Source organism: Triturus cristatus, chromosome 8 (genome assembly GCF_964204655.1).
Source record: "Triturus cristatus chromosome 8, aTriCri1.1, whole genome shotgun sequence".
Lineage (NCBI taxonomy): Eukaryota > Metazoa > Chordata > Amphibia > Caudata > Salamandridae > Triturus > Triturus cristatus.
In genome coordinates, this window is record NC_140591.1 from 730,170,228 (window position 1) to 731,323,660 (window position 1,153,433).

Genomic DNA, 1,153,433 nt, shown 5'->3' on the forward strand with positions numbered 1-1,153,433 from the left:
TACTTTACATTGTTTACTAATGCTACCAGTAGAGCATGAGAACACATTGGAATACCACAAGCTATCTGGAGAAGCTTGCTGTGAAGTTTCAAGAGTCCTGAAGAAAATGAAACTTTTCATTATTAATGAGGTGAGCATGGTCTCAAACTTGATGCTTGCCTTTGTGCATTTAAGAATGCAACAAAGTATGACATTTTATTTGGAGGAAAACACCTCATAGTTTTTGGAGATCTACTGCAACTGACTCCGGTAAAAAGACAACCGGTATTTAAAACACTTGCACATGAAGATACCAGAAAGTCTCTTGGTAGTGTTGGTAACGTGAACATTTGGACATATTTTGAATACAAAGAACTGACAACAAATATGCGACAGGCAAATTATGCTGAATATGGAAGTATTCTTCAAGATATAAGAATTGGACTTCTGACAGAACATGGCAAACAAGCTTTTGCAGAGTCGAATACTTTCCAATTTGTTTCCAAATGGAAATGTAGTTCCTGAGAAAGTGTATATGAAAATTGCAGAAAATAAATCAGTGATCTGCTTAATGCCAACACTGCGCAAGTGTTCTATATTCAACGAAGAACTATTGAAACTGGAAAATGAAGAAATTATAAAAATCGAAGCCATTGATAAAAAAGAGCATGAAGGAATCACTATTATTTTGATGGGAAAATTGAAAACAAAACTGGATTCTTTAGAAAAAAAGATATCTAAAACGGCTAGTTTAGAAAAGACTCTATATGCATGTGTAAACTGTCGGGTAATTTTAAGGCGTAATTTGGATGTAGAAAAAGGTTTAGTTAATGGAGCAATGGGTAAAGTGGTGGATTTTGTTAATTATCAGTGAAAAGAAGGAATTGAATTGTTAAAAATTAAATTTGATCAGATTGAAGAAGTTAAAGAAATTGGTCGTTGTTCAGTTCGTTTTTTGCTTGTTAAAGATGTATATGTCCGTAGGAAACAATTTCCATTTTCTCTGGCATATGCAGTGACTATTCATAAATCTCAAGGATTAAGTGTAGACAGTGCATTGGTGAACATTGGATTTATCGTGTTTAAAGAGGGTATGGCATATGTAGCTTTGTTGCGAGTCAGAATATTATCTGGTTTATTTTTGATTGATTTTGATGACACAAAGGTTACTGCAGATGCAAACTGTGTAAAAGAGTATAATAGGTTAAGAAGGGCGTATGCTTCCAATTTAGGTCAATATCCTGTATTTGAAAAACGTGTGGTTGGTCGAAAAAGAAGGTTTGAGAATATCTGTACTGAAGGTGTAGAGAAGGAAAAAGAACAAGATAATGTTGTGATTGCAAGTAAAAAGAAAAAGGACAGTATTGAAGAGATTGTTGGTTATCAGTTTGAAAATAGTTCAGGTGTCAACTGCTATGCAAATGTTGTGGTCAATGTTGTTTTTTATCTTGAAGGTTTGCAAGAACAAATTATGCAGAATCGGCAAATAAGATTTTGTTCTTTGTTGCATTCTGTTTATGGAAAATTGACAACAGATACAAGTACAAACTGTTTCAGATGTCCGTAATCTTTTGGATGTGTTTTCTGGTTCTACACAATTTACGCAAAATATCCAACAAGATGCTCAGGAATTTTTAATGTATATGCTTACCATTTTTGAAAATGAAGGTGTAGAAGTAGAAAATATTTTTGGCCTTTGTTACAAATGGGAAAATTGCATGTATACATCTAGCACTAATGTAGACACTGAAAGATTTCTATATTTAACATTACCGGACTGTAAATCAGTGTCTTTCAATACATTAGTTAAAGGTGCAAATCAAAACATGGAGTGTAGCCAATGTAAATCAGAAATGTTATCCACATTATTTAAAAAAAAATATGGACAATATATAATTTTAATGATGCGACGTTGTACAGCTGATGGAATACTTTAATAAAGCAATTTGTAGCAACACAACTATCAATATCAGGAAGGACTTTTGTAGCAATTGCAATAATTTTCCATGATGGTCCTTCAACAACATCTGGACATTACAAAATGTGACAAAGGCTGGACACTTTGTAATGATGCCCAGTTGGTTTTCAAACAACATGTGCCTAGTGAATTACCAAATTCCTACCTAATATTTTTAAAGCCAAAGTTTTAGGAAGATAATTCACTCTTTGAGGAATGTATTATTATAATTTAATAGGATTACCATTGGACAATTAACATAAAAAGGAGTGCAAAAAAACCATTTGGCCTCAAGGAAAGGTATATGTTTGAATTATGGACTTTTTCGTGCTCAGTGACTCGATGAATATTTTAAAGCGACAACATTTACAGTTTTTATAAGTTAAAGTTATAAAATTTTGTTAGCCATAAGCATTTCATATATGTGTAATTTGTATTTTCTGATATTTTACTGAGAATAGCATGTTGGGTTTTTTTTAAACAATCTTTTTGATTGTTTTTTTTTGCCCGCTGTTATGTGATGAGTACGATAGAAATCACTATTTCTAGTGAAATTCAATATATTCTGAGAACAGCAAAAAAGGCAAACAAATTACTTTGTTTAAATTATGCTGTGTTGTTAAAAATGTTTTATAACTATTTTTCTTTTCTTTCACAGATCCTAAGTCTAAACTAAGCAATTTACCCCAATTTACATTACAAAAAACATCTGAAAAAAATGTGTACCATTTTTTATTTCTATTACTGTGAAGGTAAGTTTAACTAAGTATTAATATGTACATTGGGCAGATCTGCAAGAAGCTACAAAGTTTGAATACGTTTTTTAAAACACCCTGTTTATACCTATGTAGTTTTGGAATCTCCCTGTCATAGGATATCATGTGACCTGCAAAAAAACAGATTTGAGTGGCTCATAATATGTCCCATTGTACCAATCATTTCAATCATTCTTCTTTGAGCATCTTTGCAGACAAAACTTTGTGCTTACCTCCTATCTTTCGCAAGCAATTTTCCAAACAGAAATATGTCACTTTTTGTAACATAGTTATAGCACAAGATACTCTTTCATATTTACAAAGAGAGGAAAAGGCACTCTGTGTACCTTTTCTTCTCCATGTAAATACAACCTCATCATACACACCACTTTGCGTTGAAAGGGCGTTCTATAAGTGTTGTTGTGCGTGATTGCACAGAATACTCATAGAACAAAACACATCTCCAGATTTATCAGAAATCATAAATCTCGACATGTGTGTGAATGCTGCACCATTCTTCAATTGGTGTAGCAAAGCACAACAAGGAGAATTGTTTACATTTCTCCTCATTTTTTAACCTTCAATGCATGCTAAAATGTTCAGCATACATTGAAGGAGAAAAATGCGTTTACTGATTGTTTTTGTGCAGGAAGGTGTGTCTTCCTGCACAAAAACAAACACCACATGACAGATATCCTTGCACCATGGTGCAAGGGTGCCTCTGTTACCATATGACTGCAGTTTAAGCAGCCGTGCAGAGAGAAGCATAGATTTGCAATATATTTATGTACATATGTTGCATCCCTGTGCACCGGAAGTACTACAGCACACTGCAGTTAAAGAGGTTACTGTGTGATGCTGCAGCACTTCCTCATAGCTCTGCACTTATGCATTCACCATACGCTACAAATGCATTCGTTCAGTCAAATACGAACTACACATGCATTCATCTAAACTTTCACACACTAACAAACAAATATAGCTCTTTTTTTCAACCAGGAAATTAGTTCTTAGAATAACTTTTTTTTTCTTCTTTTTTCTTTTACATTTTTTTTTCTTTGTTTTTTGAACAATATAAAAAAAATTGGTCATCAGCAGTGCATTGCTGGGGCATGAGTTATAGTTAGCTGAACTAACTATAACAGGGGAATTTCTAGGGTTTTGTATGATGGAAAATGTCCAGCTAACTATAACACCCCTGAAACCTATGGTTTTTTCAGTGAATTTCTAAGGTTTTTTAAATGCTAATTCTTAACTATAACGTGCATGAAACCTATGTTTTTTTCAGTGAATATATATATATATATATATACATCTATATAAGTATAGATGGAGATATATATGCATTTTATTTTTTCACTGAAAAAAACAAAGGTGAAAGTAATGTTATAGTTAGCTGAAATGTTCAGTTTTAAATTCTGAAAACCACTGAAATTCAAGAGTTATAGCTAGAGTTACCGCAAGTAACAAAAACGTTTGCCCTAATGTAACTATAACTCGCTCCCCCACCATGCACAATAATATTATCAGTAATGTCAATGAAGATGTCATGTGTGATGTAATATGTAGGGTACTCTGCAGTGCATAGTGAGGCAACGAGTTATAGTTACCGTAAGGCATGAGTAATAGTTACTTGAGATAACTCTAACTATGGCGGTGAATTACAGTGTCTTTTAGAGTTTAAAACTGAACATTTCGCCTAACTGTAGCGTTACTTTAACCTAAGGTTTTTTCCATGAATTTCTAGTTTTTGTTTTCATGCAAAGTAACCAATGATTACCGTACATTAATCTAACCCCCCCAGCACATGGCTTCTGGGCATTCATGGCGGGGGGTTGGCTGCAGGGCTAACAGCCAATCTCTCACATGCAGCCAACCCCACACTGCGTACAGACTTTGACTTATGCAGTCGGGGGTTAGCCACAAGTTTTCGCCTACAGACAGGCCCTATGGCCAACCCCCCCAAAGGCAGCCAACCCATCACAGCACACGGCTGTATGGTCCTGGGTGGGTTATTTTTTTTAAAGGGGAGGGGGCCATGTGCCCCCCTACCCAAGCTTTATAAGGCCCTGGGGATCTCATCCACCAAGGCTGTTTTTTTAAATAAAGGGAAGGGGGCATATGGCACTAGTTAATATAAAGGGGAAAAGGGCTGTGTGAACCCCTCCCTGATCCGTTATCGGCTTTGTCCCGCATTACTTAAAAGTGGGGGCCCTTGCACCCAGCCAGGGTGCCCACCATACACTTATTTGGGGCCATGGGGGAGCCATAGGCCCTCGCTGCCCCAGCCTTCTCCCTGCATGCTGCAGGAGCCAGCATTGTTTTCACCTACAGGAAGAATCTACTTATGCATCTCCCTCCAGGAGGTAGCAATCTCTTGATCTGTTTCCCTGCCAGCTTTAATGTGGGCAGGGAAACAGATCAAAAGCTTGCTCCCAGCCACCTGGAGCATTTTTAAAGTTCCTGCCACAGTGGTAGCATGCTTTTTGGTTGCTGCTGCCTGGGGGGAGATTCCAACTTTCTCCTTCCAGGTGGATGCAAACACAGGTTCCCTGACCTCACCGGTGCAGGCAAGGAAACTGCTGTGTCTCGTGGTTGGTTCCCCGGATCATAGCTAGTGAGCTGTCCCGGGGGATGGGGTACCCAGGCCCTTTGGAACTAGAGGTGGGGGCTAAATGGATGCCTCCCTTTAAAAAATGCAGTGGGGGATGAGGTCTGGGGAGGCGAGCCATGCACCCCCTCCCTATAAAACATAATTTGAGCCACAGGCCAGGTAGAAAATGGTCAAGGGAGGGGGTCTGTGGGCCCCTCCCCCTAAAAAATACTACAGGCCCAAGGGGGTGGGATGGGATCTTTGGGGTTGAAAATATCATGCAGAGGGAGGCCACATGTGTCCCCCCCAAGAAAGCATCAACCCACCCCTGCCCTGGCCCACCATGCAGGGTTTGCAAATGAGGTGTGGAAAACACCTCTACCAGGCCTAGGGGCTTAGGGTAGCCCTACCCTTTTTTAGGGCTCAAGACTGAGTCATGAGTACTAATACGGCTGCCACCATTTCCTTTTTGAGGTGGTGAGAGCCAATCAGATCTAGCTTTAAGATCTGTAAACTCTGCGGATCCACCTCGGCATGCAATAAACACATTTTTCTAACCTTAATTTCTCCAAACCTACTGAGCGAATTTACCCAAATCACAAAAAGCACCCTTTCTGGACAACGATCTAGCTTTCTTTGAAATTTGGTGTGAATCCTTTCAGTGTGTTTGTCTGTATCAGTTCCTAAGGAAAAATGAATGGGAAAAATGCATTTTGTTATCTGCGTTTTTCTCTGCCCCCCTTTCGACGTATCACCCTGAACCTTTCAATGCACTAAGTAGTCGAAATGTAGCACCATTTTTTATTATTTTGTGGAGATGTGTCAAATGGGGCAACAGTTATTAGCAACACAAACAATACTTTTCCTATGGAAACATGATCATAACTATAAATACCCACTCAAGACTTCACTGGGTATATATATATATATATTTCTGCATCGTGAACAAGGCGGCGTTAAGCCGTCGAAACGCGTAGATGTAAACATCACTGAAAATAAAGTCGAGTGACCTTTACCTCTTGGAGTGCTGGAAAATCTTTGCTCAACGCGATACTTTTATGTTATTTATATATATATATATTCACTGAAAAAAACAGTGCATTGAAGGGGCGTGAGTTATAGTTAGCTGAACTAACTGAACTAACTACAACAGTGGAATTTCTCTGGTTTTGTACGAGTGAAATGTCCAACTAACTATAACGTCCCTGAAACCTATGGTTTTTTCAGTGAATTTCTAAGGTTTTTTAAATGCTAATTTCTAACTATAACGTGCATGAAACCTATGTTTTTTCAGTGAATTTCAAAGGTTTTATAAATGCTAATTTTTATCTATAACGTTCCTATTAAGTCCCCTTGAATCCTGAGGGTCCCTGGGGGCCAACTAGCCCACCAGGTACCTCCAGTAAACACCACCGAATAGCTGCAACAATTTGCTGCTACACAACTTTTGGTCCTCAAGAAAGCTCAAGATTTCAAAAGGCTGAAACATGTCGACCACCTACAACCACTAACAGTCCGGTAGATTAGGAACTGGATCTACGCACGCACCACTTTGCTTTTAATTTTCCTCACCTCCTTTTCTTTAATAAAGATCCTTAAGGCGGTGTAGGAAATGTTAACTCTCTTTGCCTATAGCACCAATCACTCATCTACTGATCTCTGGACCCTACTGTAACACCAGTTGGTCTAACCTCCGTGTGGAGGTCAGCATAACCAAACCCTATGATGATGCTGTCACTGTACTAAAAGGTGGAGAATCAAGATATACCGCCTCACGCCTGTGTACAGATATGAGGGTTTTTTAAGAAGGATCCATTATAGGATAGACCCTAGTTACACAGGACAAGCGGTCCATTCTTCCCCCCTTGAATTTTTGACATTTCACTCGTACAAAATTTGTGAAATGCAGCTGTGATGTTATCAGTGATGCCATCAGTGATGTCATTGACCATGTCATGAGTGATGTAATATGTGACGTCATCAGCAGTGCATGGCAGGGTCGGGAATTATAGTTAGCTCAGCTACGGCTGAATTTCACAGGTTTTAAATGAGTGAAATGTCAGCCTAACTATAACGTTTCTGTAACCTGTGGTTTTTTCCATGAATTTCTAAGGTTTTGTAAATGCTAATTCCTAACTTTAAGCCTGAAACTTGTGGTTTTTTTCAGTGACTTTCTAAGGTATTTTTAAGTAGTAGTCGCATTTGCAGAGTGGTGGAGAAAGGGGCTGGGCCTCCAACCAGCTCTCAGGATTTCCATTGTGTGGGACTTACAAGAGGTACCAGGAGGGCTTCTTGGCCCCCAAGGTTCCTCAGAGGTAAAGTAGACTTCTTCCCTCAACCAGTAGTGCACCAGGAGGTGCGTTTGAAGAGTGGTGGAGAAAGAGGGCATTGCCCCTGAAGAACTCTTAGCAATCCCACTGTGTGGGAATTACCGGAGGTAACAGGAGGGGTAGTTGGCCCCAAGGATGTCCTTGTGGGCCAAATACCCCTCCTGTTATCGCCAGTAAGTCCCACACAGCAGGATTGCTGGGTTCTGATAGCAGGCCACACCCCTTTCTTCACCAGTCTTCAAAAGCACCTCCTAGCAGGCTCTTGGTTGGGGGATGAAGCACCCTTTACTGCTGGGAGTCTTTAAGGGCGAACTAGCCTACCTGTTACCTCCAGTAAACCCCACACTGTGGGATTGCTGAGAGGTGGTCGCAGACCATGCTCCCTTCCCCCACCACTCTGCAAACCTGCCTCCTGGCACACTCTTGGTTGGGTGATGAAGTCCCCTTGCCTCTCGAGGGTCCCTGGGGGCCAACTAGCTCTACTGTTACCTCTAGTAAGGCCCACACAGCTAGATTGCTGAGACGTGGTCAGAGGTCAACCCCCTTTCTTCACCACTCTGCAAACGTGCCTCCTGGCACACTGCTGCTTGGGGGATGAAGTCTACTTTACTCCTGGGGCCCTCAGGAGGCAAGGGGATCTCATCTCCCCACCAGCAGTGCGCCGAGAGGTGGCTTTGCAGAGTGGTGGGAAAAGGGCGTGGCCTCCATATGATTGTCAAGAGTTGGCTTGTGTGATGCATCAAGGCCCACTGCTCCTGTGATATTTTTGATTTGTTAATGTCATGTTCCCTTGATGCCTGCTTGCTTTGCACTTTTAAGGTTCTCTTTAGATGTTCTATTGTTAATAGTGAGTTTGTTGTACACTCAGAGGTCAGGTTTAATAGAGCACTGGCACTACCAAGGAAATTTGACCAGTTGCCTTTTTTATCCTGAAATATCACATTCAGTGCACCTCTTAAGGATTCTGGACCTGCCCTGACACCTCGATGGTGATACTTAATTGTGTTCTTGTTGCATTCAATGTCCATGTTCACAAGGTCAAACTCAAGGCAAATCAATGTGCGCCTGGTGTTTTTAGGGAGGTTAATCATTTTCCTATATGCTCCTGTATGGCAGAGCTCTAATGGCTCAGTTAGCATCCCAGGGAAATCACGAGGAGTAACTAATCAAAGTAGCAACAATGGAATGTATAATCACGTTATTTGACATGGGTAGGAAAATTTCCCCACAGAAAAAGAACACCAGCGCTCATCTATGAAGAAGCAAAGAATCAGAGCGATCCTCAAATTCTGATACAAGCTCCTACAATCTTGTTGTTAGCTCAAATCCTCTTATTATCAGAAAGGATGAACATTATGGTACACACAGATGCTGTGCGGAAACCTTTAAACACAAACACTGCATGCATTATTTATAACAATGTGAGTGAATGAATCATTGAATCTTTATTTTTTTATAAATAAAAATCATTCCAAAATTGATTGTGATTTACTACACATCTATCGAGAATTACTTCATAATTCGCAAATCCATTTTACATATTAAAAATGCATTACTTCATATAATAGAGAGAAATTATTAAAAGTAACAGTTTGCTTTACTATAAAAAATGGCATCATATTAATATTTGCAATAGTCTATATTAATAAAGAGAGTGAAATGGTTGAAAGTTCTTTAATTGCCAGGTCTATCTATTTCCCTAGCCTGAAGATCAGGTGGAGGTCTGATTTTTTAAAACATGCGGTAGTACCTGTTCAACTGTAAATACTTCCAGCCTTATAAAACATGGCGTATTTGCTACATTCGAAGATCTACCACACAAGGACATATGCAGATGACTTACAGCAATATCTGGACTCGATACCCACATTCCTTACAGCATTTACACTACATACACTGTTTGAATAATTTCCGGAGTTGAGAGATAGGAGTGGGCTCATAAGGGCTCTTAATCTCATAAACTGATCAATAAAGGAAAGAATGTTGGTAATAATAGGTTCCCTCTGCACAACTTTGGTAAGTCCTCTTTGCTCTTGCCAAATTAGATCTCGATTGTGGTGGTTTTAGCCTCCATTTTGAATGAAGAGTAAGTTGTGATATTATACCATTGCTCCTACAGCAACATCTCTTTAAGTATTGTATGGGCATTAGGTGTACTGTTACTTGTGTTTTTCAGGCTGTTCACATACTTCTTTCCATGTACATTTTTTTAGGGAGCGCGGTGCAGCAGTCTTCAATCTAAAGCAGTATTTTATAAATGGAAGAACTGTGACCTTTGCTGGATTCATTAGGCCAAATTCCAGTACCTATTTGGCTAATTTGAGTGCAATTAGGTAGCCTACACACAAACTGCATGGTTATTTATTACAATGTCTTCACAAACAATTCATTTCATTTTATGCAACCTGCGAAATTTGCTGGATTCCTTCCATTAATTTTCTACCGTCCTGCAAAGTATTCTATAAAGAAGAGAAAGAACTATTTCTAGTTCATCAACTGGGTTTACTTAAACATTTTATTTTCATTTTGAGAGTATTCATGAAAATCGCGTGTAACAGTAAGATGAGCATAGATCGAGCCTAGAGTTGCAGCGCATGCGCTGCTCACTTTGCCAGGCATGCAGTATTCAGTATGGCGTGGAAGCTCTGTGGAAGCTCCGCCCACTCTCTGCCCATCTTTTTCATTGGCTTTTGTCTGAAATGCTGCCTTCCGATTGGTATGAGGCTTGTTAGTGCCTCCTCATGACGGCCATGTCGTCATTTGTAGCCTTCCATGGTTACTGGCCCCTTTACTTCCAACACTATTTTCTTTATCTGCCCCCCCACAGTCTGTGACTTCTCAGCCCCCGCATCCCCTGCTGCACTCCCATTCGTGCCTTCTTTCCCACCCGCACTTCCATTTCCAATGCAATAGGTCTCGCGTTAATGCGAGTCCTATGGCATTGCCAATGCTTGGTTATAAAGTCCTTTCTGTGACATACGAGGCAGAGCCTCTGTTCGCACGTACGTTTCGCTGGTGTTTAGGCTGTTCTGGTTACTCCCTGCTGCAGGCCCCTGGCTCGCTGTGTTCCGAGGAGGGTGGGAACGGGTAAGGTGGGAGTGGGCTGGAGTGGAGTTTGGGGATAGGGAAAGGGGTTTCAAGGGGAGCTTGTGATGGAATAATTCCCTAGCGAAGCTTGCTTATGGACGTTCCGAAAATTGTTACTGTTGGAAATGTAATGGTTGGCTGCAAATGCTTGTTTATAAAGTCCTTTCTGTGATGTACGAGGCAGCATTGATATCCCGGCATGCCTCTGTTTGCACTTGCGTCTTGCTGGCGTTTAGACTGTTCTGGTTACTTTCTGATGCAGGCCCGTGGCTCGCTGTGTTCCGAGGAGGGCGGGAACAGGTGAGGTGGGAGTGGGCTGGAGTGGAGTTTGCGGGTAGGGCGAGGGATTTCAAGGGGAGCTCCTGAAGGAATAATTTCCTAGTGAAGTTTGCTTATGGACGTTACGAAAATGGTTACTATTGGAAATCTAATAGTTGGTTGGTTGTAGTGCCATGTTAAAGAGACCTGTCATTTTGCTTTACGTTACCTCGTTCACACTTACCTCAATGGTTCATATTCTGAAAATGTACAAAGTTGCAATTTTCTGGCCCTGCAGTCTCTGTTATTTAGCTATAATTATCAGGTCCTGTCGTAGTCTTAATTTTCAGGGTCCTAAATGTCTCATTAACTTGAACCATTTTTCTTTCTTTTTTTTCTCCCGATAAAACTGCTACGGTTTGATTCACAGCTATCAGACCTCACTCAGGTGAACTCTTACAATACATATTGAGCTCACTGGGATTTTGAGGATGGGTGTGTCTATGTAACCAGAGCTGTGTTGTACTTGAGCTCCAGGATGTGAGACTGCACACTGCTGAGTTAGATTTGAATAGTGTTGACGGTAAATTAGACAGTCAATGACTGTCTGCAAATTGGGGGAAAAAACTTTCTGAATTTACTTTTAACTTGTCAAATGTAAGAGCACTGGCTTTTTCCTCTTGATTTTTCATCATTCTTAATTAATTTCTCACAGCACCTACGGCAGGGTCTGACCACTATAATTTTTCCATCAAAATGTTCAGACCTCTTACCCCTATACTTCCACGTCCACAGATAGAAGTGGAGTTAAATGTATTTTACTGTAAAGTTCTGGATAAATATCTTATATCAAATACTTATTAACGCATTTTTATAAACAGAACTGTGTTTATGGCTTTGTTTACCTATCGATGCTGTATTGGTCTGGTTTACCAAATCGCATCAGCACGCATGGACCCAGTAAACATGGCATGACTGACCAGGCGCCCTTCCTTAACTTTCAGGAGTTCAAACATGCTGGAATTGAACAAGGGGAAATGGCACAGTATTTACAGAGCAATGCAGGTTGTTAGTGAAGTGAACACCAAAATCCGCAGGCTGTATCCATAAAACTTTGAGTATGCAATAATTCACGCATCCAATAAAATCCAATCATCTAGATGCTGTATTTTTATTGAATGTGATAATTATTGGATTCAACTGGGCCAGCTCCTAAATAGGCCCCTTTTGTAATGAATGTATGTTTGTGAAAAGGCTGCTTTAGCATAACAAGTGGTCAAAGGGTATAAAAATACTTAGGAACTGTAATCCAAAGTTCAAGAGAAGATACTGGTGACCGCAGCTGTGGATGTGTGAACCTGGTCAGCGACATTGCTGAAAGGAGTGCAAAATATAAAAACTTTGTTTGACGTTTTCTCTTATAGAAAATTGCATACAAAATATTTGGTCTCTGTACCTTTGAAAGGGCTACCTTACCTTGATTAAAGCCAGTGACATTGAGGTAATACAAGGTCTCTGCAGTAGGTGCTATAGCCCCCTGGTCTGTCTCATAATGGGAACCTGTGACCAGTAACTCACTCAAATCTCTGCGGTAGACACATTAACCCTCAGATATTCTCATTGGGTTTTGCATTTGTGGCCTGCAGGATACACACAGATCTCAATCATCAGTTTTCAGCTAGATTTGAATCTTTCCCCTCCAGGCTACTTCTCCTAATGCTTTCTTTCTCCATGCCCCTTCACTCTGTTGCTTCGCCACCTACGTTCTCTCTCAAAACCAGTATTAGCCGTTCAGGAGTAGTGTGGGAAGTGTTTTTATAAAAAGTAAAAAATAAAAAAAAATGCTTGAGAGAGTTGTTCCCAACACTTCCCACTCACTACCTTCTTTGATTACAAGTGAGCCAAACCGTGTGAGCGAGCTACAACTATAGCACTACACGTTTCACCACAAAACAATGTCAGAGGGAGAGCAACTTTGTCCTTATTCATGCTTTTTAGCTAGTCACTAACCAGCTAGTGTAGAAACCTATCAGGATCGGCTTACCTTAGGCTACCTACAATAAAGCACATAGCATGGATTTCAAAAATGTATTCCTGAATCACACTGCATGGCCCAGTGTGTAGTAATTGCATAGCGCTTCAGTCCAGGATAATGTGCTGCATAGCTAAATGCTTATAAGTTCCCAAAGGCGAGACCTATTGGCTATGCCAATGCTTGTTTTTATTGAGTTCAGCCATTGACAATTATTTATGAAGTCAAAATAGGGAAAATGTGAATTAACATTTATGTATATGATAGATATAGCTTAAACATTTTAACAAATATCAGTGATATCTCCACGGTGGGAAGAGACACATTTGTCGCAGGAGCCTCAGATTTAAAATACAGAACAGTGAAATAAGTTTCTGGAGTGGTGAAGATTGCTAACATCATATTTCACATGAGCACCAAATCAGACCCAGGCTCTGAGTTCAAACTATTTCATTAAGCCACTATTCAGCGGTCCGTGGGTTCGGACTAGTAAACCCAGAATCCAATATCTGAACCGCAGTGCAAATTGTCTCTGATTGACTATGCCGATTGAAATTGATACGGCGATAGAGTGGTATTAAATCACTGTGCTAAAGGAAAGAAAAGTAATTTGGAAAATGCCTGGAGCACATCAGGGTCTAATCATTCGCCCGCATTTTGGCAGATTTTTTGCTGTTGCACATTTTGCGTACAACAGCGCCAATGAAATATGAAGGGGTCTTATTTACTGCCCTTGAACATGACTGTCATTCGTGCAGCCATCTCATACTTTTTATTGTACAATGTGCGAGGGAACAACAGGAAAATGAATTCTATTAGATGTAGGCGGCAAAGGCAGTTTTCCTTATCCGTAGACAGCCACATTATGCCCCTGAGCACCAATTTATGCAAAGGATGATTCCACAATGATAACGGATAACGCCGTAATTGGTCGAAGGGATGACTTTCGGGCCTTCCTTTTTATAGCATCATTGATGCTGCTGAGTCTTTACTGGTTCACTTCGTTTTCTTGCAGTTTTAATCTCATTTGTATTTATCCATTTGTTTTATATCATATACATTTAGGAGATATGCACACATTTGCATGTTGTTTGGGAGCTCTCTTCAGAGTGATTTTCACTGAAGCATGTTGAATGACTTTGTGGAGCACTGCTTGGGTTTCGGTGATGGTCACATGGATGCTCAAGTGGAACAATGTCATCTCATTGTTGACAGCCATCAATCTAGGATTTGATATCCGAAATAGCTCCCATTCGTGCCTCTTAAGAAAAAAATATTTTTTATTGTTCCAGGGAAAAGAGGTAGAACCATATTTGTAATTGATCGAAGACATTTTTTTAAATTCAATATTCTAGTTAATAGGTTCTGCTCCTTTATTCCCTCTGGATTTTTCGCAATTGACCATCTAGGGGCATATCAGCAACAACCGGCGATAATTATCGCTAAGCGCACTTAGCGCTAGGATAATTATCGCCGGCTAGCGTGGATTTTTATCGCTGAGATAGCGTGCTATTAGCAACGCTTATCTCAAAAGCGATAAAAATCCTAGCGCTAACTGCCAAACGTGAGATTATCGCTGGAAACCACATTATGCCCCTGAGCACCAATTTATGCAAAGGATGATTCCACAATGATAACGGATAACGCCGTAATTGGTCGAAGGGATGACTTTCGGGCCTTCCTTTTTATAGCATCATTGATGCTGCTGAGTCTTTACTGGTTTACTTCGTTTTCTTGCAGTTTTAATCTCATTTGTATTTATCCATTTGTTTTATATCATATACATTTAGGAGATATGCACACATTTGCATGTTGTTTGGGAGCTCTCTTCAGAGTGATTTTCACTGAAGCATGTTGAATGACTTTGTAGAGCACTGCTTGGGTTTCGGTGATGGTCACATGGATGCTCAAGGTGAACAATGTCATCTCATTGTTGACAGCCATCAATCTAGGATTTGATATCCGAAATAGCTCCCATTCGTGCCTCTTAAGAAAAAAATATTTTTTATTGTTCCAGGGAAAAGAGGTAGAACCATATTTGTAATTGATCGAAGACATTTTTTAAAATTCAATATTCTAGTTAATAGGTTCTGCTCCTTTATTCCCTCTGGATTTTTCGCAATTGACCATCTAGGGGCATATCAGCAACAACCGGCGATAATTATCGCTAAGCGCACTTAGCGCTAGGATAATTATCGCCGGCTAGCGTGGATTTTTATCGCTGAGATAGCGTGCTATTAGCAACGCTTATCTCAAAAGCGATAAAAATCCTAGCGCTAACTGCCAAACGTGAGATTATCGCTGGAAACCCAGCGATAATCCCACGAAGTTTGGCGATAGCTTGCTGATAGGGCCTCACATACTTAGCCATGATATCCACCTTACATAGGCTTTCATGGCTAAGTCAGTTTCAAAGCAGGCGTAAAGAAAGTAGCAATAACAGAGGTTATCGCTACTTTTCTTGTCGCTATGCTGCTTTGCTTGATAATAGGTGAAATGCCGCTTAGCGACATTTCTCCCGTTATCCTGGGGAGGAACGCCCACTTTGCATCTCATTAGAGATGCAAAGATGGGTGTTAGGAATTCAGGCGCTAAGGCAAGGTTTCACGCGATAGCGTGACCTTTCTGATATAGTGATACAATTCTCACCGCTTTTCGGCCGAAAACGGCCGCAAAAGCGGCGATAATTTTATATCGCCGCCTTGTAGATATGCCCCCTAGTTCTTAGGCGTTTACTGTGAGTGAGTCTCACTACCAGAGTTTGTCTCACTCATGGTAAATTCTCTGTAATTGGACTGATAGTGCTAATCATGCATGTGGGCCTTTTACATTAAGGTTTGCACTGCACCCCTGGGGTAAGAGGCTATGTTCTGGTTACATGCATGCAGGCTGGTTATGTGAGAATATTTTGCAGTTTGGTATCTGCTCACAGTTAGGCTGTCACAGAAGGCTGTCACAGAAGGCATAGAAGGCACTCTTCAGGGTTTAGTACTGAATTGGGTACTACTTAGAATGTTAGTGGACATTCATAGTGTAGGTTTGCAGTACTTACTGAAGGTCTGTGATGCTTACACTTGCTCCTTATAGAGGACATCTGCATTAGAGTATTATTTCACTCCATTTAGGCCTACAGGGTCACACGAGGTACCAATCTGGGGTTTGAAATACAACCAAGTGTAGATCTACAGTCCCTAATCATATCTGTACACTGTATGGCAATTTAAGGTTTGTCAATTATCTTAACAAATTTTATTGGGTTTTTATAGCATCAGAATCCAACAGCCCATAGTATAACATTAGTGTATCATTGAAATTATACCCAGTAATCATTCACCCCTCAACTCCCCAACCCTCAACTTCCCTCCCACCTCACAGAGTCGCACCCCAACGCATGAAGTCCTAGTCCATCTCCACATTACAGTTCCCACACATCGAGTTAGGCTGGTATCGAGCCATCTCATGCAGTATAGGGCCAGAACGCTCAAGCCACATATCAAAAGTGGTAATATCTGACACTCAGGTAGGTCCAAGCAAGGTCCAGAGTCACTGAGGTTCGTAGGCACGCCACATGTGATGGAAGCTCCTGAGTCTCTCATGTATACCACCAACATCTCCCAGTCCCTAGCCACCTCCAGGAAGCCATGACCCCATCTCGCTCCCTGAATGAACACTCCACTTTCATATTCTGCCCCTCTCTCAATTCATCCTATATTCCCTGGCAGCCGTCCAGTTCCGTGTAATTTCTCTTTGCCAAAAGAAAGGCCAAATCTTGGAATTTACTTGTGACCTTGATTTTGGTGGTGTGTGGGAATCAGCTCAGCAAGCAGTGCCCTGGGGAACTGGGGGCCTCCCTCATTGTTATATTAGATACTGTGATTGGGTTCTCTTCCTAGAAATCAGTCATGGATGGGCAGCACAATAACATATGAAATCATTCTGCCCCCTCTGTTCTACATCGTGGGCATGCTGCTCCAACTGTGTAAAAAAGCCTGTTGACTCTCCTTGGGCTAAGGTATATTCTATGCAAAATATAGAAGCTGATCAGCTTGTACAGGACATTTCTAAACACTTTGAAAGACTGTTCCATGATTTTTGCCCAAATGCTCTCAGGAACTAGAATCCGTAAATCCTCCTCCCATCATTCCCATAATTAGTTCATTGGTGTCATCATGTCTGCTCTGATCTCTCTGTATAAGCAGGAGATCGCTTTGAAGGTGCCGGAGCTCATCACCATATATTGACAGCCCTTGTGATTAGGTGGCTCTGATATGCTCACACCCCAGTGCTTCCAAATCGCTGCTGATGCTGCCCTATGGAGCAGAAAGTGCCCCTGGGGCAGAACAAATTCCAAGCTATGGTCCTCAAATGGAATGAGCCGCCAGCTCGAAACAGGTCACCGATGCAAGTTATACCCACAGACGTCCAGTCGGCAGTGCCCCGCCAGTCCCCTTAATGTGGCACCAAATTTGGAATTTACTCAGGCTCTCGGCAACGGGCTGTCTGGCCATCAGGAGCCCCAAGAACAGCTGCTGGATCTCAGGTACAACCTGTCCAACCTCACCCCTCCAGGGTCATTCTACTAGTCAACCACAGGGCAAGCCACTGAACCTGTGCTGCTATATATTTAGTTTCAAACTCTGGGACTGTCCTCCTTCTCCCACAGGATGCTGCAAAGTTGTCAATACCACTCTCCTGTGGCTCATGCCCCAGATAAAGGCGATAATGAGTGAGCCCAGTTCCCTGAATATCACACGGGGAATCCAAACAAGTAAGACTACAAAAAGTATAGCAGCCTGGGGAGCGCCACCATCTTGAGAAGAGCTAGATGTCCCTCTACGGACAGGGGAAGCATCTAACAGAAGTTGGCACTCTCTCAAAGGGATAGGACAGCTGCTCCCACATTCCTATCCAGCAAGTCAGCCTGGTCTTCAAATGCATTCACCCCTAGATACTGCAGGCATCAGGGTTCCCCCTGTAACACCCTTTGTACATCTGGGGGTCTATGGTTTGCAACCACTGGGAAGAACCACAACTTCTGCCAATACACCCCTTATCCAGACAACAAGCCAAATGTATCTAGCAGCCTCAATGTCCCCTTTAGTTCAGCGTCAGTATCTCAAAGAAATAGCCTCGATTTGTCAGCATATAGGGCAATGTGATCGTGTCAACCCCCAACTTCTATTCCCTAATAATGGTCTCCTGACATGGCACTGATGGCTAATGGCAATAGGGGGCAGCCTTGCCTGGTCCTCCGACCTACCACATAACCCTCAGAGATCATGCGGCCAGTTTTAAACTCAGACTGTAGGGTTCAGATATACTAGTCTGGTCCAGCCTATAAATCCGACTCCCGTCTACAATCTCTCCATTACCCCATAGAGAATGTTCCACTCTAAGCTGTCAACAGCTTTATCTATATCAAGCAAGAATATCACTGCTTTTCCAGGGTCAAACATATCCGTCACCATCAATTTTAACAGCCTCCACATATGAAGCACTGTGCTGTGGCCTGGGATAAACTCCGCTTGATATGGGTGCGCTAATTTAATCATATAGGGCAGCAGTCTACTTGCGAAAAACCAGCTGAGGATTTTATCATTGATTTTAAGCATCGACAATGGAGGATATGCTTTACAATCATGCAGAGGTCTCCCAGGTTTTAGTAATGGCACCACCAATGATTCATGGGTGGAAGTTGGCAGATGCCCCATATCCTTTGCTGCCCTATACAATTCCACCAACAAAGGCACTAGCACATTAGCGTATGTGACATAAAATTGGAGGGGGAGCCCACCTGTCCCAGGGGTAAACAGCCATTAGTACGCGGATGTTAGTCCGCGTACCATTACTTCGCAAGCGTTACAATGCATGCGATGTTACACCACGTAGCTTATACTATGCAAGTTGTAACATCGCATGCGTTGTAACACTTGCAAAGCAAACACTATCAACATCGTTGTGTGGAAACGGACGCGCTTCCGTTTCCACACAATGACATGCACAACTGACGCTGGAAGCCCGGGGAAGAGGAACAACGGCTGAAGGAGAAGAGAGGAATCGGGGAGGGAGAGGTAAAAGGGGCTGTGTAGTATTTAAGGGTTAAGGGTAGGGGGAGGGTCATGCAGGGGGTAGTCTTTTTGGTTTTGGGGTAGTGTAGTTTTATTTTGTAGTGTAGAGTAGTGTATTTTGGTATAGGGTAGTGTCGGGGGTTTGTGCAGGGTAGTGTTTGGGAGTAGGGACATGATGTCTTCCACAACACTAATTAATGGTACATTGGTGTAGAACTTGACCTTCATGACATTATGATGTATAATGAGTAATAGTCAGATTTGTTAGATTCTGGGCCTTGATTGATTCTGGGCCTTGATTGAGCATTCTGTAAATCTCGCACTTGGATCCATCCCATTTGGTTATATCTCTTTACAATGCTATACAACAAGTGCCAAAGTATGCAAGGTGATCAACGTTCCTAGTATGGACCTAAGGATGGAGTGTAGAGAATGCCATCAATGTAATGAGCCTGTCTGGGGTTATGACATGAGTGGACCCAACTGTTTCGAGTTCATGTATCATACATGCATGTGCTCATGCTAAATTTGAAGCCTGAGGAGTAAACCATGAAGTTGGTGTGATATGTAGCCTTCTTCAATGTTTTCAGTGGATTTGTTATGATGAGGTGTGGAAACGTAGTTGTAAGAAACCGATGTTCCATGTAATTTCAGATACATCCATGGCAATCGGACGAGAAGTGGGCAACATTGGTGGGGACACATCTGGTCATTGCAGTTCCATACGTGAGGCGTCAGACACGGAGGGACCCAGTGACCAGGAAGGTGTGAGGCATAGGAATGGCCCTGAGGACATCAGCTCAAGCTCAAGCTCATCATCACCCGAGTCATCCTCTGGTGGACACTCCCAAGTGGTGGTGGACCCAGCAGGATTAGTTCCACCTTCATCCTTTCCCACCACTCTCAGGTCCATTGTCACCCTACCTGTTGTCCCCCCACAAGTTGGCTGTTCCTGCTCCCTTCCCCATCCCCACTGCCTCGCTCCAGGCACCTCAACCCCTGCCCCTGTTAGCCCGGCAGCCCTGAGTGAGTAGGCAATTGGACTCCTGAGGAGCATCTCTGTGTGTCATACTGCAGTCCTAAATGCCATTCAGGAGCAAGGCAACAAGCTGACCCTGATGGTTGCCTACCTGAAAGACATTCACACTGCCATGTCTTCCCTACATAATCTTTTCAGGCTCCTCCCTCATGGCAGCCCTCCACCTATCCCACCTATCCCAACCTTCCACCCCCCCTGCCACGTCCGCATCCACATTCCCTCTTGCCACTCCTATCCCAAGTACAAAGATATTTAAGTATTCACACAACTCATCAAACACAAGCACAACACAGAAACACAAGACATCAAAAAAATTGAAACATACCTGCACACAGCAAAACTCACCTCCCTTACCAGCCCCACCACCCCTGGCATACACTCAGGAACCACAGCAACACGTACAGAGCCCTCCATAGACACACACCTCACCTGCAAACACACAACTTATACCCGCAGACCCCTCCACAGCACCCAGCATTCATGCAGACACTACACCAACAGCCACAAACACCTCCAAAAGACCCATATCCAAAGGCACCACAAAAATTGCCACAGGCCCCTTCACAATACCCAGCACATCCATATCACTCCCACCAAAAACCGCAGACACTCACAGTCACCCACACAACAGACACCAACACAACACACAGTGCAGACAGCAGACCCTATTCAAACTTCTACTCCCACTTCCTCCCAAACCAAACTCCATCCCGACCACTCTTCCTGTTTTCCCTGTGAATCTGTCATGTTTGCCCTTACTCCTCTAAAACCCACCCCCTCCCAAAGTCCCCAAAAACCCTACCACACCCAAACCCATCTTTTCCACTTCCCGGTCCACACCTGAAAAACAGCCTCCCCAACCCCTCTGAACCAAGCCCAAAAAAGACACACAGACAACTAAAACCTCCTAAAGCTAAACCTAGTTAAAAACTTCCACACCTAAAAAGTCCCTTCCCAAGGACAAACCCACCCCTTCCTAAACCTGTGCCCCGCTTCCCAAGTACCATCTTCAAGGTGCCTGCTATGCCCAATGGATGCCCCTTCGTCAGGAGGTTCCCTGGCAGTGTCAGTAAGGACAAGTTTGGTGGCACAGCATTGAGTTGTGGCAGATGGACAATGAATGGACTGGCCATTGGCCTTTGTTTTATTTTTGGATTGCTTTAAATCCATTCATTAAACACTTTCACAGTTTAGAAGACATTAGTCCTGGCATTACTAACCAATTTATTTGATGTTATTGTATAGTTAGTGATGCATGTGTATAGTTGTGTTTGTTTGATCTCTGATTGCTGATCCAGTTGAAGTGGTTAGTGTGATGTGACCTTGGAGCCAGTCCTCTAGTTAGACACTACAAGGGAAAATGATGGATGGATGTCTATGTGAGTTGACGTTCAAATGGGGCAGATATTGAATCAGGCAACATGTTATGTGGTAAGTATTTCAGCTTGCCTGCTCTCTGTCAAAGTAATTTAGGCTACACTTCTCCCTATGATGTAGATTGGATATATGTTTGATGTGTTGAAGTTAGATATTTGTGTATTCACACATGGAGGGTGTCAACTTGTCGTACATTTGTGGAGTTCTGCATGGACATGTGCCCATTTGGTAATGTGTTCCTTACAGTTACTTCATCTAGATGTGTAACCCATGCTGCTAGTGCTGTTTTTGCTTTCATACATTGCACTTACCCATTGCCTACACATGCTAGGCACTTGGTTACACTTCTGGTTGTCCCTGGTATACTTTAGTTCCCAGGTCCAGTGCACTTGGAGTTTGTCAGTGATGTTCAGAGTGTAATGTGCCCCAGGACCCCAGCCTTTCAGGATTCCCCCAATAGAGGCATAGCTATCCTGTAGAGAGGGTTTCCATTGTGCCCTTAGAATGCTTTTCACACTGATTCTATGTAATCCCATTCACTGACATTGCCTTTTCATGTGGGGGATGTATAAGAGTTGTAGCTGAGAAGGTATGTTTCATTTTAATGACACATCAATACAGATGTTTCTAAACAGGACCTGGGATATGTGCAATGTGGAGTGTGTCACAGTCACTGTAGCATCTTGGTTGGTGTACCAGTCACAAAGCCTCATGGTTGTTGTAGCCATTTTAATGTCATTGACAACATTTGAGAAATGGTAACCTGTATGACTAGTGAAGATCGGTAGTAACATGGCAGACAGGTGAGAAGGGGCAAAATAAGTCGAGCAGCTTGGTTAGAGTTGGAGTAAAATTGACTCGTGGTAGTTGTAGTCACTGCAGTCTCACTTGAGAAATGGGAAACTGCATGATAAGTGTGGAGCAGTTGTAACATGACAGACAAGTGCGAAGGAACAATAGGTGTCTAGCATCTTAGAGTTCCAGTCACCACACCTCTTCATAGTAGTGGTAGCTGTTCAATCTCACTTTACCAATACTTAACAAATGGTAAGCTGAATGATAAGTGTAGATCAGTTGTAAGATGCCAGACAAGTGAGGAGGGGCAATAGGAGTCTAGCATAGTGGTTAGAGTTCCATTCACAAGACCTCCTGGTAGTTGTAGTCACTTCAATGTCTATTTCCTGAAACTTGGAAAATGGCAAGTTGCATGACTAGTGACGATCAGTAGTAACATGGGAGACTGGTGAGAAGGGGCAAGAGGAGTGTAGCATCTTGGTTAGAGTGCCAGTCACAAGGACTCCTGGTAGTTGCAGTCACTTCAATCTCACTTTCTCAATAATTGAGAAATTGCAAGCTGCATAACTAGTGAAGATCAGAAGGAACATGGCAGACAAGTGAGAAAGGGTAAATGCTGTGTGACAGATATTAATAGGTGTGCTATTGTTGAGGAGGTGCTGTTGTGGAACACACAATAATGTACAAATCACAATCACTGTATATAATTTGCAAACACATGTCCATATGCGCACAGTGTGCCTGTGCAGCACCGATGTTTTGGCCTAATATGGCATCCTACAGATGTATTTTGATTATTGTTTTGAAATAATCCCAGACAGGGTCCCTGCATGTGTGTAAATTACTTAGGGACCCCAACTACCTTGCCTAGTCCATGGCGGAATATTGTTGTGCAGAGCAGTGTATAGCAACAGGTAGTTGTATAACTCACTGCCGATTTCGTCCATGACAGAGTGGGTTTTGAACATGGTCGAGAGGGAAGAGCAGCAGCAGGACATGCCAGATGGACTCCATGATGATAGAAGGTGAGTACAGGCGAATACAGGTGAGTTTAGGCCTTATATCCATCCCTTCCTGCCATCTCAGATGTGGTGGTTGGACCGCCACGGTCACGCTGGCTGTAAAGCAACCCGAACTTTTGGGCAGGCAGTTTCACTGGTGGTCTGAGCCTACCACAGCCTCATAAGCACCTTCCACGGCCTCCGCAGGCAGAGTTGGCTAGCAGTGTCAGAGGTTAAGCCACAGTCTTCACAAAACCAATCCACACAACTCGTAATACCGAAGTCGTACTGCTGAGCTCGCTGCGTACGGACCGCCAACACTGATTCAGCGGTCCATAGGCCACCAAACTCCTAATAAAGGCCATAGTGTTGAAGATTCTTACATGTAAGTTATCTCTTACAGTGATTCATATTTCCTAGAGTCTATCTAAACTGATGATGTATGCCACATTAACCCTTAGGTTGGAAATGGGGGTCTCAAGTTGACCTTGATTTGCACCTTTGTCCAAGTAGGGACCCACCTTCCTACTCAGGGTAAGGGGGTACACTTCTAAAATAACCCCTGCTCACCCCCTTGGTAGCTTGGCACGAGCAGCAGGCTTATCTCAGAGAGTAAAGCATGTCTGCATGCATACAGAAACACAGTGAAAACACTACAAATGGACACCACACCAGTTTAGAAAAATAAGTAATTCTTTATCTAAACCATACAAGACTAGAAAACAACAAAAATCTACAATACAGTTCTTAAAAATATGCAGTTTGCAAGAAATCCTTAAACTTGTAGAAATACCCACAAAACACAGTTCTTCCGAGTTGGTGGCTCAGTCCGGGGCTCCCACGATGCTGAAAACAACAGAGCCTAACAGTTCCAGCCGACTGTATCTTGTGAACAGTAACGTTCTCGTTGCGGCTGACATGTTGGTTCGAGTCAGTCGGGACAACAGTTGCAGTTGCATTGCAAAAATGAAAGCAGTGCAGGGTACGAAACCCTCACAATGTTTTGCAGGCAGTCGCTTGGTGACGATTGCTCAGACAGCTGCTGTGAGACCAAGGCTTACGATACGGCATGAGGTGGTGCTCGATGCACTGCTGGCAGGTTGCGGTGCAGGAGCCGTTCGATGTTTGGTGTTGGTGACGTCCAGGCAGGATGAAGCGAGCCGGTACTGAGTGCGGTGCCCAGAGGACACGGTGCAAGCAACGGCTCGGTGACGATCATCCAGACGGATTCGGTGAGACCAACGATGTGGTGCGAAGTGTGGCAGGGCCATCTTTGGTGCCTTCATGACACAGAAACCAGCGACGGACTCGGTGACAGAGTCAGCTGATCCTTTCTTCTGTGGTGACTGAAACCTGCGGTTCCAGAGATAGTGCCCAGTAGGATGGTGAGGTCTTTGCTGTTCCTGACACCTCTTGAACAGGTGTTAAGCTCCACTTCAAGCCCTTGGACAGTTTACAAGCAGGAAACACACACAGTCTTCTCCTTGGCAAGAAACAGCCACTGCAGGCCAAATTCAGACAGCACACAGCAAAGGGGCAGTACTTATCCTTCAGCTTTTCCCAGCTCTTCTCCTTGGCAGAGGTTCCTCTTGAATTCCAGAAGTATTCTTAAAGTCTGGGGTCTGGGTCCTGCATTTTATAGCACACATTCCTTTGTTCTCTGGAGGCAGAGAAGCTCTTTGCCCCGCCAAAACCAATTCTGCCCTCTCTGGTGCAGCTTCCTGGCAGGAGGTGGAGATAGCATTGTCCAGAGCAGACCAGGCCCACTCAGGTGTGAAAGAAATCTCCTGCCCCGACTCTGAATGCAGCCCAGACCTATTCAACCCAGCCCTGGCTCGCCCTGGAAAGCAGGACACACATCAACCCCCCAAGTGGCCGAATGAACAGAATGCATATCCTTAGCCCCTGTCACTCCAAAGCCGGACAGTCAATGCTCAAACCTAGCAGAGGCACACAGGATGGCTAAGCAAGAAAATACCTCTTTTCTAAAAGTGGTATTTTCAAACACAGGATGTAAAAAATCATCCTTACTAAAAGATGCATCGTTATCTTTTGAGTTCAGCATACTAAACTTTATCTTCCTATCTTGTCCCAATGGGAAGGTATATTTATAAGATGTTATAAATAAACTCCCATTCTATCCTATGAGACAGATAGCCTTTCAATAGCGAAAAACGAAGCTGGCAGTATTTCACTATCAGGACATGCCACACACATCAGGGAATGTCCTACCTTTCACATACTCTGCACCGTGCCCACAGGGGTTCCTTCGGCCTACCTTGGGGGTGACTCACATGTAAGAAAAGGGATGGTTAGGCTCTAGCAAGTGGGTGCACTTGCCAGATCAACATGGCAGTTCCAAACTGCATTCAGACACTGCAGTGGTAGGTCTGAGTTACATTTTCAGGCTGCTCAAATGGGTGGCACAATCAGTGCTGTAGGCCCACTGGCAGCATTTTATTTACAGGCCCTGGGCACACAAAGTGCACTGTACTAGGGACTTACCAATAAATCAACTATGCCCATCATGTAATCACCAATCCATAACAACAATTTACAGAGGGAGCACTTGCACTTTGGCACTGAACAGCAGTTTCAAAGTGCCCCAAGCATCGAGATCAGCAAGAACAAAGTTCAACACACAGCAAAATAACTGGAGGCAAAGGCAAAAATAAAGGCGGAAACCCACGCCAATAATGCCATGTTATTTAGATCTTTTTATTGTGCTTGTTCTTAAAGTTATACTCTCATGTTGCAAGGATTTCTTTAAACTTTCTGTAATCACATGGTTGAATTTTGAATGTGACGAACATATCCTTTATACTAATACTATGTAAAAGATGAAGGGCCTGATTGCGAGTTTGGTGGTCAGACTGCCTGAGAACTGCTTCAGCCAGTAGACCACTTCGCTGGCGGTCTTAAGACCACCACATTACGAGCTGGCCATGGTGCCGGTGGAGTGGATGTGAAGATCTTGTGGCGATGGTGAGTATTTTTTCCTAATTTATACATGCCTGTGTGTTGATTTAGACTGCATATGTGTTGGATGCACACATATGCATAATACATGTGGAAAAATACCACCTCCCCACTACTGGGGTCCAGCCCATATGTGGCCATTCCTGGCGATGTGTATATGGTACGAAAGGGACTCACCTGTATACCTTCACAAACAGGGTTCTTAATCTCTGCTTTGAAGGGAGGACCTGAAGAAAGGAATATATGTCAGACTCTGCCTGGAAAACCAAGAAAGGGGTGAGTACGCACCCAAAATACTTCGAGTCCGCCACCTTGAAGCAGATGGTCTGACTACTGCAGTCACCTCGTGGAAAAGGCAACTAATAATACGGACAGCAAGGCAGATACCCTATAGCGGCTGCCTTTCCATGATTCCGAATCGGGCCGATTTGCTGGTGGTCTCTGCAGTTCAGGCGCAGTCTTCAGAAACTCAATCCGTCTGACTCATAAAATGGTGGTCGGACCACTAAGCTCACCACGGTCAAACCTTCACTGCCATTACGGCAGTCCACAGACCCCCAAACCCGTAATAAGGCTCTAAATCTGATTTATTCTGGCTACCGTTTACTAATTGTTTTCTATTTGCACTCAATTAATTCTTTACCTAGCTTTGTCTAGTTTCTTTTCTGTCTTCTCTCTTTTCTTCTTACTTTTTCCTACTGTCTCTCACAGTCTTCTTTTCTTTCTTTTATATTCTCAAAATCTTCTGCTGTTTCTTTTTTGCAGTGGTTTAATTTTATTGAAGTATACAAATGTAATTATATTCAAAATATTGTTAACTGTGCTTATCAATACAATTAATAAAGAATAAAAATATTTAGCTGATATGTAGAAGTGGCTTTAATGTACTTACTTATTGTGTGCCTTTTTCCAGGTGTTCAATTATTGAAATTTCTTGGTGGGTATTTAAGTTGTAGATAGTGTTGTACGTAGTACCTAAAGTTTCGTAAATAAATAGAAATAGAGAGGTTTGACAGGAGATTTGACCTACTAGGCACACTGATCGTGAAATGTCATGCGTATTGCTATGTGCTTAATTTGAGCTGTATCATCTATAAAATCTAATAAACAAAGTTAAAGAAAAGATACAAATATTGAAATATTATGTTTGGTAAGTTGTATTTTTACAAGTTACTTTCACTTATGTTAAAAAAAAATTGTTCACTTACTTGTGAAGGTAGTGTATCATTTTTGGTTTTCTGTTGACATTCCGGCAGAGTGATGTCTTGCACATTCATGGCCTGATTATGATGCCGGTCGGACATACCGTCCGACCGCTGTCTTCAGAGGCCCTTTCTGACTGTCAAGGTCGGGAAGTTTCCCCCTGCTGTATTATGATGCAACCGCTGCTACAGCGTTGGTCGCCTCTATAGAGGAGCACATATACCCCAAAATGTTGCTGCAAATGCATGCAAAATAAAAGAATACATGTAAATTGTATACACATGTATGACATGACATATGTGGGGATATGCCTTGTTCTATATGAAAACAGTTGGGGCCTCGTCAGGTCCCACATCCCTGGGTGCGCGGCTTAAAGAACATGACCGGTCCAATAAAGTAAAACAGTATTTCCTTATTTTATCCGATTTTATTCCATTGTATTCCAAAGATGACCCAAACTTATTTCCAAAATTTTTGTATGTATTCAGTTCTTTACAAAGCTCTACGAGTGCCAATATCGGCTTTGTACCTAAGCACGAGAGATTCACAGTCAGTATAATTCAATGAAGGGGTGGTAATCCATGTAATTAAATGTAGAGATGCTAATCCCAATGCTTTTCAGGCAGATGCACCCTTTCTCGGGGGTAACTACAATGAAAAACATACATTTGAGAACCACATATCACCAGCCTCATAAAAACTTTACACTGTCATTTGTGCTTCACGTCGACCATAATATATCAACTATGTATATACCAGACAGACCACTCCTCAGTTGTTTCCTCAAATGTATGAACTGATGCCCCTGTGAAGAAAACCAATTTTTTTAATGATATGTAACTTTATGTGACCTAAGTGAAGTGCTCATTCTTGATATTCCAAATCAAATAAACATACTCATTCCAAAAACACCATCACCCTCACCACATGCCCAGCCCTGGGCACTGCCCCAAGCGTAAAGTGCCAGTCAAGGAGCTGTAGATGGTGAACCTACCACTTCTTCAACATGCTTTCACTTTGCAGCGATCAGCTGCCTGCTGCAGCAGAATCACATGTGTTTCCACATGTCAGAGATTCCAAAGTGTACTTTGAAGTACCAGTAGAGAAATCACAATAACAGATCTTTCATGATTTTTCAAGTCAAGATCTGTGCAAAAATGCCATCAGAATGGTGAAAATATCCCAAACAAGGAACTTATATGTTGGTCGGGGTTCATTTTCCTACTCCTCCTCTTCATGGAACCGTTCTTCTCTGTCCTCTACTAGTGATGCCATTTCTAATTGTCAATCCAAATAAAATTTGGAAAAATAAAATCCAGGAGACACAGCTGAGGGTTTAAATCTTCTCCTGTGGTACACCCCAATAAGAGTACGCAGGTGGGCACATCATGTCTATACATCAAACTAATGATATTAGCCAATGAGAGGGTATTTTTGTAGTCTGTCAAATGTACCATGATGCATAACAATGCAGCAATTTCACTAAAACCTTCAAGACACCATTTCTATTAGGACCAGTGAGAAAACCTCTAGGCTCAGTATAAATAAACCCATGCTCCATAGTGAATAGAACTATTTTGTTTAGAAGTTCCAGGTCCTGCGGTACTCCTGTAGGACCCTGTAAGTAAACCCATGGGGGATTTCCACAGGACCCTCTCATTGGTTCTGTGAGGCCCACAGAGTACCAAGGCACCTCTGGGAGGTCAATAAAAAAAAGTTAGCAGCCATATGATTATCCACTAAGGAAACACTACTAAAAAAGGTGTACACCGTTTAGAAACAACCTCAAATGATTTTGATAACCACCATCACTGGATTGCGTTTTAACAGATATACTTTTCAGTACATAAAATCCAAAAGCATTATGGCCTCAAACAGAACTGCAGACCAGAAAACACCAAGTGCATCATCTACTATGCCTATGCAGGGTTCACAATCAGAAGATCTAGATGTCATTGTGCTCCCAAGCACTTCTGCAGCATAATAAAAAGTAAGGCTACCGAAGGACTCGCTAGTATGCAATGTTTGACCTTTCTGCTGATAAAAAAAATGTTACCAACCCTGTGCAGATGTGCAATGCACTGCCAAAGTACATGCATGGATTGTGCTTGGCCTGTACTCAGCCCTAGCATACAGTCAACTAGCTGCCATGCATGGCCTTCAGCTGGGCAAGGTGGGGTGGTTGGCAACACTGCCTGGCCTGTGGCCAGGCCCTACATTCAGTGCCCCTGCAGTCAACCAACCCCCACAGAACCTCCATAGAACAATGTTCATGTTTACAGTACTGTGATACTCCCCAGGTACCGCTGCAAAATTATCTCCTCGCAGCATGTCTGGACCTTGCAAGATTCAATTATTAATGCTTGATTGGCGGCTCAGATGGGATGCCCATAATACCTCATGGGAGCTTCTCTGGGTCCTGCAGGATTACATCAGCACCGCAGCATTAAATGTTTATTTTTGTGTCTAGGGGGGTCAGGGTAACACTAGCCTTCCCTCATATATGTGTTTCTACTTTTACTTCATGGCACAGCGACTGACCCTGCTATTTTCTGTGACAGCAACATTTTTCTTCATATTGGGAGCAGACAATCAGATGACTATCCGCATTACTAGGACTGGCCCCTTAGAACTGAATTGTCTGAAAGGAAAAAAGCCTCCTCAGCCAATCAGATCACTCTATTTTGTAAATGTATGCTGCCCCAAGAGTCGATACCAACCATCCAGATATACCTATTTTTTAACCCCTCATGACCGCCCCAAGCGACTCTTTAAATGCACATTTCTCTAGAATGGCTGAACAGATATACACAAAATAATGAAGGGCACACTTTCAGAGTAAAGTTCTAACTTTTTTCCAAATTTTTTAAAATTCTGTTCAACAGATGTTTCTGTATTGCTTCTCAAACTTTCCTACTGGAATTAACATGGGAAAATTATGATTTGGGACCCCCCCCCCTTTATCTCGGTTCCCGCTTGTCAGATTACCCAAAACTTTCCAGGAAGGAGCTGAGATGGATAAACTTCTTTTGGAAAGATCTGTGAGATTCGCCAAACAGTACCAAAGTCCTTAAAAAAAAAAACATGCTCTTCCTATGGAAACTCTGACCTAACTATAACCTTAATGGACACATTTAAATTTTTTTTGTTTTTAAACATACATTTTTGTATTATTTCAACACCAATTTATAATGACAATTTCTAGTGTTTGTTTAAATTAAAATACCATCTTATTACATTATCTAAATCTAATGTCAGCATAAACTTTGTTTCCAGAGTGAACTGTTGAATTTTTTATGCAAAATAAAATCTTACTAACATAACTATCTAAAATGTCAATTTAACTTTTGTTTTTCTAACGATTAATTTTTTAATGTAAAGTAATATCTTACTATTACACTATAACGATAATGACAATTTAAGTTTTGTTTTTCTCAGTGAATTTCGATAATTTTTTTGTATTCACCTAACTCCCTCAATGAGCACAGCTTTTGGAAGTACACACCAGTGTATTACCTGCTGGGCTTGGCCTCTGGACTGGCCCTGAACAAAACTCTCATGGGAAACTAACACCCACCATGCATTGCCTTTAGTTGAGCACAGTGGGGGTTGGACACACAGGTAGTGGCTTGTGCCAGGCCCTGCACCCAACCTCCAGAAAACAGGAGATCCCTTTCAAAGCACAATCTTTGACCAGGCCCTGCATCTAAACCCCCATTGGCAGACAAGCCCTGCAGTGGGCAGCCCTACTTAGGAGCTCACCCCACATTTTTCATATTTATTTTTTGAAATGTTTTTGCACTACCATGGTACTCCTATGGTCCTTTAGCCCAAGCATTACCTCACTATACCTTTGGGCGTGCAAAATTCAATTTCTGAAATAAAAAAAAAGTGTAGGCTCACATACTAATATTAACACCCTCCAATGGGTACGGTCCCAGGGGTTGCAGCAAAATATTTCTTTTTGGGGAGGGTGTGCCTGACCCCCTTTAGGAGCATCGGGGAGGGCCCTGAGGATCCCATCCCCTTGAACTGTGAAGTAAAATATTGGGATTGAGCACACAGCCTCCCTCCTCAGGTCTTAATATGTCCCGGGGACCCAATCCCCTGAGACTAAATAACATTAATAAGGGTAAGAGGGTGCACAGCCCCTTCTCCAAGCCTGAAAAGGCCACAGGGATGCCATTCCATGGGGCCAGCTAAATGACAGTGTCCAGGAGAACTACCCCTGGGACACAGTAATGTCCCTGCCCACATTAGTGCAAGCAGGCAAACATAAGTTTGCTCCAACCAGGCAGGAGCATTCCTAAACTTTCTGCCAGGAGGGAGCACACATGCCTTTGCTGTCTGCAGGAACACGGGCAGGGAAGGCATATCTGCTCTCGCTCAGCAGGTGCTTTAAAAATGCTTTTGGGAGCAGGAGTTTGATTGCAAGGAAACACAGATTACTCTCACCAGGTGGGTGCAAACAAAAACACGTTCTCCCGCAGCACCCAGGAGGTGTGAATGTCGGGAGTCGGTTGGAGCCTCTGGGGCTGTTGGGATCCCCTATGGCCTGAGCTTGCTGGGTTCCCCAGGTGGGCACCAGGACACCTACCTAGAAGAAAGATAGGTCCTGGGCAATGAGGTTCCCGGGGCCACTATGGGCACATGGAGAGTGTCATGTACCTCTCTCCCCTTTAGGTTAAGTGCAGCCCCAGGGGATGGGTCATCAGGGCCTATTAAAGCTTGTGGAGGAGTGCCATGAGGCCCCTTCCCATTATCATTGGAGGGTCCCCAGGGCCTATTAGGGCTCTGGCAGGGGAGGACACACGTTCACTCCCCATAAAATATATGTTTTATCCCCAGAAGATGGAACCCCCTCCCATTAACATATATATTTTGGTCCTGTGGGAATAGGGTCCCTGGGGCCACTTTTGGCTCTGGGAGGGGTTTGTGTGCACCCTTCCCTTAAAGACCCTAGTGATAGTGACCCAGGGGCCCCTTTTGGATGGTAAAGGTATCCAGGTGCCCCCCTCCTCTTCACAAATACCTTTTGGCCCTGGGTGGGGATCCTGGGGCCACTATAGACCTCAAAAGGAGGGGCATGCACCTCTTCCCTTAATTAAAAAATGGTCTCAGAGGATGGGGTCTCTGGGGCCCAAAGTGGCTCAGGAAGGAGGACCAGGAACCCTCTCCCCATTACCAAAAGCCCCTGGGGATGGGATCCTAGGGGTCTGAAGTGGCTTGGGGAGGTAGGCTGCAATACTGGTTTGGATGCAGGGCCTGCAGGCAATCACATGCTGCAAATTGTCAAAAATTGTGCACAGCATGAGGTTGACTTCTCTTAGAGGTTGGACACACGGCATGGCCACAGGCCAAACGTGCTGCCAATCTCATGCCACACATAGCCAAAGGCGATGGGCAGCGTGATGATAAAATTGTGCATGGAATCTTAATTACCTTAGGGGTTTGACTTATAGTTACCGTGCACCCTCTGACCAAGCCACCAGTGACCCCCAGGACTGAATCCCATGGAGCCTTTTTTAATTAAGTGGAAGGAGGCAAACAGCCCCCTCCCTGAGCCAATTGTGGTTCCGGGGACCCCATCCCTGGGATCAAACATTATGTTTTGAGGAGGGAGGCGCATCACTCCCCTCTCTGAGTCTTAATATGCCCTGGGGACCTCATTCCAAAGGGCCGCAGTTAACCTAAAGTAGAGGGGGCCCCCTCTTCAAACCTCAATTGTCCTCAGGGACACCATCCTCCAAGGCCATGGTTAACTTAAAGGAGAGGCCAGCGGGCGGCCCTCTCACGAGCCTGTTGTGGCCCCCACACCCCTGGGACCTGTTTTATACGTAGATGTTGACCCCAGTGTCAAGTTAGGGCAAAGGACTAAGCAGCAAGTTGGTGGTTGCAGGGGCAGCCCTAGGACTCCAGCACCCCAACAGGCTTTCTGCACAATGCGGGAGTTGGCAGTGCTCCCACCCAGAAGGAGCAGCTCTGTATGAATGCTCTCCCCAGGCGAAAGCAATAATTGCTCCCTGCCAGCATACTGAGGGCAGGAAAAGCTGTTTGTTTCCACCCAGTGGGAGATTTAAAAATGCTCATGCCAGGTGGGAGCAAACATATGTTTCCCTGCCGAAAGTTCTGCAGACAGGGAAAGTACTACGTCCTGGGGTGGGCCTTCAAGGACACAATAATTATTCTGGCCCTGGGGTGCTTGGGGGCTGTCAGGGAACATACCTCTACCGTTAAAAAATACAGTGAGCCTGGAGCGTGGTGTTCCCAGGTCACCATTGGCTCGGGAAGGGGGGTAGAGTGCCCCTCCCCTTAATTAAGGAATTCAAACCTGGGAAATGGGGTTCCCGGGCCCAAAATGGGTTTGTGCAGGGGGGCCTCACTCACACTCCTCCCCAATTAATTTATAAAAATTAGAGGGTGGCCATTTTGTTTTTTTCTGCCATCGGATCACAGCAAACAGAGACACTTTAAAACCAAATTAAACCCAGGAGGGGGCCTCTGGGACAACTCTAAAGGGCCTAGGGAGCAGGGTATACCTGCCCTGCAATTTTATATTATTCTTTTTTTTAAATTGCAGGACAGGGGACTGAGGGCCTGATTTAGATCTTAGCGGATGGGTTGCTTTCTCACAATGGTGATGACTAGGCCTGGGCAGTAAATTCCGTTCCGCTTGTGGAATTTGCGGAATTTGGGTAATTTCGCGTTCCGCGGAGAACGCAAAATTGCTCCAAATTCTGCATTCCGCGACTTCGCGAAATTTTTTGCTTGTTTGCGTTCTAAAAAGGCGTGTTCGCGAGATATTTCTCCCCGAGCACGCAAACAGCAATTGTGGACAGGAAAAAAGCATCGCGAACAAGCAATTCCGCTTGTTCGCGAAATTTCTGCGTGTTCGCGGAGATTTTTTACCGTTTCGCGGAGATTTGCGTAACGCGATTACGCAAATTCCGCCCACCCCTAGTGATGACTATCCCATCCGCCGAAATATATTTCCGCAGAATATAATGGGATTTATATTCCGGCGGATGGGATGTCCATCACCATTGGGACAGAGTAACCAGTCCGCCATGATCTAAATCAGGCTCTAAGTCCCTGATTCCTGTAATGACTGCTAGCAACAGTTTTCTTCATGTTGCTGCCAATCATTCAGAGCCTTGCTCCTGTTGGAGCAGTATGGCCCAAGGGTAAAAAAGCCCCCTAGGCTAATCAGAAGGTTCTATTTTTTTAAATTGGGTTGTGGGACTCTTGGTAGAGTCCCTTGAAGCCATTCTTAAAGACATACAAATATATTTGGTGCTTAATATCTCCAGGAGTTTTTGTAGTAGCGCTTCTTAAAAACCTTTTTCCTGGCCCCCACTTGACAGATAACCCCGAAGCTTTTCATGCACAAATGTAGCAATATTTTTAAACGTTTCCTGAAAATTCGTCAAACAGGTCCAAAGTTATTAGCAAAACAAAAAGCAATTTCTTGTGGAAACACTGACCAAATTAGAACTGCCCAAAAGGGAGTATATATATTCATTGGAAAGACAAAGAATACTGGGACATCATAGTTAGGAAATGCAATTAAAAATAGCCTTCAAAATTTACTCTTTATGAATAGTCTCAGCTTTTATACGCACAAAACTATCGAAATTCAGTTGTTTTAGTTACCTCAGCTGACTATAACTTGATCTCCCCCAATGCACTGCGTTATCACCTCACATATTACATCACTCATTTCTTTTTTAGAGTTTTATATTGCTCGAATTAGACCCGAAGATTTCGGGTATCAGAGCGCTTTACATAGCACCTGTTTTGTTACACAAGGACACATTCATATTTGTTAGGCACGGGTAGATTACGTGATTTGCCCAGAATCACGGGATGTTGAGCGTTGTACCTGAGACTCGAACCCAGTTACCCAGCTTCGAGGTCAACCGCTCTAGCCGTAAGGCTAAATCCACTACCTCATGACATGGTCAGTGATATCACTGATCAAATCACTGATGACAAATCAAATGCCATCACTGATGGCATCCCTGATGAGATAATCCTATGATTGGGAGTATTTCCTTACAAGTATTTGAGTGTTAACTGTATATGATGAGGTACTACAAAAGTCAAATTAGTACATCTTGTGTACTATTAATCAGTGATACTATTTCAAACATATATTATTTGAGTAGCTGTGTGATAAGTGTATCCACGAGTGAGTGGGTGTATGAGTGGCTGTATGGGTGTGTGAGTGGGTGTCTGAGTGGCTATATGGGTAAATAAGTTGGTGTGTGAGTAGCTATATGGGCGAGTGAGTGGCTGTGTGAGTAGCTGTTTTGGTAAGTGAGTGGGTGTGTGAGTGTATTGGTGGGTGAGTGGGTTTTTGAATAGGTGCTTGGTAATTGAATGGATGTATTAGAGAGTGACTTTTGAGAGACTGTAGGGGTGAGTGAGTAGACATGTGAATGCTGGTATGGATGTATGAATGGGTATGTAAGTGGTTGTGTGGTGTGTGAGTGGCTCTGTTGAGGGGCTGTATGGGTGAGAGACTGGGTGTGAAAGTAGCTGTATTGGTGAGTGAGTGGGTGTGTGAGTGACCATGTGGATGAATGATTGGCTATGTAAGTGATTGTATGGGTGAGTGAGTGGCTGTGTGAGTATGTGTTATGTTATGTTATGTTATAACAATTTATTATGCGCACAGCGGCTCCAGCGAAGGAGCATCCCGGCGCAGAGACACGGAGCAGTCATAACACAACATGGAGAAAATGCTACAGAAAAGTACTAAAACAGGGAAGCTAAAATAGGAAGGTTTTTATGGCTCTACGAAACGACAGCAAGTCCTCTATCAGCCGAATTTCAACTGGGAGGGTGTTCCAGATTGACGCCGCTCTCACCCTGAAGGACCGGCCCCCCATCCTGCTGAGCCTAGCTCTGGGGACAATAGCAAGGGCCTGACCTTGAGATCGAAGATTGCGGGTAGGGACATAGAAAGAAATGGAGTTGGCCAGGATCTCAGGGCCTATGCCTCTAAGGATTTTGAAGGTCAGACACAGGACCTTGAAGAGAATACGCTTCCTCACCGGGAGCCAGTGCAGGGAGCGGATGACATGAGACACCGGGCAGAACTTAGGAAGTCCAACAATGGCTCTCGCCGCGGCGTTCTGCACCCGCTGCAGACGGGTTAACTCAGCCTGGTTAGCCCCTGCCAGCAAAGAGCTGGCGTAGTCCAGACGGGAGATGATGGTTGCCTGGACCACAAGCTGCCTAGTAGGGGCGTCGAAGAACTTAAGCACCGGCCTTAACCCTCTTAGGAGACCGAAGCAACAGGCTGCGATTTTTTTGGTGTGCCCTATAAATGTAAGACCAGCGTCTAACCAGACCCCAAGGTTCTTCACCTCCGACACTAAGGTCGGAGTGGGGCCCAACTCCGAAGGCCACCACTGATCGCCCCAGAGCTCCACTCCCTTCCCGACAACCATAACCTCTGTTTTTGTGGCATTAAGCTGGAGACAGTTACCTGTCAACCAGCTGGCCACCGCCTTCAGTCCGGACTGGAACCTGGGGGCATCCTGTTCCGCATCCCCGCTGAGAGTAACCGCCAGCTGTGTGTCATCGGCATATGAGACCATGGTTAGGCCCCACTGCCTTGCGACATCAGCCAGCGGTCTCACATAGAGATTGAACAGCGTGGGACTCAGCGAGGATCCCTGCGGAACCCCCATGGCCAGAGGCTGGAACCTGGACTTGAAGGGAGGGATGGCAACACAGAAGGAGCGGTTGTCTAGGAAGGAGCGGAACCATTGCAGCGCCTGGCCGCCGATACCAATCTCCTCGAGCCGCCTAAGGAGGATGCTGTGCGATACAGTATCGAATGCGGCGCTGAGATCTAACAAAATCAGCGCCGCCGTCTGACCAGCATCCAACCTTGCCCGGAGATGTTCCACCATCACCAGAAGGGCAGTCTCCGTGCTGTGGCCAGCACGGAAGCCATTCTGTGTGGGATCGAGGGCATTGGACCGGGCTAAGTATTCAGACAGGGCCAGATTGACATGGGCCTCTGTCAACTTAGCTGGCCAGGGCAGCAGCGAGATGGGACGGTAGCTTTCCGGCTTAGACGGGTCAAGAGATGTTTTTTTAATGATCGGAGACACCACCGCCTGCTTCCAGCTGATGGGAACGACCCCAGTCTCTAAGGAGAGATTGACAAGAGAGCGTATAGCCACGCGCCCCACAAAGGTCTGGTCTCGAAAGAGGGCAGGCCTCACTGGATCGGATGGGGACCCAGATTTAACTTGCGTAGCAAGTTTGTCAAACCCTTCCAAGGTGAGGGGGGGAAATGAGAGCAGAGCGGGCTGGTGAGGTGTCTCCTTAGGGCTACCCATCGCTATACCAGTGCTCGGGAAAGTCCGATATATAGACTGGACTTTTCCCAAGAAATAGGAAGCGAGGGATTCACAGTGTGTGACAGAATTCTCAGCCGTAGAGATAGACCGCTTAGACATAAGATCTTTCACCGCCTTGAAGATGGCCTTCGACGGGTTAGTGCTATTCCGGAATTCCTCGGCATAAAATGCCGCTCGGGCACGACAGATGGCCCGGTGATAGAGCTTGACGGACGCGACATATGTAGCTTTTAACTCAGCCCCATATGTCTTCCGCCAGGCCCTCTCCGCCCGTCTACAGGCTCCCTTCAGAGCGCGCAAAGCGTCGTCATACCAGGGGCTTGACACTTGAGGGTTGATCTTCGTTGTTACAACAGGTATCAAAGCATCCAGAGCCCTAATGAGCCAAGAGCAGAAGAGATCATACCCCTCCTCTACGTTGTTAAATGGGCCCAGAGGTTCCACTGACAGAAGATGGTAAAAGTCATCCAGCCTGAGGTTACTCCAGGGTCTCCTGGGTACCCGCTTGGCTGAAGAGGTGGAAATGTTGGTAGTCATAGGGCAATAGATGGATACCAAAGAATGGTCAGACCACTCTACAGGAGCCACCGACGTGACTTTAGCCTCGGTCAAGTTGGTAAAAAAAGGGTCAAGAATATGTCCCCCGGAATGAGTAGGCTGGGAGACTGGCTGAAAAAGTTGAAAGGCCTCTAAGTCCATAAGAATACTACGTGCTGTCAGACAGGATGGAGCATCGAAATGCAAATTTAAATCGCCCAGGATGGAAAAATTAGCACAGTCAGTGACCAAGGTGGCGACAGTGTCCGAGAAAACATTCCTGAACGCCACATCACTGCCCGGCGGACGATACACCACCATCCCAGAGAGTGTAAATTCTGGGCTGACAGAGACTTTAAAAGAGGCACTTTCACAGCCAGCGATCTTAAGAATGGTCCACACACAGGAAAAACTAGATCTCACTATCAGAGCTATACCCCCGCCTCTAGATAGCCTATTCGCAATATACATAGAGTAGCCGGGAGGGCAAACAAGATTGGGAATGGCAGTGTCGGCTTCCTGAAGCCATGTTTCGGTTAAGGCTAAAATATCCGGGGCTTCATTTTCAATCAGGTCGTACACATTCTGTTGATGTTTAAGGATCGACCTGACATTAAGATTCAAAATCCGCAGTGAGGGCGGTAGCCCCCTGTTGTGCCGAACGGCAGAGGGACAAAGCCGGGGAAGAAGCTGCGGAGGGTCAAGCGCCAAACCATTACAGGGACAGCGGTAGGGGCCGCATAATGGATGAACGGGCGGTAGAGTGCAATGACCGCTCACCTTGCCGATGGAGTACAAGCGCTCCCTGGAGTATGTAAGCATGGCAACAGTGCTGGGTAGACGAGAGCAGGCCAGAGCCCGCCACGTCCCGCGCGTCCTTAGCGCGGACGGGCGCAGACGGGCAGGACTCTGGCATGACTCCGGCCACGCGAGGACACGCCCGCTGCGCGATCCCGCTGCGCTAGGGGAGGAGCATTAAATACGCATTCCCCCGCTGGCGCATGCGCAATGCAGCGCTGTCCGATGTAATGGGCCACTCACCCCAGAGCAAGATGACCGCCACCCCAGGAACCAACCCGCCAAGCGGCGGTGCGGGACACAATTATTGTGCAGGTAAGGGGCTGAGGTAGAGCAAGGGTCAAGCGACCTAAAATCAATGCAATTTAAACAAAATTAAGCAGTAAAATGTAGCAGAGCAGCAAGCGCCGTCACGCTCCTGTCTGCAATGAGCTCCGTGTCAGGGGAGAGAGAACGGGGACTCGCGTTAAATACGCGTTCCCCCGCTGGCGCATGCGCAATGCAGCGCTGTCCGATGTAATGGGCCACTCACCCCAGAGCAAGATGTCCGCCACCCCAGGAACCAACCCGCCAAGCGGCGGTGCGGGACACAATTATTGTGCAGGTAAGGGGCTGAGGTAGAGCAAGGGTCAAGCGACCTAAAATCAATGCAATTTAAACAAAATTAAGCAGTAAAATGTAGCAGAGCAGCAAGCGCCGTCACGCTCCTGTCTGCAATGAGCTCCGTGAATGGGTAGGTGAGTGGCTGTATGTATGAGCGAGTGGGTGTCTGAGTGGCTCTGTGGATTAATAAGTCGGTGTGTAAGTGGCTGAATGGGTATATGGGTGGGTGTATGAGAATTTGTGTGGGTGTGTGAGTCAGTGTGTGAGTGGTTCTGTGGGTGTCATCAGTGATGTCATTTGAGATGTCATCAGTGATTGTCATCATTGATGCCACTGATCATATGATGAGTGATGTAATATGTGAGGTCATAAGCAGTGAATTGCATAGACATAACATATAGTTCGTTCAGGAAACTATAACTGTTGATTGTCTATGGGATTGTGTGTGTAAAAGCCTAACTATACTGTCTGTGTAACCTTTGGTTTTTTAATGGATTTCTACTTTTTAAAATGTTATTTCCTAACTGTAACTTGTTACCTTTGAGAGTGGGTGTGTGAGTGGCTGTATAGGTTGGTGAGTGTGTGTTTGAGTGGCTGTATGGGTCTGTGAGTAAATGTGTGAGTGGTTTTGTGGGTGTATGAGTGGTTGTGTGGGTCATTGAGTGGGTGTATGACTGGCTGTATGACTGGTTGTATGGATCTGTAAGTGGGTGTGTTAGTGTTTTAGTGTATGTGTGACTGTGTGGGTCTGTGGGTGGGTGTGTAAGCTTCTGTGTGGGTCTGTGAGTGCTTGTGTGAGTCTAAAGGTGTGTCTGTCAGTACCTGTTTGGGTCGCTGAGTGGGTCTGTGAGTGCCTGTGTGGGTCCGGGAGTATATCTGTGAGAGGCTGTGTGGGTCTCTGAGTGGGTCTTAGAGTGGCGCTATGGGTCTGTGAGTGAGTGTGTGAGTGGCAGGATGAGTCTATGAGTGGGTGTGTGAGTGGATATGTGAGTATCTGTACATGTCTGTGAGTGGGTGTGTGAGTGGTGCTATGGGTTTTAGGCATTAACCTACTTAGGGTGTTTAAAAAGGAGAACCATGGACTCTACTCTCACCAGGAGACAAGAAAGAAACCGCTTGTCACAGTCACTACAGATCATATTGCACTCCAATAGATCAACAATGCATTCCCCTTCATTAAGGATTTCATACTGATTTTTAACATGAAAAACTAGAGGAAATATACTTGTTTTGCTTCGTGAAGCCCAAGAAGTTATGATCACTTGTGATTTACTGAAGTGGAGCTTCAACTGGGGCACCTGCTATGTTTTATATTTGTAAGGGCTTCCCATTGAGGCTTATTTTCTGTGAAATGAGCATCAGGGCCAGAATGGAACCCTATTTTTCCAAGAAGAGTCCATAGTTTTGCTGAACATATCTACCCAAATGGAGTACTTTCTACTGGTTAGTTACTAAGTGCTACCTTGTTGGGTAAACAAAAGTACATATTCTAAATTATAGCTGCGTGAAAGACCATGAGGTAATGTCTCCTGTGACCTTGTGTGCATATAATATGGGCAATGTCATTGTTCCTGCGGCATCTTCATCCACAAATCTGTGATAACATGAATCCTCAAGAAGCCAAGATGATGAGACTACAAGAGGGAAAATCTCCAGCAAACAGGGGTGCTTCCTCTTACTATATGAATTAAGTGCTTTTTTGTTTAGTGGTGACGTCCCCGTATTCCTCTGCATCAAGAACGCGTCACCAAAATCGCGGGAAGCAACCCCTGGGCCCTTTTGGTAACCTGTCCATCAACATGGGAAAAGGCAGGAAGACCTTTGCATACTACAAAGGAAAATAGGGCGGGGCAAAATAAGCGAAACGAGCAGAGCTTGTAGTTGATGAAGAATGATGCACTTACCAGATGACAAGAAAGAAACCATTTGTCGCCGTCACCCCAGATCAGATTCACTCCAATAGATCAACAACGCATTCACCTGCATTAAGTATTTCAAGGGGAGTGGTGCCATATCACCCTCCCCCCTCCCCGGGATCATTTCAGTCCGGGGGTACCCATCGCCCCAGGCTTGGCCAAAGCTTAATGGGGGAGAGGGCAGATATCTATTGGCAGGATAACTCATAAGAAAACGTTTAGGTAACGCACTTTATATAGTTATTTTTCTTGCTCTACCTCAACAACCTGTATGTGCTATGTAAATTTGGAATTTGGGTTCCATTTCCCTATTAGTTTTAGCAGTTCTCAACCCCCATTTTATACTCAATCTGATTTACTTTTTTTATTCTGGTCCGCTTAATGTTAATGTAATGACTAGACATTGAATATTGCATTGTATTGTTTAACCTTGAGAGCCAGAAGCACTTTATGCAATTTTTGTAAAGTGTACCATATGCTAGGTACAGAATGAATGTATGTAAACTCATGTGTTCTCAGGTACCCAGTGTTTTATGCTAGATAGGTAGTCTTGTTGTTTCATATTCTTGTTTTACTGTTTTACCTATGTCCTAATTTTTGAATGCCTTCATATGTAAGTCTTGCTGTTTGATGAGTTCATTGTAACCCAAAATTAACTTTTGATGATGAGGATAATGGGAGAGGAAGACAAGCGGCCCACCTCCCCGGGTGACCATATCATCTAGGGCCTGGTCTCTTCATCCTGGGTGCCCTGGAGCCCAACCAGTGCACCCAGTGTGCCACGTGGAGACCACAGGGGGAACCTCAATGACCCTGCGGTTCCTGCCGGCTCTATGCCTCCAGTGGGTTAATAGTTTTGGACCTGTTTGATGAATCTTCAAAAAAACTTTATTTTTTTAAAGGTTTTTCCACCTCAGCTCCTTCCTGCATATTTTCGGGGTGATCTGTCAAGCAGGGGATGAGAAAAAAGGGGACCCTAAAATGTAAAGTCCCCATGCATTTTCCATAGACATTTTTTGGCAGGGCTACAGGAAAAAATGCTGAAATGAAATACACCATCTTTGGCAGGAAAGAGACTTTTTTGTGATATGGTGTAAATCTGTTCAGTATTTTTTGCGATATTAAAGGGAAAACAAAATTGTTTATTTAGAGGCACGGACTCTCCGACAATCCTAACTATCTCAAGCAGAGATCTGGTTGGCTGCCAACACTTCAACGAGGAAGTTTTGGCAGCCATTTTGGTTCTTGGTCTTAGCCAAATCCCAAACAAAAGACAAAAAAAAGGAGAAGGTGACAGGCTACGAGTGTCCTGACCCACTAGCCATAGTGCTGCAAATCGCCAGGGACCCCGCCAGGACAAAAAAGCATTTTTTCATTTCTGCTGTTATTTCTTTCATGCTTGTTTTGCCCACATATGGGCCAATCTTGGGGGCTTACTATTATAAATTATACAGGGAGAGAAGCACACACGGACCCTCTCCCCATAGACAATCTTGGCCCCAGGACTGCTGCCTGCGTGGGACAGGCCTACTGGTATTTTTAATGGAGGGGAGTGTGTGGTCCACCTTCTGTGGCTCTTAAGACCCCCAGGGACCACCACCTTCCCCGGGCTTTATTAATTAATTAGAAGGGGACCTCACATACACCCCTCCATTGCCCTGTAGGGGCCCAGGGACCACCACCTCCCCAGATCCAGACGCACAAAGCAAAAAGGGAGGGGGCTGCACAGCCCCGCTCCCTGGCCATATTTGGCCCCAGGGACCACCACCTCCCTGGGGCAGGCCTTCCAAATTGAAAGGAGGCCATTAATGGCCCCGGGGACCACCCCCCCAGGGCTGACTCCCTTTCTCCTGAGGTGGCCACTCTCAGGAGATGCAGGTTGCTTTTGCTTGGTAGGAGCTTTGACAGCTTCAGCCAAGCAAGAGCAAACTTTAAGTCCACTCTCAGTGGATGGGAGTAGGAAAAACTGCTCCCTATCGCTAGGAGTGGTCTTTTCATCAGCTTTCCTGCCCGCTATAAAGCGGGCAAATAAACAGATATAAGGATTGTTTCAACATGCTGAGAGATGCACTTTTGGCTGCTCCCTGTGTCCCGTTTCAATTCTCAAGAACTTCTGAACTGTTTTATGCTAAATAACAAAAAGCACACTTTCTGTACCAAAAGCTACCACTCAACCCCCCTCCTACTTCAAAAGTAATTTGTGGCCCTGGGGAGGTGGTGGCCCTGGGGCTCTCAAAGGCAATGGAGAGGGGTCCGAGCAACCTCCCTCCACCATTTTAAACAGATAAACAAGCCCCCGGGACCTGGCCTACCCGGGGGTTTCTGTTCAAACAACTTGTATTTTTTTATTTGATCCACCACAGCTGCAGTTTCAAGTACTCCATTAAGCCGGTGGTGGTCCACCTACCATATTTAGATGCTGCAGAAAGAGACAGGCAAACGCTGCAGTTCTGTTTTCTCTGTTGGTTGACAGTACTCTGTTGCCATCATGGTGGTGGGTTGGCACAGGGCAGATTTATATGTTCCCATTGTGCTGGCAGTGTCCTAGCAGCTCTGTCCTTACGGAGTGAGGCCATGGTGGAGCAGAGACAGGTATGTGCTACTCATCATTATCTTACTCCACGTATATGTTGTGAATGTGTCATGTATACGCAGGTGATGTATTATACTTCTTTTTGGTACATATTGCATGCCACACAAACATACACATGACATTGAATGCAAACACACAGGTACCACAACATTTTTTTTAAAGTGTCAATACAGGTGTGTTCATTTTACCTTGATGGGTAGGAAAATGAACACTACTGTATGACACCTAAAAATAATTTAATGCCAGAGAAATACAGAAGTACACAAGGCTACAGCAATTGTCAATGCACGATACATAGGACAATTGTACAAATAGCTTACCATAGATCTCAGGGACAACAGAGTCATTTTTCGTAGCGGGAGAGTCAGTGCAGCAAAGGAGAGACCTGTACGATGGGGTACAAGATAGAAGCGGGAAACAGGAAAAAAAAGTATGTTTCTACATAATTTCCTTCAATTCTGCCAACTCCAAGAGAGAGGGATTCACGCTACAGTTTCCTCGATGGAAAGGCATAATGTAATTGGGACAGCAGAAATCTGGGCTGGAGTCCTGTCGATAGTTGCTTCTGCCTATACCACCATTGATGCAGTTTAGAATTCCTAGTGGAGTTGGCGGGACTCTGGTGGTCATTCGTCTGTGGAGCAGCCAACATCTAAATATGGCGGGAAGACCACCAGGCCGGTGGGTGGGAAGACCATTGAAAAAGTGACGGCGGGACCTGATCCGCTAATATCTTAAACAGGCCCTACAGTCTCTATGGTAAATACCATGAGAAATACACAATTTTTGACCACTTCTTTTTTTGGTCCCTGCTTGACGAATCACTCAAAGAGGTTATTTTTTGTTAAAACATTTTGCGACGATTCGTCAAACGGTGCCAGAGTATAAGCAAATCGAAAAATCACTTTTAATATAATAATATATATTATACAAATACGAACAAAAAAAGAAAAAAAAATGTTAAAAGCACATTGTAGTTAGGCTCAAATTTCACTCATGCAAAACCAGTTACCTAAGATAATTATAATTTACACCCCCAAATTACGTTGCTTTGGACCTCACATATTACATCACTCAAGATATGGTCAATGGCATCACTGATGACATCACTGACAAAATCTCAAATGACATCAGTGATGACATCATCCAGGAAAGTAAACTTCAATATAGTTTATAAAATAACATTCAGAGTTTTTAAAAGTAAGAAGATGACACAGGTGTATGAATAGCTGTATGGGTAAGTGAAGTGAGTGACTGTGTGAGTGGCTGAATGGGTGATTGAGTGGCTGTATGGGTGAGTGAATGGCTGTGTGAGTGACTTTATTGGTGGGTGAGTGGGTGTCTGAGTGACTGTGAGAGTGGATCTATGGGTAGTTGATGGGGAGTGTAAGTAGATGTATGAGAAATAAGTAAGTGACCCTTGAGTTGGGATAGAGGTAAGTGGTGTGTCAATGACTGTATTGCATACTCAGTGGCTGTATAGGTAAGGGAGTAGGCATGTGGGTGCTTGTATCGATGTGTGAATGCATAGTTAAGTGTTGTGTGGGTTAGTGAGTGACTGTGTGAGTATCTGTATTAGTGAGTGAGTGGGTGTGAGAGGGGGTGTATGGGTGAGTAAGTGGTTGTGAGAGTGTGTATGGGTGAGTGATTATTTGTGTGAGTGGCTGCTTGGATCGGTAATGTGAGTGGCTGGGTGGGTGTGTGAGTATCTATATGGGTGACTGGGTGGCTGTATGGGTAAGTGACTGGATGTGTTAGTCACTGGATGTGTAAGTGATGGTATGGGTGAGTGAGTGGCTGTTTGAGTGGGTGTTTGTATAAGTTAGTGGGTGAGTGAGTAGCTGTATTGGAGAGTGTGTGTCTTTATGAGTGGTTGAATGGGTAAGTGAGTGTGTGATTGCTTGAGTGGATGTACAAAGAGGTATGTAAGTAGTTGTGTGGGTGTGTGAGTGGCTGTATGGGTAAGTGAGTAGCTCTGTTTGTAGCTTTATGGGTGAGTAACTGGCTGTGTAAGTGACTTTATAGGTGATTAAGTGGATGTGTGAACAAGTGGGTGAGTGAGTGGGTGAGTGAGTGGGTGTGTGAATGGTTCTATGGATCTGGGGAGGAGTATGTAACTGATTGTGTGGTATGTGAGTGGGTGTATGTGAGGTTGTTTGGGGGGATGATTTGGTGTGTAAATCATTTCTTGGACGATTTTATCATTTATGTTATTTGAGATGTCATCAGTGATGTTATCAATCCTGTCACTAACCATGTCATGAGTGATGTAATATTTGAGGTGATAAGCAGTGCTTTGCGGGGGACATAAGTTATTGTTATCTCAGGTAACTATAACTTCTGAATTTCACTGGTTTTGTATGAGTGAACTCTGAGCCTGATTAAAACATGCTTGTAACTTATTTCTGTGAATTTCTAAGGTTTTAATCATTCTATTTTCTAACTACAATGTCTCTGTAACCTTTATTTTTTAGTGAAATTCTACATTCTTTTAATGTTATTTCCTAACTATAACGTCCCTGTAAACATTGATTTTTTGTGCAATTCAAAGTTTTTTAAATTCTATTTCCTAACTGTAACCTTTAACCTTTGAAAGTAGATATGGGAGGGGATATGTAGGTCAGTGAGCAGGTGTGTGCGTGTCAGTGAGTGGATGTGTCAGTAGCTGTATAGGTCTTTTAGTGGGTATGTGAGTTGTTTTATGGGTTGGTGACTGTGTGTGTTAGTGATTGTATAGATCAGTAAGTGGGTATGTGAGTGGCTGTTTAGAGCTATAAGTTGGTGTGTGAATGGCTATATGGGTGAGTGAATAGTTTTCTGGGTGTGTAAGTGGAAGTATGGCTTTATGAGTTAGTGGTTTTCTGTGTGTGTGACTGGCTGTATGGGTGTGCAAGTGAGTGTGTGAGTGTCTATGTGGGTCTGCAAGTATATGTGAGAGTTGCGGAATGGGTGTGTGAGTGGGTGTCTGGGTCTCTGTGTCGGTATGTCAGTAGCTGTGTGAGTGACTGGGCCAGAACAGAACCTCATCTTCCCTTTTAGACATCAAGAGGCCACAGTTTTGCAATCAAATATCTACCAAACTGGAGTACTTTCTTCTTGTTAATTACTAAGTGCTACCTCCTTGGGTAAATGTCCAGTGTTTATTCTACACCACATCTGAGACATGGACCATGAGGAAATGTCTCCAATGACCATGTATGCATTGAGGCAATGTGTCTTTATCCAGAAATCTGTGATACCATTAATCATCCTATAGAGAAGACAATTAGACTACTAAGAGGTAAATCACCAAACTAGGGATCTTCCTCTTACCTAAATGAAGTAAGTGTTTCTTTGTTTGGTAAAGATGTCACACATTCCTCAGCATCTAGAAATCATCACCGAAATCATCGGGAAACATGCTATGGTCCCTTTTTATAAGCAGTTCAATTTCCTGGCAAAAGGTAGCAAGACTTTTGGATACTACTAAGGTGGACCAGGTAGGGACAAATGGATGAGCTTCCAGGTGATTTTACATATTAGCATACTCATAGTAATTTAAAGTGAAAACTATGGACTCTGCTCCCACCACAAGAGGCAAAGAAAGAACCTACTCATCACAGTCACTACCTGCTCCTTACTACAGAGGGGAGGGAGCCACATGGCTCCTTTCCCCAGGCTGATTTTGGCCACAGAGACACCATCCCCTGGGGCTGGACCTCTTCATTCTGGGTGCCCTGGGGCCCACCAAGGGCACGCAGTGTGCTACGTTGGGGACCGCAGAAGGAGCCTCAATGCCCTTCGGTCCCTGCCAGCTCCATGCCTCTAGTGGAAACCCCGAAACCAGTCGTAGGATGCTTGTTTCCAATCCAGAGGGGACCTGGCCTGGCAGCTCGGGCTGGAGTGCTCTCATTGGACACAGGGTCAAGACTGATTTGCATATGGCTGGGTTCACACTGGAATGGCATGGGGAGGAAAAAAATGATAGATTTAGGCACAGATCTCTGCACTAAGGGGAGAATGTATGACATTCTTCTACATTCTGTTCATCAATTGTTCTTTTTGCTTTGTCACCCTGAGTGGGACGGATATGCCCAGATGTGGGTCCCATGCTCTGGATGCCACTGGGGTCAAGCTATTCTGGCTGATGTGGGGTAAAACTCCAAAACCAGTCCTAGGATGCTTGTTACCAGTCCAGAGAGGACCTGGCCTGGCAGTTCGGGCCGGACTGTTCCCACTGAGCACAGGGTCATGACTGAATTGCATATGGCTGGGTTCAAAATGGAATGGCATCGGGAGCAAACAAAATGATGGATTTAGGCCCAGATCTCTGTACTGGGGTGAATGTATGACAATGTTCTATGTTCTGTCCATTAACTGTTAATTTTGCTCCTGTGGGATCAAGCATTGCTCCCATATATGGAGAGCAGAAAAAAACGCTGCTCCCTGCATGTGGGAGCAACTTAGTCATTTGTTTTCTTGCCCACTTAAATTTAGCAGCAGGAAAACAGATAATACATACTCTCCCAGAAGGTGGGAGCAGTTTTTCTGATCATGCCACCTGGAAGCGGATTTACTGTTTGCTCTCACTTGGCGGGAGCTGTCAAAGTTCCTGCCAAGTGAAAGCAAAATGGTATGTCATGGGGGTGGGCACCCAGGGACACTGCGAGCCAGCCCTGAGGGGTGGTTACCCCCAGGGCCATAAGTGGTTGCCCAAGGGGTGCAGCCCCCCTTCTTCCTTTCTTTATAGCCAGCCCCAGGAGGTGGTGGTCCCCGGGGAAGAGAATGGCCCAGAAGAGGGGCCCTGCAGCCCCCTCCCAAGCATTTAATCATATTCCAGGGTGGTGGTGGTCCCCAAGGCCCTAAATGGCCCTTGTGGGGTGTGGTTAAGGTTTGTCCATGTTTTTTACAATCTTTTCTCTTTTTGCAATGCACACTTTGTCCATTGTTATTGTTTCTCATAGACATAATTTATTTTGCTTTCTTTTGTAATCTTTGCAAATGTGCACATATATTTTTAAGAAATGAGTCGCAAAGTGAGATCGGCCCATTTGCGACCGCAAAAAAGGGTCCTGGCATGTAAAATTGCTATTTTGCGAGTCACTGACTCGGAAAATACCGTTTGCGACTCTTCCTAAAAGCGAGTCTCAATTCAATGTACTGTTGTTTTGCAACCGCATTTGCGGCCGAAAAACACTTGCAATTTACCAACTACTTCAAGTTGGTGGTAAACCACTCACAGATAGGAAGGGGTCCCCAGGGGACCACTGCCTGCCCTTAAAAAATGAAACTGAAAAGTTTCATTATTCTAATTTTTTAAATGTATCCTGTTTTCCTTAAAGGAAAACGGGCTGCAATTAAAAAAAACAACCATTGGCATAGCCAATAGGTCTCGCTTTTGGGACCTTATAAGTATTTAGTTTTGCAGCACAATATACTTGGTGCAACAACATCAGCTGTTGCATGGCTAAACCTTGCAATGGCTATAAGTGTTTAGCCATGCAACAGTTGATGTTGTTGCACCAAGGATATTGTGCTGCAAAACTAAATACTTATAAGGTCCCAAAAGCGAGATCTATTGGCAATGCCAATGCTTGTTTTAAATGGATTGTCTCTCTGCCGGTTTATGTTATGTAGACCTGTATAATGCTCTCTTGTACCCTTAACTGATGGAATGAGCTTTGCATGTGTTGGTTAAACTGTTGCGCTTTCAAACATTTTGATACATGTGGGATAATGGGCTGCAGATCGCTCAATTAATTTTAAGATATTTTAATTTATATACCATTTTATATTTGTTTTAGGTTGGTGTTCTGTGTTTGCTGTATTGATTTAATTAATTGCTATTTATTGTAGATTTATGATATTTGTAGTTGCTTATGTCAATGAATTGAATAATGTGCAATATTTCTCTAAGAATGCATTTCTTGGAAATAAAGAGTCTGATCAGATCATACATGTGTGCATTCATATATAGCAAACATATATTCCTGTTCTTCTGAGACCACCCTCTTCACTGACTATAAAGATGGTTGTATATTTTGAATGAGGCCATACAAATTGCACAGAAAGGTATACTTTGCAAAAGTCTATGAAATTTGTTGCAGCTTCACAAAAGCTTGCAATCTTTGTCACGTCATTATGAAAATCATGAAATGTGGGGAAATATATGTCATCAGCAAGTCCTGTAGTGGTTGCAGGCAGCAAAGAAGACACAGGCACAGACAAGGCTACGTGCAAGTAGCAGATTTATAGGCAGGTAACTGAGTTGCATTACGTTAGGAGTCGTGTGTTAGACAGTGAACGTGAAATATAATGACAGTGCAAACTGATTAACTGTAATTTTGCTGCAGAGCATGACATGCACAGTCACGACAATGCCCCAAATCGTGGATAGATATCCAATGCCGAAACGGGAGAGGGTCGGAGGATGGTGAAAGAAGTAAGGAAATTAGAGTGGCGGCACGGTGGGGGAATAAAAATGTGTAGGAGATGCGTGAACTAGCCTATGTTCGCATTAAAGTCTGACGAGCGTGGGAGCTAAACGCCATGAAGATGGTGAGATGCGAGTGTGATCTCAATGAAAGATAGGGCTTATGGCCTAATCACAGCGCAGTGCTGGTTAAGGGAATCCCATAGGTAAAGCACAGTGGCTTGCATGGACAAGCTGATGCGCAATGTAACCTCACAAACTCGTCCCAACTGTATGTAGTCCAAACGGAGACCCCAACAGTGGACGGGGCAACTAGTGTGAAAACAGCTAAGCAGGGGTGGAGAAAGTTAATACAACTGGACGCTAATTGTAACAAATTAAAGAAATAAATAATTAAATCAAAAACGGGCACTGTGCAACAAGTTACCATATAGTGAAAAAGAGTGCTTAATGGTGTAACGTTATATACAGTGATTATATGCCAAATGCCACGAAAAGAAACACACAACAAGCACCAGAAAATGTCTACTGTCTGAGGCGGCATTGGCTTAGTCGGAAGTGAATTGCTCCTTGAAGAATTCACATCAGATGCTCCCGAAGTTAAGAATAACAAGCTAACGAGGAGGGAAGGGGGAGAAGGGAGGGGGGAGAAGGGAGGGGGTAGTGAGAGCAGACAGCATGGGGGTGGAGGAGGCTTAATGAGCCATGACAGAAAGGCAGATGGTGGCAGCGGGCATGCACGTTGACGTGCACTCAAGCTTTAGGCCACCAAAAGCCTCTGGTGGTACTTTTAAAAGCCACTTACTAAATGTCTCGAAGAGACAGCATGCGCTGTCTCAGGCAAGACCTAAAAATGCTTTATTTAAAAAGCAGTCAAAGACATGGTGGTCTGCTGACCCCAGAAGGCCACATTTCCTGGGAGTGCAAGCCATTCTCCATGGGGTTGCAAATTGCAATTGCCTCATGAATATTAATGCGGCGTGCAATTTGCAACGCCATTGGGAATCGCAAACAGTGTCTGAGACCCTGTTGAACATTCGCTTTTGAAAGTCACAAATTGCGAGTGGCAATTCGACGCAATTTGCATCTTGCAAATGTGAATGGTCGTACATTTGGCCCTATATCCTCTTACCAGTAGCTCTTTTTTCTGTAACCACCTTTTCTGTATTTTGACTCTTTTGTAACTCATTTCTGCAAACATACTGTAGTTGATTCTTTTGCTTTTTCATTTGAGCTTTTGTAGGCATTCTAACTGTGTGTAGTTATAAATATTGTTCTGTAAAAGCAAAAGTATATTTTAATTTTTATCCTAGGCAATCAAGCAACTACTTTACTACTGACTAACACATAATAGAAGAACAGTTTTCATGCTATGTTGCAGTTTTAAATCTACAGAGGAACCTAGAAATATTACTAGATGCACTTACTTCAATGTAACAAACCCAGTGCAAAACACAAAGCTTCATTTATTAGGTACCTTTCAACATTTTAGTATCCTGTCGCACAATACAGCTACAGCAGTGTTTCCCAAACTGGGATCCGAGGACCCCCAGGGGCCCGTGGCACATTCACAGGGGGTCCTCAGCCAGCAATTTTAAAAGCACGTCAAAGTTCTTGGTGAAATTAGCAGTTTTCGAGCAACTATAAAAGTGTCAAGAAAATACCTGTGATTAATGTACCTGCTGGAGAGAGATGAGAGTTTTGTCCAGTGGCAGCTTTGACTTATCTAATGTGACACAGAGAGTTAATATGCCTACTGCAAAGAACTCGTACCATGCATTTTAAAAAACAGTATTTTATGTGCATAGGTCAATGGGTTACTGATTTTGTCACAGAGATTCTTTCGCCACTGTGCAATTCATAAGGGACAATCGTAATCTAGCAGTGTCCTATAAGCTGCCATCAAAGAGCTGCTTGCAAACTGCATGGTAAAAGTTAGCAACATATGTTTATCCCCAGTCTATCATTATCCTGATGCTGCTATGTTCCCACTTCCTGTACATGAACAATTTTGTCATGCTGTTTTGTCACTTCTATGTGTGCTGCCTAATGCAGCACACATGGAAGTTACAAAACTTCATTTTTATTAAAGATTGTTTATGTGCAGGAAGGGTCACCTTCCTGAACATAAACAATCAAAGGTGTTTTGCTTTTTCCGTTGGAAAAAGCAAAAACAAGGAGAAATAAGGCATTTCGCAAAGTTAAGACCAGGCTTTTCATGGTCTTAATTCTGGTGCTGTCTCCTATTTAAGCTGACCTTGTAAATAAAGGGCAGCGTCAAAATCAATGGGTGTCGGAGTGAAACACCCACTGCAACTCCCACTGCCCACCTTTTTCACGCTAAGCATTGCGTGAAAGGGGGCCTTATTTACAAGGCAGCGTTAAGCCACAATAAGTGGCTTAACGCTGCCTTGTAAATAAGGCGAAGCCCCTATTGCCACAGGAACATCGCTAAAAGTGACGTTCCCATGGCGATAGGGACTTGTAAATATGCCCCTGAAAGCATTTGCTTTGTGTGCACACGTGTTTTAATTTTTTTTTAATTACTGTTTTAATGCTTGAAATTTAAATCCTACAAATTGCTTGGGGGTCCCCGGCTTTCAGTGGTGACTCAATGGGGTCCTCAGGAGTCAAAAGTTTGGGAACCACTGAGCTACAGCATATCTCACTTCTCACTTATACATGATAAATGAACAGTTTATCCCTACTGTAGTACATTTTAAAATGAACATCAAGGCAAGGAGGTGTATTTACAAGCCCCATGCACTTTTCAATGTGTCACTTTTATTGACACACAGGAGCTGAAATGTGGTACTCTATATTGATAAGGCCACGTAAAGCTACTCTGTGTAGCATTTCATGGACTTATAAATACAGGCCCTTTTCAGGCAGCACTTCGTGTGAAAGGAGCATGGCATAAGTGTTGCTGTGGGTGTTACCACACAAAACACACATGGATTCTGCCACATACCCAAATTTACAACAGTTCGTAAATTTGGGAATGCATCAGAATCCTAGGGAGACACTTTCCTTTCTCCTTATTTTTTCCTGTGTCTATGGATGCTGCATTTAGCACCACACATAGAAAGAAGAAAATATCTCTTGTGATTGTAAGGTGTCCCTTCCTGCACAAAACAATAATTCCCACCACACAGACACCCTTGAACCATGGTGACAGGATGCCTCTGATGACACATGGCAGCCAGTTGTGCACCAGTACAGGGTGAGAGCATATGAATCCATCATATTGTTGTAAATAAGATCGTCCCTGTGCTTTGAATGTAATGCAGCACTGTGCAGCCAAATGGCTTGCAGCTCTGTACTGTATTACTTCTTGAATATTTAGCCGCAAGTGTACATACAGTGTATCAACACTGTAAATGCGAAAACACAATGTAGGAGCTATTGGAGGCCTCTCCATCATTGTGTTAGTGGTGTATTAAGTATCTCAGCATTGTTCTTGTTAAATGTAACAGATACACATTTTGGGAAACCGTGCATATAGCAATCCGAATGTTAATCTCTATGAAACCCTATATATAGCTCACTAATTCACCAGATGGTTCTAAAAGACTACATATTCCTCAGTAAAACTTGTAAAAACTTGTGTTTGTGAATAAATATACAAATTCTATCTGGATGATTGAATTAGTGCATAGATAGTACCTTGGTGATTCTTTGAGTATATAGGTGTGCATGGATTATTCCCTGTGTATATCAGAACTCCACGGGTCATTCCATATCTGCATAGTTACTGCCTACATGCTTGCATGAGTATATCACTACTATCTGGGTGTTTGGATGAGTGCATGGGGAGTACCTGAATGATTAGATAAGTGCATGACTAATAGCTCAATAATTCAATACTTGCATAGATAGTGGTTGGATGATTAAATGAGTGGAACTTTAGTGCCTGGATGATTGCAGGAGTGCATAGATAGTATATAGGTGGATTTTAGATGCATGGATAGTGCATACATGATTGTTTAAGTATATGCATAGCACCTAGCAGATTGAATGCATGCTTGAGTAGTATTTAAGTGATTGCTTGACTACATGGCAGCTGCCCGCGTGTTTTTGGTTCAGTGAACAAGTATTGCCTGTGTGTTTAGATAACTACATGGGTAGTGACTGGATAATTGAATACGTGCTTCAGTAGTGCCAGGCTGATTAGATAAGTGCTTAACCAGTGTCTAAGTGATTGCATGACACCACTTTTAAAGCTTGAAAGATTGGATGAAAGTAAGTGTGCTGCTGAGGGGATTGTATTAGTGAAATAGTATTCCCTCAGTAATTAAATGAGTGCATAGCTACTGGATGGTAACAGGTTTACTACAACGATACTCTCTACCTAATTAGATGAGTGCATGAGTACCTGAGTATTTGCATGAGTTCATGCCTGTGTTTCAGTTTTAACAATGGCGGCATGGGTTGTAAGTCGGTGTTTAGATGACTGCATGGGAATGCATCAGAATCCTAGGGAGACACTTTCCTTTCTCCTTATTTTTTCCTGTGTCTATGGATGCTGCATTTAGCACCACACATAGAAAGAAGAAAATATCTCTTGTGATTGTAAGGTGTCCCTTCCTGCACAAAACAATAATTCCCACCACACAGACACCCTTGAACCATGGTGACAGGATGCCTCTGATGACACATGGCAGCCAGTTGTGCACCAGTACAGGGTGAGAGCATATGAATCCATCATATTGTTGTAAATAAGATCGTCCCTGTGCTTTGAATGTAATGCAGCACTGTGCAGCCAAATGGCTTGCAGCTCTGTACTGTATTACTTCTTGAATATTTAGCCGCAAGTGTACATACAGTGTATCAACACTGTAAATGCGAAAACACAATGTAGGAGCTATTGGAGGCCTCTCCATCATTGTGTTAGTGGTGTATTAAGTATCTCAGCATTGTTCTTGTTAAATGTAACAGATACACATTTTGGGAAACCGTGCATATAGCAATCCGAATGTTAATCTCTATGAAACCCTATATATAGCTCAATAATTCACCAGATGGTTCTAAAAGACTACATATTCCTCAGTAAAACTTGTAAAAACTTGTGTTTGTGAATAAATATACAAATTCTATCTGGATGATTGAATTAGTGCATAGATAGTACCTTGGTGATTCTTTGAGTATATAGGTGTGCATGGATTATTCCCTGTGTATATCAGAACTCCACGGGTCATTCCATATCTGCATAGTTACTGCCTACATGCTTGCATGAGTATATCACTACTATCTGGGTGTTTGGATGAGTGCATGGGGAGTACCTGAATGATTAGATAAGTGCATGACTAATAGCTCAATAATTCAATACTTGCATAGATAGTGGTTGGATGATTAAATGAGTGGAACTTTAGTGCCTGGATGATTGCAGGAGTGCATAGATAGTATATAGGTGGATTTTAGATGCATGGATAGTGCATACATGATTGTTTAAGTATATGCATAGCACCTAGCAGATTGAATGCATGCTTGAGTAGTATTTAAGTGATTGCTTGACTACATGGCAGCTGCCCGCGTGTTTTTGGTTCAGTGAACAAGTATTGCCTGTGTGTTTAGATAACTACATGGGTAGTGACTGGATAATTGAATACGTGCTTCAGTAGTGCCAGGCTGATTAGATAAGTGCTTAACCAGTGTCTAAGTGATTGCATGACACCACTTTTAAAGCTTGAAAGATTGGATGAAAGTAAGTGTGCTGCTGAGGGGATTGTATTAGTGAAATAGTATTCCCTCAGTAATTAAATGAGTGCATAGCTACTGGATGGTAACAGGTTTACTACAACGATACTCTCTACCTAATTAGATGAGTGCATGAGTACCTGAGTATTTGCATGAGTTCATGCCTGTGTTTCAGTTTTAACAATGGCGGCATGGGTTGTAAGTCGGTGTTTAGATGACTGCATAGCTTCTGCGCACGTGTTACAATGACTGCATAGTTACAGCCTTGTTAATTGCATAAGTAAATGCTTAGTGTCTGGGTGATTATATGAATGTATATTCAGTGCCTCCATAGTTCAATGACTACATAATTTCTGTCTTCCTGATTTGAAGAGTACATGTGTAGTGTCTAGGTAATTGAATAACTCTATGAATACTGAATCAGTGATTTGATGACTGCCTCACTAGTGGTTGGGTAATTGCATGAGTGCCTCAATACTGCCTGACTGACTGTGAAAGTTCCTTCTTTGCTTTTAGATACATATCAGTTGTAACTATATAACTTACTCATTGGCTATCTTCTTCTGTCAGTATCGAACTACCTGTTTTACAGTATATATGCTTTTCTGCTGCGTGTGGTATACAATTGCATACATGGCATCTAGGAGCATACATTTCTTTGTTACTGTAAAATTTTCAAAGCACAAACCCCTTTGTGAATTGTATATCTACATAATTTCTAAAATACTTCTTCTGATTCTAAAAGATATATTCAGCATTTCTCAAATAAAAGTTACACTCCAAATGAAGGTAACACAAGAACTCTTGAGGCATTCTGCACTATTAATCCTCCTCAATTTTAAACAAACCATGTTAAAAGAAAAAACACCATCCTCACCATAAGCATGGAATTTTCATCAACCTTTCTGTACTATACAAAAAAATATGCGTTGGAATAGCCATATAGATCTCTCTGTGCTTAAATATCAACAACAGACTGGCATCCTAATGAAGCGATTTAAAAATTCGCAGTCCCAGCCAATAGAGCCACTTTTAGAGATCTATACGAGGAAGATCCGTAGCTCTTCTCTGTATGGGTCTGAGCTATGGGGGCATGGCAAAAACCTACAAAGACTGAATGTCATGGAGAACGAGTTTATTCGGAAAGTCGTTGGCGTCCCGCAAAGCACTCCTTTGTCACCCCTCTTTTGGGACCTTGGCCTGAAATCTTTACAAGATACAGCCTATTTACGCCCTCTGTTATACTGGTGTAGGATTTGGTCAACTGAGGAGCTTAGCCACTATGCCATGGGTTTAAAGGAAATTATAGAAAAGGATTCATTCCACAAAATAGACTGGTTGAGGTCTGTAAAACTGTTACTTTATCGCATGGGATTGAGAGATCTTTGGGACGACCCTCACAATGCGGGTTTCCCTTCAAAAGAACTTGTGAAAACCAGATACTGGGAGATGATTGGATCGGATCTATTTACCAAGGGGTGTTCATCCCTTATTTCAGGTAGATTTCTGGAATTTAAGATTTGCGCCAGACTGGAATCGTACTGGGGTTTAATTGACGTACCGTCTGATCGTAAACTTTTTTTTCAGTTTAGGATAGGTACCCTCCCGATACGGTCATTCACATCCAAATGGGCGATAGGGCCCCAAGACAAATGCCCAAAGTGTCGTGATAAGAATGAATCCATGAGTCACTTTGTGCTTTTTTGTCCTCTTTATATCATCCCACGTAAAAAATGGGTACTACCCGTTTGTAGATTAATGGGAACCCGAAGATGTGCGGAGGCTATGAGAATCTTGTCTACAGACCCAAGCCCGACAATCTCAATAGCAATGTCAAAATATATAAAGTGGGCCTGGGCAATTCGTTCTAGATTGATCAAGGCTATAGTGACTAGGCACCCGATTAGACTAGCTTAGGTTAGATCAGATTAGGCTTGATTAGTTCGTTTTAAATTCTGGATTGCTTATTGCTTATTGTTGTATTTATGTGAAATGAATGTTTATAATTTTTTTTTTGCAATTTTGTATTGATTATTATATGCTGATGCTTTTGCTTTTATAAACGGCTATTGTACTATATGTCACTTTTACGACGATGGGTGCCGATCACGATCCGGTAAAAAAATTGCCCGTCCGACTCGGATCCGGTCTTTTTACCGTACGAATCGTACAAGTGCCGTACAAACTGGCAATCACGATTCGCATGGTGAAAAGCCTATACGAGTCGCATTGGGAATAATTCCCCACACGTCCTCGGGTCGGAAAATGTGTCCGACACCTCCCCGGACGATTTACCGTACAAACGTGAAAAGTGAAGTCCGACTGCGCAAGTACGATCCATCCCGTGCGTCCGATGTCACAACCGGATGGAAAAAACACCGTCCGCACCGAACTCCCATTGCAACCATGGAGACATGTGCCCGCATATGCACCGAACCACCCCCAAGCCCCCGTGAGCATGCGCCGTACCCCCGTGTATGTACACCCCTGTACGTACGAGTCGTACCCCCGTGTATGTACGGTGCGTACCCCCGTGTATGTACGGTGCGTACCCCCCGTGTACTTACGAGTCATACCCCCGTGTATGTACGGTGCGTACCCCCCGTGTACGTATGAGTCGTACCCCCGTGTATGTACGGTGCTCCATCCATACACGGGGGGTACGCACCGTACATACACGGGGGGTACGCACCGTACATACACGGGGGGGGGTACGCTCCATCCATACACTGGGGGGTACGCACCGTACATACACGGGGGGGTACGCACCGTACATACACAGGGGTATGCACCGTACATACACGGGGGGGGTCGGCGCGTACTCACGGGGGCTGGGGGGGTCGGCGCGTACTCACGGGGGCTGGGGGGGGTCGGCACATACTCACGGGGGCTGGGGGGGTACGGCGCGTACCGGGCCCCCAATTCCACTTGCATCGCGGCGTACTTCGCTTATCCGGCACTTTTTGGGTGCCGTAAAAATATTGCCGTCCGGACCACTGTTGGTTCGAATCGTACTTCCTGGTTCGTGAAACGCTGCCTGAGAGCGTCCCGACGTCACGTCGGCGCTTTCCCCGGATCACATTTGTATGTATATTTTCGTCGGTCGGTGTTTTGTACGACTCGTACGGAAATGGTGTTTCCGTGCGAATCGTACTTGCATGTTTGTAGAGTTTTACAACCGGGTATGAGTCGGACGGAAAAAAGCCTCCGTCCGACGGTTCGTACCCGGTTTTTACAGGATCGTAATTGGCACCTTAATTGTCGAATAAAGTATTTGATGATGGAGTATTACTTCTTTCAAATTCATATACAGACAGACAACATGTTCTTATCTTTTATTTGAGACTACACAACTCCTGTTTAATAGTGTTACTAGAAGTACTACAACTCCCATAATTTAAATAGCAGATTTATCTTTTCTGCACATGATGTTTAGATATTTAAAACATTCTTAATTCCTCATTCCAACTTTGCACAATATTCTACTATTATTTTTCAATAAGGTACACAATGTAATAAAGAGACACTAATTCACATCTCTCACTTCCCAGAAAATTCACCACTAAACACTTAAACACATGCCCTCTAATGGATACAGTTCATCTGGTATGTTTGTTCATATGACTGTGATACTCTTTATTTATCAAACTCCCATATACATCTTCATTTCTAATGTAATTTTTTATAAAGGATTAAAAAACTCTGTACATACCAGGGAATTCAGTTTGTAGATTACATTGTTGATTTAGAAGGGTACACCACTCTCACACAAAGCAACAGTGAAATGGCAAACTCTTCAACTTTGCCCTCTGTGATCATGAGAAAGGCAGCAAATTAAATCATGTCTTTCATTTTAGACTGCACGGTCTGCGAATGGTTATTATCTGTTAACCCTTTCCCTCCCTTTTAGAAAGAGATTGCTATCAATGTATGTTTGTGATGTATTTGCGATGATCGCTTAGAAATAAAAACAGGAGTTCAAACCTATATCTAGTTTCATTTAAAAAAAATTTAAATACTACATAACAGTTTATTACATAGTCCTGAGTTGGAAATTAAAGCTTGCCATTACTTAAATTGTGTCATCATTCCTCAATGTTTTAATAAATGTTCTGTCTCCTTAACACCCTTGCCCCCAATACACTCTCAACTTAGAATACCAAGCAACCCAGTGAACCAGTATGTCACACGTTCATAGCACATTCTAGAAGGAAGATGCTACTTCCCAATAGGATACAGCAGGTGTACTTTACTCCACAGATTCAAAAGCCTATCCATGTCTGTATTACATTATTTTTCTTAAACAACAGCCAATAATAGACTTTTTGCTGATTCAACCCCACACAATACAAAATTGTATTCACTTTCATGCTGACAGCATCCAATAAAATGTATCTCTGTTTTAACTGCTTTCCCTTTGGAAAACTACCTCATTCATCTCCAACCTCCTCCTGACTCCTATTGCTTCTTCACTGTAAAAAACATGCTTAGAGTGTGGATTGTGGGCCACAGCTATATCTATTGGGCTAAAGAGGATGCAAAAAGAGAGGTATTGACAGGGACTTGGGTTTGCCAAATGTGCAGATTACTTAGTTTGGCCAGAGAGGGTTAAAGTGTCATCACTTCTTTGCTTTTCTTAAATCCATTGTGGATTTTCAAACTCATCACCTCATGATTGTGCACTGTGGTGGAAACGACCTAGGCACTTTGACTGGGGTAGGGTTGGAAATCCTAATAAAAGATACCTTTGCAGAACTAATATTACTAATTTGGCGCAGCCACTTGTTTTTTAGAATGATGGCAATGCCTCCGCCACCCTATCTCTACCCTGGTTAGCACACACAATCGGAAATCTAGGGGAGAGAGACAGAGCCAGATCGGATTTGGAGCCTTCCTTCAGCCAGGTTTCTGTAAGAAACAAGATCTCAGAAATTATCCAATAAGGAGAGCCAGATTTTGGCTGCATGTTTGGGAAGAGACCTGCAGTTAATAAGGCCAGCTCTGACACTTTGATATTTTACATTGGTGGGCCGGTGTATTTCTCCCAGCAGGCCCTAAGTGCACATCTAGTTTAAAATCATCACCCTTACAGCGCTCCCTACCCTCAGGGCACGGGTCACATTTCAAAGTCAAGAGTAACTCTTTGGATCACTTACCGGCCTGTTCATTTAAAATTTAAGCAGATGGCTGGCTGCGATTCGGACACGGACGGGGGCAGACAGGATTGGATTTCTTGTACCCTCAGTACACTTGTGGCACGCCCGCTACTCGAGTGCACTGCACATCTGCGTCATTGGTCTCATTAAATGGGAGCTTGAGAGCTTGTCTAGCTACTAGGCAACCAAACAAGATGGTGCCTGTTAATGGCCCCACAGGCTTGGAAAATGGTGAAGTGGGTCAGCGGTTGCGCACACCGCCTCCGTTAAAGCCTCTGAAGAGAAGCATATGGAGCTTCAAAACGCGTCAAGCAAATCCACTACGGAGCGGCTCCTACAAGCGGATCCCCGTCCCTACCTACACATAAACCAAGCTGCTGGTCGAGTGCTACTTAAAGGTGGACAACTTTTGGAGCGGTATATAACACGCGGCCGTCCAGCCGTGGAGTATGCACCACCCCGTAATTCTTGGGGGTCACGCAAGTGAAACAGCAGCCGTATACAGGATCGAGGACGGGCCCACTTGCAGGGTTCATACAGGAATTGATTGTGCGCTCTCCGCACTACACTTCCCATAGTGCACAGTCTCATCTGAGCCTCCCATTGGTGGGTGTGTCATGTGGAAAATGGTGAAGTGGGTCAGTGGTTGCGCACACCGCTTCCGTTAAAGCCTCTGAAGAGAAGCATATGGAGCTTCGAAATGCGTCAGGCAAATCCACTAAGGAGCGGCTCCTACAAGCGGATCCCCGTCCCTACCTACACATAAACCAAGCTGCTGGTCGAGTGCTACTTAAAGGTGGACAACTTTTGGAGCGGTATATAACACGCGGCCGTCCAGCCGCGGAGTATGCACCACCCCATAATTCTTGGGGGTCACGCAAGTGAAACAGCAGCCGTATACAGGATCGAGGACGGGCCCACTTGCAGGGTCCATACAGGACTTGATTGTGCGCTCTCCGCACTACACTTCCCATAGTGCACAGTCTCATCTGAGCCACCCATTGGTGGGTGTGTCATATGGAAAATGGTGAAGTGGGTCAGTGGTTGCGCACACCGCTTCCGTTAAAGCCTCTGAAGAGAAGCATATGGAGCTTCGAAACGCGTCAGGCAAATCCACTAAGGAGCGGCTCCTACAAGCGGATCCCCGTCCCTACCTACACATAAACCAAGCTGCTGGTCGAGTGCTACTTAAAGGTGTACAACTTTTGGAGCGGTATATAACACGCGTCCGTCCAGCCGCGGAGTATGCACCACCCCGTAATTCTTGGGGGTCACGCAAGTGAAACAGCAGCCGTATACAGGATCGAGGACGGGCCCACTTGCAGGGTCCATACAGGACTTGATTGTGCGCTCTCCGCACTACACTTCCCATAGTGCACAGTCTCATCTGAGCCTCCCATTGGTGGGTGTGTCATATGGAAAATGGTGAAGTGGGTCAGTGGTTGCGCACACCGCTTCCGTTAAAGCCTCTGAAGAGAAGCATATGGAGCTTCGAAACGCATCAGGCCATTTCACTAAGGAGTGGCTCCTACAAGCGGATCCCCGTCCCTACCTACACATAAACCAAGCTGCTGGTCGAGTGCTACTTGAAGGTGGACAACTTTTGGAGCGGTATATATATATATATATATATATATATATATATATCCAAACCACAAGTTCCGGTAATAGGATCAGTCTGTCGCGGGCGGTCCGAGCCAGGAAACCGGATTTCCTAATATTTGAAAAGCACCTACTCTCGTTGTGACGAAAATAAACTCGGACTCCAAAGTTGCATGCAGATTCTTTAATATCCAAGTGCAAAACGACGCGTTTCACCTTTACGGCTTGATCACGCTCGAAAATGCAACAAACCACCATGTTTAAATACATTAGTTCATTAAAAGACGGACTTTCACATAACATCTAAAAGAGAATTTATCATCAAAAAGAATCTTACATGTAACACCACTCATTGCGTGTATGTGCTTATTTGCCCATGTGCCAAATGGTAAATTGGCAGTACTAAACATGCAGCAAAAAAACATGTGTTGGAACACCTACGTGCCATACGTAATAACAACAGAGTATACCCTATAGCTAGGCATTTTTTTGACCAACACTTTCAAGATGAAACCAAGATGCGTATGGTGTTAATTGATTCTGTTGATTTGGGAATAAAAGGAGGTAACAGGGAACTACTGTTGAGGAAATTAGAATCTCGTTACATTGTGGATTTTGAAAGCCTCGCACCTAAAGGTCTAAATACGAGCGAGGAATTAGCCATACATCTGCAAGAATAAAAGAAGAATGATGGTCTGTTTAAGCTGTTTTAGACTCATTTTAAATTTTATATTTTGTTTGTATTTCAGACGGTGTCATATTCACTGTAATAATCAGGCGTATTAATTGATTAGTATCTGTATGTATTAATTAGGGCTTTTAATCTAGTAACATGTTTTGTTTTGATTGCAACGTAAGGGGCCTGACAGTATGCCTTTAAGCCCACTTGGGCATTATAGGAGCATGAAACTTTATTGAATTGACAAAGGGAGGTATTCCTATTTGTGGGCCTTCGCACTTGGACACAGGATGGGTTCTAACGTTATGCGTGAAGGGAAGTCCCGTTCTTTTCCAATCAGATGGAGGCACAGAGGTTCCTATTAGGATTTGTGTATTTCTGCAATATGTTAGCAGGGACTGTGTGTTTACGCCCACTTGGGCTATTGGATTAGACACAAGAATGAAATCTCACGCTATCGCTAAATACTTTGCGATATTATGTATAACTTTCTGTCACTATAATGAAACATGTTATTAGGATCTGTGTATTTCCGCTATATGTTAGCAGGGACTGAGTGTTTACGCCCACTTGGGCTATTGGATTAGACACAAGAATGAAAAATTTCACGCTATCGCTTATTATTATGTATAACTTTCTGCAATTGTTGTTATAATGAAACATTATATTTCTTATGATTTCATTATGTATTGGCCTTATACTGTTGCTAGGTACGATACCACTTAAGTGGAATAACTGTATTATGACAACCTTACAAGATGGCCGCTAAAGTGACACCTACCCTGATGTTATGTGAAAGTCCGTCTTTTAATGAACTAATGTATTTAAACATGGTGGTTTGTTGCATTTTCGAGCGTGATCAAGCCGTAAAGGTGAAACGCGTTGTTTTGCACTTGGATATTAAAGAATCTGCATGCAACTTTGGAGTCCGAGTTTATTTTCGTCACGACGAGAGTAGGTGCTTTTCAAATATATATATATATATATATATATCTTTCAAAAGCCGTTCTGCATTAGGGACGCACTCTCACAGTTGGTGAATCACAAATTCATTTATTGGAAGGAAGCTGGCATCCTAGTCCGATTCTCTGAAATCCTGTCACCTTACGCGTTTCAGAGCATTCTTGCTCCTTCGTCAGAGGTATTTGCAGACACATTCATTGTTGGCTCCCACAGTTCCCTGCATGCTTGTCATTTTTATTGGCCTCCGGTGTGCCTTCAAGGTGAGTTCAATGTGATGCACGCCGGAACTTGTGGTTCTCTTTACTGCCATTAATTTAACCCTCCAGTAGGTTATGTGTTCAGTCAAAACTTTTCCAGGACAAATATTACCCTCCAGTGGGCCTCAGATTAGCAGTCCAGTTTCATTTTTAACATACCAACATGTGCCGATTTTCGATTTTGCTCAAGTTCAAAACCACCGGTCTCCTTTCATTTTTCAGGGCGGTGCAATCCCCCACGGTCGAACCCACCGTGCGTTATATCTTTCAAAAGCCGTTCTGCATTAGGGACGCACTCTCACAGTTGGTGAATCACAAATTCATTTATTGGAAGGAAGCTGGCATCCTAGTCCGATTCTCTGAAATCCTGTCACCTTACGCGTTTCAGAGCATTCTTGCTCCTTCGTCAGAGGTATTTGCAGACACATTCATTGTTGGCTCCCACAGTTCCCTGCATGCTTGTCATTTTTATTGGCCTCCGGTGTGCCTTCAAGGTGAGTTCAATGTGATGCACGCCGGAACTTGTGGTTCTCTTTACTGCCATTAATTTAACCCTCCAGTAGGTTATGTGTTCAGTCAAAACTTTTCCAGGACAAATATTACCCTCCAGTGGGCCTCAGATTAGCAGTCCAGTTTCATTTTTAACATACCAACATGTGCCGATTTTCGATTTTGCTCAAGTTCAAAACCACCGGTCTCCTTTCATTTTTCAGGGCGGTGCAATCCCCCACGGTCGAACCCACCGTGCGTTATATCTTTCAAAAGCCGTTCTGCATTAGGGACGCACTCTCACAGTTGGTGAATCACAAATTCATTTATTGGAAGGAAGCTGGCATCCTAGTCCGATTCTCTGAAATCCTGTCACCTTACGCGTTTCAGAGCATTCTTGCTCCTTCGTCAGAGGTATTTGCAGACACATTCATTGTTGGCTCCCACAGTTCCCTGCATGCTTGTCATTTTTATTGGCCTCCGGTGTGCCTTCAAGGTGAGTTCAATGTGATGCACGCTGGAACTTGTGGTTCTCTTTACTGCCATTAATTTAACCCTCCAGTAGGTTATGTGTTCAGTCAAAACTTTTCCAGGACAAATATTACCCTCCAGTGGGCCTCAGATTAGCAGTCCAGTTTCATTTTTAACATACCAACATGTGCCGATTTTCGATTTTGCTCAAGTTCAAAACCACCGGTCTCCTTTCATTTTTCAGGGCGGTGCAATCCCCCACGGTCGAACCCACCGTGCGTTATATCTTTCAAAAGCCGTTCTGCATTAGGGACGCACTCTCACAGTTGGTGAATCACAAATTCATTTATTGGAAGGAAGCTGGCATCCTAGTCCGATTCTCTGAAATCCTGTCACCTTACGCGTTTCAGAGCATTCTTGCTCCTTCGTCAGAGGTATTTGCAGACACATTCATTGTTGGCTCCCACAGTTCCCTGCATGCTTGTCATTTTTATTGGCCTCCGGTGTGCCTTCAAGGTGAGTTCAATGTGATGCACGCCGGAACTTGTGGTTCTCTTTACTGCCATTAATTTAACCCTCCAGTAGGTTATGTGTTCAGTCAAAACTTTTCCAGGACAAATATTACCCTCCAGTGGGCCTCAGATTAGCAGTCCAGTTTCATTTTTAACATACCAACATGTGCCGATTTTCGATTTTGCTCAAGTTCAAAACCACCGGTCTCCTTTCATTTTTCAGGGCGGTGCAATCCCCCACGGTCGAACCCACCGTGCGTTATATCTTTCAAAAGCCGTTCTGCATTAGGGACGCACTCTCACAGTTGGTGAATCACAAATTCATTTATTGGAAGGAAGCTGGCATCCTAGTCCGATTCTCTGAAATCCTGTCACCTTACGCGTTTCAGAGCATTCTTATATATATATATATTCACTGAAAAAACCATAGGTTTCACACATGTTATAGTTAGCGGAAATTTTACTGATAAAAAACCAGTGAAATTGCCCTGTTATAGTTAGTGCTGGCAACTATAACTCACGCGACCGCAATCTTCTGCTGATGACATATGTGTCTTTATGAAAAAAAAATATTTGTAATATATGTATATCTAAAAATGTATGGAAGAAGACATGGGCAAATAAGTGTCTAAATACAGTATTAGCATCAGCAGAGGATTGCGGTCGCGTGAGTTATAGTTGCCAGCACTAACTATAACGGGGCAATTTCACTGGTTTTTTATCCCGTTAAAAGTGGACAGATGCAAGCAGTTCTAAATCCTATGGCATTTGAAAAAGTCATTAGACGAAACGCGTCATGCCTGGAAATGCTGAATAAAGCGCGCCTTGACCTGTTGAACTTGTGTGGCTCGTTCTTTTCTCCTTGAAGGGAACTTGGTTCATATATATATATATATATATATATATATATATATATATATATATATATATATATATATATGTATATATATATATATATTCCAACAAAGATGCCCATGCATTCAGAGGCGCCACTCCTCCAGCCGGTGATTTACAAAACCTTTATTTCAAGGAACAGGCATTTCAACTCCAATTCAGTGATATCTGTTTGCCTGACGCGTTTCAGAGCATCTGTGCTCTTTCTTCAGAGGCAGTTTGTGCACACGACCGTTATTCAGCTCCCATGGTTCCCTGCATGTTCTTCAGTTTAAAAGGCCTCCGGTGTGTCATTGTTAATCAAGATTAATTACGATGCATGCCGGAACTTGTGGTTCTGCTTAATTCATTTTTTACCTCCAGTGGTATGCGTGTGCCACAAAGCATTTCCCAGATTAGTAACAGCCCTCCAGTGAGCCTCAGAGTCTCATTTCTGCTCCATAATTATGAACCAGCTGCGCCATCTCTGGAAACCCGACAGTTCAGGTAAGATGAGCCCTTTCTGATATTTCCAAAGGGCGGTGCGCACTCCCACGGCTGGACCCGCCGTGCTATAGATTCCAACAAAGATGCCCATGCATTCAGAGGCGCCACTCCTCCAGCCGGTGATTTACAAAACCTTTATTTCAAGGAACAGGCATTTCAACTCCAATTCAGTGATATCTGTTTGCCTGACGCGTTTCAGAGCATCTGTGCTCTTTCTTCAGAGGCAGTTTGTGCACACGACCATTATTCAGCTCCCATGGTTCCCTGCATGTTCTTCAGTTTAAAAGGCCTCCGGTGTGCCATTGTTAATCAAGATTAATTACGATGCATGCCGGAACTTGTGGTTCTGCTTAATTCATTTTTTACCTCCAGTGGTATGCGTGTGCCACAAAGCATTTCCCAGATTAGTAACAGCCCTCCAGTGAGCCTCAGAGTCTCATTTCTGCTCCATAATTATGAACCAGCTGCGCCATCTCTGGAAACCCGACAGTTCAGGTAAGATGAGCCCTTTCTGATATTTCCAAAGGGCGGTGCGCACTCCCACGGCTGGACCCGCCGTGCTATAGATTCCAACAAAGATGCCCATGCATTCAGAGGCGCCACTTCTCCAGCCGGTGATTTACAAAACCTTTATTTCAAGGAACAGGCATTTCAACTCCAATTCAGTGATATCTGTTTGCCTGACGCGTTTCAGAGCATCTGTGCTCTTTCTTCAGAGGCAGTTTGTGCACACGACCGTTATTCAGCTCCCATGGTTCCCTGCATGTTCTTCAGTTTAAAAGGCCTCCGGTGTGCCATTGTTAATCAAGATTAATTACGATGCATGCCGGAACTTGTGGTTCTGCTTAATTCATTTTTTACCTCCAGTGGTATGCGTGTGCCACAAAGCATTTCCCAGATTAGTAACAGCCCTCCAGTGAGCCTCAGAGTCTCATTTCTGCTCCATAATTATGAACCAGCTGCGCCATCTCTGGAAACCCGACAGTTCAGGTAAGATGAGCCCTTTCTGATATTTCCACAAGTTCCGGCATGCATCGTAATTAATCTTGATTAACAATGGCACACCGGAGGCCTTTTAAACTGAAGAACATGCAGGGAACCATGGGAGCTGAATAACGGTCGTGTGCACAAACTGCCTCTGAAGAAAGAGCACAGATGCTCTGAAACGCGTCAGGCAAACAGATATCACTGAATTGGAGTTGAAATGCCTGTTCCTTGAAATAAAGGTTTTGTAAATCACCGGCTGGAGGAGTGGCGCCTCTGAATGCATGGGCATCTGTGTTGGAATCTATAGCACGGCGGGTCCAGCCGTGGGAGTGCGCACCGCCCTTTGGAAATATCAGAAAGGGCTCATCTTACCTGAACTGTCGGGTTTCCAGAGATGGCGCAGCTGGTTCATAATTATGGAGCAGAAATGAGACTCTGAGGCTCACTGGAGGGCTGTTACTAATCTGGGAAATGCTTTGTGGCACACGCATACCACTGGAGGTAAAAAATGAATTAAGCAGAACCACAAGTTCCGGCATGCATCGTAATTAATCTTGATTAACAATGGCACACCGGAGGCCTTTTAAACTGAAGAACATGCAGGGAACCATGGGAGCTGAATAACGGTCGTGTGCACAAACTGCCTCTGAAGAAAGAGCACAGATGCTCTGAAACGCGTCAGGCAAACAGATATCACTGAATTGGAGTTGAAATGCCTGTTCCTTGAAATAAAGGTTTTGTAATTCACCGGCTGGAGGAGTGGCGCCTCTGAATGCATGGGCATCTGTGTTGGAATATATATATATATATATATATATTCACTGAAAAAACCATAGGTTTCACACATGTTATAGTTAGCTGGACATTTTACTGATAAAAAACCAATGAAATTCCCCCGTTATAGTTAGTGCAGGCAACTATAACTCACGCGACCGCAATCCTCTGCTGATGCTAATACTGTATTTAGACACTTATTTGCCCATGTCTTCTTCCATTAATTTTTAGCTATACATATATTACAAATATTTTTTTTTCATAAAGACACACATGTCCGACCGCCAGTAGGTAATATATTCTGAGAAATAGCCTTTAAATCAATATATATATCTGAGCCAGCTTACGGTGCGCTTACGGTGCGCTTACCGTACGCATACGGTGGCGTGCACGAGCGCGATTCTGATTGGCTCTTAGATCTTAGTAAACATTCGAATCGACCGAAACCAGGAAGCGGCGGCCGCCATTTTCTCTCTCGCTCCCTGAGTTGGGCAGCAAAAACGAACCCCAAAAATGTGTAAAGAGGCAGTTTCATGAGATCCTAACCACCCATCCTTGATACAGGGGTCCCCAAACCACCCCCAAGGCCCAAAAAAAAAATTTTTTTTTTTCGGAAAATCGCCGTTTACGCTTACCGTACGCGTACGGTAAAAAATTATATAAAAAAAAATTATCCACAATCTCCCCACCCCGTGTGCAAATGTTGCCCGAAGGGCACCATTTGTGCATGGCTTATTACACGTTATGAATTTAACAAACAATACATTTCACAAAGATGCGCATAATATGTCCCCCATGTGCGCACGGTGCGCGAAGCGCATCGTGCGTACATGGCACATCCCGCTTAACGTGGGCACGCGGTGCGCGCAGCGCACCACGTGACCACCGTGCGTGCACGGCACTAACTGCATAAAGTGGGCGCGCGGTGCGCGAAGCGCACCGCGTGCTCACTGTGCGCGCACGGTGCGCGAAGCGCACCGTGTGCGCACGGAATGAACTGCGTTAAGTGGGCGCGCACGCCACGAATGGCGTAAAGTAACTTAGCATTTAAAAAACCATACAAATTCACTGAAAAACCCATAGGTTTCACACACGTTATAGTTAGGAATTAGCATTAAAAAAACCTTGCAAATTCACTGAAAAAACCATAGGTTTCACACATGTTATAGTTAGCGGAAATTTTACTGATAAAAAACCAATGAAATTCCCCGTTATAGTTAGTGCAGGAAACTATAACTCACGCGACCGCAATCTTCTGCTGATGACATATGTGTCTTTATGAAAAAAAAATATTTGTAATATATGTATAGCTAAAAATTTATGGAAGAAGACATGGGCAAATAAGTGTCTAAATACAGTATTAGCATCAGCAGAGGATTGCGGTCGCGTGAGTTATAGTTTCCTGCACTAACTATAACGGGGGAATTTCATTGGTTTTTTATCAGTAAAATTTCCGCTAACTATAACATGTGTGAAACCTATGGTTTTTTCAGTGAATATATATATATATATATTCACTGAAAAAACCATAGGTTTCACACACGTTATAGTTAGGAATTAGCATTTAAAAAACCTTGCAAATTCACATAAAAAACCATACGTTTCACACATGTTATAGTTAGGTGGACATTTCACTCGTAAAAAACCAATGAAATTCCCCCGTTATAGTTAGTTCAGATAACTATAACTCACGCGCCCGCAATCCACTGCTCATGACGTCACATATTACATCACTCATGACATGGTCAGTGGCATCACTCATGACATCACTGATGACATCATCCTTTTGATAGAGTGGCGGTCGCGCGAGTTATAGTTATCTGAACTAACTATAACGGGGGAATTTCATTGTTTTTTTACGAGTGAAATGTCCACCTAACTATAACATGTGTGAAACCTATGGTTTTTTAAGTGAATATATATATATATATACATACATATATATATGTATATAGATATATATATATATTCAGTGAAAAAACCATAGGTTTCACACACGTTATAGTTAGGAATTAGCATTTAAAAAACCTTGCAAATTCAGTGAAAAAACCATAGGTTTCACACACGTTATAGTTAGCTGGACATTTCACTCGTAAAAAACCAATGAAATTTCCCCGTTATAGTTAGTTAAGCTAACTATAACTCGCGCGCCCGCAATGCACTGCTGATGACGTCACATATTACATCACTCATGACATGGTCAGTGACATCACTCATGACATTACTGATGACATCTCAAATGACATCACTGATGACATCACTGATGACATCATCCAGTGAATGTGTGTTTTTTTGAAAATTAAATATGTTTTATATATCTCAAGGTCGATGGAAGAATAAATGAGTATATAAGTGTCTAAATGGATGATTTGTTTTTGAAAAATTGATTGTATTACTGACTGATTAAGTGTATCTTATTGAATACATGGCTAAGTGAGTAATGTTTAAATGTGTAAATACCTGTATCAGTCTCTCACTTTGTGTATAAGTGGCTGCATGGGTTGGTGAGCAGCAACATGAGTGTCTATATAGGTTATTAGTTGGTTTTTTGAGTATCAGTATGAGTGTCTGAGTGTCTGTATGGTTCAGTGGGGGGTATTACGTAGTGCATAAGTGCATGAATGAGTGACTCACTGTTTGTATGTGTTGCAGACAGCATATGTGCACGACTGTATGGGTGGAAGAGTGTGTGTATGGGTGTGTTAGTGAGTGAATGGCTGTCTCAATAGTGTCTCTATGAGTAACTACATATGTTTTAAACTAGAATATGTGACTATTGGTGTATATAAGTGAGTGTATGTGAGAGTGAGAGATTGAAAGAGTACCTGTATGAATAAGTATGTGTTTCTATAAGTGATTGTTTAAAAGACTAAGTATGTGTAAGTTTCCGTAGAAGTAAGTGTGGTGGTGTGTGTATAACTGTATATGCAAGTAAATGGATGTTTGATTCTTTATTAGCATGAGTAACTATGTGTGTGAGTAACTCTATGGATGAGTGGCATTGTGTTACAGGATGTATAGGTGTATGAGTACATATGATGTGTGAGTACACGAATGAGTGACTGTACAGGACTGTTGGTGAATAAGTGGATGTTTATGTGGATCTTAGAATTATTGAAGAGGTTGTTGTAATTGGTATTGGTATGTCCATTTTTTTGAAAATTTCAGTCTCTATTTTTGAATGTGTGTATCAAAGGTTATATTAGGGTGAGAGGAGGTCTGCCACTCTATCACATGGATGATGTCATCAGTGATGTCATCAGTGATGTCATTTGAGATGTCATCAGTGATGTCATGAGTGATGTCACTGACCATGTCATGAGTGATGTAATATGTGACGTCATCAGCAGTGTATTGCGGGCGCGCGAGTTTTTGAAAATTTCAGTCTCTATTTTTGAATGTGTGTATCAAAGGTTATATTAGGGTGAGAGGAGGTCTGCCACTCTATCACATGGATGATGTCATCAGTGATGTCATCAGTGATGTCATTTGAGATGTCATCAGTGATGTCATGAGTGATGTCACTGACCATGTCATGAGTGATGTAATATGTGACGTCATCAGCAGTGTATTGCGGGCGCGCGAGTTATAGTTAGCTTAACTAACTATAACGGGGAAATGTCATTGTTTTTTTACGAGTGAAATGTCCAGCTAACTATAACGTGTGTGAAACCTATGGTTTTTTCACTGAATTTGCAAGGTTTTTTAAATGCTAATTCCTAACTATAACGTGTGTGAAACCTATGGTTTTTTCACTGAATTTGCAAGGTTTTTTAAATGCTAATTCCTAACTATAACATGTGTGAAACCTATGGTTTTTTCAGAGAATTTGCAAGGTTTTTTAAATGCTAATTTCTAACTATAACGTGTGTGAAACCCATGGTTTTTTCAGTGAATTTGTATGGTTTTTTAAATGCTAATTCTTAGCTATAACATATGTGATGCCCATATTTTTTTTTATTGATTTTTTATGATTTTTTTTTTATAAATTCTTATATTAAATGTGTTTTTTTTTTAAAAAAAACAAGTTTTTTTTTTACTTTTTATTCTCTTAAAACACTATGGGTTTTTTCTAAAAAATCTGCAATATTTCAAGTTTTCTCTTTTTTTTTTTTACCAAACAGGTAAGATATATTAGTATAACTTTGAAAATATATATATATTTTTTTTTTTTTAGTGCGCGTACGGTAAACTTACGGTAAGCGTACGGTTTACGCAATGTCCGTAATTTATCTACTCTGTTTGCGTATAGTTACGCAATTTGCGTAGCCGCGCGTACTGCGCGTGGGGCGCGTACGCGTGTACGCTACACGCGCACGTTACGCGGAAGTGTTGGGGAGTGACTGTTATGCGAATGCGCGCGAGCGCGTTTCTTTTTTACGCGCATGCGTACTTTTGCCGTAAGCGCACCGTAAGCGCACCGTAAGCGTAACGTACGCGCACGGTGGGTCATGTGATCATGAAACACAACTTTTGATTGGTTGAAACTACTTTCAGTTCTAGAACTCTCCTACACCACACCCATTCCCCTCATTTCTGCTTGTGATCCCTTAGGAGAAGGAGCTGGGTTGTCTTTGTGATACGATGGCAGAACAGCAGAGCTCTTCTGAGAGTGAGGCTAGCAGCACTACCTTGAGGCAGAGAAGGAGGAAAGAAAAGACCTCTTTCATATGGGAGTATTTTACTTTTCCAGAGGACAAGAAAAAGGTAAATGCACCCTTAGTGACTTGTAAGCTGTGTGGCCGTGTACTTTCAAGAGGGAATCCCAACAAGAAGTATTCCTTCGGGAATCACACCATGTTGAGACACCTTAAAGATGTACACAGAAGGACACATGCTCGGCATACTGAAGGTAACCCTTCAGTAAGTCAACCAAGCACATCCACAGCAGCGCAGCCTGGTCCATCATCTGCAGGTCAGGTGAGCCCTTCATCTGTGGTGGGAGCATCTCCTTTTTCTTCTCCTCTGGAAACAAACCATCGTTTTTTGAGGGTTGAAATACGGTGCGCCACTTGTCATGATCTAATTTGTCATAGGGAGACCAGTGTTTCCCTAGTGAACAATAAAATAGATCAGCACATTTGTCGTACCGACTAATATTCCCATTCTTTCTTTCCTCTGTCCCTGCATGAACACAACGGCTCTTGTAAGAGCCAACCTTACCTTTCATCTATTTTTTATATATGTTTTTAAAACTTTTTTTTGATTTTTTTTTACCGTACGCGTACGGTACGCCTAATTTTTTTTTTTTTTTTTTTAAAAACACTAAAAATCAAGTATCACATTACAAGGTCCTTGAGAGACTACAATGAAAAACTGAAAATGTGATTGTGGAGAAGTGGAAAAAAGGGACCATGAAATTTTTGACTTACCATACCCACTCAAAAAAATATTTATTAATTTAAATTTAATTTTAATTGCTTTAAAAATGGTTCTAGTTTTCGAAAATGTTCTATCTCAGTCTGAAAAAAAAGAAAAAAGTATTAATATTTAATAAAACATTTTATAATACAGTACACATATTTACATATTTTTCAAAAAAAAATGTTGCCTTTTTTTTGCTGTTTTCAGAATATATTGCATTTCACTATAAATTGTGAAAGCAATTGCATTCATCATTTAACAGCAGGCAAAAAAAAATTAACAATCTTAAAGATTGTTTTAAAAAAGCCCACAATCTCTTTTTGCATAAACATAACTTTATAGAAATGCATAATATTCTTAAAAAATATCATCTAATATCAACACTTATTTCTTTAAAATACCGTCTGACATTTTTGTTTCAGAAGTATAATCACAAAAATATATCTCAAATAACTCCACAATACATCTGATTCCATTTCCTTTAGGCCAAATAGTAATTTTAAAATTCTTTTTTGATTAAATTTCCAATGGTAATCCAATAAAAATCTAAAGTTTAAATTGTACAGATCTCACCGATTGTCTGTAACATTTTGGTTTCCGAAAGATTAATTAATAATTAAATAGGTCCACAATAGAATTGTTTACCTTTCCGCATGGCCAAATAGTAATTTTAAAAATCTTTTTGGAATAAATTTCCAATGGCAATCCAATAACATTCCAAAATTTAAATTGTGCAGATGTTACCGATTTTTTTAAAATTTTTGGTTTTCCAAAGTTTCATTAAAAATTGAAAAAGTCCACATTACAATTGGTTACCTTTCCATTAGGCCAAATGATAATTTGTAAAATCATTTTTTTTGAAAATTCCAATGGTAATCCAATAAAATGGTAAAATTGGGAATCATTACACAGTGTCCAGCCTTTTTCACATTTAAGATAAACTGTGTAATGACCAGAAGTTACAGTAGGTCCATCATGGAAAATTATTGCAACTGTTACAAAAGTTTTCCCTGAAATTGATAATTGCTGTCCTGTAAACTTCTTTATTAAAGTATCTAATTTTGAACCATCAGCTTTACAGCGTTGCATCATTAAAATTACATACTGTCCGTATTCTTTTAAAATTAACGTTGAAAACATGTCAGATTGACACTCACTGCATTCCATGCTATGATTAGCATCTTTAACTAATTTAGCAAAAGTGACTGTTTTACTTTCTGGCAATGTTAAATAAATAAACCTTTCAGAATCAACATTAGAGCCACATATATTATAACAGTTTTCACAACTATGTTCCCATTTATAAGAGAGACCAAATACATTTTCAATGGGAACCCCTTCTTCTTCCAGTACCTGAAGAAAAAACATCAAGAATTCCTGTGCGTCTTGCTGTACATTTTGAGAAAACTGTGTTCGTCCTGAACATACATCTAAAAGTTTTCTAATTTCAGTAGCACTTTCTATTTGAGTTTTATCATTACTCAGCTTTTGAAAAAGGAGACTCAACTCAGAACAGAATCTTTTTCCCTGATTTACTATTATCTTCTCTTGCACACTTTCCAGATAAAATGCAACATTCAGCACTACATTAGCGTAGCAGTTGACACCAGAGCTATTTTCAAAATGACATCCTACAACCTGTTCTTCATTTTCCTTTTTCTTTTTGCTTGCAATTCCATCACTCCTCTTTTTTTTCCTCCTCTCTACATCTTCATTACAGATATTCTCATTTCTCCTTTTACGAGAAACTACACGTTTCTCCAACACAGGATACTGACCTAAATGAGGAGCATAGCTTCTTCTTAATCTATTATACTCCTTTACACAATTTGTATCAGCACTAACTTTTGAGTCATCAAAGTCTATCATGAATAAACCTGATAATGTTTTCACTCGTGACAAAGCAACATATGCCATACCTTCTTTGAACAAAGTTGAACCAATGTTCACAAATGCACAATCTACAGTCAATCCTTGAGACTTGTGAATAGTTACAGCATATGCTAGAGAAAACGGAAACTGCTTCCTACGTACATATAAGTCTTTCACAAGCATGAAACGAACTGAACAACGACAAATATCTTTAACTTCTTCTATCTGATCAAATTTTATTTTTAAACATTCAATTCAATCTTTTTTCTGATAATTAATAAAACCCACAACTCTTCCCATAGCTCCATTAACTAAACCTTTTTCAACATCCAAATTTCTCCTTAAAAATACTCTACAGTTCATGCAAACATATAGATTTTTTTCTAATCCAGCTGTTTTGGAAATGTTCTTCTCTAGTGAATCCAATTTATTTTTCAGTGTGCTTGTTAATGTGATAGTAATTCTTCCATCCTCAATTTTGTCCACTGCTTCCAATTTCCTGATATCTTCCTTTTCCAATTTCAAAAGCTCCTCATTGAATATAGAGCATTCACGTAGAGTTGGCATTAAGCAGATGACACTTTTCTTTTCTGCAATGTTCTTGTATATCTTCTCTGCAACTATTTCTTCCTTTGGAAATAAATTATGTAGCAACCGACTCTGTAATGCTTTTGTGCCAGCTTCAGTGAGTAGTCCAATTCTGATATCTTTCAGAATACTTCCATATTCTTCATCGTTTGCTTGTCTCATATTGGTAGTGAGTTCCTTGTACTCAAAGAAGGACCAAATATTTGCATTACCGATGCTTCCCAATGACTTCTTTGTGTCTTCATGTGTCACAGTATTAAACACTGGTTGTCCTTTAACTGGAGTAAGCTGTAGAAGATCCCCAAAAACTATGACATGTTTTCCACCAAATAACACGTCATAGTCTGTCCTTAGAATTTGCTGCATTCTTAAATGCACAAAGGCAAGCATTAAGTTTGATACCATGCTCACCTCATCAATAATGAGAACTTGCATCTTCTTCAATACTCTTGAAACTTCCAAGCATGCTTCTCCAGTTAGCTTGTTGTATTGTATTTTGTTCTCATGCTCCACTGGTAACATTAGCAAACGATGTAAGGTGATTCCTTTTATGTTATATGCTGCTAACCCAGTTGGAGCAGTAACCACACAAGACAAAGTAGAATCCGTTTTTTGCTGTAGGTAGCTTCTGATGACTTTTATTAAGAAACTTTTTCCAGTTCCAGCTTGTCCACTTACATACATCCTGATTGGATGAAATGATGTGCATGAGCACTCTTTTTTTTCATGTAGAAATCCGTGATCAATTTTGTTTCTGATCTCTTCATAAATTTGTTGCTGCTCTTCGTTTAGTTGTCTTTCCAAATTTTGTAAGTCTATAAATTCTTCTTGAGCTTGATTCATAGCCGTTTCCACTTCATTCATGGCTATTGATGCTTCATTTTCAACGATTGGTTGTCCTAGGGGATCTTGACTGAGTGTTCCTGAACTTTGGCTGTCCTGAGAACTGTCTCTAGCTACTTCTGCTGCAATTGTAGTTTCCTGTTCAATTTCTTCATTTAACATTTGCAGATAAGTTGAGAATGTACTGCATTGTATGCTGTCTTTGCAAGCATTAAAAGAATCTTCATACCTTTGAAATTCTCCCAGTAGTTCATCCTCTGTACACCATGGTTTAAACAGCTGTAAAAGAGCCAAGTAGTAAAATTCCTTTTTGTCAGTACTGTCGCAACTCAGCTTCCTGTGATTTATCAAACTTCCTTTTGTTTGCTTCACCAAATATCCTTCCTCACCAATGACTTTATATTTTCCATTGTTGATGTCTTCTGCGGCTTTCCGTGAATAAATGTAGTTCTGCAGCACTTCATAAAGACACATGTTCTCCAGATGATGACTTCTCTTTGGGTAATATGTGTCCAACATGTTTGATTTTCAAAATATCTGTACTTTCTGGGTCATTCTCGGCCAAATATTCAATTTCTCCAACAGATTTCAGTACCCGATTTCTCATTGCTGCAAGGCCTAAACTTGCCCAAATTATTCTTCTTGATTTCGAGTAGAGACTTGCAGAAGATAACCTATCTGAACATTCGTAGGATCCAATTTCTCGATGCGATAACATCTTTAAACTGAAACTGTACAGCTTCTTACTGACAGTCTTCTCATGAGAAATCTCTTCCCACATTTCCTTCAATTCTGTTTTTTCTGATTTCGTAATGTAAGACGTTACATATCGAGCAACAGCAATGGAATTGTCAGCTACATACTGTATATCCATGTTAGCATTCCACATGGATAAAATGACTGGGTTGTAGTCATTTATATTTTTTGATTCTTCTTTTCTTTTAAGGTTGTAGGTATTCTTAGGTGATTTTCTTGTGATAGTATGTCTCACAGATGACATAAAACTGTTTACTCTTCCATTTGAAAGAACAGGTCTAGGAAATCCAAATCGACATTTAGTGTAGTATTTATCTTTGCTCTTGTATTTCCGTCGACAGTATTTTCCACACCGATGACTTTGGAAACGTAAAACTTGCTCCTTTAACTTTTTCTCTTCTGTGCTTGTTGGTATAGCACATGTTGCATATTCTTCAATGTAAGATAACACTGCTTCATCAGCATCTGTTCCAAACTTTGGGGCATCCTTGATCCACAACAGCATATGAATATGAGGAGCACCTCTTGCCTGGTACTCTTTTCTCCAAAAGAAATCCACTACTTCTCCTAGAGGTGGATTTTTTTTATTGCAGATGAAGGACATCATAGCCTCAAATCTATGATTGAAATATCTGCAAACATTAACCGGATCCAATGAGCACAGTTCTCCTGCTGTCTTGTATTCGATGTTTTTAATGTTTGAATTTGCCTCTCGTAGAAAATCCAGTAAATCATCCCAAGCGTACTCAGCACAGCTTAGGGTAACGAACCATGTTGGTGTTCCTAAATTCCGTAACATGCATTTTAATTCACCATGGCGTCGGTACCAATATTCATTTGTCCCACGCTGACAAGCCATCAGATTGATCAGTTGTGTTTCCAAATGATCATCTCGGTGCTGCACTTTCTCCATAAAATCCTTAGCAGACACATTTTGTAAATGTACTCCACTTTTTAAAATGTGATTTACTGCATAAGACAGTGCAGACAAGTCGCTTTCAAATAGAAGATGGAACAAATAAGGAATACTTTGTCGAAATCTGGGATCTTCAGCATATAGTCTTGTAGTCCGATACTCAGAAGCTGGAATCTGTTCTGGACGTTCATCGTATCGTCCTCCTTTTCCTGTAGGAAACAGCTGGGGAAAACATCGAGCTTCCAAGCTCTCCTCCCATACACTCACGGGAGTTCCTTTTGCTTTTTTCATCTGAAACAGATCAATATTGTCTCCCATAACTTCTTTTGAATGTAGAGGATGTATGCTAAAATGTTCATAAATTTCTTCTTCCTTTGACTTGTCCACTTTTTCAATTTGTCCAGTTGGTGTTTCTGTGTCTTCTTGTAAATCTTCTTCTTCTTCTTCTTCTATATAAATTGATTCATACCATTTGTTATTCCTTTTCAAATACAAATTTGCTCTTTGTACTTTCCGTACATCTACCAGCTCCTGCCAAATCTTCTTATTCTTTGTAGGTACACCATTAACCAGAATAACTAATGGTTCAGTTTCCAAAGTATCTGCATCAATAGTTTCCATATTTTTTTTCAAATCCAAGGGCAAATACACCACTCTACCTTTTAAACCTCTCAGTAAATCTGAAGGAGGTAATTTACCAGTTTTGGGCTCCATACGTACTATGGTCTGGAACGGATGAACACATTGAATAAGTATAGACTCATAAGTATTTAATTCAGAAAGTTCGGCAGGAATACCATCCAATTCTAAATTATTATGTACAGCTCTGGTCGGCATTCTATTTTCTTCTAATTTGTTGTAACAGTATTTACAAATACGCTGAACTTCACCCAATTCAAAACAATTTTCAAGAAATATATATGTGGCAAAATCCTTCCACTTATAATTATCTTCATTTTCACTTTTTCTATAGAGATCAACATACCTGGTTTGTTTTCTATAATGAGTTCTGTGGCAACAAATACAAGTAATATTTGGTCTTTCATTAGAGATTTTTTCAAATTTTGTTATGTGATCATTAAATGTCTTACTTACAAATGGTTCTACATTCTCTTCCACTTCTTCCTCATTTACTGTGTCCTTTTCTGCACTGTTTTGTTCAGGACCAAAGTAACAAAACTGAATTTCATCAACAACCTTCTCTACATCTGATACTGACCCACGGAACAGAGCCCTATTCAATTCATCTAACTTTATTGCTGGACTTTTAGCAAAATACAACCGTCTCACAAACTTTCTCATTTCAGTATGATGAACAGCCAGCATTCTAAAATGATGGAAAACACTATTACACACTTTTCTAGATAGACAAGCCAGAGAATGACCCTGCAAACCAGTATTCTCTCTCACTCTGCATGGATCTAGACTTTGAAGCACCTTAATCTTCTGTTTTACACTTTTTTTACTATATTCTCTTAGAAACTCACGAAATTTATCAATAGATTCCTGACGCACAGTGCAAATACTACTACAATTCCAAGTGTACACTGGGGCTTTACGACGTCTCCCCATAGCCTCATCCGCCATCACTTGTACCTCATCTCTTGGAACCATTATCTCCTTCTCCATTATGCAACCATTTTTCACTTCGTAAGCACGACCTCTGGTGTCAACTGCATGCAGCAAACTATTACTTTGAAAATAGCTCTCTTCATTAAAAAAAGGTTCACTACTTGAACTATGCATCCATTTTCCTAAAAACACTTTACAAAAGTTTGTTCTGTTCACTACTCTTTTCCTTTTGCTTTGTGATTTCAGTACATTAACGCATCCTATTCAAAATTAAAATGAATAGTTTCCTTTTTAATTCTAATGCCTTTGCTGCAATGGCTTCAATTTCTTTTTTTCTCTTGTAAAATTTAGCCTTTTGCTTATATTTCTTCACATCCTTTATCAAATTGGACATAACTCTTCTCTGAAACATTTTTCTACGTATCTCTTTAAACGCTGTTTTTCTGTTTAAGTTAATCTTTATAGTTGCAGAAGGTATATTTGCATTAACTAAATTCTCAATTTTTTCCTGTCCTTTTCTATTGAAAACATTCTTTCCAGTACAGACATTTTTTACATTTTTCCTTTTTTTGAATATGTTCTTTAAAAAATCTTTTGTCTGCTTACCAGAAGATTTTTTCTTTTTCCCAACATGAGCATCTCCAACTAACTTAGGTCCTCCAGTTGTCTTCAAATATAGGTTTTTTTTGTGGTCTTTCTTTACTCTGGATTTTGTAGGCATCTTAAATTTTGTTCACTGCTCTTCAGCAATACCTGAAAAAAACTAAACAAAAATTCCTTTATTTTATTTAAATATATTACTACATTTTTTATGTTCTTTAGAAATCTTAAAATACTATAAACCCCTTTCCTATAAATGAAAATCACAATAACACCTTCACAAATTAAATATCTAAAAATAATTCCTGTGTGCACACAAAGTCATGCTTTGAAATTAGTCACAAAACGAAATTTCTTTGCCAATTGCAAAGCATACTTTCTACTACTTTTTAGGCAAGTGAAAAGTACTTTTACAGACTGACACATTATGAATCCACTTTTCAGATTCTGATAAAAGCACATGTCCAAACAGCTTTTTCAGACCAGCACCATGTGTAACCTGGGTGACTGACTACACTCCAGCAAGGGCAACCAGCCTTAGTGATGCTGAATGTTTTTGCATTACTGACTGAAACCTCAAACCCCACTCGCTTGTGAATACTGTGCATGATTCCACAGGGTAAGCAGCTGGGTGTGTGCTAAGAGTCTGCTTCTGCACCAAAAAATGGCTCCCCCTTTCCATCTAATGCAACTGTGAAATCACCAGAGCAATACGCAATAAATCTCTGCCTGTAATTCCTCTTTGCACACAGAGTCATGTTTTCATATTAGTCACAAAACGAAATTGCTTTGCCAATTTGAAAGCACACTTACTACTCTTTTTTTTGGCAAGTGATAAACACTTTTACAGACTGACACATTTTGAATCCACTTTTTAGATTCTTAAAAAAGCACATGTCCAAACTGCTTTTTCAGACCAGCACCATGTGTAACCTGGGTGACTGACTACACTCCAGCAAGGGCAACCAGCCTTAGTGATGCTGAATGTATTTGCATTACTGACTGAAATCTCAAACCCCACTCGCTTGTGAATACTGTGCATGATTCCACAGGGTAAGCAGCTGGGTGTGTGCTAAGAGTATGCTTCTGCACCAAAAAATGGCTCCCCCTTTCCATCTAATGCAACTGTGAAATCACCAGAGCAATATGCAATAAATCTCTGCCTGTAATTCCTCTTTGCACACAGAGTCATGTTTTCATATTAGTCACAAAACGAAATTTCTTTGCCAATTTGAAAGCACACTTACTACTCTTTTTTTTGGCAAGTGATAAACACTTTTACAGACTGACACATTATGAATCCACTTTTCAGATTCTTAAAAAAGCACATGTCCAAACTGCTTTTTCAGACCAGCACCATGTGTAACCTGGGTGACTGACTACACTCCAGCAAGGGCAACCAGCCTTAGTGATGCTGAATGTATTTGCATTACTGACTGAAACCTCAAACCCCACTCGCTTGTCAATACTGTGCATGATTCCACAGGGTAAGCAGCTGGGTGTGTGCTAAGAGTCTGCTTCTGCACCAAAAAATGGCTCCCCCTTTCCATCTAATGCAACTGTGAAATCACCAGAGCAATACGCAATAAATCTCTGCCTGTAATTCCTTTTTGCACACAGAGTCATGTTTTCATATTAGTCACAAAACGAAATTTCTTTGCCAATTTGAAAGCACACTTACTACTCTTTTTTTTGGCAAGTGATAAACACTTTTACAGACTGACACATTTTGAATCCACTTTTCAGATTCTTAAAAAAGCACATGTCCAAACTGCTTTTTCAGACCAGCACCATGTGTAACCTGGGTGACTGACTACACTCCAGCAAGGGCAACCAGCCTTAGTGATGCTGAATGTTTTTGCATTACTGACTGAAACCTCAAACCCCACTCACTTGTGAATACTGTGCATGATTCCACAGGGTAAGCAGCTGGGTGTGTGCTAAGAGTCTGCTTCTGCACAAAAAAATGGCTCCCCCTTTCCATCTAATGCAACTGTGAAATCACCAGAGCAATACGCAATAAATCTCTGCCTGTAATTCCTCTTTGCACACAGAGTCATGTTTTCATATTAGTCACAAAACGAAATTTCTTTGCCAATTTGAAAGCACACTTACTACTCTTTTTTTTGGCAAGTGATAAACACTTTTACAGACTGACACATTATGAATCCACTTTTCAGATTCTTAAAAAAGCACATGTCCAAACTGCTTTTTCAGACCAGCACCATGTGTAACCTGGGTGACTGACTACACTCCAGCAAGGGCAACCAGCCTTAGTGATGCTGAATGTATTTGCATTACTGACTGAAACCTCAAACCCCACTCGCTTGTGAATACTGTGCATGATTCCACAGGGTAAGCAGCTGGGTGTGTGCTAAGAGTCTGCTTCTGCACCAAAAAATGGCTCCCCCTTTCCATCTAATGCAACTGTGAAATCACCAGAGCAATATGCAATAAATCTCTGCCTGTAATTCCTCTTTGCACACAGAGTCATGTTTTCATATTAGTCACAAAACGAAATTTCTTTGCCAATTTGAAAGCACACTTACTACTCTTTTTTTTGGCAAGTGATAAACACTTTTACAGACTGACACATTTTGAATCCACTTTTCAGATTCTTAAAAAAGCACATGTCCAAACTGCTTTTTCAGACCAGCACCATGTGTAACCTGGGTGACTGCCTACACTCCAGCAAGGGCAACCAGCCTTAGTGATGCTGAATGTATTTGCATTACTGACTGAAACCTCAAACCCCACTCGCTTGCGAATACTGTGCATGATTCCACAGGGTAAGCAGCTGGGTGTGTGCTAAGAGTCTGCTTCTGCACAAAAAAATGGCTCCCCCTTTCCATCTAATGCAACTGTGAAATCACCAGAGCAATACGCAATAAATCTCTGCCTGTAATTCCTCTTTGCACACAGAGTCATGTTTTCATATTAGTCACAAAACGAAATTTCTTTGCCAATTTGAAAGCACACTTACTACTCTTTTTTTTGGCAAGTGATAAACACTTTTACAGACTGACACATTTTGAATCCACTTTTTAGATTCTTAAAAAAGCACATGTCCAAACTGCTTTTTCAGACCAGCACCATGTGTAACCTGGGTGACTGCCTACACTCCAGCAAGGGCAACCAGCCTTACTGATGCTGTATGTATTTGCATTACTGAGTGCAACCTCAAACCCTTAAAGTATTCCTTATTTTTACCAGTACACCTTAATTTATCGTGAAAACATAGTCCATATTATTTTACATGTTCCTCACATTTAAATTTCTCCCAAAACAGAAAATGATAAACACAACTTCAACAAAAGGAATTCCATTTCTATTATTCATTTCTTAATTTACCATATACATCCCCTCTCAAACTCTAAACTCACCTTTAAAATTAGTTAGCTGTGAAAGAAATGTGGCACTCAAACAGCAGATTATCAGAGCCAGGATCTCTGTTCTTTACACCTCTCTCCTCTCAGCAGAACCAGATAATGGCAAACTTTCCCTCTCTTTTTCCACACATATACATGTTAATTTCAAATCTCAGTGCTTCCCCCTTTTTTTCAAATGTAATCACACATTTCTATTGGTTGAAAACCAACCCTTTTCCAAAAGTACCCTTCCCCCAACTTGACTTCTGCCTTGTACCCTTCCCCCAACTTGACTTCTGCCTGCTACCATAGCAACAGCTCATGGAACACTGCTTTGTTGAGTTAGGTCAGAAGTTCACCAAACAATGTTTCAATTCCACAGAGCAAGAGTGCTTGACTTTTCAAACCTAACAGCAAATCCATAGTACTGTTCTTTGGTAACACATTTTTCTGTACCAATACAAAACATGCTTCTATTAATTTACACATACAGCCTAGTTTTTATTCTAGAATGGTATGAAACAGCCAATCAGTTCTTTTTTTTAATAAAAAAAATATGTATGCCTCCATTTCCAAACTGTCTTTCATTTCTTTTTACCATTCTACTGAATTACACCTCCTGAGTGCATCCAGTTCTCCTTTGAAGATGTTCACAGTGTGGATTGTAGGGCACAGCTATGTCTTCTGGAGTGAAAAGTATGCAGAGAAAACAGATATGGTGAGAGACCTTGCTTTGCCAAATGTAGACATTAAATGGATTGGTCAGAGAGGGTTAAAGTGGCACCAATTGATGCCATTGGTGAAATCCTTCATGCAAATCCAACACCCTGACCTCATAATAGTGCACTGTGGTGGCAATGACCTAGGCACTTTGACTGGGGTAGGTCTGGAAATGCTTATGAAGGACACCTTTCCACAACTGTTTTCACTTTTCCCTAAAACTACCTTTGTGTTTTCTAACATATGCCAAAGGCAAAAATGGAACTGGTCCAATAATTTCTGTCCGCAGATTGACAAAGCAAGAAAGCACGTCAACAAATCTGTTTCTGCTTTTCTCCGTGACTATGGTATGGGTTCCATTTACCACAACAACTTGCGTTACGACATGCAAGACATTTATAGAGGAGATGGTGTGCACTTCAATGATGAAGGGAACAGAGTCTTCCTCTTGAACCTTAGACTCTGCATCGGTACTTACTTGTAGGTACCACTAAAAAATCACTTCATAAACACAACGGCTCTTTTTAGAGCCCCCTAATATCTAAACTCTTAAATCTGCATTTCATTTCTTTTCTTTTATTTTTTTTCTACCGTACGCGTACGTTGAGCTTACCGTACGCGTACCCCGCGATTTTTTTTTAAATCAATAAATGTTTTCTTTGTACTTTTCTGTCCTTCTTTGACCCCCTTACAAATGTTAGGGGGTCTGTAACTCTCTCCCTTGCCCCCTTTTCAAGATATCACTCTTTTTTTTCTGAGTGAAACACACGAAATGGCGGCCGCCGCTTCCTGGTTTCGACCGATTCGAATGTTTACTAAGATCTAACAACCAATCAGAATCGCGCTCGCGCACGCCACCGTACGCGTACGGTAAGCGCACCGTAAGCGCACCGTACGCTGGCTCAGATATATATATTGATTTAAAGGCTATTTTCTCAGAATCTACTGAACAGATTTACACCAAACCTACAAAAGGCACTTCCTTGACCTGAGGACTACCTCTCTGCCAAATTTCAAGTAATTCTGTTCAGCCGTTCGGGCTGTAGCTGTGTCTAAAGGTCCTATGGAAAAATGCATGGGAAAAACGCGTTTTGGGACCCCCCTTTTATCTCAGCCCCCGCTTGACGAATCCCCCCGAGACTTTCAGGGTAGGAGCGGAGCGTAGCGCCCCACCTATTTTGAAAAATTCGCGAGGATTCGTCAACCGGCGCCAAAGTTATTCAAAATAGAATGTTGCGGATTTCCTATGGAAACGTGGTCCTAACTATAACTACCTACTGGCGATCGCCAGTAGGTAATATATATATATATATATATATATATATATATATATATATATATATATATATATATATATATATATATATATATAAATAATATCTACTGGCGGTCGCCAGTAGATAATTACAGTTAGGACCGAGTTTCCATAGGAAATCTAAAAATTCTATTTTGAATAACTTTGGCGCCGGTTAATGAATCCTCGCGAAATTTTCAAAACTAATGGGGCGCTCCGCTCAGCTCCTACCCTGAAAGTCTCGGGGTAATTCGTCAAGCTGGGGCCGAGAAAAAAGGGGGGTCCCAAAACGCGTTTTCCCCCTGAACAGAATTACTTGAAATTTGGCAAAGAGGTAGTCCTCAGGTCAGGCATGTGCCTTTTGCATATATGGTGTCAATCTGTTCAGTAGTTCCTGAGAAAATTGCAGTTAGAAGTACATAAATATCTATATGCGCGCACCGTGCGGGCACCGTGCACGCACGGTGCCATGCGCGAGCGTAATTCTGATTGGTGGTTAGATGTCAGTCAACATTCGAATCGGTCGAAATCAGGAAGTGTCGGATGCCATTTTCTGTGTCGCAGTGAAAAAGAAAGGTGGAGAACGTGAAAAGGGGGCAGGGTAGAGAGTTCCCGATCCCCTAGCCTTTGTCAGGGGGTCCCTGAAGGACCCCGAAGGGTGAAGAAAACATTTTATTTTTTTTCAAAAAATCGCGGCGTGCGCGCACGGTGGCAAAAAATTCATTAAAAAAATTACAACACAGTATATTAGGAATATAGCTCTTCTTGGAGAAGTGAAGTGAGTTCTGAAAAGAACTGTTGTTTTTTGTCGAGCAGCAAAAAAAAAATGCAGCAAAAAAATAAAAATGAAAAACTGTTCACCAGGAACAAAAAAAAAAGGAAAAAGGGGGTGAAGCATGTGTGCTGCTGTATCTTGTTCTCTATTAGGTTAATGCTGCTCTCACCATAACAGAGAACAGCATTGCACACATTGCACCATACATGCACCTTCTTGAACAGAGGGTGCATATCCAGAGGTCTAGAAGCAGGTGAAGCTGCGGCTGCAGATGATGTGCTCAGCTGAGCTGCGGCTGCAGATGATGTGCTCGGCTGAGCTGCTGGAGGGTTGTCTTTTGCAGCCCGAGCATAAGCCACAGGATGCACTGCTTTAAAGTGCCTTATCATGGAGTAAATACTAAAGGAGTATTTTTTTTAGGGTCTCCTCTAGATAAGACCACTCCACAAACAGTGCAGGTGACGTTAAGAGCATTCACCTTCTTCTGACCCTCTGGAAAAGTAAAAAATTGCCAAATAAATGAGTCCTTTTGTTTCCTCTGCCTTGGGGGCACAAAGGTCTCCTCCTCACTCCCTGAAGAAGTCTCCTGTTCTGCCATTTTCAGGTGCAGGAAAAGCTGTTCAGCTCCTTCTCCCAGGAAATAAGAAGTATTAATGAGGGGAGTGGGTGTGGTGTTGGAAGATTCTGGAACTGAAACTACTTTGAACCAATGAAAAGTGTTGTTTCGTAATCACATGACTTGCCGTGCGCGCACGGTGCACGCACGGAGCACGCGCGCAATACGCGCATGGAGCACGCGCACATGCGTGTACGGAGCACGCGCGCACGGAGCACACACGCATGCGCACACGGAGCACGTACGCATGCGCACACGGAGCACGCACACATGCGCACACGGAAACGGTGCGTGCACGGTGCGCGCACTGTGAAATACTTTAAAAAAAACTGTTTATAAGTTTATGGAAGATATAGGTTTCACACTTAGGAATTAGCAAACCTTGCAAATTCACTGAAAAAACCATAGGTTTCACACACGTTATAGTTAGGAATCAGCATTTAAAAAACCTTGCAAATTCACTGAAAAAACCATAGGTTTCACACATGTTATAGTTAGCTGGACATTTCACTCGTAAAAAACCATTGAAATGCCCCCGTTATAGTTAGTTCAGCTAACTATAACTCGTGCGACCGCAATCCACTGCTGATGACGTCACATAGTTAGAAATTAGCATTTAAAAAACCTTTGAAATTCACAGAAAAGGTTTCAGGCAGTGTATTGCTAGCAATTAGCATTTAAAAAACCTTAGAAATTCACTGAAAAAACCATAGGTTTCAGGGGCGTTCTAGTTAGCTGGACTTTTCACTCGTACAAAACCATTGAAATTCCCCCGTTATAGTTATAGTCATTGGAGATGTCATCAGTGATGTCATGAGTGATGTCACTGACCATGTCATGAGTGATGTAATATGTGACGTCATCAGCAGTGGATTGCAGTCGCGCGAGTTATAGTTAGCTGAACTAACTATAACGGAGGAATTTCAATGGTTTTTTACGAGTGAAATGTCCAGCTAACTATAACTTGTGTGAAACCTATGAATAACTACATACCCACTCACTGATTCTTAGGTCCACACACACATCCACTCACTCACCCGTACAATCACTCATACTTACGGTCACTCAGTACAGGACTATCATATGCACTCATACATCTAAATAGACACTCACACACTGCCACTCATCCATAGAGGTACTCACACACCTAGTCAGTCATGCAAATAATTTATCACACTCCCATTTACTCACCTATACAGTTATACACACACCAGATCACTTACTCATACAAATACTAGCACATTCTTACGCTCTTATACAATCACTGATACAATCACACAATCATCCATACAGCTACTCTCAAAATCACACACTCTCACTTATAGCGATTTATATACTCTAACACATATATATACTGCCTTTCACATATGTAGTTACTCACACATGTATTACCGAGATATACATTCACTCACTCACCCACCCATACCGTCCATCACAGATGCACTCTTGAAACCATGTACCCAGTGAATCACCCACTCACACATCTATGCACAGAGTCACACATACCCCACCCACACAAACACTCAGGCACCGATACAGATAGTCAGACAACCAATCAATAGCTCATATAGACCCACATGTAGCTATTCACAAACCGATGCAGCCGCTTACACACCAACAGACAGACGGATACAGACATTCACACAGTTTAGTCTGTAACCCATGCATTCAGTAAGATACGTTTAATCACTCACTTATAGAGTCAGTCACGCACCTACTGAATCAACCATTCAGACACCTATGCACCCACTCATTCTTCAATACGCCTTTCCCTATATATAATAAACATATTTCAACTTTACAGAAACACACACTCACTGGATGATGTCATCAGTGATGTCATTTGAGATGTCATCAGTGATTGCGGGGGCACGAGTTATAGATAGCTGAACTAACTGTAACAGGGGAATTTCACTGGTTTTCTATGAGTGAAATGTCCAACTAACTATAACTTCATCTAAAACCTATGTTTTTTCAGTGAATTTCTAAGGTTTTTTAAATGCTAATTTCTAACTATAACGTGCCTGAAGCCTATGTTTTTTTTCTGTGAATTTCAAAGGTTTTTTAAATGCTAATTCCTAACTATAACGCCCCTGAAACCTATGGTTTTTTCAGTGTATTTCAAAGGTTTTTTAAATGCTAATTCCTAACTATAACATATCTGAAACCTATGGTTTTTTTAGTGAATTTCAACAGTTTTTTTAAATGATAATTTTTAAATATATTAATTGTTATATTTAGTTTTTTGATACTGTTTTCTACATTTTTTAAACTATTTATTTTTACATATTTTATTTTTTAAATTACATTAGATATTTTTAATATAAATTGAAAAAGAAATATTTTTCAAAATATTGAAACTCTAATATTGTTTTTTTATTTTATATTTTTTTAAATATATTCATAATATTTTTTTATTGTTTTGTTTTTCAATTTTTTTTGGAGTCGCGCACACAACGCGAGAGGAGTCATGCACTCAATGCGTTAGAAGTCATGCACCCAACGGGTAGGAGTCACGCACCCAGCGCATGCACACCAGGGGGCCACGCTGAGCGCCACGCTGGGTGCGCGACTCCTAATTTGCCCATACACATTTTTTTTGCACCTATCACTAATTTCTATTCTCCCCGGGGACCCCATCCCCCAGGGCCCATATACAACGTTGGGGACCGTGGGGGAGCCCCAATGCCCCCACGTCCCAGCCGGCTCCCCTCATCCTTCGGGAGCCGGCATTGCTTTTCCACACGGGGAGCTGCTAACATGCAGCTCCCCATGTGGAAAAGCAATATGGTTTGCATTTTGAAAGAGAGAGCAGATTTCCCTGCTCTCTCTTTCAAAATCCAAACCAAGTTTGCTATGACAGGGCGGGAGCCTCGGCTCCTGCCCTGCCATAGCAAACAGCAGTGTCCCGAAGTGAGCACCCCGAGACACTGCAGAGCCAGGAGCCACGCAGCCACGCGGCCCAACTTCCACAATATAAAAAGCCCCGGGGGTGTTGGTCCCTGAGGCTTGGGGGGGCCTTTGAGCCCCCCACCCATTTTTTTTAAAGCCCCGGGGGTAGCGGTCCCCGGGACTGGGGGGCCCTTGAGCCCCCACCCATTTATTTTGTAGCCCTGGGGGGTTGCGGTCCCCGGAGCTAACAGGGTATAAATTCTGAATGTTGGCACTCTAGTTGCTCATTAGATCACTGTAGTAAAGCTACTGCTCACCACGGAAGTCTGCTGCTGGTATTAAAAGTGCATGTTTCAGTCTGCATGTCAGAATTCTTTTATGAAATAGAAGAGGATTTGAGAAGTCACTCAAAATGGGCCCTAATTTTTCTTTCTTCAGCACTAATCATCATTTCTATGGCAAAATGAACCCCCTCATTGTGTTCCTTTGCAAATTAAATGTTTTAAGTGTTACCACTTTATTCCAATCAAGATGGCTTCAGGTGTGCCATACTTTTGTAATAAGTACGAACGTTAGCGCTCTAGTTGTTCTTTAGAACACTCTGGGACGTTCTGTCATTGGGCTATACTTGGGATACATCTGGGTGATATTTGTGCTACATTTGGGCTCTTTTGTCTCTGGTGGCAATCTTGGGAGACTTATTTGTTATGAAGTTTCCTAATTTCCTCATTTACTACAGTCTCCTCAGTAGGAAATACTTTCAGTTTGTTACTTTGGTTCCAACAAGAAGGCATTCAGATGTGTCACACATTTGCCATAAATTCAGAATGTTAGCACTCTAGTTGCTCATTAGATCACTGCAGTAAAGCTACTGCTCACGAGGGAAGTATGCTGCTTGTTTTGAAAGTGCATGTTTCAGTCTGCATGTCAGAATTGTTTAGTGAAATAGAAGAGGATTTGAGAAGTCACTCAAAATGTGCCCTAATTTTTCTTTCTGCAGCACTAATCATAATTTCTATGGCAAAATAAACCCCCTCATTTTGTTCCTTTTTAAATTAAATGTTTTAAGAGTTACCACTTTATTCAGGTGTACAATACGTTTGTCATAAGTAGGACTGTTTAACGCTCTAGTTGTTCTTTAGAACACTCTGGGAAGCTGCAGTAGAACACAAAGGAATCAACTGACAGTCTCTGCCCTTGTTGGATGTACATGTTTTACTGAGAATGTCAGACTTCATTCTCACATGATAATGTGAATTTACAGAAAATATGCTCTCAGTTTAGCTTATGGATCACCTTCCAAACCTCTGTGGGAAAGCATGAGAAAATAGTTTTGTCTCAAACATGATTCATGATATCCCAGCAGAAGGCTTTTTCACATGGTAAAATCACCTTAGAGCACACCACAATTCCTAAAATGAGTATGGTACCATCAACAAATGATTTATAATGTAACTACAGTCTTAAAACCTTCTATTAACTGCAATGCTTTTTAATGAGGTGCTATCATGTATATTGGTCCCAAGATGGCTGCCAACACTTCTTGGATGAAGTGCTGACAGCCAATCAGATCTCACGATGAGATGTGTGGTTAGGCTCCGCCCAGATATATATGTGAGTTTACTTTTGATTTTCTCAGCAACTACTCAACGGATTTACACCATTTAATGAAAAGGCACAAGTGTGAACCAAGGGCTACCTCTTTGCCAAATTTGGAGTAATTCCGTTCAGCAGTTCGGGCTGTAGCTGCGATTAAAGGTTCCTATGGAAAAATGCATGGGGAAAACACGTTTTGGGACCCCCCTTTTTTCTCAGACCTCGCTTGACAAATCACCCCAAGACTTTCAGGATAGGAGCGGACCGGAGTGCCCAACCAGTTTTGAAGGTTGTGCAAAGATTCGTCAACCGGCGCCAAAGTTATTCCAAATAGACTGTTGCGGATTTCCTATGGACAATAGGTCCTAACTATAACTACCTACTGGTGACCGCCAGCAGGTAATATACATATATACATATATACACATATATATACATATACATAAACATATATGTGGAGAAGTGTGGCTCAATGATTGGAGCGGCAGACCCTGATGCAGAGGTCTGGCCCGGGACCAGGGTTCAATTCCCTGCCTCGGCGGGTCTTGAGCTCAAAAAATTCCACGGACCTGATAATTCTCGCCTCGGTGCCTATTCCAATCATGGAGTCCCACTCTGCAACTCTGGGCAATAGCTTGCTTAATCTCCACAACGGCCCCCACAACGCTAAGGATGCCTGGCCTCCACCTTGGGGGTGCCCAGGAGTGGACGCCTCACAGGGAAAGCCAGGATGGGTTCCACAGCGGTATTCATACAAGCGCCTTGAGACCCTTGTGGGTGAGTAGTGCGCTATACAAGTATCAAATTTACATTTACATTTACATTTACATGATGTCATCAGTGATGTCATTTGAGATGTCATCAGTGATGTCATGAGTGATGTCACTGACCATGTCATGAGTTATGTAATATGTGACGTCATCAGCAGTGCATTGTAATGTAATGTAATGTAAAGGTGAATTTATACCGCGCGGCTACCACTCCAAGGAGTATCTTGGCGCTAAGTCAACCAGATGGAATAGTTGAGGGGGGAAGACATAATTCACGCAGGCACCAAGACTACACCATTGCTAGGCAAGCCGCATCAGTAAGAGAAAAGATCCATGTTTTTAGAGCCTTTCTAAATTGGGCCTCCTGCGACAAGGAGCGCGTGAGTTATAGTTAGCTGAACTAACTATAACGGGGGAATTTCAATGGTTTTGTACGAGTGAAAAGTCCAGCTAACTATAATGCCCCTGAAACCTATGGTTTTTTTCAGTGAATTTCTAAGGTTTTTTAAATGCTAATTCCTAAATATAACGTGCCTGAAACCTATGGTTTTTTCAGTGAATTTCAAAGGTTTTTAAATGCTAATTTCTAACTATGCCTACAGAGATAGGACATGTGAAGAAAGAAGAAAAAACGCACAGAAAGAAAAAAAAGAAATGCAGAAAGAAGCAACAGAAGTCTTGAAAGACGAAGAAAAGCGCAGGAAGAAGGTTCACGTGCAGAAAGAACAAACAGAAGAGCAGTAAGAAGCCTTGTTGCAAAATCATCCTGTACCCTCAACTTTTTCAGACGGATACTGGTGGCTACTGAGTCTGACTAACCAGTCCTAGAGCCAGTGCTATGTTAAAAGACACTCAGAATACAGTGAAAACACCTACATACACTAGGGAACACTATGCGTTGGGGTCCCCCTGTGATTAGCTTGACCTCCTCTGTAAGCCCCTAGTATATAATAGGGCAGGGGATTAAAACTACTTCTTAAAACGCGCCACAGGGCGTGTTTGCACACGTCACTTCAGGCCCCGTCCCCTCCCTTTCCCACTGTGTAAACACGCCCTGTGGCCGTTTTAAGTTGGGAGATTAAGTCCGCTTGAATCCTGAGGGTCCCTAGGGTCCAACTAGCCTACTAGGTACCTCCAGTAAGCGCCACAGAGCTGCGTTGCAGAGGGATGTAAAAAGGGGCACGGCCTAGACCACCTCTCAGCATAGCAGCTCAGTGGTGCTTACTGGAAGCACCTGGTGGGCTAGTTAGCCCCCAGGGGCACACAGGATTGAAGGAGAATTATTTCCCCAACTTAAAATGCGCCATAGGGCGTGTTTGCACACGTCACCTCAGGCCCCGTCTCCTCCCTTCCCCACTGTGTAAACACGCCCTGAGGCCGTTTTTTAAGTTGGGAGATTAAGTCCCCATGAATCCTGAGGGTCCCTAGGGGCAAAATAGCCCACTAGGTACGTCCAGTAAGCGCCATTGCAGAGAGGTGTAAAAAGGGGCACGGCCTGCACCACCTCTCTGCAACGCAGAGCAGTGGCGCTTACTGGAAGCACCTGGTGGGCTAGTTGGCTCCCAGGGTCCCTCAGGATTGAAAGGGAATTATTTCCCCAACTTAAAGTGCGCCACAGGGCGTGTTTGCACACTTCACCTCAGGCCCTGTCCCCTCCCTTAACCACTGTGTAAACGCGCCCTGTGGCCGTTCTAAGTTGAGAGATTAAGTCCCCTTGAATCCTAAGGGTCCCTAGGGTCAAACTAGCCCACTAGTTACCTCCAGTAAGCGCCACAGAGCTGCTTGCATAGAGGTGTAAAAAGGGGCGTGGCCTCAGAACACCTGTCTGCAACGCAGCTCCTGGCGCATACTGGAGATACCTGTTGGGCTAGTTGGCCCTCAGGGACCTTCAGTATTGAAGGGGAATTAATTCCCCAACTTACAACTGGCCAGGGGGCGCGTTTGCAGAGTGCTGCAAGGAGGGGGCGTGGTCTCCGGCGTGATGCCGGTCTTTTATTTATTTGATTTTTTTAAGAAGGAGGGCTGTGTGGCCCCCTTCTTTTTCTAATTTATTGGCCCTGGGGACCCCATCCCCAGGGCCTGCACCCTAATTTGCTTTGTTGAAAAAAATAAATTTGGCCCTCCCAAGGCCTTAATCGGCCCCGGGGACCCCAACCCCTGAGTCATGGCCTTTTTAAAAAAAAAATCTTTAGGAGGGGGACTGCATTGCCCCCCTCCTCATGCCACTTATGGCCCCGGGGATCTCATCCCCCGGGGCCGGCCTCTGTTTCTTATTATTTTGAAAAAATATATATTTATAGAAACACCTAGGACATGCTGGACAAACCGTATGTACCTATCACCATGACGATTTCCATGATATTCATTAAAAGGCGACTATGCATACAATGAATCCACGTGGAATGTACTTACACCGCTAGTGAAGCTCTGACGTGTCTGAAGCCCTACCGTGCCTAATCCCGGCACCCCCACCGGTGGGTACTATCCAAGTAGACACCCTTGTCATTTATTTATACAATCATGGGTAGCTATTGACGGGCACATTTAATACATACGCACACCAAGCCATTCAAAGGGGATTCGACAAAAATTCGACCAAACTATGCAAGAAACCCCCCTCACGGTTAATAAAACACACATCCACCGCCGGATGTGTAATACTTTTTATTTTACTCTCTGGAAAGGAGACAACCCTCACTTGAGAGTCACAGCATGCTCCTGGCTGAGCCCAATGCTGTGTTACACCCACCAGTGCCTGCTGAGTGCCACACACCTCTGTGTTGTATTCCACCAGCTAGTGCGTATGCTATGACACTCTCTATCCCATGTGCACTGTAACACCATCCTGTGAATATGTCATGCCACACTTGCCTTCGCAGGGGTGATATTGCCCCATCTAACGTGCCTTCCTCGATGCCTATGTTATAACGCACAGCGCTATGCCATACATATCACAATCTGGGATCCATATCTTTGTCACAGTGCATATGCAACGTTACACTCCCCAGCACATATTTTATATTACAACTTTAGAGACTAGTTAGGTTACACAACACTGCCCTGTGCATATTACACTCCAAGGCACATATCGCATAGCACGCACTAGTGCCTGTGCTATCTCGCGCTCTCCAATGAATCTGTCATTGCGCACAATGTATTGCATATTATATTTCACGCCCCGGTTCATCTTATATCACACTTTTTGGTGCATAGTTTATACCATATACTATATCTAGTTTTCATTTTCAATCGTGCTCTCAGGACTATGCTCTATATAACACTGCGTCCACCTAGCCTTTTCACAGGCATTACATTTTGCGATGGGGGGTGGAGGGTCAGGGGGTGTTTCTGCCAAGTGAGCCCGGAGTCACAGTCACAAACGTCCTCTTCTTCCTGAATAAAAGTGAGATTATGCTGCATACTTGTTCATATTTTAAGTAGTTCGCACAGACACACATTTTAAAAACAATAAAGTTCCTAATACCCACCTTCTCTGAACAGTTAGCTTGCTGCCCCATCCACCTCCTCCCTATCCTCTGTTGTCTGAATCCATGGACTAGCCTCCTCCCTCCTGCCATGTATGGTCTGATGTGCTGCCACTGCCCTCCATTTAGCATGATGAACCAGTTCACTCCTCCTGCCCTCCATTGCCCAATTCTATGGCCCATCATTGACCTCCTGCTTAGCCTCTGTGCTAAGCTTGCTGCCCCTATTCTTCTTCCCCCTGCCCTCCGATGTCATTGTGCATGCCCCTGCTCCATCCTTTTTGCCCACCATGTTCCATGGACCTGCCACTCCTAACTCCTCTGAGTGTTCTGTTGAGCTGCCACTCCCCTCCCACCTGCCTAGCATTGTCAGATGACTGTAACCTGTCCCTGCCACCTCCACCCTGCCTGTCCACATGCCATGCCCCAATCCCCTTCCTCCTGTCCTCCATGGTCCATTTTACTGCCACACCCTTCTGCCCTCCCTGGTCTGTTGTGCTGCAACTGCTCCTCCTGCCTGCCCCGCGCAGTCTATTGTGAGGCCCCTTCCCCTGAACCCTCTTGTCTGTGCCCAGGTCCTGACCCTCCCTTCTCTCCTCCATGGTCCTTTGTGCATGCCTCTGCACCCTCCTTCTTGCCCTTCATAGCCATTGTGCTGCCACTAACCCTCCCGCTTGCCATGCATGGTCTTCTGTGCTGCCATGGCCCCTCCCACCTTCCCTGTGTGGTCAGCTAGCTGCTCCTGACCCCCTCCCACCTTCCCTCCATGGTCTGTGTGTATGCCATCATAGTCTCATTGTTGCTCTCCATGGTTCGTCTTGTTTCTAGTGCCCATCCTGCCTGACCTCCATGGTCATCTTGCTGCTCCTGCCCTGCCCCCTTGCCCCCAGCCCTCTGTTTCCATGTGCAGACCCCTATTCCCTCCTGGCTTGTCTGTTCCATTGTAATGCCCCTGATCCGTCCCTCCTACCCTTTATGGTCTGTTATGCTGCAGCTTTCTCTCCTGTCTGTCCATTATGGTCAGCTAGCTACCATTGCCTCTTTCCCCTCTGTTCTCTGTTGTCCATGTGCATGGTCCTGTCCCCTCCCTATTGCTTTCTATGGATTGTTGTGCTGCACTCCAGCTCGCATGCCCTGTGTGGTGTATTGTGCTGCTGCAAACTCTGATGCCTGCCCTGTAGGGTCAGTTTGGTGCACCTCTCCATGTCCCTCCTGTCCTCTGTTATCCGAGACCATGTCCCTACCCCAATTCCTCCTGCCTACCATGATTCAATGTACCATACTTGCGAACATTTTGAACTTGGTAAGAGGGAGATTTTGAAAAAAAACTGGGGTATTGATTTTCCCCTTTGAGTTACATTGAAAAAGGGGAGATTGTAGACAGGAGACAGATCAAATAAAGCCCATTTGAGCTTAAAAACATTGGACGTTTCCTGGCTGAAACGGGTCTGTTGGCATGTATGGTTGTACTACCACTGCCTCTTCCTTCTGCCCACAATGGTCTATTATATTGCCACAGCCTCTCTTGCCAGTCCTGTATTGTTGGTTTGTTGCCCCTGCTCCCCTTTCCACTGCCCTCCATAGTCTGTTGTGCTGCCACTGCCCTTCCTGCCTGCCCAGTGTGGTCAAATTGTTGCCTCTGCACTTCAATTTTCAGAGTCTGTGCCCCTGGCCTCTGCCTCTCAACAGTATCCCAATGAACAACTAGATTGCTAACATTCTATATTTATTACAAAAGTGTGGAACGCCTGACGTCATCTTGATGTAATCAAAACTGTAATACCTAGAGCATTTCCTTTAGAAATTACATATATGAGAGGGTCTTATTTGCATCAAAATTATGGTTAGTGCTCTAAAAAACTAAAATGAGGACATATTTTCTGAGTTTTCAAATAGCGACAAAGAACTTTTAAATTATTTGTAATCTTTATGTTTTTTTATCCAGTTGACCACTTGATTAAATGTTGCACCTAGGGGAGAGGATGTGGTGTTACTTCCAGAGCTGCAGACTTTGCAACTGGGGAACCAGGTTGGAGTTTCTGCTTCAGCTCAACATTCTGTGATTCTGGTCAAATCACTTACTCTCCCCATGTCTACAACCAAAATGAATTTGATCTTGTGTGATGTAACCAATGCTCATGTAAAGCACTCCAATACCTGACAAGTCTGCACTATATAAAACTGCAAATACACAAAAAATAAGTGTTTTGCACACTTCTGTCATTGGGCTACATGTGGGCTACATCTGGGTGATATTTGTGCTGCATTTGGGCTCTCTTGTCTCTGGTGGCCATCTTGGGAGATTTATTTGTTATGAAGTTTCCTAATTTCCTCATTTACTGCAGTCTCCTCAGAAGGAAATACTTTCAGTTTTTTATTTGGTTCCATCAAGAAGGCATTCAGATGTGTCACACATTTGCCATACATTCTGAATGTTAGCACTTTAGTTGCTCATTACATCACTGTAGTAAAGCTACTGCTCACCAGGGAAGTCTGCTGCTGGTATTGAAAGCACATGTTTCAGTCTGCATGTCAGAATTTTTTAATGAAATAGAAGGGGATTTGAGAAGTCACTCAAAATGTGCCCTAATTTTTCTTTCTGCAGCACTAATCATACTTTCTATGGCAAAATGAACCCCCTCATTTTGTTCCTTTTTAAATTAAATGTTTTAAGAGTTACCACTTTATTCCAATCAAGATGGCTTCAGGTGTGCAATACGTTTGTCATAAGTAGGACTGTTAGCGCTCTAGTTGTTCTTTAGAACACTCTGGGAAGCTGCAGTAGAACACAAAGGAATCAACTGACAGTCTCTGCCCTTGTTGGATGTACATGTTTTACTGAGAATGTCAGACTTCATTCTCACATGACTGAGAAAGATAATGTGAATTTACAGAAAATATGCTCTCAGTTTAGCTTATAGATCACCTTCCAAACCTCTGTGGGAAAAGCATGAGAAAATAGTTTTCTCTCAAACATGATTCATGATATCACAGCAGAAGGCTTTTTCACATGGTAAAATCACCTTAGAACACACCACAATTCCTAAAATGAGTATGGTACCATCAACAAATGATTTATAATGTAACTAAAGTCTTAAAACCTTCTATTAACTGCAATGCTTTTTAATGAGGTGCTATCATGTGCTCCCCGTCTCGACCCTCGTATGATCCGCTAAATGATCCTGTACTGCTGAGCTGCCCGGTGTTCCTGACGGGGGAGACCCCCTAGATCCTGGCGGTGTGTGCTGTGACCCTCCGCCGAGGGAGCTGCGCGGAGCGCCTGAAGTGAACGGAGGCGGGCGCGCCGAGCTGGGCCGGAATCCCCGAGCTGTGGTGTGTGGCTACCCGGAGAACGTGCGTCGACGTGCGGCTTGACCGGGGGACGCTGTCCCGGTCTCCCGGTGCCTCTGTCGAGGGGGCGGCGGCCTGCATCGGCGGCAGAGAGGACAGCTCCGGGGAGCGCTGGGGGTACTGCAGCCCCCCCACGAGCGGCGGTGTTCCTGTGCTGCCCTGCCCCTGGTCCGGACGGCGACCGCTGGTGAAGGTGACGCCGGCATCGGCCTCAGAGCTTGGGACGGAGAGTGACCCCTGAGAGTTGGGGTACAGCGAGTGGCGTTGCCATCTGTTGTGGGCCCTGGGGCTGCGGAGACAGACGGAGTGCAGCGGAAGCTTGGCCACGCGGGCGGTGCCTGTCGGGGTGCCCCCCAGCGCCTGAAGGGATCTAGAGGAGGTGCCCGGGCGCGCTCAGCCGTGACGTCGCCTGGACGAGTGGATGCAACCCCCCAACTTGGACCGGTGATGCCGGGGAGGCCCGTAAGAGGAGAGAGCGGGGGCTCCGGGTGCAGTCCGGAGCGGCGTGACGCGGGTCCACGGTCCCGCGTTGGAGCCTCGCAGCGCCCCAAATCCGAGCTCGGGAGCGCATTGGGCGGTCGCCCTTGAAAAGAGCTCGGTGACGTTGCCCTGGTGCCTCATTGTCTCCTTGGGACCCCGGGGGTTCTGATACCTACCGCGACATACTGACCGCGACGCGCAGACCTGGCAGTGCGGCGACAGGGAGCCGCCGACATGGGGAAAGGAGACAAAACGCAGCCCAAACTCACCTTCGACCCGCGCAAGCCTAAGGGGACCGCCGGCGTGGGCCAGGAGGCACCCGTTGGCGGCGCGGGCGTGGAGGGTGCGGCAGGAACGGACATCAGGGAAATGCTGGCGGCGATGGAGAAAGGCCTGCAGGGCAGCTTAACTGCAAATGATGCCAAATTGGACGCACTCACATACCGCATGGACCGCATGTCGGCGCGTGTCGATAAGCTGGGGCTGAGGTGCGCTGCTATTTGGCTCGTTGCCAGGTTGTGATTGGAGCAGTGCTTGGTACCTCTGCCCCAGCACTATTGCCTAGTTTGACTCCTGTGGGGTCTGGTTCGGGGTATGTTTGAGGGGTGTGTTTGTGGGTTAGCCGGGTGGGGGGGTGGATGGGGGATCTGTCTGGCCAGGTTGGGGGAGGTCGGCTGTGGGCGGGGGGGTAAGTTGGGGATCGGGGCGGGGGGTTCGCACGCACAGTGGAGTGGTAGGTCGTTTGCTTTGTTGTCCAATGTCTGGATTGGGTCGTCTGCGTACTGTCGGTGGGTGACACTTCTCACTGGGGCGATTGGGACACGCCCGCCGTAAGACAGAGTATGTGTGATGGGAGACCCTAGTGAACTGTCTGGTGATAATGACACAGCGTCCCTTAGGGCGCTGACGCGGAATGTGCGGGGGTTGAATGATTTTCGAAAATTGAGGAAAGTATTGAGCTTCCTGCGTAGGCATCACATCGATCTGGCGCTCCTACAGGAGACGCACCTCCCTCCCACGAGCCACATGCTTAACGCGCGCGGTTTGGCGGGTAATAGTGCCGCGGCGGGGTTCACCTCGCACTCCAGGGGTGTGCTTACCTGGGTAAATCCCCAATCCCATTTGGCGTTGACGGTCCTAGAAGCAGACTCGGCCGGGCGTTATCTGATAGTTCGGTGCGTAGGGAAGAGTCATGATTTAGTAGTAGTCAACGTGTATGGCCCCAACTACGACAACCCTGAGTTCTACGCGTCATTTGCCATCGCTATACCCACGCCCGCATGGTGTGGGGGGGTGATTTTAACTTCACGTTTGACCCAGCTCTGGACCGCTCCTCGGGGCCGGTGCGCCGCCCGGCGGCGGCTGCCTTGTGCATGCAGGCGGAGCTCACCAGACTCGATTTGGTGGACGCCTGGCGACAGGGACACCCAGGGCAGGGAGGATTTACGCACTACTCCGCATACCACGACATCCACACTAGAATAGATTACTGGCTGATGTCGCGGTCGCTGCTGACCCTGGTCAGGGGCTGCACGGTCCTCCCGCGCACGCTCTCGGATGACTCCCCGCTACTATTAATATTGGATACATCGGTTAGACGTATCCCACCGTACACATGGAGATTTCCGCCATACTCCCTCCTAGATGAGGTGTTCCGGGGGGACCTGGCAAAGGACATAGAGACCTTCTTCGACAACAACTTGGGCTCGGTACAGAGTTTCCACACGGTCTGGGACTCGTTCAAAGCTTACATCAGAGGCATGGCCATGGCCAAGCATTCTGGGGTCCTAAAATCTATACGGGGGAGCCTTAAGTCCATAGAGACGCAGCTAGCAACTCTGGAGGAGAGCCAGCGGTCCTCTGAGGACCCTGCAGTGGGGACCCAGATTCAAGCGCTAATTGCGGAATATCACAGGGAGGCGGACAGGGAGGTGCAACATATGGGCAAGTACGCCACGGCCGGAGCATATGGGGAGAGCGAGCGCCCGGGCTCACTGTTGGCAAGAATACTGCGCAACAGCAGGAAGCCCCTGGTCATCGACGAGCTGGTTACGAAGGCCGGTACAGTGGTCACTGGGGAGGAGGCGATATGCGCCGAATTTCGGGACTACTACGCGGGGCTTTACACAGCCAAGTCCGCCCAGATGGAGGAGGAAATAGAGGACTATCTCAGCTATATCAAAATGCCCTTCCTGTCTGACTCTCAGAGAGAGTTCCTGTCGCTCCCCATACAGCAGGAAGAAATCTTGGAGGCACTAGAGGGGATGCGGTCTGGCAGCGCCCCTGGGGCCGATGGATTGACGGTGGCTTTTTATAAAGCATTCAAAGATAAGCTTCTCCCCCATTTGATCACTTTATTTGATGGCATATGCCAGGATGGCTACATGCCTGACACGATGCGCGAAGCGCTTTTAGTCACTATTCTGAAACCAGGGAAGCCCCCTAACGCGTGTGGCTCGTACCGGCCGCTCTCCCTCATCAATGTGGATGCAAAGCTGTACGCTAAGGTGCTGGCCACGCGTCTGGTGCTGCTGTTGCCGGAACACGTAGCCCCGGAACAGGCGGGATTCATACCGGCCAGAAACCTTACATACAATATTCGCACGGTTCTGGGGACCATGCAACATGTGCGCCCTGAAAATAAGGCGCTGGCCATTTTCCTGGACATGGAAAAAGCGTTTGACTCGGTGGAGTGGCCCTTTATGGTACGGGTGCTCCGTAAGATCAGATTGGGGGAGCCCTTTCTGCAGATGCTGGGAGCAATATATCATCGGCCTACAGCCAGGCTACGATTGGGTGACCGGGTCATGGAAGCCTTCCGGATCAGCAGAGGGACCAGGCAGGGCTGCCCTCTCTCCCCTCTCCTCTATGCCCTGGTGGCGGAACCCTTGGCGTGCGCTATTAGAGAGTATCACCGCTATGAGGGCATTAACTTTCCCACCTATCAAATTGGCATCTCCATGTATGCAGACGACACGCTGCTTTACGTCCGGGACCCGGAGACGAACCTCTCGTCCATACTGCGGGAAGTGGTCAGGTTTGGGGCGCTGTCTGGCCTCAAGGTGAACTGGAGCAAGTCACTGGCATTCCCGTTGACGCCGGTTACGGTGCCTTTTCCAATGGACTACCCACTGCAATGGACTACGGACTCGGTTAGGTACCTGGGGATCCGGCTACATAAGGACCCCGAGGTGCTTCTTAGAGAAAATTACGGAGTAGCATACGCTAAGCTGGTCGAGGACGTGGAGAGGTGGAATCGACTGCCCCTATCTCTGTTGGGCAGAATAGCCATTATGAAAATGGTTATCTTACCGAGATTCCTGTTCCTCTTCACCAACATCCCCATCGTGTTGTCCACAGCCTTCTTTAAGCAGTTGACCCAAACCCTAATACGGTTGGCCTGGGGTGGCAAACAGCCTAGAGTACAATGGAAGGTGTTAACTCTTCCGTACGAACTGGGAGGACTGGGGGCTCCGGACATGGAGAAATACTACAGGGTTGCGCAGGCAGCACACCTGCACGCGTGGATACATGCCAGCGCTGACGTCCCACATGTTATCTTGGAGTGTCTGTTCGCGGACCCGCTCCCATTGCCCGCGGTTGTCTTTCAGCCGGTGAGCCACTCGGTGGGGCGCCTGGACTCCCTCCAGGCCACGACTCATGCGTGGCAGGTGTTAATGAGGGCACATGATTGCGCTCTTCTGTATTCCCCTTTGCTGCCGGTGGAATGGGTGCTTTGGCTCCCCCCGCTGCGGGAGAGAAGAGTGGTACAGGCATTGGGCTCCTTGGGCATTACGCGGATGGACGACTTATTCGCGGATGGGGTGGCCAAGACATGGTATCAGCTTGGGCTGGCGCAGTCTGCCCACACGCTTCTGCAGCGTTTTCAGTTCCACAGGGTTCGCAGGGCTTTGGCGGTCGCGCTGGGCCCGGGCATGGCAGAGCCTCCGGAGGTTCCGGAACTCACCTACATTATCAAAACGGTATCGCCGCCTAGATTGCTCTCGAATCTTAAAAGAATGGGGGACCGGCAGACGGCGCGTACACACGCTACAGCGCGGCTCGCCTGGCAGAGTGCCCTGCACTTAGAGTTCACAGACGAGATGTGGAGGTACTGCTGTGTCAGCACCAAGGCGATATCGCTTAACGGCCGGCACAGATTGGTGCATTTCAAGTACCTACAGAGGGTGTATTATAGCCCGGAGCGATTACATCGGTACGGGCTCAGGGCGTCTGCAGAGTGCGAACGTTGCCATGTCCCGGTGGCGGACTTTATGCATATGTCTTGGCGTTGTCCTGGTGTCGCTAAGTTTTGGACCGAGGTGTTCCTTGAGTTGAGCCGGATCCTGGGCACGGAGATTGCCCCAGACCCAGCCCTGGCGCTGTTAGGGTACTCCCGGCCTCTCCCGGTGGCGTTGCGCCGGTTGGTAGACATGGCGTTGCTCATTGCTAGAAGGGTCGTTGCAGCCTGCTGGATGAGGGGGCCCCTTCCCACCAAGAAACGGTGGGCCAGGGATATGCTGTATTGCAGTACACAGGCGGAGACCTATAGTGAACTGCTGCCGCCGAAAAGTCGTCCCAAGAATTTCTGGGGGTTATACAGAACATACCTGTCGACCGCGGCCCCAGAGCCGGCGGCCTGGGAGGCTGCCCAGGGGGAGGAGCTCGATGGAAGTGAGAGTGCTGAGTGTGCCCCGACACCTGATCCAAACTAGGGATGTCTGTGGGGGAGAGTGGCAATGGCTTGCGATATGGCAAGGACGATAGTCGGGGGGTCCGGCATGCAGGACTGTAGCAGCACCCGCAGGGTAGTTGGTGCGGGGGCAACGTGAAGAGTGACAGTGCGGTATGGATTGGGAAACGGTATGATGGGGGCGGAGTGTGGTGACTGGCAGGGGTGGGCTGACGTACCGACGGAAACACACAGATGGGGAAGGATGGCCGGACAGGACAGTGTGCGTGCGAAGGGTGGGTGGGGGGGTGGGGGGAGGGGCTGTGAGTTGAGGGCATGGGAGAGTGGCTGGGTTTGCCAGTTCGGGCTGACAGTCCCTGATTTCCCTGAGATTTCTACAGGCTTTTACATAGGCTGGTGGCGACGGGGCTGCACACAGCGGCCTGTCACTGAAGGACGTATTGCTCCCAAGTCGAGCAACCGAGACGCCGCCGGTCCTCCGGGATGTCGGCTGAATGGCTGTGTTAAGTATTGGTGGGGCGACTCACCCGTGTGGGCAGAGCCTAGTTATTGTCATGTGAACTGTGGGCAGCTGGCCCTGTGTATCTCCTACTTGCAAATAAAGGTTTTGGAAACTTTAATAAAAAAAGAAAAAAAAAAGAAAATAGGTCCTAACTATAACTACCTACTGGCAACTGCCTGTAGGTAATATATATATATATATATATATATATATATATATATATATATATATATATATATATATATATATATATAACCGCAATTATAGAAATTCTGTCCACTGGGACTGTGAGGCGTACCCACTGGGGTGGTGATCGTTTTGAATTTACATTGAATATTTCTATATTGGTAACGGTTCTAACCTCTTTTAAAATTCTGTAATATTGTGAATTACAGCGCATTAATAGATGGTTAACCTTAGGACATGACACTGTATTTACACTGTATTAACTGTTTGTAATTGAAACCGTGAGCGCACATTTTATTTGATTATGTTCCGAAACTACGAGTCTGTTAACACTTTTCATGCTTCAGTAGTTCTTCACTTGTCACGTGATCACTGTTTACTTTAAAATGGCTGAAAACTTTATCTCAATCGTTGGTGAACAAGCCTGCTTCGCAGGCGAAACGCGTTTAACGTTTTGAGCTGATTAAAGATTTTTGCGCAACAGACAAGGCGTCGACTTTCCTTTTTGGCAAAAGGATCCTTTATTCTGATATTTCCGGGCAGTGCTTTGGAGGCCCGTACGTCGACGCGCCCTCCGGTCTGGAGGTGGTGAGCATTCCGGAGCAACTTGGAGGAGTAGTTTGTCAGCCACCACCCCCCCATCCGTGAAGCCGGGACTGTGTGGACACACGCCGTGAACCAAGAGCGACTTGCAGTGGCCCCGAGGTTGAAGCAGTACTCTCCGAGTCGGAGGACCCGAGAAGCCTGACGGAAACTTCGGAGGTAAGCGAGCGCTGAATACGAATGGGATGAGGGAAAGCCAGTAAACAAAGATTAAAGTCCCGTTTATTGTGAGCAGTGGACGCTGGCGGTTCTGTGCGCCGGGTTCAACCCGAAGATACCATTTTATTACACAATGTCAGCCATAGAATTGCAAGAAAGGGAGGAAGCGGCGCTTATGAAATTCAATGACATAACAACTGTCACGCATACGAGCTCTGCATCGGCTGGTAGTGACAAGGCTTCTGATGTGATGGTACGCCTAAGGAGATTGGAGAAATTGAAGCGTGCGGAGCTTTCCGAATGGTGGGAAGCAAAATCGCTACAGCGCTACCTTGAAGTTAAGAGAATACCAAGAGGGCTCAGAATCCTGGTGGCGCCCACGTATGAGGACCCCAACCCCGACATGCTAAGGGAATGGGCGGAAAACAATCAAGACGCCTCCAGCAGAATGTTAACGATTCTTATAAAGTACGCAGAAATTGACCGTACCAAGATATTGGAGGAAATCAATCAGATTATGCAAATGGTGGATAAAGAAACGGACCAGGGCGTAGTCTTGAAATTTATGGTGGGAATGAAAGACCGCCTGGTGAAACTTGAAGGTACTATCAAAGAAAGGAAGGCGCAAAAATTTCGGCACGACAAAATAGACTACGACCGAGGCCAGATTTTCACATTTGCGAAAAAATTCGATAACCTGCGAAAACAAAAACTCAGTGCAGCCGGGGGCAATAGACAGAATCAACAATCTGACTTAAGCAGCCTGCAGAGTTCTGAGCTGGATACCGACTTGGAGGAAGGACCGAGTAGTGGAGTTCAAGTTCCATCAGTCATCGATGAATTCGATTTTTTACGAGAGGAAAGACGGTTCAATCTTCGACCTCGCCCCCTGCCAAATGTAAGGCCTCCAAGAGGAAGAGGCAGAGGCAGCGACGGCGCAAAGGCGCAAAACAATTCCACCGGCAACAGCAAGAAGCTAATGAAATCCAGCAAATAGACCATAACAAGGTTGCGACTGTCGTTAACCTCACGGACATTGTGCTATCCGACAAAGATCAAGACATACTCAAACTGGGTTTATCCTACTGTCCCAAAGCAGATATCAATTATGTTCAAACTAGGGTGGACATTTTCAAGTTCACTAGATCACTTAAATTAAAAAAGTTCTTCGCAGTGGCCCCTAAGCGTCCGACTGGACTAATGAAAGGACCTGCGACTGAGGACCCTGCCAACCTGGCAGTAGAGGATATGAACCTAATGTTGGTAATGGCTGATCTGGACAATGACAATAGCCAAGAGATTTCTACTTCGCAGGAAGTGCCGAATACCTTGCAACAAGCACTGAGCCTAGCGCATAATGAAAACTTGAACATTGAACAAAATGTACTTACTGGGTTCAAGTTAAAGTCAAAATTCACACCAATGACCAATAGAGACTCTGTGGATGTGTATAATGACCTTGTGGTTAATGATGTCAAAAACCTATGTCGCACATTAAATACAAAAAAGCAAGCATTCACCCAACGTGATAAAGAATATCATGCTTTAGTGAGAAAGCTGAAAAAGAATGATGCATGTATTGTGCGTGATGCAGACAAAGGGGGCAATGTGGTCCTATGGGGCAAAGATCAGTACCTCAAAGAAGCATATAAGCAACTCAACAATAAGACACATTATGTGAGAGTTAGCAAAGATGTGATGTCTGCCAGTCATGTTAAGTATAACGAGCTATTGCTGAATTGGTTTAGGCATCGATTGATTAGCAATGATGAATTGTCATTTTTGAAAATCAACTGTCCCACTACACCGGTTCTATACCTGATACCCAAAGTGCACAAAAGCATGGAAAATCCCCCGGGTAGGCCAATAATCTCGGCAATTGCTAGTGCCTTTGAAAACACCTCTAAGTATGTTGATTCGTTTTTTAGCACCCATGGTAAAGAAGCTCCCGTCCTTTATTCAAGACACAGGTGACTTTTTGCGTAAAATTTACGACATCCCATGGGAACCAGACTTTCTATTGATGACAATTGATGCCACAACTCTCTACACAAGCATCAGGCACACAGATGGCCTTAATGCTGTTAAACACTATTTGGGAGAGAGACCTTTCAGTTATGGCATCATACCCAGATGCTGTTGACAATGATCTCCACCTGCCTTAACAATAACTTTTTTCTCTTTAATGGGGAACTATTCCATCAGATCTGCGGGACTGCGATGGGTACCTGCTTCGCCCCCAGCTATGCGAATTTGCATATGGGCTGGTGGGAGGAGCAGGTAGTCCAATCGCAGTTCCCCATGATGTGGCAGGAGAATGTGATGTTTTGGTGTCGTTACATTGACGATCTTTTTGTGGTATGGAAAGGATCCGTTGGGAGTGCAAGGGATTTTGTTAATGGATTACAGGTGAACGACCTAAATTTGAAACTAACACATGAGATCAGTGAGACCAATGTTAATTTTCTGGATGTAACAGTCTACATTGTTAACGGCAAACTGGAGACCAAACTATATCGTAAGGCAACAGATGGTAACACCTTACTACATGCCTCAAGCTTCCATCCAAAAAATCTAGTGAGGAGCATCCCCTATGGTGAATGCCTTAGGGCAATGAGGAATTGCAGTAATGTCCAGGATTTCAACTTAGAACTAGGTTGTCTTAAGGGGCGCTTTGCAGCCAGAGGATATCCTCAATCTTGGGTGAAAACAGCAATTTGGAGAGCACAGAAGACATCTAGGGAGGCAATACTCTTTGACAGGGGTCATAAAACAGGCACCCAAGTGATTACTAATGAAGATCAGTGTAGATTAATTACTAACTTCAATGCACAAGAGGGCAACCTACGTTAGATACTGCATAGACATTGGCACATTATTGCCAATGATCCAGTGCTTGGAAAGCAAGTAGGACGTAAACCTCTGATAACCTTCAGAAAAGCCAAATCATTAAAGCAATCATTGGTATCTAACATGCTGCCAATGTCCAAGGTGCAGACGTCTAGTACTTAGCTTAAGAGGAAGGAAGGATTTGTCAAGTGCATGAAGTGTAAGGCCTGTATCCATGGCAAAAATACTTCGACTTTCACGGGAGGCCTATCATCCCATGAAAGTAGAATCAAGGGGTACTACTCTTGTAAAACTGAGTTCGCTGTCTACGTACTGCGTTGCCCATGTGGCTTGCGGTACGTGGGCAGCACAATCCTCCCTGTACATAAGCGTATCCTCCAGCACCTTAGGGCCATTAAAAATGGGGATAAAACCTACCCCGTGGCTAGGCACTTCGACACATACCATAAAAAAGACATCAAGGGTCTTGAATACTACGTAATTGATGCAGTCCCATTGAGCGCAAGGGGAGGTGATCGAGTGAAAAAATTGAGGCAATTAGAATCAAGTTACATCATTCGCCTCAACTCCAAAATCCCTGAAGGTCTTAATATTGAGGAGGACTTTCACACACATTTATGATCCCACCTTGGCGCACCTCCCTACCTGTATTTTAATTGTCACATTTATAAGCCTTAGAACTTATTTTTAACTAGCACAAGCACTTTATACATACTAGTATAATTCGGTAGTTGATATGATTAATTTGCACATGGGTTTATTACAGTGTCGAGCTTGCCCACTTGGGCTAGATACTTAGAACCGCAATTATAGAAATTATAGAAATTCTGTCCACTGGGACTGTGAGGCGTACCCACTGGGGTGGTGATCGTTTTGAATTTACATTGAATATTTCTATATTGGTAACGGTTCAAACCTCTTTTAAAATTCTGTAATATTGTGAATTACAGCGCATTAATAGATGGTTAACCTTAGGACATGACACTGTATTTACACTGTATTAACTGTTTGTAATTGAAACCGTGAGCGCACATTTTATTTGATTATGTTCCGAAACTACGAGTCTGTTAACACTTTTCATGCTTCAGTAGTTCTTCACTTGTCACGTGATCACTGTTTACTTTAAAATGGCTGAAAACTTTATCTCAATCGTTGGTGAACAAGCAGGCGAAACGCGTTTAACGTTTTGAGCTGATTAAAGATTTTTGCGCAACAGACAAGGCGTCGACTTTCCTTTTTGGCAAAAGGATCCTTTATTCTGATATTTCCGGGCCGTGCTTTGGAGGCCCGTACGTCGACGCGCCCTCTGGTCTGGAGGTGGTGAGCATTCCGGAGCAACTTGGAGGAGTAATATATATATATATATATATATATATATATATATATATATATATATATATATATATATATATATATATATATTCTGCTCCAAGGTGTCCACCTGTAAGTAGCACTCGACCAGCAGCTTGATTTATGTGTAGGTAGGGACGGGGATCCGCTCGCAGGAGCCGCTCCGTAGTGGATTTGCCTGACGCGTTTCGAAGCTCCATATGCTTCTCTTCAGAGGCTTTAACGGAAACGGTGTGCACAACCGCTAACCCACTTCGCCATTTAACATATGACACACCCACCAATGGGAGGCTCAAATGAGACTGTGCATTATGGGAAGTGTAGTGCGGAAAGCACATAATCAAGTCCTATATGGACCCTGCAAGTGGGCCCGTCCTTGATCCTATGTACGGCTGCTGTTCCACTTTCGTGGCCCCCAAGACTTCCGGGGTGGTGCATACTCCGCGGCTGGACGGCCGCGTGTTATATTCTGCTCCAAGGTGTCCACCTGTAAGTAGCACTCGACCAGCAGCTTGATTTATGTGTAGGTAGGGACGGGGATCCGCTCGCAGGAGCCGCTCCGTAGTGGATTTGCCTGACGCGTTTCGAAGCTCCATATGCTTCTCTTCAGAGGCTTTAACGGAAACGGTGTGCACAACCGCTAACCCACTTCGCCATTTAACATATGACACACCCACCAATGGGAGGCTCAAATGAGACTGTGCATTATGGGAAGTGTAGTGCGGAAAGCACATAATCAAGTCCTATATGGACCCTGCAAGTGGGCCCGTCCTTGATCCTATGTACGGCTGCTGTTCCACTTTCGTGGCCCCCAAGACTTCCGGGGTGGTGCATACTCCGCGGCTGGACGGCCGCGTGTTATATTCTGCTCCAAGGTGTCCACCTGTAAGTAGCACTCGACCAGCAGCTTGATTTATGTGTAGGTAGGGACGGGGATCCGCTCGCAGGAGCCGCTCCGTAGTGGATTTGCCTGACGCGTTTCGAAGCTCCATATGCTTCTCTTCAGAGGCTTTAACGGAAACGGTGTGCACAACCGCTAACCCACTTCGCCATTTAACATATGACACACCCACCAATGGGAGGCTCAAATGAGACTGTGCATTATGGGAAGTGTAGTGCGGAAAGCACATAATCAAGTCCTATATGGACCCTGCAAGTGGGCCCGTCCTTGATCCTATGTACGGCTGCTGTTCCACTTTCGTGGCCCCCAAGACTTCCGGGGTGGTGCATACTCCGCGGCTGGACGGCCGCGTGTTATATTCTGCTCCAAGGTGTCCACCTGTAAGTAGCACTCGACCAGCAGCTTGATTTATGTGTAGGTAGGGACGGGGATCCGCTCGCAGGAGCCGCTCCGTAGTGGATTTGCCTGACGCGTTTCGAAGCTCCATATGCTTCTCTTCAGAGGCTTTAACGGAAACGGTGTGCACAACCGCTAACCCACTTCGCCATTTAACATATGACACACCCACCAATGGGAGGCTCAAATGAGACTGTGCATTATGGGAAGTGTAGTGCGGAAAGCACATAATCAAGTCCTATATGGACCCTGCAAGTGGGCCCGTCCTTGATCCTATGTACGGCTGCTGTTCCACTTTCGTGGCCCCCAAGACTTCCGGGGTGGTGCATACTCCGCACTACACTACACTTCCCATAATGCACAGTCTCATTTGAGCCTCCCATTGGTGGGTGTGTCATATGTTAAATGGCGAAGTGGGTTAGCGGTTGTGCACACCGTTTCCGTTAAAGCCTCTGAAGAGAAGCATATGGAGCTTCGAAACGCGTCAGGCAAATCCACTACGGAGCGGCTCCTGCGAGCGGATCCCCGTCCCTACCTACACATAAATCAAGCTGCTGGTCGAGTGCTACTTACAGGTGGACACCTTGGAGCAGAATATAACACGCGGCCGTCCAGCCGCGGAGTATGCACCACCCCGGAAGTCTTGGGGGCCACGAAAGTGGAACAGCAGCCGTACATAGGATCAAGGACGGGCCCACTTGCAGGGTCCATATAGGACTTGATTATGTGCTTTCCGCACTACACTTCCCATTATGCACAGTCTCGTTTGAGCCTCCCATTGGTGGGTGTGTCATATGTTAAATGGCGAAGTGGGTTAGCGGTTGTGCACACCGTTTCCGTTAAAGCCTCTGAAGAGAAGCATATGGAGCTTCGAAACGCGTCAGGCAAATCCACTACGGAGCGGCTCCTGCGAGCGGATCCCCGTCCCTACCTACACATAAATCAAGCTGCTGGTCGAGTGCTACTTACAGGTGGACACCTTGGAGCAGAATATAACACGCGGCCGTCCAGCCGCGGAGTATGCACCACCCCGGAAGTCTTGGGGGCCACGAAAGTGGAACAGCAGCCGTACATAGGATCAAGGACGGGCCCACTTGCAGGGTCCATATAGGACTTGATTATGTGCTTTCCGCACTACACTTCCCATAATGCACAGTCTCATTTGAGCCTCCCATTGGTGGGTGTGTCATATGTTAAATGGCGAAGTGGGTTAGCGGTTGTGCACACCGTTTCCGTTAAAGCCTCTGAAGAGAAGCATATGGAGCTTCGAAACGCGTCAGGCAAATCCACTACGGAGCGGCTCCTGCGAGCGGATCCCCGTCCCTACCTACACATAAATCAAGCTGCTGGTCGAGTGCTACTTACAGGTGGACACCTTGGAGCAGAATATAACACGCGGCCGTCCAGCCGCGGAGTATGCACCACCCCGGAAGTCTTGGGGGCCACGAAAGTGGAACAGCAGCCGTACATAGGATCAAGGACGGGCCCACTTGCAGGGTCCATATAGGACTTGATTATGTGCTTTCCGCACTACACTTCCCATAATGCACAGTCTCATTTGAGCCTCCCATTGGTGGGTGTGTCATATGTTAAATGGCGAAGTGGGTTAGCGGTTGTGCACACCGTTTCCGTTAAAGCCTCTGAAGAGAAGCATATGGAGCTTCGAAACGCGTCAGGCAAATCCACTACGGAGCGGCTCCTGCGAGCGGATCCCCGTCCCTACCTACACATAAATCAAGCTGCTGGTCGAGTGCTACTTACAGGTGGACACCTTGGAGCAGAATATAACACGCGGCCGTCCAGCCGCGGAGTATGCACCACCCCGGAAGTCTTGGGGGCCACGAAAGTGGAACAGCAGCCGTACATAGGATCAAGGACGGGCCCACTTGCAGGGTCCATATAGGACTTGATTATGTGCTTTCCGCACTACACTTCCCATAATGCACAGTCTCATTTGAGCCTCCCATTGGTGGGTGTGTCATATGTTAAATGGCGAAGTGGGTTAGCGGTTGTGCACACCGTTTCCGTTAAAGCCTCTGAAGAGAAGCATATGGAGCTTCGAAACGCGTCAGGCAAATCCACTACGGAGCGGCTCCAGCGAGCGGATCCCCGTCCCTACCTACACATAAATCAAGCTGCTGGTCGAGTGCTACTTACAGGTGGACACCTTGGAGCAGAATATAACACGCGGCCGTCCAGCCGCGGAGTATGCACCACCCCGGAAGTCTTGGGGGCCACGAAAGTGGAACAGCAGCCGTACATAGGATCAAGGACGGGCCCACTTGCAGGGTCCATATAGGACTTGATTATGTGCTTTCCGCACTACACTTCCCATAATGCACAGTCTCATTTGAGCCTCCCATTGGTGGGTGTGTCATATGTTAAATGGCGAAGTGGGTTAGCGGTTGTGCACACCGTTTCCGTTAAAGCCTCTGAAGAGAAGCATATGGAGCTTCGAAACGCGTCAGGCAAATCCACTACGGAGCGGCTCCTGCGAGCGGATCCCCGTCCCTACCTACACATAAATCAAGCTGCTGGTCGAGTGCTACTTACAGGTGGACACCTTGGAGCAGAATATAACACGCGGCCGTCCAGCCGCGGAGTATGCACCACCCCGGAAGTCTTGGGGGCCACGAAAGTGCATACTCCGCGGCTGGACGGCCGCGTGTTATATTCTGCTCCAAGGTGTCCACCTGTAAGTAGCACTCGACCAGCAGCTTGATTTATGTGTAGGTAGGGACGGGGATCCGCTCGCAGGAGCCGCTCCGTAGTGGATTTGCCTGACGCGTTTCGAAGCTCCATATGCTTCTCTTCAGAGGCTTTAACGGAAACGGTGTGCACAACCGCTAACCCACTTCGCCATTTAACATATGACACACCCACCAATGGGAGGCTCAAATGAGACTGTGCATTATGGGAAGTGTAGTGCGGAAAGCACATAATCAAGTCCTATATGGACCCTGCAAGTGGGCCCGTCCTTGATCCTATGTACGGCTGCTGTTCCACTTTCGTGGCCCCCAAGACTTCCGGGGTGGTGCATACTCCGCGGCTGGACGGCCGCGTGTTATATTCTGCTCCAAGGTGTCCACCTGTAAGTAGCACTCGACCAGCAGCTTGATTTATGTGTAGGTAGGGACGGGGATCCGCTCGCAGGAGCCGCTCCGTAGTGGATTTGCCTGACGCGTTTCGAAGCTCCATATGCTTCTCTTCAGAGGCTTTAACGGAAACGGTGTGCACAACCGCTAACCCACTTCGCCATTTAACATATGACACACCCACCAATGGGAGGCTCAAATGAGACTGTGCATTATGGGAAGTGTAGTGCGGAAAGCACATAATCAAGTCCTATATGGACCCTGCAAGTGGGCCCGTCCTTGATCCTATGTACGGCTGCTGTTCCACTTTCGTGGCCCCCAAGACTTCCGGGGTGGTGCATACTCCGCGGCTGGACGGCCGCGTGTTATATTCTGCTCCAAGGTGTCCACCTGTAAGTAGCACTCGACCAGCAGCTTGATTTATGTGTAGGTAGGGACGGGGATCCGCTCGCAGGAGCCGCTCCGTAGTGGATTTGCCTGACGCGTTTCGAAGCTCCATATGCTTCTCTTCAGAGGCTTTAACGGAAACGGTGTGCACAACCGCTAACCCACTTCGCCATTTAACATATGACACACCCACCAATGGGAGGCTCAAATGAGACTGTGCATTATGGGAAGTGTAGTGCGGAAAGCACATAATCAAGTCCTATATGGACCCTGCAAGTGGGCCCGTCCTTGATCCTATGTACGGCTGCTGTTCCACTTTCGTGGCCCCCAAGACTTCCGGGGTGGTGCATACTCCGCACTACACTACACTTCCCATAATGCACAGTCTCATTTGAGCCTCCCATTGGTGGGTGTGTCATATGTTAAATGGCGAAGTGGGTTAGCGGTTGTGCACACCGTTTCCGTTAAAGCCTCTGAAGAGAAGCATATGGAGCTTCGAAACGCGTCAGGCAAATCCACTACGGAGCGGCTCCTGCGAGCGGATCCCCGTCCCTACCTACACATAAATCAAGCTGCTGGTCGAGTGCTACTTACAGGTGGACACCTTGGAGCAGAATATAACACGCGGCCGTCCAGCCGCGGAGTATGCACCACCCCGGAAGTCTTGGGGGCCACGAAAGTGGAACAGCAGCCGTACATAGGATCAAGGACGGGCCCACTTGCAGGGTCCATATAGGACTTGATTATGTGCTTTCCGCACTACACTTCCCATTATGCACAGTCTCGTTTGAGCCTCCCATTGGTGGGTGTGTCATATGTTAAATGGCGAAGTGGGTTAGCGGTTGTGCACACCGTTTCCGTTAAAGCCTCTGAAGAGAAGCATATGGAGCTTCGAAACGCGTCAGGCAAATCCACTACGGAGCGGCTCCTGCGAGCGGATCCCCGTCCCTACCTACACATAAATCAAGCTGCTGGTCGAGTGCTACTTACAGGTGGACACCTTGGAGCAGAATATAACACGCGGCCGTCCAGCCGCGGAGTATGCACCACCCCGGAAGTCTTGGGGGCCACGAAAGTGCATACTCCGCGGCTGGACGGCCGCGTGTTATATTCTGCTCCAAGGTGTCCACCTGTAAGTAGCACTCGACCAGCAGCTTGATTTATGTGTAGGTAGGGACGGGGATCCGCTCGCAGGAGCCGCTCCGTAGTGGATTTGCCTGACGCGTTTCGAAGCTCCATATGCTTCTCTTCAGAGGCTTTAACGGAAACGGTGTGCACAACCGCTAACCCACTTCGCCATTTAACATATGACACACCCACCAATGGGAGGCTCAAATGAGACTGTGCATTATGGGAAGTGTAGTGCGGAAAGCACATAATCAAGTCCTATATGGACCCTGCAAGTGGGCCCGTCCTTGATCCTATGTACGGCTGCTGTTCCACTTTCGTGGCCCCCAAGACTTCCGGGGTGGTGCATACTCCGCGGCTGGACGGCCGCGTGTTATATTCTGCTCCAAGGTGTCCACCTGTAAGTAGCACTCGACCAGCAGCTTGATTTATGTGTAGGTAGGGACGGGGATCCGCTCGCAGGAGCCGCTCCGTAGTGGATTTGCCTGACGCGTTTCGAAGCTCCATATGCTTCTCTTCAGAGGCTTTAACGGAAACGGTGTGCACAACCGCTAACCCACTTCGCCATTTAACATATGACACACCCACCAATGGGAGGCTCAAATGAGACTGTGCATTATGGGAAGTGTAGTGCGGAAAGCACATAATCAAGTCCTATATGGACCCTGCAAGTGGGCCCGTCCTTGATCCTATGTACGGCTGCTGTTCCACTTTCGTGGCCCCCAAGACTTCCGGGGTGGTGCATACTCCGCGGCTGGACGGCCGCGTGTTATATTCTGCTCCAAGGTGTCCACCTGTAAGTAGCACTCGACCAGCAGCTTGATTTATGTGTAGGTAGGGACGGGGATCCGCTCGCAGGAGCCGCTCCGTAGTGGATTTGCCTGACGCGTTTCGAAGCTCCATATGCTTCTCTTCAGAGGCTTTAACGGAAACGGTGTGCACAACCGCTAACCCACTTCGCCATTTAACATATGACACACCCACCAATGGGAGGCTCAAATGAGACTGTGCATTATGGGAAGTGTAGTGCGGAAAGCACATAATCAAGTCCTATATGGACCCTGCAAGTGGGCCCGTCCTTGATCCTATGTACGGCTGCTGTTCCACTTTCGTGGCCCCCAAGACTTCCGGGGTGGTGCATACTCCGCACTACACTACACTTCCCATAATGCACAGTCTCATTTGAGCCTCCCATTGGTGGGTGTGTCATATGTTAAATGGCGAAGTGGGTTAGCGGTTGTGCACACCGTTTCCGTTAAAGCCTCTGAAGAGAAGCATATGGAGCTTCGAAACGCGTCAGGCAAATCCACTACGGAGCGGCTCCTGCGAGCGGATCCCCGTCCCTACCTACACATAAATCAAGCTGCTGGTCGAGTGCTACTTACAGGTGGACACCTTGGAGCAGAATATAACACGCGGCCGTCCAGCCGCGGAGTATGCACCACCCCGGAAGTCTTGGGGGCCACGAAAGTGGAACAGCAGCCGTACATAGGATCAAGGACGGGCCCACTTGCAGGGTCCATATAGGACTTGATTATGTGCTTTCCGCACTACACTTCCCATTATGCACAGTCTCGTTTGAGCCTCCCATTGGTGGGTGTGTCATATGTTAAATGGCGAAGTGGGTTAGCGGTTGTGCACACCGTTTCCGTTAAAGCCTCTGAAGAGAAGCATATGGAGCTTCGAAACGCGTCAGGCAAATCCACTACGGAGCGGCTCCTGCGAGTGGATCCCCGTCCCTACCTACACATAAATCAAGCTGCTGGTCGAGTGCTACTTACAGGTGGACACCTTGGAGCAGAATATAACACGCGGCCGTCCAGCCGCGGAGTATGCACCACCCCGGAAGTCTTGGGGGCCACGAAAGTGGAACAGCAGCCGTACATAGGATCAAGGACGGGCCCACTTGCAGGGTCCATATAGGACTTGATTATGTGCTTTCCGCACTACACTTCCCATAATGCACAGTCTCATTTGAGCCTCCCATTGGTGGGTGTGTCATATGTTAAATGGCGAAGTGGGTTAGCGGTTGTGCACACCGTTTCCGTTAAAGCCTCTGAAGAGAAGCATATGGAGCTTCGAAACGCGTCAGGCAAATCCACTACGGAGCGGCTCCTGCGAGCGGATCCCCGTCCCTACCTACACATAAATCAAGCTGCTGGTCGAGTGCTACTTACAGGTGGACACCTTGGAGCAGAATATAACACGCGGCCGTCCAGCCGCGGAGTATGCACCACCCCGGAAGTCTTGGGGGCCACGAAAGTGGAACAGCAGCCGTACATAGGATCAAGGACGGGCCCACTTGCAGGGTCCATATAGGACTTGATTATGTGCTTTCCGCACTACACTTCCCATAATGCACAGTCTCATTTGAGCCTCCCATTGGTGGGTGTGTCATATGTTAAATGGCGAAGTGGGTTAGCGGTTGTGCACACCGTTTCCGTTAAAGCCTCTGAAGAGAAGCATATGGAGCTTCGAAACGCGTCAGGCAAATCCACTACGGAGCGGCTCCTGCGAGCGGATCCCCGTCCCTACCTACACATAAATCAAGCTGCTGGTCGAGTGCTACTTACAGGTGGACACCTTGGAGCAGAATATAACACGCGGCCGTCCAGCCGCGGAGTATGCACCACCCCGGAAGTCTTGGGGGCCACGAAAGTGGAACAGCAGCCGTACATAGGATCAAGGACGGGCCCACTTGCAGGGTCCATATAGGACTTGATTATGTGCTTTCCGCACTACACTTCCCATAATGCACAGTCTCATTTGAGCCTCCCATTGGTGGGTGTGTCATATGTTAAATGGCGAAGTGGGTTAGCGGTTGTGCACACCGTTTCCGTTAAAGCCTCTGAAGAGAAGCATATGGAGCTTCGAAACGCGTCAGGCAAATCCACTACGGAGCGGCTCCTGCGAGCGGATCCCCGTCCCTACCTACACATAAATCAAGCTGCTGGTCGAGTGCTACTTACAGGTGGACACCTTGGAGCAGAATATAACACGCGGCCGTCCAGCCGCGGAGTATGCACCACCCCGGAAGTCTTGGGGGCCACGAAAGTGGAACAGCAGCCGTACATAGGATCAAGGACGGGCCCACTTGCAGGGTCCATATAGGACTTGATTATGTGCTTTCCGCACTACACTTCCCATAATGCACAGTCTCATTTGAGCCTCCCATTGGTGGGTGTGTCATATGTTAAATGGCGAAGTGGGTTAGCGGTTGTGCACACCGTTTCCGTTAAAGCCTCTGAAGAGAAGCATATGGAGCTTCGAAACGCGTCAGGCAAATCCACTACGGAGCGGCTCCTGCGAGCGGATCCCCGTCCCTACCTACACATAAATCAAGCTGCTGGTCGAGTGCTACTTACAGGTGGACACCTTGGAGCAGAATATAACACGCGGCCGTCCAGCCGCGGAGTATGCACCACCCCGGAAGTCTTGGGGGCCACGAAAGTGGAACAGCAGCCGTACATAGGATCAAGGACGGGCCCACTTGCAGGGTCCATATAGGACTTGATTATGTGCTTTCCGCACTACACTTCCCATTATGCACAGTCTCGTTTGAGCCTCCCATTGGTGGGTGTGTCATATGTTAAATGGCGAAGTGGGTTAGCGGTTGTGCACACCGTTTCCGTTAAAGCCTCTGAAGAGAAGCATATGGAGCTTCGAAACGCGTCAGGCAAATCCACTACGGAGCGGCTCCTGCGAGCGGATCCCCGTCCCTACCTACACATAAATCAAGCTGCTGGTCGAGTGCTACTTACAGGTGGACACCTTGGAGCAGAATATAACACGCGGCCGTCCAGCCGCGGAGTATGCACCACCCCGGAAGTCTTGGGGGCCACGAAAGTGGAACAGCAGCCGTACATAGGATCAAGGACGGGCCCACTTGCAGGGTCCATATAGGACTTGATTATGTGCTTTCCGCACTACACTTCCCATAATGCACAGTCTCATTTGAGCCTCCCATTGGTGGGTGTGTCATATGTTAAATGGCGAAGTGGGTTAGCGGTTGTGCACACCGTTTCCGTTAAAGCCTCTGAAGAGAAGCATATGGAGCTTCGAAACGCGTCAGGCAAATCCACTACGGAGCGGCTCCTGCGAGCGGATCCCCGTCCCTACCTACACATAAATCAAGCTGCTGGTCGAGTGCTACTTACAGGTGGACACCTTGGAGCAGAATATAACACGCGGCCGTCCAGCCGCGGAGTATGCACCACCCCGGAAGTCTTGGGGGCCACGAAAGTGGAACAGCAGCCGTACATAGGATCAAGGACGGGCCCACTTGCAGGGTCCATATAGGACTTGATTATGTGCTTTCCGCACTACACTTCCCATAATGCACAGTCTCATTTGAGCCTCCCATTGGTGGGTGTGTCATATGTTAAATGGCGAAGTGGGTTAGCGGTTGTGCACACCGTTTCCGTTAAAGCCTCTGAAGAGAAGCATATGGAGCTTCGAAACGCGTCAGGCAAATCCACTACGGAGCGGCTCCTGCGAGCGGATCCCCGTCCCTACCTACACATAAATCAAGCTGCTGGTCGAGTGCTACTTACAGGTGGACACCTTGGAGCAGAATATAACACGCGGCCGTCCAGCCGCGGAGTATGCACCACCCCGGAAGTCTTGGGGGCCACGAAAGTGGAACAGCAGCCGTACATAGGATCAAGGACGGGCCCACTTGCAGGGTCCATATAGGACTTGATTATGTGCTTTCCGCACTACACTTCCCATAATGCACAGTCTCATTTGAGCCTCCCATTGGTGGGTGTGTCATATGTTAAATGGCGAAGTGGGTTAGCGGTTGTGCACACCGTTTCCGTTAAAGCCTCTGAAGAGAAGCATATGGAGCTTCGAAACGCGTCAGGCAAATCCACTACGGAGCGGCTCCTGCGAGCGGATCCCCGTCCCTACCTACACATAAATCAAGCTGCTGGTCGAGTGCTACTTACAGGTGGACACCTTGGAGCAGAATATAACACGCGGCCGTCCAGCCGCGGAGTATGCACCACCCCGGAAGTCTTGGGGGCCACGAAAGTGGAACAGCAGCCGTACATAGGATCAAGGACGGGCCCACTTGCAGGGTCCATATAGGACTTGATTATGTGCTTTCCGCACTACACTTCCCATAATGCACAGTCTCATTTGAGCCTCCCATTGGTGGGTGTGTCATATGTTAAATGGCGAAGTGGGTTAGCGGTTGTGCACACCGTTTCCGTTAAAGCCTCTGAAGAGAAGCATATGGAGCTTCGAAACGCGTCAGGCAAATCCACTACGGAGCGGCTCCTGCGAGCGGATCCCCGTCCCTACCTACACATAAATCAAGCTGCTGGTCGAGTGCTACTTACAGGTGGACACCTTGGAGCAGAATATAACACGCGGCCGTCCAGCCGCGGAGTATGCACCACCCCGGAAGTCTTGGGGGCCACGAAAGTGCATACTCCGCGGCTGGACGGCCGCGTGTTATATTCTGCTCCAAGGTGTCCACCTGTAAGTAGCACTCGACCAGCAGCTTGATTTATGTGTAGGTAGGGACGGGGATCCGCTCGCAGGAGCCGCTCCGTAGTGGATTTGCCTGACGCGTTTCGAAGCTCCATATGCTTCTCTTCAGAGGCTTTAACGGAAACGGTGTGCACAACCGCTAACCCACTTCGCCATTTAACATATGACACACCCACCAATGGGAGGCTCAAATGAGACTGTACATTATGGGAAGTGTAGTGCGGAAAGCACATAATCAAGTCCTATATGGACCCTGCAAGTGGGCCCGTCCTTGATCCTATGTACGGCTGCTGTTCCACTTTCGTGGCCCCCAAGACTTCCGGGGTGGTGCATACTCCGCGGCTGGACGGCCGCGTGTTATATTCTGCTCCAAGGTGTCCACCTGTAAGTAGCACTCGACCAGCAGCTTGATTTATGTGTAGGTAGGGACGGGGATCCGCTCGCAGGAGCCGCTCCGTAGTGGATTTGCCTGACGCGTTTCGAAGCTCCATATGCTTCTCTTCAGAGGCTTTAACGGAAACGGTGTGCACAACCGCTAACCCACTTCGCCATTTAACATATGACACACCCACCAATGGGAGGCTCAAATGAGACTGTGCATTATGGGAAGTGTAGTGCGGAAAGCACATAATCAAGTCCTATATGGACCCTGCAAGTGGGCCCGTCCTTGATCCTATGTACGGCTGCTGTTCCACTTTCGTGGCCCCCAAGACTTCCGGGGTGGTGCATACTCCGCGGCTGGACGGCCGCGTGTTATATTCTGCTCCAAGGTGTCCACCTGTAAGTAGCACTCGACCAGCAGCTTGATTTATGTGTAGGTAGGGACGGGGATCCGCTCGCAGGAGCCGCTCCGTAGTGGATTTGCCTGACGCGTTTCGAAGCTCCATATGCTTCTCTTCAGAGGCTTTAACGGAAACGGTGTGCACAACCGCTAACCCACTTCGCCATTTAACATATGACACACCCACCAATGGGAGGCTCAAATGAGACTGTGCATTATGGGAAGTGTAGTGCGGAAAGCACATAATCAAGTCCTATATGGACCCTGCAAGTGGGCCCGTCCTTGATCCTATGTACGGCTGCTGTTCCACTTTCGTGGCCCCCAAGACTTCCGGGGTGGTGCATACTCCGCACTACACTACACTTCCCATAATGCACAGTCTCATTTGAGCCTCCCATTGGTGGGTGTGTCATATGTTAAATGGCGAAGTGGGTTAGCGGTTGTGCACACCGTTTCCGTTAAAGCCTCTGAAGAGAAGCATATGGAGCTTCGAAACGCGTCAGGCAAATCCACTACGGAGCGGCTCCTGCGAGCGGATCCCCGTCCCTACCTACACATAAATCAAGCTGCTGGTCGAGTGCTACTTACAGGTGGACACCTTGGAGCAGAATATAACACGCGGCCGTCCAGCCGCGGAGTATGCACCACCCCGGAAGTCTTGGGGGCCACGAAAGTGGAACAGCAGCCGTACATAGGATCAAGGACGGGCCCACTTGCAGGGTCCATATAGGACTTGATTATGTGCTTTCCGCACTACACTTCCCATTATGCACAGTCTCGTTTGAGCCTCCCATTGGTGGGTGTGTCATATGTTAAATGGCGAAGTGGGTTAGCGGTTGTGCACACCGTTTCCGTTAAAGCCTCTGAAGAGAAGCATATGGAGCTTCGAAACGCGTCAGGCAAATCCACTACGGAGCGGCTCCTGCGAGCGGATCCCCGTCCCTACCTACACATAAATCAAGCTGCTGGTCGAGTGCTACTTACAGGTGGACACCTTGGAGCAGAATATAACACGCGGCCGTCCAGCCGCGGAGTATGCACCACCCCGGAAGTCTTGGGGGCCACGAAAGTGGAACAGCAGCCGTACATAGGATCAAGGACGGGCCCACTTGCAGGGTCCATATAGGACTTGATTATGTGCTTTCCGCACTACACTTCCCATAATGCACAGTCTCATTTGAGCCTCCCATTGGTGGGTGTGTCATATGTTAAATGGCGAAGTGGGTTAGCGGTTGTGCACACCGTTTCCGTTAAAGCCTCTGAAGAGAAGCATATGGAGCTTCGAAACGCGTCAGGCAAATCCACTACGGAGCGGCTCCTGCGAGCGGATCCCCGTCCCTACCTACACATAAATCAAGCTGCTGGTCGAGTGCTACTTACAGGTGGACACCTTGGAGCAGAATATAACACGCGGCCGTCCAGCCGCGGAGTATGCACCACCCCGGAAGTCTTGGGGGCCACGAAAGTGGAACAGCAGCCGTACATAGGATCAAGGACGGGCCCACTTGCAGGGTCCATATAGGACTTGATTATGTGCTTTCCGCACTACACTTCCCATAATGCACAGTCTCATTTGAGCCTCCCATTGGTGGGTGTGTCATATGTTAAATGGCGAAGTGGGTTAGCGGTTGTGCACACCGTTTCCGTTAAAGCCTCTGAAGAGAAGCATATGGAGCTTCGAAACGCGTCAGGCAAATCCACTACGGAGCGGCTCCTGCGAGCGGATCCCCGTCCCTACCTACACATAAATCAAGCTGCTGGTCGAGTGCTACTTACAGGTGGACACCTTGGAGCAGAATATAACACGCGGCCGTCCAGCCGCGGAGTATGCACCACCCCGGAAGTCTTGGGGGCCACGAAAGTGGAACAGCAGCCGTACATAGGATCAAGGACGGGCCCACTTGCAGGGTCCATATAGGACTTGATTATGTGCTTTCCGCACTACACTTCCCATAATGCACAGTCTCATTTGAGCCTCCCATTGGTGGGTGTGTCATATGTTAAATGGCGAAGTGGGTTAGCGGTTGTGCACACCGTTTCCGTTAAAGCCTCTGAAGAGAAGCATATGGAGCTTCGAAACGCGTCAGGCAAATCCACTACGGAGCGGCTCCTGCGAGCGGATCCCCGTCCCTACCTACACATAAATCAAGCTGCTGGTCGAGTGCTACTTACAGGTGGACACCTTGGAGCAGAATATAACACGCGGCCGTCCAGCCGCGGAGTATGCACCACCCCGGAAGTCTTGGGGGCCACGAAAGTGGAACAGCAGCCGTACATAGGATCAAGGACGGGCCCACTTGCAGGGTCCATATAGGACTTGATTATGTGCTTTCCGCACTACACTTCCCATAATGCACAGTCTCATTTGAGCCTCCCATTGGTGGGTGTGTCATATGTTAAATGGCGAAGTGGGTTAGCGGTTGTGCACACCGTTTCCGTTAAAGCCTCTGAAGAGAAGCATATGGAGCTTCGAAACGCGTCAGGCAAATCCACTACGGAGCGGCTCCTGCGAGCGGATCCCCGTCCCTACCTACACATAAATCAAGCTGCTGGTCGAGTGCTACTTACAGGTGGACACCTTGGAGCAGAATATAACACGCGGCCGTCCAGCCGCGGAGTATGCACCACCCCGGAAGTCTTGGGGGCCACGAAAGTGGAACAGCAGCCGTACATAGGATCAAGGACGGGCCCACTTGCAGGGTCCATATAGGACTTGATTATGTGCTTTCCGCACTACACTTCCCATAATGCACAGTCTCATTTGAGCCTCCCATTGGTGGGTGTGTCATATGTTAAATGGCGAAGTGGGTTAGTGGTTGTGCACACCGTTTCCGTTAAAGCCTCTGAAGAGAAGCATATGGAGCTTCGAAACGCGTCAGGCAAATCCACTACGGAGCGGCTCCTGCGAGCGGATCCCCGTCCCTACCTACACATAAATCAAGCTGCTGGTCGAGTGCTACTTACAGGTGGACACCTTGGAGCAGAATATAACACGCGGCCGTCCAGCCGCGGAGTATGCACCACCCCGGAAGTCTTGGGGGCCACGAAAGTGGAACAGCAGCCGTACATAGGATCAAGGACGGGCCCACTTGCAGGGTCCATATAGGACTTGATTATGTGCTTTCCGCACTACACTTCCCATAATGCACAGTCTCATTTGAGCCTCCCATTGGTGGGTGTGTCATATGTTAAATGGCGAAGTGGGTTAGCGGTTGTGCACACCGTTTCCGTTAAAGCCTCTGAAGAGAAGCATATGGAGCTTCGAAACGCGTCAGGCAAATCCACTACGGAGCGGCTCCTGCGAGCGGATCCCCGTCCCTACCTACACATAAATCAAGCTGCTGGTCGAGTGCTACTTACAGGTGGACACCTTGGAGCAGAATATAACACGCGGCCGTCCAGCCGCGGAGTATGCACCACCCCGGAAGTCTTGGGGGCCACGAAAGTGGAACAGCAGCCGTACATAGGATCAAGGACGGGCCCACTTGCAGGGTCCATATAGGACTTGATTATGTGCTTTCCGCACTACACTTCCCATAATGCACAGTCTCATTTGAGCCTCCCATTGGTGGGTGTGTCATATGTTAAATGGCGAAGTGGGTTAGCGGTTGTGCACACCGTTTCCGTTAAAGCCTCTGAAGAGAAGCATATGGAGCTTCGAAACGCGTCAGGCAAATCCACTACGGAGCGGCTCCTGCGAGCGGATCCCCGTCCCTACCTACACATAAATCAAGCTGCTGGTCGAGTGCTACTTACAGGTGGACACCTTGGAGCAGAATATATATATATATATATATATATATATATTGTCCAACAAAATGCCCAAGCATATTAGGGGCGCACTCACGGCAAGCCACACCAGCCGGTTCCTCCCTTGCAGGTCTCACCAACGGCTTCGTTACTTGGGAAATGACCACGCAAAGCTTCTTTAGTTGAACTTCTTTAATGGACCTGACGCGTTTCAAAGCCTGTTGCTTCTTCTTCAGAGGTCGCCATTCAAACAGTCACAGGATACTCTGTGCAGACTCCGCCTTTAGTAGGACGCGCATAATGCGCGCTCTGCATTATGGGATATGTAGTTGTCAGAGCATATTTCACCTTAAGTAGGTCCTGCGAAACTGTTCCTATTAGGTTAATTTTCTCCCTGAGTGGGCTACCAAGAAGTTTTCATGGTCTTGTTATATCCCGGATCGCCGTACCGCATATTAGTTCGAAATTGTTCCGATCAGCGGTCTCCTTTGTTCTGGATGTTGCTGCCCCCCACGGCAGGACTGCCGAGTTTATAGTGTCCAACAAAATGCCCAAGCATATTAGGGGCGCACTCACGGCAAGCCACACCAGCCGGTTCCTCCCTTGCAGGTCTCACCAACGGCTTCGTTACTTGGGAAATGACCACGCAAAGCTTCTTTAGTTGAACTTCTTTAATGGACCTGACGCGTTTCAAAGCCTGTTGCTTCTTCTTCAGAGGTCGCCATTCAAACAGTCACAGGATACTCTGTGCAGACTCCGCCTTTAGTAGGACGCGCATAATGCGCGCTCTGCATTATGGGATATGTAGTTGTCAGAGCATATTTCACCTTAAGTAGGTCCTGCGAAACTGTTCCTATTAGGTTAATTTTCTCCCTGAGTGGGCTACCAAGAAGTTTTCATGGTCTTGTTATATCCCGGATCGCCGTACCGCATATTAGTTCGAAATTGTTCCGATCAGCGGTCTCCTTTGTTCTGGATGTTGCTGCCCCCCACGGCAGGACTGCCGAGTTTATAGTGTCCAACAAAATGCCCAAGCATATTAGGGGCGCACTCACGGCAAGCCACACCAGCCGGTTCCTCCCTTGCAGGTCTCACCAACGGCTTCGTTACTTGGGAAATGACCACGCAAAGCTTCTTTAGTTGAACTTCTTTAATGGACCTGACGCGTTTCAAAGCCTGTTGCTTCTTCTTCAGAGGTCGCCATTCAAACAGTCACAGGATACTCTGTGCAGACTCCGCCTTTAGTAGGACGCGCATAATGCGCGCTCTGCATTATGGGATATGTAGTTGTCAGAGCATATTTCACCTTAAGTAGGTCCTGCGAAACTGTTCCTATTAGGTTAATTTTCTCCCTGAGTGGGCTACCAAGAAGTTTTCATGGTCTTGTTATATCCCGGATCGCCGTACCGCATATTAGTTCGAAATTGTTCCGATCAGCGGTCTCCTTTGTTCTGGATGTTGCTGCCCCCCACGGCAGGACTGCCGAGTTTATAGTGTCCAACAAAATGCCCAAGCATATTAGGGGCGCACTCACGGCAAGCCACACCAGCCGGTTCCTCCCTTGCAGGTCTCACCAACGGCTTCGTTACTTGGGAAATGACCACGCAAAGCTTCTTTAGTTGAACTTCTTTAATGGACCTGACGCGTTTCAAAGCCTGTTGCTTCTTCTTCAGAGGTCGCCATTCAAACAGTCACAGGATACTCTGTGCAGACTCCGCCTTTAGTAGGACGCGCATAATGCGCGCTCTGCATTATGGGATATGTAGTTGTCAGAGCATATTTCACCTTAAGTAGGTCCTGCGAAACTGTTCCTATTAGGTTAATTTTCTCCCTGAGTGGGCTACCAAGAAGTTTTCATGGTCTTGTTATATCCCGGATCGCCGTACCGCATATTAGTTCGAAATTGTTCCGATCAGCGGTCTCCTTTGTTCTGGATGTTGCTGCCCCCCACGGCAGGACTGCCGAGTTTATAGTGTCCAACAAAATGCCCAAGCATATTAGGGGCGCACTCACGGCAAGCCACACCAGCCGGTTCCTCCCTTGCAGGTCTCACCAACGGCTTCGTTACTTGGGAAATGACCACGCAAAGCTTCTTTAGTTAACTTCTTTAATGGACCTGACGCGTTTCAAAGCCTGTTGCTTCTTCTTCAGAGGTCGCCATTCAAACAGTCACAGGATACTCTGTGCAGACTCCGCCTTTAGTAGGACGCGCATAATGCGCGCTCTGCATTATGGGATATGTAGTTGTCAGAGCATATTTCACCTTAAGTAGGTCCTGCGAAACTGTTCCTATTAGGTTAATTTTCTCCCTGAGTGGGCTACCAAGAAGTTTTCATGGTCTTGTTATATCCCGGATCGCCGTACCGCATATTAGTTCGAAATTGTTCCGATCAGCGGTCTCCTTTGTTCTGGATGTTGCTGCCCCCCACGGCAGGACTGCCGAGTTTATAGTGTCCAACAAAATGCCCAAGCATATTAGGGGCGCACTCACGGCAAGCCACACCAGCCGGTTCCTCCCTTGCAGGTCTCACCAACGGCTTCGTTACTTGGGAAATGACCACGCAAAGCTTCTTTAGTTGAACTTCTTTAATGGACCTGACGCGTTTCAAAGCCTGTTGCTTCTTCTTCAGAGGTCGCCATTCAAACAGTCACAGGATACTCTGTGCAGACTCCGCCTTTAGTAGGACGCGCATAATGCGCGCTCTGCATTATGGGATATGTAGTTGTCAGAGCATATTTCACCTTAAGTAGGTCCTGCGAAACTGTTCCTATTAGGTTAATTTTCTCCCTGAGTGGGCTACCAAGAAGTTTTCATGGTCTTGTTATATCCCGGATCGCCGTACCGCATATTAGTTCGAAATTGTTCCGATCAGCGGTCTCCTTTGTTCTGGATGTTGCTGCCCCCCACGGCAGGACTGCCGAGTTTATAGTGTCCAACAAAATGCCCAAGCATATTAGGGGCGCACTCACGGCAAGCCACACCAGCCGGTTCCTCCCTTGCAGGTCTCACCAACGGCTTCGTTACTTGGGAAATGACCACGCAAAGCTTCTTTAGTTGAACTTCTTTAATGGACCTGACGCGTTTCAAAGCCTGTTGCTTCTTCTTCAGAGGTCGCCATTCAAACAGTCACAGGATACTCTGTGCAGACTCCGCCTTTACGTGGTCATTTCCCAAGTAACGAAGCCGTTGGTGAGACCTGCAAGGGAGGAACCGGCTGGTGTGGCTTGCCGTGAGTGCGCCCCTAATATGCTTGGGCATTTTGTTGGACACTATAAACTCGGCAGTCCTGCCGTGGGGGGCAGCAACATCCAGAACAAAGGAGACCGCTGATCGGAACAATTTCGAACTAATATGCGGTACGGCGATCCGGGATATAACAAGACCATGAAAACTTCTTGGTAGCCCACTCAGGGAGAAAATTAACCTAATAGGAACAGTTTCGCAGGACCTACTTAAGGTGAAATATGCTCTGACAACTACATATCCCATAATGCAGAGCGCGCATTATGCGCGTCCTACTAAAGGCGGAGTCTGCACAGAGTATCCTGTGACTGTTTGAATGGCGACCTCTGAAGAAGAAGCAACAGGCTTTGAAACGCGTCAGGTCCATTAAAGAAGTTCAACTAAAGAAGCTTTGCGTGGTCATTTCCCAAGTAACGAAGCCGTTGGTGAGACCTGCAAGGGAGGAACCGGCTGGTGTGGCTTGCCGTGAGTGCGCCCCTAATATGCTTGGGCATTTTGTTGGACACTATAAACTCGGCAGTCCTGCCGTGGGGGGCAGCAACATCCAGAACAAAGGAGACCGCTGATCGGAACAATTTCGAACTAATATGCGGTACGGCGATCCGGGATATAACAAGACCATGAAAACTTCTTGGTAGCCCACTCAGGGAGAAAATTAACCTAATAGGAACAGTTTCGCAGGACCTACTTAAGGTGAAATATGCTCTGACAACTACATATCCCATAATGCAGAGCGCGCATTATGCGCGTCCTACTAAAGGCGGAGTCTGCACAGAGTATCCTGTGACTGTTTGAATGGCGACCTCTGAAGAAGAAGCAACAGGCTTTGAAACGCGTCAGGTCCATTAAAGAAGTTCAACTAAAGAAGCTTTGCGTGGTCATTTCCCAAGTAACGAAGCCGTTGGTGAGACCTGCAAGGGAGGAACCGGCTGGTGTGGCTTGCCGTGAGTGCGCCCCTAATATGCTTGGGCATTTTGTTGGACACTATAAACTCGGCAGTCCTGCCGTGGGGGGCAGCAACATCCAGAACAAAGGAGACCGCTGATCGGAACAATTTCGAACTAATATGCGGTACGGCGATCCGGGATATAACAAGACCATGAAAACTTCTTGGTAGCCCACTCAGGGAGAAAATTAACCTAATAGGAACAGTTTCGCAGGACCTACTTAAGGTGAAATATGCTCTGACAACTACATATCCCATAATGCAGAGCGCGCATTATGCGCGTCCTACTAAAGGCGGAGTCTGCACAGAGTATCCTGTGACTGTTTGAATGGCGACCTCTGAAGAAGAAGCAACAGGCTTTGAAACGCGTCAGGTCCATTAAAGAAGTTCAACTAAAGAAGCTTTGCGTGGTCATTTCCCAAGTAACGAAGCCGTTGGTGAGACCTGCAAGGGAGGAACCGGCTGGTGTGGCTTGCCGTGAGTGCGCCCCTAATATGCTTGGGCATTTTGTTGGACACTATAAACTCGGCAGTCCTGCCGTGGGGGGCAGCAACATCCAGAACAAAGGAGACCGCTGATCGGAACAATTTCGAACTAATATGCGGTACGGCGATCCGGGATATAACAAGACCATGAAAACTTCTTGGTAGCCCACTCAGGGAGAAAATTAACCTAATAGGAACAGTTTCGCAGGACCTACTTAAGGTGAAATATGCTCTGACAACTACATATCCCATAATGCAGAGCGCGCATTATGCGCGTCCTACTAAAGGCGGAGTCTGCACAGAGTATCCTGTGACTGTTTGAATGGCGACCTCTGAAGAAGAAGCAACAGGCTTTGAAACGCGTCAGGTCCATTAAAGAAGTTCAACTAAAGAAGCTTTGCGTGGTCATTTCCCAAGTAACGAAGCCGTTGGTGAGACCTGCAAGGGAGGAACCGGCTGGTGTGGCTTGCCGTGAGTGCGCCCCTAATATGCTTGGGCATTTTGTTGGACACTATAAACTCGGCAGTCCTGCCGTGGGGGGCAGCAACATCCAGAACAAAGGAGACCGCTGATCGGAACAATTTCGAACTAATATGCGGTACGGCGATCCGGGATATAACAAGACCATGAAAACTTCTTGGTAGCCCACTCAGGGAGAAAATTAACCTAATAGGAACAGTTTCGCAGGACCTACTTAAGGTGAAATATGCTCTGACAACTACATATCCCATAATGCAGAGCGCGCATTATGCGCGTCCTACTAAAGGCGGAGTCTGCACAGAGTATCCTGTGACTGTTTGAATGGCGACCTCTGAAGAAGAAGCAACAGGCTTTGAAACGCGTCAGGTCCATTAAAGAAGTTCAACTAAAGAAGCTTTGCGTGGTCATTTCCCAAGTAACGAAGCCGTTGGTGAGACCTGCAAGGGAGGAACCGGCTGGTGTGGCTTGCCGTGAGTGCGCCCCTAATATGCTTGGGCATTTTGTTGGACACTATAAACTCGGCAGTCCTGCCGTGGGGGGCAGCAACATCCAGAACAAAGGAGACCGCTGATCGGAACAATTTCGAACTAATATGCGGTACGGCGATCCGGGATATAACAAGACCATGAAAACTTCTTGGTAGCCCACTCAGGGAGAAAATTAACCTAATAGGAACAGTTTCGCAGGACCTACTTAAGGTGAAATATGCTCTGACAACTACATATCCCATAATGCAGAGCGCGCATTATGCGCGTCCTACTAAAGGCGGAGTCTGCACAGAGTATCCTGTGACTGTTTGAATGGCGACCTCTGAAGAAGAAGCAACAGGCTTTGAAACGCGTCAGGTCCATTAAAGAAGTTCAACTAAAGAAGCTTTGCGTGGTCATTTCCCAAGTAACGAAGCCGTTGGTGAGACCTGCAAGGGAGGAACCGGCTGGTGTGGCTTGCCGTGAGTGCGCCCCTAATATGCTTGGGCATTTTGTTGGACACTATAAACTCGGCAGTCCTGCCGTGGGGGGCAGCAACATCCAGAACAAAGGAGACCGCTGATCGGAACAATTTCGAACTAATATGCGGTACGGCGATCCGGGATATAACAAGACCATGAAAACTTCTTGGTAGCCCACTCAGGGAGAAAATTAACCTAATAGGAACAGTTTCGCAGGACCTACTTAAGGTGAAATATGCTCTGACAACTACATATCCCATAATGCAGAGCGCGCATTATGCGCGTCCTACTAAAGGCGGAGTCTGCACAGAGTATCCTGTGACTGTTTGAATGGCGACCTCTGAAGAAGAAGCAACAGGCTTTGAAACGCGTCAGGTCCATTAAAGAAGTTCAACTAAAGAAGCTTTGCGTGGTCATTTCCCAAGTAACGAAGCCGTTGGTGAGACCTGCAAGGGAGGAACCGGCTGGTGTGGCTTGCCGTGAGTGCGCCCCTAATATGCTTGGGCATTTTGTTGGACACTATAAACTCGGCAGTCCTGCCGTGGGGGGCAGCAACATCCAGAACAAAGGAGACCGCTGATCGGAACAATTTCGAACTAATATGCGGTACGGCGATCCGGGATATAACAAGACCATGAAAACTTCTTGGTAGCCCACTCAGGGAGAAAATTAACCTAATAGGAACAGTTTCGCAGGACCTACTTAAGGTGAAATATGCTCTGACAACTACATATCCCATAATGCAGAGCGCGCATTATGCGCGTCCTACTAAAGGCGGAGTCTGCACAGAGTATCCTGTGACTGTTTGAATGGCGACCTCTGAAGAAGAAGCAACAGGCTTTGAAACGCGTCAGGTCCATTAAAGAAGTTCAACTAAAGAAGCTTTGCGTGGTCATTTCCCAAGTAACGAAGCCATTGGTGAGACCTGCAAGGGAGGAACCGGCTGGTGTGGCTTGCTGTGAGTGCGCCCCTAATATGCTTGGGCATTTTGTTGGACAATATATATATATATATATATATATATATATATATATATATATTCTAATTCTAATGACTGTTTACCCCTTTTTTTTTGGGTTATTGATTCTGTGTTTTTGATCTCAATTGAATTATTACGCTTTCTGTTTGTACCCCATGACCGGATACAAACATGGGTTGTTTAGTGACAGTTTGTTTTTAACATGAACATACACTAACGATTTACTATCCCTTCTCTTTTTCGTTTCTGCAGCTTGGGGCCTATGAATAGATGAATTCATCACCAATAGTCACCGATAGAATGTACTGGCTAAGTCTTTGGTATGCGCACATTGTTCACTTAATGGGACTCGTGTAGAGATTTGGGGTACTATACCTACATTTGTATGCACTTATTTCCAGTTGTGGCCTTCTCCATAAATATTAGGTTTAAGCACTCCCTGGTACTTTACCAGTAGCTTTATATTGACATTGATTTTTGGACATAGATATATGTGACCACAACCTTGTGAATTCTTTCTACCTGCCACTGAGCTTACTAGACTATATCACCCAGCTGCAGGATTTTCGACATAATTTTAATTATCAACAACTAATATGTGAAAACTGAATATTGACTGTCACGAACAACATAAAAATCAAGCAAAATGTAACAATGTTCACAACATTTGTAACTTGGTCGTTTGATATGGGATACATAAGTGTAAGCATTAATGTATCGAATGAAATTTGTTTTCAACCACGAATGTTATTGTGTTATAAGAAAGATTGAATACCTTGAGATCAAGTCTGTTTTCACTTTTGTTTGTGCACGCTGCGACGTGCTCGGAACCAATTATGATATGTACTTCCTGGTTCAGGAGCGAGGTCATGTGACCAAGGCTGCTTGTCAGCCGAAACGCGTCGTCTGGTGTGAATAAACTTTACACCTTCCTGCAGACTACGGAGTGGCTCGTCTTTCTTCCTAGGATATTGGGGAGAACTTCAATGCAATATATATATATATATATAAGTCAATCAGGTTGCCCAAAGGTGAGGAGGCCGCTCGGGGTTCCATTCTGGTATTAGCAGTCCAAATCAGTTGTATTACCTCAGTGGGTTCATAAATAGTGCCATAGTTCAAAATCCCAACTTAAAATCCCAAGTTGGTTAAATGGACGGAGAAAGGTGAGTTAGCTAGGTTATGTACCCCCTCATTTGCGAAGAACTCTGCTCATTTGACGCCTGGAATCACCGGCGCCTGGATCCGCTAGTTAGCGGCGAGCCACCTCGCGACCGAGCCAGGCCGCTAAACATATGTCAATCACGTTGCCCAAAGGTGAGGAGGCCCCTCAGGTTTCCATTCTCATAACCATGAGGGCCCCAGCATCATCCGCTTACGACCATCCACTGTGCGGCTTGACGCGTTTCAGGCCAACCGCCCTTGTTCACAAGCCTCAGGAAATGTAGACACAAGACAACTAAGCTGATCGGGAACACCTGCTTTATTTAAAAAAAGTCCGCCCTCGTGGGCGTGTCTTTAAGCCACTCACTGCAACAACATCGCATTGCCTTCTGGTATTAGCAGTCCAAATCAGTTGTATTACCTCAGTGGGTTCATAAATAGTGCCATAGTTCAAAATCCCAACTTAAAATCCCAAGTGGGTTAAATGGACAGAGTAAGGTGAGTCTGCTAGGTTATGTACCCCCTCGTTTGTGAAGAACTCTGCTCCTTTGACGCCTGGAATCACCGGCGCCTGGATCCGCTAGTTAGCGGCGAGCCACTTCGCGACCAAGCCAGGCCGCTAAACATAAGTCAATCAGGTTGCCCAAAGGTGAGGAGGCCGCTCAGGGTTCCATTCTCATAACCACGTGGGCCCCAGCAACATCAACTTACGACCATCCACTGTGTGGCTTGACGCGTTTCAGGCCAACCGCCCTTGTTCACAAGCCTCAGGAAATGTTGACACAAGACAACTAAGCTGATCGGGAACACCTGCTTTATTTAAAAAAAGCGGTACAAAAGGGGGTGGTGATGGACGGAGCGTCAGAACCAATCAAACACTCACACCCACTCAACAGATCTGGGTTTGATCCATCACCGTTCTTTAGCCCACTCTGCCACCCCAGTTCAGACATGGCCATATGCAAATCAGTCTGCCCCTGTGCCTCATGGGAACAGTCCAGCCCGAACTGCCAAGCCATGACTTCCCTGGACCGGAAACAAGCTTCCTAGGACCGGTTTCTGGCATTTCAGCCGTTTTCAGCCAGGCTTGCTTGAATCCAGTGGCAAAGTGAGCAAGGGACTCACGTCTGAGCATACCCTGCCAACTTATGGCGAACAAAGCGGTACAAAAGGGGGTGGTGATGGACGGAGCATCAGAACCAATCAAACACTCACACCCACTCAACAGATCTGGGTTTGATCCATCACCGTTCTTTAGCCCACTCTGCCACCCCAGTTCAGACATGGCCATATGCAAATCAGTCTGCCCCTGTGCCTCATGGGAACAGTCCAGCCCGAACTGCCAAGCCATGCCTTCCCTGGACCGGAAACAAGCTTCCTAGGACCGGTTTCTGGCATTTCAGCCGTTTTCAGCCAGGCTTGCTTGAATCCAGTGGCAAAGTGAGCAAGGGACTCACGTCTGAGCATACCCTGCCAACTTATGGCGAACAAAGCGGTACAAAAGGGGGTGGTGATGGACGGAGCATCAGAACCAATCAAACACTCACACCCACTCAACAGATCTGGGTTTGATCCATCACCGTTCTTTAGCCCACTCTGCCACCCCAGTTCAGACATGGCCATATGCAAATCAGTCTGCCCCTGTGCCTCACAGGAACAGTCCATCCCGAACTGCCAAGCCATGCCTTCCCTGGACCGGAAACAAGCTTCCTAGGACCGGTTTCTGGCATTTCAGCCGTTATTTAAAAAAAGTCCGCCCTCGTGGGCGTGTCTTTAAGCCACTCACTGCAACAACATCGCATTGCCTTCTGGTATTAGCAGTCCAAATCAGTTGTATTACCTCAGTGGGTTCATAAATAGTGCCATAGTTCAAAATCCCAACTTAAAATATATTATATATATATTCACTGAAAAAAACATAGGTTTCATGCATTTTATAGTTAGGAATTGGCATTTAAAAAACCTCTGAAATTCACTGAAAAAACCATAGGTTTCAGGGGTGTTATAGTTAGCTGGACATTTCCCTCGTACAAAACCCTAGAAATTCCCCTATTATAGTTAGTTCAGCTAACTATAACTCGCGCCCCCTAATGCACTGCTGATGACGTCACATATTACATCACTCATGACATGGTCAGTGACATCACTGATGACATCTCAAATGACATCACTTATGACATCACTGATGACATCATCCAGTGACTGTGTGTTTCTGTACAGTTTAAATATGTTTTATATATTTATAGGGAAAGGCCTATGGAAGAATGACTGACTCTATAAGTGAGTGATTAAATCTCTGTAACTGCGGACTAGTGACTAAACTGTGTGAATGTCTGTATCTGTCTGTCTGTTGGTGTGTAAGCAGCTGCATGGGTCTGTGAACAGCTACATGAGTGTCTATATGGGTTATTTATTGGTTGTCTAAGTATCTGTATGGGTGCCTCAGTGTTTGTGTGGGTGGAGTGTGTGTGACTCTGTGCATAGATGTGTGAGTGGGTGATTCAGTGGGTGCATGGTTTTAAGAGTGCATCTGTGATGGACTGTATGGGTGGGTGAGTGTATGTATGGTTGTGTTAGTGAGTGAATATATATTTCATTAGAACATGTGTAATTTACTACATATGTGAACGGCAGTATATATGTATGTTGGAGTACAGAAATAACTATAACTGAGAGTGTGTGATAGTGTGATTGGCTGTATGGATGAGTGTATGCTTGTATCATTGATTGTATAAGACCATAAGAATTTGCTAGTATTTGTATGAGTAATTGAGCTTGTGCGTGTGTAATTGTATAGGTGAGTAAATGGCAGTGTGATTATTTACTTGCATGACTGAGTATATGTTTGAGTAACTCTATGGTGAGTAGCGGTGTGGGAGTGTCTATATAGGTGTATGAGTGCATATGATAGTCCTGTACTGAGTGACCATAAGTATGAGTGACTGTACTGGTGAGTGAGTGGATGAGTGTTTAGACTTAAGAGTCAGCGATGGGGTATCTACTTATTGGTGTTGGATTGTCTATGGTTTTGAGAGTGGCAGTATGTAATTTAGAGTGGGTGTATCAAAGTTTATATTAGGGTGTGACAAGAAGCATCAAATGATCACATGAATGATATCATCAGTGATGTCATCAGTTTTGTCATTTGAGATGTCATCAGTGATGTCACTGACCATGTCATGAGTGATGTAATATGTGACGTCATCAGCAGTGCATTGCGGGGGCACGAGTTATAGTTAGCTGAACTAACTATAACGGGGTAATTTCTAGGGTTTTGTACGAGGGAAATGTCCAGCTAACTATAACACCCCTGAAACCTATGGTTTTTTCAGTGAATTTCGAAGGTTTTTTAAATGCCAATTCCTACCTAAAACGTGCATGAAAATTATGTTTTTTTCAGTGAATTTCAAAGGTTTTTTAAATGCGAATTCCTATCTATAACTTATCTCTAAAGCTTTGATGTTTAATGATTTTCATTGGATTTAAAAAAAATTCTATTTCAGTGTGTCAATTCCTTTAATTATGTATTTTTAAATATTTTTTTCACCATTTTTTAAACCTATTTTTTCAATTAATTCTTTTAAAAATTAAAAAATATTATTTGTTTTTAATGATTATTTTTTTTAAATTTTTTTTTAAAATATTATTTTATATTTTGTAAAATATTTTTTAACTATATTTTCAATGCTTTCTAAAAAAAAATTCATTTTTTGGGGGATTCGCGCACCCTATGCGCACCTTTCTCGATCCCTGCGCGTAAGCATCTGCGTATGGTGTGCGTTGGGTACGTATTTTTGTGCGCAATTGCAATGCGACCGGTACGCAACTCCAAGCCTATACTAAAGACGTACGATGCACGTTAGGCGATGCTTGCGCGCTTCCGTGATACATCATGTGCGTGTATGACGCGGTGGGTGCGCGAATCCCATGAAATATTTTAAATTTAAAAAAACATATATATATGTATTTCATGTGAATATTAATTGAAGACAAACTCTAAACTACTCATAATAGTAATATATTTTTACTTCTAATCCTATATTCCTTTTAAATTCAATTTCGCGGATTCGCGCTCGGTGCGTGCTGCCTATGCGCACGGTGTGCCGATCCCATGTGACCTGAAAAAAAGAGATTTGATTGGTTCACTAGACTTCCTACTCTAACTATTGAAAGACCCCACCCATTTCAATCATTCTTCTTTGACCTTCTTTGGAGGAGCATCTCTCTGCAGAGCAGGAATTTTTTGAGGAGATTTCCACAGCTGCCATTCTTTTCACTCTAAAGAAAATGGCTTCTGGACAGCAAGCACTATCTGATTCAGAACATTCTTCAGATGATGGGTTTCTTCCAGAACCTCCACGCCCTGAACGATATACTTCAGTGGTATGGAAATTTTTTACCTTTCCTGATGGACAATCAAAAACAAATGCAACTAAGGTGACGTGCAAAATTTGCCAGAGAATCCTATCAAGAGGAGATCAAACTAAAAAATACTCTTGCGGGACCGCAAGTATCAAGAAGCACCTCAGGACTCTCCTCCCCGTCAACCTGGCAAGGAAAGCATGCAGAAGAATGCGTCACAACCCTCCACCAGCAGTGGCAAGTACTTCTACAGCACCGCCAACTGTTGTTCACCCGGACATACGTCCCGAATTTGGACAACTTAAAATTAGTTGCATTAAATGCAACAAACTGCTGTGTTACGGTGAGTAGTCCATTGAGCTTATCTGCAGGGTGCAGCGAAACCATCAGTGTTAATTATTTTTTTTCCTAAAGTTCACTATTTTGTTCATCATGTTCCCTTTTTTTGTTTAAAAAAAAATACATCACAAAATCGTTGAAAAAAGCACCAAAAAAAATCTAAAAGAAAAAAGAACAAAAAAAATTCTTGGCAGCACTAACTTCTCTGTTTAAAAAAGAGCTATATTTGTATGTTAGTGAGTGAAAGCTTAGATGAATGTATGTATAGTTCGTTATTGACTGAACGAATGCGTTAGTAGCATATGATGAATGTATAAGTGCAGAACTATGAGGAAGTGCTACAGCATCACACAGTAACCTCTTTAACTGCAGTGTGCTGTAGTAATTCCGAAGCACAGGGATGCAACATATGTACATAAATATGTTGCAAATCTATGCTTCTCTCTGCACGGCTGCTTAAACTGCAGCCATGTGGTGACACAGGCACCCTTGCACCACGGTGCAAGGATATCTGTGTCATGTGGTGTTTGTTTTTGTGCGGGAAGACACACCTTCCTGCACAAAAACAATCAGAAAACGCATTTTTCTCCTTCAATGTATGCTGAACATTTTAGCATGCATTGAAGATTAAAAAATGAGGAGAAATGAAAACAATTCTCCTTGTTGTGCTTTCCTACACCAAATGGAGAATGGTGCAGCATTCACACACATATCAAGATTTATGATTTATGATAAATCTGGAGATGTGTCTTGTTCTATGAGTATTCAGTGCAATCACCCTTTCAACGCAAAGTGGAGTGTATGATGAGGTTGTATTTACATGGAGTAGAAAAGGTACACAGAGTGCCTTTTCCTCTCTTTGTAAATATGAAAGAGTGTCTTGCGCAATAACTATGTTACAAAAAGTGACATATTTCTCTTTGGAAAATTGCTTGCGAATGATAGAAGGTAAGCACAGAGTTTTGTCTGCAAAGATGCTCAAAGAAGAATGATTGAAATGATTGCGGTCCTTCAATAGGTACAATGGGAAATATTATGAACCACTCAAATCTGTTTTTTGGAGGTCACATGATATCCGATGACAGAGAGATTTCAAAACTATATAGGTATAAACAGAGTGTTTTTAAAAACGTGTTCAAACTTTGTAGCTTCTTGCAGATCTGTCCATTCTGCATATTAATACTTAGTTAAACTTACCTTCACAGTAATACAAATTAAAAATGGTACACATTTTTTCCAGATTTTTTTTGTAATGTAAATTGGGGTAAATTGCTTATTTTAGAATTAGGATCTGTGAAAGAAAAGAAAAAATAGTTATAACATATAATACATTTTTTACAACACAGCATAATTTAAACAAAGTAATTTGTTTGGCTTTTTTGCTGTTCTCAGAATATATTGAATTTCACTAGAAATAGTGATTTCAATCGTACTCATCACTTAACAGCGGGCAAAAAAAAAACAATCAAAAAGATTGTTTAAAAAAAACAACATGCTATTCTCAGTAAATTACCAGAAAATACAATTCACACATATATGAAATGCTTATGGCTAACAAAATTTTATAAATTTAACTTATAAAAACTGTAAATGTTGTTGCTTTAAAATATTCACAGAGTCAATGAGCACGAAAAAGTCCATAATTCAAACATAAACCTTTCCTTTAGGCCAAATGGTATTTTTGCACTTCTTTTTATGTAAATTGTCCAATGGTAATCCTATTAAATTATAATATTAAACTCCTCAGAGAGTGAATTATCTTCCTAAAACTTTGACTTTAAAAATATTAGGTAGGAATTTGGTAATTCCTTAGGCAAACATTGTATGAAAACCAACTGGGAATCATTACAAAGTGTCCAGCCTTTGTAACATTTTAGAAAGGCAGTGTAATGTCTAGATGTTGTGGAAAGACCATCATGGAAAATTATTGCAATTGCTACAAAAGACCTTCCTGATATTGATAGTTGTGTTGCTGCAAATTGCTTTATTAAAGTATCCAATTTTCTTTCATCAGCTGTACAACGTTGCATCATTAAAACTATGTATTGTCCATATTTTGTTAAAAATAATGTGGATAACTTTTCTGATTTACATTGGCTACACTCCATGTTTTGATTTGCACGTTTAAATAATTTATTGAAAGACACTGATTTACAGTCGGGTAATGTTAAATACAGAGATCTTTCAGTGTCTACATTAGTGCTACATGTATACATGCAATTTTCACAATGATGTTCCCATTTGTAAGAAAGGCCAAAAATATTTTCTATTTCTACTCCTTCATTTTCAAAAATGGTAAGCATATACATAAAAAATTCCTGAGCATCGTGTTCCATATTTTGTGTAAATTGTGTAGAACCAGAACACACATCCAAAAGATTACGAACATCTGAAACAGATTGTATTTTACTTGTATCTGTTGTCAATTTTTCATGAACAGAATGCAACAGAGAACAAAATCTTTCTTGCCGATTCTGCATAATTTGTTCTTGCAAACCTTCAAGATAAAAAACAACATTGACCACTACATTAGCATAGCAGTTGAAACCTGAACTATTTTCAAACTGATAACCAACAATCTCTTCATTAGTGTCCTTTTTCTTTTTACTTGCAATCACAACATTATCTTGTTCTTTTCCCTTCTCTACACCTTCAGTACAGATATTCTCAAACCTTCTTTTTCGACCAACCACACGCTTTTCAAATACAGGATATTGACCTAAATTGGGAGCATACGCCCTTCTTAACCTAATATACTCTTTTACACAGTTTGCATCTGCAGTAACCTTTGTCTCATCAAAATCAATCAAAAACAAACCAGATAATGTTCTGACTCGTGACAAAGCAACATATGTCATACCCTCTTTAAATACGGTAGATCCAATGTTCACCAATGCACTGTCTACACTTAATCCTTGCGATTTATGAATAGTCACTGCATATGCCAGAAAAAATGGAAATTGTTTCCTACTGACATATAAATCTTTAACAAGCAAAAAACGAACTGAACCACGACCAATTTCTTTAATTTCTTCAATCTGATCAAATTTAATTTTAAAAAATTAAATTCCTTCTTTTTTCCGATAATTAACAAAATCCACCACTTTACCCATTGCTCCATTAACTAAACCTTTTTCTACATCCAAATTACGCCTTAAAATTACCCGACAGTTTACACATGCATATAGTGTCTTTACTAAACCAGCTGTTATAGATATTTTTTTTTCTAAAGAATCCAGTTTTGTTTTCAACTTTCCTGTCAAAATAATAGTGATCCCTTCATGCTCTATTTTATCGATGGCTTCCATTTTTATAATTTCTTCATTTTCCAGTTTCAATAGTTCTTCGTTGAATATAGAACACTCGCGCAGTGTTGGCATTAAGCAGATCACTGATTTTTTTTCTGCAATTTTCATGTACACTTTCTCAGGAAATATATTTTCATTTGGAAACAAATTGCAAAGTAATCGACTCTCCAAAGCTTGTTTGCCATGTTCTGTCAGAATTCCAATTCTTATATCTTGAAGAATACTTCCATATTCAGCATCATTTGCCTGTCGCATATTTGTTGTCAGTTCTTCGTATTCAAAATAAGTCAAAATGTTCACGTTACCAGCACTACCAAGAAACTTTCTCATATCTTCATGTGCAAGTGTTTTAAATACCAGTTGTCCTTTTACCGGAGTCAGTTGCAGTAGATCTCCAAAAACTATGACGTGTTTTCCTCCAAATAAAACATCATACTCTGTTTTAAGAATTTGCTGCATTCTTAAATGCACAAAGGCAAGCATCAAGTTTGAGACCATGCTTACCTCATCAATAATGATAAGTTTCATTTTCTTCAGGACTCTTGAAACTTCACAACAAGCTTCTCCAGATAGATTGTGGTATTCCAATTTGTTTTCATGCTCTACTGATAGCATTAGTAAATGATGTAAAGTAATTCCTTTAATGTTATGTGCTGCCAACCCAGTTGGGGCAGTGACAACACAAGACAAATGTGACTCAGTTGTTGTCTGCAGGTAACTTGTAATTACTTTAATTAAGAAACTTTTTCCTGTTCCAGCTTGACCACTCACATACATTCGGATAGGTTGAAATGATGTACATGAGGACCCTTTCTTTTCATGAAGTAATCAATGGTCAATCTGCTCTTTCACTTGTTGATATATTTGTTTCTGTTCAGCATTTAGTTGTTCGTCCAAGTTTCCTAACTGTATTACATCTTCTTGAGTGTGATACATTGCTGTTTCCATCTCATTCATGGCAATTGCTGCTTCATTTTCAAAAATTGGTTGTCCTAGTGGATCTGCAGCAGAAATTTGACTGTCCTGAGAACTGTCTCTAGCAATATCAGCGGCAATTGTAGCTTCTTGATCAATTTCATCATTCAACATTTTCACATAATTTGCAAAAGCACTGCATTGTATGGTATCTTTACAAGCAATAAATGAATCTTCATAGCTCTGAAAATCTGCAAGTAATTCCAGTTCTGAACGCCACGGTTTGAACATTTGCAAAATGGCTAAATAGTAAAATTCCCTTTTGTCAGCAGTGTCGCAACTCAGTTTCCTGTGATTAATTAAATTTCCTTTCCTTCGTTTCACCAGACATCCTTCGGAACCAAACACTGCATATTTTCCATCATTGATGTTCTCTGTAGTATTCCGTTTAAAAGTGTAGTTTTGCAGCACTTCATAGAGACACATGTTCTCAAGATGATGACTTCTGTTTGGGCAATATGTGTTCAACATATTCGTTTTCTAAATATCTGTACTTTCTGGTTCTTTTTCTGCTAAATATTCAATTTCTTGAACAGATTTCAGTACCCGATTTCGCATTGCTGCAAGACCTAGACTCACCCAAATGATTCTTTTACTTTTTGAATATAGACTTGCAGATGGTAACCGATCTGAGCATTCATATGCTCTAATTTCACGATGCGATAACATCTTCAAACTGAAATTGTATAATTTCTTACTTAGAGTCTTCTCGTGAGAAATCTCTTCCCACATTTCTTTCAATTCTGTCTTTTCTGATTTAGTAATGTAGGACGTTACATATCGAGCAACAGTAATGGAATTGTCCACAACATACTGAATATCCATGTTAGTGTTCCACATGGATAAAATAACTGGATTGTAGTCATTTATGTATTTTTATTCTTCGCTTCTTCTTAAGTTGTAGGTATTTTTGGGAGACTTTCTTGTGATGGCATGTCGCATAGCTGACATAAAACTGTTCACTCTTCCTTTGGATAATACAGGACGTGGAAATCCAAAACGACATTTGGTATAGAAATTATCCTTTGACTTGTACTTTCGTCAACAGTATTTTCCACACCTATGGCTTTGGAATCGTAAGACTTGTTGTTTTACATTTTTATCTTCTCTGCTATTGGGTACGGCACATGTGGCATAATCTTCAATGAAAGACAAAACAGTTTCATCTGAATCTGTTCCAAATTTGGGGGCGTCCTTGATCCATAACAACATATATATATGAGGAGCACCTCTTGCTTGATACTCCTTTCTCCAAAAGAAATCCACAACTTCTCCAAGAGGAGGATTCTTTCTATTGCAGATGAAAGACATCATAGCTTCAAATCTATGATTGAAATATCTGCATACATTAACAGGATCCAAAGAGCACAATATTCCAGGTGTCTTGTATTCAATATATTTTATATTGGAATTTGCCTCTCGAAAGGAATTCAAGTAAATCATCCCAAGCATACTCAGCACAGCTTAGTGTAACAAACCATGTAGGAGTTCCCAAGTTCCGTAGCATACACTTCAGTTCTCCATGACGACGGTACCAATATTCATTAGTCCCACGCTGACATGCCATCAGATTAATCAACTGAGATTCTAAATGATCATCTCTCTGATGCACTTTATCCATAAAATTCTTTGCAGTTACATTCTGCAGATGCATTCCAGTTTTTAAATTGTGATTTACTGCATATGAAAGTCCAGACAAGTCACTTTCAAACAGAAGATGAAACATATAAGGGATACATTGTCGAAATCTTGGATCTTCTGCATATAATCTTGTTGTCCGATATTCAGATGCAGGAATCTGCACAGGACGTTCATCATATCGTCCACCTTTCGTGTTGGAAACAACTGCGGGAAACAACGAGCTTCCAAGCTCTCTTCCCATACACTCATGGAACTTCCTCTTGCTTTTTTCATTTGGAACAACTCAATCGTATTCCCAATCACCTCTTTGGAATGAAGTGGATGTACGCTGTAATGTTCAGAAATGTCTTCACATCTGGACATGTCCACTTTTTCAATTTGTCCACTTAATGTTTTAGAATCTTCTGTTAAAAATCTATTTCTTCTTTTCCTAAAAACACATTGCTATAGTACTCATTATTTTTTATCAGATACAATGATGTATTTTGCACTTTGCACTTTTCTAACATCCACTAACTCTTGGCAGATTTTCCTATTCTTAGTAGGAACACCATTAACTAGAATGACTAGTGGTTCATTTTCTTCATGGTCTACACCAATAGTTTCAATATTTTTTTTTAAATCTAACGGTAAATACACAACTCCTCCTTTCAATCCTCTTTGTAACTCTGATGGAGGTAATTTACCTGTTTTAGGCTCCATACGAACAATAGCCTGAAACGGGTGCACACATTGAATGAGAATAGACTCATACGTATTTAAATCTATCAGTTCTGGAGGAATAGCAACCAACTCTAGATTATTATGAACAGCTCTAGCAGGCATTTTATTCTCATCTAATTTGTTATAACAATATTTGCAAATACGCTGCTCAGATCCCAAATCAAAACAATCCTCTACCAACAAATAAGTTGCAAATTCCTTCCACTTATCATTATCTTCTATTTCACTTTTTAAATACAGATTGACACCCCGAGTCTGATTTTTATAGTGACTTAATACAAGAAACATTTGGTCTTTCACCTGAAATTACCTTAAACTTTGTGATTTCATCCTCAAATTTTTTTGTAATCACGGGTTCTACATTCTCTTCAACATTTTGTTCTACTAATGTGTCAGTTTCTGCACTCTCTTGCTGAGGACCAAAGTAACAAAACTCAATATCATCACAAACCTTCTTCACATCTGATACTGACCCACACAAAGAGCACTGTTCAACTCATTTAACTTTAGTGCTGGACTTTTTGCATAATACAATCTCCTCACTAACTTCCGCATTTGAGTATGATGTACTGCCAACATCCTGAAATGGTGAAAAACACTTTGACAAACTTTCCTAGAAAGACAAGCCAGAGAATGACCTTGCAAACCAGTATTTTTTCTCACTCTGCAAGGGTCTAGTCCTTGCAACACCTTAATCTTTTGTTTAACACTTTTTTTACTGTATGCTCGTAAAAAATGACATAATTTATCAATAGATTCTTGTCGTACACTACAAATACTACTGCAATCCCAAGTGTACACAGGGTCTTTAGGATGTCTCCCTAGAATTTCATCAGCTATCACTTCTTCTGCATTTCTTTCAACCATTTTCTCTTTGTCAATTGGACAACCATCTCTAACCTCATAACCTCGACCACTGGTGTCAACTGCATACAATAATTGATTGCTCTGTAAATAACTCTCTTCATTAAAGAAAGGCTCTGAACTGGAACTGTGTTTCCATTCTCCCCCAAAAAATCACAAATGTTTTTTCTATTAATTACTCTTTTCCTCCTACTTTTGGCCTTCATTAAATGGATTGGTTTATCTAGTGATCGAATTTTGTTTAATACTAAAATGAATAATTTCCTTTTTACTTCAAAAGCCTTTTCAACAATGGTTTCAATATGCTTCTTCTTTTTATAAAATAGAGCTCTCTTTTTATATTTCTTCACATCTTTCACCAAATTATGTACGGATTTTGCATATTTCCTTATACTGATTTTGCCTTCTTTTACCATACTTCGTCTCCTTTGACTGTCCATTTGCTTTTTTGCTCTTCCTATTATTTTGAAAAATGTTTCTAGTTGAAGCATTCTCAGAGGTTTCAGCATTCTGTACATTCTGTTTAGTCCTACAAACATTTTTAATAAATTGCTTTGTGATCTTACCAGAAGATTTTTTCTTTTTAGCCACATTATGTTGTTCATTCAATACTTGTGGTTGATGTTTCTTCAAGTAATTCTCCTGTCTCTGTTCTTTTCTTTTTCTTTTTTTTCTGGCATGATTTCTCTATTTTAATGGTGAAAAACAGTATCTGTAAAAAATAATCACAAATAAATGTATATTAATAACTTTCAAATGTATGCTATTCTATTACTGTACAAACACATTTTATATAAATACTGACTAAGAAACTATAGCCCTGAAGCACAAGTGTGACGATGGTTAAAACACCACATGCATAGTGCATACTACTTTGAAACAGTTCATACCCTAAAGCCTGCCTCACTAAAAGACTACATGCTAACTGACTGAATGATTACAGTACTATAAGGAGAGACCCTGAGTGAGTGACAGGGTGTTTGCTGGAAGTGTATCGATACTGACTGGGATATTGATGGTGTGAAAGACAAGTGTGTAGGTAATTAGAGACCTACATGCATAGTGGATACATGTTTGAAATCATCCATATGTTAAGGCCTGTCCCAGTCCAGTAGTACTTGGATACTTACTGAATGTTTTGAGAATTGCAAGGAGAGTGCCAGGATGAATTTATAAGTATTTGTATTTTGGTGCAGTAAATACATTAGTAATGGTGCTGAATAAGTTACTGGAGAAGTATAAGGGGAGTGACAGGGTGTTTGCGGGAACTGTATGAATACTGTCTGGGATATTGAAGGTGTGAAAGACAAGTGTGTAGGTGGCTAGAGACCTACATGCATAGTGGATAGATGTTTGAAACAGTCCATAGAGTAACACTTGGATCACTGCAAAACTACCTGAGTACTGACTGAATCATTAGAGTACTACAAACAGAGTGACTGGGTGAATCTTTTTTAGTTTTCGGGTTTTGGTTCAGTGAATAGATTAGTACTTAGTGCCAAATGAGTCAGTGGAGGTGTGCAATTGAAGTGACAGAGTGTTTATTGGAGTTTACAGATACTGACTGGGAAATTGAAGGTCTGAAAGACAATTGTGTTGGTACTTAGAGGCCTCCATGCATAGTGCAAACACGTTTGAATCAATCCATGTGCTAAGGCCTGCCTCACTCCATTAGTACTTAGGTACTGACTGAATGATTAGACTATTGCAAGAAGAGTGCCTGGGTGAATTTATAAGTGTTTCAGTTTTGGCGCAGTGAATGCATTACTACATGGTGCTGAATAAGTCACAGGAAGAGTGCAAGAGGAGTGACAGGGTGTTTGCTGGAAGTACATGTATACTGACTGGGGAATTCAAGCTGTTAAAGACAAGTGTATAGTAGGTTAGAAGCCTGCATGCATACTGGATAGACCTTTGAAGTAGTCCATGTGGTAATGCACAGATCACTGTATGAGTACCTGCGCACTGACTGAATCATTAAACTACTGCTAGGAGACTGCCAGGATGAAACTTTTAATTTTTTCGGTTTTGGCGCAGTGAATAGATTAGTACATGGTACTGGATCAGTCACTGGAGGAGTGCAAGATGAGTGACAGGGTGTTTATTGAAGTGTATAGACACTGACTAGTTAATTAAAGAAGTCAAAGACAAGTGTGTAGATGACTAAAGGCCTGCATGCAAAGTGGATAGACGTTTAAACAGTCCATGAGCTAAGACCTCAGACACTGCATGATTACCTGGGTATTGACTGAATCATTACACTACTGCAAGGAGAGTGCCTGGGTTAATCTTTTAAGTGTTTGTGTTTTGGTGCAGTGAATAGATTACTACATAGTGCCAGATGAGTCAGTAGAGGTGTGGAAGTGGACTGAAAGAGTGTTTACTGGAGTTTATAGATACTGACTAGTTAATTGAAAAAGTGAAAGACAAGTGTGTAGGTGACTAGAGGCCTGCATGCATACTGGACAGACGTTTGAAGCACTCCATGGGCTAAGGCGTGGGTCACTGCATGAGTACCTGGGTACTGAATGAATCATTAGAGTACTGCAAGGAGAGTGCCTGGATAAATCTTTTACGTTTTTGAGTTTTGGCGCAGTGAATAGATTAGTACATGCTGCTGAATTCACTACTCTGGAAGGGGTAAGGGGACTGCACACAATCTACATATTTCAGTACTGTACTTTACTGTCAATGCCTGACTCATTTTATCAATGCATAAGCAAAGACTGGCTTCTAATGCTACTAAAACTTGACAACATGACAGGTTTTAAAACAGTTATCGGCAAGCAAATACATGATGTTACCAAATGCTTCTCTCACAATGCTTACCCAAATACACACAGACTCACAGTGTGATTGTAGACAGCCAACTATCCCTTGTACAAAATACATTTACTAGTCTACAAGATCTAAGGTGACTGCACACATTACAGAAAATGTTCTACTACACATTAGTACCAAAATGTTTCTCTCAAAATGATTCCTAAATGCACACAGATTCACTGTGTGATTCTAGACAAACAACATTATCCCTTGCACTATACCAAAACACATTTCTTAATCTACGAGTACTACATTTTAGTGTAGAAACATGACTCATTTTGCAAATTCATAAACAATGACTGGTTTCTAATTGTACCAAAATATAAGAACAGCACAGTTATCTATCAGCAAACACATGAAAAACACAAATGCTTATCACAGAATGGTTTCAAACATGCACACACACTGTCAATAAGATTGTAGACAAACAAAAGTATTCCCTGCACTTTAGCAGGAGAAATACATTAGTTTGATTAAAATCAAAATAGACCACATACATCCCCTCACAATTAAATAACTCACCTTTCAAGTTGTTTTGTAGATTAAGAAGAATATCAGACACACACCAGATTTTCTTATACAGGATCTCTGCACTGTGCACCTGTCAGCAAAACCAAAGAATGGCAAAGTTTACCTCTCATTTTCCACACATATACATGTAAACATCAAATCACATTCCTTCCCATATTAATTCAAAAGCTAACACACATTTCTATTGGTTAAACATTTCAACTCTTTCCAAATGACATAAATTTGAACCCTACCCCCAATCTGCCTTCTGCATGTTACCATAGAAACAGGTCATGGAACACTGAACTGAGCACACAGGTCACAAGTTCAGCACACAATGTTGCTAATCAAAACAGCAAGTGTGCTTGACTTTTCAACATATCAGCTTATCAGATATAATGTTCCTTTCAATCAGTTTTTGTTAACCAATAAGAATCATGCGTTTAAAAAACAGAAACATGCACCCTACTTTTCAGTGTAGAAGGTTGTCAAACAACCAATGATTTCTTGTCTTTTTTCAAAACTGCATCTGAGCCACCATTTTAGAAATATCTTACTTTTAAAAGTGCAATTTCATTTACAGAGACCATCTGAGTGCATCCAGACCTCCCTTCAAGATGCTTAGAGTGTGGATTGAGGGGCACAGCTATATTTTCTGGAGCCAAATGTATGTAGAAAACTAGGGGTGGGCGGAATTTGCGGAATTAACCTTCGCAAATTATCGCGAGAATGTTTAAAATTATCGCAAACAAGCAGAAATATCGCGAAGATGCGGAAGTTTTTTTCCGGCATGTTCGCGAGATTTTCTGCATGGTTGCGGGTCGCCAACTTACCCATGTGGTTGCTTGCGGGCGCGGCCATCTTGTTTTGAGTTGTTCTCGCGGTGCATGATCGCGAGAAGAAAGACGTGATCGCGCGACGCATGACGTCACTGCGGGCGCGAACTGTCGCGAGACAGCGCAAATGGCTAAAAACAATACAACATCTCATGGAGAACGCGACCGGATCAAGAAAACTTGTCGGCGAACGCAGGGATTCAGGTAAGGCGATCGCGCGCGCGCAAGAATGTATCATTTTACAGCGCGAGCAAGAAACAAATTATCGCCAAGCTGCGGAAACCGGAATTTTTGACATTTTCGCGCTCTCCGCGGAACGCAAAAATGTCAAATTATCGCAATTTCCGCGAACGGAACGAAATTTTTGCCCAGGCCTATAGAAAACAAAGGCATTCACAAAGACCTAGGTTTGCCAAATGTAGACATTAAATGGATTGGACTGAGAGGGTTAAAGTAGCACCAATTGATGCCATTGGTAAAATCCTTTATGCATCTCCAACACCCTAATCTCATAATAGTGCACTGTGGTGGCAATGACCTAGGCACTTTGACTGGGGTAGGTCTGGAAATGCTTATAAAGGACACCTTTGCAGAGTTGATTTCACTCTTTCCCAAAACTGCCTGGTCCAATCATTTTTGTCCACAGATTGAGAAAGCTAGGAAACATGTGAATAAATCTGTTTCTGCTTTTCTCCGAGACTATAGAATGGGGTCCATTTACAATAACAATCTGCGCTTTCATCTGCAAGAGATGTATAGGAGAGATGGAGTAAACTTTACTGATGAAGGAAACAGAGTCTTCCTCAACAACTTTAGACTCTGTATAGGTACTTACTTATAAGTACCAAAAACTCTCAATGAACACAACGGCTCTTTTTAGAGCCACTCAAGAACAAAACACTTAAGCTTGATGTTTAGCTCCCAAAAATGTCAGTTATTTTTTCTTGGAGTCGCGCACCCAACGCGTTAGGAACCGCGCACCCTACGCAAGAGAAATCGTGCACCCAAAGCGTTAAGATGCGCGACTCCTAATTTTACCGTTCACCTTTTGACCTGCTCATATTTTCTAGGGAATACAGAGAATCGGATCTGGGAAGCTGAGGAGGACGACCGGCCAACCGGAACCTGAAGCCGGAATCCAGGAAGTTGAGGAACTCTGAGAAAATCCCATGAAGTCCGAAGAGGAAGAGATCCGGTTGCAGGAAGGAGCTGGAGACAGTTAAGTGGAGGGAAAACGAGGCAAAGTGATGAGCGTGGATGGGAGCGGTTTAAATACCCTCGCTTGTTGCAGTTTATTTGTATACACATTGCTCACACGTGTATGTCGCTTGTCAGTTAACACGTGTCAGCATAATTTGCATCGCACGATGCACATGATTTCTGCAGGTGCTTGTATGTGCTTCAGGAAATTAAAATACACGCTGTATACACGTGGCTGCCATTTGTCAACTAACGTGCACCTGAAATATTCTGACTCACTTGAGAGTTCAGGAAACTTACACTTACACATTTTGCAAAAAGATCATGGTACAAGTTATGATATTTCTTCCAATCAAATTTGTGTACATATTTATCCAATATTAGCAGTGAACAAACCACATAACACATTTGTGAATGGTTGTACATCATGATTATGACATACATGGATGGAGAAGTCCATATCAGATTGGATAATGTTGAGTAAGGCGGGCATGGGTGAGCATACCTGTGACACTAATAACAATATCAGCTATTCCCCCTGCAGCTCTATTAGATTTACCAGGTCTCTCTGGAACAATTCCCATTCCTTTGTTCTAGTGTCTTTTTGATTTATATAGACATTCACAACCATCAATTTATTTTGTTGCAGATCCCCGTCATAAAGATCCAATAGACATACCAAGACCCAATCGCTACTAGTTTCAATTTTGTTTGCCCCCTTACTAGAGTTACTGGATATCAGAGTCATATTCCTTCTTTCGCCCTCCCCGTACCCGATTTGGTTCTGTCTTTCCTAAAGTTCATGAAACCATTCTAACAAAAATCCTCACCAGCCAGCCATATCTCCTGGAAGCAAATTATCTTGTTCCCCTCCCATAACTCTACAAGATCAGCTGTTCTTTATAAATTGTTTAGTCCATGTACATTCGAGGAGACCACCCCCAGGCCGGCGGGTGTGTCTATTCCCTAGTCTATCTCTTCCTCCCCGGAGAGAGTTGACTCCGCATCCACTCCTTGGTGCACTAAATTATTGCGTACTAGGATCGGATCAGAAAAACACTCTCTTTCCTAGAATGAGATAGTAACTTTTAGAGATCCACAGTTTATCCCCACCCTCCGTGGACGGTCCATTTCTCTCCCAGTCACCAGATCTTGCTGTGCTGGGCTTAGGCCCACATGGTTTGACAACACTGGTAGTTTTGAGCTTAACTTTCCACCTCCGCTTGCTGTACTAGTCCTAGGCCTAAGTTGTTTACCTCGTCACTTGCTTTTAGGACCAGGTCAAACAAGCACTGGTGATGTAAAGCAAACTTTTGTTACCTCTCTCTCTGCTTTAGATTGAGTGAATGATATGTATTTTATATCATTTGTTGTTACCGCCTCTAGTACCTTGCAGTGTGAGAATAGTGACAGGATACCTGACCTGTTCAGGGGCTTCCACTTATTTGCTTTTTCCCCCCTGCAGGTCAGTTCCAGATACATATATTTTGTTCATGATGGTCTACACAAAATAAATACCTGTTCTAAATTTTCTACAGTTCTTTGAGCCCTTTGTCCCTCAGGGCTCTCTTTTCTCTTATCCCAGGGTCTATTTTCCTTGGGGCTTTTATTTGGGTGTACACTTCTCTTTGGCCTAATGCCACCTCAACTGTTAACTGGTCTAACTGATTTCAATTGTCCCCCGTCTTGAATTCCCTATAACAATACATCCTCCCCCGCCCCTCTCAAACCTTGATGACGCTTTGGCATGTTGGGCACAGATGGTGTAGCTGGCAAACAATTTTGCTTGTGTCTCTGCTTTTTTAATAGAGAATTTACTTTTAAACTCCGCCTCCATTTCCTCCAATTCGATATATCTAACCACCAGCACCTTGCCCAACCACTACTCCTCCTCCTCACCATCATGGGCCACTTAGACACATAAACTGTTGTTTGTTTTCATTCCTCTTGAGCTAACAGCTGCTCATTAGGTGCTTGTTGGGCAATTATCGGGTATACAAGCATTTATTTATTTTAATTCCGATAAAATGTACTTAAAAACTCCAGCCTCCGCTCTTAGGGGCAGATTTATGTTTCCTGGCGCATCCCTGCAAATCAGCAGGGATGCGCCAGGAAAGATGCGTCACGAAAGCTTACCCTTGCGCCACAATAGATGCGCCGCATTTACAATGCAGCGCAGCGTGGCGCAAGGATAAACAGATGCATGACGCATCTGATGGCGGAAGGGCGGCGCATTGCTGGAGTTGCGTCGCAAGTGCGACGCAGCTCCAGCAAGGCTCGGGGGTGCCCTATCATTGCAATGCTGCGTCAATCCTTACGCCTGCTTCAAGCAGGCGCAGGGTTTTGACGCAGCATGGGCTCAAAAGTGACTGAGTGAAATCTTGTAGCTTTCACTCAGCCACTTTTAGGAGGCGTTCCTGCGACGGATCGCCCCCCCCTGCACAGGTACGCCTACTGCTGGCACAGGGCTTTACAACATGACGCATCTCCCAGATGCATCACGTTGTAAATACCCCGCAGCATGGCGCAGGACTTGCGCCGCCGCTGCGTCAGAAAAGTGACGCAACGGCGGCGTAAATGAGGAGCAAGGGGCTCATAAATCTGCCCCTTAGTGTCTCATTTGTGGCTAGTGATGCTTCCAATAGTCAATACAGTGTTTTCTGCATCAGTAAAAGGACATCCAACATCTGGGAGGGCCCTGAAAATAGAGTCTAAGCATTCTCCGGAGAACCTCTTAGGATCTCCTAGTGGCTCCCTCATCAGACTTCTCAATACAAATATGTAATCAATGGATGGAGTTTGTGCCCCTCCCTGGAGTAGTCAGACGATTACACTCTTCCTCCCCTTAGTATATCATCAGAATAATTAAATCATGTTCTGATAGATATTCATCCAACTCTTCACCTCTAAGTGTCATAGCCCCCAATGTTATTCTTGTAACATGCATGACTATGAGTTACTGAGTTAGCATAAAGCTTAGATTTAAAAAGCCCACAAAATATTATGGAGAACAATTTCCGTCAAGTCTCCTCTTATCTACCAAGCTGGTTATACATCCAAATAGTTGGGCAATATTGCGATTTGGCTGATTGGAAAAATCTTTGTTGTAAAATGTAAGTAGGTTAACTTAGAAATTATACAAACCCCCAAATAAGGTTGATTTGGAATGCTGATCTCCTAGTATTCGCCTCTTCAACCATAATATGTAAGGAGAACTTTAACCAGAAGGATGTGCCCCCTTTTGCCCTGCCTGAATGGGATGAGGTTGCGTATGTCAAATAACAAGAAAAACCCCTAAAAACAAGCCAAGTGATAACATAGATTTCCTGAAAAATATAGATCTTGATCCTCAATAACGGCAGACCAATCGGGAGACTGTAGCTTAGTTTTTGACCCTGCCACACTTGTAGACAAAATTGATATGCCATACATACCATTACATTTATTGCCAGCACACCCAAGATTTCTTAGTCATAACATAGGGAGCCAGGTCATCTCTTGCTTGGATCATGGCATTGGGTTGCTCTGCATTTCAATCATTGGTGGTAAACCCGGAAAGTACTTCGAGCCTATTGGTGAGGGAACATGTGCTCGCAAAGGGTAAAAACAAGCCTCCTGCTCCATAACCTGCTCACAAAGCATCAATTAGTTCACAAATGATTCGACCAAGGGTTTGTAGAGTTAACTTTGTGAAACTGTATTGCTAACCACTGCTTTGCATCCAAACTTTTTGGAAATTATAGCAGATTTCTCACGAAGGCCAAATTCCTAAACATTACCACAACATATTCGCCCTTCTTTTCAGCAAGGACCCGATCTAACTCACCCTATGAAACAGGATAACCTGAATCATAATTTGAATCAAAGCCCCTGTTTTGCACAAGCCAGTTCACAATTTTCTTTAATGTTAGTTCTCCAGATTCAGCCTGGCCTTGTCTGAGTGTGGGAACTCCAATTAGGGCCATTACTTAGAGATGGGAAATAATCTTTACAACCCAGTCATTACAACACAGCCATTACAACGCATGTCACTGCAATGTATGCCATTACAACGCATACCATTACAACGCATAGTTTTTACCCCTACACTATCCAACACTTACCCTACTGTTGCACTCACTGGAGTGTGAATAGTAATTTTAACCCCTACACTATCCAACACTTACCCTACTGTTGCACTCTCTGGAGTGGGAATAGTAATTTTTACCCCTACATTATCCAACACGTGCCCTACTGGTACCCCCAAAAAGTATGTAATGGTATGCGTTGTAATGGTATGCGTTGTAATGTCATGCGTTGTAATGGATGTTGTGATGTGAAAACTGCGCTGCAAAGGCATGCGTTGTAAATGTTTGCATTGTAACGTCGTACATTACTTAGAGACTAGCAGCTAGCAGAATATTTTTAACACTTTTAGTGGGTGCTAACACTGCCCACGATATTTAATCAACTCATTGCTCACCCTCGATATTGGTGCTAGTCTCATTTATCTGCTACAGATTTTCACCCTCTGGTCTAAATGCCCCATATCACTAGGCCATTGCTTGGCATGGTAGTGATAGTTTGCAGATGATTTCCTGACTTGCATTGTTCACTATATTAACACGGGCACTATCGAGTACAGAATCCTCCTGCTGACTAGGCTCATGCAAAAAAACTAGGTGCAGTGAGTGGCTGTGATGGCAAGTTGAGACCCACTTAACTTGAAGCTGTTTCAAAAGATGGAGTTGAGGCAGACAAGCAGTAAGGTTTGATTCAGATACATTTCAGCGAGTTGGGACTCAATGCGTTTCAATCAATCCAAAAAAAGGAGATAACTGGGTTGCAGCAGGATACTTAGCTTTGTACAGTCCTCTGCATCCTGCAGGAATGCTGCATTTAAATAGGCCAAATGATATTTGGTCGCCTCTAACTGTTTACTTATTGACTGTCTCCCAAGATGGTACAGGAGGTCTGATCTCAACAGAGAATGCTAATGCTGTACTGTAAGATAATGTGGGGTAAGGCATGGGACTGATGTACGCAGTTACAATGCGAAATAATGAATCTGTTGTCATATGGGGCGGGGGGTAATGTTGCGTGCTAAAGGCATTAGTTGAATGTCTTTTGGAAATGCAAAAATAAAATAAATCAATAAATTTAAAAAAAGATAGAGGATTGCAGACTCCCCTTTCTTCATGCTGAGGATCAAGGGCCACAGGCAAACTGAAACCCTCATTAATGTCAATGCCCACCTGACTGCTAGATGAAATCAAAGTATGGGCAATAGCAAAAGTAAGTGAACAATTAGACCCTGTAATGGCAGTGAGAGCAGTTTAATCACTGATCACATCAACCTCCCTTTCTAACATTTTATCAATAGGCGTACCTTTATATCCTGAGCTCATACAGTCACCAGCAGTTTTCCTTTTCCCCATCATAAATTGATGCAGTAAAACACTCTTGGCTCCATGCCATTCTTGTTAGGACTATCAGGGCTGAGATGGAAATAGAGTGGGCCCATCACAGGCTCTGTCTTTGCTCGGACACGCCCTGCATGCATCCCGTGCTGCGGAGGCCAGAAAGCATTGTATAAGGCTATCACCTCAGGCCCTGATTTCACCTGGAGGTCTGTACAAGCCGGATTCTGGGTATCAGAGTTAAGCAGTTAGCAGTGTGTCCTCCGCTGTGGGAGACCAGCAAGCAATTTAAACGTGGTCACCCTAAGCCTGGTCTCCTCCTCCTAGAGGACTTTACAAGCAGGATTGTGGGCAACAGACTCCAGCAGTCAGCAGTGCGTGTCAGAAATTAAAATACTTTTATAAAATGCATCATGCCAAAGCTAGCGTGCTAAAACCCACATGTAAAGTGAACATCATATCTGAGGACCAATGTTTTCTACTAGGGATATTTGTTTCATCACTCTCAGGTGGAGATCCGGAACCCAATTATTCACCATCAAACAGTCACACAATCTGGAGTCCTTGATAAATCCTTGTCAAATTCTTATTCCAAGTCCAAGGCCCAGATTCTCAAAGCTGTAACACAACTCAGTGTAGCACCCAAGGAGGCTGCACTGCATTGGGTAACAGGGAGAGAGCAGGTGAGTGCCATATTCACCGAGATCTGGCTTCTCCTCCTCTCTCCCTAGCGCCAGCACTGATTTCAGCTGCAATGCACCGGGCACAGACCTTAGCGCCAAGGTGCTAGGGTGCATGCCTGAGTCTAACATAGGTTTTGTGTAGGAAGGTAGGAAGGGTACCCTTCCTGTAAAAAATACTCAGCCTCATGCATCAACAAAGACTTTTGCGATTCCTTAGTAGCGATTTTTAAGGAATCGCAATTAAGGAATTGCAAAAGCCTATGCATGTAGGAATCGCTATAAAAATAGCGATTCCTTAAAATTCATTAATTGCTAGTCGCAAATAGCGAGTAGCAATTAAGGAAAGCCGTCCCATTCATTCCTATGGGCCTCCAGGCCCATAGGAATGACTTGGAGATTGCATGAGCAAATTGCGAGTACCAGTAGGTACTCGCAAATTGCGAGTACCAGTAGGTACTCGCAAATTGCTCATGCAATTTCAAGGGTGCAAGGGTGTCCAAATGACACCCTATTGCACCCCTGAAATTGTTCTGTGCACAAATGTTGCACACACACATGCTCTAAGGGCATGTGTGTGCGCAACATGAAACTTTGAAAAATGCACAAAAGTGCATTTTTCAAAGTTATTGCAAATTACCATGAAGTTCAACTTCATGGTAATTTGCTCCCCCTATTAGCGAAATCGCTAATTTTTTAACTTTAATGCATTGCATTTAAGGAATCTCAATTTGGGATTCCTTAAATGCAATCGCAATTTAAGGAATCGCTATTTACTGATTCCTTAAATTCCGATTTTTGCATTTGGTTGATGCATTGGGATTCGTTTTTTTTTACTCGTTAACGGGTGTTATTAGCGATTCGGTATTTTACCGACTGGATTTTGGCTTGATGCATGAGGCTGACTATGCTTAGACACACTTTAGAACTTTTCCATCTTTGTATGTGTGCTGCGTAGTGCAGCATGAATGCAAAGTCAGACAAGAAAGGAGAAATTACCACATTTCTCCTTTTAATGCCTGCTTTCCAGCAGCGATAATTTTTGCCAATGTTAGTAGACAGAGTTTAGCTTCCAAAAGCATGGGTGGTTGCATGGGAGTGCCCATGTACCACCAATGTAATGCCCCCTGACGCTAAATAATGCAAAGCAGCGTTTAGTGCAGCTTTGCGTCAGTTTTCATACAAACCAAAGCAAATAACAATTCATAAATAATAATAGCCCTGAATTTGTAAAGCGCAAACTAATCACCACTAAGGGTCTCAAGGCACGGGGGTCATTGGGAAGATTAAGCAAGCTATTGCCCAGAGTCACATGGTGCTGACCTGAGCTGCCAGCAGTGCCTGGGATTGAACCGTGAGCCCATGCTCCGGAGTCAGCTACCCTGGCCACTGCGCCACACCAATGAGTCCTGGTTCATTAAACCCCAAACAGATTTAGCGTCGGGTTTGCATTAAAAAAGTGACACTAACCAGACATTTAACCTTTGAAAATCTGGGGCCAAGTATGGTAGAATTTAATTTTCAACTATGCTAGAAAAATAGCACTGCCCTGCCCATCCTTGTACAAGGAGAAATGGTGTTTGTCAGTGTATGAAATAACTAGGGCGTATGTGAACTTAGTGTAATTTCACTTTTTGTAACTATGTGACATTGTGGGAAAATTACACAAAATTACTTGAGCTGGCAAACCAGCAGTTAGTAATATTTTTATGGTGAAACACATCCTCAAGTCAACGCATTTTGTATTAAAAAAGCGCTAATTTGCACTGACACAAAAAACAGCTGCTTAATATTCTGTTCATTCTTGTTGTCATGGGAGTTTTCCCTGAACGAATGAAAAAATAAGCAACGTGGTGGAATGGCATAATTTAGGTCATACACCTGTCATATTACAAAGGTAATGTGAAATACCGGAAATTAAGCAAGCTTATCTGGAATAATGGGAATTTTGTCAGGACCTACATGAAACTGGGGCAAAAGCAAATATATTAAACTGATGTTGCCTCAGTTGAGAGTATGCCTCTCTTTTGATAGGATTAAGCTAAGCTCTCATTTGATGCCTCCTACTCAGATCAAGTCCCGCAAATTCGTTTACCGGTTTAAATCTGTATTATTCAATTTCAGACCGCTGTTACTCCAAAGCAGTATAGTCATCCACAAAGACTGAATGAATTTATGTTGGATGGCAAGCTTTACAATTCTTTTTTTTGTGGTCTTCATACTCACCTATTAGATATCTTCTTATCAAACTACTCCTACTCTCAGTCAAACCATGTAAACATAGTTTTTGTCTTTTATTTTTGTATTTTCCAGGGAATCCCATCGAAGACCCATTCATTTATTGATGTAAAATATAATCCTATGGAAATTTCCTATGACTGCTTGAAACTTTTCCAGAGACAAATACACCTTAGTATTTCCTCAAAGAATAATGAAATAAGCATCTAGTACAGCTGTGTTTATCTACATTTGGATAACATAAATAAAACATATTTGAAAATATATAGAAACTTAGAAAGAAAAATAAATTGTAACTATGTTTATGTAGTTTGGTGGATGGGATACTTAGTAGAAAACATTACAATTATCTCGTTTGCTATATTGCTGGTGTCGTGGGGGGTGTGTGTGTGTGGGGGGGGGAGTAATGCACTTGTAGTATAGCTGATGGGGCACCCACCACATTTGTGATGGAGGATTCTTCCACCAAGCTCTAAATCAGGCGTTTAGAAGAATGTCAAAATCTGGAGCAAAAGTGTAAAGGTCGGAAGCAATAGAAACTCTCAATTATTTCATTTGATCTATCTGGTTCAGATTGAGATACTCATATTAATTCTTGAATGTGAAGTACAGAGGGCGTCTTGATTTACTCGTTTATCCTATGCTCATCTCATCAGATCTACCTAAAATGTTATCAAGTCAAACAAAGGTGGGAGTGGGTGGACAGGAATCAAGGGCCAGACGTGCTAACATTATGAACAGCGATTTCCTAATTGCAATAATTTCGGAATCACAATTAGCAAATCGTTATTCTTAATGTATTCCATTTTTTTTAATTAGGGTTCCTAGTGGGTCACAAATGGACCTACCTCATGAATATTAATGAGTTAGGTCTTATTTTGTGACCCATTAGGAATGACAGCCATCACAGGGATGGAGTCCTGCTGGGGTCAGCTTTTTAAAGAAGCAATATATATTTTTTTTTAAATGCAGCTCATACTTTCTGAAGGAGATTGCAATGCATTGAAAAAAATAAAAAATGTTCGTATTAGACCACTGTCTGCTCTTAAAAAAATATTTTTTTTACATTCTTAAAGGGAAAGGAGGTCCCATGGGAACCCCTTCCCATTTGTGAAAGATTTGCCACCACTTTTGAATTGGAGGCAATGTTTTCGTGTTTGCAACATGAATTTGGTCCCGAAATTATTGCTACATACTATTCTGAATCAGTATTTGGAAGCGACTCTCTAAACATGGCCCTTCCAAATACTGAATCACAAATCCAAATAGCGATTCTGAAACAAGTTACTGAATTGCAATTTGCCTTTTTTCATTAAAGTAAGCTTTTTCGCTATTGGAAAATGGCTTGATTTGCAGCATTGGGCCATTTGCAACTTCAAAAAGCCTTTGAACATCTGGCCTATATTGTGTTAAAATATTGTCATGCATCTACAATAGTAGTTGTTCTTCCAAATGAGAGATTTTAATGCCTGATTTCTACTGTATTCCTAATGACAGGTAAATAATGTTTACAATGCATTGTTTACAACGCATGCCATTACAGCGCAAGTCGTTACAGAGACGCATTGTTACATCAAAGGACATTCCAGCACAAGTCATTACAACGATTTGCTGTACGGGACAGAAGGTGTTGGATTTGTTGGATTTTCAGTACAACAGCTTCCATATTGTTGCACACATTGGAGTTGGAGTAGTAAATTATACTATTCCATACTCCAGTGCCCCCCTACAGCAAGTCGTTGTAATGGCTTGTGTTGTAATGGCATGCGTTGTAAACTCATGCGTTGTAACAAGTGCTATTCCTAATGACAATATCTAATGTCTTTGCTCATGTAGCAAGAGGGGAGCAACAGAGGAAAGCCTCTACATTTGGTTTTGAAAACCTTGTTGCATCTTAAAGCTGTTTCATAGAACCCCTCCAGTGTTAGCAATATACATCAATTCCAGGACCTCCATAAATACCAATCCGAAGTTCATATACTGCAAGGCGAGACAAATATGTTTCCATGCTCTGCATCCTTACTAAAGAATACATAATGGGAGTCACTCTCTTTGTAGCGAATCACAATGGTTATCAACTATTTTATGATGTTGCTCCAGTATATCTTGCAAATCCAACCAGTTGTTCTTTGTTAATAAGAGGAAGAAACACTTCTTTCAATCTAACTACCCAGATTTTTGTGATGAACCTATAATTAACACTGATAATGGAAGTTGATGGATATGTAGACCATAGCTGAGGATCTTTGTCGAGCTTTTGAATGAGAAACACAATTGCTACTTTAAAGTGATGTGAGGAAAAACCTGCCCTTTAAGTTATTGTTGTGTATTTCTGCCAAATATTTGAATAACTGACAACTACATAAAACAAACAATTGAGGGAGAAGGAGGTCAGGTTCGTAGTGGACTCAGCCTTCTATCTACTGGAAACAACCAACAAAAGTCCACTCATCCTAGAGGAACGGTCTCACCGTGGATCTTACTGCTAGTTTAAGGAAAACAGTGGGATTTCTTAAAATAACCCTCACCCACCAAGATGTCCCATGGTGGCATGCTTCATCTTTGGGTTCTTCCCGCCCGCTAAGGGGCATGCTGCAACCGACGGAGACCTGGGAGCACTTTGTAAGGTACTGACTATTTGGTGGTCAAGTGATTGGTGATAAGACAGTGGGAGGGTCAAAAAACTAGGTGAGTTTGTTAAAAAAAAACATGGCTACGTGGAGTCTAAAGCTTTTTAAATCCTGTAGCTGGTATTATTAAAAAATGGGAAATAGGAGTCTTACACAATGATGGGTGTCTGTCCATCATTGCGCTGATTTTACAGTGCGGGACAAACACCAGGCGCTGAAAATCTACGTGAATGGCGTGACCAAACGCACTCTGCCGCTTGCGAAACTCTACGTAGCGTAGCAGAGTTTTTTGTCACTTTGCGGAGTTCAGCATAGTGGCCTAGTGACTAATTGTTGCATATCCTGGAAGTGTGGTGTGCTAAACTTACCCCCCTCCCCATGGCCCAAGGAACATTATTTCATGAACAATCCTAACAGGCTTCATGGCAATTCACACCAGAAATTCTGAATGTTGTAAAACGTCAAGCTGTGAAATTACCCATTCAAGCTCCATCTCCATTGCTTTTTCTATCTGCCATGACCCAAATATGCAAAAGTTAACCCTGCAAAGCCAGATGCTATTTTTGGTTAGGACAACTGAATAAGTTTGAAACAAACTACAAAAATTTGATTCTTAGTTCTATGTTCATAGCAGGTTTGGTGGAACTGAATTCAGCTGTGTTTTTCTTTAGTTAAAAGCAAATATTCCTAAAGGATTTAGGGGCATATCAACAACAACCGGCGATAATTATCTCTAAGCGCACTTAGTGCTAGGATAATTATCGCCGGCTAGCGTGAATTTTTATTGCTGAGATAGCGTGCTATTAGCAACGCTTATCTCAATAGCGATAAAAATCCTCACGCTAACAGGCTAACGTGAGATTATCGCTGGAAACCCAGCGATAATCTCACGTTACCTTGTTGATAGGGACAGGCAAATTTAGCCATGATATCCTCCTTCCATAGGATATCATGGCTAAGTCTGAAAAATACCAGACGTAAAAAAGCAGCGTCAACTGCGGTTAGCACTGCTTTTTTTGTCTCTAACAGGGTTAGCGACATTATTGATAATAGGAGAAATGTCGCTTAGCGACATTTCTCCTATTATTTTACTCTGGAACGCCCCCTTTGCATCTCATTAGAGTAAAAGGGTGCTAACATGCAAATTTGCATGTTAGCACCCTGTTGTTGATAGGGCGCTAGTTTTATCTCTCCTTTTTTGGATTTTAAATCCAAAAAAGCAGAGATAAAGCCCTTGTTGATATGCCCCTTAGAATGGTAAATGCTACTTTTACATCACTCAATTGCATTTTCCTTTTGACCATTCTTCTCAAGATCATAAATGAACATCCTGAACTGGACGGACCAAATCACTGCCAGGTTTTATGTAGGTTCATCAAATGGTGCTAAAGTTATTTGAACTGAAAATGCCATAGAGCTCCCATTAAATTCATAACTATGGAAGTCACTGTCACGGAAACCGATTTATAACGTGCCACTAGAGCAACCAAAAGGCAGTGACATGAGAAAATAATCTGTGAAGATGAGGCAGCTAATGGAATAGCTGGCAATGAAGAACACTGTATGTCGGTTATTATTTGTCTTATTGCATAACTCCTTCAGATGAAAGTACAATGAGTATCTGTCTGTCCACAATGGAAAGTAAAGCTTTCTCTACAAAGCTAGGACTTTACTGTAAAAGTGAAAACTGCTAAAACACGCACGACCCGAGGACAGATTGGTAAAGACTGATGAACACATGACTATAACTGCACTGAACAGTCATTTTACTCCACAGGAAGCTCTGCAGCACATTGGCTGTACAAAGTCAAATAAATGAATCACGCTGTGACAATGACTTCTGCAGCATCTTCGTCTAGGAGGATAATCTTTGTGTGAAAGTTAAACAAGATCCATCATTTCTTGGTTGCTGTTTTTCAGTAGTTTGCTCTGTTTATTTGCTGCACTCAATTGAACTTTAATTTCAACTCAATAAAAGTACAATTGGTGGCGCTGGAAGGACACTTATGCTGGGGAGATTTCTTAGTGAGTTAAACAGTTAGAGGCATATTTAACAAAAAGTCACTCAGCACAGCAATACACCTTGCAGCGCTGAAGGACCAGGAAAGGGCAGGAATGTACTGTATATAGCATAAAATGGCGCATCCCTGTTTTTTCCCAGCACCGGCGCACAATGTGCTGCTTAGTGCCAATGCAAGCCCACTTGCACCACGTTGCGTTGTAGGTAGGATTTTTTTTGTGCAGGAAGGGTCACCTTCCTGCAAAAAAACAATTATCTGAGGCATATTCCTCTTTCTATGTATGCTGCATAATGCACACACATGAAAATAGGAAGTAATGTAGAGAAATATCCTTGTTATGCCCCCCCTGGGAAGGCGTTCCATTCCCAGGTCACTCAGGATTGGCAAATCTGGGGATGCTTCAGAATCCATGGGGGGCCGCATGGGAACACCCACGCGCCACCCATGAAACGTCTTCCCAGGGCTGAGAAACACAATGTAGTGATTTGCGCTGCTCTGCGTTACTCTGGATTTTTCAAGTCACTCAGGGCCAAGCAATATGGTCTTAGGTGTCTTGATTAATTCAACTTAAGGGTTGTGTCAATTTTGCACCAAGTTGCATGGTGCAAAAGTGACGCAACCCTAGTTTAAGTAAGCCACTTACTGTGGAAACGTAGCGACCAGAGGATTACAAGGTAAAATTCAGGCAAGGCCAGATCATCCTTTCATCCTTCTGAGTTCAATACGAGTATCAGTAAAGTTGATAATAATTATACCTATACTCTGCGCTTCGTAGCCGCACTATTAACAGTGGTAGAAAATGCTATGTAAAACAATTTATTAATAATTGTTCACACGTTGATTCCACTCAGTTTTATGCGTGTGAGTGAATATGCAATGAAGAAATAGGCATACAGTGGAGAACATACAAACAGTGTTTCAGGGCATCAGGAATGTGGTTGCAGTGTTAGGGGTTTGTTAAATTAGTGTAATTTGATTTTACATTACTACAAAAAATATCTGGTAATCATGCAAATTTAAATCCATCAATTAACACATTATTATAGCACAAAATGCAACCTTGCATCATTTTTTTGATGGAAGGACACATTTCATGCAAAACAATTGTGCAAAATACAATTCCGGTGAACGACAGTCACTAGCGTTCTGGTTGTTTACCTTGTTCCCAGGCTCCCATGCCATGATTTTGCTATAAACTGTGACGTAATTATGTGACGTGGTATAATGGTGTGAGTTTTATATAGCGCAAACTTGACCCGAAGGTATCGGGTATCAGAGTGCTTTATGTATTGCTCATAACTGAACACCGAATACATTCCATGTGTACTTTCTTTTTCTGTGACTTCATTTCTGTCGGTGGGCCCATTGACAACAACCACACCCAATTTTTTAACAAAAGTCAGAATTTTATGAGCCATACAACACACAAAGGGGCATATTATCAAGAAAGGCATTAAAATTATCGCCGCTTTAGTGGCAGGAAACGGCCGCTAAAGTGGCGATAATGGGCTTGATAATATGCCCTTGAGAATTCTAATAGAAGCCCATGTTCTGTTGTGAACCTGGCGATAATTTAAACGCCGTTCTTGATAATATGCCCCAAAGTGTGTGAGCATAACACTACACCTGCACATCGCTGGCAGTAGGGTTCTTTGCTGCAAAGTCGGATTGCATCAGTGGTGTAAAGAAAACTTGAGCCCCCCCCCCCCTCTTTGCAAAGTACATGCAGGAGGCCTCCCACGCTCCTGACTCAGTCCAGAGCTCTCAGGTCAGGGACCTGCCAGTGCCAAAGGTGGCCCCTGCAGCTCGGGCCCCTCGCACTGTGAGAGCAGTGGGGGCTTTTGTTATGCCACTAGATTGCAATTGATTAGTGGGGTAAACTCCTCCTTCCCATTCCTTTTACTGACACCTTCAAGTGTGATAGGAAAGTTCATCTGTAGTCCTCTATACTTGCAGAACGCTCCTCATTAAATGTCGGTTTTGATATCAGAACAGTGGTTAACATCAAAACGCTGATATCTTTGAAGCAGTGAACAGTTTGGTCAATGACCCATCATCACACACCTACATTTGCATTGACCCATCCCAAAACTAATTATGCTTATGAAGAATGAAATGACAAAATGAAAAATTGAAACTTTTTTAATGAACACCAATTGTGACTCCAAATAAATTTTTCATTTAAAGGATTTTGGGGTAAATCGGCAGATAAATTAAAAATGGGGCATGGGTTTTGGCAATAATTCAACTGCCTTGGGAAAAGGTGAAAGAAAAAATTGCGAGACCAGGAAGGATGAATCATCTTGGAAGGGAGTACGCAATGCATAAAACTAGTCAGGAACATCAAAGGACAGGCCTATTTACACTGTCCAATGGGGATAGTGATAGAAAGGAAAGAATGTGATAATAAAAACCCTAAATAATGTTTCAAAGTTCATATCCTTAGGAAATATTCAAAGCCAAGCATGAACCTTAAAAGTAAGTCCCCCAATGCAGAATGAGTTTTGAAAATGCTGCTCTGCTCTGTAAAAGTTCTTGACCATCCTCTTGGCTTGGTATGAGGACTGCCTTTAACTTCTTCTGTGGCACAGACATTTTGGGTTGAGGGGTAGGATTGAAAACCTTTTGAGTTTGTGGATTCCCTGGGATACTTCTACTGGGTTTGGAGGGGAGGGTCCATGGATGAAATGAAATGGCTGCAGTCCAGAAAGACAGGGGTAGCCAAACTATTTATGACTGTCAACCTGAGTCTATTGCTGGGCCTTCCCTTTTGATGCCACCTTTTAAAGGTCTCTGGAGAGTTCCTGCTGACCAGCAATTTTCTGCCTCATAGCTTCTTGAAAAGCAAACCTTGTAACATACTGAGGAGTTACATATGATGTCTCCACATTTTGAGGGGAGCATGTTACCCTCAGCCACTGACCTTGAGGGACGACACTTGGAAGAGGAGGAAGAGTAAGAAGGTTGCAACTGCAGTCCCTGTTGTTTTGTGGGCCTCCCGAGTGGTTAAGAGGGGTAGCCACAGGCATCAATGCCCGATGTATCATCTCCCAAGTCACATTGTCAGACTCCTCCTGGCAGTTGGTATACAGCTCAATAACCCCTTGTCTCCATCTCTTCTGCTAAAAGTATCTGTCATTGTGATGGAAGTGCTCTCAGGGTAGGTGCATCCTCCCCTGCTAGTCCTTTGGTGGCGGCCAGCACTCCTCAAGCTTTGTCAGCTGGGTTATAGTCAGCGCATCACTGCATGGAGGGTCACATGCTGCACTCCACGTAGATCAGACTTGCTCCTGCTGACAACACAGTAAGCACATCATGACAAACAGACTGCATGAACTTACCCAGGCAGCAGGTACTGTGATCTTAATCTGTGTGTGAGCTAAAGGGCCTGAATCAGTGCCCTCACTTAGTATCAATGAGATCCAACCTCAAAGGCATTTTACCTTTAAAGACTGTCTCTGTGGGTACCTTTCCCATTAGTACCAGGAAATGCCCTTTATCTGTTATGTGCAATAATTCGAGCTGTGTGTAGGATAGTGTAATAAACTACTTTATCTTTGATAAGCAAAAGTACTGGCTGTACAACAATGTATTAACCGTAATTTGCTGTTTTGAGTTTTGAACCTCTAACCACATACCACAGCCATAGGTAGGTTTTGGATTATTCACATACACTCCACTGAGTGCAAAGATGGTGTACATGGTGCTTAATTTTGTGTTCCATGTGAGGTAATTCAGTTTTAACTCCATTCTGTATTCTGTCGCCATTTTGTTGCCCTCACTCAGGCAGCTTGGTAAACCAAGTGTTTTTGCCCTGTGTACTGCCACGTGTCAAATAACCTTCCCTTCCTTGTTGTGAAGCCAATTCCAGGAACTAGCCAGACTGACTAAATCCCTGCCTATACTGACTAATCCTTGTCCAAACTATTTGTTGGCCTTCAGTATTCTTTCTCCGCATTATCCTATTTTACAAGTTGTCCTTTGAAGCACACAAACATGTCCTGCCATTACTGATTGACCTATAGGTGCTGTCATTGATTGACTTATGGGGTTGGGCAACAACACGACTCAAGGAGGACGTTCTGGTTACATGATGCCTTGTTTTGAATGTTTTCCTATTGGCTAATATTTGGCAGATCTTGTATGTCCATATTGGCATTTTGCATGCTTGCATGAGCCAGGACTGCCCCTTTCTTTTATGCTGAGTATGTAACCCTCACATATATAAGGCCCCAGTGTTCTGCTCTCTTTGGACTGCCTCATTCAGTTGCTTCGGCTTCTGGGTGACGTAGTCACACTCATTTTGAGTTTAATAAAGATGTTCTTTTATATTTCAGTTTCTGTGCCAACTTCTTTTTTTGTTAGTTTAACCCTGAGAAGGAGTTTTGAATTTCTTCAATTGGTGCCCTCTCTGAGGATCATCAGGAGTGGCTATCTGAGGGAGCGATCTTGTCAGGAGACTGACATCTACTGAGGAAGACAGGACAGGACTCTACTAAGGAGGTACTCTGTGCACGGAGATTCTGGGGATTCTTTGTCTCTGCAGCCCAGTATATTTCTGATCTTCCTGATTTTTATCCTCCACATGATATCACTCCTGACTGAGAACTTTTTTTTTGGCGTGAGTATTCTAAAAAAAAGACCGTTAGGTCATTCAGAACTTGGCAGTTAGAATTTGGACAACCTTTTTATTGGTGAGAGTTTTTATGAATTCGTGTTGGCCAACTTTGGATTTGTATTGGATTGATATGAAAATTGCAATTTTTGTAGGCAGGTCATGAGGAGATTTTTCTCTACTTTGTATAAAATTTGAACGGTGCAACGTACGGAGAGTACCTTAAGCACTACTTTGATTATAAATACTTGCATATTCTGCAGTATTTTTTTGGCATGCCTGTTTCAAGCTCACATCGAAGAATGTGTTGCTTTTTTGTTTTTGAAGGTACCATAGTGAGATGTGAATTAAATTAGCCGGCTCCCATGAGAGAATACCTAAATAGGTTTAGGTAAAAAAACATATTTCTTCCTTGGTGTTCTGTATCCCCAGGGAATTAAAATATGGACATAATACATACAAGGATCCTTTGTTCTGAGCAATCATATGAATGGAGTGTATTTTGGCTTCTTGGACATATAGCAGTCTGTTGGGCTGTTTTTTTTGCAGTCTTTTGGAACACTATTAAGAAGCGTTTCTTGTAAATATGACTTCCAACTAGTATTTACAAATGGTTTGGTTTTAGTACAGTCTGTGGGCTGTCCTTTGTTTCTGTCCTAAGTGTTGATCTGTGGGTTAAATGTGTGTTTCTGTGGGTTAAATATATGTGTCCTGAGTGTTTGACCCCTTTCTGTTTATGTCTGAAATGAGCTCAATGTGTGTTTGTGGTTTTTCTTGATGTTTTCAGTCTGTTAAGTAAAATGTCAGTTAATTAATATTAAGTAGAAATTAAATAAAAATCCAGAAATGAACCATGTGATATGCTAAATAGCTATAGTTTGCTATATAATTTATAGAGTAAGCAATTATGCACATGTACAAACTGTTAAATGCTTAAAAAAATAAAATTAAAATTTCCATTCACTAGGAATACAATGACCTCAAAAACAAAATTGTGTGTTTTGTAGAAAAATAAACTTATAGTATTTTTCACATACATACATTGTATTAGATATTAACAGGCAAACACTTCAGCTGAAGTACATTTTTGCTGAACTCAAATGCAACACGCATTGATATGTCTTAGTTTGAAAAAGACTGCCACCGTGCTCATGTTACAACACTGAGAGACAAGCTTTTATTGTTGCTAAGCAAGCAGCTCTAATAGACAGGAATGTTTACTCAGCCAGGACTTCGCCCTCAGTTGAACACGGGTGAAACTTTGCATTTCAAAATGTTGTTTTAAAAAGGTTCCAAAACTAAAGTTCATTATTTTGTATTAAAGGAAGACATTTCAATTAAGGGTTTCCTCTCTTTAAGTATTTTTATAAGAATATTTTTGGTTCTAATGTTAAAATAATTGTTCTGTTAAAAAAAAAAAAAGTGGCGAAGAAAAAACTTTTTTGTCATGTTTTAAGTTAGGCTTCTGTGATAAGGCTTATACATGAATGCATCTAAAATGATAGGCAAGGGATGCAGCTTGCTTTTATATGTGAAATTATCAAAAATGATTGGGTTTATCAAAAATAATTATTAATTATGAAAAATAATTATTAAAAATAAGTGCTTCTAAATTCATTTTTTTACTATTTATAAAGCTTAATACTCATACTGTGACTTCCAAGCATTATAATTTAATTTAAGTTGTATTGTACTGCATAATGAGGACATTTGTATATGGAATTCCACTTGGCGCAGGCTTAAAAAAACTCATTTTTCTAAAGGATTTGCAAGAGATATGTCTAATGTCCAATATCTGCAATCTGTAAAGAACATTCTGAGGATGATTAATATGTAGCACAATTATAGGATATTTATTTTTAAGTGCCCCAAATATCAAAGTCGAAATTGGGTAAAATAGTCTATTTAACAGCATTCTTGCCCTTTACGATAGCTTTAAAGTGCCTTAGGCTTCAGTAAATGCATATATTTAGGTATAATACAAATTTGCAGGTTGTTCCCATTTGGGGTTGCTTTTAATGTCTCAGTGAGCCAATGTGCCCAGTGCAGGGGTTTGGGTTTAATCTCAAGATTGAAGGTTCTAACTCTAGCTAGACCCACTGAGACGTTCATCCTTTTAAGGTTGATGAACTAAGTACCGTTGCATAGGGTAGTAACAAACATTTGTTCTAAAGCTAGTATGTTATGTTATTATGTTCTGTGAGTTATTCACAGTAAATGTTTTAATAATTTAAGAATAGAAATAAATTGTAGCCCCTAAAAGAAGTAATATATATAACATGTGTTTTTAAAAAGGGTTAGTTATTGCAGGTTAGGAAGAGTTAGGAAGGTTTTTTTGTCTGTGACAAGCTTCAGGGTGAGGAGAGAGACAGGGCTGAGGAGCGCAGAACGCAAGGCAGATTTTTACCTTGAGGTCAGTAAGGTGGGAGTTAGGAGTGAGTGTAAACAGAAACCATTGCTTGGAAAAGCTTCTCTGACAAGAAGACATTAATGCTTGCACACTATAGGAACCTTGAAAAGTGGCAGGGACCAGGAATGCTGGCAGAGGCTGGATAGCAGCCCAGAAAGTTCTGCTGAGGTGTTATTCTTAGCTCTTGGAGGACTGTGCAAGGTCGAGAAGTGCATTCCTGCACGGCCTCGCTCAAAGCAGGGCCTCAAAGGGGGTGATACATTCATATTTTTGCTTTTGAAAATACTGTCCATGTAGTTGCCTTAATTTAAGATGGTTGGTTACAATTGATATTTTGTGTGTTATGTGAAGTATCAGCAGTAGGTTGAAACAAGATGATTTTTTTTTGTATGACTTCTTTGAAAACAAAACAAAATGTTTGTGTGATTTCCATGTTTTTGCATTTTGTCCTTCTATGAATTGTTCCTGCTGGTCCTGTGTGTCAGAAGCGACACAGTAAGTTATATTTGACAGCCGGTCACCACTAACTGGTGACCAGCTGTCAAACGGAGGGTTAGGAAAGTAAAAAAGTGTAATTTTCATTTTAAGCCTGACAAATTAAGCAGGCCCGAATATTGGGTTTTGGGCTGCAGGCTCATAGTGCATAAAGTATATGACATGGTGTTGTGAGGAACTGGAACATTAGCTGAGATTACCGTATATGGTGTAGGGGCCAGCGGTAGAGTTAACATTTGTGTACTATTTTGACTTTTGTGTATCACCCATACTCTTGGTATTGTGTCACAAACTTGACTATCACCCGAGTAATTTTTCGTTCTTCCTATAGATTTTTCTTTTGCCGCTTCTCCCCTGATTGATGTTGCATTGTGCCTAGTTATTGGGGATTTTAGCTATGTCCTAGTCCCATTTCGAATTCCTTTCACCAGTCAGCCCTTTTATTATTATTGGTGTATTGTTCAGGTTCACATTTCCAGACTGTAGTAATGTACCAGGGACCCCCATATTATGTATAATTGCCTTTTTGTATGACCAGACTGGTTTTTAAGAATTTTCTTTAGGCCTACTTCAATGTTTTCCAGTCTGACTGTCAGGGTAGTGATGGACTGGTTAACTGACTCAATACTATGTTAAGACAAGTTTTCCACCTCAATAGGAGATACCTTACATTTATTTTTTTGAACATGACAAATTTTCAATGACTATTTTAATTTGGTTTTTTACCCTTTTGTTCCTGCTTCTTTAATTTTCGGTGGGATCAGATGTGTTCTAAATCATGGAAATACCAGGACTCTCTAGTTCTTGTCTTTTGTTTCCACATTTGATTATTAGCCTGTGTATTGCATAGTGCACCTGATGCACAGTTATTAAAGGGAGGTATCTACATGTCCCTGATAATCTGTATCATGTGATTTCTCTTTTGAGGTGTTCTAGATAAGGAATTTAGGAACACCTAGACGTAATCATTGAAAAAAAAAATGTTTACCCCATTAGGCAATGCCACCATGTGATAGAATTCCCATGTAATTATCTACCCTCAGATGGCAGAGGATAATGAAGGGTACCCAAATTGAGGAGACTAGAAGTACTGCCTTTGAGAATGACAGTGTATTCTAGACCAGAGTTGTCCTATGGCGTATGGTCACTCCCTTGCAAATTGTAGGCCACCTGCTTGCAGTCCCATTGTTAAATACAATTAACTGTTTTTATACTAAACTGAGGGAAACTAACAACTGTGTCACATTTCCTACGTCACTAGATTCTGCGGGAATTAAGTCATAATAACCTGCAGAACACTGATTTAAGCCTAATTCCCATCAGTGACAGCTACAGATGAAAGACGGATGTCTTGGCTCTACAGTCCCAGCACCCAGAAAGTAGCAAGGCTGGACAGCGATCGCCAGCGCGCCATCAATGGTATCTCCAAAGCATCGTACTTGCTCCATCAGACGACGTTGGACATCACAAAACCAGAGTTTCAGTGTAAAAGAGCGAAAGAGAAGGATCCCTGTTGTTGATGGCAGAGCTGGTTTGAGGCTTCAGTTTTCTACCTGTCATGTGCTGGTAACCTCTGACAGTGTGCAGTCCCTTGAGCCCCTTTGCCTGAGTTTTGGCCACCCCCCCCCTCTCTTTTCTTTGCTCCAACGGAAGGGCAGTGCACCGGAGGATCTAAGGCACTACATGATGAAAGGAAAATTAAATGAAAGAGCAGCCCAAACATCCTCTGACACTGAATAGCGAGTGTTAGAGCCTGAAAGTGTTGCTGAGCGTGAAAGTCTGTTGCTCTTTACGATTAATAGTACTTGGGTCTGCACGAGATGATCTGTGCCCATGCCAACAAAGAGCACAATATCTGTAGTGCCTGCCGCAGAGGAAATATATTGGTGCACTGCCTTGAGATATTGAGACTTTCGAGTAAGCTGTGAGTGTTTGCCAGGAGGGCACTATTTTCATGAAAGGCCTGAATGAAGAGGCCCAATGCGGAAGAAAACAACAGAAGCAGATTTGATGGACGATAGAAGCCTACCAGAGAGGCTTAGAACGGACTTTGGCATAGTTATGGTTGCACAAGCGGTTTCCGTGCAATTGCATAGAATGGGTGTTAGGAGACTGATTCTTATTGTTTTGCTGGGATTGTTTTAGAGTAGTATTCTGTTTAGTAAAAGCAGAATGAGGTCTATCCTCTGTTGAAGAGTATCCCCATTTCACCTGAGAGCATTGATAAAGATCGCCACTGTTTCACCTGAGTATACAATAGTCACTGAAATGCATAAGAGCCCTGAAAAGGTTCACTAAATAATTTTAGGATTTGCTTTTGCCTAGGGTTGTGAAAAAATTATAATCCTGTTTGTAATAATGGTCATTACTTTCTTCTGCTATCTGAATGTTAATTATGACTCGATGCTTTGTTCTCTTTGTATCCCTGTTGATAGCTTACATATACCTACCTAAATGAAATGTGTAGAATGGAAAATGCTCACCTAGCAATGAATTAGGATTTGCCTGAGTAATGGCAAAAGGAGGGTCTGAGGTAATTCAGTTTTAACTCCATTCTGTATTCTGTCGCCATTTTGTTGCCCTCACTCAGGCAGCTTGGTAAACCAAGCGTTTTTGCCCTTTGTACTGCCACGTGTCAAATAACCTTCCCTTCCTTGTTGTGAAGCCAATTCCAGGAACTAGCCAGACTGACTAAATCCCTGCCTATACTGACTAATCCTTGTCCCAACTATTTGTTGGCCTTCAGTATTCTTTCTCCGCATTATCCTATTTTGCAAGTTGTCCTTTGAAGCACACAAACATGTCCTGCCGTTACTGATTGACCTTTAGGTGCTGTCATTGATTGACTTATGGGGTTGGGAAAAAACACGACTCAAGGGGGACGTTCTGGTTACATGATGCCTTGTTTTGAATGTTTTCCTATTGGCTAATATTTGGCAGATCTTGTATGTCCATATTGGCATTTTGCATGCTTGCATGAGCCAGGACTGCCCCTTTCTTTTATGCTGAGTATGTAACCCTCCCATATATAAGGCCCCAGTGTTCTGCTCTCTTTGGACTGCCTCATTCAGTTGCTGCGGCTTCTGGGTGACGTAGTCACACTCATTTTGAGTTTGAAAAAGATGTTCTTTTATATTTCAGTTTCTGTGCCAACTTCTTTTTTTGTTAGTTTAACCCTGAGAAGGAGGTTTGAATTTCTTCACATGGTACTGTTAAGGCAAGGACACCAGTGGTAACCTGCCCCGTATCTGAAGCTAAGGGCTAAGTAAGCCCTGATTGACCTGGTACTCCTGAAAAAGTTTCCACACTTATTTATACTTTACTCCTGCGTGCGGTGTTCTCTGCATTAATGGTGGAGAGGCCAGCACATAAGAGACAGGATAAGTCCAGACTAAGATCTTTGCTGATATGTTAGTAAATAGCATTTGTACCCATGTATAGTAGTACTACTGGAGTACTACTTTATCTACTAAAAAGTCTTTGGTGACTAGGTCCCTGAGTAACTATAGACAAGCTATTGGCTGAATTTATTAACGTTCTATCAATTAGGTCATGGAAATTCTGCCGATGAGTACTCCAAAAGATCTTTCACTGTAAAAGTAAATTAATATTTGAGGAGGGCAACTCCCCACCTTAAGGAATAATAACACCTCTTGTCAGGGAGAATCCTTAAAGTCAGTAAATTAGCCTGAGTGCAACCGCCTGGTGGCTACAACACACAACAGACAGGCTTAGCTTTGGCCATTACGTAGAGTAGTTATGCAGTAGCAAAACAGTAATTAAGTCAAAATACCAATGACCAAAAACAAAAACGGAATTTGACAAATAGAATGACATTTAATAAAAAAAATTACACTAGAACAAAACAAATCCAATAAGGGGGACGTGAGATATGAATTGTTAACATTTTGTGCAAAATAGCATCCAAAAGCTCTAAGCTCCAATGATGATTTTTGGAAGCGTAGACCAGGGCAAAGTTGCAATTTAAGGACAACCATGAAGGAGTCCCACTTCACAAAAGCCCTACACAGACTTAGACTTTTTAAGAAAATCCTTCCTACCTGAAATTGTAGCCAGCATCAAGGAATCAAAGGATGGGTACCTTTGTTCCTCTGGAGCTTTAGAGATTGCTTACTGATAATTTTCTAGTTCACAATGCAGTTTATTCAGTGGTGCAGATGCCTCTGAGCAGGGCTAAACAGAAATTCAATTTGATGCTGTGTGACTGCCATTGGAAACACTTTCCAGAGGGTCACGCTGGAAGACCGAAGGAAAAAACTTCAAAAGTTTGGAAACTTTCTTCTGGTGCCAAACAATCACAGGATTACATTACTAAGGCACCCAGTACCTCAGCGTAAGGCACTTAGAGACACTCAGGATGTAAAGATGAAGGTCACAGCAAAGTGCAGTCTAGGTCCAAGTGCCATTGGCCAGCTGGGCACATCAATTAAAAGGCCTCTTCAGCTTGTTGTGTCTCTATAGGCACACAGGAAGTCAATCAATTCACTCTTGGAGTCCACTTTTTTGTCCTGGGTGCAAGAGAGAGCAGGTCCAATTGTTCAGGGCTCATCTATGGTCACAGACAGCAGGTTCAGTCCTCTTATGACCTTGAGCAGGTCTAAAAAGTCTTCTGAGGAGGTTCCCTGGGGTACCACATCTATGGTTGGTACTAGCTAGTGGGTCTGTGTTACACCTGGAAACTCCCTAATAAATGAGGTAAAAGTTCCCAGGCCCTGACCTACCACAGTTTTCCGTAGTTCCTATTTGCCCTACTGTAAATAGACCCACATTGAAATGTTTCGGGCCAATTCCAAGATAGCCAAATTCTTCAACCACACTAAACTTGGACTCGGATAAATTGTGGTGCAGGGTAGTGTACTATGGAAATTGCTATTGTCCCCCAACATCTAGCACTAAAATCCTGTTTGAATTAGGCCCAGGATCCGCAACTAAAAGTGGAACAGAAATTTGGTAGACAAGTCAGTAACATTCAGCAACCAGAGAATGAATGCACATGAATTGTGTTCTGGTTCTGTTTGACCTATTTCAAGGGCAGAAAAGTTGTACATGTGCCTCAGATAGGTCTTTCAGGCAGGATTTGACACCAACAGGAGGAGCAGCAGCCCCCACCCTGAAAATTCACTGAGCTTAAGTAAGTCAAACCTACCCATTCAGGTCAACCAGTCAATCAAAGTGGTCTGTTGTGTAGCTCCTGGAAGTAAATTTGCACTTCATTAAGGCTAGGCAACAGCTGTAGAGGTAAAAGCTGCTTTTCCGTAATACATATTAAACATTAAGCTTCACCATTGAATTGAATTTTAATAACTACGTTAATACCTACTTGTTAATAACTATTTTATAGAGTCTTTAAGTTATTTTCTATCTGGCCCTAAAGCCGAGATAGCAATATCAATAGTTTAATTTGCACTCTGGTTTCCTCTATAGGACAACCAAGATAACGACATTGAAAACAGCTTTTTGGCCCTTATCAATGTTGGGACATGGTTTCATTAATTTTCTACATATCCTACCTTTGATTTCCATGCACCCTGCCATGTGGGCTACAAGGCCTCCTCTGAGGTGACATTAATATTTAAAAGAGTGGTCATTGCTTGTAAGAAAGGTTTCACACCATGGCAGTCAGGTTACAATGATTGGCATGAAGTCATGTTTTGCAGGCCCTTTCTATGAATGACACAAAAGGTGCCTCAGTTCACAGGTGGCATTTAGCTTCAAGGCTCTGGGTGCATTTACAATACAAGACACTAAGGACTTGGATTACACCAATTTAACCATGTTTAAAGGAGGAGTAAAGGAACTCAACTTCTGGTTGGCAGGGCTAAAGTGCAAAAGGTTCTGAAGCCAGCAGAGATAGGGCAATAAAAGGGGGCAGCACACAAAAGTTGGTCATTTCCTACATCCATGTTCTCCATAAATTAGTTGATTTCCTTGCCATACAACAACATCTAATCTATCACATAAGAATGGTAACTGTGATAAATTGAAAAATGATGAACAGTAGATGGAACACAACATACATTCAATAACATTGTGTATTTAAATATTTGAATGGAAGTGACACATTTTGTGTCCACAACCATTGAGGTGTGGATCATGTAAGAGACAGTCCCTATGCTGCTGATATACAAGATGCTGGAGTATGACCCACCAGTTAATCAAGTGATCCTGTACCACCACTGAAAGAACCATCCATATCATAGTTATGTGGTAGATCCTTAAACAATGATCAGCACTAGTTCAACTTCCATACCTCAACCATACCTTCCGCCACAGAGCCATCCATTGATAATGTCCAAGGAGCGATATCGTCACCAACTAATATTGGCTGATGAATTAGGCAAGATTTCAAATTCTATATGTGTGAACAGGTGACTATGTAAACAGTATTGCACAGAGCAAATGTAAATTTAACAAACATAATTTGTGAAATTCCTGAAATGTGTGTTATGTAATATTCCTCAAACATTTGTGTTATGCCGTTTCGCATACTATTCTGCGGCAGGAATTTTGTTTGTGCAGAATATCACCAAAAGACATTTCCTGCTCAAGCTAGTGTCCTTCCAGTGTGACCTATTACTTTTTAAGATGGAAATGTCCTTGAGTGAGCCAAACAGATTTCAAACCAAAGCATATTTTTTTCTTTATTTAAAATTGCCATAAGATTTAGCTGAAAAAATATACAATTATGTATGCTCCTAGATTTTATATGTTATATTTTTGTCTAGTTACAGTTAACACCTGGACCTTTATTGCAACATGTTCTTACCATGAATGTTGACTTCAGAGATGGTTGGGGTATTAGTTGTGTGACTTGCACAAGTAATACATCCACAATTCCCTTTACTGGGAACCAAGCACCCCACTGTAGTGCTTGATTCTCTCAGGCTAGCGAAGCAGAGTAGCACAAGGCCTACCCATGTTGTACCAATTATATTCAGTCTACATTTTAGTTCCCATTTCAACGTAGCATCTTTTCCAGACATTGTTGTTCTATAGTCTGCACTGTTATTTCCAGGAACACACATGTTAGAACACAATGCCATTGCTTTATCATGTGCTCATAGGAGACAATTATTTTCTTCCAGACTATTAAAATTCCTTTCTGCTTCTCTAGCAGAATGTGACAAGACCGAAGTTTTACTATTTGAACAATGCCAGTGTTGAAGTTGGTGAGAGCCACTTCACACCAGCGTTACCATGTATGCTGCAGACAGCTGTGAATGAGATTCATGGTGGAGTTCAAACAGAGGTTCGGCTGCTGACCAGTGCTGTTGGTTAAGCGGCTGATTTACTGAGTAGTCTGTACACATTAAGCCACAATGAGGAAACTCTGAAGTGTCTCCGTGTACTTACTTCACATTTGTGGCGGTGATTGACTACACAGTGGAACCTGTGCGCCACGTTCTCCCTGATGGTTGCTGAATACTTTCTCCTTCTCAGATGAAGCATGCTATTATCCTCATCGCAAGGAGATGGATATTCGGCAATTGAGTTGCGACAAATTTAGTCAATTCACTGACGTTCGGGAGCCTTTTTGGAGAAAGACATTGAAAGGACTTTTGCCATTTGTTGCTGCTTGTGTATGACCTACCCTATACAGCTGCTGAGATTACGAGTTGAAAGAAGTTGAATTTTAGAGTATGCTCCGTTAATATCTCCATCTTACACAAACATATAAAGATTTTTAAACACAAGCATTGAGTTACAATTTGATTGTGACATTCCAGCGAATAAAATTTTCTGGTGGAATACTCAGTTATTTATCTGTCCTGATGACGACCATGTACTTATGACAAAGGTCGAAACGCAGTTGACGCAATTGTGGCCAAAATTTATGGAGGACACATTGTTTTGTGTGTTGCAGTTCCAGTGTTGGTTAGGAACTCCGACTTTTCTGTAACCTCTTTTTGTGTATGCCACCTGTCTGGTTGTGTATGTTTATTAATTGTTATATGTACCAGCTTATATGTCTGAGCCTCACGATACTATTTTATTTTTTATAAAGAATGTTTTATATGTTTCTATAATTACAATTTGTTTCTTATATAAGGGCAATATTCTTTATTATCTATTTTCACACTTTTCACTTTTTTTAGGTGTCCAGTATTATGTGATTTAAATATATGTGATCTAAAAATATTTTTGCACTATGAGTATTTTGTGTACACTGTGAACCATTGTTAGGATAAAATAATTATCCTCATCGCACCAGTGTTGCCAGGCCTGCTGGAACCCTCAGTGGTCATGCCTTTGCATATGGAGCCGTACTGCCCTGGTTGAAAACGTGTACAGTGAGTTAAATCTTGCGACTGCAATGCAATCCTGCATGCTTCACCCACTGTAGTCCCTTGCTGACATAGCGCGCCGTCATCTTAGCAGTATTTGCGCTAATGTTTAGCCATACCCAAATGTCACAGCAGGCTGGCTGGACGTTCTACATTCTTCTTTCACACAGATCTTCTGTGATTCTCCTACGGGTGCTGTATCAACACCAGATGTGAGTTTTTTCATTGCTCAGCATTTCAGCGCATGCAGTCTCGACAGCCTCAACCCTGCTGGCTCGAGGATTTTAGGAATTTAGTGCAAACGGTGATTTGCACACCTACATTAACATTGTCTCGCACACATTGTTATTTTTTTTCTGGACATTGTGTTAGTGCACTCACAGTGAGTTGCACCCCGTGTTCAATGTTCACCAGGCTTTAATTTAAGCATTTTCTGTCTACCTGTCTTCTTGGGGGCATGTTCTTAACATATTATAATGTACAGAGCCAGCTTGTTTTAGCTGGATTAGTATTTCTTGACGGTCTGCACATGCTTTATCTTGTGCCCTCTGTGCACATCTCAGTGTTGTTTTCTACTTTTTTCTTCATTTTACTTATCAATATATTTTTCTCCTTTCCTGTTCTTGTTTCTGGTGCAGATTTGTTGCGATTGTGGCTCATCTAACACCTGTGAGCAATTTATGGTGTTTTAGCATTATTCGTAATTTTATTCACACTTATAATTGTGATACCTTTTGGTTCTGAGCAATGTGTACCATGCAAGGGGTAACTGCTCAGCCTGTTCTTTTAGAGCATCAAGGAGAACCACCAGTAAGGTGGGAGATTTGGCATGACGCTTTTGAGACCTACCCAGAAGTAATTGGAGCCCTTAGATTTGGGGCTGAAAGGAAAAAGTGCTTTCTTCTTCATTCCCTTGGATTTGAAGGTCGCTCCATCTTTAAACATCTACCAGACCTACCAGAGCAGGAAGTTGGTGACATGGATGAATGCCATGAGACTGTCCTTAAACTGAAAAATAGATTGGACAAGCAACCCAGTCTAATGGTCATTAGGCATAAGTTTTTCAAATGGAGACAAACTGATGGTGAAGTTGTGGATACCTACATATAAAAACTAAGTAGATTGTTAGCTGATTGTCATTTTGAGGCATTTACTGAACAATTGATCAGAGATCAGTTTGTCTGTCACTGCAAGGACAAGCAGATCAGGCAAAAGTTTTTTAGTATGGGCAATCCCACTCTAGACTAGACTATCAAGGTTACAGTACGCATTGAGACTTCAGTAGTTTCCTTAAAAGAATTAGACAATAAAGCCATAGACAGTGTGAATGTTGTTAATGGGTGCAAGTCTAAATGAAAAACAGTACGCAACTCCATTCCTAATGGTTCTAAACCTGGCAGGTTTGATAATACAGGTCATGGGAGTGGAAACATGTGTTTGCGTTGTGGTACTGTGCCTCACATCAAAGGTGGAAGATGTCCTTCTTTTAATGTTATGTGCAACTACTGTAAATAAATAGGACACTGTGCCAAAGTTTGCCTAAAAAGGAAATAAGACAAAAATAATGTTGCTGGTGTACTTGAGTCTGATGAAGAGTCTTATTCTGTTGTAGTCTTCATAGTGTTGTATGAGAATAGGTGTTCTGGGAACACACCTGTTGAAGATGATCCATCCTGCTGTGGGGATCCTATTATGGAAATCAATGTCGGGGGGAAAGCTTTGAACTTGTTGGTAGACTCAGGAGCCAGGATCAGCATGATAACTCAAAAACATTTTTAGGAAACATGGGGTGCAAGACATCTGTTTCCCCCTGATCGATCCCCTGTGTCATATGAAGGTCGCAGGATAGAATTGTTGTAATAACTTGAGGATGCGTTGGATTCAAGGGCAGGAAAATCAGAGGGAAGGTCTACATAGCTGTAAAGGGCTTTAACATTCTTGGGTGGTTTCACCAAGGTCTCTTTGGAATGAGTTTTCAACCGGGGGCTTGAGAACAGGTCCTCATTGTTGACTGTGATGTTGATAATGGTCAGAGAGGGAGGAGTTAATTTCCTACAGTTTTTGGCAAGGATCTTGGCAAAATTCAGGGTTTCACGCACAACACCTCACGAAAGAGGGTGCTCCCCATCAAACACAAACTCAGAGGGGTGGCTGTAAGTGTGAGAGAGGATTTAGACAACAATTTGAAGAGTTTGTGTACAAAAGGCATAATTGAGCCTATGGAGTCTTCATTGTGGCATTCTCCACGGGTAGTTACACGCAAGAGGAGTGGGTAGTTATGTGTCTGTGTGGATTAAGATCCCTCAACAAAGAAATCTGGGTGGACTCACATCCATTGCCAAAAATAGCTGATTTATTTGCTGGTATCAAGCGGGCAAAAATGTTCATTACGTTGGATTTAGCCAGTGCCTATCACCAGGTTGAGCTTCATCCGGAGTCACAGCAGCTTACTGCGTCACTTCTCCCCTAGGCACATTTCAGTACTGATTCATGCCATTCGGGTTAGCACTGGCAGCTTCAGTTTTCCAAAGAGTAATGTCGAATCTGCTCTAGGATGTGGATGGTGTCCTGGTTTTCCAGGATGACATCTTGGTTTTTGCAAAGGACAGGACGTCACATGATACTGTCTTACAGAAAGTACTTATCATCTTCGAGAAAAAGGGAGTTGTCCTCAAATCAGAGAAGTGCAAGTTTTGTTGTTGTGAGGTGGAATATTTGGGTCACTTGTTGTCTCAAGAGGTCATCAGTCCCAGACCAGGGTTGGTAGATGCTGTTGTTAATGCTCCACAGTAGCGGCCAGTGGTGGAAGTGCCACGGGGCGGTGAGGCGGCGCAGAGGAGTGGCAGGGTAGGGGTAGTAAACTCCGGCTCATGGCCGACCAGAGTAATGTAAGTAAATAAATAAATAAAACAAATTTCATTGCGTGCGCTGAAATGCATTTGGCTCCCCGACCCTGCCCTCCCACGCCCCGCCGCACCGCCCTGCGGCACTGCCTCAACGGGCCGCTACTGATGCTCCACCTCCTATGGACAAAACTGGTGTAAAGTCTCTTTTAGGATTGTGTGAGTACTGCTCTAGGTCTATCACTGACTTTACATCCAAGGTGCGTCCTATTAGCAATTTGCTCAAGAAGTGGATCAAATTTGAGTGGTGCAGTGATGGTAAAGAGGCATTTACCTTAGTTAAGTCTACGTTGGCAAGCAGCAAGTCTCCCAAACCCTTTGATTCCAATTTTCCATGTTGTATTACAGTTAATCCCAGCCAAGTGGAGTTAGGAGCAACTTTGACACAAAAGATTGATAATTTGAGCATACAGTTGTTTTTTTGTCAAGAGTGTTGAGAGTTGCTGAACTGCAATATTCGGTGATCGAAAAATAATTATTGATGTATTTGTGGGCCATTGGTAAATTTTGCCCATATGTTTGGAGTAGGCGTTTTGTTTACAAACTGACCACAAGCCTCTTGTTAGCATTCTGGGTGGGGGTGTGAGTAAGTGCTACACTCCAAGAATATTAAGAATGGTTACGAGGCTCTTACAGTACCAGTTAGATGTGACTCACATTTCAGGGGGAATGAATGTAAGAGCAGACTTTCTGTCTCATCTCACTCTTGGAATCGATGATTATGATGATATTCTCTTGTGTGATTTATTGGATGATGACTGCGAAGATTGTCTGGTTGTGACCTAAGTGATATCAGAACTCAAACTGAGTTCAGAGAAGGATTGGACAACTGCTTTTGAAAGTGACCAGGTTCTACATGATGTGGGTCAGTTAGTCAAGTCTAAATGGCCCTGAGAAAAGGTGTTGTCTCCTTTAATGCAGCCACATTGTGAGGTTAATAGTGAAATTTCCTTGGAAGATGGATTGCTATTACAATCCGATAAACGTATACCACCTCATTGTTTCAGACATGTCATAGTAAAAAAAGCTCATGAAGGCCCTTGGAAGCCACTTTAACCAAACATCAGGACCGTGAGTCTTTCTGGTGGCTGGGCATGGATTCTGAGATTGATGAGGTGGTGACTAATTGTGGTGTATGTTTTTCCTGATGACAAGAGTTTCAAAGTTGTGACTCCACCTCCTTTGCCAATTGTGTGTCCTGAGAAACCGTGGGTTAAACTAGGTTTAGATATGATGGGACCATGTGACCCTCTGCCTGGTGGGTGCAGGTATATTCTTGTTCTCATGGATTACACCTCCAGATGGCCCGAGGTCATGATGGTGAAGGAGCCCAATACTAGTGTTGTAATAAAGTTCCTTAATGAGGTTATCATGAGGGAAGGGTTTCCTGAGGAGATCGTAACTGATAATGGGACATAGTTTGTGAGCAGTGAGATGTGTATGTTTCTGGAGTCATGAGGAATCACCCATCTTAAGAGCTCTCTATATCATCCCCAAAGAAATGGCCTGGTTGAAAGGATGAATAGAGTGGTGGGTGAGTGCACTAAGTGGGCTGAAGCATGCAATCAGGATGTTGTCAGTGCTTTGAGAAGCATGGTTTGGTTCTATAGAACTACACCCCACTTGTCTACCAAGGTGACTCCTTTGAGTCACTGAGGGGGCGTGTAGCAAATCTCTCATTAAGACCTGGGTGGATGTCGAAGTGACTCAAAACAGAGTCTGATGTCAAACAGTTAATGAACATTATGAAGGAGAATATGACTCAGTCACAGGAGAAACAAAAAATGTGGTACTACAAGAAAGTGGGTGCCAAAGTTGTTCCATTGGTTCCTGGAGACATGGCCAGAATTAAGTCTTCTGTCCATGTCAAAAAGGCAAATTCAAGTTTGGAAAACCCGTCAGAGCTTTGCACATCAGAGACAATGCTGTACAGGTAGAAGGAAGTAATTGGTGAAATCTGTCTAAGACGGTCAAAGTTAAATCCAGTTCTGTCTATGTGCTGGTTAGAGACAGTGGTGTGTTAGAACAAGTAAATGAAAAATTAGAGTTCGGTTGCACGCAGTTGTGTGTTTTCCAGAAGGAGTTCCAGGGCTGAGGTTATTTCTAGCCATTTACAAGATTAATACATTTCTTCCTTTTGAGTTAGTTTTTTTTGTTTTGTTTTTTTGAAGAAGGTGAGATATGTAGTAGTTTTGTATTTTTCAGCTCTTGTGTTCTTGTATTGTTTGACTCTCTTATGATGATATGTACTGCATTCTGGAATCTTTTAGAGTGAGGGTGTGAGTATTTGCTGTCTGCCGACTGTGATTGCTGCCGCCTGTTATCACGCGAATTTTGCTGCTACCTGTCTTGCATCTTTGCACATAATCGCTGCTAGGTTCTTAACTCAGTTATTTTTAAATCAATTGACCACACATTGTTTTTACGCCTTACCTGGCCGCTCCCACTCATTAGCTCTTCACCTCGCGCTCGGCCCTGGCGGAACCCGGATGTTAGCGGGTCCGCATCGCACAGGGGTTGATGCTCTAGTTCTTCTCAACTTCGGAAACTATCTAAAACGCGCTGGGGCGGCCGAGCCGAAGGCGCACCAAAGGCAAGCCTGTCTGCGCCCGTCGGCTCCCGGAACGAGACCAGCGCCAGAACCCCTGGTCGTGGGACCCCCGGGATTTATAGTAGACAACAGCTGTTGGTCCTAGATTCAGAGCCACGTAAATCCCATGACATGGCCCTGCACAATAATAATCCAGACGAGCTTGTCTGCCCTAACTGCTCCTTCCGATTGCGATGTTCAATTGCTGAGAGGTTAGGGGCTTTGAAGGACAGAGACACGGGAAATATACTCGGTAATCTGTCCAGGCAAGATGGGGATAGAAATTAGTTCAGGAACAGTATATGCAATGTGTCTTGGTAAACGTGCGATCTCTGGGAAAACATAAATATCAGATGGAAGACCTGATCCAAAGTACGAATATGGATCTAATCTTCCTTACCGAGACATGGACAGACAATGCCTCGAGTCCAGACTGGAATATAGTCCTGCCTAAGGGCTATGCAGTTACTTCTCAGGACAGGGAGGAGGGTAGAGGTGGGGGTATAGCGATCATTCATAGGGAGTACTTAAAATTGCATGTAGATACCATTAGGGATCTGCCAGCAGATCCCTACATTTCACCATTAATATCAATAATACTTTGAATCTTCAGGGACTTTTAATCTGTCGTCCTCCTAGTCCCAAGACCTTGTTTTCACAGAACTTAATGACCCATTTGGAATCCTACACAGATTCCCACCCTTTTGTCATTCTCTGTGACTTTAATTATCACCTGGAAGTTACTGATAACTCAGACACCGGCAGACTATTAGATAACCTGGCAACTTTTGGTTTCACCCAGTTAGTTTTAGAACTCACCCATCAGGCTGGCCATACTTTAGATGGCGTCTTTTCTAATAACACTGAGACGATCTTGTCAAGAGTCGTACCTCTTCCATGGACGGACCACCATGCGATCTACTTCAATATTAGGGTTTCGCTGTTAATTCACCAAACACAAGCAAAACCAACTAAGGTAAAGACCAGACGCTGTAACAAAGTTCAAGCTGAAGATCTGATAGCAGCCCTTGGCCAAGTCCCCCTGTCGCTGGCTAAAAATAATAATGAGGCAGCCTCTGAGTTCATTAAATGGCTCTGGACAGCGGCTGACTATGTGGCTCCAGAAAAATGGTCAACAGTCAGGAGACTTAAGCCCTCGTCTCCTTGGTATAACCCACAATTGAAGGGTTTAAAAGTAAAATGTCGAGCCGCTGAGCATCAGTGGAGGCAAGATTATGGTAACGATAAGAAAATAATCTATAATCTTGCTCTCCAACAGTATAAAGTTGCAATTATTGCCGCAAAAAAATAATTTTATACCACTAAAATTGAGGAAGCTGGTAACTCTTCTAGGGAGCTTTTTAGAATGGTTAGTCTGCTTTCTAAATCTCAGCAAGCAAGCATCTTTCATCCGAGTCAAACTATGTGTAATAAATTAGCTACCTTTTTCCAGAATAAAGTCCAAATAATATATGATAACCTTCTGAAAGTTTGAATGGGCCCAGACAAGCTAGATCTACCACAAACGGAGGCAGATCCATTAGATGTGAAGTTAACTAGTTTCCCAGCAATCACTAAAGAAGAGGTCTGTAAACTCCTCCTCACTATAAAATCTGGATCACCTAAAGATCCTTGCCCTGCTACGGTAATGCATCTGGCCGCTAGCAGAATCGGAGACAAACTGACTCCGTTAATAAACCAAGTTTTGGAGTCAGGTAGCTATCCAGTTTGCTGGAAGAATGCTACGATGAGCCCTATTCTGAAAAAGCCTACTTTAGATCCTATGGAGCCTAAGAACTACCGACCGATTGCCAGTCTGCCCATAGCGGCCAAAATTTTAGAGAAATCAATAATTAAGGTATTGACAGAATATTTGGACACTAATGATTTGCTGGACCCGACTCAGCACGATTTTCGATCTAACCATTCGACCGAATCAGCCTTAATTGTAGCAGCTGAGGAGATTCGGAGAACAGTCGATAGTGGGGGCAAAGCAGTTCTTGTATTACTTGATTTGTCGGCAGCCTTCAGCACCATGAATCACACGGTGTTAGTGCAGCGGCTGCGGGATGTAGGGATTGAGGGTCCAGCTCTGTCCCCCCTATCCTCCTTTTTGGAGGGGAGAGAGCAGAGCCTGTATTGGGAGGGTATGCAGTCAGACAGCTTCCATCTGCCCTGTGGGGTTCCTCAAGGATCAGCATTGTCGCCAACGATGTTTATCATTTATGGGCTACCCCTGGCCAGACTCATTAGGAAGCATGGTTTTGCTTTAGTGTCATATGGAGATGACTTCCAGCTCATAATCTCAATAGCCAAACAGCCTGAATACACAGCCATCAGGTTTTATACTTTCTTGATGAGATTATGACCTGGATGAACCACAGCTTCCTAAAAATCAGTACGGATAAGACGGAGGTCATTGAGTTTGGCCAGGGGCGACCCCAGTGGAATGTTTCCTGGTGGCCAAGGAGAGCAGGAGAATGCCCCAGTCCTGTCTCTAAGGTTAGAAACCTGGGAGTTATTTTTGATTACCAACTAAATTTCTCCACTCAGGTGAATAATCTTACCTCTTCCTGTTTCTTTTTAATTAAAACTCTGAAAAAGATATTTCCCTTCATCGGGAAGGAAATACAAAAGACAGTGGTAGTGGCTCTCCTGCTATCTAAGTTGGATTACTGCAATGGCCTGCTACTGGAGATTAATAAACTCCAGATGAGTAGGTTGCAGTCGTTGCAGAATGCCCCCGTAAGATTACTCTTAAACATACCGAGAGGCCAATCTACTTCAGCTGGAATTAGAGCCCTCCACTGGCTTCCCATTCAGCAGCGGGTGGACTTTAAGGCTTTGTGCCTGGTCCACAAAGCATTCTACGGTGGGGGAGCCAAGGCCATTCAAAAAATGCTCAGACCCTACACCCCGTTTCGTTCATTAAGATCCAGCACGTTGGGTCTTTTCCATATCGATAGCATTAAGAGAGTAAGATGGGGTGAAAGAGCCTTCTCTTACTGTGCAGCGAAGCTGTGGAATAAACTACCAACAGCCATGTGATTTCAAATATTTAGGAAAGAACTAAAGACCTGGCTGTTTGCCGTAACATATGCCTGCGATACAGGCTGCAACACTTTTGCTTACACCAGCGCCAAGACGCCACGGCATTCGAGCGCTTTAAAAACATATATCCTATCCCATCCTTATCTAGGTAGTGTGGAATGGTGGGGTTTAAACAGAGGTTTGGCTGTTGACCAGGGCTGTTGGTTAAGCAGCTGCTTTACCGTATAGTATGTATACAATAAACCATGACGAGGAAACTCTGAAGTATCTCTGTGTCCTTACTTTACATTTTTTGACCTAATACACAGTCCTACTAAATGCGTACGAATCGTACAACACTCAGTGGAGGTGGTGTGGGCTGGTAATCACCATTGGCTGACATAGAATAATAACACTCAATAAATGATTGCCCAGTCAGCACTTTTTCTTTGAAAAAGGAGAAGTACAACTACTAAAGACCAAACATTAATTTATAAATATGTACATTGGCAGATGGAAAATACCATTGATGACATTACATGATCACATCTGACCCCCTAAAGGGGTCTATACAAACACTTAAGGGAAGTCTATTGGCTTGGTCAAAGGTTTAAGAGGAATACATCCCAATTAAAGGCATCATTTTGTACTCCAATACAAAAATCATTAATAATAATGTGTAAATACAATTGTTACTGTTACTAAAGTGTATACACAGTGAGCAACAATTATTGTCAATATTATTACCTCAAAGAACACTTAAAATTAGCAAAACATGTGTCTGCATTTTTTCTATAGACTTTCCAACCATTACAATTCAATAATGTAAGCAGTCCCTAGAGAGCATCACAATTTGATTACATTACACTGCAACCATAGTCTTGGCCCCAGGAGGAAGCTTCAATACATGCACTTTTTAGAACACAGTAATTGTAACCATGCAATCTGTCCCTAGCAAGTGCAGCACTCCCGACAGGACAGCAAAAGCTCAAACCTTGGGAGTGTTTAAAACATTGGGAATATTTCAGAGGGGTCCTGGTTTTCTGACTTCCGTGGACATAGGGTGATTTCTTTAAAAACACTATATAGGGGGAGCTGCTGCACTCCTGCAGCCTCTCACCCTGGCTTGGCTTCATTGGTGTTCCCCCTGCCAATCTGGGGCCACAACGAGAGAAGGAAAGAAAGGGAATGTACATGCACCGCTGGGCATTATAGGCCACTCCTCCGAGAGCAGTGCATATTTTTGTAGTGGCCCTCCCTCTGTGCCCAGAGAGCTGCAGAGCTTTCTCAGTTATTTTTCTGGCATGCAGCCTTGCGCTGTGTACCACTTTTCCCTTTTTGCCAGTACTCAGTCCCTCCTGGACACTGCCTCCACACACACCACCTCCCTGGATGTAGATAAAGAAGATGATCCTTGCACTAACCCCTGGGCCCTGGTCCACCCCGGGGGTAGTTTAAGAAATGGCAGCAGAGCCCGACACACTTCCTCGCCGGTACAAGGTTAAAGATGGCAAAAGTTTAAAATGCCATAACTTGGGCCCGTTGGGCCCCTTTTGATGATATTGGGCTTGTTTTATCCCAGTTGCCACCAACCTGCTCACTTCCAGGTACAGTCCTCCGGGAGCTGGTTTTCCTGGTTCCCTGCTCCAGCCTTCCTCTTGGATCTGGTGTTTGGGTGCAGAAGTCCAGGACTTTCCCTCAACTGGTCCTGAAGAGGTGTAAGGGAGCCAGCCTCACTGGCCCTTGGGGAGACCCACTGGTCCTTCACTCAACTAGGCAGAGTCCTAAGTCCTTTTTGGGCATTCAAGGGTTCCTCTTTCCAGTTCTCTATGGTGGTCCCACATTCCACCAGTGAAGCATAGAAATATCACCAGGCAAGAGACAGTCGTTCCCTTGTATAAGATTTATTGAAGGAGAGAGGAAAGTTCCAGAAGTCGCAACAAAAGGTTTAAAGAGAAGCCCCCCCCTGGATTGGCTCCAGTTGTCTGGGCTTCCTCCTTTGTTCAGTGGGCCTGGGCTGGCCCCTGCACTTGGGGCAGTGTGACAGGTAATTAGAAAATGCAGATTTTCTTTTACCACCCTTTCCTGAATAGGAGCTTAGGGAAGCCCTGTTAAATACTCCTTTTGTGAGGGAAGGCCTTTGTTCCTGCTACTGAAGAGAAATGTAATTAACCTTGCACAGCAGGGTGACAAAATGCCTGGGCTGTGAGGCTGCTCTGAACCAGAGAAATATGACAATTCTGGATGACATATAATTTGTTACAGATACCCTTGCGGAACTTACAGAATTGATTTTCCCACACAGGTTACACCCTAATTCAATACTGGTCTCTGCATGCCAGAGGGAAGCAAAACTGGATTTTAGGAAGTCGTCCTCGTATGTGTATAATGAAGGTTCACTACAGAAAAAACTGAAAATCACAAAGATTTTTCCTTTTGGTACATACTAACATTGGAAGGCCTACCCGGTTCCATATCTAATCCTGCAGTGTTCTCCCTGCACCAGGCTACCTGTGTGAAGGTGCCAGGCTGTGCACAGCAGTAGTCTGACATGGGCAACAGGCACACATGAGTGTGCATGTAACCATCCAAGTGCCCCTTATGTTTGCTGCATCAAACTGCCCTTGTCTTAAAAGGCAGACACTGATGGTAAACCTGCGCAGTCCGTTTGTCATGTTATTACCATGGGTGAGACACATGGAGTGAGGATCATCCACAGGAAAACGTCCAACTCCTAGTGACTCAAAACAAAATCCAGGCGTACTGAATGGGTGGAACTCAATTGCAACACATGCAATTGTGTTTTGGTTGTGATTAGTAGCATCTTTGTATTTATGTTATTCCTGTCTGGATATGTTGTAAGTTTTGGTTAGTTTGACTTATATGGGCACTTTCTTCTAAATGATGTTGGCCTTAACTCCGCCCACACCTTTTGTAGTAGATGCCTGTAGCCCCACTTTCTAACCTCATTTATGGAGTTGATGTTGTGAATATGTGCAGATACACTTATTACATATGTATCCAGGTAAGACAATCATTTCCCAATTGTTTTTCAAAGGTTTCCCCACCTGTGGCCTATGTACCTTAGATACATATTGCGGGAGAGTAGGATCTGCTTCACATGTTTACCCCCACTTTTTGCTGGTGTTTCACTGTTTTTCGACTTTAGTCTGGCTGGGACCCTGGTATTCAGGGCCCCAGCCTAGCTGCTTCCTCTCTAAATTGATTGCATGTACTTTAGGGACAGTTCAGATTGGATCTGATGTGCCCTTATAAGTCCCTAGTATATGGTATACTATGTACCCAGGGCATAGGTACCACAGGGCCTACCAGGGGCTGAAGCATGTATTATGCCACCCCTGGAAAGCCACCCAAAATGACACGACAGGTCTGCTACTGCAGCCTGAGTAAGATGGTGCATGCACCCCTTACTGAGATATAGGTTCACTATATCTCACCATATACTGCACATACAAACCCCTATGGCAGGCCTTATCCATCCTGAAGGCAGGGTGCTTGGTTGTATGTGAGGGGGTGCCCAGGCATGAGCTGAGCCCCTCTGCACCCTTCGGAATCTTTTATCCGGGGTTCTCAGTAGTGCAGCCTGACCATATACTCTTAAGTGCATTATAACCCAACGGTAAATGCTAACTTTGTACTGGCTGCACGGAAACATGATGTGTTTGGTGTTAAACACCTTGGAATCATACTCACACACCAGTAACTGGTGTGGGAGTATGATCCCACCCTTCTAGAGGGAGAGACATGGCAGCACTGGTATACCCAGTAGAAACTTTATAGAACCCTGGCATCCCAAAATGGATGCTGCAGCCACAGACCCACGTCTGGCCCCCTACTGCTGACGTGATGTGTAGTGGGGCTGGTTGGGAGCACTCTCTGAGTGCTTTGAAGTCCTGCACTGGGTGCAAGTTTTGGTGTCCCTGTGCATAGTCCAGCTCAGACCGGTTCAGGGGATTCCAGCCCCTGCTCTGGCGAGAAACTGGACAAAGGAAATGGGTGTAGCCACCCCTCTTTCCATACCCTCCCATAAGTGGGTCCCCAGAGCTAGCCCAACCCCTTCCTTATAAGTAAGGAACCTTTGTATCCAGAACTTTAGATTACCCTGCACGAAACTCTGAAGCCAAATCCTGGACGCTCTGCTCAAGACCAGAGAACTGAAGAAATTTCCCTTGGGTTCAAGGAATGACTCCCCTGCTTGGCAGGCACCAACGAAGCAATTTTCTGGTCTGCATTTCTGAAGCTCCCGCCGGACTCCGAAGTATTTGCAGCCCAGGAAGAGAATTTCCAGACATATCAGAGGCCGCCCCAAGTCCCCAGCAAAGCTGAGACCCGCAGCCCTCGTGAGGAGCGTGGAACCGGAACTCCTAGTCACCGTGCATTTCTGCAAGTGCACTGACTTCTTGACGTCTTTTGAAGTCGTGCTTGGGCTGACTTGTAGCCCCCCACCTCAAGCACTGAATCCACCGAAGATTGTCAGCCTGTTCATTCCGAGTGACCTGTGGGCCGCCATTTTGTGATTTGTCTTGAGGTCACTCCGCGTTCCCTGGTCCGTTGACTGGTGAGTCCCTGAGGGGGTATCTTTGAATTTCCTTGGGCTTCTCTGGTTGCTCCAGATGTGCTCCGACTCCCTACCAAGTGGTGAGTCCCTCAGACCTTGCTGGTCTGCACCGAAGCATCTTTCTCATTTCCGCATCGGTTGCTGTTGCCAAGGCTTGTTGTGTCCAATCCAGGCACCGATACTGCAGCACTCGTTATCCTTTGTGGGACAGCTCGAATCCAGCTGCTGGTCTTCCTCGATGCCTCCTAGTCCTCGTGGCTGAAGAGTCAATCTTCACCTCTTTCACCTGAAATCACCCGACATCGGTGGGCATCTGTCCATCGCCTTCCTGGTCACTGGCTAGTGACCCAGACTCTGTCCCCTCTGCTTTCAGGTTCTTCTCATCTTCGATCCAGGCTTGGATCTCTTCGGACACTTCGCATCTTCACAGCAGCAGCACTTCTTCACCTGCGCCCATTGAAATCGACGACGCAACTCAAAACCAAAATACACTTATGCACCCGACGTCCCTGGGTGAGGTAACGTGAGTACTCTGGTGCTCCCGTGGGTGTTAGTCCTAGAACTTCCTAAGTCCAAAAGGGTTTGGTCCTGACTCATTTCTAAGTGTCCCTAATCTTTAAAAATCTAACCGTGACTTTCCCCATAGAAGCTAACAGGAGCTCGTGGCTGTGTTCATACACTGAACACGGCCCCCATGGGTCCCCTCTGTCACTACCTTGGGTGGTTCCTTGGGGTCCCAGTGATTCTACAGGCTCTAGGCCTTATGTCTAGTTAAGTCGGGGTTCTTATACCACTATTTTAGTATATGCTTTGGCTCGCCCCTAGGGCCTGACGTGTATTTGTGCTATTTTACTGTGATTATTGAAGTGTAACTTATGTGTTTTGACCTCTAATCTCATAAAGAGACTAGGAGGGTGTGTTTAGTAAAAATTACATATATTTTATATATATACCTGGTGTGGATATCTTTCATTCAGGAACTCAAGAGATTATTGACTGGTAAAACAAGCTGCTTTACATTCCTTCAAGACTTAGCCTGAAGTCTGCTCTCCATAGCTACCACTAGGATAGCTTTCAATAAAGGTTGTCTTTAACCTATAACCAATAAGGGGTTGTTTGGACTGATACAAGGTGCCCACTATAACTAGTGGACAGCATATATCAGGCCAACTTCTCACACATATTTTAAACATCTACATATCTAAAATATATTACCCTCATACAGCAGACTGGACACTCGGGCCCTATTCACAAAAGTAAAGCTGGACCAAAGGACTAATTTTACTACTTTGTGGTATGCACAAAGGTAATTTACGTGTAGTATCTTTATGAGTGTAAGGTTTCTGCACTCAGGCGGATTTTCCGCACACAGGCGGAATCTCCGCACTTAGGGTGGAACTTCGCCCGAGTCCAGTTGAACTTTTGGTCTAAACTTAGACCTTTGGTCTTACTTTTCCTTTCTGAATGAGTTTTTAACGTTTATTACAGAAGTGTTGGTTGGCTGTTATGTCTCGTGTGTATATTTTAGCATTTAAACAGTGCTTGGCTTGTATTCATGATTCTCTTATTAGTTTTATGTTTTTTACAAGATGCATGACAAACATGCTTGTTTTGTTCGGATATATGTGTCTGATGGTGCAGCCCCTGCATCAGTTTTGAAAGGAGTTGGAGTGCTATCCTTTGTAAAAATGCCACATTGTGCAGTCATTAGCAATAATGGGGTGACCATGTGTCCCTCAGAACCTGGGTATTTGTAATATATAAAACAAGTGGTTCTGTTGGTAAGATACAATTACTTTGATCAATGCATATAATACAATTTGAATTTTCAATTCCGTGTGGTATACACATGTTTTTTTCACACAAGGAGAGAAAATGAGAACACACCACAAAGACAAGAAAAATTGTCAAAGATTCAATTATTTACTAAATTGTTAATCATAACAAATAATAAATTTGGCTGTCAAAAAGGTTTTTCAGCGATACATTAGTGACTATAGTGCAGGATAAGTGACATTTAGTGATACGTGTGGTCAATGGTGCTATACAGGTATGACAAACATGAGTGACACATTGTACAGTCAGGTTGTGATGTGGTTCAACTGTCATGCTGCCTCCATATATCAATTATGCCATTGCAGGTGTGGTGGAATATTCACCAAGGACCAGTCAAGGAATGTCACATTTTAAATACGAAGACGTGTCCACCACTTTTTTCACTGTCGAACCACCATCTTATGGTGCATCTTCAAAGTAGGGGAGAAGCAACTGTGATCACTGCAGAGGTACCACAGAGCTATGTTGGCTCTGTATACAGATCTGCTAATGATGTCAACGATCTTCACATAGTATCCTGGTGAAGAGCTGCTATCACACAATAAGCACCAAGCAAGTTGGAGCCCCTGCCCTCAGTGGAGTTCCAGCTCATCTTTAGAGGCTCTGCTCAGCCAATATCCATTAGGGGATCTGAAAACACCTGAGGACAAGAAGAGCAGCGGCCTAACCTTCTATTTTTTTCTTGGTGAAGATATTGTTGTTGGGGGAGGGAGCATAAGGGCCTCCCAGGCAGTTCTTGGCATAGATCCCCATCCCTTCCAAATCCACGACCCTCCTCTACCACAGCAACACATTTTTTGAAGTTGGCAGCTCTGTGTCTGCTCTAAATTGCGCTCCTGTACAGCCAGAGAGGTAGTCGGATATTCTCTCTTTTTTTCACTGAAATTATGTGTCCCTGCCCTCTAAATGTGGGCTGACTTTCAAAAGAAAAGAAAGGACTTCGAAAAAATACTAAGGGGCATATCAGCAACAACCGGCGATAATTATCGCTCAGCGTTCTTAGCATGAGGATAATTATCGCCGGTAACGTGGATTTTTATCACTGAGATAGCGTGCTATTAGCAACGCTTATCTCCTCAGCGATAAAAATCCTCTTGCTAACTGCCTAACGTGAGATTATCGCTGGAAACCCAGCGATATTCTCACGTAGTGTGGCGTTAGCTTGCTGATAGGGACTCACAAACTTAGCCATGATATCCACCTTCCAATGGATATCATGGCTAAGTCAGTCCTGAAGCAGGCGTAAGGAAAGTAGCGATAACAGGGGCTATTGCTACATTTCCTGACGCTATGCTTCATAGCGTGGGGCTTGATGATAGGAGAAATGTCGCTTAGCGACATTTCTCCTGTCATGTTAGGTCAGGAACGCCCACTTTGCATCTCATTAGAGATGCAAAGCTGGGCTTAAGGAATCCTGATGCTAAAGCAAGGTTTCACGCGTTAGCGTGGCCTTGCTAATTAGGCGATAAAATTATCGCTGCTTTTCGGCCGAAACGGCCGCAAAAGCGGCGATAAATTTTTATCGCCAGCTTGTAAATATGCCCCTAATTTCTTTCTAATAATATTGGGTTAGGACATGCGGAATGTGATGAATAAATGGTATGGGGAGGATATGAATAAAACTGAAGAAACTAGACATTGAACAATGAGAAAGTAATGCTTTTGGAAACAACTTGATATTCAGCAAACACGTACGTATTTAGATAAACTGTCAGGTAATTATCATTCAGAACGGTGTTATTAACATGTCTGAAAATACATACACAAATTGAAATTATGGCCGGTGGAACGTGAACAAAAGCAGGTGAGGTGCGATGCATGCATAATAAAAAATTCTGTCAATATTAACATGCTGTGGAAATTAACAATAAAGCTGTAACAGTAATTGCTTCTAAGTGTTAGATTATTCTTTTAAAATTTCAGGTATTATTCAATATTATATCCTGAAGGGATAATACCTTTCTTGAAAACAAAACTAAGGTGTCAACAGCAACAGGAATATTGTTTCGCCTGCTACCCAAGTAAATTATGTTTGCTTGAGGGATTCTGACATACTCTGAGATTTCATCCTCAATAATGAGCGGGATTTAACAGTAGCCACAATGGCGACTGCGTAAACCTCACTCAGAAGAAGCATAATGAGCAGCACTGGGAAATCTGGGAAATGCTGTAGCACATAATTGCAGTAGTGTAGTATTGAGCATTTTTTTTATTTCTTACCCGAAAAACTTGAATTGTAGGAAGCTATGAAATAATCTTGCAGAAATGTGGCACCATATGTATTAAAATACTCGCCACAGAAAATGGAGAATTTACTTTTTTCATTATTTGTGTTGCAAAGCTACTTATGTACTAATACTATCCAAAAATGCCTAGTTACAGAGAGTAGCAGAACAGACTGTTTAATGAATATTGATCAGAGAGGCCACTATTTATGACTTCCTTTTGTCTGAAACAAGTACAGTGACGATGGTCTGCAAGGAAGCAAGGAGGACCAAAACCCAATCCCTGTGTCAGCATCCATGATCCCTCCATGGTGCGCGTGTGTGCGAACGCACTCCCTGCTTCTTTGAACTGCCCAGAAGGCCTCCTTTAGAAGGTCGCTGCATAGCCGGAATGTCACTTTTAATGACACTCTGGCGGCGCACATTGCAGAGCCATATCTACAAGCCAACTAAAGCCATCCATTGTGGCTTTTCATGAACTTGTAAGTATGGTGTGAGCCGACGCAGTTCCAGCCGCTGTGCCATGGGCATTGCGGTAGGTGTTCCTATGTAAAACCCATGGCAATTGACACATTTCCAGATTTACAATGATCTGTAAACCAGGGAATGAGTCAAAAGCCTGCACCTCCGCAGGGAAGGCAAAGGGGAGATGCAACAAGGAGAAATAACTTTATTTCTCCTCGTTTCCCCTCTTTCTATGTGAGCTACATTCAGCAGCACACATAGAAGGAGGAAATTGCCTCCATTGATTGTTTTTGTGCAGGATGGTGTAACTTCCTGCACAAAAACAATAATTCCCACAATGCAGGCCCTCTTGCACCATGGTGCAATGGTCCGTGCATTGTCGCATGTCATCCAATTGAGCACCAGCACAGCAAAGAGGACATGAATGTACTGTATGATCTGTTAGATACAGCACATTCCTGCCCTCTTCTTTTGCCTTAGGGCAGCGCAACAGGAAGGCTTGCGGGGCTGTTCTAAGGCAACATATTGTAAATGAGTCCCTCAGTCTGTTGTTGGATGGTACCTCAACAAAGATTAAGGAAATCCACCTGGGAAGTAGGGCAGAAATGTCCTGCACTGTTTTGGGAGCAAGCTGTGCCATTAGCCTGAAGGGGGCAGATGAGTAGCCTTCTGAGAAAAAAGAAAGGTGGCTGTGCCTTTGATTCACAATTAGAAGTGAATGAGGCACTAAATTAAGAACTAGAGCAAAGCCAAGTGTATGGTCTCACTTCATTGCGAGAATCGAGGTTTGAAAATGTTACAGGTAAATGTTAATCATACAACAAATACTGGGTACAAAAGTGATAAAGTCTTTTCAGAATCAAAGAAATTGTATTTCTTTAAAGTGTGGGCTTAGTACATCAGACAGCATTGAGAGATTTTCATTAAAAATTAAAGTTTTTAAAAAAAAATTAACTTAGACACATTCAGGCCTCTCACACTGACAACAAATCGAGAAGCAAGTCAGTTTTCCTGCGCATCCAGTAAATAGCCTAGGCACTTATTATGCATGGAGCAACATTATAGTCTATTAAATCAAAACAAAGAGAATTTTAATCAACACAAAGAACATTTTAAGCAGCTTACATACGGAACTCATGCATTTAATGGTGCTTTCATATATGTGATGATGGAGAAAAAGGAGGTTCAGTGAAATAAAATATTTGTATGGAATACAGTGCTAGAACTGGAAAAATATATCATAGGAACCTATAAATTAAGGGTCAAGATGGGGCAGAGGAAATAGAGTGGAGACATGAGATGCAGAACTTGAAAACAGAGTCTGAAAGCCAATATACTCGTATTCTTTTCTTTAAATTGCTGCAAAGAAATTGCCAACAAGGACATGTAACAGCAAATTTATTCTAGCTTACATTACTGGTAACAAAGAGGCTGCATTTAAAAAAACTGACAGGGTTAAGACACCTGCTGCAAAGATCATTGTGGGCCCAGCAATTCGGAAAAGAATGTAATAGCAGGAAGATATATCAAGCGGTTAGCACAGTTCTGGGAGAGTTCTGTGTTTAGTCCAGTCACAGTTTTGACTCATAATGTAGCAGCCTGCACATCGTATTATATGCAGATCACACATTGGTATTATGTGTAGCGAGTTTAGTGGGCTATTGCTTTTGAAGCTGAGACCAGTTCATAAGTTGCAAGCCTTCTAATATACCACAGTGATCTCTTTGTCAGCATCAAGAAGCTGCATGCAAACTGTATGTCATGGGTTTGGATCCTTATTGATTTTTTTCTCAATCTGTTATTCTAAGATTGGAAAGTGAACTGATACATGCATTGCCCGAGCCCCCACGCTCTCTCTGAGCTACAGGAAGGCCAGTGGTGACCAAACTGCCGAGATCAGGGATCATGTGTGTGGCTTGGGACGCGGCAGCCTATGCTGCTATCTGGGGCCTTGACCTCATGTACCCTGGGCTCAGGAGTGGTCAGATTCCTTCATCTACTTGACTTGGAGGACCTTCAACTGTCACAGCCTATGGGGAGCAAGGGGTGCAGGCGCCCCCTGCCCAGGATTATGACCTAGAGGGGGTAGCCCCCCCCTTGGGCCTTTGAAGTTTGGGGCTGCACTGGGACTGGATTGCTTGCCATATCTTGAACAGGGGGCTGCTGCGTGGGGGACCCCGGGCCTGAGAAGGCACATATTGGAGCTGTGAAATGAGGAGTACATTTCAGCAGGAGGTGGCGAGCCCCGGAGCCGCTCCACTAGTGTCCCATGGCAGAGTATGTTCTGCTCTCTGTGTCCCTTTGTGATACGGAGAAGGCATGCCTGTGAGGGCTGCCTCACCTTTGGCTGCCCTGATGTGGGTGGCACCACAGTGCCATGGTAACATAGCCCTGGCAGGTTCCTGATTTGAGTGTTGTATTGGAGTTGGTTACCTTGCAGGGGACATTCAGGGCACTTGGTTAACCTGGCATGAACACTGACCTAGTGACACGGCCTGGGTCCCTCAATGGTGTCTACTTGAGGAGGGAGCCCTGATCCTACATTGGTCCTTTGGACTATGGCTAAGGAGCTTGAGACTGTGTTCCCCCTTTTGTTACTGCTCCTGGCCCTGTGAGTCTGTGAGAGATGCCGTGAGGTGCTTCCACTCATTGGCCTTCGGTGTACTGTTTCTCCGGTGGCTGCCACATCTCTTTGGTGGTGACTCTGCTGCCGTTTGGTGCACAGTGGTATGGGCCCTTTTCATGGGAGAATGGGGCACTTTACCACGCCGATCCCCTCCTCGCTGCGACAGACTCAGCGGTATGGACCTGGGGAGGAATTGGGGGCTTGCCCATTTGCTAGGGAGCCCTCTAGGACAGAGCTGCTTCCAGCAAAAAATGGTTCTAGGGGGGTGCTTGAGAGGGAAATAGAGACAGTGGCAATTGAGGTTAATTTCCTTCAGGCAGACCTCAGGAAGGTGTTTGATAAGGTGCAGTTTGCGGAGGGCTTCATCTCTGCCTTCCAAACCAAGGTAACCATACTACAGAAGCAGATGTCAGAGGTCATTTATAGAGCGGGAACCCTTGAGGCGAGAGTTGAAGATGCAGAAGGTAGGTCCCACCACAATAATGTTCGCTTACTAGGGTTTCCGGAGCGAGCTGAGGGAAATGCAACAGAGGCATTCGTGAAGCACTTGATCAGGGATGTGCTGATGCCGGCTGGTTTGTCCCTGTTGTTTGTGATTGAAAGGGCACACCGAGCACTGGTGTCTCCCCCTAGGCCTGGGATGCTGTTGCAAGCTACCATCGCTTGAATACGGAACTATAAAGACAGGGATAGTATCCTTCGTGCTGCCTAGGAGATGGACTCTGCTAATTTTGGTAATCACAGGATCTCCATCTAACCAGACTACACCAACAAAGTGCAAGGGTCCAGGAACTGGTTTCTTGGGGTCAAAGCTAAGTTGCAATCTATGGTCCTTCTCTACATGTTGTTATAGCAGGCTCGCCTGAGGGTTCTGTCAAGGGGCAAGTCCCACTTCTTTGATACTCCAGATGATGTCTGGAGTTGGCTAGAGGTCTGGGACAAGGTATTCCAGGAGAGAGCTGGATGTTGGCGGACTGATCCGGAGAGTACTTGTGGGGTCTGTAGTCTGAATTGGAAGTCCTGAGAGGGCGTTGAGCTGGGTGGATCATCGCTGCACAATGACAGGAGACTGCTGAGGGTTGAGGTGCAAGTGAATAGCAGCATGGCGCTAGTACCTCAGGACACTCACCCTGTCTCGATAGGGACTATGCCTACTGTGAGGCTGGGCTCAGTCCTGGATGATTCTGCCACTTGATTATGTGTTCTATCATCTGTTGAATCTATTGTGCCAGCCTTTTTTTCACATGTTCTCCCTCCTCCTCTTTCTTTCTCATGTCTGGAGGCGAAGAGGTGACCATGGAAGGCTGTGTGATCTTCTTCCTTATTGCAAGGTACTATATCTGTTGTGTCACTGCCTATGTTTCAGTGCCTGGTGTGGTTTTTTTTTAACATTGTTTGTGGGGCCATGGGTGCCTTCTCCCACGTATAGTGGTCGGTCATGTTTGTAGATCTTGGGGTTAGGCTGTGGTGTCTGATGGATTTACAGTGTGAGTTGTTACTGTTGTTATACTGTCTGTCCAGGGTGGGAGGTGTTGAGGGAATTACTTATACAGTACTAAACATGACCGGGGTGCCTGGTACTGGTTGCTTAACCTGAAGATGGTAAAATCTATACCGGCTGGGCTAACGACCGATGACTAGACATGAGAGGCTGACCATAAGAATATTTCTGCAAAATATCCCCTCCACCACTGTAAACTTGCTGGGGTATCACTATGCGTACCCAGAACCACTTTGCATAGTTTGTAAGTGCTAGTGTGGTGTACGTCATCATGATATACACTTGTAATCCTTTGGGATGGAAACGATCATGACTGCCAGCTTGGATGCTCTATCTTTCTGACAGAGAGGTGGCTAAGGGAGAATGCCATGCAGAGAGTTATCGGACGTCCTCCTGCATCTCGTCTCATTCTCTGTGACTTTACAACTGAGCTAGCCACAGGGGCTTATGTTACCAGGATCACATTTTCCCTGATCTATATTCTACAACTGCGACGTCCACTGCCTACTCTGCGCACTATTGTCACATGGTACTTACCTGTTTCTATGTCATGTAGGAAGGTCCAAACAAATAGAGTATCAACCTATTTTACTGCAATGGAGGACAGAACAACAATAAGTACTACCTTTCCTTAGGAAGAGACCATGGTGCTGAAGAAGGAAGAACTCCTTTCCTCCCATGGAACATGGAACAGTACTCCTTCAATCTCAATTAAAATCCATCTTCCTTAAATGTGCAGATCTTGAAAAATGATCCTGGCTTGATAATATCAGAGTTTGAGGTCTCGAAGTAGGAAGTGAAGGATGAGATCTTGAAGCCTTCATGGTCGATCTTTTCTCCAATATATTGGGAGAGGAACAGCTGGCAGTGAAGCTGGAACACGTGCACAGGGTGGTCCCCCAGACCCATGGAGAGGGGAGATGACTATGGGATGTTGTTGCCAAATTCAGTTCTTCAGCGTTAAAAAGCTGATCCTCCAGATGACCAGAAAGCATGACCCTACAGCCTTCTAAGGAGCAACATGCTCCCTGAGCCTTCATCGTTAAAGAGCTGGTCCTCCAGTTGACCAGAAAGCGTGACAATATAGCCTTCCAAGGAGCAACATGCTCCCTGTGCCAGGATATTGCCCCAGCCACCCTAGCTCATAGACAACAATTCTGACCTGTTACTGAAGCTTTGTGGACAAGACACATCAAATTCTGATGAATTTACCCTTTCATCATTGCCTATGAATTTAGCAACAATCACTGCCATTTTACAGAGTTTGATAGAGCTGCTTCACTCCTAGGCTTTGCTGGAGAAACACAGTCAGAAGTGACTGAGCGCAGGGACACATCCTCTGTAGAATCCAGCAAAGAATATACCACAAGAACATGGCACTCACTGAAAAAGGGTGTAGATTCAACAAGAAATGGTTGGCGGACTGAACTCCTCTTGTTTGCTATGCCCTTGATCTGGCAAATATCTAGTACTCTTCAAACACTGTTAGTGATATCTGCCTCCTCCCTCAGATATATAATAACTCACATTTGTGGGAAACCATGAGTTGACAGAGAGGAATGCTAGACTCTTACAGGCCTCCCCCATAATCTAGAGGCTTCGAGTAGAGATGTTGTACTTTTTTGGTTGTGTATAATGCGATGTACATCAGAAATATGATATATAGACTCATTCTGCAGGGTGTCTAGGTGGTTTGGGTTCACTACCTACTGATTTCAGTGTAGACGACATGATAAGTTGTTGGGGGAACTCGTTCCTCCAGTTTAAGTAGTTCTGTTCTTTTGCATTATGTTTGCTTTCTGCATGGCAGGGGAGTTGATTCTGTCGATGGGAGGATGGATAGGGTAATTGGGGGTTGATGGGTGTGGTGTGGGGGACAGGGAAATGTCGAGAGTCAATGGGTTTCTTCATTTTGACTTTTGGAGAGGCTTGGCCCTTCCGGGTGCTCCTATAATCTGTTCTTTTGGCACTTAGATACTTGACTTGGAATGTTAATGGTCTAAACTCCCACACTAAGAGACACCAGCTCTGGAAGTATAGTGGGGACCACCATTTGGATATTATTGCCCTCCAGGAAACACATCTTAAATGAAGAAAAGATCAGAGACTACGGCAAAAGCTCTACCTGCTCATATATAGATATTCTGCCACTACCATGCATAAAGGGGTGGCGTCACTATTTCACTCCTCAACAAAATTCCAAACTACGGGCAGACTCCTCAACACAAATCCAAACTAGGGCCGGCAAGACAGACAATGAGAGCAAGGTCTTAATGGTCAAGGGATTCCTTAAAGGCAGTCTATGTACAGAAGCGATGATTTATGCTCCCAACTCTGGCCAGTCAAGGGCGCGGAGCGGCATTCTGGGCGGAGCTGACGAGCGGCGGCCTCTGCCTGCGCGAGCCTGGGGATCCGCGAGGCCCTGTGGGCCCAGATCAAGACACTGACCGTGGCTGACGTCGCTGCCCCCCTGCGGACTGTCTGGGGCTGGACTGGTCCCCCCCCCCTTCGCGCTGCCCCTGCTGGTGGCTACTTGCGACGGTGGACGTGCTGGACCCCCGAGGTGAGATCGCGCTGCCTCGGCGCCTTCAGCGGTAGGCCCGCCTTGCGCTCGCCTGCCCGGCTGACGCGCCTGGGAGCTGCTGCGCGCTCCCCTGGATCTGCCTTCTGCGGGGGAGCTGAGAGCGGGGATCTCCAGCGTTGCCTTCGGGAGCGGCCTGGGATCGGCGGCCATTGCCCTTGATTTGGTGCTGGGGGGCGCCGGTGGAGTGATCTGGGGACCCCGCTCGGCCTGGACCCTGAGACCCCTGGTGCGAGGAGTCGCGGCGCTGGTGCTGAGAAGGCCGCTGAGAGGAGGCAAGCTTTCGTGTGGGGCTGAGCGACGCGTGTAGAGGCCTTGTTGACCTGTGTGCCCCTGGCGGTCTGCGGGGGGCTGGACGACTGGAGGGCCCTGACACGGCTGGACACTTGGAGCGCGCCCTGGGACAGATCGTAGACGCTGCTGTGCGGGCTCGATACTGGGGGACTTGGGCCCTCGCCGGCAGATGCCATGGGCAAGTCAGATGCGAAACAGTCGACGCTCCAATTTAACGCCTCTAAGAAGAAAACTCGGGCGCTGCCGGGGGATGGCGGAGAGCGGGACCCTGGTGAGGAGGAGGAGGAGGAGGTGGACTGGAAGACGATCCTCCTAAGCATGCAGAAGAGCCTCACCCCCATCGACGCCAAAATTGACAATATGAACACGCGACTGGAGGCGGTGGTACACCGGCTGGATCAGCATGGGGAGCGTCTGAAGGAGGCGGAGGGGCGCATTTCGGAACTGGAGGATGGCGCTGTGACTGGCGCGGCCAAACTGTCGCAGATGGACCGGCTGCTTAAGGTCATTGCTGACAAAAATGAAGATCTAGACGCGCGTTCCCGACGCAACAATGTTCGCCTGGTCGGCCTAGCGGAGTCCAGTGGGGGGGGGCCGCATGGAGGACTTCATCGAGCGTCTGCTCATTGACAAATTTGGCCGAGACTCCTTCTCACCGCAGCTTGTGGTGGAGCGCGCCCATCGCTCCTTGGGGCCGCGGCCGGTCCCTGGGGCTCCGCCGCGCCCAGTCATCATCAAATTCCTCAACTACAGGGATCGTGATGTTCTGCTGCGACTCGCCAGGGAGAAGCAACCGATCCTGCATGAGAATGTCACCATTTCCTTTTACCCGGACTTTACCCAGGCGGTGCAGGATGCTCGCCGCAAATTTGCCGGAGTAAAGAAGAAGCTGCAACAACGGGACATCCCTTACGCCATGCAGTACCCTGCCAAACTCAAGATTACTCTTCATGGCAAGCCCCTGTTTTTCGGTAACCCGCAGCAGGTGGAGGACTTCCTGCGGGAGCAGCCCTCTGCGGCATCACAACGTCGTAGCCCTGGGGCGCAGTCGGGCACTGGCTCCCCGCTGGATGCGCCGGAAGGATGAGTACTGCTATCCTGGTTACTTCTGTGTCTCTTTCCCCCTACGACTGTCTCTTCCCCGAGGTGGGCATTGCCTTGCCCCTCATTGCTCCTGTTCCTCTATACTTGCTTGATTGGGTACCGGGCTGTTGCCATGACGTGACTGTATGTATGGGGGGGATCACCTCTGTCCTGGAAGGGACTGCCTCTGCCTTTTGACCTCGTCCTCCGTGACAGGGGAGCTGGCGGATACTACTTTCTGGAACCCTGCTTGGGCCGTTGTCCACTGCCTATGCCGTTTTGGACCGGACATGGTTGACCTGTTTCGCCCTGGCACTCCCCCCCCTGTCCCACGTAGTCTCCTCACCCGCAGGGGTGTTGGTGCGGTGGGTGCAAAGAGGGGATTGGGGAGGGTGGGTCTGGCACCCTAGTGGCTCCTGTTGAGGGTATACCCCACTTCTATTGTTATGTTCGTTGAAAGGGAGGGGAGGGAGTCTAGATTCCGGCAGGATTGGGCTGTTGCGGTGGGTGGGGGTGGGATGGGGCTGGGGGTTGTTTCAGGGGATTGATGTTTGGGGCAGGTTCCCTCCGACGCGTTGGGAGAGCCGGACGGGCTGGGTGGGGGGGGATTTGTATCTGTGACAACACACTTCAATATTGGCACATGCACTGTCCGCTATTTAGGCTACAGCTCAGCTGCTCTGGGTATTGGGGCCTGCGGGTGGGTGTTTGGCATTTTGCCAATACTGGGCGGGCTGATCTGCGGGGCGTGGGGGACAGTCTGCGGGGTCTAACTGGGATTAATAAATGGGGTCCCCACGTGTAACGTTGCTGGGAGAGCGGGGGGAGCAGCAGGATCCGCACAGTAAGATTAATATCTTGACATGGAATATTAGGGGGCTGGGAGACCCGCGCAAGCGCCGCCAGGTCCTAGGTTATCTGGACCGCCACTGCATACATATAGCGTTATTGCAGGAAACCCACACGGACCCCCATAGGGCGCCTACATTCGCGTCACGGTGGGCTGCATTCAGTCTCTTTTCTTCCTACTCCACGTACTCCAGGGGAGTGGCCATCCTTGTCAAAAAACACACCCCGTTTGTACACCTGGGGGATAGACTCGATCCCGAAGGCCGCTTCTGTGTGGTGTGGGGACGGATGGGCAATGCTACTGTTACACTTGTCTCCTCTTATGGGCCTAACGTGGATGGTCCTGCACACTTCATTGCCTTATGGGAAGTCATCTTGGAGATAGGTTCCACACACCTGATTTGGGGAGGGGACCTTAATGTCACACTTGATCCTGCCCTGGACCGCTCTAATGCGGGCGCGGCGCATCATCCTCGCTCCCAGGCTTACACTCTGGACCTCATGGTGCAGCACTCGTTGCTCGATGCATGGCGATACATGCACCCGGGTGCTAGGGAGGGCGCGCACTGGTCGATGTTGCACTCCACTTGGGCTCGGTTGGATTACCTGCTCCTGTCGAGGACACTGGGGACCTCTCTCTTGGGGGTGAGACGCTTACCTCGCACCTACTCCGATCACGCGCCTGTGCTCCTTACCCTGGCCCGGTCCGGCCTGGTGGGGGATCCGCTTCCGTGGCGCATGCAGCCTCACATCCTACTGGATGAACTGTTTAAATTTGAGATGGGCCAGGAGATCACAGAGTTCATCGACCGTAATCGGGGGACGGTGGATAGCGTGGCGACAGTATGGGAGGCCTTTAAGGCCACCATGCGGGGTGTGTGTATTTCTAAGGGCTCGGGCGTGCTGCGCTCGCTTCGCGCGGAGCTGACGGCCTTGGAACAAGCTTTGCAGACGCTGGAAACTGACCCTGCCTTCATGCGAGATCCCGCGATCCAATTTGACTACCGCACTAAGCTGACTGAGTTCAAGACTGCGGCTGAGAGGGAAGTGCGTTTCCGCGGTAAGCACTTTAAAGCGCGTGCGTATGGAGAGGGGGAGCGCCCTGGCAGGTTCTTGGCGGGGGCGGTCCCCGCGGCACTAATCACATATTGGAGGTCAGGGCCCCGGATGGCACCCTGCAGCGCGACACACCCTCCATACTGTCTACCTTCGCGTCTCATTATTCCGCCTTGTATACATCTCAACGGGTAGCGCCCCTGGAGATGACCGAATACCTGTCTGAGCTTACCCTCGGATGGTTGTCGAATGCCCATCATGAGCTACTGGCGGCTCCTATAGGCCTGGATGAGATCAAAGAAGCCATCATGCAGACTGCGTCGGGCAAATCCCCAGGCCTGGACGGCTTCCCAATTGAGTACTATAAAACCTTCATCGACCCGCTCGCGGCGGTTCTGCGGGAGGTGTTTGAAGAAGCTAACGAGACTGGCTCCCTCCCGCCCAGCATGTCGGAGACGCTCATCGTCTCTCTCCTTAAACCGGGAAAGCCCCCGGATAGCTGTGACTCGTACAGACCTCTCTCTCTCATTAACAGTGATGTGAAGGTCCTGGCCATGGTGCTGGTGAACCGGGTCAACCTTCTGATCGGGGGGTTGATACTGCCGGATCAGGCGGGTTTCATTCCGGGCCGCTCCACCTCCCACAATTTGCGGACGCTTTTCTCGGTACTGAACAATGCGGACTCCTCCCTAGCCCTGGTGGCGGTTTTCCTGGACGCCACCAAGGCGTTCGATTCGGTCGAATGGGATTACCTCCACTTGATCCTTCAAAATATGGGTACGCCTGTGGCGTTTTCTAGATGGATTCAGATACTATACTGTAGCCCCAAGGCGAGGGTTCTTATCAATGGCCGAGTCTCAGCTCCATTCCTGGTGACTAGGGGTACTCGACAGGGATGCCCGCTGTCGCCTCTTCTTTTTGCGCTGGCGATGGAGCCCCTGGCGTCCCGTCTCCGGCAGAACTATCTCACGGCCTCCCTGCGATGCCAGCAGCGGCAGGTCCTGCTGTCACTCTATGCAGATGATCTCACACTCTACGTTAAGCATCCGCGGGAGAATCTGAACCCCATCCTTCGAGAGTTTGTTCGCTTTGCGCTCTACTCGGGAATTCACATCAATTGCGGCAAATCCACGGTCTTCCCCCTCACGAATGGTATAGAGAAAATTCCACTTGATTATCCGCTGGAGTGGTGCGACGAGAGCGTGAAATACCTGGGAGTATGGGTCTCCAGGGACCGGCAGGAGGTGCTGCGTATGAACTACGGCAGGGCGCTCGAGGCCATACGCTCGCATGTAGCCCGGTGGCTGACCCTACCCCTGACCATGGCTGGCCGAGTTTCCCTTATAAAGATGGTCGTGCTCCCCAAGCTGCTCTACCTCTTCCTCAATATTCCGGGCGGCTACTTTTTCCGGGAATTAAGATCGGAGCTTATCCGATTGGTGTGGGGGGGGAAGAGACCTCGGCTCAGGTGGTCGGTCCTTACTCGGCCCTATGGGCAGGGCGGCTTCGATATACCGGACTTTACACTTTACTATCACTGCGCTCAGGCGCACTATGCGTACTATTGGTATCGACCTTCGCCCTTCATGCCGCAGATGGCGGTGGAACACTGGTTGGCGGATCCGGTGCCGCTTGAGGGGGCAGTTCTCGCAGAGGTGCCATCGTCCCGTGCGGATCGCAACCCTGTGCAGGCCACGGCGCACGCTTGGGGCGCGATCGCGGATCCTCTGGGGTCGTCGTTTCTCTACTCCCCATTGATGCCCCTGGTGTATCATCCGGCTCTTCCGCTCTTAGGAGAAGAAATGTTCCAGAGAATAAAACTGAAGATGGGGTTTGCGAACTGGGGTGACCTCTTTCATGCAGGTAGATTTCGCGATCTCCCGCTCCTCTACGGGGACGTTGTCCCTACCCCCCTGGAAACTTTTGCCTTCATTTGCCTCCGAAGTGGGCTACAGAAAGTGTTGCCGGCATATCCGGATGAACCTCCAGTTCTGGAGCCGTTTCATAACATGCTTTCTTCCCCTTCGCCTTCACATATGGTCTCTGCACTGTATCGGGGATATAAGACCGGGATGGGGGCCTGGTGCTGCGGTCCCGTACGGGCTGGGAGGCCGAGATTGGCACTGAGCTCACGGATGATCAGTGGGGGTTCTGCTGTTTGCAGACTGAAATGATCTCGTCTAGTAGTAGGTTCCGCATCATCCACTACAAGTTTCTCCATCGCCTCTACTGTACTCCGGCCCAGATGCATAGATTCCGTCTACGCGATGACGATCGCTGCGACAGGTGTCATTCTCCTGGAGCGGACTTCTTGCACCTGGCCTGGACTTGCCCCATCATAGATGAATATTGGGATCAGGTGTATGAGGCCCTGGGGGAGATGCTGGGATCCCCGCTGCCGCCCTCTCCCATACAGGCTCTTCTGGGGTACACTCGGGATGTGCCGAAGCCGGATCGCCGTTTCGTTACCTGCGCACTGCTGCTTGCCAAACGCCGCATAGCGTGCCGATGGGGGCGGGGGAGGCGGCCCAAATTTAAGGAATGGCTGCGGGATATGGTTACTTGTCAGGAGAATGTTCTGTTGTATTCAGAGTTGCTCCCACCCAAGTCCCGTCCCCCCGACATCTGGGGGCCTCTGTCACAGTACCTAGCGGCGCACTGCGCCCAGCGATCGCCGTCTGCTCCCGTGGGGTGGACTCGCCGGCGGGTGGCTCTGGCTAGGGGGGATGCATGTGGTGCGGTTTCCTCTGGGGAGGGTCGTCCAATCTGCGGAGGGGAGGGGTGGACGCTGCTGGCTCTGGGGGTCCCCCTGACGGCTGCCTTGCGATCTTGCTCCCCCGCGACGTGCCGCTACACTGCTGCTATGACCCGTATGGGCACTCCGCTGGGTGGGATGGGGCGGCACGACTATGTGCCTGCGGAGGTGCTCTGTATGACGGGGGCGGATATACAGGTACTCGCTGAGGGGTAGTGGCTCTCTGCAGACTAGGAGGGAAAATTGGGGGAGGCTCTGGAGAGGATGGTGATGGGCTGCCACTTGTAAGTGATTGGAATGTAAAATGTGCTATGATTTGTTAATGCTGCCTTCTCCATTTGCCCATATTGCCAATATCCGGATAAGTGTGTAATGCTGATGCACTGTATGACATGAAAAGTTAAATAAAGAGTTAAAAAAAAAACTCTGGCCAGTCAGCATTTCTCCTATCCTTCTTTTCTCACCTGGGAGGCTTTGTCAAGGGTGACATATTATTGCCGGGGGATTTTAATTTGATCTGGTACTCCACTTTAGATACCACCCCTCCCCATAGATTGCAGACAGGTGTCTTCACTAAAGCTATGAAATTTGCACCCCGTCAATTGGGCTTGATAGTTGTATGGAGAGATCTCAATCTCACTACATGTGACTACACCTTTTTTTGTCACTCCCATAGACCTTACTCTAGTGTCGACCACATTTATTTCAGTCAGCAGTTAGGACACGTTGCCCAACCGGCGACGATTCTCCCCATTATCATCTCAGACACGCCCCCTTAGAGGTCGTTTTTAAGTGGCCCACACCGCAATGCAGGTTGTAGATGGTACTTCCCTAATGTGATCACACATAACTGGCTGTTCTGAGATGAACTTTTGAAAGCAATTAGAGAATTTGTTTCATATGAATGTGCCAGAGGATACCTCACACTCTATCACTTGTGATGCGTTCAAGGCGGTTATACACTGCAAATGCATCTTGTTAATCTCCACACTACAACAGCAGAAAACTAAGAAAAGACAGGCATTGGACAGGGAACTCCTCATAGCTGAGAAGGCCCACAAGTCTGCACCCACAGCTGCATGCAACTTATTCTAATAGAGCTGAAACCGGCTTCATACTTTTGAAGAGAACTTCCTATGAATAGGGTAATAAAATTGGCCACTTATTGGTTAGACAATTATTAATAAAGCAGGAAAATAAATATATCAGCCAAATCAGAAATTAAATGGAAACAATTCACCAATCTGAAGAAGAGAAAGCCCGAGCATTTTGGGATTTCTTCCGACAACTATTTGCTTCTGATCCCTTGGATACAGGAGACAATTTAAACTTCATACATTCAGTTGACTTACCACAAGTTCCTCTGGGAATGTAATGATAGTTTCAATGGCCCTATCACAAGCAAAGAACTGCAATCTGCCATTGACTCCCTCACGCTTCATAAAGTTCCCGGCCCTGACGGTTTCAATGCACAATTTTACAAGACCTTTAGTTCAGATCTCACCCCTCATTTAACTGACCTTTTCAATCATATAACCAACTCCTAAGAGGTGTCTCCATCCATGAGCGAAGCCTCAATCACAGTTATACCAAAGCCAGGAAAATGCCCCCAAAAGTGTGCCTCTTATAGGCCAATTGCCCTGCTTAATCTGGACACTAAACTTTACACTAAAATCATGGCCAACAGATTGGAGGAGAATATGCCTGATTTGAAAAACCCTGAAGAGTCTGAGTTTATCAAAGGCTGCCAAACCCATGTCTATTTAAGAACAGTAACCCACTTAATAGACAAAGCAACCAAGAAACAAATCCCATTGCTCTTGCCGAGAAGGCCTTTGACCAAGTGGACTGGTCCTTGCTGGTGAATATTTTACATCACTTCTGTTTCAGGGAACGGTTTATGGCTATGATAAAGGGCAATTACTTCTGCTCTCGCTCCTGAGTTTTAATAAATGGTAACCTTTCTGAATTCCTTTAATTAACAAGGGGGAGGAGGCTGGGATGCCCCTTTCTCCCTTATTTAATGCTCTCAGCATTGATCCCCTCACTGCAAAGATAAGAGCTAACCCCAAAATGAGGGGACCCTGGAGGTCTGATGCTGCCTGACCTATTAGACTCCTATAGAGCAACACAACTTTGAGTTATATCTGAATGGTCCCTCAGAGACCCAGATAAACACTGGCTACACATGGATAGGGTGATAGTGGGATGCCCTGTGGAAGCCCAAGCAGAACTGGCCACACAACGCGTAGCTAAGCACCCCTATGGCTACTACCCTTAAAGTATGATATACTGTCACTAAATTGCATGGGCTAACTGCTTTCCCTCTCTGTATATGCCTTTTCACTATAATGTAGCCTTCCCTCCATCACTTCCCCCAGGCCCCTTGGATAAATGGTGGGAGTGGGGTTGTTTAACAATTTCTGACTTATTGCATGGGAGGGATATTTTGGATTTCAGAAACTGCTACCGCAATCCTAATCTACCAGCCTCGAAAAGATTCCATTATACTCAATTGAAATACGGTGTACTACAGCAACATATATGACTCACAGCCACCAGAGAATTGCTCCCCATAGAATGAATGGCAATAGATGCTGGAGCAACTTGGGGTTGCATTTCCTTTATCTAGGCACTGCTGTTGTCCACCAATTGCACCCCAGCCCCACAAAAGATATATTTCTGGGAAAATACCTTTGGGATTACAATAGAAGATAAACAATGGCGTACGCTTTATCAGGATATCTCTAAGTTTAATCGATCCTTTACGGGAAGCATATTATAGGCTCCTGTATGATTAGTATCTCTACCCAGTTAAACTTAAAAAAATCTTCATAAATACATTGGATACATGCTGGAGGGAGTGTGGAATGTTGGTAGACTTCCGACATATCTGGTGGGATTGCCCTTCGATTAGGCCCTATTAGAACAAAATATTGTCATTCTTTTAGGCCTCCGAGACCCTGCTCTACAATGCCAAACCCTGGCAGATTAATCAATTCTATGGCTCTTTCTAAGGGTAGCCAGGATGGCCTTAGCTGCGGCATGGGAGAAACCCCAGGCCCCATTCATTTCCCAAAGGCACGCCCGCCTTTGACAGGCCTTTACAATGGAAAGTATGGCTGACATTCTGTCTGGAATGAGGAAAGGCATTGGCTACATTTGGGGACCCTTGGTGCAGTTCCTCTCGGGAGATTTTCCTCTCTTCTCCTGTTCCCCCATATATGGGCACCTCATCTTTCCCAGACATGAACCCTCCCCTCCCTATGCGTTGGCAACAATTAAACTATCCCAAGAAACTAACTCCAACGCATGAGATGCCTCCCAATTGCTGAGACTTCTTGAATTCACTAAACCCTCCTTTTTAAATTTTGTTGGTTCACTCCTTATTATTTTGTGTGTTTCTTAGTATATGTTTTCAGCTTTGATGTTTTATTTGAAAAGAAAGGGTACTTTTATTCTCTAAGTTAGCAACACTGAATGATTGTTAAACTGTCTGACTAGCTATGTATACTTTTCTTGAGATTAGCCAAATATTTTGTGAAAACATGAAACCTTCAGTAGTTTATGGCTGCTTTTGGCTCGATTGAATTTTGACAGTGTAATGTTATGCCTCGATGCCCTTTAACTTAAATAAAAACAACAATTTCAAAAATATTGTGCAACCATATTATTGCAGGCAAAGTATCAAGCACTAAAATATCAAGATGATAAGGGCAAATTGGTAACTATAGATTTGCTATTTTCATCTTCACATCTGAATTAGTATATATGTGTGTGTGTGTATATATATATATATATATATATGTGTAGATATATATGTGTGTGTGTGTGTGTATATATATATATATATTCACTGAAAAAACCATAGGTCTCAGGGACGTTATAGTTAGCTGGACATTTCAGTAATACAAAACCAGAGAAATTCGGCTGTTATAGTTAGTTAAGGTAACCATAACTCATGCCCCTGCAATGCACTGCTGATGACGTCACAGGTTGCATCACTCATGAAATGGTCAGTGACATCACTGATGACATCACTGATGACTTCTCAAATGACATCACTGATGACGTCATCCAGTGACTGAGTGTATATATATATATATGTATATATGTATGTATATATATATATATATATATATATATATATATATATATATATTACCTACTGGCGGTCGCCAGTAGGTAGTTATAGTTAGGACCGTGTTTCCATAGGAAATCTCAAAATTCTATTTTGAATAACTTTGGCGCCGGTTGACGAATCCTCGTGAAATTTTCAAAACTAATGGGGCACTCTGCTCAGCTCCTACCCTGAAAGTTTCGGGGTGATTCGTCAAGCGGGGGCCGAGAAAAAGGGGGGGTCCCAAAACGTGTTTTCCCCATGGATTTTTCCATAGGGACTTTAGTCGCAGCTACAGCCCGAACGGCTGAACAGAATTATGTGAAATTTGGCAGAGAGGTAGCCATAAGGTCCATGAAGTGCGTTTTGCAGGTTTGGTGTAAATCTGTTCAGTATTTCCTGAGAAATTAGCATTTAAATCAATATATATATCTGTAAGCGCGCAGCGTGCGCGCACTGAGCAAGTCCTGTGTGCGCACCCTGCTGTGCGCGAGCGCACTTCTGATTGGTTGTTAGATGTCAGTAAACATTCGAATCGGTGGAAATCAGGAAGCGGCGGCCGCCATTTTGTCTCTCGCATAAAGAGGGGGTGATAAACAAAGGGGGAGAACGTGAAAAGGGGGCAGAGTGGGGAGATATTGACCCACTAGGCATTGTAAGGGGGTCACAGTAGGACCTTGTAGGGCAAAAAAAAAGATTTATATTTTGAAAAAAAATATCGCCGAGTGCGCGCACCCAGCGCGCACCCGAAATTTTTTTAAAAACAAAAAAGAATAAAAAATCGCATTTAAGTGATTAGATATAAGGTGGCTCTAAAAAGAGCCCTTGTGTTTATTGTGTGTTTTTTGGTACCTACAAGTAAGTACCGATGCAGAGTCTAAAGTTCAAGAGGAAGACTCTGTTGCCTTCATCAGTGAAGTGTACACCATCTCCTCTATAAATGTCTTGCATGTTGTAAAGCAAGTTGTTGTGGTATATAGAACCCATACCATAGTCTCTGAGGAAAGCAGAAATAGATTTGTTGACGTGCTTCCTTGCTTTGTCAATCTGTGGACAAAATTGGTTGGACCAGTTCCACTTTTGCCTTTGGCATATATTAGAATATACAAAGGCAGTTTGTGGAAAAAGCGACATCAATTGCACAAAGGTGTCCTTAATAAGCATTTCCAGACCTACCCCAGTTAAAGTGCCTAGGTCATTACCACCACAGTGCAAAAAATTAAGGTTAGGCTGTGGGAGATGTAGAAAGGTTTTCACCAAAGGCATTAATTGGTGCCACTTTAACCCTCTCTGACCAATCCATTTAATGTCTACATTTGGCAAAGCAAGGTCTCTCACCATACCTCTTTTTTCTGCAAACTTTTCACTCCAGAAGACATAGCTGTGACCTACAATCCACACTGTGAACATCTTCCAAGGAGATCTGGAGGTGTCTTTCAGTAGAAAGGCAATATGAAATGAAAGACAGTTGAAAAATGGAGGCACACATAGTTTTTTTATAAAAAGAACTCATTGGCTGTTTCAAACCATTCTACACTAAAAACTAGGCTGTATGTTTAAATTTTTAAAAGCATGTTTTGTATTGGTTCAGAAAAATGTGTTACCACAGAACATTACTATGGATTTGCTGTTAGGTTTGAAAAGTCAAGCACTCTTTCTCTTTGGATATGAAAGATTGTCTGCTGAACTTCTGACCTCTCTCCTCACAGCAGTGTTCCATGACCTGTTGCTATGGTAGCAGGCAGGAGACAAGTTGGGGGAAGGGTACATTTGGAAAGGGGTTGAAGTTTTCAACCAATAGAAATGTGTGATTTCATTTGAAAAAAAGTGGGAAGCACTGAGATTTGAAATTAACATGTATATGTGTGAAAAAAGAGAGGGAAACATTGCCATTTACTGGTTCTGGAGAGAGGAGAGAGGTGTGGAGCTCTGATATTCTGACTCTGATAGTCTGCTGTTTGAGTGGCACATTTATTTCTCAACTAACTATTTTAAAAGGTGATTTATGAGTTTGAGAGGGGATGTATGTGGTGATTTTTGAGATAAATATTAGAATTGTGAATCTTCTTCAAAAGTTATGTTTTACATTTTGAGGTTTGCGAGATATTTAACTGTTTTGAACTTGTAAGATATTATGGAGTATGTTTTCACAATACGTTAATGTGTACTGGTAAGAATGAGGAATACTGTTTTGTGCCTACCATCAAACCATGAGTCTGTGTGCAGAGAAGAATTGTTGACAGAGATTTAATTTGCGTTGCTGTTGAAAAGTAAGACTTGCAGTTGAAAGGAAAGGACAGCTTGTTTTTAATTGTGATGGTTAGGATTTAGCAGAAATCACTTTGAAAGAAAAGAGAGGAAAATGGCAGCACATTTGAAATTAGCATTAGTTCTGTAAGAATTGCAGACCCAGGAAAGGGGCAGCCTGTGTTTTGTGCCTACCAACACAGCATGAGTCTGTGTGCATATTGGAATTGTTGTCTGAGATTTAATTTGTGAAGTTGTTGTTCTGTAAGGATTGCAGACCCAGGAAAGGGGGAGCCTGTGTTTTGTGCCTACCAACACAGCATGAGTCTGTGTGCATATAGGAATTGTGGCCAGAGATGTATTTTGTGTTGCAGTTGTTCTGTAAAACATGCACTTGCAGGAAAGGGACAGCTTGTTTTCTTCAAATGTGGTGGTTAGCAGTCAACAGAAATCACTTAATCTGAAATGAGAGGCAAAAGCTAAAACATTTGAAAACCAATAGGGTAGATTTTCCATTCAAAATAGCAAAGGCACAGGTAGTTGCCATATGTTCAAAACTGAAAATAACCCTTACCACACATGCACTGTTACATACATCCCAGCAGTCTTCATGCAGTTTTGGAAGTCTCTTTGCTCATCTGTCTTGTACCAGACAATACACAGTCTCAAGAAACACACTCTTGGCACACACGCAGCAGCTTCTCCCACACTCCCATGTGTAGTACTCAGGTCTGTGTGGTGTTTCAGATAGCACTGTGTAACGCAAACACATTCAACGTCATCAAGGCACATTTCGTTTGCTCTAGTGTAGTCACTCACCCAGATTTCACATGCTCATGGTGTGATGTAGCTGTTAGGACATGTGGTCTTTTCTGGCTCTGTGATCTAGAAGGAAAATGTGTCAGGCTGTAACAGTAATTATCACTTGCTCTACCACAGTAGTAAATGTGCTTTGAAATTGCAAATCAAATTCTGTTTTCTGCTTAGAAGCACACTATGAGGCTGTGTGCGCACAGGAATTGTGGCCAGAGATGTAATTTGTGTTGCAGTTGTTCTGTAAAACATGCACTTGCAGGAAAGGGACAGCTTGTTTTCTTCAAATGTGGTGGTTAGCAGTCAACAGAAATCACTAAATCGCAAATGAGAGGCAAAAGCTAAAACATTTGAAACCAAAAGGGTAGATTTCCCTTTCAAAATAGCAAAGGCACAGGTAGTTGCCATATGTTTAAAACTGAAAATAACCCTTAGCACACATGCACTGTTACATACATCCCAGCAGTCTTCATGCAGTTTTGGAAGTCTCTTTTCTCATCTGTCTTGCACCAGACAATACACAGTCTCCAGAAACACACTCTTGGCACACACGCAGGAGCTTCTCCCACACTCCCATGTGTAGTACTCAGGTCTGTGTGGTGTTTCAGATAGCACTGTGTAACGCAAACACATTCAACGTCACCAAGGCTCATTTCCTTTGCTCTAGTGTAGTCACTCACCCAGATTGCACATGCTCATGGTCTCAAGGAGCTGTTAGGACATGTGCTCTTTTCTGCCTCTGTGATCTACAAGGAAAATGTGTCAGGCTGTAACACTAATTATCACTTGCTCTACCATAGTAGTAAATGTGCTTTGAAATTGCAAATCAAATTCTGTTTTCTGCTTAGAAGCACACCATGAGAATGTGTGCGCAAAGGAATTGTGACCAGAGATGTAATTTGTGTTGCAGTTGTTCTGTAAAACATGCACTTGCAGGAAAGGGACAGCTTGTTTTCTTCAAATGTGGTGGTTAGCAGTCAACAGAAATCACTAAATCGCAAATGAGAGGCAAAAGCTAAAACATTTGAAACCAACAGGGTAGATTTCCCTTTCTAAATAGCAAAGGCACAGGTAGTTGCCATATGTTCAAAACTGAAACTAACCTTTCGCACACATGCACTGTTACATACATTCCAGCAGTCTTCATGCAGTTTTGAAGTCTCTTTGCTCATCTGTCTTGCACCAGACAATACACAGTCTCCAGAAACACACTCTTGGCACACACGCAGCAGCTTCTCCAACACTCTCTTGCGTAGTACTCAGCTCTGTGTGATGTTTCAGATAGCACTGTGTAACGCAAACACATTCAACGTCACCAAGGCCTCATTTTCTTTGATCTAGTCTAATCACTCACCCTGTAACACATGGTCATGGTCTCAAGGAGCTGTTAGGACATGTGCTGTTTTCTGCCTCTGTAAATGATAAGAAAAATGTGTCAGGCTGTAACAGTAATTTGGTACTATTCAGGAACACTGTTTTGTTCCAAAAAACATAGCATGAGTCTGTGTGTATACAGGAATTGTGGGCAGAGATTTAATTTGTGAAGTTGTTGTTCTGAAAGAAATGCAGTCCCAGGAAAGGGGCAGCCTGTGTTATGTGCCTAAAATGACGATATGAGTCTGTGTGCACACAGGAATTGTGGGCAGAGATTTAATTTATGAAGTTTTTGTTCAGTAAGAATTGCAGTCCCAGGAAAGGGGCAGCCTGTGTTATGTGCCTAAAATGATGGCATGAGTCTGTGTGCGCACAGGAATTGTGGGCAGAGATTTAATTTGTGAAGTTGTTGTTTAGTAAGAATTGCAGTCCCTGGAAAGGGGCAGCCTGTGTTATGTGCCTAAAATGATGGCATGAGTCTGTGTGCGCACAGGAATTGTGGGCAGAGATTGAATTTGTGAAGTTGTTGTTCAGTAAGAATTGCAGTCCCAGGAAAGGGGCAGCCTGTTGTCTTTACATAAATTATCCCTTAGCACACATGCACTGTTACATACATCCCTGCAGTCTTCATGCAGTTCTGGAAGTCTCCTTGCTCATCTCTCTTGCAGCTGACAATACATAGTCTCCAGAAACACACTCTTGGCACACATGCAGCAGCTTCTCCAACACTCCCATGCGTAGTACTTAGCTCTGTGTGATGTTTTAGATAGCAGTGTATAATGCAAACACATAAAAACATCATCAAGGCCTCATTTTCTTTGCTCTAGTCTAATCACTCACCCAGGTTGCAGATGCTTATGGTATGAAGTTGCTGTTAGGAAATGTGCTCTTTTCTGTCTCTGTAAACTATAAGGAAAATGTGTCAGGCTGTAACAGCAATTATCAGTTGCTCTACCACAGTAGTAAATGTGCATTTAAATTGCCAATCAAATATTGTTTTCTGCCTAGAATCACACCTTGAGGCTGTGTGCGCACAGGAATTGTGGGCAGAGATTTAAAGTCTGTTGCAGTTGTTCTGAAAGACTTGCAGTTGCAGGAAAGGGGCAGCTTGTTTTTTTTCAACTGTGGTGGTTAGCACTCTGCAAAATTAGTAAATCACAAATGAGAGGCAAATGGTAAAACATTTGAAATTAATGAAAAGCTTAAAAAATATTTTAATGAATTATAATTACAAAAAAGATTTTTTTTTAAGTTTCTTGCAGGTATTGCTGAGCAACAGTGTAAAATTAAAAAATGCCTTTAAGGACAAGAAAGAGGAAAGAAAAGCAACAACAAGTATATCTGGACAAAACTGGGGAAAAAAATAGGAGGAGAAGCATGTGATGGAAAAAAGAAAAACTCTACTGGTAAGAAAACTAAAGTTTTCTTTAAAAATATCTTAAAAAAAAAAGAAAATGGCAAAAATAAATGTAAAACAAACAGTGTTTTATGTACAAAGCAACAACAGAGTCAACAGCAAAAAACAAAAGCTAATGTACAATCAGAAGTATGTAAAACTGATTTAACAGGAAAATTAGATTTTAAAAACATTCGTCGAAAAATGTTTCAGAGAAGAGTGATGTTAAATTTGCTAAAGGATGTGAAAAAATATAAGAAAAAATCAAAATTTATTAAGAAAAAAAAATTTTTAGAAAATATTGTAAGTAAGGCTTTGGAAATAAAAAGAAAACTTTTTATTCTAATTTTGAATAGGATGCGTAGATTAGATAAATTAGTCAATGCAATGAAGTCACAAAGCAAAAGGAAAAGAGAAGTGAAAAAAAGTAACTTTTGTAAAGTGTTCTTGGGAGAATGGAAACACAGTTCAAGTACTGAACCATTTTTTAATGAAGAGACTTATCTTCAAAGTAATAGTTTGTTGCATGCAGTTGACACCAATGGTAGAGCATATGAAGTTAAGGATGGTTGTGTGATGGAAAAAGAGAAAATGGTCCCAAGAAATGAGGAAGAAGTAATGGCTGCTGAGGCTATGGTGAGACGTCCAAAAGCCCCAGTGTACACTTGGAACTGTAGTAGTATTTGTACTGTGCGTCAGGAATCTATTGATAAATTACGTGACTTTCTAAGAGAATATAGTAAAAAGAGTGTAAAACAGAAGATGAAGGTGCTTCAAACACTAGATCCATGCAGAGTGAGAGAGAATACTGGTTTGCAAAGACATTCTCTGGCTTGTCTATCTAGAAAAGTGTGTAAAAGTGTTTTTCATCATTTTAGGATGCTGGCTGTTCATCATACTGAAATGAGAAAGTTTGTGAGAACATTGTATTTTGATAAAAGTCCAGCAGTAAAGTTAAATGAGTTAAATAATGCTCTGTTCCGTGGATCTGTATCAGATGTAGTGAAGGTTACCGATGAGATTCAGTTTTGTTACTTCGGACCAGAACAAGAAAGTGCAGAAAAGGACACAGTTAATGAGGAAAATGAGGAACAGAATGTAGAACTCATTATTACTAAAAATTTTGAGGATGAAATGACAAAATTTACTATCATCTCTAATGAAAGACCAAATATTACTTGTATTTGTTGCCGCAGAAGCCATTATAAAATTCAAACAAGGAATGTTGATCTGCATAAAAAAAGTGAAAATGAAGATAATTATAAGTGGAAGGATTTTGCAACATATATATTTCTGGAAAATTGTTTTGAATTGGGTGAAGATCAGCGTATTTGTAAATACTGTTATAACAAGTTAGAAGAAAATAGAATGCCGACCAGAGCTGTACATAATAATTTAGAATTGGATGCTATTCCTGCAGAACTTTCTGATTTAAATACATATGAGTCTATACTCATTCAATGTGTTCATCCGTTCCAGACCATAGTACGTATGGAGCCCAAAACTGGTAAATTACCTCCTTCAGATTTACTGAGAGGTTTAAAAGGAAGAGTGGTGTATTTGCCCTTGGATTTGAAAAAAAATATGGAAACTATTGATGCAGATACTTTGGAAACTGAACCATTAGTTATTCTGGTTAATGGTGTACCTACAAAGAATAAGAAGATTTGGCAGGAGCTGGTAGATGTACGGAAGGTACAAAGAGCAAATTTATATTTGAAAAGGAATAATAAATGGTATGAATCAATTTATATAGATGAAGAAGAAGAAGATTTACAAGAAGACACAGAAACACCAACTGGACAAATTGAAAAAGTGGACAAGTCAAAAGAAGAAGAAATTTATCAACATTTTAGCATACATCCTGTTCATTCAAAAGAAGTTATGGGAGACACTATTGATCTGTTTCAGATGAAGAAAGCAAAAGGAACTCCCGTGAGTGTATGGGAGAAGAGCTTGGAAGCTCGATGTTTTCCTCAGCTGTTTCCTACAGGAAAAGGTGGACGATACGATGAACGCCCAGAACAGATTCCAGCTTCTGAGTATCGGACTACAAGACTATATGCTGAAGATTCAAGATTTCGTCAAAGTATTCCTTATTTGTTTCATCTTTTATTTGAAAGTGACTTGTCTGCATTATCTTATGCAGTAAATCACATTTTAAAAAGTGGAGTACATCTACATAATGTGTCTGCTAAGGATTTTATGGAGAAAGTGCAGCACCGAGATGATCATTTGGAAACACAACTGATCAATCTGATGGCTTGTCAGTGTGGGACAAATGAATATTGGTACCGACGCCATGGAGAATTAAAATGCATGTTACGGAATTTAGGAACTCCTACATGGTTTGTAAGCCTAAGCTGTGCCGAGTACGCTTGGGATGATTTATTGGATTTTCTACGAGAGGCAAATTCAAACATTAAAAACATTGAATACAAGACAGCAGGAGAACTGTGCTCATTGGATCCGGTTAATGTTTGCAGATATTTCAATCATAGATTTGAGGCTATGATGTCCTTCATCTGCAATAAAAAAATCCACCTCTTGGAGAAGTAGTGGATTTCTTTTGGAGAAAAGAGTACCAAGCAAGAGGTGCTCCTCATATTCATATGCTGTTGTGGATCAAGGATGCCCCAAAATTTGGAACAGATGCTGATGAAGCAGTGTTATCTTTCATTGAAGAATATGCAACATGTGCTATACCTAATAGCACAGAAGAGAAAAAGTTAAAAGAACAAGTTTTACGTTTCCAAAGTCATCGGTGTGGAAAATACTGTCGACGGAAGTACAAGACCAAAGATAAATTCTACACAAAGTGTCGATTTGGATTTCCTAGACCTGTTCTTTCAAAAGGAAGAGTCAACAGTTTTATGTCAGCTGTGCGACATACTATAACCAGAAAATCTCCCAAAAATACATACAACCTAAGAAGAAAAGAAGAGTCAAAATGTATAAATGACTACAACGCATTTAACAATGCGGAATGCTAACATGGATATTCAGTATGTGGCAGACAATTCTATTGCTGTTGCTCGGTATGTCACATCTTACATCACTAAATCTGAGAAAACAGAATTGAAGGAAATGTGGGAAGAGATTTCTCACGAGAAGACTGTCAGTAAGAAGCTGTACAGTTTCAGTTTAAAGATGTTATCGCATCGAGAAATTGGATCCTACGAATGCTCAGATAGGTTATCATCTGCAAGTCTTTACTCGAAATCCAGAAGAATAATTTGGGTCAGTTTAGGCCTTGCAGGAATGCGAAATCGGGTACTGAAATCTGTTGGAGAAATTGAATATTTGGCCGAGAATGACCCAGAAAGTACAGATATTTTGAAAACAAACATGTTGGACACATATTACCCAAAAAGAAGTCATCATCTTGAGAACATGTGTCTCTATGAAGTGCTGCAGAACTACATTTTTTCACGGAAAGCCACAGAAGACATCAACAATGGAAAATATAAAGTCATTGGTGAGGAAGGAATGTTTAGTGAAGCAAATAAAAGGAAGTTTGATAAATCACAGGAAGCTGAGTTGCGACACTACTGACAAAAAGGAATTTTACTACTTGGCTCTTTTACAGCTGTTTAAACCATGGCGTTCAGAGGACGAACTACCGGGAGAATTTCAAAGCTATGAAGATTCTTTTAATGCTAGCAAAGATAGCATAGAATGCAGTACTTTCACAACTTATGTCCAAATGTTAAATGAAGAAAATGAACAGGAAGCAAAAATTGCAGCTGAAGTAGCTAGAGACAGTTCTCAAGACAGCCAAAGTTCAGGAACACTTAGTCAAGATCCCCTAGGACAACCAATCATAGAAAATGAAGCTGCAGTAGCCATGACTGAAGTAGAAACGGCTATGAATCAAGCACAGGAAGATTCAATCGACTTACTGAATCTGGAACAACAACTGAATGAAGAACAAAAACAAATTTATGAAGAAGTCACAAAAAAAATTGATCATGGATTACTACATGAAAAAAACCAGTGCTCATGCACATCATTTGAATCAATCAGGATGTATGTGAGCGGACAAGCTGGAACTGGTAAAAGTTTTTTAATAAAAGTCATCAGAAGTTACCTACAGCAAAAAACAGCTTCAAATTTGTCTTGTGTGGTAACTGCTCCAACTGGGTTTGCAGCCTATAACATAAAAGGAATTACCTTACATCGCTTGCTAATGTTACCAGGGGAGCATGAGAACAAAATAGAATACCACAAGCTAACTGGAGAAGCATGCTTCGAAGTTTCAAGAGTGTTGAAGAAGATGCAAGTTCTCATTATTGATGAGGTGAGCATGGTTTCAAACTTAATGCTTGCCTTTGTGCATTTAAGAATGCAACAAATTCTTAAGAGAGACTATGACGTGTTATTTGGAGGTAAACACGTCATAGTTTTTGGAGATCTTTTACAGCTCACTCCAGTTAAAGGACAACCAGTGTTTAATACTGTCACACATGAAGATACGAAGAAGTCATTAGGAAGCATTGGTAATGCGAATATTTGGTCGTTCTTTGAGTACAAAGAACTCACTACCAATATGAGACAAGCAAACAATGAAGATTATGCAAGTATTCTGAAAGATATCAGAATTGGACTACTCACAGAAGTTGGCAAAAAAGCATTACAGAGTAGGATGCTACATAATTTATTTCCAAATGAAGAAATAGTTGCAGAGAAAATATACAAGAACATTGCTGAAAAAAATACTGTAATCTGCTTAATGCCAACACTACGTGAGTGCTCAATATTCAATGAGGAACTTTTGAAATTGGAAAAGGAAGAGATTAAGAAAATGGAAGCAGAGGACAAAATTCAGCATGAAAGAATTACTTTTACATTAACAGGCAAACTGAAAAATAAATTGGATTCACTAGAGAAGAACATTTCCAAAACAGCTGGATTAGAAAAAAATCTATATGTTTGCATGAATTGTCGAGTGATTTTAAGGAGAAATTTGGATGTAGAAAAAGGTTTAGTGAATGGAGCTATGGGAAGAGTTGTGGGTTTTATTAATTATCAGAAAAAAGATGGAATTGAATGTTTAAAAATAAAGTTTGATCAGATAGAAGAAGTTAAAGACATTTGTCGTTGTTCAGTTCGTTTCGTGCTTGTGAAAGACTTATATGTGCGTAGAAAGCAGTTTCCATTTTCTCTAGCATATGCTGTAACTATTCACAAGTCTCAAGGATTGACTGTAGATAGTGCTTTTGTAAACATTGGTTCTACTGTGTTCAAAGAAGGTATGGCATATGTTGCTCTGTCACGAGTAAAAACTTTATCTGGTTTATTTATGATAGACTTTGATGACTCAAAAGTTAGTGCTGATACAAACTGTGTAAAGGAGTATAATAGATTAAGAAGAACCTATGCTCCTCATTTAGGACAGAATCCTGTGATTGAAAAACATGTTGTCTCTCGGAAAAGGAGATTTGAAAATATCTGTAATGTGGATGAACAGAACGAAAAAAAAAAAGGACAGTGATGTGATAGCAAGGAAAAAGAAAAAGGACAGTGTTGAAGAGGTTGTTGGTTGCCATTTTGAAAATAGCTCTGGTGTCAACTGCTATGCAAATGTAGTGCTGAATGTTGTATTTTATCTTGAAAAGTTGCTAGAACAGATCATGGAAAAAGATTGTGTTCTCTGCTGAGTCTCCTTTATGAGAAGCTGAGTAATGATAAAACTAAAATAGAAAGTGCTTCTGATGTTAGAAATCTTTTAGATGTATGTTGTGGATCTACACAGTTTAAAGAAAATGTCCAGCAAGATGCACAGGAATTCTTATATATTTTGAGCGTACTTGAAGATGAAGGAGTAGAAGTAGAAAACTTATTTGGTGTCTCTTACAAATGGGAACATTGCTGTGAAAACTGTATGAACACATGTAGTAGTAATGTTGATTCAGAAAGGTTCATATTTTTACCATTACCACAAAGTAAATCAGTGACTTTTAGTAAATTAGTTAAAGATGCGAATCACAACATGGAATGTTCTGAATGTAAATCTGGCATGTTTCCACATTATTTTTACAGAAATATGGTCAGTATGTAATTTTAATGATGCAACGTTGTAGAGCTGATGGTTCAAAATTGGATACTTTAATAAAGAAGTTTATAGGACAACAATTATCAATTTCTGGAAAAACTTTTGTTACAGTTGCAATAATTTTTCATGAAGGACCTACTGTAACTTCTGGACATTACACAGTTTATCTTAAATGTGAAAAAGGCTGGACACTGTGTAATGATTCCCAATTGATTTTCAAGCAACGTTTGCCTTATGATTTACCCAATTCTTACTTAATTTTTCTGAAACCTAAATTTTGAAAACTAAAAACTGCATCTGAAGAAAGCATTTTTTGTAATTTTAAAGGATTATAATTGAAGATATCACTTAAAAAGGATTTTGAAATTACTATTTGGCCTAAAGGAAAAGTAATAAAAACAATTGTGGACTCCTTTGACAGAAATTATTTTGGCATGTGTGCTTTTGCGACAAGGTTTAAAGACGGTTTATCTAGAACATTTTTATTGATCTAGAAAAGTACTTGTAATATATATGTAATATTTCTAACAAGGTATATTTTAGTGAGGATAGTTTTTGGGCTTTTTTTAAACAATCTTTTAGATTGTTTTTTTTTTGCCCGCTGTTAAATGATGAATACAATTGTTTTCACTATTTTAAGTGAAAATTAAAAAATTCTGAAAACAGCAAAAAAAGGGCAAAAAATTGCTTTGTAAAATATGTAAAAACATGTAATGCTTTTTGAAATGTATGATTGAATATTAATACTTTTTTCTTTTTTTGCAGAACTAGAAAGAAAAAATTAAAAACGAAATTCTGTTCCCTTGCAAAATACAAAAAATTTATTTTTTCCAAATAAGTTATTTTTTTAAAAAAATAAGTGAAAAATATTTGTATTTCTCAATCCTCCCTTTTCATGCTTCCATTTCTTCACCTCTTTGTACTTTAAATTTTAAAAAAAAAATAATAAATAAATCCCCAAAAATTTTTTGGGGGTTTAGTTTTTAAGTGGCTCTTAAAAGAGCCCTTGAGTTAATAGAGGGAAACAGGAAGAGAAAAACGAAAAAAAAGAAAAAACATCTATGGCCTACGGCACTCATGCGCATCAAATTTTCTCTGAATGAGATCAAGACTGGTCTCACCCACAGAAATAAGTCGACCGCAATCAGTGCAGCGTGTGGACAACCTCGCCAAACAAGGTGGTCCAAAAAGAGGTGTGGAAGAAGGCAAAGGCACCACTGCAGAAGAAGTGCTCGCCTGAGCTGCCGAAGATGTGCTCGGCTGAGCTGCTGCAGATGTCGTCGGATGAGCAGCTGGAGGGTTTGCTCCAGAAGCTCGACGAAAAGATACTGGATGCATTGCCTCAACTTGCCTCGTCATTGTGTGTATGCTAAAAGAATATTTCTTGTTAGCATTCCCACGTGATAAGACTTTTTGACACAATGTACAAGTAACTTTCGGGGGCATTTACCTTTTTTTGTCCCTCTGGGAAAGTAAAAAACTGCCATATAAAGCTGTCTTTCTGCTTCCTGTTCCTCTGCCTCTCAAGAGTGTCCTGCTCAGTGTCTGAAGATGGTTGCTGTTCAGCCATTGTCTCTCAACAACAGAATAGCTCCTTCTCCAAAGGAATCAGAACTAATAATGAGGGTAGTAGGTGTGGTTTGGGAAGAATCTGGAACTGAAAGTACTTCAAACCAATCAAAAGTGATGATTCATGATCACATGACTTGCCATGAGGGGAGTGGGTGTGGTGTTGAAACAAAACAGAAACTGAAAGTAATGATAACCAATTAGAAGTGTTGTTTTATTAAGCATATAACCCGAGGTGCGCGCACTGCGCAAGCTCCGAGCACGCACCTTGTGATTACGCATGCGCGAACGCGTAGGAGCACATGTGCATACGTCATATGTGCGTACGTAATGCGCATACGTTGCACACGCATATACGCGAACATTAATGCGCGTAATTTAAGCGTATGCGGAAGTGAACCGCGTGGAGCGCGTACGACGCACGCACGCATGCGTACATACGTACGCATACGTACTGGGTGCGCGCTCCCAGCGCGCACTATAACGTATGTATGCGTACGTAAATAACGTACGACGGTATTCATAAAAAACTTACGAAAACGTACTAGGTGCGCGCTCAGAGCGCGCACCCCAAGAATTTATATAAAAAAAAAAGTGGAGAAAAATTAATTGAAAAAATTAAATAAACTGTTCAACTTTTTCCTAATTGAAAGTAAAAAAAAAAGCAAAAACAAATTAAAGGATACAGATAATATATAAATGAATACATAGTAATTTAAAAAAAAATATATATATATATATATATATAATTTAATAATTCAAAAATTAGCATTTAAAAAACCGTACAAATTCACTGAAAAAACCATAGGTTTCACACACGTTATAGTTTGGAATTAGCATTTAAAAAACCTTGCAAATTCACTGAAAAAACCATAGGTTTCACACACGTTATAGTTAGCTGGACATTTCTCATACAAAACCAATGAAATTCCCCCGTTATAGTTAGTACAGCTAACTATAACTCGCGCAACCGCAATCCACTGCTGATGACGTCACATATTACATCACTCATGACATGGTCAGTGACATCACTCATGACATCACTGATGACATCTCAAATGACATCACTGACGATGTCACTGTTCAAGACATCAATGTGATAAATTACCACATCTTCTCACACCCTTATAAAACCATTCATATACCAACTGAAAATTACACAGTTCCATTCTCAAATCCATAAAAAATGCAATACTAATAACTGCATACCTAAAAAAAAACTTTAAGACCTTCGTTCACCTCCACACACTCACCTGTACAGTCACTCATAGTTACATTCAGTCCATAAAAAAGTATCATATAAATTTATACATATATCTATATAGACACTCACACACTAACAATCATCCATAGAGGTACTCTCACACCTAGTCATTCAAACAATTAATCACACTGCCATTTACTCATTAATGCAGTTATACACACTCAAGTTCACTCACTCACAAAAATAGTATCATATTCTTATGCTCAATTAGAATCATTGACACAAGCACACATTCATCCATGCAGACACTGTCACAATTACACACTCTCACATCTAACCTCTTATATACTCTTACACACATATATTATGCCTTTTTCATATTTAGTTAGTCACAAATGTACCACTGAGACATACATTCAAACCATAATACAGCCATACATACACTCACTCAACCATACAGTCCTTCAGAGATGCACTTCTAATAACATCCAGTCATAGAATCACACACTCACTCATCTATGCACACTCACACACACTTTACCCACACAAACACGTAGGAACTCATAAAGATACTGAGACAAGCAATCAAAAACCCATATAGACACTTATATAGCTATTCACAAAACCATGCCACAACTTATACCTCAACACACAGACACATACAAAACATTTATACAGTTTATGCACTAGTCTAAAGTAAGATGTAGTTAAAGGACTCACTTGTCGAGTCAGTTACACAACACAGACGTCATCAGCAGTGGATTGCGGTCGCGCGAGTTATAGTTAGCTGTACTAACTATAACGGGGGAATTTCATTGGTTTCGTATGAGAGAAATGTCCAGCTAACTATAACGTGTGTGAAACCTATGGTTTTTTCAGTTTATATAGATATATATATATATATATATATATATATATATATATATATATATATATATATATATATATATATCAAGTCAAGTAGCTGCATGAGGGTCTATATGGGTTATTGCTTGATTGTCTGAGTATCTGTTTGGGTGCCTGAGTGTCTGTGTGGGTTGGTGGGGGGTATGTAACTTTGCGCATCGATTTGTGAGTGGGTGATTCACTGGGTGTATGGGTTCAAGAGTACATCTGTGAAGGGCTGTATGGGTGGGTAAGTGTGTGTATGGGTGTGTTGGTGAGTGTTTAGAGGTCTCAGTAATACATGTGTGAGTAACTACATATGTGAAAGCCGTATATGGGAGTGTTGGACTATATAAATGACTATATGTGAGAGTGAGTGATTGTGAGAGTAGCTGTATGGATGAGTGTGTGCTTCTGTCAGTGATTGTATAAGAGAGTAAGTATGTATTAGTATCTGTATGAACAAATGAGGTGGCGTGTGAATAATTGTGTATGTGAGTGAATGGGAGTGTGATTGATTCTTTGCATGACTGGCTATGTGTGTGAGTAGCTCTATGGGTGAGTGGTGGTGTCTGAGTGTCTGTATAGGTATATGAGTGCATATGATAGTGCTGTATTGATGAGTGAATGCAAGTATGAGTGACTGTATGGGTGAATGAGTAGATGTGTGTGTAGACCTAGGAATCAGTGAGTGGGTATGTAATAACTGGTATTGGTGTGTCTTTGGTTTTGAAAATGGTAGTGTGTATTTTAGAGTTAGTCTATCAAAGTTTATATTAGGGTGTGAGGGGGTGCACCAGATTATCACATGGATGATGTCATCAGTGATGTCATTTGAGATGTCAAGGAGAAAGGAAGGTACTCTACCTATATTTTTCTAAATGTACAGTGTATCATGTCGTTGGTATACTGACACTTAAGCTAGACCTATAGAGAGCATGAGTTTCAAGGTACTTTCAGCACATAGTCAAAGAAAGATTCGTTTATATTTTTATTTTTTACTTTAGTCAATTTTAGACAAAGGGATTCAAAAAATGAAATTTTCAATAATTTGTAGGAATAACATACAATGTCATGAAACAAAACACAAATAACAATGATAGATAGGTCCCAATCACAATCACGCGCACACAAACACACAAACTTATACCGGTATCATTTCACACCTTAAAAACAAGCATCATGCATCTACTCATAAAAATGCCACTAGCCAAGTGGGGGTCCAAAGCACTGCCTCGTTAATCAATATATAGGCAAAAGCATATGAACATTCAATACTGTGCTAAAGGGTACATGTTCAAAATACTAGAGCTAGGGCTTGAGTGGACCCCGTGGGAGCGCCGACACGCGTTTCGGTGAACGCATCGAAATGCTGGTGCCACCTTCCTCGGGGCGAACAAGGAAATGGTTTTGGCGTTTTTGCTGGGACCTGTGAAAAATCTAGGTGTGGCAAATAAGTCCAAATGAGGACACAGGCGAGAAAGCTCTGATCTCGAGCGAAAAAACGGAGGTCAAAATGTTCACTTGAATAGAGTCTATAGAGGGAGTTGTAGACTCGCCGTCAGAGTTGAATCTTTTTAATCATAGGTTTTCGGCGGCATAATAGTTAGATTTGGATCCCCGATGAGGCTGGGGGAACGGGGATTTATGCCTCGATAGAAAAAAAATAGCAGGAGCAACATCGGGTTGCTGCGGTGTATTTCAGAGAGGCAAAGAATTGAATGCCTGATAGCGCGGACGTCACACGAAAGGGCACACCGTCAGAGCGCGGGACTCTGGCAGAGATGTAGAGTACTCAGGGACGGGAGGATCAAAGTGAACGAACGGTCGGGTGAATCATTTGAGATGTCATCAGTAATGTCAATGACCATGTCATGAGTGATGCAATATGTGACGTCATCAGCAGTGCATTGCGGGGGCGCGAGTTATAGTTACTTCAACTAACTATAACGGCCGAATTACTCTGGTTTAGTGCGACTGAAATGTCCAACTAACTATACCATCCCTGAAACCTGTGGTTTTTTCTGCGAATTTCTAAGGTTTTTCAAATGCTAATTTCTACCTATAACGTCCCTGAAACCTACATTTTTTTCAGTGAATTTCAAAGTTTTTTTATTTGCTAATTTCTAACTATAACATCCCTGAAACCTATCGTTTTTTTCAGTGAATTTCCAGGGGTTTTTAAATGCTAATTTCTAACTATACCTACATAGGTAGGATATATGCAGAAAGAGGAAGAAAGGCGCTGATAGAAGCAAGAGAAATGCAGAAAGAGGCAACAGAAGTCCAGAAAGGTAAATAAAGGTGCAGAAAGATGCCAGAGATATCCAGGAAAGAACCAACAGAGGTGCACAAAGAGGCCGTGCTGCAAAGTAATCCTGTGCCCCTAACTTTTTGCTAACTGGCACTGGTGGTAACTGACTCTGACTAACCAGACCCTGAGCCAGTGTTATGCTAAAAGATACTAATAATACAGTGAAAACACCTACATACACTAGGGTACACTATGGGTTGGGGTACCCCTGTGATTGGCATAACCTCCCCTGTAAGGCCCTATTACATATTAGTGCAGGGGGGTTAAAACTACCTCTAAGTCAGAGGTGCAGAAAGAAGCAAGAGCAGTGCAGAAAGAACCAACAGAGGTGCAGAAAGAGGCAAGAGGGGTACAGAAAGAGGCAACAAAAGTGCAGAAAGAAGCAAAGGAGGTGCAGAAAGAGGCAGGAGAACTGCAGAAAAAGGCAAGAGAGGTGCAGGAAGAGGCAGGAGAGGTACACAAAGAGGCAAACGGGGTACAGAAAGAGACATGAGGGGTGCAGAAAATGGCAAGAGCAGTGCAGAAAGAACCAACAGAAGTGCAAAAAGAGGCAAGTGAGGTGCAGAAATAAGTAGGAGAGGTGCAGAAAGAGGCAAGACAAGTACAGAAGGGAGGCAGGAGGGGTGCAGAAAGAAGGGAGAGAAGTGCAGAAAGAAGCAACAGAGTTGCTGAAAGAGGCGTGAAGGGTGCAGAAAGAGCAAGAGAAGTACAGAAAGAAGCAACAGAGGTACAGAAAGACGCAAGAGAGGTACAGAAACAGGTAGGAAAGGTGCAGAAAGGGAACAAGTGCGCAGAAAGAGGCAAGAGAGGTGCAGAAAGAGGGAAGAGGGGTGCAGAAAGAAGCAAGTGAGCTGCAGAAAGAGACAACAGGGGTGCAGAAAGAGACAACAGGGGTGCAGAAAGAAGCAAAAGAGGTGCAGAAAGAGAGAATAGAGGTGCGGAAAGAGGCAAGTGAGGTGCAATAGGAGACAAGAGAGGTGCAGAAAGAAGCAAGTGAGCTGCAGAAAGAGACAACAGGTGTGCAGACAGAGGCAAAAGAGGTGCAGAAAGAGGGAAGAGGGGTACAGAAAGAGGCAAGAGGGATGCGGAAATTTGCAAAAGAGGTGCAGAAAGAGGCGGGTGGCCCTGCTCATACCTCAGACTAGATCCAGAAGTGCTCTTCAGTGGTTTCTTCTTTTTTGTTTCTCATTGAGTTTATAGTTTAGCTTCCATGGGAACTAGGAAGACTAAACCTGTGGTTACCACTCCACAACACAGACTATAATACCACATAATTACTTTCCAAAACACATAATCCCACTCCACATAATTCCTATACACTAAATACCATATATTTTCTATTCACATAATTTCACTGCACAACATACCACATAATACCACTACACACAATGTACATCAACTCTACACCAAAAAAAATTAGCAAAATGTTTTTACATTTACAACGCCAATAGCTCTAACTCTCAAATGCCAAACCTTTTACATTGCAAATGCTTCCTTAACTAGTAGTTGCGTTTGCAGAGTGGTGGAGTAAGGGTGCTGGGCCTCCGACCAGCACTCAGGAATTCCACTGCGTAGGACTTGCAGGAGGTACCAGGAGGGCTTCTTGGCCCCCAAAGTCACTCAGGAGTAAAGTTGACTTCATCCCCCATCCATTAGTCAGCCAGGAGGCGCGTTTGCAGAGTGGCGGAGTAAGGGGGTGTAGGCTTGTGGAAGGGGTTGGCGTCCCTCAGATCCCTCCCAGTTAGGCAGCAATAGAACGGATGAGCGCTTTTAAGACACTTTATTGCAGGTAGGTTACAGGAGATTACACAGTTCGACTTAAGGATATGTAGCACCACTGTCCCACATAATTCCAGTTTGTCTCCTCTGAGTCTTCGTGGGTGGGGTTCGCTTCTCCCGGTGGGTTGTTTGCGGCGTCAATCGAAAGATGAAGCAATAAGAAAAAAAACACGAGAGAAAAAAAACAAAGATTCGGCCATTGGCCTGTGATGCCACCCAAGGAAAAAAAGGGGGGGGGAGTGCGCAAGCCTTCACCTGTGTCCTGACTGTGAAGTGCCTAGGGTAAGGGAAGAAGGTGGATGTAGTTTTAAGTGCCACTCTTTAGTCCTGTCCACCACCCTTTAAAGGAAAGAAAATGTGCTAATGGCACTTGCCTGAAACCACGACCCTCCAGGGCCGTGGTGGAAGGAGATCCAGCCTCCTCACTTGTCTCTGGAGTGCTGGTCTTGTTCGCGATGCTCTGAAAGCACTCTCCCGGACAGCTACTGGTTTCCTCCTCCTCCTCCTCTCTTGGGGTCGATTGCTCTCCGCCGCCACTGTTATTCCCCCTGCTGCTCCTCTCGCTCTTCGCCTCGCTGCTCCTTTTTGTGTCCTTCGCCCCGCTCCTTCCGTCCTCTGCCTCGTCGCTTTCTCTGTCTTCCACCTCCAATCGCCGAACGCCCGGGTCTTCTCCCGGCGTCTCCTTATGTTTTCTCTCGTTGGACGCGGTGCCGTCGGAGTGCGCGTCAGTCACTAGAACGCTGCCCCCACTTCCGGGTCGATTGAGCACCGCCGGCATCTTGGAAGTCCCAGGCACGGCGGTGATGGCGGTGTCTTCCTCACAGGGGGCATGGCCTCCGAAGACATCTTAGCAATCCCACTGTGTGGGACCTACTAGAGGTAACAAGAGGGGTAGTTGGCCCCCAAGGAAATCCTTGGGGGGTAACTCCCCCTCCTATTACATCCAGTAAGTCCCACAGAGGAGGATTGCTACGTTTTCACAGCAGGCCATGCCCCCTTTGCCCACCACTTTGCAAATGCACTCCCTGGTGTGCTCTAGGATGGGCATTGAAGTTACCTTCACAGCTGGGGGTCCTTTGGGGCCAACTAGCCTACCTCTTGCCTCCAGTAAGCCCCAGAGAGTGGGATTGCTGAGAGGTGGAAACAGGCCACGCCCCCTTTCTCCACCACTCTGCAAACATGCCTCCTGGCGCGCTCTTTGTTAGGGGATGAAGTCCCCTTCCCTCCTGAGGGTCCCTGGGGGCCAACTAGCCCACTAGGTACCTCCAGTAAGCCCCACACAGCTGGATTGCTGAGAGTGTCTGATGCCACGCCCCCTTTTTACAGACCTCTGCAAATGTGCCGCCTGGTTCACTGCTGCTCAAGGGATGAAGTCCACTTGTGTCCTGAGGTCCTCAATGAGTACAAAGCCCTGGGGAGGTGGTGCTCCCCGGGGCTTGAGGGGGCCTGCGAGGCCCCCTCATTTACAAAGAAAGCACCAGGGAGGTGGTGGTCCCTGGGGCTTCGGGGGCCTGCGAGGCCCCCCTAGTAATTAAAAAACCCCAGGGAGGTGGTGGTCCTAGGGGCTTGGGGGCCCACGAGGCCCCCCTCATTAAAGAAGGAAGCCCTGGGGAGGGGGTGGTCCCCGTGGCTTTGGAGAGCCTACGAGGCCCCCAGCTCAAATATATTAAAGCTTTTTTTGTCCTGGGGTCCCTGTGGGACCCCCTAAGCAGCCCTAGGGGGACAGGGTGTTTCTACCCTGCCCCCTTTAATGTTTTTTTAATCCTTTTTTCTTCGACTCGGTACAGATTCACAAGATAGCTGCCAACACTTTCTGGTTTGGAGTGCTGGCAGCCAATAAGAATGAAGCTCGTACTCAGGAGGATTCGCGGCTCCTCCTCGGTGCTCAGATATCAATATTTTTATTTTTTGAATTTCTCAGGAGCTACTAAATGGATTTACAGCATTTAAATAAAAGGTCGCTTTCTAAACCAAGAGCTACTTTTTTGCCAAATTTTGTGTAATTCCGTTCTGCAGTATGGGCTGCTCCAAACTTTCCTATGGAAATTAACATGGAGAAAACACGCTTTGGGACCCCCCTTTATTCTCGCCCCCATTTGATGAATCACCCTCAAACTTTCAGGACAGGAGCTGACCTAAAGATTCGTCAAATGGTGCCAAAGATATTAGCAAATCAAAAAACGCTTTTCCTTTGAATGATAGTTCCCAACTATAACTACCTACTGGCGACTGCCAGTAGGTAATATATATATATATCCAGTTCATGAAGTTTCAGGCACAGCAAAGAGTTCACATACCTCTGGGTACCTCCTATGGAACCAGGGCTTTCAGTTTCCACAGAAGGGGGGAGCAGCCGACTCCGTCACTGACTCCGCTGCTGGCTCCATGTCCTGAAGGCACAGCAGAAGGCACCACCAAACTTTGCACTACAACCCGGGACGCACCGACAATGACCGCTGCTGCCACCTGGCCGATGCTTGCACCGTGACCTGTGGGCACCGCAATCTGCACCGCCTCTCTTCACTCTGACACCCTTTGACTCACCAATGATATCGTTGGCCACTGACCGCAATGCCTGTGACCGCACAGTGGCTTGGGGGGACCACTCGTAAGTCTCTTGACGTATCACCTCATCCCACACCGCAGTCTAGGCTGACCAATGCCACCTCTCATCAACCAGCTCTGCCGCGTGCCTTGCACCATGACCTGTCAGCACTGCAATGAGCACCGCCTCTCTCTTCACCACAGCCCTGATCTCACCGACACCGCTGGATGACCATCACCGAGCTGATGCCTGCACCGCGACTTGACGGCACCGCACCCTGCACCACAAGGCTTCACATCGCAACCGCAATAATTGCCAAGACCCGGCTTGCAGCGACACAGTCATCCAGAACCAAATGTACTGTTTACCAGTCTGTCGACGCTACAGCTGACCAGCACTGACGCAGTCGGCTGGAACTGTTGTAATCTGTTGTTTTCAGCACCGCGGTAGCCCCGGACTGAGCTACAGACTCCCAAGAACTGCATTTTAAAGTCATTCTTGCAAAGTGCATATTTTTAATTACTGTATGGTGCTCTTTTATCGTTTTGGGTCTTGTTTGCACAGATAAATATTAGCTATTTTTCTAAAACTTGTGTGGTGTCCTTTTGTAGTGTTTTCACTGTGTTACTGTTGGTTATGTGCAAAAGCTTTACACACTGCCTCTGAGATAAGCCGGACTGCTCGTGCCAAGCTTCCAAGGGGGTGAGCAGGGGTTATTTTAGAAGTGTATCCCCCTTATCCTGACTAGGAAGAAGGGTTCGTTCTTGGACAAAGGTGCAAACAATTGCCAACTAGAGACCCTTATTTCTAACAAGATATAAATATTTTTGGTTTCATATTTCCACCAATATTGGTGATGTTGCTATGATAGTCACAACGTCCCCATGACGGTTTATGGGGGGGACACTGGCGATCGCAGAGTCATTGTTAATATCACGTGTGATTAAAAGAACACATTTTGGACACATAATATCTGTCACTAACACCCCATTTCTCAAACATGGGGTCAGAGTACCTCCAACTGGCCCATTATGTTAGCTTTCACAGAACTTTTCAGGCCCAGGAACCGTTCCTGTTCGATAAAATGGTGGGCGCAACTTTCTGTTCAGGTTGTGTCCCTCTGGGGCACACATTCACTAATAATCATGAAATTGAGACGAAATATCTGCGGCCAGAGATTTCACCATAGTTTTCAACTTACATTTCTCAAAAACTACTGATCAGATTCTCCCCAAATAACAAAAGTGACAATCTGCATAACAACACCTACCTCTCTGTCAAATTGGTATAATTATATTCAGTGGTTCAGGTTGTAGTCATGTTGACAGGTTCCTATACAAATTAACATTGCAAATGCACCCTTTTTTCGACCCCATTTTTCTCAGCCCCCACTTTATAAATCCCCCCAAAACTTTCCACATGCAACATCCATTCACATAAAAAACTAAAGGTTGTGAGGTCCTAAGCAGTGCATTGTGGGGGCATGAGTTATAGTTAACGGCAGTAACTATAACTGCTGAATTTCACCGGTTTTGCAATCAGAGCCGAACTATAGCATCCCTGTAACCTCTGGTTTGTTCAGTGAATTTTAGAGGTTTTTTAATTCTATTTTCTAACTAGAACGTCTCTATAACATTTGTTTTTTTAAAGTGAATTACTTTGTATTAGCTAGTGGTCACATTTGCAGAGTGTTGAAGAAAGGGGGCATGAATGATGGACACCTTTCAGCAATTCCACTGTGTAGGACTTACTGGAGGTAACAGGAGGGTGTATTGGCCCCCAGGACACTCTACAGTCAAGGGGGCTTCATCCCCCAACCAGCAGTGTGCCAGGAGGTGCATTTGCACAGTGGTGGAGAAAGGGAGTATGGCCTCCAAAGTCCTCTCAGCAATCGAGATCTGTGTGACTTACTGGAGGTAACAGGTTGGTTTTTTGGCCCCCAAGGACCCTATGGGGCCAAGGGACTTTATCCCCCAACTAGTAGTGCACCAGAACGTGCATTTGTAGAGTGGTGGTAAAAGAGGGCAGGGACTCCAGTGACTTGCATTTGTTTTTTTATTTATTCAGGGAGGGAGGCTGCATAGCTCTCCTTCCCTGGTCTTTTTTTGACGCAGGGGACCCCATCCCCTGGGGTCAGCCGTTTTTGGAATGGGGGACCCCATACCCCGGGGACCAACCTCTGTTATAAATTAAAGGGAGGGGGCTGAGCGGCCCTCCTCCGTGGCTGGCTTCATTTGTTGGTGCCCAGTCCTATCCAGGTCACCCATTCTGTTGTGGACTGCGGGGGAAGCCTCAAGGCCCCAGTGGTCCCTGCTGGCTCCCAGCCTCATGAGATAGCCTGCACTACTTTGACAGAAAGGGAGTTGATGAAGATGCAGCTCCCTCTCTGTTGAAGCAACTGTGCTCCACTTCTAGTAAGTGAGAGCATTTTTTTCAGCTCTCGCTTGCTAGAAGTAGAGCACAGTTTGCTATGCCTGGTAAATCTCCCACTAAGTCATAGCAAACAGTTATATCCCGGGGCGATCCCCTCAGGACATAGCAGGAGCCGGCCATGAGGGGTGGCGGTCCCCAGGGCCATGTATGTCTCCAAGAGGGGTAACATGTAATTTTAATTTTCTTCGGGAAGGTGGTGGTCCCGGAGGCTGCATTATTTTATGATTAAGCCCCAGGGATGTGGTTGTCCCTGGGCCTAGCTCAGGGGCAGCAAGGGTGACAATCTGGGCCTCCCCTACATTTTTCTCAATGCAAGCCCTGGGTAGGTGGTGGTGCCTCGGGCATAAATAAGCCCCACAAGGGGGGCATGCACCCACTCCTTTTTAAAACTGCCCCAGAACCTTGTCCACCCAGGGTCTGACTAGAAACCCTTCATTTTTTAGAAAATGTTTGGTGAGTAAATGTTTTTTGGGCACTGAGGGGTCCCGGGGTGGGGGGGGTAAGAGTGCACCTAACCTGCGCACCGTTTTTTATAAATATTTATTCCCTTGACTCGGTTCAACCAAGTCACAAGATGGCTGACATGGTTTTAAGTGTTATACATAGATATATGTATTTATATGGAGAGATGATGAGTTACTTGAAAAGGATGAATTCAAATTTATGAAATGTGATTTTACGAAGTTACCAGTTTTGGATTTTCTACCTAAAATAAATAGAAATAGTAGTAATCCACCTGGGAGACCAATGGTCTCCTCCATGGACAGTACACTAGAGCACACCTCACGGTATGTTGATTATTTTATAAGACCCTTTGTGGAAGGGCTAGCTCTATACATTCGTGACTCAGGAGACTTTTTAAGAATTATTGATGACATTGTTTGGGAAGAAAAATATCTTTTATTGTCACTTGATGTCAATAATTTATACACATGTATACCTCATGAAGTGAAAGGGCTCTATATGGGTGAAATAATGATCTTTATTGCTCCACAACAACATACATTCCAATCTTGGTTTCCTGGTCTTTGGTCTGGCAGTATGAGACCTTGGATCCTTCTTGTTCAATTTCTAAGGAAACGGGGAATCTGGAGCCCTTCTTGTCCAATTCAAAGCAAAACAGGAGTCCCTTTAAAAAAAAAAGAAAAGAGAATACAAGAAGGCTATTTAGGACAACCGTCATAAAATTCAGTGCTTGTTAGAATCCCTGATGTCCTCAGGAAAGAAGAAAAACACACAAGTAGCGCACAGGCAGACTAGCACAATGCTCCAAGGCGGAAGACTTTCATCCCTCAAATATCCTGGAAAAAAGGGGAAACTCATAGTGCAGAATTTGACACAGTAAATAATTAAATATTAAATTTTCTGCAACCGTTCTGGATCGCAAAGGTCAGTCCATGAGGGACATCCACTTATGCCAAGATGTGGTCGTGTCGGCCTCAGTTCAGCCATTTTGTTGGGCTAAGGCAAGGAGCACATGAGTCTGCTCACTGCTTTGCATTGATGATTTCAATAAACTCTGGCTTGAGGGGAGCAGGAGTGAGGGGCGAGCAAACACCCAGTATTACCACAACCAGTGTCGCACAGCAGCAGATAGAAAGATGTAATTCTGACCTCTTCCTAGAAACGGAGAGCCGGCTGCCCTGCCAAGTACCTTTAACACCCTCCCTTATCTGTTACAAAGTTCTCCACGTCATGAGCGCCCCTCTTAAGCCAACCGCGGAGGCGGCCATGTACCTCAATGAGCCACGTTCCTCCAGGAACATGGCTGGGTGTCTTGTGTTGCTGGACCGGGTCCAGCTCCTTTCTTGCTTCTCAGTCGGGTCTCTTTGGTCCTAGGTCCAGAGTAGGAGTCTGCTCTACGTAGCCCTCAAAGTATCCCTCTCTTCAGTTGCTGTCTTTGGCATCTTGTCGGGGCTGAATGCTCTTGCTCCTGCGCTTGTCGGGATTTGCACCTTACTCAGTACTCAAGGGACCCACATTCTGCCGCGGGCAAGAGGATATGAAGTCGTCTTCCGAGTCATCCGAGGTCCCGATTGGACCATGTGACCCTGGCATGTGAGTCTGGTTGTGTTCCAATAAGTCAAACCGATTAAAGGCACCATCGAGGGTATCCACAGCCAGGTCAATGGGAGACTGAAAATAGAGGAGAGGGGAGATGTAAGGGGGGAATACTTCCTCATTTTCTTCTTCATCCTCGTCCTGAGCAGGTAGGTTGTGACAGCAGGCCTGTAGATATTTTTAGAAGTCACAATCATTATCATACTTATTACACACAGAAATAATTTTGGATATGATGGCCTTTTTTTTTAACCAATATTTTTTTCATTTTTGACAAAAAAAATCTACTGTCAGACTCAGGGAAAGGCAATGGGCACCTATTTTACCCCCAGTTATGCAGGTTTATACCCTGGCTGGTGGGAGGAACAGGTGCTCAGATTTAACTGTTTGACTCCCATGTAGTTCTCTGGGTCAGATACATAGATTACATATTTTGCATCTGGAATGGCTCAAAGGAAACTGCTGTGATTTTCGTCAAGGAGTTAAATGAGAATAACCTGAATCTATCTTACACATGTAACCTAAATGAGCAAGAAATTGAATTTTTAGATTTACACTTAGAGGTGAACAAAAATAAGATGGAAACTAAACTATACCATAAAAAGAAAGCAGGCAATAGTTTACTGCATGCATCTAGCAGCCATCCCCACAATCTAATCTCTAGCATTCCCTATGGGGAATTATTAAGAGCGAAACAAAATTGTAGCTCACAAGAAAAATTTGATGAGGAATTAAAATGTATGACAAAAAGATTTCTGGAGAGAGAATATTCTAAGAAAAGAATAGAAATTGCTGGAACCAAGGTAAATACTGTAATGAGACATGATTTACTTCTTCCAAAAACAAAACCCAAGAATGAATGTCCACATATCAAGTATATAACCATACACAACACAGGGTCTCAGGCAATCAGACTTGTCTTTAAAAAACACTGGCATATCTTGCAAACAGACAATATTCTCAATAAATATTTGGATAAATATCCCAAACTAACTTTTAGGAAAAGCAAATCCCTTAAAGATATATTGTGTAGGAATATCCTCACTAACAATACAAGATCAAGTCAGATTAAAGGCTTTTTCTGTTGTCTAAAATGTAAAGCTTGCAAAAACACAGGAAATTAAAAAAAGACCATAGGGAGTTTGAAATTCGTCAACATCTACCATGTTTTTCAGATTCCTGTGTGCATTGTCTGAAATGTTCCTGTAACAAGTACTATATTGGCAGTACTATATATAAGGCCAAACTACGAGTAATGGAACACATGAGAGCTATCATCAATGTGAATAAGCAATACCCGGTAGCAAGACATTTTGAGAAAGAAACATTCTAGAAAGGCAAACCTGTTTAAATTCTATGTCCTTGACAGAGTACCCATTAACGTAAGGGGAGGCAACAGGGTTCAGGAATTAAGACGCCTAGAATCAAAGTACATCATTGAATTCCAAACCATGCAACCCATAGGTCTTAATCATGACGAGGAGCTAGCGGTCCATTTAGGATAATTTTATATAGCATTTCCCAATTCTTGGCGCTTCAGATTTTTGGATTTAAAAATTTTGAATTTTGAATCTGGCAGAACTAGCTATTTATGCATGAGGTCTGTAATACATATTAATTGATTGTATATTCACTTAAGAGGATAGCCACATGTACAGGAAAAATAAATTCAAGAAAATATATAATATAGATATAATTGTACCTGTGAATGATACTCTGGTATGCATCCCTGAATTTTGTATATATATTTTTTAAGATTGTTTTAAATGGGCTATATGGAACATACAAAGATTCTAATTGCATTTATTTGTTTTGTTGTTACAGGTATGAACTGTGGTCTGATTGAAAGTTACAAGAATTGCAAAAGAACATTAAAGTATCTTAATCATTTACAAACAAAGACTTTCACTAAACTGAAGTGGTTCATAATGTTTGGGTTTAGAAAATTGGTGAAAAATTGAAAATAATTTGGCATGAGAGGATATCTTAACAGTCAATATTTTAATAGCAGCTGAAACATGTCAATAAAAAAATAAAAGTCTTTTTTCTGTTTCAAGCATGCACAGTGCATACTAGATGATGCCAAACAATTATGGCGATGTAAAACCAAGACAGTGTGCTTTTCAGTCGCGACTCTCTAGGACGCAGTCCTCCCTCTACCTGTATGCATCTTTTCACTATGGTGTATATCAATTGATAGAATCTTTGCCACACCCATACCCGTGATCAAGGAGACACTGTTCTCTGAAAAATGCATTGGGTCTGATGTACTTTTCGTGTTGCATTTCTTGAATAAACCGTATTTTTGAATCATGCTATGAGGAGACCTGTGGATTCTTTTTGGGGCGTGAAGTGGCACCAAAAAATGTTTTGGGATTATTTTTCGGCATCACACACCATACTGCAGGTCATCATTTAAAGCAGCCGGGGGAAGTGTGAAAATAGCAAATGGCAAATATATATTTTTCCAACCTCCAAACTCCATCAAGCACTTGTAGAACTCTTCCTGGGTGGGTGCTACCACACGGGAGGGTTGAACTCTCGTAATATGTACGCTCCCTCTTTCAAAAGGAAGATGAGCACTCACGGGGTTTCAGGATTCATGAATTTTATTCCAAGAGCAGATGCGTTTCGGCGGCTGCCTTTTTCAATGCTCATACAGATACAAGACATGTTTCCTGCAGACTCTCTTTTAAGTGGTATGCAATCATTATGTAAGTTCTGGTCTAGAGAGAGGAGAGGAGGGTTAGTGATTCACTATGCTATTCCGGGCACAATCTTGCATGTATTATCAAAGTTTTTTCATGTGCCTCTGCCCTGAATGGGCTATCTTCTCTTTCAATCTACAGCTCCACACATTAGTTCATATTATCAGCCTCCTATATATATATATATATATATATATATATATATATATATATAAATATATATATGGCCCCATGAGGAAGAAGCAGGAGCTTTGAAACGCGTCGGGGGAGGCTCTAAGAATCCGGACACAATGTGCAGCTTCTGAAAATAAATAGTTTTGTTAAACTTTCACCAGCGGAGTGGCGTCCTTATGTTCAGAGGCACCTTGGCATGATGTTTGACGCGGCGGCCTCAGCCGCGGAGGATGCACCACCCGGTAGGATTTACCATAACGGGACTGTATGGCGGGGATTGCTCTGCCTGTAATCAGCGCTGGTGATTCATAATTGGGTTGCTGCATATTAAGCCTGGAGCCCACCGGAGGGCTGCAAAATGAGTTTTAAAAGGCATTAATTCATGGCACTTGTACGGACCCCACTGAAGGGTAAAAATCGAACTACAGCTACCAGCATACCTCACCGGAGAGAGTATGCAATCAATGGTTTATAAAGAACAGCTGTGGTTAAATCTGTCACGTGCTGCCTATGGCCCCATGAGGAAGAAGCAGGAGCTTTGAAACGCGTCGGGGGAGGCTCTAAGAATCCGGACACAATGTGCAGCTTCTGAAAATAAATAGTTTTGTTAAACTTTCACCAGCGGAGTGGCGTCCTTATGTTCAGAGGCACCTTGGCATGATATATATATATATATATATTCACTGAAAAAACCATAGGTTTCACACATGTTATAGTTAGCTGGACATTTCACTCGCAAAAAATCATTGAAATTCCCCGTTATAGTTAGTTCAGCTAACTATAACTCGCGCGACCGCCACTCTATCACATGGATGATGTCATCAGTGATGTCATCAGTGATGTCATTTGAGATGTCATCAGTGATGTCACTGACCATGTCATGAGTGATGTAATATGTGACGTCATCAGCAGTGGATTGCGGTCGCGCGAGTTATAGTTAGCTGAACTAACTATAACGGGGGAATTTCAATGGTTTTTTACGAGTGAAATGTCCAGCTAACTATAACATGTGTGAAACCTATGGTTTTTTCAGTGAATTTGCAAGGTTTTTTAAATGGTAATTCCTAACTATAACGTGTGTGAAACCTATGGTTTTTTTAAGTGAATTTGCAAGGTTTTTTAAATGCTAATTTATAAATGTATTTTTATATTTTTTAAATATTTATTTTAAAATAAGCTACCTATATATATAGTTATAGATGAACTTTATCCTTTCATATGGAATGGCTCAGTTTTTTTATTTTTTATTATTTGGATAGAGTTGAACAGCATAGTTAATATCTTCTATAAACTTCTAAACACTAAAAAAAAAAAATGGTGCGCATGCGTACGTGCTCCACGTGCGCATGCGTACGTCATGCATGCTCCGTATGCGCGTGCCCCGTACGCGCAGGGGCGCGTGCTCCGTACGCGCGTGCTCCGTACGCGCATGCGTGCGTGCTCGGTGTGCGTACGTGCATGCGCGCGTGCTCGGTACGCGCATGCATGCGCGCTCCGTGCGCGCACGGCAAGTCATGTGATTGAGAAACAACACTTTTCATTGGTTTATAGTAGTTTCAGTTCCAGAAACTTCCAACACCACACCCACTCCCCTCATTATTACTTCTGATTCCCTGGGAGAAGGAGCTGAGCAGCTTTTCCAGTACTCCAGTACTTGAGAATGGCAGAGCAGCAGTCATCTTCTGGGAGTGAGCAGGAGACCCTTGTGAGACAAAGACAGAGGAAACAGAAAGACTCTTTTATATGGCAATTTTTTACATTTCCACAGGGGCAGAAGAAGGTGAATGCTCCAAAAGTCACCTGCACTCTTTGTGATCGTGTCTTATCAAGAGGAGATCCTAAAAGGAAATACTCTTTTAGTATCTTCACTATGATCAGGCACGTTAGAGATGTACATCCTGTGGCTTATGCTCGTGCTGCTAGAGAAAACCCTCCAGCAGCTCAGCCGTGCACATCCGCAGCAGCTCAGCCGAGCACATCCGCAGCAGCTAAGGGAAGCACTTCATCTGCGGCGGCAGCTTCACCTAGTTCGGTTCCTCTGGATATACTCCCTCTGTTTAAGAGGGTGCATATACGGTGCAATGTGTGCAATGCTCTTCTCTCTTATGGGGACACCAGCATTCCGCTAATAGAGAGCAAGATACAGCAGCACACGTGCGGCACCCTATAATTTTTGCCATGTCTTTTTTTTCCTCTGTCACTCAATTAACACAACGGCTCTTTTTAGAGCCACCTAACATCTAAACACTTGAATTTGATTTTTAGTTAAATTTTTTATTATGATTCCGCCGTGCGCGCACTGTGATCGCACCGTGCGTGCACCCCGCGATTTAAAAAAAAAAAAAAAAAAAAATTCACCCTTCATTGTCCTTCAGGGACCCCCTGACAAAAGCTAGGGGGTCAGGAACTCTGTACCTTGCCCCCTTTTCACGTTCTCCACCTCTCTTTTTCACTGTCACACACAAAATGGCGGTTGACACTTCCTGATTTCGACCGATTCGAATGTTGACTGACATGAATCCACCAATCAGAATTAAGCTCGCGCATGGCACGGTGCGCGTACCGTGCGCGCAAGGTGCGCGCACGGTGCGCGGCTATAGATATTTATGTGCTTTTAACTGCAATTTTCTCAGGAACTACTGAACAGATTGACACCATATATGCAAAAGGCACACGCCTGACCTGAGGACTACCTCTTTGCCAAATTTCAAGTAATTCTGTTCAGCCGTTCGGGCTGTACCTTCGACTAAAGGTCCTATGGGAAAATGCATGGGGGAAACGTGTTTTGGGACCCCCCTTTTTTCTCAGCCCCCGCTTGACGAATCACCCCAAGACTTTCAGGGTAGGAGCTGAGCGGAGCGCCCCATTAGTTTTGCAAATTTCGCGAGGATTCGTCAACCGGCGCCAAAGTTATTCAAAATAGAATTTTCAGATTTTCTATGGAAACACGGGCCTAACTATAACTATCTACTGGCGACTGCCAGTAGATTATATATATATATATATATATATATATATATATATATATATATATATATGAAAAACGAAGAGTTGCCCCAAATGAGGAAGTCACACGCAGACAAGCTTAATCCTTATATTTGCAGAATGCAAGAGCATATCACCTGGCGCTCCAAACACAAGTCACACAGCCAGACGCGTTTCGGGCATTCTCCAGCCCTTGTTCACTGGCAGTAGGGAGCAGCAACGAAGCGGAACCACCTTCGGGTAAGACATTGACATTTTGGTAGCGCGGCAACACCCACTTGGGATGATTATGGCGAAACTACAGTGACCAGCATTCTCAGCGCACACGCCCACATGGGCGGGATATTTAAATGTGTGCAGGTGGTTCCGCTTCGTTGCTGCTCCCTACTGCCAGTGAACAAGGGCTGGAGAATGCCCGAAACGCGTCTGGCTGTGTGACTTGTGTTTGGAGCGCCAGGTGATATGCTCTTGCATTCTGCAAATATAAGGATTAAGCTTGTCTGCGTGTGACTTCCTCATTTGGGGCAACTCTTCGTTTTTCATGTTTGCGGCCAGCCAAGCCGCGAGGAGGTCCCACCGCTTATCGAGCGGGTCTGCAGCGCCAGGAACAAAGAGGCGCTGCGTGAGCTACAAGCCCGCTTTGTGGATGTAACATTGTTGGAGCATGAATCCTGGGTGCCCTAGACATGCCCACTGGGGTAAGACATTGACATTTTGGTAGCGCGGCAACACCCACTTGGGATGATTATGGCGAAACTACAGTGACCAGCATTCTCAGCGCACACGCCCACATGGGCGGGATATTTAAATGTGTGCAGGTGGTCCTGCTTCGTTGCTGCTCCCTACTGCCAGTGAACAAGGGCTGGAGAATGCCCGAAACGCGTCTGGATGTGTGACTTGTGTTTGGAGCGCCAGGTGATATGCTCTTGCATTCTGCAAATATAAGGATTAAGCTTGTCTGCGTGTGACTTCCTCATTTGGGGCAACTCTTCGTTTTTCATATATATATATATATATATATATATATATATATATTTGTATATATATGTGCATGTACATATATATATATATATTCCATTGAAGGGCTCACATTCGTGGCATTCTGTGGCGCTTCGTTTATGCGGTGCAAACACGTCATGGCAGAGCCACACCGCTTTTGTATTATAAATGAATCCTCCCTCTTGGAAAGGACAGATGGGGTGCACTCACAGAAAGATTCCCAAAAGCGTATTTAATTTCAAAGTATAACACGGACAGTCCTTCACAGCAAAATAAACAAACGCATTTCTGTCTCCCTGAAACTTTGGTCACGGTTGAGTTACAGCCATTTACCCGACATACTTATTTTTAAAATTCCAGTCACATGACTTCCTGTTACAAAAAACTCGTGGCATTCTGGTACATGTAGTTTTAGTCAAATTCAGTTTGAATTTAGAACATACAAGATGGTGATCCCGCCTCACTCTATTGTTTGTAGGTTTCTTTAGTATTAAAATAACCCAGTATCAATACATTGGTCATTTTGAGCATGTTAAGGTTATTAGACAAGACACAATTTTTTCATTTGTGTGTTATTCAAAGCTTTTCACACTCCAATGTACACCATGCGGGAATTTCATGAAAAATTTCCCCCTCCAGTGGTGTTATAATCAGAAAAATATCAGTTAACAGTCTTTCATGGCACACATTCACCTTTCCTTGGTTGGTTTTATCATTAGAGGTAAGATCTTACTGCTTTCTTCCCTCCAGTGGGAAATGTTCCTACAACTATGCTTTTTACTCTACAAACTATTACTTACCAATATTGCCAATACATAAATCTACAAAAGAAAGATAAAATGAAATAAAATAAATCCCAATTGTGACATTAAAATGGTTAAAAACCTAATACATGGGGAAGCAAAATGGATAGATTCTCTAATTTATAAATGTACATACAGTTCTTCATCCTGGTTCAAACCATACGGCATATACGTTCATAGTGCTAATATCTGCAGTGATTCCCTCTGTCATAGTTTTCTTTCTCGGTTCCCTCCTCTTACATGTTGCTCCACTGTTTCAATGCCATAGAATTGTAACTGTTGCCAATCACTGTTATTCTCTTGTTCCATATGCTCACCCACAGCATTACTCTGATCTTTGGCTATAGTAGCCCTTACATGTTCAAGAATTCTTTTTTTGAGTTCACAAATCGTACTTCCAACGTACTTCAGGGTACATGGGCACTCTGTGATGTATATTACTACAAACTGTGTTTTGCAAGTGATTCATTTCTGTATTTTCCACACTTTTTTGTTTGTCCAGATGATCTCCTTGGTATTGTGTGCAATTTGACAAACCTTGCAGCCAGTTGTCTGTAGCCATTTAGATGTTTTATTTTTCCTTTGTCTGAAATGGCTTTCGACTAAAGTGTCCTTCAAATTTTTCGTCCTCCTGTAGGTTACATTTGGATGATTTCTGATAAGTGTTGCTACTGTTGGATCCAAACATAGAATTTTCCAATTCCTTTTTAGAATATCCTTAATTTGTTTCGATTCCGGCGAATATGTTGTAATCAATTGCATTGTATTTGATTTTGCCAATGGTAATCTTTCCTTGATGATATCCTCTCTTTCTTTAGTTTCTGCTCTGTTTTGACTTCTCTTTATTGTTTCTTCTTTATATCCTTTACATCTGAACCATTGAGTTGTCCAGTCCCGATGTTTTTGCCATTCTTCCTTCTCTGAACAGATCCTTTTAATTCGTAAAAATTCTCCATAAGGAATATTCTGAATCAATGAGTCTTGATGGAAACTGTGGGCATGCAATACTCCATTCGTATTTTTTAGATGCAGTGTCATGTGTATTCTTCCTTCTTTTAGATAGATGTCAGTATCTAGGAAGGTTACTCTTTCCTGGTTGATTTCATATGTGAACCTTTGGTTTGCTTCTGTGTTGGTAAGAATTTCAAAATATCTTTGGAATTCATTCTCTGTACAGTCCCAAATTATAAAAAGATCGCTAGTGAATCTAAACCAGCTAACAGTCTTGTTGACATATTCATCATGATCTGGATGTCAGGCAAGGTGCTGCTCCCATCAGCCCATTACCAGGCACACGTAGCTGGGACTAAATGAAAAACCCATTGCAGTGCCCTTTGTTTGTATGTATAATTCCTCTCCAAAGAGGAATACATTTTTTGTGAGGCAATTTTCAATCATTTGAAGCAACATTTGATTGTGTTTGTCATATTGGATCTTGCGCTTGCGAAGGAAGTACTTGCATGCTGTTATACAAATTTGATTTTCTATATTAGGGTAGAGTGAAATTACATCCATTTTTATCAGTTTATAAGATTTCTGCCATGGCATGTCTTGCAAATGTCTCAAGAGGTCACTTGTGTCCTTTATATAAGATGTCAAATTTTGAACAAATGGCAACAAAAAGAAATCCACATATTTGCTGCTGGTTCCAACAGTGAGCCATTGGCTGCAATTATTGGTCACCCTGATGGTTTTGTGACATGTTTGTGAATTTTCGGCAGAAAGTAGATTGTTGCCGTTATTGGGAACTCCGTTTTTTAAGTACTTGACCTCATCCTCATCCAAGAGGTTCATATTTAGCCACTTGCTAAGTTGTTCATCCCATTTCTTTTTAAAAATCTGACATTGGATTCTATTTAAGTTTGGCATAATATTCCAAGTTGTTCAATTAGGAATGTGCTTCTTTTATGTAATCCTTTTCATCCCAAACAATAATGCTGCCATCCTTGTCGGCAATCTTTATTACTATTTGGTCATCTTGTGTCAAATCCAGTATATCTTTTCTCTCCTCCTCACTGAGGTTATCTTTATATCTCGAGGGTCTGATTTTGTAGATGTCTTGTATGACCGCCTCATGAAATATGTAAATTGTATTGCCTGGTAGGAGTTGTGGATAACATTTTGACTTGGGTTTCATTCCACTCAGACTTGATCCAATTTGTTCACACACCGTGGCAAGTTCTATTTCCTCTTCATTATTGGTATTGTCCAAACTTATCAGAGTAAGCAAAAGTTCTGCATCATTTACTGTCAAAATTGCAGTTGGTTTTTGTATTGATTTTTTATGTTCCCGCATCCTTTGGTTTTCTGCAAACATTTTCGCCAGTTTAATTTCTCTTATGTGTTGATATATATCAATACATTTCTGGGTAGATCTATTCCTCCCAAAGGGCAGAACTTCAATCCATGCTTTAATACTGCTATTTCAGTTGGTGTCATTATTCGTTTAGACAAATTCACAATTTGTAGTTCATCCACTACAGTTTCTTCTGTCTCATACTCCGTGTTAGAGTCCCCACTTGTTCTTGTTCCTCTGCTCCTTTTTCCTCTCCTTGCTTGTTTCCTCTTTGTATGTGTTGTCCTCATAATTGACCCTTTCTCTTCCTCCGTAGCTTTGCAGTTGGCCGCTCATATGTTGCTCTCACTGCCTTTGTTGAAGTACCAATCGCATGTCCCCTTAAAAAGATCTTTTGGACTTGTCACTCCCACTATGTTCAGGTTCTCCTTCACTTACATCCGTTGAAGTTAAGGAAGATTGGCTAGTTGAAGCCACAGTTATGCCACCTCTTTTTTCCAAATTGGCTCATTATATCAAATTTTCTCACATAGGTGAAAATCCTCCCACTTGAGTTGTTATCTTTATCTCTTTGAAAGTTGGATTGTTTCTGATGTTGCACACTTTCCTCATGTTTATCTATTTGTTGCTCTAGGTCTTCCTTGAATTTTTCCATATCAGGATGCAAATCCATTTTTGTAATTCCCATTTCTAGACTCTTAAGTTGCTCCCTGATTTTTGCTAATGCTATTTCTAGATGTTTGATTAATATTGTCATTACTCCCATAGATGAGTTTAGGATGTATTCACCCTATTCCTGAAGTAGATCATTGCTAGTGTCCTGATGACTTGGCATCAAATTCATTCGCAGGCCTCTCGGCACTCATGGCACTTCCAAATATTTTTTAAGGGGCACGACCTCCCACCACTTATGAATTTCTTTTTTTTTAAACTAAAGAAACCTACGAACAATAGAGTGAGGCGGGATCGCCATCATGTATGTTCTAAATTCAAACTGAATTTGACTAAAACTACATGTACCAGAATGCCGCGAGTTTTTTGTAACAGGAAGTCATGTGACTGGAATTTAAAAAATAAGTATGACGGGTAAATGGATGTAGCTCAACCGTGACCAAGGTCTCAGGTAGACTGAAACTCGTTGGTTTATTTTGCTGTGAAGGACAGCCCGTATTAAACTTTGAAATTAAATACGCTTTTGGATATCTCTCTCCGTGAGTGCGCTCCATCTGTCCTTTCCGGGAGGGAGGATTCATTTATTGTGTGTGTGTATATATATATATATATATATCTACGGACGTAAAGCTACATTTTCTAATAACTGACCTTGATTTTATTAAAATCCCTGACTTTATCTAGTAAAATGTTAGACAAATGATTCAAAGCTCTTTCCAACTATTTCTAAAACACTAAGTCAGTGGTAAAATAGATTTTGATAATAATTTCAGTGGAAATGTCACTTTTAAAAGTGTCCTTTGTGCTGCTTGAGAATAAACAGGACTATAACCAGTTTAAATATCTGTCCCATTTCAGAGACCTAATACAGTCTAGTTTGGGTATTAACAACCCTGCTCCCAGAGGACAATGGCTTGTCTCTAGACCAAGAAAGCAGGGATGTTATCAACAACCAGCCACTTAACAGTATTTAGTCATCGAGAGGGAGAACAGGAAAAGTTGGCAGAACAAAGGACAACCTTAGCACTTCCTTTTTTGATGTGGTGATGGCAGATGGTCTAGCAGGAACTGCTATCATAACTTCCTAGGTCCATCTGGGACCTTCTGTATCCAACACCAGACCGAGGGAAAAATAGTATTGATCTTGAGAGAGGGGATGACAAATCATAAGAATAGCGGAGTGGTTATGGGAGAGACAGACCCCTTCCCGATAGAAGGAAGGATCAGCCAAATTGTAATTAGGGATTCTGGAACTTAAGAAGTAAACTCAAGAGGAAGTGTTGTAAAAGGAAGTAGGGATTGGGCAAAAGATGAAGCAAGATTGTGTGTAGGAAATTCTTTACTCTTTTTTGGATAGTGTTCAGAATAAGACAGGACCTTCATCACCATATACTTAAAGAACTCTTTGAAATGGCAAACAGCATCTGAAGAAAGAAACCCAGCTGAAAGAAACTGAAAGAAACTGAGTCAAATACTCCTTACTACTACTGGACAGATTGCTCGGAAGAGCTCTCCAGTAGACAAGTGACAGCCTCCTGTTTGGTTTATAAAAAGCTGAAAGACTCCTGACTCCAAGAAGGTCAGCTGACCACTGTGGTCAAAGCTGTGCAGACATCCTGGGAGAAGACACATCTGGTTCCTAGAAGGCTGCCTTAAAGACCGGTCGATATGAGTGCTGCAAGAGTGACCAGGGCAAACTTTCCCAACTGTTGAAAAAAAGTGACACAATCAAGTTATCTTTTTCCACCTCTGGAGAACTAGGAAAAGGTGCTGAGGCTTCACCAAAGAGTGCACACCTTTAGCAAACATGAAAACACAGTTCAACCTGCTCTGAGCTTTGAGTCACCTTAAAAAATGGTTCAGCTGCACCTCACAGTAAATGTATATAGCTGTATGGAGCTCTGCCCAACAATGACGAGCAGACTTGTGTCACTGGTGGAGTCTGAGAAAACAAAAAGTGACTTTGGGCCATATGTATCATTCCAAATTGTGATCGCAAGCGCCAAAATTCGCAGAATTTCGTCGTTTGCGATCGCAATTTGGCTCAGTGGTATGTATTAAAGAAAAACTGCCTCGCAAAATAAGGAATCGCAAAATTTGTGATTCCTTATTTTGCGATTGCATTTAAGGAATCACAAATTCCAATTCCTAAAATGCAATGTAAGAAGCACAGAAAAAGTTCAATTTGGCCTTAAGGAATCGCAAATTACCACCAACTTCAAGTTGGTGGTAATTTGTGATTTCTCTGAAAAATTCACTTTTTTGCATTTTTCAAAGTGCACATTTCAGGGCTGCAACAGGGTGTCCTTTTGACACCCTGGCACCCTTGAAATTGCATTCTCAATTTGCGATTCTCTAATTGAGAATCGCAAATTGAGAATGTCTTCCCATTCATTCCTATGGGCCTCTAGGCCCATAGGAATGAATGGGGAGGTATTCTTTAATTGCGAATCGCAATTTGCAATTCGCAATTAAGGAATATGTAGGATTAGCAAAATTATTTGCAAATCCTACATACATAGCGTTTTGCGATTCTCAAATAGCGATTTTTTGCGAATCGCTATTTGAGAATCGCAAAATGCTATGTAAAACCAAACTTTCATACATATGGCCCTAAGTCTGTTGGTTTAAAGTTTGGACAGTTCCAAGTTGGCCAATCTACCCCAGGAGGAAGCAACATCAGCAGCTATAAAATGCAGCTCTGTCCTACTCATTAGCTCTTTTGATGCACGACCAATTGCTTCAAATGAATCTTGATGCATAACTGACTTTTATGAATCTAGCAGCTTCAGCTTTGGGTCTTGCCTCATTGGAAGACTTTGACCTCCAAAATTTCCCAAGGTAGAATCTTTAACTAGTGTGACTGGCTTATTGGATAAAACATCTGCTCTGTCTCTGTTTGCCTAAAATTGCATCTGGGTGCCAGCCAACCGTTAACTAATACTAGACTTTGGAACATTATTTTTTTTCGGCTCTTTTTACCTTGAACATTTTTAAATGTCATTACTTTAACTTCCCCAATCTAATTTTAATTTATTTGTTCTGTTTTTACCTGTTAGATGTTTACCTGTTTTTCTAAACTGGTCTGGCAGTATTATTTTGTTGGTTTGTTATTTTCTTGTCCTTAAAATTGAAGTAATACTTGAACTTAACATTCATTTCTCAGGGAAATCAGCTGCTGTTTGTGTCATATCCACAGTGTTGAACATGAATTCTTTAACCCCTTCCCAAATGAATGACCATATTTCTGACAGAAGGGTTCTATAACTGTGGGTAATAACAGAATACCAAACAATTATAAAAGATTTCTGGAGCTAATTTGTAAACAAACACTCCAAACTTTTAGAGGTAGTCTTTTTATTGTGCTGTATAAAACATTACTGCTAACTCTCTGACTCACAATTGTACATGTGCTTTGACATAGCGTGTATTTGTAAGGCTCTTGGGGCATCTTGGAGCTGAATTTCATGCTCCGTCACCCAATTCAATGGCACTCTTTATCGACCTCTGGAACACGAAAGCGAAAAAAAAAAACCTTCCCCCACAGGAAGCCAACCTGGGGAGGTTATGTTAAACACAGAGTCGTGGAAGGTGCATCATTCTACTAAGCTAACAAAAATCTGTGATATGTGCGTTTTAAAAGTTGATATGATGATTCAGGGAAAGCAAATAAGTGATATTAAAACATAGCTCTCACAGGTTCGTGGACACTATTGTGAGTGAAAATATAAGTATCAAGATAGTTAGTCACGCTTAGTATATAGATGTAAGTCTGTCTATTCGTTAGCATGTTAGGTTTTTGCTATTTTCTTTCTGACGGTGTGTTTTTCTATAGATATTTCCTTCATCCTGTTTGCTGCTGTCTGTGTCTTGGTGTTTATGCTTCTTATTAGTAGGTTTTTCAAGTTTGATAGTTTCCTTATCTCCTGCATGGATTTGTGTGTGTGTGTGCCTGGTGTGTTTGTGTGTGTGTATTTGCATGATTAGCTGTGCCTTAGTGTTTTCTAAAACGTTTGTTTTTTGTGTAACAGCATGTCTTTTCATCACATAAGGGTTACAAGCACTTTGGGGCTTATTTATGAGCCCTTGCGTCACTTTTGCGCTGCCGGTGCGTCACTTTTTGTGTCAAAAAATGTGCCATATTGCGTCATATTTACAAAGTGACGCATCTAGGTAGATGCGTCACTTTGTAAACCCCTGCGCTACATTAAACCTGCGCCAGGTATAATGTATGCAGGGTGGGCATTTTGACACAAGTAAGCCTCGCGGAAGTGACTCAGTGAAATCTATGTGATTTCACTGCGTCATTTCTAGGACGCAAATGTGTCAATATCTTACGCCTGCCTCACAGCAGGTGTAAGACTGACGCAGGCACATTTGAAATGGGACTTGGCCATGTGAAATGACCCATTGATGGAGCTGTGGCACTTTCGTGACACACTCCAGCGACGCGTCATTTTTGCGCCTACAGGTACGTCAGAAATACTGAGGTATCTGTAACTCCGTGCGTCATGATGCATCATACTGTAAATATGACGCATCCAGCATGTCTCAAGGAGGGCGTAATGAAAAGTGACGAATCGCTGTTTTCATAAATGAAGCCCTTTGTGTTTGAGTTCTGGTTTTTTTTGCTGGAGTTTAAGGGTTTGCATATGTCCCCGAATGTTGACTGTTGGACCTGTGTCTGTTTTTGTGTATAAATGCGAATTTAACCAATATTGTGGTTTCAAAAACTTACTATATGCTTCTGTGTGTGATTGTGTGTTTGTTTGTGTTACTGTGTATGGTTTTCTACGTATCCTTTTTGTCTTTCTTCAGTTTATATTTCTTTCAGGTTTTGTTGCATATGCTACATACATTTGTCCATGGGTAGCTGTCAATTTCACGGACTTTCCATCTGGGGGTCAAAATAACATCAAAGACAAGTCATACTTCTCTTATTTCCTACCTGATGTCACATTGAACACTTCAACGGAAACCACCCTCAGTTATTAGCAGGGTAAGCAGGCACCAATATATAATTCTACATTTAAAGATTTCAATCAATCATTTCAAATCCTAAGTGTAAGGTTCACACATGTTACACAACAGCTTCCAGGTTAAAATGTTTTATATTATTTCTGCAATATGCAGGACCAGAGCTAGCACTGGTCAGAATATATTATGAAAACAATTGCTTCCTGATCGTTAGATTATTGAAAAAGAGAGCACACTTTCTAAAGGCTATGTTATCACTGTGTGTGCGACCAGTGTGAAGTAGGGGTGGGCGGAATCTGCGAAATTCACTTTCGCAAATTATCGTGAAAATGTTAAAAATCTCCGCAAACACGCGGAAATATCGCGAAGATGCGGAAGTTTTTTTCCCGCCCGTTCGCGGTATTTTCTGCGTGGTCGCGGCTCGCCTACTTACCCATGCGGTTGCTCGCGGGCGCAGCCATCTTGTTTTCACTTGTCTCGCGGTGCATGATCGCGAGAAGAAAGACGTGATCGCGCGACGAATGACGTTACTGCGGGCGCGAACTGTCGTGAGACAGCGCAAATGGCTACCAACAATCCAACATCTCGTGGAGAACACGACCGGTTCGGGAAAACTTGTTGGCGAACGCGGGGATTCAGGTAAGGCGATCGCGTGCACGCGAGAATGTATTATTTTACAGCGCGAGCAAGCAAAACATTTCCGGCAAAATGCGGATTGCGGAAATTTTGACATTTTTGCGCTCTCCACGGAACGCGAAAATGTCAAATTATCGCAATTTCCGCGAGCGGAACAGAATTTTAGCCCAGGCCTAGTGTGAAGGCAGAACCTGCAGATTGTACATACAACTAACGTGATTGTGTGCCAGAACATGTCATGCAAATATGTAGACTCACATGCGAGTCATATATAGAATAATCAGGAAGTATCACACAAATCCACAATATGTTTTTACCATTTTTGTTGAATAGTCCTTCATTTCTTTTCTGCATAATGAAAACTGAATGACAGAGAGAGCCTGGAGATGAAAACACCTCTGTCCTAAGTGGCTCCCTGTGTTTTCACGGCCAATCATTAAAAGTGCTGTATTTCTCAAACAAGGAATTCGAACAGAAACGAGAAAAACATAACTACATGTTCTCGGAGCGTCAATGCTTTGGGCCAGAATAACGCGCCGCTTGAAATCTACTCTCTGTGCCCTTGACGTGCTGTTCGACCATTTTCCTGGCGCAGACCCGTTCACAATCATCATTAGGTAGATTTGTAACAGTTTGAGGTGGGCGCTTCATTTTCTTGGAGGGATAACATCTGTTTCGAAGTGATACGCCCTGGAAATTTGGTGACAGTCCAAAAATACAGAAGTTTAAATGAAACGGAACCATCTGCTGCAGGGACCATGGGCAGAAGTTTTATGAACAGCGCCATGCTGTACTGCGAGAGCCCAAAATGCTCCTAACGACAAATTCGTATGGCTAATGTTCAGGAGAAGCAATATGTGGTGAACGCGGGTTTTTTCTTGCAAACTCCTTGAGGAAATTTTATGGCAATTAGACAAACTCAATGCGCTTCTTAGGACGTTATCAAGCTTGCATATGCCATCCAGAGTTTTTCTTTTTAATTAAATAAGACTTTACACGTCTTTCGCACAGTTGTAAAAGTGAGGAAAGACATTTTTAGGAGATCTTTAATGCTTCTAATGCCAGTAAAGCGAAAAGAAGGAGCATCAGGGTGAGGAAATAAAAATGTAAGGTGGCAGCATTTGAGGTCCGAGCTCCAGGATGTTGGAAAACTCCCTGCCTCAAATTAAGGGAAGAGGTATACTGTCTCTGCTTTGATACAATATTCACAACATACAGTTTTATAATGTATAATTTATATAGTTCTTGGAGTACTTGTTGGAAAGGATGCTGAGGTATGGAGCCCTATAACAGATGTGCTTTGTAAAGTGAGTAGGGTTTGCAGAACTGATCTAAACTTGTGGCAAAGAGTAAAAGGATGAGGTGTTGGAGAATAATATGGGAATACCTGCACATGCGGATACCTACCTTTTTTAATTCGTTTTTAAGAAAAACAAGGGTACCACAATACGTGAACCTGTGGTGAAATATACGGTAAAAAAACAATGGTTTGGGTGTGGCCAAAAGGTCCAATAATAAAGTGATCCTTAATCACTTTAATTAATTAATAATGTACATAGGGACATAAGTCAGTTCATGTGAAACATTTATTTCCACAAATGTGTAAATAAATGTTTCACATAAACTGACTTATGTCCCTATGTACATTATTTTTTTTTGCTCTTTTAAAATAATTAATCTTCAACTCTCTAACCATAAGTGCTCTCCTTAGGATCACTTTATTATTGGATCATTTGGCCACACCCGAACCATTGTGTTTTTTTCCGCATACCTTTTTTAATTAGGCATTATGTCGACCACAGAATGTGTGTGTGGGAGGAGCCTGGTTTTTAAAGTTCTCTAAAATGTATTCTTATCAGTCATTCATTCAGTCATTCAGAAAGTCTTTATTTATGATTATTCATCTTAAAAGACATGCTATACAAGGCAATTTAAAATAGAACGATCAAGATTAATAACATCATATTTACAATGTAATAAACACAGTTCATTAAGATATAAAATGGTCATAAAATCAGCTTATAAGTAAAATGGAAGGAGACTATGTTGAGCTACGATCCTCCGCTCCTTTCCCTGATAGCCCAGGACCAACTAAGGAATTTGGCTACTCCAATGATGGTTAAGTCTTTGTCAACCATTTTCAACAACCTTTTAGCAATTAGGGCAGAGGCTGTACCCAGTGAGCAGCACAAAGGTTTAAGCCATGTGTTTCTAGGTAATTGATAAGCTGGGCAAACGTAGAGGAGGTGGCTTATATTTTCAGTATGTTCAGGGCAGAACGGACACCTGTCTCCCAAGCCTGTTTTCCATTTTCTGGTAAAATCCCTTAAAGGGAGCGTTTCCACCCTGAACTGGTGAAACAGCTTACGATCCCTAGGCTTGGTAATCAAGTCCCAGTAAGCTTCAAGAGAAGGTTCATCTTTGAAGTCCAAAAAGGCTCTGGTCAAAGGAGAGTCCAGTAGTGTGGTATGCCTTCTTGATTTGACCAAACACCAGAAAGCCACTCTTAAATCTGTTTTTGTTGGAATAACAGTAGATTCCGGGGAAAACCAGAGGTCTCTCATGCCCATGTCAATAAGGAGGTTTTTAATGGTTTTTAGCCATGAAATCTTGTTATAATAATCCAACCCCCTTACTTCAAGAAGGGCCTTGGAAAAGTGGACTAATTCCTGGTTAGACCACAGCCTTCTCCAGAAATACAACATTTTTAGCTTAACGAGATCCTCAATGGGATTACAGCCAAGATCAAACAGTAGGGGAATTCGTGGGGTCGATTGTGGGAGGCCAACTAGTGATCTAAAGAATTTATTCTGGGCCAGTATTAGGTCGGACAAGTTACAATTGCCCCAGATTTCTGCACCGTAAAGAACGGCTGGAGCTATTTTCGTTGTGTACAACTTGATTACTGGGGCTATAGGTTTGCTGAGAGATAACCTGTGTTCTCTTAATAGAGCTCCCGCCAGCTGTGAGTGTTTCAAGGCCAAGAGCTTCATCTGTGGGGCCCAGCTCATTTTTTCGCCAATGGTAATGCCCAGGTATGTAAAGACCTTGGCCTGTTCTAGTGGCTTCCCCCCCATAGAGACTTTAGCCGAAACATCACCTGCCCCATGGAGGATCATAAATTTTGTTTTGTCCACATTAATCTCTAACTCATGTTCGCTGCAAAAAGCCTCAAAACGAGATAACGCCCGTTGTAATCCCTGACGAGTTTTGGATAATATCAGGGTGTCATCAGCGAACATGAGTAGAGGTACCCTTTGGCCATCCAATTTAGGTGCGTCAGTGTGGTGATCCTCAAAGTAGTGTACTACCCCATTGATAAACAACGAAAACAGTGTAGGGGCCAGGACACACCCCTGTCGGACTCCCTTCTCGACCTTAAATCTTTTAGTGACTTCACCTGGTTTCCCCCACCAGACCTGGGCATAATTGGAGCTGTGGAGCTTAACCACAAAGTCAACTAACTCCCTGGGCATCCCTAACCTCAATTAAACTTCCCATAATTTTGGTCTTGGGACAAGATCGAATGCGGATTTTAAGTCCACAAAAGCTGCAAAAATGAGGCCCTTGCCCAACAGGACCTCCTTCCAGTAAATTAAAACAAATTTAAAAACCTGGTCCAATGTCCCCATGCGTGCCCGGAACCCAACTTGGAGAATAGATAAAATCTTGTTATCATCAATCCAGCTATGTATTCTACCTAAAATGACACGAGCAATGATTTTTTGCAATGCGTCAATAAGGCTAATTGGCCTATAATTTCCTGGTGCAGCGCGGTCTCCTTTTTTAAAGATCGGTATTATTTCGGCGCCGGACCAGGATTCGGGGAAAGGAGTTCCCCCAGCCAGAGAATTCATTAGGTTGGTAATGTAGGGGACCCAAAGATCATTATCCTGTCTGAACAGGTCTGCTGGAATGCAGTCTGGACCGGGGGCTTTGCCACTTGGTATGTTTTTCAGAACCGCTTCGATCTCCTTAGTGCTAAATCTTAATGAGACCTCTATATTTATGTGTGGAATAGCGGGACTAGGGGTTCGTACTGGGCCCTGTTGATATTGTGCCTCGAAATGGGCAACCCAGCAATCTGGTTCCACATTGTTGTTTGGGACTAGAGGCCTTTGTCCATCTCCCCGCCTTATTAGGTCCCAAAAGTGGGACATGTTCCTGCCTTTACAGGCTTCCAGCAGGTCCTTCCAGCGACCCTCATCCCACTCTTTTTTTGCTTGTTTTAGGGTGGATTTATACTTTATCCGTGCCTGCTTGATTAATACGTAAGACCTAGATTTAATTGCAGACAAGAGGGCTTTATGGGTGGACCTACAGTGAACGTTATACCATGAAATGGGCTCGTGTTTCTTATTACTCCCCATGGGTTTTGTGTTAATAAAGTAGATCTTAAGCCTATTTATAAGGTCCGAGTGGATCTGTGGCAATTTGTCATTGAGGGACTCTTGTGTGTTACAGGTATTTATTTCACCCAATGCACTTGTTATCAAAGCCCTAACTCCTAGCACCTTGGACTCATCCAGTGCCACCTTATCCCATTTGACCCGCCTAAAGTCATTACCAATTGTTAATGGAGCACCACTTTTTGTTGGATTCTCTCTAATCTGTTGAGCATATCCCTGGATATCCTTATCGTGATGGTGATCAAACTCCTTATCTCACTGTCTAAACTGAAAAAGAGTTACCATCAGTGCAAGGAGTTTTGAAGGAAGGGATGGTAAAGAGTTGGACAAACCTACATTGAAGGGTCCTAGGTTGGCAATAGGTAAGGTTGAAGAGTTAGTAAGAAGTGAGTAACAATATTAATTTTCTTGCAACTGTGTTCTTGTTTCTCCGCATCTTCCACATCGCATGAAGGGAGGCTCCGATGTGAATGCCATTGACATTGTCTAGATGGGTGAGTATTAGGTACTTGCAGGCACATGGATCAAGAAAAGCCTATGCATGTAGGAATCGCTATTAAAATAGCGATTCCTTAACATTCATTAATTGCGACTCACAAATTGCGAGTCGCAATTAATGAATGGCTTCCCATTCATTCCTATGGGTCTCCAGGCCCATAGGAATGCATTGGAGATTGCGGGAGCAATTTGCGAGTACCAGTAGGTACTCGCAAATTGCTCCCGCAATTTCTAGGGTGCAAGGGTGTCAAAATGACACCCTATTGCACCCATGTATTTGAACTCTGCACACATGTTGCATACACACATGCTCTAGGGGCATGTGTGTGCGCAACATGAAACTGCAAACATGCAAATAAGTGCATTTTTCTAAGTTTTAGCAAATTACCATGAAGTCCAGCTTCATGGTAATTTGCTCCCGCCTAGTAGCAAAATCGCTATTTTCTAAACTTTAATGCATTGCATTTAAGGAATCTCAATTAGGGATTCCTTAAATGCAATCGCTATTTAAGGAATCGCTATTTTGAGATTCCTTAAATTGCAATTTTTGCATTTGGGATGATGCATCCCAAATGCAATAATAACGGTCGCAAAGGGGCAGATTCTGAGAATCTGCCCGTTTGCGACCGGTTTTGTGGTTGATGCATGTGCCTGTTGGTGCCTTTAAGCAGCTGCGGTCCGGGCAGGTAACAACAGTGGGGCCGGGTTGGGGGGGATTTCGAGGGATGATGCAGAAGGAAAATTAAATAAATAATAATTTTCCCTCTGCATCGTCCCTCAAAATCCCCCCCAACCCAGCCCCACCCTCCTACCACTGTTACCTGCATGGACCACGGCTGCCTTTCAGTGAAGCCAAGGTAATGTAACGAGTGTGACTGGCATTTCATCATGTAGTGAAAAAGTACACATGTGTAGGAATACACTTTTGACTTAATTCACTTGAAGGAAAACAGCTATGTTATATTGCCTAATCATATTTGAGGTGAGCGAAACGTTTTGGCCAGATGCTGGATGGTGACAGTGGTGCATTTACTGCAAACTGGTATTTATGTGTTTTTTTCTTTGTTTCGCTAAAGGTGGTTCATTAGCATCCAGTGATTAACAGCCATGGAGCACTGGCTGGTGGTATCCGCTTGTAGCCTCCAAAATATCTGGATATTGTATAATGCAACATCTTTTGGCAAAATTGTTTCATGTCTGAATGCATGAGTCCAATATAATATTCGAAGAAAGCTCATAAATCTTCTGTAATATAACTTAACATACCATAAAATACAGTACCATAAAATGTGATTGGGACCAACATGACTAGCACAGAAAACATATTTTCACATAGAATTGGAATTGGGAGACCTCAAACCCCCAAGCGGTTGAGTAGTACTCACATAACAAGCACCCTATTCAGTCAAAAGCCAGTAATAGGGCCGAAGCCAATGATCAAAGGTTAATCTAATACTTCAATTAATGCCACATTGAAAGAAGACCTTTTCCACAGTATGTGCTAAAGGTATCATATATATTTAATGAACAATTTAGGGCTCAAGGAGGAGCTCTGAGGCACATCGTGATTCATTGCTATAGATGCTGAGTAAAAAGGCTACAGATGATCTGACTGCTCTCTATATGATAAGAAGGATTAAGACCACTGAAGTACAATGCCGCCGATTCCCAGGCCAGCTAGTCTAGTTAGTATTATCCAGCCGCGGTTGGTAGTGGGAGTAACTGCGGGGCAGTGATGTGGGGAGGGGGAGGGGGAGGGGCAGGGTGGGGGGTAGTAAACTATGGATTTCGGAGGTTTTCAGGTAAGTACACATATAAATAAATAAAACGAATTTCGTTGCGCGCACTGCATCCCCAAATGCAATACAGTGCATGCAACGAAATTCGTTTTATTTATTTATATGTGTACTTACCTGAAAACCTCCGTAATCCATAGTTTACTACCCCCCACCCTGCCCCTCCCCCTCCCCATGTCACCACCCCGCAGCTACTCCCACTACCAACCGCGGCTGGTATTATCTGATGAGAAATTGTGTCAAACGCCACCAACAGATCTAACAGGATAAGGTCTATATCCAGGCAAAATTTAATTTCATCAGATGTTTCCAATTAGGCTGTTTAGATACTATGGGGCTCATTTATGAGCCCCTGCGTCACTTTTGCGCCACTGGTGCGTCACTTTTTGTGACGCACCAGTGGCGTAAAATATGCGCCATGATGCGCCATATTTACAAAGTGACGCATCTACCTAGATGCGTCACTTTGTAAACCCCTGCGCTACATTATACCTGCGTCAGGTATAATGTATGCAGGGTGGGCGTTCCCACGTAAGTAAGCATCGTAGAAGTGACGCAGTGAAATCTACGAGATTTCACTGCGCCACTTCTAGGGTGAAAATGCGTCAATATCTTGCGCCTGCCTCACAGCAGGCGTAAGACTGACGCAGGCCCTTTCACATGGGGCTTGCCCCATGTGAAAGGACACATTGCGGGAGTTGCGTCACTTTTGTGACACACTCCAGAAATGCGTCACTTTTGCGCCTACAGATACATCAGAAATACTGACGTATCTGTGACTCCTTGCGACATGATGCGTCATACTGTAAATATGACGCATCATTGGAGTCACAGGGAGGGCGCAGTGAAAAGTGATGCATCACTGTTTTCACGCAGTGATGCGTCACTTTTCATAAATGAGGCCCTATGATTTGAGTGGAAACCCGACTTTTAATGGATGCAGGAAATTATTTGTTTCCAAGGAGGCATTAAGTTGACGATTGACCAGCTACTCCAGCACCTTAGCTGCTGCTGGTAGTCGAGAAATAGGCTGGAAATATCCCATTTATTTCGGATTGCCCATAGGTTTTTCAATAAAGGAATAACTGCTGCCTGTTTGCAACCTCTAGGAGCCAACTTTGAGTTAAGTGAAGAATTTAAAACATGATTAAGCCACAGGTTGATCAGTTCGCTAACATGTGAAAGTACATTGGAAGGGAGAAGGATAAAAGGGAGAGCCCGACTTACACTCGAATCGACCAGTGACATTGAATCAAATCTAAATAAGGTGCTAGTAAAGTTACGTCTGGGGGTAATCTCTGTCAAGAAAGGGGGCATCTAAAAATTAGTTAGAGAGCCCTGGATCTTCTCTTTTTATCAACAAAAAATGAGGCAAGCTGATCGCAGAGTTCCTGAGTGGACTGGACCTTAACGTTTCTGGCATTTGGATGAAGAAATTGATTTACAATTTTAAACTTTTCCTGCATTAAATTATCAGCCTATCTAATTCTATCCACAAAAGGTATAGCTTGAGCCATCTTAATATTTTTGCGATGTTCTTTTAACTTTATATATTATTTTGGCTTCTGCAGGAAATCCAGCCCACCAAAGGTGTTCAAGCTGTTCACAGTGTCTCTTTTCTTGTGCAAGAACAGGGGAGAACCAAAGAACAGATGGTCTTCTTTAGTGAGAATTAATAGTTTGAAAGGGTGCAGCATGATTAGCAACACATGTAAGCCATTTATGCACTGATGACCAGGCTTCCTCAGCATGATGCTCAGAAGTAGGTGAAGAGTCCTGCAAGGCCAAAGAAAAAGTGAGCTTAGCACTCGTACTCCAACTACGGGCTATCCTAAGCGGATTGGATGCATCCAATTTTTTACCTTTAATGATGAAGCCAATGAGAATCAGATAGTGGTCCAACCAGACCACAGGGTTGGGGGTCTCCACAACCATCAGAGCTATATTAGAAAACACCAGATCAATAACCTGGCCCACAATGTGAGTGGGAGAGGTAAGAAGTTGACACAGATGTAATGCTGCTAAAGTCTCCATAAGGTGTTTAGCAAAAGTATCATTAGGGTCATCAACATGAAGCCTGAGATCACCTAAACCTGAGAAGTTTAAAAATTTTAAGCATAAAGAAGCCAACACATCTCCTAAGTTGTTGACAAACTCAAAACAGTCTCCAGGAGGGCGATATATCAGCTCACCTGAAAAGAAGAAGTGAGGGGAGGTTCTAAAGGGGAAGCCTAAGCCTTCCACTTGGCTAAATTGCTCCACAGGAAAGGTGTTAGATTGATATGAGGCCTTGAAAATGATGGCAATACCACCACCCCTATAACCGATTCTGTCTTGTTGCACAATTAAATCATTGTTTGGAACAGCAACTACAATAGAAGGATTAGTAGGAGCAGCTGGCCAAGACTCTGTAACAAACAATAGATCAGAAATTAGATTAGTAATCAATCAAAATTGTTCTTGTTCATTTTTAGGGAGAGAGCCCCTGTTGATAAGAAAAGCGCAAACACTTCAAAAATCTGCATTACAATTGCTAGCTTCTCATGCCCCTTGAAAAAAGCTTACTCATGAGAAAAAGGGACAGGTAAGTGGCCGACTGCCAAAGTCGGAAATAGGTCTTGGACAATTGCAGTTCGACTAGTCCAGAGCAAGTAGTTCCTTTGTAGTATAAGAATTTTTATTTATAATAGATTTTCTTTCCAGCAGCATCACTGGCATTGGACACAGGTGGGACGTGGTCAGGCGCAGACGGGCTTGCTGTGGATGCATATGTATACTTTGTTGAACAATTGGTTATCAAGAACTTATGTACTAGAACAAACCATATTAGAAATATTGCAGAAATATGTGGACCAGAATCACTGGTCTCCCTGAGGAACAAAGTGATGGACTAGTTAGCAAGGACTTTGGATGCAGGGACAGTTATGGTAAAAGATCTACCATTTCTCAGTTGAATTTATTTACAAAGAGAGTCCTGTGGCTGAGACATCATTGGTGTGGAAAAACGCAAAGGGCATTTAATAAACATACTTCAGAAAAGAAAATCCTTTTGGCAGAACCTGCTATGCAATTGAAAGCAAAGAGACACTCAATGTCGGAAAAGAAAGGTCCAAAGTCTCAAACAGGTTAGGCCCACAATTTGAAAGAGAACATGAAAAGGTCACTTAAAACCTCCCACTGTTCTACCATAAGTAAAAGCTAATTATATAGCAACCCTCACAGAGTAAATCCAACTGATTATAATCCATTAGCTTAACTTATGGATCAAAAAAATGCTGAGTAGGAAGGAAAAATAAATCAGAACACATACAAATTTGATGGAAGCCCACATCTGCTTGTTAAGTCCAATGTCCATTGAATTTCCACAAGAGAAGATCTCTGACTCTCTGGAGAATAGAGTCAACAGAGACAGCAATTACAAGGGACTCCAGGAAGAGAGATGTGCTGTGCATCCTAGTATAGTTTGACTGCAGACCACTATGTACCATCATTTGCAGCTTGCTAATAAACCACCTAACTAGTATTGAAAGCACAATCCTGAATTGGAACCCTATTAACTCCGTGCTAAAGAATTTCTATTGGAATATAGTTTTGGGGAGAACACTTGAGATCCAAAGGAAAAGAAAATCCTCCTGGAAAGTGACATAGTTTTATTGCAGGAAACATGGTTGCTAACCCTATGAGAATCCCAAATATTTGAAAACATTGGCGAATCCCCACTTAAAAAATAAAGTTGGATTGAACTTAGAAAGTCTTCAGACTAGCTGTGGGGTCAATAAAATGATACCTATAACCCAGGAGACAACCACCATAGCCCACACTTTCTAGACCGGCTGAAACTCTACCAAAGTAGCATTCCGGTCATGCCAACGCTTTATCTCTTCCTGGTTTGCATCTGGGTTCACCTGAGTGAGTTTCCTGAAGGTGGAAGTTTTGTTCCTAAAGGCCAGCATGTAGCTAAATACACCCTGGAGAGTTTTCCTGGGAGCCTTCTTTGACCAAACTGAGAGGTCCTCTCACAGGCTGTCCATACAGAAGCTCAAAGGGATTGAACCCTAATGACTTCAGTGGTACCTCCCTGTATGCAAAGAGAAGGCATGGTAAGATGATGTCCCACTTACGCCTCATGGGTTCTGTTAGACACTTGATCATGCCTTGTAGGGTTTGGTTGAACCTTTCTACCAACTTTTACCTTGCGGGTGCTAAGGAGTGGTGAACATGTAAGTAACAACACACTCCTCCCACAGGGATGTCATATACTTTGTATATGAAATTGGTACCCCGGTCAGATACCACCACTCTGGGAACCCCAGGGGGGAAAGATCTCCCTTAACGACCCGCCCACCACTGGTACAAGACCTACAATGTGCATCTGACTGCCTTCGCATTTGGGGCCAAAAGATCCTGTCAAAGGTCTTGTCCTGCCCCAAATGTCCTGCCAAAGGCACGTCCTGAGCAAGACCCAGTAGGAAGGTCCTGAAGCGCTGGGGTACCATCATCACACGGGCTGACCCAGGCTCAGTGACCTTAGGCTTGCTGAACAGGAGACCATTCTCCCAGTAGAGCCAGTGTAATCCAGAATGATCAGCAGCTGCCTGATTTGCCTCCTGCTGTCGCAAACCCTCTAGAGAAGGGCATTCCTTCTGCTTCCTGCAGAATTCTTCCCTGGTGGAACCATCTTCTTGCTGCCAATAGGTCAGCTCCGATAAGGCCCCCAGTTCAGCTACTGACTCCCCTGTTGGTACCGGGCGTACCCCTCAAGGTCGTCCTCCTTTCGGACCTTAGGAACTCCAGGGGTTGGTTTCCTGTGCCCCTGCCTTTCTTTGCCAAGCACCTGGGCCACTGTTTCAGGCTCCAGATCCTTCTGATCACCCATACTGGCTGCCATGGACCCAGTGGTCACCCTTGCTCACTATGTCAACCCAAGCATCCCAAAGTGAGACCTGAGCTCAACATCCTTCCACAAGAACTGCTCCAGTTTGATACATAGGAGAGAATCTACAGGCATGGTAGAGTTCACAACCACCCTCAAGGGACCTGAGACCCCCCATTTAAAGGGAACCTGTGCCACCCTACACTGGTGCCTCGAGTTGTCCACAGCAACTACTTGGTGGATTGGCCCGGGGACTACTTGCTCCTCAGAGACCAAGTGACACTGGACTGAGGTCACACTGGCTCCCGTATCTCTGAGAGCCTTTACCCTTTTCCCATTGATGGTCACCCAAGCGCTGTTCTTTTTAGTGCTTGCAGGTACCTGGTTTCCTGGGACCATCTCACTGTCTCCTAGTGAGACAAGGGTCATTTCTGAGGGATCTCCACCCTCCTCTGGGTACTTCTCTTCCCCAAGCGCTGCACTAGCCAACACCTTGGATTGCCCACTGGTGTGTGACTGTGCCTTTTATTGGGGAACTTGGGATCCCTATTCAAGTGACCCACCTACTCACAGACATAGCAGTTGCGAGGGCCGTTCTTTGCAGGCTTATCTGAAGAGATCACTGGTTTCTTATCTCCTGGTGGTTGGGAAACTTTACCCTGGGTATTAGTTTGGGGCCCTTTAGAGAACTCCTGTGTTTTACCCATGCCCCCCACTCCAGTCCCATGGCCACTCCCATAAAGTAATATAGTGGTACAGTTGCTGTTTGTCTCCTGATCACAGTGGGCCCGAAGATGCATACTTACCTACCTTCCTGCAGGACCTCAACTTCTCTGCATCTGGGTCCCTGCAGTCTCCATCCTCAATGGGATGCACGGATCCCCGTCTGTGTGCACTCACATTCTACTCCACCAAAAACCCACAGCTGTCAGGATGATGACACCCCTGAAGGGGCAACCTCACGCGCTGCTGAGTTGGATGCTTCTGCTCCAGAGGGCGCAGCAGCCATATTATCAGAATTGAGGGCAGGGTTCAAGTCAGTGGATACCCGCCTTGACATGCTTGTGGCCCGACTTGAGAGCATGCATGAGCAGCTTGATCAGCATGAAACACACATTTCTATCAATGAACAATACATTACTGACATTGAAGATGTTGGCCCTTCTACTACCAAGCATATCGATAAGCTTGAGAAACTCCCCAACAAACTGCAGCGAAAGATGAAGATTTGGAAGCAAGATCGGACAGAAATAATAAAAGCATAGCTGGAATTGCAGAATCCACCTACACCGGTCGCATGAGTTCCTACGTGGAACACCTACTCCTGGATCTCTGGCAGGGAAGATTTTTTGGCCACATTTGCAATCAAAGGGGCTCAAAGAACCCTTGGCCCGTGGCCAGTAGAAGGCACACCCTCCCGGTTGATCATAGCTAAACTTATCAACTATCAGGACCAAGACACTATTCTGTGCCTTGCCCATGAAAAGGTCATACAACAATACCAGGCTAAAAAACTTTCCTTCTTCCCTGGTTTCACTCTGATTGTGCAGGAGCCGTGCCACAAATTCACTGACGCTAAGCAGATTGTTCAGAAGGCTAGTGTAAAATATTCCATGCTATATCCGGAAAGACTGCATATGCAGCTTTTCGGCAAGACCCATAGCGTTGATTCTCCTGCTGAGGCCATGCAGTTCTGCAAGCGGAGCCATGTTGAGTTCAACTTACCGGACCTCTCCTGCCCATTCTTCTTCGGCCTAATGTCATTCTATATTCCTTGTGAGATATCACATTTAGGATCTGAAATGAAGGCTGCCTGTATTTGTGGTGTGTGGACTTTTGCTGGATCTGGCTATGTATCTCTGGGTACTGATGAACTGGCAGCGCCTCAATAGATTCTGCTAATGTTTTTTCAATGAGGCTATCTCCCACACTGGCATGAATATTGACAATAGGCGCTTTCCCTCGAGTGTGGCCTCCCCCACGGATGACTCCTCCAGTTTGTTCTTAGTTTTGTTAGGTGAAATGTTTGTGGGATTCACGGTAAGCAGGATGCTAGCTATCCAATGTGGGTAGGGGCTTCTGGGTGTTACTATGTTAGATTGCTTTACTTTTACCTTTCATCTAATGCAAGGGAATAATCGCATAATGTATGTTGCATTAACCGGTACTCATACCCTAATAATTGTATTTTTTCCTCCACCACTTCGAATGTCTTCCCCTACTGTTACGATTGAGAGAATGGCACAGAAATGCATAACTTGGAATGTACGGGGACTATCTAACCCGCAGAAGGGATACCAAGTACTGTCTTATTTGACTAGGCATGGCGTGCAGATAGCTTTTTTTACAAGAAACCCATTGCGCTCCTGGTTCCCTTTTCCAATTAGCATCCAATTGGGGGGCAAACCACTTTTTTGCTAACTACAGCACATACTGTAGAGGTGTATGTATCCAAGTACACAGGGCGATCCCTTTCAGGACATGTGAAGTAATTGCTGATGCTGAGGGTCGATTCTTGCTGGTCTCTGGCATGCTATGCCCCTTCTATTGGTCAATATTAATGCCCCCAACGTCAGCACTCCTGAATTCTTTGTCAAAATTTCCACACACCTTGCCTTGGTGCAGGCCCACACTGTTCTCATGGGGGGCGACGTTAACCTATCCCCGGATCCCTCTGTGGATTCGATGGGCCCAGGTCATGTCACCAAACCTCATTCCCTACAGGCACGCTCTAAGCTCGTATGGTCCTCTCTTCCAACTGATGACTGGCGTTTCAAACACTCGTTGCCAGAGGTTATACATTTTACTCCTTCCCCACTTGGATCCTGGTCCTGTATTGATCACTGGTACCTCACCCTAGACCTCATACTTACAATCGCCCACATTGAACATCTCCCTAGGGCCTTATCAGATCACTCCCCAATGCTCCTTACTCTCCAGCTTCCCAAGTGATGTTGCCTCGCATGCCCTGGCAACTTCCCCACGAATGCACTGCTCAACGAGGTTTTCGGTACTGAGGTGAGAGATGCAATAATCGAATACTTTCTTCAAAATACAGGAACCTTGCAGCAACACTCCGGGATACTTTTAAGGCATACTTCAGAGGGGCATGTACAGCTAAGCACTCAGGAGTGCTGCACTATATACGTGGTTAACTGGCGACTGTGGGTCGAGTGCTTAGGGTTCTAGACACCAGGATACTGACTGGAGACCATCCTTCGTTACTGTGTCGGCAGGCTTCCCTAATGCAAGAATTCCAAGATCTGGCAGCCCTTGAAGATAAATACCTGGGCAAGTATGCACCAGCTCGGGCATATGGCAAGAGCACACCTTAGCCAGCATACTCCACCCCCCCCCCCATTCCAGGCTGCATTGATTATGTCCCTCTGCCTAGACGATGGCTTCTCCATCACAAAAAATGAAGACATAATTTGCACTTTTCTTGACTATTACACTCATCTATATACATCACGATGTTGATGCTTCAGAGGACAAGGTCACAGACTACTTAGCGGAGGTTGCCATGGTTTGGCTAGAGACAGGGCATCAACAGTTTCTCGCGTCCCCTATCTCCTGCGATGAGATTTCGCAGGCCATTGATGACCTGAGTGGCATGCATGCCCCGAGACACTACGGCTTTACAGGGGCATATTTTAAGGAGTACAAGTTAGTAATGATCCATTACCTTCTCAAAGTCTATGCAGAGTCTCTGTCATGTAGACTCCTCCCCCAACAATGCGTGAGGCGGTCATCACCTTACTGCTGAAGCCCAGCAAACCCCCAGATAGGTGTGCTTTGTACAGACCACTGTCGTTGTTGAACCATGACAAATAAATTCTAGCAAATGTCCTGGCAACCCTCCTCTCCCTCCTTATGGACAGAATAATTTCCCCATTACAATCTAGGTTCGTCCAAGCTAAGGGCTTTTGTGAGCTTGTACACCTTCTGTATGCGGCTCCACTAGCATGCTTAAAAGTCAATGGTACTTTAACTGACCAATTTATATTATCCAGCGGCACTAGAAAGGGGTGCACTCAGTCCCCTCTTCTGTTTATTATTGCCATGAATCACTATACACGGACAATGTAATGCTATTTGTCAGGGATCCCGGGTCCAACCTTTCCCCGCTCCTTCGTGAGGTTGTCTACTTTGGGGCACTTTCTAGCCTTTTGCTCAACTGGAATAAATCCTAAATCTTCCATTTGATGGATGCCACAGTAGGCTCTCCCCTGGAGTTTCCCTTTAAATGGTCTACAGACCCCCCCAGTACCGTAGCATCTATCTTCATCTCCAGAGTGCAGAGGTTATACGCTTAAACTATCTCCCTGCAAACAATTATCATTCCAAATCGATCAATGGATTAAACTTCCTCTGTCCATCACAGGTAGAACATCAATTACAAAGATGGTGGTGCTGCCCCGTTTTTTATACTTATTCTTAAATATTCCTATAGTTTTCAGTAACAATTTCTTCGACACTCTGCGTGGCATGCTCACATGTTTAGTATGGGCCGGCTAACAATCTAAAATCAGCTGGCAATCCTTGATCCTGCCATGTGAGCGCAGTGGGTTCGGTGTCCCCAATTTCTACCTTTACTACTTAGTGGAGTAGGTGCAATTCTCATACCACTGGTTCCATTATGATGAATGCATACAGTTCCTGGAACCTCAGGGTCGCAGGCCCACCCACACCCACTTCCCAAACTCCTGCCATGAGGATTACCTAGAAATGCTTCAGAAATACAGACACTGTCAACGACATGATGGGCTTTGATCAAACTCCAATGGTACCTTGGTTTTAGCCATGTGTACTCTGCTCACATTCCTCTTGCTGATAATCCATGGCTGCCGCTGACCACAGAAACACTCACCAAACAAACTTATCCACTTGCGATTGCATAATCTAGACATTTTCTTTACTGATACTGAACTACGCTCTGTCACGCAGCTGGCAGAAGGGCACAACATGTCACACATGGACAGATTCATGTTTCATTGACCGCACAGTACATGATGCAATACGATCCCTGGCTGAACCTCTTGACCTTCGTCTGTTCTTTCTGGTTATTACAACCCCGGATGGTGCACACTTAGTATCTCAGCTATTTCATGCGGCCCTCTTGCTGAAGCCTGTTGTGGATAGGGGGGCATGCACAGCATGGGAAAGAGATCTAGGTAGCTCAATACCAGACAAGACATGGTACTATTGCTGTGAGCAGACTAGATTGGTCTCCAATGGCACAAAGTACTACGTTTCAAATACTTACACCACGCCTACACTACCCTTCATTTATTAGCTAGATTCGATTCCACTAAATCACACTGCTTCCTTCGATAAGCTGCATACCGAGCAGGCTTCCCACCCCCGGCCTTAACTTGTGCGCCAATACTTGCTTATTTGCAAGAGGTATTCCGCATTTTATCACAGATGATCGAGACCAAGCTTTTTCCTTCTCCCTTAATGGCAGAGCTGGGCTGCGTTTGACTATTTTGTGTGGGTGTTCAGTGTGATGTAGCTATTGCGCTTTTGTTAGCGAAGCGCCAGGTGTCTTTACACTGGGGTAGCACATTAATCCCAACGGTTAAGGGGTGGATTCGAGATCTGGTGAGCTGCGACACCATGAGTGATACCTACACTGCTATATAACGACCCACTTCTAGGCCAAAAATACATATGCCAACCACTGCGTACCTACTTATTACTCTTTCCACTGGATTTGTGGGGGCCTGATCTTGATTGAAGCATGATTCACCCAGGGACAAATACCTATATTCATAAAAAGTAACTGCATGGTTACCCTACAGTATGCACGACTAAAGCCCCAGTTCTAGTCGTCCCTTCAGCTGAGTTCACTTTCCAGATATTTGTCCTTCTTTTTGATATATGACATGCTCCCTATTACATTGATGGCTCTATTACTCTCCTTCCCTCTTTATTGATGCCATGTATCTCCTCTACATCCTCATTACGGTGGACCCTTATTTTACAATTCTTTTGATTTATTTCTACGTATTCAGGAATGCAAATACAGATTGTAAACGTATGTTAGCACTAGACTCCTCCCTTATACTTACATTTACTTATGCTTTTGTTTTTGTACTGTTTGCTTTTTCTTGCAAAACTAAGAAAGAAATATATAATAATAAAAAAAAGACATAAAAATGTTTCTATGGCCCAGGATTTCTTATAAATGTACTATTCAAGAAATATTTTATGTACAATTAGAAAATATTTTTCAATTAATGCATTAATTAATTATTACACATTTAACCTAATGGGGTAATTTGCTGCAACAATTTATTTGTCAAAGGTTTATAATATTATGTTAAGTTTTTACGTTTATATTTTACATTAAATTACCCTCAATATTTTGAAGGATTAATAAACTTTAATACATTTTCCTATTCTTCACCATAGAGAGAGCTTGTCAAGTTGGAGGCATTCTCCACCGACATGTGATAAATTATGAGTAGTAAATTTACACTTGCAAATCATAGTGAAGAGACTCCAAGAGGGGTAGAGACTTGTAATTCTGCACCTATGGTAACTTTACCCTATCCCAGGGTGGTTTCCCCGGTTTAAGCAACGGTACGATAATCGCCTCTCTGGTCAAGACAGGTAAGTGCCCCTCTTGTTTCGCATCATTGTACAGCTTTACCAGTCAAGGAGCTAGTAAGTCAATGAATGTTAGGTAGAATTCAACGGGTAGGCCATCTGTCCCCGGCGTTTTGTTTTGTGACATATATTTAATAGCTCCTCTTACTTCCCTAATTTCTTTGTCCCGTCCCAGGGTCTCCGCAAGATTGTCATCTAGGACTGGTAGTTCCATGCCTCCTATGAACTTGTCTATGCCCTCTCCCACTGGGGATGATCTACTTTTGTATAAATCAGTATAGTAATATAGAAACAGGTTATTGATGCCTTGCTAGTCGTACCACACTTCTCCATTCGGTTCTCTAATCTCCGATATGACCGAGCCCCTCCTGGCTGGGTTGGCCAACCAAGCTAATAACACTCCGCTTATCTCTCTCCATATGGGCTTTGGGTATATATTTTATGTAGTTAAAACAGTGAAGGAATTCCACCTGCACCGCCACACTTTCTCCAGCCACTAAAAGATCCCCCTGCTTATCAATGTTCTCCAATCTTTCCCGTTCGAGCTCTCTGAGGCACTGGTTCTCCCTCTGTATGTCCTCTAGTAAGGTCTTCCACGTTCCTACCATCTCTGATATACAGTGCCCCCTGATGACTGTCTTAAATGCATCCTACTCTATCAAGGAACTCGATGCTGAGTTAGCAGGCTCCTAAAGCGCAACTCAGTCCTGGAAATAGTGTTCAATGCCTGTGCCTATCTCCCCCTGGAACACCTGATCCTTGTGGGCCTCAGGTCTCAGACGCCATGTGAGTATTTTGGGCCTCGCTCGAGACCACTGCAAACTTATCAGCTCTGGGTTGTGGTCAGAGATCATCCGAGTGAGGTATTCACTACTGCGCACTCCTTCATGTACGTCAGAGGAGCACAATATGGCATCCAGTCAGACATGAACTTTATGCGGTGCCGGGAAGAAGGAGTAATCCCAGGCTCCCGGGTGTTGGGCTCTCCAGGAATCTACCAATCCCCACCTCTGTTGCCAGTTCCGCCATGTTTCTGCTATTTTATGTGTGGGGGCATCAGGGAGTGGCGGATGGGAGCGATCCAGGGAAACATCAGAAATGCAATTAAACTCCCCTCCCAATAGTAGGTAAACCTATAAGTATAGAGGACAATTTCCCAGAGAGTTGCGAAAAGAAAGACGGTTGCTCCGAGTTAGGTGCGTATATACTCCCCAGAGTTTTATCCCGACCATCCAACCTCCCAGAGACCACCACATATCTGCCATCGTGGTCAATAATTTGTTTAGTGCGTTGAAAAGGTACCCCCACCCTCACCCAGATCAGGACCCCCATGCAAATGCTGAGTAATTAGTATAGAATTCTTGCCCTCTCCAACAACGCTGCATTGCTGCTTCTTCATTTGCCATAATGCGGGTCTCCTGGAGCATTGCAATCTGGACCACCCTACAGACAAAATATGCCTGCATTTTATGATGTTGTACCATTGAGTGCATCCCCCGTACATTCCACGTAATATATTTTAAATCTAGTGATGATCCCATGGTATGATGTAAATCTCGTCCCTGCCATATTCTGCCAGTGTGACATGCATGATCCCAAATAACATTTTGTTAACCAAATAAACCCCCCCCAACTCCCCCTCCCCAGGACAGTCACCGAAGAACTAGTTCCCATCCAAATGTTACCCAAATTCACAAAGTCCATTAGTGGTTGCAGGGGTGATCTGCTTACAGTTCTGGACTCAGGTCCCCACCCATCGCCCCCCGTACCTGTAGGAGGTTCTTCGCCCAGGCCCAGCCATCAAAGTCTTCCTATTGTTACACATCTAGCAGTGGGCTCCATTATGTGCCCTCTTGGTGCAAGTCCACAGCACCTCTCCTCAGGCTTTAATGCGGGATACTAGAAAATAGTCATCAGACAATGTCGTCCGCCGTCTGGGGAGTGACCTTCGGCAGTTCTGATTCTGAGGAATTGATCCCACTGTGAGCTGGCAAACCTTCCAATCTTTCGATGTTCACTCCACTTCTACTTGAGATGGGGCTGGAACCATGTTGGCTATGTTTTGCTACTTCCTGCAACACTCTCTGACGTTCTAGACTGTGCTCCCTAGGAGACGGAGCTCTAGATCCTGTTTTGTTGCTGCGGGGGCTCTGTTTAGGTGTCTCCGATGGAGAATTGGGATGCTCCGGAGGCCTCCGCCTGTACACTTCTGCATGGAGCCAATATTCCAGGAAATGCACTATGTTCCCGCCCTCCGCCTTTTCCGGCACTCCAATGACATGGATATTATTGCTGCGGGATCTCCCCTCACTAAGTTCGGCCCATACTTCCAGCACTTTAAATTTAGTTTTGAGGTCTGTTAATGACTTCTGCATCGCAGTTACCTTCTCTGGCAAGCCGCCTAGTTCCTTCTCTGAGTTCATCACCCGGTCCTAGAGCTTCCGATGGTCATCCTTTAACAGGCTTAAGTCTGCGGCTATTGCATCTATTTTCTCCTCTAGGGCCTCTATGGATGTTGTGATCACCTGCATAATATCTGTTAGTGTTGGTTTCCTGGGGGCCGAGTTGCTTCCTGTCTCCAGCACCTCTTCACCCTCGTCCGTCTGGGCGCCAGAGGTCTCCACCTTGAGGACTGTATATCCTCTCTTATTTTTCGTTCTCCCCGTCATCACAGGTAGGTTCCACCTGCTTTTCGTTGGCTCCCAGGCAGCTGTTCTGGAATAGAAGACAGTCCCGTTAGATTGCCACAGGAGTCTGGTTCTACCTTGTCTCCAGTGTCTCTGTTGCTGCCGTCCCCGCTGAAGTCGCCGTGACTGTGAGAAGGTGGCTTGGTATATGCTGTCCACTATTTAAAGTGGGCACCTTGTATCAATCCACACAACCCTTATGATGTAGCAGCCTTCAGATTTAATCTTGAAGGAATGTAAAGCAACTTGTTTCACCAGAATATCACCTCCTGAATGACTAAGTGAAGGAGAACCCCACAGTAGTTATATATAAATATGTATTTATTACTATAACACTCTCTACTATCCTCTACACGAGGATAGAACAAAAAGCATACAGTGCGAATTCAATAGAACAATTGTAAGTAGCACAATACACAGTGGGCTCCGGGGGAGACCAAACCATATACTAAAATAGAGGTATAACAGTCACGACTGAGATCAAGACAAAGTCTAGAGTACGTAGAATCGCTGGGACCCCAAGGAACCATCCAAGGTGAGTAGAAAAAGGACCCCACGGGGGCCGGGTGCAATGTGGGAACACGACTGCTGGCTCCGTACAATTCTATGGGAAAGTCTGGGTAACACTTTTAAAGCTTAGGGACACTTCTAGGAGGACGTTGAGCGAACCCTTGGGAACATGAAAGTTTGGACAGCCACCCCATCCATGCATACTGTAGTACCCGAGTTACCTATCCCAGAGGAGCCGGGTGGGTAGGCCTGAAGTGGCGTCAGAAACTCTCATCGTTCTCAATGGAAGGCTGTGAAGAAGTACTGCTGCTGTGAAGGTGAAAAAGGTCCGGTGGAATCCAAGCTTGGATTCTGGAAGGAAAGAACCTAAAAGCAGAGGGAACAGTGCTGGGTCACTTCAGAGTGACCAGGGGCTCAGGAGACGAATGCCCACCGATGTTGGGTACTTCAGGTGCGAAGAAGGAATGCTTGACTCTGCAGCCCCGAGGACCAGGAGACATCGAGGACAACCAGGAGCCGGAGGGGAGCTGTCCCACGAAGGATGTCGAGTGCTGGGGGGTGTCGGTGTCTGGCATGAGCACCAACAAGCATTGGCAAAAGCAACCCATGCTGGAAGGTAAAGCAGGTTACGCATGGAACAGCAAGGTCAGGGGACTCACCAAGCAATGGGGAGTCAGGGCACATCTGGAGCAACCAGGAAAGCCGAAGAACAATCAAGGTGACCCTCAGTGGGACCCACAGGCCAAAGGACCAGGAGCCGCACAGGGACCTCGTGCAAGATTGCAAAGTACCAGCCCACGGAGCACATGATGAGAGGAGGCTGGAGTTCTTTGGTGCAAATACTGCTCAGGGTCAGGACTACATGGAGTCCAATGCACAAACTCAGGAATTGCCAACACACATATGCACGTGCAAATTTATGCGGGGAACGAAGCTCCCATGAGGGATACTGGCCTCAAACTCAGTGAGAGGGCAGATTGACCTCCGGGACCTTCAGGAACCCACCTTCTGTGTTGCTAAAATCTTTGGAGTACGTAGGAGCTCTGGAGCAGCAGACCGGTGAGTTGCGCTTTTGGAGCCTGCGATGCAGGGGGGTGACTCCTTCACTCCAAGGGAGATTCTTCGGTTATCTTAAGTGCACCACAGGTCTTGCACAGAGCCTGTATGGAGCAAAGGCACAAACAAAGCTTCAGACGGAAAGGGAAACGAAGAAGAGGCCAGCCGAGGTCCAGCGAAGTCCAAGGTGTCCAGACGGTCAAAGGTCAGTGTTTTCTTCTTGTAGAATGTTGTCCATGTAAAATCCAATATCCTGTAGCTAGGTAACCCATTTTATAACCACGGGAGAGGGTTGGACAGATTCAGGGGACCCGCCTAGGGGAGGGGCAGGACAGAGGGGTGGCCACACCCATGTCCTGTGTCCAGGTATGCGCCAGAGCAGGAGCCAATGGCTCCCAGAACTGGTTTGAGCTGGACTATGTACAGGGACACCAAATGTGGCCCAAGTGCAGACTTTCAGGCACTCTCAGAGTGCACCCACCCAGCCCTAATACACAAACTCCTGTCTGGGAGGTGGTCACACCTAACTGTGACAGGATGCCTATTGTGCTGCCTTCCTCTGCTCGAGCTTGGCTCAGCAACAGGAGGGCAGAAATGAGTCTCTGGTCAGCAGCATCCATTTTGTGCTGTCTGGGTCGAGAAGGCTGGCACCGGTAAGACCAGTGACCCCACGAAGCTCACTTCAGAAGGGTAGAATCATACCTCCCACACCAGTTACTGGAGTGTGGAGGTATGAATCCAAGGTGTTTGATACCAAACTCGATATGTTTCTATGCAGCTGTTTTCGAGATAGCATTTACCTCGAGGTTATAATGCACCTCTACCTATACGTCCGGCTGAGTCACAGACAACATGGGAGAATGGTCTCCAAAGGCTGCATAGAGGCTCTGCTCATGCAGGGGCACCATTTCACATAAAACCCAGCACCCTGCCTTCAGGATTGTTAAGGCCTGCTATAGGGGTGACCTACAAGTTTTTAAGTCTAGTGACAATTAGATATAGTGAACCTAATGTAATTGATGCAAGCACCATCTTGCACAGGCTGCAGTAGCAGACCTCGGGTTCCATTTTGTAGGGCCTCTCAGGGGTGGCATAATACATGCTTCAGCCCATGTGAGACCTCTGGGGGTTCCTATGCCCTGGGTACATGGTGTACCATATACTAGGGACTGATAAGGGTACCCCAGTATCCAATCTGGAGTGTACCAAAGTACATGTATGTCAATTTAAGGGAAAAGCAGATAGGCTGGGGTCCTGATTAGCAGGTTCCCACTCAGACTAGTCAAAAGAGTGAGACATCAAGCATAAAAATGAGGGTAACCAAAAGAAGCAGATACTGCTTTCCTACACAACCCCCAAATGAAAGAACATGAGCCTAACCTAGACCAGTTGACTCATTTTCTAAGTGGAAACATCTGGAGAGTCCATCTGCATTGGCATGGTTACTCCCAGGTATATGTTGCACTGTATAGTCCATCCCCTGTGGGAAATGGACCACCACAAAAGTTTGGGGTTTTCACCCTTCATCTGTTTAAGCCATAAGAGGGGCTTATGGTCTATCTGAACAATTAAGTGAGTGCCAAACAAGTATGGCCTCAACTTCTTCAGAGCCAAAACCACAGCAAAGGCTTCCCTCTCAATAGCTGACCAACATTTCTCTCTGGGGGCAAGCCTCCTGCTTATAAAAGCTACTGGCTGATCTTGACCCTCTTCATTCAGTTGTGATAACACAGCCCCTACCCCCAACTCAGATGCATCAGTTTGAACAATGAATTGTTTGGAATAGTCAGGACTTTGTGGAATGGGAGCAGCGCACATGACCTGCTTGAGGTCATCAAATGACTTTTGACAGCTAACTGTCCACTGAACTTTCTTGGGCATTCTCTTAGAAGTCAGTTCATTCAAGGGGGTCACTATGGATCCATATCCCTCGACAAACCTCCTGTAGTACCCAGTCAGGCCCAAGAAAGCTCTGACCTGAGTCTGAGTAGTTGGAGCAACACATTCCATTATGGTCTGGATTTTTCTCTGCAATGGTTGAACCTGTCCTCCACCCACAATATGGCGTAAGTACACAACCTTACTCTGCCTTATCTGGCATTTAGTGGCCTTAGTAGTGAGGCCTGCCTTTTGCAGGGCCTCCAAAACAATTCTCAGGTGGACCAGGTGATCCTCCCCGGTGGAGCTTAAGACAACACTATCATCAAGATTAGCTGCACTACAGGTTTCCAGGCCTATGAGAACTTTATTCACCAACCTTTGAAAAGTGGCAGGTCCATTCTTCAAACCAAAGGGCATCACAATAAATTGAGAATGCCCACTAGGTGTTGAGAATGCTGTTTTGGGCTTAAGAATTCTCAGCTAGTCTGATTTGCCAGTAGCCAGCTGTGAGGTCAAATGTACTCAGAAATGTGGCTGAGGCCAAAGTAGGTATAACTTCATTTGCCCTTGGAATAGGATGAGCATCAGTCCTAGTGACTGCATTAAGCCCCCTGTAGTCTACACAAAACCTCATCTCTCTTTTACCACCCTGTGTGTGCGGTTTGGGTACCAGGACTACTGGACTAGCCCAAGGGCTATCTGAGGATTCAATTACTCCCAATTCCAGCTTCTTTTGGACCTCACTCCTGATGCAGTCCCTGACATGGTCAGGTTGCCTGTAAATTTTGTTCTTTACAGGTAAGCTCTCCCCTGTGTCCACTTCATGGGTAAACCAGGTGGTCTGACCGGGATTCAGTGAGAACGCGTGTCTGTACTGATTGAGGACTTTCCTGCAATCAGTCTGTTGCTGCTCAGTGAGGCTGCCTGCCAAGGCTACACCATCTACTGAACCATCATCAGGGTTTTGTGGGAGGAGGTCAGGGAGTAGGTCACTCTCCTCCTCTTGTTCCTCATCAGTAGCAATGAGCAAGCCCATGTCTGCCCTCTCAACATATGGCTTGAGACTGTTCACATGGAGCACCCTGTGGGGGCTCCTGGGAGTTCCAAGGTCCACCAGGTAGGCGACCTCTCTCTTCTGCTCAAGTATGGTATGTGGTCCACTGCATTGGTCTTGGAGAGCTGCTGCGGGCACAGGCTCCAACACCCATACCTTCTGTCCTGGCTGGTACACAGTCAGAACAGCTTTTTGGTCATGCCAAGCTTTCTGTAATTCTCGGCTAGCCTCAAGGTTTTTGGATGCCTTCTTCATGTGCTCAGCCATCTTGGAGCGGAGACCAAGTACATAGTCCACTATATTTTGCTTAGGTGGTTTGAGAGGTAACTCCCATACCTCCTTTACTAGACACAAGGGACCCCTAACTGGATGTCCAAACAGAAGCTCAAAAGAGCTGTAACCAAACCCTTCTGAGGAACCTCTCTGTAGGCAAAGAGAAGGCAGGGCAACAGGACATCCAATTTTCGCCTAAGCTTTTCTGGGAGGCCCATGATCATGCCCTTCAGGGTTTTGTTGAATCTCTTAACTAACCCATTGAATTGTGGTTGATAGGTTGTGGTGAATTTGTAATTCACTCCACATTCCTTCCACATAACAGTTATGTAACTTGACATGAAGTTTGCACCTCTGTCAGTTAAGACTTTCTTAGGGAAACCCACTCTGGAAAAAATTCCCAGGAGGGCCCTGGCCACTAGGGGTGGGCAGAATTTGTGTAGACGTGCTGCGCAAAGCTCTGCGAAACGGTAAAAATTCCCAGCCAGAATGCAGAAGTTCCGCAAACATGCGGAACTGTTTGTAACCGCCTGTTCGCAATGCTTTTTTTCTTGTTCGCGAACGCTGTTTGCGTGCTCTGGGAGAAATATCTCGAAGCCGCGGATTGCAAAATTTTTGGGCAATTCAGAGTTCTCTGCGGAATGCGAAATTCCTCAAATTCCGCGAGTGGAACGGAATTTACCACCCAGATCTACTGGCCACCACAGGAGCTGTATTGGTTCTAAGGGGTATGGCTTCTGAATATCTAGTGACATGGTCCACCACCACTAGTATGAATCTGTGCACAGATGCAGTTGGAGGATCCATGGACCAACAATGTCAATCCCATTCCTCTCAAAGGGAACCCTCACCACAGGTAGTGGTATCAGGGGGCCTTTGTAGTACCACCTGCCTTACCACTTGCTTGACATTTGGAACAGGAGTGACAAAACTCCTTTGTGTACTCTGACATGTGAGGTCAGTGAAAGTGAGGGATAAGCCTGTCCTAAGTCTTACTTTGGCCTAAGTGTTCTGCTAAAGGGATGTCGTGTGCCAGTGTTAGTAGGAAGCTCCTAAGCTTCCAAGGTATAACCAACCTCCTGGTAGCACCAGGCTTTGGGTCTCTTGCCTCTGACTAAGTGAGCCCTTCATCCCAGTAGATCTTGTGGGACCCACTGGCACTCCCAGCAGCCTCAGCAGCAGCTTGCTGTCTGAGAGGTTCAAGAGAGGGGCAGCTGTGCAACTCCTGACTCAGCTTTGCCCTGGAAGGGCCCCCTGTCCCCAAGAACTCAACCTGAGCAGGCTCAAGTTCCTCTGAGACAGTTACTTCAAGGGACAGGGATCATCTTCCTCAGGAGACTGATTCTCACTCTGAGTCTGGGGGGAAGACACTGCCTTACCCCTACTGCTCCTTCTCCTGGAAGGCACCTGGTCTATTTTCCAGGATCTAGGGCCTGTTTAGTGGAAGACATTTTTGCCTGTGACCTGGTCACAGCAAACACATCTGCAGAGATGCCCAACATTGCTGCATGTGTCCTGGGTTCCACCTTAGCCCAGGCTGAAGTTTCCAAATCATTGCCCAACAAGCATTTCACAACCTTCTTAGGGCCAGTTACCCCTCCCCAGCTGAAATTAACAACTGTCTAGGAATGGTCTGTCCTGAAATTGCAAGCATTGGTCACCTGGTACATCTTACCAAGTTTGATCTGGTCAGGGCTCACAAGGTCCTTAGTCACCATTGTGACACTGGCGCGTGTCCCTATATGCCATGGCCTCCTTACCATTGACCAAAGGCTGTTGTCTGTATTTGCCCAGATTACTGGGGCTGACAAATAGGGAGGCAACATCCATGACTCCATCACAGACTAGAACAGCCTGAGCTGGAGTTCTGACTAGGCCATAATCCATCTTAGATCCCAGGGTTAACCCTCCTATACCCTTGTTTCCAGTACAACCACTTGGAACTGAACTAGGGGGAACAGTTGCCTTAGGGGCATTGGTGGTGGTAGGAGGATCATTGGCTCTGGCACAATTGGCATCCCTAGGCCAATGTGTCTTTTTCTTAAACAGGAAACACCAAGGCTTCTTTCTGCATTTTTCCTTGTTGGATTGTGACCCACCCTCAGATGCAGGTTTTTGGGGCCCTGAAGAAGGCTTCTTGTCTTTACCCTTCTCCCCACCCTTATCTGCAGGTTTATCATTAGGCTTCTTTTGGTCACTAGCTTGGTTCTGATTGTTCTGCTTCACCCTGGTTCTGACCCACCTATCTGCCTTCTTTCCCAATTCATGGGGATAAGTCAGATCAGAGTCAACCATGTACTGATGTAACAACTGTTTTTGGCAATTAGTAAGGATCTGCACCCTCATAATCAAAATGTACAATCCCTTGAAATCATTCACTTTGCTGCCAAGCAACCAGCCTTCCAGAGTCTTAGTAGCACAATCTACAAAGTCTACCCAGTCCTGAGTCTGTGCCTTCTGGGAGTCTCTGAACTTAATCCTGTATTGTTCAGTGTTAAACCAAACCCATCAATGAGAGCACTCTTCAAAACTGAATAATTGTCAGCATCCTCTTCTCTAACAGTGAGGAGCTTATCTCTACCTTTGTCAGCAAAGGAGAGCCACAAGATAGCTGTCCACTGCTCTTGAGGGACCTTCTGTACTTTACAGGCCCTCTCTAAATCAGTTATCAGTAGACAATGGTCTAAAATTAACTCGGAGTCTTTTGCATCAGCCTTCACACCTCCTAGGCTCTCTCCGATCAACAACATAGAAGACAATCTTACTCTTTTTAACACCACTGTTTTATCGGCTATTAACTCAATCGCCCCTGTAAAGACTTGTTCGAAAGCCCCCAGGAATAATTTGGCGGTGTGGTTCACCCCGGAATTGCGTTTAACGAAAAGCAAATGCAAAAACCTCGAAAGAAAGTGGCATCGCACCAACCTAGACACTGATAAAGCAAATTTTAGAGCAGCTTTATCACTTTATCATAAAGAAATTAAACTTGCACGCAGACTATATATAGCTACGCAATTGAGACTAGCAGGCAATGCGCCGAAAATTCTTCACCAAATTTTGAAAGACTTCACCTGCCCTAAAGCCTGTGATTTGGACAATATGCACTCCCAAGCTCTCTGCAATAAAATTAGTCTTTTTCTCATCCAAAAAATTGACACTATCTATGATGAATTGGCCAGTACCGGCCCCTCCTCAATGTTGGATGACACTGTTAAACCTTTTACCGTCAATCCCCCACCTTTGATGTCCTTCCCCCTTATCCTACGGGAGGAGACGACTACTTTATTACAGAATGTCACATCGGGCTCCCCCGTAGATGTTATGCCTGCAAGATTGGGGGCTTCTCTTGCGGCCGCACTTGCGGACTCTGCTACCATGCTGTTTAGTTCTTCTCTAAGTTCAGGCCTAGTCCCCCTTTCTTGGAAAGCTGCACAGGTTATACCCCTACGGAAAAATAACAAGCTTCCTATGGACGATCTCGCTAACCTTCGCCCTATCTCCCTTCTCCCATATCTGAGCAAGGTTCTTGAGAAATATGTGAATAAACACATCTCTATCCATATTGAAACAACAGGCTATCTGGATCCGTCACAATCAGGATTCCGTGCAAATTACAGCACTGAGACGGCCTTGGTTGCTGTGACCGACTGTATCAGACACACGTTAGATCAGGGACAGTCTGCCATCTTGGTCCTTTTAGATCTTTCTGCTGCGTTTGATACGGTCAACCATCAGACCCTCCTCAAAAGATTAAGAGAAGCAGGATTAGGAGGTACGGCGCTTAGCTGGATTACCAGTTTTCTTACTGACCGCACACAAACCCTGAACCTCGGTCCCTTTCACTCCGCCACCAAGTGTTTGACCAAGGGTGTGCCACAGGGCTCTTGTTTGAGCCCTACACTGTTTAATATCTACGTGGCCCCCCTTGCCCCTCTTTTAAGATCTCTTGGGTTCATCCCCATTTCTTATGCGGATGACACTCAACTTATCTTTCCTTTTGATAAAACTTCTCCTTCTGCTCAAACCCGTTTTTCCCAAGGCATGCTGATCATCTCGGAATGGATGTGCAGTAACTTCTTACAGCTGAATGCCAATAAAACTGAAATCGTCCTCTTTGGAGATGCCACTATCTTATGGTCTCCAAACTGGTGGCCTATTGAGCTGGGGCCCGTTCCATTACCTAAGGTCACAGTGAAAAATTTGGGCATCCGCCTTGACCAGGCCATGTCCATGAAGGATCATGTCTCTCACACCGTCAGTACATGTTTTTTTACTCTGCGTCTTTTGAAGAAAGCCTTGCCATACCTCCCTGATTTTTTCCGCAGGACACTGATCCAGGCCCTGGTACTAAACAAACCTGATTATTGCAACTCACTAATGGTCGCTTCAAATGAATCTACTCTCAGCCGTCTACAAGTGGTGCAAAATACTGCAGCACGACTGGTTACTAAAGCTCCCAGCAGATCAACATCTACCCCGCTACTACGGCAACTGCATTGGTTACCAGTGAAGAAAAGAGTCAAGTTCAAACTGTGCTGTCTGACCCACAAAGCACTGTGGGGCCCCGGCCCTTCATACCTGACTGAAAGGCTCCATTGGTACATCCCCAAATGGGTCTGGTTCTAAATCGCTGCTAACTGTCCCGAGGATTAAGAGATCGCGTTTGGGCGGTAGATCTTTCTCCTACCAAGCCCCTTCGGTATGGAATCAACTCCCCCTCTCACTCAGACAATGCTCTGACTATCTTGAGTTTAGAAAGTCTCTGAAAACCACTCTCTTCTCGGAACAATAATACCTCAGCACACCAGCTCAGGGTGGCAAGCGCTGAGAGACCCCTTCCGGGGTGATTCATGCGCTTTATAAACTATGTAACATAACATAACATAACATAACATCAATTTGTGGATGTCATCCCCACCATGGTAGGGAGGGACTATCTTGCTCAGGTTCCTATGGTCATAAGTGTATTTCTTTACCCTAGGGACACTGTTGCTGCCACCATGGAACTCTAGTCCCAATCTCCTTCTAGCTCTCTGGAGCTCTAAGGATTCCTTATCTAGTGCCAATTGCTCTTGCTTGGGCCTAAGCTTGACTTACTCAAGCTCTAGAAATTGACATTGTCTATCATAAGAGGTATCCTTCTTATTGGATATGGTAGTCCCTACAGAATTTCTTAAGTGTCGAGATTCTACGGAGGGAGATTTAGATCTCGTAGGTAAACTCTGTACTCTTCCTGGTGGAGTGAAGAGAGGGCCAATAGGGCCTTCTCCCCCACCTAATGGAAGATCTAAGTTGTCCAGGTTAAAATCTTCTTGAGCCCCCTGGTCAGGGTTTGAGTCCAAGTCAAAGAAGGTTTTACATCCTGGCCTTTCTTCAATCACTGCCCCACCTACTCAATCTACCTCATCAGACCCTGGGGTCTTCCTAAGGTCATCTAGGAGTAACACCTTAATGAGACATTGGGTGTTTGCATTCCTCCCTGTCCTCAACTTCCTAGACACACACACGGCTTTCAATTCCTGGAATGAGAGGCCATTGTACCTAGTTGGCAGAGAGCCACTGGCTTCTCCTCTAGAAGACATACTGGTGTTATGTGGTGTAGGCACCTACCTTACCTAGCGGAGACTAAACACTCTTGAGTTGGAGAAAGGGTGTGCTAGAACCTTGACTTACCCAACTCCAAGTTCCGTAGAACTTACTTATTCTAATCTTGAAGTATTATATGTGCCTAATACTTCAGTGGTTTTCAGTTAATCACTCAATGAGATTTATCTGGTAAAACAACCGCAAGCTTGAATCCCAACCGCTGCACACCAATGTGAGAAGGTGGCTTGGTATATGCTGTCCACTAATTAAAGTGGGCACCTTGTACCAATCCATACGACCCTTATGATGTATGATGTCAAAGATACCCTTATTGAAAGCTATCCTAGTGGTAGCTATGGAGAGCAACCTTCAGGCTTAATCTTGAAGGAATGTAAAGCAGCTTGTTTTACCAGAATATCACCTCCTGAATGAATAAGTGAAGGAGAACCACACAGTAATTATATAAAAATATGTATTTATTAATAGAACACTCTCTACTATCCTCTACACGAGGATAGAACACAAAGCACACAATATGAATTCAATAGAACAGTTGTAAGTAGCACAATACACAGTGGGCTCCAGGGGGAGACCAAACCATATACTAAAATAGTGGCATAAAAGTCACGACTGAGATCAAGACAAGGTCTAGAGTACGTAGAATCACTGGGACTCCAAGAAACCACCCAAGGTGAGAAGACATGGAGCCCATGGGAATAGCGTGGTTACACTTTTAAAGTTTAAGGACCCTTATAGGAGGACTTCGAGCGAACCCTTTGGAACTTACGAGTTTGGAGAGCCACCCCGCCCATAGATACTATAGTACCCGAGTTACCTATCCCAGAGGAGCCGGGTGCGTAGGCCTGAAGTGGCATCAGAAACTCTTGTTGTTCTCAATGGAAGGCTGTGAAGAAGTACTGTTGCCGTAAAGATGAAAAAGGTCAGGTGGAATCCAAGCCTGGTTTCTTAAAGGAAGGAACCTGAAAGCAGCATGGACAGAGTCTGTGTCACTTCAGAGTGACCAGGGGCTCAGGAGACGAATGCCCACCAATGTCGGGTGCTTCAGGTGCGAAGAATGAATGCATGACTCTGCAGCCACGAGGACCAGGAGATGTCTAGGATGACCAGGAGCCATAGGGGAGCTGTCCCACAAAGGATGTCGAGTGCTTAGGTGTCGGTGTTCGGCAGGAGCACCAACAAGTCTTGGAAAAAGCAACCCATGCAGGAAGGTCAAGCAGGCTACGGTGTGGACCAGCAAGGTCCAGAGGACTCACCAAGCAATGGGGAGTGAGGGCATGTCTGGAGCAACCAGGAAAGCTCAAGAACAATCAATATGACCCTCATTGGGACCCACAGGCCAAACGGCAAGGAGTCGCGAGGGGACCTCGAGCAAGATTGCAAAGTACCAGCCCACGGAGCACACGGTGCAAGGAGGCCGGAGTTCTTTGGTGGAAATACTGCTCAGGGTCAGGACTACACGGATCCCAATGCACAAACTCGGGAATCGCCAACAAGCATATGCACTTGCAAATGGATGTGGATCACAGTGGTTTGGGTTACCCAGCCCCCACGAGGGATGCTGGCCTCAAACTCAGTGAGAGGGCAGATTGACCTCCGGGACCTTCAGGAACCCACCTCCTATGTTGCTGAAATCTTCGGAGTCTGCAGGAGCTATGGAGCAGCAGACCGGTCAGTTGCGCTTTAGGTGCCTACGATGCACGGGAGTGACTCCTTCACTCCAAAGGAGATTCTTTTATTGTCTTAATTGCACCACAGGTCCTGTATAGAGCCTGTACGGAGCAAAGGCACAAACTAAGCTTCGGACGGAAAGGGGGACAAAATCGAGCCCACTTGAGGTCCTGCGAAGTCCAAGGTGTCCAGACGGTCGAAGATCAGTGGTTTCTTGTTGTAGAATCTTGTCCACATAAAATCTAATATCCTGTAGCCAGGTAACCAATTCTACACCCACGGGAGAGGATTGGAAAGATTCAGGGGACCCTCCTAGAGGAGGGGCAGGACAGAAGGGTGGCTAAACCCATGTCCTGTGTCCAATTTCGCACCAGAGCAGGAGCCAATGGCTCCCAGAACTAGTTTGAGCTGGACTTTGCACATGGACACCAAAAGTGGCCCAAGTGCAGACTTTCAGGCACTCTCAGAGTGCACCCACCCAGCCCCAATACACTAAATCCTGTCTGGGAGGTGGTCACACCTCCGTGTGATAGGATGCTTACTGTGCTGCCTTCCTCTGCTCGAGCATGGCTCAGCAGCAGGAGGGCAGAAATGTGTCTCTGGTCGGCAGCATCCATTTTGTGCTGTCTGTGTAGAGAAGGCTGGCACCGCTAAGACCAGTGACCCCATGAAGCTCGCTTCAGAAGGGTGGAATCATACCTCCCACACCAGTTACTGATGTGGAGGTTTGATTCCAAGGTGTTTGATACCAAAATCGATATGTTTCTATGCTGCCATTTTCAAGATAGCATTTACTGCCAGGTTATAATGCACCTCTACCTATATGTCCGGCTGAGTCACAGACAACACGGGAAAATGGTCTCCAAAGGCTGTATAGAGGCTCTGCTCATGCAGGGGCACCCTCTCATGTAAAACCCAGCACCTTGCCTTCAGGATTGTAAAGTCCTGCTATAGGGGTTACTTATAAGCTTTTAAGTGTTGTGACAATTAGATATAGTGAACCTATATCTAATGTAAGTGATGCAAGCACCATCTTACACAGGCTGCAGTGGCAGACCTCGAGTTCCATAATTTTCCAGGGCCTCTCATGTGTGCCATAATACATGCTTCAGTCCATGGGAGGCCTCTGGGGTACCTATGCCCTGGGTACATGTGTACCATATACTAGGGACTGATAAGGGTACCCCAGTATCCGATCTGGATCGTACAAAAGTACATGTATGTCAATTTAAGGGAGAAAGCAGACAGACTGAGGGCCTGATTAGCAGGATCCCAGTCAGACTAGTCAAAACAGTGAGACAATAAGCAAAAAAAATGGGGGTAACCATAAGAAGCAGATACTACTTTCCTACAGTGATCACTGCGGAAAGCCACTTCTTCGCTGCTGCAGTCTGTGAACTTCGTTAGAAGCACTTAGTTTGCGCTCCGTTGTGCGTACATACGGTTGCTGCTGACTGGGTGAGTCCGGGTACAGGTGGGCCTAGGGCAGTAAGTTTCTTTGGGATGTCAGAAGGGCACTCTTCTTCACAAGCTTTCCTGCTCTGCCTGTGCCCTTATCTCTCGGTATGCCGGCCGCCTACCAGTTACACCCAGGTACCAAAATGCTGTGGTCACTTCCTGCATCCAATTCACGTCACTATGCGTCACCCACCAGGCCTTCCTCTCCCGACTCTAGGCACTCAGTTCGTTTGGGAGCGACACCTAGGGCCTGCTCCGGCAGCTTCAGGTCCGTGCACAGCCGCTGGCCCCAGTGATAAATATCCGGGCTTGTTGTTGCTGGTCACTACTGCCCAGGTATGACTGGCAGGATGACCAACTTCTGTAAGGGCCCGCCCCGTGTGCGAGGCCTCCACACTCACTCCCTGGGGCAAAGCTGCTACTGACCCCCGGGATAGTCTGAGGGTGGCGAGTTGCTCAGCCCAGGTAAGTGCTGGGCTCACCTGGATCTCGATGTGTGTGCTGCTTCTGTGCCCAGTTTCCCTGCCTATGGACTACTGGGACTGATCGCCATCCTTCATGGCGCGGGCACCATCGCCCCACCTCCTCCATCATGCTTCACTGATCTGAGAACAAAGTACTGAGGGCAGCTGGGTTCAGGATATCCCGTCTATTCGGATTTTTTTATTTCCTCGCCGATCAGGGCTCCGCTGTGGGGCAAGCTGCTCTTTTGCACCAGGGGACTGCTGTTCTCCTGACTGTCTGTGCCGGCAACGCTGGGCGGGCTACGTTGAGGGTGCCATCTTTTTGATAGTTCCGTAGAGCCGGTACAAGCCAAATTCAGGACTCTGAAGCTTTTTAAAGAAGAAGTCTGGTCCACCTCACCGTCATCTGTGCTCCCGGACTACTTCCACTCACCGAAGATGCCCAGGCTCCTTCCGTGGAGGGAAGTGCTCTTTTCCACCAGGACTGATACTTTACCGGAAGGCGAAGTCAAAGGCAGAGGGAGCACTTATATTTGTGCGCCATCTTGCAGCCAATTCCACTCTCCCAGCTCGCCCCGATCTCCACTAAATTTACCCCTTCTGAAGGCGGTACGCGGCTCGCCTCCTGGCACTTCAAGTGCTTGAGGGTCTCCGGTCCGCAGATCTGTTGTCATATCTGCGACCAGGGTTCAGGATCTACGATTTGGGGAAAGAGGCAGACGGAGCTCCGTGGTTCGCGTCCACTCACATCGGCTTCAAGCCATGCCTCCTTGTGTGCACTTGAAGCATGTTTGCAACAACATTACACAACTGCCAAGGTACAGAAGCAATATCTCTGTATGACTATGCCACATATATCCTGCACTCAAGCTCACACACAGTTCACAGGAAGTTAACTTGATGATGTACAATTAAGGTGAGTTATTTTGAATGCTGCTAACAATGGAGAACACTGCTCAAAGTAGAAAGAGTTAAACTATCGAATGTACCCTGAATAATCACTGCTGGGAAGAGAACTGTAAACAGGGAGAAGCATGACGCATCATCGAATGCTGATAAATGAAGTCAGTGGGAGTTTTGCCAAGGGCCTTACTGTCTGCACATGTCATGATCGGGTTTTTTGGTGCAGAAAAAATTATCAGTTTCCGTTTTTAGGCATGCCCACCCAAACTGGTCAGTGGAGAGCCAGGTCCCACCCACAAGATTCGACGGTACTCATTCTGTCTTTTCAAGATATGCAAATGATAGCGTTGATGCTAACTGGATGGTTTTACTGTCAGCGGCCAAATTAATAAACAGGTTTGATAGTTAGCTATGCCCTGTTGGACGGAAATGAACTCGGGCGGATGTTTGGGGGCATAAATATTAGGGGAGGGTGGAGCAGAGCGGAATTCCACTGAGTTTTTATGCAACTCTGTGAAATTCTGCCTAGTGCAACTATACGAGCTCCGCCCACCCTTAATCTAGTTTGGTTGGTGCAGGCCCACCTTTTGTCCCACTTCTGTCTCTGATCTTGTGGTGGATACAGCCCCTGCTTTAAACTGGATTTTTAGATGTGAAATGACACTAACATTACCATATTACACTTCCCACTCACACCACAAGCCTCAGACGATAAGATTAGTGTGGCCTAAGACCTTAGTCATCTTAGATATGACATGACACATTGCATTTTCTGCCTGTTTTCAGAAAGTCAAACAGGGAATTATTGCAAACATGGGTAGGTTAGCGCCTGGGAAACTTTATTCTATTGGTCAGAGAGCTGCTAGGGGTGTTTTAGGATTCCCCCCACCCACAGGCTGGTGATCCCTACAAAGCTGGGTCCTCTCCCCGCCTTCCTCTGGACCCTGCTAGATTTGTGAAAAGATACCAGTCAGGCTGAACCTGCTGCCCTGTGAGAAGGATCTGAGGCAGTTGGACCCCTTCCACTCGAAATCAAACAACTGAAAGATCTCCAAGGATCATAAGATTGATTCCCTGGGTGGCTCCAGTAATGTAGAAAGATGAAGAAGGAATTCTGTACAGACTCCCAGCTGACCAGCGGCAACTAGTCCTAGACTAGAGGTTTTTGCTCTTGCCCCCTGTCTGACACCCTGATAGTCTCTGAGTGCTCTCCGTGAGGTGCTGGTGGACTTGGTAATGTACCGCTATGGTGGTTTTTGCACCAAGAGAGGTTTAGGAACTTTTTCAAAACTTCTCCTCTAGAGCTCCAGAGCTTCAAGTGGACCAACCACGAAAAATACCTAACTTGCAGATTCATGGCATCAGAAAAAGGTTTCCTAAAAAACAGAAACAAATTGCCATTTCAGATTGGCGCTTAGAAACATTTTTTAACTTAATTACTTCCCCGGCCTAGAGGAACTAAGCAAGCTGTTGAATCAGACTTGTGCTACATTGTGGTCAAACTCAAATCATGTATTTGTCCCAGTCTATCATGGCCATTGTCTACCATTGGCAGCTTTCGCTTTATGGTGCTTCTTTCACTTAAATATTTAAAACATCACATCGTCAAAACTTCTCAGTGTATGTTTGTTCTTTTGATGTCATTTTGCTAATTGAATGGTTTACGCAATAATAAATTAAAGTGGGATTTTTATTGTGTTGTGTTTTTTATTTTTTAACTGGTTTGGTGCTTCTTAATCCTTTACCCATTTTCCTTTAGCCTGTCTGCTTTGTGACATAGCTCCCAAGGGTTGAGTTTAGGTTTAAAGTACTGAAACGTTTGACTGGACCTAAATATATAGTGACTTTATTGCTCGTGATGGACACTAATGTACCCCCATTTAATTAACCAGTTTCTCATAGGTTTCTAATCACTGGTATACTCCTATTTTTTTGGATAAAGTTATAGGTTTTTTTCCAGCCTGGGCAGAACTCGCGGAGATTTGCTCCGCGGAATTCCACGGAGATCCCCAAAAACTTTGTGAGATTCTGCAGAACTCTGCCAACTGGTGAAAAAGAGCTTAGCCCCCTGTTTGTTCTGCTTTTTCTGCTTATTCTGGCCAGTAGCTCATTCTGCACTGAAATATCTGCATTGCACCACGCAGAATGGAAAGGTGGGCCCATTTTGTTTTACCTGCTTCCTCTGCTGTTCTGTGGATGGTTCTGGGTCTTTCTCTCTATTTTTGCCAATCCTCCCCCATCCAACACATCCACCCCTCATTTACTTATTTTTAATGTGTGTGTATTTTATGTTTTTGTCTTTTTATTTTTTTTACATTGTTCATGACTTGTACTTTTTTGTTTTCCCTTTCTTTCTTGTGTTCCACTTCCTTTAGTTATTTCTTTCTGCTTTTCTGTTTGCTTTTCTCCTACTTATTTTATTTTAGCCATCACCATGGCAGAACAGCCAGAAAGGGGCAGTGCCAGTGCAGCAGCAACTATAAGTCACACACCTTGTGGTCTCAGGCGCCACTTAGGGGTGCAGTACGTCCCATTTTTACAGAGGTGGAGGTGACTGTGCTTGTGTTTTTGTGTGCATGGCCATTTCTCTGGCAGAAGGTGGCAGGCTTGGTAGAGGAAACACCCTGCGGGAGTGTTGGCTACTCTAGGGGAGAGTGTGACAGTGTTTGCACTATAAGACTGGGGTGCAGCGTACGACACCGTAACTTATGCACTCCTGGGTGGATGCTAATAGATCGGGAACAGAACCTGCTCGACCTGGTAGGTGTCGAGGTTGTGGGGCTTGGTAAATAATTATTTACTGTTTTCTGAAAATGCTAAATTTTTTTTCAACTAGCATGCTGTTCAGATTCAGAGGTAAGTAAAGTTTACGTTACAAATAATATCTGAACCAGCTTAAGCTATCCAGGTGGCCAGCGCTACCTACTGGTACTCTTTAGAGCGCACTTGGGCTGAGTATTTAAGAAGTGATGCAGACTCCTCAGTCCTGTTACTAAGATAGTAGTATAGCAGGGAGTTAGCGATGCACTATCTCTGCCTTTCTTTATGTAGAGCACACCGTCCCAATCTCCCAGTGAGGTGAAGTATGTATTGAAAAGGTAGACTGAGTTGGCACATCAAAGGAGTAGAGAAGCAAAGATAATTTGTGGCAATGCCTTTGAAGTTCAAAATGTAGCATACGTTTAAGAGATTAGGAATAGGGTTTAGGTTTATGGTTACGAAGTTAGGAATAGGTCAATAGGCAATCTGATTTAGAAAAGTAGAATGCTACTGTGTCAAAATGTTTTTTCCGAGATTAACTGTGCCACTAATCTATTTTTTTATATTCTTTATTTCTTACATCAGCACACAAGGGCAAGAGGGCATCAAAGCAGGGTGAAGGGGCTGCCACCACCATTGCTGCGGTGGGTGGACTCACCACCACCAATGGCTTTGCTGGCCCCAGTAAGTTCTGTTACTATTATTTCCCTAACTTTTACTTCTCCCGACTAATAGAGTAATTTTCCCATGTTTATTTTTTATACTGCCTCCTCTTCTTCAACTCATCTATCTAATGTTTATTACATTCTTGTAATACTATCCCTGCATTATCCTTTTTTCTATATTTCAAGTTACTGAAGCTGACTTCCTCCTGTCTGTAGCTTTATTCTGCTTTTTAAGTAAGCTTTCCCTCTCTCTGTATATGTCTTTTGGTACTGCAAGACTAAGAGAACATTTTTTGCTATTATGAAGATTGCAGGCTAAAGTAAGCTACTATTCACCACACATGTTTGTTTAGAAGGCTTTGGTGCTCATGGTCAAACAGTCAAGATGAGTGACCATGGTCATGGATTCCCCCAATGTTGTGTTCATTGTAACCAGAATACCAGCAGTTTCTTTGACAGTGGAGCATGGAAGAAATATGTGAGATTCAATTGCATTTGACAACCAAGAACATATGTCCTTCATTGATCATTTCACCCCTTCATTGCGCTTCAATAGCTCAGAGTCATCATAGCTCTACCCTTCCATTACAAAACGTTTTTGGTTGGCTTGACCATCTGGCTTTTCCAACACTGTCAGCCAACAAACCTCATAAAGTGATAGTTTCGATAGAAGATACTGTTAACTGAACTGTATTGAGGTATTGTGGTTGTACTTCTTTAAAAAATAATGATAATTACCTGGAAGGTGAATCTGGAATCTAAAATGTGTAATGTTTTTTGTAGCCGGAGAGCCCAAAAGTGCAAAGGCCGGAAGTGTCAACACCAGTGTCGGCAGAGGCAGCCCAGGATGCAGTTGAAGGTGGAGTCCCGGCTGTGGCAGGGACCGGTGGCAGTAAGCCACATTGCTTGCTTATTAACAAATTAAGTGAACTGTATTTGTTAAGCAAGGCAGATATCCTACCCATCATAATTCATCACCTCCCTACCTCTGGCATTTAACCACCTGTGACCTAACTGCAGCATGGTTCAATTCAGCACGGCAGTGTTGATTGTAAAATGTGCATCTGCTTCAGTTAATGCGGCATTAAAACGTTTTCAATGCATTACAAACAAAAAACAATGTGCGTTTCTGGGTGCCCACTCATTCATCTCCTACTTCACTCCATTTTTCTTTCCCAAGTTATGTCCCAGCCTACCAAAAAATTGAAAACTCATTCTTGGCATGTGCCACATTATTCTGGCCAAGTGATTTATGCATATATATTTTATGGCTTCCATGGCGGAGTCATGCCTGTTCAAGTTTTTCCCTTCCGTCATTTACTAAGTACAGTGACTGACTAAGCAAAAGCTTAGCACATGATGATCAGTGAAACTCCACTATTCAATAGCATAACCTCTACCTAGTCTAATTTCTATAACTTACCTTGCAGTAGAGTCAATTTTCTTATCACACAGCAAAGGTATTTGTTGAAAACTATTTGTGGTGGAGGGCGAGGCCAGGGAGTAAAGTGCCTGATTTCGAGTTTGGCAGATAGGATACTGTGTGTAGGCCTGGGCAGAGTTCACAGAGAATTTAATCCATGGAACTCCACAAAGTGCTGGAAAAACTCAGTCGCACTCTGCATAGTTTCACCTGTGGCAGAGTCTAAGTCACACTGCTCGCACTGCGCCAGGAGTTTGCCCATGCTGAAAAATCAGCAGGAACAGTACTAAGCGTCACACCAGAGGGCGCTGCTGCTTTCTGCCACTCGAGTAGACATTCTACTTGGGTGGCAGCTTCCTCAACGCGAGCAACAGATTCTTTAACGCGAGTGGTCGTGGCCTGCTGTGACTGCCTGCATTGAGAAATCTCGCCTGGAGGTCAAGTGCTTGATTTGTTTCTCACTAGCACTCATAAACTTAACATTGTTGAACTGTTCAAAGGAAAAATGTCCACTCCATGACACATTACAGATTTTTGGGAACTCCACGCTCTGTGCGGAGTGAGAAAAACTGTGAACTTCATCAGTGCAGCTGAATTCTTCTACCCACCCCTAACTCTGGGATGAACCTGCCAAATAAAATCTACATCTTGTTTCTTTCACTGTACTGCAGGCCATCAATTTTTCCACTGTCTGTATGGCAGGCAGGATATCTGCATTATCCGTGATGTGTGTAATGTAGTATTATTATTATTCATCTGACTCTTTGGAGTCAGGGTAGAATTGAAAGGAACATGAAGAAGAGCAAGATCATTGAAATTAAAGTAAGATAATAAATTGTTTATTACAGCTGCCTAAGCTGCTGACTGCAGAGACTAGCAAAGTATCTGACGCTAGCATATCTCCATTAATGTTTCACAACAAGAATACTATTTATGTGTTGCATTATGCCTAACTCATTAATGAGAGGCAATTAATTTTTCTTTTTACACACAAAGGTCCTAATTATGATGTCGGGCACCATGGTGTGGTCGCATACTCCCATTTGTCTATGAGAGCTTGTGCTGCGGCCCTAAACCGGCCGTAGCACAAGCTACCATAGACAAATGGGAGAATCTGTTAATCCCTGCTCTGCGTGGCAAGCACCTCAGGGTGTATGCCACACCATGCAGGGATTAACGCCCCCTCGGGACCCCTACTGGAGGCTGCAGGGTGAAGGGGGCCCAACTAGAGGGCCCTAATGCCACTTTTCAACAGGTTTTCCATGTCAGGCAGCCCGACATGGAAAGCCTGTCGGAAACCAACATCATAATCCCTACATCCGAAACGCCGTCCATAGGGATTACTGGCAGGCCTCCAACTGGCTGACGGACTCCTTAATCCTATCGGGACCCAGCCAGAATGACCATCCGTTTTAAGTTTTGACTGCCTGCATTGTAATGCGGCGGTCAAAACTGAAACCGCAATGAGGCTCGGAAAGCCTCTGGCCTGTGGTCAGAGGCTTTCTGACTCTCATCTTAATGAGGGCCAAAGAGTCTGTTTAGTTGTTTTAGTAGGAAATCCTTTAAAAGGAAACAATCACTTATCTTTAGTCTGGTGGTGTTCTGTCTTAATTCCTTGCAGTCAGTACTTTTTATGTGATGCATGTGTGGGGAAAACTTGGCCCTGTGACTGATAATATCAGAAATTATAATGGCCGTAAGGGGCCAGCAATATTCTACCACTTTGCCTCTATATAAATAAGTGTTTGCACTGAGCATTGTTAACAATTTTTCTTTTTTCTTTCTTGATATAGCTACTCCTGTTGGTCCACCATCTTGGGAGGAGATAACGACTTGGGTGCAGTGCCATCAGATGGAGGCTAGCGAGGCCAAGTATCACTGGCTGGTGGCTATGGAGGATAAGGAGCCGGATACAACTGCCACTGCCCAAGTACCTCCAGCCAACACCTCCATCTCAACCACACCATCAACAGCGCGTCTGGCAGTTGGGATACACCAATCCTGCCCCGCTGTCCTCATCATTATCCACAGACCGCTTCCACTGCCTTCACTGCCGGATTGATGCCCTCTAACACCCTTTCTTTAATATTTTGCTTTGGTGGGCGGGATTTTTGTGGTGGGTGAAGAGGATGGGAACTGGGAAGGGCAGTTGGGACAAGGAGTAATTTGTTGGACATTAGTTTAAGTGTTTCATTTATTTGTTTGGGTAGAGAGATGGACCTGTTGTGGGTGGAGAGCGTGGATTTTATTGTTATCATTTTTTATGGGAATTGTTTTTGATAGAATCTGTCTTTTGTGTTTTAATATGCATTGCTTTTAACACAGCCTGTTTTTTTTTAAATCCACTTGTCAAACTGTATACCAGTTAGTTATACCCTTGTCCTACTAATACCTTCTGTAACAATATTGACCACTAGGGGGGTATGCCTACAATAACATATTACAAAATCTTAATCTTCAGTAGAAGTTAGTTACTAACTAAGCTATTTCACTTCACTCCATGGTTCTCTTACCTGAATAGAGGCTGCTACCTCTCTCAATCTTCCAACACCTTATTGCAGGGGTTCCCAAGATATTATTTTGATGGTGGTGGTAGTAGTAGCAGGCTAGCATGCTAACAGGGAAGACATCTCAAGCGAGGTTGCACTCCCATCTAGGTGTACTCCAATTGTAGGATTAATTAGAAGGATTATCCATCAAAGGCAACTAGATTGAAAGAAAACACAGAGTTGGTGGGTTATGTATTTATATCATAACTTATCAAAGACTGAGAGCAGACTAACACCATAACACAAAGACTTGATATTATAGTAAAAACTAGCAATAGTAACTTTTTCTGATCAATGGGGAGCTAGTATTTAATGCATTAACACAAGTACAACTAAACTTACACTTTCCTCGCGTCAGGACTGAGGACATTGTTAAGCATTTACACAACACAAGGCCTGAATGATGATGTTGATGTATGATGTTATATATGTAAATTAAGGATACCTTTTATGTGTGGGTAGGTAAGTGGGTCTGGTTTGGGCTTTAGCTCAGGTAATAGAAGATCCCTTAGTGAGTTGGTGACACTATCACCACATCCGCCCCACCAAGTGTGTGATCCATTTATGGTGTAAATTCACAAGTCACATCTCAATATATATCATACAGCCTGGGGAAAGAGGGATAGGTGTTTAAAAAAAAGATGGGAATGGATAGTTGGAGAAAGGTGTAACAAAGACAAACATTACACAACAACAATATGGATCAGGTAGATAAATAGCACATTGTCAGGATCAAATCTGTTGTGGAAGGAAACAAATTAATGACAGTTCAATTAAATGCATTGCAAACAGTCCTTCGGTCCAGAGACCCAAGGTATTATCCATCTAAATGTCTGGTCATCTAGGTTTGAAAAATACAAATGAATGGAGTTGTGAACCCACGCAGTTCTGAAAAATGATGCTATATATAAATGCCAAAATGTGCGCTACATCTGCATTCTTCTCAGAATGTCTGTCTTGGGTACTTGGCTGAACCAGTCGGGCAAGGTAAGCAGGGTTGTTATGGCCCTTTCGCCTTTCATGTAGGAGAAGAGAAGGCCTGTGGATTGTAAAAAGTAAACATATTGGATTCAATGAGAAGGACAAAGAAGGTAAACTTCATAATGAGTGGACCAAGAAGAGGCAGAGCGAGAGCATATACTTCTGCAATCATTCATGATGACTCATGTCCGATTCAATGAAAACTGAAAGCAATTTTACAACCAATCCCAGACAAGTACCTGGCTGATCATATGTACTGTCATAACAGTTAGCCAAGTGTTTCAATCATGTGATGATGTGACATGATATCATGTCTGTCTCCAGTTACAGCTCCTCTGACCAAAACCACATAATTGAGAAGTTTGACATTTGAGCCAGTACACTTCTCAGCATTTTCCAAAACAACTCACCTCACTCCAGACAATAGGGATGAGTGGACCTCTTAAAGCCACCATCATGTTGGTTTCACTTTGAAGTAGATAACTTCCTTCTTCTGGCTGTTGAGGTAGTTCCTTCATGAGTCCTAATTCCAGTTAACAATTCAGTCTGACTCCAGACCCAAATAAGAATGAGAGAGATAGACTTGCAGTGAACTGCTGTTGATGAACAAGAAGAGCAAAATAATTTGACCAGTTTGTGTAGATTTGTATTTGTTACCTAAACTGACTGGACCATGCAAGTAAATCTAACTAAGTGTGAAAGGACCAATGACCTTCAGGCAAAATCACCCTTCAACCCCAAACATAGTAAATCATCAAAATATAACTTACAAATTAGTTGAAGACCCTCACTGTCTGCCACCAAATAATCATCATCACTCACACTTACTCAATAATATATCACTCATTGGTGCAATAGGTGCCTGTTCCAATGCAAGCACATTGGTACACACTTGCTGTATTGTTGTCTCTCCTTTTTTCACATGGAGGCAACACATTGTCAGTCTTGTAAAGTAAAGATGATCTTAACTGGGGCAGCCCTGCTAGGGAATGAAAAAAAAAAGGATAGGCATGGGATGGAGGAACGCATTGTCTCCAATGTCCTTAAAGGGAATATGGATGCCTCTTTGCTGCACACTGGTTCAACTCCAATCCAGCTATACATGTGAATAAATGGTGGGGCTGCATAGGTCAGACATAAAATATATAATGTTCCTCTTGCTGGATCCATTTTTATCATTTTTATTTATGTTTTTGGCAAAGTAGTTCAATGATATTTTGAAAGATCTTTGGTGGCTTACTCAGTCAGGAATGTAGAATTCTTCCTCAATCTCAGGTAGTTTGCGCAGAATTTGGTAAGCTAATGAACTTGAAAATGACCAATCGCCCTCATCCTCCTCCTCCTGTGGTGTTTCATGAAAATTCGAATTGAGAGGTATGAAATGTTGATCATCCAGATAGTTTTGGACCATCATCTGAATGGTCATTGGTGCTGTCACTTGCTCGACCACTGTTGCCTTCGCCTCTGCACTCAAATTAAGCCCTTTCACTTGAAACCTGGCCATTGCAGATGTTGGGTCCAAATCTTCTGTTGCTGGTGTTGTTGTTGCTGGCTGTTGTGAGGAATCAGCACTGCCCTCTCTAGACACAAATGTTGAAGGCTGAATGCCAGAACTTTTACCCAGGTCTCTAACCTCCAGCAGTTCTCTTCTTCTGGGTATCTCGCTCAACAATCCACGTCTTGTATAGTGGAACATCCATTTCTGAAAATTTAATGTAAGTGGCCAGTGTTTCTCTGTATCATGGATCAAGTATTGTGGCCCAGATGTACTTTTTGGATGACACAGTGTCTCTTTGTAGCCTTGGATTAACAGCCAAGTGAATGATTAGATTCTGAACTAAGCCATGTGATTCTATATTGGAGTTCACACCTGCAAACCTTTCCAACACTTTTTTTACCTGGTTGTGTGGCAAATGTAACAACAGGATAGCTTGGCTTCTCGTATTATCTAGCCTCCTTGCTGACTTCCCATGTGAAAGCCTCAAAAGGAAGTAGCATCTGTGTCAGGCATTTGACTAGGACCCATTGACCGCCTCCATGATCATGCTTTTCCCAGGTGCATCCCCTCCTCTTCGAATGACATACTCTTAGATTAGTTTGTACTGCTCAAACAGATGTGGCAATATGTAATATATTGTGTTTCAATGTGTTGGCATCTCCTGTATTAGGGCTTTAACTTGTACTCTATTAGCACACTGAATGATCCTCAACTGCTCCTAGGCTTCAAAGAAATGACTTAAATTAGTGCAGATTCTTCTGCAGGTGGGCAGTATGTGGATGATTATGTCTGGATTTTTGAGAAAGTCCTGCAAAATCAGGTTGATGCAATGCGCTAAACACAGGACCCTGAAATAGTCACCATCTGCCATGGCCTTAACTATATTACTGCCATTGTTTGTGGCAACAAATGCAATTCTGAGACATCTGGGTAACCGCCATTCAAACACCTTGCTGTTAAAGTCCTCTGAGAAGTTTGCAGCTAAATGGGATTTCTCCATGGTGAGGATCTGTACTTTTTCATGCAGCAGAACAACCTTAAAACATTGTTCAGTGCTGAGATCTGCGGATAGCTGTTGCCTAACCCCCACAAAAGAGATCCAATGTGCAGTGATACACATGTAATTAGTTGCTTTACAACTGGTCCACATGTCTGTCATCAGGTGGCTAGTGTGAATACCACTCTGCTGCAAAGCTTGTCCAACCATTTGCAGCACATTCTATTTGAGTAATAGATCCAGCTGGGAACTTTCCATTTTGGACAGATGGCCACCACAAATTATAAAAATCCTACTCCTTCCACAAAAGAAAAAGGAAGTTCATTTTTATTTTAGCTATCTTCCAGTTGTACAAACGTGTCGTTGGGTGTTTGCGTTCAAAAGGCTCCTCCTTCCTTAACATGCCTATAATAGTAGCTTGGATTGTTTTTTCATTTGTGGTGCCACAACCTCCTGTTCTGCTCCTATTTCAGGAAGATCTATTGCTGACTGCAGCTCCTGTTGTGCACTTTTCTCATTTTCCTGCGACAATTGGGTACTAGTTTGTAGCTGAGACAAATCCAATTCAGATTCATTGCTCCTCGCCAGGATTGCAGTGGTTACCTCGCTGAAAGACATGGCCTTGGGCTTCAGTTGGGGCGGTGCTGTTGATGTGGAAGTTCTGCTCTCAGTTTCCTGCCTGGAGGCCCGTGCAGCAGGCATACCATGTTTTCAGAAAAAGCTGACGGGCAGCACGCCAATGGTGGCAATGGCAGTCTTCTTCTCCTCCTCACAGGCCACTTTCTTGGCAGGAACACCTTTCTTTGGAGCTATCTTCAAGCTATCTTCAAGTTCAATCAGTTGGCACTTAGCTGCACAAGTGGAAGCAGGCAAGGAGGAGGACTCATGTATTGTGGTCACGCCACTTTGTGCTGGCCTTCTGTCTGGCAATACTGTGGGGTGATACCTTTTGTGCACCTAAAAGCAAACTAGCAAGAAAAACGTTTAGTGAAACATGCCATTTTACCAGTTTGAATTCTTCACAGTACAGACAACATAATTTAGTGAGATTATCCCAAATAATGAATGCCAATACTGTATCCATTCCAAACTCAAACCACACCATCATAACATAGTATTTCAATCAGGATAACTAAATACAGATGAAACTGTTTGCTTTATGGTCTTTTAAGGGCAGACACCTGTGACAGGAAGGGGGTCCAGGGGATAATGTATTAACCGGTAAAAAATAAATGCTTTTCTATGCCTACGGCAGGCAGAGGGCCCAGAGGGAAATGGAATAATCCTGTAAAATAAATACTGGTGTGCACCCATGGCAGGCATGGTGTCCAGGGGAAAATTAAAATGAGTAATGCCAATCCTCCAAAAAGTTATTCTGGTGTATGGCAGATGTCTCTGGATGGCAGGGGTTGGAGTGATTTAAAATTAAATTAAAATAAATGCACAATTAATTAATTAAAAAATAAAGAAAGAAACAAAAGTATTTGCTGGTTTATTGGGAGACAATGAGAAATTCATTGGGTGGCAAGGAGGTGCAGGTGAAAAATTGAATAAAATGAATTTTATAATATTAAACCAGCTGGCTATGGATCCTGTCCCTCCGTACCGCATCTCTCCCAACCTGGAGCTAGCTGGCCAAAATGCTTTCCGTATGCTATATCCCCCTAACTTATCGAAAAATGCAGCAAAAAACTTCAAACACAGTCTTCTCAAAACACATCCAGAAACCCTAATCTCGGGCTCCTTCTTCTCCATCAGAAGGGGTGATACTATAAGTGATCTTATCTTTTACACTAAACGACATGCTCAATGGCGGAAGGCCATATACTCCCTACTCAAGATCTCCACTTCTCTGAAAACTCCACATGGTCTTAGATTGATGGTTGCTCCCTCCTCGGCTTATAGAGCTGAAGCTACCATCTCCCTCTACAAAAATGGAACCATCCTTATCCAAGTCTCAGAATGCAACTTAGTGTTATTTGATAACATCTTCCCTACCATCAAGAATACAGTGGCTAACTTTAATTCCGTCCCTATCGATGGGCCTGGCCCTGGACCCCAAGCAAACACCCAGTCTTTGCAAAGTCCAGCTCCTTCCTCTCCACCACCATCCTCGGACCCTATAGTGGCTAGAAATGGCCCCCTCCTAGATACCTTACTGCTCAGTAATAATTACCCCCTCAGGGCCCATTGTGACTGAGTCAAGACATAACAGTCAGCACCCTAGCCTACCTCCTCCCCCCGTCATTGGTAGCTAGCTCTAGCTCCCCTAACTCCACTGCTCACAGCAGTGCCGTGTCTCCCCCCAGAAGCCCTTCCCCATCTCGATATGCTATCCTGACTTGTTCCCTCATATATCCAGGGACCTCTCTCCATCTGATTCTTCTCCCCCTAGCCGACCCTCCCCTCCATGCACACAGCTCCATTCCCATGAACCCCATCCTGTCGGACACAGTCATTCGTCATCTGCCCGACCTTCCCCTGCACCCTCCAGCTCCCGCCCACTGCAGGGTCCCCCAAACAGACCCACCCATTCCCTTCTTCACACTTCACTGGAAGGTCAACTTGACGAGATAACATGTTGCCTGAAACAACTCAAGGCAGAGGTGCGCAGCCTATTACTTGTCACTGAGGAACTGTCAGCTAACTCCAGGCTAAGCTGCTCCGTGAGGAAATACCACCATCGCCGCTCGGTCCCAGCTAGGGGTTGTGCCGGGCTCCCTTCTCCCCCTTATACTTGGCGGCCTACATCCCGCATCACACATAGTTGGGCTTCCGCTCCTCACCCCAACAACCCTTCTCCACCCTCTAGATGTAGAACCTCCTTTTCTGATAGATCCCTATCTATTACTCTCTTACGATCCGGCTCATCCCTCTCCCTTACGAAATGTGCAACCAATTGAACCCATCCCCACGGACCCCTTCAGAGAACCTAGGCCAAACACCAGAACTCTAAATGAGAACAACCTCAGGAGGATCACCACCACTCTTACTACACCAATGGACACCAACAGAAGTCTCAAACATGTACTCCTAAACTGCCGATCGGCTGTTAAACATGCGGCGGACATTGCCGACATCATACTTGCCCAGGATCTTGACCTTGTAATGTTGACGGAAACCTGGCTAAATGACTCAGCTGTTGTCTCCCTGGACCTTTTAATACCTCCCAACTATGATATCATTAGGTTGGACAGAGCTTGTGGTCAAGGTGGAGGCATAGCATGTTTGCACCACAGCAATCTAATAGTGAAGGTTCTTCATGCCAACCTCCTGCCATCATGTGAATACCTTTGCACTGAAGTGACTGGTGGCAATAATCTCTCTTGTAGGCTACACACATTCCACCACCCCCTGCATGAAAACCTCCCCTTCATAGAACAGATCATGGACATTATCTCTGGTAACGCTGACTTCCATGGTACTCAGATCTTCTTGGGTGATTTCAACCTCCACTGGAATGAAGCCAATGATATGGTGGTTAATAGCCTTAAATTCTTCCTTCTTGACCTCAACCTAACTCAAATTTGTGACAGCCCGACTCATATCAAAGAAGCTACCTTAGATCTTGTCATTGGTAAGCCCAACTTCGTCCTCCTTGCATCACCTTCCTCATCTTCGATTGGGTAAGAGTAAGTAGATCCCAGCCTAACAACCCAAAAGAGCTGAAAAGATGTCTACGGAACATTAATTCACAAGATCTGACTGCTCACTAAGATAACATCCTACCCCCTCCCTTGCACATGTCGGACGTCCACGACCTCACGGACCACTATAAAAACTCAATGCTTAATGTTCTAGACTCGGTTGCTCCACTACAGCTTAAGAGAATGTCCTCTAAACTCTCCAAACCATGGTTCAATGAGAGTCTCAATTCCGAAAGAAGAAACTTAAGGCTTGCAGAAAGGTCATGGCGAGCCTACCCCTCCCTTGAACATCTCGAACATTTGAGATCCCTGCGAAGCCTATACAATAAGCGCAAAAGAGGCTCGAAGGCCACCTTTTTCAGATCTCAACTAGACCAAGCAAAAAAACTTCCAAAAAACTGTTCGAACTCATCAAGTCTCAAGCTAACAGCCATCCTAATCTCTTGTCAGCGGGTCAAGGGCCTCTCCCAAACTGTGAAGAATTTGCGGTCTTCTTCATGGACAAGATTGAGACTGAATTACGCTCTGCCCTTGATCACCGTTCGATTAATCCTCTGATCATCCTCCATCCCCCAGGCCTAGATCTCACTGACCCTGCTCAGCCCTACCTGCCCAAAAATAACACAGTCTGGAGCTTGTTCCAAACCTTGGATGAAGACAATATTCGCAAAATGCTGGGGACGTTGAAACCTTCCAATCACTACAATGACCCTTTGCCTGCGAACCTTTTCTCGGAGGTTAGAGCCTCCATACTAACACTCTGGACTATGATCGTCAATGCTTCACTTCAGCAAGGTGCAATTCCTGATTGCCTTAAATCGGGTCAAGTGACCCCGATTCTAAAGAAACCATCCCCGGATCCCCCTGACCTTCATAACTTTCGCCCAATTTCTAACATCCCCACTTTAGCAAAGCTCCTGGAGAAATGTGTGCTCGCCCAACTCTGTTCCCATATTGAACACTTTCAACTCCTAGACCAATATGAATCTGGTTTCCGCCCGGGTCATGACTCATAGTACAGAGTCCGCATTAACGCACACTGTTGATGATGCGCTAAGAATATTGGATCATAATGAGTCGTGCCTTCTGATCCTTCTGGACCTCTTGTCAGCATTCTGTACTGTCAAATCTGATAACCTAATTGACTTCTTGAAACACAGGATGGGGCTATCTGGGCCTGTACTTAACTGGATCTCTTCGTTCCTTCAGAATACATCCCAAAGCTTCAAGGTGAACCAATCCCTTTTACATCCTGCACTGGTCACACTGGGGGTCCCCCAAAGCTCAGCACTGTCTCCCACGCTCTTCAACCTGTTTATGGAGCCTCTGACAGAAATTCTGAAATCATCCAGCATTCACTATCACATGTACGTGGATGATACCCAACTATACCTGAAAATTGCCTCCCCTGAGGACATTCAGTCCCTCAATTCAATTCCGCTGGAAACACAAAGCTGGCTGACAAGTAACCACTTGAAGCTAAATGCTTTAAAAACGGAATTCCTCCTAATCTCACCCCACAAGCATTCCCTGTTCTTGGAACAATGGTTGAATCAACTTACGGCTCTAAATGGCAGACCTCTCCTCGTTGATTCGGCATCTTCTCTGAGTATCATTCCAGACAAAAGCCTGAACATGCAGAAGCACTTCAGCTCCCTCACCAAAGGAGCTAACTACCAACTCAGTGTCTTGAGGAAACTCAAACCCTATCTACTGGCTCAGGACCTAAAGGTGGCGGTGCAAGCACTAGTGATCTCCAAGTTGGACTATGGTAGCGCAAAGCTTTGCGGATTGCCTACAGTAAAGACAGCTCCTCTTAGGGTTGCCCTCAATTCTGCTGCTAGGCTCATAACGGGCACTAACAGACTCAACCATATCTCACCGGACTTGCTGGCCCTGCACTGGCTTCCCTATGAAGCGCGGATACAGTTAAAAATTGCATCCATGGCTCAAAAAGCCATACACTTCAAGACTCCACTGTACCTCGCTCAGAAACTGGAGCTCTCATGTGGTTCAAGAGCCTCCAGAAGCGCCAGCACCATTTTACCCAAACCACAAAAATGTATGAAAAAAAAAGACATACAATTGAGCCTTCTCAGGTATGGCACCGAGGATCTGGAACTCCCTTCCCCCCGAAGTCAGGGTGAATTCCTCCACGGTCCTCTTCAAAAAAGAGATCAAAGGGATCCTGATGAAGAAATTCTTGCCTCTGATGGGACCCCCCATCTGATTCCAGGCCAGAAACGTAGATTTGTGGCCCAGCTGCTGGGCTCACGAGAATTTGCGGCCATTTTTTTGTCTGTTAATCTATTGCTTTTTGTTGATGCTGTGTTGATTGCTTGTATTCTGCCTGATGTATAAACTGTAAAGCGCTCTGATACCCTCGGTGGTCCTGTTCACGCTATTTAAAACTTTCAAAATAAAATAAATAAACACGTTTCATATATACATATACTACAATGATACTCAAGCACATTACACTTGTATCAGGGAAAAAGTCAAATAAATGGATAAAAACAAAAAGGCATAGCCCTCTTCTATCAATCTCCCTAGAACATGACTTTGAAAACTGGGGAAAAAATGTTTAACACATTAGGGGGCAGCACAAAATGGTCAACAGTCAAATGATAAAACAACAACAATACCAGCATGGAGGCATAGAGTAGAAAGAACTCATGCAGGCCTATGGCAAAAGCACAATGGCTGGTTGCACAAAATGGCAGCTGGACACAAGGTCAAACAGCAAGCAAGGTGTCATGGACAACGAAGAACACGTGCAGGCCTATGAACAGTAAATACAAAAAATGGCATTGAGAACAAAGACAAATGGTTGCCTATGGAAAACACACACACACACTGGCCAGGCCAAGGAGGCATGGTGAACAATAAAGAAAACACTTCCATTAATTTAGCAATGCCAAAAATAAAAATAAGTGAGCTATAAAAACAACACACATCCTCCCGAGGCATCCGATTTAACATTAATATTACCCCATCAAAATACACTCTATGCAGAAAAAAAAAATGTGAAATACAAAAAAAAGAAAACCCACATTTTTCATTTAATCCAGTGCCATCAGTGGCCTAACTGATATTGACCAACATATACCACAAAAACACTTGTTTTGCATACCCAGTGACTAGTACTGGCTGGATGACCCACGGGCCGACTAGGCCACATAGAAAAATAAATAGTGCACATTTACCAAACATGGAGTAAATTTACTGAACTGTGCAACCTTTTTCCGTTACAAAAGATAAAAAATGCAAAAGCATATACAAGGCCCCTACTGCAACTCCAGGCCACCCACCACAACCACAATCAACTTTAAAAATGGAATTAAAGTACAAATAAATACTGATGCATGCCATCTATCAAACAAACAATACCCATATAGAAAGGTTTTGGAACCTACTTGCGATGTCACAAAAACAAAGTCCTTAAGATCCAATGGTATATATGCAGCAGAAATTGAAGACAAAGAGAGTGATCCTTACACCTTGAAATCCACTTGAAAAGTGACCAGGAGATTGACAAAGCACAGGGAGGAGCCTGCTGGACAGGAAGAAGAAATTGGAGTCTCTGGGGCACTCCCCTCTTGTTGATAAAAAAGTAAAATAAAAAAACGCTTTTCGCACTAAAAACAACTTAAATGGGCTGTTGGAGTAAAATGTTCACTCAAAAACATCAATTCAAGCTGATTTAGCTGCCTCTAAAGTAGCAGTAGCTGTGGTCGCTCGCACTTGCCAGCATCACAAAAATGGTGTCCGAAGGTTCCATGGTCAGGCTAGCAGCAGACAAATCTCCCTCACGCTCACTAACAGCCGGCACATCTGCTCACACTTGCCAGCATGCGTTAACACAAGCCTCCCAATCCCCAATGGGATTATCATTTGTCTGCATGTCAGATGGCATAATTTAGTGGGAACTCTACTCTGCAAACAGAATTAAAATTACCCCCGGGCCTAGTTTTTACAATTCTTTAATCAAAATTGAAACATATCTGTTGGACTTGGCCCTTTTTGTAGGGTCATCCCTGAACTTTTTGCTTTCCTCCTGTATTTTCTCTGACCTGTTTTTGTTGATTGTATGACTCTGGACACTTTACAACTGCTGATCAGTGCTAAAGTGCATATGCTCTCCCTATTGTAAATTGATGTATGGATTAGTGACTCCATGATTGGCTGATTTGGTTTACTTGTCAGACCCTAGTACAGTGAATTGCATGTGACCAGTGCTTGTAAATCAAATGCTGCTGGTGGGCTTGCAGCACTGGTTGGGCCGCCCACAGAAGCAGCCTGTAAAAGTGTGTCTCCGGTCTGTCATTGCAGAGCCTGTGTGCAGTCTGGTACTGCCATGTTGACTGGACAAGTGCACCCACTTGCCAGTCCCTAAACTTTCCCTTTTCTTCATATCAGACACCCCTATGGTAGGCTGAAGGGCAGGGTGCATTGTAAGTATAATGTAGGACATGCCCTGGTGTGTGTGGCATGTCCTAATAGTGAATTACAGCCATTTTAGTTTTTTTAACTATTGCAAGGCTACCTGTTCCCCATAGGCCAGAATGGGCAGTTTGATTATTACATCTTATAATCCTAACCGACTCAGGAAACTAGGTAGAAATTCGAGTTTAGTATGCCTGAACTCAGAATGATAAAATACATCTTTTAGTGAAGCTGGTTTTAACATTCTGTGTTTGAAAATCCCACTTTTAGAAAGTAGGTATTTTCTTGCCTAACTATCCAAGCCTGCCTCTGCTAGTTGTGTATTCATTGTCTGGAGTTTGAGTGACAGGGGCTGGGGATTCCAGGAGACAGGGTGAGTCAGCACAGGGCTGAATAGAGAGATCTGCATGTATATGGGTGGGAGGAGTTGCACCTGGGACCTGAATAGGGCTGTGCCTTCCTTCCACAATGCTGGTTCTACCCCCTGCGGTGCGTCTGATGTCCCTGGCCCAAAGGAAAGAAGGAGTCCCGTAAACAAAGTGCTCCAGGACTGACCAGAACTGGTTTGGACTAGGCAAAGGCCTCTCTGCCTTCAGGGAACAAAGAGAATATGAGTATAAAAGGGGGGACCTAGACCCCAGAACTTTAGATCACTTTTGGGAAACAAGAAGAAACCTTTGCTGTGGAGAGGAACCAGAGGAACTGACGAGAGACTATCCCTAACTGAGCACTGTTTGGGGGGTTGGCCTGCAGTGGTTGCCTGACTGCCAAAGAAAGGAGAAAGGAACTTTGTGTGTACTTTATTCAACTTGTGAGGGATCTCCAAGGGCTTGAGAAAGAGCTTGCCTCCTGCTGAAGCCTCAGGGACAACAGATTTCTCCCACCAGCTCCGCAAGAGTTCTTTGGAAGTGCCTGCAGTTGTGCTGGGCTTTCTGAGGGACTGCGTGTCACTAGGAGCTGGAAGCATGATGCACGAAGAAGCGTTTCGCCGAACTGCCGCTGTCGTTTCACAAAGCGGAAGCGCCTCACATCACCGGAGAAGAGGATCGACAACGCATCAGATGCCGCCGCATCATTAGAGAAGCGTGTCGCAGTCACAGTGGCTGTTGTCGCATCGCTGGGAAAGCATGTCGCCACTGCAGTTGTTGCATCGTTGCCGAAGCACCTCGCATCGCCAGAGAAGAGGATCGACGTCGCATCAGACGCCGCCGCATCACCGGGAAGCGTGTCGCAGGGCCTGTCGCAGCTCAGAAGAATCGTTGAGTCGCTGCAAGGCCGTCGGGCATGCATGCATCGTGTCGCATCAAGAAGAAGATGCCATCTTTGTTTCATTGCACCGGATCTTCATCGCATCAGGGCATTGTGGGCCACATTGCCACAGAAGCGCAGTAAGAAACCCGACTCATCACCTCCCCTCGCAGAGAAGAACCGACGCATCCCCTACGCATCAGTAGGGACCCGATGCATCACCGTTCTTGCGTGTAAGGAACCGACGCATCACCTTCCCTGCAACACTTTCATTGTACAGCGTTACGCATCCTAAGGTACATTGAACTCAAAGTGTCACATTTACCATCTTAAGAGAACTAAGCTATTTCTACCATTTTTAATGTCCAGTATTGTGGATTTTTGTCGCTTGTGATCTTGTGTTATGTCTACATAAAAATACTTATTGTTATACTACAACTTGTGTGGTGTCCATCTGTAGTGTTGTCACTGGGTTACTGTATGTGTTCACAAATGCTTTACACACTGCCTCTGAGATAAGCCTGTCTGCTCATGCCAAGCTACCAAGGGGGTGAGCAGGGGTTATTTTAGGAGTGTACCTCCTTACCCTGACCAGACGCAAGGGCCCCTATTTGGTCAAAGGTACCTACCTCTGTCAACTAGAGACCCTCAGTTCTAACAATATCTATATACATTTACAATTTTCCAGCTTTTTTTGTAAAAATAAACATGATTAACAATCTTTGTTAACTTAAAAGTATTTGCAAAGTTTTGTAAGAGCCAGAGAACCAGGTTAGCAAAGCTGCTTTAGAGCCAGAGAACCAGGTCAGCAGAGCTACTCTAGAGCCAGAGAACCAAATCAGCAGAGCTGCTTTAGAGCCATAGAACCAGGTCAACAGAGCTGCTCTAGAGCCAGAGAACCAGGTCAGCAGAGCTGCTGCAGAGCCAGAGAAACCAGGTCAGTAGAGCTGCTTTAGAGGGAGAGAACCAGGTCAGAAGAGCTTCTATAGAGCCAGAGAACCATGTCAGCAGAACTGCTTCAGAGCCATAGAACTGGGTCAACGGAGCTGCTTTAGAGCCAGAGAACCAGGTCTGCAGAGCTGTTGTAGAGCCAGAGAACTAGATCAGCAGAGCTGCTCTGTAGCATAAGAACTAGGTCAGCAAAGCTGCTCTAGAGCCAGAGAACCAGGTCAGCAGACCTGCTGTAGCGACAGAGAAACCAGGTCAGCAGAGCTGCTTTAGAGAGAGAGAACCAGGTCAGCAGAGCTGCTTTAGAGCCAGAGAACCAGGTTAGCAGAGCTGCTCTAGCTGACACTCTCTGACTGACACTGATTGACACTGACTGACACTGATTGACTGACACTGACTGACTGACACTGATTGACTGACACTGACTGACTGACACTGATTGACTGACACTGACAGACTGACTGACACTGACTGACTGACATTGACTGACACTGACTGACTACTCTCTACTACTCTACTACTGACTCTCTACTACTCTCTACTACTCACTCTCTACTACTCACTCTCTACTACTCTACTACTCTCTACTACTCACTCTCTACTACTCACTCTCAACTACTCACTCTCAACTACTCACTCTCTACTACTCTACTACTCTCTCTCTACTACTCACTCGCTACTACTCTCTACTACTCACTCTCTACTACTCACGCTCTACTACTCTCTACTACTCACTGTCTACTACTCTCTACTATTCACTCTCTACTACTCACTCTACTACTTTCTACTACTCTCTACCACTCACTCTCTACTACTCTACTACTCACTCTCTACCACTCTCTACTACTCACTCGCTACTACTCTCTACTACTCACTCTCTACTACACTCTCTACTACTCTCTCTCAAATATGCAGGAAAATCTTTGCAACACTACATATATTAATAGTGTGAAACAAAGCCTAGGCTCCTATTGACAGACGTTACAGAAATTACAGTAATGTTTTAGGCCTAGATTCATCTTGCCACTTGATAGGCAAATTAAGCAAAATGAGTGGATGGAGTACCCAATCAAAACATCTGTGACACAGGATAGAAAGTGACATATTAAATTATGTGCTGAATGTTCACTAGTTCTGTAAATTCAAAGTAGGAAAATAGCTTTAAAAACAAATACAATATATATGTAATATGTTGATTAAATGCATATTAAAGAAGCTTTATAATTTTTTTTATTTTTTCAAATAACAAGTAAGAATTACTATCAGAAACTATTTATTGAAAAACAAACACAAAACTATATTTAAGAATTACACATAGTTTGTGTAATATCTTTTTTCTCTTTTTATTAAAAGATCTACAGTGTCAAAATCCCCCAAAAATTGTTTTTCAATATTTCATTTAATTCCATTAATACATAACTAAACTCTAGATAAAATACAAGTATCAATCCATTGAGTAATCAATCATGGCCCTCCACACCTAAAGACCAAGTTTCCGTTTTCTGTGCCCTTTAACAGAGTACAAACTAAACTCCAAATTTAAAATATTATGGAACTTACCACGCCACATCTCAAAAGATGGCGCTTCCGGCTGAAGCCAATAGGACGCTATACATAGCCGTGCAATCGATGTGGCAATGAAACTTAAATAACGGAATTTATACATTGGCATACCATGACATAAATCCTCCCCAATCCCTAACAGCATCATGGACGCCGTAAGTTTTACTGATACTCCGGTGACCACTGACAAAAACCATTCCATTTGACTTAACAAAAAAGCTAAATTCGGACACAGAAAAAATACATGCATAATATCAGCATTATCTGTACCACACCGAAAACTTTCCCATCATTTTCGCCCCCCCATTTCAACATCACTGCGGAGGTGCGATACAGATTAAATACCGTTTTATAGTGTTGTGACTTTAAGTTTGCCACAGGGAGGATTTTCTCTGCAATCTCTATCGACCTCTCTACAGAGAACGAGTTGTCCCCAAGCCAGTTCCCCCACTTGGTGTTGAATTTATCCAAATTATCTGTCCTAGCTGATAACAATAATTTATAAAGAGACCCCATATTTTTTTTACTTTGCGGCAAATAGCTTCTACAATCTTATAGGGTGTTATAGCAGCTGCATGTTTATCTACAAAATCCCGTATTTGTAAAAACGTAAATAATTGAGTTTTCAGTAAGTGAAATTTATCCGCCAAGCATGAAAAAGAGGAGCAGATCCCCCCTGACTGATAAAAATCCCTGATTTGAATGATACCTTTCAATCTCCAATTAGCTGCAACATTGAAGAGAGTATCTGATCTGCAGAAGTAGGTATATAATAAGATACCCTTGGCATCTGAAAAGTTCTTCGAACTGTGTTCCAAACTTTTAAAACTGATCCCAAGATTTTAAAACGGGTTCTCTTATAAAAATGCCATCAATTCTTTTAAACAGACAGCTATTGGACTCAGAACCAAGAACCATCTGATATATAGAGGGGGCCTCGGCTGGGTTGCTAACTTCTTCTCCTGTCAAAAAAATACCATATTTGCCAACATACATGCTAAATAATAATTTAAAAAATCCAGAACCGACCATCCACCTTTATCCCGAGGGAGAGTCATAAAATGAACAGCTCTGCGCGGGTTCCCTGGGGCCCACAGATATCTAGCATAGAGTGATTGCAAATGTCGAAGTTGGGCTTGAGGTATTACCAGGGGGACTGCTCTAAAAAAGTACATGACCCTGGGTAATATATTCCTTTTGAGAAGGTTAGATCTGCCGCCCAAAGAAAGATGTAAGCTATCCCATTTCTGTAATGATAATTTCACCTTATCGATGATGGTGCCCCAATTGACTTCAACTAGCTCTTTTAAACAAGATCGAATTTTGATACCCAAATACGAAGCTTCTTTGACTACTCTTTGATCGTTAACCAAAGTTTGACTCGTACACAAAATTTGTGTTTTGGATGTATTCAACTTATAACCAGATACGAGACTAAACTGAAATGCTAGATGTTCAATTTCTGGGAGAGCAGTGTCAGGGTCAGAAGTTACTATCGCAATATCGTCAGCATAAGCCAATACAGAATATTGATCCTGATGAACAATAAAAGGTAGAATTTGATCACTCTGTTCTAACATGGTTATAAAATGATTAATATAAAGTGCGAACAAGAGCGTCGAGCAAGGACAGCCCTGCCATGTACCTATGGAAATCTGTACAGTCTCGGAGCTACTACCAATTGAACAGATCTTAGCAGTGGAAGATTGGTATAATACCCTTAGAGCCCGAATAAAACCCTGGCCTAACCCCATTCGCTGCAGGACCCCCCAAAGGAAATCCCAGGCTACGCGTTCAAACACCTTTTCAGCATCGAGCAGGACCAGTCCCAATGCCCTAGACTCAACCTGCGCAAAGTCGAAAAGGGTCACAACTCTGTTAATGTGATTCACTGTTCCCCTTCCCGGAATAAAACTGTGCTGTCGTAACAAGACCAAGGGAGAGATAATTTTCGCCAACCGATTCGCAAGAATCTCAGAATAAGTTTTGCTGTCACAGTTGACGAGTGAAATCGGGCGATAGGACCCTGGGAGGTCAGAAGGTTTATCTTTCTTTTTAACCCCTTCCATGCTCATGACGGAACGGTTCCGTCATGAGCATCGGTTGAGCTGTGCTCATGACGGAACCGTTCCGTCATGGCCCCGCCCGTGCTCGAAACCTTCAGCACCGCGGGGGAATCCGCGCAGCGCTGAAGGGGTTAAATATTATGATGTTAGCCTCATCCCAGGATCGTGGAGCATCCCCCAACCGAGCTACTTGGAAAGTCTCAAACATATCGACCTTAAGATCTTGAAAAAAGGTCTTATACACCTTGACAGGGAGTTTATCCGGGCCAGCGGTCTTCCCTCCTGCCATACTAAATGTAGCTAGCTCCAATTCATCAAGAGTAATAGGGCTGTCCAACATCTCGACTTCCTCCAGACCCAACCATTCCCAAAATGAAGAAGGAAGCCCTAAATCTAAAGAATGGTCCCCTGCGTCCTGTTCAGTATAAAGTTCCATATAAAAGTCATAGAATACTTTAAGGATCTCTTGAGGATTGTATACTGTAATACCCACAGTATTTTTCATGCCCTGAATTCTCTGCAGAGCCTCCTTCGTTCTCAGCTTCTGAGCAAGGCAACAACCCATTGCCTCCCCATATTCATGATACTCTTTTTTATGGATTTGATATTTTTTTGCAATTTCTTTACTGCAGACTAGATTAATATTGGCTTTACATCTAGCCAGCGTTGCTTGAAGATCAGATACATTATTCCCAGAGGTTATACCACCTGCCAGACCTTCTTCTGCTGTCTTAAGTTTGCTATATAGCTCCTGAATTAACACCTTGGTCTGCCTTTGTTTATAGAACCCATAACTCATGACTTCACCTCTGAAGCACGCTTTAAATGTGTCCCAGACTACACCACACGGGGTTGAATGCCGATTAGTTTGAAAAAAGTATTTAATCCAGCCCCTCATGTGCTCAATAAAAGTAGTATCCAAAAGGTGCTTCCTATGAAAAGTGAAAACTTTTGGGGATTTACATGTCACCAACATGGGAATGTTAATTACAACTGGCGCATTATCCGAAGTAATCCTTGGGTAAACTTGTATTTTGGTGTCAGCAAACAATAAAGGGGATACAAAACAATAGTCGAGCCGTACCAGCTTACTATGCGGATAAGAATAGAACGTGTGCCCCGGGTCTTGCAGATGTAAGCTACCCCATACATCCACTAAACCATGATCAATGAGCAGATGGTACAGAGCCTTAAAAACCTTAGGTTTCCTACCATTATAGTTCTGGAACCCGGTATGTAGCTCAATGCCACATAGATTGATATTAAAATCACAGCATAAGACCAGTGGGGTTGGCCATAATGCGAGTTCTCCATTTAAATGTTCCAGAACGAAGGCCTCGTCAGTATTAGAGCCATAAACTGTGCATAATGTGAACCTCATTCCCCCCAGAATACATCCTGGATTGCCCAACGACCTGATTATTAAAAGACTCGCGTCCTGCGATTAATACTGATAGCCAAGCTAGAATCGCAACCCCCTTAGTCATATTTCAATCAATCATAGCATTTATAAAGCGCGCTACATACCCGTGAGGGTCTCAAGGCGCGGGGGGGATGCTGCTGCTGTTCGAAGAGCCAGGTCTTGAGAAGTTTTCTGAAGGTCAGAAGGTCTTCGGTCTGCCGTAAGTGGATGGGGAGGGTGTTCCCATGTCTTGGCGGTGAGGTGGGAGAATGATCTGCCGCTGGTGGTCACTCTTTGGATGCGGGGGATGGTGGCGAGGGCGCAGTCTGCGGATCGGAGCTGGCGGGTGGGGGTGTAGAGGCTGAGTCGGCTGTTGAGATACGCTGGTCCGGTGTTGTGGAGTGCCTTGTGTGCATGGGTGAGGAGCTTGAAGGCTATCCTTTTGTTGATGGGGAGCCAGTGCAGGTCTCTTAGGTGGGGTGTGATGTGGCTGCGGCGAGGGATGTCGAGGATCAGGCATGCGGAGGCGTTCTGGATGCGTTGGAGCCGTTTCAGGAGTTTGGCTGGGGCTCCTGCGTTGAGTGCGTTGCCGTAGTCCAGTCTGCTGCTGACGAGGGCTTGGGTGACCGTCCTTCTGGTTTCAGTGGGGATACACTTGAAGATCCTGCCAAGCATGCAGAGGGTGTTGAAGCAGGAGGAGGAGACGGCATTGACCTGCTTCGTCATGGAGATGGTGGAGTCGAGGATGACCCCTAGGTTGCGTGCGTGGTCGGTGGGTGTAGGGGGTGCTCCAGGAGTCGTCCCAGGCCAAGGAGGTGGGTCCGAGGATGAGGACCTCCATCTTGTCCGAGTTCAGCTTCAGTCGGCTATTTCTCATCCAGTCGGCAACGGCCTTCATTTCTTCGTGGAGGTTGGTTTTGGCGATGTGGGGGTCTTTGGTGAGGGAGAGGATCAGCTGGGTGTCGTCAGCGTATGAGATGATGTTGAGATTGTGCCGTTGTGCGACGTGGGCGAGCGGTGCATGTAGACGTTGAACAACGTTGGGCTGAGGGATGAGCCTTGGGGTACGCCGCAGATGATCTCGGTGGCTTTGGAGCAGAAGGGGGGAGGCGGACACTCTGAGTTCTGCCGGAGAGAAAAGAGGTGGTCCAGTCCAAGGCCTTCTCTTGGATTCCAGCATCGTGGAGGCGTGTTTTTAGTGTGCGGTGGCAGACCGTGTCAAAGGAGGCTGACAGGTCCAGGAGGATGAGGGCCGTGGTTTCTCCATTGTCAAGAAGGGTCCTGATGTCATCGGTGGTGGCGATGAGGGCAGTTTTGGTGCTGTGGTTGCTGCGGAACCCAGACTGGGACGGGTCCAGGATGTTGTTCTCTTCGAGGAAGCTGATCAGTTGTTTATTGACGGCCTTTTCGATAACCTTCACCGGGAACGGGAGCAGGGAGATGGGTAGGAAGTTCTTGAGGTCCTTAGGTCCGCCTTGGGTTTCTTGAGTAAGGCGTTGATCACTGCGTGCTTCCAGCTCTCCGGGAAGGTCGCTGTCTCGAAGGAGATGTTGATGGTTTTCCAGAGATGGGGTGCGATGGTGCTGCTGGCTTTGTTGAAGATGTGGTGTGGGCAGGGGTCTTCCGGGGATCCGGAGTAGATGGTGTTCATGATCTTGATGGTGTTGTCGTAGTTGCTGTTGGTCCAGGCGAGCAGGCGGTTGGTGCGAGTGGTGGTCGTCGTGGGAGCAGGAGTCTTGGTGGTTTCCGGGGGGGTGACGGCATCGAAGCTGTCGTGGATGTCTGCGATCTTGCGATGGAAGAAGGTGGCCAGCGAGTCACACAAGTCTTGTGATGGTGGGATGTCGTTGGTGTTGGAGCTGGGGTTGGAGAGTTCCTTCACGATGCTAAAGAGCTCTTTGCTTGTGTGCATTGTTGTCTAGGCGGTCTTTGAAGGAGGTCCTTTTGGCGGATCTGATGAGGTGGTGGTGTCTGCGGGTGGCGTTCTTGTGGGCTGTGTAGCTTTCCGGTGTTTGTTCACGGATCCAGGTTTTCAGCAGGTTCGCTTGGAGGCCTGGAGGTCTTCGGTGAACCAGCTGGCTCTCTTGCTGATGTGGGTGTTGGGGGGTTTCTTGAGCGGGGCAAGGGTATTGGCACAGTTGTCGATCCATTGTCTGAGGTTGCGGGCTGCGGCGTCGGGGTCGGTCGGGTCTGCGGGTGGGTTCCGGGCAAGGGCGGTGGTTAGCTGGTCCTCGGTGACCTTGCTCCAGCTGCGGCGAGGCATCTGCTGGGTACGGTGGTGTGTGGTGGGTTTCCGGAGGGTGAAGTGGATGCAGCAGTGGTCGGTCCAGTGGAGTTCGGTGGTGCGGATGAAGAAGACATGGGAGCTTGCTGAGAAGATGGGGTCCAGTGTGTGGCCAGCGGAGTGGGTGGGTGTTGTGACGAGTTGTCTGAGTCCGAGGTTGGCGAGGTTGTCGATCAAGGTGGCAGAGTTGGAGTCTTTGTTGTTCTCGAGGTGAAAGTTCAGGGCCCCGAGGAGGATGTAGTCTGTGGAGGCGAGGGCGTGTGTGCTGATGAAGTCGGCGATGGAGTCGCTGAACTGCGGTCGGGGTCCGGGGGGTCTGTAGATGAGGGTGCCTCTGAGGATGGTGTTGGGGTCGGTGTGGATCTGGAAGTGCAGGTGTTCAGTGGTGCTGAGGGTGCCGTCGGAGTCTGTCGAGATTTTGAGAGTGTTTCTGTGGACGATGGCAATTCCTCCTCCAACTCTGTTGGTGCGGTCCTTGCGGGTGATCTTGTAGCCTTCGGGGATGGCTATGGCGATGTCGGGTGCCAAGGAGAGGTTCAGCCAGGTCTCCATCAGGAAGGCGACGTCTGGGGCGTTGGTGTCGAGTAGGCCCCAGAGTTCGACGGCGTGTTTGCAGGCGGAGCGGGTGTTGACCAGGATGCATCTGAGGAAGTTAGGGTCTTTGGTGGGTGGGTTGGCAGGTTGGATGCTGGTGAAGCTGCAGTTCCGGCAGAAGAAGGTTCCTTGGGTGCGCTTTGGGGCGGCCAGGCAGCAGGTGCGTGAATGTCTGGGGTTGAGTGTGTGGAGGGTGCTGGAGCCGTAGTGGAGGTGGGTGTCATGGGGTTCGCGGGGGCCAGGGATCCTGGCCCTGGGCACGGTCCAGGCACGGACGGGTGCAGACGGGCTTGCCCTAGGCGCGCCTTCGGGGGCCAGTGGCCTCCATATGAGGGGCGTGGGAGGGAGGAGCAGCTGGGAGGTGGGAGCGGGGTGGCGAATGGGAGTGCAGGTAGGCGGGGCCGAAGGGGACGCAGCAGCGGGAACCACAGAGGGGGGAGCGGATGGGGGTCACAGAAGGCAATGGGATACAGGAAAAATGGGGTACAGGAGAAAAATGGGGCACAGATGAGACACAAGCAAAAGGGGAAAGGCAGCAGAAGCAAGAAATATACAGAGCAGTCACAAATCAAAACGGTGGCATAAACCTAATTGTTAACAGCAGCAGTAGCGGGCACACAGGGGGGCTGTGTGGCGGTGAGGGGAGCGACCTACCTGGTGGCAGGGTCAAGGGTCGCTCTCTCTACCGTTGCGCGGCCTCCATATGAGGGGTGTGGGAGGGAGGAGCAGATGGGAGGCAGGAGCGGGGTGGCGAATGGGAGGGCAGGTTGGCGGGGACACAGCGGTGGGAACCACGGAGGGGGGAGCGTGTGGGGGTCACAGAAGGCAATGGGACACAGGCAAAATAGGGGACAGGAAAAAAATGGGGCAGAGAGGAGACACAAGCAAAAAGGGGGCAAGGCAGCAGAAGCAAGAAATATACAGAGCAGTCACAAGTCAAAACGGTGGCACAAAGCTAATTGTTAACGGCAGCAGCAGCGGGCACATAGGGGGGCTGTGTGGCGGTGAGGGGAGCGACCTACCTGGTGGCAGGGTCAAGGGTCGCTCTCTCTACTGCTGCGCAGCCTCCATACGGGGGTGTGGGAGGGAGGAGCAGATGGGAGGCGGAAGCGGGATGGCGAATGGGAATGCAGGTGGGCGGGGCCACAGGGGACGCAGCGGCGGGAACCATGGAGGGGGACGCGGGTGAGGGCCACAGAAGGGGGCAAGGCAGCAGAAGCAAGAAATATACAAAGCAGTCACAAATCAAAACGGTGGCACAAACCTAATTGTCAACGGCAGCAGCAGCGGGAACACAGGGGGGCTGTGTGGCGGTGAGGGGAGCGATCTGCCTGGTGGCAGGGTCAAGGGTCACTCTCTCTACCGCTGCGCGGCCTCCATATGAGGGGTGTGATTGTTTGGAGACTACAAAAACAGAGTAACCTAAGTTTAAAAAAATCTGACACTTTCTCCATGGCGTATGTGTGTCCTGCAAACACACAAGATCGGGCTGAATCCCCCTGAGCTCTGCTGCCCCTCTTTGCCTCTTATTATAATTATTAAGGCCACAGACGCTTAATGTGCAAATTCGGAGACCTAACTTGGCCATAAATTAAGTAAATATACCAACATTTGAACTATTCCAAAATCCAACATCCTAGAGATTCTTGAACTTACAATGACACTGTGGATTGTTTTGCTTTTTAACCCCACCTCGCCCCAAACCCCCCTCATCACCACCCCCTGCCTTCCCCACCCACCCCACCCTCCAAAAGTGTCCCCCCCTCAACAAGGCTTTAGGACAGATTGTTCTTAGAGATGACGAGCTCCCACCACCCGGATACACCCGCTCCACGATCCCACCCTATGTGCTCACAAAACACATCTCCTGCACCTGAATAGAAAAAATAATAACATACCCCATTTCTCATAACAGCAACTATAATACAGGTGCAGCAGGATGGTGTTCCAAACAACTGCTATATTAACTCAACCCAGTTAGAAATTGTACATAGAGTGTAGATAAGGTGTAAAAAAAAAAAGGACCCAAGGGAAAGGGTGCGCCCACAAAGCAGGTTGTACATTTTTCTAAAAAAATACAGTAGGTTTATACCCAATACGCTACAGAATAGCCCAATGCCAGCAACTAAATGTGGCAACAATATATTCATAAAGACTGTAGAAAATCTTTAGCTACACCCTCAGAAGTAAAAAAAGTAGTATGTTCTTTATCGAGGACTTTTAACTTTACTGGACTCAGTAAGAAAGCTTGTGCCCCCTTGTCCTGAAAAGGTGCAATTAACGGGCACAACTGCCAACGCTTCTCGACCGTTTGATGGCAAAAGTCTGGTCGGACAAAGAACTCTGTTCCTTTCCCAGTTCTTTTTTTATCCAGTCGAGCTCAATCATATAGGTCCTCGCGAGCAAGAAAGTTGTTGAGGGAGATCAGGATAGCTCTAGGTCTTGTAGGTGCTTGCCCAGATCGAGAGTGCCATGGAACGGAAACCGATGCATCCTCTGAATCACTCTCTGCCAATCCAACCGGGCAAGTTCGGGGAAAGCTTCTGTAAAGAACTCTATAATGAACTTACGCGGATTCTGTCCTTCCATACCTTCTGGAATTTGGAGAACTCTTAGATTGTTACGACAAGCCTTATTTTCTAGGTCAGCCAATTTCCATTAAGTGTCATCTTTTGTAGCCCAAAGAGTCTCACTCAAGGCCTTCTCTGCTGAGAGTTCATCCTCTAAGCCTGAAATACGTGCTTCTGCTTCACTAAATCGTGAGGTAAATTCCGTGCAAGTCTTGGCCATGCTATGTACTGAATACTGGAGCTTACGGTATGAGCTTTGGGCCCTTTGACTCTCAACCCGTGTCTCCTCCCTCTGAGTCATGATGGATTGGTAGATCAGATCCAGTGAAACCTCTTCCAATGGTGTCTCAGCCGTTTTAGTTTTGACCCTGTCCATGTTGTTGCTGGGACCAGAGATCTTATCAGTTCCAGTTGAGAAGGAGGAGTCCCATTGTAGAGCATTAGCGCCATTGTTGCCATCTAGCTTATCAGCTCCTTCCCTATCTTCAGGGCTTTTATGCATTGTATGGGAACAGTCATCCGATGTGTCCCCTCCCGAATCTTCCGGGAGCGTACTATTGTGGTCATTCATATTCCCACCAGATCTGGCTTGCCTCTTAACGCTTGACTCCAGTTGATCGCTAGAGGGGTCTGAGTGATCTGAAAGGGGAAAAAAATAATCCCCGGAATCTATCTCCTTCACAGGATAGCTCTTTTTCAGGACGAGACTGCCAGACGAAATTAATAATGAGCTTGCAAATGCGGTTCCATCAATTGGTTGAACTCTTTCAAAATAACTGGTGGGCCAAGAACAGTATCACCCAAACCAGTAGGCAGATTACTGACATCCTTCTCCCCAGAGTCCAACTGCCTCAAAGGTCCTGTTCCCTTCTTGCCCTCAGCCACAGATGGAGACACATCCACTTTTAAAGGATGCAGCAGTTTTTTTTAATCTTTTCCAGTCGAAAAGACCAGGGGAATGGTGCGCTTACCTAAGCTGTCCTTCCGGGATTTGTCACTGTTTGCTACCGACGAGGTTACAACAGAATATTTCCCCACCGCTTTATTATTACTGTTTGCTACATTCTTACTGTTTGTAGCCGTAGCTCCAACACCAGTGGGGTTGCCCGAGGGACGCAGCTTTCCTTTGTCAACCTTTGGAGGCATCGTCTGCAGCCCATCAGCTTCCCCGCTCAGGCTTGTGTGAAGCACATCTTCCGTTAGGGAGGAACCACACCGACTCCTCACCAGACTCCAATGAACACCGCAGAGCGGCCAAAGTTTCACCGATAAGAAAGCAAAGACGGAACCCAGTATACCAGCAGGACCAAAATTCCAATGAATCGCCCAGCCAGCCTTTCAGTCGGTAAGCGCTTTTCCCCTTCATTCAGCACATTAGATCGTCATGCGGGTGGGGGAATCCAGGAGTAGCCAGCTCACTCGTCCGAGCTAGCGGACGCCATCTTGCCTCCCAGCTAGTTTGTGTAATATTAAATATATCAATAGAACTAAGATTCTAGCATGATAATAATATGTAAACAAAAGAATCCTCTTATGTTGCATTGACATGTATTTAAAAAATATATGTCACATACTTTCTTTTAGCAATCATCATTTAAAAGAGCATTAAGAGCATGGCATAGATTAATAAGTAACATTGAAGGAAAGAGTTGAACAAATATAAATCATAATTATCTTTACTTTTCATTAGGCCTGGATTAAATTATAATTACACTGGCATAATTCACTTAATTTGGGGAATCTTGTGTTGAACTTGTTCTGCAAAACTTCCTCAAATTACGCAAAATGGCACTTTGTGTTGTTATGAGTCATTAGTGATAAACATTCACCACAATGGGGCCATTCACCTTGAAATTTCACTGTGAAGGTACAGGAAAGCAGAACACAAACTGATGGTATTCATAGTGCTTATGTTTTCCGCAATCTTTTTTTTTAGCACAAATTGCTTTGTTTCTTCAAAAATGTACCCAAGGAAGCATTTCACACTAAAATAGAGCGCTAAATAACGGATTTGCATTTTGCATATTTATGTGTTATTTTCCTTAATGTTGTCAACATTTTATGTAATTCCATGAAAGCAAATTACACAAATTTCGCCTGACCCTAGTAACTTATCATACATAAAAAAATAATGTAATATGTATTGATAACAACCCATTGCTTAATATGACAATGTACATTTTACCAAAAAATACGCTTACATAAGCATCTACTTTCTTCTATTAAGATTTTATTTTATTCTTGGCGGGCATATCAAAATGTTTCTTTCATTTTTTGTTTTTTGGTTGTACATTTCATTCTTGATCTGTCAGATGTTGGTGAGTTAGAAATATCTGAGGCAAAATATGCTAAAATAGGAGGAGATAGTGTAGTGGTGCTTAGCTCTGAGTCATGCCTTTTTTGAAGAAAGCTCAACATGTATCAAAGGCACGTGTGTGGACCTGCAGAGATGCATTAATGGCATGATGTCCTTGGACCACTTGTGCTACAAAGTCTTGGACAAGCATCTCGGCCATCTGTTGTGTACCGGCTTTATAACATATGCCTTACAACTTTATGGTTTGCCCAGTCAGCCTCTGTATTGAGCAAACATTATCTTTGTTGCATTCTCATGTCACATCTGACTTGAGTGTGGTGACATTTTCCAGACTGCATTTTGACTCACCACTTCTGGCATATCATATAATGTCTCGCAAATGTTTTTCATGAGGCTTCATATTTCTGAAGAAATTATTTTTGACTTTCCTGTAAAGCACTTAGAGAAGTAACTATGTTTATAATTTGATGTCCCTCAATGCAGGCAGTTTATTATCTCTCAGGTTGCGGTCCAGTTTGTACATTGGCCTTATGTTGACAATTAATAAACCAGCTTTACGGCATTTGTCCATCTGTGCATTTTGAAGCAAAAGATGCTTCTTGGAAACCAGATAATTGTTTTCATGATTAGCACTATAAGTAAAGGTTGACATTGGAGCATTATCAAATGTCATAATCGCAGATGCATTATATGGCCATCATCTTCATTATTTATTACTACAGTAGCGTTTTCTGTTGTTATTGTGTAATTTGTCTAGGCTGGGTAACAACATTTTTTTTTATCAGTAACTTTCTTCTTAGTATGTTTTGTTTGGGGTTCTTAATGACTTATCTAACACCCCCCAGGCAACTCCACCACTTTCACTGAACACCTGTCTGACCTAATTGCCCACTGCTCACTACGGGATGCGAACAGCCTTATTCTGGACGACCTCAACCTACACTGGAACGAAGATAATAATCCACTAATCCAAAACCTGAGCGAGTTACTATGCAATAGCAACCTAACGCAACACTGCATAGAAACAGCCCACAACAAAGGAGCAACCCTAGATGCCATCATGGCCAATCAAGACACTGTGATGATAAACCACACCCTGACCGTGGATTGGTCTGACCACCACCTAATCCTCATCCACCTCACTCAGCCAGCCACTTTACAACCCCCCACCCAAGAACAAACCAAATGGACCAGAAATCTCACTCAGATCAACATGACTGACCTGGAGGAAAAATTCAACTCTCTCCTCACTACCTCCTTGGATGATCTATCCACGACAGAACTCACTGACCACTACAACACATCCCTGACATCCATTCTAGACCAGATAGCCCCTCTGAAACTAAAAAAGACCAGGAACATCCCATCTAGATCCTGGTTCAATACGGACATCAACAACGAAAGGAGACAACTTAGAGCCATAGAAAGACTCTGGAGAAACAACCCCTCCGCTAGCGTTCTCGAACAACTCAAAGCATCGGAGAAAAAAAACAAAAAACATCCACAATGAAAAAAACAACTTCTTCTGCTCCGCCCTGGACAATGCAAAAAACAGGCCCAACGAACTATTTAAAATCATCAAGCAACAAACCACTAAGCCCCCCGTACCCTCCACCCAGGCCTCCAAGGAATTGTGCGAAAACTTTGCCATCTTCTTCGAAGACAAAATCTCCAAGATTGAACACTCGCTAGACACCAGCACTGATCCCACCTTCGAAAGTCTGCTCCCAGCTCCAATAGAAAGCACATGCCTACACCACACAACTACTTGGAAGTCCTTCAACCCCATCACGGAAGCCAAGATTATCAAGCTAATCTCCACCTCCAAACCCGCTTCTCACCTCCTGGACCCTATACCCAGTCAATTAACCAAAAAACTCAAACTCTCCATAGCCCCATTCTGGTGCAAAATCCACAGCTCCCTGAGATCCGGCATCATACCTGAATGCCCTAAAGTCGGCCAAGTAACGCCACTACTAAAAAAAACAGGCCTTGACCGCATGGACCTTAACAACTTCAGACCCGTCTCCAATCTCCCCCTCCTATCCAAAATCCTCAAGAAATACGTCCTCTCACACACATGGACAACATCAACCTTCTTGACCCCCACCAATCGGGATTCAGAAAAGGTTTCAGCACTGGGATGGCGATCCTCAATGTCACAGACGACATCCACAAGTCCCTAGACTCCGGTCTATGCTGCCTTCTCATTCTCCGCGACCTATCAGCAGCATTTGACACAGTATATCACCAACTTCTCATCAAGCCCATACAAGAAAGGGTTGGGGCTTATGAGATGGTCCTCCGCTGGTTCACCTCTTTCCTCCAGAGCTGCTCGCAAAAGATAGAAATCTAAAACTTTTCCTCCGACCTCCAGAGGTGTGCCTCGGGGCTCAGTGCTGTCACCACAACTGTTCAACATATACATGGAACCCCTCACCACCATACTCAAAAAGACAAATGTCCCCTTCCACCTATACACCAATGACACCCTCAGACTTAACAGCATTCTAAAAGAAATTCAACGCTGGCTATCCCAAAATCACCTTAAACTCAATCAGGAAAAAACTGAGATCCTCCTCATCTCCAACAAAGAAGAGAACCCACAAATCGCAGAATGGCTTATGGCTTTGGATGCTCTAAACGGTAATCTCACCTTGGCTAACTCTAAAATCCTTAAGAATCACCCTAGACCCCAAACTGGACATGACTAACCACATCAAAAACTCTGCAAAGACTGCCTTCCTTAACCTAAAGCTTCTCTACAAAATCAAACCATTCATCCCTACTAAAGACCTCAAACAAGCCACCCAATCTCTGGTAATATCCAGACTCGAGTATGGCAACGCAACCTTAACCGGAGCCACAAAATCCCACCTGGCTCCCCTCAAAACAACCCTCAACACAGCAGCCAGAATGGTCACTGGAATCAGGAACTATGACCACATCTCACCAGCACTAAGAGAACTAAAATGGCTCCCAGTTGAACAGCGAGCTAATTTCAGAACGGCATGCCTCATGCACAAAGCCCTCCAAACTGGAAAACCGGACTATCTGGCCGCCAAACTCAAGAGGGCCTGACAGACAAGAAACCTCAGGAGCTCGAACTCCCTCCTTCTCATCCCCTTGAGAACACGCAAACACAAAACAGCTGCGAGGTCATTTGCTGGAATTGCACCAAAAATCTGGAACTCCATCCCAGCAGACATCAGAACTATCCCGTCCTTCACTAAATTAAAAAAACACCTAAAAGCCCTCCTCCTGAATCACGCCCTCCCGAATGGATAGCCACCGCCCTCACGCTATCCCTGACCCCGGTGCTCTTTGACTCTACACCGTTCAGAGATACCTCAGCCCGCTTCAAGAAAAATGTGCAATAAAATTAAGCTGCCTCAAGATTTTCAAAGCATTCAACGAGGCTATCTCAGGAATCAACCACTACCTCAAGAGGCCTCAGTACTCTTGGGCTACCAAACGTTATGTTTTAAGACTGCTCTACTATGTTAACTATCATGAAACACTGTTGTAAAGCGCTCGGTTACACTCGGGTCAGGTTAGCGCTATATAAAACTCCAAAAATAAAAAATAAATAAATAAAATGGCTCATTCACATTTTCCTGGGGATTAGCATCTGAAAAGGTTTTCTTACTGACTTTAATTTTTAGAGGTTTTAAATTAACCAAATAATTTTTAAAAGATTATTCTTAATGAAAATTATGTTTGAATGAAATTGTATCTTTCAGATATGAATGTTCCTAAATTATATATTTCTCTATTGTCTATTCACATCGAATCAGTAAGTGATTGTTTTGAAAACACACTTACTATGATGTCATTCCTGTTGTAGAGTATTTTTGGTGCATGTGTGCTATTACTGGGTGTAGTCTTAAAGAATGCGATTATTGCACTTACATATATATCATTTATACACTTTGTTTACATTCCATATGACAATATTACCTAGGTCCATTATCAGAGAATGTGATTATTACATTTCAAAATATGAAATATTTGCATTGTTTAAATTTGGTATAATGGTATCACTGGGTATGTTGTTACAAACTGTGATTATTGCACTTGCGTACATAAGGTAGACATATTATTTAAATTCCATACACCAATATCATTGGTTATGTTATTACAGAATGGGATCATATATATATAACATATACTTATTGCATAAATTCCATAAAACAATAGTAATGAGTTTTTTAAATAGAGAATACAATTTTTCTCGTAGCTAATAAAATGTGAACCCATATCCAGTAATTATAGGTGGGAAATGTTGGGGTCTGAAATTAACACAAATGTCCAAGAACGACAAAAAAAGGGAAAATAATCCACGTAAAGTCCGAACAGAAGCAAAATCTATACTAAACGGAACATGTTATAAACTAATGTTGCCGGCATGTTATTCAATCTCTTGATTAGAATAAAAGACACAACAAAGTTCTAAATATTTCTGTTTGTTTTCAGTTGTTTTTGCATTGACTGCCATTTTTAAAAAGTTGAATAATTTCAGTCCTTGAAAGATAACAGCCATCCAGCTATTTTTCTTACTAGTGGACAAATATCTGCAGATAGACTCAGAAAGTTTAAACTCAATCACAATGAGCTCCATGTTCTTGAAAAGGAGGTTGTAAAGGAGGAAGCATGCCTAACGTGTCAAATTGTATCCAAAACAAGTGGAAGCACACACACTCAAATTTTGAGTAATATTACGTACAAGGTACATGCTGTAGTGGGTCGGGTTCACGTTCACCAGAGCTTTGCGCTGGTAGTTGTCACTGGCTCCAGAGTCTTTACATGAACTGATCATTAACAGTCACAGAGAGTCCAAAAGTCAAAGATTTCACCTTTTTTCACAGGGAAGTGCACTCTGATACCAGCCAAGGGTCCAGGACATGGGCAGGCACCTATTGGGGATCATCAGGGAGGCACTCTAGCAGAGGCAAGCAAGGCTCATGAACGTTCAGTGGCAGCTACATGCAGGCCTAGATGCAGCAGGTCAACTGGGCAGTTGCAGAGATGCCATCAGATCTTGTTATGGCCCTGTAGTTCAGAACAGTGATGTCAGTCAACTGGCCCTTGGAATCATTCAGATTATCCTGGGATGAAAGGAGCAGGCCCAGTATTCCTTCTAATAGAGCAAGGCAGGCCTCAAGCTGCAGGGCACAAGACAGTCATTCTTCTGTAATGCCCACTGTGCAGTGAAGAGTGGCTCTGGAGGTCCAATATTTATACCAGATGCCAGCCTTTGAAGTGGAGGGGATTCCCTATACTACCCCTGTATCATGTTCTGAAAAATTCTTCCCTTCCCATGAAGTGTGGGATGATAAAAGACTAGTGTAAGACTCCTTTGAGTGTGTGCTGCAGACAGCTCTTTGAAATGTAAGTAGGGCAGGGAACAACTCACCTCCAGAAACCCAAGCAGTATGGCCCATCTTGCCTACACCAGTCCCCTTTGTCCTACTGTCTGGGAGGAATGCACAAACCCCATAATTTAAGCCTTTCACAGTAATGTGACCCAGAACACTGGCAGAGCTACAAAGATGGTTCGGCCAGGTAAGATCCAGGTTTCTTGAAAAGTGACATTTTCCAAATTCTGACTTAAAATCTGACTTTGCCATTAAAAAAGATTTTGAATGAAATTGTATTTGAGTCTTTATGTTACATTCCTAACTTCTCCCAATCAAAGTTAGCCCTTATTAAATGCAATAGATTAAACCAACGTTATTCTAAGAGATATGCAGGCTTTATAGTAGTGGACAACAAACATAGACTTTTTTCAGTACCAGGGCATGTAGTACCGAACAACAGATGTCCTACTTTTAAATAAAATGCACTGTACCCTGTGGTTATTTAGGGCCTATCTTAGGGGCGATTTATATATATTAAAAAGTAAGATTTAGGCTTGGCAACAGGTTTTGTTTGTCAGGTCAAATTGATACGCTAAAAAGGTACTACAGGCTGCAATCACAGTCCTGAGACATGTTTGGGGGAAGCGTACACCAAGGATGACAGGTCTAACAATGGCTGAACAGAATTAAAACTAATTTGGAAAAAGGTTAGACCTTCACTTAGAGAGTGTGCTTATTGTTATTTAGTGTAAATCAGTTTAGCCATTTTCAAGAAATTTGTATGTAAAGAGGTGCTTGGGGTGGTAGTGATGGGGTTAAAAGCTAGTGTTATATAGACTGTTGTTGCCCAGATATGTCTTGACTGGACAATTTAAACGGGCCTAGTTAAACGTTATTGGCTGGCCGTAACCTGAACAATATATAGTGGCAGCCATTACAAGTCTCAGGGACATGCAGGCACATGCATCAACCTTTTTTGCGAGCGCAAACGGTGCAATTCCCAAAAATCGGCCGTTTGCACCCGCAAAAAGGGCCTCTGCGATGCATGAAACTGGAAGGCTCTCACAATTTAAGAAATCACAATTTAGTGTGATTTCTTACATTGCGATTGCATGTAAGGAATCCCAAATTGCGATTCCTTAAATGCAATGCATGATGAAATGGCAAATAGCGATTTTGCTAATCGGGGGCGCAAATTATCCTCAATTTGAATTTGATAATTTGCAAAAACTTTGAAAAATGCACATATATATGTGTGTGTATTAACTACTGGCGGTCGCCAGTAGGTAGATATAGTTAGGACCTATTTTCCATAGGAAATCCTCAGCATTCTATTTGGAATAACTTTGGCGCCAATTGACGAATCTTTGCGAAATGTTCCAACCTTTTCGCCAGTTCCGGTCCGCTCCTATCCTGAAAGTTTCACGGTGATTCATCAAGCGGGGGCTGAGAAAAAATAGGGGGTCCCAAAATGCGTTTTCCCCATGCATTTTCCCATAGGACCTTTAGCCGCAGCTACAGCCCGAACTGCTGAACGGAATTACACCAAATTTGGCAAAGAGATAGTCCTCAGTTCAGACTCATGCCTTTTGCTTAAATGGTGTAAATCCGTTCAGTAGTTACTGAGAAAATTACAGTTAAAAGTACATATATATCTATGGCCTCGTAGGATCCGCGCACCCAGCGCGCACCCTGCCGTGCCATAATGGGCCTGAAAAAGCCAAATGGGAAGTTCAGAATAGTGCAAGACCTGAGAAATGTAAACAAAATCGTTGTACCATGTTGTCCCATTGTACCAAATCTATCAGTGATTTTGTATCAGATTCCCCATGATGCAAAATGGTATACAGTAATTGATTTGTGCCATGCGTTCTTTTCCATTCCATTGCATCACGACAGTCAGCAAATTTTTGCATTTCGGTTTGGAGACCGTATTTTGGCATGGTGCCGAATCCCACAGGGGTATACAGAAAGCCCCTCAATATTTAATCAATTGTTGAAAAAGTCATTAGAAAGTCTGCAAATGCCCGAGAGTTCAGTACTAGTGCAGAATATCGACGACCTCCTTGTGGCGTCGAAAACTCGTGAAGCTTGTGAAGTAGACACTATGGGGCAGATTTATGTTTCCTGGCGCATCCCTGCAAATCAGCAGGGATGCGCCAGGAAAGATGCGTCACGCAAGTTTACCCTTGCGCTACCACAGATGCGGCGCATTAACAATGCAGCGCATCGTGGCGGAAGGATAAACAGATGCGTGACGCATCTGATGGCGTAAGGGCGGTGCATTGCTGGAGTCACGTCGCAAGCATGACGCATTTCCAGCAATGTTGAGGGGCTGCCCATACATAACATGCTGCGTCATGCCTTACGCCTGCTTCAAGCAGGCGCAAGGTTTTGACGCAGCAGCGTCGGAAAAGTGACTGAGTGAAATCTCGTAGATTTCACTGCATCACTTCTCCGAGGCTTTTTCCGATGGAACGCCCACCCTGCATACATTAAACCTGACTCAGGTTTAATGTAGCGCAGGGCTTTACAACGTGACGCATCTCCCTAGATGCGTCACGTTGTAAATAAGGCGCAACATGGCACATGGTTTACACCGCTGCTGCGTCACAAAAGTGACGCAACGGCGGCGTAAAAGTGGCGCAAATGTAACATAAATCTGCCCCAATAGCTTTACTAAATCACCTGGCAGATGGAGGACTAAAAGTGTCCCCAGCCAAACTGCAGTATTGTAAGAAGGAATTACAGTATTTGGGACATAACATTGAAAAAGGATTGAGGAAAATAACAATAGACAGAATAAGAATCATAAAAGGAATGAGAGCCCCCATGACTCAAAGAGAAGTGAGAATGTTTCTGGGAATGGTAGGGTACTGCCGCCAGTGGATCAGCAACTTTTCGCTGATTGCAAAACCTCTGGTACAGCTAACAAGGAGTGATGTAAAAGATCCCCTTGAATTGAACAAGGAAGAATTGGCAGCATTCAAATGATTGAAAGATGGATTGTGTGAAGCCCCAGCATTAGGTATGCCTGATTATGAAAAAGAATTTGAGTTATATTGCAGTGAAAGAAATGGATGTGCACTTTCTGTGTTAATCCAGAAGCATGGAAGATTGAGGAGACCAATTGCATATTATTCATCGAGGCTTGATCCAGTAGCCGTAGGCTTACCTGGTTGTCTGAAAGCAGTAGCTGCAACATGTCGAAGTTTGGAGCAGAGTGAAGGAATTGTGAAGGGATATCCTTTGAAAGTGTTTATACCTCATGATGTGGCGATTCTTTTAACAAGGAGTCGTACTCAGTATATGATACATAGTCGGCTGACTAAGTATGAGAAAGTCATATTAGGTGCAACGAATGTGAGCCTTGCAAGATGTGTGAATGTGAATCCAGCAACGTTGTTACCAGATGGTGAGAATGTGGAAGTGAGAGATGAAGCAGATCATGATTGTTTGGATGTGCTTGAGTATTGTACGAAACCGTGACCAGACATGAAAGATGTACCTTTGGCAGAAAATGATTATGTAATGTTTGTTGATGGGTCATGTTTGAGAACAGAAGAAGGGGTGTTGAGTGCAGCATATGCAGTGTGCACGGTTTCAGCAGCGATGGAAGCATCCTATCTAAAAGGACTGAAATCTTCCCAAGTAGCAGAATTAGTGGCTCTGACTCGAGCATGCAAAATTGGGAAAGGTGTGAGAGTGACTGTGATAACTGACAGCCAGTATGGCTTCGGAGTTGTCCACGATTTTGGCCAGTTGTGGCTGCAAAGAGGTTTCCTAACCTCAAGTGGAACTCCTATAAAGAATGCTGAAGTGGTTGGAAAGTTGATTGAGGCGATACAGCTGCCTAGACAGTTGGCTGTGGTGAAATGTGCTGCCCATAACCAAGGGGAAGATTATGTTACTGTCGGCAACCGTTATGCCAATGACATGGCACAGTACTGTGCCAGAAATCAGTATTCAGTCAATCGGGCAAAGGAGAAAGAAATGACTTCCTATTCCTTAATGTTTACTAACGTTGTAGGGACATGGGAAGAAGTGAGACAATTGCAGGAGGAAGCAGGAGATGAGGAAACAAGGCAGTGGGTAAAAGCAGGATGTGCACCAAGGGAAAAGAATCATGTGTGGGTCTATCGAGATGGAAGACCAGTCATGCCTGATAGCATGTTGTCTACCATGGCACGGATGTATCATGGCCAGGGACACATAGGAAGAGAAGCTATGATCAGGTCGTTTAAACAGACCTGGTACAACCCAAAGTTCAGAATTATATCAGAGAGTCTATGTCAGAGATGTCTAATTTGTCAGCAATACAATCCTGGGAGAAAGACAGTGGTTAGCCTAGGAACCATAGGCCGAGAAGGAGGGCCTTTTACAAGAATGCAGATAGATTTCATTGAGATGCCAACATGTAACAGATTAAGGTACGTTCTGGTCATAGTCTGCCTATTCTCCAGGTGGGTAGAAGCATACCCAACAAGGAGAAATGATGGATTGACAGTAGATTGACAGTAGCAAAGCTGCTTTTGAGAGAATTCATCCCCAGGTTCGGGTTCCCAGTGATCCTTGAATCAGACAGAGGAGGGCATTTCTATAATGAGATTGTAAAATTGGTCAGTGAAGCATTAAATATACAACAGAAACTGCACTGTGCCTACCGACCAGAGGCTTCTGGTGTGGTTGAACAAATGAATGGTACAATCAAAAACAAAATTGGGAAAATGTGTTTAGCCACAGGAATGAAATGGTCTGATGTCTTGCCTCTAGTTTTGATGACCATACGTGCAACCCCAGATAGAACTACAGGGTTAAGTCCTCATGAAATAATCATGGGACGTGCGATGAGGCATGCTTACATACCAGTCAACAAACTGATGACGATTTCTGATGACATGGTGTTGGAGTACTGTAAAGGCCTGGCTGACGCAGTTCATTCTGTGTTTCATCAGGTTGGAGCGGATGCCACCACCCTTGAAAAGAAGCCAGCCCATGATCTAAGCCCAGGAGATTGGGTGAGGATAAAGGTCCACAGAAGAAGAAACTGTTTGGTTCCCAGGTGGGGAAAACCAAGACAAGTCATTCTGACCACGACAACAGCTGTGAAGTGTGCTGGACTGAAAAACTGGATCCATGCCAGCCATACCCTGAGAATACCAAATCCAGTGGATTGTAAGGAGAAAGAGTACTATGACGAATCGGAGTCAAGTACTGAATCAGACCACGAAGAACCAAAAGCAGGAGAAAATCCTGAAAGGGGGGAAAACGAACCAAAACAGATTCTAGTCCCCAGAAGTGTCTCTCTGAGAAGAAGACTGCAGATTTCTGACAGCTCAGATTCTGAAGACGAGCAGAGAAAAAAAGGTCCTAGAAAAGAACCTAAAAAGAAGGAAGGAAAAGACAAAGAAGAAGCAGTAAAAGATAGTCAAAAAAACAAATCCCAGATGAAAAATTGAGAGAAATTCCACCTGAAATAATAGATTTGAATGAAGAAGGGACAGTTACAGAGAGAGAGGGACAGATTGCGGAAGACCCCCGAGGAGGTGTAGGGAACTGCAACATCCAGCTAGGTGAAGGGACAAGTAGTCAGCAGGAAGATTGCGTGTCGGAGATTCGAGGAGGGAAAGAAGTAGGGAAACCAGAACAAGTGGTGGATAAAGAGACAGGTGAAAAGGAAAAGCAAGTTGGGACAGAATCAGAAGAGAGTGAGAACAAAATACCTGAAGGTCGAGTTCTGAGAAAGAGAGCTTGGAGAGAAGAAAAGAATGAAAAGAATGTCAAAGAAAGTAAATTGAAAAGAACTGTAAAACCAGAAGTTTGGCCGAACAAAATAAAGAGACTAAGATATCGATTGTCTCGAGTGAAATCACCAAGAGCTGAACAGGTGAATGAAGTCACGAGTCAGGAAAAATCAAACAAGGAGGAAACAGTAGTAACCAAAGAGTCCAGAAGGACAAGAAAACCTAACCAGAAGTATAAGTCACCGGAATGGTCGTATGTGGCCCTGCCTGAAGAATCCCAAGAGGCAGATAGTCAAGGAAATCCAGAGGAGGCTTTACTGAAAGTGGTTAAAGAAGAAGAAGAATCAGAAATCCTGAGAGTTCTCTTATCCGACATTGGAGAAGAAGAAGTGGAGATTCAGGAAATTCTGTATCCTGATTGGGAGAAGGAGGCAAAGGACGATGAGATGCCAAACTGAATAAACAAAGAAGCTGTTGATGTGGAAAACGATAACAAAAGAAAAGAAGTAGGAAACTAGTGGAACCAAGTAGAAGCTTAGAAGCTTTGGGTTAGAAACTGGTCACAAAGTAGAAGAGGCTAATTCAAAAGACACGGTCTATTTTAGTAAAAAATGGCTAACACAGATGGTAGTAAAAGTAGATGTACATTCATGAAAAGATGGTGTAAAACATGTTGCTGTTGTACAGGATTATTAATGCTTTTATGGAGCAGCCTAGCTCTTGTAATATCATTTAAAGTCACAATAGACACAATAGAAGGACATGATCAAAACAAAACTAATGTAGGTAAAATTTCAAAGGTAGTACCAACTGTAGAAACAAACATTCATTTGCATAAAGATAGGTCTATTAATGATTTCTCTAATAATGTGTTTTCAAAATTATTGTATGAATATGTAAAGACTATGGATGTAAGGGATTGCTACGTCTGCATGCAGTTACCTGCTTCTGTGGCAGAGGGAGTGACTTATCATCACCTTCCAGCTACTTATGGAATAATATGTAGTGTAATAGCTAGCTTATTTTATGAGATAGGGAAATTAGATTATTATTTTTCAGATGTAGATAACATTTTTGCATTAGTGCCTGCTAATAATAAGCTAAATAAGGTAAGACCTGCTAAAGTTTTAGGTGATTTTTTCCTAGAGACTAGTGAACTAACATTAGAAGTTGTGTTCAAATATAATTTGACATGCAGTTTGCAGAAAGAAGAGTAGACATTTTTGAATATGGTTGAGGAAAGAAGGCATAAGATGCAGAAAAAGGCATCAGAAGGAAAGGTTGAGAAAACGGCTTGGGACATAGAAATAAAGAAACATCTGACAAAAGGAGAGTCAACACCAACAATAGCTTTAGATAGGCCTCAGAAAGGAAAATTTTGTATAAGAAGGAATCAAACTGCATATGATAATCTTTTTGTAGGTAATAGTGAGTGCCATGATACATACCGAATCATGGGTGGATGGGGATTCAAAGGTGGAAGAGATACAGTATTTCCTGGAATATATTTTATCTGTGGGAACAGGGCATATTATCGTTTGCCAGACCATTGGTATGGCACATGTTATGTAGGCCTGGTATTTCCAAAAATCTTTCACATGGACAGAGAAGAGGGTGTAAATAGTTTAAATAGTCATTTAGTGCGTAGAAAGAGAGAATCTTGGGCGGAAATTGTGGGTGATATCTTTTGTGCATTAATACCGGCAGTGGGAATAACTCTGAATGCAAATAAAATTAGAAGATTGTCTACAGTAATGGATCTATTGTCAACAAGCACTGCTCATGGGTTCTTATTGGTAAATACTGAAATGGTTGCCATGCGTGCTATGGTGATGCAAAATCGACTTGCCCTTGACATTCTATTGGCAAAAGAGGGTGGAGTCTGTGGAATGCTGAAAGTTCAACATTGTTGCACTTACATTCCAGACGAAAGTAAAGATCTAAAGGTTTACATTAAAAATATTACTGAATTGCACGATGAACTTGTACCACTGGAGGTTGAAGATGTATGGACAAGAATGGGAAAGAAAATAGCTGCTATTAAAAATTTCTTAGTTAAAATAGGTAGTACTGTTATAGGTAAAATTCTGTTTCCATTAACATGTGTGATAGTTGCAGTATTAGTGATAAGATTAGGGTGTATGTGTTGCAGGAAAAAGAAAACAAATAATAAAATAAAAAGAGATAAACTTAAGAGAAAAGGAAAAGATCCAGAAAAGGATTTAGAAGAAATAGCTTTAGATGAGTGGAAAGACAGTATGTATAAGAAAGCAAAAAGAGATGAATATGAAGAAACTGAATTTTGAGCTATGAGTAAGAAGTCATTTCAAATTTCCGTAAAAGGGTACTAAATTTGGGTATTTTGTGGTGATAAAATCACCAAGTGGGGATGGCTGGAGTGAGGTTTTCCCTAAGAATCGTATACCTCCTCCATTTTATCATTCAGAATTAAAACGAATAACTGATTAATATTAATAGTATTAATGGTTTGCTGTGTTTGATTAATCAACATTACTAATTAGAGAATACACGTGGGAATCGCATTTGCATGGCCTGATTGATACGTAAACTAATTTTCGTACGCATACTTATGTCAGATATTTAGAATTTGTATGTTATATGTTGCTTTAGTGATGTGATTTGTGAATCGTGCTTTAAATTGTAAGTATAAACCGCAATGCGTGTTGCTTTTGCTAGATAAATACACACACTTGGAGGGTTTAGTAACGGAATAACATTTTAATAGTCATTTCCATGTATTAATTACATTTTGTGACTCTTTGCTTAAGTTGACCTTTCTGGAGTGGCCACAAAATGGCTGCCATCCCTATTTTGACGGACAGACGAGATACAGAAGTCACTGAGTGAAGTGCGCCTGCGCTAAAAGATGAGCAACAATAACCTCGTCCTGACCCCAGGCAGACTGTACTCGTGAAGGTCGCACCGGGAGGAGTGCCAATCCTAAAACATTGAATTTCCTTAACCTAAGAACTGTTATAATTGATGACACCATGGACACAAACCCGTATGGGAATGAACATGCCCTGAATGGACTTGAAACTGTTGCAGTTTAATATTAAATTGAGAACTACATCTAATGAAACATTGAATGTATGAGAATCAGGAAGAATGATCCTGGTTCCACCAATCGGATTCGTTCTAAAACATGTATTGTAACATTTTGTTGTTGATTTTACTATAAAAGAAGTAGACCAGAGAGGGTAGGTACCTCTTGTCGTGCTTTACCTGATTTCCTGACGTTATGCTGACGGAGAGGACGGTGACACTGCTGGACAGCTGCTTGCCAGAGACTCTGACGAACTGATCAGATGCCCAATTAATTTGTGAACTGATTGATCGATTTATGGGCATAGAGACGAAAGATCTGAATTTGACATAGAGGACACCATTTAGCCAGATTAGGTAAATATGCGAACCAAAATATTGAATGCTTTATGATTTTCTTATGCTTTAATTAGATAAACATTTCAATTCATGTAAGAACTGTGTCGGGTTATTATTTGAAGTGTTTTGATGTATATTGTTTAGAAGAATTAAGTGTCGCTCTACCCAGCAACTAAGCTGATCCATGGCCTATAGTATGGGAGGAACTGCTAGGTTATAAAGGTATTGAGACCCTAGTGAGGTAGGGATGAATAGGTGAACTTGTAGTTACTCATCAGGTGATTGGTGCAATCTTCCTCCCATCTTATCCAGCGCATGGAATAAGAGAAAAGAATTTCCCCTCTCTCTCTCTCTCTCTCTCTCGAGGACCATTGATCTAAAAGTAGAATGAATGATTGGTGTTATGGGCCCCACCAGTGAATGAGTGAATGAATGTGGTTGTTGAAGAAGATCTGTGGTCTGTGACGTAGCGAGGGGATTTTTGGTATTCAGCGCTGGAGCAGAATTTCAAATCTTCCCTTCATCACAGACCAAATATCATACTAACTCATTCACTCAATGCATTCATTGGTGGGGCCCATAACATCAACACTCACACTTCATTGATCTGCTCTTACGAGAGAGATGAGTGTTCCAAATGCTGACATGAAAGGAATACCTTATGACCTAAAGGAAGTTTATTTACATAAACATACATTAAATATCCTTAGTCCAGCACATCTTAAACCTGAACCTCGTGATATTCCTTCCACTTGGTCGATAGATCAAATTAGTTGAGTTGTAGAAGTGATTATAATTCTCTTTAACTTACACTCAAATCATAATCTATTCCCTTTCAATAAATAACCCAATACATTTGCTTGTTAATCAATAATATTGTTTATCTACTTAATGCAAAAAATTTTTAGTGAATCGTTATTCAAAACACAGAACACCATATTTACCTAATCTGGCTATAAGTCGTCCTCTAAGTCAATCAAGTCGTCATGCAGCACGCTACAGTCCCAAAGATTGGGTCGAGACCATAAGCGTGTACGCACCAATCAATGCCCATTAATTCGAACAGTTCTCAGTTCATCTGGAAATTGGGCAGTAGTACAGTCTGTCAAAGTTTCAGGGAAAACAGCTGTCCTGGAAGGTCACCGTCCTCTCCGTCAGCATAATGTCAGGAAAAAGGAAAAGGTTCGCACAACTCACTATTCTACAATCATTTTATAATGAAATTAATGTCAAAATTTAACGAAAGTCAGTTTTGGGCACTTCTGATTGGTTGGTTAAGATCGTCCGTTTCGGTTTCCCAAAGTCTATGATGTCACACCGTCAGGCATGATCCATCCGGTTATTAAAATTGTCCATTGTTAAAGCTCTTGGCAGAAATCCAGTCGCGACCTGGGTCGGGTACAGAGAGTGGAGGTCAACTTGAGGCCACTTGTACAGGAGCCTGGGACATGCGCACTTGGGGCCCGATTCACAGAACTAACTTAAGACAAAATCCTAAACTTACTACCATTTTGGTATTCACAGAAGGCACTTACTCATTTTGGTATTCAGAGAAGGCACTTACTCATTTCGGTATTCACAGAAGTTAGGAGTCCTAACTTTAGGACTCCTAAATGCCTTCTGTGAATACCGAAAGTCTTAAAATTAGGATTTTTCTGAGTTTAGTAGTAGTATAGTTAGGACTCCTAACTTTAGGACTCCTAAATGCCTTCTGTGAATACCGAAAGTCTTAAAATTAGGATTTTTCTCAATTTAGTAGTAGTAAAGTTAGGACTCCTAACTTTAAGACTCCTAAATGCCTTCTGTGAATACCGAAAGCCTTAAAATTAGGATTTTTCTCAGTTTAGTTGTAGTAAAGGTAGGAGTCCTAACTTTAGGACTCCTAAACTGAGAAAAATCCTAATTTTAAGACTTTCGGTATTCACAGAAGGCGTTTAGGAGTCCTAAAGTTAGGACTCCTAACTTCTGTGAATACCGAAGTGAGTAAGTGCCTTCTGTGAATACGAAAATGGTAGTAAGTTTAGGATTTTGTCTTAAGTTAGTTCTGTGAATCGGGCCCTTGGTCTGAAACCTCGTGGAATGGCAGCTGTCTCGTCGTGTGCGTTGGTCGGCCATTTTGTCTTAGGCCCAATCGGTCAACTTAAGCGAAACAAACACAAAAAGTAATTAAAACATGGACATACCGAATAAAATGTTTAACCCTCACTAATCCCCCTATGTGTATGCAATTATCTAGCATAATGGCGACATTTAAAGCGTTTATATTCACCCAATGATGTCATCTGGTGCAACTTACAACTACGTCACATAAGCAACATACATCATGCAATATTCTATTTTTCTAGTATTAGTATGCGTACGTATATTAGTTTACAAAATATTTTAGCCATTCAAAATGCAAATCCCACGTGTAATTTCATACATTAGTAAGGTTGATTAAGTATCACTCAAACAGATTAATATTATTACAATTAATAGATTATTCTAATTTGTATGAACATGCAGAAATGGGGGGTATACAACATTTTGTACTACCCGCTCCATCAACTGAACTTACACATGCTTGGGTCTCCCGGGTTTAGGAACCTAATACTAATGCAATACTTGGTAAAGAATGCTGCAAAGATATCACTGCTGAACATCAAATATGAGCTGCTGTCTTTACTGGGTATCAAGCTCGATTAAACCACTTCACTGCAGTGGAAGTCATTGGACGCCATCCGCATGTACATATTAGTAAATGTGTATTCTGATAACAATAGTAGGCCTGGGAGAACTTTAAAAAACTTACCTGGGAATATCCAGAGGTGGCCCTCTCAAATTTGAACTCATCTACGAATATTTGGTGGTCATTTTTGACTTAAAATGTTCTGGGGAAACATACTCCATGCCAAATGTTTTCACCAAAGTAGTGATTTTTTTAAAAATGCACTTTTCTTAACAAATGTTTCGACATATTTCCAAAGGATATGGTCATTCGTCACATTATAACTGCGTCGGGTATAATGTATGTAGGGTGGGCATTCCTACGCAGGAAAGCCTCGTAGAAGTGACGCAGTGAAATCTACAAGATTTCACTATGCCACTTCTAGGATGCCACTGCTTCAAAACCTTACGCCTGCTCGAAGCAGGCGTAAGGAGTTATGCAGTACCATGAGTATAGGCCTCCACATGCAATGCTGGAGTTGTATCGTGCTTGCAACACAACTCCAGCAATGCGTGACTTTTGGTCCAACAGATGCGTCAGAATTTCTGATGCATCTGTCAATCCTTGGGCCATGGTCCTCTGTATTGTAAATACGCGCATCCATGATGGCGCAAGGGTATCGCAGGCTGGCGCAGGGAAACTGGCGCATCTCTACAAATGTATCCGTTTCTTGTAAATCTGCCCCTAAGTGTTTAGCACACCATATTTAAATGGGATGTAGGTGCTAATTTTACTCTACATTATGACATGTATTGAGTTACTGCCCTAAATTATATTTCTATTCTCCCCAGCTTAACACAATTCCCTTTGAGACCTGTTGTTTATGCTTGCAGTGTTGCATGATGGTACCTGACAGAATGTTGCCTAACAAAGTTGCATTTTTGACATTTATTATATATAGAAATCTAGAAGGGTAACAGTGAATAATGGGGATGTTTGGATTGTGAGTGACATCAAACAGACAACAGGAGTTCAGTTTGAGTTGCCTATCATGTCAACCAAAGACCTGAGGCAAAGAACATTCCCATTGGTCCATTTTTGTTCACTTTTTGTATACTGCTATGTTATAATGTCTCCCAGAATAATCTGGCCTTGTTTGCAGCTACTATGCGGAGGCTAAGGTGTAATGGGGACCCATACAAAATGTGGCTTTTTCTCGGTGCACAAAATGTAAAAGAGGTACCTGGCCTCCAGCCACAGAACCCACCACCCTCTGTGCTATCATGCCTCCTCCCCTCCAGAAGCTATGCTCTCTGCTTTCTATCAGAGCACAAAGTGAGCACTGCACTAACAGGCTCTCAGAAAGCCCTGTCAGAGCATCCAGGAATTCCTTTAAGACACAGCAACGGGGGTAACAACTATTGCTACCCCCTGTTTCTATGTCATAGCATTAAAGAACCAGATTTAGAATCTCTTGTTCGCGATTGTGGCTCTCCACGATATTCATAGGCAGAATGTAGTTTTTGCCGTACATTCAATGCTTCACAAATAAATGTTATGATCTCATTATGGAAATGCCCTCCTCGGTCTGATTCAATTGTTACTGGGAATCCAAATCTAGGGATAACTTCCCTCAAAAGTAATTTTGCCACTGTCATTCCATCATTTCTTCTTGTTGGGAATGCTTCTACCCATCTAGAAAACAGACAGACCATAACTAGAACATACCTCAAGCTGTTACAGGGAGGCATCTCAATGAAATCCACTTGCATTCTGGTAAAAGGCCCTCCTTCTCGACCTATTGTTCCTAGGCTTACTACTGTCTTTCTTCCAGGATTGTACTACTGACATATTAGGCATCTCTGACAAAGACGTTCTGCTACAAGTCTGAATTTTGCATTGTACCAGGTCTGCTTAAATGACCTGATCATTACATCTCTCCCTATGTGTCCCTGACCATGATACATTCGTGCCATGGCAGACATCATGCTATCAGGCATAACTTGTCTTCCATCCCGATAGACCCACACATGATCCTTCTCTCTTGGTGCACATCCTGCTTTTACCCACTGCTTCATTTCTTCTTCTCCTGCTTCTTCCTGTAATTGTCTCACTTCTTCCCAGTTACCCACAATGTAAGTAAACATCAAAGAGCAAGAAATCACTTCCTTCTCCTTGGCCCTGTTTATGGAATTCTTATTACGTGTGCAGTATTGAGCCATGTTGTTGGCATATTTATTGCCAGTGGCGATGTAATCACCACTTTGACTATGGGCAGCACACTTCATAACAGCCAATTGCCTAGGCAGCTGTATCGCCTCAAGCAATTTTCCAACCACTTCAGCATTCTTAATGGGAGTTCCACTTGATGTCAAAAACCCTCTCTGCAGCCATATTTGACCGAAGTCGTGTACGACTCCGAAACCATACTGGCTGTCAGTTATCACAGTCACTCTCACACCTTTCCCAATCTTGCATGCTCTAGTCAAAGCAACAAGTTCAGCTACTTGAGCCGATTTTACTCCTTTCAGGTAGGACGCTTCCACCACTGCTGCAACTGAGCATACCGCATATGCTGCACTCAATACTCCCTCATCTGTTCTCAAACAAGACCCATCTACAAACATGACAAAATCACTTTCTGGTAAAGGTACATCTTTTATGTCAGGTTGTGGTTTTGTACAGAAATCTAGTACATCCAGACAGTTGTGATCTGCTTCATCTCTGACTTCTACATTCTCAACATCAGGCAGCAATGTTGAAGGATTCACATTCAAGCATCTCACAAGACGTACATTCATTGCACCTAATATGACTTTCTCATACTTAGTCAGCCGACTATGTGTCATATACTGAGTGTGACTCCTTGTTAAAATGATTGCCACATCATGAGGTACAAACACTTTCACAGGATATCCCATTACAATTCCTTCACTCTGTTCCAAACTCCGGTAGGTAGCAGCCACTGTTTTCAAACACCCAGGTAGTGCTACAGCTACTGGGTCCAGCATTGATGAGAAATTTGCAATCGGTCTCCTCAGTTTTCCATGCTTCTGCAGTACAACTCAAACTCTTTCTCATAATCAGGCATACCTAATGCAGGTGCTTCACACAAACACAACCCATCTCTCAATCGTTTAAAAGCTGCCAATTCTTCTTTGTTCAAATCAATGTGATCTCTCACATCACTTCTTGTCAATCGTACCAAAGGTTTTGCAATCAACGAAAAATTGCTGATCCATTGACGACAGTATCCAACCATTCCAAGAAACATTCTCACCTCTCTTTGGGTCATGGGTGCTCTCATTCCTTTTATGATCCTGATTCTGTCTATTGTTATCTTTCTCAGTCCCTTTTCGATATTGTGGCCTAAATATTGTACTTCTTTCTTGCAAAATTGTAATTTTGATGATGACACTTTAAGTCCTCCATCTGCCAGATGATTCAGCAAGGCTATGGTATCTGTCTCACAAGCTTCACGTGTTTTCAACGCCACAAGAAGGTCATCGATGTATTGAACTAACACTGAATTTTCAGGCATTTCTAGACTTTCCAAAGACTTCTTCAATAGCTTATTAAATATTGAGGGGATTTCTGTATACCCCTGTGGAATTCGGCACCAAGCCAAAATACGTTCGCCAAAACGAAACGCAAAAATTTGCTGACTGTCATGATGCAATGAGATAGAAAAGAAAGTATGGCATAGATCAATCACTGTACACCATTCTGAATCATGTGGAATCTGATACAAAATCACAGATGGATTTGGTACAATAGGACAGCTAGACACAAAAATTTTGTTTATCTTTCTCAGATCTTGTACTATCCTAAACTTTCCATTAGGCTTTTTCAGTCCCATAATCGGTGAATTACATGGACTACTCATTATTTCTCTCAGAATGCCTTGTTTTATCATTTTTTCAATCACAGGAGTAACTCTTTCAATTATTTCAGGCGTCAATTTATATTGAGGGACATTTGGATAGCTTACTCCTTCCTTCACTGTTATTTTTACTGGATCTACATTTCTCATTAATCCCACATCTTCTCCTGTGAAATCCCAAACCTCTGCTTTTACGTACTGTTTCAATTCTTTAGGTAATTCTTCAGGGTTAAATACAGCATAGGTTTCAGCAACCTAATTTTCCCTGTTTGCCATTGTCATTTTATATAGCACGTCTTCATCAGGGGTCTCAACAGCTATCCCATCAGGGGTACAGAATATAGTGCAATTTATCTTACACAGCAAATCCCTACCTAATAAATTCACAGGACTGGTATCGCACGCGACAAAGCGGTGCATTTCGGAAATTTCCCTATGCTATCTTTCACTTGCTCTGTAAGATAAGTTTTAATCTGTCTGTTGGATACACCAACTACTTGGATTGTTTCATCCGAGAGAGGAAGGTTCTTAACATCAGCTGACCTGACAGTTGATCTAGTAGCACCTGTATCGACTTGGAAAGTAATACTTTCATTATTTATCTTCCCATCTACAAATGGGTCTATCTGGTCTGCTTCTAGAGTTGCGCCTAGTACGCACTCTTCTTCCTCCCTTCCGCACCGTCAATAACCCTCTTCTGAATCACTCTCATCGCGTTCTAGCCAATTCTGCGAAACAGCGCTAGCGAGTGGCAGCTTATTTACCTGTTCTTCGTTGTGGAATCCTGTTTCGTTACTATATTTCTGGGAGTTTTTGCTCTGTGGAAAAGGCTGTTTTGGCACCTTATTCTGTTGTGTTACAACCCGCTGCTGTCGCTGCAGTTGACCACTCACCTCATTCTGTACCTGTGGATTCAATGATGCATTTTCATTGTTAGTACTTGGGGGAAATTTACACTCGGATTTCCAATGTCCTATTCCACCGCAATTATGACACGGGAATTTCTTTTTAGCTTCTTCTATATGAAAATTTCCCTTACCTTTCCCAGGAATTAACTTTTGTCTCGGGCCTGTATTATTCGCTTGTTCCGCTAATTGAGCTTCCTGCTTCTCTGCCACCTTTACCTGTGCCCACATAGCCTTTTCTTTTAATTTTCGCTGTTTTGCTTCAATCTCATCACTGAAATATTTTGCATGTCTCAATACTTCGTCTATTTTCTTATTTTGCCAGTCTACAGTATGTTGTTTTATCATTTCACTAATCTCTGGACGTAGACCATATACAAATCTGTATACAAAATGACTTAAATCCTTTTCACTCAAATTTTCATCACCACTGAACTGTTTAAAGGCCAAAATCAGCCTCTCGTAATATGCATGTACTGACTCTTTACTTTCCTGATGTGTTCTGTCAATTTTCACCCAATCTGTCTCTTTAGGAGGTACTTTGTTTTTCAGAAAGGCAATAACCTGTTCATATTTCTTCATTACCTCGGGATCAGGAGCTCCGGTTTTTGGATCTCTAGGGTATTCCTGAGTTGGCCAATTGATCATTAACTTGCACTCTGTCCATAAATCTGCTGGTACTATTATGTCAACTAGACTATTCAGATCAATCCATAATACTTTAGACAACTTCACAAATCTGTCCACTTGCCTATACCACTCGACAGGCTTTTCGCGTAGTCGAGGGAAATAATTAGTAAAAGACAAAATATCCTGTATTGTCCATGGAACATGTACATATCCTCCTCCTGGAATTTCTCTCATGGGGCATTCTGTTACTACTTTTTCTTTTTCTCTTACAGGAAATGCTGCAAACGTTTTATCTGAGGCATCGTCTCGTTTTCGGTACCACCTGCTTCTCCATTTATCCACATCTCCCCATTTTCTCAACAAGATAATTATTTCCTTAATCTGACTTATCCGTCCTGTGGTGTTCAGATTTCAATATCTTTTTCAGTGAAATCTATTCGATATGGTTTTTGTAAAGCCTTTACCTTTTCAATAACTATACCCATTTCATTTGCTACTTCTTCTAGTCTTTCATGCAGATTTTTCGCTCTCCATGTTACACTTTTGCACAAAAATAGTAATTCTTCATCCTGATAAGTTTTTAATTTCTCTGTGGGGATAGTTCCTACTATTAACTCTTCCAGTACCATTCGTAATTTGGCCATGTCTATTGATTGAGATTATTTGTCTTTTCTCTGCAAGCTTCCCAACCACTCACTTAATTCTTCTGCAGATGGACCTACTGGTTTCTCCACATTACCTCGCTCTGAATCCTTTTGTGTATCTAACATTGACTCCACTGTCATTGTATGTCTTTCTGCTAAATTTTGGCCTATGAAAGAGTTACTCGAAACATTTGGTTCGATCATACTTATTGTCTGTCTCCATGGATTTTCATTTTAGCTCTATTTCGGCTTCTCAGCCTGTTTATTGCTATTATAAGGAACTGTTAAACAATGTTTGCTATCTTTCTGTTTATCAAAAATAGGCATCACAGGGCCTATAGTCACTGGAACAGTCACAGCTTCTAGATTTTTAGTCCATTCTCGTATCTTTTCAGTTAATTCTAAGGTTGTTTTCGCTAATTCTGCCGAATTTTCACCATTTACCTTCCCATCTGACTTTCTCTCTACCTCTCTAATGGAATTACCTTTCTCTAAATCTTGGGACACTGGTTCTGACTTAATGATTCGTAAAGTTTCCCTCATTGGGGCACTTGGTGTCAACATTTCTGGTTCTGGTTGATACGGAGGTGGATTTTTATAAAACATGTCATCAAGAACATCATCCTCCGATTCATTCACTCCATACCCTCTTGATACAACATTATGTCTTTTTTCTGTGCATTTTCTACCTCCAATTTCTTCTGCAGTTCTTACCGGAAATAGACCTTCATTCATACTCGCATTCTGCCACCTTCTCATTCTGTCATCATGATTCTCATGTCCATATGATCTACCAAACATGTACCTATAACTTCCGCCACTCCTCTGTCTCTCTCTGTCATGCATTTCATCTTCCCATTCGGTCAATGCTTCAAACTGTGTCGGTCTCGGTCTCGGTTCTAGATTCATAATTTTCTCTCTCGAATTTCTCAAAACTGCTAAATTAAATGAACCATGCTCTGGAAATGCCAAGACTCCGTCGTTCTTGGTATATTTTACCCAATTGTCTAACCAAATACAAGTATGATATCCATATTTCGCAACCATAAAGGATGCAGGGGTTTTCGGTGGAGGAAGTAATTGTCCTTCCCTAGTCACAATCGGTTTCTCCTTTTTAAACCACTTCTTAATTTTCCCAAACCAGGACTTTTTCTCCTTTTCTGGTGGATCGTAATACATCTTTTCTATCTTCCATGTATTGCTAGTCTCTCCTTACAACTGTACCGCTATTCTGACCAATCGTAGCGCGACTCGCACTAACGCACCAATCCAGAGCGTCTACGACACTTCTGCAATTCTCCAATCTCAGTGCGACTCACACTAACGCACCAATCAGGAACGTTTACGTTTCTAACTGACTGGCCAATCCCAGCGCAGTCTTTCTGATGTCAGCAGCCGCTGCCGCAGCTCTTGCTCCTGATGACCCCTCCTTAACAAAATTCTCTCTGTAAGATTTTTACGTTTTTCAAAATTTACAAATCTGTTAGTAACAACACATAAACGCCACAATTGTCCGCTTCGCTAGCCAAAGAATAGCAAAAGACCTTTTTCACAAGAATTCCGTCTTTCCCGAGAGCAGCGCTTGCCTCTTCCGTACTACGGAATCGTTACTACCGTTGATAAAGTAGCACATCCCTCTACCTTACCCTTCTAGCAAGCATTAGCTAACAGTTTCTCTAGAATTAAGACACCTAGTTGGAGACCTAATGCTCCTGCGAAATAAAAACAGAGTTTCACAATTAACCGGAATGCTTTTTCATTCACGCACTTTCACACATAAAATGTAGCACATTCACACAGAATTCTGTCTTTCCCGAGAGCAGCGAACAGTCTGCCCTACTACAGAATTATAACACTTGTTAACAAAGTAGCACTTCCCTCTACCCTGTCCTTCTAACAAGCTTAGAGAACACCTGCTACCTTTCTAGTGATAAGCGTTATCAGAGTACCTTCTGGCCTCCTGGTACCTAAGACCAAAATTTCACAGGTGACCTTCGCTATCATACACACTTCTCTAATACAGAAAATGTCTCTAATGGCAACACACAACGATGCTACCGAATCGAACCCAGACAATGCCTCATGCAACTTCAATCGTTACACGTTTCCCCTGTGTACCTACAGGGCAACAACAATTCCGTCTTTCTCGAGAGCAGCGCTTACCTCTGTTCTACTACGGAACTGTTACAAACGTCCGACTTCCTACATCCCAGAAGCCGTACAGACAACATAAAACTCGACGCAACTCAACATAAAGTGTTAATACATAAAAGAATATCAATCAATAATCAATATCAATAAGCAATGTCCAAGCAATAATCACCTAAACCAAAACAAAAAAAAACATCATACTGCTACCAGAAAAACTGATGGAGCGTGGAATTTCAAATCTTCCCTTCGTTACAGACCAAATATTATACTAACTCATTCACTCAATGCATTCATTGGTGGGGCCCATAACACCAACACTCACACTTCATTGATCTGCTCTTACGCGAGAGATGAGTGTTCCAAACGCTGACATGAAAGGAATACCTTATGACCTAAAGGAAGTTTATTACATAAACATACATTACATATCCTTAGTCCAGCACATCTTAAACCTGAACCTCGTGATATTCCTTCCACTTGGTCGATAGATCAAATTAGTTGAGTTGGAGAAGTGATTATAATTCTCTTTAACTTACACTCAAATCATAATATATTCCCTTTCAATAAATAACCCAACACATTTGCTTGTTAATCAATAATATTGTTTATCTAATTAATGCACTTTTTTTTTAGTGAATCGTTATTCAAAACACAGAACACCATATTTACCTAATCTGGCTATTAGTCGTCCTCTAAGTCAATCAAGTCGTCATGCAGCATGCTACAGTCCCAAAGATTGGGTCGAGACCATAAGCGTGTACGCATCAATCAATGCCCATTAATTAGAAGAGTTCTCAGTTCATCAGAAAATTGGGCAGTAATTCAGTCTGTCAAAGTTTCAGGGAAAACAGCTGTCCTGGAAGGTCACCGTCCTCTCCGTCAGCATAACGTCAGGAAAAAGGAAAAGGTTCGCACAACTCACTATTCTACAAGCATTTTATAATGAAATTAATGTCAAAATGTAACGAAAGTCAGTTTTGGGCACTTCTGATTGGTTGGTCAAGAGCGTCTGTTTCGGTTTCCCAAAGTCTATGATGTCACACCGTCGGGCATGATCCATCCGGTTATTAAAATTGTCCATTGTTAAAGCTCTTGGCAGAAATCCAGTCGCGACCTTGGTCGGGTACAGAGTGTGGAGGTCAACTTGAGGCCACTTGTACAGGAGCCTGGGACAGGCGCACTTGGTCTGAAACCTCGTGGAATGGTAGCTGTCTCGGCGTGTGCGTTGGTCGGCCATTTTGTCTTAGGCCCAATCGGTCAACTTAAGCGAAACAAACACAAAAAGTAATGAAAACATGGAAATAACGAATAAAATGTTTAACCCTCACTAATCCCCCTATGTGTATGTAAAAATGCCTACCTTAATGTTTGCAGACGACACGCTCATTTTATCTAAGACCCCAAGCGGTCTGCAGCGTGCTTTGTCCATTTTTGACGAATTTTGCGGGGAGTATGGCTTAGAGGTCAACACGGCTAAAACAAAACTTATGACTTTTAATCCTCATCATAGTTTTAAATCCAAAATTACTATGAATGGCCGCCCGCTAGAGGTGGTGAATACCTTCACGTACCTAGGATTACACATATCTAGTGAGAATAGATGGCGTCAGCACATAGATATTGCTACACTTAGACATAGGCAATTGTCCGGTGCCATTAGCTTAGACCATAGAAAATCTTTGACCAAACCAGTAAAACCTGTACTTCAGGTTTATGAAGAGAAAGCTCTAGGCTCTGTACTTTTCCGGGCAATAACCGGTGTCCCTAAAAGTACACCTTTGTTGCCCCTTACATACGATCTGGGTAGAAGAGCAGTCACAGATTTGGCTAGGCTCCGTCCGATTTAGTATTGGCGAAGGCTATGGACGACACCTGTGCTCTCCCATTATGCTGAGGGGTTCCTAGATATTATTAGAATAGATGTATTCCACAAAATTGGGTGGCTTAAATCACTTAAGACAACTTTGACTGAGCTTGGTATGTGCTCGCTTTGGGATGATCCTGTGGGAGCAACCTTCCCATCCAAAAGCACTCTGAAAGAAACTTATTGAGAGATGGTAGCCTCTCGGTATTGGAGCAGTTCTCGCGCTGGATCTATGGCTGGAGGTTTTCTAGAAGCTAAGATGTATCCTTGCCTGGAACCCTATTGGGACATTATTACTAGACCAGGTGATAGAAAGCTTCTTTTTCAATTAAGAGCAGGTGCACTTCCCCTCAGATACCTGGCAGCTAGGTGGGAAGGTGGATCCTGTGATAGCTGCCCTGCATGTGGCACCACTAAAGAAACAATTGGCCATTTTCTATTTTCCTGTAAAGTTTATCTGGTCCCAAGACGCATTTGGTTATCTCTGATGTGCAAAAACTTGGGGACTACTAGTAGTATTGTCACTCTGCGTATTATACGCACCAGCACTATGACATGGATTTCAATAGCTACCGCGAAGTATCTTGGATGGGCGTGGTCGATTAGACAGAGACTGCTCGTCATTTGACTTTTCTCTATTATGATACTTTGTCTATATTTTTAATTTGTATTTTTCTAAAACAAGAATTTTAAACCCAGATAAAAAAAATTATTATTTTTAAATGTTTATTAGGTATAGTACGTGATTTTTAAATTAGAACTGTCAATCAAGCTAGTAATTGTAATAAGTATGTTTTGTATTCTCACAACATTTGGTTGTAAATTTAATTCTATTTTAAATAGGGTCATGTTGTATGAAGTTTAATTCTCCTTTTCTGTTGCATGTATTCTGCTTTTATGATTGAAATTTCGAATAAAGCATACTTGGCGGATCTGTATGTAATTATCTAGCATATTGGCGACATTTAAAGCGTTTATATTCACCCAATGATGTCATCTGGTGCAACTTACAACTACGTCACATAGGCAACATATATCATGCAATATTCTATTTTTCTAGTATTAGTATGCGTACGTATATTAGTTTACAAAATATTTTAGCCATTCAAAATGCAAATCCCACGTGTAATTCATACATTAGTAAGGTTGATTAAGTATCACTCAAACAGATTAATATAATTACAATTAATAGATTATTCTAATTTGTATGAACATGCAGAAATGGGGGGTATACAACATTTTGTACTACCCGCTCCATCAACTGAACTTACACATGCTTGGGTCTCCCGGGTTTAGGAACCTAATACTAATGCAATACTTGGTAAAGAATGCTGCAAGGATATCACTGCTGAACATCAAATATGAGCTGCTGTCTTTACTGGGTATCAAGCTCGATTAAACCACTTCACTGCAGTGGAAGTCATTGGACGCCATCCGCATGTACATATTAGTAAATGTGTATTATGATAGCAGTAGTAGGCCTGGGAAAACTTTTAAAAACTTACCTGGGAATATCCAGAGGCGGCCCTCTCAAACTTGAACTCATCTATGAATATTTGGTAATCATTTTTGACTTAAAATGTTCTGGGGAAACATACTCCATGCCAAATGTTTTCACCAAAGTAGTGATTTTTTTTAAAAATGCACTTTTCTTAGCAAATGTTTCGACATATTTCCAAAGGATATGGTCATTCAGTTCTACTGGTGTATACCTGGCACACACAGAAGCACAGTAATTCTTAGGGATGGCTGATCCAAGCCACTGTATATTAAATCCCAGTCAGGTTTTCAGGGTTTCCAAAACAATTTAATCCACGCACAATTTTCATAAAATTAATTATAGTGAATAATATTTGTTGCTCATTCTGAAAATTCATCTGCATTTTTAATATTTTGAGTTTTAAGGGGCCGATTTACAAGCCCCATGCGACACTTTTGCACCGGTGTTGCGTTACTTTTGTGATGCAGAGGCGGCGTAAAAAATTTAGCCAATTTACAACTTGACGCATCTAGGGAGATGTGTCACGTTGCAAAGTCATGCGTCACATTATACCTGCGTCGGGTATAATGTATGTAGGATGGGCATTCCTACGCAGGAAAGCCTCGTAGAAGTGACGCAGTGAAATCTACAAGATTTCACTATGCCACTTCTAGGATGCCACTGCTTCAAAACCTTACGCCTGCTCGAAGCAGGCGTAAGGAGTTATGCAGTACCATGAGTATAGGCCTCCACATGCAATGCTGGAGTTGTATTGTGCATGCAACACAACTCCAGCAATGCGTGACTTTTGGGCCAACAAATGCGTCAGAATATCTGATGCATCTGTCAATCCTTGGGCCATGGTGCTCCGTATTGTAAATACGGCGCATCCATGATGGCGCAAGGGTATCGCAAGGCTGGCGCAGGGAAACTGGCGCATCTCTACAAATGCATCCGTTTCTTGTGAATCTGCCCCTAAGTGTTTAGCACACCATATTTAAATGGGATGTAGGTGCTCATTTTACTCTACATTATGACATGTATTGAGTTACTGCCCTAAATTATATTTCTATTCTCCCCAGCTTAACACAATTCCCTTTGAGACCTGTTGTTTATGCTTGCAGTGTTGCATGATGGTACCTGACAGAATGTTGCCTAACAAAGTTGCATTTTTGACATTTATTATATATAGAAATATAGAAGGGTAACAGAGAATAATGGGGATGTTTGGATTGTGAGTGACATCAAACAGACAACAGGAGTTCAGTTTGAGTTGCCTATCATGTCAACCAAAGACCTGAGGCAAAGAACATTCCCATTGTTCCATTTTTATTCACTTTTTGTATACTGCTATGTTATAATGTCTCCCGGAATAATCTGGCCTTGCTTGCAGCTGCTATGCGGAGGCTAAGGTGTAATGGGGACCGATACAAAATTTGGCTTTTTCTCGGTGCACAAAATGTAAAAGAGGTACCTGGCCTCCAGCCACAGAACCCACCACCCTCTGTTCTATCACGCCTCCTCCCCTCCAGAAGCTATGCTCTCTGCTTTCTATCAGAGCACAATGTGAGCACTGCACTAACAGGCTCTCAGAAAGCCCTGTCAGAGCATCCAGGAATTCCTTTAAGACACAGCAACGGGGGTAACAACTATTGCTACCCCCTGTTTCTATGTCATAGCATTAAAGAACCAGATTTAGAATCTCTTGTTCGCGATTGTGGCTCTCCATGATATTCATACATAATATATGAATTCAGCTTTAGTAACCAATGAATTATTGATAGCATTATTGGGTCTGTAGGAATGTCTTAGGTGAACTACTGGCCTCTATCAATTTTTCTTGAAAGCCTTCTGTCAATCCTTTTTAGGCCTAGGGTAGTTGGATCTCGTCACGTACTGCACCAATGCATCATCATCTGGTCTGGTAACCATAAACATCTGTTATTTGGTGCCAAGGAGCCCTAAATAGTGAACACGCACTTTAAAAACATATACGATATACAGTTAGTATTCACCTAGGCACTGTTATATCATCGCCACAGGACATTGTCCCTCACATATCAAGTCTTTCGATGACATCTTTGTTGCCCATGGTTCCATTAATATATTGAGGTGAATGGTGGCTATCATTCAAACTTTTTCCATTCAGTTTTTCAACCTATGCAAAACTCAATGTCACTGGCTCAGTTGGTAGGTATGATATTTTGGTAAGTGATATTTGATATTCCAGATTACAATACAGTATATACAAGCATATTAATAAATATCTGTAGAACTCTGCCCCACATTCATCGTAGAAGTTGTTCTCTCAGTGCCTTGTGTGAAATGGCACATTACAAAGGGGTCACGAGTGGCCAATGTTTATGTGGGTGGGGCGGTGGCGCCGCGTGAGGGGGGATTTCGAGGGTCAATGCCGAAGGAAAATTAATTATTTATTAAATTTTTCCTTGGCATCGTCCCTCGAAATCCCTCCCACCCGGCCACACCGCCCCACTGCTGTTACCTGCACGGGACGCGGATGAATTAAGCAGAAGCATTTCATCTGTCGAAAAAATGTACAACATATGCAAATACACCTTAGCGTGCCATTTACACATGCTGCATTTTAAACTTGGTCAAAATTCTACAAACACATCTTTTGCGCCCTGAACCACTCCATGAAACTTATAACTGTCACAGGTTCAATAATAAACTCATGGCATTATTGTAAACCTCTTAAAAAGTATGACATCTACTGCAAACATACAAAGTCCCCAAGGAGAGCAGATTTCTCTATATCCACAAATTGTTAATTGGGCTCATTGTGCACACCTCAGCACTGGTGTGATGAAACTTGAGGGGGCCCCCCTGCAAGGCATGTGGAGGGGCCCCCTCCGGGCTCAATCATGAGCTCTATGGCTGGAGTAATGTGCTGAGGGGGCCCCCTGGAGCTTGGGGGCCCCAGCATTTTGGGGTTGCAGGGGCCTGTGTTACGCCACAGCACGTCAGTGAGATCATAATGTTCTAGAAGGATTAGAATGGTGCACCTTTTTTCTAGAAAAACTACTGATAACTCTTTGATCCGCACACAATCTTAACTGTGAAGTTTCCCTTTTCAACCCTGATTGTCACAGGTCTTATGTTTTGTTCTGAATTTTTTCTTCTCTTTTGTTCCGATATGTCCTTTGATAGACATTTTGAATGTTTGTGCTAATATATCCCAGTCTAGAGCTTCACGTGGGCTTTCACATCTCCTGAGATGTAATTCAACACTCAGATTAAGTCTCAATCAGTCATCACAAGACAAGACATTTAAATAAATGAATAACTGTAAAAAACAAGGTTTTTCTGCAATGTACATGCTCGTATCCAAGCTCTGTCCATTATCTTCATTGCCTGATAAACACTAAACGTATTCAGATGAGAATACATCTGAATCATCAAGTCCTCCCAGACGAATGCTATGAACCTTGAATTAGTAGGAAAATAGTTTGATTTGCCTTTCAATCAGAATATAAAAATCCCAGCCATGAGTAAGGAACATAAACTCATGAGAAGGGATGCTGCAAAGAGGTTGCTCAACCTGCATATATATTTATATACAGATTTTGTTGGTTTGTTTCATAAACATACTTGCAGAACTAAGTTCTATTTAAGTGCAAAAAAAGAGTCATCTGAGCATTAATACCAGGTCCCAACTTTAGAACCATAGTCTGCAGGTATTCTTACTCACAGATCCACAAATAGGGAGGACTTGATCCTCAGTAGTTGTAATTTTAGTGTTAGAGGTGAACAATTGTGTGATCTCTCGGGGGAAGCTCAGTCGGTCATTTGGATTGTGAAGAACACCAACAAACCTGTACCTTTGAAGTTATTCTCAGACAAACCTAATGGTTTTTCAGATCTAACTTTCACTCTTAATTTCAGTGCTCAAAAGGCAGATTGCAGTGCGAAAACAGGTTATGAAAATCCTCCAACTCCCCACCTTTTCACTCGGAGGGATTTAATCACTTTTACGATGTTTAAACACGCTTTGTTTTTTCCTTAATTTCCTGATATGGGAAATCTATGCAAATCAGAAGGAGAATTTGACAATACAAACAAGTTCGCATTTGCTTTGTCAATTAATAAAAAAAAGTGTATTTAAGAAAATGAATGCAAAAAAATCCAAGCCATGTTTAAAAGCCCTTGAAACCAAAATGTTGTGCTATTATGATGCAAAGAGCCACAACTGAGGATGTTATCTGGAACTTACATTTGCTGATAACCTCGTATGTAACTATAATATTAATATTTACAGCAGATGCGGCCTGTGCAGGTAAGAGCTGGGGAATGAGTGGCGGGTATTTCAACAGATGATGACAAGGGAAAATTAAACAAATAATTAACTTTCCCTCGTTGTGGTCTGTCGAAATCCCTCCCAACTGCTCCCACAGCCGCACCGCTTTCACCTGCACGGGTAGCAGCTGATTCATGTTGAAAATCAGGGAATTCACTATGAGAGGTCTGTTATGATCTACCGTTTGCCTTTCCCCTTTGCCTATGTATCTCTTCCCTACTGCTCAGCCAGAATGAGAGTTAGTGTGCTTGGAGATGTCTGGAATGTTGGATGATTGATGATGTCGTGGAATGCATGGGTGCCTGGTGAGGTTGTGAGTGTCAGTTGGAGTGAGCAGGCTGAGCAGCAGGAAGGCTGCTCCTGGTGGGGCATCACCTGAACTTTACATCTTCCAGTAACTTATCTGAACCTGTACCTATGAATAAACCTACAACATACTTATACATCACTTGGCTACAGGAGATCCTTTTATTTACAACACTGGCGACGATTTAAAAGAACCTGCGTCCTGCTGAAGGAATATCCTGCTACTGGAACTAAGGACTTGACTAACCAAAGAAATGTAAACTTATGAACTGGAACCTCAAGAAAAAGAATTCCCAAGAAAAAGGATTACTAGAGATACGCTCTGGTCAGCCACACCAGTGTCCTTTGTCACCAGGACAGCCTGCAGACCGGGGGGTTTGACTTTTGTTTGACTTTCGTTTGATCTGTGGTCTGAAGTGCTGGTTTTTCCTGCCTTGAACGTTGCCTGCCTCACACACCTATGGCTGCTCTGCCCGTGCACTGCTAGTGACTGTCATAACAGTGATCTCACAATTACAAGCTTCAAAGAGATGCAGTTGGCCTGATCACCCTGCTGTGTCCCTCTGCTGTGGTTGGACCCTGAGAGCACGCTTTGGCGGCATCCTCGGTAGGACAGCTATGAACTTTCTGCAGTGTGAGCACGGTTTCTTTCCTATGAGAGCACCTTTTGTTTCTGTGTTCAAGAAGGTGCTCTGAGTGCAGGCAGTGCCCCGTACTTCATGAGAGCCACCATTTAGTGACACTTGGTTTGATGTCACCTGCGCATTTGCAAAAGCGCCCTGGTTTTTAATATGGTGTACGAGTATTGTTCAGTGAGTTGGGGCCAATGTGTATTCTCTCGACTGTCCATACATGACTATTTTGGATGTAAAAGTGGCCTTGCTATCACAAGTAAGTGGTTTTGCCTATATTACAGTTAGAAGAAAACCGCCTTGCAGCAATTCAAAATTTCATACAGGGCGCGCGCGCCTCTCACCTCTTCACACGCATCAACCTGTGAGCCCTCAATGACGTTTCTATTTGTTACTTGCTGCTTTACTGCCTCCAGACGTTTTGGTGTAATAGCGCGCCCAGAGCCACCCGGCAGATGCAAGATCAACGTACCGCCATTTTGCTATGTTTACTCTTTGTCAGGAAAACGTTGTTTGCACTCATCTTTGTTTTCGGTGCTCCGCTGTTGCCTTTCGCGTTTGATGAAGAGTTGGAGTTTCTATGAGGTACGCTCCACCGAAGACTTTTTGAAAATTCAGAGTTATAGTGTTGCGGAGCAATATTTGTGCACAAACAACTTCCAGTTGAACGAGGCAGATTTTTACCACAGGCTCATCGGGGACACTGTGAAGATCAGAATAAATCTTTGGCAACTCACTGAGTTTCAGTGTGGTGAATCAATCTTCCCAAGCTTGGAGTTCACTCGTGTTGCCTACCACCATGTGACCATTTTGTTCTATTGACGGTTGCACAGTGTTCGTGGAAGCTAAAATGCATTTCTTGCAAACCACTGAAGTTCGGGGTGATCAGTTTAAGTTTTCATGCTCTGAAATGCATGGAAGACACTGGACTTTGTACACTGGTTTCACATTGGGTGGAGATCTCGGGTGAGATATCGCTCACTGGTTGCTGTGTCTATTTTACTCACTCGAATGTCTCATTTATGTTTTTGTTATGATGTGAATGTCATTCTTTTGAGTTGTGGTTTGTCTTTGCTTTTGCTATTGTATGGAAAAGGGGAGGTGAGTGTGTAGTGTTCCTGGTTACGTTTTTGTGTGTAGAGTAGTCAATATACTTTGTGTGAGTGTAAGGTCTCTCTCACTATTTGGACCCTGAGTTTAGGGGTAGTCTACCCACCACTAGTTTTCCCTTAACCCTTGGTTTACCACTGATTGTGGTTATTGGTTGACATTAGTGTGTCACTAATGTGAGTGAAAGGATTCTTTCATTGTTTGGACTGCGTTAAGAGAAGACACCTTCTTACGAAGCTTCTCTGTGTTACCTCTGATTTGTGGTAATTGGTTGACATGAGTTTGTCGGTTTCCCTCACTGTTTGGATTGTGTGGGTGAAAGGTTTTTCCCTGTTTGGACTGTGTTAAGATATAGAGAAGACATCTTCTTATGAAGCCTCTCTACATTTACCTTGTTATGAGTCTTACGAGGCTTCTGCGTTTACCTTGATATGAGTCTAACGAAGCTTCTGCGTTTACCTTGATATGAGGCTTCTCTGGTTTTACCTTTGTAATGTTTGATTTGAATATTCTAGTATTGTTTATGCCTGATGCTTTTCTTGAAACTCTTTCATTATGATTTTTTGTGATTTTTGGTGTGTGAATTCTTTGACTTAATGAATTGGCATGCATTTCATTTGTTTGATGTGTCTTTGATTCATTTGCTCATTGTCTTTTCATGCATCTTTTCTAATCTAATGTATTTTCTATCTTGATTGCCTTATGTACTTTCATTTGCTTTTATTGTGTTTTGGTGTCCTTAGGAAGGGGGATATGTTATGAACTACCGTTTGCCTTTCCCCTTTGCCTATGTATCTCTTCCCTACTGCTCAGCCAGAATGAGAGTTAGTGTGCTTGGAGATGTCTGGAATGTTGGATGATTGATGATGTCGTGGAATGCATGGGTGCCTGGTGAGGTTGTGAGTGTCATTTGGAGTGAGCAGGCTGAGCAGCAGGGAGGCTGCTCCTGGTGGGGCATCACCTGGACTTTACATCGTCCAGTAACTCATCTGAACCTGTACCTATGAATAAACCACAACATACTTATACATCACTTGGCTACAGGAGATCCTTTTATTTACAACAAGGTCCATAATGTTTATTAAAACATTGCAACATTGAGAGCTCTGTTTATGACACTGAAGTAGCTCCAGGCTTGTAATGGCTGGTACAAGCTTTCTGCTTGAACATTCCAATGTTTGTTTTTATAATTCTCCCATTTTAATTTAGAGCTTTCTACCCTTATTGGGTGGAATGTTCTAATAGCCCTATAGCCATTCTGCCTCAGGCTATATCAGTTGCTCAAGGCCCTCCCCCATGTAACAGGCCCTAGCCTGCGGATCAGACCTATAACTCTCGTTCAGGGCCTTTAACAACCAGTATAGCCCTCAACAGCGGGCTATAAGACTATAATGGGGCTAGGTTACCTGTTGCTTGCCCAATCTAGAATTATGAAATTTATGGAGTTACAACAGACCTTTTATTTCTCCCCAAAGATTCCTGCTTCTGAAGGCATCTGAAATATTTAGAATGAACTGTGGGGATGGATGAAAAATGACTGGGGGGAAATAGACTCGTTTTACAATTGCCTCCAATAATTATTCCACGTATTCACATGGTTCAGCCTGGAATCTCTGTTAATTCATTAACCCTGGAGTTAATGGGACCCATAGCATCATAGTCCAGTAGGTATGTGAAAACCTACAATGGTCCCATCAACCGGGGACTATTAAGTGGGGGTTGAGAAAAGGTAACCCTTAAAGGCAAGTTAAGGAGACTGGAAGAGGATTCTCCTCAATCTCAACGCACTCCTCCGGGGTCCCTCAGGAGCACCAGTTATACAGTTTTTGTGGTGCCTCTGGATTGAGGGGAATACAAACTCAGGTCAAAGTGAAAATTACATGGATGGATTAGCTGCAGCGAAAGTTCTGAACATTTTTTTACTCTACAATTTATGATCATGATTTTATAAAGGACTTTGCCCAAAATAGACATGCGTACTGACTGCCTGATTTGTTATTCATTCCAGATTCTAATCTTTTCTTATTGTACAGAAAAGATGGATCATATGTCTTCAAAATGAATTCATGATGTAACAAATAATGATGAAATCAATTGCTCAAGTTCTGTTATAGGGGTACGCACACAACAACAACAGGAAGAGCTAACAATTTACACACATTCAAACACTACTGAAACAGATGCACAAAAGAAATCATGCAAACTGGCACACATAAACATCAATAGAGCACTAAAAGGCACACAAGCACAATAGTGCCAAATTATAATGTGTTCTGGGGAGTTTGCTTTTCATAGAAATTGGGGGAGGAGATGTAGCATAAAGGCTAGAGCTGCTAACTTTAGGACATTTGGAACCAGCTTAGAGTCCAGGCAAAATCCAGTGATCCTGGGTAAATCATTTAAACTCCTTGTGCCACACAACGAAAAGCCTGTATAAGGCAGTCAGGTTCTGTTGTACACCACTCCAGTGCCCTTGGGTCAGGTTTGTGCTGTACAATTCTACAAATAAGTAAAGTAGCAAAAACCAAGTAATCTAAAATGTTATTGGCAGTTCATCCCTCACAAACATTAGTACTGCTGAAAAAAGAAACACGGGGTGAACTGATGAAATACCACCAAGTAAATGACATCCATGATAACGGGATTAAGACAAAGATTGTATGTATTCATTGAACATTCACCTACAATTGTCACTTAGAAACTGAGGGGCATGTTTACAAGCCACTATCGCCACAGGAACGTCACTTTTAGTGACGTTCCTGGAAGAGACGTTCCTGTGGCGATATGGGCTTCGGCTTATTTACAAGGCAGCGTTAAGCCACTTAACGTGGCTCAACGCTGCCTTGGAAAAAAGACACCCTTTCACGCTGTACTTAGTGTGAAAGGGGAGGGCAATGGTTGTTGCTGTGGGCTGTCCACCGCAACACCCATTGATTTTGACGCTGCCCCCTATTTACAAGGGTGGCATATATAGGAGGCAGCACCAAAATTAAGACCAGAGAAAACCTGGTTTAAACAGGCAAAACGAGGAGAAATGCTTTATTTCTCCTTGTTCTTGCTGTTTCCATGTGTGTTGCTTTGTGCAGCAAACTGAGACACAGCAAATAGCCATTTATTGTTTAGGTGCAGGAAGGTGACACTTCCTGCACATAAACAATCATTAAAAAAAAAAAATTTGAAACTTCTTAAGCAGCACACATAGAAGTTACAAAACACAATTCAAAGACTGTTTATGTGTAGGAAGGGTCACCTTCCTGCACATAAACAATCTATGGCCTTTTGCTGTTTCTATGTGTGCTGCTAAATTTAGCACTAGCACAGGGGGAATCGCAGGGCTGCACAATATTGTTGTACATATGGTGCAGCCCTGTGTTTCTGCAGTGGCAGAGTGTGGCGTTAAGCCAAGGAGGCTAACACCGCGCTACGCATCGTTGTAAATATGCCCCTCAGTCGCTTGAGGAAATTCCATTATATATTTACTCGGTAGGAAGTATTGAGAAGCTGGATAATCCTAAAGCACAGATTAATTCACTAGGGTTTTTAGCTAATGCTTAGGCATTTGCCTTAGTGTGAGTGGGGAAGATAACTGTGCACCCCAACCATCTGAACTGTGATGCAGCCTTTTCAATCTAAATTAATTCCACTGCTATCATATGGCACATGCTCCAATTTTTCTGGGCCCATTGGTTGACAACATCGATATGCCACTTTGCTTTTTACTCTGCTGTATTTTGTATTTGTCCAATGGAAACTAAATTGGTAGATTGTGGGTAGCCTTGACTAATAATTTAAAATATTAATTTTGAATCAAGGGGTTTTCAGTAGGCAAATCAGATCATGTAGCACTCACTAGACTGTTTAAGCCGCTTGGGAATAAAAAGCAATTGGCATCAGAATAGAGTGAAGTAATTGAGGGAAGTGGTAAACTAGAAAATGATCGTGGGCCTCTTCTATTCTTGCTCTCAAGAATGTCATAGCAAAAAAGAATGTATGTAATCATCCAGAAAAATCTACAAAAACATAAAAAACAAAAAATAGCTTATTCCCTCATCTGCTACACTCAAGGACTGTTTTATTACGCTTTCTTGAGTATTTATTACCAATTAAGCTGATTAAGCTGATCAGGCTACTGCAGTAAAATAAACCTGTGAATAGTGCTAATATGGGTTTCGTAGAGGGCATAAGGCAGCTGCTGTAGACCTATTGTGCATCTGCCAGGGACTGAAACATAAGAGGACCCTCCCTCTTAAACCTAGTATGAGAGTAACCAAAACTTTAGAATGTATGGCATTGTGTTTCTTAGGCAAGGATTGCATGAGTACTGCAGAATGGCCATATTTTGGATGAGGCAAGCACAGTGACCTGTATAATATTCTATAGATTATTGAAACAGCTCTCGACTTTCTTCACTGAAAAGGTAGAAAACATCAAACTCTCCATGAATACATTGTCAATACTATGCATTCATAATACAATAAGATATCCTGGGCTCTATTTGCAAATATTTCTCAAAATAGTCAATAAAACTGTCATTACTAGACTCTCATCTCATTTCTCTGAAGCAATGCCATCCTCTCTACTCAGAGGGGTATATTCACAAGAACGTGTGATAACTACCACAAGAGTAGAGTAACGCAACTTTCAATATCGCAGCCCATCGCGGGAAAATAACCCTGTGTAAACATGGAATTCACAACATGGCAGTACCATGCGATAGTCTGCCGACACCGTGGACAATGTCCGCAATACAACCACCCAGACAGAGATAAAAACACAAACCGCAACACCAGAAAACCTGCGATGAGCCCAACCGCGATGAGGAAAGCAGGGATAAGCCCCGCCAGGACTGCGAAACACCTGGCAGGCGGGAATTAGCACAAGAAAAGCCGGAAAAAGTAAGACAAACCAAACAGAAAACAACGGCCAACCACAATGGAGGCAAGCCGAGCCAGCAGACAACCCCACCAAACCCATTGGCAACAAAATATTGGACATAGCAGGCCAACTAGGAGAAGATGAATGCAGCCTGAGAGCGGAGGAGGACAATGGCAGAAAACCAGAACACCAGCAATCATGCGAAAGGCACAAACAAGCAGAAACACGCCAACAACAAGAAGGCAACAATGTACACCGAAGGTGGGAGTCCAGTGCCACACCAGGAGCTGGATGACATGAAGGAAATGGTCTCCGCCACATCAGTCTGGAGATGGTGGCAGGACTCGGGGACTGGAAACTGCACCAAACAACAGACACAACAGGGAGAGGAACTAGCAGGGACAGTGGGACGGGGGGAGATGGGCACAATGGCACACATGCACAACTAAGCACAGCACTGCCTGAAAGGGAGAAGGATGAGCCAAATCAGAGCTGAGTGGACATCTCACACACAATGCAGCACACACATATAGGAAGCAGAGCACACCAAAATTTAAAACAATGTGGTACAACCACCAACCTGTGCACAACCAAACACAGGACACAAGTGCACCCGTCTGTGGCCGGTAAACGGCCATACGCATTTGGCACAGCACGAAACAGGGACATGATAATGCACAAGTACAAACACACAGTTCTGACGGGGTAGCAATGCACGGATGGCAGGGAGCCAGAGAGTCCGTGATACACACATTGGCAAACAAATCAAGACACAACACAGTTGGAGACTAGTGAAAGTGAGCAAACTTTATCAACAAGTGCGAGTCAGTACGGCCAAGAGAAGTGCCATGATATTCAGATCAATGCAGCAGCATGTCTGAATGAGGAACGTAGGAAAGTGCCCATGTCCACCTCGGGGGAGTCCGTCACCAACAGAAGTCAGTGCCAACCAGCGATGGTTGTCTGCCTCTGGATCATGAGTCCAGGCCAATGCAGCCATTTTCGCTGTCGTTTTGGGACATGTGACCAGATTCCCAACATGCAACCAGGCATCGTGACACGTGCAATGGGTCACATCCAGTCGTGGCTGTAGGTACCTTGTCACTCGTCTATGAACGCTAGTGCAGCTGCGTAGGCAAACATCTCCAATGAGAGATCATTGTCCACCACATCTGACATGTCGTCGATGTAATCCACCAGCTGACCTGGACAGATGTGCTGACTCCAACCACTGGACCCAATGTGCAGCAAAGCCCAATCGGGTAGTGGCTCAATGTGCTCACTGCACACAACGACTAGTGCAATCTCCCAGGCCCAGTTTCCAGCTAGCATGCCAAACATTCATGCATGCCATAAGTGGATGAAATGGCACAGCTCGCTGCAATGAGCAGTGTCTGTGTGCAACGGGTGCAGGCCTTGGGTGGGGTGGGAGTACGTGTGAGCCCCATATCACGCACGCAACCTACGACCATGGACTACTGCGTGTGGGATGTGTACACGTTGGTCTCATGCTGGGCAGTGCGTGGTGTGGGAGTCGCAAGCAAATGCTATCGTACCTGTCAGGGGGTGTTGGGCACATGCAAGTTCCTCCTCGGAGCTGCAGATGTGCTACCGCCTGATAGTACAGTCAAAGGACCTTTCATCCCTACAGTAACTTCACCAGCTGCATGCATACAGGAGATGTACAGAGACCAGTCGTGGATGTGGTGGTACATCTGCGACCCTGGGAATCATGGATGACATGCCCAGCACGATGCACATGGGTGGACTCACTGTGTGTCACGTCACCACACAGCTGCGCCTCCCTGCCACCGGCACCCACACTTGTGTGCGCTGCATGGTTGCTTCACGTACACTCCTACGGAACACCATTCTAATGCCTGTTCGCGCATGTCCAGCGCCATGCCAACGACACCGCGATGCTGACCTTCGAAAGTGTGAGCCCACCTGGGTGTAGGCCAATGGTCTGGACAGGGCGGACACAGATGTTCAGCCCATGGCTCGCTAGGATCGCACTGCGAATGAGGCCAGGCAGCCGACTCATGCATCCGCAAGACTGATACACATCACATCTGGCATGCATGTGCCAAGACCCCAAGCGTCGTAGCACTCCTACATGTCCCCATACCTGTGGGCCCGCCCTCATGGTACATGCCACATCGTGTGCCACCGCTGCACAGCATCGAAATGTAGCTGGGATCTATCATGCCCTGCAGAGCTCCATCATGGCATTGCCGCCACAAGGCGTGGCGCCGATGAATGCTGCTGCCCCCACACCATCCACATCTCCGCCCCCTGGTGTGTCAGTGCCTTACAGTGCGGCAGGCGTATCCACTCAGGCACCTGATGTGTCAGTGGCACACAGTGCAGCAGCCGGTACTGCAACACCCACAAGTGGGACAGGGCACACATCCAGGGAAGAGGACGTGGATGGGTTTGTGATCCAAAGGAGGCACTAGCATTCAATTCCGCCACCTGGCCTGTTTCTGCTTGGTCCCACACATGGCCTCATGACCTTCCACTGACTCCCGATGCACTCACCTTGGACAGCGACATGGACTGCCACATCCTGTTTGACGACCAATGATACGGCGGACAGACTGCGGACTGTACCCTTCTTCTTCCGCAGTACATGTCATCCCCGGATGGACTCTGGCTGGCCCTCCACGGGCCCATATTGTGTAATATGCTCGGCATTGCCCTGTACCGCTCTAGCTGCATAACTGCACTGGATGTGCAAATAAACATCCAGTGATGCACTGCTGTGTCATGTCTTACATCATTCAGGTATGGATGTGTGGTTGAATGTGGGGACAGTGCCTTCCCTTGCGTCAATGACGTACATCCTGTGGGATGCCAGTCAGAGGGTGCAACACTGCATTTTGTGTACCGGGTGGTGCGTGGTGTGCAGGTCACTGGTCTAGTTGTCAGCATGTCACAGCCACTCCCTGAGGGCAGGTTTTCACACACACCACACCCATCAGCACAGGAGTCACAGGCCATGTGACTCTGCCAACGTAAGGGGCCGACGACGTCACATTCCCCTCTTCCAGACGCTCTGAGCTTCTCATTCATAAAGGGCCCATGAGTTTTTGCGCACAGGGTTGGTGGCATCTGAGGTCGGGTGGACGGCACAGGCCTACCACCACGTGGCGCAGACTGGGGTTGCACAGGGTTAGTGGCATCCGAGGCCTTGCGGACGGCACAGGCACCCTGCCACGGGATGATGCCTTTGAGTCAGTGGTACCTTAAGCTGCTGAGTGGCTGTGCAGCCTGTGATGATGCCCCGTCCCGCCGGTCCGGTCGGCTCAGGTTTTTTGTGCCCTGCTGGACTGCAGTGTAAGCCAGAGCTAGCGGGCAGTGCGGGCCTACCGCCCGTGACGTCGCTTCCGGGATCCCAGCGTTAGTGGGACCCATTGGGCTGAGCGAGTGTGCAGCCTGCAATGGTGCCGGGTGCACTGGTATGTCCCATGCCATGGAGTAATCAAGACCCAGCACCAAACGTCAGACCTGGTGGTCTGTGGGGAGTGGCTGCATGGTCTGGAGGGTGCCATGTCCGCGGGCCCCGGGCTTGCGGCTTGCAGCGGCACATGGTGGGACCTCCTGTCTACGCGCCGGTGGATGAATGATGGATTTAACCCAGATCTCTTGACTGTGGGCGAATGTTTTGATTTGTTCGGCATTTCATCCATCAATTGTGTGTCTTTTGGTGTCAGAAGGTGAGCATTGAGGCCTGGGTGTGCATGGGCGGGCATGCTCCGATGGGCGGCGGGAGGGGTTGGGGTGCCTCTGCCTGGGTGTGCATGGGCGGGCAGGCGATTTTGTCTTGTGCAAGTGTGTGTACTGTGCCAGTCATGTATCTTGACTCTGTTTCAGCTGATGGCTCTAACTCAGATGTGTGACCTGGTGTCCTGCTATACATACCTATACGTAGTTGGAGACACACCGGTGGCAGCAGGTGAGCAGTGCGGCCTGCGTGCGCAGGGGCGGCACTCTCTCTCTCTCTCTCTCTCTCTTCCTCTCTCTCTCTCTCTCTCCCTCTCTTCCTCTCTCTCTCCTTTGCTCTCTCTCTCTGTCCTTTGATGTGCGCAGGACACACCTTCTCATCATGTTTTTTGTCTTACAGGCTGTGACCTGCGGGTTGCCCCAAGGGGAGCGGCCATGTGTCTTCATTTAATTTCGGTGTTCATTTTAATAAAGTTTAATTTTCTGCTTCGAAAGTGAATGTGTGCTGCTCATTTCTGTGATGCCACATGCATGTCACCAGTTGTGATTGTGCGACATCAAGCGGATTATTTTGTGCATGTTTAGGTGTGGCTGATGTGGCAAGTCTTTGGTCGGGGGGCAGGGACGGGTGGTCCTGGGGGTGGTGGCGGTGGGTGTTTTGACCCTCTTGGGTGTCCGGGCCGCATGATGAGTGGCTCCATGGCATCTGTTGCCCCTCCAAAGTGGCCCTGGGCTGGTCTCCCTTTTGTGGTGCAGGCTGTGATCCGACTTTGCACCAGGTCAGAGAAGGTGTAGATTTCCTAGTGCTAACGCGACTTATCGCCAGAACTCTCACCCATGATATTTAAGAAATATATGCAACAACAGTACTCTATTTCAAATCAAATATCTCTTATCCCTTATTTGCTGATATCACTCAATTATACTTTAATGTCACCTCCCAAAAAGCCATCAATGCACTGTCACAGGTCCTTGACCAGATCCAGTTCTTGACGGCAAAAATCAATTTGAATCTTAATCCACAAAAAAATTATTCCTTCTAATCGCACTAACCAATGTCTTGATTCTGGTTCAATATTGGAGCAAGGAGCATATGTTGCTGGATATCAATACAACCATTGTAGATTCCACAAAGTTCCTGGATTTCATCTTAGACAAACATCTGAACATGTATGCACTCATTAGGGCTATTGTCAAAAGGGCTCATTCCACCCCAGGCTGCTCCAAGCCATCTTGCAATTCATACCAAATATTGACTTCAAACAAGTAATTTTCTCTGTGGAACTTTCAAGACTAGATTATGAGAATTCCATATTGATAGGTATCCCCAAAACCCATCTTGTCCCTATCAGCAAGTCTGGACTGGCTGTACTGGGTATCAGGCATTTCCCCCGGAGGCTGGAAGGCTGGGGGCCATTTTGTTCCTGGAGTCTGCTTTTTATCACTGGGGGCCGGTTTATAACCAAGCTGAGAGGGTATTGTGTTTTTCAAATTGTTATGGGTTCAAAAGCATCCACTACAGATTTCCTTTTACATCAAACAGTATCAGGTAACAATAGAAATGTCAAGATAACTCTGGTGATTAATCTTCCTACTGGAGAGGGATCAGAGTTTTGTGTAGTGGCAGTTTTGACTCATCTAAAGTAGTGCAAAGGGTTAATCTGCCTACAGCAAAGAACATGTACCATGCAGATCACAGACCTGTATTATATGTGAATAGGTCAATGGGTCACCGCTTTTTTCACAGAGATCCTTTTGCTACTTGCAGTGCATAAGTTACGATTGTAAAATAGCACAGTGAGCTATGAACTGCCCACAAAGAGCTGCATGCAAAGTGCATGATACAGGTTAGAAAGTTATGTTTTTTACTCAGCTTTTCATTATTCTAATGTTGCTAAAAAGTGTTTGTTTAGAAAAATGTTATGATTAACAATGTCAACAATAACCGCTGCTATATGTTTTGAATCCTGAGTTTGTGCTCAGCTCAATCACTCTTATAAAATGCCTACCAGTATAGATGACAATTTTATTCCTACACCTTGTAGTCACCTTTGTCTTATGTAACATTTTCTTTACACATATTTAAACACATACAATTCATTGTGACTGTCTGTGTGTGTGATAGAAAGTGCCCTGACGCCCTATTCTGGTGTGAAGGATGCTATAAACCAAATGACATACATCTGGATAGGGGGGAATGGACAGATGAGGGGCACTGTTGGAGAGTGATAATGAGGGAATCTGTAGAGGAGGCAGTCATTGGGGGTGCACAGAAATACTGTAGAACAAGGCTCCACCAGCTGCTGAACCACATACTAGGTTGGAGGATGATAACATCCCTCACAAAGGTCTTTCATTGTGTTCTCAGATTCTTGGTTGTGCTTAACAGCGAAGGTGTGTACTTGTATTACGTTTAAACTCATGTTTCATGCTTGACATTTTATTTTTTGTTTTCTTTGTAAGAATGTTCGTGGTTATGAGTGGGTATCCTGGTGCACTGTAAAATCCTCTTTTACTATGCTGTCAAAGCAAATACAATTGAATATATAATGAAAAATGTGTTATAGAATGCTCTATTTTTGCCATTTTTCCCATATTGTCTTGGGGGGTCCACACCTCCACATTTCCACCCCTCCAAGCTCCCACACTAGTGATCAGGCTTACTCGCTCGCTATGTACTATACTGGGGCTGGTCTGACAAAATTTGCCAGGGCTGTATCCTGGGACCTGTTTTGGGGTAACACCCCTCATCAGCCAGGGTAGCTTGAATCCAGTGGCAAAGTGAGCAAGGGACCCACGTCCGGGCTACCCTGCCGACTTAGGGCAGACAAAGCAAACACAAGGAGATGATGGACGGAGCGCTGAAAGTTTTCAGACACTCAGTCCCAGTCACAGATCTGGGTTGAATCCATCATTATTCTTTAGCTCACTTTGCCACACCAGCTCAGAGCCAGCCATACGCAAATCAGTCTAGACCCTGCTCCCACAGGAACAGTCCAGCCGGAACTGCCGGGCCAGGTCCTCTCTGGACCGGAAATAAGCATCCTAGGACCAGTTTCAGGATTTCACCCCTCATCAGCCAGGCTACCTTGACTCCAGTGGCATGAAGAGCACAGGACCCATGTCTGGACATACCCGTCCCACTTGGGGGGGCAAATGCATAAAGGGCAAGTGATGGACAGGATGTGGAACAATGTCAAACAATGCCTCAGTACAGATATCTGGGCCTACATCCATCATTTATTTTCTCTGCATGCTATTCCAGTTCAAACCCAGCCATATGCAAATCAGTCTGGACCCTGCTTCCCACGGGAACAGACCTGCCCGAACTGCCAGGCCAGGTCCTCCCTGGATCAGAAACAAGCAACCTGGGTCCGGTTTTGGGGTTCCACCCCTCATCAGCCAGCCTAGCTTGACTCCAGTGGCAAGGAGAGCACTACTTGAACTTTTAAGCCTCTATCAGTGTAAGGTAGTAATTTGTATTAAGTTGCACTTTTAATGAATTTAAATTCACTTTGGTCTTCAAATACTATTCTGCTGAATAGTCTTTTTACCTCTTAGGCCACATGCACATGGCTTCTCTTATTTTTTCTCCTGGCTTTGTGCCATTGCTGCCTCTTTTGCCATATTTGTGTCCCACCCGCTCTCTGTTCCACCACGGACCTCCCGTTTGAGTGGAGAGAGCGAGCGAGCACGAACCTGCACTCACTTCTGGTTTGGGGAGGAGCTACAGGAGTCAGTAGGCTAGCTTCTCCCTTGCTCATTTCTAAAGCACATGGCTCAGGTGGTGTGCAGTGGATGCATGCAGCGGGCAAGCCTGTCTGCGCACAGCCGTCACCAGAAGCCAGGACCCCTGCATCTTTTGGGACTGACATTGCTCCTTGGCCAAGTTGTACCTACTCAGCTAAGGAACTCCTGGATATCAGACTTTGGAGCGGGGCTTATTGCTCAAATAACTCTTGTGGCATGTCTGAGGTCTCTCTTAATATGAAGGGTCCGTTTTTATGTAGATTCTGTCAATTTCAGAGCTCTAAGGTGAGGCAGAAGGCATTAATACAGCCTATCCCTTACCAGGTGGTTAGGAATTACACTCTGGATACTTCTCCTCTCCCTTCTGATATTCTGCCTGTCAAGCCTGCTCAGGTTTGGAAATGCTTTTTGGGCACTGTTGGATCGCTGTCTAAGCATGCTGCAGAAATGTGGGACTTGCTTACCTCAGAAACACTTGATCTCAGGTTTCTCACCGAGACATGGCTCTAACCGACCTCTATTCCTTCCATTACCGTAGTGCTATCCGAGAATTATCGCATTCAAAGTATTGATAGGGAGGTCTGGGTGGACGGAGGTATTGCCATTAGTCATAAAGTTTTCATCAATGTATCTATACTTGAACATTGCTCTGAAGAGAAGATTGAGATTTGTATTTTAAAAATTGATCTCTCGCCCCATGACTGTTGGAAAGGGGCTCTTGGGTATCGCCCCCCTGGACCCCTTCATGATTTTACTCTCCATTTGATGGAAATGATTGCTCCCCATACCATCTCCTCCAAAGACTTTCTTCTATTAGGGGATTTTAATATACATAGGGAAATTGCCTCTAACATGGAAGCCTCTTTGCTCCTTGCGGATTTGGCTGCTCTAGGTCTGGAAAAGATTAAGGAGGGCTCAATCCTTTTGGCAGGTCATACATTGGAACTTATTCTGACCACCTCACCGCACATTCATATTGAGGGCCCCTGCCCTTTGGTATGGCCCAACCATTCCCTGATTGACTCTCAAATTTTGGGACCAAGGCGGAGTCCACTCCCTCCAAGGTCTTCTATAATTTCAGTGGACATTGGCGCAAAATCACAGCAGACGCTTTTATTAATGAATTTTCGGTGCATATGAATGGGGAATCGAGGATTATTAACAATTGCTTAAATGACTACCACAATGCAGTAAAGTTGGCTATAGATAGTTTGGTCCCTTTGAAACATCAACTCAATGACACACAAAGGCCAAATGCTGCCAACTACTCTCCGGAACTGCGTTAGAAGACACTTTGCAAAAAAAAATAGAGAGACGCTGGTGCCACTCACACGACCAGAATGATAAAGAAACCTTCCTTGGCTCTCCAGCACAAGAATTTCAAAAACGCTCCTAGAGCTCATATCACCTCCTGACTTAACCAGGTAGGGAATTTCCCCCAAAGAATGATATCAAATTATTTCACTAACCCGAGTGCCTGCATCGGTGATATCTCCCCGTTGCAAAGAGATTGCCAATCATTTTGAACACAAAATCAATTTGATCTATAATAAATTCACAAAAGCTAGTGATTCTCTGAGTGAAACAATAAGTTACACTCTACCCACTGTAGACAATTTCCGCTTCCTGGATAGTTTCACCCCGCTCACCGTAGACACAGTTGAGGCAATGCTGAAAGCATCCAAATAAGGGTCACATTTGGACTTAGTCCCTGCTAGGATCTCCTCCCTGCTACATAAATAACTGGCTCCTTCTATTTCCTGATACTTAATCTCTCTATGAGGGATGGCCATCTTCCACTAGAGTGGAAAGTTGCACAGGTAATCACCATTCGAAAAAAGGCAAATGCCCCAGTAGCGGATTTATCTAACTACTACCCCATCTCCCTCCTGCCCCTATTGAGTAAACTCCTGGAAAAACATATCAATAAATTACCCACAGAATATATTGAGTCTATTGGGTGCCTTGTTTCCTCATAGGCTGGCTTCAGACCGGTGTATAGTATGTAGTCGGCACTGATTGTGGTTACAGATAACATAAGATATTCTCTTGATAGTAAGCAGGAGGTCTTGCTGGATTTGTCGGCAGGCCTCCAACACAGTATTCCACTTTATTCTGCTTCAGAGACTTAAAGAGATTGGGATCTGTGGACAACCCATATTATGGTTCTCAAGCTTTCTATCCCAATGGTCACAGACCATTAATCTTCAACCTTTCTGTTCCCAAACTATGGAGCTTACTAAAGGAGTGCCACAGGGATTTTGTGTCAGACCCACTTTGTTTAATATTTATATGGAACCCTTGCAAAAATAATCAGCGAATTCGGATTCACTCCAATTTCTTATGCTGATGATACTCAGCTTCTTCTATCATTTGATAAGAATACTATGAACATTCAGTCTTGCTTCCCGGATTGCATGAAGGTAGTGGCATCTTTGATGACGGAGAATCTTCTCCAGCTGAATGCTGGGAAAACAGAGATCATGCTCTTTGGTAATGCCCATTCGCTCTGGTCTTTGGAGTGGAGGCCCCCTCAGTTGGGTAATGTTTCCGCTCCTAAGACAGTGGTTAAGAATCTGGGTGTGCATATTGACCGGAAACTGACTCTGAAGGATCAGGTTTTTGCCACCTCTGGTTCTTGCTTTCATATGTTGAGCCTTTTGCGCTGAGTTTTTCCTTTTCTTCCTCTCTCTGTGCGAAAAACGCTTGTTCAAGCACTGGTGATTTGTCACATGTACTATTGCAGTGACCTCCTGATTGCGGCATGTGATTCTTCATTAAATAGACTTCAGATGGTACAGAATACTGCGGCCTGACTTGTTGGGAACTTGCCAGCCAGAACGCCTTCTCTCTTCCTCTTGCGACAACTGCATTGGCTGCTGATACGCAAGAGAGTCAAGTTCAAGATGTGCTGTATTGTACATAAAGCTCTGAATGGTAGACCACCTGCCTACTTAATTGAAGAACTCATACCCTACCAGCCAAATAGATCTCCATATCAGGAAAGAAATCCCTGCTTGTGATTCCCCATTTTAGAAAAGTTTGTGTGGTAAAGCCTTCTTATATTTAGCCACCTACTATTGGAATCAACTCCCTATCCTCCTCTGGAAATGCTCAGAGTATCTTCCTTTCAAAACTTCTCAAAACTGAGCTTTTTCTGAATTAATTCTCTCTGGTCTGTGCCTTCTGCTAGGCTCTTCACAGTGCGGAGATACCCCTTCGGGGATGATTCAGGCACTTTATAAATGTATTATAAATAAATAAATATATACTAGAATGACAATTGCAGATCATCATGATACCTCTTCATTTATTATTCAGAATTCATCAAATTATCTTATTTGTATTCAAGAGTGTATGCTATCAAAGATGACTCGATATATGGTCTTTAAATCTTGTACCCCCATTTGGTGCAATCCATCTCTCCTCCATGTATTCTGTGAGTCCACTACTCAAGTGCTCTGATACCCTTGGGTCGTGTATGTGCTATAAAAAAGCAATAAATAAATTAACTGCGATGTAAGTTGGTGACATGTTTATCAGATACAATTGTATATGGTATTGTTGCATGTGTTTAGTTGCAGTTTTCTTACAAGTGATAAATATTTTGCCTGTACGTTTTAGTGCTAGTGAAATCGGTTGCATTGATCAATGTTTTTTCTATTCTTATAGGCCCAGCCAAGATCGGTTTTTTAGGATTAATTTTGAGTGAATTCATTTTTGGGGGGTATTATACTACTATGTAGACTGTTATTCCTTCTTCATTCATTATTCATTGTGAGCATTTTAAATGATATAACAATAAATCCTGAAGTAGACTGATGACAAAGATGAACATTCAGGGATCTCAAAGTTTGCCATCTCTGAAACCTGTTGAAAGGTAAATGGCTACAAAAACATTACTTTAGGTAGTGCAATATATCTGGGTTATTCTTATGAAACCTGAGAAAAATGTATGGTTAGGCCATTGATAACTGGTTGTAGAGTACTTAGAGTCTATCAGACATAAGGTTTAATATAAAGGCCTTGGTTAGCAGGGTTTTGAACCGTAGACTGCTACTTATTGCAACTGTGAAAACAATTATCCTGTGGTTTAGAATTTGTAAAGTGTGATAATAGCCCTCAAAAATGGAGTATAAGATGTGTATTCTGCTGATTTCTGCACCAAACTTCACTTATCCTGGTCTTTACCAGGTCTCTTACCTCTGTTCCGTTTTGGCAGGTTAGTGTTCCCAAAAATGATTGGGGGGAAATTCAAGGATATAGTTTTTCTAGCACCTGCTACTTAGCAAGTGTGATAAACACCTCATAAAATGTAATTTCAATATCTGCACCAACAGTTTTAAGCACATGGATCTAGGTCTGTGCTTCGTAGTAAAAGAGGGCCATCTTGTGTGATTTAAACAATGGACAACATCGACCTTTTATTTAAAATAATTTGCAGTACCCAATAAATAGCAAATAATGATATTGCCCAATTTTTCAAGTATTTAATTTCCAAAGACAAAAGGATGAGTCAGAACACATAGCCATGCCCTACAGAAACCTTATCATTAAGTGCCTGAGCCACATGGGAGCGTGGCTAAATTGCGGAACATGGTGGACACATAGGAGAAGAGCTTCTGGGCCGCACTGTATTATCCTACACAATACTGGCATTGTGACATACATGCGAATGCATTTTTTTTTTTAAATGTTCCAATGTTGGTTTGATATAGCTTGGTCGGACATGGTTAAATGTCGGACAGTATATTGGGAATTCAGAAGTTACAGTCTCTTAGACGACCCACTGGTAGGCACCTTTCAATCACTTTGCATGCAGGGACTCCTCTAGTGACATCTCCAAAGGAGGATACAACTAGACAAGCACCACCCACATGGAGGCAACTGGGTCATTTAACAAAACCATGTGGAATGTCTGGGGCATGGGCTCAATACGTAAGAGGCACAGGATACAATCACAATTATGCTGACGTACGATACACATTGCCTACTTGCAAGAAATCCAGATAACCAATGCTGGGGCCTTAAAATTGCAAAATAAGTGGAGAGGGCATGTATACAACACATCCTACTCTGCATTCACGCGGGGGCTATGATATATATAAAAACAGGGGTGCTGTTTGAGGTCCGAGAGAAGCGAATAGGCAGTAACGGGCGATACGTATTACTCCGGGGTTATTGAGACGGCAGATCAGTGGTCCTAGGTAGCATTTATGCCCCCAACACGGATCAAGATAAGTTTCTCGCACAACTCAACCTGGCATTGGCAGACTGGTCCACTTACCCATGGATATTAGGAGGAGACTTTAAAGCAGTATTAGGCAGCTCACTTGACTGTTCGCTTCCCCCCTACCTGACACAACGGCGATCCGCCAGGCAAAGGCCCTACGCACCTGGGTCAAAGAATGGTCAGTATCAGATGTTTGGCGCTGTAAAAATGCAGGCATGCGTGAATACACATTTACTCACCACCGCACCTATTACACACGCATATAGATCACTTTGTCTGCACCACTGCGCTCCTACCACAAATACTACACACCACGCACCTTGGGAAGATGCTGTTTGACCACAACCCCATAGAAATGTCACTAATATGGGGCTGAGTCCCCCTCACCAGTACCAACGTGGAGACTAGATCCCTGCTTCTTAGAAGATAGTGTGTTCTGGGGCACCCTGGCCACAACAATACTACTTCCAGGAGAAAACAGCGACAGCGTCCTCCACTCTTCCAAAATGGGAAGCTTTTAAAATAGTATTTAGTGGGACATCCATTAGCACAACAGTGGGGTCTCGACAATTAGCACACAGGAGCTACAGCGTGTCTAAGAAGGGCTAAACAAACTAAAACAAGCGGCAGCACTAGACGCAGAGAAAACTCAATTCCAACAGGAAGCACGCATTGAGTACGCTGAATTGCTGGAACGCCTGCGTGTTATGGACTATCACACATACGCACAGAGGTTGCACATAGAAGTTGATAAACCAGGTACCCTGCTAGCACGAGTTCTCAAAATTCCCTGCCCCAACTCCAATATTAGAAATCAATACCCCAGCCGGCTAACGTGTTACCACGCAGAGGGAAATCAATATAGTATTCCTTAACTAACATGAAGCTCTACATTATGCCCCCTAGTCGACCCACCAGCAGAGGGTAGCCAACTTTTTAAAAGACATGAAACTTCCACAGATATCACACATATTAGGTATGTATCAAACAGTGTTGCAAAGGTGTAAGTTGTCCCCCACAACGGTACATGCACTGGTGACATCCCTCCAAAAACCGGGAAGTGACCATACCGATATCGCGGCATATAGACCACTGTCGTAATTGAACACTGAGTATGAAATACTAAGCAAAATACTGGCCCAACGCCTGTTACCACTGTTACTGGAGCTCAGTCATACAGATCAGTGTGGCTTCATACCCGGTAGGAGTACGTCACTAAATATCAGAAAGCTATACCATGGGATGGACGCCACTCCTAACAACCTGCTGGCAGTCAGATTGATCTCACTAGACCCGAGTCAGGCGTTTGACACCCCTGGCTGGGAATACATGTTGGCTGCCCTTACTAAATTTGGGCTCCCCCCAGGGTACATAAAATAGGTCAAATTATTGTACACCTCCCCCACTGCGAGGGCATGTACTGGAGCATACATTTCAAGCCAATATGCAAAGCTTAGAGGCACAAGACAAGGATGCTCCTGATCCCCGATACTATTTGCCCTTGCATTGGAACCATTAGCGCAGCGTATGCGCCAGGAGGCACTACACTGGGGTATACTGGCGGGGCCTTCAATACATGTACTGTCGCTTTATGCAGATGACATAGTGCTGTATGTTAAAGATTTGAATGCTGACTTACAGCCCCTCGCCCAGATTTTAACGATGTTTGAGCAGATCTCAGGTTTCACCATAAATGCCAACAAGTCCTACGCCTTTTTCTTCAAGAGTGGCCATTAAACCCAAAACGGCACATTAGGAGATAAAATGATTGAGGTGGCACCTTGCACTTTTAAATACCTTGGGGTCCAAGTGTACAGAGATACACAGGATCTGCATGAAGGAAACCTCTAGAAGGCCATCTCCTCCATGTGCTCACAAGTGACATTCTTGTCCCCCCACACGGTGGCTGGGCGCGTGGCCATGTCTAAAATGGTAATGCCCCCTGAGACTAGTATACTATTTCTTTAAACTGCTGATGGTCATACCAGCATCTTATTTTAAAAACCTTGAATGTATTATTAACTGATTAATATGGGGGAATGGACGTAGGTGGGTGGGATTGACCAAAATGCAACTCCAGACAGACAGGGAGGTGGCTGGGAGTCATGGATTTCAAGGCCTATTGTCATGCCAGCCAGCTGCAATGGCTATCACACTGGTTGACAGGCCATAATTTGCATGAAACAGCATGCACGCCCTGTATGCTTAAACTTGGTGCATTGCATACATTATTATAACCTAGTATGTGCACCTCGACCCAGGTCCTGATTTTATTAAAAATTGCCCTCATATACTTGAAACTAGCCCTTAGATACACATCAAATGCTATACCATATGAACCAAATTTACCACTCTTAGGACTCCCCACACCAATGGGCCCACTGACCTCCAGGGGCTTGCAGGCATGGGAACAGACTGGGGTGTCCACAGTGGGAACACTGTTCGGGAATGGTGTGCTGTTGAACCACATGGATTTCATACATTAACACGAACTGACAGACTCCCTTTTTCTTATGCACGAAAGCATACTACGATATGTCAAACTGCACTGGGCTCTGGACGGTACTGAACTGAGCACCCACTAATTCATACATGCAGTACACTTGATAGGCAGCGATAAACACCTGACACGCTGGCTATATCTTGGATTGTGGTCCCACCTTGTAGCACTGGTCACTCAAATAATGGACAAATGTGGGCGGGATATCAGTAGGGAATTGCAGGATAAAGAATGGGAAAATGTTCTAGCCTTCCCAAAGCACATCTCATGTAACTCCAGATTTAAACTTATACAGCTCATGATCCTGCATAGAGCGTACCTTACACCACATAGATTACATGTTATGTACCCGGAGGCGTTGGCAGGATGCTCCAGATGCTGTGAACCAGATGTAAGATTCCTGCACAGGATATGGTCCTGTCCTGTCCTGTCAACCTACTGCTAACAAGTGACCAAGGACATAGGTAGGGCGATAGGGAATGCCACTCTTTGCGCGGCAGACAGTTGTCTGTTAGGTCTTTATCCCTGTACCAAGAATAGTAAAGCACAAACAAAATTTGTAGATCTGGCACTACTCCTTGCGAAACGTCAAGTCACAAGAAAGTGGAAGTCCACCTCCTCCCCGACTGTCTTGCCCTGGTGGGAGGAAGTCATTAAATGGGCAACAGCAGGAAGCAGTGCACTCCGTATAGAAGAATACAGAGGCCGACGAAAGAAACCAATAGCATTGGACAGGGATGCTCTCATTGAAGCATTTAAGGTTGTAGACCTACCGAACACGTGACCACATGTGCCTTTACCCCCTTACTCCTGCCTGACTACACACTCTGATCCCGGTGGGGAGCAAGGAGCCAGTACAAGAGGATTGCCAAATTGCACGGCCTACATGTGCGCCCTAGAAACAAACAAACTTTACTCCTTGTGTACTGTGGATCAGGCCTTTGGGCATCCGAGGGACACAAACTAAACACAGGCAGTTTTTCTTAAACTCATCACATTTACCTATCTACCATAACACTCAATTCCATCTCATGAAAAACAACAATGTATGGCTGTATATAACTAAAATGCCAATAAAGTTTGTTATAAAAAAAAAGTGCCTGACCCACACTGTGAGCTAACATGGAAGTGCTAAATCGTTCATACTAGAACCAACGAGATTCAAAAAAGGAACACTCAATGCTGCACTTTCCCTGGATATGCTCCGAAAGTGTGGAACTCCCTTCCATCCTCAAGAACAATGGCCTCATTGAGACTGTTCAAGAAGAAAGTTAAAGCTTTTTTTCTGGAAAAACACGTGGACTAAGAGAACTACTCTGAAACTGACATTCACCTGATTTGTTATTGTATACTATTGTTTTATACCTTACTATTGGAACTTTATACATGAAAACGTGCTTGTAACTATCATTCTTCCTATTAAGTTATTGTACACAATTGTTAGACACCTTACTCTTGGAACCCTATGTATACACAGCATATATTAAATACCTGCGTCACGTTTGCGCCACCGGTGCGTCACTTTTTGTGACGCACCAGTGGCGTAAAACATGCGCCATGATGCGCCATATTTACAAAGTGACGCATCTACCTAGATGCGTCACTTTTCAAACCCCTGCGCTACATTATACCTGCGTCATGTATAATGCAGGGTGGGCGATCCCACGTAAGTAAGCATCGTAGAAGTGACGCAGTGAAATCTACGAGATTTCACTGCGCCACTTCTAGGGTGCAAATGCGTCAATATCTTACACCTGCCTCACAGCAGGCATAAGACTGACGCAGGCCCTATCACATGGGGCTTGCCCCATGTGAAAGGACACATTGCTGGAGTTGCGTCACTTTTGTGACACACTCCAGCAATGCGTCACTTTTGCGCCTACAGATACGTCAGAAATACTGACGTATCTGTGACTCCTTGCGACATGATGCGTCATACTGTAAATATGACGCATCACTGGAGTCGCAGGGAGGTCGCAGTGAAAAGTGACGCATCACTGTTTTCACGCAGTGATGCGTCACTTTTCATAAATGAGGCCCCTAGGATCCTGACTGTAATGTAACCCTCTTCAGATCTCTCTATGTTCCGTGCTTTAATACTTTGATGGTCATGTACATGCTTAAAAAAAAAAAAACATAAATAAATAAATAAAAATGGCAACAGAAAGACTGGCCGGCTCTTGCTTTCTTGGTGAGATAAACGCAGAGTTGATCAAGATTGGCTACATTTCCCCAGTGATCATAAGTGCCTCGTTTGTCAAAGATAAATTGTCATAAACATGGATAATAAATGAGAAGCACCTTAAAATAACACCGTATAAAATTGGTGTTGTATATAGCATCCTTCACAACTCAGCAAAACTGTAATTCCAAAACCTACAGCGTCACTATTTAACTGAGAACCAATTAACTGATTTCAGCGTAAGCAAGTGTAAGTACAAAGATAAGTGTGCATCAAATGATCGGCACATTGGGTTACCAGAGTTTCTAAATCAGAACCAAAATATGTGGTGTAAATAGAAAAGGGACACTTATTTTGTCAAACATGCTACACCGAAACATGACCGGTCTCAAATATGATATAGAATGAACATGATACAATTCACACATTATGTCACTTATTTGAAGCGACATTTTATAGGTACATTGCTCTATTTGGTGTAAAATTGTAAAAATGGCGTTATTTTTAGTGATTAGTAGGACAATATTTTTAAAGACGATTTGGAGGTATTAGGCACAGAACTGGTAACCACTCATTTTCTCTATGTCAAGTATGAGCTAAATTTCCATTTCTCATTTATATTTTGCATTGTGCTACTTGTAGTTTTGCTTTCGAGTTCCACATACTTCATAATAAGTAACAAAATAGCATTTTAAAAAACATTGATGTATAAATCACTTACTTGTTCCTTGGTCGAAATTGATGCCTATGGTAATATGATAACGTTTGTTAAATACTCGGGGCAGATTTACAAGCTCCATGCGCCACTTTTGCGTTACACTTAACATGGGAAAAGTGACGCCAAAGTGGCGCAAGGGGCATTCTAAATCTGCCCCTCGGAAGGGTAGTGCTGCCATAAGACAATTTAAACACTTGAGTAGTAGTAGAAATAAAAACAGGACGGCCTTCCTTCTGTTAATTACTGTATTCTCCCACTGAAAGCAACGTCTTCCTGTTGAGAAGTGCTTGCTAATTTCCTTTCCAAATAAAAAAACTGTGGTTTCACATGTCCAAACTGTAATTACCTTTTAAAGCACACATAAGAAGTCCCTTGTGCCACTAAGCTCACTGCACAGCTAAGCATTTCCTAACCCCCTTTACGGTCAGGTTACTAAAGGGTCTTTGCTCCACGGCATAGTGATCAGTGTTGCACTTCATGTACCATGCACCTCACTCTGACAAACAGATAAATTAACTCAGGAGTCAACAAAATGTATTTGATGGAAGTGATACAGTGCTGCTACATATGAAGGGGAAGATCTCCTGTACTTCATTCATTCGTGTCACTGACATGGCGAAGAACAGACTCAGCAACACTGCCTTTAACTCATTCAGTGTGTAGATTGAGAGTTTTCCAATATGCTCGATCCTTTTCTATTAAATCACACTTCGAGTGCTTCTTGACCACCTTCCCAGAAATGTCATATTAGACAAGGCGTGCCCCTACAAATCAATGCCCCATGTTATAACTACACACATTACTACTATCTTTTTCATGTTACTGATAAACATATCACAGCCACAGGCCAACCCTCACATCTCCTTCCACAGCCTGTCTCCTCACTCAAATAATATACATAACTTTATTCACTCTGAATCAAAATAGGCCATAAAAGTACATAGAATTATTGCATATAGCCATGTTAAAAATTATCTTGCATTAAAAACACGTAAAAACATATATGTACATAAACAGCTTTAAACTTCCTTGAGTACAAGTCGTAATCAAATTTATAAAACACCATTACACTCATACAAAGAATGGCTGAGATTTAAAAAGAATAATGGGGGTGTCCCTTCCTGTACATTAACAAACCTTTAAAAAAATTCAATTTGGTAACTTTCATGTGTGCTGTATGAAGCAGCACACATGAAAGTAAAAAAATGACATTTAAGGATTAGTTATGTGCAGGAAGGGACACCTTCCTACACATAACCAATCCTCTCCTGCACACAGACACCCTTGCACTCTGGTGTAAGGGTGCCTGCGTTGGTGCTAAGTTGTGAAACTTAGCGCCATCGCAGGGGGAAACGCAAGACTGCACCACATCCTTGTAAATATGGTGCAGCCCTGCGTTTCCGAAGTGGCGGAGCGTGTCGTTAAGCCCAGGAGGCTAATGACACGCTCCACCACTTCGTCGTACATATGGCCCACTGTTTCTATCTACTTAAGCATCATATACTGAGAAGCGCTGCCTAACCTGCCTTAGTGGATCGGGCAGAAATGGGAAAGTGGATTTGTGTCATGTCGGCTGCACTCACAACATAGTGAAGATGACTTAAAGAAAGTGCACACTAAACAGTTGAGGTGGAATCCTATGCGGGATCATGTACACTTGAGAACATTTTTTTCATGAAAGCAGCTACCCTCGCATTAAACATGTAAAACCAGTGTTCTGGTGAAGCTTACACACGCTACATGCGAGAGAAAAAAACACACAAATCCTCCTACAGCCTGTGCCTACATATTTGCGTGAAAAGGTTTGAAAATGGGGTTTGCATTGTTCTGTACCAGAAGTGCAAATTAGTGGTTTGTGATTTTTAAGCCATTGCAGAAAATATTGACATAGATAGCTTGCTCTAATACAATACTATGCATCTTGTCAAACTTCAAAAGTAGCATTGTAGATACATTTTAAGTACTCTGTTGTGCTAATAATAGCTAAATATGGTTGTTGTATTGAAGAGCATACTGGAACTCAAAGTTCAAAACATATTTTGGATAGAGAATCCTCAAATTAGCAAATGTGTCTGGTTCAAATTGCAAACTATGGATACATACTGCACAATGTTAACACAATATAATACAAGAGTGTTCTGCAGCTTTTTTTAGACAGTGGCGAAACGGACTTTAAGTGAAATGTCCTACTTTCCATAGAAGTTTATTGAATATAATTTACCAAGTAATTGGAAACTCGGCGGATGGAATCCAGACTTTATTCATATTTAGATATAACCCTTTTGCCCTTGTTTAAGTCATTCTTTTCATAAATTATGCAATTACCCCTCTTTCATCAGACAGAAGAATCTTAGCAAAATCAATAAATGAGGTCTGTTAATTACTGTGTGTACAGAATGCAAGTCCATAAATTCTGAAAGGCTCTAATAAAAGCATTATGCAGAACATGATTTGAAAATGTACTTTGTTCATTAGGCCAAAGAAAGACAGAGTTCTTCAGAATGTCTATTTAAATTACATTTTCTGTCAAAGGAAACACAATTTCTGAAAATGCAAATTCCATGTTCTATGTTCTACAAACTCTTTTACAGCACACTCGGGCAAGTTGAATGTTATATTTATTAAACTCTCTAAATTTAACATTAAAGAAATCCAGAGAATATGAATAGAAAGCTGTTTTTTTATTTTGCTTTATAAAGTACTTTTTGATCTATAGCAGGGCATCTTTAATCTACAGTAAATCGTAGGCATGGCTCCATAATCCTGAATGTATTAACACATTAGCACGTGGATGATCATGTTCCCATGTCTCCAAATAATATATGGAACTTTTTAACTTGGCATTTGAAGAAATAACATACATTTTTTATGAGTGTTTCTACCGCGAGCAATCGAGTAATGCTGAGCAGAATGTCGATGAGTATGGATGCTGCATATCAATATCTGAGTTAGTGACAAAAATATAAAAGTCGTTTGAGTTTCTTTACTTTTCCTAATATTCCGAGTCTAGAACTAATGAGAAAAAAAATCAGATGACAGAGTCATTCGCTCTACATATTACAAGTGAATAATGTTCATGTTCCAGAGTGTTTTATTGGCATTTAAATTATCATAAGAAAGTTCCAGGATGCATAAACTTGCGGCATACAAAATACACAATACAGTAGAGTCAAACTTCGCATGTAACACCCCAATTTATTATATCACAGATGGTGAAAGTCATGCACGAGCAACAAAGTTACATAAGGGTAGGGTATTAATGCCTAGAAGCATGTTATTGATAGTAAAAGTAGTAGTCTAAAAATATATACAACACTTTTCCTATACCAATAGGGAATAAAAATTTCGTACCTTTTAACAATTTTAAACTTTTATTTTTTCGCTGCAGAGGTATCATGTTTTTGTTAAGACTGAGGACATGAGCCGCCACCATAAGATAAGGTTTAATCATTAATTATTCGTTTCACAACTTGACTAACAAAATGTTAGTGTATGTTTGCTAGAAAAACGTTTTTATGTAGTGGGTTTTCTGAAGTCATCCTTCTGAGTGTGCCCCCCAAAACATCTCTATAAATAGGTTTTGCTCTGTCGACAGATCCGCTAGTAGTCATAACGGATGGATCCAAAAGCAATCAAGGAGGTGGTCTAAGGATAGTCCTTCTTCTATTTTTTTCTGGTGTTGATTCACCAGTTTGATTCATGTAACAATAAATACCAGTCCAAGAGATTGTGCAAATATTCCATTCCTTGCTTAAGATTGACCTGTGTCCTATGATGAATCCGACTCTGCACCTCTCAGAATGGTCTTGGTCACTCATACCACAGTCAATAAGCCGAATGGCAGAGGGATTTGACCTTTTAAATAAAATATATCACTGGCTCTATACCACGGAGAAGAACGCAAGGAGAGGTGGGGTCTTTTCTTCCTACTTTTTTACGCTTTGCGGAATGAGGAGAGATGGTGGTACAGCCCTATTTATTTATCTTGGTGCTGTATAAAAGGTGCAGCAATGTTGCCAAGAAGCGCTTATTCAGGTTATTGAACTGAAACTGACAACATGAGCTAAGTACTGGTTTTGGCACCTTTCGTGACTCGCATGTTAAGATTTCAAATCCTAGCAAAGCTAACTCAGCTATTCATCCTTCAAAGGTCAATACATTGACTGCCTTCAAGTTCAGTAATTGTAATATCAGTATTTCACAGTGCTTAAAAGCAGTTTTAATTGTAATATCAGTTGTATTCAGTGGTTAAAAGCAGCAAACACTGTGCTTTGGCACTAAGTAACATGTAGAAGTGAGCAACAATTATAAATTAGACACGTTAACTGGGTGTCCTATTGAAAATACTGAAGCTGTGCCACTCAAAGCAAAGAAAAGATGGAGCGGGATTCAGCCCAAGAAACTATCAATGGATGGCCGAGATTAATTCGAGTATTCCATACATCAATTTTTTGTTTTACTAAGTTAGACTTTCTATGTGTGATTGGTAATCAGCCCCAAGAAACTATCAATGGATGACTGAGATTAATTTGAGCATTCCATACATACATTTTTTGTTTTACTAAGCTAGACACTGTATGTGTGATTGGTAATGACAGGTATGAGTCCCGTGCTTGTTGCACCATGGTTCTTGAGCTGCACCTCACTGATGAGACCTAGGGAGCTGGCCAGGCAGTTCAGGCTGATCTCTTCCTACAGGGACAGGATCTGCATATTGCCGAAAATAATAGCCTGTAATCAGTTGTGGCCGGCATGACTCGTGGGTGGGGGGGTGGGGGATGCATGGAGAGGGGGGTCACGCGGGGAGGTTTAATAAAAAAAAAATACAAAGTTTAACTTACCTTTGCTGGCCGGGTCCGGTCCCGCGTCTCATCTGCTTCCCTCTCTGCTCCGCACAGGAGGCAGGCAGCCTCCCTCCCCTAGGCCAATCACAATGCTGCTATAACAGCGTTGTGATTGCCTGGGATGCCAACCACACATGCATCTATGGGGAGGCCATTTTCCCCATGTAGACTGCATGTAGCCTACATGGAGAAAAGGGAGAGTGCGTATGACTGGTTTGGTCGGCCCTGGGGGACCAAACAGTCAGCGCCCTCAGAGTGGGCAAGCCACTCCTCCGCTGCCCTAGAGCAGGACCCCACACCCACCTGCCCCCAACCAAATCCTTCAGCTTTCTCGCAGTGCGAGAAGCAGAAACATAAAACAGTATATATAATACCATTTTATGTTTCTGCTTCTCGCACGGCGAGAAAGCAGTGGGGCAACGACTCCTCCGCCCATATGGCGGAGCCACCCCTGCCTGTAATGCAGCCCAATTTATTACTTTTAGCTGAGATTAAATCAAGTATTCCATTGATTATTCTTTTGTTTTTCAATTCAAGACCTTTTAGTTTGGGCTATCATGCCCAGACATAGGTCCCTTGCTGGCTATGCCCTATGAATTAAGTTGCACCTTGCTAACGTGGCCAAAAAAGTCTGAAACTGATCTGGGACTGCTTGTGCTCTCATTTACAGTACAGAGGATTTGGCCTGCCTGTTCAGGCTATGGCTGGAGTCTGTATAAAGTGGCAATGTGGCCAAAAAATAGACTGGCATAGGACCAGACTAGTTACCAATGGCTGATATTAATTCAATAATTCAATCCATCACTTTATGGGAGCAGAATTAAAAACAAAAAAGTCTTGGCACCTTTCAACCTGTATAGATCTAACATTATAATTTAGAAGAGATATATAGACGATATTATCATGTTGTGGGAAGGTAAGACACAAAGCCTCTCCCATTTGTTAGGCTGTTTGAATATACAGATATAAGACTTGTGATTCACATGCAATCACAGTAAAGAGCAAATAGGCAACCTGGACCTTCTAATCAAGCACAACAATGGGACTGTGTATATGATGCTATTTCAAAAATCCACAAACAAACACTTACTATTAACCTATAACAGCTACCACCGTGGGCCACTGAGGGACAATTTGCCATACGAACAGTTTCTCCAAATCTGTGGTTGCAGTACCCAGAAAAAATGACTGCTTTAAGGAAGCAGAAAACCTCAGCACTAAACTGATTAAAAGAGGTTAACGAAGGAAGATAGTGCAGAGAGCCCTTAAAAGGACTTGGTATTGCCCAAGGGAGACAATTCTCAACTCTAAAGACAGGATCAATAGTAATGGATGCATGATCATGGTTTTTATTTACCGCCCAGTGAGCAAATCCACAAAAAAAAGCCGTCATGAGACACTGGCATCTATTTGAGAATGTATGCGACTATAGTCCCCGATATAAACACAACAGAAGCTTAAGAGATCTCCTAGTAAGAGAATACAGGGGACCACAGAAGCCAGAAACTATTGCATCAATGTGGGGACTGCCACTAGTTGTAGGACACTTTAGGTGTGGCAGATATCAAACTATTAAATGTACTAAATATATCAAAGTCAAGAAGGTGAGCACAAAGAGAATACAATTACTGTCACACTCATATTGCAATGGTAAGAATGTTTTATATGTACCAATTGTCCGTATGTACTGATGAACTATGGCCGAACAATGCAGATGGTAAAACAGAGTCTGCCACCATCGGAGTTGCATGTGAGGCAAAGCAGAAGGTGCTCTGTTGGTGAAACACTTCATGGAGGCTCAACACCTGGAGGACATTCTGGAAGTGATGCAGACCTGAGAAGTGGTAACCTGAATAGGTTACTTTCAATTATGGAATATAAGTGGATGGACTGACTCACAAGTAATGAAGTTGGACTGAATGGCACACATGAAATGAGAGGCATTTCTGCCTTTCTGAATTGAAACATACAATAGACATTCTGTGGACATGCTGATAAACACATAGCGTATTCTATGCGAGGAGCGAGATTCTTGTATACAATTTTTAATGTAAGTAATTTCCTTTGTATCACATTTATGTCCAGATGATATTAATAATGCATTTGTGGTATGCACAATGTAGTGCAACAATCTTTGAGTGATACCAAGTGGTATTGGTCCCTTCTTATTGCCCCCTCTCCCTTTGCCACCCACCCCTCATCTAGCCTTCCTGCTCACCTCCCATGCCCCCTCTCCTTCACCATGTGGATTATTCTAACTCAAGAAGGAAGCCGTAATTTGGGACTCAGTCTAGTGCTCACATTAGTGGGATAAAAGGCATAGGTGCTATTCTGGAATTTTTCACAGTTTGAAGTGAACAATGGGTGGACGGCTTGAGAGCACCACTCGATTTTAACAACCCAGCAAACAAAATTTCTGATGGTGGATTTTCAATTCAGTTCAAAGTTAGATGCGAATTTATGGCTGTCACGTGTTATAGAGAGGATTGCTGTGAACCTCAAAGGGGTGAGATTAGTGACCTACCAGATAATGTGAATAATGCATGGATGCCATGGTGTTACTCAGTAAGGAAACCAGTTTCGCTTGGTTGTTAAATAAGTGATTGAATTCATATAACTAGTGGTTTGATCATGTGAAAGAGCTCATTGTAATTTAATAACAGGCTACACTGGTATGATGCATAGTTATATTGTTTTACTTATAGATACAATTGAATTACAGCTAAACAGTGACTATGGTTCATAATGCTAGGTTGACTGCTGACTGATATGAAGACAAATGTTACCATAGTGACACAATGTAGACACATGGTGGGTACTACTAGGGAAAAGACAGGTTGGGGGACAATGTGAGATGTAGACACTATTGCTGATAACATATTCCTAGTGTGGCCTCTGGAATAAATGTATCCTAGTTGATTGGCATGTTGGTTGACTGTAACCCTAGATCTTGACAATTAATTTTCCCTCGACTCTAGAGTGGATGAAAGATATCTATGTTTGTAGGGTGAGTCTTTGACTATGTACCAACACTGATGTGGAGAGGTGTGGTGCAGGGGGCAGGGCAGCTGACTTCGGAGCACAGGGCTCACGGTTTGATCCCTGGATCCGGAGCAGCTCAGCTCAGCACCATGTGACTCTGGGCAATAGCTCACTTAATTTCCACAATGGCCCCCAGCGCCTTGAGACCCATAAGGGTGAGTAGTTTGCACTTTACAAATACAAATACGGATTATATGTGATCTCATTACATAGTTTATTTCAGTCTATTGCGTGATGAGCCATTGTTGTGTCATTTGAACCTGATAACTTTACATGTACAAGGATTACTACAACACTGAGGGCATCCTTCTTGTTTATATTTATAGAGATACAGGGAGAGAGAGAGAGCGAGAGAGAGAGAGCGAGCGAGCGAGCGAGAGAGAGAGAGAGAGAGAAATAGTACCCATAGGCATAAATAATCGGAGGTACCGATTTGCAGGAAATCTTGTCTATGGGCATTAGCCAATGGATGAGATGAGTTTTCAAGAACCCTGGAGGGCTGGTATAAGCAAAGAGAAAATAGGCTAGATGGATTGAAGTCCATCATAGTACACACCTGACAAGATATCCTGGTACATGCAGGATTTATATTTGCATCACAGTGGAATTTGGAGATATTTGCAGAGCAGTCTTGTGTTATGTTTTTTGGGGCCCTTCATGTAGAAGAAATAGATAACAAGGGGTAATCAGGCTTGCAAATCTGAAAAAGAAAGTCTGCATGTTGGAACGGGAAAATGAGAAATGTCCCAAACAGGAAAGGGTGCAAGATTGTCACTGTTAATGACAAAGGCTTTGTGTGATCAGGAAGTCCTAGAAGGCAGCTGCCTGCAAGCAGCTGGACAGGAGTTTACCCTAAAGATCGGGAGCAGCTCCATATGTTACAAGATCCCCCTCCCTTCATTCAGCAGCATCCTCCCCAACAGCCATTTGCTGTTACCTTTAGGAAAGAGCTCGTATTATCGGTGGGCGGCCTCATTGGGGATGTCAAAAACCGCAACATAAGTAGAAATTAAACTGGTAGGGATGGGAGATAGAAGGCTGGGGTAAAAGCAACAATGTTCAGTTCCTTTCCAATGGAACAAAACTGATCTTACAGAGGAATCCTGGAGCTGCCAATAAATGCTTAACTCAAAGAAATGTAAAAGATATATTTCCCAAAAATTTAGTTGTAGGTGTCAAGAATCAGCAATTGAAACCAGAAGGTGAGAGAACACTGAATTTTGATTACCATTGGACAAAATTAAAAACAAGATATTTGAAATAGCTTGCCCACTATAGTCTTTTGCGGGATGCTTTGATCATTGCAAGATATATGGGATAATGTGCCCTTGCTGTATAATATAAGGGTATTGCAAGTCACCCAAGAATACCATGACTATATAGAGGAATGAAGCAGATAGCAGTGTTCCTTTCTAAAGTCATGGAACTCTGAGGTGACTTGCAATACCCTTTTAATGTGCAGCAAAGGCTATTTGTTCTTATTGCTCATGCTTATACCGTCATCCTTCCCACAAACTGCTTAAAACCTTGATGTTATTTTTATTGCAGACAAGAAGATTAAAAGCAGAAGCTATACATTGAAATTAAACACACCAAAACTCTGTCAGTGTTTTTCATAAAAGAAGATATTAGAATAGCTTAAATGTATTTCAGGTTAAGAAATGAGGTTGCTCAAATTGTGTACACAGGCAGAGACTACTGGTCTGGACGTTGAGAGCTTTTGTCATATTTTGTCCCAGTGCCTATTTTATGATGGGTCTGCAACCTTGCTTAGTATAACCATTTTTGCACTTGACTCTCAGTGCAAAAAGGTTAGTGTTGATGTTGGTGTACTTAGGCGGAGGAAGCAATACCAACAGCCCCAGCAGGGCAATAAAATCAATAGCACACTGGATTTGTGTGTGGCATTACCAAAAATCACAGGTATATGTAATTCAAGCATGAACGGCAGAGGTCAGGACTGTACATCATGCAGGGGACATTCCCATCCAACATGGTGATAACCAGATGCTTAGCAGTGACTTTTCTCTATTGTTATGTACATTTATAAGGATTAGATGAGATCTTATAGCAAAGGAGGTGCAATAAGGCAGATGTCTCTTTATCTAATTGCTGGGGAAGCTCAGCTACTAGCCAGAGCAAGATGAACATTATAATCTACTGGCACTAAATTGTGAAGTGGTGTGGCTTCCAAACTACCAAAAGTTTTCTGAAGGCAACTGAGATGTTTCTTGGATAATGTGAATATGCAGCAATTGGACTAAGGAAGAGTCGTTTTGAATACAACTATTATCACATTGAGATGGAAAAAATCCACCACAGAATTTCATTGCCGTTCAACTGGAGAGAAAGACCAACTGCGAATACGTCCAGAATTTAGGTAATTCATTAGGGAAGTGCCAGAGCTGATACAAACATTATGGTCAAATATTGTACTTTTATAGATACAGCAATTGGTGCAAAGGTTTCCGAGCAAGCACAAACACAAACATTGAGCACACAAGGAGGCCAAATGACGGTGTCTGCTAACTGGATAGATGCAGAAAATGTTTTTGCTGGAGAAACACAAAATAAAACATCTAGGGGGATATTTACAAAGGAGTAGCGGAGTGAGGAGTTAGCCGTCATGGCTTAACCCCCCACTCTGCCACTTCAGAAACGCATGGCTGCACCATATTTACAACAATATGTTTTTTTTCTATTGTTTTATTCAGCATCTCGGTGTGCTGCTGGGATATCTGGGGTAACACCAGTAATTCTAGATAGGACTGTAATAATGAATCCTCAACTACTAATGTGTCTGCATAGATTTGTTTAAAATAGGAAAGGAATACCCCAGATATTGCCTGTTTATCCTTTTCTAGCAGATTAGTAGAAGGATTTCTGACCTGGCTGATAGACCGCGCCGCTTTCTTGCTTTTCGTAGACCAAGCCGGGAATCTGCTAATTTTCTGACTCTCCTCATAGACCTTTTGTTGATAGGCCTTGCGAGAAGCAGTTCGATACCTTGAGGAATAACATGTAAATTGAGCAACACCGGGGTGTCCCTGCCTCCACGGGTCCGTTAATGCAAAATCCTTTAAGTGCTTTTTTATTACCTTCGCAGTCTTAGATTTTAACTGTTGTTTTGTCTTATTTGAGGTATCTAATGCCAGATTCTGTATATAATTAAAATTCCCCCCCAAAATCAGTATGCCTTCCGCGGTTACTGCTATATTCCCACACCCCACCATTCTGCACACCCTCCCCCAGAAATATGGAAAACCCCTCTGGCCGCGCTAGCCACATTTCAGCTCACCCTACACAACACACCCGTTGGGTGTCATGCAATTTCACCCTTGGTGACTTTACCACTCATTGTCCCCCCCGCAATGCCAGAACGTTAACTTCCACCCATGAATCATTTTCATTTTCTAGAGGAGATTTCTTCCAGTAAGCCCTGGGCATCTTCTAGATTGGAGAAAAGATGAAACTTCTCTTTCACCAAAACACCGAGCTTAGATTGTTGCGCTATTGAGGCCTGGGCACTCTAAGTTTAAACAGATATCTTTACGAATTCCTTTCGCCTACGCGCTGCAGCAGCTGACATGTTAGAAAAAATGAGACATTTAACAGACTCATTTATGGGAAATTGTCTTTGCTGTATAGCCTTCACTAAAATTCTCTCTTTAACGCGAAGGTCAGCAAAATTCTATAAAATTGTTCGTGGTATCTTTGAATTTGGCAGAGGGTGAGCGGGAATTCGATGTGCCCTTGTAATTGTTAAATCTCCATTAAATTCTGGAAGGACTTTTTTTTTAATGAACGTATCGGCCTATTGAAGAGATTGAGCCCTCTCAATTCCTTCAGGGACCCCCACAATTGGAAGATTCGATCTTCTAGAGTGGTTCTCGAGTTCCTCAAGTTTGATCTCTGGAAATGTTTTACTTTTCACCGCTTCACTCGCCTACAAAGACATGTCGCTCATCTGATCTTCTAGCAGTGGGATTCTTGTTTCCGCCTCCTACAGTCTGGCTGGAAATAAAGCCACAGCTTCCTCACTTTTACTGAGCCATTGATGGAGGGAGGCAATTTCAAATTCTTGTGTTTTTTTCATCTCCCTGATCTCTTCCAGGATAAGATTCAGCATATCCTTTATCTCCATCTGTTGTGAAAGCTCCCTTCTGTTAGGGGATTACAGCTAACCTGAGAGGCATTTCCATTAGGCTTTTGATTTCTGGTTAGTGAGTCCTCCACCTCCGGGCTACTGTCACCTGACAGTCCACTCTGTTTTTGAGGCAGGTGTAAAGCCTGTGACTGTTTTTGGACCTCTACTGATGATACATTTTTGTCTTCAAGCATAAGGAGCACTGGCTGAGTATAATTTTGTATTGTGCATGTTATTGAGGCTGGTAATGCTGCTGGCAATGTTGCTGAATCATTTAGACGGTTACCCTGGCCTGGTGTTGGCGTACCTCCCTCTAAAGAAGCAGATGAACCTTGCTCAGACATCTGAACTCATGGTGGAGACAGCAGGGCCTGAGACGAATCCTTTAATATTTCTCCCGATGTTTCTTGAGACTTTGTTGAAAGGTTAGGAGGAGCAAATAGAGATGCCTTTTTTAGGAAAAGTGGAAAATCCTTAGCACCTTGTTGATCCTTTGCTGACACAGGTGTGTATTCCAAAGATTTTTGAACCTCAATTGGCCCACAAGCTACTTGAATCGGAGATAAATGTTGTTCTTCTTCGGAACTTTCAAAACTAGAGCTCAGACCGGGAATATTTGTGCCGTGCTCAGTTCTGGCTACTGACGCAGTGACTTTTGCCTGAGCTAAACGAGTTTTAGCTTTTAGCTCGGCTGCAGAGTCAACCTTGGCTACCGCATTCGATTGCTTCAGATGCCTCTCCATCTCCCCCTCTGTTTACTGGGCTGAGCACCTCCTGCCTGCCTGACAATATCAGACTGCTCCTGGTCCCAAAAGGCCCAGAAGTCTCAGAAGTCCAGTGTATCCCTAAAAAAAACCTAGACTTACGGTTGGGGAAGAGAGTTGGTAAGGCACGTCAGAAGAGGTCACAGGGCTCAAAGGCTGGGTGTTGGCGTTGCATTGTAGGATCTTATGATGTTTCTCTTTTTTCCTTTTTTTTTCCTGAGAAGAAAAAAAATAATCCTACCAATCTAGATTTTACACCTCTGGAGCCTCTTCCCTTATACATTACTCGTTACTCTTAGGCCAGGCCAGGCAAGTCCAATAAGCATTTTACTGAATTACACGGCATCTAGAAGCTTCACCCAGTCTGTTCCGGTTTTATTAAATATGGTTGCTGGCCTATGAACTCCACCAATGCGCTATCCAGGCCATTCATACACTGCTGTGTCTCCGTACTGCCCAATAAATACAACAGCACACAGTCAGGAGGGCCTCAAAAGGCAAAAGCTTGATCCCAGCATCGACGTGCTGAAGCACGCTTTCACGCGATCCGTGTGGCACCACAAGTCTCTGGTAAACCAAGAAAGGCAGCGCCAGTCACCGTGGCTCAATGGCCGGGGCTAGCGCGGCAAAACAAGTAAGTCAGGCAGGACCCACAGCACCGCACACCGCGTACCAGAGCCTCCACTCACCGGCTCCTTCTTGCTGAGGACGCTCGAAACACACAGATTTCTGTCTGCGCTGTCGGTGCTTCACCTGTTCAGCGCTTAGGGAAGGGGGCGTTATGGCCATAAGCTTTGCGGTCAGATCACCAGAACACCAGCAGTACTTCAACACTTCAGCAGCCCCAGAGCGCGTCGTGCGGTATGTGCTTCACTCCGAAAACACCGGACCACCATTGTAGGGGGAAGAGCAGCGTCACCTACGGCTGCACAGAGGCGTTGTTCTCCACAGCCATCCCTCTCTGAAATTTGTGAAGTATTAGGGAGTATGTCTAACGCAAAGGCTAGTGGATCAGATGGGTTGCCGGTCGAAGTGTTTAAGGTATTCCAGGAGGAACTAATCCCTTTTCTGATGAAAATGTTCAATCAAATTAAGGATGGGATGGATATCCCTAATAGTTTTAAGGCGTCAGTTCTTGTAATTTTTCTCAAAAAGGATAAAGATCCTAGTGATCCAAATAGTAGTTCACTCGGATCAAAATGGTTTTCTTCCTGGAGGCTAATGGCCACTAATACATACTTTCTCATGCAAACAATGGATTTGTTTTTTAGTTATTAAAACTAAAGCGGCTATCTTAATGATAAACGCGGAAAAGGCTTTTGATTTGGTAGATGGGTGTGCTTTATTTGTGATTTTACATAAGTTTGGTTTTTCTGCCCAGCTGATACACATGCTAAAAAATCTGTATAGCCAGGCGGAAGCAAAAAATGCTATCAATGGTGTGGAGGCAGGGAAAGTGCGTAATAAACAAGGCACGCAACAGGGGTGTCCTTTATCCCCTCTTTTGTTTTCTCTGTTTATAGAACTCCTTGCTGCCAAATTCTGTAATAATGTGTTGATTGTGCCCCCTATTGAAAATATGGCCAAAATCAAGTTGTATGCAGACGATATATTTTTATATCTTAAAGCTGAAGAGTCCTGCATACAGATTGCAATGGAGGAAATCCAGAAATTTACAAGAGTAGGTGAGTATAAAATCAAACAGGCAAAAACAGATGTCCTTACATTTAATTCAGCTCTGTTAATCTTTCCACATCAATATATACTTGAGGGCCACATACAATTAGATACTTAGGCATTAATGTCACAAACAACTATGACCAACTCTTTTCCCTGAATTATACCACCATGTTAGGAAAAGTAAAAATATTATTGGGAAAGTGGACCTTGTTGAATTTATCTTTGATAGGCTGAGTGTCTATGGTCAAGATGTCAGTGCTCCCGCCATTTCAGTTTCTTTTTAGTAATCTTCCAATGAAAATTCCAGGTGCCTATTTCAAAGAATTGGACAGAATGATTAGGAAATTTGTATGGAACGATAAGCACCCCAGAGTCAAGTTGTCCATATTAAAGTTAGATGTAGCATTCGGAGGATTAGTGCTGCCACATTTTCCAACTTATTATCAGGCTTCCCTGCTTAACTTACTTTCACAATTAGGAGAAGAAAATTATTTTTTTGAAAATTACTTTCTAATACAAATGGTGAAAGAAAGCACTATAAAACTCCACATTTTTCTGCGATCAGCAAAACTACCTAAAGAAAACAGGCATAAGATTATTTCGGCATTGGTAACTAGGATTACACTTTTTTTTCATTCAAGAAAGATTCCAGCGTATCATGCTTATACCCCATACAAGATTGTGTAGCTGGAGGTTTAATGATGTCAAAAGAACTCTACCAAGAGTGGCAAGAATTAGGTTTTGGCCTTCTTGGTGATTTTTATAACCATCAAACATTAATTACATGGGACTCGATAAGGTTACAGTCCGGTAACTCAAATACTGCTTTTTTTTTAAGTTATCTTCAGCTTGCGAAATTTCTCGAATATAATCATACTATGTTGAGTGAAACCGTGCTTCCAATAATCAAGCAAATATCAAAAAAAGCCACAGGTGTGGGAGTTTGGTATCGGCTTCTACATCAGCAAGCTCATGAGAAGAGATCATTGCGAAGGAACTTTAGAAAATTCACTCAGCGACAGGCTGTATGTTCAATATTAAAGAATGGCAACAATTAAGCGAATTCTCGAATAAAGCATTGCGAGGAGCAAATTATAAAAGAATGAATTTTCTATCAAGATGGCTAGCATATTATACTCCGCAGACTCTGCATAAAATGTTTCCTACTTGCTTGAATCAATGTTTTAGATGCAATGAATGGGATGAAGGAGGATGGGTTCATACATTTTATGGATGTAGTAAATTGCAGCAATTTTGGAAGGATGTTTTTGTTATGATTTCTCAGTTTTTGTCATCAACTATTAGCCATCGCCAAGGCTGGTTTTATTTGGTATCTCGCCGGAGATGCAATGCTTTACAAAATATCAACAGTATTTTTTAATAATTTCTATAGTTGTTGCTGGGTCGTTGGTGCTGCAAAACTGGAAAACAAGTATACAACCCAGGGCTAATCAATGGATCAGTAAAATGTGTAGGACCTATACATTTGAGGAGGCCTACGCAAAACGCATAGGAGCTACAGTAAGATTTAGAGCTGTCTGGCAGAAATTTTGTGTAGCGGAGTTAGAGAAGGTTTGAAAAACTCGCTGTAGTTGGCAACGAATTACGGGATAATATTTAGTAAAATTGATGTTGGCTGTCGCACTTGCACTTAATAAAGTTCCTGGACATTTTTATTGACTGCTTTTCTTTTTAATGTAACATTTATTCATAACTGCACATGCACATTAAAAAATGCTGGATGTCTATATTGTCTTTTCCTCTGTATTCCGGAAATAGTATTTCCTAGTTGCACAGGCACTTAAAAAAATTCGGCCAATAGGGCCGTGTTATTTCCTATTTAGATCTAGGTGGATGTATCATGCAGAAATAAGGTACCAAGGAATAAAAGCTGCTATAGAATTTTGTTTTTACATATCCTTCTATAATGTTTTTTTTTAGCCTCTCTATGTTAATCTCGCATATTATTACTATTGTAAGCATTATGGTGTATGGACAGTGTTTTTCTTACTGCTCTTCATAAAAATATAATAAAAAAACAAAAAAAAAACAATGCGGTGCAGCCTTTCCTTGCTACACTTAGCAGTGTAGTGCAATGCAGGCACCGTTGCACCATAGTACAAGGATGTCTGCGTGCAGGGGAATATTGTTTATGTTCAGGAATGTCCCCCTTCCTCCACATAAACAATCTTGAAATGCCATTTTGTCACTTCTATGTGTGCTGCTTAAAGCAGCAGACATGAAAGTTACAAAATGTAATATTTTCAAAAGATTGTTTATGTGCAGTAAGGGTCACCTTCCTGAACATAAACAATCCAAGGTGTTTTGCTTTTTCCATGTGTGCTGCACCAGACAGCACACATGGAAAAAGCAAAAACGAGGAAAAATAAAGCATTTCTCCTCGTTTCGCCAAGTTAAGACCAGGTTTTCCCTGGTCTTAATTTTAGTGCTGCCTCCTATTTACACTGCCCTTGTAAATAAGGGTCAGAGTCAAAATCAATGGATGTTGCGGTGGAAGGCCCACCGCAACACCCACTGCCCACCCCTTTCACACTTAGCATAGCGTTTAAAGGGGTCTTATTTACAAGGCAGCATTAAGCCACATTAAGTGGCTTAACGCTGCCTTGTAAATAAGGCAAAGCCCCTATCGCCACAGGAACGTTCCTAAAAGAGACATTTCCGTGGCGATAGGGGATTGTAAATGTGCCCCCTAGACTCTCTGTGTTGATCAAACAGAATGGAGTGCTTCTGTCCTATTTGGGACCGTAAAAATATCTAACGACAGCAGTGGCCTTGACAAATGATGTGGCATGGGTGCAGGCAATAGAGATAATATCTCTTAAAGTGTAGGTACTTGGTGCAGTGAAATGGGATCGGAAAATATTAGGCTGAAGTTAGATATCAAGAGTTATTCTCATAGTTAATAATAGGGTTGAATTAAACAGGGACTCATGCCAGCTTTGTTCTAAAAATTAGTTCTGCTTGTAAAGAGATGACACATACAGTGGGGGAGAAGGGTGGTAGGAATATAAAAAAGTAAGGGGTTTGATAGGCCAGTCCTGAAAGACTAGTAGGCAGGGGAAATTGGCAAGAGACAGGAAAGGTAAGTGGAAGTCAGTAGGGACTAGGTGTTAGAGCCATAGTGGTAGTGTTTTTTTGCTTTACTGCTTGGAGGCCAAGTAGATGAAGTAGTGTCGCGAAACATGAGGTCAGATTCCGATTTTGCAGATGTAAAACATCCAAAAGCAGTGGATAGGATGTCCCATCCTTCCAATTTAGAGGCATGAAACAAATACATACTTTAAGTCAGGTTGTGGGTACATCTGCTGCTTTTTGGCGGTCCTGTACCCATAGATCTTGTTGGACTTGGCCCTTTTTGCAGGGTCATCCCTAAACTTTTTGCCTTCCTCCTGTATTTTTTCTGACCTGTTGTTGGCTGTTTTATGACTCTGGGCACTTTACCACCGCTGATCAGTGCTAAAGTGCATATGCTCTCCCTATTGTAAATTGATGTATGAATTGGTGATTCCATAATTGACTGATTTGGTTTACTTGTCAGACCCTAGTACAGTGCACTGAGTGTGCCCAGGGCGTGTAAATTCAAATGCTGCTGGTGGGCTTGCAGCACTGGCTGTGTCACCCACAGAAGCAGCCTGTAAAAGTGTGTCTAAGGCCTGCTATTGCAGAGCCTGTGTGTAGTCTGGTACTGTCATGCTGACTGGGCAAGTGCACCACTTGCCAGTCCCTAAACCTTCCCTTTTCTTCATATCAGACACCCCTATGGTAGGCCCAAGGGCAGGGTGCATTGTAAGTATAAGGTAGGACATGCCCTGGCGTGTGTGACATGTCCTAATAGTGAATTACAGCCATTTTCATTTTTCACTATTGCAAGGCTACCTGTTCTCCATAGGCCAGAATGGGCAGTTAGATTATACACCTTATAATCCTAACTGACTCAGGGAACATGGTAGAAATTCGAGTTTAGTATGCCTGAGCTCAGAATGATAAAATGCATCTTTTAGTGAAGTTGGTTTTAACATTCTGTGTTTGAAAATACCACTTTTAGAAAGTAGGTATTTTCTTGTCTAACTTTCCAAGCCTGCCTCTGCTAGGTTGTGTATTCCTTGTCTGGAGTTTGAGTGACAGGGCTGGGGGATTCCAGGAGACAGGGTGAGTCCGCCCTGTGGTGAATAGAGAGATCTGCATCTAGATGGGAGGGAGGAGTTGCACCTGGGACCTGAATAGGACTGTGCCTGCCCCCCCCCACAGTGCTGGCTCCACCCCCTGTGGTGCGTCTGATGTCTCTGCCCTGCACTGTGAAAGAAGAGAAGGAATAATGTCAACAAAGTGCTCCAGGGCTGTGCTTTCCCTCCACTATGCTGACTCCACCTCCTGTGGGGCGTCTGATGTTTCTGCCCTACACTGTGAAAGGAAATGAGAAGTCTGGTAAACAGTGTGCTCAGGAACTGGTTTGGACTAGGCAAAGGCCCCTCTCCCCTCAGAGAAAAAAGGATTTTGGGGTATAAGTAATGGGACCCTGATCCCAAGAATTTAGATCACTTTTGGAACAAGAAGAAACCTTTACTGAGGAGCGGAACCTGAAGAAACTGAGGAGAGACTATCCCTAAGCTGAAGTGCTGCTTGGGGAATTGGCCTGCAGTGGTTTGCCTGACTGCCAAAGGAAGGAGAAGAGACTTTGTGGGCTTATTTCAACTTGTAAGGATCTCCAAGGGCTTGGAACAGAGCTTGCCTCCTGCTGAAGTCTCAGGGACAACAGACTTCGACCCCCAGCTACCCAGAATTCTTTGGAAGTGCCTGCTGCTGTTTTGGACCTTCTGAGGGACTGCGTATCGCAAGGAGCTAGAAGCGCGACTCAACAAAGCCGAAGTGTGTCGGCATCGCTGCCGTCACACTTCTGAACAAGGGTGTCGCCGCTGGAGTTGTCGCACTGCACCGTATCAAGAGAAGCGTCTCGCAACGAAGAGGAAGCTTGTCGCCGTCGCTGCTGCCTGCCGTCGCACTTCTTAACAAGGGTGTAGCCGCTGGAGTTGTCGCACTGCACCGCATCCAGAGAAGGGTCTCGCAACGAGGAAGAAGCGTGTCGCCGTTGCTGTTGCTGCCGTTGCACGTCTGAACAAGGGTGTCGCCGCTGGAACTGTCGCATTGCACCGCATCTGAGAAAGCACCTCAGATCCCCGAGAAGCGCGCCGCCGTCGGTGCTGCTGCCGTCGCATTTCTGAACAAGGATGTCGCCGCTGTAGTTGTCGCATCGTGCGTAAGCTTCACGCATCAGTGAGAAGAGTGTCGCAGTTGGAGCTGTTGCTGTCGCACTTCTGAAGAAGGGTATCACCTCTGCAGTCCACGCATCGAACCGAGAACTTCTTGCATCCCCGGAGAAGCGTGCCGCATCTGGAAGATCTTCACGTCTTTGTTTGTTTGCACCAGAACTTTGCCGCATTTCCATCGCTGCGACCTTACTTGTCATGGAAGCGCAACGCATCGTAAGGTACATTGACGCAAAGTGTCGCATCTTAAGAACTGAACTGAACTAAGCTAAAAACTACCATCTTAAAGTAATAGTATTGTGTATTTTTGCCGTTTATGGTCTTGTGGTAAATCTATATAAAGTATACTTAATTTTGATATAAATGGTGTCCATTTGTAGTGTTGTAACTGGATTACTGTATGTGGTCACAAATGCTTTACACACTGCCTCTGAGATAAGCCTGTCTGCTCGTGCCAAGCTACCAAGGGGGTGAGCAGGGGTTATTTTAGGAGTATACCCCCTTACCCTGACTAGAGGCAAGGGTCCCTATTTGTCACAAGTACCTACCTGTGCCAACTAGAGACCCCCAAATCTAACAGATCTCTAAACAAAGTCCCAGATTTACCAAGATTTTGCATCAGGCTAACGTCTCTTTTTTAAAGAAGCCCACATGCAAAAACTATTTTGGTATTGACTAAGGCAAGCAAAGCCCGATTCGTGCAGTTTGAAAAAAAAAAAGAGTAACACAAGGCAGCGGTTAGCATTGGTGTTGCCATGAATCAACTGATGTATTTGGATGCAAACCATGTAAACATGGATTTGCGTCAGAATAGTGCACCTACCCTAGGCTGGCGTAACAAGGAGAAAAATCTTTTTTTCTCCTCATTACTTCCTCTTTTTATGTGTTCTGCATTCTTCAGCAATCATGCAAAGAGGAATAAACCCCTAACAATAGTTTCAGTACAGGAAAATATCCCTTCCCGTACAAAAAACATTCTACTATTCTTAACACAGCGCAGGCACCCTTGCGAGGTGGCGCATGTGTGGCTGCATTGGCGCCAGACAGCCATATGTGCACCAGTGCTATGAGAGGGTAGAATTGCGCCATATCTTAGTAGATCTACCACATTTCTGCTGTCTCCCTTTGTCACAACTCAGCGCAGAAACTTCCCTTGCTGCGTTGCATCAAAGTTTAGTAAATCCAGGCCCATGTCTTTAATCATGATAAAACGAATAGTTAATAAAGGTTCGTTTTCAAATTAATTTTAGAAACGTTGGATAAAAGATTAGGTCGCATTGCTTTATTATGGCAAAGAGAGCTTTAAAACTAAATTACCCCTTTTTATTATGCGATTGGGTGAAATTTGCTAAATGTGCAATCCTAGTGTAAGCAAACCATTATGCATTTGTAAAACACAACGCATTACCATTAAACTCTTGATAGTTACCGAAAATGTGTGTCTACAATTTCATACTCCCTGTATTTGTCTCAAAACAACCTTTACTATGTTATACATTTCCCTGCCTGTTTTTTTCTAGTCACATACGCTCAGGTAGTCTTTGACCTACTTGGGGCAAAACTGATTAACAATTCGCTAATCAAGGAAATGAAGTGTTGAACTGTGTATTCGATATTCTAGAGGGGCGAGTGTGAGATGCACTGTAGCGCACTTGACAGAATTGCATTATGGGTAAACTGCTCCTGTGCTCTGAAGTGAGCTCATTAATTTGCCCCTAGATATTTAATTGTTTTAACTTACGATAACATAATAGGACAAAATATGCACATTGCAAAGTATGTGTCCTCTTCAGAAGAAAAAGTTAATGATTTTGTATATAGTTCTAGTAATAGTGATTTATTCAAATGTATACAGAAAATAAGAATGATGATTGGGAGATAGTGTGTATTGGGGTCTATCGGGAATGAAATAAACTGGAATAAATCTGAAATAATTGACAACAGCCCCAAGACTGTATCATGTAAAACATTGCATCCATTAAAATGGAATAATGAGTCTATGTGATAGTTAGGGACCGAAATTCAGAGAGCCAAAAATATAATAATTAGAGACAACTCTAATAAAAAAACTTTTTTTTAAAAAAACAAGAAACAAAGGGGCATATGTATCAAGCCCTTTTCCCGTTTGTGAACGGGAAAAGGCCTTTTGGGATGTATCATCCCAAAAGGGCATCGCAAATTAGAGAATCACAAAATTTGCTATTCTCTATTTTGCGATTGCATTTAAGGAATCTCAAATTGCGATTCCTTAAAAGCAATGTATGAAGCACAGAAAAAGTTCAATATGGCCGTAAGGAATCGCAAATTACCGCCAACTTCAAGTTGGTGGTAATTTGCGATTTCTTTCATAAATTCACTTTTTTGCATTTTTCAAAGTGCCATGTGACGCACATACATGCCCTTAGGGCATGTATGTGCGCCACATATGCACACATACATAGTTCAGGGGTGCAACAGGGTGTCCTTTTGACGCCCTGGCACCCTTGAAATTGCATTCTCATTTTGCGATTCTCAAATTGCGAATCACAAATTGAGAATGTCTTCCCATTCATTCCTATGGGCCTCCTAGCCCATAGGAATGAATGGGAAGGTATTCCTTAATTGCGATTAGCAATTTGCTAATCGCAATTAAGGAATGCCAAGGAATCGCAAAACATTTGCGAATTTTTTATTATATCTAGTTTTGCAATTCTCAAATAGCGATTCCCTAAAAATCGCTATTTGAGAATCACAATAACGGTATTTGATACATGCCCCAAAATGACTATTCAAGTCGACAAATGTCTAAAACATCAAATATCTACGGCGGCAAAAATATGGTTGTTTTACCTAAATTTCTATATCTATTTGCTAACATCCAGATACTATTCGCACACTACTTCTTTATAACCATCGGTTCACTACTTACCAGGTTTACATTAAGCAGGTATACCAACTAGATTATTACATTCCAAACTTTTTAGAACCATGACCCACTTTTTAGAAGGACAAATGTTTGCTGCCCAGTTATCTTTAATGCCAATAAGGTGGGGGTAATTTCCTAATGTAACTAACACATCATGTTGCAGCACACTGTCATTTACACATTCTCCATTGAAGTGGCCACTAAATTTAAACAGACATACAATGTTACTGACAAAGCTATAGTACAAACAAACGATAATGTGTGGAAATAAAGTTTTAGTGTAAATGTATTGTTTGTGCATCACCAATAAAGTGTCTTGATTTTTTCATTCTATTAATATCTTTGCTTCCATTAAGCTACAGATATACCAGTGCTTAATTTGAGCCGGAGCTTTCCGGTGCTCAGCACCAGCACTTAATTGGATTCGGGTGCTCGGCACCTAATTGTCAACACCAATCTTAGGGCAGTCTGCCACAAGGTGGCGCTGCTCATGTAATTTGGAGATGAGCAGTATAACAGTTGTTTAGGAAAACAATATACATTAAAATATTACTAATACCTGCCTGCCCAGCCATTCCTTTAGCTTTAGGGACCTGGAATAATCTGAACTGTCGCACTTGCAGGCAAGAGAGACGGCTAATAGTTGTTTTGGCAGCATTGACAGGGGCGATGGGTGGTGCAAACTGGAGTGGCCTCCTGGTCAGAGCCCTGGCACTTAATATTTTACAAATGAAGCACTGAGATATACAAACAAATGTTGCCTCGTTTTTGCATTCCTGACTGCTAAAGGTGTAAAGTTCATTTACAGGTATTTGCGTTTTGTTTTGAGTTTCAAAAAATGACATCCTACAGATTTTCCATTCACACTCTTTGAACCCCAGTATGAGTGCCACATAATTCCGTTTACTTGTCTTACTCTCACTGCAAATTGAGAGGAATTTGTAAACACTAATCCCTGTGTTAAAAAAATAAGCAGCACTTTGTCAGAAGATGTAGCTTGATATGTGACCTCTGTATTTGAAGCCCAGCAATGTGAAAAGCTAATTACAGAGTTTAAAGGCATCTTTATTGCTATGACTTTCACAACCCACCATGGTCATGACACACATTTTGGGAAACACTGAGAGATTGAAATGCGAGTACTGACATTATACTGTGAAAAAGGAGGGTTTCATGTAACTGATTTTGAAAGAGAAACAAATTGAAGAAATAGCTGAGGCTCCTTGGTCACTGCCTCTTTAGTACGCACTCTTTATTCAAAAGATAACATTACCACCACCGTCTCCTTGACTAACAATGCCTGGGGTACAAACAGCCAAAAACAGAGGAATATTGGAGGCACCCTTTTGTGAAAGCAACCTTGTCACCCTGATGTAGAAGGTGAACCTCATACAGGTAAATGGCCACCAGAATGGCCAGCATAGCTAGAAGATGACCAGGTGCTCTTTGGCTAACCTGCAACCTGAGCTGGAGATGTAAAAAGAGGCAGTCAGCTATGTTGTCATGCAGCTTGGATTACTGGCACCAACCAGGTAGTGACACTGAAGACAGCCACAGTAAGTTCAAAAGTGTATTTAAGCAGACTGGCAAGTATTGCTTTGCTTGCACAGCCTTGAGGAGTGTGCACCAGCCCGGCTCTACCCACCTGTGGTCCCCTTCCTGCCTGTGACCACTGAGAGCCTGCATTGCCTCTTGAGGCCACTCATTCGGGCAGCTGGGGGGTTTGTTCCTGTTTCCCACCTGCATGCCTGTCTGGAGGCACAAGGTGCTCCTACCCGCTGACCTTCTTGGTCTGAAACAGCACAGAGGACACTGACATAAGAGGCATGATTATCACTATCAGTTGCACTCCAGGGGCTGGTCGGGTAAGGTATTCTTAGGGGTTTTGAAACAAGAGACATCAAGATTGCTGCCGGCACCATCATCCTTTGGAGGGGCAACTAGGGAGCTGAGGACAACCCTAGTCCCTTCTTGACCACTGATATGTGTTGGGGTGGGAGGAAAGACACTTCAAGGTTGTAAGTGTAGGTTGGAGAGAGTTGGGGGAGGGGTCGAGGTTTTGTTTAACTTTTTTGATGTACTTGCAGACACAGCTACCACAAGCCTTATACATGCTGTGATACATTGCTCACTTGGGTCAGAATGTGACCAACCTATACCTGGCACCCAGGTTGCTCTCTTGCAAGATGGCCACCCTGCCCGAACCCCTTCCCATCTCCTATGATTAAAGTCTTGTTGTGCAATGTGTATGGTCTTCTAAACCGTATTAAGTATTCAACTGTCCTAAGATATGTAAAACACCTCTATTAGGAAGTGGTGATGTTTCAGGAGACCCATTTGTTGGGCACGCAATGCTCCTTTCTCTGTCACTATGGCTATGACTCGGTGTTTCATGCCATTTCTTTCTTTTACTGCATAAAGTATTTCCACTGGTGGTCTCCACCACCTACGTTGACCACCCAGGGGTGCTATGTAGTGATTGAAGGCTGGCTTGATGGCTGGCAATATAACCTTATTTCGGCCTGTGTCCCCCAACAGCGGCTTCAATCAACACTGCAGACATTTTGCGATCACCTTCTGGCTCTTCCCGAGGGTATTACACTAATGTGAGGGAACTTTAATGCTGTTCCCGATCATGCTCTAGATACCTCCGATCCTCCTGACCAGGCAGTTGAGCCCGTTCCTCCCAACTCTCTCTCTGGGTGGACTCAATGGGTCTTTGAGAAGTGTGGAGGACCTGGCACCCCACAATACGTGCATATACCCACGTAGTTGCAGCACATAAAACGCTGTCATGCATCAATCAGTTTTTACTCCCAGCCTCTGATGTTCCTCACCTGATATGTGTACAAACTCTCCCCTGTGAAATTTCAGATCACTCCCCTCTTCCGTGAGATGGGACCTCTCTAGAGACACTTGAGACCTATGTCGTATTTTAATGCCTGGTACCTTGTGAATCAGGACTGCTCTGACATCATGGAGGAAGAGATTAAGTCCTTTTTTGCTCTAAACTGCAACATGGGAGCCTCTGCTGGGACCCTATAGACTTCTAGCAAACCTGCCCTGCGGGGTGTGATCAGAAGCTACATTTTGGGTAAAAAAAAAGCAGAGGCTGGCACAGGTGATTGCCTGGACCCCCAGATCTTTTCCCTGGAGCAGCCGACACGGTGCGGCTCATTGACTGACATTGACCCAATTGAAACAAATCTCCTTAGACGCCCACCTATGCACTGGAACTTGAGATACTGTTGCCATGGATCCCAACATCATTGGCTCACAACCGTGACCAACTGATTACTGCAAAAGTGGTTGACTCAGGCTTATCAGACCTGGTTTCAGGTAAAAAAACAGGCCCAAATGGCTTCCCAGTCGAGTTCCTTAAACACTTTTGACTCCTACAACTTACCTATCTCCTGACACTATACAGACATAGAGGCGGACCGTGGGTCATTTCCCCCATATATGGACATGGTTACCATCATTGTGATACCCAAAGTGGGACAACCCACTGACCAATGATCATCATACATGCCTGTTTCTCCTATCAACTCTGACATCAAGGTGCTTGCCAAAGTATTGGCTATCCAATTATGTCAAGCCCCACCCCATATTTGATCCACCCATACCAATGTGGCTTTATGCCCCACAGGAGTACCCACCACTGTATCTGCAAAGTTCAACTAGCTTTATCCCAAGCACATTGCACCAACAGCCCTACAGCCTTGCTCCTAATTGACTTTGAGAATGTTTTTGATACCATGGCATGGGCATTTTTTGAGGCGGTGCTGCAAAAGGCAGGCTTTGGGAACCTTTTTCCTAGGTGTGTGGCCACCTTTATGCCATGCCCACAACTGAAGTATGGATGAACGGTATTCTCCCACCACCCTTTCTGATCCACGGAGGCACCCATAAAGGGTTGCCCCCTCTCCCCACTCCTATTCGCATTGGCAGTTGAGCCCCGGGCATGTCTCATCAGATGTGGTGCTCGAGTACAGGGGTGGTCCTGGGATGGAGGAAAGGAGGAGTGTATAGCCTTATGCATGGATGACCTTTTACTGCTCCTCAAAGACCCACTACCTTCAGGCCTTTGATGTTTGGAGATTCTCTGCCTTTATGAGAGAGCCTCCAGAATTTAATCAATTAAATTAAATCTCTGCTGGTGAAACACGATACAGGTGGAAACTCTTGGTGTCATGGGATCCCACTATGCCATCTTTCCTTTAAAAACCTAGACATTCACATTTCTCATCTTCCAATGCTAGCATGGAGTCTCAATCTACACCCCCTCATGACAAGGTTGAAGAGAGACCTACAGCGGTGGAGACAGCCGCCCTTGAATCCCCTGGGATGCATAGCACAATTTAAAATTATGTGTCTCTCACATTTTTTATAAGTCTTTGCAAACTTTCCCTATCTGAATCCCGGACATTTGTTTCATATGCTGGTGCCGAGAATCACCACTTTCTCTGGGTGGGGGGCCACTGCAGAGTGGCCTGTGTTAACAGCAGACAATCTCCCTTTGACAGGGGGATGGGAATGGCAGGCTTATATGGCTGCTACCAGGCCAACCATATTGTGATCATAAACAACTGGTTTAATAGGGGTTGAGATGATCCTGCCTATCGGCCAGAACTGCACCTCTTGGGCCTTGGCGGTCTTCTGGGATTGCTCTACGGGACTCCCCAGTCACTCCCTCATTGTACACGAGTGACCTTACTCTGATGGAGGGCAACACTTTGCTTCAACAAATGGGACCACAAACTTACTGGCATGACGTCATTGTGATAGGGAATATGGCTGAACCACAAGGTGAGCCTACAGGGCTATGCACAATGGGACAAGATAAGGATCACTCACCTGTAAGACGTTTGGCGAGGGGATGCCTTGATGTCATTCCAAGAGATGTGGGAACAATATTGGCTCTCCCATACCCAAATGATCATTATCTGCAGCTACGCCATGCTTTGTCGAAACACTTACCCATTGGAACACACATTCCAGAATTAAACTATCTTGAAGCTAAGATCCTGATGGGGAAGCTAGGGAAAGGTGCTATCTCTAGAACATACCACTCTATAATCATTAATGCTCCAGACCACTTCACAGCCCTGCGTTGGAAGTGGGAGAAGTGGATCAGGTACCTTGATGATGATGACTGGCGGGAAGCATGCCTTGCTCTCGCAGAGGTGGCCATTTCTGCCCGACTCTGCATGGTTCAACTCAATTGCCTACTCCTTACCTACCTGGCCTCAGCGATTACAGGATCGATGTACAAGATCATCCTCACCACAGGCTGATATTTTTTACATAGTCTGGGCTTGTCCAGCCGTGGCCCAGTTTTGGGAAGGGGTTGTTTTTGGTCCTAGACTGTCTAATTACCCTCACTCCAAGGATTGCATTGCTAGATCTATTAGAGGAGGTTGGTGGCGGAGGATGGAACGGTCCTTTTTAGAGGTGACCACACTGGTGGCCAAACAACACATTGCATGCAAATGGAAATCTTTGATGCCCCTCGCTGGGAGAATAGAGGGAGGGAGTAAACTGGTGCACCTGCCATGAATGATCAATTTATGAGGCGAGTGGGTGCCCACAGAAACGCAACAGAATTTAAGACAGATGGTGGGAACATCATGGGCTAGATGTGTGACATGGGTGTGTGTCATCTGATTCTGTGCTTCCTTCATAGACATGCAGTATTGTTTACTTTGTGTTTCGGTGTTTATCTTTGAAAATCAACAACATTTGGTTATTAACCCCTTCCATGTGCATCACGGTGCTCCCTGCCATCCTCGTACATTGCACTGGCAATCCCTTTGGTGCGGGCACCAGAGGGATTTCCTTTTTCCCCCAACAGCCCCAGGAGCTGGAGAAGAGCTTCCCTAGCTCTTGAGGTTGTCTCTTTGGTTTCTGTGAAATGACGATCAGCGTGCTCTTCGTGCTGACGTCGTTTCATAGAAACCGAAACTGAAATGATCCGATCGGCTCATTTCAGTTACACTTTCTATGTGCTCAGGGGGCTATCTCAGCCCCCCGAGCACATAGAAAGAAGGGTGGGGTATCATTGGAAAGTGAAGAATCTCCCCTTTCCAATCGTACCCCTCCCTAGTGGATCCCTGCTTGGTGATTGCTCCGGGAGGGCGATCCCCAAGCAGGGATCCGCCCACTGTACAACTGGGGGGGGGGGAGGCCCCTTGGGCAAGGGCCTTTGTTCCCCCTAATTGAATTTGGGCATCTTCAGTCTTTCTGCCGCCCCGGGGGACAGATGGAGGCAGTAGCCTCCAATATCTCCACTGGGGAGGCAGAAAGCCCACAATTTTGGGGTGGGGGCTGCCCATGATAGGCATGCCAATGTCCCCAGCCTCTGCAATATTTTACAGTCTTTCCTCCCCCCCTGGGTGGCAGATTGGGGCAATAGCCTCAATCTGCTCCCCATTGGGGGCAGAAAGCCCACTAGATGCCAGGGATTATATTTTATATTTTATTTAGGGATGGGGGCTGCCCAAGATGAGCATGCCAATGCCCTCACCCCATCAATATTTTGCAGTCTTTCTGTCACCCCTGGTAGGCAGCTGGGGTTGTAGCTCCCAATCTGCCCCCCTGGGGGGCAGAAAACCCACTAGATGCCAGGGATTATTTTTTATATTTTATTCAGGGGTGGGGGCTGCCCAAGATGGGCATGCCAATGCCCCCACTTCCACAATATTTTACAGTCTTTATGCCCCCCTGGTAGGCTGATGAGGGTAATAGCCCCCAATCTACCCCCTGGTAGGGGCAGAAAGCCCACTAGATGCCAGGCACTATTTTTCATATTTTTTTGCGGTTGGGGGCTGCCCGAGATGGTCATGCCAATGCCCCCACCCTGCAATATTTTACAGTCTATCTGCCCCCGGCGAGTCAGAAATCCCATTAGATGCCAGGTTTTAAAAAAAATATTTTATTTAGTGGTGGGGGCTGCCCGAGATGGGCATGCCAGTGCCCCTACCCCGCAATATTTTACAGTCTTCCCACCCCCCCAGGAGGCAAATGGGGGCAATAGCCCCTGATCTGCCTCGGGGGGCAGAAAGCACTCTAGGCCCCAGGGATTTTTTATTTATTTAATGTATATAGGGGTGTGGGCTGCCCAAAATGAGCATGCCAATGCCCTCACCTCTCACATAAAATTCCACAGCCTTTCTGCCTCCCCTGGGAGGCAATAGCCCCAAATCTGCCCCCCTCGGGGGCAGAAGGCACGCCAGGCACCAGGGATTTTTATATGTATAAGGAGGTGGGGAATGCCCAAAATGGGCATGCCGATGCCCCCACCCCCCAAAATCCAACAGTCATTGTGCCCCACCAGAAGAGAGATAAGGCAATTTTCCCTGATCTGCCCCCAGGGGGGCAGAACGCCTACTACGCACTAGGGATTGATTTTCTTATACATACAGGTGAGGATTGTCCAAAATGGGCATGCAAATGCCTCCACCCCCGAAAAATGCCACAGCCTTTCTGCCTCCCCCGGGAAGGAAGATGAGGGCAATAGTCCCTTATCTGCCCCACCGGGGGGCAGAAATCCCACTAGGCACCATGGATTTTGTTAGGTTTTTTATATGTAGGGGTGGAGGCTGACGAGAATGGGCCTGCTACTGCCCACACTGCCAAAAAAAGCTTTCTGCCCCCAGAAGGCACGTAGCAATAGCCCCTTTTCTGCAGAAAGCCCACTAGGCACCAGGGATATGTTTATGGTCATGCAAGTGAGAAGACCCATAGGCAAGGGTCTCTCCCTTTTTTATGCACACATTTTAGATGTTTCTGTGATATTTTTATTCTCATCTGCACCCAAGCGGGGGCAGAAAACCAATAGAAAAAAGGGAGAGTTTGAGTGTGTAAACGGGAGTTTGGCTGACAGTCTGTGTGTACTGACCTTTTGCTGGCGGTGTGTGTTGACCTCCACTTGGCTAATGGTGTGGGTGGACTCGCGCTTGATGAGGGTGTATGTAGATTTGCCTGGTGGTATGCGTGGGCTGGTGCTTGGCTGGCTGTGTGCATGGATGGTGCTTCGCTGCAGGGCTGGTAAGGCCGCAGGGGGCACCGGGCATTTTTCAGGTGGGCCGGAGGGGTGGTCATGGGGTGGTTTTGTCACTGGGGGCTGGTTTTGAAGCAGTGCTGCAATATCGGGCCACAGTAACAAAAGTGGGAGCAGTGCTTTTTACTAGCGTGCCCCTCCAGGGCCGGCTGAACAGCAATCTGCCAGGGCTGGTTGCTGTTTCCAGTTCGGCCCTGCTTGGCTGGTGGTGTGTGAGGATGGGACTTGGCTGGCAGAGTGCGTAGGTGGTGCTTGGCTGCTGGTGTGCATGGATATCGCTTAGATGACTGTGTGCATTGATAGCATTTGGCTGGCGGTGTACGTGGGTGGCGCTTGGCTGGCAGTGTGCATGGATGGCACTTGGCTGGCGGTGTGTGTGGATGGGGCTTGGCTGGCGGTCTGCTGGATGGTGCTTGACTGGTGGTGCGAATGGATGGTGGTGTGCTTGTACTGACTCTTGGCTGACGGTGTGGCTTGCATGGATCCCACAGTGTTTTCTTACCCAGAATTCCACACAAACCTCAAATGTACTCACATTTTCCTCACATTTCTGTGTGGGTAAGTTAGAGGACCACAGCGCATGTACAAATTTCCTACTACCCAACATTCCCCTTGGTCTCCCATGAAAAATAATACCTCACTTGTGTGGGTACCCAAAGTAGCGCCAGCCTAAAAATATATACACAAACTGCCCTTTTGGACCCACTTTGAGCCCCCTCAATCTCTACACGTTTTTGGCCCTTCCTGGCAACGGCACTTGGCACATCCACACAAATGAAGTATCATATTTATCGGGAGACGGAGGGGAACGCTGAGTTGTAGGAAATTTGTGCCATGCAGTGATCTCAAACTTTCCCACACAGATATTAGAGACAAATGTGACTTTTTAACTAAATTTGACGTTTACAGCGGATTCTTGGAAGGAAAATGATGGAGGATCAATGCAAGCCACACCTCCCTGGTCTCCCATGGGTGTCTAGTTTTCTGAAATATCTGGATTTGTTAGGTTTCCCTAGATGTATGCAAACCTGGGACCAAAACTACAGGTGCCCACCTATCTATCACAAAACAAACTAGTTTTTCAAGGGGATCACCTGCGTTTTTTTTCCTGGACTCAGCGGCCATCTAGGGAAACCTACCAAACACAGACATATCTGAAAACTATACACCCAGGGGAGTCCAGGCAGGTGTGGCTTGAATAGATCTTCAAACATTTTCCTACCCAGAACCCCCTGCAAACCTTAAATTTAGCTAAAAAAATCACATTTTCCTCAATTTTCTGTGTAGGAAAGTTGTGGGATCACCGAGCTTCCACATATTTCCTACCAGCCAGCATTCCCCAAGGTCTCCAGATAAAAATTGCACCTCACTTGTGTGGGTAGGTATAGTGGTTGCAACAGAAAATGGCCCAAATCATACTGTAGAGACTTCCAAATTACCTATCATAAAATGACCGTGTTTTGCAGGGGGGGTCCCCTTTGTATTTGTCCCCAGGCTCCGTGGCCATTTGGGAAACCTATGAACCCCACACATTTCTGAAAACTAGATATCCTAGGGAGTCTAGGGAGGTGTGGGTTGCATGGATACCCAACGTTTTCCTACCCAGAATCCCCTACAGACCTCAAATTTAGCTGAAAAAATCTAATTGTTCTTAAATTTCTGTGTGGGAAAGTTGTGGAATTACCCGACTGACACAAATTTCCTACCAACCAGCGTTCCCCCAGGTCTCCCGATAAAAATGGTACCCCACTCTTGTGGGCGGACCAAGTACCCGCGACAAGCAAGGAACCAAAACGTTTTGTGGAGACATCAAAATTACCTGTCACAAAACAACCTTTTTTCAGAATGGGGGCACCTGGATTTTTGGCCCCAGGTTCGGCGGCCATCTAGGGAAATCTACCAAACCCAAGAGCACACTCGCTATTCATGTTCTGTTGCATTTCGCACTATTAGCACAAAATGTATTCTTGCTTCCATTGTAGACCCTGGCAGCTTTTTGCGTTAAAAAATTGTGCTAAATGCCAAATTACTCATGTAAATATGCATAATCTCGTGGAATTCTTAAGAAATTACTCATGATTATGGTGCACTGAATTAGCGAGTTACACCCACCTCTTTGAATAATATGACATGCAGCAAATTTTCAGAACCTTACATAAATCAGCAGTTTCGCAATGCAGGGCAGTCCAGTTGCTCAGCTCTGTTCTGTAGGTTTTTGTCTGCAAGAAAGTTGCCAGGGCCAGGTTAGTCTATATCACAACCATCAAACTTTACAGACTTCGACATCATGGATCAAGGTGCCCACTAACAGGTTCTAAAGCATAGGCTGGATTTTGATCCAAGTGGGAGGACCACATGGTCCCAGCTACAGTGATTTGACCAGTACAGCAGCTGTTAGTAGGAGAAACACTAGGTGGAACACAAGGTGCACTGAGATAAAACTTAAGGCCTACTAAGTGCAAACTATAACTGAATTGAATCAGAAGTTGAAGAATGCAGAATTGACAGGGTCTGCATAGATTATACTGCTGTCTCTCAGCAGTGCACTATTCTGGTAGAAGTTGTGTATCTAAGCATCTCCTCCCCCCTGTGACCGCTCCTTCCTTCACTACCGGAGGAGATCCTGTTAGGGACATCATTTACTGTAAGTTTCAGCTCCTGTGTAATGGCCTCCTTAAAGTGAGCAATAGTAGAAAAAAGTAGACACACTGTCATTCATCTGTCTATCGTCTCTAAAATGTTGGCTTTTTGAGCCTGGCCCGCTTCAGTGAAATGTTGGCGCAAGAATTTTCTGCGCTGTTGGTCTAGGCAGGTTATCACATATATAAATAAGAAGCCAACCGGCCTTACTGTTATCTGGAAATGTATGGTCATGTCTGAAGTTACAGTGAAATTCTCTTTTAGTACCCTTTTGAAACTATTATATTCTCCTAAGCAAAGCTTGTATGTGTGGGTTCCTCAGTCTCCTGCTGCACTCAGGAGATACTTTGTTTATTGGCCTATTCGAAAAAACAAATTACTGGGTATTGGGCATTTTGTATTACCCTAAGGGCAGAAGGACTGGAGAGTCTGAAGCCTTCATCTGCTCTTAAAATGCCACCCTTTTCCATTTTGCTTTATTACGCCTATCTCTCCACAGCATGCCATCATGGATCATAAGGTGAACCCTGTCTTTTGGACCTCTGGGCTCAGTAAAACCTTACGTGCGGAAGACTGCTAAGAAAGAATCATCTGACCCATTTACTTCTGTTGTTCGTTCATTGTTTCTTTCTTCCAAACGTTATATAACTTGAAGTCATCAGCCTTTTTCTGAGGACTGAGGGTTCAAATAATGAAATGTTCATTTTATGAATGCTACCACATTCTCTTTTTTGCTTTGCCTCTAAATACTGGTACAATGCCATTCCAGCAAAGAAACTAGTCCATAGTGTTCCCAAGCTATCTGTCTGCTTCATGTTCCATTCTCAGCCTAGGAGGGTGTTTATGGTCTCACATTTGCCTCCAGAAAATACATGTTTTCTTCCCACATAGATCTGCTGCTCTGCCTTGGGCCGCTGTGGTTTGACCATCATAAAGTTGGGGCAATCCATTGAGTATTGTTCTTGTTCTATTATCTAAGATCCTTCAATGTAAAGGACAGATGGAGTGGTGTCCACTAAAGCCTAAATCAGGCTCTAAGTGGGTAAAGTTGGTGAAAATGAAGAACATATAATGCAATTCGAAGGGTGTTTAACCAAGTAATCATTGTAAAAAAAAATCACAGCAGCAACAGAAAATGGGCGACCTGGAATGCAGCAATGTAATCCAAGAACTTACTATGTCAAAGGGAGTGATAGAGGATTGCTAAGGGAATGACTATGGCATCACTGCTTTGGGCTGCTGATAGGTTGCCAAATTCAAATGTACTTCTGGTACACAATATGTGACCACCATAATAGCACGAACACCACTTACATGGCTTCTATATTTTCTTGGACAAAACCAACAACAAACACTGCGCAGAAGAACCATGGCCAAACTAGGGCCTAGGTCTTGTGAAAAAAAAATATTCATACCGGATGTGACAGACCATTCTGAAGGAGAACTCAAAGGTCTGCCAAAGTACTCTGGAGCACTATTTCTTGCTAGCAGTATATGCGAAATTTGGGTGCCCAGTGCCAAACACTATGTAAACAGGTGAGTATGTTTGTGCCACAGGAAAATTATTTCGTAGCTAAAAAATGCCATTCAAAATCTCATGCACAGAGTAATAATACAACTTATAAATACTGTGCCATGACGCAATGCATATTGCTTTTCGTGTACCAGTTAATAGCCAAATAAAAGTTATGCTTTAAAAAGTGAAATACCATCATACATCAAATAGCTTTAGTCAAATATTAGATAATGATCTCCAAAGCAAGTGCAATGCATGTTTCAACACAATAAATAGCAAGACCTAACAGAAGCCATATTAACATTTAAAAAAACAAAATCAGCATAAAAGATCACAATAAAACAAACGTACATTAAAAAGGACCCCGCCACCCTAATTCAAGGGAGCATTGATTTCCTAGCATGAAGGGCATTTTTAAGAAAAGAACATACTAAGACTAAGATAAATCTCAGGTGTCCGCAACAGGTGCAAATACAGTAGCGAAGATCAAGAACCCCTCAAAACAGGATTTAGGAAGTTCTTAGTAAAACAACAGTAACATTTTGCAGAACAAGGCAAAACGAAAAAACTCTGTGAAGATCTTTGATCAGAGTGATCATAAGGACAATAGACAATGGCCGTGTGTTCATACTGCCCAAGGGGAGAACAAAGGTAACATCTTATGATATCTAGCCTAACTCTAGTTAAGAGAACCCTATCTTACGTATTAATCACAAAGTGCAAATATGGCTCCAGGTCTAAAGTAGTTCTGGATCTTGGTTAATTCCACCACATCCCTTCTCCACTTCCTCCAATCCAAATAAGAACTTTTGATGCAGGCAGGTCCTATCTTTTTTGGATGATTCACGTGGTTTGGAAAAACCAGTTGGTCTTCGCAAATTTGAGAATAATTACTTAATGTAATCCACCAAGGGGATAGAGAGACACAAATCGCATGTCAGGCAGTGTTATTACCTCCTTTTTAAACTAAACATGGGGACCAGACTGAGCACCACAACAATAATGGGGCCAAGTTAATCTGATTTTTAAACTAAACATGGGGACCAGACTGAGCACCACAACAATATTGGGCCAAGTAATCTGATCTTCAACATAGTCTAAACCAAGTTCCTAGTGGATAGCAAAATTAGAGGATCTCAGAAGAAAATCTAAAAGCTGTCTACATACTCTGTTGAACTCAGCCTGGAGACAGCGAACTGGTTTGTAGCCCCAAAGACCTGCCCCTGAGGTTAACACAGGTAGCATTTTTTCCTGTACACTCTAAAAGTGGCACAAGGGGGCATTGCCAAGATAGCGGCCACTTAGCAGATCATCCACGGAGCTCTGCCAGGCAAGGCCCACATCTAGAATTGAAGCCAGCATCCTGAAACCCAAGATGACCTTCCAGGGGCCGTGACACATGAAGGATGAAGGAGGGCAACTTGCAAAATGCATGTCTGCTGTCACAAGTGGGTTTTGGTAGGACTGATTCGGCGTCCTTGGAGTGCCCATGAATATGGCGGCTCCCGCTTAAGTCTCCTGAGGGTGTTGGCTGGCGAGACCAGTGTGAGCTCTAGACAGCGTCTGATGGAACCAACTCCTAGTGGGAGTTGGGAGAGCAGATGGAAACCACGGCACTCAGACAAAGTGGCAGGGATGAACAGACAACCACAGTGAAGACTGAGGCCTGCGTCCATGAAAATCGCGGCCCCTGTATGGGCATTGGAGGGTGGAAGTCCTTGAAACCATGGGGAGCCCCGAACAGCATCGGAAGAAGCTGACACCTGGTGTGGTGTTGGGAGAGTGTACGGAGACAGCAGCCCCTGCATCTGGTGGCTGAGGTGAGTGGAGGGCTACCATGCAGTATGAGGCCCTCAACAATCAGGCCCTTGTCTGGGGCGTTGAAAAGCAGAGGACTTCAAAACCATAGTGAGCCCTAGGCGGCACCTGAAGAATCCAACATCCGGAGTGATGCTGAGAGAGAAGACGGAGACCACAGCTCCCAACTCTGGAAGCAAAGGTGAGCAGAGGGCTGCAGTACATTTTGAGGCCCAGGAGGTCCCCGATGTTGTGATAGAGAGGTGATGGGGAGGGAACGCATGTTTGGCTTCTGCAGATATTTGGGGAAGAGTGGTCTGACCGGGTGTGGTGTGAAGGCAGAAGAGCAACCCCAGAAACTGAACTCTAGATAGACCCATATTTGTTGCACATGAAGGAAACTCTGCAACATACTGGAGCAGCACTTTCTCCTCATTGCACCTAACACCACGTGCAGTACCCAGCATGAAAAGATCCATAGAATGAGGTGGCATTTGCCTTGTGACTGTCTGCAGGCAAAGGGGTGGCCCCCTGGAGCACTACTGAACTTCCTCTGGAGAGCCTGTATCCCCTGAGATGTTGACCAACCGCTCCAAAAAAGAGACTTCCATAAAGGACCTACTGCACAAGCCTAGTATCAAAAAAATTAGGTGAGCCCCGACTCTCCACTGCCTCCACACATGATGGGGCCATGCAGCAGAGGAGACTGTTACTGAAGAACTGGTCACCCGTAGCTTCCTGGAACACCTGCAATAGGACGTAGCCAAGGACATCGGGAACATTAGTTCCGATTTTACTCAATTGGGGGACAAGCGATACTCCTTGGAGAGAGCTGGGGACCGACAGGAAGAGGAACTCCACGACCATGCCCATGAGTTGCTGGAACTGAGAGACAAGAAGGAGGAGCTGCACTAGTGCCTGGAGGATTTGGAGAACAGATCTAGACACTCCAACATTCGTATAAAAGGTGTTTCCATTCAAGCAGATGCGGGGAAACTGGAAGATTTTCTGGTTCGGCTTTTCAGTCATATTGTTCCAGCACTGGGAGACAAGGAGATCCCTCTGAATCGTACTCATAGAGCTGGATGACCATAAATGGGGCTGGGGTGGCAGCAGGACATACTTACCTGTCTCCATTTCTACAAGCAAAAAGAGATGATTATGGCGGCGACCCGAGATTTACTTATTATATACAGACTGGAATTTTTCAGGATCTTTCACCACTTACCCTCCAAAGACAGAAAAGCCTTAAAACTGGCAGCAACCTTCCTGCATGAAAAAAGGGATTCAATATAAGTAGGGTCATCCATTTCGGTTGATCTTGGTATGGAACCAGGAGACCCATGAAGTTTGATCACTGGAGGATGCGCATTCTGTGTTGGGCTTTGACTTGGCCTCTGACAGAGAGCACAGCCACTCGCAACATAAATCCTCAAAGCAGCCTGGTGCCAAGTCGAGACGTCTGCCCCGGACCAGGAAGGACTTACTGACGAAACCTTTGGATTCTGAGAGCCATAGGGAAAGGGCGGCACTTCTTCATCAACTGCAGCAATTCAAGGAACCTGTAGATACCGTGGGAATATAGGTGCTCCCCTTGAGTCTCGTTTGAGCTCTGGGTCTTCTTCCCATCCCTGAATGGGGATGCTGAGGTGCCTCATTCACAGTGGCCTTTCCTTGCGGACCCCCCTTTCCTTCCTCGTCTTCGTGGTCTTGAGATGGCTGGACGCCTAGAAGATGAATCCTTCCTCAATGGGAACATTGTCACCCAGAAATGGGACTGTTTTATAATGTTGAGTTATCTGATGTTGTTATATCTTTTTGGGTTTCCATCTCCTTTCCCATCAAGTCCGCAGAAGTGCATACACAAGATACACAATGGATCTGAATATGGCCCTATCCCATTTAGTTCTTGATGACCACCGATGGGGGTTATTTTTATGCTTTGGTTATTGATAATAAATAAATAATCCACATTTGTAAAGCGTGAACAATCACCCGTAAGGGTCTCTAGGCGCGGTCGGGAAGATTAAGCAAGCTATTGCCCAGAGTCACATGGTGCTGGGCTAATCTGCCGCCGGGGATCGAACCGTGATCCCCAGATTCCAGAGTCAGTCGCCCTGGCCGCAGCGCCACACCTCTTCCCTCGATTGATAGAATCTGGTGACCCTTTCTATATGATCCCCCTAAGATATTTTGTAATGCTATCACAACACCATCTCGAGGGAGTGCTCTTGGTAAGAAATGTCTATGCTTGCTTGGTTTTACTCTAGAAAGGGTGTGAGTATATTTTCATAGCATATTCTGTGACATGCTATTGGGAAGGTGTATTTGCCCGGGAACCGATGGCCTCTCTTTTCTTACCTCAATAGCATTTCTCTTTCAGTTTCAGTATGACCCCTGTGTTGCTCTACTCCAGACTCATCAATGGGGGGGTTGACCCTTTATCTACTTGCCAGCTATAAGTCCTACTTATACCTAACCTTATGATTAAGATACTGAGCCTTAACTTACAGGCCTTAATACCTCAGCAAAGCAGCTGGCACTCCTCACATGACTCAGGGAGGACAGATGTGACGTTTGTTTTTCACAAGAAACTCATTTACTCCGTACCGAGTGGGAACATCTTAGATTGCAGTGGTTTGGTCACCAATACTTTTCATCCATATCTGGGAAAAGGGCAGGGGTGGCCATTCTGCTTGCAACACCCTGGGAATATTCTTAAGGTTCAAGCCGAAATCCCCGGAAGGATGCTTTCCCTGAGGGTGGGGGTTGGGAACTGCATCTATACTTTTGCTTCTCTGTATGCCCCTAATTATCTGCAGGGAACCTTCCTTAGGAATGCGCTGGGCAGTGTGCTGGTGTTCCCGGATGTGGATCTACGGATAGGAGGGGATTTTAATTTGGTTGGTAGTTCCCAATTGGATAGAGCGGCATAGAGGGAGGGGCGGACAGGGGTGCTCTCAGACTCCATGCAAAAATGGTTGGCGGAGGTGGGGCTGGTGGACATACAGCACCAGCACAATCCCACTGTCAAGGAGTAGAGTTTTTTCTCTGCAGCACACCAGATGTACGCTCAGCTAGATCTCTTTATGACATATCCGCGCATTACCTTGGCCATGATGGAGGCTGATATAGGGGTGAAAGCATTATCAGATCACTCCCCTATTACCCTCACATTGGGTCTGCCTGTGGGTTCACCCCATCAACGTTTGTGACAGGTCTCAGAGAATGAGGGGACGCAGGAGACCAGACTGCAGACTGACAGCCTTATAGTGGAAGAATTTGAACACTGTTATTCCACTCTATATGTAGCAGAAACGCTTAATGAGGCTGCGGTGGCGGACTACGTGGCGCGGGCTCAAGTGACTCCACTCCTGGATTTGGAGGCATCCAAATTGGACATCGACGTTCATCCTGAGGAAGTACTCTGAGGTATCCAAAACTCTCCACAGGTAAAGTTCCCAGGGAAGACAGCTTCAACTCAGAATTTTATAAAGTATTCACGTCTGCTCTCACTCCACTACTTTCACGTCTTTACAACTCGTTTAGCGACTCTGGGAGTCTCACCTTTTCCATGCGGACGGCCGCAATTGTAGTTATCCCAAAGCCAGGGAAAGATACTATGTGGTGCATTTCATATCTGCCTATCTAACTGTTAAATGTGGATTGAAATTTTTTTACTACTGTTCTGGACTCCCGCCTGGCACTGTATATACAGGGCCTCATAGATCCCGATAAGTCCAGGTTATCCCTGATAGAAGCTGCAGTGATGGCACCAAGCGGCTTTGCCACTTCCTTGATAAATCACAACGCTCCCAGAAACCTGCCTTGCTTCTGTCAGTAGATGCTGAAAAGGCCATTGACTGGGTACATTGGCCCTACTTGCACCTGGTACTTGCTAGATTTGGGTTGGGGGAAAGATTTCAGCAGTGGGTGAGCTGTAACTATACCATACCGAAGGCCAAGGTTTGAGTGAATGTTATCTCATCCTGCCCCTTTGGGATTTCACGGGCACCCAACAGCTGTGTCCCTTATCCCCCTTACTTTTTGCACTCTAAATGGAGCCCTTTGCAGAGACAATTCGACAGTGTAGCTCTATTGCTGGGATCCGCTTGGGAGACAGAGAGCATAAATGATAACTTTACGCTGACAATGTTATGCTTATTTTAACACAAACATTTACCTTCTTGCCCCTTCTTTTGAGTTAAGTGGAGTACTTTGACCTAGTGCCCAGTTTTAACATTAGAAAGAACAAGTTTTTTAGTGATATAAATCACAGAGGGAGGGGGGAAAAAGAAAAGGGAGACCACAAGAAATTAGAAAAGAATTATATATTGTAGGTAGTTTTTACAGCACTACAGTACAATAAAAGTACAAATGACCAAAAACACACATAGGTGAGCACTGAGCGTGCTAGTGATAGTGAACGGCGCAGTGACACAATGAGTGAAGAGCAGCGTGAACAGCGCAAATTAAGATAATGACAATGTGGTCAAAAAAGAATAATTATATACAATCTGCTATGAACACATTTTTTTTCTCAATGACCACAGATAAGCCAAAAGTTATTTGCTGGGTTTTGTCGACGGCGTTTCAGCCTGGTTAGTTTCAGGCCATCATCAGGACAATGGTCATAATTTTAACGTGTGCTGGGCGTAGTACAACTAAAGTACAGGGAATCCTTTGAGATTGGAGGAAAAACGGACATAAATCGGCATGTGATCAGGCGTTCAAGCACTCAAGGAACAACATCCGATGTTTGGATAGTGGCCAGGAGCAATAAAGGTCCAGGGCTCGGAGATAGGGATCGAACCTCGTGAATGGTTCGAGGAAAAGGGATCCAAAAAATTGGTATTCCAGAAGACGGGGAACAAATCCAGGAAAGAAGGGACGACGGGACGAGTCAAACGACGAGTCAGGCCCGTTCATAGCAGATTGTATATAATTATTCTTTTTTGACCACATTGTCATTATCTAAATTTGCGCTGTTCACGCTGCTCTTCACTCATTGTTTCACTGCGCCGTTCACTATCACTAGCACGCTCAGTGCTCACCTATGTGTGTTTTTGGTCATTTGTACTTTTATTGTACTGTAGTGCTGTAAAAACTACCTACAATATATAATTCTTTTCTAATTTCTTGTGGTCTCCCTTTTCTTTTTCCCCCCTCCCTCTGTGATTTATATCACTAAAAAACTTGTTCTTTCTAAAAATAATATCCAGCTGAGACGTTGTTGTTTTGTTATAACTATTGCCCGGTCTCTGCTGGGAAAACGGGTGAACTCCTGTTCTTTGTTCCTCAGTTTTAACATTAACCTGCAGAAAATGCAGGCCCTGCGTCTGACTGTCCCAGAGCTGAACGGATACGACTGGTGACTATGTTTCCCTTTGTCTGGGAGACTAGTAGAGTGATATATCTGGGTCTCCAGATCATTTCCATGACTGAATGCAGGTCCCAAGAAAACAACTCCGTCCTCCTTGCCAATGCTAGAACAAAACTTTCAACTTGGAAAAAAGACACACTGTCATGACTAGATAGACGCTCTGGCAGTTAAAATGACCTACAGTGGGAGTGTGAGACAGGGCTCAGAAGGTGAGACATCTCTACATGCGGCCATCACCCCCCCACTACTTTTATAGGCCACCCTGACTTCCCACCAGCAATAGATGGCAATAGATATATTAGGTGGCAAAAATCTAACTGTAAGTGAGTCAGGGACCTGTTTGATTCAGATGGGGTTATGGACTTCACCCGACACCGCTATTGTCACTGTCAGCTCCTGAGGCCTTTTGGCAATATATTGCGCTGAGGCACTGGGTCACCCAGACCCATATCCACCCGCACGCTGATCGCCCATTGACAGACTTTGAAAAATTACACTCCAATTGGATAAACGCCTACTCTCTGAATGCGAGCATGAATTTTCACTTAAGGAATGGCAAATTATTATCCATAGAGCTAGGGCTTCTTCATGCAGCACCTCAGGCAAGGAAATGTTCCTTAAAATTGCTCACCATTGGTACTATACCCATGTCAGGGTGGACCGGTGGAAGCCAGGGAATACCTGCAGTGCTGGTGTCAAAGTGGACAGGAGGGCACCCTAATGCACCTGCTGTGGCAATGGCCTAAAATTCGGCAATTCTGGACAGCTGTCCTGTACTATATTGACAGCACTTATGATACAGAGCTGCCCAGGTTCCCTAGCTATATACTACTGGGATTTCCAAATGCTTTGACCTACCCTTTAAAATCTTGTCGTGGTCAAGCCATCACTCTGGCCTTTGGAGCTGCTAAAAGACCCTTCTGTCCTGCTGGGGTACAGAAACTGTGCCAACTAGATTAGACTGGCTGGATAAACTGTGGGAGATTGTTGATATGGAGAAAATTATGGCAAGTGTCACACACACGCTGCTATGCTTTGATAAAACATGGGGCTCAACTATTACATTTTTAGCAAGTGAGGAGCATATTAAAAAGGAACAGGGAAAATTAACGCTTAGCGTTAATTTTTTTAACGCCCGCTATCGCTGGATAATATCGCCTGGTTATCACGTTATTAACAACGCTAACCGCCTAGGCGATAAAAAATCCAGCCATAGCAGCATTTTGGGAGGTTATTGCTGGTAATGCAGCGATAAAACTACAAGGATAGGGATATCCTTGTTGATAGCCCATGGTGGACTTAGCCATGTAATCCACCTCCCATTGGATTACATAGCTAAGTCCGAAAATTAGCAGATGTAAAAAAGCAGCGTTAACCGTGGTTAGCTCTGGTTTTTTTTGTCTCTAACAGGGTTAGCGTGAAGCTTGATAATAGGAGAGATGTCGCTTAGAGACATTTCTCCTTTTATTTTGGTCTGGAACTCCCAGATGCAAAGGGAAGCGTAGTGAAAAAGGGTGCTAACATGCGATTTTGCATGTTAGCACCCTGTTGTTGATAGGGCGATATTTTTATCTCAGCTTCTTTGGCTTTTAAAGCCAAAAAAGTGGAGATAAAGCCCTTGTTAATATGCCCCCTGAGTTTGTCAAACTGACTTGCCCAATGTATTTTCTGGTCCTTCACCTCACCCAAGCAGTTCATACAAATGAATGATCAGCCTATTGAGGAGCTTTTTTGTGCCTACACAGGAGTAGCTCTATATTCCACTGGTATTGTGTGGCACATGACATGTAGCCTGTAGTTGATAGTTTAGTAGGGTACCCACAAGAGTGGAGCAGGGGAGCCGCGGCCTCGAGTAGTCGGAGGAACTGTCAATACAGGCACAATTCTGAGAACAGTTTGAGATTGTGTTTATGTGCACTTGTGATAGCACCCTTATCTAGAAGTGGTGCTATCATGTTGGCAAGTAAGATGGAACGGACATGGAGGAGAGACAGCCCTGCTTCTTTCCTCAGGCCCTCCCATACACAGCGGACACATTCAACCATTTTAATCTCCACTTTAGGAGCTCTATGGGGTAGATATAATGCTGTCGATAATGAGCATGGGGCAGCACGGTCTGTCTCGATAGCTGTATGTGGATACAATGGAGCTGGGATCAACCAGAAGTGAAGAAATAGAGCTTGGGCGCAGAATACATATAATGTCAGGTGTGGGGCACGCAGCCCACCTTGTGCAAGTGGTAGAGTGAGGGGTTTCCCGGAGACCTGTGGCTGTTTGCCCACCCATAGTAGAGTCATCATGTTAGATTTCAAATGTTTGAAGAAGTGAGCAATGAGAAGGAGTGGGGTGTTAAGGAAAAGGTAAAGGGATTTAGAAAGGATGATCAGCTTTGCTATCGCAATGCGGCCAACTAAGGATAAGGGCAATTTGGGCCACGTAGGTACTCTGTCCTCCAGCCAGGTCATGGACCAACCATAGATTGCACTCCACAGTTCTTCCTTATTGCGACTGAACCATATGCCTAGGTATCTAACTGGGTCTGCTGCCCATTTCAATAAATTCTCAGTTGGCAATGGTTGTGTACTATCAGTAAGGGGGAATAATTTATATTTCGTCCAATTAACTTGTAAGCCTAAGTAGCTGCCAAATCTCACCACCTCACACATCAATGGAGCCAGATTTTCTCATGGGTCATATGCGTATAAGGTAATATCGTCCATAAACATTAAAACCACCAGTCCCCTGGTGGTGAAGCCAATGTCCTTATTCACGTGAAGTATGCACCGGTTCCATCACTATGGCGAAAAGGAGCGGTACACCTGGTGACCAGGAAAGGTTTGGAGATTAGCCCATTTAAGGGCAAAAGGGTGGTGAGAATATTGTAAAAGAGCCTCACTTGCTAATGAAGCTAGGACTAAGGCCAAGTAGGTCAAGTAGGGGAAAGAGTTATGCCCAGTCTAAGGAGTCACTTTGTTGTGTCAAGTAAAGCAGCGACTTCCGAGACACTAGGTCCGAGGTGCTGCATTACCAAAAAGATATTGCGGAGGCTCTGTGACTGGTCAGCTTTTACAATCATGGGTAGGAGGGGCAGCAACTGATTTGCAAGGACCTTGGCATACATTTTGTTGTCAACATTTATTAATAAAAGGGGTTGATATGAATTGCATAGATTGGCTAGTGTATCCGGTTTAAGGAGGGTAATGATTACTGCATCTCTCAATGTGGGTAGTAGGACGCCTGTATCCAAGGAGTCTTGGTACATGGTTAGAAGTTGTGGGGCCAGCAGTGTAGCAGGAATAGCTATCCTGCATCTGTTGAGGTAGGCTTGGATAAGGCGAATATTCCATGTGATGCAATTGCTGATGGCCATATTATCTACAGGGAGGAGTCATACTGTAGACCTATGGGTGACTTGTGTGGTGTGACCAATAGTGAACAAGTGAGGCACATAAGATCATGGCAATGTGGCAGAAGCCAAGGAAAGCAGGGCAGACAAAACAACAAAGATAGCCCAACTGAGCAACTCTATCTACCCCTCTCCCACTCCAACCCAACAACCAGGTTGAGATAAACCACCCCACCCCAACAACCCTCTACCAATAGGAGGACTAGTGTGGAAATCATCCCTTGGGGCCAGGGTGACACCATGTGGGCAACCCTGCCAAAAGCGACTGGGTGGCCAAACCAAGGATCTTGAGGGCAACCCATACAGTTTCATAGCACCATTATAAGCAAACATCAGGGTAGATATGCAGAAAGCAATGGACAGAGTGCAGTCAGATGAAGGCCGCCACCAGACCCCAGAACCCATGGGGGGGCCAGGCGTCAAAGGCCTCATGCCGCAGCAGCCATTCATTTACTGTCACTAAGTTGGGCCTCCGCCGAGGTATTGGGAGGGTTCCCCTGGGATTGCTGCCGCTTAGTGGCATGTTGAGCACTTCTTAGAGCAGATTTGGCATATGTAAAAAAGTGAATTTTGCCCATGAAGGAGAGCTGCAGCTTTGCCGGATTTAACAGTGCATAGGGTATGTCAGCTTTTGAAAAAAGCTTCTAGGAAGGTAAGAAGTCATGGCGGGCTATCTGCACGGACAATGTGAAGTCAGCTTAAAATGAAACATTATTACCTTGATATTTGATCGAACCATGCTCTCGCACCAGATGTAGGATCGCATCAGGATCCCAATAGTTCAATAAGTGGGCAACAATGGGGTGAGCTGATGCACTTGGAGGCTGCCGAGGACCAAGAGAGTGGTGGGAGCACTCCACAATGAATATTACTGACAGGGCCTCGCGAAAAAGATCATGCAACAAGGTCTTGACAAAGCCCTCCATTTTGGAGATAGCTGTGGTTTCTGGAATCCCGGTGATCCGGAGGTTATTACTTCTGGACATTGCCTCCAAATCCTAATTTTTGGCTTTGATGAGATCAAGAACCTTGTCCATACATAGCAAATGTACTTTCAAGACTTTCTGGAGGTCATCTGCTTCAGAGAACTGGTTTTCCAAATGGTCCAGTCTAGTTTCATGTTTATCGACGTGTTGTTTCATGTGGTTTAGCTGGCAAGTTAGTAGATCAAGTTTAGGGGCAATGTTTTCAGACTCATTTTCACATCCACAAGTAGCGCTGGAAAGCCAATGTCTTTTGGTCATTCTCCTCTGGATGGGCCACACAAGCTTCAGGATCTTGGCCTTGATCCACGTGGCAAGTGAGGCACCTCCTCTCGAAGGAGAGCTTAGACTGCTTGATGTTTGTGCTTGACCATATTTGTGGTATGAGCACAACCAGCATCGGCGATCAATGAGCAGGTCCTCAGTACAGAGAGAGAATCCAATATGGCCAATTCACTGTTCTGGATGGTGTGGTGATCTGCATTGGTCAGCCAGGAGTTACTGACGTTAGCCACAGACCGAGGAACCATGGAGCCTGCCTCACCCTGGGCAATCCTCCACAACAGGGGGCATGAGCAGGCTCAGCATCAAGGCCAGCAATGGTCCCCCACAGCAGGCAGTGGTGAAGTGATGGTGTGAGTTGAAGCAGGCGGGTAGATCAACACCAGGATCTATCAGCTTTGAGGTGATGCCCCAGTACAGGAAGCCTGGGGTCCCCTTCCCCACAGGACCACAAAACAGCAGGTTGACGAAAGCAGGACAGTGCCACAATGCAGGGGAGAGGGTGGCTGACTCCCGAGCACAGGCCCCAGCACCGATGGCAGATCAGCACAGCACCTTGTGACTCTGGGCAATAGATTGCTTAATCTCTCCGACAGCCCCCAGCACCTTGAGACCCTTAGGGGTGATTAGTTCTCGCTTTACTATATGGGATTATTTAGGGGTGGTCAGGATGGTGCCCTCTGGTGAAACATGATGACTGGGGATGTTGCCAGGTATGGGGGCATTGATGGCATAATATAGAGGCCCAGCAATGGCTGTGTGTTTAATAACTGCCCGGATCCAGGTCATCTAGTGTCCTGCATGGCAGCAGTCTCCGATGGAATTAGGGGCTACCTCGCAGCCCCAGCTGCATGCCAAGTGGCAGGATCCAGAGAGACATGGCCATCCTAATTAGAGTCCCCCACAAGCAGCTGACAAGGTTGTCCGCCAGCAGAGAACTGTCTGCAAACTTGGGGACGGAGAAGGGACTGCGAGCCCTGAGCCAAAGACACTCACCGGGCTTCACAGTCAGGCGTAGGCATGCCTTCTCCATCCACACCTGTCTCGTCCGGTGATGCAGCCACACTCGGCCTCTCCAGGCCACAGGAGTGCCAGCCAGCTGTACGCCAGCCACAGCAGCAGTGTGGAGTCTTGTTTCTGCTCTCACTCAGAGCGGTCCTTGAGCAAGACGCAGCTGCCAAACATGCAGCTATGTGAGGCCACAGGCACAGATGAGTGTGGCCAGAAGTATGCGATAACCGGCAACATCAGGCAGCTGCAGTCCCAATCCACATTGGGGCAGGGCAGGCTGATTCTGGATAATCAGCTGCAGCTAACCACACTGCTCAGGATAAGCAGCTCTAGGCCACACGCAGACCCAATCTCTCTGCCCTCCACCGTCGGCCACAGGAGCGACCCCCAGCACCCAGACCACTCCAGCTGGGTCCTGGTTATATGTTAGCTCCTTGCAGGCATCTTTCAGTGTTGGGTGGCCCTTCTCCAGCAGGATAGTTGGTGGATTAAAATTTCACCCGGCAGAGAGCTCTAAAGAGTGGCCATCTTGCGGTTCGGTGAAACCACCCCCCCCCCAAACCAACAACATTTTAAAAACGTACCCTTGCTTTTCCAATACATGGGCACCAGATATTCCCCGAATCAAAAGTAACTCCAAGGCAGGAGAGCTAAATAATTCTCACAATCACTTTGCACTGGATGGTCAAGGAACTAATTGTTAGCTTCTTGGAACAAAAACCATGGCAAAGGTTTTGGTAGGGGTAACCTTCAGGTTCAACGTGGCCATAGATTTGATATTACCATCTAGAAAAAGTTCTAAGCTCATTTGACAGTCTAAACAATAAAGCAGCGTCTTCCACATATGTTAACACAGGGAAAGCCTAATCCTAATTGTTGGCAGGTCACAATACTTTGCAGTCAAGCCCATTTATATATAAGAGGAGGAGTATCGGAGCAAGAGCACAATCCTGACCAACTCCTCAGCTGAGGTCAAACCATTCAGTACACACTCTATTTTCCACATATATTATTGAGGCAAAGAGGGCATAATGTAGGGCCCTCAAAAAGCCAACCAGCCTCTTTTCTACCCCCAGGGATTCCAGCGTTGTCCAATGCTTGGACCTGACCATGCTGTTGAAGGTGCAAAAGAGATCCACGAAGGCTAGATAAAAGGAGCCATGCTTGGCTATGGTGTATTTACTAATCAAAAGATTCAAATTAAGGCACTGTTCCATCATCCCAATCCCTGATCTAAACTTGAATTGCAGCTTGGAGAGAACTCCAGATTCAGAATCCCAGTTAACAGCCCAATAAAAGTTATGTATCAACAAGTAAAATACCCTCATAAATGAGGCACTCATGTGCCAGGGTGCTGCCACTATATGGCAGGACACATCCAAAATATAAGAGGGTTACTTAAATATTCCAGGCCACATATCTCAGAGTTGTGTTCAATGGGCAATCAATCATTGGGGATCACTTATGCTCAAATATGCCATGGATGCTTACTGTACAAGGAACCTACTCATTGTGCAATGGTGCAGGAGAAGGTGTGGACTGGAGTTGCTCAGTTTCCTAGATGCTAGGGGTGTTGCTCAGGAATATGTGCAGTTTATGCATTACTCTTATGTTATTCATCATAAAGGACCAGGTATTAAGGTAGACAAGTGGTTCCCAATCTGTGCACCTTGGCTTCCAGGTGTACCATCAAGCTAGTCAGAGGAACCATGCACCAAGCACTTTCTTGCATTTAATGTTAATGGGTTTGTTGGCTTTACTTAAACTAATTAGACTTAACCTCTTCAGTGCCCCGCCCTTTCCCCGCCCTGTGCCGGGCCTTTCATTAGCGGGCGGGGTTCATGACGAGATAGTCTCGTCATGGGCACAGCGCAACCGCGCTCCATGACGAGACTATCTCGTCATGGGCACTGAAGGGGTTAATCTCATGATGTCAAGGATGTGTAAGTGCAAAAACAACAGTTGATGGACAGAATGCAGAACAATGTCATACATTCACCCCAGTAAAGAGATCTGAGCCTAAATCCATCATTTGTTCACTCACCATGCCATTCCAGTTTGAACCCAGCCATATCCAAATCAGTCTTGACCCAGTGCCTCATGGGAACAGTCCAGCCCGAACTGCCAAGCCAGATCCTCCCTGGACTGGAATCAAGCATCCTAGGACTGGTTTCGGGGTTTCACCCATCTTCAGCCAGTATAGCTTGATTCCAGTGGCATGGAGAGCACAGGACCCACGTCTGGGCATACCCGTCCCACTTGGGGTGACAAATGCAAAAACAACAGTTGATGGACAGATTGCAGAACAATGTCATACATTCACCCCAGTACAGAGATCTGGGCCTAAAGCCATCATTTTTTTTGCTCACCATGCCATTCTAATTTGAACCCATCCATATGCAAATCAGTCTTGACCCCGTGCCTCATCGGAACAGTCCAGCCCCAACTGCCAAGCCGCGTCCTCCCTGGAATGGAAACAAGCATCTAACGACCAATTTCGGGGTTTCACCCCTCTTCAGCCAGGATAGCTTGATTTCAGTGGCATGGAGACTATGGGACCCACATCTGGGCATACCCGTCCCACTCGGGGTGACAAATGCAAAAACAACAGTTGATGGACAGAATGCAGAACAATGATTAAACCCAGGTCAGTTGACTGGGGGTGAGTGCTTGCAATGTTCAACACTCCGTCCATCATCCCCTTCGGTTTTGCTTTGTTCGTCCTAATTTGACAGGGTATGCCCAGACGTGGGCCCCTTGCTCACTTTGCCACTGGATTCAAGATAGCCTGGCTGATGAGGGTTATGAACCCAAAACTGGTCCCAGAAAGCTTGTTTCTGGTCCAAGGAAGACATGGCTTGGCAGTTTGGGCTGGACTGTTCCCATGAGGCACAGGGTCAGACTTATTTGCATATGACCATGTCTGAACTGGCGTGGCGGAGTGAGCTAAAGAATGATGATGGATTAAACCCAGACCAGTTGAATGGGGGTGAGTGCTTGCAATGTTCAACACTCCATCCATTATCCCCTTTGGTTTTGCTTTGTTCGCCCTAAGTTGGCAGGGGATGCCCAGACGTGGGTCCCTTGCTCACTTTGCAACTGGATTCAAGATAACCTTGCTGATGAGGGTTATGAACCGAAAAACGATCCCAGGATGCTTGTTTCCGGTCCAGGGAAGACATGGCTTGGCAGTTTGGGCTGGACTGTTCCCATGAGGCACAGGGTCAGACTGATTTGCATATGGCCATGTCTGAACTGGGGTGGCGGAGTGAGCTAAAGAAGGATGATGGATTAAACCCAGATTAGTTGACTGGGGGTGAGTGCTTGCAATGTTCAGCACTCCGTCCATCATCCCCTTTGGTTTTGCTTTGTTCGCCCTAAGTTGGCAGGGTATGCCCAGACGTGGGTCCCTTGCTCACTTTGCCACTCGATTCAAGATAGCCTGGCTGATAAGGGTTAGGAACCCGAAACCGGTCCCAGGATGATTGTTTTCGGTCCAGGGAAGAAATGGCTTGGCAGTTCGGGCTGGGCTGTTCCCATGAGGCACAGGGTCAGACTGATCTGCATTTGGCCATGTCTGAACTGGGGTGGCTGAGTGAGCTAAAGAATGATGATGGATTAAACCCAGATCAGTTGACATGGGGTGAGTGCTTGCAAATTCAACACTCCGTCCATCATCCCCTTTGGTTTGCCAAAGATGTGTAAGTGACATGCTTAAAGCTGGAAACATCGTGATCAATTGGTGGAATGTCTAGGGAGATAACCTCCATATTTCACTCATGTTCCAACAATCCCAAAGTAAGCAGAAGACTCCTCATTTATTTTGTTGGACTAGGTGATAGTTTAGTTTTTTCTGAATACATTTTACTCCAATGCAAGTTATCAGGAAAGTAAAGTTGTCCTGTCTCTCAAACACACTAAGGGGCAAATTTACAAGCCCCCTGCGCCACCAGTGTATCACGTTTTGTGACGTACTGGTGGCGTATTTTAGTGCTCCATGTTTACAAGGAAGGGAAAAGCTACCCTACGTTGCTTTTCCTGTCCTTTTAAATATGGCCCCTTTACACGCAGCACTTTGCGTGAAAGGGGCATTCCATGGGTGTTGCTGTGGGTGTTCCCACGCAACACCCAAGGAACCAGACACATTTCCAGATTTATGAGGAATCGTAAATCTGGAAATGCGTCTGAATGCTACGCCTCCTCAGGGGAGGAGTAGGGAGGCGCAACGAGGAGAAATGTTTTAATTTCTCCTCGCTCTTTCCTCTTTCAACAAGTGCTGCATTATGCAGCACATATAGAAAGTGGAAAATGCCTGTTGTGATTGTTTTTGTACAGGAAGGTGCTCCTTCCTGTACAAAAACAATCTCCCCATGAGCAGGCATTCTTGCACCATGGTGCAAGAGTGCCTGCACCGGCGCAATGCAGCAGTTTGTGCATCAGCGCAGGGGGGAGCAGAGGAATGCGATATTATTATTGTAAATATGTCACATTCCTGTGCTTTGGAAGTGCCGCAGCGTGGTGCAGCCAAAGGGCTTGCGTTGCCACACTGCCACACTTCCTCATAAATCTGCCCCTCAGTGTTATTAAGTATTGTCATGTGTACTTGAACCATAGGTACTTCCAGAACACATTTCTTCCAGTATACACACATTTCCAAATATGCCTGCTCTCTCCATGAGCACAGGAAAGTAAGACACAATATAATGCATATTGCCAACATTTGGAAGCAACAAAGAGGGATTTGTTTGGCTTGCATTGAATGGGAGGCAATTTTAGGGAGGATACAGATGTAAATTAAAGCTGTATTTGGTTTAAAATAAATTGTGAGTCCCTCTTCCGAGACAGGTGTGTTGGCACATATGACATGGGTAGAAATGGAAGTGCATTCAAATATTCTTCAAGAGCAGAAACACTTTGCCAATGAGGCCTATGGGCATAGGGGTGCTATCTAGTACTGAAAGTGGGATAAACAAATTTGAGACGGTTCTCTAAAAATGCCATGGGCAAAGACATGTAACTAGGAATATTTTATTAGAGGCGCTGCCTTAATAATACGAAACACCCTGCATATGATTTTAATACCTTCATCAGCTTCATCCCAATTATTTTCAGGGAGAAAACTGAAGTACACCTGAGGCTGGGCTTACATCCCCCAACCTCAAAAAAAGTCAAAATGTTTGGGAACCACAGAGGTAGACTTATGATAATACATCAATATTACCATATCTGTATTTATTTCACACATTGCCACAAATACATTCCCATTATCCCACAATATATATAAATACATAATGATGCCATTTTCAATTGTGCATTCCCATTTGTATGCAAAACATAAATTGCCATGCTTTTGGCTGTCTAGCCGAAAATGTCAATCTTTATGTGAATCCTCCCAACATGCAAGGCACCATGAATGCTGTGCTGCTTTTTCTCTCCTCCTCCTTGTTCTTCACTAATCCTCTCCTACCATCTCCACTTCTTTCTTCTGTACTAATTATCACTCCCCTCCATCATCCTCCTACCTTTTTTAATGTGGACTAGCAGCAAATAAGAGCACAGCTGTGAGGTCTGCTGTGCAATTTTCAATCTACCCATTGATGTATTTAGTTAATGTTTTGTACAGCACCTAAAGGGCTTGTGAGCAACTGAGCTCTTCTACACAGTACATGTACAGTGTTTACAAGAGATTATGGTAAAAGTAACTGAGCAGTGGATCACCAACAAATTATAGCAATTTGTTCAATTAAAGTTATAGTAAAAAAAACGTTTACCAGACCCACGTGTAACAATGCTTAACATATAGCCAGTTCATGGTTTCCATAAGATGATAGTACAAGTAACAAATCAGTGCATCAGCAACAAATTACAACTATCTATACAATAGGGGACAAGTCAAAGGGTCACTCACCTTTTTGAAAGTTCCACTGCTGTGTACTTAACTCACACTTGCCCTACATCAGGTAGATGTGGAGTGTTGAAACACGCAGAAGTATTGACGCTGCACTGGATATATGTGTGCCTGGAAAGGGAACAGTACAAGGCTAGAGTAGTGCTGTGCAGTATATGCGTGGTTAGTGCATGTACTGAGTGTATGAATGCCTGCTGTGAGTACATTACATGAGAGATGTAGTGCTGTGCAGTCCGTACGTAGTGAAGAATGTGCTGGGTGTATGTCTGCTTTGGTGAAGTAGAATACATGAAAAGAGAAGTATTGTGCAGTGTGCACATTGTGGTGCCGATTCCGATCCTGGAAAAACCGGGTACGAACCGTCGGTCGGAGGGTTTTCTCCGTCCGACTCGTACCCGGGAAAAAAACATTACAAACATGGAAGTACGATTCGCACGGAAACACCATTTCCGTACGAATCGTAAAAAACACCGACCGACGAAAATATACATACAAATGTGATCCGGGGAAAGCGCCGACGTGATGTCGGGACGCATTCAGGCTGCGTTTCACGAACCAGGAAGTACGAACCGCACCGACGTCACCCCGCACGGATAAAATTCTCTGCCTGCCAAAAACTGCCGGGAAATCAGGACGACGCGCGCAAGGAGCACCTGTACGCGAAGGACAGCCATGGACCCGAACCTACGTGTATGTACGGACCGTACCCCCACCCGTGTATGCATGGAGCGTACCCAGACCCGCGTATGTTCGGAGCGTACCCCCACCCGTGTATGTACGGACCGTACCCACACCCGCATACGTATGGAGCGTACCCCCACCCCGACAGTGTATGTACGGACCGTACCCCCACCCGTGTATGCATGGAGCGTACCCAGACCCGCGTATGTTTGGAGCGTACCCCCACCCGTGTATGTACAGACCGTACCCACACCCGCGTACGTATGGAGCGTACCCCCACCCCAACAGTGTATGTACGGACCGTACCCCCACCCGTGTATGCATGGAGCGTACCCAGACCCGCGTATGTTCAGAGCGTACCCCCACCCGTGTATGTACGGACCGTACCCACACCCGCGTACGTATGGAGCGTACCCCCACCACAACAGTGTATGTATGGAGCGTACCCCCACCCCAACAGTGTATGTATGGAGCATACCCCTACCCCAACAGTGTATGTATGGAGCGTACCCCCACCCCAACAGTGTATATACGGACCGGACCGTACCCCCACCCATGTATGCATGAAGCGTACATGGCCAGACACAGGAGGGGTGGGTGCAGAGTCCTCCCAGCAGTGCCCAGACACAGGAGGGGTGTGTGCCTATCATTCCCAGCAGTGCCCAGACCCAGGAGGGATGGGTGCCTATCACTCCCAGCAGTGCCCAGACACAGGAGGAGTGTGTGCAGAGTCCTGCCAGCAGTGCCCAGCCACAGGAGGGGTGTGTGCAGAGTCCTCCCAGCAGTGGCCAGACGCAGGAGGGGTGGGTGTAGAGTCCTCCCAGCAGTGCCCAGACGCAGGAGGGGTGTGTGCAGAGTCCTCCCAGCAGTGCCCAGCCACAGGAGGGGTGTGTGCAGAGTCCTCCCAGCAGTGCTCAGACGCAGGATGGGTGGGTGTAGAGTCCTCCCAGCAGTGCCCAGACACAGGAGGGGTGTGTGCCTATCATTCCCAGCAGTGCCCAGACGCAGGAGGGATGTGTGCCTATCACTCCCAGCAGTGCCCAGACACAGGAGGGGTGTGTGCAGAGTCCTCCCAGCAGTGCCCAGCCACAGGAGGGGTGTGTGCAGAGTCCTCCCAGCAGTGGCCAGACGCAGGAGGGGTGGGTGTAGAGTCCTCCCAGCAGTGCCCAGACGCAGGAGGGGTGTGTGCAGAGTCCTCCCAGCAGTGCCCAGCCACAGGAGGGGTGTGTGCAGAGTCCTCCCAGCAGTGCCCAGACGCAGGAGGGGTGGGTGTAGAGTCCTCCCAGCAGTGCCCAGCCACAGGAGGGGTGTGTGCAGAGTCCTCCCAGCAGTGCCCAGACACAGGAGGGGTGTGTGCAGAGTCCTCCCAGCAGTGCCCAGCCACAGGAGGGGTGTGTGCAGAGTCCTCCCAGCAGTGCCCAGCCACAGGAGGAGTGTGTGCAGAGTCCTCCCAGCAGTGCCCAGACGCAGGAGGTGTGGGTGTAGAATCCCCCCAGCAGTGCCCAGACACAGGAGGGGTGTGTGCAGAGTCCTCCCAGCAGTGCCCAGACCCAGGAGGGGTGTGTGCAGAGTCCTCCCAGCAGTGCCCAGACGCAGGAGGGGTGGGCATAGAGTCCCCCCAGCAGTGCCCAGACACAGGTGGGGTGTGTGCCTATCATTCCCAGCAGTGCCCAGACGCAGCAGGGATTGGTGCCTATCACTCCCAGCAGTGCCCAGACATAGGAGGGGTGGGTGCAGAGTCCTCCCAGCAGTGCCCAGACACAGGAGGGGTGTGTGCAGAGTCCTCCCAGCAGTGCCCAGACGCATGAGGGGTGTGTGCAGAGTCCTCCCAGCAGTGCCCAGACACAGGAGGGGTGTGTGCAGAGTCCTCCCAGCAGTGCAAAGACACAGGAGGGGTGTGTGCAGAGTCCTCCGAACAGTGCCCAGATGCAGGAGGGATGGGTGCCTATCACTCCCAGCAGTGCCCAGACATAGGAGGGGTGGGTGCAGAGTCCTCCCAGCAGTGCCCAGATGCAGGAGGGGTGTGTGCAGAGTCCTCCCAGCAGTGCCCAGATGCAGGAGGGGTGTATGCAGAGTCCTCCCAGCAGTGCCCAGACACAGGAGGGGTGTGTGCAGAGTCCTCCCAGCAGTGCCCAGACACAGGAGGGATGGGTGCCTATCACTCCCAGCAGTGCCCAGACATAGGAGGGGTGTGTGCAGAGTCCTCCCAGCAGTGCCCAGACACAGGAGGGATGGGTGCCTATCACTCCCAGCAGTGCCCAGACATAGGAGGGGTGTGTGCAGAGTCCTCCCAGCAGTGCCCAGACGCAGGAGGGGTGGGCGTAGAGTCCCCACAGCAGTGCCCAGACACAGGTGGGGTGTGTGCCTATCATTCCCAGCAGTGCCCAGACGCAGCAGGGATTGGTGCCTATCACTCCCAGCAGTGCCCAGACATAGGAGGGGTGGGTGCAGAGTCCTCCCAGCAGTGCCCAGACACAGGAGGGGTGTGTGCAGAGTCCTCCCAGCAGTGCCCAGACGCATGAGGGGTGTGTGCAGAGTCCTCCCAGCAGTGCCCAGACACAGGAGGGGTGTGTGCAGAGTCCTCCCAGCAGTGCAAAGACACAGGAGGGGTGTGTGCAGAGTCCTCCCAGCAGTGCCCAGATGCAGGAGGGATGGGTGCCTATCACTCCCAGCAGTGCCCAGACATAGGAGGGGTGGGTGCAGAGTCCTCCCAGCAGTGCCCAGACGCAGGAGGGGTGTGTGCAGAGTCCTCCCAGCAGTGCCCAGATGCAGGAGGGGTGTATGCAGAGTCCTCCCAGCAGTGCCCAGACACAGGAGGGGTGTGTGCAGAGTCCTCCCAGCAGTGCCCAGACACAGGAGGGATGGGTGCCTATCACTCCCAGCAGTGCCCAGACATAGGAGGGGTGGGTGCAGAGTCCTCCCAGCAGCGCCCAGACGCAGGAGGGATGGGTGCCCATCACTCCCAGCAGTGCCCAGACGCAGGAGGGGTGGGTGCAGAGGCCCCCAGCAGTGCCCATGGAAAGAAAAAGGGTGGAGTACCCACAGATCCAATGGCCACAATTGTCAGTCAGGTGCACAAAGACCCTGCAGTACATGTAACACATGTGTGCGAGGCTGGGAGTACACACATGCATACTGCCTAAAAGGGAACATGTCCACATGAAGTCATGTCAACAGACTACATACACAAGTACAGTGATCACCAAGGATGCCACGAATGATGCAGGTGGAGACATCGCTCTGCATGCATGGTCAAAGTTGAAGGGGTCCGTCACACACCCAGCTAATGTAGACACAGCTCAGCGCAACATATTGGAAACACCCTGCAGGGAAGATGTCAGGGTACACAGAGGAAGGAACACACCTTGGGACAATTTCACCATGCAGTAACTGCTTACATGAACAAAGAAACTTAGCTAACACCTTGTGATGGCACACAGATACCAGGGTCCCCCCTATGACCAGCACACTACTACATTTCCCACACACCCAACACATGATCACCACCCAAAATCATGTAGCAGCCCCACCAACAGCAATACCACAAAAGCAGTAGTGTCCTAAGGAAAAAAAAATGGCTTTATTCAGCATTACCAAAAAATGTTTGTGTGGATAAAGTTCAATATTTACAAAGCCCATAGGGCAGTCCATAAGTCACAGCTGGATGGGGGACACAGTGGGATGCGTGTCCCCTAGCTTGCCTGCACAGTTCAGACCACCCTGTCTTCCACAGGGGGGGCATCATGTGGGAGGGAAGGACCAGGCACCGCAGGGACAGGAGGGGCAAGGGCAGGCGTTGTGGGTGCAGGGACGGAGGACTCCACCACAGGGGGTGGGGCAGCGCCAAAGGAGGTGGTGAGGATGGCGCTGCACACGTCAGCAAGGTCCCCCAGCGTATCCCCTGCACCCGAAGGAACCACAGGCCCCAAGGAGGAGGGGGGGTAGAGGAATGGGTCACAGCGCCACTGGGGGAGGGTGTGGACAGGGGGGGGCACTCAACTACCCTGACCGGGGACTCCTTTGCCCGCTTGCTGGGTGGTGTCACTGTTGGGCTCAGGGACAGAGCGGCCATGAAGGAATCCTTGCTGGATTCATGGCCAGGAGAGCTGAGGGGAGTGGATTTGGAGAGAGTGACTTACGTTTGCCCCCCGACCCAGTGGGTGTGCCTACCTCACCCTGTGTGTGCGTGCCAGGAGGTGTGCGCTTGCCCTGCCCTTCTGGTGTGGTGCCTGTGTCTGGTGGGGTGCGTGCATGCTGACGTCTGGGTGTACGTGGGACAGGCATGGGAGTGGGAAGTGTGGATGGGGCAGGGGTAGGGGGTGGGACGTAGCACTGCAGGAGACCCACTGCTGCAGTCAGTGTCGAGTCTATGGACCTCAGCAAGTTGCGTTGGTCAGACTGCGCGGCTGAAATGCCCTCCAAGTATGCCTCCATCTGGTTGAGCACTTGGCTGTGGCCATGGAGGACATTAAGCGTCGCAGTCTGACCAACCCGCAACTGCCGCAGGATGTCCACAGACTCGGCATTGGTGGCAGCAGTGGAGACAGGGGCAGGGGGTGCGGTGCCTGGCAAGAAGGAGACACGTGGTGACCGAGCACGGCGGGAAGGGACACGAGCAAGTGGGAGGCCAGTGATCGGAATGGAGGGGGCGGGTAGTGATGGAGTGCTGGTGTCAGCTGTGGGACCAGCCACCGCCCCCTCAGAGTGCTCAGCCTCGGACCCGTCTGCGTCATAGTCGGTGGTGGATTGACTGGACAGGTCCTCCGCTGCACTCCCGTCGGCCTCCGTGCCACTCGATGTGACAGACAAGTTGGCACTGCTGCCACTGGTGCTTGGTCCCTCCTCACGCTCCGTGCCAGTGTCTCCCTCGGAGTCCCCCGACGATGCTGTGGGCAAGGTGAAGAGACAGGAAATAATCAGACATCTGTATACATATGTCACATGAGTCAAATCCACATAGGTCACAGTGCATAGCCTGAAAAGCAACATGACTAACATCTACAATACAAGGTACATATGTAGGCCCTGCAACACACAGTTGGTTGACCCACCATGCCACTGACCAACTATGGAGAGCATGACACAAAAGCTAATAACATGATATGGATTTGGACAGAGGAGCCAGGCACTGGGGACAATCCAGCACAGCATCTGCAGCACACAGCGTTGGCGTAAAAAGGGATGAGCAGGAACCATGTCTATTAACTGTAGGCACATGCTGCAAAGGCAATACTTAAAAACATGCCCAACATTAATGGGTCACTGAACCTTGAGTGTATTTCCAGACAAACATCACACACTGGCCAGACCTAGCAAGGAGGCTTCAGGTCTAGACATGTAGGCCTTGCCCGCACCAACCACCCCCTACATTAGACAATTTTTTGAGACACAGGAAGCACTTACATCTCTAAGTCTGGAATGAAAACACATGGCCTGCAAGAAATCCAGATTGGACACAATATACCCCAGGTGCGCGGATACAAATACATCATCTACAAATGGCCATCATCAGATCATTGTACCAAGACACACAGGCACTGGCCCCCGTGAGTATGAACAAGGGACATTTGGTCAGCCTGTACAGTGGACACAGGTAGCAGAGTTTACGTAAACACAAATGGTGCCAGGGTACAATGGCACAGAGCACAACCTATGCTGTAGACACAGAGATTGTCGACATTTTTGGATTGCACACATGATACCTAGGAAAAGATGCCCCAGGGGACAGTAGTGGCCACACTACTCCATGGTCCTGAATGGTAATGACTGCAACACAAGCCACCATCCCTGCACTCTGCATATCTCACACTCATGCACATCATGTCACAGGCCACAAAATAGGACATGCATGCTGTATAGCAGTACACTTTAGAGACACACTCCTATGTCTGGACTCAGCATCAGTGACAACTGACATGGACCCCACAAGTACTGAACTGGACAGGGCACAGGCAAGGTCCCAAAACCTGTTACACACCACCCCCACACATGAAGCTGCAAGCATTGGGCACATCGATAAACTGGCAGCCTAGATAACCTTTTGCAAGTGTGACTACACACAGACCAGGGTACACATGCCAAAGAGGGGAAGGGAGGAAGGACAGCACCGCTACACTTTGGGGACCAGGAACTGCACTGCACATGTAAACCCTGGCAGTGTATCCATGCAACTGTGCACTTACAAATGCTGGTGACACACAACAAACACACATGTACCTACCCCCTTCCAGTTGCTGCTTTTCCCGTAAGCGCCTGTCCATGTCCGGGAAGACGACCGCCAGCACACTCTTGTGGATGTGGGTCAGACGGCGGCGCCCATGGTTCTTTTGGCTCACAGGTGAGTCCCCCAGCAGGACCCGTGCAATCCTCCGCGTCCAGCACCGGATATCCTGCCAGCGTTTCCTCACCTGGGCTAGGCGCCGCTTCCGACCATCAGTCTTCCTCACGGCACTGACGGCGTCCTTCCAGATCTGCTCCTTGGCACAGGCGCCTACCTGTGAGGATGAAAAAGTGAGACAACATCAATACATCTGCGACATGTCACAGAGACACACATTAGAGCAATTTGGCTGGTTTAACAGGGCACAGAATGCCTCAAGCTCATTACACCTGTGTCATAGGGACACTTTCCTCTGTGGAAGGCAAAAAGCACTAGGTGGCATTGTAGAGTACACAGGTGGCATGAGGGGTACGACACAATCAATCATCCAGGCTCACACTGTGCATCACAAGCGACACCAGGATTATGTTCAGCACCTCAATGCAGTCACATGCCACAGGACACTGAGGCGCCCTCAGCAGAGTACACAGACACACACAGCCACAGGACAATCACCTGCCATTGCCAACTGCAGCTACACACCTCACTCTGCACATGTGCCACTAGACTGGGGGGTGTCACAGGTGTGGGGCTGGCTCAGCACGGCAGTCACACCGCACTGCTCCCTTCTCACATCAGATGGGCAGGGTATATCCATCCTTCATGCAGCGGGGGTGCTACACTCCACATATGCACTCACCCACAAGACAGGGGACTTACACACACACACCAATGTCCAGGGGACAAACACATCATTTGTACACTCTCAGCACATGTACACTAAACAAACACACATCTGTGGGTACTGCCACCTGTCACACTGGGGGGACCACAGATTCACATAAGGACTGTAGTAACAACATTCCCAGGAGGATTAGACAGGCGGAATGTGTAATGCCACATGCAGTGATTGTCACAGTACACACAATGCAAGTGAAGAGAGCAGAAATGCACCACAGCATGCTCTGGCTGGGAGACATTAGGCATTCCCCCACCCGGGACCCACCCTACAGTACATTGCATGTGTGTTACACCTGGACACAATGGCAGAAGTCACAGTCACAAAAAAGGGGCACAGTCTTTGCTAGTGGACTCAGCACTCACCTGAACCCCTGGTCAACCATACAGCATGGGGTACTGTGGGAGGATCACATCCAGCAGGGCTTGGTTCTCCTCCTGGGTGAAAGGCTGGGCCCTCTCCACAGACCTGGATATGGTGCCAGAGGATTCACAAGCAGCAGCAGTGTAGTTGAACCAAAGGATGTGCAGGCAAGTGCTCTCTCATGGGACCTGGCTGCCTTATATCTACCTTGCTGCCCTGTTTCATTCACAGGAGTACAGAGTGATTGGTCACTCACATTTGCATCCTATATTTCCTCCAATCCCTTTAAACCTACCACAGTCAGTGGCTTAGTTTTTTTTTTTTGAGTATGATGTCAACTCAACAACCACTTTGCAACAAAGTAGATTCTTTCAAACCGACTTTAGCTGGGCACCTGATGAAAAAAATTCAAACTTTAAACTCGGTCTCCATGACAACCAGCATGCATGTAGGGCTTTATACTTGTCCCTCATGTGTCCCCTATGTAATTTGGACATTCACACACAGGTACGGTGAGTTCCAGGGCCCTAGGGCACCCCATATGCATAGAAACGGCCCGTACACGCGCGTGTACGGGGCGTATCACTATGGCTTTGCTCGCGTATGCGTACCCATAGTGATACGCCCCGTACACGCACGTGTACGGGCCGTTTCACTATGGCTTTGCTCGCGTATGCGTACCCATAGTGATACGCCCCGTACACGCGCATGTACGGGCCATTTCACTAAGGGTAGGCCTACGGCAGCACTCCCATAGTGATGGGGAACGTACACACGCCCTCAGAGCGCATGTACGGTGCATTTGACACCTGACAGTGGTGACAGGCAGCACACAGAAAGGAATAGAGCTGACATACTTGTCCAAGGCTGGACATCAAGGCATTGTCTGTGCAGTACTACATGTGTGGGGCACAGGTGTGTCAGGCTGTAATGTGGCACATTACTCCTGAGTTGTGAAGGCAATAGATGTATGATGAGATGTGTACAGATGTCATGTGTGATGGTGGACTATGTGCCAGACATCCCCTTCACTCCTTTGACATGTGTGCATGTAGTACAGAACACTTGTGAAAAGCGTCACTGCCATGGCACAGTCAACAACACACGCAACTGTCCCCTGATGCCAGCTACAGGGGTTTTCACACCTGACATGTGACTACCCGCGTTGCACGATTTGACTATGTCATGTATGTGTCGTGTGTTGCCATTAGCTTGCTGTAGGTGTTTGGTCAAATGCATCTGCAGTTGCTGCAACCAACATGTGTCTGTGTGTAGATGGCCATGGCACAGTGTTACGCATACCAGGCCACATGTGGAATCCGACGTAAGGTGTGTGTGTATGCATCGACACGGAGTATCAAAACAAGGACATATCTGCATACTCTCAATGTATGTGGGATCATTCTTGAAATGTAATCCTTCATGGCAAGGTGTGTGGTCTGTCCTTTTTCTATTACATGTGACCTGTGCCTCTAGTGTTCCGCAACCTGTCTGTACAATAAACATCCTTCCTCTGCACATATTTGGTTGTCTGTAACTCCTGTAATGCGTCTGCCTGCTCACTTACACTGGCCCACAGCTAGTTTCATGGAATGGCATTATGAGGTTGAGAATAAACGTTTGGAGCTGTCTCTTGGTAGGAGTGTCACATGGCTGGCATACGTGTCCAGGGCATATTGCACAGACCTGACTCTGTATGTAGCATATGTGTATTGCCTGTTGACCATGTGCTCAGTACATTGACATTGGTGGTGTACTGTACTCACTCTTCGTTGTCCCTTCTAATTCACTGCAGGGCTCCGCCTCTCCCTCGAGCAATTCCGAACTTGGCTGACATGCGGGAAAATGACTGTATACGCCGCTACCGCTTCCCCCAACGTTTGATTGAGGACTTGACGACACGGCTGGCAGCACACCTCCAACCGCTACACAGGTATCCTGGTGCACTGACACCCAAGATGAAGGTGATGGCAGCCCTACATTTCTTGGCCACGGGTACCTTTCAACATACCATTGCCCATGTCGGTGGGATGTCCCAAACCATGTTAAGCCGTGTTCTGCATGATTTTTTAGAGGCCATGTTGGAGCACCTTGATGAGTTCATAAAATTCCCAACTCCTGAGCAGTTGACAGCTGTCAAGCGTGAGTTCTATGCCCTGGGAGGGATGCCCCATGTCATTGGGTCCATAGATGTAACACATGTGGCTTTGGTACTACCACAGGCACAGGAGGTAGCCTTCCGTAACCGCAAGCATTACCACTCCATTAATGCCCTTGCGGTGTGTCTTGCCAACATGCTGATTTCACATGTCTGTGCTCGTTTTCCAGGATCAGCACACGATGCGTACATCATGAGGCGTAGCAGGGTGCCTGAAATGATGCTGCAGCTGCGCAATGAACAAGCATGTCTTGTTGGTGGGTATACTCTGGCAGTCCTGTATTTAATGTCATCTTCCTGTCTTACTGCTTCTCCTGACCCACTCTTGTCCATGATGTTTCCATGTAGGGGACGCTGGCTATCCCAACATGCCATGGCTGATCACGCCTCTCCGCAACCCCAGCACGGCTGCCGATCACCGCAACAACAACGCCCATGGGCGGACCAGGCGAGTGATAGAGAGGACGCTTGGCCTCCTGAAGAGCCGATTCCGTTGCCTCCACAAGACCGGTGGCACACTCCCATATGCACCGGTGAAGGTCTGCAAGATATTCCTCGTGTGCTGCATGCTGCACAACATGGCAGTGGAGAAAGCTGTGCCACTCATCCTGGATCCAGATGAGCAGGACCATCCACCCGTGGAGGATGAAGGGCTTGGGCAAGAGGCAAGTGATGTGGAGGAGGAGCAGGCGGTAGAGGACATGCGGAGTCGGCTCATACGCAACTTCTTTGCTTAGTGGTGAGTTCCAGTGTCTGAGTGTACACGCATTGGGCTGTGTGTGGCATGTGTTGGAATGTGTGTGTCCATCTGCATGTCTTCCAAGTGAGTCTGAGGTGTGTTTGGATGTGTCACTCGAGTGATGGTGCAATAGAACAATGTTTTTCCGGAGTCATCATTGTCACCTAGCATGTTGACTACCTAATACGTGTCGAGTACATGCACATGCATGCGGATGTACTTCTTTTGGCTGACTTCTGGTGTGTCTCCCATCCACAGGTACTTGTGCATGCTGTCTGCTGGTGGCATTGTTGTGCTCCTGCTATTCCTCATGAACACAGCAACATTTGCTGAATCAGCGTTACATGCACGGACACGTTTGAAAATCTCCTTAGGGTAAGGGATGCAGCACAGCTTTTTGGGAGTGGTATTTGTTTTGAATGTGTGTGCACTGCTCCTGTTCATGTCTGGTTACTTTGCATACATGTAGAATCACCATGGGGCACATGACCTGGAGCAGAATTCACCTGAATTGATGGTCAGACTTGGTGACAGTCATCTGTAATGGGATTGTGATGGAGCCATCAATGTGTGTGACACTGACCTCGGAAACATACGGGTTGCACCGGGTTGACATGGTGTGTGAATTCCCCATTAGGGGCTCAATGGTGTATAGAAGGCTCTCCGTGAGCAGCAGGGGGTGTTTAGCTGTAACCCGTCACTTGTGTGCCAGTGCCATGGATTGCCAGCATCTGTGGTGGTAAGGGGGTGCCAGTGTTGGTCCCACGTGTCCATTCACAATACCTGTGTATGTGTTGACAGAGTTGCATTAGCATTTCCACACACATGAGTAATAAAGGTGTCCCTCTGCCTCCAAGGTGCCTCATCTCTGTCAATGGTGGTCTGTTGCCACTGTGCATGCGGCATGTCTGGCATTGTTCTCAGAGATGGTGCATATGAGTCTATGTGTAGAGTAGCAAGATGCAAGCTGTTTGTCAGGGATTAGATTCTGTTTTGTGCATGATGTCCATGGCTGTGTAGGTTTTGTGGCATGTCAGTCTCCATGACGGCCACAGTGCCGCATGTGAATCCATTGTGTGTGTGTGTGCCATGTTGAACCAGACATTCCTTCCTTGACATACACCTTTTGCATGGTTCGTTCCTGAGATCCTTGTCTTTGTGTGCTACTTGTGGCATTGTTTCCTTGACATGGCGCATGCAGCTGCAGGCCCTGCCGCAAGGGCACCCAGTGTCCCCGCAAACAAGCTGGTGTCCATCATGGATTGCTTGCTGACATGTGCTATGCTGATCAGCGGCAGCACACTCTGCATTATGCACAAGATCCCCAGTTCCATCCACATCAAGGCAAGAGGGAGGCCATCCCCCAGGTCAATTATGACATCCGTGTCTACTCCTACCCTGCACTCTAGGGACATGTGCGTTAGAAATCCCATGATACTTGTCCACATCCAGGGTGCATCTGCACAGCTCTGCTACTACATCCGGCGACCAGGCCACATGAACGTCCAACAGAGATGGGGGAGTGGATCACTGCCAGCTGCAGGATGACCTTCTCAATCCACGCACACCCTCAGGATGCAGCCCACACCCACAACACAACCTTGTGGCACTGTGATCCAACTCCCAATTGTGCCATCTCCATGCATCCAACCTTGGCTGGCCCACCATTCTCCACATCCACCTGACTCAAGCATGCAGGACATGGTTCTGCCACGTGTCTACACATACCTGGGACTCCCACCCCAGGACACTCCACATGATCCCTGACCTCTGCGCATAACTGTTGCTCTTCTAAATAGGTCTGTGGGTACAGTTGTGCGGGCACCCCCTCAGCTGGTTGGGCCCATCACGGGTGAGTATGGTGCTCCATGTCTGTCTTGGATGGTACGCTGTGACCCATGTGTGTCCTGTGCCTGACTCAGACCCCAGGGTATGGTGGTTCGGAGTTAATTCAGTAATCAGGCATGGTTTGACTTTACAACACACACATGTAGTGGAATAATGCAAAATGACGGCATCATCTTGTGATTGTGATGAATTTTATTAGTGCTGGGTACGTGTTTGGGGGGGTGACAAGAGGTGCTTGGCGGGGGTGTAGAATACAAAGTTCACAGGGGGAGTTGGTGTCCTTGCCATTGACATCAGAGTCTGTGCCACAGTCTTTGTCAACATTGGTCAGACAGTGACCAGCAAGGCCATGTGGCAGAGAATGTCCTTTGCTGCTGTGCTGCTGTTGGGCCATAGGGCGAGGTGCCAGGCCAGGTGACCTGGGAGATGGTGATGTTCCGCTGACTCTCACGGTCTTTTGCGTGGACGACCCACCTTCCTGCGGGGACCCTCAGACGCCTGGCTTGACGGTGCAAGGGACGCTCCGTCAGATGAATCCTCCTCCTTCTCCCTCCCTGTGGCTGGTGCTGCTCTACGCCTGGTGGCACAGGGAGGGTTTGCCAGGCTTTGGGCAATCTGACGGAGGGATTGGCTCATGTCCCTGTGCACCGCCAAGTGCTCTGCATGTCTTGCCTCCATCCTGGCATGATGCTCAACCTGCAGGGCCTTCATCTCATTGAGGGTCTCCACTACCTGGGCGATGCCTCTGGAGTCACGCCGGTATGCGTCCAGGAATGGTTCTGACATGTGCCATAGCCGGGTCCTGAGCCAACTGGGCAGGATCGGGCCTCCGCCGTCCTCCACTCCCACCACCCCTGCCCACTTGCGCCTGGCCTGCCGTTGTGGGCACATCGAGTCTCCGGGACCCCTGAGGGATGGCATTTGCGGTGTCGCCTGCCTCCTCCTGGGTGCCCGAAGAACCTTGTCCCTCCTGGACAGACTGGCTGCGTTGTTGTGTGCGGGCAGGGCTCCTGGGTGTCTCCTGGGATGTGGCAGGAATGGGGGTGGTGGTTGGCACAGTTGTACCTGCCGCAGGTGCTGCAGGTGGTTGGACACCAGAGGGGCCAGGTCGGTCTGGGTCATCCACGGAGTGGTGAGAGTCGTCGCTGGCGGTGGGGTCCTCTTCACGCAGAGCCTGGTCCTGTGAGTCTTCCCCCCCAGTGTTGGGGGGAGATCGATGACGTTGACCTGTGTGTGAGAGAGACAGTGTTAATTGTGTTATATGCGACATCCATGTTTCATTCTTTTTTGATTTGGCACAGTTCCTCTGGGTGGTTGGATTTGGCTAGCATTCCTCACACAGTGCACTTGTGCATGGGTATGTCCCTTAGCCACAGCTTTCGACACTTTACCTATGTGTGACACAATCTTAGTTGATGCATATTTTGTGAACGCAATCAGCAGTGTAGTGAGCGGGCGTAGCAAGCCATGCAGAGCCGGCTTACGTTTTGCACTGTACGTGGCCAAATGGTGTTTTTTCCATGCTATTTGAAAATGCAGGTAGGTAACTTAACAATTTGTGACAGGGTTCTGATGAACACAGTGGGTAGGTATACTGGGTGTAAGGTTCTGTTTGTGCCTGCAGCACGGATGTACTCGTGCACAGATTGACACATGGCCTAGTGTTTATCAAAGGTTGAAGGGGGGGTTAAGGCACTGCCAAACCTTGTCTACATGCACACAGTCCACCTGCTGACGAGCGGACATGGCCACACCACCCAAGGGTGATTTGGTCTCCCTCTGTCTTCCTTTCTCCCTCCCTCTGTCAGCCTCCTCCCTCTGTCCATCTCCCTTTCTCCCTCCCTCTGTCAGCCTCCTTCCTCTGTCCGTCTCCCTTTCTCCCTCCCTCTGTCAGCCTCCTCCCTCTGTCCGTCTCCCTTTCTCCCTCCCTCTGTCAGCCTCCTCCCTCTGTCCGTCTCCCTCTGTCTCCCCTTCTCCCTCCCTCTGTCAGCCTCCTTCCTCTGTCCATCTCCCTTTCTCCCTGCCTCTGTCAGCCTCCTCCCTCTGTCCGTCTCCCTCTGTCTCCCCTTCTCCCTCCCTCTGTCAGCCTCCTCCCTCCCTCTGTCTGTCTCCCTGTGTCCACCTCTGTCTCTGTCCCTCTCTCTGCCCCTCTCCCTCCCTCTGTGTGCCACCCTCTGTTGCCTCAGCCCAGCTTCCTGGGCACACACAGTTTGCAGGTCTTGTAAAGGCCATTGTCTTGTTCATGTGGGTTTGTTTCTTCTCTGCGGGCACCCATTGGGCGGAGTGTGTGAGCATGCGCTGCTGCTGTGGCGGTGTTTGCTGACACTCTTTCAGTGTGCTGCGTCTTCATTGGCTGCTGTTATGTGCAAATTGTGCCTTCATACCTATGTCGTCCTGCAACGCGGCCACCATTAGCAGGCAAAACAGTACTGTGTGGGGACACACTGTTGGTATGGCTGTGCCCTAAGCCATATGGGCTGAGGGCATTGTTGTGTGCTTCAGAGTTGTTCTATGTTAGTTTTGAGGCCCACCCTCCCGGCATCGGGGACATCCTGTCTTGTGTTTGTGTTTTGTGTGGCCTGTGACTTGGCCTGGCCTTGCTTGGGGCATGGGGCATGGAGGCGCTAGTGGCATGTGTGTGTTTTTGGAGTGTGGTTGTGTCCGGTGCTGGCTTTGTGGGGGTTGGGTGCATGATTGGTATTTGGGTTGTATATGGCGTTCCCCCCACGTGAGGTGAGTTGTTTGTGTACTCACCAGGCTCTCGGACTCCTTCTAGTCCGTCACATGCCAACGGCTCCAGCGTGGTCATCACCTTCTCCTCCCAGGGATGGTAGTGTACCGGTCTGCGGGATGGCCCTCCTCCAGTGATGTTGGCCTGGTTGTGCTCGTCCGTCATTTTGCGACGGACCGTCCTCCGCAGATCGTACCACCTGGCTTGGCACTCATGCCTGGTCCTTCTGGTGGACCCAACAGCATTCACGGAATTGACTATCCTCTCCCACATGGCAGTTTTTTCTGATATGCTGGTCCGTCTCACCAATGTTCCAAAGAGTTGTGGCTCGACTCTGATGATTTCGTCGACAAGGGACTCCAACTCGTCCTTTGTGAACTTTGGATTCTTGTTGGTGGGCATGGTGTGGGGTGTGGGTGTGGATGGTTGTGGGGGTGGGGGTGTGGATGGGTGTGGGTGTGGATGGTTGTGGGTGTGCAGGTGTGTGTGTGAATGTGAATGTGATGAGGGTGTGTTTGTGATGGTGGTTGTGTGAAGGAGTGCAAGTGTAAGGTGTATTGATGGTTGAAGTATGGTGCAGTGCGTTGTCTCTGGGGTCTGGCAGCAGTGGATCTGTTGCAAAGGATCATGGTTTGTGTGTGTTGGGCCTTTTTATTGGTCCATTTGTGGGTGTGGCTGTGTTTGAACTTTGGGTGGGTGTGTTATAAGGAGTGGTAGTGGTTTGGGCCTCTGTTTATCTGTTTGTCAGTTGCAGGTCAGTGTATAGGATGTATTTGGCCTTGTTGGATATGTTTTGTGGTGTTGTGTGCCTTGGATTGACTGTCCTTGTGTTTTTTTGGTTAGTTCTGGTTCAGTAGGAGTGTTTTTAGCCTCTGTACGGTGCGTACATGGGCCATGTTGTTGTACAGTGCTGTCCTTTGCTATGGCTTAGTACGACTCGTACATGCCCGATGTTGGGTGAGTGTGCTGGTGTGTGGGCCTGGGGTACGGTCCGTACATACACTGGTGGGGTGGGGGTACGGTCTGTACATACACTGGTGGGGTGCAGGTACGGTCCGTACATACACGGGTGGGGAGTTGGTATGCTGCATGCATACACAGGTGGGGGTACGGTCCGTACATACACTGGTGGGGTGGGGGTACGGCCCGTACATACACGGGTGGGGAGTTGGTACGCTGCATGCATACACGGGTGGGGGTACGGTCCGTACATACACTGGTGGGGTGGGGGTACGGTCCGTACATACACTGGTGGGGTGGGGGTACGGTCCGTACATATACGGGTGGGGGTATGGTCCGTACATACACGGGTGGGGTGGGGGTACGGTCCGTACATACACGGGTGGGGAGTTGGTACGCTGCATGCATACACGGGTGGGGGTACGGTCCATACATACACTGGTGGGGTGGGGGTACGGCCCGTACATACACTGGTGCTGTGGGGGTATGGTCCGTACATACACGGGTGGGGTGGGGGTACGGTCCGTACATACACAGGTGGGGTGGGGATACGGTCCGTACATACACTGGTGGGGTGGGGGTACGGTCCGTACATACACGGGTGGGGTGTTGGTACGCTGCATGCATACACGGGTGGGTGTACGGTCCGTACATACACTGGTGGGGTGGGGGTACGGTCCGTACATACACTGGTGGGGTGGGGGTACGGTCCGTACATACACTGGTGGGGTGGGGGTACGGTCCGTACATACACGGGTGGGTGGGGGTACGGTCCGTACATACACGGGTGGGGTGGGGGTACGGTCCGTACATACACGGGTGGGGTGGGGGTCCGGCCCGTACATACACTGGTGGGGTGGGGGTACGGCCCGTACATACACTGGTGGGGTGGGGGTACGGTCCGTACATACACGGGCGGGGTGGGGGTATGGTCCGTACATACACGGGTGGGGTGGGGGTATGGTCCGTACATACACGGGTGAGGTGGGGGTTCGGTCCGTACATACACGGGTGGGGGTTCGGCGCGTACATCCGCGGCCGGGGGGCATTTAGCGCGTACATGCGGGGTCTGTGGTGGGGTGTTCGTCGCGTATGCGGGCACGTGTCTCCAAGCTTGCTGTGGGAGTTCGGTCCGTACAGTGTTTTTTGCATGCAGTTGTGAAATCGAAAGGACGGGAGTGATCGTACTAGCGCGATCGGACTTCATTTTTCCGATTCGTAGGGAAAATCGTCCGGGGATGTGTCGGACACTTTTTCCGACCCGAGGACGTGTGGGGAAATTTTCCGAATGCGATTCGTATGGACTTTTTCCCATGCGAATCATACTTTGCAGTTTGTACGCTACTTGTACGATTCGTACTGTAAAAAGACCGGATACGAGTCGTACGGGGAAAATTTTTCCATGATCGGAATCGGCACCTGTGTGTGCTGATACTGTATGTTTGCAAATAGCAGACCCTGGTACAGTACAGAAAAGCTACATTACTGAATAGTGTGCTAAGACTGAATGTTTGTGCTGAATATATGTGTGCTAGAAATGGCGCACTGCATGGATATAACACTGTTGGACAGTAAGTGTTCTGTGAATGTACACTAAGTGTAAGTGTTCCTCCAATAATATATTACATGGAGGACCATGAGTTCCATTTTGGGAAGCCAAGGCCAGCCTGGTAAAGACATAAGGAGTAAAGGACCCCCCCAGACAGATTTGTGTATTGCTATGTTCCTATGAGCTGGGTCGGACACACACGGTAGGAAGGAAGGATGAGACTTTCTTTTTCCACATTAAAACGTTGCTCTTTAATTCAGTAATAGATCACAAGAAAGGGGGCCTTGACACATCTAAAGAAAGAGTCATAAAGAGTAGGGCTGGGAGCCTGGGATTAACCTTTTGATGCATATATCACTGCGACTGACATCCATGTGTGAAATCTCACAATTAACTGTGTTGTGGGACAATAAGCTTTGGAGTCTTGCCTGCTGTGAAAGACAGCCATTAATGACGAATGAAGAAAAGGAAAGGAGTACACTTAAAAAGATGCAGAGCCCCAACATATAAAGTCAAAGACTCATACCCGAAATCACGTTTTTGTGTCTAGAAAAGGACTATAAGAAAGGGAGGTTTAAACCCTAAACTATGTCATCTGCCAAGCAGCCAGACAGGCTGTGTGTGGAGTGGAGGCTCTGCAAGACATCTGCCTGTGATCATGACAGGGTGCCAAGGACTGCTAGTCTTCCTGCTGGGCAGGATGACATCACAGAGGGAAACCAAGATGTCTTGTCCTTGAGCCTGGAGCACCAGCACTTGCCTGCTTACCAAGAACAGTGAGCCCTATGAGGAATAGGAAAGCGTTGGAGGGGGAGGTACAGTGGGGATCCCTACCGAAAGATCTCCCATAATGAGGTGTGAAGAGAATGGCTGAGCACTGATCGGATAATTGCCCGCATGCAGGAATGTTCCAGTGACCCCTGTATCTCAGGAGAGTGTTGCTGTGATCTGAGCCGTGCAGGGAGCACTGTGTGAGAAGTACCAGGCTTGTACTGCCTTGTTGCGATGACTCCATATGCCAGAGGCAGACAGAGTTGCACCTATTTAGGCCAGGAGTGTGAGATCTGTGTCCACTGATATCGACAACCCTGTATGTCAGGAGGGACCACCATAGTGAGGGTGATCACACAGAGGAGCCAGTAGTGAGGACGATCACACCAGAAGAGTCTACTCCCACACCGTGAATAAGGCTGCAACCCCGTATGCCAAGCAGGACTGGCCAAGAGTTTGGATTGTTGCCTGGATGAGAGGATTACTGCTGAGGCCAATGGGTCAAGCATTCACCCTGTGATCTGCACCTAACGGATTCCCCAAGGGGCGCAAGGAAGGTTATGAAGTAGTCGCACCTTGCTGGGGCTTCAGTCGGGAGCCAAAGGATTGTATCCCCCTGCCCCATTAGAGGAAAACGTGAATTTTTTCATGTTTGTCCAGCAGATGTAGATCCGATCGCTGGAATAGACTTGTGGTGCTGAAGGAGAGAGTCTGCCTCTGCTGGGTTATACCGCGTGTACCACAAGCAGCCCAACTTCGCTGAATAGAATCAGGACTTGGGAGCACCCGCGGAGGGGGCACTTGTACCCCAGAACGCTCCAATACTGCTGAGCAGGGAGCACTGGAACTGGGCCTTTGGAGCCCCAGGGATCTCACTTCCAATGGTCCTGCACCACCACAGATGTTTTTCACTAAACCTTAAGTAGTCAAAAGGGAACTCTTTTGTACCGCCTACTAGTAAGCATTTACTGGATTTGGCCTTCAGTGAATGGAGAACAATTCTGATCACGTTATTAGAAGCATGGGATTTGCCCGACAATGACTAGTGTCCTAACATCTGTGGGGTTGTGTTATTTCTCATGAATGCCATTATTCATTTGTATGTGTAGAGTTAGAAATAAAATACTTATTTTTCTTATGAAAGTATGTATTTAACTGGACATTGCTTTATTATCAGTACTGTGTGCACTTTGAGTTATGAGTCGTGTTCACTCATCTGTATTTACACTTCCCCTCTCTGGAGGAGCCTTTGACCGCTTGTGCACAGCTACCACTGACAGTCACGTGCAGAAGGGGTATTTAGCTCAGTTGCTCAGGATCAATAATGAAGTGTGCCCCAAGACATCAGTAAAAGGCCTCAACCACCACAGTTGGGCCCTGTTGCCTCTGCGTGCCATGTAGACCCTCTGAAAAGGGTTCTAACAAGAATCAAAACCAATAAAAGTTGTGTACCATAGACCCCACGTCACAATGACCATTTTTGCAGTAGAAAAAACAGCACACTTAAAATGGGTGCCCATTCAGAAATAGTATCTTAAAAATCTAAAGCTCTATTTTATGGACGGTACACTGTAAGGTATTTTGTTAAACAGGTTTGCAAACATGTTACTCATCTGGTGTTGGGCGTGTAAATGCAAAGCTACTATTTCTTGAACACTTACAGCACTGTCCTCAGCTGGACAGGTGTTTACATTGTCGCTGGCCAGGCTCCACCTTTTCTTCTTCTCTTGGGGGGATACATTCTCATATTCCCCATAAATAGGAGGAAGTAGCACTTCCTCTGTACCTGCTTGGATCCAGGCAGCATCTTTGAGGGAGTCAGCTGTAACAGCAACCAAGGCCAAACAAACACAGGCCCACGACAGCAGCAGCCTGGCAGGGCTGCCCTGGTCGAAACTTTCACATCCCCCACCCCTCCGAGTCTCAGCGACTACAGAATCCACCCCCCCTTCACCAAGCTTTCAGAGATGCTGGAAAGCTGCAAATTTCCTCTCGAGGACCCCTATTTGACCCCCAGCTCCATGAAAAAACATGCTTGTATCAATCCATTAAAAATGTACTATGGTTGTGTGCGTGATGTTATTCACTAGTCTGACGAACGAAAGATGGGCTTTCAGCATCCATTTCTGCCTCATACATGTCAGTGTTTGTCTTACAACTGTCCGCGGACTGCCTCTTTCCATTGAAAATAGTAATTTATTGTGTGTGTTTCTGCGTTTGTGGAAAGGAAGATGTCCTGTTTCTTGTATGAAATTATTTTCATCATCTGCTGTGTGCTGCAGAAAAAGACGTTCTTGTGGTAACAGAGCTCAAAAGTGACACGTCATTTCATGGTGTAAAATGTAATATTAATAACTGTACAGCACGCACTGCACAGTGTTTGTCTCTGATAATAACCTTGTACATAGGACTTCATATTTCAAAAGACACGCAAACAACAGCTGCTCTTGCTGAATGTTCGGTAAGTATTAACTAACAATTACCGATGTAAGCGCATAAGCGAGCTTTATGGGGCATTGAAGCAGGAGACTGCACTTAATATAGATTGAAGTACGCGGTGTTCGTGCGCGGGAATATTCTGTGGTGATTTCAGTAAAGATGTTCTGAGAAAGTATGCGTGGCGCTGCTCTCAGGAGCTGGCTGCAAAGTGGCACATAATTACCTGACTGGGGGCGCAGTGCAACCGTTTGATGCACCCTCAGACAGGAAAACAGTACAGAAAGTTAGAAATATACAAGAATATATAGAAATGCAAATAGAGCAAACCTGAGGCCTACCATAGAGCAGTGGGTATGGGAATTAATACCTTCTTTCCACGCTGCCCCTGTTGTGTTGGTCCCTGTGCACATTTACGCCACCGGAACTTCACTTTTTTAACTTTCCGGTGACGCCGCATATTTACAAGGGCATGTAAAGCCACTTTACATGGCTTTTCATGGCCTTTTAAATATGTAAACCTTTCAGGCAGAACACTGCGTGAAATGGGTGTTTCAGGGGTGTTGCAGGTGTTTGCACGCAACACTCATGGAATCTGAAACCTTCCCAGATATTCGAGAAATTGTACACCTGGGAATGCGTTAGAATCCAATGCCACCACAGGGGTGACGTTAGGGAGGCGCTCCTCGTTTTATCCTTTTTCTATGTGTGCATTCTGCAGCACACATAGGGGCATATTATCAAGACAGGCGATACAATTATTGCCACTTTAGTGGCAGAAAACTGCCACTAAAACGGCTATAATGGGCTTGATAATATGCTCTATGGAATTTCAATTGAAGCCCATGTTAAATGTGAAGGATAATCATAAATGAGCCCCTCAATCTCTTTTTCGATTTCTGTGACGCCCAAATTGGACTTCACTGTTCATGGTTGTTGATATAATGATAGCTCCTTATCATCTCTCCTTTTCCACTTACAAAGATCCATACCGCCAAAGGTGGGGTTATTTGATTACTACACTTAACAGTTGCAATGTAAGAATCCCCATTCCTGCATAACTAAGATCAGCCTCTTTTCAACTTTCTGAAACAGATTTATTGAAAATGTATTATTTTCTACACATCTTTTGGAATTTTCTAGGTGGTGGACGATATTTCCTATTGTTGTAATATCTGCCTACTAGTAGTTGGGTTAGGAAAAAGATGTGAATCCTGTGAGTTAATCAAGAAAGCTATACATTTCTGAAATGTAGACACTATTCTGATTTCAATAAGAGGTAATTAATGTCGGTTGCACATACATTTATCAAAGGCATTAATCACTGAACTAAAACATTTTGAAAGTAAGAAGGAAAAATAGGTAATAATGTTTTGCTGTTTATGTTTTCAAGGGTAGGACGAGCTATAAAAGGAGTATCCAGTAATGCCTGTTAGTCTGTGCTATTCACAGAGTTATAATGAATGTCAGTTGTTCTTCATTATGATTTTTCAATGCGCTTTGACAATGCATCAATTTTTATGGTAACACTTAGAGAATGAAAAAAATGGGTATGATGTAAAGCATCTTAGTCTAAGAATAGTGATTAATTGTACCACTCTGAATTTGGTGTTACTCTTAATGTGTGAAGATTTTAAATGTGTCTTACAAAATGTGTGCACGATGACTTACATTTGGAAGCTGGAAATGTAGAGAAGTTAAATAAATAATAACAAATGTTTTACTTTTCTTCATCACCCCCTCCTCCTCCTCCTAGTCCTGACTTGGTGAGGCGGCCCCACCCACCGACAGGACTGTAACATGCTTGTACTTCTATAGTTCAAATGAAACCTTAGACAAGGCCCAGTCCTCCTTACCGAAGCTCCTGTTTTCAGTTCCTCTCACTGACAGGTAGGGAATACATTATGCGTATTTCAAATTTTTTAAATCAAACTTTATTGTATTTTCTTACCGCTATGCTGTGCAAATGGGGTGCTGGAGCTTCCCGCTCATGTGTAAGTCTAGGACAGGGAGCAATAGATCAGTACCCTGCAGGCGGGCTTTGCAAGTGACAGTGATTTTCAAAGCCTGAGACAGTGCACGCTGCCTGCTTGACTCTAGGAAGGCAGCACACTAGTTTTCAGCAACCAGGTCTCGTTTAACATGATGGGGCAGATTTACAAACCCCTTGAGTCACTTTTGCACCGTTGTTGCGTCACTTTTTTTGCGGCGTAAAAGTTGCAGACCATTTACAACGTGATGCATCTAAGGAGATGCGTCACATTGTAAAGCCCTGCGCCACATTAAACCTGCGTCAGGCTTAATGTATGTAGGGTGGGTGCTCCGTTGCAGGAAGCCCCGTAAAAGTGGCGTCGTGAAATCTACAAGATTTCACTGAGTCACTTTTACGTCCATGCTGCGTCAAATCCTTGCGCCTACTTGAAGCAGGTGTAAGGAGTGAATCAGCATGTTAGGCATAGGGCGCCCCTGAGCATTGCTGAAGTTGCGTCGTGCTTGCGACACGACTCCAGCAATGCGTGACTTTTCCGTCAACATATGCGTCAGAATTTCTGATGCATTTGTCAATCCTTGCGCCATGGTGAGCCATATTGTAAATACGTCGCATCCATGGTGACGGAAGGATTTGGCATGTTGGCGCAGGGAAAGTGACGCATCTCTTGGATGCTTGGAAACCTATATATGTAGAAGTGGTGTTGTTAGCACTTCTTATTTCTTATTTTCTTTGACCAAGTGTTGTTGCAGCATGGCTTCATTTCCTGCAGGAGGCAAATCCACACAAAGACAAAAAATGTGGAAGTTTTGGAGACAGAGGATATTTTGCAAATTTTCATGGCACAACTCCAACAAATGATGAAACAGGCTGTGGATACAGCTTCATCTGACCCGCAAGGAAAAGGGGGAAGTATAATATCGATGATGATCTCGATACTTCCCCAAAAGGAAAATGTGTGCAAGAAAAGAATTTTCAGGACATATTGGGTCATTTAAGGGAAGTACCAGGGTTTCCACAGAAACCATAGGACAAGGAGAGGTTTTATGCTCAGTACATGGGGACTACAGTATGGGATCTACTGCTCCATGAAGTCATAAAGGAGATTCCTGGCATACAATGGAGACATTGACAAATTAAATGTACCTAGGATTCTCAATGAACGGTACCTTATTGAAAGCTTTGATGAATATTTTCCCCATATCCCAAAAGTGTATTCCATTTTGTCATCTATTTCTTCCTCCTTGCCTCCATCTTCTGAGGAGTCTACATTATCTTACCTAGTGGAGAAGAAGGTGGAGTCAGCCATGAAGCGATCATTTGATACCTTTAATTTTTGCTTACGAGGAAGCACCTGTGCACTTATGCCTCCCAGAACTTTTGAAAGATTTTGAGAAACTGTATTCCAGAATATAAGGGTATCATACTGACATTTTAGTCAAAAAGAAGATTTTATACCAATCTCTGTCTGATGAAACCTTGGACAATTTATAGGCCTCAGTATCTGCAGCAAGTGCAGCCATCACAAAACATAAGACCTTGTGGTTCAAACTATGGAACCTCGATTCAAGTCAAAAGTCTTTAATACACAAGCTTCCATTCTCGGGTTCTAAGGTATTCAGAGTAGAGCTTAATGAGATGGTCCAAAACGGATAGATGAAAAAAAGATTTTGCAACCTTTCAAATTGTTTCACAGAAAATGAAATCCTTCTTCCAGTAGCAGAACGTCCAGGGGCAGCAAGAAGCTAGATGTCTCTTTTGTGGCTGGGCTCGGGGAGCTACAATCTGCAACCAAACCCAAGAATAGGCAGAGTCCAATCAGAAGATAGGTTAGAAATGACTATTCGGAGGTGGGAGCCGGACTTCATTTTTACCACTCCCAGTGGACACAATTTGAGACAAACCAATGGGCTCTTTTGATTGTGAGAGCTAATTGCAAGATTCATTTTACTCACTCTCCTCCAAGGGCCATGTTCCGGCCCACAACATTATCAGGAGACATTGTTAGAGGGCAAAAACTTGCGATCCCAGCACTCTCTAACCAGGAACAAGACAGTTTTTGTTTAATTCTTTTCTTGGTAAGGAAACAAGACCGATCTATTTGCCAGGTAAGAATTTGAACAATCCAATAAATACGTCTAACTGGAGCCATTCCGAATGATATCACTCTAGTTAATAAGTTCTCTGATCAAAAGGGTAACTACTTGGCAAAACTTAGATGTGCAGGATGTATATTTTCATATTCCCATTCATCACAACAGGCAACTCTATCTTCGGCTTGTGGTAGACAGGAAACATTACCAGTTCCAAGCCCTGCCATTTGGTCTTTCAACTGCTCCAAGGACCTTCACCAAGGTATTAGCTCCAGTTGTAGCATTCCTGCTGCTCTGAGGGATTTTTATTTTTCCTTACCTTGATGACTGGTTCATTTGTGCTTCTTCTCTCTCTGAGGTACAACAGACAGAGGCACACACAACAATCTTTCTTCAGGAGGTGGATCTCAAACTGAACATTCTCCAGTGCTACCTACAGCCTCTTTAGCATTGAATGCAACTGTGAACAGGCATGACTCTCTTGACAAATGTACAGACTGATATTTCTCCATTCATACTGTCCAGATTTTGTTTGAAAGTTCAAAGTCTGATGGTGGCAACAAAGGCGGTAGGTCCATGGGCACGATTTCATATATAGCCACTGATCAATCACCTACCAAGACCTTGGAATCCAACCTCAGCCAACTAAGAGACTCAGGTCCCAGTGTCAACAGCTATTGTCCAGCCCTTGAGTTGTTGATTAGAGAAGGTTGCTCCATTAAACTTCCCATTTCACAAGCAACTCACAACAGATGTGAGCCTCAGGGTTGGGGGGGCAAGTCTTGTAGTCCGTACAAATCATCAAGTAGCACAATGCTACATAAATTGCCAGGGGGAAAATAAAGAGAGTTTTCAGTTGAACTTCTTGGCAGCCCACATTGGGAGAAGTTTATCTACAGGAAGATCTAAATTTCCTGGTAAACATATGTGCATGTGTGGAGCAGCATCTCTTGTCCTTGGGAGAAGTTTATCTACAGGAAGATCTAAATTTCCTGGTAAACACAATCTCTCCTCATCAGTCCTTTATCCCCTGCCCTTCCCCCTCCTCTACCAGAAGTGTTGTTTGCTCAGGGATCTGTAGATTGACATATTTGCCTCCCCGTCCAATGCAGTGGCTCCAATTTTTTGCACCGAACATAATTGTCAGGACGCTTGGGGTGGGGATGCTTTATCAACATTCCCTTTTTAGTCATACCAGTCACTAGCTCTAATAAAGTGTATTTTTCTAGTGTTCATGTATTTTTAATTCCTTCTCTTATCACTGACCCTCTACACTCTCATTTATTTATATTAAACCACTATAGTCCTCGCCACCCAGAAGTGCTCCCACGTGTCCGTCGGTCGTAGCACGCCCATCCCGCAGTGGGGTGGGAAAAACCTGATGATGAAGCATGCCCCCAAGGGGCCTTCTGGTGGGTGAGGGTTATTTAAAACAAAATAAGTCTTTCCTTTAAGGACATCTGGAACAACTTGAATGGTTTGGTGGACTTTCCTTGATTAATTCAGAAAACCCTCTGCAACTGGACCTGCATGAACCTGCAACTGAACCTATCTGAACCCTTTTGGCCTCTGCTGGAGTGTGTTCCTGATCGCCAAGTTGAGCTTCATAGGTCCTGGATCCATCAATTGAGCTCCTCCTTGAAGAAAGAAAAAATCCTGAAGTTTTGGGCTCCTTGCGACCACAAATGGGCCCATTTGTGTCAAGATCTTTCAGGTCCTGCCGCCCAACATGAGAAGCTCCAGTGAACTTTCCGCTACAGTGACTGCCAGTGACAACCAGCAACACAAGCACTGCACTGAACACTACAGCATCAACAGACTGCGGTGACCACCAATGCAAATCTCTAGCAACGACCATCTGTGATGCTGAACATTATCTTTGCACTGCAGTGACCACAGTCTGCAATGTCCGGCCTGCTCTTTGGGCTACAGCAACGACCATCTGTGACGCTCTCCCTGTTCCTCGTGGCCTCCCCCACCAAAAACAATACTCTTTGCAGTGGAATTTAGAAGGTCACTTTTTCAGCAGGACTAATTTAGTCTCTGTATCAATTCTTAGCTTCTTCACCGTCAGCCTGAACTTATGACTTCGACTCAGTCTCACGCGACCAGATAACCACCAGTGGCGCTTTGTGCTTTTAGGTACTGTAATTACTTGAAATCTTAGAAATTGCATACCTCTGGTTGTACTGATTGGATTGTTGTAATTTTGGCATCAAATAATTTATTAAATGTTACACTATTTTTCTGAATTGGTGTGGGAATTTTATTGTGTGGTGTTTTCACTTTATTGCTTAATGCTGCATAAATACTTCATACATAAAACAAAAGCAACAAAAAAAAGTGTAGGGTATCTGCAATGATGCATAACTCTTGCTCAGTATGATGCATAACTGCTGCTCAGTATAGGTTAGGAGCACAAAATGTAATGAAAGAGCCACTCTTGTGGTTTGGCACCCTATGATGACCTCCGACTACCACCATTTTAACTGACTTTTAGTGTGTTATTTTACCCTAGCTTTAATGTAGGATGGTCCTGCATATGCCTGCTTCTTTTCTGTCCTGTAATCCTGCTGTCTTTTAATGGGAGCTGTCACAGAGTGGAACAGTCTTGCCAAGAGCAGAGCATGTGGGATGTGCATTTGAAGGCGTGTGAGGGAGAGAGAGGTGTGAAGTGTACTTTTTGGTCTCGAGGTGCAGTGTTGTGGGCGGTGGTGCACACATGTGCTCCATGTTGTACATTGGTGAGAAGTATGAGTTCTTACTATTGGCTTTGACATGGCCTCATGTCATCTTGCTTTCTGACTATGCCTTGCTTCAGTTCTCCTGCGTGCACAGTGGTGCTTGCAAGTTGTTTGGGTTATGAGAATTATAGGTGCTTACTATTGGCTTTGACATGGTCTCATGTCATCTTGCTTTCTGACTTTACCTTGCTTCAAGCTTTTTTAGTGCTGGCAAGTTGTGTGGATGAGAATTATAAGTGCTTACTATTGGCTTTGACATGGCCTCATGTCTTCTTGTTCTCTGACTTTGCCTTGCTTCTGTGTGCAAAGCAGTGCCTGCGATGAACATTCAAGGTCTTTCTGCTCCTCACTTGTTTTTCGCACTTCACCGACCAGAGTGAACTGGAACATGTTGTGAGCAGTGTCTGTAGAATGTACAACTCTGCCTCAGAGCCAAAACACAGGAGCTTGGCCAGCCTCCGTCTTAACCTTGACGCACACTGGTACCAGCCAGCTCTGTTTTTTCCAATGAGAATGGAGCGAGGTTTTCTAGAAGCTTCGCTACACGTTGAGTAATAGTAATAAAGCTGGGAACCTGCGGGGGCCAGGTGGAAGTTCACCACAGAATAGACGTATTGCTCTGGAGGTGATGGAACTTGAGTCCTGACTGAAACTCCTTCCTGGGCTGTTGAAAGGACTTCCCCAACTAGAGTTGGCAAGGATGTTGCAGAGTCAGTCGGTGAGGTGTTCCTAACCATTTCTGTATATATTTTCTACTCTTTGCTACCTGTACATACTGCATTCTATTTTTATCATTTATTTCAATGGGTCATTTAATTAGTTACTTGATATATGGGAATCTGCAATTACTGATATATTCGGCCTGCCTTTTTAAAAATTGCATTAATAAACTTGTGTGTTATTTTTCAAACGCACCTGAATTTGTCTTCTTGCCTCGCCTTAGGGGGTGCTGGGTTTTTGCCTCACCTTAGGGAGTGCTGTGCAAACGTGTTTTATTTAAGGGTGCAGTGGCAAAAAGTGCCTCGCCTTAAGAGAGTGCTGGGTTTTTGCCTCCTCTTTTGGGGGTGCAGGGTTTGAGCGTGGCTTATTGGTAGAAGCCACATTCATTACACAAGGGTTTTAGAGGTCCTGAGGAAATCTGTACATCTTGCGTAGCATATGAAACATGTTGACATAGAATAAACACACTGGGTAAGCGAATTCCTCTTTGTGTCATGTTTTTAACCATATCAAAGGGCTCGTCTTATTAAAGAATTGGGCTAGGGCTCCATGGAGATATTTTTAAAGTTTTCAGTTCTAAGACCCCACTAAGAACATAGAGAATATCAAAGTGCTTCCTCCTATTGTGCGGTAGAGCCCACCTGGTGGCGAGTACCTCCCCAGGTGAGGACCCGATGATGAAGCATGCAACAAGACTAGCATGTGGGTGAGGGTTCTAGAAGAACCCAAGTAGTGTGTCTGGTGAGCACTAAGGAGCAGCGCACAGTGATTGCTTGTTTTGGGAGACATCCTCTCCATGGATATGGGTTTGGGGAAACTGAGGGCCTTTCCCACATACCTGTTCCCCTCCCCTCTCATTGGTTTTTGCATAAATATTTTACACGTTGCCTCTAAGTTAAGCCTGACTGCTTTTGGGCCAAGCTACCAGAACTGCATGCGCAGCATAATTTAGTGACTTTTTGTGGAATACCCTGACAAGGATTACAGCTGCTGCATAAGTAGACTTTCACCCCTTCAGCCACCAACCCAATTTCTTATAGTCTTCCTATGGGAACAACTGGGATTCCTTTTCTAGATGGTCTTCTCTTGTTGGTTTGAATCAAGTGGCAGGGGATCCACTCAATATTTTTGGATTTGTAAGAGAAGGCTTTGTTAAGAACCTGGCATCTTCTTCTCGGTCTGTACAGCGGGCAGCTTATTAAAGCCTTTGGGGATACTGAGGGAGAATTGGATAGCTTAGCCTAATTGATTTCATGGATTTTGAAAAGTTTTCATGAAAATTGCTTACTAAAGGGACTTTTCCAACCTGGGATTTGCCCATAGTTCTCAGTGGATTATAGGCTGCACCTTTTGAACCTCTAGAAACTACAAGCATGGTTTTGTTGTTATAAAAAACTGCTTTTTTCATGGACATTACATCTGCCAAATGGTTGGGTGAGTTAAGGTCATTGGTCATTGGTCGTTTTTTACCCCTACTTAAAGATTCTTTCAGATAAGGTCATTATAAAACCGGATACTCGTTTATCCCAAAAATCAACTCGAAATTCAATCTGCAACACAAAATAATTCTTCTGGTGTTTCTGGAACTTTCAACAGGTTCCTTCTTTGTCAGATATAAGGAGGTCATTAGTTCAGATTGTTGAGTTGACTTTTTGGGCCATATGTATCAAGCCTTATTCTCGTTTGCAAACGGGCAGATTCTCAGAATCGGCCCGTTTGCGAATTGGAAAAGGCCTTTTGGGATGTATCACCTCAAAAGGCCATCGCAAAATAGAGAATTGCAAACTTTGCGATTATCTATTTTGTGAATGCAATTAAGGAATTGAAAATTGCGATTCCGTAAATGCAATTCTGGAAGCACAAGAAATGAGCTATTTGGCCTTAAGGAATTGAAAATTACCACCAACTTGAAGTTGGTGGTAATTTGCGATTTTCTTTAAAAAAGCACTTTTTAGATTTTTTAATAGTGCCATATGTCGCACATACATGCCCGTAGGACATGTATGTGCGCAAAATGTGCACACATGCATATTTGAGGGGTGCAACAGGGTGTCCTTTTGGCACCCTTGCAAACTTGAAATTGCATTCTCAATTTGCGATTCTCTAATTGATAATCGCAAATTGAGAACGTCTTCCCATTCATTCCTATAGGCCTCCTAGCCCATAGGAATGAATGGGAAGGTATTCCTTATTTGCGAATCTCAATCTGCGAATCACAAATAAGGAATATGCCGGATTCGCAAAATTTTTTGCAAATCCTTCATACATTGCATTTTTTGATTCTCTAATTGCGATTCGCTAAATATTGCAATTTGAAAATCGCAAAACTCTTTTTTGATACATATGGCCCTTTGTGTCTTTTGGGAGTGTTAATAATGGAAAGAAAATGACAACGTCCAACTTGGTAGGTAGGTCTACCAATATGTATGTCAGGCATATAAGTCACTACATGAAGTCCCTCCATCCCAAATTGATGGTAGATGGACTAGGCCAATTTCTACATCTTGGGCAGAAGCTGTGGGGGGTCTCTGTCGATTAAATATGCAGGGAAGCCTCGTGGGCGTATTTCCACATAATTGTTCTCCATTACAGGTTAGACGTGGTTGATCCAGTTTCTGACAATTATCGAAATATGGTACTCAAAGCAGAAATTAAGTAATTGGTGTTCATAATAAAGTACTTGGTGGCAGAGAATGGTGCAATATGTCTGGCCTCATTCTTGTGATTTCCTCCCTATTTCATGACTGGGATGAGGAGGATCTTTGAGGAAGTAATGAAACCATTACTTAATGATAAACTTCATTACCCTAATTTAGGTCTACCTCGTTCCAGTCAAAGTCCTCGCTTCTCTGCCACAGGTTTTGCATCTCGATTGACTTTCTTTTTACTAACAGGAGATGCAGGAGGGAGGGAGTGATGGGCCTTTGTCTAGGGTTTTAATTGAAACTTTAGAAGGATGAGCGTGTTACAATCCTGTTGGTGGGCGGGGCCTCCTCACTACTTCATGATTGGGATGAGGAGAACTTTAATCGTGATAATGAAGTTTGCCAGTACGTAATGGTTTCCACCTTTCTCCTGATAAAATTGGGGTCCTACATAAATGGGTGGACCTATCATACAGGACATCCAAGGCCCGAAAACACACAATGGCAGAGGCAAGATTGTTTATTTGAAATACATTGATTTCTGGGGTGGGGAAGCAGTGGTGTTTTGGCCTGTAGTTGAACCGGCACCCAAGGTAACCTACCAACCCAACATTTATGAAAACTAGACACCAGGGTGACTCCAAGTTGGAGTGACTTGTGAGGACTCCACTTTTTCTGCTTTAAGGGCACACTCCATATCCTGTTTAGTATCCCAGTGCTCCAACCACTGGCTCATGGTCTTTAACTTTCACATGAGCTCCCTCAAATCCATTCTTGCATATAGCAGCAACAAAACCCATCAGTAAGGAAATGATGCCGTACTCTGCCTAAAAGTATCCTCACGCAATGACATACATAGATTCACATCCTGCCTCAACTCTTACAATCTTGGATGTCAACTCCTTTCTTGAAAGTAAAACCAACAAAGACTGAATTCCTCCTAACTGTCAACTGCGCCAAAATACCCCAGATTCTGACCTGGCTCTCCAACTTTAATCTGTCAGGCTTCATCCCCCAGCCGAAAGACCTTTGAAACTCTCCGGCGCTCGCTGCATTTAAGCAATATAATATTAGGAAGACCAAGACAAGTTGCTTCAATTCTCTCTTGAAGAAAGCAAAGTCATTGCTGGTGGAAGACAACCTGAACAGAGGAAATGCTTTATTCAGTACAAACTTCAATAACATCTCAGCACCTTTGAAAAGTATGCTGCTAACACTGACATGGCTCATCAAGGGCTCAACAAAATTCAATGTTGTCACCCATGATAAAGGACATTCAGGAACCCCCATTCCATCCTGGATCATCTTTAAAATTGGCTTCATAACTTATAAGGACCTCAAAATGAGATACCAACTTACCCGGCAAACAAAATACTGATGGCTAGGAGACAGAGTCAGACCAGGAGCCTAGATACCTCCAGACTGAAGACCAAACTTTACAAGATTGAAACAAAAAAAGGCAGTTCTTCTCCGTTCATGCTCCCAGGATCTGAAACAACATCCCTAGAAAACATCAGATCACCACCAATTCCTCTACAATTCTTTAAAAAAGTGAAAAATCATATCTTTGAGACGCTCTACCCTTACCCCTTGACCTTCTCCTATGATTGTATCTTTCTAGGGCCATGACTTCTGAGCAGTGCTCTCTTGCTCTTGAGTTAGAAACATGCCCTTTACAAATACCAACACACATTTTTTACCCAGAATGTGGTGTAAATGTCAAGGTTTGGCTAAAATCACAGAAGTGGTTTCTATTCTGTGGGGGAAAGTTCTGAAATCTGTGTGGATTCTAAAAGTTTCAACAGTCATTATTCCCATACTTCTCATACAAACAGTACCCCCAACCTTGTTGGGTGGGCTTATCAAGATTTTTTTCCAATCATTCCTGGGATGTGGGTAACTGGGGTATTTGGACCTGGGGTTGGCAACAGCCAACCCCAGATATTTCTGAAATCTTTGTAAGCCACACCACCTGTGATTCCCCTGCTTCTCTAGCTTCCAGATTCACACAGGGTTAGGAAAGCTACCTGGTGGTCGGCTAACCACAGTTGCAAATGGTGCACCTATTTGTCATGATAAGAGAGATGGTATTTGTGTTTTTAGGTATACTTTTGATGTTTGCTGAAAAATCTAGGCAAGACAGCATGTTGATATGTATGAAACCCGCACCAAACTAGATTCCACTGGGCCTTTAAGTTTCAAAAATGCCCAAGGATGGTAGGGTATTCTGGCCAGTAGCACACTGCGAACCTGAAAAATGCAGCCCGACTCCACAGCAAGTGAGGGACTATTAGGATCTTTTTGGTGTAGTATTAACATATAGGACTGTAAAGGCGGGGTAAACTTCCCAATCTGCCTCTCCCAGGGGAAAAAAAAGACTATTTAGAGCCCAGGGGTATTTTTTAGAAATGTACCCAGGTAGTCTAGTGTGCTTTAAACTGCTCTGAGTCCGATTGGGGGTAAACTTCAAATATGCTCCCAGTGGGGTAGAAAGTCTGTGAGGGCTTCTGGGTTCCCACGCTATATAGAATAAGAAAGTAATCATGTAATTGCTGGTGTCTAGCGGTGATTTCTGTAATAATGAGTAAGGTGACAGCGGGTAAACTACCCACTCTGCCACCCAGAGGGGCAGAAAGACTGGGTGCGCCCTTGGGTGGAGGGGTGTGACCCAATGCCAATAGCAGCTGCCCCCTCACCTATATATGATTAAAAATGTGAATCCAGTAATCCTTGGTGTCTAGTGGTGCTTTCTGCCCAAATTGGTGGCAAACTTTAGACAAGCTGTTCAACTAGCCTGCCAGGGTAGCAGGAAGGCTGTGGAGGCCTCTGGGCTAGCAGTGTGTAGGATAATGCAATCATGGGCTGACCCACAAACCCATAATCAAAAAAATAATGCCATGTATCTATTGTGCTTTCTGTCTCCTGTTTGGCAGATTGGGGGTAAACTCTTTGTTTCCCAGGATGGCAGAAAAAGTGCATGGGGCCTGAGGGTGTGAGGGTAGTATGATGCAAGATGGGCCAATCCCCTGCTCACTCAATTCTTTTTCTTTTCCTGGATGCTTAGTGTAGTTTTTATTACCTTCGCCCCTCTGGTATAGTCATTTTTAGAGCAAACCCCCCATTCTCCACCCTAGGAGTGCCAAAGGACTGTCTGGGCCCTCAACGTCTCACTCTTGTTTAAGGTCTTCACCTCCTGCAGTAGCTGAGACGTGTCTGCAGTACTGTTGATGTCATCAATTAATTGATGCTTATCCTGTTAGGCCTGCCTGCCCTTACGCTCAGTATCAGTCCTAACTATGGACTGACCCCTGCTATCAAAAACTCCTTTAAGGCATTTATTCCATTTATCAAACTGTATCTATGAGTATTTCTTCAGTATTTATCTGGTACCAGGAGAAAAATATATACCTGCTTGCCTAATTCCGTGACTTTTTTCCCCTGCATTAATTGCAGGATGTAACTCAATGTATCACAGCCACCTTTAATAACTGACCTTCCCTTTCCAAGAGCATGCCTTTTAATTTTTATTTAATTTCCCCTATTCTGTCATCTGTAGACTCCCCCCCCCCCCCCCCGCACCACCCCACCGCACTTACGTGACCGGCGGCTGCTGCTTTTACCTATAGAACTAATAGACGGACACTGTCACTCATTTGCCCCGAATACAAGTACAGGGCAAATTTTCGAAATCTGTTCAAAGAGGTCTTTGGACAGGGATTGGAATTGCCAGTTGTGTGATAATTATCACACCATCTCAGTTTTCCTCCGATACATTTTAGCAGGCTAAACCTGCCAAAAGTTATCAGAAGGAAAGGCACAGAAAATGGGGAAAGCATGTACAATTTAGCGTATTAAAAAGCGATTACGCATGATAAGCGCCATTTCCCATTTAAAATTTAAAATAGGAAGTATGTACCACACATGGTAAAGGCCTCACCCTGGGGTAATGGTGTTTAACAATTGTGGTAGATACTCCATCCTATTCTGACAAACTCGTAATGAGTACCTAACACTTTACTTTATGCCCTCAGCAGATGCCACAGGCTCCTTGTGGTCCTTCTCAAACGCTAGGGGGCAGGCTTCCACCCAGAGTTTCTTTTTTATTCTATATTATTTATGGTGGGACGGCTGCCTCACATTGATTTCAATTTATTCGATATTAAAATAACCACTTAGCGACTGACGTTTCCTACATTCCTGACCGTACTTCTCGTGGAATTAATGTGTTCCTTTCTGACAAAAAGCTATAGATATTCACTTAGCCAGTAGCAAACTTCTTTGGTGCAATAGACACAGATTGCTACGGATATAATATCACACAATGTCACATATTTCTATAAATGCAATGCAATAGACGGGCCTCTCGACAAATGGTCTGCGAACTGACTGCAACGTATTGTGACATTTTTCACTCTAACCATTAAAGCCATTATGCACATTTCCACTTTACTTGATATGTATCAGTCCTTTATTCAGCTAAAGTAACGACGAGAGACATTAACCACTATAGAAATGGCAAGTCTTCCATTAAAACGCATTTTTATGATTTTTGAAAGCCACTTATGTGTTTCAACCATATGTCTCATGCCTCTCCAGATAAATTTAAAATGAACTAAAGCCACATTATCCAGTAACTATGGCAACACCTGCCTTTGCACATTTCACTAAAGAAACGGTTTAAGTTTGATTAACGTCCCTTGCTTTTTCACCTGCTTTAGGCGAGACGAAATCAAAGCATCTCGATAATGAAGCCGGCCATTGTTGTAAAAAGTTTCCAACTTTATTGACCTCTACAATTAATAAACCGGTTTTGCCAAGAACCTCTCTTTTCCAGAATTAAAAAGGATGGCGAATGCCATGTGACATGAGCATCGCTTGACATACCTGCCTCTGAAATGTGATGTAGTTCTTTAGTGAAGTTCTTGGCATGCAGTATTTGAGGATGACAATGCTTTGCCTCGGTTGCCGAACACTGCAGATGGAATGAATTGTTCAGAGAGTGAGGAGAGCAAGCAGAGAGATACAATTGTCTGAGGTAGCTCCTATTCTCCAGTTTCTATTTTGGAGTAGCTTCTGGAAGAGGTGTGGTGCAACGGCCTGGGTGGCTGACTCCGGAACACGGGGGCTCGCGGTTCGATCGCCGGCAGTAAGGGGCATATCAACAACAACCGGCGATAATTATCGCTAAGCGCACTTAGCGCTAGGATAATTATCGCCGGCTAGCGTTGATTTTTATCGCTGAGATAGCGTGCTATTAGCAACGCTTATCTCAATAGCGATAAAAATCCTCACGCTAAGTGGCTAGCGTGAGATTATCGCTGGAAACCCAGCGATAATCTCATGTTAGCTTGTTGATAGGGACAGACAAACTTAGCCATGATATCCTCCTTCCATAGGATATCATGGCTAAGTCAGAAAAATACCAGACGTAAAAAAGCAGCGTTAACCGCGGTTAGCGCTGCTTTTTTTGCCTCTAACAGGGTTAGCGATATTCTTGATAATAGGAGAAATGTCGCTTAGCGACATTTCTCCTATTATTTTACTCTGGAACGCCCCCTTTGCATCTCATTAGAGATGCAAGGGGAAGCGTAGAGTAAAAGGGTGCTAACATGCAAATTTGCATGTTAGCACCCTGTTGTTGATAGGGTGCTAGTTTTATCTCTGCTTTTTTGGCTTTTAAAGCCAAAAAAGCAGAGATAACGCCCTTGTTGATATGCCCCTAAGGGGCATATCAACAAGGGCTTTATCACTGCTTTTTTGGCTTTAAAAGCTAATAAAGCAGAGATAAAACTAGCGCCCTATCAACAACAGGGTGCTAACACGCAAATTTGCATGTTAGCACCCTTTTACTCTACGCTTCCCCTTGCATCTCTAATGAGATGCAAAGGGGGCGTTCCAGAGTAAAATAATAGGAGAAATGTCGCTAAGCGACATTTCTCCTATTATCAAGAATGTCGCTAACCCTGTTAGAGACAAAAAAAGCAGCGCTAACCGCGGTTAACGCTGCTTTTTTACGTCTGCTAATTTTCAGACTTAGCCATGATATCCTATGGAAGGAGGATATCATGGCTAAGTTTGCCTGTCCCTATCAACAAGGTAACGTGTGATTATCGCTGGGTTTCCAGCGATAATCTCACGTTAGCCTGTTAGCGTGTAGATTTTTATCGCTATTGAGATAAGCGTTGCTAATAGCACGCTATCTCAGCGATAAAAATTCACGCTAGCCGGCGATAATTATCCTCACGCTAAGAGCACTGAGCGATAATTATCGCCGGTTGTTGTTGATATGCTCCTAAGTTAGCCCAGCACCACTTGACTCTGAACAATAGCTCGCTTAATATTCCCGACGGCCCCCAGGGCCTTGACCCCCTTAGGGGTAATTGTTCGTGCTTTGCAAATACCAGATTATTATTATTAAACGACCCATTTTTCTTTTTGTTTACTTGTGTGCACTCAGATTGCTCACACTTTGACTCCCAGTGCAGTAATTGATGTTTTAAAGTCTTATTTATAAGGTTGAGGATCTGATTTAGAGTTTGGCGGAGAGGTTACTCCATAACAAAGGTGTTGGCTATCCCGTCTGCTGCATTGCAAGTGCCATTGGATATAATGCATGTGTAATATGAGGGATGGGCTTTCTATCACGTTTGTGAGAGATTAACCTGTCCCCTGAATTCTAACTTAGGCCTCGAGTCTGTATTAGAATCATGGAACACCACAGTTCAGAAGTGATGTTTACCACTCCTTTCCTATAGTTTATGCTATCTGCTTCCAATTGCTCTGTTATGTATTTCCGTCTGTATGGCTTGTATTATTTTGTTACCAAGTCATGCTTAGCTTGAAATATATTCTTAAAACAACATTACCTTCGTGTATCTCAATATATCCTTTCTCCTGACCCATTTTCTTTTGCAGGGCTCACCATAGCAGGTTTTCTGACCCCACTTAGCATGGCGGAGTCAATTACCATATGAAGTAAGAGGGTTTTTAACAACTTGTTTTAACTGAAATGATCATTGTGTTTGGAGATCTCATTTTTTCTATTACTCTTTCATTATTTAGGAACCAATAATTAAATAATCACACGAGGAATGTGACAACGTCCACTTATCCGAAAAGACAACATAACCAAGTACTCTGACCATAGCACATCACAGTTTGGTCTATAATTCTTCCACCTTAGGTATAACAATGTACACTTTTATGCATTAGACTTACTCAGTCTTTCTTTGTCTCTTTATACCAATTTTTCACGTATTTCATTTTGTTTTTTACTTATATTAGTTACAACTGATGGAGACTCTATAATCTTCAAGACAAGTTGTACAAACACCAGAACCATTCTTTAGGAAACAGACAATACCTATAAACAACTATAAGGGTAATGATTACGGGAGACTTACCCTCTTTTTTCTAAATCAAATACTTAAATCTCTCAACCGGTTATATATATTAATATTAATTGGTTCTCTGTCATTTTGTCTATCCGTAATGTAGCTTTCTTTTGAACTTTATACAGAATCTCCCTTATTCTTGATTGGAGTATTGGAAATATCTTTGGGAACAAGTCTAAACAAACGACTGTTACTCATATTATCTCCACTAACTTATAATAAAAGGTTAGTACCTATGCTTGACTTGAGATACTTACCTAGCTACTGTTATTAAATGACCCACTTTTTTCACACTTGGTATGGTGATGGGATAAACAATAATTTTTTCTCTATACTGTTTTCTTTTCTTACTTATTTCTGATCGCTAGATATCACTCTTTTGGCTTGCTACATACTCAGTAGGTTCTTTTAATTTATAAAAATTCTTTCTTTCTTGGGTTTCTCTTTTTTCCCATTCTTTATTCTAGGAATCTCCAATTTTATAATAATAAGTTTTTTAAGATTAGTAAAAACTAGAAAAGTGAATGTATTAATCGCATGATGTATTCTACTCAGTCAATTAAGATTTTGATATTTTTTCTGCAGCCCTGAGGAAGTCACTATACGTGACGAAACATGTGTCGGCTGTTATCCATCTGGACTAAGATTTGGAGACCGCATGGTCTCTTTTCATGAAATATTGACTGTTACCCATTGTATTAGGGATTTCTGAAGTGTACTCATGATTGCGATTCTTTCATATTTTTGTAAAAATTCGCAATTAAATTATCCTTTTTTCTACATATTACTGTGAGGACCTAATCTTTTCTGTAGCCAGTCTCATTGATAATATTCTGTTCTATGCTCTTGTGGTTAATAACCAACACAAATTGCAACTGTAACTTTGGAGTGCCGGGATATCGTTATTCAAATACCACTCCAAGTATATAAGTAGGGATGTCCAGAGTGTTTGCGCTTACTGTGTTAACAAATGCACAAATTGTTATAAAAATTAATATAACAGCTCTCTTTGGTGTCTCTGTTCTGCCACAGAAAGCAAAAGACACACAATTGATGGACGGAATGCGAAACAAATCAAAACATCCACCCACAGTCAAGAGATCTGGGTTGAATCCATCTTTCTTTTGCTCACCGTGCCACACAAGTTTAGACCTGGCCATATCCAAATCAGTCTTGACCCTGTGCCTCATGGGAACAGTCCAGCCCGAACTGCCAAGCCAGGTTCTCCCTGGACATGAAACAAGCATCCTGGGACTGGTTTCAGGGTTTCACCTCATCAGCCAGGATAGCTTGAGTCCAGTGGCACAGCGAGCCTGGGACATTGTTCTGCATTCTGTCCATCAATTGTTCTTTTTGCATCTGTGCTGGAACACAGCAAAATAGTTGGCCAGATGAACTAAGAGAAAAGTTGCAAAAAGTGGTTTCAAATTACACATGGGGCGTGATTTAGGTTGTTTGTCCAATGTAGATTTGTGGAAACAATTTTTAATGAAACATATTTTAATGAAGATTAATTTAAATGAAAGTATACATTTTTGCAGATCTTGAGCACTCATATTGATTTGAGATCTGACTCATGATTGTATGAAAGTGAATGAATGAACGGGAGGTAAGCCAAGTGGAGTAATTGTTCCTTTTTTAGTGTACCTAGATGAGTTTTTTGGGTATTTGTGACCTTCTAATGAACATTGGAAAAGGGGAGCTTTCCAAATGATGGAAGTAAAGTGTACTCTATTGGTACAAAAGACAATAATTTTTCTTCAGCATAGGATTATTAAACTAGCAAAGCTTTTAACCAGCACATACTTGTGGATTGTGGAGTGTGTGGGGTGCTGCTGATGGAGCCAATATATGGATGGGAATAGCTGAGGGATCTCCCACTGCAAATCTTGCTAGTAACCAAACAGACCACTTTTAACTAGCATTCTCTTTCTATTTACCATTTTGATTATAGGAGGGTAACTGCTCTCCTCACTTTCCCTCCCTTTAGATGTTAATAAACAGGATGCTTCCGCTATTGAGAAATCAAGCCCCTCTATTCCCGGATCAAAGAAGTAGAAGACTCCAAAGTCAATTGGACTCCAATGCCCACCATATTCAGAAGCTATAGCTCAAAACAGCCCAGTTGTCAGTTCTAAAGGTAAGTCTATTATTAATCTGAAAACACAGGACAATGATTAGGTACTTTAGATAGAAATAATTATCCCACATCCTCATCAGCCCCACTGAATGCATCTTGAGTGGAAACTGCCAAATCAACCATGGCGTCTCGAATGACAGGACCAAGGAGGGAGATGGGAATTCCCCCATCTCCTCAATGATCTATATTTGGAAATAGGTGGGAGAAGTGAGTTACCTTGCATCTGTCAAAAGAATGCAGGCCCAAGACACTTTTCAAAGAGTGTGTTCATGTTTCTAATTGCTTTGAATCAATAACTGCCATGAATGAACATTTTTCACACTCTTAAAAACTTTGACCAACCGAGATACCAGTAAGGTAAATTCACAGAGAAATGTCCATCAGGGTGACAGAGTAAATTACTGTGTCACCCTGACAGACATCCCATCTACCAAATTCAGAGATTCCCTCCAGCCCTGCGGACATTTCTTAACTTTGTTAAGAACCGCTGTCACCACGGTTCTTGTCAAGCTAGTACAAGTTTGACAGATGGCTCCCAAAGCAGGAGTTTGCTTATAAAAAAAGAAAATCTATTGACCCTGCACACCTTCAAAGTTTTCTCCTATGGTATGATGGCCGTTTTTGTCCATCACTTCCAGATTTTACCTGGCAATGACGGACAATAAAAAAAAGCCATCCGGCAACTCACTCTGAATTGGTTGGCTGGTCAGATGGCTATCCTCTACTGGCCCATAATCTAATGGGCCACCAGAAAAGTATGTCAGCAAGATAGCTGGTGTAGATTCCACCGTCAACATACTGATGGGCGGGCCATAAGTTTGGATGCAGAGGGTACTCGATTGTTCTTGTGAGGGTGTATCCTCTCTAGAAAACTCTAAATCAGCCTCTTTATATCTTTCATAATTAGGTGATACTCTTAATGCTGAATCTGAACTGCAGCAACAGAATGTGTTCCATTCTCTTGAGATTCTTTCTACTGACTGAATACCGGTGAGAGGGGTTTCTCCAGCCCATTTACAGTGTAAGGATTAGTCAGTGGGTCTCCCTTCCATTTTTGCTATTGCCTCATATGTTTTTGCTGGTGTTAGATGCTTTGGGCACTGTGCCACTGCTGTCCAGTGCCACAGTGCAAGTGCTCCCTACTGTAAATGACTGTATTGATTAGTGATTCCACGATTGACTGATTTGGTTTACTTGTCAGACCCTAGCATAGTGTACTGAGTGTGCCCAGGACTTGTAAATCCAAATGCTGGTGGTGGGCTTGCAGCACTGGTTGTGCCACCCACAGAAGCAGCCCTGTAAAATGTGTCTAAGGTCTGCCATTGCAGAGCCTGCGTGCAGTCTGTTACTGTCATGCTGACTGGGCAAGTGTACCCACTTGCCAGTCCATAAACCTTACCTTTTCTTCATTTCAGACACCCCTATAGTAGGCCCAAGGGCACGGTGCATTGTAAGTATAAGGTAGGACATGCCCTGATGTGTGTGGCATGTCCTAATAGTGAATTACAGCCATTTTCGTTTTTCACTATTGCAAGGCTACTTGTTCTCCATAGGCCAGAATGGGCTGTTAGATTATTACATGTTTATAATCTTAACTGACTCAGAGAACATGGTAGAAATTCGAGTTTAGTATGCCTGAACTCAGAATGATAAAATACATCTTTTAGTGAAGGTGGTTTTAACATTCTGAGTTTGAAAATACCACTTTTAGAAAGTAGGTATTTTCTTGCCTAACCTTTCAAGCCTGCCTCTGCTAGGTTGTGTATTCCTTTGTCTGGTTTATGTGAGTGACAGGGCAGGGGAATTCCAGGAGACAGGGTGAGGTGTCCCAGTGGTGAATGGAGAGATCTGCATCCAGATGGGTGGGAGGAGTTGCACCTGGGACTTGAATAGGGCTGTGCCTGCCTTCCACAATGCTGGCTCCACCTCCTGGGGAGCAGCTGATGTCTCTGCCCTGCACAGTGAATGAAGAGAAGGAACCCTGTCAACAAAGTGCTCCAGGGCTGTACTTGCCTTCCACAATGCTGGCTCCACCTCCTGTGGGGCATCTGATGTTTCTGCTCTGCACTGTGAAAGGAAAGGAGAAGTCTGGTAAACAGAGTGCTCAGGAACTGGTTTGGACTGGGCAAAGGCCCCACTCCCCTCAGAGAACAAAGGATTTTGGGGTATATAGTGGGACCCTGATCCCAAGAATTTAGATCATTTTTGGAACAAGAAGAAAACTTTACTGAGGAGCAGAACCTGAAGAAACTGAGGAGAGACTATCCCTAAGCTGAAGTGCTGCTTGGGGGATTGGCCTGCAGTGGTTTGCCTGACTGCCAAAGAAAGGAGAAGAGACTTTGTGTGCTTATTTCAACTTGTAAGGATCTCCAAGGGCTTGGAACAGAGCTTGCCTCCTGCTGGAGTCTCAGGGACAACAGACTGTAACCCCCAGCTCCCCAAAGTTCTTTGGAAGTGCCTGTTGCTGTTTTGGGCCTTCTGAGGGACTGCATGTCGCAAGGAGCTGGAAGCGCGACTCAACAAAGCCGAACAGTGTCGCCGTCGCTGCTGCTGCCGTCGCACGTCTGAACAAGGGTGTCGCCGCTGGAGTTGTCGCACTGCACCGCATCGAGAGAAGCGTCTCACAATGAAGAGGAAGCGTGTCACCGCCGCTGCTGCCTGCCGTCGCACTTCTGAACAAGGGTGTCACCGCTGAAGTTGTCGCACTGCACTGCATCGAGAAAAGAGTCTCGCAATGAGGAAGAAGCGTGTCGCCGTTGCTGTTGCTGCCGTCGCACTTCTGAACAAGGGTGTCGCCGCTGGAACTGTCGCATTGCACCGCATCAAAGAAAGCGCCTCGCATCCCCGAGAAGTGCGCCGCCGTCGGAGCTGCTGCCGTCGCATTTCTGAACCAGGATGTCGCTGCTGTAGTTGTCGCATCGTGCGGAAGCTTCACGCATCGTGGGAGAAGAGTTTGGCAGTTGGAGCTGTTGCCATCGCACTTCTGAACAAGGGTGTCACCGCTGCAGTCCACGCATCGAACCGAGAACTTCTCGCATCCCCGGAGAAGTGTGCCGCATCTAGAAGATCTTCACGTCTTTATTTCTTTGCACCAGAACTTTGCCGCATTTTCATCGCTGCGACATTGCTTGTCGTGGAAGCACAACGCCTCGTAAGGTACATTGACGCAAAGTGTTGCATCTTAAGAACTGAACTGAACTAAGCTAAAACTACCATCTTAAAGTCATAGTATTGTGTATTTTTGTCGTTTTTGGTCTTGTGGTAAATCTATATAAAGTATACGTATTTTTGATATAAAACCTGTGTGGTGTCCATTTGTAGTGTTGTCACTGGATTACTGTATGTGGTCACAAATGCTTTACACACTGCCTCTGAGATAAGCCTGTTTGCTCGTGCCAAGCTACCTACGGGGTGAGCAGGGGTTACTGTAGGAGTGTCCCCCTTACCCTGACTAGAGGCAAGGGTCCCTATTTGTCACAAGTACCTACCTGTGCCAACTAGAGACCCCCAAATCTAACATTGGTGGCAGCGGTGGGATTCTGGACTTGCATTTGTGACTTATGTACAGTGATTGATGAACACTACTTAGTGAGTGCAGACCATAATGCAACCACATACTTTTTGGTAGATTCCTTTTTGAATTTTCTATTTTTGAAAGATGTCAGATTCAGTTGTCATGAGAGATACCGAATCCATAGCCTCTATTGATTGTGAATGGGAAGAAGAGAAGCTAGAAAGCTACAAAGCAAGACAGCTGAAGTACTTCTGCAAAGAATTCAAGGTTTCCACTGTTGGGTGCACCAAGAAGGAAGAGTTCTACAAGGCGCTGAGGGCCTGGGTAGAAGCAAGGAAAACCCCTGAAATTGAGGAGGGGGATGACCATGCAGATGTACAGCTGGAAGGGCCAGTGGGCCGAGGAGGAAGGAAAGTACCTTCCCCCACAGGTAGCAGTGCTTCTGGCAAGAGTCTGTCTCCAGAGGAGTTGGAGGACAGAGAGAGATCTCGAGGCACAAAATGGAGATGACCAAGTTCCAGGTGAACAGGCAACTGGAGTTAGAAAATAGGAGATTAGACATAGAGGAAAAAAGGTTACAGTTTGAGCATGAAGAGGTTTTGAGGGAGTTGGAGTTTAAAACCAAGAGTTTAGAGGTTACTCACTCTGGTGGCAGCGTACCGTCAGTGCCTGTGGAAGCTAGAGTATACATTCCCAAGGATGTGGTGAAAGAATTTTATAAAAATGATGATATTGGGCAGTGGTTCAGAGCCTATGAGGTAGCCATGTCTTCCCACCAGGTCCCTGAGAGAGATTGGTGAGCGGGGTTGTGGGGAAGGTTCCTTAGTGATGGGCGGGACACACTGTTAGACTTGCCTTCAGACGTCCACAATTCATACAGCCACATGAAGAATGCATTAATGTCTAGGTATGGTTTGACCCCTGAACTCTATAGACAGAGGTTCAGGAAATGCAAAAAGTTAGAAAACAGTACCTGGGTAGAATATGTCACTTTCTTTTGCAGAGCATTGGATGGTTGGGTGAAGGGCAGCAAGGTTAATGATTTTCAAAGTCTCTTTGATTTGATTGCGTGGGAGTACTTGTCTGATAATTGTTTTCCAGATCTGCGCCAGCATCTGATAGATAGCAAGCTGACTAACCCTAGGAAGCTTGCTGATGAGGAGGACCGCTGGGTTAGCACCAGGGTCCACAAGGGTCACATGGGAGACTCAGCCAAAGGTGGGCAGGGAACCAAGCAGAAGAGTGGGGGGGACTAGGGTAAACAGAAGGAGTTCCGTAAAGGACCCCAAAGTAATCCCCAAGGGAACCAAGGGAAAGGTTCCCAGCCTCCCCCTGAGAGAAAGCAGGGGGTCCCGACAGGTAGTCCTGTTCCACAGGGGCCCCTGAAATGTTACAAATGTGGGGACCTGGGTCATAAGGCTTATGATCCCAGGTGCTGCCTATTTGGAAAGACAGCACCCACTGGTGCTCCACCCCGCAGATGGCTAGTGTAGCCTTGGGGGAGGAGATTAATCTCCAAGGTGGGTGGGGTCCCGCAGAGATGTCCCTCATCTCTTTAGGAGACTGTGAGGTGGTCCCAGGGACCCAACTGCCCAGGAACACTAAGAAATATGGGCAGTGGATGACCATCAATGGCCACAAGGTGGAGGCTCTTAGAGATACAGAACCGGTTTTCGATACTTCCACACACTTCCATGCGTACTCGCTGATGCCCCATTTCTGGATCACGTAAGTGCTCCTGTTCTAGTACTTACCTCAATATTGGTATTTTCCTTTCTACTCATTTATTCAGCCGGGACGGAATTACAACCGGCGGAGAGAATTTTACTCATTCTGACAAATCTGTCCATTAGCCCTGAAGAAGTCGTGGGTTAACACCCAGATGAAACAAGTGTTGGCTGGGCAATTGATCACCAATTAAAAATCACAAAAGAAAGAAAACGCCATCTGACTACTGTTATAATTGTGTTCTTTTTACTGACAGTAATTTATACTGTTTATATTCTCATGTGTGCACAGGTCATTTGTATTGCTAGGATCACATTGGATTTACTGGGAGAATGGTCTCCTGTATAGTGAGTCTAAGGTTGCTGAACCTGGGTCAGCCCGTGTGCTGGTGGTACTCCAGAGTTTCAGAGCCTTCCTACTGGGGCTGGCTCATAATGTGCCGTTAGCAGGACATTTGGGGCAGGACAAGACCTTTGAAAGGCTTGTCACCCACTTTCATTGGCCCCAAATGCGCAAGCATTCAGACACCCATTGCAGGACCTGTTAGACTTGCCAGGCAAGTGGAAAGAGTGGGAAGAAGCAGAAGGCTCCTCTCCAGTCATTCCCTGTGGTCAGTACCCCCTTTGAACGGGTGGGGATTGACATTGTGGGGCCACTGGACCCCAAGACAGCCATGGGCAACAGGTTCATCCTGGTCTTGGTGGACCATGCCACCCGGTACCCGGAAGCCATACCTCTGAGGACAGTGACAGCCCCCGTGGTGGGATGAGCACTGATGGGAATTTTCTACTGAGTAGGATTCCCTCGCGAGGTAGTGTCTGACCGGGTAACTAACTTCATCTCTAAGTATATGAAGTCCCTGTAGCAGGAGTGTGGGGTAACTTACAAGTTCACCACTCCTTACCACCCCCAAGGAAACAGGTTGGTTGAAAGGTTTAACCGAACCCCGAAAGGCATGATAATGGGTCTTGAGGAACCCATGAGGCGTAAGTGGGACGTCCTCTTACCATGCCTACTCTTTGCATACCGTGAGGTGCCACAGAAATCTCTAGGGTTCAGTCCCTTTGAGCTTCTCTATGGACACCCAGTCAGAGGACCTCTGAGTCTGGTCAAGGAAGGCTGGGAGCAATCTCCCAGGAAACCTCCCCAGGATGTATATAGTTACATGCTGGCCTTCAGGAACCAGACTCGGCGTTTCAGGCAACTTGCTGAGGTGAATCTAGAAGCCAGCCAGGAGGAGATGAAGCGATGGTATGACCAGATTGAGACTCTGGTAGAGCTTCAGCCTGGTCAGAAAGTGTGGGTCATGGCCCCAGTGGAGCCCTGCGCGCTCCAAGATAAGTGGACCGGACCGTTTGAGGTTGTGGAGCGCAAGAGTCCAGTTACCTACTTGGTGGACTTGCGGTCTCCCAGGAACCCCTTGAGGGTCCTGCATGTCAACCGCCTTAAGCCCCATTTGGAGAGGTCCGAAGTGGGCATGCTCTTAGCAACAGATGCTGGAATGGAGGAGGAGACTGAGCCTCTTACTGACCTCCTGTCTGCAACAGAGCAAGATGGGTCAGTGAATGGTGTTAACCTCTCTTCCACCCTGACCCCTGAGCAACAGAATGACTGCCGCCAGTTGCTGGGACAGTTTTCTGACCTGTTCTCCCTGGTTCCTGGTATCACAGATTGGTGTGTCCATGATGTAGATACAGGAGACAGCTTACCTGTGAAGCACAAAACTTACAGGGTAACTGACAGGGTGAGGGCTTGCATCAAAGAGGAGGTCTCAAAGATGCTTGCGCTAGGGGTGATTTAGTCCTCTAGCAGTCCTTGGGCAAGCCCAGTGGTCTTGGTCCCAAAGGCTGCAGCGCCGGGTGCCACACCAGAACTCCGGTTCCGTGTGGACTACCGAGGGCTCAATTCGGTCACGAAGACTGACGCGCACCCCATCCCCAGAGCTGATGAGCTCATTGATCGGCTAGGGGCTGCACGGTACCTCAGCACATTTGATTTAATGTCTGGGTACTGGCAGATCGCCTTGACTGATGGGGCAAAGGAGAGGTCAGCATTCTCCACACGAGATGGACACCAGTTCCGGGTTAAGCCCTTTGGGATAAAGAATGCCCTTGCCACCTTCCAGAGGTTGGTTAATCAGGTGTTGGTTGGACTGGATGAGTTCAGTGCTGCCTACCTGGATGACATTGCAGTGTTCAGCACCAGTTGGGAAGAACATCAGCACCACCTCTGGGAAGTGTTATTGGCGCTGCGGAAGGCAGGCCTCACGATCAAGGCGAGTAAGTGCCAGATCGGGCAGGGTTCCATGGTGTACTTGGGACACCAAATAGGGAGCGGCCAGGTGGCGCCCCTACAGCCCAAGATTAAAACCATCCTGGCTTGGGAGCCCCCCAAAACCCAGACAGAGGTGAGAGCTTTCTTAGGACTCACCGGGTACTACAAGAGGGTTTGTCAAGGGGTATGGCAACATTGTTGCACCCTTGACAGAGCTGACTTCCAGGAAGCAGCCCAAGAAAGTGATTTGGACTGACACCTGTCAGAAAGCTTTTGAGGCCCTGAAAGCTGCCATATGCATGGCACCCGTGCTCCTGGCACCCAACTTCTCCAAAGAGTTTATCGTTCAGACAGACGCTTCAGAGCATGGAGTGGGGGCTGTTTTGTCACAAATGAATGAGGAGGGCCTAGATCAACCTGTAGCCTTCATCAGTATGAGGCTACTTCCACGGGAACAGAGGTGGAGTGCTATTGAGCGTGAGGCATTTGCTGTGGTCTGGGCACTAAAGAAGCTGAGACCCTACCTGTTTGGGACTCACTTCCGGGTTCAGACAGACCACCAGATGGTTAATGCAGATGAGGGGCGAGAATTCAAAGCTGTTGAGGTGGTCCATTTCCCTACAGGGTATGGACTTTACGGTGAAACACCGCCCTGGTACAGAGCACGCCAACGCTGATGGTCTGTCCAGATTTTTCCGCCTTAGTGATGAGAACTCCCAGGAGGTAGGGTAGTTCTCCCCACATTTCAGCTGGAGGGGACACATGTTAGACCTGGCACCATTGGCGTGGGTCTCCCTTCCATTTTTGCTGTTGCCTCATATGTTTTTGCTGGTGTTAGATGCTTTGGGCACTGTGCCACTGCTGTTCAGTGCCACAGTGCAAGTGCTCCCTACTGTAAATGACTGTATTAATTAGTGTTTCCACGATTGACTGATTGGGTTTACTTGTCATACCCTAGTATAGTGCACTGAGTGTGCCCAGGGCTTGTAAATCCAAATGCTGCTGGTGGGCTTCTAGCACTGGTTGTTCCACCCACAGAAGAAGCCCTGTAAAATGTGTCTAAGGTCTGCCATTGCAGAGCCTGCATGCAGTCTGGTACTGGTATAAGGTAGGACATGCCCTGATGTGTGTGGCATGTCCTAGTAGTGAATTACAGCCATTTTCGTTTTTCACTATTGCAAGGCTACCTGTTCTCCATAGGCCAAAATGGGCTGTTAGATTATTACATGTTTATAATCTTAACTGACTCAGAGAACATGGTAGAAATTCGAGTTTAGTATGCCTGAACTCAGAATGATAAAATACATCTTTTAGTGAAGGTGGTTTTAACATTCTATGTTTGAAAATACCACTTTTAGAAAGTAGGTATTTTCTTGCCTAACCTTTCAAGCCTGCCTCTGCTAGGTTGTGTATTCCTTTGTCTGGTTTCTGTGAGTGACAGGGCTGGGGAATTTCAGGAGACAGGAAGCGCGACTCAACGAAGCCGAAGCGTGTCGCCGAACCTGCTGCTGCCGTCGCACTTCTGAACAAGGGTGTCGCCACTGGAGTTGTCGCACTGCACCGCATCGAGAGAAGCGTCTCGCAACTAAGAGGAAGCGTGTCACCGTCGCTGTTGCCTGCCGTCGCACTTCTGAACAAGGGTGTTGCCGCTAGAGTTGTCGTACTGCACCGCATCGAGAGAAGAGTTTCGCAACGAGGATGAAGCGTGTCGCCGTCTCTGTTGCTGCCGTCGCACTTCTGAACAAGGGTGTCGCTGGAATTGTTCCGCATCGGAGAAAGCGCCTCGCATCCCCAAGAAGCGTGCCGCCATCGGAGCTGCTGCCGTTACATTTCTGAACAAGGATGTCGCCGCTGTAGTTGTCGCATCGTGCGGAAGCTTCACGCATCGTGGGAGAAGAGTGTCGCAGTTGGAGCTGTTGCCGTCGCACTTCTGAACAAGGGTGTCGCCGCTGCAGTCCACTCATTGAACCGAGAACATCTCGCATCCCTGGAGAAGCGTGCTGCATCTGGAAGATCTTCACGTCTTTTTTTCTTTGCACCAGAACTTTGCCGCATTTCCATCGCTGCGACATTGCTTGTCGTGGAAACGCAACGCATCGTAAGGTACATTGACGCAAAGTGTCGCATCTTACGAACTGAACTGAACTAAGCTAAAACTACCATCTTAAAGTAATAGTATTGTGTATTTTTGTCGTTTTTGGTCTTGTGGTAAATCTATATAAAGTATACGTATTTTTGATATAAAACCTGTGTGGTGTCCATTTGTAGTGTTGTCACTGGATTACTGTATGTGGTCACAAATGCTTTACACACTGCCTCTGAGATAAGCCTGTCTGCTCGTGCCAAGCTACCAAGGGGGTGAGCAGGGGTTATTGTAGGAGTGTACCCCCTTACCCTGACTCAAGCCAACGGTCCCAATTTGTCACAAGTACGTACCTGTGCCAACTAGAGACCCCCAAATCTAACAAGATGGAAAACTTAGGCCTTCATTATAAGTGGCAGAAGTTTGCCCTGAGAGATAACTCTGGCTGAAATTCCACCACCTACAATTTCAAGTACCTCTGTATCTGGAATTACCTGGTGCACACCCTCCGTATTTGATATTTCCTAGCTCAAAGATACTGGATAGTTTTTAAAGCTCCAGGGATAGGGACTGCAGGCAGCAGCACAGTCCGGTTCACGACCAACATTTGGAGCAGTACCGGGTAGCAGACCAATCTTCACCTAGATAGACAAAATCCTACTTTTACCCCCTGCCCCTGAGCCGAACCCTCTGACCACCATCAGCCCTTTTCCTATCAATTTCCACCTTAAGAGAGTAGTCAGAAAATGTATGTGTTTTCCACATTGTCAGATCTGGCTTTTCCAGAGGGTTTATCCCCAGACTTTCTGCTATTTGGCCTCCTGTTTTGGACCCTGTTTTTGTTGGTTATATGACTCTGGGCACTTTACCACTGCTGATCAGTGCTAAAGTGCATATGCACTCCCTGTAAATTTTATTTATGGATTGGTCATTCCATAATTGGCATATTCGATTTACTGGGAAGTTCCTAGTACAGTGCACTGTGTGGGCCCAGGGCCTGTAAATCAAATGCTGCTAGTGGGCCTGCAGCACCGATTATGCCACCCACATGAGCAGCCTGTAAATGTAACTCAGACCTGCCACTGCAGTGTCTGTGCGCAGTTTGGTACTGCCATGTCGACCTAGCAAGTGCACTCACTTGCTAGGCCCTAACCTTCCGTTTTCCTACATGTGAGTCACCCCTAAGGTAGGCCCAAGGTATCCCTGTGGGCAAGGTGCAGTGTATGTGAAATGCAGGACATGCCCTGATGTGTGGGACATGTCCTGATAGTGAAATACAATGCATTTCATTTTTCACTATTGAAAGGCTGTCTGTCCCATTGGATAGAATAGGAGTTTATTTATAACATCTTATAAATATAACTTTGAATTGTTACCAGATAGAAAGATGGAGTTTAGTATGCCTGATCTCAGAATATAAAAATGCATCTTTTTGTAACAATGATTTTTATATTGTTAGAAAGTGGGTATTGTCTTGCTTAGCCATCCTGTGTGCCTCTGCTGGTTTGTGTATTGACTGTCTGGCTTTGGAGTGACAGGGGCTGGGGATGTGCATTCTCTCAGATAGCTACCAGGGGTGGGGTTGATGTGTGTTCTGACTTTCCTGAATGAGTCAGGGCTGGGCTGAATAGACCTGGGCTGCATTTAAAGTAGGGGGAGGAGTTTTACCTTGCACCTGAATAGGCCCTGTCTGCCTTACACAATGCTGTCTCCGCCTCCTGCCAGGCAGCTGCACCAGAGAGGACAGAACTGGTTTTGGCTGGACAATGATCTTCTCTTCCACTAGAGAACAAAACAAAGGCATTTGTGCTATAAAAAGTGGGGCCCAGTGGGGTTTCAATTAAAAAGTGGTGGGATAATATTAGCCTCCGTGTCTTTAATAAAATCCAGATGTTCCGCCCAGCAGGCTGTGAAAAATCTACATTTTATGGCACGACACAGAGGCAATATTATGCAAGTTTAATGTGCATTGAGAACATTATCAATCACATTAGAAATTGGTCTAATATAACAATTCTCAAACATACTATCATTTGATCAGTCTGCTGCCCTAAGTATTTCTTGCAGCCCCCCACCAAGAAAGTAGGCTTTGGAAGCCGATGCCCCTCTGAGAGAGTGTGCTCCAAAAATAGAGGTGTCTACACCGCTTTCATACATGACTTCCTTCACCCATCTTGCCAAGGTTGGTGACAAAACTCCCTTATGAGGAGATCTGTGAGAAATTAATAATTGACTCTTATTAATCTCAGAGTTTGAGTTCTTCTCTCGTACTCTTTCAAACATTTAACCACACAGAGTCTTTCATTCTGAGGAAAAAAGGGGTAAAAGATAGAAGAGGACATCGTTTTGGTTCTCTTTTTGAGGTAAAAACAAACCCCCTCTGGTTGAAAGGCCCTGCTGGAAATATCTAAAGCTTTGACATCTGAAGTTCTTCTGAACGACACTAGACATAACAAAAGAGTACATTTAAATGAGATGTGATTCAAAGGAGAGAGTGGAGTTGTCTCCCTAGGAGCATAGGATACGAAGTACAAGAGTAACGTCTCATAGGGCTGTATATTTAGCAATGGGAGGGTTAAGAACTCTCATACTTCTCATAATCTTATTAGTTAGCAAATTTTGGCTGACACAGATGCCATTAACTAAGGAGTGACCTGCAGAGATAGCAGATCTATAGACATTCACGGTTCTGTAAGACAGGCCTGAAGTAAAGAGTTCTGACAGATAGTTAACAACATGAACTAAATAAACTGAAACAGGATCATAACCTCGTTGAAAACACCAGTGAACCTATTTGTTCCATGCCAGTCAATATGCTTTCCTTGTTCCAGATACTCATGACTCAGAAATTAGTCTGAAAGCATCTGACGAAAGCCCTGGGATTTGCCACTGTTTCCTGAAATCTTCCATGCCGTAAGGACCAGAAGACCCTGCACTACGAGGGGGTGAATGTGTCCTTCTGGACCCAGGAGTATCTCTCTGAAAGAAGGAATCAGAATTGGGAAGTCTATGCTAATTTCCTGGATAATTGGAAACCAGGCCTGAGATCTCCATAGGGGAGTTATCACAACTATGCTCTCTGTGTAACGTCGAGTGTGAAGGAGAAGGCGAGGTAGCATTGCAAATGGCGGGAAAGCATAGGGAGCTAAACCCCTCCAATCTTGGAGGAAGGCGTCTACCTTCTGAGCTTGAGGATCCAGTCTCCAACTGAAAAAATCCTTCTTTTGCGTGTTCACCCGGTCCTGCAAATAGGTCCGTCCTGAAAGGGCCCCATCTGGATTGGATAGTTAAGAATACTTGTCTGTCTAGTCTCCAGTTGCTGGAGTCCTTGAAATTCCTGGAGAACCAGTCTGCCACACCATTGCTCAACCCAGGCATGTGTTCCACTATAACTGATATTCCTTCGCTCAAGCAGTATTCCCAGAAGCCCTTTGCTAGGTCCGTTAGGCCTTTGGAGTCGGGTCCGCCCAATTTATTGACAAATCGGACTGCTGACACATTGTCCATACGTAACATTACACAGTATTTTACTGACTTCTGGGTGAAGCAGCAAATTGCAAATGAATCTGCCAGTAATTCTAAGCAGTTGATATACAACTTCTTCTCTTGAGTTGTCCAGCGTCCTCCTGTTGAGGAGCTCCCACAACTCGCTCCCCTTCCTTCCAAACTCGCATCTGATTCTATTATTAGGTCCGGTTCCTCCCCAAAAATGGCTCTGCCATTCCATGCCTCCGCATTCTTTAACCACCAAAGGAGTTTGTTCTTTGATTCCTGGTCTAAGGATAATATTAGCCTCCATGTCCTTAAAAAAATCCAGATTTTCTGCCCAGCAGGCTGTGAAAAATCTTAATTTTCCCTTGCACCCGAATTGGCCCTGTGTGCCTTACGCCATGCTGTCTCCACCTCCTACCAGGCAGCCGCACCAGAGAGGTCAGAACGGGTTTTGGCTGGACAATGATCTTCTCTTCCACTAGAGAACAAAACAAAGGCATTTGTGCAATAAAAAGTGGGGCCCAGACCCCTGGACTTTAGATTACTGCTGAACTAAGGAACCTGCCAGGAAGAAGAACCAGGAAAGCTGGAGGAGGACTACTGCCTTTTTGCTGTGTGCTGCTGGGGTTGGCCTGCAGTGGTTGCTTCTGTCTTGGGTAGGGAAAGGACTGGACTGTGCTTTTATCATCCTGCTGTTAGAGTTTTCTCCAAGGGCTTAAAGTAGAGCTTGCCTCCTGTTGGAAGTCTCTTTCGGGGATATAAAAGACTTCAATGATCACTTCTGTGATTCAGGAGGAACTTTTGCCAAGGAGAACAGCTGGAGAAACTGAGAAGTACTGCCCCTTTGCTGTGTGCTGTCTGGGGTTCGCCTGCAGTGGCTGTTTCTGCCAAGGAAAGGACAAGGACTTTGCTCTGTGCTGTGTTCACTGCTTGAGGAAGATCCCCAAGGGCTTGAAGTAGAGCTTGCCTCTTGTTTTTGAAGTCTCAGGGATACAAAGACTTCACCCCCAGCTCCCCTGAACTCCCTTGCTGAGAGTTCTGACATGCCAGGAGGTGCCTGATGCTGTTCTGCGCCTCTGGAGGTTGTTCCTGTTGTTGGGAGCTGGAAAAGTAATGCAACGTAGAGAAGCGCAAGGCATCCGCACCTGTTTCCGACATATCGCTGAAGAAACTGACGCAGCGCCTGCCTGTGGCTGGAAAAAGCGCTGCATGCACCGACCTACGAAGGCCAAGATCACCGCACCGTTTCCGACCCAGGCCCTGCTGTGCGACTGCAAGAACCAACTCATCGTGGGACCGCAGCTAAAGAAATCAATGCAGCGCTGTTGCCTCATCGAGAACAGATGCATCCTGATACTCACACATTGCACTGGGGCGCCACGTCGACATCAACGCTGGGGCCGCAGTAAGAAACCGACGCATCACATCCCTGCACAGTAAGAAACCAACGCATCACCTTCCCTTCAGTAAGGTACCGACGCATCATCTCCCCAGCGTGGCAGTAAGGAACCAACGCATCACACCCCCTGGAGTAAGGCAATGCATCACCTTCCCTGTGCAGCTGTTTTTGTTTAAGATTTTGACGCAGCCAAGGTACTTTGTGTTGAAAGTGTCTCATCTATAGTTTTCTATGGACAGAACTGTTTCCAGCTTTTAAAGGTCATAGCTTTATTACTGTATTGTGGATATTTGCCATTTTGGTCTTGCTTGGTTTAGATAAAGATTCTTATTTTTCTAAACTGGTGTGGTGTCCATTTGTTGTGTTTTCAATGTATTTCTGTATGTGTGCACAAATGCTATACACACTGCCTCTGAGATAAGCCTGTCTGCTCGTGCCAAGCTACCAAGGGGGTGAGCAGGGTTTATTTTACGAAGTGTATCCCTCTTACCCTGACTAGGAACAAGGGTCCCTACTTGGACAAAGTTGCAAATGGTTGCCAACTAGAGACCCTCATTTCTAACAGCCATGACTTTAGAAAACCACATGGAAAAAGGCACTATATCGTTGTGCCCCTATGGATGCTCCCCATTCTGGTTAGAAAACGTGTAATTTATAGATTTTACTTTCGGAATACCGGCTGGAATGCGAAATTCTGGTCCTTGAGTATATTCATACCAAATTGGCACAGTGTATGACAGAAAAAAATGCAAGGGCTTAATTTAAGGAGGGCCTTCCAGATTGGAAGTGTGGGATTTCAATTACCAAAATTGTGAGCCCACAGGATTTCACTCAACCCCCACAGAGGGCAATCTCAGCATCGATCTAATATAATCTGCTGGCTTAATTTTGTCCTCATAGAATTTAGTAGGAGATAGATGTCATTGCTCGGTATTTTAAAAAAAGCTTCTATGGAAAAAAGACGGTGGCTCTTGCAGTTGACTGGCCATCCAGCTCGTGCTGGCTCAGTGTTTCTCCAACATACCTCCCACCTAAAGATCATTCCCCAGCTCCAGACTTCGTTTTGACAGTTGAGGAAACCCTGAAATAAATAAAAACCCTTCATGGAGAATGAGAATTTGGACATAAGGCCTTCTCTGTGCTATTCAGTATTTAATAATCTCTAGAAATTGTATTACTAACTTTTGCAATATATTGAGATTATGACTCACCTGTTTTCATCTTTTAACTCATTGATTCTTATTTATGCCACCAAGCTTGAGATGTAATGTTGAACACATCAGTCCTATCAGATAGTGGCAAGAAAATGGGTTGTTTTTCGCAATATGAGGAAGGAAGCAGATAGAAAACTATGCTAGGAAATCAGGATGGGGTGAGTAGGCTTAAATGATATAACTAGAAGCCAAGCCAGAAGAATATTTCCCGAAATGCCGCAGGAATTCAAATTGAGAATTGCGTCATAGAATGTGAAAAGGCTAGACACCAAGTCCATGCATTAAATGAGTTTGTCTTTAAATAAAAGTTGCAAGCTTGAAATCATATTTCTTCAAGAGTTACTGACAGTTTATTAAGGCAGAGGGCTGTTTAGCTCAACATATTTTCCCAGGTTTATTGTCACAACTTGAACAATGTAAATCAGAGAAGGTAGTTTTCTATGCACAGTCTCCATATTAAAATTACATCTCAATTAGTAGACAAGATGGACATTCAGCTTTACTTAGAGTCCAGAATAACGATAAGTCTTTCACCTTTTAATTTTTGTATTGGCGACAATTGCATAATCCATACATATTGTATTTTGTGGTTAAAGAATTAGAAGGGTACAATGGTCCAGTCATTGACGATGGCGACATATTGAACTATAATCTCTCTTACACCAAGGTCTCAACAAGCAACGCATTAGGCAAATGTGACAAGTTATATGGACTACTAATTAAGGTGCATATTATCAAGACAGGCGATAAAATTATCGCCGCTATAGCGGCAGAAAACGGCCGCTAAAACGGCGATAATGGGCTTGATAATATGCTCTATGGAATTCCCATTGAAGCCCATGTTAGATGTGAAGGACATCTAACCTGAGCTTCAATTGGAATTCCATGGAGCAGATTATCAAGCCCATTATCGCCGTTTTAGCGGCAGTTTTCTGCCGCTAAAGCGGCAATAATTTTATCGCCTGTCTTGATAATATGCCCCTAAGTGAAATGCACCATGGGGTGCGCTCCCTGAATATCGACCCCAGAATATCAATGGCACACAATATTGAGGACGACAGTTTGAAAAACAATTATTGACAGGTAAGTAATGAAGGGGCATATTTACAGGTCCCTATCCTCACCTCAACGTCACTTAAGGTGGCTTAACGCTGCCTTGTAAATAAGACACCCTTTCACGCTCTATTTAGCATGAAAGGGGAGGGCAATGGGTGTTGTGGTGGGCAATCCACCGCGACACCCATTGATTCTGACGCTGTCTCCTATTTACAAGGGTGGCGTAAATAGGAGGCAGGCCATACTTAAGACCCGATACAACCGGGTCTTACCCTGGCGCAATGAGGAGATATGTTTAATTTCTCCTCGTTTTTGTTGTTTTCATGTGTGCTGCGTTGTGCAGCACAAATGAAAATAGCAAAAGGTTAATGATTGTTTATGTACAGGAATGTCCTCCTTCCTGCACATAAACAATCATTTGTTTTAAAATGCAGTTTTACAACTTCTGTGTGTGCTGCATTAAGAAGCACAATCAGAAGTTACAAAACGGCATTTAAAGATTGTTTATGTGCAGGAAGAGAGACCTTCCTGCACATAAACAATCTTCCCCTGCACGCAGAAACCCTTGCATTATGGTGCTGGCGCTAGCGCTGCTAAACTTAGAGCCAGCGCAGGGGGAAACGCAGGGCTGCACAATATCCTTGTAAATATGGTGCAGCCCAGCGTTTCATAAGTGGCGGAGCGTGTCGTTAAGCCAAGGAGGCTAACGGCACGCTCTGCCACTTCTTTGTAAATATGCCCTTAAGTCTCGATATTCGATACCTAACTCCACATTATCCACATACGCGGTACATATATATTCATGGTGTGTAGATGTGGAGTTAGGAATAGTAAATCAATACTTTCCTATAGGAGAGGGAAGGATTAGATTATACCTTCTATTCATCTTATGTTTATGTTTACATTTGTAAAGCGACTGGCTGCCCGAAGGCTCCCCAGCGCTGGTGAGTGCTCTGCTGAGGGCTACGACCACATGTAAATCAACGGGGGAACAGACAGGTTTTTAGGTTTTTCCTGAAGGAGATTTTGTTAGGCAGTGATCTAAGGTCGAGTGGGAGGGCATGCCACAGCCTCAGTACCATATGTGCAAATGATCTGCCTCCCCATCTTGCCCGTTTGACTCCGGTTGTCAGCTGCAGGTGGGAGGATCTTAGCTGTCTGGTGGGAGTGTACATTGAGATCCATTGTCTGAGCTTTACTGGACCATTTTTATGTGTGGCCCTGTGAGCAATACAGAGGGATTTGAACTTAATTCTGGCTTCGATCGCAAGCCAATGGAGCTATGTGAGGGATTCTTTTACTGATACATGACTTGGGACTTTTAGTAAGAGCCTTACTGCTGCATTTTGCACCACCTGGAGTCTCTTTGTTACATATTTCGGTGAGCCTACGTGAAGAGAATTACCATAGTCCAGTTGAGAGACTATAAGGGATTGGATGAAGATTTTTCTTAAGTGATCTGGGATCCGTTCGATATTCTTCCTAATCATTCTAACCAAGAGCACTCTATTATAATTTTCTTTCTACTTTCTGCTACCATTCTGGATGTTTCTCTTTTAAGAAATTACAGCAGTAACAAAGTCCCTGACTGTTGATAATATTAGATGCTGAGTTTCTAGGGGCACCAGAGAGCTGGATCCGAAAATGGCCAGACCTTGATGAGGCTCCGACACCTAGAGCCAAAATCCTACATCATCCTGCATTTTGACGATGAGCCGCAGTGCAGAAAAAAACTGAAATATTTTCCATTCAGCATGGGCACTATAGATTGCGTATTCACCTGTATAACAGAGGAGGCCTATTTCTAACTGAAATGGAGCAATCTAAAATGGTGGAGAGCCATGATGCGGCATGACCAAGAGACTGAGCATAAGATTGCCAAGTGCCTTTGGCCGGGGGAGGGGGAGCTTGGAACACCGAAGCAACTATGGCAGTTGAGCAAAGGACTTGTAGGAGAAGAGGTGGCACACTGGAGGCAGCATGCATAATGGGGCAATTAGTGGAGGTGGCTAGTAAGAAGATGGACTCAGAAGACAGATAGGTAGCTGCAGGGAATAGTAGGACAGCTTTGCAGCCAGGGCTCCTAAGCGCTGCATGGCGCCAACCGGTAATAATATATAAATACAAAGACCTGTTCATCCAAGGCTCCTCATCTTGAGGGTACTTATATAAGTGGAGGCGGGGATTCCATCACTCTTTTTCCTTACCACTCCTCACTTTTTTCAGAGGTAGTGTCCTTCCACTTTACAGCCTGAATTTTCTTTAAAAATAATTTTTGCATATGACAGTCAATGCCCACGTACCCCCTATATATATAGGAGTGTACCTTTAATAGTGTATCAAACAAAGGTTACACCAAACTATGGGTTACCCTTCCAACAATAAATGTGTGAAAGGACAAGATGGCACCTCACGTGCGCACCACCAGTCGAGCTTGCTGATTGGTACTCGCCAGCTATGCTCACTTTTCTCATCATTGGTAGCCTTCTTGTCTTAAATAATAAAGATGTGTCCCAAAAATTAGTGCCAAAAATTATAATAACACTGTGTTGTGTATATCACGACTACCACAAAAACAAGACCCTGTGAAAATAAAATTGAAATAAGTAGCACAATTACCATCTTTATTCTTCACTTATTCACAATTTAAAACTGGCTGCTTTTATGCAGACAACTTTGTTTCTCAGCCGACATGCTTCATTGCCAACATTACTTAAAGGCAATTTCGTCAGGGCAGGGTCATCAATCACCAATCTTGGACACTGGTATCGTTTTATAAAATGACATGTGGCAGCCCAAATCACTCGTACCAGCTCTCCACTCCGTCACACTGAGGATGTCTCCAAACGTGAGTCCCTCTTTAGGCGTGTACTCTACTGTATTACCAGTCCGCCTTTTCAACAAGGAGCGCGTTCCATCATCCCTGGCGCGGGATATTGTATGTTGAGAGGAGGGCGACCAGTTTATTTCTTTCCCTCTATAGCTCCTTATTGATTGAGACAACCAGTAATAGACAGCACAAGATTAAAACTATAATTTTTTTCAAGTCCTTGGTTGCTGAGCCTGGTGGTATGACACATATATAAGGGTGAAACTCAGTCACTGACCGGATGATGTGCAGTCAGTCTGCTGTCAATGAAGATGGATAGTTGCTCAAGTGTGGCCCCTTGGTCAGGTGAGGTGTGATCTTGGGATCAGGGATCATTACCTTGGATCGCACAGAGGCTGGGATCGAGTTATGGCCTACACTTCCTCTCTGTACTTGATATGCTGTATGATGAGCGACTATACTACAAGCCAACACCAGCACTTGACAGAACTGGTGTAAGTGCAACAAGTTCCTGCTGATGCTTGGTGTGGTACAGCTGTGCGAAACATCTGCCCATCACAAACATATGAAAAAGGGCCAACAAGCATATTAAGTTATCTTTCAGGCAAGGATAATTAATGAAAACAAGGAAAAACACAAAAGAGGAAAATGACGGAACTGTCAGTCTCCGGCACAGACGTCAGTGTAAAATTGATGCCAAAAAGCAGGAAAAGAAGCTTGAAATCTATTGAAGATAAAAGTAATTTCCTATTCATGCATGTTAGCCCAATGAGAGACCGTCTGGATAAACAAGACACCAGAACAGATACAGCAGAATGTCTTATCTCATACTCGGAAGATCAGGACTCACAGAACTCGGACAAACTGCATAAAATGGAGAAAATGCTGGAAGCAAAACAAATGATGACTTGGAAGCACTATATAGATGGAACAACATAAAAAGTGTGGCTATTCCAGAGTCAGCAGAAACTGTCCTCTAGCCATTTGCAACTTGCGTGTTGACGTTAGAGCGACATCTGCAGGAACCAATGGGTTCACACCTTTTTGAGAAGGTAATCTAAACAGGAAAACTCAATAAGATACGGCTGATTGGACTGGCGTACTGCTAAAGAAAAGTTCATTAAAGAAAAATCATAAATAAAGAATCTAGCAATTTCGTAAAAGCTGGTTTAGAGAAAAAATGAAGGCAAGGTAGTTATGATGACTCGCGAGCCATTCATTTGAATATTACTCCAGCATTGCAACAATATTAGTAAACGACCGTGCGAGACCTACATTCAACACTATCTCAGGTGAGCCAAGACTCTGATCTGGGTACAAATGCTACTGCAATATGGCAACATATACTGGCCTAATAGCTAAATGGACAGTTAATCTGTCACCCAAGGGGGCAGAGTAAACAGCAGAATAGCATTGCAATAAAAATATGTTTATGTAAAATAATCATAAAGTTTCCAGTAATTTCGTAAAAGCTGGTTTGGGAAAAAGAAAACAATTTTTAAAGCTCAAGTAGCTATGATGACCCTTGAGTCAATCGTTTTGGTATTTATTCACATTGTAACAATTTTAATAAACAAACAAACGAGACCCATATTCGAGACTATCACAAAAAGCTCAGCTTGGTACAAATGCTACCATGAAATGGCAACATATGCTGTCCAAACAGCCAGACAGACAGTTATTCTATCACCCAAAGAAGCAGAGTGAAAAAGTGGAATAAAATCGCAATAGCAATATTGTTTCCCATTCCAAGTCGTTTTAGAACGCACGCTGCGCCGCGGTCTCAAAGACTCAACAGTAAGTGAGCCATAATCACACATATATATAGACAGCATCCCCCAAAGCTTGTGTCTCACCTCTAACACTTTATTCAAATTTGACCGCCCAACTCCCAGCATACTCAATAATGATGAAACATGACTGCACTTTGTTTGCTGTTGGGGGGACCACAACCCCTGGAATCCTTTGCGGCAGGCGTGCCTCCACTGACGCTGTTTGCCCGTGCCTCGAGGCGCTCATAAGGCGCAGGGGCTTCCCGCAGTGCAGGACCCCGTTTTACACTTTGGTTGCTGTTGGGGAGACCTCAACCAAAGAATCTTTTGCGGCAGTCGTGCCGCCACCGATGCTGTTTGCCCGTGCCTGGAGGTCCTCTTATGGCACAGGGGCTTCCCGCAGTGCGGGAGCCCGTTTTACACTCTGGTTGCTGTTGGGGAGACTACAATGCCCGAATCCTTTGCGGCTGGCTTGCCGCCACTGACACTGTTAGCCCGTGCTGGAGGCGCTCTTCAGGCGCAGGGGCTTCCCGCAGCGCAGGAGCCCGTTTCACACTTTAGTTGGTGTTGGGGAGACCACAACTCCCAGAATCTTTTGTGGCAGTCGTGCCACCACCGATGCTGTTTGCCTGCGCCTGGAGGCCCTCTTAAGGCACAGGGGCATCCCGCAGCGTGGGAGGCCGTTTTACACTCTGGTTGCTGTTGGGGGAGACTACAATGCCCGGAATCCTTTGCGGCTGGCTTGCTGCCACCGATGCTGTTTGCCTGTGCCTGGAGGCACTCTTAAGGTGCAGGGGTTTCCTGCAGCGCAGGACCCACGCAGGTGTGCCCGGGCCAAGGGCGGGCCAGTCTGCGCCCATTAGCGACAGGAAGAGGCAGGGCAGGGCCTTGTCCCCTGCCTTCTTGATTTGAACCAGTATCTCATGGACTTTAATTATCTCGTATGTACTGATCCTGCAGCCAAGATTAGTTTTTCCAGCCTTAACTTTGTATTTACTGCTTGACGCTGGCCCATGATTTATGATCACTATGTAAGCTGACGTTAAAAATCTGGAGGCCTGGGGAACCGGTTGTGTGACTATTGTCTATCATTCATTGTCTTAATTGTTATCTAATTCTATTTGTAGAGCAGCCTGTTTCTTTTTTTGTATTCATAAGACTTTTTTATTAACAGTATATGTTGGGATCTTCCTGATTATATTGGTCATGGTAAAAAGGAAGCACCTGTTGGGGGGGGCACAAAATCACCCAGGGACACCCTGCCATCCTCTTCCATTTTGAACTATATTACGGGTGCAATGGGGACACTGGAAAAGCAAATCACAAGTGTTCAAGAATCCTTAACCAGCTGCACTCATGACATCTCTGGTAGTATCTATAGCACTGGAAGGACTGGTAGCCCTGGCATGATTCCAACTGCCCCTGCTATAAACCCCATTTATACCACTGGTAGCCCACCTGTAAATGGCCTGTTGATAGTCAAGGAGTCTGATACAAACAAATTAAAATCCCCACCCATTGTATTACCAAATACCCAACCACTCAGAAAATGCTTTAAAACCCCATTAACTATTACTAACCCTCAGACTTTTTCCTCTCTGCCTGGGGGTATGGGAGGGGTTGGCAAACGTTTTTAAAAAAAACATTGTCCATAATGGAAACGTTGGCTACTAAATTCACCAAAACAATAGTTAAAAATCAGTATGCAGAACACGTTGCCCTGACTGTTTTAGTACAGACCCTTTCTGATACACTTGCGACTGCACTTAGCTCTGTCACTGAGCAACTAAAAGGGTTTGAGAGGAACGTGCTATCTCGTTTAGATAGGTTGGAAAAAATTCAGACTACATCAGTCTGTCCCCCGCATCCCAGGGATCCCTCAGCCCGATACAACATCTCCCTCTGTTGAAACCTATGCAAACCCCTTATGGTACTTATTACCCTCCTTCTACAGTTCTAGCAAGGGTCGGTGACACGAATAGTGCCTCCTCGCTTACCTCAGTACCCACTGTTTTCTCCCTCAGAGAAGGCTGGAGTCATAAACAAACACTCAGGGACTAGCTCTAATTTTATCCCATTGCCTATGCCATCCCAACCTGATCCTAGTAATTTTCCTTCTACACTACCCTTCCTAATCATGCTAACAAAGAGTTACCATGTGTTTTCCCTACCCTCAAAATGGACCATCTGGAACTCCCGCCTGCAGCCACACCCTACGTGGTAATGTTAGATAATCTTCTTAAAGTTTCTAGTTCAACATCTGAATCATGGAAGTCCATCCGGAATAAATGCTTAAATTGGCTAAACGCAAGGGTAGGCCTTGGCGGGGTATTCTTTGCTGCTTTAAAAATGATTAGGAGAGTTAAATCGACCTGCACGCATTAGACCGTGGCAGAGTACGCTACAGCATCAACGGCAAATGTGCTGAGTCATTTAATATAAGATGAGGGGTACGGCAAGGATGCGTACTTGCCCGCTTTCTGTCTTTATCTTTACAGAGTGGGGGACACCCTGGCAAGCAAGTGCGCTGACTTACCCCAAGTAGGTCATCGCCCAATCCCGGCACTCTTCTATGCAGACGATGCTGTTTTAATGGCTCGTACTCCCCTTGGACTCCAGCGCCTAGTCAATGAAACCGCTATTTTGATGCAGGACCATGGCTTGAAAATCAATATTGGTAAAACTTTCACCATAAATATTGGGCGCATGGCCTCTCGATGTCAGGACATTTTTATTGAGGGCACAAAAATTCAGCACACATCTACTTTCTCTTATTTGGGAATAGTATTTAGTCGTACCGGGAAGTGGCAATGGGCTATAAAATTTAGGCAACTTCAATTTGCAAACTCCACAAGGGCACTGCTGCAGTTTGATAATACCCAAGAAATTGAACAGCTGAGGGAAATGTTGACCATCTATAAGGCTAAATGTAGATCCACTGCCCTGTATGGGTCCGATCTATGGGGACACGGGCAGATCGATAGTCTTCAACTAGAAGAAAATGCTTTTTTGAGAAACCGCCTTGCAGTTCAGAAAAGTAGTGAAACTTATGTTTGTCATATTGAATTAGGAGCCCCTTTTATTGCAGACCTGATTAGGATACAGCCAGTGTTATTATGGCATAAAATGTGGTCATCTGAATATACCACACTTAAACGAGCGACCGTTAAAGATTGTCTCAGATCCACGTCAGCCCTTAAAATCCCTTGGCTCAAATTCATGTATAACTTCCTGGCAGACATTTGCCATCCCGAGTACTTCGACCATCCCGAGAGCTTGGTTCTCGTTCAAGGAAAAGTACTCAACATGAAATGTTTATCAGTTCTAGAGGAAACAAGACTAGCATCCGAAATCTTGAAACCGTCTGTCCTGAGGAATCAGATGATACTGACCAGCTTTAACATGCAGTTTTATTTAGCCAATGTGTCTAATGCACGCCACAGGTTTGTGCTGACTCGATTCCGTCTGGATATTTTCCATCATCTAATCAGCTTCCCTACTATCAATAACTGGTCACTTGACCAGAGGAAATGTACCTGTGACGACATCTCTCTGCAGAGCACTGTGCATACTGTCTTGTTTTGTAAACATTTGAGATGAGGAAGAAACATGTTAAACCCTTGTTACGACAGCTGGGTTTTTTGCAATGCTGACCAGCCTATCTGTACCTGAAAATGTTACCTAACATCTATATATGTGCTGTAAAGTCACAATTTCTATGGGCCGTCGTCAATTGCAGGTAGCAGCTATAGATTGAAATCTGGAAATGTAACTGAGTGCGCTTTTGCTGATTGTATTTGCACTAGTATCTATGTACTGTAGTTTTTTTTCTTAAGCTTATTAACTTGTCTTAAATTTTTAGTACTGCTTTTAACCATTTTTTAGGGATGTAAAAATGCAAATTTTATGATTCATGTGTGAATTCGAATAAAGCTTATTTTGAGTGATTGATTGATTGACTAATGTTAATGCAGCAGTTAAATACTCAAACGCTATTGTTGCGATATTTCTCATGCATCTCACGAGACCCATACTGCTATAATCTTAAAGGGCTATATTGTCAGCCATTTTGAAGAAGCACCGTAAGCAATAGAAAGATGTGCTTTGCACTTCACAAAACAAATATACAATGCTGTCAAACTTGACAACTGCTTAAACCTGAATAGGAGAATCCCGATATCGGGCTATATATCATAGTATACCATGACTCCCAAAAGTGATGGAATCGTATTCAGGATTCCATCATGCTTCTTCAATTTCATAGTCATAGAAAGCTACAATGTAGGCCATCTTAAAGAAGCACTGGCGTAAATAGCAAACTGCACATTCTAGTTCAAACAAACAGTTTAGTAATTCTATAAACATAGACAAACTACTAGCGCACAGATAAGACAATCACAAAGAATACAATGTATGTTATTGTAAATCATGACTCTTGGGTATGATTATGCCATATTTAGGAGTGTACCAACTTCTTCAGCTGCAACTAACAGCCTTGCATGAGACTAAGGCAGTCTTAAGGACAAGCCAAATGTGGGCATGTGAAAAACTTATAATTGCGGTAGATGATCAGTGGTCAGCATGGTATATTTAAATTGGCATCCTTCTTGAACCCAAAAAAAATAAATAATTTAAGTGGCCTTTGTCATCCCTGTTGTCAAAATAAACATAACAACAGTAATAACCATCATTACTCACATCACTAAGAGGTTCGTTAGATGTGATGGACAGAAGATAAATAAATTGTTTAAGAATATATAACTGGTTTAGTAGTCCTTAGTAATCCTTGAGTGCAATACAATCTGCAACGAGAAAATCACTATAAATCAAAATAGAATGCTAAACTAACATGACATAAGGAAGGTAACGATGATTGATCAAAAGCATCATAAGTTGACCTCAGCTTTTAGGTCAATGGGCTATATTTGCATTATCCCAAAGTTATCCTAATCAGTATATTACACCATTTCCGATATATGCCCTTCTCGACCACAAAACAAAATTTACAGCAACCTACATTATATTCAAAAAGCTCACCCTACAGATAATGATGAAATTCGTGCCCCTTGTTAAGGCCCAGTTTCACTGTATGTAACTGTGAAATCCATCTAGCTTCACGTTGCCTCAGTGATCGTTCCCTGCCACCACCTCAAACATCAGCCGTGACAACATATATTCCATGAAACGTGGAGGAAGAATTAGTATCTCTATCACCTACATGTGAGGATAATGGATAGGCTGTATTCCTATTTTTGTTGTCTCTAATGTGTTCTGATATCCTATATCTAATCTCTCTAATGGTGCTGCCAATGTACTTCTTGCCACAGATACACACAATGGCATATACCACAAAGGTAGTGCAGCAAATAATGAAAGCGTTTATCTTGTGGCCCCAAAATGTATTATACATGAAAATTGTTGTCTTATTCATGCCTAAATGGAACATCATATGGGCATTATACATATAGACACCTTTTGGTAGAGGGTGCACTATAACAGGGCAAGAAGCAAGTAAAACGTATCTGCATGGGTCTTCATTAAGTCCCACCCTTTTTAACGTTTATGTTACATCCCTCGCTCCAATTATCAGACGCTACGGGTTCAGTGTTACCTCGTATGCGGATGACACACAAATCGTAGTGTCCTTACTTCCAGGTTTCGAGAAGGGGTTGGATCTCAATTTCCAGTCATGCATGACGGAAGTGGGGCACTGGATGGCTAGTAACTGCCTCAGGCTAAACTCAAATAAAACCGAGGTCATGCTGTTTGGAAACAACCCCAATTTTTGGACACCCTCATGGTGGCCGCCAGCTTTGGGGGCTCTCCCCATCCCGGTTGAGAAGGTTAAAAATCTCGGGATTGTGGTTGATGTCAAACTCTCCATGGCCGCCCAGGTTAAAGCGGTAGCTTCCAAAACGGGGTACATGCTTAGAATATTGAAAAAAATCTTGATTCTGCTCCCAAATGAATGCCGTAAAACGGTGGTCACGGCCCTGCTATTATCCAGATTAGATTACTGCAACAGCCTGTACTTAAATCTACAGCCAAATCTGTTGCATAGATTGCAGTTGCTGCAAAATGCTGCGGCGAGACTTCTGACAGGCACCCCTAAATTTGCTCCTATTTCGAATGTTATTCAAGATCTGCACTGGCTTCCAGTTAAAAACAGGGTCTAGTTCAAAGCCCTGTGCCTGGTTTTTAAAGCCTTACATGAAGAAGGCTCGGATTTAAAAAAAAAACAATTTCAATGGTATTCCCCTATGCGCCGGCTTCGATCGTCTGAGGCCAAATTGATCACTGTCCCCTGGATAAAAAAGGCCCGCTGGGGCGGGCGCAGCTTTTCCTTTGGCGCTGCCAAGTTTTGGAATAAGCTGCCTCTTCACCTGCGATGCATTGATAATCTGCTGTGCTTTAGAAAATCGCTGAAGACCTGGCTGTTCGTGAACTAATTTCCTTTGCCCGGATTGTCATGGGAGGAGTAGTTTAGCACCAGGACACCTTTTTGGTAATCGCGCGCTCTATAAATCGCCATAACATAACATAACATGTTAGAAAGAAAATGCGACAGGTTTACATTCCCCATGTGATGTTATACTTAGCTTTTGTGAAAGTCACATCAGAGGGAAAGAACTACACAGTCAATGATGGTCAAAAAGCAGCAAATTTCTGCAACAGGCAGAAGAGCAGTTGGTGAGAGCCGTCAGAGTAGACGACAGACCAGGTGACTGCCATGCACGATGAATTAGAGTAGCAATGAAAGGCTGGTGTGCAGGCCCCCGGGTCTGAAATATTAAATAGACAGAAAAAATACCAGACTGAAATTTAATTGAAGCAGAGGTACAGATGTAAGTCAAACTATGAGCAAAAGGTATTAATGTTTGCCTTTAAGATGGCCTGTTTTCAAATGTAGTTACAGTGGCTCAGGTTAATACTACTGGGAGGTAACATGGTGGGATGAGGTTTACTGGCCTCAATTCCAGAACAAGCAAACATACTGAGCCGAATAACCTTAAACAACTTGCAAACTCTATTTTTGACAATACATCAGCTGAACACTGACTTGCATGTGGTGGCAGTCTTTCTAAATACCCAAAACGTTTGATTCCATCAAATGGTTGGATCTGTTACAGTATTGAACAAACAGGATTATTATACAGTTATTTAAAGTGAGTGAAGCTACTCTCTACTGGACCCACTGCCCATATCAGGGTTAACAACATTATATTGCAGATGATTAAAATAACCACTGGCCCTAGGCAATGCTGTCCCATTTCTCCCCTGATCTTTGCAGTGGGAATAGAACACCACAAATGCAATGTCAGATAGCACCATTCACACATATGTTTGAGCTGCATAACATGTTATACAGGTTTCACTATATGCTGCTATTTGTCAAAGAAGTGAGCATGAATCCATATCCAATTATAAGAGATGGCCTCATGTAAATATCTATTTTTTGGTTGCAAAGGCTATGCCTATGTGAATCAGAGCCTTTGCGACCTTAAAATGGCATTTTGGTATGCGCGAAACCAAATTTGTGATTCAGTGACACATTTCCAAATAGCAATTTGGATTTGTGACGACATACCAAATCGGTATTTGGAAGGGACATGTTAAGGGCTTCTCTTCCCAGTACTAATTTCTTAAAGTATATATTACTGTTTTACAACTAAGATCCAGTAGCAAAACATTAATATTTTACCACCAACTTGCAGGAAGTAGTAATCCATTCACAAACAGGAAGGTCCCTTTGGGAATATGGATAAAACTGCTTTTGAAGAATAGGCTATTATCCCTGGGACCACTGCCTACTCCTTAATAGTGTTTGTGTAACTTCATAATGTATGTTTAAATTCATCCCATGTTCCCTTGAGGAAAACGAGCTGCATTTAAAAAACAAAGATTGCTTTATTTAAAAGCAGTCACAGGCATGGAGGTCTGCTGACCCCCGCAGGCCACCATCCTTTTGATTGTGGCAAATTATAGTGGGTCGCAATTGCAACCCACCTTATGCATATTAATGAAGTAGATCGATTCACGACCCACTTTGATTCAGTATTTTGAGAACGGACCTATTAGTACACATGTTGGTTCAGAAAATAGCAATGCATTCAGTAAATTGCAACCACTTTTACCAAATCCATTTTAGTACATTCCAAATAAGAAATGATAAATTAAAAATTGGTATCAGTTGTAATTTTATTATCTCGTATTTTCACTTTTTGTACATGAGGCCCAGAGATCCTAAAATGTTATATGTTTTCGGGGCTGCTGATTGGGATAAATCAGTGATATTCTTGTTAACACCTAACACTCAGTGATGCGAGTTAGACTTCTCCCTCAACTGACAATCTGAGTCTGTAAAATCCCTAGCTATATCCCCCTATCCTGGAGCCTTACATGGCCCTTGGGACAGCCCCCCCAGGGCCAGCTCCTGCTATTTCCCAGGAACGTTCACCCCTGTACATAGCTGTATGCCTTTTCTTGGTGTCAAACTAAGCCAAACACTCTGGTACCAGCAGGCAGGAGCTGTCAATGTGCACCTGCCCGCTGGAAGTGGAGGTTTCATCTCTTTTCCTGCCCACACACATGCGGGCAGGGAAAGAGATGAAACGATTGCTCCTGCACAGAAAGACCTGCCTTTCCAGAAGATCCCTCTGTGCAGCAGCAAGGCTGGCTCTCACAGGAGTTGGAAAACTGTCTGGGACCGCGGGGGCCTGGAGGCTCCCTGCCAACCCGGAGGAGCGAGCAGAAAAAGGCAGAATAAAGGTGAGAAACGAGCAGAAAGAGACACAATGAAAAGTCAGCAATGAGCAGAAAGATGCAAGATAAAGATGAGAAATTAGCAGAAAGAGGCAGAATAAAGGTCAGTAATGAGTAGAAATAGGAAAGATAAAGGTGAGAAGCAAGCAGAATGAGACAGAATAAAGGTTAGGAATAAGTGTAAAGAAGCATAATAAAGGTCAACAACGAGCAGAAAGAGGCAAGATAAAGGTGAGAAACAAGCAGAAAAAGGCAGAATAAAGGTAAGCAATGAGCAGAAAGAGGCAAGATTAAGGTGAGAAAATAACAGAAAGAAGCAGTATAAAGGTTGGCAACAACGAGAAAGAGGCATGGTAAGAGTCAGAAATGCACGGACAGAGGCAGAATAAAGGTCAGGAATGAGCAGGGAGAATTAAAATAAAGATCAGAAATGAAATAAAGATCAGAAATTAGCAGAAAGTGGCAAAATGAAGGTCAAAAATGAAGAAAAAGAGGTAGAAATAAGGTCAGCAACTAGCAAAAAAAGGCAAGATAAAGGGCAGAAATTAGCAGAAAGAGGCAAAATAAAGGTCAGAGACATGCAGAATGAATTAGAATCAGCGGTGGCTCCTTCGCATTGGCGGAGGAGGATCGTCCCACTGTATCAGATCCCGCAGCTGAAAAATAAAATAATATTTTATTATCATTTTATTTTTTAGCTGATGGCTGAGTCAGAGTGTGCAGGGTGGGCCAGCCCGAGCAGGGGGGAGGAGGAGTGGTAGGTGCACCTAGACTTAGGCTGGACAAACTGACACGCACACTTAGGTTTCTCCAACCCAGCTGTACTGCACAGCCGGGTTGGAGAAACAGAACAGACTTCTTGTGCCTGAACGAGCGAAATCCAGCCTGCTCAGGTCAATCTCCACACTGTTCTAATGCTTGAGAGCGGTGTGGGGATTGGATAGGGAATCTGTGATGCTGTCCCAGGGACTGCTGGGACCAGGAACTGAAAGCAGAGGAGTGCAAGGCGGGCCAGGAACACCAGGTAAGTCTTTTAATTACTTAAAAATATTAAACCCCCACCGTGTTCTCCCTCTGCCCCCAGCGTCCCTTCCACACGCCTACCACTCTTTGTCTGTGTCAGCCGCCAGTGGTTACAATAAAGGTGAGCAATGAGCAGTTAGAGGCAAGATAGAGGTCAGAAACTGGCAGAAAGAAGCAAAATAAAGGTCAGAAACTGGCAGAAAGAGGCAGAATAAAGGCCAGCAACGAGCAGGAAGAGGCAAGATAAAGGTCAGAAACGCATAGAAAAAGGCAGAATAAAAGTCAGAAACAAGCAGAAAGAGTCAAAATAAAGGTCAGGAGCAAGCTAAAAGAGGCAAAATAATAGGCAGAAGGAGCAGAAAGAGGCAACATAGAGCTGAGAAATAAGCAGCAAGAGTTCAAATAGAGGCCAGAAATGAGCAGAGAAGAGGCAGAAAAACAAGGAAGAAGTAAGCAGAGGAGTCACAAGGCAGAAGAGAGTAGTGGACTGCAGGCAAGCTGGACAGGAGGACTGTCACAGGGGAAGGTGACACAAGGACCTACTCCTGTGTGCCCCTCTACTTGTGTTGTGCAAACACTAACAGACCCACTCATACACTCCTGCACCCACTCACAGACCCACTCACGCATCCATGCACCCACTCACAGATTCACTCAGACATTCACAAACCCACTGACAGACAGTCTCAGACACTCATGCACCCATTCACAGATCCAGTCAAGGACTCATTCACCCACTCACAGACACATTGAGAGACTCACACACTCACAGACACACTCAGAGACTCCCATATCCATTCACACACTCATGCACCCGCTCACAAACCTACTCACAGACCCACTTCCACACTTATGCACCCACTCACAGACCCACTCAGAGACTCACACACCCACCCAGGCACCCACTATGGCAGTAGTTATATGGGTCTGTGAATGGGTATTTGAGTGGGTGTGTGAGTGGTTTATGGGGTGTGAATGGGTCTGTAGATGGTGTCATCAGTGATGTAATTTGAGATGTCATCAATGATGTCATCAGTGATGTCACTGACCATGTCATGAGTGATTGTTAGAAATGGAGGTCTCTAGTTGGAAAGGGTTTGCACCTTTGTCCACATAAGGGACCCTTCTTCCTAGTCAGGGTAAGGGGGATACACTTCTAAAATAACCCCTGCACATCCCCTTGGTAGCTTGGCACGAGCAGACAGGCTTATCTGAGAGGCAGTGTGTAAAGCATTTGTGAACATATACAGTCACACAGTGAAAACACTACAAATGGACACAACACCCGTTTAGAAAAATCAGTTATCTTTATCTAAACTAAACAAGACCAAAATGACAAAAATCCACAATATAGTAATAAAGATACGACTTTTAAATGATAAAAATAGTTCTGTTCGAAGCAAATTGCAGATGCCACACTTTCAAAACAAAGTACCTTGAATGCGTCATGCACACAAACAAAAACTGTTGCAGAGAAGGTGAAGTGTCGGTTCCCTAAGCCCAGGGAAGGTGATGCGTTGGTTCCTTACTTCAGGGGAGTTGATGTGCCGGTGCCGTACAGCCATGCAGGGGTGGTGATGCGTCGGTTCCTTAATGAAGGGTAGGTGATGCTTTGGTTTCTTACCGTGTGGGGAGGTGATGCGCTGGTTTCTTACTGCGACCCCTGTTTTTTTGCAGGCGTGGTGCCCAGATGCAATGCGTGAGGATCGTGGATGCGTCAGTTCTCGATGTGGTGGCAGTGGTGACGACACTGCGTGGCTCTCTCCTGCCACAAACCCACAAATGGGTTGGTTCTTGCAGCCTCACAGCAGGGCCTGTGTCAGGATCAGTGCGGTGATTTCGGCTTGCAGCAATTTCTCAAGCCACGGTAGGCACTGCAATGGTTCCTTGGGCGATGCGTCAGAAACAGCTGCTGATGCGTCGCGCTTCTCGAAGTTGCGTTATTTTTTCAGCTCCCAGCCTCCAGAGGTCCAACACAGTAGCAGGTACCTCTTAGCAGGTCAGAACTCCCAGCAAGGAAGTTCAGAGGAACTGGTGGTGAAGTCTTTGTGTCCCTGAGACTTCAGAACAGGAGGCAAGCTCTTCTTTCAAGCCCTTGGAGATCTTCTTTAAGCATGGGACACAGCACACTGCAGAGTCCTTTCTCCTTTCCTTGGCAGAAACAGCCACAGCAGGCCAATCCAAGACAGCACACAGCAAAGAGGCAGTACTCCTCCTCACTTTCTGTAGCTCCTCTCCTTGGCAATGGTTCCTCTTGATTCCCAGAATGGTCTAAAAGTCTAGGGTCTGGCCCCCACTTTTTATAGAGTAAAACTCATTGATCTGTAGTACATAGAAGCTCCTTGCCCAGCCAAAACCAGTTATGTCCTCTCTGGTGCACCTTCCTGGCAAGAGGTGGAAACACCATTGTCCTTGGCAGACCAGGCCCATTCTGGTGCAAGGAAATCTCCTCCCACTACTCTAAATGCAGCCCAGGCCCATTAAGCCCAGCCCTGACTCATCCAGGAAAGGCAGGACACACCTCAACCCTCCAAGTGGCTGTCTGAACAGAATGTCCCCAGCCCGTGTCACTCCAAAACCAGACAGTCAGTACACAACCTAGCAAAGGCACACAGGATGGCTAAGCAAGAAAATACCTACTTTCTAAAAGTGGTATTTTCAAACACAGAATGTAAAAATCATCCTCATAAAAAGATGCATTTTTATATTCTGAGTTCAGGCATACCAAACTGTATTTTCCTATCTTGTTCACAAGAGCAGTTATATGTATAAGATGTTATAAATTAAGTCCCATTCTATCCTATGGGAAAGATAGCCCTTCAATAGTGAAAAACAAAATATACTGTATTTCACTATCAGGACATGTCACACACATCAGGGCATGTCCTACCTTTCACATACACTGCACCCTGCCCACAGGGGTACCTTGGGCCTACCTTAGGGGTGGCTCGCGTGTTAGAAATGGGAAGGTTAGCGCCTGGCAAGTGGGTGCACTTGTCAGGTCGATATGGTAGTACGAAACTGCACACAGACACTGCGGTGACAGGTCTGAGTTACATTTACAGGCTGCTCATGTGGGTAGTACAATCAGTGGTGCAGGCCAACATTTGATTTACACACACATACAAACACATATATATATATATATATATATATATATATATATATATATATATATATATATATATATATATATTATCTACTGGCGGTCGCATCGTGCGTACATGGCCCATCGAGCGTAACGTGGGCACGCGGTGCGCATAGCGCACCGCGTGCCCACCGTGCACGCACGGAACGAACTGCGTAAAGTGGGCACGCACGCCACGAACGGCGTAAAGTAACTTAGCATTTAAAAAAACTTACAAATTCACTGAAAAAACCATAGGTTTCACACACGTTATAGTTAGGAATTAGCATTTAAAAAACCTTGCAAATTCACTGAAAAAACCATAGCAGGCAACTATAACTCACGCGACCGCAATCCTCTGCTGATGCTAATACTGTATTTAGACACTTATTTGCCCATGTCTTCTTCCATTAAATTTAAGCTATACATATATTACAAATATTTTTTTTTCATAAAGACACATATGTCATCAGCAGAGGATTGCGGTCGCGTGAGTTATAGTTGCCTGCACTAACTATAACGTGGAATTTCATTGGTTTTTTACGACTGAAATGTACAGCTAACTATAACTTGTGTGAAACCTATGGTTTTTTCAGTGAATATATATATATCTATATATATATATATATATACTGCTCCAAAAGTTGTCCACCTTTAAGTAGCACTCGACCAGCAGCTTGGTTTATGTGTATGTAGGGACGGGTATCCGCTTGTAGGAACCGCTCCGTAGTGGATTTGCCTGATGCGTTTTGAAGCTCCATATGCTTCTCTTCAGAGGCTTTAACGGAAGCGGTGTGCGCAACTGCTGACCCACTTCACCATTTTCCATATGACACACCCACCAATGGGAGGCTCAGATGAGACTGTGCATTATGGGAAGTGTAGTGCAGAGAGCACACAATCAAGTCCTGTATGGACCCTGCAAGTGGGCCCGTCCTCGATCCTGTATACGCCTGCTGTTTCTCTTTTGTGACCCCCAAGAATTACGGGGTGGTGCATACTCCGCGGCTGGACGGCCGCGTGTTATTTACTGCTCCAAAAGTTGTCCACCTTTAAGTAGCACTCGACCAGCAGCTTGGTTTATATGTAGGTAGGGACGGGGATCCGCTTGTAGGAGCCGCTCCGTAGTGGATTTGCCTGACGCGTTTCAAAGCTCCATATGCTTCTCTTCAGAGGCTTTAACGGAAGCGGTGTGCGCAACTGCTGACCCACTTCACTCTTTTCCATATGACACACTCACCAATGGGAGGCTCAGATGAGACTGTGCATTATGGGAAGTGTAGTGCAGAGAGCACACAATCAAGTCCTGTATGGACCATGCAAGTGGGCCTGTCCTCGATCCTGTATACGCCTTCTGTTTCACTTTCGTGACCCCCAAGAATTACGGGGTGGTGCATACTCCGCGGCTAAACGGCCGCGTGTTATATACTGCTCCAAAAGTTGTCCACCTTTAAGTAGCACTCGACCAGCAGCTTGGTTTATGTGTAGGTAGGGACGGGGATCCGCTTGTAGGAGCCGCTCTGTAGTGGATTTGCCTGACGCATTTCGAAGCTCCATTTGCTTCTCTTCAGAGGCTTTAACGGAAGCGGTGTGCACAACTGCTGACCCACTTCACCATTTTCCATATGACACACCCACCAATGGGAGGCTCAGATGAGACTGTGCATTATGAGAAGTGTAGTGCAGAGAGCATACAATCAAGTCCTGTATGGACCCTGCAAGTGGGCCCGTCCTCGATCCTGTATACGCCTGCTGTTTCACTTTCGTGACCCCCAAGAATTACGGGGTGGTGCATACTCCGCGGCTGGACGGCCGCGTATTATATACTGCTCCAAAAGTTGTCCACCTTTAAGTAGCACTCGATCAGCAGCTTGGTTTATGTGTAGGTAGGGACGGGGATCCGCTTGTAGGAGCCGCTCCGTAGTGGATTTGCCTGACGCATTTTGAAGCTCCATATGCTTCTCTTCAGAGGCTTTAACGGAAGCGGTGTGCGCAACTGCTGACCCACTTCACCATTTTCCATATGACACACCCACCAATGGGAGGCTCAGATGAGACTGTGCATTGTGGGAAGTGTAGTGCAGAGTGCACACAATCAAGTCCTGTATGGACCCTGCAAATGGGCCCGTCCTCAATCCTGTATACGCCTGCTGTTTCACTTTCGTGACCCCCAAGAATTACGGGGTGGTGCATACTCCGCGGCTGGATGGCCGCGTGTTATATACTGCTCCAAAAGTTGTCCACCTTTAAGTAGCAGTCGACCAGCAGCTTGGTTTATGTGTAGGTAGGGACGGGGATCCGCTTGTAGGAGCCGCTCCGTAGTGGATTTGCCTGACGCGTTTCGGACCTCCATATGCTTCTCTTCAGAGGCTTTAACGGAAGCGGTGTGCGCAACTGCTGACCCACTTCACCATTTTCCATATGACACACCCACCAATGGGAGGCTCAGATGAGACTGTGCATTATGGGAAGTGTAGTGCAGAGAGCACACAATCAAGTCCTTTATGGACCCTGAAAGTGGGCCCGACCTCGATCCTGTATACGCCTGCTGTTTCACTTTCGTGACCCCCAAGAATTACGGGGAGGTGCATACTCCGCGGCTGGACGGCCGCGTGTTATATACTGCTCCAAAAGTTGTCCAACTTTAAGTAGCACTCGACCAGCAGCTTGGTTTATGTGTAGGTAGGGACGGGGATCCGCTTGTAGGAGCCGCTCCGTAGTGGATTTCCCTGACGCGTTTCGAAGCTCCATATGCTTCTCTTCAGAGGCTTTAACAGAAGCGGTGTGCGCAACTGCTGACCCACTTCACCATTTTCCATATGACACACCCACCAATGGGAGGCTCAGATGAGACTGTGCATTATGTGAAGTGTAGTGCAGAGAGCACAGAATCAAGTCCTGTATGGACCCTGCAAGTGGGCCCATCCTCGATCCTGTATACACCTGCTGTTTCACTTTCGTGACCCCCAAGAATTACGGGGTGGTGCATACTCCGCGGCTGTACGGCTGCGTGTTATATACTCCTCCAAAAGTTGTCCACCTTTAAGTAGCACTCGACCAGCAGCTTGGTTTATGTGTAGGTAGGGATGGGGATCCGCTTGTAGGAGCCGCTCCGTAGTGGATTTGCCTGACGCGTTTCGAAGCTCCATATGCTTCTCTTCAGAGGCTTTAACGGAAGCGGTGTGCGCAACTGCTGACCCACTTCACCATTTTCCATATGACACCCCCACCATTGGTGGGTGTTTCATATGTTAAATGGCGAAGTGGGTTAGCGGTTGTGCACACCGTTTCCTTGCAAATTCACTTAAAAAAACCATAGGTTTCACACATGTTATAGTTATCTGGACATTTCACTCGTAAAAAACCATTGAAATTTCCCCGTTATAGTTAGTTCAGATAACTATACCTCGCACAACTGCCACTCTATCACAAGGATGATGTCATCAGTGATGTCATGAGTGATGCCACTGACCATGTCATGAGTGATGTAATATGTGACGTCATCAGCAGTGGATTGCGGGCGCGCGAGTTATAGTTCTCTGAACTAACTATAACGGGGGAATTTCAATGGTTTTTTACGAGTGAAATGTCCAGCTAACTATAACATGTGTGAAACCTATGGTTTTTTTAAGTGAATATATATATATATATATATATATATATATATTAGAAATTCACTGAAAAAACATAGGTTTTAGAGTATAAGTGTCTGAATGGATGATTTAGTAGGTGCGTGACTGACTCTATAAGTGAGTGATTAAACGTATCTTAATGAATGCATGGGTTAGTGACTAAACTGTGTGAATGTCTGTATCCGTCTGTCTGTTGGTGTGTAAGCGGCTGCATGGGTTTGTGAATAGCTACATGAGTGTCTATATGGTTTATTGATTGGTTGTCTGAGTGTTTGTGTGGGTGGGGTGGGGTGTGGGTGACTGTGCATAGATGTGTGAGTGGGTGATTCACTGGGTGCATGGTTTCAAGAGTGCATCTATGATGGACTGTATGGGTGGGTGAGTGTGTGCATGGGTGTGTTAGTGAGTGAATGTATATCTCAGTGGTACATGTGTGAGTAACTACATATGTGAAAGGCAGTATATATGTGTGTTAGAGTATATAAATGGCTATAAGTGAGAGTGTGTAATTGTGAGAGTGGCTGTATGGATGAGTGTGTGCTTGTATCAGTGATTGTATAAGAGCGTAAGAATGTGCTAGTATTTGTATGAGTAAGTGAGCTGGTGTGTGTATAACTGTATAGGTGAGAAAATGGCATTCTGATTAATTATTTGCATGACTGACTAGGTGTGTGAGTACCTCTTTGGATGTGTGGCGATGTGTGAGTGTCTAAATAGGTATATGAGTGCATATGATAATCCTGTACTGAGTGACCATAAGTATGAGTGACCATAAGTATGAATGGGTATGTAGTTATTGATGTTGGAGTGTCTATGGTTTTGAGAATGGCAGTCTGTAATTTAGAGTGGGTGTATTAAAGGTTATATTAGGGCATGAGAAGATGCATCAAATTATCACATGGATGATGTCATCAGTGATGTCATTTGAGATGTCATCAGTGATGTCATCAGTGATGCCACTGACCACGTCAAGAGTGATGTAATATGTGACATCATCAGCAGTGCATTGAGGGGGCGCGAGTTATAGTTAGCTGAACTAACTATAACAGGGGAATTTCTCTGGTTTTGTGCGAGTGAAATGTCCATCTAACTATAACTTTCCCTGAAACCGATGTTTTTTTCAGTGAATTTCTAAGGTTTTTTAAATGCTAATTTCTAACTATAACATGCCTGAAACCTATGTTTTTTTCAGTGAATTTTAAAGGTTTTTTAAATGCTAATTTCTAACTATAACATGCCTGAAACCTATGGTTTTTTTAAGTGAATTTCAAAGGTTTTTTAAATGCTAATTTCTAACCAAGCCTACAAAGGTAGGACATGTGCAGAAAGAGGAAGAAAGGCACAGAAAGCAGCAAGAGAAATGTAGAAAGAGGCAAGAGAATTGTAGAAAGGAGCAAGTGAGGTGCAGAAAGAGCCAATAGAAGTGCAAAAAGAGGCAAGAGTGGTGCAGAAACAGGCAAGAGAAGTGCACAAAGAGGCAAGATAATTGCTGAAAGAAGCAACAGAGGTGTGAAAAGAAGCAAGATAAGTGCAGAAAGAGGCAAGTGAGGTGCAGAAAGAGGCAAGAGAGGTACAGAAAATGGCAAGGGAACAGCAGAAAGAGGAAAGATAGATGCAAAAAAGGGAAGAAGGATGTTGAAAGAAAGAAGCAAGAGAGGTACAGAAAGAAGCAAGAGACACCACCTAAACTTCCTCGAATAACATAGGGCACAGACTTCTTCCAAAACTGTAGGAGACTAACACTTTCTAAGGTACAGAAAAGACACCAACCTTTCAGTAATAAAATACTCATATCGTGCAAAAATAAAAAAAAACACAGGGAAACATATGCCTTCTACAAGACTGAATATAAGCACCTTCCAGTAACAACGGCCACTAGTTCATCCAAAATATAAGTTCGCTCTAATGCACGAACACAAAGGGAATTATCATAATGAAAGACACAATTGATGGACGGAATGCAGAACAAATCAAAGCATTCTCCCCCAGTCAAGAGATCTGGGTTAAATCCATCATTCTTTTGCTCACCAAGCCACCCCAGTTTAGGCCTGGCCATATGCAAATCAGTCTTGAGCCTGTGCCTCATGGGAACAGTCCAGCCGAACTGCCAAGCCAGGTCCTCCCTGGACCGGAAACAAGCATCCTGACATGACTCCTGGCCTTGCACTCCTGTATAGAGCGCTACACTACACCTATGTGCAGAGTGTGAGAACCTAAACTCCCCCGGTTGAAACCCTCCCCTGTCCCATGCCAGCCAGCACTCCATATGTAAATGTGAATATGCCTATGTGTTCTTGACTAATGATAGTTTTTGTAGGAGAGTAGAATCTGCACTTATGTTGCCCCCACTTTTTCTTCTGATGTTAACACTGGTTTCTGGCTATAGTCTGGCTGGGTCCCTGCTAATCAGGTCCCCAGTCTCTCTGTTCTCTCTAAACAACTTGGAGTGCATATTAGATGCACTAGTGATTGGATACTGTGATACCTTATGAGCCCCTAGTATATGGTACCTTAGGTACCTAGGGCATAGGTACTTCACAGGCCTACCAGGGACTGAAGCATGTATTATGCCACCCCTGGGAAGCAGACTGAATCTGATACCACAGGCCTGCTACTGCAGCCTGGGTGAGGTAGTGTTAGCACTCCTCACTGAGGTATAGGTTCCTATAGCTCACCATACACACACATATAAACCTATCAATCACTCCTAAGGCAGGCCCTATCAATCCTAAGGGCAGGGTGCTTGGATTACAATGTGAGGGGGTGCCTCTGCATGAGCAGGACCCATCTGCAGCTGGCAGAGTCTATTCTCTGTGGCTGTTTGTGGATGCGGTTAAATCATATACTCTTAAGTGCATTATAACCTAGCGGTAAATGCTAACTTTGGAATGACTGCATCAAAACATGTGGTGTCAAACAACTTGGAATCATACCCCCACACCAGTAACTGGTGTGGGAGTGATGATCCCACCCTTCTAGAGGGGACGACATGGACCCTCTGTGGAAACACGGTAGAAATCTGAAAGAGTCCTGGCATCACAAAATGGATGCCACCAGCACAGACACTGGGATGCCCTCCGGTTGCTGACCAAAACTCGCAGTGGAGGAGGCCCAACAATAGGCATCCTGTCACAAGGAGGTGTCACCACCTTCCAGACAGGATTTAGTGTATTGGGGCTGGGTGGAGGCACTCCTAGAGTGCTTTGAAGTCCTGCACTGGGGGAGCAGTAGGCTCCTCTGTGCATATGCCAGCTCAGACCGGTTCAGGGGCTACCTGTCCCTGCTCTGGCACGAAACTGGACAAAGGGAAGTGGGTGTAACCACCCCCTACCCTGACCCTCCCAGAGGAGTGGTTATAGAACTAGTCCCTCCCTTTCTTTTAGTATAAGATCGGGAACCCTTGCATTGCAAACTAGATATTCCTGGATGACGCTCTACAAGAAGAATCCTGGCCCTTTGATGTTCCACTACCATTGGAAGATGGAAGAGTCTCCCTTGAAGTCAAGGAGTGACTCCACTGCTTGGCAGGCACCAAAAAATCTAATCAACGGTTGCAAACTTTCCCACTCCTGCCAGAGTCCGAAGTCCCTGCAGCCCTAGAAGGGGATTTCCTGACTTCTCGACGGCCATTGTGAGTCCCCAGCAGAGCTGAGGTGAGTGGACCCCACGAGTGACGAGGAACACCAATACCCGCTACCGTGCACTATTGTCAAGTGCAACCCCTTCCCAACGTTCTACGAACTTGTGCATTGGACCATTTGTGGCTCAAGTCTCCAGCAGGTAGTGCACCGAAAATCAGAGGCCTACCACGTCCCGAGTGACCGTGGGCTCCTGCAAAGCATTTCCTCACAAGGTGTGTTTGCGATCCCTTTCCCATTTGTTTGTGGGTCCCCTGAAGGCTTTCTTATCAAACCAAAGGGCTCCCGTGGTTGCTCCAGGCTCACCCTCACTTACCCTCACTGGGTGAGTCCCTCAGACCTTGCTGGTCTGCATCGTTAACTTTCTTCACATTCCACAAGACTTGCTGTTGCCAAGGCTTGTTGGCTCCAATCCAGCTGCCGACACCTCAGTAAGCTGTAGACGTTGTGTGACACTCCGAATCCAGCTGCTGGTTATCGTCGCTGCCTCCTGATCCTCGTGAGCGATGAGTCAAAACACCCGTGATCACCTGAAATCACCCGACTTCCGTGGGCATCCATCTTCCTGGCCCCGGGTCACTGGCAAGTGACTGTGAACACTGTCCCTTCTGCTTTCAGGTCTTCTACATCTTGAATCCAGCCTTGAATTACACCGGACACTTCTTAAGTCTTCGCAAGCAGCAAACCTTCTTTGGCTTCCATAGAAAACAGCGACGCGACCCGACATCTTCTTGATGGCTGGAAACTTCTGAATAGCAGCACAGCTCTACAGAGAACACCTGAGGAAAATACAGTAAATAAAAGCTAAGTGAAACATTCCTATTTTCTGGTGCCCATTGCGAGACAGTACCGAACTGGAAATTAATCCTTAGCAGCATAAAAGACAATTTTTGGAACATTTTCTTAACAACAAGGCTTGAAAGAAATCAAAGAGGAATTAAGGACTTTTATACTGAAAAGTATATTCTATGTGCAAATTGTTGTGTAAATATTTTTTCATTTTAGAAGTACGTGATGGCACAAAAGACATTGGGGGTCAGAAAGGAGTAAGTGAAATTGGTGGTGCACTGCAAGCATTGGTGAACTTATAGGCAGAGGAATTAGTAACGTATTCATGTTTTCATGTTCCAGGTGACAACACAAGTTCTTTATAGTTAAAGGAGACGAGACAATCTTCATCCTGACTTCACACTAAGACTGACTCCACTCCAATACAACTATCACCACCGTCACAAGACTACTGGACGCTACTCCTAACTCCTAAAGATCGCAGATAGGAAGGTTTCGTTAGCAATTCCTGGGAAGAAGGTTTAGTGCGAATAGTTGTTAGTTAAAACAACACATAATTATATTCTTACACATATGTCTTGTTGCCTCGCAGGTCGACAACAGGACATCGCCAGCGCCCAGTAACCGGCCCTCCTCCCTGGGTTCTATTGTGTAGCCTAAGTGTATTCTGAATCACAGGTTATTTAATATTGTTCTTGGAAGTTGGCTCATAGCGTCTCTGCGAAACAAATGCAAGCACCATACAGGTAAGAGAGTTTGGTGTTCTGGTACATCCTAGGACCGGTTTCGGGGTTTCACCCCTTTTCAGCCAGGATAGCTTGAATCCAGTGGCACACTGAGCCCGGGAAATACGTCTAGGGATACCCGGCGCACATAGGGCGAGAAAGCAAAAGACACACAATTGATGGACGGAATGCAAAACAAATCAAAACATTCTCCCCCAGTCAACAGATCTGTGTAAAATCCATCATTCTTTTGCTCACCATGTGACCCCAGTTTAGACCTGGCCATATGAAAATCAGTCTTGACCCTGTTCCTCATGGAAACAGTCCAGCCCGAACTGCAAAGCCAGGTCCTCCCTGGACCGGACACAAGCATCCTAGGACCGGTTTCGGCCAGGATAGCTTGAATCCAGTAGCACAGTGAGCCCGGGACCTACGTCTGAGCAAAATAACAATGGATTAAACCCAGATCTGTGACTGGGGGTGAATGTTTGACAATGTTCAGCATTCCGTCCATCATCTTTTTGTGTTGCATTTTCACCCTAAGTGGGAAGGGTATGCCCAGACGTGGGTACCGTGCTCACTACGCCACTGGAGTCAAGCTATCCTGGCTGATGAGGGCTGAAAGCCCGAAACCAGTCCTAGGATGCTTGTTTCCAGTCCAGGGAGGACCTGGTCTGGCAGTTCTCAATGGACTGTTCCCATTGGGCGCAGAGTCAAGACTGATTTGCATATGGCTGAGTCCAAACTGGAATGGCGTGGTGAGCAAAATAACAATGGATTAAACCCAGATCTGTGACTGGGGGTGAATGTTTGACAATGTTCAACATTCCGTCCATCATCTTTTTGCGTTGAATTATCATAATGACACAGAAATACAAAGTTTGTCTTATAATGCAATACAGAAACTCGTACCAACAGCACAGAATATAAGATTCAAATAGTGCACAAACTCCGTTCAAAAATGCGATAAGACAAATGGATTCTAATGACATGAGCACAACAGGGACACACGTTTACTCACACGTAGCCTCTTTTACGATGTTTAGGCATGCTTTATTTTGGAAAATAAGCATTTATCTCAAGCACTAGTGATCAGCGCCCTGAGACCCATGTGTCACGGAAACAGACATGGAGCACACTTGTGGCAGTAGCAGTCAGAAGCCAGTGAGCTGTAAGGTGCAACACTCCGTCTCCTCTGGTACGGTAAAATCTGCAGCTTGCGTGCACATTCACTGCTCATGAAACCGTGACATATATATGGGGTTGTGTGGATGACAAAGAGGATGTCTTGTGGGCTATGGCTAGTTAAGGGAAATTGTTTTTATAACACCCCATAGTTCCAACGATACAAGTGGCAATCCGCCAGTGCTTTAGTTTTGCATTGACAATACCATAGATGCTATGCAGCGAGTTTAAAGGTGCTTGTAGATGGGTGGTCGGTGCGTGCAGAACACGGCACCCTCGCTTCTACTAAAGGTGTAATGGTACTGTTTTGGTGTCGTACATATCTACTGATCTTGGCACGCAAGTAAATACATTGAAAAACACATGCATACACCTTTGAGCTCAGGAATACGCCACATGGCAAGGCTTTTCGCACTTGAAGTAAAGTTGAAGAAATTAACGGTGCAAGTTTCCTGGACAGAGTCCCTAGCGCCTATCTGGTTCTCATCTCCTGGCACCGACTGTGGCGTGCCCGCTGCTCCTCGGCCCTTGGTGGTCTTCTCACGAGCTCTCTGTGCACTTGTGCTCTGGTTGGAGGCGCTGCGGGTATCACTCCGAAGATTCAGTGTGGCGTGCATTTCTGCAGGGTTGGGGTCGAAGCCTATGGGTAATGCAGTGCTGTAAAACATGGATACCTACCCTTACCCGTTACCACAGTGCCCCCTTCAGCCTCAGGAGGTGCAGCGCTCCCTGCTCTCCCCTCCGGCTGGCCACCGGTCACGGCTTAGGTTTCCGGGCTTCGCTACGAGTCCACGGAGCTGTCAACCCTGGGAGGAGGGGTCCCGCCCACTCCCGGATCGGGTTCCTGTGATTGACAGTGTCTCCACGACAACCCCATCCTCGGCTCCCACCAGCGCCTCCCGCCTGCCCCGGGGTTATGTGTCCTACCAATTAGCGCGCGTCCAGTCCCTTCTCATGGCCGCTTACAATAATTTATGAAAAAGCTGCCGGGGCAGCCTGAGAGAGCGAGCTGACTGCGCCACTCTATCACCGTCAGCCCCACGCTGCCGAGAGGCTTCAAGTTACAGGGTGAGGGCGCACTCCCAGAGCCGCTGGAAAGCCGAGGCAATAGACACCCAAATTCAAGTACCTGCGCAGGAACTTCACAAAAGTTTTCAAATTTTCCTGGCGTGATGCCAATGCTTGTATTCATTGCCCACCACTCTTATTTGTCCCTCCATCTGAGGTACTAGATGGCTGCCAACACTTCCTGGTTTGAAGTGTTGGCAGCCAATTAGAGCCAAGCTCGTGCTCGGATGGTTAGGCTCCACCCAGATATCGAAACTTTTTATTTTTTGACTACCTCAGGAACTACTGAATGGATTTACACCATTTAACAAAAAGGTCTCTTTCTGAACCAAGGGCTACCTTTTTGCCAAATTTGGTGTAATTCCGTTCAGCAGTTCGGGCTGTAGCCGTGTCTAAAGTTTCCTATGGAAAATAACATGGGGAAAACACGTTTTGGGACCTCCTTTTTTCTGAGCCCCCGCTTGGCAAATCACCCCAAAACTTTCAGGATAGGAGCTGACCAGAGTGGGCCATAAGTTTTGAAAATTTCGCGAAGATTCGTCAACCGGTGCCAAAGTTATTGGGAAAACAAAAAAACGCTTTTCGTTATTTCTTTTGCCAATATCTTTGGCGCAGTTTGCTGAATCTTCACAAAATTTTCAAAACTAATGGTTCCCTCAGGTCAGCTCCTGTCTTAAAAGTTTCAGGGTGATACATTAAGCGGGGGCTGAGAAAAAAGGGGGGTCCCAAAACATGTTTTCTCCATGTTAATTTCCATAGGAATTTTGGAACAGGACACAGACCGAACTATTGAACGGAATTACACCAAATTTGTCAAACAGGTAGCTCTTGGTTCAGAAATGGTGTAAATCCATTCAGTAGTTCCTGAGAAATAATAAAAAAATATCCAATCTGAGGGCTGAGGAGGATCCGCAAACCCTCCCGATCATGAGCTTCATTTTCATTGGCTATCAACACTGGAAACCAAGAAGTGTTGGCAGCCATCTTGTGACTTGGTTGAACTGAGTCACAAGAAAATGGTAAGAAAATGATTAAAAAAAGAAAAGGCGGCAGGGTAGAAATGCCCTGACCTCCTAGGCCTGGTCATGATATCCCTGTGCCAAAAAAAGCGCTTCATTGTGTAGAAGCACCTGGGTGGGAAAGGTCCTGGGGCAATGTTATTAATATTTGTGGAGGCCACGTGGGCCTCTGCACATCCGGGGACTACCACCTCCCCAGGGCATTGATTATGAAGTGCAGGGCATCGGCCATGCTGCCCACCACCTCCCCGGTTCTACCTTTAAAAAATTGTGTGGGAGGTTCGATCTCCCACATTCCCCCGGGGACCACCCCCTCCCGGGTGCACACTGAATTTCAGGGTGGAGGGGCCGCAGGCCCCCCAAGCCCTGGGGCTTCAATAATTTAAATTAGTGTGGGGGGTCCACACTGCCTCGGGGACCACCACCTCCCCAATGCACTGATTATGAAGTGCAGGGGTCAGTTGCGGACCCCTGTCCCCGGGGACCACCACCTTACTGGGGCATTGATAATGAAGTGCGGGGGCCACGCAGCCCCCTGCAGCCCTGTGTACAACCACCTTTCTGGAGCTACCTTTAAAAAACTGTGTGGAGAGTTTGATCCCCCCACACTGCCCAGGGGACCACCACCTCCGCAGGGCACACTGAATTTCAGGGCAGGGGCCTCACAGGCCCCCCAAGCCCTGGCGACCACCACCTCCCCGGGGCTTCAATAATTTCAATTAGTGTGGTGGGGCTCCTGCCCCTCCTCACACTGTCCCAGGGACCACCTCCTTCCCGGGGCACACTTTATTTAAATGCGGTTGTCCTTTGCGGATCCCCGGCAATGGGGACCACCACCTTCCCGGGGCTTTAATCAGTTGGGAGGGGGGCCACGCGGCCTCCCTGCTGGAGCCCTAGATGGCACTGGGGACTGCCACCCACCAGGGCCGGCTCCTGCAATGTCCCAGGGTGCCCACCCCCGGGACATTGCTGTTTGCTATGGCAGAGCGTGAGTACGGCTCCCGCCCTGCCATAGCAAACACTGCTTTGCTTCTTGAAAGCGAGAGCAGGAAACCTGCTCTGTCTTCCATGAAGCAAAGCAGTATTGCTTTCGGGCAAATGGAGCTGCATGCCTGCAGCTCCCCTTGTCCAAAACAAAGCCAGCTCCTGCAGGAGGTGGGGAGCCGGCTGTGACCTTTGGGGCATTGGGGCTCCCCCCACGGTCCCCAACGCTGAGGCCAAGTGGGGGATGGGGTCCCCAGGGCCAATAGTGGCCCAGGTAAGGGGGTCCACGAGCCCCCTCTCCCCATATATATATTTATTTAAGTCAAGGCAAAGCTCGGGGGATGGGGACCCCGGGGCTAATAATGGCCTCAGGAGGGTGCCGCGCAACCTCCCTTAAAAATTATTTTTTACAAAATGAAATAAATATGTGGCCATGCCCCAGTGAATGGGGCCCCCGGGGCTGAAATCAACCATAGGAGGCGGGCCCCGCAGCCCCTTCCCATTTTAAAAAAAATAAAAAAGCAACAAAATGCTCAGGCCCTGGGGATGGGGTCCCCAGGGCCCAAAAATAATAAAGAAAAGGGGGTTCACCCAGCCCCCTTTCAAATATCAAATTTTAAAAAACCCAACGTCTCGTGGGAGGCTCCGCCCCCTCCCTGCACCATTGTGAAAATGCACCTCCAGGCACATTCTGGATTGGGGGATTAAGCCCCCTTGAATACTAAGGGTCATTAGGGGCCAATTAGTGCACCAGGTACCTCCAGTAAGCCCCACACAGTGGGATTGCTGAGAGGTGGTCCGAAACCACACCCCTTTTTACTCCACTCTACAAACGTGCCTCTTGGAGCATTGCTGGTGGTGCAATGAGGTCCCTTCGTGTCCTGAGGAGTTCAGGACTACAGTGGAATTCATCCCCCAAGCAGCAGTGCGCCAGGAGCTGAGTTTGCAGAGTGGTGCAAAAAGAGGGCATGGCCTTTGACCACTTTGCAGCAATCCAGCTGGATGGGCTAGTTGGCCCCCAGGGACCCTCAGGAGTCAAGGGGGCTTCATCCCCCAACCAAGAGAGCACCAGGAGGTGTGTTTGCAGAGTGATGGAGAAAGTGGTGTGGCCTATGTCCACCTCTCAGCAATCCCACTGTGTGGGGCTTACTGGGCATAACTGGTAGGCTAGTTGGGCCCTAAGGACTCCCAGCAGCGAAGGGGACTTCAATCCCCATTCAAGAGTGCACCATGGCATCCGTTTGCAGAGTGGTGGGCAAAGGTGGCGTGGCCTGCTATGAGAATTTAGCAATCCTGCTGTGTGGGACTTACTGGAGGTAATAGGAGGGGTGGTTGGCGCTCAAGGATGTCCTTGGGAGCCAACTACCCCTCCTGTTACCTCCACTAAGTCCCATACAGTGGGATTGGTAAGAGGTCTTCAGAGGCCACTCTCACCTTTCTCCACCACTCTGCAAATGTACCTCTTCGCACAGTACTAGTTGGGGTATAAAGTCCTCTTTACTCCTGAGGGACTTTGGGGGCCAAGAAGCCCCCCTGGTACCTCCTGTAAATCCTTCACAGTGGAATTCCTGATCACTGGTTGGAGGTCCAGCTCCCTTTCTCCACCTCTCTGCAAACACGACTACTAGTTAAAGAAGCATTTGCAATGTAATAGGTTTCAGATTTGCAGAGTTAGATCTATTGGTGTTGTAAATGTAAAAGTGTTTTACTGCTGTTCCTTGGAGTGAAGTGGATGTTGGTGTGTGTAGCGGAATTATGTGGTATGATGTGCAGTGAAATTATGTGGATAAACTTTGACTTTGACTTTGATGTGGATAGAAAGTATGTGGTATTTAGTGTACAGGAATTATGTAGAGTGGGATTACGTTTTATTGAGAGTAATTATGTGGTATCGTAGTATGTGTTATGAAGTGGTAACCTCAGGTTTAGTCTTCCTCGTTTCCATAGAAGCTAAACTATAAACTCACTGAGGCAAACAAAAGAAGGAACCACTGAGGAGCACTTCTGGACCTAGTCAGAGGTATGAGCAGAGCCACTGGAATTATGTGACTGGCTGCACCAACTTTCGCACAATTATACATTTTCTGCATTTGACACATAATCCATCATCTGCTGCATAATCTACAGATTTGAACAAAAAACCTTGTTTCTAGCTCAAACTGCTCAAACACTATCAAAAATTACAGCGTGTTGAAAGGCCCTTTGCAAACCTGAAATGGTCACCTGTTACTTATTGCTAAATGTGGATGTTAAATTGGTACAAATGGTGTGAAAACCACTCTTGCTTCTTTCTGTGCCCCTCTTGCCACTTTCTGCATTTCTGTTGCTTCTTTCTACAACTTAATTTTTTTCTGCACTTCTTTTGCCTCTTTCTGCTCATCTCTTCCACTTTCTGCCCTCTCTTTTTTTTTGTTTAAATATCTTTATTGGTATTTTTCCCACATCTACACATACAAAATCATAGCATGAAAACAGTTATCTTGATAGCGTCGAGTACCGGATAGTGAAAAGAACAATATGTAATAACTATTACGGTGTATATGCAGATGGCTCGTGATCATAAAATACTGCATGCTACTTCCCGCTACCATCCGGGGTCCTATGCGGTATACGATTAACAGACAGTGGCGCCCTTTATATAATGAGTAAATCCTATTACCCCAGATGTCCACTATAGGTGTTTAGATTCAAACAGTCACTTGAAATACAGGGGCTCGTATTGCAACTAATCGTATTCCGGGAGTATATGTATATGAAGTAACAGGATGAACCAATAAGACATATACAATAATCAAGCCTTCAAATTAACAAGAAATAAGAAAGAAGAAAAGAAAAGATTGCCATCACTTCACGACAGAAAGAATATACATAACATCACTAAATCCACACATGCTCATCTCGACCCGGATTCTGCAGCAGCTCACCAAAATTACATTTGAATTCAGAAAGAATTGAGAACCTCTAACATCAAAGCCTTGGTTATGTGTGCCGAGGGGTTAGGAGGGCGATTGGTACTCCATTACGCAAAAACGTGGCAGTGTCCGTGAGTGCAGTGATGACTCCAAGTATGGGAGCATCTAAGATTAGGTTACGTATTGGCGGGGGGGGGGGGTATTTGTGTTGTTTTCATCTGTCCCATTTTTAAAGGTGGTGAAGATGTTATCCCAACATTGTGCAATGGGGTATTTGTGAAGTCCCACTGTTTCCTCTCTATGTAATGTGATGCTTTCTGCCTGCGCCCAGACCATGAGCGATCTCTCCCAGCTTATCGTTTCCGGGGTTGTACTGTGTTTCCATCTTTTCGTAATTAAGCATTTTGCTACTATTAACCCTAGATCCCAGAACCGAGACGTGACTCTGTTCTTTTTGGATCTGGCGTAGAGCCCTAATATATGGACTTCCCACATGTGCGGCAGGGGGATCTCAGTGCAGCGCGCAAGTGTCATGGCTACTCTCTGCCAATAGTTGTGTAAGGAGGCGCAAGACCACAACATATGGAGTAGGTCTGCATTTAGTTGCTGGCATCAAGGACATGCAGATGTATTGATGGTGAAGTATCTGTTTATATTATCAGGCCTGAGATATGCTCGATGTACAATATATGTTTGTATCAGCTTAAATTTAGAGCTTCTCGGGATGCATGCAGAACTGGCCAAGATGGCATTCCACTCCCTCTCCGTCCAGGGTGCGCACCTGCTTTCCTCCCAACGGATGCGGAGACTCAACATTGGTTTCAGTGTATCTGTAAGAAGAGCTGTCACTAGCCAGTGCACTATGTGGGAGCCCGCCCCCATGACATGTAGGTATTGAATTAACAGGTGCGTGGGCAGCTCAGTCATCATGTCCCCCCAAGAGGCAGACAGGGCTCTGATCAAGGAGGTATGCAATAGAAATTGTCCTGCCGGTAGCCCACTGTCCCCTGCCAGGGCAGCAAAAGTAAGGAGCGTGCCATCTGAATATAGGTCGCCCAAGGATCCACTTCTGCTGCATGCCAATGACTAAGAGATTCTTTGGAAGTACCAGCCCTCCCCTTGGGCGTCCCCAGGAGTGGAAGTATTGGGGCGTATGGGATTGTTGCCCGGGGATGTATGACAGTACGTCGCCAACCGTTACAACGCGCGCTTTTAGCACGCAGCCTCCACCTCGCAATGACTCTTACTTCGCACGTTTTTCTACCGCATGGCGTTTCAACGCCAATGTTCTTTACCCTATGGCAAAATCCATTAGGACGCATACCAAAAGATCGCACGCCATTACAACGCGTGGCGGGGGCTCTCTCTCTTGCGTGGAAGGTGGGAGGTGGGCGCGGTTGTTCAGTGGCCGGAGCTGGTGGCAATGTGGTACGGACTTTGTGGGCACGCCGCACGAGGCCGCTTAGGGGCTGCGGCAGGGCGTGTGAGCCTGAGCCCCTGCACCTGGCTGTGAGAGCTATGCCCAGAGAACTCGGGGAAAGTCACACGTGGGTGCATTATTATTATCATGTCTGACTCGATGTCTTCGTCCATGGACTGGAAAGGTGTGGGCTATTCTTGGCATGCACCCCTGCACAGCGGAGCCTCTACGTGGAGCAGTGCTTTATTCGTGCTTTCTGCAAGCAGTATGGGCATTGTTTCTCAAAATATTTTGTCATAAGGGGGGTGAAAGTGTAGGAGTCACATGTCATCCATACTGGTAGGCAGTAGTTTAAGAGTGCTTGGTGTGGATAAGCACAAACGCAGAGTCGAAAAAGAAACAGCATAGTTGGGAGTTTCCTTTAATAATAAGAATCTATTTTTAGCCAAATGTGACCTCTTTGCAACCTTAATCAATGTTCTAATGTATATTTTGCGGTGTGTATGCAGTTCTGGGATGAAAGTTAATAGCTCACTATTCTATATTATGACTTTAAGTTATAAATTGCAAGTCACCAAAGGATGTCTCTTTTGAAAGCAGTATTCTGCAGATCTGTTTCCATCGTATGCACTCTGTAATCTACTTGGTACATGTTCTTTGCAGCAGGCATATTAACCCTCTGCACTAACTTCACAGAGGTCACAACCTCAACGCTACAAACACTGATCTCTTTCCAGGATGATAATTAATCACACAAGTTTTCTTGACATTTCTGTGAGGCCTGCTAATTGCCGGCGGAAAGAAACGCTGCAGCAGGTGCTTCGAAAGCTGTAAAGGCAAACCTCCAGTGTTAGGACTAATTGCCATCTCCACGTTTCTTTCGTGCTTATGAAGAGGGCCGGCTTTAGTGCTGGCTGCGCCCTGTGCAACAATGTTTTTTGGCGCGTGTATAGGAATAGATACATAAGCCAAAGGAGTGAAAGAGTATGAGTCACATGTGACCCATACTGGTAGGCAGTAGTTTAAGAGTGCTTGGTGTGGATAAGCACAAACGCAGAGTCGAAAAAGAAACAGCATAGTTGGGAGTTTCCTTTAATAATAAGAATTTATTTTTAGCCAAATGTGCCCTCTTTGCAACATTAATCAATGTTCTAATGTATATTTTGCGGTAATTGCAGGCGGAAAGAAACGCTGCAGCAGGTGCTTCGAAAGCTGTATCGTCCACTTGGTGGCATGCGATCTAAAAACATCATGCGTTGTAAACGTGAGCGAAGTAATTGTGCACGCGATCTAAAAACCTGCGGTGTCAAGCCTCCCGCGATGTAAAAGCCGCGTTGCGATGGCAGCGCGTGAATACAGAGTCGTTGTAATGGGTGTTTCCCGTTGCCCGGGTGAGAAGTAGGCCTCGCCTGTAACACTTGTATGCCAGCGCTAGGTGGAACTGAGATGGCCGCGGGGGCCTAGCGATGGGATGAAAGAGGTGGCAGATTTGTGATTGGGTCCAGGGTCGCTGTAAAGTCGCCGTGTCCTCCAATCCCTTGCCACCAAGCCATCTTGTCACCCACTGTAACTAAGCCGCTATATAGTACAGCTCCAGATTAGGGAATGCCAGTCCTCCTTGACTGACTGGGGAATATAGTTTCCATAATGCTACACGGGGTCTACCCTTGTTCCAGATTAAGTCTTGCATCATACATTCCAGTTCGCGGAATATTTTGGTTGGGACATACACTGGAAGATTTGAGAAATAATATAGAAGTTTTGGGAGGATGATCATCTTGATCAGGGCAATGCGGCTCATAACAGTTAGTGGAAGCGTCTTCCAGAAGTGCACCTGTGCCCTGACCGCTGATATCGCCCTTGTTAAGTTGCAGTCTAATAAATCTTCGGGTGTTTTATAAATGAAGATACCAAGGTAGCGAAACGTGGTAGAATACCACGGGAGATGAGTGCCACCTAAAAGAACTTCAATCTTAATCGTGTCAGTGCTGAAGGGATAAACCCCCGATTTCCACTTTCTGCACTCTCTTGCTTCTTTTTGCACCTTTCTTACTTCTTTCTTCACCTCTGTTGCCTCTTTCTGCACCTCACTTGCTTCTTCCTGTACCCCTCTTGCCTCTTTCTGCACCCTGTTCCCTCTTTCTGCACCTCTCCTGCCAGTTTCTGCGTCTCTCTTGCCTCCTTCTACACCTCTCTTACCTCTTTCTGCACCTCTGTTGTTTCTTTCTGCACTTCTTTTGCTTCTTTCTGCTCCTCTGTTGTTTCTTTCTGCACCCCTCTTGACTCTTTCTGCACCCCTCTTCCCTCTTTCTGCACCTCTCTTGCCTCAGTCTGACCACCTGTTCCCTCTTTCTGCAACCCTCTTGCCTCTTTCTGCAGTTCCCTTGCCTCCTTCTGCACCTCACTTGCCTCTTTCTGCACCCCTCTTGCCTCTTCTTTCAACACTTCTCTTGCCTGTTTTTGCCCCTCTCTTGCCTCTTTCTACACCTCCCTTCCCTCTTTCTGTACCACTCTTGCCTCTTTCTGTACCTCTGTTGCTTCTTTCTGCACCTCTCTTGTATCTTTCTGCACCCTTTGTGCCTCTTTCAGCACCCCTGTTGCTTCTTTCTGCAGTTCTCTTCTTTCTTTCTGTACCCCTCCTGCCTTTTTCTGTACCCCTCTTGCCTCTTTCTGCACCTCTCCTAACCCTTTCTGCACCCCTCTTGCCTCTTTTTGCACCTCTGTTGCTTATTTCTCTACCTCTTTTGCTTCGTTCTGCGCTTCACTCACCCCTTTCTTTACCCCTCTTGCCTCTTACTGCATCCCTCTTGCTTCTTTCTGCACCTCTTTTGGTTGTTTATGTACTGCTCTTGTTTCTTTATGTACCTGTCTTGCAAGTTCATGTATACCCTCTTGTATCTTTCTGTAACCCTCATCCCTCTTTCTGCACCTCTCTTGCCTCTGTCTGCTCCCCTTTTGCCTCTTTATGCACCTCTGTTGCTTCTTTCTGCACCCCTCTTGCTTCATTCTGAAACCCTCTTCCCTCTTTTTGAACCCCTATTGGTTGCTTCTGTACTGCTCTTGTTTCTTTTTGCACCTGTCTTGTAAATTTCTGCACCCCTCTTGCCTCTTTCTGTACCCCTCTTCCCTCTTTCTGCATCTCTCTTGCCTCTGTCTACAACCCTACTGCCTATTTATGAACCTCTGTTCCTTCTTTCTGCACTTCTCTTGCTTCTTTCTGCAACCCTGTTCCCTCTTTCTGCACCTCTGTTGCTTCTTTCTGCACTTCTTTTACCCTTTCTGCACTCCTCTGGCCTCTTTCTGCAACTCTGTTGGTTCTTTCAGCACTCCTCTTGCTTCTTTCATCACCTCTCTTGCAAATTTTTGCACCCCTCTTGCCTCTTTCTGCACCCCTGTTCCCAATTTCTGCACATGTCTTATCTCTGTCTACACCTGTGTTCCTTCTTGCTGCAACCTTGTTTGCCTGTTTGTGCAACTTTCTTGCCCCTTTCTGCAGTTCTCTTGCCACCTTCTGCAACTCTGGTGCTTCTTTGTGCACTTCTCATGCCTCTTTCTGCACCCTTCTTGCCTCTTTCTGTATCCATTTTGCTTCTTTGTGCACTTCTCTCCCTTCTTTCTGTACCTCTCTTGCTTCTTCCTGTGCCCCTGTTGCCTCTTTCTGCACCCCTCTTCCCTCTTTCTGCAACCCTCCCCCCACTTTCTATACCTCTATTTTCTCTTTATGCAATTCTAGTGCCTCCTTCTACATTTATGTTGCTTGTTTCTGGACTTCTCTTGCCTCATTCAGCACCTCTCTTGCTTCTTTCTACACCCATCTTTTGCTTCCTTCTGCACCTCACTTCCCTCTTTCTATAGTTCGCTTACCTCTTTCTGTACCTCTGTTGGTTCTTTCTGCACCTCTGTTGCTTCTTTTCTGCACCCCCTTGAGTCTTTCTGTACCCCTCTTCCATCTTTCTGCACCTCTCTTGCCTCCTTCTGTACCTCTCTTCCATCTTTCTGTACTTCTCTTGACTCTTTCAGCACCCATCTTGCCTCTGTCTGCACCTCCTTTGGTTCTTTCTGCACTTCTCTTACCATTTTCTGCACATCTCTTGCCTCTTTCTGCACCCCTGTTCCCTCTTTCTGCAGTTCCCTTGCCTCTTTCTTCACCTCTGTTGCTTCTTTCTGCACTACTCTTGCCTCTTTCTGCTCTCCCCTTGCCTGTTTCTGCACTCCTGTTGGTTCTTTCTGCACTCCTCTTGCTTATTTCTGCACCACCTTGCTTCTTTCTGCACCTCTCTTGCCTCTTTCTGCACTACTCTTGCCTCTTTCTGCACCACTGTTTTTTTTGCACTTCTCTTGCCTCTTTCTGCACCTCTGTTGCTTCTTTCTGCACCCTCTTGCCTCTTTCTGTACCCCCTTTCAATTTCTGCACACCTGCTGCCTCTTTCTTCACCTGTCTTGCCTCTTTCTTTTTTCTGCACCTTTCTTGTTTCTTTCTGCAACTCTCTTGCCTCTTGCTGCACTTCTTTTGCATGTTTCTGCACCCCTCTTTGCTCTTTCTGTACCTCTCTTGCCTCTTTCTGCACCCAAGTTCCTTCTTTCTGTACCTCACTTGCCTCCTTCTGTGGCTCTCTTCCCTCTTTATACAGTTTTCTTGCCTCTCTCTGTACCTCTGTTGCTTCGTTCTGTACTTCCCACTGACTCTTTCAGCACCCCTCTTGCCTCTGACTGCACTTCTGTTGGTTCTTTCTGCAATTCTCTTGTCTCTTTCTGCATTTCTCCTGTCTTTTTCTGCACATCGCGTGCCTCTTTCTGCACTTCTCTTGCCTCTTTCCACATTTGTCTGGCTTCTTTCGGGACTTCTCTTGCCTCTTTCTACAACCCTCTTGCCTCTTTCTGCACCTCTCGTGGTCCCTTCTGCACTTCTATTGCTTCTTTCTATACCTCTCTCTACGCTTTTCTCTGCACCCCTTTTGCCTCTTTCTGCACCCCTTTTCCCTCTGTCTGCACCTCTCTTGCCTCTTTCTGCATCCCTGTTCCCTCTTTCTGCAGTTCCCTTGTCTCTTTCTGCACCTCTGTTGCTTCTTTCTGCACTCCCCCTGCCTGTTTCTACACCTCTGTTAGTTCTTTCTCCACATCCTCTTGCTTCTTTCTATACCACCTTGCTTCTTTCTGTACCCCTCTTATCTCTTTCTGCAAAACCGTGACCGTCTTTCTACACTTCTCTTGGTTCTTTCTGCACTACATTTGCCTCTTTCTGCACCTCTGTTGCTTCTTTCTGTACTTCTCTTGCCTCTTTCTTCATCCCCCTGCCTTTTTCTGCACCTCTATTGGTTCTTTCTCCATTCCTCTTGCTTCTTTCTGCACCAGCTTGGTTCTTTCTGTACCCCTCTTATCTCTTTCTGCACCCTCTTCCCTCTTTCTGCACCTCTCTTGCCTCTTTCTGCACTACTCTTACCTCTTTCTGCACTACTCTTGCCTCTTTCTGCACACACTGTTGTTTTTTTCAATTCTTTTGCCTCTGTCTGCAGCTCTCTTGCTTCTTTATGCACCCCTCTTGTCTCTTTCTGTATCCCCTTTCTTCTTTTTTGCACAGCTCCTGCCTCTTTCTGCACTTCTCTTCCTTTTTACTGCACCTTTCTTGTGTCTTTCTGCACACTTCTCCCCTTTTTCTGTACCTCTCTTGCTTCCTTCTGCACCACTCTTGCCTCTTTCTATAGTTCTCTTGCCTCTCTCTGCACCTCTGTTGGTTCTTTCTGTACTTCTCTTGCCTCTTTCCGCACACTCTTGCCTCTTTCTGCACCTCTGTTGCTTATTTCTGCACCTCTCTTGCTTCTTTTCTGTACCCCTTGAGTCTTTCTGCACCCCTCTTCCTTCTTTCTGCAGCTCTCTTGCCTCCTTCTGTACCTCTCTTCCCTCTTTCTACAGTTTTCTTGCCTCTTTCTGTACCTCTGTTGCTTCTTTCCGTATTTCTCTTGATTCTTTCAGCACCCTCTTGCCTCTGTCTGCGCCTCCGTTGGTTCTTTCTGCAGCTCTCTTGCCTCTTTCTGCACTTCTCTTACTTTTTTCTACACATCTCTTGCCTCTTTCTGTACTTCTCTTGCCTCTTTCTGCACTTCTTTTGCAGCTTTCTGTACTTCTCTTGCCTCTCTCTGTACTTCTCTTGCCTCATTCCACATTTCTCTGGCTTCTTTCTGGACTTCTATTGCCTCTTTCTGCAACCCTCTTGCCTCTTTCTGCACCTCTAGTGGTTCCTTCTGCACTTCTCTTGCTTCTTTCTATACCTCTCTTGCTTTATTCTGCACTACTCTTGCCTCTTTCTGCAAGCCTTTTCCCTCTGTCTGCACCTTTCTGGCCTCTCTCTGCACGCCTGTTCCCTCTTTCTGCAGTTCCCTTGCCTCTTTCTGCACCTCTGTTGCTTCTTTCTGCACTCCCCTTGCCTGTTGCTGCTCTTCTGTTGGTTCTTTCTGCACTCCTCTTGCTTGTTTCTGTACCTCCTTGCTTCTTTCTGTACCCCTCTTCTCTCTTTCTGCACCAATCTTCCTTCTTTCTGCACCTCTCTTGCCTCTTTCTGCACTACTCTTGCCTCTTTCTGCACCACTGTTGTTTTTTTGTACTTCTCTTTCCTCTTTCTGCACCTCTGTTGCTTCTTTCTGCACCCCTCTTGCCTCTTTCTCTACCCCCTTTATATTTATGCACATCCCCTGCCTCTTTCTGCACCTGTCTTACCTCTTTCTGCACTTCTCTTCCTTTTTTCTGAACATTTCTTGTTTCTTTCTGCAACTCTCTTGCCTCTTGCGGCACTTCTTTTTCATGTTTCTGCAACTCTCTTGTCTCTTTCATCACTTCTCTTGCTTCTTTCTGCACCTCTGTTGCTTCTTTCGGAACCCCTCTTACCTCTTTCTACACCCCTCTTTGTTCTTTCTACACCTCTCTTGCCTCTTTCTGCACCCCTGTTACTCCTTTCTGTACCTCTCTTGCCTCTTTCTGTGGCTCTCTTCCCTCTTTCTACAGTTTTCTTGCCTCTTTCTCTACCTCTGTTGCTTCGTTCTGTACTTCTCTTGACTCTTTCAGCACCCCTCTTGCCTCTGACTGCACCTCTGTTGGTTCTTTCTGTAATTCTCTTGCCTCTTTCTGCATTTCTCCTGTCTTTTTCTGTACATCTCTTGCCTCTTTCTGCACTTCTCTTGCCTCTTTCTGCTCTTCTCTTGGCTCTATCTGCGCTTCTCTTGCTTCTTTCTGTACTTCTCTTGCCTCTTTCTGCACTTCTCTTGCCTCTTTCCACATTGCTCTGGCTTCTTTCTAGACTTCTCTTCCTGCAACCCTCATGCCTCTTTCTGCACCTCTGGTGGTTCCTTCTGCACTTCTCTTGCTTCTTTCTATACCTCTATTGCTTTTTTTCTGCACCCCTCTTGCCTCTTTCTGCACCCCCTTTCCCTCTGTCTGTACCTCTCTTGCCTCTTTCTGCACCCCTCTTCCCTCTTTCTGCAGTTCCCTTGTCTCTTTCTGTACCTCTGTTGCTTCTTTCTGCACTTCTCTTGCCTCTTTCTGCACTCCCCCTGCCTGTTTCTGCACCTCTGTTGGTTCTTTCTCCACTCCTCTTGCTTCTTTCTGCACCACCTGGTTCTTTCTGTACCCCTCTTATCTCTTTCTGCAGCCTCTTCCCTCTTTCTGCACCTCTCTTGCCTCTTTCTGCACTACTCTTGCCTCTTTCTGCACTACTCTTGCCTTTCTGCAGCACTGTTGTTTTTTTCAATTCTCTTGCCTCTGTCTGCAGCTCTGTTGCTTCTTTATGCACCCCTCTTGCCTCTTTCTGTATCCCCTTTCCTCTTTTTTTGCACAGCTCCTGCCTCTTTCTGCACTTCTCTTCCTTTTTTCTGTACCTTTCTTGTTTCTTTCTGCAACTCTCTTGCCTCTTGCTACACTTCTTTTGCCTCTGTCTGCACCTCTGTTGGTTCTTTCTGCACTCCTCTTGCCTCTTTCTGCACCTCTTTTGCTTCTTCCTGCACTTCTCTTACTTCTTCCTATACCTCTTGTGCTTCTTTCTGCACCCCCTTTCCTCTTTCTGCACCTCTCTTTCCTCTTTCTGCACCCCAGTTCCTTCTTTCTGCAGTTCTCTTGCCTCTTTCTGCACCTTTGTTGCTTCTTTCTGCAGTTCTCTTGCCTTTTCTGCACTCCTCTTGCGTCTTGCTGCACCTCTGTTGGTTCTTTCTGCATTCCTCTTGCAAATATCTTCACATCTCTTGCCTGTGTATGCACCCGTGCTCCATCTTGCTGCACTTTGTTTACCTGTTTGTGCAACTTTCTTGCCTCTTTCTGAAGTTCTCTCGCCACCTTCTGCACCTCTGTTCCTTCTTTGTGCACTTCTCTTGCCTCTTTCTGCATCCTTCTTGCCTCTTTCTGTACCCATTTTGCTTATTTCTGTACTTCTCTTGCTTCTTTCTGTACCTCTTTTCCTTCTTTCTGCACTTCTCTTGCCTCTTTCTACATTTCTGTTGCTTGTTTCTGGACTTGTCTTGCCTCTTTCTGCAACTCTCTTGCTTCTTTCCGCAACTCTCTTGTGTCTTTCTGCACCCCTCTTCCCTCTTTCTGCACATCTTTTGCCTCCTTTTGCACTTCTCTTGTCTCTTTCTATAGTTCTCTTGCCTGTGTCTGCACCAATGTTGGTTCCTTCTGCAGTTCTCTTGCCTCTTTCTGCACTTCTCTTGCTTCTTTCTGCACTTCTCTTGCTTCTTTCTGCACATCTCTTGCTTCTTTCTGCACTTCTCTGGCCTCTTTCAGTACTTCTATTGCCTCTTTCTGCACCCCTCTTGCCTCTGTCTGCACCTCTTTTGGTTGTTGTGTCTTTCTGCACTTCTCTTGCCTCTTTCAGCACCCCTCTTGCATCTGTCTGCATCCCAGTTGGTAATTCCTGCAGTTCTCCTGCCTCTTTCTGCACTTCTCTTGCCTTTTTCTTCACATCTCTTGGCTCTTTCTACACTTCTCTTGCCTCTTTCTGCACCTTTCTTGTTTCTTTCTGCAACTCTCTTGCTGCACTTCTTTTGCATGTTTCTGGAACTCTCTTGTCTCTTTCATCACTTCTCTTGCTTCTTTCTGCACCTCTGTTGCTTCTTTCGGCACCCTTCTTACCTCTTTCTACACCCCTCTTCGCTCTTTCTGTACCTCTCTTGCCTTTGTCTGCACCCCTGTTCCTTCTTTGTGCACTTCTCTTGCCTCTTTCTCTACCTCTTTTACCTCTTTCTGCACCTCTGTTGGTTCTTTCTGCTTTTTTCTTGCCTCATTCTGTAGCGCTCTTCCCTCTTTCTACAGTTTTCTTGCCTCTTTCTGTACCTCTGTTGCTTCATTCTGTACTTGTCTTGACTCTTCCAGCACCCCCCTTGCCTCTGTCTGCAAATCTGTTGGTTCTTTCTGCAGTTCTCTTCCCTCTTTCTGCACTTCTCTTGCCTCTTTCTGCACTTCTCTTGCCTCTATCTGCGCTTCTCTTGCGTCTTTCTGTATTTCTCTTGCCTTTTTCTGCACTTCTCTTGCCTCTTTCCACATTTCTCTGGCTTCTTTCAGGACTTCTCTTGTCTCTTTCTGCAACCCTCTTGCCTCTTTCTGCACCTCTGGTGGTTCCTTCTGCACTTCTCTTGTTTTTTTCTATACCTCTCTAGCTTTTTTATGTACCCCTCTTGCCTCTTTCTGCACCCCTTTTCCCTCTGTCTCCACCTCCCTTGCCTCTTTCTGCACCCCTGTTCCCTCTTTCTGTAGTTCCCTTGCCTCTTTCTGCACCTCTGTTGCTACATTCTGTACTTCTCTTGCCTCTTTCTGCACTCCCCCTGCCTGTGTCTGCACCTCTGTTTGTTCTTTCTCCACTCCTCTTGCTTCTTTCTGCACCATCTTGCTTCTTTCTGCACCCCTCTTCCCTCTTTCTGCAACCCTCTTGCCTCTTTCTTCACCTCTGGTGGTTCCTTCTGCACTTCTCTTGCTTTTTTATACCTCTCTAGCTTTTTTCTGCACCCCTCTTGCCTCTTTCTGTACCCCTTTTCCCTCTGTCTCCACCTCCCTTGCCTCTTTCTGCACCCCTGTTCCCTCTTTATGTAGTTCCCTTGCCTCTTTCTGCACCTCTGTTGCTACATTCTGTACTTCTCTTGCCTCTTTCTGCACTCCCCCTGCCTGTGTCTGCACCTCTGTTTGTTCTTTATCCACTCCTCTTGCTTCTTTCTGCACTACTCTTGCCTCTTTCTGCAAGCCTTTTCCCTCTGTCTGCACCTTTCTGGCCTCTCTCTGCACGCCTGTTCCCTCTTTCTGCAGTTCCCTTGCCTCTTTCTGCACCTCTGTTGCTTCTTTCTGCACTCCCCTTGCCTGTTGCTGCTCTTCTGTTGGTTCTTTCTGCACTCCTCTTGCTTGTTTCTGTACCTCCTTGCTTCTTTCTGTACCCCTCTTCTCTCTTTCTGCACCAATCTTCCTTCTTTCTGCACCTCTCTTGCCTCTTTCTGCACTACTCTTGCCTCTTTCTGCACCACTGTTGTTTTTTTGTACTTCTCTTTCCTCTTTCTGCACCTCTGTTGCTTCTTTCTGCACCCCTCTTGCCTCTTTCTCTACCCCCTTTATATTTATGCACATCCCCTGCCTCTTTCTGCACCTGTCTTACCTCTTTCTGCACTTCTCTTCCTTTTTTCTGAACATTTCTTGTTTCTTTCTGCAACTCTCTTGCCTCTTGCGGCACTTCTTTTTCATGTTTCTGCAACTCTCTTGTCTCTTTCATCACTTCTCTTGCTTCTTTCTGCACCTCTGTTGCTTCTTTCGGAACCCCTCTTACCTCTTTCTACACCCCTCTTTGTTCTTTCTACACCTCTCTTGCCTCTTTCTGCACCCCTGTTACTCCTTTCTGTACCTCTCTTGCCTCTTTCTGTGGCTCTCTTCCCTCTTTCTACAGTTTTCTTGCCTCTTTCTCTACCTCTGTTGCTTCGTTCTGTACTTCTCTTGACTCTTTCAGCACCCCTCTTGCCTCTGACTGCACCTCTGTTGGTTCTTTCTGTAATTCTCTTGCCTCTTTCTGCATTTCTCCTGTCTTTTTCTGTACATCTCTTGCCTCTTTCTGCACTTCTCTTGCCTCTTTCTGCTCTTCTCTTGGCTCTATCTGCGCTTCTCTTGCTTCTTTCTGTACTTCTCTTGCCTCTTTCTGCACTTCTCTTGCCTCTTTCCACATTGCTCTGGCTTCTTTCTAGACTTCTCTTCCTGCAACCCTCATGCCTCTTTCTGCACCTCTGGTGGTTCCTTCTGCACTTCTCTTGCTTCTTTCTATACCTCTATTGCTTTTTTTCTGCACCCCTCTTGCCTCTTTCTGCACCCCCTTTCCCTCTGTCTGTACCTCTCTTGCCTCTTTCTGCACCCCTCTTCCCTCTTTCTGCAGTTCCCTTGTCTCTTTCTGTACCTCTGTTGCTTCTTTCTGCACTTCTCTTGCCTCTTTCTGCACTCCCCCTGCCTGTTTCTGCACCTCTGTTGGTTCTTTCTCCACTCCTCTTGCTTCTTTATGCACCACCTGGTTCTTTCTGTACCCCTCTTATCTCTTTCTGCAGCCTCTTCCCTCTTTCTGCACCTCTCTTGCCTCTTTCTGCACTACTCTTGCCTCTTTCTGCACTACTCTTGCCTTTCTGCAGCACTGTTGTTTTTTTCAATTCTCTTGCCTCTGTCTGCAGCTCTGTTGCTTCTTTATGCACCCCTCTTGCCTCTTTCTGTATCCCCTTTCCTCTTTTTTTGCACAGCTCCTGCCTCTTTCTGCACTTCTCTTCCTTTTTTCTGTACCTTTCTTGTTTCTTTCTGCAACTCTCTTGCCTCTTGCTACACTTCTTTTGCCTCTGTCTGCACCTCTGTTGGTTCTTTCTGCACTCCTCTTGCCTCTTTCTGCACCTCTTTTGCTTCTTCCTGCACTTCTCTTACTTCTTCCTATACCTCTTGTGCTTCTTTCTGCACCCCCTTTCCTCTTTCTGCACCTCTCTTTCCTCTTTCTGCACCCCAGTTCCTTCTTTCTGCAGTTCTCTTGCCTCTTTCTGCACCTTTGTTGCTTCTTTCTGCAGTTCTCTTGCCTTTTCTGCACTCCTCTTGCGTCTTGCTGCACCTCTGTTGGTTCTTTCTGCATTCCTCTTGCAAATATCTTCACATCTCTTGCCTGTGTATGCACCCGTGCTCCATCTTGCTGCACTTTGTTTACCTGTTTGTGCAACTTTCTTGCCTCTTTCTGAAGTTCTCTCGCCACCTTCTGCACCTCTGTTCCTTCTTTGTGCACTTCTCTTGCCTCTTTCTTCATCCTTCTTGCCTCTTTCTGTACCCATTTTGCTTATTTCTGTACTTCTCTTGCTTCTTTCTGTACCTCTTTTCCTTCTTTCTGCACTTCTCTTGCCTCTTTCTACATTTCTGTTGCTTGTTTCTGGACTTGTCTTGCCTCTTTCTGCAACTCTCTTGCTTCTTTCCGCAACTCTCTTGTGTCTTTCTGCACCCCTCTTCCCTCTTTCTGCACATCTTTTGCCTCCTTTTGCACTTCTCTTGTCTCTTTCTATAGTTCTCTTGCCTGTGTCTGCACCAATGTTGGTTCCTTCTGCAGTTCTCTTGCCTCTTTCTGCACTTCTCTTGCTTCTTTCTGCACTTCTCTTGCTTCTTTCTGCACATCTCTTGCTTCTTTCTGCACTTCTCTGGCCTCTTTCAGTACTTCTATTGCCTCTTTCTGCACCCCTCTTGCCTCTGTCTGCACCTCTTTTGGTTGTTGTGTCTTTCTGCACTTCTCTTGCCTCTTTCAGCACCCCTCTTGCATCTGTCTGCATCCCAGTTGGTAATTCCTGCAGTTCTCCTGCCTCTTTCTGCACTTCTCTTGCCTTTTTCTTCACATCTCTCGGCTCTTTCTACACTTCTCTTGCCTCTTTCTGCACCTTTCTTGTTTCTTTCTGCAACTCTCTTGCTGCACTTCTTTTGCATGTTTCTGGAACTCTCTTGTCTCTTTCATCACTTCTCTTGCTTCTTTCTGCACCCCTGTTGCTTCTTTCGGCACCCTTCTTACCTCTTTCTACACCCCTCTTCGCTCTTTCTGTACCTCTCTTGCCTTTGTCTGCACCCCTGTTCCTTCTTTGTGCACTTCTCTTGCCTCTTTCTCTACCTCTTTTACCTCTTTCTGCACCTCTGTTGGTTCTTTCTGCTTTTTTCTTGCCTCATTCTGTAGCGCTCTTCCCTCTTTCTACAGTTTTCTTGCCTCTTTCTGTACCTCTGTTGCTTCATTCTGTACTTGTCTTGACTCTTCCAGCACCCCCCTTGCCTCTGTCTGCAAATCTGTTGGTTCTTTCTGCAGTTCTCTTCCCTCTTTCTGCACTTCTCTTGCCTCTTTCTGCACTTCTCTTGCCTCTATCTGCGCTTCTCTTGCGTCTTTCTGTATTTCTCTTGCCTTTTTCTGCACTTCTCTTGCCTCTTTCCACATTTCTCTGGCTTCTTTCAGGATTTCTCTTGTCTCTTTCTGCAACCCTCTTGCCTCTTTCTGCACCTCTGGTGGTTCCTTCTGCACTTCTCTTGCTTTTTTCTATACCTCTCTAGCTTTTTTATGTACCCCTCTTGCCTCTTTCTGCACCCCTTTTCCCTCTGTCTCCACCTCCCTTGCCTCTTTCTGCACCCCTGTTCCCTCTTTCTGTAGTTCCCTTGCCTCTTTCTGCACCTCTGTTGCTACATTCTGTACTTCTCTTGCCTCTTTCTGCACTCCCCCTGCCTGTGTCTGCACCTCTGTTTGTTCTTTCTCCACTCCTCTTGCTTCTTTCTGCACCATCTTGCTTCTTTCTGCACCCCTCTTCCCTCTTTCTGCAACCCTCTTGCCTCTTTCTTCACCTCTGGTGGTTCCTTCTGCACTTCTCTTGCTTTTTTATACCTCTCTAGCTTTTTTCTGCACCCCTCTTGCCTCTTTCTGTACCCCCTTTTCCCTCTGTCTCCACCTCCCTTGCCTCTTTCTGCACCCCTGTTCCCTCTTTATGTAGTTCCCTTGCCTCTTTCTGCACCTCTGTTGCTACATTCTGTACTTCTCTTGCCTCTTTCTGCACTCCCCCTGCCTGTGTCTGCACCTCTGTTTGTTCTTTATCCACTCCTCTTGCTTCTTTCTGCACCATCTTGCTTCTTTCTGCACCCCTCTTCCCTCTTTCTGCACCTCTCTTGCCTCTTTCTGCACAACTCTTGCCTCTGTCTGCACCACTGTTGTTTTTTTGCACTTCTCTTGCCTCTGTCTGCACCTGTTGATTCTTTCTGCATAACTCCTGCCTCTTTCTGCACCTGTCTTGCCTCTTTTTGCACTTTTCTTCCTTTTTTCTGCAACTCTCTTGCCTCTTGCTGTACTTCTTTTGCCTGTTTCTGCAACTCTCTTGTCTCTTTCATCACTTCTCTTGCTTCTTTCTGCACCTCTGTTGCTTCTTTCGGCATCTCTCTTGCCTCTTTCTGTACCTCTTTTGCCTCTTTCTGCACCTCTGTTGGTTCTTTCTGCACTTCTCTTGCCTCTTTCTGCACCCCTCTTGCCTCTTTATGTACCTCCTTTGCTTCTTCCTGTACTTCTCTTGCTTCTTTCTATATCTCTTGTGCTTCTTTCTGCACCACTTGCCTCTTTCTGCACCCATGTTCCCTCTTTCTACATCTCTTTCTTCTTTCTGCACCCCTGTTCACTCTTTCTACAGTTCTCTTGCCTCTTTCTGCATTTCTCTAGCCTTTTTCTGCATATCTCTTGCCTTCTCTACACTTCTCTTGTCTCTTTCTGCACCTCCCTTGCTTCTTTCTACACTTCTCTTGCCTCTTTCTGCACGTCTCTTGCCTCTTTCTACATTTTTCTTGCTTCTCTCTGGACTTCTCTTGCCTCTTTCTGCACTTCTTCTTTTTGCTCCTCTCTTGCTTCTTTCTGCACCCCTGTTCCCTCTTTCTGCACCCCTCTTGCCTGTTTCTGCACCACTTGCCTCTTTCTGCACCCATGTTCCCTCTTTCTACATCTCTCTTTCTTCTTTCTGCACCCCTGTTCACTCTTTCTGCAGTTCTCTTGCCTCTTTCTGCGCCTTTGTTGCTTCTTTCTGCACTTCTCTTGCCTTTTCTGCACTCCTCTTGCGTCTTGCTGCACCTCTGTTGGTTCTTTCTGCATTCTTCTTGCAAATTTCTGCACTTCTCTTGCCTCTGTCTGCACCTGTGCTCCATCTTGTTGCACTTTGTTTGCCTGTTTGTGCAACTTTCTTGTCTCTTTCTGCAGTTCCCTCGCCTCCTTCTGCACCTCTGTTGCTTCTTTGTGCACTTCTCTTGCCTCTTTCTGCATCCCTCTTGCCTCTTTCTGTACCCATTTTGCTTTTTTCTGTACTTATCTTGCTTCTCTCTGTACCTCTCTTGCTTCTTTCCGCACCCTTGTTGCTTCTTTCTGTACTCCTCTTCCTTTTTCTGCACCCCTCCTCACACTTTCTGCACCTCTCTTGCCTCTTTCTGCACTTCTCTTGCCTCTTTCTACATTTCTGTTGTTTGTTTCTGGCCTTTCCTTGCCTCTTTCTGAACCTCTCTTGCTTCTTTTTGCAACCCTCTTGCATCTTTCTGCACCCCTCTTCCCTCTTTATGTACCTCTCTTGCCTCTTTCTATAGTTCTCTTGCCTCTGTCTGCACTGCTGTTGCTCCTTTCTGCACTTCTCTTGCCTCTTCCAGCACCCCTCTTACCTCTGTCTACACCAATGTTGGTTCCTTCTGCAGTTCTCTTGTGTCTTTCTGCACTTCTCATTCTTCTTTCTGAGCTTCTCCTGCATCTTTCTGCACTTATCTTGCTTCTTTCTGCACTTCTCTGGCCTCTTTCAGCACTTCTATTGCCTCTGCAGCGCCCCTCTTGCTTCTGTCTACATCTCAGTTGGTACTTTCTGCAGTTCTCTTGCCACTTTCTGCATTTCTCTAGCCTTTTTCTGCGTATCTCTTGCCTTCTCTACACTTCTCTTGTCTCTTTCTACACCTCTCTTGCTTCTTCCTACACTTCTCTTGCCTCTTTCTGCACATCTCTTGCCTCTTTCTACATTTCTCTTGCTTCTCTCTGGACTTCTCTTGCCTCTTTCTGCACTTCTTCTTTTTGCTCCTCTCTTTCTGCACCCCTCTTGCCTGTTTCTGTACCCCTTGCCTCTTTGTGCACCTCTCTTTTTTCTGCAATTCTCTTGCCTCTTTCTTCTCCTCTCTTACTCTTTCTGCACCTCTCAATTTTCTACAATTCTCTTGCCTCTTTCTGCACTTCTCTTGCCTGTTTCTATTTTGAAACGGGAAGAGCAAGCTGTTAAGTTTAAAGGTCTGTGTGCTCTTGTGACTGAGGTATGTGTCTACTTGTACATGTATTCTTACATGTATTATGGATATGAAGATGGTAGCTTCACTTATAGGTGGTCAAATCTTGTTAGTTCTGCTCTGTTATTCGGTTGCACAGGCAGACATATGTTATGTATATAGATGTTATAGAGCCCCTCAAATGTACTATCTAATATGCATGTGCCCTGTATTAGGAGTAGAAAGAAATACATGCACCTTCTTGTGCACAAATTTACAGAGTATGCTGTTTGAAACACGGTTGTTTTAAGTTTTTGTATGCGTGTTTTTATGTAATACCTCACCAGATAAAAGCAGAGACGATCAAATGCATACCTTCACAAACTTGGTCAGACTTACAACAGTGATATGGTTAGTATTGCTGTTTTACATTTGGTAGGCCTAACATTCTGAATAGTCGATGAATAGTGAACCTTCAAGAGAAAAGTGAGGTTTAAGACATATTATGAGAAGGATTAGTGATTAGGCTAATTTGTATGAGTCTGTGGAAAGGTTCAGTCGAAGTAGGCCTCTTTCTGCACCTCTGTTGCTTCTTTCTGCACTTCTTTTGCTTCTTTTTGCACCTTTATTCCTCTCTCTCTGGACTTCTATTGCATCTTTCTGCACTTCTCTTGCTTCTTTCTGCACCTTTCTTCCTCTTTCTGCACATGTCCTACCTATGTAGGCATATTTAGAAATTGGCAGGTAAAAAACCTTTGAAGTTCACTGAAAAAACTATAGGATTCAGGGACTTTATAGTTAGAAATTAGCATTTAAAAAACCTTTGAAATTCACAGAAAAAAACATAGGTTTCAGTAATGTTATAGTTAGAAATTAGCATTTAAAAAACATTAGAAATTCATTTAAAAAACCACAGGTTTCAGAGACGTTATAGTTAGTTGGACATTTCACTTGTACAAAAGCAGAGAAATTCGGTGGTTATAGTTAGTTGAGCTAACTATAACTCGCACTCACGCAATGCACTGCTGATGTCATCACATATTACATCACTCATGACATGGTCAGTGACATCGCTGATGACATCACTGATGACATCACAAATGACGTCACTGAGAACATCACTAATGACATCATCCAGTGACTGAGTATTACTGAAAAGTTTAAGAATGATAGCTATATGTACACGCCAAGGTGTATTGAAGACTGAGTGGGTGTATGAGTGTCTGTATGGATGATTTTGTGGGTGCATGGCTGACTGTATAAGTGAATGATTAAACATGTCATAGTGTATGCATGGGTGAATGACTAATCTGTGTGAATATCTGTATCAATCTGTCAGGTGGTGTGTAGGTGGCTGCATGAGTTGCTGAGTAGCTACATTAGTGTCTATATGGGTTAATGATTGGTTGTCTGAGTACCTGTATGATTGCCTGAGTGTCTGTGTGAGTGGGTATGAGACTCCCTGCATTGATGTGTGAGTGGGTGTTTCACTGGGTGTATAGGTTTAGGAGTGCATGTGAGAAGGGCTGTATGGGTGAGTGAGTGTGCATATGGCTGTGTTCATGAGTGAGTGGATATCTCAGTGTTATATGTGTAAATGTAAATGTAAATGTAAATGTGCAGATATTTATATAGCGCAAATCACCAACTGGTCTCTAAGCGCTTGCTTAGGGAACCCGTCCTGGTATTCCCCTGTGAGATAACCCAGCAGGGCATCCACAAGGTGAAAGCCAGGCATCCCGCCGCGAGGGGCCATTGTGGAGATTAAGCAAGCTATTGCCCAGAGTCGCAGAGTGTGAACCCATGAATCGAGTATGAACTGGAGCGAGAATTATCGAGTCCATGGACAATTTATGGACTCAAGACCCAGCCGAGCCGGGAATTGAACCCTGGTCCCGGGCTGACCTCTGCTTCCAGGTCTGCCTACTCTAACCAGTGAGCCACTGTGTGAGTAACTACAGATGTGAAAGGTAGTATGTGAAGTATTGGAGCATATAAGTGACTATATGTGAGAGTAAGGATTGTGAGAGTGACTGTATGGATGAGTGTATACTTGTATCAGTGATTGTATAAGAGAGTAAGTATGTGTTAGTATCTGTATGAATAAGTGAGGTGGTATGTGTAGAACTCTATATGTGAGTAAATGGCAATGGGATTAATTTTTTGCGTGGCTGACTAGGTGTGTGAGTAAATCTATGTGTGAGTGGCAGTGTGTGAGTATCTGTAGGAGTGTATGATTGCATGTATCAGTGGCTGTATAGATGAGTGACTGCGTGAATGAGTGACTGTATGGGTGAATGAGTAGATGTGTATACACCTATGAATCAGTGAATGGGTATGTACTAACTGGTATTGGTGTGTTTATGGTTGCAAGAATGCTACTCTATATTTTATAGTGAATATATCAAAGGTTATGTCATGGTGTGAAGAGGTGCATCAGATATTAAGTGGATGATGTCATCAGTGATGTCATATGAGATGTCATCAGTGATGTCATCAGTGATGTCACTGACCATGTAATGATTGATATCATATGTGATGTCATCAGCAGTGCATTGCGGGTGCGTGAGTTATAGTTAGCTCAACTAACTATAATGGCCGAATTTCTCCGCTTTTGTAGAAGAGAAATGTCCAACTAACTATAACGTCCCTGAAATCTGTGTTTTTTTCAGTGAACTTCTAAGGTTTTTTAAATTCTAATTTCTAACTATAATGTCCCTGAAACCAATGTTTTTTTCAGTGAATATATATAAATATATATATATATATATATCCAGTCAAGTACGTCACGTATGCTCCAGCCTCTTCCAGTGAGGAGTGGTCAGCGAGGTAGCGAGCCTCATAAATCCAACATAATCTGCAACATTTACCAGTATAAATCACCCAGGTACATGAATCAGAGCCGCCATTCGATTTTGCAGTAGAACGTATGTTTAATTCACACACGAATAACAAAGAAAAAAACCAACATGTTTTGGAGTTAAACCCACTCCTGGCTCACGGATTAGGCATATGCTTGTTTTCAGTCTATTTAAAGAGACATGGTGTGTAAATAGATTCATAAACATGGAAAAGGTACTTTGAATATACGTTCTTGTTTTGTCAATAAAGACAAGCAGTTATTCAATAGCACACTAAGTTTCATGAGTAGCATAGATCATTGCATATTTACACTGGCAAAATAATATCTGGCATTCAATAAAACGTGCAAAAAATTACAACGTTCTAAACTGTAATTACAGCTTATAAGGTGAATATAAGTAATACATAAATAATAGACACCTGTTAAATCATAACCGCATAAATCCAACAGGAAAAGCATTGCGCAGTAACGTGAGCTTGTAGGCTAAATTGATCTGTCCTAGTGAGCACCTTTACAGTACTGGAATCATACGGCCCCAGTGGGCATTATTTCAGTACATGATCAGCGTATCTACATTTGGCAGTGGCAAGCACTTGTGCCCAAGTGGACTAATATTAAACATGTATAAATGCAAGTAAGCTATTATGTGCAAAACACAATAAAACGGTGTCATAATAATTACTGGTATAATCTGCAAAATACATAGTGACCTTTCTGTGTGATAGCGGTCAGAAACTGAGAAATGCATGCCTAGTGGCAAAACCAAATAATGCAGCTGTATGCAAATAACATATTTCACCCAAAATAGCTAATCTGGTTTCAACTCTAAATATATAACGTCAATCCTGCCCTAGTGGGCAAATGGTCAGCAGTTCACATGCCCGTTTGGCGTCCAAATTGTCTATAACATTTTACGGATACGTGTACAGCGTTGCACCAAATCTATTATATCCCTGTAGCTTCTTGCACCCTAGACTTCATAGGACTTCCTAAACTGCATCTAAATGCATCCACAAACTCACAGACTCATTCTAGGTGTAACGGCTTCACTACTTAGTAGAATTCTCCATTTAGAACAAATATAAACACAAATAATAATTAAAACAAAATTTGAACAAACACACTTAGTTAAAAAGGCATACGCCTATTACAGAAGAAAAGAGAGGTTTTACTATAAAAGGCACAATTTATCCTAAATAAACAGCCATTTCATCATCCATAGTCACACCATTAGGATATAGGGTGTTGTACTTAACTATCATCCTTGACTCAAGTCTCCTCAACTCATTGTTGCGATCTCCCCCTCTCAACCTGTTTGGTATATTGTCTAGCACCACAAATTTCAACAAATTACTGTTTTGGGCATGTTTGATTTGGAAATGTCGTGCCATAGGATAATTTCTATTGTTGTTATGAATGGCATGCATGTGCTCAAGAATGAGTTTTTTAGCCCTGTGCATGGTACTGCCTATGTAGGCAAGTTTACAGGGACAAAAAAGAGCATACTCTATATACTCTGAATTACATGTCAGGTGTTTGTCAATGCAGAATGGTTTATGCATAGATGATAATGAATCCTTTTTACAACTGTTACTAAACTTACACGCCTTGCATGCATTGCACATGAAGAATCCTTTGATGGTGCTATGCGTACTGTCAGGCTGTATCACAGAATGACACAGGGAGTCTTGTAAAGACCTTGCCTTTTTTAATGTTATTTCTGGATATTCACCTATTACTTGTGCTAAGTCACGATCAGTTTGTAGGACATGCCAGTACTTCTTGAGACTTTTTCTCGGCTGCCCGACTGATTATTGAATTTGCTCACGAACCTGATTCTTTGTTCTCCTGCCTCTTTGATTCTGAGACACAGTAACTTCGTTCTATCTGCCTCCATCACTGTGTTAACTGCCTTATTGATGGTTCTGTTACAGTACCCTCTTTCCTGGAATCTTTTAGTCATGGTAACGACTTCATCATTAAAACCCTCCTTGGTGCTGCAATTGCGCTTGGCACGTAGAAGCTCACCATAGGGGATTCTTTCAATCAAAGATCCTGGGTGGCAACTATCGGACCTCAAAAGACTGTTACCTGCCATAGATTTTCTGAACAGGTAACTGGCAAGTTTGCCTTCTTGGACAGAGAGTCTAAGATCAAGGAATTCAATAGTTTTTTTATCGAGGTGACTCGTGAATGAAAGGTTGAGTGAGTTGTCATTCAGAATGGACACAAACTCAAGAGCTTCATCTTGTGATCCACTCCAAATGCAGAAAATATTGTCGATGTAATGAACCCAGAGGACGACATGGGCAAAAAGTTCGATGTTGTGGACAACTTGCTCCTCCCTCCGAGGTACAGTCCTGCAAAGCTGGGGGCGAAGCAAGTGCCCATTGTTGACCCCTGTGTCTGTCTATAAATATTTTCATCAAATGAGAAAAAATTATTCGTAAGGCACACCCCGATCATTTCAATGATCATTTCAGTGTGTCTCAAGTACGATACCAATCTCGATTTCAAAAAGTATCTACATGCATTGATCCCCATATATATGTCCACACAACTCTCAACTCTCTTAAAAGAAAAAAGCACAAACACGAAGCCTGCAGGATCAAATCTATGTCTTTATTTTGGTATTGTGTTGGGACTCCCTCACCCAGCAGATAAGAGAAACACGTTTTGGCACAACACCTGCCTTTGTCAATCTTTTTGGTGCTCCCTTTATATACATAAAACACTAAACATAGACAGTACACTTTATGCCTGGAGCAGTTTGTTTCCATATAGATTGTAGTGGTGTGTGTGAACCATATATCATTCAAATCTTAGTGCATCATGTTTATTCAAGCCCTTAGTTGAATATTAGCATATACTATCAAACCCTGATGGGAGAAAATGTTCTGCTGTTTAGAAATTCAAACAGATATCAAAATGACTCCAATAAAAACACAGACTGGATTTTCACAAGCTGCGTTCGAGAGGGTGCACATTTCGTGATAGTCTCTGTCCCAAATGTAAACGCACTCAACAACGGCCATATTTACAGCAGCTGATGCTGCCTTTTAAGCATGAACCTTGTGACATCTATGTATATATATATTTACACCCACCAAGCTGCTGGGGTGGCAGAATACCTGGCGGTGTCATCCCTGTGATGACCAATCCTCCATATTTAGAAATTCCCACTCTAGGGTTTGGGATTTTTACAAGAAAGAATGGCCAACACAGCATGTGCACTTTTGGGATAATGGCTTGATTACTCAACTCATGCTGAATCAAACATGAGAAGGTTTGTTGCGGATATCCGTGCCTAAATTCTGACTTTACTTTTAGATGTTTTTAATTTATTTTAGCCTTACGCTTCGCGGTGCCTTTTAAAATTGTGTTCTTGCTACTTTGGCACCAGTCTGTGTAATACTATTGTGTGAAATAGAAGTTTGCAGATTGTGTCACTCACTCTTTCCTGCTTGCTTTGGTCACTTGTCCGCGCTCTCGGTGGTTTCTTTGCCTGGTTTCTGCCATGTTCAGCCGTGGCTGTGTGCCATTTGTGCGGAGGGCATTACAAAACCAGTCAGGCCAGTCAGGTTACTGCCGCCCACTACGGCATTTTCGGTGGTGCACGGTTGAGTGCCTGCCGGCACCACACTATTTAAACCCATGCCCTGGCGGATGCCCAGCAGGCGCGCCGCTGGTGCACCAAAGGCAAGCTCTCTGCACCTGTCTGTGACCGACTGGGGCCAGGAGCCAGAACCCCTGTCCATTTTCCTCTACAACCCCCTATCACCTATTCCTCTCAGGCCCTTCTTAGTCTTAAACCCACCCCTAATGCCTTCTGTCAGGTCTTTGCTTCAGATACATGCATTATGCACTGTACTAGCTGCCAGTTTGAAATCATTATTACCTCTGACCTATGGACTGGTCCCCACCTTCTGTCTGGAATGGAGGCTCCTTACACTCCAGTACATACTAAGTCTATTGTCCACCCAAGGAATTTCGCTGTTTTAGCCTTAATTGTCGCTCCCTCCCTAAACATCAGCTGCTTCTATTTCACTTCCTTGTTGTAACTGATCCTGATGTGATTTTTTTAACAGAAACCTGGCTTCAGGATGGGTCCTTACCGGATCTGATCGCGGCGCTCCCTGGAAACTTAGCGCTGCTAGGTGTCAGCAGACCTCAGAAAACTGGCAGCGGTATTGCCATTGTTTTTAAAAAACTTCATAATTATAAAAATTAGGAACTTATTATTCCAAATTGCGAAGCCTTGCTTTTTTCTATTCCTTTCTCTCCCAAATTCACTTTTTCTGGTGCTCTTAGCTATTGCCCCCCTGGGCCATCCATCAACTGGGGCTCTATCCTTGCCGAATCACTGACACCCCATGTTCTTCCGGTGGCAAATTTTTCTGTGCTCTGATTTAAATTTTCATCTTGATGATCCTAATAACAAATCAGCATTGGCCCTCATGGATGATCTGAAGACCCTGAACCTTTCACTTATTAATTCCTTACCTACTCATTCAGCAGGGCTTCTCCTGGACCCTATGTTTTCCATTCTACTAGCTTTGTCCACGGGACTTACTATGCAACTTGGTTGGTCTGATCACTTTGTTGTTACTTTCTTAATCCCCCAGCCCCTCCTCTATATAATCCATATTTGCAAAAGCGCGAACAATCAACCGTAAGGGTGTCTAGGCGCTGGGGGCCGTTGGGAAGATTAAGCAAGCTATTGTCCAGAGTAACATGGTGCTGGGCTAATCTGCTGCCGGCGCCGGGGATCGAACCGTGATCCCCAGTTTCCGGAGTCAGTCACCCTGGCTGAGGCACCACACCTCTTCTTCTTCGACCGGCCCTCATGCCAAAATTGATGAACTGGCCTCAACTTGATATGCAGGTACTCAATAAGCAGCTCTTGAATACAATCCCTAATATTACATCTCAACCTGTCGGAGGCTATTGATTCTACTCTTCCTCTCTCTGCCAAACCCCAACTTAGAGCGCATCCTCCTGCTCCGTGGTTGACCAACTCTCTCAAACTCGGAAAAAAACACTGCAAAGTCTTGAGGAGACAGTGGAGAAAGCACTACGCACTACGCAACAGAGGCTAAGGTTGCCTATTTAGCGGCACCTAAAAAATACCATGTTCTATGCAGATCAGCATGTGCTTCCTTCTATATGGTCAAGATCATTAATGCCCAAAACTGTCAGGAAACTTTATTCAAAATTGTTGACAGAACTTTCTGCATCTAGCACGTTTCTCCCATCTCCTTCACTCTTGTTATATCAATGCAATGAACTTGGTTTGCTCAAGTGAAGTCAAGTCAAGTAGTCTTTTTCGAATGCATAAAAAACATCCATAAAAGGATAACAAACATTGAGATGCATTATAGAATACATGTCCGAAAGTATAGATACCCTACTATGGTCAGTTAAAAATACACAAGTGATGTTAAAAACCTTAAATTGCCATTTATATTGGCCTTTTAAACTTATGTGCAAATCGTAATCTGCTAGGTGTACAGTTTTAATGGCGAACATGCCTAGCCAAATTTGATAAAGTGCCTATCTGCTAATATATGCACAAAAAAAGGTTAAAATTATGACTATAGGAATGTTATATTGCACAGCCCTTAATCCCACCAAGAATTGAAAAAAACATTTTAGAGTTTAATACAGCACAATCTCATCATGTTGTTAGGACCAAATTCTTTCTGATATAAAAAAAACACCCATAAAAATGACACCATTCTGCAGCATATTTCTAAAGAAAAAAGTGTTTGCAGGTATAAATATGTGGGCTGGAATTGGGTTAAGCCATGCTGTTTAAATACAGGGACGATGTATCTTTTCCGTGGTCTAGTGTTAAACGTGCAAAAGAGGACCACGTGCATTGTATCCTGGGATAGCAAGTTGTCACAAGGGAATTGTATCAAATTTGGTACCCAGTCATTCATCTTTGGAAAGCTGACTAATCGATGAACAATGTCTAATCTCAAATCTATGTCTACCATGAAAGACAGATTTAAGATAGGGTTGCATATTAAAAGTGGTTCCTTAGTACACTCGGTTTAAATGCTTCAAGTTTCCATCTCAGGGTCTCTAAATGTCTCAGGCCTTTGTCTCTCAAGCTTTTTTTGCTAATGGTGCGTTTAGTTTTGGGTCTCTCATAATATTCACAACAACCCATATCTTCAAAACAGGCGGTGGACATACCCTAACCATAAAATTCAGGCATGGTGGCTCAATTTCAGGCAGTCCCTAAGGATTGCTTGATTCAATGCTGTGTACTCAGAGGTCCAAATTTTACGCCAGATGAGTATTGGTTGCAAATTTATCACATCTATAACGCGCTGTGCCCCCAGTTCTGCGAGGATGACATAGGCGGAAGTACTTTTAGGAGTGGCGAATAAATATCTAAAGAATTCATTTTCCAACGTTTGTAAATCTATGCAGTTTCTATACCCCCACAAGCCTGCCCCAAATGTCGCTACACTCAGGCACTTGGCTTTATATATTTTCATCATTACTGCCGGGGAATTAGTACCCAAGTGTTTTTTAAAGCACCTAAGTGCCATACAGGATTTACTAAAAAGTAACTTCCTGTTGGTGATTGCTATATTATTCCATAGGCGATCTTGATCGAATAAAACTCCCAGGTAAGAAAATGAGCTAGTAAAGCCAATTGTAGTGTCTTTGATTCTAATCTCTCTACATTTTTTGCTTGCCCTTACACATTTTATAATAATTGTTTTCCCTATATTGAGAAGGAGACCAAGATCTTTCATGTGGTGTGAAAAATTAGACAGCAGGGACTGCAGAGCTAAGGCTGTGCGAGCCATGAGGGCATAGTCAGTGTAAAAGAAGGTCGGGACTGGGCGCATTCCTATTTGTGGTAAGTCTTTAGTTTACATTTCAAGAACCTCCCCTACACTGTTAATGTATAGTGAAAACAGGATGCGGGCCAGAACGCATCCCTGCCTCAGCCCTCTGTTAACGCTGAACGCTTTAGTAAATTCTCCCCCATTGCCGTATCGAACCTTGCCCCTGAAGTCGCAGTATAGGTCCCTCAATAAACTAATGATGCCTCCACTCCCACATCCATTAGTTTTTGCCACAGCTTGGAGTGTATGGCACAATCAAAAGCTGATGTTAAATCAACAAAGGCTAGATATAAATTGCCTTTCTTAGCGTGAACATACTTTCCAATTAACATATTTAAATTAAGGCTCTGCTCAATCATCCCGATCCCCGGTCACAAATCTGAGAGGAAATTTTGTGATTCCGCCCAATCCTGCAACCTTTTTAGGATTACACACCCTGCTATCTTAACGCGAGAGTCGAGAAGTCGAGAAGTGAGATGGGTCTGTAGCATTCGGGGGTTGAGCCGGTCTCCTTTTTTAAACATTGGGACGATAATAGACTCTCCCCATGTTGGCAACTTACCTTCTAAACAACAAGCCCTCAATCCCAGGGTTAACATGGGCCCCATAGATCAATATTGCCCTTATCCAAGTTGACCGGTATTGCATCTAGTCCTGGAGCCTTGCAACTCTTACTCTCTGAAATGGTGTTATTGACTTCTTCCAGTGTAAAAGGAGTAATGGGAGAAGTTTACGATAGGGTGGTGTTTTCAACATAATTATAAAAAGGCCCTCTTGCTGCTAGTGTGTCAGGGAGTGCATAAATGGCTAATTCATTCTCCATCCAGTGTGGCAAACTCCACTCTTAGAACTTTGGGGTTAGCAATAGGTGTGGAGTTAATAACCTTCCAAAAAGCTCTTGTGTCATTACTGAGGCTTGCTTCCTGTAACTGTTCCCATGCCTTCTCTCTTAGGCTTGATTTCCGTAGTTTTACTGCCTGCTAGTTTTCAGATCTAAGTTTACGTACTTCTGTAGGATTCCTAGGCATTTGATGTAGTTCCTCTTTTAGTTTTTGTAAGAGCTTTAGAATACGCTGAGTCAAACCATCCATGTTCCTTAGGCTTATGTTTAGCCTTCTCACCTGCAACAAAGAGGCCCTCCTTAATGCCATCTGTTATTGATGGGAAAGCTGTAATGATTTCGATATTTGAACTAGTGTCATCTAAGCAACATTCAAAATCCCTTCTCTTATTAATAACCAACTTGGAGGGACGGTTTTCCTGATTGATCTGTCCAGCAGAGGGACTAACCATTGGTCCTTGCAAGCTCAACCTCATTTGCCTGTTTCTATATACTGCTATGTCTCTGCTAAAAAATAGGGCCATGTTGATATGTATGCTCAGTGGGAAATGATCACTAAGTGGCATTGGGAGCGTTGTAAAAATTAAAAAGGTAGCCTAAGCACCAATAGGAGAGTACAATTTGGTCGATAATGCTCTGACTATTCTTCCATGAGAAGGTGTTTTGCAAGCCACAAACGGGGAAACAATTTCATTAGCAAAAAACAAATCAAATTTGGACATTATCTAATTGAGCTTGTCCCCATAACACCCATGGCTAAAATGGGGCTGATCGTCACCTTCTTGATCTACCAGACCACAGATTTTATCCATCTGGGTATGGCACTGTTGCAGGTTAAAATCGCCACCCCAATAAATAATAGTTTGACTGTTGCTGTCTGTAACGATATGTTCCAATTCCCTACTCATGCTATTCAGGGTATCCGTAATTTCCCTTATTGTGGTATCTTTAATATAAATTAATTAATGCCAGTCTTGTTGCCCTTTGCGACTCGCATTATAATAGTTGATAGAATGGGCTATTAGTAACCACTTTTATTTTCGTAAATCAAACACTATTCGACACAAAGATGCACACTCCCTCATTCGCCCGCCACTGGGTTAAGTGTATTGCCGAAGAAAATATGTCCTGAAGCCATTAATGTGAAGAGGCTCAGAGAGACATGTCTCCTGCAAGGAAATGATTTGATAGTCTGTCACAAATTCTATCCATTCTGTGTTAAATATATTCCTCTTCAGACCATCCACATTCCAACTTAAGAATCCTAGTAGTTCACACGGATCCTCTCTGTGTTTATCACTGTCTGACTGTATCTACCATACCTTCTATAGATAATCCAACTTCCTTAATTGCCAGATTTAGGGATTTGCCCTCGGTAACCTTGTCCGTGGGGTGGCGTCTTGCTGATCTCTCTATATTACCCATTGAGAAATGGTCATCTAGTCAATCTAAACCATCTAAGGAGGATAAGCAGTGAAAGTTATTGGAGGTTTGGACCGAATAGCTGTGGTCCATCCGTGGTCCCTGTGCAGGTATTGGCATAGGTCTAATGTCATTAATGTAGAATTTTGGTTAGTAAAAATATCCTAATGGGACGGTTGCATTTATATCCAAGGGTGTGTTAGTCGTTCTAGTTCGATTCAGAATGGTTTCAACAAACAGCGGTGTCCTGAAAGTTAAAACAATGCAGTCACCTGGAAATATTTTTGCCCCACTCCCTAACCATTTAACCCTTCTTTCACTTTTGAATTCACTGAATAAGTGGTTGATTAACCATGTTCTGGCACCCAGCCAGTTCAATGATTTATTTCTTAACGAAACCCAATTTTCTCCATTGTCTATGGTTCGGGAAGGGACGTTAGTTAATACTACCACGTACGGTGACACCGCATGGGGTAAATCCAACCGGTCAAATACATGCACTGTATGTACACTTTGATGCTCAGTTACAGCTCGAGATGGTACACAAATTCCACTTTTACGTCCTCCTCTGTCTTCAAGTTGGGATGCATGTGCGGTTGTAGTCACCTTGCCCACTATTCTATTAGTTTGCGTACCTAAATGGTTCAAGGGTTGTGAATCAGATCCATTTGCCAATGTTTTACTTGGTTCGGTATTAGTTTGCTTTGAAGTATCATGCAAAACTAAGCGTGACACATTATTCCGAGATTTAGGGACATCGGCGGTGGCAACAATATTCAGAAGCTCTAAACACGAATTAGTCCTTTTTTGAACCTTCGCTTGACGGGTTTGTATGGAACCCAAAATATCATTAACATGTTGGTCTAATAATTTAATGGTTGCAGCTAAATTATCTTATTTATCACTCAATAGTGTGCCTGAGTCTATAGTTGTATATACCGGGGTAGAAGCCGGATGTACTGTGACCTGTGGATGGCTAATAGCTTGCTTAGGTCGCACTTTCTCTGGTAATGTGCGGGTCCCAGGAGGGTTAGTCCATAGCTTTCTAACCCAATTTGAAGGGGGAGAATTACACTTTAATGGAGAAATTGTTTCAGGATGGTATTGAATGCAGATGTTTTCCTTAGTTTTACTGTGTATATTGCACTCCTTTCTAGGGCCCATGTCTATGTTAGTATCATCAACACACCTAATATGATTCTCTGATGTGTGGTCAGATACTTGAGGATCATGATGCTCAAGAAGTACAGGTTTAAAAGTAGGGACACTATCATTATTTATATGTAATGCCTCCTCGAACGTTGATATTTTCTTTCTGATAGCCCCCATGGCCCCTGTGATATACTTCAGAAGCATATTTTGGGACTTATCTGGAATACACTTCTTACCAACTGTGGCTGTATACTTTCTCTTTCTCATTTCTGGTGGAAGATTAATACTGTACAGGTTATGGGGTAAGTGGGAAGGGAGATCTAGGATGACTCTTAGGCTAACAGCGCACAGTTCAACTGTTGTTATATAGTAAAATATTGCCAGTAATTGTCACGTATAAAATCCAACCTTTGTCACAATTTAACACTATACAAGTAACTAAATAAACCAAAGTCCACAGCCCCACGATCTATGTGATGTAGCTATTGATTATAGCTGAACGAAACGAGCCTCACATAAAAGATTATTTAAAGTAGCGTGGTCGCACTATATCCCAGGTGCAAATAGCAATGAGTCACGAAATAAGCTTGCGCTTTTTGTGTTTAGAGACAGTACCTTGTTTCCTGGTTGTGGTCGCTTGTCTTTCCAATTGTGTTGTCAGTTCAAGTGGGTAATCCTGGTGTTGTAACGCAGCCCATTCAGCTCACCACAAATTTAGGTACAGTTATCATTTAAATGGTGATTCGGAGGACTAAATCAAGGGGTGCAGCAAAGTTGTCCAGTCCTCTGTTCCGTTCAAGCCATTTCGTATTGAGTCAAAGAGGATGATTGATTTCAGTTCCTCTCTGTTTAGCAGCTGAGCCATATTTCCACCACGTTGGGGTAATCGCATGACTTTCAGAACTGTCCAACGGATGTCGTCCTCATTGTGATTAGTTTCAGAGAAATGGTCCACCAGTGGCGCATTCGTTGTCCTGCAGCGGATGCGGCTTCTGTGCTGGCAGATCCTGGTTTTCACTTTTTGTGTAGTTTGGCCGATGGTAGGCCGAACCCTACCATCGTTTGAAGGTCAGATTTCAGCGTTCACTATCACCACCACGACAACGCATCGCACTCGATTGATTCGTCTAAGAATTTAATTGTCTGGCAAGCTCTTCATAAACACGCCATCACCCTTCTCACCCTATCACACCTACACCACCTCTTCAATATGCCCTCGCTCCCACTGTCGACTCTCACCCTCCCAGTAAACCTCACCACTGTTTACTTATGGTCACAAAACCCTTCGTCCTGCTTACACTCAGCAATCCATAGGTCGTGCATGTGGCACAATTCCACGCTCGCACTCTAAAAACTTACAGTAATCCTTTATATATGTTGACATGCAATCTTTTTCTCCTTGTAATGGCGGACTATGTTTTCTTATCTCCCCCTTCTTTCCCTTGTTCATTCCAACAGGCGTATAACTTATATCAGGCAACCTTTAATTGTAGTCCTGAGGATGATCCCACTGTACTAGGAGCTAGGGATCGAAACGTCGACTTTCTGTAACAGCACCACACTTTATCCATTGCGAAAAATGTACTGTGGTTTCTGTTGGTTAGAGCTTACATGATTTTTTGTATTTGTACTGTAAGCCGCCTTTGTTGCTCCCAAAGTTTTTTGCCTGCTATTCTTTCCTTCCTCTTCTTCCCTTGTTGAAAACTCGGTACAGGCTTGTGCCCTTGTTTCTTTTGTTCCTCCTTTATCTTGTTTGAAACCTTTTGCACTTTTTCAAAATAAATGTTCCTCTGTCCGGCTGGACACAGGATGAATGTACATAGGTCTTATTCAAGTCTATGTGTTTAATATTTGCAGTATCCAAGTTTAAGCTAAGGACCTTTGTTCTTGAATAATACGTAATTACCCGAGGTCCAATAGCTACCTATATCGGGTTCCCTTGTTACTAATACTGCCAACAGGAAGGCAGCAACAGCGACAGGAGGTGGCAGTCCAGCACCACCGGAGGAGCTGAAGGAAACCCAGGCCACAGTCATCAGTGTGGAGACAGTGCAAGGAGTTGGGAGTACGGACACAGCTCGAGAGGACCTGACACAACATCAACAGGGAGTGCAACAAGCAGGGACTGGGGGGACGGGGGGGAGTGGGCACAATGGCAGACATGAACAACGAGGTGTAGCACACTGCACACCCACAATCACCCAGGTCCATGGCCCGGGATCGGGACCAGAGGTGTATGTCGCCATGGATATGGGTGTGTGCTGCATACTGCAGTCTGTCCAGCACATCTCCATCACTCTTGGCATTGTGTACTTTCCCAATCATGGTACTACTGCATCCTTCACACATGCCTGGTTGCCACCTCTCCCCACATTCGGCTGTTGTGTGGCTGAGGTGCCATGCCGTTGATGGCTCATGTTCACTGCTTGGCCAGGTAACAATTGTGAGTTTTTCTGTCTTGTCTGGTGGGTGGGCATGTTGTTGTGCATGTTGGTTGTGATTTTGTGACTTGTGCATTGCCAGAGTTGTGATTTGCATGGTTGTGGAGTTGAGGTGAGTGGGGTGTTCATTTGGAACTTGCCAAGGGGCTGTGCATTTCCCTTGTTGCCATCCTGGGTACGCTGGTTGATGATGGACAGTCGGAGGATGAAGGAATCATGCACACTGGCTGTATATTTGAAGGGGACATTGTTGGAGGTTCCACAGTGTTCGGTTGTTGCCTGCACATTCATGTGAGTCGTGTGCTTTCTGTTGCGGTGATTGTGTGCTGTGTCACCAGGGGGCACAGGTAGGACATGTGTGCTGTGAGTTGCCCCCAACACGTGTGTGCATCCTGTAGGGTATGGTATGCTATAGGGATATATGTACTGGAGTCACGACAATAATTTGTTTCCCCTGAGCTAGAGCTCTTTCTTTTTCTGCAGTGATTTGAACTGCTGTCGGTATCTTTTCTGTTGAAGTGAAGCGCATTTCTGCTTGCATATACAAATGTGATTTGTATGCTATTGGTACTTTTTCACCCTCATTAAATGTTAAATAGGTGAATCCGCATTGACCCGAAATTATTCGGATCACTAAATAGCGTTTATATACGCGTGTTTGTAAGTGATTTGTAGCTAACATGTTAGCTTGGAGTGAACGCAGGATGTCTGTGTGTTCCTGTGTCCAATGTAAGTTTTTCAGTGTTTATGGAGGTTGGAGCAGCGCACACTTATCTAAAAAGTTAGCTGCCAGGCTCTTGCCTTCACTTGAAAGCTCCTATCCTAGGAAAAGGACATTGAGATGATCAATTCTGGATTTTTTAAAGTTGAATTTATAGCCCTCAGAGATGAAGCCCAGTATAATGGTATTCACCCTGTTCAAGTGCCTATCTAGGTCATCATCTGTCAGATAGAAGTCATCGACATATGACAATGCCTCGTTATCATAAATTTGTAGTAACTCTATTACCCTTGCTGAGAATAACCCCGGGCTGTTTTTGAACCCTTGTAGGAGTCGACAAAATTGACCCTGGGTCCCCATTATTGAGAAAGCTATTAAGTACCTGCTTTCAGGTGCTATGTTTTGACAAAAGAAACCATTTGAAATGTCCAATGTGGTTTTATATTTTTTACGCACAACGTTATTCATTAATGCTGTACTATGTGCATTTTGCACTGCAAATGATTTGGAACAATTGTTCAAATGTCTGTAATCCAAAACTAGACGATATGTATTGTCTGGTTTGGATACAGGAAACAAAGGATTGTTCATTGAGGAGGTGCATGTTTCAATCCCCCCTTGGTATTCAAGTTCATCTAAGATCTCCCTGACCTATTTTTTAGCTTCTTGCTTTATTGGGTACTGCCTTTGTGCAGTAGATTGATTTTTTAGCGGTATTTTGTGATGAAGTGAGTCCTCATCCCATCCTACATGATTTTTGTATAATGTTGGGGCCTGGGCAACTGCCCATTTTCTGGCATAATTATATTTTAGGTGAATTGGAAAAAGGTTGGAGAAGGCTGGCATAATGATGTCCTCGCCATATGGGCACTCCCTGACAAATTTTGGTGGCCAGTCCTGTTCTGCTAGAAGTGTATCATAACCCCTTGAAAGTTTCTCCTAAAAGAGTGCTTTCACTTCTCTTTGGATGTCTCCCTCCATTCGGAGTGTTATTTCATATAACTTTTGTGTAGTACTAACCCTGGTGTCTAGAGTCTCTACTATGATGTATTCATTCAAGTCCACTATCTCAGGAAGTTCCTTCAGATTCTGGTGAGCTATTGTTACTTCTGCTGCACTGTCCAGCATTGTCTGAGCCCATTCTCCATTCTTCAGCTGTGTTCTCAGTATTCTCGGCATGTCTGATCTTCAGACCTGCTACCTTCTTTATTGTGAATTGAGGTTTTGATTTATTTTTCTGAACGTGTTGATCATCTTTGGACTTCACGCGTTCTTCATTGTGATCTGACCGTCCTCTTCTTTCTGATGTCTGTGATGATATCTGAAAGGTGCGAGAGGAACGTGTATCAGTATCCTGATACCTGTCAGGTTTTCTTAAATTATCCCTATTCCTGAGGTTATACCTCCTTTTAGAGGGCTCCTTTTGAGGAGACCTACCTCGGGATTGAGAACGTGTCTCTTTTGGATTTTGTTTATTAGTTTCCCACTTCTTTTTAGAAGATGTAGGATTTTGTTTAATAGAGTCCTTCTCAGGACCTTCTCAGGACCTTCAGGACCTTCAGAAAGTTTTGGCTTCAAAGGTTTTCCACCCAAACTGTCTCTGCCTAATTCTGCATAAGATTTTTCTATTAATCTGGGTAGTTCATGTTCATGTTCTGTTACATCAAATTTCCTTAAGCGTTGGTGGATCGCCACTGATGCTGCCTCCCCTTTAATATTAGATAATAATATTGTTGAGACCTGGTCGAAGTTTTTCAGTAATTTCATACCTAAATTCAGAGCAGGCTCTGCCCCGTATTCGTTTTGAATTTGTTCCAGGACATCTGGTATTACTGCAATTGACGGAACACCATGTGTTTTAGTATAGATGGCAGCAAAGACTGTGCCCCAAGTGGTGCATTCTTCCAGTTGTTGGTGTGATCCCCATTGGCAAACAGATTGTTAGGATTCTGTGTTTCTCATAAGGGCTAGTATTTGGAAATACTGCTTTGATTTGAGTAATTTTTTGAGCTATCCAGAATGGAATTTGTTCACGTTTGTGTGCATTTTACCCATGACTGTGTGTAAAGTCTGTGCAGTAATTTTTAATGTATATCCTTGTTGAGTGGTTTGATTTGGAATGGTTATTGGTGGTTGGACTGTGAAAGTCCGCATGACATATTGGACTAATTGTCTGTAAATCTTTATTAACTCTTGTAGTTGAGTAAGTAATTCCTCGTCTGACAGGATGAGGTGTGTAGCCGGCTTGAATCAGCCATGTTGCTCCTGGTCTACCCAGTGGAAGGCGCCTGGTAATGTTCTTGTCCTGTTTTAGGGCACCTTTAAACCCGAGATTATGCTCCTGGTATGTGAGTGGAATTTCAATATCCTCGAAAGGAATATATTCCTCAGGTGGTTCATCTTCTTTAAAGAAGTGAAATACTTTTGTTACTGGATTTGATTCTGGGAATACAATCCATGAATAGAATACCTCTGTCTGAAATGATTTGTGTGCCTCTATCACGAAAACTGCTCTACCACCTCTTGGTGTTAGGCCGTGTTTTATAAGTTTTAGAGTGATGGCTCTCCTTAAGTTTGGAGGGATGTTTATAACACCCTCATGGGTTTCATTTAAACCTGTAAAATTAAAAGCTGTTACGACTGGGTCAGCCACAGCTACACCGTTCTCGGTGTTAGTATCCCCGTTAAGGGACATTGTTTTTAAAAAATGTAGAACAAGTTTCAAGGAAACAAAGATAAGGTGCACAATATTTTGGAACACTGTATACTTCAACGTTGAACATACCAAACAGATAAATATATAGGATATTTGTCCTATTCAGCTTTGGCGGATACTTAACCCTACCCACTTCAGATGTCTTATGGAGTATGTGAGTAGGGGTCTCTGAGAAAAGCACAAGTGAGTTACTCAGTATTTAGATTAGTGCCTTACCAAAAGTTGGGTGCCATATAGTGTAGTTCCTATTTCCCTAATAGGCTCAGCGCATTGGAATAATATACCCTATAGATTTAACATAGGACTGAGGTCAGTATGCCCCTATCGAGTATATTAAACTTAATTACTTTGTGCCAGCTAACTCAGAGGCCACTAGAAACTCCTTGTAAACAAGAAGGGAGTAGTTTCTGGCAACCGCATGAACATGACAACTTTGTTTCCCTTTAGAATCGGAACGCTCTCAGCATTGTGGAAACAACAGATAACAGTTTCACTCAGCTAATCGTGCATGCTTAGATTCTTCAGAGTTACACAGAAAGAATAGACGGACGTTTCAATAAAAGGATTTATTGAACAGTCTTGTTTCTCGTGTAAGAGATATGAGCTGTTACAATCATAAGACAGTATGCAAGATGTATTATATATAGCGTAAGCAGTAGAAAGAAATAATACTGCGCTAGCATTATCTTTTAGCTATGACACATATATTCATATACATAAATACCATAAGCTAAAAATGTGAGTACTCATAAGATGCTTCTCTAACTAGTTCTACTCCAGTGTAGCTAACCTAAGTGTAGTACAATGTATGAAGTAGGTGATGTATTTCATAGTATGGTATTCTATAGTATGGTATGCTATAGTCTGGTATGCCAAGTCTGGTATACCAAGAGTCTCTCTAGGTTTTAGTCAATTCCATACCTTGAGAATGAGAGAGGTGGGAATCTCTTTCCGGGTCTCGAACTCTAACACCCCGCGAAGGGAGTCAGAACCCTGGAAGCTGGATTCTCTGCGACCAGGGATGACAGCGTCTCTTGTCAGTGCGTCCGGCCAGGACACAGGCTCCTCTAAAGTCGAGGTCTCCTCCTACTTGCTTGGGCATGGGAAGGTATATTTATACCTTGTAGGTGCCTTGGAATGTTAGCATTGACGTAAAGTCGGGCAGAGGAAGACGTCAGGAATGAACCCTTAAGGAATAGCAGTTCATGCATAATAAATAAGTTCTTGGAGAAATCAATAATCCTGTGCTAGGGGAACTCCCAAGAGCTTAAGGGTCTGGTTTCCTAGAACTCGTTGTGACGTTGGGGTGGACGGATGTAGGTGACCATGCCTGTATTTGGATAGCATGGCTAATGGCAAAATAACGACTGGGATCTTATGCCTATATAAGGGCAATGCGAATTGTGCCTATATAAGGACATGTTTCAGGAAAAACTATATACGGACACCTAAAGTGGAATACAACAATCCTGCTAGGGCATATGGTCCTTGCTTGGTCTCCAGCGTGACCTGCGCATTGTGTTGGATGTGTGGGGACTAGGGTACCAGGGTGATGGTGATGTCCAGGACAGATGTGGGGGACTTGGATGTGGCTGGCTGTGAGACTCCTCTGACTCTGGCGGATGTTGGTTGGGGGGTGCCAGGGGCCAACAGGTGCAGCCAAGCCAGCAGGTGGCGTGGGGTGGGATGTTGGTGGTCCGCTGTGTTGGTGCTGTAGGCCTGTTAGGCGATGATGGTCAGGATGCGTAGGATGGTTGTCCCATTCAGCCTGTGGTGGATGGTGACATTGTCAGATGTTGGGTCTGTGCGGCTGGTACGCTTCCTGGGGGTCTGCAGTCTTTGTCTGCGCTTCATCTGTGGTAGTCCAGAGGGGGTGTTCCCGGTGTGGGTTGTGGTCCTAGGGTGGTGGCGGTGGGTGTTGTGGCCCTTTTGGGTGTCTGGGCCGCATGATGGGTGGCTCCATGGCATCTGTTGCCCTTCCGATGTGGCCCTGGGCTGTGCTCCCTTTTGTGGTGCTGGCTGCCATCCGACTTTACACCAGGTCAGAGCAGGTGTAGATTTCCTGCTGCTAACGCGCCTTATCGCCTGTTTTGTGTTCTTGTCGCTGATCACGGCTTTTGGCACGGGAATGCCCACTCTGCATCTTATTAGCGATGGTTTTGGAGGTCCTCTGTGGCGATGTTTTTTGCGGCTGCTATCGCGGGTAAACTGGTGCTGTGAGCTGTTAACACCGACTTGTGAATGGGGAGGTAAATTAATCACAACTTTGGCTGTGATGAAGTGCCGTTAATTTGGCGATAGCTCCTTGTGAATATGGCCCAAAGTGTCTTTCTACTTTCAAGCAGGTTCATCAAATAGAGCCTCAGCTGTTAGCAACAACACAGTTGTTCATACAATTGATCACTAGAAGCCCACCCAAACATTTTGCACCACTTGTATACCCACAAATACTGAACGGATTTACACCAAGTTAAACAAAGGACCTATTCTAAAAAAGTGCTCTGTTCATTCCAAGTTTGATTTATTTCTATTTAGCACCTTATGCTATAGCAGAGACCCAAAAATGTGTCGGCCTTAAAATGGGAAGCCACATTTTAAAACAACCTGAACCCAATCCCTATCAGCAAGCAGCTTGAAATATGAAACAAAGAACCAGATATGGATTTGCAAAACCTCTGCCAAATTCAATGGAGGTGCATCAAATAGCACCAATTTTATTAGAGAAAGCCAAAGCAAATTGCCATTGGCCATGGCCTGTCCCATTCTCCATACCCTGTGCCCTCAGAAGCAGCAGCACATTATTCGCAAGTTGTGGACATTTGGCCATGCCCCGCGTCCAGCTCCCCATACTCCAAAGCCCGTTGACTGCAGATCGTAGGAAGAAGCTACAGTTCGAAAATGGGGACCACTTTAGTTTCTTAGAGCCACAGTGCAGGCATAGTTCCCTGTCATCCACTGACCACCAACAACATCTTTTGCTTACAACCATCAATCCTGAAACCAAGAATGCTAAAATAAAAGTTGAGAAAAGATGATCCATGGCCCAATCAGATTTGCTTATTTTTATGTTTCAGATATACTGTTATTTGTTAATGCTGTAGTGTAGCTTAAACCACATTTGATCCCTCTCCAAGTGAGAGATATGTTAGTGGTGTTAATAGACGGGTGCTTTGAATGGCATATCTTTAATGTTTGAATATGTGGGGGATATGCTAAGGAGCCACAGGGACCTTGGGTAAAAATAGCATCTAAAGTGTATGTAATCTATTCAGACAGACGGTCTGCTATTTTTTATCAGCTATAAAGTGTCTCATCACATATTGAAAAAAGCACAAAACTTTACATAGTGGTAGTGAGCGCTGTATACATGTTACAATACAATTCATTCTGTGGTACATAACATTTTTAAATACAAGGGGCCTGAATCGCAAAGGTCAACATAGACCAAAGGTCTAAGTTTAATACTTTTGGTATTCACAAAGATAAGTTACAAGTAGTATCTTTATGTCCGCCTTTAAGTGCAGTTTCTGCTCTCAAGGTGGAATCTCTACACTCGGGGCAGAATCTCTGTTCCGAGTGCCGAGATTCAACTCCATAACCAGAGTGGAATCTCTGTGATGCCTCAATCTCCGCACTCGCGGCAGATCCCCACCCCAAGTGTGGAGATTCCAGCCCGAGTACGGACTTAAACATACTACTCGCAACTTACCTTTGAGAATACAGTAAAGTAGTAAAGTTAGACTTTTGTTCTAAATTTACCTTTGTGAATCAGGCCAAAAGCATGTAATGTGTATTCCCATTATTATGAAGCCGTTTCCTATGGTATAGGCATTTGCTTAAAGGTCTCTAATAATAGAATGCAGCATGCCAACCTCAATCAAAGTATTTAAAAAACATTTGGAAATACAGCCATATATGTCTTCCTTGATTTAATGTTCCAACATAGAGGCTATTTTCTTAACACTTTTATGCATGCATTTTTAATGCCTAATTTGCAGGTTTGACATCAAAGGATATATTATAGACATACTCTGTACCCTTTGTGTTATAGCAGCCTTGATAGCTGTGGGCTCCCACGTCTCTCCATTTGTAAAACTATCCACATTTATATGCAACATATTACTCTCTTGGGAAAGAAGAAACAAATCTTTCAATTGAAATAATGCTCTTACTGAAGACTAAACCTTAAAATGTCTTAATGAAAAATTGGCTGAATTAGCATTTTTCGGCTATTATAAGATGGACTTGATGTTCTTGTATAGCATCTTGTCTTGACATTTTACTTTTCTAAATAGCCATTGTCTTGTGGGTTTATTCTAGCCGGGACTGTGAAAATATTCTTGAAGATTGGTCCGTAGCATGAAATGAACTAGTAAAAATATAAAAAGGGAGGAATATATATCACCTTGGGATTTGTAAAAATGGAACATTGAAACATATTACCCATAATATCCTAAATATTAGTGTTTTGAATTAGATCATGTTAACTGTGACGCTGCAGAACGTTTTTTGCATTGCAAGCAGAAAAATAACTATAACATGAATGTTCTACAATTCCAACAATAATAATTGTGCCCGTGGACTTTCTACACATTAGCATCAAATCCACCCACTGGGTTCAAGTGGACATTTTATGAATGACATTTCCAATATCAATGTTGGTGAACATTGTTTCCAAATTTACCATAAATTGTGAAATTAATAATTGCCTGGATGGGAATTTCTCATTCATATTAATTATCATTGACGGCTTTAACTTCAATGTCCCTTATGCGTACTTGTGCTTTTCTTTGTTGTTTATTTTTTTGTTTATCTATGATGACAATGAAATAACTTCAGCTGAAAGGTGAGATATAAAGCTGAAACTGGAAAGCAGCATAAAGGTTTTGGCTATTGAAATCCTAGTATCCAAAACATGGTATTTCAAGTGCCAAGCTCAATACTGAACCTGATTCACCCAGGTATATATGAGAATGGGATATTACTGGGAGTGTAAGAAATTAAAGTATTTTCCACTAGCAAAATTATAAAAAATCACAAAAAATAACACAAAATTATTATGGGAAATGCGGCAAAAGATGCATTTTGCTCTAAAAACAGAGTACAGAAGCATGGTAAGCATGCACTCAGCCATTGTGATTAGCATGTCACACTCCTCACTCTAGTCAGCTCATGCCTAGAAGTTCCCTTGCGTTCCCCTGACCATCCACCTCCACAATGATCCGTTTCCTGTCCATCCCTTTAATTTTTCCAGCTTTTATTTCACTTTTTGTCTAAATGCCATGGCCCTATGTTTTTATCTTTATTTTCTTCCCCCGCCATTTCTGAGTTTCGTTTTTGTCACTCTTTACTTCCCAAAGTCATGCAGAGACAGGCAGTACGTCTCAGGATATCAACACCAGCTCCTGAATGCATCAGACAGGCATCATCGTGCACTACATTTTTCTAGATGAGGTTTTGGCACCACCATTTTTTGATAAAGAGCCCTTTCCTCCTCATGGTGACAGCACGTGGCAGGCCCAGTGAAGGGTACTGCTTCCCTGAGTGGAAATTTAAATGTGGGAGCCTTGTTCACAGAAAATACCATTAATTTCAGAGCCGTAATATTGGTGCTATAGACATAAAAAAATCATTTTTGTTAAAGAATTGCAATGAAGTAGGAAAGAAAGAAAAAATAAAGAAAGAAAGAAAGAAAGAAAGAAAGAAAGAAAGAAAGAACGAAAGAAAGAAAGAAAGAGACGCTAAATTATATATATCTATATTTTTATACTACCTACTGGCAGTAACCAGTAGGTAGTTACAATTAGTACCATGTTTCAATAAGGAAAGCGTTTTTTGACTTTTCTAAAAATGCCCCAATGATTCTTGTTGCTCACAGAAAGTTTCAGTGTGATCAGTCAAGCACTGGCGGAGAAAAAAGGGGGTAAAAACAAAATGCGTTTCCCATGTTAATTCCCATAGAAACCTTGGACACAGTTACAGCCTAAACTGCTGAACGGAAATAAACCACATTTGACAGAAAGGTAACTGTTGGTCCAGAAAGCCTTCTTTTTGTAAATTGGGGTAAATCCGTTCAGTAGTTTTCGAAATATTAAGGAAAATACCAATTTGTATACATATTGGGATGCAGATCCTCTGTGGATCCCACAGTGCCCGGGCTCAAATCTGATTGGCTGCCAAACACTTCAAACCAGAAAGTGTTGGCAGCCATCTTGGGACATGACTTGACCCGAGTCCAGGACAGAAATTTCATGACCTCCTTAGGCCTCTTGGAGGGGGGGGGGTTCCACTAGGGACCCCTTCAGGGCCACGAAAGCATTTTTTTTTAAACAGGGGAACTTGAGCTGGATACGAGGCACCTGCCGAACATTTAAAAACAAAAGTTAGCAATCGGCCATCAGGTGGCCCAGGTTCCGGGGTCATTTTTATAATATAGGAAGGGAGTGCACAGGCCCCCCTCCTGGGGCCTATTAATGCCCTGGGGACTACAACCTCCCTGGGGCTTATATATTTTAATACGGGGCCCACCACTTCTCTGGGGCCACATGCAAACAACAAAATGGGGGGGTTCTTAGACCCTGCGTCATGGCCAGGAGACCACCACCTCCCCAGGGCTAATTCATTGTTATGGGAAGGCATCTCAGACCCCCCTCCCATTCCTAGGGACCACCACCTTGTTATGGGCTCTGTACGTATTCACCTGGTCCCTGTTGCTGGGCAACGCTTAGATGGTTTCAATAGTCATCAATGACAACACAATAGTGTTCTCTGGTTTGGAGGGGGCTGATAGAGTTAAGTGACAGTTTGAATTGAGCTGCTGCAGGGGCTGGTGGTCCGTGTACTGCTAACTAAATGAATACTTCAAAAAAGATCTTCACATGTCTGGCCATTCAACTTATCACACCTCCCTGGCGCTATAATCAATTTCTAGTGGGGAGGCCTCAGGGACACCCCCAGGGGACCACTACTTCCCCAGGGCCATCTAATTTTAAAACAATTGGAAGGGGAATCATGCAGCCACCCTACTGGGCTGTTCTCAGCCCCATGGACTGCCACCTCCCTGGGGCCGGCCCTACAAATAAGAAAGGAGGGGTCTGTGCCTCCTGGACCATCTGCCAGGGCAGACTCCGCTATGTCATGGTGTGCCCACCCCAGAACATAGCTGTTTGTGTGGCTTAGCAGGAGCTTTACTACTACCGCAAAGCCACATCAAAGGCTTTACTTTCAGCAAGCAAGATCATAAAAAATTATCTCGCTTTCTGGAAGCAGAGAAAAATTGCTTTCATAGAAAAGGTGGTACCTTTCCTGCAGCTCCCTGTGTGTTTAAAGCAATGCCAGCTCCCGCAGGAGGTGGGGTGCCGGCAGGGACCGCAGGGGCCTTGAGGCTCCACCCATGGTCCCCAACAGATGTGAGTGGGTGCCTCCGGTGAGACCAGGGCACACACAATAGAGGCCAGGCCATGGTGGATGAGAATGCCAGGTCCTAAATCAGCCCGGGAGGGGGCAGCAGGCCCCCTTCCCTACTTTTAAGAAGAAAAAAAAATGGTTGGACCCTGGGTGATGGGTTGCCTGGCTCAAAATTGGCCTGAGAGGGGGCCCACGCAGCCCCCTCCCCTCCACTAAAATAAAATAAAAAGGCCAGGCCTCAAGGGATGGGTTCTCCGGAAACAAAATAGGCCATGATAGGGGGGCGCAAGGCCCCCTCCCCCACTCCAAAAAAGATTGGCCCCAGGGGGATGGAATGCCCGGGGCTGAAATCGGGCCAGGGAAGGGGGAATACATATTTCCCCTCCCGTAATACAGCAAAAAATATTTGTTTAAGAAGCCAGCCCGGGAAGTCACCCGAGGCCTTGCCCCCGTTAACCACTACTCTTCAAACACACCTCCTGGTGCACTACTGGTTGGGGGTTTAAGTCCCCTTGGCTGCTGAGGGTCCTTGGGGGCCAACATGTTCTTCTGTTGCCTCCAGTAAGTCCCACACAGTGGGATTGCTGAGAGGTCATTGGAGACACACCCCTTTTCTTCACTGTTCTACAAACACACCTCCTGGTGCACTGCTGGTTGGGGGATGAAGTCCCCTTGGTTGCTGAGTGTCCATGGAAGCCAACAGGTCCTCCTTTTACCTCCAGTAATACCCACACAGTGGGATTGCCGTGAGGTCATAGGAGGCCACACCCCCTTTCTCCACTATTCTGTAAACGCACCTCCTGGTGCACTGCTGTTTGGGGATGAGGTCCCCTTGGCTGCTGAAGGTCCATGTGGCCAACAAGCCCTCCTGTTACGGCCAGTAAGTCCCACTCAGCGGGATTTCTGAGAGGTCTTCGGAGGCCCGCCCCCTTTCTCCACCACTCTGCAAACATGCTTCCTAGTGCACTACTGGTTAAGAGATTAAGTCACCTTGGCTGCCTAGGGCCCTTGGATATCAACAAGCACTCTTGTTACCTCCAGTAAGTCCCACACAGTGTGAATGTATAAGAACTGGGTGGAGGCTCCGTCCCCTTTCTCCACCACTCTGCAAAAGCACCTCCTGGCCAAACTAATGGTTGGGGTATGAAGTCTTCTTGGATGCTGAGGGTCCTTGGGTGCCAAGAAACCCTCCAGTTACCTCCAGTAAGTTCAAAACAGCAGGATACCTTTGATCTGTTCGGAGGCCCGCCCCCTTTCTCTTCCATTCTGCAAATGTGACTACTATTTGAAAAAAATTGAAATTCACTTTATAAACAGGGATGTTATAGTTACGAAATAGAGTTTGAACAACCTTAGAAATTCACTTAAAAAGTCAAAGGCTACAGGGATGTTATAGTTGGGAAATAGAATTTAAAAAAGCCTTTGAAATTCACAGAAAAAAACCAAAGGTTACAAGGACGTTATAGTTAGGCTCAGATTTTTCTCGTACAAAACCAGTGAAATTCAGCTGTTATAGTTACCTGACCTAGCTATAACTTATGACCCCGCAATGCGCTGCTTTTGACCTCACATATTACATCACTCATGACATGGTCAGTGACATTACTGATGACATCTCAAATGACATCCCTGATGGCATCACTGATGAAAGCATCATGTGAATGTAAGTGTTTCTAAGAGTTTATTGGTGTTAAATATATATACTAACCTACTACAAAAGCAAAATTAGTACACCAGGTGCACTACTACTGGGTGATACTACTTCCCTAACATATATTAAGTTAGTAGCTATGTGACTGCATGTATGCTTGCGTGTATATGTGTGTAAATGGCTGTGTGAGTGCATAAATGGGTGTGTGAGTAGCTGTGCAGGTGACTGACCTGTATGAGAAAATAAATCCTGCAAGTACTACACACATATCTGTACAGCTCATGGGTCATCTAGGAATGTCATTTTCTCTTTCTCAGCTCAGGATCATAACTCAGATCTTTTGTCACCCTGGTGTGGTGAGTTAATTACATTAGTCTCCAGCAGCAGGAACAAAGGCCTCCCACACAAAGAGTGCAATTGGCAGTGCATCCCTCTGCTCTTGGGGAGGAAAGGGGTGGGACAGAATGCTCTGCATTAATCAACCAGCAGTCACACTGTGACAGGGATGGGCTTGCCAAATCCCACTAAACAAATGAGGCAGCCCAGACCTCTGGATCTAACCCCAGAGATTTACTGGGAAGGGCCCTGGCAGTGATGTCAACAAGGGGCAGACTCTCCCAGAGCAGATGTGGCAAGTGACTCCTGGGTTAAGCCATTTTGAAATGTCCCAGACGGCTGTGCCAGAAGGTTGGGACAGAGGCAGAGTGGTGATGTACCATCACAAGATAGGCCAGCGGTGCCTCAATGCCAGACCCTCCCACTCCCACCTAAAAAGTCTTGTGCAGGAGGAAGAGCCATCTCTTGGTTTTGATTTTCTGCTAGATACTGGGACTGGAGACAGCTGCCATGTACAAACGGAAGGGAGAACCTCTGAATGGCCATCTGGACTGAAAATTCTGGCTTCAATTATTATTATTATTAGCGATTTGTATAGCGCCTGGTGACCCGGAGGCATCCCCGCGCTGAAAGGGCTAGTAATGCTCAGGGGAGGAGGAATTATTTAGGGAAGAGAAAGGTTTTCAATTCTCTGCGGAACCGGAGGTGGCAGGATTCCAGACGCAAGTGGCGTGGAAGTGAGTTCCAACCGGAGGACGCCTTTACTGCGAAGCGTCGACCACCAGAGCGCACCTTCCTGAATCTCGGAACGTTGGCCAAACGTTCATTGTCAGAGCGCAAGGATCTGGAAGCCTTATAAGGAGTGACCATGTCTCTCAGGATCGAGGGGCCCTGGCCGTTGAGGAGTTTGTGGGTGGTGCACATGGCCTTGAATTGAATCCTCTGACGGATAGGGAGCCAGTGAAGGGCTTTAAGTACTGGTCTGGCAGAGGCTCTAGTGGGAAGATTCATTATAAGCCGGGCGGCGGCATTTTGAGCCCGCTGCAATTTTACCAGGGTGGATTTGGGGGCTCCTAAATAAACGGCATTACTATAGTCTAGACGGGCAAGGATCAGGCCTTGGACAAGAAGTTTCCTTGATAGGGGAGGGAGTAGCGGGAGGATCTTTCGTATGGAGCGCATGAGTCCAAAGCAGGTGCCTGCTGTTTTGGCTGCTTGGGTCTTCATGGAGAGATCAGGTTCAAGCCAGACTCCCAAGGTCTTGATTTCCTTCTTCGGAGTGGGTGCCTCGCCAAAAACGTCAGGCCAAACCGAGGAAGGAATAGTGGTCCATTTCTTGCCCATGAGCATGACCTCAGTTTTGGATCCATTGAGCTTAAGTGATGAATCGCACATCCAGTGATGGATTTCCTGGAGGCAGTTCAATAGATTATCTGGGCAGTGGTCAAGATGTGAGAGAGAGACGACCAATTGCGTGTCGTCTGCATAACTCACTATCTTGATACCGAACGGGGCCACTACATCCTCCAGGGGGGCCATATAGACGTTAAACAAGGTGGGGCTTAACGAGGACCCCTGAGGGACTCCGCTAGAGAGAGGAAATAAGGCTGAGCGGGAATTGCCGTCCCATACCTGGAAGGAGCGGCCCAATAGAAAGGATTCTATCCAGGCAAGCGCAGTCCCCCTAAGACCTGCCCTGGCCAACCGGTGTAGCAAGACACGGTGATTCACCGTGTCAAAGGCTGTACTCAGGTCCAGGAGGATCACTGCCACTGACCCTCCTGAATCGAGAATACACCTTGCCTCCTCGATGACTGAGAGGAGGGCGGTGTCCGTACCGTGGCCAGGGCGAAACCCTGTCTGAGATTGGCGCAGAAGGTTGTTAGATTCAAGGAACAGGGACAATTGGGCATTGACGAGTTTTTCGGCAATTTTGCTAATGCCCGGGAGGAGCGAGATCGGCCTATAGTTTGCCAGGTCGGGGGGTCCAGTTGAGGTTTTTTAAGGAGGGCCTTGACTACTGCCCCCTTCCAGCTTGGCGGGACAGAGCCTTGAGACAGCGAGATATTGATCAGCTCCGTAATAGGAGATACAATGACCTGGGCAACTGTTTTCAGGAATCTCATGGGAGCGGGATCAAGAGGAGATCCGCTTTTCATTTTGGCCAAGGTTTTTTCCACTTCGTCCAGGGATACAGCCCTAAACGCAGTTAGCTGAGGATGAGAGGTGTTTCCAGTGAGAGTAGTAGACACAACGGTGTTGCTGTGGGTTGGCTGACTGGGAGGTGGAAGGGATGCCAAGATGCGGGAGATTTTGGAGTCGAAGTAAGTTGCCAGTTCATCGCTTCTGCCCAGAGGGGAGCTGTTGGAGGAGGGGGGTGTTGGTATGTTCAAAAGCTCTTTGGCAATAAGGTACGACTCTCTCACCGAATTAGTGGCGTTTTTTATTCTGGCATCGTAGTATGAGGCTTTAGTGAGTTTCAGGGTGGATTTATAAATTCTCACTGCCTTACGGTAGGTATCCTTGCATGAGTGAAGCCAGTCCTTTCTCCACAGTCGCTCCGCTTTTTTGCATTCTTTGCGGAGGCTTCTAAGCTCCTGGCTAAACCAGGGAGCTGATCCTGTCTTTCCGTATTTTCCCTCACGATTTTTGATGGGTAGGATCGAATCTAGGGAAGTTGAAATCCACTCTCTGAAGTTTCTGTCCGCTGTGACCGGGTCCTCTGACGGAGTGAGGGTCATCGAGTTGAGAGTTCTGGCCCAGTCTTCTGTAGAGAGCTTGGGCCAGGCCCTGTCCCTGATACGAATAGCAGGTTTGTGGGGTTTCCTAAATACTCCTGGCAGAAAGAAAGGGACCAAAAAATGGTCTGTCCAAGGGAGGGGAAGAGACGCTTTGGATTGGAGGGTGTGGACATTGGTGAAAACTGGGTCTAACAAGTGGCTTTTGGTGTGAGTGGCTCCAGAGTTAATCAATTGGAGGCCGTAGGCTGCCAGGTCTAGAATCAAATCGGCGGCCCCTGAATCTAGGGGGTCGTCGAAATGAATATTCAAGTCTCCAAGTATGGTAAAATTGGAGGTAGAATAGGCTAGTAAAGCTATTGATTCTAGGAGGGCACTAGCAAAGGGGCCAGAGTGGCCAGGGGGGCGGTATACTAGGAGGCCCGACAGCGAGCTTGTCGGAGCCAGCTGGAGGGTGAAATGGCAGCTTTCTGAGTCTAAGATGTGGGCATCATTAATTCTGCAGGAAAAGTGATCCCGATAGAGAATAGCTAATCCACCTCCTCTGCCGAAGGGGCGTGTTTGGGACTGAATGAGAAAGCCTGGGGGTAAGGCTATAACGACATCCGAGTCCGAGTAAGCAGTAAGCCATGTTTCTGTGAGAAACAGAGCATCAAGGTCGTGGTCTACAAGTAGATGATTGATAAGTAAAGCATGCTTAGGGAGCGATCTGCAATTCAAAACAGCTAATTTAAGACCAGGATGTAGGGTGGGGGAGTCAGTGAGCTGAAGCCGGGCTGGCTGGCAGAGTGTGCAGCTGGAGAAGGGTCCGTCACCTTCATAAACATACGTGCACAAAATGTTGTTAGTGGGTCTAAGACTCAGGAGAACTTGGCGAGAGTAACTAATTATTTTATGGGCAGGTTCCGGCATAAAATCGGGCATGAGATCTGGCCCTGGGGCCGGTCGGGCGCGGACGAGCGCAGACGAGCTTGCCTTAAGTGCGCCTTCGGCGCGCAATCGGCGCGCCCGCTGCGCTCGTCCGCTGCGCTTCCGGGAGGTGCACATTTATATAGTGTAGAAAGCGTCCGCGGGGCGTGGCCTCGGAGTGGGCGTGTCGCTGTCTGGGCGTGGGGGAAGCAGATGGAGTGGGACGGCGAATTCCCTGCCAGCGAACATCACGTTAAGCTGGGGGATGCCTGCACACCAAGAGCAAGTGAGGAGGATAGGGGGTGAGTGAGATTAAAACAGTTTCCAAGTTTTTTAAAACAGAGCAACAAGCATTTAGGCAGCAAGCGCTAACGGCTGTCTACTCCCGGCTAAGCCTCAGGAGGATCCAAGCAAAACTAACTGTCGCGCTCGTGATTCAGCGCGTAATTAGTACAAGTTGCGAGGGGCGTGGCCTTGGAGTGGGCGTGTCGCTGTCTGGGCGTGGGGGAAGCAGATGGAGTGGGACGGAGAATTCACTGCCAGCGAACGTCACGTTAAGCTGGGGGATGCCTGCACACCAAGAGCAAGTGAGGAGGATAGGGGGTGAGTGAGATTAAAACAGTTTTCAAGTTTTTAAAAACAGAGCAACAAGCATTTAGGCAGCAAGCGCTAACGGCTGTCTACTCCCGGCTGAGCCTCAGGAGGATCCAAGCAAAACTAACTGTCGCGCTCGTGATTCAGCGCGTAATTAGTACAAGTTGCGAGGGGCGTGGCCTCGGAGTGGGCCTGTCGCTGTCTGGGCGTGGGGGAAGCAGATGGAGTGGGACGGCGAATTCCCTGCCAGCGAACGTCACGTTAAGCTGGGGGATGCCTGCACACCAAGAGCAAGTGAGGAGGATAGGGGGTGAGTGAGATTAAAACAGTTTTCAAGTTTTTAAAAACAGAGCAACAAGCATTTAGGCAGCAAGCGCTAACGGCTGTCTACTCCCGGCTGAGCCTCAGGAGGATCCAAGCAAAACTAACTGTCGCGCTCGTGAGTCAGCGCGTAATTAGTACAAGTTGCGAGGGGCGTGGCCTCGGAGTGGGCGTGTCGCTGTCTGGGCGTGGGGGAAGCAGATGGAGTGGGACGGCGAATTCCCTGCCAGCGAACGTCACGTTAAGCTGGGGGATGCCTGCACACCAAGAGCAAGTGAGGAGGATAGGGGGTGAGTGAGATTAAAACAGTTTCCAAGTTTTTTAAAACAGAGCAACAAGCATTTAGGCAGCAAGCGCTAACGGCTGTCTACTCCCGGCTAAGCCTCAGGAGGATCCAAGCAAAACTAACTGTCGCGCTCGTGATTCAGCGCGTAATTAGTACAAGTTGCGAGGGGCGTGGCCTCGGAGTGGGCGTGTCACTGTCTGGGCGTGGGGGAAGCAGATGGAGTGGGACGGCGAATTCCCTGCCAGCGAACGTCACGTTAAGCTGGGGGATGCCTGCACACCAAGAGCAAGTGAGGAGGATAGGGGGTGAGTGAGATTAAAACAGTTTTCAAGTTTTTAAAAACAGAGCAACAAGCATTTAGGCAGCAAGCGCTAACGGCTGTCTACTCCCGGCTGAGCCTCAGGAGGATCCAAGCAAAACTAACCCCAGATCGAGTGGGGCTCTCCCCAGAACCTGGGAATCTGGTCCTCTTGCACCCCCTGAGGACTAGTTGGGTGAAAGACTGGGATCCTGCTCTAAGAAAGAGAGAGACCCAGAGGCAACAAAGACAAGGGCTGGCACAAGGAGCCAGTGAAACCAACTCCCTGAAAAGTCCGTCATTTTTTAGGCCAGGTGGCCTATAGAAAGTGCTTAGGGTGACTAGAGATCACCTTCAGGAGCAAAGCGAGACCATGAAAAATGGCCAAAAGGAGCCCCAGATATGAGCATGCAAATGATTTGACTTTTGACCCTCCCATCATGGCCCAAAGGGTTCAGAGCCGCACTGCTGGAGCCTTTCCAACCCCTTGGGGTGGGCCAGATATTAGGAGTCACAGTGAGGGGAAACCCTATCAATTAGGTCAGACAGGGTGTGCATAGGGTCTTCTCACCAGTGCTCCTGTGGGCCTGGGGACTGTCTCCCCCAGGCCAGTTTTATAATTGGAAATCCTGGCCCTGATCTTCAGGCCACCAATGGCAGTCAATGCAGGAAAGAACCCATTGCGCTTCCCCCGTACCAGGAAAGAGAAGGAAATGCCCCAGGGCCCCATCCCTGGGCCCAAGAAGAGAATGAAATAGGGGGAGCACTGCTGCACTCCCCCAGACATGGCTTGCCCATCCTGCTCCCTGTGTCTGAGTCAGGGTCTGCGGGGAGTAAAAGGCCACCACACACCTCAGCGCCGTGCCCGCATGAGTGGGCAAGGCTGATGAAGCCAGACAGCTCCTACAGCAGCACAAAGGAACATTTCATGAGCGGGGAGCTGGTGAGAGCAGCCATGGGTGGGTTCCCCATACAGCCCCCCACCTTGAGCCTGTAATGGGTTACCGGGTGGAACCAGGCACCCCTGAAAAAAACAGAAAAGGTCTGCACTATGCCACGCAGCAGAAAACAAAAGAAGAGAAAGGCAGTGGCTCTCCCCGAAGCAGCAGGAGAGCACTCATCAATTATTTACTGCTTTTTAAGGAGCGGCCCATAATCGCCTGTGGGGGCCTGAAATCATCAAGTCATTTCTACCACTTGTAGTGGCTCCAAAATAACAGAGCCACCACAAGAACATAAAAGGGAGCATGGATAAGCTGCAGAGGCATAGCAGCTCACCCGAGGGCCCAAGGAAGGGTATTCAAAAGCACTGACACTGATTTGGAAGGGTCATAGAAAGGATGACTACCCCAGGATTTCTTTCAAGTTCAAGCATTCGTAAGGCTGGAGCACATGCTCTACAGCTAGGAGTGCAGTGTTCTCTGGGGGATAAGGTTATGGCTTCAGTTGCTGCAACCTGAAAGTATTTAATGAAAGAGTACATATTGTACAGTGCCCTCTAGTGGTGAAGTTTGTGGCAACAAGTAGTTTATGGATAGAATGTGACACCCATGAGAAATGCCTATTTATTTTTGTTCATGCTTTATTGAAATAACAATGCTGACAGCCATTCTTGATTAAAGTACCGGGGCTTTATTATCATTAATAAGTGCGTTCCCATGTGGTTATATTAAATATTGCATTTATTTCTAAAACAATGATTTTTGACACATGGTTTGTTGCTCTTGAACCTGTGACCAGCTCAATGTACTTACCTGATGTTGTTGTATCACCCTTTTAGGGGCTCAGAGGTGATTACCCAATGTCATCAAAAGGTATTGTCATCAGCCTTATGTATATTTGTAAATTACTATGTAGTATTGAGTAGTGTGTGTAATAAATGTACCTTTCCTTTTTCAAAAGAGACTGGGCAATCATTAATTGAGTGTTATTGTTGTGTGCCAGTGAATGGTGATTACTATCCCAGACCACCTCCCTTGAGTAGGCTTTGAATTGCTCTGCTTCGCTACCCTGAGAGAGTCAAGCGCTACAATGGGGTGTTTCATTATCAATGGAGGACAAATGTGGCCCCTTTACTTGTGCAGGCCACACAACTAATGGCCCATTTTTTATATTGGTGTTCAGTGGTGGGAAACATAGCATCCCATTCCAGTACGCATTGAGGCATTTGATAAGTCCAGTTTTTGCCACACATTACCTGTGCATTAATGAGCAAATATCAGAGTGCAAGGTTCTGAAATGGGCTCAAAGCTTTGGTTATGTGAACTAAAAGTATGGGAAAAGAAAGTCCTCATTCACATATATGTTGTGTGAAGATATGGAAGTTTAATGTTTAAACTGTGTTGTTATGACAGGTTTGCATTTACAACTAATGTGATTGCAGGGTAGGGATGTCAAAGAATGTTTCTATGACGTTGTACCAGGCCATATTGTCCGTTAGAACCCTAACACTACACTCTCTAGGCCTGTATGAGGAGGCTTTCTTCTTGAAATATTTAGGGAAAGCAACTGATACCCACACCAACGATTTGGGGTGTAGGGGTGGGCCTTGCTTCTGGGGTTGTCAGAGGTGATTAGGGGGCTTTGGGAAATTCCAGTCCTAGTCAGGGGCAGGTTTCCAGAGAGGGGGCCTAAAGATAATCATTCTCTCCACAGAGATGTTTTCCACCATTGGCGCTGGCCACAACCACTGGAACGGTAGGGCAGGAAGTTTACCGCCAAATAGTGACACCCCTAGTGGGTTCCTACCACAAGGGTGGGGACCCCAAAAACTTTCCTACGGTGGGAGGGTGGGAGAATGTTGTGGTTCGTGTGGGCCCAATATGTTTTCTTGTGGGAAGGGTGAACAACCCTTGGGTGGCCCATGGTGGTGGGTGGCTCCGGAAGAGGGTAATTTGTAAGATAGGAGGTGTAGTGGTAGCCCTTAGTTTCCATAGGTGGGCTAAGTTACTGACTCTGAGGAGATCTGAGAGGGGGCGGTAGAATCCCTCAATTGCAGGGTGAGCGTTGATAGTGGAGTCTGATGTGTCAGGGTAGGGTAGGTGACTGCCCAAGGAGAGTAAAGGATGTCTTCCTAAGTGTTGTTGTTTTTAACCTGAGGTGGTGGGTGGGTGGGTCCCTGCCGAGTGACCGCTCAGGTAGGTGCTTTGGAGTCACACCCCAGGGCAAACAAGGGGCAGGAAGCCACATTTGTTAGGGGTTGTGCTCTGAGCTGTAAAGGAGCGACAGGCTGTGGAGGCTCTGCCTTAGCGGACTCCTGCCTGGTGCACTTTAGGGGTACCATCCTTGAGGTGCATCCTTGGGGCCCCATGTGGTGGTTTAAGTGGTGAGTATGACCCTCAGCAAGGTGCAGAGTGTGGGTCCACTCATAGTGTCACACCCAGGAAGCCGGGTGGGGCCTATTTAAGTGAAAAGAATACCCATCCATAGTGGCTGATTCTTCTCCGTAAGGCTCAGCTGATGGAAGCATGTGAGGAAATAGATTATACCCATCAAATCCAGACAGATATTTTTCTTTTTCACTACCTGATAAGTGACCTTTTTACTAGGCTGCGGCGGAACTCCCAAAGTTTTGTTCTTCGGAATTCTGCAGAGTTACCATCATCTTGCTCTTCATGCTGTTTTTTCATATCGGTAGTGCATTTCATGCTGCAAATCAGCACCACGGAGTGCACACGAGTGCAGTCATTTTGTTTTACCTGCTTTCTCTGCTGTTCTTTGCATGGTGCACTTTTCAATCTACTTTTAATCTGTGTGAATCCACCCCATCTCACTCTTCCACCCCTCATTTTGTTTTTTATCAGTGTGTGTCCTTCTGTATGTGTATTTTACATTTTTGTCTGTATTTCTTTACTTTTTCTTGACTTTTTGTACTTTTTTTGCTTTTCCTTTCTTCCTTGTGTTCCACTTTCTTCAGTTCTTCCTTTCTGCTTTGTTTTGTCCTACTTCTTTTTTTTCCAGCCAGCTCTATTACAGAACAACAGGCAGCAGGCGGTGTCACCAGAGCCACAAGTTGCACACTTAGGGGTGCAGTTCTGCCCCATTTTTACAGCCCCAGAAGGGGCCACACTGCTTTTTAGGACCAGCGCCAGTTCACCTCCATGCTCCAGCAGGTGGCAGGCCTGGGAGAGGGTACGCCCTGCAGGAGCGTCAGCTACTGTGGAGGAGAGTGTGCTGGTGCATGCACACCAGCACTGGGGTGTAGCACACCACACAAGAGCTGAGGCACCACCAGATAAACCTAATCAATATAGGACAGGACCTGCTCGACCTGCTGGGTGTCGAAGTTGCGGGCCGGGTGAGTAATTAATTATATTTGTTTTCCAAAAATGCTATTTTTTTAAAATTAGCATGCTGCTCACAATTAGAGGTACGTTGAGTATATGTTACAAACAATACCTGATTCAGCTCGGGTGCTCGGTGCTACCTACTCGTCCTTGTCAGTGCTCGCTTAGGATGATTATTTAAGAAGTGATATAGGCTTGTCTGTCATGTCACTAAGATAGTTGTATATCAGGGAGTTAGCATTTCCTGTGCCTTTCTTTATGTAGTTCATACTGCCCCATTCTCCCAGTGATGTGTAAAAATGTATTTGAATAGGGAGACTGAGTTGGCCCATCAAAGGGGGCAGAGAAGCAAAGATAATTTATTACAATGCATTAGTGGTTGAAAATGTAGTTTAAATTTAGGAGATTAGGAATAGGGCTTGGGTTTAGGAAATTATGAATATGGCAATAGGCTATCTGATTTAGAAAAGTACGATGTTCCTTCTGCAGCGCAAAATATTTTTGGGGAGATTAACTGTATCACTAATCTATTCTATTGTGTCTCCTTTATTTAATTCTTCAGCACCCAAGGGCAAGAAGGCATCATCACAGCAGGGTGAAGAGGCTGCCATCACCTGGGCCATGGTGGATGAAATTATAAAAAAATAAACAGAGCACAATTATTCTACTGGTAGGGAGAGGAAAAAGTTAGGAAAATAATAATAACAGGAATTACTGGGGTCAACAGACCCATCTGCTGTGGCACTGGTGGTTTCACCCTGCTGTGATGATGCCTTCTTGCCCTTGGGTGCTGAAGAAGGAAATAAAGGATATCCCAAAGCATTTGCCAACCAAGACCATACGTCCCTCACGAAAATTTCACCCCTTCATTGCACTTCTATGACTCAGAATAAACATAGCGTTGTCCCTCAATTACAACATATTTCTTTGGCTTTACTACCACACTTTACTAACTTGTCAACCAACAACCCCCCCCCCCCCCCCCAAAGTGATTGTTTTGATAAAAGGTACTGATAATTGAGCTGTTGTGAGGTATTGCTGTTGTACTTAGTTAAAGAGGCAAATCTGGCATCTAAAATATGTATGTTTTCTTCAAGCCACACACACCATTAGTGCCAGGGCCAGCAGCAACACCAGTGAAACGGAGGACACCCAGGAGGTTGGAGAGGGTGGACTCCCTGTGGTGGCAGGGATGTGTGGAGTAAGTAAAATTGCTTGCTTATTGATAATTTAAGTTTACTGTATTTGTTTGACTAGACAAATTTCCCCCATCATAGTTCATCATCTCCCTTTCGATGGCATTTCACCACCCATGACATAGCTGCAGCATGATTTAATCTGGCACTCAAGTGTTGGCTGCGCAATGTGCATCTGCTTCGCTTCAGTTAAGGCAGCATTACAACGTTTTTAATGCATTACAAACTGAAAAAGGTGTGTTTCCCAGTGCCCACTCAGTCCTCTCCTACTGGTACTTCACTCCATTATTCTATCCTATGTTCTGTCCCAGAAATCCATTCTTGGCATGTGCCACAATTTTCTGGCCAAATGATTTATGTATATAGAATGACTTCCATGACAGATTTACACCTATTCAAATATAAAAAGAGAAAAATAGGTATCAAGGAAACCTATGTATTTCCAAAATAGGAACAAGGTATGGAGTTTAGGAGAAGTGGATATTTGTACATCTCTGGATTTGTGGGTTCCCATACTAGCATTTGAATTAGAGGGCATTTCTCAAAACGTCTTCTTTTTTACACACTGTCCTACAATTGGAATGTGGAAATGCATAGAAAGACAACCGGTAATAACACTTGTTCTACAGTTCTGTGTTCCACTAAGTCTCCCATTAAAAACTGTACCTCACTTGTGTGGGTGCTAGCTGTGGATTTTGAGCCCTATCTCAGCCAGCACCAAGAGAAATCTAGCAACCCTGTACATTTTTAATCTAGACACTCAGGGGAATCAAGGATGGGGTGACTTGTGTGTTTCTCACCAGGGTCTGTTACCCAGAATCCCTTGCAAACCTCAAACTTTGTTAAAAAAACACATTTTTCTCATATTTCTGTGATGGAAAGTTCTGGAATTTGTGGGGAGCCACAAACTTCCACCCATCCAGCATTCCAAGTGACACAAATGACACCTCACTTGTGTGGGAAGGCATAGTGCCTGCAACAGGCAATGGCCCAAAACACAATGTGGATACATCACATTTTTCCACAGAAATCTGACCCTTTTTTGGGAATGTGCCTAGCTGTGGATTTTGGGCCCTAGCCCAGCTGGCACCTAGGGAAGCCTAGCACACCAGTACATTTTTAAAAAACAGACACCCAGGGAAATTCAGGATGGGGTGACTTGTGTGGCTCTCACCAGGTTCTGTTAACCAAAATCCCTTGCAAACCTCAAACTTTGTAAAAAAAACCATTTTCCTCACACTTCTGTGATGGAATGTTCTGGAATCTACAGGGAGCCATAAACTGCCACCAACTCAGCATTTCCCCAAGTCTCTAAATAAAAATAGTACCTCACTTGTGCGGGGAGGCCTATTGCCTGCAACAGGAAACGGCCCAAAACGCAAAGTGGACAACTCACATTGTTCCACAGAAATCTGACCCTTTTTTTGCAATATGCCTAGCTGTGGATTTTGGGCCCTAGCTCAGCCAGAAACTATGGAAACCTAGCAAGCCTGTACATTTTTTTAAACTGGGCACACAGGAGAATCCATGATGGGGTGACTTGTGTGGCTCTCACAGGTTCTGTTGCCCAGAACCTTTTGAAAACCTCATAGTTTGTCAAAACAACACATTTTCCTCATATTTCTGTGGTGGAAAGTTCTGGGATCTGTGAGTGACCTCAAACTTCCACCCACCCAGCATTTTCCATGTCTTCTGATAAAAATTGTACCTCACTTGTGTGGATACGCCTAGTGTCCCTGACAGGAAATGGTCCAAACTGCACTTTGGAGACTTGAAAATTATCGATAACAATGAGACCTGGTTTTGCTAGGGAGTTACCTGCATTTTTGGTCCCAGGCTTGGTGGCCATTTAGGGAAACCTACCAAGCCCAGACTTTTCTGAAAATTCGACATCCAGGGGAGTCTAAAGACATGTGGCTTGTGTATATCCCCCATCATCTTACCCAGAATCCCCTGCAAACCTCAGGCTTTGCTAAAAAAAAAAAAAAATTCCTCACATTTCTTTGTGGGAAAGTTGTGGAATCACATTGCAGACACAAATTTCCTACCCCCCAGTGTTCCCTAGGTCTCCTGATTAAAATGGTACTTCACTTGTGTAGGTAGGCCAAGTGCCAGCTACAGGGAAGAGACCAAAACCTATTTTGGAGACATCAAAATTATCAGAAAACGACCTGACTTTGCAAGGGGAGCACCTGTGTTTTTGGTACGGGTTCTGCAGCCATCTAGAAAAAGCTACCAAAACCAGACATTTCTGAAAACTATACACCCGGGGGGAGTCCAAGGATATATACGGATTGCGTTTACTCCCAAATTTGTTCCTACCCAGTATTGCCTGCAAACCTCTAATTTAGCCCAAAAAAAGTCATATTTTCCCTACATTTCTGCCTGGGATCACCACACTGGCACACATTTCCTACCACCCAGTGATCCCCTTGTTCTCCTGATAAAAAGCATGCGTCACTTGTGTGGGTGTCCAATGCAGAGTCAGCCTCAAATATATATAAAAAAAATATAGTGCTTAGAACTTGCTGTACTATCCCACAATCTCTTCGTTTTTGGCTTTTCCCAATTGCAGGCCCTTGGCCTACCCACACAAGTGAGGTATCATTTGACGCGGGAGAGTGAGGAGAGGTGGTAGTTAATTTGTGCAGGCAAAGTGATCCCACACAGAAATGTGAGAAAATATAGATTTTTCTTTTAGCTGAATTTGAGGTTTACAGGGTATTCTGACTAAGAAAATGTTGATGTTTCCATGCACGCCACACATCCTTGAACTCCACTGGGTATCTAGTTTTCAGAAATGTCTGAGTCTGGTAGTTTTACCTAGATGGCCACCGAGCCCCGGACCAAAAATGCAGGTGCTCCTCTTGTAAAACAATGTTGTTTGGTATAAGATAATTTTGATGTCTCCAAAGTACGTTTTGGGCCCTTCCCTATAGTAGGGACTTGAGGCACCCACACACATGAGATACCATTTTTATCGGGAGACCTGGGGAAACACTGGGTGGTAGGAAATGTGTGTCAGCCCAGTGATGCCACAACTTTCCCACACAGTAATGAGTAAAACATGTGATTTGTTTTAGAAGAATTTGAGGTTTGCGTGTCATTCTGGGTAAGAACAATATTTGGAGATTCATGCCTCCCTCAACCCTCCTGCGTTACTAGTTTTCAGAAATGTCTGTGTTTGGTGGGTTTCTGTTGTATATATGTGCTTGCTTTGATATGGCTACTTGGGGTCTGTAGTCCATTCTTTGTGTTTACATCTTCTCTACCTTCCTTACTACCTATGAGTGTTCCATCTGTTATGTGAATGTTCCAGTCTTGGCAGTTGATGGTCTGGTCAGCTAGCGAAGTGCTTTATCTCTGCTGTGCTATCCTAATAAATCTATCTTATAACCTGAAGACGTGTCCTGATGCCTATCTAATCTACCTACAACATTTTGGCGACGTTTTGGCTGACCAGACCAAGGCAGAAGCACAGCGCAGCACGAGAAACACTTCGCATCAAGAACCCAAGACACCTTGTCACCTAACTGCGGCTGAAAGAAACTACAAAAGAAACTGGACACCTCTGTCATGCTAGAAAACTTAAAGAAACCTGCTGTATGAAAGAAGTTTTCAACCAAAATAAGAAGAAACCGACAGAATCACCAGAGAAGAAGAAATCTGCCGCAAGTTATTTAAATGAGAAAAAATTGAAAGAAACTGAATTGAAAGGTTACCTGACTATCGCGTCATAAATCGGCAAAAGAAACAACAATCTAAAAGATATTGGCAAGAATACTTCATTTGCAGTCAATCCTGTGTCAAGACGACCTGACAGGTATGAGAGACACTTTTCGTTTAAAGCGCAACCAAGAGCTCATCTTATTGACACTTGGTGACATATCAGTTTCAAAACGTGAAGACCGTATGTTTGATTGAAACTGTCATATTTTAAAACAAGTGCGTTCAATTGGATTATATTAAGCCAATGTGTGTCTTGAACTGTTGATTGTTCTAAACTATATGCGTGGCTGAAGCATGAGACCTGCATCAAAGTCTTCTTGTGACATGGACGTGGATAATTAAGAAAACAAAAACGAGACTGTGAAGTGGGAAAGGGAGGCGTGTCCAAGCCTCCGCCTTACCGTTACCGGGCAGAGTGATCCTTCCCATATCGCTGACACCCTTATACTGATGACGTCGTGGAGTTTTCCTGGGTATTGGCGGAATCACTGTTTCTTTGAATGTTCGGCGTTCTTGGCGCTGTCCGCTCTACCACCCATCGGAAGACATGCGCTTTCAACATGTCATCACGTTGTAGGTTACTACACGACGTCAGGCGGCCATCTTGTTTCTTCGTTCCCTTGGTTACGGGAACACGGATCACGATTGTGTGAGGAGATTTGTTTCGAGTAATGTGCAATGGCGGTATTATCGAACTGGTGGACAGAATTGCGCTAATTCATCTTGCGCTTTCTTCTGGATCCCGTCTCCTGGAAACGAATGCTGCCAGATGGTGAGTGTAGCGTTGCCATACGTTTTTTTTCACACGTTGTTGTGACTGTCCCCATCTCGTTTGGTCAAGCAGGCACCAATCTTCTCCAATATTATTCAACACCTTTGTGGGAGTTAAAGGAACACCCAATTTACTTCGCACTAGATGCGTGTCACATTTTTGATGTGTATATCTGTCTGAACAGTGCCACCTGGTGGACTTCTGAAGTATTTTCGGCGTGGCTCATTTTTCATTAAGCAACTTGGTCACTATATCAGGGGAAAAGTGAGTGTTGTGTAACACGACAGAGATCTAGAAATGCAGATGTTAAGAACCGTGACTGTAAATTGTTTGGTGTTAATGTTTTATGGCACATATATATGGTAATGTCACAGAGGAAACGCAAAAAGGAATACTTTATTGGTTTTGTCTCGTAAATTGAGTTGGGAAAACTTATTAAGCAGCCATCATCAACTAGTGGAAAGTGTGATTCATTTAATTCCGGCATTGTCAGTGAGCAAGTCAAAAGCAGGCGTGGCAGAAAAAGGATAACAAAAGTTGCCACCTTTCAAAAGTATTGAAGTTTTGAAAATTTTAAAGAGTTGAAGTTCAAATGGAAAATTGCAAAGTAAATGAAAAACTGAAAGACGCTAGTAGAAAAATTGCAAAGTGAATGGAAAACTGAAAGACGCAAGTGGAAAGTTGAAATTGCAAAGTGGAATTCCTATTTAAATATGTGTTTAGGGAAGATCTTGCAACCCTAACCCTGTTTCAGGGAAAAGTAAGGACTAAGGAAGTGAGCCTTGGACCACGACCGGGAGAGGACAATGGTGTCCCAGGACCGGCGAAACCAGAAACTGCGAGAGGACAAAGGATGTCCCAGCACCGTAAGGAGATGAAGACAAAGGAAAAGGGGGTGAAATGTGAGAACTAAAGTTCCAACCTATCTAGCGGGAGACAACAGATGTCATAAAATCAGTACCGGGATAGGAAAAGAAAGGAAAAATGTGTCCTTTGTCCAGGAGTGTTCACGACCTAGAGTTGTGACGACAAGAGTTCCAGTACCACGAGACAAAATCGTGACATGGAGGTTCTTCCTACCGGTACAAATGTTCCGCGACTAGAGCCGGGCTTTTTAGCCTTAGTACTGAGACAGTTTGTCAACTAAGAAATTTAATTTAAAGTCTAATGTAGAGGCCCAAATTACATTGAGAGGTCTTTAACCCAAGAAAAGTACCAGAGCGTCATTTTAGACTGCAAGAAATCTGGCTAGGATTTTTCTTTGGGAGCATTCTTCCAGAACTATTGAGCATTTGAGGCTTTTGTTGAACTTTTATATCTTCAACTGTGTGCAGTAAGCCACGACAGACGAAAAACTGATTGGAGTACGTAAGCTGTCTCTTCCCGTTTTTGATGGCCACAAGGGCGGATTGTAGAGAGTAGACTGTCTCTTTTTGTTTTTCGTCAATCGAAGGGAAGAAGGTGGTCATGTCATCGTGATATTCGTCATGATTCTCATTGTGATCCTCTTTTTATCCTGCCCTTTGCTTTCGTCATCTGGAAGTCCAAGAGGTCGTTGACCTCCTACATGTTTTATGTTTTCTTGCTTTTCCTTTTCATGCTTTAAGCTTTTGTTGGGTGTTTGAAGCGTTTATTGTGTTTTCTGTAAAGGAAGAAGATATGTTGTATATATGTGCTTGCTTTGATATGGCTACTTGGGGTCTGTAGTCCATTCTTTGTGTTTACATCTTCTCTACCTTCCTTACTACCTATGAGTGTTCCATCTGTTATGTGAATGTTCCAGTCTTGGCAGTTGATGGTCTGGTCAGCTAGCGAAGTGCTTTATCTCTGCTGTGCTATCCTAATAAATCTATCTTATAACCTGAAGACGTGTCCTGATGCCTATCTAATCTACCTACAACAGTTTCCTTACATAACCGCTGAGCCCAGGACAAAAAACGCAGGTGACCCCCTTGCAAAACTATGTCGTTTTGTCATCAATCATTTTTGATGCCTCCACAATACGTTTTGGGCCCTTCCCTGTTGCGGGCCCTTGGCCCACCTACAGAAGTGAGGTAGCATTTAATGCACAGTAATGCAAGGAAAATGTGTGACTTAAGTCACATTTTGAGGTTTTCCAGGCATTGTGGGTATGAAAACTATTTGGAAATCCACTAGAGGCACACCACCTTGTATTCCCCTGGGTTTTTAGTTTATGAAAATAACTAGAATTGGTAGATTTTCCCTAGAGACAATCTACACTTTGGCAGAGAAAGGCAAAAAAGACAAATATTACTTCCCATCCATCTCTTTCTCAAATACACACACATACTGGTTGGATTTTGCACAAAGGTGAGTGAAAGGTTCAACATTTATATTTCTTAATAAGAGATTCCACACAAGTAAAATACACTGTTAATAACTGAAAGATCCAAAAATTGGACCAATGACTCACAGCTCATAAGCTTTAAAACTGCGACAATGCATCAATCTCTTTACAGGCCATTCACATAACTTTTATGCGAGTCACACACAAGACCATTCACACCACCAGCCATGGCATGGCACATTGCAAAACAGACATTAACAGACAATGTAGAGACTATGAATACCCTGGCAGAGAAAGACAGAAAGGACAAATATTACTTCACACCCATCTATTCCTCAATTACCCACACATACTGGTTGGATTTGACATGACGGTAAGTGAAGGTTCAGAGCGTAACATTTTATTAACAAAAGAATTCCCAAAAATTAAATGCACTGTTAATAATTGAAAGGCAGAAAGCCTTTACAGGCCATTCACACACCTTTCATACATGACACATAGAAGACTATTCACACTGCCAGCTGTGGGCCCCGCACAATACAACACGCACATTAACAGACAGCGCCATTCAAAGGCCCGGCACTTTCATACGTCCACCTGACTAACACAGCAATTTCACCGGCTGGCGGTTGGCAGAGTGTGTGAACTGGTGTTTGGCTAGCAGGGTGAGTAGTGACCAGCAGCAAGTTACTACTCATACACCACCAGCAAAGTACCCAGTCAGCGCACACCACCAGCCAAGCTCCAGTCCATGCACACTGCCAGCCAATCCCCAGTCCATGCACACCACCAGCCAAGTGCAGCCCACACACACCACCAGCCAAGTTCCAGTCTTGCACACTGTCAGCCAACCACCAGTCCACACATACTGCCTGCCAAGCACCTGTGCACTCACACTGTCTGTCAAACACCAGACCACGCACACTGCCTGCCAAGCGCCAGTCCATGCACACGGCCAGCCAAGCACCAGTTCCCGCACACCACCATCACATTTTTTATCCAAAAAACAAAAAAACAAACCAATTGGCAGTAGATACAATACTATAACTACAAACACAACAGCCCTAACTAAATACATCACACTTATGCCAAACATGAAACCTGAACAACACATATAAAACAATACAGACCAGTCAGTTTACATTTCCGCTCACGGTTGCAACAAAAAACTCAGGTCTGTGTGGTACAATTTAAAGCATGTGGGCACACACAGCCCATGATTAAAAGGACAATCGATGCAGTACATACAACGTTCCTTCCGCATATCTGATTGGGCATAGACTCTGCATTTCTTAGCGGAAGGGGTTTATTGACCATAGAAAGAATGTAATCAGGAAAGGGGAGATCCTCAATCTAGCCACATCCCCCAGCACTGCTTTTCTAGAAACTCTTGCCTGCTCCATTACAACCAGCCTACCTACCAGAGACTGCTAAAATTAAACAAATATGCTCTTTGACTCTGGAGAACAATCCTAAATACAACAAAGGCTTTGAAGGTTGCTGCATGAAATAAATAGATAACTAACTTTTTATACCAAATGTACGCCTTACAAACAGCAGTGTAAGTTTCCAACATTTGATATACTCAATCTACACCGCCCATGTGCTTACTGTAGTCTAAAATGCACACAGAATTGTACCCTTCAGCAACCTGACCCCAAGCTGGGGGTGAATGTTTGATTGTCTCAGCATTCTGTCCATCATTTGTTCTTTTTACATTTGTCGCCCGTAGTTGGAAGGGTATACCCAGACATTGGTCCTGTGCTCCATACGCCACCATATTCAAGCTAACCTGGCTGATGAGGGGTGATGCCCCCGAACCGGTCCCAGGATGTTTGTTTCCGGTCCAGGGAGGACCTGGCTTGGCAGTTTGGGCTGGACTGATGCCTTAAGGAGCAGGGTCAAGACTGATTTGCATGTGACTGGGTCCAATTTGGTGTGGAATGGTGAGCAAAGAATGATGGATTAAAACCAGAACTTTGTGACTAGAGGTGAATGTTTGCATTGTTTAGATTTCCGTCCATCAACTGTTCCTTTTTGCTGCACTATTGGCGCACCAGCATCTTCCTCTATAACAGGCACTTCATCCACACTGAGAGTGGCAACATCATCAGATGATTCCTGTCAGACAGACAATTCACTGCCAAAATCCTGGCCTTCATCCTCTGCCTCAGATGCAGAGATAGTCTCATAATTATGGTCAGAAGAAGACTCGAAAAGCATACCAACAACCTGCTGATCGGTCATTCTGAGGCTAGCCATGATCCTTAGTAAGAAAAGTAACTTCACAAAGAAGTCAACAATACCTAACACTGCATAAAATACGTAATAAACAAAGTGTGGATTTATCAAACGGAAAGTAAAACAACTGGAATATAGTAAAATCTAGATGGATAAGTCAACCAATACAAAGCACATAAAGAACTATCTACTCTAAAACAATACCCCACACTTGTCAGAGACAGCAACACTGAGGATCAACTGCACTTACTCTGCACAGACACAGCAAGCACTAAAGAAGACCCACATGGAAGGAAGGGAAAAAAAACAACATTATATACACAAGGCAGTAAAAAACCTATATAAACAGGCGATGGATACACATTAGATAAAATTACGAAATTAGTAGCTTAGCAACCACATTTCTACAAACTGCATTTCTGCCAAAGCTGCACCCTGAAACAGGATTCAACAACAAGGTAAAGGGAATGATTGGCTCTATAATAAAAATGAAAATAAAATAAAAGCACCAATAAACATTATCACAAAAGATTTTAAAAAGCTGATATTCCTGCAAAGGAGGCGTGGTACCACCAGATGGAACACCTGGATCTAACACCACATACATAACTTTATTCACAGGTAACTCTAATGTCACCACCCTCCCTGAGGCTCAATCCACTCCAAAATCTCTCAAGGGAGCAAACAAACACCCCAGAAGGCAGATTAGCCTAACAATGCCCAATTTGCCCTCCGGGGAAGGTGGCATAAAAATAAATATGGGCCCCAAGGGGTTGTTCTCATTCATAACATAGATCCCTGGTGTCTAGTGGGCTTTCGCTTCCACAAAGGGCAGATAAGCTTAAAAAATAGCTGTTCTGCCCTCGGGGTTGGAATAATAAAATAATATTCTTCCCCAAGGGGAGAAAACTTTGCCAAAGTGTCACTCCCCAAACAAACAAAAAACAATCCATGGTATTTAGTGGCCTTCACCCCCCCCCCCCCCCAGAGAGCAGATCCACCAAAAATGGCTGATCTGCACTCGGGGGGGGGGGGGGTGTAACAACTAAAAATAATCTCAGCAAAAAGATCAACTGTTGCCCAAGGGGTCGCCCCCCAAACTGAAATACTAGCCCTGGTGGTTTAGTGGGGTTCCACCACGCAGAGCAAAGATTGGCCTAAAAACAGCTGATCCGCCCTCTGTGGAGGGGTTGGAACAACAAAGAATATTGCCCCCAAGGGAGCGACCCTTGCCCAAGGGGTTTCTCCCCCACAACGAAAACATAACAATATAAAAATATCATTCCCTGTTTTTTAGTGGGTTTTGACCCACCCCGTGGGATGTTCAGCCAAAAAAATGGCTAAGCATGGATCACATATGCCCCCAGGGGAGCGACCCTTGCCTAAGGTGTTGCTGCCCCAAAAACAAGAAACAGCATCCCTGGAGTCTAGTGTGGATTGCTGCTGCACAATTGCGGTCCCACCCCTGATTGTGGAGCAGGAATCACCTCTTTATAGACGCTGGGGGAAGTCCTTTACCTTGTGTCTGTATTTCTCAACAACAAAAAAACTCCCGGAGAAGTATTTACTGAAAAGAAGCCTTCTCTCCGGATTGTCTGGAAACAAATGTATTCCAGCGTATTCCCGGCAGCAAATAATGATGTCGGGGATGAGCATGCTGACATCATCAGATTGCGGAGGGAAAGTAGGGGTGGCAGCAGAAGCACTTCTGGGCCATCCCAAGTGGAGGCCCGGTAATTAGTGGCCTACAGGGGGAGCACCAGCGCCTCCCATGTGGGGAGGTGCCAGGACTAAATGACTATGTCTTCGGCACAGCATCACTGCAGCACAGGACATAACCATTCCAACAACTGCACCAAAGTGATTAATTACTTTATGAAAACAATTAAAACTAAACTTACGAAATCCTCTAGTGGACAGGAGAAGGTTAAGCGTATTAGCAACACAAGGGTTGAATAATGATGTTGACACATGCTGTTAGATATGACTATGTATCCCTTTTATGCGTATGCGGGTAAGCTGGGCTGTGATCCATTTATGGTGTAGTCACACCTCAATTCATCACAAAGCCTGGGGGAAGATGGTTAGGGGTTTGATGAATCGATGGGAATAGGGAGGTGGGAAAAAGGGTGTTACAAACACAAATCCTACACAACAATATTCATCACAGCAATGAGCAGCAAATCATCATCTAATCTGTTGTGGAAGGAAATGAAGGAATGACACAGTTCAGTAAAATGCATTGCAGACAGTCCAGAGACCCAAGTCATAGGTAAATGGTTTGTCATCTAAGTTTGAAAAATAAAAATTATGGAGGCGTGAACCAACACTGTTTTAAAAATTATGACTGTTCAAAGAAAAATGATACTGTATACAAATAAGAAATTGGGCGGTGCATCTGCATTCTTCATGGAATGTCCCTCTTTGGGCTGAATCGGTTTTGTAAGGTAAGCAGGAGTGTTACAGAGCTTTGGCCTTTCATGCAGCATGAGAGAAGGCCTGGGGATTGTAAAACAGAAACAATTTTGTAGAGCAAGGAGGAGGACAGAAAGTAAGTTTCTTGAGGAGAAGACCAAGAGGCAGAGCATGAGCATAGGCTGCTGCTATCACTAATTCATGTGCGATTAACTAAGAAGTGAGAGCAGTATACCACCAATCCCAGACAAGTAGCTGCATGTAACTGGCTAATCAGTCTTACAACTGTCATAACATTTAGCCGAGTCCGCACACCATGTGATGATGTGACATCACATGTCTGTCTCTGGTTACAGGCTCCCCTGACCACAACCATACAATAGAGATGTTTGACATTTGAGTCATCACACACTACTCAGCATTTCCCAATTCAACGCCTAGCTCTCCAGTCCTCAAGGCTGAGTAGGCCTCTAAGAGCCATTTTCATGTTGGCTTCCTTTTGAAGCAGAACACTTCCTTCTTCTGGTTGTTGAGGTAGTCCCGCCCTGAGTCCGGACTCCGAGTAGTGAATCAGTCCGACTCCCGACCCCAATGAGATTGAGAGAGATAGACCGGTAGTGAACTGCTGTTGATGAACACGAAGAGCAAAATATTTTGGGCATATTGTGTAGATTTGTATTTATTAACATAAGTGACTGGTCAGGTGTCAGAAGAGCCAGATAAAAATTACAGCCAGGAGTGGACAATGCAAGTAAATCAAGCTAAGTTTGAAAGGGTCAAAGACCTTCAGGCAAAATCACTCATCAGCTCCCAAACATTGTAAATCATCAAAATCAAGTTTCGAAATTAGTTGAACACCCTCATTCACTCTCTGCCAACACATAAATCATCAATCATCACTCACTCCATAATATATCACTCATTGGTGCAATAGTTACCTGTTCTTCCTCTTTTCCCATGGATGCAACACATTGGCAGTCTTGCACATAAATTATTTTTACTGGGGCAGCCCTGCTAGGGAATGAAACGAAGAAGGAAAGGCAGGGGATGGAGGCAGACATTTTCTCCAATGTCCTTTAAGGGAATGGGGAAGCTTCTTAACTGCACAGTGGTCCAACTCCAATCTGGCCATACATATGCCTAAATGGTAGAACTGTATAAGTCAGACACATATAAAATATATAATGTTTCTCAAGCTATTTCCATTTCTTTTATTTTGTCAAAGCATTTCAATGATAATTTGAAAGCTGTATGGTGGCCTAGTCAGTCAGGGAAGTAGAGTTCATCCTCAAATTCAGGGCGTTCACCCAGAAGTTGTTCAGCTAATGCACTTGAGTCTGACCCATCACCCTCATTCTCCTTCGGCTGTGGTGTTCCAGGAACACTGTTATTGTGTGGTATGAAGTTTTTGTTCATTTTAATCATGGTTAATCTTGCCACACTTTGAGGCAAGAGGACAATCCTTCTAATTGTTACAACTGCACCACCTGCACTGAACACACGCTCAGCAGACACACATGCTACCAGACAAACCACATACTTTATTGCCAGCCTGCTTAGATCTGTCCATTCACCTATTTTCCCATTGAATAGACAAATGGGTTTTGATACCCTTAGGTCCCTTTGGGTCATCTAGATACTGTTAGAACATTCTCTGAATGGTCATTGGTACTGCAGCTTGCTCAACCTTATTTGCTTTTGCCTCTGCATTTGACTTAAGCCCTGCCACTTGAAACTTAGCCATTGCAGAGGTTGGCTTTGACTCTTCTGTGGCTGTTTTTGTTGTTGCCTGTGTTCCCAGTTGCTCATGTTGACTGCTGTGAGACAATAATACTGCCCTCTCGCCGTATATTGAAAGCTGCATGCCAGAACTTCTGCCCAGGACTCTAACTTTCACCCATTCTTCTTCCAGTTCTCTCACTTGCTCAACAATCCACTTCTTGTATAGTGAAACATCCACTTCTGAAAAAGGAATGAAAGTGGCCAATATTTGTTTGTACCATGAATCAAGTATTGTGTCACAGATGTACTTTTTTTTTTTTTTAAGTCTGAGTTTTTTGAAGAAATAAAGAAGGGAAGGAGAAGGAAGGGGAACGGGGTATAATCATTATAATAAGCATATACAAAGAATAAGCAATTCAATAGAAACTCTCATTAAAAGCAAATATAACAAGCATGAAGTTTACATGAACAGAACCTACGTAAAGGAAAGAAAAATACCAAATAATATAGTAGAACGTAATATCATAGCAAAAAGGCATTAAAGAAACAAGAAAATCATGGTGGCTTACGCACCTCAACTGTGTCAGTGGCTGGAGAGGCGTGCGCTGGCGCAAAGGAGGAGAGATAGGATACCAAAGGGAGCCAAATCAGGTCGCGTTTAACTGCTAGGGAAACGGGAGATACGTAATTAGTATCTAGGCAATGGTGGAAGCAAACTGCATTCCACCAAGAGTGGTAGGAGACATTTGCAGCCTGTTTCCAATTAGAAGTAATAGTATGGAAAGCCACAGCAACTAGAAGGTCAAGTAATAGATAATGGGGAGGAGATTGTGGGAGTCTCGGTGATAGGGAACCTAGAAAAACTTGCGAAGGGGAAAAGGGAATTTGAAGTTGGAATATCATTGGTCTTTGCGTCCAAACTAGGTGCCAGAACCTGGAGGTAGGAGGGCATTCAAACAACATGTGTTTAAGATCTGCAACGGGATAGGTACAGGACCAACAAATAGGGGATGTGTCAGGTGAAAAACGGGATAAAGCATGTGGAGTACATAAAGTTCTGTTATAAATAAAATATAAGGTTTGGGTAGTATTAGCAGCTCTAGAGGCTTTATGAAGTTTAGCCCATATTTTGTCCCAAAAAGGTATTGGCCAATCCTGAGAAAGATACAATTCCCATGCAGTCTCGATTTTAGATTTTAGTCTGTCAGTGGAGTACCGCAAAGAGTTATAAATAGCAGAGGCTGAGGGAGACGTCTCTAATAATAAAGAAGTAGCTTTGCGGTCCGAAGGAATATCGGTAGATGGTGCCAAGGAGCGAAGATATAAGATCAGGACTGGGAGAAGGGGATGGTATTGCGATCGAGCAGAAGAGGGCAGTGAGAAAGAGGATTGAAGTTCCTGGAATGAGAGAGGAGTATCTTGGGAAATTAATTGAGAGATCCAACACAATCCGCGAGAATGCAAAGTTTTCCAAAATATGTTGCGATTACGAATTTTGAAAAAAGAGTTGTGCCATATCGGTTGTTAGTAAATGGAAAGAAGGGAGGTATAAGATGATATTATGTAAGGGAGAAGGAGAGTACGGGAATGAGAAATAACAGGCGTACGAAAGCGAACTAAAGAAGACGTGAAGGATAAGAACTCGCGAAAGGTGAAGGGGGACAGAAATGAAGATTCCATACTTAACCAGACGGGCGGATAATGCGGAAGATCAGAAGAGAACCAACGAGTCGATTGTTTCAAAGAGAAAGCTCGATGATATTCTCTGAAATCCGGAAAGCGGACGCCAGACTGGGCCTTATCCTTGCGCAATGAAGCCAAAGCTATCCGAGACCGCTTGCCATTCCATAAGAATTTCAGCAACAAGGAATCAATCCGTTTAAAGAAGGAAACTGGAATGTGTACTGGAAGCATGGAAATGGTATAAAGAAGAAGAGGGGATAACATCATTTTTATAGAATTGAGCCGACCCCACCAGGACAGAAAGAGCGGGTTCCAACGTTGAATAGCTGTGTACATTTTCTTGAAGACATAATCAAAATTAAACTTGAGCGTATCAGACAAGAGAGGAGCGAACCAAACACCCAGATATTTGATCTTAGAAGGTTGCCATGAGAAACCCGTTTGGGAAAAAAGATGCTTTGACAAGTAGGGTTTAAAGGTAGAATCTCGCACTTATCAGCATTTAGGCGATAACCAGAGACCGCGGAGAAGGAAGACACCTGCTGGAGAAAGGAGGAAATAGAGGAAACAGGATCAGAGCAGTAAAAACGAATATCGTCAGCATAGACCAAGAGTTTAACCTGACGCGAACCAAATTTAAAACCAGAAATACTGTTGTCCAGACGAATTTTGGTAAGAAAGGGTTCCAAGGCTAAAACAAAAAGTAGGGGGGATAGAGGACAGCCTTGTCGCACTCCCCTGTGTAACGAGAAATAATCCGAGGTCATCCCGTTGACAAAAATGGAAGCCTGGGGTTTAGAATAGAGTAAAGAAATAATAGAGATGAATTTGGAAGAAAAGCCGATCCAGCGCAAGGCCTGAAACAAAAAATCCCATCCAATCCTGTCAAAGGCTTTCTCCGCGTCTAAAGAAATAGCCGCGAAGGGAAGCGACAGAGAGGAAGCTTTGCTAAGTATATTAAGAAAAACACGGGAATTGTCAGATGAGAGACGGCCCTTGACAAAGCCTGATTGTTCAGGGCTAATGAGATCGGGTAAAAGGGGATCCATGCACAATGCCAAGATTTTAGCCAGAATTTTATAATCCGTATTGACCAGGGAAACTGGTCTGTAATTTTTGCATAACGAGTGGTCCTTATCTTCTTTGGGAATTAAACAGATTAAAGCCTGTTGGAACAGATGTACTTTTTTGGTGACACAACGTCTCTGTGTAGCCTATGATTAACAGTCAAGCAAAGGATTAAGGATTAAGTTTTCAACCAACTCATGCGCTCATCGCACTGTCCTCCTTGCTGACTTCCTGTGACTAGGCCTGATTTGTCCAACTTCATGGTCATGCTTTTCACAGTTGTAGCCCCTCCTCTTTGAATGACATAGTCATTGATCAGTTTGTACTGCTCAAACTGATGGTACAACATGTAGTAGGTTGTGTTCCAGTATGTAGACACCTCCTATATGTGGGCTTTAACTGGTACTCTATTAGCACGCTGAATGATCCTCAATTACTTCTGGTCTTTAAAAGAATTACTCAAATGATTGCAGATTCTTCTGCAGGTGGTCAGTCTGTTGCTGACTATGTCTTCTTTTTTGAGTCCTCCACAATCAGGTTGATGCAATGCACTAAATACAGGGCCCTAAAAGTAGCCGACATCTGCCATGGCCTTGGCTACATTATAGCCATTGTCTGGGGCAACAAATACAATTCTGAGACCTCTGGGTCACAGTCTTTCATACCCTTGCTGTTAAAGTCTTCTAAGATGTTTGCAGCTTTATGGGATTTCTACATGGCAAAAATTGCTACTGTTGCCTGCTGCCGTACACCCTTCAAAGTTTCTTCTGTGCTGAGACGTGTAGATAGATGTTGCCTACACTCCCCCAAAAGAAGTCCAATGTGCAGTGATACACATGTAATCAGTTGCTTGACAACTGGCCCACATGTCTGTCGTCAGGTGGATAGTGTGAGCAGCACTCTACTGTAATGCTTGTCCAATAATTGCAGCACATCGTGATAGAGTGCTGGAACAGCAACTCTGGCAAAATAGGGCTGACTGGAAACCTTCCATTTCAAACAGATGGCCACCACAAATTCTAAAAATCATACTCCTTCCGCAAAAGAAAAAGAGAGGAGGTCCAGCGTTAAAATTATCCTCTAGCTTGCTAAATGTAAAGAAGTCTCAAATTGTGGAGGAGAACTTTTTTAATATACCACTGGTGCCACTGCACTGCCCAAAGAACTGGAGGTAGATGGATGTGTTGACGATTACCTTTCTGCAGTGCGTACTTCAACTGAGGTAGTGGTGGATGTAGGCTCAGCAGGGACTGTACAAAAATGGAAGCTAGTGATGATGGTAGCAGTGGAACCAGTGCCACATCCCTCAGAGCAGGGGTAATCTCAGTGTCATGTGAGCCATCCTCCATGACAATGACTGGCTCATCCTCTTCATCCCCTTCCATAATTCTAAGGCTTTCAGGAACTTTCTTTTTCCCTTGTCTCTTGTGTCAGATCTCAAACTCAGCTGGGGTCCAAACCTTGTCCAGTTCTTCAGAAGGGGGACTTGGAGAAGATATTGGCGTACCCTTTCTTTTTTTTTCTGGCCACCAGGAAGTCATTGGTTCAAGAAGAGGTGCATCTTGCTCAACAGGTAACTCAACCTCCTGTTCTACTTCTACTTCAGGAAGATCTATTGCTGGCTGTGGCTCCTGTTGTCCACTTTGCTCAGTTTCCTGAAATGATTGGGCACTAGTTTGCGACCAAAACAAATCCAATTCAAAGTCATTGCTCATTGCCATGATTGCAGTGGCTGCCTAGCTGAGAGACAAGGGCGTGGCCTTAAGTTTCGGTGGTGCTGTCGTTGATGCAGGTGTGCGGTCCCAGCTTGTGGCCCAGAGGTTGGTGCAGCAGGCACACAAACAGTTTTTAATAAGGAGGAGGGTATGAAGCCAGTGGTGGCAATATTCTTCTTATCCTCACTGGCAACTTTCTTGGCAGCATCTTTCGGTGGGGCCATCTTCAAGCTCTGTCAGTTAACACTTGTGCAGCTGCACTTAGTTCGTTGGTCAGCAAGCAATAACAGTCCAGCTGTGCATTGGAGTGCAAAACAAGATATTTGGTCACTTACTGTTTATATTGAGCACTATTACAAATATGAATGTGATGCAAACCACTCACACCAACATCCAGTTAAACTTTATGTCTTGGAATGTCGGGGGCCTTAGTGACCACATGAAAATCCGTAAGGTGGTGGCCTATTTGCAAAGACAGCATGTAGACATGGCCAAACTTCAGGAAACCCACCTAGCCCCCCATACTGGCTGTTGACACAGAAAAGAATGAAAGGCACGTGTGTCGCATCAGGGTTTACCTCACGTGCTAGAGGTGTGTTATTATCTGGGTACGCAAGAATTCAGGACTGCAGTGCACAAAGTGGAGGTGGACCCAGAGGGTAGGTACGTGTTAGCCAGATGTAACAAAGACAGGTTTAATGCTAGGCCTGGGGTAAATTCCATTCCACTCGCAGAATTCGCGGAATTTGGGTAATTTTGCATTCCACGGAGAACGCGGAATTGCCCAAAATTCTGCGTTCTGCGGCTTCGCGGAGTTTTTTGCTTGTTCGCGTTCTCAAAATGCATGTTCGTGAGATATTTCCCCCCGAGCTCGCAAACAGCATTTGCGAAGAGGAAGAAAAGTATTGCGAACAAGCAATTCCGTGTGTTTGCGGAATTTCGCTGAGATTTTTTACCATTTCGCGGAGCTTTGCGTAGCGCGACAACGCAAATTCCACCCACCCCTATTTAATGCACTACTGGTTGATGTATATGGGCCCAACCATGACAACCCACAATTCTACCACACATTACATGGCAAAATAATGAGATACTTCCATATGCTGGGGGGGACTTTAATTCTATACAGAGTCCAGACCTAGACAGATCAAACGGTCTCCCCAGATGACCACCCATGGCTGCTAGAACTGTAGCTGACATAGCAAAAGCGGAGGGACTCACTGACATCTTGCAACAGTGATCACCCGTGGGCAGGGAATACACACATTATGCCTCTGTGCAAGATACACGTACTAGAAAAGATTATTGGTTTGCTTCTCGCAAGCTGCTGCCCTTTATATGCAAATACGTACACATGCCACGCATGCTCTCTGACCACTAACCTGTCATGCTAAGTTTGTCTATTAGTAATATGCATCGCAGAGAGAACACCTGCCGATTCCTACAATACTCATTACTGGACCCAGTCTTTCGTGCCAACTGAGAAAAGGCTATTTACGAGTTCTTCACCACCAATCTAGGAAGTATCCCCAAGATGAGCAGTACATGGGAGACATTCAAGGTATACATCCTGGGCATAACAATTTCAAAACATGCTTGAGTTCCCAGATCGATCCATACACAACTGGAAAAAGTGGAAACGGAATTGAAACAACTGGAGAGGCAATTCCAGGAGAGGTGAGACCCTATTCTTCTTTCATAAATCAGGATACACATAGACAAATTTAATGAACTTGCAAACACTGAGATTAAGCATTGAGGAAAATACGTCACAGCCAGGGCGTATGCGGAGGGGGAGAGGCCCTAGCGCAATACTTGCCACACTTACACAACCCACCAGAAGTGACAATGAAATTTCGCAAATATATAATGAACTCAGAGAATTAGTTGGGAGTAGGCCCAAGATAGTGATGACATTCAGTAATTACTATAAAAAAACTGTTCACCTCGTGCAAGCCCACGGCAGATGAGACAGATAACAATCACCTTGCTAATATTACGATGCAATGGTTAGACAATACAGATAGTGAGAGACTTCTGGCCCCTCTCTGCCCAACGGAAATCTTGACTGCACTAAAGGACTTGCCTAATGATAAAGCATCAGGGACGGGCAACCTGACCATGGCATGTTATAAAACATATCAGGACCGGCTGATGACACATCAGATGAACCTCTTTGAGGAAATGGCAAAGGAAGGAATAATGCCACCTTCTATGCGCGAAGCCACTTCGATTACACTATTTAAACCAGGGAAACAACCAGATCAATGCTCCTCCTACAGACCTCCTCATTGCTTAATACAGACGCTAAGCTGTTCGCCAAGATTTTGGCGAATAGGCTGGCATCCATATTACCAAAACTAGTGAGACAAGAACAAGCAGGCTTTATTCCAGGTCTTCTCCCTCACGTGCAATTTGACTACCCTCTTTGGCACTAGCAAACGTATCGACCCGAATGTCAGTGCTGCAGCTCTTTTTATTGATATTTAAAAGGCATTCGATTTGGTCAAATGGCTGTTCTTGTATGCCGTCCTCAAGAGGTTGGGAGTGGGTGACGTGTTCTTGAAATTAGTTGAGGTCCTGTACACTAAGACATCAGCCTGGGTGAGGGTTAACTGGTCACTTTCTCAACTAATGACATACCAGAGGCACTAGGCAGGGCTGACCTTTGTACCCGCTACTGTACGCTTTGCCGGCAGAGCCTCTCACTTGCACCATGCATGAATATTATGCACACAGAGGCCCTCATTTATGAAAAGTGACGCATCACTACGTGAAAACAGTGATGCGTCACTTTCACTGCGCCCTCCCTGCGACTCCAATGATGCGTCATATTTACAGTATGACGCATCATGTCGCAAAGAGTCACAGATACGTCAGTATTTCTGACGTATCTGTAGGCGCAAAAGTGACGCATTGCTGGAGTGTGTCACAAAAGTGAAGCAACTCCAGCAATGTGTCCTTTCACATGGGGCAAGCCCCATGTGAAAGGGCCTGCGTCAGTCTTACGCCTGCTGTGAGGCAGGCGCAAGATATTGACGCATTTGCACCCTAGAAGTGGCGCAGTGAAATCTCGTAGATTTCACTGCGTCACTTCTACGATGCTTACTTACGTGGGAACAGCCACCCTGCATACATTATACCTGACGCAGGTATAATGTAGCGCAGGGGTTTACAAAGTGACGCATCTAGGTAGATGCGTCACTATGTAAATATGGCGCATCATGGCGCATGTTTTACGCCACTGGTGCGTCACAAAAAGTGACGCACCGGTGGCACAAAAGTGAAGCAAGGACTCATAAATGAGCCCCAGAGTTATTAGATCCCCGCATTACAACCTGACCATTGCAGCGTATGTTGTACTCTGTTGTACATACGCAATCGGAATATAACTTAAAACTGATGATACAGGAGGTCGAGCGATTTGGACAACACTCAGGCCTACACATTAACTGGCATAAATCAACAGTATTTTCACTCACACCTAAAACTGATCCCATCATAACTGAAAATCCCATAGAATGGACCACAGACCCTGTACGATATCTGGGAGTACAGATACACACTGATCCAGAAGTGGTAATGCAGAAATATTATGGACACGCTATACAGAAATAAACAGAATCAGTGCAGCACAGTAGAGGATGGAATGACGGAACCGCAAGAGATGATGTCGTAGACATATCTCCTTCAGGCTACATCCCCACAACATGGCATTACAGCACTGTATACACTCACCACGGGACATGGCACACAGGGACTGTGCAGGACCCAGCAGGAGTGGCAGGAAGAGTTAGACATAGAAATTACAGAAGAGCAATGGGCACATTGCTTTGCAAACGCAAAGTCCATCTCACAGAATGGGCGACATAGGTTAATACACTATAAGTACCTCCACAAGGATTACCACAACCCAGCTCATTTGTAGAAATATGGTTTTCAGGAAGACAACAGGTGCCACCAATGCAAGACTAGCAACACAAATTTCACTCACCTGGCGTGGGAGTGTCCTGGAATTTGTGCATACTGGAGGGAAGTGTTCCTTACTTTAACAGAGATATTGGTGATACACATACCGGAGACCGCTTTGGTAGCATCGCTAGGCTATGTCAAGGAAATAAACAAGTCAGGCCGTAAATTGGCAGCAATAGGCCTACTGTTAGTAAAAGTTAGAATTGCAATGCGATGGATGCAGTGGCCAGTATCTAGGATATCGGAATGGCACACAGATCTAGCTTATTGTTCCACACAGTCAGACAATTATAATGCTTTAATTCCGGTACGTTGTAGATCCAAGAATATCTGGGGTCCATACCAGGCATACCTGGCGCGAAAGCTATCTGTAGATGAAGAACCAAAGGGACAAAACAGTACAGGAAACAGTTAAACATAACAGGGCAACAGGAGGGGTAACCAATAGGCTTTCCAGAACAGACATCCAAGACACACAAAGAAATGGAGCAGGTGTGGGGAATACACACTGTGGGCTGAACACACCCACAATGAAAAATATACATATGACAGACACATAGTTGTAACCTACAACATAGATTTTTTAATTGAACAACCATTGGATTGTAGAAACAGTATTTGCAAAGATGTAAATGCATGATATGTATTGCTTGACTGACTGTAAAGATTGCAAAATTTAAATAAAGTTGAGGAAAAAAAACTACACATGAGATGTAGAACCTTCATTTGAGCATGCTAAGGTATGGGGTCTGCTGCAAACACTCAGAGATCTTTTGATATATAATCACTTTGCTTCTGTAGTAGGGAAGGGGGTTTAGTTGACCCTGTCTCATGTAATCACAGCTCCTTTTATGATTTATGGATCACTTACTATGCTAACCATATTTGTGTTGGGCATCTTCTTACTTATTGTGGTACCTATGCTGCATACTAGAGCACATTTGTTAAAATAAAGATTTTAAACTTTTCTTGTGTCTCTGTCAGATCTCATTGTGGACAAGTACGAGTGTGAGAGTGAAAGGGTGTGTCCTGTCACCGCGATTACTGACAGCATCAGGAGTGTTGTATTCTGGGGTGTCTAATCACTTGTTCCTTTGTGAGTGAATAGGAGGGCAAGTGAGACACTATAGCTAGTCGGTTCGGGGCTCCTGGGTACTAAGGTTGTAGGAGAACTCAGTCCCTGCCTACTAAGCTTCTATGGTTCCCAGTGTAGTTCAGTGATTTAGAAGAATCCATGCAACAGTGCAGGCTGGCAACAGCGCACAGGTAGCTTGGCGCATAGATAATTCTGCAGGAGTGTCCATTGACCTGAAATAAGCATCACAATGTTAGTGTACACTCAAAGGGAACTTCAGTGTGGTATACTGTCTTGTCTGCAGTGACACCCCATTATACACCTAGGGGAATGATTGCCTTAGCGTGCAGCTTTGCTTTCTCTTGGCCTAAAGACATCAAAAAGACATTCTGATGTAGGGTGCAACCTGTATGCTAAAATCAATTCTGCAATTTCCACAAACATATCTGTGCAGCTTATGGGTCCGTCAGGAATGTTATATTTCTGTAGCTCAACTAAGGATCAGAACCCAGGTTTTTTGTCACCCTGGTGTGCTAAACTAAATACATTTCTCTCCAGCAGCAGGAACAAAGGCCTCCCCACACAAATGTTAAGAAACTATAACTCATGGACTAAAATTACTGAACAGCACGAGTTATAGGTTCTTCAGATAATAATAACTATAAATATAACTGCTGATTTTCTTTGGTTTTGTGTGAGTAAAACATGAACCTAGCTATAACATCCCTGTAACCATTGTTTTTGTCAATTTATATATGTGTATATATATATATATATATATATATATATACATATATATATATATATATATATATATATATATATATATATATACATATATATATATATATATATATATATATATATATATCGCACAGCGCCGCTCCTTGCACTTCCCTTCCTCCGGGAAAAACGGACGACGAGACCACAACACCGTGCTGCAACTTTTTAATTTTATTCAGCCACCTTGTCCATCATTACGCGTTTCTGCCTCTCAGCCTTGTTCACATAACGCGCTACGGAGTTACCATATTGTTTTTAAAGTGACAGTGTAACCACACGTGATGTCATATTTTCATAGACATAAACAACATACTTTGAGTGCAATTCCGCATTGTCAATGTGAAACATACTACCATAAATAAGAATTTAACTTATTTAAAAACAGATTTAAATAATAAACTTAATTTGATAGAATAATTTAGGTAAAATACCAACTTCATTATACTAAAAAATCCTTTTCTAAAAGCAATTCTATTTCGTATATACAACATATTAAGCAATCTTCACGACTATTGGCCTCCATTGACTGTATATGCAAATATATTTTTTGTGTGCAAAAATGGCATATAATTTCTTAACCCGCTATGTACCCTACTTTTGGGATTAATATCCTTTCATGCTTTTTCGCGGGTTGTATTATTGTTTCTTTGCCATTTATTGCTCATATGGGCCTCTTTTATTTATCCAACCGTCAACTCTGGAATGTTTAACTATCCATCCCTCATTCATTACACTCAAATAGACCTGCATATTGATTCTATTGTGTTGTACATTGCTTTGTAGATTTCTTTAACATTTTTGTTTAGGATGTGCACTAATTTCTGCTTTCACCGCGTATTTGCATTTCTCTATATGCTGAAAGTCCTACAATAAAGTGCAAGTGCTAAAAATAAATAAATAGTGCTACCAATAAATTATAATATTTATAAAAAATGTGTGCTGTTAAAATGTATGCTTTACTGTCTTTATGACCTAATGTCATGGCGGTGAAAAACCGGCTTGAAGAATATTTTATATATATTACTCATCATATATATATTTTTTTATATATCACACTGCTCACTTTGATTTATTTATAAGCATGTATGAAAATCTTCACTAGAGTTGTGTCCATTTGGAGTCTTTGGTGCCAATTACGATCCGGTAAAAAAATTCCCCGTACGACTCGTATCCGGTCTTTTTACCGTACGAATCGTACAAGTGCCGTACAAACTGGCAATCACGATTCGCATGGTAAAAAGTCCATACGAATCGCATTGGGAATTATTCCCCACACGTCCTCGGGTCGGAAAATGTGTCCGACACGTCCTCGGACGATTTACCGTACAAATGTGAAAAGTGAAATCCGACCGCGGAATCACGATCCATCCCGTGCGTCCGATGTTACAACCGTATGGAAAAAACACCGTCCGCACCGAACTCCCATAGCAACCATGGAGACGTGCCCGCATACGCGCCGACCCCCCCATCCCCCGTACGTACGCGCCGACCCCCCCAGCCCCCGTACGTATGCGCCGACCCCCCCAGCCCCCGTACGTACGCGCCGAACCCCCCGTGTATGTACACCCGTGTACGTGTCGTACCCCCGTGTATGTACACCCGTGTACGTTCGAGTCGAACCCACCCGTGTACGTGTCGAACCCCCCGTGTATGTACACCCGTGTACGTTCGAGTCGAACCCCCCGTGTATGTACACCCGTGTACGTGTCGAACCCCCCCGTGTATGTACACCCGTGTACGTTCGAGTCGTACCCCCACCCGTGTATGTACGGTGCGTACCCCCAGCGTGTAGCGCTGGGGGTAATCCACTCTTTCATCCAGATGCAATACCCCAACCGCTCGCCTTAATTTTGTTACATTGGTGGTCCTGAAGAAGGTGCGTTGACCTGTAATACCTGGCCCGCAACACGGTCACAAAGGCTGAAATACATTGGTCTTTAGAGTGACCACTAAGTGTATGTGATCTTGGGAGGGTAGGACACATTGTGTGGTATGAGTGAGTATGTATGTGTATGTGAGAGGCTAGTATGTTAACGTGGTAAATTTGTAGGGGTCATATATAAAAAAAAAATCCCTTGTATGAAAACGTTTACATTGATTGTCTCTCTTAAAAAAAATTGAAATGTATAATATTCACGTAAAAGAAAAATGAAAAAAATTATGAATACAAGGAATGCTTTTGAACTTTTTTGATATAAACAACGAAAAAATTATCTTTTGAAATAATAAAAAAATGTTTCGATAAAATAGAATATTGCTTGTGCATCATGTCTCTAATGTAGGTAGCCCAATTGAGCTGGTATTAGCCTTGATAAAAGAAATATAGGTCATGTGGGAGGTTTTGAGATTGATACAATAATGTACTACCATGCTTGGATAAAAACAGGAAACTATTGCACCAATGAGTTATATATTATTAAGTGATTGTGAGTCATGATAGATGATTCATGTGATGGCAGACAGTGAGGGAGGGTGTTCAACTAATTTGCAAACTTGATTTTGATGAATATTTGGGGCCTGATGGGTGATAATTTTTCCTGACGGTGATTGTCCCTTTCACACTTCCCGAGATTTACTAGTAGGGTACACTCCTTTTTACTGGTTCTTCAGACCAGTCACTTTACTTAACAAGCACAAATCTACACAAAATTCTCAAATTTTGTTTTCTTCTTGTTCTTCAACAGCAGTTCATTACAGGTCTATCTCGCTGTGGTCGCAGTGGAATTGGACTAAATCATTACTAGAGGTCAGGAGGATCGAAGGTTTCAGGGCAGGACTAATTCATTAGCCAGAAGAAGGAAATTATCAGCTTCAAAGGGGAACCAACATAATGTTGACTATGAGGCCTACTAAGCTCTGTGGTCAGGAGAGAGGTACATTGATTTGGGAAATGCTGTGGAGTGTGTGTGTGTTTTTTCAAATGTGAAACTCGTCTTATGTGGTTGTGGTCAGAGGGGCCCCTGTTGCTTGTACCTGGAGACAGACTTGTGATGCCACACCATTATCACATGATATACACACACTCGACTAAATGCTATGATGATAGATGTGCGATTGATCAGACCGGTACATGCACACTTGACCTGTGATTGGTTGAAAATTGCTCTCACTTCTCAGTTAATCGATCTCACTTGAATCATACAATGAATGATTTCAGCAGCCTATGTGATTGCTCTGCCTCTGACTCCTGATACACTCCTCATGAATCTTCGGTCTATCCCCTTGACTCTACAAAATCATTTAAGTTTTACAATCTGCAGGCCTTCTCTTCTCCTGCACGAAAGGCAAAAACTCCATAACAGGTCTGCTTACCTTACCACACCAGTTCAGCCAGGTACCCAAAATGTACATTCCGAGACAAATGCAGATGCACCACCAAATTTGGCATTTTAGATACTCTATAATTTTTCTTTTAACAATCATAACTTTTAGAACTGTGTTGGTTCTCTCATCCATAATTTGTATTTTTCAAACCCAGATTAAGAATATTTAGATATAATATAACTTGGGTCTCTGGGGCTGAAAGACTGTTTGCAATGCATTTAACTAAACTGTGCCAGTCATTCCTTTCATTCCACAACAGGTTGATGATGATGTGCTGTTCATCGTTCTGATGAATATTGTTGTCATGTAGTGTTTTTCTTTGTCATACAGTTCCGCAACACCCTTTTCCCATTCATTAATCGAACCCCTGTTCCTCTTCCCTCAGGCTGTGTGATTTATTGAGGTGTGACTTCATTTACACCATAAATGGATCATCCACTTGGCTGGGCAGATGTGGTAAAAGCAATACCAACTCACTGCGGGATCTTCAATTATCTGAGCATTAGCCCACATATGCCCCAATTCCCCACCCACGCATAAAAGGGATCCCTAGTATAGATATATAGCATCAATTGTAAACATCATCACTCTGGCCGCGAGTTGTGCAAATTATTTTGTAAGTTTCATTTTAATTAAATACTAGCTCCCCATTGATCAGAATAGGTTACTATGCTAGTTTTTGTTTTACAATATCAGGTCTACTTTGTTGTGTCATGGTGGTAGTCTGGTCTGCCTTTGCAAAGTTATGATATGAAGATTATCCACTGACTCTGTGGTTTCTAGTTGCCTGTGATACATAATCCTTTTGATTAATCCTACAATTGGCGTTCACCTAGTTGGGAGTGGGACCTTGCTTGTGATGCCTTCACTGTTAGCTCACTCGCTTGCTACTGCTACTACCACTATTGAGAAGGCACCTTGGGTAACCCGGCAGTAAGGTTTTGGAAGATTGAGAGAGGTAGCTGACATTGTCTCATTGTTCAAGTACAATAACTATGGAGTGAAATGAACAAGCCTAATTAGTATGCAACTAACTTCTACTGCAGATACGTACGTTGTTGTTTATCTTGGTTGTTGTAGGCTATATAGGCAATGCCAGCATTCTTCCCTAATGGTCACTATAGTTACAGAGGGTAGTAGGACATGAGCATAACTAACTATACCTAACTGGTATACACTTTGAGAAGTAGATTAAAAAACACATGTTGCGCAAAAAAGGCAGCAGTTCAAAGTAAAAGTAAAACAGGAAACTTATTTCAGGCGCAAAGTATAATGTTTCCCTTAACTTCAAGTTCACCAGCCCACCCTCTCCACCCACAGCATGCCCACCCCTCTCCCCAACAAACCACTTCATCCCCATTCAATATCTGAAGAAATGTACAAAGAAAACTAGTTCAAACGTTCTGGTCAAATCCCAATTCCCACCATCTCCTTCCAGAACAAGTCCTGCCACCACAACAAAAAATATAACAAGGACTCATAAGAGGGGTCCAGAGTCTTGCAGCTTCCTACTTGAGTCTTGCCACTTGCTGGTGAAGGTGTGCCACCTCACGCAGCACCGGACGTTGGAAAAAGTGGTCTGGGTTGGAGGGGGGCAGAAGTGATATTTTGGGCGGCTTCCTGCTGCCGGTGGTCCTGGTGATGTTGGGGCTGGGATGGAGGTGCTGGCAGCTGGCTGGAGGAACTAGGGCCTGAAAAAGTGGCAGAATGCCGCCTCAGCATCCTCCTCCTCCAGAGCCACCAGTTGACGGACAGAAAAAAGTTATAAAAAAGACAAATTGTAAAAACAATGCTGTGCACAAACACGTGTTTAAAAGTATATAGTGACACAGTTGCAGTATATTGCTGGTCACGTAGGCCTATTGGAATTTGATGTGATTAGAAGGCACAGGCTAATTTCTTACCCACACATGCCTCATATAAAATAACCGACTGGCTACAATGAATTGTTCCAGAATATCACCAGATTAAAAAGCCAAAGTGGTTTTTTCTTTTACATAATTTCCTAGTAAAAAACTAAACAGACACTTTGTGTGTAAAAATAAAAATAAATGACCTCTCATTAATGAGTAAGGCATTATACACTATGCAGTACAAGTATTCTTGTTGTGCAAAATTAATGGAGGGATGATAGCGAGTCAGGTAATTTGCTACTCTCTGCAGTCTGCAGCTGGGGCAGCTGTAATGGACAAATATCTTACTTGAATTCCAGTGGCCCTCATCTTCTACAACTGCCTTTCCATTTTACCTTGACTCCAAAGAGTCAGATGAATGATAATGATGCTCCATCACACATGTCATAAATAAATTGCAAATACCCTGTCTGCAGTGGGAAAAATGCTGCACTTCAGTACAGGAAAAAGAAGGGGATATAGATTATTTTTGGCATGTTCGTTACAGAATATCCCATCTGCAAAATTCAAAATGAGAAGCTTAGTCCCACTTTACTCCCTGGCCTCGCCCTCCACCACAAATTATTTTCAAGAAGTACATTTGCCTTTCAGTAATGAACGGAATCTTAACTTACTTTACTGCAGGGTAAGTTAGAGGGATTAGGCCAGGTAGTTAGACGTTTTGCTTATAGAATTGTGGGGTGTCACAGATCATCATGTGCTAAGCTTTGGGCAGTGAGCTGATGAATGAGAGTATTCTAATAATTTGTCAATAAACAAGCAATGTGACTTACCACCACCCGCTACCTCTGGTACTCCCCATCAAATCCCCTCTGCTGCTATGTATAATGCACTAGCAATGGCATTGACACTGGTGGTCTGTGCAACAAGAAATAATATTACACATTTTAGACACCAGATACACCTCTCCTTTTTTTCTTTTAACAAAAGACAACCGCAATACATCACTACAGTTTGGTTGGTATTGTAAATGACACTTCGGTCAAGCCAACCAGAAATGTTTCGTAATGAAGGAGCAGATCTATGATGACTCTGAGTCATTGAAGTGCAATGAAGGGCATAAACAAATGTGGCAATGAAAGACATATGGTCTTGGTTGGCAAATGCAAAGGGAGCTTGTATTACTGGCTGCCATGCTGCACTGTTATGTCATGGAAACTGCTGTTATAAAGTGAATGATAAGATAATACAACACAATATTGGGGGGTCCACCATGACCATGACCACTCTTTCATTTTACTGTTTGAGAATGAGCAAGAACAAGAAAGCCTTCTCAACAAACATGCCTATATACAAATAGCTTGTTTGGGCCTGCATTCTTCACAGCAGAGTAACTAAAATCTGAGAGGAGAAGGGAAGCTTATTAACAAAGCAGAAAAAAGCTACGGACTAGTACAGCCTAAATGAAGTTAGCTACTGAAATTTAGAGAAAATATAGAGATATAGAGAAAACAGATAAAGCAGGGATAACAAGAATTTAACAAACATTAGATAGAAGAGAAGATGAAAAAAGGGGACAGTATACAAGAAAATGAACAAGACAAAAGTTTTCAAAATGAGGAGAAGTAAAAGTTAGGGATATTATAATATTAATAATTAATATTATAATAATAATAATAATAATCACAGGAATTACCGGGGCCAGCAGATCATTTGACTGCAGCCACGGCGCTGATGGTGGCTTCTACCTGCCGTGGCACTGGTAATGGCAGCCCATTCAGCCGGACTCACCTTTGATAGTGGTGCAGGGTAGCACTTGGGTGCTGAGGTAAGAAATAAAGAAGATAGAAGAATAGATTTGTGGTACAGTTAATCCCCCCCAAAGTATTTTGACAAGAAAAGGAAAATGCAGAAAGGTTCCTTTCTAAATCAGATCACCTATAGTACAATCTTTGAGTTGACCGATTCCTAATTTCCCATACCTAAAACCTATTCTGAATTTCCTAAACCTAAACGAGATTTGGAACTACTAATGAATTTTAACACATGATCTTGCTTCTCACCCCCTTCAATAGGCCAACTCAGTCTACCTTTTCAGTTCATAGATGCATATTGCATTACACATCACTGGGAGATCGGGAATGTTTGAGCTACATAATGAAAGGCACAGAAAATGCTAGCTCGCCTATATTACTGCCACTGTCTTAGTGATACTACAGAGGAGTCTGCATGGCTTAATAAATAATCAAAATTTTGGCATTTTAGAAAACAAACAGTAAATTGTTACTCACAGAGCCCCACAAACTGAACACCCAGCAGGTCGAGCAGGTCCTGTTCACGGTTGATGATTTCCACACAGCAGTGCATCAGCTGTTGCACCATGCACTGTCCTTCAGTGTTCTTGCGCACACACCAGTGCAGTCTCCCCCACAGCATCTAACACTCCTGCAGGGCTTACCTACTCTCATGCCAGCATGAAGGGGAGGTCTCGCTGCACAAATAAACAAAAGCAGCCATCTCCACCTCAGAAACAATGGGGCAGGGCTGCACTCCATGGGAGGGCCAGTGACCGCAAGGTGAGCGGCTTGTAGGAGCCATCATGCCACTGCCGCTTGCTCCTCAGACATGGCGCTGGGGTGGGAAAATGAAAAGAAGCAGAAAGGAAGAACTAAAGGAAATAGAAAGTGAAACAAAAAAGTACCAAAAATCACAGAAAAGTTTTAGAAAAGCCACAAATACAAAGCCCACATTGATAAAATAAAGGTAAATGAGGGGTGGATGATTGGAATGGGGGAGGATTAATACGATATTATAGGGATGCAAAATCAGGCCCAGCACCATGCAGAGAATAGTAAGCAGGGAAAACAAAATTGCCACACCTTTGCGGACCACGTGGTGTCGTTTATGCAGATTTTTGAGTGCAGAAGCGCAGATTGCACTACTTACATGTAAAAAAGTTGTATGACATAGCGGACGAGCACTTCCTCCCTCTCGTTTAGTTCCATTGGCTCTTGCTGAAGTTTTTCCGCCCAAGTCTAGCCAAAGCTCAAGCAATGGTTAAAATTGCTAATCATTTGCAATGAACAACTTGAATTATATGACGAGATTCTGCCCTCTTAATTCTGCCCCAGGGAGGTCTGGGCCTCACTCAAGAACTATCTTTTACAGTATCCAGACAATTCGGAGTATCTGTACCAGCATGCTGACTGGGCGCCACTACAGACAATGGGCTGTCAGAAAAATGATACACAATGCATAGGGATATAATTGATGCAAAACATGGGGGAAGAAGGGAGGAAAAAGGAGCAAATCTTTCTCTACATACTATCATCAAACACTTTTCTTTTATATTTTATGTATTTTTAAATGAAAACATATTTTTATACTCTTTTTGAAAAATAAAGTATATACTCCTAGAGGTTCACATCCAGCCACCTCCTTTGGTCATTGCTCCATTGTGAAGTATTTAGGTTGGCCATCTCTGTCTGATCAGAGGCTATCACTCCTCCATGATGTTATATCGGTAAAAAATCAAAACTACTCTTTATGTAAATTATTGTTAACGTGTACAAATGTGTTGCGCAGGAAAATACTTGTTATCAAATGATCGATGGTCTTTTAACCAATTTTTGGACTTCTCATCATAAGGCAATTCTAGAGGTTTTTTTTCCATTTCTCTATGCAGATCAGGTACTTGTCCTTTCCAGCACGGAGCTACACATATATGATGTGTGCTTCGAGTACAGGCGAGCAAGTTAGCAACTTGCACTTATGCCTGGCAATTCACTGTAAGAAAAGGCGATCCATCGCAGGAACACCATTTAAAACTCTCAAAGAGAAGAGTTTTGAGTCGTGTAATAGTCGTCCCCAAGCCAACGCTGAGTGTCTGTGGGAGCAGTACAAATCTGTGCATTTAAATACTCATTCTGACCCTTGACCTGCCGTTGACACCCAAGCCTCCATTTATAGTCCTGGTGTGGCTGTACGGTTGATATCGACCAGCCCTGACAGGATCCTGCGGAGTTTGGAGCCTGCAAGAACCTTGTGGTGTCATTTGAACAGTGACATAAAAGCATGTCTAGCTTCGAATATGCACTGCATAGTTCCTTTTTATCAAGCGTAATGCCTCACATATTGTTCATGCATGCACATTAGTAGTTAAGTGTACGTCAATTTAAGTATTTTATTGGGGCTTATTAACAATATGCATAATTTAGATGGCTTGGGATTTTGCTTTCATTGTGCGCTACATAAGTGGAACCACTTACAAAATAGAAAAGTCATCACAATGCATTTTTGTTTTGTTTTTGTTGTTGTTTTCATCACAGCTTACCGGTATATCTGCAAGAACAGAACAGAATTGTTCATTAATTCATGAACTGTCGAATAATCTTCAATTATATTCCCTTCACAAATCTTATCTAAATACAGAAGAAATCATAGTCCTAAATAAAAAATTTACTGAGGATTCTGTAAATTCCTCCTTACAAGGCGATATTAAACTTATCTCTAGTCAGTTACTAAAAATAAATAAAACCTGTACATAAAGGAAAATAACATCAATTGCAGAGTTGTTTATGTATTAAAAATATAGCGTTTAGGTCGTTAAACTAAATGTATTCAAAAATTGTTACCCAACTTGCGGAATACACGTACCGGAAATCTTTTTTGGAGGTATTCAACTAAAACTGCTCACTGTACAGAGGTAAATTGCCTAGTCGCAACAGGTATCACTGTAGGAGTCCCCGTGTTATTATGAAGCTGGAACTTTGCAAGAAAGGAAATCACTTCTTCTATTAGAAACTGTTTATCAAATATGTAGCCTAAACTCCAAATGTGGCATTAGATATAATTTGTGCAACATATTTTTTTGAAAATATTGAACGTTACTATAAACTGTGCTGATTGATTCATGGGTTGAGGCAGCCTTTCAAACGTTGAAGTGGAAAATATGACAATTATATAGCTGTGCGTTCCAGTGGCTGGCGGTAAGTGTTGGAGGGATGGGGGCAGACGGGACACACTCTCTATCGCACACGCACACATACACATAACACTCAAACCACTTTACAGGTACTGACCTTACTTGCATTGACATCACCAGCACGGCTATCTCCTTTGCATTTTTTATTGACGTTTTTTCGTATTGTTTTTCTTTCTCTTTTAGCATATACGGTTCTTGCATCTAATTCCTTACAGTCCCCATTAATTATTGCCACTCACTAAGTAGGTATTTTATTTTTTATTTTATTTGAAAAGTTTTATATAGCGCTAGCTTCACCCGTAGGTATCAGAGCGCTTTACATACATACTGTACAGAAAAACAGAGTAGGCAGTAAGGAAGCAAAAACCAGGGATAAAAAAATACAGCATGGACGATGAGGTGGTTAACACAGTCCGGTAGCCAACTATCCTTGAATGTCAAGAGAGAGGAGTAGTAAACTCGGATATTAAAGTCTAGGTTAGTTGACGTTGGTCAGGAAAGTATTTGTTAAGGAGATGGATTTTCAGGTCCCTTTTGAAACAGGAGAAGGAGGGGTTGCATCTGAGGACTATAGGGAGAGCATTCCACTTCCTGGGAGCGTTGCCAGAGAACCATCGGTATTGTGTGGTTTTCTTTTTCAGTTTCTGATGAATAAGAAGGAGTGAGTTGGAGCTTCTCAGCGATCTGGATTGACCTGCTCTTACCAGTTTGTTGTTCAGGTAGTTAGGGGCTGGAGAGTGCAGGGTTTTGTGTGTGATGCAGGCCAGTTTGTAAATACACCTCCCTTCCATGGGAAGCCAGTTGGGGGAGTTGAGAGCTGGAGTGATGTGATCAAATCTTTTTACTCCAGATACGAGTCAAGCGGCCATGTTCAACAAACACTGCCTTTAGAGGGGCTAGGTGAGCTTTTGGAGTCCCTGTTAGGATGGCATTCCCGTAGTCGATTTTAGAGAGAACTAGGGATTGGACTACTGTCTTGAGGTCATCATGGGGAAGAAAAGGTTTCAATTTCTTGAGGTGTTTTAGAGAGAAAAGAGCATTTTTTGAAGAGTTTTTGATTTGGGCCTCCAAAGATAAGTTCTTGTCAAGGGTGATGCCTAGAGACTTAACTGAGTCGGATAGGACGATGGGGCAGTTTAGGGCGACCAGATTCTTGAGCCACTCTTTGATTGGACAATGGTTGCTTTTTGGAGAGAATAGGATTAGTTCTGTTTTATCTGGATTGAGTTTTAAGTGGTTAGCGTTGAACCAAGTTTGGATCTCCGTTAGAGTGGCATTGAGGTGTAGGATGTCGCTGGGAGACTTGATTTTGAAATAGATTTGGGTGTCATCAGCGTAGATGTGGTAATTCACTCCAGCTTTTTTCAAGATGATAGTGAGGGGCTACATGAACAGATTGAAGAGGGCTGGGGAGAGGATCGAGCCTTGCGGGACCCCAAGTGTGACTTTAGTTGGCTTCGAGAGACAGGAGTTGATTTTAATTTGTTGCGAGCGGTGTTGAAGGAAGGAGGTGAACCATTTTAGTACTGTGCCATTGATGCCGGAGTGCTTCGACATGGTTTTCAGAAGCGCTGGATGATTTACTGTGTCGAATGCCGCAGATAGGTCAATAAGGATGAGTAGGCAGGCATCACCTTCATCTAAAGCCTTGTGAATACCATCTGAGACGTTGAGCATAGCTGTTTCCGTGCTACAGCCTTTCCTGAAACCTGATTGAAAGGTGTTGAGGAGGCTGAACTCATCAATGTATCTGTTGAGTTGGTGGAGAACGCATTTCTCCAATGTTTTTGCAAGGAATGGGAGGTTGGAGATAGGTCTGAGGTTGTTGAGATCATTAGGGTCGGCCCCAGGTTTTTTGAGAATAGGTGTGATTTGTCCAAGTTGAAGGGAGACTGGGACACAGCCTGAGGTGAGAGAGGCGTTGATGATTTTAGTCCAGAAAGGGGAAATGGTGTGGTTAAGTTCTTTTATGATTGTGGATGGGATGGGGTCCATAGTGTGGGAGGAAGGTTTTAGGTGAGAAATTATACTGAAAACCTCATTATCCGACATTAGCTCAAAGTCGGACAAATGCGCGTTGTTTTTTAGCTGGAGGCAAACCTGATTGTTCTTGGTAAGAACTCTTTCTGAATGATCAGGGGTGGTTAGAGTGGGGCAGGTTAAGAGGGAAGGAGGGTTAGAGGTTTGGATGAAGGATTGATCAATTTTCGAGACTTTATTAGTGAAGAAGGTGGCAATTTCTTCACGACGTTCATTGGTGGCTTTGATTTTTTGAGAGGGAGTGTAGTTAGTTTGGCTTTTGACAATGTTGAAGAGTTCTGGGTTCTACATGTACTTTTCCTTTCATTGTGGTATCTTACTTCTTCATACAATGAACAGTACAGGTGGCATTGCCAACTCTTCTGACCACATTTTCTGGTACTTTCTAGACTGATTGTATCGTTTTGATGCTGTCTCGCAGTGACGGCAGCATGATAATATTGTGGATGTACAAAAAGCGTTTAATTATATCAAATGCTTTTTTCTATGTTTAAACTAAGCCTATTTTATGTATTGCAGAGGCCCCTGACGAAGGGACCAGGAGTCTTGAAATGCATTGGGCTAGGGCTAATCATGACTGTTGGTAAATTACAAGCACTGTAATCTTTATGTTTATGAATGAACTGAAGTTGAACAGTTTCATGTAAAAAGAATTTTTCAAGCAATTAAGAAATGTAATTGACTTGATGTATTTTATGATATTCTATCATTTGATTAATTTCACACAACATGACAAATTGTTGAAAGAAATGCACTGGTTTGGAGCTTTATTTTTTTTTTTTTATTGTGAATTTTCTAGTCAACCAAGCCATAAGTTGATTAAGCTTTAAGAACCTTACATTGGTTGTGCACGCAGTTCTCTCAAGTGAATGTTCTCTTGACCTTGTTGTATATATTTTTATGTGGGACAGGCAGCCCACAACTCCTGCATAGCACACTGAAACACATTTGAAATTAGACTCATATTCCTTTGAATTCATTAGCATCTTATAATTTAAATAACACTAAAATAGGTGTGCACCGCACCCTCACTTTTTCATCAGAAGGTTTATTTTGCCAGGTCAAAATGGCAGTTTAAAACAGCACTACAGGCTGTAGTGGCAGGCCTGAGATGTTTTAAAGTGATACTTTAGTTGCTGGCACAAAGAGTGCTGGCAGCCTAATAGTAGCAAATACTTTATAGGCTCTGGAAACATGTAGATTCATTTACTAGTGACTTATGAAGTAAATTAAATGCGCTAATTAGGTATAGGACACATTTTACCAAGTTTTAGGGAGAGGGCAAAAGCACCTTAACACTTGTTACTAGAAGTAAAGTGCACAGAGTCCTAGAGTCAACAAAAATGAATTAAGCAAATAGGAGAGGTGAAGCCAGAAGGTTTGCGGGTAACCCTGCAGAAAGGTTCTGGTCCAACAGCACCCTTTCCAAACTGAGATTTGGTATGCATTTCTAAATCAGTTTTGCAATGCTGTAATCGCTTCCCAAATCTCAAAATAGGTTTAATACATACTAAAACGTCAATCAGTAATTTAGCAAATTTTACAGTTTGTAACTGTTAAATGACCTCATACATCTGCCCCCTACTGTGGATAACAGCAATTAAACCACCAGCACAGAGCATGCTCCCACCTTTATCTCATCACTTCTGACTAATGTTTGGAAGAGCTAAAACTTCATTGCCAGAGGTGCAACGTTGATTGGTATAAAAAGAAGCCTTCCAGTGTGATAGACACAATTGTTTTCAGACATTAAGCTTTAACTGAGCAACTCTGTTTCATTAATTCTAGTTAAGCATGGTTATGTTGACAAAAACTAGGCTATGCAAAAAAAGAATACATGTATTTTTGAGCATTCAAAATCAGTTTCATTATAAGCCGCAGTGACCAATATAAACATGCTTTACAAATATAATCAACCAGAACTTGAACTAGCTGCATATTCTGTTGTAACAATTCCATAGATTGAATGCAGTGCTGTGGAGAGGAATGTGCTGTCATAACCTCACTCAAGAATTCTTTTTTAGTGAGCTTGAAATAATGATAGACTGAATGGATCCAATATGTCAATGAGGAATCTCAATTTTGTAATCAGAAAGCTTTAGCACATGAAGCTAACTTGTTAGTTCTATCCATGTAGCTTTATGTCTCTGTATACACTGATCAGGGGTTGCATTTCAAGAAAATCTGGTCTATATGTAGATGCAATAGCCTTCACCTTTCACACAGAAAATTATAAGGTAAAACAGAACAGTGTGTTGACCAAGTACCATACAGGACAGGTTTCAGTATTCATATTTAACAAGCTAGGCATATTAACTGACAAAGGGCCACAGAGGGCAACAAGTAACATAATGTAATGGGATTAACCTTCAACATTGTGTGTGTCCCCTTCTCAATGGTCTGCTACAAAGTCCCTTAGAACGGACAGATGTGTGATGTAGAAAGGGTACACTGAGTCTCACTCTTCTATCCAACAGCCAATCTGCCACACTAATGAGCTCAGTTCCAGATTTTGTTGAATTGTCTAGTGCGATTAATGTAACTCTCCATGTATGTCCACCAGAGAGACAAAGAAAATATGGCTACAGGTCTACCTATGTAACCTGACTCCAACATATTTTAAACCGGCAGAGAATCTATAAAATAACCCTTTTTGACAGGAAGCCCCCCATTTCAAAATTAAATAAGTCACCCCTGAGAAGGCCTTGTACCTCATATGTTAGTGTACCTAGTATTTAAAAGTGGTACATGGACAAATGTAATGTTCGCATTTATCTAGTGACTAGCCCTCAAAAGCTCTTTTCACTGTTAGGGTTGTGGTTGTCCTATTTCAATTCACTTACTGAAGGTCAGATAAAATAATAAGTCTGCTAATTTTGGATTGAGGTAAGCTACAGTGGCAACTAAACCACTATTTTTAATATTGGTTAAAAACCCAATTCATTGATGAAGTCCAATTTTTAGCAAGTATTTAGGAATTATTGCACTTTATCTGCCTGAACTTCTTGTAGGATAATTACTCTTAAAACGCAGCTTGACCTTGAAAGTTCTTCACATTATTGAGGTGTGAGAATTTCTTCTAGATCAGATACAAAGGCTTAGGGGCAGATTTACAAGCCCCGTGCGTCACTTTTGCGCCGCCGTTGTGTCACTTTTGTGACGCAGCGGCGGTGCAAAGTTAGCACCATGCTGCGACAGATTTACAACGTGATGCATCTAGGGAGATGCGTCACGTTGTAAAGCCCTGCGCCACATTAAATCCGAGTCAGGTTTAATGTATGCAGGGAGGGCGTTACGTCCGAAAAAGCCTCGGAAAATTGACGCAGTGAAATCTACAAGATTTCACGCAGTCACTTTTCCGACACTGGTGTGTCAAATCCTTACGCCTGCTTGAAGCAGGCGTAAGGCGTGACACACCATGTTAGGGATAGGGCAGGTTGGAACAGTGCTGGAGTTGCGTCGCGCTTGCGACACAACTTCAGCACTGTGCCAACCTTACGCCAGCAGATGCGTCACGCATCTGCATGTCCTTGCGCCATGATGCACCGCATTGTAAATGCGGCGCATCTGCGGTGGCGCAAGGGCAAACTTGCATGACGCATCTTCCCTGGCGCATCCCTGCTGATTGCAGGGATGCACCAGGGAACGTAAATCTGCCCCTTAGTCCTTTTGACCGGAAGGTCTACAGGTGAGCAGCAAGACTCATCTCTGTCCATGAAGGAGAGTTGAGTGGGGTAGGGAGGAGGGGAAAGGAAGCCTTTTGTTCCTTAAGCCATCTATCACCAGCATGGCACCAGGCCAGTTGGAGGGGGTGAGGGTGTAGCTGAAGACGAGTGGACTGCTCATTTCTCTAAACACACCTTGAACTGCCACACAAGCTCCCTTCATGGGCAACAAGATTCTTCTATGTTGGATGTGCCTCATAATAGTGCACTATGGGATAGTTTGCAGTAAGAAAGACAGGATGTGCTACGAAAGTGGAAAGGTTAGCCCTTGAAAACGTTTCCGTTATTAGTTAGGTAGTGAACAAAGGTTACCTCCACTCACTGGATAGTGAATCCTAAAAAGCTGATACTCCACCCACATGTCATCAGAACACTCCTTTGTCCTGCAGTAGAACTGAAGAGGACTGGATCTTTTATTGCAGACCTCTGTTGTAAACTGTGTGGCTGTACGTACTCCAATTTGAACCAAGGACTAGGAAATGGACTCCAAGGGTTAGATGACTGACCTCCACTGTCGCTATAGGGACAAAACATGTTGCAAAAGGCCTTTTTATCTAAAGTGCACTAAGTGCTGCCATCAGGTCCTGGGAGTTTTAAAAGTGACCAAGAGGAACTGCTAGTGAAAATCTGCAAAATTGGAACTTAAAATATTTTTGTATTTCCAGATCATCATAAGGACTTCACGTCAGAGGTGTCCGTTTTTGAAGGGACTTTGTCAGATACAGCTTCAGGCTTGCCCCCCAGGAGGATTTTGAATGCCATAAAAAAAAAAGACTACAGGCCTCAGTTAGAGTTTGGCAAAGAGGGTACTCTGCTTCAACAGTTACACAGTACCCTCTCCACAAAACTGAAGTTCCTTCCACCTTATTAGGAGTCAGCCAGAACTTAAGTATGTCAGCGACAGAGACTACTCCATTTCCATCGCTGACATATTGCTCCGATAGAGTAAGGCTCTCAGGGCATTGTCCATTTGTGCACCCACCCTACTTAGAATGGGAAGACAAATAAAGAGTTTTCCCTTGAACAGACAGCCATCCTAAACATGGTGGTAAGTGAAAGTAAAAACATTTTAGAGACCCCAACGTCATGGGAGAATTTTCCTATAGCGAAGGTGTCACTGCTTTATTTTTATCAAAAAGATTATCCTGGATTGTGATTATGTATTAGAGAAAGTGTGCCTTACAGCTGTCATGTTGACAGAGCGGCTCTGCACATTTTCTATGCATTGACAGAGCTGCCTTGATGGTGGTTTTCTGCCAGCGTTAGAGATGTCCAGTGGGGCAGTGGACATCTCAAAATCCAGAGCGCATTTACTCTCTCAGGGCAACAGAGCATTTTGCTCCATCGTCCTGATGGAGTAAATCACATTCTCTGCAATCTAAATCAGCACCTAAGTCTGAAGGTAGAGATCTTGACTGGGCAAAAGCGTGAAAGGTATTCATCCAAAGCAGGGGTTTCAATGGCTGCTGAATTTCAAGTTCTCTTTCTTTGAGATTTTCTTACCAAAGCCAACAGCTTCAGTGGGGCCTCATCCGATGGCTATCTGGCTTTGAGTGGCATTTGCTGGATACAGCATGCAACTTTGCTCCACCGGATGATTTCCTCTTCAATTTCTGAGACTAAGGGCCTGATTTAAAGTTTGTGGGATGGGTTACACCATCTCAAATATGAGGGATATCTGCCGTATTACAAGTGGATTGTATCCAATGGCACTTGTAATACGGTTGCTGGGATATCCGTCATGTTTGGAATGGAGTAAAGAGTCTGTAGAACTCTAAATAAGCCCCTGAGTGAGAAGGTAAAATCTTTCACCTGGAAGAATCGCTTGGTATACCTTGCCCACAATCTATTACAGTTGCCTTGATATCGTGCGCTTACATCCTGGTGAATTGCAGTGACTACTAATTGGCACTTTAGGGAACACTGATGTTCATTCAAAACTCCTTTTAAAAAGAGGTTTGTTCAATTTTTTGATACATTAGTTTCAGTTACTTTTTTTTGCTTTCCTTAATCCTCTCATGGGACATGTAGTCTTTCCTATTTTTCTTTCTAAAATTCCAGATTATCTCATGAGAAATGTAGTTTTTCACCTTTTACATGCTTCGGGACACGAGTTATAGTCACTTGAGTTAACTATAACTGGTGAATTTCAGTGTCTTTTTTAAAAGTTTAAAACATTACATAGTCAGTGAAATTTTCACTAACTATGACATTGTTTTAACCTTTGTGTTTTTTCAGTGATGTTCCATTTTTTTTTATGTAATGCAATATTTTATTACCAAACATAAAACCCCTACCTGCACATGATCTTTGGTGGTGGGACTAATTAACTAAGATGGTTATAATTGTTTGCAGACTTAACCGGAGAGTTAAGCTTTTTATGCTTACATTGTAGGAATAGGAACTCAAACAGCACCTAGGGTAATGTAGTTTGACATGGTATTCTAATTGCTGGAGGGACAAGCTGATTGGGCTCTCATTTTTTGAGTGTGTACTCCCCTAGCGCTATGGGTACTGTAGTCTGACCTTGGCATATAGACTGATTTCTCTGCACCTCGGGAATCAAACTAACTTTTCATATTTTCATTCTTGCAAACAGGGACTTTCCTTCAATGTACCACCCCAAAGATGTAAACATGGATTTTTCTATACAGTGCATAACTTTTTCTTTCATGTCTATGAAACATAAACTGTATTTGTATCAATGGTGGACCGGGCACATAACTTGACAAAGGTTTGTTTTAGACTGAAACTTATTGTTTTACACAGAAATAAAATGAGTGTCCTTCAACAGATTCCAGTTTTGTAGATTCTCTTGATTATTTGAGCCATTTTAATATTACAGAGTGGCGGTAGACACCCTGGAGTTATAGTTAGGATTCCCAGGTATAGGAATCCCTCAGAATGCTTGTTGCTAATAACTTTGATCCCATTTGACTGTGTTCTGCTTTTTGCCATTAGATATAGGTAAGTATTAGGTTTGATATTTTTCTCCTAATTACTACCACGTTATCAATGTGGTTATATATAGGAAAAAATATTTATACGTTTTAAAAAAATTTACAGAGTTCCACGGTACGGCCTTGGGAATACAGCGGTACCTAAAATCAATGTATAAAATAAATATGTTAAAAAAATAAAAAATACCGTGTACTACCATATATTTTACGAACATGCGCCCCCTTATACTGGGAATTGGTGTAGGGCAGCACCGCAAGCCTTCTTTCAGCACTGCCCTACACCAATGTGAAAGGGCAGAAATGCACCGTATTTATGAAATATGGTGCATTGCTGTCCTTTCCCTCTGTGCTGGCACACTATTTTCTGCCTACTTCCAATGCAGGCACCTGGCAGCATGGTGCAAGGATGTCTCTGTTGCATGCAGGATTGTGTTTGTGCAGGAAAGGGCACCTTCCTGCACAAAAACAATCCTGAAAGGCCGTTTCCTCTTTCTATGTGTGCTGCAAAATGCAGCACACAAGAAAAGAGAAAAAAACATTTTTGTTTTTGAAATTGAAAGTTCTCTGTAAACTGCTTTAAAAATATATAAAAAATTATAAATAAATGTCTCTACCTGTTAACACTTTAATAAAGTGGTAATAGGTAGGGAACAGCAATAAAACCTACTGCTTACCTATATCTACCGCTTACCTAAGACTCCAACCCTGATCGCAGCAAAACACAGAACACAGAACACATCCAAACTGGGCTGAAACCGACATGGCTGCCTTTTACATCTGTGTACCGTGGCATACAGTGAACTTACTGTGGTATACCGCGGCACAATATATAAATAAGAATTTTAAAACATATAACTTTAACACTACTTACACTATTCACACATATTACCAAAAATTAACATTGACGCCTAATAATGTATTTTCCTGCAACAATTCATCTACTTCTGATTGCCCTCTTTCACGCTATGATTGATTCAATTGCAACACTCCACTCTACACCACTTCACTCTATGCCACTCTTCTCCATGCCACTTCACTCTATGCTATTACATTCTATGACACTCCATTCTACCTCACTCCGCTATACACCACTCCATTTTATGACACTTCAGCTTACACCACTCACTGTACACCCATCCACGCTATGCAGCCTCATTATACACTATTCCACTGTGCTCAACTCCCCTCTACGACACTACCTTCTACACTATTACACTCTACACCACTCCACTGTACGCCACTCCACTGTATGACACTCCACTATATGCCACCACACTCTACGGCAGTTCACCATATGCTGTTACACTGTACATCACTCCATTCTATGCCACTTCACTCGTTACAGGGATTCTGCTCTAGAAAAGAACTATGCTTGGAAACATGGAACATCAGTATGTAGAGACTAAGGGGCCTATTAGGATGGTGGAAGACCCACCACCGCATGGCAGGCGGGGGCGGTCCTTCCGCCATCACATAGCGATTTACTCACCGCCCAATTAGGATGGCGGTGCGTACCGCGGCAGACGCAAAGTCTGTCCGCCACTTCACCGCCAAAGGCAATCTTTCGGATTGCCTGGTGGACGGTGCAGGGTGCCTGAAATGGTGGCGGTGCCTAGCAGGCACCGCCTGCCACATTACAATGCTGTCGTCAGCAAGCCTTTCCATGGTGATCGAACAGCCATGGAAAGGCTGGTGGAGGCTGGATTAGGGGACCTGTTGCGGGCCTCCTCTGTGTTGGAGGTGGTGTTGCTGCACTGGGGGGTACCTATGGTATCCCCCTGCATTTCCCTGCACTGCAGGGCAGGCACCGCATGGTGCCTGCCACGTAGTGCAGGGAAATGCACAACATGTCATTTTGACATTGCGTACGGTGCTGCAGCCAGCAGCACCGTACGCAATGTTAAATGCTCTGGATGCGCCCACCAGTATGGCGGGCGCATCCTAATTGCAGTGGTGGGACTGCCGCATGTCTGGCGGGCGGTCCCACACACGGCAACAATGGCGGGCAGACTCAGGTCAGCCCACCATCGTAATGAGCCCCTTAGTCATCATACCAACTCAGTAACCATGAATCCGAGCCCTACTTGCCCTCCTAACATTACCGGAGAAACAAGTGAATCGGCATCCCAGAACACAACACTCTTGACCCACTCAGGGATCACAGTAACAGGACACACCTTTTTGCTCCCTCACCCGTATTTGTCCACACTAAGATAACCAGGAGACACAAAGGAAGTTTAGAATATTGATTTAAACTATTGTGCTTTGAAATGCAGTATACATGACCCAATTGGAAAAAAATACATACTAAAAATACTGTTAGCATGGTATTAATCCATTAACCATAAAAAGCCCTGTCATTTTATAGGACAGAGAAACCTAAACCCCCTCCCCCGCTACTGAATCTAAATTATTCTATGTCAAAGATCTCTGTGAGTTCTGGCAGACCCCATATTTTAGCATTCACAGATGGACGCTCTACATCTCAGCAGATGCAGTGCTCTTGTCTCAAAACTCTTAATCCATGTGTCTGTTTTGGGCTCATGTGCTCATCTATATGGCAAGAAATGCACATAAACAACAGCTGCATTCTAGTGTTAGCCTTTTCTACACAATATACAAATAATAGTGCCAGTCTATTCAATATTCTTAAGTGACATTGGGGATTGTTACATGAGATACCTAATCTGAGAGCAGATGTTACAGCAACACCTAGGGTAACATTTCGGAGAGGGAAAACACTTCGCAATTTATTGTGTCCCAGTTATACTAAACATAGATGCTCTAAAACTTGGATGCCCACTACCCCAAAGGGCTTTTACACATGTTCGAGCTGTAATATCTGTCCCTTTGGTAAGAATAAGATCCAAAAATTTCATTACAATACAGCAAAAGAATATGATATAAGACAATTTATTAATTGCAAAACGAGTTTTGTTGTCTACATTTTGGGCTGTGAGTGTAATAAAATGTATGTAGGCAGCACGGTTCGACCACTCAAATCACGCATTCAGGAACATATAAGAGCCTTTAAGAACTATGATTTGAAATATCCCATGACATATCACATGAGAGAGCACCATGGTGTAAATTGCAAAATATGGTTTCATGGTATTGACCATATTCCTCTTAATCCCCGTGGTGGCAACAGGGAATTAATTATCCGTAGAAAAGAGGCCATGTGGATATGCCGTCTCAGATGCATAGAGATGGGACATAATTCAGATGACGAAATGCACTATCACCTGTGATTGCAAACTTTGCAGTTGGTACTTGAGCTCCAGTTTTGGCTGTATTAATAACATCTTTGGCTTACATTTGCTATCCTCACATGCATAGAGATGGGACATAATTCGGATGATGAAATGCACCATCACCTGTGATCGCAAACTATGCAGTTGGTATTTGTACTCCAGTTTTGGCTGTATTAATAACATATTTGGCTTACATATGCTATCCACAGATATTTGGTCAAGATTTCTAAATATCCCTTTTTAATCTATTTTTTGAGTCATCTGGACCATTATTTGTATGGAATTGGCGCTATTGTTACATTATCCAATTTATATTGTGATTTGTCTGTTGGAAGAATGCCTACTCGATGCTAATTTGTTCCTTGGAAGAATGCCTATTTAATATTTCATATGGCTGTTAACTTGGTGTTTTTTTCATTTTTCAAATTAACAACATAAAATATTATTTTCTCTGTCCGTTTTTCGCTTTCTGTTTTCTTTTTCTTTTCTGCCTTTTCCTCTATCCTATTCTGCATAATCCTCTTTGTTCTGAGCATTATATAAGAATGTCCTGTTATACTGAGCCTGCCATAATTGGGGAGAGATAAGGCCAGTGTGATAAATGCCATTTTTAATATTGCCTATCCATACAATATTTTTGGTACACGTAGATTAAGCCTGCCATTGTGAAAAATATTGACTTTTGTTAGGCATCTTTTGATAGCATACCCAATTAGGTTCCACAATACAAAGGTTTAATACGGTTATTCTCTATACGTAATATATATTCTGACATGGCGGCAATATTTGATATATACCATTAGTACTGATACCGGTAAGTTTCTCATGTGCGAACATGATGTTAGAGACATATTCTTCTTTTCGTGGAGGTAACTTTCAATCCGCGATCCTGAAATATTGGCCGACCTTAATGTCATGGGGGATCGACAGGCATAATAATGCCACTATGACAGGCAAATATCAGTTATATTTGCATGTTTTTTTTAGAATGGGAACACTTTTCTAAAAAAACAATATTAGTACAATGTGGCTTCTAGTTTTCTATTATTAAGAATATTTCTGCAAGATATATTTAGATATCACATTTAATTAATTCTAACAATATGTGACTACTCGTTATATAAGGTCATTTTCTACGTATATTATACACTCTAATATGGCGGCTTCTTTCGACACACATTACGTGTTTTCGTATTGGAGAAATGCCGGCGCGTACATGTGACGTCAGACGCACGCTTTCCTCTTATGGTGGCAAATTTCTGTTGGCGTTTTGAAATACCGGCGGGTGCTACCATGATGGGAGACCGAAAGGCATAACAATGCCACTATGACAGGTAGGAATGAGATATTTGTAGATGCTTTTCTTAATATTTATAGACATATTTGGAGTATGTGCTCTGATCCATATGGTATATATTGTTGTTGCGAGCCATGTGCAGGGTCCGGTTTCATTTAGGTTGTTATATCCTGCATCATACCCTATCGATCTTAGGTGACACCAACACCCAGTTATATTGAACAAATCAGAATAATGATTAGAACAATATGCCCGCTATTTTAGACAATAAAGAATTATAGTATGTATGGTGTTAGTATAATACCATTTTGCTTCTTGTCTTTTACGGGCTTTGGGACCACCCGCATTCGAGGCTCCCATTCTTTCTCCGAGTATTAATCCATGTCTCTCTGGTATACTTAACATTGTTTTCTTTAATGTGTAATTATCTGGTCAGGCATTTTGCTTCTTCCATGTGTCGATATGACATCTTTTTTAAGAATATCCGTTTATACATCGAGTATTTATAAATTGTTGCGCGTCACCACTCTTTTTATTTTTAGTGTCACATTAGTTTAGGGTATCGCATAGCGTGTAGTGGTTGTGAATATGTCTACTTGGGTTTAGATACCTATCTGGTGTTGAAACGTGATATTATAGAACGCATGAACATCGTTGGTCCATGCATGACGAAGTGGAAGAACAGGCGTTTCATGATTGTAATATTAGGGGTATATGCCCCAGTTGGTTTTTGGTTACAGTTATGGGCATTAACATACTTTTTTATGATGGTCAATTTCTATCAGGTGCAAAAACAACAATTGATGGACAGAATGCAGAACAATGTCATACATTCACCCCAGTACAGAGATCTGGGCCTAAATCCATCGTTTTTTTGCTCACCATGCCATTCCAGTTTGAACCCAGCCATATGCAAATCAGTCTTGACCCTGTGCCCCATGGGAACAGTCCAGCCCGAACTGCCAAGCCAGGTCCTCCCTGGACTGGAAACAAGCATCCTAGGACCGGTTTCGGGCTTTCAGCCCTCGTCAGCCAGGATAGCTTGATTCCAGTGGCATGGAGAGCAAGGGACTCACGTCTGAGCATACCCTTTCCACTCGGGGTGACAAATGCAAAAACAACAATTGATGGACAGAATGCAGAACAATGTCATACATTCACCCCAGTACAGAGATCTGGGCCTAAATCCATCGTTTTTTTGCTCACCATGCCATTCCAGTTTGAACCCAGCCATATGCAAATCAGTCTTGACCCTGTGCCCCATGGGAACAGTCCAGCCCGAACTGCCAAGCCAGGTCCTCCCTGGACTGGAAACAAGCATCCTAGGACCGGTTTCGGGCTTTCAGCCCTCGTCAGCCAGGATAGCTTGATTCCAGTGGCATGGAGAGCAAGGGACTCACGTCTGAGCATACCCTTTCCACTCGGGGTGACAAATGCAAAAACAACAATTGATGGACAGAATGCAGAACAATGTCATACATTCACCCCAGTACAGAGATCTGGGCCTAAATCCATCGTTTTTTTGCTCACCATGCCATTCCAGTTTGAACCCAGCCATATGCAAATCAGTCTTGACCCTGTGCCCCATGGGAACAGTCCAGCCCGAACTGCCAAGCCAGGTCCTCCCTGGACTGGAAACAAGCATCCTAGGACCGGTTTCGGGCTTTCAGCCCTCGTCAGCCAGGATAGCTTGATTCCAGTGGCATGGAGAGCAAGGGACTCACGTCTGAGCATACCCTTTCCACTCGGGGTGACAAATGCAAAAACAACAATTGATGGACAGAATGCAGAACAATGTCATACATTCACCCCAGTACAGAGATCTGGGCCTAAATCCATCGTTTTTTTGCTCACCATGCCATTCCAGTTTGAACCCAGCCATATGCAAATCAGTCTTGACCCTGTGCCCAATGTTCCCATGAGGCACAGGGTCAAGACTGATTTGCATATGGCCATGTCTAAACTGGGGTGGCGTAGTGGGCAAAAGAACGATGGATTTAACCCAGATCTCTTGACTGGGGGAGAATATCTGCATTGTCAGCATTCCGTCCATCATTTGTTTGTTGTAAAGCTTTTCGCCCTAAGTGGGATGGGTATTCCCAGACGTGGGACCCATGCTCACTACGCCACTGGAGTCAAGCTATCCTGGCTGATGACGGCTGATAGCCAGAAACCGGTCCTAGGATGCTTGATTCCGGTCCAGGGAAGACATGGCTTGGCAGTTCGGGCTGGACTGTTCCCATGAGGCACAGGGTCAAGACTGATTTGCATATGGCCATGTCTAAACTGGGGTGGCGTAGTGGGCAAAAGAACGATGGATTTAACCCAGATCTCTTGACTGGGGGAGAATATCTGCATTGTCAGCATTCCGTCCATCATTTGTTTGTTGTAAAGCTTTTCGCCCTAAGTGGGATGGGTATTCCCAGACGTGGGACCCATGCTCACTACGCCACTGGAGTCAAGCTATCCTGGCTGATGACGGCTGATAGCCAGAAACCGGTCCTAGGATGCTTGATTCCGGTCCAGGGAAGACATGGCTTGGCAGTTCGGGCTGGACTGTTCCCATGAGGCACAGGGTCAAGACTGATTTGCATATGGCCATGTCTAAACTGGGGTGGCGTAGTGGGCAAAAGAACGATGGATTTAACCCAGATCTCTTGACTGGGGGAGAATATCTGCATTGTCAGCATTCCGTCCATCATTTGTTTGTTGTAAAGCTTTTCGCCCTAAGTGGGATGGGTATTCCCAGACGTGGGACCCATGCTCACTACGCCACTGGAGTCAAGCTATCCTGGCTGATGACGGCTGATAGCCAGAAACCGGTCCTAGGATGCTTGATTCCGGTCCAGGGAAGACATGGCTTGGCAGTTCGGGCTGGACTGTTCCCATGAGGCACAGGGTCAAGACTGATTTGCATATGGCCATGTCTAAACTGGGGTGGCGTAGTGGGCAAAAGAACGATGGATTTAACCCAGATCTCTTGACTGGGGGAGAATATCTGCATTGTCAGCATTCCGTCCATCATTTGTTTGTTGTAAAGCTTTTCGCCCTAAGTGGGATGGGTATTCCCAGACGTGGGACCCATGCTCACTACGCCACTGGAGTCAAGCTATCCTGGCTGATGACGGCTGATAGCCAGAAACCGGTCCTAGGATGCTTGATTCCGGTCCAGGGAAGACATGGCTTGGCAGTTCGGGCTGGACTGTTCCCATGAGGCACAGGGTCAAGACTGATTTGCATATGGCCATGTCTAAACTGGGGTGGCGTAGTGGGCAAAAGAACGATGGATTTAACCCAGATCTCTTGACTGGGGGAGAATATCTGCATTGTCAGCATTCCGTCCATCATTTGTTTGTTGTAAAGCTTTTCGCCCTAAGTGGGATGGGTATTCCCAGACGTGGGACCCATGCTCACTACGCCACTGGAGTCAAGCTATCCTGGCTGATGACGGCTGATAGCCAGAAACCGGTCCTAGGATGCTTGATTCCGGTCCAGGGAAGACATGGCTTGGCAGTTCGGGCTGGACTGTTCCCATGAGGCACAGGGTCAAGACTGATTTGCATATGGCCATGTCTAAACTGGGGTGGCGTAGTGGGCAAAAGAACGATGGATTTAACCCAGATCTCTTGACTGGGGGAGAATATCTGCATTGTCAGCATTCCGTCCATCATTTGTTTGTTGTAAAGCAATTTCTATCAGGTACCACTGTGATGTTCCTGTTGTAGTTATGGACTAATGAATCATTAGTGACTATCATATCACTTTTGTATGGAAGACACCAGTAGCGATTTTTTGAAAGATCACAACGTTTTCTCAACCTATAAGGTAGGTTGATCATCTCAGTCCCTGTTGTTATATACATAATATATATATATACATGACATCTTATTTGAAAAGTTACATATTTGGTTCTTCATTGTGTTTGTGTCCTTAGTTGAGATAGAAGCACTGGACGCGCATGTCTTATTGGATCAGGATTGTATAATTATAAACATTACTTCTGTCATATCGTGGAAATCATAATTGGTACGTCTTATATATACTTTTTTCTTTCCCTCCTTCGTTGCTCCTTTTCTCCTGATTTTTCTTAATAATCATTTTTCAATTTCTGCTATGTTGATGACTAGTGGGTTGATGATTACAATCATGAAGATGCTAAACCATTTGACATAAATGTTGCTTGTGTTTCAATCTCTTTCTTTGTCTATATTTATGGTTATATGTGGATTTCTTATCTTATCTTTTGTATATTTTTTACATTATGGTCTTTTGAATGTTACATTTGAAAAATGGTCATACATAGGTTTATTCCTTTGGAGTCCAAAGTGTATGGTTATCATTGTATTATTATGTATTTGGACATATCTACCATGATATACTACAAATGGTGGTGTTGTCTTTTTCTCTTTATGTGGTATTATGTTATGTTTGTTTTATTTCAATGTGGTATGTCATGTTTGTAACTTTACATGTTTGTATTTATATATTGTTTATACATAGTTTTTATATATGTTTTACATTTGCAGCCCTGAAGAAGTTCTCCTGTGAGAACGAAACGCTTTGACTGTGTTTTCTAAAATTAGAAGATTACAAATAAATTAAAAAGGAAGGACATTTAATCACTCGACGGATCCAATGTGGACTATTTGATTGTACTCAATTGAAGTGGTGCAACCATGATGTAAGTTTATCTGTTATGTCTAGGTGTTAGCGCCTGGCCAGAAAGAAAAACAAGGGGCATTGTTGTTTCACCTTTTAGGTGTTGTTCTCGCTAAATCCCAGGAAAAGAGCAGAACGCAAAAAAACCTGCAGGTTCCATGTGAAAGTAGAATGTGGCACAAAAGGAAGCATGTTTATATAGTAACGTGTGCCAAGGAAAAATAAGATCTACAATGTGCACAGCTAGGCAAACAGAGGGAAACTACAATGGGCCATACAGGAAACACACAACACACTCTGCGCCAATCTACTCAACCCTACTGCACCCTATGCCATTCCACTGCATGACAATCCACTTTACGCCACTCTACTGTATGCTATTCCGCTTTGTGCCAGTCCAGTGTACATCACTACTCCACTGTATGCTACTCCACTGTACACTACTCCACTGTAAACCACTCCACTCCCCACTACTGCACTCTATGCTTTTCAACTGTACTCCACTCCACAACACTCCACTCGACACCACTCCACAGTATGCTATTATACAGCACACTACTACAGTCTATCCATTACACTCTATCTCGCGCCACTCTACAAAACCCCACTCTAAGGCTATTCCACTCTATAACACTCCACTCTAAGCCACTATACTGTACACCACCATACTCTACGCCACTGCAGTGTCTGCTTTCCACAGTATGTCACTACATTATCCCTCACTCCACTCTACACCACTCTCCTGAATGCTACTCCACTGTGTGCTACTCCACCCTATGCCACTCCACACTACACCACTCCAGTGTACCCTTTTACACTGTATGCCACTCCAGTGCACAAAACTTCACTCTAAGCTAACCAACTGTCCACCGCCACACTGTACCTCCACTCTCACCAGTCCACTCTACAACACTCCACTATATGCCACTCCACTCTATCCCACTCCACTGTTGCCACTCCATCCTGTGCTATTCCACTGTAAGCCACAGCACTTTACACAACTCCACTGTATGCTATTCTGCTGCACAACTGTATTACACTCTGTTCTATTCCAATCCATAGTACGCCACTACACTGTATGACACTCAACGTTATGATATTCCACTTTAATATACACTATTCCACTGCATGCCACTCCACTGTACACCACTCTTCTCCTCCACTCCATACCACTCCACTCTATGCCACTCCATTCTATGTCACTCAACTACACTCTGCACTTCTCCACTCAGCGCAATTCCACTCTATGCAACTCCACTCCGCCATACTCCAGTGTACACTATTCCACTGTATGCAAATCCAATTTATACCACTCCACTAATCGCCACTCCACTCTATGCTATTCCACTCTGTGCCATTACACAGTACCTCACTCCACTGTATGCCAACCACTCTGCGCTATACCCCTGTATGCCACTACACTCTAAAAAAACTGCACTTCACACCACTCCACTCTCGGCTATTTTGCTGTATTTAGCTCAACTGCACAACACTCCACTCTATGCCACTCCACAGTACACCACTACCCTGTACGTCATTTCCCTCTACACTATTCCACTGTATGCAACTCCACTGTACCACACTCAACTCTATGCTATTCCACTCTATGAAACTGCACTGGGTGCCACTCCACTGTATGGCACTCTAATAAATGCTATTCCAATGTATGTCACTCCACTGTATGCCACTCTACTCCTCCACTCTTTGTCACTCCACTCTACTCCACTCCACTCTATGCCACTCTTCTATATGATATTCTATTCTATGCCACTGCACTCTATACAACTCCACTCTACGCTATTCCACTGTACACAACTTCACTCTCGCCACTACACAGTACGTCACTCCACTATACGCTATTCCACTCTGTGCCCCTACACTCAATGCCACTCCACTGTATGCCACTCCACTGTACTCTAGTCCACTCTATGACACTCCACTCTATGCTGTTGTATTGTACGGCACTACACTGTACCACACTCCCCTCCATACCACTCCGTGCTTCACACTGTACGCTATTCTACTGTATACCATTACACTCTACAACACTCCACTGTATGCTATTCCACTGTATGCCACTACACTCTGCACCATCCTGCTCTACAACACAACACTGTACGCTATTTCATTCTTCACTACTCCACTGTGCCAAACTCCACTGCACATCACTCCACTGTACCCCACTCCACTCTACTATATGCTATTACACTATATGCAACCACACTATGCACTTCAACTCAATGCTATTTGACTCAATGGCACTCCACGCTACCCCACTCTGCTGTAAGTCACTCCACCGTTTGCTATTCCACTGTATCCTACTCCAGTATACCCCACTCCGCTCAATGCCACTCCACTGTATGCCACTCCACTCTGCTCAACAGTATTACAATCTACTGAAGTCCACTCTACGGCACTCCAATGTACACCATTCCACTGCATCCAACTCCATCCTACGCCACTTTCCTCTGTCATTCTACCGTACGCTATTCCACTGTACGGCACTCAACTCTTCTCCACTCCACTCAACATCACTCCATTCATTTCCGCTCCACTCTATGCCACTCCCTGTGGTCAACTTTACTGTAAGCTATTCCACTGTACACCAAACCACTGTATGCCACTGCAGTCAATGTGACTCCACTGTATGCCACCCCTCTCTACAACACTGTACTCCATGCTATTCCACTGTATGTAACTCCACTATGTCCCATTCTATGCTGTTGCACTCTATGCCACTCCACTCTAGTTCACTCCACTCTATACCACTCAGGCCCTCTATAGTTTTGATTCCATTAGGATCACTTCAGGTGTGCCTCACATTTGTCATGAATACAGAATGTCAGGGCATACATTGACCATTAGAACACCTGGGGAGGAAGGGAAAGGGGCATGGACCCAGACAACAGATGGCGGGAGGGTGCAGGGACAAAGGCAGCAAAATGTTCCTGCTGGAAAGGCAGGAGGGGCAATGGCAGCACAAATGACCATGGAGGACGAGCAGGAGGAGCATGTGCACCACAACAGACCATAGAGGGCAAGGGGTAGAGGTAGGGGTTGAAAACCAACTATGTAGGACAGGCAACAGCGGGTGTCACAGCACAATGAACCATGGGTGGAGGGCAGGAGGGAGGGATATTTGCAGCATAATGGAGTGTGGAGGGCAGTATGAATGGGGTAGAGAGATGGAGTCAGACAATGAAAGACAGAGGGTAGGCGGAGGGGACAGTAAACTGACCACACAGGGCAGGCAGCCGGGGTAGCGGCAGCACAATAGACCACACAGGGCAGACAGGAGGCAATGGCAGCAAAAACGACGATGGAGGGAGGGGGAGAACGGGACCGGGGCAGCAAGCTGACCACGCAGGGCAGGCACGGGTCCTGAACCAACACACTGGATCATGGAGAGAAGAAGGTATGGGGCAGGGCCATGCACATGGACAACAGAAGGAAGGAGAAGGGAAGCAAGGAAGCAAGGTAAGCAAACTGACCACACTGAGCAGACAGGAGGGGTTGTGCCATAAAAAAGGCCAATGGAGAGCAGGAGGGAAGGCATAGGTAAACTTAGGTATGGTTTTGCATCACCCTACATCCCCTTGCATGGCACAGGGGTGGCGCAAAACCTTTGATTATTATGCCCCTCAGTCTTTAAGGTTTAAGGTTTTTAAGTGATGAAGTGCTTTCCAATTGTGAATAATATCTAGTCTCTCAGATAATATTCAAAAGCTGTCACGAGAAGAAATGTTAAGGTTAAGCTGCATAACATCATCATAATGTTGACAAAGAAGGCTTTCTCATGAAACTTCTTGCGAACTATTGGTTTGGTTAAAAAGCATGTTCCTCAATTTAATCCAATGAGAGTGGTTAGACAGCTAAAGTAAACCAATTATGTGTAAATCTGAAATCTGACTGAAATTCTTCAAAAATGTTATTGTTGAAAATTTATTTTTTTAGTTGATACACAATGTAGCATGAAATAACTTTTCTAAGGAACAAAGGTCTTTAGCATTAGTGGAGGGCTTAGTCTACTGTGAAAATACTTTTTTTTGTTTTGTTTATTGAAATGCTTGCAACAAGTATACACAAAACCCCAAGGTTGGGGTGCAGTAATATAATCCTCACATGTGTCGATACAAGCAATTTTTCGTTTGTAACATAGAAAATGCAAAAAACTGTGCACCCTCTCCCACCCCTCCCGGCACTTAAAGAATTTTGCATCGTACAATTGTCGCATCCAAAAGCCAAGTGAACACACGTGAGTGATAGCCCATAGGAGGCAGTTCCAAGTTCCATAAGTACTGGCCAGTCACACGAGGGAAGAGATCATGTTAGTAAGTAAGACACATTAAACATCAGGGTGACTCAATAAGTACACAGTCAGTGGAGCCCAAAAGTCTTTGGGTCGTGAGGCCTCAGGCGTACGCCTCCAGTAGTTCCCTACAATATATTATGTCTCGGATCCATTTCTTCACAGTAGGCGTAGATTTTGCACCCCAGCATTGCGCCACAGCACGCTTAGCCAGCATGGTCGAGACAGCGACCACCCGCCTGTTGCAGGGCTTAAGATACTTCACGCTACCAGCAGGCATACCTGCGGTTCACACCATACGCTCTCTAGCACAACATCTGTAAGCACACATGCAACCTTGGCCCAAAACGCAGCTATCCCGTCGCACTGCCACACTAGGTGTAAAAAACCAGCGTCGGCCTGTCTGCACCGTACACAATTAGCTGTGTCCCACAGGCCAAATCTGCGTAACTGCACTGGAGTATGATATAACTGGTGCAAAAATGTAAAGTGAATAATGCACAAATTATAGTTCGCCGTGAGGCGCCCAGTCAACTCGCAGCAACATTTCCAGCGATCTAGGGGTAACTCAAACCCCAGCGTAGTGTTCCACTTAAGATATGAAGGGTGGTCCCCTGGCTCCCTCTCCTGCTGTGACGCATCATAAAGCCTAGTGATCAGGCCCTTGCGTTCCTTTCCAGCCAGTGATCGCAGTGTTTTTGGTTCAGTGGGATAGTCAGGGTAAACGGCCCTAACTGCCTGCCGCACTCTCACATAGGTGAATCCCAGCATCATCCCGTAATCCCGACCCTCCTGTACATCCTGAAGTGAGCGGAACTCACCCAGTTCATAGAGGTCCCCCCTTTGCGTAACACCCACAGTGTCCAACTTGCGTAGAGCGGGTCGCTACTGAGCTGCCGAAATGTTCGGATCCGCAGCAATAGTGAGCTTCGGGGCATATAGGTAATCTAACTCTGCCCTCTTGGCTAGGGTCCGCCAGGCCCAAGCAGTGCACTGTACTGGATTAATTTCCGTCCTGGGGCTGCCGTTCCCTCCAGAGACCGTTGCAGCCACTAGACGCATCGGGAGTACCGCGTCGGACTCAATTGCCGTATGCGGCAAAAAACGCTGCGGAAAGAAACCTTAATGGGCAAACTGCGCCTGCGTGCAAAGATAATATAAGCGCATATCGGGTGCCTCAAATCCTCCCCGATCAAAGCGCTTCACCGGGGCATTCCAACTACATCGTGGCTTCTTACCCCCCATACAAATGACAGTAGGGCCGATTGCAGCGTCTTAAACATAGAAATATTCAGCCGAATGGGGATGTTCACAAACAAATATAACAATTTGGGTAAAATAGACATTTTCGTAACTGCAATACAATCAGCAAGCGACAGCGGCAGCCCAGCCCACCACTCCGCCCTGTCTGTGATCTGTGTTACAATACGTCAATAGTTCATGGAGATTACCTGGTCGGGATCCCTATGCAGCCAGATCCCCAAATATTTCACCGGGTCATGGGTCCAAGTCAAAGGGAAGTCTAGCTCAACCTCACGCGTGCCAGCCGTTAGCGGGAACACCGTTGGCTTAGCCCAGTTAATCCCTAACCCAGAGTAGCCCTTGAATTTTACGTACTCGCGGAGACATCCGGCAGGTAAGTTGCTGGATCGCGCACATAAAGTAGCATGTCATCAGCATATAACGAGACAACAAGGGGTCACTGCTGGTAACGCAAACCAGCTGACGCATGCAGCTGGTGCAATTTGCAAGCCAAGGGCTCCAACGCTAATGCGAAAAGCATCGGCGATAGGGGGATACCCTGCCACGTGCCTCTGCCTCTTCAGCCTTCCTCTTGGGAAGGCGGAAAACACCCAGCCATTGACACGCACTCTGGCATGGGCCCAGTATACAGTACCCTAATCCATTGAAGGAAGAATGGTGTAAGGCCCATCCTGGTTACACAGTGAACATATAGTCCCAATGAAGGGAATCAAATGCTTTCGCTGCATCCAGCAGCACCACCACCGCTTGGAAGTCGGAGTCAGAGTAATGTATACTGTGAAAATACTTAATAGAGTTTAGGACAGTCAGGAAGTATTACATGCCAAAGTGAAACTTTAGTGGTTCGTAAAGCTGCAAAATTAGATTTTAATACTATGAATGTGGATGGTAGAAAGGGGTGAATGAAATGACTGGAGGATTTCAGGATTTAGTTTTGCTTAAATCCTCTTGGATTATTTCATTTAATTTTAACAAATATTCATAGATGGCATACACATCAGGGCTAGACAGTAATATGGTAGGTGGGGGCAAGTCAATTGTAAATTATTTCAAATCCTCATTAAAGAACTGTGCACATTCTTCATATTTGGTCAGGGCCTTCAACCATACAAGGAGGGAGATACTTGCAAGATTAAATGCTTCAAATATTATTTCTTGTGATTCTTTGCCATATCTTTTGTTCCTTGAAGAACACATTGACATGGTTGCTGGCCAATGTCTGCATTTAAAATTATATGCTTTAGCAGGAAAAAAAACTCTATCCTTGTGTGTGGCCTAACTAACTGACCCAAAGTGTTAGGTGTGAAAACATTGGAATTGTCAGTTGTTGAGTTCACAAAGTCAACTGAGGCAGCCTTCATTGAAGGAGAATAATTTACAAAATATAACATTATTTTCTAAAAAAATGAAAAGCCTATCCTTACCACCTACATCCTTAGTTCTGGTCAGCTATGGGACCAGTGACCTTTGGTCTAAGTCTAGTTAATTAAATCTGTGGATTACACTCACAGTTATGGCAATCCAATTAATTGGGCTCAAAGATAAAGCTAGAGATCAGACTTTTCTTTTGTATGTTTCTCACTCATTAGTGGTGGCATGGCTGTAGATGTTTATAGTGAAGGTGTTTTAGCCTTACTGGAAATTAAAACTTTGGCTTTGGAAGGATATACCCCTCAGTATCTATGTAATTATACCACACTTTTGATAATTGCATATTCTCACATGTGCTTCATAAAAAGATTTCCAAAAATGAGTAGTATATGTTTAGCTTTATTTCAGACAATATTTTACAGCTTTCTCTTTTGGGTTGCTAACAACTTGGGACCCCAAATGATATTTTCAATTCTTTTGATCCCTTCCAGTAATCATTTCTTTTGGAAGGGTTCAGACTTTTATAACAAGGTAATTTCACCTTACTATTGACACTGTGTTTTTTGACAAGTTCATCACGGACTGACTAACAGTGGGTGATCAATGTGTCTTTTAACTGAAGTATTAAATTGTTGCATATTGCTTAGGGTTTTTGTAGTTTTCAAACCGCCTTTCAATTTTTTTATCCATTCCACAACAGTCAAGTAAACCCCCTTCTTTGTTTTTCCTGAGACAAATAGAAATGTCAACCATGAATACCATGTGGACAATAATTGTTAGCCTGTATCAGTTGAAGTTGAAGTTGAAGTTGAAAAGATTTGTAAAGCGTTCTACTACCAAGCGGTTTCTTGGCGCTGAAACAGAGACTATCGCAGATGGAACCGAGGAGCGACTACAATGGGTGGGCCATGGAAAAAAGATGGGTTTTGAGAGCTTTGCGAAAGTCCATGTAGGTGGGGATGGATCTAATGGCAAAGGGGAGTGAGTTCCAAAACAGGGGGGCGAGAATGGAAAATCTCGAGCCACCCAATTTTTTCCTATGATAGCGAGGGACACTGAGGAGGAGCTGAGTAGAGGAGCGAAGGGTTCTGGCCGGAACATAGACACTGATCTTAGATCTAATAAAGTCAGGGGCTGTGCCGGTCAGTGACATGAAGGTCAGGTATCCCATCTTAAATAGAGAACGTTCTAGGATGGGAAGCCAATGAAGGGTCTTGAGGAGGGGGGTAATGTGCTGAGATTTCGGAGACCCGTAAATCAGACGAGCTGCCTGGTTTATCAGTACCTGCTTGTATAATATAGTACTAAAAATCTACATTATTCTCTATAGCATCTATTTCAGATATACAATCTGATCACGACCCAAAGAGTAATGCAAGCATACTGAAATATATTGACATGACACAAGTGGCAAGACAATCTTATCAGGAGTAACACCTAGTAACTACAACAATTATATTGTGTAAGACTTTGTGCAAGAACATCAGACTAATTGCTTTTCATTTCTACGGGACTCAATGTCATTTGAACATTTGTCTTCACTTATTATCAAAGTAAACTTCACCTTTTTACCCAGCACTGTGTCATGCACAATTCACAGTCACCATAAACCTGTTATTGAAGTCTGAGTGAGTAAAATCCTGCGTGGCTGGGTAAGTTTGGAGTAACGCAAAGCAGTGTATGTCACTGACTTGCATACTGTGCCCCCGGGAGGTGTTTCATGGGTGGAACATGGGTGTTTGGGCACTCCGCGCTCCATGGTGGAGCGCAGACTTCCTGGACTCTGCCTTCAGGCGTGAAGTGGCATTGTTTTTCAATTCACGCTTGATATTTGTATTGGTGCAGACTCGTGAGAGCCACAAAATTCTCCAGCCACTATCCAGCATTCGTAACACCCGCTTTCACAGCTTCTGGCCATGACAGCGCCAATGTAGTGCTGCTCGCAGTTGCGCATTCACCCCTCAAGAAGCTTTGGTGCTTGAAAAGCAGCTAAAGAGATTTTCAAGTGGATTTCCATCTCCAACGAACCGCTGAAGTAGTTTTTTGTGCTAAAAGACTTTTTTAATTTAACTATTTGTTTTACAGCAAGGAAGTGCCCCAGACACTTCAAGTTCCTGTTCCTGTCTAGCAGGCTCCCCCCAGCACTTTTCATTTTGGATTTGGAGCTGGAAGGGTAACTCTCCTTGTTAGAGGCATGTATGTAATTGGAGACAAGGACTTTGTATTTGAGATATCACAAAGAAGTTCAAAAACATGTGTAAAAGGGTGTTGTCTGCTTTATAGAAGGCATGCAGCCATATTTATTTGTACTTTTATTTGAATTTTCAAAGTTATAGTGTTGGGTGTCCTGCATTTTCAGTAGGGGCCTAGTCATAGTTTTGCATTTAATTTTTCTTCCTTTGTAGAGGAACAATGTTGCACAGTTTAGTACATTTTCTCAATGTTTGTTAAATTGTAAGTATTTTCTTTTTTTACTATGTGGCCTAGTCTGCCAAAGGGCCATCCAGTAGGCCCAGGCAACTGCTAGTCATGGGTACATGAAACAACTGCTTCTGTGGCATGTGGTAATTTAAAACATTAATTAGGGCTGAGATGGCATTGGATTAAAAAAAAATGTGTTGGCTTTTTTGCATGGCACTTTTTTGTGTACAAACAGTGTATATGTGGTGTAATATGTGCTGCCTTGAGAGGACGTGAGTTGTGGTAATGTTTATAGCTCAGTTTATTTTCATCTTTGCATTGCTGAATAATGGTAGTGTTTTCTTCAATTTTACCATGCTTCCTTTGTCTGTCCATTGTGTGTTTGCCATAGGCCACCATTGATTTGTCTTTGTTTTCTATGTCATGTGGCCGGGGGCCATTTTGTGGAGTCTGTGTCCATAGGCCTGAATGTATTCTCTTTGTTCTCCATGCCACCTTGCTCACTGTTGTTGTTTGGCCATGTTGCTGGCAGCCATTGTGTGCATCCAGCCAGTGTACTTTTGCCATAGGCTTGCATGTGTTCCTTGTTCCCCATGACTCCTTGTTTGCTGTTGTTGGTGTGCCATGTGGCTAGCAGCAATTTTATACACCCAGCCTGTCTGTCTTTGCAATATGCTTGCATGTGTTCTTTGTTCCTCATGCCTCCTTGCTTGCTGTTGTTGTTTGAACATGTTGCACAGCCTGGCCTGGCAGCCATTTTGGACAACTAGCCAGTGCGCCTTTGCCATAGGCTTCCTGGATAATGCCCACTCAGCCTCCATTGGAGTAATCTGGGTTACCTTTAAGGCATATGTACGAGGTGTTTTACAAAGCCAGGTCTAGAGGAAAGAGTGGGGACATTAGAGGTGAGGCTACAGCAAATGACAGGGAACACCCAGGAAAGAGAGAATACAACAAAACAGTTGGAGGAAGCCAGTTGAAATTTTAACCTAGAGGCAAAATGTCGAGAGAGGTGAAAAACAGGGCAACAATTTGAGTATGGTGAGAAGGCTGGAGCATTGTTAGCATGGAAGTCAGGGGCTGAGAGGTAATGGAATCACATCAGGGAATTGTTCATCAACCCCCAGGTTGACATCTTGAACAAGGAAGGGGACTCTCTGCTGATCTACAACGTACTGGACGCTACGCTGTTTGCTGGGGGCTGGATGCTGATCGACTCACCCACGGGACTGCGAGGACCACGGAGCATTGCGCTCCACTAACTGTGCTCACCTGGTTCCTCTTCCCGTCTGGTTCCTCCCTCCACCGCCACGCCTCGCGGCCCCCGCTGCGCGGGAGCCGCTCGTTGGCCTCAGCGTATAAAACCTTGGCTGGTGCTTTTCAACTGTGGGACTCTCTGCTGATCTACAACGTACTGGACGCTACGCTGTTTGCTGGGGGCTGGATGCTGATCGACTCACCCACGGGACTGCGAGGACCACGGAGCATTGCGCTCCACTAACTGTGCTCACCTGGTTCCTCTTCCCGTCTGGTGCCTCCCTCCACCGCCATGCCTCGTGGCCCCCGCTGCGCGGGAGCCGCTCGTTGGCCTCAGCGTATAAAACCTTGGCTGGTGCTTTTCAACTGTGGGACTCTCTGCTGATCTACAACGTACTGGACGCTACGCTGTTTGCTGGGGGCTGGATGCTGATCGACTCACCCACGGGACTGCGAGGACCACGGAGCATTGCGCTCCACTAACTGTGCTCACCTGGTTCCTCTTCCCGTCTGGTTCCTCCCTCCACCGCCACGCCTCGCGGCCCCCGCTGCGCGGGAGCCGCTCGTTGGCCTCAGCGTATAAAACCTTGGCTGGTGCTTTTCAACTGTGGGACTCTCTGCTGATCTACAACGTACTGGACGCTACGCTGTTTGCTGGGGGCTGGATGCTGATCGACTCACCCACGGGACTGCGAGGACCACGGAGCATTGCGCTCCACTAACTGTGCTCACCTGGTTCCTCTTCCCGTCTGGTTCCTCCCTCCACCGCCACGCCTCGCGGCCCCCGCTGCGCGGGAGCCGCTCGTTGGTCTCAGCGTATAAAACCTTGGCTGGTGCTTTTCAACTGTGGGACTCTCTGCTGATCTACAACGTACTGGACGCTACGCTGTTTGCTGGGGGCTGGATGCTGATCGACTCACCCACGGGACTGCGAGGACCACGGAGCATTGCGCTCCACTAACTGTGCTCACCTGGTTCCTCTTCCCGTCTGGTTCCTCCCTCCACCGCCACGCCTCGCGGCCCCCGCTGCGCGGGGGCCGCTCGTTGGCCTCAGCGTATAAAACCTTGGCTGGTGCTTTTCAACTGTGGGACTCTCTGCTGATCTACAACATACTGGACGCTACGCTGTTTGCTGGGGGCTGGATGCTGATCGACTCACCCACGGGACTGCGAGGACCACGGAGCATTGCGCTCCACTAACTGTGCTCACCTGGTTCCTCTTCCCGTCTGGTTCCTCCCTCCACCGCCACGCCTCGCGTCCCCCGCTGCGCGGGAGCCGCTCGTTGGCCTCAGCGTATAAAACCTTGGCTGGTGCTTTTCAACTGTGGGACTCTCTGCTGATCTACAACGTACTGGACGCTACGCTGTTTGCTGGGGGCTGGATGCTGATCGACTCACCCACGGGACTGCGAGGACCACGGAGCATTGCGCTCCACTAACTGTGCTCACCTGGTTCCTCTTCCCGTTCACGCCCCTTACTCCTCCCCCGGGCTTAACTCTGCCTACGTCCCAGCGCGCTAGCGGTACGCGCGCGGGACGAGGCCCGGGGCGAAGACCGGGCAAAGAGCGGGCCGTTTGTGGCCGTTCGTGGACGGCAGTAGACTGGACGGGCCCATACTCTTTATTCTGGCTGAGCATAATCCTAGCCTACCTGTCTCAGAACCAACTCCTACTTTCTAACTGTTGTATACAGTGATGTCGTCTCTGAGGTCATGTAGGAAGTTAGCACAGAGTAGTACTGGGGGTTGTGTTTCGGGGACGTTAGACAATTTTATTACTAGAGCTGCCCGGATTCTTGAACGCGAAATAGATCTAACAGAAAAAAGACTGTCTCTCGACTTGTCTTCCAAAAGATCTTCTTTGGGCAGCCTTATGACAGTCACCTCTCCTGTCCCCAGGCCTCTACAACCTATTTCTGATCCTACCGAACACATCGAGCTTGGATTGGATACTTGCTCAGCAACAGGTCCACTGGTTAATACTCTAACTACAACATCTGGCTCTTCCCCCCTTGGTTTGCCCCCTACCGCTTCAGATAATCATTTACAGCCCCCTTTTGATTTGCCTGGCCCCACAATCTCGTTACTGGGTGTCCTGTCACCGTTAACCCAGGGGACGAACACATGTAGGGAAGTGCATCCTAAGGGCAATTTCGTCAATAATATTAAAGTGCCCACAATTTCTGTTCCCTGTCCTGACCCCAACCTCCCAGCGCCACAGGTTACTTTTGCCGCTGACGTGAGTTCTGTGCCCATTTCTCGCCCTGTGTCCTCGTCCACTACATCCCCTCTGTCTGCCGACCATGTTGAGGTTTTAGAGCAGCTGTTCAAGTCCTTTCTTACTCCACTATATGAGAAAGTTAATCGTCTCTCTCACTTGGTCGAAAAACTAGAGGTTATTATGCATGCCAACCTGGTAATAACTGAGAAGCTTTCAGCTTCTCCATTGTCTTCTGGGCCCACAACACCTCCTGATTTAACCACTGTGGTTGAGGTCGTCCATAATGACATCACCCCTATGTTTGGAGCTCCCGCAGATCCCCCTGTTCCCATTGTCCCTCCCACAAACACTCCCCACCAGTCATCTTGCACCATTTCCCGCCACGTTCCAGATAGAAACGTAAATAACAATAGAAATCAATCTACCATTAAGCACTCCCTCGTTCAGGGTACTTCTCCATTTTCCGAACTCCCTTGTATTAACCTCCCGCCTGAGTCTCATCCTTATACTGCCATTCTGGTGGGTGTTCCCAGTCTTTCGCAGGATAGGGCTGAGTCTCACAGTGAGTTAAAAAACAAGGTTACTCACTGGTTAAATCGTAATAGGCCTCTGCCCGCTTCTTCGTGCGCAGAAATATTGATTGTTCGCAGGGTGTGTTGGCTGGGCAGTGGGGTTAAGGGAGTAGAGGGGGACTGTGTGCTTGTAAATTTTCGTGATCCCAGGGTGGTGCGTTACCTATGTTCCCACCCTAACATCTCGGGTGCCTCAGGAATTTTTGTTACAGATCTGTCATATTTTTATCCCCCCGCACCTCTCCAACAGTTCAATGCCGGATCACTTGGTTGGGAGAGGGTCTCTAGGGGTCCTCGTAGAGTACAGGGCTTGGATTTCCACCTTCCACTATTTAATCCATACGCCCCGCTGAGTGATTTGGATGGGGTTGATTGACCTCTTTGCAACCATAGCCCCGTGCCTTATAGGTCCAGTGGCCGGGGCATGCCTGGTCGATTTTGTACGGACAAGAGGTTCTCACCCCCTGGTTCTCCCTGTGATCGTTTACACACACACCCCTACAAGCCGAACGTTCCATCCGCAGATCTGGAGAGCTCACATTTACCCCTGTCATGTGCTCCCATTACCACCAGCCGCATACGCTCTGATGTGGTATCTGACATTGGTGGGTTGTTCCTAGTTCCTCCACCCCCTGTACAAATCGTCTCCCCTTCTGTGTCTTCAACTCCATCATGCTCCCCAATTCCGCCGGGATCCCCTAGTTCTCCAACTTTACCTTGCACCCCAGTTCCCCTGGCCCCCCCTGGCTCCCCTGTCCTCACCCTGGCTTCCTGGAACATTGCGGGTCTCCGTAGTAAACTAACTAACGAGGATTGGTCCGCCTGGGTCTCTACCCATGACATCCTGGCTTTCCAGGAGACATGGGCTGTTGACCCTGTATGTTATTCTGGGTACGTAAACTTTTTTAAGGGGGCAATTAGTAACCCCAGGGGTCGTTCCTCTGGTGGTCTCTGTTTCTGGGTTAGGCAAACCTTGAAGTATAGCCTAACCGAACTGTCTATTGATAATCCCGACCTTCTGATTATCTCTCTGCAGAGCAACGATGAACCCTTAATATTGTTAATTAATGTTTACAATCGGGGTCTTCCAGGAGGGCGTGGAACTAATACATTTTTACAATTGGACGAGTTCCTGGAGACAGTTGACCCTAGCACCAACGTATTTATTATAGGTGATTTCAACTGTTGCTTCGAGCCACTATACCCAGAATGCGACTCTTTGACCACGGAAATTGATATTATCTGGAATATACCTTTTCTCGCCCTCACTCCTATTAAACGTTGGAGTGAATCTGCTGTTCAGTGGACGAGTTTATGCCTTGAACGTGGCTTTAGAGCAGCCAATGGACGAACCCCCTCGGATCCGTCTGGCAAAGTGACCTTTTCCGATGGCCGAGGACGTAGTAGTCGAATTGATTATGCTCTAATAAAAGTGGAGTACTGGCATACTCTGGGTAATATGATGATTTGTGAGCGAATTGAGAGTGACCACAACCCCTTGGTTCTGACACTCCTGCTCAGCCCCCAGTTTAGAAACACCCAATCTGAGATATTGACTGCCAATGCCCTTTTAACCAACAATCATCGCAGAGTGCGATGGGATAGGGTTGCTCTTGATAGTGCTATACTTTCTGAGATTGGCGATAAAGTCTCCTCAGCAACTGTAGCCTTACAGTCACTTAGGCTCGAAAACGGCGACTTTGTCGATGCTACAAACATACATACCAATCTGTTTTTGGACCTAAAATCCATCTTCTCAAAACCCTGCAAGGCCATGCCTCCCAAGATCCCCAAGCAAAGCTCTTGGTATAATAAGAACTGCCGAGATTCATATAATGCTTTGAAAGCTGCTATCGCTACTAAGGACCAGGCCACTATTAGATCTACGAGAAAACTTTACACCAGGGCCAAAGTCCAGGCGAAGCGTGACTGGGATAATGACCACTGGAGTACCCTACTTGCAGCCAGCAAATTAAGGAACCTAACACTGTTCTGGCACACCTTGAAGTGGGGTAATACATCAAACTCACAGGTTCCCTCCAACAATGTTTCTCCGGATAACTGGGTATCCCATTATGAATCCCAGTTTTCCGATGCTGATATGGCCGTTACATCTTCTGAACCTCATTGCCGGGACCCGTTTATACCTTCTAACCTTGAGTTTGACGTTGAAGAGGTTAAGATGGCAATATCGAGGGTTCCTAATGGCAAGGCCCCAGGTATCGATTGTGTCCCCGCGGACCTCTTTAAATCCGACCCTGGTAATTGGGCCCCCTACATCGCCCTTCTGGCTAATGCACTAGTTAAAGGGGCCCCTATCCCCGACTCATGGAAGGGCGCTGAGATCTTGCCCATCTTTAAAAAAGGTGATCGTTCGTGCCCGGGCAATTACCGCCCCATTAGTCTTATTGACTCTGTCCAAAAAATTGGAGCAAGAATGATTTTGGTAAGGATCCAGCTTTGGGCTGAGCAGTACGACATCATTTCGCCCCTACAGGCAGGCTTCAGATCGTGCATTAGTACCATTGACCAGGCTTTTAAATTTGAACTAATTGTCTGGAAAACGGTTTATCTTTGCAGTGGTACAATTTATGCAGCTTTTGTAGACCTTCGGTCTGCTTTTGATTTGGTCAATAGGACTAAACTCTGGGGTGAATTAGCGGAGCTTGGGCTATCTTCGGACCTTTTAAACATCATAATTAGGTTACATGATAATAACTTTGCCCAAGTCCGCTGGGGTAACCAAGGGCAGGTCACTGACAAGTTTAATGTCAACAGAGGCGTCAGACAAGGGTGTGTTCTCGCACCCACATTATTCCTATTATTCATTAATAGAGTTGTCCAATATTTCTCCAACAAATCTACAGATGCCCCCATGCTAGGAGGGTCCAAGGTTCCGCTGCTTATGTTTGCGGACGACACCCTACTCCTCTCACAAACTTTGTCCGGGCTGCAGTCGGCTTTGAATTTATTTTCTTCTTTTTGCTCCGACTGCGACCTGTCAGTTAACATTTCAAAAACCAAATATATGGTTTTTAACAAAGGGAAACCTGTGTGGGGCCAGGTGACCATGGATAGTGGTGTTCTGGAACGCACAAATGTTATGACCTACCTGGGTGTTTTGTTTGAAAATAAGTTGAACTGGGGACCTCAAATTGACGCTCTCTCTCTTAAATTTGCTCAACTATCGGGCTGTCTGATCAAGGAACAAAAACAATCCCAGGCAAAAATGATAGGTCCACCTATCAAAATTTTTGAAGCTAGAATCAACTCAGCAATTTTATATGGTGCTGAATTATGGGGTCATACAGATCTTTCTTCCCTGGTTATAGCCCAAAACAAATTTTTCAGAAAGTTAACGGGACTCCCCAGCTCAACGCCAGTGAAACCACTTCTTTTGGACCTTGGTTGTTGTTCGTTTGATGACATTGCCAGGTTCAAACCTCTGGCTTATTGGAGGAGGCTATGGACAGTCCCCGAATTGGCTTCTTTTGCCAAAGCTTTTATGGATGTTCGTTGTATTTTGGGGGCGGGTGACCTCCCCTGGTGTAAACATGTTAGTCTCTTATTGGACTCTATGGGCTTAGGTACCCTCTGGTCTGACCCAGCTAACAGTTCTTTTCCCCCGAAACAAAGTTTTAAGACCCTCTATTGGTCTATGATCTCCCAAAAACACATGCTATCTGTTTCCCCTGAGTCCCTGACTGGCAAGTTCTTTGGATTTAAACAAACCCCTGTTTTCGAAGAGTATTGGGATATCATCACCAGGCCTAGCGACAGGAAACTATACCACCAATTCAGGGTAGGCTCCCTACCCACCAACTCATTTACTAAAAAATGGAAGGGTGGCTCCCGTGATACCTGTAGGTGGTGCTCGGACTGTGTTGATTCTGTCGGCCACATATTCTTTGCCTGCCCGGCCTATGTTGCACCAAGGGCTAAATGGCTTAAACCTCTCTGCCAGAATATGGGCACCCGGCAGGGTTTTGTAGCACTCAACATTCTGCGATTTGATACTAGCGAGTGCATTGTAATCGCTGTGGCAAAATTCCTTGGCTGGGTTTGGATTATCCGCAATAAGTTGTAACAGTTGCCTGGTATGATGCTGTGACCTTCCTCTTCCGTCTCAGTGTTTTATGGTTTATGTTTTCTCCTGTTTTTAATGATATTGTATTTTAAATTTTATGTCTGTAAAATGTCTTTCTTGATGAAATTTTATCGAAATAAAGACTATATGAATTGAATTGAACAAGGAAGAGATAATACAGGCCAGTTTGGTCTCACTATTTTCTGAATTATATGCAGAAGAAGTGCGTCCAGATGAGGGAAGCATAAAGAAATGGCTAAATAGTGTAGGGCTCCCAGTGCTCACAACAGAGGGTAGGAAGAGTATGGACGCCCCATCACTAAGGGGGAAATAGGAGAGCAGCTTTCGCATATAAAGAATGTGAACGCAGAGGGTCCAGATTCGCTGCCGGTTGAGGTATACACACTAATCATAGACTAAATCGTCCCAGAAATGAAGTTGCTATTCAATCCAGTCTATAACGGAGAAGGACAGATCCCAAGTTCATGGAGGGAGGCCATAATTGCTCTGATACTAAAACTTGCAAAGGACCCGAGGAAGGCCAACTCATATAGGCCAATCTCCTTGTTAAATGTAGATTATAAAATCTATTTTGGCATCTTGGCAGGGAGATTGGCAAAGTTGGCACCCCTAATTGATACATGTAGATCAGAAGGTTTTTGTTCTGAAAAGACAAATACAAGAACTCACACTGTCGTTAATTGGGACTATAGATCTAGCAATTGGGCACTCGGTTCCCTTGGCAGTGATCACTATTGATGCCGCCAAGGCATTCAATCGTGTCAGTTGGACATTTCTTTGGGCATTCTTGGAATTAATGGGCTTCAGTGCTGGTTCTATCATGGTGCTTTGAAGGCTATATGAGTGCCCCATGGCCAAAATCCTCCTAAATGGTTCCCTGACGAAGAGTTTTAATATTCATAGAGTAACGAGGCAGGGATGCCACCTTTCGCCCCACCTTTTTGATACATATCAAACCCTTGGCACATCTTTTGAGGAAAGATGACCAGATAGTTCCTATTCAGTCACTCCCCATTTGTAGTAAAATAGCAATATATGCGGACAATCTGATAATCTATACATCCGATCCGGCCCGAACATTACCCAGGGTGGAGCAGTTGACAAAATAATTTGGGGCATTATCCAGATACTTAGTCATCTCCAAGACAGAAGCAATGTGCTGGGATTTGGAGGATTGGGGAGGCAGAGTGTGTAAAGAGATAACATACTTAGGGATTGTCATAGTTAACCAAATTGGTGAGATCCCATTGCGTAACTTGAAGAGGGTGGCCAAGGAGATCGACAGGTCATTTTCCAGGTGAAACAACTTATCATTAGCCATTTATGGGAGGGTCAACCTAATAAAAATGTCTATCCTCTCGAAGTTGACGTACGTATTTAATTGTATTCCACTTAAATTCCCAAAGGACACAATCAACAAAATACAAGGGAAAATAACTAGCTTTATTTGGGCATCCCGAGGAGTACGGCTTTCCTGGAAAAAGCTATGGTGTCGCCTTTAGAAGGGTGGGTTGGCCCTGCCAGACCTTAGTCTCTACTGTATGGCATTTCAATAAAAAATATTCTGTGTGCTTATGGGGGAGCCCGACTCTTCCACTTGGGGAGCACTACTAGGGGAAATGATCAATGAGTTCAGACCAGCAGCTTTTCTATATAAATTTGGAGCCCCAATTTTGTTTTTTAAGTAAGGTTGAAGGTTTTAAAGACAGCATTAAGTCTTTGTTGTGAAGTGAGAAAGATGTTAAACATCGGGTATTACTCAGAATTTGCACTGATTTGGGAATCCTCAGGGACACTGGAATGCCTGACGGATGGATTGAGCCTTCCCTTGAAGCAAGCAGGGGTATCTAAGTGGGGAGACCTGATATCAGCAGAAGGTCTGCTAACTTGGGAGGTGCCAAGTGCGAAAACAGGCAATAGATTGTCTAGATTCAACTACATTCAGCTCACATCATGGGTCTCAACAGTCTCCCTGGAGACAGGAGGGCTATGGGATTTTGAGGTCCTCCTCCAGGAAGTTAGTCCAAAAAAGTAAAGAAGTTGCAAAGTGGTATAGGCAATTCCTGGAGGTAGAGGTAATGAAACTGGAGGTTCCTTATGCAATTTGGTTGGATGTATTCCAGGAAGAGAATATAAAATCTCTTTAGATGGAGTCTTTAAAATTACTATATTCAATAGTTACACCTGCAAATTTTAAACATCACTTCTTTGTTATCAATAGGCTGTATTGGACTTCTCAAAGAGTGGCTAAGTTTGTGTTGCAACCAGTTCCTAGATGCAAAAGATGCAACTTCCCAGAAGCCAATGATGTACACATCTTTTTTACATGTCCCGGGATAAAAGAATACAGGGAGGTCATAGAAACCACTAATAGAGGTATCCTAGGGGAACCTATAGTTTTGACAGCGGCTTTAGTACTCATAGGGGTGGACAACACTTCTCATAATACCTTGAATAGTAAGCAAAGGGGCCTGGTATTCTACCTTTTGCTATTAGCCAGGCAGGAGATCTGTAAACATTGGACAGACCCTGTTCCTCCAAATCCCACGTGGTGTTTAAAAGTGGTCAAGCGCACTAGCAATATGGATGTCGAATATAATCCACAAAGTTCGGGGGAAATTTGGGAGGACTTTATTAAGTGGGCAAAATAGCAACCATGGTGTTATGTAGGGCTGTGTCCGAATATGAAAAATCTTCCCGTAGTCCTACAATTACACCAGTTCATGGCACTAGGGGGTGGTCCCCACTTGATGCGACCAGAGCTTTGAAAGCTGGGGCGAGAGAACGTAACGGACCACAAGATGGACCGAGGGTGCCAAAATGGTCCAAGATTTGCAGACGCCATGGTGATATGAGGACAAAAAAAAAAGAAAGTGTGCCGTTGCCATAGACTTGCACATGTTCTTTGTTCGCTGTTGTTGTTTGACCATGTTGCACTGGCAGGCGCCCATTTTGTGCATCCAGCCAGTGTACCTTCACCATAGGCTTGCATGTGTTCTTTGTTTCCCATGCCTTCATGCTTGCTGCCGTTGTTAGACCATATAAAAAGAACATGATGGACGGCATCCTGAACAAATCGCATATTCAGCCACAGTCACAGCTCTGGGTTTGATCAGTCTTTTTGCACACCACGCCTTTCCAGTTTAGACCCAGCCATATCCAAATCAGTCTTGATCCTGTTGGACAAGAAAGAAGCATTCTGGGACCATTTTGGGGTTTCACTCCTCATTAGCCAGGGTAACTTGAATCTGGGCCTTAGCGAGCACAGGACCCATGTCTGGGCATACCCTTCTTACAGGGTGGTTCATTTTGCTTTTGTTGCCCTAAGTGGGAAGGCTATGGCAGACAGGGTCCTGTGCTCACTTTGCCACTGGATTCAAGATAGCCTGGCTGATGAGCGGTGATGCCCAGAAACTGGTCCCAGGATGCTTCTTTCTGGTCCAGGGAGGACCTGGCTTGGCAGTTCGGGTTGGACTGTTCCCATGATGGGCAGGGTCAAGACTGATTTGCATATTGCTTGGTCCAAACTGTGGTGGTGTGGTGAGCAAAAGAACAATAGATTAAACCCAGATCTTTGTGTCTGGGGTGAATGTTTGCATTGTTCAGCATTCAGTCCATCAATGTGTTCCTTTTGCTGCTGTTTGCCTATGTGGCATTGGTTGGCAGCCGTTTTGTGCATCCAGCCAGTGTGCTTCTGCCATAGGTTTGCACGGATGGATGTGATATCAGTTTAATATTATGCTTGAGGATCATTTTTAGTATTGTAGTACGTATTTAAGAATATTATTTTGATGAACAGTGCTTATATATTACATACATTTTTTTATTTTTTTTATTTTGCACCTCCTTGCCTCACAGTAGCTTTATTCTCATCCTCCCATACACACATGGGCAATTATTGATCTGTTTTTTAATCATAGTTTATAATTTTTACTTTATTTCTACATTTTAATTTACATTGTTTTTTATTTCCATGTTTTATTTTTATTTTAAGTAGTTTTATAATTTTTACTTTCATTTTTTCTTTTTTGTTAATTTATTTTACTTTACCTTATTAGATTATTTTTCAATTCCAATTTGTTTTTTTATTTTTTATTTGTATTTTTTTTTTTCATTTCACCTCTTTCGATCTATCATCCCACCATAAGCGCATAGCTGCGCAACAGCATTCAGTTTTTAGGCATTATTCCATTTCGTCCTGAACACCCTGGCTGCCGTGCACTGCAGACACATCACAATCATTCATTTTTTTAATGATTGTTCCATTTACCCTTGGACCACATTGGCTGCCATAAGGGCACACTCCATTTTTAAAAAGATTATTATTCCATTTACCCATGCAGTCCCCTGAGGACCAAAGGTGTCTCCTTTAGAATCTATGAACATAAAAGAAAGCGCTCTATCTGTATATTGTGTGTTATACTGATTGATGGAATGACATTTTATGGTATGTTGGTGTGGTTTGACTTTAATGTGGTTATTGCCTAAGTAACCAACCACACATATAATGCCTTTGTCGGTACTAATTCGAACTGCAACAATGCCACATTTCACTACATATTTTTCATGCTTGTTTGGTTTTAGGTGCACAAGACAAGAAGAGACATCACCCGCAGTACTGCCAATCTGAAGGCCTGTACAGTGACATCACACGTCAGTCCTCTAATCTCTTCCACTGGTGCAGCTTAGTGCCACTGCCAACTGAGAGCTCTAAGATGGCTCAAAAGCAAGTTACTGCCAAGAAAATAGCCAGTGAGAAGAAACAGCTTTCTAACAGTGGTGTGTCAGCCCAAACCTTTTTCGGACAACGTTGTGTGTCTGCTGCACCGGTTTCTGGGAAGCAAGCTGGGAGCAGCACTCCCACATCAACAGCACCTGCCTAACCTAAGCTCAAGACCATTCCTGTCAGTGAGTCAACCCCTACAATAATAGCAACGCCAAAGAGCAGTGAGGTTGAATTGGATTTTTACCTTTGGCAAAGTAGTACCCAATTGTTTCAGGAAGCAGAGCAAAGTGAACAGCCGCAGCAGCCATGCATAGCACATGTTATTGATGTTGGAGCAGAAATGGAGGTCGAGCTTCCTGCCAAGCAAGAAACTCCTCTTTTAGAATCATTGGCTCCCAGTCCGTCAGCAAGGAAAAGGAAGGGTACTACTCCACCATCTTCTTCAAGCACCATTTCTGATGATGTGGCACAGGTAGCACCAGTAGCTCCCTTATATGCAAAGTCCCAGCTGACCCTGCACTAACTACTAAATTAGTAGAAGTATGCTCTGCAGAGAGACAATCAACAACATGCCCATTTACCTTAAATTCTTTAGGTTTCGGCAGTGGCTCAGTAAAGATGTTTCTCTCCCCATTTTTGGATCTTTTTATGGTTAGCACACATGGGGAGCACATTCCAATATGCAGCATTTGCATCACACATGTTCATCGAGGTAAGCCTGGTTGACATTATGGTGCTGTAGGTCAAATGACCCATATGAAAAAAACACCACGCATGAGTTTTCGGGGGGAGGAGCACCTTAAAAGTTGGCTGAACGTGGTTATAGCGGTCAAGGTGAGGAGAGCCGGGGAACATCAGCTACAGGTTCAATCACAGTGGGAGTGATGATGAGGAAGAAGAGGGTGCCATCCGTGCACAATGCAGCCCTGTCCCAGGCTGTGCACCAGCAGAATCACCCACCTCACCTACTTCACAATTGCACTAGGCTAACAGTCAAATGGAGACACCACGGCATTCAATAACGGTCCTACCATGACGCGCACTGAGTCTACCAACACATATTTCTCAAATGTCGCCAGTGTCAGTGACCCCATAAAAGAAGAAAAATAACAGGCTACTATTATGGGCATGTTTAGAGGGCAATCAGCTATGATCACAGTGGGAGGGTATGAGGAAGAAGAGGGTGACAACTTTAAGTAAAGTAGCCCTTTCTTAAGTGGTGCACCAGCATCACCTGCATCAGCAACCTCCAAATGCCAGTTTGATGGAGACACCACCACATACAGTGACTGCCCCAAGATGCTCATTAAGCCTACTACTTCCTGGCTCTCTCTGGAAGTTGCCTACATCAGTGGCACCACATAATATAACATCCAGGTGACTATAATGGGCATGTTTTAGCAGTTGGGGCCCTATGACCGCAACCACCAAATGGCACATTTGTACAATGGGAAGTTGTCAAAAATGTTAGTGCTAAACCTCATTCCTTTTTCTTTTGTGGAAGGAGTGGGATTCTTAGAATGTGTGGCAGCCATCTTCCCGAAATAGAAGGTTCCAAGTCAGACCTCTTTGTCCAGAGCTGCTGTTCCAGCATTGCATCACAATATGTTTCAATTAGTTGGACAAACTTTGTAGCAAAGTGTTGTTCACACACTCCACCGAACGACAGACATGTGAACCAGTTGTCAGGGAACTGATTACATGTGCATCACTGCACACTGGATCTCTTTTGTGTTGGTAAAGCAAAATATATCTACAGATCATGGCCCTGAAGACAGTATTAAGAGTGTTTGGCGGAATGCAACAGGGGTCATGTTTCCATTGAGAAGTTGCATACACATTGAAAATCTTGGACAAGTTTAACAGCAAGGTGTCTGAATGGCTGTGACACAGAGGTCTCAGAATTGGATTTGTTGCTACAGACATTGGCAGTAACATAGTCAAGGCCATGACAGACGGTGGCTATTTCCGGGTCCTTTGTTTTGCCCATTAAATCAACCTGGTGTTGTAAGACTTTTAAAAAAAAGAAGAAATAGTCAGCAACATACTGACCACCTGCAAAAGGATCTGCACTCGTTTCAGCCATTCTTTTAAGACCCAGAAGCAGTTGTGGATTACTCAGCGTGCTGATAGAGTACCAGTTTAAACCCTGATACAGGAGGGGCCAACACGTTGGAACTCGACATATTCATGTTGCAACATCTGTTAAGAGCAGTACAAACAGATCAATGACAATTCCATTCAAAGAGGAGGGGATGCAATTGGGAAAGCTCTGACCATGGATGCAGGCTAATAGGACCTAGTCAAATGTCTGGTACAAATGCTACTCCTTTATGAGGTTTTCACTTGGGAAGTCAGCAAGGAGTACTGTAAAATGGGCCAAGCTATACCATTGTTGCATCTGCAACAGGGCCAGATAAAGAAGGTGTCTGAAAGGTTCACCCCAGCAGGTGTGAATGAAAACACAGAAGTGCATGCCTTGGTTGAGAGCTTACTCTTTTGTTTGGCTTAAAATGGAAGGCTGCAAAATGACATCATCTTTATCAAAGAGTACATGTGTGCACCACTACTTAATCCAAGGTAATGAAAAACTCTACCCACTTTCATTGCTATTCCTGAAAGTGGTGTCTGAAAATATAAGAGGCGCATTGTTGAGCAAGCTGGAAACCTGGAAAAAGAATGCCTGGAACTTAGAGTCCCACTCCACAGTTCTAGGGTGCCACCTCCACCTTCCAGAGAGGGTAGTGCTGTCTCAGAGCAACCAACACCAGCAACCAGAAATCTGGTAGCAACAGCAACAGAAGGATCAGACCTAATTTCTGCATTGTATTGAGATCAAATGACAGGGCTTAAGTCCAGTGCAGAGGTGATGGCAAAAAAGATCGAGCAATTGGCAGCATCAATGACCATCCAGAAGATGTTCCAGGAGTATCTAGATGATCTGAAAGAGGTCTATGTGGGTCAAAACCCATTGATGTATTGGTATGGAAAGAACTGCCAATGGCCAGAGCTCAGCAGGCTGGCAATAAAGTATCTGGCTTGTCCTGTAGCCAGTGTGTCTGCTGAGCATGTGTTCAGTGCAGCTGGTGCTGTTGTTACAGCAAGAAGGACCAGTCTCAAAATGTGGAGATTGACTGTGATCAAAATGAACAGACATTTCATACCACACAATTACACCATTCCTGAAACAGTACAGGAGGAGGAAGATAGTCAGAATCAAGTGTGTTAGCTGACCAACTTTTGGGTGAACTACCTGAGGTTGAGGATGAACTCTACTTCCATATTGAGTATGCCAGTGCCACCATAGCACTTTTTAATAATTTCTTGTTGAATTTCTTTCTTTCTGGAAAAAAGGTAACTAGTAGAACATTCTTTGTGTCATAATTTTTTTGTAACATATATGGCCGGATTGCAGTTGGACCACTGTGCGTGAAGCAGCCTCCACAATTTCTTCATGACACTGGAGACAGTGCCTGCCTCTCTTGCATGCCTATCCTTCTTCACATTACTTAGCAGGGCTACCCCAGAAGATCATTGATTTACAGGAGGGCCAATACCAAAGACCAATGTGTTGCATGCGTCAAAGATACAATTGCATACCAACTACCTAACCTACCCGTGCTTCTATCGGAAGAGGTAACCACAACTACAACTATTGCAACAATGAGTGATGATTGATGATTCATGTTGTGGCAGACAGTGAGGGTGAGAGTTTAACTAATTTGACAACTTGCTTTAGAGGATTTGCAATGTTTGTGGTCTGCATGATGGGTGCTCATTCTTCCTGGAGGTGATTTGCCTTTACAAAACTTACTGAGCGAAATGTAACCTGTACGGTCCACTCCCGTCCTTCTTTGTTCATCACCTAGAAGGGCTGTTCTAGATGACCATTTCATTTAAAAGACTGCCAAATTCCAATCTGTTGCTTCTATCAAAGAGGAGGTACAATTGTGTACCTACCATCTTGCTTGGACTGGAACAGGTAACTATTGAATAAATGAGTGACATATTATTGAATGATTGTCAGTGATGATTGATGATTCATGTGGTGGCAGACAGTGAGGGAGGCTATTCAATTGTAATTTGTAAACTTGATTTAGATGACTTGCAATGTTTGGGGCCTGAATGATGGGTGATAATTTTTCATGAAGGTGATTGGCCCTTTTGCAATTAGCAAAATTTACTTGCAGGGTCAACTCCTTTTTTCTGGTTCTTCAGAGACCAGACCAGTCACTTTAGTTAACAAACAAAAACCTAAACAAAATACTTCAATGCTGTTTCTCTACTTGTTCTTCAACAGCAGTGGACTACACTTCTACCTTGCTTGGTTTGGGACTGGGATAGAATTACTCAGGATCAGAAGGATGATGGATGAACTCAGGGCAGGGCTACCTCATCAAAAGGTAAGAGAAAGAAGATATCAACTTCAAAGGGGAAACCATGACTCTGAGACTCAGCTATGTGGAATAGAGAGAGGTGTGTTGATTTGGGAAATGCTGCTGAACGTGTGTTGCAGTGGTGGCAAAAATGAAACTCTGAGTCCTTTTGTTTTTTGCCATGCCTCTGAGCCTTCTTGGTACATTCCTCATGAAGCTCACCCTCTTGCACAAACGAAATGTGAAAGCTAAGCTCAACATTCCTGCTTACCTACTGGACCAGTCCAGACAGGCATCCAAGAGTCAAAACATTAACCAGGATTTATAAAGCATGGTCAATTACCCGATAGGGTATCCAGGCGCATGCAGGTCCCGGAGGCTTATTCTAACAGCCAGGTCTTGAAGGCCATTTGGAATTTTGGAAGTGAGGTAATGGTCCGGAGGTGCATGGGGAGGCTGTTCCAGGTCTTTACTGCAATGTGGGAGAATGCGTATCCTCCACTTCTGCTCCAGTAGATGCGGGGAGTATAGACAAGTGAAAGGGAAGTGGAGCTTAGTCTTCTCGATGGTTGGTGGAAGTTCTGGCAGGCGGTAATGTAGGCGGGTCCTTGGTTGTGGAGAGCCTTGAGTGCATGGGTGAGCAGCTAAATTGGCATCTCTTCTGTGTGGGGAACAAGTGAAGTTGCCTTTGGTGGGGTGTGATGAGGGTTTGTCAAGGAAGGCCGAGGATAAGTCTGGCTGTGGCGTTCTGTATGGTCTGAAGTCTCGGTAGATGTGCGCTGATACCTGTGTGAAGGGCATTGCTGTAGTCCAGTTGGCTGGTGATGAGGGCTTGTGTCATGGTGTGTCCTGTGTGAAGGGGTAGCCACTTGAAGATCTTATGTAGCATGCGCAGAGTGAGGAAGCAACCAGAGGAGACAGCGTTGATCTGTGATTTCATGATGAACTTGTTGTCAATAATGATTTTGAGATTTCTGGCATGGTTGGAGGGAGTGGGTGCTGGTCCTAGGTCTGATGGCTTCCAGGAGTCCTTCCATGTGTTGCTGCTCTTGCCTAAGATCAGTACTTTCATCTTGTCTGTGTTCAGCTGCAGGCAGTTGTTCTTCAGCCAGTCAGTCATGTTTGTAATGCATCTGTGAAAGTTTGTTCTAGTGATGGAGGGATCATCGGTGAGTGAGAGGACAAGTTGGGTGTCGTTTTCAAGGGAAATTATTTTGAGATCGTGGGATCTGATGATGTTGGCCAGCAGGGTCATATATGCGTTGAAGAGCATAGGACTGAGGTATGAGCCCTGGGGGACACTGCAGGTGACCTCCTTGGGTTCAGAGGAGAAAGGTGGGAGGTGGATCCTCTGGTTTCTTCTGGTGAAGAAGGAGGTGATCCATCTGAGTAAATCCCCTTGGATGCCGATGTGGTGGAATCTTTAAACAGCATGTGGTGGGATACGATGTTGAAGGCTGCCGAAAGGTCAAGGAGGTTCAAGGATGCTAATTCTCCTTGATTGTGGAGGGTTTGGATGTTGTTGGTAGCTACAATCAGGACAGTTTCATGCAATGATTGCTGCAGAAGCTGAATAGGGAGGCATTGAGTAGCTAGTTCTGCTCGAGGTGTGTCATGAGTTGATTGTTGATGATCTTTTCCAGTACCTTCACTGGGAATTGGAACTGACAGATTGGCTGGTAGTTTTTGAGTCCGCTGGGATCAGCAGATGGTTTTTTGAGTAGTGGTCTGACTTCATCATGTTTCCAGGCATTGGGAAATGTTGCGGTGGTGATAGAGCTGTTGAGTAGGGTGGTGAGTTCCTGGCCAATTCTTTGATTTCCAAGGTTAAAGATGTGGTTCAGGCATGGGTCTGTGGGAGCTACAGAGTGGATGGATTTGGATGTGGGATCCTGGGTTGAGAGGATGTTCCGAATGGTCAGTGTTGGGTTTGTGTCAGTTACAGTGGTAGCGTACCTGTTTAGTAAGTCTGTAGTTGTGGGTGTCATGCTCCTCCGTCTGACCTATAATAAAAGCCCATAGGCGGAGTTTGTCCCTGCGCAAAAGTATGTCTGCACAGGTACAATCTACTTTCTACCCACGTAAAAAACCCACCCCTGTCCCGTGCATCCAGCACCGCCTAGTGTGGTGTTTAGAACATATATGGTGGCTATGGTATGTATATGTTGATTATGGTATGTCTCTTTGAACGTCATGCTAAAAGTCGCTTTCCATGTATCACGGGAGTAACATGGCATGTATTCTTAATAAAACATGGTGGTGATATTTTTGTCAAGCAATAACTCTTGGTTCAGTGTTTCAGACGTACACGCGGTAAAATGGGCTCGCGCGCTGATAATCGCCTCAAGGAACAACATTGTTCTGACTGCATGTTGCCTCGCGCTGCGCGCGTACAACGTGGCAGTCATTGGGGTGCGGTTCGGGTGTGGCAGACTAAAAAAACGCAACCCGAGCTTCGAGAAGGCGCTTAGCCTTCCGTCTGCAGTCGCGTCAACAGCAATTCTACTTACCCGAGTTCCGGATTCCTGCTCTCCGACTTCAGCATTCTTCTTCATGCATCTTCACGGATACCTGAAAAAGAAAGAGAAAGCTAAGTGACCTTTTAATTCTTCTATGCGTAAGGCGCCTACCGCAAGACAGCAACACTAAAAGGCGCGCACAAGAAGGACTAATTTTTGGACACTCTTTTTGTCATACGAAAAGACAATTTAGGCACAGCTGAAATTCTGAGAAAGAAAACAAGCATTGCTAAATCTATGTTATTTGAAAACGAATGTTTGTGTGTGTATATTTATCTCATATGTAAAAAGAATCGAACATTAGAGAGATGGAGTAGAAGAACAACTAAGAAAGACAGAAGGTGTGTAAGTTCGGGTGTGTAATGACAATAATAGAATAAGCATTTTATGTATATAAGAATTGAAAGAGTAATATGCAAAATCTTTTTTCTGTTCAGAAGAAGAAATCAACAACACTTGACGAACATATCTCAAGAGACTCCATTGATGTGACAAAGTGACGGTGACTACCTCATCTTCCTACACCATCCAGGACGCTAGGTACATCCCTGTAGAATCGCAGGTAGGGCAGTTTATGTTTGTAAAAGAAAAGCACACCTGAATGTAACCTTAGGGAGTGTAGAGTAACTAAACGTCTCATAGGACAAATTCCTTACAGATTTTCTTGTTACCTCGCAGGACGACAACAGGAATCCAACAGCGTCCGAACCCGGCTCTCCTCCCTGGTTTCTATTTTGTAGCCATAGTGGTGCACAAATTGTTGGTTATACTCTAGGGGTCTTGGGAGGTTGGCTCATAACGTCTCTGCGAAACCACACCAAGCACCTTACAGGTAAGAAGAGACACCTTGCAGGTAAGAGTGATTGGTAACCTGACAGTGGGTTAGAGTTTGTAGTTTCTGCATATGGTTGCGATCTTGTTGTGAAAGTAGTGGGTGAGGTTGTTGCACAGCTCCTTGTGAGAGTATGATGTTGTTTTCGCTGGCAGCCGGTTTAAAAAATTCCTTAGCAAGGTTGAAAAGTTTCATGGTGTTTTTTTAGCAGGTTTCGATGCATGCAGCGAGGGCTGTCTTTTTTGTTGCCCTCAGCAGGCAGTGGTAGAGGTTGAGGGAGGTCTTAAAGGCTGTCCAGTCAGAGGTCTCCTTGCTGTTGTGCAGACTCCTCTTCAAATGTTTGCTGTCTTGTGTCACTGTTGTGAGTTCTTGGGTGTACTGGCTGGACTTTTTAGAGGATTTTCTCCGGATGTTGCACTTGATGGGTATGCTACTGTCTGCGCAATTGGTGATCTAGGTGTTGATGTTTTTCACTTCTTGTTCGAGATTAGTGGTGATAGCAGGGTTGGAGGTGTTGAGGGCATTCAACCAGCTGGTCTCTGAGATTTTTTTCCACGTCCCGTGGGGGGCGTTAGTTATCTTGGGGTGGTCGGTCCATGTGAGTTCTGTGACATGGCTATATTTGAGATGGTTGTTGGAGATGAAAATTGGGTCCAGTGTGTGTCCTGCGGTATGTGTAGGGTCGTGGATGATCTGGGTCAATCTGAGGATGCTCATACTGTTAATGTGCTGTGTTTTTGTCATTGGGGTTGCCGATGTAAAAATTTAGGTCAGAGAGGAAGATAGAGGGCCCGATTCACAGAACTAACTTAAGACAAAATCCTAAACTTACTTACATTTTGGTATTCACAGAAGGCACTTACTCATTTCGGTATTCACAGAAGTTAGGAGTCCTAACTTTAGGACTCCTAAATGCCTTCTGTGAATACCGAAAGTCTTAAAATTAGGATTTTTCTCAGTTTAGTAGTAGTATAGTTAGGACTCCTAACTTTAGGACTCCTAAATGCCTTCTGTGAATACCGAAAGTCTTAAAATTAGGATTTTTCTCAATTTAGTAGTCCTAAGTTTAGGACTCCTAACTTTAGGACTCCTAAATGCCTTCTGTGAATACCGAAAGCATTAAAATTAGGATTTTTCTCAGTTTAGTAGTAGTATAGTTAGGACTCCTAACTTTAGGACTCCTAAATGCCTTCTGTGAATACCGAAAGTCTTAAAATTAGGATTTTTCTCAATTTAGTAGTCCTAAGTTTAGATTTAGGACTACTAAATTGAGAAAAATCCTAATTTTAAGACTTTCGGTATTCACAGAAGGCATTTAGGAGTCCTAAAGTTAGGAGTCCTAACTATACTACTACTAAACTGAGAAAAATCCTAATTTTAAGGCTTTCGGTATTCACAGAAGGCATTTAGGAGTCCTAAACTTAGGACTCCTAACTTCTGTGAATACCGAAATGAGTAAGTGCCTTCTGTGAATACCAAAATGAGTAAGTGCCTTCTGTGAATACCAAAATGGTAGTAAGTTTAGGATTTTGTCTTAAGTTAGTTCTGTGAATCAGGCCCATAGTCCTTGGAGTCTAAGGTTAGGAGGACAATGAAGTCTGCAATGGTGTTGCAGAAGCTGGAGCTCAGGTCTGAGGAATGGTATACAAGGGTGCCTCTGATGGTTGTCTTGTTGTTCCATGGGGTTGGTGGTGTTGTTAGTGGTGGTGGTACACTGTCTGGTCTCTGTGGGTGATGGCTGTTCCTCCTCACCAGCTTATTGGTGCAGTCTTTGTGAGGGATTTTATATTTGTTGGGATCTCTTTGTCAATGTCTGGGGACGATATGGGGTTGATCCAGGTCTGAGTGAGGAAGATGATGTTGGGTGCAAGTGTGGCGATGAGGTCCAATAATTCAGTGTAATGCTTGTATAGTGAGTGTGTGTGAGAATGGCATATATACAAGTTATTGTTTTTTTTCAGGTAATGTCTGTGGTGTGTTTGGGGTTGAGCTGGTCAGTGGGCTGGTGTGTGTGCAGTGACAGGTGAAGCAGCAGAGGGTGCAGGTGAGAAGACCTTCTGTGGAGTGTGGTTCAGGGCAGTGGCAGTGTTTTTTGCTATATCCGGGATTGAGGGTGCAGAGCTTGGCAAAGGTGTTTCTTTAGGGGGTAGGAGAGCAAGGGGCTGTGATTCTAGGAGCAGTTCAGGCACAAACAAATGCAGCCGGGCTTACCTTTGGTGAGCCTTCAGTGCAGCAGCGGCTTCCCACTGAACGTATCTGCTGCGCTGTCATGCAGTGGCCAGCATCAAGTAAGTCCTGTGGTGAGTAGGGCTTCTGGTGGTGGGCAAAACAGTATGTGGGAAAACCTGGTCAGGAAAACCCCCAGCGGAAAAACCTGGGCAGCTACAGTTTCACTGGGTCAGTCTGGAACAAGCAGCAACTGGATGGCACAGGCAAGTGGCAAGCTAGGTGTTCAATGATAGACTTTCCTGAGGAAAATGTAGATGTACCACACAATTTTGCAGTACAATATCATGCTTCTTTTAACAATCCTGGGCCTCATTTATGAAAAGTGACGCATCGCTGTGAGAAAACAGCGATGCGTCACTTTTCATTGCGCCCTCCTTGCGACATGCTGGATGCGTCATATTTACAGTATGACGCATCATGATGCACGGAGTTACAGATACCTCAGTATTTCTGACGTATCTGTAGGCGCAAAAATTACGCATTGCTGGAGTGTGTCAAAAAAGTGACGCAACTCTATCAATTGGTCATTTCACATGGGCAAGTCCCATTTAAAATGTGCCTGCATCAGTCTTCTGCCTGCTGTGAGGTAGGCGTAAGATATTGACGCATTTGCGTCCTAGAAGTGACGCAGTGAAATCTGATAGATTTCACTGCATCACTTCTACGAGGCTTAATGCGTCAGAAGGCCCAACCTGCATACATTATACCTGGCACAGGTATAATGTGGCGCAGGGGTTTACAAAGTGACGCAACTACCCAGGCTTAATATCTTTGGAGCAGGAGGGCACTGGCATTACTTCCCAATACACACTCAGTAGTAGTTGGCAATACACCGCATCTCTAAGCCAACCCACATCATGCAGGATCCTTTGCCGTCCCCAGCACATCACCATTCGGCACTTAGCTAGCAGGAATAAGAGTGCCACTATCCGGCACCTCTCTTGTGGTTCATCCTTAATGTAGCCCTATAATGCAATAGAAGGGAAACACTCAAGCGCATAGTCAAGCACCACATTGAGTGCAGCAAAGACCTCATTCCAGAAGCTCTGCACGGAAATACGTTCCCATTCCCTAGCAACTATTTCCGTTGATGCTGAAAAAGCATTTGACAGGGTAGATTGGTCCTTTTTATTTCAAACTCTTAATTGGCATGGTTTCGACCCCAAAATAATATCTCTTATATCTTTATTATCTTCCGCTCCTAGAGCTTCGGTATTATTTAATGGCTGCACATCCCCCTATTTTTCTTTACAGCATGGAGTTCATCAAGGTTGTCCTCTTTCCCCTCTTCTTTTCATTCTAGCTCTCGAACCCTTTTTATCTTCTATTCGCAACAATGATTCTATATCCGGTTTTTCCTGTGGTGATCACCATTTGAAACTTTCAGCTTATGCAGATGACATTTTACTTTTTATTCCCAACCCTGAAATATCTATCCCTTCCTTATTTCATGAAATGTCCTTGCTCCTCTCAGTCTCAGGCTATAAGATTAATTCTGAAAAAACTGAAATTCTCCCCCTCACAAGATCTTTTACTCAACACTCCTTTTCTGGGTTCTCGTGGAATAGATCTAAAATTAGGTACTTAGGAATATGATTCTCTAACTCTATATCTTCCTCTGTCAAACTAAATATGACAGAAGCTCTGTCCTGTATTGACAAACTACTTTCTTCATGGAATCCCCTTTTTCTTTCTTGGTGGGGACGACTTGATTCCATCAAAATGATGATTACTCCTATCTTACTTTATATTTTTTCTATGCTTCTCATTTCCATTCCTTCTTACTATTTTAAGAATATAAATTCTCTTTTCTCCAAATTCCTTTGAAAAGGTAAAAAATCTTGAATATCTTTATCACTGCTTCGGAAGATAAAATTCAATGGTGGTGTCAATTTTCCTGATTTCCGAAATTACCATAAATCCTTTAGCCTTCGTCAAGCCTCCAAATGGCTTCTCTCAGATTCCTCTCCCTTCACACCTTTATGGCTTACTATTGAATGATCCTTACTTCTACCCTTCCCTGTGAAGGAGATATTGGCCTTTTCTGCCAAAACTCCTCGAACCTCTCTTCCTCTATTCAAACAGACGTGCTCCCTATTAAAACCACTTACTCAACCAATGATTAATTCGCAGGAAACCTTTATATGCTCACCTTTATGGCATAATTGCCTTATTACTATCAATAATAGAACTTTCTTTTGGAAATCCTGGAGACTTCAGGGAATAACTTGGGTCATTGACCAATCTGATGGTACGTCCCCTTGTTCATTTCCTCAATTCCAATCCACTTTCAACTGTCCCCGTTCCTTTTGGCATAGATTCTCTACTCTAATGGCAATCATTCTTGATATATACTATTCTCTTCCTTCAACTCCTTGATCCTCAGGAGAAAATTCTGTTCTTAAGATTGTTATTACCCTTCCTAAGGCCTCTCTGATATACAAGCACATTTTATCTCCTGATCCTACCCGCCCTAAGAGTAAAGTGGAACTGACCTGGGAATCTGATCTGGGATGTGAGTGGAGCATCTCCCTTTTGGACAAATTCTGGAGCCGATCTCTCAAAATCTCTAGATCTGCCTCTGTCACTCAATCTATGTTTTTCTTATATCATAGACTTTATTTTACTCCTATTGCTATTGCTACTTTCTCTCATTCCTCAAGCACGACTGGTTGGACATGCGATTCTCCCTCTGCTGATCTAATGAATCTTCTCTTCCTTTGCCCTAATGTTATTACTTATTGGAAGAAAATATGGTACTATATTTCTCTTATCTTTAAAGTACACCGCCCCCTTTCTAACGTCTCACTCTTCTTAGGAAGCTTTCTTGAGTCCCTAGATCTCCCTTCTCATAATCATGGCCTATTTGTCCTTATGCTGGCTTTAGCTTTTCAACAAATTACACTTAATTGTAAAAAGTCAGCTAAACTTTCTGTCCAACACTGGTGGAATAATTTATGTAATTACCACCAACTTGACATTGCTTTTGCCTCCTCCTGTAAACCATTTGTTAATAGAGATCTTGTCTGGTTGTCACTTACAACGTTTTTTAGATAAGACTATAAAATGTTCTTGCATTTGTGCTGAAAATTTCAAGCCTCCATAATTGTTGTTCTAATTAATATAGGGATGTTTTTATAACCATTTAATATTATGCAATAGAATACTTTCTTCATTTATAGAAGTATATCCTTTCCCCTCCCTCTATCTCCCTTTTCTTTCCTTTTTTTTCCTTACCCTTATTATTGTTATAAAATATAAATAGCTTTCCCTTTTGTCCTTTATGTTGGTTGTACTTTGTATTCCATTATTTAATTAGTTCTACTATAGATTGACTGGCCTTATGTATTTCTTTCATGTTATTCAATAAAGCTTTTTAAACATAAAAAAAGAAATAAGTTCTCATAACAAATGCAAAAAGGTCACAGAGGTTGCCACAGCACATGCAATGCACATCCTCCATGAGGCCCATTGTATGTAGTGTTAAGGGGGGTATGATAAGGCCTTTGTAAATACTTAAAATGCACCAGATACAACATGTATTTTGGGGAGAGCACGGGAGATCTCCATTGATCATCAGACAGAGGAGGATCAAGATCGTCACCCCAGGCGCCAAGGCCTCTGGATTCTCAAACCAGTGCGGTTTACTGCATTGCTGTGTAAAGTCTAGTGATTAGGCAATGAGGGGATGAGGAGTTAAGAATTATCTTTAAGACAGGGAATGCGGTATGTCACCTGGACTGCGGCTCGATGCTGGTAGTATGGGAAAGTGTCTAGGTGTGTAATTTTAGTGCTCTGCAGGACTTGCTGTGGCTGTAACATGAGCCATCTGGGTAGATAAATCCCATTGAGGTAAAGCCCAGGAAACCCAGCCGGGCATGTGTGCCAGCTTCAGCTGTAATGGGGTAGTTAGGGTGCACAATGATTGGCACCGAGACAGAATACAGATTTTCCAGTTGAGCACACCATCAGAGTCCCAGCCATGCTCATACAGTGCAGGTCACAGTGTCTATTTGTGCACATGAACACTGCACTGGCAGTAAAGTCACTATTTGAAGTGGGTAAGGCAAAACGTGGTCATGCTCAAGTGTCATGTGGGCCTGGAATTGTCCTGGAAAGAACCAGTGAAGTGTAAATTGAGGGTGAGCATCATAGTAGTCGCGATCTGGCCAATTTACCTGCTGCCCGAGCAAGGGATTCCAAAGAAAAGCGAAGTCTGCGGCAGAATGGCAGCAATAGCGGGGTCAGCAGATTTATGAACAAATAAATAAATTTAGTGAGGAGTGCCATTTTAGCAAAGGCAAGTCTTCCAGTCAGGACAGTGGTAGTCTTAGCCAGATGTTATGTTATATGTGTATTTGTAAAGCGCGCGGCTACTCAAGCGAGTGTCCCGGCGCTGGCCTAACCCATTTAACAGAACAGATTGAGCTACAGGAGCTCCGCTTCTCATTGAAACAGCCAAGTTTTTAATTTTCTTCTAAAACTGTTCCTGTCTCAGGAGAGGCGGCAGGTTATTCCACAGCTTTGTGGCGGTCACCTGGAACGAGTGCCCGCCCAACCGAGAGCGTGCAAATTTTGGCACAACCGTCAGCTTCTGCGTTGAGGATCTCAGGGTTCTAACAGGAGAGTATGTCTGTATTCTCCTCCTGATGTAGGGTGCTCCAACATTATGTAGGGCTTTAAAGACTAACACCAAAGCCTTAAAAATCACCTTTTTCTACACCGGAAGCCAGTGCAGAGATATAAGGAGGGGCGTCAAGTGCGTTCTAAGATCAACCATCAGGACGGTCCTAGTTGCCGCATTCTGTACCAATTGCAAGCGGCCTAGTAGGTAGTCGGGGAGGCCGAGATACAGAGAATTGGCGTAGTCCACCCTAGATGTTATCAGAGCTTGGTCCACTGTTTTCCTATGAGGGACTGAGAGGAGAGGGAGAAAGTTCCTCATAATTTTCAATAGTCCGAAGCATGTGGCCTCCACTGATTGCAGTTGTGTCCTCATGGACATATCCGCATCCATTTTTACCCCAAGGATTTTTACAGTGGTAACTGGGCAGGTGGGGGGGACATGTCCTGGTGCCACCAGTTATGCCATTCCACATCAGGACTGTGGTAGAAGCAAATGATTTCAGACTTATCGGAGTTACATAATAGTTGGTTAAGCCTGAACCAGGAGAACACCTTGGACAGGCAGTTGTTGATAACCTCTCCTCTCAACATCACGTTTTTCTTAGAGGTGAACAGCAGCTGTGTATCATTGGCGTAAGATATAACTTTAGCCCCGTGATGCTCAGCCAGGAGTGCCAGCGGAGCCATATATAGATTGAACAGGGTTGGGCTCAGGACCGAACCCTGAGGCACTCCGACCCTCATCGGAGGGATAGGGGCGGTGAAAGGCGACTTTCGAGAAAGGAGACAAACCACTTGAGCACCGTGCCCCCGATACCACAGTCCTGAAGCCTGTGCAAGAGTCGCTCATGGGTCACGATATCAAAAGCCACTGAAAGGTCCAGCAGTATCAGTACCGCTTTCCCTCCACTATCCAATGCGGCTTTAATAGTGTCCGAGACTTCCAATAACGCCGTCTCTGTACTATAATTGGATCTAAATCCCAATTGGCAAGGGTGTAAAGCATGGGTGGTCTCAATAAAGTCAGTGAACACCATGTTCACATACTTCTCCAAGGCCTTGGGGAAGTATGGCAGCAGGGTTATGGGTCTATAGTTGCTGACTGTCAAGGGGTCTGCCGAAGGTATTTTAAGAAGTGGCAGGATTCGTCCATGTTTCCAGCACTCAGGCACCGCACCCTCCAATAGAGAAAAATTCAGAACCAGATTTACAGCTGGATTTATCACAACCGCAATAGAGACTAGCACTCTGGCCGGACACGGATCCATAGGGGAACCAGATTTCAGTGCTTGCATTATTTTATGCGATGTAGTCATTGGATTAGGGGGAAACTCACAAAGAGTCTCACCTACCTTGGGATAGGTAGAGACCGGTACATCTAGACTATCGTCGCTAGCTTGGCACTCAGTTTTAAAGGCATCCTGAGTATTCTTTATTTTATTATAAAAGTATTGGTTAGTCCATTCCTCTGTAGGAGTAAAAGGGGGCTTAATTACTTTCGAGGAGGACAAAGCCTTAACAATTGTGAACAGTTCAAGACTTCTGTTTCCAGCTTGTTCTATTTTGGATGCTAAAAAGCTTTTTTTCCCTCTCGCACTTTGGTGAAATGGGTCTTCAAGGCTAGTTTATAAGTGGCTTTCTTTATGGGATCAAAATTCTTTCTCCATAATCTTTCTAAGCATTTGCATGCACTCTTGCTTTTTCTAAGTTCTTCCGTGAACCAGGGGCCGAAGCATGACCTGTTTTAGCTACCAACATTCTCTGTGGTGCCAATAGCGAAGCCCACTTCAAAAGCCAGCCTACAAGTATGTCAACATCCTACTCCAATTGACCACTAAAAGGAATGGACTGTTGCGTCCATCTAGTAGCTACCCCCTCCAGCGTAAACTCAGCGTAGGATCTAAAACTACTGGCCCCCGGTTCACATTGGCAAGAGGGTCTCCCTGATTCTTTACCTATCTAAAAGGTAAGCAGGAAGTGATCGGACCAGATGATAGGAAGGGGAGGGTCTATTACAATCTTACTAGAAGAAAAAATCTGATCCAGTATGTGGCCTTTTTCGTGGGTGGGTAACGAGACATAAGGAGAAAGGTTCAAGATGCTGAGAGATTCATATAACTTCATGGACTCATGGTCTGCCACTTGATCCATGTGTATGTTAAAATCCCCCAGAACGACACAATGATTATATTTAGCTGCGATAGGGGACAGATTGCAACATGCTCATCCAGCCATGTCAACAATTGCCCATAATTTTCTCGCCACAGCACATCGATATTTCTTCTGAGCCAGAAATTAGATATTTAACCAGACCAGCTGCCCATTTGAGTGGGTGCTCCTGAGTGAGCTCTGTCATCACCTCCATTAAGGGAAGCAATACTAACTTAGCCCAATTAATACTGACACCAGAAAGGCCACCAAACCGTGTGAATTCAAAGAGCAAGTGTCCAGATTAATTTGGGTATCCCTAACATTTAGAGTAACATCGTGTGCATACATAAACACTATAATTCTGCCAAGTTTAAAGGTCAGGCCTCGAGGCACATGGTGTTGGTGCAGTCAGGCTGCAAGCGGCTCCATAGCAACCACAAACAAAATGGGAGAGAGTGGGCATTGCTGGCGGGTATCTCTCATCACTGAAAAGGGGGCTATGATTCTGCCATTGATCCTCACGTGATCAACCGGCTGACTATATAAAAGCCATATCATACAGATAAAGGAATTACTAACTTCTAGGCGTATCAGGAGTGCGAAAAGATATGACCATTCTAGTATATTAAATGCTTTTGTTGTGTGGAAAAAAATGTTGCAGCACTGAGGCGAGACTCAATGATGTAGAGAAGAGCACAGAAAGTGCGCAGATTGTGGGAGGTGGACTGTCCAGCATGAAACCAGATTGATCAGGTCTCACAATAGTTGGTAGGAGTGGCAGTAAAGGTGCAACAAGGAGTTTGGCCATGATCTTATTGTCCATATTAACCATGGATAGGGGGTGATAAAAATCACAATGCATTGGATATTTGACAAAGCTTAAATATTGTCACTGTAAGCACCTCATACAATATTGGGAGGAATACTAACACAGACAGGGACTCCTCATACATTGCGGTTAGATGAAGTGCCAGCGTATGCTTGTATTCTTTATAGAAAGCGTCTGTGAGGCTGTTGCATCTCAGCGCCTTATCAGCTGACATACCAGCCATGAATTGTAGAATATCCTCCTCTACTGAAACAAGCTTGTTCAAATATTTCCTATACCCTTCTTCTATCCATAGGAGCTGTGTGGTCTCAAAATAATCATTGAAGTCTGGAGGAGGAGTGCCCTGTGCAGTCTGAATCAGCGATGAGAACAAGTTGACCACTAGCCTTTGAATAGCCTCATCTCCTGCCCACTTGTCATTGTTGTCATCCTGTAGTTTTGTGATATAACTGTTCGCCCAGGGAATATGAAGCATGTGCGCTAAGGTACTTCTTGCTCTGCCTCCCTCGCCATAGCACCTGGCGGAAGATTCCTATCTAGATAACTGATCTTCCACTGTGCAGCTTTATCAGTCTCTCCCAATTTTCTTCTAGTAGTCACCAGCACACCTGCATCGCAGCCATCATAGTACTGAAGTTCTAACTCTCTAAACTCCATTTCTAAACTTGATAATCGCAGGACCCCAGCTTGTTTTGCAAAACACTCACAATGGAGAACAATTTTAAAGGCCCCCTAGAGCATGACATTTCAGGTCTATTGTTATGTTCAAAGTAGTCTGTGATCGCAGTTCTTATTTCTTCTCTAAAGACTTGGTCTGTCAGGGCCCCTGCCAGCAGTTTCAATGTGGATGCCCGCAAGGTGGAATTCGGGTGCTCAAGTTTTGGTAAAACCAGGGCGTGATCGTAATATGTCTGTGGGAGATGTGAAACATCTCTGGTCCATGTGCCTACATCGCGAGAGGCTAACCAGCAATCAGCTCATGGCCAGGTGGCGTGAGCAGCAGTGTCACAAGTTCCCTCCACATTGTTTGCATGCCTAGCATGCCAAAGATCTACCAGGGCATAATCTGCCATATTTAAATGCAGCCGGGCTGCTGCTCCTGGGTGGAGCCATCTTGAGTCACTTCACCTGATTGCTTCCGGATAAAGAATTACATTAAAATCCTACCCTCAAATTGTCACACCAGGGCCAAGCCAGCCAGCAAGACACCAAACCTTGGTAAAAAAGTGGGGATCATCCAAGTTTGATCCATAGACATCAAAGAGCTTAATAGGGTGACCATGTAAATCACCTACAAGCATAACATACCTCCCTTCTTTGTCACAGTTTGTGCTCCTCAGGCACCATGCCACTCCTCTGCAGAGTACTTAATCGCAGCAGCAGCATGCACCATATCCCACAAAGGGGGATTGTGCTGAGTAATGTAAGGGGAAAGAGGGGAAGGGAAATGAAACACAGCAGCTTAAGGGCTGCAGTTGCCCCATAAACATTCCACCCAAAACCCACTTGAACCCCCCAATCTGGAACAAAGTCTCCAAAGAACACCTCACCTCCGCCTTCACCTACACTCCACCTCCCACTACGACAGACACCAACAGAGAAGAAAGATACCTCCCCCAATGGATCGTCAACTGCGCAAACACTCTTGCCCCCTCTAGAACAACATGAGATGACACAACAAGAAAGCTATTTGGTTCACTACGGCTCTCCAAGAATCCAAGCGCTCCTGCTGATAACTGTGAAAGACGTGTAGAAAGAGCAAAGCTCCAGAAGCATGCTTCGTCTACAAAACAGCCACCATAGCACACCACCAGCTCATCAAATCCACAAAGAAAAACTTCCTCCAAGACAGAATCATCTCTAACGCCCACAACTTCAAGGAAATCTTCACCATCATTTAGGAATTTGCCAAACCCAACAGTAAAACAACTGACGTCCCTCCCTTCCAAAACCTCTGCAACCGACTCAGCTCCTTCTTTAACCTCAAGATAAAGACGCTATACAATAATTTCAATGAGCACGACCTCTGCGCTGCCCCAACTGCCACCCCCAGTGACACCACCCAACAGACCCTCCTCACCTGGACCCTACTAATGACAGAAGACACCCTAAAGACCATGAAGAGCATCTACTCCGGAGCACCTTCTGACCCCTGCCCATCTTCCACAAGGCCGCCACTGCCAATGCACCTGAGCTACTTTGAACCATCAACTCTTCCCTCGAGACAGCCACGTTCCCCGACAACTGGAAGCACTCCGGAGTAAACCTCCACATAAAGAAGCTCTCCGTAGACCTGATTGACCTCAAGAACTTCAGCCCCATCCCACTGCTTCCATTTGCACTGAACATCGAAAAGGCCATCAACACCCAGATAGCACACTTCATCAAAACCAACGACATCCTAGACATCTCTCAATCCTTATTCCACAGTAACCACAGCACCGAGACTGCCCTCCTCGCACCCACTGATGACATCAGCGCCCTCCTCGACCAAGTCCATACGGCAGCCGTCATCCTACTGGACATATCAGCATCCTTGGACACTGTCCCCCACCGCACACTAGTCACCAGGCTCCTCGACGCCGGCATCCAAGAAAAGTCCCTAGACTGGTTACGATCATTCCTCTCAGACAGAACACAGGGAATATGATTCCTGCCCTTCTACTCAGATCCGACAGAGATCAGATGCGGAGTACCCCAAGGATCCTTCCTCAACCCCACCCTCTTGAATGTCTGCATGGCCCCCCTTGAAACCATAATCAGAAACCACGGGCTCAACATCGTCTCTTATGCTGCTGACACGCAGCTCATCTTCTCCCTCACCAAGGAACCCAACATCACCAGACACAATTTCCAAGAAGAAATGAAAGCCGTTGCATCCTGGATGAGGAACAGCTGCCTGAAACTTAACTCAGAGAAAACAGAAGTCCTCATCCTCTGCTTCACCCCCTCCGCATGGGACGACACCTAGTGGCCCCCCAACCTGGGGAACCCACCCACCCAAACGGACCATGCTTGTCACCTCAGCATCATTCTGGACTCATCACTCACCATGAATCACCAGATCAACTCCATCTCCTCCTAATGCTTCAGCACCCACTGCATACTACGCAAGAGATTCAAGTGAAACCACTTGACTTCAGGAAAACCGTCATTCATGTACTCATCACCAGCAGACTGGACTACAGCAAAGCCTTCTATGCCGGAATAAATAAAACTCCTCCGCAAACTCAAGACGATCCAGAACGCCTCTGCCAGACTAATCCTCGATATCCCACGGCACAACCACTACACCCAACACCTCCGTGACCTCCACTGGCTTCCCGTTGAGAGAAGAATAACCTTAAAGCTGCTCATCTATGCCTACACGCCTACAAGGCCATCCACAACACCGGACCCCAATACCTCAACGATCCCATCTTGTTCCATGCCCCCAAGAGAAACCTCCACTCAGCCGACCTCTCCCTAGCCACCGTCTCACGTTTCTACAGGACCAGAGCAGATGGAAGGTCCTTCTCCTACCATGCAGCAGAGACCTGGAATAAACTCCCCCTACCCCTTTGGCAGAGGCCGACACTGCACCAATTCAGGAAGGACCTCAAAACAAGGCTCTTCGAATGACCCAAGCGGAGCTGCTCACACCAACCTCCAGCGCCTTGAGACCCTCATGGATGAGTTGTGTGCTTTACAAAAGCCTGATCGATTGGTTGAATCAGGCTAAATATTTCTAACCCACTCGTTTAGCAATACCCAACAGAACATTATAGTAAGTGGTTGGGGACTCATCCCATTGGGGGGAACTGGATGCCCAGCGAACTCCTAGCTACAACTAGAGAGGGGAAAGTCAGAAATACATGAGAATACTGGATCTGCATTATATTCAACATAACAGTCATCTCTGTCTCACCCCCCTCCACGCCAATCCAGCCCGCATTCAACCGAGCAGCATTTATCTCAAGCTTGAGCCCTTTTCCCACAAGTGACAAAAACAGTTTTGCCACCGGTGACCCGCCCTCATAGACACCAAAATTCAGACCATGGCCAACCCAGCCACATGAGTCAGTGGTCCTCCATATGCTGAGCTAGTCTTAAGGTCAGTGGCAGTGGATTATATGATAGGGAACAAAAGTTAAACATTGTCACTAGGGTGGCCCCCTCTCAGAGCTGGGAAAGGAGGTTGGTTGACTTTATTGTAGTGAGAATAGTTTTGACAAACTTTGCCACCATCTTGGAGTCCATGAAGTAGTGGGACTTCCCCTGATGAAGGATTCGTAGCTTGGCAGGATACAGCAAGGAGTATTTAGCGTCCGTCTGCTGAAGAGCAAGTTTCACTGCCAAAAGTCTTTCCTAGTGGCCTGCATTGTCACCGTGAAGTCTGGTTAGATTGATAATTGGTTCCCCTGATATTGTAATGGGTGCCTCTGACCCACCAGGCGAAGGACCTTATCTCAGTTCCTATAATTCTAGATGGGCAATTATAGGCTGGGGTGCAGGTCCCAGGTGCAGTCCCCCGGCAGGTGCCATTGGTCCAGTGATCAGTGGCCCGCCCCACTGAGAACATAGCCAAGAGGGCTTCACCAAACAGGTAGCGCAGCATATCCTCCACATATTCCTCTATCCTTCCCAGAGCAGTGGATTTGGGTACTCCAAGGATGCGGATGTTGTTCCTTCTTGATCTTACCGCAAGGTCATTATTCTTGTTTCTTATAACCTCTAGCACCTTTTCCAATCGGAGCAGTTTTTCACAATCCAGTAACTGCCTGTCTTCTGCATTGAAGGTGCGATGTTGAAGCTGCTCTACGCGATCCTCATGCTTGTCAACTTTTTACTTGAGGTGGTCAAATCTGTTCTCTAGGAGGTTGATTTTTGCATCATCACAGTAATGCTTTGCTTTAGGTCCATGAACATTTATTTATTTATAAAGTTTTATATAGCGCGAACAAGATCCCGAAGGATAACAGAGCGCTTTACAATATGAATGGGAGGAATAAGAAAAATGCAGTATCAACAACTGAGCAAGTGAGCGTATCCCTCTTAGGGTAAGAATTTGTTCATAAGGAATCGCTTAGCTTCCAATTTGAAAGCCTTCGTTGAAGAGATTCTGCGTATTTCCGGTGGAAGAGAGTTCCAAATCTTTGGTGCAGTGCCAGAGAAGGCTCGGTGACAAGTTCTTTTTTTGTTAAGGATGAGTGGTTTCAGGAGGAAGGTAGTGGCACTTCTTGAAGCTCTAAAACCACAGGATAGTTCAAGTTTTTGCGCAAGGTACCTGGGAGTATTGAAGTGAAGGGCTTTGTGAGCCAGACCAGCAATCTTTAACTGAATTCGAGCTTCATAGGGTAACCAATTGAGAGATTTTAGGACTGGGGATATATGATCGTATCATTTGATGCCTGTGACCAGTCTAGCCACCGCGTTCAGAGTTGACCTTAGTGGAGGCAGGGCGTATTTGGGAAGACCACAAAGGGTAGCGCTGCCGTGGTCAAGCCTCGGCAAAACAAGCGCTTGGACCACTTGCTTGAAATCATTTAGTGGAAGGAAAGGTTTGATATTTCTGAGTGACCTCAACAAGTGGTTTGCTCCCTTACATACATTGCTGATATGATTTTTCATATTCAGGTTCTTGTCCATGATGACTCCAAGGGATTTGGCTGAGTCTATGATGAGAGGAGTACAATTGAAAGCAATGAGGTGACTCAGCCATAGGTCTATCTTGGGGATGTAGTTCGAAGGGGAGATGAACAGGAATTCTGTTTTGGAAGTGTTAAGCAGGAGATGGTTCTCCGTTAACCAGTTTTGAGTAAATGTTAGAGTAGTGTTGAGGGAGATGATGTTTTCCAAGGATAAGATTTTCAAATAGAGTTGCATATCGTCCGCATACATGTGGAAGAGAATGTTCATGGAGTTTAATGAGTTAGCGAGAGGTCCCAGGAAAAGGTTGAAGATGATGGGAGAAAGGGCGGACCCATGAGGGACCCCCATGAGTACAGGAGAGGGCTAGGAGAGAGAGTGGTTTGCCTTGACTCTTTGTGATCTGTGATGTAGGAAAGACGAGAACTGTTGTAACACCTGATCAGCAAAACCCATTCTATTTTGCAGGATGGATAGGAGGTTGTCATGATTAACCGTGTCGAAAGCGGAGGAAAGGTCAAGGAGAATCAGGAGGCAGAATTTGTTTTTGTCAAGCATTTTTAAAATGTCATCCATAACGTGGGTGAGAGCCGATTCGGTGCTGTGTCCCTTCCTGAAACACGATTGATGTTGGTCTAGAAGTTGATAGTTCTCTATGTGAGCACAAAGTTGAGATTGAGCACATTTTTCTAGAAGTTTCGTTAGGGTGGGGATGTTGGAAATGGGGCGGAAATTATTGAGATCAGATTTGTCAGCGTTATTTTTTTTTAGAATAGGTGAAAGCTGAGCTGCTTTTAGGCAACTGGGGATCGTGCCTTGTGATGCAGAAGCATTTACTATCCTTGTCCAGGTGGGGATGAGTGCATTCTTGATTTCTTTGAAGACAGCCGGGGGCAACGGGTCACTGAAGTGGTTGGAGGGGTTGATATTCTGAAGAATCTTGTGGATGTCATTTTCACTAAAGGGGGTAAAGGTACCCCAAAACGCATTGTTCTTGGTGTTCTTGGTGGTTGATTTGTCCTTATCAAAGGGGTCAAGGGGAGAGGCGGCACCTGAGGGAGTCAATAGATCCTTCTTAGAGGCGAGGTCAGCAGAGATGAGTCTTGATTTCTCCGAGAAGAAAGCGGCAAGATCGTCGCATGAGGGTGGATGACCATCAGGTTCATAGTGGTTTGGACCAATGACTGATTGCTGTTTTACCAATTCGAACAGTTTCTTGGGTCGGTTTGTGACTTGATCCAGTTGGTGTCTGAAGTAGTCAGCCTTGGCACTCTCGATTTGTTTATTGTAGAGACTCCTGACATCTCTAAGGAGTTTTAGTTGGTCTGAGGAAGGATTGGATCACCAGGACCATTCAACTGCCCTGAGGTTACGTTGTTCAGTGTTTAAGTTGTCATTATACCACAGTTTGGATATTTTAGTTGAGGCATTTTTGTGTTGGAGTGGAGCAATGACATCAATGATGTTGGAAATTGTCGAATTGTAGGCGTCGGTGAGTGATTGCACCTCAACCATATCAGCTTGGGTGGAGAGGGCAGATTTACATTGGGCAGCTAGATCGTCAGAGTTTATTGATCTGAGGTCTCTTTTCCATATCTTCGATTTCAAAGGTTGAGCCTTCCTCATCAATACCTCCCTGTTAATGTAAAAGAGGATGCTATGGTGGTCGGACCAATCACAAGGGGTAATGGAATCTAGGGTGATGGTCTGCTCTTTAGAGATGATGAGGTCTAGAGTTTCTCCTTTAGTGTGAGTAGGTTGGACGCAGTGCTGAGTCAGATCTTGATCAATTAAGAATGATTTCAAACAAGATACAGAGGAGTCATTGAGGTTAGACCGGTGAAGTTTGAAATCCCCAAGGAAGATTTGGTCCACCGCAGAGTCGACATTGCTAGTGATGATTTCCATTAGATGCTCAATGAAGGGGAGATTGTCACCCGGAGGGTGGTAAAAGGTATGAAGTTTGCAAACCAGTAGGTTCATACTAGAGATGCTGAGACACAGGTATTCACTGGAGGAAGGCGCAGAGGACTCCAAGAGAGAAATCGAGAGTGTGTAGGCCACCGCCCAATTTCAGAACTCTGTCTAACCTGATTATGTCATGAGTAGGAGGTACTAGGAGGTCTAAGATAGGAGTGGAAGCGGGATTTAACCAAGTTTCAGTGAGGATGATAATGTCTAACTCGTTATGTTAGATGAGGTCGAAGATATCGGAGGCGTGTTTACTGGCTGATCTACAATTAAGTAGTACACATTTAAGTCGCGTTGGATAATGGGGAGAAGGAGTCTGGGAGATGTTCACACGGGTGAGATTGTCGGAGTTGCTGCTTCGAGGATTGCGAGGAGGTTCTCTGTTCGGGTTGGAAAGGATGGATTGTATTTGACTCGGCTGGACCATCTAATGTCAGGCTTGGCGACCAAGGGGGTATCACCCTCTTCGTCCTGCGGTAAGTCAATCGTGGGGGTTCCTTCATACTTGTCTGTCACTGATGCTTGAATGTGAGCTTAGCTTGCCTCGCTTCTGTCTTTCACATCTTCTAGGAGGACTGGGCTGGCTGTGCAATGCGATATTCAGGACCTATGTAGTCTCAGCTGCTGTGACAGTCCACTCAGTCACTGTTGTCAAGCATCAGCAGGACACACACTGGGAGGAGGTACTGCACTGTCTGCAGTCCTCCCACAGACGTGATGGACCACCACCAATTCGGAGTTCAGCTAGGTCGTGCTACAGAGGAAATGTCTTTCCTCAGTTTTGGAGGGGGTACAGGCAGGTCAGGAATGACTTCCTCAGCAACATTTGCCCCAGGGGCTCAATGACAGGCAAATCTCGCTATCAGGGTACAGCCGGTGATCACAAGCCACAGCGAGGCCTGAGCCAGTGAAACCAGAATGGCATTGGAGTGTCAGTACCAGTAAAGGGTGAGGCCCAACACCAGTAGACGGCTAGGTTCAGACAGCAAGAAGGCCCCAGCAGGATTAAAGGCGTGCAGCAGACAATGCGAGCCAATACCAGAGGCCAGCTAGATAACATGGATAATAGCTAATCTAGGATAGATGCAATGCAGGGTGGGCTGAATCAACAGTGTCAGTATTCCTTAACACAGCATGGGGTACCTTCTGGGGATGCATTAATATACGGGAATAATAAAGAGTGCTTGTTAATGTGGTGATGATAGCCAATTCAAGGGATGTTTTACATTATAGCTAGAATAGTAATTCACAGAGCAGTGTATCTCGCCACCTGCAGGCCACCTCTTCACAGCATGCAGGGCCCTCAGATGTCCCATGTACTCACTACGTCCCTCTCTGTGTCAGGCAAAACTGAGCCTCACAAACTCACAGGCACGAATTTGGGAAGCCAGGATCTGCTCTCCTCCCCTGACAACTCTAGTGTGGTGATTTTCAGTCCTTGGCTGCCTATACACCAGGCCAAGGGCAAGCATGTGGCGCTGGACCACGAGCCGAGGTCCCGTACTCATTCCGGGACACATGTCCAGTCAGGGCTTACCCCTCCGCAGTATCACCGGACTGCCCACTTGGCACAGCAGGGGAGGAGTATCACCATAAACATGGTATGGCCTGCAAGGGGCAATCAGGCTGCCACGCCCCTCCACAAGTCGACAGTAACCAGACCCCTCCTAATGGGCCATACTCCCAATCTTTCCCACAGCCCGGAATGGAGACACAGTGGAGAAAGCAGGTAATTTCAGCAGTGATGCACTCAGCAGTAGCCCTCCGGGTCTTCAAAACATGATCTCTCCTACCGTATCAGCCACGGCCCCTCTGCCTCTTGGTCAGGCCCTCTTATCTTGCGTCACCAAACAGCCTCCTCATGTAGCAGTTGGGGCTCAAATCAAGCTCGATCGTGCAGCCAAGAAAGCAAGGCTCATTTTCCAAGTTCCTGTAGTCCGATGCCCTAACTACATCAGGGTAAATAACGGAAAAAGCACTCCAGCCGGCAGAGCCACCCTTAATGTCAGCCATCTTGCAGCTGGCCTCTCTTGCGCCCCCCACCCACCTCTTCACTTACTTTGACTTCTCCTTCTCCACCCTACCCGGGGTGGGTGATGGTCATATAAATAATAAAGGTACACATGTTAGATAGACACATTTATTGAATAACAAAGTGCTCACTTTTATTAATGTCAATATATATAACTTGGGTACAGTGTGAGTAATTCACAAAGGCACACAAAATATAATGTGCAGTAGACACGATTTTCCTTTTCCTTAATGTATCTATCAAATAAGCAATATACATTATGGCTGGTGTGCGTGTCTGCATAATGGGGCTACATGTCCATCTTTCATATGTGTGTGTGTGTATCACCTGCACATATGTGACTGCATGTGTGTAAGTGCACAACCGAAAAGACCGTGAAAGGTAGTTAAAAATAATTCACTCACTCATAGCCTCTATGGCATGGTGGAAACCAGGGTGAGCGCCGGTGCGCGGGTAAACTCAGCTCTGCCGGCGGTTGGCATAGTTTTTTTGCCAAACTTTGCATCTCTAAGCAGAGTGGAGTTGCAAAACTCTGCGAACCCCACTGGTGGAGCAGAGTTTGCCACCCACCATTGGATATAGTTATCTCAAGTAACTATAATTCATGTCAAAAGGCATGTATAACTCACACCCTCATTATGCACTGCTAATTATCCCACATATTATATCATTCATGACATCTTCTATGACATTAATAATATCACGGTACAAAAAGAACTGTCACAGTGGAAACAAATTTGGAAATGTAAGAGGACATACATCTGTTAGCAATACAAACAAATTTTACGACAACACCTGTTACTTGCATGTATGCTCATCATTTAATTGATTATCCAAGTTTTCAGTCAAACGGAAGATCAGTAATTCAAATTAAAGCCAAAAGCATCACAGTATCAACATTTTCAAATATATATAGGTGTAAGGTACGTGATAGGTGCGGGATTTTGGGATTAGTGCAGGGCGTTGTGAGGGAGGGAGGTTGTGAAAGATTTAGGAACATCCACAATTCATTGAAGAACCTAACCTGCCAGTTAAATGGCCACAAAACATAAATCAAATAACACAGACTAAGACAGCAGTTGTACATTCACTGACAATCTCCTGTGTTGATTGAAGATGGGAAAAAGTCGACGTTTTGACCCCTGTTAGAGCCAGCAAATTGGTTTGCTTGGGGTTGGGGTCTTCATCAGGACCAGGGAAAGGGCTTACACCTAGGGGCAAGGGTCAGAGATGAAAAAACGTAAGGTGTGTCTATGGAGAACCATTGTAATTAAGAGAGAAACAATTGTAAAAATTACCAGCATCAGCAGCAAGGATCAAGCTGGAAAATTGGGAAGGGGCCAGTCAGTGCTCCTGGGAAAAGGGAAAAGAGACGAGGAATACTAAAACCATACTTAAAAACAACGGGTGTCAAAAAAACCTAAGTTACCAGAAATACTCACCCAAGGTGTAGTATTCCAATGCTCGAAAAATGAGACAAGGGAAGGCTGAATGAATCAGCAAAGACACTCATCCATTGGTGTCCAAAGCTAGGAAGGAAGGGGGAGGGGGGTTAATAATCTCCCACACTCGGATCCTGTCCGAGAACAAAGCGCATATAAGGTTAATTAACCTGAACATATTACGCGGGAAAGGGGAACTGCGCGAAACAGAATTACATCGCAGCGCATTTCAGGTACGTCAGTATCCTTTAACAAATCATACAGAAGTGTAGGGCAGGCCATCTTTACAAAATGTGTGGCAAAACTCACTTGTATAATGCCAGTACGGAGAAAGCTACTGAGTGCGTAGATTGCAACATACCTCGAGGGCCGCGCCGTGTGAACTGACAGCTAACCCTGGGCATCGTCACATGACTAAACAAATACGGGCCATTCGCGCGCACAACCAGAATGATTGCGCCTTGATTGGTAGACTTAGGGGTGTGTCAGGTCACGTGTTCGTATGCGAACCGGGCCAGAAGTCTAGTGGCTGCAGAGTTGAAGAGAGAAGGAGGGAAGCGAAACCACAGCCGCTGCAGGCAATAACATACCTCGAGGGCCACGTACGTCGGTCTGACAGCTAGCCCTGAGCCGCGTCACATGATCATTTATATATCCAACAGACGCGTCCTGATTGGTGGAAGTTAGGGGGTGTGTGATGTTAACTGAGCTGATGTCAGCTCGTCTAAAGCAAGGACCATTTGCTGGTTCTAGGGCCATGACCACAGTATTTAAAAGCAATACATTGATTTATACAGTAGTATGGTAACAGCAATAAATGATACGGAACCAACCAAAACATTGGGTATGATTGATACATCCCTTGTTGACGCTCAAAGAACATACGGAATAACACAGGTGAATGGTATCACTAAAAGGCGCAGCAATTGAGATGTACACATAAAACCACGGCAAAAATCTGATGTAGTGGGGTTCACCATGAATTATACCAGACAATTTGAAAGATTATATCCCATAATAGCGTAGATGTTTAACCATTATTTATTAAAGATAGTTGGGTGAAGGTTGCGTCAAGTTCATTCAGGCCACAAAGGACAGAGTCAAAACGGTCCATCCACTTACACTCCCTGATGTTAAGAATTGAGCCGAGGTCCCCACCCCTGACACCCAGTGTTATGGCTTCAATTACCAACCATCTTAACGATTCGGGGGAATGGTTACATGTATTGAAATGGTCAACCATGGGTGCTCCAAGAGTGTTGCATCTAATCCTGCTACAGTGTTGTAGTATCCTGCATTTCACTTTCTGGGTGGTCTGGCCTATATAGATCTTGTTACAGGGGCAGACTATTGCGTAGATGACATTCTTAGTATTACAATTGGTGAGCGTCTTTAAATCCACCGTGCAGTTGTTATGTTGGAACGTCTTTGTTTCAAGGGTCAAATTGCAGGCTTTGCACTGTCCACATTTAACATGGCCCGTGGGGGCCGGAAGATGCCAGAGCGATTCAATTGTTGGTCTTGGCTGTGTTTCCAAGAGTGATTTGACCACATGATCGCGGACATTTTTGCCTTTCTTGAAGGCATGCATTGGGGGTTCGGTGAGCTGGAGTTCTGCTGACACCAAGTGCCAATGTTTATTGACAATTTTGCGGATATCATTGCTCATGGTGTTAAAGGTCGTGACACATATAAGTCTGTTAGGATCATCCATCCGTGCTTTAGGGGTGAGGAGGAGGTCTCTATGATTGTACCAGGCTCTCTTGCGGGCCCTCTTGACAAGCCTCCGAGGGTAGCCACGTTCAATCAGTCTGAGGATGAGGTCATTGGATTCCGTGAAAAAATCATCTTTTCTGGAACAGTTCCTCCTGATCCTTAGGAACTGTCCGAAAGGGAGGTTATCACGTAGTCCTCTCGGGTGGTGACTTCCGTACCTCAATAGGGTGTTTCTTTCCGTGGTTTTTCGGAACAGGGTTGTGTACAGACAGTCGTCCATAGCCTTGATAGTGATATCAAGGAAATCAATACTGGACTTGTCCTTGGTCATGGTAAACCGAATATCAGCCGATCTATCATTCAACCAAAGGAAAAACTCATCAAGTTCCTGGTCGTTGCCTGTCCAAATCATCAGGACATCGTCGATATATCGTTTCCAATACTTGACTCTTTGCCTGAATGGGTTGGTGATATTATTGACAAAGGTCTGTTCAAAGTAGTCCATATACAGAATGGCCAGGTCTGGGGCAAAGCTGGCACCCATCGCCACGCCTTTCGTTTGCATGAAGAAGTCATTTTGAAAGAAAAAGAAATTCTGCGTCATTGCTATGTTGAGCAATTTGATGATGAAATCAGAGGGGACTTGCACCGGTTGGCTTCTCGTCTTCAGATATTTCAAAATCACCTCCAAAGCATGTTGTTGAGGGATACTTGTGTATAAAGACACAATGTCCATTGTCACTAGAATCTGGGTGGTTGGATCGAAGGGCATCCCATCAACCAGATTAATAACTTGCATCGTGTCCCGCAGGTACGAATCTGTATTCTCTGCCAAGGGCTTCAAGAAGAAATCGATGTATTTACAAAGGGGCTCAAGAATTGAGCCACACCCCGAGACTATGGGGCGGCCGGGTGGTCTTTCCTGGTTTTTATGTACCTTAGGTAAGGTGTAGATTGTCGGAAGACGCGGCTGAGGTTGATTCAGAAACTGGAACTCCAGGTTTGAAAGGAAGCCTTGGGCAAGGCCTTCTTGGGTTACTCGAAGAATCATGGTACTGATCTTTTTCGTGGGATTTAGGTTGAGTCTAGTGTAGCTAATGCCATCATTCAATTGAGAGTAGAGTTCTTCTTTATAGTTATCCACGCTCTGTAGTACGATGGCTCCTCCCTTGTCTGCGGGTTTGATGACAATAGAATGGTTATTCCTCAAATCGTCCAGGGCCTTCCGTTCCGCTAAGGTGACATTATGTTTGACATACTTTCTAGTGGAGCATACTCCTAGTGCCTCCTTTAGTACAGTACTTTCGTAGGTCAAAATCCGATGTGACACCATCTGAGAGGTAGGTGTAAATGTCGATGGAGTGCGTAATCCAGTACACGATGTGGTTGTACTCCCAGGAGCCTGACGGAAGAAGTAGCGTAACCGTATCTTTCGAAAAAACCGGTGCAGCTCAGTCTGTAGGTTGAATTTATTGGGATAGGTTGTAGGAACATATGATAGGCCTTTACTCAGAATCCGGTGTTCGTCAGCGGTAAGTATATGATCAGACAGGTTCATAATGGGATCTTTTGATGTGCCTACCAACGATAGATTCGACGTCTCGTTTGAATTTCCCCATGTTGTTCCTGAGGGAAGTGTACCTGCTTCTGGGCAGTGTTCATCCCTTGTTGTTGAGCTCTGTCCCAACCCTGGACTTGTTGCAGGCGGCCGCGTCCGCGTCCCCTGTTCCAGTTCCAATTCGTATTCCTTCCCCTGGGTGGTCGCCATTGTCGGTCTTCTAAAAAAGCCGGTCCAGAGGGTGGATAATAGGCAGTATCCTGAGGTTGGTACCCTGTATAGCTCCCTGCTTGTTCTCCCTCACTGCCTGTGGAGCCAGACGACTCCGAGAAATTCGTGAATCTGCGGGTGCCTCGATAACCCCCTCTCCCTCTGTTGAAGAAACGGCCTTGTTGGTCTTGTTTGTAGTAATCTTCCTGTAGGTATGGGTAGGTCAATTTCTTATCATAAAAACGGACGTCTTTAGAAAGTTTATCTAGTTTCTTGGTTTGTGTATTAACATCAAATTCCTTGATGGTTTTCTCAAGGCGTTCTAGAGCCTCCTTGGCATTTGTTAGAGCATTGTCTGTCGAAATGTCCCGCTTTAAATCAGCAATCTCCTTCATCAATAATTCCACCTGTTCAAGGGCAGTCTCCACTCCTAGGACCATCCAGTGGCGCGAACAGTTGTTAGCCACGAAGCTGAATCCCTCCTTGAACTTTGGTTGATCCACAAAGATCGCTGGTTCGTTTTTAACCTGTAAGCCAACCGGTATGACATTCGACTGTAAATACTTGGTCAAAAAATGGCCGTGCAGCCTGGTGCGGATCAGCTTCTTCTCTAATCTCTCTAATTTATTGACCTTCTCATTAAGGGACACATCAATGTTTGGGGTATTCGAAGAAATGAATAGGTTGGAGGGGTCTTGAATAAGTGTGGTGATGTATTCCTCAGTGTATGATAGCGTCTCATTGCCTAACATAGTGAAAAAGAGTTACAAATAGTTAAGAACAAATACCCTCGCAGGGCAGCGCCTGCACTATAGAGAGTTATGTATTAATGGGGTAACCCGATAGACCACTGGACTCGGGTATAGCTAGGTACAAAAAGAACTGTCACAGTGGAAACAAATTTGGAAATGTAAGAGGACATACATCTGTTAGCAATACAAACAAATTTTACGACAACACCTGTTACTTGCATGTATGCTCATCATTTAATTGATTATCCAAGTTTTCAGTCAAACGGAAGATCAGTAATTCAAATTAAAGCCAAAAGCATCACAGTATCAACATTTTCAAATATATATAGGTGTAAGGTACGTGATAGGTGCGGGATTTTGGGATTAGTGCAGGGCGTTGTGAGGGAGGGAGGTTGTGAAAGATTTAGGAACATCCACAATTCATTGAAGAACCTAACCTGCCAGTTAAATGGCCACAAAACATAAATCAAATAACACAGACTAAGACAGCAGTTGTACATTCACTGACAATCTCCTGTGTTGATTGAAGATGGGAAAAAGTCGACGTTTCGACCCCTGTTAGAGCCAGCAAATTGGTTTGCTTGGGGTTGGGGTCTTCATCAGGACCAGGGAAAGGGCTTACACCTAGGGGCAAGGGTCAGAGATGAAAAAACGTAAGGTGTGTCTATGGAGAACCATTGTAATTAAGAGAGAAACAATTGTAAAAATTACCAGCATCAGCAGCAAGGATCAAGCTGGAAAATTGGGAAGGGGCCAGTCAGTGCTCCTGGGAAAAGGGAAAAGAGACGAGGAATACTAAAACCATACTTAAAAACAACGGGTGTCAAAAAAACCTAAGTTACCAGAAATACTCACCCAAGGTGTAGTATTCCAATGCTCGAAAAATGAGACAAGGGAAGGCTGAATGAATCAGCAAAGACACTCATCCATTGGTGTCCAAAGCTAGGAAGGAAGGGGGAGGGGGGTTAATAATCTCCCACACTCGGATCCTGTCCGAGAACAAAGCGCATATAAGGTTAATTAACCTGAACATATTACGCGGGAAAGGGGAACTGCGCGAAACAGAATTACATCGCAGCGCATTTCAGGTACGTCAGTATCCTTTAACAAATCATACAGAAGTGTAGGGCAGGCCATCTTTACAAAATGTGTGGCAAAACTCACTTGTATAATGCCAGTACGGAGAAAGCTACTGAGTGCGTAGATTGCAACATACCTCGAGGGCCGCGCCGTGTGAACTGACAGCTAACCCTGGGCATCGTCACATGACTAAACAAATACGGGCCATTCGCGCGCACAACCAGAATGATTGCGCCTTGATTGGTAGACTTAGGGGTGTGTCAGGTCACGTGTTCGTATGCGAACCGGGCCAGAAGTCTAGTGGCTGCAGAGTTGAAGAGAGAAGGAGGGAAGCGAAACCACAGCTGCTGCAGGCAATAACATACCTCGAGGGCCGCGTACGTCGGTCTGACAGCTAGCCCTGAGCCGCGTCACATGATCATTTATATATCCAACAGACGCGTCCTGATTGGTGGAAGTTAGGGGGTGTGTGATGTTAACTGAGCTGATGTCAGCTCGTCTAAAGCAAGGACCATTTGCTGGTTCTAGGGCCATGACCACAGTATTTAAAAGCAATACATTGATTTATACAGTAGTATGGTAACAGCAATAAATGATACGGAACCAACCAAAACATTGGGTATGATTGATACATCCCTTGTTGACGCTCAAAGAACATACGGAATAACACAGGTGAATGGTATCACTAAAAGGCGCAGCAATTGAGATGTACACATAAAACCACGGCAAAAATCTGATGTAGTGGGGTTCACCATGAATTATACCAGACAATTTGAAAGATTATATCCCATAATAGCGTAGATGTTTAACCATTATTTATTAAAGATAGTTGGGTGAAGGTTGCGTCAAGTTCATTCAGGCCACAAAGGACAGAGTCAAAACGGTCCATCCACTTACACTCCCTGATGTTAAGAATTGAGCCGAGGTCCCCACCCCTGACACCCAGTGTTATGGCTTCAATTACCAACCATCTTAACGATTCGGGGGAATGGTTACATGTATTGAAATGGTCAACCATGGGTGCTCCAAGAGTGTTGCATCTAATCCTGCTACAGTGTTGTAGTATCCTGCATTTCACTTTCTGGGTGGTCTGGCCTATATAGATCTTGTTACAGGGGCAGACTATTGCGTAGATGACATTCTTAGTATTACAATTGGTGAGCGTCTTTAAATCCACCGTGCAGTTGTTATGTTGGAACGTCTTTGTTTCAAGGGTCAAATTGCAGGCTTTGCACTGTCCACATTTAACATGGCCCGTGGGGGCCGGAAGATGCCAGAGCGATTCAATTGTTGGTCTTGGCTGTGTTTCCAAGAGTGATTTGACCACATGATCGCGGACATTTTTGCCTTTCTTGAAGGCATGCATTGGGGGTTCGGTGAGCTGGAGTTCTGCTGACACCAAGTGCCAATGTTTATTGACAATTTTGCGGATATCATTGCTCATGGTGTTAAAGGTCGTGACACATATAAGTCTGTTAGGATCATCCATCCGTGCTTTAGGGGTGAGGAGGAGGTCTCTATGATTGTACCAGGCTCTCTTGCGGGCCCTCTTGACAAGCCTCCGAGGGTAGCCGCGTTCAATCAGTCTGAGGATGAGGTCATTGGATTCCGTGAAAAAATCATCTTTTCTGGAACAGTTCCTCCTGATCCTCAGGAACTGTCCGAAAGGGAGGTTATCACGTAGTCCTCTCGGGTGGTGACTTCCGTACCTCAATAGGGTGTTTCTTTCCGTGGTTTTTCGGAACAGGGTTGTGTACAGACAGTCGTCCATAGCCTTGATAGTGATATCAAGGAAATCGATACTGGATTTGTCCTTGGTCATGGTAAACCGAATATCAGCCGATCTATCATTCAACCAAAGGAAAAACTCATCAAGTTCCTGGTCGTTGCCTGTCCAAATCATCAGGACATCGTCGATATATCGTTTCCAATACTTGACTCTTTGCCTGAATGGGTTGGTGATATTATTGACAAAGGTCTGTTCAAAGTAGTCCATATACAGAATGGCCAGGTCTGGGGCAAAGCTGGCACCCATCGCCACGTCATGTGACGATGCCCAGGGTTAGCTGTCAGTTCACACGGCGCGGCCCTCGAGGTATGTTGCAATCTACGCACTCAGTAGCTTTCTCCGTACTGGCATTATACAAGTGAGTTTTGCCACACATTTTGTAAAGATGGCCTGCCCTACACTTCTGTATGATTTGTTAAAGGATACTGACGTACCTGAAATGCGCTGCGATGTAATTCTGTTTCGCGCAGTTCCCCTTTCCCGCGTAATATGTTCAGGTTAATTAACCTTATATGCGCTTTGTTCTCGGACAGGATCCGAGTGTGGGAGATTATTAACCCCCCTCCCCCTTCCTTCCTAGCTTTGGACACCAATGGATGAGTGTCTTTGCTGATTCATTCAGCCTTCCCTTGTCTCATTTTTCGAGCATTGGAATACTACACCTTGGGTGAGTATTTCTGGTAACTTAGGTTTTTTTGACACCCGTTGTTTTTAAGTATGGTTTTAGTATTCCTCGTCTCTTTTCCCTTTTCCCAGGAGCACTGACTGGCCCCTTCCCAATTTTCCAGCTTGATCCTTGCTGCTGATGCTGGTAATTTTTACAATTGTTTCTCTCTTAATTACAATGGTTCTCCATAGACACACCTTACGTTTTTTCATCTCTGACCCTTGCCCCTAGGTGTAAGCCCTTTCCCTGGTCCTGATGAAGACCCCAACCCCAAGCAAACCAATTTGCTGGCTCTAACAGGGGTCGAAACGTCGACTTTTTCCCATCTTCAATCAACACAGGAGATTGTCAGTGAATGTACAACTGCTGTCTTAGTCTGTGTTATTTGATTTATGTTTTGTGGCCATTTAACTGGCAGGTTAGGTTCTTCAATGAATTGTGGATGTTCCTAAATCTTTCACAACCTCCCTCCCTCACAACGCCCTGCACTAATCCCAAAATCCCGCACCTATCACGTACCTTACACCTATATATATTTGAAAATGTTGATACTGTGATGCTTTTGGCTTTAATTTGAATTACTGATCTTCCGTTTGACTGAAAACTTGGATAATCAATTAAATGATGAGCATACATGCAAGTAACAGGTGTTGTCGTAAAATTTGTTTGTATTGCTAACAGATGTATGTCCTCTTACATTTCCAAATTTGTTTCCACTGTGACAGTTCTTTTTGTACCTAGCTATACCCGAGTCCAGTGGTCTATCGGGTTACCCCATTAATACATAACTCATTAATAATATCACTGCAACATTTGCAGTGAAATTACTGATGAGAAAATTGTGCATGGCAGGGGGTAAGTTATAGTTACCTTACAGCTCGAGTTATAGTCACTTAGGATAACTATAACTGTTGAATTTCTATAGTTTTGTGTGTGTAAAATCTGAACTTAATGTCCCTTTAAACTTTGTTTTTTTCAGTTTGTATATACTCTTGCCAAGTCATAGCAAACAGTGCTCCGCCTTTAGCAAGCTAGAGCAGAAAATGCTCTTGCTTGTTGAAAGAGGAGCATGTCTGTTTTCCTGCCTGCTGTCTAGTGAGCAGGGAAACAGACACATTGCTTTGAGATCCAGGGAGCTGCACATTAGCAGCTCCCTGGGTCTCAAAGTAATGCCAGCTCCCACAGGAGGCAGGGCGCCAGTAGGGACCATGAGGGTCTTCACACTGCCCCCAATGAAGTGGCCATGCCCCTGAGATGGGGTCCCAGGGGCTGATATTGGCCCGGGGAGGGGGGCCACTCTGGCCCCACTCCCCTTTTTAAAAAAACTATATAAAGGCCAAGCCAAGGGAATGAGGTCCCCGGGGCCAAAATTGTCATGGGGAGGGAGGCTGCATTGCCCCCTATATAAAAAAATATATAAAGGCCTGGCCCCGAGGGATGGGGTCCCTGGACCAAAAATTGGCCTGCAGGTAGGAGGAGGTGTAGTTAGCCCCAAGGGCCCTCAATAGCCAAGGGGACTTCATCCCCCTACTAGTAGTGTACCATGAGGCATGTTTGCAGAGTGTTGTACAAGGTCTCAGCAATACCGCTGTTTGGGACTTAATGGAGGTAACAAGAGGGGTAGTTCACCCCTCATCTTATCTCCAATAAGTCCCACACAGTGGGATTGCTAAGAGGTCTTCGGAAGCCATGCCCCCTTTCTCCACCACTTTCCTGGGAACCCTTCTTCAGAGTGCAGGCTTACTTGTGCTGCGGCGAAAGTGCTGTTTTTCATAAGCACGGGGGTCTTGTGCCCCACAGCCTTGCACGGACCTCGTGAGGTGGAAGTGGCGGGCTTTCTACAGGATAGAAAGATATGCATGTATGTATATATTTATATCTATTACCTACTGGCGGTCGCCAGTAGGTAGTTATAGTTAGGACCTTGTTTCTATTCAAAAAGCGTTTTTTCTTTTGCCAAAATCTTTGGCGCCGTTTGACGAAACTTTGCGAACTTTTCAAAACTAATGACCAGCTCAGGTCAGCTCCTGTCTTGAAAGTTTTGCAGTGATTCGCCAAGTGGGGGCAGTGAAAAAGGGGGGGCCAAAACGCGTTTTGCCCATGTTAATGTCCATAGGAAACTTTAGACACGGCTACAGCTCGAACTGCTGAATGGAATTACACCAATTTTGGCAAAACGGTAGCTCTTGGTTCAGGAAGCGCCCTTTTTTGATGGTGTAAATCCATTCAGTAGTTACAGAGAAATTCAAGAAATATATTTTTTATATATCTGAGCACCGAGGAGGAATCGCGACTCCTCCTGAGCAAGAGCTTACTTCTGATTGGCTTCCAACACTCCAAACCAGGAAGTGTTCGCAGCCATTTTGTGACTCGAAAAAGGATGAAAAAACAAGAAAAGGGGGCAGGGTACAAACACCCTAACCCCCTAGGCCTGCTCAGGGGGCCCCACAAGGACCCCCAGGGCCCAAAAAAGAATAAAAAAAATTGCCCGAATCCGGCCAAGAAAACAAAATAAAATGAAGCGCGGACTCCCACACTTTTTTATTGTTAAGGCCCCGGTGGGCCAGGTCTCGGGGGCAATGGGTAATTATAGAGCTGGGGCACTCGGTGGGCCTGCAGCCCCGGTGACCGCCACCTCCCCGGGGCTATGTACATAATGTGTGGGGGGCACGCAGCCCCCCACAGCCCCAGGAACTGCCACATCCTTGGGGCTTCATTTTAGAGATGCGTGGGGGGCTACTGCCCCCCCACTCTGCCCTAGGGACCACCACCTCCCCGGGACAATCTTTATTTATGTGCAGGGGGCCTCAAGGGCCCCCAAGCCTCAGGGACTGCCACCTCCCCGGAGCAACCTGTAAATATGGGAGGGGGCCTCGGGGTCCCCGCCAAGCCCTGGGAACTGCCACCTCCCCAGGGCTTTATTGAAATAAGGTGGGGGAGCCTCGTGGGCCCACACAAACCCAAGGGACCACCACCTCTCCAGGGCAATGTTAATTTAAATGCCGGGGTCCGTTGCGGACCCCCAGGCCCCGGGGACCACTACCTACGCAGGGCTATCTTAACATTGGGAGGTGTGCCACGCGGCCCCCCTCCTGGAGCCCTGGGGACCGCCACCCCCAGGGCCGGCTCCTGAAATGTCCCGGGATGCCCACCCCCGGACATTGCCATTTGCTATGTCATAGCAAACCAAGCTTTGCTTTTTGGAAGCTAGAGCAGGAAACCTGCTCTCGCTTCTAAAAAGCACAGCAGATTGCTTTTGCACAAGGGGAGCTGCATGTCAGCAGCTCCCCTTGTGCAAAAGCAATGCCGGCTACCGCAGGAGGCAGTGAGCCGGCAGGGACCATGGGGGATTGGGGCTCCACCCATAGTCCCCAACGCTAAGGGCCGGGATGGGGTCCCCGGGGCCAGAATTGGCCCAGGAGGGGGACCACATGACCCCCTCCCTTTCTTTAAAAAAAAACAAATGGCCAGGCCCCAGGGGACTGAAATAGGCCTGTGGAGGGGGGCCACTCCTCAAAATTAAAACAAGAAAAATAATGGCCAGGGATAGGGTCCCCGGGGCCAATAGTGGCCCAGGGACAGGGGGCCACATGTCCTCCGTTCCCTATAATATATATATTTTTTTAAGGCAGAAAGCCGGCCACGCGGCCTCCCTCCAAATTTATTTAAAAAAAAAACAAGTCTGGCCATGCCCCGGGGGATGGGGTCCCCGGGGTCACCATTGGCCTCGGGAGGTGGGCCTGCTGGTGGGGAGATGAGGTCCTCTTGTGTACTGAGGACCTCAGGACAAAAGAGGACCTTATCTGCCGAGCAGCAGTGCGCCAGGGGCCATGTTGGCAGAGTGGTGTAAAAAGGGGCCTCGGAGCACTCTCAGCAATCCAGCTGTGTGGGGCTTACTGGAGATACCTGGTGGTTTAGTTGGCCCTCAGGTACCCTCATGAGGAAAGGGGACTTCAAACCCCAACAAAGAGCATGCCTGGAGGCGTGTTTGCAGAGTGGCGGAGAAAGGGGGCATGGCTTGTGTCTACCTCTCAGCAATCCCACTGTGTGGGGCTTACTGGAGGTAAGAGGTAGGCTAGGTGACCCCCTAAGGACCCCCAGCAGTGAAGGAGACTTCAACCCCCATTGAAGAGTGCGCCAGGGAGCGGTTTTTCGGAGTGGTGGGCAAAGGGGGCGTGGCCTGTTATGAGAACTTAGGGGTCCAAGTACCCCCCTTTTTACCTCTAGTAAGTCCCACACAGTAGGATTGCTAAGACATCTTCGGAGGCCATGCCCCCTTTCTCCACCTCTCTGCAAACGCGCCTCCTGGCAGACTACGGTATGGGGGATGACGTCCACTTTACTCCTGAGGAACTTTGAGGGCCAAGAAGCCCTCCTGGTACCTCCTGTAAGTCCTATGCAGCAGAATTCTTGAGCGCTGGTCACAGGCCCAGCACCCTTTCTCTACAGCTCTGCAAACACGACTACTAGTTAAAGTAGCATGTTTCTGAATCTCTGACTTAGAGGTAGTTTTAATCCCCCTGCCCTATTATATACTAGGGCCTTACTGGGGAGGTCATGCCAATCACAGGGGTACCCCAACCCATAGTGTACCCTAGTGTATGTAGGTGTTTTCACTGTATTCTAAGTGTCCTTTAGCATAGCACTGGCTCTAGGCCTGGTTAGTCAGAGTCAGTTACCACCAGTACCGGTCAGCAAAAAGTAGGGGGCACAGGATGACTTTGCAACAAGGCCTCTTTCGGCACCTCTGTTGGTTCTTTCTGCATATCTTTTGCTTTTTCCTGCACCTTTCTTTGTCTTTCTGGACTTCTACTGCCTCTTTCTGCATTTCTCTTGCTTGTTTCTGCACCTTTCTTTCTCTTTCTGTACATGTCCTACCTCTGTAGGCATTGTTAGAAATTAGCATTAAAAAAAACCTTAGAAATTCACTAAAAAAACATAGATTTCAGGGACTTTATAGTTAGAAATTAGCATTTAAAAATCCTTCGAAATTCACTGAAAAAAACCATAGGTTTCAGCCACGTTATAGTTAAGCCTGGGCAAAGCACTACGCTACGCTCGCGTAGTTTGCGAAGTTCGCGCTACTTCGCACTATGAATTGCACGTAGCACAGTACGAACACGCGTAGCATAGTGTTGCGTAGTGCTGCGGTCATTTTTTGCTTGCTCGCGGTCCTCAATGTCAAGTTGGCGACCGCGAACAAGTAAAATGACATCCCGGCGAGACTTTTTCCTTGTTCGCGATCAGCAACATCAAGTTGGCGATCGCGAGCATGGAAAATAAACCTCCCGGCGAGATTCCCAATGCGAGGAGGTCAGGTTTCTCATTGCGAGTGGTCGCGTATGATTGCACAGTGCCGGTTGCTTGTCCGCACTGTGCAATCATTGAAAACGACATCTGGCACAGTGCAAACAAGGTACTACGCAGTTCGCGAAGTGCTACGCGTAGCTCGCGTAGTGCGAAGTGCACTTTGCGTAGCTTCGCGAAGTGCTACTTCGCGAACTACGCCCAGGGTTAGTTATAGTTAGAAATTAGCATTTAAAAAACCTTTGAAATTCACTGAAAAAAACATAGGTTTCACGGACATTATAGTTAGTTGGACATTTCACTCATACAAAACCAGAGAAATGTGGCCGTTATAGTTAGTTGAGCTAACTATAACTCGCGCCCCCGCAATGCACTGTTGATGATGTCACATATTACATCATTCATGACCTGGTCAGTGACATCACTGATGGCATCTCAAATGACATCAATGATGACATCACTGATGACATCATCCAGTGACAGTGTGTTTCTGTAAAGTTTAAATATGTTTTGTAGATATATATGCCAAGGTGTATTGATGAATGAGTGAGTGTATGAGTGTCTGAATGGATGATTTAGTAGGTGCGTGACTTACTGTATAAGTGAGTGATTAAACGTGTCTTAGTGAATGCATGGGTTAGTGACTAAACTGTGTAAATGTCTGTATCAGTCACTAAAACGTGGCTGAAACCTATATATACATTACCTACTGGCGGTCGCCAGTAGATAGTTATAGTTAGGACCAAGTTTCCATAGGAAGAGCATTTATTGTTTGGCTTATAACTTTGGCGTCGTTTGATGAATCTTCATGAAATGTTCCACACTAATTCTTTGTTCATATCAGCTCCTATGTGGGAAGTTTGGGGGTGATTCGTCAAGGGGGGGCCGAGAAAAAAGGGGGTCCCAAAACGTGTTTTCTCCATGTTAATTTCCATAGGAAACTTTAGGCAAGGCTACAGGTCGAACGGGTGAACGGAATTGCCCCAAATATGGCAGGGAGATGGGTCTTGGTCTAGAAAGCATGCTTTTGTTTATTTGGTGTAAATCCGTTCAGAAGTTTTGGAGAAATATCGATATTTACAGATATTTGGGAATTCTGCCATCTGAATGGCTGAGGCGTTACAAGCACAAGCTTCCTGCTTATTGGCTGTGAGCGGTGTGAGCGGTTGCAACTAGGAAGTGTTGGCCGCCATTTTGTGATTCCGTTGAAATGAGTAAGGGGGAAAAAGGCCAAAAAAAAGTAGGAAAGGGGAGGGTAGGAGCACTGTAACATCTGTGGGGTGTTTAGGGTGTGCTATACAGGGAGTGTTAAGCAAAGTTTTTATCCCTACCGGTGTGAAAGTGATGTTTTGCGCAGAGTGAGATGGTGCTGAGTTGAGGTGCCGGTACACTCGGGGATGAAAGCGTGCGCCTAAACCGTGAGCTGAGTGCTGTAAACTGATGTGCTGAAGTATTTATCCCTACCAGTGTGAAAGTTCTGTTTTGTGCAGAGTAAGATGGTGCTGAGGTGAGGTGCCGGTACACTTGGGGATGAAAGCGTGCGCCTAAACCGTGAGCTGAGTGCTGTAAACTGATGTGCTGAAGTATTTATCCCTACCAGTGTGAAAGTGCTGTTTTGTGCAGAGTAAGATGGTGCTGAGGTGAGGTGCCGGTACACTTGGGGATGAAAGCGTGCGCCTAAACCGTGAGCTGAGTGCTGTAAACTGATGTGCTGAAGTATTTATCCCTACCAGTGTGAAAGTGCTGTTTTGTGCAGAGTAAGATGGTGCTGAGGTGAGGTGCCGGTACACTTGGGGATGAAAGCGTGTGCCTAAACCGTGAGCTGAGTGCTGTAAACTGATGTGGTCTGGGCACTGTAGCATACTGGCCGCTGTAGGATAGCTCTGCAGGTGGTGTTGGTATGCGTTTAGAGTATAGCGGGAGTGGGAAGCAAACTACTCACTGGTACTGGTCTGAAGACTCGGGGATGAAACCGTGAGCGCAAGCCGTGAGCTGATTGCTGTAAAGTGATGTGTGTGGGCGTTGTAGGATGGTGGTTAGTCTTAATATCGAGTTTTAAATGTCGACCTACAAGTATATCGAGTTGTTAATATCGTAGGTAAAGAATATCGAAGTCAAGAATATCGATGGACAGAATATCGACCCCAAGGTAAGTATTATCGAAGTTAATAATATCGAAGTCATTAATATAGATGTAAGTAATATCGTAATGAAAAATTTCGATGTCAATAATATCGATATTTTATTAGTGTAATGTATTTTAATATGTATTTTATTTGTATGTTAAAGATTATTGTAATGTATTTTAATACATTTAAAAATAAATGTTTAGAGATTAATAATTATTTAAAATATAATTTAGCGTTTTAGTATCAGAGCGGGTTGTGGGTTTATAGGGGAATAGGGTGGGAAGTAATTTAATTATAATTAATTAATTAATATGTATTGTTTAATTTGTATTTATGATTAATTAATTGTTAATTAATTACTAATTGTAAATTAAATATATTAATTGATTAATTAATTGTTAATTAATTATTAATTGTAAATTAATTTTATTAATTGGTTAATTATATAAGTTATAATTAGTTTAATATTAATATTTTTTATTGGTATTGTTAATTAATTAATTGTTAATTACTAATTAATTGGTGATTTAATTTTATTAAGTGATTAATTGATGATTAAATTAATTATGTGAATTTTTATGTGCAGTGGGTTGTGGGTTTATAGGGGAATAGGGTGGGATGTAATTAAATTCAAATAATTACTGATAATTTTTATTTATTTGTAATTAATAATGATTAATTGTTAATTAATTATTAATTGGTAATTAATTGGTATTAGTAAGTTAAATATAGTAAATATAAATAATTTATTATTTCATGTTATTTGTTGTTATTGCTAATTAATGTATTGTTAATTAATAATTAATTTGTGAATAATTGTAATTTGGTAGTTAATATGTATAAATTAGTAAATAATAAGTATATTAATTATAAAGAATGTATTATTAATTGTAAATAATAGAAAAACTGATATTTAAATGTATTGTGTATTTTGTATGTGTAGTGTGTTGTGTGTTAAAGGGGGAATAGTGTGGGATGTACTTTAAAGTTATTTATATAAATATTTATTTTAAATAATTGGTATTTAAGAATAAATATTTTGTAAATTAATTATTAATATGCTATTTTTTTATAAATAATTATTTAATTGGTTATTATGTTTATAGAATCCCTATGCTATCCAGTGCTTTCCCAACTGTTTTACTATCTGGAGTAGGAATAGTAATTTTTACCCCTACGCTATCCAGCGCTTTTCCTACTGTTGCACTCTCTGGAGTTGGAATAGTAATTTTTACCCCTACGCTATCTAGCGCTTTCCCTACTGTTTCACTTAGTGGAGTGGGAATAGTAATTTGTACCCCTACGCTATCCAGCGTTTTCACTACTGTTGCACTCTCTGGAGTGGGAATAGTAATTTTTACCCCTACGCTATCCAACGCTTTCCCTACTGTTGGACTCACTGGAGTAGGAATAGTAATTTTTACCCCTACGCTATCCAGCGCTTTTCCTACTGTTGCACTCTCTGGAGTTGGAATAGTAATTTTTACCCCTACGCTATCTAGCGCTTTCCCTACTGTTTCACTTAGTGGAGTGGGAATAGTAATTTGTACCCCTACGCTATCCAGCGTTTTCACTACTGTTGCACTCTCTGGAGTGGGAATAGTAATTTTTACCCCTACGCTATCCAACGCTTTCCCTACTGTTGGACTCACTGGAGTGGGAATAGTAATTTTTACCCTTACGCTATCCAACGCTTTCCCTACTATTGCACTCTCGGGAGTTGGAATAGTAATTTTTACCCCTACGCTATCCAACGCTTTCCCTACTGTTGCACTCTTTGGAGTTGGAATAGTAATTTTTACCCCTACGCTATCCAGCGCTTTCCCTACTGTTTCACTTACTGGAGTGGGAATAGTAATTTGTACCCCTACGTTATCCAACGCTTTCCCTACTGTTGCACTCTCTGGAGTTGGAATAGTAATTTTTACCCCTACGCTATCAAGCACTTTTCCTACTGTTGCACTTTCTGGAGTTGGTATAGTAATTTTTACCCCTATGCTATCCAGCGCTTTCCCTACTGTTTCACTTACTGGAGTGGGAATAGTAATGTTTACCCCTACGCTATCCAGCACTTTCCCTACTGTTTCACTTACTGGAGTGGGAATAGTAATTTGTACCCCTACGCTATCCAGCGTTTTCACTACTGTTGCACTCTCTGGAGTGGGAATAGTAATTTTTACCCCTACGCTATCCAACGCTTTCCCTACTGTTGGACTCACTGGAGTGGGAATAGTAATTTTTACTCCTACGCTATCCAACGTTTTCCCTACTATTGCACTCTCTGGAGTTGGAATAGTAATTTTTTTCCATACGCTATCCAACACTTTCCCTACTGTTGCACTCTCTGGAGTGGGAATAGTATTTTTTACCCTTACGCTATCCAACGCTTTCCCTACTATTGCACTCTCTGGAGTTGGAATAGTAATTTTTACCCCTACGCTATCCAACGCTTTCCTACTGTTGCACTCTTTGGAGTTGGAATAGTAATTTTTACCCCTACGCTATCCAGCGCTTTCCCTACTGTTTCACTTACTGGAGTGGGAATAGTAATTTGTACCCCTACGCTATCCAACGCTTTCCCTACTGTTGCACTCTCTGGAGTTGGAATAGTAATTTTTACCCCTACGCTATCCAGCGCTTTTCCTACTGTTGCACTCTCTGGAGTTGGAATAGTAATTTTTACCCCTACGCTATCCAGCGCTTTCCCTACTGTTTCACTTACTGGAGTGGGAATAGTAATTTGTACCCCTACGCTATCCAGCGTTTTCACTGCTGTTGCACTCTCTGGTGTGGGAATAGTAATTTTTACCCCTATGCTATGCAATGTTTTCCCTACTGTTGCACTCATTGGAGAGGGAATAGTAATTTTTACTCCTAAGCTATCCAGCGTTTTCACTACTGTTGCACTCTCTGGAGTGGGAATAGTAATTTTTACCCCTACGCTATCCAACGCTTTCCCTACTGTTGGACTCACTGGAGTGGGAATAGTATTTTTTACCACTATGCTATCCAGTGGTTTCCCTACTGTTGCATTCTCTGTAGTTGGAATAGTAATTTTTTTCCCTACGCTATCCAACACTTTCCCTACTGTTGCACTCTCTGGAATGGGAATAGTAATTTTTACCCTTACGCTATCCAACGCATTCCCTACTATTGCACTCTCTGGAGTTGGAATAGTAATTTTTACCCCTACGCTATCCAACGCTTTCCCTACTGTTGCACTCTTTGGAGTTGGAATAGTAATTTTTACCCCTACGCTATCCAATGTTTTCCCTACTGTTGCACTCTCTGGAGTGGGAATAGTAATTTTTACCTTTACGCTATCCAACGCTTTTCCTACTATTGCACTCTCTGGAGTTGGAATAGTAATTTTAACCCTATGCTATCCAACGCTTTACCTACTGTTGCACTCTCTGGAGTTGGAATAGTAATTTTTACCCCTACGCTATCCAGCGCTTTTCCTACTGTTGCACTCTCTGGAGTTGGAATAGTAATTTTTACCCCTACCCTATCCAGCGCTTTCCCTACTGTTTCACTTACTGGAGTGGGAATAGTAATTTGTACCCCTACGCTATCCAACGCTTTCCCTACTGTTGCACTCTTTGGAGTTGGAATAGTAATTTTTACCCCTACGCTATCCAATGTTTTCCCTACTGTTGCACTCTCTGGAGTGGGAATAGTAATTTTTACCTTTACGCTATCCAACGCTTTTCCTACTATTGCACTCTCTGGAGTTGGAATAGTAATTTTAACCCTATGCTATCCAACGCTTTACCTACTGTTGCACTCTCTGGAGTTGTAATAGTAATTTTTACCCCTACGCTATCCAGCGCTTTTCCTACTGTTGCACTCTCTGGAGTTGGAATAGTAATTTTTACCCCTACGCTATCCAGCGCTTTCCCTACTGTTTCACTTACTGGAGTGGGAATAGTAATTTGTACCCCTACGCTATCCAGCGTTTTCACTGCTGTTGCACTCTTTGGAGTTGGAATAGTAATTTTTACCCCTACGCTATCCAGCGCTTTCCCTACTGTTGGACTCACTGGAGTGGGAATAGTAATTTTTACTCCTACGCTATCCAACGTTTTCCCTACTATTGCACTCTCTGGAGTTGGAATAGTAATTTTTTTCCCTACGCTATCCAACACTTTCCCTACTGTTGCACTCTCTGGAGTGGGAATAGTAATTTTTACCCTTATGCTATCCAACGCTTTCCCTACTATTGCACTCTCGGGAGTTGGAATAGTAATTTTTACCCCTACGCTATCCAACGCTTTCCCTACTGTTGCACTCTTTGGAGTTGGAATAGTAATTTTTACCCCTATGCTATCCAGCGCTTTCCCTACTGTTTCACTTACTGGAGTGGGAATAGTAATTTGTACCCCTACGCTATCCAACGCTTTCCCTACTGTTGCACTCTCTGGAGTTGGAATAGTAATTTTTACCCCCACGCTATCCAGCGCTTTTCCTACTGTTGCACTTTCTGGAGTTGGTATAGTAATTTTTACCCCTACGCTATCCAGCGCTTTCCCTACTGTTTCACTTACTGGAGTGGGAATAGTAATTTTTACCCCTACGCTATCCAGCACTTTCCCAACTGTTTCACTTACTGGAGTGGGAATAGTAATTTGTACCCCTACGCTATCCAGCGTTTTCACTACTGTTGCACTCTCTGGAGTGGGAATAGTAATTTTTACCCCTACGCTATCCAACGCTTTCCCTACTGTTGGACTCACTGGAGTGGGAATAGTAATTTTTACTCCTACGCTATCCAACGTTTTCCCTACTATTGCACTCTCTGGAGTTGGAATAGTTATTTTTTCCCTACGCTATCCAACACTTTCCCTACTGTTGCACTCTCTGGAGTGGGAATAGTAGTTTTTTACCCTTACGCTATCCAACGCTTTCCCTACTGTTGCACTCTCTAGAGTTGGAATAGTAATTTTTACCCCTACGCTATCCAGCGCTTTTCCTACTGTTGCACTCTCTGGAGTTGGAATTGTAATTTTTACCCCTACGCTATCCAGCGCTTTCCCTACTGTTTCACTTACTGGAGTGGGAATAGTAATTTGTACCCCTACGCTATCCAGTGTTTTCACTGCTGTTGCACTCTCTGGTGTGGGAATAGTAATTTTTACCCCTATGCTATGCAATGTTTTCCCTACTGTTGCACTCATTGGATTGGGAATAGTAATTTTTACTCCTAAGCTATCCAGCGTTTTCACTACTGTTGCACTCTCTGGAGTGGGAATAGTAATTTTTACCCCTACGCTATCCAACGCTTTCCCTAATGTTGGACTCTCTGGAGTGGGAATAGTAATTTTTACCACTATGCTATCCAGTGGTTTCCCTACTGTTGCATTCTCTGTGGTTGGAATAGTAATTTTTTTCCCTACGCTATCCAACACTTTCCCTACTGTTGCACTCTCTGGAATGGGAATAATAGTTTTTAACCTTACGCTATCCAACGCTTTCCCTACTATTGCACTCTCTGGAGTTGGAATAGTAATTTTTACCCCTACGCTATCCAACGCTTTCCCTACTGTTGCACTCTTTGGAGTTGGAATAGTAATTTTTACCCCTACGCTATCCAACGTTTTCCCTACTGTTGCACTCTCTGGAGTGGGAATAGTAATTTTTACCTTTACGCTATCCAACGCTTTCCCTACTATTGCACTCTCTGGAGTTGGAATAGTAATTTTAACCCTATGCTATCCAACACTTTCCCTACTGTTGCACTCTTTGGAGTTGGAATAGTAATTTTTACCCCTACGGTATCCAACATTTTCCTTACTGTTGTTTTTGTTGGAGTTGGACTAGTAGTTTTATTGTGTCTGATATTTAATATTTTTTGTATTATTTTTGCTATTGTAATATATCATTAATAATAAAAATTATTCACATTAAAAATATTGATTATTATTTGCTATATGTACTTATTATATATTTATTAATGTTATTGTTTTATGTGTATAGATGTATTGGTAATTTTTAAAAACATTTAATAATTTATACGTTACAGAAATTATTATTAAAATTAATTATTAAGTAAGTATATATATTATATATTATATGTATATGTTTAATTAAAGTTTTATTAACATATATATATTAATTATACATTTTAAATATTATACAATACATTTAATTATGTTTATTTAATTTCTAAGTATAATTTGGTTTATTTTACATATATTTTTAAAGTAAAAGAAAAACGATATTTTTAATAACGATATTTTTGACATCGATATTTAATTTTCGATATTTTTGTACTTACCATGTTGTAGATAGGATGTCGATATTCTTGACATCGATATTTTTGTTGCGATATATTTGTAGGTCGATTTTTTTTTTTTGTCTGTCGAAATTATGTCATACAACCGTTGTAGGATACTGGCTGCTTTAGCATATCTGTGTAAGTAGTGTTAGTATGAGTTTATACGATACAGGGAGTGGGAAGCGAACTACTCACCTCTACTTTCTGGAGACTCGAATGCAGTGTTTTAGGAAGCAGGAATAAAGAAATAATCATGAAGAATATAATGCAGAATGTTACAATGCCACAAAAGAGCAATGGTGAAATCAGGTGTGTCTAAGACAGTGGCTGTGTGTAATAAAGCGATGGAGTCTGAAAGTTATATAAAGAGTGTCTCTATTTAAGTGCCATATATGGATCCACTGGTGCAAAAGGTAAGGCATTCAGTTGAGGCAAATTCCAACCGCTTCTGCTGTATTCAAACATAAGCTCCTGCATCAGTGAATTCCACATTACATGCTACAGTTCCATGTGACATAAACAATACCTATTACACTTGAATGACTCGAAAGTCTATAATGAAAATAAAGGTAGGATACGATTAGCACATGTATCCTTTAAGAAAAGAAACAATAAAAAACATTGCAAAGTGTAATCATCAAACTTCTTCGGTACCCTGGTACTCCTTTGTTGTAACACAAAATTATCAACAGTAGAACAGTCAGCAATCTCTTGTACGGTAGATTCAATGTGGTGCGTGTAAGAATTGGTAATAGTTCTAGTCACATCGGAACTTTGAGGAGGAACACAAAATCGTGCTTCTGAGAAGCACATTAGGTACCCTTTTCGTCAAACCATACATTATTGTCTTCAGCTCTTTCAAAAAAAATCTACGACAAACTGTGTAGCTCAATTCCACCTTACGTAGCTGTGGGTCTTTGCTGACCGCTCTCTCTGGCCTACACTGCAGACAGCAGTGTTAAAAAATGAGATTGAGTCTCTATTGCAGATGATGCAGTGTTGATGGCAACAGACATTGCTGCTAGTACGGCCCACTCGCAGCGCGATTCATCGCTGGCTGTGCACATGCTGAATGCTTTTGATGTGGCTATCTGAGTGCACTAGAACTGCTGGACCCTTTATGATACAATCTTTTTGTGTATTATTTCAGATCTATTGCCTGTGTCTGAATATAGCACAAGTTGTGATTCTTTTACGATAGAATTTTTTCTGTATTATATTACATCTACTGTCCCAACCTTACTGCAGCACAATCTATTGACTCTTTTATTATTGAATCTCTGTGTGTGATCCAATGATTACTGTTGTAGTTGATGCTAGCATCAACCATTCTCTGAGGGCTGGTTTACACTCACCCCAAACGCATCCAGGACAGACGTCACTGGATATGTGAACCTGGTAATGAAAAGGAGTTGAGCGCACGTGCCCGTACCCAGTTCCACTATCTATCTGTGTCCGTGTGTTCATTATCTATGGATGATAGTGCCCCTGGGCCGTACCACATTACATTGTGCTGTGGCTAGCGTATGCAAGCATGTTCCCTCTGGCAGTGGGGAAAACTTTGGTTATGTAAGTTTTAGGTGTGTACATGGAACGAACGATGGTGCTCACTCTTCTTGGTTCACCACAAATAACCACCCTTTTACAAAATATTCTTGTGAGAGGAGGAGCTCCAATGTTTTGGTTAAGTAACTCTTCAAGATAAAAAAGTTCTTTGAGTAATCAGTCCTCAAACAATGAATTTCAGGTTTCTTCTTTATTTGGATTTCCAACACCAGTTCATAAGAAGTATAATCCAGTAGATTTAGAACAACCAAATTTTCAATTAAATTCACAGTCTACATTTTTTTTATATCAGCCGACGCGTTTTGTCCTAAACGGACATCATCAGGGCTGAAATAAAACAAACAAAAAGTATATCAGTAAATGAAAACAAAGTGTACAAATTGCAACTCAACTAACCCATTATAAGTTGGACTACTGTATCCTGCCTATATCCATTCTACAATACCATCTAGTGAGATGGAGAATCTTAATACATTATCTAATCTACAGCTAATATAACAATTCAAGATTCAATGCACTCTTTAGTGCTCAAATAAGACAACAGACAAAAAAATACAAGCTATTTATCTGTGTACCCAGGACCGCTTAGCCAAATTATATAGGTGCACACTACAAATATTGCAACACTGTGGGGTTAATTTGCCCTAAAAGAAAACAATTTAGATAAAATACATTTTCCTGCCTATGATACTATACTCCACTTCATAGTCTGAGTTTAAAAATGTATGGCTATCCCGTTTCCTGCAATTGGTTGCCCTAATTATAACCAAATGTTTCACTGAGAGTCACTCACCAGAGTTTGTGTTTAGTTTGCTAAAAAAACACTCTGTTCCTTTGATCCGTATCTTCTGCAATGGTATTCTGGAGAAGCCAGAATAATAATCATTAGATTCCAAACTGATGTCTTCAGCATGAAGTGTAAAAATAGTAAGTGGTGCTATACTCACCAATCATTCAATTCCAATTTCTCTTAGTAAGTCCTTTAGTCCTTCTCTTAGTTTTAATCCAAAGACCGAAAATTAAGTACAATATTTATATAATTTATCCTGCCATTTATGCCAATTACAACCCTCTCTGAATTAACTAATAGAAAGCCGTGCCTGTTTCAAAACGGCACTCACCACTAATTCATGTGTAGACTGTGTGGTCTTCCTCAGCGCAGCCCGATAAATCCCGCCGATGTAACACATCATCGAAACCTTGCCTTAAAATGATTAATTCGACCAATAGTGTGCCTCTTTTTAAATTGCACCAATCAGTGATGCATATTTCAAGACTGCAGTTCATTAATCCTGAGGCTGCCTCTCTGGTCCGCTATTCCGTTCCAACCAATCATGATGCTTTTTAAAGCAATGTGAGGCAGCCGGTGACATATATAACGCTGCTGCTCCATAAGTTAACCGCGCACCAATAAACATCCACGTTAGTCCCCTAAACTAATCAGGGAGCAGAAACTGTTTTTGTGCCGCACATATCTTCGTACCATATAAAAAGCATAATTTGCTACTACATCTTGCGTGTTAGTTCCAATATCATAATTACTCCAAAACTCAGAAAACATCAATCAAGTGTTATTAAAGTAAGCCTGGTTGATTATATATTACACTAAGGCTCGGTGAGTTCTTCTCTAATCAATTAACCGACACTATTCGTCCCCTTAACCAATGGGGGAACAGATACACTGGTCCTTTGTCGGTCCGCTGTCGTCTCCGCAAACGAAAAAACTTAAATTGTACAGATCATGTACATCCTTTACCGTACAAACGCCTGTTTAAATCATAAATCTAGCTTCAATAAATTAGCTCTCACTGTTACACTCAAACCGATAGTATTTTCTGACTAAGTAAAGAACAATCAAATTTTGTTGAATATAACATTTACTTAAAGTGTGTCGCACTAGTGCTCCGTTAATTAACGCGAGCCAGTAGAAAGTGTTGTGCTTCCCTATAGCCAATAGGATAACAGCTGCCGTGATTTATTCTGAATTGCGTTGTCATCTCCACATATGAAAAAGTGATCAATGATTCGTGATCATGAGAACATTTTCTACCTAAAATATCTCTCTGCCAAAGTAACGTTCAAAAGAAAATAATTTGACAATATGAATCCATATTCTTAGCTGCACTTGTCCCGTTAAAATAAAGCCGCCTGTTGTAATGTGAATATACTATTACTCCTACCCCGCGCAAGGTGGTATATAGAAGAGGTTCCACAATAGGGAATATGATCACTAGGAACTATTTAGAACCATTGAGGACACAAGGGGCTACCTTGCTACCCAGCCAACCAAAAGGATTCTACACTTGTGGGAGCTGTAATGTGTGTGACATGGGCATCAATCGTATTAAAGAATTTAACTAGAATTTGACCAAGAAGTATAGCATTAAGGAATTCATTAACTGCAATAGTACAGGAGTGATATATGTACTTATCTGTAATTACAGCAAAATCGACATTGGAAGTACTAAGCGTATACTTAAACTGAGAATACAGGAACACAGGAGAGCCGTGATAAATAGGGATGAAAACTCACCAATTTATCAGCATATGCAGAAAGATCAACTAATAATATGCTGTAGAGAATTCCAATAGAAGCTCATGTTAACACGAGAACATGGGCTGCTATTGGAATTCTCTATGGCATATTATTAAGCCCATTATCGGCGTTTGAGCTGCAGTTTTCTGCTGCTAAAGCAGCGATAATTTAAACGCCGTTCCTTGATAATATGGCCCTCAGTATGTAATGTTAGAATGTAGGGCTGTCATGAGGGGAACCTTGCGGAGTTTGTACACGATGCTGGATTAGACGGTTGCTTTGCTGTCTGCTCCTGTTGGTGGTTGTTTCAGGTGTCTTGTTTTCTTGTAATAAATCTACTTATTGGATTCACTGCTGTCTGCCTCTTCACTACATTAATTTGGTGACGAGTGGGAGAAGGCTAAAAGAAGGCACCACTCAGCAATATTTCAAAATTGCTTGCGTTGTGCTGAAGACCCGTTTTGTTCGTGTAGCTGTTTCTACTCATGCCCGGGTCGTCGGCTCATTGAACTATGTCATCCGACTTCTGGTAGGATTTATATTTTTTAGATTTTGCGCTTCCTCTGCTTCTTCACTACATTCTAGTCACTGTACTACACGTGTGTAAATAGTGTTTGTATGCGTTTATACTGACAAATGCATCATGGTAGTAGGGAGGGCGACCTCTCAGGCGCATCTCATACAATGTCCCGGGGTGTGCATTCGCTGGACATTTGTGTTTGCTATTAGAGGGCGGTGCATGGCTTCCACTCTGTGATAGCAAATACTTGTTCGACTACTTGAATCGAGAGGAGGAAAACCTCGTATTGCTGTAATAGAGGGGAGGCGGATAATAAAAATGGAGAGAAAAGAACAAAAAAAGAAAAGCGGGGTCTCACCCGTTCTTTTAAATGAGGCCCCTGGTGGGTGGGTAATGTTCCATGGCCAATCCAATTATTAAATTGCGGGGTCTCTGTAGGACTGGGGATCTTAATTTCACATGAAAATTAGGCGCAGAAGGGCACAGAGACGTTTTGCAGCCTAGGGGAGCGGCACCTTCCTGGGTATTGTTTACTAATTGTTCGGGGGGGTTCGAGGCCAACTGAAGTCCGGGGATCACCACGCCCCGGGTCTTTATTTAAATATGCAGGGTGGGCCTTATTTGTTCTGTAATCACATGGGCAGTACTTATGGTGTTATAAAGTGATACACTCAAAGAACTCTTGAAGTTGTACAATTACCCAGGCTTCATTTTTCAAATAGTCAGTTACATTATGTTTGGTAGGTGCACTCTAATATTAAATAATGTTGTCCTTAAAATCTCCTATAAACAGATGATTTTCACAATAAACAATAGACAAGTGTCGTCAGAAAAAGAAGACCTATACACTCAGTTATTTATTTGAAAAAATAAGTAACCTTTATTAAAACAGAAATAAATAGAAATGTAACTTTAATAGAACAGTATAATAAAAAAAACGTGGGTTAGACTCCAGTGGAAGCAGTGTAGAAAACCTGCAAGACAAAAATGAAACATAAGTATGTGTGCCATGTGGAAAAGGTAAAGAAAGGTAGTCTGAATGAAAGAACCATAGTGAGAATGGAAGGGAGGGGGAGTGGGTGGAAGGGAGTAGGGGAGAGAAAGTCAAAAGAAGAGAGGGAGGAGGAGACAGAGTGTTGGCCTATTGCACCCAGCCCTTAGAGTTTACCCTCCATCACCCGTTTGTCTAGGACGCTGGGGTCTGCGAGAAAGAGTGTGGTTCAGCAAGTCCTTAAAATTAAATACATGAGGCCAGAGATTATGGGCCATATTATGAAGGAAGGGCAATAACATTATCCCTGCTTTAGCGGCAGGAAACGGCGGCGATAAGGGGTTGATAATATGCCCCATGTGAATTCCCTTAGAAGCCCAGGTTCTGGTGTTAAGTACGATCTACCAACTGTTAGTGGTAATCGTGGTTCAAAGAGGAGTTGGAGTGCACGAGAATACACAAGGTTAAATAATAATATGTTATGTCAACGTTCACATACAAAGGAACAGAGCGCAACCTAGAAGCATAATGTGCGCATGTAATGCAGTGGCGGGAGCCTGTGTGCATGTACACTTAGTAAGGAGCTCACTACAGTGTCCTAAAAGCCAACACCACGGTGCCGATCACGATCCGGTAAAAAAATTCCCCGTACGACTCGTATCCGGTCTTTTTACCGTACGAATCGCACAAGTGCCGTACAAACTGCCAATTACGATTCGCATGGTAAAAAGTCCATACGAATCGCATTGGGAAGTATTCCCCACACGTCCTCGGGTCGGAAAATGTGTCCAACACGTCCACGGACGATTTACCGTACAAATGTGAAAAGTGAAGTCCGACTGAGGAATTACGATCCATCCCGTGCGTCCGATGTTACAACCGTATGGAAAAAACACCGTTCGCACCGAACTCCCATAGCAACCATGGAGACATGTGCCCGCATATGCGCCGACCCCCCCCAGTCCCCATACGTTTGAGTCGTACCCCCCCAGCCCCCATACGTTCGAGTCGTACCCCCCCAGCCCCCGTACGTTCGAGTCGTACCCCCCCAGCCCCCGTACGTTTGAGTTGTACCCCCCCAGCCCCCGTACGTTCGAGTCGTACCCCCCCCAGCCCCCGTACGTTCGAGTCATACCCCCTGTGTATGTACACCCTTGTACGTGTCGAACCCCCCGTGTATGTACACCCGTGTATGTGTCGAACCCCCCGTGTATGTACACCCGTGTACGTGTCGAACCCCCCGTGTATGTACACCCGTGTACGTGTCGAACCCCCCCGTGTATGTACACCCGTGCATGTATGTACACCCGTGTACGTGTCGAACCCCCCGTGTATGTACACCCGTGTACGTGTCGAACCCCCCGTGTATGTACACCCGTGTACGTTCGAGTCGTACCCCCACCCATGTATGTACGGTGCGTACCCCCAGCGCGTACCCGGTTTTTGCCGGATCGTAATCGGCACCCACGTGTCTGTAGGGCAGCGCTGCCCGCTGGCTCAGGCCGACAGTACGGTCCAGCAGGTCCTTAAGATTAGACCGATGTGACTGAATGAGAGATCACATCATTACGCACTGCAACATTGCTTTTTCGCACGTACGCACTCAGGGTGATGCACCACACCCCTCCCACAGAACCGCCCTCAACAGGTGTCTGTAGGGCAGCGTTGCCCGTAGGTTCAGGCCTACCTTATGGTATAGCAGGTCTTTAAAATGAGACAGAGATCTGACTGAATGAGGTCAAAGATCACATCATAACACATGGCAATATCGCTTATTCGCATGTGCGCAGTCTGGCTGATGCATCCCATCCCTCCCACAGCACCGCGCTGAAGAGGTGTCTGTAGGGCAGCGCTGCCCGCTGGCTCAGGCCTACAGTACAGTCCAGCAGGTCTTTAAAATGAGACAGAGATGTGACTGAATGAGGTCAAAGATCACATCATAACACATGGCAATATCGTTTGTTCGGACCTGCGCAGCTAGGCTGAAGCACCCCACCCCCCTCGCCGCAGCATGCTCAATTGGAGGCCCTGTGCACCCAGGCCGCTCTGCTTACCTGCTGTCATTGTTGTGTGAGCAAACACTACGGGCAGCAGTGCTCACAATTCAGATGGAGTGTTGATTGCAGGAGAGTGTACACCTCATGATGGATGACAGGCAGTAGGGCGCATAATTTAGAGCCTGTATTGATTGGCAGGATGGAGTACACCTCATGGATTCATTTCTTTTTTTATTGCGCATTGTGATATGCGAGGTGGATGCGGCAAATCATTTGAGGTAGTGTGGAAGAAGAGGGACGTGTGGCGTCGTGGTTATCCTATTTATACGTACACAAAGTGGGCTGTGCTTGCGTACGCCAGGCCAGCGTAGGGGTGTGAATAATTATTCCGGGGACTTGGGCGTTGTTCAGTTCCTGCTTGGCCAGGAAGTGTACTTATGTGTGTTTCTTTTGTAGTTTTGACCTCGCAGAGTGTGCAATTTAGATTAGTGTAGCATGTGTCGGGAGGGCGGAAACTATCGTTTATGAGATGGTATGTGATCTAGGATGTGCAGTCTGCCCGTGGCTGATGATGCTCCTTAGAGCCAGCAATACCCAGGCCGAAAGGCAGCACAATAATGTACAGACACACACACCAGGGGCATCGTGTAACACATTTTTATTTTTTGATGGAACGTTTGAGATGCATGTCAATCACACGTGGAAGGCTAATGTACAGAGCATGAATATTGATCAAGATGATCGTTGAATGTTGTGTGTAGTATAAGATATGTGTATACAGGAAAACACTTTTCAAAAAAGCTTTGTAAGCAGAAGAGGTGTCTCTCATCAAACGCTGTAGAGATAATGAGTAAAATGGGTGGGGTCGTACAACTGTTACAATGGGAAATGTTATGAACCAATTAAATGCTTTTTTTTAAGGTCACATGGCAATCGCGCACCGAGCGTGCAAGGAGGCTGCACCCGACGCGATTTTGACATAATAAGTTTATTACAGTTAGAAATATATAAATGTTTAAAATAATTTAGATTTTCGCGTGCTCTCATACCTCTCATACACTGTTTAAAGTTATTTAGATATACTTTTGAGACAAAAAAAAAAAGAGAAAGGCGTACCTGGCGCGATACTGTACGTCTTTGACGTAACACAGGGCCTGGCAGCGTGTACTCGTCGAATACGCAACGCGCAGCAGGCGCAACACCATACGTACATGACGTAAAGCGCGGCTTGGTACTGCATACCCGTCGGATACCAAAGTAGTATCTGGGGTGGCTTCTTGCTTATATGATGTTACGCGGGATGCAGTGCCATTTACGAGTTTAGCAATATGGCGGATAGGATTCGTGTGGTGATGGAGCTTGGTATGGGAGTGCATTTTCACCCCCCCCCCCCCCAAAAAAAACATATTTTTGGGGGAAGATATAAAACATTACATGATTTTTAAAGTAAAAAACAAGAAGTATAATATAGTTCCAAAATATTTAAAAATGTAATAGAAAAATATAGGCTTTATAAATATTAAAATATGAAATTAATATTTTAAAAACCTTTGAAATTCACTGAAAAAACCATAGGTTTTACAGACGTTATAGTTAGGAATTAGCATTTAAAAAACCTTTGAAATTCACTAAATTCACTAAAAAAAACATAGGTTTCAGGGACGTTATAGTTAGTTGAACATGTGACTCATATAAAACCAGAGAAATTCGCCTGTTATAGTTAGTTGAGCTAACTGTACCTCGCGCGCCCGCAATGCACTGCTGATGATGTCACATATTACATCACTCATGACATGGTCAGTGACATCACTCATGACATCACTGATGACATCTCAAAAGACATCACGGATGACATCACAGTTCAAGAAACCAATGGCTGACTCAATCACGGTCTCCAACTACAGACCCAACTCCCTCCTAATATACCTGCCTAAGGTTCAGAGAGACTAATCTGCTGCCACCTCACCGACCACCTCAGCAGGCACCAGCTCCTAACACAGTCTGGACTCAGGCACAACCTCAGTTCAAAAACAGCACTCATCACAGCCACAGATTGCATCTACATGACCCTTGACAGATGATTCATGGAAGTCATCATTTTCCTGGACCTCTCTGCACTATTTTACACAGTTTCACATCCCATCCTCATCAAGCCTCTGCACAAGATTGGCACCCAAAGATGACTCTCTGCTAGATCTCCTCCTTCTTAACAGATGGAAAACAAGCTATCAGCCTAGGACCTAACTCCTCCAAATCCTGCAAACTCATCTGCGGAGTGCCTCAAGGATCACCTCTCAGTTCCATCCTCTTTAATACATACATGATCCCTTTGGCCAATGTGACCCGCACACGTGATATCTAATAATTCATCAATAAAAAATAAAGTACTTCCCACCATTTACACCTATAAACACCACAACACACACCTTAAATTAATTACACAATTACCATAATAATTGCTAATTAACTAATTTAAATTGATTAACAACAAATTATGAATTCATCAATAAAAAATAAATTACTTTGCACCCTTCACAGCATTTATACCTATAAACACCACAAAACCCACCTACAATAAATTACACATGTACCATAATTAATTACTAATTAATTAATTTAAATTAATTAACAACTAATTATCAAACAATTATAAATAAATTAATTTACACATGTAACACTATAACATCACAAATAAACAAATATTAAAAAGTAAAAATGATTCCATAAATCGTATTTAATTAAATTAATTGCCCTATTAACCCACAACCCGCTACGGAACTAAAAACGCAAAATTAAATAAAAAAATAATTAACTACCAAAATTTTAACACATATAATAAAAATACAAACAATTCTTTTACAAAAAAACAAACATCACACACATATAAAATATATACTAAAGTACATAAAAATGTATAAAATATAGGTATATTTAACAACTATATTTCTACAAACAATAATAAACACTTCAATATTTTTTACATCGATATTACTTACCTAAAATCGATATTCTTGACCACGAGGATTCTACTGTTGATATTCCTGACCCATGATATTTTCACCACGATATTTGTGCAATTTTATATTTTGACCTCGATATTCTTTCTCTGCACCCTCAGGGAGCTCCACTGGATCCCGATATACAAACACGCTCATTTTTAACTCCTCATATGCACAGTCAAGGCACTAACCAACTGAGATGCAAGCCACCTTAACAGTTGTATCTCCTTCCACCAACCACCCTAAGACCTCAGCTCAACAGGATTTGTACTCACACACATCCCAAGCATAAATAGAACCAGCTCAGAGCCTCCTCCTCCTGCCTTCTTGAATCCCACAAGAATCTGAAGACCAGTAAATCAGCCCACATTAGGTAGGCTAAGATGCACACACCTGCTCAGCGCCAGGATACCTTTGCTGGTGATAGTGCACTTTACAAATGTTCATAAGATAACAAGTTGAATCTAGTATAAAGAACAAACGTAAAGGTTTCGACTTTAATATATACTTTACGATAAAAAAAATTGTCTGTCTAGTAAATAAAAGCATGCCAGGAATATTATGGCTACGTCTGTGGAACGGGGATTGGAGAGGAATGCTTCTGGACAGCGCAGCAGAAGTGTCAATTATTCACCAGACTCTCAAAAAGAATCTGTTAGTGGCTCTAACTAAAGAACAATTTGCTCTGGGCTACCTTCCTCATACTGAACCACTGGGTTCATTGGTGGCAGTACCAAGTGTTTTTATATGTGGACGTGTTCTCTAACTTCTAACTCAGTTGCAGAGGCAGTGTAGTTATGTGCAGTAGTCCTTTTGACTATATAACCGCTCAGCCTTTGCAATAGGTTGAGAAATAGTCCAACCACCTCCAATGACTCCTTGGCTCAGTAAGTCTCTTGTTACAATGGATGTACCCACCATATTTAAGTACTCTATTCCCTCTCTTGGATTTGATATATTGTGCCTGGTGTTGATTCTGCATGTTTTTTGGATCTGAAATGAACAAAAGAACTGCAAAATGTAATCACCATGTAATAATGTTTATTTACTGTTTTACATGTTGACCTTAATCATGATGAAATAAAGAGAATGCTGTTAATTTGTAATACCTTCTGCTAATAAAATACATGCTGTAATTGGTTCGAATTCCACATGAGGAAATATTAAAAGGTTGTTATTTTCTTGTTTAGATTTGAAAAATTAATTAACTATTTATTCTTCTGGAAATGTGAAGTTGCTTACCTAATGGTCTTGAGTATTGGTCTTCGTTCTAAATTTTGATTTGTATTGTTGATTAGAATTTCTTTTGGGTTTTCTAGATTTATTTATTTGTATTTATTTGTAAAGTTTAGTATAGTGCGAACATGACCCTAATGGGTATCAGAGTACTCCACATGAAGGAAGGAAGAGAATAAACTGGGCTAGCAAAATATTAACATATAAGCATGACAGACACAACATTGAAAAATAAACAGAGTAATAAGCTTGATCTCTAAAAAGTAGTCAGTGATGAGGAGGCAAGCATCATGAAGAGTAGATAGTATTGTTACGTTCAATGAGCATAAGGATGTTGTCTTAGGGCAAAAACGTGGTCATTAGAAATGATTTTGCTTCTTTTTTTGAAGGAGGCGGTAGATGAGATTAGGCAAACGTCCAGTGGCAGAGCATTCCATATCTTATGCGGGAAAACCGAGAAAGCTCTAAAGCCCATTTTCTTTTTATGGAAACGTTGGTTGGGGTTTCAGAAGCAGGGTGCTCACATTTCGCAAAGGTCTGCAACCCCATGATTTTTTAAGCTTTTGGGCCAGTCATCTGGTGGTATTGAAATGTAGACCTTTATAAGTCATACACGCAATATTTAGTGGAGTTCTAGCTTCAAACGGTAGCCAATTCAGGGATTTTAGAGCCGGGAAAAGATAATTGTTTCTTTTTTATTCCGTAGACAAGTCTGGCTGCTGCATTAAGGGATGCTCTTAGGAGGGCCAACTTGTGTCGAGGTAGACCCATAGTGTGGTTGCTACCATAATCCAGTCTGGGCAACACAAGAGCTTGAACCGCTTGCTTTAGGTCCTCGTGTGGGAGGTAGGGTTTGAGTTTCTGCAGAATGCTCATCTGATATTTCACCCCTTTAGTGACTGTGCTAAAGCGATCCTGCATATTCATGATGTTTGTCTAATGTAATTTCCCAAGGATCTAGCTGAGTCTAAGGAGTTTCATCCAAAGATCAATCTTGGGGATGTTATTCGGGTGCGAGATGAAAAGGAATTTGTTTCATCCTAAGATCAATCTTGGGGATGGTATTCGGGGGCGAGATGCGAAGGAATTCGGTTTTGGCAGCGTTGAGCTTGAGATCGTTATCCGTGAGCCAAAGATGAGTGTTTTGCAAAGTGGAGTTGAGGGATATAAAGTTCTCTGGGGAGGCGATTTTGACATGCATCTGAGTGTCATCCGCATACCTGAGATAATGGATGTTAGCAGATTTTAAGGAGTTTGCTAGTGGTTCCAGAAATAGATTGAAGAGAATGGGTGAGAGAGCAGATTGTGGAACACCAAGAGTGATTGTATGGGGCTTAGAAAGCGATTGATTCATTTTGACTCTCAATGGCCCATGATAAGCCCATTCTTTGTTCCAGTTGGGTCAGTAGGCTATCATGTTTAACTGTTTCAAAGGTGGAAGATATGTCAAGCAAAATCAGAAGGCATGATTCATTTAAATCCAGCATTTTTAATATGTCATCCAAAACATGAGTGAGTGCAGATTCAGTGCTGGGAACTTGCCGGAAGCCTGATTGGTGTTGGTGAAGGAGTTAAAAATTGTCTATGTGGTTGCAGAGTTGGATTTGGACACATTTTTCTGGGAGCTTTCAAGAGTAGAGATGTTGGAGATGGGTTGGAAGTTGTTAGGATCAGAGCAATCTGCAATAGTTTTTTTTTAATGTGGGGGTTGCTTGTCTTACTTTTAGACAATCAGGGATAGAGCCTTGACATAGTGCCTTGACATAGTGAGGCATTTACAATCTCGGACCATAAGAGGAGAATGATGATTTTGATCTCTTTGAAGATAGACGGTGGTAGAGGGTCAATGAAATAATTAGATGGATTCAATGATGAGAGAATGTTGTAGATGTCACTTTCATTGATTGATGTGAAAGTGTGCCAAGAGGCATTGTTTTTGGAGAGGTGTCTGGGTGGATCACTCCCTTCAACATACTGGCGGGCATGTGGAAAGCTGAGTGAGGCATCCGGTAGTAGGTCCTTACCTGATTGTAGTTCATTCTCAATCTTTGTGTTTTTTTCCATGAAGAAGGAGGCTGTTTCTTCATAGTTTGGGAGAAAGCTGGTTCTGGTGCCTAGCAGATTTTATACACTGCATGACTGTTGCTTGGCTATTTCAAATAGTTTTTTGGGCCTATTTCTGGCATGGTCAGGCTGTGATCTAAAGAAGTTGGCTTTCGCTTGTCTTATTCATCTGTTGTAAATATTCCTCATTGATCTTAAGCATTTTGGGAGTTCAACGGAGGGAGAGGATCTCCAGGCACTTTCTGCTGATCTTAGATTGCGTCTTTTGGAGTTCAAGTTGTCCTTAAACCAGGGTTTGGAGACTTTATTGGATATATGTTTTTGTTTAAGGGGAGCAATTGTGTCTAAGATTTCCAATATAGAGGTATTGTATAAGACTGTGGGGTCATGAACATCATTTATGTTAGACTGAGGAATCAGGGTGTTGTTGCAAAGGATGTACTCTCTTTGGGGTCACCATTAAATTGATGAGGAAGGTGATGCAGTAATGGTCTGTGCAATCATAGAGGCGATGTTGTCCTTCTTTGAGATTATAAGGTCCAAAGTCTCACCTTTGTTGTAAGTTGGCCTGTCACAGACTCAGGTCAACTCATGGTTTGATAAGGAGGCCTTCAGGCTGTTCACTGACTGGTTATTCAGGCCATACCAAGGAAGATCTGGGGCACTTGGGGGTTATCGTTAGTTGTGATAACTTCCATGATTTGTTCGATGAATGGCGAATTATTGCCAGTAGAGTGATAGAAGGCGTGTAGTTTACAACTGGGTTTATTGTTGCAAGAGATATTGATGCAGAGATATTCACAGGTAGGTAGTGTGATTGATTCTGACTTGAATACAGAGATGGTGTTTCAGTAGATACAGTATATTGCCCCACCAGATTTCTTAGGTCTAACTAGTCAAATGATCCTGTGACTAGGGGGGACTAATAGGTCGGTAATGGGATGAGAAGAGCTGTTTAGCCAAGTTTCAGTGAGTATAACTATATCAAAATTATGTGTGAGGATGAGGTCATAAATATCTGCTGCATATTTATTTGCTGATCTGCAATTGTGGAGCATACATTTCAGATGATTATTAGTGCAAAGATAGGCTGTCCGGGATATAATAATGCGCTTGTGGTTGTCATTGTTTTCTGTTTTGTGATTGTAACTTGCTTCTCTGAACTGGTTACCCTGGATGGTTTGGATTTAATTCCAACCAGCGTTATTGGTATTTTTATCTGGCTGGTAAGAGAGGAGGAGTTTGTGGATCTCACTGTTTGATAGATCTTTTCTCGATCTATCTCTTTGGGTGAGAGGAGGTGTTTGGGAATGGTATGGTTATCAATCTAAGATTAGGAATGTGTAGGGCTTGGGATGGGAGCTTATCTGTCTGGGAATCATTCCGAGTTATCATGGTTCTATTTGGTCTATGAGTGATCCGTAGCTCTGAAGTGATGGATGTGAGTCTCTGGAGATCTTCTTTGAGATGGCGCAAGCTATGAGCGATCTCATCAAAAGTGCAGTAATCATGTTTACAGGAAGTTTTGGGTTGAGGGGGAAGTCCAGGTGAGGGGAGAGGCGATAAGAGACATCAAGCTGAGTGGGGTTAATCAGGACCTGTTATAAGTGTGAGTCTGGACGGTCTTGATGAGGGTCTGATTGAGTATAATTAGGTGTTATGGCAAGGGGGTAGAGGGGATCCCTATGTGATGATCTGTGGACCTTGGAGGTCTAAGGGTAGTTAGGTGAGGGCATATAGGTTTGTATAAGTGGGTCTTTCGAGCATAGTGGAGTGCTGTGGGAGTATCTGGTGGGACCTCACTGGAGGGCACCGGGGAAGGAAGAGAAAGTGTATGTTGAGGAAAGTGTTTGGTGATGGAGGAATCAATGCTTACTTTAGTAGTGGGGTAGGGAGTCGATGCGAGGGCTCGAGACTGAATCTCTGACCGTGTCTGAGATGTTGGTTCTGGAGTGGGGGTGGTGATAGGGAAGGTGGAGTGGTAATCACTTATGACTGGAAGTGGGCTGAATGGAATTGGAGTGGACTTGGGCATCAAAGTGGGTAAGAGTGCTTCATCAAGATCTCTAGGGTGATTTTGAGAGGGAAGATTGTTCTTATTGTAAACTCTCTTTTTGAGGGTAGGGAAAATCTTGTCCACTAAAGTCAGATCTTCATTCGAGGATTGTATTAGAATGATCCCATTTTTGTATCTGGATATGGCAACATTCGCACTGCAGAAGGGAGAGGGAGAGATGGATAGTCTAAGACCATGTGATGTTTTCCTGGTGTTTGTGATCCTCAACATGGAGAATAAGACATTACTCCATTTCGCTCTTATTTTTGTATAAAAAATGAGGTCATTAGTTTGTATTCCCTTGCTTGCACAGAAGTAAGGGTCAGAGATAAGAGTTTCAGTATGGGTTTTGAGTAACTGGTGTTTAAGTTTTTTTGATGCATTTTTGAAGAGATTAGGAGGGTATTTAATAATGTAAACATTGTGACCCGAGGGTGCCACTTTTATTTTCATTGTTTATTGAAGGAAGGTACATCCAAGGGTGTATAGAGTCAAGGATGGGGCTTTTGACCGATCTTCAAAAAACTGTAGGATGGAGAGCGGTATTCAAAATGTAAAAGCAAGAATTGTTTGTGATTATCAATTTTCAGCAGTGAAGTTGAATTTGGAGATTAGAGCATCCTTTTTGACCTGGAGCCCATTAGGTGGTGCCTGGATCAGACTTGAAGAATTCAAGAAATTAGCTCACAAAATCAAATGGGCATTTAAAAATGGCCACCAGTTTTGTAGGGGTTTATAATGGTGGTTGTGGTAGTCCTATTTTGGTTTTTAGAAAAGATTATACTGTATTGCATTTCCAGGCAATGGGTCACCATTTTCTGTGTTTTCTGACATTACTCAGTGGTGCAATGCACTGCAAAATGGTGGGACAGACCATGAGGGCCCCACTGGGGAGCATGGGTTGCTCACAGTCTTTACTCTTTAAGCCAGTGTATCTTTGAAGAGAATGAAACAGTGCAATCCTCCATCCCCGCAAACCCAAGCTTCACCCCCAGTCCAGGCAACCATATGTCGACACACGGACAGCCAAACGGTCAACCCGGTGTTCTAATAGTATCTCGCTAGACTGCTTCCTCTCACAGGAACTGAAGGCAACTTTCAGTTCAGGAGTTCACAAGCTCCACCCTCTCCCCGGCTCTCTCACGCTGTGTAGTCAAATTGTCCTGCGAGCTGGCAGGGAGAGCCAACCTGTTGGCGGGGAGAGAGAGCGGCTTAGACCCAGCGGGCACTCTACCACAGCAGACAATTTGTATTGGTCAACACAAACTGCCGTAGAGACTGGGCGTGGAAGCACTCACCAGGTCATTCAGATAACTTGAGTGAGGCTGAGGCTCAGCAGATCTCGGTCTGAGCTCCTGTGGTCCGCTGTCGAGTTCCCCTGTGCTGCTGGATCCCACCCAAGCAGGGGGCCTAGGTGAGCCTACCTCAGCCATGGTGATGAGCGGAGCAGGTACATCAAGTCGCCCCAATGCTCCTTGGACGATCTGTCAGGAAGCCGCGATCTCTGTGAGGACGGTGACGCTCCACGCTGCGACTGCAGTAGAAGTAGCAGGAGCCCATTAGTGAGTAACCAGCTTTTCGTCTTACCGTGACTTTAGCTTGACAATATCGTCAGGGAATATTTCAATGATCGTGGATGGCAGGGCTGATCAGAGGATATTTTTCAATCTGAATTCCAAACAAACCCAGGAGCTGCCGTCGCGAACTCCTACACGGTGGCCATCCTGCATGTTGACCTTATCACTGAGAAGAATGTTGCAAAAAAATAAAGAGATTTAATCACTGTATAAAAATGTTTACATAGTGTTCTGCTTATTCCTGTTAAATGAAAGAAATTTTACATTTTTGATACATTTTTCTAAAAAAAGTAAAAAATGTATTGGTCTGAATTCTGTAGAAAAACAAATTGTGATTATTTTCCTGTCTGGGTTTGGAAAAATTTGTAACTTTTTTTGCAGCAAAAGTTATTACCTCTTCTCCTTGACATTTGATGTTTGTTGAGAATATTGTTTCGCTTGCTTGATTGGAATTATCTTCTTTTATACGATGAAAAGTTTCTGATCTAGAAGATTGAAACGAAAAGTATTGGATTGAGTCATCATTTTAATGTTTCATCTGTTTTAATTTAAGAAGATAATGCATTGTTGTTTTTTTTAGTCTTTCTTTCTTAACTGTACATTTCATAATAGAAACTCTTACTCCTACTGTGTCCTGCCTAGATGGCTCTGACTGGAGTATGAATAGTAAATCTATGCCTTTCAGTGTTCCACTCATTCTCCTAGATGTTTCTGACTCAAGTTTGAAAAGTAAATCTGTCCATTCAATGTCCAGTACCTTCCGTGATTTGCCTCTGACTGGACTTAGAATTGTAAATGTGCCCCTTCAGTTTCCAGTCCACTCCCCAAGTGGCTCTGACTCGAGTTAGATTAGTAAATCTGTTCCCTTCAGTCTCCAGTACCTGGACAAGTTGCCTCTGATTGGACTCCTTAAGTGTCCAGCACCTTACCCGATGTGGCACTGACTGGAGCTAAAATAGTAAATCTGTTCCCAATCATAGTCTTTCACCTTCCCATATTTAGCTTACACTGGACTTAGAATAGTAAATCAGCCTTTTGGCGTCCAATACCTTCCCATTAGGTGGATCTGATTGGAGTTAGAAAAGTAAACCAGCACCCTTCAGTGTCCAGCACCCTACCCGAGTTGGCTCTGACTGGTGTAATATTAGTAAATGTGCCCCTTTCAGTGTCAAGCTCCTTCTCTGAGATGGCTGTGAAAAAAATTAGAATGGTACATCTGCCCCTTATAGGGTCCAGCACCTCCTGAAGGTTGTTTTGAATGGAGTTGAAATAGTAAATCTGCCCTCTTCAATATCAAGCACCTTCCTTGAGGTGGCTCTGACTGGAAGTAGAATAGCATATCTGTTTCCTTCAATGTCCAGCATGCAACTTTCTATCACCCTACCTAAGAAGGAATGGGTGGAGACTGGACAGACTTTGTTAAGATCAACAAGGTCCAGTGATCATTTTGCCAAACTTTTAGGCCGTCTGGAAAAGTTAACCAGGGTGGACAAAAATGGGAGGTGCTGTTTGGTGTGATATTTACTGATAGAATCAGGGACTGGGTTGGCGAGGATGATGGTTTTACCTTAGTTATGGCCTCGAGTAGTTTTGATTCTGAAAGTGGGTTAAAAAGAGACCACCGTATGTTCAATATAAATTATCCTCAGCTATATTGTCAGAGGAGGCAGTAGGGAAACGTCTAGGGCTTTACCTTTTTTTGTTGAAAAAACTCTACAAAGTCATTGTATGGAATCTCAGAAGACATGGATGTGGTTTTAGATGAAAAATTATTTACTTGCTTGATGACTTTGATGAGATGTTTAGGTCTGCTCTTAGCCATGTCCAGAAGGGATCTGATATGTGTTGGCTTGGCTCTAAAACTCTTTGTAGCTCTTTCCTGCTGATCCCAGCCTAACTAGAGAGATTCCATTCTTCCTCTAGCTTTCTGAGGTACATTCGTTCCATATAAAGGTCTTTTGAGAATCACGACAGAGAAGATTTGGGGCTGCTGTGCTAGCTATTGAAAGATGCAAGTTCCTCTATCAACAATTACATACAGTTATTAAATTTGTCCTTAGCAGTAATTGATGTCACGTTAGGGAACTACAGAAGATTCAACTGAGCCTTCTTTAATATCAATGTTTCGTGTGTCCCTAAACCAGATTTTGTCTTTTTTTGGTTGATCACAGGTTTTAATGCAGGAAAAAGTCACTAAGAAGCGGATTAGAAGGTGGTCGGACCAATCTATTGGGATAGGATCATCAGCACTCAGTGAGAAACTTTAAATATAATTAGATCCAGAGTGGAGCCTTTGCAGTCTATGGGTTTCTTGCAGTGTGGCAGAAGATCCTTGTTGCTGATATAGGAGGAGAAGGTGTCCATTGGTTTGCTGCCCTTAGTACCTCCATGAAGAATGAAGTCACCTAGGAAGATGATATTTTCAAAGATAACTAGTTCAGATGTGATGGTCTGTTTTTGTCTCTTTCTTCTACAAAAGTGTTATGTTTTCCTAGTGAGTGATAAATAATATTTGCAGCGAGGGAGAAGATTTCCAAAGGTATATACTTGAAGCAGTGACTAGGATTAAAGAGAAGGAGACTGCAAGGTTTCAGTTAGAAACATGATGTCCAAGTTGAAATTTGTGAGTGTCACAGAAATCTCAAAGCAGTGCTTAGCTGTTGAGTGGCAATTATGAAGCATGTGTCTAAGAAGAGCTAGTGGGTTTAAGTACAGGGTGTTCTGAGGGTGTAATCGGCACTTGAATAAGGTTAATGTGAATTTGGATGGTTATGGGCCTCGGGTCGGAGGTGTGTGATTTTTTATGATGGTTGAAATCGGTAGATAACCTTTCACTTTGTTGTGTGGCTGCTGGTCAGTTGTTTGGGGGTTTTTCAGAGCTTTCAATGCATAAAGTGCATATGTATTTCTCATCAAGGCTGGAATATGCCAGATTGGGTCTAGGGGAATGGATGTCTCTGGAAATACTGCTCCTCTGTGGTCTGTTATGCAGAGAAGGATGTTGGTGCTGTTATACACCACATTTGTGTAATGCAAGTGAATGGGTGAGCAGAGAGAAAGCTTGTGTTAGGACGTTGATTTCCTTCATCAGATGGGATAAGGAGGACAGGAGTTCTGATATGGAAAGGGCCAAACTCGGCATAGAAGGCACCGGGGGTTTCTCCTGTGGGCCGGAGGGGTGGGGGCCAGTTTTGTACTGTGGGGGCTGGCGTGGCAGCAGTGCTGCAATGTCGGCCCCCTGTAACAAAAACTGGAGTGGTGCTGCTCACTAGCATCCCCCCGCTCTCTTGGCCGGCTGAGCAGCAATCTGCCTGTGCTGGTTGCTGTTCCCAGTCTGGTCGTGGATATGGGGGAATTTGGAACTCAGGAGAACATAATGGCTTGTGTTGAACTCTTGAGTCAGGTCTTGAGTTTGGCTTGTGAATCAGATCTACAAGTGATAGGGAGAAAGATGAGGGGAAATGGAAAGAGTCCAGCATGGGAGAAGTGAGACTCTCAATGATTGCAATAACTCTCTAAGTCATATCTATTCATTCCACATGTTTGTCTATTTGCTCTTTATATGGTCGTTGTCCACATGCCTATCTTACCATTATTGATGTGCACACACTTTTGCATATCCAGCAGAAGGGCCTTCACTTGGACCTCATTCATAGCATGATTTTGTTCTCTCAATTCTACAACTCACTGATTACCAGTTTATTCATGCAACATAGAAAGGCTTTGTAGGTCAAATGTCAACTTTGCCTGCTTTCAATCATCTTTTTCCTTAGTGATTGCTCACAGCGATGACAATGGGAGTCTCAGGGTCATAGGCAGTAGACACTTCAACAGTTTCAACAGTGATCTAGTACTTTGGTCACTAATCTCACCTGACCTCTCAGATTTTATTCATTAACCAATCGTTTTACACGGATGCAGGACTTTCAGGACACCTCGCTCCACTGCAGCAGATAGACAGCAGGTCTATGCATGTATCTGCAAATGGAGAGATGAAGCAGATGTCCTGATGGGCCCTTAGCACAGGCATTGGGAGGCCACTGATTACTGTATACACAGTAAAGTGAACAACTCCTCTTTGAACTGCAGCAGTGGGTCAGCAAGGGGCCCAGGGAGATTAGGAAGCAAATTCAGACAGCAAATTCATACCATAGGTCCCTCTACCCTCATGGAATCCACATTCACTACTTCACAAAGTCCAAGTGGGACCAACCCACAAACAGGCAGGATGGAAGGAAGTGTCCCTGTCACCAGAGCATCAAGAACAAGCATCTCAGCGCTATAGATCATCATCTATGATCCTTGGTATAGCTATTGGTGTCTCCATGCCTTGCCCTGCAAAGCAGAGTTACTATAAAATTGGGTATGCCTCCCAGCATTCTCTGAGTAGATAATGCCCACAGCTGTGCAACACCCTTAGCCATCCAGCACAACTACCGGCCAATGGGTCTCTGCATGCTTACCGGTGTCCGATCAATGAATTCCTCCACCGGGTTAGTCAAGGCCCTCTGCTGACACCCGATGAGCCCTCCGTCAGTCTTGGTGGATGCCTTTGACCACTGGTAATTTGGTAATGCAGTCAGGGACTCAGGCTTCCATGTCTGCCACTGCCCTGGCAGAATACAAGAGGCCCACCTGCCTGAAAGGGCACAGTGGCACCTCCAGACGGCCTCTTCAAGTTCAGGATAGTAGGGCTGTTAAAACCAGCCAGTCTTCAAGTACTCAGGGGGCAGTCTGCAATGGAAATTATGATGGATTTTAGGTCATAGGCACAGAACTCAGTTCACAAATATTGCTTTTCTAGTGACCATAAAATCAAGGGATAGACATATTCTTCTTCATGTTCCACAATGTGTGTTACTAATTATCACAGTCAGCCATCAAATGCCTCTGCAACAATTCAACATGGATATTCGATTCAGCTATTGAGTTTTAATGAGAGGTGTAGAGGACTGTGGATAATGCACTATACTACATATAGTGCCAATTATGCAGCTAGAAAGCACAGTTTCTATCGTGCGCTGCTTATGGTATCAGTAAAACAAAGCTGGGTTTGGGAACACCCCCGTTCTTTGTAATATCTTGTATCATTGCTTACGGAGTTTGATTCACATTGGAACTCGAGCCATGAACATATAGAGCCATAGAAACAGTTTCACCACTTTGAATTTTCTGTATTAAAAATATTCTACACTCTAACACAGCTGGTGCTGCTGTGCTTTTCATTGCTTCTGCAAGTATTGAGGATGTGTTAAACCATACTTTTTAACATTGCTGAGATTTGCATTTTATAATCTTGTGTGTCAAAGATGAACGCTCTGCTTTGCTCACTCCCTTTATGTGAACCATTCCTGGACATCTATCATCCAATGTGCACATACAACAGTTGTGGACACAACACAATGTTCTGTACAATTTAAAGCATCATATAAGAGGGTGTGGACTGACTTTCTTCACTTTACTGGTAATGATTTCACAAGTTATTTTCAAACGACAGATCAGTGTTTTCAAAGGCGCTTGAGTTCCAGCCACTTATAAGACTATGCTGCTTACTCCTAATTGTGCAGTGTTCCTAGACAAAGAGGTTAGCTATTAGTTAGTTGTTTATTTGGGGGCATATCTTCAAGGCCCGCGATAAAATTATCGCCGCTTTGGCGTCCGTTTTAGTGGGCGAAAAGCGGCGATAATTTTATCGCCCTATCAGCAAAAACACGCTAGCGCGTGTTTCAATGCCTTTGCACCCGTTTCCTCAACGCCCATCTTTGCATCGCTAATGAGATGCAAAGTGGGCGTTCCTCCTCAAAAGAACATGAGAAATGTCGCTAACAGACATTTCTCCTATCAGCAAGCTGTACGCTAACCTGCGTAGCGATAAGAAAATTAGCGCTAACAGCGGTTATCGCTACATTCCTTACGCCTGCTTTCAGTCTGACCTAGCCATTATATCCAATGGAAGGTGGATATAATGGCTAAGTCTTCCCTGCCCTATCATCAAGCTATCGCCAAACGTTGTGCGATTATCGCTGGATTTCCAGCGATAATCGCACATTTGGCAGCTTGCGCTTGGAATTTTATCGCTTTGGAGATAAGCGTCGCTGATAGCGCGCTATCTCAGCGATAAAATTCAGCGATAGCCGGCGATAATTATCCTCGCGCTAAGCGCGCTCAGCGATAATTATCGCCGGCTCTTGCTGATATGCCCCTTAAACCTTTCTTCAGGTTCATTTATGGAATCACACTTTCCTCTTCAATGGAACCTTTATTCAGTTATATGAGAAACCTAGTTGAAATTACTTCTCATCCTTCTGGTAGCCTCAGGGTGAAACATGACTTTATATGTGGGTGGATGTGCCTTTGTACAAAAGCCAAAGTGCTGTTCTTCCATGTACATTTTTCATGAATAGGGAGTCTTTTATTGTATTGTATTATCTTTGCATTTATATAACGCTTACTGCCCCATAATGGGCTCCAAAACACCTTATCGGCAAGTAGCACTCTACTCCAGAACCCATAAAAGATTAGTGGTGAATTAGTATGGTGAAATATGAAATAAATTTGAGCAGTGGATATGTTAGTCTATTCTTTGGATTGAGAAGGATAGTGGATGGATAAAGGAGGAAAAAGGTCTGCATGTATACAGCAGTTGCTACCCAGGATGAAGTGTTGAAGCGCTTTTTGGTGAGTAGCACTCCGGGTCATTCTTGGTTTTTAATTCTCATCAGGTTACAATCTTTTGCAGGCTTCTCCCTTTTCAGTGGTTCTTTTTTGTAAATTGAAATAGGATCTTAGATTCAGCTCATGTTTTGGAATGTGTCTGGGTCGGACTCACACAGATTTTGCTATGACTTTCACTTGTAGGACCCCTAGCTTACACCTAAATTCCAAGAGAAAGCCAGGAGTGCTCCTGCCTTGCAACTGGGATACAATAGGAAGCGTGGAAACTACAATAGTTACTTACATCTACTGACAGAGAAGTATTTATGAATTGGTTCCTGTTGGACTTAGCCCTTTTTGGCAGGTTTACCTTAAACTTTCTGCCTTGTCTGTGACCTGGTGTTGGTAGTTTTAGGCCTTGGGGCACTTTAGCACTGTAGTCCAGTGTAAAGTGCGTGTGCTCTCTGTGTATGTGTAGTGAGATTGGCCTGTCCTCCCATAGGAAGCATTGGGGATAAGTTTGTCCGTGGTAATTCCTGGTATGAGAGGCTCAGCGTGTTCCAGTTTGGTATGTTTGAAATAGTAATAATAAATGCTACGCAATTGTGTGCGCAGATTTATTATAACTATTTTAGAAATGCCACTTTTAGAAGTTGGCATTTCTGTGTGCTTTGTGTCTGCCTGCCTGATGTGAATTGCATGTCTGGCTTCTGAGTGACAGGGGCTGGGAGGTGTGTGTGGCTCCAGGAGGGGCAGGATGAGTCAGCGCTAGGCTTAATGGGACATCTGCATTTTGGGTAGTGGGAGGAGAAGTCCCTGACCCCTGAATGGGAATGTACCTGCCCGCATGAATGCTGGCTCCACCCCCCTTTGGTGTGTCTGATGACGATCCCCCACCTGACAAAGGAGAAGAGGAGCCTTGTAAACAAAGTGCTCCAATTCCCCCCGAACCAGTTTTTGCTGGTTCCCCAAGCCCTGGGCTGGCGCAGACAAAGAGATGGTGTAATATAAATGTAGGGGCTGTACCCCCATGAAGCTGTTCTGTACTTTGGTGCTGTTCCTGAAGGGGCGTGCTGCTGCTGGGGCCCAGGGGGGGCTGCCATGAGGGTTTGCCTCCCTGGGCCCTGCATTGCCCCTTAATCTCCATGGACCTATTCTCTTTTCTTTTTAATATGCAGAACCTTTGCTGGGACTTGTTCTCCCTTGAAGGAGACTTTGCAGCATTTTTGCGCCTTGGGTGCGCTGTACCTTCTTTGCCAGGAGAGAGGAGCTGGTTCACCTGCAGCATGAGGCTGTGAGGGAATCCCGGCGTGTGGGATTCCCCCTGCGCTGCTTATTTGAAGCGGGAGCCCACCCCGCAGGACTGCAGTGTGGCGCTGTGCTGTGTGCCATTCCCTGGAGGAAACCCTGGCGTGAGGGGTTCCCCCGAGCTGGGGGAATCGCGTGTGCCCACCCCGCATTGCTGATTTTCCTTTATAGAGCAGGTGCCCACCCCGCTCTCCGGTTAGTTTAACTGCGGGTGCCCACCCCGCTTATGCATTTATTTGTATTGCGGGTGCCCACCCCGCATTATGGAGGGATCAACGTTGCGGCCAGGCTGCCAAAAAAACTTCTCCGGGTTGCTCCTCAGCACGACCCGAAAGTCAGGCGAAGTTGTGCCTGTCCATGGGCGGGGCTTACAGGAGGAAAGGGAAGCCGCGCATGTATGAGATTCGGGAGCCTCGCAGGCTCGGTGTTAAAGTCCAGGGTTCCAGGAGGGGGCCCGGGTGAAGTGAGGTGAAGCGGAGAGGCCTGACCGGAGCCTCGAGGACTCCCAGTGTTGAATTCTCCACAGCGAGAAGGAGACGGAGCCGGCCTTTGCCCCGCGTGCAGGAGAAGCTGTGGACCAGACGAGGCCTCCCCAGCGAGGGAGACACGCAGAGTCCGGTAAGTGGAGCCTAGGGGGGGTGTATCGGGGCATGCTATCGATGCCTGCCCCGCAGTTGCTCCCCTGAGGCCCAGAGGTGCCTGTTTCAGAGCCCGTATGGCTCCAATGAGGGGGCACATGGTTGGTGAGGGCCCAAAGGGGCTTGTGTCCCCCCTGCATATGAGGCACAGTGTTGGGTGCCAATTGCATGAGCGATCCCGCCTTTGCGGGCCGCTCCAACGTTGGGCATGTTGTGCTTTAATAACCGTGTGGCTCCAACTAGAGGGCATGTTTGTTTCAGAGGCCCATAAAAACCCCGAGGACCAGTAGTGCCTGTGCCCTCCCATTGTTGGCTGATCCCAGCTGTCCTGCGAGAGCGCAGGCAGCTGCAACGATGGGGGCAGAGTGACTTGGAGAGCCCAGTGGGGCCCAGAGAGTGCAGTCGTGCCAGGGCCCATGTTGTTTGTCCCCAGCTGCGCCGCACCAGCATGGGCAGCTGCAGCGTTTTACCCATTTGCTTAGGAGGGCCAGTGAGGATCACAGATGCCCAGCAATTAGTGGGCAGCTGCACCGTCTAGGCCAGAGTATATTGAGGAGTCCCAGAGGGGGACCCAGGAGGCACAGTGGTGCCAGCGCATTGTGCACTTTTGGCTTTAGCTGCAGGTGGCAGCTCAGCGCCCTGACATTCTGGACAGAGGGCATGTGAGCCCTAGAGAAGGCCAGTTGGCCTGGGGTCAAAGGTAGGATGGTGGAAGGGCGCAAGGCCCTCAGGTGATATATGCACCTGGTAGTGATTTTACTGAGGTGCACTACTAAGTTCCTGCCTGATATGTATTATGTGCCCAATGTGAATTATGCACCCTGGTTTATGCGTAATGATGGTTATGCTGATGAGGTTTGGGCCTAATGTGGGTTTATGTTAATATGACAATACTTAGGTCATTATGGTACCAGTAGTTACTGGTTGTGTTTTGCATTTACTTACCTGCATTTTGATGGTTCTGACCGTGGCCTGATTGGCCCGGTCCTGTATATAATCCCCTGTGAATATTGCCTGTGCCAGTTGGCACAGTGTAAATGTGTGATTATGTTTCTAATGTGTTTTTTGACAATACACAGTTTATATAACCTTGTGTGGAGTTTCTTTTTGTGGTGTCACTAGTGTGTTGCTGCTGTGTGTGTGTGTTGCACAAACGCTTTACACATTGCCTCTGGGATAAGCCTGGCTGCTCGTGCCAAGCTACCAAGGGGGTGAGCAGGGGTTATCTTCAGTGTTTAACTCCCTTGCCCTGATTAGAGTGGTGGTTTCTGCCTGGCTTTGGTGTAAGCCTTAGCCAACCAGAAATCCCATTTCTAACATTGGCTGTCAGCGGTGAGGATAGGACTTGCGTTTGCGCAATACCACAGTGACAACTGGTTGCACTACAAACTCTGCGTTAGATAATCACATGTTTGGGGATTATTGTTTCTGATTTTGTTTTCTCCTCAAGAGTGTCATTTTAAATGGTGTTTTCTGCGCTTTTATTTTGGTGTCAGAAGAGAGAAAATGACAGGGCGGGGATGCCAGTAGGTGGGGAGGATCCCATAGATAGGGAGTCCCTTGCTGGGTCCAGTGCCGGGGGCAGTGCCCCATCCCTTTCCCTGTCCCCAGAAGTGTGGGTAGATAGGAGGGAAGAGATGAAGTGTGGAGGAGAAAAAGCAAGCTCGGGAGGGTGGTTATCCCCTTAGTGTAGTTGGAGTTGTCTGGATTCACCAGTAAGGGTGGGATCCAGTGGTGGCAGCAGAAGTGAGTCCAGTGCAGGAAGTCCCAGTTCCCGGAGGATGGTACCTGGCTCAGTAAGAGGGGTACAGGTTGAGATTCAGGGGCAGTGAGGAACTGTCTCACTAGTCTTGGGGGGCGTGTGTGGATGAGTGGTGTGTTGCACTGGACGAGTGGGTGTGAGTTCTTTTGGTGATGAGGAGCTTGCACGGGAGGTGGATCTCTGGCTGTGTGCTAGAGGGCCTGCAGAGGCATTGGGGAGTGATTCCAACAGTAGTGGCTTGGGTATGTTCCGGTCCTGTCTGGTGGAAGAGGTTCAGTGTAGCCCAGATAGGTCCCAGTGGAATGGGAGGGGTGTAGGGGCTCACGTCCTGTCTCAGTGGAGACGGAGTGAGTGTGGGACGGTGTGTTCCACGGATGGCCCGAAACTCCGTCTCAGGGCCTGGAGGGTTCCCTAAGGGAGCGCCAGGTCGGGGGCCTAGGCTGTACTTGTAGGCCATTTGAGGAGGATATTCCAGTGTCTAGAGGACGTGGAGTGTCTGTAACCAGAGCTTCAGCGGTACTGGTATTGGGCAGTACCACTCCTAAGTGGAGGGTGCAGAAGTCCTGGTTGAGGAGTGAGAGGGGGAAAGAGACCCCAGTGGAAGAACCATTGGGTCAGGGGCCAGCCAGTAGGGCTGAGCCACCAATGAGTGACCATGGTGATGCCACTTCTGTCCTGGGGGATCTCTGTGCCCTGTCAGGTGGACAAGGGACTCAAGGGGGGGCATGCATGCGCAGAAACTTGGACCCGTACCTAATATCCCCCCTTCGTCACAGACCAAATATCACATTAACACATTCACTCCTACAATCATTGGTGGGTCCCATAACACCAACATTCACACTTCACTTCTCCTTGGCCTGTACTTACAGGAGAGATAAATGTTCCAAGCGCTGACATGAAAGGAATACCTTATAACCTATAGAGAGAAATGTATTTACACATTTATACACTAATATCCTTACCCCTACAGATCTCAATCCTAAGCATTAAGATACTCCTCCCACGTGATCAATGGATCATTTAGTTGGATCAGTATGGTGATTTAGACCAGCTAAAACCCACCTTTTGGATTTTATCTATCCTCCATTAATAAATGACAAAACACATTTGCTCGTTAATCAATAGTTGTTTATCTACTTATAGAAAGAGTTTTAATTCCATCTATTTAATTTTATTAAGTTGCAGAACATCATATTTACCTAATCTGGCTAATAGTCGACCACTAAGTCATCAATTTAGTTGTCAATCAGTCGGAATTCGAAAGTTCTTCATGCGGCACGCTACAGTCCCAAAATGGACAAGGACCAGAGACGTGCAAGCATCTATCAATGCCCATAAAGTTCGCAGTTCATCAAGGAAATGGGCAGCATTCAGTCTGCCAAAGGTTTAGGAATGCAGCAGTCACGTAGCGTCACCGTCGTCTCCGTCAGCATAGGAAATGATATAAGGGATTCTTTCTCTCTATTCTACCGTCATTTTTATAATAAAGTAACGTCAAAATGTAACATTTTTGTAGGATTTGGGCTTCTCTCATTGGTCAATTGGGATTGTCCGGTGAGGTTTCACACAGTTCAGGAGGTTATGTCATCCAACATGATCTTTCCGGTTCCTTGTGTCTGTCCATTGTTAGTGTACTTGGCGGGCTTCCCACCGTGACCTTGCTTGGGTACATCAAGAGTAGGGTCATGTCGAGGCCACAGGAACAAGTCGTGGCGCAGGCACACTTTGCCCAAAACCTCGTGGAATGGCGACCATCGCGTCGAGTTAGTCGTCGGCCATCTTTACTTTAAGGCCCAAAGGACAACTTAAGCAAAACAAACACAAAAGAGTAATTAATACATAGAAATAATGAATAAAATGTTAAACCCTCACTAATTTCCCTGTGTGCTTGTAATTATCTAGCGTATAGCGACATTTAAAGCGTTCATATTCACCCATTTATGTCATCTGGTGCGACATTACGAAAACATCACAAAATCAACATATACCATGCAATATTCTATTTTCTACTGTTAGTATGTGTACATATGTTAATAATAACAATTATTCAGCCATGCAAAATGCTAATCCCACGTATATTTCATATATTAATAAGGTTGATTAATCTTCATGCAAACACATTAATAGTATTATAATTAATAGATTATTCTAATTAGTATGGGCATACAGATTAGGGGGGTATACAAAATGTTGTACTACCCGCTCCATCAATCCCCCCTATGGTGATTTTATCACCACACCATTAAAATTTTGTATTACTTTTCATGGGGTTGAAATGAGTTCTTGCTTTCGTTTTTACATCTCAGTCTCCCCAATTTCTTCTCTTCTTGCTGTCTTATACATATTTTCTTTTACTTCTTCTAATTCTTTTTCTTCAAATTCCCTCTCCTGTCTCTTATCCTGTCTCCTTAAATTTTCTCTTTTTAACTTTTCCTGAATTGTCTTCCTTTTATGACAGAGACATCCTAATCTTAATATTAATACTAAGAAAATCACACACGTTTATGGAAATAAGAAATTACCTAAAAAGGTACTACCTAAGTTTACTAAGAAATTTTTAATAGAAGAAATTTTCTTTCCAATCTTTTCCCAAACACTTTCAACCTCCAGTGGTGCAATTTCATCATGCAGCTCAGTTATATTTTTAATATAAATTTTCAAATCCTTACTTTCATCTGGAATGTAAGTACAACAATGTTGAACTTTCAGCATTCCACAGACTCCACCCTCTTTTGCCAATAATATATCAAGGGCAAGTCGATTTTGCATTACCATGGCACGCATGGCAACCATTTCGGTATTAACCAATAAAAATCCTCCAGCGGTGCTTGTTGGCAAGCGATCCACTACTGTTGATAGTTTTCTAATTTTGTTCGCATTCAGAGATATTCCCACTGCTGGTATCAATGCTCCAAAGACGTCACCTACAATTTCTGACCAAGATTCTCTCTTTCTACATGTTAAATAACTACCTATCTTATGTACACCATCTTCTCCTCTTCCCATATGAAAAATCTTTGGGAAAACCAGGCCTACATAACATGTGCCATACCAATGGTCTGGCAAATGATAATACGCCTTGCTCCCGCAGTTAAAGTATAACCCAGGAAAAACTGGATCATTTCCTCCTTTAAATCCCCATCCACCCATGATTCGGTATGTATCATGGCACTCACTGTTACCTACAAAGTAATTATCATATGCAGTCTGATTCCTTCTAATACACAATTTTCCTTTCTGAGGCCAATCTAAAGCCATACTTGGACTAGCTTCTCCCTTCAAGTGTTTTTCCATTTCTACATCCCAAACTGTCTTTTCCACTTTTCCCTCAGATGCCGTCCTTTGCATTTTCAATCTCCTTTCTTCAACCATATCTAAAAACATTGTTTCTTCTTTCTTTAAACTGCAAGTCAAATTATTTCTAAACATATATTCTAATGTTAGTTCTTTAGTCTCTAAGAAAAAATCACCTAATACCTTTGCAGGTTTTACCCTATTTAACTTGTTAATTGATGGTACTTGTGAAAATATGTTATCTAGGAAATTATATTCTAACTTCCCTGTTTGGTAAAATAAACTATCTATTACACTACATGTTATTCCATACGTTACTGGAAGGTGGTGATAGGTCACTCCCTCCGAAACAGATGCAGGTAACTGCATACAGACGTAGCAGTCTATTACGTCCATTGTCTTTACATATTCATATAGTAATTTCGAAACTACATTATTAGAAAAATCAGTTATAGACCTGTCTTTATGCAAATAATTTCTATCTATTTTAGTCGAAACTACCTTTTGAATCTTCTCTACATTAGTCTTGTTTTCACTATGTCCTTCTATTTTGTCTATGGTAACCTTAAATGAGTTCATCAGAGCTAGTATACTCCACCGAAGCATTAGTAATCCTGTACAACAGCAACACATTTTACACCATCGCTTCAAAAATATACATCTACCTTTTCAACTATCTATGTTTGCCATTTTTGTAAAAATGAACAGTGTCTTTTGACTTAGCCTCTTCTACTTCACAACTAGTTTGTCTAACCCAAGGCTCTAAGCACCTACTTGGTTCTACCAGTTTTTGTCTTTTTGCCATATTTTATTGTCTTTCCATTAGCAGCATTCTTGTTTTATTCAGTTTGGCATTTTATCGTCCTTCACTTTTCTTTCGTGATCTGAATACAGAATTTCCTGAACATCCGTCTCTTCTCCAATATCGGACAAGATAACTCTCAGGATTTCCAATTCCTCGTCTTCCTCAACCACTTCTGGTACAGTCACCTCTGGGTTTCCTTGGCTATCTGCCTCTTCTTTTATTTCAGGCAGGGCCACATACGTCCATTCTGGCAACTTATACTTCTGGTTAGGTTTCCTCGTTCTTTTGCTTTCTCCAATTATAACTATTCCTTCGTCTTTTGATTTCTCTTGACTAGTCACTTCATTCACCTGTTCAGCTCTTGGTGAATTTACTCGTGTCAGTCGATATCTCAGCCTTTTTATTTTGTTTGGCCAAACTTCATCTTTTGCTGATCTTTTCAGTTTACTTCCTTTATCATTCTTTTCAGTTCTCCAAGCTCTCTTTCTTAAGATTCTACCTTCTGGTACATCGTCTTTGCTTTCCTCCGACTCTGTTTCAAGTTGCTTTTTACTTTCAACAGCTTTTCTTTCCACCGCTTCTTTCGTTTTCCCTACTTCTGTCCCTCCTCGAGTCTCCTGCACGCAATCTACCTGCTGACTATTTATCCCTTCCTCTAACTGGATTTTGGATTTCCCTACATCTCCTCGGGGGTCTTCTGCAAGTATCTTTCCCTTTCTCTCTGTATCTGGCACCTGTCCATCTAATTTTGTTGTTTCAGGTGGAATTTCTCTCAGTTTTTCATCTGGAACTTCTTTCTCAGCAATCTCTTTAATTGTCTTTTCGCTGTCTTTTTCTTTTCTCGAACGTACAGTTCCTTGCTCAGTCTCTGAGTCTGAGCTGGTATCAGAAATCTGTAACCTTCTCCTCAGGGAAATACTTCTTGGGACAAAAGTTAGATCTAATTCTGATTCCCCCCTTTCAGGGTTTTCTTTCGTTCCTGTCTCTTCATCATCTGATTCAGTACTAGATTATGTTTCATCAAAATATTCTCTTTCTGTGCTATCCACTGGATTTGGAATTCTTAATGTGTGATTTGCATGAATCCAGTTCTTGATTCCAGAACACTGCACAGCTGTCGTTGTAGTCAAAATCACTTGTTGTGGTTTTTCCCACCTTGGAACCAAACAGTTTCTTCTTCTGTGTCCTTTGATTCTTACCCAGTTCCCTGGGCTCAGATCATGAGCTTGCTTCTTTTCAAGGGCGGTGGCATCCGCTCCAACCTGATGAAACACAGAATGAACTGTGTCAGCCAGGCTTTTACAGTAATCCAACACCATGTCATCAGTTATAGGCAACAGCTTGTTGACTGGTGTGAACACATGACGCATTGCTCTACCCATGATAATTTCATGGGGGCTCAACCCTGTAGTTCTGTCTGGAATTGATCTCATAGTCATGAGTACTAGAGGCAAGACATCAGGCCCTTTCATACCCGTGGCTAAACACATTTTCCCTATCCTGTTTTTGATAGTGCCATTCATTTGTTCCACCACACTAGAAGCCTCTGGGCGATAGGCACAATGTAGTTTTTGTTGTACATTCGATGCTTCACAAATCAGTTTTATGATCTCATTATGGAAATGTCTTCCTCGGTCTGATTCAATTGTTACTGGGAACCCGAATCTGGGAATAAATTCCCTCAATAGCAATTTTGCCACTGTGATTCCATCATTTCTTCTCGTTGGGAATGCTTCTACCCATCTAGAAAACAAACAGACCATAACTAGAACATACCTCAACCTGTTACAAGGAGGCATTTCAATGAAATCTACTTGCATTCTGGTAAAAGGTCCTCCTTCTCGGCCTATTGTTCCTAGACTCACCACTGTCTTTCTTCCAGGGTTGTATTGCTGACATATAAGGCATCTCTGACAAAGACTTTCTGCTACACGTCTAAATTTTGCATTGTACCAGGTCTCCTTAAATGACCTGATCATAGCATCTCTCCCTATGTGTCCCTGACCATGATACATCCGTATATCAACAAAAAAGGAGAAGGGGGACCAGGAGCTAATTCTGGTCCAATGTCCGTGCTCCAACGTAGACTGTTAAATCAATGATGACATTGTTCCGGGTTGAAGGTGAAAAAATACTATTATAAACACCTGCTCAACAAGAAGATAGAAAGATCAGAGAGTAGAAAGAAAAGCGGGGAGAGGGAGAATGGAAGGGAAAGAGAAATGAAAAGTGGAAGAGACAGAGAGGTATCCTCGGTATCAAGGACCCAGTCCCGAAGGGGAGGGCTCAATCTTGCCTCTCAATTGCCCTCACACACCCTGAAGGATGTCATGCTTCATCATCGGGCTTTTTTGCTCCTCGTCGGGCCGGCGCAGCAATGCCCGATGGTCCCCCGAAGTGTCTCCTTCGAAAAGCCGATAGGTGAGTGCGAGTGTGTGGGGTAAAAAAGGGGGGGGTTTGGTCCAAAAGATTGGTGGTTACGTGCGTGCAAAGGTATGTGGATAACATTACCTAGGGGTGTCCAAATGAGGTTATTTAATATTGTGGGACCCCTGGTAGGATAAGAGACCCGGAGGCCAGTGAGTCACTAGTGGGCGTAATGTGCCCGTGTAACTCTAATAAATCAGGTCGACATGTTTCACGCCTATTCAGCCTAAAAAGATCAATGGCGTTTCTTCAGGACCTAGCTGTTATGGATGCTTGTGCACGGTGTTAGTGGGGGTTCCGGGTTTACGTAAGGTAACCCGTGTGAGTATAAAGGTATGCTTGAGGTTGAGACCACGAGGTTCAATGACCTAATGTGCAGTGTATGTCTAAGTATTATTTCTTAGAGTGACCCAAGACTTGTGATAACCTCTTGTGAATGATCGAGGGTTTCCTAGGCTAGACCGCAGGCAGCCGTTGGTAGAGGGTAGGTGCGGAATGAGCCGGCACCCGACGCAACCCAAATAGGGTGCGGGCAACCAATGGTCTAGCCTAGGAAACCCTCGATCATACACAAGAGGGTATCACAAGTCTTGGGTCACTCTAAGAAATAATACTTACATATCCTCCTCCTGGAATTTCTCTCATGGGGCATTCTGTTACTACCTTTTCCTTTTCTCTAACAGGGAAAGCTGCAAAAGGTTTATCTGAGGCATCATCTCGTTTTCGATATCATCTGCTTCTCCATTTATCCACATCTCCCCATTTTCTCAGCAAGATAATTATTTCCTTAATCTGACTTATTCGTCCTGTGGTATTCAAATTTTCAATATCTTTTTCAGTAAAATCTATTCGATATGTTTTCTGTAGGGCCTTTACCTTTTCAATGTCTATACCCATTTCATTTGCTCTCCAAGTTATGCTTTTACACAAAAACAGTAACTCCTCATCCTGGTAGGTTTTTAACTTTTCTGTGGGAATAGTTCCTACTATTAATTCTTCCAGTACCATTCGTAGTTTGGCCACATCTATTGATTGGGATTCTTTGTCTTTACTCTGCAAGCTTCTCAACCATTCGCTCAATTCTTCTGAAGATGGGCCTACTGGCTTCTCTACATTATTTTGTTCTAAGTCCGTTTGAGTCTCTAATACTGATTCCACTGTCATTGTATGTCTTTCTGCTATATTTGAACCTAGAAATGGGTTATTCAAAGCATTTGGCTCCAATTTCTTCAACCTTTCTTACAGGAAATAATCCATCAGTCATACTTGCATTCCGCCACCTTCTCATTCTTTCATCATGAGTGTCATGTCCGTATCTCCCAAACATTTACTTATACCTTCCGCCACTCCTCTGTCTTTCTCTGTCATGCATCTCATCTTCCCATTCTGTCAGTGCTTCAAACTGTGTTGGCCTAGGTCTCGTTTCTAGATTCATCATTTTCTCTCTCAAATTTCTCAAAACCGCTAAATTAAACGAACCATGCTCTGGAAATGCTATGACTCGATCATTTTTTGTATATTTCACCCAGTTATCCAACCAAATACAAGTATGATATCCGTATTTCGCAACCATAAAGGATGCGGGGGTATTCGGGGGGGGAAGCAACTTTCCTTCCCTAGTCACAATCGGTGTGTTCTTTTTAAACAATATCTTGATTTTCCCAAACCAGGACTTTTTCTCTTTTTCAGGTGGATCGTAATACATCATTTTGTCTTTCGTGTATTGCTAGTCTTTTCCTTACAACTGTTTTGTTGTTTTAACCAATCGTAGCGCGACTCACACCAACGAACCAATCTGGAGCGTCGATGTCACCTCTTCAATTCTCCAATCCCAACGCGTCTCACACTAACGCGCCAATCAGCAGTGTCTACGTCACCCTGTAATTCTCCACTCCCACCGCGGCATGCACTAATACATCAATCAGGGGCGTCTACGCTTCTTACTGACTAGCCAATCTCAGCGCGGCTTTTCTGACGTCGGCTCTTTCTCACTGTCGCAGCTCCTGCTCCTGCTGACCCCTCCTTTACAAGATTTATCAGTAACTTTTTCTTTACGTTCTTCTGGCTTACAAATCTGTTAATAACAACATAAAAATGCAACCATTGTCCGCTTCGCTAACCAAAGAATAGTTAATGACCTTTCTCACAAGAATTCCGTCTTTCCCAAGCAGCGCTTACCTCTGCCCTACTACGGAATCGTTACTTCCGTTGATAAAGTAGCACATCTCTCTACCTCACCCTTCTAGCAAGCATTAGCTAACTGTTTCTCCAGAATTAAGACACCTAGTTGGAGACCCAAAGCTCCTGAGAAATAAAACCAGAGTTTCGCAATTAACCCGAATGCCTTTTCATCCATGCACTTTCACACGTAAAAATGTAGTTCATTCACACAGAATTCTGTCTTTCCCGAGAACAGCGAACAGTCTGTCCTACTACAGAATTATGACACTCGTTAACAAAGTAGCACTTCCCTCTACTTTATCCTTCTAACAAGCTTAGGGAGCACCTATTACCTTTCCCGTGATAAGCGTTATCAGAGCTCCTTTTGGGCTCCTGGTACCTAAGACCAAAATTTCACAGGTGACCTTCGCTATCATACACTTCTTTCATACAGGAGATATTACTAATGGTAACACACGGCGATGTCACCGAACCGAACCCAGACAATGCGCCGTGCAACTCCAATCGTCACACATTTTCCCGTGTACCTACAGGGCAACAATTCAGTCTTTCCCGAGAGCAGCGCTTACCTCTGCTCTGCTACGGAACCGTTTCAAACTTCCGACTTCCTACATCCCGGAAGTCGTGCCAACAACATAGAACTCAATGCAACTCAACATAGAGTGTTAATACATAAACCAATACTTTTCGATGATCAATAAGCTGTTTACAGGCAATAATCACCAAACCAAAACAATAAAAACCATCATCTTGCTACCAGAAAAACTGTTACAGTGCAGAAACTTGGGTAACGGGGAAACAGGACAAGACCCGTACCTAATATCCCCCCTTCGTCACAGACCAAATATCACATTAACACATTCACTCCTACAATCATTGGTGGGGCCCATAGCACCAACATTCACACTTCACTTCTCCTTGGCCTGTACTTACAGGAGAGATAAATATTCCAAGCGCTGACATGAAAGGAATACCTTATAACCTAGAGAGAAATGTATTCACACATTTATACACTAATATCCTTACCCCTACAGATCTCAATCCTAAGCATTAAGATACTCCTCCCACCAGATCAATGGATCATTTAGTTGGACCAGTATGGTGATTTAGACCAGCTAAAACCCACCTTTCGGATTTTATCTATCCTCCCTTAATAAATGACAAAACACATTTGCTTGTTAATCAATAGTTGTTTATCTAATTATAGCAAGAGTTTTAATTCCATCTATTAAATGTTATTAAGTTGCAGAACATCATATTTACCTAATCTGGCTAATAGTCGTCCACTAAGTCATCAATTTAGTCGTCAATCAGTCGGAATTCGAAAGTTCTTCATGCGACACGCTACAGTCCCAAAACGGACAAGGACCAGAGACGTGCAAGCATCTATCAATGCCCATAAAGATCGCAGTTCATCAAGGAAATGGGCAGCATTCAGTCTGTCAAAGGTTTAGGAACGCAGCAGTCACGTAGCGTCACCGTCGTTTCCGTCAGCAAAGGAAATGATGTAAGGGATTCTTTCTCTCTATTCTACCGTCATTTTTATAATAAAGTAACGTCAAAATGTAACATTTTTGTAGGATTTGGGCTTCTCTCATTGGACAATTGCGATCGTCCGGTGAGGTTTCACACAGTTCAGGAGGTTATGTCATCCAACATGACCTTTCCAGTTCCTTGTGTCTGTCCATTTTTAGTGTACTTGGTGGGCTTCCCACCGTGACCTTGTTTGGGTACATCAAGAGTAGGGTCATGTCGAGGCCACAGGAACAAGTCGTGGCGCAGGCGCACTTCGCCCAAAACCTCGTGGAATGGCAGCCATCGCGTCAAGTTAGTCAGCGGCCATCTTTACTTTAAGGCCCAAAGGACAACTTAAGCGAAACAAACACAAAAGAGTAATTAATACATAGAAATAATGAATAAAATGTTAAACCCTCACTAATTCCCCTATGTGCTTGTAATTATCTAGCGTATAGCGACTTTTAATGCGTTCATATTCACCCATGGATGTCATCTGGTGCGACATTACGAAAACATCACAAAAGCAACATATACCATGCAATATTCTATTTTCTACTGTTAGTATGCGTACATATGTTAATAATAACAATTATTCAGCCATGCAAAATGCTAATCCCACGTATATTTCATATATTAATAAGGTTGATTAATCTTCATGCAAACACATTATTAGTATTATAATTAATACATTATTCTAATTAGTATGGGCATACAGATTAGTGGGGGTATACAAAATGTTGTACTACCCGCTCTATCACATGCTCCCCCAGAAGTCCTGCTTCGCTGGGCAATTGTCTGACCAAAGGATTAAGCCCCGAGGATGGGGAGGGCAGGTTCAGGTTCAGCCTGACCTGGTGGGAAGGGCATCTGTAATCAGTGTCCTGACCGATTTGGCTTCCAGGGGTACCGCTCCAAGGTGGGAGGGTGCAGAACTCTGGAAGGGGGGGCAGAGGGAGGGCGTCCTCACCTCTGACCCCGGTGCAGATGGAAGGTAGATCCCAGGTGGTAGACCAGTTGATGGAGAGAGGTCCTGAACTGGTGGGAGAGTTGTGTTCTGGCGGGTGCTTCCCCTGGGAGAGTGCAGAACCCAGAAGTAGAGTTAGTGTGAGGAAAAGCTTTGACCATAACTCTGGTCAGCCTGAGGGTGCGGACCCTAGGTTGAAGGATCAGTGGCAGTTTGGAACTACACTGAGAGGGAGAGTGGAGAATGGCTATTGTGTGCCAGGGGCTGCTGCCCCCCACTCTGTGGATTGGCAAGGACCAATGACATCTGGGTGGCCTAGGACCTGGTCCTGGCCATGGAGAACTAGGGAGTACCAGTGGGGTAGCCTAGTTGGGCTGGAGAGTTTCTTTTCAGAGGGAATCACGTGGGTTCAGAGTGGCGTAGAACCAGAGGGTGTCCCTGCAGTGCGGGCCCGCATCTGTGTTCTTTCGCCCAAAGCAGGGTAGCCCATCACGGTGGTGATTGGTCTGCCCTGCATTTTGGCTGGAAGGAGGTTGTGTTGGACTTGGCCCTTTTTGGCAGGTTCACCCTCTAAACTTCTTGCCTTGTCTGTGACTTGGTGTTGGTGGTTTTAGGCCTCTGGGCACTTTAGCACTGTGGTCCAGTGTAAAGTGCGTGCGCTCTCTGTGTTCGTGTGGTGAGATTGGCCTGTCCTCCCATAGGAATGCATTGGGGATAAGTGTGTCCGTGGTAATTCCTGGTATGAGAGGCCCAGCATGGTCAAGTTTGGTATGTTGGAAATAGTAATAATAAATGCAATGCAATGGTGTGCGCAGATTTATTATAACTATTTTAGAAATGCCACTTTTAGAAGTTGGCATTTCTGTGTGCTTTGTGTCTGCCTGCCTGATGTGAATTGCATGTCTGGCTTCTGAGTGACAGGGGCTGGGAGGTGTGTGTGGCTCCAGGAGGGGCAGGGCGAGTCAGCGCTAAGCTGAATGGGTCATCTGCATTTTGAGTAGTGGGAGGAGAAGCCCCTGATCCCTGATTGGGAGTGTGCCTGCCTAGTGGATGCTGGCTCCTCCCCCCTGTGGTGTGTCTGATGACGAGCCCCATCCTGACAAAGGGGAAGAGGAGCCTTTTAAACAAAGTGCTCCAATTTCCCCCTGAAACAGTTTTTGCTGGTTCTCCAAGCCCAGTGCTGGTGCAGACAAAGAGATGGTGTAATATAAATGTAGGGGCTGTGACCCCATGAAGCTGTTCTGTACTTTAGTGCTGTTCCTGAAGGGGCGTGCTGCTGCTGGGGCCCAGGGAGGGCTGCCATGAGGGTTTGACACCCTGGGCCCTGCATTGCCCCCTTGATCTCCATGGACCTATTCTCTTTTCTTTTTAATAGGCAGAACCTTTGCTGGGACTTGTTCTCCCATGAAGGAGACTTTTGCTGCATTTTTGCACCTTGGGAGCGCTGTACCTTCTTTGCCAGGAGAGAGGAGCTGGTTCACCTGCAGCATGAGGCTTTGAGGGAATCCCGGCATGTGGGATTCCCCCTGCGCTGCTTATTTGAAGCAGGAGCCCACCCCGCAGGAATGCAGTGCGGCGCTGTGCTGTGTGCCGTTCCCTGGAGGAAACCCCGGCGTGAGGGGTTCCCCCAAGCTGGGGGAATCGTGGGTACCCACCCCGCATTGCCGATTTTACTTTAGAGAGCAGGTGCCCACCCCGCTCTCAGGTTAGTTTAACTACAGGTGCCCACCCCGCTTATGCGTTTATTTTTACTTCGGGTGCCCACCCCCCATTATTGAGGGATCACCGCTGCGGCCCGAGCCGCTAAAAAAACTTCTCCGGGCTACTGCTCAGCGCGACCCGGTAGTCAGGCGAAGTTGTGCCTGTCCGTGGGTGGGGCTTCCGGGAGGAAAGGGAAGCTCGCGTGTATGAGGTTTGGGAGCCTCGCAGGCTCGGTGTTAATGTCCCGGGTCCCAGGAGGGGGCCCGAGTGAAGTGAGGTGAAGTAGAGAGGCATGACCGGAGCCTCGAGGGCTCCCAGTGTTGAAGTCTCCACTGCGGAAATGAGATGGAGCCGGCCTTTGTCCCGTGTGCAGGAGAAGCTGTGGATCCGACGAGGGTTCCCCTGCGAGGGAGATGCGCAGAGTCCGGTGAGTGGAGCCTAGGGAGGGTGTGTCAGGGCATGCTATCGGTGCCTGCCCTGCAGTTGCTCCCCTGAGGCCCAGTCGTGCCGGTTACAGAGCCCGTGTGGCTCCAACGAGGGGGCACATGGTTGGTAAGGGCCCAGAGAGGCCCGTGCCGTGTCCCCCCTGCATATGAGGCACAGTGTTGGGTTCCAATTGCATGAGCGGTCCCGCTGTTGCGGGCCGCTCCAACGTTGAGCATGTTGTGCTTCAAGAGCCGTGTGGCTCCAACGAGAGGGCATGTTTGTTTCAGAGGCCCATAAAAGCCCGAGGGCCAGTAGTGCTCGTGCCCTCCCATTGTTGGTGGATCCCAGCTGTCCTGCGAGAGCGCAGGCAGCTGCAATGATGGGGGCAGAGTGACTTGGAGAGCCCAGTGGGGCCCGGAGGGCGCAGTCATGCCAGGGCCCATGTTCTTTGTCCCCAGCTGCGCCGCACCAGCGCGGGCAGATGCAGTGTTTTGGCCATTTTCTCAGGAGGGCCAGTGAGGATCACAGCTGCCCAGCAATTAGTGGGCAGCTGCACCGTTTAGGCCAGAGTATATTGAGGAGTCCCAGAGGGGGACCCAGGAGGCACAGTGGTGCCAGCGCATTGCACACTTTTGGCTTTGGCTGCAGGTGGCAGCTCAGCGCCCTGACATTCTGGACAGAGGGCATGTGAGCCCTAGAAAAGACCAGTTGGCCTGGGATCGTAGGTAGGATGGTGCAAGGGCGCAAAGCCCTCAGATAATGTATACACCGGGTAGTGGTGTTACTACGGTGCACTACTGAGTTCCTGCATGATATGTATTATGTGACCAATGTGAATTATGCACCCTGGTTTATGAGAAATGATGGTTATGCTGATGATTTTTGAGGCTAATGTGGGTTTATGCTAATATGACAATGATTAGGTCATTATGGTACCAGCAGTTACTGGTTGTGTTTTGCATTTACTTACCTGCATTTTGATGGTTCTGACCGTGGCACGATTGGCCCGATCCTGTATATAATCCCCTGTGAATATTGCCCGTGCCAGTTGGCACAGTGTGATTATGTTTCTAATGTGTTTATGACAAAACAAATGCTATTTTTTTATATAACCTTGTGTGGAGTTTCTTTTGTGGTGTGCCTAGTGTGTTGCTTCTGTGTGTGTGTGTTGCTCAAACGCTTTACACATTGCCTCTGGGATAAGCCTGACTGCTCATGCCAAGCTACCAAGGCGGTGAGCAGGGGTTAACTTCAGCGTGTAACTCCCTTGCCCTGACTAGAGTGGTGCTTTCTGCCTGGCTTTGGCTCAAGCCTTAGCCAATCAGAAATCCCATTTCTAACAGTTCCTATGCCTGAGTGTTAAGGAAGTCCCCGTGGTAACAAACACAAATAGTCTGCTTTTCAAATGTATTAAGAATGTCCATATCCTTCTGTCCCCTCTTTCTTATGGATGCCGTTTCATATTAGTGATTTTTTCCTTGGGTTCCTGTCAGTGTTTCTGGACAGTGGATTTTTTCCCTACAAAGTTATTTTCCATACATGTCTCAACTTTAAATTGATTCCCTTTTTTTCTAAGATATGAGTTGTTATGATTGCATGAGATAATGTTTTCAGTCATCACACTGGCAGCTCCCAAATCAGAAGTACGGTTCAGTCGTCTTCCCTATCACGTGCAGAAGATATGTAATAGCCCCATTGCTCAATTTGAGCTGCTGCTTTCCGGTGCTCGGCACCTGAAGTTAATTGTCATAGCCGGTGCTTCTGACAGTCTGCCACAAGGTGGTGCTGTCTGGCCCATTTAGAGATGATCACAACAAAAGTTAATTTTGAATTCAATATACATAAAAAATAACTATTACCAGCCTCCCAAGCCATTCTTATAGCTTTGGAGGCCTGAAATAGTCCGAATTGTCACACTTGTAGGAGTGTGATGGTTAGTAGTTGTCTTGTTACCTTCATTTTCAGCGCTGCCAGCGGCACTCTGTGGTACAAACTGCAGTAGCCTCCTTACGAGAACCCTGGCACTTAATTTGTTTACAAATTAAGCACTGAATAGCCCCATGGTCTGATGGATTTCCCTCCTGTGGTATTTGGGGTTGCAGATATCTCTTATGCCAAACATTATTGCAGTATTATTATGGTTGTTTCAGGATTATTGTGGTGCTTGCATTTGGTCCATGTTCTTACTTCAGACTATTCCTCATGCCTACTGTACCATCTTCTTACCATATACCCTTTTACTTCTTTGCTGTGAAAATATCCAGTGTTATTCTGTAGGCAATCATATTTCTATTTAATGGGCATGACAGCAGATCGAAGTTTTTGCTTTCTCTCAACTCTCAGAGTAAATTCTCAGAGGCACCTGGTCCTCTTCATATTGTTACTTTTTCCAGGTAATAATGTTAGAGTCACTTTTTATTACAGACGTCTGGTCAGACTCACAAATATTTTGCTACGACTAAGTGAAACTTACTCTTGTAGTACTGCTGACTTACTCCCGACATTTAGAAGTATGTCAGTAATAATCACGACTTACTCTTGTCTTGGGTCTGGAATTCTGCAGTTAGTAGTGAAGGAGTACATTTCGAGACCTGTGATTTTAAACTATGGGTGCTTGATGCTTTAAATATGCCTTTTCTTGGTCTTAGTTGTCATTTATTCATTGAGGTAGTGACAATTCCAGTGTCTGACCGTTTCTTGGATTAGCTCCAGTCGATTTAGCTTCTTGCCCTCATTTTTTAAAACCTTTTTGAATTGTACCTTTGTATGATTTGAGGGTAAAGTATTTGAAAGGTTTAAAACAGTACATACATCGCAGCTGAAATATATTTCAAACATTAACTTTTGCTGCTAGATATTTTTTAGATTAGGAACTTTTTTCTCTATTGTATTTTTATTTCTCAGTTGTTTCTGTTATGGAGATGTAAGATAAGCAGAAACGTTTAAAAATACTTAGGGGCAGATATATAATAACTGGCGCATCCCTGCATATCAGCAGGATGTGCCAGTTATTATGCGCCACAGCTGCGCCACCATGGATGCGCCGCATTTATAATGCGGCGCACCATGGGGCAAAAACGGCACAGATGCGTGACGCATCTGTGCCGTAAAAGTGGCGCATTGCTGGAGTTGCGTCGCAAGCGCGACGCAGCTCCAGCAATGCTCTGGGGGGCCCTATCTGTACAATGCTGCGTCAATCCTTACGCCTGCTTCAAGCAGGCGCAGGGTTTTGACGCAGCATGGGCCTAAAAGTGATTGAGTGAAATCTTGTAGATTTCACTCAGCCACTTTTAGGAGGCGTTCCTGCGCCGGAACGCCCCCACCTGCCCTGGAACGCCTACATGTGGCGCAGGGCTTTACAACGTGATGCATCTCCCAGATGCATCACGTTGTAAATACCCCGCACCATGGCGCAGGATTTGCGCCGCTGCTGCGTCACAAAAGTGACGCAACGGCGGCGCAAAAGTGGCGCAAGTGCAACATAAATCTGCCCCTTATTATTCTAAAGCAAGAGGGTTGCTCTGGATAAAATATGCCTTATAGGCATTTGTTCCTTTACTGTAAAAAAAAATGTCAATTAGAGTACAATTTTACTCTTAAAAAAAATCCTTTTTTTACATTTCGTCTAAATTAATTTATTTAATTTATTGATTAAAAACAACTTCTGATAATAAACAAAAAAGTATAGATTTAATATTAATATTCCCTGAAGATAAATATATGTTTTCCCACAGCAAAAACACAAAAATGACATTGAATGTGCCTCTGAGTGTTCATGAGTGAATTAAAGCCCTTTGTAAAGTGCCCCCGAGCAAAATCTGCAAATATCTCCCCATTTTCAGACATCACTGGATGCACATTATCCTTAAACTAATATTCTTTGGATACCCCCATGCAGTTACCTAGATTGTTAAGAATTAAACTAGTGCTTGCATTGAACGCTTATTATGAGGATATGATTGAAGCTTGCCAGGCACGTTCAGTTTCTCAATAAATTGCAAGCAGCTAGGTGCCATTTGTACATTTCTGCTTTGCCAGAAATCGCATCTGAGCTCTCCAGTGGACCAATTATCACAGCAGGAATAAATATTGAGAGCAACATTCTTAGACCAATGTTCCAGTTTTCTAAACTCGCGACACACTCTACCCCAAAACACAAAGAAAGCATCTCCATGCTTTAAAAAAAAAAAAAAAAAAGAAAAGCTCCAAGTAGTTGATTTTCTTCAATAAATCACATATCGCTCAATTGCTACAATTCGGAAGAGTGGTCGAAACTATCTAGCTTTGAAAACAACTAGTGCTGCAAAAGTTAGGGAGCGCCGTGTATTGCTTCTTTTTGTACACAACTATTTTTTGCAGTTGAACATTGAAGTTGCTTCTATTTCCCCAGGTCTCCTAAAGGAGAATTGTTTCAGGAAACAGAGACAGAAAAACAAACTAGTTTCTTTTTCAATTATCCTCCTCCTAGAAGCTGTGTATGGATTACAAAACGAAATGTTTTCTTTTAGAAAGTCTCAAGATAATAACAGTGCCACCGAGTTTACTTTCAAATTAAGAAAGCAGGCTTAAAAACTAGATTTTCTTTAATTTTTTCAGTAAAATGTTGTTAAAAGTGTGCCTAGTGATCTCATTAAAATTCGTAATGCATACATAAAAAGAATAATTAGTGTCACAACAAGTGACTATGAAGTGCTATTTTAAATGAAGATCTCATGAAACGAAGCAATACTAGCATTGCATGATTGCTACAAGCGTATTATACATTATAGGAACATAACATTTTACAATACGTTCTACATATTTATTCATTGTTTTATTTCACTTCTATAGGATATCTAAATGTGTGCAACACTTACTGCATAATTCTCGTTATGGTGTTACTTAATTACTAAATATGTACACATTGGTTCATTTATCTTAGGTCTCATGTTTTTTTATCTCTCTCTAGAGTTAATACAAATTTCACTGTGTCAGTCTCTTTGATGGTAGGTCTGCACTGTCTGCCAGAACAAGGGAAGAAGGACTCTGTACAAGTGCTTACTTTGAGCCAGTGGTTGGGGGTGGGGCCATCAGCATTCATTTTTGAGTCCCAGCGCTTATTTATCCTCTTGAGACTTTGACCGGGAGCAAGGGAGAGTTTTTGACCTGGCATCTTTGGCGTGGGTTTCCCCTGTATTTTGCCTTTGCCTCCTGTGTTTTTACTGTGTGTTGGGCTTCGTTTTTGGAGGTCTAGATTCTTTAGGCACTTTGCCAATGCTGTTCAGTGCCAAGGTGCAAGTGCTTCTCTGTAAACTGTTGTCATGGATTAGTGTTTCCATAATTGGCTTATTTGGTTTACTGTTAAGTCCCTAGTACAGTCCACTGTGTGTGCCCAAGGCCTGTAAACCGAATGTTGCTAGTGGGCTTACGGCACTGATTGTGCCACCCACCCAAGCAGCCTTGCAAAAGGGGTCTCAGGCCTGCCAGTACAGTGTTTGGGTGCAGTCTGGTACTAGCTCCTATAACAGGTACATGGACTTGAATGCAATGTGCAGTGTTCACTTTAGGCAAATTCAATAATTTGTTAATCACAATATAAATCGAAATCTAGTTATTCGTTCATTCTAATACATTTATTAAAACATTAATAATTTTACTTCATTGTGTATGGTACCATATTTTTAGTACCTTAAACATATCCTGAACAAAAAAAAAGTTTAAACATAAGTTTTCTTGATACTTGTTTCAACATCAATAAATAATCATAACATGTTTTGTACTGCACAAAATGTATGCCCTGTTCCTTTTCATGCCAGATGCATTTCGGAACAGCTAAGTCCCTTCCTCCGGGGCATATCTCGTGGAGTGCCACTCGGTAGAAAATCCGTAAGTATAGCCGTGCTAATTAACCGAAAACAGTCTCTTGAGGAGTTTGTGGTTCAGCTCAGGAGGCAAGGACACTAGTTTGTACCGAATTGAGCAAAAGGAAAGTCACAAAGTAAGAAAATCAAGACTCCTCGAGAGACTGTTTTTGTAAGGAGTGAAATAACCTACACCAACCCTGGCTCGAAAACACGACAGCTCTATGTTCTTGATACTGAATGTGGACAACAGTGATAGATTCACCGTGTCCTACTTCAACATTCTGCTTTTGTAAATAATTTAGCCTTAGTTTAAGGCTTGTTAGGCCTTTTTATACCTTTTGATGTATACACTGTTCATTGCCCTGCCTCCATAACTCACCCTCACTTTTGCACTTTGATGCACCTACTCCGCCCTTCCCCTTCTGGGGCACCTATGTATAAACTCATGTGCTATGTTTGAACATGATGCATTATATGTTCAATGCTATTAAATACTTTCAATATGCTTAAATACTGTTTGATTAATCAGGTGATGTTGATGTTTATTTATTCCTGTATTCCCACTGGGACCACCCCCCTTTATTGTACCGCATTGCACCCAGATCCTAGTGACACCTCTGGGTTCACCCCATTATTGTGTAATTTCAATTCAAGGCCACTGAGAAATACTGGAGAAATCCTTCCATTTTGCAACAAATGCCTTTAAAAGGCTAAATATAAAGGGCAAACATTAAAGGGGATAGCGGACAGCCCTGCTGCATACCCCTTTGAACTGAAAAGTGGGCTGATGAACAACTGTTAAGCTTAACTGTTGCCACTGGGTTTTTATACAGTTTCTGGACAGCAGAGATAAACCTAGGACCAAGGCTAAATGAAGATATAGTGAGCTATAGGGCTTCCCAGGCAACTCGATCAAAGGCCTTTTCGGCGTCGAGCATAACCATCCCTATATGTTCCTTTAGTTTACCGGAGATGTCAACGGCGGCAATTGCTGTTTTGATATGAGCCGCCGTATCTCTGCCAGGGACAGAGCCGTGCTGTTGCTCCGAAACTAACTGATGGATAAGAGGAACCAGTCACAAGGCCAAGACTTTTTTTAGTGTCGATATTGATCAGTGATATAGGGTGGTAAGAGCCTCTGTCCTTTACTGGTTTCCCCTTCTCAGGGAATACCACAATGTTAGTGATACTCCAAGATGCATGGGCATCATCCCCATTGATGATGTCCAAAAGTAATTGAGTGAAGACAGGTACCAAGATATCCTTAAAGATTTTGTAGAATTAAAGCGAATGGTGTCTTCACCGACCGCCTTGCCTGAGGGTAGAAAGCTAAGCGCATCCTCACCTTCACCCAGCTCTATGTATTTTTGCAGTAGTGCAGACTCCAAATGGTCAAGGATTGGTAAAACAATCTCCTGTATGTAATCTAGAGCAGTGTGTTTATTATAGGTGGCGGACTCACCATATAAATTTGCGTAAAATAGTCTAAACTGTTGAGCTATATCCAGAGGTCGAGTATAAGATAGTCTGTCTGCCCCTTTAATTAATTTAAGGCTAGATCTGGCCAGCTGATCAGCGATCTGAGTAGACAGCAAATGGCCAACCCTCTCCCGGTACTCATTTTGCAAAGTTATATATTTATGATAGTTGGTGGCGACTTTATCAAATACCCCTCTATTAAGCTTAAGCTTAGCTCGTACATCTAAAAACCAAAGGTATATTGAATGTTCCGCTATGTCTCTTACTGCAATAGCTCTTGCATGTTGCCTTTCCAAATCTAAGAAAACCTAATGCTCCTGCTCTGCCTTCCGGATTACGCGCTGATTCTGTGTTAAGATATACTGGAGAGTGGACCGTCTAACATAAGCCTTCATGCAGTCTCACACCATTGAGGTTGAAGCAGTGCCCCCATTATTTTCTAAGTATTCTCCAAGTGTTGTTCGAATGTATGCCTGGAATTCTAAGCTGCCAAGTAAGTGTCTAGTAAATTAAAAAGCCCGGAGAGGTTCTCTATCCCCCAACTGAGTCTGCAAAGTTAACATAACTGGATTGTGATCAGATGTAATTTTGGGGCAAACCTCTGTGCGTGCCTTTTCACACCAGATTCTCTTAGTAAAGATCATGTCAATTCAAGAGTACTGTTTCTGTGGGATGAGCAGTATGTATTCCCTGGCAACGTTGGACACAATCTCCTCCAAGCGTCATCCAGTTGGTGTATGGGAAGAAGTTCAAGAATAGCTGCCCTAGTCCTGATCATTCTAATCCGAGTTTTGATATTAGTAGTGTCAATCTTGTTATCCACAATGCAGTTGAAATCTCCCATAACTATCCAATCCCTGGCCCACCCCAGTAATTCTGAATTTAAATTGTGAAAAACGTCGGGGCAGTCAGTATTAGGGCTATATACCACACAAACCGTGGTCTCACGCCCTGAAATCAGTAACTGCGCAATTGCCCATCTCCCCTAGGAATCGGCAAGTGTGCGTAAAACTGTAGCCATAAGGTTCCTAGATTTTAATATGGCGACCCCTCGAATAGAGATCGCCTGTGTGGTACAAACAAGTGTACCGAATCCTACTTGTTTTTAGAAAAGATCTATCCTTGTACGCAAGGTGAGTCTCAGAAAGGCCTAATAAGTGAGGTTTGAACACGTGGAGTTCCTCCCCAAGTAGTCGACGCTTTCTTGCCCAGCTACATTCCAACACATATATTTTAAGCCAGGCATTAAATAAACTCCATAAACTCGATTTGGACGTCTCCCCCTTATTCCATCGTCTTCCCCCTTTTGTTCTACCGAGTGAGTTTCTAGCTAATATGTGGCTATTTAACACCCTTCCTACACAAGCCCCTACCTAATTGCTCCAGCAGTTTCACAAGGAGCCGCTATCTTCTGATGCCACCCCCGCCTACCCTTGCTAAACCCCCCCAGTACCTACTTACCTACCGAAAGGAATCATCCCCTTCCCCTGCTGTTGTCAGTCAGTCAAAAAGTCTTTCTTCGATTTCCATCATAAAAGACATACTATACATATTAAAAAAATTCATATTAAATATTTAAGTCAACATAACAATACGAGATTAAAATATAAGACCAATAAAAATTATCAGATTTACATATTGTTAAAACACTATGACTGTGCATAATAGGCAGATATGATAAACACATAATACCTAACCCTGTGACCATAGAAATAACAATAGTTAAAATCAACGAAATGACATATTTGACACAAATTAGGATTTAACCTTCCGAGTCCTGATAATCCATGCCCAGCTGACGAGTTTAGCAACACCTATGACATCCGGTTTAGAAGTGTCAGATTTCAAGATTCTACTGGCAACCTGTGCAGAAGGAGTTCTCATTAATCGGCATACAGGACTGAGCCACACCCGCCGTGGAGAAAGGTATGCTGGACAACAAAAGAGAAAATGGTCAATGGATTCTATCTGGTCCACACAAAAGGGGCACTTATCACTACCAAGAGGGCTCCAGCTTTTTGTTAGCCCTCGCAGTGGTAGGGAGCCCACTCTAAACTGGTGGTACAGTTTACGATCAAAATGCTTCGTGATAGTGTCCCAATATCCTTCATAAGCGGACTCGTCCTTAAGAGCGAGAAACGTAGTTGTCATAGAGCTACCCGTAAGGGAAGCAAATCTCCTGGCCTTAATCCTACACCAGTAGGCATCCCTAAGAACAATTTTCGAAGGGAAAACAGCTGTGTCTGGATTGGCCCAAAGATTTCCCATCCCTAGGTCTGTCAACAAAGATTTAATTCCGGTCAACCAGGTAATCCTATGTGAGCCCGCAAGCCCTTTAACTTCCAGTAGAGCTTTGGCATAAATAGACAATTCTGGCGTGGTCCACAGACGACGCCAAAACGCGAGGGGTCTATACCTTGCCATATCCTCAAGGGACTGAAAGCCAAAATCATATAATAATGGGATACAAGGAGTTGATTGGGGGAGCCCAATTGCGGACCTAAGAAATTTATTCTGTGCAGTCGTTAATTTGGACAGATTGCTAAATCCCCACAATTCAGCACCATATGCAATGGCAGGGAGAATCTTGGAACCGTAAATCTTCATCAGGGGAGCAATAGGTTTGGTTAAAGAATGGCTATGCTCTTTCAACAAGGCTCCACCTAGTTGGGCATGTTTAAGAACTAGGAGGTCCAGCTGGTGCGTCCAGCTACAATTCTCACAAAGGTAACCCCCAAGTAGGTAAACACCGCCGTTTGATCCAAACTAACACCACCCATACAAACCTGCGCACTAACGCGCCTAGGGCCACGGAAAACCATAAACTTAGTTTTTCCCACATTTATTTCCAACTCATGTTCACGACAGAATAACTCAAACCGAGACAGGGCTAACTGCAAGCCCTGTCTTGTCTTGGAAATCAAGAGAGTATCATCTGCGAACATGAGGAGGGGGATCTTCATACCAGCCAGGGTGGGGGCATCAGTCGGATGGTTGGAAAAATAACTTATAACCCTGTTAATAAATAGTGAAAACAGGGTGGGGGCAAGCACACACCCTTGACGAACTCCTTTCGATACCTTAAATCTTTCTGTCACCTCCCCTGGTTTACCCCATCGGACACGGGCATACGTATTGTCGTGAATGTTTACCAGAAACGGCACCAACTCTTTAGGCATGCCCATCTCCAAAAGAACTTCCCATAGCTTAGCCCTTGGCACAAGGTCAAACGTGGACCGTAGGTCGACAAAGGCCGCAAAGAGCTTGCCACCCCCCAGAAAAACCTCCTTCCAGTATAAAAGGACAACCCTAAATGCTTGATCCAGGGTCCCTATATGGGATCGAAACCCCGCCTGAAGGGGGGTCAACACATTAGTTTCAATCATCCAGTTCTGTATGCGACCCAATACTAGGCGAGCTATGATTTTTTGTACTGTGTCTATGAGACTAATCGGGCGATAATTGGTCGGTGCAGAGCGATCGCCTTTCTTATAGATCGACAATATCTCTGCCCCGAGCCACGAGTCAGGGACCGCAGCTCCACCCGCAAGGCCATTAGCTAGCATCGTCAAGTACGGGACCCATACATCTTGCTCTTGGATAAATAAATCGGCGGGGATACAATCGGGTCCCGGGGCTTTGCCACTCCGTATACTTTTTAATACGGACTTCACCTCGCAAGGGTTAAATTCCAAGGGGATTTCAAATACGGGTGAAAATGTATTAAAAACGGGCTTGTCGCTGACCTTAAACTGCTCCACAAAATACGCAACCCACTGCTGAGGCTCGATATGAGTAGTGGGCCGAATATCAAGGGGGCGATTTCCCCATTTAAGAAGGTGCCAGAATTGAACCATATTACGACCGTCGCAAGCCAGGTATAAATCCCTCCAACGGTCCTCATCCCAATTTTGCTTTGCCTTTAGTTGGGCGAGTTTATAATCAGCCCTGCATTTTTGGATGGTTACAGGTAGCCTGGATTTAATGGCCTGAATCAAATCACTTTGGGCCTTTCTACAGTCTTTATCGAGCCAAGTACAAGATCTCAACTTTTTGCCTTTGCTAGTAGGAGGTAAAGCTCTAACAAAGAAAGATTTGAGTTCTGTAAATAGTGCCCTATGGATGTCCCGAATGTTACCCTTAATCATATCCTGGGACTTCAAGCAGTTAAGTGTTACCGTGGTGTTACTAACCAGGTTCCTAATTGAAACCCGAGTATCCTCACTTGTGGCGATCTCAGGCCATCGCACCCTTCTTTGATCGTTAGTAAGAATTACATCTACGTATGCAAGAGCATCATTGATCATGAGGGAGCTGGTGAAACTGTTATCGTTAATGGTTACGACAAGGGGGTTATGGTCACTCTCTACTCTACTTGTTACCACCATATCAACAATAAGAGCCACATCTCCAGGTTAACTAAAATATAGGCAATACGACTCCCAGTTCTACCATTATCAAAGGTCATCCTCCCTAACCTATCAGATTTAGTTCTCCCATTAACGGCCCTCATGCCCAAGTTTAAACATAAACCCTTCATGTACAGGGCAGCTTGTGTCCATTTCCTTATGGGAGTCAGCTCCAACTGGGGAACACCCCATAGAGAGTCTTCAACCTTGGTTAAATCCCCACTGTCCACACCCAGAGGCTCAAAACAAGTATTAAAGTCTCCAGCCACTAACTTATTAATGGACTTCAATTCTGACCCAAGGAGGCTCTCCAAAAGTAAACAAGTTGGAGAACATCTCCCACCCGGGAGACCCCTCACATAGATGTTGATAATGAGGAGATTAAGGCCTTTTGTTGATTGAACCCTAATTACCAATAAATCTGGGCTATCAATTGGTACCTCTGCCGCTGAAACACCCTCACATTGGCGAACCCACGTGGTTAAACCACCCATCGGTCTACCCCTGAGACCCTTAACCGCTGGTTTAGAAAAATTCAAAAAACCTGTACGGAATAGGGGGACCGTTGCCCAAGTCTCTTGAAACGACCAAATAACTATGTCATCAATAAAACTTGCCCAGTCAGGAATATCTAGCCTGGATACCAAGCCTGCAATATTCCATGACCCGATTTTCAAGAACGAGCTAACAGGACCAGTTGCCACCACCTGACAAGGCTCTTTCAAGGGGTAAGCTAAACAGACCCTAGGAGACTGTAAGGTATCCTAGGAGACTGTAAGGTCCCTAGGAGAATGTAAGGTATATATATATATATTACCTACTGTCAGTCGCCAGTAGGTAGTTATAGTTAGGACCTATTTTCCATAGGAAATCCACAGCATTCTATTTGGAATAACGTTGGCGCCGATTGACGAATCTTCGCGAACTTTTCCAAACTTTTGGCCACCTCCGGTCCGCTCCTATCCTGAAAATTTTACGGTGATTCGTTAAGCGGGGGCCGAGAAATAAGGGGGGTCCCAAAATGCGTTTTCCCCATGCATTTTCCCATAGGACCTGTTGACGCAGCTACAGTCCGAACTGCTGAACGGAATTACACCAAAATTGGCAAAGAGGTAGTCCTCAGTTCAGACTCATGCCTTTTGCTTAAATGGTGTAAATCCGTTCAGTAGTTCCTGAGAAAATTAGAGTTAAAAAGATAGATATATCTGGGCGGAGCCTAACCACACATCTCATCGTGAGATCTGATTGGCTGTCAGTACTTCATCCAAGACGTGTTGGCAGCCATCTCGGGACCAATATAAATGATAGCACCTCATTAAAAAGCATTGCAGTTAATAGAAGTTTTTAAGACTTTAGTTACATTATAAATCATTTGTTGATGGTACCATACTCATTTTAGGAATTGTAGTGTGTTCTAGGGTGATTTTACCGTGTGAAAAAGCCTTCTGCTGTGATATCATGTTTTTTTTTTTTTTTTGGTGTAAGAATTTTATTGCACTTTTTTTTATCACATACAAAACATACCGAAAATCACCTATAGTGCGCTCGCCTACAACCGCAACGGGCCGGCGTCATGCAATCACAGTTTTCTGCAACAGTGCTAGTTGTACACAGCCCATCAGCCGACATCCAGCGGACCGGCGGCGTGTTATCAGATAGTATCCAGTTGTGTGTCAGTGCTATGCTCACTGCCTGATACATCAATAATCTTACGTTTTTACAGTTTTTTTTTTTTAACTGAAACTTAACTTAACAGTGCATTCCCCAACTTGTAGTTCTCCCCCTGCATCCTTCCCTCTGCATCACAGCATCCTCCCTCCTAAGTGTCAGTACTGTACAATTGTTCGCCCTGTGCTGTCACTTTCAGACGTTCATTTTACTCAACTTCCGTTTCTGAGTCTGACGTGCCATGTTCAAGTAAATAGGCTCGTAAGTACCCCCAATAATCTTTGGGCCTAGAGCCGACTGGCAGTTCCTCTTCGTATGTGATGAGCGTGTCTCGACAATACACCATATCTTCAATCCAGCGTTTTACCTCTGGCGCTCTTTTGCTATTCCAGTGAATCGACACCCTTCTTTTAGCTAGCAGTAGCGCAACAGCACAGAATTTACGCTTCAAGGCTCTCAGGTGTGGAGTAATACCCAACAGACAGATCTTCGCTTCACACAGCACGACAACCCCTAGCATTTCGTTCAAAACCTGTATGACTTGTTCCTAATATCCCGCCACTTTACGACAGTGCCATGCTAGATGCATGAAGTCCGCATCCTCTTGATTACACCTGCCACATTTTGAATCTTCCCTTAAGCCATGTTTGTATAGCCTCTGAGGTGTGTGGTAAGCCTGATGCAAATACTTGTAATGTATAATTTTCAAATTCCCGTTAGGTGTCAGCATACCCGTAAGCATGCAAGAGGAATCCCATTCTTCATCCGTCAGGGGTACTGCTAGTCCAGCGCTCCACCTGTCCCTGGCCTTGTGTGTGTTGTTCCCTACCGCCCCCTGTATACTCGCATACAGTTTGGAAACCAGGTGAGATGCTTTGGGTGTAGTCAAGAGTAGTCGCAGGGGTTCAAGGGTAGGCGGCTCTTCCGGATGTGTCGGGTAGTGTTCCCGTAGTGCTCTCTGCAGCCTATAGAAGTTGAAACTGAACAGTGGAGATGGGTTGCTGATGTATTGTAGCTTATCAAGTGTCTGGAATTCGCCATCTTTGTACAGGTCCCCCAATGTGTCTATTCCGGCCCGCCGGAACAGATCCATGCCAACCTTCTCGTGCGTTACCGAGAGGGCTGGGTGATGCGCTAGTGGGAGTGGGGTGCGTAGAGTGGTAGGCAGCCTGCTTCCTTGCCCAATAGTCTCCATGCCTCTGTGGTCGTGTTAACTGTGTTAATATCACGGTCATGTAGCCTGGTGCGTTTATGCGTGAGTATATTGGCCAAAGGGATCGGGTCAGTGTCGCCTGCCTCCACCGCCACATGTGTCAGGAATGGCACTTCGTGGTACCAGAAGTGTGCGTACTGCGCCTGAGCGCATAAGTAATATAAGTAGAAGTCTGGTACTTTGAACCCCCCCCCTAGCATATGGCAATGTCATGGTGCGCAGTTCCATCCTCGCCTGTTTGCCCGCCCACAGTAAACTAAGGATTAGCGTCTTGATATTGCGGAAGACAGCAGCGGGAGGTTTTATTGGGATATTGTTAAATAAATATAGGAATTTCGGTAGAAGTACCATTTTTACTATCGCAGCCCTGTCCGCCAATGAAAGTGGAAGTCTGTTCCATTGTTTAACTTTGTCTTCCAGGGCTGCTATCGTCCGCCCGTAGTTCGTCCTAATGACCAATTCAGGGTCTCTGTGGAACCATATTCCCAGATATTTTGTGGGTTCCTCTTGCCACTCTAATGGATAGTCCAATTTGGTCGGTTGTGTGCTGTCTGTTAGCGCCAGTACAAGGGATTTATCCCAGTTTATCTGTAATCCTGCTTGGTGACCGAATTTTATATACTCTCTCAGGAGCGGATTTAGGTGTTGTTCAGGGTGTTTAACGTATAACACCATATCATCCGCGTATAGTGAGATATGTATAGGTCGGGAGGGCATTTGAATCGCTGAGTGATGGTAATGTTGCCGGATTTTGCAGGCTAGTGGCTCCAGCACTAAAGCGAAAAGCATCGGCGAGAGTGGGCACCCCTGCCGAGTGCCTCTGCATATTTGTATGGGTTCTGATATGTATCTGTTTACTCTGATGCGTGCCGTCAAGTTTGTGTAGAGCATTGCTATCCATTTCTGAAATATCCACGGGAATCCCATGCGCACCAGTACTGCGTGGATAAAGGGCCAGCCAATAGTGTCGAACGCTTTAGCAGCGTCTAGTAGCACTGCCACAGCTTTCGTTTCCGGAGCCAGATAATGCGCTAATGCGAACAGTGTGCGGGTGTTGTGTGTGGTGGCCCTGTCTGGGATAAATCCCGACTGATCAGGCCTGATCAACATCGGCATAAGCGGCTTTAGCCTGTCTGCCAGCAGACTAGCTATGATTTTGGTGTCTACATTTAACAATGATAGGGGACGGTATGAGTCACATTTATCTACTTCTTTGCCCGGTTTCAGCAATGCAATGAGCAAGGCTTCCCTCAGAGACGCCGGCAGTGTCTGGGCCTCATGTGCCACCCCGTACAAGTGTACTAAGTGCGGGGCGAGTAAGTCAGCGTACGCCTTATAAAATTCCGCTACAAAGCCATCCGGCCCCGGCGCTTTGTTGTTAGGTAAGCGTCTAATGGTGTCTGTGACTTCTTCTACAGTTATGGGGCGTTCTAAGTATTTCCTATGTCCATCAGCTAGCCACGCCATCTCTATATCCTCCATGTACTTCAATAATTCAGCCTGTGACGGTGAGGGGTGTGCCTTGTATAGTGTGCCATATGTGTTCATAAATTCTCGCAGTATACCCTTGGTGTCCGTGACCACCTCCCCGGTGCTGGTAGTTATGGACGTGATATTTTGTGGTGATTTGCCTGAGCATATCTTTGCGGCCAGTTCCCTGCCGGGTCTACCTCCTTCCCCATACCGTCTCGCAGTAGCTCGTTTAGTTACATATTGTAGCTCGTCAGTTGCAAATTTAGCATGCTCCGTCAATAGCACCTGCATATCCCCCAAAATGTTGGTGTCTCCCGTCTGGGTGTATGACTGTTCCAGTGTTTGAATGGCCTGTTCACGTGTGTGCAGTTGCCGTCTGATATCTCTGAGGATGCCCGAGGTTGTACTGAGACAGACTCCCCGGATTGTAGCCTTAAAGGCCTCCCATAACAAACCCGGGTCTTCCGTTGTTGGGCCGTAAAGATCAAAGTAATCCCCTATTGCCTCATGTATTGTAGTAACGTATACTGGGTCTCTCAGTGCCGCTGCGTTAAATCGCCAGGTGAAGGGTGGTGGGTCGTAGTGTGGGATATCTACTTCCAAAAGTACCGGACTGTGGTCCGATATTGTTTGGGGTAAGTGTACAACATCTAACACCCATGAGAGTACATCTTGTGTGCCCAGCCAGTAATCTATCCTGGACCAACTGTTGTTCGCCGCGTTTATATGTGTCGCTGTCGTCACCCCTGGGTTACGTGCCCTCCACAAATCTACCATATGTAGGTCTTCCATGGCGTCCCGCAACAGTGTCCTGGCATTCCCATGTTGTTCCGCAGTGTGTGCTGTTCTATCAAGAGCGTCTTGCATCGTGACATTGAAGTCCCCTCCCCATATTACGTGAGGCGCCTGCATGTCCGTGATGGTGTACCATACCTTGCTAAAAAACCCCGGGTCATCCACATTAGGGCCATATGTGTTCACTAATAGAATCTGTTGCCTTCTAATCTTGCCAGCTATTACCACGCTCCGCCCAGCTGTGTCTCTGTGAATGTCGGTAATTTCAAAGCCCGTACCCTTCCTAATCAATATGCTCACTCCCCTGGAGTAAGATGAGTAGCTAGAGTGAGTTACCGATTCAGCCCATTTAGCCCCCAGTTTGGAAGTGCCGACTCGTTCTAAATGCGTTTCCTGCAAGAAAACGATGTTAATTCGCAATCTATCAAAATAAGCAAACAGTCACCTAATTTTCTTTGGGTTGCCCAGACCTCTCACATTCCAAGTGAGTAATTTCAGCGAGTCCCTACGCGACATGTGTATGTATTGGGTGATGGATTATCCAGCTGTGATATCATGTTTGAGAGAAAACTATTTAATATGCTTTTCCCACAGAGGTTTGGAAGGTGATCTACAAGCTAAACTGAGAGCATATTTTCTGTAAATTCACATTATCTTTCTCAGTCATGTGAGAATGAAGTCTGGCATTCTCGGTAAAACATGTACATCCAACAAGGGCAGAGACTGTCAGTGGATTCCTTTGTGTTCTACTACAGCTTCCCGAGTGTTCTAAAGAACAACTAGAGCGCTAACAGTCCTACTTATGACAAACGTATTGCACACCTGAAGCCATCTTGATTGGAATAAAGTGGTAACTCTTAAAACATTTAATTTAAAAAGGAACAAAATGTGGGGGTTCATTTTGCCATAGAAAGTATGATTAGTGCTGCAGAAAGAAAAATCAGGACACATTTTGAGTGACTTCTCAAATCCTCTTCTATTTCATTAAAAAATTCTGACATGCAGACTGAAACATGCACTTTCAATACCAGCAGCAGACTTCCCTGGTGAGCAGTAGCTTTACTACAGTGATCTAATAAGCAACTAGAGTGCTAACATTCTGAATTTATGGCAAATGTGTGACACATCTGAATGCCTTCTTGATGGAATCAAAGTAAAAAACTGAAAGTATTTCCTACTGAGGAGACTGTAGTAAATGAGGAAATTAGGAAACTTCATAACAAATAAGTCTCCCAAAATGGCCACCAGAGAAAAAAGAGCCCAAATGTAGCCCAAATATCACCCAGATGTAGCCCAAGTATAGCCCAATGACAGAATGTTCCAGAGTGTTCTAACGAACAACTAGAGCGTTAACTGTCTTACTTATGACAAAAGTATGGCACACCTGAAGCCATCTTGATTGAAATAAAGTGGTAACACTTAAAACATTTAATTTAAAAAGGAACACAATGAGGGGGTTCATTTTGCCATAGAAATTATGATTAGTGTTGAAGAAAGAATAATTAGGGCACATTTTGAGTGACTTCTCAAAGCCCACATGTAGCCCAATGACAGAAGTGTGCAAAACACATATTTTTTGTGTATTTGCAGATTTATATAGTGCAGACTTGTCAGGTATTGGAGTGCTTTACATGAGCATTGGTTACATCACATAAGATCAAATTCATTTTGGTTGTAGACATGGGGAGAATAGGTGATTTGACCAGAATCACAGAATGTTGAGCTGAAGCAGAAACTCCAACCTGATTCTCCAGTTGCAAAGTCTGCAGCTCTGGAAGTAACACCACATCCTCTCCCATAAGTGCAACATTTAATCAAGTGGTCAACTGGATAAAAAACATAAAGATTACAAATAATTTAAAAGTTCTTTGTCGCTATTTGAAAATTCAGAAAATATGTCCTCATTTTAGTTTTTTAGAGCACTAACCATAATTTTGATGCAAATAAGACCCTCTCATATATGTACTTTCTAAAGGAAATGCTCTAGGTATTACAGTTTTGATTACATCAAGATGACGTCAGGCGTTCCACACTTTTGTGATGAATATAGAATGTTAGCAATCTAGTTGTTCATTGGGATACTGTTGAGAGGCAGAGGCCAGGGGCACGGACTCTGAAAATTGAAGGCAGGTAGGAGAGTGCTGAGGCAACAATTTGACCACACTGGGCAGGCAGGAAGGGCAGTGGCATCACAACAGACTATGGAGGGCAGTGGAAAGGGGGCAGGGCAACAAACCAACAATACAGGACTGTCAAGAGAGGCTGTGGCAATATAATAGACCATTGTGGGCAGAAGGAAGAGGTAGTGGTAGTACAACCATACATGCCAACAGACCCGTTTCAGCCAGAAAACGCCCAATGTTTTTAAGCTCAAATGGGCTTTATTTGATCTGTCTCCTGTCTACAATCTCCTCTTTTTAAATGTAACTCAAAGGGGAAATTCAATACCCCAGTTTTTTTTCAAAATCTCCCTCTTACCAAGTTCAAAATGTTCGCAAGTATGGTACATTGGATCATGGTAGGCAGGAGGAATTGGGGTAGGGACATGGACTCGGATAACAGAGGACAGGAGGGACATGGAGAGGTGCACCAAACTAACCCTACAGGGCAGGCATCAGGGTTTGCAGCAGCACAATACACCACACAGGGCATGCAGGACGGGAGTGCAGCACAACAATCCATAGAAATCATTAGGGAGGGGACAGGACCATGCACATGGACAACAGAGAACAGAGGGGAAAGAGGAAATGGTAGCTAGCTGACCATAATGGACAGACAGGAGAGAAAGCTGCAGCATAACAGACCATACAAGGCAGGAGGGACGGATCAGGGGCATTACAATGGAACAGACAAGCCAGGAGGGAGGGAATAGGGGTCTGCACATGGAAACAGAGGGCTGGGGGCAAGGGGGCAGGGCAGGTGCTGCAAGATGACCATGGAGGTCAGGCAGGATGGGCACTAGAAACAAGACACACCATGAGAGCAACAGTGAGTCTGTGATGGCATACACACAGACCATGGAGGGAAGGTGGGAGGGGGTCAGGGGCAGCTAGCTGACCACACAGTGAAGGTGGGAGGGGCCATGGCAGCACAGAAGACCATGCATGGCAAGCGGGAGGGTTAGTGGCAGCACAATGGCTATGATGGGCAAGAAGGAGGGTGCAGGGGCATGCACAAAGGACCATGGAGTATAGAAAGGAGGGTCAGGACCTGGGCACCGACAAGAGAGTTCAGGGGAAGGGGCCTCACAACAGACCGCGCGGAGCAGGCAGGAGGAGCAGTTGCAGCACAACAGACCAGGGAGGGCAGAAGGGTGTGGCAGTAAAATGGACCATGGAGTACAGGAGGAAGGGGATAGGAGCATGGCATGTGGACAGGCAGGGTGGAGGTGGCAGGGACAGGTTACAGTCATCTGACAATGCTAGGCAGGTGGGAGGGGAGTGGCAGCTCAACAAAACACTCAGAGTAGATAGTAGTGGCAGGTCCATGGAACATGGTGGGCAAAAAGGATGGAGCTGGGGCATGCACAAAGACATCGGAGGGCAGGGTGAAGGAGAATAGGGGCAGCAAGCTAAGCACAGAGGCTAAGCAGGAGGTCAATGATGGGCCATATAATTGGGCAATGGAGGGCATGAGGAGTGGACTGGTACATCATGCTAAATGGAAGGCCGTGGCAGCACATCAGACCATGCATGGCAGGAGGGAGGAGGCTAGTCCATGGATTCAGACAACAGAGGATAGGGAGGAGGTGGATGGGGCAGCAAGCTAACTGTTCAGAGAAGGTCGGTATTAGGAACTTTATTGTTTTTAAAATGTGTGTCTGTGTGAACTACTTAAAATATGAACAAGTATGCAGCATAACCTCACTTTTATTCAGGAAGAAGAGGACGTTTGTGACTGTGACTCCGGGCTCACACCCCCTGACCCTCCACCCCCATTGCAAAATGTAATGCCTGTGAAAAGGGTAGATGGACGCAGTGTTATATAGAACAAAGTCCTGAGAGCACGATTGATAATGAAAACTAGATATAGTGTATGGTATAAACTATGCACCAAAAAGTGTGATATAAGATGAACCGGGGCGTGAAATATAATATGCAATACATTGTGCGCAATGACAGATTCATTGGAGAGCGCGAGATAGCACAGGCACTAGCGCGTGCTATTCGATATGCGCCTTCGAGTGTAAGATGCATAGGGCAGTGTTGTGTAACCTAACTAGTCTCTAAAGTTGTAATATAAAATATGTGCTGGGGAGTGTAACGTTGCATATGCACTGTGACAAAGATATGGATCCCAAATTGTAATATGTATGGCATAGCACTGTGTGTTATAACATAGGCAATGAGGAAGGCACGTTAGATGGGGCAATATAACCCGTGCGAAGGCAAGTGTGGCATGACATATTCATGGGGTGGTGTTACAGTGCACATGGGCTAGAGAGTGTCATAGCATACGCACTAGCTGGTGGAATACAACACAGAGGTGTGTGGCACTCGGCGGGCACTGGTGGGTGTAACACAGCATTGGGCTCAGCCAGGAGCACGCTGTGACTCTCAAGTGAGGTTCGTCTCCTTTCCAGAGAGTAAAATAAAAAGTATTACACATCCGGCGGTGGATGTGTGTTTAATTAACCGTGAGGGGGGTTTCTTGCATAGTTTGGTCGAATTTTGAATGGCTTGGTGTGCGTGGGTATTAAATGTGCCCGTCAATAGCTACCCATGTTTGTATAAATAAATGACAAGGGTGTCTACTTGGAGAGTACCCACCAGCGGGGGCGCCGGGATTAGGCACGGTAGTACGTCAGACACGTCAGAGCTTCGCTAGCGGTGTAAATACATTCCACGTGGATTCATTGTATGCATAGTCGCCTTTTAATGAATATCACGCAAATCGTCCTGGTGATAGGTACATACGGTTTGTCCAGCATGTCCTAGGTGTTTCTATAAATATATATATTTTTTTAATTATAAAAAATAAAGGCCGGCCCCGGGGGATAAGTAGCCTGAGGAGGGGGGCAACGCAGCCCCCCTTCTAAAGAATTAAAAAAAAAAAAAGGCCATGACCCAGGGGTTGGGGGCAGGGGATTAAAACTACCTCCTAAAAAGCGCCACAGGGTGTGTTTGCAAACGTCACCTCAGGCCCCGTCCCCTCCCTTCCCCACTGTGTAAACATGCCCTGTGGCCATTTTAAGTTGGGAGATTAAGTCTCCTTGAATCCTGAGGGTCCCTAGCGTCCAACTAGACCACTAGGTACCTCCAGTAAGCGCCACTGAGCTGCGTTGCAGAGAGATGTAAGAAGGGGCACGGTCTAGACCACCTCTCTGCAACGCAGCGCAGTGGCGCTTACTGGAAGCACCTGGTGGGCTAATTGGCCCCCAGGGTCCCTCAGGATTGAAGGGGAATTATTTCCCCAACTTAAAACATGCCACAGGGCTTGTTTGCATACGTTAACTCAGGCCCCGTCCCCTCCCTTCACCACTGTGTAAACACGCCCGTGGCCTTTTTTAGTTGGGAGATTAAGTTCATTTGAATCCTGAGGGTCTCTAGGGTCCAAATAGCCCACTAGGTACCTCCAGTAAGCGCCACAGAGCTGCGTTGCAGAGAGGTGTAAAAAGTGGCATGGCCTGGACCACCTCTCTGCAACGCATCTTAGTGGCACTTACTGGAAGCACCTGGTGGGCTAGTTAGCCCCCAGCGGCCCTCAGGATTGAAGGGGAATTATTTCCCCAACTCAAAACGCGCCATAGGGAGTGTTTGCACACGTCACCTCAGGCCCCGTCCCCTCCCTTCCCCACTGTGTAAACACGCCCTGTGGCCGTTTTTTAAGTTGGGAGATTAAGTCCACTTGAATCCTGAGGGTTCCTAGGGGCAATATAGCCCACTAGGTACATCCAGTAAGTGCCATTGCAGAGAGGTGTAAAATGGGGCACGGCCTGCACCACCTCTCTGCAACGCAGAGCAGTGGCGCTTACTGGAAGCACCTGGTGGGCTAGTTGGCCCCCAGGGTCCCTCAGGATTGAAAGGGAATTATTTCCCCAACTTAAAACGCATCACAGGGCGTGTTTGCACACGTCACCTCAGGCCCTGTCCCCTCCCTTCACCACTGTGTAAACGCGCCCTGTGGCTGTTCTAAGTTGAGAGATTAAGTCCCCTTGAATCCTAAGGGTCCCTAGGGTCAAACTAGCCCACTAGCTACCTCCAGTAAGCGCCACAGAGCTGCATTGCATAGAGGTGTAAAAAGGGGCGTGGCCTCAGAACACCTGTCTGCAATGTAGCTCCCTGGCGCATACTGGAGATACCTGTTGGGCTAGTTGGCCCTCAGGGACCCTCAGTATTGAAGGGGAATTAACTCCCCAACTTACAACTGGCCAGGGGGCGATGCCGGTCTTTTATTTTTTGTATTTTTTTAAGAAGGAGTGCTGTGTGGCCCCCCTTCTTTTTCTAATTCATTGGCCCTGGGGACCCCATCCCCCAGGGCCTGCACCCTAATTTCTTTTGTTGAAAAAAATAAATTTGGCCCTCCCAAGGCCTTATTTGGCACCGGGGACCCCAACCCCCGGGTCATGGCCTTTTTTTTTTTATTCTTTAGGAGGGGGGCTGCGTTGCCCCCCTCCTCAGGCCACTTATGCCCCTGGGGACCCCATCCCCCGGGGCCGGCCTTTGTTTTTTATTATTTAAACACCTAGGACATGCTGGACAAACCGTATGTACCTATCACGATGACGATTTGCGTGATATTCATTAAAAGGCGACTATGCATACAATGAATCCACGTGGAATGTATTTACACCGCTAGTGAAGCTCTGACGTGTCTGACGCCCTACCGTGCCTAATCCCGGCGCCCCCGCCGGTGGGTACTCTCCAAGTAGACACCCTTGTCGTTTATTTATACAAACATGGGTAGCTATTGACGGGCACATTTAATACACACACACAACAAGCCATTCAAAGGGGATTCGACGAAAATTTGACCAAACTATGCAAGAAACCCTCCTCACGGTTAATATAAACACACATCCACCACCGGATGTGTAATACTTTTTATTTTATTCTCTGGAAAGGAGACAAACCTCACTTGAGAGTCACAGCGTGCTCCTGGCTGAGCCCAATGCTGTATTACACCCACCAGTGCCAGCCGAGTGCCACACACCTCTGTGTTGTATTCCACCAGCTAGTGCGTATGCTATGACACTCTCTAGCCCATGTGCACTGTAACATCACCCCGTGAATATGTCATGCCACACTTGCCTTCCCCCGGGTTATATTGCCCCATCTAACGTGCCTTCCTCGATGCCTATGTTATAACGCACAGCGCTATGCCATACATATTACAATCTGGGATCCATATCTTTGTCACAGTGCATATGCAACGTTACACTCCCCAGCACATATTTTATATTACAACTTTAGAGACTAGCTAAGTTACACAACACTGCCCTGTGCATATTAGACTCCAAGGGTCATATCGCATAGCACGCGCTAGTGCCTGTGCTATCTTGCGCTCTCCAATGAATCTGTCATTGCACACAATGTATTGCATATTATATTTCACGCCCCGGTTCATCTTATATCACACTTTTTGATGCATAGTTTATAACATATACTATATCTAGTTTTCATTTTCAATCATGCTCTCAGGACTATGTTCTATATAACACTGCGTCCACCTACCCTTTTCACGGGCATTACATTTTGCGATGGGGGTGGAGGGTCAGGGGGTGTCTCTGCCATACTTGTTCATATTTTAAGTAGTTCGCACAGACACGCATTTTAAAAACAATAAAGTTCCTAATACCCACCTTCTCTGAACAGTTAGCTTGCTGCCCCATCCACCTCCTCCCTATCCTCTGTTGTCTGAATCCATGGACTTGCCTCCTCCCTCCTGCCATGCGTGGTCTGATGTGCTGCTGCTGCAGATCAGTGCATATAAATTCCCCCTACTTCCACGGACAGAGTAAATCCACAGTCGTACGCACATACACTCATCATACGCTAGGGCCCATCACACTAACATTCATAACTATTACTCTATCCACACTGTATATATGAGTAAACCTATACCAATCTGCATCCAGTGCGAGGTCAATGTGACCCTAAAGATATGTCTTGAGTCATGATTTTGAACACAGGAAAAACATTCGGAACTCAATAAATGACAAAGAAATGACCACCCGACACTGATATTCAAACAAAGGTTATCTTTTATCTAAATTAGTTCAAATGAAAGTCAATCATTAGCAAGATCATTATTCTCATAATTACCTATTCTAGCTAAATGGGTCAGGACAGGTCTCCCAGTAAAGTCTCCCGAGTCGCCGTCCTCTCGATCAGCATCGATCCTCACGAGCATAGGTTCAGGAAGAAGTGGCCTTAGACCCTCTCTAGTCTAACATTATTTATAGTGAAACTAACAAAAATAAAAGTAACAAACAAACTCTAAACGTCCGCTGAGCCGCTGAGCAGAGCGAGCAGGAAAGGATGTATACTCGCAACATTCGGAAAACCTCCGCTCACAAAAAATCACAAAAATAAAAACACGGAAGAAGGAAACTCAAGCTGGAAAATGATACATTCATGAATGCTTTTCCTCGGAACCATAGCGAAGCCACCGCAAGTTTATCAGAGTTCATTGTGGCTTTATTCTTCTCCAAGGGCAATTGGCAGCGAGCCTGGAGCAGCTGTCCTCACGGAAACATTTAATACAGCCAGAGGCCATGGTCAGGTGGTTTTCAACCATGTTCAGCAAGGCCTCTCGTCACATTTCAATCACTCGAGTGCAGGCTGTAAATATCGGCCATCTTGGATTAGGCCAAAATGGACCATCTTAATTAAAAGAAACCCAAACAACGTTACCACATCGTAATGATTATACAGTGTTAAGTCCCACTAATACCCCTATGTGTATGTAATTACCTAGCCATCTGCAACACAAAGAAGCATCAAAGCACGTTATTTTAAAAGCAGAAACACGAAACAAATAGCACTTAAGCCACACATACTTAATCAATTTGCACACCAACTTAGTTCACGTATTAATTTGGCAAAATAAAAGCATTCCCACGTGTAATTCTTTCATTAGTAATGTTGATTAATCAAGACTTTTAACAAAGCTAGTAATTAATGATTACTAATCAGTAATTTTAATCATAACATATAAACAAAACTGGAGCTTAAATCTCAATAAATTTTCAATAGGAAACCCTGCTCCAGCAATCCCCCCTTTGGTGATATATTATCACCACAAAAACCAACCCAAAAAAAAAATGTTGTCCCAATTTTTAGGAGAAATTGAAATGTCTTTTCACAACACTACACACCAGACTCTCTCTCATCATCCCTTTTCGACTCTAAATAAACACTCTCCCTCAATTCCTCTAATTCTATTTCTTGTGGGTCTCTTTTTGACCTCTTTTGTTTCTTTTCAATATTTCCTCTAATTATTCTCTTTTTCCCTCCCCTGTTTTTACAACACAAACACCCCAATCTAAGTAACAATAAAGCAACAACTACACATGTCAATGGAAATAATATCTTACCAACAATGGTACTACCTATCTTAGCAATAAAACTCTTAACAGCAACTATCTTATTAGTTATTTTAGTCCAGATACTTTCAGCTTCCAGTGGTACTAATTCTTCATGCAAATCTGTAATATTTTTGATATAGACCTTTAGATCTTTGCTTTCGTCAGGAATGTAAGTGCAACAATGTTGAACTTTCAGCATTCCACAGACTCCACCCTCCTTGGCCAATAGAATATCAAGGGCAAGTCGATTTTGCATAGACATGGCACGTACGGCAATCATCTCCGTATTTACCAAAAGAAACCCTCCAGCGGTACTTGTCGATAAGCGATCCACCACTGTTGACAGTTTCCGAATCCCATAGGCATTCAAAGAAATTCCCACTGCTGGAATTAAAGCTCCAAAAATATCACCTACAATTTCTGACCAAGTTTCTCTTTTAAAACGTGTTAGTAGATTAATATGTTCTACATCTTCTATCCTATCTATATGAAAAATCTTCGGAAAGACCAGGCCAACATAACACGTGCCATACCAATGGTCAGGCAACCTGTAATAAGCCTTGTTCTCACAAATATAATACACTTCCGGGAAAACTGGATCTTCTCCTCCCTTGAAACCCCATCCTGTTGCAATGAAGTATGTATCATGACACTCACTAGTCCCAACAAAGTAATTATCATATTGGGATTTCTTTCTGGTAATGCATAGCTTACCCTTCTGTGGTGCATCTAAAGCCAAAGTTGGACTGGCCCCATTCCTCAATTCCTTTCCCATCTCAATATCCCATATTGTCTCACTCACTTTATATTTCCCTGCCGTTTCATGCATGCTCACTCTCCTTTTCTCTACCATGTCTAGGAAAGCCTTTTCTTCTTCTTTCAAACTGCAAGTTAAATTGTTTCTAAAAATGTAATCTAATGTTAATTCTTCTGTCTCAATAAAAATCTCACCAAAAATGTTAGCTTCTTTAGCTGGATTCAGCTTTTTATTCATAGGCAATTGCCCAAAAATGTTATCTTTGTTAGACATCTCATAATCTATTTTCCCTAACAAATAAAAAACACTACTTAACACACTACATGAAATTCCATACGTAGCTGGTAAATGGTGATAAGTAACACCTTCTGAAACGGATGCAGGTAATTGCATACAAACATAGCAATCCCTAACTTCCATTGTCTTCACGTATTCGTACAATAACTTTGAAAAAACATTGCTAGAAAAATCATTAATTGACCTATCTTTATGTATGTAAATGTTACTAATTCTAGTTGGAACTACTTTCTGCGAATTCTTCTCTATATTAGTCACATTTTCAGTATGTATTCCAAAAGTGTCTATTGTAACTCTAAAAGTAACTAGTAAAGCTAGCACACCCCATATCAGCACTAATAATCCAGTACAACAGCAGCACATTCTACACCATCTTTTCAAAAAGGCACATCTACTTTGATTATTCTCTGTGTTAGCCATTTTACTACTTTGGCAGTGTCTTTTGACTTAGCCTCTTCTACTCCACTACTGAAATTTTAGATCCCTATATTATCTCAAACAGCTAATTTCAGACTTTCTTCTTTTTACTTTTCTCCAAGTGACTCCTTTAGTTCACTCAATTCGGATTTTCATCACTTTTCACTCCTTCTTCAGCAACATCAAATATATCAGATCTTCAACAACATCCTGAGCATCCGACTCTTCTCCAATGTCAGTCAAGATAACTTTCAGGATTCCAACAGTTTTCTCCTCAACCACTTCTCGTACGGTCCCCTCTGGATTTCCTTGACTTTCTGTCTCTTCACCTTCAGACAGTGCCACGTACGTCCATTCCGGTGACCTATACTTCTGGTTAGGTTTTCTGATTCTCTTGATCTCCTCCGGTTCTTTTGAGACCTTTTGTTTATCACCCTTTGCTTGATTCTGACTAGACACCTCGTTCACCTGTTCAGCTTTCGATGAATTTGCTCGTGTCAGTCTGTACCTCAGTCTCTTTATTCTGTTAGGCCAAAGATCTCCTCTTACAACCCTTTTTGGTCTCACTTCTTTATTATTTCTTTCTCCGATCCAAGTTCTCTTTCTCAGAACTCGACCCTCTGATTTCTCATTCTCACTCTCATCTGATTCTGTCTCATTTGTCTCTTGTCCGTGAACAATTTTCTTTTGCTCCACAGTCTTTTCCACCACCGATTGAGATTTCCCTATTTCTGTCCCTCCTCGGGTCTCCGACACGCAATCTTCTTGCTGTCTACTTGTCCCTTCACCTAGCTTATCAGGAATATTCCCTACACCTCCTCGGGGGTCTTCCGCAATCTGTCCCTCTCTATCTTCTTCTAACCCTGCTTCTTCAGGTGTAATCTCAGATGGATTTTCAACCTCCTCATCTGATTCAGATGTAGTCTCTGTGGAATTGCTCTTCTCTCTTCTTTCTTCTCCACTGTTTGTTGGAACTTCAGGCACTCTTACAGAATCCGGTCTATCCTCTGAGACTCTCAATGTTTCTCTTGAAGCCTCTCTCGGAAAGAAAAAATGAATCACCTGACTCTCTTTCTCCTTCCTCCCTTTCAGGATTCTTTTTTCTTCTCACTGGTTCAGTTTCTGCTTCATCACTGTAATCTGACTCTTCAAAATACTCTTTACCAGTCCCATCCTTTGGATTTGGAACTCTCAGAGTATGACTTGCATGAACCCAGTTCTTCACACCAGCACACTTCACTGCAGTTGTCGTAGTCAGAATAACTTGTCTTGGCCTTCCCCACCTTGGAACCAAGCAATTTCTTCTTCTGTGTACTTTTATCCTCACCCAGTCCCCTGGACTCAGATCATGGGCTTGCTTCTTTTCAAGTGTAGTAGCGTCTTCTCCAACCTGGTGAAACACAGAATGAACTGCGTCAGCCAGGCCTTTAGAGTAATCCAAAATCATGTCATCAGTTATTGTCATCAACTTGTTGACAGGCACGAAAGCATGTCTCATCGCACGTCCCATCAATATTTCATGTGGACTCAACCCTGTTGTTCTATCTGGAGTAGACCTAATAGTCATTAGCACTAGAGGCAAGACATCAGGCCATTTCATTCCAGTGGCTAAACACATCTTACCAATTCGGTTTTTGATTGTGCCATTCATCTGTTCAACAACACCAGAAGCCTCTGGTCTGTATGCACAATGTAGCTTCTGCTGTATGCTCAATGCTTCACAAATTAAACCCATGAGCTCATTGTAGAAGTGTCCACCTCTGTCTGACTCAATTGTCACTGGGAACCCGTACCTAGGAATCAACTCTCTTAACAGTAACTTTGCCACTGTTATTCCATCATTTCTCCTAGTCGGATAGGCCTTCACCCATCTTGAGAACAAACAGACTACCACTAGAACATACCTCAATCTGTTCACTTGGGGCATTTCAATGAAATCTATTTGCATTCTGGTAAAAGGACCTCCTTCTCTGCCTATCGTTCCTAGACTCACCACCGTCTTTTTCCCAGTGTTGAACTGCTGACAAATCAAACATCTTTGACAGATGCTCTCCGCAATTAGCCTGAACTTTGCATTGTACCAGGTTTGTTTGAAGGACCTAATCATCGCGTCCCTCCCCAGATGTCACTGGCCATGATACATTCTTGCCATTGTTGATAACATGGAATTAGGCATCACTGGTCTACCATCTCTATAGATCCAAACATGATCTGTCTCCCTTGGGGCACAACCTGCCTTAATCCAATCTCTCATTTCCTCATCTCCTGCTTCATCCTGCAACTGTTTCACTTCATCCCACGTTTCTAGGACATTAGTAAACATCACAGAACAAAAAGACATCTCCCTTTCTCGTCCCTGGTTAATCGAATGATTGTTCTTTGCACAATACTGTGCTATGTCATTTGCAAAACGATTACCAAGAGTAACAAAATCATCTCCTTGTCCATGAGCAGCACACTTTACAACTGCTAGTTCTTTAGGCAGCTGTATCGCCTCAAGCAACTTCCCAATCACTTCAGCATTCTTTATTGGAGTTCCACTCGACATCAAAAAACCTCTCTGTAGCCAAAGTTGGCCAAAATCATGAACCACTCCAAATCCATACTGACTATCAGTCATCACAGTCACTCTCAGATTTTTCCCAATCTTGCAAGCTTTTGTCAATGCCACCAATTCAGCCACTTGAGCAGATCTCACTCCTTTCAAAGGCGAGGCTTCCATAACTTCTGAAACCTTGCACACTGCATATGCTGCACTCAACACACCATCATCAGTCCTCAGACATGATCCATCCACAAACAACACATGATCACTCTCAGGTAATGGCAGATCTCTTATGTCTGGTCTGGGTTTTGTGCAGTAGTCAAGCACATCCAAACAATCATGATCAACATCATCTCCCACATTCACATTTCCAGCATCTGGTAAAAGTGTCGCTCGATTCACATTCACACATCTCTCAAGAGTCACATTTGATGCTCCCAGAATGATTTTCTCATATTTAGTCAGCCGACTATGTGACATATACTGAGTTCTGCTTCTTGTCAAAAGAATTGCCACATCATGAGGTACGAACACCCTTACAGGATATCCCATTATTATACCCTCACTCTGTTCCAAGCTTCTGCATGTAGCAGCTACTGCTTTCAGGCAACCTGGCAAACCCACAGCTACGGGGTCAAGTGTTGCTGAGAAGTACGCAATTGGCCTTCTCAGTTGTCCATGTTTCTGAATTAACACTGAAAGTGCACATCCATTCCTCTCACTGCAGTACAACTCAAACTCCTTCTCATAGTCTGGCATTCCCAAAGCAGGGGCTTCACACATTCTGCTCTTCAACTCTTCAAATGCTGCCATTTGTTCTGCATTCAGTTCCAATGGGTCTCTCACCTCACGTTTAGTCAATTTAATCAGTGGCTTTGCTATCAGGGAGAAATTACTTATCCACTGACGACAATAACCCACCATCCCCAGAAACATCCTCACTTCTCTCTGGGTCATCGGGGCTCTCATTCCTCTGATAATTTTGATCCTGTCATCGGTCACCTTTCTCAGACCTTTTTCAATATTGTGTCCAAGATAATGCACCTCTTTCTTGCAAAATTGCAATTTGGCTGGAGATACCTTTAACCCTCCATCTGCCAGATGATTCAGTAAAGCTATGGTATCCACTTCACAAGCTTCACGTGGCTTCGATGCCACAAGTAGGTCATCGATGTACTGCACTAGTACTGAGCTTTCAGGCATGATCAAACTCTCCAATGATTTCTTCAATAACTGATTGAATATCGAAGGACTCTCTGTATACCCCTGTGGGATACGGCACCATGCCAAAATACGCTGTCCAAACCGAAATGCAAAAATCGGCTGGCTATCATGATGCAATGGAATTGAAAAGAAAGCATGACACAAATCAATTACCGTGTACCATTCAGCATCATGAGGAATCTGATACAAAATCACTGACGGATTTGGCACAATGGGACAACATGCCACCACAATTTTGTTAACTTTTCTCAAATCGTGTACAATCCTGAACTTTCCATTAGGTTTCTTTAGCCCCATTATCGGTGAATTACACGGGCTACTCAGTAACTCTCTCAAAACACCCTGTTGAATCATCTTGTCAATTATAGGGGTTATTTCCTCAATTATCTCTGGTGTCAATCTGTACTGTGGGATATTAGGATAAACAATCCCCTCTTTCACTGAAATCTTCACTGGATCTACATTATTCATCAATCCCACATCTTCTCCAGTAAAATCCCAAACCGCTGTTTTTACTGTGTGTCTCAACTCTTGAGGCAAATCATCTGGATTAAACACAGCATATGTACCAACAATCGCACTCTCTCTATTATCTAGAGTCATCCTGTACAGAACATCCTCATCTGGTGTCTCAAAAGCTATTCCATCCGGAGTACAGAAAATTGTGCAATTCATTTTACACAATAAGTCCCTACCTAACAAGTTCACTGGACTAGTGTCACAGACTACAAATCTGTGCATGTCTGAAAATTTCCCTATTCTTACCCTTACTGGTTCGGTAAGACGAGTCTTAATCTGTGTATTGGCTACACCAACTACTTGGATTGCTTCGTCCGAGAGAGGAAGATTTCTTATATCTACTGACCTGACAGTTGATCTCGTCGCTCCTGTGTCTACCAAAAAAGTAACACTCTCCCCATTTATTTTTCCATCTACAAATGGTCCTGCCTGGTCTATTTCTAGAGTTGCACCAAGTATGCACTCTTCCTCCTCTCTTCGGCACCGTCAATAATCCCCTTCAGACTCACTCCCCTCATTTTTTAACCAGTACTGCTGTACCGGGTTTGAACGTCTCGGTTTGTTTACCTGCTCATCATTGTAGAATCCTGAGTCCTGGTTATACTTTTGGGACCCTCTATTCTGCGGCAAGGGCGGTTTTGGCTCTTGACTCTGCTGCTGTCTGACAACCTTCTGCTGTTGCTGCTGATGATTACACCCCTCGTTCTGCACCTGTTGATTCAACGATTTATTCTCATTACTCACTAATGGTGGATTGGTACACTCGGATCTCCAATGCCCCAATTGTCCACAGTTCTGACAAGGGAACTTCTTCTTGGCCTCTTCTAGATTCCCCTTTCCCTTTCCTGCATATCTGGGCATATTTCCTGGATTATTTGCCTGTTCCACCAACTGTGCTTCTTGTCTTTCTGCAACTTTCACCTGTGCCCACATTGCTTTTTCTTTCAGCTTTCTCTGCTTTGCCTCAATCTCATCACTGAAGTACTTTGCATGTCTCAAGATTTCATCAATCTTTTTACTCTGCCAATCAACTGTGTGTTCACATATTCTTTCACTGATTTCAGGTCTCAAGCCATATACAAACCTGTATACAAAATGACTCAAATCCTTATCACCCAGGTGTTCATCTCCACTGAACTGTTTAAAAGCCAGTATCAGCCTCTCATAAAAAGCATGAACTGATTCTTTCGCTTCCTGATGTGTTCGATCTATCTTAACCCAGTCTGTCTTTTTCGGGGGTACTTTATTTTTCAGGAACACAATAACCTGGTCTTCTTCATCACCTCTGGATCTGGTGCTCCTGTTCTCGGATCTCTTGGATACTCCTTTGCAGGCCAATCTACAACTATTTTACACTCTGCCCACAAGTCTGCTGGAACAATTATATCAAACAGACTATTCAGGTCAATCCACAGCACTTTTGACAATTTCACAAACCTGTCTACCTGCCTATACCACTCGACGGGCTTTTCTCTCAGTCGAGGGAAATCATTTGTAAATGACAAAATATCCTGTCTAGTCCATGGGACATGTACATATCCTCCTCCAGGAATCTCTCTCATAGGATAAGCATCCACTGTTTTGTCTTTTTCTCTCACAGGGAAAGCTGAGTAAGTCCTGTCCACTGAATCTTCCCTTTTCTTGTACCATCTATCCTTCCACTTTTCCACATCACCCCATTTTCGCAATAAGGCAATCATTTCTTTAATCTGCCCTGTTCTGCCAGCACCATTTAGATTCTCAATGTCTTTGTCGGTGAAATCCACCCTGTAAGGCTTCTGCAAAGCTTTTACCTCATCCATGTCAACTCCTTGTTCACTCGCTATTGCTCTTAACCTGTCATGTGTACTCTTAGCCCTCCAGGTGATACTCTTGCACATGAATAACAACTCTCCATCATGATGATTTTTCAGTATTTCTGTAGGAATTGTTCCTGCAATGAGGTCCTCCAATTCTATGCGCAACCTGGCTACATCAATTGCCTGTGAATCTTTATCTTTCTTTTGAAGAACCTTCAACCAATCATTCAAATCCTCAGCTGTTATTTCAGTAGATTTTTTCACTGCACCCACTTGTTCTGCCATCCTCTGTGGTTCCAAAATCGCTCCTCCCAAACAACCAGTATTCAATCCTGAATTAGGCTGTACATCTGATCCTCCACTACATGTGTCATGTCTCAACTGTCTCAAATTTTTTCCTCCCGTTCTCATTCCTGATTCCTCCAAAGAGCAAGTACCAACCAAACCATTTCCAACATAAGGAACTGTCAAACCATTTTCACCCATTCTTTGCTTATCAAAAATAGGCACAACCGGACCTATGGTTACAAGCACTGTAACAGCTTCTAGATTTTTCGTCAGCTCTCTAATCTTCACAGTCAGCTCAGATGTGGTTCTGGCTAATTCTCTTGTTTTCTCGTCACCAATTCGATTCTCTCTCTCCCGCTGTCTCTCTCTCTCCCTCTCCATGAAAGAGCTACCACTTTTCAGATCAGGTGTCATAACCTCAGTTTTAATAATTCGCAAAGTATCTCTTATTGGAGTAACAACTGGCCTGCTCTCTTCTGGTTCTGGTCTATATGGAGGTGGTCTCTTGTAAATCATGTCATCCAAGACCTCATCCTCATAATCATTAGCCCCATACCTTCTCACTTCTGCATCAGGCACCCTTTCCCTACCCTTCCTCTCTTCCTTCTCGTCAACTGTCCACATAGGATATAATCCCTCTGACATACTAGCATCTCGCCATCTCCTCATTCGATCATGATGAGTTTCACGATCATATTTTCTCCCAAACATGTACCTATAATTGCCTCCACTCCTCTGCTTTTCTCGCTCATGCACCTCATCTTCCCATTCCACCAAAGCCTCGAACTGTGTCGGCCTTGGTCTAGACACATCATCTTTTCCCGTAAATTTCTCAACACGGCCAGATTAAATGAACCATGTTCCGGGAACGCTAAAACACCATCATCCTTAGTGTACTTAGCCCAGTTGTCTAACCATATACAGGTATGATATCCATATTTCGCAACCATGAAGGATGCAGGAGTTCTTGTCGGAGGTAGCAATTCACCTTCTCTAGTTATTATGATTTTATCCTTGTCGAACCACCTTTTAATTTTACCGAACAAGGATTTTTTCTTCTTTTCCTCCGTTTGGTAATACATTTTAGCGTTTACCAATATTCCCTAGTCCCTTCCGCAACAGAACGTTTTTTTGTCCAATAACAGCGCAACTCACACCAACGCACCAATCCTGGAGCGTCTACGTCACCCTGTACTCCTTCCAATCCCTGCGCGGCTCACACCAACGCACCAATCACAGCGCGAGCACTGTTCTGATCCACTACCCAATCACAGCGCGGTCTGTCTCTGACGTCAGTGGTTGCTGCAGTCGTTTCTGCTCTGTCTCCTGTCACTCGTCTACCCCTCCTTTACAAAATCTTCTCAGTAGACTTCGTTCCAGATTCTACAAAATCTATTAGTTACAACATATAAACATCTCCATTGTCTGCTTCGCTAACCACAGAATAGTAAAATAAAATCTTACTCACAAGAATCCCGCTTCTCTCTAGAACAGCGCTTACCTCTGCTCTACCACGGAATTAATACTTTCGTCGACACAGTAGCACATCCCTCTACTCTGCCCTTCTTTCATGCATCCATTAACTGTTTCCTCTAGGACTGCTCCAAAGAGTCTTACAATCAATTAAATGCTCATACATTCACGCACTTTCACACTAGAAAATGTAGCACATCCACACAGAATCCTGCCTTTCCCGAGAACAGCGAACAGTCTGTCCCACTACAGAATTATAACACACGTTAACCAAGCAGCGCTTACCTCTGCTCAGTCCTTCAGACAAGCTCAGAGAATACCTATTACTTCTCCAACAGTAAGCTTTAACGGCAAACCTTACGGATCCCTGGGACTTAAGACCAGAGTTTCACAGATAACCTTCGCTACCATACGCACTCCTTTTATACTGAAAATATATCTCTAATAGTAACACACGACGATGTCACTGATTCCGAACCCAGACAATGTGACGCGCAACTTCAATTGTCACACGTTTTTCTCCCCGCATACGTACAGGGCCAACAATCCCGTCTTTCCCGAGAGCAGCACTTACTTCCCTCTGCCCTACTACGGAACCGTCACCAGCTCCCCACGTTCCAGAAGCCGTACACACTACATATAACTCAATACGACGACTTCAACATATAGTATTAGTACATATACCAACATCAACCAATAAATCAATGAATCAAAAGCCTATGTACAAGCAATCTATCAGATCAAGACAATAATATAAAACCATCATACTGCTACCAGGAAACTGCTGCAGATCAGTGCATATAAATTCCCCCTACTTCCACGGACAGAGTAAATCCACAGTCGTACGCACATACACTCATCATACGCTAGGGCCCATCACACTAACATTCATAACTATTACTCTATCCACACTGTATATATGAGTAAACCTATACCAATCTGCATCCAGTGCGAGGTCAATGTGACCCTAAAGATATGTCTCGAGTCATGATTTTGAACACAGGAAAAACATTTGGAACTCAATAAATGACAAAGAAATGACCACCCGACACTGATATTCAAACAAAGGTTATCTTTTATCTAAATTAGTTCAAATGAAAGTCAATCATTAGCAAGATCATTATTCTCATAATTACCTATTCTAGCTAAATGGGTCAGGACAGGTCTCTCAGTAAAGTCTCCCGAGTCGCCGTCCTCTCGATCAGCATCGATCCTCACAAGCATAGGTTCAGGAAGAAGTGGCCTTAGACCCTCTCTAGTCTAACATTATTTATAGTGAAACTAACAAAAATAAAAGTAACAAACAAACTCTAAACGTCCGCTGAGCCGCTGAGCAGAGCGAGCAGGAAAGGATGTATACTCGCAACATTCGGAAAACCTCCGCTCACAAAAAATCACAAAAATAAAAACACGGAAGAAGGAAACTCAAGCTGGAATGCTTTTCCTCGGAACCATAGCGAAGCCACCGCAAGTTTATCAGAGTTCATTGTGGCTTTATTCTTCTCCAACGGCAATTGCCAGCGAGCCTGGAGCTGCTGTCCTCACGGAAACTTTTAATACAGCCAGAGGCCATGGTCAGGTGGTTTTCAACCATGTTCAGCAAGGCCTCTCGTCACATTTCAATCACTCGAGTGCAGGCTGTAAATATCGGCCATCTTGGATTAGGCCAAAACGGACCATCTTAATTAAAAGAAACACAAACAACGTTACCACATCGTAATGATTATACAGTGTTAAGTTCCACTAATACCCCTATGTGTATGTAATTACCTAGCCATCTGCAACACAAATAAGCATTAAAGCACGTTATTTTAAAAGCACAAACACGAAACAAATAGCACTTAAGCCACACATACTTAATCAATTTGCACACCAACTTAGTTCACGTATTAATTTGGCAACATAAAAGCATTCCCACGTGTAATTCTTTCATTAGTAATGTTGATTGATCAAGACTTTTAACAAAGCTAGTAATTAATGATTATTAATCAGTAATTTTAATCATAACATATAAACAAAACTGGAGCTTAAATCTCAATAAATTTTCAATAGAAAACCCTGCTCCAGCACTGCCACTGCCCTCCATTTAGCATGATGTACCAGTCCACTCCTCCTGCCCTCCATTGCCCAATTCTATAGCCCATCATTGACCTCCTGCTTAGCCTCTGTGCTTAGCTTGCTGCCCCTATTCTCCTTCCCCCTGCCCTCCGATGTCTTTGTGCATGCCCCTGCTCCATCCTTTTTGCCCACCATGTTCCATGGACCTGCCACTCCTATCTACTCTGAGTGTTCTGTTGAGCTGCCACTCGCCTCCCACCTGCCTAGCATTGTCAGATGACTGTAACCTGTCCCTGCCACCTCCACCCTGCCTGTCCACATCCCATGCCCCTATCCCCTTCCTCCTGTCCTCCATGGTCCATTTTGCTGCCACACCCTTCTGCCCTCCCTGGTCTGTTGTGCTGCAACTGCTCCTCCTGCCTGCCCCGCGCGGTCTGTTGTGAGGCCCTTCCCCTGAACTCTCTTGTCTGTGCCCAGGTCCTGGCCCTCCCTTCTATCCTCCATGGTCCTTTGTGCATGCCCCTGCACCCTCCTTCTTGCCCATCATAGCCATTGTGCTGCCACTAACCCTCCTGCTTGCCATGCATGGTCTTCTGTGCTGCCATGGCCCCTCCCACCTTCCCTGTGTGGTCAGCTAGCTGCCCCTGACCCCCTCCCACCTTCCCTCCATGGTCTGTGTGTATGCCATCATAGTCTCATTGTTGCTCTCCATGGTGTGTCGTGTTTCTAGTGCCCATCCTGCCTGACCTCCTGCCTTTGACGACCGGGTACGCGTCGGACGGAGAATATGCTCCGTCCGACGGTTCGTACCCGGTTTTTACCGGATCGTGATCGGCACCATAGTGTTCCCTAGTGTATGTAGGTGTTTTCACTGTATTATGAGTGTCTTTTAACATAGCACTGGCTCTAGGACTGGTTAGTCAGACTCAGTTACCACCAGTATCCTTCTGAAAAAGTGATGGGTACAGGATGATTTTACAACAAGGCTTATTTCTGCTCTTCTGTTTGTTATTTCTGCACGTTATCCTTCTTCCTACACTTTTCTTCGTCTTTGAGGACATCAGTGATGTCATCAGTGATGTCACTGACCATGTCATTAGTGATGAAATATGTGACGTCATCAGCAGTGCATTGCGGGCGCGCGAGTTATAGTTAGCTGAACTAACTATAACGGGGGAATTTCAATGGTTTTGTACAAATGAAAAGTCCAGCTAACTATAACGCCCCTGAAACCTATGGTTTTTTCAGTGAATTTCTAAGGTTTTTAAAATGCTAATTCCTAACTATAACATGCCTGAAACCTATGGTTTTTTCAGTGAATATATATATATATATTCACTGAAAAAACAATAGGTTTTAGGGGTGGTATAGTTAACTGGACATTTCACTCGAACAAAACCATTGAAATTCCTCCGATATAGTTAGTTGTACTAACTACATCTCCCGCGCCCGCAATCCACTGCTGATGATGTCACATATTACATCATTCATGACATGGTCAGTAACATCACTGATGACATCTCAAATGACATGACTGATGACATCACTGATGACATCATCCAGTGAATGTGGTTTGGTTAGTTATTTAAAAAAGTTTGATATATATATATATATATATAGCAATTTGCATTGAAGAATGGGTGGATATATAAATATAAATATCTGGATGAAGGATTTAGTAGCAGTGTGATTGACTAATTTATAGTGTCTCACTAAATATATTGGATAGTGACAAAACTGTGTGAATATCTGTATCACTTTGTCAGTTGTTGTGTAAACTGCTGCACCAGTTGGTTACTAGCTACGTGAAAGTCTATATTATTTATTGATTAGTTAACTGAGAATTTGTATGGAAGAGTAAATGTGTGTGTGGTTTGGTGGGGGTGTGTGACTGCCCAAAGATGTGTGAATAGTTGATTCAGTAGGTATCTGAAGTTAAAACTACATGTTATAACAGTTGTTTGGGTGAGTGAATATCTTTATGGGTGTGGTGATGAGCCAATATATGTCTCAATGGTACATGTCCAACAAACTAGAAAAATAAAAGCCAGTGTATGTGTCAGTTGTTGTATATAAATAAGTATACATAAGACTCAGTGATTGCATGAGTGACTGTATGGATAACTGTATAGTTGTAATAGTGTTTTTATAACAAACTAAGTATGGGTTATTATCTATATGAATAGATGAAGTGGTGTTTTTATAAGTGTATAGCTAAGTAAAAGTAAGTATGATCCATTGTTTGCATAAGTGAGTAGGATGACTTCATAAGTGATTAGGATGTGTGCTGGTGTGTAATGTCGATATAGGTGAATAAGTATATTTGATAGTGTTCTATTGATCATTGACAGCATGTATGAGTGAATCTATAGGTAAGTGATTAGATGTGTGTATAGATCTAGGAATCACTGAGTGGGTGTTTAGAAACTTGTATTGGTGTGTCAATGGTTTTATATCTGGCACTCTCTATTTTACAGTGAGTGATGAAAGGTTATACTAGTGTATGATGAGGTGTATCTGATTGTCACGTGGATGATGTCATCAGTGATGTCATCAGTGATGTCATTTGAGATGTCATCAGTGATGTCACTGACCATGTCATGAAACTAGCTCCCAGGAACCTAGAGGCAAAATCCTGAAAGACATACTACCCAAAGACCCCTTGCATGTAACAGGACAACTACCACTTGTGTCTACTGTCAAATGCTTAATTGCACACACTAAAAAAGCCACCAGCTATACTGCACCTGCCCCTAGAGCATACCAAGGCATAGATAAAAGAGACCCTTTAAAACTAACACAGAATGAGAAACTCTTCCTTTTCCATGACAATTAAAATAATGAAACATTGATCTTCATTTTCTCCACAGAAAACACCTTAATGAAACTTACCCAATGCCAAACCTAGATGATGGATGGTCCCTTCAAAATGTGTCTCAAACCCTCCACACAAATATACACCGTACATGGCGAATATGAAAATACCAATATCCCTTTTGTATATGCTTTACTACCAAGCAAACACAGCAGCATTGACATTGAACTCCTAAATATTATAAAATTACACACAAATAACTACTACTCCCCAAAAATAATCACAGACTGTGAACAAGCCATAATTCAAATGATTCAAAAAATATCCCTCCACACAGCCATACAAGGATATTACTATCACTTTAAATAAAGAGTATGGAGACACCTCCAAAAATCTACACTAGGGGGCTTATTATGAGGTTGGCTGTCCTCCTTTGAGACTGCCACAGCTGAGCAGTCTATTAGGCTCATAGGAGAGCCTAACATGCAGACCTCTGGCATGACTGCGCCTACAGCAGGTTCCTGAACAGTGTGTCATGCACCATGTCGTGCATACCACACAGTGCAAGAACATAGGTGTCAAGAATAAGGGGGCAAAAGATGTGCCCCTCCTGCATTCACCCCATGGACACATTTGCAGGGGGGCCTTTTTAGGGTCCCTTTACCCGCATATCTGCCACCCATTTCATGGCAGGCTAACCGCCTTGAAATGGGCGGTAGATATGTAACTCGGAATGTGCTTAGCAATGCCAGTATCCGCACCACCAGCATATTTTCCTGCCCCTTCACACACCACCACCGCTGCAGGATCCTGGATCCCAGTGGAGATGGTGGTCCTGTAGCGGTCTGGCCGCCAGGCTCCGAATATGACCAGCAGAGGTGGTGTTGGTCGGACTGCCAAAGCAATTTAAGCGGTAATAGGACCCCTGTACTGGTAATAAGCCCCTACGTGTAGAATACTCCACTAACAATGAATTTGCTTTCAAAATCAAAAAATGATAGCACTAGCCCACATCTCTGTTACAGAGGTAGTTAACCACTATAACTTACTAATAGAAAGCCAATTCTACCAACAAACTGAAGACAAACCTAGTGCCCGACTGGACTATTATGAAGATACATCGGTTGGCTGACTGCATCATTCAGGACGCATACACCAAGCCAAGTACCAAATACCATGGTGGAATGTGTATGACAACACCTTGGCACAGGAAACAAAAGCCAATAACACAGTGGAAGGAGGGCCCACTGCCTTACAATCCACACTAGGCAGAACTCAACCTACACTACACACATTTAACAAAGCATTACAAAAGGAACAAAGTTGCCGAGAACTAAGACTAGAGTAATCTGTTAAGAAAATTGGCCCTAAACTAAGCAAACAAGCTAAAAGATTGTACGAAATTATATATAGTTGAAAGTCAAACTCTTCATAAATAACAAAGGACCACATTACTTAGAAATGATGATCAAAAGCATATTATAGATTAATTATAAACCTACCAAAAATCTCAAAAACTACCGCAAACTATGAACAACCAAAGCAAAACCTTTATATTTTTTTAAACATGAAAATATTTTTTTTATTTTATCAGTGAAATAAATATATTAAATCACCAAGCTGTCAAACACTGAAATAATAAAATATATATAATAAATACTTTATAAAAATACAACAATAATCTACCAACCAACGTAAAAAATGTTAAAACATAACATTAAATAAAAACAACATATATTTAAATCAATTGCATAGAATAATAACATATATATAGCATAAATAATATAATATCATATTTCTCACCCACACAAATGAGTAAAAAATTAAACTTAGGGCCTCATTACGATGTCAGTCGGAAAGGCTCCGAACAGCATTCGGATTTTCCTAACCCGTGTCAGAATTCATGTTTCCAACCCACTCGGAAACATTTCTGACCAACCGATTACGATAGAAGGTAACTGTTTGGTCTTTCCGACTCGGTTCTGCCCTGCATTTGGAAATTCAGAGTCAGTCGAAGCTGAATCGTACAAGTCTACAGACCTAATTTCCGACTGACTTATTAGGATGGCGGATTCGGACAGCCTTTCCGAATTGGTCTGTCCGTCATGAAATGGCTGCTGGAAACTGACATTGGGGGCCGTAGCAGGAGCCTCTCCACCCGGAATCCTCTGGTTGGGGCCCGTGGGGGTACCCATGGGAACCCTCTTGACAACCATGCACAGTGTGGTAGGCACCATGGGGTGCCTGAAACAGGGTGCAAGGTTTTCTGCAACCACCCAATTTTTGATTGGGAGCCTGTGTTGTCGGTCGGAGCACAGGCTCCCATTGAAATTGATAGAAGTCCAACCAAATGGTGTTCAGAAACATCGTAATCGGTCAGTCTGACTCTCCGGACCCAAGTCGATCAGAACCGATTCTGACAAGGAGTCTGTCGGAATGCTTTGCAGCCGACATCGTTAGGGGGTGGTTAGAGTTTTGTAGCTGCATGTAAAGAATAAATTAAATAACTAAATTAAAAATATCAATTGTTTTATATATCCTAATAAAACAAGGTTACAATAATGTAAAATTAAGAAAGTTAATACATGTATAAAATTTGTAAGCAATTAAAAATAACAATGAAATATGGGCATTATGCAAATATATTAAAGTACTTCTATTTTTCACAGTAAATAATCAACAAATGGTATTTTTTTATGTCACTTTCTAATTATTTTTACTTTTCAATATATATATATATTCATATGTAAAACTGTACTATAAATTGAAAATTATACAAAAATAGGAAAATGTGTGTGACATTTTTATATACTACATTTAAAAAAAAGATCTTATATTCTAAAGGGCTTACATTTACTATTCCCGCTCCATTGTTAACCAACCTGGGGAAAGTGTTGGACACTAAAGGGCTTCCATTCACTATACCCACTCCAGTCTCAACCAACTTGGGGAAAGTGTTGGACTCAAACAGGGTGTCATTTACTATTCCCACTCCAGTCTAAACTAACTTAGGGAAAGTGTTGGTTACTAAAGGGGTGACATTTATTATTCCCACTCCAATCTAAAACCAACTTGGGGAAAGTGTTGGATACTAAAAGGTTGACATTTATTGTTCCCACTCCAATCTACCACAACTACAGGAAAGTGTTTGACACTAAAGGGGTGACATTTACTATTCCCATTCCAATCTAAACCAACCTGTGGAAAGTGTTGAATACTAAAATGATAATATTTACTATTCCTACTTCAATCTAAATGTACTTGAAATAGGTGTTGGACATTAAAGGGGTAACATTTAGTATTTCCACTCCAATTTAAACCAACTTAGGGAAAGTGTTGGACACTAAAGGGATGACAATTACTATTCCCACTCAAGGAAAGTGTTGAACACTAAAGGGTTGACATTTATTATTTTAATTCCAAAGTAGATAAACTTGGGGAAAGTGTTGGACACCAAAGGGGTGGCCTTTACAATTCCCACTCGAATCTAAACCAACCGAAGGAAAGTGTTAGACACTAAAGGGGTGACATTTTGCTATTACCACTCCAGTAGAAACCAACTTAGGGAAAATGTTGGACAGTAAAGGGGCGATATTTACTATTCCCACTCCAATCTAAATCAACTTGGGGAAAATATTGGAAATTACAGGGGTGACATTGACTATTCCCACTCCAATCTAAATCAACTTGGGGAAAATATTGGAAATTACAGGGGTGACATTGACTATTCCCAGTCCAATTTAAACCAACTTTGGGAAATTATTGGATACCAAAGGGGTGACATTTACTATTCCCACTTCAACCTATACTAATTTGAAAAGACATTGGACACTAAAATGGTCAAAAACTGTAAGTTCAATTCACATCAGTACTTATGTACCTAAAATATTATAAATTAAAATGTTAAAATACAAAACTACTACTAACCATTCTAACATTTGAGTTAAACAAAATGTTCAAACACACTATTTTAACCTAATAATCTTTCTAGACATGTTTTTTTACCTTTAAATGTAAATCTGTATATTATAAAATGTATATAAAATCTCAAAATTATCTTTAATATTTCCTACCATTCATACATTTAAAAAAATCTAATTACATAATTTTCAAATATGAACATTATCAATTACAATTTTATAAACATGTTAATATTAATTTCAATGTTTACATATTATATAAATATCCATTTATAAATTATCATTTTTTATTATTATTTTCCAAATATTAAAAATTAATAAAATATGTATGTGTTGTATTTAAATATCAAAAAAAGCAGATATACTACTCAATGCAAACTATTAAACAATTTTTCTATATTGGAAATATTGGAATTATTTTTTTTTTATTAATTCAATTAAAATATATATTATTTATTTTAAAATGTAAAACAAAATATACAATATTATTATAAGAAAAAATATTTTACAATTAAAAAAAATGGATTCACATATCTTTAAAATAATCCCTCCCCAGAGGCAGGACTGGAATTACCCTTCAAATTGAACCAATAACAGAGCAAGGCATCTTAAAAAAGATAGCATGAAGCTTCTGCAACTCACCTGTTTTGGTTTGCAGAAACCAAACAAAAATACTCTTCATGGTGTGAGAAAGGTTAATCAAATCGTTATCTCTTTCCCAATAATACCAAATCGTGCTGGTTCACTGTCATTGACCTGTGCCAAGGATTCTTCTTCATTCCTCTACATGTGGATAGTCAGTTCCTTTTCACATTTCGATTCCAAACTCAAATTGTGGCATGGTGCTGAGTTTCACAGGGGTATACAGAGAGCCTCCCAATCTTTAATCAGATCCTGAACAAAAATCTTGAGTTCTTGCAGTTGCCATACAACTCGGTTTTGGTGCAGTACTTTGATGACCTGCTTGTGACATCGACGATCCAAGGTGCATGCAAACAAGACTTCACTGCAATGTTGAACCATGTATCAGAGAACAGTCACATGGTGTCCCCTACGATATTACAGCGCTATCAGAGGTAGGATCTGTGTCTGTGACATCACATTGAGAAGGGGGAAAGGAAAATGGCCCAATAGAGAATCTCTTCAGTCTTAAGAATGAACCCCTACACAACACAGAGAGAAGCCAAGAAGTTTCTAAGAATGGTGGGCTAAAGGCGTTTGCTGATTTCCAACTTTTTCCTAGTAGCAAATCCAAAACAGAAGCTTGCACACAAAGGTGCGTCTTATCCCCTCCCCTGGTACAACAAAAACATGAGTGCCTTCTTGATCTGTGAGAAAGTCTTGGCCATGCCCAGGCTCTAGGAATGCCTTATTACATAATAGAGTTTGGACCCAGTTACAATTTTGATGGTGCAGCAGAGAGACCGTCCTGCAGCTGCAGTGCCAAACCCGATTGAGAACTGTCTGCCATATTATGAATTTATTTAGTCATTGGTGGGTAGTTCCTTTGGCGTTCCCAATGCGGTGCCTATATAAACTAGGCACCGCAATCGGAACATCAAAGGAAGTTCCAGCATGACATAAACTGTGAAGTACATGCCATGCTGCAACTGGGGGTACATGCACACAGAGGGGCACATGATGTGGCCCCCGTGTGCATTCATATGGAGTGAGGCCCAAGTGGCCTCCTTTCTTTCCTCACCGCCACTGTTTTCATGGAGTCATGATATGCTTGACAGGACCATGGCAGTCCTGTCGAGCATATGACTGTCTCAAGACCGCCGTGCCACCGCTAGGGAATGGCAGTTCCCTGGCAGAGTGGGCGGTCCCATGGTGGCACAACTCCCAAGGTCATATTGTTATGGTCAGAAGACCACCACCGCTGCCCCACTATGAATCTGGCAGCCCAAGGGTAGCCAGACTCATAATTAGGCCCTTTGTCTTTTACTGTCATAAGTGCAAAAGGTGTGTGCTGTTTGTGTGCCGCAGACCCACTGCAAATTTAAATGCCCTGTCACCTACGTTTCTGCCACACTAGATACAGGAGCTGCAGCATTGCCTTTTTGCCTAAAGGTAGTGTCAGCATTCAGCAGTAAAAGGGCAAAGGTGATGGGATACTCACTCAGTCAAGATTTGTTTTTAAATTTGCAACCAAACACAAGACATGGAAAATAGCAGACTCGCTAGGTATGAGTAAGTCATCCTATCACCGAAAACATTATGCTGAGGAGTTGTCACGCCCTTAACCATGCTACATTTTTGCCTTTTCCTGTCACTTATGACAATGGTGACTGGGTTGATCATGATTGTCTGTATGTGACAGAATTGTGTATCAATCCAACACCGGATATTCAAGACGTCCATCTAAGAGCAGTTTATGCTGTGTGCACCTTAGACGGTGTTGTGAAAGCCTCCTATTTGTGCAAAGTAACGTCGGCACAAGTGGCCGTACTAATCACGCTTACTAGAGCATGCTGTATCATCTCTAACAGTTTGAGAGTTACCATTTATACTGATAGTAAGAACAGGTTTGGACAGTTGTGGTCTCAAAAAGTTTTCATGACCTCTTCTGGCTTCCTTATCAAAAATAGCAAACATGTGATGGGTTTAATTGATGCCTTACAGTTGCCTACCAAGATAGCTGTAGAGAAATGTAGAGTACAAAAGAGGGGTGAAATGCTTTAATTGCTGGAAACCGCTATTCAGATGAGATGCTAAGGTGTTGCGCTTTTCAGTCCAGCACATTTTACAGAGACCATTAATGTGATTCGTAGAATTATGCTTTTTCAAACATGTAACAGATACATGAAAGGAGATTAAAAAATGACAAGGGATAGCCTCAGACTGTGAACAGGAGAAGTGGGTCAAAGCAGGGTATGTGAAGAATCAGTTAGCGATCTGGGTTACACCAGATGGGAGACCCCTCCTAACAGACACCATGTGGTCTCCCATGGCCAGGCATTTCAACGGCCCCACTCACATAGGGAGATATGCTATGGTTCATATTTCCAAGGCCTACTGGTTTAATCCCCATTTCTGTGTCACTACAGAGAACGTGCTCCTGGCCAGTAGTTAAATGCAAACAGAATGACAATTGAGACTATGAGTTACATAGGAAGATCTGGTGGTCCCTTTAATCACATGTAGCTTGATTTCGTAGAGATGCTCATTTGCATTGGACTCCACTGTATTCTGGTGGTAGTCTGCCTCTTTTCATGTTGGGTGAAAGCATGACCAGATAAGAGAAATGTTTCTCTGTGGCCAAAGACTTGTTATGGGAATTGATTCCTAGGTTCGGTCAAGAGTCAGATTAAAGGTCACATTTAAAATGAGATTATGAAGTTGATGTGTGTAGCCTTTCAGGTAGAACAGAGATTCCACTGTTCCACAGGCCAGAGTCATCTGGGAGAGAGGAGCAGATCAACGGTACTCTGATGTCTTAAATTACCAAACTGTGTGCTTTTACATCCCTCAAGTAGCCTGATGCCCTTTCCCTGGTTCTGATAAGCCAACAAACCAGCCCTGATAAGAGGATTTGTCTCTCTCATCTGAAATCCTGACAGGGAGAGCCATAAGACTCCCCGGCATGCCTGCACTTACACTTGTATATATAATGGGTGAGATGATTCTTGACTACTTCAAAGAACTGACTGACTGATGGGATGCATTCTGTCTTTTACCAGGTCAAGTTGGCAACTACACTACTATGCTAAGAATAGCTCTCAGTTCTTAGTCCATGGGACTAGGATCTGGTAAAGAAATATATATGGAAATCTTGCTTGGAACCCTGCTGGTGTGGTCTCTTTTAAGTTACCCTCGTGACGATCACTGCTGTAAAATGTGGGGGGCTCCCAAACTGGATTTATCCTTACCACACCAAGAGAGTGAGACAAGCTGGTAAAGAAGTGGTGATAAGACCCATTGATTTAGAGTCAAACTCCAGAGTGCACCGAGCACTCAGAGGGAGGAGAAGATTGTGCACAAGCCTCTTGGAGTCAAATCAAGATGAATGCAGAGTTTGTGGTTAGCAAGCCAACATTAACCAAAATGAACCAAGTTGCAGAAACCGGAAGTGTGCACTTTGAGCCTGAAGAAGGTGCAAGCAATTCAACCATAGGAAGGCAAAGTAGAGAAAGGTGGCCATGAAAGGGAGCTGTTGTCAAAAAAACACATCCCAGACACGATCAACAAAGAGCTAGAGGTAAGTGAGTGAAGCAACAATGACAGTGCACAGTCAACAGTCACGAAGATCAAGAAAAACACAAGTGCCTAATCAAAGACACTCGGATTCTAAATACATTTACTTTGCTGGAAGTTAGTCTGACTCAAAAACACATGAGACTGAGCATCCACAAAAGGTTTTTGAAAAGACTCCATAAATAGTGATACCACAGTGAAGATTGCTTGATTTATTATTTTAGACTGACTGATTTAAATAGACATATATCCAAAAACTGAAGATTTATGACTATGGTCTGAATACCTTATGAAATTCTAAAGGCGCAGTCTCCAGTGGAAGAATCGGATTGCCCTATTTGTACTGCCTGCTGTAGAAGCATTAGGTTCAAAATGTAAGGTTAACTAAACTAATAATTGCATTCAATGAACTGAAGTTTTTCGAAATTGAACAGAAGGAACCACAAGTGGAATTATGATGTTTGTGTTCTTTTGATCTGACTTGAGAGAAACTATGGTGCCCAATTCAGCAAACAAGTGTAGAGTGCTAATACAGTGGCAATAGACAAGAAAGTGAGCTTGAATTCTTCTATTGAGCATGTTTCATCAAAACTAAGGGCCTCATTAGGAGTTTGGCTGTGCTAGAGCGGGAAGATCACAACTGCCCGCTCCCGCACACCAAACCCAAACACTGACCAACCACCAGATTACAATGCAAACTGGTGTACCCAAGAACCATCAGGATAGGAGGATAATTTGGAATACTTTAGCGTGTAATGATGACTTAATACACAAGGGGTGACTCATATCTTTGGTATTGCGGTTTTCTATAAATTGTTCTTTACCTTGGCTTTCAAACTGATGGCCATACCTTCCTTCACCATCAGTGACTAACTGTTCACAACTATTTCTTACATAGAATTTTGTTTGGCACAAATCTGGTGATACACCTTGGAGATGGATCTAACTTCTGATCCCATAACTCCTCATCATCCTTATGTTGTTATTATTTTATGTTTCAGCCCTGATGAAGTCCAGTTTTACTTAAATGGACGAAACACATGTTGGCATGGAGCTGTAGTGTTGTCAAGGAATAACATATGCTGAATAATAACTCTTGAATGACAAGCCTATGTCTGAATAAAAGGCACTGTACTCTTCAACATAAATACACACTTGTGTTTCTTAACTTTGGAGTGCTTGGAGTTATCCCTGAACCTTTTGAGGAGTAGATCCTTCTCTGGTTGAGGAAGATTTGGTGGCTCTCTCTCCTCCTTAAGCACCAACCACAATATTGTGCATCTATTTACGGACTTCCACTTGACCAGTATTGAGTGTGAGCCATTTCCCAGCCATCAACTTTAAATAGTATACTTGCAAAGTGGCAGTCTGATACCAGTGGCCGATCTTAAAAGAGGAGGAGGCATGCCTAGGGATCACGGAGATGTCTATCTCTCACTATTAATTTTCTTTGGACACTTTTCATATATTACCTACTGGCAGTCGCCAGTAGGTAGTTATAGTTAGGACCTATTTTCCATAGAAAATCCGCAACATTCTATTTGGAATAACGTTGGCGCCGATTAACGAATCTTCGCGAAATTTTCCATACTTTTGGCCAGCTCCGGTCTACTCCTATCCTGAACATTTCACGGTGATTCGTCAAGCGGGGGCTGAGAAAAAAGGGGGGTCCCAAAACGCATTTTCCCCATGCATTTTCCCATAGGACCTGTTGACGCAGCTACAGCCCAAACTGCTGAACGGAATTACACCAAATTTGGAAAGAGGTAGTCCTCAGTTCAGACTCGTGCCTTTTGCTTAAATGGTGTAAATCTGTTCAGTAGTTCCTGAGAAAATTAGAGTTAAAAAGATAGATATATCTGGGTGGAGCCTAACCCCACATCTCATCGTGAGATCTGATTTGCTGTCAGTACTTCATCCAAGAAGTGTTGGCAGCCATCTTGGGACCAATATACATGATAGCACCTCATTAAAAAGCATTGCAGTTAATAGAAGGTTTTAAGACTTTAATTACATTATAAATCATTTGTTGATGGTACCATACTCATTTTAGGAATTGTGGTGTGTTCTAAGGTGATTTTACCATGTGAAAAAGCCTTCTGCTGTGATATCATGAATCATGTTTGAGAGAAAACTATTTTCTCATGCTTTTCCCACAGAGGTTTGGAAGGTGATCTATAAGCTAAACTGAGAGCATATTTTCTGTAAATTCACATTATCTTTCTCAGTCATGTGAGAATGAAGTCTGACATTCTCAGTAAAACATGTACATACAACAAGGACAGAGACTGTCAGTTGATTCCTTTGTGTTCTACTGCAGCTTCCCAGCGTGTTCTAAAGAACAACTAGAGCGCTAACAGTCCTACTTATGACAAATGTATTGCACACCTGAAGCCATCTTGATTGGAATAAAGTGGTAACTATTAAAACATTTAATATAAAAAGGAACAAAATGAGGGGGTTCATTTTGCCATAGAAAGTATGATTAGTGCTGCGGAAAGAAAAATTAGGCCACATTTTGAGTGACTTCTCAAATCCTCTTCTATTTCATTAAAAAATTCTGACATGCAGACTGAAACATGCACTTTCAATACCATCAGCAGACTTCCCTGGTGAGCAGTAGCTTTACTACAGTGATCTAATAGGCAACTAGAGTGCTAACATTCTGAATTTATGGCAAATGTGTGACACATCTGAATGCCTTCTGGATGGAATCAAAGTAAAAAACTGAAAGTATTTCCTACCGAGGAGACTGTAGTAAATGAGGAAATTAGGAAACTTCATAACAAATAAGTCTCCCAAAATGGCCACCAGAAACAAAAGAGCCGAAATGTAGCCCAAATATCACCCAGATGTAGCCCAAGTATAGCCCAATGACAGAATGTCCCAGAGTGTTCTTAAGAACAACTAGAGCGCTTACTGTCTTACTTATGACAAAAGTATGGCACACCTGAAGCCATTTTGATTGGAATAAACTGGTAACACTTAAAACATTTCATTTACAAAGGAACACAATGAGGGGGTTCATTTTGCCTTAGAAATTATGATTCGTTCTGCAGAAAGAAAAATTAGGGCACATTTTGACTTCTCAAATCCTCTTCTATTTCATAAACAAATTCTGACATGCAGACTGAAACATGCACTTTGAATACCAGCAGCAGACTTCCCTGGTGAGCAGTAGCTTTACTACAGTTATCTAATGAGCAACTAGAGTGCTAACATTCAGAATTTATGGCAAATGTGTGACACATCTAAATGCCTTCTTGATGGAACCAAAGTAAAAAACTGAAAGTATTTCCTACTGAGGAGACTGCAGTAAATGAGGAAATTAGGAAACGTCATAACAAATAAATCTACCGTGATGGCCACCAGAGACAAAAGAGCCCAAATGTAGCCCAAATATCACCCAGATGTAGCCCAAGTATAGCCCAATGACAGAATGTCCCAGAGTGTTCTTAAGAACAACTAGAGCGCTTACTGTCTTACTTATGACAAAAGTATGGCACACCTGAAGCCATTTTGATTGGAATAAACTGGTAACACTTAAAAAATGTAATTTAAAAAGGAACACAATGAAGGGGTTCATTTTGCCATAGAAATTATGATTAGTGCTGAAGAAAGAAAAATTAGAGCACATTTTGACTTCTCAAATCCTCTTCTATTTCATTAAAAAATTCTGATATGCAGACTGAAACATGCACTTTTAATTCCAGCAGCAGACGTCCGTGGTGAGCAGTAGCTTTACTACGGTGATCTAATGAGCAACTAGAGTGCTAACATTCAGAATTTATGGCAAATGTGTGACATATCTGAATACCTTCTTGATGGAATCAAAGTAAAAAAACCTGAAAGCATTTCCTACTGAGGAGACTGCAGTAAATGAGGAAATAAGGAAACTTCATAACAAATCTCAAAAGATGGCCACCAGCGACAAAAGAGCCCAAATGCAGCACAAATATCACCCAGATGTAGCCCACATGTAACCCAATGACAGAAGTGTGCAAAACACTTATTTTTTGTGTATTTGCAGTTTTATATAGTACAGACTTGTCAGGTATTGGAGTGCTTTACATGAGCATTGGTTACATCACACAAGATCAAATTCATTTTGGTTGTAGACATGGGGAGATTAATTGATTTGACCAGAATCACAGAATGTTGAGCTGAAGCAGAAATTCCAACCTGGTTCCCCAGTTGCAAAGTCTGCAGCTCTGGAAGTAACACCACATCCTCTCCACTAGGTGCAACATTTAATCAAGTGGTCAACTGGATAAAAAAACATAAAGATTACAAATAATTTAAAAGTTCTTTGTCGCTATTTGAAAACTCAGAAAATATGTCCTCATTTGAGTTTTTTAGAGCACTAACCATAATTTTGATGCAAATAAGACCCTCTCATATATGTAATTTCTAAAGGAAATGCTCTAGGTATTACAGTTTTGATTACATCAAGATGACGTCAGGCGTTCCACACTTTTGTAATAAATATAGAATGTTAGCAATCTAGTTGTTCATGGGGATACTATTGAGAGGCAGAGGCCAGGGGCACGGACTCTGAAAATTGAAGGTAGGTAGGAGAGTTCAGAGGCAACAATTTGACCACACTGGGCAGGCAGAAAGGGCAGTGGCAGCACAACAGACTATGGAGGGCAGTGGAAAGGGGGGCAGGGGCAACAAACCAACAATACAGGTCTGGCACGAGAGGCTGTGGCAATATAATACACCATTGTGGGCAGAAGGAAGAGGCAGTGGTAGTACAACCATACATGCCAGCAGACCCGTTTCAGCCAGGAAACGTCCAATGTTTTAAGCTCAAATGGGCATTATTTGATCTGTCTCCTGTCTACAATCTCCTCTTTTTCAATGTAACTCAATGGGGAAAATCAATACCCCAGTTTTTTTTCAAAATCTCCCTCTTACCAAGTTCAAAATGTTTGCAAGTATGGTACATTGGATCATGATAGGCAGGAGGAATTGGGGTAGGGACATGGACTCGGATAACAGAAGACAGGAGGGACATGGAGAGGTGCACCAAACTGACCCTACAGGGCAGGCATCAGGGTTTGCAGCAGCACAATACACCACACAGGGCATGCGGGATGGGAGTGCAGCACAACAATCCATAGAAAGCAATAGGGATGGGAAAGGACCATGCACATGGACAACAGAGAACAGAGGGGAAAGAGGCAATGGTAGCTAGCTGACCATAATGGACAGACAGGAGAGAAAGCTGCAGCATAACAGACCATAAAGGGCAGGAGGGACGGATCAGGGGCATTACAATGGAACAGACAAGCCAGGAGGGAGGGAATAGGGGTGTGCACATGGAAACAGACAGCTGGGGGCAAGGGGGCAGGGCAGGAGCAGCTGGACACCCATAGTGGTACGGGCCGTACACACGCCTGTACGCTCCCTATCACTATGGGTGTCCTCACGTATGCGTACTCGTAGTGATAGGGAGCGTACAGGCGTGTGTACGGCCCGTACCACTATGGGTGTCCTCGCGTATGCGTACTCGTAGTGGTACGGGCCGTACACATGCCTGTATGCTCGCCATCACGATGGGTACACATATGGCAGCACTCCCATAGTGATATGGGAACGTACACAGGCCCTCTTCGCAGCAGTACAGCGGTTTTCACACATCACAGTGGTGACAGGCGGCACACAGGTAGGGATAGGGCGGACATACTTGTCCATGGATGGACATACTTGTCCATTAATTGACATCAAGGCATCGTCTGTGCATCACTACATGTGTGGGGCACAGGTGTGACGGCCTGTGATGTGGAACATTACTCCTGAGTCGAGAAGGCACCAGATGTATGATGAGATGTGTACAGATGTACTGTGTGATGGTGCTATGTGTGCCAGGCATGCCCTTGACTCCTTTGACATGTGTGCATGTCGTACTGCGCACTTGGGGTGAGCGTCACTGGCATGGCACGGACACCAACACACGGAAGTGTCCCCTGATGCCCGGTACAGGGGTTATGACACCTGACTTGTCACTAACCACGGTGCACAATGTGACTATGTCATGTATGTGTGGGGGCTTCCCATCAGGTTGATGTTGGAGCACCCTAAAAAGCTGCAGCCGTTGCAGCAACCAACATGTGTCTGTGTGTTGATTGTCATTGCACACTGTTCCGCACACCATGCCACATGTGGTATCGGATGTGAGGTGCACATGTATGCATGGGACACGGAGTAGCGTGACAAGGACATGTCAGCATCCTCACAAGGAATGTGTGGTGAGTCATGACATGTGCACCTTCATGGCAAGGTGTGTGGGCTGTCCTAGTGTAATGTCATGTGACCTGTGGCTCCAGTGTTCCGCTACCAGTCTCTGCAATCGGCATCCTACTGCTGCTGATGTGTGGGCGTATGTCACTCCTGTCTTGCGTCTGGCTGTTCACTTGCACTGGGACACAGCTATTCCCATGGCGTGGCATGGGGAGGTTCTCAATCTCCGTGTGTAGCTGGGTCTTGGTAGGAGTGTCACCTTGCATCCATACGTGTCCTGGCCATGTAGCACATACCTGACTCCCTATGTAGCATGTGTGTATTGACAGATTAACATGTGCTCAGTACAAATGATTTGTTGTCGTACTGCACTCACTCTTCCTTGTCACTTCCAAATTACTGCAGAGCGCCGCCTCTTGCCCGAAGAATTCCGGACTTGGCTGCCATGCAGGAGAATGACAGCATCCGGCTCTACCGCTTCACCCAACCGTTGATTCTGGAGTTGACGGCGAGACTGGCACCACACCTGCAACCGCAGCACAGGTATCCTACGGCACTGACACCCCAGCTGAAGGTAATGGCTGCCCTACATTTTCTTGCCACGGGTACCTTTCAATATACCATAGCTAATGTTGGTGGCATGTCCCAGAGCCTGTTCTGCCGTGTGCTGCATGATTTCTTAGTGGCCATGTTGATTCACCTGGATGACTTCATCAAGTTCCCAACCCCTGAACAGATGACTGCGGTCAAGCGTGGATTCTATGCCCTGGGAGGGATGCCCCATGTCATTGGGTCCATAGATGGGACACATGTAGCTTTGGTACCACCACACGCACGGGAGGTGGCGTACCGCAATCGAAAGCACTACCACTCCATCAATGCCCTTGTGGTGTGTCAGTCCAACATGGTGATTTCACATGTCTGTGCTCGTTTTCCAGGATCAGCACACGATGCCTACATCATGAGGTGTAGCGGGATGCCTGATATGATGATGCAGCTGCGCAACGAACGGGCATGTGTTGTTGGTGGGTACAGTCTGTCTGTCCTGTATTCTGTATAGCCTACCAGCACGACCGCTTCACCAGTTCTAACGATGTCCATGTGCTTCCCATGTAGGGGACGCTGGCTATCCCAACATGCCTTGGCTGCTGACACCTCTCCGCAACCCCATCACGCCGGCCCAGCTCCGCTACAACACCGCCCATGGCCGGACAAGGCGAGTGATAGAGAGGACGTTTGGCATGCTGAAGAGCCGATTCAGGTGCCTCCACAAGACCGGCGGCGCACTCCCATATGCCCCGGCGAAGGTCTGCAAGATCTTCATGGTCTGCTGCATGCTGCACAACATGGCAGTTGAAAGAGCTGTGCCACTCATCCTGGATCAACATGACGAGGACCATCCACCCGTGGAGGACGAAGGGCTTGGCAATGGGGCTAGTGATGTGGAGGATGTGGAGCCGCAAGAGGACATCCGGACTCGGCTCATACGCGACTTCTTTGCTTAGTGGTGAGTACCAGTGTCTGAGTGTGCACGCATTGGCATGCGTTGTGATGTGTGTCTCCACCTGCATGTATGGCACGTGAGTCAGAGGTGTGTGTGGGTGTGTCACTGGAGTGATGGTGCCAGTGATGGTTGTACTTCCCCAGTCATAATTGTGACCTAGCATGTTGTCATCCATACATGTGTCGAGTAAATGCACATGCAAGTGGCTGTGTTGTTTGTGGCTGACTTCTTGTGTGTCTCTCTTCCCCAGGTACCTGCGCATGCCGTCTGCTGCTTGCATTGTTGTGGCACTGCTATTCCTCATGGACATGACATCGTGGGCTGACTCAGCGTTACAGGCACGGACACGTTTGGAAGTCTCCATGGGGTAAGGGATGCATCTGGGGTGTATTGGGTGTGGCAGTTGTTCACGATGTATGCACACTGCCCCTGTCGATGTTTGTTTCCTCTGCAGCCATGTCGCATCCCCATGGGACACGACATGCAGCTGTGTACACCTGAATAGATGGTCTGCCTGGTTGACAGTCATCAGTGATGGGATAGGGGATTGTGATGATGGCATCAATGTGTGTGACACTGCCCTCGGCCACATACGGTTAGCATTGGCTTGACATGGTGTGGGACTTCGACATCAGCGGATCTATGGTGTATGGCAGGCTCTCCGTGTGCAGCTGTGGGTATTTAGCTGTTAGCCGACGCTTGTGTGCCAGTTCCATGGCGAACACGCATTTGTGCTGCAGAAGCGGGGTTGCCAGTGTTGGACCCACATGTTACTCCACATGATGTGTTCATGTGTACTTCGAGTTGCCTCTGCAATCCCGAATACATGACTAATAAAGGTGTCCCTATGCCTCCAAGGTGCCTCTTCTCAGTCAATGCTGGTGTGTTGCCACGGTGCATCCAGCATGTCTGGCATGGTATTCCCTGATTGTGGCTATGTGTCAATGTGTCGAGTAGCAAGATGCAAGCTGTGTGTGTGGGCTGAGACTGTGTATTGGGCATGATGTCCATGACTGTGTGGGTATTGTGACATGTGCCATCCCCATGCATCCAACGTTGGCCAGGCCCCCATTCTCTGCATCCACCGGACTCAAGCTTGCAGGACATGGTTCTGCCACCTGTCTACACATACCTGGGTGCCCCCCAGGACACTGGACTGGATCCCTGACCTCTGCGCATGACTGTTGGTGTACTCAATGTGTGTGTCAGCACGGTTGTTCGGCAACCCCCTCAGCTGGTTGGGCCCATCACGGGTGTGTATGGTGCTCCATGTCTGTCTTGCCTAATACACTGTGACCCATGTGTCCTGTGCCAGACTCAGGCCCCAGGGTGTGGATGGTTGAAGACAAAAGATGACTCAGGCATGTTTTGACTTTACAAGACACATGTTAGGTAATAATGCTACCAGCAGGCATCTACTCTTCATAGTGTGATTTATTATGGGGGGGGGGGACAAAGTGAGGGGCTTTCCTGGATTTTGGAATCCAAAGTTCAGTAGGGGAGTTGGTGTCCTTGCCATTGGAAATCCTCAGAGTCCATGCCACAGTCTTTGTCAACATTGGTCAGCCAGTGACCAGCAGGGCCATGTGGCAGAGAATGTCTCTTGATGCTGTGATGCTGTTGCTCCAGTGGGCCAGGTGCCAGGCCAGGTGTCCTGGGAGATGGTGATGTAGCGCCGACCCTCACGGTCCTTTCCGTGGACGACCCGCCCTCCTGCGGGGAACCTCAGCAGCAGGCCGTGACGACATCTGGGATGCTCCATCGGATGTTTCCTCCTCCTCCTCCTGATCCCTCCCTGTGGGTGGTGATGTTCTCCGCCTTCTGGCACAGGGAGGGTCGGCCATGTTGTCGGCCATCCGACGGAGTGTAGCGTGAATCCCCTGGAATGCCGTCACTTGCTCAGCCTGTCTGTCCTCCATCCTCCGTTGGTGTAGCAGTAGACAGGCATGTAGCTCCGCATGTTGCTGGGCCTGCTGGGCCTTGATCCCCTCGAGGACGGACACAACCTGGGCCATGCCCGTGGTGTCCTGCCGGTATGAGTCCAGGATGTTACGGACATGGGAAAATACCGGATCCCCAGCCAACTGGTCAGGCTCGCGCCTCCGCCGTCCTCCACTCCCACCACCCCTGCCCACTTGCGCCTGGCCTGCCCTTGTGGGCACATCGGGTCTCCGGGACCCCTGAGGGGTGGCATTGGCGTTGTCGCCTGCCTCCTCCTGGGTGCCCGGGACACCGTGTCCCTCCTGGCGAGCCTGGCTGCATTGTGGTGTTGGGGCAGGGATCCTGGGTGTCTCCTGGGATGTGGCAGGAGTGGGGGTGGTGGTTGGCACAGTTGTACCTGACGCAGGTGCTGCAGGTGGTTGGACACCAGAGGGGCCAGGTCGGTCGGGGTCGTCCACAGAGTGGTGAGAGTGGTCGCTGCCGGTGGGATCGGGCTCCTGCAGATCCGGGTCCTGTGAGTCTTCCCCCCCAGTGTTGGGGGGTGCACCACGACGTTGACCTGTGTGTGAGAGAGACAATGTTAATTTTGGTCCATGCAACATCCATGTTTCATCAGTGTCAAAGTTGGCACTTTTCCTCTTGGAATTGGGATCTGTCTTGCATTCCACTCACAGTGCACTTGTGCATGGGTGTGTCCCTTGGGCACCACTTTGGCCCTTTTCACTATGTGTGGCACGGTCTTACTTGCTGCGTCAAGTGTGACTGCAGTCAGCAGTGGAGTGGGCAGGTGTGGCGAGCCATGCATTGGCGCCTTCCGTGTAGCACTGTACATGTGCACATGGAGTGGATCCACACACTTATATGATCCAGGTAGCTGTCGTTGTGCTTGTGAACAGGTTGTGACATGGCCCTGTGTTTTGCCATGGTGAAGAGGGGGGGTTCTGGGACTGGCCACCCTTGTCTACATGCACGCAGTCTACCTGCTGACGAGCAGACATTCGCACACACCACACGGCTGATTTGCTCTCCCTGTGTCTCGCTCCCTCTGTGTCCCCCTCTCCCTCCCTCCGTGTGTCAGCCTCCTCCCTCTGTCCGTCTCCCTCCCTCTCTGTCCCCCTCTCCCTCCCTCTCTGTCCCCTTCTCCCTCCCTCTCTGTCCCCCTCTCCCTCCCTCTGTGTGTCACCCTCTGTCACCTCAGCCCTGCTTCCTGGGCACACACTGTTAGCAGATCTTTGAGTGGCCCTTGGCTTGTTGATGTGAGTTTGTTTCTGATCTCCAGGCACCCATTGGGTGTGATGTGTGTCTGTGCGCTGCTGCTGTGGTGGTGTGTGCTGCCACTCTTTCACAATGTTGGCTTTTCATTGGCTGCTGTCATGTGTAAAACAGTGCCTTCACCCCCATGTGTTGATGCAAGGCGTCCGCCATTTGCTGGCAAGTCATTCCTGTGTTGGGACACACTGTTTGTCTGGCTGTGACCTAGGCCATATGGGCAGAGGGCATTGTTGTCTGCTTTTGAGTTGCACTTAGTGATTTTTGTGGCCCAGCCTCCCGCCATCCGGGTTACCGTGTCATGTGTTGGTGTCTTCTGTGGCCTGTGACTTGACATTGTCCAGCTGGGTGCATGGGGCATGGTGGCAGCAGTGGCATGTGCGTGCTCATGGAGTGTGGTTGAGTCATGCGATGGCTTGTGGTGGTTGCGCGCCTGTTAGTGATTTTGGTTGTGGATGCCGTTCCCCCCATGTGAGGTGTGTTGTTTGTGTACTCACCCGGGTCTCGGAGTCCCTCTAATCCTTCGACTGCCTCCACCGGCAGTATGGCCATCACCCTCTCCTCCCAGGGCTGGTAGTGTACGGGTCTGCGGGAGGGCCCTCCTCCTGTGGCGTTGGCCTGGTCGTGTTCCTCCTGCCTCTTGGCTCGGACCCTCCTCCGCAGATCGTACCACCTGTTCTGGCATTCCTGCCTGGTCCTTCTGGTGTCCGCAACAGCATTCACAGCATCGACGATGGTCTGCCACATGGCTGTTTTTGCTGCCATGCTGGTGTTTCTGACCAATGTTCCAAAGATCTGTGGCTCGACTCTGAGGATTTCATCAACAAGGACCTCCAACTCTCGGTTACTGAACTTTGGATTCTTGGTAGTGGGCATGGTGAGGGGTGTGGGTGTGGATGGGGGGGGTGTGGATGTTGGGGGGGGTGTGGATGGTTGTGGGTGTGTGTGTGTGAATGTGATGAGGGTGTGTTTGTGAAGGTGGTTGTGTGAAGGTGTGCAAGTGTAAGGTGTGGTGAAGCTTGTAGTATGGTGCTGTGGTGTCTGGCAGCAGTGAGTCTGTTGCAAAGGCTCATGGTTTGTGTGTGTGGGCCCTTTTTATTGGTCCATGGGTGGGTGTGGCAGTGTTTGAAGTTTGGGTGGGTGTGTTATAAGTAGTGGTGGTGTTTTGGGCCTCTGTTTGTCTTTGGCAGTTGCAGGTCAGTGAAGGTGTTTTTTTAGTGTTTGTTGGCCATGTTTAGTGGCTTTGTGCCATTCGTATGGTGTATTCTTGTGTTGTTTAGTTTTGTCCTGGTTGTGTCCGTGCATTTTGAGCGTGTGTACGGTGTGTACATGGGCCATTTGGTTGTACGGTGCTGTCCTTGTGTGTGGGTTGGTACGACTCGTACATGCGGTTGTGATGTTGGGGCCTGGGGTGCGCTCCGTACTTAGGAGGTTGTGTTGGGGGTAGGACCGGAACGTACTGGGGTGTACTTAGACGGTGGTACGACACGTACAGGGGTGGGGGTACGACTCGAACGTACTGGGGTGTAGGTACACGGTGGTACGACACGTACAGGGGTGGGGGTACGACTCGAACGTACTGGGGTGTGGGTACACGATGGTACGACACGTACAGGGGTGGGGGTACGACTCGAACGTACTGGGGTGTAGGTACACGGTGGTACGACACGTACAGGGGTGGGGGTACGACTCGAACGTACTGGGGTGTACTTAGACGGTGGTACGACACGTACAGGGGTGGGGGTAGGACTCAAACGTACTGGGGTGTGGGTACACGATGGTACGACACGTACAGGGGTGGGGGTACGACTCGAACGTACTGGGGTGTAGGTACACGGGGGTATGACACGTACAGGGGTGGGGGTACGACTCTAACGTACTGGGGTGTAGGTACACGGTGGTACAACACGTACAGGGGTGGGGGTACGACTCGAACGTACTGGGGTGTGGGTACACGATGGTACGACACGTACAGGGGTGGGGGTACGACTCGAACGTACTGGGGTGTAGGTACACGGTGGTACGACACGTACAGGGGTGGGGGTACGACTCGAACGTACTGGGGTGTGGGTACACGATGGTACGACACGTACAGGGGTGGGGGTAGGACTCGAACGTACTGGGGTGTGGGTACACGATGGTACGACACGTACAGGGGTGGGGGTAGGACTCGAACGTACTGGGGTGTGGGTACACGATGGTACGACACGTACAGGGGTGGGGGTACGACTCGAACGTACTGGGGTGTAGGTACACGGTGGTACGACACGTACAGGGGTGGGGGTACGACTCGAACGTACTGGGGTGTGGGTACACGATGGTACGACACGTACAGGGGTGGGGGTACGACTCGAACGTACTGGGGTGTAGGTACACGGTGGTACGACACGTACAGGGGTGGGGGTAGGACTCGAACGTACTGGGGTGTGGGTACACGATGGTACGACAAGTAGAGGGGTGGGGGTACGACTCGAACGTACTGGGCTGTACTTAGACGGTGGTACGACACGTACAGGGGTGGGGGTAGGACTCGAACGTACTGGGGTGTGGGTACACGATGGTACGACACGTACAGGGGTAGGGGTACGACTCGAACGTACTGGGGTGTAGGTACACGGGGGTATGACACGTACAGGGGTGGGGGTACGACTCGAACGTACTGGGGTGTACTTAGACGGTGGTACGACACGTACAGGGGTGGGGGTAGGACTCGAACGTACTGGGGTGTAGGTACACGGTGGTACGACACGTACAGGGGTGGGGGTACGACTCGAACGTACTGGGTGTACTTAGACGGTGGTACGACACGTACAGGGGTGGGGGTACGACTCGAACGTATGGGTGCTGGGGGGAGCGTTTGGCGCGTATGCGGGCACATATCTCCATGGTTGCAATGGGAGTTCGGTGCGGACGGTGTTTTTACCATACGGTTGGGAGTTCGGACGCACGGGTGGGATCGTGATTCCTCGGTCGGACTTGACTTTTCACGTTTGTACGGTAAATCGTCCAAGGACGTGTCGGACACATTTTCCGACCCGAGGACGTGTGGGGAATGATTCCCAATGCGATTCGTATGGACTTTTTCCCATGCGAATCGTAATTGCCTGTTTGTACGACACTTGTACGATTCGTACGGTAAAAAGACCGGATACGAGTCGTACGGGGAATTTTTTTACCGGATCGTGATCGGCACCTTCGCGTTGGGGTCCTCCTGTGATTAGCATGACCTCCTCTGTAAGCCCCTAGTATATAATATGGCAGGGGGATTAAAACTACCTCTTAAAACGCGCCGTAGGGCGTGTTTGCAAACGTCAACTCAGGTCCCGGTCCCTCCCTTCCCCACTGTGTAAACACGCCCTGTGGCCGTTTTAAGTTGGGAGATTAAGTCCCCTAGAATCCAGAGGGTCCCTAGGGTCCAACTAGACCACAAGGTACCTCCAGTAAGCGCCATTGCAGAGAGGTGTAAAAAGGGGCATGGCCTGCACCACCTCTCTGCAGCGCAGCGCAGTGGCGCTTACTGGAAGCACCTGGTGGGCTTGTTGGCCCCCAGGGTCCCTCAGGATTGAAAGGGAATTATTTCCCCGACAGGGCATGTTTGCACACGTCACCTCAGGCCCCGTCCCCTCCCTTCACCACTGTGTGAACGCGCCCTTTGGCCGTTCTAAGTTGAGAGATTAAGTCCCCTTGAATCTTAAGGGTCCCTAGGGTCAAACTAGCCCACTAGGTACCTCCAGTAAGCGCCACAGAGCGGTGTTGCAGAGAGGTGTAAAAAAGGGCGTGGCCTCAGAACACCTGTCTGCAACGCAGCTCCCTGGTGCATACTGGAGATACCTGTTGGGCTAGTTGGCCCTCAGGGACCCTCAGTATTGAAGGGGAATTAATTCCCCAACTTACAAAGCGCCAGGGGGTGCGTTTGCAGAGTGCTGCAAGGAGTGGGCGTGGCCTCCGACGCGATGCCGGTCTTTTATTTATTATATTTTTTTAAGAAGGGGGGCTGTGTGGCCCCCTTCTTTTTCTAATTTATTGGCCCTGGGGACCCCATCCCCCAGGGCCTGCCCACTAATTTTTTTTTTTTTTATTTGGAAGGGGGCCACATGGTCCCCCTCCCAAGGCCTTAATCGGTCCCGGTGACCCCAACCCCTGGGGCATGGCCTTTTTAAAAAAAAATCTTTGGGAGGGGGGCTGCATTGCCACCCTCCTCAGGCCACTTATGGCCCTGGGGACCCCATCCCCCGGGGCCGGCCTTTGTTTTTTATTATTTATTTTTTAAATATATTTATAGAAACACCTAGGACATGCTGGACAAACCGTATGTACCTATCACCATGACGATTTGCGTGTTATAATCATTAAAAGGCGACTATGCATACAATGAATCCATGTGGAATGTATTTACACCGCGAGTGAAGCTCTGACGTGTCTGACTCCCTACCGTGCCTAATCCTGGCGCACCCGACGGTGGGTACTCTCCAAGTAGACACCCTTGTCGTTTATTTATACAAACATGGGTAGCTATTGACGGGCACATTTAATACACACACACACCAAGCCATTCAAAGGGGATTCAACAAAAATTTGACCAAAACTCTTCAAGAAACTCCCCTCACGGTTAATAAAACACACATCCACCGCCAGATGTGTAATACTTTTTATTTTACTCTCTGGAAAGGAGACGAACCTCACTTGAGAGTCACAGCGCGCTCCTGGCTGAGCCCAATGCTGTGTTACACCTACCAGTGCCCACTGAGAGCAACACACCTCTGTGTTGTATTTCACCAGCTAGTGCGTATGCTATGACACTCTCTAACCCATGTGCACTGTAACACCACCCCATGAATATGTCATGCCACACTTGCCTTCGCACAGGTTATATTGCCCCATCTAACGTGCCTTCCTCGATGCCTATGTTATAATGCACAGCGCTATGCCATACATATTACAATCTGGAATCCATATCTTTGTCACAGTGCATATGCAACGTTACACTCCCCAGCACATATTTTATATTACAACTTTAGAGACTAGTTAGGTTACACAACACTGCCCTGTGCATATTACACTCCAAGGCGCATATCGCATAGCACGCGCTAGTGCCTGTGCTATCTCGCGCTCTCCAATGAATCTGTCATTGCGCACAATGTATTGCATATTATATTTCACGCCCCGGTTCATCTTATATCACTCTTTTTGGTGCATAGTTTATACCATACACTATATCTAGTTTTCATTTTCAATCGTGCTCTCAGGACTATGTTCTATATAACACTGCGTTCACCTACCCTTTTCATGGGCATTACATTTTGCGATGGGGGTGGAGGGTCAGAGGGTGTTTCTGCCAAGTGAGCCCGGAGTCACAGTTACAAACGTCCTCTTCTTCCTGAATAAAAGTGAGATTATTCTGCATACTTGTTCATATTTTAAGTAGTTCGCACAGACACACATTTTAAAAACAATAAAGTTCCTAATACCCACCTTCTCTGAACAGTTAGCTTGCTGCCCCATCCACCTCCTCCCTATACTCTGTTGTCTGAATCCATGGACTAGCCTCCTTCCTCCATGCATGGTCTGATGTGCTGCCACTGCCCTCCATTTAGCATGATGTACCAGTCCACTCCTCCTGCCCTCCATTGCCCAATTCTATGGTCCATCATTGACCTCCTGCTTAGCCTCTGTGGTTAGCTTGCTGCCCCTATTCTCCTTCCTCCATCCCTCCGATGTCTTTGTGCATGCCCCTGCTCCACCCTTTTTGTCCACCATGTTCCAAGGACCTGCCACTCCTATCTACTCTGAGTGTTTTGTTGAGCTGCCACTCCCCTCCCACCTGCCTAGCATTGTCAGATGACTGTAACCTGTCCCTGCCACCTCCACCCTGCCTGTCCACATGCCATGCCCCTATCCTGTTCCTCCTGTCCTCCATAGTCCATTTTACTGCCACACCCTTCTGCCCACCCTGGTCTGTTGTGCTGCAACTGCTCCTCCTGCCTGCCCCACGCGGTCTGTTGTGAGGCCCCTTCCACTGAGCTCTCTTATCTGTGCCCAGGTCCTAACCCTCCCTTCTATCCTCCATGGTCCTTTGTGCATGCCCCTGCACCCTCCTTCTTGCCCATCATAGCCATTGTGCTGCCACTAACCCTGCCGCTTGCCATGCATGGTCTTCTGTGCTGCCACGGCCCCTCCCACCTTGCCTGTGTGGTCAGCTAGCTGCCCCTGACCCCCTCCCACCTTCCCTCCATGGTCTGTGTGTATGCCATCATAGTCTCACTGGTGCTCTCCATGGTGTGTATTGTTTCTAGTGCCCATCCTGCCTGACCACCATGGTCATCTTGCTGCTCCTGCCCTGCCCCCTTGCCCCCAGCCCTCTGTTTCCATGTGCACACCCCTATTCCCTACCTCCTGGCTTGTCTGTTCCATTGTAATGCCCCTGATCCGTCCCTCCTGCCCTTTATGGTCTGTTATTCTGCAGCTTTCTATCCTGTCTGTCCATTATGGTCAGCTACTTACCATTGCCTCTTTCCCCTCTGTTCTCTGTTGTCCATGTGCATGGTCCTGTCCCCTCCCTATTGCTTTCTATGGATTGTTGTGCTGCACTCCCGTCCCTCATGCCCTGTGTGGTGTATTGTGCTGCTGCAAACCCTGATGCCTGCCCTGTAGGGTCAGTTTGGTGAACCTCTCCATGTCCCTCCTGTCCTCTGTTATCCGAGTCCATGTCCCTACCCCAATTCCTCCTGCCTTCCATGATCCAATGTACCATACTTGCGAACATTTTAAACTTGGTAAGAGGGAGATTTTGACAAAAAAACTGGGGTATTGATTTTCCCCTTTGAGTTACATTGAAAAAGAGGAGATTGTAGACAGGAGACAGACCAAATAAAGCCCATTTGAGCTTAAAAACATTGGACGTTTCCTGGCTGAATCGGCTCTGTTGGCATGTATGGTTGTACTACCACTGCCTCTTCCTTCTGCCCACAATGGTCTATCATATTGCCACAGCCTCTCTTGCCAGTCCTGTATTGTTGGTTTGTTGCCCCTGCCCCCCTTTCCACTGCCCTCCATAGTCCGTTGTGCTGTCACTGCCCTTCCTGCCTGCGCAGTGTGGGCAAATTGTTGCCTCTGCACCCTCCTACCTTCCTTCAATTTTCAGAGTCCGTGGCCCTGGCCTCTGCCGCTCAACAGTATCCTAATGAACAACTAGATTGCTAACATTCTATATTTATTACAAAAGTGTGGAACGTCTGACGTCATCTTGATGTAATCAAAACTGTAATCCCTAGAGCATTTCCTTTAGAAATTACATATATGAGAGGGTCTTATTTGCATCAAAATTATGGTTAGTGCTCTAAACCAGGATGGAGTTTCTGAGGACATATTTTCTGAATTTTCAAATAGCGACAAAGAACTTTTAAATTATTTGTAATCTTTATGTTTTTTATCCAGTTGACCACTTGATTAAATGTTGCACTTATGGGAGAGGATGTGGTGTTACTTCCAGAGCTGCAGACTTTGCAACTGGAGAATCAGGTTGGAGTTTCTGCTTCAGCTCAACATTCTGTGATTCTGGTCAAATCACTTAATCTCCCCATGTCTACAACCAAAATGAATTTGATCTTGTGTGATGTAACCAATGCTCATGTAAAGCACTCCAATACCTGACAAGTCTGCACTATATAAAACTGCAAAAACACAAAAAATAAGTGTTTTGCACACTTCTGTCATTGGGCTACATGTGGGCTACATCTGGGTGATATTTGTGCTGCATTTGGGCTCTTTTGTCTCTGGTGGCCATCTTGGGAGATTTATTTGTTATGAAGTTTTCTAATTTCCTCATTTACTGCAGTCTCCTCAGTAGGAAATGCTTTCAGTTTTTTACTTTGATTCCATCAAGAAGGTATTCAGATATGTCACACATTTGCCATAAATTCTGAATGTTAGCACTCTAGTTGCTCATTAGATCACTGTAGTAAAGCTACTGCTCACCAGGGAAGTCTGTTGCTGGTATTCAAAGTGCATGTTTCAGTCTGCATGTCAGAATATTTTAATGAAATAGAAGAGGATTTGAGAAGTCACTCAAAATGTGCCCTAATCATGAACCCCCTCATTGTGTTCCTTTTTAAATTAAATGTTTTAAGTGTTACCAGTTTATTCCAATCAAGATGGCTTCAGGTGTGCCATACTTTTGTCATAAGTAAGACAGTAAGCGCTCTAGTTGTTCTTAAGAACACTCTGGGACATTCTGTCATTGGGCTATACTTGGGCTACATCTGGGTGATATTTGGGCTACAATTGGACTCTTTTGTCTCTGGTGGCCATCTTGGCAGACTTATTTGTTATGAAGTTTCCTAATTTCCTCACTTCCTGCAGTCTCCTCAGTAGGAAGTACTTTCAGTTTTTTTACTTTGGTTCCATCAAGAAGGCATTCAGATGTGTCACACATTTGCCATAAATTCTGAATGTTAGCACTCTAGTTGCTCATTAGATCACTGTAGTAAAGCTACTGCTCACCAGGGAAGTCTGTTGCTGGTATTCAAAGTGCATGTTTCAGTCTGCATGTCAGAATTTTTGTATGAAATAGAAGAGGATTTGAGAAGTCAAAATGTGCCCTCATTTTTCTTTCTGCAGCACTAATCATAATTTATATGGCAAAATGAACCCCCTCATCTTGTTCCCTTGCAAATTAAATGTTTTAAGTGTTACCACTTTATTCCAATCAAGATGGCTTCAGGTGTGCCATACTTTTGTCATAAGTAAGACTGTTAGCGCTCTAGTTGTTCGTTAGAACACTCTGGGAAATTCTGTCATTGGGCTATACTTGGGCTACATCTGGGTGATATTTGTGCTACATTTGGGCTCTTTTGTCTCTGGTGGCCATCTTGGGAGACTTATTTGTTATGAAGTTTCCTAATTTCCTCATTTACTACAGTCTCCTCAGTAGGAAATACTTTCAGTTTTTTACTTTGATTCCATCCAGAAGGCATTCAGATGTGTCACACATTTGCCATAAATTCAGAATGTTAGCACTCTAGTTGCTAATTAGATCACTGTATTAAAGCTACTGCTCACCAGGGAAGTCTGCTGCTGGTATTCAAAGTGCATGTTTCAGTCTGCATGTCAGCATTTTTTTATGAAATGGAAGAGGATTTGAGAAGTCACTCAAAATGTGCCCTAATTTTTCTTTCTGCAGCACTAATGATACTTTATAAGGCAAAATGAACCCCCTCATGTTGTTCCTTTTTAAATTAAATGTTTTAAGAGTTACCACTTTATTCCAATCAAGACATAATTATTCGACCTGCAGATAAGGGCGGGAATGTAGTCATCCAGGACAGGGACCAATACATCACTGAGGCCCAAAGACAGCTAGGGGATACTAATTTCTACGTGAAAATCGCCAGAGAAACCTATAATGACAGTGTTATCTTTATATGGGACAAACTTACTAGTTGGAGGGACAAGGGTGTCCTTGAGTGGGAGGAGTACTGCTATCTTAAAAAGGATTTTCCTAAGATACCGGTACTATACCTTCTACCCCAGGTCCACAAAAATGCTGAGACACCACCAGGACGCCCCATAGTGCCATCTATAGGCAGTGTAGCAGAACACATATCTAAGTATGTGGATCATTTCCTTAGAGAATACGTCATCAAACTCCCCTGTTATGTTAGGGACACTAAGGATTTCCTTAGCAAACTGGAAATGATTGCATGGGCAAATGGCTTTCATTTGATTACATTAGATGTGCACTCGTTGTACACTATAATTGACCATCAACAAGGATTAGCCGCCTGTAATCATTTTCTCAAACATAGACATATCAAATACTGGGAGCATAACTGCATGGTCATTGAAATGACAGAATTCTGTCTTACTAACAATATTTTTATTTTCAATGGCACTATCTACAAACAGATGATCGGAACCGCGATGGGTTCTTGTCTAGCCCCAAGTTTTGCAAATCTTTTTATGGGCCTTTGGGAGGAAGAAATATTCTCTGACAAGATCACCATCAAGAACCTGAGCAAGGTAGAACTGTGGCTCAGGTATATTGACGACCTTTTCATTGTATGGAAAGGTAGTCGTATAGAAGCCCAGGAATTCATTGAAGAACTGAATAGGAATGATCGCAACATACATCTTACAGGTGACATCAGCGATAACATGGTTGAATATCTAGACGTGAAAGTTGAGATCAGGCAGAACAATATACACACTTCTTTGTTCCGCAAAACCACGGCAGGCAACAGCATCCTACATGCACTCAGCAGTCATCCAGATACCCTTAAGTGGAGTATTCCATTTGGTGAACTGCTGAGGGCTAAAAGGAATTGCAGCAGTGCCGATGCATTTGATAAAGAAAGTGCGGAGATGATCGAGAGGTTAAAGCTCAGAGGATACCCAACTTCGGTCCTCAAGAAAGCCATAGGTAGAGCAGAATCTGTAGATAGGAAAGACACACTCAAAGAGAGAACCCCAGAGGAAACAACTGATGTGGATACTAGGATGATTATGACCTTTAACTCTGAATCAGACAGCAGTAGACGTATTCTTTCTAAGAATTGGAACACACTTAAGAATGACAACAGTATAGGCCACACTTTTAAAGACAGACCAAATATCACTTATAGACAAAGTAGAAACTTGAGAGATATACTTGTACACAGTGACATTACACTGACACAAGATAGAGGTATTCAGAACCTCAAGGGATTTTTTCCATGTGGTCACTGCAAGTAAGTCACTGCAAGTAAGTGTACACTTACTACCTTGTTAGAGCTTGATAACAATATTGATTATGATACCCCTATAACAGAAGAAGCAGGTATTTTGGAGGAAATGGGTATTATTCATGACTCAGCTACATCGACAGGTTATAGACCACCCTCGACATTTTTACCCATGTTACCACATGATGGAATAGATACATTCCATGACAATGTCACCAAGGCCCTTATCGACCTCAGACATAGATCACACAACAAAAACAAATTAAATAATAATCTGTCATATAAACAAAGACAGATTTTGAAATCATTAGCAGAGGACAAAGACATAATTATTCGACCTGCAGATAAGGGCGGGAATGTAGTCATCCAGGACAGGGACCAATACATCACTGAGGCCCAAAGACAGCTAGGGGATACTAATTTCTACATGCAAATCACCAGAGAAACCTATAATGACAGTGTTATCTTTATATGGGACAAACTTACTAGTTGGAGGGACAAGGGTGTCCTTGAGTGGGAGGAGTACTGCTATCTTAAAAAGGATTTTCCTAAGATACCGGTAATATACCTTCTACCCCAGGTCCACAAAAATGCTGAGACACCACCAGGACGCCCCATAGTGTCATCTATAGGCAGTGTAGCAGAACACATATCTAAGTATGTGGATCATTTCCTTAGAGAATACGTCATCAAACTCCCCAGTTATGTTAGGGACACTGAGGATTTCCTTAGCAAACTGGAAATGATTGAATGGGAAAATGGCTTTCTTTTGATTACATTAGATGTGCACTGGTTGTACACTACAATTGACCATCAACAAGGATTAGCCGCCTGTAATCATTTTCTCAAACATAGACATATCAAATACTGGGAGCATAACTGCATGATCATTGAAATGACAGAATTCTGTCTTACTAACAATATTTTTATTTTCAATGGCACTATCTACAAACAGATGATCGTAACCGCGATGGGTTCTTGTCTAGCCCCAAGTTTTGCGAATCTTTTTATGGGCCTTTGGGAGGAAGAAATATTCTCTGACAAGATCACCATCAAGAACCTGAGCAAGGTAGAACTGTGGCTCGGGTATATTGACTACCTTTTCATTATATGGAAAGGTAGTCGTATAGAAGCCCAGGAATTCATTGAAGAACTGAATAGGAATGATCGCAACATACATCTTACAGGTGACATCAGCGATAACATGGTTGAATATCTAGACGTGAAAGTTGAGATCAGGCAGAACAATATACACACTTCTTTGTTCTGCAAAACCACGGCAGGCAACAGCATCCTACATGCACTCAGCAGTCATCCAGATACCCTTAAGTGGAGTATTCCATTTGGTGAACTGCTGAGGGCTAAAAGGAATTGCAGCAGTGCCGATGCATTTGATAAAGAAAGTGCAGAGATGATCGAGAGGTTCAAGCTCAGAGGATACCCAACTTGGGTCCTCAAGAAAGCCATAGGTAGAGCAGAAACTGTAGATAGGAAAGACACACTCCAAGAGAGAACCCCAGAGGAAACAACTGATGTGGATACTAGGATGATTATGACCTTTAACTCTGAATCAGACAGCATTAGACGTATTCTTTCTAAGAATTGGAACACACTTAAGAATGACAACAGTATAGGCCACACTTTTAAAGACAGACCAAATATCACTTATAGACGAAGTAGAAACTTGAGAGATATACTTGTACACAGTGACATTACACTGACACAAGATAGAGGTATTCAGAACCTCAAGGGATTTTTTCCATGTGGTCACTGTAAAGCGTGCTCTGCTAGCACTTTTTGCAAGGAATATAAACAAGGCTTGACACATAGAGAAATAACCCTATTTTTAACATGTAGTACTACTTTCGTGATATACGTGATAGAATGTCCGTGTGGGCTATATTACATAGGCAGTACCACCCTCATGGCAAAAAAGAGGATACTAGAACATAAGCGGGCTATCACCAACAAAGACCCAAAATACCCAGTGGCACGCCACTATCAGGAGAAGCATTACTCAGATTCCTCTCTACTGAAATATTTCATTTTAGAGCAGGTCTGGATAGACCATAGAGGGGGCAATAGGACACTCAAACTGAGACAAAGAGAGTCCAAATATATTGTTGATTTACAAACTAAGGCACCTGGGGGTATGAACCAAGACGAGGAACTCTCGATACATCTGAAAAAGGAATAGACTATATGAGAACAGATCTAATATTTTCTCTTGCGAAGTTTCTCTCTAGTTTTCTTGTTTGAATGTATAGTTTCTCTGTATATAACATCTGACCCTTGATATGCTTTTCAATGTTTTTAATTCCAATTTAGATGAGTCTCCTCCCTAATATATTAGCTGCATTGGAAACTATTAATCATTTAAATTTATAATTTTATGCATTTTGTTTCTTTTGCAGGAGAGAAGGAAGGTACCTACCCACTACACAGGTCGCCTAACCTTTTCTTTGACGTCACTTTATTATCACTGGGATACTATTGGGCACTGTTGTATGCGATTGGATATCTCTGGAATAGAAAACAACAGGATAGGTGTGATTTTCTATGTCCGTTATTGGTGGACATATTGATCTTTATTTTTCTCTAGAGATTGCAAGTTATACTGTGGTAAATCACTGAGCACTATGCCAATACCAATCCATCTTCAACACGTTCTTTGTGGCAACACATGTATGTATACTATGTTCATAACAATAGAGGATGCACATTTAGGTCATCCAATGTATTTCAAAAGATTGGATCAATTAGTATTTCAGTAGCATCATGCTAACAATCTATTGGCCATGATTATATTGACATTTATGCATTGGCATTAGACACTATGACTCGATTAACCGAGATGTGTGCTGTTGCTGTTGATGTTCTAATGATTGTATAAGTACTTTTTACCAGAACACTTGCCTATTCATATTCACATGTAACGCGCCATTTGCGCTTCAATGAAGGCAACGTTATAATTACCTTAATAACCTGCCATATGCCATGTGTGCTGCACACTACAATATTCCTGAACAGAGATTTGTTTTGAATTTGTTTTCAGTTTAATATGCATTATTACTAAGATTTATTGTGAAATTTTCACTATATGTTGATAACTACAAGATGGCCGCTGTATTTATGCGCTAAGCCCTATTTCTATTCTGTTGCCAAAGACGTTATGTCCAATGCATATAGGTGCATGTTGTTTTGCGTTGCACGGTTTTCACGTGAGCAAGGCTGCGGACACAGTCGAAACTCGTTGTGGAATAAACCTGGTCACGATCTCACTTGGATGTGTCGTTTTTGAAGCCTGAGAGCGTACGTATTTGTGGATATTGTAATTTATATATATATATATATATATATATATATATATATATATATATATATATATATATATATATATATATATATATATATATATATAATTTTTTATTAATAAAATATTTATATGTTTATAATTTGGGCTCCCTGTTTTGTGGTATTTCTTTTTTCAACATTTTCATCTGTATTTATCCATATTTATTTTTTGACTAATTTATTGGCATTTATCCTTATTTATTTTGTGTTTTGATAGTAAATGTAGATATAAACTGGAATATTTCCACATTTATTGAACTGATATACATGCACTCTTACCTTGCTACTTTCAGCGTTTTAGCAAATTAGGCAGCCAAATATAGCGAAACATTGCACCCACATGTAAATATCAGGATTATAATATTCATATATATTAACATATGCCTGTAGTCAGGGAAATCTTAAACAGTTTTTTAACTTCCCATGCTGTTTATCTGCTCAACTGTTGACCTGGAATTCATGATGGACAGCATAGAGAGTCACTAACAAGAAGCACAATTTGCCATATTGTTCTGCTTTTAAAAAAACATACAGACTGGAAACACATTGTTTTCTGTACAAATCTGAACAAAACTGAAAACTTAGAACCTTTATTATAATTAAATATATGTGTTGTAAGTTAACAATGTTTTGGGGTGTTTGTTTAATTCTTGATTAATGTAGTATATATCTTTTTATTATAGTTGTTTATGAGATGTTTTGAGTTTATTTGATGTAATTCTTTTAAGTTAAATTAATCTTTTTTGGGTGTATTTGTAAGGTTCTATTAGTTATGATGATGATAATGTTGTGATCAATAGTGTGTTAATCAATATTTTTGATATGTTATATGTTTATTTATCAGTTACGATACTAGTGTTTCCGATATTTTTGTTGCTGATATATGTAAAAATCAATCTTAATGTAAACAATATTTGTGTGTTCGATATTAGTGATTGTAATAGTTAAGTATATGGGGCCGATATTTTGGTAATCAATATTAAAATTCGGATATTTTGTATATTGATATTTGTAGGATCTATATTATGTCAGAGATCCACTCACCCCTCCATCTACGTATGGCCCACTCTGGTCTACCGCAAACACTGCACCAGGCACAAAAACCTCCTCCCCTCTCAGGGGCCTTCATTGTGATTTCTCAGAACATAGTTCACCAGGACTATTTAAAACCCGGGACTGCTGGAAACTCTCTTGGCTCATAAAATGATTTTGTTGAACATCGAGGTTCAGGTTTAGATTAAACCTTGAGTTAGTCAGGTTTGGTTGCATCTTTGGGGCTTGGGGCACATTGACATATGAGGTCTTTGTATTTGCATAGTTTGCACTGGCATTTCATTCATATTTGGCATCTGAGCATCACTTTGCATTCGGTTTGGATTCAGCCTATATTCATGTTGCGAGTGTCCCACCTTGTTACAATGATGACACAGCGTGGGCTTTTTCAACATGGCTATGTGCATCCCTGATTTCTGATCAGCAGCCATCTCTTGACCTCTTCCTTGTGGAACAGAGTTCCCATTCTGCCTTATCTAACCATTGCCATGATAACTAACTCCCTGCATTCCTCCTCCATCAACCATATACAGAACCTGAATTAGCTACATATGAGGCATTCTGACACCATTTCTGTGTCAATTTACTTGTGCCAACATACATTTCTCCTTAATTCACTTCTGCCTCTCTTCCAGGTCATCACTGCAATTCTTCACATATGGCATGAGCTCATCAAGGGACTCTGACTTCAAGCAAATCACATCCAGCGGTATATGGGAACTAATCTCTGGGCACTAACCAAGAATGAAATGTAATGGGAAACAGCTGAGATTTTCCTTTCTAGGTTTTCAACGCTGCTATGCTGTCTAAAAAAACTGGCATAAGCCACTCATAATAGGCATTCTGAGACTCCTTAGACTCTTGAGTCATTCTCGATATATAGAGTCAATAAACCCTCTTTTGATAGAGAAGTTGGGTCTTGGGCCCAGTGTCAGGAGACTCTATACCTCTGGATGTGGCTGGACCACCAAGGAGTTTCTCAGCTGATAAATTACATGGTGAGATCGTTAAGCATCAGGGCAGAGGAACTCCGCTGCAAGCACTAAGAAGATCATCAATGGCAGTTACTTCCAGACATGGCACAGGAAGTCTTCCAACAATGGGGAAAACCTTGGCCCAATCACTACGCCACCAACAAGAATGCAAAATGTCAGTATTTTTGCATGTTGGAGTCTCTAAAGCTACTCTCTTTTGGAGATAGAGATTGCAGCTCAGGACTCCTTTATGACTTCTCACCCCTGCCTCTAATGCCCTGAGTTCTGGGGAAGCTCAGGCCCAAGTCATCCTAGTGGCATCGGATTGGGTCAGGAGAGTGTGGTACCTGGAAGTCCTGGGCATAAGACACTGCCCTCCATTAAAGCTGCTTCTTAAAAAGGATCTTCTGCTGCAGCAGCAAGTTAGGGTACAGCATTCAAGCCTGCACAATCCTCATTTGTGTGCTTGAAGATTGAGTGGCAGTAGTTAGCCTCCTTTGACCTTCTCCCTGAGATTGCTGATGTCATCTCAGCAATAAGGCATCCCTCAAAAAACTAATTGCACACCTGTCTTTGGGACACATTTTGGGACTTGTGCCATCCAATAAATTGACCTATTACACGCAAATTTGTTTGACAATTTGCTGTTTGTTCTCTCTCGGGCCCAGCAAGGACTTGCTGTGGGCACTGTTAAGGGCCACTTCATTGTCTCTTCCTTTCTTTTTTGTGGTAGCCAGATCAACCTTCTTTATTAAAATCAACTGTTGTGGTGAGATTTTTTAAAGGTTTCCATGATTGTTTCCATCAGACCTCTTTATAATGAATCAGTGGGAGCTGACCTTAGCCTTCACTTGTTTGATGTGCACCACTTTCGAGTCACCCCACTGTTGTCCTTTTAGACTTTTGATGCTTAACATAGTCTTTCTCATCACCATACCATTAACTAGACATGTGAGTGAGCTGCAGGCTCTGTCTGTCAACCCACTGTATACTTTTTTATCACAAACAGAGAGTGAGAGAATAAACAACGTGGTTGCGTTCTCCCAAAATAACTTTTTATCACAAAAAGCAACCACTGTTGAATTGGCAGAATACCAGATTCAGAGTAGTGTTAGAATGTTGTTCAACTATCTACTTTACAGGTGGAATATCAAAGATATTGAAGTAAAAGCCTCACTCACATAATAGTGACATGCTTCATCATAGGCAGTTACTCCACACCCAGAGAAGGTGGTACTCTCTGGGCGGACTCAACCAAAGATATACTGGGAGTTCTTAGATAAATGAACAACTGGTTAGGCAGGGAACCAGATCAAATTAAAAATACCTATGAGTGTACCCTCTTTCGAATCCTTTATTCCTGGGCACTCATGATATCAATAAAAACGTATTATCGGGGTTCTTTTGAACTCAATTCTGTTCAATTGTACCCTCAACCGTGTGCCAACATGTTTCGGCCCGTCTTGTAGCCCAATCGGGTCTGGGGGCCTTCGTCAGGGCAATATCTTTCTGTTCCTTATGCTCTAAGGTCCCTGCGGTTTAGCTGTACATGTGATTACATGCAACCCATTCGTACGTGAGGCCTAATGCACTCACCTGTCCGTATGTACCATCCGACTTCAGTAGAATTTTTCTATTGGACATAGAACAAAAAATTAGCATGTCTTTTTCATCGACACAACAACAGAATCTGTCTACAGCCCGTCTTGTTCTCGTAGTCATTGATTTCTAGTTGCAGTGATGGTGTGCCACCTGTCTATGTGCTCTCTATTTTAGGGCTTAGTGAAAAAAAACCACTGTATACCACTTGTGTTCCCGGATAAAATGATGTTGAGGTCCGAGCTTCCTTTCTTCTGAAACGATCACTCCTTTCAGTATCTGGCAAGCTATCACCCTTCCAGAATTCTCTGCTCCACCTAATCCTGCTAAGAAAGAAGAGAGACTCCATTCCTCGGACCAGATGTGGGCACTAATCTTTTATATCAATCGTACCAAGGAACATCAAGACAAAAAGCTTTTTTTAATGATTTTCTGGAGCAAAAGGAAAGGAAGCGCAAAAACAGAACATCTGCAAATGATTGTTCTCTGCATAAAGTTCGGCTATGCACTGGCAAAGAAACAGTCCACAAAAGGTTTTGGGGCTCAACCAAAGTTAAAGCTGCTACCACTGCATTAGCACTCAGAGTGACTCTACTGTATATTTGTCAGATGGCTACCTGGACACCACCTAAGGCGGTTTGGTAAGGGATCTGTTCACATGATAAAGAATCTGTGGTAAGAAGTATCCATCAGAAGAACAAGTTATTTACCTTTGGTAATAATCTTTCTGGTGGATACTCTATATAACCGTGTTCCTCACTGACCTCTCCACCTGCCCGTTCTGTGGATTGGACTCTTTTTTCCATCTAAGTAGGTCCCAGATTTAGAGATCTGCACACTGGTCATGCTAATCTGATGATAGGCTGTGTGTTTCAGGACGCGGACAGCTTAGAGAGTAACTGACATCTGTGTGCATAGGTGGAACTTTAGGAGTAAAGCATTGTTGGCCCAGAACTGCGTGATGCCACCTACTGGTATGCAGGAATAATGTTTTGAAAGTTTCCAGATCCAGATTGATGCCTTGGGGAATATTCACAAGGAGAGGAATCCGTGGTTAGAGTATTCACTAAAAATATTGCTACTGAAGGTAAGGAAATTGTTCTTTTTAGTCTCAAATGTATCATTTCAGTGGGTACAAAGTGCCCAGCATTTTTAAATGTGTTTAGTTCATCATGGACCTTTAGACAACCTGTTCAGCGACTGTAAAGCTGTGCTTCACACCTTGTTTAGTTAAAATGAAATTAATCTGAGGACCAGACCTCACACACATTTTGAATTCACAGAAAAATATCCTCTACCCGTTTTCATGGATTTTATTGTGCATGTTCTAGAACGATTTACAGATGTTTTTATTTCACTCTACCTGCAACCTCACTGGGTGGACCGCAGGATGGATAGATAAATAGATAGATGGATGGAGGGATGGATGGATGGACGCCCGTCCAGACAGACGGACAGACTGACAGACAGACAGACAGAAAGATGGATGGATGGATGGATGGATGGACGGACGGACGGACGGACGGACAGATAGATAGATAGATAGATAGATAGATAGATAGATAGATAGATAGATAGATAGATAGATAGATAGATAGATAGATAGATAGATAGATAGATAGATAGATAGATAGATAGATAGATAGATAGATAGATAGATAGATAGATAGATAGATAGATAGATAGATAGATAGATAGATAGATAGATAGATAGATAGATAGATAGATAGACTGCCCCAACCAGACTGTCACAAATACATACTTAGGCTGACAAAGATAGTCAGACACAGACACATTGACATAGACAGAGATAGCCAGACTCTTGGATAAATAGAAAGGTAAAGATCCTGAAATTGCTATAACATTTTACCTTTTTACTGAACAGAATTCTTCAGACTGTAGCAAACGGGAGACAAGGTTATCCCTTAATTGCCCGCAACTCCAAAGGGGCTACTTTGCAAAGTGCCATTATTTTTAGTAACCTACTCTTGGGAGAGCTGTATTATTACTGTGAATCACATGGAATAATATACCTGCAGCAGACTACCAGCGCTGACAAACTGCTGCCACGGACCTTGAATGTATGCACAATTACGGCTAGAACGCACATCATTAAATGCACTGTCTAGTTTATGCATGAGCTGCTCCCCGCAGAAATATTTCAAAGCAACAACAATGATCCCGCCTGAAATGCGCAGGGGTATCTAACCTACTTTTGATATGTCCGCCTTTTAGACATGTACAGCGTTGGTATTTATAGCGAAGAAAAATCGCCGCGGTGGTTTATGGCGCTTTCAGTCAGTACTTGAGGCTAGTTATGCCACATATCGCTCTCTTCTTCATTTTTGAAATTGATGTGATTTAATTAATTTTTGTCTCGGTTATATACTTTGAATGAATTAGTTTGCACAGCAAGATTAAATGCAGCCTACACGGCATTCAATCATTTTATGAACACTCATACACCTAATTATACCAATAACGTAGAATGCTGTCTGTTCTTTGTTATATAATGTTAAACATTTCAGAGAGAAATGAGACAGTAGCATTTTTAGAAATCTAATTTAAATTCGTAATTTTACCAATGATTAAATAATATTATTTATCATTGAACAGTGGCTTGCTAGATATGTTTTTTTTCAGAGGCACATCTCTAGCAACACCGCGATACAAGTAAGGCAAACATTTAAAATTAAGTTTGTTTAATAAAAAATGAAAAAAATAATTTGGAAAATGACTGCAATCGTTTATCTGTGTTCTGAAAAGAGGTGCAGAGAGTTGAGGGTAACTTTGTTAAATCAGTGGGGTTGGGAAAGAGCAACAAAGGAAGGTATAACAGCAAGACGTCTATTTCTTAGGAGAAAATAATGCAATTCTGCTTTTTTACCTAGCACGGGGGGATATTACCAAGAAATTGCGATAATTATCGCAAAGTGTGCTTAGCGCAGTTTTTTTTTATCGCCGGCTATCGCTGGATTTAATCGCGGAGATAACGCGTTATTATCAACGCTTATCTCCAAGGCGATAGAAAATCCAGCGATAGCGGCGAAACCCAGCAATAGCGCGAGAAATCCAGCGATAAATCCAACGCGCTAATGAAAAGCTTGCTAATAGGCAGGTGAGGACTTAACCTTACAATCCACCGCCTATTGACTAGAATGGTTAAGTCAGGTTTTTAGCAGGTGTTAGATTCCAGCGATATTCGCGGTTAGCGGAAATTTTTTTAACGCTTCGTGGGCATTGCTAATAGGGGGAAGCTGGGTTTGCGACTGTTTTCAGCCGCTTTAAGTTTGGAACGCCTACTTTGCAATACATTAGCGATATATATTGCTAACATGCATAGCGGCACCAAAACGGTTGCTTTTGCCATAAAGCTGTCGCTAACAGCTGCTAGCGACAGCTTGCTAATAGGGCGATAGAAATATCGCCACTTTAGCGGCAAAAAGAGCCACTAAAGCCTCCGATAAGGCTCTTGCTAATATCCCCCACAGTTCCTTTTTCTAAGAGAGGTAAAAACAGGTCTTTTCGAAATCCTAGTTTGATGGCGCTCAATCTGCTTGACCACTGAGGGATGGAGAGCTGAGTGAGACTGTCAGGATTCAAAGTTGTGGCATTCAGTTCACTGCACAAAACAGCAGCAAGAGTTGACCTCAGGTAGCCATCATGATGTTGAATTCGTATGTAAAGTCGTAAACGCATACTAGGCATGTTTAGCAATGTACAGAACATGTAATATTCTTTTTTTTTTTTACAAATGTGCTTCCATGCCACATGTGCACCAAAATGCACGGTTATGGTGTGGAAGAAAAAGCTGGTATTTACATGCCAAATCACGAAGAAATAACACATGACATTACACAATCCCTATAAAAAAAAACGTTTACAATTTCTCTGGAATACATTGGATTCTGCAATCCCTGCATTAAAAACCCATCGTTCCGAGTTACCTATTATAAAGAAATGAGGGAGGGGAAAGGCAAGTCAGGTTGTAAGCATAATCAAATCAGCTGTTTAAAGAACAAAACATTGGGGGATATTACCAAGAAATTGTGATAATTATCGCAAAGCGGGATTAGCGCTTTTTTTTTTATCGCCGGCTATCGCTGGATTTGATCACAGAGATAACGCGTTATTGTCAGCGCTTATCTCCAAGGAGATAGAAAATCCAACGATAGCGGCAAAACCTAGCAATAGCGCGAGAAATCCAGCGATAAATCCAGCGATAAATACAACACGCTAATGAAAAGCTTGCTAATAGGCAGGTGAGGACTTAACCTTACAATCCACCTCCCATTGACTAGAATAGTTATGTCAGGTTTTTAGCAGGTGTTAGACTCCAGCGATATTCGTGGTTCGCGCAAATCTTTTTATCGCTTCGCGAGCATTGCTAATAGGGGGAAGCTGGGTTTTCAGTCGATTTAAGTTGGGAACGCCTACTTTGCATGTCATTAGCGATATATATCGCTGACACGCAAAGCGGCACCAAAACGGTCGCTTTCGCCATAAAGCTGTTGCTAATAGTTGTTAGTCACGGCTAAAGTGCCGCTAAAGCGGTGATAAGGCCCTTGCTAATATCCCCCACTGTTTCTTTTTTCTGCTGTGTTTTACTAGCTGTACAGTGGCAAGCAGAAAGTATTTATGGCAATATGTTTATTTTTTAAACTCTTTAGCTACAGTGCCAATTTTTATTTAAAAAAATACTTTTATTAAACTGATTTTAATATCTTTTTGCAGCAAATATATACCACTTCTTTTGATGTGTTTAATTTTGCATTAGAGATTTTATTTGTATTCTTCTTGTTTACAAAAAAGCACTCTCTTTCATATGAAAGACCTATGCAAGCCTGTAGTGGCTCTTTCGAAGCGTGCGGATCTCTATAGGAGATATTCCATTCACCAGATCATTGCGGCAACTTCTCTGGCTGCGGTTGACTTGGGACCAGGGGGGAAGCTCACGCCCGAAATTGTTCGAAAGTGGGGTAAAGCAGGATATTGGAAAATATCGGCCTTCCTTAGGGGAGATAGGTGACAAAACTTAGGGGAAGTAAGACTGTGTATACAAGATGACTTTCTCCTTTTGGGCTCATTTAGAATACTTAATAAAGTTCTATTTGATTTGGATCTGGGCCAGGTCCTTAGCAGCAGATAGGTGGTGCCTGCTTTAAGGGGTGAGGGGGGTTTAAAAAGGCCAGGGGAATGGAAAAGAGTGCTTTTAGTGTCTAAAGGTTCTGAATCCACCCAAAAAGTGATAAAAAATGCGCCAAATATGAAAGCTTTGAAATAATAGACAAAATGTGGAAAGAAGTTATTATATTAAACTTTAGTGTATTAAGAAGGGCCACTCGGTGGCAGATGCTTCTCTTCTCTGAATGGCTTTTATATAGAACCCCAGCCTTTTTAACATATATTAACCCCGCTCTCCCAGGTAATTGCCCCCACTGTATAGGGCACTCCCCAGCAAACTGGACGCATGTGATGAGCCACTGCTCATCCAAATAGGGATTTTGGACTGAAATATTTCAGTATCTTGTAGATGTGGGGAAGGTCAATTTGACTCCAACTACTTGGCGTAGAGTCTTGAGGTATGACCCGGGAATGGGCCTGCCTAATAAGTGGGTAAAAATAGTATATATAGCAACAGCCATAGCTCGATTCCTCTTACTCCAAAATTGGCGAACACCGGTAATCTCTTCAATGTCGAATTGACTACAAAAACATAAGACGAGTTAGAACAGGTGAACAGCTACATGCAATACGAACCGGGGAAATTAGGAAATTTGAGAAACTCTGGAGGCAATATTTTCAATCTGAAGATATAGGAGTAGTTTAAAAGGTAAGGATCAAATAAGCTAAGCTTTTTTCCCTACACTACTGTAGGCACTATATGAATTATCCACCCTCCTATCTGGTTTTAAGTCAACTGCATTTATAATATGGATAATAGTCTCCATTTTGATGATATTCTTTATCATAAGATGGGATACTCTGTGTATTTGTTGTATTTATACTTTATTTATATAATATGAAATTACATTTGTATTGACGAGTCTTATCTATATTCTATGATGAATGCTTACTGTAAGTTACATCTATGACATGGCAACATTTGGATCCTTACAAAAATATTAAAAAATAAAGACCTATGCATTAAGAATTTAAGTGGTTTGTGGTAAACAAGATTATGTGTCCATAAAGTATCCCCTGCCGTAGATGATAAGGATATTGATAGAATATCGCAAATCACCTCAGCCTCATTCCTCTATTAGGTATGGAACTCCCCTGTGACTTGAAATATCCTAACAATTAAAGGTCGGAGATACTTTATCCCATATATCATACTGGCGCTAATGGTTCACCAATAGCAGTTCATTGGTATGATAAAATCCGGTTCTAGCCACAAAATGTAATGAAGCATTTGTCATATATCATTGTGTTTCGTCATGTGTCGTCTGTGGTGGCACTTTGTACTTGAGCATTATTTGCTCATGCTCTTTTTTGTCCAGTAAATGAGCTTCTGGAAAGGTTAATGGTAGATCTGACAACCAGTTTCCTGTGAGGCAGTGGTGGTCTTAACATGGACATTCGGATGGTGCCTTGCCACCTGGGAAGTGCCTCATACTGCCCATGGCCACTGGCAACATCTGCTGTGGATTTATTTGCAGTATTCATGTTAACAGTATTTCTTGTTTCATGAACACTGTCAGTACACATCAGCCCTCTCAGCAATTCCAGGCTCTTGTTGACAGAAGGAAGAGTTGGGCTGAGGGGGCTCAGCCACTATTCATCAGCAAAAGTGGTGTCAAAGAACACTACCTAATGTAGATGTATTTCTGGATTCAGCTACGTCCATTCACAGAGACACAATATTTATTATTTAGTAGCCATACAGTACATCTTGAAAAGTGGGGCTGTTGGGGCACTTATCAGTTTATCCTTATGTTCAATGTTATTCCATCCAGAGAAGCAGCAGTGGCTCGATCCCAAGTCCTTTTCCTGCTTCTGAAAGGGTGGAAGTTACTAGCCATATCAAAACTCCTGTCCCTGCTGTGCTCACTGAGTCCTAATTTTCAGCTTTAAAATAACTTTCTTTTTGCAGCTCTTCATTCATGGACTGCTGCCACGGAGGAGGTGCCAGCACAGGAAGCAATATAAGTAAGAAAAAAAACCTATGTTCACCTGTGCGTGGGTGAGTGTAATGTGTGTGAGTGTGCGTATGTAGGAGATATAGGAAAAAGAGTCAGCCGAAGTTAGTGAGAATGAGAGTAGGACTCAATGAGTGACTGAGAGTGAGTGAGAGTGAATAAGTGATATTTAGGGAATACAAGTGAGAGAGCGACTGAAAGACTGACATTGTGAGAGGGTGACTCAGAGTGAGAGAGTGCTTGAGTGATTGAATGAGAGTAATTTAGGGTGAGTGTATGCGAAAGAGCGAAAGTGAGTGAGTGATTGGCTGTGAGTTTGCATTTGAATGAGTGAATGCAAGTGAGAGTTAGTATATGTGAGTAAGAAATAATGAGTGCATGTGTATCTGTATGTGTGCATGCATGTGACTTATGGCTGCAAACATGCTGCTGGCCATGGCACTCTGGAGGAAATTCTTGGCTCATAGAGGCATCATAAAAATATGCTGTCCCTGGCATACTGAAGGTAATACTTGACATACAGAAGGGTGCTCATGATTAAATACAGGGCATGTTTGACAAATGGGGCACCTATGGTAGAAGGGCAGCATTCTGACACTGGTGCATTGTAGATAATCTTTTTCAAAAGCAGGCACCCATGGCGATTGGGATGCCTCCATAATAAAATGCTGACCCTGGCTTATTGGAAGTAATTCTTATATGGGGGAACCCTTGGCAACTTTGAACAAATGGGACCAAATAATGAGGAGCATTAGACTTACTTGGCACACAATGAAAGTGCAACAATATTTTCTGCGTGCCCTTTGAGAGGCTATTTCTTTATAGGAAATGTATGTGGAAACAATGCTAAAAATTGAAACCCCCACCAAACCAACCCAAAAAAAGTCAGATTTATTTTCCTTCAGGATCTTAGGCAGGTATTATGCCCCATTAATTTAAAGATCACCAGCAGCTGCTGTTTTGTGTAGATAGTCCCAAAGACCAAGCACATGTGCAGAGGTGCTACAGAGATATTATGCATCTAGCAGCATGATACAATGGCATAGTGTGGGTCTTTGGGAAAGAAGCATTGCAATTTTTGCTTTCTTGTATTTCACAGCTTACAGTCAGAACATATATTGGTAAAACAATGGTGGAAATTCCAAACTAATAATGACACAAGTCATTACACTTCAAAACTGTGTGTAAGACTGCTTTCAAAGAATGATCAATTGAGTATTCCCATTCACATATTCTCACAGTGCTGCAAACTCCCTCAACCTACAGAGTCAATACAAACAGGTTCTTATTTGACTGTATGGGCTTAATTCTCAAAATCATTTGGATGTGTGAGTCTGAGTTGCACATGAAAACAGACTTATTTATGGGTGCAAAAATATTTCGAATTCAGAAAATTTGGTTTTCCACTTAGAAATGGATTCACAAACACACACACATGCACACGCACACACGCGCACACACACACACACACAAACATAATGTGAGTAAAATTATGAAATGGTGCAAAAATCCTGTCAATCTTTTAACACCCACACATTTTTGTGAATAAAATTATGAAATGGTGCGAAAATCCTGTCAATCTTTTAACACCCACACAGTTTTGTGGTTTTATCAATCAGGGAGCTCAATAAATATATAAGTCAATAAGCCCCTTGACGCAAGAATACATTGGGTCATGAAGGATTTGCATAGAGGATGTCTCTTAAAATTTGAATGAATGGTAAAATAAACATATACTGATATCAATTCCAAGAAAACAAGGGTGTTGTTTTTCATTTTTATATCTTTGCTATTCTATTTTGCTTTTGTCAGTTTGTTTTTTCAGATTTCTCTCTCTGTATTTGACTTGTTTGAGGCCGTTTATTAAGGTAAACCTTTATTTGTCATAGCTTCCATTCTTGTAACAGGTGCAGTGGCCCTGGGGCCGAGAACCCGAAACCTGATTTTTGTTGCATTTGACAGTTCAAACAGCAGCTAGGACGTCCATTCCCTCCCTGGCACTACTGTCCATGACACACTGGCTTGTTCTGTAGGCCTTCTATAGCCAGTTTGGAATCAGTTTGGTGTAGCTAGCAAGAGGGTACTGCTCATGTCCATAACCACACACGTACCAGGCACACAGCCTGCTCTCAGGAGAAGAAAGATAGTGCCATGGTGGATTTGCTTTAGAATAGGACACTGAGGTATCGTTTACAGGAAGGCATGCAGGATGTGCTGCAAAAGTGGGATCAGTTGCCCCTGGGAACTTTTTTCATTGGTTAACGAGCGTCTAGAAGTCACCCCACCCACTTGTGAGTGAAACCTACAAAATTAGCACCTCTCCCAGCGCTCAGCAGAATATACTGTGGACTGCGTAAGAACACTCAGTGATTCTGTGGAAGAACATTGAGGACAGGACCTAATGTTTGAGACCTGTTTAAAGACCTAAAGGCATACATTGATTTCAATGGTCAGCTGAATCAACTGGTGTGTGACTACAAGGATACAACAAGTTACAAGAGTACTTTTTCCTGACATGTCCAGCTGACCAGCAGCAACTGGAACTTGGATGGATCCTGCTGGTGTCCTTTTTTGGAGTGAGTTATGGCCTTTTCATGTTGTCCTTGGAGTCTGGGAGCCTTTAAAGTGACAACGAGAGCTTTACAGAAACTCTTAGAAGTTATGTCTTGTAAAGCATTTAGACTTCCAAGACCTCGGGATCATCAGTGGGACCTCATGGCAAGGGTGTCTCAATTTCAAAGCAACTTCATCAGATACATCTTAAAGCTTGCTTCAATGGATGATTCTGAGCTCTATAAGCAAGACTAAAGCCAAAAGAGGAAATTTTGGCCAGGCAAAGTCACAGAGAGTATACTATAGGCGGAAGCTGTGAAATTTGAATTTATCTCACTGAGGGTTTCTCAGCAAAACCAACAACTCAAGTGGGACCTCATCCAGCAGCTGTCGCGATTTGCACCGCACACATCAAGGGCGCTGCGCGCTACACGCGCTACTCCCACGGTACCTCGTTCCCACATGGCCAGGGCGCTGCGAGATACACTCGCCATTACCCAGGTACCTTTTCAGTTCAGCGCGCTGCAAGGAAGGTCGGGCACGTGAAGGGACTACAACTCCCAGCATGCCGGAGAAAGGCGACCCCTTGGCAAAGGAGCGGGGCTTGACAATCTGGATATCAGCTCATTTGCGGATCGCGGATGGTATTCCCCGCGGAATACCTATCGTCCCGGAAACCTTTGTTACGGACATTCCAGAAGCGCTACAGCACGGAGGCGGAATTATCGACTCGGCTGCCTACTCGTTCCAGAAGCGAGTCGTCAGTTACACCGCCACTCTACGATTCTCCAGTGATCCCCGGAAGCGTGAGTAGTCTCTCCCGGTGATTCGGAACTTCACGTTTGCACCCTCAGACCTTCTTCGTCTTCTTGCGCATAGACTAGTACTTTTGCTCAAGCTCTACTCCGAGTGCCAGAGACTCTCTTCTACGCTCTTGCACGACTCCCAGCTCCCTCATCCTGCCTTCCTGTTACAGAGCCAACGCCCAGACCATGTTCCAACCTTAAGGTGAAGAACAGGGTGTCTGAACACCGAGCCAAATTCACAGGTCACATTAATGAACCCCAGTACCACGCCTGCTGCTCCACTCTCTCTTGTAAGTATCAGGGGTGGCAGAGTGGGGGCTGTAACCTGGAGAACCTGGGGTGCGTAGAGGGTGGGAGGTACTTACTCTCTGTTTCTTCTGTTTCTTATGCAGTTTACCCTGAGAGTGCGCCTTGGCCATAACCCTGATTCCTACCAGTGCAGGACCAGAGACACACCACAGCAGAGCAGCGTTTTCTTATTTTGTCCACTTCCCTTTTCCCCGGGAGGCTTTCTCAAGCAGTAGGGTTCCCATTCCTCTGCGAGAGTCAGCGTCTCAGGGTCGAGGGGGGATCAGCTACGCTCCATCGCTCCTGACGGCTTCTTTCCGAGGTTAGTGACACTTCCTTGGTCATAGTCACTAACATCTTTGACAGCAGCTATCGGGCTATGAGAGGACTTCGGGAGATATAGAGTGGAAGGCTACCTCACAGAGGATGTTGACTTCCATTTCAGAGACTAAGGGGCTGATTTAGATGTTAGCGAGCGGGGCTTCATCACAACAGCAATGGAGTTTCCTCCCTGCCAACACATTGGTCTGACTTCCTGATTCAAATGTAGGTGAACCGTAGGTTTGGCTACAGCTGTGACAACTCTGTCACCTCCGTAGTCAAACTTAAATGAATTGTCTATATGTCTATCCACCCAATTAGAATGGGCAGACATATAGTCGTTTATTACTTACTGCTACCACCAGACAAACCCTGGCAAAAAGGGCAAGTAAAAAGCAAAGAATTCCCCGACCAACTGGAGATGACTCCCATTATAAGGGGAGCATTTCTTTTTTATTTTTAAATAGAAACTCCCGCTTTGAGATTTTCTTTCTAAAAATAAAAATTTTTGGGGGAATGCTCTGTGATGCTGATGAAGCCCTGCACCAAACTGCCAAAAGTATTCACTGGAACCGCCATGACTGTGGTTCCTGGCAATGCTTTAGAAAATGACTGTCAGCTTAGAAGTTATTTCTAAATTCGGCAGGCTGCATCTCCATCAGACCTGTTGGCAAAAATACACAATTAGTGAAAGCATATGGTTTCACTCAATTCTTCAGAACCCTTTTATAAAGCAAATAGAAATGTATTTTTTTTTTTAAATCATTTACCCAAATTGACAATACAAGAGTTGAAGTGTACATACTTGTTATGGTTGCCTCACCCTGGAATGGAATTTTAAATTCCAGACTATTCAGTTCTCTTCTGCTATCTCTTTCTGTTTTTGTAATAGTGACTTTCCCTTACCATATTTTATTTTTAATGAAGCCTTCTATTTATTCAGAATTTAAATTCCAATATCAGTATGCATCTTTGAGTTTTCCGGGTAAGCGTTCTCTTACTGGGATTCTTTACGGCATTGCACTCTGTTCAACCAAATGTGTTCTTTAGGAATACATGACAGTGACTTAAAGAAACCATGAGTACTTTGTAGAATATGATGGCAATCGTTGTGTATGTTTTGCTATCTATAAATATTTGTCTGTACCCGAATTCGTTCTATTTCAGCATTTTTATGCCCTTTCATCATTGAATTTCAGCAACATTAATATGAGAGTTCCGCCATCTTGAGCATGCCATGAAAAGTGTGGCGATGAGGAATAAAGGGGGCCTTACAGGGCCCCCTTGTGCTTCTTTGCCAGGGCATGCATGCAGGGGGGCACATGGTGTGCCCCCTGCCTGCATGAAACCCCAGATTGTGCAGGGCATGAACTTAGTACTGCACCACCATGGGCCAGCCGCTGCAAGGCCACCCGACCTTTATTTCTGTTGGAATTCAGCGGGCGGTCACATTATGGCTTTGGCGGTGTGGCAGCGGGGCGCTGGCATGGCAGACCGCTGCCACACAGCCAAAGTCATAATAAAGCCCTGAGTATTTTTTGTGCAGTTTTCAGTTCAGCTTTATTCCGGCTTAAACGGCCATAAAAGCACATAAAACATTTTCCTACATAAACCATAAATAGTTAAATACATAAATGTCGTTAAAATACAGTTCATTAGAGTTCTGAGGGTTATAAAATTACAAATATTACATAATTGAAAAACTATTGGTTTGTGGGTGCACTATGTCGTACTTTAGAATTTGGGACCGCGTAGGAGATAGGGCCCTACCCCTGTCTATCTCGGTAATAGTGAACCGCGAATGGTTAATGCGGTATGTACGAGTGCTTTCTGTAACGTTTCAGCTATGAATGCACTGTGTATACGCTATTTTACATCACTGCGTGGGTTCCATTTTGTATCGGTGGCCATCTTATGGTTGCCCTCACATAGGCTATGTAGTGTGAAGCGAATACGGGCCTTTCAGAGCACATGTGGCTTTCTTTGACTTTTCTGTGACCTGGGCAGCTTGGCTCCGCTGCCCCAGGTCAAACTGGTCTCACGAGTTCCCCGTCCTCTGGCCACCTGTGATTAGCATCAGGGCTTGACACACCATAAAGTCTTTTCATCCTACACGAGCCTCCAGCTAATCTCTTTCACACCTGGCTGTTCCTGCTTTATGGCTTGTTTCCCAAAACAGGAGATGCTCATGTCTATTGGGGCCTATCGATATCTGATGTGGGATCTGAGCCTTGCTGGGTAAATAATTACGGGCTTGTTTAACTGGAATGTGGGATGGTCATCATGACTCTGCTTTTTCGTTTGTAATGTACACTTTAAATGACCATGCCATAAACTTAAGAATGTATGCCTGAGGCAGGAAAATCTGTATTTAAGGAGAAGCCCGTTTCTGTGATTTTTAGCAGTCTCCTGAGAACATACACGCTGTTGTACTTCTAGGACGCCTGTAATTGGTCTGCAGCCAATAAACTGATCTTTGACTTCACCCAGAAGACTCTGTGTTTCTGTAGGTCTGAAACAGGAAGAACCCCGAAGTCATAGGGTGTGTTCCCCTGCACCGCTGGGCTTAAAATACCCAGTACTTCAGTTGGCGCCCAACTCGGCGCGATTTCAGCGGTACCGGTCCAAGCCAGAGGTTTGTGAGGAGCTTCGTGTTGAAATTCTGGAGGAAGGCCGCCACTTCATCGACCCCTGCATGTCGACGTGGTCCGAAGGTCTTTTCTGCGAGGTTCTCCGCGTCCCGACGGCTACGAAGGACTGCTGCCCTGATTAATCGCCCTGTTTTGGACACTTGACGAGTTTGGTAGAGCGAAACAATCGAGAGAGTCTTCTGGTGACGCCATCGATCATCAATATTCAGTTAAGTATAAGTGGAGCGTCTCCCAGTTTGAATTTGGTATCCTTCGGGATCATTTTGATTTGGTGCTTGCAAGTCCCAAAGCCAGAGGACTCGTGTATTCACGAGACTATCGTATTCGATAATCCTTTGACGTTTGAAACTAGACTAGTGAGCGAAGATGCCTGGTTCTAGTGTATTTTGTAGATTGTTTTGTTTGGGTTGTGGAAGGGATTTCCAGTTAGAGGATTCATGTCCGGTTCCTCCAATTGGAACTCCAACTTATGAGCTTTATGTAAAACATGGCGTGGGCCCCATTGCATATAATGAAATATGGATCCGATACACCAGAAAGGACGGTGTTTTAAAATGGCCCCAAAATGGTAGTTTCGATACAGATATCTTAGATAATTTGGAAGTTAAATTGTTTAAAAAGAAAGCCCGGCCGGCGATGTTTGATTCTTTCCGCCTATGGCGAAAGGAAGCCAAACAGAAGGAAATTAAGCTAGCGAAAAGAGATAAGAGAGAGAGAGGTATGTCAGTGATGCAAGCAGCTGTGCAATTTAAAGATAATTAGGAAGAACAAAGGAATGAACAGTTGCACAGACAGCGCAAACTAGGGATTGATAAATGTTACCCTGTTTTGTCACCCCTTGTGCAAGATGAGACAAAAGAGAAAGAAAATGATTCCCTAATGTCCCATTTGTTAAGTTCGCCACCCCCATATGTGCAAAATGCCACCGCACCTCCACAGCTTGTAAATGCGCAACCTCCAGTAAATATGCCGCAAGCCTTCCCGCAGCTGCCAGCTCCTCCTCAGCTGGCTCCTATCCCTGCAGTGCAGCCCTCTCAAGGGCCGCCAGTTTTGCTACCTGTTACCCCCGCGCTTTCTGCGACTTTGCCTAGCGCGCCAGCGGTTTCCCCTGGCGCTCCTTCTTACACTACCCCGGTACCTGTATCTGAATCTGTTTTTCTTCCCTCTGTCTATCCCCCTGTTTTCGCCTCAACTTCTCCTTCAGCACGACAACGATTAGCTAATGTAGTTACTAGTTTAATGTCGCCTCTCTTTGGGTCATCTAGTGCGACTCCTGCCTTACAGCGTAAGCAATTGCGCAGTCAGCTACCTGGTCCCGAAGAGAAAGAGGTGTTAGATCATTTGGCGCGTAGGTGGATTGGTTTCCCTTCACTCTATGATGTGGAATCGGTTGTTAACGTTTTTCACCAATGGGATGCCCCAAAACAGAGGTATGTCTTTGATAAAATGTGTGAATTCCTCTGTGAGGAATTGGAGGATAAGGGTGCAAACCCAAACCCACAGGAATTGTGTCGAGTGCGATTTGATTTCGAAACAGGTGTAATTGTGGGCCCCAATGTAGATAAAGCAGTTGCGACTTTACTGTCCCTCAGAAATGGCGATTGTCAGCAATCATTGTTTCACCAGGATTTCCCTGTGGGGAAGGAGGTAAAAGCGCGCCAATATCCAATGCGTGAGGTTCCCCCAGTTTGGAGACCTGCTGATCCAAATGCTAATCCACCTGTCTTAGCACATTTTCAGCGTGTTTGGGTACATGTTCCATGGAAGCTATCTGAGGTGTTAGCACTTAAACAGACATTGCCTGACCCCCGTAAAAACCCTACCGGTTATTATAAGGAGTTATCCCAAACTGCAGAGTCGTGTGTCATGAATTTGGCCGACATAGAAATGCCTTTTGGGAATGTGGTTCCACAGCCTTTATGGGGATCCATCCGTAATGTATATCACGCTGCAGAATTGGGTGATACATGGGCTAATATTGTTGCTGCAGACGCTAGACAAGTTGGTGGTGCGAAACCTGAGCCTTTGGTAGCAGAACTCCCTGGTCGAATTATTACCTACATGAAAACTATAATGCCTGCGATGCGCGTAAATTGGGACAAACTATCTGCATGTAAGCAGAAGAAAGATGAGACAGTGTCTGATTTCTTTACTAGGTTTGAAGAAACGTTTATCGACCACAGTGGTCAAGACATGAGCACTGAAGGTGGCCAACGGTTATTTGTTGATAAGTTTGTGCAGAATCTACTTCCCGAGTTGTGTAAGAAATTAAAAGATTCAGAAAGTTCTTGGGCTGTTTCCTCTTCAGCGCAAATACTGGCTACTGCACAGTATTATGAGAATAGAGATAAAGATGAGAAGGATAGAACAGATAAGAAAACGAAAGAACTAAAGACAAAGGTCCTCTTGCAGCAGGCCTGTCCGCCACGTGGAGGACAGAATAATTATAGGCAAACACAAGGTATCTATCAGCAGCCCCAACAGTTTCAGAGTAATCAGCCAATGAACGGGTATTATCAACCACGAATCCCTGTAGGTCCCAACCAATGTTCATATTGCAAAGAGGAAGGTCATTTCAAATATAGTTGCCCTAAATTAATGCAGCGTAACAGTAATGCATATGGCGCAAGAGTTAGAGGTGGTCAGCAAGCTCCTAGAGGCAGAGGGCGTGGAAATATTACCCAGAACGCGCGTCCTCTTCCGCCTCAAAATACCATAAATCACTTTGATCGGCAAGCCAACGCGACTGGTAATACAGCTCAGTACTACAATAGTGATTATTATGCGGAAGATGACAATGTAGAAGATGATGATTACTAGGACAGCCGTAGACAGAGAGAGGGAGTTGTTTCAGTGCCAGTGGATCAGAGCGGACCTTATGTTAAAGTAACTACAGCAAGTGTAACGGAGCCCTTTCTGCTGGATACTGGTGCTGCAAAGAGTTCAATCATGCATTCAAAACTCCCTGGCGCGCCTTTGTCTGGCGAAATGAATGTCTCAGTAGGTTTTTCTGGTGCCCCAGTTAGGAACCCGATTTCTAGTCCTATGTCTCTTTCTGTTGGACCTTGTGAGCTAAAAGCACCCCTCATTCTAACGACAGGTTGTGGTGAAAATTTGCTAGGCTTAGACTTGCTAAAAAGATTGCATGCAACGCTATATTGTTCTCCTTCAGGAGTACAACTTACATTAGGCAAGAAAGTGATTTCCCCAATGTATTTGTCTAAGAATGCAATGCCACCTGAATTGTCATCCCTTCCAGACGTCCTTTGGGCTACTGGTCCCAATGATGTGGGTCTCCTGGAAATACCGCCATATGTGGTTACTTTAAAAGCCAATGTCAGATTGCCACATATTCCCCAGTATAAGATCTCCAATGAAGGTCAGAAAGCGTTGTTAGAAATTGTCAGCGATTTGATTAAAAAGGGTGTGATTGAAGAGACAAGAGGCAACGTTGGCAATAGTCCTGTTTTACCTGTCTTAAAACGAACGGACCCTTCACAGCCACCTGTTTACAGATTTGTGATTGATCTTAGAGAGGTTAATAAGATTGTTGTACCACAGTTTCCAGTTGTCCCTGATATAACTGCCTTGTTAACTATGATTCCAGCCTCCACTGCATGGTTCTCAGTGATCGATTTAAAGAATGCTTTCTTTAGCATCCCAATTGCAGAAGAGAGCAGAGACATTTTTGGCTTTAGTTTAGGAGGTCGCAGCTTCCGCTTTAAACGTGCTCCCCAGGGCTACTGTGAGAGTCCATCAATATACAGTCAGGCTTTGAAAGCGCAGCTTGATGCACTGGTTTTACCTAGTGGCGCTATCCTTATTCAGTATGTTGACGATTTACTTATCGCCGCGGATACTGAAAAGATTTGCAAGGAAGCTACCTTGTCATTGTTGCGTCATTTGTCTGCCTTCCACCACAAAGTGTCTCTCTCAAAGCTGCAATATTGTCGACAAGAGGTGACCTACTTAGGTCATCTCTTATCAAAGGAGGGAAGGAAACTGACCCCAGAACGAATTCAAGCCATTGCACAGTTGAGTGTGCCAAGAACACAGAGAGAAGTGCGCGCTTTCTTGGGCATTACTTCATACTGTAGGCATTGGATTCCCAATTTTTCCTTGTTGGCAAAACCTTTGTTAGCATTAACATGCAAAGACACACCGAATCCTATTCCATGGTCTGAAGAGTGTCAGAAGAGTTTTTTGGAATTGCGCAACGCATTGTGTTCAGCTCCTGTGTTGGGTACCCCTGACTACAGCAAGCCTTTTACATTGTATGTTCATGAGAAAGATGGTTGTGCATTATCAGTGTTAACACAGCCTTTTGGCGACAGACCGCGTCCATGCGCGTACTTTTCATCAACCTTGGACCCTGTAGCGAGGGCATTGCCAAGTTGTCTGAGAGCCACAGCCGCTGCAGCTATGTCTATTCGACAGTCTGCTGGACTAGTAATGGATAATACATTGATTGTTATGGTTCCACATGCCGTGGACACATTGTTAAACAGGACTAAGACACAACACTTAACTAGTGCACGATTATCTGGTTATGAGCTGACATTGTTAGCAAATCACATACACATAAAGAGATGCAACACATTGAATCCAGCTACATTATTACCAATTCCAGCAGACCTAGATGAGATTGAGCAACATGATTGTCTGTTCAGAACAGAAGAAGAAACGAAAGGGAGAGTAGATCTCAAAGATACTCCCCTGACTGAGTGTGATGGTACTTTATGGGTGGATGGTTCGTGTTTCAAGCTTCCGAATGGCGATACGACTGCTGCATATGCTATCACGACTTTGCACACGATTGTTGAAACTGCGCGTGTGCCACAAAATTCGGCTCAAGCAGCAGAATTGATTGCCCTTACGAGAGCATGCGTGTTGTCTGAAGGTATGAGAGTGAACATATATACAGATAGCCAATACGCCTTTGGCGTGGCTCATAGTTTTGGGCGATTGTGGAAGGAACGTGGGTTCCTGACTTCGCATGGAGCTAAGATTCAGAATGGCAAGTTGGTGAATGATCTCCTTGAGTCGCTGACCCTACCGTTACAAGTTGCAATTATGAAATGCAGTGCGCACAAGAAAATCACTGATGATGTTGGTCATGGTAATGCGTTTGCTGATGAAGTCGCGAAAGAAACAGCAAGAGATGTGAAGACTCGAATGTATGTTGCAGGCCCTGCCAGATGGGTTGGTGATGTTGGAATGTGTGAAAACACAATAGAAAGTGTAAAGTCCCTTCAAGCTGAAGCCACAGAGAAAGAGTTGAGCAAGTGGAGAGAAAGTATGGGTAAGTTGGATGAGAATGGTTGTTGGATCGATCTGTCAGAACATAGGCGATGGTTGTTACCTGATGCATATGTGCTTCCAGTGGTTACTATGGCACATGGAATGGCACACATCAGTACGAAAGGAATCTGTAAGTTGTTGGCTCCAGTATGGCAGAATGCTGGAATTCCTAAGTGTGCAGAGAATGTGGTCAAAAATTGTATGGTATGCTTGAAGTACAACCCTGGTAGGGGAACCCCAACTCCAGCTGGTCATTTTGCGCCTCCATCATATCCATTTGAAGTTTTGCAGCTAGATTTTATTCACATGGAAAGGTGCAACAACCTGAAATATGTATTGGTGGTTGTTTGCGCTTTCTCAAAATGGATTGAGGCCTATCCTCTAAAGGATAACACTGCTCTATCCACAGCCAAAGCCCTTGTGAAGGAATTTTTCTCCAAGTTTGGAATGCCAAGAATGGTGTGGAGTGATAATGGAAGTGAGTTTGTGGGCCAAGTGATGAAGAATGTGTGTGAGGGACTAGGTATAAGGCAGAAATTCCATGCTGCAAATCACCCCCAATCAGCTGGATTAGTAGAGCGCTACAATGGCGCCCTCAAACTTAAACTGGCCAAAATCCAAGCGAGCTCAGGTCTTAAATGGCCTGACGCTCTGCCTCTAGCACTCCTGTCCACCAGAATGACTGTACACTCACTAGTGGGACTTAGTCCTTACGAGGTCGTTTTTGGCCGTCCGGCCAATGTATGGGGTGTGCCAAGACCGATGAAATTCAGTGAAATCGAGCATCCAGTACTGTTTGATTACTTGCACGAATTGACAGCTAAACTGCGTGTTTTACACCAACAGGTGTATGATACTCTTCCCCAGGCCTCTGAGGCTCCAGGGCAACCCATCGACCCTGGCACGTGGGTCTTGGTGAAAAATTTTCAGCGCAAGAGCAACGATGAGCCTCGTTGGATCGGCCCTCACCTCGTGCTGCTGTCGACAAGATCAGCGGTTCGAGTAAAGGGGAAGAAAAACTGGATCCACGGCGCCCACGTGAAAAGGGTTCCTTTGCCTCTGCCGTATGACCAGTGGGTCCAGGAGGGTATCGCAGACTCTGAAACAGACACTGTACCTCGTTTTGTGCCGTTCAGTGATGCACGCATAAAAGGCACAGCCTCAGCGCAGGAAAGTGACAATATTTTGCAAGAAGCTGTGCCACCGTCAGCTCGATTGGACACTACAGAGCCTGAACTCTTGTTTCAAGATCAAACAGTGCCTGGCCGTTTTCGTTACAGTCTGAGGCCAAGGCCTACGGACAAATAAATATTCTTTTCCTTTACCTTTTTATTTTTTGATAACCAGAGCTCTCCCATCCGAAGGACTTTCTTGATTTTTGTTTTTCGAACCACCATCCGGGTTCAGCCGCAGGGTCGCGGTGCCAAGACTTTGGGGTACAGGCCGAAGACGTTAGGTCGACGGTTCTGGTTGGTCTAGGGCGTTCCCTGGACTGACAGGCGTACTCCTTAGCAGAAGAAACTCACCCGTCGCGAGCGGCACGATTAGAGGATGGAGTTTTGTAAGATGGGGAGACTCACTGAGGAAATGAACTTTAAAGCAAGAATATGTAAAATAGTGAAAACTAAACGTTTTGTGTTTTTATGCCTGTTTGTATTATGTAGTATGATAATGTTTACTGTAGGATTTGTATTCTTCTCCTCTCAAGAGCCCATTGCACCCACTGTACAGCCTATGCCTCCTCCTACTATCTCCTCACACTCTTTTCACCCTCTGCCCGAACATGAACAAGTTAGACGATCAGAGTTTGTGAATAACTCGTTTATTCAGCTCCTGCACCAGCACCAACTAGTTATGAATACAACCAATTGTTGGGTGTGTGGTTTAATGCCACATACCATTAATAAGGGTATTCCCGATCTGGTGCTGCCGTATAGTTACAATGGATCGTCATGGGCATTCCAGACCATGTTTCTCTATGCACTAGAAGTATACTCCCCGCGACAACCGCGTTCCATCAGACCTAGCACCAATAACAAAGCTTTAATGAAAGGAGTTGCCGATATGAGTAGAGATATCGATGCATACTCATCCATTCCCAAAGAAGAGCTGAGAGCTTATGTAGGGTGGAACGCGACGAAGTATAGTATTAGTCTAGGTGAAAGACAGCGGAAAATCTCATCCCCAATCTGGGTCGTACCCCACATAGGTCGGTTCTGTTTGCAAGGTAATGGTCAGAATCCTAGAGCTCAACTGGGAAGAAGTGACTGTACTGAAACGTACACTTTTCCGTCACAGTTTTCCCCTTCGTTTTTGGCTGCCAAGGGTACATATTTTATCTGCAATGACCGAGCATATACATGGTTGCCCCCTGATTTCTCGGGCACATGTTATATTGCAAATCTGCTACCGCCAACATTTACTGCTGCCTCCGACTATCACAAGACCAGAGTTGTGAGAGGCGTGATTAGTAAGGAGGATACTGCCGGTCAGGAAGCGGGAGACTTCTTTTTGGGTTTCCTGCCGTTTTGGGGACCTATGGTTAATAGTAGGAACCTGAGACAGCTGACTCGTGTGGTTGAATCCACTGTTAATGTTACGGCTGGTGCCCTTGGTAATTTGACAGCTGAGCTCCAAGCGGATCGCCTTATGACTTTGCAGAACCGCATGGTTCTAGACGTCATACTTGCAGACCGTGGTGGGGTATGTAAGGTTATCCAATCCAGTTGTTGCATTTTCATACCAGACAACGCTCCAACAGTTTATCAAGCCATCTCCAAACTGCATAAAATATCTGAGTCCATACACGTGGATAAAGGAGATTGGTCACTGGTGGGGTGGTTCTGGGAACTGATATCTGCCTGGGGTTGGAAAGTTCTGATGGTCATTGGAATGATCTTAGCCATCCTTTTCCTGTTCTGTCTGTGCATACAGTGTGCTCCTGCGATATGTGGTCTCTGTGCTACATTATGTGGAAGGAAACCTGTATCGAGGGACGAGCTGAGTAATAGGATGATGCTACAGCAACATCTCCATGACTTCGTGAATATTGACCTAGACTCGGATTGAAATGACTATAGTTATTGCCTATGTAAGGGCAAAAGGAGGGTCTGTCGTACTTTAGAATTTGGGACCGCGTAGGAGATAGGGCCCTACTATCTCGGTAATAGTGAACCGCGAATGGTTAATGTGGTATGTACGAGTGCTCTCTGTAACGTTTCAGCTATGAATGCACTGTGTATACGCTATTTTACATCACTGCGTGGGTTCCATTTTGTATCGGTGGCCATCTTATGGTTGCCCTCACATAGGCTATGTAGTGTGAAGCGAATACGGGCCTTTCAGAGCACATGTGGCTTTCTTTGACTTTTCTGTGACCTGGGCAGCTTGGCTCCGCTGCCCCAGGTCAAACTGGTCTCACGAGTTCCCCGTCCTCTGGCCACCTGTGATTAGCATCAGGGCTTGACACACCATAAAGTCTTTTCATCCTACACGAGCCTCCAGCTAATCTCTTTCACACCTGGCTGTTCCTGCTTTATGGCTTGTTTCCCAAAACAGGAGATGCTCATGTCTATTGGGGCCTATCGATATCTGATGTGGGATCTGAGCCTTGCTGGGTAAATAATTACGGGCTTGTTTAACTGGAATGTGGGATGGTCATCATGACTCTGCTTTTTCGTTTGTAATGTACACTTTAAATGACCATGCCATAAACTTAAGAATGTATGCCTGAGGCAGGAAAATCTGTATTTAAGGAGAAGCCCGTTTCTGTGATTTTTAGCAGTCTCCTGAGAACATACACGCTGTTGTACTTCTAGGACGCCTGTAATTGGTCTGCAGCCAATAAACTGATCTTTGACTTCACCCAGAAGACTCTGTGTTTCTGTAGGTCTGAAACAGGAAGAACCCCGAAGTCATAGGGTGTGTTCCCCTGCACCGCTGGGCTTAAAATACCCAGTACTTCAACTATAGTGAAGGATGTAAAAAGATAACAGTAGGGTCAAGTATTAGGGTCCAAAACTTAGAGTTGAAAGTGCAATATATCACATTACTAGTTATCATGGAAAACATTGCCCTAGCTCTCCACATGGCCAGTAGATAACGTGTTAGTGCAAACATTCATGGCTTACTAAAATCAGTTCTTAGTATCCTTAGGACACATTTGAATCCTCTAGTGCCAAGGGACCAGCACAACAGTGATATCCTGCAACACCTACTGCTCTCGTACGTCAGGCAGAAAATAGGTTATGATCTAGGGTCTCTTCAGGGCACCACATGACGGGCAGCATCTCTCATCCGCATTAGATACTTTAGTCCATCTAGCTGTAAAGGAATGGAGGGGAAGAGTCCCGTAGCAGAACTACAGGAACAGGTGACTATCCATAGGAGCTTTGATCTAGTGCATAACGTTTTCTCTGCTATAAGCATCCTAAACTACAAAGCATCCATCGGACAGAGAACCTCTGCTTCCCCCGGTGTTTGCTGCAATATCTATGTGCTGCCAATCGGCTTTTTTGATGCTGTTCTTGGAGATACCAGCTGGCTCCTTTGGGATACTCCACATAGTTAACGGTTCTAGGGGCATATCAACAAGGGCTTTATCTCTGCTTTTTTGGCTTTAAAAGCCAAAAAAGCAGAGATAAAACTAGCACCCTATCAACAACAGGGTGCTAACATGCAAATTTGCATGTTAGCACCCATTTACTCTACGCTTCCCCTTGCATCTCTAATGAGATGCAAAGGGGGCGTTCCAGAGTAAAATAATAGGAGAAATGTCGCTAAGCAACATTTCTCCTATTATCAAGAATATCGCTAACCCTGTTAGAGACAAAAAAAGCAGCGCTAACCGCGGTTAACGCTGCTTTTTTACGTCTGGTATTTTTCTGATTTAGCCATGATATCCTATGGACGGAGGATATCATGGCTAAGTTTGTCTGTCCCTATCAACAAGCTAACGTGAGATTATTGCTGGGTTTCCAGCGATAATCTCACGTTAGCCACTTAGCGTGAGGATTTTTATCGCTATTGAGATAAGCGTTGCTAATAGCACGCTATCTCAGCGATAAAAATCAACGCTAGCCGGCGATAATTATCCTAGCGCTAAGTGCGCTTAGCGAGAATTATCGCCGGTTGTTGTTGATATGCCCCCAATTTTCTCCAAAAGGGATCTCACATATCGGATCCAGGGAATTTTACTAGGGCCTGTGAGGCTGAGAATCTCAATTAAGCCTTCCCGGAATTGTAGGAGCTCCGGAGTAGTTTAAAGCCTCTTTGAGTACAAGATTGGACGTATGCCAGTTTTAACAGATAAGGGTCTCATCCCCAGGTCAATTCTAAGGTGATGCAACGGGGTAATTATAGGGACACCTACCAGTTGCCTGATAAATCAATTTTCAACTAAATCAAGTATGGTCACAACCACATGACCCATCAGCTCTGCACCATACAAGGCTTACCCCAGAGCCTGCGATTGATAAACTTGCAGGGCCGGGCTTGCTGGATGGAACTGTGATCTATATGCCATCTTGCAAATATCCTTGTGATTTAATCTAGTTTGAGTCTACTTTTAGAGATGTGTGCCTGCCACCCCATATGTTCAGTGACTGTAAAACCCAGGTACGTGAATGATTGTGCCCTTTCAAGTGGAGAATCTGCTAGAACTAGGTCAGACCTAGTTGAGTGCCCTCTGTTTAAAATCATGTACTTCATTTTGCCTACATTGGTTTCCAAGCCCCGATCCCTGCATAATAGTTGAAAATGATCCAAGAGCTTTTGCAAGCCCATGGGCAATTTTGACAGCAAAAGAGTTTCATTAGCGAACATCGTTATTAATCTGCCCCAGGTAGTCTATAAGGCCATTGAATTAAAGGTAAAAGAGTGTTGAGGCAAGTACACAGCCCTGTCTTACTCCTCTACTTACGGGAAAGGGCTCTGTCAACTCACTATCCTGGCCATACCTCACCTGCACATAATTGTTTATGTGCAGCCTCACTATGATGTTTGGTAAATTGCTGGGTACTTCCATCTTTTGAAGTACCTGCCACAGGGTGGATTGGAGACCAAATCAAAGGCACAGCAAAGACAATAAACACAACCCCCAGGGTGACCACTTTTCAATACTCCATCTGGAGCCGGAACACCTGATCAATCGGGCTTGTGGCCTCTCTTAAACCCGCCTGTAGGGGGGACAGAACATCATTCCTAGCCATCCACTCCAGTAGTCTGCTAAGTATGACCCTACAAAACAGCTTTTGTGAGCTGTCAATAAGACTATGGGTCTACACTTTGATGGTTCATTATGGGCCCTTTTTTTATAGATGGGTATGATTTCAGTCCCAGATCATGTGGGGGGCAAAGGATCCTTTAAAAAAAGTTTTAAATAATGGAGAGAAGTAAGCGCCCTAGATGTCGGCCTCCCTCCGAAATACGTCCCAGGAAATTTTGTCTAGACCTGGTGCTTTGTTGGGCAAAATGCTCTGTATGGCTAGACATATTTCCTGCTCTGCTATTCCCTCTTCATTAAGGGCACACCCCGTCACTGCTGCTTCAAAGATGTCAGCATCCTCTCATTTAACATATGTTCATCAGTCCCTGATCCCCAATCCTATGGAATCACTAACAGCGGGGGACTGTTCTTCCTTCTACAAATACAGTCTTGAATAATTGGCTGCTGAATCATTTGCTGGAATGTTAACATCTGTGGGCTAGGAACCTTCCATAATGCCACTAGAAATAATGTTTCAGAACCAAGGGGGATTTTTTTAATTGGCAGCCTGTAGCACGTTCTCCAATTTATCCCTTTGCTAGTCTTTTTTAATATCAACAAGGGCCTTTTTATGGATATGCCTGGCCTCCTGGATCAAGGACCTGTCTTGGTCCTCTATTGCTGTGACCAGTGTGGACCTGCAGGTTTTGTTGTACCAGGTCAGATGTTGCTTCTCAACTCCTGTTTTCAATGGAAAATAGGGTCCTTAACTTCCTACGCAGGCCAATTTTGATCTCAGAAATGGCATCCAGTGACTCTTCCCAACCCTTCAGAAAAAGTGGCACCAGACCCTCCATCACTTCAGCCAGAATACGGAAAATCTGACTTGTTGGACTCTTGCGAGGTCTCTAAGCCACATCATTTATCCCTACGTCTATTGCTAGTGATCGTTAATGTCCTGTCCTCTAGCTCTCTACCATGATCAGCATGTTCAACTAGGTTTAAATTCAATGTAAAGACTAGAGCATTTTGGTGATAATCCTGTTGAGGCACTAGAAGGTCTTCGAAGTGAGGCCATAGTTGAATGCCCGAAAGAATATAATCAATCAGGCTCATTGAGTTTGGGCGATTAAATGTTTGAGCCCCTAGTCGATCTGGTTCTGCCATTACAGGCTCTCAACCCCTGATCTATGTTAAGGACTTTGATCTTTATTGTGATCGGAGACCATTTTCCCTAGGGATATATTTCAAGGGCTGGGAATGACCATTAGTAATTTTCTTTAGCTGAGAGTAATGTGATATTGAGACCCAAAGGCTCAAACTGACTATTAAGGTTGCCCCACAAAATTGTTCTTGCGTCTGGTTACTGGAGTGGTATATGTGCATTCAGTCTGACAAGAACCATTGTTTCCCAGCCTCTCCCAGCTGATCTACAGTACACATAGTATATTAGGTAGATTCCACCCTGTGGGGCATTAAGGCATATACACAGTAAATCACTGGAGTCAACCATGGTTTATTTTATCGTGCCCCTCACTGTAGTCTTAAGCCAAGTCGTCTGGCCACCAGAAGGCCAGCCCTTGCCTGCTGTGGTTGCGACCTTGGCATAGTGAGCATAGACAATAGGGAACAGGGGTTGTGACCATGGCTGTTGAAAGAGGCAGACGTCATACTGTTCAATAAACTCACAACAGTCCGGACATACTAATGTGGGTCCCCGGCCTGCCACAATATAGGAGATAAATTGGACCTTCCCAGGTACCCCTGGAACAACACTGATTGGATATGTTGGAAGGTTCTCTGGCTGACCTTTAGGGCTATTGGGGGCATGGGGCAACCTATTGTGAACTATGATGGGAGACACTTGGTTATCCATTACTTCATTGGCCGGAAGTCATTCCAAGGCCTTCTGGTCAGTCAGGACGGAAAACCTATTAAAACAGGCAACATGACTGGCTGCGGCCATAGGGCATTGGTTGGAAGGAGGAGAGGTGGCCTGAAAAAAAATCAAAGAGGGAGACCAACTACCTTTGTTTCAGCAAGGTTGTGAAGTACCTTAGCGCTCATGATATTACGTACGCATGCAGACCAGAGAAAATTTAAAACAACGCAGTCCACTTAATTTACCTTCTTAAACTGTCCCACCAATCTCACCCTTCTGACCATTATAATTTCTGCATTTTGGGACAACAACATGGGCATTGGTTGTATCCATTTAAGCAGATGGTTCGTATGGTTTGTAGATGCTTTGCTTCCGGGGGGTTGTTTCCACTTGCTGCCTTCATTCTTTGCAGGTAGTCTTTTCCTCTTGACTGCTTAAATTGGGGCCTGTTGATGGAATGAAGGGTTGCCCAGAGATAGCTGTGGATGGGGTACTGCTTCAGATCAAATGTCCGGGCCAGGAGGGACTGGCACATAGGAGGCCCTCACTTCAAAGTTACTAGTGCTTGCATTATCTGAGGCGAAGCAAGGACCCAGTGTTCGGCAGTCAAGGGAAGGTCTGCATTCAGTCAATTCAATCTCATTGCTTACAATCCCGACAACCCGCCCCAGCATACTGTTGATCGAGACAGAAGGGTAGGCAGCATTACTACATGCTTTGCATTTTCCCATGCTTATCTCCCAAAGTGTTCGCAAAGCCAACCAAGCCATCAGAGCAGGCTGTAGGAAGGAATGAGGGAAAGGTCGTACACCAGCAGTGCAACCAAAAATTCCCAACCGCAGAGAGTAGTCAAGGAGGTCAGGGGGATCAATCTGACCAGCTAGGAGTATCTGAGAAGTGTGTTTCAGTAAAGCTTCTGTGCTTAGTTTCAAAGGAAGTTTTTATAAGTTTTATAAATAAATGCATTTAAAGACAGAAGGAAAGGAATAAGACTTGCTTTTCATATGTAGAAAAAAATGAAAGGGTTAGTGATCATTATTCCCCCCAAAAATTGACCACATGAAAAACAAATTAATAAAAATCATTGCACTAAAATTGTTTTTGCATTATTATGATCTTTATAATGTCTAATAACATCACTGTGAAAATTTAATAGTATTTAGCACTGTAGAAAATTACCCTGTGCAAAGTATGTATTCAGATTTCAATGTGCACATTAAGATTTCTATCTCCAACTGGTTAAAATATTTTGTTGCACCAAATTAAAAGGGTTAATATTAGTTTATCTAACAACGTCAATCTTACTGTCTCTTAGTGACAAACGTACAATGTAGTATGGCCTAATGGCTGCAGTGTCAAATACAAAGGCTATTAAAAGTCATGCAAAGAGTAACTGTACATACATGTGAATTACATTGCAAGGCTTTGTGCACAAGAATTCTGGGTGCATTATGGCATTCTGAAAGCTTACATTTTGAGCAAGTCCTTAAGGTGCTAAAAAAGCACAGTGCACAAAAATAAAAAAAATAATAAGACAGCAAAAGTTGCATCCTACCTTTAAAAAAATATCAGCACACAGGAACGGAGCAGGGATGCCCTTCAGTCATGCTTCTCGAGAGTTACTTTGAATTGTAAAGGCTGCAGGGGAATAGCCGTGCTCAGACAGGGGACAACAGGTTTAAGGGTCAGAGGCCGAGTTCTGTATTTAGAACTGACCAGCACTGCTGAAAGTAAAATGTCCACACAGAGGGTTTTGGAGCGTTTTTTTTTATCTGAGGTTAGCCACTGTGACAGTGTGTGATTTCTACAGTACACTATGAAAGCATCAGAGCGTTTCTTGATGTGTACATGTACATATATAATTGTGTAAAGGCAAGATGTACATTTAGTATATAGCCCTTTTAGTGATAATACAAATAAATAAATAAACAGGGCTGTATTTGATTGAACGGGGAATATATTCCTTTTCAGCAGATTTGCTTTTATTTTGGTCTACAGCAAATAACACATGTTAAGCAAACGCACACTTCAGTGGGGGAACAACCTTTACAACACAACTTTTACAACGCACTACACTTACAACGCATTTTTTACAACGCAAAATCCATTACAACGCATTCCATTACATAGCATGACACTACAACGCATTTTTAAAAACTACCTTTACAACGCATTCCATTACAACGCATACTACCTTTACAACGCATACCATTACAACGCATAATATTACACTACACTATCCAACACTTACCCTACTGTTGCACCCCCTGGAGTTAGAATAGTAATTTTTACCCCTATACTATCCAACACTTACCCTACTGTTGCATCCCCTGGAGTTAGAATAGTAATTTTTACCCCTATACTATCCAACACTTACCCTACTGTTGCACCCCCTGGAGTTAGAATAGTAATTTTTACCCCTATACTATCCAACACTTACCCTACTGTTGCACCCCCTGGAGTTAGAATAGTAATTTTTACCCCTATACTATCCAACACTTACCCTACTGTTGCACCCCCTGGAGTTAGAATAGTAATTTTTACCCCTATACTATCCAACACTTACCCTACTGTTGCACCCCCTGGAGTTAGAATAGCAATTTTTACCCCTATACTATCCAACACTTACCCTACTGTTGCACCCCCTGGAGTTAGAATAGTAATGTTTACCCCTATACTATCCAACACTTACCCTACTGTTGCACCCCCTGGAGTTAGAATAGTAATTTTTACCCCTATACTATCCAACACTTTCCCTACTGTTGCACCCCCTGGAGTTAGAATAGTAATTTTTACCCCTATACTATCCAACACTTACCCTACTGTTGCACCCCCTGGAGTTAGAATAGTAATTTTTACCCCTATACTATCCAACACTTACCCTACAGTTGCACCCCCTGGAGTTAGAAAAGTAATTTTTACCCCTATACTATCTAATACTTACCTTAAATGCAATTTAATATTATGCGTTGTAATGGTATGCGTTGTAAAGGTAGTATGCGTTGTAATGGAATGCGTTGTAAAGGTAGTTTTTAAAAATGCGTTGTAGTGTCATGCTATGTAATGGAATGCGTTGTAATGGATTTTGCGGTGTAAAAAATGCGTTGTAAGTGCATGCGTTGTAAAAGTGTGCGTTGTAACGACATACATCCCTTCAGTGCCACTTGTTCTAAGTAGGAAAAACCTAGATTTAATACTTACTTGTAATGTTGAAAAGTAGTTTAACAAATTAATTCCTTTGTATTAATTACATTTATTGATTCTAACATTGTAGGATAAAACACTACAGGTAATGTAAACTTAGCTCTAATGATGTCTGAGGCTATAATGTGCCTAGGAAAATTAGGGTCAAATTAATTCTCAATTTATGTTAATAATATTTAGGATATCCTCATTAGTAATTTAACTACATTTAACAAAAGGAAGCATTTGCTTAGTTGTTTTCAATGAACTTATGGCCTTGATTAAGCCTTCCTGGAACAAGATTGGACACCACAGATCTGTTTAGGTAACATTAGCTAAAGGAAACATTGCATATCCTGTTTGGAGCAGATGGGGATATCACTGTTTTCTTGAGAAATAATACCAGTGTAGGAGATATGCAGGGTGGGGTTTATCCTACTGAATAACCTTATCAAGGGGTAGCAGCGTCTGCGGGCTATGTGCAGAGAATAGCTCTGCCATGCATATAGAAATAATGGTGTCCACTTAAAATTGTTGTGCTAGGGCCAGATAAAAAGGCCATGAAATACAGTTTGCATTAATGCGCTATTATGTTACACAGCTCAATAAACTAAAGGAATTGGTAGTTGGTTATTGGATTCATTTTTCTAGTTAGCCCAATGTGCTCATATACCAAAATTAAGAAAGTGGTACAGTCCGATAGTATTGGACATGGCCTCTTTGGTGTGGTTTCTCCTATTTATCTATCTCCTACAAGTCTGTCCGTGCCCAGCTGCCAAAAGGGGTGTGTATTGGCGACAGAAGGTCACCTGCTTAGGTTACATACTGTCGAAGGGGGTAGGAGATTAGCTCCTGGGCAAATTAAGGGTAAGCACAATTAAGAAACACATTGTCCTTTTTCTTGGTTTTTGTGCCTATTATGTGTATTATTGTGAGCTTTTCTGCGTGGAAAGTACGCAGGGCAGCTTGTTGTTGTGCTCTCTCTCTCTCTCTCTCTCTCTCTCTCTCTCTCTCTCTATCCCTCTCTTTCTCTTTATCTTTCTCTCTCTCTCTTGAGCCTGTCTAAGCTGTCTAGGAACGGCTATGAGACAATTGGTTGGGCTCGCTTTAGTCATTCAATTCACAAGTTGCTGTGAATATGTTCTTAAATAAATAGAGACAAAGCACCTCACCAGTGCAATTCTAGTTGGCTATTAAATAATACTGTTTGAACAAATTGTTAGAATTAACAAAATGAATAAATAAAAACACCATGTTACTGTCCATCCTGTCTGTAAACTGATGGAATATGGAATTAGATAAGAATGAAAGGATGGTAGAATAGACGGATGTTCTCTTATTTGACCATTAAGGGGAACTATGTGTGGGTAGTTTTTGTTCTAAAATTCCCAGGTGGCAACACCATTATTGTTTATGTTATTACAGCACTACACAAAGTCGCAGAGGCATCATGAGCCCTTTATCAGTTAGTCCGTGTAATTGAGCTGACAGCCCTTATTAGAGATAGTGAATAGGTTTGTTCCCTGAATATTATATTACATGCCCAGATCTCGAAAAGTATGATATATATGTGTTACAATGCTAGGAAAGAAGCTCATATGCCTTTAGCACACATATTTAGGAACAGAATGTTCTTTGCTTGTTTTCTTGTCTGCCATAAACAAGTTCTGCTGGAAAACTCATGTACCTACTAGGTTATGTTTAATTGATCAGTTATTCATGTAATACAGATCGCTGTTACATTCACAGTTTTAGAGTTTCCCGCTACACATATAATATGAGAGCATGGTTATAAGAGTAAAACATAGTTGTTCTTACGTAAGGAAAATAATTCTAGAAGTGTCCACAGTCCTGTACAGTAGTGAAAAAAATCACAAGTAGAAGAAGTGTTGTGAACTCTATGATTTATGGAACACAAGCTTGGTAACACAAGAAACACCAAAAAATAGTTGTTTTGTAAGGATTCAGAGTTTGTTTAGTAAATGAATACAGACTTTCCCAGCTGCTTGGGATTGGGAGAGAAAAATTAAGTTTGCCCTTGCCAGTTCACTAAAAGTTCCTTTTATACTCGCTAATAGGTCCAGGGTGTTTTTACTCTCAGATTGATGACGTGGTTCTTGGGCGTCCTGCTAACGTATGGGGTGCTCTGAGACTAAAGAAGTTTTCTGAAATAGAGTATCCTCTCTGTTGATAGATTATGTGTATGCCTTGTCTAAACGATCTTTGTTCTGTTCACCAACAGATATCTGCTGCCCTACAACAATTGCCTGGAGAGTCAGCGCCAGTCTAGTTTGGAGCTGAGGTGAAGGGAACCAGCACAGGCATTGCTGGAAACTATAACAGCGGTGAGGGTGGAAGACCGGAAGAAGTGTGTACCCCTACCACTGTCTTGGGTGAAAGATGGGGTCACAAATTAGGACAGAGAGCTGTTCCCTTTTTTCCTGATGCCCAGCTGAGAGAGGAACAGACCGATAAGGATGGCAAGGAGGTTTTGCTTGAGGTGATCCCCTCTGAAACAAGGGTTGCTTCAGATACTCCAGCATCAGGCCTCTGAGTTCCGGTCCCAAACTGAAAGTGAGCCTGCACCTTTGTTTGTTGATAAAGAGGTGCCTGGGCACAATGGGTACAAGCTGCAGCCCTGACGAAAGAGCAGTGCGCCAGTGGAGCAACACAGGAGTTAGGAAAGGACTTGAGTTCAGGGTACAGGTGCTGTGCCTCTGGTGCCTGTTAGATTAGAGTGAAGAATACTGGTGCACTGCCTGAGACACTGGACAGGATCGTTGAGGATATTCACCCCGGATGGTGATTGACCTATCCTTAAACAAAGTTTTCTTCTTCAGCCTGGGCCATGACTGATTTTCTGAGTTGCAAGTTGTGCAGTTCCACCGTGGAAGAAACCAACATTTGATGAACGATAGGAGCCTGCCTGTGAGGCTCAGACGGACACAGGGAGAAGACTCCCCTCTGGCTGGTTGTACAACGGCTTCAATTCCCCAAGTATTTTTTGTTAGCAATGTACCCCTTTGGTCATCTTATGTTTGAGGAGGAGCAGCCTTTTGCGTCTCCTAGTCCTAATTCCCATGGCCCCGTTTAGTCCTCCTGGCCCCCAAACAAAAATCATTTCCAGAACTCAGGGACATGGAATTGGACTTGTTGGTTTTGGACACTGTTTTCCGTTTGTGGCTGAAAGTTATTATCAGCTCTATATATAATTGTTGCGATCCTTTTTTTCCCGCTGCCTTTGTATTTAATGTGACCCAATGCTCTGTTTCCTTTGTGCTCCTACCTATCCCTTCTATATACCCGCTTAACAACATGTTTAAAATATAAATGCCCACCTAGCAATGGATCAGGATATTAATGAATTAATGAGGATAGATGTGCACGATAACTTCCATGCTCCTATTAATTCATAGCGGGTGTCTTCAGCTAATGCTAAAACGGCCATCTGTGGAAATCACAGAAATTACCGTTTGCATAAGCTGAAGCCATTTTGTTTGTGGCATCCATTTTAGTTAGCCATGTGCTTCTTCTGTCTTCACTGTTGCCTGCTTTTCTATTCTGCTTGAGTCATCAACTATAGTTAACTCTTTCATTACTGAGCCAGAGCACTGTGCATGCTCAGAAAGGCCTGTAGCTGCTACAATGCACCTGTCTTAGAGTGTAATTGTCAGGCTGTTTTAATTGATGTAAGCATAAATGTTTCCCCTCCCACTCTGTTGACCAAGAAATTTTTGTATGCCCATGTTAGTCAATAACTATTCTTGGATGTGTCAGTACATCCCCTTTGAGTCTCCATGCTGACTATGCAACAAATGTATATATAAGGCTCCTGGTTTCTGTATTCTATGGACTACCTAATACAGTGCCCGAGGGTGTTGTATAGCTGTAGTCCCACTCATGAGAGGTTAGTAAATCTATTTCTTTGATATTACAGCTTCCGTGCCAATCTCTTCTTTGTTGGTTTAAAAAACAGTTGACAGATAAGGGTGAACCCATGCATCAGTGAGCCCCTAAAAAGGCTCATTTCCACACTGAGACTGGAAACTTACCTACACCCATGGTCCTGCTGTTGCCACACCACACACACAGCATGCACCAGCTCAATTCAAGGTCTGAAGTCTATGAATGGTATCACCTATTATTGGACTCTACACTCTAGGCTCAATACTCTGGACTGTTGCCCTCTGATAACAGAGGGATTGAATGTGTTGTTACTCCTTAAATCCTTCGTTAGACATGGGGGTCTCTAGTTGGCAATGCTTTGCACCTTTTTCCAAGGAGGAACCCTTGCTTCTAGTCAGGGTAAGGGAGTTACACCCTTAGACAACCCCAACTCAACCCCTTGGCAGCTTGCAAGGAGAAGACAGGCTTATCGCAGTGGCAGTGTGTAAAGCATTTGTGCACACATAGATTAACACAGTGAAAACACAACAAAGGACACCACACTAGTTTAGAAAAATAGGAACTCTTTATCTAAACCAAACAAGATTAAAAAAAATCCACAATACCTATATAGAGATATCAACAAAAATAGTTTAGTCACAAAAATAAAGCTTATAGCAATAAATAGCTTCACCTGGGGCTGTTACGACGTCGTATTAGATGAAAATCCCAATGTACAACGCTGACCGCAAGGTGCGTGGCATCAGGCCCGGAGTCATATGGACCTCAAAGAACTGTACCTTGGCAAACAATGAAAACAAAGATGATGCACAGCATCGGGGAGATGATGCTTCGTTGGCGCTGGGTTGAGTCCGTTCCTTACGACCAGAGGGGAGGTGGGGTTTCGGTTCCTTACTTGCGATGCAGGGGAGGTGAGGCGTCGGTTCCTTACAGTTGTCAGGGAGGTGACATTGTGGTGGCGTTGAGGCGTTGGTTCCTTATAAAGATGGGGGGGCCGATGGATGCGGGAGGTAACCAATGTCAGGTATCAGCTCCGCCATAAAGAAGCACCGGTGTCGGTGAGGTAGGGGCTGTGGTGCGAGTCAGGGCAGTGCATTGTCAGCATCACGATCGGTGCCCTTGGCTCCGGTGGAGGCAGTGGCCTCGTTGAAGGCTTTGGAGTCAATCCGGTGTGGCAACGGCAGGCATCAGGGTGTGGTGCAAGTATTTATTATTTATTTATTTATTTAAGGTTTTTATAGAGCGCGTAGTCACCCATGAGTATCCCAGCGCTTTACCTCGTAATCCTGATGGGAGGGGGTGCGGAAAATAAGAATGGTTTATGGAAAGAGGAGGGATTTGAGCAATTTCCTAAAACGGAGGAGATTCGGTTCTGTTCTTAGTTTCAGAGGGAGCGCGTTCCATTGCTTCGCTGTGTGAACCGAAAAACGGCGACCTCCTAAACGGGCTTTTTTCACCCTGGGTACCACAATGAGGTTTCCATGGTCCGATCGGAGCGCTCTAGTAGGTCTATAGGGGGTGATACAGTTTTTGAGAATTGGTGGGCCTTCGTTGTGGTGCACTTTGTGAGCCAGGCAGAGGGCCTTGAATACCACTCTTTCCCTGATCGGTAGCCAGTGCAGTTTTTTCAATGCGGGTTTTGCAGATGTTCTGGCCAGGGTGTTCGTGAGCATCCGGGCAGCGGCATTCTGGATTTTCTGTAGTGTCTGGAGGGTGGTTTCAGGGGCTCCCAAATAAATGGCGTTACTGTAGTCCAGACTAGACACAATCAGGCCTTGGATCAACTGTTTCCGGGAATTGAAAGGGAGTAGGGGAAGCACCTTCCTACATGATCTTAACAGGCCGAAACAAACGCCGGCCGTCTTCCTTGCCTACGTTCTAAAGGTAAGATCTTTCTCTAACCATATTCCCAAACTCTTGACCTCCGTCTTGGGGGCAGGAGGTTCACCAAGACAGGCGGGCCAGATGTTCGGGGGTAGATCTAGCGTTTTTTGACCTAGGAGCAGAATCTCTGTTTTTGACCCATTTAATTTCAGGGCTGAGTCATTCATCCATTGCTGTATATTGGAGAGACAGTCATGAAGGTTGGAGGGCTCTTGCTTGGGGTGAGATAGAGTTACCACCAGCTGTGTATCGTCAGCATAACTGATGATAGTGACTCCGAATGGGGAGACCCTCTCCTCCAGGGGGGCCATGTACACGTTAAATAACGTGGAGCTCAGTGACGAGCCCTGTGGCACACCACACCGGAGGGGGATGGCAGGGGAGTGGCTGTCACCTTCCCAGACTTGGAAGGAGCGCTGGCAGAGAAAGGATGAAAGCCATTTCAGAGCCTTGTCTTTCACTCCAATGTTTTCCAGGCGTTGGGTTAAGACCTGGTGGCTGACAGTATCGAAGGCCGCACTCAGGTCCAGGAGGACCACTGCCACTGATTCTCCTGTATCGAGAATGTCTCTGGCCTTCTCCACTGCTGCAAGGAGAGCGGTGTCAGTGCCTTGACCTGGTCGGAAGCCCGTCTGGGAGTTCTTGAGGAGATGGTTGGTTTCCAGGAACTGTGACAGTTTTTTATTTACAAGTTTCTCAGTGACCTTACCAATCCAAGGAAGGAGAGAGATGGGTCTATAGTTTGATAGATCCTCAGGGTCTAATGAAGGTTTCTTAAGAAGTCCTTTAACGACCGCTTCCTTCCAGCTAGGGGGGACTTCACCTTGGGTTAATGAGGTGTTGATCAGAGCGGTCAGCGGGGGCACTATGGTATGGGTGATTTTTTGGAGGAATCGTATGGGCACTGGGTCACTGGGAGCGCCACTCTTTATTGAATCAAATGATGCTGCTACCTCCTCCATGGTAACCGGGCTGAAGGAAACCAAGAGAGGGGCGGCGGGCTTCAAGGGGGAATTCCTCTGCAGGGGATGATGGTCCTCATATCCTTCAATGGAGTCGGTTTTAGCAGCGGGAAGAGAAGCGAGGATCTTTTTAATTTTTTCATCAAAGAAGGTGGCTAGTTTGACACATTTTCCTTCTGCTGCTTTGGGGTCCATAGGTTTTTGTGAGGGGTCGGGGACATGGAGGAGTTCTTTAAGGATAAGAAAGGTTTCCTTGGCTGAGCAGGAGGAATTCTTTATTTTTTCCTCATAAAAGGCACTTTTGGCATTGCGGAGTGCTAGTTTGTATGCTCTCATGGATGACTGAAATACGTCTTTTTCCTTCACAGACTTGTCTTTCCTCCAAATGCGTTCTGACCTTTTGCATTCCTTCCTTAAAGCGTTCAGTGCGGGGGTGTACCATGGAGCTGGATTGATCCTCTTAGTATGTTTAAGAGTACAAGTGAGTGGGATAAGACTGTCTAGGGAGTGGGTGAGCCAGTCAGATGGTACATCGTGTAGTTCACGATCAATGCCCACGGCTGCAATGCAGGTCATGGCGTCACTCGCCCACGTCAGTTTTGCTTTTTTTCCTCTGTGTCTGAAAAGTTTCAGTGCTCCGTCCCTCATCTCCTTGTGTTAGTTTGTTCGCCCTAAGTTGGAAGGGTATGCCCAGACGTGGGTCCTTTGCTCATGTTGCCCCTGGATTCAAGATAGCCTGGCTGATATGGGGTGTTACCCCGAAACCAGTCCCAGGATGCTTGTCAGTTTGGGCTGGACTGTTCTGATGAGGCACAGGGTCAAGACTGATTTGCATATAGCTGGGTCTGAACTGGGAGGGCGAAGTGAGCTAAAGAATTTCGATGAATTCAACCAAGATCTGTGACTGAGGGGGAGTGTCTAAAAAGTTTCAGTGCTCCGTCCATCATCTCCTTGTGTTTGCTTTGCTGACCCTAATTTGGCAGGGTATACCCAGACGTGGTCCCCTTGCTCACTTTGCCTCTGGATTCAAGCTAGCCTGGCTGATGAGGGGTGTTACCCCGAGACCGATCCCAGGATGCTTGTTTCTGGTCCAGGGAAGACCTTGCTTGGCAGTTCGGGCTGGACTGCTCCCATGAGGCACAGGGTCAAGACTGATTTGCATATAGCTGGGTCTGAACTTGGGTGGCAAAGTGAGCTAAAGAACGATGATGGATTCAACCCAGATCTGTGACTGAGGGTGAGTCTGAAAAGTGTCAGCGCTTCGTTCATCATCTCCTTGTGTTTGCTTTGTTCAACCGAAGTTGGAAGGGTATCCCCAGACGTGGGTCCCTTGCTAACTTTGCCACTGGATTGAAGCTGCCTGGCTGATGAGGGGTGTTGCCCCGAAACCAGTCCCAGGAAGAAAAAACAGTCCCAGGGTGCTTGTTTCTGGTCCAGAGAAGACCTGGCTTGGCAGTTTGGGCTGGACTGTTCCCATGAGGCAATGGGTCAAGATGGATTTGCATATAGCTGGGTCTGAACTGGGGTGGCAAAGTGAAATAAAGAACAATGATGGATTCAACCCAGATCTCTGACTGGGTGTTAGTGTCTGTAAAGTTTCAGTGCACTCTGCATCACCCCCTTGTGTTTGCTTTGTTCGCCCTACATTGGCAGGTTATGCCCAGACATGGGTCCCTTGCTCACTTTGCCACTGGATTCAAGCTAGCCTGACTGATAAGGGCTGTTAGCCCGAAACCGTTCTGAGTATGCTTGTTTCCAGTCCAGGGAAGACATGGCTTGGCAGTTCGGTCTAGACTGTTCCCATAAGGCACAGGGGCAAGACTGATTTGCATATTGCGGGGTCTGAACTGGGGTGGTGAAGTGAGCTAAAGAACAATAAAGGACTCAACCGATATCTGTGACTGGGACTGAGTGTATGAAAAGTTGCAGTGCTCTGTCCATCTTCTCCTTGTGTGTGTTCCCTTATCCCTCTGTGGCAGCAGAAATAGCAGTTTCAAGTGCAGCAAGACAGAAGGGATGAAGTCTTTGTGTCCCTGAGACTTCAGAATACGAGGCAAGCTCAAACCAAGACCTTGAAGATCTTCTTCAAGCAGGATACACACACAGTTCCTCTCCTTGGCAGGAACAGCCACTGCAGGCTAACCCCAGACCACACACAGCAAAGGGGCAGTACTTCTCCTTCAGATTTCCCAGCTTTTCTCCTTGGTAGAGGTTCCTCTTGAGTCCAGAAGTAATATAAAGTAGTGGGGTTTGGGCTTGGTCCAAACCAGTTCTGCCCTATCTGGTCCAGCTTCCTGGCAGGAGGTGGAGACAGCATTGTGTAAGGCAGACTTGGCCTATTCAGGTGCAAGGAAATCTCCTCACACTACTCTGAATGTAGCCCAGGTCTATTCAGCCCAGCCCTGACTCATCAAGGAAAGGTAGGACACACCTCAACCTCCCCAGTGGCTGTCTTAAGAGTATGCACATCCCCACCCCCTGTTACTACAAAACCAGACAATCCACAACCCAGCAGAGGGACACAGGATGGTTGAGCAAGAAAATGCCTAAAGTGGCATTTTCAAACATATAATTTAAAAACCATATTTACTAAATGATGTGTTTAAAATTCTGAGCACAGAGAGCCCAAACTCCATTTTTTATCTTGTCCCAATGGGAAGTTATACTTGTAAAAAGTTACAAAGTATCTCCCATTCTATGGGATAGACAGTAGTGAAAAACGAAATACACTGTATTTCACTATCAGGACATGTCATACACACCAGTACAGTGTTCTACCTTTCACATACACTGCATCCTGCCCAAAGGGGTACCTTGGGCCTACCTGATGGGTGTCTTACATGTAAAAAAAGGAAAGGTTAGCGCCTGGCAAATGGGTGCACTTGCCAGGTCGACATGGCAGGAGAAACTGCGCAGAGACACTGCAGTGGCAGGTTTGACACACGTTTGAAAGGATGCTTGTGTGGGTGGCACAATTAGTGCTGCAGGCCCACTAGCAACATTTGATTTACAGGTCCTAGGCACACACAGTGCACTGAACTAGGGATGTAATAGTAAATCAAATAACCCAATCATGGAAACACTAATTCATAAACCTAATTTACATGGAGAGCATAGGCCCTTTAGCACTGAAAAGCAGTGGCAAAGTGCCAAATGTCCTAAAACCAACAAAAGCAGGGTAAATAATAAGGGGCAAAGAAGCAAAAAGTTGGGTGATAAACCCACTGGAAAAGCCAGGTCTAACATCCTTTTAATACTTTGGTAGGCCACCTGGCATCGACTCCACCAGTGACCAAACTCCTGGCAGTTCAACTCCTCTGTCGGGCATCAAAGCAAGAACCAAGCAGTCACCAAGCAGGCACTAAGTAATAGTCACCTCTCTGCCCTGCCATACACCTAGGCCTACTCACCTTCGCAAGGGGGTTTGGTGCAGTGCCAGTAAGGGTACCACTGGCGGTATGGCATGCTCCACCTCGAGGCTCGGAGCTCTTGATGCGAAGGGAGTCACTGGGCTCACTGGTTCACTGGACATACGCACAGGTTGCATGGGGCAGGAGAATTAAAGTCGAGAGTTCTACCACACTGCCTGACCTCTGTCACAGCCGCAAAGCAATGCTAGCAGTAATTGTCGCAATTGAGTAATAATTAAATGGGTTGACCTGGATGTGCCTGGAACCTGCAAGCTCACAACAACAGTCACCTTCGAACATGCCTGACAGAATAAGGGGTAGATGAGCACGGTGGATCAGACGCATGCCTACACATCTCGCCTTCTCCTCATTGCCTTTGTGACTTTCTGACTTTCCAAATATCCGACTCTCATGACGGTGTGTGAAGCAGGTGTGTGGGCGGGCACGAGTCAGATACGGGAGGAGGAACCAGTACAATACAGAAACATGCAGTTTTTACATGCTACATCGTCAATTCCATTTTAGCCAGTGTTTCATATTGCACTTTGCTTTCCTGTGGACCTCTAATAAAGACAAACATTTTGATACTGACATCTGTTTCAGAGATATACCCACAGTTGGAACAAATGTAATCCCAAGCGCACAGCATTTGTAAATAATTCTCCATGGCCATTCCTTTATTTTCTAACTGATTCAATATATCTATAACAAACTCCTGGACATTTTGATGCTCATACCACTCTTATTGACTCTTCCCTAAGGCACTTGCTTCCACATGCATCAAAGGTAGGATTTGTGATTACTAAGTTGTAATTTTGAAGGAATCGCTATTTGGTAATTGCAAATCCTTATGCATGTAGGAATGGCAATACATTTTGCGATAACTAAACATTAGCCAATAGGGATTTGGTCATTCCTCCGCTGAGAAGGCAAATCTCTGCACACTCGCAGTGGAGCAGAGTTGGCCAGCCCCCGCCTCCATCCCCCCTATATTAGCAGTTAATTGTACATGACTTAAAATGAAATTAAAACGACTTACCTGGCATACGGCGTCGCCGGCTGCCCTCCTCTTCTACCCCGCGGTCCGGGTAATTCTTTGAGAAAACTGCACATGCGCCCATGCAGGCGCATTTCTCGCAAGAAATATGCATGCTCGGGCGTGTGCGCAGTTTTCTGAAAGAATTACCCAGACGGCGAGGAAGAGGAGGAGGGCAGCCCGGGGACGCCACATGCCAGGTAAGTGTTTTTTATTTGATTTTAAGTCAAGTAGAAGTAATTGTTAATATAGGGGGGAGGCGGGTGGCGTAGCGAGTTTGTCTCAACTCCGTGGACCTCCGTGTAGCCCCGCTATGCCCTCTACGCCCAGGGTTAAAAAAGACTCAAAACACTTAAACAGTAAAAATCATTTTTACCACACAGTAAATGAATATACATGTTATTCTTCAACTGGGAGTTTAAAATTTAAATATTGGAAAAAATTATTGTATTTCATTTAATATATTTAAAGTAACTACATTTTTAATTTAAAATGATTTATTAATGATGTAGCATTTTGTTATTCTGTCCTACATTTAGAATACGTATTTAACATTAATATTTAACATTATAATATTCGTACTAATTAGTTTTTTAGTTTATTAGACTTTTAATCTTTTTACTATACTTTACCATAGGGAAATCTTCAAAACAGTGGATTTCCTACGGGGTTCATTTTAAGTCCTTGCTTCCACTATTTTCTTTTGGAGGATGTTGCAGTACAGTGTTTGGCCATGCGTGGTGCTGGACTTACCACGGTTCTGAACTGGAGCACATTTACTACTCGTTTATGACTTTTTTGGCTGTAGTAACATTAGAAGTGGAGTTTGTGAAAAGCAATCGGCTTACTCATCATTGTGTGTGTGTGAGTGCCCTTAACCCATCTTAACCGCTCTTCAAACCCGTCCCTTTAGTAGTTGCTGTTTCCCATTTTCCAGGCATTCCCCCTGTTCCTCCTACATTTACTTCTAAAACTTATACCTACATGTGCAGAAGTCTCTTCAGAGGGGTTGGAGATGTCCGCCATTAAAAGATAGAAAAAGAAGAGGTATGGCACTGAGCATGTATGTTAGTGAGCACCATTGTTTAGTATTTTAGTAGTACTTTGGTAGAACTACTAAACATACTACAAAATGCAGTTTGTGTATAGGCCCCAACGAGTTTATCTCTGGTGACTTGTTTCTCTGAGTTGTATGAAGTGTATTGGTGAAGGCTGGTAAGCCTAATGTGATAGTCTGATTCTCACTGCCCTGAAAGTAAAAAATCATTCCCACAAATGCAATTTTAGTATGGTATGGAGACAATGATAATGATGCTGCAGCTCATAACTAATGTTTGGGATGGGTCTTAATAACAATTCTAAAGGCTGTGTTCATGTTAGAAGGAGAGCACCAGAGCTAGAACTGTCATACAGATGGTGGCAACAGATGCTGCTGATAAAGTAGATGTCAGTGAACCCTGCTGTATTGGTATAGAGAGCTTCTGAGCATTGGCAACAATAGCAGCTACATCTAGAGATGAGGCAGCTAATAGACCATGTTGAACACTTCTACTATTAACCTATGGGTCACATAGTGCTGAATTCACATGCCAATGACAGCCACCTGGACAGAGCTAATATCCTCTAAGCAGTCAGGTATCAGGGAGTGCCCTAGCCTTGCCGACAGCACTTCTAGTGTCACTAAACCTTAGATTACAGAGATGATAGAAACACCACTAACTAAAAAGTTAGACCTTCTGAGATGCCTCTAGGATTTTACGTGTATTATAATATAACACACTGTCAGTGGCGTAACATAGGCCCCCACAGCACCTGCAGTGTGGAGGGGGGAAAGCTCTATTGGCCTCCTCAGGAAAGTACCTAAACTGAGAGCTCCTGATTATGTTCAGAGGGGCACCCCTCCATGTACCTTGCAGAGGGACCCCCCAAATGTTGCTACACCACTGCACACTGTTTGCTATTCCGCAGCTGATTTTGGAATGTCATCATTTTTAACTGATAAGATTGTCATCTTCTATCACTCAAATTTGCAAAGTTTCTGAAGTAGTGAATCCCTTATGCACCATATTAGAGAGAAAGTGATGTTCATCTTCAAGACCGGCTATGCTACAATATTTACAGAACGTTCATATCATCAGTTTCCAAAGCTGTGTGTTGCTCATCACCATGTCAGCCACTATTCACTCAATCTATATTCAGTCATTATTTGTCTCTGTTAGGAGTTTATAACTCTCAGCAGGTGTTTACATGGTTGGTTCTCCTGTTATGTGAGAGCAAATAATCTTCTGCTGTATCATTATTTGATTCCCTAGTGGATTGAATAGAGTAAAAATGTTCAATTTATTTACAAAGGAGATACATATATTTCAATTCTCATGGGTATATTTTTGTTGAGTTTTGATGATTGCCCACCTTTTAAGATCTTGGTTTGAAAAGCTCTCTAGACTTCAGTAACACAAATTAGAAGGAGTTAATGGATACAATAAACTAACACTAACCACAGAACTATAAGGGAATTCACCTGAAGCAATTTTGATATTCTAGCATAACTGTCCCTTGGTGATGTTTTTATGGAATGTGTTCCTGATCTGCGTAAAGCTTTCCGGGGCTTGATAGTTATGCCCACGTTGATATAGCTCATAGTATATATTTTTTCAGATAATTATTGAAAGTGTGTCTCTCCCTCTTTTTCCTATGTGTCTTTTTAAGATTCCTCCTTTTTTTCTTTGGTTCATATTTAGAGGATGTTAGAAATTGGTTTGTTGTTGGACTGGGGGTGTAAGCCCTAGTCAAGCAGCAGCCACAGTTTTAGTCAGGGTAAAAGGCATGCAAACCCTAAATTAACCTATATCCACCCTCTGGGAGTTGGCACAGAACAGCCAGGCTTAACTGCAGATGCTGTTTGTAAACTATTTGTGCAAAATTTCACACAGAAAATCAGTCAAAACATCACACAAAAAGATTCCACACCAAGTTAGAAAAATAACTCTGGTTTTAATAAATATAACAAAACCAAAACGACAAAAACCCAATTAGTTGAACTGGAGCTATTGAATTCCAACACTTTTAAGTAAAATAGCGCCAAGAATCAAAAAGTGCTATTGGGGATAATTGGTTGCGCTGGACTGGGACAAAGTCACAAGTTTAGGCCGACCAAGATGGAGCATGGGCTGGCAAGAGGGACCTAGTTAGGCACGCCCACTGCAACACCCACTGCCCACCCCTTTCTCACTAAGGATAGTGTGAAAGGGGGCCTTATTTACAAGGCAGCGATGAGTCACGTTACGTGCCTTAATGCTTCCTTGAAAATAAGGCAAAGCCCCTATCGCCACGGAATCTTCACAAAAAGTGACGTTCCCTTGGTGATAGGTGCTTGTACATATGCCCCTCAGTGAGTTAACCAAAACCTGTCAAAACTGTGGATCCAACAACACAATTCAGGTGTTCATCCAGGAGACAATAAAAGCATGCCCTAATGGGGTGCCCGAAAAACCAGAGGTAACCAACACCGCTGTGCACACCTTACATCCTGCAATGAAACCCACTAACTGCAATGAACGCAAGCATTTGCGCAATGCACTGGATTTGGGACCCCAGCTACCCCTACTTCGGATGGCATCAATTCAGTATGAGGGTAGCATACAGCTGCAATTGAAAAGATCACATCCTGTGACACAGTCTGCTGTGATCAAATTCACATTTGGGAGAACAAACACTGCAAACAAGCAACACATGCAGGGTGCTTAGGCTTTTGCAGCGAGAAGTCCACGCAGCTTCACTGTCTGAGCAGCTCTGCTGAGTGTTGCTCTGCATTTTGGTACTTACAGTCATGGGTTAAAGAAGATTATAAATTAAAACTACAAATGACATAAACCAGATTAAAAATAAGACTGTTAGATTTCCACTCTTGCACTCTTGCACGAGACAGTTTGAAATCTGTGTCTGGCCAGTGCTGGGCAGAGAGGTACAGAGCTCAAGTTGCCTAACGGGACCCTCGCTCACTTTGTAATGTAATTTCTGACAAACCACCCTCCTACACCCAATGCTGCCTGCAGTATTTGCTACCCATGCCCGGGAGGGGACACGGAGGAGCAGCTGAGGGTTAGCAGTGACCTTCCCTAAAGGCTAGGAGCGGGTGCAATGGGCCTCATTAACCATTCCTTGAAGATCATTGCAATAATGCAAACCCACAATTAATAGGACCTACACATATGGCATGGAAAAGCTGGAACTGCAGCTGATTACTTACCTATCTCCACTGACAAGATGGAGCTACTGCCAGTTGCTGCTATGGCCCACTGGCAGTTGACAATCCTCCTCTACCCGAAAGAAGACCCTGGTCCCTTCCCTAATCTTCATTCCACAGTCCATCCCCATCCCCTTCTCCTGCGAACCTAAGAACGTAGGGCCTGATTACAAGTCTGGCGATCGCAAGACTGCCAGACAAGCAGTATCACAGGATTGGCCATCTGCCGTATCATGACTTACAAAGTCGTGGCGGTGGTGGACCATGGGCTGCGCCAGGGAACCGCTGCTACCTGTCGGTGGCGCTGCTGCGCCATAATGCACTTTGCTGAGCGGGAACTAGTGCAGTCCCGCTCAGCAAATTATGAGTTCATCCACTGCCGGCATTTCATGGCATGAAAAGGCTGGCAGTGGACGAGCAAATGGGGCTTATTGCCACACCGCTATGGAGATACATTCAAGGGGGCACAACATGTGCCCCCTGTATGTACCCCCACAAATTCCAGCACGGCATGGATGTTACCGTCCATGCTGTTCTGGAAGTTTATGGTAGTTTTCATTGCCGGGCCTGTTTGCAAGGCACTGCCATGGGAAAGGCCATAGGACTGCTGACCGGATTATGAGTTATGCATTTCCAACTCGTAATAAGGTCGGCGGTCCTTGGGCGGCCTTGCACAGGTTTGGTGCAGCGGAGGCGGCGTTACGCCGGGTTGGCTGCGCCAAACTCATAATCAGGCCCATAGTCCTGGAGAAACAACCATATGCACCTTCAACATATCGAGGCTGCCCCACCAACTCGAACGCTTTGAACTACAGTGGAAAAACGTTCTTGAGGAGGATGTGGCGGTGGAGCTTCACCTGAGAGATAGGTTCGTCTTAACTGATCACTTCCACAGTGCTTGCTGAATGGCATCACTTTCGGATGCAGTTCTATTGAATTAAGTGTAAGAGGTAAGGAAGGGCTAAACGAGGAGCAAGAAAGTTAGGTTAATGGGGGGAAATTCTGCCACGCAGCGGTTGGCAGAGTTTTTGCAGAGGGAGCTTTACTGCCCACCACAAAAAAGTAATCTCAATGTTGTCCTATTGGAGATATGGGCTTTGCAGTAGTGAAAACGAGAGTTTTTCACCACCCGGATATGTAGAACTCAAAAGTATATGTCCTGCCTTTTAAATACAGTACACCCTGCCCTTTGGGTTGTCTGGGGCCTACCTTAGGGGTGATGTATATGCATAAAAGGGAAGGTGTGGGCCTTGCAAAAAGTTTATTTTGCCAGGTCGAGATAACAGTGTACACTGCACACACAGGCTCTGTAATGGCAGGCCTGAGACATGGTTAAAGGGCTACTTAAGTGGGTGGCACAATCAGTTCTGAAGGCCCACTAGAAGCACTACATTTACAAGTGCTGGTTACAGGTAGTGACACTTTACTGGAGACTTATAAATATTTTAAATAGGCCAATTGGGGATGAACCAATATTGACACTTTTAGGGGAGGGAGCACAAGCACTTTAGCATTAGTTAATAGAAGTAACAGGTAAAATGTGCAGTGTCATAATACAAGCAAAGGCAAGGTCAGAAAAGTGGAGGAGGAAGGCAAAAGGTTGGGGTTAGACCACTCTCAGTCTGTCAGATCCAACATGGGTCAAAAATCTGCAGTAATCCACAACGACACACACCTTTAAGCTGTGACTGAAGTTCCCAGGGAGAAAGGGCAGTCATGCTGAGATGAATTCTCTGCACAACACATTGCTTCTGGTGTAACTTTAATGTCATTGTCGTATCAGTACTGAGGAATTATCATACTGGACAAACCATGCCACCACATATTTCTTGGTCCATGTGCAGATGTAGAAAAACAACTGGAGAAATATTTTCACTATCACATTGCAGAAGAACAGCAGATAAATAATAGCAAGGTTTACATGAAGAATAAAATAGGAAAAGCAGATTGTGATGTTTTGTGATGTCATAAGAAACTCTGGATGTCAGCCTTTGGAGAAGATTTCCATATTTTGAGATGGCATTCCGAGCCATAACAACAAAGTACAAACAATTATAATTTCCCTCTGCATCGCAGTGACAAATGAAAAGCTTCGTGTGAGCATAGGAGCCACTGCAAATGCTGATAGTTGACAATGGAGGATGATGTGGCTACAAAACTTATCAGAAGAACTTGTCATCATGTCTCTAATCATTTTATGAAGACAACGGGGCATATATACAAGGAAGTGGCAGAGTGCGTCATTACCCTCCTTGGCTTAACGCAGCGCTTTACCACTTCTGAAACGCAGGACTTCACTGTATTTACAAAAATACCGTGCAGCCTGGATTTTCCACTTACGCTGGTGCTAATTTAGATGCCTAGCACCAACGCAGGCACCCTTGCATAGTGCAAGGGTGCCTGCATTGTGGGGAATGCTTTATTATGTGCAGGAAGGTGTCCCTTCCTGCACATAAACAATCTGAAATAGCATTTTGAAGCTTCTATTTGTGCTGCTTAATGCAGCACACAAAGAAGTTACAAAACATATTTTTGTTAATGATTGTTCATGTGCAGGAAGGGACAAGAGGCTATGGTGCCTTAAGTTGCCACTTGACGTCCCTGCAGGCAGACAATTTTGCAGTGGTTGCAGTAACAGGTTGCAGTAACTCAAGCAGTTGCTAAAGGTCCTTGGAGTGAAATGCAAACGTTTTCTTTAATAGGCTGCAGTACCTCAAACCACTGCCAGAGGTCCCTGGAGTCAAACGCAAATACAGTGCTTCACGTCATTACTAGAGGTCTATTGATTGAGGTAAAACATGTTTCCAGTAGCGTGCTGCACTACCTTAGGCCTGAATCCGTACTATCCATTTGTAAAACAACACTTGCAAGAACAGGCTGACAGAAGTGAAAACATCGATAAATCCTGACATTCTAGAAACAAAGGGGCATATCATCAAATCCCCGGAGAAAAAATATCGCCGCTTTAGCGTCCGTTTTCAGACGGAAAGCGGCGATAATTTTATCGCCTAATCAGCAAGGTCACGCTATCGCGTGAATCCTTGCATTATCGCCCTTTCCCCCAACGCCCATCTTTGCATCTCTAATGAGATGCAAAGTGGGCGTTCCTGCCCTGACATAACTGGAGAAATGTCGCTAAGCGACATTTCTCCAATTATCAATGGGCACGCTAACCTGTAGAGCGACAAGCAAAGTAGCGATAACCTCTGTTGTCGCTACTTTCCTTAAGCCAGCTTCAAAACTGACTTAGCCATGATATCCTATGTAAGGTGGATATCATGGCTAAGTATGCCTTGCCCTATCAGCGAGTTTTCGCCAAACCTTGTGCGATTATCGCTGTATTTCCAGCGATAATCTTACAATTGGGAGCTTGCGCTCTGAATGTTATCGCTTTGGAGATAAGTGTTGCTGATAGCACGCTATCTCTGCGATAAACTTCAGAGTTGGCCAGCGATAATTATCCTCGCGCTAAGAGCGCTGAGCGATAATTATCGCATGGCCTTGATGAAATGCCCCTCCTTTCACCCCCACCTCCCCAATCAGTATAGAAACAAACATGTCGGCCTTGAATTAATACATGAACTTTCAAATCATTGTCCTTTGAGATAACATGGCCCTGAATTATAAAGATAAAGCAGCTGGCTCCTCCAAGTAAAGCATCAATAAATATTCTCTACGGCAAATAGAGCACAGCATAAACACCTCATTCCAAATCATTTCTGAAACAAACATGACAGATTCAAAAACAACATAAACATCAAAATCGCACTGCTCAGCAATCAAAGAAATGTTGCTCTGTGCCTCAGAATCCAGCTGAAATGAAAATGCCAATTCTGATTACTCGTGCATGGCAGGAGAAAGCTCACAGAAAGATTCTACAATTACAGCATATTGAATAATGGGAGCATGATTGTCAAATTATGAATTGCACCCCAATCATGCATCATCAACAGTTCATTAATAGAAAAATGCTGACTTTTCTTGCTAGCTAGTAATAATGCACTTCTAGTTGCATCAGTAAAAATGTTGGGCCATTAATTCCTTTCTGCCCTTGCTACAAAGAACACAGGATATTATACCACCAAGCATTAACAAGTAATCAGGTATAAGAAGAAAGGATGAAAGATTGACTTCATCCTGGATGAAAAGCTGCTTGATGTTACTGCAAATGTGACCAGGCTATTGAATCCATTGCACGGGATCATAGAACGAGGAAGGAAAACCCAGACATCTTCTTGTAATTCATGAGTGGACAGAGCAAGTGAATTCTATAAATAAAGTGCCACACCAGGAGGCATATGGAGGAGAAAATAGCCAAGGAAATTCCTACCATGTGATAATCATAATTCTCTGTTTTCACGTTAAGACAACATTTAATTGTTTTATTATATTTAGGTTTCATTTAAGTTTTAATAAGTTTGTTACTTTTCAATTTTTCAAAAGGTTATTTGTGAGGATCTGGGTGTACTATGTGATAGGTTTGTGGGGCCTTATCATGGAGTACACTTGCAGATACAATCTTTGGTCCAGTCAGTATCACCTACTTAACACAGCTCAACTCTGGGTAGCTGTGGCTACGAGCAGTAAGGCTTGGCAAAGAAACTTAGTGTGAAGCATTTCACAGCACCAAACAACGGAATAAGAAAATCACACACCAATAAAAAAAAACAACACCAATTTTTTTAATAGAGCCTATTTTTATGACTTTTTAGAGACTTTGATCATTAAAATACACCAGAGGGTTCTTAGATACAGAATCAAGAACATGTTATCACTTTTAAATGCAACCACAAACAAGCATTGGCACACGTAAAGTTTGACAACTTTTGAAAAGTTTAAAAAGTTAGTATAAGTACTCCGGCCTGTCTTAGGCAACCAGATCCAGCAGGGATAAGTTTTAGGGTACCGGAAAGGGTACTTCTTTGAGTTACTTGACCACAAGAGTGTTTTAAAGCAAGTTCCAAACTTTACAGGACAATCCCTGCAGATGTTAATGGAGTGGTCCTGATGCTGAGAGATGCTGGCTCAATGATGCGCAGGGATGCTCATGATGCTGTGAAGTCGATAGGGGTGAAGTCCGGTTGAGTCCTCACTCCATAGGTGAGTGGCGGAGACTCTGTCCACAGATCTCGCAGGCCTACAAATTCCTCTCTGCAGGTTTCCAAAGACTGCCGATTCAGACCTTCCACTTTTGCAACACAGTGGTCATGGTGCAAATCTTTGGTGGAGGCTGGTGTCTGTCTTAGGCAACAAATCCAGTCAAAGCCAATACCCACTGGTTCAGCAGACACGGGTGCACCTTTTGGCTATGTCTGAATTATCCTTTGGGCTGCCGGGCATCCAGTAGTGGTAAAACATCTGTGGTGGCTAGATGCAACATGAGCTCTTTCAGCTTTAATGTTCCCAGTGCCATTTTTGGAGGTCAGCCAACTGACCCTTGGAGTCTCTGCTTCAGGCTGGGGCCTGGAATCAGCTTTTCCTTAAGTCAGCCACCTAGAACACAGCCAAACCATGCTAGCCTAAACTGCAGCAGGTGCAGTCACTCTGATGTCGCAGCCTCTGTTTGTGCACTTCCAATGGGTGCAAATTGGTCTTCTTCTAAACCTCTTTCCAAGTTGAGCAGGTACTGAAGGGCAGGGTGCCAGGGGTGCTTTACGTATCCCAGGAATGTGCCCAGAAGGGACCATGTGGGCACTAGCCAATTGGCTACTGGGTCCCCTCCTATCTAGTGGCAAAGTTCCTGTGATGTGTGACTCTGGCTAACCCAGAGTGGCCTATTCTTGTACTTTCAAAATGGCACAACCCTTTTCTGCCATCAGGAGCAGGTTAGCCCACCCTAAAAGTGTGGCTACCAGTGGTGGGCTTCATGCCCATGGGAAAACTATTCTGAACACAGGTTTCCGTCACTTAGCTCTTACATATTTTCATAAGGGAAGTGGTGTACTTGCAATTAGGTGTAATGATAAAGTCAAACTGGCAGTGTTGCACACTGCCCTGTCAGTCTGCAGTGGCTTGCTGTGGTCCATTCTGTCTCTTTCACCTGCACCGTGGCACAAACTGTGCTGCAGCCATGGGTGAACACTCTGTCTTACATGCCCTTTGTCCCTTGGGCACCATATACTAGGGATTTTTTTTAAAGTATTTTTATTGGTATTTCTTCCAACCCATTAGCATGTACTGTATACTGGAACATAGTACTGTTACATTCAAATTGGGCATCTGATCCAACCACACCAAATGCAGTACTTCAAACATATCAAATGACATGATGTTTAAAATACGTACCAGCAGTATATTAATAAACAGTTTCAAAAGCAAGTAACTAAACTCCCCCTCCAACTTCCTCCCCGGGCTTCCAATCATCCATCTGGCCAGTATACTTAGATTAGCGTGTGAGTTCACCTAAAGGCTATCCACAATTAGGCATAGCTAGAGCACCTCCCAGTGCACCCGGACTCAGGCCTCCCGTTTCATAGACCTCTCATCATCCTAACCTCAGTCACCCATCTATTGAGCTCCAGCAATTTTGTCATGGGGATCCATCTTCAGGGGGTTCTGTGAGTGTGTGCATCATAACTACGCAATAGAGCAGGTTGTCTGTCATCCTCTCATCTCAACGTGGCCATCTCATATGCGCCTCCTCTGTCCCAAACCACTCCAGCACATCCCTTCTCCCGTCCCACTGCAATGGGGTTCTAGGGCTTAACCAGCTAATAGCAATACATCCTTTGGCTAATATAAGACCCATCATTGAAAATTTCCTAATCAGTTTCCTTTTAGCTTTCTCAGGGAGTAGGCCCAAAAGAAATTGCTTCAAAGTGCAAGGGACTTACCACCCATTCATTCTCTTGATTGGGGCCAATGTCTCCATCCAGTAGATCATGATAACTGATCAGTTCCACACCACATGGAAGACATCTGCCTCCATATTTCCACATCTGGCGCAGCTCTGGTCCCTGTTAGGGTATATGGCATGCCGCCTCTTAGGAGAGAGATAAGCTATGTGCAAAGAATTGTACTACACCATTTGAATATCACATTGATCAACACCCTGCGGACACCATCATGTATTATGAGGCAGTCTTTAGGGTTCATAGGGTCTTCAATAATGCACTGCCAAGCCTCTTTGACCCAAAGCGATGCCAAACATTTATCTGCATGTAATGTTTGGTACAATTGCAAAATCAATTTACTTCCTTCCGCTAGTGAGAGCATGACAGCCAATGACTGTTTGAGGTCAGAAGCCTTAGGAAGCGTGTGCCACATCTCACTGGCCAAGGCAGCTATTTTTGCATACTATAGGAACTACCAGGTCAAATGCCTCAAATGCATCCTGCATAGTTATAAAGCAGCCTGCAAGAGAAAGAGCGTGTGCTATTCATGCAAAGAGCCATATTACCCACACGTCCACCTCTGGCACATATAATGCACACTGTATCACCCGTTGGACCGCTCATTTCCAAAGCCGGCACATCGAGTCGACCACGTGAGGTAGCAAATCCAGTACTCTCTTCCCCCTCATCAGTAGGGCCCCAAGATGGTAGTCACCATATGTGTCCACAAGGAGTGACTTTTCTCAGCTACCTTCCTCATCCAACCAGTGTACAGCATGTCGTAGGTTGTTGCCAGATTGAAGAGCTCTAGGTCTGGTATCTTCATACTGTCCTTCTCCCATTCTCTCTTAAGAGTGTCTAGACCCATTCGACACCATTTTCCAGGCCTCAGCGGCTCTACAATCATCTGATCTAAATCAAGAAACATCCATTTGCGGACCTCCTACATGACTCCCTGGAGGACATAAAGACATCTGAGCATCACTACCATTTTAATTAGAGCTATTTTCCCTATCAGTGACAATTTCAACATGTTCTAAAAGAAGATTGAGGGGTCTAGATTTTAGAGCAGCCGTCCCAGAATTAGGTCATACGCTTGTTGCACATCATGTGCAATATGCATCCCCAAGTATTTCACAATATTTACCTCAAAGGTACCCTGACTTCAGCAATAATGCAACCAACATCCCCTTAGAGCTGCCCCATTCGAAAATTCCCTCATAACATTCAGCAGGATCGGGTGAGAAAAGGCAGGTTGATGCAGATATATATTGCATCATTTGCATATAGTGAAACAACATGCACCGCACAATCCACCAGTATTCTCATTGCTGCAGTACCTGGCAGTACATGGCAGGGGATCCATAGGTAGGGCGAAGATCATAGGCGACAGTGGTCATCCCTGTCATGTGCCTGTACACAGTATTATCTCAGTTGAGACGTATCTCCCTGTCCGCACTTGCACCAGTGATCGCTCGTATAATAATTTAATCCATTGTATGTATTGGTGCCCGAACCTTAATCTGTCTAAGGCTTTCCAGACATATTCCCAGAATACAGAATCAAAGGGCTGTTCTGTATCTAGGAAGGCCAGTGCAAATAGGTTATGTTCTTAGTTAGGGGTATGCATACTATGCATCAAGTGATGCAAATTTCATAGTGTTGTGACGTGGGATAGATCCCAACTGGTCTGGGTGTACTAGTCGTGAGAGATGAGGCAGTAGCCACGCCACAAGAGCATGGCTGAGAACAATCTAATCCATGTTTAACAGGCATAGCGTATGATAGGAGGACTCTTCTATTGGATCCTTCATCGGTTTCAAAATAAGTGCCTCCCTCATGGAAGCTGCCCTTCATCCAAAGCCTCAGCATAAATTGGCAGTACTTGTTCTATCAGGATCCCAGAAAATACTTTACGGAATTCAAGTCGGAGACTATCCCCTCCCAGTGCCTTGACAGTCTTCTTTATGTCCACCGCCCTGAGAAGCATTTGTTTGGTCAGTGGGGCTCCAAGTTCCTTGTGTTCCTCCACAGTGAGCTGAGGCAGTGGCAAGTGTGTCAGGTTACGATGAGAGATTGAGCATGTACTCCTTAAAATATTGTGTGAATTTAAAGAGTGGTTTGACACTCCCTTTATGATTCTGAGGTATAGTTTCGTTGAAGAAAACAGATGGCTTGAGTTGTCTTGAGAAAGTAATTAATTGATTGCATTCTGGTTGTTCCAGAGTGTTGTAATATTGTAGTTGGAACGACAGCCGACACGTGTTTTGCCCTAAGCGGTCAATCAGACCATGGCTTTCTCAAGGCTTCACAAAAATGATTCAGATATTAAAATTTCAATTTTGTTACATTCCATAGATCTTCAAAAAGGTCCACCCTCCTCAGTACCCCATGTGTGCTCCCACATCTCCCCTCAGGGTGTGCAGGACCTTTCACTGTGCCACTGGTAAGTCGGATTGTCCATGTGGGGAACAAGGGCAGTACTCCTCCGTCTGACACTCAATGGCTCAGGGCACCAGGTCTCTCCATCAAGTGCTCTCCCTTTTCTCAGAAGCTAAGTCAGTGCCTGCTGTCACAAGACTTCATTGGAGCCTCTTGCAGCCACCCTTACAATCAAGGCTACATCAGAGGGCCTCCCTGCAGATGCCCACAGTACCTCACAGGGCTGCACCACTCCATGCATGTTTTGCCAGAGCATGCATCTGTTGTTCTCCCCACACGGTCTTCTGGGTTCTTGCTCATCACCAGTGTTTGCAGCACCCAGAAAATCTACTCAAGTGGCAGAAAAGAAGCAGCACCCTCTTACGCTGCGCATGGTGCCATTCATGTTTGTTTTTGAGCGCAGGACAAAAACCAGGCACTGAAAATCAACGCGAACCGGCATGAGCAAGCGCACGCAGCCACTTGCAGAACTCCACGTAGGGAGGTGGAATTTTTGGGTCTCTTCACCCAGGATTAGTTTAAACTGAAAACGCAGCCTGCAATGGCAGGCCTGGCACATGTTTGAAAGGGCTACTTAAGTGGGTGGCACAATATGCGCAGCTGGCCCACTAGTATCGTTTAATTTACAGGCCCTGGGTGCATGTACCAATACCACTTTACTAGGGACTTATAAGTAAATTTAATGTGCTGATTGGGTGTAAGCCAAGTTCACCATGTTTAAAGGGGAGAGCACAGACACTTTAGCACTGGTTACCTGTGGGAAAGTGCACAGAGTCCTACAAGCCAGCAACAAATGAGTTCAGAAAACAGGAGGGCTGAAGGCAAAAGGTTTTGGCATGACCTTGCCGAGAGGGCCAAGTCCGGCAATATCATTTTGATAATTATTGGCTTCCCTTGTAAATTTTCTTAGTTTGTTTTATTTATGGTCCATCTCATACTTGGCTAAAGGAGTATCCATAGCACTGTTCCTTGTAAGGTGCATGCGCATGTTCCTATGTCTCCCGGAGCCCACAGTGTAATATGTGAAGCACACACATGCAGATGAGAACCGTTTGCACTGCTGCTTTTATAATGCATGCAGTGCAAAAACCGGTAATTTCCTTCTGCAGTAGGCGGATGTAGAGACCACCCGAAGTTTGTCAGCAAGTGGCTCCTGTTGTATTCCTTTTGTTTAAAAGGGCACGGCTGTGGGGCAGATTGTGTGCCTTTTGGAAAGTAACCATGTTAATCACAGCGCCCGTCATGCGCTGCAATTAACATGAGTACTTTTACAAAGGCAAACAATCTGCCCCACCGCTGTGCCCTATTAACAAATGAAAGGCAGCAAGTCAACAAGCATGACGTGTGCTGTCAGGTGATTCTCAATGCACACGTCATGCTTGTAGACTTGCTGCATTTTTTTTATATAATAGAGCGGGGCAGGTGGTGTGAAAAGCTCTATTACCAAAAGAAATGCAGCAAGTCTACAAGCACGATGTGTGCTTTGAGAACCACATGAAAGCACACGTCGTGCTGGTAGACTGCAGAGACATTTTAAGACATGACCAAAGTGGGCTCTGATCCAGGGCCCCAGCCTTTCCAGTGAGTCTCCTGATAGTCTTGCTGTGATGACTTTGAATATTTACTAAACAGATTGTTTTTTATACCATTATCCCTTAATCTATTTTTAAAGCGGGTGACATCTGAAAGTCTATTATAGACATTCTGGAGAGAGATGTTTATTTTTCATGCAACATCCATAAAAAGGCTTCTTTTAGATCGCAATAGGACCAAACATATGAGAAATGGGAGAGTGTCACAGATATTATTTGCAGTAATATTAGTGAACTGCTGATATGTTACAATATTGATAACACACATCACTATCCCTGAACATTAGATGTAAACACATTTAGAATTTGGACACTTGTGCCGGTATACTGTCAGTGACCTGGCCTAAGAGGGCAGGAAAGAGCTGAAATAAAATCATGAATTCAAACCTGTTCTGAACAGAGGTCCCTAAAATAGGTTTGGCCCATGGCCCCCAAAATTCTTGAGATGTCCCTGGTAGACTTGCTGCATTGTTTTGGTTAATAGGGCTTGGCTGCTGGGCCAGGACCGGCTCTAGGGCCACTGTACCAGCTGCTGAATTTTTGGTTTTTGCAGGGATATTAATGTTTTAAATTCTGACCAAGCACTCTTAAACTATACAGCCTACCAGTCTGGATGACATGTCACTCCTACACTTAGCTGTCCTCTGTCTTATGTAACATTTCTTTTAATGTGTGTGAAATGTAAAGTGCTCTGACACCCTACACTAGTATGAGGTGTGATATAAAACAAATTAAATACATCTCAGAGAGAGTCGTAATCGAGACTTGAGAGGCACTGTTCAAGGTGGTAGTGAGGGAATCCTTGGCAGAGGTGGTCATTGGGGGGCACCAACAAACATTGTCACACAGGGTGCCACCAGCTCTAAGAGTGGCCCTGTGCAGGGCAGATTGCGTACCTCTGAGAAGGTCTTCGTGTTAATTACAGCCCTATTAGCAAAAGGTATTGAAGGTACTGGCGATCTTCTACGTGCATCATGGGTGAAAACACAATGAGTGACAAATACAACAACCCCATGGTTTTGCTGGATTTGGAGTTACACAGACAAATTTGACATGGAAATGTTTTGGCTTTGTGGGTACAGATACTTAACTCTCCAGCTACCTTCGCACTATATTAATATCTATTCATAATTTTGTGAACTAACCTATATGCCACATGTTTAAATCAGAAGGTATGCGAGTCTGTTCAATGATATACGTGTTACTTATAGGAAATTTCAGTAGATTGTATGATGGAAATATAAACAAAACATGCTTAGGTAATATTCCTCAGCACCTGATGGAGTTACACAGACAAATTTTACATGGAAATGTTTTGGCTTTGTGGGTACAGAGACTTAACTCTCCAGCTACCTTCGCACTATATTAATATCTATTCATAATTGTGTGAACTAACCTATATGCCACATGTTTAAATCAGAAGGTATGCTAGTCTGTTCAATGATATACGTGTTACTTATAGGAAATTTCAGTAGATTGTATGATGGAAATATAAACAAAACATGCTTAGGTAAAATTCCTCAGCACCTGATGCATTAACTAGCTTCCTATCATCCATTCCATGTAGAACCTCTGTTTGCCAGATGCCTGATGCCTTTATGCCCTCTCCTGCGCAAGTTTGCATCCTACCGCTGCTGTAACGCATTCTGTGTTCCTGCTGCACTGTTTGCTCTCCAAGAACGACTGTTAGTTGTTGCTGCTGGCAGGTTTGCTGGAGTTGCTACAAATGCTATGATGACCATGCTGACTTAGGGCCTTATTACGGGTTTGGCAGAGCGGGACCGCCTGCTCCCTCACCACCAATCCCAATTGTGACTTTTTTCATCACTGGCAGGCCGTCCCACAGTGGTGCCTATAAAAAAGGCACTGTAATAGGAATGTCAAAGCAAATTCCTACAGTGCATGGACTGCCATCTTGCATAGGCTGCCAACTTTTCCCCACCCTATGAACAGAGATCCAGTTGAAAATCTTTAGTAAAATCTTATAATGGTACCACCGTTGGAGTACAGTGCTTTTCTAAAGCCGAAGTGTACTTGCCTGTATACATTCATGTCATTGTGTATATCTAAATTGCAAACCTGCCTTAAGACCCATCATGTGGTGCTGTATGTGTGGAAATGCACAGTCTTCTATCTTTTTAATCAAAATATTGGAGTGATTTTTGCACTGACGCTGCACCCACACACGCTGTCTGGTTCCTGGTGCACATAGCCTTGTCTGCAGTGCATAGAGACTTTACACTGCCACACACAGAGGAAAACAACTAGAGGGACCATTGATCCATACTGTCAACCATATTCAGTATTGATAATTATCCATATTTACTTTCCTCATCATTATATCCCTTATAATTTTAGTTGACATCTATATTAATATGCCGCCAGACAATCTCCCACACATAGACTGAAAATCATTCTCACTGTAAACAACATATCCCTTTACAATTAAATTCTCTCTGGCCAGGTTTCTTGAAACATTAGAATGTGATAATCATTAAAAATATCTAACACATCTTTACCCTTTTTTAAGTGTGCAAAGCCATGCATATTCCAACTTAAAAGTTTTATATTATGGGTGCGCGCCCATACTATCCAAACCTATTGCATAATTGGACAATTGAGACAAATCTGATTGTTGAGCTAAAAGATCATAACGGTGCAAATGTGCACATTTTAATGGAGTTCTCATGCAATCACTAACAATATCGTTCCAAATAATGATACAAAGATTCTGTTGTTCAGAGCGATCCTCCCACAAATTGTGGCATTCTGACATTTGGCTGGGGCAAAAAAATGCCCATGAAAGGATGCTTGACCTGATATTATCATTGCTTGGTTCTTCAATATCTGAGGATCACAGGGTCTTATTTACAAGCCCTCCTGCCACTTTAAATATGGTGCATCACTTTTAATATGGAAAAAAGTTATGTACCGGCAGCGCAAGTGGCTTGTAAATAGCACTCATATTCTTTACAAATGGTGTTTCTTATTTTAGCTAAACAGGAGAGTTTCTACCCAGGGTGCATCTTGGCACCATGCAATGCAGCCCTCCACCCTCCTCTTCAGGACACAGCTGCTCAGCCTTTAAATACATAACTACAAGAAACACAACCTAATTTAAATGTTAAGGGCTTCTTGCCAAAATTAGCGAGGCAGGGACAGAATTCGAGATGCTCCACAGGTTGAGAAACAGTAACAGACATCTGACATTTTGTTTATTAACTTCCATTTGAATTATAAACAAAACCGACCGATTTCAGATCTTTTTAATTTATTTCTGCAAAGTCTGGGGTTTGCTTAAAGAGGATTAGGAGTCCGACTTTTGGTTTCCTTAATGGTAGAAGCTTTCTTGGTTTTAACCATTCTCCTGGAGATATCCAAGAGGATTTCAAGATCTGGATTTCTTTCATTCCCTTCAGTTATTGCCTTATTCACTGTAAGGTCCCCTTGGCAACCTTTACTTTCATTAAGATTAGCATGACCAGGTTTAACTTATCCAGGTGCATTTCTATTCAATGCACTGCTACCTTTTTGTAGGGCAACTCCTAACCTTGCAAACATAAGCTGCTGACCCTAAGAGATTTTCTCCAGTTTGGAATTTTATAATTGCTTATGTTTCTGATCTTTAATTTCTATGTGTTTTCTTTTTTGTTGCTATGCAACGTCTCCTTTTAGGTGGATTTTGAAACCTAATGTTTGATATAGTGGTTTTGGTAAACCATAATCATACCATCTCTTCTTCACCATCATTAGTTTTCTTGAGATATAAACTGACACTTCGGACCGTGCTTCATTATAGATCTTTGCAATGCTGCCAACAAATTCCATTTTCATTGCCAACCCATCACAAACATAACCTTAAATCTGTGTTCCCAAATAATTCATGCATCCTTCCTCCACATCTAACATGCTAGTCGTGAGGTGCTCTCCAGAAGTAGCTGGTCCCAGTCATACTGGTAAGCAGTCATACTGATCAGCAGTTTTTTTATTTTTTGGGGGAAATCTTTTTATTAAGTTCAATAGTAAAATCCCATACATTTTTCATACAGTACATCAAATTCGTCACAAATCTCATTGCATTAGCTCCGGTAGGAATTGTTATGATCACATTATGTCCATATCTCTTTCTCTGTTACGCTGCATTTCCAGTTCCACTGATGGGGAGATACATAGGATACCCCGGTACTCATTCCATTTCCCCCATTTCCTATCCCATTTCTTTGGACACCCTTGTGACTTAAAAACTTCAGTCTCCGCAACCATGCACCTATCAAATTCCTACATCCACATTTGGGGAGAGGGTATGGCTGTCACCCCCCATTTTCTTGCTATTTCTCGCTTAACCAGGGTGTAACCCAGTGTGGTCATTTGTTGCTCTACCTTTGTAAGAGTTGTGGGGGCCCAGATATTAAGGAGTCTCAATCTTGGAGTTAGATGTATCTCTTTCCTCAGGGCACTTTGGATGTGTGTCGTTGTCCCTTCCCATATTTGCCTCAATTCGGGGCACTCCCAGATCGTGTGATAAAAGGTAGCTGGTTGTAAGCAGCCCCTAAGGCAAAGCGCATCTGGCCTAACCCCTATTTTTACCAACGTAGTCCCCGACATGTAAGATCTATGGAGAATTCGGAGTTGTATCAATTTGAATCTAGAGTTTATTGCTGCCTCTTTGGGGGACATTAGTGCTGACTGCCAGTCTTCATCATCAATTGTCCCCACATCTCCCTGCCATTGCTCCCTAAGCTTGTGAAATGGGTATGGTAGGTTATTACAGAGCTTTCTATATGTTAGTGATAAAGTTTTTGACTGGAGCGGTCCATCTAGCAGTCTATCCTCTAGTGGGGACGAGTCCGGTATATTTGTGAGATCTGGTATTGCCGTAATGAGGGCATGTCTGACTTAAATATCTGAAGAATTCTCTTTGGTTCATATCATATTTTACCTGTAGTTCGGCGAACCCGAGGAGCGACCCTTTTTTAATTAAGACCCCGACTGTGGATATGCCTATTATGTCCCACTTGTCAAACCCAGGTTGATGACACAGGAGCCCTAGTCTCTGAGTATACCATAAGGGCATGGCATTTGTTATTATAATGGACCACCCCAATTGGGAAGTTGCCTGATGCCATATCTTGACCGTGCGGGAGGTGGGCCCAAAGTATCTTTTTCTGCTAGCCCTTGAGTATAGGGCCCCCAAATATCTTGATCTTCTCGTTTGATATCTGTCCAAGTGATACGCTGGATCTACTGGGGAGCTATACATCCAGTGGTTTATTCCTACCAACTGCGACGCCCAATAGCAAAGTCGAAGATCCGGGGGGGCAATACCCCCGTCATACCACCCCTTTGTCAATGTTGTCTGTGTTATACGAGGAGCTCCCCCATCCCACAACAGCGTCCGGATTGCACTCTCTACTCCCGAGAAGTAGGCATCCGGGATCCGCTGTGGGCAATTTTGCATGATGTACAGAAACCGTGGGAGGGCTAACATTTTAAAAAGGGCCGCTCGGCCAACTAAAGGAAGAGGCAGAGATCTCCAGTGCTTTACGTCTGCTCGCAACTGGGCAGCGGTGGTGCCAGGTTACACTGATTAAAAAGGTTGGGAAATGCAGTAATATATATTCCTAGGTATCGGAACCCATCTGTGGCTATTTCCACGTTGCACCCGTTGAGAGACTTATAGGGAAAGGCAAGGTACAACAGAATATCATCCGCATATAGCGATATAGGGTCATCGTGATCCTCTGTCCATTTTAGGCCCCTTATTATTACGTCCCTCCGCACCCACGCGGCTAGTGATTCCAGCATAAGGGCAAATATCAGCGGTGAGAGGGGGCATGCCTGCCGAGTGCCCCTTCTGAGTGTAAATGTTTGTGATGTATATTTGTTAACTCGCACCTGGCCCTTTATGTCGGTATAGAGCAGTCGCACCCATCCATAAATTTCGGTCCAAAGCCCATCTTGTTCAAGACTTCAAACATGTATGGCCACTCAAATGAATCAAATGCCATAGTGGCATCCAGAGACAACACTACCGCATCCCCCTCTATGTATTTTCGCCTAGCCAGAACATTGTGGAGGCGTCGGATGTTGAGTGCCGTATTCCTCCCTGGCATGACGCCTGATTGGTTCGGGTGAATCAAGGAGGAAATGACCCGACCAATCGTGAGGCCAGAACTTTTACTAGAACCTTAGTCTCTATGTTTACTAATGATATTGGTCTATATGAACTGAAGGCCTCGGCAGGTTTCCCCGGCTTTTGGAGTACAACTATGGATGCTAATCTCTGGTCCTCAGGTAGAACCCCTTGCTCAAAGCTTTCCTCATACATAGTTCGTCGATGCAGAAACTCAATGGGCATCCCATTGGGTCTCATGGCCTTTCCAGATTGGATACTGCCTATTGCTTTTTGGATCTCTTCATCCGACAAGTCTTCCTCAAGGATGTTCCTGTCTGTCATAGAGAGCGAAGGGATGTCACTGTCCGAGAGGAGCTGGCAAGAGTCTTCAACCGTGTATGTAGTGGAGGAGGTGGTCTGCAAAGGCTTCCGCTATATCATGAGGGTGTGTGACGGGAGTGCCATCGTTCAAGATAAGTCTAGGCACCCACCGATCCCCTTGGTCCCGTTTCTCTAGCCACGCTAGGGTCTTGCCCGCCCTGTCCCCCAGCTCGTATACCCTGTGGCGGGTACTAAGAAGTTTAGCCATCGTCTGTTCCCTGGTTTTTATGTTGTATTCCTCCCGTTTAAGGGCGAGGTGGTGGAAGACCACATCGGTGGGTGCGGTGACCCTATCAAGTTCCAGATGCAGGAGCTCACTTTCTAACTGCACTAACAGTTGGTGTTTATTTTTAGAGTATCCAGCCTGCAGTCCACGAGCCTGCCCCTTCAGGACCACCATAGGTGCTCACCAAAGGGTTACCGGCGAATCCACCGATCCTACATTTTCTTTAAAATAGTTTACGGTCTGGGAGTGTATTTCTTTTTTTATATCTGGGTTTTCAAAATCCACGGATTGATGGTGAGCGTGGTCTGGGGCTGTTGTTCCCCATGTGTAAAGTCAATGCTGACCGTGGAGTGGCCAGAGATGCCCCTCGGAAGGGCATGAGGATTGTGGAACTTGCCAACATGGGTTGTGTAAGTCAGAAAATAGTCAATCCGGGATGAACTTTTGTGGGCATTGGAGAAATAGGTGTATTGGATTCCGTCAGGTTGTATGGTACTCCCTATGTCCTCCAAACCCATTGCTAAAGTGAATTAGTCCATTAACACATTTGGTCTAGCCCCTTCCCTTTGTGGGTATCTGTCCGTTAGGTCATTCATAGTCATGCTATAGTCCCCACCCAGAACAGGGAGCCCACCGGAAGGTCCACCAGTATCTTGCTCAAGTCCGCTAGAGCTTCCTTGCCCAATACCGGCGATAGGTATACCAAAATAATGCTTAGTTGCTGTCCCTCCCATTGCGCTTCTAGGACTGCAAACCTACCCCCCGGATCCACCCACCCACGATTCACAAGTTGGGCTAGGTTTTTCTTTGCGAGGATACACGTCCCCCTAGAACCGGAAGTGTAATCTGCATGCACCAGGAGTTTGTATCGCCACCTCGTTAGGGCCTTGCTCTTGTTCCCCACCAAGTGTGTCTCCTGCAATAACACTACATCCGGAGCTTGGCGTTTCAGATATTGTAGGACTGTGTCACGTTGGATTTTGTCCCCTATCCCATTCACATTCCAGGTAAGCACCGAGAGCGTTTTTTCTCTTCTATCCCCCATCATCAGTGGGCAGAACTAGTAAACTACTACATAGTGGGATTATTCTGTCGTCTATATCAACAACCCGCAGGTCCAGTGGAATATATGCTCTTAATATCAGAACCGGTGTCACTCCCCCCACCCCCCAGATTACTTGTGACTCTTCCACATTTCTACTGCCCATTAGCGAACATGCATGTGACTGTATGTGAATTATGAATTGAATATACAACCAACTGTAACACCACCAACTCCCCACTAGCCAACCACCACCCCAACCTCCCTCTCTGCCTCCCTGCCCAGCGGACCCCAAACTACCCACTCCCCCCACTGATCAGAGTGCTTCGTCCCCATATCTGTTACTTGCGTGAGGGATGAGAGTTCAAGGATGTTCCTGTCTGTCATAGAGAGCAAAGGGATGTCACTATCCGAGAGGAGCTGGCAAGAGTCTTCTACCATGTATGTAGTGGAGGAGGTGGTCTGCAAAGGCTTCCGCTATATCATGAGGGTGTGTGACGGGAGTGCCATCGTTCAAGATAAGTCTAGGCACCCACCGATCCCCTTGGTCCCGTTTCTCTAGCCACGCTAGGGTCTTGCCCGCCCTGTCCTCCAGCTCGTATACCCTGTGGCGGGTACGAAGAAGTTTAGCCATCGTCTGTTCCCTGGTTTTTATGTTGTATTCCTCCCATTTAAGGGCGAGGTGGTGGAAGACCACATCGGTGGGTACGGTGACCTTATCAAGTTCCAGTTGCTGGAGCTCACTTTCTAACTGCACTAACTGTTGGTGTTTATTTTTAGAGTATCCAGCCTGCAGTCCACGAGCCTGCCCCTTCAGGACCACCATAGGTGCTTACCAAAGGGTTACCGGCGAATCCACCGATCCTACATTTTCTTTAAAATAGTTTACGGTCTGGGAGTGCATTTCTTTTTTTATATCTGGGATTTTAAAAATCCACGGATTGATGGTGAGCGTGGTCTGGGGCTGTTGTTCCCCATGTGTAAAGTCAATGCTGACCGGGGAGTGGCCAGAGATGCCCCTCGAAAGGGCATGAGGATTGTGGAACTTGCCAACATGGGTTGTGTAAGTCAGAAAATAGTCAATCCGGGATGAACTTTTGTGGGCATTGGAGAAATCGGTGTATTGGATTCCGTCAGGTTGTATGCTACGCCCTATGTCTGCCAAACCCATTGCTAAAGTGAATTAGTCCATTAACACATTTAGTCTGGCCCCTTCCCTTTGTGGGTATCTGTCCGTTAGGTCATTCATAGTCATGCTATAGTCCCCACCCAGAACAGGGGGCCCACCGGAAGGTCCACCAGTATCTTGCCCAAGTCCGCTAGAGCTTCCTTGCCCAATACCGGCGATAGGTATACCAAAATAATGTTTAGTGGCTGTCCCTCCCATTGCGCTTCTAGGACTGCAAACCTACCCCCCGGATCCACCCACCCACGATTCACAAGTAGGGCTAGGTTTTTCTTTGCGAGGATACACGTCCCCCTAGAACCGGAAGTGTAATCTGCATGCACCAGGAGTTTCTATCCCCACCTCGTTAGGGCCTTGCTCTTGTTCCCCACCAAGTGTGTCTCCTGCAATAACACTACATCCGGAGCTTGGCATTTCAGATATTTTAGGACAGTGCCATGTTTGATTTTGTCCCCTATCCCATTCACATTACAGGTAAGCACCGAGAGCATTTTTTGTCTTCTATCCCCCATCATCAGTGGGCAGAACTAGTAAACTACTACATAGAGGGATTATTGTGTCGTCTATATCAACAACCCGCAGGTCCAGCGGAATATGAGCTCTTAATATCAGAACCGGTGTCACTCCCCCCACCCCCCAGATTACTTGTGACTCTTCCACATTTCTACTGCCCATTAGCGAACATGCATGTGACTGTATGTGAATTATGAATTGAATATACAACCAACTGTAACACCACCAACTCCCCACTAGCCAACCACCCCCCCAACCTCCCTCCCTGCCTTCCTGCCTGGCGGACCCCAAACTACCCACTCCCCCCACTGATCAGAGTGCTTCGTCCCCATAACTGTTACTTGCGTGCGTAAGGGATGAGAGTTCAATCGCAGCCCATGGAGGCCCTCCAGTTGTAGAGTAGCTTCCAGCCAATCTCTAGCTTCCTCCGGTGTGACAAAGAACCAGGTCTTGCATTCTGCTTCGACTCTAAGTTTTGCCGAGAATAACATCGCATATTTGAGTTCTTTGGCCCGCAGCTCTTTTTTGACTTCTAAAAAATTGCGTCTCCATTTAGACACTGCCGCTGTATAGTCTGGGAAGAGCGTGATTGTATAGTTTTCCAGGCGGATCGGCAGGGCTACTCTTGCTGCCTGCAAAATGGGGTCTCAATCTCGAAAGTTAAAGAACCGTGCCAGTATCGGTCTGTGGGGGCACCCTGTCTCGGCCTCCCCCCCGGTACAAGGTGAGCTCCTTCTACAGAGAAGAAGTGCGACAGCCCACGCGGTTTTAAGTGATTCTTGATGAGGTCCTCCACATATAGGTCTAGAGCAGGCCCCCCTACATTTTCTGGCACACAAATAATACGGACGTTATTGCGCCTTGAACGCCCTTCTTGGTCGTCCAGCTTGGACAATATTAGCTTATTGTCCTCTTCCAACCTCCATACTTGACGTTGTAATGCTGTTGTTTCTGTGGACAGTGTTGTTGTCGTGGATTCCACTTCTGTTATTCTCGGGGACAGTTTTGAGAAATTAGCCTGTATTAGGGATATTTCCATGGAGATCGTGCCGATTGAGGACTGGACGTGTTGCAGGATGGCCATGACGTCCAGCAGCGTGACTGAGTCTGGGCCCTGAGACGCAGGAGCCTCCGCTTGGGACTCCTTAGCTCGCGATTTTTCAACTTGATCTTTTGAGTACGCATATTTATCCAATTTGCCGGATATTCCACCCCTCTGACCTCGTCCTCCCATCTTGGATTGCTGGTGAAGGGTTCCACTAGGCCTACAGAGAAGGGGGGCAGTTATCGTCGCTGCCTGACGCGTTCTCCACTGTCACACGAGCCCTTTCGGCTTTCTCGCCCTCACCCCGTTTGTCGCAGGGCCAATGTGTCCGTGATGTAGAGCAGGCCTATGTTTGAGAGTGTCAGACGGGGTGCTGTTTATTCCCAGGGCACCAGGGGCTCCCACCAAGCCGCAGGCCCACGGGCCGGTCGTGTCGCACACCTCACTGGCAGGATACGCGCCGATGCGGACCAATGCGTGTCAAGGGCCCTCTAATATTGGTATCGTGGTCGAGGCCGACTTCAGCACTGGGTTACACCAGGGGCACTGATAAGGAGCCAGTCTGCACTGCGGGAGCTTAAGCTATAGGCACCCCCTTCCTACCATTCAGCGGGAATACGCCCTCTGTGTCTCCATCCAGCATCTTCACTCAATGTTTTGTTCCCCGTCCTCCAAGCTCTGATCCGGGCTTTCGATTATGAGGGGCGGGTCCCGTCGTGTGAAGGCTATGAGCGTCACCGCCTTGAAACGCCAGGCGTCTACCCTGCGATAGCCAAGTTCTCTTGTGTGTTAGATGGTTGCCCCCTCGGTCATTCCCTGATTCACCACGTGGTATGGCTCCGGGGCGCCGGCACAACCGAGGCCCGTCCGGCGCTTCGGTCAGTGCTGCCGATACTTCCTGCGCCAGGCGCTGAGGCACCAGGCACTTTGTTGGGTTCACCAAGCCCCACTGCGCGGTGTGTGGATGTCCCGCGGTGCATACGCCCGCCTGCTGAGCGCGGCACCCCCGGCGCCCGGGTCCAGCCTCCTCCTGTGGATCTCTTCACACAGCGCCGCCGATTTTCCTGCGGCCGCTGGCAGAGGGTGTACTCGACTCCCTGGCTTCTTCCGGAGGTGCAGGCCTCCCTGCGCCTTCTCACAAAGGTCGGCCGCCACAGGTCGCTCGGAGGTCCGGAGCGCCACTATTTACTCCTCCGATGTTCCGATTCACGATCCACTTTATGTGAGGTGGTTAGCTGCAGGATTTGTGAGGAAGGCTCCCTCGGCTACCGAGCTCTCCTTGGCTGCTAGCCACGCCCCCCTCTGATCAGCAGTTTTTAACTTTCTGTAGTTCCAATGATGTATCCTTGAGATACCAGATTGGGTCTGTTTATCTTTATTTACCATTATCAGGGGTGGTCATATGTCTTGAAGTGTTCCCTATTTCAGGAGGAGAATGTCAAGCAAAGATGACAAAGAAGAAAGATAAATATCCATATCATTTGTGGGTGAGGAACATTGCTTTTTGTTCACTTCCTCCACAATAGGATATCTAGGTTCTACATTTTTACTCCAGTTCTGACGTTTGACCTGTATTTGCAATAGGCATTGACACCCTGGAAGCTGTACAATTAGTTCCGGGTTTGAACATGAAGAACGCAATGCCATTTTTTTCTTTCTTTCTGTGCTTCTTAGGAGACACTTCATTTTCGCAAAACAAAAACAAAAGCAAAAGCTCAGCTCTGTGACTTGGCCACAGTGATAGGAATAGAGTTTTATTATATAAATCGCTTCAATGCTACAGTTCTTTGAGAGGAGCATTTCCATGCTGGGATTGTCACAGAACCACTTCTAACTGTGAGTGAGATGGAGCCCTGCTGACTCTGACCTCCACTCTGCTAAGGAAGATGTCCTGTGCACTACGACCGGCTTTCTGTCATCTAAGACCAAGGTATGGGGTTTAGACTAGCTGAACTGATCTGGCAGAGGGTACTCCCGCTATGCACTCTTTAGTATAGTATTAGATACAGATATGAATCTGTAGGCAAACATTAGCAACAATTAGCATGGTTCTGTTTGTTTGAAAACGCTTAACAGCTTTTACAAATACTTTTCCATGCATATTCAAAGATATGTTTCAGGCGCCACAGAAACATCCAGAAAATCCACCAGAATAAGCAACAATCATTGATGACTTCAATGTGAACCTTCTGGAAGACAGCCCACATCTATTTTAATCCCCTTCACCTGTTCCTTGCTATAAACAATTAGAATGTGACCTTTGTGAACATTCTAAAACACCTTCTAGAAGACAGCCTCATCAAATTAATCATCTGCACCTGTTTCTTGCTATAAGCAATTAGAACGCAACCTTTGTGAACATTTCAAAACACCTTCTAGAAGAATGCCTCATCATATCATCTGCACCAGTTCCTTGCTATAAGCAATAAGAAGAAGACTTTTGTGAACATTCTAATGCTCCTTCTAGAAGGCAGTCTCATCAAGTTAATTATCTGCACTTGTTCCTTGTTACAAGCAATTAGAATGTGACCTTTATGAATGTTCTAAAGCAGTCTTATTTAAAGACTGTCAACACTCCTCCCCTTCGCTTAGCGTCTTCACCTGCCACTTACCTGTTTCCTGGTTTCCAGGACTCGGTCTTACTGGCTCTCTTGATTCTCTCACTTTGACCTTGCTGCAAAGAATTCCCCGCATTAGTCGCCCACCGGGATGGAAAGAAGAACAAGAAGAAAAGGAGACAAGCATTAACAGACTTGATTTTACTACGCCTAGAATTCAGTCACAACATTGTGCTGCAGACAAATGTAACCAGTGTTTTTGTTCAACTTGTACACACTGTTGGCAGGGCTCTGCCAGAGTGGACTGGGGTGAAGCTAACCCCATCCAAATTTGCTTGTGGGTTTGATGCTGAAATCATACTTACTACAGTTTCGACATTTTTGATACGGGAGCCTCTACAGACAATCGATAATGAAAACAAAACAACAACAAAACTAAAGGTTGGTTGAGATTTGAAAAGCTTTTATGAGTTGATACTTTAAGAGATAGAGTTGATACTAGACTAAAGCCTTATTATTTGTTTGTTCATAGGTACCATACCTGCCGGTACAATTTATTAGACTGGTGTCAATGCCTGCTGCAGATCTTGATGTTGACGAGATGAGCCACAGCATCTTCAACTTTACACGCAATCTCCATCCCAACCCCCTTCCCCCTGGTATTTGCCACTGGAGCAGAGTTTCCTCCTGTAAACTGAGGGCAAGTCTCAGAAGGATTCGGGAAATATTAATCTGGGATCCATGTAGGTATGACAGAAAGGATTAGACCTATTTCCATGGGCAGAGTATCCTGCTTGAGGTTGCCAACAACATCTGTTACCCTGGTTGGTTTAGGGGTTAGATGTTGTGCTGTGAGATAGTTGGAAAGCCACCAATGCTCACTGGTGGTATATGTGGAGTAAGCCTCAATACTATGAAGTTCAGGTTGGTCTAATACACAGTCTTGCAATATTTTTAGGAACCATATAACATGACACAGCCAACGTTTTAGGTCAGGTACTTATTTAATTGGCCTTCTGAGTAGTTGTCTTGTGTATGCCCAAGGCTCCTTTTCACCCCTAGACAGAGGTGTCTATGGTAAAAAGGATCTATCCTCCTCAACTTAATAGGAAGCACCTAGTTATATCTATAGGTTGTTCAAGCTTGAACCTTTAAAAGGATCACCCCAGTGCAGTGTTAACCTTCTTTGAATTCCATTAATTAAAAATGGCACTCTCAGTCAATATTCCTGTAACTTGCAGACAGACAGTAACTGCTCATTTAACTTTACTTAAGCTCTTTAATACAGGTGGAGATGTTACCTTAGAGATTGAGACACACGATTCCTGCAGTCAATGCTAACACACAAACATTCCTTTCATACACTGAGGCAGCAGCTCCAGCTGTAAGTAGGTCTTACGAAAAGTTAGAAATACCACTAACATACTAGGAATATTAAAACTGGATCAAAGTCACCCCTCCCAAATCTACTACAAAATGTAAGACTTGGGCCTCTCAGTAATAAAGGGGCAACCTGGCCAGTCTTAGCAGGCTACAGACCATTTCTAAATACAGAAGTACCCACAAAACGGGAGGAAATTCAGCTTTGGATGGCGCAAAAAACAAATCAGCTTGAGGCAATGTTTCGCCCTACATGACCTCAAGACAAATTTAGAATTCCCACTATAGGTCTGATTATGAGCTTGCAGTCTTACAGTTGTACCTCGGCGCTTGCGGCCCCAAGAAGACCACCACTGCTGCGGTCTCCTGACCCCCATGTTACGATATTACCTCTGGGCCAGCAGCAGTGCTTCTGACAGTGGGGAGTTTTTTTTCATATGTGTTGACGCATGTGTGTATATTTTGACTGCACACGTCTTAAATGTACAAATTTACACGTTGCATGAAAAAATACTTACTACCAGTACTTCCCATTGCTGGAGTCCGGACCATATGTGCCCAGAGCAGTCAAAGGGTAAAAACTGCAAAACGTACTTATCAAGATTTCAGTGCCAACAGGGTTGTTTTCTTCGAGGTTAATATGCTGCGTTGAAGGGAGGACCTGGAGGAAGGGATCCACGTGGGAGACTGAAGGAAAGAAAAGAAAATAGGCGGGTATGCACCCTAATTACTTAAATTATGTCGACATGAAGCAGGTGGTCATCCCGCGCTCGGTCCACTTGACAGACAGCCAACTCGTAATTCGAACAGCGGTGAATTTGTCGATGCAGCACTCTGACAGCTGCTTCCCCATACCAACTTCATGGTGGTCTGTGAATGGCTGGAGGTGGTGGGGGAACTCTGGCAGGCTTTCGTTCTGCAAGCCACCAACAGTGTAATACGGCGGGTTGGCCACTATCTAGGCAGCGGGTTTTCTGACGCCATTGTGGTGGCGGTTCCTTACAGCCAAACTCTTAATGAGACCCTAAGTGTCTTCCACTTGGCATGCTACAGCCAGTTGAAGATAGTGCGAAATGGATTACTGTTTTTGGTGCCAAATATACCACAGCATACAGCACCTACAGCACCTCATTAATTGCTGTTTTGCCTGACGTGCTAAAGCAAATTCAAAACAAATATGGGGCGGCACCTGCCCGGAAGTTTTGGCTGAAATTATTTGGCACCTTTGCCACAGTATCCTCAATGATTTTAAGTAATATTAAAAGAGAGGCAGCAGTGCTGGCAATACTCCAATGGCTCGCAACTATTCCTGCTGCGAATCAGAAATGCGAGCAACCAAAAATTATTTCTGAAACCTATGCTTCAATAGGTCATGATAACTTGGGAAGCAGGCTTGATAAGCCAAAACTTAAAACTAAATCTGATTCATACACCACCAAGCAGACACCTGGGTCCTTTAAAATATTCTCAGAAAAAACAACTAAAATCCCTAACAGACGTCTACTGCAAAACTCTACAATTTACTTAACCGTGATACAATTAAACAGACTGACAGGTATCAGTATTCTGATACACGTTGATCTCGTTCATTTTAAGACTCCTCAGACAGACAGTCATAGAGAGTGGGATGAGGCGAACACAGACAGGAAGAGTACATGAAACCAAAAAAGGAATCACAATGCTCTTCTGATGTCAACATAAAAAAAGAAGAGAAACTTCCACTACAAAACAACACTTTACAAAGAAGAAAGTGGCAGGAATGTCTTCTAAATATGCCACAAATACCCAGAATACTTCTCCAGAAAAAACGTGGGCAAAAACCTTGCTCAGCAGTGCGGAAGAGATCAGAAAACTTCACCAGAATCTTAAAGAGTTTCTGGAAGCAAGGTCGACTAATAACTATATTTAAGTTGAAACGCCGAACCAATGGGGGAGAGCTACAGAAAGACTTTATGATTTACACATCCAAATTGAGGATGACATACCGCAAACTATTAAAGTAATATTCTGGCAGAATTTGACAAATGCTTATGACATTCTCTTGGCTGAAGTAGATTGGTGACCTGAGTTTGTTAGAAAAGGGGGAGAAGGGAATATTACCATCCTTTTCAATTCTTGTCCCTGAGGAAGTTAATGGAGCATAGGCTACAGAATGGGCTCTGGCTCAAGCCCCTGCATTATATTGCAACCAAGCTGGCTGGGATATGGACTTGGCTTATCATAACCCATAAGGTCCAGCCCCCAAGTGCAACCACAATACCCTGTTAGGTCCCCTTGATTGCCTTGATAAACCCAGAGCACCTTAACGCAGCTCAAATTACTATGTTGGATTGGACTGTCCCAGGGAGGCATTTAATGGGTGGTGTGTGGGTGCTGCCATGCAGAACCTACAGATTTTCATACATTCCCAGATTTACCATAAGTGGTAAACCTAGGAAAGTACCAAAACAGCTATGTCTAACCAGCTGAGGGATAAACAACGAAAAATATGTAAATACTCTTAGTTTTTTCCTCTGTCTATGTGTGCTGCTTCTGCAGCGCAGAATTAAAAGAGCAAAATGCCTCAGAGGATTGTTTTTGACAGAGACCTGGCTCATGCAGGACACCCTAGCAGAACCTGCTCTGGATGTCCCCCAGGCTACGTTATGAAGAATCTTAAATGAGTTGGCAGCAGAGGAGGGGTTATTGTAGTAATTTTTAAATTCACATTTGTACCTGAACACTTGGGAGTATTCCCGATTGTGAAAGTGCTCTTTTTAAATTTGCGCTTAATAGCAACTTCACCTTCTCAGGGCTGTTAATTAACCAACCTCCTTTACCATCTAAATCATTTAGGGAGGCACTGATCAATTTGATTACTACTCTGAAACTTGAGGCAGCGTATCTCAATATTGGTGGTGATCTCAACCTCCACCTGGACATTTGACAGGAAGGTGATTTCACAAATTTTTTAGATGATCTTGCAGCGTGGCAGATGATGCAATGTGTCCCATGCGGCAAACATTTATCTGGGCACCTCTTTGATCCTGTCTTTTCTAACATCTTCTCGCTGAAGGTCCATATCCCTCTTCTAATGACCTGGAGTGATCTTTTTTTAATTAGCATGTCCATCTGCTCTGAAGAGTCTAAACTGCCTGCCCACCTAAACTCCATTTCTAGACGCCAATGTCATAATCTCAATTCCAACAAATTTCAAGACCTTCTTCGGACACAGAGCCCTCAGTTGTCCTCTAATGTGGAAATAACAAATAGTCTCTTTACTGTCTGACTCACCCATACCCTTGCCATGTGCATCCATGCCTAATCGATCCATAGTAGGAGAACACTGGTCAGCCCTTGGTTTAATGAGACATTGATCTCAGCACACAAAAAAGTGCAAGGTGCTTGAACACGCCTGGAGGCACTTCAATGACCCTTAAACTAAATCACTATAGAGTTGCCATTAACGCTTATCATAAATTGATACAGACGTCTAGGGCCTAGTACTTTGCTAAAAAAATCAAAAACAGTAGAAACACTGCTAAAATCATCTTCTCACTCCTTAATGGTCTTATGAAACCTGCATTGGCAGCAGAACATTGTATAGCTTCCATTGACCAATGTGAGGAACTACCAGAGTATTTTATTAGTAAGGTAGAACATATTTACTCCAACTTTGCCTCCGACACTAGGGAGTTAAGCCTAGAGGTGCTTACTAGTCATCTCCAGCTATTCCTCCTCTTTTTCCATTGCTGTCCTGTGAAGAGCTCAAAACTCAAAACTCTCTGTAATAAAGTTAAATCAGGCTCACCAGATGACCCCCTTAAGCCTGACCTATTTCTTAAATTTCAGGACTGTCTTTTCCTACTCCTTCTTGGGCTGATAAAACTTTCTTTAATATCAGCATCTGCACCGGCTTCGTGGAAACATGCCAAAGATATTCCCCCCAAAATGACAGTCTGTCATTATTAATATTCTAACAAATGTTTGGAAGAATAACCATATTCTGAATACCTCTCAGAGCGAATTTAGACTGCGACACAGCACTAAGCCTGCGCTGCTTGTGGTCACTGAGCATCTGCGCACCTCTTTAGATGAAGGCAGATTCTCTGCTCTGATTCTGCTTGATTTAAGAGCCGCTTTTGATACCATATCTTATATTTTGTTGCGGCATTCACTGGAGATTGGCATTGGTGGAGTTGCATTGACCTGGTTTGCTTCCTTTCTCTCTGAACAATCTTTTCAGGTTGTTTCTTCCATATGTAGTACTCAGGTACATACTTTACGACATGGTGTACCCCAGGGCTCTGTGCTGATCTATACTTGACTTAACATATATCTAACCTCGGGCTCTAGTTGCGAAAGCCCGGGGGCTAACGCTGGTATTCTATGCTGATTATACTCAGCTCGTGGTCTCCTTTTCCAATAATTCTACTCAGAATCTGGCTAAATTTCAAGGCAACATGGTGGCAAATTGCTTACAACTAAACTCAAACAAATCAGAAATCGTTCTCCTAGGGAAAGATATCCACCAGTGGGGTGACCATTGGTAGCCTCTTTCTTCAGGACCACGTCCTAATCGCAAGGTAGTGGTAAACATGTAGGTGTCTGGATTGACAGCGCCTTAGTCTTTGAACCTCAGGTGAAAGTGGTGGTAGGTGTCTGTTTTGGACTCACATGTGGGCTCAAACCCATTCTTGTTTTTTTTATCCTCACACAAGCCAGGTTATCACTCAGTCTAACATTATCTCAAACCTAGACTACTGCAATACACAAAATCTAGGATCTAAAAAGACATTGACTAGAAGACTACAACTGGCCCAAAATGTTGCAGCACGGCTGCTATTTGCCCTTCCAAATTTCAGTTAGGTTCCAGCTTTATACATAAAGTGCACAGGCTCACTGTGGATGACAGAATTCACTTCAAGGGCCTGTGCATTGCACATAAAATGTGAACCTCTCAGGGGCCTTCTATTTTGTCCAATTTTCTCCACCCACACTTCCCCTTGTGGGCTCTGCACTCAGCTAATCTCAATTTGGCATGTGTCCCTTGCGTCAGAAAAGCAAGAGCATCAGGCAACTCTCTGGAACGCACTTCCTCTGTCCATCAGGAGCACACAGAATCATTGGGCTTTCAGAAAGGCCCTGAAGACAAAGTTGTTCTCTGTTAATCCTTCTTATGATTCCTCTGCATATCTTACAGCGGCCTGTTCTTGAGACTAGTGCTGGAAGGCCCTGTTGCTGGGACAGTCATGCACTTTACAAATATCCTAACATAACAAGGTGGTCCTTCCTGCACAAATACAATCTTGCTAACAAAGAAGGCAATCTTGAACTATGGTGCAAGAGTGCCTGTGTTGGCACTAGGAAGCTCAGTGTGAGCCTGTGCTTGGAAAAGGCAGGAATGTGTTGTACAATGTTAAGTATGGCACATTCCTGCTCTTTCCCTATCAAGCAGTGCAGCACAGCAAGGTGACATGCTGCACTGCATGATATGATGATAAGTATGACCCTATGTCTTTGACCCTATACTCAGAACACATGAATTTCTCCAGTATGAACAAGACTATCCCATATCGAATTAAATTTTTCCTCTAGATTAGTATGATTTTTATAATTTATACCGATCTTTCAGGACAGCCTATAGTTGGCACTGAACATAAATACTTAGCAGCATGCACTGCTGCAAAGGGTGTAATAAAAGATGGTAAATTGCAGGTGAAAAAAACACATACAAACACTTTAGGTGACTGTACCGCTCAGCTAACTGAACTAAAAACCTTGGTTTTGGCACTGCAGAATATGGATCTAAAATTCCTGACACTGATTGTGTGTGATTCCTTTAACTGAGTGTAGTCCTATAATGAGAATTAAAACTATTGGCATATGAAGGGATTCAGACACTTCATTTGGATCTCCCCGCAAACATAGGAAAATGGTCATGCACATCCTCATCAGCAGCAGACTGGACTGCGGCAACACACTCTACTCCGGGATCAACAAGAACCTCACCTGTAAACTCCAGAACGCCGCCGCCAGACTTGTCCTCAACCTACCACGTCACTGCCATGTAAGCCACCACCTGCAGACCCTACATTGGATCCCCGTGGAGAAGAGAATCACCTTCAAGCTCCTAACCCACGCACACAAGGCCCTACACAACGGCGGACCCGCCACCCTGAACAACTGCATCGCGTTCCACGCACCCGAGTGTTCTCTCCTCTCGGCCCAACTCTCCTTTGCAACTGTACCTCAGATCGAGAAAATCAGAACAGGGGGGCGCTCCTTCTTCTTCCTTACGGCCAAGTCATGGAACTCCCTCCTTTTTCACCTCCAACAGACTACATCGTTCTCCAAGTTCCTAAAGAAACTCAAGACCTGGCTCTTCTATGGTATGCAGTGAACCTGCCGAACCTGCGGAACAAACCCCCTGCCACCCTCTCCCTCAGAACCTTGAGACACATTCTGGTTGAGTAGCCAGTGCTATTCAAACCGATTGATTGTTTGATTGATTGAAGGTAGTACTATCAGGCAAAAATTGCTTTGGGGACAGGTGGCAGATCTTAAAGATGCTCTCTCATGGACTCATGTCATTCACACAGTGGGCCATCAACATTTTGGGCTACATGTTGTAGGGAATTTATTTGTTGATGTAGTTGACAAAGCAGCAGTTCAGATAGTTGTAGTCGCTGCGATTACTCATTCACATATGAGAATAGATGATGAGATTATGGCTGAGGTCCCTGCTTCAGCCAGTGGCATGCCTCCACCTAAAAACTTTCCAACAAAATACTCCTATCTGTTGAGTGCCTGAAACATTCCTTTTGCTCACATTCCCGGGTGTGTGATTGAGTGATACCTAACCAGGACCGCAGGTTGGAGCTAATAATTGCTTCACATGAAGGATTAGCATTTTACCCTGCTTGTGTGTAAGCTACAGTTTCTTTGTTACAGAAATACTTCTTGTGGCAGATTATTTATAAATAGACTAAACAAAATGTCCATTGTTGTGATATTTGCCAACAAATTGAAAGTTCCATCATTGGTAGCCCACTGCAGACACCTCTTCTAGTTTCTAATAAACAATTAAATTGTGTCTATTTGGATCATTTAGGACCATTCCATTCAGATGGTGCAATCAAATGTATTTAATTGGTGGTTTATTCATGTTCTCAATTTCTATGGGTGTGGCCACAATCATCGTTTGATGCTTAAACTGTTATTAAAGATTTGCATATCTTTGTAGTAACATATGCAGTAGCTCAGACCAGGAACAGGCCTTTGCCTCTAAGGTTTACCGGGATACCGATGGCACCATGGGTGTTGATGTACATTATTCCTCTCCCTTTCATTCTGAGGGAAATTCAATAGTGGGGCTGAAAAAATGAGACTTTCAGCAGACCTTAACAGCTAGGGTATTAGGTTCAAGTCGTAGTTGGATCCATCACATGAATGGAATCCAGAGAGCAATAAATAATCTGCCTGAAACATCTTTGGGTAGTCAGTTCCCATATGAGGTCCTTTTTTCAGCTCCAGATGTATGTTCCAGATCCTGATAACCCTGGTACAGCGGCGGCTGATTTGTACAATTACATCAATTAATGTTTCGCTGTCTTACAGGAATTACAAGACTTTGAAATAAGGGCTCGAATGTGAATACTAAATGTTCTGCCACTGACAAATTGAAGGAGCAACCAGCGCTTCTGCCTGTATTCCTAAAGTTGGGGCTCTAATCTGGGAGAAGTTTACAGAGAAAAATGAATTCAGATCATCTTACTGTGCCCCTGCTTTATTTTCAAGGTACTCATACTGTGATTTTGCCACTGCTTGATGGTTGTAAAGAACAACAAGTTTCCATTGATTGAATTAAGCTGCATCATGTGGCAAGTCCTAAACAGTAGGCTATGAGTGTATCTGGGAAGTCCCTTATCTCCACTCCCTACCTGTAAGAGATTCCTGTCCATGCACTATGCATCCCTAATTGAAGTACTCCCCGACTGAGGATGTTGGATGCTGAAAATGCACTTGTGCTTCTTTCTACTACATCACCAACCAATAATACCATAAATTATCAACCACCATTGTTGATACCAATGTACTCTACTTTGCCTAACTGTGTTCCTGTTTTTGCTTCGACTGCCTCCCTTTACTGTACTGACATTGACGATTTTTCTTCAGATTCTTCACAAACCTCTTTGTAGCGTGCACACACACTGTTCTCTTAGTTTAAATAGACTTATCTAGCTGCTGCATGGTACCACCTTTAGATTTTCCTTTGCTTGGTTTTACTTTTTATCTGGATTGGATGTGTTACAGTGTGTTTTTCTGCTGCTAAATGAACATTATCTCCCAGAGCCTTTTTCTCCAGATCTGGTAGCTGAAGTACTTACAGCCCATTATTCCTCACAAAAGGTCTGAAGAGACTTGGCGCTTGTGAATATTAGTGCATTTCCTGTTCATGATGGTATTGTTTAAGATTTCTGATGAATGGGATGTGGCAAATATATCTAATATGTTATCCAAATTAGAATTATATTCAGTATTCAAAAATGAGGATTTGCATTTAAATTCTGCAAACTATGGTGACATTTGTTGTTATCATCACTGTGGCCATAACGACTTTTGGAACGCTGCCTGACTCCGCCTATAGGGAGTTCCTAGCCGTGTTTTAAAAAGTTCCCTTACTTTACTAGTCATTCCCCACAGACCCTGTTTAATTTTATTATAAACTTACACCTTTTCAAGCAATGAAAAACATGCTGACACAAATTAAATTAATTTATTCGGATTCATTTACTTCAAAATTAACAGTGCAGGGATATCATTATTGGAAAAACAATATTGATTTGAAATCAATTTGGGGTACAAGACACTGGCAGGTCCAGGGTATTGATGCTTTATTTTGGGCTTGTTTAATCCCTCAACAAATAATATTTTTAGACAAAACAGTACAACGGATTACATGTTTTGGGCTAACTAATACTAAAAACGTAAATATTCCTAGCTTTCCCTCTGTTGCACAATTTGAGGGGTGGCACCATTACATTAACCTCACAGAAGAGCAACTTAATGAAATGATACAGAATGGAACACACAACTCTTCAAATTTACAGTTCAGATGAGTAGTTAGTGCAATTCACATTTTTTTAAACTCCTCTACATGTTTTAAAGCTGGCAGACCAGACCCCAGATATGTTCAGTCACAACAGTTCGGTGTAGTAAGTACCTATAGTGTAAGTAAGTTATGCCAGAAATTGCTAGAACAATTAATATTGTCTGATGTTAAGAAACATTTATCCATTCTTTCACACAGCATGGAATTGCAAGATTTATTTTAGGTGCCAGATATCCATGTTCTAAAAATGTTATATGTACAACATGTAAGGAACTTAGGAAAGTTTCCCAACAAGAAGCTGCTGAAAGTTTGTGACAAGTCTATAAGGAAAATTTAGAAAAAGCATTACCTGTTGTGGATAATGGCACGACCACAGTATCTACCCGTATTTATTATTTGAACAATATAATGTCATCTGCAATTGATATTATACAAAATGACATGTCTGCACTTTTAAATTGTCAAAATCAATTAAGATAAATTCTGCAATTGAGTTGAACATTGTGGGTTTTAAAATCAAATTGAGTGCCATGGAAATATCTGAATGCAACATAATTGTTTTGCCTTAAAACTTGTCATGCATGCAACAATTTATGGCAAAGAAAGATGCATCTTATACTATGCTTCATATAGAATGCTTAGAGGAATGGCCCTTTATCAAAGAAGAGATTTCTCCAGATATATGGATTACACACATGTTCATTTCATTGATGATCTTGGCCTTTCATTTCTGGTCTTTTTTTAAACACTTTCAAATAGACAGATATGAACTGATGTGCAGTAACTTTCTGAATGAGACTTGTTTTCTCCCTTTTGATTACAAGTGTGTAAGTGGTGATAGAGAGTTTTTTCTTAGTTGGAATGCATGCAGAGTTTCCCTGAGCCATTCATTACTTTGTAAATAGATAACACTGCATAGAGTGTGCCATGTATCAGTGGCCAATTTGGCATGTTATTTGAAGGGAGTTCCCGACCCTTTGATCAAGCCAGTCTTCTTGTTACTTTTTATTGTGCATAACTTGTTTCTGATGGACTTAGGTTGTTGTGGAATAAAGCCAGGGGTCCCCTACACTGTAATAGTTTCCACGGTCGTTACTTGCTGTATGAATGCATTTTATACACCCACAAACATGGCTGGGGAACTTGTCTTGAGCCCAAAAGTCCTGATTTCTAATATTAACATTGATAGGTCAAGCTGACTCAGAGCCTTATTATTCAAAAGGAAGTGGCACTAACAATTGACGGAGAAACTTTTGATCTCTGAGTTGCAAGGTCTTCCTCAGAAGTACAGTCATTGTTGCACACTAATGTGCCGCTACATTTTGGCGAACTTGTCAACCAAATTTTTAATGCTTCAAACACAGTTGGTTCTGTTTACTTTTTTAAAACCATTGGTTCTGGATTTATTTGTTTCAGCATTGCACTCGTCGGGATACCGCCCTTTATGCATTCACTCTTTTAAACCATTTTTGGAGGCATTCCCTTAGAATTATACCTTTTGATTGCTGTTTTGGTTTGATTTTTATTGCTCTGCAATGGGATGTTCCACAACAAGCCCAAATGGGAATAGAATTGCCACATGTTTTTCTGTGCCAGGAACATATGGTAAAGTAGTTCGGATTATCTCTACTACTGCAACTAAATGACAACTGGCATCTGTCTTTCCGGGCCACGTAGTTTCAGAATGTACAGCCGGTGTTTAGCGGTCTCTCGTGCTGGACATGGATCTGCTTGTGTATCTGATGAGGGTGCATCTTTAGTGCTGTCCTATGTTGCTACCGTTGCCGTTGGCCATTAACACAGGCGTTTGAGGATCCACATACCTTCAAAGTCTCCCATGCTTTGGAATGCTCATGCTCCACCCCTTCTGTGGGATTAATACTCATGGAATATTACAAGAGTCTGGACTATGATTACACAGATGTAAACATATTTATGAGTGCAAGGTATCCTTTGGTTAATACCTTTCAGTCATAAATCCAGCCACTTGCACTTCTTGTGTAGATGTGCAAGTGCATATTGCTTGTGGAATCAGGCCCTCAGCCTATTCCTGATTGCTATAGATATTGCTGCAGGGAAAACCACAGTGTTCATTGTGAATAATATGCCATACAGCTCTAAAGATGGGACCGATATAGTTCAAATTAGGTTCAAATTGAATGCATGCTTTGCAAAATGAGAATCTCACATGCTAATGCGCCTTCAATGGACTGATTATAATGCCAATGCGTTTCATCTTCAGCCAAGTTAACTAATCTCCAAGTAGGATGTTACAGATGAAATGTCATACAATCATTCTCATTTCAGAATCAATTTCAATTACTCGTCCCTCATCCTAGAATACAATAATATTATAAACTTAAGAAAAATAATCAACATATACTTCGGGTTGTTTTAAATGTATTTTTGTTCACTTGGTCCGGGCATGTTCAAAGCTTACTACCTACCTCGATATAACAGATCAATCGTCGAAAAACTGAAGCATTGTGCCCTATTTTATAAGGTCTTTGGGGCATATCATCAAGGCGGCGCTATAAAATCATCGCCGCTTTTGCGTCGGTTTTCGGTCGAAAACCGGCGATAATTTTATCCCTTTATCAGCAAGGTCACGCTATCGCGTGAATCCTTGCCTTAGCGCCCTTCCCCTTAACGCCCATCTTTGCATCTCTAATGAGATGCAAAGTGGGCGTTCCTTCCCAAAAGAACGTGAGAAATGTCGCTAACCAACATTTCTCTTATTATCTAGCCTCACGCTAACCTGCTGAGCGATAAGAAAAGTAGCGCTAACTGCAGTTACCGCTACTTTCCTTACTCCTGCTTTTCATCTGACTCAGCCATGATATCCAATGGAAGGAGAATATCATGGCTGAGTCTGCCTGCCCTTTCAACAAGCTATCGCCAAATTTTGTGCGATTATCGCTGGATTTCCAGCGATAATCGCACATTTGGCAGCTTGCACCTGGAATTTTATCGCAGTTAACATAAGCGTTGCTGATAGCACGCTATCTCAGCTATAAATTTCAACGTTAGCCGGCGATAATTATCCTCGCGCTAAGCACGCTGAGCGATAATTATCGCCGACCCTTGCTGATTACATCACTCCCCAAGTTCCTAAAGGAACTCAAGACCTGGCTCTTCGATGGTATGCAGTGAACCTGCCGGATCTGTGGAACAACCCCCCTGCCACCCTCTCGCTCAGAGCCTTGAGACCCGTTCCGGTTGAGTAGCAAGTGCCATTCAAACCGATTGATTGTTTGATTGATTGAAGGTAGTACTATCAGGCAAAAATTGCTTTGGGGACAGGTGGCAGATCTTAAAGATGCTCTCTCATGGACTCATGTCATTCACACAGTGGGCCATCAACATTTTGGGCTACATGTTGTAGGGAATGTATTTCTTGATGTAGTTGACAAAGAAGCACTTCAGACAGTTGTAGTCGCTGTGATTACTCATTCACATATGAGAATAGATGATGAGATTATGGCTGAGGTCCCTGCTTCAGCCAGTGGCATGCCTCCACCTAAAAACTTTCCAACAAAATACTCCTATCTGTTGAGTGCCTGAAACATTCCTTTTGCTCACATTCCCGGGGTGTGTGATTGAGTGATACCCAACCAGGACCGCAGGTTAGAGCTAATAATTGCTTCTCATGAAGGATTAGCATTTTTCCCTGCTGGTGTGTAAGCTATAGTCTCTTGGTTACAGAAATTCTTCTTGTGGCAGATTATTTATAAATAGACTAAACAAAATGTCCATTGTTGTGATATTTGCCAACAAATTGAAAGTTCCACCATTGGTAGCCCACTGCAGACACCTTCTAGTTTCTAATAAACAATTACATTGTGTCTATTTGGATCATTTAGGATCATTCCATTCAGCTGGTGCAATCAAATGTATTTAATTGGTGGTTTATTCATGTTCTCAATTTCTATGGGTGTGGCCACAATGACCGTTTGATGCTCGAACTGTTTTTAAAGATTTGCATATCTTTGAAGTAACATATGCAGTAGCTCAGACCAGGGACCGGCCTTTGCCTCTAAGGTTTACCGGGATACCGATGGCACCATGGGTGTTGATGTACAGTATTCCTCTCCCTTTCATTCTGAGGGAAATTCAATAGTGGAGCTGAAAAAATGAGACTTTCAGCAGATCTTAACAGCTAGGGTATTCGGTTCAAGTCGTAGTTGGATCCATCACATGAATGGAATCCAGAGAGCAATAAATAATCTGCCTGGAACATCTTTGGGTAATCAGTTCCCATATGAGGTCCTTTTTTCGGCTCCAGGTTTATGTTCCAGATCCTGATAACCCTGGCACAGCAGCGGCTGATTTGTACAATTACATCAATGAATGTCTTGCTGTCTTACAGGAATTACAAGACTTTGAAATAAGGGCTCGAATGTGAATACTAAATGTTCTGCCACTGACAAATTGAAGGAGCAACCAGCGCTTCTGCCTGTATTCCTAAAGTTGGGGCTCTAATCTGGGAGAAGTTTACAGAGAAAAATGAATTCAGATCATCTTACTGTGCCCCTGCTTTATTTTCAAGGTACTCATACTGTTATTTTGCCACTGCTTGATGGTTGTAAAGAACAACAAGTTTCCATTGATTGAATTAAGCTGCATCATGTGGCAAGCCCTACACAGTAGGCTATGAGTGTATCTGGGAAGTCCCTTATCTCCACTCCCTACCTGTAAGAGATTCCTGTCCATGCACTATGCATCCCTAATTGAAGTACTCCCCAACTGAGGACGTTGGATGCAGAAAATGCACTTGTGCTTCTTTCTACTACATCACCAACCAATAATACCATAAATTATCAACCACCATTGTTGATACCAATGTACTCTACTATGCCTAACTGTGTTCCTGTTTTTGCTTCGACTGCCTCCCTTTACTTTACTGACATTGACGAATTTTCTTCAGATTCTTCACAAACCTCTTTGTAGCGTGCACACACACTGTTCTCTTAGTTTAAATAGACTAATCTAGCTCCTGCATGGTACCACCTTTAGATTTTCCTTTCCTTGGTTTTACTTTTTATCTGGATTGGATTTGTTACAGTGTGTTTTTCTGCTGCTAAATGAACATTATCTCCCAGAGCATTTTTCTCCAGAACTGGTAGCTGAAGTACTTACAGCCCATTATTCCTCACAAAAGGTCTGAAGAGACTTGTCCCTTGTGAATATTAGTGCATTTCCTGTTCATGATGGTATTGTTTAAGATTTCTGATGAATGGGATGTGGCAAATATATCTAACATGTTATCCAAATTAGAATTATATTCAGTACTCAAAAATCAGGATTTGCATTTAAATTCTGCAAACTATGGTGACATTTGTTGTTATCATCACTGTGGCCATAATGACTTCCATAGAGCTAGTACACCATGTGCTGTATTTACCAATCTTATCTTAAATGCAACTTGTAAAGCGCGCTGACACCAAAGGCTTCCTGGCGCTGTTAAGACAGAAAGAGCGAGAGACGAGTAAGGCGAGAGTCACTTAGGTTAGACTCAAAGAGTGAAGAGGTGAGTTTTTAGTAACTTCCTGAAGTTCAAGAGGGAGGGAGTGGATTTGATGAAGAGAGGAAGAGGGTTCCAGAGACTGGGAGCCAAGTGAGAAAAGCGGCGGCCACCGAATTTCTTTGTTTTAATTTTAGGGGTGACAAGTAGGTGGCGATAAGCAGATCGAAGGTTGCGTGTTGGGTGATGAGGGATGATTAAAGATTTGAGGAACGCGGGGCCGGGACAATGGAGAGCTTTGAATGTGAGGCAGGCCACCTTAAAGGCTACTCTCTGGCCTATTGGTAGCCAGTGTAATTTATGAAGTAAAGGTTTGGCCGATTGCCATCTGGGGGTTTTGTAAATGAGACGGGCCGCTTGATTCTGAGCTACCTGAAGCCGATGTAACAGAGATTGAGGGAGGCCGTGATAGAGGGAATTCGAGAAGTCCAGCCGGGAAAGCACAAGTGAAATGACGACTTGGGTGAGTGCGGCAGGTGGAAGTAGATGACGAACTTTACGAATCTTCCGGAGCTGATACATGCATGATGAAATGACCGCACCCACTTGATTTTTGAGGGATAATTCGGAGTCAATAATCACTCCCAGGCTCTTCACTGATTTGACCGGGGCTGGAGGGAGACCAAGCTCCGAAGGCCAAAACTGTGGGCCCCAGTGGATGTGACTGAGTCCAGGGAGGAGAAGCTCAGTTTTTCCGGGATTTAGCTTCAATTGATTCTGGTTCATCCAGGATTGAATATGAATCATCACGGAATGAAATGTTTTGATGTCGTGGGGGGAATTAAGAGAAAAGATAATCTGAAGATCATCGGCATAGTGGTAGACAACTGCGTCCCATTTCTGAAGGGATTGAATCAGGGGCCTAAGGTATAAATTAAACAAGAGCGGTGAGAGGGAGGAGCCCTGAGGGACTCCACAAACCACGGGCGTTTTGGTTGCAGTGTAAGGGCCTAAGCGGACGGCCTGAGTTCTGCCAGTCAGAAAGGACTCAACCCACTTAAGGGCGGAGCCCTGGATGCCCGCTTGCCTGACACGGTGGAGAAGGATGTCATGGTCCACCGTGTCAAATGCGGCGGACAGATCCAGAAGTACAAGGGCCTGAGAGACTCCTGCATCTGCGTTCCTCCTGAGAGTCTCCAAGACTGCCAAAATGACAGCCTCAGTAGAGTGGGCAGGCCTGAAGCCGGCCTGGTTAGGCGCAAGATAACCAGAAGATTCAATAAAATTGGAGAGGCAGCAAGTGACATGAGCCTCCAAGAGTTTTGAGAAATAGGGGAGAAGGGAAATGGGACGATAGTTCGACGGTTGTGCAGAATCAGCACCGGGTTTCTTAAGGAGGGGCAAGAGGGTAGCCTCCTTAAAAGAACTGGGGACAATGCCTCTGTTGAGCGAGCCTTTTAGCAGGGGTAAAACACAGTCAGGTAAGCTGAGACAGATACTCCGCAATACGGAAGGTGGACATCTGTCGTTAGGAGAGCCTGATTTCACACGGATGGCGAGTTCCGCCAGTGAGGGTGCGTCCAAGGTAGGGAAAGTAGAGAACGTGAGGGAATTGTCCGAGGGAAAGTTCAATGTGAGTGACTTGGGTGGAGAAGGTATAGAGTTTTTAATTTTTTCGATCTTTTCCCAAAAATAGATATTGAGGGTGTCACAGGCTTCTTGTGTGGGGGTTTGGGCTGGGAGAGTCCTGTCGTCGGTAGTGAGTTCGTTCATTACCTTGAACACCTCTTTTGATTTATTTACTGCGGACAAAATCCTGATAGAGAAGTGTTCTGTTTTTGCTGCAATGATGGCCGATTTATATTCCCTACGTGCAGTCATATAGGACTGCCTGGCTACGTTGGAATAATCACGTCTCCAGATACGTTCCAGCTGACGGGTTTTTGTTTTCTGTTGCTTAAGGTCAACAGAAAACCACCGGTGGGAATTGTGATGTCTAGTGGGGGGGAATTTGGTTAAGGGGGCATAAAGGTCACTGGCTGACTTCAGCCAGGAACCGATGTCTTGTTCTATTCCTTCGATGTTATCAGGGGAGTTAAAAGCTGGCCGAGTGTCGGCCAAGGTTGTGAAAAAGCCCTGAGAGTCGAAGGTACTCCATTTGCGTGAGGAGCCGCCGGCCATCAGGGGAGCAAGAGTCCGGCCAGCAATAGTAATGATGGTATTTACTAAGTGGTGATCTGACCAAACACAAGAAGAAATAACTGGCTGGGACAGGGCCAGATTACAAGTCCAGATCTGATCCAAAATATGGCCCTTAATATGGGTGGATTGGGTGACCTGTTGGGTGAGGTTTAGGCTAATAAGAGTCTCAAAAAGCTCTAAAGCATGAGGTCCGGCACTGATGTCATTGAACCAGTAATTTAGGTCACCTAGAAGGGCAAAACTGGAATGCTCCGTTAAGAGGTTGGAGAGGTGTTCACTCAGAATAGTGGAGAAAAATGGCATAGGGTGTGGAGGCCGGTATAACAGGAGGAAAGTGAAGGCACCAGTACCGGTTTCCACGCTAATAAGTAGATTGTCTACCTCTGGGAGTGGGAGGGAAAGGGATGAGATGGTGTCCAAACGCTTAGATATAATGGCTGCCACCCCGCCGCCGGGCCGGCCATCGGGGCGGTCGGCATGATGGATATAATAATCAGGGGGGAGGGCGGCCAAGATATCAGGGAGAGACTCAGACGTGAGCCACGTTTCTGTAAGCAGAAGTATATCGGGTCTATTATCCGTCAACAAGATAAAAATATCTTCAGCATGTTTCACTAAGGAACGAGTGTTCAAATAGGACATACTGATAGATGTAACATTTTTAGCCGGATTTGCTGTGTTTGTGTCTCGACCTGGAGAAGGTAGACCAGGGCGCATGAGGCCGGCAGTATGTGCACGACGGCTAGTGGTAGGGGACAGTGGGGGAGCAAAAGGCTGTAATTTTTTAAGCTCGTCGAGCGAGTACGTAATAAGGTGACTAGCGAGGTGTGCCCTAGGGCCCGGCCTGGCGCGGACGGGCGCAGACGGGCTTACCTTGGGCGCACCTTCGGCGCGCAGACGGCGCGCCCGCTGCGCTCGTCCGCTGCGCGTCCGGGGAATGCACATTATATAGGGGCGTGAAGGGGCGGCGTCAGGGGCGTCGCCTCAGAAAGGGGCGTGGCCTCCGTCCTCGCCGGGATGGCGGAATGAGCAAGTTTGCAGGTTCTCGGTCAGCGGCAGCGCTGTAGCAACAGCGTGACAGCAGGTAAGCACCAAGAGTGCGAGTACAACACAATTAGTAAAATTACAATACAAGTGTTTTTTTAAAAAGTCGAACACAAGACGCTCTCGGCTTCCGCCTCAAGAGCTCAGGTCTGTCTAACGCGCGGTGCTGGTTGGCAGTATTATTTATAGGGGCGGCGTCAGGGGCGTCGCCTCAGAAAGGGGCGTGGCCTCCGTCCTCGCCGGGATGGCGGAATGAGCAAGTTTGCAGGTTCTCGGTCAGCGGCAGCGCTGTAGCAACAGCGTGACAGCAGGTAAGAACCAAGAGTGCGAGTACAACACAATTAGTAAAATTACAATACAAGTGTTTTTTTAAAAAGTCGAACACAAGACGCTCTCGGCTTCCGCCTCAAGAGCTCAGGTCTGTCTAACGCGCGGTGCTGGTTGGCACCAATACACAATTGGAACGCTGCCTGACTCCGCCTTTAGGGAGTTCCTAGCCGTGTTTTAAAAAGTTCCCTTACTTTACTAGTCAATCCACACAGAACCTGTTTAATTTTATTATAAACTTACACCTTTTCAAGCAATGAAAAACATGCTACACAAATTAAATTAATTTATTCGGATTCATTTACTTCAAAATTAACAGTGCAGGGATATCATTATTGGAAAAACAATATTGATTTGAAATCAATTTGGGGTACAAGACACTGGCAGGTCCAGGGTATTGATGCTTTATTTTGGGCTTGTTTAATCCCTCAACAAATATTATTTTTAGACAAAACAGTACAACGGACTACATGTTTTGGGCTAACTAATACTAAAAACGTAAATATTCCTAGCTTTCCCTCTGTTGCACAATTTGAGGGGTGGCACCATTACATTAACCTCACAGAAGAGCAACTTAATGAAATGATACAGAATGGAACACACAACTCTTCAAATTTACAGTTCAGATGAGTAGTTAGTGCAATTCAAATTTTTCTAAACTCCTCTACATGTTTTAAAGCTGGCAGACCAGACCCCATATATGTTCAGTCACAACAGTTCGGTGTAGTAAGTACCTATAGTGTAAGTAAGTTATGCCAGAAATTGCTAGAACAATTAATATTGTCTGATGTTAAGAAACATTTATCCATTCTTTCACACAGCATGGAAGTGCAAGATTTATTTTAGGTGCCAGATATCCATGTTCTAAAAATGTTATATGTACAACATGTAAGGAACTTTGGAAAGTTTCCCAACAAGAAGCTGCTGAAAGTTTGTGACAAATCTATAAGGAAAATTTAGAAAAAGCTTTACCTGTTGTGGATAATGGCACGACCACAATATCTACCCGTATTTATTCTTTGAACAATATAATGTCATCTGCAATTGATATTTTACAAAATGACATGTCTGCACTTTTAAATTGTCAAAGTCAATTAAGATAAATTCTGCACTTGAGTTGAACATTGTGGGTTTTAAAATCAAATCGAGTGTCATGGAAATATCTGAATGCAACAGAATTGTTTTTGCCTTAAAACTTGTCATGCATGCAACAATTTATGGCAAAGAAAGATGCATCTTATACTATGCTTCATATAGAATGCTTAGAGGAATGGCCCTTTATCAAAGAAGAGACTTCTCCAGATATATGGATTACACACATGTTCATGCCATTGATGATCTTGGCCTTTCATTTCTGGTCTTTTTTTAAACACTTTCAAGTAGACAGATATGAACTGATGTGCAGTAACTTTCTGCATGAGACTTGTTTTCTCCCTTTTGATTACAAGTGTGTAAGTGGTGATAGAGAGGCTTATCTTAGTGGGAATGCATGCAGAGTTTCCCTGAGCCATTCATTACTTTGTAAACAGATAACACTGCATGGAGTGTACCATGAATCAGTGGCCAATTTGGCATGTTATTTGAAGGGAGTTCCCGACCCTTTGATCAAGCCAGTCTTCTTGTTACTTTTTGATGTGTGTTACTTGTTTTTGATGGACTTAGGTTGTTGTGGAATAAAGCCAGGGGTCCCCTACACTGTAATAGTTTCCACGGTCGTTACTTGCTGTATGAATGCATTATATACACCCACAAACATGGCTGGGGAACTTGTCTTGAGCCCAAAAGGAAGTGACACTAACAATTGACGGAGAAACATTTTTGATCTCTGAGTTGCAAGGTCATTGTTGCATACTAATGTGCCGCTACATTTTGGCGAACTTGTCAACCACATTTTTAATGCTTCAAACACAGTTGGTTCTGTTTACTTTTTTAAAACCATTGGTTCTGGATTTATTTGTTTCAGCATTGTACTCGTCTGGATTCCGCCCTTTATGCATTCACTCTTTTAAAGCATTTTTGGAGCCATTCCCTTAGAATTATACCTTTTGATTGCTGTTTTGGTTTTTCTGTGCCAGGAACATATGGTAAAGTAGTTCGGGTTATCTCTACTACTGCAACTAAATGACAACTGGCATCTGTCTTTCCTGGCCACGTAGTTTCAGAATGTACAGCCGGTGTTTAGCGGTCTCTGGTGCTGGACATGGATCTGCTTGTGTATCTGATGAGGGTGCATCTTTAGTGCTGTCCTATGTTGCTACCGTTGCCGTTGGCCATTAACACAGGCATTTTGAGGGTCCACATACCTTCAAAGTCTCCCATGCTTTGGAATGCTCATGCTCCACCCCTTCTGTGGGATTAATACTCATGGAATATTACAAGAGTCTGGACTATTATTACACAGATGTAAACATATTTATGAGGGCAAGGTATCCTTTGGTGAATACCTTTCAGTCATAAATCCAGCCACTTGCACTTCTTGTGTAGATGTGCAAGTGCATATTGCTTGTGGAATCAGGCCCTCAGCCTATTCCTGATTGCTGTTAGATATTGCTGCAGAGAAAACCACAGTGTTCATTGTGAATAATCTGCCATACAGCTCTTAAAATGATACTGACATAGTTCAAATTAGGTTCAAATTGAATGCATGCTTTGCAAAATGAGAATCTTACATGCTAATGTGTCTTCAATGGACTGATTATAATGCCAATGCGTTTCCTCTTCAGCCAAGTTAACTAATCTCTAAGTAGGATGTTACCGATGAAATGTCATACAATCATTCTCATTTCAGAATCAATTTCAATTACTCGTCCCTCATCCTAGAATACAATAATATTATAAACTTAAGAAAAATAATCAACATATACTTCGGGTTGTTTTAAATGTATTTTTGCTCACTTGGTCTGGGCATGTTCAAAGCTTACTACCTACCTCGATATAACAGATCAATCTTCGAGAAACGGAAGGGTTTTGCCCTATTTTGCAAGGTTTTAATGTCTTGCAATCGGCTCTAAAAGTGTGTGACTTTTTTAATTATATGTACGTTTATGCAAATAATTGAAATAAAAAAATTAACCCATCAAAAGAAACCTTTAAAAAAGCGAAAATGCGACCATTTTCTCGTTAATTACGAATTAATTAACAAATGCACTAAAGTATTAATTAATGTATTAATTTATTTATTTGTTGGGCAGGTTCTAAGCTTACTACACCTCTATATAATAAATCAATCTTCGAGAAACTGAAGCGTTTTTCCTATTTTACAACGTTTTAATTCTGTCTTGAAATGGGCTCTAAAAGTGTTTGGCATTTTTTTTTATTATATCTACGTTTTCTGCAAATAATTGAAATTAAAAAATAAACCCATCAACCGAAAACTTGTAAAAAACATAAGTGCAATAATTTTCTAGTTAATTTCGAATCAATTAATTAATGCATTAAAGTAGTAGTTAATGTATTAATGCATTTATTTGTTGGGCAAATTCTAAGCTTATTACCTACCTCCATATAATAAATCAGTCTACGAGAATAAGAAGCATTTTGCGCTAATTTGCAAGGTTTTAATGTCTTGAAATGGGCTCTAAAAGTGTGTGACTTTTTTTGTTGTATCTATATTTTTCTGCAAATAATTGAAATTAAAAAATAAACGTTTCAACAAAAAACTTTAAAAAAACTTAAATGCAATACATTTCTAGTTAATAACGAATAAATTAATGAATGCATTAAAGTATTAATTAATATATTTATTAATTTGTTAGTTTATTTATTGACTCAATTAAGTAAAGTTAGAAACATCATTTACAGTTTAATGCACCCATATGCTTAGCGGTTCCAAGACCCTGTCAACTGTGGACGAATTCTTGTGTCAATTGAGCACGGAACATTAAAGTTGAACTTCGAATTTGTAAATGGAAAGGCGTTGTGGTATTTATAGCTTCTAGAAGCAAAAGAAGGAAGAACAGAGCTCCACTAAAGGAAGAGATGCCATATATCCTCTGTCTTTTCAAGTAAGTGTCACACAAAACAAATTATATATATAGAGAGATCTCAAACAGAACTCCTTTACGGATGGGTAGGACCAGGTGGAGTTTCCGTTACCCTGGAGCAATTTTGCAGAATTCAGAAAATTTTGCATTATGCTTGCCATGCAAAATTCCCAATATTAGTCTATTACGCTACATCGCATAATTAGGTGTCCTTCATAGAAAAATGTAGGGGCATATTTATGGCCCCTTTGTGTTGCCGTAGCATCACTTTTTCTGATGCTCCTGAGGGGCAAACCTTGAAATCATATCTTTAAGGCCTTGCAAAAGCCACTTTGCGTTTCTTTGAATGGCCTCATAAATATATAGTAAGGCAATGCAGTGCAAATGATCAAGTTGCCTTACTCTGTGCTAGGAGGGGTTCCATGAGCATTGCAGTGGGTGCTCCCATGTAACACCCATAGACTTTGACACTTCCCCTGATTTACAAGACCACATAAACTTGAGGATGCGCCAAAACCTTATGCTTCCAGAGGTGAGGCATAAGGAGGAGCAATAACTTTAATTCTCATCGTTCATTCCTCTTTCTATGTGTGCTGCATAGAAAGAGGAACCCACCTCAATGGATTGTTTTTGTGCAGGAAGGTGCCCTTACTGCACTTAAAAAATCCTGCCCGCAACAGAGGCACCCTTGCACCATGGTGCAAGAGTGCCTGCATTGGCGCTAGGCTTTGGAAACAGCAACACAATGAAATATAGTTACAAAATTAGATACTACAGATGCACAAAATATATGCTATCCAAAGTCACTAACTGATCAAAAACCCAGTGTAGCTGCAAACAGAGACCATGAAGGACTGTGATAAGGCCACTAAAAATGTGGGGATGCTTTAAGCGCTACTTTGGATCCCTAATGATTGTGAACACTTGAAATCGAACTGAAAGATACAATAAACTGATACAACATATTAAAGAAGAAAATATGATCCTAAAAAGGAATCAAGCATCTCAGTACTTTATGTTCGAGAGTTATGAACCAGAGAATACATGTACGCCAACAGATTTAGGGGCATATTTACAAGGCCTTTGCACCCCCGGAGTGTCACTTTTTGGTGCACAATGCAGATCCAAATTTACAAGCCCAGTCAAAGCCACCCTGCGTGACTTTTCATGGCCTTGTAAATATGGCCCCCATTCAAGCATTACTCTACATGAAAGGGGCGTTCCATGGGTGTTGCTGTGGGTGTTCCCACGTAGCACCCACAGATTCTGACACATTCCGAGATTAACAAGGTTTTTGAAACCAGGGAATGTGTCAGATTCCAACAATTTCCCAGGGAATGTGTTAAAGTTGTGCAGTGAGGAGAAATACCTTTATTTCTCCTCGTTTTCTGCTCCTTCTATGGGTGCTGCATTCTGCAGCACCCATAGAAGAAGGAAAACCCATCAATGTTTGTCTTTGTGCAGGAAGGTGTCCTTTTTTTGCACAAAAACAATCATTCCTGCAACAACCTGCACTTTTACATCCCCAAGGGTGCCTGCATTGGTGCTAGGCAGCTGATTGTGCACCAGAGCAGAGGAAAGCATTGTATTGCTGTACATATGATGCAGTCCTGCACTTTCCTAATGATGCACCTCAGCTATGCCATTTTCTAATGAATATGCCCCCTGAGTTAGCGTTTGATGGTCCTTGACCCGTGGATATTGCAAGACAGGGCTTTGTTATTTTCGTTGGATTAATGATCAACAGCTACAAATTTAGTGGGGGGCTTTATATCAAGTTACTGATGGGGACTGACAGCTGTCCATCACACATGGTCAATGGTGAGTGAGGACTCACAAGGGCTTAGACTTCCACTATGACCACATGGGCCATTCCCAACTATGTGAATCCACCTAGCATTCAAGATAGCTGGATTCCAAAGCACGTAAATTTAACTCAGTTTTCTCTAAGTTAGTGCATGAGCTGAGGATAGCACAGCTTGAAAACAACATCCAATGGTTGCCCCTGTGTTTCAGAGTTCTGCTTTTTGCAGTAGAAACAATAACTCAGAGAAATAGTGAGTTATAAGCATGCATTTTAGTGCTAAATGTATACACATCCAGATAAAATATCACTCTCATTCAGGGTAGCTTCAAAAAGTGCTTTATTTTCTGCTGCTTATCTCCACAATGTGTTTCAGCTGAGGATCAACTTTTTTCATGTTAACAAGGCTGATCTTGAGCTGAAACGAGTAGTGTAATGCATTTATGATTGTAAACATTTTACAATTGATCTTGAAGGACACATGTAGATTATTTTGAATGATGTACTGACACAACACCACAGACATCCAGCTGCAGAGAGTACAGGCAGTGGATTCTGGATAAGGAGACAAATGGTGAATGAAGAGATAAATAAGTATTCAATTTTGTAGTGTTGTGAGCTTTACAATTGAGCGTATCATGCAGTAAACAACAAGAATGATAGCTTTTCAGTGTTTAAGTTGCGATTCCATCATGTGTATCATAAATATACAGCATATCCCTGTGTATATAAGCATTTATTTGGACTATATGTGTTTACCTGGATATGTGTATTCCTTTGTATAAACATGTATAAAAATTATGTTCATGACTATATAGATATTCGTTAGTTCTGCTTAACAAATGTACGTATTACTTGTTGTTATAAACTTACACAGGTCACAGCATAAATAAATACATTTTCATCATAACTGTTTATCTACAATTGCTTCGCAACTGAATTTCAAACAAATATATATTAATTATAAAAAAATAAGTTAACTTGAAGTACAGCAACACTTAAAAGTCTGAGTTTATTAAAAACAACTTAAATCTATATATAAATTACTTTGCTTATACATATACACCTTCTATGTACTGATATATCTTTATTGTTATTACCTTATTTCTAATTTAGCATCTCTAATGCACCACCCTATATCTCGCCCTATACCTCTCTCAATATATCTTCTACCTACACTCTCTGACTCATCCCAAGCCCCATCCAACTACTATGATCTCAGTAATAACCCTATATAGACTCTTCCCTCATCTAGCCCTTCTTGCATCATCTCAATCCTCTTTTACTATTCAGAGCTCTCAAACAAGCATTTCTAAACCATTCTCTCTGACTCTTCCCCCTCCACCTCCACCTCCCCTTTACTCATCCCAAACCTCCTCCTACTGTTATGACCTCCAACAAACACTTTCTAGACACTTCCCTCTTCTATCCCTCCACGATCTTTTTCAATCCAACAAACTAACCTACATGTCTACCGCTCAAATCAATTTCATATTTCCTTTTACTAGTACCCCACTAATCCTGTTTGGGACCTGGAGTAGAGGGCTATTAGCTGAAAAGCGATTTGATACTTCTTTAGGGGTATCAAGCGCTATATGAATGCAAACCCTTCACTCTTCTATCCCTCCACTATCCTTTTTCAAACCAAATTACAAACTCACATGTCCACTGCCCAAATTAATTTAATATCTTCCTAAAGTAATTTACCACTAATAATTTGTAGGTTCTAGACTAATGTGCTACTCGCAGGAAAAGTGCCTTGATGCCTCGTCAGGAGTAGTAAGTGCTATACAAATGCAATTACAATTACAATATTTCTGTTCCTTATTGGTCCATAGTAAAATTCATGCTTCATATCAAGTTAACAATATTAACTGTGAATGGATCTTATATCTCCCATATTTTATTCTGGTGTGATGTAAAAGAAGTAAGTTTGGATGATATTTGCTATTTCTTGGATACCTTTTTTTTCACTAAAGCATGCACTTGAGGAATAAAGTCTCACGAGATCCTGACAGGAGAGTGGTTTAGCAAAAAATGGCTCTGGGTGTGATATTTTCAGTGCAAGTGGGTCTCTCATGTGCAAATATCATGCAAAGTTGCATATTCTAAATCTTTTTAGTATTTTTCAGAATTTTGTGTAACTCCAAATAGTGAATTAGGTGAATTTTGCAAATTCAATGAAAAATTCTTGCAGTTCTAAAAATTAGCTAATATTTTACCTTTCCGAGATTATGCCCCAGTCTAAAGAAGAATGCCTGTATGTATTCTCTGCAAAAAATAAAGAAATACAAATTTCAAGATTAAATGATGACAGTGAACCTAATGATTTGTATCCATCAAGCTGCTTCTGTACTTCTAAGACCTACTGCTAAATTACATCTATATTAATATTTTCAACTCATCAGTTCCTTCAACTCACCTGGTACATTCTGGACATTAGGTAGTCCAGTTTACAAATGTGTATTGTATTGAATTAAAAATTGTCTACATGTAAAAACAATATAACACTTTGAACAAAGAAGTGAGTAGCACAAGGAGCCTAGTTTTATGACATAAAACACTTCAGTGGTGTAAATATTATACTTAAAACAGATATCTGTGCAGAAAATACATTTTCCAACAATTAATATCACATAAAACACAACAATATAGTTTGGTAGCAATACATTATAAGAAATGGAAATAAGGTTCCAAATATTTAATGTTGATCAGATCAGATTAAATTCAGTTACCACTATATAAAAAGAACAGTTAATGGACAGAATGCAGAACAATGTCATACATTCACCCCATTACAGAAATCTGGGCCTAAATCCTTAGTTTTTTTGCTCCCTATGCCACTCCAGTTTGAACCCAGCTATGTAAAAAGCCTGCAATTACATCAGGAAAAGATGAGGGGGAATATTATCAAGAACGGCATTAAAATGATCGCCGCGGGGGGGCGTGGTTAACGCCTTACGAAGATGGCGGCTTTTCCCTGACGCTCCCGGGGTTGGGAGGATAACGCCGATTTTTTCTCGCGTAACTGCGAGTGCGAGGATGCCACAAAGGGAGGACAAGCTGTCTGAACATCCAGAGCGCCGAAATTTGCAGTCGCTGTGTCAGTAAGCTGCATTTAATCCTCTTTAATTCCCTCGGCGGTCCCGTTTTCGGAACGGCCGCCATTTTGTTTTTTCGTCTGAGGAGAATGTAAGCTAATGGCTTGAAGAAACATGCTGCAAAAGTGGTTTTTTGCCCCCCTTGGTTATTATTGCTGATTATCTCTTGCTTTTTCTTCATTTTTTCACCAACTTTTGATAAACTCAATGATGCATCCCTGGAAAATACGGAAGGTGCGTAGTTTGTGCAGCGTTTTCTCCACCGAATCAGCCGCCATTTTATGCATGCACCTCACGAGAGTGTTTTCCTGTGCTGTTCTCCTCAAATAAGACAGTTCTTCTTCACTCATGATTATTCTTGACGAGTATTTTCGTTTTGGATATTGAAATAGTTTTATGGAACTGCCTCATTTTTTCGGATACGTCAATTCAGTGACTAATTCTTCAATTCCGCTTGAGCACGCGCTTCGGTGAGGCCCGCCAGGTTTGCTTGATACTTGCTGGATCTGACAGTGATGTTAAACATTTAACTAGTGCTACTCTACTTCTGGACCACGTCTCTGCCCCTCTCACTTAGACTGTTGGACTTGCCTCCTATCGGGAGAACGAAAGGCTCTCTTGCTAAACACCCTACGCCTAAGCATACCCTCATCAAAAATTCAAGAGTTTTTACTGCCTTCTCCAAACTAGAGGATTCTTTGTTATTATCGCAAGACCCCGCGGGGAATATGGATCCCTCTCCCTCACCAGTGCCGGCTGTGAAGTCTGTCACCAAGCGTTTAAAGCATAACCCGCCTTCTCCTCCTAAATCGACCTCGCCTGTTTCCATGGAGACTCTACTGAAAGAGATTAGGGCCCTTCGTCCCTTTATGGAGGAAACAAATAATAAACTACAAGTTCTCACTGACACTTGGGCTCAACTTGACTCACGAATTACTGCAGTTGAAAGTCATATGTCTTCTTTTACAGACACTAACACCAATGTATCTCACCTTCAATCTCAAGTTTCTGCCCTCCAACGCCAAGTCGAGGATCTTGAAAATCGTAATAGGCGGAACAATCTGCGTATCTATGGTCTGGTGGAGGGATCGGAGGGGTCGGATCCTCCTACCTTCTTTAAAACTTTTCTACCCAAGATTCTCCATATGCCGGAAGGCACTGCTCTCAACATTCAACGAGCCCATAGGTTGGGACGTCTCCCATCGAATGCATCTTCTTCACAGAGGCCGAGAGGTGTCATTTTGTACTTTTTGGAGTACACGGATTTGCTAAAGGTTTTGTCAGCGGCTAAATCCTCTCAGCGAGTCACCTGGTCCGGTGCCACTTTGTTTTTCGCTCAAGATTATGCCAAGTCTACAGCTAACAGACGTAAGGCCTTTCTTGATATGAGACCTACTCTTCGTGCCATGGGAGCGCGTTATGGTCTTTTTCACCCCTGCCTCTTTAAGGTCACGTTCAATAATAAGACGACATCCTATGAAGACCCGCAGCAGTTACAGAGTTTCATAAACTTTCACAAGACGGAGACCATGGAAGCTTCGGGACCCTTGTCTTCAAATGTTACTTGATGTTCTGATGATTTTTCTTATGGTTCTTTCATTCACTGCTTCTCTTCATTATCGTTCTTCATGTATTCTTTGGTGTTCTTTCCTAGCTTGGATGGTCTTCTTAGTTTGAGTTGGTACCTAATCGTTTTGTTGTGTTTTAAATCTCCTATTTTTCATCACTTATTGTGCTAAATAGTTTTTATGTTTTTGTTTTTGTTCTCTCTCGCATCCGTAGATATCCTATATTATTGGCGTTCTCCCCCTCGTCCTCCGTCTGGTCAGCCTGGATGGGCTGCCTGTCTCGTGTGGCTTCTCCCCTCCCCCCTTGTTCTCTTGGATCTTCTTCATGTAAGTATGTCTCCTGTTCACATTCTCTTTTTATGCCTTTTTTGCAGTTTTCTGCCATTGTTTCTCTTTTCCTCTTTTTCTTTTTCTTTTTTCCCTTTCTTTTCTTCCCACCTACGCCTCCCTCATTCTATCCTCTTCTTCCTTTCTTTGATCATTCGCAAATTCATACTCCTTGCTTATGTTTCTTCTCCCATATTGAATTTCTTAATGTTATTGTTTTCAATCTTTTCCTCTCTTATCTTCTTCTTCGTACACTCCTGAGTTCTCACTTCTTTACTCTTCTCAATCTCAACTCTATTTATCGCATTGTATGTTCATGGTTTTTGACTTCAATCTCATCCAGTCAAGTTCAGAATTATCACATGGAATGTTAAAGGATTGAACAATCCCATTAAAAGACAACGAGTTTTATCCCATTTAGCAAAATTAAAAACTGATGTTGCTTTTCTTCAGGAAACCCACCTTTCTGAGGCTGAAGCATCTAAATTAAAAAGATGTTGGGTAGGCAATGTGTTTTCTTCTCCAGCTTTAGGTAAGAAAAATGGTGTTCTTATTCTTACTCATAAAAAGTTTAATGTATCGGTGATTTCTCAAGAGACTGATTCTGAAGGTCGTTGGTTAATTGTTAAATTACTTATTGACAAAATACCATTGGTTTTCTTTAACGTTTATGCTCCAGTTTCAGTTGAGAATGTTTTTTGGTTACATATTTCTGATAAGTTGCTCTCCCTTGAAGACGATTATATTGTTTTTGGGGGTGACTGTAATCAAGTTTGTGATTCCATTTTAGATAGGAATTCCCCAGTCAGATTTGTAAACAACAAAATGCACTCACAATTTACTTCCACCATTCGTCAAAAATCTTTAGTTGACATCTGGAGACTGTGTCACCCTGATCTTCGAGAATATAGCTTTTTCTCCCCCCCACACAAATCACAATCTCGTATTGACTAAGTCTTTTTAAGTAAACCTTTAACGCAACACGTACTTCAATCAGAAATAGGGTCCATTTTAATTTCAGACCATGCCCCGGTTTCTGTTGATTTTGATCTTCTTCCTTATACCCCATTTGCTGGACGTTGGCGTTTTAATAATTCATTGCTCGTAGATCCTAATTTTTCCAGCCAGTTCAGTTCTTTTGCTTCGGAATTCTTCACCATAAACACAACTCATGATTCCTCTCCTGCTATGATTTGGGATTCTTTTAAGGCAGCTGCCAGAGGCTTTATTATTAACTTTGTTTCTCGGAAGAAAAAAGCTTTTGAGAAACATTCGGCTCAATTGCTTGCCAAAATTAAAAAATTAGAATACGCCTATTACCACTCGTACTCTGAAGCTTCTTTGAAAGATCTTATCACTGCTAAAATCACCTTCAACAAAGCATCCACGGAAGCGGCTTCTTCTTATCTTCTGAAGAGTAGTGCTCGTTACTATGGAGGTCAGAATAAAATGGGGAAGGTATTGGCTAATTATCTAAAATCTCGTCGGGATAGAACTAGGATAGAATCTTTGAAGGATTCCAATGGTGACGTTCTTCTCAAAGATGAAGATATCTTAAATGAGTTTGTCTCCTTTTATAAAACTCTTTATACTCCTGAGGCCCAACCTCTTCAATCTGATCTTTCTTCCTACTTCCAATCCATCTCTTCTCCCCCCTCGCAACATATTGATTTTGATTCACTACAGCTAGATATCACATTGACAGAAATTTCTCATGCCGTATCGGTTTTAAGGCGAGGAAAAACCCCTGGCCCTGACGGATTTAACATTGAATTTTATGAACACTTTTCGAAACTCCTTCTTCCACAACTTCTTCTTTTATTTACTTCCTTTATCACAAACGGAGCGTCTCAAGGTACCTTTCAGGATGCTATGATTTGCCTAGGCAAAGATCCTTCTTTCTGTAAAAATTATCGCCCGATATCTTTAGTGAATACGGATTATAAAATTTTTGCTAAAATTCTTGCCTTACGTATTGACCCAATCTTACCTGAGCTTCTTGGTTCGGAGCAATCGGGCTTTGTAAAAGGTCGTTTATCCTCTGATAATTCTAGAGTCTTTTTTAACATTCTTAGCAAGGCCTCTTCTTTAGATTACCCACTTGCTGCCATTGCTTTAGACGCCGAGAAAGCTTTTGATAGGATTGGTTGGGACTTTATGTTCCATGCTCTTCAGTGGATAGGGTTTCCCTCTAAATTAATTTCCTTGATTTCTCTCTTATATTCTGGTCCCAAGGCATCTATTTTTGCTAATGGTAAGGTTTCCGATTATTTTTCTCTTTCAAGAGGTGTACGGCAGGGTTGCCCCCTATCCCCTCTTCTATTTGTAGTGGCGTTAGAGCCTTTCCTCACCAAAATAAGACAGGATTCCCTAATTACAGGATTCCATTTAGGTCCCCGCCAAGTCAAAATGTCTGTTTATGCAGATGATATTCTTTTATATTGCTCCAATCCCGATACTTCTCTTCCTCCTTTCCTCTCCCAGGTAGATGCGTTTTCAAAACTTTCAGGATACCGCCTAAATCGTGATAAATGTGAAGTCTTACCCCTCAATGTTTTGTGTCTTAAACACTATTTTGTTCATACTGGTTTTTCCTGGCAATCCTCCAAATTAAAATATTTAGGATTATGGTTCTCCCCGTCTATTTCCGAAACTCTTAAACACAATTTTGATTACATTGCTAAGAAGCTAAATGATTCTATTACTAAGTGGCACCCTCTTTTTCTCTCTTGGTGGGGTAGATTAGACTCTATTAAGAGGATGCTTGCTCCCGTTATTTTATATTCTCTCTCAATGATTCCTGTACGTATCCCAGATTATTACTTTAAGAGATTAGATCGCACTTTATTAAAATTCCTCTGGAAAGGTAAGCCCCCTCGGATAGCCTTATCTACTCTCAAAAAAGATAAATCAAATGGTGGGCTTAAGTTTCCTGACTTTAAATCTTATCATCATGCGTTTTCCCTAAAACAAGCCTCTTCATGGCTCTCCTTGGACCCTCCTACCTATCCTCCAATTTGGCTTAGCATCGAGAAGTTTTTCACTTCCCCCTTCGCCTTTATGGAATCCCTTGCTTTCTCTGCACACACTTCTTCTTTGCGTCATCCTGTTATTTCTTATACACGAAAGCTCTTAACTCCTCTCCTACCAGCTTCCTACCCCTCGCTTAACTCACTTTCTCAACAACCTATTTGCCATAATAAATTACTACGTATTAAAAATCGTGCTTTCTATTGGAAGGCATGGCACTCCAAGGGTTTGAAGTGGATTTCTCAACTTTTGATGGGTAATAAACCTTTATCCTTCTCAGTCCTCAAATCTAACTTTGCCCTTCCTAATTCCTGTAAGAAGCAATATGACCTTCTGCTTCCCTCTCTTCACCAATATCTTTCATTACTCCCACCTTCTCCAAATTTCCCTACAACTTGCTCTACATTGTTTCCATTGTTAAACGCTTCCCCTTCTGCATCTTCCCTTTACAAAGGTCTTTTATCTCTTTCGCCGCGGTGCAAAACAAGGACTGAGCTGGCATGGGAAAAGGACTTATTACAATCCTGGTCTATCTCTTTGTGGGATAAGTTGTGGTTAAAGATTCATAAAACTTCACGGGCGGCCAATACCACTCAGACTCTTTATTTTGTATATCAGCGTGCATTATATTCACCCGCACACTTAGCTTCCTTCTCTTCCACCACTTCATCACACTGCTGGTCCTGCTCATGTTTAAAGGCTGACTTAAAACACATGTTATTTGATTGTCCTAACATTGCTAAATTTTGGCATTTAGTTTGGTCTCAAATTAACAAAATATTTAACACTAAAGTTCCCTTTTCCCTCTCAAATATTTTTCTCGGTTCTTTATCCCCCTCATGGCCTCAACCTCCGTCACATTTTCAGTTAATTGATTTGTTAATTGCTATAGCCTTGCATCTAATCACCTTGAATTGGAAACATGCGGATAAAGTCACTTACAGAGCCTGGTGGAACGCCATCTGTTTTCATCACAGACTTGACACTAATTATGTTACCCCTGTATCACTAGCAATTAAAAGGGATTTGTTATGGCTCCCTCTCACTACATATTTATCTGCTTCCCCCCCTTCGAATACTTCAATTACTGCTACTGTGAGAACGTCAGATGATGTCCGCAAACCGCCCTGATTTAGTTTCGTTGTCTTTTGTTTGAATAATTTATTATTGTTTTTGCATACTGTACTCCTCCCATTATATCACTATATTCTTTTTAGAGTTTTAAAGTACATGCAATGTAGTGCTTCATTTTACCTCTTTTATTGCCATTAATTGCTCTGAACTCTTTCCAATGATATTCATATTGCTTTCCCCCCCCCCTTTTTCTTCCTCTTTCTCCTTTTTTCTAGGTTACCGTGTTTATTGTAACCAATATGCTTAATATCCTTTATTGTTTATATCATAATTATTTATGTTTTCTGATCGGATTTTGATTGTACATTGTATTTTCTTGCTGGTCTCAATAAACTTAAACTTAAAAAAAAAAAATGATCGCCGCTTTAGCGGCAGGAAACCACCGCTAAAGTTGCGATAATGGGCTTGATAATATGCCCTTGAGAATTCCAATAAAAGCCCATGTTCTGGTGTGAACATGGGCTTCTATTTGAATTCTCTAGGGCATATTATCAAGCCCATTAGCGGCGCATTAGCAGCAGTTTCCTGCCGCTAAAGTGGCGATCATTTTAACGCCGTTCTAGGTAATATGCCCCGTCATCTCTTTTATAGAGGGGCAAACGAGAAAATAATTGATGTGAAATATCAACAAAAAGACGCAGGGGAAGGTTTGCTTGAATACTGATCCTTTGTATATTGGAGTAAATATTGTGGTCATTCACTGACAATTGACTTTTTGATTGTCATGCGGGGTGCAACACTGGTTTCATTGTACCATGCAAATTGATTATATGGCACCGACTCACAAAGATGCTGGTATGGCTTACTATTATAGTACTCATGCCTTACTCCTGGGTTTCAGGAGTAGTCTTGTAGTACTGAAATTCAGGAGTAAGTCCCACTACTCATAGCAGAATCTTTTTTTTTCTTCGCTCTGTCCACACTATGACCCCTGAAAATAAAAGAAATATGCCTGTGAAAATGAAGAGGAACACAGTGGTCATGTAAAATTAAAAATATTGCCTTAGGGTAACTGTAACTGCTGAAGCCATCTTTCTGCTCAATGCTGACCAAGGCAACCAAGCTAGGCCCATCACTGACGCATAAAGCTTCGCTCTCATGCCCGGCACTGTAGGCAAGAAGATTTTTAATAGCTTGCTCAACACTGAAAGTTTATATTTCTGAATCAGATTGAAGGTCATTTGTATGCTATTCCATGACGTCAGAACCTGCACGTGCATATCATCTTTGTTTTGGTTTTCTCGAATGATCTCCATTGCAGCGTTTTGTATGTAAACATAAATGTGTGTCTTGTCTCTGCTTGGATTGCTTTTATGCTCACTGGATGCCTGGGGATTGCCTTATCGTTTAATTCTATGATTCACAGACTAATTTTTCTTGTTTTTAATAATTACTTGCTGACTTTGACTTGGCATGCAAAAAGATTTTCTTAAGCAAGAGAAAAAGCACGGAGGCACTCATCACAATGGCAAAACACCATAATGCATACACTATATTCACTCAATAAAAAGGTCAGTTGTTAGAGGATGAAAGTCCCAAAGCATTGTTTGCAGAGTCATAGGGACCTCTTTGTCTGAAGAAAGTCAAAATTAGAGGCCATTATTGCACTTTGATGGAACATACCTGAAATGGAGGTTGTTGCTCAGGCCACAAACTATTTGCTTGTTTGCACATCCAAACTCAAGAACCAGTATACATTGTTGAAAAGAAATGTAAAGTTTGATTACGCAGCCTCTACTCACCCATAGCCTGGCAGGAATGTGAATGAAGTACTGGGACCATTTGTTAACCCACTACCTTCATTATTTGGAGGCCCAAGTGCTAATTCGGGGCTGGTTGTATGTTCATAACCTGGTTATCCAGAAGTAAAAAAAGAACATTTATCTAGCACCACTGGGCCCATTGATGATTAGGTAGCTGTTGCTAGCAAAGTGCTAAAATCTGCTTTTCCAGGAACGATCCATTCATTCAATCAATCAATCAATGAATCAGGGAATTATAAGAGCACTACTCACCGTGAGGGTCTCAAGGTGCTGAGGGCGGGGTACGCGGCTCCGTTCAACTGAAGAGCCAGGTCTTGAGAGTCTTCCTGAAGGTGTACAGGTCTGATGTCTGATGTCTGCCGGTAACCCGTTCCAGGTCTTGGCTGCGATGTGAGCGAAGAATCATCAGCCTGCTCTGGCTTTGTGGATTCATAGGGTTTCAATCAGTGTGAGGTTGGATGAGAGCAGGTTTCGTTTGGGTGCGTGGAGTTTATTCTGTCGTTGAGGTACTTGGGTCCATTCGACATTTTATTAAGCAAAAATAACCCCTCCTTTATCTCCTAACCTCAAATAGCTAAAGAAAACACAGAGAACATAGTAATGGTTCAGCTAACATAGTTTTTGATATTTTAATCACATGGGGGCATCGATAAGGGTGGAAATAAGTTCGAGCCCATCTGTAAACATATAAATCGCTTGATGTGTGAAATCAAAATTGCAAGTGTTGCATAGTGGAGTAGAGAAGAGAATGGCTTTGTGCCTTAAACTTGTCATACTGACGTACAGATGCGTTTTTGTTGCAGATGCATATGACTGAAGTTGATATTAGAAACAAGTGTGTAAAACATTGTTGCATAGTTCCTCTTCATGCTGATCATTGCCCTGCTTTTTTATTGGTTCCAAGCCCTCTACACTTTCCTAACTTATATCAAGTACGTCATCAAGGCGGAGGACATTCATTCTTACTGCATGCCAAAGAACGACCGGTCTACGGTCTTCTCAGCAGCATACGTGAAACCATCATGTATCATGTGAAAGGCTAAGCCAATAGAACCTACTTTTGCATAAGGCAAATAAACGCTGACTGCCATTTTGTGCGCACATGTGCACTGCATCATATTTGGTCTCCTCTATATTTTGAATGTGCAGGATTGGAGTGATTGTCCACTTTTCTCAGAGCCATGCACAGTCTTTTGCAGATCAAACCAGAGAGCAATAATCAAGGTAACATTCAAACTTGAGTATGATGCATAAATGCCAATATGAATTTATTACCAAAAAGCCATTCTTTGTCATGCAGGTCAATTTACCATAATTGTCAGTATGCTGCTTTTATTAAGGATTTGGGTGTCATGTGATTTGATGGTCCAAAAGGCTACATTGGAGTAGATCATTATTAAGCAGGAATCACAAGTCATCCATATGTTTAAAATGTAATGTATTTTGACATTTTTAAAGATTCATTTACAGGAAAAGGAAGGATTATGAATAATGCAGGCAATTACTCTTAATACCTGGGGAAATATTGCATGTTCAAAAAAGCCAGTGTGTTTCATCTTCAATTCTTCAGATGTCCATGGCAGTCTAATGTACTGGTTGACACACTGTGGGAGCATATTGAGAAATGGATGCAATATCTTGCCTGACCTCAAGAGGTGAGTTTCCTAGCACCATGGCAACAGTATCCTAATAACAACCACTAGTACCGTAATATGGATGAGACAAATTTCAGAAGAGACATTACGACTGTACAAATTTCTAGGTTAGGTTACAGGTCATCCGCAATAGATTCCAAACATCAAGTATTTTACTGTATGTTTATTATCATAAGTTTTTATTCAGTCTAAACCCTGCAAAATGAAATTAAGGGGCTGTACAAAGTAAAGGGTAAAAAACCAGTACGGTGTATTGTAGCAATTAGAGTTCTCTTTTACACTGACAATAAAACGTGGTAAAAATTAAGTAGACATGTATAATATGTGGACAAATATTTTTTCAAATATTCCTTTAAAAGAAAGCTTACTATCACCATACCCCCGCCTACCTGGTTGAAACGCATGCCATCCTCTGTGACTCTCGGCACACCCACAGCCAGGACACAATCAGAACTCAGACAAAGAAGTACAAACAATAAAAAAAGAAGCCTTCAGACCTTCTCAATCTATGGCTCCAGGATACGGAATGACATCTCAGAATCTATCCAGACTGCCCCAACCCTGATCCAATGTAGGACAGAGCTGGTAGACACTGCTTTAAAGTGTGGTATATCACAATGCAGGAAGCCCACTTCGTTTGGAACTTAGTTACCCTTCTAAACAAGGGGTCTCCAACCAGTAGTTTGTGAGCTACTGTAACTCACAAGCTACCTCTGAGTAGTTCACCCGTGTGCAGCCCATCTTATAAAATTAGACAACCTTTACTTCGTTGAATTAATATACATATAACTAAATTGAAATTTTACAACACTAATATTATTAGTAGCTCTCAATGCGATTCATTGAATATCAGTACAGAAAAAGGTTGGAGACCCTTAAATCTAAACACTAGGCGACTATACACTATAGCACTATACATTTACCCAACAAGGTAGCACTTACTGATTAGCCAGTAGAACTAGAAAGTACTCCAGTTGAGTAGAGGTATTGCACAAAACGGTGGCATCTTTTTGGGTAAATATGGAGGGCAGGATTCATTCTGGCACGATGCTCCTGTCACAAAAATTAAACCTCAACAGGAAGCACTTACCGATATAAATAAAGCAGGTGCCTAAGTTGAAGCTCAAATTCAGTAACGCATTAATCAGCCCAAAATCTCAGCGACCACGCAAAATTTCGCGTGTTCGCGGAGATTTTTTGCCGTTTCGTGAACTTTTGCGAAAGGCAACTTTGCAAATTCCGCCCACCCCTATCCAGAATAAGTATTATCATCACTCCAAAGGAGTGGCAATGGGAGCACGTTTTGCTACCTAGCTAGCAAACCTTTAAATGAGTAATTATGAGCAGACGCTTATCTAGCAGGTCTCTAATCCCTTCTAAAAAAAACATTATTCTTTGGAGAAGGTACATCAATGATGTTTTGATGATGTGGACAGGGCAAAAAAATATATTAGAATCCTTTCTGAACTGGATAAACAATAGATTGGCTGATATTCAGTTTACTATGTTACACAGTAGGAAGGATATGAATTCCCTGAATCACTGCCAAGATCATTGATAATAGACTCTACATGACAATCTATTGAAAACCCCACAGATAGAAATAGACTCTTAAGGTGTTTACCAATTGTAATAATGTAGATGTGATCTATTTGCTTAGGTTCCCGTGCACCTTGGCATTTGTAAGACAAATAAGACAGAAGGCCCTATCCAGAATCTTACAGCACTATAGTCACATAAGGTGTGAAATTCAGGGAGCACCGTTAGTCGAACATTTTAAGAATGCAAAGCATCAGGCTGGAAACATAAGCTGGTTTATCCTTGAAAAAAGTCGCTCTGAATCCTAGGATAGGGGACCCTAAGCAACACTGAACCTCAGGGAATGTAAATTGATGCACATTTTGGCTATTGTGAGCAATGGTTTAACCCCTTCCATGCGTCGGACGCGCGGGAGCCGTCCGACGCATAAGTTCTAATGTGCGTTGAACGGCTCCAGCGCGTCCGATGCCATTGCAGAAGAAATCCCTCTGGTGCAGGCACCAAAGGGATTTCTTTTACTCCCCCAAAGCCTCGGGAGCTGGGGGCGAGCTTTTCCAGCTCCCAAGGCCCCCTCCCATTTCTGTGAAATGACGAACAGCGCGCACGTCGCGCTGACGGCATTTCACAGAAACCAAAACTGAAATGAGCCTTTAGGCACATTTCAGTTTCACTTTCTACGTGCTCAGGGGTAATCTACGCCCCCTGAGCATGTAGAAAGACAGGAGAGGTATCATTGGAAAGGGGAGAATCTCCCCAATGGATCCTTACTTGGGGATCGCCCACGGAGGGCGATACCCAAGCAGGGATCCACCCATTAGACAACAGGGAGGGGGGAGCTGCCCCTTGGGCAAGGGCCTTGGCTCCCCCAAATAATTTGGCCGAATTCAGTCGTTCTGCCCCCCCGGGGGGCAGACAGCCCACTAAATGACAGGGATTTTTTTAGGCACTTGTTTTTAGGGTGGGGCTGACCAAAACGGGCATGCCAATGCCCCCACCCACTCCCCACCACAATTACAGCCTTTCTGCCTCCCCTGAGGGGAAGATGGGGCAGTAGCCCCCAATCTGCCCCCTGTGGGGGCAGAAACCCCACTAGACACCAGGGATTTTTTGGGGGGCAATTTAATTAGGGTGGGGTCTACCCAAAACGGACATGCCAATGCCCCCACCACAATTACAGCCTTTCTGCCCCCCCCGGGGGGTGCCCCCCGGGGGGCAGACGGGGCAGTAGCCCCCAATCTGCCCCCAGGGGGGGCAAAAACCACACTAGATGCCAGGGATTTTTTGGGGGCAATATGAATTTGGGTGGGGGCTGCCCAAAACGGGCAAGCCAATGCCCCTACCCCGCCCGACACAATTACAGTCTTTCTGCCCCCCCCGGGAGCAGATAGGGCAGTAGCCCCCAATCTGCCCCCCGGGGGGCAGAAAGCCCACTAGAAACCAGGGTTTTTTGGGGGGCAACTTTAATTAGGGTGGGGCTGCCCAAAACAGGCATGCCTATGCCCCCACCCCTGCCAACATGACACCTTTTCTGCCCCCGGGGGCAAAAAGCCCACTAGATGTCAGGGATTTTTTTGCCAACTTGAATAAGGGGTAGGGGCTGCCCAAAACGGGCATTCCAATGCCCCCACACCCCACCTGCAAAAATTCCAGTCTTTCTGCCCCTCCAGGGGGCAGAAAGCCCACTAGAAACCAGGGATTTTGTATTTATTTACATAGGGTTGGTGGCTGCCAAAAATGGGCATGACAATACCCCCATCCCCCCAGAGAAATTCTAGTCTTTCTGCCCTCCGGGGTGTGGAAATGTGGATTTTCCTGGTCAGTTATGTCCCCTATCTTGGACCCCAACGGTTCTATGTGCATGTCACAAGTACATGTATGTTCCCTCCAGTTCCAGTTTTGATGACGCAAACACATGTGCGTCCACCGTCAACATGTCCTCTGTCAGATCCGCCATGAATGGGCTGGATATTCGCTTCCTAAGTATGAAAGGCCACCGACTTTATATGGCTCAGTTACTCCATTTTTACAGTTCAGGCGAGTAGGCCCGATTCTGTCCTCAAGCCTTTCCCTGCTCTCTGCCTCTGACAGCTTCAGCTTGAGCTCGCATCTGTATCCATGAACTTTGTCCTACTCCCTGTGCGGCTAACGGTGCCTGCCTGCCAAGAAACCGTATTTCACCTTCGAATTATCTACTTTGCTCCTCAGCCGATGCATTCCTGTCTAGTAGTTTAAGTAAACATTCTTCCAGCTACCGAGCAAAAGGGCCCGGCCTCGCTGTCTTCATGCAAGTAATTCATAGCCCTGTTACCATGGAAAGTTTCTGCCCCTTGCATCTCATATAGACACTTAGACGCTTGTACACGCACTCACAGTCAGTATAGAATAGATTTTGTCCGAGAGCCCTTCCCTTGTGGATAACACAGTTCTTTAAACATAGGATATTAGATATGATTTGGGATTAGGTTGACATAACCCCAGACTTTTGTCTCCACATGTAGAGCTAAATGTCAAGTCCCTTTCTCCCTCTAGTTGCACGTCTATCACACGTCATGCTGCTGCGCACGCATCTCTGCCAAGTATTTCTGCTGACATTGCGAAATCATCTCCAGGTATCCACCCACACATGACAAATTACCCATTATCATCAAGTGGACGCCCACATGGACGCCCACCTTCACGCCTACTTACACGCCCACATGCTCTTATCTCATTCTCTCTTGCTCTCTTGCTTACGTACAATTGAGAAATGTATATATACTGTACTCTGTGAATAATGTTTTGAGAATATTGAGAATACTTTTCAGCCCCGTCCAGATCCTTTTTGGTGATGGAAATATTCTCCCTTTGACTCGAGTTATTGGAATAAAGCCCTTTATGAATCTGATACCACAGACTCAGCCTCTTGCTTTATGCATGATCTTATTGATATCTGAAAAATTATGACAGCGTGATATTTTATTTACCACATAATGGCGCCCGAACAGTTTAATCTCTTTCCCCACACGCCGGAGATGAAGGTCCAGTTTTGCCCCCTTCCATGGCCGTGATGGACTTCAAGCGCGCACGTCGCGGGTTTTCCCGCCAACTCCCTCAGGCCAATGAAGGGGACAGACTGCGACCAGGCATCCATACGAGGCGGTGAGGAACGCAGATTGTCTACCCAGAGCCCACCTGCGAGAGAGCTGTGTCCGAGGTATACAGAGGCCCACCAGGTTTTCGAAGTCCCGATGTCCAGAGGGTCCGATGTCCGCAGTCGTCGAGTCCAGTCCATTCTCCGAGGCCTTCCGTTTCAAGGAGCTACCCGGTGAGTACCATCGCCGGGGAGGCGTGTTGACGCGCACATAGGTTGTGCCGGTCAAGACGGATTTGGGTACACAAATCCGGTCTGCACTGTTTAGCAGTGTATATGTACTGTTTAGCAGTATATCAAGTATTCCGAAGTATCTAGTTATGGTCAAGAATTATGCTTGGTGATTTAGTCATGCAGACGATCATCACTGTTGGTCATTTTAGGACACAAAATGTTTAATGTTTAATGTCTAATGTGTTAAAAAAACATCCTGCATGTTGTGGTATGAATGACTGTTCATTATTGTGCCTTTTGTACCAAGTGTGTTCAAGACAAAGTGTTCAAGATTAAGTATCAGATCAGTTGTCAATATGCCGCTCTTTTCGAAGTTAAGACAGATCACTACTAGAAAAGGGGTACTTGAAGAAGCCGTTCCTATTCCTCCTAGGGACACTCCAGGGCACTTCATGTATCACAAACATGGCTTAGATGCCATACTATTTCTTGATTTATGGGTGGACTACACCAAAGAATTACCAGAAAGTCAGAGGTGGCCCGTAGCTGGGACCTGGGATGCAGAATGCATTATGAAAGTAGAAGAAGAGTTATGGAAAAGGAAGGCCAGACAGTAACAAAAATATGTCATTGAATTATGGCATAAGGAATTGCATAGACGCTCAGAGAAAGCGCTCAGAAAAATAGAGAAAAAGTAGGGAGGATTCAGACAAAGCCCGAGAAAGCGTATTAGTTGAGGAAGGTATCTGAGTAAAAGCAGAACAAGTAGACAGACAACGAAACACTCTTATGAAAGAGGAAATGTAGACCAGCTTGGAAGGATGCCATTGAGTTTTTGGCGCAAGGAGTGACATAGAAGGACAGAGTAAGTGTTTCACGAAGCAGAGAGAAGTGGACTGGTGTCTGGAAAAGCCAAGGATGAGATGTTACAGGAGGAATTAGAGCTGGTAAAATGAGCGTAGGCTGACAGAAAAAGAAATACTGACGTTGCTGGTATTTATCCCGTCCTTTCAGAGGACCTGGCAAGAGTGGCCCCAGTAGAAAGACCAGTTATAATACATATATTTATTACATAGTAGCCCAAAGGTTCTTGAGCCACCCACCAAATGAACAGCGCATAGCTGGTGTTTACATGGTCCAACATTTGACTACGTTGTCAATAGGAAATTGAGAGGGGTGCAGCTAGAGAAGGAGCAACTCCTGTGATTTGATGACACCCCTAATGTACAAAGTGTTAACGGAAAGATAATTAATGAAAAGTTTAGCTTGAAAAAAGAATTGTGGGTATTTCGAATTTGCAAATTGTTCATGAATACAGGTTTGTGTTCTTGATGGTCCAGTGAGCCAATGTGCTGGGTCAAGACGGTAAGATTATGACCCCCTGAGTGCAAATTGTATGTAAAAATAATTTTTCAATTGAGCGAATTATTGCAGTTTTTATGGAATTGAGTAGTCTTTTTGTCTTTGACAGCTTCAGAGTGAGGAGAAAGTGGGGGCCGTGTAGAGCAGAATGTGATACAGAAATCGGAGTCAGATTCTGACCTTGTAGCCAGTGTAGGTGGGGGCCGGTGAGAGGAGCAGAACAGAGGCACTGCTTAGAAGGCTTCTCTGACATCGCATCTGTGTAATGCCTGCAGCTGGAGAGCCTTGGGGCCAGGAGTAGGAAAAACAAAAAAAAAAAGATGGCTGGCAGCCCAGGCTCAGGCCGCGCTGAGGGGCTATTTTTAGCTTCTCTGATAAGACAGGGCAGCTGAGAAATGTAAGTCGAGAAAGATTCCCTTGTTCTATTCTGTGCAAAACAAGTGCCCCTAGGAAATGTCTATGGAGAAGATTTGTTTTATTTTTTAGCAATTGTTATATTGCTTCTGGCCAGAAAGTAAAATGTTGCTCTTGTTTGGAATTTTAAGGGCTATGTGCCTATATAAAAACGATTTTCAAATTCAGACATTTTTGAATTGTGGCCACAAGCTGCCACCAGTTGCATTGGATAAATGATCCAGTGGTTACGGGTCTGTGAGGAAAGATGTGAGATGCATCTTCGACTAGGACATGAGGGTACATTGTGTACAAAGAAGCATAGCACATTTTTATAAAAAAAAAAAAAAAAAAAAAAAAAGAGACAGGTTCGTGTGTTCGTCATTTTTTGATTATTGTTGCTGATCCTGTGTGTCAGACTTGACGCGGTCATCATTGGGATGACCCACTGCCAGATGGGGTTGTATAGGGCATGTAAATAAGTTATTGATTATAAGCCTGACAAATTAAGCAGGCCAGAATGTTGGCATCTGAGCTGTAGGTACTGTAATTGCGCATCGCTGCTCATTTATATATGTTAGTGTAATTGTCTATGCTTTCTGTGCCTGGTATACTGATGGCTTGGCATATGTATTTTATATATGTTTTGTTTTTGTGTTGTATTGACCAGTCTGTTTAGCGTTTAATACCAAGTTCTCCTCTGCAAGTACAGAGATAGTCGTGACGACGGCGATCTTTGCACAGCGCTTGGCTGGAACTTGTTCACAATTACTAAATTTCACAGACGTGATATTACCTTTATCATGCTGTCAAAATAGCAGACAACACGTTATCAGTGTATGTCTAATTGGTGTTGGAGATGAATGAAATAAAAGGAAAAATTATGCAAGACTAAAATATTTTTCACATGACTGCCTTTCTCTTATAGACAGGCAGCCTCGGTCATATGTTTCCAGATTGGACATTAAGGAACACTTATGATCTGTGCACTCGCATCTTAACTCTTGAAGGCCTGTTTTAAATAAGGACTGCCACCACAGAGTGACAAATGAGGCCCGGTATTTAGGGTAATGAGAAAATATCTGACAGAATTTCCTTTTTAAAGTTTGCTTTAGTAAGCTCATTCTTGTGAGTGGTGGCCCCAAAAGTTGACTTGTTTTTGAATTAGGCTATTTATTGTATAGGTGGAAATTATTGCACAATGACTGATTTCTTTAGCAGATAAAATATTAATTATCAACATTAACAACTGTTCTTAAACTTGGTTTTCCGAATATTTAGGTAATTTAGCATTCCTATTAGGGCCTCCTAGCATTAATATTGACTTCAGGTTGGTGTAGGTTCATGTAATAGGGACATTTGCATATGAGATGTCATTTGGCCAGCTTATGAGCTAACACAATGAGGTTTGTACATTAATTTGAAGGATTTCTCGCCGTTTCAAATACGCTGTGTATCTCCTATAATTTTGCTTACGCCCAGTAGCTACACACAGGGATTAATAGTGTTGACAAGACACAGGGTTTGATAGTGTTTGACAGCAGTGAAATCTGTTTCAGATTTCCTCCTGTCAAAAAGGGGGGGAAGGAGGAGAATATTGGTTTTCTGCTGGCCCCTGAGGAGGTTCGCTTCCCGCTAGCCCCTTAAGAAATTAAGCCCCTTAGAAATTAGCCCCCTTAGAAATTAAGCCAAGGAAATAGGTATGGTGTTTTCCCCTTTTTCTCATGTTTTATTGTGATCTTTCAGGGGAATTAGTTGTGGGCACCGGAACGTATTCAATTGATTTCTGGTTTTTCACAGCCCAAGACACAAAAAGACTAAAGTCCTCAAGAACACACTGTGGCATTTGAAGAATTAAAGAGAGTTTTATGCCAAGCACCAGTTTTAGCAAACCCTGATTACAACAAATCGTTTATGTTTTTTGTGACAGAGCGGGATGGAACAGCACTATCTGTCCTAACACAAGATCATGCAGGAAAACACGAGCCCTGTGCTTATTTTTCTAGTACATTAGACCCAGTAGCACAGGCTTTGCCTAAAATCAGTTGCAGCAACGGCCTTAGCCATAAGACAAAGTGACTTGATAGTGCTGGGCCACCCTCTGACAGTACAAGTACCACACGCAGTAGAGGTTCTCTTGAACCGGACACAAACACGACACCTGACTGTAGCTAGACTGACAGGCTATGAGCCAACGTTATTTCAACCACACATAGAGATCAGACGATGCAACATACTGAATCCTGCTACCCTTTTGCCCTCCAGTACAGAAAGCGTTTCACCACACAACTGTGTTGAAGTAATACATACCGTGACTAAACCAAGACAAGACTTGACAGATGTTGCACTCCCAGACCCCGACCTAACACTATATGTTGACGGCTCATGCATGAGGACAGGGGCGGGAGAATTAGTGGCAGCATATGCAGTGACTGCTGATACTGTAATAATAGAGACTAAAAGAATAGACATATTGTCAGCACAAGCAGCAGAGCTCATCGCCCTGACACAAGCGTGCATAAGAGCTAAGCACCTGAGAGTAAACATTTACACCGATTTTGTGGAGAGAAAGAGGTTTCTTGACCTCTCATGGGGCCAAGATACAGCATGGCCCCCTTATTCAAGCCCTACTGGAAGCAATACATTTACTAACAGCCATAGCTATCCTAAAAATGTAAAGCACATACTAGAGCCACAGATACCATTTCCCAAGGCAATGATCTGGCAGACCGAACTGCTAAACAGACAGCTCAGACCCCACTAGACATGACAAAGTTACAGGTTCAATAAGTGTCCAAAGCCATGACAGTTAGGGATCCTTCCAAGGATGTACAAGACATACAGACACATGCTACTATGGACGAATTAAAGAAATGGTCGGAACAAGGAGGGGTACTGACTGATCAGGGTTGGATGAATAAGGGCAAATCCACATGGTTTCTTCCTGATACCATGGTACAAGTGATTATAAATACCGCACATAGTCCTGCACACTTAGGAGAGAAAGCAATGATAGATAGCTTACAGAATATATGGTTCAACAAGCACCTGCGTGCAGCAGCGAAACAAAAGGTCAGAACATGTATGATCTGTTGCCAATTCAATCCAGGTAAAGGCATTCCGATGGAACAAGGTGGATTCCATCCACCTGACCACCCTTTTGAAGTGCTCCAAATGGATTATATCCAAATAAACAGATGTAGAGGTTACAAATATGTCCTGGTACTAATGAAGCAGGTGTCCCTTCTGTTAGGGTATACCTGGAAATTCCATTGTGTGCGACATCCTGAAGCAGCAGGCCTTGTAGAAAGACATAATCAGACATTAAAATTTTGCGCAGACAAAGTTATAGACTGGATGGTAGCCCTGCCGGTTGCCCTCTTTTACATGCGAATGGTAGCTCATTCTAGAACAGGCTTATCTCCCTATGAAGTGGTCTTTGGTAGACCACCAAAATATGTGGGCACTACAATGCCTAAAAGATTACTTATGTTGACAGTAACATGCTGACAGATTACCTGGCTTCCTTGATGTCTGCACTACTCTCTTGTTGTTCGCAGGTTGCTGCCGCCTTCCCTGACAACACCCAGGTCAAAGAATACTCCATCGCTCCTGGATGGAAGGCGCCAAAGTCAGTGCTCTGGACCACGGGGACGGCCGTTAAAGTCAAAAGGCGGAAAGGATGATTGCACCTTCACCACTCTTTTACAAAGGAAAAAAAACTTTGAACTTGGATTTTGGATTTTGAACAACATTTTCTAGAGGAGAATGCCCAGAAGTTTCCACAAAGCTAAATTGTGATCCAAGAAGTCAGAACCCGTTTGATCAATTAAGTCCACTAGGTGGTGAAGCGGTTGAACATGTATTCTGGCTCGCATAAGATCTTGGACAATAACATAAAGCAAAAATAAGAGAGCTAGATAAGAAGCAAATAGATGTATAGTGACTGTAATTTTTCAATCTCTTATGTACATCACGATAATATGTATCAGCTTAATACTACATGCTATTTTTCCTCCTATTGCCTCACTTTTACACTCCTCCACTAATGATACCATAAAGCACACATTTAGTGATCTGCCATCCTATGAGCTATCATATCGACTTGCCTTACGCAACAATACCTTTATTCAGATGCTGCACCATTCATATCAGACTAGCAATGCTACAGACTGCTGGGTCTGTGGCCGACTCCCCCCCTATCAGAACTATAAGGGAGTTTTGCCCCTTTATTCTCTATCCGTTCACACACAATGGCTCCTGTGGAGCATGGTTTAGTTTGATTAATTCCCTAGATTCGAATTCCGCAGTTTATCAAGACAACTGGGTATGGGGAAACCTGAACTTAGTTTTGCTTAAAGTCTGCTACCCTAACAAGGAGGGACTTTCCAAAAAGAACAGGAACTTATCTAAGAAATGAAGTATATGGATTAGGTAATTTTACACTTAACCTCATGATCCTGAACGTTGAATCTGAAGCTACACCAATATTGCCCGCCATGTCCGTATTCCCAGTAAAAGGGGAATTATGTATAAGAAAGAATGGCTCCATACACATGGGCCATAGTAAATGCACCACTGTAATAAAATTCAGTGATCAAGGCAAGTCTACATTTAGAGCTTCTCGTCATTCCTACTTTATATGTGGCCAGACCGCATATATACGCCTACCTCTAGATTGGGATGGTACCTGTTACATAGCATTCCTCCTACCACCTGTTTTCCTAGCTCCTCCTGATTATCATAGAAATACTCATTTAGTACACAATAGACAGCAGAGAGATCTCCCAATTGTCGATTACACTGAAGCAGCATGGGAAAAATACACAGATTTCAATAAAGGTTTCTTTCCCTATATAGGTACAGTTACCAATAGTAAGCTGATACGTAGATTAACCAGAACCCTTGAAGCAGTAGTGAACGAAACTATTTCCGCCTTAGGCAATTTAACAGAAGAGCAGTCTGCTATGCGGATTGTTGTGCTTCAAAATAGTCTTGTCCTTGACGTTATCCTGGCCGATAGGGGCGGAGCTTGTAGGGTCATCAAATCAAGCTGTTGCATTTTTCATACCAGAAAATTCGCCATCTGTATATAAAGCCATAACTCGCCTTCATAAGATTGTAAACCAGATACACCAGAACCCAGGCACTTGGACTTGGTCCAGTTGGTTTTGGAGTGTGATATCAGCCTGGGGATGGAGAGTTTTATCCTTCCTAGGTATTGGCCTTCTCATACTATTCAGTTGCTGTCTATGTCTACAATGTGGACCAGCGATCTGTGGTCTGTGTGCCACATCGTGTATTCCACCACCAAGATTTCATTCAAGATCACGGAAGAAGAAGAAAGAACAAATGATGCTATATGAACAGATCAATGGATTGATGAAGATTGATATCTCTTGAAGGGCAAGTAGGGGACAAGGAGGGAATGTGGAAATGTGGATTTTCCTGGTCAGTTATGTCCCCTATCTTGGACCCCAACGGTTCTATGTGCATGTCACAAGTACATGTATGTTCCCTCCAGTTCCAGTTTTGATGACGCAAACACATGTGCGTCCACCGTCAACATGTCCTCTGTCAGATCCGCCATGAATGGGCTGGATATTCGCTTCCTAAGTATGAAAGGCCACCGACTTTATATGGCTCAGTTACTCCATTTTTACAGTTCAGGCGAGTAGGCCCGATTCTGTCCTCAAGCCTTTCCCTGCTCTCTGCCTCTGACAGCTTCAGCTTGAGCTCGCATCTGTATCCATGAACTTTGTCCTACTCCCTGTGCGGCTAACGGTGCCTGCCTCAGCCAGTTTTGCCTGCCTGCCAAGAAACCGTATTTCACCTTCGAATTATCTACTTTGCTCCTCAGCCGATGCATTCCTGTCTAGTAGTTTAAGTAAACATTCTTCCAGCTACCGAGCAAAAGGGCCCGGCCTCGCTGTCTTCATGCAAGTAATTCATAGCCCTGTTACCATGGAAAGTTTCTGCCCCTTGCATCTCATATAGACACTTAGACGCTTGTACACGCACTCACAGTCAGTATAGAATAGATTTTGTCCGAGAGCCCTTCCCTTGTGGATAACACAGTTCTTTAAACATAGGATATTAGATATGATTTGGGATTAGGTTGACATAACCCCAGACTTTTGTCTCCACATGTAGAGCTAAATGTCAAGTCCCTTTCTCCCTCTAGTTGCACGTCTATCACACGTCATGCTGCTGCGCACGCATCTCTGCCAAGTATTTCTGCTGACATTGCGAAATCATCTCCAGGTATCCACCCACACATGACAAATTACCCATTATCATCAAGTGGACGCCCACATGGACGCCCACCTTCACGCCTACTTACACGCCCACATGCTCTTATCTCATTCTCTCTTGCTCTCTTGCTTACGTACAATTGAGAAATGTATATATACTGTACTCTGTGAATAATGTTTTGAGAATATTGAGAATACTTTTCAGCCCCGTCCAGATCCTTTTTGGTGATGGAAATATTCTCCCTTTGACTCGAGTTATTGGAATAAAGCCCTTTATGAATCTGATACCACAGACTCAGCCTCTTGCTTTATGCATGATCTTATTGATATCTGAAAAATTATGACAGCGTGATATTTTATTTACCACAGGGGGGGGGCAGATGGGGCCAGTGGCCCCTGATCTGCTCCCCCCCGGGGGGGGAACAGAAAGCCCACAAGGCACCAGCGATTACGCTGGTTTTTTGTGTGCGTGGGGGTGGGAGCTGCCAGAATGGAAATACAAAGGCCCCCACCCCCGCAAAAAATAGCCACAGTCTTTCTGCCCCCCCGGTGGCATATTGGAGCAACCCCCCCTCCCCGATTTCTCCCCAGGGCGGCAGAAATCCACTAGGCAAAGACTTTTTTTTACCAATGTGCCTTCCTGTCGATTTTGGGCCCTAGCACAGCTGGCACATAGGGAAATGTAGCAAACCTGTACATTTTTTAAAACTAGACACCAAGGGAAATCCAGGAAGGGGTGACTTGTCTGGCTCTCACCAGGTTCTGTTACCCAGAATCCCTTGCAAACCTCAAACCTTGTTTAAAAAAACCTATTTTCCTCACATTTATGTGGTGGAAAGTGCGGGAATCTGCATGGATCCACAAAATTCAACCCACCCCGCATTCCCCAAGGTCTTCCGAGAAAAATGGTACCTCACTTGTGTGTGTAGGCCTAGTGCCCGCAACAGGAAATGGCCCAAAACTCAACGTGGACACACCACAATTTTCACAGTGAAAACTGACCCTTTTTAAGCAAATTGCCTGGCTGTAGATTTTGAGCCCTAGCTCTGCTGGCACCTAGGGAAACCTAGCAAACCTCTACATTTTTGAGGACTTGACACCCGGGGGAATCCAGGATGGGGTGACTTGTCTGGCTCTCACCAGGTTCTGTTACTCAGAATCCCTTGCAAACCTCAAAATGCGTCCAAAGAACACATTTTCCTCACATTTCTGAAGTGGAAAGCTCTGGAATCTGCGTGGATAGTGAGGTACCATTTTTCTCGGAAGACTTTGGGGAATGCAGGCTGGGTGGAATTTTGTGGATCCACACAGATTCCAGAACTTTTCACCACAGAAATGTGTGGAAAGTGTGTTTTTATGGACACATGTTAAGGTTTACAAGAGATTCTGGGTAACAGAACCTGGTGAGAGCCACCCATCCTAGATTCCCCTGGGTGTCTAGTTTTAAAAAATGTATAGGTTTGCTAGTTTTCCCAAGGTGCCGGCTGAGCTAGGGATCAAAATCTAAAGCTAGGCACTTTGCAAAAAAAGGTCCAGTTTTCACTGTGAAAATGTGTTGTGTCCATGTTGGGTTTTGGGCCGTTTCCTGTCACGGACGTGCCAAAATATAGTGGTGAAGAATATCGAAAATCAGGTAAGAAATATCCATTTACATAATATAGAAGTAAGTAATAGCGACAGTCATAATATAGTTGTTAAAAATATCGTTTTTATTTATAGTGTTTTAAGTGTTAGTATATGTGTTAAAAGTATGTATTAATTTTGGAATGTATGTTTGAATATTTTTAAAGTAATGAATTTTATGTTATTTATGTGTAATTTAATTCCGTAGCGGGTTGTGGGTTTATAGGGGATTAGGGTGGGAAGTAATTTAATTATAGTACATTAAATAATAATTTTTAGGAAATATTAATTATTTTTAATTAAATTTTGCATTTTACTTCTGTAGCGGGTTGTGGGTTTATAGGGGAATAGGGTGGGAAGTAATTTAATTGTTATTAGGTAATTATTGATTGGTATTGTAAATTAATTGGTTGTTGATTAATTATTAATTGGTAAATAATTTGTATTAATTGGTAATTAATTTGATAATTATGTTAATTTTATTAATTTATTAATTGTAGCAGGTTGTGGGTTTATAGGGGAATATGGCGGGAAGTAATTTAATTGCAAATAATTAATTATTGAAATAATTATTGTATATTGATAAATAAGTTATTATTAATTAATTATTAATAGGTATTATTTGTATTTATTAATTTTTGGTATTCAAAATTAATTGGTTGTTAATTAATTATTGATAGGTAATTTTAGTTTTTTTTAAAGTATTGGTATTTATAATTAATTAATTATTAAATATTGTGTGATTGGTAATTACTTGTAATACTTTTTTGTGGTATTAATAATTAATGTATTTTTAATAAAATATTAAATTATTATTTTCCGTACTATTGCACTTACTTGAGTGGGAATAGTAATTTTTACCCTTATGCTATCCAACGCTTTCCCTATTGTTGCACTCACTGGAATGGGAATAGTAAATTTTACCCTCCCGCTATCCAACGCTTTCCCTACTGTTGCACTCTCTGGAGTGGGAATAGTAATTTTTACCCCTACGCTATCCAACGCTTTCCCTACTGGTGCACTCTCTGGAGTGGGAATAGTAATTTTTACCCCTACGCTATCCAACGCTTTCCCTACTGTTGCACTCTCTGGAGTGGGAATAGTAATTTTTACCCCTACGCTATCCAACGCTTTCCCTACTGTTGCACTCTCTGGAGTGGGAATAGTAATTTTTACCCCTACTTTATCCAATGCTTTCCCTACTGTTGCACTCTTTGGAGTGGGAATAGTAATTTTTACCCCTACGCTATCCAACGCTTTCCCTACTATTGCACTTACTGGAGTGGTAATAGTAAATTTTACACACCCGCTATCCTATGCAAAAAATATTGAATATTTTTAATTAATATTATGTTAATATATATGTATTAAAAAAAAATGTTTTACTTACACTAATTATTTATTAATTTTAAAGTTATTTAAGTATGTTTTAGTTAATTATATGTATTATTTCATTAATTTTACATTACTTTTAAAACATTTAAAAAATCCGATATTTTGACCAGCTAAATTTTTTACAACGATATTTTGGATTCTATATTTTTGTACTTACCTGTTTGTAGATAGGGATTCGGTATTTTGGCATTCTATATTTTTTCCTCGATATTTTGGCAATTCGATATTTCGTCAGTGATCCATACCCGGTATATGATAAAAAACCATTGCAAGACGCTGCTCAGTTATTGGCTCTGGGTTCGTCGGGTTCTTGGTGAACCTACAAGTCCTATATAGCCCCACAACCAGAAAGGTCCAACATATGTAAAGGTATATTGCTTCGAAACAGCTGTCATAATTAGAAGAAGTTACAGGTGAAACCATTGACACAAATGGCTGTTTTTTTCAACAAATTTTCATTTTTTCCTATATTCAATGGTTAGTTTCTATAAAGAAACCTTGAAGGATCTACACAAATGACCCCTTGCTGAATTTAGAATTGTATCTATTTTTCTAAAATGTATAGCTTTCCAGGATCCATTATTGCTTTCATACCCATTTCTACCATTAACCGGAAAGAGGTTGAAAGCACAAAAAATAGCAAAAATAGGCTATGTCCCAGAAAAATGCCAAAACTGTGTGAAAAATGTTGGTTTTCTGACAAAAGTCTGCTTGTCCCTGAAAGCTAGGAAGATGGTGATTTCAGCACCACAACCCCTTTTTTGATACCATTTGCAGGGAAAAAAACAGACGCTTTAATCTGTGGCCCTTTTTCCCATTTCCCTCCCCCCCAAAAAAATGTGAATCCCCAAACCCTGTGTACCTTTAGATTACCCATGATGTTGGAAAAAAAGGATGCAAATTTGGCGTGGATACCTTATGTGGTCAAAATGTTACAGGGGCCTAAGCGTGAACTACCCCAAATAGCCAAAAAAAGGCTTAGCACGGGGGGAAGGCCTAGCAGCAAAGGGGTTAAATGAATACGAGGAGATCAACAGATTAGTGGCCCAATTTGATAGGGGTTGACTCCCAACTAAAGTCATCTTGGTCTGTAACCTCATGTTTACATTTGTTTACATGTGTTCATTTTACATCTGAGGCTAGTGCCTTAACAAAATCGATGGATACTAGCTCTTATATGTACTTGTACATTTTTGATATCTTGGAACTATTTTTGATTGAAATTGGATTGCATAAAAATTATGATAACTTGTATATACTCCAAATGTTATAATTGAGTATGTTAGAACTGTTCATGTTTTTACTTTATCTCATAATGTTTTCGATCAAGGAATTGATCAATGAGGCTTAAACAACAACCCGTATTTCTCTGACACTTTGTAGCATATGCGGTGCTAAGGTATCAGAGGTCATCCAAGTAGCAGCCATGTTGCATGAATACATACATTGTATCCTCGCCGCACCACAAGTGCACATATGTGCTTATCTCAGAAGTAAGAGAAGCAGGTGGGTGCAGTATGAGCGCTAACATGACCCGCAGTCAAACAATTCACTATAGTTCCCATTACATTGTTGCCTCTTTTGGAGCCTGTGAACTAAATGGTGTACCTACTCATGTTTACCTTCACAGAGCTATCTTTGGAAAAGTTGTAGTTCCATTTCTAAGTTATTGGATTTAATTCATTTATATACTAAGGCATCACCATGATATCTATATTGATGAGTTTAAATTATTTTAATTTAAATTATGGTAATTTATTTACCATAACTCAGTGGCTACTTGTATTTAAGCAATTAGAGAAAATATATTTATAATACACAGACCACCAGTTAAACCATTATTGGAGGAAGCACTGGGGATTTTTTAATCCAATTATCTGCCTAGAACACAGTTTAGGGGAGTGCCTACCCTCTATTTACTGTGAAGCTACATAAATAGGGCATTATACACACATAAGTGAGACAGCCCATTACCTACTTTACTATACATGGTATGCATGGTGTTTCCATACACTGTCCTTAGGAAGACACAGTTGGATTAAAAAAGATCACAATGAACCTTTGAGGACAAAACGGCGCCATTTTGAGTCAGTACCACCATAAGGGAGCTGGATATAGTATTGGACTCTTGAAATCAACCAAACACCGACGGGAAGGGAAATTTGAGTGGACTGATGAAAAATAATATAATCAAATCCATCACTGAGTTCTCATACTTTTCACACTCACTCACTGTTCACACTGTAAATTAGCATCTTGTTTTGATGAAGTTTTGTCTATGTAGTGAACTAAACTACTGCCAAACAAATGTACCACTTGAAAAGAGAAACCTCTTTATAGGTTGGGTGTGATTTAAATATAATTGCATCAATAGATATGATTAGATGAAGCCTGACTCTAAAGCAGGCTACCTGTAAGCAGACAATAATGTTTTAAGTAACTCCAATGGAACCATACTTTTATATATCTACTGCAAACAAGCCATGTTCTGAAGAACACAGTAACTCCATACTGTATCTTGTGTGTTTGACTAGAAAAGCAAAAAACATGGGTAATGTGGCAAATGAGAGATGTAATTCTGTCACAGAAGACAAGGCCATGAAGGCACAACAATTGGTCTGTATCACCTGCTTCATCAGTTAAAGTAACTTTACTAAGGGAATCATTTCATACAATTGGAAAATTGTTAGATTGAATGTTTCCCAGAGAGGTCTTCTCTGTTTGCCTGAAGAAAGGGCACAGCTGTGGACAAAGGCTGGTCTATACTTAAAAGACAAAAGAAAAGGCATCAGGTTTCATGATTTCAACAATTGAAAGCAATAAACATAGAAAATTGGAGTTGCTTTGTGCCTTTCAAGAAAACCATGAATAGATATCTGAAGAACATGATGTATAGCACGGATGCTATGGTCTAGCACATACAAGCTTCACTATGAGAGACACAAGGCATCAAATGAACAAGAACAGGTGTGCACGTCATCCAAAGGTGGAGTAGCAGGCATTGGTAAAACATCTGTGAGTTCAAAGACCTGCAATATGAGACGACTAATTGCTGATCAATGGATCAACACTAAACTATGGGGTTATGTTTTAAAGAACTTCTGAAAAGAGAACAAGTGGACTTTTCACTTGAAGCAGATATCTATGAAACAGATATCTATGTGATTAATGAAATAATATGTAAGAATATCCTTCTTCTTTAAAAGCAAAGTTAGACATCTTCTGCGGTGTTTATTCTATTTAGGTCACATAACATCCTTCACTTCCACTAAAATAAGAGTTCTAGAAGGACATAGTTTAGGCACTGGAGCACATCTATATGCATAACAGTGACATACTGTGGGATTCTGTAGGAGAGAACAGGTTGGGAGTAATTAGAACTATTTGATCTGCACAAATGTATGTACATACATTTGTACGTGGGTGGCATTAAAATAACATAAACCTAGCTAAAAAGACAGTGGAGAGACGTACAGGGACAAAAATAGAGAAATAGTCAGCGAGTCACTGGAGAAGCAGCTAGTTATTAGATTATTAACTTCTTTCTGATGTAGTGTTCTAAGAGGAGGTGTGTCAACTCTTTCCTAAACCAGAGCAGCATTGGGACAGTCCTAATGAATGTGGGATGTTGTTCTAAAGCCTGTGTTCATGTATTGAAAAGGGTTGTTCCTTTGTTTTTTTTACACTTCTGGAGCACATCTCTATGCATAACAGTGATACACTGTGGGATTCTGTAGGATGTAACAGGTCGGGAGTAATTGAAAAAAAGGGATTTACACAAATGTATGCATAGAAATATGCATGCATTTAACTAACACAAACCTAGCCAAAAAGCAGTAAAGAGCTGTACAAGGTCAAAGATAGGTATACAGTCAGTCAATGAGTGACCAGAGAAGGAGTTGGATATTGGATTATTATTGCTTTGTGATGTAGAGTTCTTCAAAAAGGTGTGTCTTCATCACTTTCCTAAACAGGAGCAGCAATGGGACTGTCCAAAGGAATCCTAACAAATATGGGATGTTGTTCCTAGACGCCTGTATGGAAAGGGCGTGTTGAGGTTTTCTTTTACACTTCTTACTCTCCTTTATACATTTTTTTGTTTTCATTTTTTATTTTACAGAGTTTTATATAACTTGACACGAATCGGGTATCAGAGCGCTTTACATAGCACCAGTTGCATTGCATGATGACACATTCATTTTTGTTAGACACTGTGGTGGCTTGGTTGTGGGTGAGTCAGGAGACCCTACAAAGAGTGAGTTTGTACACAATGGCTGTGTAAGGGATGCAGATGGATTTAAAGATGGTGTGGGCCAACAATGTAGTCAATGGAGTTTCGCCAAGATGGGTTGATGTGATCATATTTATTCCGACAACAGATGAGATATGTTGTGATGTGTAGGATGCCCTTGAGGGGTGCCAGATTGGATTCTGAGAGACCTTGAAGTAGGGCATTACGACCATATTGATGCAAGAGTGTGAGGGCTTGAACAGCAGTTCTGAAGTCATTAGAGAGCTATTGACAGGCTGTCTTTGGTTTTTTTGGCAAAGGGTTCCTTAAAGGAGAAGTTGGTGTCTAAGGTGAATCCAAGTGATTTAGAAATTTGGCTAAAGTTAGGGCTCAATGCCCTCAATATTCCTGTTACTGAGCCAGGTTTGTAATATTTTTTGTTCTTGGCAAATAACAAGAATTCTATCTTTGTTTAGTTGAGCTTCAGGTAGGCACTTGAAATTCAGGTCTGGAAGAGATTGACACATTTTTGAGGTGTTGGATATCTGGAGCATTTGAGAGTTTCATGGTAGAGTTAAGCAAAGTTTTGGGGGGCTTTGAGCTGAAGAAGGCTTCTACCAGAAGAGGCTCTTCCAAAAAAATAAGGGAGTACATATGTACAGTGACAAGGCTACACTTTTGTGGAGTGGAAAAGTGTACATACAAAGAGGATAAGTAAGTTGTCGTGCAGGAGATTGACATAGCAGGTACATCCAATATATCAAGCCTGAAAAAGTTGAGGAAAAGGAAGACAAAAATGTTACACTTTTCCAAAATAATGAACAAATATGCATTGTAACAGTTTTGTTTCATTATAGATTAAATCATGGTTCTTTGAAAAACATAAACAAATGAAGACCTTCTTACACAGATGATACTATAGATAGGTAATAGATCTTTAAAAAAAATCAATTAGAGAAAAAAGCACTATCTTACTGTGGACATTCGAAAATAGTAAAAATTATATGAGGGTTACAATAATGAGCTGATATCTTTTCCTCCCTCATTCTGGTTTGACATCATTTTTAAAATCATGAACGTTGGAAAATTGATTTAAAAGCGAGATGGGCTTGGAAGTCTAGCATCATGCACAGACATGTTTATTCTTTACTTTGTGAGAGTTCTTCCATGATAGCTCATTAATGTTATTCAATCAACTTGAGATTTTTAATGCATGTCAGCGCAGCATCCTAAAAGTCAACAAAAACAGGTTCAGAAAACAGGTGAGTAAATGCAAAAAGTTTGGGAATGACCCTGCAGAAAAAGCCGATAATAATCCACATTTGTAAAGCGCGAACAATCACCCGTAAGGGTCTCTAGGCGCTGGGGGCCATCGGGAAGATTAAGTAAGCTATTGCCCAGAGTCACATGGTGCTGGGCTAATCTGCCGCCGGCGCCAGGGATGGAACTGTGATCCCCAGATTCCAGAGTCAGTCGCCCTCGCCGCGGCGCCACACCTCTTCCTTTACTTCCTTTTACTTCTACCCATTCCTGAACCGCTAAATACCCCTACCTTACCGCACTTTACTTCTGCCCCTCCCTGAACCCTTAAAACCCATTACCCCTTTACATCTACCCACCCTGGTCCCTAATACCCTATCCCTTAATTATGTAATTTAATAAAAAAAAACTAACCTGTGTTGTAACGGCCTGCATTGCATCATCTAGCGTACTAAACACCACGTTGTAAACTTAACATACCTGATTAAACAAAATGCATATTTATATGTAGATTCAGTGAGAGTTGACTAAATTCCGTTTATACATAAGGCTACTAAAATGATAATGAATGTTACAGTTTCCTGCGGTTCAGGCTATGGCACCATAGCACTGGTGTGTCAAGTAGTTTGAGAGCTGGAATTTTCACATGTAGGTGTCTAATTAGGGCAGTAAAGTGCTAATAGCACCAATTAATCAAGCTGTGCAAAGACATGTGCCTCAAAAAAACAGCTCTATTAACCCCTGACGAAGATTAATTATGTTTATCAAAGACAACATTGCAAGATAATTAGCAGTACAATGTCAGGAAGCCGGTGCAATATGCGTTGGGACAGGGAACACGCGCAAAGCAGCCTTGAGTAATCAGCATCTTTAGGGGGGGGGGCCGCATGCTCGTGTTTCTATAATTTGAATATATTAAATGTCTTGGAATAGTCTTTTATCATCATGCGGGGGCAGCTGGCACTGTTTTTTTGACATGTGTGTGCCATCATGAAACACTAGAGAGTTAAAGATGCAAAAAGGCGTTTGAGAGTCCCAGGTCAAATGATGCTTGCACAATGTTGTTATACTGGAAGGAATATGCTTAATTTCTCCCTGTGTGCATGTCGGGCACCGCGGCAATAAGCAATAGGCTTGGAGCATTTGAAATTTTAATTGCAAACACAGAGATCTTTGGAATTACATTGATGAGCACAACGCTGCTGTCTTTGTAGCCTTTGTTAACAATGGTTTTGTAAAACATTCATACAAAGTGCCATGGAACACAGTTTCAAGCACATAAAATAAATTTTTTAATTTAAATAGGTACCTTTAAAATAACAGAAAATGAAAGAAATAACAATGGTATTCAGTTACAAGAAATCCCAGGTTAAAAAAAACATATTCCACAAAATATTAGGTCCAGATACATATATTGCAGCAGCAATTTACAGTTATATTCCAAGTGGTGGATGAATCACTCCACATCATTGCCAAAGGTACCGGCTATCTCCCTAGCCACTGGTTAACTGCATACCTTCATTAGCATACTGGAACTATTAATCAGAACAACGAATATCGGGGCATATTATCAAGAATCGGCGTTAAAATTATCGTCGCTTGAGAATTCCCATAGAAGCCCATGTTCTGGTGTCAACATGGGCTTCTATTGGAATTCTCTGCGGCATATTATCAAGCCCATTATCGCCGCTTTTGCTGCAGTTTTCTGCCGCTAAAGCGGCGGTAATTTTAACGCCGTGCTTGATAATATGCCCCATCATTCTCTACTGTTCTAATTTGTCTGACCAACATCAACTTAGTTAGGGGCATATCATCAAGTCTGGTGATAAAATTATCGCCGCTTTAGCGGCAGAAAACTGCCGCTAAAACGGCGATAATTGGCTTGATAATATGCTCTATGGAATTCCAATTGAAGCCCATGTTAAATGTGAAGGACATCTAACATGGGTGTCAATTGGAATTCCATAGAGCATATTATCAAGCTCATTATCGCCGGTTTAGCGGCAGTTTTATGACGCTAAAGCGGCGATAATTTTATCGCCTGGCTTGATAATATGCCCCTTAGATGCGCCAATTTAGATACTAGTCTCCACCATTAAGCTGCAAAAATAAGGACCCATTCGTTTTCATGTAACCTTGAACTTGTACCAGGGCCCACTCAGCATCCTCCTTGCAGACATGGAATCAAGATTTTACCAGCACAGAGACATACCAGAAAGTATTGACAAGAAGATAATCAACTGTGGCAAACTATGGGGCATATTTACAAGCCCCTATCATTACAGGGACGTCACTTTTAGTGACATTCCTATGGCGATATAGGCTTCACCTTATTTACAAGGCAGTGTTAAGCCACTTAACGCTGCCTTGTAAGTAAGGCCTCCTTTCATGCTATACTTAGCGTGAAAGGGGAGGGCAATGGGTGTTGCTGTGGGCGTTCCGCCGCAACACCTATTGATTTTGACGCTGTCCCTATTTGCAAAAGTGTCATAAATATGGGGCAGCGGCAAAATTAAGACCGGGGACAACTTGGTCTTACACTGGTGCAATGAGGAGACATGTTTAATTTCTCTTTGTTTTTGCTGTTTCCATGTGTGCTGCCACATTGATTGTTTATGTGCAGAAAGATGTCCCTTCCTGCACATAAACAATCATTTAAAAAAAATTACGTTTTGCTACTTCTATCTGTGCTACATTAATCAGCACACATAGGGCCTCATTTATGAGAAGTGACGCATCGCTGCGAGAAAGCAGCGATGCGTCACTTCTCAGTGCGCCCTCCTTGCGACACCAATGATGCGTCATATTTATAATATGATGCATCATGTCGCAAGGAAGGACAGATACGTCAGTATAACCGACGTATCTGTCTGCGCAAAAAGTGGCGCATTGCTGGAGTTGAGTCGGAAGCCTGACGCAACTCCAGCAATGTTCCTTTCACATGGGGCAAGCCCCATGTGAAATGGCCTGCGTCACCCTGACGCCTGCCATGAGGCAGGCGCAAGGTTTTGACGCATTGGCGTCCTAGAAGTGGCGCACCGAAATCTCATAGGTTTCGCTGCGCCACTCCTACGACCCTTTCTTGCGGGGGTACCCCCACCCTGCATACATTATACCTGGCGCAGGTATAATGTAGCGCAGGGGTTTACGAAGTGACGCATCTACCTAGATGCGTCACTTCGTAAATATGGCGCAACATGGTGCATGTTTCACGCCACTGGTGCGTCACAAAAAGTGACCCACCTGTGGTGCAAAAGTGACGCAGGGGCTCATAAATAAGCCCCATAGAACTTACAAAGTGCCATTACTGATTGTTTATGTGCAGGAGGGACACTTTTCTGCACATAAACAATCACTCCTCTCAATGCAGGCACCCATGCACTATGGTGCAAGGGTGCCTGCATTGGTACTAATGCAAAAACAACAATTGATGGACAGAATGCAGAACAATGTCATACATTCACCCCAGTACAGAGATCTGGGCCTAAATCCATCGTTTTTTTGCTCACCATGCCATTCCAGATTGAACCCAGCCATATGCAAATCAGTCTTGACCCTGTGCCTCATGGGAACAGTCCAGCCCGAACTGCCAAGCCAGGTTCTCCCTGGACTGGAAACAAGCATCCTAGGACCGGTTTCGGGGTGGACTGTTCCCATGAGGCACAGGGTCAGACTGATTTGCATATGGCCTTGTCTGAACTGGGGTGGCAGAGAGGGCTAAAGAACGGTGATGGATCAAACCCGGATCTGTTGACTGGGTGTGAGTGTTTGATTGGTTCTGATGCTCCGTCCATCACCACCCCCTTTTGTACCGCTTTGTTCGCCATAAGTTGGCAGGGTATGCTCAGACGTGATTCCCTTGCTCACTTTGCCACTGGATTCAAGCAAGCCTGGCTGAAGACGGCTGAAATGCGAGAAACTGGTCCTAGGAAGCTTGTTTCCGGTCCAGGGAAGGCATGGCTTGGCAGTTTGGGCTGGGCTGTTCCCATGAGGCACAGGGTCAGACTGATTTGCATATGGCCATGTCTGAACTGGGGTGGCAGAGTGGGCTAAAGAACGGTGATGGATCAAACCCGGATCTGTTGACTGGGTGTGAGTGTTTGATTGGTTCGGATGCTCCATCCATCACCACCCCCTTTTGTACTGCTTTGTTCGCCATAAGTTGGCAGGGTATGGTCAGACGTGAGTCCCTTGCTCACTTTGCCACTGGATTCAAGCAAGCTTGGCTGAAGATGGCTGAAATGCCAGAAACCGGTCCTAGGAAGCTTGTTTCCGGTCCAGGGAAGGCATGGCTTGGCAGTTCGGGCTGGACTGTTCCCATGAGGCACAGGGTCAGACTGATTTGCATATGGCCATGTCTGAACTGGGGTGGCAGAGTGGGCTAAAGAACGGTGATGGATCAAACCTGGATCTCTTGACTGGGTGTGAGTGTTTGATTGGTTCTGATGCTCCATCCATCACCACCCCCTTTTGTACCGCTTTGTTCGCCATAAGTTGGCAGGGTATGCTCAGACATGAGTCCCTTGCTCACTTTGCCACTGGATTCAAGCAAGCCTGGCTGAAGATGGCTGAAATGTCAGAAACCGGTCCTAGGAAGCTTGTTTCCGGTCCAGGGAAGGCTTGGTTTGGCAGTTCGGGCTGCACTGTTCCCATGAGGCACAGGGTCAGACTGATTTGCATATGGCCATGTCTGAACTGGGGTGGCAGAGTGGGCTAAAGAACGGTGATGGATCAAACCCAGATCTGTTGACTGGGTGTGAGTGTTTGATTGGTTCTGATGCTCCGTCCTTCACCACCCCCTTTTGTACTGCTTTGTTCGCCATAAGTTGGCAGGGTATGCTCAGACGTGAGTCCCTTGCTCACTTTGCCACTGGATTCAAGCAAGCCTGGCTGAAGACGGCTGAAATGCCAGAAACCGGTCCTAGGAAGCTTGTTTCTGGTCCAGGGAAGGCATGGCTTGGCAGTTCGGGCTAGACTGTTCCCATGAGGCACAGGGTCAGACTGATTTGCATATGGCCCTGTCTGAACTGGGGTGGCAGAGTGGGCTAAAGAACGGTGATGGATAAAACCCGGATCTGTTGACTGGGTGTGAGTGTTTGATTGGTTCTGATGCTCCGTCCATCACCACCCCCTTTTGTACTGCATTGGTACTAGGCAACTAAATTTAGCAACAGCGCAGGGGGAAAAGCAAGGCTGCACAATATTCTTGTACATATGTTGTATCCCTGCATTTCTGTAGTGACGGAGCGTGTTATTAGCCTTCTAGGCTTAACGACACGCTTTGCCACTTTCCCTGTAAATATGCCCCTTTGAGACTCCATCATCCATGCATCAATATTAAAGAGCCTATTCATTTAGGTACATTTACACCTGAGTATATCTATAGGTGTAAATTTACTACTACACTTTGGGCCCGATTCCGTTCTCGCTCGGAAAGCCCTATGGCCGACTCGCGTCCGTAGAGCTTTGCGGGCGACTCAGTCTCCTGGGCTCCGAGTGACAGAGTACGATGCGCTGCAGCGGTGATGGACTCGGGTCGCTCGGAGCCCCATTGAAGTCTATGGGAGCCTGGTGTACGTTGCATACATGGGCTCCCAAAGACTATAAACGCACGTCTCGGATAAGGGCGCCCCTGTCGCTGGGACGCCTGTGTCCCGCCCGCACCGTGCATACATGTGGGTCCCCCCAGTGATCGAGTCGTAGGGGCCCGGGGGAAGGAGGCCCCAAAGTCCGCTTCCCGGAGCTTTTTCAAGTCGGAGGCTCCGGCTCGATCCAGCAGCTTGGCGCGCGCATCGTACTTGGTCGTCCAGGAATCAGCCCTGTTGCTCTGTGCTTGTCAGCCACGGCGGAGTCGTCCGGAGGGGATCGCTTACACGTACGAGCCATTTGGAGCAGGAGGCGATTATCACATCGTACTTGCTCGCTCGTACAGGTGTAAGAGTCGCACAGATATCACACGTATGACTCGTACTCTCTACTGCCGTATGCCGTCAGGAGCGCTTCCGAGCAAGATTGGAATCGGGCCTTTGTAGTAAATGTACTAATTGGGCTAGTCACCATTTGCTTTTTTTATTTCAAGTCATTTTTATTGAGTTTTCCAGAAATGAATAGATAAGTAAATAGACAATAAGAAACACAATGATAATGATAAAAACAATAAGAAATGCAAAGAAAATAGAATTAAACCCAACAAAACATCAGATTACTCAAGTGCCATACCATGGGAGTCGTATTGAAGCTGATTGACATACCATTGGTCCAACAATGACAGTTACCGCCGAATAGTAGTGAAAAATACAATACATTACAGGGGTGCCGTGAACGTACAATTACGCCGTAATAACAGTAGGATACATTATAAAATACATTACAGGTGCCGTACATTTGAAGTTGCATTCGGTAAGCATTACCTTGTGTGAAGTGTGAGACAGTTTTCACGGTGGATCATATGAGAAAGAGAAGGCGTCAAGGGATTTCCAAAGTTTCCTGTGTGACCTGCGCCAAGGAGAGGCATGGAGTGCAACATTGTCAGCTCCTCTTAGGAAGGATAATCATTCTTGCCACATCCTAAAGGAGACTTGTTTGGAATTTTTCGACTTACTCAAAACAATTTTACAGGCTAATGTAAGCATGAGGTCTAATAAGTACCGGTCATTCACATCTTTGAGCTTAGGGTCCAGGACACCTAGAAGAATATAAGAAAATTCCCTTGGGGGGGCAATGTTGAAAGTATTGTTTATACATTTGTAGATCTTACCCCAGTAAGATTGCAAGATAGGGCATTGGAAGAGCATGTGGGCAAGATTCCCAACCTGAGACTTACAATTTCAGCATGTGGGGCTTTCCCTGAGTTTAAGTTTAAAGATCCTCTCAGGGCTCCAATATTTCCTATTTATGAACATAAGCTTTGTTTGCGTTAGTATTGGGGAGATTTCATTCGAAAAGAGGGTGATATAGATCTTCCCCAGTCAAATGGAATGTGGAATTTGTGAGCCTTAGGGGATAGAAGTTTAGAAACTTTAGAAACGGTGTGACCTGACTTTAGTAGCTGGTGCAACTTTGAGAGAATCGAGGATCGGAAGGCTTAATAGAACGCAACGTGAGGAGTGATTTTAGTTTTAGGAATTTATAAAAATCTATCGGATATAATCTGTGACGAGACTATAGCTCGGCAAAAGGTAGGGGAAGGGTCCCTGTAAAAAGATCTTTGACTAGATTTATGCTGCTTTTGGGCTAGTGTTCCCAATAGAGCATCTCTCCATCGACCTTCAGGCTCGGGTTGTGCCAGAGGGAGGTCAAGTTGGATTTGTTCGTTTTTAGAACGGATAAGTGTTCTAGATGTAAAAGGGCTCTTTTAGGGTTAAGCAATATATATTTAGAATGAGGGATGGAGGATATATCCATGGATAGGAGAGCAGACAAAGGCATATCGTTGATGATTGATCTTTCTATGTCCAACCAGACAGTGGTATAGTCCACCTGAGGGAGTAGCCTGTTAGATCCCTGTTTACAAAGAAATGCAGTTTGATAGTTCCCAAAGTTCGGACGACCCAGACCACCTTCATCTTTGGGCAATTGAAGTTTTTTCATAGATATTCTGGGTCTCTTACCTTGCCAGAGGAACGTGTTAAAAAGCTTATAGATCCTGTTCAGGAAATCATTTGAGAGTGTCATTGGTAGCATGCTGGCAAAATAGTTAACACGAGGAGTAATCATCATTTTTAATGTCTCAGCTCTTCCCCACCAAGATAAAAATGTAGGTGACCAACCATCTAGTAATGAAGAGATTTTCTTGAAGAGAGCATTTTCGTTGGTCTGGAGGGTGGTAATCAGATCTCTCGTTAAGTCTAAGCCAAGATGTTTAAAGCAGTTAGGTTGCCACAGGAGACCCGAGTTGCCAAAAATGTATTTCTCGCCTTTGTTGTTCAGGATTTTAACTTCGGTTTTGTCCTTATTTAATGTATAACATGATACTGCGGCAAATTTTTCTATTGAAGACATAAGAGCAGGGATAGCAGCTTCCGCGTTCTCTGAAACAACTAATACGTCGTCCGCGTAGGCAGTTATTTTGACCGTGCAGTTGTTGAAATGTATCGCTGTGATCTGGTTATTGTTCCTCAGCTGATAGAGGAAGGGCTCAATTGCAAGAAAGAATAGAGATGGGGAAAGAGGGCAGCCTTTTCTAGTTCACTGTTTTAACTTAAAGGAAGATGAGAGGCATCCTCCCGCTCTGACCCTGGCCAGACGTGTCAAGCACTCACCCAGGTTGAATTTATCTAGTGTTGCTTTTAAGTAAGTCCAATCAACTTTGTCGAAAGCCTTTTCCGCATCCAAAGTGATAACAACTGTTGGTGAGTCGGTCAGTTTGGCTTTCTCAAGGACATGGGCTAGTATACGAGTATTATCACTAGAAAGTCTGTTTTTTTAAAAGCCAACCTGTGAAGGGTGGATGAGTTTGGGTTAACATTTTTGAAGGTGCTTAGCGAGGATCAATGCGTACATTTAGCAGTCTAAATTAATTAGGGATATCGACATATAGTTTTTAGGGAGTGATGGGTCTTTCCCCTCTTTGGGGATTACAGTAGTAATAGCTTCTGCTGTCATACCGGTAATCTGACCATAGTCACTAAATTCGTTGAACACGTTTAGAAGTGTCGAGGAGAAGTACTTGTAGAATTTGGCATTAAACCCATCAGGGCCCGGAGCCTTCCCTACTTTAAGGGCCTTCATCATGCCTTTTATTTCTATAGTGGAGATTAGTCTGTTAATTTCAGTTTTTTTCTTGCTCTGAGAGGGCAGAATACATTTATTGAGATAGTCCTCTATTTTTGTGCTGCCTGATCCTGGGTTCTTACTATATAGAGTACTGTAGAAATTTTCGAAAATGTCTGCAATTTTATTAGGGTCAGAGTAGTCTAAACCTTTTTGGTCGATTAGATTGTTAATCGTGTATTTCTGCTGTTTGAATTTTAAGTATGATGCTAAGCTCTTCCCCGCCTTGTTGGATTTACAAAGCGTCATACTTTTGTGTTTGTTTATCCATATCCCTGCCCTGTCACTTACTATTTTATTATTCTCATATTTCTTTTTCACTATTTCATTTAAAACTGATGTGTCTCTGGATATTAAATGCTTCTCTTCTAGTAAAGCAATCTCTTTTTCTATCTTTTCAAGATTGTTATTGGAGTCTCCATTCCTGGCAGAACTCATTTTAATGCACTTTCCTCTTATAGTGCTTTTTAATGCCTCCCAACTTGTGAGGTCTGCGGTGTTTCCCTTTTTATTAGACACTAAGGGGCAGATTTATAAGCCCTGTGCGTCACTTTTGCACCGCTGTTGCGTCACTTTTGTGACGCAGAGGCGGCGCAAAGCCAGCGCCATGCTGCGGCAGATTTACAACGTGACGCATCTAGGGAGATGCATCATGTTGTAAAGCTTGCGCCACATGTGGGCGTACCTGCACAGGGGGGGGCGTTCCGGCGCAGGAATGCCTCCGAAAAGTGGCTGAGTGAAATCTACAAAATTTCACTCAGTCACTTTTCCGGCCATGCTGCGTCAAATCCCTGCGCCTGCTTGAAGCAGGCGTAAGGATTGACGCAGCATGTTAGGGATAGGGGCACCCCGAGCCTTGCTGGAGCTGCGTCGCGGTTGCGACGCAACTCCAGCAATGCGCCACCCTTACGCCGGCAGCTGCGTCACACATCTGCTTGTCCTTGCACCACGATGCACCGCATTGTAAATGCGGCGCATCTGCGGTGGCGCAAGAGCAAACTTGCGTGACGCATCTTCCCTGGCGCATCCCTGCTGATTTGCAGGGATGCGCCAGGGAACATAAATCTGCCCCTAAGGGGCAGATTTATATCAGAGTTGCGCCACTTTTACGCCGCCGTTGCATCACTTTAGTGACGCAGTGGCGACGTAAACCCTGCGCCATGTTGCGCCCCATTTACATTGTGACGCATCTATGGAGATGCGTCACGGTGTAAAGCCGTGCGCCACATGAAACCTGCGTCAGGTTTCATGTGGGCGTTTCTACCCAGGGAGGGCGTTCCGTCACAGGAACGCCCCTGAAAAGTGACTCAGTGAAATCTATAAGATTTCACTGAGTCACTTTCCCAACGCTGATGCGTCAAAACCCTGCGCCTGCTTGAAGCAGGCGTAAGGCTTGACGCACCATGTTAGGGATAGGGTAGGTTGGAACAGTGCTGGAGTTGCGTCGCGCTTGCGACGCAACTTCAGCACTGCGCCACCCTTACGCCGGCAGATGCTTCACGTATCTGCTTGTCCTTGCCCCACGATGCACCGCATTGTAAATGCGGCGCATCTGCGGTGGCGCAAGGGCAAACTTGCGTGACGCATCTTCCCTGTCGCATCCATGCTGATTTGCAGGGATGCGCCAGGGAACATAAATCTACCCCTAAGTCGTTCTGTATAGAGGTTTCAATGGATTGTCTATGTGACTCTTTTTCTAAAATGTAATCGTTAAGTCTCCAGAGAGATTGTCTTTTGAAAGGCTTCGGGTCAGTTATAGACAGTCTGATACATTAGTGGTCTGAGATCACCCTTGGTTCGATCGTGGTTTGTTCAATCTTGGCAATGGCGTTACCAGGAATAAGTAGGTAATCAATGCGTGAGTAGGAGTTATGTGGGGATGAATAGAAGGTATATTCCCTCCCAGTGGGATTTTGAAGCCTTCAGGTGTCTATCAGATTGAAGCGTGTGCAAAGATTTTTAAGGGCTTTGTGAGAACTGTTGGTATGGAAAGGACAATGTGAATCCCTATTTAGAGTCAGATCCATGGGTAGGTTAAAATCACCCGCTAAAATGTGCATAGCAGTGTCTGGTATTGTATCAATTTGTTTGTTTGGTCATCTCAGAAGTCTGTGTCATCCCTGTTAGGGGCATAAGTATTAGTAATGTAAAATTCCATATTATCTTTGCCAGTTTCATTGTGATCCACCTCCCCTTAGTGTCGGATGTGTTTGACACCATGTCTATGTTTGATTTTTTAGCTACCAATGTTGGGACACCGTTTTTCTTAACACTGCCATTTCCAAGTGCAAACTTACTACAAAGCATAGACTTACATGCCTCTACCCCTTGAAACAGGGGGAGGAACCAAATCTACAAGTGCCACGTTGGGAATCTTTCTGTTATAAAGTATTAAAAAATTAAGTTTATTAATCATGTGAATTATTAATAAAAATTAGTTTCATATATTTGTTTGAAATATAGAGCAAAATCAAGAAAAGACTACAGCACAAGTAGCCACATTTTGAATAAAATATTTAATGAATTTAAATATGCTAAATTTAAATTATTTTGTAAATCTGTATTCAAAAAGATCCTACTTAAAGTAAAATGTTCATATTTATTTATTTTACATTAAAAATCACAAAATGTAACATATAAAACCAATTTTTTCTTTAAAAAAGTATCTTAAAATAGAAAAAAGATTGTTCAATTTGATAACAGTAAATATACATTTTTTTTGGAAAGTCAATATAAATCCTTTTGTTGCATTATTTCCCATACGATCCTATTTTAAAACTCTACCTCCATTAATTTCTGTGAGAGGGAGTTGAAGAACCAGTGGCTGGCTATGTGTGGGGCTTATTCCAGATCTGTGCTAGAGTACATATATTACTGTTTTAGGTCCTTCTTGGCTGTAGTAACTTTAGAATTGCAGTATGTGAGTAGCAATGGCCTTAGTCTTTGTTGGGTCAATGTCTGTCCCTGCTTAAAGCCCTCCTTAGCCTTCACAAAACCCCTACTTACTCCTCCCTAATCCCTCCATTTCAGGAGTGGACATACCCCGGTTTCTAGCCACTCCCCCAGTCCCTCTCATATTTACTACTGAGTATTGGACTTACATGTGTGAGGATCTCGCTATATAATACATAGGAATAATTGAAATTTCCACCCATAGGTTTGTGCATTACATTTTGTTGTAATCATTTGAGTATTACAACTCTAGTATTATTTACATACTACAAAATTCTCTTTGGGAATCAGACCTAGTGGGCCCAAATCACAAACGTAAATGTACAAGTGTAAATCTATTCATGCACTTTTGTGTAACATACTTATTTTGGCTATCAACATTTAAGAAAGTATCATTTTTCAAAAGTGTAGACTCCTTTGACCAAATACCCTGATTTCAGGGGCTGGAGCCTAACTTATGAGTGTTAAGTTACAACTTGCAGTGGAAAATGTTGAACTGTTTATTAAAAATGTTTTTTTAATCAAACTAAAAAAACACATTTTCAAAACATTTATCATTTAAATATTGATATACATTATTTGATAATATGTTTTTTAAAATGTATCCCAAAATGAAAAAACTTAAAGCATTATTAACTTCATTTAGGATTACATTTTTAATTGTTTTGAATATATAAAATTAAATTCCAATTATTTTTCTAAAGGAGTAAATAAAATAAATTGGCAAGTAAAATATAAAATGTAAATTCATTTATTATTTGGTGAAAATTATTGCAAGTTCTTTATAGAAATAAGCTTAATTTATGTAAATATTTTTTTGAATGCTGATATGTTAATTTGTAATTATAAAAAAGCAATTAACTTATACAAAACTAATAGTTATGTTATAACGTGTTCGAAACGTGTCTTTCTGTTATTGTGAATGAATACCTTTAATACTGATCAGCGGGCTCGCGGAGTTGCTTGGTTTCTCTCTGTACAATTGGAATATATATATACATATATATATATATATATATATATATATATATATATATATATATATATATATATATATATATATATATATATTCACAGAAAAAACCATAGGTTTCGGGCACGTTATAGTTAGGAATTAGCATTTAAAAAACCTCAGAAATTCACTGAAAAAACCATAGGTTTCAGGGGTGTTATAGTTAGCTGGACTTTTCACTTGTACAAAACCATTGAAATTCCCCCGTTATAGTTGGTTCAGTTAACTATAACTCGCGCGCCCGCAATGCACTGCTGATGACGTCACATATTACATCACTCATGACATGGTCAGTGACATCACTGATGACATCACTAATGACATCTCAAATGACATCACTGATGACATCATCCAGTGAATGTGTGTGTTTCTGAAAATTAAATATGTTTTATATATGTATATCTCAAGGTCGATGGAAGAATTAATGGGTATATAAGTGCCTAAATGGATGATTTGTTTTTGAAAAATTGATTGTATACTGACTGATTAAGTGTATCTTAGTGAATACATGGCTTAGTGAGTAATGTTTAAATATGTAAATATCTGTATCAGTCTCTCATTTTGTGTATAAGTGGCTGCATAGGTTGGTGAGTAGCTACATGAGTGTCTATATAGGTTATTAGTTGGTTTTTTGAGTATCAGTATGAGTGTCTGTATGGTTCGGTGGGGGGTATTATGTAGTGCATACGTACATGAATGAGTGACTCACTGTTTGTATGTGTTGAAGACAGCATGTGTGCAGGACTGTATGGGTGGATGAGTGTGTGTATGGGTGTGTTAGTGAGTGAATGACTCTCAATAGTGTCTTTATGAGTAACTACATATGTTTTAAACTAGTATATGTGACTATTGGTGTATATAAGTGAGTATATGTGAGAGTGAGAGATTGAAAGAGTTCCTGTATGAATAAGTATGTGTTTCTATAAGTGATTGTTTAAAAGACTAAGTATGTGTAAGTTTCCGTAGAAGTAAGTGTGGTGGTGTGTGTATAACTGTATATGCAAGTAAATGTATGTTTGATTCTTTATTAGCATGATTGACTATGTGTGTGAGTAACTCTATGGATGAGTGGCATTGTGTAACAGGATGTATAGGTGTATGAGTACATATGATGAGTGAGTACATGTATGAGTGACTGTATGGGACTGTTGGTGAATGAGTGGATGTGTATGTGGATCTTAGAATTACTGAAGAGGTTGTTGTAACTGGTATTGGTATGTCCATTGTTTTGAAAATTGTAGTCTCTATTTTTGAATGTGTGTATCAAAGGTTATATTAGGGTGAGAGGAGGTCTGCCACTCTATCACAAGTATGATGTCATCAGGGATGTCTTCAGTGATGTCATTTGAGATGTCATCAGTTATGTCATGAGTGATGTCACTGACCATGTCATGAGTGATGTAATATGTGACGTCATCAGCAGTGCATTGCGGGCGCGCGAGTTATGGTTAGCTGAACTAACTATAACGGGGGAATTTCAATGGTTTTGTACAAGTGAAAAGTCCAGCTAACTATAACACCCCTGAAACCTATGGCTTTTTCAGTGAATTTCTGAGGTTTTTTAAATGCTAATTCCTAACTATGACGTGCCTGAAACCTATGGTTTTTTCTGTGAATTTCAAAGGTTTTTTAAATGCTAATTTCTAACTATGCCTACAGAGATAGGACATGTGAAGAAAGAAGAAAAAATGCACAGAAAGAAAAAAAAGAAGTGCAGAAAGAAGCAACAGAAGTCCTCAAAGACGAAGAAAAGTGCAGGAAGAAGGATAACGTGCAGAAAGAACAAAAAGAAGAGCAGAAAGAAGCCTTGTTGCAAAATCATCCTGTACCCTCAACTTTTTCAGACGGATACAGGTGGTAACTGAGTCTGACTAACCAGTCCTAGAGCCAGTGCTATGTTAAAAGACACTTAGAATACAGTGAAAACACCTACATACACTAGGGAACACTATGTGTTGGGGTCCCCCTGTGATTAGCATGACCTCCTCTGTAAGCCCCTAGTATATAATAGGGCAGGGGGATTAAAAATACCTCTTAAAACAGGCCACAGGGCGTTTTTGCACACGTTAACTCAGGCCCCGTGCCCTCCCTTCACCACTGTGTAAACACGCCCTGTGTCCGTTTTTAGTTGGGAGATTAAGTTCATTTGAATCCTGAGGGTCCCTAGGGTCCAACTAGCCCACTAGGTACCTCCAGTAAGTGCCACAGAGCTGCGTTGCAGAGAGGTGTAAAAAGTGGCACGGCCTGGACGACCTCTCTGCAATGCAGCTCAGTGGCGCTTACTGGAAGCACTTGGTGGGCTAGTTAGCCCCCAGGGGCCCTCAGTATTGAAGGGAAATTATATCCCCAATTTAAAACATGCCATAGTGCGTGTTTGCACACGTCACCTCAGGCCCCGTCCCCTCCCTTCACCACTGTGTAAACGCACCCTGTGGCTGTTCTAAGTTGAGAGATTAAGTCCCCTTGAATCGTAAGGGTCCCTAGGGTCAAACTAGACCACTAGGTACCCCCAGTAAGCGCCACAGAGCTGCGTTGCAGAGAGGTGTAAAAAGGGGCTTGGCCTCAGAACACCTGTCTGCAGCGCAGCTCCCTGGCGCATACTGGAGATGCATGTTGGGCTAGTTGGCCCTCAGGGACCCTCAGTATTGAAGAGGAATTAATTCCCCTACTTACAACTCGCCAGGGGGCGCGTTTGCAGAGTGCTGCAAGGAGGGGGCGTGGCCTCCGGAATGATGCCAGTCTTTTATTTATTTTAATTTTGTAAGAAGGGGGTCTGTGTGGTTCCCCTTCTTATTCTAATTTATTGGCCCTGATTACCCCATCCCCCAGGGCCTGTCTCCTAATTAAATTTTTTTGACCCCAATCCCCAGGGCCGGCCACTGTTTTTTATTATTTTTAAAAAATATATATTTATAGACACACCTAGGACATGCTGGACAAACCGTACGTACCTATCACCATGACGATTTGCGTGATATTCATTAAAAGGCGACTATGCATACAATGAATCCACGTGGATGACATGTCTGATGCCCTACCGTGCCTAATCCCGGTAGACACCCTTGTCGTTTATTTATACAAACATGGGTAGCTATTAATGGGCACATTTAATACACATGCACACCAAGCCCTTCAAAGGGGATTCGACAAAAATTCGACCAAAACTATGCAAGAAACCCCCCTCACGGTTAATAAAACACACATCCACTGCCGGATGTGTAATACTTTTTATTTTACTCTCTGGAAAGGGGACGAACATCACTTGAGAGTCACACCGCGCTCCTGGCAGAGCCCAATGCTGTGTTACACCCACCATTGCCTCCTGAGTGCCACACACCTCTGTGTTGTATTCCACTAGCTAGTGCATATGCTATGACACTCTCTAGCCCATGTGCACTGTAACACCACCCCGTGAATATGTCATGCCACACTTGTCTTCGCACGGGTTATATTGCCTCATCTAACGTGCCTTCCTCGATGCCTATGTTATAACGCACAGTGCTATGCCATACATATTACAATCTGGGATCCATATCTTTGTCACAGTGCATATGCAACGTTACACTCCCCAGCACATATTTTATATTACAACTTTAGAGACTAGTTAGGTTACACAACACTGCCCTGTGCATATTACACTCCAAGGCGCATATCGCACAGCACGCGCTAGTGCCTGTGCTATCTCGCGCTCTCCAATGAATCTGTCATTGCGCACAATGTATTGCATATTATATTTCACGCCCAGTTCATCTTATATCACACTTTTTGGTGCATAGTTTATACCATACACTATATCTAGTTTTCATTTTCAATCGTGCTCTCAGGACTATGTTCTATATAACACTGTGTTCACCTACCCTTTTCATGGGCATTACATTTTGCGATAGGGGGTGGAGGCTCAGGGGGTGTTTCTGCCAAGTGAGCCCGGAGTCACAGTCACAAACGTCCTCTTCTTCCTGAATAAAAGTGAGATTATGCTGCATACTTGTTCATATTTTAAGTAGTTCGCACAGACACACGTTTTAAAAACAATAAAGTTCCTAATACCCGCCTTCTCTGAACAGTTAGCTTGCTGCCCCATCCCCCTCCTCCCTATCCTCTTTTGTGTGAATCCATGGACTAGCCTCCTCCCTCCTGCCATGCATGGTCTGATGTGCTGCCACTGCCCTCAATTTAGTATGATGTACCAGTCCACTCCTCCTGCCCTCCATTGCCCAATTCTATGCCCCATCATTGACCTCCTGCTTAAACTCTGTGCTTAGTTTGCTGCCCCTATACTCCTTCCCTCTGCCCTCCGATGTCTTTGTGCATGCCCCTGCTCCATCCTTTTTGCCCACCATGTTCCATGGACCTGCCACTCCTATCTACTCTGAGTGTTCTGTTGAGCTGCCACTCCCCTCCCACCTGCCTAGCATTGTCAGATGACTGTAACCTGTCCCTGCCACCTCCACCCTGCCTGTCCACATGCCATGCCCCTATCCTCTTCCTCCTGTCCTACATGGTCCATTGTACTGCCACACCCTTCTGCCCTCCCTGGTCTGTTGTGCTGCAACTGCTCCTCCTGCCTGCCCCGTGCGGTCTTTTGTGAGGCCCCTTCCCCTGAACTTTCTCTTCTGTGCACAGGTCCTGACCCTCCCTTCTATCCGCCATCGTCCTTTGTGCATGCCCCTGCACCCTCCTTCTTGCCCATCATAGCCATTGTGCTGCCACTAACCCTCCCACTTGCCATGCATGGTCTTCTGTGCTGCCATGGCCCCTCCCACCTTCCCTGTGTGGTCAGTTAGCTGCCCCTGACCCCCTCCCACCTTCCCTCCATGGTCTGTGTGTACGCCATCACAGTCTCACTGTTGCTCTTCATGGTGTGTCTTGCTTCTAGTGCCCATCCTGCCTGACCTCCATGGCTATCTTGCTGCTCCTGCCCTGCCCCCTTGCCCCCAGCCCTCTGTTTACATGTGCAGACCCCTACTCCCTCCCTCCTGGCTTGTCTGTTCCATTGTAATGCCCCTGATCCGTCCCTCCTGCCCTTTATGGTCTGTTATGCTGCAGCTTTCTCTCCTGTCTGTCCATTATGGTCAGCTAGCTACCATTGCCTCTTGCCCCTCTGTTCTCTGTTGTCCATGTGCATGGTCCTGTCCCCTCCCTCTTGCTTTCTATGGATTGTTGTGCTGCACTCCCGTCCTGCATGCCCTGTGTGGTGTATTTTGCTGCTGCAAACCCTGATGCCTGCCCTGCAGGGTCAGTTTGGTGCACCTCTCCATGTCCCTCCTGTCCTCTGTTATCCAAGTCCATGTCCCTACCTCATTTCCTTCCATGATCCAATGTACCATACTTGCGAAAATTTTGAACTTGGTAAGAGGGAGATTTTGAAAAAAAACTGGGGTATTGATTTTCCCCTTTGAGTTACATTGAAAAAGAGGAGATTGTAGACAGGAGACAGATCAAATAAAGCCCATTTGAGCTTAAAAACATTGGACGTTTCCTGGCTGAATCGGGTCTGTTGGCATGTATGGTTGTACTACCATTGCCTCTTCCTTCTGCCCAAAATGGTCTATTACATTGCCACAGCCTCTCTTGCAAGTCCTGTATTGTTGGTTTGTTGCCCCTGCCCCCCTTTCCACTGCCCTCCATAGTCTGTTGTGCTGCCACGGCCCTTCCTACCTGCTCAGTGTGGTTAAATTGTTGCCTTTGCACCCTCCTACCTGCCTTCAATTTTCAGAGTCCGTGCCCCTGGCCTCTGCCTCTCAACAGTATCCTAATGAACAACTAGATTGCTAACATTCTATATTTATTACAAAAGTGTGGAACGCCTGACATCATCTTGATGTAATCAAAACTGTAATACCTAGAGCATTTCCTTTAGAAATTACATATATGAGAGGGTCTTGTTGGCATCAAAATTATGGTTAGTGCTCTAAAAGACTAAAATAAGGACATATTTTCTGAGTTTTCAAATAGCGACAAAGCACTTATAAATTATTTGTTATCTTTATGTTTTTTTATCCAGTTGACCACTTGATTAAATGTTGCACTTAGGGGAGAGGATGTGGTGTTACTTCCAGAACTGCAGACTTTGCAACTGGGGAACCAGGTTGGAGTTTCTGCTTCAGCTCGACATTCTGTGATTATGGTCAAATCACTTAGTCTCCCCATGTCTACAACCAAAATGAATTTATTCTTGTGTGATGTAACCAATGCTCATGTAAAGCACTCCAATACCTGACAAGTCTGCACTATATAACATTGCAAAAACACAAAATAATAAGTGTTTTGCACACTTCTGTCATTGGGCTATATTTGGGCTACATCTGGGTGATTCTGGGCTACATTTGGGCTCTTTTGTCTCCGGTGGCCATCTTGGGAGATTTATTTGTTATGAAGTTTCCTAATTTCCTCATGTACTGCAGTCTCCTCAGTAGGAAATGCTTTCAGTTTTTTACTTTGATTCCATCATGAAGGTATTCAGATATGTCACACATTTGCCATAAATTCTGAATGTTAGCACTCTTGTTTCTCATTAGATCACTGTAGTAAAACTACTGTTCACCATGGAAGTCTGCTCCTGGTATTAAAAGTGCATGTTTCAGTCTGCATGTCAGAATTTTTTTATGAAATATAAGAGGATTTGAGAAGTCACTCAAAATGTGCCCTCGTTTTCTTTCTTCAGCATTAATCATAATTTCTATGGCAAAATGAACCCCCTCATTGTGTTCCTTTTTAAATTAAATGTTTTAAGTGTTACCAGTTTATTCCAATCAAGATGGCTTCAGGTGTGCCATACTTTTGTCATAATGAAGACAGTAAGCGCTCTAGTTGTTTTTAAGAACACTCTGGGACATTCTGTCATTGGGCTATACTTGGGCTACATCTTGTGGTAAATAATTTTCCTTTACCTGGACTTAATTTGATACAGGAACATAATAAAATAGCTCAGTAAAAATGAGAGGCAGAATCCGTGGTATTAGAGGTTCGGAATGGGCATTATTCCAATGAACGATTATAATCGGTTGCTCCAATGTTCCGTCACCACGAAGGTTCAGGAAGTGAAGCACACACATTATTGACATGAAATGGCTTTTATAGTACATACATTACAATGAAGCGAATACAGTAGGCGTAACAATTGATAAGGAAAATGACGATTTGTCTGCGTAACCGAAAATGGGTGTAATAAGGAGTAAAAAGGAACATAATTGGTTATGATGTCATATATAGGTGGATCTATAAGATAATACTTGGCATAGATGCGCGCGCAGCAGCATGACGTGTGATTGACGTGTAACTAGGGGGTGAAGGGGACTTGACATTTAGCTTTACATGTGGAGACGAAAAGTCTGGGGGGTCAAGTCAACCTAATCCCAAATCATATCTAACATCCTATGTTTAAAGAACTATGTTATCCACAAAGGAAGGACTCTCGGACAGAATCTATTCTATACTGACTGTGTGTGCGTGTTCAAGCGTCTAAGTGTCTACACTAAATGCGAGGGCAGGAATCTTCCATAGTAACAGGGCTATGAATTACTTGTATTAAGACAGAGAAGCCGGGCCTTTTGCTCGGTAGCTGGAAGAATGTTTACTTAAACTACTAGGCAGGAATGCATTGGCTGAGGGGGAAGCAGATAATTCGAAGGTGAAATACAGTTCTTGGCAGAGAATAGGCTGATGTCAGGCTTCGTGAGCCGCGCAGAGAATGAGACAAAGTTCATGGTCACAGATGCAGGCTCAGACTGGAGCTTTCAGAGGCAGAAGTAGAAGAAGAGTTTTGATGACAGAATCAGGGCCTACTTGCCTGGACTGTAAAATGGCATAAGTGAACCATATAAAGCCGGTGGCCTTTTGTACTTAGGAATGGAATATCCGGCCTATTCATGGCGGATCTGACAGAGGACATGTTGACGGTGGACGCACATGTATTTGCGTCTTCATAACTGGAACTAGAGAGAACATACATGTACTTGTAACATGCACATAGAACCGTTGGGGTCCAAGATAGGGGACATAACTGACCAGAAAAATCCATATTTCCACATTCCCTCCTTGTCCCCTACTTGCCCGTTAAGAGATATCAATCTTCATTAATCCATTGATCTGTTCATATAGCATCATTTGTTCTTCTTTCTTCTTCCGGGATCTTGAATGAAATCTTGGTGGTGGAATACACGATGTGGCACACAGACCACAAATCGCTGGTCCACATTGTAGACATAGACAGCAACTGAATAGTATGAGAAGGCCAATACCTAGGAAGGATAGAACTCTCCATCCCCAGGCTGATATCACACTCCAAAACCAACTGGACCAAGTCCAGGTGCCTGGATTCTGGTGTATCTGGCTTACAATCTTGTGAAGGCGAGTTATAGCTTTATATACAGATGGCGAATTTTCTGGTATGAATACGCAGCAGCTTGATCCGATGACCCTACAAGCTCCGCCTCTATCAGCCAGGATGACGTCAAGGACAAGACGATTTTGAAGCACAACAATCCGCATAGCAGACTGCTCTTCTGTTAAATTGCCTAAGGCGGAAATAGTTTCATTCACTACTGCTTCAAGGGTTCTAGTTAATCTACGTATCAGCTTGCTATTAGTAACAGTACCTATATAGGGAAAGATGCCTTTATTGAAATCTACATACTTGTCCCATGCCGTCTCAGTATAATCGACAATTGGGAGATCTCTCCGCTCTCTATTGTGTATTAAATGAATATTTCTATAATAATCAGGAGGAGCTAGGAAAACAGGTGGCAAAAGGAATGCAATGTAGCAGGTACCATCCCAATCTAGAGGTAGACGCATATATGCAGTCTGACCACATATAAAGTAGGAGTGGCGATAAGCTCTAAATGAAGATTTGCCTTGATCACTGAATTCTACTGTAGTAGTGCATTTACTATGGCCCATATGTATGGAACCAACCTTTCTTACACACAATTCACCTTTTGCTGGGAATACTGACATGGTGGGTAAGACTAGTTCAACTTCGGATACGACATTTAGAATCATGAGATTAGGTGTAAAATTACCTAATCCATATACTTCATTTTCTAGATCGGTTCCTGTTCTTTTGGGGCGACCCTCCTTGTCAGGGTAGCAGACCTTGAGTAAAACTAGGTTTAGGTTTCCCCATACCCACTGATCTTGGTAAACTGCTGTGTCTGAGTCTATGGAATTGATTAAACTAAACCATGCTCCACAGGAGCCATTATGTGTAAATGGATGTGGAAAGAAAGGCAAGACTCCTTCATAATTCTGATAGGGAGGGAGTCGGCCACACACCCAACAATTAGTTGCATTACTAGTCTGATGGGAATGATGTAACATACTAATGAAAGTGTTATTGCGCAGCGCAAGTCTATAGGACAATTCATGCGGGGGTAAGTCACTAAAAGAATGTTCTGCAATAACATTGTGAACATTTCTGGCAATAGGGTAATATATGTGCAACAATATACTGGTAGTAATTATTAAAAGACTTAAGGAAAACAAAATTAATAATGTCACTATGCAATGGCTACGCAGTGATTTACAATACGCCTGTCGTTTCATCATTTTTCGCGACTGTCCATGATTCAGGTCTAGAGGATACATGTCAGAGACAGATTCAACCGCTTCACCTAGGAGAGGACTTAAACAATCAAATCGTCTGACGTCCTAGGCCTCAATTTAACTTTATAGAGTTCTGTTTCAGTCTTTTCAACCAAAGGAAGTTTTGAATCAGTCTGTGAGGGAGTGCAGGGCACAATGTCTATATCCGAGGATAGTCCATGAAATTTCTTGATATGACTTGAATGAATCCAGCCCTTGCGGCCCTCGATCTTCACGGCTGTTCTTGTGGTCAGCAGAACCAACTTGGGTGTCTTCCACCTGGGCTCCAGCTGAGTCTTTCGGTCGAAATTTCTCACAAATACGATATCACCCGGAACTACGTCATGGGGTTTTACCTCAGTGTTGTCGGGAAAGGCTGCAGCTACCTGTGAACGACAAGATTGTAGTGCAGACATCAAGGAGGCCAAGTAATCTGTCAGCATATTACAGTCAATATCAGTTATTTTGCGTGGTACAGGCGTCCCCCACATATTTGGTGGTCTGCCGAAGATCACCTCATACGGGGATAGCCCTGTTCGAGAGTGCGCTACCATTCTCATGTAAAAGAGTGCAACTGGTAACGCTACTATCCAGTCGACACCCTTTTCTCGGCATATTTTGGACAATCTAATTTTCAGGATCTGGTTATGTCTTTCTACGAGACCTGCTGCCTCGGGGTGTCGGACACAGTGGAATTTCCACTGATATCCTAACAGAAGTGAAACATGTTTCATTAATTCGGATGAGAACGGTTGGCCGTTATCTGAGTAGACAACACGTGGTAAACCGTAGCGTGGGAAGAATTCTCGAACTAACTGTTTGGCAGTAGTCGGGGCAGTGTAATCTGAAACCGGGTATGCCTCCGTCCAACGGGACAGAGCGCAGACAACTACGAGAACATATTTGAATCCTCGACATCGTTCCATCTGGATATAATCCATCTGGAGGACTTCAAAAGGGTGATTAGGAGGATGAAATCCACCCTGTTCTACGGGAACGCTTTTTCCTGGGTTGAACTGGCAACAGATCATACAGGTACGGACTTTTTGTTTGGCTGCTGCTCGTAAATGTTTGTTGAACCAAATGCGTTGAATGCTGTCTAGCATAGCTTTTTCTCCTAGATGTGCTGGACTATGTATAGTGTTAACTATAACTTGGACCATTGAATCAGGAAGGAACCATACAGACTTTTCCTTCATCATCCATCCTTGGTCCGTTTGGATCCCTCCTAATTCAGTCCATTTCTTTATTTCGTCTGGTGTAGCATGTGTCTGTATGTCAATTACGTCAAGGGTAGGATCTTTAACTGTCATACAATGTGTCGGCATCGGGACTATTGTCTTTGTCATGTCGGATGTTTGGGTTTGAGCAGTCTGTTTAGCTGTTCTGTCGGCTAGATCATTGCCTTGAGAAATGATATCAATAACTTTCGTATGAGCTTTACATTTCATAATTGATATTGCAGTAGGTAGATGTATTGCATCTAATAAGGCATGAATGAGGGGTCCGTGCTGAATGTGGGCACCGTGGGAAGTTAAATAACCTCTCTCTCGCCACAGCACGCCGAAGTCATGTACAACTCCGAATGCATAACGTGAATCAGTGTATATGTTGACTTTTTTACTTGTGGCTTGAATACAGGCTTGTGTCAGAGCGATGAGCTCTGCGGCTTGAGCTGACAAAGTATTTATACGATTAGTTTCAATGACTTCAGTATCTGTTGTGACTGCATAAGCAGCCACCAACTCTCCTGTACTTGTTCTCATACATGAACCATCTACATACAATGTCAGGTCTGGATCTGACAATGGAACATCTGTCAAGTCTTGTCTAGGTTTCGTCGTTATAGTAATAACTTCAATACAGTCATGGGCTAGTGGGTCTGTTCCGGTTACTGGCAAAAGTGTGGCAGGATTCAATGTGTTACAGCGTCTGATCTCTATGTGTGGCTGAAACAGTGTAAGTTCGTACCCTGTGAGTCGTGCTATAGTCAAGTGTTGTGTTTGCGTTCTATTTACAAGAACCTCTACTGCATGTGGTACTTGAACTGTCAATGGATGTCCTAACACTATGGCATCGCTTTGTCTAATTGCTAAAGCTGTCGCTGCTACTGATTTTAGGCATGCAGGCAAAGCCTGAGCTACGGGATCTAGTGTACTAGAAAAATAAGCACATGGTTTGTGTGCTCCTGCTTGTTCCTGTGTGAGTACTGACAAAGCAGTACCTTCGCGTTCTGTAACAAAGAGTGTAAACTGTTTTCTGTAACATGGTGTTGCTAAAACGGGTGCTTGACATAAAGTTTTCTTTAGGCTTTCAAAAGCTTGCGTATGTTCCTGGGTCCAAGGGAGAACAGTCGATGTGGCTGCCTCCTGTGTTGTCAACTGAATGAGTGGTTTTGCTAGGAATGCATATTGCGGGATCCACTGTCTACAGTATGAAGTGAGGCCTATGAAAGCCCGCACCTCCTTTTGTGTCTTGGGTATTGGCATGTTAGCTATTAACTGAATGCGGTCTGGTGTAAGCTGCCTTCCCTCCTTGGACAGCGAGTGTCCAAGATAAATAACTCGCTGGACACAGAATTGCAGCTTAGAAGGGGACACCTTGTGCCCCTTTTCGGCTAGAAATTGTAAAACTGTCAGTGATGCTTTTTCACATTCGGGTTCGCTTCGGGCGGTGATCAGCAGATCATCGACGTATTGAAGCAGAGCAGTGTTAACTAGCATGTGGATACTGTCAAGTTCTCGTTTCAGTGCTTGGCTATAGATGCTGGGGCTTTCTGTAAATCCTTGAGGTGCGCGTGTGAATTTAAAGCTACGCCCATTTAAACTAAATCCGAACAAATATTGGCTTTCCGGATCTATTGGGACGCTGAAAAAGGCATTCTTGAGATCGATTACAGTAAAGAATGTTGCTTCGGAATCAATGGCTGTCAGTAATGACGAGATATCGGGAACCACAGGAAATTGTGGCACAATGCATTTGTTTAATTCGCGCAGATCAATAACCAATCGATATACTGGCGGGGCCTTTGGATCTGTTCGTTTAAGAATCGGAATTATTGGTGAATTACATATATTGGAGTCGGTTTCTACAACCACTCCTTGGGCAATGAGTTCGTCAATGATTTGCAGTAAAGCCATTACAGCATCTGGGGGTAACTTGTATTGTCGCATTCGTGGTAGCACCACTCCTGCCTTTAATGTGACTCGATATGGTGTAATATTCATGCAACCAACATCAGTAGGGCCTTGTGCCCATAGATGTGTGGGTAAAGTCTGTAATCGGGGATCCATGTCTCTAGACACATAATGACCTTTAAAATCACGTAAAAACAATCTTACTCCTTCCGGAGAACAACATATTATGGCTCCTAGAGCTTTTAACGTTTTTATTCCTAATAGATTTTCTGGACATGATTTAGTAAGCAACAAATCGGTAGTTCGGGTCAAAGGTCCTATCGTAAGTGGAAGAGGCTGTGACACTTCATTAACAATAGGCTTTCCTGAAAAACCAAGGGAAATATTCTGTGAGCCTGAGAGGGGTGCCCCTGGAACTTCACTACGTTTTATTGTTGTTCGACTTGCCCCTGTATCGAGTAAAAATTTTCTATCTTGGCCTAATAATTCACTGTGTACGTAAGGTCCTTCTTGATCTACAGGGATCTCGATAAGGGGTAAGTCAACTTCCCTCTCTAGGCTTTTTCATGCGTAACGCTGGTACTCAGGATATTCATACTGTGCGGTCTGATACATTTGTCGTGTTGTTGTTTGTGTGGCAGCAACAGGCAACGGTGGTGCAGCTGGCACAAACTGTATTGGCTGTTGTGCGGCTGGCATGGACTGGGCATGCTGCAGAGCTCCTTGTTCATTCTGATCTTGTCTGAGTGGCCGTGATCTTTCTTGTGTTTTACCTATGGCGATATTATGTTTTAAAACTGGGCAATCGTGTACATAATGACCTGGCTTTTTGCAATAATTGCATGTCCCTTTTACAGGTCCGGCTGAATCACCGGAATGTGTCATACCCTTCTTATGTCCTTCAGCTGGAACTGTCTGGGAAACTAACATTTTCATTTTCGTGTCTTTCATGCGTCTGTGTTCATGTTCTTGTTCCTCTCTAATTCTATTGTGATGGTATTGTAACATTTGTAACATTTGTGATGGAGTGTTACCTTGCCAGGTACTCTCGAATTTTAATACTCTATTCTTTACTTGGGGTAGAGCATTCTCGACTAATTTTGTTACAAACAGATGTGGGTATGATTCGCTACTTGCTTTTATGCCACTATTTATACCAAAACATTTTTCAAATCGGGCATAGTAATCACTAGTGTCCTCATCTTGCTTCTGTTTACAGGCTGAAATTGTACCCCAATCTTCCTTTTTTGTAGTTAATAAACGTGGCAGTACCTGTACTAGTAAACCTGGTAATGCCTTAGTTTTGTCCCCAAGCCCTGCTCCTGCAGTTCGGGCCTTTTCTTCTGCTTCTAATACTGACCATTCTATCTTTTGGTCTCCTACCTCCCACTCTTTTTCCTTGAGTTTCTCATAAATGCCAGCAGGCATCAATACCTTTAATATTGTCATAATGTCGGGATAGGTATACTCTCCCATGAGCAACATGTCTTTAATTTCTCGGTGAAAACCCGCTGGGTCTTTGTCATGACTGGGTACCACTTTCTTCATTTGTAACAATTCTATTTTCGATATGGGCGTATATACAAATACACGTTTAAACTGATTGTCCTCGCCCTTTATTGGGTGCACTTCTCGTAAGGGATTCTGTCTATCTATGTGATACGTGGTTCTTTCCTTGACAGGCAATGAAACATGTTCTGAACATACAAAAAGAATATATTGCTTTCTTGATTCTAGAATTTCTTTAATTAATTTAGTACCTGAACCTCTCCATCTATTCGTGAGTAATTCAGTCAATATGTCGGGTAAGGGACCAGGATCTGAACGTTGACTCCGATATAGTATAATGAGTTGTTGAATCATATAAATCCCAGCTAACCTCTGTTCATCTGGGGTGAGATTCAAAAATGTGCGTACTACTGTATCATCACTATATTTTCCGGGACTGTCCACCCAATGGACAGCTGCCCTGGCTAAATCTTGTTCATCCATAGAATCGAGGAAATGATAACCCCTTCGTTCTCGGAGTAACTTGTCAGCTGTTTGGAACGAATGCTCGTTAGACCTTATATGGACTATGGGTGTTGGGAAACCCCTGTTATTGTCTGGACATATCGGGCGTATCGGGTCAATAAGACATCTCGTACTATTACAAGATCTTCTTTTACCTACATAGGCTATAGTTTCTGACTGTCCTGTGGGCAGTCCTGACCCTTCTTCCTCGCTTTGTTCGAACTGGTCTACCTCTAATCTCTCTTCGTGTAGGCGTTCTATTTCTTTACGGATCTTTCGGCACATGGCTATTATACAATTTTGCTTATCATGTCTCCCTTCTGATATATTCTGGCTCCATCGGGTAAGAATTTGCATTGCTTCCGGGTCTACCCCCGGTCGGTCTTCATTTCTGATCACACAATTTATGAGGAAACGTAACAGTTCCCCCTGTATCTCCACTTTCTGGTATTCCATAGCTCTGTTAATACATTCTGGATCTCGCCCTGTTTGGACAAAATGGTATATTTTATCTAGATGTGCAGTCATTCCTGGTAACTTCCCTAAATACACTGCGGCTCGTCTGATACGCAATGATGCTAGGATCATTTCGTCCTCTTTTCCGGGCACAGGGTCATATCTACAATCTATAAGAAGTTCCTTAAGCGCACGGGCATTAATGAGTTTGGGTGTACGTGAATGTCCTGACTCTTGAAATGTAAGTTTATTTATTCTGGGTGGCGTAGAAAAAATATTGGTAGCACCTCCCGTAGCCCCATCTGGGGTGTCGGGTGTGAAAGGATTCGTTGAACGTGATACAGCAACTATAGGTGTGGACACAGCTATAGAAGCAGCTGTGGGAACAGATGTAGAAACAGATGTGCTTGCCAGAACTTGTGACTGTAGAGATACGGGTGCCGGATCTTGGCGTTGAACCTCCCTGACAGGCGGTCTATGTGGGGCGGAATTAGCATACTCGGGAGCTGCGTCATCTAAATATGAGGAAAGAAAAACATCTTCTGCGGTTCTAGGACGCCCCTTAGGATGTACCTTTATTGGGAACAATGGGGATGGCAAGTCTTTCGGTATTTCTGGAGTAGCCTTAGGTAATCCTTCGGCCAGAAGGGGATACATACCATTCATAAGGGCATTTCTTTGTCTGTCTACTTGTTCTGATTTCACTCGGATACCTTCCTCAATTAATAGATTTTCTTGAACTTTATTGGAATTCTCTTTACTCTTCTCTTCCAGTCTACGTGCTTTTTCTGTTCGTCTATGTGATTCCTTACGCCATAATTCAATGGCATCTTTCTGTGACTGTCTGACTTTCCTTTTCCATAACTCTTCTTCTACTTTCATGATGCACTCTGCATCCCAGGTTCCCGCTGTGGGCCACCTCTGACTTTCTGGTAATTCCTTGGTGTAGTCTACCCATAAATCAAGAAATAATATGGCATCTAAGCCATGTTTATGATACATGAAGTACCCTGGGGTGTCCCTAGGAGGAATAGGAACGGCTTCTTCGAGTACCCCTTTTCTTGTAGTGATCTGTCTTAGTTTCGAAAAGAACGGCATATTGAGAACTGACCTTATACTTGATTTTGACCAACTGACCTGATACTTGATTTTGAACAGACTTAATACAATAAACACGATAATGAACAGTCATTCATACCACAATATACAGAACGTATTTAAACATATTAAACATTAAACATTAAACCTTTAACTGAAACAACAATGATGATCGTCTGCATAACTAATCACCAAGCTTAATTCTTGACAATAACTAGATACTTCGGAATACTTGATATACTGCTAAACAGTACAGATACACTGCTAAAACAGTGCAGACCGGATTTGTGTACCCAAACCCGTCTTGACCGGCACAACCTATGTGCACGTCAGAAATGCCTCCCCAGCAATGGTACTCACCGGGTAGCTTCGGAAACGGAAGGCCTCGGTAACTTGAACTTGAACCGGACTGGACTCGACTCGACTCGTCGGACACTGGACTCGACTTGGGACTTCAGAAACGGGTGGGCCTCTGTATACCTCGGATCTTGCTCTCTCAGCTAGGCTCTGGTCGGGATACTTCGCACTTCTCACCGCCTCGTCTGGGTGTTGATCGCAGTCTCAGTCGCCCCCGCTTGACCGGAGGGAACTACAGGAAATCCTGCTGGTACGCGTTATTGTCCGTCCAGCTGTGGCAGGAGACCGGGCCTGCAACTCGCCGCCGGCGCGTGAGATGAGAAAGTGTCCCTGTTCGGGCGCCATTCATGTGGTAAATAATTTTCCTTTACCTGGACTTAATTTGATACAGGAACATAATAAAATAGCTCAGTAAAAATGAGAGGCAGAATCCGTGGTATTAGAGGTTCGGAATGGGCTTTATTCCAATGAACGATTATAATCGGTTGCTCCAATGTTCCGTCACCACGAAGGTTCAGGAAGTGAAGCACACACATTATTGACATGAAATGGCTTTTATAGTACATACATTACAATGAAGCGAATACAGTAGGCGTAACAATTGATAAGGAAAATGACGATTTGTCTGCGTAACCGAAAATGGGTGTAATAAGGAGTAAAAAGGAACATAATTGGTTATGATGTCATATATAGGTGGATCTATAAGATAATACTTGGCATAGATGCGCGCGCAGCAGCATGACGTGTGATTGACGTGTAACTAGGGGGTGAAGGGGACTTGACATTTAGCTTTACATGTGGAGACGAAAAGTCTGGGGGGTCAAGTCAACCTAATCCCAAATCATATCTAACATCCTATGTTTAAAGAACTATGTTATCCACAAAGGAAGGACTCTCGGACAGAATCTATTCTATACTGACTGTGTGTGCGTGTTCAAGCGTCTAAGTGTCTACACTAAATGCGAGGGCAGGAATCTTCCATAGTAACAGGGCTATGAATTACTTGTATTAAGACAGAGAAGCCGGGCCTTTTGCTCGGTAGCTGGAAGAATGTTTATTTAAACTACTAGGCAGGAATGCATTGGCTGAGGGGGAAGCAGATAATTCGAAGGTGAAATACAGTTCTTGGCAGAGAATAGGCTGATGTCAGGCTTCGTGAGCCGCGCAGAGAATGAGACAAAGTTCATGGTCACAGATGCAGGCTCAGACTGGAGCTTTCAGAGGCAGAAGTAGAAGAAGAGTTTTGATGACAGAATCAGGGCCTACTTGCCTGGACTGTAAAATGGCATAAGTGAACCATATAAAGCCGGTGGCCTTTTGTACTTAGGAATGGAATATCCGGCCTATTCATGGCGGATCTGACAGAGGACATGTTGACGGTGGACGCACATGTATTTGCGTCTTCATAACTGGAACTAGAGAGAACATACATGTACTTGTAACATGCACATAGAACCGTTGGGGTCCAAGATAGGGGACATAACTGACCAGAAAAATCCATATTTCCACAATCTGGGTGATATTTTGGCTACATTTGGGCTCTTTTGTCTCTGGTGGCCATCTTGGGAGACTTATTTGTTATGAAGTTTCCTAATTTCCTCATTTACTGCAGTCTCCTCAGTAGGAAATACTTTCAGTTTTTTACTTTGATTCCATGAAGAAGGCATTCAGATGTGTCACACATTTGCCATAAATTCAGAATGTTAGCACTCTTTTTGCTCATTAGATCACTGTAGTAAAGCTACTGCTCACCAGGAAAAACTGCTGCTGGTATTGAAAGTGCATGTTTCAGTCTGCATGTCAGAATTTTTTAATGAAATAGAAGAGGATTTGAGAAGTCACTAAAAATGTGCCCTAATTTTTCTTTCTGCAGCACTAATCATACTTTTTATGGAAAAATGAACCCCCTCATTTTGTTCCTTTTTAAATTAAATGTTTTAAGAGTTACCACTTTAATCCAAGCAAGATGGCTTCAGGTGTGCCATACGTTTATCATAAGTAGGACTGTTAGCGCTCTAGTTGTTCTTTGGAACACTCTGGGAAGCCGCAGTAGAACACAAAGGAATCAACTGACAGTCTCTGCCCTTGTTGGATGTACATGTTTTACTGAGAATGTCAGACTTGATTCTCACATGACTGAGAAAGATAATGTGAATTTACAGGAAATAAGCTCTCAGTTTAGCTTATAGATCACCTTCCAAACCTCTGTGGGAAAAGCATGAGAAAATATTTTTCTCTCAATCATGATATCCCAGCAGAAGGCTTTTTCACATGGTGAAATCACCTTAGAACATACCACAATTCCTAAAATGAGTATGGTACCATCAACAAATGATTTATAATGTAACTAAAGTCTTAAAAGCTTCTATTAACTGCAATGCTTTTTAATGAGGGGCTTTCATGTATATTGGTCCCAAGATGGCTGCCAACACTTCTTGGATGAAGTGCTGACAGCCAATCAGATCTCAGGATGAGATGTGTGGTTAGGCTCCACCCACATATATATATATGATTTTACTTTTGATTTTCCCAGGAACTACTGAACAGATTGACACCAGACCTGCAAAAGGCACTTCCCTGACCTGAGGACTACCTCTCTGCCAAATTTCAAGTAATTCTGTTTAGCCGTTCGGGCTGTACCTTCGACTAAAGGTCCTATGGGAAAATGCATGGGGAAAACATGTTTTGGGACCCCCCTTTTTTCTCAGCCCCCGCTTGACGAATCACCCCGAGACTTTCAGGGTATTTTGAAAATTTTGCGAGGATTCGTCAACCGGAGACAAAGTTATTCCAAATAGAATGTTGCGGATTTCCTATGGAAACACGGTCCTAACTGTAACTATCTACTGGCGACCACCAGTAGATAATATATATATATATATATAAATATAAATATACATATATATATATATATATATTGCCACAGTGTATCCCAGGTTTAGATGCCGGCACTCTTTGATAGGGTGGTGCGTTTAATCCGGCAGGGCCACGCCGGTAAACAATGAAAACAGTATTTTGCCTCGCGTCAAAAATGGAAAACGCACTCACTTGTAGACAGAAATTATTACCCTTTTATTTCAAGGTTTTGCCATGCCCAACGCATTTTGCCTTCACATAAGGCTTGATCACGGGATAGTTCTCACATGAAAAGGGACATCTTTTATTACAATTAACACACAGTTACTTCCTGTTTCCTTTTGGTGCATTGTGGATAGTGTAGTTTCGTTTTTTTTAAAAACTTGTTGACTACAAGTTTTATTAGTGATAACAATGTGCTCTTATTCGTGTGATTTAGAACATATTCATTTTGTCCTTTATGTGGCAATATATGCTTTATGTCCTTTGATGTTAATTGCTCTCTAGTGAGCTTTTTTTGGATGATGTTTCAGTTTTTTCCTTTTTATGATGGTTCTTTATTCGCAGCTCATAATTCTTCATTTTATCTCATTATTTTCAAAGCGCTCCGGTGAGTGTTTGATTTGTTGAGAGATGGCTAAGACTTCTGTCCATGCATGGTTTCTTAGAGGTGTACATAAAGTTCTTCATTTTGTTTGAGACCCCTCAGATCTAAGGTTCTGAATGAGAGTCTATGTTTTGATTCTTTTTGTCGGAGAATTTTCTTGCGATCTCCACCTCTCTCTGTTAATGAGATTTGTTCCAAAGCCCAGTATTTTAAGGATTCCCATTTGCCATCATGATGTGTTTCCATGTGTTTTGCTATGGCATTTGTACGATCCTTGTGATTTGTGGCTCTAACATGTTCAAGAATTCTCTTCTTAAGTTCGAAGATTGTGCTTCCGACATATCGCAGTTTACAGGGACACTCTACCATGTAAATTACATAGTCACTTTTACATGTGAGATGTTGTTTGATTTTCCATTTGGTCCCCCTTTCTGATGTTAATTTCTCGTTTGCGTATCGCGATTTTACACACTTTGCAGTGTTTACATGGCCAGAAGCCTTCTCTTTGTAGCCATGTCGTGACTGGTGTTTGTTCTTGCCCGGCGGTACATTTGGGTGATCACCAATTATTGCTTGTCGGGTTGGATCCAATTGAAGGATTCCCCAGTGTTTTTTGATAATTCTTATCAGACTCCTGTTTTCTGCACTGTAAGTTGTTATCAATCTTATGGTTGTTGATTTGTCTGATTCATTTTCTCTTTGTGTTTTCTTAAGTAAATCCCCTCGTTGTTGGTTTGAAGCTCTTTGTAGGCTTTTTTCTATTATTTTTCTGGGGTATTGACGTTTTTGCAATCTGATGCTTGTTTCCTGGCTATGTTTGGTGAATTTCGTGTCAGCAGAGCAATTTCTCCTCAATCCCCATATGGGATGCTCCATTTCAGTGATTGATTATGGAAGCTTTCTCCATGTAATATTGCATTTGTTGCTGTTTTTTTGCGATGTAGTGTAGTATGTAGGGAGTTACTTTCCACGTAGGTGTTTGTATCCAGAAATGTCACTTTCTTCTCACTCATTTCAAACGTGAATTTTAGTTTTGACACATTGTTGTTTAATTTGTCAAAATAGCTTTTGAATTCTTGTTTCGTGACATGCCAGATGATTTCTCCAAACATAGCCAGGAAAGAAGCATCAGATTCCAAAAACTTCAATACCCCAGAAAAATAATGGAAAAAACCCTACAAAGAGCTTCAAATCATGTGAATCACTAATGAAACAAATACTAGTAACATCTAACTAAGTATATTAAAGTGCAATGGAATAGAAATAATTCAAAGGGAACAGGACTTGCACATAAAGCGGTTTCTTATATAAAAAAAAGACAAGAACTTATAAGCTTGCCATGGAAAAACGAGAGGCGAAACGTAATGCTAAAATGTACCGATTTATTTGTAACTGCAGCTTCACAACGAGTGGAGACAGGGAAAATAACAACAACAAGCAATACCAAAGATAAATTAAGATATTGGGAGAGACTCTCTAAAAAGGAAATCAATCAGTGGTGGGAGTTAATAACATTGCAAAAATATGTTGCTCGCCCCTCGCCTGGTCCTGGCATCAATGACATTGTAACATTTCATTACAAAATGGCGCTTGTATTTTTACGAGCACCATATCTCTTTTGTTTCAATGTCCGAAGCTATGACATTTAAAAACATGCTGCCTCGCAGTGCTAAACATAAACATTGACGAAGGATTGATTCCGAAACGCGTTTGTTTGTTGCGCGTTTGAAATAAATGAAATTTGCTGCAACCTGACCCCGCAAGTACTGGTATCCTTTTGAAAAGAAGAGAGGAACTAAGGGGCATATCAACAACAACCGGCGATAATTATCGCTCAGCGCTCTTAGCGTGAGGATAATTATCGCCGGCTAGCGTGAATTTTTATCGCTGAGATAGCGTGCTATTAGCAACGCTTATCTCAATAGCGATAAAAATCTACACGCTAACAGGCTAACGTGAGATTATCGCTGGAAACCCAGCGATAATCACACGTTACCTTGTTGATAGGGACAGGCAAACTTAGCCATGATATCCTCCTTCCATAGGATATCATGGCTAAGTCTGAAAATTAGCAGACGTAAAAAAGCAGCGTTAACCGCTGTTAGCGCTGCTTTTTTTGTCTCTAACAGGGTTAGCGACATTCTTCATAATAGGAGAAATGTCGCTTAGCGACATTTCTCCTATTATTTTACTCTGGAACGCCCCCTTTGCATCTCATTAGAGATGCAAGGGGAAGCGTAGAGTAAAAGGGTGCTAACATGCAAATTTGCGTGTTAGCACCCTGTTGTTGATAGGGCGCTAGTTTTATCTCTGCTTTTTTGGCTTTTAAAGCCAAAAAAGCAGAGATAAAGCCCTTGTTGATATGCCCCTTGGAGCGATAATTTATCGCGGAGCATCTCCGTGACAGCGCACCCGCCTAAAGAGTGACGCGCTAATTCAGTGCATGAACTTGTATAAAGATTTTGATCCAAAACCAGGCGAGGGGCGAGCAGCAGCACAATCACATTTATTTTGAGGGAGCACGGGATCGGAGCTCCAGCTAAACTCAAAGAGAAAATGGATATGTTTAGCGAGACAGCGCGCAGAGAGGCAGCAGCTGACATGTTTAAAAAGAAGAAATTGGATACCATGGGGCAGATTTATGAGCCCCTTGCGCCACTTTTGCGTCACTTTTAACATGGGAAAAGTGACGCAAAAGTGGCGCAAGGGGCTCATAAATCTGCCCCCATGAGTCTAGGAACCACAGAGACACGCAATGTATCAAACACCCTACAAGCACAGTTTATTAAACTTGAAAGACTATATGAAAGATAGATACGTAAATGGTGGGAGGCCACCTCACTCCAAAACTACATTGCGGTGGAAAGAGTCCCTAGAGGGTTACGTATCTATACAGTACCAGCGTATGAGAACCCAGACCCACTCCTCTTGGAGGAGTGGGCAGATCACACAGCGCTGTCCTGTAAAGGGATGCTCAATATACTCGTAAAATTTGCTTGGAGCGACAGAAATAAGGCTCTATAAGAGATCAAGACCCTGGAGGAGGAGTTAACCAAAAATTCGGACAAAAACCAACAATAACAATTGGGAGAAACAATGAAGAAGCTGCTGATGCAATATGAAATAAAAATCAAACAGAGAAAACAAGAAAAATTTGAGCAGGACGAGAGAGACTATGCTATGGGCAGAATATTAACCTTTGCAAAAAAATTTGAGGAACCAAGGAGAGAGATGTCTAAAAAGAAAACAACAATGACATCAGTTCCAGCCAGAGTAGAAACCTCTGAATCAGATTTAACGGAGAATGAACAATCGGAGGATTAGGTAGCAGGTCCATCTAGAGTGCAACAGAAGACCCCTTTTCAGATGGTATTCAATATAATTCGCCAGTCCTGGCTAAGGGGAGGAAAGAGCAAACCCCTGGAAGGAGAAGGCAAACCAGAAGGAGCGGCTGGAAGAGGAAGAGGAAGAGGCAATCAGACATCAAGAGTGACAAGGAGCAAGAGGGGAGGCAGATGGTAACGGAAGCAGATCATTTAACCATCACTAAGCTAACATCTAAAACCCTCACAACTATGGAAGAATCGGTCCTGCAATTGGGGTTAACTTTTTGCCCACATAGCAGTCTAGAGAACAAACAAACACGGATAGATCTTTTTAAGTTGTGCGTAAGCTCAAATTACATACGTTTTTTAAATTGAAACCTACCATCAGGGAAGCAAGACAGCTCAAATCTCGAAGTAAAGAAACTGCATCACTGCGACAGAGTGACGCGCTAACTCGGTGCATGGGAGCAGGATATATATATATATTTTCCAATTTCGCCCAGCAGGGCTGCTGAAAAGATGTCCTTAATTGAATGCGAGCAGACAGACCCACTGGAGGGTTGAATTGTGCGCAAATTAAAAACTACAGTGACCAGCGTGCAACGAGAATGGAAGTTCAACTGAGGCACACCTGAGGCCAATTGAAAGTACTTAAAGCACGCAGGGTTCTGTGGTCGTGCACTTTAATGTAGCTGCTCGCTATGACCCACGATGAAGGAGAGAAAATTCTCCGAAACGCGTCGGTCAGAATAACTGAATAAACGGGATGTGAAGCTGCCGGTTATTTTGAATAAAGGATGTTTTCCTACCTGCCAGTGAGTGCCGCCTCATTTTGCTGGGCGAAATTGGAATATATATATATATATATATATATATATATATATATATATTATCTACTGTCGGTCGCCAGTAGATAGTTATAGTTCGGACCATGTTTCCATAGGAAATCCGCAAATTCTATTTTGAATAACTTTTGCGCCGATTGATGAATCCTCGCGAAATTTTCAAAACTAATGGGGCGCTCCGCTCAGCTCCTACCCTGAAAGTCTCGGGGTGATTCGTCAAGCGGGGGCTGAGAAAAAAGGGGGGTCCTAAAACGCGTTTTCCCCATGCATTTTCCCATAGGACCTTTAGTCTGAACAGAATTACTTGAAATTTGGCAAAGAGGTAGTCCTCAGGGCAGGGATGTGCCTTTTGCATATATGGAGTCAATCTGTTCAGTAGTTCCTGAGAAAATTGCAGTTAAAAGTACATAAATATCTATAGGCGCGCACCGTGCGCGCACGGTGCCGTGCGCGAGCGTAATTCTGATTGGTGGTTTCATGTCAGTCAACGTTCGAATCGGTCGAAATCAGGAAGTGTTGGCCGCCATTTTGTGTGTTTTGTGTGTGACAGTGAAAAAGAAAGGTGGAGAACGTGAAAAGGGGGCAGGGTAGAGAGTTCCTGACCCCCTAGCCTTTGTCAGGGGGTCCCTGAAGGACCCCGAAGGGTGCAAAAACCATTATTTATTTTTTTTCAAAAAATCGCGGGTTGCGCGCACGGAGCGCGCACGGTGCGCGCACGGAGCGCACACGGTGAAAAACCTTAAAAAAATATATATATAAAAAATATAATAAAACATACATAACTTAGCATTTAAAAAACCTTACGAATTCACTTAAAACACCATAGGTTTCACACACGTTATAGCTACGAATTAGCATAGTATGCCTGTTCTAACTGATAAAAGACCATATTGGTTTAATGCCAGATGACACGAATTACCAAAGGCTCTCTAAAAGATGTGTTTATTCCAAAGATTTGAAAAAGGGGTTGTACTCCTTTAGCTAAAAAAATACATTGGATCCTTCAGTACCTGCCAATTATGGGCCAATTTCAATGCTGTCATTTCTAGCCAAAAAATTTGAGGCGGAGACTGTCAGCAACTACAAGACAATATAGAAAGTGGGAAATTCTTAGGTGAATTTTAGTGAGGCTTTTACTTCCTATGTGGCACAGGACCTGCTTTCATGGATATTTGTCAACAACCTATCAGAGATTGAGGCCAGTCTGCTGTAAAGATATCAGAGATTGAGGCCAGTTTACTGTAATGGTGTTGTTGGTCTTATCTGCAGAGTTCAATACTACAAATCACAAAATGTTTCTCTCCAGATTACATGAAGTATTTAGTATCTCAACCACAGCCTAGGCATAGTTACTCTCTTTGTGGCACAAATAGCCAAATGCCATTCAGCTGGGAAACTGTTCCCCCTAACCAGTGTCTTTTCCGAAGGCTTAACCCTACAACCTCTGCCCTTTAACCTGTAGATTGCACCTTGTAGCTCATCTGATTGAAAAGAAGGATATAGCGTGCAAACTTTGCTAAGAAGATACTTAATAGTGTTTAATCTCAGTGCAGAACCTGAGGATGAGGACAGACTGGCTGATGACTTTTTTCTACAAAATACTGGGTACACAGCAATGGCCTTTGTTCAAACTGCAACAAGGCTAAACCTTTGCTATTAACCAAGGTTAAATGCTGTTATACCTGGCATCTTTTGGTGTGGTTTGCCTGTTTTTTGCTTCTGACCCCCTGTTTTTTGACTATGTACTGCATTTGGTTTTTGCTGGTTTTGGGACTCTGGGCACTTTCTCACTGCTAGCCAGTGCTAAAGTGCAAGCGCCTCCTATATAAAAGGTAATGGTAATTGGTTTCTCCATGATTGGCATATTTAATGTAATAGTTAGTCCCTAGTATAGTGCACTTGTTGTCCCCAGGGCCTTCCCTTTTATTACATGTAAAGCACCCCTACGGTAGGTCAAAGGCAGCCCCATGGGTAGTGTGCAGTGTATTTAAAAGGTAGGCCTACACACAACAAGAGACAAGAGAGTAAGCCTTCCTAGCTCTCTTTACTTAGACTGTAGACCTCACACAAACAGAAGGACAGAGAACAGCTGTATTTGAAAGACAGCTGGAAAAAGGATACTATCCAGATAAATATAAAGCATGCGCACAAAAGAGAGGTAACAAACAAGGAAAGCAAATGCTAATAAACACCTAAACCCTGAGAGAACGCCCGAGGGGTTACTTAAGACTGCCCTCACCCACTATGTAGAGGCATGCTTCATCATAGGGCGGCTACCAACACCCTGGTGCGGACCAACACTCAGGGTGGAGCGCTAGTTTTTTTGGGGAAAGAAGAAAAGAGAAAACAGGAGAAAGTTCTACAAAAGAGGTATCTCTAATGAAGAAAGTTATTATATTAAAACTGCTAAGTGAGCACCCATATACTTATTTATTAGTGGTAAGTAAGTAACCACACTCGCAATCCATACCCGTGTTACATTATTTTTTCACCCGACTCAGGGCCAAAGCGGGAACAACGCTCTGTAGTCAAACTTTCATGAAAGGTCGGTGTCTCCAGCCAATCCAATTCACGCCCTCCTAATGCGAGTGTGGTTACTTACAAAAATAAAGTAAGGCCTATTATTTTACTATTGGTTGACTTGTAACCAGTAAGATCTTGGGTATACATGAGGGATCAGTATTTTGAGGAAGTCCAGTGACCCACAAGGGCATTTGAGATTGGATGAAACATGTCACTACAAGCAGATGGGATAATGGAGATGTAACTCCTCCTATATACCCAACACTTACTTTTAACCCTGACAAGTGGGACCACTAATAAATAAGTATATAGATACCCACTTAGGCAGCTTTAATAGAATGAGCCCTCAGGTCTTATGAAAAAAGAGAATGCAAACAAGGGCTGACTCAAAAGGAGGCGTCCCTTCATAGGATGGTTTCCCTCACCCACAAATGATGGTATGCTTCATCATTGGGAATCCTCCTCGCAACATGAAACCTAGTTATGGTGCGGGCTACAATCCCCTCGCTGTAAGGGAGGAGCTCAGGGATTTTTTTGTATTAGAGGGGTTGTTACTAAAACCCAATGTGAGCTGACAGGGTGTCGTAAGGGGTGCAGTGCTAGTGAATGAGCGAATACAAACTAGCTACAGGGTTAACCACATGTAGTTTATTCTGGCTACCTTATGCTAGGATTAAAAACTGAAGTTACGACGGAAAACATTAGAACCAGTTGTACTGGACAGTGATTGACGTGTTTCAGCCAATGACCTGGAAAGTGTAGTGGCTTTCTTCAGGAGCGACAGAACTAACCATTGCATTTGTGTATTTGGTTGGAATACAGAACCAGTGATCCAAGGAAATCACAATGCCGGATTCACCGGTGGTACCTGTAGGGGAACATACCGAGCAGTTTATTGATTTGTAACAGTGTGAGACATAGCAGTCCATATTTGTCAATTCAGATTCACACAGATTGTCGAGCCTTTATTATTCATACATGCATTATGAAAGAACCAAAACATTCCAAAGACACCTGTTAAATAATTCTCATGAAGGGTGTTGTGCCATTCTAAGGGATACTGTGACACCGTGGTGGTTTAGCTACAATAGGAACCACTCACCTGCAGTAGTCAGACACAGTGCCCCATCTGTCCTTGACAAGATTGCCTAAGGTGTAAACACAACTCCAACCTGTCTAGTAAAGGTTGTGGCGTTAGAAGCAATTCTAGAAACATAGTGATAGCAGCAAGCATAAAAAGAGAGGCAGAGACCAATTCAACACTATGGGGCCGATTCCGATCCTGTATTGTTTTTTCCCGTCTCGTATCGGTAAATTTTTCCATACAAATCGTACAAGTCCCGTCCGACCCATGAAGTACGATTCGTGCGGGAAAAATACAACTTTTCCCGATCCGATTTGTATTGATCGGCCGAACCTTACAAATCGGATCGGGAAAAGTTGTACCAGACAGACCTGGACACTTTTCCGTACAAATTGTAAAAATGCAGTCCAACCGTACTAGTACAATCCGGACCGGCTTTCCGGTTTACGATTTGTACGGAAAACATCCCGTACACGGGGAATGCCATTACCCACTACGAAGCGACCTGGGTACGACTCGTATCCCGGGAAAAGTTGTTCCCGGGGTGTGAGTCGTACAGGGGTACGAGTCGTACAGGCATACACCCCCGTGCGTTGTGTATGTACTGTGCATACCCCAACATCACGTACCCCAACATCGCATACCCCAACATCGCGTATGTACTGTGCGTACCCCAACATCGCATACCCCAACATCGCGTACCCCAACATCGCGTACCCCAACATCGCGTATGTACTGTGCATACATACGCGATGTTGGGGTATGCGATGTTGGGGTACGCGATGTTGGGGTATGCACAGTACATACGCGATGTTGGGGTATGCACCGTACATACACAATGCACAGGGGTGTATGCCTGTATGACTCGTATCCCTGGGGACTCTGCTCTTACAGCAGTTTTTGGCTCCCATAAGAAAAGAGCCGTACAGAATGCCGTAGGGACGAATCGTACTTGCTGGGCTGGAAACCGCTGCTTAAATACATACAGACGTCGCGTGCAAGCTGTTCCGGATCAGAATCATTGGGATATTTTAGCTGTATGGTCTTTTGTACGATGTGTATGGAAAGAGGCTTTCTGTACGAATCGTACTTCCTAGGTTGTAAGAAAAGTTTACCGGGTACGAGTTGTACGGGAAAAACACTCCATACAATGATTTGTACAGCCTTTTTCCAGGATTGGAATCGGCCCCTATGTAAGAGAGAAACTCTAAAAACAAATGTGTCTAAATTCCACATTCAATAAAGTTTATATTGCAGGGCAGTGAATGTTGCAGCAGTTGTTTTAGAATTGCAGCAGTCAAAGAGAACCTCCTTAATTTTATGTCAAAGGGATACATAAGGTAGGGTCCAATAAATACAGTTTGCGTGTTAGTGGTTTGATTAGGGTCACGCACAAAAATTCTCTCACCGCTGGAAGCTCGCTCACTGTGCATAAGTGCCCAAGTCACTTCCATGAACTATTTAACAGGAGGTATTCTGCATTTATATAAAAAGGGGCCAGATGGCCCCAGTTTGTAACAGGTAGGCGTAGATTTGAAGCTAGCATTCCATCAGCATAGTTAGTGCCATTCCCACCAGTCTATACACATATTAGGCAACAGCCAAAGGACCACAGTGCAGGAGTATTCTGCATGTCTCTTAATTTAGCATAAAAAGTACGAGACATGTTATAAAAAAAATGGCTAAAGACATTTGGTAAAGCAAAGGACACAATTGATGGACGGAATGCAGAACAAATCAAAACATTCACCCCCGATTAAGAGATCTGGGTTAAATTCATCATTCTTTTGCTCACCATGCCAACCCAGTTTAGACATGGGTCCCCTGATCTACAACTGAGGACATATTTCAGGACGTTATTCACTGAGTAACCCAACCTGTTACTCATGCTTTTAATTACAGTGATAACATACAAGTTTTTGGAAGAACACAAGAAGGACACGATACAGGCCTTACCAAGTGTGTCAGTTACTTACTGATGCAGGTCTCACTCTGAACGCTTAAAAGTGTGAGTTTCACAAAACCAAACTCAAAATTTTTGGGCAAAATTCTCCAAATGGGGAATGACTTCAGACCCAGACAAGGTGCAAGCACTCTCATCCACAATCCGCCCCCCCCACCAAGATGTTACCATGCTGTGATCCTGTGTCAGCATTGCCAGTTATTGCTCAAAATACATTCTCAACTATGCTAGAGTGAGCGCCCCACTGGGAGTGAAATGTACCATTTCAGTGGTCTCCGGAATGCAACCACAGTTTCAAAGAGATCCAATGTGCAAATAAAAATGCAACTGAAAAGGTCTACTTTGGTCCCAAGTTACATTCTGAAGTAACAGTTGATCCGAGCCTGATATGGCTAGGAGCAATCCTTGCTCAACACAACACACAGTGCCACAGAAAGACCAACATCTCAGATACTTTTATTATTGTTTGTTAGGTAAGTACATAGAGAACACAATAGCAAAATAGGACATTATGAAATTGTGGCAGTTGTTAAAGTGTAACCTACCAGAGTCCACTCCCCCCTCTATTCCTGTCAAGCCCTCAGACTACAGGATGTCCAATACCTTCTCCTCCCAAGGAAAGAGTTTTAATGGTGCACTGGTAGGGCCACCACCAATCACCTGAGCATCAAGGTGGTGGTTACTGTACCTGGTACGATCTGGTACGCATCCTCAGGCTGAGGTCATTCCACCTCTTCTTAATGTCGACCTGTGTTCGCAGGTTGCTACCAACAGCATTCACTCTGTTGACTATCCTGTCCCACGTTTCAGTTTTCCTATTGAGAGGAGTATGCTGGACTTTAGAACCAAATATGTGTGCCTCTACTCTAATGATTTCATCCACCATGGAGGTCAACTCTTCGTCGCTTATACTTCTCCTGGTGGTCGTTTGGTGCTCGGGCAGACTCCTGACTTGTTGTGGCTGTGGGGGGAACGGCTGTCCTGCCTCCCGAATCACCGTGAGGTGATCGTCATCGTTTACAGGAAGACTACATTTCCCAGTAGCCCCGGTACCGCGCACAGCACAAACGTCACAGAGAGGGCGCCTGCAGCCCTCAAAATCAGCGAGGGGACAATGCAGCGCGGGACGCGCTTATACTTCTCCTGGTGGTCGTTTGGTGCTCGGGCAGACTACTGACTTGTTGTGGCTGTGGGGGGAATGGCTGTCCTGCCTCCCAAATCACCGTGAGGTGATCGTCATCGTCTACAGGAAGACTACATTTCCCAGTAGCCCCGGTACCGCGCACAGCACAGGCGTCAGAGAGAGGGTGCCTGCAGCCCTCAAAATCAGCGAGGGGACAACGCAGCACGGAACGCGCACGGGCGTGCCCGGGCGCTGCCCAGGCGAAGCCCGGGCAAAGGGCGGGCCCGTCCGTGCCTGTCGGAGTCCAGAGGAGGCTGGGCTGGGCCACGTCCCCATCCCCCACATTATGGGTAAGAGAAAACTGGCTGGAAATCAGGTACAGGGGGGTTCCAATGCTAAAGTGCCACGCAAATCCTCATCTATTATTTCCTATTTGACCTCGGCTGTGGGAGTTTTGAACAATGAAATTGAGGTTGCCGAAAGGGAATTGGGCCTAACTACTAAGGAGGGCGATGACATTTTGGCTAATGGACTTACCCCAGTACCTTTTATACCCCTGGATCCTGTGGTGGTGGTGATTAATGACCCAAAAACTGTTCCTGTACCTCCGAAGACTGATGGGACTGGTACGGGGGATGGGGATATATTATTGCAATTGCCTGTTACGGAGGGGGTAAAATCGATCAAAGGCCCTGAAGATAAGGCTCAGGGGTCTCGGGGTTCAGTCAAAAAATCCAGTAAAAAACAAAGGGGTCCAAAAACAAGCCAAGTAAAGCCCGTTTCTGTGCTGGATGGAAATACCCAACTAGTGCTTCGGAACCTGGTGGAAGAGATTTTTTCATCCCGGTTTGAGGCCATACTGACTAATGTTGCCAAAGATGTTATCGACACTATGAACACGTGCGTTGCGGATCTTAGGAGTAAATGTGACCATTTGAACTCCATGATTGACTCATTTAGATCTGACGCAAATTGTATTTTACACGCTAATCTACGGTTGAACCCATCTTTGTGCCCCAGTTCTAAGGCCGATGTTGCAAATGCTCCCCCTAAGGGAATCATTCTTTGGGCCATCAGCCAACACCTCTGGTTAAGTTAAATCTCGAGGCTGTAGTTAGTCATCCGGGATCTAATGCTCGAGGTGCTGGTGAAGGTCTCCTACAACCTGGTGATAAAAACTCCATTGATCTTACCGAGGGTAGCAGGAATGATACATGTAATAGGATTGCGGTACATCAGGGGAAAATATCATGTCCAAACACATGTAAAATTAATTTACCTCCTGAGGCTACTCCTTTGGTGGCAGTTCTAGTTGGGGTTCCACCTTTATCTGCTGACGATACTGAATCGACAGCGGCTTTATTGCGCAAGACAAAGCATTGGTGTGAGCACCTCTCCTCTGGTCCCGCTGGGATATCCGCCCATATTATCATGGCTAGACGAGTTGGATGGGTGGGTAATGGTCCTAAATGTGTCTCTGGTGACTGTATTATAGTCAACTTTAATAATCAGAAAACAGCCGGTAGGATGTTTTGGAATGCAACTGATCCTTCTGGAAGGGATATTAGAGCTGTTCCCTTAGGGTTTTTCTTCCCCCCCTCTAGGCGGTCGCAAGCTCATATTAGCCCTCCCCAATTGGGGCGGCCTTTTTCCCATGACTATGCTAGTAGATCGTTTGAGGGTAGGGATAGTGAGGCTGAAGCATTATTAGTTAAAAAGCCATCTCTATTACCCATACCTAGGGATGGAGGGCCGCTGGTTTCGAATAGATTTTTTCCCCTTACCCTGTTGGATCAGATTGATTGACCATTGGGGTCAGGGGTGGGTAGAGTAGATCCGATTCCAACGGCCCATGGACTAGATGATAGTAGAGCAGATTCCACCCCAAACTGCAAAATTATTACCTGGAACATTGCAGGTCTCAATTCCAAAAGAGACGACCCACTATGGCTGAATACTATAAATCAATATGATATAATCGCTCTTCAAGAAACGTGGGATAAGGAGGATGGTTTCTGGCTAGATGGGTATAGATCTTTTTCCCTACCGGCACGCCCGTCGACGGCTGGTAAAGCTAAGGGCGGTTTGTTGTTTCTTTTATCCCTTAACCTAAAAGGCACGTTAAGAAGATTAGAGGTTGACTCGGTTAACCTACTGATAATAGAAGTAAGTCGTCCAAATAATTTCAAATTGTTACTTATTAATTTTTATAATTCAAGTGATAGTGATGTCATCAATCAACATTTGAATAAATTGAACCTTTTTTTAGTTGATTATAGGAGAAATCAATCCACTTTTTATCTTATATTACTTTTAGGTGATTTTAATATACATTTATGTGACCATCATTGTTATATCTATGACCATTTGGTCCACACTAATTCAGAGACTTCTCATTTTGAGCATTCCCCCCGGGGTGTTGCCCTGGAGGGCTTTTTGGCTGAAGTTGATCTCATCGAACCACCTATTGTAAATTTCACTGATCGTTATTATACATTTAAGGCTAGCGAGACTATTATTGATTATATTTTCTTGTCTCCAAATCTGCTTGACAAGGTAATTTTTTATAATGCTATAATCTCGCCTTTTAGCGATCATAACCCTGTCCTACTGGAATTGGCTAGCAATTGCGGGATTTTAGGAAATAGAGGGGTATCATTAGGCCTTAATAATATGGTAACTTGTGATCAAGGTAGGAGGTTCAAGTGGACTAAAGTGTTACCAGCCATATTTTTTAATGATTTATGTTTAAAAACAAAGGACTTCATAACTACGTGCAATGACCCCACAAACACTGAGGATGTTATATTGGGGGCTTTTGTTGGCATCTGCACTCAGATTGCTGCAGATCTAATTACTAAGTCCAAAGGGAAAGTCCAACAGAAAGAAAAATGGTTCGATGAAAATTGCTCGCAAGCCCATCGTTCCTTAATTCTAGCCCTGAAAAGTTCTCCTCAAGACAGGTCCATGATAGTGCGTTTAAGGAAACGTTATAAGTTAGCGGTCCATAGGCGGAAGGCAGAGATCAAAGCAGAAACCTGGGATGCCCTTTTATCTGTTAACATCTTAAAGGATAGTGCCAGGTTTTGGTCTATTGTCAACACTCCTCTTTTTTCAGGTGTGGATAACAACTGCCAGGACAATAATGTTACAGAAGCACAATGACTGTCTCATTTCGAAGGGATCTATGGCTCTGACGAGTTTTTTGATTCATTCCCTCATAATTTACCTCAGCAAGATTTATCTCCTCTTATTTTTGTGGCCGAGGATATAGAAAAAGCTATAAAAAATACTTCAAGCAATAAAGCCTCTGGCCCAGATCATGTCCCAGCTGACATTTATAAGCATAATCCCAGTTTTTGGGCTGAGATATTGGTTAACGTTTTTAATGTAGTGGCTTTGATTGGGCCTCCTGCATCTTGGTGTCATTCAACTATTATACCAGTATTTAAAAAGGGTCAGCGGAGTGAACCAAGGTGCTATAGACCAATATCTTTAATTGATTCAGTTGTTAAAATATTAGGTAAAGTCATATTGGGTAAGATCACAGATTGGGCAGATGAAAAGAAAATAATAAGTAACCTACAATATGGCTTCCGTAAAGGACGAAGCACCATGGGCCAATGTTTGAACCTTTTTCTGTTAATAGGAAAATATACTATGGCGAAGGAGGGTTCGCTGAAGCTGGCCTTTATGGACCTGACTTCAGCTTTCGACCTGGTCAACAGGTCGAAGCTGTGGACTATTTTATTGGAAATGGGTCTGGATTCGGCTTTGGTTTATTTTTTAGCAGATCTTCACCGTGACCTTACTGCTTCAATTAGGCTGTCCCAGGATGGTAGGTGCTCTAAATCTTTCAAATCCAGGCGAGGGGTATGACAGGGGTGCATAATGGCGCCCCTGCTTTTTACCTTATATATTAACGCCCTGGATAAATCCCTGGTTAAAGCGAGTTTGGACATTCTGAGTGTAGGTGATACTTTAATCCCAGTTCTCCTATACGCGGATGATGCTGTACTACTGGCTAGAACGGCGGTAGGTTTACAGCGTCTTTTAGATGCGTTTGGAGCATTTATGTTGTCCTTGGACCTGGTAGTAAATATTGGCAAATCGCATATTCTGTCTACAGGCCGTAGAGTTAAAAAACAAAAATCCTTTTATTGTAATGGGGGTCTAGTGTCCTCTGTTCCCTCCTTTACTTATCTAGCGGTAGTATTTGATGAAAGGAGTTCTTGGGTCCCACAGCAAAAATCGAAAAAGAACGCAGTAATTAGATCAACCTCTGCTGTATAAGGGTTTGCTAAACATCTGGGGGCAAGACCAGTGGAGGCTATTATTAAAATATATAAATCTAAGTGTCTGGCCATAGCGGGGTATGGCTCCACTATATGGGGTTATAAACCCCAGTTAGAATGACAGATAGCTGAAAATAGTTTCCTGCGGAACCTCCTTTCAGTACCGCAATCTACCCCTAATTTTTCTTTACACCAGGAATTGGGGTTGGGTTTTTTATCTGATACTCTGAACCTGGCACCGTTACTTTGCTGGCTCAGAATGTGGCTTAATTCTGAATTAACATTGAAAAGCACCCCCAATGATTTGGGGTGTGTCCCCCAGGCACTGGCTAAGAGCCGCGTGTGCGGTTTTTGACTTATTTAGTGGAAATAGTTCATCACAAGTTGAGTTGTTTTTGAAATAAAGCTTTTATTGTTTTCTATTCGTTCATAGAAAAACAATTGGCAGTTTTAATCCATAGTTGACGATATCTCCATTGTGATTTACAATTACGTGATCATTCCCATAATCGTTCCCAATGCATTTCGGCAGAACTTGCCTTCATCAGGGGAGATCTATAAACAATTATACACATCATGAATTTACGATATTTATACTGAGCGAGGATACAATACAATGTACATGGTTGAGACGTTGGTGAAAAACGAGTTGCTAAAAGAGCATCGGGTGACGATCAAACCATAAAAAAGAGAGAAGGTAATGGTGAAAACTAAGTGATTGATGGTATGTATAGTAACGGTGAAAACACATAAACGAATAAGTAAGTGCCCGTGGGTGGACGGTAAAAAATAATAAAGTGTGACTGACGTTTTATAATGCTAACGAATAACGGGTTGTGCAGAAGGTTATAGCGAAATTACGGGTTGTGCTGGTAATGGTCGTAGAGTATCAAACGACTAAAATGAAGCTGTTAGTGTTAACCTGCGGCAACGGTCGTAGAGTATCAAACGACTAAAATGAAGCTGTTAGTGTTAACCTGCGGCAACAATGTTACTAAGCATGCAGATAAATAGGTTACAGTACGTGCTGATGTCTACGTAGGTGTTCTCTTACCGAGTATACGGGATTCTGGTGCGTGGATTCAGTTTGTAAAGTGGTAGTCGGGATTGGTGCGTGAATTTAAAAAACGAAGGTGTAATCACGTGATATGGGTGATATGTTAGAGGGTGAAGACAGACTATATGATGATAGTGGGTGATGATGTAAAAAGAAAGACTAAAAACATGATGGGAGGGTTGAATGCGTGAGAATGCAAGCGTGATGAATGAAATTGAAAGGAGGCAATTAAAAGAGCAATAAAGATAGAAATGAGTTTCTAATATGAATTAATGTTGAGAAAGTATATTGAAGAGTTAGAGGATAAAATGGTAAAGAGAGAGGAGTGGAAAAAAAGGGGGAAAAACTGGGTGAAGAAAATTAGTGAAATGAATGAAGGCAGTGACAACATTTCTGAACAGAACATGGTTTGGGTAAAACAGTGCTAGTGGGTAATCCTTCTCTAAATGATTAGTGATTTCTATTAAAGGTAGCAGGAAAATTCCGTACGATCATTCATTCCTTTTGGCTTCATAGAGTTCAATAGGTATATCCAATGGTTTTCCCGTTGTAGGAGGAAGTTGTGGTTATCTCTCCCTTCTTTTTTCTCGATGGTTTCCAAAATGCAAAATCTCAATTGGCTGACTAAGTGCTTTGCTTCCGTGAAATGTTGGGCAACTGATGACTTCAATTGTTTAGTTCTTATGTTGGACTTGTGTTTGTTTAATCTGACTTTGATTTTTCGTTCGGTTTGACCAACATAAACCATGCCACAAGGGCATTTGAGCATGTATATGACATTGGAAGTGTCACACGTAGCTGTTGTTCTGATTTTGATTTTGTGTCCTTTCAGTGGATGTGTTATGTGCGTACCTTTGATGATATTGTGACAGTTATTGCAGTTTAGGCATGGGATTGTCCCTTTGAATGTTTGTTGAATGGTTGGTTGCGTTTGTTGTAGAATTTCCCCGATGTTTTTGTTCCTGCTAAAAGCAAAAATGGGTGTTTCATCAAATATGTGGTTGAAGTCTTGTTCCAGTGTAAGAAGTTGCCAATGTTTGCGAATGATTCGTTTGTATGAGGTGCTCAAAGTTGAATATTTGGACACTACAGTGATTTGGTTTTTGGAGTTTTTGATTTGAGGCTTCAGAAGTTCATTGCGAGTCTTCATGGATGATCGTTTCAGTGCTTCGTGCAATACCTGATCTGGGTATCCTCGAGATCTGAATCTGTTCATTAGGGTATCCGTTTGTATATTAGATCTGATTGGGCTGGAGACAATTCTTTTGATCCTCAGCATTTGTGAGTATGGGAGTTGTTGTTTGAGGGGTAAAGGGTGAAAGCTGTGATAATGAAGGGTGTTGTTTCTGTCCGTGGGTTTCCGATAAAGATCTGTTTCGAAGCTGGTGGAAGATCGGGTGATATTAACATCCAAAAAGGTGATAGAGTGGGTACTGGTGTTGAAAGTGAACTGTATGCGTTGGTCGATGTGATTGAGTTGTTTCAGTTGATTTTCAAGGATATTGTTTGGACCATTCCATACTATGAAGATATCATCTATGAATCTTAAGTAGAGCTTTAGGTGATCCGCCCATGTTTTTATGCTTAGAATGTTGTCTTCTTCGAACCGATTCATAAAGATATTGGCGTACGCCGGGGCTGCCCAGTTTCCCATGGAAGTGCCCGTTAGTTGTTGGAACCACTCGTTGTTGTGTTGAAAATAACTGTGTAGAAGGGTGATTTGCATCAATTCCATTAGAAAAACTTGTAGATCTTGTGGATAGTTGGATTGTAATAATGCGTGTTCTATGGCTTCCAAACCAGATGAGTGGGGGATGGATGTGTACAGGGAGTTCACGTCCACTGTACATAAGATGATGTTCTCTTCTTCAGTGATAGTTGTTTCATGTAATTTAGTTAGGAAGTGAGTTGTGTCCTTGATGAAGGATCTCATGTTGTAAACACTGGGTTGCAAGTGACGGTCAAGATATTTACCCACTGGTTCATGTAGGCTTCCTCGTGTGGTGACAATAGGTCGGCAAGGTGGTTGGGTTGGATGTTTGTGAATTTTTGGTACCAAAAATATAGTGGGGCTTTTTGGGTTAGGTTGTATGAGGTACTTCTTAACCTTCTCATTGATGGTACCCATTTCGAAGGCTTTTTGGATCAAGGATTGTAGAATTCCCATGAATGATGTTGTGGGGTTGAATGCCAGTTTCATGTAAGTGTTTGCGTCCTGTAGATGTGCCATTATCTGGGAATTGTAGTAATGGGTGTTGAGGATGACTAGAGCTCCTCCTTTATCAGCCTTGGTACAGATAATATCTTGATTTTGTGCGATCGCTTTGATGATGCCTAGTTCCTTGTTGGTAAGATTTTGTAATTTGGGTGTCTTCTTAGGATTGAGTTTTGCTATGTCGTTTTTCACTATTGATTCAAACAGGTCAAGACTTTTGTGGCTTATGGGTGCCATAAAGGTGCTTTTGACTTGTAAGCCCATGAGGGGGTCTTGTTCCTGTTCATTAGTGGTCTTTAGGATGTTGTCAAAGAAGTGGCGCAGTCTGAGTTTTCTCATTAATTTGAAAAAACTAATGTCTAGTTCAAGGGTGTTGCTAGAGGCCGTTGGTACAAAGGACGTGCCTTTCTGTAAGATCCTAAGTTCGATGTCACTGAAGTGGTGATCAGAGATGTTGATGACTAGGTTCTCTGTTGGTTCGCTCGTTTCTGTCGGTCCTTCTTGGTTGAGGTTGTCCGAGTTTGAGGTTGATCCTTCTCTTTTTCTTTGTCTCCGATTTTTTCTGTTGCTCCTCCTGGGTCGTCTTGGCCTGAGTGACCTACCCCTAAAAAAGAAGCAGGTGAAGGAACCGTTTCTTCGGAAGTTACGGAAGTTGAGGACGTGGTTGATGTTGAAGGTAAGTCGGCTGGTACCGTGGTTTCCGGTGTACTATCCCTAGGAGTAAACTTTCTGGGTTGTTGAGTACGATCACTGTCCGACGATGAAGTGTCGGTGTTGGCTGAATATGGTTTATTTTGTCGGCGTTTGGCGTATGTTTCTGCCCATGAGTATACTTCTCCCATCTTGTAATCCGTTGTATCCCTGCGAAATTTGCGAATTTTGCGTTCATTCACTTCCGCGGTGTGTTTAGCTAGTTGGGAGTTAATGTCCTCTAGTATGTTAGTCAGTTCCTCTGGTGTTAATGAGTTCTGTAGCTCGTTTTTGATGTCGTTGATATCTTTCGTAAGCTCTTCCAGTATAAATGACAATTCTTCGATGATCAAAAGAATTAGATCGAGCGAACATTTGTTCAGAATTGCAAACCATTTGTCTTTGAATTTTTGTTGGTTCTTGCAAAGCGAAGGTTTTAGTGGTATTCTGAGACCCCTGGGAATTCTTTGCGCTTTGTGGTATCTGATCATGGTACTTGCATGAAGACGCTGATTGATCTCCTTTTTGGAAAGGTAGAGAAGTTGACGAATGTTCTGTTCTTTAGTGTTGTGACTGGAATATGTTGTGGAATCCTCGTGTATAAGAGCGTAAATTCTGGCTGCTTCGTCATGCCCGAAGGCGAATGTATCCGCTCTAGTGTCCGTGAGGTTTGATATTTCGTCGAATTGCATGTTGTTGGTGGTGTGCTGCGTACTGAGAGTCGGACTGAATTATACAAAGAAGAGGGTAGTACGCGCACTCCCTGAAGTTTCCCAAAGTTTTCAAAGTTGTACCGTGCTCACGGGGTATCACTCTCCGAGATGGAGTGTAAATGAAAACATTGAAAAGCACCCCCAATGATTTGGGGTGTGTCCCCCAGGCACTGGCTAAGAGCCGCGTGTGCGGTTTTTGACTTATTTAGTGGAAATAGTTCATCACAAGTTGAGTTGTTTTTGAAATAAAGCTTTTATTGTTTTCTATTCGTTCATAGAAAAACAATTGGCAGTTTTAATCCATAGTTGACGATATCTCCATTGTGATTTACAATTACGTGATCATTCCCATAATCGTTCCCAATGCATTTCGGCAGAACTTGCCTTCATCAGGGGAGATCTATAAACAATTATACACATCATGAATTTACGATATTTATACTGAGCGAGGATACAATACAATGTACATGGTTGAGACGTTGGTGAAAAACGAGTTGCTAAAAGAGCATCGGGTGACGATCAAACCATAAAAAAGAGAGAAGGTAATGGTGAAAACTAAGTGATTGATGGTATGTATAGTAACGGTGAAAACACATAAACGAATAAGTAAGTGCCCGTGGGTGGACGGTAAAAAATAATAAAGTGTGACTGACGTTTTATAATGCTAACGAATAACGGGTTGTGCAGAAGGTTATAGCGAAATTACAGGTTGTGCCGGTAATGGTCGTAGAGTATCAAACGACTAAAATGAAGCTGTTAGTGTTAACCTGCGGCAACGGTCGTAGAGTATCAAACGACTAAAATGAAGCTGTTAGTGTTAACCTGCGGCAACGGTCGTAGAGTATCAAACGACTAAAATGAAGCTGTTAGTGTTAACCTGCGGCAACAATGTTACTAAGCATGCAGATAAATAGGTTACAGTACGCGCTGATGTCTACGTAGGTGTTCTCTTACCGAGTATACGGGATTCTGGTGCGTGGATTCAGTTTGTGAAGTGGTAGTCGGGATTGGTGCGTGAATTTAAAAAACGAAGGTGTAATCACGTGATATGGGTGATATGTTAGAGGGTGAAGACAGACTATATGATGATAGTGGGTGATGATGTAAAAAGAAAGACTAAAAACATGACGGGAGGGTTGAATGCGTGAGAATGCATTGATTCTCACGCATTCAACCCTCCCGTCATGTTTTTAGTCTTTCTTTTTACATCATCACCCACTATCATCATATAGTCTGTCTTCACCCTCTAACATATCACCCATATCACGTGATTACACCTTCGTTTTTTAAATTCACGCACCAATCCCGACTACCACTTCACAAACTGAATCCACGCACCAGAATCCCGTATACTCGGTAAGAGAACACCTACGTAGACATCAGCGCGTACTGTAACCTATTTATCTGCATGCTTAGTAACATTGTTGCCGCAGGTTAACACTAACAGCTTCATTTTAGTCGTTTGATACTCTACGACCGTTGCCGCAGGTTAACACTAACAGCTTCATTTTAGTCGTTTGATACTCTACGACCGTTGCCCCAGGTTAACACTAACAGCTTCATTTTAGTCGTTTGATACTCTACGACCATTACCGGCACAACCTGTAATTTCGCTATAACCTTCTGCACAACCCGTTATTCGTTAGCATTATAAAACGTCAGTCACACTTTATTATTTTTTACCGTCCACCCACGGGCACTTACTTATTCGTTTATGTGTTTTCACCGTTACTATACATACCATCAATCACTTAGTTTTCACCATTACCTTCTCTCTTTTTTATGGTTTGATCGTCACCCGATGCTCTTTTAGCAACTCGTTTTTCACCAACGTCTCAACCATGTACATTGTATTGTATCCTCGCTCAGTATAAATATCGTAAATTCATGATGTGTATAATTGTTTATAGATCTCCCCTGATGAAGGCAAGTTCTGCCGAAATGCATTGGGAACGATTATGGGAATGATCACGTAATTGTAAATCACAATGGAGATATCGTCAACTATGGATTAAAACTGCCAATTGTTTTTCTATGAACGAATAGAAAACAATAAAAGCTTTATTTCAAAAACAGCTCAACTTGTGATGAACTATTTCCACTAAATAAGTCAAAAACCGCACACGCGGCTCTTAGCCAGTGCCTGGGGGACACACCCCAAATCATTGGGGGTGCTTTTCAATGTTTTCATTTACACTCCATCTCGGAGAGTGATACCCCGTGAGCACGGTACAACTTTGAAAACTTTGGGAAACTTCAGGGAGTGCGCGTACTACCCTCTTCTTTGTATAATTCAGTCCGACTCTCAGTACGCAGCACACCACCAACAACATGCAATTCGACGAAATATCAAACCTCACGGACACTAGAGCGGATACATTCGCCTTCGGGCATGACGAAGCAGCCAGAATTTACGCTCTTATACACGAGGATTCCACAACATATTCCAGTCACAACACTAAAGAACAGAACATTCGTCAACTTCTCTACCTTTCCAAAAAGGAGATCAATCAGCGTCTTCATGCAAGTACCATGATCAGATACCACAAAGCGCAAAGAATTCCCAGGGGTCTCAGAATACCACTAAAACCTTCGCTTTGCAAGAACCAACAAAAATTCAAAGACAAATGGTTTGCAATTCTGAACAAATGTTCGCTCGATCTAATTCTTTTGATCATCGAAGAATTGTCATTTATACTGGAAGAGCTTACGAAAGATATCAACGACATCAAAAACGAGCTACAGAACTCATTAACACCAGAGGAACTGACTAACATACTAGAGGACATTAACTCCCAACTAGCTAAACACACCGCGGAAGTGAATGAACGCAAAATTCGCAAATTTCGCAGGGATACAACGGATTACAAGATGGGAGAAGTATACTCATGGGCAGAAACATACGCCAAACGCCGACAAAATAAACCATATTCAGCCAACACCGACACTTCATCGTCGGACAGTGATCGTACTCAACAACCCAGAAAGTTTACTCCTAGGGATAGTACACCGGAAACCACGGTACCAACCGACTTACCTTCAACATCAACCACGTCCTCAACTTCCGTAACTTCCGAAGAAACGGTTCCTTCACCTGCTTCTTTTTTAGGGGTAGGTCACTCAGGCCAAGACGACCCAGGAGGAGCAACAGAAAAAATCGGAGACAAAGAAAAAGAGAAGGATCAACCTCAAACTCGGACAACCTCAACCAAGAAGGACCGACAGAAACGAGCGAACCAACAGAGATCCTAGTCATCAACATCTCTGATCACCACTTCAGTGACATCGAACTTAGGATCTTACAGAAAGGCACGTCCTTTGTACCAACGGCCTCTAGCAACACCCTTGAACTAGACATTCGTTTTTTCAAATTAATGAGAAAACTCAGACTGCGCCACTTCTTTGACAACATCCTAAAGACCACTAATGAACAGGAACAAGACCCCCTCATGGGCTTACAAGTCAAAAGCACCTTTATGGCACCCATAAGCCACAAAAGTCTTGACCTGTTTGAATCAATAGTGAAAAACGACATAGCAAAACTCAATCCTAAGAAGACACCCAAATTACAAAATCTTACCAACAAGGAACTAGGCATCATCAAAGCGATCGCACAAAATCAAGATATTATCTGTACCAAGGCTGATAAAGGAGGAGCTCTAGTCATCCTCAACACCCATTACTACAATTCCCAGATAATGGCACATCTACAGGATGCAAACACTTACATGAAACTGGCATTCAACCCCACAACATCATTCATGGGAATTCTACAATCCTTGATCCAAAAAGCCTTCGAAATGGGTACCATCAATGAGAAGGTTAAGAAGTACCTCATACAACCTAACCCAAAAAGCCCCACTATATTTTTGGTACCAAAAATTCACAAACATCCAACCCAACCACCTTGCCGACCTATTGTCACCACACGAGGAAGCCTACATGAACCAGTGGGTAAATATCTTGACCGTCACTTGCAACCCAGTGTTTACAACATGAGATCCTTCATCAAGGACACAACTCACTTCCTAACTAAATTACATGAAACAACTATCACTGAAGAAGAGAACATCATCTTATGTACAGTGGACGTGAACTCCCTGTACACATCCATCCCCCACTCATCTGGTTTGGAAGCCATAGAACACGCATTATTACAATCCAACTATCCACAAGATCTACAAGTTTTTCTAATGGAATTGATGCAATTCACCCTTCTACACAGTTATTTTCAACACAACAACGAGTGGTTCCAACAACTAACGGGCACTTCCATGGGAAACTGTGCAGCCCCGGCGTACGCCAAAATCTTTATGAATCGGTTCGAAGAAGACAACATTCTAAGCATAAAAACATGGGCGGATCACCTAAAGCTCTACTTAAGATTCATAGATTATATCTTCATAGTATGGAATGGTCCAAACAATATCCTTGAAAATCAACTGAAACAACTCAAACACATCGATCAACGCATACAGTTCACTTTCAACACCGGTACCCACTCTATCACCTTTTTGGATGTTAATATCACCCGATCTTCCACCAGCTTCGAAACAGATCTTTATCGGAAACCCACGGACAGAAACAACACCCTTCATTATCACAGCTTTCACCCTTTACCCCTCAAACAACACCTCCCATACTCACAAATGCTGAGGATCAAAAGAATTGTCTCCAGCCCAATCAGATCTAATATACAAACGGATACCCTAATGAACAGATTCAGATCTCGAGGATACCCAGATCAGGTATTGCACGAAGCACTGAAACGATCATCCATGAAGACTCGCAATGAACTTCTGAAGCCTCAAATCAAAAACTCCAAAAACCAAATCACTGTAGTGTCCAAATATTCAACTTTGAGCACCTCATACAAACGAATCATTCGCAAACATTGGCAACTTCTTACACTGGAACAAGACTTCAACCACATATTTGATGAAACACCCATTTTTGCTTTTACCAGGAACAAAAACATCGGGGAAATTCTACAACAAACGCAACCAACCATTCAACAAACATTCAAAGGGACAATCCCATGCCTAAACTGCAATAACTGTCACAATATCATCAAAGGTACACACATAACACATCCACTGAAAGGACACAAAATCAAAATCAGAACAACAGCTACGTGTGACACTTCCAATGTCATATACATGCTCAAATGCCCTTGTGGCATGGTTTATGTTGGTCAAACCGAACGAAAAATCAAAGTCAGATTAAACGAACACAAGTCCAACATAAGAACTAAACAATTGAAGTCATCAGTTGCCCAACATTTCACGGAAGCAAAGCACTTAGTCAGCCAATTGAGATTTTGCATTTTGGAAACCACCGAGAAAAAAGAAGGGAGAGATAACCACAACTTCCTCCTACAACGGGAAAACCATTGGATATACCTATTGAACTCTATGAAGCCAAAAGGAATGAATGATCGTACGGAATTTTCCTGCTACCTTTAATAGAAATCACTAATCATTTAGAGAAGGATTACCCACTAGCACTGTTTTACCCAAACCATGTTCTGTTCAGAAATGTTGTCACTGCCTTCATTCATTTCACTAATTTTCTTCACCCAGTTTTTCCCCCTTTTTTTCCACTCCTCTCTCTTTACCATTTTATCCTCTAACTCTTCAATATACTTTCTCAACATTAATTCATATTAGAAACTCATTTCTATCTTTATTGCTCTTTTAATTGCCTCCTTTCAATTTCATTCATCACGCTTGCATTCTCACGCATTCAACCCTCCCGTCATGTTTTTAGTCTTTCTTTTTACATCATCACCCACTATCATCATATAGTCTGTCTTCACCCTCTAACATATCACCCATATCACGTGATTACACCTTCGTTTTTTAAATTCACGCACCAATCCCGACTACCACTTCACAAACTGAATCCACGCACCAGAATCCCGTATACTCGGTAAGAGAACACCTACGTAGACATCAGCGCGTACTGTAACCTATTTATCTGCATGCTTAGTAACATTGTTGCCGCAGGTTAACACTAACAGCTTCATTTTAGTCGTTTGATACTCTACGACCGTTGCCGCAGGTTAACACTAACAGCTTCATTTTAGTCGTTTGATACTCTACGACCGTTGCCGCAGGTTAACACTAACAGCTTCATTTTAGTCGTTTGATACTCTACGACCATTACCGGCACAACCTGTAATTTCGCTATAACCTTCTGCACAACCCGTTATTCGTTAGCATTATAAAACGTCAGTCACACTTTATTATTTTTTACCGTCCACCCACGGGCACTTACTTATTCGTTTATGTGTTTTCACCGTTACTATACATACCATCAATCACTTAGTTTTCACCATTACCTTCTCTCTTTTTTATGGTTTGATCGTCACCCGATGCTCTTTTAGCAACTCGTTTTTCACCAACGTCTCAACCATGTACATTGTATTGTATCCTCGCTCAGTATAAATATCGTAAATTCATGATGTGTATAATTGTTTATAGATCTCCCCTGATGAAGGCAAGTTCTGCCGAAATGCATTGGGAACGATTATGGGAATGATCACGTAATTGTAAATCACAATGGAGATATCGTCAACTATGGATTAAAACTGCCAATTGTTTTTCTATGAACGAATAGAAAACAATAAAAGCTTTATTTCAAAAACAACTCAACTTGTGATGAACTATTTCCACTAAATAAGTCAAAAACTGCACACGCGGCTCTTAGCCAGTGCCTGGGGGACACACCCCAAATCATTGGGGGTGCTTTTCAATGTTTTCATTTACACTCCATCTCGGAGAGTGATACCCCGTGAGCACGGTACAACTTTGAAAACTTTGGGAAACTTCAGGGAGTGCGCGTACTACCCTCTTCTTTGTTTAATTCTGAATTAACCCTGAACCAACAGATATTGCGGGACTGTGTTAAATTGGACAAAGCGAGTAATATTATGTGGTTGGTCTATGTTGAATCAATGCTTTCTAAATTAGGACGCCAGGAATTATATGATCACCCTGAGAAAATTAGGAAGGATGACTTGAAATGGGTTAAAAATAATTTTATAAAAATGATGATGGTGGAACGGGAAGGGTATGAGCTGCAGAAACCTTTAGTTAGGGCTCATTCCTTGATAAAAACAACATTGTCGACAGAACCTTATCTGCTAATTGTTACCAAGCCGTTTCATCGTTGGCTCCTGACCAGATTTCGATTTAACTTGATACATCTGTCCTTGGGGGACTTTGTGGGGTGGTCTAAACCTGAGGAAGCAGGATTATGTACTTGTGATAATTATTCCATTCAAGATACCCTACACTTCTTACTGTTTTGTAAACACTATACTGTTATTCAGAAGAAGTTTTTGGTTCCTTCACTTCGTAGGAGGGGTTTTCAACAGGCCAAACCTGCTTTACTTTATCTACAAATGTTAACTGACACGTGGGAAATTTTTAACATTGCTTCCTTTTTAGTGGCCGCTGTCAGGATCAGGGGGAAAATTATAGATAGTTGACATTTGGAATCTATAACAGATAGAATACACATTAATTTTTGGTTCCTTATGTACCTTTACAATTTGTCTAATTTCCTACTGTTTAAATAGATTGCCGTCCTAGTTAAGTAATTTTTATAATATGTTGACATGTGATGGGCTGGTAATTTATTAGTAAGTACGTTTCTGTAGGCACTTTACCCTTGATGGCTTTGAAATAATTTTTAAGGATATTTTTATGACTGAGTATAACATTGTTATTTATTTTTTGTATTTGTATTTGTGTATGAATGTAATTGTTGTCTTGTACTTTTATGATTTTAATTAATCGAATAAAGTGGATTGATTGAAGAAAAAAAAAAAACTCTTCGTCAGTGAAGCGTGTTCTTTTCCCGGACATTATGACAAAATAAAATGTGAGTGAACGTATGACTGAAAAACAGACAAGGGATAGAGGTAATTAGGTCTAAAACAAAAATTACTGGTGTTGGTGAGTGCTAAATGGGAAGATGAAAATGGATAGCAGAGAAAATGGATGTCTGTCTTGCTGTACTGCAGTTGTGAAGCAAAGGATGGTAGTTTTTAAATCCATCAAATGGTCTCTGGTATGGTGTTTTTTTCACGTATACAATGGAGGTCAACCCCCGTTGAGGAACTGCTGTTTGTTATCCACCACTGGGAGACCTTGAGTATGACAGTGTAGTTATAATACATTTTGTGGGTGGCCCGCAGACCTGACAGCCTCGGTGAAGGCACCAACTTGATTACAGACAGCCGTGGTCCCTCAGCGTAGACCACCATGGCCGCAATCAGCGTTTCTAAGAGCTTAACTCATAATACGGCAGGTGGTAGATCGCCAACGCAGTGGTGTCATAGAGGATGTAGATGCGGAGGTCAGGCAGACAGACCGGCAAACTCGTAATCGGCCCCTTAGTCACCCTGGCTGAACTCTTGACCACCAAATTTTAAGATCATCACCAGACCTTTGGTGATCTCTGTGCCTTCACAGGAACCACTGCTTGTGTGGCTCCTGAGAGGGCACTGGATGTTTGTTGAGCAGAAGCCATGTGTCATGAGACCATTCACCAAAATTGTTTGTTTTTCAATTGCAAACTACCAAAGAAGGAGTTTGTTTAGTTTGTTTTTGAACAACAAAATACTAATTACCCAGACACCCTAGGGGAGTTCGTACAAAATATAGATTTAAAAATATCAGAAATGAAGTATTGTGAAACAGAAATATTGTCATGCATTAATAATGTTGCCAAGAATATAATTTTTCTGACGTTATATTGTTGTAAATAATATTTGTTTTTGTTGATATATTAATTTGTGTTACTGTTGTTCATATGAATGTTGTTAATTGTCTTTGAAATACAGACTGTCATTTTAAGTGAGTTAGAATATAATATTATTTTTTAATAGTATTTAGAGTGGTGCTGTGGGTAGTAGGGTTTATAGGGGGTAAGGGTGGGAAGTTAAGCAGGTAATGATTATTTAATACATTTTATTTACGTGTCTGATATTTATTATGTGTTTTATGCTATACTGATTTATTTTCATAACATCATATTTGTGGGCTGTTACTTTTGTAGGAGTATAAGGCGGGAAGTTTATTAAGCAATAATTAGTTAAAATAAATCTTATGTTTATTAATTATTGAAATTGAAATTGATTTTTAATTATATAAGATACTGAGTGCTGATTTATTTTCTTTATAGTTTAGCTACAGGATGCAAGGTTTCGTGGGATATTGGGTGGGAAGTTAATTAAGCTAGAGCAAAACAACTATTAATTATTATTTTTACATTGATTATTTAATTGAATTTTGAATATGCACATTGTGAAATATTTATTTTAATTTTATTTTAGTTGCAAGACTATAAGTTTGTCTGGATCTAAGGTGGAATATCACTTAAGTAATAATTAATTGCCAATTGATTATTAATTGTTCAATAATTATTTTATTTATTTTCAATATGAATTAGTTTGTTTTAGTTATACTTTGGGTGCGGGCTGCTAGGTTTGTGGGGCCACAGTGTTGGAAGTCAATTATTTATTAATGGAATGACAATTATTCATTAATTGTTAATTACAATTTTTATTGAATAGTAATTATGTAAATTGATTAATTATTTTTAGATTTTTTTAATATATGCATATTGTTTTAAGTTGTGACCAAGACCCAGCACATGGTAGATGTTTGCACATCTAACCCTAGTTTTTGGCAGTTATATAAACAGATATCTTTTTCACTCGATCGTGTTATCGTGGTGCCAACAGCCAGCCATCTTTGGTGGAAATCAACCACACTAAAACAAGTGCAGACTAATGTATAAACACAAATATGGTACTCGAGCAACCACAGTTCAGTTGGCTTTAGTTAGTTCTTTTCTTTGTCAAATTCCACTCTTTCAGTAGTTAAATCCAGTCCAACTATAAACGGTACATAAATATTGTTTAATTGAGGAGCATATTCTCATACATCATTGTTCATAAACACCACAGCCAACACGTGTTCCGTCCTCCTGCATTTTTTGAAGGATATGAAAATGAACTGAGGTCCACACCGTTATTGAAGTCTCTCCTTCTTTTTCATTTTTGTATATATTGGTTTATGTAATGCCAGTCAGTGGACTGCGTCTTAACATTAATTTCTAGTGGCAATGAAATCTCCCTTCAGACTTATCTTAGCTCATGATGAGGTTCAGTGATAGCCAGGGTTGTAATTATACATATAACCCCAGTGTGGTTCAGGTCCAGTGGTAAGGAGATTAGTAGGACACTGATAAGCCTGACGTTCTTTGCTAATTGGGACCTGGAACTCCATGTGCACAAAGTTTCAGGTCCCGATTAGTGAAGAATGGCAGGCTTATCAGGGTCCTGGAGGACGAGACACAAGTCGGCTACTGTGTTTGTGAACAATGTCGCCCTGAGAATGCTAGAGGGAACATTTTAGCTGACCCTCTTGGTTTCTTTTACAGGCCAGAAATGTAGATTGGTAGGGCTACCACCTCCCCACAAATAGAGTTATTAGTGAACTAGAACATTATTCAACACCAAATAAAAGACCATTGGTAACAATTCCAACTACAAATAGGTTTTCACCCTTCTCAAATTACGACAAACAGGATTGACAACCAGGCGGAGAGGGGAGGAAGTGTAGTAACTCAACGATGCACACCATGTAGATTGTGAACTACAGAATCTAGACCTGTCCAAAAAAGGAAAGCACTAATTTCGCAATTAAGACTTGGAATGTTGCGGGAGTAAAAAGTAAACTAGCGACAAGAGACATTGGTCCTCAGAGGGAGGGCAGGCTAAATGTGTTTTAGCCGTGTTAATACCCACAACCACACCACTAAAACTGTTAGGGTCCTATATGTCTTCTCCCTACTTTCAATTCCTCTATCTCCAAATGGAGGAAAAGTTCAATCTGGTTCTAATTAACTCTTAAAATAATGTTTTTGAACAAGCTAAAGCTAATCATGGACTTATTTAGAGAGATTGAATTATTTTTAAAACACATCAAGGATGATTATATTTTAATATGGCTAGAGGTTTTATTATGAGCCAAAGTAAGGCAGGGGATCTAAAGGCTGTGGCTATATAAATAGGGAAGGAATTATGCATTTCTCGCACAATTTTTATGGAGAGGCAATAAATGAAATTATTTTTAAAGATAGCCTGGAATTGCTAGAAAATACTAAAGAACAAGGTCTATTGCTAGTACCAACGTATTATGGGAACGGCAGAAGCTCCTTTATTGACCACATCTTGGTGACCGAAAATGGGCATTGATTAATAAAATCTTTTGACATTACCCCAAGGGTTTTTAGTGACCACTCTATTCTGACAGTGGCCGTTCATATAAATATCCTGAGGCCTAATGGCTCTCGAATTCTGAACCAAATCAAAACACAGGGCATAAAGGCATTCGCTTAAAATGGGCGAATATATACAGTGTTGCCATTACAGAGGAAATCATGGCAGAAAATCTTAGAGACTTGAATATATGCATGGATCTGAAGTCCACACCACTCTGTATTTTGGTAGTCTTTTGTAAAATAATGGCAGAAATCTAGGGGAAATTAAGAATTAGAAGTACAGGCAATAAAAGGAGGGGACTGTTTGACAAGAACTGCTCCGAGTCCAATAGAAAACTGAGGAAAGCCTTACTAGACACACCGAGGGACAAAAATAGTAAATAAAGAGGTATGTACAACTCGGCCCTAGATGAAAGGAAAAGAGAGATGAAAGATAAGATCTGGGACTAATGTAGTACAGGCCACAGAATTAAAGGATAATTCTCTTTTTTGGTTAATAATGATTAACCGCCATTCCTGAAAGATAGAGAGGATCCAAGGGTAGAGGTATTTTTCCAATAGGGGAACTGGATAGAACATGTTGGCACTATTTTTAATCCTGATAACTGCCCTATAGAGTTGTCCAACTCAACTGTATATTCTACTGATACTGTAGATGTCCCAGCCACAAGTTTAGATGAGGTCATTAATGCCCTAAATAAAGCTGCTAACAGAAAGGCCATGGCCATGCTATTCTATGAGCCCCTCTGTTAACGCAACAGTTAAGGGCATCCTTCTGGTTTCTTGGATGGAAAGTTCAATTGTCCCAATATTTAACAAAGGACACAGAGGGGACCTGAGATGCTATCGCCCAATATCCCTCCTGGACTCAAGTACCAAATAAATGGGCAGAATCCTTTTGGACAAGCTGATACAATGGGTGGAGGAGAAACATATTCTCACTGATACACATACAGTACAGGTTCAGGAGGGATATTGACACTTTAGAACAATGTGTTAACTTACATCTGCTTATTACAAATATACAGTTGTAAAAGACGGACATGTTTACCTATGCTTCGCATACTTAAGTAATGCGTTCGATCTGGTAAATCACAATCAAACTCTCTCAGATATGGGTGCCCCAATGGGAATTGTCAGCTATCTGTCCCAATGGTACACCTACCTGACTGCGTGGGTATGCTATGGACTGAAGAGGGACTGTACAGAAAGATTTAAGGTAAGGCTGGACAGTGAACTCCGCTCTGAGTTCCACGGAGCGTGTGGCGTTCCGAAAAACTAGCTAGGAAATCCACCTCCCGGCGAGATTTTTCTTCATTCGCGATCGTCAACATCAAGTTGGCGAGAGGGAGTGTGCAAAATCAACCTCCCAGAGAGACTTCTCAACGAGGACAGTCAAATTTCTCATTGCGAGCAGTCGCATGTTCTTGCGACCACTCACACTGAGAAACCATCTGTTTGGTTGAGAAAGCTGCCACTCGAGTAAAAATCTTCTGGAGCGGCCGAAAGGAAGTTTGCGCTGTACATGGTGCCATTTGCGATGATAGCACAGTGCAGACAGGCACCTGGTACTGAAAATCACCGCAAATGGCATTTATCTAACACACCCTGCTGCTTGCGGAGCTCTGTGTAGCGTGACAGAGTTTTTTTGCAATTTCGCTCAGGTTTCTCTGGGAATCCGACAGGGGTTTGTCCTTGCTCCCTTTCGCTTTTCCACTCTATATAAATGGGATGGATGAGTGTTTACAGAAAGTGAAGGCTGATGCCCCCATGGTTGGATCTCACCCTGTTCCAATGTTATTATATGCTGAAAATGTTGTTCTTTTATCTAGAACAGAAAATGGGCTCCAAAATGGGCTCCAACTCCTGATTGATGACTTTGTTATTTTTATGGATAACAAAGATATGAAAGTAAACCTAAAGAAAATAGTCATCATGGTGAGTGGAAAAGGAAGAGCAAAAGAGAGGACACATCATATAAGGGAAGAGAGACTAGCCGATATACAAATGTTTCCATACCTAAGAGTACAAATTACTGCATCATGGCGCTGTGAAAGCCAAATTATTATCGCCAAAATAAAGATTTTGAGAACCATAGAATCAATCTTTAGATTTGGTAGCAAAATAGGCAATAAGCCTGTTAATGAGATACGGATGCTGGACAAAAGTAAATGCCTCCCAAGTGCTGTCTACGGCACTGCATTGTGTGGGGGTGGACAAAGTGTGTCCCGCTGCAACCTTAGAGAATTAGTTTTTAGCTTTATTGTTGGCTGTGCCAAAAACTAGTTTAACCTATATAATTCATAAGAAAGTGGCAGTTCCTGTTTCAGAGGACGACCTACATGCTAGTTCTTTCCTATTGTGGTACAATATCTGGAGCAAAGTAGGGACAAAGTTCACAAAGGCTATAATACTAGACCGTATAATGCTAGATGCATTGAAAAAAATAAGATGGTGACTTATATAGACAGCCACCTAAGGAAAGTGGACAATAGCATCGGAGTTGAGGATACAGTTAAAATTTTACAATATACTAAATTCTAAGTTAAATCTATACTCAGGGACGAGAGAGAGATATAAAGAGATACCAGAGAATGCAAAAAATCTACGCTGTGTAGACATTTGTCAGGCCTGGTACAAGTGGCCCTACAAAACTGCTTGATAATAATAAAGAACACCCAACACAGGTTCTATCTCACCAGATTATGCCTAGAAATATTGAACATAAGGGACACCTTTCCAAAAATCGGGGCATGGACTGATATCCTACAAAAATGCCCATGTTATGGTAGAACTAGCCAAAGCACAATGCACTTTATTTTATTTTGTAGTTTTTATAAGGATCTAGGAAAACAATTTTTAGTCCCGATTTTTAAAACTGGTAAATATACTTATTATCAGGATGCTGTGTACTATTTATGTGCTTTGGAAAACGGGGATATCTGTTTGTCTTTTATTACATTTATTACATCTGCCTTGGGAAGGAGGAAAATCCTGGCACACTTGAAAGCTTTTACTTATGAGGCCGCATTATAAATCCATCCCTTATGAGCTGTTTGATTACAACAACACTTGACTGATTAACCAAATTGTTTTGAATGAGCGATGGGAGCACCAGGCAACCTTCACAATTAATATGGCCAGGCAACTTAGTAGGTTCCTGTCTGCCTCTAAGATCTGGAGATCCTATGTTGTTATGTATAAATGTTATAGGTTACCTTCTTTGGAAATGGGCATTGAGATAAGTTTAATGTATCATATTTTAAGTTATCAATCAATTGTATAGTATAATTTTATGGTTTTATATCTATAAACCGAATAAAGAAATGAAATGAACAATGATGTATGAGAATTTGCTCCTAAACTATCAAGATGTATGTACTGTTCGTATTTAGACTGGATCTAACTATTGGAATAGTGATATTCTTTTAAGTGAACTCTTTTTTTTTAAATTAAGAGTTTAATATTTCTTCTACATTCATAGGGTCACTGATACATGTAATATGTTGGAAATGAAGTATTTTCCCTACTCTTTCTTAGACCGCAGTAGGAAAAGTAAAACTAAGCTCTTCAAATGTCAACTCTTTTCCTAATGCTGGGCTATTTGGAGTGGGAATGGTAAAATTCACTCCTCTGAATTCCAGTAATTTCCTGACTGTTGCAGAGACTGGTGTGGTAATAGTACATTTTACCCATCCAAAGTCCAACACTTTTCCTACTGTTGCACCCAATGGAGTGAGAATAGTAAATTGTACTGTGAGAAGTTGGCGTGGTAAATGCTGTCCACTAATTAAAGTGGGCACCTTGCACCAGTCCAAACAACCCTTATGGTGATGTAAGAGGTCAAAGATAACCTTAGAAAGTTATCCAAGTGGTAGCTGTGGAGAACGGGCCTTCAGGCTTAGTCCTGAAGGAATGTTAAGCAGCTTGTGTTACCAGAATACAACCTTATAGTATTGGTTAAATGAAAGGAGAACCACACAGTAGTTATAAAAATATGTATTTATCAATATAGCACACTTTAAGTATCTTCTACATGAAAATACTAACGAAGCACATAATACCGTAGCACAATAGTAAATAGCACTAATACACAGTGGGCTCCAGGGAGAGACCAGACCATACACTAAAATAGTGGTATAAGAACCATGACTCGAGTCAAGACAGTGTCTAGAATATGTAGAATCTCTGGGACCCTAAGGAAACATCCAAGGTGAGTAAGTAGGGACCCCATGGAGGACGGGTGCAGTGTGGGAACACGACAGGGTGCTCCATACAATTCTAAGGAGAGTCGAAGTTGCCGTTTTAAAGTCTAAGGACCCTTCCAAGTGGACTTTGAAGAAACCCCGTGGAACTTAGGAGGTTGGAGAGCCACCCCACCCGTGGATACCGTAGTACCAGAGTTAACCTATCCCATGGAAGCTGGGTGCATAGGGCTGAAGTGGTGTCGGAAACCGCTGTTGAACTCAATGGAGGACTTCGAAGAAGAGCCACTGCTGGAAGGAGGAAAAGTGTCTGTTGGAATCCAAAGGTGGATTCTTGTTGAAGAGTACCTGAAAGCAAAGGGGACAGAGTGTGGGTCACTCAGGAGTGACCAGGGGCTCGATACACAAATGCCCACCGATGTCGGGTACTTAATGTGCGTTGAGGGGGTTCTTGACTCTGCAGCCATAGGGACCAAGAGATATAGAGGATAACAAGGAGCCGGATATGAGCCTTCCCACAAAGGATGTCGAGTGCTGAGGGGTCAGTATTTGGCAGGAGCACCAACAAGCCTTGTCAGCGGCAACCCATGCAGAAGGCCATGGTTCAGACCAGCAAGGTCCAGGAGACTCAACAAACACAGGGGAGTCAGGGCAAGCCTGGAGCAACCAGGAGTGCTCACGAAAAGCAATGTTGATTTTCAAGGGGACCCACAGGCCGGAGGCACAGGAGTCGCGAGAGGACGTGGAACAGCTTCACAAATCAGCAGCCCACGAAGCACTAGGTGTGAGGAGGCCGGGGTTCTTTGTAGGAAGTGTTACCAGAGGTTGGGGCTGCTTGGAGACTAGTGCATTCATTCTGGAAAAGCCAACAAGCATATGCACTTGCAAACGCGCATGGTGCACAGGGGGTATTGCAGCCCCCACAATGGATTCTGGCCTCAAACCTGGTGAGAGGGCAGCAGAGACCTCAATGGATGTAGAAACCCACCTCCTATGTTGCTGAAGCCTTTGAAGTCTGGAGTAGATCAGGCACAGCAGACCGGTCAGTCATGATGTGGTGCCTGTGGTTGCAGAGGAGTGACTCCTTCACTCCAAGGGAGATATAAGGCATAGGGACTATACCTATTTTTGAGCTTTCAATGACCAACAAACTTTGGAGAAGCTACATGTTTACTTAGTTCAAGCCTTGAAAAAGTTACGGATGTAACAAAACACGTGTCGGCTGTTGTGTGTTTTTTTTTTCTACATCTCCAGACCATACTGTTCTTTCATGTATAAATGTTTGCAACAAATGTTTAATCAAAGAGTGCACTGATATGCAATGGTCCTTACCATTAAATGTAGGTATTTCAAATGTAACAATCTGTTTTATCCTGTGATTTGAGTTGCCTCAAATGGATGCATAACTGATGCTCAGAATACGAGTATAAAAGAAAAGATAAATAATAGGAGTTCTGAGGTACAACTGTTAAATTAATACATATATGATGTTTTTAAACATGTCTCAAGCCTGCCATTGCAGGCCTGTGTGTGCATACTTACATATATGATGTTTTAAACACATGTCTCCAGCCTGTCATTGCAGGCCGGTGTGTGCGCAATTGCACTTTTGGTATCTTTAACCCCTTCAGCGCTGGGCGAATTCCGCCGCGGTGCTGAAGGGTTCGAGCGCGGGCGGGCTCATGACGGAACGGTTCCGTCATGAGCACAGCTCAACCGTGGCTCATGACGGAACCGTTCCGTCATGAGCATGGAAGGGGTTAAACATGTGTCAAGACTGCCATTGTAGGCATCTGGGTGCGCAATTGCACTTATGCTTAGGTTGGCCTTTCTAAATCATTGGCCAAGGCTGAGGGTGCCTTTCACTGACACTAGAGCACCCCTAGGGTAGGTTCTAAGGGGTGAAGTGAGTGGTAGGTGAAAGACAGGGCAGGTACACATGTGTGTTCCCTGCCCAGGTAGTGAAGAACCTCCATGTTGGTTCCCCCACCTAGGAAGTCCACTCCTCCAATGGGACAACACATGGGTTGTGCTGCTTCTCTTGTAGTGGCCTTAGGGCTCTGGACACTTTCCTACTGTAAATGCAGTGTAAAAGTGTGCACACCCTTCCTACACATGCTAGAAAGAGGTGCGTACCTGATGTCTTTAAACATGTCTCAAGACTGCCATTGCAGGCCTGTGTGTGTGCACCTATGGTAAGTCCTAATAGATGAGATGAAGCAAGTGGTAGGTGAAAGGCAGGGCAGTTACATTTGTGTGTTCCCTGGTACCTATTAGGTTTGCTCTTCCCGTAGGATAATACGTTGGAATAGTTGAAATTACTATAAGCTGCAATTGTGGCTTGCAGTCAATCAGCCGCATAATGTTTCCTATCACTGGATTTACATTGGCAAACCATCTCCTGTGGTAAAGAGGGATTTGTCATTAATAGATGAGAAATGCCACTTCTAAAAAGCGGGCAGGTCCCTGCTCTGAATCTCTTTGTGTGTCTTTTAGTTTGACTATAGTCCATTCTGGAGGATGGGAGAGCACATCTGGGCATTCCCAAGATACAGCTATAAACATTGGGCATGGAACTGGAATAACAGACCTCTGCCATTTGACAGTCTGGCTGGATAGATTCGAGGAAAAGGTTTTGACACTTGGCCTCTGGCAGCCAGACCATGGCCCCACTAAAGATTAAGATCTGCGTTTCATTTGCAGACAGGACTGACATTTAATGGATATAATATGTCGATCAAAGGGAAACTCTCTGAACTGTCCCATACTTCAGTTGGGGAGTGATACACAAGTGGTATGTGGGACCAAAGATCCTGGAACTGCATCGTGCAGACTGCCAGAGGAATCTGTTGTGCACAAGGAGGATTTCTGCGATTGGAAGTGACCGAGCACCCCTTCATGAATAGTGTCTGGCCTGTGCTCACCACCTGCTGCTGTGTGGGACTCTGAAGGGTGCTCTCAAAGGACTTGTTGGCTTGCCCACTCTTCTCTTGAGGAGATCTCAGGGACATCAAAGGCCTCCCATGAGGGACCTACACCATCTACCTGTGACTCTTGGAGAGTGGTGCCATCTTAAGGGCCCACATCATCTGCTGGATTCCCACTGATAAGGCGATGTGAGTGTGGAACCAAGCATTGTGCTTGTAGATGGGATTGCCTGGTGTGGAGCCCCAAAATCACTGCTCACATCTCAGGAGTGTACCCTCTGCATCAAGGGGCCTTGATACACTTTCTTCCAATAGGCTCCCCTGCTTCATTCCGCATTCAACGATTACTCCTTTTTGTGCTCTCAGTTTGGCGGACCCACTGCCCACTTCTCACCCAGCCTGATGATGACTTTGTGTTGCTAGGTAGTATTGCCCAGATTGGGCCTGAGTAGTGAGAACGCTTCTGAGAGTGATCAGAAGTGGGTCAAGAGACTGTGTGCCCTTCCTGCGCTTCACAGAACTGGGCTGGTGCCTGAAGGCACAGTGTGGAATCCTTTGATTGACGTTCCTGAGTAGTGGTCAAACCTCCAATTGTCGACTTCCGCCTAATTAGCAGTTACCTAACTCCACCTTTTCCCCTGGACCCTGACTAAGTGTGACTCTGGATGCAATCAGCCTAGTATCATGGTAAAGGTTTTCTTTATATCCAGCCCTTGGGTTTAGGGTAGTCAGGCTTGGAGGAAGGGTGGAGGAGGGTTTTGGCCATAGGTCTGCAAGTGTGTTGTCAACTGACCTGTTGGATATTATGGCACCGCATTTGGATGCGGTGTGTGTGTAAGTGCGCTTCATACAGACCTGCCTGATATCCGTAGTACCACGTATGGGTGCTAAGTAAGTGTGTGGGAGAGACTGCCTGTGATTAATTGAACCGGACTGTGGTTTTGTCGTACACATTGTTTCCTGGCCATATGAATATTGCGTTTGACATTGGTTTTACTAATTGTGATTTATGCCCAGAAATACATGATGTTTATGTTGTGTTAATTAATGTGTGTGTTGAATACAAATTTTATTTACATACACCACATGTGAAGTCTCTTTTGTGAAGCTCAGTGTATTTATTGTGTGGGAGTGCTGTGCCAATGCTTTACACATTGCCTGTGGTAGGTTCTGTCTGGCTAGGACCTTTTCTCAACCAACCAGAATGCGCCAGTACCAACATATAGTATTAAATAATAGTGGAATATATTTAATTTACGTTATGTTACATTTTTATGTTAAAACATTGACATTTAATACTTTTATCTCTATTTATATGAAAGAAATCAACCTTGTTGTCATAATTTCGACAATAATAATGTCAACGGAGAGAGAGATGGGGAAAATGGTGGCCACGTGTTAGTAGCGGTCACTCGCTCTCGCTCTTTACCGGTATACTCTGAAGACAGACACTCGGATAAAGTAACGAAGCAATGAAATAACGCTGGGAAATATATATATATTTTTTAAAGGATACAACCAACCGCCGTATCTGCTTCTTTCCCAGTTCCCGGTTCCTGGTCTTGCTCGTTCTCCCGGTCGCGGAGCTTGGTGCCGTGGAGTTTGCTGGACTCGGGGTTTTGGCGTTCAGCGTGCGAAGCGGAGGTGGCGGTCGGAGGTGGGGGCGGTGCCTCAGAGAGGCCATTGGTCGGAGGCTGCAGCGCAGATAGCTCAAAGAAGAGGTATCACGTTGAGAGTTGGTTTTCGGGGGAGCCCGGCCCCCGCCTTCGTGTTCCCCTGTCTGTTGGCTCAGCGGACCGGATTAACCCCTGGATTAACCCCTGAGTGCCTCCAGAGCATTGGAACAAGAAAAAACAGAGTGTGCGATCTGGAAATCTCACAGGCGGCAGGCATATGGCGCACTCCAATGACCCCGGTAAGGAGAAGGGGGCGAGACTGGGGGCCTAAGCTGAACTTAGAGCGGGGGCAGCAGGTGAAGAGAGGCAGGACGGGGGCTTATTTACAGGGGCAAACAGATTTAATAGATACACCCTCAGGAGTAGGGACATTTGGGGTCAAAATCAGTCCCCCACTGAAGTAGTTATTAAAGACTCTGCGTGTTCCGCGCCTCCTGTGGTTCAAATTAAGCCCCAAAAAGAAACGAAAAACATCAATATCACCTTGAATTCAAAGACCTCCTCGGGCAAGACCCCCACACGAAAAGATCGGAAAAAAGCAGCTAAAAATAAATCAGGGAATATTTGCGTCACTCCATCCTTAAGATCTTACTTCAAGGTTCAGGCCATACAATCTTCCTTGAAGAAACCGAATCAACTGCCTGAGGTTAGCTCTGTGCCAATATTGAGTGACGACAGAGTTCTGAAATTACAGCAACCTTTGAATACAAACGATAAGGGAATGGGAAAGGAAATGGATTCAATATGTCTGGAAAATAGGTATGAATCGCTCTCGCAAGAGACCGATGAGAGTGCTAATAACCTGTCATCTTCCTCTCCCACGGCCAGTATGGAAAAAGTCGTCCCCCAAAGAAGCAACAGTGCAATTGAAGAGTTAGGTTCATCAAGTACACTAAATACAGTGTGCAATACAGAGACTATTTCTCCCACGGAGGGGCTATTAACCACCCTCCTTACAGAATTAAGAGACAAATTTGCAATCTCCGAAAACAATCAATTGAAAATACAAACAGTCTGTGAGACACTTGAAACCAAAATGAACGTTATTTCCGAAAGAGTTGGGGCAATGGAGTTAGCCTTCGAAGATCTTACAAAGCAAGTAGATAAGAACACACGAGATATACAGACACTGAAGGGCGCGGACAAGATTCTGAAGGAGAAACTGGAAAGCTTAGAAAATGCCGCAAGGAGGAACAACATTAGGTTTCTGAAAATACCTGAAGATGTGGAGGGAGGCGATATAAGGTCCTTCATAAACAACCTCCTTATAGAGCTTCACCCTGATATCGACAAAAAGACTCTTGAGGATGATATACAAAGAGTACATCGGGATCCTTTCTCTAAAAAACCTCGGAAGAAAAATCCAAGGAATATCTCAGTAAATATTAAATCATATGTGCTTTAAGAAAAAATCCTGGCAGGAGGATTAAAAGCGGGGGTGTACAAAAAAGCTGGATGGTCATTTCGGGTTAGATCTGATATCTCCCACATCACTCAAGATAAGCAGTGGGAGTTGGGGAAATCAATGCAAGAACTAAGAAATTTGGGTGCTACGGCTAACCTACGTTTCCCAGCCACACTTAAAGTAATGTGGAACAATAAAATGTTTAACCTTAAGGACCCAGAAGAAGCTAATGCTGTAATAAACCAGATAAAGAGTTCATCCAAATAAGATTTGCTGGAATAAAGCCGGGTTAGAGACAGAGTCCGAAAATTAGAGGAGTTTTACCTCTGAGTAGTAGTAAGGGAGGATTCCCCAGGGGAGGGGGGTCGGGTTTTTTTTCTTTTTCACTTTCACTTGAAATGCAAAAAAAGTTACATTTTTATCTACACACTGGTTGGGGGAGCAAGTGGGAGAAAAGCAAAAAAAATATGTTCCCATTTAACAACTTTAATCAAAAGGATCTTTGGCCTTCTCTTTTAAATAACAGCAATGCTGGCAAACCTCTAGTATTCCATGGCTAATAATGAAGGAGCAAAAGGCATATAAATCATGTCTTGGAATGTTAACGGGTTAAGGGTTCCTTCCAGAAGAAAAAGGATACTAGAGTACTTAAGAATATCGTACTGTAATATTTTTCTTGTTCAAGAATCACATCTACTTAGTGAGGAATGGTCAGGGACTCTAAAACATCAGAAATGGATCGAACACTGCATTTGTACTACTCAATCTTGCACAACGAAAGGGGAAGCCATTTTAATTTAAAAACTGCCCTAGCAATGTTAGGTGAATGCATGGTTGACCCTCTAGGGGGGTGGGCGATTGCCAAAGTAAAAATTTATGGGGTATGGTTGACTCTTGTAAGTTACTATGGGCCGAATTTAGACGATCCATCCTTTCTATACTTTACTTCTTCATTTAACTAAAGTCAAGGACCATATAATATTAGGGGGTGATTTTAATATGGTCTTAGACCCGAGTCAAGATTCTACCTCACGTAGAGTAGCATTAAATTAGGCCTGGGTTAAAATTCCGTTCCGCTCGCGGAAATTGCGATAATTTGACATTTTCGCGTTCCGTGGAGAGCGCGAAAATGTCAAAATTTCTGCAATCCGCATTTTACCGGAAATTTTTTGCTTGCTCGCGCTGTAAAATAATACATTCTTGCACGCGTGCGATCGTCTTACCTGAATCCCCGCGTTCGCCGACAAGCTTTCCCGATCCGGACGCGTTCTCCACGAGATGTTGGATTTTTGGTAGCCATTTGCGCTGTCTCGCGACAGTTCGCGCCCGCAGTAGCGTAATTCGTCGCGCGATCACGTCTTTCTTCTCGCGATCATGCACCGCGAGACAAGTGAAAACAAGATGGCCGCGCCCGCGAGCAACGGCATGGGTAAGTTGGCGAGCCGCGACCACGCAGAAAATACCGCGAACGGGCGGGAAAAAAACTTCCGCATCTGCGGAGATTTTTAACATTGTCGCGATAATTTGCAAAAGTGAATTTCGCAAATACAAGGCTTTCTTGAGAGGCTCTTTAATAGCTATTTCTATTTCACAGTCTAAGAAAATACTAGAGGAGACCAAAAAACTAGAGGCTAAGATATACAGACTCCAAGAAAGCCTAGAGAAAGAGCATGGGAATCCTAATATCTTAAGAGGGCTAACAACTGCAAAACATAATTTCGTGGACTTCTTAGAAGTTATAATTAAAAAAGAAGTGGGATGTCAGCAAGCTAGCTCATCACAAATACGGGGAGGGGTGTAGTAAGCTCCTTGCGTGGAAAACAAAAATTGATCAAACAAGAAATTGGATAAAGGACCTCCGGTGTTCAGATACCGGCAATATAATCAAGGAAGATGCTGAGATCGAGGAGGCCTTTGTTCAATTTTTTAAAAACTTATATACGGGGGAGACGAGACTTGATGAAAACTACATGGAGAACTTCTATCAGAGCTAGCTCTTCCCTCGCTCCAACAAAACGAAAAAAAGCAATTAAATTGCCCCATATCTATGGAAGAAATGATTCAAACTATATGTTCTTTAAAAAAAGGGAAAGCTGCTGGTCCTGACTCTATCCCAAATGAGACCTATATTATATTAAAAGACGAACTGGCACCTTTTCTTCTTCATTTATTTAATTCATCTTTTATAGAAGGTCATAGCCCCCCCCATCTCATGGGAAGAAGCAGCCATAACAATTCTCTTGAAACCAAATAAAAACCCAAGACTCTGCGAGTCTTATAGGCCTTTCTCGCTTTTAAACTGTGATCATAAAATATACACCCAGATCATCACTAAACGTTTAGATAAAGTTATAGGCCCGCTAATACATCCAGACCAAAAAGGGTTTATGAAAGGGACGCAGCTTAGTGAATTGAATCACGACCTAATTGGGGCTATAGATATGGCTCAGACCTACAAGACCCCTTTGGCAGTATTGACATGCGATGCTGCCAAAGCTTTCGATCAGGGTCAACTGGTCATTCCTGTTGAAAGTAATTCAGCATTTTAATTTAGGTGAAACATGTTTGACAGCAATTAAAGCCATTTACAAAAATCCTTCAGCAAAAATGCTCCTTAATGGGAAACTAACTAGATCAATACAAATTGGAAGAGGAACCAGACAAGGCTGTCCCCTTTCCCCTTTACTTTTTAATATCTATATTGAGCCCCTTGCTTGCAAATTAAGAGCCTGCCAGAATATTATCCCCTTCAGATGCAATGGCTGGAAGAAAAAAAATTGGTCTATATGCGGATGACCTTATAATTTACACTGGTAATCTGGAAAGATCGTACCCAGATATTTGGTCAGAGATAGAGAGCTTTGGAAAGGTTTCTGGAGACCTCCTTAATAAACAAAAAACAGAACTCATGAAATGGAACACTAATATTAGGATTATTTACACAAAAAAGGAAATAAGATATCTTGGTATCCAGATAGTCCAAAACATCGACAAAATAGCCCAAGTTAACTTTGATAAAGCAACTAAGAAAGTTAGCTCTCAATTACAATCATGGGGGGCACTCTCACTTTCCTTTTTGGGTAAATCTAATTTATTAAAAATGGCAATCTTGCCAATATACATGTTTTTGTTTAATACCATCCCCTTAGACTTTCCAAAAATTTGGTTCAAGAAGGTGCAGGGGCTTTTCTCAAGTTTCATATGGGGAAACAAAAACCCAAGAATAGCGTTAAAGAAACTGAGAAAGAACAAAGATTATGGAGGTATAGCAACTCCTGAATTATATCTGTATTTCTGTGCTTTCCATTTAAACAAATTTCAGCAACTAATGATGGAGAGTTCAACTTGTTCTCCTCTCTATAAAGCTCTTACAACTGACTTCACTCGACAAGCAGGGTGCTTCCTTTTAAAATTTGGTCACCCAAAATTTTTCAAAAAGGTTAAATTGAAGATTCTGGTATCAGCTATTAAGCTTTGGTCTCAGGTGAGACGCCTTTTAAAAATCCCCTATTATAATGACATCGCCCCAGTTTGGGACTCCCCAGGGATGCCACTGTGTTTGTAAGATGCCCTCGCGGTTCCCCTTTGTAGCGGCGACATCACCACATGGGGGCAACTGCGTTTTGATGCGGAACTTATCTCCTGGCTTCACCTTTTGGAGATTTGTGGGAACTCGATCTCGAAGTTCAAATACTACCAATTGTCAAGCTGGACAAAATCTATAGAAAAAGAGCTAAAAGGGAACTCCAACTTGGCACTAAAGATATGCTCCCGTCAAACAAAAACAAAAGAAGTGGCAGAGTGGTATTCGCTACTTGTACAGAACGGGGAAGAGGAGCAGGCCTCGTTCACTGAGATATGGAAGAAGGATCTGCCGGACGAAGACCTCGAAAATATAGGGCAAGTATCTATGTCATCTTTATGGTCATATGCTATGGGACTGCCCGGTAAAAGTGGATAAAACCATTTCAGATATTATGGGGCTGGATATAAAATTAACAACTTTGTCTATAATTTTTGGGATATTACCAAGGGAGCTAGACAGCCGTTTACTAACAAAAAGACACGGTGCTCTTTTCTTTAATCTGATACTGTTAGCTCGTAGGGAGCTCTGTATTAAATGGATTTAGCCCTGCCCCCCCACAGAAGAAGAATGGATTCATTCTATCCAGAGGGTATCTTCTCTGGATCAATCCGGTAAATATATATTAAAAAAAAAAACACTGGGAACTATGGGATAAGTGGGTGGAGGTAGGCTCTCCCTAAACACATAAAGTTGTAGACACAGGCTTTGATAGGTCTTCCTGTCTTTATTCTCGGCAGGTTTATGGAAATTTTCTTTTATTGTTTCCCACTCTTTGGTATTTTGATTTCTTGGTCCAATGATTAAGAATATGCTCTAGATAGAACCCCCTTGATGGGTCCGTTACTATCTTGGAATAGAAGGAACATAATGGTCTAATAGATGAAACAAGATTAGGGGTTGGACGCCATTCAAGAAGCCGAAGGTAAGGTCCTGGAGATCCGTGGTATCTTTCTCTGTCTTGTGGAGTGACCAGGACTGTAAAAAAAAACTTCCTTCGGACTTTCGAAATGGTCAACGTATCCCCTTCTTGAATTTGGAGCATATTGTGGTTAAATGAGGACTACAAAAAAATTAATAATAATAATAATGTCAACAATATGTATCTTCCATTATTTTTTTACTTACCACTATAACTATAGGAGCATGATATTGTGATAAATGATATTTTTGACATGATATTTTTGTCAAAGATATTGTTTATCGCGATATTGTGTTAGTTATCCCACCCTGGGAGATTTCACCAGGACGTCAGGTTCATTAGTATTTTTTTCTGTTCAGGGCCACCAGATTTTTCCAGCGGGTCATGAACAAAAAAAATCATCAGACCATCTTCTCTAAACGGAACAGGCAATCTTACATTCTAATACTGATATAATTGCTGTCAGTCCATCAGTGTAATGTTTCTGACAGCTGAGAAAGAGGAGCTACCTTTCTTCAGAAACATGATAGTCTGTTTTACTCACAAAAGGATTGGTGAAGTGTTACTTTGACAGATAGGGTACTCCATCTAAACCTGTCCTTTAATTGCATATTTGGACACTAAAATTTCATATTTCGTAAAAACAAATTGTCAGTAGTTAAAATTAATGTTTGCTTCCTTTAAAGTGCTATAGTTGAACCTCACATATATTTTTCCCCCAAAGTGTAGTTGGTTAAAAAAGGTATACATTATATAACAGAAAATAAGAGAGAGAAAAAAAATGATTAGTATTTTTCATGCTTAATGAATTTAGCTATCAATTTTAGGTTTGAAACATCGAGGGGCTCATTTCGATGAGGCTAAAAAAAGCCTCTGAGTGCTGTTCGGAGGTTTTCCGTGCCTCATCGCCATTTCAAAGCGGACAGCCTCATTATAATTGAGGGTGTCGGTTTTAAAAATCGTCAGACATTTCGTTTGGCGTCCAACGGCCTCAAGGAGCCCGTCTGCCAGTCGGAACCCACACGTAATCCCTGTGGGTGGTGTTTTATGCTGCCCGCATTATGACGACAGTTTCGCAGGTTTTCCATGCCAGGCATTCTGACATGGAAGGCCTGTCGGAAAGCGACTTTGGGGACCCCTAGCAGGGCCCCCTTCAGCAAATGACTTCCAGTTGGAGACCAAGGGGGCACCATGTGGCAGGCACTGCGAGGGGCCTGCCATTCGGTGCAGGGATGAACACAAACTCCCTTTTCTGTATGTGAGCTTGTGCTGTGGCCGGGTTCCAACCACAGCACAAGCTCCCATACAGAAAAGGAAACTTGCGACTGCACCATGTGCAGTCACAGTAAAATTTAGCAGTGAAGACCGCCGGACGGAGCTCAGTCAGACCCGTAACCACAGCGGTGTCGGGCATTGAAATAAGGCCTTATGTGATACAGTAATACGTGATCAAATAACAAAGCATGCCAGCAATGTAGGTGTTCAAAAGAAGGTTAGGATTAAAGGGAAGCATTGCTGCAGGACATGAAGCAACTGTGTGCAAAGCAGGAATTTCATAGCTGTATTGTCAAAACTGTGAAACACAGCAAAAGCGGTCAAGAGAAGAAATTTGCAGGAAGACTGAATGGTCAAAACAAGAAAAGAGGAAAGCCCTCCTTTTCGTAGTGATGAGCCTATCATGAAAAGTTTGGCAGTAAGGATCTAAAGGGGCCCTATCAATGCCTCTTGCCACCTATGTGCATGCAAGAGAGCGCATGGTTTGCCCCCTTGTATTTCTGCATCCCCTGTTGGTGCGCAGGAAGAAAAACACGACATGGGGCATTTCTTCCTGTGCAGGAACTTGCTGTGGCACACCCACAGAAGTGCCTTCCAGCGGGCTGCCACGCCAGTGCCCCACAGGAAGACCACCAAACTTGTAGTCAGACTGCCTGCTGGATTATGAGTTGAATCCTAGCAGGTGGTGCATGCTGTGGTGGTCTCACAGTGGAGCCTTTCTATGGCTTAAAGGAGTGCCTTAGAAAGGCATGTGTCCCCCCCTGTATGCACCCCATGCACAGAGGTGATGGGGGCCCTAGAATCTCAGCACCATGAAAAGGAGGGCAGTGAGGAAACTCGTAATATGCTTGGTGGTGCTGCAGTGGCAACGCCACAACATTACTTCATCGGACTGCTGCGCTACCACCCCAAGATTACTGATCCCTTGGGGTAGCGGTGGTCCAGTAGCAGCCCAACTGCAAAAGTCATCATACGGCAGGTGTATCTCCAGTTTGGCGGTCCACAGACCGCCTCTGCGACTACAGTGGTCAATTGGACCGCCATAGTCATATTCAAGCCCTAAGTAGTAAATCCTTGATTATATCACTTAACCTAATGATATAATTTACAGCAAGGGAAAGACAATATAAAACTAGAGAGTCTTGATAAAACAGATTTCCACACCAGCCTGAGAATGTTGCTCTTAAATGAACGGACAAAATTGAGTACACTCTGACTAAAGGTAGAGGCACTGACGCAACCAAAGGATTATTATCCCAAATATATTTTTCGAGTACCTCCCCAGCCTGAAGTTAATTGACCAGGGTCCCTGACAAAAATATAAAATCAGTGACTGTATCACAACCTGACCCAAAAAAGTGGGAATAACTTTGTCTGCACAAACCTCAGACTCAAGGGCATTTACTAAATCGCTCTCAATAATATATCTTGATATTGTACGCAGCCAGGGGTGGGATAATGACTCAAAGCTACGGCTAGAACTGAAGATACAAGTTAAGATTGTGCTTGTGTATAATTTGGAATTAAAATCCCTGCATGCAACAAATTATTAGCAGTTGTTTTGGGTTTCTCTGGTGAGCACAGACCATCAATCAAAGTAAATAAGAAGTCAAAATTGCAGCCATTGATATGGTTAAGAATGTCATTATAAAATTAATTAAATGAAAACTAATCTAAGAGTTACATTTTACAAGAAACAACTGAATACCACAGTGAGCAAAAAATAAATTACTCAAAAGTTTATATTACATTTGTGAATCCGGCCGGTTGTTCATTGTGTACAGATCATACATCAATTCATATGGGTAAAGCTATGCAATATTGAAATGATACCAATGTACTAGTTTTTATAAACAGTGTTTATTTGTCCAACTCTAAATGTGGGGTTACCGTACGATTAAGAATGCATTTGTAAAATGTGTTCTTTCCTGCAAACTCGCTAACATTTGGACGCCAAAGTGGAGATAAATTCAGTTGTTTCAGCAACTGTTCTACTATTTCTCTACATTCTATTATTGAATTTAGGTTTTTCTAAAGTTATGTCCTAAGCATTGGCTAGCATCACACATTCTCCTCACATTCCTGTGAGGAAAAGTTCCAAAAACAACAGAGTTCTACAAAGTTCCTACCACCCAGAGTTCCTACAATTCTGCTGTTAAAAATGATACTCAACTGGTTTGTCTGATCCCGTCTCCTGTGTCAGGAATTACTCCAAAATGCAATGTTGAGACATCAAGATGAAGCCACGGGGCATACCGGGGTTACTCGGCAGAACCGTGGTGGTTGAAGCCTTTTACTCCTGTTGTCCTGGGGTTCGACCTAGTATAGGTTCTACTCAACTGGGCCAAGTACCCCTTCTACATTTGACTCTCAGTGGTTGCTGTTGTCAAGCAGTCAAGCCTCCCAAAGGAGGGTTGTTGATACAGGTCAGTGAACATGACTTAAAACTCAAAGTGCAAACAGCACAAACAAGGAATCAGCGTTGAGCCAAATTCTTGCTTTTATAAGAGGAAGTAGTATTTTATGTCTAACTTTACACGGCGAATTAATACAACCTTCACTAGCTATAACACAATGCCCTTGAGGTCGGGGTTTTAGGAATTGTCAGGACATTCCCTGCCCCATCCAACTTCATGTCGCATGTGTGGGGCCATTCTCCATTCCCAAGTGACCGCATTCAGGGACTGGTCAATATTAGCCACAATCAAGAGTTGAGTTCTCCTTTCAATCTTAAAAAATTTAGTAAAAAAGAAGTATGGTGCAGCAGCACCTTGAGCAGCAAGTTATCCTGGGTCGCAACTGGCCCAGTTCACATTTTACCCACTCTCGCAGCACAGAAGAGTTTAGCAATGTTGAAGGTGCCTTCAAAGGGCAGTCACAAGTACTGCTCATTTCATAGACCTTGGGCTCCTCAAGGCCCACCCAGCAGCACCCTGCAGCACAGGCTCACTCTCCTGAGCAGTGCTGCCAGAGATCTCTGTAGTCGGGACAGCTTCAGCTCGGGAAGATGCAGTAAGTTGGCTTTTACCCTATGAGGGAATCCCAACTGGAGCAAGACTACACAGTGTCCATGGCATCTCTGGAAGTCTTCAGTAGTGAGCCTGGGGCAGTTTCTTCTCCATGCATGTTTAACCCGCCAATCTAGCCTCACTTTATCTTTCAGAGATTGGCCCTGAATCCTTAGCTTTTTTGGAAACGGAAGCCTCTCCTGGCAGATGGGGTTTACACAGTGCGTGGTAATATGGGCACAGCTCTTCCAGCACAAGCGCCCCAACCCAGTCACCACTCTTGGCACTCTTTGAAATAGAAACTTGGTGGCCCCCTGTGACTTTTGGCATCACCACAATGCGGGTCAGTGTCATGGGCCTAGTGAGATGTGCAAAGTGTTCAACGCTCTACTCAGACTATGACGGCCCTCTCCTGACATATGGTGGTCACCGAAAATAATTCTGCACACAGGATAGGTGCTCAGCCAAATTCTCACAGCTGCACAGGGAATACTCATGGGAGGGCTTCTTAGTGGGTCTTGCTCCTTCTAACTCTCTCCCCTTCCTCACAGATCTTGAAAAGCATTCAGGCACTGGTGCTCCAAGGTCCGTTGCAGGTGTTCTTGGTTTCCCTGGGTGATGTTCCCTCACTCCGAAATGGGACTAGCATGTCTTTAACAACAGTCCTGGTCACATGCAGAAGACTTGCAGAGCTTCCCCTTCTCGATGAGCTTGGCAGGTGACAAATATTTGGGGACTCAACCTCCCCTTCTTATAGTCTTTATTCACACACTAAATGTGATTAAGCATCTGAGTCTTTGAAGTTTTATGTTGGGATTGTGCTTCTTTTGAAGCAGGCACTTCTCCTTTTCTTCTTTCCTAATGAAAGATGTCTGTCACAGCAGGCATTACTCCAAAGCTGACTGACCCACAACACAATTAACGGGAGTGACCAGAGTTCACACCTTGAGTTATATGTGCATTAAAAGGGTAATCCCAGCCCCCCAGCCCTACTCTATGATGACCTTATCACCCCAACCTTCCTTCCTGAGTTTCTTTTTTTGCAAATTCATATAGGGCAAACTCGCCCAAAGGTACTGAAGTGCTTTAAACAAGTGTGTTATGTTAAAAAAGGACACATTCATATTTGGTAGGCACAGGGAGATTAAGTGATTTGCCCAGAATCATAGGATGTTGAGCCAACAAGGAGACTCGAACCTGGTTCCCCAGGTCCAAAATTGGCTGCTCTGTCTGTTATGCCACATCCTTTCCAGATGTCCTTCCTTGTGATCTATCACTGAATCAAAGAGCAGTTTCTTTTTTAAGTGTAAAGGGAGTCTTTTCTCTCCAGTGTGTGCCCCTCCAAGTTCACAGGAATGCAGCAGTACACAACCTGTCTGGGGGTATTCCTCTACTTCTCATGTCTTCACCAGGCAGGCCTTGGCTTCCCAAAATGAAACACATGGCGCTCCATATAATATTAAGTCACAGGAACATTGACTTAGTGTACATTCATTACACACTTATTGTGCAGCACTAATGCCTCTATGCATTGTACCCATACATGTATACATGCATTCTGTGCACACAATGCACACAATGTTCAGCACTGAAACTTTCCTTCATTTCACTATGGAAAGTTATTTGCAAACACTCACACTACCAGCACAAACACTCACCATGTATGCTCAGCACAACACTTCACCTTTCATGTCTTGTACTTCAGACCAGCACACATATACCAAACATATACTTTCATTGTGCACGCACTGCACAGCACTACATTTTTCATGTCATGTATTCCTCACAGGTATGCATAAACTCAGCACATGCACAAACTCACATGTAATACACAGTACTGCTCTATCCCTGTACTGTACCCTTTGCAGGCACACATACAACCATGCAAATTCACTTGTCCTGCGCTATGCAGCACTCTACAGCTACCTAATTGAGACCAAGGGTGAGTTAAGCACACAGAAGCAGCACTTTTAAAAGGTAAGTGAGCCTGTCGGCCTCACTCCTGTGACACAGTGTTAACATGTCCTATTTACTTCCACTGATCACTGCACAGTTTGCTGCCAAAATTTCGCTCATGACACCTTTATCCAGTTAGTCTTATCCAAGAACTCCCACCTTCCATTTAAGCCTTCGAGGAGATTGAGTACACCCTGGTGGTATTCGCCTAGCGGGTGGGGAGAGGATACTGATGATAAAGCGTGACATTATTATATGTGTGAGCTTTCCTCTTCCATAAAGGATGACTTTCTTTGCAAACACAGCATAAGTCCAAAACGTCTTCGGTTTCCCTTCTGTTCCTACAACAGTTAGGTAACTAGATAGAGAGATCTGTGATATTATCACACTCTCATTGATGCCACAATACTCATTCATGTGGTCGGTTGCAGTTTCCTGGAGGGACGTACAGTGGTCTACCCTCTTCCTCTCTCTTTGTGTGTTTTGGAGTTCAAATAGTCCTACATTGTATATTCACACCCGCTCAAATGTAAAATCTACAACTGGTAGAGGCAGTAACAGTGCATTTGTCTTCCCTCTCTCTTACCACAAATCTGGCTTGCTGGAGAGCTTCAACAGAACCTCTGTGTGTCTCTGTGCACCCCTAGCCAGTAGAACAGAGGGTCCCTTCTATTCTGGGTTTTTCCAATTCCTAAGTGTCCTGATAAGGGCACTTCTGGGGCCAGGGACAACAGGAAGTATCTGTGCGAGGAACTAATGGAGCCACTAGCCTCTTGCTACTACCTGGCTCAAGATTTACCGATTCACTACAAGTAGACCACCCACCCAACCAATATAGTGTTCTTCAACCAGTCCTTTGCTGACCTGATCCTAGGCTTTTCTTAGAAGTCCCACAAGCGTGGGGCACTCCTCTTGCTAACATACCCTGCAGCTCTGGAGTGACCCAGAGTCCAGCAAATGATTTGCTTCGGGACCTTCATCTCCCTTTCACTCTGGAGCAGATGAGATGGCCTCCATGGCCTCTGCCTTTCTAGAGTCTGACCTTTCCTGCAAACTACATTGTCTTCGTCCCTGCAAATAATAGAGGATCCCAGCCTCACTCTGTTCGTGCCAACACAGCTGATGTTGTCTGAGCCACAATGGCTTCTGGTACTGGCACCAAGCCAGTTAAAATCAAATTAGTATGCAAGAGATACCAGCTCCATGCTTTTCCTTTACCCTATCATCAATCACGGCCTCCTTTTCATTGAGCTCAATCTCAAATCTTGCAAGCATATATTCCATGCCCTCTCCACTGCCTACTAAACCTGTATCCTTGGTTTCAGGTAGTATCTCCTCAGGCTTAAGGTCCTTCCTCTAAACCATATTGAAGAAGGTTTCAGTGTCCCATAGTGAGGCCCTTTCCCTCCATTTATACTAACCTCCTGCACAAACCCAGAGCATTTGAGTCCCTCTCCGAAATATCAATAGCTACTAAATTGAGTGCAATTAGTCCCTTTCAAGTCCTTCACCTATATGTAACATGCTTGCAATCAAGGGTGTCACCGTTTCAAGTTCATTCTCCTGGTAGTCTCACTTGTATTTTTCTACTTGGTGGCACTGAAAACAAGTCACCACCTTAGATTTAGATGCTAATTCTCACACACACCTTTACCATTCCCATGTTTCCTGGTATCTCCTCAAGTCCAATGGGAATTACTCAGGCCCTTACCCTCTGGCTTGGAACCAGTCAGTGGAGGGTTCTTTTTCCACTTTTTTCTTTTAGCCATGGTGCTGTAGGCCGTTGTGAATCCCCTTAGCTAACCACTTATCAGCTAACAATGCACGTTTTGTTGAATCCCACTACTGCTTACAGCACTCCCACTTCAATTGCTCTGTTACCATCAGCTGGTTAATGGAATGAAAATCCTTGTCCTCCATCCCTCTTAGCCATTCATTCCAATGACGACATACAACATGAATCCAAGTCTCAAACAAAACACCATCCACTCTCTTGCAGTTATAGATTCTCTGTGGGTATTGAGCTGGCTTCAGCCCAAACCACCTAATAATAGCTTTGTTCATTTGCTCATAGAGCATTAGGTCTGCCGCAGGTATCCCCTCAATAATGAAAGTCCCTTCTAATGCCATGCGCTCCATTAAGGCAAGTGCCATAGAAAACCTAATTTAAAGCCTAAGCTTTACAAGCAACCTCAAAGCTCATAAACCATTCCAAAATATTCTGACCTGTCATACACACATGCACAAGTACATATGGAACATTGGCCACTGCCTGGCCTGAACTGGAAGTAGAGTCACTTATCCCAGAGGAAGTTCTCATTGCTGCCATCCTAAGTTTCTTTCCCCCAAGGTCTATCTATTCCATATCCAGCTCTATTCTTTTCCTTCTGTTTCTCCTCCCACTCTCTCTGATTTCCTGATTTCTCTCTGCTTCTCCTCCCTTTCTCACAATTTCTCTGAGCAGGCATATTTTTCTCCTTTTGTTCCTGGTGAGCCTATCATAAATTCTGCCACTTCAACTCTGATTCTTCCTTAGCCTTCTCAAGAGCCAAATATAAGCTCAGAGTCTCTGCTAAACTCAACCCACTCATGTGATTTACACCTGGAATGGGAACAGTGGTACCCTAGTAATTTTGGGTGTTGTACACATCTGAGATATTCTAAAAACTAAGGGGCAGATTAACAAGCACCTTGCGCCTCATTTTTGCCACCATTGCGTCACTTTTGTGACGCAGCGGTGGCGCAAATCCTGCGGCATGGTGCGGGGTACTTACAACATGACGCATCTGGGAGATGCATCATGTTGTAAAGCCCTGCGCCACATGTAGGCGTTACTGCGCAGGGGGGGCATTCTGGCGCAGGAACGCCTCCTAAAAGTGGCTGAGTGAAATCTACAAGATTTCACTCAGTCCCTTTTATGCCCATGCTGCGTCAAAACCCTGCGTGACGCAGCATTAACAAGATAAGGCCCCCCAGAGCATTGCTGGAGCTCCAGCAATGCGCCACTTTTACGGCACAGATGCGTCACGTATCTGAGCCGTTTTTGCCCCGTGGTGCGCCGCATTCTAAATGCGGTGCATCCCTGATGATTTGCAGGGATGCGCCAGTTATTGTAAATATACCCCTAAATGTGGTGAGTGCTTTGGTTAAACTCCTGAAAATGCATTAGTGGACATACTTGGCACCTCAACAGTGCTCCTGTCTCCTGCTTGGGTTGGTAGATAAGAGTGCTTTACTCCAATCTGTCCCCTGGAGGCAAAAAGCCCACTAGACACCAGGGAATGTTTATGCGCCATATAAAAAAGGGGTTGTGGTTTTTTCCCAAACTCTTCGCCAGTGGGTTAGGAAAACTGTAGTGCCCAATATGGATTCGGGGCAAGGTGTGTTGCATTTGTGAGTCGCCCCACCTCCTCATTTATTTTTTTGGGGTTAGTTTTTTTCTGGATAGCCTTAATCAACTCCAAGACAGGCATGAAGACTAATGACCTATTCCAGGGTGGAGTCACAATGTGGGTAAGCCAACCCTCCCTGTTTTTTTTTTATTATTTGGGCCTTTTTACCCCCCCCCATGCCTGGTGACCTTTCTGTTCTCCGAGGTGGATTTTGGGTAAACACCCTTAAACGACCCCGAGATTGTGGCAGAAAAACTGATCTGGGGTGGGAGCAAGACACAATGACTGGTTGAGCTGCCAGCTCACACCTTTTTTGGGCTTCTCTGGTTTGATGCATAACTGTTGTGGGCACTCCCCCTAGCCACATGACTGAGGTAGTATTTTTATCGGGATAAGTGGAGGAAGGCTGGGTGGTGGGAATTTTGTGGATCCTTGTGGTTTCCGGAAGTTCACGTCACAGAAAAGAAAGGAAAATAGGGGATTTTAGGCAAAGTTTCAGTTTTGTAGGGCATTGTGGGTAAGAAATTATTATGGTATCGAAACCGGTCCTAGGATGCTTGATTCCGGTCCAGGGAAGACATGGCTTGGCAGTTCGGGCTGGACTGTTCCCATGAGGCACAGGGTCAATACTGATTTGCATATGGCCATGTCTGAACTGGGATGGCGTGGTGAGCAAAATAACGATGGATTAAACCCAGATCTGTGACTGGGGTTGAATGTTTTGCCGATGTGCAACATTCCGTTCATCATCTTGTGTGTTTTGCTGTTCACCCTATGTGGGAAGGGTATGCTCAGACGTGGTTCCCGTGCTCACTAAGCCACTGGAGTCAAGCTATCCTGGCTGAAGAGGGGTGAAACCTCAAAACCGGTCCTAGGATGCTTGATTCCGGTCCAGGGAAGACATGGCTTGACAGTTCGGGCTGGACTGTTCCCATGAGGCACAGGGTCAATACTAATTTGCATATGGCCATGTCTGAACTGGGGTGGCGTGTTGAGCAAAATAACGATGGATTAAACCCAGATCTGAGACTGGGGGTGAATGTTTTGCCAATTGCAACATTCCATCCATCATCTTGTGTGTTTTGCTGTTCACCCTATGTGGGAAGGGTATGCCCAGACGTGGGTCCTGTGCACACTAAGCCACTGGAGTCAAGCTATCCTGGCTGAAGAGGGGTGAAACCCCGAAACCGGTCCTAGGATGCTTGATTCCGGTCCAGGGAAGACATGGCTTGACAGTTCGGGCTGGACTGTTCCCATGAGGCACTGGGTCAATACTGATTTGCATATGGCCATGTCTGAACTGGGGTGGCGTGGTGAGCAAAATAACGAAGGATTAAACCCAGATCTGTGACTGCGGGTGAATGTTTTGCCAATGTGCAACATTCCATCCATCATCTTGTGTGTTTTACTGTTCGCCCTGTGTGGGAAGGGTATGCCCAGATGTGGGTCCCGTGCTCACTAAGCCACCGGAGTCAAGCTATCCTGGCTGAAGGGGGGTGAAACCCCGAAACCGGTCCTAGGATGCTTGATTCCGGTCCAGGGAAGACATGGCTTGGCAGTTCGGTCTGGACTGTTCCCATGAGGCACAGGGTCAATACTGATTTGCATATGGCCATGTCTGAACTGGGGTGGTGTGGTGAGCAAAATAACGATGGATTAAACCCAGATCTGTGACTGGGGGTGAATGTTTTGCCAATGTGCAACATTCCGTCCATCATCTTGTGTGTTTTGCTATCCAAGCGAAGCACACCACCCTAGTTTTTAGACATTTCTGGTTCCCTGGGTGGTCACCGAGCCCGGATCTAACTACTACATGTACCCCCATTGCAAAATCAGGTAATCATTTGACAGGAAATGTCAAATATTGATGGCTCCACTTTGTGTTTTGGGCCTTTCCTGTTGTGCTCACTAGGACCACCCACATTAGAAATGTACCATTTGTATCGGAATGCATGGGGGAATGCTGACTGGTAGGCAATTTGTAGCTCCCTCAGATTTCAGAACTTTTCCTCACAGAAGTATGTGGAAAATGTGGGGCACATTTATGACATTGTCACTCAGTGCAGCACAGCAAGTCACCTTGTGCTACGTAACTGCAAAAGAGCAGCAATGCACCAGATCTAAAATAATATGGTGCATTCCTGTCTTTTCTTCTGCGCTGGCGGCATTTTTACTGCCTAGCGCCAATGCAAGCACCCTTGCACCATGGTGAAAGGGTGCCTGTGTTACATGCTGGATTGTTTTTGTGCAGGAAGGGGCACCTTCCTTCACAAAAACATTCCTGAGAGGCAATTTCCTCTATCTATGTGTGCTGCATCTTGCAGCACACATAAAAAGAGGGAGTAACAAGGAGAATTAGAGATATTTCTCCTTATGCCTCTCCTTGGAAAGTGTATCTTTTTCCCACATTCCCAGCTTTACCAGTTCTGGCAAATCTGGGAATGTGTAAAAAACCATGGGAGTTGCTTGGCAATTCCAACGCAACACCCATGGAATGTTTCCCTAGAGCAGAGGAAGCCAATGCAACAATTTATGCTGCATTGCTTTACGCTAAATTTATGAAGCGACTCAGGCCTCATACATCTCATTTCTCAGTTGTGTTGCCCATGTACCAAGTTGCATGGAGAAAGCGCAATGCAACTAGGGTCATAAACATGGCCATGTGTGTTTTTGCAAAAGTTTGAGGTGTAAAAAAGGTTTCTGGTTCACCTGGTGATAGGCCACCTGACTGTCCCCATGAGACTACTTTTCAGAAATGTGCAGGTTTGGTATGATTCCCTGGGTGCCTGCTGATCTAAGGCCCAAAACCCACAGCTACCCAAAATGCAAAAAATTATTGTTTTGGAAAGAAAAACTTGATCTGCCTATTTAACTCTTTTGTGTGTAATGGTCACTAGACTCACCCACACAAATGAAGTACCATTTGTTTATCGGGAGTTTTGGGAAAATGCTTAGTGGTAGGTAATGTGTGGTTCCGCAAAGATTCCAGAACTGGGGAGAGCCGGCACAAACTCAAGCCTCCCTGGTCTGACCCGCGTATGTACATTTCAGCATTGTGTGGGTTTGGTATGATTCCGTCGGTGCTTGTTGAGCTAGGGACCACGTTGGTAAATTGCATGTATTCTGCTGAGTGAAATATGATGTCTCCATGTCATATTTTGGGGCATTTTGTGTCCCAGGCTTTAGGTCCAGCCAAACAAGTGGAGTACTGTTTGTATCTGGAGTTGTGTGGGAATACAGAATAGTAGAACATTTTTTATTACCGATTGGATTTCATTGCATTTGTAGCTTTCAAATGTAAGCCAGTGAGCAAAAAAGAAGGCATTTTGCAAAATGCCCTCTGAATCACGTGATAGTATGGGTAAACCCTATAATCGGAGTTGTACGATCAACTTCTGTTCCTAAACTAATTTTCTTGTGTATATTTCAGAAATGCTTAGATTACCTTCAGACCCAGTTTTCATTCTTTACATTTTATTATGGGATTTTCTGTATAGTCCATGAACAATGAAAAAGCATTTTAAGGTGCAGCTCAGTTATTGGCTCTGGGAATCGCATGGTTTTGGGGAACAGTTAGGCCTAACAGCCTTAGGGTGGTCTCCCCCCCAAACCTTTTGCCTGTTTGCCTTCAGTTTTGTTGTATTGATGTTGTTGGCCATAGGCCTCTGAGCACTTTACCATTGCCAACCAGGGCTAAAGTACATGTGCTTCACCCCTAAATATGATTTGATTGACTTATCCACAATTTGTTAATGTAAGTTATCTCTACATCCCTATTAAAGTGTACTACATGTGCCTAGGGCCTGTAAATTAAATGCTCTTATTGGGCTTCCAGCAACGATTGTGCCATGCACACCAGTAGTACTTTAAACATATATCTGGCCTGCCACTGCAGAGCCTGTTTGTGCATTTTACATTGCTATGTTGACTTGGCTTTTAAAATCCCTTGTCATGCCTTAAACTCCTTTCCTATTACATATAAGTCACCCCTAAGGTAGACTAGTTAGCCCAGAGGGCAGGGGGCTCTGTAAATCAAAGGTAGGACATGTTATGTTACTGTTATTAAAATTTCTAAAGCGCAACTGTTACCCTAGGGTGTCCTGGCGCTGAGCACTGCCCAATTGGTTCCCATAGAGTGGGACAGCTATAATGTGAAAACCCAGGTTTTCAGCCCTTGTATGAAGGAGAGGAGCTCAGTTGCATTTCTAAGGTGAAATGGTAGGCTGTTGCAAGCTTTAGCAGCGGAGGTAGTGAAGCTCCTGTCACCCCAGCAAGCTTTTTTGACTGAAGTAACAAACACTTAGTTTGCTGCCATAGAGTATAAAGCTCTCCTAGGGACATACCATTGATACTGTTGTTTCAGGTAGTAAGGACCATATCCATTTAATGCCTTAAAGACTGTGCAAAGGGCTTTAAATTGGGCCCAGTGTTTCACTGGGATCCAGTGAAGCTGTCTTAGTTCCCTCTTGACCGAAACAAACCTAGCTGTGCCTGTCAGTAGCCTGGCATCTGCGTTCTGCACTACTTGGAGTTTGTTCATAAGTCTCTTTTGGATATTCAGGTAGAGACTATTGCAATAGTCCAAGTGTGCCAAAATAAGCGCTGTAACCACAGTCCTCAGGCTGTCACCAGAAAGAAGAAACTTTATTTTCCTCTGAATTCTGAGGAAAAAGAAACATGAGGAGACAGCCCCACTAATCTGGTCTACAAAGGTGAGTTGTTCTTGTCCACAATCACCCCCAGTTTCTTTACCTTCTCAGCTGGTTCAGGAAGTGTTCCCAGTTCTTTCAGCAACCAGTCCAGTGTCCAGATGTTCATGTTGTTACCGAAAATTATAACTTATTTTTTCCAGATTTAAGTCTCAGGCAGTTGCACGCCATCCAAACCGAGATGGCTTTCATGCAGTTTTCACATTTCCTTCTGGTTTCAGATTCATGGCCACACTGAAGAGACAGTACTATTTGCATGTCATTAGTCTAAGATGTCAGTTGGAACCCGAATGACCTTATCAGGGCTCCCAGCGGAGCCACGTATTCATTAAAAAGTGTAGGGCTCAGGGACGACCCCTGAGGCACCCCACAAGGCGGGGAGAAGGGCTTAGACCTAGCCTTGTCCAGGTCCACTGATTGCAATCTATCAGTGTGGAAGGATTTAATGAGGTTCCAGGCTGTGCCTTGAACCCCATTTTCTGATAACCGGTCCATCAGAACTTTACGATGGACCGTATCGAAGGCCGCCGAGAGATCTAACATGATCAAGATCGCGGCGCCTCCTTGGTCAATGGCCTCTGTAACCTCCTTGGTGGACTTCATCAGAGCCAACTCAGTGCTGTGTTCAGCTCTGAATCCAAGTTGTGTTGGATCCAGAATATTATTGGTCTGCAGGAACCAGCTGAGTTGCACATTCAAGCTTTCTCGATCATTTTTGCAGGTAAAGGGAGGCGGAAATAGGTCTATAGTTGTTCGGGGCTTTGGGGTCGAGGTTCTGTTTTTCGAGCAAAGGCAGAACATATGCCATTTTCCATTTTTGGGGGAAATGGCCCAGCTTAAAAATAGAGTTGAACAAGGGAGTAAGAGCTGCTGCAATGGTATCTGGGATTTGCTTGATCACTTTAGCTGGACATGGATCCAGAGGGGAGCCTGATCAAATCGACATTAGAAGTTTGATCGCGTCTTGTGTCTCTAACGGAGAAAAGCTGTCTAGTGTTGTTGCTACATTTGACACAATGGGCAGCACTATGGAAGAGGCATCATTATCATCAGCCTGTGTCGGAGCAAAAGATGAGAAGATGTCTTCCACCTTTAGCTGATGCAAGATTTTCGCACAATTCAGGGCTACTCTGAATTTTAGGCATTTTGGGGGCCGTGAGTTTAACAAGCATTTTAAAAAGTTCTTTGGAGGAGGATTTTCCCAAATGTATATGTTCAGAAAAGAATCTCTTTTTGGTATCCAGTAGTTGCCTCTTGTAAAGCAAGAGACTTACGTTATAGGCCTCTTTATCTGTCTTGAGGTAGCTGCTCCTCCAGAATCGCTCTAGCCGTTTACAGGCCTGTTTTTGCATGTTTAATTCTTCAGAATACCAGGGGGCTGATGGATGGACCCGTTTAGGAGTCTACCATTTTACCAGGGCAAGTTTATTGCAAGCGGCCTCTACCCATTCCGTGTAGACAACAGTTGCATCATCAACTCCATTGGGCAAGTTGCAGGTGGTTGTTTTGAGTAGGTTTCCTAGCTCTGTACTATTGAAATCTTTCCAGACCCTTATGGGTATCTTATCCTTGGGCTCTGGTTTGCCTTGAGGATATATTGTCTGTGCCTATTCAAATAAGACGGTGGAGTGATCAGTCCATGTACTGTTAAGTTTTGTATGTCCTGGTAGAGAAAAACACCCACATTTGTTTTTCACTACTGTGAGGTCTGTCCCTCTCATAGGTTAACATTGAAAATTCCTTATTACATTTAAAAGCTGTAATTCCTGATTGAGAAGGAGTAGATCTGTCATGTAACATACCATTGTAATGGTAATGATATATCCTCTTTGCTGGAAAAGTTGACTTTATCATTACTATTTTCGAAATTCCACTTTTAGAAAGATGGCTTTTCATTGCTCTTAGCTCTATATGCCTGCAGCCTGTCTCCTATACATGTTTGACATTGGTGACAACTGGACTCTGTGCGTTTGTCTAGACAGCCACACACAAAGGAAGGGTAGATGTGGCAGAGTGGCCATCTACATCCTGATGGGTCATCCTGGGGGGATGGGAGGATTGGAGCTGGCACTTATCTTTAAAAGGCAGTGTCCTGTACCCACACAAAATGTTGCATCCTCCCCCTGTAGTCTGGAGCCAGAGCTGGACAGGGTGCATACGTCTACCAACAAGATACCCAGTTTCTAGCACAAAACAACAAACCTCATATATTGCTATGACCAGAAGAGTCGATTGTGTGCAATAGCACATTGCTTTAGTAAATTAGCCACTGTGACAAGAGGTTACAGATTAAATGCTGACACAAATGTCTGTTTTTCACACTTTCATTTTTTAAATTTTCAACAATTAGCTTGCTGTAAAAAAATCTTTTAGGTATCTACACAAATTACCCTTTGATAAATTCAGAATGCTGTTTGCTTTTCCAAAATGTATAACTTTAGGAGACCACATATGGGTTTTGCCCCGTTTGCACCACAAACTGCCAGTACATTAAAACCACCAAAAAAGGGAAATTGGACTATCTCTTAGAGAAAATGAAAAAAAAACTGTGGTAAAAATAGTTTTTGTGATAGCACTATGCACGTTTCTGAAAGCTGGGAAGAGGGTAGTCCAAGCTCAGCAAAGCTTTCATCGATGGCTGGAAAACTAGAAAAAATATTTTTTATTTCACAGCACTTTTTTCAAATTAAAAAAAAACCTTTCAAAATGCAGCTGTGTTTTGGCTACTTTCTTGGCCCCTTCCAGGGTAATCCATAAATTCTGAGTTCATTTAAAATCCCGAGGATGTTAGGAAAAAAGGACCCACATTTAGCATGGATATCTTATGTGGGTAAAAAGTTATGAAGCCGTAAGTTTTAAGACCCAAAATACCGAAAAGGGCTTAGCATGCTAAGGGGAAAAGGGTAATCCTAGGCAGGATGAGAGGGAGGAGCTGGTGCTTACCCTTGAATAGGCAGTGTCCTGTACCCACACAAAAGGTTGCATCCCCCCCTGTAGTGAGTCTAGAGCCAGAGCTGAATAGGATGCATACCTCTACCAAGCAGTAAGCCTTACATATTTGCTATGACCAGGAGAGTCGGTAGGATGTAACAGCAGATTACTTTTGTAAATTAGCTATTGTGACAAGAGGTTTCAGATTAAATGTTGACACAATTGTCTGTTTTTCACACTCTTTCTTTTTTTTTCAAATTTCAACATTCGGTTCCTGGAACAAAAAAAGTTTCAGGTATCTACACAAATGCCCCTTGATGATTTCTGAATTTTGTCTGCTTTTCAAAAATGTATATCTTTAGGGGACCACGCATGGGTTTTGCCCCTTTTTCCACCACAAACTGCCAGTAGGTTAAAACCACAAAAAAGGAACATTGGACTATCTCTTATAGAAAATGAAAAAAATGGTGGTAAAAATAGTTGTTTAATAACACTAGCACGTTCCTGAACGCTTGGAATACAGTGGTCCAAGCTCAGCAAACCTTTTATTGATGGCAAGTAGATTAGAAAAAAACATATGTTTTCTTTCACAGTACTTATTTCTAATTTAAAAAACACCTCGAAAGGCAGTTATATTTTGGCTATTTTCTTGGTCCCCACCAGGGGAATTTATAAATCCTGACTGTCTTTTAAATCCCCAGGATGTTAGGAAAAAAGGACACAAATTTGGCATGGATACCTTATGTGGGCAAAAAGTTATGAAGCTGTAAGCGTGAAGAACCCCAAATACCAAAAAGGGCTTAGCATGCTATGGGAAAAGCCTTAGCAGCTATGGGGTTAAGTATGTGCAATTTTCAGAAAACTAACTCTTGTTTTTATCACATTAAATGGCGGATGTGAGTTTGTAAATGCACTCAGGATTGTTCTTTCCAAGAATATTTATTTTTCTGTTTTTTGCTGCTCCTGCAGCACATTGCCTCTAAATAACACTATCCCAGAAGAATACCATGGCTACAGGAGATGGGAGCAAGGATTAAGGGTTCAGAAAGCAGAAAGTAAAGTTTACTGAGAAGGAGCTGGAGCTCCTGACTGAGGAATTTGCGACCCGTGTGGACCAACTGTTTGCAAAGGCCTCCTTCTCTGTGTCAGAAAGCCAAAAGACCCAGATCTGTACCTGCATCCTGGAGAAGGTAAACTCCTTAGGAGTCGCCCAGAGGACCATTCCTGAGATACGCAAAAGGTGGTATGACCTGAGGTCTCGTATGAAGAAGAAGGTGGCCAACAGGATGGCAGAGGGACATGGAACCATTGGAGGATCATCAAAACACCCCCCTCTGACTCCCATGGAGAAATTCATAGCGGGGACACTGGAACCAAAGAGTGTGGTTGGAGTCGCTCGCATCAACATCTCAAATCCACCAGTCATTTTCCATTTACTTACTTAACAAAACAGAATGTTTGTATATCAATATATCATACATCACTGCATGAATAACTCCATTGAGAGGCTTGCCCCACAGTGGCAATGCATCATGGGAGTTGTTATTACATATCATTTGCTGGCTGAACTGTGTGCTAATGGCGACACCAAACATCTCTCTACAGTAATAATATGTCACAAACACATGAAGCACAGTTACAACAATATTGTAGGCAAACGTTAACCATTTATTTACACTATTTACACACATTTACACTGATCATAGCCCAAGCATGCCAGGAACTGTTGCAGTCGAAGGGCCTACTGGCACGGATGTGGTAATTCCCCCTTCCACCCATCACCCCAAATCCAACTGGCAGGAAAGCAACCATCTCACCACTTCCAGAGTTTGTGGGCAGTAATGAGGGTCCATCACAGATCATGGACCCCACAACATCAGAGGAAAGGCCACACAGACAGTGCAAGGGCAAAGATCAGCAGTCTGTTTTGTGAAAGTTTAAGACGACATGTCAGATAGTGCTCCTGTGTATGGTTGGTTGGAGAGGCCCATCATCTCTGCACAGCGCCTGCATACAAAACAGATACGGACTGTCAGAAGACAGCTGCAATGTATGTCTAAGTCACTGCAGAACTTGAAGAATGGGAAGGACCAGAGGCTAGAGGAAATGGAGACGGGTCACCGTGTGCAGAAACCGGGGTAAAGGCAGCACCTGGCAGGGTTTACACAGTCCATCAACTAACTGGCAGTAGCCACAACAATGCTATCAAGATGGACAGTGAACATTCAGACTGACATGGGGCACTGCTGTCAGGACGTTGAATGTGGGCTCGTGGAAGTGACCACAGCCCTAGAGAGCATACAGAGCTATATCCACTGTGTTTCCAACATCCTGTCTCCACATGAGGGAAGAGGGTTGTAGCCTCAGTGCCGCAACCATTCAGGAGTCATTCAGTACCAGGCATTCACGCAGACACACTTTTAGGACTAACATGTTACCAGTCCCACAGCCTAATACTGCTGACAAAGCACCCAACCCCAGAGGCTGAAAGAAGTAAAACACTGTACACTTAAAAGAAATGAGTCACCTTTGTTTAGTTTGGCATTAATTACTTTGTTGTTAATTTCCTAACAATGTTACATCTACAAATACAGTTTATCCTTGAGTGTAACAATGTTGTTGTTACCTTATTAAAATGTGTCTTTCCTTTGTTTCCCATGTTCTATAGATTCTGTTTTCTGTTTCCCACTGGAGTTTCATCTTTGTAATTGGAGTTTTGAGATGAGCTGGTGTATCGGGAAGTGTGGCTACGAAAAATAAATGCAGAACAAAAGTAAAGCACTATGGCCCATTGCTAGGTGCATTTCGCTATTTCGGGTGACTAGGAAATGCAAAATGGCCTTTCAGTATGTACAAAAGGCATATGTGGTGCCGCATAATGCGATTTCTACCCTGCAGAAATTGCATTTTGACAATCGCTTTATAGGAAATCGCACATAGTGATTTACTGAATATGAATTGCAAACCACATGTACAACTGATTTCTTAATTGCGGTTAGTCTCAAAATGTCCATTTAAAAAATGCAATTACCATTGAATTGGAGCAGGTAGTAACCAGGTGCAAACTATAACAAGCATTTGCAATGAAATAGGTCTTGTATTTGTGAGATTTATGCTGTTGGCATTTTAAGTGACAATGCCTTTTATTTATATGTTTTGAAAACCTGCAAACAGTGCTTAAACACACACTTTGTACTTATAGTCCTTGCTTACAAGAAGCAAGGCTGGCAGTTAAAGAGACCCAGTTACTGTCAGTCTTGCTTCTCGTAAGCAGTGATTATAAGTACAAAATGTGTGCTTATGCACCGCTTGCAGGTTTTCGAAACACATAATTGAAAGGTACTGTCATTTACAATTCCAATAGCTCAAATACTCCAAAATGGAGACCTATTGCATTGCAAATGCTTGTTGAGCTCTGAGACGGAGATGACACCAGCCATAGGAAGGCAGGGACCGTGACGCTAGGTCGTGCATTTCAAAAGCAGGAGGGAGGAAGAGGCATCTGCAGCCAAAACGTGCCTCAGCCTTTGAATGCACAGCAAATGTGCAAGATAAGAGCAAGATTTACAGTCCTGTTTACAACAGAGCTCTGTAAACCATGAGCATTGGTCTTGAGTCCTCCATCTTAAAGAAAGAAATAGTTCTCACAAACTCTAAGATCTGGATCTGTCTGAGCTTATGCCTTTGTCCTTCCTCTCTTCTTCCTCGACACCGGTCTCTCCAAAGCAATTCCATATCAATAATTCCTCTGCAAGTGCCGTGGACAGTGGAAGAGGCTGCTAATCCACCCCCACTGGTGTCAAAGAGGGATGACGGTGCTGCCCACAGGCAGCAAGGTGGGGGTGAGGAAGGAAGAGGGAGGATATTGGAGTGAGCCAGAGCAAGGAGCCAGGCTGACAGGTTACTGAGAGTGCAGTGTTGCCAGCAATCGAATACCACCTGCCTGCGCTTTGATAAGGCCCCAGGCCTCGCCTTCTGAAATTACAGCTCCCTGGTTCCTTTTCACGGTGCCCACGAAAATAGGATGCCAGCCCTACTCCTGGAAAAGGAAAGCATCAGGGAGCAAGAACAAGCACTATCTCGGTGTTTGAAAGAAAGCAGATACACTTTTAAAACTCTGGCGAGATGAGTTTGAAAGTCGTATATTTAAATGATGGCTGAGCTGAGTCCCGGAGCACTGAGACGGCAGACCATCTGTGCAGTGAAGAGATAGCTCATGATTGGTTCTGCCATTATTTCAATTTACGACTTTCAATCCAGTCAGCATTCCTTAGTGTGTGTGTGGGGCGGGGGTAGGCAGTGCTGAGAGCTTGGAAGTTGGAGGTATGGGAAAACAAGAGCTTGGGCAGGCATACTAAAACAAGTTAGAGAGCAAGGAGGAGGGGCCATCACACTCTGTACACTGTGATGGCCAACTAAAGTGTTCCCTGAGTGAAATCGACAGAAAGAGAGCAAAGGGCACAAAGGAGGGACATTTACTGAAATGCATCAATAACAAGGCAGCATTTCTGAATGCCAAATGAAACCACCAATGGCAATAGGTGGATGGGACAGAGCCCATAGAAGAGCATACAAGAGGTTGAGCAAAGCTCAACCTAAAAAGACACCTAAAATGCATCAGGCTGTTTAAGCATGGTGTCCCTGTATGTTTTAGCAAGGAGGAGGATGATTTTGGCAGTGGGGCAGGGAAGGAGACAAGAGAGTATATTTAGGATGAGGGTTACAATGTTTGAACAGAAAAAGGAGGAGATTATTGATAGAAATGATTGAATAGTCAGATAATACTTGATTTAATAGCTGAGGTACAACCTCAGCTACAGACCTCAATACTCAGAAGCAATGCAATACCACCACATGTGCAGGTATTGTGTTGCCTACACCAGTTAGCGGTGGCCAGTTACCATGGGGTCATAGCAGTGGTGGGGGGAGGTGTCATAAAATGCTTAGCCACAAATTATAACTTATAAATACATACCTGAAGAGGCCAAGAAGTGGCAACAGTCTGATGGTGCCCTGGGTGGGAGGCGCCAAGATAGGGCATAAGATAACCCTGAAGTGCACTTAGGGGAACATATAGTAGATTGCAAGGATGAGCGGCAGTCTGGTTAATGGTAATGAAGAATGACCTAAAAAAGATGAAGGAACAAACAAGTAATTAAATAATATTGTCTGCAGTGCCAAGGTTGTTTTAGACATGGCCAAGTTTGTGTAAGAACCTGAGCGCTCTTGGCACCAGATACAGACTCCCCTCTAAACCTATAGCACTCCCTAGGTGATCTAAAGAGTGTGACAGTGACGCAGTCGCAACCAGCACCTTATCTCACACCACCCAGGCCTGAAGCTGTGTGGGATGCATTCTGCTCACCGAATTCGGGGCGAGGTCTTTCTCCTGGGAGGCATTGTCTCATGCATTGGATGCAATCGCCTTCAAGAGTCATAATCCTTTTTAAGACATCTGCTGGATTCCTGGAAAAGCTAAACTTCTCGCTAAATTTACCTGACAGCTAGGACAGAAATAAAAAAACATAGCGCTGGTCCAAGATCCCAAAGCTTATGTTTTGTGGCACTGAACAAAGCCCTTTGTCTCTGCATTAAAGCTGTGAAGTCTAGCAGTATTGACTCTCAGGCCTACTTAACCAGAATGGGGCCAGCAGTGTATGCCCGATGTGATATAAAGTACTGATCCCAATATGTAATAGGTGTGCCACAACCAGCCCAGTGGGATGCACCCAGCTCAATCAGGCGCTCGTGCAGGCACCTATGCATTCTTTCCAGTGCAAGGTATTTAGATGGGCCATTGGGTGCTATCACCTCCTGCAGCTAGTCCTCAGGAAAGGCAATCCCAGATGACCCCTCAAATAAATCAGGAAGGCTCCCCACATTGATACTGTTCCATCTCCCTCTGCCTTCTTGCTCAGCAACTTTAGCTTTAAGTGATTTGTTTCTACCTCTTAAGTGTTCCAATTTGTTGGAAATGGCCTTAGTATAAGCGGCTATTTCTAAAATTGTTGACTCAACTTAGTGAACAAGTTCATTAATCTGCCTGTAGTCACCTCATAACAGACCAAATCCACAATCTATGATGCTCCAACAGTGCATCTCTGGTAGATCAAATGGCAGCTAGAATGAGAGCAAGCTAGTGACCATTCGCCTCGCCTGAGTGTACATCAAGTGACCCATTATCCAGCTCACCAAGAAGGGGGACCAGTCAAGACATCCTCCTTACCTCTCTCATGCCGTTTCAATATTAGAGCAGGTTAGGGCATGGTGACCAGCAAAATGAGCAACAAGAAAACTCAACTCTGAGGGAAAAGGAAAGCAGAATCACACTGGAGTGGATCGCCCCCCATTGGCATCCAACATGTGCGTGCACACCAAATGTGGGAAATCAATCAGCCCCAGGTTGTAGGATGCCAAAACTAAGGAGAGATGTGGTCCAATGCACCCAGTCCAACAACAATGGGACCCTAGTGAGTCGAGCCAAAAGGGCATCCACTCTATAGAAGGCTAAAAAGGACTACTTAGCAATAATAGTTAGTATATGCATGTGTCTACTTGACTCAATTTTAAAATGGCAGACAATTAGTGCTGGTAGTCTGATGGCAGAATGCAGGAAATAGACGGACGAATTATCGAATTTGAAGATAGATTGAACCCTCCATCCAGTTCCAGTAGGTATGCTCTAATTAAAGGTTTTTAACCATGAGCCAGTGGAACAAGGAGAAGTAGAGGTAACTATAATAAAATGTATACACACCAACAGTCCTAGTCCATTGGCAATAATCAATAGAAAGTATGCCTGAGTTTGAAATGGCCGACACTGGGGGACAGACCAGCAGCCAGCATGTGAGATGTTTGCACGCAACATCCCCAAGTACATATTGAGGCTGGGGCTCAGTAATGTTGAACTTTCTTGGACACTGGAGGATGGGGGTTCAGCCGACGAGGTAAGTGTTGGGATACTCTAGTGGGTCTGTAAGCAGAGTGGACAGAGGGCCTTGATTTACATATCGATTATGTGTACACCAGGGTTACCGTAGCTATTAGGATACCAATTCTTGCCGGTAAAAGTAATAATTTAACTGAAAGCAAATCAGTCCTAAGCTGGCTGTCTATATGATACAATAGAAGATTGACCCGGAAAAAGGATCATTGGACGGTTGGCCTCGCCTACGTACATAACATTGGCTGGAAGTACATGGATAGCTTCAGACTTATATTGATATACACAAACAACTTCCTAGATTATAAATTGATGTAAGGCTTTTGAAGAAGACGGTGAAAAAGACAATGATCCCCTGTGGGGTATAAATAGAAATCAAAGCATAATGGTCGTGCCACAATGCAACTTATAAATCTATAAATCTGTCTTTCATCCTTAGCTTGTCCTGGATCGCTAATAACCAGAGAGCTATTAATAACTACGGAAACAAAACCCATGAGGCAGTTTCATTCATAATGAAAACCCCTTATTACTGTGAAGAAAGGGGTAGATAGAAAGGTAAGAAGTGATAGTAACACGTTGTGAGATAGAGATATGCATGTTGCACTGAATATTTATATACGGGGAGGAGGGCTTGCAGTAGCAACCCGGGCTTCCCACCCCATTAAAGTAATGGACTCAGTGCTGACGATGTATACTGAGCTACTGGTGTTTCATATAGAATCTCTGAAGGGGGTCAGATGGATGGGGGTGGTCGTGTACCATCCCCCGGGAGAGAGCAAACAACAGTTTTGCTCTACTCTCCTGGAAACTCTTGCCCCTTATATACTAAAATCTGATTGTTTCATGCTTTCTGGGGACTTTAATCATCATCTGGAAGTGTCTCTGAATTTAGATTCTAGGTCCCTCCTGTCAGCAATGGAATCGCTGGGGCTCTTTCCAAGAGTTCATGAGCCCACTCACATTGCAGGCCATACTTTGGACTCCATTTTCACTAATGTCCCATTCCTCTCTGTAAAATCACCTCAGGAGCTAACTTGGACCGATCATTGGGCCCTAAGATTCTCCTTTAGTCAGCCAGAGGGCGTAAAGAAGTCCCTAGTCAAGGAGGGTCTTCGCAGAACCTGGAGGAAAGTCACGCCGGAAGCATTTGGCGTGTTTTTTTTAGCCCCTTGCAGGAGGTGGGGCTAGACTGCAATAATGCCCTAGAAAGATGGGAGGATGCAGTTGGGAATGCCCTGGACAGCATCGCCCCTCTGAAAGTTGTTAGAGTAAAAGATAAACGGGCGCCTGCGCCTTGGTACTCGGAAGAGCTTAAAGCAGAGAGGGCTCGTTGCAGAGGATGGGAAAGAAAATGGAGGAGAACCAAATGTCCTGAGGACAAGCTGGCATATAACCTGGCACATAGAGCTTATTTAGGTAGATGCAAAACAGACAGAAGAGAACATCTGGGCCTGCGGATAAGGGAGGCTAAAAATTCCTCACAGGAACTTTTTAAGACACTAAAAGAGTTCACTAATCCTATAGTGAGTGGTGCAGTGGCTCCCCACACGCAAGAGCTATGTAATAACTTGGCCACCCACTTCAGAGAGAAGATAGACAATATCTATATTTAACCTCTGCAGTTAACTCCAGAGCCCACTCCTTACGTATTCGCTTGACTCCAGTTTCCGTGTTTTCACACTGTCCAGCCGAGCCCGAGCCTGAGCGTGCAAGCAAGGAAGACGCCGGCTCCCGACTTCTAGCTGCCGGTTCTCGGCTCTCGCCCTTTGGCCCCCGCTGACTTTCTGCCTCCATACAACTGTTGAGTCGTGGGGGTGGCCAGCTAAGTGCGGCAGAGTGCAACCGAGTGCAGCCGAGTGCAGCCGAGTTTCACCCCCCCACGCTCCTGTCTATACTGCTGCTGGGAGAGCGTCGCGTGGAGTTAGCGCTGGAGTAGCTGAGGGGTGTGGGGTGAAAGCTGCGAATTCAAGCGGCAGTGTGCTGTGTGCAGTGTGGAGCTGTGGAGCTGAGAACAGGAGCAGCAAGCGGAGTGGAGCCTGGGTAGCAGCTCGGAGTTTTTGGAGACGCCTGAGCCGGGAAGTCGCTAAAGGAGGAGGAGTCCGCTCACGGAGCTAGAACCGAGGGTAGTGCACCGCACGGAAGCTTGGAGCTGGAACTTGGGGGACTGACCGGACCGGAGCTTGAGCTCGAGCTCGAGTGGGACTTGAGCGGGACTGCTGCGGCCATTATTTTCGCTCGCTCGCTCCCGTCTTCCTGTCAGCCCCTTCCCAGCCCCTTGCCAGCCGTAAGAGCTGCCGTGCTGTGCCGTGTTGATCGGCGGTCTGGATCGGTGGGCTGGAGAGGAGCGGAGGAAGGCTGAGAGGCCGAGAGGCTGTGGCGGCCTCCAGGGGGTTTGGATACTCGAGACCCAAGGACCTGAGGACCACAGAGGACCGCAGAGATCAACAAAGGAGGAGTCTGTGGAGGAGGAAAATGGAGAACAGTGCACAAGATACAGCGGGCCTTTTAACTTACTATCTTACTATCTTACTACCTTACTGACTCTACTGACTAGTGATTACTGATCCGTTGGTTTATCGCACAAGCTTGCAAGCTTAGAAATTCTACCACACTCCGGATTCGCTTCCCCCCCCTCCCAATTGCTACGAGGTGTGCCAAATGCAGTCTATTAAGAGCGGAAGATAAGACATCAATTCATGAAAGACACGACACTAGGAAATTTCACAGTAGCTTCAACCTAAAACCAGCCCGCAGTATCCCGCACGTAAATATGCGATCCGAAAGGATAAGGCAACAGGAACCTGCTAACCCTGCCAAAAGAACCAGGAGAGCAAACAAGAAGTCTACAAACAAGAGTAGCACTGAAGCACACGTGAGGGTTATAGATGAAGCCCACCGTCTAATCTCCCCGCTCCTTACCAGTCCTGAACCCTCATCAAGTGGTATGGTAAGCAGCTTAAGCTGTGACTCCAGATGGCCTAAGTTAACATACCAACCGGAAATTTACACAAAATGCTCATTTTTAAAAAACGCTGGGCCGGTACTGTGCTTAAATAGTAGTAAAGTAACCAACCTCCCTGACCCACTTCAACCTTTCAATGCACACCAAACGGAACACCAGCTGGTACAGCAGCGGCAGCAATGGCAGCAGCAGGGGTCAGACTGGAGAAACCTATCAGCTGCTGGAAAAAGCTGCGGCATGCGCATTTGCGATGCAAGTCTTAAAGAGGGAAAAGACGCACAAGCCATAACCAAGGAGGCAAGGACCCAGGTATTCAAGGAAGATAATTACCTGGGACACGATGACCTGAATCAATTGGAGACAACCCTGCCTATAAATAAAGTACTAGATAATGGGAGCAGGCATATCACACTCGAACAAGTGGCGAGTCGCAGAGTGACCACCGCAGAGGGAGGAATTGAAGGGAGGGAGGGAAAAAAGGGGGAAAGCTCTAACAACACTCTACAAGCAAGATAAGGATGGACCCTTGTTCAAAATGTTACCACTGCAATTGGGAGGAGAGGCGGAGGCTCCTGGGAATCAGAAGCATAGCCCTGCCGCTCACGGTTCGTTTCAGCGACCGGATACGCCTTCGTGGGCTAAAACAGAAGATAACCCTTTTTTTTATTTTTTTTTTATTTTTTATTAAAATGTTTACAAGAGGAACAGAGAAGAGAAAAGTAGATAAGTGGACATTTGCAGATATTGAAAACAAGACAGTGGTTTTGGGTAGACCTAGAAAAAAAAATAACAAAGGAAAACAATTATGGCTTAGTTCGTAATTTGTAGTAAGTCCATAGTTAATCCGATTGTTCCAGCCAGGTTGTAAGAGGGCCCCAGATATCAAGGCCTTTTTTCCTCCCTTTACGTCCCTTTTTGGCGTATATGGCTTTTTCTAGATGGTAAGTAGCCATAAATCTGGCGAGCCACTGAGGAAAAGACGGAGATTTGGCATCAAGCCAGAGAGATGCAACACATATCCTCCATACGGTCATGGCAATGAAAATGAGGGCTTTTCCCTTAATCCTACTAATCTCCTCCTGAGTGCCTAACATTATGGTAGCAGAGTTTAATAATAAGTCTGGGGAGATAACTTTGCCTAGAAAGGCCTGTATTTTAATAAGCGTAGGGAGGATTTTTGGACAAGTGTCAAACATATGAATTGAGTCAGCTCCAAAACAAGCGCATCAAGAACAAAAAGTCCTTTTTCCTGACCCCCATTTAGCGATTTTGCTAGGCGTAATGTACAAAAAAAAAATAGTTTTATAATGCTGAGCCTGTAGTTTGGATGAGAGCAGATCGCTGTGGAGCATTTTCAATGAGTTGTAGACTGTGTTGTTTGGGACCTCTAGTTTTACATGCCATTTGTCCGCTATTCTTTCTAAATCATCTGGTGTCTGCAAATTTAATATAGAATAGATGAACCCTATTGAGGAGGGTTTAGGGAGCCTAAGTTTATTAATTAAATCTATTTCTATGAACCCTGCGGATCCGCCAGTCTTGCGAACTATAAAATCGTGAACTGCTAGGTATTTGAAAGCCTCCTGAGGTGATAAACCATATCTGGCTTGTAGATCGCTAAAAGAGTAAGCTCCCTCAGAGCATATAATATCCCAGAGTATTATAATGCCTGCCCTATACCAGCCTGAGAGATAAGAGTTTTCAAAAAGGGTGGGCAGGTTGCTATTTGCCTCTAGGGGTGTATAATAGTTGTATCTACCCAATCCCAACATTCGACGAATGTTGGTGAAAACTTTGAACGAATTTATCAGTGTCTTAAATCGTACACGTTTATAGTAGCTAATTGAGATCTGTCTGAATAAACAACCGGAGGCTTCCTTTCCTAGCAGTAACCAAAATGTAGACGGAAGGGTGTGAGAGAGCAGAGGAGACTGCTCCTTTAGAAGTTCGGTACTATATTGTAGGACCGAGGCCCAATAGTAAAGCGTTATATTAGGGATTGCCCAACCGCCTTTCTCCCTAGATTGGGAAAGCTGTTTTCAATGCCCGCCTTGATTGTGAATATGCCCAGATAAAGTGTGAGAAGATTTGTTGAAATGTTTGAAGTTGAGCCTTACAAAATTCAAGGGGGATAGCCCGAAAAAAATAAAGTAATTTGGGGAAATATGTCATTTTGATGACATTACATCTACCTACTAAGGTTAGGTGTAAATTGTCAATGAGTTTGAGAGCCTTCTTTGTTTCAATGGCTAAAGGATTAAGGTTCAATTGCACAATTTCTTCCAGTTTATCAGATATAGTCACCCCTAAGTATTTGGCGCTAGTGATAACTCAACTGTCAGTCCACATAATTTTACTATTAATTATGATTTGTGTTTTATTTTGATTTAGCGCGTACCCGGAGATCTTCCCAAAGTTTTTTGCCTCGCTTTCAAAAACCTTAATAGCGTTTTCTGGATCAGGGGTGGTAATGGCTAAATCATCTGCATATGCCAGAATTTTTGTCAAAATTCCTTGAATGGTCATGGGAATAATTAAAGAGTTATTTTCGATTTTTTTAATAAAGGGATCCATATACAGGGCAAAAAGTAAAGGCGAGCAGGGGCAACCCTGCCTAGTACCCCGCGTGATGTTCAGCCGGTCAGTGAGCCCCCCATTTATTGAAATACAAGCCGTGGGTTTTAGATAAAGAGATTGAATAGCCTGAGTTATTCTAGGCCCAAAACCCATACCCTTCAAGGTGTGCCATAAAAATGTCCAGGAGACCCGATCGAAAGGTTTTTCAGTGTCTAGCAGTATTAAGGACATCGGGTCTCCTGCCACCTGCGACGCATCAAACAAAGTGATAGCTCTCCTGATATGCTCTGTGGTGTTTTTTGGGGCGATTAAACCATGCTGCCAGGGGGAAACCAGTGGCTCGATGATTAATGAAATCCGAGTGGCTAGGATTTTGGAATAAATTTTAGAATCGCAGTTAATAAGGGTAATGGGTCGATACGATCCCATATCTAGGGGAGACTTGTCCTTTTTTTTAAAAATCGAGATTTTAGCGTTTGAACAAGATGCTGGTGGTGCATTCCTGTTGAAAATAGCAGTGATTACAGCTAGAAGGGCTAGTTTTAATTCTGCTGCGAATATTTTATAGAAATCTAGCGGAATGCCATCTATACCGGCGGCCTAGCCACTCGGAAGTTTTGTTAAGGTGTCCAAGATCTCATCCCAAGTTGGAGAGGTTTCCAGCCGTTCGGAAATGCCCTGGTCCAATGATCTTATAGGAATATCCTTGTAATAGTTGTTTATTTCTTGCTGGAGTATTTCAGCCGAGTTATTATTTTCTTCGTAATATAGCTGTGAGTAGTATTCTTTGAAGGCATTCCTTATTAAACAAGGGTCATTGGTCTCTATCCCAGATTGAAGTCGTATTGAGAGAATTTCATTGCTTATAACTTTCTGCCTAGTTTTTACAGCAAGGTGGTGTCCTATGGTATCACTACACTCATAATTAGCTTCGCAGGAGGCTGCGTATCTTGCAGCAGTTTTATCTAGAAGAAAAGTTCCAATTTCAGCTTTAATAAATATAACTGTATTCAAGCAGTTTTCTGTATCTTGGTTTGTTAGGATTTGATGGGTTAACTTAATCTCAGCTGTTTTTAGTTTATCTAGGCGAATGGTCATGGCTATTTTTTCTTTTTTCTTTTTCCTGGTCGAGAAGCTTAAGGTTTCTCCGCATATACCCGCCTTTAACGCATCCCAGACCATCATAATTGAGGCGGAGCCTGTGTTGTGTTCCAGGAATTCCCGGATCCAGGCTTGCATATGAATTCGATATCCGGTATCGTGTAGAAGGCCTTTTTCAAAGCTCCACATAGAATTATCGGTCCAATACCTCATCCCACCAATAGTCAGTATTAGAGGATTATGATCAGATAAAAAGCGGGGGGCCAAGTCTATAGTGCAGTTATTGAGTAGGGTTGATAAATCAGAAAGTAGTCTAACCTGGCAAAAGAACGGTGTGGGGCAGAAAAGTAGGTATAGCCTGATTGATGAGGGTTGAGTTTGGACCAAACGTCACTCAGCCCATGTGTAAGCATTAGGTTATGTATTGCTTGGAAGACTGCAGGTTTCCTTCCTTTATATTTCCATGTGTTATCCGACGTCCAATTGCACGGCAAGTTAACGTTTAAATCCCCACATACATTAATTGGGATAGGCCAGTGGGCAAGCTCCCCCAAGAGTAAGTTAAAGACCGCCGGATCATCTAGATTGCTGCCGTAGATAGAGCAAAGCGTGAAGGGAAAACTAGAAGGAAGATGGCACTCTGAAATGACCCACCTACCTAGTACATCGCTTTTAACTCGCAGAGTTTTTATAGGGAGTCTCCTTTTCACCAAGATGCTTACACCTTTCACTTTAGCTCCCTGTGTAGTGGCCCCAATGACTTTGAGCCCCAAAGATTTCAGTAGACTCCTTTGACTATTCTCAATATGTGTCTCTTGGAGGCATACGATATTCCCTTTTAGTGAATACAGGCCCTGCATTACTTAGAAGGTTCATTCAGCCCACAGATATTAATAGATATAAGTCTAAGGGTTCTTAGGCTTGCCATTTGTGTGTTATGAAAAGTTTACTATGGGTCGCTGCCTTTTGAGTTTCTAATTTTCCCTTTTTTTGAAAAATTTCTCGAGTCTTTTTCCACTTTACTTTAAATCTAAACTGAATCAGTTCATCATGTATGTGTGCAAATGTCACTGCTAGTGCATCCGGTCCCCTTGTGTAGAAGTAGTGTCCATGAGAGTAGTAAAGGTGATTCCCCCCCTTCCCCCTGCCCCCCCTCCCCTCCACGCCCTCCCTCCCCCCTCTCCCCCCTTCTATAGAGCGATCAGGTGTTACCTGAAGGATGGTGATCAGAATGGGTCTCGGCCGCCCATCAAGCCTGTAGTAGAGTATAATTGAAGGCTGGACGGCCCTACAGAATGTGTGAGCCTATCTGACTTTAAAATGTATAATTTGAAATTTAAACCTGTGCTTTTTGTGGGTTTTTTTTACGAGTGGGTATTATGGTGCTGTGGTACCGTGATCTTTTTTTTTTCCCCCTTTCCCCCCCCTTTGTGTTTTTTGTTCCCCCCTTGAGTCAATATATTCCCATAACCTATGGTGTTGTTTTTGACTTATCTGGGGCCCTTCTTAGCTTTGACCTCCTCCAGGTATTCCCCTGCTTTAATTTCTGACAAGAAGATTTTAATTCCCCCGTTAAATATGACTTTTAATCTAGCGGGATTGAGAAGATAGGCTTCCGCGCCATGCTGTTGATAAGGGGATATTAGTTGTCTTAGACGCCATCTTCTCTCGACTGTTTGATGACAAAAGTCCGGCTTGGTGAAGAAGTTTATACCATTAGCTCCTTTCATAGTGTTCGGGCGGGCTTGATCATATGTCATTTCTCTTAGAAGGAAATTTCCAAAGTATACCAGGAAGACTCTTGGCTGCCCTCCTGTGGCCGTATTGCCATTCTGCTGCCGTTGAATGTTGAAGGGGAAACGGTGTGCTTTCTGGACCTCCCAGTCCCAATCCCACCCCTTCTGGTCACGGAAAGACTCTTGCAGGAGTTTTACAATGAATCGTCTGGGGTCATCCCCTTCTTTTCCTTCTGGTATCCCCAAAAGGCGAAGATTGTTCCTTCGCTGACGATTTTCATGCTCCTCCATCTTGGTCATGATGTCGGTTATACAGGCTGCATTTGCTTCTCCCAGTTTCTTTACAGCAGTAGTTTCTGACTCAAGGTTTTACGTGCGTCCTTCAATCATGGCAACCCGGTCGTAGATGTCCGTACAAGTCTTGCTCAGCCTCCTCAGACCTCCTTGTAGCTTTTTGGTGGCTCCTTTGGCTGCGGCATTATCAGCCCGGACTTCCTCCTGGAACTCTTTGATGGAGGCGAGGATTGAGGCAAGTGAGGGTTCACCACTGTTTACAGGAGGGTCCCTAGGTTTATCCCACTTCGCCGCCTGTGAGTCATCATTGTCCAATTGGTAGGACAGCTGGGAGTCCGAGTAGTCCCATCTCAAGTGGCTACGTCTTTTGGCTTTAGCTTTTGGCATTTTAGGTCTCTGTACCGTCCCGGTCTCTTTGCTATCCCCACTATCCGATTCGCTGGTGTCGAGCCCCCCCTCCTCGGAGGAAGACCCAGCACCATCCGAGACAGAAAAAAGTTTTCAGGGGTCGTTTCTGGCGTCCAGGGTACTTGCGCGTCAGCTATAGGTTCCAGACTTAATATATAGTCACTTGTTAACGACCTAGTTGAGGTTGTCTCTGGGTTGACAAGTTGAGTGGAACGGAGGGCGCAAGCTTCCAGACTTGAGATCTCTGTTCGGATCTCGGATTCATCCCTCAATTCGAGGTGGTTGTGCGTGGTGTTCATGCTATTCGGTTTCTTCGGGGGGCAGCTGATGGTTGGGGTGTACCTGCCGAGCCTGAGTCCACGTCGGTACTCCGAGAGCTTAGAGGCTCTGACAAGTGTAGGTTAACTGACAGGTCTGTAGTAGTGCAAGCGACAGGTGGAAGTACCTCTTGTGGGGATAGGTGTACGGGTGATGGTTGGCTATCAGCTGTGGCTGTGGCTTGCCCCTTGTTATTTAAAAACATTTTTGCAAGGGGTCCCAGCACACTAGTAGCAGAGTCTTTGGTCACACCCGGGTCAGCCCCCCGCCTTTGAACGCAGCTTTTTCCCCGCACTGACCTCTTGTTTTGATAGTTGGCTCCCTTCCATGGTTGACGGCTCTCGAGGGACAAGATTGCTTCTGGGCTTGGGGCCTCTCTTGGCGCCCTTCTGATTCATCTCGGCAAGGGTTGCAGTTTTTAGCAGTGTCTGCAGTATCGCACAGTAATCAGCAGCTGTCGGTAGCAGAGAAAGAGCCCCAGTCACGCTTAGCGTCCTTACAGTCCAGGTCGATCTTAAAGTAATAAGATATGGAGTTGTAGCACTTAACCGGGGGCTGATGCGGGTGCCTCTCTCGGACTTCAGGTCGCTCAGGGTGAGCTTTACAATCCGCACCTCCTCCTGTGCAAGAGATAACCGTCGGTACCGCTGCAGCCTCTGTCCTCGTGGTGCCGGTCTGACCGCCGATCCAAGCATCGCAGGACGCCTAGCCGATCCTTGCGTTCCGAGCGGCCGATCAGCGCTCAAACTCACGCTGATCCCATCATCGCTCTCCGTCCGTGTTTCCGATCAACAGAAGATAACCCTAAGGATAACTGCCCCAACCTGGGCTTTTTTTCTGGACAGGACTCACCGGATTCACTGGATAGACTTGGATTACGTAAGCACCCGGAGGTGTGCACAGCTAAGACGACCACGTCTAATATGAGCAAAGCAGATAGCACAGACCCTTACAATACGACAAAACAAACAGAGGCCGAAATATCACCAACCTTACAAGACGCGCACACTCAACTACTCCGGGCAAAATCTAATACCCAACTCAGCCCTGTCACTCGACAACTTGAGTGCATTACAGAACGACCACCAATGTCTCAGGAAATTGAACTAGAGACATCTTATCTTACACCTGAAGAATGGGAGGGATTAGTCGCGTCCTATTCTGCCACCAACGAGTCAGAAAGAAGAAATAACCACTCTCCAAAATTCAACATCGGAAAAGATACCTCATTGGATAAGGACGACATCTGGCCCACACTACTGCATACAATGCAAATGTCTGTGAACGCACTGCAGTACCATTCAGACAAGATAGACCTCCAGTTGTCAGTCCTCAACTCACTCTCCATCTTTGTCACCGGCATAGATGACAAGCTGGCTGACCTCAACAATTTGATCAAGAGGGCACAGTCAGAGACAAAATTCGCCCAGTCCAGCTGCACCTGCATAACAATTGTAGACAAGCTAGCAACATTACCATCGGCACTGGATAATCTCCTCGCTGACATAAGGAAAGCAGTACCTGCCCAATCAATGCCAGGAGAGATCCCCTCCAGCGTCAGTGGCCAAGAAATGACCAAGCTAAGAAAATCCCAAAAGACGCAAGGCACAGGCTAAGCAAACCGTAAGTGCGGCACTAACATCAGATGGTAACCAGCTTTGCGAGGATGGGGACTCATCCATACCAGGGCCAAACGCCAGTGCATTATCTGAAGGAGCAACAGCAGCCCTGATGAGTAACACTACCTTATCCAGCAACTCTCTGGAAAAACAGGCACCGACTGAAGGGGCACAACTATCCGCCAAACAGCGGAGAAAACAAAGAAGGAAGGGGTGAAACCAAAACCCCATGCAGGCATCGCCTCACAACAAGGACACAACCGACAGGACCCGGGACGAACTAAGGGATGACCAACTAGTGCATATGTGCAGGGAGGAAGAAGATACAGCCCTGGGGCGGGAGGAAAAAAAGAGCTCAAGTCAGGAAAAAGGATTGGAAACTATTGTACGAACAACTGCCATTGAATTGATTAGTGATGGACTGGAGCAGAAACCAGGAAACAACAGCGGGAGTTCTACAGGGGAACCTCCGATACAAAAAATAATGGACTGTACTCTCAATAAGGTAATACAAGGTTCAGCTTCATCATCAACTAATGGCTCGAGGGAGTCAGCAGGAGAAAAAACAGTCCCACAAAGCAGCATCGGCATGGAGGGGGTGATAATTAAAACATCAGTACTGAATATGGAGAAAGCTTTAGTAAGCGATAGCCAGTCATTAGGCATGACTATGACATCACGGGGGCTATCACTGCCAACAGAGACCTCAACAGCGGCAGAGCCCATCATGGCTCAACAAACAGGGTGCTCAGATGCTATGACAGCAATCATGTTCCACCCAGAGTACATATCAAGGGGTCGGGTCGACATAATAAACAGGGGCAACATCTTGCGTTTACTGAGGTCCATCAATACGCTTGAGAATATCAAATCTACTGACCTGGAGTCAGTTGAGTTTATAGAGTCACCTGATTGTCCAGGATCAGAGCTAACAAAAACAGTATGGGCTTCACCAGACTTAGCCTAGAGAGTCTTAAAGGAACAAAATAGGTTCAATGAATGGGGCATCAAACTTCAGCCACTAGTAAAACCAAGGTATCCTGACCCCCTATTGGCCGAATCAAAGTACCAAGAAGAAAACCCGGGTCACGAACATTTGAGCCCACGATTATTTTCAGTTCTGCGAGGGGCGCGCAGTAAAAGCATAGAGTACAGGGCAAATGGAGAACATAATGTTTTGAGGGCACCCGTGGACAGAAGCAGACCCACACTGGAATGGAGCAGGGTCTCCAGGACAATAAACACCAACACTGGAAGACCATGACACTCTAAGCATAATGTATCCCCACATAAGAACTTGTTGAAAATCTGTTCCTGGAACATCAATGGGCTGGGAGACAAGACCTCTGACGCAGAACTGCTAGCCTATCTACAGAAATTTGATACAATTTCGCTTCAGGAAACATGGAGCGAACTTCCTACGGCTCTGCATGGCTATAACATGCTCCATTTACCGGCAACTAGAAATGCAAAATTCGGTCATAACAAGGGAGGTCTTGTTACATACACTTCCATAAACAGTATTTACGCAATAGAACGCCTACCATACAATCTAGCGCCACCAAATGAAATGCAAGTAAACCGAATTACCCTACAGGGGAAGACAAGTAAAGAACATATAATACTTGTAAATCTCTACCTGCACCCATGTGACAAAAACAAAGGGAGCCAACAACTAAAGGAGGAGTTGGTGAAAATCATAACAGGAGAGAAGACAAATAATTGGATAATCACCGGAGACTTCAATTTAAACATGCTGAGGAGACAAGCTAACAACATCAATCCAGAGGAGGACCCATTTGCTTGGGAGGAAATGCCCCAAGACATCAGCACAGTTGGAAGACTCACTAACACCACGAAAAATCTATTATCGTTCCTAGAGCAACTGGGCGTACGTGCATTAAATGGCAGGTTCCCGGGAGATCGCCCGCAAACAGCAACGTTCAATAACACTGTAACAAGGACAACAATTGACTACACATTCTGCTCTTGTTGCATGTTCACTAAAATAAAAAACTTTTGCATTGGGAGAGAAGATTTTAGTGACCATTTACCCCAGGAAATCACGGTAGAAGAGCCATCACTATATAAACTGCCCCCAGCAAACACATTCTGCTCAGAATATACCAACAATGAGAGAAGAGTAAAATGTAGTACTAAAGACCCTGAAGGTCTACTCTCTCGAGCGAAACAACTCTGGGAAGAAGGGAAAGCAGCCACCCCCGATATAATTGGAGGCTGGGAGGCATTCACAAACGCCCTACGTAACAGCTATGGAGCTACAAAGGGCAACCCTCCAAATGGGAGAGAAAAATATCAGCAAAACCCTCGCCCAGGCCTCACTATACGGAATAACATCAAATTAAAAAAGTTAAAAACACGGATAAACTTCACACTACGGAGACTGAAGAAAGATCCTTCGGCATTGCAAGAGCTGAGGCAGTTAAAAGCGATTCGGAAAAAAATGATCTGGCAAAACAAAAAGGAAGCCAAAGAAACTCTTTGGGCCAAACTCCTGTATGATACTAAGAACAACAACAGCACCCAATTTTGGAAGAAAATTAATGCCCTATCTAATCCTCAAGGTCAGTGTATCAGTTCCAATGTCACAGAAGAAGCATGGACAACTTTCCTTGAACCTCATTTTAATAAAAATCAGACCCCCCAAACTGTCTCAAACACTCCTGCGTCCAGCACGGAAACTCAACCGCCCCAGCTGAATCTGATTGCAGAAAATGGGCAGAATTGTACAATTACAATAACAAATACACAAATTCAAGGTAGACGTGAAGGAGCTGCTGGCCCTAATGGGATCCCGCCCCTATTATTCAAACAAGACCCTGAATTTTGGGCTACCTCCCTAAAACCGTTTTTTCGAATCCTGCAGACGTCGATAGTACCATCATCATGGAGAGGCTCAATAATCTCTCCTATCTACAAAAAAGGCAACAGGAACGATCCAAGGAGCTACCGATTGGTAGCCCTTTTGGATAATGACGCCAAATATTATGCCGGGGTGCTCCTCCAAGAATTAATAACATGGTCAACAGAAATTAAAGCAATACCCTATAATCAAACCGGCTTCTGTAGAGATATGGGTACTGCTACTAATATCTCCGCCCTCTCACTAATGATAGACGCTGCACTTCTAATCAAACAACCTTTATATATCTGTTTTATCGACTATAGTTCCGCATTTGACCATATAAACAGAAACATTCTGTGGCAAAAACTAAAAAAGCTAGGTATTCCACCACTGCTATTAACACAACTAATTCTTCTGCACAGTAACACCTGGGTACAAGTAAAGTTGGGGGCAGGAGACCATCTATCAAAAAAGATGAATACAACCTCAGGATTAAAACAAGGGTGTGTATTAGCCCCGACACTATTCAACTTATTTATGGCCGAGCTCTAAATCCAACTTAATGGAAGCAATGCGCATGCCCCGAAGCTGTGTGGTTGCCAGCTATCTAACCTCCTATACGCAGATGATTTAGTTCTCATCAGTCGGACACCCATAGGATTACAACGCCTGCTGGACATCACATCTCAATACTCAGAAAACAACAAACTAAGTATCAACCAAGACAAGACAAAAGTCATGTGTGTAAATTACCGGAAAATAAAAACAAAATACAACTGGCACCTGGCAAAATACAAGCTTGAAGTCGTTCAAGACTACAAATATCTGGGGGTTATGATCGACAGCAAAGGCAATTGCAAAGCACAGTTTGAGGCAATAAAAAAGAGGGGGTTAACAACAGCAGTAGCTTTAAGAAACTTGAAGAATATAACCGCTGGACCAAGCTATCTCCCATTGACCAAGGTCATTCAAGCCAAACTGATACCATAAATCACCTATGGAAGTGAAGCCATGAGAGGGAGGTATGCGGAAATATTAAATGGCACCATCACAAGAGCACTGAGAATAATTTATGTGCTGCCTGGATTTATCTCTCCGGCGCAAATGAGGTTGGAATTTGGGATACAAGGGCAGGAGCTAGCCAGAAAAGGAGCTTTTGTTAAAACCTGGTTCAAGATAAAAAAAGGGCAGCCAGGAACGCTGAATTTTTACTTGTGGAGAGAAGTGGAAACAATAGGAACTTGCCCAGCCAGATATTACTTGAACACCGCACTGGACCAGCTGGGGCTACGGCAACTCTGGGCAATGCCCGGGATAATGGCTAGCTTCAAGAAAATTGTAAACAACATAGTCAAAAAATAGTCTATTTTACAAGATAAAGCGACCTTGATAAAATGCTCACATGGCTGGCTTACGATACAAACTTACAGGAAAGCAACTCCTCAAGCCTACCTCCTTTCTAACTTCTCTAGAACCATTAAAGAAAACTTCTTGAAATTTCGGTTAGGTCTATTACCGACAGCATACCATCTGCCTCCTTGGCTGCGCCCTCCAAAGCCAGCAATGTGTCGTCTTTATAGTGAAGGAGAGGAGGACATAGTTCACATCATAACGATTTGCCGTGAGCTGATGCGAGAACGCCGGTTACTACTTAGACCTATCTTTAACAAAAACCATTTACGGTCGTGCAGACAAGCGGTGCTTGCAAGCTTCTCTGGTGAAGACATTCAACTAAGCTGTTGCCTAGTAAAGTTTTTATCTGTAGCTGACCTTCGTTTTAAAAATAAGTGTACTGCAAAAGTGTTTTAAGCACATTACCTAAAGCTTTTTTGCACAAGTAAATGCCCTAAGAAAATCATCAAAAGGTCAATTAAATGGCCATCTTTCCTCCTTGTGGTGGCACTATGCACTTTAAATATGCACTTTAAATCTTCACTCCTCGGCCTGATATCATTTTGCAGTTAAGACTCTGATTAGGGGGGTAACTCTACCTCACGAACTGCTGCTAATATTCCCAACAGAAATGAAGAAATAAGATTATGGGCTACCAAGGCAGGAGGAGTGGATATCCTTTTCAGTTTTAAATGTGTGTTTTTAATCAGCTGTTTATTGTTATTTTTTTACTTTTCATGTTAATAAGAGATGGTCAATTTTTGTAATGGTTTTAATTAACTGTACAATAAACATATATTACTTACTATATAACTCTCTGGGGGGAGGAGAGGCCCCAAGGGGCCCCAGCCTGGAGGGCTGGGACCCCCATCACCTAAGCTTGACTCATTTTCCATCATCACCACAGAGCAAGTTGGGGCAGCACTTACAGCAACAAAGTCAGGGTCAGAGTCAGACTGCGCCCCTACTTTTATCATGGTAGAGCTGGCCATGGTTTTAGCCGCCTCGCTCTTGTCAGTTTGTAACGTCTCCTTGGACACGGCCACTTTTCCTAACAAGTGGAAGAGAGCATTGATCAAACCTCTCTTGAAGAAAGTGTCAGCAGATCCGGCAGATATGAAAAACTATAGGCCAATCTCCCTTCTCCCAAGCTGGTCGAAACTTATGGAGAAGATGATTAATCAACAACTGATGGACTATTTAGAATGGAATCAACTGCTGGACCCATCTCAATCTGGTTTTCGAGCGGGCCACAGTACAGAGGCAGCCCTGATGGAAGTGACTGATACCATCAGGATGTCCTTAGATAGAGGGACTCCTACTATGCTGGTGCTCCTGGATCTATCAGCGGCCTTCGACACCATCTCGCTTAATATTCTGCTTTGCAGACTGCGGGAGATCGGTGTCGGAGGCCTAGCACTGGCATGGCTGCAAAGCTTCCTGTCAAATAGATCACAATGTGTCAAATTAGACACATTTGTGTCAGCAACCACTCCTCTTGACAAGGGGGTACCCCAGGGGTCCATCCTAAGCCCCACTCTGTTCATCATATATGTGGCACGCAGGTGATTATCCCATTCGAATCGGATCCCGCTGTAATCAGAGCCAAGTTTAAGACCTGTATGTTGAACATAGCTGCCTGGATGGGGGATAATTTCCTCCAGCTTAATTCCAACAAAACAGAGATTCTCCTGTTCAGGAAGGCCAAGGAATTGTCGACGACAGACTGGTGGCCCTCTGAATTGGGGGAGCCTCACTCCCCCACAAAGCAGGTTAGGAACTTGGGAGTTCTGCTGGACAGTAAATTATCATCTGAAGATCAAGGGAAGGCACACTCAAGCACTTGTTTTGGGACTCAGCGAATGCTAAGAAAAGTATTCCTGTGGATCCCTCTGGACGCAAGAAAGACCCTTATCCAGGCACTTATTGTGAGCAGGCTGGATTATGGTAACGTACTACTGGTAGGAAGAAGGGAAGAGCTCTCCTCCAGGCTCCAGGTACTGAAAAACACTGCAGCAAGAATGGCTTTGATCAAGCCTAGGCATTCTTCATCTCGACCCTTGCTGCAAGCCTTACACTGGCTGCCCATCAGACAGAGAGCAGTGTTTAAACTTCTTACACTGGTGTTTAAGGCAAGGCTAGGGCTGGGGCCAGTATACCTAAGGAAGAAGGTAATGCCTTATGTCCTGGGTCGCCAGCTTAGGTCAAGTAATCAGAACCTATTAGTTCCTTGCAAGAATAATGAATCACGAATAGGAGGGCGTGCATTCTCCTATCTTGCCCCCTTTCATTGGAACAGGTTACCGGAAGAGATCCGCCGCTGCGCCTCTTTGGGACACTTTCAGATATGTCTAAAAACCTGGATGTTTTAGGGGGTATGCATGGGCGACGGTCCTGCTAGTGTGCTGCCAAGCGCCGAGAGATCCCCCTGGGGATGATTCATTGCGCCATATAAATGTTAAATAAATAAATAAATTAATTAATTAATAAATATAACAATGCTGTATATCATTAGGTACGGTGTAGCAGAAAACGTAACCTTGTCAAGGAAATGATTAGTGACCAAAATACTTTGGCCTTTGAGACACAGTAAGTGAAGTTTATAGAATGAGTTAATTAACCAATTAATATATAAAATGGAAAGGGCATATGATTAGTAGGAAATGAGGTGCCTTTTAATGTTATTTATGTCTTGTAGGTCGATTATCGAGACTTGAAGTGGTGAAATTCACACCATTCTATGAGTCTCATGAAATGCAGATGTAATCAAAGTGTATATTTTGCAATACTCATTGAGTGGTGAGAGCAAATTTCGAACGGCCCTTATATGATCTGAAGACTAGAAAAATTACCTTTTAAAAAAATATAGAACAGCTGGCAGAGTGGGGTCATTATACATATGTTATAAAGAATTGGCATGATAGACCAGGACGCAGTTAAATCACTAAAAATGTGTTGATGATTAGTTAAAAGCATGTGGGCTATTGGATTGATATTTTGAATAACCATCACAAATATACCGGATGGGGTGCACCTATGTAGCCAATGGTCTGCGCTGAAGTAACTAATAAGAAGTACTGTATTGATAGTTTAAAAAAGAAAACAGTATTGTGAACTGATGAGGCAATGTTCTACTTTTTTGTCTCCTTTAATTGTAGTTGCTATATTGTATGGTGTTTGCATATATATGAATTTGTCCTGATGAAGGGTGAGGATTGATCGCAAGTACCGTCGAAACGCTGTGCCGACAAACGTTTTAAGAAACTGACTTGTTTTTGATTGCAAACAGTTTTTAATACCTTGTGTGTTTATGTGTGGGATATATAAATTGTGATTATAAACAACAGATAATTTGACTATGAAATTGTGCAAATGTGGTACAATGTTTAGACGATCTATTTAGTATATCAAGAGTCTAGGTATATTTCTCCCAATTTTTTTTGTATATTTATTGATATCTTTATTGTAGTAACCTTTTGAACTATTCATATAAATAGATCATCTTTAACAATTGTTTATTGGCAATACAGATTATTAAGTTAAATCGTGTAAGCTATTCAGTGCAGCCCTTTTGGACTACTAGTAGTATATAGACATTGTAGAAACAAAAGGAAAATTGTTTGTTGATTGGTTTACCTACCCAGTCCCTTTTGTCTCAAAAGGAGGACTCTTTTGTACTTAGAGTTTCCTTTTATATTCCAAATTGAAGATCAATCTGAAATCCCTAATGGGTGTGACTGCATCATTGACCAATTGGAGCGCAATCTTATTTGGAGTGATGGTGATTCTCCCTTTTATTTACCCTGAGTACGCAAATGCCCAAAATCATCTGCTAGCTCCACCCTTTTGGCCACAACCCGTTTTCCTCATGCATATGCAAAGTTTATCCCATCTTTTCCCACATTGATGTACAGCTTAACAAAAGGCCCTCGAAAGCTTTTCCACCGATTTTGGTGACACATTATTGATGAAGAGAAATACGAGTAGAATTTCACCAAACAAATAAGCACTTACACCATTTAGTTAAGAGGAATTACCCTTCTTTGGTAGAGATTCACTTCTTTGTAGTCTCATCATCTTCTCTTGATGAAGGTTCATGTTATCTTAGATTTATGAATGAAGATGCTCGAGGAACAATCACATTGCCGAAATTACATGCACACCTCATAATCCTTTACATTGCTGTAGTGTAGAATATGCACACAACATTTACCCAATGAGGTGGCACTTACTAATTAACCAAATGAAAGTACTCAAGCTGGGTAGACATTTTTCGCCAAAACTGGGAACTCTTGGTAAAAATTAGATTTGATTCTGTCCCTGGTTCTGATTCCACAGAAATGAAACCTCAACAGGAAGCAGTTACAAATAAAAACATAGCAGGTATCCCAGTTGAAGCTCCACTTCAGTAAAGCACAAACAATCCTAACGTCTTGGGCTTAGCAAAGGCAAAGCAAGTGTCTTTTCTCAAGAATTCCACATTGAAAAATTATATGAGATGCTTAATGGAGGAAAATTCATCATTGATCTTTTGGAGCACAATCTGTTATGTTGTGACTGTGATGAGTGGTTTCTTTCTTGTCATCTCCAGTCAGAGGAGCGTCCATGGTTCTCACTTTTAAATACCTTAAGTATACAAATTACCAGAATGTATAGCACCACTCCCATACTCACTCACAGACATACACAGGCACTCACACATTCAATCACAGGCCTACACAGGCACTCACAGACCAACTCACATAGCCATACAGGTACACACATCCATATTCAGTTGCTCACACAGGTACTTATAGACCCATACAGGTGCTCACAGACCCACTAACAGACAGATACCAATACAGGCACTCATATACCCACTCACGCAGGTACTCAAACACCCACTTACAGAACCACACAGAAACTCATACATGTTGGGGGTCTAGCAGACCCCCCTGCCCCAGGGACCGCCACCTCACTTGGGCTCATTGAAATAATATGGGGGGCCTCACAGACCCCCCTGCCCAAGGGACCAACACCTCCCCTGGATTAATTTCAGTAATATGGGGGGGGGGCACCATCAGGGGCTCAAGTAAATGGCAAAGTAGGAAGGGGCTCCGGCACTCAAATGCAGCCCTGGGGCAAATTTGAATGGGTTCCCCTCCAGGAGCCCTAGATGGCCCTGCAGACTGCCATCCCCCAGGGCTGGCTCCAGCAATGTCTTAGTGTGCCCACTCCGGGACGTTGCAGTTTGCTATGGCATGGTAGGCACACCACTCCCTCCATGCCATAGCAAATAGCGTGCTCCACTTTGAGTAAGCGAGAACATTTTGCTCTTGCTTGCTTAAAGTGGAGCACACTTTGCTTGTTACACCCAGGGAGCAGCATGTCAGCAGTTCCCTGGGTGTAAAAAGCCATGCTGGCTCCCCCAGGAGGTAGGAGCAGACAGAGGCTGTGGGGGCCTTGAGGTTCCCCCGTGGTCCCCAATGAGGTGGCCATGCCCCAGGGGATTGGGCCCTGGGGCCAAAAATGGTCTGGGGGCACTTCCTCCCTTTTACAAAGAAAAGAAAAGAAATGGCCAGGCCACGGAGGATGGGATCCCTGAGGCCAAACTCATCATGGGGATGGGTGCCGCTGATTCACCAAAAAAACACTCTGAGTCACTGGATGCTGTCATTAGTGATGTAATTTGAGATGTCATGAGCGATGTCATCGGTGATGTCCCTGACCATGTCATGAGTGATGCAATATGTGAGGTCATAAGCAGTGCATTGCTGGGGCGTGAGTTAAAGTTAGCTGGGCTAACTAGAACTGCTGAATTTCTCTGGTTTTCTACGAGTGAAAAGTCAGCCTAACTATAACGTCCCTGTAATCTTTGTTTTTTTGTGGGAATTTTAAGGTTTTTTTAAATGATATTTCCTAACTATAACATCCCTGTAACCTTTGTTTTTTTCAGTGAATATATATGTATATGTATATGTGTGTGTGTATATAAATATATATGTGTGTATTATCTACTGGCGGTCGCCAGTCGATAGTTATAGTTAGGACCTATTTTCCATAGGAAATCCGCAACAGTCTATTCCCAATAAGTCTGGCGCCGGTTGATGAATCCTCGCAAAATTTTCGAAACTTTTGGCCAGCTCCGCTCCGCTCCTACCCTGAAAGTTTCGTGGTGATTTGTCAAGCGCGGGCTGAGAAAAAAGGGGGTTCCCAAAACGCGTTTTTCCCATGCAATTTCCCATAGGATCTGTTGTCGCAGCTACAGCCAGAACCGCTGAACGGAATTACACCAAATTTGGCAAAGAGGTAGTCCTCAGTTCAGACTCGTGCCTTTTGCATAAATGGTGTGAATCCGTTCAGTAGTTCCTGAGAAAATTAGAGTTAAAAGTACATAAATATCTATGGCCGGGGAGGATCCGCGGACCCTACCCGCACCGTAAGCGCACCCTCCCTGAACCGAGCGTGCACCCTCCCGATTGCGCGCTGAATACTAATTGGCTGTCGAGTGTCTGTCTACATTCGAAACCAGGAACTGTTGGCGGCCATTTTCTGCCTCGGTAGAAGCAAGGCTGAAGAAGCAAGGGGAATAAGTGTGTAAAACATATAAAGGGGGCAGAGTGGAAATACTCTGACCCTCTAGAGGTGCTTAGGGGGTCCCAGAAGGACCCCCTGGGCCCCCCTTTTAAAAAAAAAAATACTGCGAAATGCGCGCACCGTGCGCGCATCCTATCGCTGTCGATGCACGGACTCTTTCACGGTGGATTCACAGATCCAAGGGAAAAAAAATCAAATTGTTGGGAGATAAAGATTAAGGTTAACTGTTTTGTTCTTGAGTGGCTCTAAAAAGAGCTGTTGCGTTCATTCAGAGTTTTTGGTACTTATAAGTAAGTACCTATACAGAGTCTAAAGTTGTTGAGGAAGACTCTGTTTCCTTCATCAGTAAAGTGTACTCCATCTCTCCTATACATCTCTTGCATATGAAAGCGCAGATTGTTATTGTAAATGGACCCCATTCTGTAGTCTTGGAGAAAAGCAGAAACAGATTTATTCACATGTTTCCTAGCTTTCTCAATCTGTGGACAAAAATGATCGGACCAGTTCCATTTCTGCCTTTGGCATATGTTAGAATACACAAAGGCAGTTTTAGGGAAAAGTGAAATCAGTTCTGCAAAGGTGTCCTTCATAAGCATTTCCAGACCTACCCCAGTCAAAGTGCCTAGGTCATTGCCACCACAGTGCACTATTAGGGTGTTGGATTTGCATGAAGGATTTTACCAATGGCATCAATTGGTGCCACTTTAACCCTCTCTGTCCAATCCATTTAATGTCTACATTTGGCAAACCTAGGTCTTTGTGAATGCCTTTGTTTTCTGCATACCTTTGGCTCCAGAAAATGTAGGTGTGTCCCACAATCCACACTCTAGGCATCTTGTAAGGAGGTCTGGATGCACTCAGATGGTATCTGTAAATGAAATGGCAGTTTGGAAAGTAAGATGTTACTAAAATGGTGGCTAAGATGCAGTTTTGAAAAAAGAAAAGAAATGATTGGTTGTTTGACAACCTTCTACACTGAAAGGTAGGGTGTATATTTCTGTTTTTTAAACGCATGATTCTTCTTGGCTAACAAAAACTGATTGTAAGGAACATTATATATGATAAGCTGATATGTTGAGAAGTAAAGCACACTTGCTGTCTTGATTAGCAACATTGTGTGTGCTGAACTTGTGACCTGTGTGCTCAGTACAGTGTTCCATGACATGTTTCTATGGTAACGGGCAGAAGGCAGATTGGGGGAAGGGTTGAAGTTTATGTCATTTGGAAAGGGTTGAAATGTTTAACCAATAGAAATGTGTGCTTGCTTTTGAATTTATGTGGGAAGGAATGTGATTTGATGTTTACATGTATATGTGTGGAAAATGAGAGGGAAACTTTGCCATTCTTTGGTTCTGCTGACAGGTGCACAGTGCAGAGATTCTGTATAAGAAAATCTGGTGTGTGACCATCTTGAAAGGTGAGTTATTTAATTGTGAGGGGATGTATGTAGACTATTTTTATTTTAATCAGACTAATGTATTTCTTCTGCTAAAGTGTAAGGAGTACTTTTTTCTCTACAATCTTATTGACAGTGTGTGTGCATGTAGAAACCATTCTGTGATAAGCATTTGTTTTTTTCATGTGTTTGTAGACAGATAACTATGCAGTTTTTATATTTTGGTAGAATTAGAAACCAGTCATTGTTTATGAATTTGTGAAATGAGTTATGTTTCTGCATTAAAATGTAGTACTCCTTGTAGATGAAGAAATGTGTTTTGGTATAGTGCAAGGAATAGTGTTGTTTGTCTAGAATCACACAGTGAGTCTGTGTGCATTTGGGAACCACTGTGAGAGAAGCATTTGGTAACATTGTGTATTTACTGACAGATAACTCTTTTAAAACGTGTCATGTTGTCAAGTTTTAGTAGTATTAGAATCCAGTCTTTGCTTATGCGTTGATTAAATGAGTCAGGCTTTGACACAAAAGTGCAGTCTTGAAATATGTACATTGTGTGCAGTTCCCTTACCACTTCCATAGTAGTGAATGAGTTTTGGTAAACTCCTAGGGATAGTGTTGTTTGTCTAGAATCACACTGTGAGACTGTGTGCATTTGGGAGCCACTGTGAGAGAAGCATTTGGTAACATCGTGTATTTGCTGACAGATAACTGTTTTAAAACCTGTCATGTTGTCAAGTTTTAGTAGCATTAGAAGCCAGTCTTTGCTTATGCGTTGATTAAATGAGTCAGGCATTGACACTAAAGTGTAGTCGTGAAATATGTAGATTGTGTGCAGTTCCCTTACCACTTCCACTGTAGTGAATGAGTTTTGGTAAACTCCTAGGGATAGTGGTGCTTGTCTAGAATCACACTGTGAGTCTGTGTGCATTTGGGAACCACTGTGAGAGAAGTGTTTGGTAACATTGTGTATTTGCTGACAGATAACTGTTTTAAAACCTGTCATGTTGTCAAGTTTTAGTAGCATTAGAAGCCAGTCTTTGCTTATGCGTTGATTAAATGAGTCAGGCATTGACACTAAAGTGCAGTCGTGAAATATGTAGATTGTGTGCAGTTCCCTTACCACTTCCACTGTAGTGAATGAGTTTTGGTAAACTCCTAGGGATAGTGGTGCTTGTCTAGAATCACACTGTGAGTCTGTGTGCATTTGGGAACCACTGTGAGAGAAGTGTTTGGTAACATCGTGTATTTGCTGACAGATAACTGTTTTAAAACATGTCATGTTGTCAAGTTTTAGTAGCATTAGAAGACAGTTATGGCTTATGCTTTGATTAAATGAGTCAGGCATTGACACTAAAGTGTAGTCGTGAAATATGTAGATTGTGTGCAGTTCCCTTACCACTTCCACTGTAGTGAATGAGTTTTGGTAAACTCCTAGGGATAGTGGTGCTTGTCTAGAATCACACTGTGAGTGTGTGTGCATTTGGGAATCACTGTGAGAGAAGGATTGGGTAACAATGTGTATTTACTGACAGATAAGTCTTTTAAAACCGGTCATGTTGTCAAGTTTTAGTAGCATTAGAAGCCAGTCTTTACTTATGCGTTGATTAAATGAGTCAGGCTTTGACACAAAAGTGCAGTCTTGAAATATGTAGATTGTGTGCAGTTCCCTTACCACTCCCACAGTAGTAAATGAGTTTTGGTAAAGTTCTAGGGATAGTGGTTATTGTCTAGAATCACAGTGAGTCTGTGTGCATTTGGGAACCACTGTGAGAGATGGATTGGGTAACATCGTGTATTTTCTGACAGATAACTCTTTTAAAACCGGTCATGTTGTCAAGTTTTAGTAGCATTAGAAACTAGTCTTTGCTTATGCATTGAGAAAATGAGTCAGAGTTTGACACTAAGGTGCAGTACCATGTACTATTCTCTTCACTGTGGCAGAACTGAAAATTTAAAAGTTTTACCCAGGCACTGTCCTAGAAGTAGTCTGATGATTTATTCAGTTTCTAAGTACTTATGTTGTGAACCATTCATTACCAAATAGATTGCTTCAAATGTCTATGCAGTATGCATGTAGTGTTCTAACATACTATACACTTGTCTTTTACACCTTCAATTCCCTAGTCAGTATCCACACACTGCCAGGAAACACCCTGTCACTCCCTTTGCAGTTCTCTACTGACCCATTCAGCATCATGTACTAATCCATTCACTGTGCCAACACCCAAACACTTATAAATTCACCAAGAGACTCTCTTTCCAGTACTCTAATGATTCAGTCACTGCCTAAGTATTCATGCACTGAGACAGGCCTTAGCACATGGACTTCTTCAAACCCCTATCCACTATGCATGCAGTCTTCTAACCACCTGGACACTTGTCTTTCACACTTTCAATTCCCTAGTCAGTATCCATACAGTCCAGCAAACATCCTGTCACTCCCTTTGCACTCTTCTAGTGACCCATTCAGTACCAAGTACTAATCCATTCCCTGCGCCAAAAGCCTACCACTTATAAATTCACCCAGGCAGTCTTTTTGCTGTACTCTAATAATTCAGTCAGTACTCAAGTACTCATGCAGTGAGCCAGGCCTTATCACATAGACTGCTTCAAGCTCCTATTCACTATGCATGTAGTCCTCTAACCACCTACACAGTTGTTTTTCACACCTTCAATTCCCTAGTCAGTATCCATACACTTCCAGGAAACACCCTGTCACTCCCTTTGCAGTCCTCTAGTGACCCATTCAGCACCATGTACTAATCCACTCACTGTGCCAAAACCCAAACACTTATAAATTCACCAAGACACTCTCTTTGCAGTACTCTAATCATTCAGTTAGTGCCTACGTATTCATGCACTGAGCCAGGCCTTAGCACATGGACTGTTTCAAACCCCTATCCACTATGCATGCACTCTTCTAACCACCTAGACACTTGTCTTTCAGACTTTCAATACCCTAGTCAGTATCCATACCGTCCAGCAAACATCCTGTGACTCCCTTTGCACTCCTCTAGTGACCCATTCAGTACCAAGTACTAATCCATTCCCTGCGCCAAAAGCCTACCACTTATAAATTCACCCAGGCACTCTCCTTGCTGTAGTCGAATCATTCAGTCAGTACCCAAGTACTCATGCAGTGAGCCAGGCCTTAGCAAATGGACTGCTTTAAATGCCTATCCAGTATGCATTCAGTCCTCTAATCAGCTACACAGTTGTCTTTCACACCTTCAATTCCCCAGCTAGTTTTCATACACTTCTAGCAAACACCCTGTTACTCACCCAGTGTGTCTCTTTATAGTACTGTAATCATTCAGTCAGTTGCAGGGATTCTGCTCATGCACAGAACAATGCGCAGGAAACCAGGACCTCAGTGAACCTAAAACTCACCTCAGAACACAGAACCCCTTATCCGACCAGCATCAGTGTCCCATTCGTTATCCGATTTTATCTCGGAGGTCCCAATGTATAGACACCCAGAACAAGCGACTTAGTGTATTCTCAGGAATGGTGGGAATCAGAAATACCTGTTCGTTATTATTCTCATATCAATCCACAACAAGAGTAAACAGAGACACGGTAAAGTTTAAAGAGTTTATTTTATTAACCTCGTGTCCTAAGATGCAGTACTTTGGCTAACATCAGCATAGTTACAATACCATAGAAAATGAAAGGAGAAATCATAATAAAATGACAGTGGATTACAGCCACCTTCCTTTCGCTAGTAAACTAATATTATTATTATTAGACTAATAGAAGGTCTCTAGGCTTGAATGGGGAACACCATACCGTAAAGATCAGCTTAGTGGAATCACATCACAGGATCAGGTATACTGTGCTCCTGGGAAAGCTCTTCTTCCGAATGTGTGTAAAGCATGCAGCCTGCAATATTAAAAGCACTCGACTTTCAGGTATTTGCAGCTGCGTGCTTGTTATGGCTAAATAGTGGGCCGATCAACCTGAACCCAAAAACATGCACCGTCTAGCGACCCAGACTGTTTCTTTACACAATGTTCAGACCAAGGTCGCAGCACACTGTTAGGGATGTGAACAACAGACAGTTCTCATGTGAAGCAAAGGCGAGTAAGCATTTCTCAAATAATAACATGTAACTGAAGTGTTGTGTGCAAAAGCAGCAAAAGTGGCAAGATGGCTTTCTAACATCTAACGCGGTTGTGCTAATTAGCAATGTACGTATATAAATAGCGGTCCTCACTACAGCATGTAGTCTTTTAGTGAGGTAGGCTTTAGGGCATGAACTGCTTCAAAGTAGTATGCACTATGCATGTAGTGTTTTAACCATCGTCACACTTGTGGTTCAGGGCTATAGTTTCTTCGTCAGTTTTTATATAAAATGTGTTTGTACAGTAATGGAATAGTGTAAATTTGAAAGTTATTAATATACATTTATTTGTCATTCTTTTTTACAGATACTGTTTTTCAACGTTAAAATAGAGAAATTATGCCAGAAAAAAAAAGAAAAAGAAAAGAACAGAGACAGGAGGATTATTTGAAGAAACATCAACCACAAGTATTGAATGAACAAGATAATGTGGCTAAAAGGAAAAAATCTTCTGGTAAGATCACAAAGCAATTTATTAAAAATGTTTGTAGGAGCAAACAGAATGTAGATAATGCTGGAACTTCTGACAATTTTTCAAGTAAGAAAAAAATTCAAAATAAGAGGAAAAGTAAAAAAGCAAATGTTCAGTCAAAGGAGATAAAGTATGGTAAAAGAAGGCAAAATCAGTATAAGGAATTACGCAAAAAAATATTTTACAAGAGAGTAGTGCATAATTTGCTGAAAGATTTGAAGAAATATAAAAAGAGAGCTTTATTTTATAAAAAGAAGAAGTATATTGAAAGCATTGTGGAAAAGGCTTTTGAAGTAAAAAGGAAACTGTTTATTTTAGTGTTAAACAGAATTCGATCACTAGATAAACCAATATATGTAATGAAGGACAAAAGTAGGAGGAAAAGAGTTATTAATAAAAAAAAATGTTGTGATGTTTTTTTGGGAGAATGGAAACAGTTCTAGTTCAGAGCCTTTTTTTAATGAAGAGAGTTATTCACTGAGCGAAAAATTATTGTATGCAGTTGACACCAGTGGTAGAGGTTATGAGGTTAGTGACGGTTGTCCAATGGAGAAAGAGAAAATGGTTGAAAGAAATGCAGAAGAAGTGATAGCTGATGAAGTTTTAGGGAGACGTGCTAAAAACCCTGTGTACACTTGGGATTGCAGTAGTGTTTGCAGTGTACGACAGGAATCTATTGAAAAATTATGTCGTTTTTTACGTGTCTATACTAAAAAAAGTGTAAAACAAAAGATTAAGCTGTTGCAAGGACTAGACCCTTGCAGAGTGAGAAAACATACTGGTTTGCAAGGTCATTCTCTGGCTTGTCTTTCTAGGAAAGTTTGTCAAAGTGTTTTTCACCATTTCAGAATGCTGGCAGTACATCATACTCAAATGCGGAAGTTAGTGAGAAGGTTGTATTATGCAAAAAGTCCAGCACTAAAGTTAATTGAGTTGAACAGTGCTCTTTTGCGTGGGTCAGTATCAGATGTGAAGCAGGTCTGTGAGGATATTGAGTTTTGTTACTTTGGGCCTCAGCAAGAGAGTGAAGAAACTGACACATTAGTAGAACAAAATGTTGAAGACAATGTAGAACCCGTAATTACAGAAACATTTGAGGATGAAATCACAAAGTTTAAGGTAATTTCAGGTGAAAGACCAAATGTTTCTTGTATTTGTTGTCGGCGAAGTCACTATAAAAATCAGACTAGGGGTGTCAATCTGTATTTTAAAAGTGAAATAGAAGATAATGATAAGTGGATGGAATTTACAACTTATTTGTTGGTAGAGGATTGTTTTGATTTGGGAGGTGAGCAGCGTATTTGCAAATAACAAATTAGATGAGAATAAAATGCCTGCTAGAGCTGTTCATAATAATCTAGAGTTGGTTGCTATTCCTCCAGAGCTGATAGATTTAAATACGTATGAGTCTATTCTCATACAATGTGTTCACCCGTTTCAGGCTATTGTTCGTATGGAGCCGAAAACAAGTAAATTACCTCCATCAGAGTTGCAAAGAGGATTGAAAGGAAGAGTTGTGTATTTACCATTAGATTTAAGGAAAAATATTGAAACTGTTGGTGTAGATCATGCAGAAAATGAGCCACTAGTCATTCTAGTTAATGGTGTTCCTACTAAGAATAAGAAAATCTGGCCAGAGTTAGTGGATGTTAGAAAAGTGCAAAAGGCATCATTGTTTCTGTTAAAAAATAATGAGTACTATAGAAATGTGTTTGTTGGAGAAGAAGAAATAGATTTAGCAGAAGATACTGAAATATTAAGTGGACAAATTGAAAAAGTGGACATGTCCAGATGTGAAGAGATCTATGAACATTACAGTGTACATCCACTTCATTCCAAAGAGGCGATGGGGAATACGATTGAGTTGTTTCAAATGAAAAAAGCAACAGGAAGTCCCATGAGTGTATGGGAAGAGAGCTTGGAAGCTCGTTGTTTCCCGCAGTTGATTGCAACAGGAAAAGGTGGACGATATGATGAACGTCCTGTGCAGATTCCTGCATCTGAATATCGGACAACAAGATTATATGCAGAAGATCCAAGATTTCGTCAATGTATCCCTTATATGTTTCATCTTCTGTTTGAAAGTGACTTGTCTGGACTTTCATATGCAGTAAATCACATTTTAAAAACTGGAATGCATCTTCAAAATGTAACTGCAAAGGATTTTATGGATAAAGTGCATCAGAGAGATGATCATTTAGAAACTCAGTTGATTAATCTGATGGCATGTCAGCGTGGGACTAATGCATATTGGTATCGTCGACATGGAGAACTGAAATGTATGCTACAGAACTTGGGAACTCCTACATGGTTCGTTACACTAAGCTGTGCTGAGTATGCTTGGGATGATTTACTTGAATTTCTTCGAGAGTCAATTTCCAATATAAAAAAATATTGAATACAAGACACCTGGAGAATTGTGCTCTTTAGATCCTGTCAATGTATGCAGATATTTCAATCATAGATTTGAAGCTATGATGTCTTTCATCTGCAATAAAAAGAATCCTCCTCTTGGAGAAGTTGTGGATTTCTTTTGGAGAAAGGTGTATCAAGCAAGAGGTGCTCCTCACATACATATGTTGTTATGGGTCAAGGACGCCCCCAAATTTGGAACAGATTCAGATGAAACTGTTTTGTCTTTCATTGAAGATTATGCTGCATGAGCTCTTCCCAATAGCAGAGAAGACAAAAACTTAAAACAACAAGTCTTACGATTTCAAAGCCACAGGTGTGGAAAATACTGTCGACGAAGGTACAAGTCAAAGGATAAGTTCTATACCAAATGTCGTTTTGGATTTCCACGTTCTGTATTATCCAAAGGAAGAGTGAACAGTTTTATGTCAGCTGTACGACATACCATCACAAGAAAGTCTCCGAAAAACACCTACAACTTAAGAAGAAGCAAAGAATCAAAATACATAAATGACTACAATCCAGTTATTTTATCCATGTGGAACGCTAACATGGATATTCAGTATGTTGTGGACAATTCCATTGCTATTGCTCGATATGTAACGTCTTACATTACTAAATCAGAAAAGACTGAATTGAAAGAAATGTGGGAAGAGATTTCTCACGAGAAGACTCTAAGTAAGAAATTATACAGTTTCAGTTTGTAGATGTTATCGCATAGTGAAATTGGAACATATGAATGTTCAGATAGGTTATCATCTGCAAGTCTATATTCCAAAAGTAGAAGAATCATTTGGGTGAGTCTAGGTCTTGCAGGAATGCAAAATTGGGTACTGAGATCTGTTCAAGAAATTGAATATTTAGCAGAAAATGACCCTGAAAGTACAGATATTTTGAAAACCAATATGGTGGACACATTCTATCCAAATAGAAGTCATCATCTTGAGAACATGTGTCTCTATGAAGTGCTGCAAAACTACACTTTTAAACGGAATACTACAGAGAACATCAATGATGGAAAATATGCAGTGATTGGTTCCGAAGGATGTCTGGTGAAACAAAGGAAAGGAAATTTAATTAATCACAGAAAACTGAGTTGCGACGCTGCTGACAAAAGGGAATGTTACTATTTAGCCCTTTTGCAAATGTTCAAACCATGGCGTTCAGAACTGGAATTACTTGGAGATTTTCCCAGCTATGAAGATTAATTTAATGCTTGTAAAGATAGCATACAATGTAGTGTTTTCGCAAATTATGTCAAAATGTTGAATGATGAAATTGATCAAGAAGCTATAATTGCAGCTGAGATTGCTAGAAACAGTTCTCAAGACAGTCAAAGTTCTGAGTCAAGATCCACTAGGACAACCAATTGTTGAAAATGAAGCAGCGATTGCAATGAATGAGGTGGAAACAGCAATGTATCAAGCACAAGAAGATGCAATACAGTTAGGAAACTTGGAAGAGAAACAAATATATCAGCAAGTGAAAGAGCAGATTGACCATGGATTACTTCATGAAAAGAAAGGTTGCTCATGTACATCATTTCAACCTATCCGAATGTATGTGAGTGGTCAAGCTGGAACAGGAAAAAGTTTCTTAATTAAAGTAATTACAAGTTATCTGCAAAAAACAACTGAGTCGCATTTGTCGTGTGTTGTCACTGCTCCAACTGGGTTGGCAGCACATAACATTAAAGGAATTACTTTACATCGTTTACTAATGCTACCAGTAAAGCATGAGAACAAATTGGAATACCACAAGGTATCTGGAGAAGCTTGTTGTGAAGTTTCAAGAGTCCTGAAGAGAATTAAACTTCTCATTATTGATGAGGTGAGCATGGTTTCAAACTTGATGCTTGCCTTTGGGCATTTAAGAATGCAGCAAATTCTTAAAACAGAGTATGACGTGTTATTTGGAGGAAAACACGTCATAGTTTTTGGAGATCTACTGCAACTGACTCCGGTAAAAAGACAACCGGTATTTAAAACACTTGCTCATGAAGATACCAGAAAGTCTCTTGGCAGTGTTGGTAATGTGAACATTTGGAGTAATTTTGAATACAAAGAACTGACAACAAATATGCGACAGGCAAATGATGCTGAATATCGAAGTATTCTTCAAGATATAAGAATTGAAATTCTTTCAAAACAAGGGAAAGAAGCTTTGGAGAGTCGATTACTTTTCAATGTCTTTCCAAATGAAAATGCAGTTCCTGCAAAAGTGTACGTGGAAATTGCTAAAAATAAGTCAGTGATTTACTTAATGCCAACACTGCATGAGTGTTCAATATTAAACGAAGAATTATTAAAACTGGAAAATGAAGGAATTGTAAAAATGGAAGCCATTGATAAAATACTGCATGAAGGAATCACTATTATTTTGACGGGTAAGTTGAGATCAAAACTGGATTGTTTAGAAAAAAAATATCTAAAACTGCTGGTTTAGAAAAGACACTATATGCGTGTGTAAACTGTCGGGTAATTTTAAGACGTAATTTGGATGTAGAGAAACTTTTAGTTAATGGTGCAATGGGCAAAGTGGTGGATTTTGTGAATTATCAGAAAAAAGAAGGAATTTAATTTTAAAAAATTGAATTTGATCAGATTGTAGAAGTTAAAGAAATTGGTCGTTGTTCAGTTTGTTTTTTGCTTGTTAAAGATTTTTATGTCCGTAGGAAACAATTTCCATTTTCTCTGGCATATGCGGTGACTATTCATAAATCTCAAGGATTAAGTGTAGACAGTGCATTGGTGAACATTGGATCTACCGTATTTAAAGAGGGTATGGCATATGTTGCTTTGTCGCGAGTCAGAACATTATCTGGTTTGTTTTTGATTGATTTTGATGAGACAAAGGTTACTGCAGATGCAAACTGTGTAAAAGAGTATAATAGGTTAAGAAGGGTGCATGCTCCAAATTTAGGTCAATATCCTGTATTTGAAAAGCGTGTGGTTGGTCGAAAAAGAAGGTTAGAGAATATCTGTTCTGAAGGTGTCAAGAAAAGAAAAGAACAAGATAATGTTGTGATTGCAGGTAAAAATAAATTGGACACTGTTGGAGAGATTGTTGGTTATCAGTTTGAAAATAGTTCTGGTGTCAACTGCTTTGCTAATGTAGTGGTCAATGTTGTTTTTTATCTTGAAGGTTTGCAAGAACAAATTATGGAGAATCGGCAAAAAAAGATTTTGTTCTATGTTGCATTCTGTTTATGAAAAATTGACAACAGATAGAAGTAAAATACAATCTGTTTCAGATGTTCGTAGTCTTTTGGATGTGTGTTCTGGTTCTACACAATTTACACAAAATATCCAACAAGATGCTCAGGAATTTTTAATGTATATGCTTACCATTTTTGAAAATGAAGATGTAGAAATAGAAAATATTTTTGGCCTTTCTTACAAATGGGAACATTATTGTGAAAATTGCATGTATACATGTAGCACCAATGTAGACACTGAGAGATTTCTGTATTTAACATTACCAGACTGTAAATCAGTGTCTTTCAATAAATTAGTGAAAGGTGCAATTCAAAACATGGAGTGTAGCCAATGTAAATCAGAAATGTTATCCACATTATTCTTAACAAAATATGGAAAATACATAATTTTAATGATGCAACGTTGTACAGCTGACGGAAGAAAATTGGATACTGTAATAAAACTATTTGTAGCAGCACAGCTATCAATATCAGGAAGGACTTTTGTAGCAATTGCAATAATTTTCCATGATGGTCCATCCACCACATCTGGACATTACACTGCCTATCTAAAATGTGACAAAGGCTGGACACTTTGTAATGATGCCCAGTTGGTTTTCAAACAACGTTTGCCTAGTGAATTACCAAATTCCTTCCTAATATTTTTAAAGCCAAAGTTTTAGGAAGATAATTCACTTTCTGATAAATGTAATATCATAATTTAATAGGACTACCATTGGACAATTTACATAAAGAAGTGCAAAAATACCATTTGGCCTCAAGGAAAGGTATATTTTTGAATTATGGACTTTTTGGGGGTCATTTATTCGGTGATTATTTTAATGCGGCAACATTTAGAGTTTTTATAAGTTAAAGCTATAACATTTTGTAATCTGTAAGCATTTCATATATGTGTGATTTGTATTTTGTGGTATTTTACTGAGAATAGTATGTTGTTTTTTTTTAACAATCTTTCTGATTGTTTTTTTTTTTCCCGCTGTTCAGTGATGGGTACGATTGAAATCACTATTTCTAGTGAAATTCAATATATTCTGAGAACAGCGAAAAAGGCGAACAAATTACTTTGTGGAAATTATGCTGTGTTATAAAAAATGAATTATTACATGTTATAATTTTTTTTTTCTTTTCTTTCACAGATCCAAATTTTAAAACAAACAATTTATATGAATTTAGATTGCAATGAATATATGAAAAAAATGTTTACCATTTTTTATTCCTATTATTGTGAAGGTAAGTTTAACTAAGTCTCAATATGCAGAATGACGAGGTCTGCAAGAAGCTACAAAGTTGAAACATGTTTTTAAAAACACTCTGTTTATACGTATGTAGTTTTCAAATCTGACCATAATCAGATATCATGTGACCTGCAAAAAAAGAGATTTGAGGGGTTCATAATATTTCCCATTGTACCTATTGAAGGACCGCAATCATTTCAATCATTCTTCTTTGAACATCTTTGGAGACAAAACTCTGTGCTTACCTTCTATAATTCGCAAGGAATTTTGAAACCGGAAATATGTCACTTTTTGTAACATAGTTATTGCGCAAGACACTCTTTCATATTTACAAATAGAGGAAAAGGCACTCTGTGCACTTTTTATACTCCATGTAAATACAACCTCATCATACACACAACTTTGCATTGAAAGGGTGTTCTATAAGTGTTGTTGTGCATGATTGCACTGAATACTCATAGAACAAGACAACTGTCTAGATTTATCAGAAATCATGAATCTCGATATGTGTGTGAATGGTGCACCATTCTAAAATTGGTGTAGGAAAGCACAACTAAGAGAATTGTTTTAATTTCTCCACATATTTATATCTTCAATGCATGCTAAAATGTTCAGCATACATTGAAGGAGAAAAATGTGTTTTCTGATTGTTTTTGTGCAGGAAGGTGTATCTTCCTGCATAAAAACAAACAGCACATGACACAGATATCCTTGCACTATGGTGCAAGGGTGCCTGTGTCACCACATGGCTGCAATTTAAGCAGCTGTGCAGAGAGAAGCATAGATTTGCAACATAATTTATGTACATATGGTGCATCCCTGTGCTTCGGAAGTACTACAGCACACTGCAGTTAAAGAGGTTACTTGTGATGCTGCAGCACTTCCTCATAGTTCTGCACTTATACATTCACCATATGCTACTAATGCATTTATTCAGTCAATTACGTACTACACATACATTCATCTAAACTTTCACACACTAACAAAGACATTTAGCTCTTTTTTTAAACCAGGAAAGTTAGTTCTTACAGGAACTTTTTTTTTTCTTCTTTCCTCTTTTAAATTTTTTTTTGAGTCTTCTGAACAATATTAATTTTTTGGGGTTTTTCTGCAAAAAAAAACAAAAAACAAAACAGGAGAAACCAAACAATGAACTTCAGGGAACAATAAAAAAAAACAACAAAAAAAAAACGAGCAAATGTGACTTTCTTGCCGGCGGCAGATCAGATCGATCGACTGCTCACCATAGCACAAAGTCGCATTGCACTAAGTGCAGAGTATTTTTAAATATTGAAATTGAGGACGGATGTCCAAGGTTTGGGCTGATGGATGCACTCTTGATGTGCTCGGCTGCGATGAGGTGGAAGGCGCAGGAGCAGGAGTGTTTCTCATCCGTCGGCACTCTTCTCGTGCAAGATTGTTTGGATGAAGGGTCCTCATGTGCTTCATCATACTTGCCGTGCCGCACGAGTATTTCTTGTTAGGATCCCCTCACGACAGGACTCTTTTGCAAATCTTGCACGTGACCAAGGTGGCATTGGTCTTATTCTGCCCCTCGGGAAAAGTAAAAAATTTCCACACCACTGAAGAAAAACGATCTTTGCGTGGTGACTCCTCCAAAAATTCATCCTCGGAAATATGAGGAGATGCAGGTGATGCCTGCTGCCCTGAAGCCATTTTTGGTTGAAAAAAGTTAGAGCTAAGTGTAAACTTAGTCTAAAAAATCTTCTTCTCTCCAAAGAGATGGTCCTCCAAAGAAGGTCAAAGAAGAATGATTGAAATGGGTGGGGTCTTTCAATAGTTAGAAGAGGAAGTGTAATGAACCAATCAAATCTCTTTTTTTGCAGGTCACATGGGATCCGCGCACCCTGCGCGTACGCAGCACGCACCCAGCGCGCATCCGCGAAATTGAATTAAAAAAATGTATAGGATTACATGTGAAAATATATAACTTTTAAGACTAGTTTAGAGTTTGTCTTCAATTAATATTCACATGAAATACATATATATGTTTTTTTAAATGTTAAATATTTCGCGGGATCCGCGCACCTACCGCGTCATAGACGCAGATGACGCATCGCGGAAGCGCGTAAACGTCACGTTACGTACATCGAACGTGTCGCGTATGGGCTGGGAGTCGCATACCGTTCGCATTGCGATCGCGCACTAAACACGTACCCAACGCTTACCATGCGTGGATGCTATCGCGTAGGGATTGAGAACGGTGTGCATAGGGTGCGCGGATCCAAAAACATGGGAAAAAAATATATAAAATAAAGTTTTGAACCTATAGTTAACAAAATATGTTTGAAAAACCTATTAATTTCAAATAATATTTTTTAATTTTTAAAAGAATGAATTGAAAAAATAAGTTTAAAAAATGGTGATAAAAAAGTATTTAAAAAAAACGTAATTAATGAAATTGAGACACTGAATTTGAAAAATATAGAAATCCTATCAAAATCATTAAACATGATATCTTCAGAGATAAGTTAAAGATAGAAATTAGCATTTAAAAAACCTTTGAAATTCACTGAAAAAACCATAGGTTTCATGCATGTTATAGTTAGGAATTGGCATTTAAAAAACCTTTGAAATTCACTGAAAAAACGAAGGATTCAGGGGCGTTATAGTTAGGAGTTGGCATTTAAAAAACCTTAGAAATTCACTGAAAAAAACCATAGGTTTCAGGGGTGTTATAGTTAGCTGGACATTTCCCTCGTACAAAACCCTAGAAATTTCCCTGTTATAGTTAGTTCAGCTAACTATAACTTGCGCCCCCGCAATCCACTGCTGATGACGTCACATATTACATCACTCATGACATCACTGATGACATCTCAAATGACATCACTGATGGCATCACTGATGACGTCATCCAGTGACTGTGTGTTTCTGTAAAGTTTAAATATGTTTTATATATTTATAGTGAAAGGCCTGTGGAAGAATGAGTGGGTGTACAAGTGTGTGAATGGATGATTTTCGAGGTGCCTAACTGACTCTATAAGTGAGTCATTAAATGTATCTTACTGCAGACTAGTGACTAAACTGTGTGAATGTCTGTATGTGTCTGTCTGTTGGTGTATAAGTGGTTGCATGGTTTTGTGAATAGCTATATGAGTGTCTATATGGGTTATTGATTGGTTGTCTGACTATCTGTATGGGTGCCTGAGTGTTTGTGTGGTTAGGGTGTGTGTGACTCTGTACATAGATGTGTGAGTGGGTGATTCTATGGGTGCATGGTTTTTAGAGTGCATCTGTGATGAACTGTATGGTTGAGTGAGTGTATGTATGGGTGTGTTAGTGATTGAATGTATATCTCAGTGGTACATGTGTGACTAACTACATATGTGAAAGGCAGTATATATGAGTGTAAGAGTATATAAGTGGGTATATGTGAGAGTGTGTGATTGTGAGAGTGGCTGTATGGATGAGTGTGTGCTTGTATCAATGATTGTAAGAATGTGGTACTATTTTTATGAGTAAGTGAACTTGAGTGTGTATAACTGCATAGGTGAGTAAATGGGAGTGTGATTAATTATTTGCATGACTGACTAGGTGTGAGAGTACCTCTATGGATGATTGGTGGTATGTGAGTGTCTATGTAGGTGTATAAATGCATATGATAGTCTTGTACGGAGTGACTGTAAGTATGAGTGACTGTACAGGTGAGTGAGTGGAGGTATATGTAGACCTAAGAGTTAATGAGTGGGTATGTAGTTATTGGTTTTGGAGTATCTATGGTTTTGAGAATGGACGTCTGAAATTTTTAGTTGGTGTATCAAAGGTTATATTAGGGTGTTTGAAGATGCAGTAATTTATCACATGGGTGACGTCATCAGTGATGTCATCAGTGATGTCATTTGAGATGTCATCAGTGATGTCATCAGTGATGTCACTGACCATGTCATGAGTGATGTAATATGTGACGTCATCAGCAGTGCATGCGGGGGCGCGAGTTATAGTTAGCTGAACTAACTATAACAGGAGAATTTCTAGGGTTTTGTACGAGGGAAATGTCCAGCTAACTATAACACCCCTGAAACCTATGGTTTTTTCAGTGAATTTCTAAGGTTTTTTAAATGCCAATTCCTAACTATAACGCCCCTGAAACCTTTGGTTTTTCCAGTGAATATATGTATATATGTATTCACTGAAAAAACAAAGTTACTGGTAGGATGATTAAATGAGAGCAGATTTAGTACCTGAGTAATTGAAAGAGTGCATGCATAGTATGTGTGTGATGTATGCAGTGCATGGATAATGTATTAGTGCCTGGACACTTATATAACTACATGGGTAGTACCTGGAAAATTCAATAAGTGAATCAGTAGTGCCTACCTAATTAGATTAGTGCATGACTAGTATCTGAGTGACTGTATGATTCCATTCTTAAAGCTTGAGAGATTAGTTGACAGTAAGTATGCTGCTGGGGTGATTGTATTAGTGCAAGACTATTGACTCATTAATTAAATGACTGCATAGGTACTGAATGAGCGATATGTTTGCTACAATTGTACTCATTATGTAATTACATGAATACATGTGTAGAGCCTGAGTATTTCCTCATAGCATGTGTGTGCCTCAGTATTTCAATGACTGCATGGGTTGTAAGTGAGTTGTAATTGCATTGTTACAGCCTTGTTTATTGCATAAGTCAATAGTTTGTAACCAGGTGATTAGATGAATGTATATATAGTGCCTGCATACTTCTATAACTACACAGTATCTGCCTGCCTGATTGCAAGAGTACATGTGTAGTTTCTGGATAATTGAATAACTCCATGGATAGTGAATCACTGATTTGATGACTGCCTGTGTAGTGGCTGGGTAAGTCCATGAGTACCTGAATACTGCCCGACTGACTGAGAAAGTACCTTCATTGCTGTTATATACATAACAGTTGTCACTGTATATCTGACTCATTTGTTATCTCCTTCTATCCGTATCAAACTATATGTTTTAATATCTAAATGCTTTTCATCTGGGCTATATGTGAGTAAAATCTAGGTATCATACTTGATATATAATTGCATACATGGCCCTCTAGAAACATACATTGATTTGTTACTGAGCAAGCACATGCATCAGTAAGTTTCTAAAACGAAAAACAACATTTAGAAATGTTTCAAAGCACAAAACCTTTTAGGAATGGCGTACTTACATTATTTCCTAAATGCTTCGTCTGCTTCTAAAAAATGTATTCAGAATATCTCACACAAAAGTTACACTCAAAATGAAGCTAGCACAGTAATTCTCAAGGCATTCTCCACTATGAATCCTTCTCAATTTTAACCAAAGCCTTTTTAAAGAAAAACACTACCCTCACCATATACATGAAGTTTTCATCAGCCTTACTGAACATAGCTCACCATGTAAACTTAGATGCGATTTCTCAACAGATGTACTCCTTCAAGCCATCTTTCCCAAAATATATACCTCTCTGCATCTTTAAGCAAACTCAAAAATTCCACTGCATGTATAACTATGTGCCAGCACAAAACCCATATCTCACCAACTAAGCATAAGCAAAGTGGGCATGTAAGTAAAAAAACACATTGACAAGAACTTCCAAATACATACGTAACAAGTATTACTTCTTTTGAATTCATATACAGGTGGAAAACGTCTTTTATTTACTACACTATTCCTGTTTAATAATAATATTAGAAGTAATACAGCTCCCAGAATGCAAATGACAGATGTATCTGTTCTGCACACATTTAGACATTTAAAGCATTCTTAGTTCCTCATTGCAACTTTCCACAAGACTCTACTGGTATTTTTCAATAAAATACACAATGTAATAAACAGACACTAATTCATTTTTCTCTTATTCCCAAAACATACACCACTAACATCTTAAACACATACCTGTTAATACATACAGTTCATCTGATATATTTGTTCTCATCATTCCGATGGTCTTTTGAATCAGACTCCCATATTCATCATTTGTAATGTACATTTTTAAAATAATTACAAAGGTATACACATACCACTGCAATCAGTTTGTAGATTATATTGTTGTTTTAGCTCTTTCTGCATATTTTTGACACTGTTAAGATTTGTAAAAACTAAGCAGAAGAATGGTACACTACTCTCCAGATATCCGGCAATCAATCAAGAGTTTGTTAAAGCGCGACTACTTACCTATAAGGGTCTCAAGGCGCTAGGGGTAGGGGGGTGCAGGTTCCATTCCATCAAGGAGGGGGTCTGTAGAAGAGTCAGGTTTCGAAGTTTTTTGCGAAGATGGGGAGCGATGTTGTCTGTCTGAGGTGGGCGGCGATGCACGATGCTTAAGGAAGATCGCCTCTGAGCCCTACAGAAAACCCCCGTAATCGGACTTTGAAACATCAGCAGGGCAGAGCCAATGGCGAGGTCAAGAAGACGCGGCCTGCAGCTACACCCGGGCCTCTTCATGCGCAGCTCCGATACATAGAAGGAACCGATAGCAGCAACGAGGCTCCTGCATGCGGGGTGTGAGATGTGCAAGCGGCGGACTGCGAGCCTTTCCCCCCTCTTTGTTGGCCCCGCAACTGCCATCACCGCGCGCCCCCTCTCTAATGATTGCATTGGGGAACACGTGAGATGATTATGACGCTCCCGGAGGCCTTGAGGTGACAGGGACCTCAGGAAAGCCTGGGAGGCAGCCACTCGGCAGTGCACATGGGCAAGTTGTGAGGGAGACGTGGCACCCTGCCATCTGCCCGATGGGGGCTCCAGCTGCATTTTCACAGCCTCTCAGCTCCACTAACCATCGAGCAGGGAAGCCCCATTGACCACTCTGAGCCCCACACAGCGCCCAGCGGGACGTAAGGTAAGCCTTCCCCCCTCTTTGCTGGCCCTGTAGCTGCCGTCAATTTGCGCCCTCTCCTTCATGGTCACACTGGGGCGCGCGTAAGAGGACAACAATGCTCTCTGAGGCCCCAAGTTGACAGGGACCTTGGGAGAGCCTGGGAGGCAGCCGCCCAGCTGTACACGCGGGCCCGTTGTGAGGGGGAAGTGGCTTCCTGCAAACTGCCTGACAGGGGATCCAGCCGCATTTTTCCAACCTTCCCACTCTTCGAATCATCGATGCAGGGAAGCCCCCATCGACCACCCAGCGCCCTGCACAACGCCTAGTGAGATGAGGTGACTGGCCACCATAACTATACGCAACAGTTGGCTTCTCCAACACCACGGCACCACAGTCCCTCGGTCAACAAACCGTCTGATTGGGAGCAGAGCTCTGCCTAAAACAGTGCCCGACCTCGCTGACCAAACAAGGCTTGGGATAAGCTGTGGCAACAAGTACCCCACCTCCATTACCTGATTCAGCGCTCCTCCTAAGCTCAGACACACCCCAATGGTGTGCCCTTGACTGCGCCTCATCCCAGATTCCTTATAAGCGCAGTAGCTATGCCTTTATCAGCACTGAGAGGCATTGTTTCCTTGCAGTTCTAAATATTGCACTACTACAGCGGGTGGCATTTCTTAAATATGCATATGCACGACGGCATGGGCCGGACAGACCACAAACAAAGGGTACTAACATTTGGTAAGCCAGCTGAGAAGGTGCAGGAAACGGGCGCAAATATGGTGGAGGGTGGCCAGGGCACCGCTCCCACAGCAGACTCTGCGGGGCCAAAATTGACATTCATGATCAGAGGTTGGATACAGTAGAGGGACGGGTTTCTGATCTCAAAGATGGGGCTGCCCAATCCACGTAGTACTTGGAGTGCATGGAGAACATTTTGAAGGATGTTGCTATAAAGAACGAGGATTCGGAGGCGTGCAGCAGGCGCAATAATCTCTGCATTCTTGGGGTTCTGGAATCGACCAACACAGGCCAGATAGATCTGTTTGTCGAAACACTACTAACAGACATTTTTGGGAAAGAATCTTTTACTCCAGGCTTCGTGGTTGAGCCCGACAATTGCTACTTAGGCCTGTGTCAAAATCCTGGCTGTCCCCAAAGATACATTATTGCACGGATAATGAACTTCCGCGATAGAGACACCGCACTTCGCCTGGCCAGAGAAGGAGGTGATATTGCCTGGCAGGGTTCGACAGTTGCATTAAATCTGGACTTTACAGTAATGGTACAGGAGGCACGACACAAATATAATGATGTTAAATCTGCCCTTCCAAATTTAGGCTTCAGATATGGCATGCCATACCCGGCTCGTTGGAGAATGGACATAGACGCAGATGCCACATTTTTGAAACACCCACGGCTGTGCAGGCATTCTGTTGATTTTACAAAAACACTGGCAATCATCAGAAATATGCTGTGACTAGCTCCTCCCCCCCCCACAGCGGCTCCATTGCCAGTGTTGAACTTTTCTCTAACGAGAAGTCCTCCTAGTATGCTTACTAGCATTGACCCGCATTTCCATTTTTGCTTTATACATGTTGAGACAGAATAAGTATTATATTTTAGGTTCAGATTTACAAAGCTAGGCACTGCCAGGGCGTTGCCTCCCCCCTGTGTGTATAGCACAATGTTGGTATTTTTGATCGTAATGTATCTTTCAGCACTTTTGGATTTACAACTTGGATGTTTACAAGATACATCTGGTTATAATTTGTTTGGGTTGGTTCCTTGCGTACTGGGACGTGAGGCTGGGTGGGGGGAGGGGGTGGATAGTTAACAGATTTGCTTATCATAACTTGATTACCAGCACGTTCAATAGCAACCAGAAGCATCTCACCTCACATCTCATTCTGATTTCACAGCTCGGCTATTTACCTATCTATGTTAATTAATCTGCCCAACCACTCCAACCTGTCCGCAATAACTTGGAACATTAGGTGCCTCAATAACACTAGGAAGGGGAATCATGTACTACACTATCTACAAAGTAACCAAATAGATGTGGCATTTTTACAGGAAACCCACCTGCCTAGAACTGACATAAAGCACTTCGCATCCAGCTGGGGCCCACATCGTTACTTTTCAAACTACAGCACATAAGCTCAGGGCACAGCAATTTTGATCCACAAAACGATTCCCTTTCATTTACACAAATCTTACTGCGACAGAGAATGCCGATATACCTTGGTGATAGGGAAGCTGATGGCTCATGTGGTAACATTGGCTTGCTTTTACACCCCCAACACGGACTGCCCTGAATACTTCCCCGACTTGTACTCGCTAGTATTGCGCATGGGTACCGACCCCATACTCATGAGGGAGGATTTTAATCTGCTTTTCAATCCCACTCTAGACTGCTCCTCCACCTTTGCTGACACTACACCTTGCTCCCGACTGGCACTGATAGAAATGTGTGAAGCACTGAATCTTTCCGATGTCTAGAGAAGGCATAATCCGACAGCCACATTGTACGCACACTACTCAGCCCAATACGACACATGGACCAGGCTTGATTACTGGCTGAGCTCTCCGAGTTTGCAAGCTTGGTACAAGTCCACCACAATACTCCCTAGAACATATTCGGACCACTCCCCAGTGATAATTAAGGTTAGTATCCCCAGACCTGAAGGACATGAGCACCAGTGGCGATTCCCAGGTCGTGTCCTAAACGACAACTTGTTCCATTTAGAGATTAGAGAAGCGATAGAGGAATACTTTGAACTAAACACTGGATCAGTAAACAAGCGGGCGGTGCTCTGGGATGCCTTTAAGGCCTACATCAGAGGAGTTAGAATTGCTAAGCATGCCGGGGTGTTAAAGGACCTCAGAAAGACTTTAGCCCACCTTGAGCAGCAAGTGTTGGATCGCGAGCTGCTTCAATCCCCAACCCCTGATTGTTTTAAGCAACGCTTGACCCTGCTCACGGTATTTAGAGAAGCCGCAGACTGGGAAACCCAGCTCGCCTCTATGGTGAGGGCGAGCGGCTGGGTTGTACCTTGGCGCAACTACTGAGGCCCCCTTATGGGAAATCTTACATTACAGAACTAAGGTCTATGTCTGGATAATTCCTCACTGACACAGTAGAGATCTGAGCAGAACTATTAGCATACTACGACAATCTGTATGCGTCAAAAATTGCACATAACTTTGCGGAGCTGCAAAACTACTTTGCGGAAATTGCTTTAGTATATATGGAAAAATTCATGCAAGATTTCCTTGCCGAGTCCTTTTCCTCAGATGAGATCATCAACGTGATTGAAGCTCTAAATGGATCCACCGCGCCTTGGCTAGATGGCTTCACCGGCGATTTTTATAAAATGTCCAAGGATCTATTGGCTCCTTGACTGCTTAAGGTTTACCACGAGGCACTAGAACGAAAAGATTTACCCCCCTCTCTCAGAGAGGCAGTAATAGTTCTGCTGCCCAAGACTGGGAAAGACCCTTTGCAGTTTTGCAGTACGGGTCTTACAAGCCGCTATCCTTGTTAAATTTGGATTACAAGATCTTGAGTAAGATGATAGTACTGAGGCTCTGACTATTACTGGATAGAATAATATCCCCAGTCCAGTCTGGGTTCGTACCCCATAGATCCACCTCCTTAAATCCAGGAACTTTGTTTGCGGTTTTGCATAGAATTAATCCGGAGGTTCTGGCCGCAGCAGTACTACTGGACATGGAAAAAAGCATTTGATTCTCTGGAATGGTCCTTTTTCCTAACAGTTATGCACAGGTTGGGCATGCTCAGGGGGTTCATTGACGTTACAGCTCTTTTATACAGCAGGCCGACTGCTAGGATACACTTAAATGGCACGTTGTACAGATCATTTGCATTTTCACGAGGCACCAGACAAGGCTGCCCCCTTTCACCATTACTATTTATACTGGCAATGGAACCCGTTTTTGGACAGTTCCAGGAGCGCCACCTACATAGAGGGCTCCAGTTTAACACGGGACCCCTCCTGGTTTCTTTATATGTGGACAACATTATTCTCTATGTCCGGGAACCGCAGGCTAACATGGAATCTCTGGTCAGGGAGATTATTCGATTTGGTCGTTTCTCTGGACTCAGGATTAACTGGCACAAGTCGGTGATATTTCCCCTTACCACTAGCACCAAGAAATGGGAATGCGAGTTTCCACTTGATTGGTGTTCGGACTCAAATAAGTATCTGGGGATCCATATCCACTTAGACACCGCCCACATAAAACAATTGAATTACAGTTAGGCTGTACACAAGCTTGAATTGCTGGTGGAACTGTGGCTGGGGCTCTCTTTCTCGATTGCGGGCAGGGTGGCCTTGATTAAGATTGTAGATCTCCCCAAATTCCTATATCTATTTAACAATATTCCCATCCCACTGACCTCATTAGACTGACCTGGGGGGGCAAGAGTCCCAGAGTCCGGTGGGAGATCATGACATTACACTATGCCAGAAGGGGCTTCGGGGTTCCTAACTTTACAATTATACTATTTAGTGGCACAATGCAGCTATGCACATTCCTGGTTCCGCCCGGACACCAGGATCCCATATCTGCGCCCAGAAGTGGACTTTGTCCTTCCTGGCACCCTCAACACAGTACTACCTTTGGGTATTCCCCGAGACCCGAAGGACATACAAACAGTCTCAACCACTAGCTGGGCCTGGCAGAAACTGATTAGAGTTACAGGATCCCCGATGTTATACTCTCCTAGTTTTCCGATCATCAACAACCACTGGATCCCAATTACAGGCGAAACGATAGTACAGCAAACCCTTTCCAAATTTGACAGAAGAGAACAGGTTCAGCGAAGCTTCGTTTATGGACAAATTTATCTTTAACCATGTGCGTTCGGCGCTGAGGGTGATTACACCGGGACTCCCATTAGAACCAGAAAAATTCACCCCACTCACCACGATTATTGAGAGTACCGGGGAAGAGCACATGACTCCAGGCTGTACAGCGCACGTGTGGACATAATTCCATTGACGATACCTGGGAGGCTGACCTGGGACACCCTATTTTGTATGACCAATGGGCAGTTTGCTGTAGTCATATAAAAGAGGTCTCCTTGAACAGCCATTCTAAATTGATCTATTTTAAATTTCTGCTGAGAGTTTACATCACCCCAGAGGCTATACATAGGATCGACCCGGACAGACCCCACTGTTGCTTGAAATGCGGGGCCCCCACGCAGACTTCACCCACCTCTCCTGGAATTGTAGTAAAATAAAGATTTTTTGGACAGGAGTTTTTCAAACAACGATGGTGTAGTTGGAAATTGCACCTACTCAAGAGGTAGCACTGCTGGGCTATTGTGTTAACTTCCCAAAGGGGGTTCGAAAATTTATCGCCATTGGGTTGTTATTGGCTATAAGAGAAATAGAAATGAAATGGGGATGAAAAACTGCTCTGACATCAAAAGGCTGGTTAAATAGCTTAGCACACTGCAACACAAATAGCGATTTGTATGCCAGCACTTTGCCCAGATCATCTCGCCCTAAAGACATTGGGGGCCCCCTAAAAACATATACCATGGCACCACACCCACAATCAGCCTCACAGCTAGAACAAATGTTGGTCCCGATGGGTGTGGGCTAAACTGGTATCAAATTAACACTACCTGCCACAACTACAACTGTGAATTGTAGACAAAAGTATGCATCACTTGATCCAATTCTAGATTGATGTGCAATTTGACAGGTCGGATGGATGGTCCTACAAGTACTAGCCTTACTGTGTCCAATTTACGTTTGATGTATAACATGCATTACACTGGTGAATTGCTTCTTTTTACCGTTGGTCAATAACTGTTAATGTATGATGCTATTGATATCGATGGAACTATTGTAACTTATGAAACTGGTAAATAAAGTTACAAAAAAAATCCAATGTAGATTCTCAAGCTCCTCACCTCATGATTCTGCATTCCTCGGAGACTATCGCATGGGCTGTATCCATAACAACAATCTGCGTTTTGTCATACATGGAATTTATAGAAATGATGGAGTGCACTTTACAGATGAAGGCAACAGGGTGTTTCTAATTAACCTGAAACTCTGCATCCAGTCTAATGTATAGCAGCCATATACACAAAATTAACGCAACAGCTCTTGTCAGAGCCAACCTAGTACCCAAAATATTGTGAAGATTATTTCTAAGGGGGTTTCTTTTCTTTCATTTTTGGAGACCTTTGCTACAACATCACGATCCCCGTGGATATGTCGTGAAAGCAGAAAACAAAAGCAGACATTCAATGGTCACCAACACATCCAAAAACAATATGTAGAAAAATCTATTCTGCACATTGCCCTACACATAATAATATATGCATACTTCTTTGAAAGCATGATTACACTCATATTTTTGTACTAAGTTTCTTTAAAACCGATCTTTCAGACCTATTTTCAGTTTTCACAGTTATTCAGGACGTTGCAATGACGTCGCTAACCGCGTACGATCGCTCCTTTTCCATAAAGTGAAATCACATATATACTCATACCTTACAGTATTCTACACACTAGTGGGTCGATTCACAGAACTAATCTGAGATAAAATCCTAAACATACTTCTTTTGGTATTTACAGAAGGCATTTAGTAGTAGTAAAGTTAGGACTTCTGCAGCATAAGAGCGCCGGTCATGTGACTTTATGGCTCTCGTACTCGGGATTCTAGGCGTGGAGGGAGAGGACACTTATCTGCGACTCGAATCGAGTTTGTGAACCACAATATTGAAGGAAAGGTCTAATATATTTTTACTGAACTGCTACATGAATTACCCCTCACCACAGGATAGTGTGGGTTGGAATTATCACCACACTTGAAACACTATATACGTGAATATAGAAGCCTTGAAAAAGTCACATGTACCATCATACTGAAGCGACGAAACACGTGTTGGCTCTGAATCTATTCACAAAGTAAATCTCGAAGAAAGAAATAAAGAGCAAAGAAATACTGGGATTGATTATTTGTGTACATTTTGTACGACCAATGATTGCAATTCGTCATTTACATATTACGTGTGCTGAGGATGAATAATGAGGTTGTTTGTAGCTTAGGCCACATTTGCTAGAGAGGCTGGTGGTTCTCTCTACCATACAGCACCGTGACAACTACTTGTGATATTTCTAATAATAAGTGGAATTACCCTTTTAGGCGCCCATTTCCTATAAATTATACCGCTATTCCTCTATATATACAACTTGCAGTATTGTACCTTTAGAAAATAAATCTCAAAGTAGAGTGTACATTTCGGGCCTGATTAATATAGGCTAACTTTCACTTTTGTGTAAGTTTAAGTTATTTTTGTATTTACAAACTACGAGTTAATACTATGGTTTTGACTGTGGAGATTCCACAGTCTGGACAGAGACCTCCACACATCACAGTATAGGACGGGCATATCTTATGTGCAGAGCTCTCTGCTCGACTGGGCATTGCCCGCAGTCATAAACTTACTATTAACTTGTAGTTTGTGAATACAAAAAATATATAAACTTGCACAAAAGTGTAAGTCTACCTTTGTGAATCAATCCCTTAGTTTTTAATTAGTGACAAGGGTAGTTCTTCTGAGGCATCATATGCAATCTAAAAATAATAATGATGCACCTGTCAACCCCTACCCTGGTGCAAAACCTCATGCTTTTTTGGCATTCCCAGCTGCTTCAAGCAGATACGATACACAAAAGTCAATTTATAAGTACCCAGTGACAGTATCACCAATATATATTAGGGTGCCTCCACATGCTGACATATTGACTATTCCCTTCATAACCCAGCATTGCCATATGCATTTAGACCATAGAAAGAAAGAACAATTCATTATACTAGCAAAAGCGAACATGCACATGTATGTGTTGAAGACATGCTCTCTCTATGACAGCCATGCCTAGACATATAATTTAATTTTTTTCAACTTCCTTTAGTCCACTTTCCGCCAAGGTTGGCTTTTCTGTTCATAATTGTCTGCCATTCTGAACTTCAGGGGCAGAGGTGTGTTGTTTCAACTGGGGATGTCTATAGGACCTCTGATGTATGATACTGTAGCCTAGTGAAGCAAGGAATTGGTTTTACTCTAGAGGGAAATATAGTTATGATTTGTGTCACAGCATCCTTGGGAAAGACTCTTTAGGGGCTTTTGTTTGCAACAAGAGTGGAATTTAATAATTGCTTCCGGTAATTCACCCTTGTGAAAGTATCTTCATGGATTTATGCCTGACTCAAGAGAGACATCTAGTAAAGGCTTGCTGTATTTCACCTTTCTAGAATCTTAACGCTTGTGTGTCCGTCTGTCGAGGGGCATCAATCAATAACTTGTGGTCATTCCTCACGAGCAAGCTTTGCACAAGTATACAATTCTCCCATTTATTGCCTCTGAAAAGCTCTTCATCCTCCTTAATGGGACTGTGAATGAAGTGTAGGAAGGTGAGCACTGTGATCCCAATAGAAGAATGCACCATTCATTTAATGTTACCGCACAGGATTTGTGAGATTTAGGGTCATAGCAGACTCCCAACATTTCCTGAAACAGTTCTGAGCGTTATCATTGGTTTATAAAGCATGTTTTTAAAGCAAGACTGGATAAACAAGCTATCGTACCTTAATTATTTTGAAACCGCAGTGCATCGGTCACGTGGGGTTCTCATATTTGCGTACAAAAATAAGCTTTCTATAATTAACACACGCAAAAAGAATCTTGGGCACATTTACGAGCCCCGAGCGCCACATTTGCGCCGCCATTGCATCACTTCTGTGATGCAGCGGCGGCGTAAACCATGCTCCACGATGCGCCCTATTTACAATGTGACGCATCTAGGGAGATGCGTCACGTTGTAAAGCCCTGCGCCACATGAAACCTGCGTCAGGTTTCATGTGGGCGTTCCGGCGCAGGGGGGTGGCGTTCGCAGGAATGCCTCGGAAAAGTGCCTGAGTGAAATCTACAAGATTCACTCGGTCACTTTTCCGACGCCGCTGCGTCAAAACCTTGCGCCTGCTTGAAGCAGGCGTAAGACATGACGCACCATGTTGAGGATAGGCCAGGTTGGAACAGTGCTGGAGTTGCATCACGCCCGCGACACAACTCCATTACTGCGCCAACCATACGCCGGCAGATGCAACACGCATCTGTTTATCCTTGCGCCATGATGTGCCGCATTGTAAATGCGGCGCATCTGTGGTGGCGCAAGGGTAAGCTTGCATCACGCATCTTTCCTGGCGCATCCCTGCTGATTTGCAGGGATGCACCAGGAAACGTGAATCTGCTCCCTCTGTGCTTACATGGGTTGAGACATTAAAAACAAGCCTGTTTGCCTTTCTACTGGCTTTCTGTTTTTGATTTGTTACAAAAAAGTTATGAGAAAATGCGCTCTGAAAACAGACGGTCTGAGACAATTCACACAATGTGGCTGCAGATGCAAAACCTACAAATAATTAGATTGTGGAATAGCTGCAGAATTGGCATCATAGGATTGTTCCAGTTCCACTAGCCCCCTGGCTTTAACAGTCACATCATTATATGCTGTTATATTATTTACTCCTGTGCGCACATCATTATAGCTCTGGAAGCATTTTGCGATCCCACAGAAACAAATTAGCAATACATATTGTGTGTTGGACCGCAAATTTGTTTTTGACTCCAATTAGCAATTGAATTAGTTTGCAGTCTTTGTGACATCAAGCCAAGCAGGGAAAACATTAATTCTACTAAGTTTCACCTAAACAGGCACCGTAATTATCGAATCTTTTGTTGTCAAGCAAAAGCAAACCCACCATAATTACAATGCAAATTGTATACCTGAAGCAGATATTAAGGTATCAATTACTTCTTTGTTTTCTAGTATGTTTGCAGATGGGTTAGACCTGTATCTGTGGTTGCATTGTAATATGTAAGAGGTACAGTCATAATGCAAACAGTTGGTATCATAATTGGGATACGACTTTCTCCGAAAAAACTCCACTCAGTAGCGGTCCGTGCAGGGAGTTCCGTGGGGCGGTGAGGCGGGGCGGGGAGGGGCAGGGTGGGGAAATGTAAACACCGGAATATGGATGAATGGAGGTAAATGCACATTTAAATAAATAAAATGAATTTCGTTGCGCGCGCTGCATTGCATTTTGCGATGAAGCGCGCCCAAAGGAATTTGTTTTATTTATTTAAATGTGTACTTACCTCCGTTCATCCATATTCCGGTGTTTACATTTCCCCACCCCGCCTCACCGCCCCACGGAACTCCCTCCACGGACCGCTACTGACTCCACTTGCTCAGCATGAAAGTCAATCTGGGAATGGAGCAGCTTAATTTAGGCTCCACCCTCACACATTTACACTGATTTGTGAAGATTTATTTATTTATTTATTTATTTCGAAATTTTTATTGCGCAAACAAATACCCGAAGGTGTCTCGGCGCATATGACAGAATAAGAGGCTAAGCCGCAGGATTACTGGTTAAACAGCCATGTCTTTAGGAGCCTACGAAAGCTTATCAGATTGGGCGCAGTTATCTCGTGTGGCTGAACGCATTGGGGCAGATTTATGTTTCCTGGACCATCCCTGCAAATCAGCAGGGATGCGCCAGGAAAGATGCGTCTCGCAAGTTTACCCTTGCGCTACCACAGATGCGCCGCATTTACAATGCATCGTGGCGCAAGGATAAACAGATGCGTGACGCATCTGATGGCATAAGGGCGGCGCATTGCTGGAGTCGTGTCGCAAGCACGCCGCAACTCCAGCAAGGCTCAGGGGCTGCCCATACCTAACATGCTGCATCATGCCTTACGCCTGCTTCAAGCAGGCGCAGGGTTTTGACGCAGCAGCGTTGGAAAAGTGACTCAGTGAAATCTTGTAGATTTCACTGCGTCACTTTTTCGAGGCTTTTTCCGATGGAACGCCCACCCTGACGCAGGTTTAAAGTAGCGCAGGGCTTTACAACGTGACGCATCTCCCAAGATGCGTCACATTGTAAATAGGGCGCAACATGGCGCATGGTTTACGCCACCGCTGCGTCACAGAAATGACGCAACGGCGGCGTAAATGTCTCGCAAAGGGCTTGTAAATATGCCCCACTATATTTTGTGTGGTGTAATATTCGAATAAACAAAGGAGTTTCAAATTGTATTACTGAAATATTCCATGATAAACCATAATTGAATAATTTAATGAGTGCAAACTAATGTTGAAGATTTCTAGTAAACTTGTAGTTCTCATTCATAGCTATATGAATGTTTTAAGATGTAACCATGACTTTATTTCACGTAATATTCATTATATGTACTAATTATGAATGTGCATACACCTATATTCAAATGTCAAATGCATTTAACTGTTGTGCTAACTAAGCATAATTAGAGGCTTTAAGTTCCTGAGTTTCAATGTTTAACTTTCAAATGAGAAATATTTTGCTTGCACTTTCTCTCCTCTGTAGGTGCAGTTACAAGGCTTTGTCAGTTAGTGAAATGGCATTGTTTACTTGTAGCGATAGTAAGGTACAGGAGGAACATTTTACCAAGAAGAACACATGCTAATGAAGTTGAAGAGTTCTCATGGGGAAGAAAGGATGCTCAAGGTCAATTGAATGTACCGAATTTTAGGTGTGATAGAAGAGCTGAATGTTGACAATCTCTACTAAAAAGGATGGAAATGTGCTGGAGATGATGTCATTGGTTACCTTAAATAGTTTGTGTGTTAATAGGTGTTGTATTGTTAGCTAGAGAGTACAGACCCTATGGATTTCACGAGGTACAGACCCCTTTTGCTTTTCCTCACACTGTGTGGCTTCATGCTATGGGTTCTATATTTTTGACTACTTAACGCAAGACTCCAAAATGCTAACACCTGTTCTTTGCTTACCTTAGATTAATCAGGCTTTTCTTATTTTAGGATAGAGTAGCAAGTTACATTTCTTCATATCTACTAATGACTAGGCAGGAGGATCAAACCATGCAGTTTAATCTTCAGACCCTCTTCCTCATCTTTTGCATAGCTGCCACTGAGTTTTTGGTGTGCTTTTTACTGTTTAGACTGAACTTCATAAGGAGTTTCTGATTTTTTCTTGTGATATTAGACTTTTACAATATAGTTCTGAGACTCATCTCTTTCGGTCTGTTTCTGAGTTTGTAATATATCCTTTAAGTTCATCTACTAGTCCTGCCCTATTTGCATGACTACATTCATTCACGTGTAATAATAATTGGAAGTGATCCTAACTCCCTTTTACCCCTCAAGCAACTAATAAAAGGTACTCCGACCGAAGAGAAGAAAATCAACAGGCTCAGAGCTCTCTCAGGAGTAAAAGTTTTTAGTCGCTTTACTCACAAATGCTGATTGACAGTACAACTCTACTTTAATTTTTAGCTTAGTATTCATATTTACTAGTAGATATATCTTCAGAGCAAAACCAAACTGTAAAATCACGAAATTCAATATAGAATGCTGACACATCCCATGTTTAGAATTTATATATTTTTTACATAAATTTCTACATTTAACAAAATCTGATGCAAATTCAGTGATGACTAGAGAACATGCTAATTGCATATGACTGGTTTTATGCCCTGTGTTGTCATGCCCTCTAAATAAGGCAATAGCGAGTAAGAAAAACGCAATAAAATACCCATGCAGGGTAATAAATGGTGCAAAACTGTCTCTATCAATTGAGATCATAAATGGACAGAAAATGGTCTCCATAATGCCTTAATCCATTCTAGGACTATATTAAAAACAAATATAAAGAGCCTTCATTCTATATTATAAAACCTTTGCAAACCACTATGGAGTTCGGTCAGACTGTAGTATAATGAGGTCAAAGCCAGAGTTCCTTTTTAAAGTCAGAGGGCATGATTCACACAAGTAATTTGAGACAAAATCCTAACTTCACAACTTTTGGGATTCACAAAAGGCATTTAGGAGTAGTAAAATTAGGATTCCTAACTTTGCTACTCCTAATCTGAGCCGAAATCCTATCTTTATGACTTTTGGTATTCACAAAAGGCACTTAGTAGTAGTAAAGTTAGGAATCCTAACTTTGCTACTCATAAATGCCTATTGTGAATACTGAAAGTCATAAAGTTAGGATTTTGTCTCAGATTACTTTTGTGAATCAGGCCCATTGGGCTTAACTCTGTGGTGACTTGTAATATCTGTTTAATGCACGAAAGTGAATATTTTATTCAATATCATACATGATGGCAACATCACTCTTCCCACATACCTCTGAAATCCTTGTTACTTGCTCTGTCATAAGAAGATAACGTAGTTTCAGACTTCCGTAGTGAGAAAGTCAGTGCACCAAAAAGCAGTTAGTAATTTGCCTCAAAAAGATACTAGAGTCAGTTTAATGTAATCAGATTTAAAAACTGCAGTAGCTCAGCCCAAGTAGTAATATCAATTCGTTCTTTCCTGTAATGAAAAACATGCAAAAAATATACGTTTCCAAATCCTTTCCATTCTTCTGATAAAAGAAAGAATGAAAAGTGAGTTATCTTTCTCTTTTCTTTGAACTCCTGTTACAATGATGCTTTCTTACTTGCCTTATGCCTTGGCAGTAGGCATTATGATGCCACAACTCAACTGTCAATAGTTATTGCATTTGAGCAGCTATATAATTCTCTTATCACAGGTAGCTAGAGTTGTCACAACTCCATTGTAAGAAGGAAATTAGAGATAGGATTTTGCAGATGGATTGCAGTCATCTATGTATGATACCTTGATATATGTTCTTTTTTGTCTCACCCTATTATGTATTCCCTTCCATCTCATAAGAAATGCAAAAAGGAGCACACTATTTTCTCAGTTAGACCACCTTTTTCAATAGCATCAGTACCAGGACGTCCTCTTCCTGGGTGTTTGCACACTTTACAAATTCTCTTATCAATTGGTTTCAATCAATCAAACCAATAACAGGGGCATGGCTTCCACACCAATCAAGATGGTGGCGGATTTGTAACCTCTGTCTCTACGGAGCTTAGCTCTGCAGAAAATAAACCTTTTCCATATCGTCTGAGGCTTTCTTTGGTACCACTTTGCCTCCCCATATATTCTGGTCTCTCAGAGGACTCTCCATGAATTCAATTCTCCTCTTCTCGGCAGACTGGTGAGGTGCTCACCATCTGCTATCCGAGTGGAGCCATGTTGTGAGGCATGGAGGTCAAATTTCTTTCAAGATAAAATTTCAGTTTCTAATGAGCAAAAGCCTCAATATCCATGCTTGACAGGTCATCTTGACACAACTCTGCATTGCAACAGATCTGTTCCCTTGACGCACTTTTAACATCGTCTTCTCCGTGTCAGAAAGGTGAGAAATTACTATATGAATAGGCACCATTTTCAAATGCGCTTTGTTTTCTTTGCGCTTTCTACACTGAGGCTTCCATGAATACCTCAAGAGCGTTTTTCAATGTTGGCTCTCTCCTTGGTTTTTCTGGATTCGTTTTGACCAGTTTATCATCTCTTTTCCTGGATTTTTAATGTATTTACTATTGTGCCATGCAATACTCGTATGACTGCCTTTTTGGGTGATGTTTATCACATGATTTATTATTTTTCCTCTTACTGTGGCATTTCTAATATTCCTTCACATCTGATCATTTTTTGATAAGATTTTCTGATATTCTGTTGAGATATTGCCCTGTGGTCCTGTTTATAGTGTATGGGCAGTGTGAAATCTCCACAGAAGTTTTCTTTCAGTACCATGCTCCCCATCAAAATTGCTATACTCCTGTATTGTCACTTTAGCTAGAAATTGTACTTCCCCACTTGTAGCACTCTCATTGGATGTTAAGAAAGCAGTTGACCTTCTTAATTAGCTTTTATGTTTGCCAGGCTTCATTGGTTTGGCTTTGGTCCTAAATTGATTTGCTTTATTAAATTAATATAGTCAAATCACTGGGCTAGTGTTTTTGTCAATGGTTGTTTTTCTCCCTATTTACACAGGCAAGGTTGTCCTTCTTCCTATTTATTATTTGCCCTGTGTTTTGAAACTTTCTTCGAGCAACTCCACTGCAATACAGTCATAACTGGCTTTAAACATTGTTTTTTGGAAGTTAAGTTATTTGCATAAGCAGATAATATTCTTATATATATCTCCAGGCCCCTAACATCCCTGGGTCCCTTTTTTCAAGACATTTCCTTATATTCTAGTATCTCGGTATGTAAACTTAATTTCAATAAAACTGAGATTTTATCCCTTAATCACTCAATTTTATCCACACATGTTTGCTAATGCTAACATTACATGGTGACCCCCAATGAATAAATATCTTGATATTTCATTTTGCACCAATCGTCGAGAAATATGTGTCATAATTTTAATATGTTAAAATCCAGAATTCAAGCACTATTATCAACTTGGTCTCCATTATATGTATCATGGTGGGTGTTGGAAATGGCCCTTTCCGAACGGTCACCCCCAAGCCTTTTGCCCTCCTCCTCCCCTTTTTCTGACCTCGTTTTATTTTGGCTTTAGAATTCTGGCTACTTTACCATTGCCAACCAGTGCAAAAATGAATTTACTCTGTACTCTAAACATGGTCACATTGGCTTATCCAAAACTGGCATATTTACTTTACTTGTAATTCCCTAGTAAAGTATACTATACATGCCCACAGCTGTAAATGAAATCATACTAGTGGACCTGTAGCACTGATTGTGTGGCCTACTCAGTAGCCCTTTAAACATGGCTCAGGCTGCCTTTGTAGAGTCTGTGTGTACAGTATTAAACTGTGATTTTTACCTGAGCAGTTAACCTACTTCCAGGCCCCATCCTTTCTTTTTATTGCATGTAAGTCACCCCTAAGGTAGGGCCTAGGTAGCCCCATTGGAGTGTGTAGTGTATTTAAAAAGTAGAACATGTATGTTTGAGTTATACATGTCCTGGTAGTGAAAAACTGCTAAATTTGTTTTTCACTACTGCAAGGCCTTTCTCCCCCAAAGGTTAACATTGGGTTTGCCTTAAAAGATCTTTAAGTATAAAATCCCAGTGGACGAAGATAGAAAATTGAAGTTTGTTGTCTCTGGACTCACAATTTAAAAACACATATTTTAGTAAAGTTGGTTTTTACATTGCAGGTCTGAAAATGGCACTTTTAAGCAGCTGGCATTACTTTTCTTACTTTAAGCATTCTGGGCCTGTCTCTGAATACACATCTGGGTTAGGGTGCCAGCTGGGCTTTGCATATTCCCTCTAGACAGTCACACAAAAGGAGCTAGGGAGTGACATGTGCATCCTGATGGCCTTTTACCAGACTGATGGGCCTGTATGAAGTAGATTCGGAGGGTGGGGCTTATACTTGTACCTGAATAGGGCTGTGCCTGTCCCCACACAAAGAGCTGCATACCCTCCTGGACTGTGTCTGGAGACAGAGAAAGAAATGCAGGGAGCTTATGATCTTCAAAGGCCTATTTGATGCCTCCACCACTTCCAAGCACATTTGGGTATAAGTACTGGATCCCTGACAACAAAAAATCAGAACTCTACTACAGTAAAGGACATTCTGTCTGGAACAGGAGCTGCTGTGCTGTAGGAGTGACTTCCCCTTAGCTACTTGCTCTGCTGTATTGGCCTCTGCCTGCTGATTACTGTGTTACAGGAGGGACTGAATACACAAAAAAGTCCACTCCTTTTCTAGACTATACTGTCCTTACAGTGATTGTTCTAAAGTGACTAAATGAAAACTATTGGGTTTCCTAAGTATGTGTGGGAAAACAGTATGTGTTCTTAAAATAACCCTCACCCACCAAAAGGTCCCTCTGCTGTGGGACGGGGCGTGCTACGACCGACGGAGATGTGGAAGCACTTAGTAGGGAGGTGAAACTATGTGTTTGTTGTGAGAATGGAAGAGGCAGAAAAAATGTGAGTTAAAAAATACCTGGCTGCGTGGAAACTAAACTTTAATACTCCCTGTAGCTGAAATTAGTAAAAAAGTGGGGCAGTGGAGGAATTATGCAATGGGCTGTTTTCTCTCTGAGATACATGTTTCAAAGCCTACCCCTAGGCTTCTCTTCAGGACCAAGGGGGTTGAGCCCCAGTACCACTCTATGAGTAATCAATACTGTGAGCCTGATCAATGTCAAAGGCTAATATGCATATTGTGAACATGCATTCATACGATACCTACTTGGTAGTTTCCTGTACAAAATAATCTGGAAGGATAGAGTAAAGACATAGTTATCATTCATGAAATATACTCAAGTAAACAAAACCACATCACTACACTCGTGGAAAGTCTTATATGTGATATATTATCACTTAGTGCACGACTTCTCATTGTTGATTTCATGCGAGTGCCATGCTGCTCTTGTTATCCTGACGTACAAGACATTACAAAACATATAACAAAAAACACACACTCTATGCGAGTTGTCATCTGTGAGAGATTGATGCCGTCATTTACGCAAATGCAGCGCAAATGCAGCGTTACCGGTTGTTGTCTATGTGAGAGAAAAAGACATAGTGTGACAGTACTCTCAAAAACACATTATTGAGGTCTTTACAAAAGTCATAAAATATGTAACATACACTTAAGGTGCCTAAATGAGGCCTCATGAGCTTGAACACAGGAGGGGACGAGCGTTTGTAGGCAAACACTGTGGAAAACAAAGTTTAAGTGAAAGCGAGGAAAACCCCCCGTAATTGTTACCGAGGGTGCCGGATATGCCATACTTACATTATCAAAGCTGCTCTCTCACCCAAGCACTGCCTGCCGGTGGCTCCGATAGCAAGGAGTGTTTGTGGAGTCCCGGGATAAGTATCCGGTTGCTTTCTCCTGGGCATGCACGTGTGTGTCTGCGCTGGAATGCTAACCATCCAAGGAAGTCACCAGTCTATGGCAAAGTTGCCTCCCTGTGGTGGTGAGGACTTCCATGTGTAATGCACACATGCGCAGGGCTACTAGAAGGCTAAATTGACAAAACTGTCCGCCTTACTCGGGCACTAGTTCCTGATTGCTCTTCTTGTGCAGGCGTGTGTTTGCACTCTGCTTGGTAAACCCTTCCACTCTCACATCAAACACATAGTTTCACCTCACTACTAAGTGCTCCTACATCTCCGTCAGTCATTGCACGCCCCGTCCCGCAGCGGGAGGGAAGAACCTGATGATGAAGCATGCCACCAAGGGACCTTTTGGAGGGTGAGAGTTATTTTAAGAACAAATACAGTTTTCCCACACATACTTAGGAAACCCAATAGTTTCCTTTTAGTCACTTTACGCAATCACTGGAAGGACAGTATAGTCTAGAAAAAGAGTGGACTTTATTTGTTTTTCTGGAGCTTGTAGAGGAGACCGAGTCCAAGACCTACCATACCTCTTCACTCCCTCAATTGTTTTTTGGTTAATACAGGAGGGACTGCCACTTCGCAACTTACACTTCTGTGTTGGCCTGCTGCTTTTTGCCTGATGGTAAGATGGACCTGACCTGCTCTGTACAACCTTGAACTCAAGATTCTCCAAGGGCTTCTTGGCTTTACTCCTATTTTCAGATGTCTCACGATCACAAAAGACTTCTTGCAACTCTCCTGGGACTGCTGAACTCTGCCATCTGTGAGTCGTATCCTTGCATGAGTTGTCCCCCGCAATCCTGGGCCTCAGAAGTGGGTTTTGCAGCTGTATTTAACCTCCGATGTCGATGCAGCACTGAGTTTATGCCGCTCGGCGCTGACGCATCACCCTTCAATGCCAATGCAGCGGCCACTGGATGCTAGCATTTCCAGAGGTGATGTAGCTTGATATTGACGGCGATCTGACCGCCGAAGACACTTGTCAATGACAGGGTGGCATGACATTGACGCAGCGTCTGCATTGGGAAAGCGTTCAAAATCTCCCCTTCTCGGGTCTTTGACGATGACAAAAACTGCATCCAAGCTACTTTGCTAGCGGGATCTGTCTGTGTCCTCGCAGTCAGCCTGCCATTGATCATGGTCAGCCTGAACTTTGGATTTGCACCAGTCCTTTATGACCTCAAGTAATCTTTTGACCGCTAGTGACTTCTAAGCACTGTTTTCACATTGAGTCTAAAAATTCATATCTCATCTTTTACTTATTGGATTTGTCTCTAGTTTTCTAAACTGGTGTGGATTAGTTTTGTGGTGTTTTGATTGACTGTATTTAATTGTCTCTTAAGTTAAGCCTGGGTGCTCTGTGCTAAGCTACCAGGGTGGTGATCACAGGTTAATTAAGATTGTGTGTCTGACTTACCCTGAGTGGGGATCCCTACTGGGACAGGGTGCATACTTTTGCTAACTAGAGACATCAATTCTAACAGTGGGAAAGACTCAACACTTTTGAAACAATGATTGTACCACACATTCTTTACATCATTTCCATGCTACTTTTTAAAATTCCTGATTACACCTTTAAAGTGACTCTGTTTTCCTGCTGCTGGGTGCGATTTCGCCATTCCTGGATCCGCGACTGCGGGACTGCGAGGACCAGCACTCCCTGAGCACAACCACTCACGGCGCAGCTGGATACTCTTCCCGCCCTCCTCCACCATCAATCAGGCAACGACTCGCGGCCCCCGCTTCGCGGGAGCCGCTCGCAGTGCATAAAAGCGCTCCTTGCCTATGAACTTGTGGTGCCTCACCTGACTCTGTTTTCCTGCTGCTGGGTGCGATTTCGCCATTCCTGGATCCGCGACTGCGGGACTGCGAGGACCAGCACTCCCTGAGCACAACCACTCACGGCGCAGCTGGATACTCTTCCCGCCCTCCTCCACCATCAATCAGGCAACGACTCGCGGCCCCCGCTTCGCGGGAGCCGCTCGCAGTGCATAAAAGCGCTCCTTGCCTATGAACTTGTGGTGCCTCACCTGACTCTGTTTTCCTCCTGCTGGGTGCGATTTCGCCATTCCTGGATCCGTGACTGCGGGACTGCGAGGACCAGCACTCCTTGAGCACAACCACTCACGGCGCAGCTGGATACTCTTCCCGCCCTCCTCCACCATCAATCAGGCAACAACTAGCGGCCCCCGCTTCGCGGGTGCCGCTCGCAGTGCATAAAAGCGCTCCTTGCCTATGAACTTGTGGTGCCTCACCTGACTCTGTTTTCCTGCTGCTGGGTGCGATTTCGCCATTCCTGGATCCGCGACTGCGGGACTGCGAGGACCAGCACTCCCTGAGCACAACCACTCACGGCGCAGCTGGATACTCTTCCCGCCCTCCTCCACCATCAATCAGGCAACGACTCGCGGCCCCCGCTTCGCGGGAGCCGCTCGCAGTGCATAAAAGCGCTCCTTGCCTATGAACTTGTGGTGCCTCACCTGACTCTGTTTTCCTGCTGCTGGGTGCGATTTCGCCATTCCTGGATCCGCGACTGCGGGACTGCGAGGACCAGAACTCCCTGAGCACAACCACTCACGGCGCAGCTGGATACTCTTCCCGCCCCCTCCTCCTTTCCCTATTTCAGTACTCCACCCACTCTTCGCGCCAGCGGGACGTGTGCGGGACGTAGCCCGGGGCGAAGACCGGGCAAAGAGCGGGCCCTCTAAGGCCCTCCGAGGCCGACTGAGGCAGGGCTGGGCCTGGTTATTAACATTGAAGGTATCGTGATATATCACTATTATAATGGCCTTGTTAGAGAATAAAATGCTAGGGGATAAATTGGGGGGAGTGACAAATGGCCCTTTGGATAGCTACTTCAAGAAGATCTGTGTGGACGATGAGAGGGGTAATTTAATGGACGAGCGTAGAACTGAGCACCGACGCTCAATTGAGAATATGAAACGTAGGGCCCCAGAGGCCCCTATCCCTCAGGCCCCTCCAGATGATTGTGATAGCTGTGGTACCAGTGATGCCTCGTCTTCTCAAGATAGTGTTCCGCTACTATTACGTGATTGTTTCCCTACTAATTGTGTTCCCAGTGTTCATGTCATTAGTGATTCTTTCCCTTTAAATGATATAAGAAACCGTAAAGTCCTTAATACACGGCTACCTGGCCGTGAGAAACAATTTGGGAAAAAGGCCAAGAAATCGGTTAAGGGGAAAATTCATGGTCCCCCACCTAGGAAAATAAAACGCAAGGAGGGGGCGGCCCCAGTATTCCCTAGGATTAAACACTCTGATTTTGGCCAACATAAAAAGACTATAACTGGAAAGGCTTTTGGCCAGATAACCGAGCCAGAAAGTAGGCCAATTTTGGCCACCTGTACCCTCCCTGTAGGCCCCGATTTAGTTGTGATTAACCCCGAGCCCGTTTTGCCTGTTGTTAACCCCCCCCCAGACTCCTATTATCTCTACTGCTCTCCTAACTAAACTGGGAGATTTGCTTAGCACTTTTATATTGCCCATTACTGATAATTTAAGGAGGTTGGAGCACAGGCTAGAGAACATTGAATCCACATTGAGAAACTTGATTGCCGCAGATAAGGCTCAAACGAATGGGGCTAGTCTTCAGGTCACAGTACCCACTAGTAATATTCTTCAGGACATTCCTGATTCTAGTAAAAATGTACCTCAGGTCCCTGATCGTCTAATACTTGACCGTCCTAGAAAGGGCCCTCCAACGACTTTGGAACATTTAACTAGTAAGCCCGTTATCGATCTTGTGGAAGGTCTTACCACTGCACCACTGGGGATTACATGTCAGGAGCAGGGTAGCCTCAATGGGGATGGGGGTCCTAGGGCCCTTGGGCCTCAGGTTGATTTACCTCCAGAAGCTGTGCCCTTGGTGGTGGTTTTGACAGGGGTCCCTGCATTGGCTGATAATAAGAGAGAAGACTTTTATCAGCTGAAAAACAAAATTATACATTGGTTACGAATATATAGGCCTATAAACAAAAACGTTAATGGTGAGATATTGCATGTCAGACGTCTCCCCTGGCTTGGTGGTAGAAGTAAAGATGACGAGGGAGATAAAGTCCTGATTAATTTTAGAGATCCAGAAGCGGTTGATTTTATATTGAATTGGCCTCTAGGTAATGGTAACAGCCAAATTCGACCCCGAGCCTTGTCTTATTTTTATCCCAGGTCCCTGGTGTTCCCTCCAACCCAAGCTAGGAATATTGTTAGAACTTACCCAGTTATCGCCACAGGATTATATGGCAAGAATTTGCTTTCCGATCCACAGGGTTGGAATATGATACCTCCTAGAGGTTCAAGGTACGACAACTGGAGAACGAAGCATCTGAAATCTTTTACTCCCTTGGAGTTAGGGAACAGGTTTGATGTTTTTTCAGGCATGGATGACTGTGATTGAAGATTACAGTACAGGAAGGGTATGTGGGACAGTCAAAGTGTTGTCAGACTAGAGGGGAACATAACTGAGTTACCCGATGAGGTTGACGAACCCCTTACTAGTGATAGGGTTATCTTAGATCCGAAAAGTAGGGTTGCTACTAGTCCCCTTGCTATTACCCACTCACTATCTGGGGAGGGTAGTAGCGACGTTAATCAGTTTTTAACTCGGGGAGAACTTTCTGAAACACCCAACCCAGGGGTATCGGTTGTTGAAAATGGAGTTATTCCAGTTCCGCTTACTAGAGGTAAAGATGTTATCCGACTGTTATCCTGGAATATAGCTGGGTTGGGAAAAAAATGGATTCTCCCTGATTGGAACAACTTTATTGAAAAATTTGACATATGTATGTTCCAAGAAACTTGGAGCCTAGCACCAGTATATAAAACTGGATATGCAACCTTTTGTATGTATGTATGTATGTATTTGACTCTTATTAAGTGCATCTGTCACCCCAAGGGTATCCTGGCGCTGAGACCCCAAATTAAACCACCGGAAGAATATTTACATTGCCCTAGGGAACAGATAGGTCTTAAGGTCCCTTTTAAAGGAGGTCAGATCTTGCTTACCCCTCAGCACTAGCGGGAGGGAATTCCATAATGAGGCGGCTGTGTGGCTAAAAGCTCGGCCACCTATCCTAACTCTGGTGATCTTAGGAACCCGCACCAGAAACGCCGATGAGGATCTCAAAGGCCGTGCAGCTTGATACCAAGAAAACAGGCCCTGGAGTGGTATTGGTCCAAGTCCATGCAGCGCCTTGAATACCAGGCATGCCGCCTTGAAGGCGATCCTCTGCTGAATCGGCAACCAATGTAGCTCAGCTAAAGCTGCCGAGGAGGAAGCAGAGCGTGGGCGCGATAAAGCCAGTTTTGCCGCCATGCTCTGAATCCTCTGCAACCTAAGGATCAATTTTTTAGGAGCTCCTAAGAGCAGTGCGTTACAGTAGTCTAACCTACTGAGTATAATACTCCGCACCACCTCTGCTCTAAAGCCTTTGGGGAGAATAGGCAAAATTTTGCGTAGAGCGCGGAGCAGGCCCATACAAGTCGCTACGGTCTTATTAACTGAACCATCCAACTGTAGGTCCGGTTCAAACACCACTCCCAAATTACGGGCCGATTTAGCTCCTGCCATAGGGCCAAGTATGGAAGGTGGCCAAAAGTCATCAGGCAACGCCCGAGGAAGGCGGTCAGGAGAGCAATGGAGAACCTCCGTTTTAGCCCCATTAAACTGGAGTGAGTTGGTTCGCAGCCATTTAGCCGTGGCCGACATGCAGCTATGAAAGATGTCTTTCGAAACCGACTCACTCCCCTCAAAAGAAAAAATCAATTGAGTGTCATCGGCATAATTGATGACTGATATGCCGAATGTGTACCCGCTTACAGTTGTGGTAAGGGCAGACCCTCGGGGGGTTTACATATATGGATAAAAATAGATCTAAACTGGAATATCTCTGTTCACGATTCGGATTGCAGGGACATTCAACATCTTTCATTGCCAGGCCAGGTGATGGGAAGCAAGTTAGAGTTATTCAATATCTATGCTAGAGGGACTCGGGGAGATAAAATGCCTTGTACTTTCACGATTCTAGAACAGGCGTTAGCCAATTGCCCCTCAAATTCTAAATTACTTGTGGGGGGGGGGATTTTAACTGTACATTTGAACCCCTAAGTGAGGATGACCCTTTGGGTATAGAGGAGGATGATGCTAGTTGGTCCATCTCTGCATTGTTATTACCCCCGATTAAAAAATGGTCCGCTAAAGCATTACAGATTAATGCTCTTACTGTTGATTATAATCTAAGAGCAGTAAACGGTAGATCACTATCTGATCGAGACGGGCCATGACGTTTAATAGACTCAGCAGCCCATCCCGAATTGATTATATCTTACTGGACGTTACTATCTGGTGTGACCTAGTTGACATGGAGGTGGTCCCTTCGCAGGACAGTGACCACAATCCCTTATGTCTGACGTTAGGGTGGAGAAATTTAAAAGGTGGTCCAAATGCAGTCCCATTGCAGCTAACAAAGGAGGTGACTCCTTATGATGGCAACCGAAGATTGAAATGGGAAAAGGTTGGCTCTCACCCAGATAAATTGGCAAAGATTAAGACGCATATTGATGTGCTGACTAGAGAGTTGGAGGACCTAAACATGGGAACAGGGGTTGCTCAGGAATCGCCTTTCCCTCAGATATACAGTAATGTTATTGAGGAAGTTGGTAAACAATTTGTAACCCGGAGCTCTAATGCAAAACCCCCTAAACCCAGTAATCCCTGGTACTCTGCAAAGTGCCGGGCTAAAAGACGAGAGTTAACCGTTGCCCTCCGTAAAAAGAACCAGCCTTTAGTTAGAGTAGCCAGGAGGGAGTACGCGAAGGAACAAGTGCGGGCAAAAAAAGAGTGGGAGGAACAGTATTGGCAGGACCTCAAAAATGGATCTAAAATGAAAAATGCTTCACTGTTCTGGGATTTGATTAATAAGGCCAGAAATTATAATAGGCCACTGTTGGCTAATCATATTACTAGCCAACAATGGTATTCCCATTTCGCAATAATATACGGTGGACAAGATGCAACTGAATTTCTTTTTTATGATCCAGTCAATCGGGCCCCCCCTTTACCAACGATCGAGAATACATTTGTCCCTTCGGAGGTAGAAGAGGCCATAAGAAATGTAACCCCGAGGAAGGCAGCAGGCCAAGATGGCATTCCAGGGGACCTTCTTATGAAAGAACCCACAGCATGGGCCACACTTAGTGCATTAATAATGAACCTAATTTCCAAGGGACATCCCGTCCCTGACTCGTGGAAGGGGGCTGAGGTGATTACGGTTTACAAAAAGGGTGACAGGGATGACCCTGCCAACTACAGACCAATCAGTTTGATAGATGTGATTCAGAAAGTGGTTGGCAGGGTCATCATTTTGCGAGTTGGTGCTTGGATGGAGGAGGAGCAGGTCCTCTCCCATTTCCAGGCCGGGTTTCAGAAAAAAGTAGGTACGATGGACCAGGTCTTCCGCTTTTTTGCGATCTATTGGAAAACTGTGATAATCAACCATGGTAGTCTCTACCTGGCGTTTATAGATCTCAGGATGGCGTTCGACCTGGTCCCCCGAGCTAGGCTGTGGGATATTTTGGAGGAGATGGGCTTGCCGGGTTACCTTCTGGACTTTATAGTTAAACTCCATGAAGGTAATTATGCCTGAATCAGATGGGGTACCCAAGGCCAATTGACCAAGAGGGTGCCCGTGAGAAGGGGAGTCCGCCAGGGATGCGTCATGGCGCCGACCCTTTTTTCCCTTTTTGTGAATGGCGTGGTGGACTATCTGAGGGACGAGTCGGCGGATGCGCCATCCCTGGCTGGGGAAAAATCACCAACTCTCCTCTTCGCGGACGATACCATTCTGATTTCGAAAACCCCTGCAGGCCTCCAAAAACTATTGCACCGCTTCAGTGAATTTTGTAATGACAGGGGTCTTACAATTAACACCTCGAAAGCCAAACTTATGGCCCTTTCCCGTTCCAAAAGGTTTTATAATAACTTTTCGCTTAACGGGGAGTCTTTGGAGATGGTGGAGTCCTTTGACTATTTGGGTTTTAGGGTGAATAACCGGATGCGCTGGAATGACCACCTGGCTAAGATGTTATTACATTTTAAAAGAGTTGCAGGGGCGGTAAAGCGCGAGCATAAGGTGTCTGTGAGTAAACCTGTGGCTCCGGCCCTAGCAATCTATGAAGGCCAAATATTGCCAACTGCCCTGTATGGTTCTGAACTCTGGGGGTTCGAGAACTTCCCGGATTTAATTACCGCAGAAAATAAGTTCTTGAGAGACTTGGTTGCCTTACCTGTTTCTACCCCATTGATACCATTACGCCTAGATATGGGCAGGCGCCCGCTTAAAGAAATAGTGCGCCTTCGCCCTCTACTTTTTTGGGTCCGACTAAGAAGGACTGAGGAGCTCAAGAATTACGCAGCTGCATTGGACGAACTTATCTTGTTAGATAAAGGTAACAGGATTAAGTGGCTGAGTAATCTGAGGCAGTTGGTTGCAGATATAGGCCTAAGTGATCTTTGGAAGAGCCAATCCCCCCCACCTAAACAAATTATTAAGAAGCTGTATTGGGAGTGGGTTCAGCAGGAGACTTCCCGTAGGGGTGTTGGGGGTTCTTCAACTGAGCGCTTCCTAGAATTTAAGGGGTTCAGGTCATTTGAATTATTTCTTGATTATATCGAGAAACCCCTAGATAGATCATTATATTTAAAAGTCAGGTTTGGAATACTTCCTGTTAATGTTTTTACCTTTGGTTGGAACCTTAATGGTAGTTCAACGAAGGCGTGTCCGTGTTGTGCATCCCCCATGGAGTCTGTGGCGCACCTTATGTTTGCTTGTCCGGCTTACAAGGTGCCTAGGAGGATATGGTTAAAACCCTTATGTAAGGGCCTGGGCCTTCGATGCCATGTAATGGCCCTGCGAGTCCTCTGTACTGATACATCTTCTCCCTCATTGGTATGTGGTGTTGCCAAATTTATTGGAAGTGCTTGGGTGATCCGTAAGAGGAGACTTAAGCTCCAACTTACTTCGTAGGCTGGAGCGTCTAAATAAAGAAATGGCCCTAGGGCCGGGTTAATGGCCCCATATATTTATTTATATAGTAGGGGGAATGTGTAGTCATGTTGTTAATGTGGAGTAAATTCGATGAATTTTAAATGTTCCCTTGTACTGTGATCTATTATGATGTTTATGTTGAACAAAATTTAATGACCCACATTGTATTTTTGTAGTGTGTGTTCACACAGGTCATGATTATTGTATATTCACTTTTATGATGAAAATTTTTATCGAATAAAGTATATGACTTGACCTTTAAAGAAATTGGCTCAATTTGTCCAAAATTGCTTTGGAATAATAAAACTCCATGTATTGCTTTCACTAAACTAAAATGCTGAAAACTTGGCTGGGGGTGCTAGATTCCCAGGTTTTAAACTATACCATTCCCCCTTTTTAATCAGACAGTTTTGTGCTATGATTAATGATTTTCAAGATGAACTGATGCCAATGTGGATTCTTTTTAAACATTCTTTATGACATGATTTTTATTTTAAAGATATTATTCATGACACACTGTACCTTTATCTTTCAAAAATCCCATTTTAAAATGAAAAAGAAATTTCTATGAAAAATGTCCATTTGTGCAGTGTTTCTTGTATTCCTCTATTTGGTATAATACAATTCTTAAATTTCATAATAGATCTATCTGTTTTAAACACTGGAGCAACAAGGTATTACTTTTGCACACCAATTTGAGAAGGATAATATATTGCAACTTTCAATTACTTGCAAACACAATACCAATTACCTGTTTCCTTTTGAGCTGAACATAAATCACTTTCCTCTTCTATTCAGTATTTGTTCTCAAAGTACTACATAACTCTTCATTCAATGCTACAAACACCAATTGTACCTCTCAGTAATGTTTTGTGTGGCCCCATTCCTAAACCTGCCCTCATTTGCAAGACCTTCCTTTCTGCAGTATCCACTAGTCCTTTGGAGTTATTATGGTAAGACGATTTATCTATCTCATTCTCTCCCAAATTTTGGGATAAATGATAGCTTAAAATATTCACAACTTCCAAACGTTGCTCGTATTACACAGTCACTCTTTTTTTGCATATATTAGAGCTGTTGTTACACCAGAACATATTGCTAAATTTGATTCCTGTGGTTCCCCTCTATGCTGGTCCTGTTCTAATTATAATGGCTCTTTAATTCAGATGTTATATGACTGTTCCCATGTCAAAGATTTCTGGACTTAGTTTGATCTAACTGTTCAAAACTGTTTCAATGTAAGATCCCTTTTACACTACAGACTGCTTTTCTAGGTTCTCTAGCACCTAATATGGACCTTTTACCTACTATCAGGCCTTCTCTGGTGAATCTTCTCATGGCACTTGCTTTTGAAATGATTTTTTTCCTGTTGGAAAGACTTTTCTAAATTGTCTGTACTTACATGGGTTAATTTATTCTGTGGTGGACATAGAATGCATACTGTATCATCTTCTACTTTACATCAAAAGCTTAAATCTGAATTATATTAGCTACCCTTTACTTCTTTTCTTTCAGTGCACTCCTCATGTTTATTTTCCTCCCACTTTTACCTTTTCCTCTTCCTCTTTGTTCTGGTCTCTATTCTTTCAATTTCCCCTTTCGCTCTTTTTCCCCTTACTCTTTTTATATAAAAACAAAGCAATCCTCATATATATATATATCAGTGATGTCATCAGTGATGTCACTGACCATTTCATGAATGATGTAATATGTGACATCATCAGCAGTGGATTGCGGGCGTGCGAGTTATAGTTAGCAGAACTAACTATAACAGAGGAACTTCAATGGTTTTGTACGAGTGAAATATCCAGCTAACTATAACACCCCTATGTTTTTTTAGGTGAATTTCTAAGGTTTGTTAAATGCCAATTCCTAACTATAACATGTCTGAAGCCTATGGTTTTTTTCAGCGAATTTCAAAGGTGTTTTAAAAGCTAATCCCTAACTATAACATGTCTGAAACCTATGTTTTTTCAGTGAATTTCAAAGGTTTTTTAAATGACAATTTTTAAATGTAATATTAGTTATATTTATTTTTTTGATAATGATTTTCTACATTTTTTTAACTATTTATTTTTACATAATTTTTTTCAATTACATTATATATTTTTAATATGAATGGGAAAAAAATATTTTTTAAAATATTGAAACTGAAATATTATTTTTTTGTTTTATATTTTTATTTTAACATATTTATATTATTTTCTTTATTGTTTCTTTTCTTATTTTTTTTATTGGCGCCGTGCACCCAAAGCCTACCTTTCTCGATCACTGCACGGAAGCGCGTAGGGTGTGCGACGGGTGCGTATTTTTGCGTATTTTTGTGCACGATCACTATGTGACCGGTACGTGACTTCAGGCGCATACGTGACACATGCGCATTACTTTGCGTGACGTCATATACGTGTTCGACACGGTGGGTGCGCGATTCCCATGGAATTTTGAAATGTCTATCATGATATATATATGTACTTAATATACATATTAGGGCAAGACATTATCTAAGCTATTCATAAAAATAATATATTTTTACTTTTAATAAACTTATATTGCTTTTAAAAGCAATTTCGCGAAGACGCATTGAGTGCATGCTGCCTGTGCGCATGGTGCGCAGACCCTATGTGACCTGAAAAAATAAAGATTTGATTGGTTCATAACATTTCCTATTGTAACTATTGAAGGACCCCACCCTTTTCAATCATTCTTCTTAGAGCTTCTATGGAGACACATCTCTCACCTGAGAAGAACTTTGTTAGGCTTATTTCCTTTGTGCTATTTTACACATTCTGCACACAATGGCTTCAGGACAGCAGGCAGCACAGGATTCTTAGCATTCTTCGGAGGAAGAATTTGTTCCTGAACCTGCATGCCCTCAGAGACCAACATCGGTGGTGTGGAAATGTTTTACCATCCCAGAAGGCCTAAAAAAGGTGAATGCCACAAAAGTCACCTGCAAAATTTGTGATAGGGTTCTTTCCAGAGGCAATCCCAATAAGAAATATTCCTGCGGTACAGCTAGTATGTACAAGCACCTCAAGACTCTGCACCCTGTCAATCTGGCTCAGTAGGAGTGCAGGAGACTTCTCGATAACCCTCCACCTGCAGTGGCTTGTACTTTTGGATCATCTTCATCACCACCACGTCCGGACATACGTCCAGAATTTGGTCAAGTCAAGATCCACTGCATCAAGTGCAACTGACTTCTCTGCTACAGAGAGCAGTCTGTGGATCTAGTCTGCACAGCACAAAGAAATCATCGCTGTTAGATTTTTTTCTTTTTTTCTGGGAATGGCTGTTAATTCCTGAAGTTGACTGTTTTTTTGGTCCTGTTCTCTTTTTTCTTTTGAAAAAACAACAAATAAATAACAAAATAGTTAAAAAAAAACACAAAAAATATATAAAACTAAAAAAAAGTTATTTTCAGAACTAACTTCTCTGGTTAAAAAAAGAGCTATATTTGTATGATAGTGTGTGAAAGTTTGGTGGAATGTATGTGTGGTGCATAATTGACTGAAAGAATGCATTTGTAGTATATGGTGAATTTATAAGTGCAGAACTATAAGGAAGTGCTGCAGCATGATACTGTAACCTCTTTAGCTGCAATGTGCTGTGGTACTTCCAAAGCACAGGGATGCAACATATGTACATAAATATGTTGCAAGTCTATGCTTCCCTCTGCACTGCTGCTTAAACTGCAGCCATGCGGTGACACAGGCACACTTGCACCATAGTGCAAGGATATCTGTGTCATGCGGAATTTGTTTTTGTACAGGAAGACACACCTGCACACAAACAATCAGTGAAGGCATTTATTTTTCTCCTTCAATGTATGCTGTGCAATGCAGCATACATTCAAAGAGAAAAAATAAGGAGAAATGAAAACAATTCTCCTTGTTGTGCCTTGCTACACCAACTGGAGGATGGTGCAGCATTCACACACATGTCCAGATTTATGATTTCTGATAAATCTGGAGATGTGTCTTGTTCTATGAGTGTTGTGTGCAAACACCCACAGCAACACCTATGGAACACCCCTTCAACGCAAAGTGGTGTGTATGATGAGGTCGTATTTACATGGAAAAGAAAAGCTACACAGAGTGCCTTTTCCTCTCCTTGTAAATATGAAAGAGTGTCTTGCGCCATCACTATTTTACAAAAAGTGACATATTGTTGGCACAGGATGCTTCTAAATTTGCCCCATAAGTGCTTAGGTATTGTCAGACTGTTACAATAAGAACATATTGCTAGTTGATTGATTGAAAAATTGCATGAGAGTGACTGGAGGTAAGCACAGAGTTATCTCCCAAAGATACTCAAATAAGAATGATTGAAATGGTTGCGGTCCTTCAATAGGTACAATGGGAAATGTTATGAACCAATCAAATCTTTTTTTTTCAGGTCACATGGAATCCTATGACAGAGAGATTCCAAAACTACACAGGTATAAACTGAGTATTTTGAAGACTGTATTAATACTTTGTAGCTTCTTGCAGGTCTGCATGCATAGTATATAAAGAAATTGACTTGTACTAGGGTTAGTGGCAAGGCCAATCCTTAAGTATATGACTAATAACTAGAGTAATTTCAGTACTGCAAAGAGAGTACAAGATACATTTATAAGTACTTTGGTTTTGGCAAAGTGATAGGACATTTTTATACAGTGGTGAAGGGAGGGGATGGGGCCTGATTTGACATGTGCAAACATACTCTGTGATGTGTTTTAAGTTGAGGAATTTAGTCTCTTTTAATCCTGAAAGTCCCTGGTTACTAGTAGCCCACCATGTCTCTCTATTGAACACCATACAGCTGCGTTGCAGAGAGGTGGTCCAAAGCCATGGCCCATTTTACACCTCTCTGCAATGCAACTTTCTGGCACTTTCTGCACATATCTAGTAGGTTAGTTGGCCTCCAGGGACACTGAAGATTCAAGGGGACTTTATCCCATAACTTAAAACGCCTACAGAGCATGTTTCCACACATATCTATTCCGTCCAACCCGCCTTTCTTCACCAGTGTGAAAACACAGCCCATTGTGCTTCTTAATACTTGGTTAATCTTACCTTCACAGTAATAGAAATTAAAAAAGCTAAACATTGTTTTCAGATTTTGTTTAATAATTTAAATTTCTGACATTTTCGTATCTTAGAATTAGGATCTGTGAAAGAGAAGAAAAAATACAGCTATAATATATAATATTATATTTTGTTACAACACAACATAATTTTAACATTATATAAATTATTTTCTTTGCCTTTGTTGCTGTTCTCAGAATATATTGAGTTTCACTACAAACAGTGATTTCAATGTTACTCATCACATAACAGCGGGCAAAAAAAACAATCAATAAGATTATTTTTTTAAAAACCAAAGTGTGTCTAAAATATTTTTAATATACTCAACTATTTCTGAACATTCCATAAAAACTACATCCTCAATAACATATAAAATAGAGATGACACATATATAAAATACTTCCTTCTAAGACAATTTTCTTACTTGAATATGAAAGAACTCAAATAATAATTCAATGAACAATTATTTTTAAATTTCATACACTGTAAATATTGTTCTTTAAAAATATATGCTGAGAGAATGTGCAAAAAAAGTCCTTAATTGAAATGTATACCTTTCCTCTAGGCCAAATGGTATTCCTGAAATTCTTTATATTGAAATTGCCCAATAGTAATTGTATTAATACATTTTAATAAATTCCTCAGAGGCCAAATTATGTTCTTAAAACTTTGGTTTAAGAAATATTAGGTAGGAATTTGGTAATTCGTTAGGCAAACGTAGTTTAAAAACCAACTGAGTATCATTACAATATGTCCATCCTTTATTGCATTTTAAATAAACAGGGTAATGTCCAGATGTTGTGGAAGGACCGTCATGGAAAATAGTTGCTACTGCTACAAAAGTTCGTCCTGATATTGATACTTGACTTGCTACAAAATGTTTAATTAAAGTTTCCAGTTTTCTTCCATCAGCTGTACAACGTTGTATCATTAAAATTATATATTGTCCATATCTTCGTATAAATAATGTTGATAACATTTCTGATTTGCATTGGCTACACTCCATGTTTTGATTTGCTGCTTTAACTAGTTTGTTGAAATACACTGTTTTACAGTCTGGTAATGTCAAATATATAAATCTTTCAGTATCTATGTTAGTGCTACATGTAAACAGACAATTTTCACATTGATGTTCCCATTTATAACAAAGGCCAAAAAGATTTTCAATTTCTATTCCTTCATTTTCCAATACGGCAAGCATATACATTAGAAATTCCTAAGCATCTTGTTGGATATTCTGCTTAAATTATGTAGAACCAGAACATATATCCAAAAGATTATGAATATCAGAAACACTTTGCATTTTACATTTATCAGTTCTCAATTTTTCATAAATACAATGCAACAAGGAACAAAATCTTTTTTCACGATTCTCCATAATTTGATGTTGCAAACTTTTGAGAAAAAAAAACAACATTGACCACTACATTAGCATAGCAGTTGATACCTGAACTATTTTCTAACTGATAACCAACAATCTCTACAATAGTGTCCTTTTTCTTTTTGCTTGCAATCTCAACATTATCTTGATTTTTTTCCTTCTCTATAACTTCAATACAGATATTCGCATATCTTCTTTTTCGACCTACTACACGCTTTTCAAACACAGGATATTTACCTTAACTGGGAGCATACGCCCTATTATACTCTTTTACACAGTTTGCATCTGCACTAATCTTTTCCTCATCAAAATTAATCAAAAACAATCCAGATAAAGTTCTGACTCTGGACAAAGCAACATATGCCATACCCTCTTTAAACACGGTACTTCCAATGTTCACCAAAGCACTGTCTATACTTAATCCTTGAGATTTATCAATAGTCACTGCATATGCCAGAGAACGTGGAAACTGTTTTCTACGGACATATAAATCTTTAACTAGCAAAAAACGAACTGAACAACGACCAATTGGTTTTACTTCTTCAATTTGATCAAATTTGATTAAAAAAAAATCATTTTCATCTCTATTTTGATAATTAACAAAATCAACAACTATACCCATTGCTCCATTTACTAAACCTTTTTCTACATCCAAATTACGCCTTAAAATTACCCGACAGTTTATACATACATATAGATTCTTTTCTAAACCAGCAGTTTTAGATATCGATTTTTCTAAAGAATCCAATTTTGTTTTCAATTTTTCCGTCAAAATAATAGTGATTCCTTCATGCTCCATTTTATCAATGGCTTCTATTTTTATTATTTCTTCATTTTCTAGCTTCAAAAGTTGTTCATTGAATATAGAACACAAGCGCAGTGTTGGCATTAAGCAGATTATAGATTTACTTTCTGAAATTTTCATATATATTTTTTCAGGAACTGTATTTTCATTTGGAAACAAATTCGTAAGTAGTCGACTTTGCAAAGCTTGTCTGTCATGTTCTGTCAGTACTCCAGTTCTTATATCTTGAAGAATAGTTCCATAATCAGCATCATTTGCCTGTCGCATATTTGTAATGAGTTCTTTGTATTCAAAATATGACCAAATATTAACATTTCCAAAACTTCCCAAAGACCTTCTGGTGTCTTCATGCACAAGTATTTTAAATACTGGTTGTCCTTTTACGGGAGTAAGTTGCAATAGATCTCCAAAAACTATGACATGTTTTCCTCCAAATAAGACATTGTATTCTGTTTTTAAGAATTTGCTGCATTCTTAAATGCATAAAAGCTAGCATTAAGTTTGAGACCATGCTTACCTCATCAATAATCAGAAGTTTAATTTTCTTCAGCACTCTTGAAACTTCATAACAAGCTTCTCCAAATAGCTTGTGATATTCCAATTTGTTTTCATGTTCTACAAGTAGTATAAGTAAACAATGCAATGTAATTCCTTTAACGTTGTGTGCTGCCAACCCAGTTTGAGCAGTTACAACACAAGACAAATGAGAGTCAGTTGTTTTCTGTAGATAACTGGTCAATACTTTAATTAAGAAACTTTTTCCTGCTCCAGCTTGACCACTGACATACATGTGCATGTGCATTCTTTCTTTTCATGAAGAAATCTATGGTCAATCTGTTGTCTCACTTGCTGATATATTTCTTTCTGTTCAACATTTAGTTGTTCTTCCAAGTTTGCTAAGTCCATAATATCTTCTTGAGCTTCATGCATTGCTGTTTCCACTTCATTCATGGTGATTGCCGCTTCGTTTTCAAGAATTGGTTGTCCTAGTGGATCTCAACTCAGTGGAGCAGAACTTTGACTGTCTTGAGAACTGTCTCTAGCAATCTCAGCTGCAATAGTAGCTTCATGATCAATGTCATCGTTCAACATTTTCACATAATTTTCAAAAACAGTACATTGTATGGTATCTTTACAAGCATTGAAGGAATCTTCATAGCTCTGAAAATCTCCAAGTAATTCCAATTCTGTATGCCACAGTTGGAACAATTGCAAAAGTGCTAAATAGTAAAATTCCCTTTCATCGGGAGTATCACAACTCAGTTTTCTGTGATTAATCAAATTTCCTTTCCCTTGTTTCACCAAACATCCTTCAGCACCAATCACTGCATATTTTCCATCATTTATGATTTCTGTAGTATTCCGTTTAAAAGTGTAGTTTTGCAGCACTTCATACAGACATATGTTCTCAAGATGATGACTTCTATTTGGATAATATGTGTCCAACATATTTATTTTGACAATATCTGTACTCTCTGGATCTTTTTCTGCTAAATATTTGATTTCTTGTACAGATTTAAGTACTCGATTTCGCATTGCAGCAAGACCTAGACTCACCCAAATGATTCTTCTAGATTTTGAGTATAAACTTGCAGATGATAACCGATCTGAGCATTCATACGCTCCAATTTCTCGATGGGATAACATCTTCAAACTGAAACTGTATAATTTCTTACTAAGCCTCATGTCGTGAGACATTTCTTCTCACATTTCTTTTAATTCCGTCTTTTCAGATTTTGTAATGTAGGATGTCACATACCGGGCAACAGCAATGGAATTATCCGCAACATACTGAATATCCATATTTGCATTCCACATTGAGAGAATAACTGGATTATAATCATTTATATACTTTGATTCTTCATTTCTTCTCAAATTGTACACATTTTTGGGAGATTTTCTAGTGATGGTATGTCTCATAGCTGACATAAAACTGTTTACTCTTCCTTTGGATTTTACAGGACGTGGAAATCCAAAACGACATTTGGAATAAAATCTTTCCTTAGACTTGTACTTTTGTCGACAGTATTTTCCACATCGATGACTTTCGAATCGTAACACTTGTTGCCTTAAGTTGTTTTCTTCTGTTCTTTTTGGTATAGCACATGTGGCATATTCTACAATAAAAGACAAAACAGTATATCTGAATCAGTTCCGAATTTGGGTGCATCCTTGATCCATATCAGCATATGTATATGAGAAACACCTCTAGCTTGATACTCCTTTCACCAAAAGAAATCCACAACTTCTCCAAGAGGAGGATTCTTTTTATTGCAGATAAAAGACATCATAGCTTCAAACCTATGATTGAAATATCTGCATAAATTAACAGGATCCAAAGAGCACAATTCTCCAGGTGTCTTGTATTCAATATTTTTTAAATATTTGAATTTGCCTCGCGAAGATATTCAAGTATATCATCCCAAGCGTATTCAGAACAGCTTAGGGTAAGAAACCACGTAGGAGTTCCTAAGTTCCTTAGCATACATTTAAGTTCTCCATGACGACGGTACCAATACTCATTAGTACCACGCTGACATGCCATCAAATTAATCAGCTGAGATTCTAAATGATCGTCTCTCTGATGTAATTTAGCCATAATTTCCTTTGCAGAAACATTTTGAAGATGTACTCCTGTTTTCAATATGTGGTTGACTGCATATGAAAGTCCAGACAAGTCACTCTCAAACAAAAGATGAAATATATATGGGATACATTGTCGAAATCTTGGATCTTCTGCATACAATCTTGTTGTCCGATATTCAGATGCAGGAATCTGCACTGATCGTTCATCATATCGTCCACCTTTTCCTGTTGGAAACAACTGCGTAAAACAACGAGCTTCCAAACTTTTTTCTCATACACTCATGGGACTCCCCTTTGCTTTTTTCATTTGGAATAATTCAATAGTATTCCCCATGACTTCTTTGAATGAAGTGGATGTACACTATAATGTTCATGGATTTCTTCTCTTATGGACATGTCCACTTTTTCAATTTGACCACTTCTTCTTCCACATACACTTTTTCGTAATACTCATTGTTTTTTATAAGATATAATGTTGCCTTTTGCACTTTCCTAACAGCCAGATTTTCTTACTCTTAGTAGGAACACAATTAACTAGAATAACTAGTGGTTCACTTTCTACATTCTCTACACCAATAGTTTCAATATTTTTCTTTAAATCTAGGGATAAATATACAACTCTTCCTTTTAATCCTCTCTTTAAATCTGAAGGAGGCAATTTACCTGTTTTAGGCTCCATACAAACAATAGCTTGAAATGGGTGTACACATTGAATCCGAATAGACTCATACGTATTTAAATCTATCAGTTCTACAGGAATAGTTACCAACTCTAGATTATTATGGACAGCTCTAGCAGGCATTTTATTCTCATCTAATTTGTTATAACAATATTTGCAAATACGCTGGTCAGAAGACAAATCAAAATAATTCTCTACCAACAAATAAGTTGCAAATTCCTTCCACTTATCATTATTTTCTCTTTCACTTTTTAAATACAGATCAACAGTCCTAGTCTGATTTTTATAGGAAGTACGCCGACAACAAATACAAAAATAATTTGGCCTTTCACCTGAAATCCCCTTAAACTTTGTAATTTGTTCTTCAAAAATGTTTGTAGTAGTATGTTGCACATTCTCTTCAACATTTCTTCTATTAATGTGTCAATTTCTGCACTCTCTTGTTCAGGACCAAAGTAAGAAAACTCAATTTTATCACAAACCTTCTTCACATCTGATACTGACCCACGCAAAAGAGCACTGTTCAACTCATTTAACATTAGTGCTGGACTTTTTGCGTAACACTATCTTCTGACTAACTTCTGCATTTGAGAATGATGTACTGCTAACATCCTGAAATGATGAAAAACACTTTGACACACCTTTCTAGAAAGACAAGCCAGAGAATGACCTTGCACACCAGTATTTTTTCTAACTCTGCTAGGGTCTGGTCCTTGCAACATCTTAATCTTTTGTTTCACACTTTTTATCAATAGATTCTTGTCATACACTACAAATACTACTGCAATCCCAAGTGTACACTGGGGCTTTAGGACGTCTACCTAGAACTTCATCAGCTAACACTTCTTCTGCATTTCTGGGAACCATCTTCTCTTTCTCAATTGGACAACCATTTCTAACCTCATAAGCTCGACCACTGGTATCAACTGCATGCAATAAATTATTGGTCTGAAAATAACTCTCTTCATTAAAGAAAGGCTCTGAACTTGAACTGTGTTTCCATTCACCCAAAAAAAATCACAAAAATTAGTTCTGTTAATTACTCTTTTCCTCTTACTTTTGGTCTTCATTAAATGGATTGGTTTATCTAGTGATCGAATTCTGTTTAAAACTAAAATGAATGATTTCCTTTTTAATTCAAAAGCCTTTTGAACAATGGATTCAATATGCTTCTTCTTTCTATAAAATAGTGCACTTTTTTTAATACTTTTTCACATCTTTTAGCAAGTTAAAAACAACTCTATTATAAACAATCTTTTTTTCTGATTTCTTTATACTGATTTTGCCTTCTTTTACCAAACAGTGTGTCTTTTGAATATAATTTTCAATTTTTTCCTTTATTTTTATTCATATTCTTTTTTCTGGTCGAAGCATTCCTTGTACTTTGCACAATCTGCACACTGTTTCTAGGCTTTGAAAGTTTTTTAATGAATTCTTTTGTTGTCTGACCGGAAGACTTTTTCTTTTTACTCACATGTATCCAATACTTGTGGAATTTTCTTCAAATAATTGTCCTTTTTCTGTCCTTTTCTCTTTCTTGATTTTTCAGGCATGATACATTTATTTTAATGATGATAAACAATATCTGTAAAAAATTAATATAAATACATGTATTTTAATACATTTATACATTATACTTTTCTTTTACTATACAAACACATTGTATATAAAAAACATTTTACCACTTTCTTTTGTAATCACTAATTGAAATTGTAATTGAAGGTGTAAAGTTAACTGTGTAGGCGATTACAGGTCTGCATGTGTAATGGACAAGGGTTTGCACCAGTGTTTGTGTTAAGCCCTGGGACATTAAATGAGTACTTAGGCACTGACTAAATGATTAGAGTCCTGCAAGGAGAATACCTAGATGAATGTATAAGTGTTTGGGTTTTGGTGCAGTGTTTGGATTAGTACATGATGCTGGGTGGTTGACTGGAGCAGTGCATAGGGAGTGAGAGGGTGTTTGCTGGAGTGTATAGGCACTGCCTGAGTAATTAAAGATGTGAAACACACGTGTGCAGGTGGTTAGACAACTACATGCATAGTGGACAGGAGTTTGTACAAGTGCATGTGTTAAGGCCTAGCTCACTGTATGAGTACATGGGTACCAAAACAGTGATTAGAGTACTACAAGGAGAGTGCCCGGGTGAATTTATAAGTGGTTCAGTTTTGGCGCAGTGAATGGATTAGTACATGGTACTGAATGGGTCACTACAGGGGTGCAAGAGCAGTAACAGGGAGTTTGCTGGAGTGTATGGATACTCCCTGGGGAACTGAACGTGTGTAAGATAAGTGTATAGGTTATTAAAGGACTGCATGCACATTGAACAGAGGTTTGTAGCACTCCATGTTGTAAGGCCTGGATTACTGCATGAATACTTGGGTACTGACTGAATGATTAGAGTACTGCAAGGAGAGTGCCTGGGTGAATTTATAAGTGGTTCGGTTTTGGTGCAGTGAATGGATTAGTACATGGTGCTGAATGGGTCACTACAGGAGTACAAGGGGAGTAACAGGGTGTTTGCAGGAGTGTATGGATACTGACTGGGGAATTGAAGGCCTGAAACACAAGTGTGTAGGTGGTTAGAGGAGTACATGCATAGTGGATAGGAGTTTGAAGCAGTCCATGTGCTAAGGCCCTGAATCACTGCATAAGTACTTGGGTACTGACTGAATGATAAGAGTACTACAAGGAGAGAGACTGGGTGAATTTATAATTGGTTGTGTTTTAGTGCAGTGAATGGATTAGTACATGGTGCTGAAATGGTCACTACAGAAGTACAAGGGCAGTAACAGGGTGTTTGCAGGAGTGTATGGATACTGACTGGGGAATTGAAGGCCTGAAACACAAATGTGTAGGTAGTTAAAGGAGTACATGCATAGTGGATAGGAGTTTGAAGCAGTCCATGTGCTAAGGACCTGAATCACTGCATGAGTACTTGGGTACTGACTGAATGATTAGAGTACTACAAGGAGAAAGACTGGGTGAATGAAATAATTGGTTGTGTTTTAGTGCAGTGAATGAATTAGTACATGGTGCTGAAAGGGTCACTAGAGGAGTGCAATGGGAGTAACAGGGTGTTTGCTGGAGTGTATTGATACTGACTGGGGAATTGAAGGCCTGAAACACAAGTGTGTAGGTGGTTAGAGGACCACATGCATAGTGCATAGAAGTGAGAAGCAGTCCATGTGCTAACGCCTGGTTCACTGCATGAGTACTTGGGTTCTGACTGAATGATTAGAGTACTGCAAGGTGAATGCTTGGGTGAATTTATAAGTGGTTGGGGTTTGATACAGTGAATGGATTAGTACATGGTGCTGAATAGTTCACTAGAGGAGTGCAAGGGGAGTGACAGGGTGTTTGCTGGAGTGTATGGATACTGCCTGGGGAAATGAATGCATAAGCAATGACTGGCTTCTAATAATACTAAAACTTAACAACAGGATAGGTTTTTAAGCAGTCATGGGTCCGAAAGACATGAAGTAACCTAACGCTTCTCTCACAATGATTGCCCAAATGCACACAGACTAACAGTGTGATTCTAGACAAGCACCACTATTTCTTGGACTTTAGCAAAACAGACTCACTAGTCTGGAAGGGATAAGGTGACTGCACAAATTCTACATATTTCACTACTGCACTCTAGTGTGAATGCCTGACTCATTCTGCGAATGCATAAGCAATGACTGGCTTCTAATACTATTAAAACATGACAACAGGATAGGTTTTTAAGCAGTTATGTGTCAGCAAATACATGAAGTAACCAAGTGTTTCTCTCACAATGGTTGCACAAATGCACACAGATTCACAGTGTGATTCTAGACAAGCAACACTATTCCTTGGACTTTAGCAAAATAGACTCACTAGTCTGGAAGGGATAAGGTGACTGCACAAATTCTGCATATTTCACTACTGCACTCTAGTGTGAATGCCTGACTCATTCTGCGAATGCATAAGCAATGACTGGCTTCTAATACTATTAAAACATGACAACAGGATAGGTTTTTAAGCAGTTATGTGTCAGCAAATACATGAAGTAACCAAATGTTTCTCTCACAATGGTTGCACAAATGCACAAAGACTCACAGTGTGATTCTAGACAAGCAATACTATTCCTTGGACTTTAGCAAAACAGACTCACTAGTCTGGAAGGGAAAAGGTGACTGCACTATTTCTACATATTTCACTACTGCACGCTAATGTGAATACCTGACTAATTCTGCGAATGCATAAGCAATGACTGGCTTCTAATACTACTAAAACATGACAACAGGATAGGTTGCTAAGCAGTTATGTGTCAGCAAACACTTGAAGTCTGTGTGCATTTGTGCAACCATTGTGAGAGAAGCATTTGGTTACTTCATGTATTTGTTGACACATAACTGCTTAAAAACCTATCCTGTTGTAAAGTTCCACCCTGACACCAGTACAAACAGCGGTTCTTAATAAAGGTACCTCTTTTGCTCTGACTTTTCACAGCAGAGCTTTCGATACTGGGATAGCTATTTACAGATTTACCAGAAAATTGCGTCTTCAATATTTTTGGAAATATTTGGAGTGCACTTCCATGAGTCAGGTAAAACCTTGATACCGAGAATTCAAACAGAAAAGAACGTTTGTGTCTCCAGTGTCCCATAAAGCAATTGGCTTATTTGAGACTCTTGTCAAGAAAGATCTATTAAAAATATCTACTTTTGCCAGCAGGCATACCAAAATGTCTAAAAAGGAGAAGGCTGCTTTAAAAACTCTCACCACAAATCAATCACTTGCTTTTTCACCAGCTAATAAAGGGGGAGCACTTGTAGTGATGGACGAATGGTTTATGAAAGAAAGGTCATTGAACATTTGCAGGATGAGTTAACACATTTGCCATTATCTGAAGATCCAACAGTTTCGTTCCAGAAGACTCTCTCAGCGTTACTTACACACTCCTTAGACATGTAGTGGATTACTGAGAATACCAAACAGTTTCTATACTTGTAACATCCTAAAAGACCCTTGTTGTATATGTTACTGAAAATCCACAACAATCTCAATGACCCACCTTTCAGACCAATTGTTACAGGATGTGGGTCAATTCATGAACCACTCGGACGATATCTTGATTGTTTTTTACAACGAATGGTTCAGTCAAGTCCATCTTATTTACAAGATACAACACATCTACTGAATTCACTCACAGATGTCCATTTAGTTACTGATGAGCAGATCTGGCTATGCACGGTAGACGTGGTAGCCTTGTATACATTGATTCCTCACAATGAAGGAATAGAGGCTATGGAATGGTCATTGTTGAGAGTGGGAAAATTGAAAGCTGACAAAGTTTTCCTGCTTGAGTTGTTACATTTTTGTTTGTACCACAGTTACTTTCAGTGGCAAGGGAAAACTTTTCTCCAAACGAATGGGACATCCCTGGGATTTTCTGGGGCACCCAGTTATGCTCATTTGTTTATGCTAAATTAGAGACTGAGCATTTTCTGTCAGACAACAGCTGGATGCAGAGGCTTATATTATACCATTGTTATATTGACGATATTCTTCTAATTTGGAAGGGAGATTTACTGGATTTGGAGAATCATCTGGAAGATCTGAATTGGAAGAATCCTAGGATCCAGTTTACACATTGTGTCCAACCACAGAAGATCAACTATTTGGATGTAGAAATCACCTTAGTAGGTACACAGATTCGCACTGAGTTATACAAAAAGCTTATTGACAGGAATAATGCTCTTCTATTCAGTAGTTTTCATCCCCTACCCTGAAGCAGCACTTGCCATTCTCGCAGTTAACCAGAATAAAACAGATTACTTCAGATGCTGACAGTTGTGCTATTACAATGGATCAATACAAATAGCGATTTTTGAACGTGGTTACCCTCCAGAAGTCGTTGATCAGGCTGTTCAAAGAGGTCAGTCTTTGGAAAGATCATCTTTATTACAGAAACAGCAGAAGGAGACCCAATCTCGACAAGTCTTTGTGTCCACATTCTCCACTAAATCTTCATTGATTAAGAAGATTATTAGGAAACAATGGGAGTTGGTGTAAACAGAACCTGAATTAAGGGATTTTTTTCCCAGTCGCCTTTATTCACGTATAGAAGATCCCTTAATTTGTGAGAATTATTGAAAAGACAAAAAGTATAACTGGAGAGATCAAGCACAAAGGGATGATGAAATGTTATAGTTGCACCCATTGTAACAACGTGTTGGAAGGTAGGACGATTTTTTTATCCTTGGACCGAGAAGATGATCAATTTGAACTACACAGCAGACTGGAACACCCAAGGGTTGATTTACGTGATCTAGTGCTCGTGCGGTTTACTGTACATGGGTAAAACCGAAAGAAAAGTGAGGATAAGAATCACAGAACACAAAAGTCGCATCAGAACAAAAGCTTCAAATTCACCACTGGCCATTCATTGGAGAGAGTGTCATCATACCACAAATGTGTTTCACTATTTTGGAGGTAGTTGAGCAACCAGTGGACATGGATTACAAAAAGAGACTATTACAGTGTGAAAACTACTGGATACGGTTTTTGGGCACTTTAATTCCCAAAGGTCTAAATGACAAAGTGGAATTTGCATACCTTTTATAATTGTCAACATCCAACATCATCTAAATTATTTGCAGGCAGGCTCTTACAGCAGAGTTTTAAGGATGGGGTTTGACTTATAACTCATTTATTTACACCATGCTGAACATTTTTCATCATCCCACACACAGTTATTTAGCAGTGGCTATAAGGAGTTTTTTTTTGTTATATTTCACTGATGTAATCTACGTTTGTACATTTTGATCAGCCTTAGATTTGGGTATTTTGAGTTTTATATACATAATTTACATCCAACATTTATGCCAACTTTGAATATTTATTCAGAGTTGATTATGATCATATTGATACTAGCTTATAATGACTTGTGGTATTATGCTGCCATCTCTATATTGTTTATCATTGTTGTTAACCATGATGATGGATGTTGTGTATTTGTTCTCCCAACCATTGTCTTTGACCACTTGGACTGCTTTCATCTTTTCTCATCGATAGTAGCTGGAACGATTTGTCATTTTCATAATTTTTAGTATTGTTATTGTTGCTCTTCTTAATGACTGTTTTCCTTATGTAATTTTTTGTTATATGTCTTTTGTTCATTCTCTATTCTTCAAAATAACTCTTAATGAACTGTTTTTCCACCGCACTTTCTTTTAAGTAGCACGTTTTTTATTACATTGCGCGTTTTTTACATTGCACGTTTTTAATGCATTTTTGAAGCACTTCACTTAGCGGTGGATTGACATCACGATGCACGGGTTGTTGAACATAGATGTTTATCCATACACGCGCCTGCATGTTTAGACAATACGTCGGTTTAGGAGATGGGTTTACTGCATGTATTTACAGTCATATTACCTGAGAGTTGAGTGGTTGGAAGTCCTCTTTTGATTACATTTCCAGCACGCACGTATTTAAACGTGGACAGGTACGCACGCCCGGTTGACACTGGTTTGAGTCAGTTCGGTTTTCTTGTGGATGCGAAAGGTTGTTTGGGGTGTGGTGAGCACACTACATATTCTATTTGCTTTACACTTTCCAGGCACAGTCAGAAGATTGAGACATTAATTTTACTTCACCTTCATTCCTTTCGCAGTTGCCGTATGAATTGACTCCTTTTTTGCCCGTAATTTACGCTGACACGTCTGCGTGTCTTGAGTATATTTGGTTTTTGAAGCATTTGAAAAAATTAGATTACAATACTGTTTCCCGTGAGTATACCGGCATGCCATTTTATTATGCCTTTACCTCTTTCTGCGAATTTGGATTAGATTAACTCATTGGGTCACATTTTGTTTTTCTAGATATGAAGTTCACTTTAACATTTGCCCTTGTATTTTCGTACAGTAATTTTTTTAGTTCTTTTAGATGTTAAAGAGAGTGGCAATTTTTTGGTCTATCGTTCTGAGTTCATTTCATAGAAGCTCATTATACCACTGGTTATTTCTGCTGGAGTAGTTGTGCTATTCCACTGCATGAATTTAAGTTACATATTTTTCATTGGTATCTGCCTACAATATATGGGATGAATCGTGATGACGGGGAAACGTTTGAGTCACACATTCCATTGATTTGTTGTCTTTTCACGTGTGGGGTTGTCTCACATTGTATCAAGATTGATATGCATTATGCATACATTCAGACAATCGTTACTTTTGTTTAACTTTATAGATTTCCCTGACAAAGGATTCCCTTGAAACCCGAAATGCGTTGGGAAGCCCACTGCACATTGTGGACTTCTGTGAACTCTGTGTCATGAACTAAGAATTTGGTCTTTGACAATAAATTGACTAGATTCACATTTCTCTTTAGTACTGATATTTGGTATACTTTTGAACCATTGTAAGTTTTTGAGAACCATGCTGAAGAAATTTTGTTGGGAGAATATGTGCCTAAGATATGCATACATATATGAAATGTTGATTCTTTGATTGGCCCTATTGTGGGTTACAGTAGTGCACACTGTCACCAGAACATTTGTTCAGGTCACCAAAATTTACTTTCTAAACGTAGCATTTTCGGAGTTGTGACTTAAAATCGGACTGTACCATTAAAGATGATTTTAAATTAGTTTTCCTTAGACAGTAAACATGACATTTCTACCTTGTCCCAAGCAAAAGTTATCCCTTATTAAATGTAATAAGGTACCCAATGTTACCTTATGAGAGAGGTAGGCCTTACTGTCGTGAAAAATGAATTTGTTTGTTTTTCACTATCAAACATGTAAAACTTAAAAGTCCATGTTCAACTTGTTAATTACATTTCACCCTGTCCTATGGGCTGTGTAGGGCCTAAATCAGAGGTGAGTTATATACAAAAAGGGAGTTTAGTTTGCCAAGTTGAATTGGCAGTTTAAAACTGCAATCAAGCTGCAATGGCAGGCATGAGACATGTTTTAAGGGGCTTCTTAAGTGAAGGGTACAATGAGTGCTGCAGGTCCACTAGTAGCATTTAGTTTCCCAGCCCTTGATATATGGTATATCACTTTACATGGAACTTATAAGTAACCTAATTATGTCAACCAGTTGTAAGTCAATATAACCATGTTTTGGAGAATGAGAACAAGCACTTTAGCACTGGTTAGCAGTAGTAAAGTAGAGAGTCCTAAAGCCAACAAAAAGAATTCAGCAAAACATGAGGAGAGTAGGCAAAACGTTTTGGGGAGACCTTTCAGGGAGGGCAAAGTCCGACAGTTAGTGTTGTAGTGTCAGGGCTTCCATGCCAATACTTCCCTTTCTGTGTCCAAATGTCAACATTGTGTCCAACTATCAATATCCCTTTGTCAGTGTTTGGTTTCCCTTGTGTCCTAGTCTTCAGTGTCCTTTGTCACTACCGATGTGAAAGTAATCCCATGATCAGTGTGTCAATATCAACGTTCTCCCAGTCAATGTCCATGTATCAGTGTGGCGGTACCCGCACCCTCATGAAAGAATTGCAGGGTGCCCACTTAACTCTCCCCATGTCATTACCACTGCTCTAGCATTGCCATATCAGTGACAATGTTCCAATGGGATTGCTGGTGCCTGTGTTTCAGTGTTATTTTGACATTATCAAAGGAAATGCTTTACATCAGTGTCCATGCCTCAATGTCAATGTCCAAGGTCAATCATCAGTGCCCTTGTTTCAATGTCCCTTTAATGGCCATGGTTCTAAGTTCCAATTGCACCCAAATACATCTTCAAGAAGCTGGTAGTATTCTGAAGTGAAATTAGTTCATGTGTGATGGATTGAAGGGTCCCTTATAATAAAAGTTGGGTATTAACACTATTGTTTTAAGACCTGAGCCCACATTTGTTAAGATATTGAGTTAGGGTTGCATCACTTTTTTGGCGCAGCCCCAATGCAAAATGTATTTGGAATTTACATAGACACACAAATCGGGCTGTTTGTGGCTTTTCGTTACTTTGTAGAAAAAAAAGTAACAATGCAGTGCATTGCACTGCCTAGCATTACCCTGCATTGAAGAAGCATTAAATGGGTGGCGCATGGGCATTTCTACACATCCACCTATGCATTTTGATGCAAATCTCTACTTACTAAATTCATTAAACAGGAGTTTGAGCCAAAATGGTGTGCGCCTACTGAGGCAGGCACAACAAGGAGAAATATAGTTATTCTGCAGCAAACATACAAAGGGAAATAAGACTTTAAGGGGCCGATTTAGATGTCGAAAGGACCCGAGTCCATCCGGCATCGTTCTGGAGCTGAAACTGATCAGCCTCCAGTCATTGGTTCCATCCCAGGAATTAGGATGCAACCGAAACCTGTGCAGTCGCAATCCTATACTTTGATATCAGAGCATGCTTTCCGAATGGAATGCAGGCTCCCATAGCAAAGAGCAAGGTGCCTGCCACGGGGTGCAGGATCAGCCATTCGGCGGCCTTGCACCCATGGGGGCCCTGCAGGGGGCCCCCCAAAGACAGTTTCCCAATGCCTTTCTGTGTCAGAAAGGCCAGCACAGAAAGGCAGTGGGAAACTGCCATTGTAATCCCTGGACCGGAAAGAGCCAGCCGAGGGATTACTCTAAGTTTTCCGAATGGTGGACAGGCTCTCCAAGTCCATCAGAAGCCATTCGGAAAACCTTTTTAGATTCCCTTCCAAACGAGTCCATCTAAATGACTCGGTCGGAAAGGAATCAGGCCAGCCTATTACGATGTGGGCTGGTGGGCTCGACCAACGGTCGGAGCCGTTCTAGCCAGCATCTTAATCACGACCTAGGTATAGCTTTTGTGCAGGAAAATACCCCTCCCTGCACAAAAACTACTCTGACCACAAAGCAGGCCCCATGTGCTGTGGTGGTGAAAGAGTGCGGCATTGGTGCTAAGCAGCCAGAAGTGCACCAGCACTAC